The following is a 1012214-nucleotide window of genomic DNA, read 5'->3' on the forward strand; positions in this document are numbered from 1 at the left end:
GTGAACTGGGTCGTATTTCCCAATGAATCTCAGAGCAGAAGGAAAGTTGGGAGCATCGAGGAACAGGCATCCTCCGGCATAAAATTCTCCATTAAACCAGGAGCCATTATGTGGCCTGGGAAATTCAGCAAGGTCATTGCATTCATTCATTTATCTGTTTATTTATTGTACAGTGGTACCTTAGGTTACATATGCTTCAGGTTACAGACTCCGCTAACCCAGAAATATTACCTCGGGTTAAGAACTTTGCTTCAGGATGAGAACATAAATCGTGCTCCGGCGGCACGGCGGCAGCAGGAGACCCCATTAACTAAAGTGGTGCTTCAGGTTAAGTACGGACCTGCTGAACGAATTAAGTACTTAACCTGAGGTACCATTATACTTATATCCCACCTTCTCTCTATGGAGCTTCATGGCTACCTGGAAATTTGAACCTTAGTCTCCTGGGTTCTCTTACACCCCTCTTACCACTATGGCACAACTGGCTCTGGTTCCCTTGCTGTGACATCTGTTAAGTTCTGATAATATGCTGATAGGAGCCATTTTCAGTTTAACCCTAAGTGGGCCTTGTGCAGAGTGAGACACGCTCCTGGTTGTGCACACCGCTGCTGTTTTCCCTCTCTGTTTCCCCTCTCTTTTTTGCATAGCAAATCAGATGGAGAGGGGCAAAGAGAGGAGAGGCTGCTCTTAAGATTGCATTTTCATCTATCCCTCTGAGTGGATGAAACAAGGACATCAATGGGCCAAAAGTTGGCAGTGTGGCCCTAGCTGCCATGTGGGCTTCATCAGCTGCCCAGTAATGCCAACTGCTTATAAAAGCACAACAATACGCTTCATAGTGTAGGCTGCCATTCCTCCGGGTTGTCTTGGACACATCCGGGAATGGGCTGCAGAAATGGTACACAGACACAGCTTTTTTGTGAAACAGCAAAATGTCCTGGAAAACCCAAACGTATGCCCAGACATATTTTGGCTGAAAAACCTGCACATATGGCAAGCAGAGTGATTTTAAAAAATAATAATTAAAAATTCAAAGAAAAACCCAAATACATTTACAAAAGGGAAAAAATAAAGCAACCTTTTCACAGTGACAAAAAAGAACAATAAATCTCAAATGCAGTTTAAAAGGCCATAGTTTGTTTAATCCTTTGTGTTCAACAATACTTGTGTTCAACAATTAAAAATGAAACTTTATGTCAGAAAGAAAATGAGTTCCCCACAGTTCTACCAAATCTGAAAGGGTCTCACTCCCATTTTGAAGCTTTCTAACCTGGTCTCAGTATTCTAAAAATGATTTTTTTTTTAGCGTATTTTTAGTCAGGGCCTTCAGATGATGTCTGTAATTTATGCTGATCTCCTTGGGTGCTCCTTTTCCTTCTTTTTAGGTCGTGCCTCGTTCAAAATGCACTGAAAGCTGTCCCCCTGGATATGCCAGAGTGACTAAAGAAGGGGAGGCCGTTTGCTGCTATGATTGTGCTCCTTGTGCGGAAGGGACCATCTCCATTCAGGAAGGTGGGTGATTCCAGAGGAAAGGGAGAGGCAAGATTTCAGGGGGTTCAAGGGGTCACCCAGGCTTCGTGCGCCTTTGGAGAACTGAAGACTCGGGGGAGACTGCTGTAGCTTTAAGAAATATGATTTATTTGCATATTTACACCTTCAGTCTGCATAGAGGAAGTCCAGCTCTTCGCACATGATCAAGAGGGACTTGTTCGCCATAGCAGTGCAGCACTTCAGTGGAAGAAATCTCAACACACCTTGTTAAAGACTGTATTTTCCTGACACCTCAAACGCACACTCCATCACCATGGCAAACTCTGTCAGAAAACAGACAGGTATGGATGTAAGACTTTTGTTAGTAATTCTGAAGTCATCCTTCTTCTCTTCAGATGCAAAGCATTGCACCAAATGCCCAGAAGATCAGCATGCAAATCAAGCTCGAAACAAATGTGTGCCCAAGATTATAACATTTCTCACTTATGAAGAACCCTTGGGGATTGTGCTGGTGTCCTTTGCCCTCTGCTTGTCCTTAACCGCTGGTGTTGTCCTAGGAATCTTCGCTAAATACAAGGAAACTCCCATAGTCAAAGCTAACAATCGGGACTTATCCTATATCCTCCTTATCTCCCTCCTGCTTTCCTTTTTGTCCTCCTTCCTGTTCATCGGCCGGCCAAGCAAAGTGACCTGCCTTCTCCGACAAACAGCCTTCAGCATCATCTTCTCGGTTGCTGTCTCTTCTGTTTTGGCAAAAACCATCACTGTGGTGCTGGCCTTCTTGGCCACAAAGCCAGGGAACAAGGTGAGGAGATGGCTTGGGAAGAGTCTGGCCAACTCCATTGTCCTTTCCTGTTCCAGTATGCAGCTTGTCATCTGCAGCATCTGGCTGGGAATCTCCCCACCCTTCCCAGACTCTGACATGCACTCCCAAGCTAGAGAGATCATCCTTCTATGCAATGAGGGATCTGTTGCCATGTTCTACACTGTCCTTGGCTACATGGGCTTCCTGGCTGCAATCTGCTTCACAATGGCTTTCCTAGCCAGGAACCTCCCCGGGTCCTTCAATGAAGCCAAGCTAATCACCTTCAGCATGCTGGTCTTCTGCAGTGTTTGGGTGTCCTTTGTTCCCACCTACCTGAGCACAAAAGGGAAGTTCATGGTAGCTGTGCAGGTCTTCTCTATATTGGCCTCCAGTGCTGGGCTTCTGGGCTGCATCTTCCTTCCCAAGTGCTACGCTATCATCCTCAGGCCTGATCTGAACACAAAGGCACATTTAACTACAAAATGTGAAGATGGTAGTTTCTAATTCTTAGCTTCTTTGAAGATTCTTGGCTTCCCATAAAATACAATGTTGTTAACGTGGACCAAACACTGCGGTCAGGATGCTGTTAATTTACAGCTGGTTGCCCAGGAAAGTATAAAGACTTTGGTCATCTTGGTCTTCCTTTAACAGCACAGCACCAACCACTCTGTCAAAGGCGTCTGTTTATTTGACCAACACCCTGTGGGGGTCTGCATGAGCTGGGTACACCTCTGAGGAGAACAAGGTTTTGAGATGCTCAAATGCCTGTTGCACCTCAGCTGTCAACTGGAACGGGTTCTTGCCCCTCAAGCAATCCGTGAGGGGTGTAGTGAATCTTGAATAGGCTGACATGAACTTGTGGTAATATTTGGCCAATGCTAAAAACCTGTGCAGGTCTTTCTTTGTCTTGGGCTCCTGCCGCGAAACTACGCTCTGCACCTTAGCAGGATCCATATGCACCCCCTCAAGTGTGAAGTGGTACCCCAAGAAATCCTTGCAAATTCTGCATTTTTTTATTTATTGTGCTGGTTAATTGTTCTATATGTGATCTTAACAATAAATTTTGTTGTAAAAGCCATTGAAATGGTTCTTCTCGGTTATCAGTATTGGCTGGCTGCCCCGTGGCACCTGCTATGCCATCTGTCATGATTTATGACCTAACCGCCAATTAAACCTGACTCGGGACAATTTGTCAGGAGGCTGTCAGCAGCTTCTGCGTGGTTGCCCAGGAAGGCATAAAGAAAAGGAAAGGTTTCTTACCGTCCTTTTTTATTTCAATTTTTACAGAGAGAGGCTAAAGAACTCAGCCTCTTAGATAATGGTGTTGTCCCAAGTGACTTTCCAACCCTGTCTCTCCCACATCCTCATTTGTCACTTCTACAGTATTGCTACATGCCCTCTGCCTTTGAGCTCTTTGCTCTCCTACTTTTAAGGCTTGCCAGGTTCTAGGAGATGGAGGGTCTTAGTTGCTTTCTAATGACATTGTATCAACCAGCTGCCGCTCCACTTCTGCCGCTTCCTCCTTGTCTCCCATTATTTCCCAACTTTTCCCCTCATTTGTCTCTGAGCTGTGACCTCCCACAAACCACTGTTATAAATCTATACTGTCTTCCTCTTCTCTGGAAGAGTCAAGATGGGGAGGCGGTCTCCAGCATTCCTCCTCTGCCCAGTCCCTGACACCTGGTTTATGGCAGGAAAATTGCAGAAGCTCTAAATTCATAAAATCAATGTTCACAAATGTCTTGCCAGAAACCTCTCTACCATCTACACTTCCAAAACAACCAGTATTAGTGACCTGTTAGCAGTAGTCGTCATAAGTCAATAGGCTCATGTTGGAAATATTCAGGAGAGATCAAGCCACCACATATTTCAAGACAGCCAGGACTACCTTCTTCCATGAGGATGCATTGAAAACTCCTGAATCCACCCACTGATACCCTCTTGGCAAGCTTTAATAAATCAAGCAGGGCAACGGTTGGGAGATCACATGTATGGGACCACAATAAGATTGTGAAAGGAAGTAGTAATGAATGATGAAAGTGAATGTATAACAAGGATAGGGAGGCCCTACAGTCCTATCCATCTTATAATCTGAATGACTTGTTAATGAAGATGTCCATTTCACTGAATTGAACTGGTGTAAATCAATATTGTCTTTAAATGCTGACTGTGGATGGCACTGTTGGCATTACAGGAAACTTTTACACATACATAGATTGAAAGGCCCATCAGTGAGTTTTCACAATCATGTTTTTTTCCCAGTGGTTCAAAGAGCAATAGAACCTCAACAGCTGAAGGCCTCATTCACAAGCAGTAAGAGTCACTTCAGAAGGTTCCACATCTTCAAGAATCTGCCCCAAACTCCATTAACACCTGCAGTAAAACACACTGTTCTTGAATGTATAATGGATCGTTACATGCTGGACCCCATAGATAACACTGATGTTAATAGGCTTCCTCAACCCAACTATGTATGATTGAAATTCTTCCAGGGAAGGAGCAATCTTCAAAGTCTCTAACAGATTTCTCTCTCCTGACCCTTCCAACATTCAGCTTCATTGGAAGCTGAATTGAATTGAATCTCTAGTTGGCTGCTACTATATTACTAAGCTAAAGCCAGATATTATTGCTACTGTCTAAATCCAATGGACCAGTCAACTGATTGGGCTATCTCATGAACCCGAACTTCTATTAGCTCATGTGAGTATCTCATGGCTTATCTCGGTGTTAGAGACCTCCATTGGATGCCAATGAATCTATAGTTCTGAGGCAGTGTGGTGTAGTGATCAAAGAGTTGGACAGGGGCCTAGGACACAAGGGTTTAAATTCCCGCTTAACGTCCAAACTTCTAGTATTACTACTGGGAAGGAGGAAAACTTTTCCTATCGATATTATCCACACCATGCAGGAATTTATCAACGTCTAACAAGTCCTGCCTTGCTGGTGTTGGTCCATCATAGCTATTCTATAGTTTCTTGGACTTTACTGAAGTTAACATTTCCTCAAGTTTAGCAGGGCCTGGATTGAGAGTCACATCTTTGAGTTCTCACAAACACGTTTTGCTTTGGCTATTCTATGGTTTCTTTCTTTCTTTCTTTTAAATAATTTTTATTAGATTTTCCACTTAAATCATATTCACATTTTTTTACATACTTCTATAACTTAATATATTATTCTGTAAAAGCATCAACATCATTCCCTCCCTCTTTCTGACTTCCACATATCTTTCCATATTTTTCACATTTCTATAATCACTTATTTACCCTTTGTCAAATTATAATATTTCACCTTCTTGTCAGTAAACCTGTTCCTTATATTTACATTACAAAACATTTCAAGTCAGGCCTACAAACGTTTTCAAATGTTTACAATTTTCTTTCATATAAAATATAAATTTGTTCCCGTCCGTTTGAAACAGTTCATCACACTGATTCCGGATCTTCCCCGTCAACGTGGCCATCTCTACATATTCCACCACCTTGACCTGCCAATCTTCCAGTGTTGGGAGTTCCTGCTGCTTCCATTTCTGAGCCAGAAGTGTTCTTGCAGCTGTTGTGGCATACATAAACATGTTTACCTCTCTTTTATGTATTTCTTCACCAATTAAACCTAATAAAAATGCCTCTCGTTTTTTATTGAACTTATATTTCAAAACCTTTTTTAACTCATTATATATTATATCCCAGAAGGCTTCCACTTTGGAGCAAGTCCACCACATGTGTAGGAAATTCGTCTCCTTACACTTCCAACATTTTTTGTCTTGATTTCTATACATTTTAGCAAGTTTGGCAGGTGTGATATACCATCGGTACATCATCTTAAATACATTTTCTTTGAGTGACACACATGCTGCAAATTTGATTTAGTCCAGTTTTTCCCACCTTTCAGAATCAATCAGATCCTGGGCCCACCTAATCATAACGCTAGATATGCTATAGTTTCTTGGACTTTACTGAAGTTAATGTTTCCTCAAGTTGAGCAGGGCCCAGATTGAGAACCCCATCTTTGAGTTCTCACAAACATGTTTTGCTCTGGCTCTGCAGCTGCCCATTGAGTCACACACCGTTTCCAGGGAGCTGCAGAGGAGGTGGACCTTCTTAAACCTATAATTATCAAAATCATGGTGATTTGTTTATCTAGACCAGGGATTTCCCCAACGATGGCCTTGGAGTCCACAAATAACAAAACATCAGAATCACAGGCAGCATCAGATAACTTATTGTCACAAGCCTGAAAGAAGAACAGGGTCATAAATATCAGAAGCCTGGCCTGAGAGATTTGGGTCTGGCAGGGCTTGTTTCTGTGGGAGGTTTCCTTTTTCTACCTTTGCTTCTGAAGCTACTGTAGGAGTCCAGCTGTGTTTCTAATGTGATTGCTGTCACAAGAGTGTATGACTGTTGCAGGCATAGCCAGGATGATATTTCTGCTGCTGCTGTTTCTGCTGCTTATGCCCCATGGAGCCAGTAGGATGCTGAAAGCAAAATGCCCATTGAACCGAAATATAGGAACTGAGCCGTTGAATTATTACAGGCCAGGAGACCACCTTATTAGTCAAGTCATATTTCCAAAAGCTTTTATAACTTACCCAATCAACTTTTCACGGCATCCCAAAAACACTGCTAAGACGTAAGTGACTTTATGTTTTCCAGAGACAGCATCTAGTTTCTGGCCATGCCCCTTTGGTATCCTGCAAAAAAAGAGGTTGTTTCTGAATCCTTTCCCTATTTTGGGCTTCAGTTTCATTAATGCAGCTAAAGCAGAGTTGATCATCTCATGTATCATTTTGTATTTTTATGGGGAAAGGGTGTTTCTTCCTAGTCAAGTATTAAATGCCTTTGACAGCTTCCCCTATTCCTTTATTCCCAACAGAACTGTCTAAATTAAAAGTCCCAAGTGGTCTTGGGTGTATTTGGATTACAACATATCTTAAATAAGTTCTAAATCCACGCTGCAATCTTGCATTTGCAGATCAAAGAATGTGTAAAAATCGGAATGTAAGTATACCACCTCCTTCCGTTCAAACTCTCTGAAACGTTCAAATCCGTATAGGAACCTTACCAAGTAGTATCTTCTCATCCTCTAAGTAGTTCCTGACAAAGATTCTGCTCCTTCCTAGCTGCAGAGTTTGCCCCAATAGATATAAAAACAGCAAGCTCTTCTTCTGTTCTTACAGAGCAAGGAATGTTGCAAAGTTCTTTTCATTTAATGGGGAATGGGAAGCTAAAATGATTTTTCGTGTATTCATTTATTTGCAGTTGGTCATCAGAGGATATCTCACCCGTCCTGTCTATCTTGTTTGCAACCCAGGAGATCACCCGGTATTTTAAGCATTTAGCCAATGTCACCCTGGGCTATAGCATCTATGAGGCCGCTTTTGATGTCAGGACAACTGCCGATGCCATGCTAGACAGTATCCCAAACTACAGCTGTGGAAGACAGAATAACGTGTTGGCTGTTTTTGAAGCAACTTCTTCTGAAAACTCCCACCAAATTTCAAGCATGTTGGGCATCTACAAAATGCCCCAGGTAGGAATTGGAAGGGAAGAGATCAATTGTGCTTCATTCCTCCACTGCTGTCTCTCCAGCAGTGGTGAGGAACTCCTTCAGCCTCCCAGACGTTTCTAAACCGCAAAGCCAATCACATTGCAAGAAAGTGTAAAGCGAGTTAGAAAACCCTCAGCCACTTCCTAACTCCCTCCCCGGTTTGTCAATAAGAAGCTGAGGTTGAAAGTAGCCCCTGGCTCCTAATGAGTTTCTTGTTTCTCAGATGTCTGACAGCTAAATGAACACAGAAGTTTAAGTACTTGCACTCCTCCAAACTGTGCAGCTGCTTAGCCTCTGCCTCTCATTCTGTGTAGTGCCCCATTGTGACTCTAGGAAGAGTTTGGGGTGCCGTGACCCCACAAGGCCCAGATGCCCTGCTCTGCCCCAGTGTCCATTGGAGCCACTTCCTTCTCTGTAAACTCCAGGTCCTCTTCTGAACATGATTCCTCCATCAAAGGCATGGCATACATCCAGAAGCATCTGGTTAGCTACTGTGAGAAGATGGGCCTTTGGCCTGGTCATGCAATGGGGCCTTTCTTGTGTATTCCTGAAACCCTGACACCATTCTTTTTCTTACTAGATCAGTTTTGGCTCTGCTGCTCAGGATCTGAATGACAAAACCCAGTTCCCTTTTATCTACCAGATGGTCCCCAAAGAAAGAACCCAGTACATGGGGATTGTCAAGTTGTTGTTGCATTTCGGGTGGACGTGGATCGCTCTCTTTGTTCCAGACAACGACAATGGAGAAAGGTTCTTGAGTGCCTTCCCCCTTCTGCTGATCCGCAGTGGGATTTGTGTTGCTTTCCTGGAAAAAATTCATATTTCGACCCTGCGACAAATGTCATCCTTACATTGTAAAGCTTCGGACTTGAGAAAAGTCAAGGTGTTTGTTTATTATGGGGACTCTGAACACAGAATTCGTCCAATCATACTTTTACAAAGAATTCATGAAGTGAGGAAATCTCAGGGGATACTCTGGATCACGACAGATCTTTTGGACACTGATGATATGTTGTTTGGTAGCATGCCTTTCTTCCAGCCTGCCCAAGGTTCTTTGTCCTTTGTAATGAATACCGAAAAAAGGACAGAACATGGCTATTATACTCGACTTTTGTTTGAAGCTACAGCTGCACCTGCACAGTTTTTCAAAAGAGTATTCAGTTGTACATGTTCAAACAATGTGCTGTCTGTGGAGGGTTGGACAAGATGCACAGAAATAGAACAACAGGAAAGTTTATCCAAGGAGGAGATGGAGGCAATCTGGTCTCAAGACCGCTACAGCACTTACTACGGCGTCCAGTTTGTGGCTCAGGCCTTAAATGCTGCATATTCATCCAAATCCAAATGGAAGGTAATGGCGGGTGGAGAAGACAGATTGGAACTTCAAAGGCTGCAGCCATGGCAGGTCTGTCCTCTCCCCCTTTTTGCAAATACTTTGCCCATCTCTGGAATCATTTTCAGATTCTATATTCCTTGTAGTTTATCTCATTGTAATTGTTTCATATGTTTAGGTTTCCTATGCCCTGTCTTTAGTAGTACATACTAAGAAGTTTTTTAATTGTTCATCTATCTTTGCTGTTCTACAATACTTTTAAAATTAATTAAAATATGTTTTAAAAATAAATAATTTAGGAAGGTTAGAAAAAAAATCCTTCAAAGCACACGTAAAGCTATGAAAAGTGGTTAAAGGGCATTCTCTCAAATAAACCTTAAATAATTACTATGTTTAATAATTTATATATTGCTTGCCCGCTGAAAAAAACCTCAAAGCAGTTTATAGAAAAAGACAAAAGAATAAAATTATCACTAAAGAACTTAAAATCCTAATTTGAAACATACAGTATAGAAAGTTGAGATCACAATAGGCTAGATTAAAGCCAATTATTTTTTTAAATAAATATTCATTTGCCAATAAAAATCTTCCAATTATTAACAAATCAAATCACATCAAATCAAATCATATACATTATCGCCAATTATATTTTCCAAATTTCAAAGAGGAAATTGGTAATGTACATTTCCTGACAGTAAGAGCTGTTCGACAGTGGAATTTGCTGTCAAGGAGTGTGGTGGAGTCTCCTTCTTTGGAGGTCTTTAAGCAGAGGCTTGACAACCATATGTCAGGAGTGCTCTGATGGTGTTTCCTGCTTGGCAGGGGGTTGGACTCCATGACCCTTGTGGTCTCTTCCAACTCTATTATTCTATGATTCTATGATTCTATGATTTAGCCAATTCACAAGTCTTGCAGTCGTTTGGCAGGGGTACTGTTAAACTTGACTCTTTAAACATTACGATAGCGAACTGCATTTACTCCCCATCAGTGGACCATTTATTATCAGTAAGGTGTTTTGCTCGTCAAGGCATAACTGTGCGTTTCTTAAAATCAATGTGTGAGTTTTTTGAGAGGAACAAACGTCTATTGTATGCCCGGGAATCTGATGGTTCTGATATTCTGAATGGCACTTTCTACCTCTTGTTCTGTTATTTTATAATTCAACTTTAGTTTATTCTCTTGAGAGATTTTTTGTAGTCCATTTGATTTCAAAAATTCATCTATATCCGCCTCTTTCTGTGGCCGTTGTGAATATAGCTGTTTAAAATACCTCTGAAAACAGTTTCTGATCTCAACTGGGTTCTGTATAATCCTTCCTTCAACCTCCAGATTGGTAATTGTATTTAATTTTTGTCTTTTCCCCAATCGCCTATAAATTGCAGAGCAGCACAGTCAAGCCAGGGGTTGAGGAATGTAAGGCCACATTCCGGGTGCGTCCATGCGGCGCACAGAATTCTGAGACACCTGAATTTTGCTGATGTAATTAAGACAAAGAATATTGTTAATGGCCTCAACTTAAAACCATGTAAATTCTTTATGCAATGTCTATCCTGTTGCAAAAATAAGATCAAGGTTGCACGCAAGGGTAGGTGCTCAGATAGGAAAGTAACTGAGCCATTTGAGCGTGTACATTGTGATTTAGTTGGGCCACTCCCACCATCATTAGGAGGTTCTAAGTGCTGGCTTACCCTGATAGACCAGTATAGTCGATATTGTTGGACTTATGCAATAGCTGAAAAGTCCCAAGCATTTGAGAAGTACAAAGTTTTTTGCAACTGGGTAAAAACGCACTTTAACAAACCAATTAAGAACCTGTTTTCTGACCGGGGCGGGGAATTTGTTTCTGAGGATTTTGAGAAATTCCTGGAAGCGCAGGGGACTACTCATGAGTTATCTTGCCCTCGAAGTCCCTGGCAAAATGGGCTTGTTGAAGTTGTGCAGCGTGACCTGCAGGCAGGGGTTAAAACTTATCTGCATGATGCTAATCTGCCCAAAGATTTTTGGGCTGAAGCGCTCAATGCGTTTTGCTTTGTTAGAAATCGCAGTTATCATTCTGGTTTAGATGTCACCCCCTATGAGAAGTTGTTTAAAAAACGCCCTAATCTGAAATACCTACGCATTTGGGGTTCAGATGTAATCATGCATTATCCCGCTAAGCAGAAATTGGGTGAGCGTAGTGTTCAGGGAAAATTAATGGGCTACCAGCAGGGGGCGTACAGAATTTACATACCAGCAACTGGCAAATTTCATATTACCAGAAGCATGATACAAACTGTAAATTGGAATGGAGTTGCTGTTTTCCAAGATACTGTTGGTATAAATGATACTGAGGAAGAAGAGGAAGCGGGAGCAGCAGCAGCAGCAGCAGGAAATGGTGCTTCTGAATTAATGGGAGAAGACAAAAAGCCTGTTGAATCTGATAATTTGTTTGATGATTTAAAGTTACAGGCACCCGAGGGGAGGTTAGATTCTCTTGAGTTTTCTGACCGTGAGCTTAGCCTACAGGCATCTCTACAGTCTGACAATGATGGTTTACAACCTGAAACTAGTAGTTCACTTAGTCCTATTAAATCTGAGGAGTCTGACTCTCCTTCCAGACTGAGACATTCAGATAGAAAGAGGCAGAAGCCACAACGATTTGCAGATGAACGTTTTAATACTGTCTATGCCAATAAGGCGGTCTTTGAGCCAAAAGCTACAATGATGTTCAGAATTTACTTAAGCACCAAGCTGTAAATTGGTATAAAGCTATGGACTCTGAGATAGCTTCTTTAAAAGAGCATAACACTTGGTCTCTTGTACCACAAACCCCAGATATGAGACTTATAGATTCAAAATGGGTTTATAGAGCTAAAATGAATGACAAAAATGAAGTTGTAAGGTACAAGGCAAGATTAGTCGCTAGAGGTTTTCAACAAATTCCAGGTGAAGATTATGATTTGTGTTATTCACCAAGTGTAAAATATGAGACAGTTAAGCTCTTGTTAAAAGATGCATCACAACGTGGACATTCTGTTTACTACCTAGATATAAAAACTGCATATTTGTTTGCAGATTTAAAAGAACAAATTTTTATGCGTGTTCCTGAAGGCATAGATGCCGCTGAAGGTTTGGTATGCAAATTAAATAAATCCCTTTATGGTCTGCACCAAAGTGGGAGAAATTGGCACCAAACTTTAGCAAAAGAATTGCTGGATATTGGTTTTTCACAAGGAAAGGCAGACAATTGTGTGTTTATAAAGGAAAGGGCAAACTCTATAACAAAAATATGTGTGTATGTACATGACGTGTTAATTTCTACAAAAACTAAACAGGAATATGAAGAGGTAGTTTCACAGTTACAGAAGAAATTTGATGTGGTGGAATTAGGCATAGCTAAAAATTACTTATCCATGCAAATTGAGAAAGGCAAAAATGGATCTTTTCTGGTTCATCAAACTGCAAAAATTGATGATCTTGTTGAAATGCTACGTTTAGAAAATGCAAATGGGAAGGAAACACACATGGTGTGTGGTTTCACCTTTACAGGTGAAGATAAGCCATTTCCTAATAAAACTTTGTATCGTTCTGCTATAGGCAAGCTAAATTTCATTCAAAGAATCTCAACACCAGATATAACTTGTGCCTTTCACTTTCTGGCAAAATTTGTGGAAAAGCCCACTACACAATGTTTCTCTGCTCTTAAGAGAGTGGTAATGTACCTTAAACATACCAAACATTATAGGTTGCAGTTTACATCATCTATTGACAAAGGTTTTGAAATTTTGTGCGATGCATCTCATGCAGTGGAACAAAATAATTGCAGGGGGGGGTGGTATGGTGTTTTGTTATAACGGTTGTCCTTTTGAATGGAAGTCCCAGACACAAACCATTATTTGTCTCTCCACAACAGAGAGTGAATTATGTGCATGCGTTCAGGCCACTCGTGATATAGAATGGTATATGCAAGTATTTGCAGACCTACAGATGCAAGTAACACTACCAGTAAAAGTTTACCTTGATTCCCAGAGTGGACTTGCTATCCTATGTTCAGAAACCAATACACAGCGCACTAGAGTCTTAAGATCGTTTACAGTTTGTAAAGAAACTAATTGCTGACGAAATGATTGTATTTAAATATGTTCCAGGTGACAATCAAATTGCAGACATTTTTACTAAAGCACTTCCAAAAGTTACACATGAAAAACATGTACAAAGTATGCTTTATGTTTTTGTTCCACAATGATGAACCGCAGGGGAAATGTTGAATTGTTTCTTTAAATGTAAAGGTTCATCATTGTTTCACCCGATGTGTATATCTTTAAGCGGCCAGAGCAAGGGCCAGAGCAAAATAACGAGATCCAGCTTTACAGCTGTGAAACATAGCAGGTGCTGCTGAGTTGCATTGATTAAGCTGTGTCAGGAATTGGGTGTAGTATATAAGGAGCAGCACCTAGCTCTGCCATTACCCTGGGGGATGGGTTGGCGGTTGGGTCGTGTTTGTTTGTTAACGTATTTAGTGTAAAAGGAGTTTTTGTTTTTCTTATTAAAACCTTGTTTAAGTTATTTTTGAGTCCCTTTTTAATGCATGGTCTCCCCAGCAAGCTCTCTGCAGCGTTACTATACTGCAAAAAGCCAACAGAAACAGGAAGTCACATTAAAGCCAATTAAAATGCATGCAAGCTTTCTACATTTCCCAAGTGCTTGCTAGAACATGTCCTCTATATTGCTTATTTCAGTCGTATCTCTCAAGGATTTAAAACCTGATAAAGGACCTGTCAGCATCTTTAGTGACATAAGGTCTCTGCCTTGATGTCCTTGATTTAGGACAATCCTCATGAAATTGGTAAGATGTTTGGAACCTTCTCAATTATCAAAGAAAACAGGACTACATCCCACAAAATATTCAACTTCAATCGTATGCCCAGGAAACATCCTAAAATTATTTTGTTTAAATATAGTTTACTCTCATCTCTTATGAAGTTTGGACACAAGCCTGCAGTTGTCACACACAACCCTGATATCACGTTTCCTAAATGCTGGTGTTTTCTCTGCCATTCTAGCTTCACACTTTCTTGAAAGAAATTTGGTTTTCCAATTCATCCATAGGAGGGATGTATTCTGATCAGAATGGGGAGCTGACTGCCAACTTTGATATCGTGAACTGGGTCGTATTTCCCAACAGATCTCACAGCAGAATGAAAGTTGGGAGCATCGAGGAAGAGGCATCCTCCGGCATAAAATTCTCCATTAAACCAGAAGCCATTGTGTGGCCTGGGAACTTCAGCAAGGTCATTGCATTCATTCATTCATCTGTTTATTTGTTGCACTTATATCCCACCTTTTCTCTAGGGAGCTCAAAGTACGATATATGGTTTTCTGCCTCTTCATTTAATCCCCACAAAAACCCTGTGAAGTTGAATAGACTGAGAGGAAGTGATTGGCCCAAGGTCACCTAGGAAGCTTCATGGCTTCATGGGGATTTAAACCTTAGTCTCCCAGATCCCCATCCAACCCTCTTACCACTATGGCACAACTGGCTCTGGTTCCCTTGCGGTAACATCTGTTATGTTCTGGTAATATGCTGATAGGAGCCATTTTCAGGTTAACCCTAAGTGGGCCCTGTGCAGAGAGAGACCCACTCCTGGTTGTGTACAGCACTGCTGTTTTATCTCTTTTTTGAATAGCAAATCAGATGGAGAGGAGAGGCTGCTCCTAAGCTTGCATTTTCGTCTATCCCTCTGAGTGGATGAAACAAGGACATCAATGGGCCAAAAGTTGGCAGTGTGGCCCCAGCTGCCATGTGGGCATTTTCAGCTGCCCAATAACGGAAAATGCTTATAAAAGCACAACAATACACACCATAGTAAAGGGCCGTCATACCTCTGTGTTATCATGGACACATGTTGGAATCGGGGTGCAGAAATGGAGAAATGGAGAAATTTGTGTTCAACAATTAAAAATGAAACTATATGTCAGAAAGAAGAGGAGTTCTCAACAGTTCTAACATACTTAGAAGGGTCTCGTTTTACAGATTTCTAAACTTGAATCAGTATTATAAAAATTATTTTTTTTTCAGCACTTTTTTTATTCAGGGCCTACAGATGATGTCTATAATTCATGCTGATCTCCTTAGAGCTTCCTTCTTGTTGTTTTTAGGTCGTACCTCATTCAAGATGCACCGAAAGCTGTCGCCCTGGATATGCCAGAGTTACTAAAGACGGGGAGCCCGTTTGCTGCTATGATTGTGCTCCTTGTGTGGAAGGGACCATCTCCATTCAGGAAGGTGGGTGACTCCTGCTTAATCAGGCCAAAGGTCCATCGGGTCCAACACTCTGTTCTTACAATGTTGAACAGATGCCCATGAAAAGCCAACTAGCAGGACCTGAACGCAACAACCATGAGGGGAAGGGGCAAATATTTAAATCTACACCACCCCACTCTCTGCCGAGCTGTAGCAGGTTTCCAGAGGGTCCCAGGGGTCACCCAGGGTTCGTGCTCATTTGGAGAATTATAGACTCAGGAGAGACTGGCGTAGCTATAAGAAATATGATTTATTTGCATATTTACACCTTCAGTCTGCATGAAGGATCTTAGTACATGATCTTAGTACATGATAAAGAGCGACTTGTTTACCATAGCACTGCAGCATTTCAGTGGAACAAATCTCTCCCAATGAATCTTCAGCCAGCCAAGCCAACAAGGCAGCCTTGTTTTCTAGCTTATTCTTCCCAGGACACCTTGCTAAAGACTGTATTTTCCTGACACGTCAAACGCACACACCATCACCAAGGCAACCTCTGTCAGAAAATAGACAGGTATGGAGGTAAGAATTTTGTTAGTCATTCTGAAGTCCTTCTTCTTCTCTTCAGATGCAAACCATTGCACCAGATGCCCAGAAGATCAGCATGCAAATCAAGCGCGAGACAAATGTGTCCCCAAGAGTATAACATCTCTCACTTATGAAGAACCCTTGGGGATTGTGCTGGTTTCCTTTGCCATCTTCTTGTCCTTAACCACTGGTGTTGTCCTAGGAATCTTCATTAAATACAAGGAAACTCCCATAGTCAAAGCTAACAATCGGGACTTATCCTATATCCTCCTCATCTCCCTCCTGCTTTCCTTTTTGTCCTCCTTCCTATTCATTGGCCGGCCAAGGAAAGTGACCTGCCTTCTCCGACAAACAGCCTTCAGCATCATCTTCTCAGTTGCCGTCTCTTCTGTTTTGGCAAAAACCATCACGGTGGTGCTGGCCTTCCTGGCCACAAAGCCAGGGAACAAGGTGAGGAGATGGCTGGGGAAGAGCCTGGCTAACTCCATTGTCCTTTCCTGTTCCAGTATGCAGGTTGTCATCTGCAGCATCTGGCTGGGAATCTCCCCACCCTTCCCAGACTCCGACATGCACTCCCAAGCTAGAGAGATCATCCTTCTATGCAATGAGGGATCTGTTGCCATGTTCTACACTGTCCTTGGCTACATGGGCTTCCTGGCTGCAATCTGCTTCACAATGGCTTTCCTAGCCAGGAACCTTCCCGGGTCCTTCAATGAAGCCAGGCTGATCACCTTCAGCATGCTGGTCTTCTGCAGTGTTTGGGTGTCTTTTGTGCCCACCTACCTGAGCACCAAAGGGAAGTTCATGGTAGCTGTGCAGGTCTTCTCTATGTTGGCCTCCAGTGCTGGGCTTCTGGGCTGCATCTTCCTTCCCAAGTGCTACATTATCATCCTCAGGCCTGATCTGAACACAAAGGCACATCTAACTACAAAAAGTGAAGGCGGTAGTTTCTAATTCTTAGCTTCTTTGAAGATTATTGGCTTCACATAAAATACAATGTTCTTAACGTGGACCAAACACTGCTGTCAGGATGCTGTCAGCAACTTCCAGCTGGTTGCCCAGGAAAGTATAAAGACTTTGGTCATCTTGGTCTTCCTTTAACAGCACAGCACCAACCGCTCTGTCAAAGGCGTCTGTTTCTTTGACCAACACCCTGTGGGGGTCTGCATGAGCTGGGTACACCTCTGAGGAGAACAAGGTTTTGAGATGCTCAAATGCCTGTTGCGCCTCAGCTGTCAACTGAAACAGCTTCTTGCCCTACAAGCAATCAGTGAGGGGTGTAGTGAATCTTGAATAGGCTGACATGAACTTGCGGTAAAATTTGGCCAATGCTAAAAACCTGTGCAGGTCTTTCTTTGTCTTCGGCTCCTGCCGCGAAACTACGCTCTGCACCTTAGCAGGATCCATATGCACCCCCTCAAGTGTGAAGTGGTACCCCAAGAAATCCTTGCAAATTCTGCATTATTTTTTTATTATTTATTGTGCTGGTTAATTGTTCCATACGTGATCTTAACAATAAATTTTGTTGTAAAAGCCATTGAAATGGTTCTTCTCGTTTATCAGTATTGGCTGGCTGCCCCGTTGCTCCTGCTATGCCATCTGTCATGATTTATGACCTAACCACCAATTAAAGTTGACTCAGGACAATTTGTCAGGATGCTGTCAGCAGCTTCTGCGTGGTTGCCCAGGAAAGCATAAAGAAAAGGAAAGGTTTCTTACCGTCCTTTTTTATTTCAATTTTTACAGATAGAGGCAATTGAACTCAGCCTCTTAGATAATGGCGTTGTCCCGAGTGACTTTCCACCCTTGTCTCTCCCACATCCACATTTGTCACTTCTACGGTATTGCTACATGCTCTCTGTCTTTGAGCTCTTTGCTCTCCTACTTTTAAGGCTTGGCAGTTTCTAGGAGATGGAGGGTCTTAGTTGCTTTCTAATGACATCGTATCAACCAGCTGCGGCTCCACTTTTGTCTCCTTCTGCTCCTCTCGCATTATTTTCCAACTATTCCCCTCATTTGCATCTGAGCTGTGACCTCCCACAAACCACTGTTATAAATGTATACTGTCTTCCTCTTCTCTGGAAGAGTCAAGATGGGGAGGCGGTCTCCACCATTCCTCCTCTGCCCAGTCCCTGACACCTGGTTTATGGCAGGAAAATTGCAGAAGCTCTAAATTCATAAAATCAATGTTCACAAATGTCTTGCCAGAAACCTCTCTACCATCTACACTTCCAAAACAACCAGTATTAGCGACCTGTTAGCAGTAGTCGTCATAAGTCAATAGGCTCATGTTGGATATATTCAGGAGTGATCAAGCCACCAATTTTTCAAGACAACTAGGACTACCATCTTCCATGAGGATGCATTGACAACTCCTGGATCCACCAACTCATACCCCCATTGCAAGCTTTAATAAGTCATGCAGGGCAACGGTTGGGAGACCACATGGATGGGACCACCTGAAGTCAAACACTTAACTTGACCCATTTCAATCTGGGTTCAGACCTTGTTATGCATGGAATCAAAGAAGCATAAATAAAAACAAAAATTGTGAAAGGAAGTAGTAATGGATGATGAAAGTGAATGTATAATAAGGATGGAGGGGCCCTACAGTCCTATCTGTTTTATAATCTGATGGACCTGTTACTGAAGATGTCCATTTCACTGACCTGCACTTGTGTAAATCCATATTGTCTTTAAATGTTGAATTGTGGTTCAAAGAGCAATGGAACCTCAACAGCTGAAAACCTCATTTGCAAGCAGTGAGAGTCACTTCAGAAGGTTCCACTTCTTCAAGAATCTGCCCCAAACTCAAGTTGCCCTAATCCAGAATAGGGCTGAATTAAGCATTAAGCAAAATAAGCACGTGCTCAGGGCCTCAATGGAAGGGGGGCACCTCATAAATTTTTCATTGCTGGATTTACCCTGATCTATAAATGTTATTTTCCACCTTACTGTAGGTTCTGCTTCATTTTGAAAAATCAATCTTTATTTTACAGTTTATTAGTGTTTATTTCCTGAATTAGATACACATGGGGGCACCAAGATCTTTTAAGTGCTTGATCCGGCTGTAACCTTTGGTAAAAGATACCATAGCCCCCATGTTTTACCTTTTCATCATCTGCCACAAATACCAACAGCATTAAGCCTGGGTCTGATTGTTAACTGTCTCTCACTTTGCTGGGGTTTGAAGCTCATTCTGTCTGTGACATCATACACTGATGTCACAATGATACATCTGCGTTCATCCATGGTAACGTCACTGGCCAATAAACTCCTGCAACTAGGTCACCAGCAGCCTGGCTCTCCAGCAAGCTTAATGTTTTCGTTCATAGCCTGAGCATGAAGAAGAATATGGAGATCATCAAGGGGGTCAGGCTGAGTGTTCAGGAGTGTGCGGATGATACACAGCTCTACCTCTCTTTTAAATCAGAACCAGTGAAGGGGGTGAATGTCCTGTGTGAGTATATGGAGATGGTTGGAGGATGTATGGTGGCCAACGGATTGAGCTGCATCTGGTAGGCCATCTGAGACCCTACATACCCACAGACTGTCTTGCCAGAGTAGTGCATGCTCTAGTTATCTCCCACTTGGACTACTGCATTCAGGTAGGTAGCCATGTTGGTCTGAAGCAGTTGAAAGAAATAAAAATAATTTAAAAAAAATGTCTTACAAAAAGCAATTTCCCCAGTGGTTCAAAGAGCAATAGAAACTCAACAGCTGAAGGCATCATTCGCAAGCAGTGAGAGTCACTTCAGAAGGTTCCACATTTTCATATTTTTTTAAAAATAATATTTATTAGATTTTCCATTTACATAACATCAAGACAAAAACATATCCACAAAAAACAAAAAGAGAGAAAGAAGAATATAGAATTATAAAAAGAAGAAAAATAAAAGAAAGAAAAACCCAAAAAAGAGACCCTCTTCCCCACCCCCAACACAAAAACCCCAAAAAGCAAAACACAAAAATACCTAAACAATACAAAGTTTCAAATTCCTTCTTTTTTAACTTGTTTCCTTGACTTCCTCCCACCTCCCTCTTTGTATACCCATTTTTAATCTAATCGGCAAATTCCATCCAACTTTTACTACTTTTTCACTTATTTACCCTTACCTCTTTTTAAAAAGAAAAATAATAATAGAAAAAGAAAATTTACCTTAAATCTTCTAATCTTAAACCCTGTGATGATATACCTTTATATCCTAATGTTTCATCTTCCTTATCTTAATCCCTGGAACCAAATAAATTCCTTCCGTCATCCCCCCAAAATACTTATTAAAACCATATTATATCAAATTTTACTTTAAAATTTCCAACTTATCCCACCATCTCTTCCCCCCGGTTTCAGGTACTGCTAGTCCTTTTTACAAATTTTTAAAGTCTTTCCAAACCATAAGTTCAATCAATCAACCAGGTTGTCTTATGTCCAAGGCCTTTAAATCATCTTTCTGGCCTGTCTGCAGAGTCTTTTTCGAGCCTAAAATTATGTCCCAAGACACATTCCCCTCCATATCTCCTTTAACCTTTTTGAACAAGCTTGCCCAGACTCTATAGTTCTTCTTGTAAACCGAAAAATTGTCCAAAGCTTGCTCCACACTCTCTTTAAAGTTGCTAAATTTCGCTTCTTCAAACTTTCTCAAAGTGCCAATTTCCAAAATATAGCTTGTCAAACCTGTATCACTCAGTCCATATGTGGCACTACTTTTCCAAATCTGTCCTTTGGACTCTTTACTCTCATAGTCCATTTTTTGTCCATCAATTTGAGGCTCTATTACTGTATTTTCCACAGAAGATTTCTCTTGCAAAGACAGAGCCTGTTCTGTTTGATCCCTATTCTTCTCAGGTGTCCATCCTTGTTGGTTTGGTTCCAATCCTTTAGCCGAGTTTGCTAATTTTTTTCCTTGTTGAGCCAGGCTGTGTACATTTTCCTTTAAATCAGAAATGCCAAATTCCAGAATAGAGTTTTTTTTGAAATTGTTCAAACAGAGCTGTTATTTTTTTCTGCCATATTCCCAAGCCTGTTCTTTCAATGTTATCTTGCTGTCAAGGTCAAATGCTTGTGCTCGGTCTGTAAAGTTGCAGCCTGTGTGGGAATTTTCCATCCAAAAGTGTAACGATGTAACAATCCAATATATGTTTCTGTAGCTTTCCACAACAGCCTGTTACAGTTCCCTTTGGTTATTTTTCATCCACCTTTCAGTAATAGTTATAGTTTAGCTCCTTTTTTCCTTTCCAACAAACAAAAGACAAAAAGATTCAGTTCTCCCTTAATCCGTTCCTTCTTAATAGTTATTTCTTGTTATAAAGATTCTTTTTCTCCTTTTGGCAGCCCGATCCCGGGCTCGAGACGGTAGAAAATAAATTCAAAAAACACTGCTCTGCAGGGCTATAAACTGTTGAAACAGTCTTCCCCTCTTCCCCTGCTTCCAAGGGGGGGTTTAAAAGACTTAGGTGACAGATTTGTTTCTTTGCAAAACACTTTTTGGAGGCTCCAGTTCTCTCACTTTTGCCTTGATCTTTCTACAAAGTGGAAGGTGGACTTCCTGTTTTAACCTTCCATTTAATGCCGAATTTCAGTAATTTGTAATCCAATTTCCATTTACTTACAAAAGTTTCTTTGATCCGAATGTCCACAGGAAAAGTTGGCGCTTCCCTGACAGCAGCTGTGCGGCTTCAGTCCCCGAAAACAGCGATCGATCCAAAGTGCCGCGCCACTCACCCCACGTCATTCTGGAGCCCGAAACCGGGTCTCCCCGTGAGTAGGGGAGGCGCTGATGGCACAAGCCGGATCCCAGGTCCACGGTCTTCCTCCGACCGTGGTTTTTTACGGGTCTCCGCCTCCCCGTAGGCAGTCAGACCCTTCTTTTCGGAGAGTGGTCCCCTCCGAGACGGAGGAAATCCAATATTGCCAGGCGCGCTCAACCCGGAAGCCCCACATCTTCAAGAATCTGCCCCTAACTCCACTAACATCTGCAGTAAAACACACTGTTCTTGAATGTACAGTGGTGCCCCGCAAGACGAATGCCTCGCAAGACGGAAAACCCGCAAGACGAAAGGGTTTTCCGTTTGCAGAGGCGCTTCGCAAGACGAATTTCCCTATGGGCTTGCTTCGCAAGACGAAAAATGACAAAAATTTTTGGGGTTTTGGTTTTTTTTTGCTCCAAAACCCCTTATTTTGAATTGCTAAGCTGCTAAAAGCATTTTAGCAGCAAAACCGCTAATCCCCCACCCCTTAAAAAGCCGTTTTTAGCCCTTAAAATGTCAATAGCGCTAATAGCGCTACTCCGTCAATGGGCTTGCTTCGCAAGACGAAAAAACCGCAAGACGAAAAGACCCGCGGAACGGATTCTTTTCGTCTTGCGAGGCACCACTGTATAATGGATGCTTACATACTGGTCAGCATAGATAACACTGATGTTAATAACCTTCCTCAGCCCAACTATGTATGATTGAAATTCTTCCAGGGAAGGAGCAATCTTCAAGGTCTATAAGAGATTTCTCTCTCCTGACTCTTCCAACATTCAGCTTCATTGGAAGCCAAATTGAATTGAATCTCTAGTCGGCTGCTAATATACAGTGGTACCTCAGGTTAAGTATTTAATTCATTCTGGAGGTCCTTTCTTGACCTGAAACTGTTCTTAACCTGAGGTACCACTTTAGCTAATAGGGCCTCCTGCTGCCGCTGTGCGATTTTTGTTCTCATCCTGAAGCAAAGTTCTTAACCTGAGGTACTATTTCTGGGTTAGCAGAGTCTGTAACCTAAAGCGTCTGTAACCCAAGGTACCACTGTATTACTAAGCCAAGGGCAGATATTATTGCTACTGTATAAAGCCAATGGATCACTCAGCACTAACTTCTATTAGCTCAAGTGAGTATCTCATGACTTATCTCTGTGTTAGAGACCTCCATTGGATGCCAATGAATCTATAGTTCTGAGGCAGTGTGGTGTAGTGATCAGGGAGTTGGACAGGGGCCTAGGACACAAGGGTTTAAATCCCCCTTAAAGTCCAAACTTCTAGTATCATTACTGGGAAGGAGGAAAACTTTTCCTATCCATATTATCCACAGCATGCTTATAAACCTCTATCATGTCCTGCCTTGGTCCATCATAGCTATTCTATACTTTCCTGGACTTTAATGGTCAATGTTTCCTCAAGTTTAGCAGGGCCCAGATTGACAGCCCCGTCTTTGAGTTTTCACAAACATGTTTTCCCTGGCTCTGCAGCTGCCCATTGAGTCACACACCGATTCCAGGGAGTTGCAGAGGAGGTGGACCTTCTTAACCCTATAATTATCAAAATCATGGTGTTTTGTTCATCTAGTCCAGGGATTTCCCCAACGGTGGCCTTGGAGTCCACAAATCACATAAGCATCAGAATCAGAGGCAGAATGAGATAACTTATTGTCACAAGCCTGTAAGAAGGACTGGGTCATAAATATCAGAAGCCGGACCTGAGAGATTTGGGGCTCGCAGGGCTTGTTTCTGTGGGAGGTTTCCTTTTTCTACCTCTGCTTCTGAAGCTACTGTAGGAGTCCAGCTGTGCTTCTAATGTAACTGCTGTCACAAGAGTGTATGACTCTTGCAGGCATAGCCAGGATGATATTAGTGCTGCTGTTATTTGTGCTGCTTATGCCCCATGGAGCCTGTGGGATGCTGAAAGCAAAATGCCCATTGAACCTTAATGAGGAAAGTGATCCACTGAATTATTACAGGCCAGGAGACCACCTCATTAGTCAGGTCATATTTCCAGGATCTTATAGAATTTACCCATTCAACTTTTTCCAGCATCCCAAAAACACTGTTAAGACGTAAGTGACTTTATGTTACCCAGCCTCTATTCACATTTATTGCTGTTTGCCAGAGACAGCATTTAATTTCTGCCCATCCCTAATTAAACTTTCTCTCTCCATTGCCCCCTTATTTCCTGTTAAATAAGATTTAGGGACTGAAAGTCAGCATTAAAGTACCCAGTGACCCCTTGATATCCTGCAAACAGAGAGTTTAATTCTGAATCCTTTCCCTATTTTGGGCTACAGTTTCCTTAATACAAAGGCAGCATCTAAAGCACAGTTGATCATCTCATATCCTTCTTCCTGGGAAGTTCTTTCTGAACTGCTCCATATAAAGATAACACATTAAAGGAAAATTTGGCTTTTAAATGTATTTTTATGCAAAAAGGGTGTTTCTTCCTGGTCAATAATTAAATGCCTTTGCAGAGCTTCCCCTATTCCCGTATTCCCAACAGAACTGTCTAACTTAAATTTCTCATGTGGTGTTGGGTGTATTTGGATTACATCATGCTAATCTTGCGATTGGGGATCGAAGAAAGTGTAAAAATCAGAATGTAAGGTGACCACCTCCTTCACTTCAGACTCGCTGGAACGCTCAAATCAGTATAGGAACCTTACTAGGTAGTTCCACCAGAATCAGAAGTTAAGGTGAGTAACCCAAGATAGGGCATTTCTCTCTTCCATATCTTCTCATCCTGTAAATAGTTCTTGCCAACTTAAGGAATTCTAAATTTCAATCTAATTCACCCCAGCTCAAGCTCTCCTAAATGCTACTCCTTTCTTTGTTGGTGGATCTGGGCAAGATTCTGCTCCTTCCTAGCTGCAGAGTTTCCCGTTAGATATAACTTGTATAGAGCAAGGAGTTGTTTTCATTTAATGGAGAATGGAAGACTAAAACGATTTTTCGTTTATTCATTTATTTGCAGTTGGCCAGCAAAGGAGACCTCACCAGTCCTCTCCATCTTGTTTGCAACCCAGGTGATCACCCAACATCTTAAGCATTTAGCCAATGTCACTCTGGGCTATAGCATCTATGAGGCCGCTTTTGATGTCAGAACAACTGCCGATGCCATGCTAGACAGTATTCCAAACTACAGCTGTGGAAGACAGAATAACGTGTTGGCTGTTTTTGAAGCAACTTCTTCTGAAGTCCCCAGCCAGATTTCAAGCATGTTAGGCATCTACAAAATGCCCCAGGTAGGAATTGGAAGGGAAGAAATCAATTATGTTTCATTCCTCTTTGCTGTCTCTCAAACAGTGGTGAGGAAGCCCTTCATGCCCCCAGAAGTTTCTAAACTGCAAAGCCAACCATTCTGTCAATTAGCCATGCTTTTGCAGACTGATGGGACTTCTACTTCAGCAATATTCTAAGGGCCAATTTTTCCAAGGAACACAAAAGAGAAGCACCGAAAAAGAGAGACCGGGGGGCGGGGAGGAATCACATTTTAAGAATGTGGAAAGCGATTTAGAAAACCCTCTGCCTCTTCCCCACCAAACTGGGAGGGGTGGCTAACACCCCAGAGGACAGGATCACACTTCAAAACGACCTTGACAGATTAAAGAACTGGGCAAAAACAAACAAGATGAATTTTAACAGGGAGAAATGTAAAGTATTGCACTTGGGCAAAAAAAAATGAGAGGCACAAATACAAGATGGGTGACACCTGGCTTGAGAGCAGTACATGTGAAAAGGATCTAGGAGTCTTGGTTGACCACAAACTTGACATGAGCCAACAGTGTGATGCGGCAGCTAAAAAAGCCAATGCAATTCTGGGCTGCATCAATAGGAGTATAGCATCTAGATCAAGGGAAGTAATAGTGCCACTGTATTCTGCTCTGGTCAGACCTCACCTGGAGTACTGTGTCCAGTTCTGGGCACCACAGTTCAAGAAGGACACTGACAAACTGGAACGTGTCCAGAGGAGGGCAACCAAAATGGTCAAAGGCCTGGAAACGATGCCTTATGAGGAACGGCTAAGGGAGCTGGGCATGTTTAGCCTGGAGAAGAGGAGGTTAAGGGGTGATATGATAGCCATGTTCAAATATATAAAAGGATGTCACCTAGAGGAGGGAGAAAGGTTGTTTTCTGCTGCTCCAGAGAAGCGGACACGGAGCAATGGATGCAAACTACAAGAAAGAAGATTCCACCTAAACATTAGGAAGAACTTCCTGACAGTAACAGCTGTTCGACAGCGGAATTTGCTGCCAAGGAGTGTGGTGGAGTCTCCTTCTTTGGAGGTCTTTAAGCAGAGGCTTGACAACCATATGTCAAGAGTGCTCTAATGGTGTTTCCTGCTTGGCAGGGGGTTGGAGTCGATGGCCCTTGTGGTCTCTTCCAACTCTATGATTCTATGATTCTATGATTCCTGTCTCCCTCCCCAGACTGTCAATAGGAAGATGTAGTTGACAGTAGCCCCTGGCTCCTAATGTGTTCTTCTTTCTCAGGAAGACCAGTGGCTGTCTGGCACTAACTGAACACAGTTTAAGTGCTTGCACTCCTCCAGACTGTATAGCTGCTTAGCAGTGCTATTTCTGTAGAGATGCAGGGAGACGCATAGCCCTAAACATTTTGTGAAACTACCAGGAGAAGAAAGTACAATTTTTTAGTTTCTTCTCTAGCATTGTAAATCGTCATTTCCACTGAATAGCATCGTGAATCATTTCCACTGAATAGCATCGTTTCGTTGCTACCCCCAATGGCGGGTTCCTTTCCTTTCCCAGTGTTTCCTGAGTATAAGACGGAAGCGAGAGTGCCCCTAAACATATTTTTTAGAAAAAAGCACTGCTGTTTAGCATCTGCCTCTCATTCTTTGCATTGTGGCTCTAGGAAGAGTTTGGGGTGCCATGACCCCTGAAGGCCCCAGATGCCCTGGTCTGTCTCAGTGTCCATTGGAGCCACTTCCTTCTCTGTAAGCTCCAGGTCCTCCACTGAACAGGATTCCTTCATCAGAGGCATGGCATGCATCCCATAAGCCTCTGGTTAGCTACTGTGAGAAGATGGGCCTTTGGCCTGGTCATGCAATGAGGCCTTTCTTGTGTATTCCTGAAACCCTGACACCAATCCTTTTCATACTAGATCAGTTTTGGCTCAGCTGCTCATGATCTGAATGACAAAACCCAGTTCCCTTTTATCTACCGGATAGTCCCCAAAGAAGAAACCCAGTACATGGGGATTGTCAAGTTGTTGCTATATTTTGGGTGGACGTGGATCGGTCTCTTTGTTCCAGACAATGACAATGGAGAAAGGTTCCTGAGTGCTTTCACACCTCCGCTGATCCGGAGTGAGATTTGTGTTGCTTTCTTGGAAAAAATTAATCTTCTGAAACTCTCATACTTGCAATTTAATGTATCTGTTTTGAGACAAGTCAAGGTGTTTGTTTATTATGGGGACTCTAAGCACAGAATTTATCCAATCATGATGTTACAAAGAATTCATGAAGTGAGGAAAACTCAAGGGATAGTCTGGATCACAACAGATCTTCTGGACATTGATGAGATGTTGTTTGGTGGCAAAGATAACTTCCAGCCTGCCCAAGGTTCTTTGTCCTTTGTAATGAATACCAAAAAACGGACAGAACATGGCTACTATACTCGACTTTCGTTTGAAGCTACAGCTGCAGCTGCACAGTTTTTCAAAAGAGTATTCAGTTGTACGTGTTCAAACAGTGTGCTATCCGTGGAGGGTTGGACAAGATGCACAGAAAAGGAACCACTGGAAGCATTGTCCCAGAAAGAGATGGGGGAAATCTGGTCTCAAGACCGCTACAGCACTTACTACGGCGTCCAGTTTGTGGCCCAGGCCTTAAATGTCGCATATTCATCCAGATCCAAATGGATGTTAATGGCGAGTGGAGGAGACAGATTGGAACTTCAAAGGTTGCAGCCATGGAAGGTCTGTCCTCTCCCCTTTTTTGCAAATGCTCTCTGGAATCCGTTTCAGATTTTATATTCTTTGTAGTTTACCTCATTGTTATTGTTAAATATGTTTAGGTTTCCTATGCCCTGTCTTTAGTAGGACACGTTAATAAGGATTTTTTAATTGTTCATCTATTTTTGTGGTTCTTATATACTTTGAAAATTGATTAAAATCATTTTTTAATACATAATTTGGGAAGGTTCGGAGGAATCTTTCAGAGCACAAAATAAGCTATGAAAAATTGTTAAGGAGCATTCTCTTACATAAAGCTTAATTAATTAATTACTATATTTAGTTCATAACATTTATATATTGCTTGACTCCTGAAGAAACCCTCAAAGCACTTTACAAAAACATTAAAATAAAAAAATTCACTAAAGAAAACCCTTATTTAAAACATAGAAAGTTGAAATCACAATAGGATAGGTTATAGCCAATTAAAAGGCATGTTAGCTTTCTACAGTTCCCAAGTGCTTGCTAGGATGTGTCCTCTATATATAGTGTTTATTTAAGTCATATGTCCTGTGAATTTATAACCTGATAAAGGACCAGTTGTAATGACCAAAAGGTTGTTATCTTTAGCTAACATGAGGCCTTGATGTCCTTGATTTAGGATCTGTCAGGGAACTGCCATCAGTGCCGGAGGGAGAGAGCAAAATCCAGAGGGATTCCGGAGAGCGTCCCGGGATTGGGAGAGGCAGCCCATCTTCTGGGGAAGAGAATCAGCGTAGTACCAGTGGAGAAGGGGGGCAGATGGGGGAAGCGGCGAGGCGGTCCCATGACTCCTTGCCGGGGACCAGCGGGGAGAGTAGGGGTCCTCCGCTGCCTACGCCCTCCTTGCGCAGAAGGCTTTCGCGCAGAGAGAGTAGGAGAAGACTAGGCGTCAAAGAGCTTCTTTGCTGGAAGAAGTTTAAGAAACGCCCACTGACGGATTCTGCCAGCAGTTGAGACAGCCACGGGTGAGTGGCTGTCCGGACAGAAAAGGTTCACTCAGGCAATCCAGCCGGGTGTTTGCACCGGCTTACGCACGAGCAACCCCTAGAACCCTTACAGGACCATTGTCTCAAAACTGGTAAGATGTCTGGAACATTACTCAATTATCCAAGAAAAACAAGACTACGCCCCACAAAATATCCAAAGTCATGAAAAGTTTGCTCAATCATATACCCACATACTCATTTTCTCACAAAATCCGGATATCATATTTTATAAAGCTGGTGTTTTCTCTGCCATTCTAGCTTCACACTTTCTTGAAAGAAATTTGGCTTTCCAATTCATCCATAGGAGGGATGTATTCTGATCAGAATGGGGAGCTGACTGCCAACTTTGATATCGTGAACTGGGTCGTATTTCCCAATAAATCTCAGAGCAGAAGGAAAGTTGGGAGCATCGAGGGACAGGCATCTTCCTACATAAAATTCTCCATTAAACCGGAAGCCATTATGTGGCCTGGGAAATTCAGCAAGGTCATTGCATTCATTCATTTATCTGTTTATTTATTGTACAGTGGTACCTCAGGTTACATATGCTTCAGGTTACATATGCTTCAGCTTACAGACTCCGCTAACCCACAAATATTACCTCGGGTTAAGAACTTTGCTTCAGGATGAGAACATAAATTGTGCTCCGGCGGCGCGGTGGCAGCAGGAGGCCCCATTAGCTAAAGTGGTGCTTCAGGTTAAGAACAGTTTCAGGTTAAGAACGGACCTGCGGAACGAATTAAGTACTTAACCTGAGGTACCATTATACTTATATCCCACCTTCTCTCTATGGAGCTGCATGGCTACCTGGAAATTTGAACCTTAGTCTCCTGGGTTCTCTTACACCCCTCTAACCACTATGGCACAACTGGCTCTGGTTCCCTTACTGTGACATCTGTTAAGTTCTGATAATATGCTGATAGGAGCCATTTTCAGTTTAACCCTGAGTGGGCCTTGTGCAGAGAGAGACCCACTCCTGGTTGTGTACACAGCTGCTGTTTTTCTTCTCTGTTTTCCCCTCTCTTTTTTGCATAGCAAATCAAATGGAGAGGGGCAAAGAGAGGAGAGGCTGCTCTTAAGCTTGCATTTTCATCTATCCGTCTGAGTGGATGAAACAAGGACATCAATGGGCCAAATTTGGCAGTGTGGCCCTAGCTGCCATGTGGCCTTTATCAGCTGCCCAATCATGCCAACTGCTTATAAAAGCACAACAATATGCTTCATAGTGTACGGCTGCCATTCCTCCGGGTTGTCTTGGACACATCCGGGAATGGGCTGCAGAAATGGCACCCAGACACAGCTTTTTGGTGAAACAGCAAAATGTCCTGGAAAACCCAAACGTACGCCCAGACATATTTTGGCTGAAAAACCTGCACATATGGCAAGCAGAGTGATTTTAAAAAATAATAATTAAAAATTCAAAGAAAACCCCAAATACATTTACAAAAGGGAAAAAATAAAGCTCAACAACTTTGTCCGGAATATGGCAACTTTTTCACAGTGACAAAAAAGAACAATAAATCTCAAATACAGTTTAAAAGGCCATAGGTTGTTTAATCCTTTGTGTTCAACAATATTTGTGTTCAACAATTAAAAATGAAACTTTATGTCAGAAAGAAAATGAGTTCCCCACAGTTCTACCAAATTTGAAAGGGTCTCACTCCCATTTTGAAGCTTTCTAACCTAGTCTCAGTATTCTAAAAATGATTTTTATGAGCGTATTTTTAGTCAGGGCCTTCAGATGATGTCTGATCTCCCTGGGTGCTCCTTTTCCTTCTTTTTAGGTCGTGCCTCATTCAAAATGCACTGAAAGCTGTCCCCCTGGATATGCCAGAGTTGCTAAAGAAGGGGAGGCCGTTTGCTGCTATGATTGTGCTCCTTGTGCAGAAGGGACAATCTCCATTCAGGAAGGTGGGTGACTCCCGGGGAAAGGGAGAGGCAAGATTTCAGGGGGTTCCAGGGGTCACCCAGGGTTCGTGCTCCTTTGGAAAATTGAAGACTAAGGGGAGACTGCTGTATCTTTAAGAAATATGATTTATTTGCATATTTACACCTTCAGTCTGCATGGAGGAAGTCCAGATCTTCGCACATGATCAAGAAGGACTTGTTCGCCATAGCAGTACAGCACTTCAGTGGAAGAAATCTCAACACACCTTGTTAAAGACTGTATTTTCCTGACACCTCAAACGCACACTCCATCACCATGGAAAACTCTATCAGAAAACAGACAGGTATGGATGTAAGACTTTTGTTAGCAATTCTGAAGTCATTCTTCTTCTCCTCAGATGCAAAGCATTGCACCAGCTGCCCAGAAGGTCAGCATGCAAATCAAGCTCGAAACAAATGTCTGCCCAAGATTATAACATTTCTCACTTATGAAGAACCCTTGGGGATTGTGCTGGTGTCCTTTGCTCTCTTCTTGTCCTTGACCACCGGCATTGTGAAAGGAATCTTCATTAAATACAAGGAAACTCCCATAGTCAAAGCTAACAATCGAGACTTATCCTATATACTCCTCATCTCCCTCCTGCTTTCCTTTTTGTCCTCCTTCCTCTTCATTGGCCGGCCAAGAAGAGCAACTTGTCTTCTCCGACAAACAGCCTTCAGCATCATCTTCTCGGTTGCCGTCTCTTCTGTTTTGGCAAAAACCATCACGGTGGTGCTGGCCTTCCTGGCCACAAAGCCAGGGAACAAGGTGAGGAGATGGCTGGGGAAGAGTCTGGCCAACTCCATTGTCCTTTCCTGTGCCGGTATCCAAATTGTCATCTGCAGCATCTGGCTGGGAATCTCCCCACCCTTCCCAGACTCCGACATGCACTCCCAAGCTAGAGAGATCATCCTTCTATGCAATGAGGGATCTGTTGCCATGTTCTACACTGTCCTTGGCTACATGGGCTTCCTGGCTGCCATCTGCTTCACGGTGGCTTTCCTAGCCAGAAAGCTTCCCGGGTCCTTCAATGAAGCCAAGCTGATCACCTTCAGCATGCTGGTCTTCTGCAGTGTTTGGGTGTCTTTTGTGCCCACCTACCTGAGCACCAAAGGGAAGTTCATGGTAGCTGTGCAGGTCTTCTCTATGTTGGCCTCCAGTGCTGGGCTTCTGGGCTGCATCTTCCTTCCCAAGTGCTACATTATCATCCTCAGGCCTGATCTGAACACAAAGGCACATCTAACTACAAAAAGTGAAGGCGGTAGTTTCTAATTCTTAGCTTCTTTGAAGATTATTGGCTTCACATAAAATACAATGTTCTTAACGTGGACCAAACACTGCTGTCAGGATGCTGTCAGCAGCTTCCAGCTGGTTGCCCAGGAAAGTATAAAGACTTTGGTCATCTTGGTCTTCCTTTAACAGCGCAGCACCAACCTCTCTGTCAAAGGCGTCGGTTTCTTTGACCAACACCCTGTGGGGGTCTGCATGAGCTGGGTACACCTCTGAGGAGAACAAGGTTTTGAGATGCTCAAATGCCTGTTGCGCCTCAGCTGTCAACTGAAACAGCTTCTTGCCCTACAAGCAATCAGTGAGGGGTGTAGTGAATCTTGAATAGGCTGACATGAACTTGCGGTAAAATTTGGCCAATGCTAAAAACCTGTGCAGGTCTTTCTTTGTCTTCGGCTCCTGCCGCGAAACTACGCTCTGCACCTTAGCAGGATCCATATGCACCCCCTCAAGTGTGAAGTGGTACCCCAAGAAATCCTTGCAAATTCTGCATTATTTTTTTATTATTTATTGTGCTGGTTAATTGTTCCATACGTGATCTTAACAATAAATTTTGTTGTAAAAGCCATTGAAATGGTTCTTCTCGTTTATCAGTATTGGCTGGCTGCCCCGTGGCTCCTGCTATGCCATCTGTCATGATTTATGACCTAACCACCAATTAAAGTTGACTCAGGACAATTTGTCAGGATGCTGTCAGCAGCTTCTGCGTGGTTGCCCAGGAAAGCATAAAGAAAAGGAAAGGTTTCTTACCGTCCTTTTTTATTTCAATTTTTACAGATAGAGGCAATTGAACTCAGCCTCTTAGATAATGGCGTTGTCCCGAGTGACTTTCCACCCTTGTCTCTCCCACATCCACATTTGTCACTTCTACGGTATTGCTACATGCCCTCTGTATTTGAGCTCTTTGCTCTCCTACTTTTAAGGCTTGCCAGGTTCTAGGAGATGGAGGGTCTTAGTTGCTTTCTAATGACATCGTATCAACCAGCTGCGGCTCCACTTTTGTCTCCTTCTGCTCCTCTCGCATTATTTTCCAACTATTCCCCTCATTTGCATCTGAGCTGTGACCTCCCACAAACCACTGTTATAAATGTATACTGTCTTCCTCTTCTCTGGAAGAGTCAAGATGGGGAGGCGGTCTCCACCATTCCTCCTCTGCCCAGTCCCTGACACCTGGTTTATGGCAGGAAAATTGCAGAAGCTCTAAATTCATAAAATCAATGTTCACAAATGTCTTGCCAGAAACCTCTCTACCATCTACACTTCCAAAACAACCAGTTTAGCGACCTGTTAGCAGTAGTCGTCATAAGTCAATAGGCTCATGTTGGATATATTCAGGAGTGATCAAGCCACCAAGACAACTAGGACTACCATCTTCCATGAGGATGCATTGACAACTCCTGGATCCACCAACTCATACCCCCATTGCAAGCTTTAATAAGTCATGCAGGGCAACGGTTGGGAGACCACATGGATGGGACCACCTGAAGTCAAACACTTAACTTGACCCATTTCAATCTGGGTTCAGACCTTGTTATGCATGGAATCAAAGAAGCATAAATAAAAACAAAAATTGTGAAAGGAAGTAGTAATGAATGATGAAAGTGAATGTATAATAAGGATGGAGGGGCCCTACAGTCCTATCTGTTTTATAATCTGATGGACTTGTTACTGAAGATGTCCATTTCACTGACCTGCACTTGTGTAAATCCATATTGTCTTTAAATGTTGAATTGTGGTTCAAAGAGCAATGGAACCTCAACAGCTGAAAACCTCATTTGCAAGCAGTGAGAGTCACTTCAGAAGGTTCCACTTCTTCAAGAATCTGCCCCAAACTCAAGTTGCCCTGATCCAGAATAGGGCTGAATTAAGCATTAAGCAAAATAAGCACGTGCTCAGGGCCTCAATGGAAGGGGGGCACCTCAGAAATTTTTCATTGCTGGATTTACCCTGATCTATAAATGTTATTTTCCACCTTACTGTAGGTTCTGCTTCATTTTGAAAAATCAATCTTTATTTTACAGTTTATTAGTGTTTATTTCCTGAATTAGATACACATGGGGGCACCAAGATCTTTTAAGTGCTTGATCCGGCTGTAACCTTTGGTAAAAGATACCATAGCCCCCATGTTTTACCTTTTCATCATCTGCCACAAATACCAACAGCATTAAGCCTGGGTCTGATTGTTAACTGTCTCTCACTTTGCTGGGGTTTGAAGCTCATTCTGTCTGTGACATCATACACTGATGTCACAATGATACATCTGCGTTCATCCATGGTAACGTCACTGGCCAATAAACTCCTGCAACTAGGTCACCAGCAGCCTGGCTCTCCAGCAAGCTTAATGTTTTCGTTCATAGCCTGAGCATGAAGAAGAATATGGAGATCATCAAGGGGGTTGGGCTGAGTGTTCACCAGTGTGCGGATGATACACAGCTCTACCTCTCTTTTAAATCAGAACCAGTGAAGGGGGTGAATGTCCTGTGTGAGTATATGGAGATGGTTGGAGGATGTATGGTGGCCAACGGATTGAGCTGCATCTGGTAGGCCATCTGAGACCCTACATACCCACAGACTGTCTTGCCAGAGTAGTGCATGCTCTAGTTATCTCCCACTTGGACTACTGCATTCAGGTAGGTAGCCATGTTGGTCTGAAGCAGTTGAAAGAAATAAAAATAATTTTAAAAAAATGTCTTACAAAAAGCAATTTCCCCAGTGGTTCAAAGAGCAATAGAAACTCAACAGCTGAAGGCATCATTCGCAAGCAGTGAGAGTCACTTCAGAAGGTTCCACATTTTCATATTTTTTTAAAAATAATATTTATTAGATTTTCCATTTACATAACATCAAGACAAAAACATATCCACAAAAAACAAAAAGAGAGAAAGAAGAATATAGAATTATAAAAAGAAGAAAAATAAAAGAAAGGAAAACCCAAAAAAAGAGACCCTCTTCCCCACCCCCAACACAAAAACCCCAAAAAGCAAAACACAAAAATACCTAAACAATACAAAGTTTCAAATTCCTTCTTTTTTAACTTGTTTCCTTGACTTCCTCCCACCTCCCTCTTTGTATACCCATTTTTAATCTAATCGGCAAATTCCATCCAACTTTTACTACTTTTTCACTTATTTACCCTTACCTCTTTTTAAAAAGAAAAATAATAATAGAAAAAGAAAATTTACCTTAAATCTTCTAATCTTAAACCCTGTGATGATATACCTTTATATCCTAATGTTTCATCTTCCTTATCTTAATCCCTGGAACCAAATAAATTCCTTCCGTCATCCCCCCAAAATACTTATTAAAACCATATTATATCAAATTTTACTTAAAAATTTCCAACTTATCCCACCATCTCTTCCCCCCGGTTTCAGGTACTGCTACTTCTTTTTACAAATTTTTAAAGTCTTTCCAAACCATAAGTTCAATCAATCAACCAGGTTGTCTTATGTCCAAGGCCTTTAAATCATCTTTCTGGCCTGTCTGCAGAGTCTTTTTCGAGCCTAAAATTATGTCCCAAGACACATTCCCCTCCATATCTCCTTTAACCTTTTTGAACAAGCTTGCCCAGACTCTATAGTTCTTCTTGTAAACCGAAAAATTGTCCAAAGCTTGCTCCACACTCTCTTTAAAGTTGCTAAATTTCGCTTCTTCAAACTTTCTCAAAGTGCCAATTTCCAAAATATAGCTTGTCAAACCTGTATCACTCAGTCCATATGTGGCACTACTTTTCCAAATCTGTCCTTTGGACTCTTTACCCTCATAGTCCATTTTTTGTCCATCAATTTGAGCCTCTATTACTGTATTTTCCACAGAAGATTTCTCTTGCAAAGACAGAGCCTGTTCTGTTTGATCCCTATTCTTCTCAGGTGTCCATCCTTGTTGGTTTGGTTCCAATCCTTTAGCCGAGTTTGCTAATTATTTTCCTTGTTGAGCCAGGCTGTGTACATTTTCCTTTAAATCAGAAATGCCAAATTCCAGAATAGACAGGTTTTTTTTGAAATTGTTCAAACAGAGCTGTTATTTTTTTCTGCCATATTCCCAAGCCTGTTCTTTCAATATTATCTTGCTGTCAAGGTCAAATGCTTGTGCTCGGTCTGTAAAGTTGCAGCCTGTGTGGGAATTTTCCATCCAAAAGTGTAACGATGTAACAATCCAATATATGTTTCTGTAGCTTTCCACAACAGCCTGTTACAGTTCCCTTTGGTTATTTTTCATCCACCTTTCAGTAATAGTTATAGTTTAGCTCCTTTTTTCCTTTCCAACAAACAAAAGACAAAAAGATTCAGTTCTCCCTTAATCCGTTCCTTCTTAATAGTTATTTCTTGTTATAAAGATTCTTTTTCTCCTTTTGGCAGCCCGATCCCGGGCTCGAGACGGTAGAAAATAAATTCAAAAAACACTGCTCTGCAGGGCTATAAACTGTTGAAACAGTCTCCCCCTCTTCCCCTGCTTCCGAGGGGGGGTTTAAAAGACTTAGGTGGCAGATTTGTTTCTTTGCAAAACACTTTTTGGAGGCTCCAGTTCTCTCACTTTTGCCTTGATCTTTCTACAAAGTGGAAGGTGGGCTTCCTGTTTTAACCTTCCATTTAATGCCGAATTTCAGTAATTTGTAATCCAATTTCCATTTACTTACAAAAGTTTCTTTGATCCAAATGTCCACAGGAAAAGTTGGCGCTTCCCTGACAGCAGCTGTGCGGCTTCAGTCCCCGAAAACAGCGATCGATCCAAAGTGCGCGCCACTCACCCCACGTCACTCCGGAGCCCGAAACCGGGTCTCCCCGTGAGTAGGGGAGGTGCTGATGGCACAAGCCGGATCCCAGGTTCATGGTCTTCCTCCGACCGTAGTTTTTTACGGGTCTCCGCCTCGCCGTAGGCAGTCAGACCCTTCTTTTCGGAGAGTGGTCCCCTCCGAGACGGAGGAAATCCGCCATTGCCAGGCGCGCTCAACCCGGAAGCCCCACATCTTCAAGAATCTGCCCCTAACTCCACTAACATCTGCAGTAAAACACACTGTTCTTGAATGTACAGTGGTGCCCCGCAAGACGAATGCCTCGCAAGACGGAAAACCCGCAAGACGAAAGGGTTTTCCGTTTGCAGAGGCGCTTCGCAAGACGAATTTCCCTATGGGCTTGCTTCGCAAGACGAAAAATGACAAAAATTTTCGGGGGGGGGGTTTTTGCTCCAAAACCCCTTATTTTGAATTGCTAAGCTGCTAAAAGCATTTTAGCAGCAAAACCGCTAATCCCCCACCCCTTAAAAAGCCGTTTTTAGCCCTTAAAATGTCAATAGCGCTAATAGCGCTACTCCGTCAATGGGCTTGCTTCGCAAGACGAAAAAACCGCAAGACGAAAAGACCCGCGGAACGGATTCTTTTCGTCTTGCGAGGAACCACTGTATAATGGATGGTTACATACTGGTCAGCATAGATAACACTGATGTTAATAGCCTTCCTCAGCCCAACTGTGTATGATTGAAATTCTTCCAGGGAAGGAGCAATCTTCAAGGTCTATAAGAGATTTCTCTCTCCTGACTCTTCCAACATTCAGCTTCATTGGAAGCCAAATTGAATTGAATCTCTAGTCAGCTGCTAATATACAGTGGTACCTCAGGTTAAGTATTTAATTCGTTCTGGAGGTCCTTTCTTAACCTGAAACTGTTCTTAACCTGAGGTACCACTTTAGCTAATAGGGCCTCCTGCTGCCGCTGTGCGATTTTTGTTCTCATCCTGAAGCAAAGTTCTTAACCTGAGGTACTATTTCTGGGTTAGCAGAGTCTGTAACCTGAAGCGTCTGTAACCCAAGGTACCACTGTATTACTAAGCCAAGGGCAGATATTATTGCTACTGTATAAAGCCAATGGATCACTCAGCACTAACTTCTATTAGCTCATGTGAGTATCTCATGGCTTATCTCTGTGTTAGAGGCCTCCATTGGATGCCAATGAATCTATAGTTCTGAGGCAGTGGGGTGTAGTGATCAGGGAGTTGGACAGGGGCCTAGGACACAAGGGTTTAAATTCCCGCTTAAAGTCCAAACTTCTAGTATTATTACTGGGAAGGAGGAAAACTTTTTCCTATCCATATTATCCACAGCATGCTTATAAACCTCTATCATGTCCCGCCTTGGTCCATCATAGCTATTCTATAGTTTCTTGGACTTTAATGGTCAATGTTTCCTTAAGTTTAGAAGGGCCCAGATTGACAGCCCCGTCTTTGAGTTCTCACAAACATGTTTTGCCCTGGCTCTGCAGCTGCCCATTGAGTCACACACCAATTCCAGGGAGTTGCAGAGGAGGTGGACCTTCTTAACCCTATAATTATCAAAATCATGGTGGTTTGCTCATCTAGTCCAGGGATTTCCCCAACGATGGCCTTGGAGTCCACAAATCACATAAGCATCAGAATCAGAGGCAGAATGAGATACCTTATTGTCACAAGCCTGTAAGAAGGACTGGGTCATAAATATCAGAAGCTGGACCTGAGAGATTTGGGTCTGGCAGGGCTTGTTTCTGTGGGAGGTTTCCTTTTTCTACCTCTGCTTCTGAAGCTACTGTAGGAGTCCAGCTGTGTTTCTAATGTTACTTCTTTCATAAGAGTGTACGACTCTTGGAGGCATAGCCAGGATGATATTTCTGCTGCTGTTATTTGTGCTGCTTATGCCCCATGGAGCCTGTGGGATGCTGAAAGCAAAATGCCCATTGAACCTAAATGAGGAAAGTGATCCGCTGAATTATTACAGGCCAGGAGACCATCTCATTAGTCAGGTCATATTTCCAGCATCTTATAGAACTTACCTATTCAACTTTTTCCGGCATCCCGAAAACACTGTTAAGACGTAAGTGACTTTGTGTTACCCAGCCTCTATTCACATTTATTGCTGTTTGCCAGAGACAGCATTTAATTTCTGCCCATCCCTAATTAAACTTTCTCTCTCCATTGCCCCCCTATTTCCTGTTAAATAAGATTTAGGGGCTGAAAGTCAGCATTAAAGTACCCAGTCACCCCTTGATATCCTGCAAACAGAGAGTTTAATTCTGAATCCTTTCCCTATTTTGGGCTACAGTTTCCTTAATACAAAGGCAGCATCTAAAGCACAGTTGATCATCTCATATCCTTCTTCCTGGGAAGTTCTTTCTGAACTGCTCCATATAAAGATAACACATTAAAGGAAAATTTGGCTTTTAAATGTATTTTTATGCAAAAAGGGTGTTTCTTCCTGGTCAATAATTAAATGCCTTTGCAGAGCTTCCCCTATTCCCGTATTCCCAACAGAACTGTCTAACTTAAACGTCTCATGTTGTGTTGGGTGTATTTGGATTACATCATGCTAATCTTGCATTTGGGGATCGAAGAAAGTGTAAAAATCAGAATGTAAGGTGACCACCTCCTTCACTTCAGACTCGCTGGAACGCTCAAATCAGTGTAGGAACCTTACTAGGTAGTTCCACCAGACTCTGAAGTTAAGGTGAGTAACCCAAGAGAGGGCATTTCTCTCTTTCATATCTTCTCTTTTTTTTAAAAAAAAAAAAAGATATTTATTGACATTTCAACATATTACAAAAATTAGAGAAAATAGGGGAAAAAATTAAAAGAAAGAAAATAAAAACAGTTAAAAACAAATCAGCCTTTCCATAACTTATCTTTCATTTACTTGTTTCTCTGATCTCCTCACACCTCCCCTTCTTGTATTCCAATTCAGTTGGTTAATTCAGCAAATCCTTTCCCTCTTTAATTTTATCTTACTCTTTTATTTTAATATACTATAGCTTTAAATTATCACCCATTAACAATCCATTTTTACATACTCCTTAACATTGCTGCTAAAAAACCCACTTAACTTCAATCCAGCATCATTCTAACATTCATTAATTTTGCAATGTTTCTGTAAATAGTCTTTAAATTTCTTCCAATCTTCTTCCACTGACTTTTCTCCCTGGTCTCGGATTCTGCCAGTCATTTCCGCCAATTCCATATAGTCCATCACCTTCATCTGCCATTCTTCCAGAGTGGGTAATTCTTGTGTCTTCCAATACTTCACAATAAGTATTCTTGCTGCTGTTGTAGCATACATAAAGAAAGTTCTATCCTTCTTTAACACCAATTGGCCAACCATGCCCAGGAGAAAGGCCTCTGGTTTCTTGTGGAAGGTATATTTAAATACCTTTTTCATTTCATTATAGATCATCTCCCAGAAAGCCTTAATCCTTGGGCACGTCCACCAAAGGTGAAAAAAAGTACCTTCAGTTTCTTTACATTTCCAACATTTATTATCGGGCAGATGATAGATTTTTGTTAGCTTGACTGGTGTCATGTACCACCTGTATATCATTTTCATAATATTCTCTCTTAAGGCATTACATGCCGTAAACTTCATACCTGTGGTCCATAACTGTTCCCAGTCAGCCATCATAATATTATGACCCACATCTTGTGCCCATTTAATCATAGCAGATTTTACCCTTTCATCCTGAGTGTTCCATTTCAACAGCAGATTATACATCTTTGACAAGGTCTTAGTTTTGGATTCTAGTAATTCTGTTTCCAATTTTGATTTTTCCACCTGGTAGCTGATTTTCTTGTCCAATTTGTATGCCTCCATTATCTGATAATAATGAAGCCAATCTTGCACTTTATTTTTTAACTTCTCAAAGCTCTGCAATTTCAATTTGTCTCCTTCCTGGTCCAAGATTTCCCAATATTTCGGCCATTTGGCCTCCATATTGAGCTTTTTCACAGCCTTCGCTTCCATCGGTGACAGCCACCTTGGGGTTTTATTTTCAAGTAGGTCTTTATATCTTATCCAGACATTAAACTATGCTTTCCTGACAATATGATTTTTAAATGCTTTATGCACTTTGACCTTGTCATACCACAAATATGCATGCCATCCAAATGCGTTATTAAAGCCTTCTAAATCCAAAATGCCTGTGTTTTCAAGAAACAGCCATTCTTTCAGCCAGCAGAAAGCTGCTGATTCATAATACAGTTTAAGGTCTGGCAGGGCAAATCCACCTCTTTCCTTTGAATCCGTTAATATTTTAAATTTTATTCTGGGCTTCTTGCCCTGCCAGACATATCTTCTCATCCTGTAAATAGTTCTTGCCAACTTAAGGAATTCTAAATTTCAATCTAATTCACCCCAGCTCAAGCTCTCCTAAATGCTGCTCCTTTCTTTGTTGGTGGATCTGGGCAAGATTCTGCTCCTTCCTAGCTGCAGAGTTTCCCGTTAGATATAACTTGTATAGAGCAAGGAGTTGTTTTCATTTAATGGAGAATGGAAGGCTAAAACGATTTTTCGTTTATTCATTTATTTGCAGTTGGCCAGCAAGGGACACCTCACCAGTCCTGTCCATCTTGTTTGCAACCCAGGAGATCACCCAACATCTTAAGCATTTAGCCAATGTCACTCTGGGCTATAGCATCTATGAGGCCGCTTTTGATGTCAGAACAACTGCCGATGCCATGCTAGACAGTATTCCAAACTACAGCTGTGGAAGACAGAATAAAGTGTTGGCTGTTTTTGAAGCAACTTCTTCTGAAATCCCCAGCCAGATTTCAAGCATGTTGGGCATCTACAAAATGCCCCAGGTAGGAATTGGAAGGGAAGAAATCAATTATGTTTCATTCCTCTTTGCTGTCTCTCCAACAGTGGTGAGGAACCCCTTCATGCCCCCAGAAGTTTCTAAACTGCAAAGCCAACCGTTCTGTCAATTAGCCATGCTTGTGCAGACTGATGGGATTTCTACTTCAGCAATATGCTAAGGGCCAATTTTTCCAAGGAACACAAAAGAGAAGCACCGAAAAAGAGAGACCGGGGGGCGGGGAGGAATCACATTTTAAGAATGTGGAAAGCAATTTAGAAAACCCTCAGCCACTTCCTGTCTCCCTCCCCAGACTGTCAATAGGAAGATGTAGTTGACAGTAGCCCCTGGCTCCTAATGTGTTCTTCTTTCTCAGGAAGACCAGTGGCTGTCTGGCACTAACTGAACACAGAGGTTTAAGTGCTTGCACTCCTCCAGACTGTATAGCTGCTTAGCAGTGCTATTTCTGTGGAAATGCAGGGGGACGCATAGCCCTAAATATTTTGTGAAACTACCAGGAGAAGAAACTACAAATTTTTTAGTTTCTTCTCTAGCATTGTAAATCGTCAGTTCCATTGAATAGCATCGTGAATCATCAGTTTCATTGCTACCCCCAATGGCGGCTTCCTTTCCTTTCCCAGTGTTTCCTGAGTATAAGACGGAAGCGAGAGTGCCCCTAAACATATTTTTTAGAAAAAAGCACTGCTGTTTAGCATCTGCCTCTCATTCTTTGCATTGTGGCTCTAGGAAGAGTTTCGGGTGCCATGACCCCTGAAGGCCCCAGATGCCCTGGTCTGTCTCAGTGTCCATTGGAGCCACTTCCTTCTCTGTAAGCTCCAGGTCCTCCTCTGAACCGGATTACTCCATCAGAGGCATGGCATGCATCCCATAAGCACCTGGTTAGCTACTGTGAGAAGATGGGCCTTTGGCCTGGTCATGCAATGGGGCCTTTCTTGTGTATTCCTGAAACCCTGACACCATTCTTTTTCTTACTAGATCAGTTTTGGCTCAGCTGCTCATGATCTGAATGACAAAACCCAGTTCCCTTTTGTCTACCGGATGGTCCCCAAAGAAGAAACCCAGTACATGGGGATTGTCAAGCTGTTGCTATATTTTGGGTGGACGTGGATCGGTCTCTTTGTTCCAGACAATGACAATGGAGAAAGGTTCCTAAGAGCCTTCACCCTTCTGCTGATCCGGAGTGAGATTTGTGTTGCTTTCTTGGAAAAAATTAATCTTCTGAAACTCTCATACTTGCAATTTAATGTATCTGCTTTGAGACAAGTCAAGGTGTTTGTTTATTATGGGGACTCTGAGCACAGAATTTATCCAATCATGATGTTACAAAGAATTGATGAAGTGAGGAAATCACAGGGGATAGTCTGGATCACAACAGATCTTCTGGACATTGATGAGATGTTGTTTGGTGGCACAGATTACTTCCAGCCTGCCCAAGGTTCTTTGTCCTTTGTAATGAATACCAAAAAAAGGAGAGAACATGGCTACTATACTCCACTTTCATTTGAAGCTACAGCTGCAGCTGCACAGTTTTGGTCAAGTGTATTCAGTTGTACATGTTCAAACAGTGTGCTATCCGTGGAGGGTTGGACAAGATGCACAGAAAAGGAACCACTGGAAGCATTGTCCCAGAAGGAGATTGGGGAAATCTGGTCTCAAGACCGCTACAGCACTTACTACGGCGTCCAGTTTGTGGCCCAGGCCTTAAATGTCGCATATTCATCCAGATCCAAATGGATGTTAATGGCGGGTGGAGGAGACAGATTGGAACTTCAAAGGTTGCAGCCATGGAAGGTCTGTCCTCTCCCCTTTTTTGCAAATGCTCTCTGGAATCCGTTTCAGATTTTATATTCTTTGTAGCTTATCTCATTGTTATTGTTAAATAAGTTTAGGTTTCCTATGCCCTGTCTTTAGTAGGACAGGTTAATAAGGATTTTTTAAATGTTCAGCTATTTTTGTAGTTCTTATATACTTTGAAAATTGATTAAAATCATTTTTTAATACATAATTTGGGAAGGTTGGGAGGAATCTTTCAAAGCACAAAATAAGCTATGAAAAATTGTTAAGGAGCATTCTCTTACATAAAGCTTAATTAATTAATTACTATATTTAGTTCATAACATTTATATATTGCTTGACTCCTGAAGAAACCCTCAAAGCACTTTACAAAAACATTAAAATAAAAAATTCACTAAAGAAAACCCTTATTTAAAACACAGAAAGTTGAAATCACAATAGGATAGGTTAAAGCCAATTAAAAGGCATGTTAGCTTTCTACAGTTGCCAAGTGCTTGCTAGGATGTGTCCTCTATATGTGTTTATTTGAGTCATATGTCCTGTGAATTTATAACCTGATAAAGGACCAGTTGTAATGACCAAAAGGTTGTTATCCTTGATTTAGGACCTGTCAGGGAACTACCATCAGTGCCGGAGGGAGAGAGCAAAATCCAGAGGGATTCCGGAGAGTGTCCCGAGATTGGGAGACGCAGCCCATCTTCTGGGGAAGAGAATCAGCATAGCACCAGTGGAGAAGAGGGGCAGATGGGGGAAGCAGCGAGGCGGTCCCATGACTCCTTGCCGGGCACCAGCGGGGAGAGTAGAGGTCCTCCGCTGCCTACGCCCTCCTTGCGCAGGGGGCTTTTGCGCAGAGAGAGTAGAAGAAGACTAGGAGTCAAAGAGCTTCTTTGCTGGAAGAAGTTTAAGAAACCCTCACTGACAGATTCTGCCAGCGATTGAGACAGCCACGGGTGAGTGGCTGTCCGGACAGAAAAGGTTCACTCAGGCAATCCAGCCAGGTGTTTGCACCGGCTTACGCACGAGCAACCCCTAGAACTATTACAGGACCATTCTCTCAAAACTGGTAAGATGTCTGGAACATTACTCAATTATCCAAGAAAAACAAGACTACACCCCACAAAATATCCAAAGTCATGAAAAGCTTTGCTCAATCATATACCCACATACTCATTTTATCACAAAATCCGGAAATCATGTTTTATAAAGCTGGTGTTTTCTCTGCCATTCTAGCTTCACACTTTCTTGAAAGAAATTTGGTTTTCCAATTCATCCATAGGAGGGATGTATTCTGATCAGAATGGGGAGCTGACTGCCAACTTTGATATCGTGAACTGGGTCGTATTTCCCAATAAATCTCAGAGCAGAAGGAAAGTTGGGAGCATCGAGTGACAGGCATCCTCCGGCATAAAATTCTCCATTAAACCAGGAGCCATTATGTGGCCTGGGAAATTCAGCAAGGTCATTGCATTCATCCATTTATCTGTTTATTTATTGTACAGTGGTACCTCAGGTTACATATGCTTCAGGTTACACATGCTTCAGGTTACAGACTCCACTAACCCAGAAATATTACCTCGGGTTAAGAACTTTGCTTCAGGATGAGAACATAAATCGTGCTCCGGCGGCACGGCGGCAGCAGGAGACCCCATTAGCTAAAGTGGTGCTTCAGGTTAAGAACAGTTTCAGGTTAAGTACGGACCTGCGGAACGAATTAAGTACTTAATCTGAGGCACCATTATACTTATATCCCACCTTCTCTCTATGGAGCTTCATGGCTACCTGGAAATTTGAACCTTAGTCTCCTGGGTTCTCATCCAACTCTCTTACCACTATGGCCCAACTGGCTCTGGTTCCCTTGCTGTGACATCTGTTAAGTTCTGATGATATGCTGATAGGAGCCATTTTCAGTTTAACCCTAAGTGGGCCCTGTGAAGAGAGAGACCCGCTCCTGGTTGTGTACACAGCTGCTCTTTTCCCTCTCTGTTTTCCCCTCTCTTTTTTGCAAAGCAAATCAGATGGAGAGGGGCAAAGAGAGGAGAGGCTGCTCTTAAGCTTGCATTTTCATCTGTCCCTCTGAGTGGATGAAACAAGAACATCAATGGGCCAAATTTGGCAGTGTGGCCCTAGCTGCCATGTGGGCTTCATCAGCTGCCCAATAATGCCAGCTGCTTATAAAATCACAACAATATGCTTCATAGTGTATGGTTGCCATTCCTCCAGGTTCTCATGGACACATCCGGGAATGGGCTGTAGAAATGGCACCCAGACACAGCTTTTTGGTGAAACAGCAAAATGTGCTAGAAAAACCAAACGTACGACAAGACATGGCGCCCAGACATATTTTGGCTGAAAAACCTGCACATATGGCAAGCAGAGTGATTTTAAAAAATAATAGTTAAAAATTCAAAGAAAAACCCAAATACATTTACAAAAGGGAAAAATAAAGCTCAACAACTTTGTCCGGAATATGGCAACCTTTTCACAGTGACAAAAAAGAACAATAAATCTCAAATGCAGTTTAAAAGGCCATAGTTTGTTTAATCCTTTGTGTTTAACAATTAAAAATGAAACTTTATGTCAGAAAGAAAACGGGTTCTCCACAGTTCTTCCAAATTTTTAAGGGTCTCACTCCCATTTTAAAGCTTTCTAACCTGGTCTCAATATTCTAAAAATGATTTTTATTTGAGGGTATTTTTAGTCAGAGCCTTCAGATGGTGTCTGTGCTTTATGTTGATCTCCTGGGATGCTCCTTTTCTTAGTTTTTAGGTTGTGCCTCGTTCAAGATGCACCGAAAGCTGTCACCCAGGATATGTCAGAGTGACTAAAGAAGGGGAGGCCGTTTGCTGCTATGATTGTGCTCCTTGTGCGGAAGGGACCATCTCCATTCTGGAAGGTGGGTGACTCCAGTGGAAAGGGAGAGGCAAGATTTCAGGGGGTTCCGGGGATCACCCAGGGTTCGTGCTCCTTTGGAAAATTGAAGACTAAGGGGAGACTGCTGTATCTTTAAGAAATATGATTTATTTGCTTATTTACACCTTCAGTCTGCATGGTGGAAGTTCAGATCTTAGCACATGATGAAGAGCGACTTGTTTACCATAGCAGTGCAGCACTTCAGCGGAAGAAATTTATCCCAATCAATCTTCAGCTAGCCTATCCAACAAGGCAGCCTTGTTTTCTGCCTTATTCTTCCCAGCACACCTTGCTAAAGATTGTGTGACACCTCAAATGCGCACACCATCACCATGGCAACCTCTGTCAGAAAACAGACAGGTATGGATGTAAGACTTTTGTTAGCAATTCTGAAGTCATTCTTCTTCTCTTCAGATGGAAAGATTTGCAAGAGATGCCCAGAATATCAGCATGCAAATCAAGCCCGAAACAAATGTGTCCCCAAGAGTATAACATTTCTCACTTATGAAGAACCCTTGGGGATTGTGCTGGTGTCCTTTGCCCTCTTCTTGTCCTTGACCACCGGCATTGTGAAAGGAATCTTCATTAAATACAAGGAAACTCCCATAGTCAAAGCTAACAATCGGGACTTATCCTACATACTCCTCATCTCCCTCCTGCTTTCCTTTTTGTCCTCCTTCCTGTTCATCGGCCGGCCAAGCAAAGTGACCTGCCTTCTCCGACAAACAGCCTTCAGCATCATCTTCTCAGTTGCTGTCTCTTCTGTTTTGGCAAAAACTATCACGGTGGTGCTGGCCTTCCTGGCCACAAAGCCAGGGAACAAGGTGAGGAGATGGCTGGGGAAGAGTCTGGCCAACTCCATTGTCCTTTCCTGTTCCGGTATCCAAATTGTCATCTGCAGCATCTGGCTGGGAATCTCCCCACCCTTCCCAGACTCCGACATGCACTCCCAAGCTAGAGAGATCATCCTTCTATGCAATGAGGGATCTGCTGCCATGTTCTACACTGTCCTTGGCTACATGGGCTTCCTGGCTGCCATCTGCTTCACGGTGGCTTTTCTAGCCAGAAAGCTTCCAGGGTCCTTCAATGAAGCCAAGCTGATCACCTTCAGCATGCTGGTCTTCTGCAGTGTTTGGGTGTCTTTTCTTCCCACCTACCTGAGCACCAAAGGGAAGTTCATGGTAGCTGTGCAGGTCTTCTCTATGTTGGCCTCCAGTGCTGGGCTTCTGGGCTGCATCTTCCTACCGAAGTGCTACATTATCATCCTCAGGCCTGATCTGAACACAAAGGCACATCTAACTACAAAAAGTGAAGATGGTAGTTTCTAATTCGTAGCTTCTTTGAAGATTCTTGGCTTGCCATAAAATACAATGCTTTTGTGCCCACCTACCTAAGCACCAAAGGGAAGTTCATGGAATGAAAATGGAGAAAGGTTCCTGAGTGACTTCACCCTTCTGCTCATCCGCAGTGGGATTTGTGTTGCTTTCTTGGAAAAATTTCATATTTCAACCCTGGATCAAATGTCATCCTTACATTGTAAACCATCTGATCTGAGACAAGTCAAGGTGTTTATTTATTATGGGGACTCTGAGCACAGAATTCGTCCAATCATGATGTTACAAAGAATTCATGAAGTCAGGAAATCTCAGGGGATAGTCTGGATCACAACAGATCTTCTGGACATTGATGTGATGTTGTTTGGTGGCACAGATAACTTCCAGCCTGCCCAAGGTTCATTGTCCTTTGTAATGAATACCGAAAAAAGGACAGAACAGGGTTACTATACTCAACTTTCATTTGAAGCTAGAGCTGCAGCTGCACAGTTTTTCAAAAGAGTATTCAGTTGTACATGTTCAAATAATGTGCTGTCCGTGGAGGGCTGGACAAGATGCACAGAAATAGAACAACAGGACAGTTTGTCCAAGGAGGAGATGGAAGCAATCTGGTCTGAAGACCGCTATAGCACTTACTACGGAGTCCAGTTTGTGGCCCAAGCCTTAAATGTAGCATATTCATCCAGATTCAAATGGATGTTAATGGCGGGTGGAGGAAACAGATTGGAACTTCAAAGGTTGCAGCCATGGCAGGTTTGTCCTCTCCCCTGTTTTGTAAATACCTTCTGGAATCCGTTTCAGATTTTGTATTCTTTGTAGTTTACCTCATTGTTATTGTTAAATATGTTTAGATTTCCTATGCCCTGTTTTTAGTAGGACATGTTAATAAGTTTTTTTTTTAATTATTCATCTATCTTTGTGGTCCTAAGATTTTTGTGGTTCTTATATACTTTGAAAATTGATTAAAATTATTTTTAAAAAAGATAATTTCGGAAAGTTAGGGGGAATCTTTCAAAGCACAAAATAAGCTATGAAAAATTGTTAGGGAGCATTCTCTTACATAACGCTTAGTTCATAACATTTATATACAGTATTGCTTGACACCTGAAAAAAACCTCAAACCACTTTACAAAAAAGTTAAAATGAAAAGAAATTCACTAAAGAAAACACTTATTTAAAACACAGAAAGTTGAAATCACAATAGGATAGGTTAAAGCCAATTAAAAGGCATCTTCGCTTTCTACACTTGCCAAGTGCTTGCTAGGATGTGTCCTCTATATGTGTTTATTTGAGTCATATTTCCTGTGAATTTATAACCTGATAAAGGACCAGTTGTAATGACCAAAAGGTTGTTATCTTTAGCTAACACGAGGCCTTGATGTCCTTGATTTAGGACCATTCTCTCAAAACTGGTAAGATGTCTGGAATCTTGCTCAATTATCTAAAAAAAGCAAGACTATGCCCCACAAAATATCCAAAGTCATGAAAAGCTTTGCTCAATCATATACCCAGGAAACATATTGCAATTATTTTGCTTAAACATACTTTACTCTCATCTCTTATGGAGTTTGCACACAAAGCCTGCTGTTTTCTCACACAATCCACATATCATGTTTTCTAAAGCTGGTGTTTTCTCTGCCATTCTAGCTTCACACTTTCTTGAAAGAAATTTGGCTTTCCAATTCATCCATAGGAGGGATGTATTCTGATCAGAATGGGGAGCTGACTGCCAACTTTGATATCGTGAACTGGGTTGTATTTCCCAATAAATCTCACAGCAGAATGAAAGTTGGGAGCATCGGGGAACAGGCATCCTCCGGCATAAAATTCTCCATTAAACCGGAAGCCATTACGTGGCCTGGGAACTTCAGCAAGGTCATTGCATTTATCTGTTTATTTATCGTACTTATATCCCACCTTTTCTCTATGGAGTTTCATGGCTACCTGGAAATTTGAACCTTAGTCTCCTGGGTTCTCTTACACCCCTCTAACCACTATGGCACAACTGGCTCTGGTTCCCTTGCTGTGACATCTGTTAAGTTCTGATAATTTGCTGATAGGTGCCATTTTCAGTTTAACCCTAAGTGGGCCCTGTGCAGAGTGAGACCCAGTCCTGGTTGTGTACACCGCTGCTGTTTTCCCTCTCTGTTTTCCCCTCTCTTTTTTGCATAGCAAACCAGATGGAGAGGGGCAAAGAGAGGAGAGGCTGCTCTTAAGCTTGCATTTTCATCTATCCCTCTGAGTGGATGAACAAGGACATCAATGGGCCAAAAGTTGGCAGTGTGGCCCTAGCTGCCATGTGGGCTTCATCAGCTGCCCAGTAACAGCGACTGCTTATAAAAGCACAACAATACGCTTCATAGTGTACGGCTGCCGTTCCTCCGGGTTGTCTTCGACACATCCGAGAATGGGCTGCAGAAATGGCACCCAGACTGCTTTTTGCTGAAACAGCAACATGTCCTGGAAAACCTGTACATATGGCAAGCAGAGTGATTTAAAATAATAATAATTAAAAATTCAAAGAAAAGCCCAAAAACATTTACGAAAGGGAAAAAATAAAGCTCAACAACTTTGTCCAAAATATGGCAACCTTTTCACAGTGACAAAAAAGAACAATAAATCTCAAATGCAGTTTAAAAGGCCATAGTTTCTTTAATCCTTTGTGTTCAACAATATTTGTGTTCAATAATTAAAAATGAAATTGTATGTCAGAAAGAAACTGAGTTCTCCACAGTTGTACCAAATTTTTAAGGGTCTCACTCCCATTTTAAAGCTTTCGAACCTGGTCTCAGTATTATAAAAATGATTTTTATTTGAGCATGTTTTTAGCCAGGGCCTTCAGATGATGTCTGTGCTTTATGTTGATCTCCTTGGATGCTCCTTTTCTTAGTTTTTAGGTTGTGCCTCGTTCAAGATGCACCGAAAGCTGTCGCCCTGGATATGTCAGAGTGACTAAAGAAGGGGAGGCCGTTTGCTGCTATGATTGTCCTCCTTGTGCGGAAGGGACCATCTCCATTCTGGAAGGTGGGTGACTCCAAGGGAAAGGGAGAGGCAAGATTTCAGGGGGTTCTAGGGATCACCCAGGGTTCGTGCTCTTTGGGAAAATTGAAGACTCAGGGGAGACTGCTGTAGCTATAAGAAATATGATTTATTTGCATATTTACACCTTCAGTCTGCATGGAGGAAGTCCAGATCTTAGCACATGATCAAGAGCGACTTTTTACCATAGCAGTACAGTTTACTTGAGTGGAAGAAATCTCTCCCAACCAATCTTCAGCCAGCCTAGCCAAAATGGGCACCTCCTTGTTTTCTACCTTTTTCTTCCCAGCACACCTTGCTAAAGACTGTACTTTCCTGACACCTCAAACGCACACACCATCACCATGGCAACCTCTGTCAGAAAACAGACAGGTATGAGTGTAAGAATATTGTTAGTAATTCTGAAGTCATTCTTCTTCTCTTCAGATGCAAAGATTTGCACCAGATGCCCAGAAGATCATCATGCAAATCAAGCCCGAAACAAATGTGTCCCCAAGACTATAACATTTCTCACTTATGAAGAACCCTTGGGGATTGTGCTGGTTTCCTTTGCTCTCTTCTTGTCCTTGACCACCGGCATTGTGAAAGGAATCTTCATTAAATACAAGGAAACTCCCATAGTCAAAGCTAACAATCGAGACTTATCCTATATACTCCTCATCTCCCTCCTGCTTTCCTTTTTGTCCTCCTTCCTCTTCATCGGCCGGCCAAGAAGAGCAACCTGTCTTCTCCGACAAACAGCCTTCAGCATCATCTTCTCAGTTGCTGTCTCTTCTGTTTTGGCAAAAACCATCACGGTGGTGCTGGCCTTCCTGGCCACAAAGCCAGGGAACAGGGTGAGGAGATGGCTGGGGAAGAGTCTGGCCAACTCCATTGTCCTTTCCTGTTCCAGTATCCAAATTGTCATCTGCAGCATCTGGCTGGGAATCTCCCCACCCTTCCCAGACTCCGACATGCACTCCCAAGCTAGAGAGATCATCCTTCTATGCAATGAGGGATCTGTTGCCATGTTTTACACTGTCCTTGGCTACATGGGCTTTCTGGCTGCCATCTGCTTCACGGTTGCTTTTCTAGCCAGGAACCTTCCAGGGTCCTTCAATGAAGCCAGGCTGATCACCTTCAGCATGCTGGTCTTCTGCAGTGTTTGGGTGTCCTTTGTGCCCACCTACCTAAGCACTAAAGGGAAGTTCATGGTAGCTGTGCAGGTCTTCTCTATGTTGGCCTCCAGTGCTGGGCTTCTGGGCTGCATCTTCCTTCCCAAGTGCTACATTATCATCCTCAGGCCTGATCTGAACACAAAGGCACATCTAACTACAAAAGTGAAGGTGGTAGTTTCTAATTCTTAGCTTCTTTGAAGATTATTGGCTTCCCATAAAATACAATGTTGTTAACGTGGACCAAACACTGCAGTCAGGATGCTGTTAATTTACAGCTGGTTGCCCAGGAAAGTATAAAGACTTTGGTCATCTTGGTCTTCCTTTAACAGCGCAGCACCAACCGCTCTGTCAAAGGCGTCTGTTTATTTGACCAACACCCTGTGGGGGTCTGCATGAGCTGGGTGCACCTCTGAGGAGAACAAGGTTTTGAGATGCTCAAATGCCTGTTGCGCCTCAGCTGTCAAGTGGAATGGCTTCTTGCCCCTCAAGCAATCCGTGAGGGGTGTAGTGAATCTTGAATAGGCTGACATGAACTTGCGGTAATATTTGGCCAATGCTAAAAACTTCTGCAGGTCTTTCTTTGCCTTGGGCTCCTGCCGCAAAACTACACTCTGCACCTTAGCAGGATCCATATGCACCCCCTCAAGTGTGAAGTGGTGCCCCAAGAAATCCTTGCAAATTCTGCATTTTTTTTATTTATTGTGCTGGTTAATTGTTCTATATGTGATCTTAACAATAAATTTTGTTGTAAAAGCCATTGAAATGGTTCTTCTCGGTTATCAGTGTTGGCTGGCTGCCCCGTGGCTCCTGCTATGCCATCTGTCATGATTTATGACCTAACCACCAATTAAAGTCGACTCGGGACAATTTGTCAGGATGCTGTCAGCAGCTTCTGTGTGGTTGCCCAGGAAAGCATAAAGAAAAGGAAAGGTTTCTTACCGTCCTTTTTTATTTCAATTTTTACAGAGAGAGGCTAAAGAACTCAGCCTCTTAGATAATGGCGTTGTCCCGAGTGACTTTCCACCCTTGTCTCTCCCACATCCTCATTTGTCAGTTCTACGGGTGCTGCTACGTGCCCTCTGTCTTTGAGCTCTTTGCTCTCCTACTTTTAAGGCTTGCCAGGTTCTAGGAGATGGAGGGTCTTAGTTGCTTTCTAATGACATCGTATCAACCAGCTGCCGCTCCACTTCTGCCGCTTCCTCCTTGTCTCCCATTATTTCCCAACTTTTCCCCTCATTTGCCTCTGAGCTGTGACCTCCCACAAACCACTGTTATAAATCTATACTTCAGAAGGTTCCGCATCTTCAAGAATCTGCCCCAAACCCCATTAACACCTGCAGTAAAACACACTGTTCTTTTTTTTTTATAAATATTTTATTCGATTTTACATAAAAGACGACAAAACAAAACAAAAGCAACAAACAATACACCAAAAACATACAGAATTACACAAACATAACATACTACCAACAACAGAAATAAAAACAATCTTCAAGAATCTGCCCCAAACCCCATTAACACCTGCAGTAAAACACACTGTTCTTGAATGGATAATGGATCGTTACATACAGGTCAGCATAGATAACACTGATGTTAATAGGCTTCCTCAACCCAACTATGTATGATTGAAATTCTTCCAGGGAAGGAGCAATCTTTAAAGTCTATAAGAGATTTCTCTCTCCTGACTCTTCCAACATTCAGCTTCATTGGAAGCTGAATTGAATTGAATCTCTAGTTGGCTGCTACTATATTACTAAGCTAAAGCCAGATATTATTGCTACTATCTAAATCCAATGGACCAGTCAGCTGATTGGGCTATCTCATGATCCCGAACTTCTATTAGCTCATGTGAGTATCTCATGGCTTATCTTGGTGTTAGAGACCTCCATTGGATGCCAATGAATCTATAGTTCTGAGGCAGTGTGGTGTAGTGATCAGTGAGTTGGACAGAGGCCTAGGAAACAAGGGTTTAAATTCCCGCTTAAAGTCCAAACTTCTAGTATTACTACTGGGAAGGAGGAAAACTTTTCCTATCCATATTATCCACACCATGCAGGACTTTATACACCTTTATCAAGTCCTGCCTTGCTGGTCTTGGTCCATCATAGCTATTCTATAGTTCCCTGGACTTTACTGAAGTTAATGTTTCCTCAAGTTTAGCAGGGCCCGGATTCAGAGTCACATCTTTGAGTTCTCACAAACATGTTTTGCTTTGGATATTCTATAGTTTCTTTCTTTCTTTCTTTTAAATAATTTTTATTAGATTTTCCACTTAAATCATATTCACATTTTGTTACATACTTCTATAACTTAATATATTACTCTGTAAGAGCATCAACATTCTTTCTGACTTCCACATATCTTTCCATATTTTTCACATTTCTATAATCACTTATTTACCCTTTGTCAAATTATAATATTTCGCCTTCTTGTCGGTAAATCAGTCCCTTATATTTACATTACAAAACATTTCAATTCAGGCCTACAAACGTTTTCAAATGTTTACAATTTTCTTTCATATAAAATATAAATTTGTTCCAGTCCGTTTGAAACAGTTCATCACACTGATTCCGAATCTTCCCCGTCAACGTGGCCATCTCTACATATTCCACCACCTTGACCTGCCAATCTTCCAGTGTTGGGAGTTCCTGCTGCTTCCATTTCTGAGCCAGAAGTGTTCTCGCAGCCGTTGTGGCATACATAAACATGTTTACCTCTCTTTTATGTATTTCTTCACCAATTAAACCTAATAAAAATGCCTCTGTTTTTTTATTGAAATTATATTTCAAAACCTTTTTTAACTCATTATATATTATATCCCAGAAGGCTTCCACTTTGGAGCAAGTCCACCACATGTGGAGGAAATTCTTCTCCTTACAATTAAATACATTTTCTTTACACACATGCTGCAAATCTGATTAAGTCCACAGTTTTTCCCACCTTTCAAAATCAATAGTGTGCCCCAGATCCTGGACTCAACTAATCATAACACTAGCTATTCTATAGTTTCTTGGACTTTACTGAAGTTAATGTTTCCTCAAGTTGAGCAGGGCCCAGTTTGAGAGTCCCATCTTTGAGTTCTCACAAACATGTTTTGCTCTGGCTCTGCAGCTGCCCATTGAGTCACTCACCGATTCCAGGGAGTTGCAGAGGAGGTGGACCTTCTTAACCCTATAATTATCAAAATCATGGTGATTTGTTTATCTAGACCAGGGATTTCCCCAATTATGGCCTTGGAGTCCACAAATAACAAAACATCAGAATCACAGGCAGCATCAGATAACTTATTGTCACAAGCCTGAAAGAAGAGCAGGGTCATAAATATCAGAAGCCGGACCTGAGAGATTTGGGGCTGGCAGGGCTTTTTTCTATGGGAGGTTTCCTTTTTCTACCTTTGCTTCTGAAGCTACTGTAGGAGTTCAGCTGCGTTTCTAATGTCACTGCTGTCACAAGAGTGTATGAGTCTTGAAGGCATAGCCAGGATGATATTTCTGCTGCTGCTGCTGTTTCTGCTGCTAATGCCCCATGGAGCCAGTAGGATGCTGAAAGCAAAATGCCCATTGAACCGAAATATAGGAACTGATTCGTTGAATTATTACAGGCCAGGAGACCACCTTATTAGTCAGGTCATATGTCTAAATGGTTTTATGACTTACCCAATCAACCTTTCATGGTATCCCGAAAACACTGCTAAGACGTAAGTGACTTTATTTACCCAGTCTGCATTCACACTTACTGCTGTTTTCCAGAGACAGCATCTAGTTTCTGGCCATGCCTGATTAAACCTTCTCCCTCCATTGCCCCTCTATTGCCTTCGGAAGAAGATTTGGGGATTGAGAGTCAGCATTCAAGTACCTAGTGACCCCTTGGCATCCTGCAAACAAAGACATTATTTTTGAACCCTTTCCCTATTTTGGGCTTCAGTTTTCCAGAGATAGGATCTAGTTTCTGGCCATGCCCCTTGGTATCCTGCAAACAAAGAGGTTGTTTCTGAACCCTTTCCGTATTTTGGGCTTCAGTTTCATTAATGCAGCTAAAGCATAGTTGATCATCTCATGTATCATTTTGTATTTTTATGGGGAAAGGGTGTTTCTTCCTAGTCAAGTATTAACAGCTTTGACAGCTTCCCCTATTCCTTTATTCCCAACAAACTGTCTAAATTAAATGTCCCTGGTGGTGTTGGGTGTATTTGGATTACAACATATCTTAAATAAATTCTAAATCCACGGTGCAATCTTGCATTTGCGGATCAAAGAATGTGTAAAAATCGGAATGTAAGGTGACCACTTCCTTCCCTTCAAACTCTCTGAAACGTTCAAATCAGTATAGGAACCTTACCAAGTAGTTCCACCACCCTCAGAAGTTAAGGTGGGTAGCCCAAGAGAGGACATTTCTCTCTTTCATATCTTCTCATCCTCTAAGTAGTTCCTGACAAAGATTCTGCTCCTTCCTAGCTGCAGAGTTTGCCCCAAAAGATATAAAACCAGCAAGCTCTTCTGTTCTTACAGAGCAAGGAATGTTGCAAAGTTCTTTTCACTTAATGGGGAATGGGAAGCTAAAACGATTTTTCGTGTATTCATTTATTTGTAGTTGGTCAGGAACGGACACCTCACCAGTCCTGTCCATCTTGTTTGCAACCCAGGAGATCACCCAGCATCTTAAGCATTTAGCCAATGTCACCCTGGGCTATAGCATCTATGAGGCCGCTTATGATGTCAAGACAACTGCCGATGCCATGCTAGACAGTATTCCAAACTACAGCTGTGGAAGAAAGAATAACGTGTTGGCTGTTTTTGAAGCAACTTTTTCTGAAAACTCCCACCAAATTTCAAGCATGTTGGGCATCTACAAAATGCCCCAGGTAGGAATTGGAAGGGAAGAGATCAATTGTGCTTCATTCCTCTTTGCTGTCTCTCCAGCAGTGGTGAGGAACCCCTCCCGCCTCCCAGAAGTTTCTACACCGCAAAGCCAATCATCTGGCCATTAGCCATGCTTGTGCGGACTGATGGAAGTTGTACTTCAGCAATATCTTAAGGGCCAAAAGAGTAGCCCCCAAAAAGAGAGACCAAAGGGGGGAAATCACATTGCAAGAAAGTGGAAAGCAAGTTAGAAAACCCTCAGCCACTTCCTAACTCCCTCCCCGGTTTGTCAATAGGAAGATGTGGTTGAAAGTAGCCCCTGGCTCCTAATGAGTTTCTTGTTCCTCAGATGTCTGACGGCTAAATGAACACAGAAGTTTAAGTACTTGCACTCCTCCAAACTGTGCAGCTGCTTAGCTTCTGCCTCTCATTCTGTGTAGTGCCCCATTGTGACTCTAGGAAGAGGTTGGGGTGCCATGACCACAAAAGGCCCAGATGCCCTGCTCTGCCCCAGTGTCCATTGAAGCCACTTCCTTCTCTATAAGCTCCAGGTCCATAGCTGTCAGCTTACAGATTTGAAAATAAGGGACCAGCAGCCTTGAAAATAAGGGACCAGCAGCCAAAATAAGAGACCTGCAGCTTCACCTGTTCCAGGCACTCCAGTCTTCCTGTCCTCCTGCAGTCTGGTCAAACTCATGCTAGTCGCTTCGAGAACACTGTCCAACCAACTTTGTAACCAGAGGTTCAACTGAATAGAATCTGAATCACATGCACCACAAGGCCTATGCAGCCTCAACTTAAGATGGCTCCCCGGCCTGGCTTTGCACTGCAAAGTTTGCAGCAGCACGTGCAACAAAATGGCGTCCAGCATTCAAACCCCCCCTCAGCTTGCATTAACTAGCCACACACAAAGCATGCAACCTCCACCCCCCCGTCATTCTTAGACTTCTTATTGGGTGAGCAACACAGCCAAGCAGCACAGTTGGAGCCTCCCTCCTCCCTGGCAGGCAGGCAGGGAGGGAGGGAGAGGAGTTGCTTTCTTTGTAATTTAAGGGACATCATTTAAGGGACATTTAAGGGACATCCATAAAAAAGGGACAACAGCGGGACATGGCGCTGGAATAAGGGACTGTCCCTTCAAATAAGGGACACTTGACAGCTATGCCCGGGTCCTCCTCTGAACAGGATTCCTCCATCAATGGCATGGCATACATCCAGAAGCATCTGGTTAGCTACTGTGAGTAGATGGGCCTTTGGCCTGATCATGCAATGAGGCCTTTCTTGTGTATTCCTGAAACCCTGACACCATTCTTTTTCTTAATAGATCAGTTTTGGCTCTACTGCTCAGGATCTGGATGACAAAACCCAGTTCCCTTTTATCTATCGGATGGTCCCAAAACAAGAAATCCAGGACATGGGGATTCTCAAGTTGTTGCTATATTTTGGGTGGACGTGGATCGGTCTCTTTGTTCCAGACAATGACAATGGAGAAAAGTTCCTGAGTGTTTTCACACCTCTGCTGATTCGCAGTGGGATTTGTGTTGCTTTCTTGGAAAAACTTCATCCTTCGACCCTGGGACAAATGTCATCCTTACATTGTAAACCATCTGATTTGGGACAAGTCAAGGTGTTTGTTTATTATGGGGGCTCTGAGGACGGAACTTCTCCAATTGTGATCGTACCAAGAATTCAGGAAGTGAGGAAATCTCAGGGGATAGTCTGGATCACAACAGATCTTCTGGACATTGATGAGATGTTGTTTGGTGGCACAGATAACTACCAGCCTGCCCAAGGTTCTTTGTCCTTTGTATTGAATACCAAAAAACGGACAGAACATGGCTACTATACTCGACTTTCATTTGAAGCTAGAGCTGCAGCTGCAGAGTTTTGGTCAAGAGCATTCAGTTGTACATGTTCAAACAGTGTGCTATCCGTGGAGGGCTGGACAAGATGCACAGAAAAGGAACTACTGGAAGCATTGTCCCAGAAAGAGATGGGGGAAATCTGGTCTCAAGACCGCTACAGCACTTACTACGGCGTCCAGTTTGTGGCCCAGGCCTTAAATGTCGCATATTCATCCAGATCCAAATGGATGTTAATGGCGAATGGAGGAAACAGATTGGAACTTCAAAGGTTGCAGCCATGGCAGGTCTGTCCTCTCCCCTTTTTTGCAAGTACTCTTTGGAATCCGTTTCAGATTGTATATTCTTTGTAGTTTACGTCATTGTTATTGTTAAATATGTTTAGGTTTCCTATGCCCTGTCTTTAGTAAAGGTTAAGGTAAAGATACCCCTGCCAGTACAGGCCAGTCTTGACAGACTCTAGGGTTGTGCGCCCATCTCACTCAAGAGGCCGGGGGCCAGCGCTGTCCAGAGACACTTCCGGGTCACGTGGCCAGCGTGACAAAGCTACATCTGGCAAGCAAGCGCAGCACACGGAAACGCCGTTTACCTTCCCGCCAGTAAGCGGTACCTTTTTATCTACTTGCACCCGAGGGTGCTTTCGAACTCCTAGGTTGGCAGGCGCTGGGACCGAGCAACGGGAGCGCACCCCGCCGCGGGGATTCGAACCGCCGACATTTCGATGAGCAATCCCTAGGCGCTGAGGCTTTTACCCACAGCGCCACCCGCATCCCTTCCTGTCTTTAGTAGGACACGTTAATAAGGATTTTTTAATTGTTCAGCTATTTTCGTGGTTCTTATATACTTTGAAAATTGATTAAAATCATTTTTTAATACATAATTTGGGAAGGTTGGGAGGAATCTTTCAAAGCACAAAATAAACTATGAAAAATTGTTAAGGAGCATTCTCTTTGTTGTTGCTGTTTAGTCGTTTAGTCGTGTCCGACTCTTCATGACCCCATGGACCAGAGCACACCAGGCACTTCTGTCCTCCACTGCCTCCCGCAGTTTGATCAAACTCATGCTGGTAGCTTCAAGAACACCATCCAACCATCTCATCCTCTGTCATCCCCTTCTCCTTGTGCCCTCCATCTTTCCCAACATCAGGGTCTTTCCCAGGGAGTCTTCTCTTCTCCTAAGGTGGCCAAAGTACTGGAGCCTCAGCTTCACGATCTGTCCTTCCAGTGAGCACTCAGGGCTGATTTCCTTAAGAATGGATACGTTTGATCTTCTTGCAATCCATAGGACTCTCAAGAGTCTCCTCCAGCACCATAATTCAAAAGCATCAATGCTTCAGCGATCAGCCTTCTTTAAGCTCCAGCTCTCACTTCCATACATCACTACTGGGAAAACCATAGCTTTTACTATACTTTGTTGGCAAGGTGATGTCTCTACTTTTTAAGATGCTGTCTAGGTTTGTCATTGCTTTTCTCCCAAGAAGCAGGCGTCTCTTTATTTCGTGGCTGCTGTCACCATCTGCAGTGATCATGGAGCCCAAGAAAATAAAATCTCTCACTGCCTCCATTTCTTCCCCTTGTATTTGCCAGGAGGTGATGGGACCAGTGGCCATGATCTTCCTTTTTTTGATGTTGAGCTTTAGACCATATTTTGCGCTCTCCTCTTTCACCCTCGATAAAAGGTTCTTTAATTCCTCCTCACTTTCTGCCATCAAGGTTGTGTCAAGCTAGTTTTTCTTAGCTTCACTTTCTGCCATCAAGCTAGTTTTTCTTAGCTTCTTTGAAGATTATTGGCTTCCCATAAAATACAATGTTGTTAACGTGGACCAAACACTGCTGTCAGGATGCTGTTAATTTACAGCTGGTTGCCCAGGAAAGTATAAAGACTTTGGTCATCTTGGTCTTCCTTTAACAGCGCAGCACCAACCGCTCTGTCAAAGGCGTCTGTTTATTTGACCAACACCCTGTGGGGGTCTGCATGAGCTGGGTACACCTCTGAGGAGAACAAGGTTTTGAGATGCTCAAATGCCTGTTGCGCCTCAGCTGTCAACTGGAACGGCTTCTTGCCCCTCAAGCAATCCGTGAGGGGTGTAGTGAATCTCGAATAGGCTGACATGAACTTGCGGTAAAATTTGGCCAATGCTAAAAACCTGTGCAGGTCTTTCTTTGCCTTGGGCTCCTGCCGCGAAACTACGCTCTGCACCTTAGCAGGATCCATATGCACCCCCTCAAGTGTGAGGTGGTACCCCAAGAAATCCTTGCGAATTCTGCATTTTTTTTTTATTTATTGTGCTGGTTAATTGTTCTATATGTGATCTTAACAATAAATTTTGTTGTAAAAGCCATTGAAATGGTTCTTCTCGGTTATCAGTATTGGCTGGCTGCCCCGTGGCTCCTGCTATGCCATCTGTCATGATTTATGACCTAACCGCCAATTAAACTTGACTCGGGACAATTTGTCAGGATGCTGTCAGCAGCTTCTGCGTGGTTGCCCAGGAAAGCATAAAGAAAAGGAAAAGTTTCTTACCGTCCTTTTTTATTTCAATTTTTACAGAGAGAGGCTAAAGAACTCAGCCTCTTAGATAATGGCGTTGTCCCGAGTGACTTTCCACCCTTGTCTCTCCCACATTCTCATTTGTCACTTCTACGGGTGCTGCTACATGCCCTCTGTCTTTGAGCTCTTTGCTCTCCTACTTTTAAGGCTTGCCAGGTTCTAGGAGATGGAGGGTCTTAGTTGCTTTCTAATGACATTGTATCAACCAGCTGCTGCTCCACTTCTGGCGCTTGCTCCTTGTCTCCCATTATTTCCCAACTTTTCCCCTCATTTGCCTCTGAGCTGTGACCTCCCACAAACCACTGTTATAAATCTATACTGTCTTCCTCTTCTCTGGAAGAGTCAAGATGGGGAGACGTTCTACACCCTTCCTCCTCTGCCCAGTCCCTGACACCTGGTTTATGGCAGGAAAATTGCAGAAGCTCTAAATTCATAAAATCAATGTTCACAAATGTCTTGCCAGAAACCTCTCTACCATCTACGCTTCCAAAACAACCAGTATTAGCGACCTGTTAGCAGTAGTCGTCATAAGTCAATAGGCTCATGTTGGAAATATTCAGGAGAGATCAAGCCACCACATATTTCAAGACAGCCAGGACTACCTTCTTCCATGAGGATGCATTGAAAACTCCTCAATCCACCCACTGATACCCTCTTGGCAAGCTTTAATAAATCAAGCAGGGCAACGGTTTGGAGATCACATGTATGGGACCACAATAAGATTGTGAAAGGAAGTAGTAATGAATGATGAAAGTGAATGTATAACAAGGATAGGGAGGCCCTACAGTCCTATCCATCTTATAATCTGAATGACTTGTTAATGAAGATGTCCATTTCACTGAATTGAACTGGTGTAAATCAATATTGTCTTTAAATGCTGACTGTGGATTGCACTGTTGGCATTACAGGAAACTTTTACACATACATAGATTGAAAGGCCCATCAGTGAGTTTTAACAATCATGTTTTCCCCCCAGTGGTTCAAAGAGCAATAGAACCTCAACAGCTGAAAACCTCATTTCCAAGCAGTGAGAGTCACTTCAGAAGGTTCCACATCTTCAAGAATCTGCCCCAAACTCCACTAACACCTGCAGTAAAACACACTGTTCTTGAATGTATAATGGATCTTTACATGCTGGACCCCATAGATAACACTGATGTTAATAGGCTTCCTCAACCCAACTATGTATGATTGAAATTCTTCCAGGGAAAGAGCAGTCTTCAAGGTCTATAACAGATTTCTCTCTCCTGACTCTTCCAACATTCAGCTTCATTGGAAGCTGAATTGAATTGAATCTCTAGTTGGCTGCTACTATATTACTAAGCTAAAGCCAGATATTATTGCTACTGTCTAAATCCAATGGACCAGTCAGCTGATTGGGCTATCTCATGAACCCGAACTTCTATTAGCTCATGTGAGTATCTCATGGCTTATCTCTGTGTTAGAGACCTCCACTGGATGCCAATGAATCTAGAGTTCTGAGGCAGTGTGGTATAGTGATCAGGGAGTTGGACAGGGGCCTAGGACACAAGGGTTTAAATTCCCACTTAAAGGCCAAACTTCTAGTATTACTACTGGGAAGGAGGAAAACTTTTCCTATCCATATTATCCACACCATGCAGGACTTTATACACCTTTATCATGTCCTGCCTTGCTGGTCTTGGTCCATCATAGCTATTCTATAGTTTCCTGGACTTTACTGAAGTTAATGTTTCCTCAAGTTTAGCAGGGCCTGGATTGAGAGTCACATCTTTGAGTTCTCACAAACATATTTTCCTTTGGATATTCTTTTTTTATATATATAAATAATTTTTATTAATTTACAACAAAACAAAACAAACAAAACATATACTATTTTCACATTTCACATTTCAGTTTCTAAGTCTTTGATTTTGGACTTCCTTCAGCTTTTCCGTAAATCTTTCGTAGTCATTATTAATTTCCGCATTTCCTTTTTTACCATTGTCATTAGTTATATTTTCCCCTCTCCTTCCTTTTGACAATGTCTCTCATATGTTCACAGTGCTCTTTTAAAACCTTCTAGCGTTATTTGACCATCACTTATACTCTCCAGATACTTAACAAATTTCCCCCAGTTTTCTGTAAACTTTTGGTCTCTTAAGTATCTAATCTTTCCAGTCATCTTGTCCAGTTCAGCATAGTCTAACAACTTAGACCTCCAATCTTCTATTGTCGGTATTTCCTGTTGTTTCCATTTTTGTGCCAGTAACACTCTTGCTGCAGTCACTGCATATTGGAGAAATTTACTATCCTTTCTCTTAATTTCCTTTCCCAAGATACCTAACAGAAAGATCTCTGGTTTCTTTATAAAAGTATATCTCAAGATCTTCTTCAACTCATTATATATCATTTCCCAGAAGTCTTTCACTCTCTTGCATTCCCACCACATATGATAAAAAGAACCCTCATTTTCTTTACATTTCCAACACTTATTACAGGTCTTACACATTTTTGCCAGTTTTACCGGTGTAATATACCACCTATAAAACATTTTCATCACATTCTCTTTCAATGCCATACATACTGTAAATTTTAAGTTCTCCTTCCTTATTTTTTCCCACTCTTCCAACTGTATATTATAACCAAAATCTCTGGCCCAACGAATCATGACCGACTTTACTTCTTCATCTTTTAGATTCCATTCTAACAACAGATTATACATTTTTGACAGAATTTTAGCCTCCTTGTTTACTATTTCTGACTGGAATGTTGAGTCTTTATCTACATAGCCCCATTCTCTTACATTTTTCCTAAACATTTCATTTACCTGATAATAGTGCAACCAATCATATACATGCTTTTTGACTTGTTCATATGGTTTCACTTTCCATTTTCCTCCTTCTTTCACTAACAATTGGCTGTATGTTGCCCAATCACCTCTCATATTGGTTCTCTTAACACTCATAACCTCTAATGGTGATAACCAGTGTGGTACTTTAGGTTCCAATAGGTTTTTATACCTATCCCAAACTTCAATTAATGGACCCCGGAAAATGTGGTCCCCAAAACCTTTATGTACCTTTTTCTTATCTTTCCACAAGTACGCGTGCCAACCAAATCTGTTATCATATCCTTCTAAGTCTAACAGTTCCTTGTTCTCTAATTTTATCCATTCTTTCAACCAGCAAAGACATGACGCCTCATAGTATAATTTCAAATCAGGCAGGGCAAAGCCTCCTCTTTGTCTTGTATCTGTTAAAAGTTTAAATTGTATTCTCGGCTTTTTGCCCTGCCATATATATCTTGAAATCATTCTTTGCCATTCTTTAAACAGACTAGTCCCCTTAATTATAGGGATAGTCTGGAACAGAAACAACATTCTTGGCAACACGTTCATCTTAATTGTAGATATTCTTCCCCAAAATGAGAATTTCATTCTTCCCCACACTTCCAGGTCCTTCTTAATTGCATTCCACACTGGTACATAATTATTTTGAAATAAATCAATATTTTTCGGAGTTAGCCATATTCCCAAATATTTCACCTTTTTGACCGCCTCTATTTCAATTTGTTGTTGCATTGATTCGATTGCACTTTGGTCCATATTCTTTACAATCATTTTAGTTTTTTTCTTGTTTAACTTGAAGCCTGCCACTTCTCCGAACTTATCCATTTCCTCTATAACTTCTTTAGCCGTAATTGTTGGTTCTTCTATTGTTACCACCAGGTCATCTGCAAATGCTTTGATTTTATATTCATTTTGTCCTATCATTACCCCTTTTATATTTTCATTTTGTCTTATTGAATTCAGAAGGACCTCTAACACCGTTATAAATAATAATGGCGAAAGTGGACATCCTTGTCTTGTTCCTTTAGAGATTTTCAATTCTTCTGTAATAGCATTGTTTATTATGAGCTTAGCTCTCTGTTCTGTATAAATTGCCTTGATTCCATTAAAGAACTCTTCACCAATTTCCATATGTTCTAGATTTCTCAACATAAAGTCCCAAGCTATATTATCAAAAGCCTTTTCTGCATCTACGAACATCATCATAGCTTGTTTCTCAGTCCTGACAGACAGGTATTCTATTATGTTAATTACATTTCTTATGTTATCTTTCATCTGCCTGCCTGGAAGGAAACCAGCTTGATCTTTGTGAATATAGTCTTGTAGTATTCTTTTCAATCTCTTCGCAAGTATTCCTGCAAATATTTTATAATCTGTGTTCAACAATGATATCGGTCTGTAATTTTTAACTTGGGTTAAGTCTGAGTCCTGTTTTGGTAGAAATGTAATAAATGCTTCTTTCCAAGTTTCTGGGATGTCTCTTTCTTTTAAAATGTTGTTCATGACTTCCTTCAACGGCGTTAGTACAATAGATTTCATTTCTTTATAGTATCCTGCGGTGAATCCATCTGGTTCCTTTGGATATTCTATAGTTTCTTTCTTTTAAATAATTTTTATTAGATTTTCCACTTAAATCATATTCACATTTTTTTACATATTTCTATAACTTAATATATTACTCTGTAAGAGCATCAACATTCTTCCCTCCCTCTTTCTGACTTCCACATATCTTTCCATATTTTTCACATTTCTATAATCACTTATTTACCCTTTGTCAAATTATAATATTTCACCTTCTTGTCGGTAAACCTGTTCCTTATATTTACATTACAAAACAGTTCAATTCAGGCCTACAAACATTTTCAAAAGTTTACAATTTTCTTTCATATAAAATATAAATTTGTTCCAGTCCTTTTGAAACAGTGCGTCACACTGATTCCAGATCTTCCCGTCAACATGGCCATCTCTACATATTCCATCACCTTGACCTGCCAATCTTCCAGTGTTGGGAGTTCCTGCTGCTTCCATTTCTGAGCCAGAAGTGTTCTCGCAGCTGTTGTGGCATACATAAACATGTTTACCTCTCTTTTATGTATTTCTTCACCAATTAAACCTAATAAAAATGCCTCTGTTTTTTATTGAACTTATATTTCAAAACCTTTTTTAACTCATTATATATTATATCCCAGAAGGCTTTCACTTGGAGCAAGTCCACCACATATGGAGGAAATTCTTCTCCTTACACTTCCAACATTTTTTGTCTTGATTTCTATACATTTTAGCAGGTTTGGCAGGTGTGATATACCATCGGTACATCATCTTAAATACATTTTCTTTGAGTGACATACATGCTGCAAATTTGATTTAGTTCACAGTTTTTCCCACCTTTCAAAATCAATAATGTGCCCCAGATCCTGGACCCAACTAATCATAACGCTAGATATGCTATAGTTTCTTGGACTTTACTGAAGTTAAAGTTTCCTCAAGTTGAGCAGGGCCCAGATTGAGAGCCCCATCTTTGAGTTCTCACAAACATGTTTTGCTCTGGCTCTGCAGCTGCCCATTGAGTCACACATCGATTCCAGGGAGTTGCAGAGGAGGTGGACCTTCTTAACCCTATAATTATCAAAATCATGGTGATTTGTTTATCTAGTCCAGGGACTTCCCCAACGATGGCCTTGGAGTCCACAGATAACAAAACATCAGAATCACAGGCAGCATCAGATAACTTATTGTCACAAGCCTGAAAGAAGAACAGGGTCATAAATATCAGAAGCCTGGCCTGAGAGATTTGGGGCTGGCAGGGCTTGTTTCTGTGGGAGGTTACTTTTTCTACCTTTGCTTCTGAAGCTACTGTAGGACTCCAGCTGTGCTTCTAATGTGACTGCTGTCACAAGAGTGTATGAGTCTTGCAGGCATAGCCAGGATGATATTTCTGCTGCTGCTGTTTCTGCTGCTAATGCCCCATAGAGCCAGTAGGATGCTGAAAGCAAAATGCCCATTGAACCGATATATAGGAACTGATCCGTTGAATTATTACAGGCCAGGAGACTACCTTATTAGTCAGGCCATATGTCCAAATGGTTTTATAACTTACCCAATCAACTTTTCATGGCATCCCAAAAACACTGCTAAGACGTAAGTGACTTTATGTTACCCAGTCTGCATTCACACTTATTGCTGTTTTCCAGAGACAGCATCTAGTTTCTGGCCATGCCTGATTAAACCTTCTCCCTCCATTGCCCCTCTTAATTCAATTCAGAGATAGGACCTAGTTTGTTGTTTCTGAACCCTTTCCGTATTTTGGACTTCAGTTTCATTAATGCAGTTAAAGCACAGTTGATCATCTCATGTATCATTATGTATTTTTGTGGGGAAAGGGTGTTTCTTACTAGTCAAGTATTAACAGCTTTGACAGCTTCCTCTATTCCTTTATTCCCAACAGAACTGTCTAAATTAAATGTCCCTGGTGGTGTTGGGTGTATTTGGATTACAACATATCTTAAATAAGTTCTAAATCCACGGTGCAATCTTGCATTTGCGGATCAAAGAATGTGTAAAAATCGGAATGTAAGGATACCACCTCCTTCCCTTCAAACTCTTTGAAACGTTCAAATCAGTATAGGAACCTTACCAAGTCGTTCCACCACCCTCAGAAGTTAAGGTGGGTAGCCCAAGAGAGGACATTTCTCTCTTTCATATCTTCTCATCCTCTAAGTGTTGTTGTTGTTGCTGTTTAGTCGTTCAGTCGTGTCCGACTCTTTGTGACCCCATGGACCAGAGCACGCCAGGCACTCCTGTCTTCCACTGCCTCCCGCAGTTTGGTCAGACTCATGTTTGTAACTTCGAGAACACTGTCTAACCATCTCGTCCTCTGTCGTCCCCTTCTCCTTGTGCCCTCCATCTTTCCCAGCATCAGGGTCTTTTCCAGGGAGTCTTCTCTTCTCATGAGGTGGCCAAAGTATTGGAGCCACAACTTCAGGATCTGTCCTTCCAGTGAGCACTCAGGGCTGATTTCCTTAAGAATGGATGTGTTTGATCTTCTTGCAGTCCATGGGACTCTCAAGAGTCTCCTCCAGCACCATAATTCAAAAGCGTCAATTCTTCGGCGATCAGCCTTCTTTATGGTCCAGCTCTCACTTCCATACATCACTACTGGGAAAACCATAGCTTTTACTGTACGGACCTTTGTTGGCAAGGTGATGTCTCTACTTTTTAAAATGCTGTCTAGGTTTGTCATTGCTTTCCTCCCAAGAAGCAGGCGTCTCTTAATTTCGTGGCTTCTGTCACCATCTGCAGTGATCATGGAGCCCAAGAAAGTAAAATCTCTCACTGCCTCCATTTCTTCCCCTTCTATTTGCCAGGAGGTGATGGGACCAGTGGCCATGATCTTCGTTTTTTTGATGTTGAGCTTCAGACCATATTTTGCGCTCTCCTCTTTCACCCTCGATAAAAGGTTCTTTAATTCCTCCTCACTTTCTGCCATCAAGGTTGTGTCATCTGCATATCTGAGGTTGTTGATATTTCTTCCAGCAATCTTAATTCCGGCAAGGGATTCATCCAGCCCAGCCTTTCACATGATGAATTCTGCATATAAGTTAAATAAGCAGGGAGACAAAATACAGCCTTGTCGTACTCCTTTCCCAATTTTGAACCAATCAGTTGTTCCATATCCAGTTCTAACTGTAGCTTCTTGTCCCACATAGAGATTTCTCAGGAGACAGATGAGGTGATCAGGCACTCCCATTTCTTTAAGAACTTGCCATAGTTTGCTGTGGTCGACACATGGACACATGGATCCTTCATGGAACCTCTAAGTAGTTCCTGACAAAGATTCTGCTCCTTCCTAGCTGCAGAGTTTGCCCCAATAGATATAAAACCAGCAAGCTCTTCTTCTGTTCTTATAGAGCAAGGAATGTTGCAAGTTGTTTTCATTTAATGGGGAATGGGAAGCTAAAACGATTTTTCGTGTATTCATTTATTTGCAGTTGGTCAGCATGGGACACCACAGCATTCCTTTCCATCTTGTTTGCAACCCAAGAGATCACCCGGTATCTTAAGCATTTAGCCAATGTCACCCTGGGCTATAGCATCTATATGAGGCCGCTTTTGATGTCAGGACAACTGCCGATGCCATGCTAGACAGTATTCCAAACTACAACTGTGGAAGACAGAATAACGTGTTGGCTGTTTTTGAAGCAGCTTCTGAAATCTCCCACCAAATTTCAAGCATGTTAGGCATCTACAAAATGCCGCAGGTAGGAATTGGAAGGAAAGATATCAATTGTGTTTAATTCCTCTTTGCTGTCTCTCCAGCAGTGGTGACGAACCCCTTCATGCACCCAGAAGTTTCTTAACTGCAAAGCCAACTATCTGGCCATTAGCATGCTTGTATGGACAGATGGAGGTTTTACTTCAGCAATATCTTAAGGGCCAAATTTTCCAGGGAGCGCAAAAGAGTAGCACCCAAAAAAAGAGACCAAAGGGGGAAATCACATTGCAAGAAAGTGGAAAGCGAGTTAGAAAACCCTCAGCCACTTCCTAACTCCCTCCCCGGTTTGTCAATAAGAAGATGTGGTTGAAAGTAGCCCCTGGCTCCTAATGAGTTTCTTGTTTCTCAGATGTCTGACAGCTAAATGAACACAGAAGTTTAAGTACTTGCACTCCTCCAAACTGTGCAGCTGCTTAGCTTCTGCCTCTCATTCTGTGTAGTGCCCCATTGTGACTCTAGGAAGAGGTCGGGGTGCCATGACCCCACAAGGCCCAGATGCCCTGCTCTGCCCCAGGGTCCATTGGAGCCACTTCCTTCTCTGTAAACTCCAGGTCCTCTTCTGAACATGATTCCTCCATCAAAGGCATGGCATACATGCAGAAGCACCTGGTTAGCATCTGGTTAGATGAGCCTTTGGCCTGATCATGTGATGGGACCCTTCGTGTGTATTTCTGAAAACATGACACCAATCCTATTCTTACTAGATCAGTTTTGGCTCTGCTGCTCAGGATCTGAATGACAAAACCCAGTTCCCTTTTGTCTACCGGATGGTCCCCAAAGAAGAAACCCAGTACATGGGAATTATCAAGTTGTTGCTACATTTCGGGTGGACGTGGATCGGTCTCTTTGTTCCAGACAATGAAAATGGAGGAAGGTTCCTGAGTGTTTTCACACCTCTGCTGATGCGCAGTGGGATTTGTGTTGCTTTCCTGGAGAAATTTCATATTTCAACCCTGGATCAAATGTCCTCCTTACATTGTAAACCATCTGATTTGAGACAAGTCAAGGTGTTTGTTTATTATGGGGACTCTGAGCACAGAATTCGTCCAATCATGATGTTACAAAGAATTCATGAAGTCAGGAAATCTCAGGGGATAGTCTGGATCACGACAGATCTTCTGGACATTGATGTGATGTTGTTTGGTGGCACAGATAACTTCCAGCCTGCCCAAGGTTCATTGTCCTTTGTAATGAATACCGAAAAACGGACAGAACATGGCTACTATACTCGACTTTCATTTGAAGCTAGAGCTGCAGCTGCACAGTTTTTCAAAAGAGTATTCAGTTGTACATGTTCAAGCAATGTGCTGTCCGTGGAGGGCTGGACAAGATCAACAGAAATAGAACAACAGGAAAGTTTGTCCAAGGAGGAGATGGAGGCAATCTGGTCTGAAGACCGCTACAGCACTTACTACGGCGTCCAGTTTGTGGCCCAAGCCTTAAATGCCTCATATTCATCCAGATTCAAATGGATGTTAATGGCGGGTGGAGGAAACAGATTAGAACTTCAAAAGTTGCAGCCATGGCAGGTCTGTCCTCTCCCCTGTTTTGTAAATACCTTCTGAAATCCGTTTCAGATTTTATATTCTTTGTAGTTTACTTCATTGTTATTATTAAATATGTTTAGATTTCTTATGCCCTGTCTTTAGTAGGACATGTTAATAAGTTTTTTTAAATTATTCATCTATTTTTGTGGTCCTAAGATACTTTGGAAGTGATTAAAATTATTTTTAAAAAAGATAATTTGGGAAATTTAGGGGGAATCTTTCAAAGCACAAAATAAGCTATGAAAAATTGTTAAGGAGCATTATCTTACATAACGCTTAATTAATTAATTAATTAATTAATTACTATATTTAGTTCATAACATTTATATACATATTGCTTGACTCCTGAAAAAAACCTCAAACCACTTTACAAAAAAGTTAAAATGAAAAGAAATTCACTAAAGAAAACCCTTATTTAAAACACAGAAAGTTGAAATCACAATAGGATAGGTTGAAGCCAATTAAAAGGCATGTTAGCTTTCTACAGTTCCCAAGTGCTTGTTAGGATGTGTCCTCTATATGTGTTTATTTGAGTCATATGTCCTGTGAATTTATAACCTGATAAAGGACCAGTTGTAATGACCAAAAGGTTGTTATCTTTAGCTGACCCAAGGCCTCTGCCTCAATGTCCTTGATTTAGGACCATTCTCTCAAAACTGGTAAGATGTCTGGAATCTTACTCAATTATCTAAGAAAAACAAGAATATGCCCCACAAAATATCCAAACTCATGAAAAGCTTTGCTCAATCATATACCCAGGAAACATCTTGCAATTATTTTGCTTAAACATACTTTACTCTCATCTCTTATGGAGTTTGCACACAAGTCTACTGTTTTCTCACACAATCCACATATCATGTTTTCTAAAGCTGGTGTTTTCTCTGCCATTCTAGCTTCACACTTTCTTGAAAGAAATTTGGCTTTCCAATTCATCCATAGGAGGGATGTATTCTGATCAGAATGGGGAGCTGACTGCCAACTTTGATATCGTGAACTGGGTCGTATTTCCCAATAGATCTCACAGCAGAAGGAAAGTTGGGAGCATCAAGGGACAGGCATCCTCCGGCATAAAATTCTCCATTAAACCGGAAGCCATTATGTGGCCTGGGAACTTCAGCAAGGTCATTGCATTTATCTGTTTATTTGTTGCACTTATATCCTAAGAGAGTCTGTGTACTGGTCCAGTAAGCGCTTCCGCTGCGCCACCAGCAACAGCTTTCTTTGCAGAGTATTAATTAAGTCCAGTGCAGAGATTCTTATTGCAGTACAAGCTTCAAAAGTCTCAGCAGCAAAAGAAATAAGGACACAGGGAAGCCTGTCTTTCCAAAGACAGGTTTATTGCAGAAAGATAACAGAAACACCTCCGGAGCTTTCACACATTTTGCTTCACGTCCAGCACGCCCCCAAAGGCAGAGAAAACAAACACTCTTTATATACTGAGCAACTTAACAACTTAACGAGCTTGACTACTTAAAGTCACATGACATTGCTAATTTGCCAGCGTCTTAGGTTTCACACCCTAACACCCCCTCTCGCTGGCAATACAAAAACAAAATTACTTCAGACCCATTTCTTCACAAAAGTTTTCATGCCGCTGAAACCCAAGCGGTTTTGTAAAACCATCAGCTTGATTTTCATGACTGGGACAGTAATTTAATTTAACAATTCCTGCTTTTACCGTTTGACAAACATTTTGAAAACGGATATCCAAATGTTTTGTACGACCTTTAAACTGCCCATTTTGTGCTAACTTAAGACACGGTTGATTATCACCCCATACAGTGATTGGAGTGATGGCCTTTTCATACATCTCTTGTGCCAAGCATTTGTAAAATTCTAGATCTCTACATAACTCAGATAAGGCACAGAATTCAGCTTCTGTTGATGACAAAGCAATCAGGTTCTGTTTCTTGGATCTCCACCCAATCAGAGAGTTACCAAATTTTATTACACAGCCAGACACTGATTTTCTATCTTTTAAATTTGCCCAATCACTATCTGCCCAACAGGTAATCTGTGCTTGTCCTTCCGAAGATAATTCAAGGCAAAAATCTTTGGTGTATTGTAAATATCTTAACACTCTTTGAATTCCTTTCCATGCATTTACACTAGGTTTTGGAGCTTCTCTGCTGAGTAAGTTAACAGCGTAAGCAATATCTGGTCTACTCCATTGCGAAAGATGAAGTAAGCTTCCCAGTGCTGACTGAAAGATTTCAGCACGCTTGAATTCAGCACTATCCTTGAACTCATTGTCTTTTACAAAACCCATTTCCATTGGTGTTCTAACACCTGCACACTCCGTCATGCCAAACTTTTTCAACATTTGCAATATCTTGCCTTTTTGATTCAGTAGAAAACTGCCATTTTTGGTCCTATCTATCTGAACACCAAGATAGACCTTCACATCACCAAGATTCTTAACTTTGAAGTGTTTATTTAACTCTTTGGCTAGTTTTTTTACTTGTTCTTGTGTCTTTGAAGTATAAATCAGGTCATCTACATAAACAAGCAAAGATTCTTGAGCATCTCCTGAACCTCTGAAATATAAGCAATTGTCAGCCTTGCTCCTGCTAAAACCAATGCCTACCAAAACGTCATTCAAACACTCATTCCAATTATGAGCAGATTGCTTGAGTCCATAAATAGATTTATGTAGTTTCCATACCTGATTTGATTTACCAACTTTCAATCCTGGCGGTAGCTCCATATAGAGCTCTTCAGCCAAGTCTGAATGAAGATAAGCTGTAGAGACATCAAATTGATTCACTTTAAACCCTTTCTGAGCAGCAGCTGCTAATAGTGCCCGTAGGGTTTCACTCCTCGAAGTGGGTGCATAGACTTCGGAATAATGTAACCCCTTCCTTTGTGTAAAACCTCGAGCTACAAGTCTTGCTTTGTACTCTGGTTTCCCCATCGCTGTTGTCTTTATCCTGTACACCCACCTACAACTTACTGCCTTGGTACCTTCTGGCAGTTTGGTGATGGAAAACACACCCAGTTCTTTCATAGAATTCAACTCCTTTTGCATGGCCTCACGCCACCTACTGGCCTCCTCTTGGGGTAATTGCTCAACTTCCTCAAAACTTTCAGGTTCGCAATTTGCCAAACCAGCCCAAACACTAATAGCTTGGTACCTTTCAGGAGGTTTACCTTTGTTGGTACGCTTGGAACGCCTTGGCAGTTCCTGCGATGTTCCTTCAGTTTCCCCCTCTGACTCAGAATCACTAGTCGTCACCTGTTTGTCACTAGTAGTTGAAGAACTTTCTGATTCTGACTTTACACGTCTCTCTTGCTGTACAGGTGAACTTTTAGAGCTAGAAGATTCTGACTTTACAGACTTGGGTGAACTAGGCGATTTCTCACCCTTGTCCTCAGACTCAAATTCCTCAGCCTGTTCTGGAACTAATACCTGCCCTGAGGCCTGAGTTTCATTGTTACTGTCCACCACATCAAATAGTATGTCAGGATTTCCATGAATTCTATTCCAACCATCCTGTTCACAAAATTCCGCACTTCTGCTGATTGTGATTTTCGTTTGATTGCCTTCTACATTCACAAATCTCCAACCTTTTGTGTTTGCTTGATAACCACAGAAAAACATTTCTTTAGACCTAGGATCGCCTTTCCTACGTTGTGCCCTAGGCACCAGCACATAAGCACGACATCCAAAAACTCTTAGATGATCAATTTTTGGTTTTTTTCCAAATAGCATGAAGTAAGGAGTGTTGCCTACTGTGCTATTGTACACTCTGTTAAAAGTATAATTCGCATACAGTGCAGCCTCAGCCCAAAAACGCTGTGGAAGTCCAGAATCAAACAGCAAAGCAGCAATGGCTTCCTGTAATGTTCGAAATTTTCTTTCGGCAACTGCATTCTCCTGTGGTGAATAGGGATTGGTAAGTCTATGAACTATACCTTTCCTTTTTAACCACGTCTCCAGCGTGTGGTTCACATATTCCCCACCACGATCTGATTGTATTTTACGTACCCTGGTGTCAAATTTACATTCGACTTCTTCAATCCAATCCATCAGGATGGAAGCTGCTTGTGATTTTTCTTTCAGAAAGAAAACCCAACTAGCTCTTGAAAAATCATCCACCAAAATTTGCATAAATCTCGCACCTCCAAGCGATTTGGCTGGCATAGGGCCACACACATCTGTGTGCACAAGTTCAAAGGGTTTCTTGCTTACTCTATCAGATCTAGGATAGTTACATGTCTTAACCTTAGCATGTTTACAAGCACAACAATCCAGAAAATTTGGACAGGGTTTAATGTTACACTCCTCAGCTAAATCTGGCATCTTGCTTACATACTTAAAGCATATATGAGCTAACCTTCTGTGTAGTAGATGTACACAACCTGTATGAGGAGCCTTATTTACACACTTAGCTTGCGCTTCACCTGTTGAACATCTACCTGCTGCTAACTGCTCTTCATCCAAACCAAAAGCCCATCCTCACAGGGAATTTTAACTAGCTCCTTCCTCTGTTTCGAAATGATGCACACATCATTTTCAAACTCAACCTTAAAACCACTTTTTACCAGGCATGACACACTCAAAAGTCCATTCTTCATTCCTGGAAGAACAAAAACAGGAAGGTTAGTTTGCAAACAGTTAACATAAACTGTGCCTTTAAGGTTCATTTCTCGTTTACTATTGTCTGCTATAGTCACGGTTTTTGCAACTGGCAATGTCTTGCAGTTCATCAAGCTGCCACTAGATGTCGCTGGAACTAAACTGTGACTTGCTCCACTGTCAATTATCCACTTCAAGGTTTGTTGGCTCCTTTTAGGACTCCGTTGTGCTGCCATTGCAGATAGTCCCTTATCAGCACCTGCTCCCCCTCTGGATCGTTGATTCTTGTAGTTCTCACGTCGTCTTCCCCTGTAGCTCCGGAAACTGGCCTTGGACTGTTGAAATTCCTGTTGCTTTTCTGGACACTTTGCTATCAAATGAAACCTGCTGCCACATCGAAAACATGACTTGCTGGCCATAGCAGACACTTGTGAGGCTTCCTTACAGCTCTGCCTGCTAGTTCCCTCACGCTGGGAATTATCTGAACATCCAACCCTTGGGGTATTTGAATTATCAATACGTTTTCGATGATGTTGATATTCTTGCTCACACAATCTACCAGTCACATAATTCATATTCAGCTGGTCCTCTGGCAAAACTTGTAAAGTTAGTACTAAGTTTTCAAACCCTGCATGCAGGCTGCTAAGCAGAGTATAAACTTTAATATTTTCAGGAAAATTCACACCTAGAGATGACAGTTGGTTGAAATACTCAGTCATCTGTGACGTGTGTTCAACCACACTATCCCCTGGCTTCAGTTTCAACTCATACAAAGCACGTATAAAGTTCACCTTCTCTCCGGGCGTGGCTCTATGGTGGATTCGCCTAAGAGCTTCCCAAATTTCAAATGCAGACCTTAAATTTTCCACATGAGGTAATTGGGAATCGTCTATCGATACCATCAACATGCATCTAGCTTTAGTGTCCATTTTATCATGTTCCCTGTTCTGAGCATGTGCAGCAGCCTGTTGCTCTGCTGTGGCATCTGCTGCAACAGCCACAAACGGCTTTCGCCTCTGGACATAGTCAGCCCACACTTCTTTGGCTTCCAACCAGACTTGAGCCCTCTTAGACCACTGCACGTAATTAGCAGAGTTCAACTTTGTAAAGGGAACCTGGAAATTTTCCACTGCCATTCTTGGGGTCTGCTGCTACTCCCTCTGTGTGCCCTTGCTTCTCTTTCCCCTTGGGATTTGTTTTACTCACTTTTCAGACGCCTCCAGCCTCTCAGTTCCTTTAAGAGCTGGATTTATGACCAAGCCGGTCTTCTCTCATCCGAAAGCTGCTTTCACTTTCTCTGCACACAATACAGCTGTAGAAACGTAGAAGGATCCATAACCTAAGAGAGTCTGTGTACTGGTCCAGTAAGCGCTTCCGCTGCGCCACCAGCAACAGCTTTCTTTGCAGAGTATTAATTAAGTCCAGTGCAGAGATTCTTATTGCAGTACAAGCTTCAAAAGTCTCAGCAGCAAAAGAAATAAGGACACAGGGAAGCCTGTCTTTCCAAAGACAGGTTTATTGCAGAAAGATAACAGAAACACCTCCGGAGCTTTCACACATTTTGCTTCACGTCCAGCACGCCCCCAAAGGCAGAGAAAACAAACACTCTTTATATACTGAGCAACTTAACAACTTAACGAGCTTGACTACTTAAAGTCACATGACATTGCTAATTTGCCAGCGTCTTAGGTTTCACACCCTAACATATCCCACCTTTGTTCTATGGAGCTTCATGGCTACCTGGGAATTGAACCTTAGTCTCCTGGGTTCTCTTACACCCCTCTAACCACTATGGCACAACTGGCTCTGGTTCCTTTGCTGCGGCATCTGTTAAGTTCTAATAATTTTCTGATAGGGGCCATTTTCAGTTTAACCCTAAGTGGGCCCTGTGCAGAGTGAGACCCACTCCTGATTGTGTAGAGCACAGCTGTTTTCCTTCTCTGTTTTCCCCTCTCTTTTTTTCATAGCAATTCAGAAATGAGAGGGGCAAAGAGAGGAGAGGCTGCTCTTAAGCTGGCATTTTCATCTATCCCTCCGAGCGGATGAACAAGGCCAAAAGTTGGCAGTGTGGGCCTAACTGCCATGTGGCCTTTATCAGCTGCCCAATAACGGCAACTGCTTATAAAAGCACAACAATACGCTTCATAGTGTACGGCTGCCGTTCCTCCGGGTTGTCTTCGACACATCCGGGAATGGGCTGCAGAAATGGCACCCAGACACAGCTTTTTGGTGAAACAGCAAAATGTCCTGGAAAACCCAAATGTATGACAAGCAGAGTGATTTTTTAAAAAAAAAATGATTAAAAATTCAAAGAAAAGCCAAAAAACATTTAGAAAGGGAAAAAATAAAGCTCAACAACTTTGTCCGAAATATGGCAACCTTTTCACAGTGACAAAAAAGAACAATAAATCTCAAATACAGTTTAAAAGGCCATAGGTTGTTTAACCCTTTGTGTTCAACAATATTTGTGTTCAATAATTAAAAATGAAATTTTATGTCAAAAAGAAAATGAGTTCTCCACAGTTCTACCAAATTTGAAAGGGTCTCACTCCCATTTTAAAGCTTTCTAACCTGGTCTCAGTATTATAAAAATGATTTTTATTTGAGCATATTTTTAGCCAGGGCCGTCAGATGTTGTCTGTAATTTATGCTGATCTCCTTGGGTGCTCCTTCTCCTGGTTTTTAGGTTGTGCCTCATTCAAGATGCACTGAAAGCTGTCCCCCTGGATATGCCAGAGTGACTAAAGAAGGGGAGCCCGTTTGCTGCTATGATTGTGCTCCTTGTGCGGAAGGGACAATCTCCATTGAGGAAGGTGGGTGACTCCAGAGGAAAGGGAGAGGCAAGATTTCAGGGGGTTCCAGGGGTCACCCACGGTTCGTGCTCCTTTGGAAAAATGAAGACTCAGGGGAGACTGCTGTAGCTTTAAGAAATATGATTTATTTGTATATTTACACCTTCAGTCTGCATGGAGGAAGTCCAGATCTTAGCACATGATCAAGGGGGACTTGTTTGCCATAGCAGTACAGCTTACTTGAGTCAAAGAAATCTCTCCCAACCAATCTTCAGCTAGCCTAGCCAAAATGGGCACCTCCTTGTTCTCTACCTTTTTCTTCCCAGCACACCTTGCTAAAGACTGTATTTTCCTGACACCTCAAACGCACACTCCATCACCATGGCAGAAAACAGACAGGTATGGATGTAAAAATTTGGTTAGTCATTCTGAAGTCATTCTTCTTCTCTTCAGATGCAAAGCATTGCACCAGATGCCCAGAAGATCAGCATGCAAATCAAGCGCAAGACAAATGTGTCCCCAAGATTATAACATTTCTCACTTATGAAGAACCCTTGGGGATTGTGCTGGTTTCCTTTGCTCTCTTCTTGTCCTTGACCACCGGCATTGTGAAAGGAATCTTCATTAAATACAAGGAAACTCCCATAGTCAAAGCTAACAATCGGGACTTATCCTACATACTCCTCAGCTCCCTCCTGCTTTCCTTTTTGTCCTCCTTCCTCTTCATCGGCCAGCCAAGAAGAGCAACCTGCCTTCTCCGACAAACAGCCTTCAGCATCATCTTCTCAGTTGCTGTCTCTTCTGTTTTGGCAAAAACCATCACGGTGGTGCTGGCCTTCCTGGCCACAAAGCCAGGGAACAAGGTGAGGAGATGGCTGGGGAAGAGTCTGGCCAACTCCATTGTCCTTTCCTGTTCCGGTATCCAAATTGTCATCTGCAGCATCTGGCTGAGAATCTCCCCACCCTTCCCAGACTCCGACATGCACTCCCAAGCTAGAGAGATCATCCTTCTATGCAATGAAGGATCTGTTGCCATGTTCTACACTGTCCTTGGCTACATGGGCTTCTTGGCTGCCATCTGCTTCACGGTGGCTTTTCTAGCCAGAAAGCTTCCCGGGTCATTCAATGAAGCCAAGCTGATCACCTTCAGCATGCTGGTCTTCTGCAGTGTTTGGGTGTCCTTTGTTCCCACCTACCTGAGCACAAAAGGGAAGTTCATGGTAGCTGTGCAGGTCTTCTCTATGTTGGCCTCTAGTGCTGGGCTTCTGGGCTGCATCTTCCTTCCCAAGTGCTACATTATCATCCTCAGGCCTGATCTGAACACAAAGGCACATCTAACTACAAAATGTGAAGATGGTAGTTTCTAATTCTTAGCTTCTTTGAAGATTCTTGGCTTCCCATAAAATACAATGTTGTTAACGTGGACCAAACACTGCTGTCAGGATGCTGTTAATTTACAGCTGGTTGCCCAGGAAAGTATAAAGACTTTGGTCATCTTGGTCTTCCTTTAACAGCGCAGCACCAACCGCTCTGTCAAAGGCGTCTGTTTATTTGACACACACCCTGTGGGGGTCTGCATGAGCTGGGTTCACCTCTGAGGAGAACAAGGTTTTGAGATGCTCAAATGCCTGTTGCGCCTCAGCTGTCAACTGGAACAGCTTCTTGCCCCTCAAGCAATCCGTGAGGGGTGTAGTGAATCTTGAATAGGCTGACATGAACTTGCGGTAATATTTGACCTGTTAGCAGTAGTCGTCATAAGTCAATAGGCTCATTTTGGAAATATTCAGGAGTGATCAAGCCACCAATTTTTCAAGACAACTAGGACTACCATCTTCCATGAGGATGCATTGACAACTCCTGGATCCTCAAACTCATACCCCCATTGCAAGCTTTAATAAGTCATGCAGGGCAACGGTTGGGAGACCACATGGATGGGACCACCTGAAGTCAAACACTTGACCCATTTCAATCTGGGTTCAGACCTTGTTATGCATGGAATCAAAGAAGCATGAATAAAAACAAAAATTGTGAAAGGAAGTAATGAATGATGAAAGTGAATGTATAACAAGGATGGAGGGGCCCTACAGTCCTATCTGTTTTATAATCTGATGGACTTGCTACTGAAGATGTCCATTTCACTTACCTGCACTTGTGTAAATCCATATTGTCTTTAAATGTTGAATTGTGGTTCAAAGAGCAATGGAACCTCAACAGCTGAAAACCTCTTTTGCAAGCAGTGAGAGTCACTTCAGAAGGTTCCACTTCTTCAAGAATCTGCCCCAAAACCCAAGTAGCCCTAATCCAGAATAGGGCTGAATTAAGCATTAAGCAAAATAAGCACATGCTCAGGGCCTCAATGGAAGAGGGGCACCTCAGAAATTTTTCATTGCTGGATTTACCCTGATCTATAAATGTTATTTTCCACCTTGCTGTAGGTTCTGCTTCATTTTGAAAAATCAATCTTTATTTCACAGTTTATTAGCGTTTATTTCCTGAATTAGATACACATGGAGGCACCAAGATCTTTTAAGTGCTTGATCCGGCTGTAACCTTTGGTAAAAGATACCATAGCCCCCATGTTTTACCTTTTCATCATCTGCCACGAATACCCAAAGAATTAAGCCTGGGTCTGACTGTTAACTGCCTCTCACTTTGCTGGTGTTTGAAGCTCATTCTGTCTGTGACATCATACACTGATGTCACAATGATACATCTGCATTCATCCAGGGTAACGTCACTGGCCAATAAACTCCTGCAACTAGGTCACCAGGTCCTGTGTGAGTAACTAGGTCCTGTGAGTATCTGGAGATGGTTGAAGGATGTATGGTGGCCAACGGATTGAGCTGCATCTGGTAGGCCATCTGAGACCCTACATACCCACAGACTGTCTTGCCAGAGTAGTGCATGCTCTAGTTATCTCCCACTTGGACTACTGCATTCAGGTAGGTAGCCATGTTGGTCTGAAGCAGTTGAAATAAATAAATTTTTAAAAAATGTCCAGTAGCATCTTAGAGACCAACTAAATTTGTTCTGGGTATATGTGTTAAGTTGTGGGTGAACATATCAGACGACACAGCAATTCTTCAAACAGCTCTTGTTGTGGGTGGGGTATAAATATTAAAATAGTTGTTGCTGTTTTGATTATAAAATATGCTTTTATCTGTCTCATGAATCCGAACTTCTATTAGCTCATGTGATTTTCTCATGGCTTATCTCGGTGTTAGAGATCTCCATTGGATGCCGATGAATCTATAGTTCTGAGGCAGTGTGGTGTAGTGATCAGGGAGTTGGACTGGGGCCTAGGACACATCGGGTTTAAATTCCCGCTTAAAGGCCAAACTTCTAGTATTACTACTGGGAAGGAGGAAAACTTTTCCTATCCATATTATCCACACCATGCAGGACTTTATACACCTCTATCATGTCCTGCCTTGCTGGTCTTGGTCCATCATAGCTATTCTATAGTTCCCTGGACTTTACTGAAGTTAATGTTTCCTCAAGTTTAGCAGGGCCCGGATTGAGAGTCACATATTTGAGTTCTCACAAACACGTTTTGCTTTGGCTATTCTATAATTTATTTATTTATTTCTTTTAAATAATTTTTATTAGATTTTCCACTTAAATCATATTCACATTTTTTTACATACTTCTATAACATTACTCTGAAAGAGCATCAACATCCTTCCCTCCCTCTTTCTGACTTCCACATATCTTTCCATATTTTTCACATTTCTATAATCACTTATTTACCCTTTGTCAAATTATAATATTTCACCTTCTTGTCGGTAAATCAGTCCCTTATATTTACATTACAAAACATTTCAATACAGGCCTACAAACGTTTTCAAAAGTTTACAATTTTCTTTCATATAAAATATAAATTTGTTCCAGTCCTTTTGAAACAGTGCGTCACACTGATTCCGGATCTTCCCCATCAACGTGGCCATCTCTACATATTCCACCACCTTGACCTGCCAATCTTCCAGTGTTGGGAGTTCCTGCTGCTTCCATTTCTGAGCCAGAAGTGTTCTTGCAGCCGTTGTGGCATACATAAACATGTTTACCTCTCTTTTATGTATTTCTTCACCAATTAAACCTAATAAAAATGCCTCTGTTTTTTTATTGAACTTATATTTGAAAACCCTTTTTAACTCATTATATATTATATCCCAGAAGGCTTTCACTTGGAGCAAGTCCACCACATGTGGAGGAAATTCTTCTCCTTACACTTCCAACATTTTTTGTCTTGATTTCTATACATTTTAGCAAGTTTGGCAGGTGTGATATACCATCGGTACATCATCTTAAATACATTTTCTTTACACACATGCTGAAAATTTGATTTAGTCCACAGTTTTTCCCACCTTTCAAAATCAATAGTTTGCCCCAGATCCTGGACCCAACTAATCATAACGCTAGCTATTCTATATTCTTGGACTTTACTGAAGTTAATGTTTCCTCATGTTAGCAGGGCCCACATTGAGAGTCCCATCTTTGAGTTCTCACAAACATGTTTTGCTCTGGCTCTGCAGCTGCCCATTGAGTCACACACCGATTCCAGGGAGTTGCAGAGGAGGTGGACCTTCTTAACCCTATAATTATCAAAATCATGGTCATTTCTTTGTCTAGACCAGGGATTTCCCCAACGATGGCCTTGGAGTCCACAAATAACAAAACATCAGAATCACAGGCAGCATCAGATAACTTATTGTCACAAGCCTGAAAGAAGAACAAGGTCATAAATATCAGAAGCCGGACCTGAGAGATTTGGGGCTGGCAGGCCTTGTTTCTGTGGGAGGTTACTTTTTCTACCTTTGCTTCTGAAGCTACTGTAGGAATCCAGGTGTGCTTCTAATGTCACTGCTGTCACAAGAGTGTATGAGTCTTGCAGGCATAGCCAGGATGATATTTCTGCTGCTGCTGCTGTTTCTGCTGCTAATGCCCCATGGAGCCAGTAGGATGCTGAAAGCAAAATGCCCATTGAACCGAAATATTGATCCGTTGAATTATTACAGGCCAGGAGACTACCTTATTAGTCAGGTCATATGTCTAAATGGTTTTATACCTTATCCAATCAACTTTTCATGGCATCCCAAAAACAATGCTAAGACGTAAGTGACTTTATGTTACCCAGTCTGCATTCCCACTTATTGCTGTTTTCCAGAGACAGCATCTAGTTTCTGGCCATGCCTGATTAAACCTTCTCCCTCCATTGCCCCTCTATTGCCTTCAGAAGAAGATTTGGGGATTGAGAGTCAGCATTCAAGTACCTAGTGACCCCTTGGCATCCTGCAAACAAAGATGTTATTTTTGAACCCTTTCCCTATTTTGGGCTTCAGTTTTCCAGAGATAGGATCTAGTTTCTGCCGATGCCCCTTGGTATCCTGCAAACAAAGAGGTTGTTTCTGAACCCTTTCCGTATTTTGGGCTTCTGTTTTCCAGAGATAGGATCTAGTTTCTGGCCACGCCCCTTGGTATCCTGCAAACAAAGAGGTTGTTTCTGAACCCTTTCTGTATTTTGGGCTTCAGTTTCATTAATGCAGCTAAAGCACAGTTGATCATCTCATGTATCATTTTGTATTTTTATGGGGAAAGGATGTTTCTTCCTAGGCAAGTATTAAATGCCTTTGACAGCTTCCCCTATTCCTTTATTCTCAACAAACTGTCTAAATTAAATGTCCCTGGTGGTCTTGGGTGTATTTGGATTACAACGTATCTTAAATAAATTCTAAATCCACGGTGCAATCTTGCATTTGCGGATCAAAGAATGTGTAAAAATCGGAATGTAAGGAGACCACCTCCTTCCCTTCAAACTCTCTGAAACGTTCAAATCAGTATAGGAACCTTACCAAGTACTTCCACCACCCTCAGAAGTTAAGGTGGGTAGCCCAAGAGAGGACATTTCTCTCTTTCATATCTTCTCATCCTCTAAGTAGATTCTGCTCCTTCCTAGCTGCAGAGTTTGCCCCAAAAGATATAAAACCAGCAAGCTCTTCTTCTGTTCTTACAGAGCAAGGAATGTTGCAAAGTTCTTTTCATTTAATGGGGAATGGGAAGCTAAAACGATTTTTCGTGTATTCATTTATTTGTAGTTGGCCAGTAAAGGAGACCTCAGCAGTCCTGTCCACCTTGTTTGCAACCCAGGAGATCACCCAGCATCTTAAGCATTTAGCCAATGTCACCCTGGGCTATAGCATCTATGAGGCCGCTTTTGATGTCAGGACAACTGCCGATGCCATGCTAGACAGTATTCCAAACTACAGCTGTGGAAGACAGAATAACGTGTTGGCTGTTTTTGAAGCAACTTTTTCTGAAAACTCCCACCAAATTTCAAGCATGTTGGGCATCTACAAAATGCCCCAGGTAGGAATTGGAAGGGAAGAGATCAATTGTGCTTCATTCCTCTTTGCTGGTGAGGAACCCCTTCAGCCTCCCAGAAGTTTCTAATCCACAAAGCCAATCATCTGGCCATTAGCCATGCTTGTGCAGACTGATGGAAGTTGTACTTCAGCAATATCTTAAGGGCCAAAAGAGTAGCCCCCAAAAAGAGAGACCAAAGGGGGGAAATCACATTGCAAAAAAGTGGAAAGCGAGTTAGAAAACCCTCAGCCACTTCCTAACTCCCTCCCCGGTTTGTCAATGAGAAGATGTGGTTGAAAGTAGCCCCTGGCTCCTAATGAGTTTCTTGTTTCTCAGATGTCTGACAGCTAAATGAACACAGAAGTTTAAGTACTTGCACTCCTCCAAACCGTGCAGCCGCTTAGCTTCTGCCTCTCATTCTGTGTAGTGCCCCATTGTGACTCTAGGAAGAGGTTGGGGTGCCATGACCCCACAAGGCCCAGATGCCATGCTCTGCCCCAGTGTCCATTGGAGCCACTTCCTTCTCTGTAAACTCCAGGTCCATAGCTGTCAACTTACAGATTTGAAAATAAGGGACCAGCAGCCTTGAAAATAAGGGACCAGCAGCCAAAATAAGGGACCTGCAGCCTCACCTCTTCCAGGCACTCCAGTCTTCCTGTCCTCCTGCAGTCTGGTCAAACTCATGCTGGTCACTTCGAGAACACTGTCCAACCAACTTTGTAACCAGAGGTTCAACTGAATAGAATCTGAATCACATGCACCACAAGGCCTATGCAGCCTCAACTTAAGATGGCTTCCCAGCCTGGCTTTGCACTGCAAAGTTTGCAGCAGCACGTGCAACAAAATGGCGTCCAGCATTCAAAACCCCCCTCAGCTTGCATTAACTAGCCACACACAAAGCATGCAAGCTCCACCCCCAGTCATTCTTAGACTTCTTATTGGGTGAGCAACACAGCCAAGCAGCACAGTTGGAGCCTCCCTCCTCCCTGGCAGGCAGGGAGGGAGGGAGGGAGAGGAGCTGCTTTCTTTGTAATTTAAGGGACATCATTTAAGGGACATTTAAGGGACATCCATAAATAAGGGACAGCAGCGGGACATGGCACTGGAATAAGGGACTGTCCCTTCAAATAAGGGACACTTGACAGCTATGTCCGGGTCCTCCTCTGAACAGGATTCCTCCATCAATGGCATGGCATACATCCAGAAGCATCTGGTTAGCTACTGTGAGTAGATGGGCCTTTGGCCTGATCATGCAATGAGGCCTTTCTTGTGTATTCCTGAAACCCTGACACCATTCTTTTTCTTATTAGATCAGTTTGGGCTCCACTGCTCTGGATCTGAATGACAAAACCCAGTTCCCTTTTATCTATCGGATGGTCCCAAAACAAGAAATCCAGCACATGGGGATTCTCAAGTTGTTGCTACATTTCGGGTGGACGTGGATCGGTCTCTTTGTTACAGACACTGACAATGGAGAAAAGATCCTGAGTGTTTTCACACCTCTGCTGATGCGCAGTGGGATTTGTGTTGCTTTCTTGGAAAAATTTCAGATTTCAACCCTGCGACAAATGTCATCCTTACATTGTAAACCATCTGATTTGGGACAAGTCAAGGTGTTTGTTTATTATGGGGGCTCTGAGGACGGAAGTTATCCAATTTTGATCATACAAAGAATTCAGGAAGTGAGGAAATCTCAGGGGATAGTCTGGATCACAACAGATCTTGTGGACATTGATCTGTTGTTGTTTGGTGGCATAGATTACTTCCAGCCTGCCCAAGGTTCTTTGTCCTTTGTAATGAATACCGAAAAACGGACAGAACATGGCTACTATACTCGACTTTCATTTGAAGCTACAGCTGCAGCTGCAGAGTTTTGGTCAAGAGCATTCAGTTGTACATGTTCAAACAGTGTGCTATCCGTGGAGGGCTGGACAAGATGCACAGAAAAGGAACCACTGGAAGCATTGTCCCAGAAAGAGATGGGGGAAATCTGGTCTCAAGACCGCTACAGCACTTACTACGGCGTCCAGTTTGTGGCCCAGGCCTTAAATGTCGCATATTCATCCAGATCCAAATGGATGTTAATGGCGAAAGGAGGAAACAGATTGGAACTTCAAAGGTTGCAGCCATGGCAGGTCTGTCCTCTCCCCTTTTTCGCAAGTACTCTTTGGAATCCGTTTCAGATTGTATATTCTTTGTAGTTTACGTCATTGTTATTGTTAAATATGTTTAGGTTTCCTATGCCCTGTCTTTAGTAAAGGTTAAGGTAAAGATACCCCTGCCCGTACAGGCCAGTCTTGACAGACTCTAGGGTTGTGCGCCCATCTCACTCAAGAGGCCGGGGGCCAGCGCTGTCCAGAGACACTTCCGGGTCACGTGGCCAGCGTGACAAAGCTGCATCTGGCAAGCAAGCGCAGCACACGGAAACACCGTTTACCTTCCCGCCAGTAAGCTGTACCTTTTTATCTACTTGCACCCGAGGGTGCTTTCGAACTCCTAGGTTGGCAGGCGCTGGGACCGAGCAACGGGAGCGCACCCCGCCGCGGGGATTCGAACCGCCGACCTTTTGATCAGCAATCCCTAGGCGCTGAGGCTTTTACCCACACCGCCACCCGCATCCCTTCCTGTCTTTAGTAGGACACGTTAATAAGGATTTTTTAATTGTTCAGCTATTTTCGTGGTTCTTATATACTTTGAAAATTGATTAAAATCATTTTTTAATACATAATTTGGGAAGGTTGGGAGGAATCTTTCAAAGCACAAAATAAACTATGAAAAATTGTTAAGGAGCATTCTCTTTGTTGTTGTTGTTTAGTCGTTTAGTCGTGTCCGACTCTTCATGACCCCATGGACCGAGCACACCAGGCACTTCTGTCCTCCACTGCCTCCCGCAGTTTGATCAAACTCATGCTGGTAGCTTCAAGAACACCATCCAACCATCTCATCCTCTGTCATCCCCTTCTCCTTGTGCCCTCCATCTTTCCCAACATCAGGGTCTTTCCCAGGGAGTCTTCTCTTCTCCTAAGGTGGCCAAAGTACTGGAGCCTCAGCTTCACGATCTGTCCTTCCAGTGAGCACTCAGGGCTGATTTCCTTAAGAATGGATACGTTTGATCTTCTTGCAGTCCATAGGACTCTCAAGAGTCTCCTCCAGCACCATAATTCAAAAGTATCAATGCTTCGGCGATCAGCCTTCTTTAAGGTCCAGCTCTCACTTCCATACATCACTACTGGGAAAACCATAGCTTTTACTATACGGACCTTTGTTGGCAAGGTGATGTCTCTACTTTTTAAGATGCTGTCTAGGTTTGACATTGCTTTTCTCCCAAGAAGCAGGCGTCTCTTTATTTCGTGGCTGCTGTCACCATCTGCAGTGATCATGGAGCCCAAGAAAATAAAATCTCTCACTGCCTCCATTTCTTCCCCTTCTATTTGCCAGAAGGTGATGGGACCAGTGGCCATGATCTTCCTTTTTTTGATGTTGAGCTTTAGACCATATTTTGCGCTCTCCTCTTTCACCCTCAATAAAAGGTTCTTTAATTCCTCCTCACTTTCTGCCATCAAGGCTGTGTCATCTGCATATCTGAGGTTGTTTATATTTCTTCCGGCGATCTTAATTCCGGCTTCGGATTCATCCAGCCCAGCATGATGAATTCTGCATAGAAGTTAAATAAGCAGGGAGACAAAATACAGCCTTGTCGTACTCCTTTCCCAATTTTGAACCAATCAGTTGTTCCATATCCAGTTCTAACTGTAGCTTCTTGTCCCACATAGAGATTTCTCAGGAGACAGATGAGGTGATCAGGCACTCCCATTTCTTTACGAACTTGCCATAGTTTGCTGTGGTCGACACAGTCAAAGGCTTTTGCATAGTCAATGAAGCAGAAGTAGATGTCTTTCTGGAACTCTCTAGCTTTCTCCATAATCCAGCGCATGTTTGCAATTTGGTCTCTGGTTCCTCTGCCTCTTCTAAATCCAGCTTGCACTTCTGGGAGTTCTCGGTCCACATACTGCTTGAGCCTTCCTTGAAGAATTTTAAGCATAACCTTGCTAGCGTGTGAAATGAGTGCAATTGTGCGGTAGTTGGAGCATTCTTTGGCACTGCCCTTCTTTGGGATTGGGATGTAGACTGATCTTCTCCAATCCTCTGGCCACTGCTGAGTTTTCCAAACTTGCTGGCGTATTGAGTGTAGCACCTTAACAGCATCATCTTTTAAAATTTTAAATAGGTCAGCTGGAATACCATCACTTCCACTGGCCTTGTTATTTGCAGTGCTTTCTAAGGCCCATTTGACTTCACTCTCCAGGATGTCTGGCTCAAGGTCAGCAACCACACTACCTGGGGTGTACGAGACATCCATATCTTCCTGGTATAATTCCTCTGTGTATTCTTGCCACCTCTTCTTGATGTCTTCTGCTTCTGTTAGGTCCTTACCACGTTTGTCCTTTATTATGGTAATCTTTGTACGAAATGTTCCTTTCATATTTCCGATTTTCTTGAACAGATCTCTGGTTCTTCCCATTCTGTTGTTTTCCTCTATTTCTTTGCATTGCTCGTTTAAGAAGGCCTTCTTGTCTCTCCTTGCTATTCTTTGGAAATCTGCATTCAATTTCCTGTATCTTTCACTATCTCCCTCGCATTTTGCTTGTCTTCTCTCCCCCGCTATTTGTAAGGCCTCGTTGGACAGCCACTTTGCTTTCTTGCATTTCTTTTTCATTGGCATGGTTTTAGTTGCTGCCTCCTGTATAATGTTGCGAGCCTCCACCCATAGTTCTTCAGGCACTCTGTCCAGCAAATCTAAATCCTTAAACCTGTTCCTCACTTCCACTGTGTATTCATAAGGGATTTGGTTTAGATTGTATCTTACCTGCCCAGTAGTTTTTCCTACTTTCTTCAGTTTAAGCTTGAATTTTGCTATAAGAAGCTGATGATCTGAGCCACAGTCAGCTCCAGGTCTTGTTTTTGCTGACTGTATAGAGCTTCTCCATCTTTGGCTGCAGAGAATATAATCAATCTGATTTCGACGTTGCCCATCTGGTGATGTCCATGTGTAGAGTCGTCTCTTATGTTGTTGGAAAAGCGTGTTTGTGATGACCAGCTTGTTCTCTTGACAGAACTCTATTAGCCTTTGCCCTGCTTCGTTTTGATCTCCAAGGCCAAATTTGCCAGTTGTTCCTTTTATCTCTTGACTCCCTACTTTAGCATTCCAATCCCCTATAATGAGAAGAACATCCTTCTTTGGTGTCATTTCTATAAGGTCTTGTAAGTCTTCATAGAATTGGTCAATTTCAGTTTCTTCAGCACCAGTAGTTGGTGCATAAACTTGGATTACTGTGATGTTAAAAGGTCTGCCTTGGATTCGTATCGAGATCATTCTATCATTTTTGAGATTGCATCCCAGTACAGCTTTCGCCACTCTTTTGTTGACTATGAGGGCCACTCCATTTCTTTTATGGGTTTCTTGCCCACAGTAGTAGATATGATAGTCTTCCGAACTGAATTCGCCCATTCCCGTCCATTTTAGTTCACTGATGCCCAGGATGTCAATATTTATTCTTGCCATCTCATTTTTGACCACATCCAACTTACCCAGGTTCATGGTTCTTACATTCCAGGTTCCTATGCAATATTTTTCTTTACAGCATTGGACTTTCCTTTCGCTTCCAGGCATATCCGCAACTGAGCGTCCTTTCGGCTTTGGCCCAGCCGCTTCATCAGCTCTGGATCTACTTGTACTTGTCCTCCGCTCTTCCCCAGTAGCATGTTGGACACCTTCCGACCTGAGGGGCGCATCTTCCAGCGTCATAACTTTTGTATGCCTGTTGTCTTTGTCCATGGAGTTTTCTTGGCAGGGATACTGGAGTGGCTTGCCGGTTCCTCCTCCAGGTGGATCACGTTTGGTCAAAACTCTCCACTATGACCTGTTCATCTTGGGTGCCCTGCTCGGCATAGTTCATAGCTTCTCTGAGTTATTCAAGCCCCTTCGCCACGGCAAGGCAGTGATCCATGAAGGGGAGCAGTCTCTTACATAAAGCTTAATTAATTAGTTACTCTATTTAGTTCATAACATTTATATATTGCTTGGCTCCTGAAGAAACCCTCAAAGCACTTTACAAAAACATTAAAATAAAAAAATTCACTAAAGAAAACCCTTATTTAAAACATAGAAAGTTGAAATCACAATAGGATAGGTTAAAGCCAATTAAAAGGCATGCTAGCTTTCTACAGTTCCCAAGTGCTTGCTAGGATGTGTCCTCTATATGTGTTTATTTGAGTCATATGTCCTGTGAATTTATAACCTGATAAAGGACCAGTTGTAATGACCAAAAGGTTGTTATCTTTAGCTAACATGAGGCCTTGATGTCCTTGATTTAGAACCATTCTCTCAAAGCTCGTAAGATGTCTGGAACATTACTCAATTATCCAAGAAAAACAAGACTACGCCCCACAAAATATCCAAAGTCATGAAAAGCTTTGCTCAATCATATACCCACATACTCATTTTCTCACAAAATTCAGATATCATGTTTTATAAAGCTGGTGTTTTCTCTACCATTCTAGCTTCACACTTTCTTGAAAGAAATTTGGCTTTCCAATTCATCCATAGGAGGGATGTATTCTGATCAGAATGGGGAGCTGACTGCCAACTTTGATATCATGAACTGGGTCGTATTTCCCAATAGATCTCACAGCAGAAGGAAAGTTGGGAGCATCAACGGACAGGCATCCTCCGACATAAAATTCTCCATTAAACCAGAAGCCATTATGTGGCCTGGGAACTTCAGCAAGGTCGTCACATTTATTCATTTATCTGTTTTTTTATTGTACAGTGGTACCTCAGGTTACATATGCTTCAGGTTACATATGCTTCAGGTTACAGACTCCGTTAACCCAGAAATATTACCTCGGGTTAAGAACTTTGCTTCAGGATGAGAACATAAATCGTGCTCCGGCGGCATGGTGGCAGCAGGAGACCCCATTAGCTAAAGTGGTGCTTCAGGTTAAGAACAGTTTCAGGTTAAGTACGGACCTGCGGAACAAATTAAGTACTTAACCTGAGGTACCATTGTACTTATATCCCACCTTCTCTCTATGGAGCTTCATGGCTACCTGGAAATTTGAACCTTAGTCTCCTGGGTTCTCTTACACCCCTCTAACCACTATGGCACAACTGGCTCTGGTTCCCTTGCTGTGACATCTGTTAAGTTCTGATAATTTTCTGATAGGGGCCATTTTCAGTTTAACCCTAAGTGGGCCCTGTGCAGAGTGAGACCCGCTCCTGATTGTGTAAAGCACTGCTGTTTTACCTCTCTATTTTTCCCTCTCTTTTTTGCATAGCAAATCAGATGGAGAGGGGCAAAGAGAGGAGAGGCTGCTCTTAAGCTTGCATTTCATCTATCCTTCCGAGTGGATGAACAAGAACATCAATGGGCCAAAAGTTGGCAGTGTGGCCCTAGCTGCCATGTGGGCTTCATCAGCTGCCCAGTAATGCCAACTGCTTATAAAAGCACAACAATACGCTTCATACTGTAGGCTGCCATTCCTCCGGGTTGTCTTGGACACATCCGGGAATGGGCTGCAGAAATGGCACCCAGACACAGCTTTTTGGTGAAACAGCAAAATGTCCTGGAAAACCCAAACGTATGACAAGCAGAGTGATTTAAAAAAAAAAAATGATTAAAACTTCAAAGAAAAGCCCAAAAACATTTAGAAAGGGAAAAAATAAAGCTCAACAACTTTGTCCGAAATATGGCAACCTTTTCACAGTGACAAAAAAAGAACAATAAATCTCAAAAGGCCATAGTTTGTTTAATCCTTTGTGTTTAACAATTAAAAATGAAACTTTATGTCAGAAAGAAAATGAATTCTCCACAGTTCTTCCAAATTTTTAAGGGTCTCACTCCCATTTTAAAGCTTTCTAACCTGGTCTCAGTATTCTTAAAATGATTTTTATTTGAGGGTATTTTTAGTCAGAGCCTTCAGATGGTGTCTGTGCTTTATGTTGATCTCCTGGGATGCTCCTTTTCTTAGTTTTTAGGTTGTGCCTCGTTCAAGATGCACCGAAAGCTGTCGCCCTGGATATGCCAGAGTTGCTAAAGAAGGGGAGGCCGTTTGCTGCTATGATTGTGCTCCTTGTGCGGAAGGGACCATCTCCACTGAGGAAGGTGGGTAACTCCAGGGGAAAGGGAGAGGCAAGATTTCAGGGGGTTCCAGAGATCACCCAGGGTTCGTGCTCTTTTGGAGAACTGAAGACTCGGGGGAGACTGCTGTAGCTTTAAGAAATATGATTTATTCGCATATTTACACCTTCAGTCTGCATGGAGGAAGTCCAGATCTTCGCACATGATCAAGAGGGACTTGTTCACCATAGCAGTGCAGCACTTCAGTGGAAGAAATTTCTCCCAATCAATCTTCAGCTAGCCTATCCAACAAGGCAGCCTTGTTTTCTGCCTTATTCTTCCCAGCACACCTTGCTAAAGACTGTGTGACACCTCAAACGCACACACCATCACCATGGCAACCTCTGTCAGAAAACAGACAGGTATGGATGTAAGAATTTGGTTAGTCATTCTGAAGTCCTTCTTCTTCTCTTCAGATGCAAAGCATTGCACCAGATGTCCAGAAAATCAGCATGCAAATCAAGCAAGAGACAAATGTGTCCCCAAGACTATAACATTTCTCTCTTATGAAGAACCCTTGGGGATTGTGCTGGTTTCCTTTGCCATCTTCTTGTCCTTAACCACTGGTGTTGTCCTAGGAATCTTCATTAAATACAAGGAAACTCCCATAGTCAAAGCTAACAATCGGGACTTATCCTATATCCTCCTCATCTCCCTCCTGTTTTCCTTTTTATCCTCCTTCCTATTCATCGGCCGGCCAAGCAAAGTGACCTGCCTTCTCCGACAAACAGCCTTCAGCATCATCTTCTCAGTTGCTGTCTCTTCTGTTTTGGCAAAAACTATCATGGTGGTGCTGGCCTTCCTGGCCACAAAGCCAGGGAACAAGGTGAGGAGATGGCTGGGGAAGAGTCTGGCCAACTCCATTGTCCTTTCCTGTTCCAGTATGCAGGTTGTCATCTGCAGCATCTGGCTGGGAATCTCCCCACCCTTCCCAGACTCCGACATGCACTCCCAAGCTAGAGAGATCATCCTTCTATGCAATGAGGGATCTGTTGCCATGTTTTACACTGTCCTTGGCTACATGGGCTTTCTGGCTGCAATCTGCTTCACGGTTGCTTTTCTAGCCAGGAACCTTCCCGGGTCCTTCAATGAAGCCAGGCTGATCACCTTCAGCATGCTGGTCTTCTGCAGTGTTTGGGTGTCTTTTGTGCCCACCTACCTGAGCACAAAAGGGAAGTTCATGGTTGCTGTGCAGGTCTTCTCTATGTTGGCCTCCAGTGCTGGGCTTCTGGGCTGCATCTTCCTTCCCAAGTGCTACGCTATCATACTCAGGCCTGATCTGAACACAAAGGCACATCTAACTACAAAATGTGAAGATGGTAGTTTCTAATTCTTAGCTTCTTTGAAGATTCTTGGCTTCCCATAAAATACAATGTTGTTAACGTGGACCAAACACTGCTGTCAGGATGCTGTTAATTTACACCTGGTTGCCCAGGAAAGTATAAAGACTTTGGTCATCTTGGTCTTCCTTTAACAGCACAGCACCAACCTCTCTGTCAAAGGCGTCTGTTTATTTGACCAACACCCTGTGGGGGTCTGCATGAGCTGGGTACACCTCTGAGGAGAACAAGGTTTTGAGATGCTCAAATGCCTGTTGCGCCTCAGCTGTCAACTGGAACGGCTTCTTGCCCCTCAAGCAATCCGTGAGGGGTGTAGTGAATCTCAAATAGGCTGACATGAACTTGCAGTAAAATTTGGCCAATGCTAAAAACCTGTGCAGGTCTTTCTTTGTCTTGGGCTCATGCCGCGAAACTACGCTCTGCACCTTAGCAGGATCCATATGCACCCCATCAAGTGTGAAGTGGTACCCCAAGAAATCCTTGCAAATTCTGCATTTTTTTATTTATTGTGCTGGTTAATTGTTCTATATGTGATCTTAACAATAAATTTTGTTGTAAAAGCCATTGAAATGGTTCTTCTCGGTTATCAGTATTGGTTGGCTGCCCCGTGGCTCCTGCTATGCCATCTGTCTTGATTTATGACCTAACCACCAATTAAACTTGACTCGGGATGATTTGTCAGGATGCTGTCAGCAGCTTCTGCGTGGTTGCCCAGGAAAGCATAAAGAAAAGGAAAGGTTTCTTACCGTCCTTTTTTATTTCAATTTTTACAGAGAGAGGCTATAGAACTCAGCCTCTTAGATAATGGCGTTGTCCCGAGTGACTTTCCACCCTTGTCTCTCCCACATCCACATTTGTCACTTCTACGGTATTGCTACATGCCCTCTGTCTTTGAGCTCTTTGCTCTCCTACTTTTAAGGCTTGCCAGGTTCTAGGAGATGGAGGGTCTTAGTTGCTTTCTAATGACATCCTATCAACCAGCTGCGGCTCCACTTTTGTCTCCTTCTGCTCCTCTCGCATTATTTTCCAACTATTCCCCTCATTTGCATCTGAGCTGTGACCTCCCACAAACCACTGTTATAAATGTATACTGTCTTCCTCTTCTCTGGAAGAGTCAAGATGGGGAGGCGGTCTCCACCATTCCTCCTCTGCCCAGTCCCTGACACCTGGTTTATGGCAGGAAAATTGCAGAAGCTCTAAATTCATAAAATCAATGTTCACAAATGTCTTGCCAGAAACCTCTCTACCATCTACGCTTCCAAAACAACCAGTTTAGCGACCTGTTAGCAGTAGTCGTCATAAGTCAATAGGCTCATGTTGGAAATATTCAGGAGTGATCAAGCCACCAATTTTTCAAGACAGCCAGGACTACCATCTTCCATGAGGATGCATTGACAACTCCTGGATCCACCAACTCATACCCCCATTGCAAGCTTTAATAAATCATGCAGGGCAACGGTTGGGAGACCACATGGATGGGACCACCTGAAGTCAAACACTTAACTTGACCCATTTCAGTCTGGGTTCAGACCTTGTTATGCATGGAATCAAAGAGCATGAATAAAAACAAAAATTGTGAAAGGAAGTAGTAATGAATGATGAAAGTGAATGTATAATAAGGATGGAGGGGCCCTACAGTTTTATAATCTGTTTTATAATCTGATGGACTTGTTACTGAAGATGTCCATTTCACTGACCTGCACTTGTGTAAATCCATATTGTCTTTAAATGTTGAATTGTGGTTCAAAGAGCAATAGAACCTCAACAGCTGAAAACCTCATTTGCAAGCAGTGAGAGTCACTTCAGAAGGTTCCACTTCTTCAAGAATCCGCCCCAAACTCAAGTAGCCCTAATCCAGAATAGGGCTGAATTAAGCATTAAGCAAAATAAGCACGTGCTCAGGGCCTCAATGGAAGGGGGGCACCTCAGAAATTTTTCATTGCTGGATTTACCCTGATGTATAAATGGTATTTTCCACCTTACTGTAGGTTCTATTCATTTTGAAAAATCAATCTTTATTTTACAGTTTATTAGTGTTTATTTCCTGAATTAGATACACATGGGGGCACCAAGATCTTTTAAGTGCTTGATCCGGCTGTAACCTTTGGTAAAAGATACCATAGCCCCCATGTTTTACCTTTTCATCATCTGCCACGAATACCCACAGCATTAAGCCTGGGTCTGACTCTTAACTGCCTCTCACTTTGCTGGGGTTTGAAGCTCATTCTGTCTGTGACATCATACCCTGATGTCACAATGATACATCTGCATTCATTGATGGTAACGTCACTGGCCAATAAACTCCTGCAACTAGGTCACCAGCAGCCTGGCTCTCCAGTAAGCTTAATGTTTTCGTTCATAGCCTGAGCATGAAGAAGAATATGGAGATCATCAAGGGGGTTGGGCTGAGTGTTCAGGAGTGTGCGGATGATACACAGCTCTACCTCTCTTTTAAATTGGAACCAGTGAAGGGGGTGAATGGCCTGTGAGTATCTGGAGATGGTTGGAGGATGTATGGTGGCCAACGGATTGAGCTGCATCTGGTAGGCCATCTGAGACCCTACATACCCTCAGACTGTCTTGCCAGAGTAGTGCATGCTCTAGTTATCTCCCACTTGGACTACTGCATTCAGGTAGGTAGCCATGTTGGTCTGAAGCAGTTGAAATAAATAAAAATAATTTTTAAAAAATGTACAGTAGCACCTTAGAGACCAACTAAGTTTGTTCTGGGTATAAGCTTTCGTGTGTTAAGTTGTGGGTGAACATATCAGACGACACAGCGATTCTTCAAACAGCTCTTGTTGTGGGTGGGGTATAAATATTAAAATAGTTGTTGCTGTTTTGATTATAAAATATGCTTTTAGTTTTTAAAAAATCAATGAAAACACAATGGTGCTGTTTCATTTATTTTACACCTCTAGTGGGTCTATAATCTGATTTGTTCTTAATGTGCTCCAGAAGCAGAAATACCATTGGGAAAGCTTCTCCTAGCATGCAAAGACAGTGGGAGGGTGGCCCACTAAACTGAACGGGAATTCTGAGTAGAGATGCTAGGATTGCACTGCTGACTTCACAGGAAACTTTTACCCATACACAGATTGACAGGCCCATCAGTGAGTTCTTACAAAAAGCAATTTCCCCAGTGGTTCAAAGAGCAATAGAACCTCAACAGCTGAAGGCCTCATTCGCAAGCAGTGAGAGTCACTTCAGAAGGTTCCACATCTTCAAGAATCTGCCCCAAACCCCATTAACACCTGCAGTAAAACACACTGTTCTTGAATGGATGGTTACATACTGGTCAGCATAGATATCACTGGTGTTAATAGCCTTCCTCAGCCCAACTATGTATGATTGAAATTCTTCCAGGGAAGGAGCAATCTTCAAGGTCTATAAGAGATTTCTCTGTCCTGACTCTTCCAACATTCAGCTTCATTGGAAGCCAAATTGAATTGATTCTCTCTAGTCGGCTGCTAATATACAGTGGAACCTCAGGTTAAGAACTTAATTCATTCCTTTCTTAACCTGAAACTGTTCTTAACCTGAGGTACCACTTTAGCTAATGGGGCCTCCTGCTGCCACTGTGCGATTTTTGTTCTCATCCTGAAGCAAAGTTCTTAACCTGAGGTTCTATTTCTGGGTTAGCAGAGTCTGTAACCTGAAGCGTCTGTAACCCGAGGTACCACTGTATTACTAAGCCACGGCCAGATATTGTTGCTACTGCATAAAGCCAATGGACCAGTCAGCTGGTTGGGTTGTCTCATGAACCCGAACTTCTATTAGCTCAAGTGAGTATCTCATGACTTATCTCTGTGTTAGAGACCTCCATTGGATGCCAATGAATCTATAGGACTGAGGCAGTGTGGTGTAGTGATCAGGGAGTTGGACAGGGGCCTAGGACACAAGGGTTTAAATTCTCACATAAAGTCCAAAGTTCTAGTATTATTACTGGGAAGGAAGAAAACTTTTTCCTATCCATATTATCCACAGCATGCTTATAAACCTCTATCATGTCCCGCCTTGGTCCATCATAGCTATTCTATAGTTTCTTGGACTTTAATCGTCAATGTTTCCTCAAGTTTAGCAGGGCCCAGATTCACAGCCCCGTCTTTGAGTTCTCACAAACATGTTTTCCCTGGCTCTGCAGCTGCCCATTGAGTCACACATCGATTCCAGGGAGTTGCAGAGGAGGTGGACCTTCTTAACCCTATAATTATCAAAATCATGGTGGTTTGTTCATCTAGTCCAGGGATTTCCCCAACGATGGCCTTGGAGTCCACAAATCACATAAGCATCAGAATCACAGGCAGAATGAGATAACTTATTGTCACAAGCCTGTAAGAAGTACTGGGTCATAAATATCAGAAGCTGGACCTGAGAGATTTGGGGCTGGCAGGGCTTGTTTCTGTGGGAGGTTTCCTTTTTCTACCTCTGCTTCTGAAGCTACTGTAGAGTCCAGCTGTGCTTCTAATGTAACTGCTGTCACAAGAGTGTATGACTCTTGCAGGCATAGCCAGGATGATATTAGTGCTGCTGTTATTTGTGCTGCTTATGCCCCATGGAGCCTGTGGGATGCTGAAAGCAAAATGCCCATTGAACCTAAATGCGGAAAGTGATCCGCTAAATTATTACAGGCCAGGAAACCACCTCATTAGTCAGGTCATATTTCCAGCATCTTATAGAACTTACCCATTCAACTTTTTCCGGCATCCCGAAAACACTGTGAAGACGTAAGTGACTTTATGTTACCCAGCCTCTACTCACATTTATTGCTGTTTGCCAGAGACAGCATCTAATTTCTGCCCATCCCTAATTAAACCTTCTCTCTCCATTGCCCCCCTAATTCCTCTTAAATAAGATTTAGGGACTGAAAGTCAGCATTAAAGTACCCAGTGATCCCTTAATATCCTGCAAACAGTGAGTTTAATTCTGAATCCTTTCCGTATTTTGGGCTACGGTTTCCTTAATACAAAGGCAGCATCTAAAGCACAGTTGATCATCTCATATCCTTCTTCCTGGGAAGTTCTTTCTGAACTGCTCCATATAAAGATAACACATTAGAGGAAAATTTGACTTTTTAATGCATTTTTATGCAAAAAGGGTGTTTCTTCCTGGTCCAAAATTAAATGCCTTTGCAGAGCTTCCCCTATTACCGTATTCCCAACAGAACTGTCTAACTTAAATGTCTCATGTGGTGTTGGGTGTATTTGGATTACATCATGCTAATCTTGCATTAGGGGATCAAAGAAAGTGTAAAAATCAGAATGTAAGGTGACCCCCTCCTTCACTTCAGACTCGCTGGAACGCTCAAATCAGTATAGGAACCTTACTAGGTAGTTCCACCAGACTCAGAAGTTAAGGTGAGTAACCCAAGAGAGGGCATTTCTCTCTTTCATATCTTCTCATCCTGTAAATACTTCTTGCCAACTTAAGGAATTCTAAATTTCAATCTAATTCACCCCAGCTCAAGCTCTCCTAAATGCTACTCCTTTCTTTGTTGGTGGATCTGGGCAAGATTCTGCTCCTTCCTAGCTGCAGAGTTTCCAGTTAGATATAACTTGTATAGAGCAAGGAGTTGTTTTCATTTAATGGAGAATGGAAGGCTAAAACGATTTTTCGTTTATTCATTTATTTGCAGTTGGCCAGCAACGGAGACCTCACCAGTCCTCTCCATCTTGTTTGCAACCCAGGAGATCACCCAACATCTTAAGCATTTAGCCAATGTCACTCTGGGCTATAGCATCTATGAGGCTGCTTTTGATGTCAGGACAACTGCCGATGCCATGCTAGACAGTATTCCAAACTACAGCTGTGGAAGACAGAATAACATGTTGGCTGTTTTTGAAGCAACTTCTGAAATCTCCCACCAAATTTCAAGCATGTTAGGCATCTACAAAATGCCGCAGGTAGGAATTGGAAGGAAAGAGATCAATTGTGTTTAATTCCTCTCTGCTGTCTCTCCAGCAGTGGTGAGGAACCCCTTCATGCACCCAGAAGTTTCTTAACTGCAAAGCCAACCATTCTGGCCTTTAGCCATGGTTGTGTGTACTGATGTACTTGTGCAGAGTTGTACTTCAGCAATATCTTAAGGGCCAAATTTTCCAGGGAGCGCAAAAGAGTAGCACCCAAAAAGAGAGAACAAAGGGGGAAATCACATTGCAAGAAAGTGGAAAGCGAGTTAGAAAACCCTCAGCCACTTCCTAACTCCCTCCCCGGTTTGTCAATAAGAAGATGTGGTTGAAAGTAGCCCCTGGCTCCTAATGAGTTTCTTCTTTCTCAGATGTCTGACAGCTAAATGAACACAGAAGTTTAAGTACTTGCACTCCTCCAAACTGTGCAGCTGCTTAGCTTCTGCCTCTCATTCTGTGTAGTGCCCCATTGTGACTCTAGGAAGAGGTTGGGGTGCCATGACCCCACAAGGCCCAGATGCCCTGCTCTGCCCCAGTGTCCATTGGAGCCACTTCCTTCTCTGTAAACTCCAGGTCCTATTCTGAACATGATTCCTCCATCAAAGGCATTGCATACATCCAGAAGCATCTGGTTAGCTACTGTGAGAAGATGGGCCTTTGGCCTGGTCATGTGGCAGGGCCCTGCTTGTGTATTCCTGAAAACATGACACCAATCCTTTTCTTACTAGATCAGTTTTGGCTCTGCTGCTCAGGATCTGAATGACAAAACCCAGTTCCCTTTTGTCTACCAGATGGTCCCCAAAGAAGAAACCCAGCACATGGGGATTATCAAGTTGTTGCTACATTTCGGGTGGACGTGGATCGGTCTCTTTGTTCCAGACAATGAAAATGGAGAAAGGTTCCTGAGTGTCTTCTCCCTTCTGCTCATCCGCAGTGGGATTTGTGTTGCTTTCTTGGAAAAATTTCATATTTCAACCCTGGATCAAATGTCCTCCTTACATTGTAAACCATCTGATTTGAGACAAGTCAAGGTGTTTGTTTATTATGGGGACTCTGGGCACAGAATTCGTCCAATCATGATGTTACAAAGAATTCATGAAGTCAGGAAATCTCAGGGGATAGTCTGGATCACAACAGATCTTCTGGACATTGATGTGATGTTGTTTGGTGGCACAGATCACTTCCAGCCTGCCCAAGGTTCATTGTCCTTTGTAATGAATACCGAAAAACGGACAGAACATGGCTACTATACTCGACTTTCATTTGAAGCTAGAGCTGCAGCTGCACAGTTTTTCAAAAGAGTATTCAGTTGTACATGTTCAAACAATGTGCTGTCCGTGGAGGGCTGGACAAGATGCACAGAAATAGAACAACAGGAAAGTTTGTCCAAGGAGGAGATAGAGGCAATCTGGTCTGAAGACCGCTACAGCACTTACTACGGCGTCCAGTTTGTGGCCCAAGCCTTAAATGTCGCATATTCATCCAGATTCAAATGGATGTTAATGGCGGGTGGAGGAAACAGATTAGAACTTCAAAAGTTGCAGCCATGGCAGGTCTGTCCTCTCCCCTGTTTTGTAAATGCCTTCTGGAATCCGTTTCAGATTTTATATTCTTTGTAGTTTACTTCATTGTTATTGTTAAATATGTTTAGATTTCCTATGCCCTGTCTTTAGTAGGACATGTTAGTAAGTTTTTTTTAATTATTCATCTATTTTTGTGGTCCTAAGATTCTTTGAAAATTGATTAAATTTATTTTTAAAAAAGATAATTTGGGAAAGTTAGGGGGAATCTTTCAAAGCACAAAATAAGCTATGAAAAATTGTTAGGGAGCATTCTCTTACATAACGCTTAATTAATTAATTAATTAATTAATTAATTAATATATTTAGTTCATAACAATTATATACAGTATTGCCTGACTCCTGAAAAAAACCTCAAACCACTTTACAAAAAAGTTAAAATGAAAAGAAATTCACTAAAGAAAACCCTTATTTAAAACACAGAAAGTTTAAATCACAATAGGATAGGTTAAAGCCAATTAAAAGGCATGTTAGCTTTCTACACTTCCCAAGTGCTTGCTAGGATGTGTCCTCTATATGTGTTTATTTGAGTCATATGTCCTGTGAATTTATAACCTGATAAAGGACCAGTTGTAATGACCAAAAGGTCTTTAGCTGACACAAGGCCTCAATGTCCTTGATTTAGGACCATTCTCTCAAAACTGGTAAGATGTCTGGAATCTTACTCAATTATCTAAGAAAAGCAAGACTATGCCCCACAAAATATCCAAAGACATGAAAAGCTTTGCTCAATCATATACCCAGGAAACATCTTGCAATTAATTTGCTTAAACATACTTTCCTCTCATCTCTTATGGAGTTTGCACACAAAGCCTGCTGTTTTCTCACACAATCCACATATCATGTTTTCTAAAGCTGGTGTTTTCTCTGCCATTCTAGCTTCACACTTTCTTGAAAGAAATTTGGCTTTCCAATTCATCCATAGGAGGGATGTATTCTGATCAGAATGGGGAGCTGACTGCCAACTTTGATATCGTGAACTGGGTCGTATTTCCCAATAAATCTCACAGCAGAATGAAAGTTGGGAGCATCGAGGGACAGGCATCCTCCGGCATAAAATTCTCCATTAAACCGGAAGCCATTACGTGGCCTGGGAACTTCAGCAAGGTCATTGCATTTATCTGTTTATTTATCGTATTTATATCCCACCTTTTCTCTATGGAGCTTCATGGCTACCTGGGAATTTGAACCTTAGTCTCCTGGGTTCTCTTACACCCCTCTAACCGCTATGGCACAACTGGCTCTGGTTCCCTTGCTGTGACATCTGTTAAGTTCTGATAATTTGCTGATAGGGGCCATTTTCAGTTTAACCCTAAGTGGGCCCTGTGCAGAGTGAGACCCGCTCCTGGTTGTGTAAAGCACTGCTGTTTTCCCTCTCTGTTTTCCCCTCTCTTTCTTGCATAGCAAATCAGATGGAGAGGGGCAAAGAGAGGAGAGGCTGCTCTTAAGCTTGCATTTTCATCTATCCCTCCGAGTGGATGAACAAGGACATCAATGGGCCAAAAGTTGGCAGTGTGGCCCTAGCTGCCATGTTGGCTTCATCAGCTGCCCAGTAACAGCGACTGCTTATAAAAGCACAACAATACGCTTCATAGTGTACGGCTGCCGTTCCTCCGGGTTGTCTTCGACACATCCGGGAATGGGCTGCAGAAATGGCACCCAGACAAAGCTTTTTGCTGAAACAGCAAAATGTCCTGGAAAACCTGTACATATGGCAAGCAGAGTGATTTTAAAAAATAACGATTAAAAATTCAAAGAAACGCCCAAAAACATTTACAAAAGGGAAAAAATAAAGCTCAACAACTTTGTCCAAAATATGGCAACCTTTTCACAGTGACAAAAAAGAACAATAAATCTCAAATGCAGTTTAAAAGGCCATAGTTTGTTTAATCCTTTGTGTTCAACAATATTTGTGTTCAATAATTAAAAATGAAATTGTATGTCAGAAAGAAAATGAGTTCTCCACAGTTGTACCAAATTTTTAAGGGTCTCACTCCCATTTTAAAGCTTTCTAACCTGGTCTCAGTATTCTAAAAATGATTTTTATTTGAGCATGTTTTTAGCCAGGGCCTTCAGATGATGTCTGTGCTTTATGTTGATCTCCTGGGATGCTCCTTTTCTTAGTTTTTAGGTTGTGCCTCGTTCAAGATGCACCGAAAGCTGTCGCCCTGGATATGTCAGAGTGACTAAAGAAGGGGAGGCCGTTTGCTGCTATGATTGTGCTCCTTGTGCGGAAGGGACCATCTCCATTCTGGAAGGTGGGTGATTCCAGGGGAAAGGGAGAGGCAAGATTTCAGGGGGTTCCAGGGATCACCCAGGGTTCGTGCTCCTTTGGAAAATTGAAGACTAAGGGGAGACTGCTGTATCTTTAAGAAATATGATTTATTTGCTTATTTACACCTTCAGTCTGCATGGTGGAAGTTCAGATCTTAGCACATGATGAAGAGCGACTTGTTTACCATAGCTGTACAGTTTACTTGAGTGGAAGAAATCTCTCCCAATCAATCTTCAGCCAGCCTAGCCAAAATGGGCACCTCCTTGTTCTCTACCTTTTTCTTCCCAGCACACCTTGCTAAAGACTGTACTTTCCTGACACCTCAAACGCACACACCATCACCATGGCAACCTCTGTCAGAAAACAGACAGGTATGAGTGTAAGAATTTTGTTAGTAATTCTGAAGTCCTTCTTCTTCTCTTCAGATGCAAAGCATTGCACCACCTGCCCAGAAGATCATCATGCAAATCAAGCGCGAGACAAATGTGTCCCCAAGACAATAACATTTCTCTCTTATGAAGAACCCTTGGGGATTGTGCTGGTTTCCTTTGCCATCTTCTTGTCCTTAACCACTGGTGTTGTCCTAGGAATCTTCATTAAATACAAGGAAACTCCCATAGTCAAAGCTAACAATCGGGACTTATCCTATATCCTCCTCATCTCCCTCCTGCTTTCCTTTTTGTCCTCCTTCCTCTTCATCGGCCGGCCAAGAAGAGCAACCTGTCTTCTCCGACAAACAGCCTTCAGCATCATCTTCTCAGTTGCTGTCTCTTCTGTTTTGGCAAAAACCATCACGGTGGTGCTGGCCTTCCTGGCCACAAAGCCAGGGAACAAGGTGAGGAGATGGCTGGGGAAGAGTCTGGCCAACTCCATTGTCCTTTCCTGTTCCTGTGTCCAAGTTGTCATCTGCATGATCTGGCTGGGAATCTCCCCACCCTTCCCAGACTCCGACATGCACTCCCAAGCTAGAGAGATCATCCTTCTATGCAATGAGGGATCTGTTGCCATGTTCTACACTGTCCTTGGCTACATGGGCTTCCTGGCTGCCATCTGCTTCACGGTGGCTTTTCTAGCCAGAAAGCTTCCCGGGTCCTTCAACGAAGCCAAGCTGATCACCTTCAGCATGCTGGTCTTCTGCAGTGTTTGGGTGTCTTTTGTGCCCACTTACCTGAGCACAAAAGGGAAGTTCATGGTAGCTGTGCAGGTCTTCTCTATGTTGGCCTCCAGTGCTGGGCTTCTGGGCTGCATCTTCCTTCCCAAGTGCTACATTATCATCCTCAGGCCTGATCTCAACACAAAGGCACATCTAACTACAAAAAGTGAAGGTGGTAGTGTCTGATTCTTAGCTTCTTTGAAGATTCTTGGCTTCACATAAAATATGATGTTGTAAAGATGGACTCCACCCTGGTTGGTGACAGGACAATTGCAAATGCTCCTAGGTCATAGAATCTATGCTCACAAATTTTCTGCCATAATCATCTCCTTCATTTACACGTCCGAAGAAACCAGTACTAGCTATCACTTAGTAGTAGCAATCATAAACCAATAAGCTCATGTTGGAAAATTTCAGGAGTGATCAAGCCACCACATATTTCAAGACAGCCAGGACTACCCTCTTCCATGAGGATGCATTGAAAACTCCTGAATGCACCCACTCATACCCTTTTGACAAGCTTTAATAAGTCAAGCAGGGCAACGGTTGGGAGATCACATGGATGGGACCAGCTGAGGTCAAACTATTATCTTGACCCAATTGAGTCTTGGTTCAGACCTTGTGATGCATGGAATCAAAGAAGCATAGATAAAAAATAAAATTGTGAAAGGAACTAGTAATGAATGATGAAAGTGAAGTGGAGTGATGTTTCTCTCTGATAGACTTCTTACTGAAGATGTCCATTTCACTGACCTGCACTGGGTAAGCTTATGGTATTTAATTTGTCCTTAATCTTCTAACATTCAGTAGCACTGGGTGGTCCAAACTTCAAGTATTTTTAAGCGAGAGGAGGGGGAAAGATTGCCTATTTCCTCCACACTATGACATGTCTCACCTTATTTGCCTTCATCCCTCATGACTTCTCTGCTGTTCCTTAAGGTTTTCTGAAATTGTTTCTTCCTCAGGCCTAGAAAGTCACAGACTGGCAAGCCTATCAGCGAGTTCTTACAAACATGTTTTCCCCCAGTCCTGCCTCTGCCCCAAAGGCTTCAGGGTGATTTGCAGATGTCACAAATTGAAGCCAAGACCTTCAGCGGGTATATAGTTCATATTCTGCTGTGCCCCTATATTATTGTTTCATCCATCTAATGCATTTTCGCTCTCTAGACAACTGTAACCTTTGGTAAAAGATACCATAGCCCCCATGTTTTACCTTTTCTTCATCTGCCACGAATATCCAAAGCATTAAGCCTGGGTCTGACTGTTAACTGTCTCTCACTTTGCTGGTGTTTGAAGCTCATTCTGTCTGTGACATCATACACTGATGTCACAATGATACATCTGCATTCATCCATGGTAACGTCACTGGCCAATTCACTCCTGCAACATCTGATGGACTTGTTACTGAAAATGTCCATTTCACTGACCAGAACTGGTGTAAATATATATTGTCTTAAAATGCTGGCTGTGGTTCAAAGAGCAATAGACCCTCAACAGCTGAAAACTTCATTTGCTAGCAGTGAGAATCACTTCAGAAGGTTCCACATCTTCAAGAATCTGCCCCTAACTCCACTAACACCTGCAGGGGAGAAAAATATTTTCCTATCCATATTATCTACACCGTACGGGAGTTTATCAACCTCTATCATGTCCTGCCTTGCTCGTCTTGATCCACCATAGCTATTTTATAATTTCCTGGACTTTACTGAAGTTAATGTTTCCTCAAGTTTAACAGGACCCAGATTGACAGCACCATCTTTTGAGTTCTCACAAACATGCTTTACTCTGGCTCTGCAGCTGCCCATTGAGTCACACACAGAGGAGGTGGACCTTCTTAACCCTATAATTATCAAAATCATAATTTTGATAATTTATTTAGTCCAAGGATTTCCCCAACAATGGCCTTTGAGTTCACAAATAACATAAACATCAGAATCACAGGCAGAATGAGGCAACGTCTTGTCACAAGCCTGCAAGAACTGGGTCATAAATAGCGGAAGCCTTGTAGCCTTTCTAGGCCCTTTAACCATGGGTAGGAAAGTGTTGCGCCCGGGGAGAGACAAAAGTCAAACGACACCAAGGGGGTTAAATCCAGAGAAAGAGCTTTATTCTGCCATTTGGGGGGGAGAGGGCAGAGGCACCTGTGTAATTGACTTCACAAAAGACAGGCAGCCGAAAACATTTTACAGGCAGGTTTTTATCCCCCTTTTTTCCTCTCCCCCTTCATAGGTTTACATAGAAATGTTTCTCTTGTTCCCTGGCTCTGTTCCCGGAAGAGAGTTTGCAATAAGCTAAATGAGCTATTGCCAAGGTCAGCTAGCCAGAGAGCGAAGGCGTTGTTTTAATTCAGCTACCTTTGTTGCATAGAAAGATGCTTAGATAAAAGCTTTTTCAGCCTTAGAGAAAATGAAAAGGGCAGTTTGAAAAGTGCTTGAGGTTTTGAGGCCTGGTTGGGGGGGGGGAGAATTCACAAACAGTTTTTAGGGTAACCTAACTGACTGTCCCCCTGCAGGCTGACCTGAGAGATTTGGGGGTGGCAGGGTTCATTTCTGTGGGAGGTTTCCTTTTTCTACCTTTGCTTCTGAAGCTACTGCAAAGGTCCAGCTGGGCTTCTAATGTTACTGCTGTCACAAGAGTGTATGACTCTTGCAGGCATAGCCAGGATATTGCTGCTGCTATTTGTGCTTCTAATGGCCCATGGAGCCGGTAGGATGCTGAAAGCTAAATGCCCATTGAACCTAAATATGGAATCTGATCCGTTGAATTATTACAGGCCAGGAGACCACCTCATGAGTGGTGCCCCCCACCCCTAGTTCAGAAAGTCACTCCAGAAGGCTACCATGGTTGATGGTATCAAAAGACGCTGAGAGGTCAAGAAGAATGAACGGGGACATATTTCCCTTGTCTTTCTCTTGACAGAGGTCATCATACAGGGCGACCAAAGCAGTTTCTGTGTCAAAACCGGGCCTAAACCCCAATGGAAATGGATCCAGAAAATCAGTTTCTTCCAAAAGAGCCTTCTCCACGACCACTCGCACCAGAACCTTGCCCAGGAAAGGGAGATTAGCACTTATCCACCACCCCCTTGCTATTTATACATGTGTGGGGAAAGGACCACTGTCTCCCGTCTGCACTTACGGGTGAGATGATTTCTCTCACAAAATGTCTTTCCCCAGCAGTAATGGGCAATGCAACCTAAAAACAGTGCTCAACATGTTAGACACAGCCGGGCAACAGAAAGATTTTCAAAACTTTATTGTGTCCCCTCATATATTTTTTTGAAAAAGTTAAAAAGAGAGGTTTATCAATATATATACATATATGCATGCTTAATCATTATTGGCATTTTAATCCTGCTCCACAAGTAAGCTCCCAAGATTGACTCACAAATATCAAGGAGAAGACAGATCCTGCTCACAATCAAAGAGACACAACACAAAAGTGGTCTGGGAGGGAAAAGGGGAACAGCAAGTTCAGGCAACCATCATTAGACTCTCAGGAGAGCCATGTAGTCTCATCTTTCCTTTACCCTGATGGAAACAACTGCTGAATAAATCCACTTATTAGGAATATCAAGTGCCAATAAACATAGGTTATTTGTGTTTCAAAGACCTGCTGGACTTCAGCACCTAACAAGCTCATCAGCTGCACATTCCTGCGTTGCAGAAGTTTGGCCTACATGATCCTCAGGGGCCCTTCCAACTCGACGATTTGACAATTCTATTGCAAGCAGTGGCAGGCTCATCAGAAGATCCTAGAGGAATGGAATGCCAGGTTCATGCAGCAGACACCGGAACACCTGATGATCCTTCAGTCTCTTTTCACTTTCACGTTTGATAATTGCAGTGAGTAGCTTTGCCGAAAGCAACTCCCTCCCAACCCTTTTGGGCTGCAATCCAATAGCCACTTACTTGGGAGGAGGCCCCACTAAACTGAATGGGAATTCTGAGCAGAGATGCTAGGATTGCACTGTTGGCATTACAGGAAACTTTTGCCCATCCACAGAACCTCCTCTCCCTATGCTTAATTCTCAGCCCTGCAAAGCATGAAGTTTCATTCCCCTGTTATGTGCTGCATGAGGACTCTACATAGAACAATTAATGCAGAAAAACTGAAATAGGAGGGTGGACTGCTTTTTCTCTGCCTACACAGGATGGACTGCTTTTTTCTCTGCCTACGAGAGCCAGTGTGGTGTAGTGGTTAAGAGCGGTAGTCTCGTAATCTGGGGAACCGGGTTCGAGTCTCCACTCCTCCACATGCAGCTGCTGGGTGACCTTGGGCCAGTCACACTTCTTTGAAGTCTCTCAGCCCCACTCACCTCACAGAGTGTTTGTTGTGGGGGAGGAAGGGAAAGGAGAATGTTAGCCGCTTTGAGACTCCTTAAAGGGAGTGAAAGGCGGGATATCAAATCCAATCCAAACAATATGGACTCCTCTGTTGGCGGCCCCCCTACCCCGAGCATACACCTATTAAATAACTGTGTCCCACACCCTCCTTGTGGAACTGGGAAATGGGTCACATGGTAGTGCTGAGCTCCACCTCTCACTGTGAGGATGTGGCGGCTGTGAGGGTGGTAAGGTGAAGGTAAAGGTACCCCCTGACCATTAGGTCCAGTCGCAGATGACTCTGGGGTTGCAGCATTCATCTCGCTCTATAGGCCGAGGGAGCCGACGTTTGTCTGCACACAGTTTTTCCAGGTCATGTGGCCAGCATGACTAAGCCGCTTCTGGCGAACCAGAGCAGCGCACAGAAATGCCGTTTACCTTCCCACCAGAGCGGTACCTATTTACCTACTTGCACTTTGACGTGCTTTCGAACTGCTAGGTGGGCAGCAGCGGGGACTGAACGGGAGCTCACCCTGTCGCGGGGATTCGAACCGCCGACCTGCTGATCAGCAAGCCCTAGGTTCTGTGGTTTAGACCACAGCACCACCCGTGTCCCAATGTAAGGGTGGTAGGAAAGGGCAATAGAGTCGGGGAGGTAATACCGAGGTAGAATTCTGCAAAGCCAATTATCTGTCAGGCCAGCATAGCCACATAATGGCGTGGCCTGACCACAAAGCTGTTAAGAGCCAGTCCAATTGACTGATGGAGTGGAAAGCTGATTCAGATAAGGTACAAAGATGGGTCCACATGTACAGCAACAAAAAAGTTTGGGTTGAGTAACTGTGTTTTCAAGGACTATGGTTGGATGAGAGATCGTGGGGTGGCAGAAGGTTGTTGCGGAGAATATGGAACAGTGTTTTTCACGTGTTTTTTCCTATATTGGGGGCTGCAATGCTGATGGATTTGCTCTCACAGATTCTTTGGGCTCTGCCCAGTAATGCATTGCTGAATAAAAGTCTGACTAAATGGGAATCTGGTTTGAGCCTCCATGATGAACCTCCAAAGGGAATTTTCTTCCACAGCCCACAATTGGAAGGTACTTTCTTTCCCTGGTCCTCCTTACCTGCATCCTCCTGCTATTGGGCCATGGGTGCGAGGGATAAGCACCCTGCTTGATATGAGAGGTTACAACTGCAAAGTCACAAAATACAGACCCTGCTCTCAGACTTTACTGTGTACATTCTGTAGTTGACCTCCTTTGTAATGCTCCATTTTGAATTTTTTTAAAATTCCTGTTAATTATGTTGCTCTGAATGTACAGTGGTACCTCAGGTTACAGACGCTTCAGGTTACAGACTCCGCTAACCCAGAAATAGTACCTTGGGTTAAGAACTTTGCTTCAGGATGAGAACAGAAATTGCGCAGCAGAAGCTAAAGTGGTACCTCAGGTTAAGAACAGTGTCAGGTTAAGAACGGACCTCCAGAACGAATTAAGTACTCAACCCGAGGTACCACTGTATAAATATCTTCAGTAATGTTTTATTCTGGGTTTTTTTATAATTTGATATTTTAATGTGTGGTAAACCACTTTGATTTTTTTTCTTAAAACTATAAAGCGGCTTAGAAATGAATAATAATAATAATAAGAGCTGCATTAAAGTTTAACAATACAGTGGTGCCCCGCAAGACGAATGCCTCGCAAGACGGAAAACCCGCTAGACGAAAGGGTTTTCCATTTTGGAGGTGCTTCGCAGGACGAATTTCCTATGGGCTTGCTTCGCAAGACGAAAATGTCTTGCGATTCCTGGGGTTTTTTTCCGCTCCCCACCCCCTTTTTCTAAGGCACTAAGCTGCTAATAGCCTTTTAGCAGCTAATCCGCTAATCCCTTAAGCCTTTAATAGCCGCTAATAGCTGCTAAACCGCTAATAGCGCTAATCCGCTAATGGGGTTGCTTCGCAAGACGAAAAAACCACTAGACGAAGAGACTCATGGAACGGATTCTTTTCGTCTTGCGAGGCACCACTGTAATTGTGCGTCGATATAGCTAACAGTGACAGAATACCCCAAGTATTTATCAGGGAAGGGAGGGGAAAGCCTCTGCCCAATATGAATTCTCTAGTGCTCCTAAGGTTCGATTGGTTACTCAGTCTCAAATCACATACTGCTTTTCTGGTGTGAATCCACCAAGGGGAAGTAAAATCGGTTCTCCATCGGAAGCCATTTCGACACTCCAAGACATGATGGGCTCACTGCCCCCTCTGTGAGTTCTTTGGTGTCTCTTAAGCATACACTTATCATAAAAGCTCTTTCCGCATTCCAGGCATTGGTATGTTTTTTCTCCCGAGTGGATTTTCTGGTGTCTGATCAGGTTTCTTCTTTGAGTGTAGTTCTTTCCGCACTCCGTGCACTGATAGGGTTTCTCTTCTGTGTGGACTCTCAGGTGGGAAGTAAGGCTGGAGCTCTGGCTGAAGCTCTTTCCACACACTGAGCACTGATAAGGTTTCTCTCCCGTGTGGATTCTTTGGTGTGTAAGAAGGTGGGAGTGGTCATAAAAGCTCTTGCTACACTCCACACAGTTATAGGGCTTTTCTCCTCCGTGTGTCCTTTGATGAGAAGCAAGGTTTGCATGCCACTTGAAGTTCTTTCCACACTCCGGGCATTTATAGGGTTTTTCACCTGTGTGAGTCCTTTGGTGAATAAGGAGGCGCGATCTGTCGTAAAAGCTCTTGCTACATTCTGAGCAGTTATACGGTTTCTCTCCTGCATGGATTCTCTGATGGGAAGTAAGGTTGGAGCTCCGGTGGAAGCTCTTTCCACATACCAAGCATTTATACGGCTTCTCCCCCGTATGGATTCCTTCGTGGGAAGTAAGCTGTGAACGCCGAATAAAGCTTCGCCCACACACCAAACATTTATGTGGCTTATCCTTTGAATGAATCAACTGGTGTATATTGAAGCCTGATTTATCACAAAAGCTTCTACTGCATACGGCACACTTATAGGGTTTCTCTCCCGTGTGTTTTCTCAGGTGGGCAGTAAGGTTTGTGTTCCTGTTGAAGCTCTTTCCGCACACCGAACACTGATATGGTTTTTCTCCGGTGTGGATTCTCTGGTGTGAAGTAAGGTACGCAAGCTGTCTGAAGCTCTTTCCGCACTCCGGGCATTTATACGGTTTCTCCCCTGTGTGTTTTCTCAGGTGGGAAGCGAGGTTTGTGCTCCTACTGAACTTCTTTCCGCACTCCGAACACTGGTAGGGTTTTTCCCCTGTGTGGATTCTCTGATGTACGGTGAAGTGTGCACGCTCCCTGAAGCTCTTCCCGCACTGCAAGCATTTATAAGGCCTCTCTCCCGTGTGGATTCTTTGGTGGGAGGTGAGGTGCGCTCTCTGCCGGAAGCTCTTTCCGCAGTCCAAACACTTATGCTGCTTCTGGCCTGTGTGGATCCTCATGTGGACGTTGAAGTGTGATTTGCGGCTGAAGACTTTCCCACACAGCGAGCAGACATTCTTTTTCTTTCCTTTTCGTCTCTGCTGCTGAACTGGAATTTCATGAAAGTTCTGCCCAGGCAAAGATTTATTCCCCCACTTCCTGGTTTGGTTTTCTTCCTGCTTATTTGGTCCTTCTTGATCTCTGAAGTTCTCATCCATGTCTTGAAGCTTGTTTCTCTCCGATGGTGCTGCACAGAGTTCATCGTCATCCTTATTATCCCACCCTTCAACTGGAAGAGAGAAATCCATTAACAGCACCAGAAAGAAAATAAGCTTTTGATTACGGATGGCATCCAGTGCATTGTTGTGGAGAAGTAATACATGAGGGGCTCTGCTTCACACAGACATACACACACACACACACACACACACCCTGCTGAATTAAAGCTAATCTAATACGCTTTTGAATTATGGTGCTGGAGGAGACTCTTGAGAGTCCCATGGACTGCAAGAAGATCAAACTTCTCCATTCTGAAGGAAATCAGCCCTGAGTGCTCACTGGAAGGACAGATCCTGAAGCTGAGGCTCCAAGACTTTGGCCACCTCATGAGAAGAGAAGACTCCCTGGAAAAGACCCTGATGTTGGGAAAGATGGAGGGCACAAGGAGAAGGGGACGACAGAGGACGAGATGGTGGGACAGTGTTCTCGAAGCTACAAACTTGAGTCTGACCAAACTGCAGGAGGCAGTGAAAGACAGGAGTGCCTGGCGTGCTCTGGTCCAGGGGGTCACGAAGAGTTGGACACGACTAAACGACTAAACAACAACAATACTCTAAACCAGAGATGGGGAACCTTTAGTCCTCCAGATGTTGCTGAACTACAATTCCCATTACTCCTGGCCTTTGGTCATGGTTGCTAGGCCTGATGGGAATTGTAGTTCAGCTACATCCAGAGGGTCAAAGGTTCCCTACACACGATTTAGAAGCACGAGGACTGGAATCTTACAGTGAGAGGGGAAAGTATTTGATCCCCTGCTAAATTTGCCCGTTTGCCCTCTGACGAAGAAATGACCAGTCCATAATTGTAATGGCCCTGTTATTATTCTGTCTTTCACAGCTACAATAAACCTACCATTAAAATTATGGCCTGGTCATTTCTTCGTCAGAGGGCAAACGGGCAAATTTAGCAGGGGATCAAATACTTTTCCCCCCTCACTGTACTTTCTTTTTAAGGGAAGGCTTGGAGCTCTGATAATCGTTCATGGAATTGTAGAGTTGGAAGGGACCCCCCAGAATTATCTAGTGCAGGAATCTCAGCTAAAACATCCATGGCAGATGGCCATCCAATCTCTGCTTAAACACCTCCAAGGAAGGAGAATACAAAACCTCCCAAGGGAGTCCAGTGTTGGAAGATTCAGGACAGATAACTCAAATGACTTCTCCACAGAGCACATTGTCAAACCATGGATCTCACTTCCCCAGCAGCCACCGGTGTCCACAGAAGTCGATGGCTTCAAAAGGGGATTGTAAAAATTCATGGGCTATCAACAACAACTAGCCATGATGGTTACTAACAACAATGGCTATGTTCTACCTCCAGAGGCAATAAATATTTTTGAATACCAGTTGTTGGGAATCACAAGTAGGGAGAGAGTTGTTGTGGGCTTCCTATTGGGGCATTTGTCTGGCACCTGTGACAACAGGATGCTGGAGTAGACAACTAATAATAATAATAATAATTTCTATGCTGCCCATCAGACGGGGTTTTCCCAGACACTCTGGGCAGCTTACAGCACATATAATAACATAGCAAAACATCAAACATTTAAAACTTCCTGATTGTGATGGCCTGGGACTCGGACCTGGACTCAGAACAAGAGGAGTCTCAGTCTGCACCAGATCCGTTGCCTCAGGCATCATCTGAACCAAGTCTGGGGCCTGACCCTGAAGAGTTCCAGTCTGCACAGGTTCCCCTGCAACAAACACCAGCTGGGCCAAGTCAGGGGACTGAGCTTGCCCTGGCTCCAGATGCAGGGATTACCTCGTTGCCTTCAGCTGGGCTTACAGCTTCTCCGCTACCGGTTGGGTCAGGGGAGACTGAGGCAGCCCCTGGGTCTAGTAACCCACCGATGTCTCCTGAGCTGCAGAGACTAAGGTCTGAGAGAAGGAGAGACCTGAGTACTCGCAGGAGGAATGCTTGCCTTTGGGCGAAGCAGGGAGGTGAGGCACCGGGGGATCAGGACCGGCCGTTACCCTGACAAAGATAAAAGGCTGTTGGACCCCGTCTCAGGTTGCAGGAGCAACATTGCTGTATGCCCGAGCCTGCACCTGTCCTTGCCTGGTTTTCTGCCTCCTGTCCTGCCTTGGCCCTGTCGGACTGACTCCTAGCAGAACCTTTGGATTTTGTACCGGTCCTGGACCACATTTCACGGGTTACCCCTGGGCCCAGCACACTGATACAGGGCTGCCTTCAGATGTCTTCTAAAAGTTATGCAGTTCTTCATCTCTTTGACAAATGATGGGAGGGTGTTCCACAGGGCGGGCGCCACTACCAAGAAGGCCCTCTGCCTGGTACCCTGTAGCTTCACATCTCACAGTGAGGGAACCACCAGAAGGCCCTCGGAGTTGGCTGGGTCCACCAGCCAGGCTCTACTCAGGTTTGTAAAACAAAAGAAGGGTCCTTACCGAGTGAGGCCACGCTCCGGGAATTCTCCAGCATGACTTCCCTATGCAGGGCCTTCTGGCTCGAATCCAGCAAAGCCCACTCCTCGTTGGTGAAATACACAGCCACTTCCTCAAAGGACACTAGAACCTAGAGGAGGAAGAAGAAGAGGAGGAGGAAGAAAACATTTTAAATTAACAGAGAACTAAGGGATGTGTAAATCCTCCTCCATAGCTCAATGGTAGAGTTTCTGCGTGGCGTGCGGAAGCTTCCGGGTTCAACCCCCAGAATCTCCAGGCAGGGTTTGGGAGACTGCAAATCCTGGAAGGCCACGGCCAGTCAGGCCTCATCCGCACCACAGCTTCCCCCAAAGCATTCCTGGAATTGTAGTCTGCTAAGACTGCTTATTCCCAGTAGTGATGTATGGAAGTGAGAGCTGGACCATAAGGAAGGCTGATCGCCCGAGAATTGATGCTTGTGAATTCTGGTGCTGGAGGAGACTCTTGAGAGTCCCATGGACTGCAAGGAGATCAAACCTATCCATTCTGAAGGAAATCAGCCCTGAGTGCTCACTGGAAGGACAGATCCTGAAGCTGAGGCTCCAATACTTTGGCCACCTCATGAGAAGAGAAGACTCCCTGGAAAAGACCCTGATGTTGGGAAAGATGGAGGGCACAAGGAGAAGGGGACGACAGAGGACGAGATGGTGGGACAGTGTCTTCGAAGCTACCAGCATGAGTTTGACCAAACTGCGGGAGGCAGTGGAAGACAGGAGTGCCTGGCGTGCTCTGGTCCATGGGGTCACGAAGAGTTGGACACGACTAAACAACAACAACAAGAAGACTGCTTAGCATTGTTAAGAGACTCCCACTTTTCTTCACAGGCCTACAATTTCCAGAGTTCCCTCAGAAGAGGAACAGATTGCTTGCTCTAAGCCCCACCACGTAGTTGCCAATGATATTCTTTTCCTACCTCAGTCGGTTGCTCAGGGTCTATTTCTGCTCCGCTGTGAAAAGGTGATGCCGTAGGGAGCTTCAGCGATGTTATTCCATTTCCTGTTGGGGGGAAACAAGGGTGGCAAGGGGGGTGAGAGGTTGGAATGAAAACCCATTATTTAAAGTCAGTGCGGAAAACCTCTCTTTCAGTTGAGGGCAACATTATTAATTATTATTATTATTATTATTATTATTATTATTATTATTATTAGATTTATATACTGCCCTATACCCAGGGGTCTCAGGGTAGTTCACAGAACAAAATCAAGATATAAAACCACAAAATAAAATGAAAATAAAACAACAACAACAAAAAAAAAACCATTTTAAAAGGGCATAGGATGTAAATCAGATCAACCAAAGGCCCAGTTGAAAAGGAATGTTTTTGCCTAGCCTAAAGGTGTATAATGAAACATTTCCTGATGGTGGTTCAGAAAAGAGCAACCAAAATGATAAAGGGGGTGTGATAAAGAGAATTTATAAGGCCCTTCCCCTGCAGAATTGTGAATTGTAACCTAAAAGTAAAGTAACTGTAAAGTTAGAAGGCCAACCATTTTTTGTCCAATGTGGGGCTCGAACAGACGTCTCTTGAGATCTTACTCATGCTCTACCACCCAAAGATCTAGGGCGATACTCAAATTTAACTACCGTATTTTTCGCTCTATAGGACACACTTTTTCCCCTCCAAAAATGAAGGGAAAATGTGTGCGCGCCCTATGGAGCGAATGCAGGCTTTCGCTGAAGCCTGGAGAGTGAGAGGGGTCGGTGCGCACCAACCCCTCTCGCTCTCCAGGCTTCAGGCAGCCATCCACAAGCCTTCTGAGCGCAGCGGGAGTTCCTGCTGCACTCAGAAGGCTTGCGGATAGCTGCCTGTTCTGGGGGCTGGGGTCGGGGGAAGCTCAGGCTTCCCCGCCCCCAGCACCCAGCCCTGCAAGCTCCGGGAGCGGCGGCAAGGTTGTGCAATATCTTGCCGCCGCTCCTGGACCGGGGGGGGGGAATAATTTCCCCCCTTTATTTCCCCCCCTAAAAACTAGGTGTACCCTATGGTCCGGTGCGCCCTATGGAGCGAAAAATACGGTAATAAAATAATAATAATAATAATAATAATAATAATAATAATAATACCAACTGAGCTATACCTCTCTGTGAGGGATGTACAACACGTAATGAGATAAGGCAAAGTACGACAACAGATTTTCAAAATCCTTCCTTACCCAGTGACGTGTCCCGAGTTTGATTATCCGGCAAAATTTCCCCAGATAGCGCCGTCTGGAAGATTACCGGCAGATTCTCCCTTGATTCAGGGGATTCATTGCCCACCTCCGCGACGGTCCCTTGAACCTGAGACAGGAGCCCAGATCCCAGACAAAGAAGAGGGAGATGAGTTAAGAGCAGTTGCAGGACACTGCTGAATGAATCTCATCTTCCCTGGCCATTAGCCACCCTCGCTGGGGCTGATGGGAGATGTAATTCAGCAACATCTAGAGGGCCAAAGGTTTCTCACCCCTGCAATAGAACCATAAACCCAGCCAACAAGGAGCTTTTTCACAGAGAGGAGGTGCCTTTCACAGGATTTCAAGCTGTAAGAGCAACAATATATGGTTTGCTACCAGACACACTGGGACATGGGTGGCACTGTGGGTTAAACCACAGAGCCTAGGACTTGGCAATCAGAAGGTCGGCGGTTCGAATCCCCGCGACGGGGTGAGCTCCCGTTGCTCAGTCCCTGCTCCTGCCAACCTAGCAGTTCAAAAGCACGTCTAAGTGCAAGTAGATAAATAGGTACCGCTCTGGTGGGAAGGTAAACGGCGTTTCCGTGTGCTGCTCTGGTTTGCCAGAAGCGGCTTAGTCATGCTGACCACATGACCCGGAAGCTGTACGCCGGCTCCCTCGGCCAATAAAGCGAGATGAGTGCCGCAACCCCAGAGTCGTCCATGACTGGACCTAATGATCAGGGGTCCCTTTACCTTTTTTAAGGTAGTCTCTGTGGGAGTATATTGTATTTAATTATGGGGTATCAGAGTTTTTAGGGGGTTAACCAGGCTGGGATAGCTACGATAGTAGGCTTGTTGGTTTTTGAATGTCTGGTGTAGATTTTTTCAATTTCGTTGTTCTGTATGGGACAATGACAACATCATATCATATTGTAAGGTCAAAAATTATGAAACCGATATCATGACCTTCAAACCAGTTTTGGACGATATATTGATATATAAGAAGAGTCTTGAGCACACTTTTACCCTAATCACAATGTGAAGGTTTGGCTTTCCCTTCCACAAAATGCAATGTCTTTTGAACACTTTCTGTGCCTCTTGAAAAACGACCGGGATGAAAACTGTCTCTCTCACCTGCAGCCCTCCCTGCTTCCTGTCCTCTGCCCGGCTCAGGAGGAAACCTTCGGCCAGGGCCACCGCCTGCGAACTGGTCTCCGCTCCACATTCCCTCACCCAGCTCTCCATCTCCGGGGGGAGGACAGCCAGGAACTGCTCCAGGATCACCAGGTCCAGGATTTGAGTCTTGGTGTGTGTCTCTGGCTTCAGCCACTGACGGCAAAGGTGGTGGAGTCGGCTGCAAACCTCTCGGGGTCCTTTGGCCTCCTGGTAACGGAAGCGCCTGAACCGCTGGTGCTGAGAGTCTGAGCTGAGGACAACCTCCTCTCCCAGGATCTCCTGCACTGTTCTCTCCCAGAATTCCCTGGGACTCCCAGCCTGGACGGCATCACAACCTTTGCCTGATCTCTGCCCCACTGGGCCACGCATGTCCATTGCAGGACTGGGCACAGAAGCCCTCTCCTCAAACTTCACAAAGAGTCGTTCTTGGGTCACATCACATGTTCCTTGCGGTCCTACAAGGCTTTTCCCCTGCAGATAAAAGAAAACAACACATTGGGAATCGGAAGCAGGCTTCGATCAAAACATCTTGCCAAGAAACATTCATCACTTCGCCAATGGATTTAACAAAATAAATAAATGTAGGTGAAAAATCCTGTATGACCCAGCAGCTAAACACTGATTGAGTCCTGGAAACAGTTCTTTTTACTAACTGTACTGTATTTCTATTGATGCCACAGGCTGATATGAAGCTTTCTTCACTTGCTTTTTGAAAAAAAGGGATTTATTAACAAACAAATGTGCCAACATAACAAGGCAAAAGAAAAAACAAAGATTTAAAAATTCTGGAAGCCCTTTAATATTAACAATTTGGATGGCTGGTATTCAAGCTTTTGCCAAATTGCCCTTCTTCAAATCAAGATATATCATAAACTAGAAGTATCTAAAAGTCAGAGCTCAAATGGCATGAGGTTTTTCCCCATATATGGTATGATTTTATATCTTATACAAATAGAAAGACTGTCACTCTGTGCCAACAGTATATGCAAAATGCCTGGCTCGTTTAAGACAGTATCCAATCTTTCAAACTCACAGGTGGAGAATGCTTTTGTTTTTTATGAATCTTTATTATTTGTAAGTAAAACCTTTGTATGCATAAAACTTTGTTATCCTTTTGGAGCTGTGCTGTACTTCTGTACTATCGTCCTTCCTGGCTGTGACACTTTACAGTTTAAATTTTTGATTTTCGGGGGGGGGGGCGTATTTCTCGTTCGGTTTTTTGTTGTTTTTTCAACTTGCTGCATTCTCCCCCACAAGTTCACAAACAATATCAGTGAAATCCTGGAGCGCTTTTTCCAGTCCTTGCACTCAGTGCTGAGCGCTACCTAAGACTTTGCTTTGTGGATCCGGAGCGTCCTTGCAGTTCATTCAGGTTTAAATGAGACAAGGACTGAATCCTGATCCCTTTGCATGGAGGCCTTTTTTTTTGCTCTGCCGCTGAGATTTTGCCCAAAAGCTGGAACTGGGGAGGGTGACTTTTGCATGCAGGCAAAGCAGCAAACCCAGTAGTGATGTATGGAAGTGAGAGCTGGACCATCAAGAAGGCTGATCGCCGAAGAATGGATGCTTCTGAATTATGGTGCTGGAGGAGACTCTTGAGAGTCCCATGGACTGCAAGGAGATCAAACCTCTCCATTCTTAAGGAAATCAGCCCTGAGTGCTCACTGGAAGGACAGATCCTGAAGCTGAGGCTCCAAGACTTTGGCCACCTCATGAGAAGAGAAGACTCCCTGGGAAAGACCCTGATGTTGGGAAAGATGGAGGGCACAAGGAGAAGGGGACGACAGAGGACGAGATGGTTGGACAGTGTTCTCGAAGCTACCAGCATGAGTTTGACCAAACTGCGGGAGACAGTGGAAGACAGGAGTGCCTGGCGTGCTCTGGTCAGTGGCGTAGCGTGGGGGGTGCAGGGGGGGCCGGCCGCACCGGACACAACATCTGGGGGTTAGGGGGCGCAAATCCACGGGTTAGGGGGCGCAAATCCACGGGTTAGGGGGCGCAAATTACTTGCCTTGCCCCGGGTGCTGACAACCCACGCTACGCCACTGGCTCTGGTCCAGGGGGCCGCGAAGAGGCGGACATGACTAAACGACTAAACAACAACAACAAAGCAGCAAACTACAAGCGGAGCCGCTTTCCCAGCCCCAGTCTCCTGCCCCCGTGGGGAAGGGCACTTTTTGCAAGCCACATCCAATCTGGGGGGCCTTGTGCGCGTGCAAAGCAGGCAACCCGCCCCCTGATCCATTGCACCCACAAAACACTTCCAGGAGGGCCAGCTTGGCCCCGCGATCGTGGGTGCCCGCCCCCTTCATGGGGAATTTTATTGCGGGTGCTCGGGCACCCAGGGTCCCAGGGAGTTGGCAGCAACCCACCCACCTTGCCAGTCTGGAGGATTTCTCGCCCACCCACCCATCCCATTCTTACCAGTGGAGAAGGACCACCACTCTCCTCCTCCTCCTCCTCCAGGCGCCAGACTCCTCCCAGGTTGTCTCCAAATGTAGGAGGAAGTGATACCTCCTCCTCCCCCCCACACCCAATAAGTGCCCTTTCTAGGAATAAAAGCAAAGTGCTTTAACCCTTTATAACCTGGAGGGGTAGCTGCGTTGCTGCAGGATGTTGCTGGACACGCAAACACACGCGCCTTCCAGCAGCCTGCGCGGATTTAGTGTTGCCAGGAGTCCTGCAAAGTCCATAGAGCGCCGTCGGCTTTACAAGGGTTTGATCCCCTTCCGTGATGGTTTGGACTACAACTCCCATCAGCTCCCAGCCAGCACGTGGTGCCTAGGGGCTGATGGGAGTTGCAGTCCAAAATAAATATTCGAAGGGAGCACACTCTTGCATTGTCTCCCAAGGCAGAAGGGACTTAGTGCGCCCGCGACCCTAAACCCTTTAATTAAACGGGGCTTACTTTCGAGTAAGCGTGGCTGCAAACTTGATTCATTGAAATGGGTCTACTCTGAGTAGATCTAGCCTTGACAAACAGCAAGGGGAGCGCAGAAGCCTCTGTTTTGCAGACAGATTCATTGCAATAGGTCTACTCTGAGTAGATCTAGCCTTGACAAACAGCGCAGGGAAGCGCAGAAGCCCCTGTTTTGCAGACAGATTCATTGCAATGGGTCTACTCTGAGTAGATCTAGCCTTGACAAACAGCAAGGGGAGCGCAAAAGCCTCTGTTTTGCAGACAGATTCATTGCAATAGGTCTACTCTGAGTAGATCTAGCCTTGACAAACAGCAAGGGAAGCGCAGAAGCCCCTGTTTTGCAGACAGCTCCTGCTGAAGAATTACCCCTGAAATTCTTTTGCTTGGCAAGAGGAGAAGAGGGGAACCGCCTTCTCTTGAGCTTTGGGTGATGGAGGAGAAGAGCATGGGTAGGCAAACTGAGGCCCGGGGGCCGGATCCGACCCAATCCCCTTCTAAATCCGGCCTGTAGACTGTCCGGGAATCAGTATGTTTTTACATGAGTAGAATGTGTCCTTTTATTTAAAATGCATCTTTTGTGGGGCATAGGTATTCGTTCATTATTTCCCCCCAAAATATAGTCCGGCCCCCCACAAGGTCTGAGAGACAGTGGACCCTGCTGAAAAAGTTAGCTGACCCCTGGAGAAGAGGGTGGGGTGGGGATGAAGGGTTAAGGCAAGAGAGTGCCCCGCTTACTAGAGAGGCTCCTAAAGAGGGTGGGCAGCATTTGGTGAGTGCAGAATGGGAGAGGGGCAGGGGGTCGTGGGTGGAAGGGAGAAAAGGACAGTGCAAGTCTGGGCAGTGGGCTTTTGCAGGGGGAAACCTCCCCAGCTAGTAAAGGTAGAGGGTAAAAGGCAGGCAGGTCCCTCTCCTCCCACCATCCCACCCACCCTGGTCAAATGGTCCTTCGCAGCTGGCCAGGGTTCCTCCACAACACCCATCGTGGGGAGAAACATCCCCCTTCGGGCTGCTAATCTGGGAATTCCTGAGGTCAAAGAATAGAGTTGGGACCCCAAGAGCCATCTATTTATTTATTTTTAATAATATTTATTAAATATTTTAGAGTTATAGGGGAAAAGACAATAAAGAAAAACAATACATAAACAATATATCGACAATAAAAAGATACAATACAGCAATACAACAAAAACAAAACAAAAACATTTAAGCACACATCCAAATTTCATATCTATATCTTTCATTTACTTATTTCCTCGACTTCCTCACACCTCCCTTTTCTAGTTCAAATTTACTAATTCAACAAATCCTTTCCCTCTTCTTCAATTTTTGTTCCATAATTTATCCTAACACAATTTAGCTTTAAATTTTCCACTTTAACACATTAACAATTAATAGTCATTTAGTTCTTGATAATCCTTCTGCTAAAACCATGTAACTCCATTCCAATATTCTTCTAACATTCATTAATTTTGCAATATTTCTGTAAATATACTTTAAATTTTTTCCAATCTTCCTCCTTCGACTCTTCTCCCTGGTCTCGGATTCTGCCAGTCCCCCCATCTAGTCCTACCCTCTGAAATGCAGGAATCTCAGCTAAAGCGTCCATGATGGACGGGCGTCCAACCTCTGCTTAAAAACCTCCAAGGAAGGAGAGTCCGCCCCCTCTCGTGGGAATCCGTTTTGGCTGCTAAGAAAGCTTTTTTCCTGATGTTGAGTCGTAATCTCTTTTCTTGTAGCTTGAAGTCATGGGTTCGAGTCCTACCCTTCGGAGCAGGAGAAAACAAGCACGCTCCTTCTTCCACTTACAGCCCTTGAGATATTTGGAGGTGGCTATCCGGTCTCCTCTTTTCCTGGCTAAAAATACCCAGCTCCCCCAGAAGCTCAGCTCTGCCCTCGCCGATCCTGGAAGGATCCTTTAAGAAGGGCCCATATGCTCAGAGACTTTGCGCCTGTTCATTGGGGGAGAGAGGAAGCCCAGGGCACGTGTTCTTTTATGAAGAGGAATGTAGTGAGACCACTGATCCCCTGCTGGCGAGGCTCAGTGACCTCCCGGAAAAGCAAAAATTTGACTTTTTCCTGTTAGGCAAAGATCATAAGACAACCCGGATGGTCGCCAGATTCTGTGTACAGATCTGTGGGCGCAGACCATCCCCCAACCCAAACTAGTTCGTTAAGAAAATCCCCAAACTCGGTTCCATGGGTGACTAATCTGCGGTAGCTTATCTTAAAGTTTTAAGTGTCTATACGCTTATGGCATTTATAAATTTTAAATTTATTGTACATTGTTTTAAATGTTTGTTTTCCTTCTGGGATTGTACCCCCAAGTGTGTTTTATAAGCTGGTCTCCGAGCGTAATAAATTATCTATCTATCTCTACTGATACGGAAGGGGGGGGGCATGTCTTCTTCACCTCCTTCTTCGCTACAATATATCCATTTATTTCCAATTGTCAATGACAAAACGGACTAAAATCTATAAAATTCATAGAAAATCAACGTGCCAATTTGCTCAATTTCTCTAGGACTCCATGACACCTCCCCTGTCCTCCATAATCCCTCAAGCAAGGTGTCAAGACCCTAATCCTGTCAAATCACTCTGCCAAGCCTTTCCTCTGGGCAATGCCAGGTGGCAGACCATGCATACATGGACCATTGTCTTCTCATCACCAGGTACTCAGGATGTGCTTATCTGCGCATATCTCCAGCTCTGCATATTCCCCCCTCCCTCCTCCATATGTTAATCCTGTGTAACCCAACCTCTTCTTAATATATTCATGATGTTAATCCTGTGTAACCCAACCTCTTCTTAATATATTCATGATGTAATCTGTGTAACCCAACCTCTTCTTAATGTATTCATGATGTAACTGGGATGTATTTTGCACTGTATTCTGGGACATGAAGGGAAGTTTCAAAAGTTCATGTCACCCCTTTCTCGCTGTTCAATCTCGCCTTGAACCTTGTTGCGCAATAAACTTGGATCTTCTGCAGTTTGCTCCTGTCTCTGGCTGAACTCATTTTCCTCCGCAGGGACCCGCGGACTTAGTCCGACGAGCTGGGTGGCAGAGTAGCCTCGCACCCAGATTTTACCATAACACTACCCAGCTCCTAGGGGGGCATAAATCAAAATCCCAGGCCAGGAGTGCCTCTTGCACTGTACCATCGTCAACTTTGCAGGGACATCCAACTGCTTTTTTGGGGGGTGGGGTTGGTGCTGTGTGATGGTCAGGTTTAGAATCCCTACTGGATCTTGAGGAAGTTTGCTGGGTGACCTTGGGGCCAGTCGCTGCTTCTCAGCCTGGCCTACCTGGTAGGGGTGGTTGTTGGGGTTGAATGAGGAGGAGGAGGACCAAATGTGACACCTTGGGCTCATGGAGGGAGCGGGCATATAAATATGATAGGTAAAATACAAGGACCCACAGATACATGTGCAAAGGTGCAGATGCGAGAATTATTCCATACATGGTCTACATGTGATGTTTACCGCCTGCAGACCTTTAAAGCCCTAAACGGCCTCAGTCCTGTATACCTGAAGGAGCGTCTCCACCCCCATCGTTCAGCCCAGACACTGAGATCCAGCTTTCCGGCGGTTCCCTCCATGTGAGAACCAGGGAACCAGGCAGAGGGCCTTCTCGGTAGTGGCACCTGCCCTGTGGAACGGCCTCCCACCAGATGTCAAGGATATAAACTATCCGACTTTTAGAAGAGATCTGAAGGCAGCCCTGTTTAGAGAAGTTTTTAATGTTTGATGTTTTATCGTGTTTTTAATATTCTGTTGGGAGCCACCCAGAGTGGCTGGGGAATCCCAGCCAGATGGGCAGGGTATAAATTATTATTATTATTATTATTATTATTATTATTATTACTGGCAACATAAAACCCACCATGTGGGTATCCCTTGCAGCCAACCACAGTTCCTGGAGACAGTCAATCACGGGAGGAAGGACAGCTGGGAAAAGCACAGAGAATAAATGTCTTGGTGCGTCTGCAGTAGCACAACCAAATGCCCCCACCTGCAACAAAACATGTCCCTCCCATATCGTTCTCTACAGCCACAGCAGGCACTGCAGCCTTCCAACAGTTTGACTTCACCCTCAGAGGTGCACCCCTCCATGGTCTCCCGAGACAGACGGATGCCAACAACCGCCCACTTATTTGCTTGCTTATGCATTTCGTCAGCTTAAACTGTAATGAGAGCACACTAAAGGCCCTGTGTGCTAAGAGCAAATCCTGTAAATACAGTGGTGCCTCGCAAGACGAAAGGAATCTGTTCCGTGAGTCTCTTCGTCTAGCGGTTTTTTCGTCTTGCGAAGCAACCCCATTAGCGGATTAGCGCTATTAGCGGTTTAGCGGCTATTAGCGGCTATTAAAGGCTTAAGGGCTATTAGCAGCTTAGTGCCTTAGAAAAAGGGGGTGGGGAGCGGAAAAAAATTGCAGGAACTCGCAAGACATTTTCGTCTTGCGAAGCAAGCCCATAGGGAAATTCGTCCTGCGAAGCATCTCCAAAACGGAAAACCGTTTCGTCTAGCGGGTTTTCCGTCTTGCGAGGCATTTGTCTTGCGGGGCACCACTGTATTTTTTTAGGAAAAATGGTCAGAGCTCAAGAGCTAAAGACAATATGGCTGTAGAAACCTAGTTTCCAGCTCTACCATGGCAGGAATATCTTGAGCCACAGTGTAACCACACACTTAGATTAAATCCCAATTTTAGAGAGCGGGGGGGGGGGGGAGGAAAGGAAAAGGAACCCATTGATACATGTTTACACGTAGCACAGACCAAGCTAACGGGAGAGGCAACTTAGAATCAGCAAAGTAAGTGCATCTCAATTCAGGTTTAGGAATGGGGTGGAGGAAGAGTGGCATATAAACGATAGATTCGGCTGAAAGTTTTGATTTTCCGTTCAAAACCAGTTTAAACGAGTTCGGTTTTTCAAAAACAGTGTGCAAGTTAAATCGCCACTTAGCCACCATGCATATTCCACTCGGATGTCTGCTCAAAAAATTTGTCCTTGGCACATGCTATCGTCCTGACCCAAAAAAATAAATAAATGCCCAGAGTGTTCTTGAGCTTAAGAATGAAATCCAAAGAGGAAGTGTTGCAGTAATGAGGGACTTCTGATTACCTGCATATACATTGGCTACATGTTTGTTCTACTCGTGAGAAAGGAGAAGTGTTCCTAGAAACCTGTGTCTGTGCCCCAGAACTATCAGGAATCATAGAATCATAGAATCATAGAGTTGGAAGAGACCACAAGGGCCATCGAGTCCAACCCCCTGCCAAGCAGGAAACACCATCAGAGCACTCCTGACATATGGTTGTCAAGCCTCTGCTTAAAGACCTCCAAAGAAGGAGACTCCACCACACTCCTTGGCAGCAAATTCCACTGTCAAACAGCTCTTACTGTCAGGAAGTTCTTCCTAATGTTTAGGTGGAATCTTCTTTCTTGTAGTTTGGATCCATTGCTCCGTGTCCGCTTCTCTGGAGCAGCAGAAAACAACCTTTCTCCCTCCTCTATGTGACATCCTTTTATATATTTGAACATGGCTATCATATCACCCCTTAACCTCCTCTTCTCCAGGCTAAACATGCCCAGCTCCCTTAGCCGTTCCTCATAAGGCATCGTTTCCAGGCCTTTGACCATTTTGGTTGCCCTCCTCTGGACACGTTCCAGTCCTTCTTGAACTGTGGTGCCCAGAACTGGACACAGTACTCCAGGTGAGGTCTGACCAGAGCAGAATACAGTGGCACTATTACTTCCCTTGATCTAGATGCTATACTCCTATTGATGCAGCCCAGAATTGCATTGGCTTTTTTAGCTGCCGCGTCACACTGTTGGCTCATGTCAAGTTTGTGGTCAGAGGGGACATAAGAAATTCCAAACAGTAAAAAGTAGTAACAGAATGAACTAGGCAGGTCCTCTTACATTCTTTAAACAAGCAAAGACGGATACTTTTAGGCAGAGGGGTCAAGCTTCAATCATGGCTGGTGACCGGCCTGCTAGGAGCCTCTTCCTGGTTAATTTTATAGAGGCTGCTAGAATCAAAGACAGCTTGCCAGTGCTCCAGTGGCCTCAGAGGACCCTGTACCCGAAGGCCAGGAGGGTCTGAGGAGAACATCTTCATAGAATCATAAAACTGTAGAATTGGGAGGGACCTCAAGGATCATCTAGCCCGACCCCCTGCAGTGCAGGAATAAAATGTAAACTGAACAGGCAGCCAATATCACATTGTTTAATTAAACATGATTGTCCAAGGTTACAGCAAGGGGAGAATTTAAAAAATGCTGTCAACACAGAATTTCTGGACAGAGGCTAAGCATAACATTAGGCCTACAAAAATACAATACCAAAACATCCTGTCTCCGTCACTTCCCACACTCTGGAATGAAAACATATAGCCCCATGTGATAGACAACAATCTCATGACTGCAAACACAGAGCGGGAATCCTAACAAGCCTAGACATGCATCTATCCTGGACTCATGTAGTCACTGGGAACTGCCCATTCTGAGGCCTGCTACAGCTGCTTATTAAGATTTGATTGGTCAAGTGATTCTCTACTCTAATCATTCCTATGCTTTCCCTCGGGTTGGCATCTTGGAAGTCGGAAGCTTACGTTCCATCTCAAGAACTTCCCACATTCATCACTAGGATTTGCAGGATTCCACCCTGTGTGACACAGTGGAAAGCGTCTTCTCTGGCGGAAGGTCATTCCACACCCTGAGTGTTTCTCACGTGGATTCTTCTGTGTGTGTTGAGGTGCGTGCTCTGGTTGAAGCTTTTCCCGCACTCCAAGCACTTGTAGGGCTTCTCCTCTGTGTGGGTTCTCTGATGTCTCTTAAGGTGTGTGCTCTGGTTGAAGCTCTTCCCGCACTCGGAGCAGTTATAGGGCTTCTCCCCCGTGTGGATCCTTTGATGCACTTTGAGGATTCTGCTGTCACTGAAACTTTTCCCGCACTCAAGGCATTTATAGGGTTTCTCCTGCGTGTGGGTTCTTTGGTGTACTTTGAGGCTTCTGCCGACGCTGAAAGTCTTGCCGCACTCGGAGCATTTATAGGGCTTCTCCTGGGTGTGGACTCTTTGATGGACTTTGAGGCTTCTGCTATCGCCAAAACTCTTTCCACACCCAGCGCATATAAAGGGCTTCTCCCCTGTGTGAGTTCTTTGATGAGATTTAAGGATTATGCTTTGACTGAAACACTTCCCGCACTCAGAGCATTTATAGGGCTTCTCCCCCGTGTGGATTTTCTGGTGTATTTTAAGGTTCCCACTATTGCTGAAACACTTCCCACACTCGGAGCATTTATCTGGCTTCTCCCCCGTGTGAATTCTCTGGTGCGATTTAAGAATTATGTTCTGACTGAAGCTCTTTCCACACTCGGAACATTTATAGGGCTTCTCCCCCGTGTGGATTCTTTCATGTCTTTTAAGATGTGTGCTATGACTGAAGCTCTTCCCACACGCTGAACATGTGTAGGGCTTCTCCCCTGTGTGGATTCTTTGATGTTTACTAAGGTTTGAACTCAGGTTGAACCTCTTCCCGCACTCGGAGCACTTATAGGGCTTCTCCCCAGTGTGGATTCTCTGATGCGATTTAAGCTCAGGGCTGCGACTAAAGCCCTTTCCACACACGGAGCACTTATAAGGTTTCTCTCCTGTGTGGATTCTTTGATGTCTTTTAAGGTTTCTACCATCATTAAAACCCTTTCCACACTCTGAGCATTTATAGGGCTTTTCTCTCGTGTGAATACTTTCGTGCCATTTCAGACTTACGCTATGACTGAACCACTTTCCACACTCCAAGCATTTATAAGGCTTTTTGCCTGCATGGAATCTTTGATGGAGATGAAGGTCTGAGCTGCGAAGGAATTGCTTCCCACACTCAAAGCATTTGTACGTTTTATCTGTAGCATGCGCTCTCTGATGTTTAATAAGGTATATCTGCTGGCTGAAAAGCTTCCCACACTCTGCGCATTTCAACAGTTTCTCCTTGTGGATTTTTCTTTGGTTTCCTTCACAATGTTCTTCTACTATTGGGATTTCATGGAAGTCAGTCCCTTCAAAAACAATGGATTTGTTCCCCCACTTCTGTTTTAATTCCTTTTTCATTCTATGCCGTTCACACTCTTTGTTGCCCTCTCCGTCGTCATCTAAAGGAATCAAAGGTGAAATCTGATCAGGGAGGAAGAGATCTACGAATCATGGAAAGAACATTGATCTGATGAACCTTGGAATAGACAAATGGGGTGGTGTATGAAGCATTGGCTATTCTACTCATGCAAGATCACAGGCTCACTATCCAAATGAATGTACTCAATAACAGTGTCAGGAAAACAGAGACCTTAAAGGACCACTTCCAATCAAAGTACAGTGGTGCCCCGCAAGACGAATGCCTCGCAAGACGGAAAACCCGCAAGACGAAAGGGTTTTCCGTTTGCAGAGGCGCTTCGCAAGACGAATTTCCCTATGGGCTTGCTTCGCAAGACGAAAATTGATGAAAATTTTTGAGGGTTTTTTTCGCTCCAAAACCCCTTTTTCTGAAGCGCTAAGCTGCTAAAAGCATTTTAGCAGCAAAACCGCTAATCCCTTAAGCCTTTAATAGGCGTTAATAGCCCTTAAACTGTCAATAGCGCTAATAGTGCTAATCCGCTAATGGGCTTGCTTCGCAAGACGAAAAAACCACAAGATGAAAAGACTCGCGGAATGGATTCTTTTTGTCTTGCGAGGCACCACTGTACTAATTCTTGGCAATGTGGTGACATAGTCTTTAAAGCAGGAGTGGAAAACTAAATCTGGGTGTTAGGCAGGCTGCTTAATTCCATCCACTTGTCAATCACCCAATGGTATAATGATGTGTGGTGACTGACAGCTTAAAAAGTTCAAAAGGGGTCCCTGTAAGCACCAATCAGCTGAGTGAAGGTTGGAGCAGCTTCCTTTGAAGGTGTGCTCTGAGCCCCAATCAGCTGATTGATTCCAGGAGCCGCAACTTCAAAGGGGTTTGCCAAAATTGTTCAACTAATTGGCTGTTACAGGGAGCCGCTTTGAAGTCCATTTGCAGGAGCACTTTGGATTCAAACACATTATCTGTCAGAGGTCACCAACCCAACCCAATTAAAAGGCAAAATGGGCAGGTGCCTTCTAATTGATGTCTGTGAAATGAACAGTGTGGCTAGCTTGTATATGTTTCCTGGTAACAGTACAGTGGTACCTCGCAAGACGAATGCCTCGCAAGACGAATGCCTCGCAAGACGAAAGAGTTTTTTGTTTTTTGAGTTGCTTCACAAGACGAATTTCCCTATGGGCTTGCTTCACAAGACGAAAACGTCTTGCGCCTTTTTCTTAAAACCGTCAATGCATTTCCTATGGGAAACCGTGCTTCGCAAGATGAAAAATTCACGAATTTAAAAAAATTCGCGAATTTTTCGTCTTGCAAAGCACGGTTTCCCATAGGAATGCATTGAAAATCAATTAATGCGTTCCTATGGTCAAAAAAAGTCCAAACAAAGCCAAATTTGGTACAAGAAGAGTTTATTAAGTGCTCTTTAAAGTCACACATACTGTAAAGAGCATTTCAAAAATTGAAGGAACAATAATTTAAGTTTCTAAACATGACAGAAAAGCATTTAAAAATTACCAAAGTGTACTGTACATTTTCTAAGACTCTGGGGGGGCAACTCAAAGAAGGTTCCTATTGCACTCTTTGCTTCTTGCTGAAGAACCTGTCCATGGTCTGCTGCTTCATCCACCTTTTCAGCACCTCACTGAAAGACGACATGACCCTCGTGTCAAAAGTGTTCGCAAGGTCACATGTCAAGTCCTTGTCAGGGTGGTGCCGCTGTGCAAAAGCCTGCACATCTTTCCGCTTCTGGCAAATGTCCCTCAGCTCTTTGGAGGACAGCCGTTCCTCAGTTGCTTCCTCCTCTTCCAGCGAGGCCTGCTCCTGCGCAGCCTCTGCCTGCAGTTCGACCAGCTCCTGGGTGGTCAGCTCGTGGTCGTGCTCCTCCACCAGCTCGCTGACGTCCTCCTCCGTGACCTCCAGGCCCATGCTCCTCCCCAGGGAAACAATGTCCTGCACCACTGTTGACTCTGCTGCATCAGAGTCACTTGGTGCCACACAGTCCGGCCACAGGCTGCGCCAAGCGCAATTCAAATTTCTCTGGCTGATCCCGTTCCAGGCCATGGTGATCATCTTCAAGCAGGTGACGATGTCGAAGTGGTCCTTCCAGAATTCCCGCAGGGTGATGTTGGTGCAATCAGTCACCTCGAAGCATCGCCTGAAAAGCTCCTTGGTGTAGAGTTTTTTGAAATTGGCGATGAGCTGCTGATCCATTGGCTGGAGCAGTGGCGTGGTGTTAGGCGGCAGGAACATGATGTTGATGAAGCTGAACTCCTCCAACAAGTCCTCCTCAAGGCCTTTAGGATGAGCAGGAGCATTGTCCATCAGAAGCAAAGCCTTCAGCGGCAGGTCGTTGTCCAGCAGGTACTGTTTGACAGCAGGGCCAAAAGCAAGATTGACCCAGTCCACAAACACCACACGTGTGACCCAAGCCTTACTGTTGGATCGCCACATGACACTCAGCCGCTCCTTGTCGACCTTGTGTTTCTTGAAGGCCCGTGGGTTCTCAGAGTGGTACACCAGCAGGGGCTTGATCTTCAGGTCGCCGCTTGCGTTGGCACAGAAGAGCAGGGTCAGACGGTCCTTCATGGGCTTGTGGCCAGGCAACTTGGCCTCCTCCTGAGTGATGAAAGTCCTTTTGGGCATCCTCTTTCAAAACAGCCCGGTCTCGTCGCAGTTGAAGACCTGCTGTGGAACGTAGCCCTCCGTCTTCACAACCTCCAGGAACTCCGCTGCAAAGTCTTCAGCCGCAGGAACATCAGAACTGGCAGCCTTTCTATGCCTGACCACACTGTGGATTCCAGATCTCGTCTTGAACCGGTCAAACCAGCCTCTGCTTGCCTTGAAGACTTCTGGCTCACCTGAGGTTCCTGGCTGTTGCTGGACGAGGTCTGCGTGCAAGGCCTTGGCCTTCTCACAAATGGCGGCCTCAGTCACTGTGTCCCCTGCACGCTGCTTCTCTTCTAACCAGATGAGCAGCAACTTCTCCACCTCCTCCAGAACAGCTGGGCGGTTCTTCACGATCCTCGTGACTCCCTTGGCTACGTCAGTCGCAAGGATCTTCTTCCTCATCTTCAGGATGGTCCCGATGGTCGATGGATTCCTCCCGTACTCCCTGGCGAGGTCTGTCAGACGCATTCCACCGTCGTGCTTCCGAATGATCTCCTTCTTCATTTCCAGTGTAATCTTCTCCTTCTTCCTCTCGCCGGCCCCTGCAGCAGCAGTCTTCTTGGGCCCCATGGCAGCACAGCTCCTACCTTCGCAAACCCAGAAAAAAAAATCAGTGCTTCACATCCAAAAAATTCAAAAGCACCAAACCTCCCAGAAAACACACAAGCTTCAAGATTCTTGCAAACCCCTTCTCAACAATTCCCTGACCCCCCCCAGCCACCCACCACACAGAAATCCAAAACCCCCCAAAAAAGTTTTAAAAGTTTAACTTACCAAATGGCTGCAAAAGAAGTTTTGGAAAACCTTCAAAAATCACCGAGGGAAATTCGTCTTGCGAAGCAACTCAAAAAACGAAAAACTATTTCGTCTTGCGAGTTTTCCGTCTTGCGAGGCATTCATCTTGCGGGGTACCACTGTATTATCCTTATTAATAGCCTATTCTGTATAAACGTGTTTCAAACGTCAATATATTTGTCCAGACGAAGTCTGGCAATCCGTTCACATGTTGCAAGTGCTGCCGTATTGTCAATCCATCGATTAAAGGGGCATCATAACTGGGTGATATTCAGCAAGGGGGGGAAATGGTTGGTAGGTGAAGACATAGCCGGGTATGCCTGACATGGGGGCCCACCCCTAAGTGCCTACCTGCTGATCTCTCCTCTTCAGAGCTTTCCGCAAACGGGTCGCCCCTTTCTCCCTGCCAGGAGATATGGTCCAGCCTGGGAAGCGGAAGCCCTATTTAAAACGAGAGAAACAAATAACTTGTAGGAACAGAAGAGCCTTGCAGTTGTCAGATCACACCAACGGCCCAGCTACTCCAGCTGTTACACTGGACAGCCAGATGTGTCTTCTGGGAAAGACACAAGCAGGACCTGAGCATGCCAGCAGTTTCTCCACTTGTGATTCCAAGCAACTGCTAATCAGAGGTCATTGTGACCTCATGCTGACGTGATTGGATTGGAGGAGACCGGCCATTGTGACCTCATGTAGATGCTGCCTGCTTGAAGCAAAAGGGCTGGCCACTGTGAACTGGCTCTAATTTTTGCTTGGCCCGAAGAGGAGAGAAATCCCTCTGGTGCTGCCTGCTTGTAATTCTTATGCCGTATGATGTATTTATTTATTAAAAAAACACTTAAAATACCACAACTTCATTTGAAAAAGCAAAGTGGATTTCATATTCATATATATATATATATATATATATATATATATATATATATATATAATTTACAATAAATATATATGCATAGCTATAGACACACAATAAAAAAATGAGATAAAAATTAAGATCACAGTCCACCCGTTGTCACACAAGAAATTGCTATCATTATTAAGTCTTGAACATATGTACCACCAGCCAAAGAATGTGAAGCCTCACTGATCACCCCCCCCCCCTTCCTTTAAAACTAGCGAAAGATTTTGTCCTTTTCGCAGTTATTGTTGGTGAAATACTTTTAGGAATTTGCGCTGCAGTTTTCCTAATGGTCACATTGCCTTGTATTTTACCGTCCTCCTCTGCTTTCCTTTCACTGCCAGAGAAAAATTCTTTGTCCTGAGAAGCCTTTCAGCCACTAACTGACAGGATCTCCCCATCGTCCTCATTGATGTGGCCCAAAGGAAAGCAGAACAAGACGTTTGGCACATGCTTGGCTGCAGGAGTTGCTGGAAGGAGACAAACAAGCTGCCATCCAACCATCTTAGGGACTCCATTGCGAATTTTTGTATGGTTTACTCCCAAGCCTTTTTTCCTCCCAAAGATATCTCACAAGGGAGCAGAGGCTTAGAATCAGAGTTTTCCTTCTTTATTATCTGTACACTGGTACCTTGGTTGTCTTGACTCCCAAACAAATCAGCTCCCAAATGCCGCAAACCTGGAAGCAAGGGTTCCGGTTTGCGAACTTTTTCGGAAGCTATATGTCTGACCTGGCTACCAATTGAGTGCAGGAAGCTCCTGCAGCCAATCGGAAGCAGAGCCTTGGTTTTCGAATGGTTCCGGGAGTCGAACGGCTTAAGTTTGACAACCAAGGAACCACTATATTGTAATAGATTGGGGGGGGGGGAGTTATATTGTTTATATTATAATTTAATTTTTAAGGATTAACTTTTCACACCTTTTATCTGCCTTGTTGTAATTTATGTAAGCTGCCTTGAGTCCTGGGTCCAGCAAAAAGGTGGGATGTAAATAAAAGCTATGGTTTTCCCAGTAGTGATGTATGGAAGTGAGAGCTGGACCATAAAGAAGGCTGGTCGCCAAAGAACTGATGCTTTTGAATTATGGTGCTGGAGGAGACTCTTGAGAGTCCCATGGACTGCAAGAAGATCAAACGTATCCATTCTTAAGGAAATCAGCCCTGAGTGCTCACTGGAAGGACAGATCCTGAAGCTGAGGCTCCAATACTTTGGCCACCTCAGGAGAAGAGAAGACTCCCTGGAAAAGACCCTGATGTTGGGAAAGATGGAGGGCACAAGGAGAAGGGGACGACAGAGGACGAGATGGTTGGAGAGTGTTCTCGAAGCTACGAACATGAGTTTGACCATGTGGTCAGACAGGAGTGGAAGACAGGAGTGTCTGGCGTGCTCTGGTCCAGGGGGTCACGAAGAGTCGGATGCGACTAAATGACTAAACAACAACAACAACAAAATAAATAAACGCTAACCTCATAGTAGCTGTAGTAGCAATTCTGCCTGACAAGCTTACTTACCAAGAGAGGCCAGATTCCCACAATTCCGCAGTTCTCCATGGCTTCCCTGTGCAGACCCCTCCAGCCTTGGTCCAGCTGAGCCCACTCGGCCTCCGTGGAAGGCCGTGAAATGTACAGCCATCTCCTCAAAGGTCACCAGGTCCTGGAAAAGAGGGAAGGAAGAAGAAGAAGAAGAAGAGTTTGGATTTGATATCCCGCCTTATCACTGCCCTAAGGAGTCTCAAAGCGGCTAACATTCTCCTTTCCCTTCCTCCCCCACAACAAACACTCTGTGAGGTGAGTGGGGCTGAGAGACTTCAGAGAAGTGTGACTGGCCCAAGGTCACCCAGCAGCTGCATGTGGAGGAGCGGGGAAGCGAACCCGGTTACCCCGATTACGTGACTACCGCTCTTAACCACTACACCACACTGGGAGGGAGGGAGGGAGGGAGGGAAGAAGGAAGAAAGGAAGGAGGAAATGTTCACTTCTCATAGGTAAAGCATCAAAAAAGAAGACAGGAAAAGCTGAGGTGCCTTAGTGGATCTCCTGCCGGACCCAAAGCAGCATCAGCCGCGCTCAAAACCTTCTTAACCAGCGGCTCTGACAGAAGAAAATGGCTGCTATCCTCAGGTCCAGAGTGATGGGCAGTGGAGAAAAGGCACCCACAGTTCTATTCCATACCTGTTCTGGCTGCAGGGACGCTGTTTCCAGTCTGTCACAAAGAGAAGTAGGCACGGGGGAACGGCCCAGGGCCATTTTGCTGTCTCTGAGGGCTGTCCTACTTCCTACAAGAAAGACAAAGAAGGTGGACGATATAACAGGGTTAGCTAGCCCTCCTTTGGCCCAAGGGCCACCACTGATGGGTCAGTGGACCCCCCTGAGGCCCACATGCCAGTGGTGGGCGTGGCCAATGTATGAGCATGTGCATAAACACACATGTGCAGACCAAGCATGCACATAGGAACATAGGACGCTGCCTCATACAGAGTCAGACCACTGGTAGATCGAGCTCAGGCCTGCAACGACTTCCAGAGCCCCTTGCCAATCTCATTAAGAAAAAGAAAAGAGAGAAGTCCTTGCACTCAGGCTTACAATCTCAAAAGACATGGCACAAAAGGAAGGAGGATTGGGAGGGAGGAAGAAATAGGCAAACACAGGTTCAAGTTCTCTGAATGATGGCTTAAAGTGCTACAGGGCTGTTTTAAATGTTTAGTGTGGATGAGACCCATGCTGTAATAGGGCCTTTTCTTACCCAGAGAGGAGGTGGCCCCTTCGGCCTCCTGCACGATCCCCCGGAAGAGTGGCCGCTTTGTGATGTTCAACGGAGCATCTTCTGCCTCTGGGGAATCTGTGACTGCTTTGGAAAACGTCATCTGTGCCTGAAACAGAAGGAATGGATATGAGAGGAAAGAGGTCATAGGAAAAGGGAAGAAATGTGGACAAGGGTGCCATTAAATCAAATCAAAATATTACATCGAAACCATTTCCAAATTGCCTAGGAATTCAGATTTCCGTGCAAACTTATTCTACCATCCAAACCTTCCAACACACTCCCAGATGTGTCTTTGGCAAATGAACTTAAATGCACTTAAAAAGGTAAAGGTAAAGGACCCCTGACAGTTAAGGCGAGACGTGAATGACTCTGGGGTTGCGGCGCTCATCTCGCTTTACTGGCCGAGGGAGCCGGCGTACAGCTTCCGGGTCATGTGGCCAGCATGACTAAGCCGCTTCTGGCGAACCAGAGCAGCACACGGAAACGCCGTTTACCTTCTCACCCGAGTGGTACCTATTTATCTACTTGAACTTTGATGTGCTTTCGAACTGCTAGGTGGGCAGGAGCAGGGACCGAACAGCTTACCCCGTCAGGGGGATTCGAACTGCCAACCTTCTGATCGGCAAGCACTAGGCTCTGTGGTTTAGACCACAGCACCACCCGTGTCCCTACACATCTGCATAGGTATGTCTATATAAGACTGTTTTTAGCAGATGCCGAAAAGTTTACAGTGCCTGATATCAATAGTTTGAATTTCTTTCGTTTTTAAGTTGATCTGTTGCCACCTGGAGGTTTTTCTATTGGTCTAGAAATGCTTTTAAAGAGACAAGCAATAAATCCCTTATTTGGGCAACATCTGAGAAAAGATGGGTGGCCGGTGAGACTTTTTAGGGGGCTGTCCCCACAGATTCTCAACCCGTTGGAAGTACAGTGGTACCCCGCAAGACGAATGCCTCGCAAGACGGATTTTTCTAAGGGCTTGCTTCGCTAGATGAAACAGCCCTGCCTCTCCTGTCATGGCGACGGTCGCACGCTCACTTCCCCGCTCCTCCGGCTCCCTCCCACCTTCCCTGATGACGGCTCCTCCGGCTCCCTCCCCCCTTCCGGCCGACCTTCCGTCTGCCTCGCGCCGCTGCCCACCGCCCTGGCGCGCTCCCCTCAGGAGCTGTTGCCGCCAGCAGCCAGCATTGCAGCCAGAGTCGCGCTCCTGAGCCCCGCTGCCCTCCAGCAGCCGTGTCGCACGGTGTCCACAAGGCGCGGGTGAGTCCAAGGACCGGCTGCAGCAGCTGCCCTGCTTCTCCCCACCCCTCCCCGCCGTGGTGCTTCGCAAGACGAAAAAACTCGCTCTACGAAAAAACTCGCGGAATGAATTAATTTCGTCTTGCGAGGCACCACTGTACTAGGATGAAACACTTTCTCACCTGCTCCTCTTCCTGTTTCTTCTCCTCTGCCCGGCTCAGGAGGAAACCTTCAGCCAGGGCCACCGCCTGGGAACTGGACTTTGGGCCACAATCCCTGACCCAGCTCTCTATCTCCGTGGGAAGGACAGCCAGGAACTGCTCCAGGATCACCAGGTCCAGGATCTGCTTCTTGGTGTGCCGCTCTGGCTTCAGCCACTGGTAGCAGAGGTTGTGGAGTCGGCCGCAAACCTCTCGTGGCCCCTCGGCCTCCTGGTAGCAGAACGCCCTGAAACGCTGGCGTTGTACATCCGAGCTGGCGTTGCCCTCGTCCTGGCTCTTCTGCTCTCTTCTTTCCCAGCATTCCTGGCTGCTGCCTCCCGCCTGGATGATTTGGGGGCTTCTTCTCTCTTTGGAGCTGTCCGAGTCTTGCTCTTCCACCTTTGACCTCTGCTCCAGCTCAGCCTCTAACAGGACCCTGATGATCTCCTTGCTCTCATGCCAGTTTCTGTCCGGCCTGAATTTGGGGTGAGGAGACGGCGACGACATCTCCTTGCAAGCGTGTGGAGTCCTTCGGTGCGCAAGTGTCACACGCCCGTCTCAGGAAGAGGAGTCTGCACGAAGCACAGGAGGATTCTGGGTATAGACTGGGACTGGTTCATGCAAGGAAGGCAGATGAGAACCCAAAGAGGACTAGAAACTTGGGTAAAGAGGAGGTGACAACAACATCTTGCAAAGGACTCAAGACCGGAAGGAGCATCTCCACCCCCATCGTTCAGCCCGGATACTGAGGTCCAGATCCAAGGGCCTTCTGGCGGTTCCCTCACTGTGAGGGAACCAGGCAGAGGGCCTCCTAGGTAGCAGTGCCCACCCTGTGGAATGCCCTCCCATCAGAAGTCAAGAAAATAAACAACTACCTGACTTTTAGAAGACATCTGAAGGCAACCCTGTTTAGGGAAGTTTTTAATGTTTGATGTTTTATCTTGTTTTTAAGCAGCCGAGACCACATAACACTGGTCTTGAAAGACCTACAATGGCTCCCAGTACGTTTCCAAGCACAATTCAAAGTGTTGGTGCTGACCTTTAAAGCCCTAAACGGCCTTGGTCCAGTATACCTGAAGGAGCGTCTCCACCCCCATCGTTCAGCCCGGACACTGAGGTCCAGCGCCGAGGGTCTTCTGGCGGTTCCCTCACTGCAAGAAGCCAAGTTACAGGGAACCAGGCAGAGGGCCTTCTCGGTAGTGGCACCCGCTCTGTGGAACGCCATCCCACCAGATGTCAAAGAGAACAACATCTACGAGACTTTTACAAGACATCTGAAGGCAGCCCTGTTTAGGGAAGCTTTTAATGTTTAATAGACTACTGTATTTTAATATTCTGTTGGAAGCTACCCAGAGTGACTGGGGAAACCCAGCCAGATGGGCAGGGTATAAATAAATTATTGTTGTTGTTGTTGTTGTTGTTGTTGTTGTTGTTATTTTGGGATCCAACCAAAGTGGCTGGGGAAACCCAGCCAGATGGGCATGGTATTAATAATAATAATAATAATAATAATAATAATAATAATAATAATAATAATTTGATGTTTTGTTGTTGTTGTCGTTGTAACACGCAGTGCTATTTTTCTAGAAAAAGAAGCGCCAGAACTCACCACTAATGCCTCCCTTGTTCTCTTAGAATAGCAATGTCACCCACCCAAGTTCCGGTGAGTTCTGGTGGGAGAAAAAGCCCTTTTCACATGCCTGGAACTGGAGAAAGCTATGCAAGAAGCACTGGAGGATTCTGAATAGAGACCAGGACCGGTGCCTGCAAAGAAGGAAGAGAAAGGACTAGATACTTGAGTTAGGAGGAAGTGATGACGACATCTTGCAAAGGTCTTAAGTCCTTCAGAGTGAGACCACTGCATGGACCAAATGGTAGGAGGCTTTGCAAGAAGCACTGGAGGATTCTGGGTAGACAGGGACTCGTCCCTGCAAGGAAGGCAAATGAGAACTGCAAGACCTGAGTCTGGAGGACTCAGAGGACTGGAGACAAGAGGCAGTGGGTTTCAAAGACCCAAACCCTGATCCGGTGCACATTCAGGGAAGATGACAGAGCATCTCTGGCACTGTAGCAACCCAAATAATCCCTCCCATACAGGATGCCCCCTCCTCACTGAGCCTGGCTCTGTGTGTGTGTGTGTGTCTGCTCCCCCACCTCACAAAAGTGCTCGCTTAGCAGAGGGGAAGGGAGAAGAAAATACAGTGGTGCCTCGCAAGAGGAAAAGACTCTTTGTCTAGCGGTTTTTTCGTCTTGCGAAGCAAGCCCATTAGCGGATTAGCAGATTAGCGCTATTAGCGGTTTAGCAGCTATTAGCGGCTATTAAAGGCTTAAGGGATTAGCAGATTAGCTGCTAAAAGACTATTAGCAGCTTAGTGCCTTAGAAAAAGGGGGTGGGGAGCAAACCCCAGGAATCGCAAGACATTTTTATCTTGCAAAGCAAGCCCATAGCAAATTCGTCCTGCAAAGCACCTCCAAAACGGAAAACCCTTTCGTCTAGCAGGTTTTCCGTCTTGCGAGGCATTCGTCTTGCGGGGCACCACTGTAAGCACCAAGATGTGGGAATTCCAAAGGAGCCCCGGGTATCGTTTTACGATTTATAGACAAGTTCATGTGACTTCCCTTGAGATTTAAGATTCTGTTGTTGTTTTCTTTTCTGTATGCTTGATTAGAATTATAGAGCTGTGGAATTGGAAGGGGTCCAGGGGGTCATTTAGTCTGACCCCCTGCGATGCAGGAATCCTGCCCACAGCCGTCCCCGGGAGAGTTTAAACCACCCGCCTTCTGGTTAACAGACAGGTACAATGACCCATTGTGCCATTACTTGAAGAGGTCAGGTTTTTATTTTTACGCATATTTTGTGTCCAAATGTTTCTGTCCAGCTCCACCCACTATTCATATATCTGCCTTATTAGTACATTTATAAGTAACCAAACAAACCCGTGTTGCAAAGAGAACGCCAGCAATATCTAGGCAACACGATTACCATGCAATAGACAATCTTTATAGAATTCCTTTAAACCATAACAAGGACAAAATGAAATCTTTAGTCTCAAAGTCTCTGAAAATCTTTAAATGAAGCGAGGTACCAGAGTTTGTACGACAAGCTGTGAAGCTTTGTGTATTCAGCAAATAGGATGTCCATCACAGAACAGTGATTCCGGATATTGACTACTGTTTCGCCGACGAAAAATTCTTCAATTCTTAAAGGAATTCTATAAAGATTGTCTATTGCGTATGTACACGGTCATCGTGTTCCCTAGATATTGCTGACATTATTAATACGTTTGCCTTTGGTTTATATGCATATCATTTCCCCACCAACCTGAAGACACACAGACACAAATACAACGCCCCACAAGTAGTGAGAAGCATATTTATACTGATGCATAACGGAGTAAGAATGGAATGAACGCAGATGGGTCCGTTGCAAAGCCCATCTCCCTTTGGAGGTGTGGGGTGGGGTGGAGGAGATCTCCCCAGTCTTTTCCTCCTCCTGCTTCCCACCCCAAAGCTCCCCGCCCCCCATTTTAGTCCCAGATAATCCTTTACACCTCGAGGTGCTTTTCACTCAGCTGCAGTGGCGTAGCGTGGGGGGTGCAGGGGGGGCCGGCCGCAACATCTGGGGGTTAGGGTTAGGGGGCGCAAATCCACGGGTTAGGGGGCACAAATCCACAGGTTAGGGGGCGCAAATTACTTGCCTTGCCCCGGGTGCTGACAACCCACGCTACGCCACTGCTCAGCTGGTTTCCTTGGAGATGGAGAAGAGACAACAGATGAGGTGGTTGCTTGGGGTGACGCCTCAAAAATTTGGGCTTAAATTTGGGTTAATGCCAGACCCAGAAAAGGCCCACCATCCCATGCTATGGGGCGGGGAATCTCAGGCGCTCTTTCTTCCCAGGAATTGCTCACCCCTTTGCATCGTCCCTCCTCCAGCCCTCGGGGTTCCCTTGCACCCCAACGCCCTTTGCATTTGTTTTTAACGCACAGGCCCCCCCCCCACCATCCCGCCCTCATTTCCCCCTCCTTCCATCGCCCCCCACTTCCATTGCGCCTCCCCACCCAGATGCACTTTGCACTCACCCCGATCCCTTGGAGAGGTGGGCGGGGAAGGGGCGCGAAGGCTGCAGATGGGGGGGGGGGGAGAGGGAGATGGGGGGGCAGGAAGTGGGTGCCTAGCTGCGTTTCTAGGCATCCGGACTCTCTCCCATTAACCCTGAGTTGGATTTATTTATTTATTTTGTCTTGCCACTCAAAGTTGACTCCGGCCATCGCCGTTTCCAAATCATTTGATCTGGCTACGGCTTTGGGGTTCCTTGGCTCGTACCCCCGTAATATAACCTGAGCAAAGCAGGCAGCTGCAAAAGCAGGAGCAACAGCACGAAGCTCCTTTGCAAGGTCTGCCTCCCCTGAAGATCCCGCTGCAAATATTTATTTCATGTGCTGAGCAAGGGAAAGAGGTTAAATCAGAGAGAAGAAGGTGGAGGAAAAGGGTGATTTGTGCAATCCGTTTTCTGGCCAAATTCTGGGGGTGACCGCGGCCAGGCTTGTTGCTTCATCAGTGCCTGGGAGGAGGAGAAGGAATCATCTGGCGGTGAGTTCCAGAGGCTATATATATATATTTATATATATACACACACACACACACACACACACACACACATATATATAAACAATTTCAACATAACAATATATCAAAACATATATTCAATATGCAGAGATGGACAAACTGACTGGGAAAATAAGGAACCAACGCGATCAGAGATTTTCCGAGGACTGGAGCAAATTTACAGAATATATCAAAAATGTATGTGAGGAGCAACTAACGCTTGTTGGCTTTCAAGAAGCTTTGTAAAAAAGATTGATTGAAATGTTGTTTGAAAGAAAGGTTAAGATTAAGAGAGGTAAAGTGCAATATAAATTTAAGAAATGTGAGATGTAGTGAGATTATGGAGAATTGTCAGATAGGCTGATGGAAGTCCAAAAGATGTTTATGTATAAAGCAAATGTTAAATTTGGATAAAATATTTATTGGAAATTGAATAAAAATTATTTTTAAAAAAATATATATATATCAAAACATATATTCATCATTTCCCCCCCTTTTCCCCACTCCCCATCAAACCCTCCCTCCCCCCCCCACTTCCCTCAACTCCTCTCTCTGATTTCTCAGCACATGTTATTCTCTGCATATTAGAAAGTTATACCAATCCTTATATTATCTATCTACCATGTTATCAATCAATACATTTGTGTATGTTTATCCAAAACCTGCCAAGGAGTCCAATTCATTTTGTTGTATTTTTAAATACTTTGTGGAAAGTTCCCATTCTTCTTTAAAGTCACAGTTGTCCTTGTCTCGCAGTTTGTATGTCAATTTAGCCAGATTTTCAGAGGCTTTAGAAGTCTAATCCTAGGGACCTCCTGCGATGCAGGACTCTCAACTAAAGCGTTCACGGTGGTCTTTTAATCGTATTTCTATGGTTTCTTTTATATCTTGCATATTTCATCTTAACCACATTTCTGCAGAAGTTGAACTGCAATGCAATAGAATGTGAGGAGCAAGAGAAGGAACTAAAACGCAATTAAAACTATTTAATGGGACGGGGGTACCACCTCCCATCTTCAGTCGCAGAAAAAGCAGGAGCCTTGCTCACCATTCGGCTGAGATCTGGCTGAATGGGAGATATGAGAGCCATCTTCTAATAGCTAACGGGCTGTCACGTGACTAGTTTTCTGTTGGTCCAGAGGCCTGGGCTCAAAATAATAGACCCAAATGACCCCAAAAAAGCAGATTCCAACTAAACATCAGGACTGTGTAAGAGCTGTTTGACAGTTGAATGGACTTAATCGGGAAGTGGCGGACTCTCCTTCCTTGGAGGTTTTTAAGCAGAGGTTAGTTGGTCCTCTGTTATGGATGCTTTGAGTTGAGAGTCCTGTGAAATAAAAAATTTAAGGTCTTATATATAAAAAAAGTGTTCATAAATGTACCAACCAAGCACGTAGGTACATAGAGATGTGGACCACATGTCTGGAGCAGCACAGGAAGACCGCCCTGAAACCATTTTGACTCTCAAATTGACCAGATGTTTTCTCTGCAAGGAGGGAGGGGGTGAGGGAACCTTCCCATTGTCTCAGGAATTGGGAAATCACCATCTCAAAGAAATGGCCAGACTACCAGGAAAGGCAATCAGATAAGGCATTGTCAGATAACCTGGCAGACAGGGTAAAAACAAGGCACTCGGATTTCTGTTGTAGACCCTTTTCTGTGATGTAGGTATGATGTTTGTGGGGGGTGGTCTTGTGTTATACACCCCTTCTGTGATGCATGTATGATGTATGGAGGGGTGGTCTGCAGCTCCAGGGCAGGGAATTTAAAATGTCTATATAAGGGCGGACACACCTTTGTTGTGGGTCCTCCTTTCCTGCGTGTGAGGGGAGCACCCTGTTGCAACAGTTCAATAAAGATCAGGCTTATGAGCTGCTTTGCTTCTAAATATTCTCTGGTTGGCCTCCTCCTTCTCCTACCGATGGAGAACCTACAAAAGACTCTATAAGGGCTCTTGTGTCCCCCATAAGGGAATAAGGGCAGATTTTTGTTTTTTACACCTGCTTTGCATGGGGCTGGTCTGGATGACCTTTGGGGTTCCCTTTCACCTTTACAAGTCTATGATTCTATGATGGGGCTTCCAACATAGGGCTTCCTCCCTATGTTTCTGAGCTGTCCCCTTCCTTGGCCAGAAACAGCTTGCAGCCTACTTCACTGCAAGCTGTTTCTGGCCAAGGAAGGGGACAGCTCAGAAACATAGGGAGGAATCCTATTCGGAATAAGGTAATTTCCCTTAAAAAGGGGGAAACGTTGACAGCTATGCTCAGAAACCCAGTCAAGGGGGTCCCCCCAAAATAAAGGCATCTGCAGAGATTGTTAGCCGCTTTGAGACTCCTTGTTGTTGTTTAGTCGTTCAGTCGTGTCCGACTCTTCGTGACCCCATGGACCGGAGCACGCCAGGCACTCCTGTCTTCCACTGCCACCCGCAGTTTGGTCAGATTCATGTTTGTGGCTTCGAGAACACTGTCTAACCATCTCGTCCTCTGTCGTCCCCTTCTCCTTGTGCCCTCCATCTTTCCCAACATCAGGGTCTTTCCCAGGGAGTCTTCTCTTCTCATGAGGTGGCCAAAGTATTGGAGCCTCAACTTCATGATCTGTCCTTCCAGTGAGCACTCAGGGCTGATTTCCTTAAGAATGGATGTGTTTGATCTTCTTGCAGTCCATGGGACTCTCAAGAGTCTCCTCCAGCACCATAATTCAAAAGCGTCAATTCTTCGGCGATCAGCCTTCTTTATGGTCCAGCTCTCACTTCCATACATGACTACTGGGAAAACCATAGCTTTTACTATACGGACCTTTGATGGCAAGGTGATGTCTCTACTTTTTAATTTCCCTTAAAAAGGGGGAAACGTTGACAGCTATGCTCAGAAACCCAGTCAAGGGGGTCCCCCCAAAATAAAGGCATCTGCAGAGATTGTTAGCCGCTTTGAGACTCCTTAGGGTAGTGATAAAGCGGGATATCAAGTCCAAACTCTTCTCCTTGGCTCTTGGCGCAGAGAGGGAGAGAGGCGACAGCTTGGTGCGTTTGGCTTGCCAAGGGTTAAAAACAAGTGAGCTGGATTCCTAGAGAGGACGGGGAAATAAAGGGGGGGCGAAGTCCTCCAGAGCAAAAGCACCTCCCTCTGAATTCCCTTCCTGCAAAGGGAGCTGGCGGTGGCTTTTGTGTCTGAAGTGCCGTAGGGATCTGGTGAGTCTTCTCCGCTTTCTTCCATAGCATGCATTGGGGAGAAAGGGGGTGTCCCAGGGCTGCAGGCGGAGCATGCATGGGGGGGGGTGTTCAGCTAATGCTTGGGTGGCTGCCCCCCCCAAATCAGGGAGAAGAAGCTCCCCCCTCCCTCTCTGCATGCCAGGGAGGGGGCGAGATTGCAATAGGTCTTGCACCTCTAGTCTCCCTTTGCCACTTTGGGGAGGGGGTGGAATGCAAAGAAACCACATTTGGGAATAAGTGGCATCGGTAACAAGAGGTCGTAGCCGGGAGGAAACGTTTGGGCATAGAATACACGTGTTTTTTTAAAAAAATGAATACAAGACCTATAGAAATTAAAAGAAATAATGGCCCTTGGGAAATTGAGGAAAGAAAGCGCTTTCCCCCTGCTGCGGTGCGTAGTCAGAACTGTGGAACTCGCGGCTGCAGGAGACGGGCAGCAACCGTGCTTCTGACCGGCAGTTGCTGGGTGGAGAAAATAATATTACCCTCCAACATTTCTCCCGTGAAAATAGGGATACCCTATTCCTGTTTTCTTTTATTTTAACCCCACCAATTCCCAGGGTTCCCTGGCAAGAAGGATTGATTGTTAAACCACTCTAGGGATGGCAGCCGTGTAACTGGGATGTATGTGTGGGTCAGGGTGGGTGTCTCCTAGCAACCCACTGCATCCTTAAACTATGGGTCCCAGGATCCTTTGGAGGACGCCATGACTCTTTAAAATATATAGTGCAGGCGAGGCCTGTATATTTGTTTTCTTGAGGTCCCCCCCCCCATGCTGTAAAGTGTGTGTGGTTAGTTATGCAAAAGCCTCAAAGGGGGGGGGAGCTCCCCCACCCCACTTTCTTGAGGCTCTATGTGTGTATTATGGAGGCATTTTCCCCCACGTTTGAGGCTTTATGTTATTGTTGTTGAGGTTGTTATTATTGCCATGGGCTTAAGGCAGGGGGGGGGCAACTGCCCCTCCTGATCAATTAAATAAATAAAAACACTTAACTAAAAGTAGAACGCTTTTGACCGATTTTTCTGAACACTTGGGGTCAACAGAAAGTAATTTAAAACAACTGTTGTCAAGACATTTCATTCTGATTCTGCTAGGCAGAGCCAGACAGAGGATGATGTCAGCATATATGGCTGGGGGGTGTAACATTATTGTTATTATTGTTATTATTATTATTATTACTGGTATTATTGTTGTTGTTGTAATTATTATTATTATTATTATTATTATTATTATTACTATTAAACCATCCTTCACCCTAAGTTCCATGGGCAAGTTACAACATGAAAACACAACTTATTATTTATTGAATTTATATACCACCCTATACCCAGGGGTCTCAGGGTGGTTCACAGAATAAAATCAAGATATAAAACCGCAAAATAAAAACAAAAACAACCCAATTCCCTCCCCCTCAGAAAACACATTTTAAAATGGCATAGGATGTAAATCAGATCAACCAATGGCACCTAAAGGTGTAAAATGAAGACACCAGGCGAACTTCCCTGGGGAGAGCATTCCACAGACGGGGAGCCACTGCAGAGAAGGCCCTGTTCTCATGTCACCACCCTCTGAACCTCTTGAGGAGAAGACACACAAAGAAGGGCCTCAGAAGTTTATCTTGGGGTGCGGGTAGGTTCATATGGAAAGAGTCCTTGAGGTATTATTATTATTATTATTATTATTATTATTATTATGCCATCCATCTGACTGGGTTGCCCCAGCCACACTCGGGAGCTTCCAGTTTAAAACAACTTACAGTCACAGAGTCTGAGCTGGTACAGTCTAGCCCTGGTTCCTGCTTGCTCAGGGAACATTTTCCTTCTCCTGACAGTGTATCAATTTTACATCAGAATTATGTATTTGCTTTGTAGGGTTTGGTAGCACCTCAAATTAGGACAGACAGAACTTGGCATAAGACAAAGGGACTCCTTCAGATCCTTTGGCGGCTTCCTGAGAGCCCATATGGATGAACAAGACTCAGCTGGCCCTGAAGCAGGAAGGGGCAATGCCATCCAAACTGGGAACAGTGGGGGATTCTGGGAAAGCTCTGTGCAGAAGATCCTAGGTGAGGAGGACACCCCCAGCTCAAATGCCCAGAGCCAGCAGTTCAGGCAATTCTGCTACCAGGAGGCCGAGGGACCCCGAGACGTTTGCAGCCGACTCTACCACCTTTACCGCCAGTGGCTGAAGCCAGAAAGGCATACGAAAGCTCAGATGCTGGACCTGGTGATCTTGGAGCAGTTCTTGGCTATCCTTCCACCAGAGATGGAGAGCTGGCTGAGGGAATGTGGAGCGGAGACCAGTTCCCAGGCAGTGGCCCTGGCCGAAGGTTTCCTCCTGAGTCAGGCTGAGCAGCAGGTGAGAGGGACTTTCCTCCGGATAATCCCAAGGGGCTCAGAACATGAGGGAGAATCTCCCAAAATTCTCTACTAATTGCCCATCCCTTTTTTGAAAAGCATCCTGATACCCTTAAAGTTTTTGCCTCTGCCGGTGTTTTTCTAATCCTTCTCCCCATTCTTTGTTTTGAAACCTTGTTGCTCCTACAGAAAAAGGATCTGTTTGCAGAAATGGGCACTGGCTACTCTGAGGTGAAGAGGACTCAGTTGGAAACCAGAGAAAGGCCACCGGGTAAGGATGAATTATTTTTTTCTCTCTCCATTTGGTCACATCCTGTTGATTTTGAAGCTAATTTGTGAGTCCTTTTCATAGCTGTCAACTTTTCCCTTTTCTTGCGAGGAATCCTATTCGAAATAAGGGGATTTCCCTTTAAAAAAGGGAAACGTTGACAGCTATGGTCTTTTACACTTGGGTCCAAAAGCCCAAGGGAAGAGAGATGTATTTTTACACAACTGGGTGTAAACATGCACATGCACTCAGCAGGTGAGACTGTTTCGAAGGCCCACCTGTAGTTAGAGATGCACTGCTTAACCTCTGAGAGAACGGCTTCCCAAATTACCTTTGTCTCTTGCAGGTGACAGAATGATGCCAGCAAGACCTCCTCATCCATCATTTCATGGTAGCCGAGGGGAAGCAGCGGCTGTGGGACCAGATCAGGTAAGAGGAAGGAGCATTGTGGGGAAAGAGGCTGAAGAGAGGGGCAGTTGTGTGCCTCTGGGCTGGAACGAATTTCTCTCCTCCTCTTTGCTTCTGTCAAAGCTGCCCTTAACAAAAGCTGGAAAAGCTATTCAATAAGGTTTATGTGCTTAGAATCATAGAGTTGGAATAGACCACAAGGGCCATCAAGTCCAACCCCCTGCCAAGCAGGAAACACCATCAGAGCACTCCTGACATATGGTTGTCAAGCCTCTGCTTAAAGACCTCCAAAGAAGGAGACTCCACCACACTCCTTGGCAGCAAATTCCACTGTCGAACAGCTCTTACTGTCAGGAAGTTCTTCCTAATGTTTAGGTGGAATCTTCTTTCTTGTAGTTTGGATCCATTGCTCCATGTCCGCTTCTCTGGAGCCGCAGAAAACAACCTTTCTCCCTCCTCTATATGACATCCTTTTATATATTTGAACATGGCTATCATATCACCCCTTAACCTCCTCTTCTCCAGGCTAAACATGCCCATCTCCCTTAGCCGTTCCTCATAAGGCATCGTTTCCAGGCCTTTGACCATTTTGGTTGCCCTCCTCTGGACACGTTCCAGTTTGTCAGTGTCCTTCTTGAACTGTGGTGCCCAGAACTGGACACAGTACTCCAGGTGAGGTCTGACCAGAGCAGAATACAGTGGCACTATTACTTCCCTTGATCTAGATACTATACTCCTATTGATGCAGCCCAGAATTGCATTGGCTTTTTTAGCTGCCGCGTCACACTGTTGGCTCATGTCAAGTTTGTGGTCAACCAAGACTCCTAGATCCTAACAGCCGCCTTACCTTAAACTAGCCTTCTGAATATCATTAGCATCATTTATCGGTACTTGGAGTTTTATTTATATATTAATTGTTTGATGCTAAAATAGGCTTCTAAGTAGTTTGCAAACCACAGCAAACAGCATCCAGGATTCACCTAACCACCCCATCAGTTGCACCATAGGACTTTCACCATTTCCTTCTGCCCCCCCCTTATGCCCCTTGAAGTTGGCTTTCGGGCATCCCCCCCCACCAAAAAAAAACGGCATTTGGAGAGAGTGGAGAGGGGATCCTTCCATCTTGCAAACTTGAATGCCCACGCAGACAGAATGATTTGGAGAGCAGAATGTTGAGTTCCACCCATTTATACAACGATTAATGCCCACCATTAAAATGCACAACAACAAAATCTCATTAAAACATTAAAATAAGCATGCATAATTAAAATGTGCAGCAAAACAATTCCAATAATAATAATAATAATAATAAATTTTATTTATATCCCGCCCTCCCCAGCCAAAGCCGGGCTCAGGGCGGCTAACAACAATAAAACAGTACAAAAGTACAGCACAAACAACACTCTAAAATCATTCATTATAAAATTAATTAATTCAAGCCACTGGCAACCATTGGGCCAGAGCTCCGCGAAGATTGCCGAGGGAGGGAGTCAGGCTGTGCCCTGGCCAAAGGCCTGGTGGAAACTATATATAATTTGTAGTTTTAATAATATTTTCTGTTTTGCAATTTAAAATACTCATTTTTACATCCTTAAGCACGTAAATGTAAATGGTATTTCCATGCACTGCTCTGGTTTCACCAGAAGCGGCTTAGTCATGCTGGCCACATGACCCAGAAAAATTGTCTGCGGACAAACATCGGCTCCCTCGGCCAGTAAAGCAAGATGAGCACCGCAACTCCAGAGTCGTTTGTCACTGGACTTAACTATCAGTGGTCCTTTACCTTTAAGATATCAATGACTTCCCTTGTAGTCTTTCCATGGTTCATATCACATATCATAAATCCCTGCATATTTTACAAAAACTATACCATTCGGTATTCCAGTATTGCATCCATCAAAGCTTATTTACACTGTTGAATTTATCTTAATGCTGCCGGCGTTTTCAGCTGTAAACAATTATTTCCCATATATTCAATAAACGTTTTCCAATCTTCTCCAAACGTATGTTCTTCTTGTCTTATTCTGTATGTTAAGTCTGCAAGCTGCGCATATTCTGTCAACAACAAACAATTAACAGGTGGAAAACAACAGAGCAATGTGTAAATAATATTTATGCTGTCTAAGAGGAGGACATTTTTCTTTTTCTTTAGGGTCCAGTTTGCTTTGAAGAGGTAGCAGTTTATTTCACGGACGAGGAGTGGGCTCTGCTGGATGCTGACCAGAGAGCTCTGCATAACGAAGTCATGGAGGATAACTGTGGGATCATGGCTTTTCTGAGTAAGGCTCCCTGTTGGGTGATAATCTCTTTTTTGAAATTCAGTACCAATCTGTGATGATCCTCCAATATTTCGATGTAGCTCAACTGCACATCTCGGGTTCTTACACCCCAACAGATAACCTTGAATGGACAGTATCTGTTGTTTTGACTGTGAATAATCTTTCTCCACTTTTGCCATTTTGAACAATGATCAGGCTGGTCTGAAGTGCCCAGGCCTTTTTAAATGTAAGCTTCAGAGTTGTTAGGGAAGCTGGAAGTAGATTCTGTCAGGTTGGTTGTTTTTTATTTTTGCTTCTGTCAGTTTTTGGTTGGCCAAAGAGCCTACTGACATCAGAGATGGACTGGATTCCGTGACTGGGCCAAACAAAATCCATCCCATAAAAGAGCCAGGTTTCTCGAATCTCATGTTCCCATAAATATGTTGCGAATCAACAAAGGCAGTGAACCCTGTAGTAAGACCACACATCGAACTCCCTACTATTCTTCTATCACAAATGTTAATTAGCATTGTTCAATAATTTGGGGGCCTATTTCTTCCTGAGGCTCTGATCCATTTCTCCCTTTATTTACAGGTGGTGATAAACCGGAAATTAAGAACAAAGTAGACGACAACAAAATCCCTTATGAACGTTTGGAGTGTAGAGATGGCTTCAGCCAGAGGTTCCATTCCACTTCCCATCAAAGAAATCCCACTGGGAAGAAATTATATCAATGCTCAGAATGTGGAAAGAGCTTTAGTCAGAGCTCAAATCTCACTTCCCATCAAAGAATCCATACTGGAGAGAAACCCTATCAGTGCTTGGAATGTGGGAAAAGCTTCAGTCGGAACTCGCACCTCACGTCCCATCAAAGAATCCACACCAAGGAGAAGCCATTTTACTGCTTGGAATGTGGAAAGAGCTTCACTCGAAACTCGAATCTCACTTTACATGAAAGGATTCACAGAGGGGAGGAACCGTTTAAATGCCTGGAATGTGGGAATAGCTTCAATTCCAAGAGAAGTCTCACGTCCCATCAAAGAGTTCATAGCGGGAAGAAACCGTATCAGTGCTTAGAATGTGAAAAGAGCTTCACCTGGAAGGAAAGTCTCACGTCCCATCAAAGAATTCACACAGGGGAGAAACCCTATCAGTGCTTGGAATGCGGGAAGAGCTTTAATACAAGCACAAACTTCCGTCGACATCAGAGAATTCATAGTGGGGAGAAGCCATATCAATGCTTGGAATGTGGGAAATGCTTTAATACAAGCACAAACTTCCATAGTCATCAAAGTATTCACCGTGGGGAGAAACCATTTCAGTGTCAAGAGTGCGGGAAAAGGTTCAGTCGGAAGGAAAGTCTCACTTCCCACCAAAGAATCCATACTGGCGAGAAGCCGTATCAGTGCATGGAATGCGGAAAAAGCTTCAGCCAGAGCTCCAATCTCACTTCCCATCAAAGAACTCACAGTGGGGAGAAACCATATCAATGGCTGTATACAAATTTATTTTTAGGAGATTTTATTTAGTACACGGGTGAGGATTGCAATAGGATCTCATCATTCGCCAATGGAGCGAAAAAGTTGCTCCTGTTTCTCAAAACCATGAACTGCATTTTCAGTGCGCAGTATTACTTCATTTCTAATAATAATAATTATAATATTTTATTTATAGCCCGCCCTCCCCAGCCGAAGCCAGACTCAGAACAGCTAACAACAGCTCTGTGAGGTACATGTCATTTTTTTTTGAAATGATATTTATTAAAAGTTTTATAATTACAGAAAAAAGAAGGGGAAAAAACAGTATATATATAAAAAAGAATAAATAAATAAAAATACATCAAGAATAAAAGCGAAAAAGAAGACAATACCTCCACACAACAAGAAATAAAACAAAAACATTTAAAAACACATCCATTTTTCATATCTTTATCTTTCAATGACTTATTTCCTCGACCTCCTCCCACCTCCCTTTTTTGTATTCCAGTTAATAATTAAGTCAGCAAATCCTTTCCATCTTTCACTGCTTACTATCGTTTAATTATCTTAATCTATTTTAACCTTATCTTCCCATCAAAATCTTAAAATTTATCTATACTTAAATCTAAAAGACCTTAAATCTTAAATCCTTAAATCCTAAAATCTTAAATCTGTGAGGTACATGTCATTGGCCAAGGGGTTGAATACCTCCTTCATGTCTGGAGAGAGGATAAAGAGAGATTCGGCAACACTGATGAGGTAGCCATCAACGCAGGGGTTTTCTTTGGCCCAGCAATGCATCTACTTCAAGAGCCTCCAAGTTGCGAATTTGTGGTGCTCCTGATCGCCACCATCATCTCAGCATGTCTAGGATGGTGGTGGCATCAGATTGTGGCTCCTCCTCATGTCTGCTGAACACACAGGACATCTGCCAGAAAAGCCACAAGTTTGAGGTTTTCCTCTGGACTCCCATTAGGAAGAAAGAGTCCTCTGTTCATCATACCTCAGGGGTGGTTGGGTGCAACAGCAAGCAACATTTATTTCCTTCAGCAGCCACAGTTATCATCTGCACCTGTATGATACATGGAAGAAGGCTTAGATTGAACCAAGATTCTGAATAGCATGGCTCAGCCCAGTGCCAGCGTCTTACACCTTATTCCATGCCACATGGACAGAGCACCAGATCTTCGCCAGTGAGGGATTTTTGTCACTGTCTCACATATTTTCCTTGAGCAGCTGACACTGTTCTACTTCCTCCCTGGTGTTAACTGAGATTCAGTCAGTTATAACAGTCGGCATATTTTTGAAAACATGCTGAATGGCCATGTCTTCAGTCAAGGCCTTGCGACCCTCTTCACCTGAGGCCTTGCACCCCACAGATTGTCGAGTCTCACATGAGCAAGAAGGCTTCTTCTTCTTCCTCAAGATGTGTAACCTGCCTCCCAATCTGTCACCTTTCGGACCTTTCCCCTCAGCTATTATTGAATGCAAATGTAACATAAAATGTACATTGATCCACGCGTGTGATCCACGCGACGGTCACCTCCAGACTGGATTATTGTAACTCGCTCTACGTGGGACTGCCCTTGAGACTGACCCAGAAACTCCAGCGGGTGCAGAATGCCGCAGCAAGACTCCTTACGGGGTCTTCGCTGCGAGATCACATTCACCCGGTGCTATACCAGCTGCACTGGCTCCCGGTGGAGTACAGGATCAGGTTTAAGGTGCTGGTTTTAACCTTTAAAGCCCTTTACGGCCTAGGACCCTCGTACCTACGGGACCGCCTCTCCTGGTATGCCCCACAGAGAAACCTATGGTCTGCAAATAAAAACATCCTGAAGGTCCCAGGCCTCAGAGAGGTTAGGCTGGCCTCAACTAGAGCCAGGGCTTTCTCGGCTGTGGCTCCAATCTGGTGGAACACTCTGTCACAAGAGACCAGGGCCCTGCAGGACTTGACATCTTTCCACAGGGCCTGCAAGACAGAGCTGTTCCACCAGGCCTTTGGCCAGGGCACAGCCTGACTCCCTCCCTCGGCAATCTTCGCAGAGCTCTGGCCCAATGGTTGCCAGTGGCTTGAATTAATTAATTTTATAATGAATGATTTTAGAGTGTTTTTTGTACTGTTTTATTGTTGTTAGCCGCCCTGAGCCCGGCTTCGACTGGGGAGGGCGGGATATAAATAAAAATTATTATTATTATTATTATTATTTTATTGTTATTATTATTATTATTATTCAGTCAAGGCCTTGCAACCCTCTTCACCTGAGGCCTTGCACCCCACAGATTGTCGCGTCTCACATGAGCAAGAAGGCTTCTTCTTCTTCCTCAAAATGTGTTACCTGCCTACCAATCTGTCACCTTTCGGACCTTTCCCCTCAGCTATTATTGAATGCATATGTAACATAAAATGTACATTGATGTTGTAAATATGTTGTTTACAAATAGTGTTACGGTATACTGGGGTGTGATGCCCTCATGCGCCCCCCCCCCCCCCCCAGGATCCTGAGTAGAGAATGAGGTCTCCAGAGATTCTTGATGATCCCTGTTCGCAGAGCGAGTTGGAGTTCTTGTGATAGGATCACTTCGTAGCTGAAATTCCACTCTGCCTATTGATGTCAGGCAGGCAGTTTCACTGTACTCTTTTCAGCGCCAGCTTAACGTATGCTTGTTCAGGCAAAGCTTTCCAGATGCATGGATGTTGATGTGTTTCAATCTTATATTGTTAATGTTCACATTTTCACGGTTTTAACTTTGCTGTTTAATTTAAATGTTTTTGAATGTTTTCAACGTTTTTTCATTGATAGCTTTGACACTTCTGGTAAACCGCCTAAGAGGTTTTGTTACCATCCGGTGGCATATAAAGTTTTGTTAAATATAAATAAATAAAAACCACCCACTCCAATGGGTGTATAGGGGAAGGGCTTAGAAACCTGTTTTGTTTTGTTTTTCTGAACACTTGCAACAGAGACTTCTTTTGCAGCCAAAGTGTGAAAAAAATAAATACCGCTTTCTTTGGCTCTGTGTGCCTGTTGCCTGCTGTAAGCATAGCAGCTCAATGCAGCCTGTTATTTGGATCACAGCTGGATTTGGGAGTTGGCAGAAGCATTGAAGCATGCTGGAATTGCCCTCTCGCTTTGGCCCTTACTATGGTTTTTGAGATTACCCGTAATTTAAAGAACAGACTTCCTGTCTCCCAAGATGAAATGAAGCAAGACTTGATAGCAATTAGCAGTACAGTGGTACCTTGGTTCTCAAACTTAATCCGTTCTGGAAGTCCGTTCCAAAACCAAGGGGCACTTTCCCATAGAAAGTAATGCAAAATGGATTAATCCATTCCAGACGGTTAAAAACAACCCCTAAAACAGCAATTTAACATGAATTTTACTATCTAACAAGACCACTGATCCATAAAATGAAAGCAAGAAACAATGTACTGCAGTCACACAATCAATCAGCAGCTGAACTGGGTTCCACACAGTCACACACAAAAAAGAGCCGCAAAAACAAAAATGCAACATAGAAAGCAAGAACAGACAGACCTCAGCGTGTAACACTCAAATCGGAAGTGTTGCACTCAAATCGGAAGCGTTGCACTCAAATTGTCAGGGTGACATTCCAAACAGAAGTGTGGCACTCAAAATGGAGCACATTCAAGTTCCCAAAAAAGTTTGCAAACCGGAACACTCACTTCTGGGTTTGCAGTGTTTGGGTTCCAAGTTATTTGAGTACCAAGGTACCACTGTACAGAGATTGACCAAGTGACGGCCCCTTATCCAAAAACTTAACTTGCCCTCATTTTCTGTAATTATTTCTGTTTTGCTTAATACCTAGCGTTCGTTGGGAGTGTTGGGCTGATGGGAACCTAGCTGCAGAGGTTTACTGCCCACTGTTACCATGGATTTGAATGATATTGTTTATACATGCTTTAGCCCCACTATCCATGAGACTAAAAGCAGTCCTGTGACAACTTAAAACAGTAAGAAATTGATTCAAGCAGAAACTCTTGTGGGCTACAACCCCCTTCATAGAATCATAGAGTTGGAAGAGACCACAAGAGCCATCGAGTCCAACCCCCTGCCAAGCAGGAAACACCATCAGAGCACTCCTGACATATGGTTGTCAAGCCTCTGCTTAAAGACCTCCAAAGAAGGAGACTCCACCACACTCCTTGGCAGCAAATTCCACTGTCAAACAGCTCTTACTGTCAGGAAGTTCTTCCTAATGTTTAGGTGGAATCTTTTTCTTGTAGTTTGGATCCATTGCTCCGTGTCCGCTTCTCTGGAGCAGCAGAAAACAACCTTTCTCCCTCCTCCATATGACATCCTTTTATATATTTGAACATGGCTATCATATCACCCCTTCACCTCCTCTTCTCCAGGCTAAAGATGCCCAGCTCCCTTAGCCGTTCAGATGCATGAAATGCTCTCCTCAGTTATGTGTATCCCCATGCTCTGAGGGGTTGTAAAAGGTGAGATAAGGGGATGAAATACCAGAAGGTATTTCATACCTTTACATAATGGTGATAATTATGTTCCTGACAGAGTCTATTCGTGCATACACAACGCAGTTGTCGATAATGGATATCCCCGCTTCAGAATGTCAGGTTTAACTTGTCCCATTGCTGATGGTGAGCATATTCCTCAAAACCATCACATGAAATAAAAATAACATATCCTAGATCTTCATGAAGCAATAATTCAAAAGGTGTGGTAACGTGGCTGGTGTTGTCTTCTTCCAATTAGGAGCCTTCTAATTAGGGACGCAGGTGGCGCTGTGGGTTAAACCACAGAGCCTAGGGCTTGCTGATCAGAAGGTCGGTGGTTCGAATCCCCGTGACGGGGTGAGCTCCCGTTGCTCGGTCCCTGCTCCTGCCAACCTAGCAGCTCAAAAGCACGTCAAAGTGCAAGTAGATAAATAGGTACCACTCCGGCGGGAAGGTAAACAGCGTTTCCGTGTCCTGCTCAGGTTCGCCAGAAGCAGCTTAGTCATGCTGGACACATGACCTGTACGCTGGCTCCCTCGGCCAATAAAGTGAGATGAGTGCCGCAACCCGAGAGTCAGCCACAACTGGACCTAATGGTCAGGGGTCCCTTTACCATTATTCATTGTATTGAATTATAGATTTCAACAGAAGTAGCTCATAAAGTTCAACAAAACAAGTAGAAGACCCAGTGGATCAGTTTATTCTCTAATCAGTTTATTCCTTTCACAGAGGAATATTAGCCTTGTTTCGCCGTTCTAGGCTTCATCAGTAGTACAAACTACTATGCTATAAGATCCACTGTCCTGTGATATCATATATGAGTTTGTACTACTGGTGAAGCCTAGGATGGCAAAACAAGGCTAATATTCCAGAAATCCTTGTCTGAGACTCTGTGAAAGGATTCTGTGCAACAGCAACAACCTTTCATGTGGATTCTTGGACTCTATGAACCAACAGGTGGAGACACTTTCACATATATGGACCTTTGTTTAGTCGTTCAGTCGTGTCCGACTCTTCATGACCCCATGGACCAGAGCACGCCAGGCACTCCTGTCTTCCACTGCCTCCCGCAGTTTGGTCAGACTCATGTTTGTGTCTTTGTCCATGGAGTTTTCTTGGCAGGGATACTGGAGTGGCTTGCCGGTTCCTGCTCCAGGTGGATCACATTTGGTCAAAACTCTCCACTATGACCTGTTCATCTTGGGTGCCCTGCTCGGCATAGTTCATAGCTTCTCTGAGTTCTTCAAGCCCCTTCGCCACGGCAAGGCAGTGATCCATGAAGGGGTATATGGACCTTATGCATAAACTAATTAGAGAATGAACTGATCCACTGGGTCTTCTACTTGTTTCATTGAACTTTATGAGCTACTTCTGTTGAAATCTACAATTCAATACAGTGGTACCTTGGGTTAAGTACTTAATTCATTCCAGAGGTCCGTTCTTAACCTGAAACTGTTCTTAACCTGAAGCACCACTTTAGCTAATGGGGCCTTCTGCTGCCGCCGCACGATTTCTGTTCTCATCCTGAAGCAAAGTTCTTAACCCGAGGTAATATTTCTGGGTTAGCAGAGACTGTAACCTGAAGCGTATGTAACCCGAGGTACCACTGTACAATGAATAGTACTGTACTGTATATATTATTTTTTCAAACGTACAGCCTTGTGAACTACAGTTCCCAGCACCCTTCGCAAACTATAATTCCCAGGGGCTGAAATGCGCTGGGCATTGCAAGAAGGGGGAGGTGGTTGGATCTGCTGCTTGGATCTGATTAAGCGGAGGCGCCCAGGAATGGAACCCGGGGACCACCTGCACGCCCAACAGGCGCCCTGTGACCAGCGATGTGGCTTCCTAGAGGGGACAGGAAGTGGCTGGGCGGAGGCAGGGCGGAAGCGCTCTGGCAAAACATCCGGCCTCCGAAGCCTCTTCCTTCCTGGCTTCCCTCTCGGGCTGGAGAAAGTGGCCTTTGTCTCTCCTGGACGCCCCACCCTCACTCGCCCTTTCGGCACCCGGTGAGCCCCCTCTCTGTGACGCGCTGTTTTGGGAAGTGGGGTCCTCGGGGGGGTGTTTTTGGGTGCTGAGGGGGTCAGGGGGGGACACACCCCGAGTCCCCGGATCAGGTGGTGGAAATTCTCTCCCTCCCTCCCTGTCTCTGCAAAGCCAGGCCTGTTTATAGATAAATGTAGGTAGATGGATGGATAGATAGATAGATAGATAGATAGAGTTTCTAGGTTGCCAGATGCACAAATTGGCGCAGTGCTTCTGCCCATCAAAGGAGGTCATAGGGGGTGGAAGTTCTGTCCCTCCCTCCCTGTCTCTGCAAAGCCCGGCCTGTTTATAGATAAATGTAGGTAGATGGATGGATAGATAGATAGAGTTTCTAGGTTGCCAGATGCACAAATTGAAGCAGTGCTTCTGCCCATCAAAGGAGGTCATAGGGGGTGGAAGTTCTGTCCCTCCCTCCCTGTCTCTGCAAAGCCAGGCCTGTTTATAGATAAAGGTAGGTAGATGGATAGATATATAGATAGATAGAGTTTCTAGGTTGCCAGATGCACAAATTGACGCAGTGCTTCTGCCCATCAAAGGAGGTCATAGGGGGTGGAAATTCTCTCCCTCCCTCCCTGTCTCTGCAAAGCCAGGCCTGTTTATAGATAAAGGTAGGTAGATGGATAGATAGATCGATAGATGTGGGCATTAAGTTACTAGGTTGCCAGATGCGCAAATTGACGCAGTGCTTCTGGCCATCAAAGGAGGTCATAGAATCACGGACTTGTAGAGTTGGAAGGGACCCAAAAGACAATCTTTCAGGGTTAAGCCTTATCTCAGGCTACACATACTGTGCCCTCCTCACATTGCCCTGAGCTGTTTAAATCCTGCTCCCCCAAACCATTGCTCCAGAATGAAAGGCAGAAGGGGGGGGGGGAACCACCCACACAAAGCAAGTTTCTCCCCGCCCTCCTCTGTCTTTGGATGGCTTTGTTCCGCTCTTCTTGTTCTCCTTTTGCAGCAGAAGGAAAGACACAACCTGTTTTGCCAGCCTTGAGAAGTGGCATCAAAAAATCCCCACAGGTCTGGGCAGTTTCACATTTTGAACTCGCCTTATTCTGTTTGCTCACGGACTGCCTTGCTCCAGTCACGGGACAAGATAAACCTACCTCATATGGTGGGTGTGAAACTGGAGAAAATACAGTAAAATGGCTGCAGAAGGGCTTTTGCTTCCTTTAAGCAGAGTGATGCATCTTTGAACGGCATAGAGCCTTGTTTTTCTGACTGCCACTCACAAATTTGTACAGCTCTGACCAATCTTAATGTGATCTGGTTACCGCAATCCTGTGCCCACTTTCACTCTCATGTAAGACGCATTCTGAGTAGACATGCATGCCATTCTGTTGCAATGTACGAAAGCCCCACATGAAGCACTCAAGAGTCAATCTGTATTTTCAGTGAGGCTTTATTTCAGTTGCAGTTTTGTATCATTATAAAGCAGTCTTCTTACAGCATACACAGGTGGGACTACATATAGGTAAGATGCCAGAGAGGGGATGTCAGCCATACTTTTTTATACTAGGTGGCTGTAGACCAATTAGGCAATGCCCCCGTGTCACATGATGCTGAGTCAGCATTTCCACTTAGCACTGAGTGTTAACTCCTTGATGCCCACAACACATTCTGCTGTAAGTTAACTATACACTGAATTCTTAATGAACATTTGGACAGCCTCTTTGTAGCTTGTTTTTGTTTTGTTTTTTGCATTTGCCATTTTTGGGGAGGGGAAGAGATTCTTTAGCACCCACCCACAAACACTCCATAGAGGTATTTGAAGAAAATAACCTAATTCCTAATCTAAGATGTACAGGAAAGCTGCATTCTGGTTGCTAGGATGAAATGTGCATTAAATCAGAGGACAAAATGGCAGCTTTTTAGGGCCCCAGGGATGCCCAACACTTGCCTGGCATCCAAACAACTCACCTGTCAATCACAGCTCCAACTTCAATTTTTTAAAAACAAAACAAAACATGGTAAGGTAGTGAGCTCCTCTGGTGTCTCAGACTGAAACTGCCTCTGCAATGCGCTCTACATGGGGCTACCTTTGAAGGTGACCCCGAAACTACAACTAATCCAGAATGTGGCGGCTAGACTGGTGACTGGGAGCAGACGCCGAGACCATATAACACCGGTCTTGAAAGACCTACATTGGCTCCAATACGTTTCCGAGCACAATTCAAAGTGTTGGTGCTGACCTTTAAAGCCCTAAACGGCCTCAGCCCAGTATACCTGAAGGAGCGTCTCCACCTCCATCGTTCTGCCAGGACACTGAGGTCCAGCTCTGAGGCCCTTCTGGCAATTCCCTCACTGCAAGAAGCTAAGCTACAGGGAACCAGGCAGAGGGCCTTCTCGGTAGTGGTGCCCACCCTGTGGAACGCCTTGCCATCAGATGTCAAAGAGATAAACAACTACCTGACATTTAGAAGACATCTGAAGGCAGCCCTGTTCAGGGAAGTTTTTAATGTGTGACATTTTAATGTATTTTTAATCTTTGTTGGAAGCCGCCCAGAGTGGCTGGGAAAGCCAGCCAGATGGGCGGGGTACAAATAACAAATTACTATTACTATTACCCACACTTTGAGAACTGCCTACTTAGAAGGTGGGCTGCGTATTTTACTTGAAAATTTTTCTTCCAGAAGGGCTATTGCATCACTATAATACATCCCAGGTTTCTAAAGATACTTCAACAGGGAGTATTTTTCCTCTCCTTACAGCATAGCAATCCCATAACAAAAAAATGTCTTGGTTAATTAGGACAGGCAGAAAATGGCAGAAGAGCAAAGGAGTTCCTTTCGACTTCCTGGAGGCTTCCTTGGAGCGCAGAAGAAAAAGGAAGACTCTGCTGGCCCTGAAGCAGGAAGAGGCTACGATGCCATCAAGACGGAGAGCCGTGGGAGATTCTGGGAAAAGTCAGTGCAGAAAGTCCCGAGTGAGAAAATCACTCTCGGCTCAAATGTGCAGAGCCAGCAGTTCAGGCAGTTCTGCTACCAGGAGGCCAAAGGACCCCGAGAGGTTTGTAGCCAACTCCACCATCTTTGCTGTCAGTGGCTGAAGCCAGATCGACACACAAAGAAGGAGATCCTAGACCTGGTGATTCTGGAGCAGTTCCTGGCTGTCCTTCCACCGGAGATGGAGAGCTGGGTGAGAGGCTGTGGAGCAGACACTTGTTCCCAGGCTGTGGCCCTGGCTGAAGGTTTCCTCCTGAGCCAGGCAGACAACAAGCAGGAAGCGGCACAGGTGAGTGTTCCATCTAGATAGTCCCCAGGGGTTCAGAACATGAGGGAGGGTGAAGTATCCAAGGAAAGATCTCCAGATCCCATTAGGACATGGGTAGGCAAATGAAGGCCCAGGGGCCGGATCCGGCCCAATCGCCTTCTAAATCCGGCCTGCGGACGGTCCAGGAATCAGTGTGTTTTTACATGAGTAGAATGTGTCCTTTTATTTAAAATGCATCCCTGGGTTATTTGTGAGGCATAGGAATCTGTTCATTCCCTCCCCCCCAAACAAATAAAGTCCAGCCCCCCCAGTGGCGTAGCGTGGGGGGTGCAGGGGGGGCCAGCCGCACCGGGCGCAACATCGGGGGGGGCGCTCGCACTCGCAGCTCTCTGCCCCTACCTGGCTCACTCACTCTCTCTCACTGCAGTGCTGGCTGTGCGAATCCGATCTGAGCCGCCGGGTCGCCGCCCACTGTGGGGGGGAGGATGCCAGGCGTGCGGTGCGGAGAGAGAGCGGGGGACTATCTGGGGGAGGGACAGTGCAGCGGGGGGGGGCGCAAATTACTTGCCTTGCCCCGGGTGCTGACAACCCACGCTACGCCACTGGGCCCCCCACAAGGTCTGATGGACAGTGGACCAGCCCCCTGCTGAAAAAGTTTGCTGACCCCTGCATTAGGATTTTGCTCCTGTCATTCCTTCACCCCATTCCTTGTTTTGATTCTTCATTACTGTTTCAGAGACGGAATCGGTTTGCAGAAAGGAGCACGGTTTTCCCTAAGACGGTTCCATTTGGTACCAAACAGAGTCCACTTGGTAAGGATGAATGGGATGTATATCAGTTTGGTCTCCCTCTGTTGAATGCAAAATAAACCTAGGAGCTGCTTTAATATTTGGAACAAAAGACACCTCTGTAGCCTTTTCCACTTCTTAAACATGCATTTATTTCCAATACATGGGGACCAGCACTTTTTGAGTTGAGAGCAAAAGCCCAAAGGAGTAGAAATGTGTTTTCACACAACTGAAATACTAACACATATAAACACATTTCTTTATAAACACTAAAAAATAAAACTTTTTCCACGGCCTGTGTGTAATTAGGCATGCATTCGTTAATCTATGAGACCATCAAGTGCTACTGGCTTCCCACTAACTTTGTCTCTCACAGTTGACAGGATGATGCCGGCAAGACCTCCTCAGCCATCTCTTCTTCACAGTGGAAGGGAAGCAGCTTCTGTGGCACGGGATCAGGTATGGGGAGCAAATCAGTATGGGGGAGAGTTGGGGAAAACCAAGATGCCTCTGTCCCTCCTCCTTACCTCCCTAGACCTGAATTAATTGTTTTTTCTTAGTAGTATTGCTTATGAATTTAAACAACGCTTAATGCTAACATAGGCTTCTAAACATTTGACAACGTAGGAAAAGTGGTTACAGAAAGAATAAGCCAACAGTGTGACGCGGCAGCTAAAAAAGCCAATGCAATTCTGGGCTGCATCAATAGGAGTATAGCATCTAGATCAAGGGAAGTAATAGTGCCACTGTATTCTGCTCTGGTCAGACCTCACCTGGAGTACTGTGTCCAGGTCTGGGCACCACAGTTCAAGAAGGACACTGACAAACTGGAACGTGTCCAGAGGAGGGCAACCAAAATGGTCAAAGGCCTGGAAACGATGCCTTATGAGGAACGGCTAAGGGAGCTGGGCATGTTTAGCCTGGAGAAGAGGAGGTTAAGGGGTGATATGATAGCCATGTTCAAATATATCAAAGGATGTCACATAGAGGAGGGAGAAAGGTTGTTTTCTGCTGCTCCAGAGAAGCGGACACGGAGCAATGGATCCAAACTACAAGAAAGAAGATTCCACCTAAACATTAGGAAGAACTTCCTGACAGTAAGAGCTGTTTGACAGTGGAATTTGCTGCCAAGGAGTGTGGTGGAGTCTCCTTCTTTGGAGGTCTTTAAGCAGAGGCTTGACAACCATATGTCAGGAGTGCTCTGATGGTGTTTCCTGCTTTGCAGGGGGTTGGACTCGATGGCCCTTGTGGTCTCTTCCAACTCTATGATTCTATGATTCTATAAGCTCGAAACAGCCATTGAAAAAAACACGCGATGAAGCGTTTCCCTTAAAACACCCATACACTTTCTCTGAGGTGGAAACATTTCTTTTAGAGTCCAGCAACCTTTGAGGATGTGGCTATACATTTCACGGATGAGGAGTGGCTGTTGCTGGATCCTGACCAGAGAGCTCTGCATACGGAAGTCATGGAAGAGACCTGTGGCATCATGGTCTCTCTCGGTAAGTCTCTCTGTTGGGTTACAAGAACTGTTTTGAAAATCAGGTGTGTGATGAACCAATGGTATTGTGACGGAATTCAACTGCGCCCCCTACAGTGGCGCTGCGGTCTAAACCACGGAGCCTCTTGGGCCTGCCGATCGGAAGGTTGGTGGTTCGAATCCCCGCAACGGGGTGAGCTCCCATTACTTTGTCCCAGCTCCTGCCAACCTAGCAGTTTGAAAGCATGCCTGTGCAAGTAGATAAATAGGTACCGCTGCGGTGGGAAGGTAAACAGTGTTTCCGTGCGCTCTGGTTTCCGTCACTGTGTTCTGTTGCACCAGAAGTGGTTTAGTCATGCTGTCCGCATGACCTGGAAAGCTGTCTGTGGACAAACGCCGGCTCCCTCGGCCTGAAAGTGGAGATGAGCGCCACAACCCCATAGTCACCTTTGCCTGGACTTAACCATCCAGGGGTCCTTTACTTTTATTCTAATGCCCCTGCAGTTAACCTGGAATGGAAAATGATCAACCGTTTTGTTTCTGAATATGATTCTAATAGTAGTAGTAGTAATAATAATAATAATAATAATAGTAATAATAATATATTACTTGTACCCCACCCATCTGACTGGGTTTTCCCAGCCACTCTGGGCAGCTTCCAACATAATATAAAGCAGGCATGTACCACAGGTCAATTGCGATTGACCAGTCAATCACAGGGGCATTCCAGGTAGTCCTTATCAATCTCCTAAAAAAAGCTCAACATGACAGCAGGTTTTTTCATACTGGGAGTAGTTAGCAGTCTCTCTGTAGTTGGACATGCCTGATACAAAGACAACATGATACATCAGATATTGAAAATCTCCTGATTCAGGGCTGCTTTCAGTTGTCTACGAAAGGTTATATAATTGATTGCATGTTTATTTATTTTTGTTAAAATAATACAGAAAAAACAAAACAACAAAAAAAGAAAAAAAGATTGAAATCAATCCAAAAACATTGTAAACAAATATTACATACTTATCATATAATACTTCCCTCCACACATATAATTGTTTATCTCCCCTGGGCACGTGCCTCTACCAAGAAGGCCCTCTGCCTGGTTCCCTGTAACCCATGGCTCAATTTCAGCTGTCTATAGCAGCGGTTCTCAAAGGGTTTGGCACACCAGCCTTGTGTTGCAGAAGAGGATGGCAAGTGTAGTGGGAAGATTAAAAGACAATCGAAGAAATAAATTAAACATTTCAGTGTAGCATATAGTAAAGTATGGTATCTGGATAGATATCTTATCAAAATATCTTTTCTGACAGATATGAAAGATCAAAAAAGAGAAAGCCTTCTTTGTGTTGATGAGGATACAAGTCTTTGCTTGCCTCAAAGTAGACCTAATATAAAAGCAAGCTCACGCCTCTCATTGAGTTTGCATACACACTTAAGGTACCTACGCAAGAGGCTAGCTTATAATTAAATTTTGTAAATGATGCCTGTTCTTATGTAACTGCATTGTTTTATACTTTCGGGATGTCCCGCGATCATATTATAAAGTAGTTGTGTTCTATTTTATAAACCAATCACTGATAGGGGGCGTTTCTTTTGTTTTTCCAATGCATTTCTTGTCAATAAAAAAATTGGTTTGGCATGAGCAAATTTTTATTCTGAAAGTGTGGCCCAGAGAAGAAGTTTGAGAACCAGTGGTCTGTAGCATGGCACCTATTCCTTAATGCCAGTTAAGGGGCATTTAATTCTGTAGAAAGCTCTGCATCGCATCAAAGTCCTTTCAGTTCTTTATCACAACTGTTTTTTGACATGGCTCAATAATCTGGGGCCCAACTTCATCCAGTGATTCTAATCAGTTTCTGTTCTCCTTGCAGAAGGTGAAAAATTGGAAACCAAGAATAAGAGAGCCCACAACAATAGTCACGGAGTGGGGGAGTTGAATATATATTTGGAGAAAGAAGAGACCTTCAGTCAGAGCTCTAAACAAGAAACTGACAGCGAGGAGAAACCATATCAGTGCTTAGAATGTGGGAGGAAGTTTAGCAGGAAGTCAAGTCTCACTAAGCACAAAAGAATTCACACAGGCGAGAAACCATATATATGCTTGGAATGTGGAAAGAGCTTTCGCCAAATCGCCCATCTCACTTCCCACCAAAGAGTTCATACAGAAAATAAACCATATCAGTGCTTGGACTGTGGAAAGAGCTTCAACCAGAAGTCAAGTCTCACTGCCCATCGAAGAATTCATACAGGGGAGAAACCGTATCAGTGCCTGGAATGTGGGAAGGACTTTAGTCAGATCGCTCATCTCACTTCCCACCAAAGAATTCATACGGGGAAGAAACCATATCAGTGCATGGAATGTGGGAAGTGTTTCAGTCAAAGCTCCCATCTCACTTCACATCAGAGAGTTCACACCTTGGAGAACCCATATCAGTGCTTGGACTGTGGGAAGAGCTTCAGCCAAAAGGCAAGTCTCACTGCTCATCAAAGAATTCATACAGGGGAGAAACCGTATCAGTGCTTGGAATGTGGGAAGCGCTTCATTCAGAGGGTCCACCTGACTTCACATCAAAGAATTCATACAGGTGAGAAACCATATCAGTGTTTAAATTGTGGAAAGAGCTTTAATTTAAGGGCAAACTTATATAATCATCAAAGAGTTCATACAGGGGAAAAACCATATCAGTGCTTGGAATGTGGAAAGTGCTTCAGTCGGAAGGATAATCTCACTTCCCATCAGATAATTCATACGGGGGAGAAACCATATCAGTGCTTGGAGTGTGGGAAGAGCTTCAGCTTAAAGCAGAATCTCACTTCCCATCAAAGACTTCATAACGGAGAGAAACCATATCAGTGCTTGGAGTGTGGGAAGAGCTTCAGTCGGAGACACCGTCTCACTTCCCATCAAAGAATTCATTCCGGAGAGAAGCCGTATCAGTGCTTGGAATGTGGGCAGAGCTTCCGTTGGAAAGAAACTTTCATTTCCCATCAAAGAATTCATGATGGAATAGCATTATAAAAACAGCGACAGCTGGCAGTCCCTGGACCTGACAAGGCTGTGCCACAAGGCTGTGCATCTGAACCCACAAGTTTGTCCAGCTTTCATGTAAGATATTCAGAATATTTAAGACCTGGGATAGCTCAGTTGGTAGAGCACAAGACTCTTAATCTCAGAGTTGTGTGTTAGTGCTCCATGTTGGGCGAAAGATTCCTACGTTGCATGGCATTGGACTAGATGACGCTTGTGGTCCCTTCCAACTTTATAGATCTGTGAGCGTCTTTACTGGAGTTAAACATGCATCCATTATGAATACCTGTTTCTGTCCTTAACCTTATGCCCCATAAAAACATTGCACACAACAGAGAAATAAAAAAATGATGGTTTTATTAAATGAAATAAAAATGACACAGAATACTGGAGGGGTGCTGTTTTCGTTTGCTATTACGGTATTATGTCTCATGCTGTTGTTGTTTTAGTATTGTAAACTGCCCTGTGATCTCCGGATGAAAGGCCGTATAAAAATGAAATAATATGGGGGTGGTTTTCAAAGAGTGGTTGCAATATAAGTGGGTAGCAAATCGCGCAGCATACACACCACGATCTTGAGAGTAAAAATGATACCTTGCTATTCCAAAAGCCTAGAAAGCGAGTGTGTTAATTTGCCACAGTGCCCACACTTGAAATAATGCGAGAAAGGAAGGGGATGCACATATCTAGCCCAAAGTATGCAGAACCTAAGTCAGGGAACAGAGTTCTGTGGCTTTGGCTTGGGAGTTCTGCTCTCCCTGTCAGTAACCTCCACCAGCAAGGCTACAGCATCTCTTAAAGTCCTCCTTTTGGTCTGTTTCCAGCAAGGCATATAGAAGGAGCTTTGAGCTACCGAACCGTTGGCAATCTGGGATTTAAGTACTATTCTGAGCCAATGATTTAAGTACAATTTTGAGCCAAGGAATCCTTAAAGCAAAGAGGAGGGGGAGGGTGCCCGGGATGAGTGATGGTTATAACACCTTTATTTCTGTGTACTATTCTTTATTTCCTACAAGTTCCTGTCTGTTTACTATTCTGTTCACTTTGCTAAGTTTTAAGTTGAAAGTACATGACCCTGGTGAGAAATGACTGGTTATTATATAATATAGAATATATATTCTATACGTTATAATGAACCACCAACAATGAGAAGGTATCTCTACCTTAAGTCTTCCCAGTCCCTTACGCCCTCCTAGATAGGATGAATAAAACAAATGAAAACTATAGTGTGGTACTGATTCACACACAGTGATCAAGTCTTGTCCTGGTTCTTCTCTGACGCTCCCAGTTGAGTTTTTGAAAGCTTTCTCGACTAAATCACTAGCACTCCAACATGGGTTCACAGGTTACAAACAGCTGGTTCATGACAACACATAGCTGGATGTCAATAAGATGTTGATCCAACACTTGACATGCTTCTTGTTCTTTCTTTTTGAAGAGTGGTGCTGGCTGTCCTAACCACATAATTTACATCTTCCTGGGAGTAATGGCAGGTCAGGGAAGGCAAGGGAAGCTGCTGAGGAAGCAAACATGTTTCTGGGCTCTGGGGAGGTGTAGCCTTCAAGGAAACAGATGAGCCACAACTCTGTATGCTGTTCACATGAGGGGCTCCTCATTTAATGGGCTGTACTAGCAACTGGGGGAAAGCTAGCAAACAAAATAGGGCGGTCAAATTTCAAAAAGTGAAAATCTGGACACAAAAATTGTTGAGCTCTTTTTTTTCTTTTTGGCCAAAGTTTTTGAGCTATTTTTAAGGAAAACAACCCTCAACAACACTGCTGACATGGGTTGCCCGTACATTCGGATTTCCCCGGACTTTTCTTTCTTTCTCTCCGCAATTTTTGCCCAAAGTATTTTTGACATGCTGTAGCTCCATTTAAATCCATGGGACTTAAAAACAATCCTGTGGTGCCTTAAAAGACCAACCAATTTATTCTGGCAGAAGCTTTTGTGACCTATATTCAACAGAGGTGTGAAATGCTACCCTCAGTTATATGTATACTCACGTTTTGGGGCAGAAGGCTTGTCAGTTGAATAAAAGGATGAAATACAGAAAGTATATATGGTGGTAATTATGTTATTCACAGTGTTTATTCACACAGAGAGCCGAAGTCCAGATTAACTTATCCCATTGATGCCAAAGAGACCAAAATTTGACTACCTTTCAAACGGTATTTTTCACTAGAACAGTTGGAAGAATGTATTTTTGGAGCGCAAGGACACATTTGTCATCTGAAAGCAAGACTGGTGTAGATCTGTGCTCCAGCACAATTCTAAAAACAATCACATGATTTTTTTTTAAAATGAAATGTTTTGGAAGTTCATATAAGGATGTAGCATTGCTTCAAAGGGCGCAGTAACTTTGCTGGCGTTTGCTGCATCTAAAGAGGAGTCTGGCAGGTGGCCACCGTCCCTGTGCTGAGAAAAAAGGTCACCCAGCCCCTAAACCGCCAAACTACTTTGGGAAGGGGAAAAAACCTTCCCTGAAACTGTCAAGATAACAAACAATCGGGGGGGGGGGATCAACAGCGCTCCCTATCGGGTCTAGTAAACAACGTCAGCTGTGTGGTTTTCTAAGGGTTAAGGAGAACTGAACTGGCTTCCTAGAGAGGAAGGAACTTGGAGAGAAGGGAAGGGAGCGGAGTCCTCCAGGGCAATACATGTCCCCACTCCATAGTCCTTCCTGCCTGGCTTTGGACTTGGGGGTGGGAGATCATCTGGGATTTGGTAAGTTGACCCCCACTCTATTTTGTGCATTTGGGGGGAGGGTGCAGCTGATCCATCCAGGCGACCCCCCAAGCCCTCCAATCAGGGAGCGCAGATTCCCGCCCTGCAAAGCCAAATTTTGAAACATTGGGAGAGGCTGCAAAGCAGGTCCGAAACATTTAGCTGACCTAAGCAGAATGCATTTTCAATTGCTCCCTGTTGGTGAGGACCAGATCCAAGGCAGACGGTTCCCTTGTTTCTGCTTCCAGGATCTGGGGAATAGGATTGTCTGCATGGCAACAAACTAATAATAATAATAATAATTTATTTGTGCCCCGCCCATCTGACTGGGTTTCCCCAGCCACTCTGGGTGGCTTCCAACAAAGATTAAAAATACATTAAAATGTCACACATTAAAAACTTTCCTGAACAAGGCTGCCTTCAGATGTCTTCTAAATGTCAGGTAGTTGTTTATCTCTTTGACATCTGATGGGAGGGCGTTCCACATTATTATTATTAATACGCCACCCATCTGGCTGAGGTTCCCTAGCCACTCTGGGTGGCTTCCAACAAAATCTTAAAATACAGTAATGCATCAAACATTAAAAGCTTCCCTAAACAGGGCTGCCTTCAGATGTCATCTAAAAGTCTGGTAGTTGTTCTCTTTGACATCTGGTGGAGGGCGTTCCACAGGGCGGGTGCCACTACTGAGAAGGCCCTCTGCCTGGCTCCCTGTAACTTGGCTTCTCGCAGTGAGGGAACCGCCAGAAGGCCCTCGGCGCTGGCCCTCGGTGTCTGGGCTGAACGATGGAGGTGGAGACGCTCCTTCAGGTATACTGGGCCGAGGCCGCTTAGGGCTTTAAAGGTGTACTGGACTGAGGCCTTAACCCTCCAAGTCTCCTTTACCTTTTTTTTTTTTTTTTTAACTATTGAGACCCATCCACCTTTGCTCAGGGAACATTTTCCCTATAATGAAAATGAAGCAATTTTACAGAAGAACAATGTCTTGGCCTTCTAGGACTTGCTAGCAGCTCTCATTAGGGCAGACAGAAATTGGCAGAAGAGCAAAGGAGTTCCTGGGAACCTCTTGGAGACTTCCTGGGAGCACCGATGGAGGAAGAAGATTCCAGAGGACTTGAAGCAGGAAGTGGCCGGGATGCCATCGAGACTGGGAGCAGTAGAGGATTCTGGGAGAACACAGGGACTAAGGACACCCTCATCTCATATGTTCAGCCCCAGTGTTTCAGGCATTTCCTTTACCAGGAGACCAAAGGCCCTCGGGAGGTTTGCAGCCAACTCCACCATCTTTGCCATCAGTGGCTAAAGCCAAACCAACACACAAAGAAGGAGATCCTGGACCTGGTGATCCTGGAACAGTTCCTGGCTGTTCTTCCACCAGAGATGGAGAGCTGGGTGAGGGAATGTGGAGCGGAGACCAGCTCCCAGGCGGTGGCCCTGGTGGAAGGTTTCATCCTGAGCCAGGCAGAGGAGAAAAAGCAGGAAAACTGGCAGGTGAGTGCTCCAATCTAGAAAGCACCAAGAACTTCAAATGTGATGAAGGGTACCTCAAAATTTGCTGGTAATTGCAACATTTTTTGAACGCTTCCAAGGAAGGATATACAGTGGTGCCTCGCAAGACGAAATTAATTTGTTCTGCGAGTTTTTTCGTAGAGCGAGTTTTTTCGTCTTGCGAAGCACCACGGCGGGGAGGGGTGGGGAGAAGCAGGGCAGCTGCCGCAGCCGGTCCTTGGACTCACCCGCCCCTTGTGGACACCGCGCGACGCGGCTGCTAGAGGGTGGCGGGGCTCAGGAGCGCGACTCCGGCTGCAACGCTGGCTGCTGGCGGCAACGGCTCCTGAGGGGAGCGCGCGAGGGCGGTGGGCAGCGGCGCGAGGCAGCCAGAAGGTCGGAAGGTGGGAGGGAGCCGGAGGAGCCGTCAGCAGGAAGGTAGGAGGGAGCCGGAGGAGCGGGGAAGCGAGCATGCGACCGTCGCCATGACAGGAGAGGCAGGGCTGTTTCGTCTAGCGAAGCAAGCCCTTAGAAAAATCCGTCTTGTGAAGCACCTCAGAAAACGAAAAACCCTTTCGTCTAGCGGGTTTTTCGTCTTCCGAGGCATTCGTCTTGCGGGGTACCACTGTACAATAACCCTTAAGGTTTCTGCTTCTTGTAATGCCTTTTCTAATTTTTCTCCCCATTCCATGTTTTGAATTTTTATTGCCGTTTCAGGGGAAGGTTCTGTTTGCAGAGATGAGCACTGATTTTTCTGATAATGAGAGGACTCCACCAGACACCAGAAAGCACCCACTGGGTAAGCATTGCAGAAATCTATCCCAGTTTTCCTTCCGTGTTTAATTGCAAAATACTTCCATGGCCTCCTTTAGTGTTTGGAGCAGAAGGTACTTCTCTCCTGCCTTTTCCATAGCTCAAAACATTTCCCTGTTTTTAAATGTGGGGACATGCAAGTTGAGTTACGGACAAAAGCCCAAAGCGGGAGAGATGCATTTCCACACTCCTGAAATAAAAAATTGGAATAAAAAAACAGATGGGACTATTTCTAAAGCCTGTTTGTAGTTAGACATGCAATGCTTAACCTCTGAGACAAGCTTTCCATCAACTTTGTACTTCACAGGTGGTGGGATGATGCTGGAAAGATCTCTTCAGCCATATTCTCTTCGCAGAGGAGGAGAATCGGCTTCTGTGGTACCAGATCAGGTAGTGGGGCAAATCAGTGGGGGGAGAGAGGCTGGGGGCAGCCAGAATGCCTCTGTCCTCTCCTCTCTGAGCCAGAATCAATTTTCTTTAACTTTCCTTCTTTGAAATGTGACCTGAACAAAAGCTTTGAAGGCCACTCAAGGAAACTTTAAATCCTGAGAGTAAGGAACAGCTACCCCGCAGGTGGTGCTGTGGCCTAAACCACAGAGCCCAGGGCTTGCCAATCAGAAGGTTGGCGATTTGAATCCCCGTGACAGGGTGAGCTCCTGTTGCTCGGTCCCTGCTCCTGCCAACCCAGCAGTTCAAAAGCACGCCAGTGCAAGTAGATAAATAGGTACCACTCTGGCAGGAAGGTAAACGGCATTTCGGTGCGCTGCTCTGGTTCGCCAGAAGCAGCTTAGTATGCTGGCCACATGACCCGGAAGCTGTACGCCGGCTCCCTTGGCCAGTAAAGCGAGATGAGCGCCACAACCCCAGAGTCGTCCGCGACTGGACCTAACGGTGAGGGATCCCTTTACCTTTACCTCCCCTTAACTATCCTTTTGGATGCAGCTAGAATTGTTTCTTAGTAGTAGCAGTGCTACGTATGAATTTAAATAACACTTAATGCTAAGGTAAGCTTCTAAACAGCTGACAAAGTAGAAAAAGCAGTTACAGAAATGAAACAATTCCATTGAAACATTAAAATAAACACCCATAATTAAATTATGCAAAAAAAAAATTATGTCATTAAAGCAACACAACCATTTATAGACAATGGACAACCTAGTAATGAGCTGTCTCTGAGGAGCTACCGTATTTTTCGCCCCATAGGACGCACTTTTTCCCCTCCAAAAATGAAGGGGAAATGTGTGTGCGTCCTATGGGGCGAATGCAGGCTTTCGCTGAAGCCAGGAGAGCGAGAGGCATCGGTGCGCACCGACCCCTCTCGCTCTCCAGGCTTCAGGAAGCTATCCGCAAGCCTTGCAAGCCCTGTGGGAGTTCCCACAGGCTCACAAGGCTTGCGGGCAGCAGCCTGCCGCCCGAAGCACGGGGAGCCCTCCGGAGGACTCCCCGTGCTTCGGGCGCGTGTCCGCAAGCCTTGCGCGCCCGACGGGAGGTCCCGCCGAGCGTGCGAGGCTTGGGGCGGCAGCCTCCCGCCCGAAGCACGGGGAGCCCTCCGGAGGACTCCCCGTGCTTCGGGGGCGTGTCCGCAAGCCTTGCGCGCCCGACGGGAGGTCCCGCCGAGCGCGCGAGGCTTGGGGCGGCAGCCTCCCGCCCGAAGCACGGGGAGCCCTCCGGAGGACTCCCCGTGCTTCGGGGGCGTGTCCGCAAGCCTTGCGCGCCCGACGGGAGGTCCCGCCGAGCGCGCGAGGCTTGGGGCGGCAGCCTCCCGCCCGAAGCACGGGGAGCCCTCCGGAGGACTCCCCGTGCTTCGGGGGCGTGTCCGCAAGCCTTGCGCGCCCGACGGGAGGTCCCGCCGAGCGCGCGAGGCTTGGGGCGGCAGCCTCCCGCCCGAAGCACGGGGAGCCCTCCGGAGGACTCCCCGTGCTTCGGGGGCGTGTCCGCAAGCCTTGCGCGCCCGACGGGAGGTCCCGCTGAGCGCGCGGGACTTGGGGCGGCAGCCTCCCGCCCGAAGCACGGGGAGCCCTCCGGAGGACTCCCTGTGCTTCGGAGGCGTGTCCGCAAGCCTTGCGCGCCCGACGGGAGGTCCCGCCGAGCGCGCGAGGCTTGGGGCGGCAGCCTCCTGCCCGAAGCACGGGGAGCCCTCCGGAGGACTCCCTGTGCTTCGGAGGCGTGTCCGCAAGCCTTGCGCGCCCAACGGGAGGTCCCGCCGAGCGCGCGAGGCTTGGGGCGGCAGCCTCCCGCCCGAAGCACGGGGAGCCCTACAGAGGGCTCCCCTTGCTTCTGGCGGGTGTCCGCAAGGCTTGGGGCGGCAGCCGCAGCTGAGGGGGGAAAATAAATTTTTTTTATTCATTTCCCCCCCCAAAAAACGAGGTGCGTCCTATGGGCCGGTGCGCCCTATAGGACGAAAAATACGGTATCTCCAAGGTGGAAATATTTCCTTTTTCTTTTAGGGTACAGCATCCTTTGAGGATGTGGCTGTGCATTTCACAGATGAGGAGCGGGTGCTGCTGGATCCTGACCAGAGAGCTCTGCATAAGGAAGTCATGGAGGAGACCTGTAGGATCATGGCCTCTCTCAGTAAGGCTGTCTGTTTTATCTCTATGAAAGTCAGATGTTTATATCTGTGACGAACCCACAATATTGTGCTAGAATTCAGCAGCAGCACCTACGGCATCTAGTATTCTAACGCCTCTGCAGTTAACCTCAAGTGGAAGATGGTATATTGTTTCGTCTCTGAATATGATTCCTCCAATTTCCCCCTTCTAAACAATTAGCAAAGTGGTTTTGACTGCACTAAGCATTGGTCAGTCCTGCCCAGTGTTGTCTCCTCTGGCTGACAGCATCCCTCCAAAGTTCCATGCCAGCACATTGAACAGTTCCATCTAAGATCCATTAGATGAGCAAGGGGATAGTTCCCTGCCCCATGCATAAGCCAACTTTGACAGGTGGTCATTCATATCTGTCTATCAATCTTCTGACGACATTATGACATCAGGTGGCAATTAGAAAGGGTGGGGATTCAAATCCTCCTTGAAGGCCAGCTTTCAGCGCCAATCTGCTGATCAGTGTGGAAAATCTTTTCACATTTACCTGGGGGTTTCTAAAACACCCTAATGCAACTGATCTTAGTTTTGGCAGCAGAGCTGTTGGGTATCTGTCTGCGGACCAGGAAAGCATAAAGACAAGGGAAAGTTCCTTACCGTCCTTTTGTATTTCAATCTTTACACAGAGAGGCTATAGAACCCAGACTTTTAGGTAATGGTGTTGTCCTGAGTGAATCTCCACTCCCGTCTCTCCCACTTCCTCATTCGTCACTTATATGGGTGCTGCTACATGCCCTCTGTCTTTGAGCTCTTTGCTCTCCTACTTTTAAGGCTCGCCGGGTTCTGGGAGATGGTGGGTCTGGAATGCTTTCTAATGACAACGTGTCAGCTGGGTGTTGTTCCAGCTATCCCATGATTTCCCAGCTTTTCCCCTCATCTGCCTCTGAGCTGCTACCTCCCTCAAACCCCTGTTGCAAATCTATACTATCTCCCTCTTCCTCCCCCCCCCCCCAGAAGGATCAGGATGGGGAGGTGGTTTCCACCATACCCCCTCTGCCCTGTCCCTGACAGGAGCCTTACTTGTGAAGGAGCAGTCAGAAGTGCATTTTTTTTTTTTAAAGATATTTATTAAAAGTTTTTTAGTTACAGAAAACAAAAGTGTAAGAGAAAACAGAAACAATGAAAAATTTTACAAACAATACATCAAAAATAAGAAAAAGAAGAAAAAGAAAAAAGAACAATACATCGAAACAGCATAAGAAAAAAGAAAACACATCCAAATTCCATATCATTATCTTTCATTTACTTGTTTCCTCGACTTCCTCACACCTCCCTTTTTTGTATTCTAGTTCAAATTAGCTAATTCAGCAAATCCCTTCCCTCTTCCTCAATTTTTTATTCTATAATTTGTCTTAACCTAATCTAACTTTAAATTTTCCACTTTAGCCCATTAACAATCAGTTTGCTTAATTCTTTATCACATTTCTGCTAAAACCATATAACTTCATTCCGGTATTCTTCTAACATTCATTAATTTTACAGTATTTCTGTAAATATACTTTAAATTTTTTCCAATCTTTTTCCATCGACTCTTCTCCCTGGTCTCGGATTCTGACAGTCAGTTCCGCCATTTCCATGTAGTCCATCACAGAAGTGCATTTTAAGCAGCCAGCTGGTTGTGGGCAGTCAAATATTTTCTTCTCCACGCTAGTAGTCATAGCTCTGGGGCTAATAGCCTCTCTGTCCTCCTTAGGACCCCTGCCAGAAAGATCCGCCTCACATCAAAGTCCCTTCAGTTTTTCCATTTTTACAAGTGTTCCTTGGCATTGCTCAATAATTTGGAACTCATTTTCATCCTAAGGCTCTAATCAGTTTCTGCCTTCATTGCAGAAGGTGATGAATTGGAAACCAAGAATAAAGGAGACCACGATAATGTCTACGCAGTGAGGGAGCAGAATGTAAATTTGGAGAGTGGAGAGAGATTCAGCCAGAGGTCCCAACAAAAAAAGGACAGTGGGAAGAAACAGCATCAGTGCTTGGAATGTGGAAAAAACTTTAGCAGGAAGTCAAATCTCACTAGGCATGAAATAATTCATTCAGAAGAGAAACCGTATAAATGCTTTGACTGTGGTAAGAGCTTTAAAAGAAGCACAGACTTCCTTAAACACCAAACATTTCACACAGGGGTAAAACCTTATCAGTGCTTGGAATGCGGAAAGTGCTTAAGTCGAAACAACCGTCTCGCTTCCCATCAAAGAATTCATACAGGGGAGAGACCATATCCATGTTTGGAATGTGGGAAGAGCTTCAGTATGAGTGACAGCCTGACTACACATCAAAGAATTCATACAGGCGAGAAACCATATCAGTGCTTGGAATGTGGAAAGAGCTTCAATTTAAAGCATAATCTCACTTCCCATCAGACACTTCACACAGGGGAAAAGCCATTTCAGTGCTTGGATTGCGGAAAGAGATTCTCTCGGAACGACCGTCTCACTTTCCATCGAAGAATTCATACAGGGGAGAAACCCTATCAGTGCTTGGAATGTGGGAAGAGCTTCAGTTTAAAGGTAAACCTCACTTCCCATCAAACACTTCACACAGGGGAAAAACCATATCCATGCTTGGAATGTGGAAAGAGCTTCAGGTTGAAGCAAACTCTCGCTTCCCACCAGACGCTTCACACAGGGGAAAAGCCGTATCAGTGCTTGGAATGTGGGAAGAGCTTCAGGTTAAAGCAAATTCTCACTTCCCATCAAACGCTTCACACAGGGGAGAGACCATTTCAGTGCTTGGAATGCGGAAAGCGCTTCAGCCGGAGCTACCATCTCACGGCTCATCAAAGAATTCATAACGGAGAGAAGCCGTATCGGTGCTTGGAATGTGGACGGAGCTTCAGTCAGAGGGCCTATCTCACTTCCCATCAAGCAAAGCATGATGGAATCAAACTATGAAAGGAATAAATGCTGGCAAGTCATAGGTCCGGACAGGGCTGTGCTGCATGGTGTGCATCTGAATGCACAGGATTGTCCAGCTCTCACATATATCTCTGTGCCTTTGGTATGGCACAAATAACCTCTACCAGCAAGGCTACAGCATTTCTCTCAGTCCTTCTTTTCGTCCATTTCCAGCAAGGCATGAAGAAGGGTATTCCATTGGAGCTTTGAGCTACCCAACCAATGAAAATCTGGGATTTAAGTACAGCGGTACCTCGGGTTACAGACGCTTCAGGTTACAGACACTTCAGGTTACAGATGCCGCTAACCCAGAAATAGTACCTCGGGTTAAGAACTTTGCTTCAGGATGAGAACAGAAATTGCATAGCGGCGGCACGGCAGCAGCGGGAGGCCCCATTAGCTAAAGTGGTGCGTCAGGTTAAGAGCAGTTTCAGGTTAAGAACGGACCTCCAGAACTAATTAAGTTCTTAATCTGAGGTACCACTGTACTATTTTGGGCCAACGTATCCTTACGGGGAAGGGAGGGGGGTCTCCCTGCATGAGAGAGGGTCATAATGCCTTTATTTCATTGTACCATTTTTTCCTACAAGTCCCTCTAGGTTTACTATTCTGTCTATATTTCTAAGTTTGAAGTTGAAAGGAGATGCCCCTGGTTAGAAATGACACAATGGTTATCTTTCCTGTTGCCTGTATTTTTCCTGTTTCTTGAGTTTTCCTTTGGAAAACGATAATATTGACCCTGGAGATCGCCATTCTTTCTTTTGATAGGAAAGATACAGTGCTGTATAGGGAAGCTTTTAAATGTGTAATGTTTTATTATGCTTTAATATATGTTGGAAGCCACCCAGAGTGGTTGGGGCAACCCAATCAGATGGACGGGCTATAAATAATAATAAAAATTATTATTATTATTATTATTATTATTATTATTATTATTATTATTATTATTTGCTTGTAATTAAACATTGCTGGCAACACACATTTAGTGTGCATTTACCCTAAACTTCCAGGACCCATCACAGGTCACGATTTCTAGAGATGATTTGTGTCATGATAGCTGTACATTTCTCAGAACTAATCCTCACTGAATTCAATGTAATCTACAGATAATTATGTCCAGAATTGCAGGCTGAATAGGCTAGTTGCAGGACTTTTAACAAAGTACCCATCCAGTTCTAGGACTATGGAAAAAGAATTCCCCCAGGACCCATCTTATTTACTCCTATGTCTTATTTCCAGAAAGTGAAATAAAATAGAGAGATATTTAATGGACTGGGACCTGGGAGATCAGGGTTAAATTCTAGTGGAGGCACAAGCTGTTTTGGAGTTGTAGTCCACTTGGTCAGATGAATCATTCTTGATAATCCATGAAAGACTATGCAGTACTGTGTTATCCTTCTATTTACTGATACCCTGCCTTTTCCCCTTATGGGACTCAAGGCAGTTTGTGGATAAGAGCAAGAATGGCTAAAAACAGAAAAGAACCATCTTTTTTTTAAAAAACTGTTAAACCATAAAAAAATAATGACAGCCAGAACAGCACAGCACCAGCCCTTTCATTCAAAGCAGTCAGTTCCCCAAAGTGTCAGAACAAGAAAGTTTTCACCTGCTGGACGAAGGGAGTTGACTTTTTGAGTGTTTGGAGGGTTCTACTCGCTTCTCTCTCCCCAATCCCAACCCCACAAATGTCCCTACAGCTGTTAGAATCCAGCTCAGTTCAATTAAACCATAGGATCCAGAGGAATAAATAAAATTACAGTGGAACCTCGATTGTCGAACGCAATCCATTCCGGAAGACCGTTCGACTTCTGAACCGTTTGACAACTGAGGCGCAATTGCCGGCCGGCAAATTCCTTTTTAAAAATGGAGAAACGTGCCTTGGAAGCTGTTCAACTTCTGAGGCGCATTCAAAAATGGAAACATTCGCTTCCAGGTTGTTGGTGTTCAGGTTCCGAATTTTTTGACTTCCAAAGCGTTCAGCAACTGAGGTTCCACTGTATTTAGACATGCTGCAGCGCCACTGAAATCCATCAGACTTGGAAGACATTCCTGTGATTCTGTCAGAAGCTTTTGTGGCCTTCAGACCACTTCAACTGATATGCTTCCCTCAGCTCAGGGCCTTTCCATGGCATTTTGGCACCTGATGGCACCTGAACGCTTGCCAGGGAAGAAATGGTCAGTGAGAACAAGAGGGGAATAAATGTCTACATCAGGAAGAAGTGTGGGAGAAGCAAATCAATCTCAACGGACAGTGCAAATGGCATGTGGAATAAACTTCAGCAGGAAGGCAAGTTTCATTATACATGAAAGAAATCACACAAAGGAGAAAACAAAGCCGTGCTCGAAACGTGGGGACAACTGCAACACAAAATCGGCTCTCGGCAACCATCAAAAATTTCACCCCCGGAAAATGCCACTGAAGTGCTTGAATGCGGAGACTATTTTGACAAGAAGTCAAGTCTCATTTTGCATCAGAGAGTTCACGCTAGGGAGAAACCATATAACAATTTGTCAAGAGCTTCAGCCAGAGCTCCCACCAAACAAGCGACAGCAGGGAGAAACCATATCAATGGTTGGAATGTGGTGACAACTTTGACAGGAAGTCGAGCCTTGTTTTGCACCAAAGAATTCACACAAGAGGGAAACCGTATAAACATCTACAGGGTATAGAGAGCTTTGCCTGGGACCTGGAATGATCCTGTTAGGCAAATAATAAATAAATAAAACACCATTCTACTTTTCTGATTTTGACACACCTTTGCATAAATGCAAAACCTGGCGTCTCCAGACTAGGTGAAAGGAGCAGAAAGCCTAGAGGGCCCTCTGTTGTTGTTGTTCAGTCGTGTCCGACTCTTTGTGACCCCATGGACCACAGCGCGCCAGGCACTCCTGTCTTCTAGAGGGCCCTTAGCAACTCTCTTAACAACGGGAGGGGGAGCAACGAGTCCAACGTTGCCCAGAGAGCCCTTAGCAACTCTCTTAACAACGGAAGGGGGAGCAACGAGTCCAACGTTGCCCAGAGAGCCCTTAGCAACCTCTCTTAACAACGGAAGGGGGAGCAACGAGTCCACGCTGCCCAGAGAGCCCTTAGCAACCTCTCTTAACAACGGAAGTGGGAGCAACGAGTCCACGCTGCCCAGAGAGCCCTTAGCAACCTCTCTTAACAACGGAAGGGGGAGCAACGAGTCCAACGTTGCCCAGAGAGCCCTTAGCAACCTCTCTTAACAACGGAAGGGGGAGCAACGAGTCCAACGTTGCCCAGAGAGCCCTTAGAAACCTCTCTTAACAACGGAAGTGGGAGCAACGAGTCCACGCTGCCCAGAGAGCCCCTAGCAACCTCTCTTAACAACGGAACGGGGAGCAACGAGTCCAACGTTGCCCAGAGGGCCCTTAGCAACTTCTCTTAACAACGGAAGGGGGAGCAACGAGTCCACGCTGCCCAGAGAGCCCTTAGCAACCCCTCTTAACAACGGAAAGGGGAGCAACGAGTCCACGCTGCCCAGAGAGCCCTTAGCAACCCCTCTTAACAACCGAGGAGGAAGCAGGGAGCAACGAGTTCTGGCCAGAGAGCCCTTAGCAACCGTCTTAATAAGAGAGTCTGAGCCTCAAGGAGCAGGGAGGGCGGAAAAGTCGAACTAAGCACACACACACCCAAAAAAACGGGGCGCGGGGGCGTTGTGGAGACGGTTGCAGGGCAAAAATAAGGCAGTGCCACAGAGATGACAAAGGGAGCAAGTGTGGGTTGGCGCTTAGATAAGAGCCAGCAGGGCTGGTGTTTGCAAGGTCTGAAGAGGAGCCTGGCAGACCAGGGTCCCTGCGCTGAAATGGGGCGTCCGGCCTCTGAGATGGAAGTAGGCAACCAAGCCCAGAAATCCTATGGCGTGCTTTAACGAGTCCAGTCCTATAGGTCTAGGAATCGGGAGTTTGAGACCCTGGAGCGCGTCCGCGCGCATCAACTATCACCCAATTAATTATTATTATTACGGTCACAGGCCGGTTCTGGCTCACTTATAATGTCAAGAAAATCATAAAACACAAGAGGAATACATTGAATTGCAATTGGGTATCACAGAGACAATACAGATATAGTTGCAGTTAAAAATATATATTAAATCTTGATCACTAAAATATAACCTAAAATTGCCATTTAAAACCTTTTTGTAGTACAGATTGTACTGTACTCATTTAAAACCTTCTGGTAGTACAGCTTGTTCCCTACGTTTTATGGCAGTCGCACAGAATTTCGCGCGCATCAATGCATTTAAAGGGCATCCCCAAATTTTTCAAAATCATGCGAACTGTAGCTTCCCTCTCACAAGAGGCACAACTCCCAGCAGCGCCTCCTAACAAACTACCGCTCCCAGGATCCTTTTGCAAGGATAACGTGCAGTGTGAATGTGTTTGGCGCACGCCCAGAACCCTGTTCAAAACACCCCTCTTGTGTTCAGGGGATGGCTCCTCCTTGCCTCCTTCATGGACAGGCGCAGATGGAGGTGATCTTGCCCTCTGGTCTTCCCCAGGACTTGCCCCCTGGCTTTTCATAATTGGGGGAAATGCCACGGATTGAACCCGGAAGCTTCTGCCTGCAAAGAGCAGCCGCCCCGCCTCCTGCTCCTCTCGCCTTTTTGGCTTTGTAAGGGTTAAAGCGAACCGAGCTGGATTCCTAGAGCGGAAGGGAATAGGGCGGGAGTTGGGGGGGTTGCAGAGTCCTCCAAGAGAGAAAGCCCCTCCCTCCCAAGCCCCTTCCTGCTTGGCTTTTCCCCGGGGGGAGGAACGTGGTCTTTGTCTCTCCCAGCGCTGCATCGAGGGGACCCGGTGAGTTATTCCCCCTTTATTTTGTGCATTTGGGCGAAGGGGAGTCCCAGGGCTGCGGGAAGGAGAGGGTGCAAAGGAGACCTGATCCATCTAGGATGCCCCCCAACAAAGGAGGGCAGCCTTTTTCTCTCCCTCTGCAAAGGCAGGAGATTCGTTTTGAAATATTGCAGGGAGGGGAGGATTTAAAGTTGATCTCGGTGTAAGTGTATCTCCAATTGAGCTTTGATTAGACTTAGTAGCCCCTCCCCATTAATCAGGCAGTGGCTTCCCCAAGGGTTCTGGAGGACACGCATGTGCCCATTCAGACGTGCAATGCCTGTGAGACGGAGAGGATCATTTGAGACTGAATACAAAGCACTACTGAGGTCTGTAATGGGGGAGGAGAAGTAATGGAGGGAGCCCACCCCCCAACCTGCAAAGAACCATAATTCACAGATTCCCCTGTTTTGGGGGGAAGCTGGATGGTTAACGAGGGAAGGGAGGTTGGTGGTGACCATTTCTTTTACTGCACCTTTTATGTCTCCTTTCTGAAGCCTTAGCCTGAGAGATGCTACCAGTTACATGTGGACATTACTGAGCAAGATGGACCAGTGGTTTGATTGGCCATTTCTGCCCTTTAGGATTAACCTCAGCTTGGGCTACAGTGGCCATATTCTGTGCCCTCGTGCTGTCCTTGGCTATTTCATGGCCCTTTTCTTTATTTAACACAGTGCACAAATCCCTCCCTCTAGTCAAAAATCTGGAAGCCATGGATGGAAGAATTAAAAATTGAACCAAATATTTGAAAATTAAAAGCAAACTCCTGGAGCTGTGGAAGACAAACAAAGCACCAGAAAGTAAGCACCACCCTCAAGCTTAGATTGCTACATCCTACTCCCCCTTGAGAAATAGCACCAAAACTACTCATTGAGTCCCCGCTGTTTCACTTTTTAAGCTTACGTTATTGTTTTTTTCTCACTGGTTGCCTTGGTCTAATCGCTGAGGTTCAGCTTCACTTACATCACATGGCTGCTAAAGGCTTTAGGTTTTGCTTCCTTTAACCAGACCAATGCATTTTGTACTATAAAGAGCCACGTTTTTCTGCCCCACTTGCAGATCCGTACAGTTTCAACCAATCTTAATGTGACCTGATTACTGCAAACCTGTCTGCATATTAATTTATGTGGGATTAAGGCCCAAAAACAAAAGGATGTGTACAGTTGTACCTTGGTTTTAGAACAGCTCAGTTCTCGAACGTTTTGGCTCTTGAACGCCACAAGCCCAAAAGTCAATGTTCCAGTTTGCGAACTATTTTTGGAAGCCGAACGTCTGACGGGGCTTCTGCAGCTTCCGATTGGCTGCAGGAGCTTCCTGCAGCCAATAGGAAGCCGCGCTTTTGTTTCTGAACGTTTTGTAAGTCGAACAGACTTCCGGAACGGATTCCGTTCGACTTCCCAAGGCATAACTGTACTTCTGAGTGGACATGTACTAAATTGTTCTATAATTTCATTGTACAGTGATTTATCATTGAATGAATAAACAGGAGACATTTCTAAGCCTCCTTCCAGCAATTTTTATTTGGCTTTTTTTTTTTTTTTGGCTGGCAGTGATGAATCTACATATAATGACTGTGTACAGGTATTTTGAGAAGTACAGGAAAGCCACCTTGTGCTTGCTGGGATTAAATGTACACTGAATCATCACTGAAATGGCAACTCATTAGGATCCAAGGGATTTCTTACCATTGGCTTGTGACCAAGCAACTCACTTCTCAGTCACAACCGTTGACTATGCTCACATTGTTTTAAAACAAGGCAGGGAGGAACATGTCAGTTTGCATTTCTTAGTGCAGAAAGAGGGTTCTGGAAGCTTCTCTGTGTGAAAAAAAACAAGCAGAAGGTTCCTGGTGTTTGGGTTATTCCTTCAGAGAAACTCAGTGCAGTGGACGCTCGGGTTGTGAACGTGATCCGTACAGGATGCGCATGCGCAAAATGCAATTTAGCTCTTCTGCGCATGCGCGACCCCCGAAACCTGGAAGTAACCCATTCCGGTACTTCCGGGTTTCAGTAGGTCTGTAACTCAAGGTATGACTGTACAGCTGGCTTAAACTGGTTCTGTTATCTCTTCAAGGTCCTGCTGACTATTAAAAAGAGGCCAGAAGGAGCCTGGGTTTCACTTTCTATCTCTCGTCCTTCTGGTGTGGTCTGTAGATAGTATGCTTAGTGTTAAAGTTGAGTCTTATTATAAGTTATTGTAAGTTTAAGTCTTCTGCAACTGGATTTCTTCTGGACAGTGCCAATCCTGAATGTATTGGATTTGTGACCATTATGCTCATTTGCCTTCAGTAGCAGTAAAGCTCTGCTGGATGAAATATCAGTTGCCTCTGGTCTATTTTTTCGGAATCCTGCAACGTGTTTTAAGTTTTTACTCTGCAGCTATACATTGGCGTCTGCTCTGGATCAATATTGAGTAGGAATTCCATGACAGAGCTAGGCTGACCCCTCTGGTGTTACAGTGCTGAGGTCTGCTTGTCTCACAAGGTGAAGTGGGAGAATGAAGTGGCTCTGAGGTCCACCTGGAAGAAGCCTGATGCTGCTCTGAGCCGGCTTCGGTTGGGGAGTGTGGGATATAAATAAATTATTATTATTATTATTATTATTATTATTATTATTATTAAAGTGGTTCTTGGCCAACGTTTTGAGAAAAGCTGACATAGAAGTTGGCCTGCATATTTTGCATCATAACTTTTCTTCCAGGAGCACTATTGAATTATATTATTATTATTATTATTATTATTATTATTATTAATGTACAGTGGTGCCCCGCAAGACGAAATTAATTCGTTCCGCGAGTTTTTTCGTTCTACGAGTTTTTTCGTCTTGCGAAGCACCACTGCATTTAAACACTGACAACGGCAGGGAGGGGCGGGGAGAAGCAGGACATTAATTCACGGGCTGACTGACTTTGCAGCGAGCGTGGCACGGAAGAGGAGAATCCAGAGGAGGAATGCTGCTGGCGGGGGTAGGAGAAAGGTGAGAGGGGCCGACGCGGCTCCCCTATTCAATCGGTGCCCTGGGAGCAGGCCTGGCGTCCGCACCAAAAGCGCAGCCGGGCGCCTCAGGGCGCTTTCCTGAGGCGGGGAGGAGGTCTCTGCTGCCGCAGCCGGTACCTCAGACTCACCCGCGTTGTGGCCACCGTGCAACGCGGCTGCTGGAGCGCGGCAGGGCTCAGGAGCGCGACTCGGCGGAACCGCCACCATCCTCTTCACCTGAGGGAGAGAGAGGCGCTGGCAGCAACGGCTCTCTGAGGGGAGCGTGTGAGGGGGGTGGGCAGCGGCGCGAGGCACCAACCGCCAGCGGGAAGGTGGGAGGGAGCCAGGGGAGGCGGGGGGGAACCAACCGCTCCTCCGCGAGCCGCCATGACACGAGAGGCAGGGCCGTTTCGTCTTGCGAAGCAAGCCCATAGGGAAATCCATCCTGCGAAGCACCTTAAAAAACGAAAAACTCTTTCGTCTTGCGAGTTTTTCGTCTGCGAGGTACCACTGTACCACTATAATCCAGCCCTGGTTGCTAGTGAGACTCATCCACACTTGCTCAGCGAGCATTTTTCCTCTTCTGACAGTGTAGCAATCTTATAACAGAGCTATGTCTTGGCTTTGTAGGATTTGGTAGCACCTATCGATAGGACACACAATGGCAGAAGAACGAAGGAGTTCCCTTAGACCTCTTGGAGGTTTCCTTGGAGCGCAGATGGACAAGGAAGCAGGGAGAGGCCGCAATGCCGCCAAGATTGGGAGCGGTTGGGCATCCTGGAGAACCTCGCTGCAGAAGGTCCTGAGTGAGCAGCGTGCCCACAGCTCAGATCTACATCGCCAGCAGTTCAGGAATTTCCACTACCAAGACGCCCAGGGCCCCCGAGAGATTTGCAACCGACTCTACCATATTTGCCATCGGTGGCTGAAGCCAGAGCAACACACAAAGAAGGAGATGCTGGACCTCCTGATCCTGAAGCAGTTCATGAGCGTCCTTCCACCAGAGATGGAGACCTGGGTGAAAGAATGCGGAGCGGAGACCAGTTCCCAGGCGATGGCCCTGGTGGAAGGTTACCTCCTGAGCCAGGCAGAGGAGAAGCAGCAGGCAGGACAGCAGGTGAGAGTGTTTCATTTAGAGAGTCCGAAAAGTTTTGGAATCTGAGGGAGGCTGTCCCAAAAGTCTCTACTAATTGCCCATTCTCTTTTGGAAAGCATTTAAGGAAGTTTCCCCACCCCCCTGTCATTCCTTTTCTAATCCTTCTTCCCATTTTGTGTGGGTTTTTAAAAAAATAATATTTATTAGAAGTTTAAAAATTACACAAAAGAGAGAAAAGAAGAGAAAAGAGAAGAGAAAAAAAGGAATAAAAAGTTACATAGAAAAAAAGAAAAGAAAAACACAATACATCAGAACACGCAAAAACGCAAAAACAATTAAAAACCCATCCAATATTTATCCTTATCTTTCATTAACTTATTTCCTCGACCTCTCACCTCCCATTTTTGTATTCCAGTTATTAATTATATCAGCAAATCCTTTCCGTCTTTCACTGCTTTCTATCTTTTAGTTATCTTAATTTATTTTTACCTTATCTTATCATCAAAACCTTAAAATTTATTTATACTTAACTCCTTATAATATTTCTACTAAAGTCATGTGATTTCATTCCAACATTTCCTAACATTCATTAATTTTACAATATTTCTCTAAATAGATTTTTAATTTTTTTCCCCAATCTTCTTCCACCGTCTCTTCTCCCTGGTCTCGGATTCTGTCAGTCCTTTCTATCAGATCTACATAGCCCATCAGCCTGGTGATCTTCTATCCGAGGCTCTTAACTCTTCTCCATGTCCCATCTGCAGGTCTTCTTCAAATTTGTGCTTACACTTTACTTCCATCTTGACAGTTCCTTTATTCCTTGTCGGCAGGTCAGCCCATACTCCATAGTCAAAACTAATGTCCAAAAGATGTTTCAGGACATGCTCCAAAGTCCCTTCGAGGCTAAAGGCCTCCCCCCATTTTGTGTTTTGAATCATTGTGGCGTTTGCCTCCTAGGTGGGTCATAAGGAAAGGGTTAAATGAGTGTGTGATGTGATTGGCCAGTGAGAATGCAAGGGGAGGAGTAAAAGTTAGAGTGGGAGGTTTCGAAAGTCAGTTGAGGTTTGGGAGTTGAGAGTTGAGTTCAGTTGGGTTGAGGTTTGGGAGTTGAAGAAGGAAGAGGGAGGATTAGGTGTGGGTTGGTAGAGTTGTATTGTGAGAGAGTGAGAGGAATTGTCAGGTGGAGTCAGATAGATAGTTGGGAATAATCAGTTTGGAGTCGTTAGGCACTAAGATTAAGAAACCGACAAGAAAAATTAACTGTAACCATAAGCTTGCTCCTGCATTTAAAAATAAACTTGATTATTTGTTAATGTTAACAACTGACTGGACTCTGCGTGTCTCCATGAGATATGGGGTGGTGGCAGCGGAAAAAGCAATCGCAGTGGTGGCACAGGGTCAATAGACCGTCAAAAGTCCGGGGGCCCTGTATGATCGCTGCAATCATCATTACTGTTTCAGGGAGAGGATTTGGTTGCAGAAATGGAGACTGATTGCTCAGAGGCAGAAACGGCTGCATCGGACACCAGAGAGAGGCCACTTGGTAATATTTAATGGGATTTATCCCAATTTCATGGATCTTGGAAATAGGCTTTGGGCTCATTTAATCTTTTGTGGAATGATACTTCTTTCTAGTATTTTCCACCCCCTGGGTAAATATTAATGGAATGTATCTCAAACTAGCCTCTTTCTGTTGAGTGTAAAATAAATCTGGTTGGTCCTTTAATTGGGTTTTTTTTGGGGGGGGGGGAGACACTTGTCGCCAGTTTTTTCCACAAATGAAAAATGTCCTTGCTTAAAACAATTCACTACTTTATGCATGGGGACCTGCACATTTTGCCCAAAGGAGGAGAGTCGCATTTTCACACAACTGATATATAAAATGGTATAAACACATCTATATATAAACACTTTAATAAAATACCGTATTTTTCGCACCATAGGATGCACTTTTTCCCTCCTAAAAAGCAAGGGGAAATGTCTGTGCTTCCTATGGAGCGAATGCAGGGGGGAGGCAGATGGGAAAAGCCCCCAAGAGCCGCACACAAGCTCCATGCGCTCTTGCGGGCTTTTCCACAGGAGGGAGAAGGGACTGACTGGCCGCATCAGTCCCTTCCCCCCACTTCCCAGAAAAGCCAGGAGAAGCCGCGATCTCTTTAAAGGGGCTGTGCGGCTTCTGCGGGCTTTTGGGAGAGGTGAGGGAATCCAACCTCCTCCCAGGAAAGCCAGGAGAAGCCCTGCGCAGCGTCTCCCGGCAAGGAGAGGCTGCACGGGGCTAAAGGGGAAGCCAAAACAGCGAGCGGGATCCATCCCGCTCTCTGCCTTGGCTTCCTCCATAGCTGCGCGCAACCCCTCCGGCAGGGAGAGGCTGCACGGGGCTTTGGCAGGGAGAGGTTGTGCGCAGCCTGTACACTGCTCTTTGGGGCTGGGGAGAAAAATATTTTTTTTCTTGATTTCCCCCCCTAAAAACTGGGTGCGCCCTATGGTCCGGTGCACCCTATGGTGCGAAAAATACAGTACGTTGTTTTTTACTTAAGCTTGCATCACTTAACCTCCGAGAGGAGCAAGTTCAACTGTCTTCCCGCTAACTTTGATTCTCACAGGTGACAGGATGATGCTGACAAGACCTCCTCAGCCATCTGCTCTTCACAGTGGAGGGAATGCAGCTTCTGTGGCACAAGATCAGGTAGGGGGGCAGATCAGTGGGGAGAGAGGGGCTGAGGGTAGCCAGGGTGCCTCTGTCCCCTCACCTGCCTGGGCCTGGATGAATCTCTCTTCCGCTTTGCCTCAGCAAAAGCTTTGAAGGCCACTCAAAGGAGGTTTAAATTCTGACAATAATGACCAGCCACCTCTTATTAACAAGCCCTTCAGATATAGCTAGAATTATTTCTTGGTGGGTGCAGCAGTATTATTTATGGATTTTTAAAAACACTTGATGCTAAAATAGGATTCCAAAGAGCTGACAAACAAAAAGTAGTTACAGAAAGACTAAAAATCAAAACACCCGTCATGAAAACACACCGTGAAAATGTACCATTATAACATTAAAATAAACACCCATAATCAGAATGCACAGTAAGGCAATCCCATTAAAACAACCCAACGATGAGTAATGGATATTCCATATGCGATCTCTGAAGGGGAATTATTTCCGTTTTCTTTTAGAATCCAGCATCCTTTGAAGATGTGGCTGTGAATTTCACGGAGGAAGAGTGGGCTCTGCTGGATGCTGACCAGAGAGCTCTGCATAAGGAAGTCATGGAGGAGACCTGTGGCATCATGGATTCTCTTGGTGAGGCTCCATGCTGTACATTTGTTTTGAAAACCATAATTTTATATGTGATGAACCGACAATATTCTCATGTAGCTGATTAGCACCACCTAGATAACCTGGGATCATGTGTGTGTGTGTGTGTGTGTGTGTGTGTATTGTTGGGTGTAGTGAAGGGTTAACCTTCTGTGCCTCAAGATTGAGGGGACGGGCTTACCAGGGAAGTAAGCCAGGGAAGTGCTCTTTCAATCACACGCTCTGCTGTGCTACTTTGCTAATTGCTTTACGACCTAAAGCAATAAATCTACCGAAGAGGTTATCGGAAGAGGTCAATCGAATATATATATAATTATTATTTATTATTTTCAATTTTGTACATTTCAGTAATTTTACAATGATTTTAACATTTTGAAACTCTGCTTCCTTCCCCTTCCTTCTTCTCTTCCTTTCTCCAGTTCCTTTCTGCGGTTTCTTATCTTTTCTGCATAGTGGACGCTCGGGTTGGGAACGTAATCTGTGCGGGAGGCACGTTCGCAACCTGCAGCATTCACGACTGCCGAAACCCGGAAGTAACCCGTTCCAGTACTTCCAGGTTTCGGCGGGTCCGTAACCCGAAAAAACGCAACCTGAAGCGTCTGTAACCCAAGGTATGACTGTATTCCGAATTAACTTAACTTAATCATTTATTCATCTACTTTAAATGAACAGTGGTACCTCGGGTTACATACGCTTCAGGATGAGAACAGAAATCACGCGGCAGCAGCGGAAGGCCCCATTAGCTAAACTGGTGCTTCAGGTTAAGAACAGTTTCAGGTTAAGAACGGACCTCCGGAATGAACTAAGTACATAACCAGAGGTACCACTGTATACGCCTATAAAACTGCAGGTTATTTCAGTAATCCTGCCATAATAATAAAAAATTATTTATACCCTGCCCATCTGGCTGGGGTTCCCCAGCCACTCTGGGCGGCTTCCAACAAAATATTAAAATACAGTAATGCATCAAACATTAATAATAATAATAATAATAATAATTTATTATTTGTACCCCGCCCATCTGGCTGGGTTTCCCCAGCCACTCTGGGCGGCTTCCATAGAAACAAAAAATACAATAAAATATCACAGATTAAAAACTTCCCTGAACAGGGCTGCCTTAAGATGTCTTCTGAATGTCAGGTAGTTATTTATTGCTTTGACATCTGCTGGGAGGGCATTCCACAGGGCGGGCGCCACTACCGAGAAGGCCCTCTGCCTGGTTCCCTGTAGCTTTACTTCTCGCAATGAGGGAACCGCCAGGAGGCCCTCAGAGCTGGACCTCAGTGTCCGGGCAGAACGATGGGGGTGGAGACGCTCCTTCAGGTATACTGGGCCGAGGCCGTTTAGGGCTTTAAAGGTCAAGACCAACACTTTGAATTGTGCTCGGAAACGTACTGGGAGCCAATGTAGGTCTTTCAAGACCGGTGTTATGTGGTCTCGGCGGCCGCCCCCAGTCACCAGTCTAGCTGCCGCATTCTGGATTAGTTGTAGTTTCCGAGTCACCTTCAAAGGTAGCCCCACATAGAGCGCATTGCAGTAGTCCAAGCGGGAGATAACCAGAGCATGCACCACTCTGGCGAGACAGTCCGCGGGCAGGTAGGGTCTCAGCCTGCGTACCAGGTGGAGTTGGTAGACAGCTGCCCTGGATACAGAATTGACCTGTGCCTCCATGGACAGCTGTGAGTTCAAAATGACTCCCAGGCTGCGCACCTGGTCCTTCAGGGGCACAGTTACCCTATTCAGGACCAGGGAGTCCTCCACACCAGCCCGCCTCCTGTCCCCCAAAAACAGTACTTCTGTCTTGTCAGGATTCAACTTCAATCCATTAGCCGCCATCCATCCTCCAACCGCCTCCAGGCACTCACACAGGACCTTCACTGCCTTCACTGGTTCTGATTTGAAAGAGAGGTAGAGCTGGGTATCATCTGCATATTGATGGACACCCAGTCCAAACCCCCTGATGATCTCTCCCAGTGGCTTCATATAGATGTTAAAAAGCATGGGGGAGAGGACGGAACCCTGAGGCACCCCACAAGTGAGAGCCCAGGGGTCTGAACACTCATCCCCCACCACCACTTTCTGAACACGGCCCAGGAGGAAGGAGCGAAACCACTGTATAACAGTGCCCCCAGCTCCCAGCCCCTCTAGACGGTCCAGAAGGATGTTATGGTCGATTGTATCAAAGGCCGCTGAGAGATCCAGCAGAACCAGGAAACAACTCTCACCTTTGTCCCTAGCTCGCCGGAGATCATCAACCAGCGCGACCAAGGCAGTTTCAGTCCCATGGTGAGGCCTGAATCCCGATTGGAAGGGATCCAAATGGTCCGCATCCTCCAGGCGTGCCTGGAGTTGTTCAGCAACCACGCGCTCAATCACCTTGCCCAAGAATGGAAGATTTGAGACTGGGCGATAGTTGGCCATACTGGCCGGGTCTAAAGATGGTTTTTTAAGAAGCGGTTTAATGACCGCCTCTTTCAGCGGATCTGGGAATGTTCCCTCACAGAGGGAAGCATTCACCACCCCGCAGAGCCCATCGCCCAGCCCTTCCCGGCTTGCTTTTATTAGCCAGGATGGGCAAGGATCAAGGAGACAGGTGGTTGGTTTCACGCGTCCAAGCAGCCTGTCCACATCCTCGGGGGTAACGGATTGAAATTGATTCCATGCAACTTGACCAGACAGAGCTCTAGCACTCTCCCGCCCCGGCCCTGCTCCCACGGTGGTGTCTAGCTGCTTCCGAATATGAGTGATTTTATCTGCAAAAAACTTTGCAAAATCGTTGCAGGAGATCTTGGGGTCTTTACAAGGCCCCGGTGGTAAAGGTGGTTCCGTTAAATTGCGAACCACCTGAAAGAGTCTCCTGCTACTATTTTCTGCAGATGCAATAGAGGCGGTGAAGAAAGTCTTCTTCGCCGTCGCTATCGCCACTTGGTAGGCTCGACGTTGAGCTCTAACCTGTGTCCGGTCAGATTCGGAGTGAGTTTTCTGCCACCGACGCTCTAACCGTCTCAACGATTGTTTCATCGCCCTCAGCTCCGAAGAAAACCACGGGGCTGTTCGGGCTCCATGCAATCGGAGAGGGCGCTTCGGAGCCAGACAGTCGATAGCCCTGGTTAACTCCGCATTCCAGCGGGCCACCAGGGAATCAGCTGAAAGGCCATCAACATGGGCTAAAGCATCCCCTACCACTCTCTGGAAACCATTTGGATCCATTAAGTGGCGGGGGCGGACCATCCGAATTGGTCCCACCTCCCTGCAGAGGGGAAGGGACATTAAACATTAAAAGCTTCCCTAAACAGGGCTGCCTTCAGATGTCTTCTAAAAGTCTGGTAGTTGTTGTTCTCTTTGACATCTGGTGAGAGGGCGTTCCACAGGGCAGGCGCCACTACAGAGAAGGCCCTGTGGTTCCCTGTAATGCCAATGTTCTTATCTATTTACAGTTTGTTTGGAAATATTCAGTAAACCATTTCCTTTCTTTTGTAAAAAGTTTGTTATCTTGATTTCTTATTTTTCTGGTAAGTCTCACCGTTTCTGCGTATTCCATAAGTTTTTGAATCCATTCTGCTTTTGTCAGAACTTTTTCTTTTCCATTTTTGGGCAAGCTGTGTATCAGCTTTTATGTCTATTTTCCAGAAGGTGGAATAAAGCGGAAGAATATTAACTGGATGTGGGAGACCAGGGATTAAATCGGCTCGGCTACGAAGCTCCCTGGGTGACCTCAGCCCAGTCGCTGTATCTCAGCTTATGCTACCTCTCAGGATTGTTGTGTGAATAACATTGGGCCAAGGAGACCCAGAATGCTGCCTCGAGCTCCTTGAAGGAAAAGTTGGACAGATGTAAATGAAATGCTAATGAACGATGATGATAATTAAAAGTCTTGTTTTCACTTGGTCTGTCACTTATTTTGAATTGGGGGGAGTGGGGTCTGTGTGGCCAGGTTTGAAATCATGAAAAACGCATCCTAAAAGTCAAAGAAAAATCACTCTGGGGGTCAATCAGGATATTGTGAGACCTACAAACACTGAACTTTACTTGTAGGTCATCAGCATATCAAAAGCGTGGCTGTCTGCTAGGGAGAGGCTTGCAATTCACACATCCATACTACATATAAGCTCTGTAGACTAGTTCTCATCTGAACCATCCTGCGCTACCCTACTTTTTGTAATTGTGATTTAAATTTGCCAAAGGGCTTGTCTTCTATCTTCAACACCCTCAGGGTTCACAGATTTGTTGTGGCGTAAGCTCTCTTTTTGGAGCCACAGTACATGTAGTAAACTTCATCAGATGCATTGTTCTTGATAACCTATGAAAGTTTATCCAGTAATACATTTGCTAGCTTTTAAAATGTCACTGAATTCTACAGAGCACCAGAGAATTTTATAGAGCCAGTGCCATAGAATGAGCCTCTGCCATAGAAAAAGGACTTTTTACTTAGGTCTCTACAGCTTCATAATTTAAGTCCTCCAATCGCTCATGGACCACCCCCCCCCCCAAAAAAAAATGGTATGAGTAAAATTGTTTTGTGAACAAGAGAATCACTGCTCCCTGCTTTGCTGATGATTCTAATTTTTTGGAGTGGTTTAAACAAAAAGAGATTTCGTAAGACCTCGTTGGAGCAAAAAGTAAAACAAAATCTTAATTTCATATATACGCTCATAGAGTCGGACCAGAAGGAGACCCTGGAGATGAAGATGTTGATCCAGTGTGCGATGACTGATTCCAGAGCTGTCAAGCACAGTCCTCAAAACAACCACATTGAATTAAAAATAAAGTGTTTTGTAAGTTCATACAAGGACAGGGCATTGCTTCAAAGGGAGCATCGACATGGCTGCAATTTGCTACTTCTAAAGAGGTTTCTCGCAGGTCACGGTTCTTGTGCAGAAATGGAGAGCCTGGCCTCTAAACAGATTCAATAAGAAGAAGAGAAGAGTTTGGATTTGATATCCCGCCTTTCACTCCCTTTAAGGAGTCTCAAAGCGGCTAACATTCTCCTTTCCCTTCCCTTCCTCCCCCACAACAAACACTCTGTGAGGTGAGTGGGGCTGAGAGACTTCAAGGAAGTGTGACTGGCCCAAGGTCACCCAGCAGCTGCATGTGGAGGAGCAGAGACGCGAACCCGGTTCCCCAGATTACGAGTCCACCGCTCTTAACCACTACACCACACTGGCTCTCAACCCAGCGTAGAAATTGTAAGGCCAAAACCCATTAACCTGATCAGTTATAGGCGGTCCAGTCCTCTCAGTCAATAAATCAGAAGCTGGGAACCAAAGGTGTCCCTCAGTCTAAATACACACTCTACATATAATAGAATCACAGAGCTAGAAGGGACCTTGAGGATCATCTAGTCCAACCCCCTACAATGCAGGAATCTGCAGATCTCCCATACGGGACTGAACCTGCAACCTTGGTGTTACCAGCACCATGCTCTAACTGAGCTGTCATTTCTGCCAGTACAAAAATCCTGGGAACTGTAGTTTGCCAAGCTACAATTCCCAGCACCTTTAACAAATGACAGTTTCTTTCGTGGAGGTAAAATGTGTTTTCAATGTATCTGAAGTGCACACAGCCCCAGATCATGATTCCTCCTTGGCTTCTCCTTTGAGAGGCACACAAGAGAGATGATCCAGCTGCGTGCCCTTGCCCTTGGAATCTTCCCCGTCCTTAGCCACCTGATCTTTTATTAAAGTTTAAAGGCCACGGATTGAACTCTTGTATGCCAAGGCAGTGCTCTACCACTAAGCAGCTCAGCCAGCTTGGGACTTCTAAGGGTTGTTGTTGTTGTTGTTGTTTAGTCGTTCAGTCGTGTCCGACTCTTCGTGACCCCATGGACCAGAGCATGCCAGGCACTCCTGTCTTCCACTGCCTCCTGCAGTTTGGTCAAACTCATGCTGGTCTCTTCGAGAATACTGTCCAACCATCTCGTCCTCTGTCGTCCCCTTCTCCTTGTGCCCTTCATCTTTCCCAACATCAGGGTCTTTTCCAGTGAGTCTTCTCTTCTCATGAGGTGGCCAAAGTATTGGAGCCTCAGCTTCACAATCTGTCCTTCCAATGAGCACTCAGGGCTGATTTCCTTAAGAATGGATGTGTTTGATCTTCTTGCAGTCCATGGGACTCTCAAGAGTCTCCTCCAGCACCATAATTCAAAAGCGTCAATTCTTCGGCGATCAGCCTTCTTTATGGTCCAGCTCTCACTTCCATACATCACTACTGGGAAAACCATAGCTTTTACTATACGGACCGTTGTTGGCAAGGTGATGTCTCTACTTTTTAAAATGCTGTCTAGGTTTGTCATTGCTATCCTAGGTTTGTCATTGCTTTCCTAGGTTTGTCATTGCTTTCCTAAGGGTTTCTAAGGGTTAAAGTGAGCTTATCTGGATTCCTAGAGAGGAAAGGAATTAGCAGGGCGGGGAGGAGGAGGAGGGTCTGGAGACTTGCAGAGGAAGAGCGTCTCCCCCCAAAGCCCCTGCCTGCCTGGATTTATCACTTTGAGCAGGGAGGGAGGGAGCCCTCTATTTCTCCCAAGGGCTCTTCTGAAACCTGGCGGTGAGTCGATCCCTCTCTAGTCTGTGCATTCGGGTTCAGGGGAGTCCCTGGGCTGCAGGGGGGAGGTTGCAGAGAGGGGTCTGTGCAGCCGATCCATCCACGGGACGCCCCCAAATTTGGGAGTGGAGGTTCGTCCTCTCTCTCCAAAGCCAGACGGCCCCTTTTGAAACAGAGTGGGGGGGTGTGTTAAAACTGATCTGCATGGAAGTATTTCTTCAATTGCACTTTGATTAGAATTACACACACAACAGCAATTAATCAAGCCTCCTAAGATGACACGCATTTACCCATTCAGGCATCCAACCCTTCAGAAGAGGTGGAGGGGGGAATCTTTTTTGAGATCGGCAAAGAAAGCATTGCTGATCAAAAGCAGCAGAGATCCAGCTGTTCGGAAGAGAAATTAAAATAGACACGCAGAGCAGTCCCAAAACCCATCAGTGTGAAGGGCTGTGGGGTGAGTCGGTGGGCAAGTATCAGCTTCCTTCCTTCAGAAGGGGTTGGAGTGCAAAGTCAGGCTTTTGAAACAGGTGAGAATGGGGTTTTTACAGTGGCGTAGCGTGGGGGGTGCAGGGGGTGCCGGCCGCACCGGGCGCAACATGGGGGGGGGCGCTCGCACTCGCAGCTCTCTGCCCCTACCTGGCTCCACGGGTTAGGGGGCGCAAATTACTTGCCTTGCCCCGGGTGCTGACAACCCACGCTACGCCACTGGGTTTTTAAACCACATAGGATAGGCACCTGCTGCCCCCGAACTGTGCAAGCTGATCAGTATAAGAATTGGCGCCTGAGTTTGATTTCCCCTCCCTGTCACTTTTCCATTGTGTGTCATGGGTTGTTGTTTTTTCCAGATTGTAAATTTTCAGGCAGGGACTGTATTGTTTTAATACAGTCACTGCTTGTAAGCCACTCTGGGAACCTTTTTAGCTGAAGAAAGGGGTTGTTGTTTAGTCATTCAGTCGTGTCCGACTCTTCGTGACCCCATGGACCAGAGCACGCCAGGCACTCCTGTCTTCCACTGTCTCCCGCAGTTTGATCAGACTCATGTTTGTAGCTTCGAGAACACTGTCCAACCATCTCGTCCTCTGTCGTCCTCTTCTCCTTGTGCCCTCCATCTTTCCCAACATCAGGGTCTTTTCCAGGGAGTCTTCTCTTCTCATGAAGTGGCCAAAGTCTTGGAGCCTCAGCTTCAGGATCTGTCCTTCCAGTGAGCACTCAGGGCTGATTTCCTTAAGAATGGATGCGTTTGATCTTCTTGCAGTCCATGGGACTCTCAAGAGTCTCCTCCAGCACCTTAATTCAAAAGCATCAATTCTTCGGCGTACAAAGAAAGGGGTACAAATGCCTAAATAAATAAATAGATACAGTGATACCTCAGGTTAAGAACTTAATTCGTTCTGGAGGTCTGTTCTTAACCTGAAACTGTTCTTAACCTGAAGCATCACTTTAGCTAATGGGGCCTCCTGCTGCCACCGCGCTGCCGCTGCACGATTTCTGTTCTCATCCTGAAGCAAAGTTCTTAACCCAAGGTAATATTTCTGGGTTAGTGGAGTCTGTAACCTGGAGCGTATGTAACCTGAAGCATATGTAACCCAAGCTACCACTGTACTTGGAGGTGCCAGGACTTGAACCCAGGACCCTGTGCATGCAAGGCCATGGTCCTTAGGGATGAGGAGAGCTGTGGCTGGGAACTTTCAGAAACAAGGCATGACAGTGTTAAAGAGAGGGAGGGTGTCCCAAGGGGAAGGAGTGGCAGGGAACAGACCAGTAGAACAGATACCTCACCTTCTTACATTCAACCAGACTGCTGCTGCTTTTATTATTATTTAGCTCTATTGCCTGCCCTCACTAAAATGCCCCACGGTGGATTACAACAATACAGAATATATCTGGTTGCTAGCCAGACTCATCCACATTTTCCCTGTCCTGGCAGTGTAATAATTCCATAAAGGTAAAGGTACCCCTGCCCGTACGGGCCAGTCTTGACAGACTCTAGGGTTGTGCGCCCATCTCACTCAAGAGGCCGGGGGCCAGCGCTGTCCAAAGACACTTCCGGGTCACGTGGCCAGCATGACATCGCTGCTCTGGCGAGCCAGAGCCACACACGGAAACGCCGTTTACCTTCCCGCTACTAAGCGGTCCCTATTTATCTACTTGCACCCGAGAGTGCTTTCGAACTGCTAGGTTGGCAGGCGCTGGGACCGAACAGCGGGAGCGCACCCCGCCGCGGGGATTCGAACTGCCGACCTTTCGATCGGCAAGCCCTAGGCACTGAGGCTTTTACCCACAGCGCCACCCACGTCCCGTAATAATTCCATAGCTTAACAATAATTCAATGGCTTGCCTTTTCAGGACTTGGTAGCACTTCTACTTAGGATTGTCTTATTCTTGGAGACAGAAACTGGCACGAGACAAAGGGGTTCTTTTGGTTCCTTTCACTTCTTCCATAAAAGAAGTATCAAAGATGGATGAGGATTTAGGAAGTTGTCCCAGTATCATCCAGGCAGGGAGCAGCGGAGGATCCTGGGACAGAACCCGACTGAAGATCCCGGGTGAGGAGGACACCCTTAGCTCACACGTTGAGCACCAGCAGTTCAGGCATTTCCACTACCAAGAGGCCGAAGGACCCCGAGAGGTTTGCAGCAGACTCCACCGTCTTTGCCAAAAGTGGCTGATGCCAGAGCGACACACTAAGACTCAGATGCTTGACCTGGTCATCCTGGAGCAGTTCCTGGCTGTCCTACCCCCGGAGATGGAGAGCTGGGTGAGGGAGTGTGGAGCAGAGACCAGCTGTCAGGCTGTGGCCCTGGCCGAAGGTTACCTCCTGAGTCGGGCAGAGGAGAAGAAGCAGACAGAGCTGCAGGTGAGAGTGTTTATCCTGGTACTTCCATATGATTGTCAACCCTTTTCAGGAAAGCATTCAAGGATATCCGGTAACCCTGAAGGTTTCTTCCTCTCTCATTCCTTCTTTTTATTCTTCTTCCCATTCTGTCTTTTGAATCTTTGTTGCTCTTTCAGGGAAAAGATCTGTTTGCAAAAATGGACGTTGATTTCTCCGAGTGGGAGAGGACTCCATCAGACACCAGACAGAGGCCGCCGGGTAAGGGCTGATGGGATCTATCTCAATATGGTCCCCCTATTTCGAGTGTGAAATAAATATGTGGGCTCCCTTAATCTTTGGGGTGAATGACCCTCTTCTCCAGCCTTTTTCCAGAGATGAAAAATGTCTTTATTTACAATGTTTTGCTATGTTATCCATGGAGACCTGCACTTTGACTTGTGGTCCAAAGCTGATACATTAAAAGAAGTGCTTTCACATAATATTAAATGGGTTTAAACACATAAACAGTCATACCTCGGGTTGAAGTAGCTTCGGGATAAGCATTTTCGGGTTGCGCTCCGCGGCGACCCGGAAGTAACGGAGCGCGTTACTTCCGGGTTTCGCCACATGCACAGAAGTTAAAAATGACGTCATGCGCGGAAGCGGTGAATCGCGACCCGCGCACACGTGGGTTGCGTTCACTTCAGGATGCGAACGGGGCTCCGGAATGGATCCCATTCGCATCCAGAGGTACCACTGTATTCATAAACTCTTGACACATAAGCCTTTTTGTAGTTCTTCATAGTGACTTCCCACCAACTTTGTCTCTTGCAGGTGATGGTGTGGTGCTGGCAAGAGCTTCTAAGCCATCTCCTCTTCGCAGCAGAGGGGAAGCAGCTTCTGTGGCCCAAGATCAGGTAGTGGGGCAGATCAGTGTGGGGAGAGAGGCTGGGGGCAGCCAGGGCACCTCTGTCCCCTCCACCTTCCGGGGCCTGAATGAATCTCTCTTACCACTTTGCTGCTTTGAAATCTGTCCTTGGCAAAGTCCCCCGAGGGTGCTGAATAGAAGTAATTAATGTTTATGCTGTCTATGAGTGGGTAAATGTTTTCTTTTTATTTTAGGATTCATTGTCCTTTGAAGATGTTGCTGTGTATTTCACAGACGAGGAGTGGGCTCTGTTGGATCCTGATCAGAGAGCTTTGCATAACGAAGTCATGGAGGAGAATTGTGGGATCATGGCCTCTCTCAGTAAGCCTCCCAACTGAATCATAATATCAACTTTGAAAATAGTTACATGTGTGATGTATCAACAAAATTATCATATAACTCAAAAGTGCCACCTATAGCATCTGGATTCTATATGCCCCCGCATTTAACATTGAATGAACAGCAATCTATTGTTTCATCTCAGAATATACTTTGTCCAATTATGTCCTTTTAAACAGAGATCAAACTGGCCTGAACTTCCCAGGCCTTTTGAAATGTAAATTTCGGAATTGTTACAGAAGTGGAAGTAGCCTCTCAGGCATTTTCTGGTTGGCGAAAGAGACCGCTGACATCAGAAATGGAGCAGATTTCATGATTGTGCCAAACAAGTATCCATCTCAGAAAAGAGGTGGGCTTTTACTAGTATCAAATTCCCGTAACATTTTAAGCTTTTCCCCTCCTGGAAACATCAGGACAAGAGTCCAAAAATGCTCTCTTAAACAACCAGCCATGTTCAAGGAACTGCGCACTTGCTCTAAAATCCAAAGCAAGTAACATGTAACTAGCAAAGTTAGACTGATTTTAGTAAGAAAATTGTGTTTTGTTTGATTGTGCTTTTTGTGTTGGATGGACTTGGAGACCCAGAAACCAATCTGGGCTGGGTGATGTGTCAACCAATCAGGAGGGAATGGAGAGTTAAAAGATAGAAGCTGACAATTTAACTGTCAGATAGGGCTTGGATTGGGTTTAGAAAGGTCTTGGCTAGAGATTAGCCGAGTGTTTTGGGTTTTGCTAGGCATGGCAACCCAGATCATTTCCCTGAGTAGAAGGGAAAGATCCTAGAAGGCGGTTGGAAGTGTTTTACTAGCTTAGTAGAAGAAATAGCCATTCTAGGGCCAAGTAGAAGAAATAGCTATTTTAGGAGGAATCAGTTTAATTAGGAACAGATTTAAAGTGGAAGTCTTGAGTAAAATTATTATTTCTGTAAAGTGGATTTGACTGAAACAAAAGTGTTGTGCCTAATTAGAGTAACCATTAAGCTTTAACCCTCATGGACTGTAGATGAAATTTTAGTTTTGTTTCCAATGTCCCTCAACCTTACTTTGATCCTCTGGTTGAGGGATAAGTGGCCACAGGATTTTCTTCCACATTACTAGGAGTCCTTGCTGCTGGGTATGTGTAAATGCTACCAAATACTGAAGAACTAGACGTCTCAAATGTTACTGACAGGGAGTGTCAATATTTTAAAACACCTAAAACCTGGTCATGTTACCTCGCTCCAATATTTTCTGAGGGAGTTTGCCAAAATTATTTATATTTTGAAATTTGGCTTAGCTTTGTTTTATAGGCTAATGTTAACGGGCATCTTTTTTTTCTCACAACAACCAAAGCCAACAGTGTAGCACACCAGCTCTCAGAAAATGCTAGTAGCTCTGTGCAGTAAGATCTGCCTCCCATCTAAGTCCTTTCAGTTCTTTCTTTCTCACAGGCATTCTGGGGGTTGGACAAGATGACCCTTGGGTCCCTTCCAACTCTTAGGATTCTATGGTATTTTCCAGTAATTTAGGTCTCCATTTTCTGCTAAAGCTCTAAAAAAATTCTCTCTCTGTTGCAGAAGGTAACAAATTGGAAACAACGAACCATGAGAAAATCCACACAGCAGAGGAGCCATCTAGATATTTAGAGTGTGAAGAGATCCTGAGTCAGCATTCCCACGAAAGAACTGCCAGCAGGGAGAAACCATATCACTGTTTGGAGTGTGGGAAGGGCTTCAAGTGGAAGAAAAGTCTCACTTCGCATCAAATAATTCATACAGGGGAGAAGCCATTTGAATGCTTGGAATGTGGGAAGAGCTTCAGCTGGAAGGAAAGTCTCACTTCCCACCAAAGAATCCATACAGGAGAGAAGCCACATCAGTGCTTGGAATGTGGGAAGAGCTTTAATGCAAGCAGAAACTTGCGCCGCCATCAAAGAATTCACAGTGGGGAGAAACCGTATCAGTGCTTGGAATGTGGGAAGAGCTTTACTAGAAGCACGAGCTTCCGTTGTCATCAAAGTATCCACAGTGGAGAAAAACCGTATCAGTGCTTGGAATGCGGCAAAAGCTTTACGAGAAGCATATACTTCCATCACCATCAAACAATGCACAGTGGGGAGAAACCGTATCAATGCTTAGAATGTGGAAAGAGCTTCCGCTGCAAGAGAAGTCTCATTTCCCATCAACAAATTCACACAGGGGTGAAATCATAAAAGCTGTGCCTTCTGGTGTAACCAAGTCCTGGTTTTCTCTCCATCTTCCTCTCTCGCAAACTTACTGTGGGCACTTAAACATTACACTTGTACAAATACTGATAAGACAATCACTTTAAGATTTCCAGTTCTAGTGGTAAGGGGCAAGTGATGAGGAAGAGAGAGGAGGCCACCAGTTGCTTCCTGATGGCCCTGGAAGTTGTTTGGTTGGGGCAGAAGTGCAGAGGAGATGAGTGGAACCATTCATTGTTGACAGTTGCCCTCCAGCCAGAAAACTTCAAGACCCGCATTGCTGAAGCAAACTGTGAGGTTGCCCTCCTTCAAGATTGTGTGTGGAGTACTTTCTTTTGTGGGTTGAATTGTCTGAGGGACGCGGGTGGCGCTGTGGTCTAAACCACTGAGCGTTTGGGCTTGCCAATCAATCGTAAGGTCAGCCATTTGAATTGGCACAATGGGATGAGCTCCTGTTGTCCTGTCCCAGCTCCTGCCAACCTAGCAGTTCAAAAGCATACCAGCATGAGTAAATGAATTGGTACCGCTGCGCCAGGAAGGTAAATAGCGTTTCTTTGCGCCCTGGCTTCCATCGTGGTGTTTCGTTGCTTCAGAAGTGGTTTAGTTATGCTGGCCACATGACCCAGAAAGCTGTCTGTGGACAAACGCTGGCTCCCTCATCCTGAAAACTGAGATGAGCACCGCACCCTATAGTCAAATTTAACTGGAATTAACTGTCCTTTACCTTTACCTTACCTTTTACCATTCCACGTTCTTTGGTGAGAGATAGCAACCTGCTATTTAAACACAGTGCATTCTTAGGAAATTGTTTGTTAGGTGAGCATTCTCAGAACAAGTCAACAATTTCATTTATTCCTATGGGGAAATTTCTAATGTGTTCTCAGCCACATAATTTTGACCCCCCAAATGACGGAAAAACCCAGGAAAACTCTGAAACCTTGCTGAAGGCAAACAAGGAAGGGGAAAAGACCCTTTTATTTATCTGCTCTCTCTCCCTTCCTCCCCTACTCCCACCATGGTTTCTGGTGAAACAGCTGCTGGGGACCATCAACACATAAAAAGTAAGGCTTGTTTAAGACTTATTGGTTTACACAGTACTACACACAGGTCTGGCTGATGCGATATCTGAATCTGTGGTGTGTATAGTGAGGTTTAGGTACTAATCCATCATGTTTGGATAAGTGAATTTTCATATAACAAGCGTTTGGATAGCAGGACCTACGTGTATTGTCAATGGATGTTTTCATTGCCTCCTTGATGTGTTTCAACTATCCTTTTGTTCAGAGGAAGGTGTGGCTGATGACATTAGTTACAGATCGAGAGTGAGATATTGGAGTGTTTGGATGGTACGTCTGCGGCTATGTCTGGATGTGTGAGTGGTGTGTGAACAGAGTGACATTGAATGAGCAGTACGTGTTCTATGATCTTTGTAGATGTAAGGTTGAATTTAGGTGTGATCTGTAGTACTTTGTGAATCAGGGGGCTGATTTGGAAGGCTGAAGACTCTAAAATATTCCCTGACTCTAAATATGTTTCCAAGTGTTTGTTCTTAAAGTTTGAAATGATTTTGTTTTTAAAGATCATATTGTTTTATCCAGTGCTCTTTTTTTTAGGAGAAAAAGTGCCGGTACTCACCATGAGCTTGGTACAGTAAGTGCCACACTTTTTAGCACTTGGAAAAAAGAAAGGTGTCAGTACCGTGTACCCTTGAAAAAAGCACTGGTTTTACCACATTGCAGTTTTGTTTAACATTGCATTGGGTAGTATTATATTGTACCTTCTCAGTTTCATTGCTACATGGTTTGTAATAGAAATTTAATTAATAATAATAATAATAATAATAATAATAATAATAATAGTTAGCCAGCTAGGGACTGTCTTAAGTTTAAAGCAGTATATAAATATATAAAATGAAATAATAAATACAATAAATAAAGGTGTCCTGATTTGGTTCAGAAGAGACCCCTGCTGTCACTGTTGCTTCTCTGCTAGGAGAAAAGTGTGGTTTCCACTTGTTCTCATTCTCTTCCTCCTCCTCATTTGCAACAAAACTGTGGACATTTAAACATGACAGTTGTATAAAACCTTAGGGTGGCATTCAATTATATTTGTGCTCCTCCTCCTGCATGCACCCATGCCACTCCCAGATCTGCTCTGAAGGGATGAGGGAGCCCCATAACAGAGTGGTGGAATCCTTGGGGAGTTTGACTATGACCTAGGGGACTAGGATTCACTCAGTCACAAAGCTCACTGGATAATCTTGGGCCAGTCATGGTCTCTCAGCCAAACCTACCTCCCAGGGTTGTTGTGAGGATAGCATGTGGAGGCACTGGCACCATCTCTAGGGGCCCAGGCACTCACAAAAAAATTGCTGTGGGTGCCCAGCCTCCACCCATCACCTCTGTGGCTGCTGTTGCCCACTGCCCACTGCCAAGAAGAACCTCGTACACCACCATTGTTGTTGTTGTTTAGTCGTGTCCGACTCTTCGTGACCCCCTGGACCAGAGCACGCCAGGCACTCCTGTCTTCCACTGCCTCCCGCCGTTTGGTCAAACTCATGCTGGTAGCTTCAGGAACACTATCCAACCATCTCGTCCTCTGTCGTCCCTTTCTCCTTGTGCCCTCCATCTTTCCCAACATCAGGGTCTTTTCCAAGGAGTCTTCTCTTCTCATGAGGTGGCCAAAGTATTGGAGCAAATATAAGGGGTGTGTGGGAGCAATCCCTTCCATTGCGCAAGGAGAAACCCTAGCACAAAAGAAACGTTCTCTATAGTGCTACCTTGAAAGCAACCTTATCGGCTCAGGGAAATGTCTTAGCTTGATTCAGAGTAGCTATCTAGCCTGGGCCTATCGCAGAACAGCCACTTGTCATACCCTCCCCTACCCAAGCCCGGCACTTGGAGCAAGAGTGTCCTTTAACTCAAACCACTAAACACTTTTGCTTTATAAAAGTTCTCTCAGCCTCCCTCCTGCCATGTTCCCTGTTTGCCTTATGTCTGTCACCTTATAGGCTTCCTGGCTCTGGGCTTCCAAAACCTCAAGCAATCTCCTAACAACTGGTAAAAGGTAAGGTAAAGGACTCCTCTGCCACCATATAGAAGATTATATCTGTAATGACTTTGTCGCAGTCTTGGTAGCTTGGCCATACATGAGGACGTAGGAACAAGTTATTACAGTGGTGCCCCGCAAGACGAATGCCTCGCAAGACGGAAAACCCGCTAGACGAAAGGGTTTTCCGTTTTCAGAGGTGCTTCGCAGGACGAATTTCCCTATGGGCTTGCTTCGCAAGACGAAAATGTCTTGCGATTCTTGAGGTTTTTTTCTGCTCCCCACCCCCTTTTTCTAAGGCGCTAAGCTGCTAATAGCCTTTTAGCAGCTAATCCACTAATCCCTTAAGCCTTTAATAGCCGCTAATAGCCGCTAAACCGCTAATAGCGCTAATCCGCTAATAGGGTTGCTTCGCAAGATGAAAAAACCGCTAGACGAAGAGACTCGCAGAACAAATTAATTTCATCTTGCGAGGCACCACTGCATAGTAAAAGCCAGTTATAACACGTTCTTCTGTGGTTTGTTCTCAATAACACTTTGCGTTTCATAACAAGCTTATAAGTCTTATTCTGAATCCGGTTCCTATCCAGTCTTGCCTACTCACCACTCAAACCAGCCACCTTTTCCCTTTTCCCTCCAAAACCCAACTGTCTTTTTCTCGCCCACCCACCCACCTCTTCTAACTGTCACACTTCAACCTCAGCCAATCAGCACAGAACAAACCCCATCATTCCATCCCTCTCTCCCGCCCATCCCCCTCCCTTATGTGTTTTAATAGAGAAACCCGTACAAGTCAATTACAATGGCTAACGGCACATCTGCTGAAGTCCATGAGGGTACCACCTATTAAATACATGCAAGGTTGTTGCTTGAGTTGGTTAAGTCTTCTTAAGGGTGCCACACCGGAGGCGAACAATTGAAATTGAAATACTTTATTGGCACTTGTACACCTTGTATACAGTGAGATTACACAAGCACCCCCCACTCAGTTCTCTTAGTCTTAATTCCCCTCGTTTACTGACGCACACCCACCAAACCCAAAAGTCAGTTGCCCTGTTGTTCTCTTTTCATTCAGCAGCCTAACAGCCCAGGGATAGAAGCTGCTCTTTACCCTGTTGGTGCGACTGATCAAGAAAGTGCCGGCCAGGGTGTGAATCATCCCTGAGAATTTTCCTCACTCTCCTGAGGCAACGTTCTTCCGCTATTTCATCCAGCGGATTCATGGGCAGCCCATAATATCTTGTGCTGTATTCACCACCCTCTGTAGGCACTTCCTATCAGTTGATGTCAAACCAGCGTACCACACCCTGATGCAGTATGAAAGGACACTTTCTGTTGTTGACCGATAGAAGGAGATCATCAAATGTTGATTGACATTTGGGAGCAAATAAATTTCCAGACCTATGGGAAAAAATTATTCCCCTCCCTAAACCCTGGAAAGGCTTGCGGTAGCCAAGAGCTTTCCAAACTGTGTGTCATGACGCACTGGTGTGTCAGCGGCAGTTTGTAGGTATGTCCTCCTCCTGGCTTTGGAAAGGAGTTAGTTTAACCTCTGGTTTGCTAGTAAAACAAGTATTATTATTATTATTATTATTATTATTATTATTATTTATATACCACCCTATATCTGAAGATCTCTGGGCGGTTCACAGAAAATATCACAACATATATAATCAGAATAAAAACAACAACCCACTAAAAACCCCAACATTACCGTTTAGCGAAATGATGGGTGTCTAAAACGTGTGTCACTAACTTGAAAAGTTTTGAAGCCTTGGCTCTAGCCAAAGATCTCTCTGGCAGGATATGTCACAATGGAGGGTGTGTCACCGTTACTTAGCAACCTTGGACATGGAACCTCTATAGACACGTGCATTTATTATATTATAATGTAGAGAGAGAGAGAGAGAGAGCTTTCAGTGGCTGTGTTATCTATTTCCATTTTCCTTTAAAAAAAAATTCTAGGGAATGCAATTACCAAACTTGCCCCATTGTGCAATAGAACTTTGTCTGGGCACCCTCCTAAAATCTGCTATGGAGGTTTGGGGGGAGCCTCTATCATTGGGATAATTTACCGCAGCTCTTCTCTCCCAAGCCCACACCCCGCCCAAAAAAACTTCGCTTCCCCCCATCAAATATATTAAAAACCTTCCAGCCTTGTGGGGAAAGCTAATTTTGCGGCTCTGCTGGGGCGGTTATGTCAAGAATGGCTGGTCTCATCTGAATCTCTCCTGGCTGACTAGCCAGGTGTTTTCTCCATGTTAGTTAGAAGCCACAACTCAGCAACGAAGTATTGTATAATAAATCAAATCCACCCGCCCCCGCCCCCCAAGCTGCAAGGCCTGCAGGCAGGGGCAGAATTTATTTCAATTTTGTGATCACAGTGGGGAAACGTCCTCCCATTCACCGAACCACTTCTTATGGCCGTTTCGTTTTTGAACCTGAAGTGTCCCTGAGATGTTAAAAATACCCCAGAGGACAGAATCACACTTCAAAACGACTTTGACAGATTAGAGAACTGGGCCAAAACAAACAAGATGAATTTTAACAGGGAGAAATGTAAAGTATTGCACTTGGGCAAAAAAAATGAGAGGCACAAATACAAGATGGGTGACACCTGGCTTGAGAGCAGTACATGTGAAAAGGATCTAGGAGTCTTGGTTGACCACAAACTTGACATGAGCCAACAGTGTGACGCGGCAGCTAAAAAAGCCAATGCAATTCTAGGCTGCATCAATAGGAGTATAGCATCTAGATCAAGGGAAGTTATAGTGCCACTGTATTCTGCTCTGGTCAGACCTCATCTGGAGTACTGTGTCCAGTTCTGGGCACCACAGTTCAAGGACACTGACAAACTGGAACGTGTCCAGAGGAGGGCAACCAAAATGGTCAAAGGTCTGGAAACGATGCCTTATGAGGAACGGCTAAGGGAGCTGGGCATGTTTAGCCTGGAGAAGAGGAGGTTAAGGGGGGATATGATAGCCATGTTCAAATATATAAAAGGATGTCACATAGAGGAGGGAGAAAGGTTGTTTTCTGCTGCTCCAGAGAAGCGGACACGGAGCAATGGATCCAAACTACAAGAAAGAAGATTCCACCTAAACATTAGGAAGAACTTCCTGACAGTAAGAGCTGTCTGACAGTGGAATTTGCTGCCAAGGAGTGTGGTGGAGTCTCCTTCTTTGGAGGTCTTTAAGCAGAGGCTTGACAACCATAAGTCAGGAGTGCTCTGATGGTGTTTCCTGCTTGGCAGGGGGTTGGACTCGATGACCCTTGTGGTCTCTTCCAACTCTATGATTCTATGATTCTATACCCATCTGTGCAGTGTGTGCACGGTGCTCTTTTCCTCTTTGGCTCCTGCTTTGAGAGAGATGCAGGCAGAGAGAGGTGGTCCAGCTGTTGATCCTCCTTAGGGTTAAAATTAACTGCACTAGATTCCCAGAGAGGAAGGGAATTTGGGGGGAGAGAAGAAGTGGGCGAGGTCCTCCAGAGCAAAAAGCACCTCCTTCCAAAGTCACTTCCTGCCTCGATTCTCATTTGAAGGGGCGTGGGTCTGTGGAAGTGGTCTTTGTTTCCCCAATTGATGCAACCCTGGCTCTTCCTGAAATCTGGTGAGTTTTGTCACCCCTGCTCCGTTTTGTGAATCTGGTTGAAGGGGGGGGGGGCGGCACCAGGGCCGCCGTGGATCAGCTGTTCCAGTGGGGATCAGGAGCCCCCTTTTGATACGTTGTGGGTGGGAGAGCATTTTAGGTGGGTCTGCGACGCTGAGTTGATCTCCATGGTAGGGTGTCTTCAACTGCAATCGAAATACAATTAATGCCCACCACCACCACCCGCCCTATGCTCCCCTTTTGATATTTTTAGGTCCCGGTTTTCCATTTTAAGTTGGTTAGAATTAACACCTCCTCCCACATGCTGACAAGCATGTGCCCATTCAGAAATGCAAACCCCACGAATGTGGAGGGGGACCTTTTCAGACTGAATACAAAGCACACACACCCCCCCTGAAAACTACTGGCAGTATTTTAACTGAAGAAATCTAAGCCAATTTCTTGCATGGTAGAAAGGGTGTGTGAGGGAGGCTGGATTTCACACAGGTGCCCCCGCACCGTGAATCATAACCCATAGATTCCCAGTTTCCATTGTAATTTTATTTTAAAGGAGAGTTAATTCCTAGCACATGTAGAAATATGAGGCAAAATGTATAATTTTAACTTCTTCCCCCCCCCCCTTCAGAAACTAGCCTTCTCCCACCTTTTGGCTTTCTGCTTTGCCCCTCCCTGGAAAAATTCCTCTAGACCCCCATCACCTGGAAACCCATCACAATGGAAACTAAAACAAAACAGGAAGAACTTCCTGACAGTAAGAGCTGTTCAACAGTGGAATTTGCTGCCAAGGAGTGTGGTGGAGTCTCCTTCTTTGGAGGTCTTTAAGCAGAGGCTTGACAACCATATGTCAGGAGTGCTCTGATGGTGTTTCCTGCTTGGCAGGGGGTTGGACTCGATGGCCCTTGGGGTCTCTTCCAACTCTATGATTCTATAATTCTATGAGATAAATGGCACATTCCAAATCTGTTTGCACATTGATGGGGTGGCATCACTTTATCTGCCGCCCCATGAATCACACCTGCTGGGGGAGAAGCAGAGGCAGGCAAAAAGCATATTGAGGGTGGAAAATGACTTTAAAAGCCATAGATGAAAACCAGGCCTAGTTAAAGATCCATGGATATAATGGTGGAAGACAGCTTGATAAAGATGCGGTGTGTTTTTTCCGGCTTATGAGTTTGTGAAGGAGGACATGCATAGCTCCAGACATGTACAGTAGGTAAAAGGTAAAAGTAAAGGACCCCTGGATGGTTAAGCCCAGTCAAAGGCGACTATGGGGTTGCAGTGCTCATCTCGCTTTCAGGCCGAGGGAGCCAGCATTTGTCCAGAGACAGCTTGGGCGGGGTATAAATATTATAAATTATTATAAATGATTATTTCTGGGTCATGTGGCCAGCATGACTAAACCGCTTCTGGTGCAACAGAACACCGTGACGGAAGCCAGAGCACACAGACATGCCGTTTACCTTCCCGCCGCAGCAGTACCTATTTATCTACTTGCACTTGTGTGCTTTCAAACTGCTAGGTTGGCAGGAGCTGGGACAGAGCTACGGGAGCTCACCCCGTTGCTGGGATTCGAACTGCCGACCTTCGGCAAGCCCAAGAGGCTCAGCGGTTTAGACCACAGCGCCACCCGTATCCCTATGTACAGTACAGGACATTGCAATCCACAGCCTCTGGTGAGCTACTTTGAGAACAGGGTCCTGGATTGCATGAGTCATTGGCTGATCCAGCAGACTCTTCTCATGTCCTTACTTTGTTATGATCTCAGGGAAATGTGACAGTGTAGTAATTCTATAATAGAACCATGTCTTGGCTTTGTAGGACTTGGCAGCGCTCCCATTTAGGACAGAGAGAAATTGGCAGAAGGCAAAAGGAGTCTTTCAGACCTGTTAGAAGCTTCTGTGAAAGAAATATGGGTAAGGAAGACTCAGTTGCCGCTGAAGCAGGAAGAGGACATGAGCCCATCAAGACTCGGAGCGGTGGGGGATTCTGGGAAGAAACAGGGCAGAAGACGCTGGGTAAAGAGGACAAGCTCAACTCAGATGTACAATGCCAGCGTTTCAGGCATTTCGGCTACCAGGAGGCTGTGGGGCCTCGAGAGGTTTGCAGCCAACTCCACCGTTTTTGCCATCAGTGGCTCAAGCCAGAGCAGCGCACGAAAAATCAGATGCTTGACCTGGTGATCCTGGAGCAGTTCCTGGCTGTTCTTCCACCAGAGATGGAGAGCTGGGTGAAAGAGTGTGGAGCGGAGACCAGTTCCCAGGCGGTAGCCCTGGCTGAAGGTTTCCTCCTGAGCCAGGCAGAGGACAAGAAGCAGGCAGAGCAGCAGGTGAGAGCATTTAAAGTAGATAGAACCAACATGAGGGCAGATATCCTGAACATTTATCTCTCAAAATTGTCCCAACTTTTCCAGGATAGCATCCAAGGAAGGATAGCCAATGCCAGTATTTTATTTTATTTTTGCCTCTGCCACTCTTTTTGTAATCCTTCTGCCCATTTGTTGTCTTCAGTAATTGTTGCTGTTTCAGGTAAAGGATCTGTTTAGAGAAGTAAGCGCTCGTCTTCCTGAGGCAGAGAGGTCTCCACTGAATACCAGACAGAGGCCACCGGGTAAGGATTGTTACCGGAAAAATCCGAGGGCTCCCTTGGACAAAAAGTAAAGACACCAACCAGAGTAAATTGGAGCAAATCAGCAGCCTGTAGGCTTGGCCTTTATTGAACTGTTGCAACAGGGTGCTCCCCTCACTTGCAGGTGAGAGGAAGGACCCACAAAAATGGTGTGCAAGACCTTATAAAGACTTTTGAAATTGCCAACCTGTAGATCAAGACCACCCCCAGAAACATACATCACAGAAAGGAGGGGTTGAGGGAGGAGTTGTGGTGGTAACCTGAGTGTCCTGTCACCTGGCTGGTTCCCTTCTACCCCTCCCCATGGGTCATTTTCTGAAGTCAAAAGGTAGTCGCAGTTTCCTGCCCCCTGAGGGAAGATCTGATCATGCTGAATCCACTCCCATATGCAAGTTCTTTGTGATCTTGATTGTCTTCTGTCTGGGATCATCAGGGTTGGCATAGCAACTGGGCAGGGCTCCTGTGGATGTGCTGGGATGGTGAAGGGATTATGGCGCCCTGTATCAAACCTTCCCCATTTTGTAGTCTTTCCTTCATGGAGTAAAATAAAAGTGGAACAGTGCAAATCTGATGTATGGTTGATTTTCTATAAATTTATAACAGAAGTGTAGCGTATGTAGTGTGTGAGTGTGAGAGTGTGTGAAGTTTGTACAAACTGAATGATGGGGGGGGAGGTTTCCTGCTACAGGATCACTCTTGTATCTCCATTTGGTGTCCCTCTCTCCCTCGTGAAATAATTATCTGGGCTCCTTGATCCTTTGAGAGAAGACACTTGTCTCCAACCTTTCCCACAGCTCAAAAATGTGATTACTTACAACATTCCTCTAGTTTATACGTGGGGACCTGCACTTTGTTTTGCAGCCAAGAGCCCAAAGGGCGAGAGATGCTTTCTCACACAACTGAAATATAAAATGGGTAGAAACACTTAGCAGGTAGGGTTTTTCCTAAGGCCCAAGTATAGTTAGACATACATCGCTGAATCTCTGTGTTGTGCTACCAGCTTCCCACTTACCTATTGTTTCTCCCAGGTGACCAAACAATGCCAGTAAAACCTCAACAACCACTTCATCTTCACGGTGGAAGGGAAGCAGCTTCTTTGACGCTGGATCAGGTAAGGGGACAGGTCAGTGAGGAAATGGGCTCCTCTGCTCAGCTCCCCGAATCTCTCCATCTCTTCATTTTTATATAAATCTGCCCTCAAGAAAGCTTGAAAGGCCACTCAAGGAAGGTTTAAATGCGGAGAATAATGATTATGCAGAATAATGATATCACAAAGCAATGGATGAGGAATAATAAATTAGTAATCATAGAATTGTAGAGTTGGAATGGACCCCAAGGGACATCTAATCCAACCTCCTGCTATGCAGGAATCCTGCCCACAGCCATCCCTGGGTAGGCTTGAACCACCAACCTTCTACAGTGGTACCTTGGTTCATGAATCTGTTCCGGAAGTCCATTTGACTCCCAAAACCATTCAAAAACCAAGACACAGCTTCCTGCACTCAAGCGGAAGCCACGTCGGACGTTCAGCTTCCAAAAAATGTTTGCAAACTGGAACACTTCCTTCCGGCTTGCAGCGTTCAGGAACCGATTTGTTCAGCAACTAAACCATTTGAGAACCAAGGTACCTGTCAGGTTTAGCACTTCTCCCATACAAGACACGACACGCTGGCAGTTCGACTAGTTGAATAACCTTTGTGCTATCTTTGAGGAGGAGAAAATGTTTCTTTTTCCTTGCAGGGTCCCGTGACCTTTGAAGATGTAGCTGTGTATTTCACGGACGAAGAGTGGGCGCTGCTAGATTCCAACCAGAGAGCTCTGCATAACAAGGTCATGGAGGAGAACTGTGGGATTATGACCTCTCTCAGTAAGGCTCCTATTGGGGCGTAATATCTATTCTGAAAACCAGAAGCTTGAACTGGGGAACATTATTGAGACCTGAGTGAGGGAGTTGGGTGGGCCACTTTTGATTCAGCTTTGCCCACCCAAATACTTGGTGTGGTATCAGCCCAGACTGGAGGGGCAGGGAGGAAATGTTTCTGTAGCTCACAGGAGTTCATTTACTACCAAATCCCTCTCTCTTGGAGTGTGGTACTGGACTGGAGGCCCTTCATCTGGTGCTGGGTCAAAGAGATAGGCTAGAGATGTTGTTGCTCATCAGCCTCCCTGGCCAAGCTGGCTGCAGTTGTTTCAGGTGTGATGCTGGAGGATTCCAGAACTGTGAATTTGGGTCACTTCAATATCCATGCTGAGAATGCTTCAGGATCAGCTTGGGAGTTCATGGCCTCCATGGGCAACCATAGACCAGAGGTTCTCCGTGCAAATGACATCCTCTGCCAGTGAATTATGGGGGCTATCCTTTTTATTTTTTATTCTATGACGTTTGTATCATTACGCATGTGCTTTTGTTCCATACAGTGGTGCCTCGCAAGATGAAATTAATTCGTTCTGCGAGTTTTTTCGTTCTACAAGTTTTTTCGTCTTGCGAAGCACCGCTGTGTATTGACGGTTTCCCATAGGAATGCATTGGCGGCTTAAAAAAAAAGGCGCAAGACGTTCCGTCTTGCAAAGCAAGCCCATAGGGAAATCCGTCTTGCAAAGCAACTCAGAAAACGGAAAACTCTTTCGTCTTGCGAGTTTTTCGTCTTCCAAGGCATTCGTCTTGCGAGGTACCACTGTATGGAACTAAGCTAAGCTGAGACAGAGAAAGAGACAGAATCTAATTCAGCCCTCAAATGAGCTCCATCCCTGAGATGGAAACAAAGAGGTAAAGGTAAAGGGACCCCTGTCAATTAAGTCCAGTCGCTGACAACTCTGGGGTTGTGGCGCTCATCTCGCTTTAAAGGCCGAGGGAGCTGGCATTTGTCCGCAGACAGTTTTTCCGGGTCATGTGGCCAGCATGACTAAGCCGCTTCTGGCAAAACCAGAGCAGTGCACGGAAATGCCGTTTACCTTCCCGCCGGAGTGGTACCTATTTATCTACTTGCACTGCGTGCTTTCAAACTGTTAGGTTGGCAGGAGCTGGGACTGAACAACAGGAGCTCACCCCGTTGTGGTGATTTGAACCGCCAACCATTTGATCGGCAAGCCTAAGCGTCACAGTGCCACCCGCGTCCCTGATGGACACAAAACCCGGGTCCAAATCCAACATTCTGTATCACAGCAGATGTCAGCAACAGAGGCAGTAAGATCAGCCTCTCATCTAAGTCCCTTCAGTTCTTTATCACAAATGTTTATTAGCATTGTTCAGTAATTTGGGTCTCCATTTCCTCCTAAGGCTCTAATGAGTGTCTGTCTTCTTTGCAGAAGGTGATGAACTGGAAATGAAGAATAAGGAAGACCACAACAAACTCCTCACAGTGGAGAAGCCATATCTAGAGAGTGGAGAGAGCTTTGGCCAGAGTCTCCATCTTCACAGAGGGGAGAAACCATATAAGTGTTTGGAATGTGGAAGGAGTTTCACTTGGAAGAAAAGCCTCACCTCTCATCAAAGAATTCATGCGGGGGAGAAACCACATCAATGCTTGGAATGTGGAAAGAAGTTTTATACAAGCACAAGCTTCCATCGTCACCGAAGAATTCACAGTGGGGAGAAACCATTTCAGTGTTTGGAGTGTGGAAAGAGCTTTAACAGAAGCACAAACTTCTATCGTCACCGTGTTATCCACAGTGGGGAGAAACCATTTCAGTGTTTGGAGTGTGGAAAGCGCTTTGTTCGGAAGAGCGATATCACTTCCCATCAAAGAATTCACACCGGGGAGAAACCATATAAATGTTCGGAATGTGGAAAGAGCTTTATTCAGAACTCCCAGCTCACTTCCCATTTAAGAATCCATACAGGGGAGAAACCATATCAATGTCTAGAATGTGGAAAGAGCTTCAACAAAAGCACAAACTTCCATTCTCATCAAAAAATCCACAGCGGGGAGAAGCCCTATCAGTGCTTGGAATGTGGAAACACATTCCGCCAGAAGAAAAATCTCACTTCCCATCAAAGAATTCACAGTGGGGACAAACCATATCACTGCCTGGAATGTGGAAAGAGTTTCCGTCACAGCATTGGCCTTACTATACACCAGAGAAGCCACACAGGAGAGAAACCGTATAAATGCTTGGAATGTGGAAAGAGCTTCTGCAATAGCTTAAGCTTTATTATACATCAGAGAAGCCACACAGGAGAGAAACCATATCAATGCTTGGAATGTGGAAAGAGCTTCAGTCAAAGCTCCAAACTCACTTCCCATCAAAGAATTCACACAGGGGAGAAACCATATAAGTGCTTGGAATGTGGGAGGAGCTTCCATCAGAAGTCAAATCTTACTTCCCATCAAAGGATTCATACTGGGGAGAAACCATATAAATGCTTAGAATGTGGGAAAGGCTTAAGCTGCAAGAAAAGCCTCACTTCCCATCAAAGAATCCATGTACAAGAGGAACCATAAAAGTACTTGCCATCAAGTTTTTAATATGCAGTTGGATGCAGACTGTGTTGTTGGAAAAAGTTTTGTACCATTGGAAAGCTGACAATATGGTGTTTAAAAAATAGGGGAGGGGGGTTAGACACAATAGACATTTGTGTTTATTAAGCACTTAATACAGTGGTGCCTTGCAAGACGAAAAGAATCCGTTCCGCGAGTCTCTTCGTCTAGCGGTTTTTTTCGTCTTGCGAAGCAAGCCCATTAGCGGATTAGCGCTATTAGCGGTTTAGCGGCTATTAGCGGTTTAGCGGCTATTAGCGGCTATTAAAGGCTTAAGGGATTAGCGGATTAGCTGCTAAAAGGCTATTAGCAGCTTAGTGCCTTAGAAAAAGGGGGTGGGGAGCGGAAAAAAACCCCCAGGAATCGCAAGGCATTTTCATCTTGCGAAGCAAGCCCATAGCAAATTCGTCCAGCGAAGCACCTCCAAAACGGAAAACCCTTTGTCTAGCGGGTTTTCCGTCTTGCGAGGCATTCGTCTTGCGGGGCACCACTGTAATGGACTGCAAGAAGATCAAATGTATCCATTCTGAAGGAGATCAGCCCTGAGTGCTCACTGGAAGGACAGATCGTGAAGCTGAGGCTCCAGTACTTTGGCCACCTCATGAGAAGAGAAGACTCCCTGGAAAAGACCCTGATATTGGGAAAGATTGAGGGCACAAGGAGAAGGGGACGACAGAGGACGAGATGGTTGGATAGTGTTCTCGAAGCTAGCAGCATGAGTCTGACCAAACTGTGGGAGGCAGTGGAAGACAGAAGTGCCTGGCCTGCTCTGGTCCATGGGGTCACGAAGAGTCGGATACGACTAAACGACTAAACAACAACAACAACAAGCACTTAAATGAAAGGCAACATCAGAGACAGCATGTTCACAAATTATGTAAGTGTTGAAATAAATCACCCAAAGTGTTCCCAAGTCGTGTTGCTATTTTCTCCAGATTGGCCAAGTTTTTAATTTTATCTCATGTCTGCCCTCCCTCTCAGTTATTACTGAATGTGGATGTATCTATTGTAACACAAGTATATGTTGTAAAACATATTCTGTTTATATTTACTGTTATGTACACTATGAGTTAATGGAGGCTTGAATCTTTATAACATGGCTACTCAAAAACTGCAGTCGTTGAACCTAATAAGAACTATAAAGCAGCGTTTTTACGTCACAAGGATCAAATTGCAGTGGAACTGCAAGAAACATCCTAGAAGATTTCCCAACATGTTTAATATTATCAATTATTGTTTTTCTGCAGTTCAACTTTTTGAAGCTGGGGTGTGTGTTATACTGAGAAGTGATTTATATTCTGGCGAATGTGATTAGTGCATTGATTATATTCTGTGTTACTGTATTGTATTGGTATTTTAATTTTGTACCAGTATTGTAGTAGTACAGAAACATGGCCTCAACAAAGTTCTTCATCAGTGGAAACAGTTTTTCCCTTTAATTTTGCTTTCTTGAAGGAGTGTTACATTCACCATTTCCCCAGATCTTTTTTCCACACACACATGAGAAACAGAAAAGGAATTTCAGCTGGGTATGAGAGGCAATCCAGTTAGCGAGCCAGACCAGTGAACTGCTGCTAATCTATTAATCCCTTTTGGCCTTGCCTTACTAAACTCCGCCATCTCCTAGTCAGGCCTTTCCCAGCTGAGGCTGAAGCCACATTCACCCAACAGCTTATTCAATTTTCCCGTTTCCCTAACTGTTAATTTCTGCCTTATATCCAAGCTTTCACATGATGTAAAATCAACTTCTAAAAATATAGTGCAATATAATGTTCATTTCTGAGTGATTGGCAAACAGATTTTTTTCCCCCTGGAGCCAATAACATGGAAACTTACCCTTGTTGTCATTTAGTCCTGTCCGACTCTTCGTGACCCCATGGACCAAAGCACGCCAGGCACTCCTGTCCTCCACTGCCTCCCGCAATCTATATTCTGCTATATTTCTGAAAGTGGATTTTGTGTTGTGTGAAAGCTCAAATACAATGCGGAAATTAACGGGGAAACATCGGTAAAACGGAATAAACTGTTGTGTGCATGCAGCCCGAGATTATCCAGACTTCCTCTGCAAAAGATTCATTTTTTGTAATCGGCAAAGAATACAAAATACCATCTTGCAGATTGTCAGGACTGGCCGGGCTCTGAGGCGTGTGACAGGGGGCCCAGGGGGTGACCCAGGAGAGGCGACCAGCAATTTATGGGGTTTGGTGGTGCCCACAAGGCGGGCGTCAAAGCAGGGGAAGGAGGAAGAGTCGAAACGGTGGTGGAAGAAGAGGCTGCTCGATGACAAGACAGGTCCCGAGACTCCCCAGCTTCCATGCAGGAGAGGTCTCAGGTTGCAGGCACATAATCCCTTGGGAGGGTATATATTTCTTCGGGTTCTAAGCTTTTAAAGCCCCAAAGTAAAAGCCCAAACTAAACTTTCTTCAGTTTCCCCCGAACTACAGAAATTATCCTCTCCAAATATTCTATTACTATTTTCACAAATGTATACAAGAAGCAACTATCAATACTGGGTGGGTGGGATGGTTGAATGTTAAAATGCAACTGAATTTTCATACATGTAGGCAGTGGGGCGCGGGTGGCGCTGTGGGTAAAAGCCTCAGCGCCTAGGGCTTGCCGATCGAAAGGTCGGCGGTTCGAATCCCCGCAGTGGGGTGCGCTCCCGTTGTTCGGTCCCAGTGCCTGCCAACCTAGCAGTTCGAAAGCACTCCTGGGTGCAAGTAGATAAATAGGGACCGCTTACTAGCGGGAAGGTAAACGGCGTTTCCGTGTTCGGCTCTGGCTCACCAGAGCAGCAATGTCACGCTGGCCACGTGACCCGGAAGTGTCTCCGGACAGCGCTGGCCCCCGGCCTCTTTGAGTGAGATGGGCGCACAACCCTAGAGTCTGTCAAGACTGGCCCATACGGGCAGGGGTACCTTTACCTTTACCTTTAGGCAGTTTATTAACCCACTCAACTACCTTAAGCAAATAAACCCCCAAAACCCTACATTTGCATAACCTTCCCCCCCCCCCTTAATTCAGGCACAATTTAATTGTTCAATGGAAAAGCACAATAACTTATCTGTGTGGCATGTGCTATCCGATATACTTCCTCTACACATGGAGGTTCCTATTGTACCCAAGAGCAGTAAATCAGATCCATAGGGATTATTTTGCTTTGATTCCTGCACAGAAGGGAGTTGGCACTTAAGTGACTTGGGGTCACTTCCAGCATTGTCATTCTATATGGGGTGGCAACATCCTCTTCCCAAGTGACCAGCTTTTTCTTTGTGACTATTAATGGAGAAATCTGAGGGCTCCCTTGGACAAAAAAAACAAGGACCCCAGCCAGGAATACCAGAGCAAAACAGCAGCCAGCAGGCTTGGTCTTTATTGAAGACTGTCGTGACAGGACTCCCACCTGCCACCAGGTAAAACAAAATGGAAGCCCAGAACAAAAGAAGACCCCAACTTTTATTAGTTACTAATCCCCCAAACTACACCCCTAGAACTACATCATGACTACATCATTGACACATCACAGAAAGGAGGGGTTGAGGGAGGAGTTGTGAAGATAACCTGAGTATCTTGTCACCTGGCTGGTTCCTCTTTTCCCCCTCCCCATGAGTCATTTCCAGAGGACAAGGGGAGTTGGCAGTTTCCTGCCCCCAGAGGGAAGATCTGATCATTGTCCTTTGTTCCAGCCCGCGTTGAATCCACTCCCATATGCAAGTCCTTTGTGACCTTGATGGTCTTCTGTCTAGGTCCATCAGGGTTGGCATAGCAACTGGGCAGGGCTCCTGTGTATGTGCTGGTATGCTCAAGGGATTATGGCTGGCCTGTATCAAACCTTCCCCATTTTGTAGTCCTTCCTTCATGGAGTAAAATAAAAGTGGAACGGTGCAGATCCGATGTATGGTTGATTTTCTATGAATTTATAACAGAAGCGTAGCGTATGTCGCGTGTGTGTGGAGTTTGTACAAACTGAATGACTGGGGGGTGGGGGTTTTCCTGCGACACGACCAACTGGAACTTGGATCCACTAGCTCTGCTCTGCAAATGTATTTTGGGGGAGGGACCCCCTAAACCTTAGAAATTAATAAACGGTATCATTTTGACAACTTGGAACACTGAAGGAGAGATTACAGGCCAGTGGAACAATACAGGCTAAGCTTCCTTTCCAAGCCAGTGCCTCACCTTGGATAGAGGCAAAAAGGTGTTGATGAACCAACTGAAAAGGAATTATTGGGCCTGGGCAGGAGGTTGCCAAGGTGATGGGCTTCAATAATAATAATAATAATAATAATAATAATAATAATAATAATAATAATTTATTATTTATACCCCGCCCATGTGACTGGTTTTCCCCAGCCACTATGGGCGGCTTCCAACAAAATATTAAAATACAATAGTGTGTTAAACATTAAAAGCTTCCCTAAACAGGGCTGCCTTCAGATGTCTTCTAGAAGTCTGGTAGTTGTTTTTCTCTTGACATCTGGTGGGAGGACGTTCCACAGGGTGGGTGCCACCACCGACAAGGCCCTCTGCCTGGTTCCCTGTAACCTGGCTATGTTATACCAGAGCTGCCTCACACCCAAAGCCTGCCTTCATCATTATCATCATCATTTATCAGAACCAGAGGGGAAAGGAAAATACGGTTTTGAGCAAGGTGTGCTGGGAAGAAGAAGGGGAGAGGAAAAGGCAGAGATCCATCTTTTGGCAGGCTGGCTGAAGGCAGGCTGGGAGAGATGCCCTGGACTCCATTGCTGCACTGCTGTGAGGCACAAGCCCCTCTTAAGATGACCATCCTGTAAGATCTGGACTCCATCCAAACTCAAGTGTAAATATGTGAATAAATCATATTTCTTAATTTTGCAACAGTATTTTATTATCCCCAGCTCCCCACCCTTAAAAAAAACAAACCATTGACACCTGTTGGGCCCACTTTCCTTCTTAAATAAGCTTCCTCTCTGCTCAGGGTTTGGCCACGTCAAAACTGCACAGGCTGGCATTGTGGGGGTGATGGGTGGGTGTCCTTTCAATGGGAAACTTCCCCGACTTTCCAATTAGAAGCACCACCCCTTTTCTGCCTTTCCCAGGTTCTGCTTTTGTAGCCTTCTGACTCCCCTTCACCCCATAGCGCAACGGGGAGCTCACCCCATCTCAGAAGGGGGTGTCCCAAAAGCTGCCTCCGCAGCAAAAGAAGTCCAGCCACTTTCTCTCCCCAGCAAGACAGGACCATAGCTGTCAACCTTCCCTTTTTTTGCAGGAAATTCCCTTATTCCAGCGCCGTTTCCCGCTGCTATCCCGGATTGTTAGATATCCCGTAGACTGTCCCTGGGACAGGTGAGGCTGCTGATCCCTTATTTTCAAATCTGAAAGTTGACAGCTATGGGCAGGACCTGTGGCCAAGCATCTACCTCTTGCATCTCAAGGAATCCTGCATCGCCTCCTCTGTGTGGACCTGAGGAAGCTGGCTGGGAAAGCTCAACAGTTGTATTGCTTTCTCCACCCTGATCATCATAATCATCAACTTCATTTTAGCAACAGCAACAACAATTTTATTGTTCGTATCTCGCCCATCTGACTGGGTTGCCCCGGACACTCTGGGCGGCTTCCAGCATATACAAAATATATATACATAATAAAACATTAAACATGAAAAGATGTACAGTGGTGCCTCGCAAGACAAAAAGAATCCGTTCCGCGAGTCTCTTCGTCTAGCGGTTTTTTCGTCTTGCGAAGCACAGCTATTAGCGGATTAGCGCTATTAGCGGTTTAGCGGCTATTAGCGGCTATTAAAGGCTTAAGGGATTAGCAGATTAGCTGCTGAAAGGCTATTAGCAGCTTAGTGCCTTAGAAAAAGGGGGTGGGGAGCGAAAAAAAATCGCAAGAATCACAAGACATTTTCGTCTTGCAAAGCAAGCCCATAGAGAAATTCGTCCTGCGAAGCGCATTGAAAAACGGAAAACCCTTTCGTCTAGCGGGTTTTCCGTCTTGCGAGGCATTCGTCTTGCGGGGCACCACTGTACATGATTGCAAATGTAATAAAAGAAGTCGTTATGGTTAAATAAAGGACATCAAAAGGCACACAACAAAACTGGACAATTTCCACGTAAGATCTGAAAAGATACAAACAATTATTATAAATAACAGCAACAAAACAAAACAAATACCCCAGCTCACACCTCACTTTTTCCACCAGGCCAAAACCTTTATTCTTTATGTACTTATTGTGTTGTGGAGGGTTGGACAAGGACATGGGAGACAAGGGTTCAAATCCCTATTCAGCCACAAAGCTCACTGGGTGACCTTAGGCCAGTCACTGCCCAAACTTCACATTTTATATGAATACATTTGAATATAATCTGAAGGTGTTTCCAGTCTAGTACCTGAGGGTGCCCACACTCTGAGCATATTTTTTGGTCTAGTCTTGGGAATGGACTGGCCAGGTGAGAGCTAAAAAAGCGAACCTTAATCCAAATAAGACTGAGGCACTGTTTATGGATAGTTCATGAGAAGAATATACACCACCTTGAGCTCCTGGGAGGAAAGGTGGAGAATATATGAAATATTTTTAAAGGCATTGAGCAAGGATACATTACATAATTACACAATTCTTTATTTACTTAGCTACCTAAATAATTTTACAGTGGTACCTCATGTTACATATGCTTCAGGTTACAGACTCCGCTAACCCAGAAATAGTACCTCGGGTTAAGAACTTTGCTTCAGGATGAGAACAGAAATCGTGCGGTGCTAGCGGGAGGCCCCATTAGCTAAAGTGGCGCTTCAGGTTAAGAACAGTTTCAGGTTAAGAACTGACCTCTGGAACAAATTAAGTACTTAACCCGAGGTACTACTGTACTATGTTTTTCGGCAATTGCGGTTTATATACTAGTTCACGTTTCTGTTTTGAAGGGGGAAATATTCTGTGACTAAAGGTTTGAGGCCTTGTGTTGTTATGAGGTTGCAAAGCCTGCATAGCAGTAGTTTTCCATGGCAGGTTCTGAGAGAGGATTGCTTTTGAGAATTCAGTCTGATTGGTTGGTTTGGGCATCAGCACAATCTGATTGGTTGGAGGTTCCTGTCAGTTGGAAGCGGACTATCAGTGTTTAGTCAGTTGGGGGGAGTTCAGTTGCGAGATAGGGAGTTTATAAGGAAAGTGTGAGGAATAGACCAGAGAGAAAAGCTGAGGAGAATGGCTAAGGCCTAAATATTAATACACAATATGTTAATATGTGGAAAATCAGGAGAAGGGAGCTGGGGACTAAGCTAGTCTGAGAGGCTGCCCTGTGTAAGAGGGCCAGATTTGATGAGGGCCAACCAAAGTTGCTGAGCTTTTTTTAACCCAGGACATATACTGCCATGGGGGCCGGATTAAATCGACCGGCAGGCAGGATTAGGCCCCTGAAACAGATATAATAATAATAATAATAATAATAATAATATGCCGCCCTCCCCAGCTGCAGCCGGGCTCAGGGCGGCTAACAACAATAAAATAATGCAACATTCTAAAAACATTTCATTATAAAAATTAACTAAAATCCTCTGGTGCATGCCTGTACCAGAGGAAGGTGACCAGCGTGTTTGTGACAGTTGGCTAAACTGTCCAAGCATCGAGGATTACAACTAGAGATTTGGGAAACCAAGGCAGATTGTCCCTAGGAGGTAGACTGGGTTGTGGGTGACTTTGTCACGTTTGCAGACGTCTCTGTAACACAGAGTTGGTCTGCCCACAGGCCCACAGAGCATGTCCTTGGGGATCCTGACATCTTCCATTATGCAGACATGACCAAGCCAGGGTAGTCGTCGCTGACACAGGAGTGCACGCATGCTGGGAATGTGGGCTTGGGAGAGCACATCTTTGTTTGAGCCTCTGTCCCGCCATGTGATGCCACATATCTTCCTGGTGCAAGCCAGGGAACCAAAGCAGCAGACAGGTAATGTTAGACCCCTGAATTAATGTTCTTACACTGCCCTTTTTAGACAGACAAGAGTATTACATCAATTGTGTTGCATTTTCTTCCCCCTCTATCCCCCCACCCCACATGTCCATACTCAACAGCAGCTAGAGGGCCACAGGTCCCTTATCCCTGGTTTAGTCAATATTTACTGTTAGGGATTCCTAATCATATGTCTGGTGGTGGCAGGATCTCGGGAGGTGACCATGGCACCCCAGGCCTAAAACTACCATGCTGCCACCACCACTTATCAGCCGCCCTCCTTTCCTTCAAGGACACACAGATGTTCAAAACAGCAGGAAGGCCGATGAAGGATGCATTTGAACTGTGGAATTCACCCCTACCCACAAGAAGTATTGAAAGCCATCAACTCATTTGAGCCAACAGTGTGACGCGGCAGCTAAAAAAGCCAATGCAATTCTGGGCTGCATCAGATAGGAGTATAGCATCTAGATCAAGGGAAGTAATAGTGCCACTGTATTCTGCTCTGGTCAGACCTCACCTGGAGTACTGTGTCCAGTTCTGGGCACCACAGTTCAAGAAGGACACTGACAAACTGGAACGTGTCCAGAGGAGGGCAACCAAAATGTCAAAGGTCTGGAAACGATGCCTTATGAGGAATGGCTAAGGGAGCTGGGCATGATTAGCCTGGAGAAGAGGAGGTTAAGGGGTGATATGATAGCCATGTTCAAATATATAAAAGGATGTCACATAGAGGAGGGAGGGAGAAAGGTTGTTTTCTGCTGCTCCAGAGAAGCGGACACGGAGCAATGGATCCAAACTACAAGAAAGAAGATTCCACCTAAACATTAGGAAGAACTTCCTGACAGTAAGAGCTGTTCGACAGTGGAATTTGCTGCCAAGGAGTGTGGTGGAGTCTCCTTCTTTGGAGGTCTTTAAGCAGAGGCTTGACAACCATATGTCAGGAGTGCTCTGATGGTGTTTCCTGCTTGGCAGGGGGTTGGACTCGATGGCCCTTGTGGTCTCTTCCAACTCTATGATTCTATGATTCTATGTTTGTAAAAGGGGATTGGATAAATTCATGGAGGAGACTGTCAATGGCTACTTGCAGCACACCTCCGTTACTTCTTAGCAGCCCTGCCAGGTCCACTGACCCCCAGCTTCTACAGCTTCTATGGTTTCTCCCCTACATGAAGTCTTTGATGTGAAGTGAGACTTTCCTTCCAGCGGAAGCTCTTCCCACATTCCAAGCACTGATATGGTTTCTCTCCTGTATGAATCATCTGATGGGACATGAGGTGGCTGCTCCGACTGAAGCTCTTTCCACATTCCAAGCAGTGAAATGGTTTCTCCTTGCTGTGAATTCTTTGATGGGTCATGAGATGTGAACTCTGGCTGAAGTTCTTTCCACATTCCAAGCAGTGATAGGGCTTCTCCCCACTGTGAATCATTTGGTGAGAGGTGAGATGATCTCGCCGACTGAAACACTTTCCACATTCTAAGCACTGATACGGTTTCTCCCCTGTATGAATTTTTAGGTGAGAAGTGAGAGTTTCCTTCTGGATGAAGCTCTTTCCACATTCTAAGCATTCATATGGCTTCTCTCCTGTATGAATTCCTTGATGGGAAGTGAGACTTTTCTTCCAGCGGAAGCTCTCCCCACACTCCAAGCACTGATATGGTTTCCTCCCTGTATGAATTCTTTGGTGGGAAGTGAGATTATGTTTCAAACTAAAGCTTTTTCCACATTCCAAACATTGATATGGTCTGTTGCCTGTATGAATTATTTGATGGGAAGTGAGATGGTCACTCCGACTGAAGGTTTTTCCACATTCCAAGCACTGATATTGTTTCTCCCCTTTATGAATTCCTTGAAGGGAGCTCTGGCAGAAACTTTGTCCACACTCCCAATATTTACATGGCGCCCCTACTGTATAGATTTTGTAGTAGTCTCCCTTAGTCTTGCTTTCCAATTCACCACCTTCTGCAATGAAGACAGAAACTGATTAGAGCCTTTGGAGGAAATGGAGTCTCAAATTATGTAAAAATGCAATTTTTCAAGCCTTGTGAGGAACAGTTGAGAGGAGGTATGAGAGCCTTCAAATATCTCAAGGGCTGTCACATAGAAGACTGAGCAAGCTTGTTTTCTCCTGCTCCAGAAGGTATTACCCAGACCAGTGGATTCAAGTTACAAGAAAGAAGATTCTAACTAAACATGAGGAGTAATTTTCGATTTACTATCCCCCTTCTCTCTCCCCTGCTCTCTCCCTACCTTTCTTCTTCCAAAGCCTTCTAGAATCAGGAATAATTTTCCAAAGGTAAGAGCTGCTGGAAAGTTGAACAGAGTCCCTATTATTTGTTGGAAGAGTTTAAGCAGATGATGAATGGCCATCTGTCATGGTTGCTTTAGTGGAGATTCCTGCATTGCAGGGGTTGGACTAGATGACCCTTTCAACTCATTCCTCTTTTGCAAAGAAAAGATCTTTGTGTTGTGTGTTTCAAAAACAATGGAAAGATACAAACATGTTTAAATAAAAACTTAGGCCCCAACATTCACTGTCAGTGACTTCCCTAGCCATCTGCTGATCAGCCCCACTGCGATCAGCTGCATTCTCCATCCTGATAATTCATTCTCCATCCAGATCTGCAGACCTATGTTGACAGTTGGCCATCAAGGGGGGGTTGTTTGCTCCTTTCAAATTGTCACATCATGTCATAACAATGGTAAGTGACTGACAGATGGTCATCCCTGCCCACCTATCCAAGTTGGCCCATGTGTAGGGGTGCTGGTTGACTCACAGGGTCTCCAGGCCAGATCCAGCTTACTACCAGGGCAGTAAAAACCAGTCAGGCAATTGCTTAAATGGGCATAACTGGAGGATGCATCTTGAAAGGCAATACAGTACACAGATGCCCATTCAATGTTAACTATAGGGAGTCTGAATCCCAGCTGTTGTAGGCGACTGCTGAACTACATCAGAATATAGGGGTTCATCAAATTTATTTGCAATTGATCGTGGATAATAATTCATAATTCACAACAGATATTATCAAGCCACTGAGAGCCTCACCAAGTAAGGCCAGGATCCCACAGGTCTCCTCCATGACTTCCGTATGTAGAGCTCTCTGGTCAGGATCCAGCAGTGCCCATTCCTCGTCCATGAAATGCACAGCCACATCCTCAAAGGATGCGGGACCCTAAAGGAAAAAAAGAAGCCTTTCCTGATTGGATCATCGTGTTGCACTTTTTAATAACGAGGTGTTTATTTTAAGGTTTTTATAGAACTGTGTATTCGGGCCCAGGGAGGTTAGGAGGAGACAGAAATATGTTGGGTGCCCCCAGCCTCTTTCCCCCCAGTGATCTACCTTATCCAGTGACACAGAAGCTGCTTCCCCTCCACTGTGAAGAGGAGATGGCTGAGGAGGTTCTGCCAGCATTATCCAGTCACCTGCGAGGGAAAAAAACGTGGTGGGGAGCCAGGAGCACTTCCTTGTTTCAGGAGTTAAGTACATTTAGCTACCAATGGGCCTTTTAAAAAGTATTTTGAGCATTTACAAATATATACATTCTATATACAGTATCAGCTGTGTCAAAACATCTAAGGGAAATTGGGAGCAGTGAAAAAGACTGCAGGGAAGTCTCACCTGCCGCCAAAGATTAAAAAAGCCCTAGATTTATTTCACACTCAGCAGAGGGAAACCAAACTGAGATACATCCCAACCATCCTTACCTAGTGGCCTCTGTCTGCTGTCCAATCGAATCATCTCCATCTCCGGTAAATCAGCGTCCATTTTTGCAAGCAGATCCTGTCCCTGAAACAGTAATAAGGCGTCGAAACAGGGATTGAGGAGGAGGAAGGACAGAGGTGGTTGGACAACCTTCATTGGATGCTTCCCACCCAAAAAATATTGGGATAGTAGCAGAGAATTTTGAGATACCCTCCCGCACATTCTGAATGCCTTGGGAACCATCACGGTGAAACAGTCTCACCTGTTGCTGTTCCCGCTTCCTGTCCTCTGCCTGGCTCAGGAGAAAACCTTCAGCCAGGGCCACCGCCTGGGAGCTGGTCTCTGCCCCACACTCCCTTACCCAGCTCTGCATCTCCGGGGGGAGGACAGCCAGGAACTGCTCCAGGATGACCAGGTCAAGCATCTGATTCTTTGTGTGTTGCTCTGGCTTCAGCCACCGGCGGCAAAGATGGTGGAGTTGGTTGCAAACCTCTCGGGGTCCTTTGGCTCCGTGGTAGCAGAAATGTCTGAACTGCTGTCGCTGCACATCAGAACTGAGGGTATCCTCACCTAGGTCCTCCTGCACTGAGGTTTTCCAGAATACTTCAGAGTTCCCTGGTTTGATGGCACTGCGGCCTCTTCCTGCTTCAGGGCCAGCTGAGTTTTGCTCATCCATCTGTGCCTCCAAGATGTCCAAAGGAGTTCCTTGGTCTTCTGTCAATTTCAGTCTGTCCTAATTAGAAGTGATGCCAACCCCTACAAAACAAAGATACTGTTGTGTTACGGGATTGCTACGCTGTCAGGAAAGGGAAAATATTCTCCGAGCAGGCCTGGATGAGTTTCGCTAGAACCCAGGGCCAGATTATAGTGGTGCAGTAGGAGTCTCCAGCTCTCCTAGAAGGAAACTTAAAAAGCAAATATATGCAGACTACCTTCTATGCCAGCATTTCTCAAAACGTAGGCCAAGAATTACTACTGGATCTCAGTGTCCTTACAGATGGATCTCACAGCCTCTTCACTTCCCCTTCTCGCCCTGAGATATGAAACAGGCTCCGTATTATTATTACGATGTCAGAGACGTCAGCCTGACTCCTCCTCTTTTCCCACACATTTGAAAACAATGAGGGACTGTCAGAGCTGTGATTGACATCTGTCAATAGCAATGTGAGGTAGGTTGAGCAGAGCATTAGTGACTGGACCGAGGCAGTTAATGAGCAAAATGAAGCCGGAGTAAAGTAGGTTTGAAATGTGAAACTGCACAGAAACAATACGTGCCGCTCTTTTTCAAGTTTGGCAAACTGGTGGGTGTTCTCACTTTTGGTGCAAAATATCTGAGTGGTACGTAGCACTAAGGATGGGGAGATGCTTTGTGTTACAGCCATTCAATTTTGAATTTAAATTTATTTTTTTTAAAAAAGACATTTAAATACTCTCTCCTTCAACTGATTCCTCTGATTATTTAACCTCCAATGGTTCTCAGCAGTGCTTTGTGTTCACTCCCAAATGATCCTCTCCATCACTCAGGAGTTTCACACGTCCGAATGGGCACACACACGTCTGCCAACCAGAAGCCTTGGTAACACCTCTGCCTGATTAACGTGGAGGGGATGTTAATTCAAATTAAAATTCAACTGGAAATACACTTGTACCGGGAGCAACTTTTAATCCTCCCCTCCCCGCAATATTTCAAATAGCATCTCCTGCTTTTGCACAGAGGGAGAGAAAAAGACTGCCCTCCCTGTTTGGGGGAGCATCTTGGATGATCAGGTCCCCTTTGCACCCTCCTTCCTGCAGCCTTGGGACTCCCCTTCGCCCAAATGCACAAAATAAAGGGGGAACAACTCACCGGCTCCCAGAAGGGTCCCCCCGATGCAGCGCTGGGAGAGACAAAGACAAGTTCGTCCCCCCCCCCCCCCGGAGAAGCTAGGCAGGAAGGGGCTTGGGAGGGAAGGGCTTTCTCTCCAGGAGGACTCTGCACTCCTCCCCTCCTGGTCCCCTTCCTCTCTAGGAATGCAAATCGGTTCGCTTTAACCCTTACAAAGCCAAAAGGCGAGAAGGGCTGTCTGTAATGCAGAGGCTGGGCAGCTGCTCTTCTCCTGTCATTGTGGAGCCAGCTATCAGACTTGCTAAGGGGGAAGATGGCGAGATGTCTGTTGGGGAATCTTAACAATTCTCCAATTGTTTCTCTTTGGGCACTTCTCCTCAGTCCTCTAGAGCAGTGTTCCCCCACCTTGGGCCTCCAGCTGTTTTTGGACTACAACTCCCATCATCCTTGACCACTGGTCTTGCTAGCGAGGGCCTTCTGGCAGTTCCCACATTGCGAGAAGCCAAGTTACAGGAAACCAGGGAGAGGGCCTTCTCAGTGGTGGCTCCCTCCCTGTGGAACGCCCTCCCATCAGATGTCAAGGAAATAAAGAACTATCTGACTTTTAGAAGACATCTGAAGGCAGCCCTGTTCAGGGAAGCTTTTAAAGTTTGATGAATCATTGTATTTTAATGTTTTTATGGAAGCCACCCAGAGTGGCTGGGGAAACCCAGCCAAATGGGTGGGGTATAAATAATAAATATTATTATTATTCCAAAGCAACAGCCCCTGCAGGACCACAGTCAAATAAGTGTATAAACACTAATTCCCTCTGGAGTTTTTTTTTCCCATGAGGATTCAAAATGTTCCCCACTTCCCCTGCTAGCGATAAGGCCTAGATTTACAGGCCCCTGTATGTGGAAGAATTTACAGGGGCAGCTGTTCCTTCCAAATATCTAGTTTTGAAATAACTAAATAATTTAAATTGCTTCATGAGTAGTTTTGATAGGTTCTAGAGGAATGAATTGGAATTACCCTGCCAGATGAAACTGCAAGATGTGCTGGTCCTTTTTCTGGTTTCTTGGGGTTTCTCTTTCAGCTATGGAAAAGGAGTTGCTGCCTCTCTTTTTTTACAGTTTTCAATCTATTGGCCTAAGGAGCTCCTGAAATACGCTCAGTTGAATAATTTTTTTTTGTAAAATATTAGTAGCTTAGTTATAGTTTGCCAGTCAATATAGATACCACCTCAGATGCTAGTCTGGTTTTTCTGCCAACATCTTGACAGTTCAGTTTTAAATAAAGTGTATGCTCCAAATATAAATTTATTCACTCTTCTCTGTGATAGTCCCTTGGAAATGGTTTGAAGATTTATTTTATTCATTCATTCATTCATTCATTCATTTAGTATACTGCCCTTTATCCAAAGACCACGGCACAGTATTATTATTGTTGTTGTTGTTATCACTATTGTTTATTAAATGTGTATACAACCCTTCATCAGAAGGTCACAGGCTGGTTCACAACATAAAAATACAAAATGAGAACACAAAACACTTAATGAAAACAAAACTATCCCCCTCACACAAACACATTTAAAAGACCATAGACCGTTAGCCTGATTGAAGAGAAACATTTTCGCCAGGAGCTTAAAGATATGTAATGAAGGCTCTAGGCTTGCCATATTTTGAAGATCAAGAAAGAGGACACATTTGCCGACTTCTACTTTTAACTGTAGATCTCTATGACGACTCTCATTTTACATACCCATGAAAAAGAGGACGTATCCAGGAAAAAGAGGACATATGGCAACCCTAAAAGGCACCAAGCAATCCTCCTTTGGAAATGCATTGCACAAACAGGGAGCCACCACATAAAATGCCCATTCTTATGTTTTCACCATCTGGACCTCTCATGGAGTAGGCGCGCGAAGAAGGGCTTCTGATGTTTTTAATAGAATCAATAAGATGCTTTCTTTCTCTGGTGCCTACTTAAGAGGAATAGCAGTCCCCAAGCGTCCAAGTACAGTGGTACCTCGGGTTAAGTACTTAATTTGTTCTGGAGGTCCGTTCTTAATCTGAAACTGTTCTTAACTTGAAGCACCACTTTAGCTAATGGGGCCTCCCGCTGCTGCCACGCCGCCGGAGCACGATTTCTGTTCTCATCCTGAAGCAAAGTTCTTAACCTGAGGTACTATTTCTGGGTTAGCAGAGTCTGTAACCTGAAGCGTATGTAGCCCGAGGTATCTCTGTACAGTAGTCTAGTATGTCCCTTTAAACAATAGTTCAAGTAATGGGATGGCTGCCAATGTGCAGAGATATGCCAATCTGAAGTGGATTTTTCTCCAATTAACCACTCCAATGTTTTAAGACAGCTTTTATTCTGTCAGAATAACAGTAGCAGCTGGGGAACCCACAGACTGGAGGCTGTTGGGAATCTGATGTGGAAGTGTGGATCTTGCTTGAGGCACCACTCACCACACAGAAGCAGAGTAAGGTCCAAATCTTTTAATGTTGTAAAAGTAATAGGTTCAGCAAACAGCTCTGGCCAAATTAAGCACAGAAAAGTAAGTTCAAGTTTGAAGGCTTTTCAGATGCAAGTATATACAGAGACAAGTTATCACTGTTGCTCTAACAAACACCAGCTAACCAAGATACAACAGCACTGTACAACTGAACGAGTTGACATACGTTAATCACAGATATAGTGAGGCCTCCAAGCTGTTACCACCGTAACTGGTTCATTTGACCTTGCACTTGTGATCACCTTGTGTTTGATATTCGCGGAGGAACCCCTTCCTATGCCCACCTACCCCAACAGAGTCCACTGGACTAAAAGCATGCCTGCATTATCAGAACTGGAGGCATCATGTCTGCTTTATATTACTGGTCTCCTAACAATATCCTTTCACAAACACTTTTGAAATCTCTTCACATGTATTAAAGGTAAAGGAACCCCTGGCCATCAGGTCCAGTCATGGCCAATTCTGGGGTTGCAGCGCTCAACTCGCTTTATTGGCCGAGGGAGCCGGCGTACAGCTTCTGGGTCATGTGGCCAGCAGGACTAAGTCGCTTCTGGCAAACCAGAGAAGGCACGGAAACGCCGTTTACCTTCCTGCCGGAGCGGTCCCTATTTATCTATTTGCACTTTGACGTGCTTTCAAACTGCTAGGTTGGCAGGAGCAGGGACCGAGCAACAGGAGCTCACCCCGTCGCAGGGATTCGAATCACCGACCTTCTGATCGGCAAGTCCTGGGCTCTGTGGTTTAACCCACAGCGCCACCCGCATCCCCTTCACATGTAGACTACCTATCAATGTACATACATCAATACTATCGTGGCATGAACGAACTCCAGGAATTCTGACAGCGATTCTGAACCAAGGTAAAATACTTTAGTTAGCTGCTGAGCATTTATACAACTGAAATCTTTACATGTCCACTCTTTCTTTGCAGAGGAAGGCAACAGGCAGAGAAACAGTATAGGTGGAGGCAGTGAATCAGCAGTGATGGCAGAGACTAGTCTTTCTGAACCAGTTTCCAGTTTGTTAGATGCACAGTATTTGTTCAACTGCAATGCTTAAGTAACTTTGCAAGCAAGAACGAGGAGAAACAGGTTAGCAGTGCCACTGTGACCTCTTAAGTAACCAAGCCGCACCAGTGACCCTCAGTTGTCACTGATTTTATGGTTTCTCCCCTGTATGACTTTTTTGATGGGAACGGAGACTCTCACTGTCTTTGAAGCACTTTCCACATTCCAAGCATTTATATTGTTTCTGCCCTGTGTGAGTTCTTTGATGGGAAGTGAGATTTTTCTTAAAGTTGAAGGTTTTACCACATTCCAAGCACTGAAATTGTTTCTCCTCTGTGTGAATCCTTTGATGGGAATACAGATGGGAGGTCTGACTGAAATTCTTCCCACACTCCAAACACTGATATGGCTTCTCCCCTGTGTGAATTCTTTGATGGTAACAGAGACTGCTGCTCCGACTGAAGCACTTTCCACATTCCAAGCACTGATATGGCTTCTCCCCGGTGTGAATTCGTTGATGGGAAGTGAGGCTTTCCTTCCATCGGAAGCTCTTCCCACATTCCAAGCACTGATATGGTTTTTCTCCTGTATGAATCATTTGATGGAGGATGAGATGGCTGCTCCGACTGAAGTTCTTTCCGCATTCCAAGCAGTGAAATGGTTTCTCCTTGCTGTGGATTATTTGATGGGTCGTGAGATGTGAACTCTGGCTGAAGCATTTCCCACATTCCAAGCACTGATAGGGCTTCTCCCCACTGTGAATCATTTGGTGGGAAGTGAGATGGTGTCTCCGACTGAAGCTCTTTCCACATTCTAAACATTCGTATGGTTTCTCCCCTGTATGAATTCCTTGATGGGAAGTGAGACTTCTTTTCCAGCGGAAGCTCTCTCCACATTCTAAGCACTGATATGGTTTCCTCCCGGTATGAATTCTTTGGTGGGAAGTGAGATTATGTTTCAACCTGAAGCTTTTTCCACATTCCAAGCATTGATATGGTCTCTCACCTGTGTGAATTCTTTGATGGGAAGTGAGATGATCGCTCCGAATGAAGTTCTTTCCACATTCCAAGCACTGAAATTGTTTCTCCCCTGTATGAATTATTTGAAGGGAGCTCTGACTGAAGCTCTCTCCACACTCCCAATATTTATATGGCTCCCCCACTGTATAGATTTCATAGCAGTTCCTCTTATTTCTGCTTTCCAATTCTCCACGATCTAAAATGAAGATAGAAACTGATTAGAGCCTTAGTAATAAATGGAGCCTCGCATTATGAAAAAATGCAATTAACGTTTGACAGCTAAGGAAAAACTGAAGGGACTTAGATGGGGGGCACATCTTACACTCCCAAATGATATGCATTTTGGAAGGTTTTAGTAAGTTCTCAACTCTAATTAGGAGAAGCACTAGACCAACTTGTGTATACAGCAACCTAGTTAATTAATCTTTGTTGGAGACATTTACGCTTATGATATCTTAACATGCAATGCTTTTAAAAACATGAGTCACACTTCTTAATCCTAAATCTTGTCTGCATGACATCAAAAACAGGAAAGATCCTAGAAAGGGTTAGAATCCCTGATGTTCTCACTTCCGGTGCTCATTTGCCTTAATGGCTGCCGCTCCCACATTAGTGGAGATTGTTTGCGAAAGATAAACAAAGATGATTTGAGGATAATTGTCCTTGTAAGCTCCCCCCAAGGCACAGGGGAAGTGAGCTTCACTTGGAGATTGTATTGATATCTGACTTTCGCTCCTATATGGAATGTGGGAGCAGGGAGACGCTGGGTGCAAAAAGCACTTCGCCTATCGGTAATCCTCTGATGCAGCCATCAAGATGCAGAGGCTCTTCTGTTTATTAGAAGAGATTATTATTTATTAGAAGAGTTTATTATTCAGACTAATTTACAGACGTGTGCTTGGATGGATAGGACAAGATTACCATCTGCTAAAATGAAATGACTACAAGGACGTAAATATTTGAACTGGAAAGAAAAATTTCCTTCGTTGTAAAAGATGGTATGTGCGGGGGGGGGGGGAGCCTTCACCCGTTCTATATATATCTTGTTTGTTATATAAATGATTTGGCAAACTCACCCTGACTGCTAAAAAAATAATGGAAGGTAGGAAAAGATAAAAGAAAATGGGAGTTTATTTATGGTTGACAGTGCAAAATTGAACTGTGTGTGAAAATGGATATGGATTCAAATCATTCAAAAGGATTTATTTCTCACAGCATCGCTACCTCAGAGGGGTCTTTGAAGACTTGCCAAGGCTTGGCCGAATGCCAGATCATTACTGCATATGATTAAAGGAAAGAGAGAAAATGTGGGCTTGCCGGTGCTTTGGCAAGGCACCAGACTATCTCTGTTCCTGGAATGAAATAAAGATGGTGTATGGCACTTACAGCCTCATGTTTTTGAGACAAAGGGAGAAAGAAAGACCGGAAGTGGCTGAGCTGTGCAGGACGAAGACTAAATAGAATGAAGAAACAATATGGGCAAAACAAAATAAATTAATATAAATATAAAACAAACCTCACGCACAGGAAATAGAAAGATTACAGTACGTTTCTTGCAGAAACATAAATTATTAATGTTTCAATACGAATGGAAGTTAAAAACATTGTAGCTGTGGATAAGGGACTATGATTAAGAATAAATGCAATTGGATTAAATAACCCTTTGTAAAAATACTGCACCCTGAAATCTAACATGCGGGAAGTCATACAAAATATGTATATGTAATTGGCTGTTTAATTATAATTGAATTGCAGTTGTAATTTGGCATTGATGCAATGTGGCATATATTTGGTTTTTTTGAAGCTGAAAACTAATAAACATTATTTATATATATATAAAAGAATCCCTGGTGTTGCAGGTGACACCGTTGAACCACATCAGAATATAGGGATTCATCACTTTTATCAGCAATTGATTGTGGATAACAACTGATAATTCATAACAGATACTATCAAGCCACTGGGAGCCTTACCAAGAGAGGCAAATATCCCACAGGTCTCCTCCATGACTTCTGTATGCAGAGCTCTCTGGTCAGGATCCAACAGTGCCCATTCCTCATCTGTGAAATGCACAGCCACATCCTCGAAGGATGCTGGACTCTACAAGAAAAAAGAAGCCTTTCCTGATTGGACCATTTTTGGCACTTTTTAATTATGGGTGTTTACTGTAAGGTTTTAACGGGAATTATGTATTTCAACAATGGGTGTTTTATCTTTGTGTAACTGCCTCTTCTTCTTTGTTAGCTTCTTAAAAATCTACTTTAGTATTAAGCATTTTTTGAATTTATAAATACAGTGGTATTTTGGTTCTCGAACTTAATCCATTCAGGAAGTCCGTTTGACTCCCAAAACCGTTCAAAAACCAAGGCACAGCTTCTGATTGGCTGCACTCAAGTGGAAGCCGCGTTGGACGTTGGGCTACTGAAAAACGTTTGCAAACCGGAACACTTACTTCCGGGTTCGCAGCGTTCAGGAGCCAATTTGTTCAGCAACTAAGCCATTCAGGAACCAAGGCATGAATGTACTACTACAACCAGATGATTCTAGCTCAGGCATGTCCAAAGTCCGTTTTGGGGACTTAATCCTAAAAAAACCTCAACAACTTTGGTCGGCCCTCACGGTCCTTCACTTCATCAAATCTGGCCCTCTTTGAAAAAAGTTTGGACACCGCTGTTCTAGCTCCATCCAAAGGCCTAGTTAAGTTGAGGGGGCTGATCATTCTTCTTTGGATTGAAACCTTCCCTGAGCAGCCTTCAAAGACTTTATTGAGGACAGGCTTCCAAGAAGCAAAGTGAAAGAGAGATTCATTCAGGCCCAGGGAGGTGAGGAGGGGACAGAGATATGCTGGATGCCCCCAGCCTCTTTTTCCCCACTGACCTGCCGCCCCTACCTTATCCAGTGCCACAGAAGCTGCTTCCCCTCCACTGTGAAGAGGAGATGGCTGAGGAGGTTCTGCCAGCATTATCCAGTCACCTGCGAGGAAAAAAATGTGGTGGGGAGCCAGGAGCACTTCCTTGTTTCAGAGGTTATGTGATAGACATTTACAGTGGTGCCCCGCAAGATGAATGCCTCGCAAGACGGAAAACCCGCTAGACGAAAGGGTTTTCCATTTTTCGATGCGCTTCGCAGGACGAATTTCCCTAAGGGCTTGCTTTGCAAGACGAAAATGTCTTGCGAGTCTTGAGATTTTTTTTCGCTCCCCACCCCCTTTTTCTAAGCCGCTAATAGCCTTTTATCAGCTAAGCCGCTAAGCCTTTAATAGCGGCTAAACAGCTAATAGCGCTAATCCGCGAATAGGGTTGCTTCGCAAGACGAAAAAACCGCTAGACGAAGAGACTCGCGGAACGAATTAATTTCGTCTTGCGAGGCACCACTGTATCTACCAATGGGTCTTTATAAATACATATGTTTATACCCATTCTGTGTATCAGTTGTGTAAAAGCACCTAAGGGAAATTGGGAGCAGTGAAAAAGGCTGCAGGGGAGTCTCGCCTGCCACCAAAGATTAAAAGAGTCGCTAGATTTATTTCACACTCAACAGAGAGAGACCAAACTGAGATACATCCCAACCGTCCTTACCTAGTGGCCTCTGTCTGCTGTCCAATGGAATCATCTCCACCTCAGGGAAATCAGTGCCCATTTTTGCAAGCAGATTCTGTCCCTGAAATAGTAATAAGGAGTCAAAACAGGGATCGAGGAGAAGGAAGGACAGAGGTTGTTGGACAACCTTCATTGGATGCTTTCCAAAAAATGTTGGGGATTTTGAGATACCCTCCCTCACATTCTGAATGCCTTGGGAATCATCATGGTGGAACATTCTCACCTGTTGCTGTTTCCACCTCCTGTCCTCTGCCTGGCTCAGGAGGTAACCTTCTGCCAGGGCCACCGCCTGGGAGCTGGTCTCTGCCCCACATTCCCTCACCCATTTCTCCATCTCCAGGGGGAGGACAGCCAGGAACTGCTCCAGGATCACCTGGTCTAGGATCTGATTCTTTGTGTGTTGCTCTGGCTTCAGCCACTGGCGGCAAAGATGATGGAGTTGGTTGCAAACCTCTCGGGGTCCTTTGGCTCCGTGGTAGCAGAAATCTCTGAACTGCTGTCGCTGCACATCAGAAATGAGGGTATCCTCACTTAGGTCCTCCTGCACTGAGGTTTTCCAGAATACTCCAGAGCTCCCAGGCTTGATGGTACTGTGGCCTCTTCCTGTTTCAGGGCCAGCTGAGTTTTGCTCTTCCATCTCTGCTCCAAGGTAGCTTCTAAGAGGTCCAAAAAAATTCCTGTCTTAGGTCAATTTCAGTCTGTCCTAATTAGAGCTGATACCAACCCCTACAAAACAAAGACATTGTTGTGTTATGGGATTGCTACACTGCCAGGAAAGGGAAAATATTCTCCGAGCAGGCCTGGATGAGTTTCGCTAGAACCAAGGGCCAGATTATAGCAGTGCAGCAGGAGTTTCCAGCTCTCCTAAAAGGAAAGCTACAAAACAAAATACGAAGGCCACCGTCTAAACCAGCATTTCTCAAACATACAGAAAGAAAGGTGGTTTTGCTGCTATTTTTCAAGGTTGGCAAATTGGCCGGTGTTCTGTATTTTGCTGCAAAAGTGGGATGTAGCAATTGAAGAACGGGGATGATGATGATGATGAAGAAGAAGAAGAAGAAGAAGAAGAGGAGGAGTTTGGATTTGATATCCCGCCTTTCACTCCCTTTAAGCAGTCTCAAAGTGGCTAACAATCTCCTTTCCCTTCCTCCCCCACAACAAACACTCTGTGAGGTGAGTGGGGCTGAGAGACTTCAAAGAAATTTGACTGGCCCAAGGTCACCCAGCAGTTGCATGTGGAGGAGTGGAGACGCGAACCCAGTTCCCCAGATTATGAGACTACCACTCTTAACCACTACACCACGCTGGCTCTCCACGCTGGAGATGATTTCTTCCCTGGCTTTTTGTTACAGCACTCCTTAAAACAACAAAAATATAGCTGGGGATCTGTGGGAATCCATTACTTCTCCTTTCCAATTAATAATAACAACAATGATTTTATTATTTGTACCCTACCAATCTGACTGGGTTTCAAATATAAATTGCAAAGGTATATTTACTTTCATTCAGGCTCTCTCCTGCATTTGAGTCCTCTGATTATTAGCCCTCCAATAGTTCTCAGCAGTGCTTTGTATTCGGTCTCAAATCACCCTCTCTGTCTCACAGCAGTTGCACGTCTGAATGGTGCCTCCAGGAGCCTTGGTGAAGCCACTGCCTGATTAATGGGGAGGGGCCACTAAGTCTAATCAAAGCTCAATTGGAGATACACTTGCACCGAGATCAACTTTAAATCCTCCCCTCCCTGCAATATTTCAAAAAGAAACTCCTGCCTTTGCAGAGGGAGAGAAAAAGGCTGCCCTCCTTTGTTGGGGGGGCACCCTAGATGGATCAGGGCTCCTTTGCACCCTCTCCTTCCCGCAGCCCTGGGACTCCCCTTCGCCCAAATGCACAAAATAAAGGGGGAATAACTCACCGGGTCTCAGAAGGGTCCCCTCAATGCAGCGCTGGGAGAGACAAAGACCACGTTCCTCCCCCCGGGGAAAAGCCAAGCAGGAAGGGGCTTTGGAGGGAGGGGCTTTCTCTCTTGGAGGACTCTGCAACCCCCCCTTATCTCCCGCCCTATTCCCTTCCGCTCTAGGAATCCAGTTCGGTTCGCTTTAACCCTTACAAAGCCAAAAGGCGAGAGGGGCTGCCTGTAACTCAAGAGGCAGGGCAGCTGCTCTTTGCAGGCAGAAGCCCCCGGGTTCAAGGCTGGACATTGGTTGTTTTTTTTTAAAGGTGACAAATTATGGGGAAAACTTCTAGGGGGGAGAGAGATCGCCAAGCAGCAGGATCAGCTCCCTCTGCATCTCTCCGTGCACTCCAAATACATCCAAAGCACATTTAACCCCTGCAGAAGAATCACGAGGAACTGTGGTTTGTTTTTGTGTGCCTATTGTCTTAGCACATTAAACCTTGGTTTGCCCTCTGTATATGTGTGTGTTTCTTCTTCTTCTTCTATTATTATTATTATTATTATTATTATTATTATTATTATTATTACCTTCCTGCTGTCGCCCCCTTCTGGCCAGAGAGGGAATGGATATTTTTTGTACACGTTCCTGAAGTGATGAAGCATCGCTTCCAGGAGAGTGGCAACAATTACTGGTGTTAAGGTAAAAGGACCCGTGACCTTTAGGTCCAGTCATGCCCAACTCTGGGGTTGCGGCGCTCATCTCGCTTTATTGGCCAAGGGAGCCGGCGTCCAGCTTCTGGGTCATGTGGCCAGCATGACTAAGCCGCTTCTGGCGAACCAGAGCAGCACACGGAAACGCCGTTTACCTTCCCGCTGGAGTGGTATCTATTTATCTACTTGCACTTTGACGTGCTTTCGACCTGCTAGGTTGTCAGGAAGTGTTACTGGTGTTAGCTGCTTCTAAAAGAGGAGACTGGCAGACCAGGGTTCCTGCGCTGGAATGGGAAGCCCCTAAATTGGAAGCAAACAGCCAAGTGTAAAGATCATTCCTGCACTGCAGGGGGTTGGACTAGATGACCCCTGGGGTCCCTTCCAGCTCCACAATTCTACGATCATAGGGCACCGCTGAAGCTGATCAGTTACAGGCAGCCCAGTCCTTTGGATCAAGAAATCAGAAGCTCTGGAGCAACGCACACGCCATACGTTTAAAGCGTGTGTGCAAATCCTGTGAACTGTAGTGTACCCCTCTGAGCTACAGTTCCCAGCACCATTCACAAACCGCAGTTCCCAAGGATCCTTTTGCGGTGTCTTGGTAATGTATGCAGCCCCAGACCGAAACACCCTCGAGTTCAGGGCCTGATTCCTCCTTTGAAAGTCGCACAACAACAACAACAACAACAACAACAACTTTTAATTTATATCCCGCCCAACTGGCTGGGTTTCCCCAGCCACTCTGGGCGGCCTACAACATTTGTTGTTGTTGTTTAGTCGTTCAGTCTTGTCCGACTCTTCGTGACCCCATGGACCAGAGCACGCCAGGCACTCCTGTCTTCCACTGCCACCCGCAGTTTGGTCAGGTTCATGTTTGTAGCTTCGAGAACACTGTCCCACCATCTCGTCCTCTGTCGTCCCCTTCTCCTTGTGCCCTCCGTCTTTCCCAACATCAGGGTCTTTTCCAGGGAGTCTTCTCTTCTCATGAGGTGGCCAAAGTACTGGAGCCTCAGCTTCACGATCTGTCCTTCCAGTGAGCACTCAGGGCTGATTTCCTTCAGAATGGATGCGTTTGATCTTCTTACAGTCCATGGGACTCTCAAGAGTCTCCTCCAGCACCAGAATTCAAAAGCATCAATTCTTCGGCGATCAGCCTTCTTTATGGTCCAGCTCTCACTTCCATACATCACTACTGGGAAAACCATAGCTTTGACTATACGGACCTTTGTTGGCAAGGTGATGGCTCTACTTTTTAAAATGCTGTCTAGGTTTGTCAGTTATACCCAAATTAAAATAACTGACGTTGCAGGCTGACCATCTCTCTCTCTTCCTGGATCTCTTCTCCATCACTTGCCACGTGGAAATGCTGCGGATTGAATTTGGGAGCTTCCACACGCCTTTTGCAGGAGCTGCCCCACCGAGCTTCGCGCAGCCCCTCTCTCTGCTTGGCTTTCTAAGGGTTAAAATGGGCCGGAACTGGTTTCCTAGAGAGGAAGGGAAATGGGATTTGGGGGCGAGGGAGGGGGAACACCAGAACAAACATTTCTCGCCACGGTGCCCCTTCCTGGCTTCCCACCTTCGGGGTCCGAAAGTAGCCTTTGTGCCTCGCAAGTGCTACATCGGTGGATACCTCTGAGGTTTGGTGAGTCTCTATTTCCGCGCCCCCCCCCCACGCCCCAGTTTGATGCATTTGGGTAAAGGGGATTCCCACGGCTGCAGCGGGGAGGGTGCCTGCTCAGCTGATCCATCCCAGATCCCCCCCCAAAGCACCCAAGTCAGGGATCAGGTGTATTCCCTCTCTGCAGGGTCAAGTGGCCGCTTTGGAATTATTATTATTATTATTATTATTATTATTATTATTATTATTATTATATTGAATTCAGATACTGCCCTATATAGGTCTCAGGGCAGTTCTCAGAATAAAATCAAAATATAAAACCACAAAATGCATAATCAAAATAAAAACAACAGCAATCCAATAACCCGCCCTCTCCAAAAAGCCCACATTTTAAAAGGGCATAGGATGGCAATCATATCGGAGGGAAGCGTTTAAAGTACGACACTGAGCTGACCTCGATGGAAGTGCGTATTCGACTGCAGTTTTGATTAGAATGATAATGCACCCCTACCCCCCCCCAAAAAAGCAAGTGGAGATATCAAGCCTCCTGACTGACATGCATGTGCCCATTCAGACATGCAGACTCCCAAACATGAGACTGAACGGAAAACATTCCTTAAAACTACAAGCCGTCTTTTAATCAAAGGAATCGGATGCAGCAGAGACCACGGACTGAAAGCAAACCAACGTGGTCGAATGGATTTGTTTAGTGGGTGTGTAAGGGGGAAAATTCCTCCCTTCTCCACGAACCATAATCCAGATTCCCATTTTAAAAGAGAGACAAAGTTTCAAGTATTTGTAGAACCTGAGGCAGGATGTGTGTGTGTGTGCGCGTGCGTGTGTGCGTGCGTGCGTGTGTGTGTGTACATTTTGGGGGATAAACTAGCCTCCCCCCACCTTTCAGTGTTTTACCCCTTTGGAAGGAAGGGTGGGATATAGATTGAATACTTAATATTCATAGCAATGCTTTGCTTCTCCCTGGGGGAAATTCTCCTGGCTGCCCCACACCCTGTTGTATGAAAGGGAAATAATCCCCTTTAATACACTCTCTGGCCAATTGGTGGTGGGGCACTGCAGAGCCCCATTGCTCACACCTAGAATCATAGAATAGAATCATAGAATCATAGAGTTGGAAGAGACCACAAGGGCCATCGAGTCCAACCCCCTGCCAAGCAGGAAACACCATCAGAGCACTCCTGACATATGGTTGTCAAGCCTCTGCTTAAAGACCTCCAAAGACCTCCACCTGCCAGGGGACTTTCAGTCACATGACCGTGCAGAAGGATTTGCAGAAAACAACCTTTTATGTGATCTCAGATGTTACAAAAAAGCTGCCTTTAGCTTGCTAGGATGAAAAGGATGCACTAAATCAGGGTGCGTTGGGGAACAGTCTATCTTCGGGGCCCTGGGTGATTCCTAACTTTTGCCTGATGCTCAAAAACAACTCACTTGTTATGACAGTTCTGAATTCACTAATTCACTCTTTGCTTTAAAGCAATGAAAGGAAGGGTGTTGAGGAACCTGGCTGACTCCCCTGCCTTTGCAACACCACTGAGAAACAGAGAGAAGCAGCCAGCCTTGCTTATATCTAAGAGTGAGGATGGGGAGTGTTGAGGCTGCAAGGCCCACCTGAAAGGGTGCTGAGGCCCAGGAGTGTCCTGTGGCCTGTAGGTTGAGGAAAGCTGGTGTAAAAGGTGGCCGGCACATTTTGCTTCATAACTTTCAATCGAGGAGGGCTATTGTATCACTATAATCTGTCCTGGTTGCTAGCAAGAGCCAGTGTGGTGTAGTGGTTAAGAGCGGTAGACTCCTAATCTGGGGAACCAGGTTCGAGTCTCCGCTCCTCCACATGCAGCTGCTGGGTGACCTTGGGCCAGTCACACTTCTCTGAAGTCTCTCAGCCCCACTCACCTCACAGAGTGTTTGTTGTGGGGGAGGAAGGGAAAGGAGAATGTGAGCCGCTTTGAGACTCCTTCGGGCAGTGATAAAGCGGGATATCAAATCCAAACTCCTCCTCTTCTTCTTCTTCTTCTTCTTCTTCTTCTTCTTCTTCTTCTTCTTCTTCTCCAGGCTGGCTCAGGGAACAATTTTTCCTCTCCTGACAGTGTAGCGCCTAATAACAGAACAACGTCTTGCCTTTATAGGTCTTTGTAGCGCTTCTAACTAGGGCAGACTGAAATTGGCAGAAGACCGAGGACTTCCTTCAGACCTCTTGGAGGCTTCCTTGGAGCATAGATGGAAGAGGAAAACTCGGCAGGCCCCGAAAAAGGAAGAGGCCATGATGCCATTAAGACCGGGAGCAGTAGGGGATTTTGGGAGAGAACAGTGCAGAAGATCCTGGGTGAGGAGGACAACCTTAGCTCAGATGTTCAACGTCAGCAGTTCAGGGCTTTCTGCTACCAGGAGGCCAAGGGGCCCCGAGAGGTTTGGAGTCAACTCCACCGTCTTTGTCGCCAGTGGCTGAAGCCGGAGCAGCACACCAAGACTCAGATCCTAGACCTGGTGATACTGGAGCAATTCTTGACTGTCCTTCCACTGGAGATGGAGAGCTGGGTGAGGGAATGTGGAGCGGAGACCAGTTCCCAGGCGGTGGCCCTGGTCGAAGGTTTCCTCCTGAGTCAAGCAGAGGTCAAGAAGCAGAAAGAGCAGCAGGTGAGAGTTTCATCTAGATAATCTCAAGGGGCGCGGAATGTGAGGGAGGGCGTCCCAAAAATTCTCTTAATTTTGGGGGGGAAACATCCAAAGAAGAATATTCAGCATATATCCTACCTCTGTCATGGCTTTTCTAACCCTTCTCCCCATTTGATGTCTTCCATCCTCGTTATTGTTTCAGATACAGGATCCGTTTGCAAAAAAGGGCACTAATGTCCTAGAGGTGGAGAGGAATCCATTGGACACCAGACAGGGGCCACTGGGTGAGGATTGATCTTAATTTGTATCTCAATCTGGTCTATTGATTTTGAAATAAATCCAAGGCCCCTTTAATCATTTGGAGTAGTAGATTGTCGTCTTCCAGCCTTTTCCACCACTGAGAAATGTGTTGATTTACAACATTTCATCATTTATACATGGGGACCAGCATTTCGACCTTTTTTTCCAAGCATCCAAAGCGGGAGAGATGTGTTCCACACTATAACATAAAATGAGTAGAAACACTCAATAGGTATCTTCGAAGATCTATGTGGCGGGTGGCGCTGTGGTCTAAACCACTGAGCCTGGGGCTTGCCGACCCGTTGCTTGGTCCCAGCTCCTGCCCACCTAGCAGTTCGGAAGCACGTCAAAGTGCAAGTAGATAAATAGGTACCGCTCCGGCGGGAAGGTAAACGGCATTTCCGTGCGCTGCTCTGGATTGCCAGCAGCGGCTTAGTTATGCTGGCCACATGACCCGGAAGCTGTCTGCGGACAAACACCGGCTCCCTCGGCCTATAGAGCAAGATGAGTGTGCAGCCCCAGAGTTGTCTGCGACTGGACCTAACGGCCAGGGGTACCTTTACCTTTAAGATCCATGTGTAGTTAGGCATGCATTGCTGAATCTTGGAGACAAGCCTGTGCTCCTGTCTTCTATCCCCCTTTATATCTTGCAGGTGAAGGAATGATTTCAGCAAGATCACCTCAGGCACCTCCTCATTGCAGTGGAAGGGTAGCAGTTTCAGTGGAACAAGATCAGGTAAGGGAAGGGTCATCCAGGAGACTGGGGGCAGTCTGGGTTCTCCTGCCCCCTCCTTCAGACTTTAGCAATCTCTCTCTCTTCCACCTTGCTTTCAAAGCTACTCAATGAATGTTTAAATCCTGAGAATAAGGAGCCACGTCGCCTAGCAGTTAGCTATCAATTTTAGGTTCTTCCTTATTTTGCATTCTTTTGCGCCGGGGTCAATTGTCTAATGTCTGCCAGTTGCATCCTCTGAAGCTAGGAAGCCTGGTCTCCGCTCCCCAGATGGTCCCACGCTTATTTTAAAGGCCACAGAGGGAATCTTTTCCACAATTCAGGTAGGTAGCCGTGTTGGTCTGACGCAGTTGAAATATATTTTAAAAATTGTCCAGTAGCACCTTAGAGGCCAACTAAGTTTGTTCTTGGTATAAGGAAATTGACTGAATATGCAGAATTGGATAAATTGACTGGGAAGATTCGATATCAGAAAGACCAAAAGTTTATCGAGGACTGGGGGAGATTTACAGACAACGCTTGTTGGTTTTGAAGAGACTCTGTGAGTTAGTAAGAAATTGCAAAAAAGAGAGTAAGAGGAAAAGGAGTTCTAAAAGGCAATATTATGTTTAGAAATGCGTTAACAAATAGAAATTTTACGAAAGATTGACAGAGAAACGGAGGGAAGTCGAAGAATGAGTGTTAAATAATGTGTTGACTGTATAAAATTGTTTGGAAAATGAATAACAATTATTTTTTTTAAAAAAAGTTTGTTCTTGGTATAAGCTTTCATGTGCGTGCAAGAACAAACTTAGTTGGTCTTTACGGTGCTACTGGACAATTTTTAATTTTTAAAAATATATTTTCCACAATGAAACAGAATAAAAGTCAGGTCAAGCACTGACTCATCAGAATATAAGTGTATAAAATTCCACACAGGGTGGGCAAATGCTTCTCCTTCTCTCATTACACTAGGAAGACTTGTGGGCATCAAATGAAACTGAATAAATTTAATACATTTTTTAATTATTTTTTAAAAAGAAGGTTTCTCGCTCCTGTTACAAACATATGTCCATTGCTTCCTGATGTTGCTACTTCATTCTTCTTCTTTAATCACCTTCTCATCCTTCTATTAATTTTAATCCATTTTCATGTCTAGCCTTTGTTGCTTTGTTGTTTCCTTGCAGTCAGCACCTTTGTTGTTTTCCCGAACATGTGAATATCCAGCACTCTGTTTCCAGACCTGGAGTGTAGAGATAATTTAATGCCACCGCCCTTTGTCCATTCACATTCCACTCCTTGGATGACTTTAAAAGAGGATTAGACAAGGTCATGGAGGATAAAGCTATCAGTGGCTACAAGCCACAATGACTGTGTTCTACCTCCACTGTCATAGACATTATGCCTCCAAATACCAGTTGCAGGAAATCGCAGGTGGGCAGAGTGCTGTTGTGTCCTAGGCCTTGCTTGCGGGCTTCCCATTGGCCACTGTGAGAACAGGGGATTGGAGTCTCTAAGATGGTTGGGCGGCAGTTCCACGCCTCTTTCCAGCAACTTCTGCAGTCAAGCTGGTGCCAAACGTCTTGCTCTGCTTTCCTTTGGACCCCCATCAGCGAGGCCGAGAGCGGAGTCTTGTCATGTGGGCAGCCCAGGACCTCCAGACACACTGCTCAGGATTGTGCCCCAGGGAGGTCACTTTGGTGCTGCTAATGCAGTGGTTTGACTTCACCCCTGGAGGAACACTCCATTGTCTCTTGAGACAGACAGGTGCCAGCAAGACCTATCAGCAGTGTAAAAACCAGTTGCACAGATTTTGTTGTTTAGTCGTGTCCAACTCTTCGTGACCCCCTGGAACAGGGCATGCCAGGCACTCCTGTCTTCCACTGCCTCCCGCAGCTTGGTCAAACTCATGCTGGTAGCTTCGAGAACACTGTCCCACCATCTCGTCCTCTGTCGTCCCCTTCTCCTTGTACCCTCAATCTTTCCCAGCATCAGGTTCTTTTCCAGGGAGTCTTCTCTTCTCATGAGGTGGCCAAAGTCTTGGAGCCTCAGCTTCACGATCTGTCCTTCCAGTGAGCACTCAGAGCTGATTTTCTTCAGAATGGAGAGGTTTGATCTTCTTGTAGTCCATGGGACTCTCAAGAGTCTCCTCCAGCACCATAATTCAAAAGCATCCATTCTTCGGCGATCAGCCTTCTTTATGGTCCAGCTCTCACTTCCATACATCACTACTGGGAAAACCATAGCTTTAACTATATGGACCTTTGTTGGCAAGGTGATGTCTCTGCTTTTTAAGATGCTGTCTAGATCTGTCAACGCTTTTTTCCCAAGAAGCAGGTGTCTTTTGATTTCGTGACTATTGTCACCAGATACACAGATACTAAAATATAAATGCCCACTTTTAAAATGGGAAATAAAAGAACCCAATTAAGACAGCACAGCACTTAATAGATAGAATATATTGGACAGCAAATAGTAGTAGAAAGCTTTTATTCTGTCTATCAGGAGGATATAATTTATTTTAATTTTAGGGTAGAGTGTTCTTTGAGGATGTGGCTGTATACTTCACGGATGAGGAGTGGGCCCTGCTGAATCCTGACCAGAGAACGCTGCATAACAGTGTCATGGAGGAGAACTGTGTGATCGTGGCGTCTCTTGGTATGGCTCCCCATTGGGTGATAATATCTGCTGTGAAATTCAATATGATGTTTTATGATGAATGATCTGATGCAACTCAGTGGCACCACGTACAGCATTTGGACAAGTATCTACTGTGTTGTCTCAGGACTTGTACACCAGTTATGCCCTTCTAAAGAATTATCAGACTGGTCTGAACTTCCCAGGTCTTGAAATGTGAGTTTCAGGGTTGTTGAGGGTAGAAGTAGCCCCTCCTTAATTTTCTAGTTGGCCAAAGGAAACCACTGACTTCAGAGATGGATTTCATGATTGGCCCAAACCGCAATCCATCTCAGAAAAGAGGTGGGCTTTTACTCATCTCAGATTCCCATAGCTATATGACACTTTTGCCTTTGTGGAAATATCTCTTCAAGAGTCCTCCCTACCTAGAGTCCTACTCACCCCTTTTTATAATTTGCTGTTTGGCTTAACTGCCTTTCATGGGCAATTGCAGATGAACTTCAAAGTGATGAATCTCAGGGCTCATCAGCTGATCAGCTCCAAGAGCCTCATCAGGTGACCTAGGCAGTTCCTGATGAAGAATTCCCTGATGCTGCTGTTCCCAGTGGGGCATCCTGACAGAGACGATAAGCTGATGGTTACTGAGAGGGATCCCCACCAGCAAGGAGCAATCATTTACAGCAACGTTTTACCTTCCCACACCAGAAGTTGCAGGTCTAGCAGAAAACAACCTCACAGGCCCTCATCAGCCCCATGTGCCAGAGGTTCACCACCATTGCTTTATCTAGAGAAGTCAGGGATTTTCCATGGAACTTCCAAGCCTAACCTTTACATTCAGCTAACTTTATTAACTGTAAAACTACATTCTATCGTATCTTTTTCTTTTCTAACACTCCTCACAGTTCTGAAGAGAATGGACATGGTTGTATCATTTACCTGCACATCAACCTTGTGAAGTAGGCTAGACTGAAAGGGAGAGTGATTGGTCATAGATGACCCAATGACTTTCGACACTAAGCCAAACCCAGTTTTACACAGGCCAGATTCAACAGCAAGCCAGCTCTCAGTTAATGCTGGCGACCAAAGGGAGTTAATTCTGTAGTAAGATCTGCCTCTCACCTAAGTCCCTTCATTTCTTCCTTTGTCACAACCATTATTGGGCATTGTTCAGTATTTTGGGGTTCCGTTTCCTCCTAAGGCTCTCTCATTAGTTTTTGTTGTCATTGCAGAAGGTGACAAATTGGAAACCAGGAATCAGGGAGACCATGACAAACTCCGCACAGTAGACAAGCCATATGAATATCTGGAGTGTGGAGAGAGCATCTATCAGAGTTCCCATCAAGGAACTGACAACAAGGAGAAACTTTATCAGTGCTTGGAATGTGGGAAGAACTTCAGCTGGAAGAAAAATCTCACTTCCCATCAAAGAATTCATACCGAAGAGAAGCGATATCAGTGCTTGGATTGTGGAAAGAGCTTTAACAGAAGCACAGATTTCTGTCGTCATCAAAGAATTCATACAGGGGAGAGACCGTACGAATGCTTAGAATGTGGAAAGAGCTTCAGTCAGAGCTCCAACCTCCATGCCCATCAAAGAATTCACAGTGGGAACAAACCCTACCAGTGCCTGGAATGTGGGATTGGCTTCACCACCAAGAGAAGTCTCATTTCCCATCAAAGGATTCATACTGGGGAGAGACCATATCAGTGCTTGGAGTGTGGAAAGAGCTATAGCTGGAAGGACAGTCTCGCTTCCCATCAAAGGATTCATACAGGGGAGAAACCCTATCAGTGCTTGGAGTGTGGAAAGAGCTTCCACAGAAGCACACATTTCCGCCGCCATCAAAGAATTCACAGCGGGGAGAAGCCCTACCAGTGCTTGGAATGTGGGAAGAGCTTCAGCTGGAAGGAAAGTCTCACTTCCCATCAGAGAATCCATACAGGGGAGAAGCGATATCAATGCTTGTAAATGTGGAAAGAGTTTTATTAAATGTACCATTTCCCATCTTCATCAAGGTACAGTGGTGCCCTGCAAGACGAAATTAATTCGTTCCCCGAGTCTCTTCGTCTAGCGGTTTTTTCGTCTTGCGAAGCAACCCTATTAGCGGATTAGCGCTATTAGCGGTTTAGCGGCTATTAGCGGCTATTAAAGGCTTAAGGGATTAGCGGATTAGCTGCTAAAAGGCTATTAGCGGTTTAGCGGCTTAGAAAAAGGGGGTGGGGAGCGGAAAAAAATCTCAAAACTCGCAAGACATTTTCGTCTTGTGAAGCAAGCCCATAGGGAAATTCGTCCTGCGAAGCGCATTGAAAAACGGAAAACCCTTTCGTCTAGCGGGTTTTCCGTCTTGCGAGGCATTCGTCTTGCGGGGCACCACTGTATTCACAGCGGGAAGAATCCATATCAGTGCCGGGAGTGTGCCCCATCCTACTCTTTTTTTGTAATAGGGCAACAAAAAGAGCATAATAGCACCTTCAAGACTTTGCACATGTATTCTGGCAGAAGATTGTGAGGTTTTGAGAAGGGGTGGGAAGGGATGTTAAATGATGATGATGATGATTTATTTGTACCATTCCCATCTGGTTGGGTTTCCCCAGCCACTCTGGGCGGCTTCCAACAAAGATTAAAAATACATTAAACTGTCACACATCAAAAACTTCCCTAAACAGGACTTTTGCTTGAAATTTCACTTGCTGGGACATTGCCCCCATAGACTCTTATGCAGCCTACAGTGCTTGGAGTTTGGAAAGAGCTTCAAAGAAACACAAATATCCATTGCCATCAATGAATTTAAAAGGGGGAAACTGTATTAACACTTGGGAGAGTGATGCTCACTTATCAGAGAAATCACATGGGGTGAATCCATAAAAATGCTTCCATCCAAATTTTTCCCTTCTTCCCATTAGGGAATTCATATAGAGAGACATCATTCAAACTGGTCATATCCAGTGTTAATCTTGCTTAGAGTAGACCAAGGTGGTCCAGCTTTTTTTCGTGGCCCCCACAACATTCAAGCGGGAGGGAATCTTAAAGCCTTTTTAAAAAAATTCTGTGTGTTAACAAAAGCACCTACATCTGTTTGTGTATTAAATTTGTTTTAATAATTAAATATATTAAATATATGTGTATTTACTTAGGTACTGTATATTTCATTAATTTCCTTAATTGTGTATATTAAATAATATTAACTATATTGTGAACACTTCAATTTACGATATGGGAATTTAATTCATTCTGTGGCTCATGTGTTCTGCGATAAAGTATTCTTGCAGCCCCTTGGTATGAAAAGTTGGACCACCCTGAAATTAACGGACCCAAGTTGTCATGTTCATTAAGTTCAGTGGGTGTACTTTGGGCAGGATTAACATTAGATACAACCCACTGCTATGAATGGGGAAAGGAAATGCTTCAAGTAGGAAGGGAGCAACTAGAAACTGTCCATATTGTATCTTTATGTAATTATTTATCTAAAAAATTGCAATAGGGACACTCTTGTTTTCCCTGATTAGTTTTTATCCATTGATGAGACCGTGCAGCAGGTGAATAAAGCCCTATAAGATAGATAGATAGATAGATAGATATTTATATATATGCTCTGTGTCAATCGGTACTGCCCTGAATCTCTCACCAGTCAGTTTCATGGGATAGCCTGAGCTTCTAGGACAATGGATCCAAACTACAAGAAAGAAGATTCCACCTAAACATTAGGAAGAACTTCCTGACAGTAAGAGCTGTAAGAGTGTGGTGGAGTCTCCTTCTTTGGAGGTCTTTAAGCAGAGGCTTGACAACCATATGTCAGGAGTGCTCTGATGGTGTTTCCTGCTTGGCAGGGGGTTGGACTCAATGGCCCTTGTGGTCTCTTCCAACTCTATGATTCTATGATTCTATGACTATGAATGGGAGGAGAAAACTGCTTTCCACAAGTTCTCACCACGCCATTCAGGACTTTTTGCACATGTATGGTCACCCTCTTTCTTTGACTTCTATGCTAAAAGGCTGTCTAGGCTGTCTTGGCTGACAAGGCTAATTCATATCAAAGCTGCCACTCAGCTCTAGAAATGCTCATTGATTAAATTTTCAGACAAGAAGATCTTTTTCTTTTTTTACAATATGGTTTTATTTGTTTTTTCATCATTACAGTTTTCAACATTATTACAATCAAAAATTGAGACATTTATTTCCCTTCCACCTTTCCATGGCTTGATCTTTTACGGTCTTTTACCACTGCATATTCTAATCAATCCATATCTTCTCTTTTCACATTTTATTTCCACATACTTTATACTGCTGAATTTATTCTAAACCTGCTGACGTTTTTACCTGTTTACAATAATTCTTAGGTCATTTATTAGCCTATTGAGCTCACCTACATTTCTGACTAAATCATAACTGTTTTTTCCCCTTTATGTAGGACACAGCAGTGACCCTCTGGAACTGGGCTTCACCAGTTGTGTTCTGGTGGGGGATGCATGGGGGACATAGGAGCCAACTCCCATAGGCCAGGTTCCTTCAGCCCCTCCCCAATAAAATATTGGAGGGGGCTGCCCCATGTTGACATACATTACATTGCTATTCAAATGGTATGTCCGTGCCACATCATGTGATCGATTATGCAGGGTGCGGCTTAGAATCATAGAGTTGGAAGAGACCACAAGGGCCATCGAGTCCAACCCCCTGCCAAACAGGAAACACCATCAGAGCACTCCTGACATATGGTTGTCAAGCCTCTGCTTAAAGACCTCCAAAGAAGGAGACTCCACCACACTCCTTGGCAGCAAATTCCACTGTCAAACAGCTCTTACTGTCAGGAAGTTCTTCCTAATGTTTAGGTGGAATCTTCTTTCTTGTAGTTTGGATCCATTGATCCGTGTCCGCTTCTCTAGAGCAGCAGAAAACAACCTTTCTCCCTCCTCCATATGACATCCTTTTATATATTTGAACATGGCTATCATATCACCCCTTAACCTCCTCTTCTCCAGGCTAAACATGCCCAGCTCCCTTAGCCGTTCCTCATAAGGCATCGTTTCCAGACCTTTGACCATTTTGGTTGCCCTCCTCTGGACACGTTCCAGTTTGTCAGTGCCCTTCTTGAACTGTGGTGCCCAGAACTGGACACAGTACTCCAGGTGAGGTCTGACCAGAGCAGAATACAGTGGCACTATTACTTCCCTTGATCTAGATGCTATACTCCTATTGATGCAGCCCAGAATTGCATTGGCTTTTTTAGCTGCCGCGTCACACTGTTGGCTCATGTCAAGTTTGTGGTCAACCAAGACTCCTAGATCCTTTTCACATGTACTGCTCTCAAGCCAGGTGTCACCCATCTTGTATTTGTGCCTCTCATTTGTTTTGCCCAAGTGCAATACTTTACATTTCTCCCTGTTAAAATTCATCTTGTTTGTTTTGGCCCAGTTCTCTAATCTGTCAAGGTCGTTTTGAAGTGTGATCCTGTCCTCTGGGGTGTTAGCCACCCCTCCCAGTTTGGTGTCATCTGCAAATTTGATCAGGATGCCCTTGAGTCCATCATCCAAGTCATTGATAAAGATGTTGAATAAGACTGGGCCCAAGACAGAACCCTTATGTGCCCCCATTTTTATCCCAATTTAACTGGCTGATTTTATCCCAATTTAACTGGCATTTTTATCCCAATTTAACTGGCTGATCTCTCCGCATCTCCACCTCCACCTTTCCCAGGCTCCTTCCCCCTCCAGGCCCTCTGACTCCCCCCTTCACCCACAGCGCAAAGGGGAGCCCAACCCAGACTGGGAGGTAAACTCCAGACGCAGCCCTTACAGCAAAAGAAGGAATCCAGCCACTTTCCACGCCCCATGAAGCCTTTGCAGCAAAGGTGGAGGCGGAGGCAGGAAGCAGCTGGCAAGTTGCTTTGGAGCATGGGTAGGCAAACTAAGGCCCAGGGGCCGGATCCGGATCACCTTCTAAATCTGTCCCGCGGATGGTCTGGGAATCAGCGTGTTTTTACATGAGCAGAATGTGTCCTTTTATCTAAAATGCATCTCTGGGTTATTTGTGGGGCATAGGAATTATTTTTTCCCCCTTCAAAATATAGTCCCCCACAAGGTCTGAGGGGCAGTGGACTGGCCCCCTGCTGAAAAATTTTGATGACCCCTGTCTGGGGGACCCAGTCCCCATCACCCGCTATTATTTTCCCCTCTAGAAAACTACCCCTCAACTTCAGGTTCACATTCGACTATTGTCATGAATGGGGCAGAAACATGTGCAATGTGTTCTGCCTATGATTTCTTTCCAAAGTCTTTGCATTGCTTTCCGCTTCCCCCCACCCACCCACCCACTGCAACCCCCCCTATGTTCGCTTGGGAACCCGAAGTGCCACTGAGTCTTCATCCGGCCAGTTGAACCCCATCTAGCGTTTCCTCTTTGGCTCCTGCTTTGAGAGAGAGAGAGATCGTACTGCAGGGCCTCCTCAGGGTTAAAAGCAACTGAGCTAGGTTCCTAGAGAGGAAAGGGGGGGGGAATTAGGGGGAGCAGCCGGGATCCTCCAGAGCCGATGCTGCTCCGCCTTGTGTGGCTTCCTGCTTGCAGAGTGGGGGCGAAACTGGGCTTTGACTCTCCCATGAGCTGCATCGTTGGCCCCTTCTGTAGCCTGGTGAGTGTCTCCCCAATTTGTGCAACACTGAGCTGAGCTCTAGGGAAATTCATCCTCAGTTGCACGTTGAGTATGATGATTTTATTGGACACCCAGCTGTCATTTTGCCTACTCTTTGTTGTTGTTGTTTAGTCGTTCAGTCGTGTCCGACTCTTCGTGACCCCATGGACCAGAGCACGCCAGGCATTCCTCTCTTCCACTGCCTCCTGCAGCTTGGTCAAACTCATGCTGGTCGCTTCGAGAACACTATCCAACCATCTCGTCCTCTGTCGTCCCCTTCTCCTTGTGCCCTCCATCTTTCCCAACATCAGGGTCTTTTCCAGTGAGTCTTCTCTTCTCATGAGGTGGCCAAAGTATTGGAGCCTCAGCTTCACGATCTGTCCTTCCAGTGAGCACTCAGGGCTGATTTCCTTAAGAATGGATGTGTTTGATCTTCTTGCAGTCCATGGGACTCTCAAGTGTCTCCTCTACTCTAGGGCATGTAAATAAATGCTTGATGACACCCCCAAGACACCCCAACTCCTTCCCTGCACCCCCTAGGATAGAAACCCTTCCGCGAGCTGTCAAGTTCCTGAGCTGCAATAGAACGTTGAGAAAATGCCTTTATCTCAGTTTCAAGACTGAATAAACGGCATCCATTTTTTTCCTATAACAAATGCATTTAGCGTGCAACCTGGAAATTGTAATGACTTTTCTCCGTATGTAAACTGTGCCTCCTAGGTGGCGACGCAATTTACTTCGTATCTTGATTTATATCGACATGCTTATCTCCTGATCTGTAAATTAATGGCATTGTCAATGCCAGTGCCGCTGGTAAATCCTTTTTCTATGTACCCGGGAAGAGAGCAAATACTGGGAAATTAACGCAATCACAAATGCTGAATACATATTAACTTGTCAATGAAATACAGTGGTACCTCGGGTTACAAATTTAATTCGTTCCGGAGGTCCATTCTTAACCCAAAACCGTTCTTAACCTGAGGTGTGCTTTCGCTAATAGGGCCTCCCACTGCCAGCACGCTATTTCCGTTTGCATCCTGGGGCAAAGTTTGCAACCTGGAGCAACTACTTCCAGGTTAGCAGAGTTTGTAACCCAAAGTGTTTGTAACCCGAGGTACCACTGTACCAATTTTCTGTAACCCACCCTAAACCAACTTCCCCAACAGAGTTCCAAGCAACCCCCAACTCACCTTTCTGATGTGTACTGTCCTGTTTTTCTATGTAGTACTGAGAGAGGGAGGAGCTGTGAGCAACAGAGCTGTTGGACGGATGCTGCACCTTATTTATGTATTTATTTGTTACAATTACATACCACCTTTTCCTCCAAGGAACTCAAGGTAGCAGATATGCTTCTTCCTCTCCTCATCTTATCCTCACAACCACCCTGTGAGGTAGGTTGGGCTGAGAGGCAGTGACTGGCCAAAGGTCACCCAGTGGGCTTCTTGGTTGGGTAGCTACTAGAACTCTAATCTCTTCCAGGTCTTAGCCCTACACCAAACCAACTCCCTTCTGACCTTCAACCAGGTTGAAGGCTTTAATCCATGGCCCACACATGAAGGAACCTCTCCAGAAGCTCATCTTAGAGTCCTCTTGTCATTCACCTGCCCTTCCTTCTGATGGGTGGCTGGACTCATCCACATTACCTCAGGGGAAATCTTCATGTCCTGACAGCGTAATAGTTCACTCACCCTACAATGTCTTGAATTTTTAGGACTTGGCAGTGACTTCAGTAACAGCAGTCTTCGGCAGAAGCAAGAGAAGCTTCTTGGACCCTGTTGGAGGGAACACAGATCAAAGATGGAAGAGAAAGACTCAGCTGGGCCTGAAGCAGTAAGAGGTCTGTTTATCATCCAGGCCAGGAGCCCTGGGGAACCGTGGGAAAGAACAGGATGGAAGATTCCAGGTGAGAACACCCTCAGCACAAATTTGCAATGCCAGAAGTTCAGGCATTTCCACTACCAGGAGGCTGAGGGGCCCCGAGAGGTTTGCAGCCGACTTCATCATCTTTGCCGTCAGTGGCTGAAGCCGGAGAGATGCACCAAGACTCAGATGCTGGACCTGGTGATCCTGGAGCAGTTCCTGGCTGTCCTACCCCCAGAGATGGAGAACTGGGTCAGGGAATGTGGAGCGGAGACCAGTTCCCAGGCGGTGGCCCTGGCCGAAGGTTTCCTCCTGAGTCAGGCAGAGGAGAGGAAGCAGGCAGAGCAGCAGGTGAGGTTGTCATCTGGACCAGGGGTCTCCCAAACTGTGGTCTGTGAACTGCTAGTGGTCCATGAGTTTTATTCAGCTGATCAACGTTAAATATTTATATTTACTTTTAATTGCGTCTTGGTTGCTTATTTTATTTCTTGTATTTTAATGCATAACAAATTGAACACAAAAAATGAAAGCATCCAAGGAAAGACTTCTAATAACCCTTCAGGTTTCTGCCTCTGCTGTTCCTTTTCCAATCCTTCTCCACAGTTGATGTCTCCATTTCTTATTGTTGTTTCAGGTTACAGGTCTATTTGCCAAAGCCGGCCTGGATTTCCCAGAGGCAGAGAGGGCTCCATCAGACACTGGACAGGGGCTACTGGGTAAGAACTCCCTTGTTAGAACAGCTACATTGGCTAGCAGTCTGATTCCAGGTGCAATTCAAAGTGCTGGTTATGAGCTATAAAACCCTATACCGCTTAGGTCCAAGCTATCTGAAAGACCTTATTTCCTTGGGAATTGACTGTTTTTTAAGGCAAAGGCTTTTACTAGTGGAAAAGGGCTTTTACTAGTGCTGTGCTGTTTTTAATATCTGCATCTTAATAGGGTTGTTTTTATATTGCTTTAATTCTCCTAGAGTTTAACCAACATTTTAATTATTCTCTTTTTATGTTTTAGCTTTTTGTATTTCATCTGTGTGGTTTAATTAATGTAAGCTGCCTAAAGTCCTGGTCTGGGGATAAGACAGGATATAAATAAATATAATAATAATAATGACTGATGGGATGTATCTCAATTGGGTTTATCTTGGTCAAGTGTGAAATAAATCCACAGGCTCCTTTAATCTTTTGGGGGAAGAAACTGGCAGCCCAGAGCCCCAAAGGGAAGAGATGTCCTTTCACACACATATAAAACAGAATATAAAGCTCTGAAATACAGTGGTACCTCGGGTTACAGATGCTTCAGGTTACATACGCTTCAGGTTACAGACTCCGCTAACCCAGAAATAGTACCTCGGGTTAAGAACTTTGCTTCAGGATGAGAACAAAAATCGCATGGCGGCAGTGCAGCGGCAGCGGGAGGCCCCATTAGCTAAAGTGGTGCTTCAGGTTAAGAACAGTTTCAGGTTAAGAACTGACCTTTAGAACGAATTAAGTTCTAAACCCGAGGTACCACTGTATGCTTAACAGATAAAAGAATTTCTAACACCCATGTGTATTTAGGGATGCATTGATTAACCTATGAGAGGAGCAAGTGCTCCTGGCTTATCGCCAGCTTTTTTTCTCTCAGGTGATGAAATGATACTGGCAAGACCTCATCAGCCATCTCTGCTTCGTGGTGAAGGGGAAGCAGTTGCCATTGAACTGAATCAGGTAGGGAGGACAGATCACAGGAGGCAGGCTGGAGGCAGGCTACTCGGTCCCCACCTCCCTAGGCCTGAACTGAAATCCCTGCTTCTTGGTTCTTCTGTCAGAACTGCCTGCAAGGAAGTCAAATATTTAAATCATTCCATGGAATTCAAATTGTCACATGATAAAATGCAATATAGGAAATAAAAGTACAATTAAAAATCATACAACATCCACAGGGCAAAGTGTTTGGGAACCAATGTAATAGATAACACAAACTATTATCTATAGAGGAGATTTCATTTCTGCAGAATAGCCCCTCTTCCTTGAAGAGTCTCATGGATTTGGGGAATCAATATATCTTAATGTAATCTTTCAACTATTTCCCTTTTTCTCAGAGTCCCGTGTCCTTTGAGGAGGTGGCTGTGTACTTCACCAAGGAGGAGTGGGCACTTCTGGATCCTGATCAGAGAGATCTGCATAAAGAAGTCATGGAGGAGAATTGTGGGATGGCAACCTTTCTTGGTAAGGGTTGAAGTTTCACTTGTCCAGGAGTGGAGAATCTTCAGCATTGCAGACATAACAGGACTGCAACACCCATAATTTCTGTACTAGTTTAAAACTTTTTAGAAAGTGTAGCAATCTATCAACTTTTAGCATTATTCTTCTTTGCACGTTTCTTATACTGGATAATTTTTATTGATTAAAACATTAGCAACTAAAACAGTAGCATTTTTACCTCAAGTTCTTACCTGTTTCTTATCTTTGTTGCAGCATGTGAAAAAAGCTTTTGTCAAAGTTTTAGCCTCACTACCCCTCAAAGGATCCTTATGGTGGAGAAGCCATATAAATGTTTTGGAGGTGCAAAGCACTTAAATGAGAAGATAGGCTTCATGACACATCCAATAATTCACACAGGGGAGGAACCACACCAGTGCTTGGAGTGTGGAAAGAGTTTCAGTGATATGAAAGCTTTCACTGCTCATCAAAGAACCCACACTGTGGAAAAGCCATATAAGTGCTTGGAGTGTGGAAAGAGCTTCCGACAGAACATAACTCTCAGTTATCATCAAAAAACTCACACAGGGGAAAAACCCTATGAATGTTTGGACTGTGGAAAGAGCTTCATTCGAAAGATAAATCTCACTTATCATCAAAGACTTCACACAGGGGAAAAACCGTATCAGTGTTTGGAATGTGGAAGGAGCTTCATTCGAAAGATAAACCTCACTTCCCATCAGACAATCCACACAGGAGAGAAACCATTTCAGTGCTTGGAGTGCGGGAAGAGCTTTAGACAGAATATAACTCTCAGTAATCATCAAAGACTACACACAGGAGAGAAACCCTATCAGTGCTTGGAGTGTGGAAAGAGCTTCATTCGGAAGACTGATCTTAGTTATCATCAAAGAATCCACACAGGGGATAAACCTTATCAGTGCCTGGTGTGTGGAGTGAGCTTTACACGGAAAAGGCACCTCACGTCTCACCAAACGATTCACACAGGGGAGAAGCCATATAAATGCTTGGAGTGTGGAAAGTGCTTTCGCCTGAACAGAGACCTCATTCCTCATCGAAGAATTCACACTGGGGAGAAACCGTATCACTGTTTGAAGTGTGGAAAGAGTTTCAATACAAACGCAAACCTCCGTTGTCATGAGAGAGTTCACACAGGAGTAAAACCATATAAATGTACGGAGTGCGGGAAGAGCTTTAGTGCGAAGAAAACACTAATTTCCCATCAAAAAATGCATACAGGGGAAAGTGATATGAATGTTTGCAGTGTGGAAAGAGTTTCCACGTAAATAAAGTTCTCATTTCTTTGAATTAACATGGGATAAACTATTCCAGTGCTTGGAGTGGAAATACATGAAATGATGCACAAACCATTTAAATATTTCTTGGGGACGTAGAGTACCCTCCTTTTCTTCCTTAAGCTACACCCCTCCCTCTTGGCCCCATTCATTTAAACTGAAGCAGCCCTGGGAGACCAGAGTTCAAATCCCCATGAAGCCATGAAGTTCACTGGGTAACCTTGGGCCAATGGCTCTCAGCCTAGTTCTACCTCACAGGGTTATATTGAAATACTTTATTGTCACTTGTACACCTTGTATACAGTGAGATTACACGAGCACCCCCCACTCAGCTTAGTCTTAATTCCCCTCGTTTACTGACACACACACACCAAACCCAAAAGTCGGTTGCCCTGTTCTCTTTTCATTCAGCAGCCTAACAGCCCACGGATAGAAGCTGTTCTTTACCCTGTTAAGAAAGTGCCGGCCAGGGTGTGAATCATCCCTGAGAATTTTCCCTCACTCTCCTGAGGCAACCTTCTTCCGCTATTTCATCCAGCGGATTCACGGGACAGCCCATAATATCTTGTGCTGTATTCACCACCCTCTGTAGCCACTTCCTATCAGTTGATGTCAAACCAGCTTACCACACCGTGATGCAGTATGAAAGGATACTTTCTATTGTTGACTGGTAGGAGATCATCAGATGTTGACTGACATCGTTCTTCTGCAATACTCTGCAGAGATGGAGTCTGTTGGGCTTTCTTAACCACCTGGGTTGTATTTATTTTCCAAGTAAGATCTTCACTGAGATAAACTCCTAGGAATTTAAAGGAAGAGACTCTCTCCACACAGCCCTCCCCAATGTACGGCGGGGCTAGTTCTCTCTTCCTCTGAAAGTCCAACACCATCTCCTTTGTCTTGCTGATATTAAGGTGCAAGTTGTTCCCTAGGAACCATGTATATATATATATTTTTACCTCCCCTCTATACGCTGATTTGTCTCCACCTGTTATTAAACCCATTATGGTGGTGTCATCTGCAAACTTAATAATTGCAGTAGACAGATCAGATGATACACAATTGTATGTATACAATGAATACAGGTAGGGACTTAGCACACATCCCTGTGGTGTGCCAGTGCTGATTTTTAAGGAATTAGATGTTACATGTCCAATCCTCACTGTTTGTGTCTGATCTATCAGAAAGTCTTTAATCCAGTCACAGATGGTAGGAGAAAGGTTCATGTCAGTCAGCTTTTTTCAGGATTGTTGTGAATATATAAAATTGGGAATAGGAGAACTATGAAGCCACTTCAAGTTCATTCGAGGAAAGGTGGGCTATAAATGTAATAATAAATGAATAACAAAAAGTCCATTTCCAGCTTACCTGTCCTTCATTTTGAATTGGTGGTGGTGGTAAGTTTTTTTTGTGTGTGTTTATATAGGAGGCTGTGTTTGGAATCAGGAAATTAAATGTGCAAAGAGGAAATGGAAAGGGCAAAGGAACGTTCTCTGGTTTCCAAGTGCAGAAAATGTGCAAAGGCAAGGAGAGGGTGCGGGAGAGGAGAATATGATCTTTTGCACACACGCACACACACACAAAAGATTTAATTTACCCAAGCTGCTATTGTAACCTGGGCATCTCCCTGCCCCAGGAGTCTCCTAACCACTTCAAGTTACAAGGCAGGAGATTCCGACTAAACATCAGGAATAACTTTCCTTCCTTGGAGGTTTTTAAGCAGAGGTTGGCTGGCCATCTGTCCTGGATGCTTTAGCTGAGATTCCAGCATTGCAGGGGGTTAGACTAGATGACCCTGGGAAGAGGAAAATTGGAGTTCAGGCGCACAGACTCCAATCCAGGTGTGGCTTTCAAGGCAGGGCGGGGGAATGTTCACAGGATCAAATATGGGATAAATCAATTAAAAAAATAAAAAAATAAAATAAAATCAACGATTAAATAATTTGTTCTTGGCTGTTAAGACCCTAGTAAATTATTTACGTAAGATACTGCTATAAGTTATTTCTTCTTCCCTTTTTGCTAAGCAACTTTTTTCTATTCAAATGAAATTATTTTGCAAAACAATCTTACGTGGTCGATTACGCAGGGTGGGCCTTACCTGCCCTCCCCCCCATTATTCACGTTGGCACCCCTGGACCTGGGAGCGGGGTTCGTATCCCCATGAAGCTACCTTGGGCAGCCAACGTCTCTCAGCCCAGCCTACCTCACAGGGTTGTTGTGAGGGCGAACTGGGGACGTGGAGAACCACGCGCGCCACCTTGAACCCTTCGGAAGAAAAGGTGGTATATAAACGTAATGGCGGGGCGGGGGAAAGGGAGACGCCCGCCAGGGGCCTCGAAGCAGCCGGAGAGCGGTCGCAGGAAATGCAAGGCAGTGCCGTGAGGACGAACGAGGGAAAGGCAGCGGCTGAGGCAGAAGCGCCGGCATGGAGAAAGCCAGCGAAGGAAAAGGCGGCCGGGCGGCGTTGCTACGGGCTCGTGAGGCGTTGCCTAGGAGGCGCCCAACGGCCGCGCAGCGTTGCTAAGGGCACGTGAGACGTTGCTAGGGACGGCCTAGCGGCGTTACTAAGGGTACGCGAGGCGTTGCTAGAGGTGCCCAACGGCCGCGCGGCGTTGCTAAGGGCAAGTGAGGCGTTGCTAGGGGCATCCAAAGGCCAACCGCCGCTTGGACACTCGATGGCCTCCGCTATTTCTCGACGCGCGCCTGCTGCTGATCACTTCCGGGTCTCTTCGCAGGGTTTTCTCCGGGCAGGGAGGGGGGAGCCGCCTGCAGAATTCAACGGGCGGCCGCTTCTCGTGGGGAACCGGCGGCGGAGGCGGGTTCTCGCCTCATTAAATGCCCCCAAGGTCTTGCGTTGCCAGGGAGCTGGGGCCAGATGATTCATTGCCTGTGTTTCTGAGTTGTAGGGTTTGGAAGGGACCCCCAGGGATCATCTAGTCCACACGCACCCCCCCTCGAAATGCAGGCATCGCAGCTAAAGGATCTCTTGACAGATGGCCACCCAGTGGCGTAGCGTGGGTTGTCAGCACCCGGGGCAAGGCAAGTAATTTGCGCCCCCTAACCCGTGGATTTGCGCCCCCTAACCCTAACCCCCAGATGTTGCGCCCGGTGCGGCCAGCCCCCCCTGCACCCCCCACGCTACGCCACTGTGGCCACCCAACCTCCTTCCTTGCGAGGGAGTCCGTCTCGCATGCTGCCCGCCCAAGGTACTGCCATGTCTGGCACATCTTCCCTCCTGGCACCGGTCGGCACATCGCTGGGTGCAGATCTGTCCGGGCAGGTGGTGATGGGGTGCCCCTGCTTCGTGGAAGAGGGATGCCAATAAGCAGGCAGGATACCAGATCATTCCTCCCATTGTTTTGATTAAAATGGGAGGCAGCTGTTGAGGAAGGGCCTGGTTTTCTTCCTACTTTTGATTTTCTTGCCACCTCCCCCCCTAGAAAAACCGCTTCATCGGAGTGTGCGGGGCTAGGCATTCTAAGAGTTAAATTCGGAAGCGGGGGGAGGGGAGCCAGAGCCCCCACCCCACCCCTTTCATGTCCCGTGGAGTAAAACTGGTCACTGATCTCTCTGCCGCCCCCCACCCCACCCACAAAAGTGCTACCTCTGTGGGATCTGGTGAGCGCCCCTCCCCAAATTTGTGCATTTAGGGGAAGGGGGGGGAGGATGCACAAGGCACGAAAGTGAGGAGGGGGTGTCAGAAATGTATTGGGGACTGATTTCCAAAATCCAGGGCCCAGCAGGAAAAGGAGAAGGTCGCCAGCTGTTGGGAAGGGGGACTTATTGGGACCCTAGCCCAATTTTACCCACAAAGGGAGGGGGGCCTGTGCAGCAGATCAACTTAGGACCCCCATATATAAACTAGGGGGTTTGATATGTGGCGGTTGGGGAAGGGGAGGGTATGCAAAGCAGGTCTGCAATGCTTAATTGAATGGATCATCCCATTGGATTTAGGGGAACCCCACCACCAGATCCCACAATGGGCCTCCCCCACACCCCAACTGCCACCACTGGGGCCTCTGAATGACCGTCTTCTCCATGGGACTCAATGGAAGAAGCAGTAACAGCTTTTTCTAGAGATCCATTCTATTGTAACTTCTTTAAAAGAAAAGGGATGCTTGTTGTAATAATCCTAAGTAAACTGATTTCTGACGTCCACCTGAATTCGCACAGGGGAGACGGTTTTGTGTATGCTGCTGGGACCCACCGTAATTTTTATGATAGGAAACTGTTTTCAACTGTTTTTGATGTTGTGTGTAACCCACCCAGGGACCTTAGGCTGATGGGCAGGTAATACATTATATATACAGCAAGCCCCACTTAAAGCTGAATATGCACAAGTTAGATGCACATAAGCTGCAGGCTTATTGTATGTGTGTTTGTATTTATATATATTTTATATGTACTACGACAGCTGTGTTGTTTTTATTGTAATTATTTCTATATTTCTATAGTTTTAATAGATCGTACATTTTAACACTTTAAAAATGTTATTGTCCTCAGCCCAAAAATGTTCATAAAAGTGAATAATGAAGAAGAGAATATAATGCTGTTCATAGCACTTCCACCATATTGATAGTTAGAAATATCTATATCCTTAAAAATATCACTATCCAGACTCAGCTACATTTCCTGAGTGAAGCTCTTCCTCTCTCACTAACCAAATAACGTCTTGACTTTTCAGGACTTGGTAGCACCTCCAATTTGGCAGAAGACTGAGGGGTCTCTTGGATCCACTTGGAGGCTTCCTTGGAACAGAGCTCAAAGATGGAAGAGAAAGACACAACTGAAGCAGGAAGAGATGTAAGCCCTGGGGAATTCTGGGAAAGAACAGTTCAGAAGGTACTGGGTAAGGAGGGACCCCTCAGCTCAGAGGCACAGCGCCAGCGTTTCAGGCATTTCCGCTACCAAGAGGCCAAGGGACCCAGAGAGGTTTGCAGCCGACTCCACTATCTCTGTTATCAGTGGCTGAAGCCAGAGCAACTCATGAAGAATGAGATCCTGGACCTGGTGATCCTGGAGCAATTCTTGGCTGTCCTTTCCCCAGAGATGGAGAGCTGGGTGAGAGAATGTGGAGCAGAGACCAGTTCCCAGGCAGTGGCCCTGGCTGAAGGTTTCCTCCTGAGTCAGGCAGAGGACAAGAAGCAGACAGAAGAGCAGGTGAGGTAGAGTTTCATCCTGGTACCTTCAAGGTGCTCAAAATGTGAAGGATGGTATCCTAATGCTCTCTGTAACTGTCACTCCTTTTCTGCAAATCCTCATGCTTTTTCTAATCCTTCTTGTTTTTGATATCCCCATTGTTGTGTCAGGTGAAAGGTCTGTTTGTTAAAGGGGCCACTGATTTCCATGGGGCATGGAAGGCTGAATCGGATGACAGAAACCATCCCTTTCAATGGAGGAACATTCAGGAGAGCGACAGAGTGGCCGCTTCACTTGGTAAGAATTAACTGGATCTCCCTCTATCGGTTATACCCTAAATCCTTAGGGTTCTTTTATTTTCTCCTGAATCTGCTTGTCCCCAAAATTTTTCAAAGTTGAAAAAATGAATGTATTTTCAGTGCCTGAGGACTTAAAGGAGTTCAGTGGTACCTCGGGTTAAGGACTTAATTCGTTCTGGAGGTCTGTTCTTAACCTGAAACTGTTCTTAACCTGAAGAACCGCTTTAGCTAATGGGGCCTCCCACTGCTGCTGTGCCGCCGGAGCACAATTTCTGTTCTCATCCTGAAGCAAAGTTCTTAACCCGAGGTACTATTTCTGGGTTAGCAGAGTCTTTAACCTGAAGCGTATGTAACATGAAGTGTATGTAACCCAAGGTACCACTGTACTTCGATTTCTAGCCAATAGTCCAAGTGTGAAGAATTGCATTTTCACACAACTCACTAATATAACGTGTGGAAGCGTTGTGTAAGATATGTAGGAAAGTGGATGAGGCATTGTGTAACAACAGCATGTACCTAGGCTTGTCTCATGTGATCTCTGAGAGAATCAGGTGCTACAGACTTCCCATCACCTTTGTCTCTCCCAGGTGATGTAATTTTTGACAGAATTACAAACCTGGTAGATGAAGGGAACGCAGTGGATGTAGTCTACCTTGATTTCAGCAAGGCATTTGACAAGGTGCCCCATGATATTCTTGTAAAGAAGCTGGTAAAATGCGGTCTTGACTATGCTACCACTCAGTGGATTTGTAACTGGCTGACTGACCGGACCCAAAGGGTGCTCATCAATGGTTCCTCTTCATCCTGGAGAAGAGTGACTAGTGGGGTGCCACAGGGTTCTGTCTTGGGCCCGGTCTTATTCAACATCTTTATCAATGACTTGGATGATGGACTCAAGGGCATCCTGATCAAATTTGCAGATGACACCAAACTGGGAGGGGTGGCTAACACCCCAGAAGACAGGATCACACTTCAAAACGACCTTGACAGATTAGAGAACTGGGCCAAAACAAACAAGATGAATTTTAACAGGGAGAAATGTAAAGTATTGCACTTGGGCAAAAAAAATGAGAGGCACAAATACAAGATGGGTGACACCTGGCTTGAGAGCAGTACATGTGAAAAGGATCTAGGAGTCTTGGTTGACCACAAACTTAACATGAGCCAACAGTGTGACGCGGCAGCTAAAAAAGCCAATGCAATTCTGGGCTGCATCAATAGGAGTATAGCATCTAGATCAAGGGAAGTTATAGTGCCACTGTATTCTGCTCTGGTCAGACCTCACCTGGAGTACTGTGTCCAGTTCTGGGCACCACAGTTCAAGAAGGACATTGACAAACTAGAACGTGTCCAGAGGAGGGCAACCAAAATGGTCAAAGGCCTGGAAACAATGCCTTATGAGGATCGGCTAAGGGAGCTGGGCATGTTTAGCCTGGAGAAGAGGAGGTTAAGGGGTGATATGATAGCCATGTTCAAATATATAAAAGGATGTCACATAGAGGAGGGAGAAAGGTTGTTTTCTGCTGCTCCAGAGAAGCGGACACGGAGCAATGGATCCAAACTACAAGAAAGAAGATTCCACCTAAACATTAGGAAGAACTTCCTGACAGTAAGAGCTGTTTGACAGTGGAATTTGCTGCCAAGGAGTGTGGTGGAGTCTCCTTCTTTGGAGGTCTTTAAGCAGAGGCTTGACAACCATATGTCAGGAGTGCTCTGATGGTGTTTCCTGTTTGGCAGGGGGTTGGACTCGATGGCCCTTGTGGTCTCTTCCAACTCTATGATTCTATGATTCTATGATTCTATGAATGATGCTGGCAAGATCTGCTTCACAGTCTCCTCTCCGTGGTGGTGTTGCTGCTGTTCTGATGAAACCAGAGGAGGTAGGGGGTAGGATCAGTGGGGGGAGCGGAGCTGTGGGCACCCAGGGTGCCTCTGTCCTCTACTCAACCCCCTCCCCAAGGTGCCCATGAGGGAGGCTGGAGATGCTGCTTGAGAAGGTTTAATTTCTGCAGGACTTTTCTGTATTTTAGCATTCAATCATACCAATCAGGAGGCCAATGTTTTCCTTTTCCCTCAGGGTCCCATGTGCTTTGAGGACGTGGCAGTGTATTTCACGGAAGAGGAGTAGGCTCTGCTGGATCTGGAGCAGAGGGCCCTGCACAGGGAAGTCATGGAGGAGAATTGTCAGATCACTGCCTCTCTCTGTAAGGTTCCCTCTTTGCATAGTTGACCATAATATCGTATAGAAAATGCAATATAAAGCATTTTTGCACATTTTGTATATTTTTCAGGCTCAATCCAACAGGCTTTCAATATTTTTACAACATTAATGGCTAACCTTGCCATTTAAACAGTAGGTTAAACAGGTACAATGGGAAAGCCAACAATTTAACCGTCCACAGCAGGAAACTTCAAGATCTGCAAGTTTCTGTGGAATCCGAAAAGCCTGATAAAACAGCCCTGCCATAGCCATCGGCCAATCTAACCCAGGATTGGGCACTCTGAATGACAGAACCTTGCCCAGCACATCCAAAGGTTCATTAATCCAGGAGCCATTGACCTGAAGTAAAGAAGAAGAGTTTGGAGACTTGATATCCCGCCTTTCACTCCCCTTAAGGAGTCTCAAAGCGGCTCACAATCTCCCTTCCTCCCCCACAACAAACACTCTGTGAGGTGAGTGGGGCTGAGAGACTTCAGAGAAGTGTGACTATCCTAAGGTCACCCAGCAGCTGCATGTGGAGGAGCGGAGATGCGAACCTGGTTCACCAGATTACGAGTCCACGGCTCTTAACCACTGCACCATGCTGGCTAGACAATTCAGTGCTTAGACTGCATGCAAACTACATAGGGTTGTGCTATGGTTTAGAGTCACAACAACCCTGTTAGGTAGGCAACCTATCACTATCACTCAGCAATATCCGTGTGTGAGCTAGGTGCTGAACATGGGTTCCCATGGATTTAGTCCAATAGTCTCTAGAACTTCAGCTATCGATTAAGGTGTTAACAATGGCAGGGATATGAATAATAAGGTCTGCTAATAATTTTCTGTCACTCCTTTATTTCAAGCATGATGTGGTTTTGCTCAGTGATTTGAGCTTCCAATTACACCTCAGGCTCCTGATAGTGTTCTCTCTTTTTCAACAGGTCATGAGTGGGAATCCGAGAATCAGGAAGATCTACATTGGTTCTTGCCAGAAGCACACATGACTTTAAAGAGAGAGCAGCAGGAAAGGAAACCAGAAAGAGAAGAGAAAAGGTGGAATCAATTCCTTATTTCTCAGCGCAGTGATGGCCATCAGATCCCAGCTGAAGAAATACAGACAAGTAAAGAAGCAAGTATATTCTGTCAGAAACATTTTCACCCTACATCAGCATTTGAAACCCCTTACAAAATCCACACGGGAGAGATACCACACCCATGCCTGGACTCTGGAAAAAGCTTTTATCGTAAGACACATATGACTACTCATCAGAGAACTCACACAGGGGAGAAACTGCATGAATGCTTGGAATGTGGAAAAAGCTTCTCTCGGAAGATATATCTCGATGATCACCAAAGAATTCACAATGGAGAAAAACCATTTAGATGTTTCGAGTGTGGAAAGAGCTTCACACAGAAGACAACTCTCTCTCTGCATCAAAGAATTCACACAGGAGAGAAACCATTTAAATGTTCAGAGTGTGGAAAGAGCTTTTGTCGGAAGGCATACCTTACTGGTCATCAAAGAATTCACACAGGAGAGAAACCATTCAGATGCTTGGAATGTGGAAAGAGTTTCACACAGAAGACAACTCTTTCTCTGCATCAAAGAATTCACACAGGAGAAAAACCATTTAAATGTTCAGAGTGTGGAAAGAGCTTTTGCCGTAAAGCATACCTTACTAGTCATCAGGGAATTCACACAAGGGAGAAACTGCATAAATGCTTTGAGTGTGGAAAGAGTTTTCATAATGCAATACATCTCACTGCTCATCAGAGAAAACATACAGGGCAGGAGCTATTTAAATGCTTGGAATGTGGAAAGTGTTTCAGACAGAATTTAACTCTCACTTACCATCAAATAATTCACACAGGGGAGAAACCTTACACATGCCTGGAATGTGGAAAAAGCTTCTATCGCAAGACACACCTTACTACTCATCAAAGAATTCATACAGGGGAGAAACCATTTATTTGCTTGGTGTGTGGAAAGAGCTTCACACAGAAGACAACTCTCACTCTGCATCAAAGAATTCACACAGGTGAAAAGCCATTTAAATGCCCAGAGTGCGGAAAGAGCTTTTGTCAGAAGGCATATCTTAAAAATCATCAGGGAATTCACACAGGGAAGAAACCATTTAGATGCTTTGAGTGTGGAAAAAGCTTCACACAGAAGAGAACTCTCACTTTGCATCAAATAATTCACACAGGGGAGAAACAATTTAAGTGCTTGGAATGTGGAAAGTGTTTCAGACAGAATTTAACTCTTGCTTACCATCAAAAAATTCACAGAGGGGAGAAACCATACACATGCTTAGAGTGCGGAAAGAGCTTCTATCGCAAGACACACCTTACTACTCATCAAGGAATTCATACAGGGGAGAAACGGTACCGATGCTTGGAGTGTGGAAAGAACTTCACAGATAAAAGAAGTCTCTCTATTCATCAAAGAATTCACACAGGAGAGAAGCCATTTAGATGCTTGGAATGTGGAAGGTGCTTCACACAGAAAGCAAGTCTCACTTCACACCAAAGAATTCACACAGGGGAGAAGCCATACACATGCCTTGAGTGCGGAAAGAGCTTTGGTCAGAAGACAGGTCTTACTACTCATCAAAGGATTCATACAGGTGAGAAACCATACCAGTGCTTTGATTGTGGAAAGTGGTTCTGTTGGAAGACAGATCTCACTATTCATCGAAGAATTCACACAGGGGAGGAACCATTTAAATGCCTGGAATGTGGAAAGAACTTCTCTCGGAAGATACATCTTACTAACCACCAAAGAATTCACACAGGGGAGAAACCATTTAAATGCTTGGAATGTGGAAAGAGCTTCACGCAGAAGACAACACTCACTCTGCATCAAGTAATTCACACAGGGGAGAAACCATTTAAGTGCTTGGAATGTGGAAAGGGCTTTTGTCGGAAGGCATACCTTACTAGTCATCAGAGAATTCACACAGGGGAGAAACCATTTAAATGTTTGGAATGTGCAAAGAGTTTTTGTCGGAAGGCATACCTTACTAGTCACCAGAGAATTCACACAGGGGAGAAACCATTTAAATGTTCTGAATGTGGAAAGAGCTTTTGTCGGAAGGCACACCATTCTAGTCATCAAGGAATTCACATGGGAGAAACCATCTAAATGCTTAGAGTGTGGAAAGACATGTCTCACTTTTCATCAAACAAATTGTACAGGGCAGGAATTATTTAAAAGCTTTGAATATGGAAACAGCGTCAAACAGAATTTAACTCTCACTTATCATCAAATAATTCACACGGAAAAAACCATACATATGCTTGGAGTGTGGAAAGGGGTTTGGAGAGTACTCTCACTTCATAATCAAAAAAATTCACATGGGGAGGTACCATATAAATTCCTGGAGGATGTAGAAGTCCCAGGAATAAGAATATTCAAAGGATTCAGAAAGGGAATAAAACCATTTCATGATGGCACTTGTGAACCCTTTCTCTAAATTCCATATTCATTTACAGACAACAGAATTTGGAAACCTCCTGCCAGAAATATTCCCAGACTGGAGAATAAATAAGATTTTTTTTTAATTCACTGCCCGTTTCATTTGATAGATTTTTATTCTCCAGTTACATGTCTTAGTCTTATCCTTAGCAAAAGCTTATTTCCTTTTACTCTCTTCCATCAGACTGACAACCTCCACTGGCAGAGCTAGAACGGGACGTTTTGCTGCCTGATGTGGAGCAAGAAATGGAGGTCCCGTCCCTGGTATAGATTATCCAAGACTGGACAAATTATTTTCGCACTTCACCAAAGCAGAAAATCCCACTTGTGCCTCCCCCTGCTGTTGCAATTCTAAGCAACAGAAGTATTTGGCTCCTCTTCTTAACTGGTTATGATTAGAACTCTGCAGCTAACATCTGAAGCATGGATTTGATTTTTTCCTCTTCCCTCCTCATCCCTTTTCTTTTTCTGATGTATCTTTTAAATTATAGGATTATCATTACTGATATTTGTAGGCCACTTTGGGAGCCTTGCCACAACTGAAGAGAAGGGTGTGGATTTGTAAATAAATAAATGGATGAAACATTCACAGATGTTTCCTTGCCTAGTGCCTAAAAACCATACTATGTGAGAGAATGTGATTCTTGACAATAAGATCTTCAATGTATTCTGTATTTTCTCCAGTCTTGCCATGCCAAAATGTGTGAAAGCACTTGTTTGTGGAGAAATGGAATATTAACCTTCCTTCTGACTCCTCTCCTTCTGTGGGAGATTCACCGCTATTCCAGTTTGCACAACTGTTCTGTGATATTTCTGCTGATTACGACAACACCTAGCCAGTGGCGAAGCTGCATGCTCTGGTACTGAGGGTGGGAGTGGGAGAGCAGGCGGTGGAGTGTTTGACGTGTGTTGAGGGGGCGGCCGCAATGGTACCCCCCTCCCCAATGGTTCCGGGGCCGATACGCTCCCTCTGCCCCCCTTCCTCCGCCAGTGCCCCTAGCATTGTTTCTGATCATGGCAAAATAGGAGCAAAAGAGAGAGAAAGAAAGATCTGCATGATCAAGATAGTTCTAGGAAGAAGAGGGGTGTCTTTGTTTCACTTCCAGCCTTCCAGTGTTTCATTGATGGATCAGTGGGGAAGAGATTTGGGGCTGTTGGGATATCCGGGAAGAAGTGAAAGGTGGATGTGGCGTTTGCAGGAGTTGGGTTTGATTTTCTCCAAGTGTTCCTTTACGTTCTTCAAGAAGAAGAAAATATGTATTACAGGACTGTGTACTAATTTTTAGGGGTTTTGTTATTGATCACAAACAACCAGCAGCTCCCTAAACCTGTAGGTGGGTGGGTGGGATTACCAAGACATCAGCCGGAGCTGATGAAATTCTCCCCCTGCCCATCTCCTCCTCACAAGCACAATGAATTTGAGTGGAGAAGAAGAAGAGGAGTTTGGATTTGATATCCCGCTTTATCACTACCCGAAGGAGTCTCAAAGCAGCTAACATTCTCCTTTCCCTTCCTCCCTGACAACAAACACTCTGTGAGGTAAGTGGGGATGAGAGACTTCAGAGAAGTGTGACTGGACCAAGGTCACCTAGCAGCTGCATGTGGAGGAGCGGAGACCCGAACCCGGTTCACCAGATTACAAGTCTACCACTCTTAACCACTACACCACACTGGCAACGTGGCAATGAGTGGGGCAAGGTCATCCAGTGAGCATCTTGACTGGGTGGAGATTTGAACTCTGATCTCCTATGTCCTAATCTGACACTCCAACAACACTGGCTGACTCTCGTATCGTTATAATAATAATAATTTATTATTTATACTGTGCCCATCTGGCTGGGTTTCACCAGCCACTCTGGGCGGTTCCCAGCAGAATATTAAAAACACAATCAAACATCAAACATTTCCTAAACAGGGCTGCCTTCCGATGTCTTCTAAAAGTCAGATCGTTTTTTATTTCTTTGACATCTGATGGGAGCACATCCCCTACATCTGCATGTTATGAGCTAAGAGTGACAGATGCACTGGGTTACCATATCAATAAATCATCATCATCATATAGCCTTCAAAGCAAGTGGGAGGTGTCACCTCCTATCCCAAGTCTACGTAGGAGTCCTGTGTGCTTCCACTTTTGATTGGGAACCTAACCTGTCTGTGAGTCTAAGACACACACACACGAAAAAAGAGAGAGATCAGAAGCCCTGCTTCTTGAGGGGAGGGGGAAAGGAAAGAAAAAGCTTGAATACCAGCCCGTTCCCGACCGACCAACCTCCTAATTCCTCCCTATTAGCCTCCTCTTTTTGAGTGACTTGTGGTGGCGTTGACCCTGCAGCCTGCGCTTCGAAGGGTTAAAGCGAACGCGACCCGCTTCCTAGAGAGGAAAGGAATGTGTGCGGGGGGGCGAGTCCTCCAGAGCTAAGTCCCCTCCCCCCCCCAAGCTCTTTCTTCCCTTGATGCGATTCCTTCGGAGCAGAAGCGAGCGGCTGGTTCTTTCGCACGATCGCTGCCTCGGCGGCCCCTTCTGAGGTCCGGTGAGCCCCCCACCGGCTTTGTGCATTTGGGGGGAAGGGGGTCCCCAGGGGAGGAAGGTGCACAAGAGGGGCTGCAAGGTAGGACCGGGAAGAGGGGGCTTAGACGACCCCCTGGGAAGCGGCGGGGAGGGGGCCAAGAGCTCAGCCCTGCCCACCCAGCCCAGCACCCTGCCCATCTGTCGTGGGTGTTCGAGCTGAGATTCCTACGTTGCATTTCAGGGGGTTGGGCTAGATGACCCCGGGGTCCCTTCCGATTCTGCGATGGAGAGAACGGGCGGGTTAATGGGGCTTTACCCCCATTTCGTTCAACCCATAGGGAGACACAGAGCTGCAGACATGGGGTTCACATGTACTGGGCAGGGTGGTGGTGATGGGCTTTTAGCTTTATTTAAATATATATTTTTATTTATATATTAAAAAAACCACCCAATATGCCAATCTGACATTTGCAAAGGCAGAGGCAGCTGTCTAAGGCTTCTGCAGGAAGCAAGGTTGCTAAGCGTGCCTCATTCTCTGTTGCTAAGCAGACGGGTATGTGGACAGAGGGGGTTTCTTCTCAGAGAAAGAGCAGAAAAAGCTCCTTGTTGAGGGCTAGCCTGGTGCTGGACAGGGGAGGGTGGAGCCCACACAATTTTGTTCTTATATGCCTTTATAGTATAAAATGCAACTGTCTGAAATAAATGGGGAATTGGTGATGTTTCAATGCCCTGGTTCTCTTTTTCCCCATTGCTGGTGTGCTTTTAATTAGTAATTTACTTATTAATATACAGCAACCATGAAACAAATTTATGAAACCCATACTGCAGCTACAGCCAGTTGAATTTCCTATAGGCTCTGATTCTGTAATTAATATAGTAAGCCTTATTTATCCTAAATGTTTTCCCACTCAATAAATAATAAAAAAAAGTAATCTAGTAAACAGGGAGAAGGTTTGGAGGTTTGGGAATCAAAATCAATCATAGCTATGGTTCTCAAACGTTTTCCCGCATGGAACACTTGAAAATTACTGCGGGTCTTGGTGGACACCACTTAATGCTTTTTTCTGTCTGCTGCAACAACTGCAGTGAGCAGTTCTGGGTGCTGAATGATTTTAATTGCTTCTTTCGTTCCTTTTTTTAGTGTATTGTATTACTGTACTGAAAGGCAATAAATTTCTGTAGAATTCAAACTGCAGTGAAAGAAAATGCAAGGTCCCCAAGCATCTTAAAGCTGTCTTGTCCCTCAGGTGGAAATCTTTCTGTCCTGACGGTGCGATAATAAAATCATCTGGGAATGGCTTGATTTTTCAGGACTTTGTAGCACCTTCAGCTAGGGCGGAAGAGTCCCTTGGGGTCAATTGGAGAGTCTTCTTTGGAACAGAGATGAAACAAGATGGAAGAGGAGAACTCAGCCGTTCTTGAAGACGGTAGAGGCCCATATACAATCCAGGTTGGGAGCAGTGGGGACTTCTGGGAAAGAACAATGCAGAAGATTCCGGATGAGGAGGACACCCTCAGCTCATATTTGCAGCTCCACTTTGGGCATTTCAACCACACAGAAGCCAAGGGGCCCCGAGAGATTTGCAGCCGACTCCACCGTCTTTGCTGCGAATGGCTGCAGCCAGAGCAACACACAAAGAATGAGCTGTTGGATCTGGTGGTCCTGGAGCAGTTCCTGGCTGTCCTCCCCCCGGAGATGGAGAACTGGGTGAGGGAATACGGAGTGGAGACCAGTTCCCAGGCGGTGGCCCTGGCCGAAGGTTTCCTCCTGAGTCAAGCAGAGGAAAAGAAGCAGGAAGAGCCGCAGGTGAGAGAGAGTTTCATCCTAGTACTTCCAGGGGGGTCAAAATCGGAAGGGGGGAAATCTTAAAACAGCCTGTAATTGAACCTTTTTTTAATAGAAATAACCCACAGCACCATGCCCCCAGATTCCCCAAGACCTTTTGCCTCTGTTGTGCCTTTTCTAATCCTTCTCCCCACTGACAGACTTCAATCTCCTTGTCTTTTCAGGTCAAAGGTCTTTTTGCCAAACCAACCACTGAGCTCCCTGCAGCAGAGAGAGCTTCGTCGGACGCCAAGCAGTGTTTCCTGCGAAGGAGGAACGTTCAGGGGAGCTGGGGAGTTGCAGCCTCACCCAGTAAGAATTAACTGCATCTCCCACGGGACACTTTTATGTTCTTGTGAATCTTTCAGAGGGAGGCGCCCTTTCCATAGCCTTATCCATGGTTAAAAAATGAATCTATTTTCAATACTTGAGCACTTACACGAGTGCTTGGGTTTTTGGCTGAGAACCCAAATAAGGAGAATTTCAGTTTCCCACAAATGAAACGCACAATGTGTAGAAGCATCCCAAATACAGTGGTGCCTCGCAAGACGTTCCGCGAGTCTCTTCGTCTAGCGGTTTTTTCGTCTTGCAAAGCAAGCCCATTAGCGGCTTAGCGGGCTCAGCGGATCAGCTGTTAAGTGGCTTAGCGGCTTGGGAAAAGGGGGGGGGGGAACCCCGCAGGAACTCGCAAGACATTTTCGTCTTGCGAAGCAAGCCCATAGGAAATTTGTTTTGCGAAGCACCTCCAAAACGGAAAACCCTTTCGTCTAGCGGGTTTTCCGTCTTGCGAGGCATTCGTCTTGCGGGGCACCACTGTACAGTGGTACCTCTGGTTGTGAACGGGATCCGTTACGAAGCCCTGTTTGCAACATGAAAGGAACGCAACCCGCGTCTGCGCATCAGCACGTGCGTGGGTCGCAATTTGCCGCTTCTGCGCATGCGCGTGACGTCATTTTGCGTGTCTGCGCATGCACGAGCGGCAAAACCCGGAAGTAACCCTTTCCGGTACTTCTGGGTCACCATGGGACGCAACCTGAAAATGCGCAGCCTGAAGCAAAAGTAACAAGAGGTATGACTGTACAGTGGTACCTTGGTTCTCGAACTTAATCTGTTCTGGGAGTCCGTTTGATTCCTGAAACCGTTCGAAAACCTAGGTGCGACTTCTGATTGGCTGCAGGACCTGCAGGAGCTTTCTGCACTCAAGCACAAGCCGCATTGGACTTTTGGCTTCCGAAAAACGTTTGCCAACACGTACTTCCGGGTTTGCGGCATTCGGGAGCTGATTTGTTCGGCAGCTAAGCCGTTCAAGACCCAAGGTATGACTTAGTGCGATGGAGGAGATGACATTTTTGTAATGTCAGCATGTACATAAAACATGCGCCACTTAACCTCTATCTGGTTAGGAGCATTCAAATATCTACAATAGATGCACCATTTTCTAATGTCAACTTGTACTTGGAGATGTGTCCTTCTGTTGGACAAGCAGTTGCTATTGGCTTCCCACCATTTTGTCTCTCGCAGGTGATGAAATGAAACCGGCAAGAGCTTATTGGCTGTCTCCTCTTTGTGGTGAAGGGGAAGCAGGAGCTGTGGAACCAGATCAGGTAAGGGGGAAGAAGGTTCATTGAGGAAAAGAGAGGCTGGGTGTCATCCTATTATTATTGTTATTGTTGTTGTTGTTATTATTTATTTTATACCTCCCTATACCCAAGGGTATGGGACGCGGGTGGCGCTGTGGGTTAAAGCCTCAGTGCCTAGGGCTTGCCGATCGAAAGGTCGGCGGTTCGAATCCCCGCGGTGGGGTGCGCTCCCATTGTTCGGTCCCAGTGCCTGCCAACCTAGCAGTTTGAAAGCACTCTCGGGTGCAAGTAGATAAATAGGGACCGCTTACTAGCGGGAAGGTAAACGGCGTTTCCGTGTGCGGCTCTGGCTCACCAGAGCAGCGATGTCACGCTGGTCACGTGACCCGGAAGTGTCTTCGGACAGCGCTGGCCCTCGGCCTCTTTGAGTGAGATGGGCGCACAACCCTAGAGTCTGTCAAGACTGGCCCGTATGGGCAGGGGTACCTTTACCTTTACCTTATACCCAAGGGTCTCAGGGTGGTTCACAAAATAAAATCAAGATATAAAATCAAAAAATACCTACTAAAAATAAAAGCAACCCAATAGCCCCCCAAAAAACACATTTTAAAAGGGCATAGGATGTAAATCGGATCAACCAAATGCCTAGTTAAAAAGGAACTTTTTTGCCTGGCACCTAAAGGTGTATAATGAAGGCACCAGGTAAGGCTCCCTGGGGAGAGCATTCCACAGACAGGGAGCCACTACGGAGAAGGCCTTGTTCTCGTGTTGCTACTTTCTGGATCTCTCAAGGAGGGGGCACACAAAGGCTCTGTCGACTGCTCACCTTCTTGGATCTGAACAAATGAATCTCATTTTCTTTGCATCTGTCAAAGCTGCCTACTGGAGGGGCTGCGGAGGCCACTTAAGAGTGGAACTCAAAATGTTCCTTGTGTAGTCTTTTGAATTCTAGTAAAACAAAATCATTATGAGCTGCATAAAAAAGCAACTACCTCCCTGCCTTTCAGGGTCGAACGTCTTTTGAGGATGTTGCTGTGTATTTCGCCAAAAAGGGCCCCCATGAAGTTTGCAGCCGACTCCACCATCTCTGCCGTCAGTGGCTGAAGCCAGAGGGTCACACCAAGACCCAGATCCTGGACCTGGTGATCCTGAGGCAGCTCTTGGCTGTCCTCCCTCCGGAGGTGGAGAGCTGGGTAAGGGAATGTGGCACAGAGACCACTTCCCAAGCGGTTGCCCTGGCTGAAGGTTTCCTCCTGAGCCAGGCAGAGGACAGGAAGCAGCAGGTGAGAGAGAGTTTCATCCTGGCATTTCCAAAGGGCTCAGAATCAGGGGGGCAGGATTTTAAAGCCCTCTGTATTTGGCACACTTTTCCTGGATATCACCCACAAAGGAATGTCCCAAACTCACCAAAGCCCTTCCCCTCTATCATGCCGTTCCTAATTCAGCTGCACATTTACTGTCTTTGAAATCCTCACTGGGCCAGATTGGTAATATCCCTGGTAATATCTCTACTTCTTTTTTTTATCCTTGGCCCTAATTCTTTAGATGCCCATACGGCATCTAAAGTCTCCATAGATCTAGTAGATTCATGTTTATGACCATAACAGAAAAGGAATTGGGTAATTTCCCTTCCTTAGTTTCAGTTTTACGTATTGTCCTGTCAAACACTTAACAATGTTACTCCATTTAGATCTCCCATTAATATTATTTTGCCATTGTATTGTTCAAACATAAATTCCTCTAGGGTTGTTTTTTTAAAAAATCCAATTTTCTTTCATTGGGTGCATATATTCCTACAATTAATAAATGTTCCCCTTCCCAATTTCCACTGCTATTATTCTCGCCTCCTCATCCTTTTATCTTTGCTTAGGTTCCAATTTCTGGTTAATATACAAAACTACACCCCTTTTCCCCCTAATATCTGATGAAATGAATTCTTGGCCCAACCCTTTGTTTACTATTAAATGTTTGTCTTGTCTCTAAAGGGGAGATCATTCCATCAGGCAAGCAGAAACACCTTAGTGTTGCTTTGAATTTCACCCTCTTTTATTTCAGATAAGGAGTTTGTCTGCAGAAGCAACCACTGACACAAGAGAAAGTCCCCTGCAAAGTGGTAACAATCAGGAGAGTGATGGACATCCCATCTCATTGGGTAAATATTATTAAATTGATCTCCCTATATTGATTATGTAAGAAATTCATGGGATCCTTTTTTACTCCCTTAAATCTTTGAGGGGGCAACACTTTCCCCCAGCGTTGTTTAATCATGGGAAGACTGTTGTCTCCAGCATTTTTCAAATTTCAAAAGATAGATGTATTTTAATTACAATACTTGGGAACTTAAGTCAGTCCTTCACTATCTGGCCAAGCGCCCAAGTTAGGAACACAAGTGTTTGCACACGACTGAAATATACAATGTGTGCAGAGATGGCATGGAGAAAACGGATAGAGACAGGTTTTTCTCTCATAACACTAGAGCCTACAGACATCCAATAAAACAGAATGTTGGAACATTCAGGAAAGGCTATTTAAAAGTACTTCGACACGCAGCATATAGTTAAAAGATGGAACTCATGTCCATAGGAGGCAGTGAGGGCCACTAATAATAATAATAATAATTTGTTATTTACACCCCGCCCATCTGGGCGGCTCCCAACAGAATATTTAAAAAACAATCAAACATTAAAAACTTCCCTAAACAGGGCTGCTTTCTTCTTAAAGTCAGAAAGTTGTTTATTTCCTTGACATCTGGTGGGAGGGCGTTCCACAGGGCAGGCACCACTACAGAGAAGGCCCTCTGCCTGGTTCCCTGTAACTTCACTTCTCACAGGGAGGGAACCACCAGAAGGCCCTCAGCACTGGACTTCAGTGTCCGGGCAGAACGATGGGGGTGGAGACGCTCCTTCAGGTATAGAGGACCGAGGCTGTTTAGGGTTTTAAAGGTCAGCACCAACACTTTGAATTGTGCTCTGAAACATACTGGGAGCCAGTGTAGATCTTTCAGGACCAGTGTTATGTGGTCTCCCAGCCACTCCCAGTCACCAGTCTAGCTGCCACATTCTGGATTAATTGTAGTTTCCGGGTCACCTTCGAAGAAGATAAGACAAATTCATGGATAATAAGGCTCTCATGGCTGCTAGCCATGATGGCTATGCTCTGTCTTCATGTTGGAGGCAGTATCCTTCTCAACACTTGTTGCTGGAAGCCAAAGGAGGGAAGAGCTGCTCTTGTGCTCAGATACTGCTTGGGGGTTTCCCAAGGCATCTGGTTGGCCACTGTAAGAACAGGATGCTGGACTAGATGGGCCATTGGCCTGATCCAGCATGCTCTTCTTATGTTCTTAACAAGAGCCCTTTACACCCATTATGTTCTTAACAAGAGCCCTTTACACCCATTATGTTCTTAACAAGAGCCCTTTACGCTCTTAACATCCAAAATATACACGGTGGATGAAACGTTTTGTCATTCCAACATGTACTTGGATATGCATTGCTTAATGTGGGAGGCAAACTACCGGCTTCCTACCAACTTTATCTCTTGTAGGTGATGAAATGGTGCTGGCAAGACCTGCTTGGCCATCTCCTCTTGGCAACGGATGGGAAACAGTTGTTGTGAACCCAGATCAGGTAGGGGAACTCATCTCTAGGGGAACAGAAGCTAGGTGCCACTTGGGCACATCTGCTCATTTCCCTGGACCTCAACAAACCAATCTCCTTGTTGCTCTGCAGGAGAAGCCTCAGTCACCCTCCCTTAAGGAGTCTTCTGAAGTTTGGTGGCCAATAATCTTTTACATTCTCTATAAAGAGGCAACCGTTTCCTTTTCTTTCAGAAAAGAGACCCGGCGTGGTGGAGTGGTTAAGAGCGGTGGACTCGTAATCTGGTGAACCGGGTTTGCTTCCCCGCTCCTCCACATGCAGCTGCTGGGTGACCTTGTTTAGTCACACTTCTCTGAAGTCTCTCAGCCCCACTCACCTCACAGATTGTTTGTTGTGGGGGAGGAAGGGAAAGGAGATTGTGAGCGGCTTTGAGACTCCTGAAGGGGAGTGAAAGGCGGGATATCAAGTCTGAACTACTACTGCTCTTCTTCTTCTTCTTCTTCTTCTTCTTCTTCTTCAGGGTCCCGTGTCCTTTGAGGAGGTGGCGGTGTATTTCACAGAGGAGGAATGGGCTCTTCTGGATCCTGACCAGAGGGCACTGCATAACGAAGTCATGGAGGAGAATTGTGGGATGGTAGTCTCTCTCAGTAAGGCTCCCAGTTTGTTTAGTTGATGATTATATGATTTAGACTATATTAATAATTATAATTATAATTGTAATTATAATTATAATTAATTATTTATACCCCGCCCATCTGGCTGGGCCTCCCCAGCCACTCTGGGCGGCTTCCATAGAAACCAAAAATACAGTAAAATATCACACGTTAAAAACTTCCCTGAACAGGGCTGCCTTAAGATGTCTTCTGAATGTCAGGTAGTTGTTTATCGCTTTGACATCTGCTGGAAGGGCGTTCCACAGGGTGGGCGCCACTACCGAGAAGGCCCTCTGCCTGGTTCCCTGTAGCTTTGCTTCTCGCAGTGAGGGAACCGCCAGAAGGCCCTCGGCGCTGGACCTCAGTGTCTGGGCAGAACGATGGGGGTGGAGACGCTCCTTCAGGTATATTGGACCGAGGCCGTTTAGGCCGTTTAAGTTATATAAGTAACTTAAATAACTTTACTAGATCCATTTCAGTCAGGGTTTAGGCCCAGCTATGGCCCAGCTTTGGTGATGATTTACATCTGGAGAGAGACAGGGGGAATGTTTCCTCATTAATTCTCTTCCATCTCTCAGCAGCCTCTGATACCATCAACCATGGTATCCTTCTAGAGTGGTTGTCAGAGTGGCTTGCTCAGCTTTGTAGTGATTCCAGGTCTACTTGGATAGTCATTTCTAGAGGGCGATGCTAGGGGACTGCTCTTTGGTCCCCTGGAGTCTTCCTTGTGGGGTTTTATTTTATCCCCCATGCTGCTTAACATCCACATGAAATCTCTGAGTGTGCTTATCAGGGGTTTCGGAGTACATTGTCCGCAATGTGCTCATGACACACAGTCCTACTTCCCCTTTACACCTGCAGATGAGGCAGTGGGTGTCTTGTGCTGGGCCATTGTCTTGCCTCACTAATGAACTGGATGAGAACCGTTAAGATGGAGCTCAATCCAGATAAGACTGAGGCACTGTTACTGGGAGAGGTTCCCTAGACCGGATGGGTGGGAGACTGTTGGGATACTGCCAGGGAGACAAAGTCCATCTTGACCTCCACGTCGTCTCCGGACGTCCATTGATCTCCCGTAGACACGCAGTATCAGCAATTAGCGACACGAGCTCTAGAAATAGCTTCCCACATTCCAGAACTGATGCACGCTCTTATCAGCAGATAATGCACAGCAAAAGATGCACCCAGGAGAGCATTATATAGAAGTTTATTCAGCATTGATCAGAACAAAGAAAAACACGAATGCCTGCTTGACAGTTTCCGGCAGAGAGAGAGAGAAAACGAAAGCAAAGACACAACATAAACATCCTGTGAAAACAGGAAATCTGCAGACTCTGTGACCCAAAGCCTGCTCCCTTTTAAGGTGGAACGGAAATATCCTAACAGGAGACAGCCTGCTCTTGATGGGGTTACACACCCTCTGAAGGCAGGGTGGGAATGCAGGTTGTGGGTACTTCTGAATGCATTGCTCTGAATCACAGGGCCTCTCCTCATTTTTATCACACTTCTATCCCAACATTGCTCCAAGGGGTTCAGAAGAGAATGCATGGGGTTGTTTGGTGGTTTGAGTTGAGCTACTTAGATAGGATGATTGCTGAGTACAATTTAGCGAACTTCATGTCTGAGCTGGGATCTGAATTTGGGTCTTTCATGGATCTAATCCAATAATACATAGGACACTGGGTGTCAGTCAAGGTATTAACAGAGGCAGATAAACAGATGAGAAGATTTACCTCCCAACTAAGACTTTTCCATTTTTGCATTCTTCCATTATTAAAAGAATTGTGTGTGGTTGTCAAGATTTGAGGTTCCATTGTCTTAAGAGTTCCATTTCTTCTTTGCAGTAGGTTATGCATGGAAAACTGAGAATCAGGGAGAACTACGTGGGGTGTTTGCAGAAAGAGACACGTGTATGAAGAGGGAGCAGCAGAGAAGGAAAACAGAAGGACAGAAGAGGAGGAATCATCCCCCTGCTTCTCAGGGCACTGACTCCAATGAAATCCCAGTCCAAGAAAAAACGCAAAACAGAAGAGAAACAATTACATGTTTTGTATGTTGGAGAAGTTTCCATTCTAAATCTAAACTTAAAACTCACTACAAAATCCACACAAGGGAGAAACCACACAAAAGCTTAGAATGCGCAAAGGGCTTGAATACAAGCACAAGCCTTGGTATTCATCAAAGGGTCCACACAGGGGAGAAACCGCATAAATGCTTGGAGTGTGGAAAGAGCTTTTCTCAGAAAAGAAATCTGACAGCACACCACAGAATTCACACCGGAGAAAAACCATTTAATTGTTTGGAGTGTGGAAAGGCCTTCCGTCGGAGGACACATCTCACTGCTCATCAGAGAATTCACACAGGAGAGAAGCTGTATAGGTGCTTGGAATGTGGAAAGACCTTTAACAGAAGCGGAAGCCTCACTACTCATCTAATAATTCACGCAGGGGGGGAAACCTACAAATGCCTGGAGTGTGGAAAGAGCTTCTCTCAGAAAAGGAATCTCACTAACCATCACAGAATTCACCTGGGGGAGAAACCATACCAATGTTCAGAATGTGAAAAGCGCTTCTTCCGGAAGACACATCTCACTACTCATCAAAGAATTCACACAGGGGAGAAGCCGTTTAAATGCTTGCAATGTGGGAAGAGCTTTTGTTGGAAGATCCATCTCACTTATCATCAAAGGATCCACACAAGGAAAACACCGCATAAATGCTTGGAGTGTGGAAAGAACTTTTCTCAGAATTCTCTCCTTGTTACCCATCAAAGGATCCATACAGGGGAGAAACCATTTAAATGCTCGGAGTGTGGAAAGAGCTTCTCTCAGAAGACAAATCTGGCTTCCCACCGCAGAACTCACACAGGGGAGAAACCATACAAATGCTCAGAATGTGGAAAGAGCTTTTGTCGAAGGACACATCTCACCACTCATCAAAGAACTCACACAGGGGAGAAACCCTACAAATGTTTGGAATGTGGAAAGACCTTTAGTAGAAACAGAAGCCTAACACATCATCAAATAACTCACACAGGGGAGAAACCATACAAATGTTTAGAATGCGGAAAGAGCTTCTATTGGAAAATGCATCTTACTTATCATGAAAGAATTCACAGAAAGGATGCACCACATAAATGCTTGGAGTGTGGAAAGATCTTTTGTCAAAATTCTGACCTCGTAACCCATCAAAGGATCCATACAGGGGAAAAACCATTTAAATGCTTGGAATGCGGAAAGAGCTTCTGTCAGAAGATAAATCTCAGTAATCATCAAAGAATTCACACGGGGGAGAAACCCTTTAAGTGCTTAGAATGTGGAAAGACCTTTAGTACAGGCACAAACCTCACCACTCATCAAATAATTCATACATGGGAGAAACCATTTAAATGTTTGGAGTGTGGAATGGCCTTTAAGAGAAACAGAGGCCTCAGTATTCATCAAAGGATCCACACAGGGGAGAAGCCACATAAATGCGTGGAGTGTGGAAAAAGCTTTCGCCACAGTTCTGCCCTTGTTAATCATCAGAGAATCCATACAGGAAAGAAACCATATAAATGCTTGGAGTGTGGAAAGAGTTTCTGTCAGAAGACACAGCTCACTGCTCATCAAAGAATTCACACAGGAGAGAAACCACATAAATGCATGGACTGTGGGAAGAACTTTTGTCGGAAGGAATCACTTGCTGCTCATCAGAGAATTCACACTGGGGAGAAACCATTTAAGTGTTTGGTATGTGGAAAGAGCTTCACACGGAAGATAAGTCTCGTTTCTCATAAAAAAATCCACGCAGGAGAGAAACCATAAATTCTCAGGAGTGTACAAAATGCTTCAGTAATAAGAGACTGCTCTTCAAAGAATTCACTCAGAAGGGGAACTAGAGAAACGATCGGAATATGGAATGTGATTCTCTCCTATTTCAGATTGGAGTTGAGTTGGTGGGGGATGGGGCATGGCCTTGGCAGAGTCCTGAGGGCCATTTGGATATAAATACAGATTGGAATACTGGATCCATTGTAGAATGTGAGAAGCTTGATAGAATGGCCTGAGATATAAATCCATTTATTAGCAATAGCAGTAGTATTTTGTTACAAACTTGTAAAAACAAAGTCATTTCTACAAAGCCTCTCTAGGGAGAGCATCCCACAGACAGGGAGCCACTGCAGAGAAGGCCCTGTTCTCATGTTGCCACCCTCCAGACCTCTTGTGGAGGAGGCACACAAAGAAGGGCCTCAGACAATGATCGCAGGGTTCAGGCTGGTTCATACAGGGAATAGTGGTCGTTGGGGTATTACGGTCCTGGCCCATTGAAGACATTATAAGTCATAACCAGCACTTTGAATTAGGCCAAGAAACTAACTGGCAGCCAATGCAGTCGGGCCAAGATTGACATTATATGCTCAAACCATCTTGCCCTGGTGAGCAACCTGGCCGCTCAATTCTGCAGCAGTTCAAGTTTCCGAACCATGTTCAGAGGCAGCCCCATCTATAACACACTGCGGTAATCTAACCTAGAGGTTACCAGAGCCTAGACTAAAGGTGTTAGGGTGTCCCAGTCCAGATTGGGGCACAGCTGGGCCACCCACTGAAACGGATGGAAGATACTCCACGTCAAATGACAGCGTTTCTACAAAGCAATCTCTGTATAAGCCAAACCAGACCCTGCAATCATCATCTGAGGCTCAATTCAAAGTCATCATCATCATCATCATAGAATCATAGAGTTGGAAGAGACCACAAGGGCCATCGAGTCCAACCCCCTGCCAGGCAGGAAACGCCATCAGAGCACTCCTGACATATGGTTGTCAAGCCTCTGCTTAAAGACCTCCAAAGAAGGAGACTCCACCACACTCCTTGGCAGCAAATTCCACTGTCGAACAGCTCTTACTGTCAGGAAGTTCTTCCTAATGTTTAGGTGGAATCTTCTTTCTTGTAGTTTGGATCCATTGCTCCGTGTCCGCTTCTCTGGAGCAGCAGAAAACAACCTTTCTCCCTCCTCTATGTGACATCCTTTTATATATTTGAACATGGCTATCATATCACCCCTTAACCTCCTCTTCTCCAGGCTAAACATGCCCAGCTCCCTTAGCCATTCCTCATAAGGCATCGTTTCCAGACCTTTGACCATTTTGGTTGCCCTCCTATGGACACGTTCCAGTTTGTCAGTGTCCTTCTTGAACTGTGGTGCCCAGAACTGGACACAGTACTCCAGGTGAGGTCTGACCAGAGCAGAATACAGTGGCACTATTACTTCCCTTGATCTAGATGCTATACTCCTATTGATGCAGCCCAGAATTGCATTGGCTTTTTTAGCTGCCGCATCACACTGTTGGCTCATCATCATCATCATCATCAAACCTTTATTGGCATCGCATACAAGCATTCAAAATAAATAGGCCAATGCGCCAATTCAAAGTGCTGGTTATGACTTACGGAGCCTTAAATGGCTCAGGGTCGTAATAACTCCAAGGGCCACTTTTCCGTCTATGAACCAGCCTGAACCCTATGGTCATTGTCTGAGGCCCTTCTTGATATGCCCTCTCCACTAGAGGTCTGGATGGTGGCATCACGAGAGTAGGCAGTTTCTCTGGTGGTTCCTTGTTTGTGGAATGCTCTCCCCGAGGAGGCCCGCTTGGCACCTTTGTTAAATATCCTTAGGCGCCAAGCAAAAACATTCCTGTTGACCCAGTCCTGTGGCTGATTAAACAATCTATGGCCTTTTAAATGTATCAGGGGTTGTTGGGTTGAAATAAACGACAGACGAGTTGTGGGTGTTCATGTGGGAGGCATCTCCTCGACCCAGTCTCGGAGAGTCCCTTTTATTGTATATTACCCCAATTGCTGCATATGTGCTTGGTGCTGATTGGTTACACGTGGGGTGCGTACAGGCATTACAATATTACATACGAGGGGTTACATGAAGACATTACACATCACTAGATAGAGAGATACAGGAACATAGTAATCTATGATTGATAGGGTGGTACTCAGAGATTATATAGAGTGCACTTAACATTCCTCTAGTCTGTGGTGATAAACAGGGGATGTATATAGTTAGATAGGAAGGTCATGACATCACTTAGAGACTCGGAGCTATCCGTGCCAGGGTTGTTTGGAAGGCAATGTACAGAAGCACCACCTACGCAGGATCTCTAAGAATTCAACAGGAAGGCAACACAGGAAAGGAATACAGGAAGGCCATATTCTAGTAATACAGGAAAGCGATATTCTACAAGGGGTGGTGGTTATTGTGTTGTTGTTGTTGTTGTTGTGTATTTAATAAATAAATAAAATAATCAGTTGAAGTATTTTACAAATCAGTTCACAGTTTTGAGGCATTTTGAAACGGTACAGATAAAATACAAAATATACAAATTGTAGACTGGAGGTTATCCAGCCCTTCAGTAAGGGAATAAACAAGGGCATTGGATTTCCAAAGCCACAATGTTGGCATGCGTCTGTCTCAGGAAACAATGGAGGAGTGCACCTTTTGGGATGAGGTCAAGCTGCTGGAAGGCTGCGGCGCCTGCTGTGGCTATAGAACTTGATGCAGAAGAGACATGTTTTGTTGCAGCTCTGGGGCAGATGAAGGAATCCAGTCCAGTCTGGTGCTTGTGGTACTCTCAGCAGTGCCCACATCAGCAAAGTGAAGTTGCCAGGTGTGGGACCAGAGGATCCCTTGGGTAGTTGCCCCAAACCACCCAAGATCTAAGCCAGTATTGCCTGCTTCACTGGTAGCCTCTCCAAGGCCTCGTGCCCAGCACATCCAACCGCTTTCCCCAACATCGTAACTGGAGAAGTCAGGGAGTCACCTTAGGACCTGGTGATTGAAAATGGCAAGGTCTCTTTATTTTATGATGTCAGCATCCTGCCATTGCTCCGGAAGTGAGTGGCAAGTGGCGGTTCTGTGGTTCTTCTGCAGAGCAACCTTATGAGGTAGGCTAGGCTGGGAGTGAGTGAGTGAGTGATTGCCCAAGTCCACCCAGTAAGCTTCATGTGTGAGCTGAGATCCGAACTCGGATCTCCAGGGACCCATTGCAACAGTCCACAGCAGAGGTGCCCAAACTTTCTACTCCCAGGGTCCACTTGAGATGGCTGAAAATTACTGAGGCCCACCAGTCACAAAATGGCGGCAGATGGAGGCGGATTTTTGGCATAATTTTTGAATCTGTTCCACTTTGGCTTCAGGCCTAGCTATGATACGGAAACTGCTTTGGTTGCCCCTGTTGACATTTATCAGAAGTTGATTCCAGTATTCTTCTGGAATGTCTCAGGGAGGTGGGGTTTTAGGGCACTGTGATTCTGTTCCTATCTCTGGGGCTATTTCCAGAAAGTGGTCATGGCACCTGTCTGGTCAGTGCCATAGGAGTGTCTCACAGGGCTCATCCTGTCCCCCAACTATAAGAAGCCTCTTGGAGCTATTATCTATATGCAGGTTACACCAAGCTTTAGCTCTCTGTTGCATCTGAATCAGGAAAGGCAGCTGAAGTGTTAGACCAGTGCTTGGGGGCAGTAATGGGATGGATGTCCTGCTTGGACTGGTAGCTATAATCCCCCACCGTCCCACAAGAGAACCTTAAAATTGTAGAGTTGGCAGAGACCCAAAAGGTCTACTCTAAACCCTTCAATGAATCACAGCCGTAGAATCGCTGACACTGCCTTTAGGGTCTACAATAGCTCCCAGTATGTTTCCGAGCACAATTCAAGTGTTGGTGCTGACCTTGAAAGCTCTAAATGGCCTCAGCCCTGAAACCTGAAATAGCATCTCCACCCCCATCGTTCTGCCTGGATACCGAGGTCCTCCTTTGAGGGTATTCTGGCAGTTCCCTCACTGAGAGAAGTGAGATTACAGGGAACCAGGCAGAGGGTCTTCTCAGTGGTGGCACCCGCCCTGTGGAACGCCCTCCCACCAGATGTCAAGGAGATAAAGAGCTGCACAACTTTTACAAGATATCTGAAGGCAGCCCTGTGTAGGGAAGCTTCTTAGTGTTTAATGTTTTATATGCTTTATAAATGTTGGAAGCAGGGTCCAGAGTGTCTGGGGAAACCCAGTCTAGATGGGCAGGGTACTATTATTATAATTATTATTTTGATTGATTGATTGATTGATTGATAACCACTAGGTTAAATTGCTAAAGGGCTGGAGATATATATAGATATAGATATATTGCGTGTGTAGACCAAATTACATTCTCTCTCACACACACCCATATAGTTGTGACTAATTTGGTTTTTAATTCTGTGTTTTACATTTTTCTGACGTAGTCTGGGACCACGTGGTGAAGAGCGGGTAACAAAAACAACAATAATTAAGGCACCCAACTCGAGGTGAGGTTGGAGTGGGCCTTCTGCCTCGTTTATTTACACATTATATGTTTCTGGGCAGCTGTTTCATAAAATATTTCAAGAGTAAGAGGCCAGGCTAGACTGGTCCACCAGGCGGGCTCTTCGCCTACGTCCCACAGGGATCCTGCAGAGTGGCCTCCTAAGGGTTAAAATGACCTCAGCTGGATTCCTAGAGAGGAAGGTAAAAGGCGAGGCGGGCGGGGGAAGGGGGGCCAGTCCTCCAGAGCGAAGGCCCCTCCCACCCAACTCTCCTTCCCGCTGGGACTTTCCCCCTGGAGGGACGTGCCTTGGCCGCCCGCCCTCCCAAGCGCAGCGTCGGCGACTCCTCGCGGGATCCGGTGAGCCCCCTTCCTCGCCCTAGAGGCTCCAGTTTGTGGGTCCGAGTCTGCAGGGCTGAAAGGCGGATGCGGGGCGGGGACGACAAGAGGCAAGGCAGGAAAATACGACGGGAAGGGAAGGGAGATGCCCAGGTGACACCTGTTTAAAAAGGGAGGGGCACCTATAGGAAGAGCAAACCTATTTCAGCCCATGGCTGAAGATGCTTGTGCATCTTCCTGGGTGTTGGGTGTGTGCACTGCAGAAGCTCAATCAAGCTCATCGCAGGAAGCAGCTGTTTCCAGCCCCGGGAGGAACAACAGACCTACACACAGTAGCTGGCACTGTAACGTGTCACAGTACCCAGTTTGGAGAGCTCTGTACAGTGGTACTTCAGGTTAAGTACTTAATTCGTTCCGGAGGTCCGTACTTAACCTGAAGCACCACTTCAGCTAATGGGGCCTCATGCTGCCGCCACGCCACCAGAGCACGATTTCTGTTTTCATCCTGAAGCAAAGTTCTTAACCTGAAGCATTATTTCTGGGTTAGCAGAGTCTGTAACCTGAAGTGTATGTAACCCAAGGTACCACTGTAATAATATTTACAGTGGTACCCCGCAAGACGAATGCCTCGCAAGACGGAAAACCTGCTAGACGAAAGGGTTTTCCGTTTTTCAATGCGTTTCGCAGGACGAATTTCCCTATGGGCTTGCCTTGCGAGTTTTGAGATTTTTTTTCGCTCCCCACCCGCTTTTTCTAAGCCGCTAAACTGCTAATAGCCTTTTAGCAGCTAATCCGCTAAGCCTTTAATAGCCTTTAATAGCCGCTAAACCGCTAATAGCGCTAATCCGCTAAGCCGCTAATAGGGTTGCTTCGCAAGACGAAAAAACCGCTAGACGAAGAGACTCGCGGAACGAATTAATTTCGTCTTGCGAGGCACCACTGTATATGCCACCCATCTGACTGGGTTACCCCAGCCACTCTGGGCAGCTTCTCACAAATTAAAACACAGCACAAATTGTATATACTAGCCCAACACCAACGCTTTATAGGTAAAGGTACCCCTGACTGTTGCGTCCAGTCACGGACGACTCTGGGATTGTGGCGCTCATCTCACTCTATAGGCTGAGGGAGCCGGCATTTGTCTGCAGACAGCTTCCGGGTCATGTGGCCAGCATGACTAAGCCGCTTCTGGCAAACCAGAGCAGCACATGGAAACGCTGTTTACCTTCCCGCCGGAGCGGTAGCAATTTATCTGCTTGCACTTTGACGTGCTTTCGAACCTCTAGGTGGGCATTCTTTACTAGCCCAACACCAAGGCTTTATACACACACTTATTTATTTGCAAGATGTTACGAGCAGCTTTCCCTCTCTGAGCCCGGACGGTTTCTTTGTTTACGAAGCCCTTGCTGTGCCAAAGTCCACAAGGCAAGAGTTCTCTTGCAATGGAGTCCTGCGACTCTTCCTCAAAGGCGTTGGTTCCAATGCTCCAGAGTGCTCTATGCTCTCTTCCCTTTCCCACTCTGAATGCTGTAACCTGAGCCCCTTACCTACCCAGCCTGACTGTGCCAGTTCTGCCCAGCAACATTGCCAAGGCAGTCACAAAGTGCCTTGCAGCCGCATCGTGGAGAATTAGCTCTTGAGTGGCTTTCCTTAACGTGCACGGGTTTCCCGCGTGTATGTTTTCTTCAGCTCCTCTTTTTATCTTCACAAGAGCCCCATGGGGTAGGCTACACTGTTACCGGAAAAATCCGAGGGCTCCCTTGGACAAAAAGTAAAGACACCAAACAGAGTAAATTGGAGCAAATCAGCAGCCTGTAGGCTTGGCCTTTATTGTACTGTTGCAGCAGGGTGTTCCCCTCACTCGCAGGAGAGAGGAAAGACACAGAAAAATGGTGTGCAAGACCTTATAAAAACTTTTGAAATTCCCCTCCTCTAGGTCAAGCCCACCCCCAGAAACATCATGCATACATTACAGAAAGGAGGGGTTGAGGGAGGAGTTGTGGTGGTAACCTGAGTGTCCTGTCACCTGGCTGGTTCCTCCTTTCCCCCCCTCCATGAGAGTCATTTTCTGAAGACAAAAGGTAGTTGCAGTTTCCTGCCCCCTGAGGGGGAATGCAATCACTGTTCTTTTGTTATAGTCCATGTTGAATCCACTCGTGTATGCAGGGTTGATGGTCTTCTGTCTGAGAACATCAGGGTTGGCATAGCAACTGGGCAGGGCTCCTGTGGATGTGCTGCTATGCTCAAGGAATTATGGTGGCCTGTATCAAACCTTCCCCATTTTGTAGTCCTTCCTTCATGGAGTAAAATAAAAGTGGAACAGTACAAATCTGATGTATGGTTGATTTTCTATGAATTTATAACAGAAGTGTAGCGTATGTAGTGTGTGAGTGTGAGTGTGTGTGAAGTCTGTACAAACTGAATGATTTGGGGGGGGGGGGTCCTGCTACACACTAATGCAGCTTATGTACATAACCAACAGTTTCTTGTTTGTGTCAGGGACTGGAGTGTCTTTCCTCTGCTCTGCAAAGCCAGGAGGCCCCTGATTTGTGGGGCTTGGAGGATTTGGAGCAGGTGAGTTGATGCTTACAAGTGAACTATCAACTGGACTTTGATTTCAAATAGAACACCCCACCACCAAAATAGAGAGAGAGAGAGAGAGAGAGAGAGAGAATTCATTAGTTACACAACTGCACAAGGTCACTTACAGACATGGAAACCCCTGAAGGGATCTTTTCACAATGGGCATTACTGAAAAATTGTGCCCTTTTAATCAGAGGCAGGAGAGAGAGGCCTATTCAAAGGAAGCAAACTGCTTTTATAAAAGAGAATTGAAAACAGTACATGAAAAGTCAACAAACAGTTGCAGACATTTGGTTACAGGCTGAAAATGGAGCCTGTAAACTCTCGCAGAGAACAGTCCTAGCCAGTGATACTTGAAATAAATTTAGGAGCACAACTGGATAGAAATGTGGTGTGTTTTTCTCCACTGATGATACGGACAAAGAAAGGGAAAGAGAGAGGTGGACAAAACCCTGGTGCAGTTAGGAAAATATTGGGCCAGGGATATTGCAGTGAATAAGAGGAATAGAATATTCACATTGGAGAAGCAGTGTACTAGATCTCAGATACAGGGAAGCAATATGATTTTGTTTCCAGTAAACAATTGGAATACAATTGGAATTGAATGTTAATATTTAGAAGTAAATATTAAAGTAATCAACTAAGATTCATTCAGCAGAATGGCAGCTTTAATTCAAAACTTTTGCTAGGTAAGAAATAAAACCAGCAGGAAATAATAAAACAACATTCATCCTAATAATATTAAAGTCCAACAACAAGAGATGACTAAAACCATTAAACCTACAAGCACAACTCAAAGGAAGGCCAGAGTGTTTTCTTTCTATAAGGGTGGTGAAATATATTCTGTAGGTGTTATGCTGAGAGTTGTGAAATGCCACGGGTTTTCTTTTGTAGTATACTGAAGCTTGCGCGGTAATAAATTTTGATAACCTTTAGGATACCAAAATCATTATTTTGTGCTACCTTACTTCATGTGTTCCTTCCTGGAGGAAGGAAGGTCCCTCAGCTCCTTAATCCAACCTTGTATCTCTGCTTTTCAGGAGTCTGTAGCCCAGTTGGAGGCATCCTTGGAACAGTAAGGAAGATGGAAGACCAAGACTCAGCCGGCCTGGATGGGGAGAAGACCCTCAGCTCAGATGTGCGGCGCCAGCAATTCAGAAAGTTCTGCTATCATGAGGCCGAGGGACCAAGAGAGGTTTGCAGCCAACTCCACCACCTTTGCCATGAGTGGCTGAAGCCAGAGAGATGCACCAAGACTCAGATCCTGGACCTGGTGATCCTGGAGCAGTTCCTGGCTGTCCTCCCCCTGGAGATGGAGAACTGGGTCAGGGAATGTGGAGCAGAGACCAGTTCCCAGGCGGTGGCCCTGGCTGAAGGTTTCCTCCTGAGTTGGGCAGAGAACAAGAAGCAGGCAGAGCAGCAGGTGAGAGAGGGTTTCATCCTGCTACTTCCAAGGGGCCCAGAATGTGAATCAATCACTTCCTGGAAATCATCCACGGAGGAATGTCCCAAACTCCTCTTGACGCTTTGCCCTTTTCTCTGATTTTCTGCCCATTCACTGTCTTTGATATCTTCATTGTTGTTTCAGGTAAAGGGTCTCTTTGCGGAGGTGGCAGCTAATTTCCCTGAGAGAGAGAGTTCTTCACTCGATTTGAAAGAGTGCTTCCTTCTAAGGAGAAACGTTCTGGAAAGCAGTGGAGGTGCTGCATTACTCAGTAAGAATGAACCTGAACTTCCTGAAATGTATGGGATCTTCTTGCATTCTCCCGAAGCTTTCACAGGAAGATGCTTCCCCCCCCCCCATCATTTTCCATAGATGAAAAATGAGTGGGTTCAGTATTTGAGGCCTCAAGCCGTGAGAACAAATAAATAATAATAATAATAATAATTATTATTATTATTATTATTATTATTTAATTGTATCCTTCCCATCTGGCTGGGTTTCCCCAGCCACTCTGGGTGGCTTGCAACATATAAAGCACAGCCAAACATCAAACATCAAAAACAAGATATCCTATGCTAGCAGTAAACAGACCAATAAATCAATAAAACCAATAATAATCACAATAACAACAATAAACAGTTTACAATTAGACCCAAATTAAAGTAACTGCCAACCTCAACTAAACATTTAACGAACCCAACAAAAATGAAAGAGGAACCAAAATTAGAACTGTTTAAAACATACAAAAACATTTTAGCCAATTGCCCCAACCCAAGAGTTGTTCCAGCAGCGTCCCTCCAGCCTCCCAGGAGCCTTTTAGCTGTTCAGGGTGAGTGTGGGCCCCGTCCCCTAGGCCAGGTGGAATTGGGCCTTGCATTTTCATATATGATGTTAAGATAGCCAGTGCTACATCCTTCCCACCATCTTTGTCTCTCAGGTGAAGAAATACTGGTGGCAAGACCTGCTCAGCCGTCTCCTGTTTGCAACAGACAGGAAGCAGTTGTGGCACCAGATCAGGTAGGGGGAAGGGTCATTGTGGGGAGAGACGTTAGGGGGCAGCCTGGGTTCCTCTGTCTTCTGCTCACCTCTGTAGGCCAATGTAACCTTCTCTCTTTGAGTTTGTCAAACTGCCCACCAGGGAGGCTGTGGGTGCCCCTCAAGAAGGTTTAAGTTCTGCAGGATAATACTCAAGTCATCTTACTTTGAGGCGTAGTCTGGATTTTGCTGGTAAATAACATAAAGATAAGGGACACGGGTGGCGCTGTGGGTTAAACCACAGAGCCTAGGACTTGCCGATCAGAAGGTCGGTGGTTCGAATCCCCGCGATGGGGTGAGCTCCCGTTGCTCGGTCCCTGCTCCTGCCAACCTAGCAGTTCGAAAACACATCAAAGTGCAAGTAGATAAATAGGTACCGCTCTGGCGGGAAGGTAAACGGCGTTTCCGTATGCTGCTCTGGTTCTCCAGAAGCGGCTTAGTCATGCTGGCCACATGACCCGGAAAAACTGTCTGCGGACAAACATCGGCTCCCTCGGCAAATTAAGCGAGATGAGCGCCGCAACCCCAGAAACGACTGGACCTAATGGTCAGGGGTCCCTTTACCTTTACCTTTACCTTTACCTTTAAAATAAAGATTACCTACAACAAGGCAACTATTTCCTTTTCTCTCAGGGTCCCGTGTTGTTTGAGGAGGTTGCTGTGGATTTCACAGAGGAGGAGTGGGCTCTGCTGGATGCTGACCAAAGGGCACTGCATAAAATAGTCATGGAGGAGAATTGTAGGAATGCTTTCGCTCTTGGTAAGGTTCCTTGTTTTCAGAGTTGATGAGAATAGCATTTAGAGCCTAAAATAATGGGCCGGTTTGCACATTTCCTCTATTTTAGCAGCTCAGTTCCCTTTCTTCCAGTCTATGTCGCGAATTCTTTGCGGCGCTTTAGCAGAAATGCTCAGAGTTCCAGGTTCGTAAGTGCAGTATATTTATTGTGAGCTATATATACAAAAAAGGGACGCGGGTGGCGCTGTGGGTTAAACCACAGAGCCTAGGACTTGCCGATCAGAAGGTCGGCGGTTCGAATCCCCGTGACGGGGTGAGCTCCCGTTGCTTGGTCCCTGCTCCTGCCAGCCTAGCAGTTTGAAAGCACATCAAAAGTGCAAGTAGATAAATAGGTACCGCTCTGGCGGGAAGGTAAATGGCGTTTCCGTGCGCTGCTCTGGTTCGCCAGAAGCGGCTTAGTCATGCTGGCCACATGACCCGGAAGCTGTATGCCGGCTCCCTCGGCCAATAAAGCAAGATGAGCGCCGCAACCCCAGAGTCTGCCACGACTGGACCTAATGGTCAGGGGTCCCTTTACCTTTATATATACAAATATCTATACCTTTATATGCAGGGACACGGGTGGCGCTGTGGGTAAAACCTCAGCGCCTAGGACTTGCCGATCGAAAGGTCGGCGGTTCGAATCCCCGCGGCGGGGTGTGCTCCCGTCGTTTGGTCCCAGCGCCTGCCAACCTAGCAGTTCGAAAGCACTCCCGGGTGCAAGTAGATAAATAGGAACTGCTTACCAGTGGGAAGGTAAACGGCGTTCCGTGTGCTGCTCTGGCTCGCCAGATGCAGCTTGTCACGCTGGCCACGTGACCCAGAAGTGTCTGCGGACAGCGCTGGCTCCCGGCCTATAGAGTGAGATGAGCACACAACCCTAGAGTCTGGCAAGACTGGCCCGTACGGGCAGGGGTACCTTTACCTTTACCTTTATACCTTTATACATACAAATATCTACAGGCTATAATACACGAGCAGTTCATACAGTCAAACAGAGTACCTGGCTGCACCTTAAGGCAAATAGACACTCTCTCTCTCTCTCTCTCTCTCTCTCTCTCTCTCTCCCCCTCTGACCACGCTCCTCTTACACCACCACCCTTACTGCTGGACAGGTTTCCCTTTTAAACCGATGACAGCCAATCAACTGTCAGCACATTACTGCTGAGTCATTCTGACCCAGCACTTCCATAGAAAGTATTGCAGGCTGATTGCATCAGCCCGTTGCATCAGCTAGCAACCTCAACCCTGCAGTCTTACTATCTCACACAGCATTCTGTGGATCCCATCAGTCTAGAAGGTTTTCTCTATTTTGACTGATTAATTTCCATTTAACAAAAAACCACAAGGAGGCAAAATGGTAAAATGGCAACAAAATGTATATAACAGTAAGCTGTAAGAAACATCAAGAGTTGCAATGAGTTCCAATAGAGATAGAAGCCGTTGTAGAAGACAGACACCTGCCATAGCCTACCTAACCTACCTAACACCACCTAACCTAGTTTTGTCTGCTGTGGCGCAGAATCTCTCCAATGTGTGAAGCTCAGATCACTGACGGGCTTCTTCCAAGATCCTTTAACTGTAGAAGTCAATGATTGAACTACAGTCGTACCTCGGAAGTCGTACGCAATCCATTCCAGAAGTCCATTTGACTTCTGAAACATTAGGAAAGCAAAGCACAATTGGAAGCCCCCTCAGATGTTCAGATTCCAAAAGAATGTTCGAAAACCAGAACACTTCCGGTTTTTGATCATTCGGGAGCTAGAACGTTCGACTCCCAGGGTGTTCGGGAGCCGAGATACGACTGTAATGAGCTGCTGCCAAAAGAGAATACATGTGATTGTTCCATGGTTTGCCCATCCCTGGAAACGATGCCTTATGAGGAACGGCTAAGGGAGCTGAGCATATTTAGCTTGGAGAAGAGGAGGTTAAGGGGTGATATGATAGCCATGTTCAAATATATAAAAGGATGTCACATAGAGGAGGGAGAAAGGTTGTTTTCTGCTGCTCCAGAGAAGCGGACACGGAGCAATGGATCCAAACTACAAGAAAGAAGATTCCACCTAAACATTAGGAAGAACCTCCTGACAGTAAGAGCTGTTTGACAGTGGAATTTGCTGCCAAGGACTGTGGTGGAGTCCCCTTCTTTGGAGGTCTTTAAGCAGAGGCTTGACAACCATATGTCAGGAGTGCTCTGATGGTGTTTCCTGCTTGGCAGGGGGTTGGACTCGATGGCCCTTGTGGTCTCTTCCAACTCTATGATTCTATGATCCCATAACCCTGTGAGTTAGCCTAGTCTGAGAGAGAGTGGCTGCCTGAGATCCTGCAGGGAGTTTCAAGTCTGAGCTGACAATTTTGTTCCGGTCTCCATGGATCCAATAGAATAGAGTATAGAACCCTGGCTGGCAGTTATGGTGTTAAAAGTGGCAGATAAATGGATGATAAGACCTGCTTTGCAGCTAAGATCTTTCCATTCCTCCATTATCACAAGCTTTATGTGTCACTGCCAGTTAGTTTTGGAACGCCATTTGTACCTCAGGTTCTGAACAGTTTCTTCTCTTCTTTGTGGCAGGACATGAATGGGAAACCAAAAAGGAGGGAGAACCAGATCTGGTGTTTGCAGAATGGGACACATGTATACAGAGAGAAGCTCAGAGAAGGAAACCTGAAGGGGAAGAAAAGGGGAGGAATAAGTCCCCTTCTTCTCATGGCAGCGTGAGCCATCAAATCCCAGTCCAAGAAAATACGCAAAAGAGAAAAGAATCAAGTACGCGCTTTGTATGTTGGAAAAGTTTCCCTTCCAAATCAAAACTAAAAACTCATTACAAAATCCACACAGATGGAAAACAATTTAAATGCCTGGAATGTGGAAAGAGATTTTCACGAAAGGCACATCTCACTATTCACCAAAGAGTTCACACCGGGGAGAAACTGTTCGAATGCTTGCAGTTTGGAAAGAGATTCCGTCAGAAGACTGCTCATCAAAGAACTCACACAGGGGAGAAAGCATATAAATGTTTAGTGTGCGGAAAGAGCTTTCACCAAAATTATGTCCTTTTTACTCATCAGAGGATCCATACAGGGGAGAAACCTTTTAAGTGCTTAGCATGTGGAAAGAGCTTCTCGCAGAAGATACACCTCACTACTCATCAAAGAACCCACACTGGAGAGAAACCGTATAACTGCTTGGAGTGTGGAAAGAGCTTCACTCGGAAGACGAATCTCACGTCACATCAAAGAATTCACACAGGGGAGAAGCCATATAAATGCTTGGAGTGTGGAACGAGCTTTCGTAACACTTCTACCCTTGTTAATCATCACAGGATCCATACAGGGGAGAAAGCGTTTAAATGCTTGGAGTGTGGGAAGAGCTTCCGTCAGAAGAAAAACCTTTCTGCTCATCAAAGACTTTACACCGGGCAGAAAGCATATAAATGCTCAGAGTGTGGAAAGAGCTTTCATCGAAATTCTGCCCTTGTTAACCATCAGAAGGTCCATGTAGGGGAGAAATTGTTCAGATGCTTGGAGTGTGGAAGCAGCTTCTTAAGGAAGACACACCTTACTACTCATCAGAGAATTCACACTGGGGAGAAACCGCACACATGCCTGGAGTGCGGAAAGAGCTTTTCACAGAAGATCCATCTCACCACTCACCAAATAATTCACACTGGGGAGAAGCCGTATAAATGCTTGCAGTGTGGGAGGAGCTTCACTCGCAAGTCAAATCTCACTTCCCATCAAATAATTCACACATGGGAGAAGCCTTTTAAATGATTGGAGTTTGGAAAGTGTAGAAGCAGTCTGAATATGGACTGTGAGTCTGAGACAGTTGAACTCCGCTTTCAGATTAGAGCTAAAGTGGCCAGGAATGGGTGATGGGGCATGGCTTGAGTAGAGTCCTGAGGGCAGAAGTGGTCCTACTTCAGGTGGCAGAAGGCCTCCCCCCCCCCCCCCAAGTTGGAACACCCAAGGTTGCCCCACTTGCCCTGCTGCTTCTGCCAGCGGTGTAAAGCACCGTCACTTGTGGCGTTGATTTTGAGCTCTCACCCCAAAATGGCACAATCATATCTGTAATCAGCACCAGTGGCATTGATGCTTCTCTGCCAACATCAGAAGAAAGAAGAAGAAGAAGAAGAAGAAGAAGAAGAAGAAGAAGAAGAAGAAGAATTATTAATAATATATTATTTATACCCCACCCATCTGGCTGGCTTTCCCCAGCCACTCTGGGCGACTCCCAACAGAATATTAAAAACATGATAAAACATCAAACATTAAAACTTGCGGGTGCCACCACCAAGAAGGCCCTCTGCCTGGTAGTATATCCTGTTTCTTAGGAAATTCTGTTTTCATGTGTTTCCCCCCAAATCTGCTTCCGCTGAGCATACTCCTAGAAGGATTTTAACTAGTCCGGACAGGAAGAAGCTGAACAGAATTAGAATCCAGTCCCCACCCGCTCCCTGGTACCACTGCCAGAAAGCCTGCTTTAAGAAACATACATTGGCTTCCTCTTTTAAAGGTGTGACAACACTGGTAATAAGGATTGTGTGATTTCCTCTGGGTTGCCAGGTCAAATGGAATTAGGACCCACCTCCCCTGTCTGGCTCTGCCATATCACACGGGTATATCTGAATTATGTGACATAGTCAAGTGAACCAGAGATGCTCTACGTCCACATCAAAACTCGCCCATCCTGGTGGGTCTTAGGTTAGGGCTGCATCCTGAGCTACTAATTCTCGGCCTAGCCTACCTCACAGGGTTGTTGTAAATATTAAAAAGGCACAGGGAATACAATGTACACAACCTTGACCTCCTGGGAGAAAAGCAAAATAGAACGATACAAAAACTCTAAAGGTGCACTTTCAGGCACAGAGAAAGCATTTAGTCCAGCCTGATAAATAAAAGAACTATCCTTGTGTTAAAGTTCAGTCATGGGGCAGAATTGTGTGTGCCCCTTTGTAATATGCATATTTCCTTGATAGCTGTTTGGTTAATTGATTTTATTTCTCACCAATATTGTTTTCCATCTATAAATTGTTCTCTGGTATGTCACTCATACATTCCTTATATCTCAGCTGTTGCTGAGCTTGCATATTTTCACCAGTTTTGAGCTTTGATATAAATAAATCTGTCCAAATTCTTTTATTGTTGTCCAGACTCTGCTTCTCTTTCCTTGCTGTTTTTTTTTCCTTTGAAAAAAAGATTTTATGCAGAAACAAGGCAAATGTAAAAAGCACTAATGGTCAAACTACAAAAATAGAGACTGCACCCTGTAGATCAAGACCACCCCCAGAAACATACATCACAGAAAGGAGGGGTTGAGGGAGGAGTTGTGGTGGTAACCTGAGTGTCCTGTCACCTGGCTGGTTCCCCCTTTCCCCCTCCCCATGAGTACTTTCCAGGTGACAGAGGGGAGTTTGCAGTTTCCTGCCCCCAGAGGGAAGAGCTGATCATTGTCCTTTGTTCCACTCCATGCTGAATCCACTCCCATATGCAAGTTCTTTGTGATCTTGATTGTCTTCTGTCTAGGACCATCAGGGTTGGCATAGCAACTGGGCAGGGCTCCTGTGGATGTGCTGGGATGCTCAAGGGATTATGGCTGCCCTGTATCAAACCTTCCCCATTTTGTAGTCCTTCCTTCATGGAGTAAAATAAAAGTGGAACAGTGCCAATCCGAGGTATGGTTGATTTTCTATGAATTTATAACAGAAGCGTAGCGTATGTAGTGTGTGAGTGTGTGTGTGAAGTTTGTACAAACTGAATGATTTTTTGGGGGGGAGGGGGGTTTCCTGCGACACAGGCAAACCTGTTTAGGGAAGTTTTTAATGTCTGATGTTCTGTTGTGCTGTTGGGAGCTGCCCAGAGTGGCTGGGGAAACCTGGCCAGATGGGCTGGCTATAAGCAATAAAGTAGTAGTAGTAGTAGTAGTATCTGAGACGGACTAATATCTGAGACCTCCAGGTATAGGGCAGTATATAAATTCAATAAATAATATTATTTAAATATTAGATAGATAGATAGATAGATAGATAGATAGATAGATAGATAGACTGACTCTTGCTGCGGACAGCAGCATAAGCCAACATACCTGCTGCTCTTAAGTGAAAAAATCTGAAAAAATCTGGAGGGGGCAAAACTGCCTTCGGCACATGACATCCCAGGATCCTATTCTGCAGCATTAAGCCTTTGCCTAGTGTTTTGGACGCACCATTCTCACAGAGAGGAGGAATAATACAAATTCCTTGGAGGAGGACGCCTGGCAGGGAGATTCCTAGAGAGGACGCGAGGAGGAGGAAGAAGGCGGGGTTTGGGTGTCTCCCGAGCAACTTGCGAAGCCTCGCCGCCGCTTCCTGCCCCGCCTTCTCGAGTGGGGGGGGGGTGGGCTCTGGCAAGGGCTGCCCCGGGTGTTTTCCTCCTGGTCGGGTCGGGAGAGCTTTGGGGTGATTCCTGGGAAAGTGAGGAAGGGAGAGATCCGGGCAGCAACTGGAAGAAAGGAGGGGTTGGGTGTGCTTCACATTGGGAAGGTGGAAAGTCTCATCTACTGGGCTCTCCCCTGTCCTATGGTGCATTTCTTCACATTTCTGCATTTTAACCTGTATTTTAAATTGGTCCCCCCCCCATTATGTTTTTACTGTAATTTTACTGTTGTTAGCCAACCTGAGCCCGGCTCTGGCCGGGGTATAAATATTATTTTTATTTATTTATTACTATTATTATTATTATTATTATTATTATTATTATTATTTATTATTATTACTGAGCCCTGTCCAGAGGAAAGAGATTCACAGGATCGTAGAATTGGAAGGATCGTCTGGTCCAAGGTAGGAATATGCAGCTGTCCCAAAGGGAGATCGAACATGCAACCTTGGCATTACGTCTTAGCACCATGCTCTATCCAGGCTGACTTCTTAGACAGTCGGTGCAAAACTTTGAATGGGATGAGAAGAAAGCAGGAGGGGGAAAATATATCTCTGCCCAGAGGAGTGGAGCCTCCATGTGTTGAGAATATATATACCAGATAGCAGGCACTGCAGAGAAATGTTCTGTCTTTGCATGAAACAAATATATAACAACAACAGCTAATTTTATTGTTTATACCCCAACCATCTGGCTGGGTTTCTCCAGCCACTCTGGGCGGCTTACAGTATATATAAAAACATAATAGAAACATCAAGCGTTAAAGACTTCCCCACACAGGACTGCCCCCAGATGTCTTCTAAAAGTTGTATAATTCTAGAAATGTACATTTATTGCACAAGTGATTTTGAAAGTTAATCAGTTGCCATTTCATTAGTTTAGTGGCTGCTTTTCTTTTTTAAATATTTTGTTAAAAGATTTCTTAATTTACAAAAAATACATGTATTGTCTCTTTTTTCAAGTTGCGTTTTCTACAGATCAGTGTCATTTGCTGTGAGGCATTAGTGTTGTGTAAAATGTTAGGGTAGGAAGAAAGGGGGGAAAGAGGGGGAGGGGCATGGTGAGTGGGGTCGGTGGTCGGGTGTCAATTCTTCAGTTCTTGTGTGGGGTTTTGTGTCAGCGTCGTGGCTGCTTTTCTTTAAACTAAGCTTCATGACAGTTGACAGTTGAGAGTTGACAGTTGACCAAAGTTGCCAGTTTGATCCCTGTACAGGACAGCTGCATATTCCTGCAATGCAGGGAGTTGGACAAGATAATCCTCAGGGTCCCGTCCAACTCTGTAATTCTATGATTGTATAAAGCTATATCACCTCCAGCGCCAGGGACTGGATGCCTCTAGATACCGGTTGCTTTTGTGCTCATGTGCTTCTTGCAGGCTTCCCATTGGAGAGAGGCAGTGTGGTGTAGTGGTTAAGAGCGGTGGACTCGTAATCTGGGGAACCGGGTTCGCGTCTCCGCTCCTCCACATGCAGCTGCTGGGTGACCTTGGGCTAGTCACACTTCTTTGAAGTCTCTCAGCCCCACTCACCTCACAGAGTGTTTGTTGTGGGGGAGGAAGGGAAAGGAGAATGTTAGCCGCTTTGAGACTCCTTCGGGTAGTGACAAAGCGGGATATCAACTCCAAACTCTTCATCTTCTCTGTGAGAACAAGAGGCTGCACAAAATGGATCTTTGTCTTGACCCAGCAGCCAGGCTCTTCTTAGTTGTAGCGGACAGACCACTGGGAGGGATCTTCTGAGTCTCAACCAGAACAAATACTTCAAGGAAACTCGTCAACAAGTCTCATTTTTCCCTGGGTCTTAGCATTTAACTGCCTTTACTTCTGGGGGATGTCCTGGTTGATATTCAGACTCATCTACATTTCCAGGGGAAATCTTCCTCTCCAGAAAGGTATAATTCACTCACCAAGCCATTTGTTCATTTTGCAGGACTTGGCAGAACCTCCATTTTGGACAGCCTCTAGCAGAACAGGGAGAGGTCTTTTGGGCCCAGTCAGAGACTTCCTTAGAGTAGAGATCAAGGATGGAAAAGGAAGATTCGGCTGCCCACGTAGCAGGAAGAAGTCCTTGTACAAACCAGGCTGGCAGCCCCAGGGAATTCTGGGAAAGAACAGTGCAGAAGGTCCTGGGGAAGGAGGACACGCTCGGCTCAGATGTGCAGCGCCAGCGTTTCAGACAGTTCTGCCACCAAGAGGCCAAAGGGCCCCGAGAGGTTTGCAGCCAACTCCACCATCTCTGCTGTCAGTGGCTGAAACCAGAGCGACACACAAAGAATCAGATCCTGGACCTGGTGATTCTGGAGCAGTTCCTGACTATCCTCCCAGAAGAAATTGAGAGCTGGGTAAGGGAATGTGGAGCAGAGACCTGTGGCCAGGCAGTGGCCCTGGCCGAAGGTTTCCTCCTGAGCCAGGCCAACGACAAGAAGCAGGCAGAGCATCAGGTAAAATATAGTTTTGTCCTAGTACTTCCAAGGGGCTCAGAATCTGAGGGACAGTGGGCTAACACTCTCTGTAATTGTCAAACCTTTTCTGGGATACATCCACGTAGGAATGTCCCAACTACCAAGACCTTTTATTTCTAGTGTGCCTTTACTAATCCTTCTCCCCGTTTTCTGTCTTTGATCCCTTTATTGTTATTTCAGGTGAAGGGTCCATTTGCAGAAGTGTCTGAAGATTTCTGTGCACCAGAGAAGGTTCTGCCAGAGACCAAATGCAATCTCTTGCAAAGGGATAATGTTCAGGAGATAGACAGACATGCCACCTCACTGGGTAAAGACTAACTTCATCTCCTTCTATTGATTATGCTATAAATTCTTGGGATGTGTTTTTGTTCTTTGGAAACTTGGTTCAAAAGTGAATTGGCATCCAATACTTGAGAACTTAAACCAGTGTCACTGGCTTCGCACTTACGATTGTCTTTCACAGGTGATGAAATGAGGCTGGCAAGACCTCCTCGAGCTTCTCCTTTTTGCGATGGTCAAGAAGCAGCTGCTGTGGAACCAGATCAGGTAGGTGGATCGATCAGTGTTGAAAGAGGCTTGGAACCACCTAGGGACCTTATTCTTCTGCTCACCCCTAAACAGATTTCTCTCCTCCTCTTTTCTTCTTTCAAAGCAGCCTGCCTAGGAGACTGTGAATACCATTAAAGAATGTTTAAGTTCCTCAGGATAAGAATAATCTTTCTTTGGAGAATGTTATGGGTTTTGGTAGTCCATTAAGGGAACAAAAGAGACGGCAAGTTGCACAACAGTACTGGCCCTGGTATGGGGGCAAGAAGTGAAGGACGCTGAGTGGGGTATTTGTAAACAATGACAGAGGTTCGAGTAAAGCAGGGATGGAGGACTACTGTGAGGAAAATTGTGGTTTTTAACAATAGTAGAGGTTTGAGTACAGAACTGTGGGATATTTGAAGGATTTGAAGCTGGAAAGGGTGCTTAACAGTTGCAACATGTGGGAGGAGGAAGATACAGGAGATTACCAGGAGAGTGTTTTTTGTCTTCTTCTTTTGGGAATAAGAACAGTGAGTCTGTAAGTGATTGTGGAGGCCAATTCTGGATCCACAAGTCCTTCCACAGTGGGGACATAGGTTTCTGGGCGGGAGTTGATCACAGTGAGGGTTTGCCAAGCGTGCCTTCCTCTTAGCATTTCCCCCTCTTTTGTTCTGAGTGTCTTCAAAGTCCATGACACCTTTGGTAAAGGCTGTTCTCCAACTGGAACTCTCACAGGCCAATGTTTCCCAGTTGTTGTCATTTATACTACATTTCTTAAGATTTGCCTTGAGAGAGTCTTTAAACCTCTTTTGTTGACCACCAGCATTGCGCTTTCCATTTTTAAGTTCGGAATAGAGTAGTTGCTTTGGAAGACGATCATCAGGTGCTTTCTGTGCAACAGTAGTTGCAGACTATAGCTAGCTTAATAGTTGCTTGGGATTAGAAGGAGAAGCTCTGGGGAGTTAATGGGGCGAATGGGAAGGGAATTCATGAGTGGAATGAGCATAGACACTGCTCCTAGCTATAATAATAATAATTTTTATTTATACCCTGCCCTCTCCAGCCAAGGCCGGGCTCAGGGTAGCTAACAAGCAATAATAAAAACAAATTGAATGAATACAACTTAAAAACAAGATTAAAATACAACATTAAACATTGAAAATATTGAAAAATTAAAATATTAAAATCACAGGAGGAGAAGGAAAAAGAAAGAGGGAGAGGGAATCAAATTGGCTCCAAGTCAAAGGCCAGGTGGAACAACTCTGTCTTACAGGCCCTGCGGAAAGAACTCAGATCCTGCAGGGCTCTGGTCTCATGAGACAGAGTGTTCCACCAGGCCGGAGCCAGTGTTGAAAGGCCCTGGCTCTGGTTGAAGCTAATCTAACTTCTTTAGGGCCCGGGACCACTAGGGTGTTGCTATTTATGGACCTTAAGGTCCTCCGTGGGGCATACCAGGAGAGGCGGTCCCGTAGGTACGAGGGTCCTAGGCCGCGAAGGGCTTTAAAGGTCAAAAGCAGCACCTTAAATCTGACCCTGTACTCCACCGGGAGCCAGTGCAGCTGGAAAAGCACTGGATGAATATGCTCCCATGGCAGAGACCCCGTGAGGAGCCTCGCTGCAGCATTCTGCACCCGTTGGAGTTTCTGGGACAGCTTCAAGGGCAGCCCCGCGTAGAGCGAATTACAGTAGTCAAGCCTGGAGGTGACCATCGCATGGATCACTGTGGCCAGGTCAGGGCGGGAAAGGTAAGGGACCAACTGCTTGATGCGGTGAAGGTGGAAAAATGTCGCCTTGGCTGTTGCTGTAACATGCGCCTCCATGTTTGGGCGTCAAGGATTACACCCAAACGCTTAACGGAAGGTAATAGCACTAATTGGGCCGCCGCAAGAGAAGGGAGTTGGTCCCTCATCCCCATAGTTATCTATAAAGTAGCAACTATTTTCCTTTCTTTCAGGGTCTAGGGTTGTTTGAGGAGTTTTCTGTGTATTTTACCGAGGAGGAGTGGGATCTGTTGAATCCTGACCAGAAAGCTCTTTATAAAGAAGTCATGGAGGAGAACTGTTACAGAACCCATTACAAAATCCACACAGGAAAGAAACCATACAAATGTTTAGAGTGTGGAAAGAGCTTTTGTCAAAGTTCGGACTTCATTACCCATAAAAGGATCCATGTAGGGGTGAAACCATTTAAATGCTTGGGATGTGGAAAGGGCTTCTGTCAGAAGACACTTCTCGCTACCCATCAAAGAGTTCACACGCAGGAGAAACCGCATAAATGCTTGGATTGTGGAAAGGACTTTCGTTACAGTTCGGCCCTAACTACCCATCAAAGGATCCACACAGGCAAAAAACCGTATAAATGCTTGGAATGCGGAAGGAGCTTCTGTCAGAAGGTAAGTCTCATTTCTCATCAAAGAATTCACACAAGGGAAAAACCACATAAATGCTTGAAATGTGGAAAGAGCTTTCGTCACAGTTCGGCCCTAACTACCCATCAAAGGATCCACACAGGGGAGAAACCATATAAATGCTTGGAATGTGGAAAGAGCTTTCGACACAGTTCGGCCCTAACTACCCATCAAAGGACACACACAGGGAAGAAACCATATAAATGCTTGGAATGTGGAAAGGACTTTTGTCAGAAGATAAATCTCACTAGTCATCAAAGAATTCACACAGGAGAAAAGCCATTTAAATGTTTGGAGTGTGGAAAGAGCTTTGGTCAGAGGGCTTACCTTACTTTCCATCAGAGAATCCACAAGGGGGAGAAACCACATAAATGCTTGGAGTGTGGAAAAAGCTTCATGCAGAAGAGAAGGCTCACTTCCCATCAGAGAATACATACGGGGGAGAAACCGCATAAATGCCCAGAATGTGGAAAGAGCTTCTGTCAGAAAGCAGATCTCACTATTCACCAAAGAATTCACACGGGGGAGAAACTACACAAATGCCTGGAGTGTGGAAAGAGCTTCTTACGAAAGACACATCTCACTACCCATCAGAGAATTCACACTGGGGAGAAACCGCACACATGCTTGGAGTGTGGAAAGGGCTTCAGTCAGAAGGCGCACCTCACTACTCACCGAAGAAGTCACACGGGGGAGAAGCCACACAAATGCTTGGAGTGTGGAAAGGGCTTCACAGAGAAAAGAGCTCTTACTTCTCATCAAAAAATCCACACAGGGGAAAAGCCGCATAAAACTTTCAAGCATGGAAAGGTCTTTCCTCACAGTTGCGACCTTATTACTAGGCCTACCCAAGGCAGAACGGCTGGCAGTAGCAACAGCTGCAGCAACACAGTCCAGACTGATTTGCCCCCAGCCGTATTAGTCCATCTTCCTCCTAGTACTGCTTGTGTTGGACAACATCAGCCACCTATCCCAATTCCTGAATCTTCTGGTCACGGGGACAAGCCTTCTCCTACTGCCAGGGTGTTGTTTGAGGAGGCAGGAGGCCCTGGCAGCAGCAGCAGTCTTGCAGACTCATCCACTTTAGTGAGCGAAGGGAGACAGCTTAGCCCACTGGTGGACATCAGCTTATCTGAGGAAGTGTCTGTATTAGATGCCCTCAGCTTGATTGAAGGTGAAGATCTGTTCCACTCCTCTTCCCTAGGCAGAGGTGCTTCTGTCTGGAACCCTGTGGAGCAGGAGCAGCAAGAACACACCCCACCAGTGCCGCGAGGGGGTACCTCCCACGGTTCCTCCACTACTCCTGGGGTGGCGCTGAGCCTCCAGACCGAAGGCAGCCAGCCCGATTCACCACAGAAGCGGCAGAGCATCGTGTGGGACCACTTTGAGGTGGGAGTGGATCCCAGCACCGCCGTCTGCAGCCACTGCAGGCGGGTCATGAGCAGGGGCAGAGACGCAGCACATTACAGTACCAGCAGCCTGCGCTTGCACCTACAGAGGCAGCACCCGTCCATCGTGCTAGGAGCACAGGAAGCCAAGTCCCAGCCGTCGGGGAGCAAGGGCGAATGGGTGGCAACCTAGTGCCAGGAGTAAGGGCAAAGTCCTCTGCCAAATCTCTGTCTCCCCTCAAGCCAAGAAGCTTAGGCCGGCAACGGTGGGGAGGAGGTGGAACAAGGGAGGTGGGCCACGAGGTGGAGGTTTTGAATACCAGACCTGATCGCAAAATGCATAGAAGACGCTTGTGACGAAATGGATTGGCATCAGAACTAAAGCCATATGCATGTAACCAAGTGTTTGGTAAGAGCGATTTAAAGTAGTTCATAGGTAACAATAAATAATAAACATGGAATTAATAAACCTAATAAAACAATTTAGCCAATATTGGTTCTATATTTGCAGGCGTTGCACTGCATGTGTGTTGTTTTTTAAAATTATTTGCTACATTAAATTATTCTTATCAGATAATTGGTTATGTGTATATGATTTTAGGTGTTAACAGTTTGGGATAACAGAACAACCTGGTGGCTCTTGTGGTCTTATTTTATGCACTATTGTGTCACACTACCTTAAGCAGGAGAGTGGTGCCCTCCCAGTGCTAGGCATGCAGGGAGAAAGTGTGTTCCCTTGTAGGAAGGGTTGCCTTTCATGGGACTGCTTCGGTCTTCAGAGTGGGCGCTGTTACCAGTGCCACATAATCCTCAGTTGTGAAAAATCAATATTTCAGTGCAGCAGCAGAACTCCCTGCCTATTGACACCAGACAGATGCCTTTGCTGTCCTCTGTTTTGCTCCTGCTTAAAACAATTTTATTTAGGCAAGCCTATCTAGACACGTAGATGTTGGTGTCTTTGAATCCTTTTCACTCTTAATTTCAGTGATCTGTAAATGTTTTCCGTTGTTTTGAACTGTTTTCATTGATACTTTTCATTGATATTTCTTGAAACCCACCAAGAGGTTTTACTACAGTTATACGATTTTTGTTAAATAAAATAAAAACCAGCCGGGGACCATATGCCACATGGCCAGAGACAAAAGTGATGTGAGTTTTGTATTCCAGCCACAAAACAAGCCAGAGAATTCTACTCCCATTTGCGTCCATCTTGGCATACAAGGGGCACCAACACAATTTAGTGACCTATTCCAGCCAGGCAAAAGCACTTGAGGGGTATGTGTGTGGGAATGTTGTGGATAGTAGGAGAGGATATATTGATTATATATTATTCTTCCATACTCACGCTAGTGGGTTACATATAGCAGAGCTCATTCCTCATTTACACAGCAAGAAGCTAGTTTGCAGATTCGTATGAATCTCTAAGCTATCCAATCTGGCATGCCCTGATTGGAGTATATTCCTGGTAAGACCCCTTTGATTCCCGCCTAAAAGAATAAAGACACAAGAGTCTTCCTTATAAGTAACGAATAGTTTACTTACATTCAGTTCACAGTATGCTCTCTGAAGACATGCTTTAGCTTGTAGTTACAAAAGAAGACATGGATTTATCCCATATGGGGATTTATCCCATGTGCTGCTAACCGAGATCCCATTTTAATTTTGGGGCTGTGTGTCCAAGACAGTCAACCCTGGGCTTGAAGCTTTGGGGGGCTTTGGATCATAAACACAATGTTAATAGATAATAATAATAAACAACTTGAATCAGATCCTGCTTTTGTAGCATGCATGCACAAACACATATATAATTATATATGAATGTGTATATAATTTTATTCTTTAATATTCTTGCTTATTCCCAGGTGGGGTGCCTACTTCCCCATTTTCATTTTCCAGATTTTCCTACACATCTTTGTTCTTCCGCATCCGTCCCATAGGATATGAAATTAATCTCTCCGGTCTTTCCAGAAGCTGCAAAACACAGAAACGTTCCTTATGGTTGCTATGCTGCAGATTGTTTTCCTGAGGAGAGTTAGATTTACAAATGCATAGTTTATTTCCTTTGGCACATAAAACATTCCTTGCAATTAGCATTCCGTATTCTGCACTTACGCATCAGTGTAATAATTTTAAGGGGTTTTCCCTAAGGAAACTGGAGATTTTAAGGGCCTAAGCTGATTTTATTTTGAATTTTATCGTTCCTACGCTGTTCATTGAAGATATTAGTCAAACCAAACCCTGTGGAACGCCCTCCCACCAAATGTCAAGGAGATAAAGAACTACACAACTTTTAGAAGACATCTCAATAAATAATAATAATAAATAATAAACCATTAAAAAGCTCCTGTGTCAGGAGGTTTTTAATGTTTGATGTTTTATTATGATTTTATATATTTTATATGTGTTGCAATTTAAAATAATGCATCCGATAGAAAAAGTAGCGCAGCCTGGTAGCGCAGTTGGCTGCCATGGTGCCCGCCATTTTTCCTCGCCGTATGTTCCAGCAAGGAAAAATGGCGGGCGCCATGGCAGCGGACAGTGAGCAGCTCCTGAAGCCAGCCAGAGCCAACTGCGCTACCAGGCTGGCTCCCAGCTGCTGAGCCTGCCGCTGCCACGTTTCCCGGGGACGGATTTGCACATCTGGGGACATTCCGGGGACGGAATTTGTTCAGGGACAGATTTGCAAATCCGGGCTAAGCAAACCCACCCCATTGCTTAAGCTTACATTGCAATATCCCCGAAACGCTGAAAGCAAGAAAAGGAGAAGAAGCCTTGTATGGAAATTGCAAGAGTGCCTAACAAGAAGAAGAAGAAGAAGAGTTTGGATTTGATATCCCGCCTTTCACTCCCTTTAAGGAGTCTCAAAGCGGCCAACATTCTCCTTTCCCTTCCTCCCCCACAACAAACACTCTGTGAGGTGAGTGGGGCTGAGAGACTTCAGAGAAGTGTGACTAGCCCAAGGTCACCCAGCAGCTGCATGTGGAGGAGCGGGGAATCGAACCCGGTTCCCCAGATTACAAGACTACCGCTCTTAACCACTACACCACACTGGCTCTGCTGAGCTCTTTGCAATAACAGGAAGTAAGCTTAAACAAAATTTTAAAAAATTCCTTCCAGTAGCACCTTAGAGACCAACTAAGTTTATTATTAGTTGGTCTATAAGGTACTACTGGAAGGAATTTGTTTTTATTTTGTTTCGACTACGGCAGACCAACACGGCTACCTAACTGTAACAGGAAGTAAGCTTATAAGGAATAAAGGAAGGGTGCTGTCCCAAATGATTGGTTAAATTTTGCTGTAGTATATGACTATTCAATGCTAGATGCTGAAAGGCAAAAGGGTATAAAAGCCCCTGGAACCTGTTGCTCGAGGCTGAGACTTTGGAACTCACTATTCTGAGCCACTTTGCTGCCGGTTACAAATAAAGCAACTCTTTATTTTCTCTATTGCTGCATGTGAGTTTTCAATCAGCCTAGCAGTTTTGCAACAATGGTAAGGAGAATGTCCATGGGTTCTGGCCAAGCTGGCTCTGCTTCAAATATGTGTCCTTTGGGGGGGGGGGTGTTCTAGATGTCACTTGCTGGAAATCAACCTTCTTAAAGTCCAGAGTCTATCTCTGACTCCGCTCAGCATGAACCCCAGGAGGACAGGGTCACTTTCTACCGGGAAATGGTCACTTCCTCACAAAGATCCCAGTACAGTGGTACCTCGGGTTAAGTACTTAATTCGTTCCAGAGGTCCGTTCTGTTACGGTAAAATCTGGGTGCGAGGCTGCTCTGCCACCCAGCTCGTCGGACTAAGTCCGCGGGTCCCTGCGGAGGAAAATGAGTTCTGCCGGAGACAGGAGCAAACTGCAGAAGATCCATGTTTATTGCACAACAGGTTCAAGGCGAGATTGAACAGCGAGAAAGGGGTGACATGAACTTTTGAAACTTCCCTCCATGTCCCAGAATACAGTGCAAAATACGTCCCAGTTACATCATGAATACATTAAGAAGAGGTTGGGTTACACAGATTACATCATGAATATATTAAGAAGAGGTTGGGTTACACAGAATTAACATATGGAGGAGGGAGGGGGGAATATGCAGAGCTGGAGATATGCATAGATAAGCACATCCTGAGTACCGGTGATGAGAAGACAATGGTCCATGTATGCATAGTCTGCCACCTGGCATTGCCCAGAGGAAAGGCCAGGCAGAGTGATTTGACAGGATTAGGGTCTTGACACCTTGCTTGAGGGATTATGGAGGACAGGGGAGGTGTCATGGAGTCCTAGAGAAATTGAGCAAATTGGCACGTTGATTTTCTATGCATTTTATAGATTTTAGTCCCTTTTGTCATTGACAATTGGAAATAAATGGATATATTGTAGCGAAGAAGGAGGTGAAGAAGACATTCCGTATCAGTTCTTAACCTAAAACTGTTCTTGACCTGAAGCACCACTTTAGCTAATGGGGCCTCCCGCTCGGCTCAGAAAGGGTTAAGCCGAATCACACAGGCAAGATTCCTAGAGCGGAAAATTCCTAGCGAGTCCTGCGCAGGAGGAGGAGGAGCTTCCGCTTCCTGTTCAGGGTCTGTCCTTCCTCTGGGGGTTAGCAGTAGCATTGCCTGGAGGAGCCTCTGTCTTCCTCTTTTTCTTCCTCCGGGAGAATCTTCTCCCGTTCTTTCTCCGCCGGGGAGGCTGCCTCTCCTGCCGCCTCCAGGTCAGATGCGGGGAAGGAGAGACGCAGGAAGTTGGACGAGGAGGAGGAGGAATGTATGTATGATGTTTTGGGGGCTGGTCTTGGGCAAGAGGGGGGCGATTTCAAAAGTCTTTATAGGGGCTTCGGGGTTCTCTTCCCTCCTGCGTGTGGTGAGTGGAGACCATGTTGCAACACTTTATTTCCCTTAGTAAAGATCAGGCTTTCCAGCCGCTTTACTATCAATATTCTGCTTGGGCTCTGCTTCCTCCGACCGATAGAGATGCCCTGAGAGAGATCTCTTAACACGGGCTCTAGATACCTCAGAAGGGTATTAGACATAGTTCTCAACGTTTCCCTTTTTTTAAGGGAAATTCCCTTATTCCGAATAGGATTCCTCGCAAAAAAAGGAAAAGTTGACAGCTATGGTATTAGAAGTATTATATGACAACAAGTTGCATTGGAGTGCTTACAAAGAAGGGAATGGTTTTCTTCTTCCAGGGATTGGTGAGCTTCAATGAGGTGTCTGTGCATTTCACCAACGAGGAATGGGCCTTGCTGGATCCGGGCCAGAGAGCTCTGTACGAGGAAGTCATGGAGGAGATTCGTGAGATGATGACATCTGTGGGTACGGATCCTTTTCTCCTTAATCCATAGCTAGCGAAGGTGTGAATTATTGTTGGTGTACCATCAATGAGATCACTAGAAAGCACTTTGTAATTTCTCCTGGACAAAGGAACATTCGAAGACCCCTGTTGGTTCAAAGCAAAGACCCACGTAGTCCAGGATTCTGTTCTCATGCTTGCCAACCAGATGCCCATAGGAAGCCATCAAAGAATGGACCCATTGGCTATGAGTTACCTGCATTGATTTCCCTTTTTTCTGGCCAGGGAGGTCTCCTGTTGGGTTGGGTGAGGGGTGAACAACTGCATGTCACGGAAACAGAAGGCTGAAGAGGTCTGCTGTGTGCTGGTTGTGATTTATTGCACTGGGGGAGAGTCCTAGTCTGCCTAAATGCATTGCTTGCAAAGCAGTGTACAGGACAGAATGGATGGAGTGGCATGGATCTGAACCTCCTCTCTGTCCCCAACGACTCATAGGGAGAATCGGCGGAGCCAGGCGATTTGGGAACTGAGCCTACACAAGAGAGCTGTGCACGAGAGGGGGGAGGTCCTCAAGCCTGTTGGGGAAATGGCACCCAACAACCAGCTTACTGTTCTGGCTCCCAGACATGTTCTAAGACCCTTGTCCAGTAAATGTGCACTTGTTATCCTGCAGCACAATTATTTCTGGATTCTGCTTGTGGAAGGGAGAGGAAAGAGTCGTGATGGGTATCTTATTCTGCCACCTGAGTAGAAATGCTCACAAGGACCTCTTTTTCCCTATAAGACAGGTGTAGGGACGCCTGGCTCCCTCCCAGAAGTTGCTGGATCCCAACATCCTCTCTGTTGACTGTCCATGTTTGCTGGAGCTGATGGGACTTTTTTCAGCAGCATTTGGAGAGCCAAAGGTTCCCAAATCCTCCCTTAAGGACTTTCAACTTTAAAAAAAACAACACACCCAACACTCTTTATCCTGTTTCTCTACATCAGTGTTTCCCAACAGGGGCCCCAGGATTTTCCAATGGGGTCCCAGGTGAAAATTATATAAATTGGGGGCTGTACAGCATGAGGCTAGGGAGCTACAGAGGGAAGTGAGAAGAAAATGGAAAAAGCCATTAATCATTCTGTTTTGGTTTCAAAATCCTGATTGGCTGGCTATCCCCTCGGCCAATCACAAGCAAGTAAGGGGGTGGCCCACCAGGGCAGCGTAGCGCTGCTTCTTCTGTTTTCCTTTGTGCGTTTTCTTAGAGCAGTCCTGTTTTGTTTCAAGCTGGAGATGGCCACCTCTGAGGCTCTTGTTTTGACCACTGCTTGTAGCTGCCACCAGTGCTTGGCCTGGTGCAATCGACACCAGCGCCTAGGAGATCGGGGCACAGGGCCTGTTGGCAGTGTCGGCCTAGCCGAGTGGATTTGTCTGGTGCTGCTGACTTGCATCGAGAAAATTGCTAAGTGTCTACTTTGAACAAAGCAGTACTGAGTTCAGTGGGCCTTATCCCCAGGTAAGGGTGTGTGGGGCTATAGTGGTTTTTCTAGGCAGCCAGGGCTCCTCTGGATGATTAGATCTTTTGCACCAGGTCAGTGAGGACCACTTGCTTTTAAAATTCTCCCAGATATACAGAACTCCCTGTGCTCTTTTTGAAGACTCTCGCAAGTGTCCCTATTTTCCAATGACAGTCCTGGATTTACAGAAGCTGTTCCAGTTTCTCATTTGATTCCAGAATGTCCTGCTTTTCCTTAGGATGTCCCTATTTTCGCCAGAGAAATGTTGGAGGGTATGGAGTTAGCCAACCCCCGAGCCATCTGAAGGCAGCCCTGTGTAGAAAAGGTTTTTTAAAATGTTTTATTAAGTTTTTATATATGTTGGAAGCTGCCCAGAATGGCTGGGGCAACCTGTCAGATGGGCAGGGTATTAATAGTAAAATGATTATTATGGAATAGGACGTACCGTATTTTTCGTCCTATAGGGCGCACCGGCCCATAGGACGCACCTCGTTTTTTGGGGGGGAAATGAATAAAAAAAATTTATTTCCCCCCCTCAGCTGCGGCTGCCACCCCAAGCCTTGCGGACACCCGCCAGAAGCAAGGGGAGCCCTCCGGAGGGCTCCCCGTGCTTCGGGCGGGAGGCTGCCGCCCCAAGCCTCGCGCGCTCGGCGGGACCTCCCGTCGGGCGCGCAAGGCTTGCGGACACGCGCCCGAAGCACGGGGAGTCCTCCGGAGGGCTCCCCGTGCTTCGGGCGGGAGGCTGCCGCCCCAAGCCTCGCGCGCTCGGCGGGACCTCCCGTCGGGCGCGCCAGGCTTGGGGACACTCGCCCGAAGCACGGGGAGTCCTCCGGAGGGTTCCCCGTGCTTCGGGCGGCAGGCTGCTGCCCGCAAGCCTTGTGAGCCTGTGGGAACTCCCACAGGGCTTGCAAGGCTTGCGGATAGCTTCCTGAAGCCTGGAGAGCGAGAGGGGTCGGTGCGCACCGATGCCTCTCGCTCTCCCGGCTTCAGCGAAAGCCTGCATTCGCCCCATAGGACGCACACACATTTCCCCTTCATTTTTGGAGGGGAAAAAGTGCGTCCTATGGGGCGAAAAATACGGTACCTATTTTCATCAGAGATAAGTTGGAAGGTATGCTTTTGGACTGTTGTTTGTAGGTTTCTCCCTCTGTGTCAAATAAAGGTGAAGAAAAGGTAAAGTACACCTTGATGGCTAAGTCCAGTCAAAGGCTACTTTGGGGTTGCAGCGCTCATCTCGCTTTCAGGCCATGACCCCATGGACCAGAGCACGTCAGGCGCTCATGTCTTCCACTGCCTCCCTCAGTTTGGACACACTCAGGTTCATAGCTTCGAGAACACTGTCCAACAATCTCGCCCTCTGTCGTCCCCTTCTCCTTGTGCCCTCCATCGTTCCCAATATCAGGGTCTTTTCCAGGGAGTCTTCTCTTCTCGTAAGGTGGCCCAAAGTATTGGAGCCTCAGCTTCAGGACCTGTGCTTCCAGTGAGCACTCAGGGCTGATTTCTTGCAGAATGGATAGGTTTGATCTTCTTGCAGTCCATGGGACTCTCAAGAGTCTCCTCCAGCACCAGAATTCAAAAGCATCCATTCTTCGGCAAGCAGCCTTCTTTATGGTCCTGCTCTCACTTCCATACATCACTGCTGGGAAAACCGTAGCTTTAACGATACGGACCTTTGTCGGCAAAGTAATGTCTCTGCTTTTTAAGATGCTGTCTAGGTTTGTCATTGCTTTTCTCCCAAGAAGCAGGCATCATTTAATTTCATGACTGCTGTCACCATCTGCAGTGATCATGGAGCCCAAGAAGGTAAAATCTCTTACTGTCTCCATTTCTTCCCCATCTATTTGCCAGGAGGAGATGGGCCCAGTGACCATGATTTTAGTTTTTTTGATGTTGAGCTTCAGACCATATTTTGCGCTCTCCTCTTTCACTCTCATGAATAGTTTCTTTAATTCCTCCTCACTTTCTGCCATCAAGGTTGTGTCATCTGCATATCGGAGGTTGTTGATATTTCTTCCGGCAATCTTAATTCTCGCTTGGGATTCATCCAGTCCAGCCTTTCCCATGATGCATATAAGTTAAATAAGCAGGGAGACAATATACAGCCTTGCCGTACTCCTTTCCCAATTTTGAACTAACTGTAGCTTCTTGTCCCACATGGATGGGGTATTATTAGTAAAATTATTATTATTATTCTGGAATAGAACGTATCTATTTTCATTGGAGAAATGTTGGACGGTATGCTTTTGGACTGTTATCTGTAGGTTTCCTGCTCTGTGTCAAATAACTGGGATCAAATAAGTGTTGTTTACTTTTTATAATACAAGGCAGATGGGTCTCCCTCTGGAGGTTCTGGACTCTGCTTCCCTGGAGGTTTCTAAGCAGAGGTTGGATGGGCATCTGTCCTGGATGCTTGAGCTGAGTTTCCTACGTTTCTATGGGTTGCACTAGGAAGATGACTCTTGGGGTCCCTTCCAGCTCTATGATTCTTATGTTTATCTGCTTCAACAACATTTCATTATGCTCCTATTATTTTATGTAGCTGTATTTTGTATAAATCATAAAAATAGTATAATAAATAAATTATAAAAAAGGTTCTATTTACAAACAAAACATTTCAATAGCTACCTTTCTACCGGTAGGAAGGGGTTGGGGGCCACAGGAAGGAAATGAGGTCGGAAAGGGGCCACGGTTGGAAAAAGATGGGGGAACTCTGCATCATGTTTCTACATTTAACAAAGGGAAGGGCAAGCTGCCATTTAGATGAGGAGGATTTTCTGTGGATGATGCAAAATGCAAAATAGAGATGCAAGCAGCCTCAAATCAGCATTAAAAGTCCTGTGTGGATGAGGCCTTAAAACCAGGGGTCGGCAAACTTACTGAGCCTGGGCCGGTTCAGTCCTGTGGAGATCTCAGCATGGGCCAGATTGGGCGAGCGCACACCCACAAACACTATTTCTGGTGTGGAGAAGGCATCTGCAGCTTCCTATTGGTTGCAGGAGTTTCCTGCATCCAATAGGAAGCCCCGCCAGCACTGCGGAAGTGAGTCACTGCGATGCGCTGGTTTAGCGCAGCGTGCGGAGACTTGCAGCGTGGGCAGCAGGGTTCAGGGTGGCTCGGGGGCCGGTTAAACGACCCCCTTGGCCAGATGTGGCCCAGGAGCTGTAGATTGCCAACCCCTACCTTATACAGACACATCATTTTACCACTTTTCCTTTTTAATCCATTAGGAGATGTTTCGGAGTTCCTGACTGAAGGAGAACAATCAGAACTGTCATGTGAAGGAGTTGAGGAGCAGAAGGAGCAACGGAAACACTGGATTCAAGTTGGAACCTACAGAAAGGAGGGGACCCAAATTCAGAAGGTGGGGAGAGAATCCACTGCTTCTCAGGTTAATGAAAATCAGATTTGCAGAGAGAAGCATGAATGTACTGTGTGTGGAAAGAGATTTCCTTATTGCTCGACGCTTACTTCACATCAAAGAGTTCACTCGGATGAAAAACCATATAAATGCTTGGAGTGTGGAAAGAGTTTTAGACAGAGTGGTAACCTTACTTCACATCAAAGAACTCATACAGGGGGAAAACCTCACAAATGCTGGGAGTGTGGAAAGAGTTTTAGGAATAGTGGCTCCCTTACTTCGCATCAAAGGACTCATACAGGGGAGAAACCTCATAAATGCTTTGAGTGTGGAAAGAGCTTCAATCAGAGTAGCTCCCTTAGTAGGCATCACGCAATCCACACAGGGGACAAACCGTATGAATGCTTGAAGTGTGGAAAGTGTTTCCGTCAGAGGAGCAGCCTCACTAGACATGAAAGAACTTATACAGGGGACAAACTGTGTGAATGCTTGACGTATGGAAAGAGCTTCCATCACGGGAGCATCCTCACTAGACATAAAAGAACTCACGCAGGTGAAAAACCTCACCAATGTTTGGACTGTGGGGAGGGCTTCAGGCACAAAGGCACCCTCACAAAGCATCAAAGAATTCATACAGGGGACAAACCTTATGAGTGCTTGGAGTGTGGAAAGAGCTTCACTCGCAAAGACTCCCTTACTTTGCATCAGAGAAGTCACACAGGAGAAAAGCCTTATAAATGCTGGGAGTGTGACAAGAGCTTCCGTGAGAGTGGCGCCCTTACTCGGCATCGAAGAACTCATACAGGGGAAAAGCCTTATACCTGTTTTGAATGTGGAAAGAGCTTCAGTCAGAGTTGTCACCTTACTGATCATCAAAGAACTCATACGGAGGACAAACCTCATTAATGCTTTGAAAGAGCTTCAGAGACATTAGCTCCCTTAATAGGCATCATACAACCCACACAGGGGACAAGCCAAATTACAAATGTTTGGACTGTGGGGAGAGCTTCAGGCACAGTGACTCCCTCACGAAGCATCACAGAATTCATACAGGGGACTGTATGCAGTGTTGAAAGAGTTTCAGTTGCAAAGACTCCCTTAGGTAAAAATAAAGGGACCCCTTACTGTTAAGTCCAGTTGCGAACGTCTCTGGAGTTGCGGCACTCATCTTGCTTTACAGGCCGAGGGAGCTGGCGTTTGTCCACAGACAGCTTTCTGGGTCATGTGGCCAGCATGACTAAACTGCTCCTGGCGCACGGAGGACCGTGACGAGTGCCAGAGCGCATGGAAACGCCGTTTTCCTTCCTGCTGGAGTGGTACCTATTTATCTACTTGCACTGACGTGCTTTCGAACTGTTAGGTTGGCAGGAGCTGGGACCGAGCAACGGGAGCCCGCCCCGTCGTGGGGATTCGAACCGCCGACCTTCAGATCAGCAAGTCCAAGAGGCTCAGTGGTTTCAGGTTAAGAACGGACCTCCGGAACGAATTAAGTTTGTAACCTGAGGTGCCACTGTAATTACTCCCTTCCCACACCTCCCTGTTCTTCACGCCACTCTCTTGCCTGCTGTGAAAAGTGCTGTGGAGATTTTGTGGCTGGAATCCACCACCCCGAGATTTAAGTGTTCCATTCTTTGCTGACTGAGCTGTCCATGAGATCCGTTCAGTCAGCAACAGTTAAGTTGGATATGATTTTGACTTGGTCTATTCTTTTTTCTGAGTAGACAAACATAAGTTTAAAAGTTAAGCTTTATATTAATATTTTGTGTTTCCACATGAATCATTTGCATATTCTGTTGTTTATTTTTCCACATTTAGTGTGTAATGTGCGCTGATTTCTGCTTGATACCCTTTCGCTCATATCTTTCATAGGTTAAAAGGCATTTCCTGGTCTTCTGTTGATTTATTTAAAATAGGCCTCTCAGGTCCTGTTTGTTCACCACACTCTTGCCCATTTGGGCAAATTAGGAACTTCATTTTCAATGTTTTCATGAATTCTTGACCACCATGCATCCAGGTAAGGTAGGGGAAAGGTAATCAAAGAAGGATGTTGGGGACCTCTGGAATTGGTACTTCCTAGTAACAGAGGGACCTAAATCTGCAGCCTCTGAGGAAGGGGGTTTTGCTCATGAAACCTGGAACATGACCTCAGAAGAGCTTAGCTGGTGGATCAGGCCCTTAACCCACCTAGTCCAGCACCCTATTCCCCCAGTGACCAAGCAGATGCCTCTGGGAACTTTGCAACCAGCAGTGAGTACAACATGCCTCTTTAGGTGATTCCCAGAAACTGGCAGTGAGGAATATACTGCCCAAAGCATTTCACTGACGAGGAATGCTCCCTGCTGGATCCAGGTCAGAGAGTGCTGTACAAGGAAGTCATGATGGATATTTATGAAATGGTGGCTTCTGTGGATAAGGTCCTTTCCCCCTTGATCAATAGCTAGCGAAGGTGTGAACTCCTGTTGGTGTAATATCAATTAGAGAGGGTGTTCTTAATTTCCCCATGACAAAGAATGTATGAAGAGCCCTGTTGGGTCGAAACAAAATCCTATGTAGTCCAGCATTCAGATGCACACAGACACACTTGTGAAATGTGATTTTACAGACGTCAAAGATTAGACACATTGGTTAAGAGTGACTTACCTTGATTCTCATTTTTCTGGCCAATGAGGTCTCTGGTTCCGATTGGGTGGGGGGTGAACTTGCTTTTTCGATAGGATTGTTCTTACAACTGCAAGGCGTGGAAACAAAGGCTGAAGGGGTCTCATGTGTGCTGGTTGCAATTTACTGCTTTTAGGTTAGTCATAGACTGTTTAATCACATAGTTTGCTTAGCAGCGTACACGACAGAATGATGGCGTCGCAGATATTATGCATTACTATTCATTGCATTTAGTTGCTTTTTCAAGGAAGGTCATCTCAAAGCAAGTTAATGTAGGTTGCAAAGATTAAGGCCACAATAATTCTTTAAGTTAAAGGTGTTACCGGAAAAATCCGAGGGCTCCCTTGGACAAAAAGTAAGGACACCAACCAGAGTAAATTGGAGCAAATCAGCAGCCTGTAGGCTTGGCCTTTCCTGTACTGTTGCAACAGGGTGTTTCCCTCACTTGCAGGAGAGCGGAAAAGACACAGAAAATGGTGTGCAAGACCTTATAAACACTTTTGAAATTCCCCTCCTCTAGGTCAAGCCCACCCCCAGAAACATCATGCATACATTACAGAAAGGAGGGGTTGAGGGAGGAGTTGTGGTAACCTGAGTGTCCTGTCACCTGGCTGGTTCCCTTCTACCCCTTCCCATGAGTCATTTTCTGAAGACAAAAGGTAGTCGCAGTTTCCTGCCCCCTGAGGGAAGATCTGATCATTGTCCTTTGTTCCAGTCCATGCTGAACAAAGATCACAAGTTCTTTGTGATCTTGATTGTCTTCTGTCTGGGATCATCAGGGTTGGCATAGCAACTGGGCAGGGCTCCTGTGGATGTGCTGGTATGGTGAAGGGATTATGGCGCCCTGTATCAAACCTTCCCCATTTTGTAGTCTTTCCTTCATGGAGTAAAATAAAAGTGGAACAGTGCAAATCCGATGTATGGTTGATTTTCTATGAATTTATAACAGAAGTGTAGCATATGTAGTGAGTGTGAGTGTGTGTGAAGTTTGTACAAACTGAATGATTGGGGGGGGGGGGTGTTTCCTGCTACAAGGTCAAAAGCCTGGCTGAAAAGAAATGGGAAAAGTGTATTTCTGAGGTTTGATGGCTCATAATACCACTTTCTCTAGGAGTAATATCATAAAATTATATATCAATGGAGGTTTCAAGTTTTATCCTTCTGAAATGTCCAGACTAGGGGAGGGTTCCTGGTGGGATATATTTGTGCTGCCTGTGGTTTACCCACCTCCTTTGCCCCAACCTCCAGCCCAAGGAATCTTCAGAAGGGAGTTGCTGCCGAGGAGTCTGTGCTTTTTAATGAACTGAATAGAACGAAAGAACCTGCAGCACAAATATAAGATAAGGGACAACTGACTTTCTAGCAGTGCATGTGAAAAGGATCCAGGAGTCTTAGTAGAACACAAGCTTAACATGAGTCAACCGTGTGATGCAGCAGGAGCAGGGAAAAAAATTCTATTCTGGGCTGCATCCACAGTATTAGTGTCAAGGGAAGTAATTTTACCACTCTATTCTGCCTTGGTCAGACCACACTTGGAATACTGTGTCCAATTCTGGGCACCACAATTTAAGGATTTTGACAAGCTCGAAAGCCTTAGGAAGAGCACTTGAAGGAGCTGGGCATGTTTAGCCTTAGGAGGAGACTGAGAGGAGATATGATGGCCATCTTCAAATATTTTAAAAGGCTATCACATGGAAGAGAGAGCAATCCTGTTTTCTCCTGCTCTGAAGGGTAGGACTTGAACCAAAGGGGATACCAACTAAACACGAAGGACTTTATGACAGTAAGAGCTGTTGGACAGTAGAACGGTCTCCTGGTCTCCCTTGAGAAGTTGTGGACTCTCCTTCCTTGGCATATTTTAAGCAGTGTTCGGCTGGCCACCTGTCATGGATGCTTTACTGAGATTCCTGCATTGCAGGGGGTTGGACTAGATGACCCCTGGGTCCAATTCAACTCTGAAGTTGTATTATCCTGATTCTAATGCTCCTTCCTTTCAACTTGCTTGTTTTATTATATATTTTAAGTACGGATGTTTTAAGGATGTTGAGATCAAATTGTTATTGTGCATTTTAACGTATATGTGTGCATTTTATATAGGTGCAAGCCTCCTAAACACTATTGATTTAGTTTGAGACACTGTAACTTGCTCATCAGCAAAATAGGCTCCCAGAATGAGGAGAAAGGGGGAAAGCCAAGTTACCTGTTCAAAACTGGTTCTTCTTACAGTGACAAGCTGTCACAGATCAGTGGAGGGAGGTGAAGACCTGTTTACTTCTTTTATGATTACAGTATTTGGTTTATTTTAAAATAGTTATTCATATACATATATTCTCACCATATGAGAGTTTAATGCTTCTTTAATCTGTTCAGTGGTAAAGATTATCTTTTCTACGATCACCTACTCTCAATTTGGAGAAAAGATGGAGCATTAATAATGAAGATGATGATACGAAGGATGCCCATTATTAATATAATAATAATAATAATAATAATAATAATAATAATAATAATAATAAATAATACTCCGGCTCTCAGTGGTCACTGGATCCTGCATGGGGCACCTGCTGGAGGAGAGAATACTGCCCTCGGGACCTGATTCTGCAGAGCTTTCTAGAAAAAATCGGGACTCCTCTGCTCGCTCTCCGCCAGCAGCAGCCAAGAGGTTCGTGTCGCTCGGCTCTGCAAGGGTTAAGACGAAACCACAGAGCCAAGATTCCTAGAGCGGAAGGGGAGTCGTGCGCAAAGGAGGAGGAGCTTCCGCTTCCTGTTCCGGGCCTGTCCTTCCTTCCTGTGGGACGCAGCTGCTTTGCCTGGAGGCCCCTCTTTCCTCTTCTTCCTTGCGGAGGAGCTTCTCCCATTCTTTCTCCGCAGGGGAGGCTGCCTCTCCTGCTGCCTCCAGGTCAGATGCGGGGAAGGAGAGACGGAGGAGGAGGAATGTATGTATGATGTTTTGGGGGCTGGTCTGGGGCAAGAGGGGGGGATTTCAAAAGTCTTTATAGGGGCTTCGGGGTTCTTCTCCCTCCTGCGTGTGGTGAGCGGAGACCATGTTGCAACACTTTATTTCCCTTAATAAAGATCAGGCTTTCCAGCCGCTTTACTATCAATATACAGTGGTACCTCGGGTTAAGAACTTAATTCGTTCTGGAGGTCCGTTCTTAACCTGAAACTGTTCTTAACCTGAAGCACCACTTTAGCTAATGGGGCCTCCCGCTGCCGCCGCCACACGATTTCTGTTCTCATCCTGAAGCAAAGTTCTTAACCCGAGGTACTATTTCTGGGTTAGCAGAGTCTGTAACCTGAAGCGTATGTAACCCGAGGTATACCACTGTACTCTGCTTGGGCTCTGCTTCCTCTGACCGATAGAGATCACCTGAGAGAGATCTCTTATATGGCCTCTAGATATCCCAGAAGGGTATTAGAAGTATTATACTTAAGACAACACCTTACCTTGGAGTGCTTACAAAGAAGGGAACGGTTTTCTTCTTCCAGGGATTGGTGAGCTTCGATGAGGTGTCACCAACAAGGAATGGGCCTTGCTGGATCCGGGCCAGAAAGCTCTGTACAAGGATCTTTTTCGCCTTAATCAGTAGCTAGCAGAGGTGTGAATTATCGTTTGTGTACCATCAATGAGATCACTAGAAGGCGCATTGGTAATTTCTCCTGGACTAAAGAACATTTGAAGAACCATGTTGGATCAAAGGCCCATGTAGTCCTGGATTCAGTTCTTACGGTTGCCAGTGTGAGGAAGAGGACTAACGTGTTTCTGAGTGTCAGAAGAGGAAGAATATGCCCAGCAGTCCTTTGCAGATTTACTCCCAAGTAAGCTCCACTGAGTTCAATGGGTTGTACCTTCCGGTTAATAATGTGTGAACCATGCCAGCCTTAAGAATGGATAGAGGAAGCAGACAGATTAATTTGGAAACAGAAAAACATGTTTAAAAGCTGTTGGGGACTGTTGCAGAGGGGATGCCCCATTTGAGCTTCTCCAGGGGCAGGAAACTATCTAGGGCAGGTGAATCCCTGGAGGCTCCCTTTCCTTTATTTTTCCATCCCAGGAAAATCCTGCTTGTTTTGCCTTCAGAGCTCCTCAGGAAGGATGGAAGTGTCTGATCCTGCAAACCTAGCGAGGATGGAAGGAGGAAGATGGACGGTTGACCTGGTCAGGCTGTCTCCCACCACCTTTGAATGTTCCCTCCCAGGACCTCCAGAGGGATCTGGTGAGTTGCAGAGAATGGAGAGGGGGATCTGGGGAGATGTTTGGAGTGAGGAAGCTCCCCTGGCGAGAAAACGAGGAAGGCTGCAGGGCCAGAGTTCTGGGCTGTGAGAGATAAAAGGTAGAAAAGGAAAGGAATGTTTTTCAGTGGTGGCATGGGCGCGGGATTTTTGGTGGGTGGGCAGGACTTTTGTTAGGGAGGCAGAACCGGCGTGATTGGTCAGTTAGTTATGTGTTTCTAATGTTTTACTTGATCTGGGGGGCTGCCCCCCAACCCCTCCTTGGCTACGCCCATGAATGGTGGTGTGAAGAAAATTCTTTTTCAGAGTATAATATTGTGTTGGGTCAAGAACCTTCCCACACTCGGTGGTAGCTGCAGCAATTGCAAGATGAGGGACTGAATGGGCTTCAACTGAGTATTCAGACAGATTTTTTTTGGTTTGCAGCAGCCAAGCTGCCAGGTGAGCAGTGAGAGACTTGTGGGTCATGGCGGCAGTCCCTCTCTAGCCCAGGAAGCCATTTTCCTCAAACTGTGTCCTGCTGCCCTACATATGTGGCTTCAGGGGTGGGACGTGCAGGGACCAGGATGTGACTGCAAAGGATATGTACCAGGAGCCTGAAAATGCACCACTGATTGTTCCTTGGCACCTGAGACAAGATAAGGACCACTCCCATATATATACTCCCATATATACAGAACCCCTGGTGTGCCTTTTGCAGACCCTCCCAAGTGTCCTTATTTTCCAGGGATAGTCCCAGATTTACAAAAGTCATCCCAGTTTTCAGATTTGATCCTGGAATGTCCCACTTTTTCTTAAAAGGTAAAGGTACCCCTGACCGTTAGGTCCAGTCGCAGACAACTCTGGGGTTGCGGCGCTCATCTCGCCGCAGAGTGGCTCCCTCCTGGTATGCCCCACAGAGAAACTTACGGTCTTCAAATAAAAACATCTTGAAGGTCCCAGGCCACAGAGAAGTTAGGCTGGCCTCAACTAGAGCCAGGGCTTTTTCGGCCATGGCTCCGATCTGGTGGAACACTCTGTCACAGGAGACCAGGGCCCTGCGGGACTTGACATGCTTCCACAGGGCCTGCAAGACAGAACTGTTCCAGCAGGCCTTTGGCCAGGGCACAGCCTGACTCCCTCCCTCGGCAATCTTCGCAGAGCTCTGGCCCAATGGTTGCCAGTGGCTTGAATTAATTAATTTTATAATGAATGATTTTAGAGTGGTGTTTGTGCTGTACTTTTGTACTGTTTTATTGTTGTTAGCCGCCCTGAGCCTTGCTTCGGCTGAGGAGGGCGGGATATAAATAAAATTTATTATTATTATTATTATTATTATTATTATTTTTATTTATTGGCTGAGGGAGCTGGCGTACAGCTTCAGGGCCATGTGGCCAGCATGACTAAGCCGCTTCTGGTGAACCAGAGCAGCGCACAGAAACGCCGTTCTATTTACAATCAAAACATTTGAAAAGCTACCTTTCTACCTGTAGGATTGGATGGGAGGCCACAGGAACGAAACAAGGTCAGAAGGGGGCCAAGGCCAGGAAAAGGTTGAAACTCTGTTCTACATTATGTTTCTGAATTTAAGAGAGGTTAGGGCAACCTGCCAGTTAGATTAGGAGGATTTTCTGGGGATGATGCAAAATGAAAAATAGAGATGCATCAGCTTAAATTCAGCATTAAAACTCCTCCTGATATAGACACAGCATTTACCAGTTTTCATTTTTAATCCATTAGGAGATGTTTGGGGGATCCTGACTGAAAGAGAAACATCCGAAGTGCCTCGTGAAAGAGCAGAGGAGCATAATGCGCAACGGAAACTGCGGCTTCAAGTTGGAACCTACAGAAAGGAGGGGACCCAAATGCAGAAGGTGGGGAGGGAATCCACCGCTTCTCAGGTGAATGAAAATCAGATTTGCAGAGAGAAGCAGGAATGTACTGTGTGTGGAAAGAGATTTCCTTATCGTTCAACGCTTACTTCACATCAAAGAGTGCACTCGGGTGAAAAACCATATAAATGCTGGGAATGTGGAAAAAGCTTCATTCGGCGTGACTACCTTAATCTGCATCAAAGAACACATACAGGAGAAAAACCTTATAAATGTTCAGTGTGTGCAAAGAGCTTCCGTCAGAGTAGTCACCTTACTTCGCACGAAGGAACTCATACAGGGAACAAACCTCATAAATGCTGGGAGTGTGGAAAGAGTTTTAGTCAGAGTGGCTCCCTTACTTCGCATCAAAGGACTCATACAGGGGAGAAACCTCATAAATGCTGGGAGTGTGGAAAGAGTTTTAGTAATAGTGGCTCCCTTACTTTGCATCAAAGGACTCATACAGGGGAGAAACCTCATAAATGCTGGGAGTGTGGAAAGAGTTTTAGTAATAGTGGCTCCCTTACTTTGCATCAAAGGACTCATACAGGGGAGAAACCTCATCAGTGCTTTGAGTGCGGAAAGAGCTTCAGTAACAGCGGCTCCCTTAATATGCATCATACAACCCACACAGGGGACAAACCGTATGAATGCTTGAAGCATGGAAAGAGCTTCCCTCAGGGGAGCATTCTCACTAAACATAAAAGAACACATGCAGGTGAAAAACCAAATTACAAATGTTTGGACTGCGGGGAGAGTTTCAGGTCCCGTAACTCCATTACGAAGCATCAAAGAATTCATGCAGGTGAAAAGCCATACCAATGTTTGGACTGTGGGCAGGACTTCAGGCACAGTGACTCCCTCACGAAGCATCAAAGAATTCATACAGGGGACAAACCTTATGAGTGTTTGGAATGTGGAAAGAGCTTCAGTCGCAAAGACTCCCTTACTTTGCATGAAAGAAGTCACACGGGAGAAAAACCTTATAAATGTTTGGAATGTGACAAGAGCTTCATTCGTAGTAGCCACCTCTCAAGACATAAAAGTACTCATACAGGGGATAAACTTTATAAATGCTGGGAGTGTGGAAAGAGTTTTAGTCAGAGTGGTCACTTTAATTTGCATCAAAGAACTCATACAGGTGAGAAACCTCATCAGTGCTTTCAGTGCGGAAAGAGCTTCAGTAACAGTAGCTCCCTTAATATGCATCATACAACCCACACAGGGCACAAACCATATTACAAATGTTTGTACTGTGGGAAGAGCTTCAGGTACAGTGACTCCCTCACGAAGCATCACAGAATTCATACAGGAGAAAAACCTTATAAATGTTTGGAATGTGACAAGAGCTTCAGTTGCAAAGGCTCCCTCACGAAGCATCACAGAACTCACACAGGAGAAAAACCTTATAAATGTTTGGAATGTGACAAGAGCTTCGTTAGCAGTAGCCACCTCACAAGACATAAAAGAACTCATACAGGGGATAAACCTTATAGATGCTGCGAGTGTGGAAAGAGCTTTAGTGACAGTATCCGCCTCACAAGACATAGAAAACCTTCCAAGTGTTTAGAATGTGGAAAGAGCTTCTATTGTAGAAGCCACCTTACTAAACATCAAAGAATTCATACAGGGGACGAATCTTACGAATGTTTGCAGTGTGGGAAGAGCTTTTGTCACAGTAGCTCCCTTACTCGGCATCAAAGAACTCATGGGAAAACATCTTAGAACGGGTTGGAGTGGGGAAAGATCTTCAATCACATCAAGATCTCCTACGGGAAGCAAACCAAAGATTGTGCTCAGTGTTAGAAATTGCTTCTTTATCTTTGTTTGGTTTTAATCTTGCCTACCTCCCTCTGTTTAATCATAGGCTTTAGCTTGTTCTGAGGCCTTTTGAGCCTAGTCTGCCGCCTAATGTCCACAGTTGAGTAGCAGGGTTTTGTATTAGATTTTCTTGGTTTATTGGCTTCTCCTTCCATCATGGCAGTCTGAACGTAGGAGGGCGAAGAGTGGGCTTGCATTAGACAAGGAAAGAGATATTGTGTAGATGAGGCAAAATAAAATATAGAGGCACAAGCAGTTTCAAGTCCACCTTAAAGTCCAGTGTGGATGAGGTCTTTACACAGTCTTTTACCAGCTTTCTTTTTTTATTCACCACCACAGCAATGATTTGTACCATGCCCATCTAACAGGGTTGCCCCAGCCACTCTGGGCAGCTCCCAACATATATAAAAACATCTCCCATTAAAAGGTTTCCTTCTATAGGGCTGCCTTCAGATGTCTTCAAGGTTACTCATCTCTTTGACATCTGATGGGAGGCCCTCTGCCTGGTTCCCTGTAGCTTCTCACATTGAGGGAACCATCAGAAGGCCCTTGGTGCAGCTACACATTGCTTGTCCTGTTTGGGCTGTGTGTCCGAGACAGTCAACCCCTTGGGCTTGAAGCTTTGGGCGGGCTTTGGATCATAAACACAATGTTAATAAATAATAATACCGTATTTTTCGCCCTCTAGGACGCACCGTCCCATAAGGCACACCTAGTTTTTTTGGGGGGGGGGGAATTATTTCCCCCCCAGGCGCGGGGTTGGGGCGGGGGAAGCCCGAGCTTCCCCCGACCCCAGCCCCCAAACAGGCTGCTCTCTGCAAGTCGTGGGAGCCCAGCGCTGGCTCCCGCTGCTTGGGGAGAGGTCCGCGAAGCCTGGATGCGCTGAGTTCAGCGCACGCAGGCTTCAGCATGCAGGCAACTCTCCGCAAGCAGCAGGAGCCCAGCACTGGGCTCCTGCTGCTTGCGGAGAGGTGTGCGAAGCCTGCATTCGCCCCGTAGGACGCACACACATTTCCCCTTCATTTTTGGAGGGGGGAAGGTGCGTCCTATAGGGCGAAAAATACGGTAATAATCAACTTGAATCAGATCCTGTTTTTGTAGCATGTGTGCACAAACACATTATATATATATATATATATATATATATATATATATATATATGTATAAGTGTATATAATTTTATTGTTTAATATTCTTGCTTATTCCCAGGTGGGGTGCCTACTTCCCCATTTTCATTTTCCAGTTTTTCCTACACATCTTTGTTCTTCTGCATCCTTCCCATAGGATCTGACATTCATCTCTCCGGTCTTTCCAGAAGCTGCAAAACACAGAAACGTTCCTTATGGTTGCTATGCTGCAGATTGATTTCCGGAGGAGAGTTAAATTTACAAATACAGAGTTCATTTCCTTTGGCACATAAAACATTCCTTGCATTTAACGTTCCGTATTTTGCACTTACGCATCTTTATAATAATTTTAAGGGATTTATCCTAAGGAAACTGGAGATTTTAAGGGGCTAAGCTGATTTTAGTTGTATTTTATCGTTCCTACACTGGTCATGTAGGTGTTGGTCAAACCAAACGCTGTGGAACTCCCTCCCATCAGTTGTCATTGAGATAAATTGCTACACAACTTTTAGAAGACATTTTAAGGCAGCCCTGGGTCGGGAAGTTTATAATGTTTGATGTTTCATGATGCTTTTATATGTGTTATAATTTTAAATAATGCATGGGTTAGAAAAAGTGGTTAGAAAAGCACCAGTTGTTAACTCCAGAACCTGAGGAGATAAGATACGTCCTACAGCACATGAACTACAGAATCTCTTCCCCCAGGAAGCATAGTGGCTTGGAACGAGGATTAGGCTAGTCCCAGGCTTTGCAACTCCTGCCCTAGAGAAGTCAGATGGGCTGCCGGCAGGTGAAGACCTTATGCCAAATAAGCTTCTGGAAACTGGCTGTTTTTGAGAAAAAGGCTGGTACTGCTGTCCTTTTATTATTTTTAATATCAATACTTAATAGTCCTTTATATCCATATATATTTTTACTCTCTTGAAGTTCAATCACTTTTCCAATTTAACGGTAACCTGCCTTGACTTCCTGTCCTGGAAAAAGACAGGCCAAAAACATAACATTAATACAAATGGTAATGATGATGTCCGTGGGTTCTGGCCAAGCTGGCTCTGCTTTAAACATGTGTCCTTCGGGGGGGGGGGCGTGTTTCTAGATGTCGCTTTCTGGATATTTGTTGTTGTTGTTTAGTCGTTTAGTCGTGTCCGACTCTTCGTGACCCCATGGACCAGAGCACGCCAGGCACTCCTGTCTTCCACTGCCTCCCGCAGTTTGGTCAGATTCATGTTTGTAGCTTCAAGAACACTGTCCAACCATCTCGTCCTCTGTCGTCACCTTCTCCTTGTGCCCTCCATCTTTCCCAACATCAGGGTCTTTTCCAGTGAGTCTTCTCTTCTTATGAGGTGGCCAAAGTCTTGGAGCTTCTTGAAGTCCAGAGTGCGTCACCGACTCCACTCAGCTTTCCCTTGCCTTTGCCTCATGAAACCCAGGAAGACAGGATCCCATTCTACTTGGAAATGGTCACTTCCTCACAAAGATCCCAGTACTTGTTTGCGGGGGTGTTTTTGGGATGTTTTTGTTTATGTATTTTGTTTTTAAATTCTGATTTTATATTGTGAGCTGCCCTGAGATCTGCACATATAGGGTGGTATGAAAATTTAACAAAATATATTATTAATAATAATAATAATAATAATAATAATAATAATAAAATATATATATTATTAATAATATACTTCGTGGGTCAGTTCCTCCCTATAGGTGAGGACCAGGTCCAAGAGAGATGACCCCCTTGTTGCTTCTTTTTATGTTTATTAGCTATATCTTCAATAGCTGTATCTAATTCTAGAGTAGAATTCCTTTTTAAGGATTATATATGTCTTCCTGCTTTATCTGAAAGCTACCTTGACTCCCAGACTTGGGGAAAAGGAGGCATATACTGCACAATAACAAAAAATAATAATGATACTATGGCTCTCAGGGGTCACTGGGTCCTGCATGGGGAACCAGCTGGGGGAGAGGATCCTGCTGCCCTCGGGGCCTGATCCTGCAGGGCTTTCCAGACAGAATCCGGGCGCCTCTCCTCGCTCTCCGCCCCAGCAGCCAAAAGGTTCCTGCCACTCGGCTCCGCAAGGGTTAACAGGAGCCACAGGGCCGAGGTTCCTAGAGGGGAAGGGGAGTCCGTAGCCAGAGGAGGAAGAGCTTCCGCTTCCTGTCCTGGGCCAATCAGAAGCAGGGCGGGGGTGTGTGGCTCTGCAAGGCACAGGGGGGGGGATCCACCCCAGCGCCTAGCCCAGTGGATTCGTCTGGTGCTGCTGCCTTGCATCTGGTAAGTAGCTAAGGGTCTACTCAGAAGAAAGCACCACTGAGTTCAGTGGGCCTTACTCCCAGGTAAGGGGGGGGGCTATAGTGTTTTATCTATTGTCCTGCTGTGAGTCCTGAAGGCCATTCCCTGTGTGATAGGAATTTTATGGTTTTAAATATATGGCAATGTTCATAAGTGTGCCAACCAAACACATACATAGATCAGCACAGGAAGGCCAACCTGGAACCATTTCGATTCCTAAACTGACCAAATCTTTTCTCTGCAAGGTCAAAATGGAAAAGCCTCCCCATTGTCTTTTCCTCCACAAATCCTGTCTTAAGGGTATGTCTCGTGTTTGAATAGGGTGTGAGCCTGTGACCTGGCCCAGGAACTAAGTATTTATCATTACAAAAGACTGGCCAGGATACCCAGGAAATCCAATCAAGTAACCTGCCAGACAGGAGATAAAGGAAAACAGGAGAAAAAACAACATTCAAATGTTCTGTTTTAGACCGCCTTTTCTGTGATGTAGGTGTGATGTATCTGAGGGGTGGTCTTAAGTTACACCCCTTCTGTGATGTATGTATGATGTTTCTGGGGGTGGTCTTGATCTGCAGGATGGCAATTTCAAAAGTCTTTATAAGGCCTTGCACACCATTTTTCTGGGTCCCTCCTCTCTCCTGCAGGTGAGGGGAGCACTCTGTTGCATAAGATCAATAAAGGCCAAGCCTACAGGCTGCTGTTTTGCTCCAGGTAATCCTGGTTGGTGTCTTTGTTTTTTGTCCAAGGGAGCCCTCGGGCCTTTTCCCACCTGGCCTTGGGAGCAGGGACCATAAGAGACTCCTGGGAGGCGGGAGGCCATTGCCCTGCTATGAGTCCTGATGAGCCCAGACTCATTGGAACAAACTCTGGGGGTTTTTAATAGTTTTTAATCTGTGGCATTTACATTTTTGGTTTTTTATTTTGTTTTTGCTCTCTTAGGTGTGGGATAAACAGTTAGCGCTGGGGACTAGTTTAATTTCAGAATAATTGTAAATAGTTGTTTTTAGTTGTTTTCTCCTGTTTTATTGATTTATTGTATAGTTTGTGTTCTGTTTTGAAGGGGAGAGAGTCAGGGCTTCCTGGCAGTCGGCCCCAGCCAACAGAATGGCTAGGGCACGTTGGGGGGGGGGAATGCACTGGCACACCTGTTATCAGTGAGGAGGAGATACACTAAGACCAGCCCATCTCATTACTGAGGAGGCAGGTTTAGTTGTTGTTTTAAGACTATCCCTGCCTCCGGGTCTGGCCTTGACCGGGAGGATACTGGAATCAGCAAGGGAGACCAACATGACCTAAAGGTGCTGCTGTGCAATGCCAGGTCAATGATTCACAACACCACTGTCACCCACGACTTGATCATGGATGGAGGACTTGACCTGGCATGTGTAACAGAGACGGTTGGATGAAGCAGATGGGCCTGTTCTTGCCACTGCTTGTCCACCAGGTTTCTCTTACGCACAGCAGCCCAGGTTATATGGGTGGAGAGGGGGGTTGCAGTGATTTTTAGGACGTCATTAGCTTACACCAGGCGTCTTACTGGGAAGACACAGTTTTCTGAGTGCATGTTCTGGAAGTTGGGCAATAGGGACAGTACAGGATTTCTTTTGGTGCACCAACCTCCCTGCTGCACCAAGTATTCCCTGCCCGAGCTGCTTCAGGTAATGGTGGATGTTCTCTGGGAGATACCTAGTTTGGTTGTCCTAGGGGATTTTAACATCCATGCCGACACAACCTTACAAGGGGCCATGTGGTGTAGTGGTTAAGAGCGGTAGTCTCGTAATCTGGGGAACTGGGTTTGTGTCTCCGCTCTTCCACATGCAGCTGCTGGGTGACCTTGGGCCAGTCACACTTCTTTGAAGTCTCTCAGCCCCACTCACCTCACAGAGTGTTTGTTGTGGGGGAGGAAGGAAAAGGAGAATGTTAGCCGCTTTGAGACTCCTGAAGGGGAGTGAAAGGCGGGATATCAAATCCAAACTCTTCTTCTTCTTCTCTGGACTTCGTGGAAAGCATGGCCTCCATGGGGCTGTCCCTGAATAGGTTTGGCCCAACTCATAGTCGTGGACATGCCTTAGACCTGGTGTTCACCTCTATGGATGTGGGTGATCTGACACTAAGTAAAAGCGAAACAAAAGAAGTGCCATGGTTGGATCACTTCCTGGTGCAACTGGACTTCTCCGCGACCCTTCCCCTCTGCAGGGAGGTGGGACCGATTCTGATGGTCCTTCCCCGCCACTTAATGGATCCAAATGGTTTCCAGAGAGAGTGATAGGGGATGTTTTATCCCATGTTGATGGCCTTTCAGCTGATTCCCTGTGGCCTGCTGGAATGCAGAGTTAACTAGGACTATTGACTGTCTGGCTCCAAAGGGCCCCCTCCGATTGCATGGAGCCCGGACAGCCCCATGGTTTCCCCAGAGCTGCGGGTCATGAAACATTCTCTGAGATGGCTAGAGAACCAGTGGTGGAAAACGCAGTCTGAATTGGACTGGACACAGGTTAGAGCTCAACGTTGAGCCTACCAAGTGGTGATAGCGATGGCGAAGAGGACTTTCTTCACCGCCTCTGTTCCATCTGCAGTAAACAGTAGCAGGAGACCCTTTCAGGTGGTTCACAATCTAACAGAACAACCTTTGCCATTGGTGCCTGGTAAGGCCCCCAAGATCTCCTGCAAAGTATTTACAAATAAAGTGGCTCAGATTCAGAAAGACGTAGACTCCACCATGGGAACAGGGCCGGGGTGGGAAAGTGCTAGAGTCCTGTCTAGTCAAGCTGCATGTGATCAATTCCAATGTTACCTCTGAGGATGTGGACAAGTGAAGCAACCAGCTGTTGATCCTTGCCCACCCTGGCTCATAAAAGCGAGCTGGGAAGGGCTGGGTGATGGGCTCTGCAGGGTGGTGAATGGTTTCTTCTGTGAGGGAGCCTTCCCAGACCCATTGAAAGAAGTGGTTATTAAACCGCTTCTTAAAAAAATATATTTGGGCCCTGCCAATATGGCCAACTATCGCCCAGTCTCAAATCTTCCATTCTTGGGCAAGGTGATTGAGCAGGTGGTTTAATAATAATAATAATAATATAATTTTATTTATACCCTGTCCATCTGGATGGACAACTCCAGGTATGCCTGGAGGATGCGGACCATTTGGATCCCTTCCAATCAGGATTCAGGCCTCATCATGGGACTGAAACTGCCATGGTCGCTCTGGTCAATCATCTCCAGCGGGCTAGGGACAAAGGTGAAAGCTGTTTCCTGGTTCTGCTGGAGCTCTCAGTGGCCTTTGATACCATTGACCACAACAACCTTCTGGACAGTCTAGAGGAGCTGGGAGCTACTGGTATACAGTGGTTCCACTCCTTCCTCCTGGGCCGTGTTCAGAAAGTGGTGGTGGGTGATTAGTGTTCAGACCCCTGGGCTCTCGGTTGTGGGGTGCCTCAGGGTTCTGTCAGTGTGGTATAATGTGGTGTAGTGGTTAAGAGTGGTGGACTCGTAATCTGGTGAACCGGGTTCGATTCCCCGCTCCTCCACATGCAGCTGCTGGGTGACCTTGGGCTAGTCACACTTCTCTGAAGTCTCTCATCTCAGCCCCACTCACCTCACAGAGTGTTTGTTGTCAGGGAGGAAGGGAAAAGGAGATTGTTAGCCGCTTTGAGACTCCTTAGGGTAGTGATAAAGCGGGATATCAAATCTTCTTCTTCTTCTTCTTCTTCTTCTTCTTCTTCTTCTTCTTCTTCTTCTTCTTCCCTCTCCTTCATGCTTTTTAACATCTACATGAAGCCGCTGGGAGAGATCATCAGGGGGTTTGGGCTGCGTGTTCATCAGTATGCAGTTGAGCTCTACCTCTCTTTTAAATCAGAAGCAGAGGGATGGAGAGTGGAAACAAGGAAACTCTGTTGCAAGAAAAATCCCTTCAGGCTCCATTTACTTCTGTCTCCCTCCCAGGAACCTGCAGCTTGTTTAAACTTCTGAGCTCTGCAAAATAATTTCAAAGATCTGTGATCCTAGAAATGACCTGAGCCTGGGGCTCCCACCTCCAGTACCCTTTAAGGCTGGGATAGGTCAGCTGAGTTCCAGGGGGTTTGGGGGGGGGGAAATGAGGAGAAATGGATGGACCCTCCCCCAAGTGAGCAGAAAAGGGGGGGGGGAGGCAAGTAGGTCTTGACTGAAGGAAGGGAGGGGAAGAGGACCAATGTGTTTCTGGGTGTCAGAAGAGGAAGAATATGCACAGCAGTCCTTTGAAGATTTACTCATAATTAAGCTCCACTGGGAGACGCGGGTGGCGCTGTGGGTAAAAGCCTCAGCGCCTAGGGCTTGCCGATCGAAAGGTCGGCGGTTCGAATCCCCGTGGCGGGGTGCGCTCCCGTCGCTCGGTCCCAGCGCCTGCCAACCTAGCAGTTCGAAAGCACCCCCGGGTGCAAGTAGATAAATAGGGACCGCTTACTAGCGGGAAGGTAAACGGCGTTTCCGTGTGCGGCTCTGGCTCGCCAGAGCAGCGATGTCACGCTGGCCACGTGACCCGGAAGTGTCTTCGGACAGCGCTGGCCCTTGGCCTCTTTGAGTGAGATGAGCGCACAACCCTAGAGTCTGTCAAGACTGGCCCATACGGGCAGGGGTACCTTTACCTTTACCTTTAAGCTCCACTGAGTTTAATGGGATCTATTTTTAGGTCACTACTGTGTGAACTGTGCCAGCCTTAAGAAAGGATAGAGGAAGCAGACAGATTAATTTGGAAACAGAAAAACATATTTTAAAACTGTTGGGGACCGTTGCAGAGGGGTATGCCCTATTTGAGCTCTAGGGGCAGGAGAAAATCTAGGGCAGAGGAATCCCTGCAGCTTCTCTGAGGCTCCCTTTGCTTCTTTTTCCACCACAGGAAAATGCTGCTTGTTTTGCCTTCAGAGCTCCTCAGGAAGGATGAAAGTGTCTGATCCTGCAAACATAGCGAAGATGGAAGGAGGAAGATGGATGGTTGACCTGGTCAGGCTGTCTCCCACCACCTTTGAATGCTCCCTCCCAGGACCCTCAGGGAGATCTGGTGAGTTGCAGGGAATGGAGATGGGGACCTGGGGAGATGTTGGGGGTGAGGAAGCTCCCATGGCAAGAAAACGAGGGAGGCTGCAGGGCCAGAGCTCCAGGTTGGCAGAGATAAAAGGTAGACAGAAAAGGAAAAGTTTTTAATGGTGATGTGAAGAAGATTCATTTTCAGGCAGGATTCCTCCTTTCTTCTCTGGTGGGATTCAGGAGGAACACAACTCACTTTTACCATGGAAACTGTGACAGGGAGCTCCACGCATAATGAGGCTTTCCCAGCCTCCTTAGGATCTACTTTCAGGTCACTAATATGCCTACCATTCCCTGAGGGCTGGAAGGAAGACCTACGCTCTGCTGCAAGGCCCATTTCCCCCTGGCCAAGGGGGCGGAGCACAGACTCACCTTGAACAGCCTAAAGAGGCCACTGGGACATTGCTGGAACGATTCTTGGGCTGGGGGCAAATGGCAAAAATGTTTTATAATGTTTTAAACCATTCTAGTTTCGGTTCCCCTGTTTTGTTTTTGTCGAGCTGGTGTTAGTTAAATGTTTAGGGATGCAGGTGGCGCTGTGGTCTAAACCACTGAGCCTCTTTGGCTCGCCGATCAGAAGGTTGGCGGTTTGAATCCCTGTGACGGGATGAGGTCCCGTTGCTCTGTCCCAGCTCCTGCCAACCTAGCAGTTCAAAAGCACACCAGTGCAAGTAGATAAATAGGTACCGCTGCGGCGGGAAGGTAAATGACATTTATGTGTGCAATGTTTTCCATTACGGTGTCCCATTGCGCCAGAAGCCATTTAGTCATGCTGGCCACATGACCCAGAAAGCTCTCTGTGGACAAACGCCAGCTCCCTCGGCCTGAAAGTGAGATGAGTGCCACAACCCCATAGTCACCTGTGACTGGACTCAACCGTCCAGGGGTCCTTTACATTTACCTTAAATGTTTAGTTGGGGTTGGCGGTTATTTTAATTTGGGTATAACTGTAAACCGTTTATTACTGCTGCTGTTGTTGTTTTGTTGGTTTGTTTGTTGCCTGTATAGGATATTCTGTTTTTTATGTTTGGTGTTTTGTTGTGTTTTCATATATGCTGTTAGCCACACAGGGTGGCTATGAGAAGCCAACCAGATAGGGGAATATAATTTTTTTATATATGCCCCATTTGGGCTTTTGCAGGGGCAGGAGAATATCTAGGGCAGAGGAATCCCTGCAGCTTCTCTGAGGCTCCTTTTACTCCTCCCTCCCTCCCTCCCTCCCAAGGAACCCACAGCTTGTTTTGCCTTCTGAGCTCCTCAGGAAGGATGAAGGAGGCTGATCCTGCAAACCTAGCGAGGATGGAAGGGGGAAGATGGACGGTTGACCTGGTCAGGCTGTCTCCCAAAACCTTTGACTGTTCCCTCCCAGGACCCCCAGAGGGATCTAGTGAGTTACAGAGAATGAAGAGGGGGAGATGTTGGGAGTGAGGAAGCTCCCCTGGCAAGAAAACCAGGAAGGCTGCAGGCCAAGAGTTCTGGGCTGTGAGAGATAAAAGGTAGAAAAGAAAATGAATGTTTTTCAATGGATTTTTGGTGGGTGGGCAGGACTTTTTAATGGGGGGCCGAACTGGTGTGATTGGTCAGTTAGTTATATATTTCTAATGTTTTACTTGATCTGGGGAGCTGCCCCCGCACCCCTCCTTGGCTACGCCCATAAATGGTGGTGTGAAGAAAATTCTTTTTCAGTCAGTTCCATAGCATAATGTTATGTTGGGTCCTGAATCTTCTGACACTCGCTGGTAGCTGCAGCAATTGCCAGATGAGGGACTGAATGGGCCTATTATGTTTTATTGTAATTTTACTGGTGTTAGCCACCCTGAGCCCAGCTCTGACCGGGGATGCAATAATATTAATCATCATAATCATAGTCATTACAGACACGGCATTTTACCAGTGTTCCTTTTTAATCCATTAGGAGATATTTGGGGGATCCTGACTGAAGACGAACCATCAGAAGTGGCACCTGAAAGACCTGAGGAACAGAAGATACCACAGAAACTGTGGCTTCAAGTTGGAACCTACAGAAATGAGGGGACCCAAATGCAGAAGGTGGGGAGGGAATCCACCGCTTCTCAGGTTAATGAAAATCAGATTTGCAGAGAGAAGCATGAATGTACTGTGTGTGGAAAGAGTTTTCCTTATCGTTCAACGCTTACTTCACATCAAAGAGTGCACTCGGGTGAAAAACCATATAAATGCTGGGAATGTGGAAAAAGCTTCACTCGGCGTGACTACCTTAATCTGCATCAAAGAACACATACAGGAGAAAAACCTTATAAATGTTCAGTGTGTGCAAAGAGCTTCCGTCAGAGTAGTCACCTTACTTCTCATGAAGGAATTCATACAGGGAACAAACCTCATAAATGCTGGGAGTGTGGAAAGAGTTTTAGTCATAGTGGCTCCCTTGATTCGCATCAAAGAACTCATACAGGTGAGAAACCTCATCAGTGCTTTGAGTGCGGAAAGAGCTTCAGGAGCAGCGGCTCCCTTAATAGGCATCATACAACCCACACAGGGGACAAACCTTATGAATGCTTGAAGCATGGAAAGAGCTTCCCTCAGGGGAGCATTCTCACTAAACATCAAAGAACACATGCAGGTGAAAAACCATACCAATGTTTGGACTGTGGGCAGGGCTTCAGGTACAGTGACTCCCTCACGAAGCATCAAAGAATTCATACAGGGGACAAACCTTATGAGTGCTTGGAGTGTGGAAAGAGCTTCAGTCGCAAAGACTCCCTTACTTTGCATGAAAGAAGTCACACAGGAGAAAAACCTTATAAATGTTTGGAATGTGACAAGAGCTTCATTCGTAGTAGCCACCTCTCAAGACATAAAAGTACTCATACAGGGGATAAACCTTATAAATGCTGCGAGTGCGGAAAGAAATTCAGTCACAGTGACACCCTTACTAAACATCACAGAACTCACACAGGGGAAAAACCTTATAAGTGTTTGGAATGCGGAAAGAGCTTCTATCAGTGTCGGCAGCTCACTAGCCATCAAAGAACCCATACAGGGGATAAACCTTATAGATGCTGGGAGTGCGGAAAGAGCTTTAGTGAGAGTGGCCACCTCACAAGACATAAAAGAACTCATACAGGGGATAAACCTTATAGATGCTTTGAGTGTGGAATGAGCTTTAGTCACAGTGAAACCCTTACTAAACATCACAGAACTCACACTGGAAAAACCTTATAACTGTTTAGAATGTGGAAAGAGCTTCTATTGCAGCAGCCACCTTACTAAACATCAAAGAATTCATACAGGGGACGAATCTTACAACTGTCTGCAGTGTGGGAAGAGCTTTTGTCACAGTAGCTCCCCTACCCGGCATCAAAGAACTCATAGGAAAACATCTTAGAAGGGGTTGGAGTGGGGAAAGATCCTCAATCACATCAAGATCTCCTACGGGAAGCAAACCAAAGATTGTGCTCAGTGTTAGAATTTGCTTCTTTAGCTTTGTTTGATTTTAATCTTACCTACCTCCCTCTGTTTAATCATAGGGACGCGGGTGGCGCTGTGGGTAAAAGCCTCAGCGCCTAGGGCTTGCCGATCGAAAGGTCGGCAGTTCGAATCCCCGCGGCGGGGTGCGCTCCCATTGTTCGGTCCCAGCGCCTGCCAACCTAGCAGTTCGAAAGCACTCCCGGGTGCAAGTAGATAAATAGGGACCGCTTACTAGCGGGAAGGTAAACGGCGTTTCCGTGTGCGGCTCTGGCTCGCCAGAGCAGCTTCGTCACGCTGGCCACGTGACTCGGAAGTGTCTTCGGACAGCGCTGGCCCCCGGCCTCTTGAGTGAGATGGGCGCACAACCCTAGAGTCGGACATGACTGGCCCGTACGGGCAGGGGTACCTTTACCTTTACCTCCCTCTGTTTAATCATAGGCTTTTTCTTGCTCTGAGGCCTTTTGAATCCAGACTGCCTCCTAATGTCCACAGTTGAGCGGCAGCGATTTGTGTTAGATTTTCAGTCTGAACGTAGGAGGGCGAAGAGTGGGCTTGCATTAGACAAGGAAAGGGATATTGTGTAGATGAGGCAAAATATAGAGACCCAAGCAGTTTCAAGTCCACCTTACAGTGTGCACATCAATGTCTGACTTTTGTCCTCTGGGTTTCTAGGGGTTTTCCTGTTGTTATTCTGCCTCTCACAGCTACAATAAACCTAACATTAAAATTATGGACTGGTCATTTCGTCAGAGTGCAAACGGGCAAATTTAGCAGGGGATCAAATACTCCCCCCCCTCACTGTATATAAAAGCATCTCCCATTAAAAGGTTTCCTTCTATAGGGCTGCCTTCAGATGTCTTCTAAAGGTTATCAAGGTTACTCATCTTTTTGACATCTGATGGTTGGGCATTCTACAGCATGGATGCTACAACTGGGAGGGCCCTCTGCCTGGTTCCCTGTAGCTTCTCACATTGCGGGAACCACCCTTGGTGCTGGACCTCAGTGTCTGGGTTGAATAATGGGAATGGAGATGTTCCTTCAGGTCTACAGGCCATGGCCATTTAGGGCTTTAAAAGGTCAGTATCAACAAGTTTGAATTTTGCTTGGGAACTTACTAGGTCTTTCAGGAGATATTTGGAGGAAAGAACCGTGGAGCAGGAGGAATAACATAAATAAGGGGTTCTCAGTGTAGCCAACAGACAGGAGGGGAGAGAAACATAAAGCGGGGAATGAATGGTGCTTTTCTGGTTGAAGAAAATTAAATTCACAGAGAGGATACAAAGTATGACTGTTGAAGGTGTGGAAAGAGATTTCCATATCATTCAATGCTTATTTCACATCAGTGTGCACTTGGGTTAAAAACCATATAAATGCAGGGTGTGTTATATAAATATGATATCCCGGCTCTCAATGGTCACCGAATCCTGCATGGGGCACCTCAGAGGAGAGGATCCTATACTCGGGGCCTGATCCTGCAAAGCTTTCCAGACAAAATCGGCTTGCCACTGCTCCCTTTCTGCCCGTAGCAGCCAAGAGTGTTCATGCCTCTCGGCTCCGCAAGGGTTAACCAGAGCCATAGAGCCCAAATTCCTAGAGCGGAAGGGAAGTCCAGAGGAGGAGCTTCCGTTTCCTGTCCCGGCCAGCCGTTCTTTTTTTCCTTCCTCGTCGGGGGCGCTGAGTTTGCCTCCTCGTCCTCCCGGGGGATCGTCTCCGGTTGTTTCTCCGCCGGGAAGGCTGCCTCTCCTCATGCCGCCTCCGGGTCAGATGTGGGAAGGGAAGGAGGAGGGAAGGGAAGGAGGAGGGAAGAGCTGGGACTCCCATAGGGCAGAAGAGGAGCCTCCTCGGAGGACGAAGGCGCAGCTGAACCCGGAGAGAGAGAGAGGGGTTTTTTTAGTAGAGAACGAAGGTCCTGCTCCCCTGCACGGAAAATATTTCATTTTAAAATAAATTGCTGGTCCTTAATAATGTGTCCTGGACAGTAGCAGCTGTAGTTATTAAATGTTTTCAAAATACCTAAGCTCTTCCTCAGAAAAGTGTCCCTCTGCACTGAAAATATTTCATAGGAAAATGTCGGTCCCTCAGAATGTATCTTGTAATTATTTTAACTCATATTCAAAATATCTAAACCCTTTTCCACAAAAGTATGCAGGTGGCACACAGATGAAAATAAAGTTAGAACACAGCTAAAATTCACAGAACCATGCAAAAACTAATATACATAAAGGCATCGGTTTAAAATAATAAATACTCTCTCTCTCTCCCTTCACTCCTCTCTCTTGCCTGCTGTGAAAGGTGCTGGGCAGGTTTGCACATTACTTTGTGGCTCGAATCCACAACCTGAGATTAAGAGTTTAATGCTCTACTGACTGAGTTATCTCAGCTGTCCATGAGATCCATTCCGTCCTTGCCTATTGTTTTTCTGTGTAGACAAACATACGATTAAAAGTTAATTTTTATATTACTATTTTATATTATTGTTTCCATATGCATCATTTGCATATTCACATTACCTCAGCGTGTAATGTGCTGCTGATTTCTGTTTTATAATCTTTCGCTTGGGCAAATCAGGAACTTCATTTTCAATGTTTTCATGAATTCTTTGGCGACCTTCCCTTTCGTAGACACTGCAATGGCATCAGACCAACATTGTGGATTCTCCCTACGTTACTCAGGAGAAGAAGGGGCCACCATGCATCCAGCTAAGGTAGGGGAAAGATAATCAGGGAGAGATGTTGGGGATAGCTGGAGTGGGTCCATACTTGTTACAGAGAGCGTTCTTGCAGGGGCCCGAATCTTGCAACTGTGCTTCTGAGGCTTCTGCCTCTGAGGAAGTGGGCTACTCGGCTTGAGTTTTGCTCATGAAACCTTGAACATGACCTAAGAAGAGCCTAGCTGGTGGATCAAGCCATTAACCCACCTGGTCCAGCATCCTATTCCCACAGTGACCAAGCAAATGCCTCTGGGAAATTTGTAACCAGGAGCTGAGTACAACATGCCTCTTCAGGTGATTCCCAGGAACTGGCAGTGAGGAATATACTGCTCATAGCAAGTGGAGGCAGCACACAGTCATCGTGGCTGGTAGTCAGTTGTAACCTTATCTGCTATGAATTTTCCTAATTCTCTTTTAACTTGGTGACCATTACTGCATTTTGCGTTAGTGAATTGCTGAGTTTAACATTGTGAAAAATGCTTCCTTTAGTTTGTCCTTAGTCTGTGCACAATTAGCTTCATTGGACGACCTTGGACTGTAGTATCATCCTAGAGGAAGAAACACCTGCCTCTCTCCTATTTCTAAACACCATGAATACCTTTTTACATCTGTATCATATTTCCCCATAAGCGCCTTTGTTTCAGATTAGTAATTTCTCATATTTTTCCAACCCGTTAATTATTTTGTTTGTTCTTTTCCCAACGTTTTCTGAATATACAATATTAATATTGAGGTCATGCAACCGGATCCATAGAGTTTTATAAGGGCAGCTGCACCATAGATTTGTATATCAGCACTGTGATATTGGCAGCTTGGTTTTGAATCTTTCCCTAAAATGGCATCGACCCATTTCACTACTTTCGCATCCTTCTTTACTGAGCTATCGGCTATGATCCCAAATGTCACTCTCCTTCTCAGTCATCACCAATTCAGATCCCATATGCAGATGTGTTGTTAGGATTTTTTTGCTTTAAGGTGCACTATATAAATTTGCTTACATACATTTGGTTATGTCATTGTCTTTAATAATGTTTTCCACCAGTTTCCCCAAAACAAACATGAAACTAACTAACCTGCAATTTCCTGGAAACTAAATCCCTGTTGGAGGAAAGGAAACTGGGCAATCTCACAGACAAGTTACATGTTTTTGTTAGAATACTTGACTTAGAATTCTTAAACTAATGGGTAAATTCCATTGGCTTTGGGTGATTTCTGAACACTTAATATATCCAGTTGCCCATCCCAGAGGAGAGGTTTCCATACCTTACTCTGGATGAACTACGAATAAGGGAATTGCTTTCGTTTTCCAGGGATCAATGAGCTTTGAGGGGGTCTCCTTGCATTTCACCGACGAGGAATGGTCTCTGCTGGATCCAGGCCAAAGAGCGCTGTACAAGGAAGTCATGATGGAGATTTATGAGATGGTGGCTTCTGTGGGTAAGGATCCTTTCCCCCTGGATCAATAGCTAGTGAAGGTGTGAACTCCTGTTGGCCACTAGAGGGAGCGTTCTTCATTTCCCCTGTACAAAAGAACATATGAAGAACCCTGCTGGGTCAAAGCAAAGTTCTACATAGTCCAGCATTCAGATACACACAGTCACACTCCTGGTATATGATTTTATAAACATCAAAGAAAAGGCATATCGGTTAAGAGTTACTTGCCTTGATTCTCTTTTTTTCTGGCCAGTGAGGTCTCTAGTTCTGATTTGGTGGGGTGTGAACTTGGTTTTTTGGATAGGATTGTGCTTACAACTGCATGACATGGAAACAAAGGCTGAAGGGGTCTTATGTGCGCTGGTTGCAACTTACTGCTTTTGGGTCAGTCGTAGACTGCTTAATCACATAGCTTGCTTAGCAGTATACACTACAGAATGATGGTGTGGTAGATATTATGCATTACTATTCATTGCATTTAGTTGCTTTTTCATGAAAGGTCAACTCAAAAGCAAGTTATTGTAGGTTGCAAAGATTAAGACCACAATAATTCTTTAAGGTAAAGCTTCAAAGCCTGGCTGAAAAGAAATATTAATGCATCCCTCCTAAAAATTTTTTTTTAAAAAAATAATATTTATTACTTTTTGAACAATTTAAACACTACAAAACAAAGCAAAAACAAAAAAGAACAATACAATACAATACAGAGACACTACATAACACTAACACATTAAACTAACAAAACCAAACAAAAACAGTTTAAAAAACTCAGTTTCAATATCTTGTCTTTCATTCACTTATTTCACCGACCTCCTTGCACCTCCCTTTTTGTATTCCACTTCTATCAATTATTTCAGCAAATCCTTTCCATCTTCCTCTGTTTTCTGTCCTATAATTATCTTAACACATTCTAACCTTATTTTACCTATAATATTCTATTAATCTATTTATACTTAAATCCTTATAGCATTTCTACTAAAGCCATATAACTTCATTCCACCATTCTTTTAACATTCATTAATTTTGCAGTATTTCTGTAAATAATCTTTAAACTTTTTCCAGTCTTCTTCCACCGACTCTTCTCCCTGGTCTCGGATTCTGCCAGTCATTTCCGCATCCCTCCTAAAATTAGCCAGTGATTGGCTCCTGGGGAGCCTCCCTGGGCAGAGCCACCACTCCAAGCCCCATGCTTGTGTTGGCACACTTGGCACCTTGCTAGAAGAAGGGCACGGTGAGAAGGACCTCAGATGATGAATGTAGGGTGTGGGCTGATTCCTGAAGGAAAAGGGAACCAAAGATGAAAACGAACTGGTAGTCAGTGCAATCCCTGTGGCAGGAGCAAGAAGCTTTATCCTTCCTTATACCACTGAGCCACAACCTAGCTGTTGCCCATGTTGGCTGGGGCTGATAGGAGCTGTAGTTCTGCAGCATCTGGTGGGACAAAGATTCCCCATTCCTCTCATAAGAACTGGGTACTTTTTAAAACTTTTTTAGATATATATATATAGAAAACCCTCTTTATCCACCCAAACTTGAGAAAGGGAAAGGTGAGATATCTGTTGGATGAGGATGTTATGTGGATGATGTAAAATAAAAAAAAGTACAGACACAAGCAGATTCAAGGCCACATTAAAGTCCAGTACAGTGGTGCCTCGCAAGACGAAAAGAATCCGTTCCGGGAGTCTTTTCGTCTTGCGGTTTTTTCGTCTTGCGAAGCAAGCCCATTGACGGAGTAGCGCTATTAGCGCTATTGGCACTTTAAGGGCTAAAAACGGCTTTTTAAGGCTTAAGGGATTAGTGGTTTTGCTGCTAAAATGCTTTTAGCAGCTTAGCGATTCAGAATAAGGGGTTTTGGAGCGGGAAAACCCCCCGAAAATTTTCGTCAATTTTCGTCTTGCGAAGCAAGCCCATAGGGAAATTCGTCTTGCGAAGCGCCTCTGCAAACGGAAAACCTTTTCGTCTTGCGGGTTTTCTGTCTTGCGAGGCATTCGTCTTGCGGGGCACCACTGTATAGGCGGGTGTGCATTTTGCAGCATCTTACCAGCTTTTCTTTTTAAACAACCAGGAGATGTTTGGAGGATCCTGGCTGAGGGGGACCCATCTGAAGGGCCACCTAAAAGAGCTGAGGAGCAACAGAAGTTAAGGATTCAAGATGGAACCAACAGACAAGAGGGCAGACGAACGCAGAAGGCCGGGAGGGAACCCACTGCTTCTCAGGTTAACGAAAACCAGATACCACACACAGGGGACAAACCTAAAGAATGTTTGGAGGGTGGAAAGAACTTCAGTGACAGAGCCTACCTTATTTTTCATAAAAGAGGCCATACAGCAGAAAAACCATATAAATGCTGGGAGTGTGGAAAAAGCTTCAGTCGGAAAGAACACCTTACTCTGCATCAAAGAATTCATACGGGCGAGAAACCTCATAAATGCAGGGAGTGTGGAAAGAGCTTCAGGCACAATGACTCCCTCACTAGGCATCAAAGAATTCATACTGGGGAGAAACCTTATAAATGTTTGGAATGTGGAAAGAGCTTTATTCAGTGTAGCGTGCTCACAAGACATAAAAGAACTCATACAGGGGAGAAGCCTTATAGATGCTGGGAGTGTGGAAAGAGCTTTAGTGACAATGGGACCCTCACTCGCCATCAAAGAACTCACACAGGGGACAAACCTTACAGATGTTTGGAGTGCGGAAAGAACTTCAGTCGCATAAAGTCCCTTACTTTTCATAAAAGAAGGCATGCAGGGAGAAAACCTTATGAATGCTCGGAATGTGGAAAGAGCTTTAGTGTGCGTAGCCAGCTCAAAAGACACGTGAGAATTCATACAGGGGAGAAACCTTATAAATGTTTGGAGTGTGGAAAGAGTTTCAGCCGGAGTGGCCACCTTTTACAACATCGAGGAACTCACACAGGGGAAAAACCTTATAAATGCTTGGTGTGTGACAAGTGTTTTAGTCAGAGTGTTCACCTTACCCAGCATCTAAAAACTCATACAGGGGAAAAACCTTATAAGTGTTCAGAGTGTGAGAAGAGTTTCAGCCAGAATAGTCACCTCACCATACATAAAAGAACACATACAGGGGAGAAACCTTATAGATGTTTGGAGTGCGGAAAGAGCTTCACAGTCAGTTCGTCCCTTTCTAAACATCAAAGAATTCATACAGGGTACAAACCTTATGAGTGCTTGGTGTGTGGAAAGAACTTCAGTCGCTTAGATTCCCTTACTTTTCACAAAAAAAGGCATTCAGGGGAGAAACCTTATAAATGCTGGGAGTGTGGAAAGAACTTCAGTGGCCCCCTTACTCAACATCTAAGAACTCATACAGGGGAAAAACCTTATAAATGTTCGGAGTGCGACAAGAGTTTTAGTCAGAGTGGTCACCTTACCCAACACCTAAGGACTCATACTGGGGAGAAACCTTATAAATGTTCGGTGTGTGAAAAGAGCTTCAGTGGCTCCCTTGCTCAGCATCTAAGAACTCATACAGGGGAAAAACCTTATAAATGTTTGACGTGTGACAAGAGTTTTAGTCAGAGTGGTCACCTTACTCAACACCTGAGAACTCATACCGGGGAGAAACCTTATAATTGCTTGGAGTGTGGAAAGAACTTCACCTACAGATATTCCCTTAACTCACATCAAATAATCCATAGAAGTGAAATATCTTAAGCTTGGAAGGTAGAAAAATATACAGTGATCTCAAGAGCTCCTAAGAGGGCAAACCAAAGATTCTGCTCAGTGTTAGAATCTCCTTTCTTATCTCCAGCTTTTACAATAGACTACAGTAGACCTTTGGCGCCCAGTATGCCTTCCATTTTAGAGGAGAAAAGGCTTTTGCTTTCAACCCGTTTTTTCAGTATGGAAGCAGATTGTGGGCATTCTTCTGTAAGCCAGCGTGAGGGACGGGCAGGAGTTTGAGTGGTGGGTAGGATGGGTAGTGGAAGATTTATAGTGAGGTTCAGTACCACCCATGAGGCAAGAGGTGGTCGTAGAGGAAAAAGAAGAGTTTGGATATCCCGCTTTATCACTACCCTAAGGAGTCTCAATCTCCTTTCCCTTCCTCCCCCACAACAAACACTCTGTGAGGTGAGTGGGGCTGAGAGACTTCAGAGAAGTGTGACTAGCCCAAGGTCACCCAGCAGCTGCACGTGGAGGACTGGGGAAGCGAACCCTGTCCACCAGATTACAAGTCTACCGCTCTTAATCACACTGGCTGAAGGCAGGGGAGGGGTTGCAGTCTCTGAAGTGGAAGAGGTCCCAGAAAGAGTCCTGCCATTGGACTCTCCTCCACCCCCTCACCCACGGTCTCCACTGACAAGAGGGGCATAAAGCAGCAGCAACAAGGGCCGTCTCTTTCCATATGAACCTACCTGGACCCTGAGGTCATCTTCTGAGGCCCTTCTTAACGTGCCGCCTCCATGAGAGGCCTGGAGTGTGGCAATGGGCCTTCTCTGCGGTGGCTCCCCATCTGTGGAATATTTTCCTCAGGGAGGTTCACCTGGCGCTTAGGCACTTGGCAAAAGCCTTTCTCCTTAACCAGGTTTCTGGCTGATCTAATGCCCTTTTAGAATGTGGGTTTTTTTGGGGGTGTTGTTTTTATTATGATTATATATTTTGTGTTAAGTTGTGATTATATCCTGTGAACCGCCCTGAGTTCCTCCCAGGGCTGGAAAGGGGTTCATTTAACCTTCCGTTTGCTAGTAAAACTGAATTACTTTGTCGCGAAATGACACATGTCTAGAAATGGTTTCACCAACATGAAGAGTTTGGAAAGCTCTGTGTTAGTAGAAGACCCTGAAGTCTCTTGTGAGCCTGTACATTGGTATACGGTGGCCCCTGTTAGTCCACCCTATTTTTTCTTTTAACATTAGCAGAAGTGTTAATTATATCTCTTGCTGATGTAACCGAGTGCTTTGCCAATAAAGAACTGAACTTCCTATTGTTTGTCCATGTTGGGCTGGGGCTCTGGATTATGAACAGAAATTTAGTTAATTAATTAACACCTTGGAAGAGACCTTGCTTTTGAATCTTGTATGTATAAAATTTTATTGTTCCATATTTTTGCTTAGTTCCAAGTGGGTTGCCTACTTCCCCATTTCAGTTTCCCAGCCTTTTTTATCCGCATCTTACCTATAGGATCCGATATTTATCTCTCATCTCTTCTGAAATTACAAAATAATAATAAAATGGATCGATTCCTTGTAGCAGCTATGCTGCAGATTGTTCTTCTGAGTAAAATTTACATATCCATGTTCTAATTTATTTTTTGCACGTAATCATTTGTTACATATGCTGTTCCGTATTTCACCCTTCCCCAAGATTTATTCATGTGCTGTGAATTTCCCTTCGATGTCACCAGGCTGATATCCTTCATAGATGGAAATGCTTTACCTGGTATTCTGCTGACATACATTATATCTTTCCAAAGAGCGTAGCCTCTCAGATCACCCTCTTCATGGATGAAAGGTCTCCCTCAGCCCCTGTCAGGAAGGCCAGAAATATTCTGGATATTTGATAGCTCCTCTAATTGTTTCATTGACCAAGACATTGCTATTTGTTTCTGTTTCCAGTTGTCATGAAGTCTGGGTTGATTCTGTTTTTACTGCGTTTAGCCCCTTACGAATAAATGCTCATTAAAAATGGTCGTACCTTGGTTCTTGAATGGAATCCATTCCAGAAGTCCGTTCGACTTCCAAAAATGTTCAAAAACCAAGTTGCGGCTTCCAGTTGGCTGCAGGAGCTTCCTGCACTCAATCGGAAGCTGTGTCAGACGTTCAGGTTCCAAAAATAGTTCGCAAACTGGAACACTCACTTCTGGGTTTCGGAGCCAAAGCTTTCGATAACTAAGCTGTTCAAAAACCAAGCTACGACTGTATAATAAACCTCAGGACTTTGCCAAGAAACCACAACAGGGTAGAAGGTTCATTAATTTCCCAGACTTTTTTACATGTTGGTTAATGGGACACAGTTTCAGACTGCATGCTTCTTCACCTTCATGAGGGTTTCAAGTTTTATGCTTCTGAAATGTCCAGACTAGGGGAGGGTTCCTGGTGGGATATATTTGTGCTGTGTGTGGTTCACCCACCTCCTTTGCCCTAACCTCCAGCCCAAGGAACCTTCAGAAGGGAGTTGCTGCCGAGGAGACTGTGTGCATTTTAATGAACTGAATAGAATGAAAGAACCTGCAGCACAAATATAAGATAGGGGACATCTGACTTTCTAGTAGTGCATGTGAAAAGGATTCAGGAGCCTTAGTAGAACACAAGCTTAACACAAGTCAACCGTGTGATGCAGCAGGAGCAGGAAAAAAAATTCTATTCTGGGCTGCATCAACCAGATTGGTGTCAAGGGAAGTAATAGTACCACTCTATTCTGCCTTGGTCAGACCACATCTGGAATACTGTGTCCAATTCTGGGCACCACAATTTAAGGATTTTCATAAGTTCGAAAGCCTTGGGAAGAACACTTGAAGAAGCTGGGCATGTTTAGCCTGAGGAGGAGACTGAGAGGAGATATGATCTTCAAATATTTTAAAAGGCTATCACATGGAAGAGAGAGCAATCCTGTTTTCTCCTGCTCTGAAGGGTAGGACTTGAACCAAAGGGGATACCAACTAAACACGAAGGGCTTTATGACAGTAAGAGCTGTTGGACAGTGGAACGGTCTCCTGGTCTCCCTTGAGAAGTTGTGGGCTCTCCTTCCTTGGTGTATTTTAAGCAGTGTTTGGCTGGCCACCTGTCATGGATGCTTTACTGAGATTCCTGCATTGCAGGGGGTTGGACTAGATGACCCCTGGGTCCAATCCAACTCTGAAGTTGTATTATCCTGATTCTAATGCTCATTCCTTTCAATTTGCTTGTTTTATTATATATTTTAAGTAAGGATGTTTTAAGGATGTTGAGATCAAATTATTGTGCATTTTAACATACAGTAGTACTTCGGGTTAAGTACTTAATTTGTTCTGGAGGTCCGTTCTTAACCTGAAGCACCACTTTAGCTAATGGGACCTCCTGCTGCCGCCGCGCAGCCGGAGCACGATTTCTGTTCTTATCCTGAAGCAAAGTTCTTAACCCGAGATACTATTTCTGGGTTAGCGGAGTCTGTAACCTGAAGCATATGTAACCTGAAGCATATGTAACCCGAGGTACCACTGTATATATATTTATTTTATATAGGTGTAAGCCTCCCAAACGTGACACTATTTGAGACATTGTAACTTGCTCATCAGCAAAATAGGCTCCCACAGTGAGGGGAAGGGGGGAAAACCAAGGTACCTGTTAAGAACTGGTTCTCCTTACTGGTAAAGTTCAGGTGAAGACCTGGTTACATTTTTTAGGATTATTTGCTGTATTTTAAAATAGTTATTCATATCCATATATTTTCACCATATGGAAGTTTAATGCCTCTTTAATGGTAAAGATTATCTTTTCTACGATCTCAGACTGTTAACAGTAACAATAATAATAATTGTATGGTGCTAAGGCTGCCCATGGTCACTGGATCCTACATGGGGCACTTGCTGAAGGAGAGGATCGTGCACTCGGGGCCTGATCCTGCAGGGCTTTCCAGACAAAATCGCGGCGCCTCTCCTCGCTCCTCCTGCTGATCGGCTCCGTGAGGGTTAAAGGGAGGCACAGCGCTGAGATTCCTAGAGCGGAAGGAGAGAGTCCTGCGCGAGAGGTGAAGGAGCTTCCGCTTCCTGTTCCGGGTCTGTCCTTCCTGCGGGAGGTGGCGGAGGGAGGTGGCAGCTTTCCCTGGAGGATTTTCTCCCGTCCTTTCTCCGCAGGGAAGACCACCTCTCCTCCCGCCTTCGGGTCAGATGCGAGGAAGAAGAGAACGAGGAGGAGGAGGAGGGAAGAGTTGGGACTCCCAAAGGGCAGGAGAAGAGCCTCGGAGGAGGCGGAAGGCAAGGCGGACCCCGCGCAGCTCAACCCGAGAGAGAGAAAGGTTTTTAAATAGAGAATCAAACGTGTTCCTCTGCACTGAGAATATTTCATAGAAATATGTCGGTCCCTCAGAATGGTATCTACTAATTATTTCATTATTTTATTTTCAAAATATCTAAACCCTTTATCAGAAGAGTATGCAAGCGGCACACAGATTAAAATAAAGATAGAGCACAGCCAAAATTCACAAACCCATCCAGAAACTATTATGCGCAAAGGCCTCATTCTTAATAACAAAGAAAGCTAAATAATAAGTCCTGTTACCCTTACAGTTCTTCGCTTCTTTCCTACCTCTCTGCGTCCCTTTTGCCTGCTGTGGAAGGTGCTGGGCAAGTTTGCTCTTGGCACGCGAAATTTGAGGTTGCAGAGATCGTGGGGAAGGATTTTCAAAGATCCATTAGGTGTGGACAATTTCTTTCAATTATATTTTTCTCTGTGCGTCTCCTTTTCTCCAGTGTTAAATTTAGTCACCAGACATTGACATCTTAAGAAAAGAATCATAGAATCATAGAGTTGGAAGAGACCACAAGGGCCATCGAGTCCAACCCCCTGCCAAGCAGGAAACACCATCAGAGCACTCCTGACATATGGATGTCAAGCCTCTGCAAATTTGCCGGCATTTTAGTGCAGATTTCTACTAATGAACACATAGTTTCCCTAATATTTATATTTGCCCTAATATAATGCATTTCTGTATATAATTTTTCCTAAAATAATGCTTTTCTATGTGCTCTTTCCCTTTATAACCTGGCAGGGCAAATCCAGATCTTTCTCCCTCTTTCCCTGCCCCACTGTCTACTACAAGACCTTGTGTTTCCTTGTACCCTAACAGATTGGGGTGGTGGTGTCAAGGCACACCCTAAAACAATGGAAAATGCAGCTGTTCCTCATGTAACGGGATAATTTTACGTGGCTTGATTATATGTTTGGAATTTTCTGGATCCTATATCCTAGATACAAGATTTATCTCTAATACCACTTATCTAAGGCCTGCAATTTCACTCTGGATTGGTAGCTGAGTTTTTTCCGTCAGTTCAGTGGCTGTGTATTTTGGTGGAGTTCAGGCAGGCCTATGGAGAATTCAGCAACGGTTAAATTGTAGATAATTTTAACCTTGCCTATTCATTTTCTGAATAGACATACGTTTTAAAGTTAAGTTGTATATTTATAAATTTACAACTCCAGAACCATCATTTTCACATGCTGTTGCTTATTTCAACCTCATTTATGCTGCTGATTTCTGTTTGATATTCTTCTGCTCATACCTTTCATTGGTTCAAAGGTTTTTACTGGTCTTCTGTTGAGATATTTAAAATAAATCTCTCCAAAACTCTAGCTGCTCAGGTCCTGTTTGATTGCCACTCTCTTGTGCATTGGGGCAAATTTGGAATGTCATCTTCAATGACCACCAGTTCCCTTTCACAGGCTGTGCAATGGCATTGGAGCAACACTGTGGATCCTCCCTGCTTTACCCTGGAGAGGAAGCGACCACCATGCATCCAGTTGAGGTAGGAGAAAGGTCATCATGCTGGGGATAGCTGGAGTGCGCCCTTCCTTGTGACAGAAGGCCTGACTCTTATCCCTGTGTTTCTGAGGGTGCTGCCTGAGGCAGTGGGTTGGCTTGACTGAGATAGATAGATAATTTATTATGATCAGAGACCAGCTTATAAAACACACCAGAAGGAAAACAAACATTTAAAACAATGTACAGTGGTGCCTCGCAAGACGAAAAGAATCCGTTCCGCGGGTCTTTTCGTCTTGCGGTTTTTTCGTCTTGCGAAGCAAGCCCATTAGCGGATTAGCGCTATTAGCGCTATTGGCGATTTAAGGGCTAAAAACGGCTTTTTAAGGGGTGGGGGATTAGCGGTTTTGCTGCTAAAATGCTTTTAGCACCTTAGCGATTCAAAATAAGGGGTTTTGGAGCAAAAAAAAATATTCAAATTTTTTCATCATTTTTCGTCTTGCGAAGCAAGCCCATAGGGAAATTCGTCCTGTGAAGCTCCTCTGCAAACGGAAAACCCTTTCGTCTTGCGGGTTTTCCGTCTTGCGAGGCATTCGTCTTGCGGGGCACCACTGTACAACAATAAATTTAAAAGTTATAATGTAATAAGCAATAAATTTATAAATGCAATAAGCGTATAGACACTTAAAACTTTAAGATAAGCTGCCACAGAGAGATGACCCAGAGTCACCCATGGAAGCGAGTTTGGGGATTTTCTTCATGAACTAGTTTGAGTTGTGGGTGGTCTGCGCCTACAGATCTGTACACAGAATCTGGCAACCATCTGGGTTGTCTTGCCTAACAGGAAAAGTTCAAATTTTTGCTTTTCCGGGAGGTCAGCAAGCCTCACCAGCAGGGGATCAATGGTCTCACTACGTGTCTCTTCATAAAAGGGACATCTAAAGAACAAGTGCTCTGGGCTTCCTATATCCCCCAATGAACAGGTGCAAAGTCTCTGAGCATATGGGACATTTTTAAAGGCTCCTCCCAGGACCGGTGAGGGCAGAGCCGAGCTTCTGGCGAGTGTGAAAGCCCTTCTTGCATTTTTGGATACGAGAAAGAAGAGATATGCTGCCAGTGTGGCTATCTATCTCTCAATTTCTCCAATTTTATAGTCGGAGCACCTTGAGCAGTCCTGTTGTCTCTCCGTGTCTAAGATTCTTGGCCTGACCGTAGCTTTTGCCTGGCCCAACCCCAGACTTAGAAGGGCTTGAGGGGCAAAACCCAGTTTCTGAAGGGTGTTCAGGACTGCTGTCTGCCAGCCTGGCTGGAACTGGTTGCAGAGGATCAATGGGGCTATTCCTTGGGGGAGCAGATTCAGGGCTTGACTGAGTTTTGCTCATGAAACCTTGAGCATGACCTAAGAAGAGCCTAGCTGGTGGGTCAGGTCATTAACCCACCTAGTCCAGCAACCTGTTCCCCCAGTGACCGAACAGATGACTCTGGGAAATTTGCAACCAGGAGCTCAGTACAACAGCACTCTTTAGGTGATTTCCAGGAACTGGCAGTGAGGAATATACTGCTCATAGCAAGTGGAGGCAGCACACAGTCATCATAGCTGGTAGTCAATCATAACCTTATCTGCTATGAATCTGCCTAATTCTCTTTTAATTTGGTGGCTATTACTGCATGTTGCCTTAGTGAACGCAGAGTTTAACATTGTGAAGAAGCGCTTCCTTTAGTTTGCCCTTAATCTGTGCACAATTAGCTTCATTGGGTGGCCTAGGACTACAGTATCAGCCTAGAAGGAGAAACACCTTCCTGTCTCCCATTTTCCCATCCTTTGCATACCTCTGTACGTCTCTTATCCTGTTCCTTTTTAAGCACTTTAGTTCTAAATTAGAAACTCCTCATACTCATATATCTCCAAACCCTTGCTTATCCCCCCTCCCCCCCCGCAACATTTTCTGGCTCTACAAATTATTTTTGAGGTCAGGAAACTGAAACTGAAACCATATTCAAATTTCTAAGGACACCTGCACCATCTGCATGATGTATATCTGCATGATGATATTGGCAGCTTCATTTCAAATCACTTTACCAATGGTCTCTAAATCAGAATTGATCCATTTCACAACTTCCACACAGTGGGCCAATTTCTTTACTGAGCTATCTGTCTCTCCTGCTCATTCATCACCAACTCGGATCCTGTGAGTATACAGTGGTGCCCCGCAAGACGAATGCCTCGCAAGACGGAAAACCCACAAGACGAAAGGGTTTTCCGTTTGCAGAGGCGCTTCGCAAGACAAATTTCCCTATGGGCTTGCTTCGCAAGACGAAAATTGACGAAAATTTTTGAGTTTTTTTTCCGCTTCAAAACCCCTTTTTCTGAAGCGCTAAGCTGCTAAAAGCATTTTAGCAGCAAAACCGCTAATCCCTTAAGCCTTAAAAAGCCGTTTTTAGCCCTTAAACTGTCAATAGCGCTAATAGCGCTAATCCGCTAATGGGCTTGCTTCGCAAGACGAAAAAACCGCAAGACGAAAAGACTCGCGGAACGGATTCTTTTCGTCTTGCAAGGCACCACTGTAGTTAAAGTAGAATTATTTTTCTTGAATGTGCATTACTTAAACTTGCTTACAAGTTTGAATTACAGTTGTACCTTGGTTGCTGAACGCCTGGGAACTCATATGTTTCAACTACCAAATGATTGAGAATTGGGAGTGTTCCGGTTTTTGACCACTTTTCGGAAACTGAATGTCTGGTGCTGCTTCCACAGCTTCTAATTGAGTGCAGGAAGTTCCTGCAGCCCTTTGGAAGCCGCGCCTTGGTTTTTGAATGGTTATGGGAGTTGAACGGACTCCTGGAATGGATTCTGTTCGAGAACCAAGGTACAACTCTACTTGCTTAAACACCTTGAATTATGTTTCCTGTTCAGTGTTTAATTTGAAGACATCCTGTTGGAGCTCTCTGCAATACTCTGTTGTGAACAGCTAGGTTGGCTACCTAGCTGCTCAGCACTGACTCCAGGTCATATATAAGCTATTTAAAAAGCACTCATCCCAATACTGATCCTTAGGGGCCTTCACTTCTAGCATTCCTTCCTTTGAGAGTTGGCCATTTCTTCCCATTCTCTTCTTTCTGTTCTTTAAGCCGTTGCTGATCCATAAGGTAGACTCTCTTCTTATTCCATGACTCACCAAGACGTTGGTGAGAGACTGTACTAAAAGAATTTGGGTGCGCTGTCAGTTGCATACCGTTTAGACACACTCAAAAAAATCAAATGGCTCGTGAGTCACTCTTGCAGAAGCCATGCTGATTCGGCTTTAGCAAGGCTTGTTCTGCTATACATTTGGTTATCCTGTTGACTTTAATAATGTTCCCCATCAGTTTTCCTGAAAGAGACCTTAAACTAACTAAGCTGGTTTCTGTAAACCTTTTTTTTTTTAAATGTCACTACCTTTGCTTCCCTCTTGAAAGACAGGAAGATGGGCAATCTCACATACAAGTTACACGTTCTTGTTAGAAGATTTGATGTCTTTAAGAACTAATGCGGTGTTTCTCAAATTTGGGTCTTCACCTGTTGTTGGACTACAATTCACATCATCCCCAGCTAGTATGGCCAGTGCTCAGGGATGATAGGAGCTGTAGTCCAACAAAAGCTGCAGACCCAAAATTGAAAAACACTGAGCTCATGGGTAGATGAAATCTGCATTTGCTGATCTCTGACCACTAAAGGTAGAATGCATCTCCCATTGCAGTGGGAGTGGAGGAGAGACGCTGCCCACACCTTGCCTTGAAGTATCTCCAAGGAAGGGGATTATTTTTTTCTTCTTCCAGGAATCAGTGAGCTTCGAGGAGCTGTTCTTTACTTTCACCAACGAGGAATGGGCCTTGCTGGATCCAGACCAGAGAGCTCTGTATGAGGAGGTCATGCTGGAGATTCATGAGATGGTGGCCTCTCTAGGTAAATATCCCTTTCCCCCATAAATCAATAACTATGGAAGGTATAAATTCCTGTTGGTGCTACTATCAGTTAGCTCACTAGAAAGAGTGTTGAGATTTTCCTCTGGGCAAAAGAACATTTGAAGAACCATGCTGGATCAAAGCAAAGGCCTATGTAGTCCACAATTCTGTTCTCACAGTAGCCCAACCAGATGCCCAGAGGAAGCCTAAAAGCAGAACATGCATCTGATATAGGCATCAGAGAATGGACACATTGGCTATGAGTTACCTACTTTTCTCGCCCTGATCTGGCCACAGTGATCCATGCGACGGTCACCTCCAGGCTTGATTATTGTAACTCTCTCTACGCGGGGCTGCCCTTGAAGCTGATTCAGAAACTCCAGCGGGCGCAGAATGCCACGGCGAGGCTCCTTACAGGGTCCTTGCTGCGGGATCACATTCACCCAGTGCTTTACCAACTGCAGTGGCTCCCGGTGGAGTACAGGGACAGGTTTAAGGTGCTGGTTTTGACCTTTAAAGCCCTATGCGGTCTAGGACCCTTGTACCTACAGGACCGTCTCTCCTGGTATGCCCCACGGAGGACCTTAAGGTCCACAAATGACACCACCTTGGAGGTCCCAAGTAGCAAGGTGGTTAGATTGGTCTCAACTAGGGCCAGGGCCTTTTCAGTGCTGGCCCCGACTTGGTGGAACACTCTGTCCCAAGAGACTAGGGCCCGGCGGGACTTGACATCTTTCCGCAGGGCCTGTAAGACAGAGCTGTTCTGCCTGGCCTTTGGTTTGGACTCAGTCTGACCCTTATGTTTCCCTCCCCTTATGGTTTTGATCTGTGGGCTACTATTAAAATGAGGCTGCATTTTAAATTATATTTTAACCTGTATTTTAAATTGGTTTGTGTTTTTTTAATTGTAATTTTACTGGTGTTAGCCGCCCTGAGCCCGGCTCTGGCTGGGTATAAATAAAAGATGATGAAGATGATGATGATGCAAACCCCTGCAAATCTTATTTTGCCCCTGAGCAGGGTTGCTGCCAAGGGCCTCCTTGTGCCCATAAGACAGGTGTGCAGACCCCCTTGTCCCCCGCCAATACAATGCTGAATCACTGTTCTGAATCACCCTGTCTGTCCCTGGACTTGCTGGCTGAGGCTGAAGGGTGCTGTAGTTTAACAGCATCCTGAGACATGCAAAAGTTCTTCACTCCTGCCATAGGGACCGGACAATTTGTGTGCAGGTTTTTTTAAGTCTCTAGCCCCTGTGGCAAGAGCAGGAAAGCCTGGCAACTTAAAAAACCACTCTATTTTGTTTCTCCACACTATGTTTCTGAATTTAAGAGAAGGAAGGATGGGCTACTGCTTGGATGAGGAGGATGTTCTGGGGATAATGTAAAATAAAATAAAAATACAGACACAAGCCGATCATCATCATCATCATCATAATTTATTATTTATAGCCCACCCATCTGGCTAGGCTTCCCCAGCCACTCTGGGCAGCTTCCAACAGAACACTAAAATACAATAACCTATTAAACATTAAAAGCTTTCCTAAACAGGGCTGCCTTTTTAGAAAAGTTTGGTAGTTATTTTTCTCTTTGACATCTGGTGGGAGGGCGTTCCACAGGGCGGGTGCCACGACCGAGAAGGCCCACATTAAAGTCCAGTATGGGCAGATGTGCATTTTACCAGGTTTTCTTTTTAATCCATCAGGAGATGTTTGGGGGATCTGGACTGAGGGAGAACCGTCAGAAGTGGCATGTGAAATTGCTGAGGAGCAGGAGGAGCAATGGAAGCTGTGGGTTCAAGATGTTACCAACAGACAAGAGGGGACAGAAATGCAGAATGCTGGGAGGGAATCCACTGATTTTGAGATTAACGAAAATCAGATAATTCACACAGGGGAGGAGCCTTATGAATGTTTGGAGCTCGGAAGGAACATCAGTTGCATAGACTACCTTACGTTTCAGGAAATATGTCATACCGCCGAGAAACCATATAATTGCTTGTTGTGTGGAAAGAGCTTCCGTCAGAGTGGTCACCTTAGTTTGCATCAAAGAACTCATACGGGCGAGAGACCTTATCACTGCAGGGAGTGTGGAGAGAGCTTTAGGCACAGTGACTCCCTCATAAAGCATCAAAGAATTCATACAGGGGACAAACCTTACAAATGTCTGGAGTGTGGAAAGAGCTTCAGGCAGAATATCCACCTCACTAGACACCGAAGAATTCATACAGGGGAGAAACCTTATAAATGTTTGGAATGTGGAAAGAGCTTTATTCAGTGTAGCGTGCTCACAAGACACAAAAGGACTCATACAGGGGAGAAGCCTTATAGATGCTGGGAGTGTGGAAAGACCTTCAGTGCTAATTGGTCCCTTTCTAAGCATAGAAGGACTCACACAGGGGAAAAACCTTATAAATGTTTGGAGTGTGACAAGAGCTTCAGTTGGAATGGTCACCTTATACAGCATCTAAGAACTCATACAGGGGGAAAACCTTATAAATGTTTGGAGTGTGGCTCGAGTTTTAGTCAGAGTGGTCACCTTACCCAGCACCTGAAAACTCATACAGGGGAGAGACCTTATAATTGCTTGGAGGGTGGAGACAGCTTCAGTCATAGAGATTCCCTTAACTCACATCTAACGAGTCATAAAAGGGAAACATGCTACACTTGGAAGGTGGAAGGAGATTCAGTGATCTCAAGAGTTCCTGCAGAGAGCAAATGAAAGATTCTTCTCAGTGTTAGAATTCCCTTATCTCCAGCTCTTACTTGTTCTGAGGACTTTGGAGCCCAGTACAGTGGTCCCCCGCAAGACGAATGCCTCGCAAGACGGAAAACCCGCTAGACGAAAGGGTTTTCCGTTTTGGAGGTGCTTCGCAGGATGAATTTCTCTATGGGCTTGCTTCGCAAGACGAAAATGTCTTGCAATTCCTGGGGGGTTTTTTCTGCTCCCCACCCCCTTTTTCTAAGGCACTAAGCTGCTAATAGCCTTTTAGCAGCTAATCCGCTAATCCCTTAAGCCTTTAATAGCCGCTAATAGCGCTAATCCGCTAATTCGCAAGACGAAAAAAACCGCTAGACGAAGAGACTCACGGAACGGATTCTTTTCGTCTTGCGAGGCACCACTGTATACCTTCCATTTTAGAGGAGAAAGGGTTTTTGCTTTCAGCCTGCTTTTTCAGTAGGAAACAGTTTGTGTCCTTTTTTTCTGGAAGGAGTTCAAGTGGTGGGTTGGATAGATAGCGGAAGGTCCCAGAAAGAGTCCTGCCATTGGACTCTCCTCCATCCCCTCACCCACTGTCTCCACTGACAACGAGGGGCATAAAGCAACAGCAACAAGGGCTGCCTCTTTCCATAAGCACTTACCTGGACCCTGAGGTCATCTTCTGAGGCCCTTCTTCATGTGCCTCTTCCATGAGAGGCCTAGAGTGTGGCAACATGAGAACGGGCCTTTTCTGCGGTGGCTCCTCGTTTGTGGAATACTTCCCTCAGGGAGGTTCACACACTAGGCAAAAGCTCTTTAACTAGGCCTCAGGCTGATTGACATCCAATCCCCTTTAAAAAAAAATAATTGGGGGGGGCGGGGTTTTTGTTTAGATTACCGTATTTTTTGCTCTGTAAGACTCACTTTTTCCCTCCTAAAAAGTAAGGGGAAAGTGCATCTTATGGAGCAAATGCAGGCTGCGCAGCTATCCCAGAAGCCAGAACAACAAGAGGGATTGCTGCTTTCACTGCTCAGCGATCCCTCTTGCTGTTCTGGCTTCTGAGATTCAGAATATTTTTTTCTTGTTTTCCTCCTCCAAAAACTAGGTGCGTCTTGTGGTCTGGTGCGTCTTATAGAGCGAAAAATACGGTATATATTTTGTGTTTATATATTGTGATTTTATCCTGTGAACTGCCCTGAGACCTGCATGTATAGGGCAGTATACAAGTTTAATAAAATGATGAGTGTAATAATAAATAATAATAGCTGGAGCTGTCGTACAAGAGAAATTGCCGGTTGCTTGTGCACAGGCGTGTTTGTGTGATTTTATAAATGAGTGCTGCTGTTTCCCCCACATCCGGATGTTGAGAGATAGAGTGCCAGGTACACTGCGTAACCTTGCAACAGTCAAAGGCCGGGTGTCTGCCTGCTGACTCAACCATCCTTTATCTCAGGAATGTGTGTATGTGCAGAGACATGTATAAAAGTCATTGCTGCATTGCATTCAGGTGTTGAGAAGCTATGAGAGTCTCTGAGCGGCTGTATCAAAGTAAAATCCAAAAAATCATGTATACTTAGTGTAGTGGTTCTAGGGGTTGCTCGTGCGTAAGCCGGTGCAAACACCTGGCTGGATTGCCTGAGTGAACCTTTTCTGTCTGGACAGCCACTCACCCGTGGCTGTCTCAATCGCTGGCAGAATCCGTCAGTGGGCGTTTCTTAAACTTCTTCCAGCAAAGAAGCTCTTTGACGCCTAGTCTTCTCCTATTCTCTCTGTGCGAAAGCCTTCTGCGCAAGGAGGGCGTAGGCAGCGGAGGACCTCTACTCTCCCCGCTGGTCCCCGGCAAGGAGTCATGGGACCGCCTCGCCGCTTCCCCCATCTGCCCCCCTTCTCCACTGGTGCTACACTGATTCTCTTCCCCAGAAGATGGGCTGCCTCTCCCAATCCCGGGACGCGCTCTGGAATCCCTCTGGCTTTTGCTCTCTCCCTCCGGCACTGATGGCAGTTCCCTGACACATAGGAAGCACACCTGAGCCCCTTAAAGAGGACAAGACTATCTAAAATTCTGCAAGTTAAATGCCAAAAGCATTGTTGAAAATAAATATTGTTGCCTCCTCAAAGTAGCCTCCTGGGGTGATGGGAGCCACCACTAAAAGTCCCATGCTTGCCACCTCTCTGCATCTCGCTTGGAGGAATGCAGAGTGAAAAAGGCCTCAGATGATGAATGCAGGTTGTGGGCTGATCCTGAAGGATGGTTTTATATGCTCAGAGCATCATGCAGCAGTTGGGAATCTGGCCGCCACTTTCTGAGCCTCCTTCACAAAGAGCTTCACATATAATGTATTGCAGAAATCTAGTCAAGAGGTAGGTAGAAGAACCTGAGGTATATTGGCACACCTTTATTTGTTAACACTAGCAGAAGTGTTCCATATATCCCTTGCTGATGTAACCGAATGCTTTGCCAATAAAGAGCTGAACTTCCTACTGTTTGTGCACATTGGCCTGGGCTCTGGATTATGAACACAACATTATTTAATTAATAAAAAAACTTTGAAGAGATTTATTAAGCTGGAATGTTTGCAGAGGAAGGCAAGTGGGATGATGAAGGGTCTGGGAAACAAGCCTTATGAGGAGCGCTTGAAGGCGTTGGGTATGTTTAGCTGGGAAAAGAGAATGAGATATGATAGCCATCTTTAAATATCACAATGCCTGTCACATGGAACAGGGAAGAGGCTTGTTTTCTCCTGCTCTGAAGGGTAGGATTCGAACCAATAGCTTCAAGTTTCAAGAAGGGATATCAACTAAATGGTATCAACTAAAATAGAATGGGGAAAATTTATTGATTATTTGAGGACACGTAAACAAAACGTTAGTGGGATTGATAAAAACACGTGCAGTAAGAGATAATTAAGGGGAGGATAAGGGGAAAATTATAAATTTATTTGAACTGGATATGCAGTAACAAAAAGATATGAAATAAATAACTGCAGAAGGGAGGGGAGGGAAGTCAAAAGTTAAAAATAAAATTTATTTTTAAAAAAGAGTCCAGAAATTGGGCAGGGGCACAGGGTGAAAATGCAGGGGAACAGGCCATCAATTGGTGGTCTCTGCCACCCTTGAGGCAGGAGGTGTGTGTGTGGGGGGGAGAAGTCTGGGGAATCGGAGGTGGAGAGGAATTTCAAGGAGGCAGAAGACAAAAATAGAGTCCAGCCATCACAGTCCCCTCCATCCCTTCCCACATTGTCTCCACGGTCAAGGAGCGGCTTAAAGCAAGAGGAACAGCTGGAGTTGTCATGCAGGAGAAGCCGCTGGTCCATGGGGTCACAAAGAGTCGGACACGACTAAACGACTAAACAACCACAAGACCTAAAAATTCTTATAACAGTTATGTACTGAGTTGAATAGAATCATAGAATCATAGAATCATAGAGTTGGAAGAGACCACAAGGGTCATCGAGTCCAACCCCCTGCCAAGCAGGAAACACCATCAGAGCACTCCTGACATATGGTTGTCAAGCCTCTGCTTAAAGACCTCCAAAGAAGGAGACTCCACCACACTCCTTGGCAGCAAATTCCACTGTCGAACAGCTCTTACTGTCAGGAAGTTCTTCCTAATGTTTAGGTGGAATCTTCTTTCTTGTAGTTTGTATCCATTGCTCCGTGTCCGCTTCTCTGGAGCAGCAGAAAACAACCTTTCTCCCTCCTCTATGTGACATCCTTTTATATATTTGAACATGGCTATCATATCACCCCTTAACCTCCTCTTCTCCAGGCTAAACATGCCCAGCTCCCTTAGCCGATCCTCATAAGGCATTGTTTCCAGGCCTTTGACCATTTTGGTTGCCCTCCTCTGGACACGTTCTAGTTTGTCAGTGTCCTTCTTGAACTGTGGTGCCCAGAACTGGACACAGTACTCCAGGTGAGGTCTGACCAGAGCAGAATACAGTGGCACTATAACTTCCCTTGATCTAGATGCTATACTCCTATTGATGCAGCCCAGAATTGCATTGGCTTTTTTAGCTGCCGCGTCGCACTGTTGGCTCATGTCAAGTTTGTGGTCAACCAAGACTCCTAGATCCTTTTCACATGTACTGCTCTCAAGCCAGGTGTCACCCATCTTGTATTTGTGCCTCTCATTTTTTTTGCCCAAGTGCAATACTTTACATTTCTCCCTGTTAAAATTCATCTTGTTTGTTTTGGCCCAGTTCTCTAATCTGTCAAGGTCGTTTTGAAGTGTGATCCTGTCTTCTGGGGTGTTAGCCACCCCTCCCAGTTTGGTGTCATCTGCAAATTTGATCAGGATGCCCTTGAGTCCATCATCCAAGTCGTTGATAAAGATGTTGAATAAGACCGGGCCCAAGACAGAACCCTGTGGCACCCCACTAGTCACTCTTCTCCAGGATGAAGAGGAACCATTGATGAGCACCCTTTGGGTCCGGTCAGTCAGCCAGTTACAAATCCACTGAGTGGTAGCATAGTCAAGACCGCATTTTACCAGCTTCTTTACAAGAATATCATGGGGCACCTTGTCAAATGCCTTGCTGAAATCAAGGTAGACTACATCCACTGCGTTCCCTTCATCTACCAGGCTTGTAATTCTGTCAAAAAATGAGATCAGGTTAGTCTGACATGACTTATTTTTCAGAAATCCATGCTGACTATTGGTGATCACAGCATTCCTTTCTAAGTGCTCACAGATTGTTTGCTTAATGATCTGCTCCAGAATCTTCCCTGGTATTGATGTTAGACTGACTGGGCGGTAATTATTTGGGTCCTCTCTTTTCCCCTTTTTGAAAATAGGGACAACATTTGCCCTCCTCCAGTCTGCCGGGACTTCGCCTGTTCTCCAGGAATTCTCAAAGATGACTGCCAGTGGTTCTGAGATCACATCTGCCAGTTCTTTTAATACTCTTGGATGCAGTTCATCTGCCCCTGGAGACTTGAATACATCTAAACTAGCCAAGTATTCTTGTACTATCTCCTTAGTTATTCTGGGCTGTGTTTCCTCTGCTGAATCATTTCCTCCAAATTCTTCAGGTCGGGCATTGTTTTCTTTATCGGAGAAGACTGAGGCAAAGAAGGCATTGAGGAGTTCAGCCCTTTCTGTGTCCCCTGTTTGCATTTCACCATCTTCTCCTCTGAGTGACCCCACTGTTTCTTTGTTCTTCCTTTTGCTACGAACATACCCATAGAAGCCTTTTTTGTTGCTTTTAACCTCTCTAGCAAGCCTGAGTTCATTCTGTGCTTTAGCTTTTCTGACTTTGTGTCTACACGTGCTGGCTATTTGTTTGAATTCCTCTTTGGTGGTTTCCCCCCTTTTCCATTTTTTGTACACATCCTTTTTTAATCTTAACTCAGTTAAAAGTTCTTTAGATAGCCACCCTGGCTTCTTTAGGCACCTTCCATGTTTCCGTCTCATTGGTATTGCCTGAAGTTGTGCTTTTACTATCTCCCTCTTAACAACCTCCCAGCCATCATGAACTCCCTTTCCTTTTAGTATGACTGTCCATGGGATCTCACCCAGCACTTCCCTAAGTTTTATGAAGTCGGCTTTCTTAAAGTCAAGAAATTGAGTCCTAGTATGCTTGGCTGCTCCTTTCCGTTGTATAGTAAACTTCAGAAGAGCATGATCACTTGCGCCTAATGATCCTTCCACTTCTACCCCATTAACCAGGTCATCGACATTGGTTAGGACCAGATCTAAAATGGCTGTTCCTCTTGTTGCTTCTCCCACTTTCTGGACAATGAAGTTGTCTGCAAGGCCAGTGAGGAATCTGTTTGACCTTATGCTCTTGGCTGAGTTTGACATCCAACAAATATCTGGGTAATTGAAGTCCCCCATTACTACTATCTCCCTTCCTTTTGCATGCTTGGCCATCTGTTCCAGGAAGGCATCATCTATGTCCTCTGTTTGGCTTGGGGATCTATAGTAAACTCCCACAATGAGGTCACTATTATTCTTCTCTCCCTTAATTTTGACCCAAATGCTCTCACTTTGGCTTTGAGGTTCTAAATCTTGGATCTCTTCACAGGTATACACATCCCTGACATATAACGCCACTCCTCCTCCTTTCTTGTCTGGTCTGTTTTTCTGAAATAGATTGTATCCCTCCATTTTTACATTCCAATCGTGGGACTTATCCCACCAGGTTTCAGTGATGCCTATTATGTCATATTTAGTTTGCTGTACCAAGAGCTCAAGCTCATCTTGTTTATTTCCCATGCTTTGTGCATTAGTGTACAGACATTGAAGTCCATTAGTCATTCCCCCGTGTCTCTTATTTAAGGATTTTTTCCTCCCACCACTAGGTCTGCTTGCTGTTTGCTCCATTTGGTCTATGACATTTGGATGATCATCTTCATCAATTAATAGACTCCTTCCTTCAGGAGCACTGTCTCCCTCCCCCACATTAGTCAGTTTAAAGCCCTCCTGATGAGGTTTCTTAGTTTTTTGGCAAAAACATTCCTCCCAACCGTTGTGAGGTGCAGCCCATCGCTTGCCAGAAGTCCATCCTCAAGAAACTGCAGTCCGTGATCTAAGAATCCAAACCGTTCCTGTTTACACCATTTGCGAAGCCAGCTGTTTACTTCCACTATTTTCCTCTCTCTCCCTGGGCCACGTCGTTCAACTGGGAGGACAGATGAGATGACGATTTGTGCATTTAATTGCTTCAATTTCCTGCCCAGAGCCTCGTAGTCTCTTTTGATCTTCTGGAGGCTATTGCTTGCAGTGTCATTGGTTCCCACATGAACCAAGAGGAAGGGGTATTTGTCAGTGGGTTTTATGATTCCTTGCAGTCGTTCAGTTACATCTTGGATCTTAGCCCTGGGGAGACAGCACACTTCCCGAGACATCTTGTCAGGCCCACAGATCACTGCTTCTGTTCCCCTCAGTAGGGAATCCCCTATCACCACTACACGCCTTCTCTTAGGTTTGGTCAGGGTTCTTCCGTGAGCGGTCCGTTCCAAGGTCGCCTGCACATTCCCTGAGGACTGACTTTGCTGCTCATCTTCATATACGTGATCAACTGTAATGAGGGAGAGATCCTCAAATGGAGTCTGCTCTTCGTCTTCCATGCTAGGGGAGAGGACCTCAAAGCGATTGTGTATTTCTAGACAATCAGAGCGAACCCTGGGCCTCCTACTTCTTTGAGTCACGTTTCTCCACATATCGGGCTCCTGTGTTGGTGAACTAGCCTCCTTCTCAGGGGAGTCCCCTGTCTCCTCCTTGGTGGAGACGGTGTGCTCTGTTGCTTCCAAGAAGAGCTCCAGCTCTCTAATTCTTTGGAGCGTAGCTACACGTTCCTCCAGTTGCTGGATTTTGTCTTTTAGGAGGGCAATCAACATGCAATTGCTGCACGTAAAGCTGCCTGCAACCTTTGGCAAGATGGCAAACATTGCGCAGGAACCGCAGGCGACTGCAGCTGTTCCCTCCCCCTCCATCTTGAGAATGTGTCGTTGGGCTTGAGACTAGCTCCCCTAAATCTAAAAGATGGTTCAAACTGCTCCTTCTTCAGCCGCTGCCCTGCAAACACTGATAAGCTCCTCCCACAGCTAATCACCTGCCTCAACAGAAACCCTGCCCCCTCTGACCTTTGACCAGGGAAAGCAGCTAATCAGCCACAAGAATCACACACACAAGAAACCCCTTTTGGCTCCTTCTTCAGCCGCTGCCCTGCAAACACTGCAAATAGGATGCAAACTGCAGCAGTCTGATTGGTCCTAGAACAATAGGATCCAAAAGGCAGCAGTCTGATTGGTCCTAGAACAATAGGATTCAGAATGCAGCAGTCTGATTGGTCCTAGAACAATGCAGCAGTATGATTGGTTGGCAGGAACCACCCAATCATGCTCCAGATAGAAGTGAATCCACAACCTGATTGGCTTACAGTAGAATTCCGGAATTAGCCAATCATGTGCAGCCCATTGTGTAAATAATGTATATAAAGCAGATACTTTGAAGGGACTTTCATTCATTCCTCCTCACCTCTATGAGCTGAATAAAGAGCATGAAATCACTTTGCGACTCTGAATATATTTCAACAGTATTTTATTGTTCTCCACCGGTTGTGCAGCTATTTCAACAAATGGTAGTTTAATTATAGTTCCACAGACAACAGTATCACTTAACCTCCAGATTCTAGCATCCTCTTATGTTGGGATTCCATCTTTCTGTTATGAAAATGTTGCAGGACCCGCATCGTTCGCTAGTACCACCCACTGTGGAAAGGATGTATAGATTTGTCAAAAAAGAAAACAATTTTAAAAGAAAAATAATAAAATCACTCCCCCGAAAGTCTGACATTTCGTTTTAGAAGGGGAATTTTTTATTTGTCCTGATTCAATGGTCATAGGAACATAGAGTTGAAAGGGACCCTGAGGATCATCTAGCCCAACCCCCTGCAATGCAGGAATATACAGCTGTCCCATATGGGGATCAAACCTGCAACCTTGGTGTTATCAGCACCATGCTCTAACCAACTGAGCTATCCAGGCTCTATATGCCTTTCAACTTGCTTGCCTTTTTGTATATTTGAACTAAGGAAGTCTTAATGTTGAGATGAGATGGTTATTGTGTCTTTTAACATGGCAGGTATGTATTTTATATAGTTGTAAACCACCCAAACGACATATTCTTTATTAACTTGGAGCCTTTGCAACCTGCTCCTCAGCCAAAAAGGCTCCCAGAGTGAAAAAAGAAAAGGGGGGGGGAGGAGGGGAGGTTCCCGTCTGTCGGCTCTGCAAGGGTTAAGCTGCGCCATAGAGCTGAGATTCCTAGAGCGGAAGGAGAGCCGCCGCCAGAGGCGGAGCTTCCGCTTCCTGTCTCTGCTATTACTTCCTGTGTCAGGCGCTGGGTTGGCGGAGGAAGGCGGCTGCTTTTCTTGGAGGATCTTATAGACTCCTCCCAGAAGATCTTCTCTCCTCCTTTCTCCGCAGGGAAGGCCGCCTCTCAGGTCCGACGCGGGGAGAGAAGGACCGAGGAGGAAAGAGAGAGGGAGGAGGAGGAAAGAGCTGGGATTCCCATAGGACAGAAGAGGAGCTCAATCAGAAAAAAAGGTTTTGCAATAGAGAACAAAAGTGCTCCTCTGCACTGAAAATATTTCATTTTAAAATAAATTGCTGGTCCTTAAGAACGTGGACAGCTGCAGCTGTAGTTATTTTATATTATTTTCAACATTTCTAAACCGATTTTTTTAAAATAAAAAAAATCTCACAAGTGGAATGCAGATGAAATTGAAAGAGAGGAACTGGCCTGTGACCGTAATAATAAATTCATTCATTAAAAGAGAGAACGCAGATAAAATTCACAGGCCCATGTGGAAACCAAGATGCCTAAAGCCATCATTTCTAAAAACAAAAATAGCTAAGTAATAAATACATTTACTCCCACTGTTCTTTGCTTCTTTCCTCCCTCTCAGCTTCTCTTTTTGGCTGCTTTGAAATATGCTGGAACAAAGTATGTGAAACGGTTTTTTAAAAATCCAATAGGTATGGACAAACCTTTCAATTTTAGTTTATGTTTAGTTTTCCCCAGTTAAATTTAAGTTGCTTTTAGTTGCCCATGTTTTGACATATGAAACAAAAGGACCTCTTGAAAATTTAGTTAGCATTTTAGTTCCAATTTTCCTCTTATATTTGCCCTAATGTAATGCATTTCTGTATATAATTTCCCCTCAAATCATGCATTGCTGTGCGCTCTTTGCCTTTGAACAGGTGTAGAAAATCTTTTATCACCCAGCAGGGCAGATCCAGATCTTCTTTTCTTCCCGCACTCAACAGTAGAGCAACTTTGGTGGGTGGGTGACTTTCATGGGGTCAAAGAATGCAGCCTAAGAATGGAAACCTTAACTTACAATATTTTTCTTCTGGCCTGTTTTTCTGTTTGAAATTTTCTGGATCCTATATCCAGGATACCAGATTAGAGTCTAGTACCACTTATCTAAGGCCAGCAGTGTCGCTCTGGACTGGTAGCTGTGTTTTTCATGTCAGTTAAATGGCCGTGACTTTGGATCAGCTGGTGGAGTTAGGACAGGCCAGCATTGATTAAGTTGTAGATAATCTTGACCTTGCATATTCTTTTACTGAGTAGACATAAGTTCAGTTGTATATTCATATTTTGAATTTCCAGAACCATTGTTTGCATATGCTGTTGGTTATTTTCCCCTCATTTCTCCACATTTTCTAGTGTATAATGTGCCATTGGTTTCTCTTTTGTAATATTGCAGTTGGAAATTTGTAATGCATTTACTGGTCTTGACATATTCAAAATAAATCTCTTCAAACACATATGTTACACCAGGCATAGGCAAACTCCAGCCCTCCAGATGTTTGGGACCACAATTCCCATCATCCCTAGCTAACAGGACCAGTGGTCAAGGATGATGGGAATTGTAGTCCCAAACATCTGGAGGGCCGGAGTTTGCCTATGCCTGTGTCATGCCTTCAGGGCCTGTTTGCTAATTTGGGCAAATTAGGAATTTTATCTTCAATGTTTTCATGAGTTCTTGGGCCACCACTTCCCTTTCACAGGCTGTACAATCGCATCTGAGCTACACTGTGGATCCTCCCTCCCTTACCCTGGAGAGGAAGCAACCACCATGTGCCCTGCTCAGGTAGGGGAAAGATCATTGGGGGGAGGTGTTGGGGATAGCTGGAGTGCCTCCTTCCTTATTACAGAGGGACTCTTTGCAGGGGGCCCTTACACCTGGGCTTCTGAGGAAGTGGGTTGGCAGCTTCGTTTTTCTGTATTTCTTATTGCCAGCAGGGAAACCTATAGTTTGTTCAATGTTTTTCTAATGGTCTTCTTAGTGGTGGCGCCCTCCCTGTGGAACGCCCCCCCCATCAGATGTCAAGGAAATAAACAGCTATCTGACTTTTAGAAGACATCTGAAGGCAGCCCTGTTTAGGGAAGTTTTTAATGTTTGCTGTTTTATCGTGTTTTTAATCTGTTGGGAGCCGCCCAGAGTGGCTGGGGAGACCCAGCCAGATGGGTGGGAAAGAAAGAACAAAGGAAAGACAGGTGTTTTATTGTATTTTAATGTTTTTGGGGGAGTTGCCCACAGTGGCTGGGGCAACCCAGTCAGATGGGTGGTAAATAATAATAATAAATAACAACATCATTTCGTTTGTCCTTAATTTGTCCACATTTAGTCGCATTGGATGGCCCTGGATTACAAAATTATCACAGAGGATTGATAATATCTCTCCCTTTTCTTTGCACTATGCATAACTCTGTACATCTAAATTAGAAGGTCTTTTTATTTCTTCAACTCCTTTATTATGTTGGTTGCTCTTTTCCCAGCGTTTTCTGAGTCAACAATTCTGTTTTTGAGGTCAGGCAACCAGAACCATACAGTATTACAAAGGCAGATGCACCATAATCTGTATACCTGCACAACGATATTGGCAGCTTTGCTTTGAATCCTGTCCCTAACACGGAATGGACACATTTCACAGCTTCCACAAATTGTGTCTTTGCTGAGCTATCTGCAGTGGTGATTTCTGAGTGCTGCAGCTAAAACCCTCACTTGCCCCATGCCCTATTGGAGTGTGAGTGGAGGGGAGATGCTTTCCACACCTTGCCTTGGAGTGTCTACAAGGAAGGGAATTGTTTTCTTCTTCCAGGGGTCGGTGAGCTTCAAGGAGGTTGCCGTGAATTTCACTGACGAGGAATGGGCCCTGCTTGATCCAGGTCAGAGAGCTCTGTATGATGAGGTCATGCTGGAGATCCATGAGATGGTCGCCTCTCTGGGTAAGGATCCTTTTTTCCTTAATCTGTAGCTATGGAAGGTATGGATTCCTGTTGGTGGCACTATCAACTAGCTCACTAGGAGTGTTGTTAATTTCTCCTGGAGAAAAGAACATTTGGTTCTTACTTAATGCCAAATGCCCATAGGAAGTCCACAATCAGGACTTGCCTCTGATATAGTTGTCCTGGGTTTATGAGTTACTTTACTTAATTCCTTTACAGTGGTACCTCAGGTTAAGTACTTAATTCATTCCGGAGGTCTGTTCTTAACCTGAAGCACCACTTTAGCTAATGGGGCCTCCTGCTGCCACTGCACCGCCAGAGCACAATTTCTGTTCTCATCCTGAAGCAAAGTTCTTAACCCGAGGTAATAAATCATTTCCCAAAACTTTCATTTTCTCACATGTCCACCACATGCAGACACAAGCAGTTTCAAGTCCACGTTAAAGTCCTGTATGGGCGGATGTGCATTTATACAGAAACAGCATTTTACCAGTTTTCCCTTTTAATCCACCAGGAGACGTTTGGGGGATCCTGGCTGAGGGGGAGCCATCAGAAGTGCCGCCTGAAACAGCTGAGGAGCAAAAGAAGCTGGGGGTTCAAGATGGAACCAGCACACAAGAGGGAAGACAAATGCAGAAGGCGGGGTGTGAATCTGCCGCCTCTCAGGTTAACAGAAATCAAATCACCAGAGGGGAGAGGAAGTATGAATGTAAAGTGTGTGGAAATATGTTTGCTTCTCGCTCAAGGCTTACTTCACCTCAGAGACTGCGCTCAGGTGAAAAACGACACGAATGCTGGGAGTGTGGGAAAAGCTTCAGTTGGAGTGGCCCCCGTGAGCTCCATCAAAGAACTCGTACAGGCGAGAAACCTTATAACTGTTTGGAGTGCGGAAAGAGCTTTGGTGACCGTAGCAGCCTCACTAGACATAAAAGAACACACACCGGGGGGAAAGCTTACAAATGTTTGGAGTGTGGAAAGAGCTTCAGGGAAGGTTATTCCCTTACTCAGCATCAAAGAACTCATACAGGGGAGAAACCCTATAAATGCTTGGAGTGTGGAAAGAACTTTGGTCGCTTAGGCTCCCTTACGTTGCATCAAAGAAGCCATACGGGAGTGGAAACTTACGTATGTTTGGAATGTGGAAAGAGCTTCTATCAGAGTAGGCACCTCGCAAGACATAAGAGAACCCACACAGGGGAGAAACCTTTTGGATGCTGGGAGTGTGGGAAGAGCTTCAGTGATAGTGGCTCCCTCACTAGACATAAAAGAACTCACACAGGGGAAAAGCCTCACGAATGTTTGGAGTGTGGGAAGAATTTCAGCCGCAGCTGCAACCTTACTTTGCATCAAAGAAGTCACACAGGGGAAAAGCCTTATGAATGTTTGGAATGTGGAAAGAGCTTCGTTCGGAGTAGTCACCTCACGAGACATAAAAGAACTCATACAGGAGACAGATGTTCTTATGAGTGTTTGGAGTGTGGAAAGAGCTTTAGTCGCAGTAGCTATCTTACTCACATCTTAGGCTTGGAATGTGAAAAGACCATGATTAGTCCTACCAAGAGCTCCTACGAAGACCAGGGCAAATACTGTGCTCAGTGTTAGAATTCACTACTGTATCTTTCGTTAATTTTATATTTGCTTAACTCCAGTTTTTTTACAATAGACATTTGCTTGGTCTGAGCCCCATTTGCCTTCTATTGTGGGGGAGAGAAGTGTTTTTGCTCTGAACTTTCCTGTTCAGCCAGTGTCCGTAAGGGGCAGGAGTCTGAGCAGTGGGCAGGGAGGCAGGTATTGATAGAGGCGAGCGAAGAGGGAGAATAATTATATAAAAAAGAACAATGATAACAACAGATGAAAAAGGTGAAAAACAAAAGCATAAGATAGGCATGTAGAATGAGTAGTGGCACATGCGTTAAAATAGCAAAGACCAAGTAAAGACTATCACTTTTATCAGATCATCATGTATAGTTCCAGCTTTGCCAGGCTTGTGTTGAGGGTTTCCTTGAAAATGAAATGCTAAATCATATTTTTAAACGTCTGGACGTTCTAGTCCTTTTCAAAATTTTGAGGAACTTTCTCCATTTTAGCTGTATTCCAGAGTGAGTGCAAGCTTTTGGTTGTTTTCCCTTGTGTTTTAATTACTTTGTGCTGCCCAGATCCTATATGAGGCCAATTATTTTGACATTGGTATCATCAAAAATATTCTGTAGCGTTTTGGACAACGAACAATAGCTTCTCCATTAATAGTTATCATTTCTGTCAAAATTGAATTCCAAAAATCTTGCACTGACTGACATTCCCACTATAAGTGATAATACGTACCAAGTTTATTTCAAACCCTCCAAACAATTTCATTATGCAGAATAAAACATTTTTGACATTTGCAAGTAAGTCCTGTACCATCTGTGTAAAAATAAGGCATTTTCCCTAAGAAAACTGGAAACCAATTTTAAGGGTATAATCTGATTTTGCAACTATTTTATCATTCCCACACTGATCGTGTAGATACGTTAACTAATGATATTTTTAATCAAAGTTGAACACACGTCCAAGTATCGCCTAACCTCCAAATTGCAGCCTAGTCTTATTCTGGTATTCCATTTTTCAGTTATGAAAATGGAAGTGCCATAGTGGCAGAAAGGATGTGAGGGGAGACAGTCTTTGTGCTGACCACGTCCATCGCAAGGAACATCATGTGCAGGTGTATTTTGATGCTTTAAATAGAATGAAAGTTTATGAGTCATAGAGGAGGGGAGAGCACCTGTACAAATTCAACACTTTGTTCTGTTGCTGTTTGGTTAATGTTGTTAATACTGTTTTACAGATATGGATGCTGTCGTACTCTGTGAATCCTATAATATGATTCTTGGTGTAACTGTGATGTTTAGCTTATTTTTTAGTTGTTTGTTAATAGTGTTACATAGATGGTAATTGTTTTATTTAAGATTTGTGATTGTTTTACTGATGATTTGTAAAGTATTCTATACGATTTATGCTGTGATGTTCCATTATGTTATTTTTATCTTTCGTTTGTAAACTGCTTTGGGATTTATTTGAATAAAAAGCGGCATAGAAATAGAATCGATCAATTTGTAGGACATTATCCTGATCTTCTGACTTTTTGTTATATGTGGGATTTTTGTTGTTGTTATGTTCAGCTTGTTTTATTGGCCATGCCTTTCAACTTCCTTGTTTTATTTAGGGTTGCCATATGACCCATCTTCCTGTCTCCCACGGAGGCCGTCCTCTAGAATGGGTGCTCCCAGATGACAGCTGAGGCAGAGCTTACATTTTAGCATGTAAGGGGGATATGAATGGTGCTGATGATCTAATTTAACATTATGAGAGCGCTCCAATTGGAGAACAAGCTTTGCCAAAGGTGTCATGGACTTTGAAGACGCTGGAACTTGGGACGAAAGGGAGAAACATGCTAAGAGGGAGGCACGTTTGGTAAACCCTCACCGTGATCAACTCCCGCCCGGAAACCTAGGTCCCCACTGTGGAAGGATGTGTGGATCCAGAATTGGCCTCCACAGTCACTTATGGACCCACTGATCATGTTCATGGAAGACAATCTTACTTAGCTGCGTATGATTGCCAGAGAAGAAGAAACATCATCATCAAAATTAGTATATTGCCCTTCATTTGTAGATCTCAGGGCGGTTCACAACATAAAACCACAATGATGGTTGCTGGAAAGCGTTCTTAAAGTCCAGATTGCATGTCTGACTCCACTCGGGTTTCCATTGGCTCTGCATCATGAATCCCAGGACAGGATCACTTTCTCCCAAGGGTCCCAGTGCTTCCACTTTGTGTCTCAGTTCCTCCGTCGGTGAGGACCAGGTCCAAGAGGAAGGACCCCCTTGTTAGTGGTTTTAATGATTATTCATGGGCGTAGCCCATGAGTTCCTGCCCCCCCCCACAAGAATCCTGGCTACGTCCATGTGAGCATTAGCTATATTTTTAAAGAGTTCTTTATATATTTTCTCTGTGGGGATTTAAGGGCTTTGTAATCATCATGTTTTATGCGATCTCAGCTTTTTCAGTAAACCGCCTTGACTCCCAATATGGGGGAAAAGGCGGGGCATAAATAAATATAACGTTAATAATATAGATGTTGATTCTGTGATACGAAGGCTGCCCACGGTCACTGGGACAACCAGTCCTTTGGGGCTAGGGTTTTGGAACAGAAATACAGTCGTACCTTGGTTTTCGAATGGAATCCATTCCGGAAGTCCGTTCGACTTCTGAAAACGTTTTCAAACCAAGGTGCAGCTTCCGATTGGCTGCAGGAGCTTCCTGCGCTCAATCAGAAGCTGTGGAAGCCCCTTCGGACATTTGGGTTCCAAAGAGTGTTCGCAAACTGGAACACTCACTTCCGGGGTTGCAGCGTTTGGGAGCCAAAACGTTTGAGTCACAAGGCGTTCAACAACCAAGATACAACTGTATAATAAATAAAAAACCAACTAGGAGCAGATCTTGCCTTTGTATCACACACACACACACACACACACACACACACACACACACACACACATATATATATATATATATATATATATATATACACACAGTGGTACCTTGGGTTAAGTACTTAATTTGTTCCGGAGGTCCGTTCTTAACCAGACACTGTTCTTAACCTGAAGCACCACTTTAGCTAATGGGGCCTCCCGCTGCTGCCGCGCCACCACTGCACGATTTCTGTTCTCATCCTGAAGCAAAGTTCTTAACCTGAAGCACTATTTCTGGGTTAGTGGAGTGTGTAACCTGAAGCATATGTAACCCAAGGTACCACTGTATCTCAAATGTTCTTGTTTAATATTTTTGCTTATTCCCAGGCAGGGTTTCTGCTTCCCCATTTTAATTGTTCAGTCTTTCTCCATCACCTCTGTTCTTTTACATCCTATCCATAGGATCTGACATTCATGGAAACATCTTGAGCTGCTTGGATTCTCTTAGAAATAAATGCTGCTTAAAAAAAAAGTGTAATAAACCTCAGGACTTAGTCAAGAAGGTAACCGCAACAGGGCAGAAGGTGCATCGATTTTCGAGACTGTTTCCATTTTTGTGTGTTGATGGGTCCCTGGTTCACTGTAGGTTTTGTCATCTTTATCCTCGCACAACGGCTTTCAATTTTTGTGATTCTGAAATGTCCAGACCAGGAATTGGTGCTTGTGGGATATATTGGTGCTACGTGAGGTTCCCCCAAATCATCCCCTCTATTAGTATTTCCCCCACCGAGCATACGTTCTGGAAACCTGAAGTCCACTGTGCACCTATGTGTGGGATGTAAACACAGGAGCAGTCAATGACAACATTCCTAGAGTATACATGTTAGAACATGGGGAGGGATGTCAGTCCAGCAAGCAGGTAAACTTCCTGGGGACGGACTTCCTCCGCATGTGACCAGAGGTGGGTGTGGCCTCACCTGTGCAGGTAAATGATAAAAGCACAGGGCAGGCAGCCATCTCTCTCTCTCTCTGCCATCTTCCTTTGATGAGGAAACATCTAAGCATGCCCTCTTGGCTCTCAGCCAAGAGAGGAGATAAGGACTATCTTGCTACAAGATAAATTCTAAGTGTATGTAACCTTTTTTAAGCTGTCTGCCTTCTGGGATCATATTGTGAACAGAACGTGAGTAAACTCTTTTATACTTTTATAAAGACTGTGTCGTGTCTTGTATTTTAAGAGGGAACAAAGGGGAAATTACCAGAGTAATTATTATAGAGGTTCTAGCGAACCTGTGCGTTGCGAACTTACAGGGGAATGTCATAAACTGCTGATATTTTGGGAACTTGTTAGCACAAGTTGGATTAGGATATATCCTCTCCTGCACCCCAGAACATTCCCACACTATGCACAGGTATTTGTTTATCCCATAATCTAATAAAGTCCAACCTCACCCAGCACACAAATGGGGGGGGGGGAGTGTTGAAATTCAGCCTTTAGATAAATCAGATTTGCACAGAAGAGCAGGCAAAAAATAGGAAAATATGTGTGTTGTTCTATGCTGGGCAGATTTGGAGTTACTCGTATAAAAGGCTGCTGCTTCCTTCCCTTTCGTTTCCCAGTTTCTATAGCTGCAGATAAAACCTTATAAATGTTTGGAATGTGGAAAGAGGTTCGTTCTGCTTTACATAACATTATCTATCTATCCATCTATCGATACATGAGAAGCACTCAGAGCACACAGGACATAAACAGACACCAACAAATGTTGTAATAGACAAATACTGCCATTCAGCACTACCTGGTAAATGGGATCTGAACCACAAATATAGGAACTATACAAATTATCCGTCTGTGAGCTACCAATGATCTAATGTATCAATCCCACAGGCTACGCATTTTGTCCACAAAAGTGTTGCCTCTTTTTAAAATCTAGGTTACCTCTTAAAGGTAACTTAGCATGAGTATATGGATCAATTTGTAACTGACAAGACAATATAGATAACTGAAATTGGCACAGGATCGTTCTTTTTCCATGCCTAGACTCATCCAAAAAGGGGTGTTAAGTACGACACCTCTGTGTTTAGTGTGCTGGGATACTCAGGGAGAAAGAACTAATTGTTTCTGTGTTCTGGCAAATATGCCTCACTGGTACTGATGTCTGGAAAAATTGAATCCTTCTTCCGGTATAGGCGGCAAGTGTTAAAGCATGCAGAGAAGTACCCCAAATAAAAGTCTGAAATAATGCATTGATCCTTTTAAAATATGCCTGGGGAATGTTTGGAAATGAACACACCACCATGGGCTCCTATTTAATAAATATTGTGTGCCAGATTCAGCTAAGTAGTTACACTAGGATGATCCAGCACAAATCCTGCTAGGACAAAGGGCCTTTCCCCTTTCATTCCCTTCCCCCAATGGCTCTGGGGAGGTCAGGGGAAACCGAGAAGGGTGTGCATGGGGGGGGGTCATTTCAGATGGGAAGCAGAAATGTTGTTTCAGAACACAACACTGAATTCCATCCATTATTTGGAGAGGGATGGTGCCTCTGGTGGGGGACATGTCTCTCTCCTTATGGGGGTAGTTTGTCCACCTTTGGTCCCCAAACTGCACTCAGCTCTCACCTGTGGCTCCTACAAGCTGTCAGCATGCGACAGCAGCCACACCTGGGGAAATGGCTTCACCTGGCCAGCTAAACCAGGTGAAAGGAGCCGATGGGTCTCAAATTCTCGGTGAGTTAGGGGCTTCTCCTACATGTGAAGACAGGCTCTGGCAGATGGAGTGTTGAGACCAAGAGTCTCAGGTTTCTGCACATGTTGCAGGGGGAAGCGAGAGAAGAAGAAGAAGAGGAGGAGTTTGGATTTGATATCCCGCTTTATCACTACCTGAAGGAGTCTCAAAGTGGCTAACATTCTCCTTTCCCTTCCTCCCCCACAACAAACACTCTGTGAGGTGAGTGGGGCTGAGAGACTTCAGAGATGTGTGACTGGCCCAAGGTCACTCAGCAGCTGCATGTGGAGGAGCGGGGAATCGAACCCGGTTCACCAGATTACGAGTCCACTGCTCTTAACCACTACACCACACAGGTGGGGCTTGTCCATCTGGGAAGGGAGACCATTGAGGAGAAGGAAAACACTCTTCCTAAACCTCCGCTGCCTTGTGGGATACCTTCAGGAGAAGAAAAGGTATCGGGAGCAAACCCTACATGAGTCCAGAGTGGAGTCCCGAAGGCAGGTGGATGGCGCCTTGTACTCCTTCGGGCAAGGTCTTACTCTGCTTTCCTTTGGACCCCATCAGCGAGGCCAAGAGGGGGGTCTTGTCATCTGGGCAGCCCAGGACCTCCAGACACACTGCCCAGGCTAATGCAGCAGTTTGACTTCACCACAGAGATGCACCCCACTGTTTCTTGAGACAGCTCATGTTTTTCTATTCTGCTACCAGAATTAACTAACTGAGCAACTCTAGGATGCTTGTGTTATAACTTGGGCACAGTCACTCTTTTTCCTCGAAGCTTCACTTAATTGTCACAGAATTTTCTGCATTTCCTTTCCATCGAACCTCAATATTTTCATTTTTCTTTGTACGCCCACATGTGTATACAGGCAACTCCCCATTTGATACGATACGATAATCTTTACTGTCATTGTCCCATACAGAACAACAAAATTGGAAAAATAAATCTTCATAAGACATTCAAACCCAACAAGCCTGCTATCCCAGCTATCCCAACCTGGTTAGCCCCCTAAAAACTCTTGATACCCCATTTTTAAAATACAGTATACTCCCATAGAGACTCCTTACATTGCATTTAAAACCAATATCGCATTTGGATAGAAACTGTTTCTCAGGTGGCTAGTCCTAGTCTTTATAATCCTGTACCTTCTTCCAGAAGGCAGAAGCTGAAAGAGATCATTTCCGGGGTGAGCACTATCCTGCGCTATCTCTGCAGCTTTCTTATAGCACCTGGAAGTGTAGATTTGATCCTAGGTGGGAAGAGTGCATCCAATTATTCTCTCCGCAGTCTTTACAACCTTAGACAGCATTGTTTTTCCCCTAACCGTGCAGCTCCCAAACCACACACAAAGACATGTTCAAAGCAGGTGTATACCATTTTTGGCCCTGGAAGTGTGTGCAACGGGGTGTGGCAGGCTTACCTGTGCACCGTTGACATGCACAATGACCTGGAATGAAACCCCCACAAAAATTGAGGGGGGTGCACAAATTGGGGGAGTGCCTCCTGACTGAGATAAAACCATGTAGCTGATGATGTGAACTTTAGGCCATAAAAGCTTATGCCTCAATAAATTGGTTTCAGTCTTTCAGGTGCCAGAAAAATCTTGTCCCTCATGGCTACCCTAATTCTTGAAACTAACAAATGCACATTAATACAGACATTTATACCAGATACAGCTAACCATCTTCACTGATCCACTGATACGAGGTATGGCTGCCACCTGCACCGAAGCTTTTCTCACATTCCACACGTTTACGTCGCTTTGCCCCTGTGTGGCTTCTCTGATGTGTATTGAGATTCCCTCGACGACTGAAGCTTTTCCCGCATTCCATGCATTCGAAAGGTTTCTCCCCTGTGTGGGTCGTCTGATGTCTGTGAAGGCTTCCGCCCGTGCTGAAACTTTTCCCGCACTCCGCACATTTGTAGGGCTTCTCGCCCGTGTGCGTTCTTTCATGTTTCGTAAGGTGTGTCCTCTGGCTGAAATTCTTCCTACACTCAGCACATTGAAAGGGCTTCTCCCCTGTGTGAGTCGTTTGGTGTCTGTTAAGGCTTCCGCTCGTGCTGAAGGTCTTCCCGCACTCCGCGCATTTATAGGGCTTCTCTCCCGTGTGAGTTCTTTGATGTAAAGTAAGCTGCTGGCTCTCAATGAAGCTCTTTCCACACTCCATGCACTTATAGGGCTTCTCTCCTGTGTGGGTTCTCTGATGGGAAAGAAGGCTCCCACTACGACTGAAGCTTTTCCCACACGCCATGCATTTGTAAGGTTTTGCCCCGGTGTGAGTTTTCTGATGTGACGTAAGATTATAGCTTTGGCGGAAGCTTTTCCCGCACTCCAGGCACTTATATGGCTTCCCTCCCGTGTGAGTTATTTCATGCGCAGTCAGACTTTTGCCGTCACTGAAGCTTTTCCCACACACAACACACTCGTACGGTTTCTCCCCTGGGTGAATAATTTGCAGAGAATTAAGGCTTCCGCTACTGATGAACCTCTTTCTACACGCCACACATTTATAAGGTTTCTCCTCTGTGTGGGTTTTGGGATGTGTGTTAAAGGGGCTGCCAGAAGCAAAACACTTCCCACAGTCCACACATGTGTACATTTTATCCCTTGTGTGGATTCTCTGATGTGCATGAAGGCTTCCACTGTGGATGAAGTTCTTTCCACATTCCAGGCACTTATACGGTTTTTCGCCCGTGTGAGTCCTTCTGTGTGTATGAAGACTTCCGCTGTTGCTAAAGCTCTTTCCGCAGTCTGTACATTTGTATGGTTTCTCCCCTGTATGAATTCTTTCATGGGTAGTGAGGCTTCCGCTATCGCTGAAGGCTTTTCCGCACTGTGTGCATTTATAGGGTTTCTCCCCAGTGTGAGTTCTCTGATGAACGGTAAGATGGTGACTGTGACCAAAGCTCTTTCCACATTCCAGGCACTCATATGGCTTCTCCCCTGTGTGGGTTCTACAATGCCTGTTCAAGTTTGATTTATCTTTGAATGTTTTCCCACACTCCGGGCATTTTTCTTTTCTATTTCCTTTCTGATCTTCCTGTGGGATTAGGAGTTTGTGGACACTGGCACCCTGAGAAGCAGAGAATCTCTTCCTCCCTGCCGTTGGTTGGTTTCCCATGTGCTTTTTCCATCCCCTTTGAACACCAAGCTCCTTCCCCACTGAATGCTTGGCTGTTTCTGACGACCCCTCAGGTGGCTCTGCAGAATTCTCATTGTCCTTCTGTCTGAGGCCTGCGTGCAGAAAAGAAAAACTTCATGGTAGGAGTTCAAGGCAGAAATCTCATCAGGGGACTGGGTCAAATTAGCCATTTCTCTAATGACAACAGCTCCAAAATTTTCCCCATTCTTCTCAGCGCACGCTACTGAAATCTAGCTTACAACAGGCACTCAGCTGTATTCCTCTCAGCTCTAAAGATTGCTGACTGTAATATTTTGCATAATTATTTCCAAAAGCTTTATTCCAAAGTTCACTACAATGTCCAAGCCCTGGTGCTTAGCAGGTGCACTATTCGAAAGCAAAATAATAATAAAAGAATAAAACCAGTTTATTTATTGGTAAAAATATTTTATAGAATCATGGAAGGGATCCCAAGGGTCATCTAGCCCAACCCCTGCAATGCATTAATACTGTTCATAGCCATCCCTCCCAGGGCTCGAACCACCAACCTTCTGGTTAACAGCCAGATGCACTGACCATGTTCCATGCTGGTGGTGGCAAATACTCAGAACAGGAGTTCCCCCTCTCCAACCTCAATCAGCCAAAGAGATCTTTACCCACAGAGTGCAGATTCCCACAACTCTCCATCGTGGCTTCCTTGTACAAAGCTCTGAGGCCTGGATCCGGGAGATTTTACTCCCCCTTGGCGAAATACGCAGTCACCATCTTCTCTGCTGATAGAAAGGAGGATTCTTCATTCGTAGGTAGTTTCCTCCACGTGTACCACTGCTCCCTCTTTGAACACTGTATTTTAATACTTTGTTGGATGCCGCCCAGGGTGGCTGGGGAGACCCAGCCAGATGGGCATAGTATAAATAATAAATTATAATATTATTATTATTATTATTATTTGAACAGTGGCCAATGAATAAACAGACACGTAAGCCAAGCAGGGGGAAACTCACAAAGCTGCTGAGAGAGTCTTGTATATTGTATTGTATTGTATTGTATTTTTACCAATAGTGTGGAGGCTTATGAAAAATGCAGCAATGGGGTTCTTACAACCAGATTCAACTAAATAGTCCTGTTACTGCAAAGGTAAAGGTACCCCTGACTGTTAGGTCCAGTCGTGACTCTTCTTCTTCTTCTTCTTCTTCTTCTTCTTCTTCTTCTTATTATTATTATTATTACCAGGATTCTAGGTGCAAAGCGCACCAGATCCGAACTCTCTTTACTAGCGGGTCTGAGCCAGCCTATCCCTGGGAGAGGGAAAGCAAGTATTTCAACAAGTCTCCCGGCAGGGATTCTTGCATCGCAGCGGGGCTGGACTAGATGCCCCTCTGGGGTCCCTTCCACCTCTACAATGGCATGATTCTGCAGTCCTCCTATCTTCTCTCCCGGGGTTAGTGGAGGGAGATCTGAATGCGAAGGGAGGGCAGGAAGACAATGCAAAGCGGGAGCGGGGCTTGGAGGGCAGACACTCTTTGCAGCTGGAGGAGCTCGGAGTCTTTTTTTTGGGGGGGGGGGAGTCTTTTTCACCTCCCTCTCTCCCCCCACCTCGCAAGCAGGGCTGATTCCCAGGCGCCCTCTGCTTTCCCCCAACCCACACATTCCCCATGAGAATGAATGATGGGCGGGGAGGCGGGGCTGTTGTTTCAAAGGGGATCGTGCAATGGAAACGTGGCAGATCTTTGGATCCCCTTTTGGACTGCATAGATCACGACCCCCTCCCGCCACCTGCGAGTCTAAGAGAGGAATTAGACTTTCCCTTTTTCTCCAAAAAGGGAAAATTCTCCCCGTTCCCACCCGCCGCCTCTCCCAATCCATCCCTCCAGTGTCGCCCAGTCCTTCCAATTTATTCATTTTTTTTGGGGGGGGGGTCTTGTCTTTTTCTGCACAAACACACCCCTCCCTCCCTCCTTCCTCCCTCCCTCCCTCCTTCCTTCCTTCCTTCCCTCTCTCCCTCCTGCTGAATCTCACCTGGCCTGTCTTCCTTTCCCTGGGATGCGAAGGGAGGCGAAGGCACCATTGTCTTGCAATTCCACCCTCACTCCCACACATGGGGAAAACTTCCTGCCTCTCTAGGAACCACAGCTCAGTTCCTAGGTTCTTTGGAGGACTGAGTTGGCAGGAGCTGCCTTCAAGGTTCCCCCCCCCAAGAAATCACAGCTGCTTGAATTATTCTTTCTCTGTGTGTCTCTCCCACACACACGCAGATCAGACCCTCCAAGTGCCCCTATTTTCCAGGGACAGCCCCAGATTTTCAGGTTTCTGATTTCTTTCCTTAAAGTAAAGGTAAAAAGACCATTAGATCCAGTTGTGACCGACTCTGGGGTTGCGGCGCTCATCTCGCTTTATTGGCCGAGGGAGCCGGCGTACAGCTTCCGGGTCACATGGCCAGCATGACTAAGCCGCTTCTGGCGAACCAGAGCAGCGCACGGAAATGCCGTTTACCTTCCCGCTGGAGTGGTACCTATTTATTTACTTGCACTTTGATGTGCTTTTGAACTGCTAGGTTGGCAGGAGCTGGGACAGAGCAACGGGAGCTCACCCTGTCACGGGGATTCGAACCGCCGACCTTCTGATCGGCAAGTTCTAGGCTCTGTGGTTTAACCCACAGCACCACCCGGGTCCCACTTTCTTTCCTTAGGATGTCCCTATTTTCGTCAGATAAATGTTGGAGGGTATGGCGTTATACCACCCGCAAGCCAAGGAGATAAATAATTGGAAGACATCTGAAGGCAGCCCTGTATGGGGAAGTGCTTTTTAAAATGTTTAATGTTGTCTTGAGGGCATGGAGTGGTTTGATACCGAATCCAATGATTTTCAGGGACATTGGACTTCCCCCTCCTTGGAGGTCCTAAAGCACAGACCAGAGAGCTGTAGAATCATAGAAGTGTTGTTATAAGAATTTTATAAATGTTCATAACTGTATATATAAACCACATGTCTGAAACCCCACAGAAAAAGTCCTGAAACTATTTTGTCCCTCCCAAATTGACCTCAAATATTTCTCTGCAAAGTCGAAGGAAAATTGAAAAGCCTCCCCATTGTCTTTTCATTCACAAATCCTGTCTTAAGGGTATGTCTGTGTATGAATAGGGTGAGCCTATAACCTGGCTCAGGAACTAAGTATTTATCATTACAAAAGACTAGCCAGGCTCCCCAGGTAATCCAGTCAAGTGACCATTAACAGGTAACCTGCCAGACAGGAGATAATCAAGGCACTCAGATTTCTGTTGTAGACCGGCTTTTCTCTGATGTAGGTATGATGTATCGGGGGGGGGGGGGTCTTGGACTCCAGGGCGGGCAATTTAAAATGTCTATATAAGGGCAGGCACACTTAGGTTCTGGGTCCTCCTGCTTGTGAGGGGAGCACCCTGTTGCAACAACTTTAATAAAGATCAGGCTTACTAGCTGCTTTGCTTCTCAATATTCTCTGGCCTCCGTTATTTTCTCCTACTGATAGGGAACCCACATAAGGACTCTATACAGGCCCTTGGATACCCCATAAGGGAAAAAGGGCAGATTTTGTTTACAACACCGTAGAGTTGGAAAGGGACCCCCAGGGTCATCTAGTCCAACCCCCTGCATTGCAGGAATCTCAACTGAAGCATCCGTGACAGATGGCCATCCAACCTCTGCTTAAAAATCTCCTAGGAAGGAGAGTCCGCCACCTCCCGAGGGAGACCGTTCGAAGAGCTTTTACTGTCAAGAAAGCTTTTTCTGATGTTTAGTCGTAATCTTATTTTTTGTAGCTTGAAGCCATTGGTTCAAGTCCTACCCTCCGGAGTGGGAGAGAACAAGCATGCTTTGTATGTCCTGCATCGAGCAGGAGGCTGGAAGAGATGCCCTCTGGGAGACCTCCAACACTGTGGCTCCGAACTGTAGCTGAAAATCTTCCCAGAGCTTCAGAAGAGAACTTCTAGAAGACCTCTGAAGGCAGCCCTGTATCGGGAAGCTTTTAATGTTTGACATTTTATGATGTTTTTATATGTGCTGGAAGCTGCCCAGAGTGGCTGGGGAAATCCACCCAGATGGGCGCGGAATAATAATAATAATAATAGGTGCTGGACTTTGTCTCCTGGCTTTAGCAAATGCCTCTTTCTCCCCCTTCCTTATTATTTTACCAGCTGGCTTGAGATGAAGCTTCTTATCTGAGTTTGCATTTGTGTCACATCTGCCTTTGAGCTCTCCCCACCCAGCACCAATCTGATCTTATGCCGCAGATTTAAAAACAGCCACCACAACCCTGTGTTTGGGTTGGAGCTCAGACAGCCCTGTGCTGCAGCTATTTATTTTTTTAGAAAGCGGTTTAACTACTCCAAATATTGTAAGAATTTATTTTCTGTAAAACTGGCTAGCTCTCTGGGGAGTCCCTTGTGGCCGGAAGCAGGCTCTGAAATGCTGCCAGCAATTAAACAAAGTTATTGGCTGCTGGTTCAGGAGGCAGTTGGCCGGCCTTTCCGGGGATTTCCTTGCCGACTATATATAACGCTCCCTGCCTTTTCTGGGAAATCAGGTGAGAGCGAAGAAGTTGCCCTTTCCCTTTTGGACAGCAGAGGGCACTGCTGCACCATCAAAAGCCTCTTTTGCAAAGAGCCGGCAAGGCTGCTGAATGTTGACAGTGAATAAAATCCATGCAAAGGAATCGGGACTGGCCCAAGGCATTTTGGCACCTGAGCTGAACCACAAAATTGTGCCTCCTTAAAGATGCTACCGTGTTTGAGAGTCTCTCTTCCTTTGACAGCTGGAAGTAGGAACCCCGTTGCAGCAAAAGACCAAATAAATGAACAGATTCAGCAGCTTTGCTTTTACTTAACCCTAGCTGAAGTCTCCCACTTTTTGCGCTGAGCATACATAACTCTTCTGTGGGAGACAAATGTCTTCAGCCTTAACTGGACTCCTTCCTTGCCTCTCTAATGTCACCTGCAGAGAAGAAACCAAACTTTAAGTGTGGTTTATATGCAGTTTATTTATTGCGCTATAATCAAAGCAGTCATATAAATGGGCTCTTCGGTTGTGGGACTGAGGTCAGCCAGGAAGGCCGCCCCCCCCCGAATGCAAGAAGGCTGGTGTGACACATTTTGAAACGAATCAAGGGACACATATTGTCATTGGGGAAAAAGAGATGGGGGCTGTTCGGATCATTAAATCCCGAGCCTGGTATTGCCCAAGTGTGTCCCTGGATTGCGACTGATTGGTTCCATAAGCAAAATAAGCGAGCCACACAGAATACATCCAACCAAATGATTGATTTGTGCTTAGTTTCCTTGTGCAAAGACACACCCGGGGCAACTGGGCAGTAGGAAGCAGCGCAACGTGACAAGGAGCAACTCGCTCGGGTTCAGCTTCATTCTTTCATGCTCGTGCATTATCTGCAAAGAAACAGCAGAGAAACAAGGAGAGATCAAGTCCTGGTTTTAGAAGAGGAAGCTGGTTTTAGGAGAGGAAGTCCCCTCGGAACTTCTTCAGGACCCACGAATCCACGGGAACAAACTTTTTCTCAGAATAAAGGAGGGAACTGGGGAAATGAAAATGGGCACAGATGGAGTCCTTGCTATTGTTTTCATGGGTAGTAAAGGTAGAAGGTAAAGGACCCCTGGATGGTTAAGTCCAGTCAAAGGAGACTATGGGGTTGTGGCGCTCATCATCATTTTCAGGCCAAGGGAGCCGGCTTTTGCCCACAGACAGCTTTCCGGGTCACGTGGCCAGCAGGACTAAACCACTTCTGGCACAGCAGAACACTGTGATGGAAGCCAGAGTGCACAAAAATGTTCCCTCCGGAGTGGTACCTATTTATCTACTTGCACTGGCATGCTTTCGAACTGCTAGGTTGGCAGGAGCAGGGACAGAGCAACGAGAGCTCACCCCGTCGCGGGGATTCGAACCACTGACCTTCTGATCCCACGTCCCTCTAAAAGGTAAAAGACCCCTGGACAGTTAAAGAAAAAAAGGGATGTTGTGGTGACATAAACTCATAAGAGCTTGCTGGGTCAGGACAATGGCCCATCAAGTCCAGGTTCCTGTTCTCCAAGCGGCCAACCAGGGGCCTCTTCTGGGAAACCAGCGAGCAGGAACTGAGCACAAGAGCATTCTCCCCTCCTGTGGTTTTTCAGGAACTGGTGTTCACCTGTCACCAGGGTCTCTTGCCCTCTAGCTTACATAAACTATACCAAATTTTAGCTGGTTTTAATTTGCACTGATAGCTGGGGCTTTCAGCCGAGTCTTTTCTCACCTGCAGCAACAGCCTAACTTTGATAACCTAGGAAGCAAAGCTGGGTGGTGTTTTAGAATAATAATAATAATAATTACCGTAATAATAGTAATATTATTACCCGTCCCTCCCCAGCCAAGGCCGGGCTTAGGGCGGCTAACAAGCAATAATAAAAACAAGTTGAATGAATACAACTTAAAAACAAGATTAAAATACAACATTAAAATATTGAAACATTAAAATATTAAAATGCAGCCTCATCACAGGAGGAGAAAGGAAAAAGAAAGAGGGGGAGGGAATCAAATTGGCTCCAAGCCAAAGGCCAGGTGGAACAACTCTGTCTTACAGGCCCTGCGGAAAGAAATCAGATCCTGCAGGGCCCTGGTCTCATGAGGCAGAGCGTTCCACCAGGCCGGAGCCAGTGTTGAAAAGGCCCTGGCTCTGGTTGAAGCTAATCTAACTTCCTTAGGGCCTGGGACCACTAGGGTGTTGTTATTTATGGACCTTGAGGCTCTCCGTGGGGCATACCGGGAGAAGAAGGTGAAGCCCTGTCCTTCTCACCCAGTGTCAGCTCTGGCATGTGTAAACGAGACCAAGTCTTTTCCCGGCACGACACACGTGCACCAACCACTGTGTTGTCAACTTTCCCCTTGCGTCTAGGGTTGCAGAGTCCGGAGCTCAGGCCTAAAAGTGCCACTGTTAACTTCGGTGTCGAGAGGCAGGATGAAAACGTACGCAGAAGTCAATTTTGCCAGGCCTGTCCCATCCCTAAAAAACACCACTGACAGGATCTTTGTGATAGCCTCGGCTGATGAAAACATGGGTGCTTGGCTTACTTGATTTATTGATGACCCTTTCAGCGATACCGGCAATAGTGATCACCACAACGGCAGCGCACACATACGGAACAACGGCTGCCGGTACTGCGATGCTGAGGCCCTTTATTGCGGAACCTGCAAAGAGAAAGTGCAGGTCACCCAGCACTGCAACTAAATATATCCCTGACCCATCAGGCCCATTAACAAGCTGAAGGTATGGGGACTGAGGGGCATGCAAAATAACTCCCCCGAAGCTGATGGCATCCAGTAGGTTTCTGTGGTCTCAAAAAGCAGACGGTACTTTCAGAGACAGGGATACTGCTAGGTGTTTCAGGGCTCCAGGGATACTGCTAGGTGTTTGTCCTCACATACAAAGCCCTAAACGGTTTAGAAACTAAGTACTAAAAACAGAAGGGACGTGGGTGGTGCTGTGGTCTAAACCACAGAGCCTAGGGCTTGCCAATCAGAAGGTCGGCGGTTCGAATCCCCGTGACGGGGTGAGCTCCCGTTGCTCGGTCCCTGCTCCTGTCAACCTAGCAGTTCGAAAGCACGTCAAAGTGCAAGTAGATAAATAGGTACTATTCCAGCGGGAAGGTAAACGGCGTTTCCGTGCGCTGCTCTGGTTCACCAGAAGTGGCTCAGTCATGCTGGCTCCCTTGGCCAGTAAAGCGAAATGAGCGCTGCAACCCCAGTTGTCCGCAACTGGACTTAATACTTAAAGGTTAGGGGTCCCTTTACCTTTTACTAAAAGCAGGCTTCCCCACACCTTGGGGTTTTCTCTGGGGTGGTAGGACTGGAACTCATAGCTTCGAGTTACAAGAAAGGAGATTCCAGCTAGCCATACGGAAAAGCTTTCTGACAGTAATAGCTGTTTGACAGCAGAATGGTCTCCCTTGGGAGGTTGTGGTATTTAAGCAGAGATCGGGAGGCCATCTGTCATGGATGATTTAGTTGAGATTCCTTTCCTTCCCATTGGATCCTTTGCTTTTGCTAATGGTTTTTACCCCCACGGAAATTCCCTGCAAGTGGATTAGTCTTTTCACCTCTATTCACTCCTGGCCATTATGAGGCTTTGGGCTTCCTAAACTCTTATGCTCCTCAAGACTGTCACCTCGCAAGGAAATGAGTCTATTTGTGGATTCCCTAGGATTACAACCCTAAGTCACAACCCAGGAAGTATATATAACTTAATTAGTTCTTACACCTGCTTAGGCATTGGGTGCCCTTTTAAATGTGTTGGGGGGGGGGAGTTATTGGATTGTCTTTGTTCTTTTTATTGCGTGTTTTGTGGTGTGTTTTTTTAATATATTGTGAACCGCCCTGAGATCTACTGGTATAGGGCGGAATACAAATTAAAATAAAGAATAGAATACCCATTTTGCTTCCCCTGACACACAGGTTTTAATTAAACACATCAAACCCATTACAATAGAAATGTTTTGAAGATAACAAAATAAAACAGAAGCTGCCTGAATTGTCCATGCAGCATCTTCTGAGGGACTCACCTAAAACCTGAGCGGAAGCTAACACGATTTTCACTTTGTCACTCATTTTGTCAGCACCTGAGAAATTTAGTAACCTCCTCGCTGCTCCCTGGAGAGAACATTGCAGGTTAGCTCATGACAAACGAAGCATGCCCAGTGGTACTGAACTCGGAAGTAAGTGTTCGGTTTTTGAACGTTTTTCAGAAGCTGAACGTCCGATGCAGCTGTCGGCTATTGTTTGTGGGGCACCTACATCAATCAGAAGCTGTGCCTTGGTTTTTGAACATTTCGGAAGTCAAACCAACTTCTGGAACAGATTAAGTTGGCATTTTTGTTTTTGCTATTTATTTTGCATTTTTGTTTTTGAGGCTTTTTTCGGTTAATTTGTTTTTGTGACTGTGTGGAACCCAGTTCAGCTACTGATTGATTGATTGATTGATTGTGTGACTGCGGAAATGGATAAAAGCCCACCATCTAAACAATGACCGTCACCAGTGCAGGTAAGAAAAAAAAGCATACATCTACAAATAAAACCATATCATCATTCTAATCTAATCAATGTTTGTAATTTTTCTTATGATTTTAATTTTTATCAACTACAATACAGTCTTATTTATTTTATAGTACAGTAGTACATTGATTATTGCTTTCATTTTATGGATCAATGGTCTCGTTAGATAATAAAATTCATGTTAAATTGCTGTTTTTGTTAGGATATTTCCGTTCCACCTTAAAAGGGAGCAGGATGTTTGTGTCACAGCCTGTGTATTTCCTGTTCACAGGATGTTTCTGTTGTGTCTTTGCTTTTGTTTCTCTCTCTCTGTGTCTGAGACACTGAAGCAGGCAGTCATGTTTTCTTTGTTCTGATCAACGCTGAATAAACTTGTAAATAATGCTCTCCTGAGTGCATCTTTCGCTCTGTGCATTATCTGCCGATAGAGCGTGCACAGCTCTGGACTGTGGCAAGCTACTTCTGGAGCTCGTGTCGCTAATTGCTGATACTGCGTGTCTACGGGAGATCGATGGACGTCCGGAGACGACGTGGAGTCATGATGGACTTTGTCTCCCTGGCAGTATCCCAACAGTTTTAGGGGTTGTTTTTAAAAGTCTGAAATGGATTAATCCTTTTTGCATTACTTTCTATGGGAAAGTGTGCCTTGGTTTTGGAACGCTTTAGTTTTGGAACAGGCTTCTGGAACAGATTAAGTTTGAGAACCAAGGTACCAATGTATACATTTGTAGGAGATTTATTTCCATATGAATCTACCCGGACCCTGAGATCATCTTCTGAGGCCCTTCTTTGTGTGCCTCCTGCACGAGAGGTCTGGAGGGTGGCAACATGAGAACGGGCTTATGATGATGATGATGATGATGATGATGATGATGCCTTAGTTGCTTTGTATTCCACTCTTGATTGATTACTAGTTCATATCTGTATTGGATTTTAAATTATTTTATATAGGATTTTTTTAAAAATTATTTTATTTTCAATGCAAAATCATAACAAAAATTACAATCATTGATTAGATTAGAATGATGGTATGGTTTTATTTGTAGATGTATGCTTTTTTGACTTGTTTTTTATTTTGTTTTCCTTTTTTTTCTTTCTTGTTTGTACAGTATTATTTTGGATTATATAGGATTTTTTTATTGTACAGTGGTACCTCGAGTTACAAACACCTCGGGTTACAAACACTTCGGGTTACAGACTCTGCTAACCCGGAAGTAGTATCTCGGGTTAAGTACTTTGCCCCAGGATGAGAACAGAAATCGTGTGGCGGTGGCGTGGCGGCAGCGTGAGGCCCCATTAGCTAAAGTGGTACCTTAGGTTAAGAACAGTTTCAGGTTGAGAATGGACCTCCGGAATGAATTAAGTTCATAACCAGAGGTATCACTGTATGCTTGGAGTTGCTTTTATTGTTGAATCACTCCCAGACATTAAACAGGAAACAATTCAGAAATGGAATGAAATAAATGATCTGTAATAATCCATTCTGGAGATAACTGAAAGTCAAGGTATGCATCTATAAACTAAACAATTATACAGTCATACCTCAGGTTGAATGTGCTTCAGGTTGAGTGCTTTCGGGTTGCGCTCTGCTGCAACCCGGAAGTAACAAAGCGCGTTACTTCCGGGTTTCGACGTTCGCGCATGCACAGACGCTCAGAATTACGTCATGCACATGCGCGGGAGTGGCAAAACGCAACCCACGCACACACACTGTCGCATCTTACGTTCTATTCAGGATGCGAACGGGGCTCCGGAACGGATCCCGTTCGCATCCCAAGGTACCACTGTACTGTCAATGATTTGGAGGGAATGCTAGATAGGGGTTTTATGGGGGGGGTGTAGTTCTACAAGAATACTAAGCAGACAAAAGTAAGTAATCCTCCAGCAACAAGGGTAGATCTAGATCTTTTTGAGAGCCGGCCTTTGGTGGCTCCAACAGCAGGAAACTCCCTGAAAACAGATCTGCGTCAACATTTCGCACCTCAGTGTCTGCCGTTGCTGTTCAGAGTCCCACAATCTCTCTCCTATTTCTTTTAAAGGAAGCATTTCCATCTCTCTAGACAGAAATTGCGTGGAGATATTACATGGGAAGTGATTCACAAATGGAATCAAACCGACTAAAACATTCACTGCATGCAACATATAAATGATGGAGCATTAAATATGAGGTTGTAGAAAGAACAATGTATAGATATGAACAGTATGCTGATATACATCAGTGTGTAAATATTCTAGTGTGGAAACAAGAAAACCAGAAGAGCGTTAGAGGGAAGTGGTAATCCTGAGAGTTTTAGATTACTAATACAGCAGTACCTCAGGTTACATACACTTCAGGTTACATACGCTTCAGGTTACAGACTCCGCTAACCCAGAAATAGTACCTCAGGTTAAGAACTTGGCTTCAGGAAGAGAACAGAAATTGTGCGGCGGCAGCGGGAGGCCCCATTAGCTAAAGTGGTGCTTCAGGTTAAGAACAGTTTCAGGTTAAGAGCGGACCTCCGGAACGAATTAAGTTCTAAACCTGAGGTACCACTGTACTGTAAGAATGTATAATAATAATAATAAGAAGAAGAAGAATGTATAAATATATAATATGAAAATCAATAAGAACAATTGCAAAAAAATAAAAATAAAGAGGAATGTGGGGGACGGGACATTGTGTGAAACTCATCTCTTTCTCAGGCAAGGGATCAGGCAGCCACGAAACTGAGAAATGGGAAGAATCATCTGAGCCAAGCTGGGAGAATCCTCTTTCACCATCTCTTAATCCTCCTCTGCCTCAGAAATGGATGATGGTAGTCCTGGCCTTTGGCTTGGAGTCAATTTGATTCCCTCCGCCTCTTTCTTTTTTCCTTTCTCCTCCTGTGATGAGGCTGCATTTTAATGTTTTAAAGTTGTATTTTAATCTTGTTTTTAAGTTGTATTCATTCAACTTGTTTTTATTATTGGTTGTTAGCTGCCCTGAACCCAGCCTTGGCTGGGGAGGGCAGGGTATAAATAAAAATTATTATTATTATTATTATTATTATTATCATCATCATCATCATCATCATCTCCAGGTGGAAAAGCCGGAAAGCCTGGGAAACTGAGCTAACGGACCACTGTGTCTCCTCAACATCTTCTGTAGCAGCAGAGGGGCTGCCTGACTCTCTCCAACCCTTCCACCCTCCAGTTTTCAAAGCTGCTCCATTCTTACCTTATCTAAGCACTGCAGAATAAGGGTGAGCTTGCTGAGAAAGCAGCTACCTGCAGCTGCTTCGCTCTCCTCTCTCGGTTGATTTTTCTATTGCTGGGTTTTGGAGCACGAGAGGGAGGGAACGGGAACAGAGATAATATTCTTCCCACCCCTTTTTAAAAAAAAGCTAATTCCAGGAAATCATGCAAGAACAAATAAACGATTCATGAGCCTTTGAACACCAGGGGGCGTTCCACCCCCCCCCCAAAGCTATACCGTATGTTTAACATATATATTATTACAGATTTATTGGTTTACAAAAGTATGTGCAATGTCTCTTTTTTCAAGTTACATTTTCTACAGACCGGTTTCGACAAATGCATTACGACTCAGAAGCATTCGTGGACTGGTGACCCCTTAACTGATCACGGGTCGTGGAGCAAGATCTTTTACCTGAGAATCTGGTTAGCAGCTGCTGCAGCAGCAGCACGCTCCAGCCTTTGCCAACCTCGTGCCCTCCGTGAGAAGCCTTGGACCAGTGGCGTAGCGTGGGTTGTCAGCACCAGGGGCAAGGCAAGTAATTTGCCCCCCCCCGCTGCACTGTCCCTCCCCCAGATAGTCCCTCGCTCTCTCTCCGCACCGCACCGCACGCCTGGCACCCTCCCCTCCACAGTGGGCGGCGACCCGGCGGCTCGGATCGGATTCGCACAGCCAGCACTGCAGTGAGAGAGTGTGAGTGAGCCAGGTAGGGGCAGAGAGCTGCGAGTGCGAGCGCGCCCCCCCCCCGATGTTGCGCCCGGTGCGGCCGGCCCCCCCTGCACCCCCCACGCTACGCCACTGCCTTGGACCCCAACTCCTCGTCCGTCCCAGCTAATGTGGGCTAGGCCAGGGGGTGGAAAACCTGTGGATGTCCTCCAGGTGTTGATGGCTGAAACATCTGGAGAGGCTAGGTGGCCCAAACACCATGTGAAGCTGTGTCCTATAGAAATCGGGAGCCAGTTGCCTCCACCTCTCAGCGAAGTCTGCCTCACAGGGTCGTTGTGTGGCTAAACATGGGGGTTCCTTTGGCACTTCCACAATGGGTGCCTCTGTCAACCCCCCCGTTACAAGCTGACAGCCGCAGGGTATTTTATTCTGGGAGGAGCAGAGCTGCTCAGTTCCCCCAACAGGGCGAGGACCACACAGAGGACTTCATAGACATTGAAACAGCCTCCCGGATTGCTTGTGTGTGTGATCCCATCTTTCCCCCTTCAGATCGTCCATCAAAATTCACCTTTCCCTCCAGAAAGGTCTTGGAGGAAGCCCCTCGCCTCTTCTGGGCAAAAACAAACAAGATGAATTTTAACAGGGAGAAATGTAAAGTATTGCACTTGGGCAAAAAAAATGAGAGGCACAAATACAAGATGGGTGACACCTGGCTTGAGAGCAGTACATGTGAAAAGGATCTAGGAGTCTTGGTTGACCACAAACTTGACATGAGCCAACAGTGTGACGCGGCAGCTAAAAAAGCCAATGCAATTCTGGGCTGCATCAATAGGAGTATAACATCTAGATCAAGGGAAGTAATAGTGCCACTGTCTTCTGCTCTGGTCAGACCTCACCTGGAGTACTGTGTCCAGTTCTGGGCACCACAGTTCAAGAAGGACACTGACAAACTGGAACGTGTCCAGATGAGGGCAACCAAAATGGTCAAAGGCCTGGAAACGATGCCTTATGAGGAACGGCTAAGGGAGCTGGGCATGTTTAGCCTGGAGAAGAGGAGGTTAAGGGGTGATATGATAGCCATGTTCAAATATATAAAAGGATGTCACATAGAGGAGGGAGAAAGGTTGTTTTCTGCTGCTCCAGAGAAGCGGACACGGAGCGATGGATCCAAACTACAAGAAAGAAGATTCCACCTAAACATTAGGAAGAACTTCCTGGCAGTAAGAGCTGTTCAACAGTGGAATTTGCTGCCAAGGAGTGTGGTGGAGTCTCCTTCTTTGGAGGTCTTTAAGCAGAGGCTTGACAACCATATGTCAGGAGTGCTCTGATGGTGTTTCCTGCTTGGCAGGGGGTTGGACTCGATGGCCCTTGTGGTCTCTTCCAACTCTATTATTCTATGATTCTATGATTCAAGTTCTGCTGCTTTAATCAAATCAAATCAAATTTATTGTGTGGCGGAAAGAACTGGCACCTCCCAGATCTCCCCTGACCAGGCTGAAGTTGCTTCCTGGTTTCTTTGTTTTGAAATGCAATACCAAGCTTGCTCCAGAACAAGGAGCTGATGTTCACACGCCCACAAGTGTCTCCAATTCAACCCTTACTTAGAATAAGGAAACTGATATTTATACACACATCTCCAGCTCAGCAGCTTCGTCGAATATGAAACCGGGCGCTCAATAAATTCCCCAGACGTTTATTGATTGACGACTGTTATACAAGAGAGGGATTTCTCCTTCAACCTTAAAACCAGGGGCTGGTGGCAGCCTGCCGTTCTGAGGGGTTTTTGTGTGTGTGTGTGAAGGTCTAGGCATAGAAGCTGTAGAGGAGCTTCTGACAGCTTCACTGATCCCACCACACCCCATAAAATAATCTGGGGAGTGTGGGGCACTGTTGATAATGTGAAGCCAGACTGCTCAACCTGTCTGTGGATTTTCCTCAGGGCTACAGGAAAGGAGGAAAGTGTTAATTTTTTCTCTCCACGCTGGCTGTAAATCCAGAATGGTTTAACAAATAACAATGAATCCCTCTTCCCAGGGAACTTTGGGAATTGTAACACTGTATAACGCAGCTTTAGGGACACGGGTGGCGCTGTGGGTTAAACCACAGTGCCTAAGACTTGCTGATCAGAAGGTCGGCGGTTTGAATTCCCACGATGGAGTGAGCTCCCATTGCTTGGTCCTTGCTCCTGCCAACCTAGCAGTTCGAAAGCACGTCAAAGTGCAAGTAGATAAATAGGTACCGCTCTGGCGGGAAGGTAAACGGTGTTTCTGTGCGCTGCTCTGGTTCGCCAGAAGTGGCTTAGTCATGCTGGCCACATGACCCAGAAGCTGTACTCCGGCTCCCTCGGCCAGTAAAGCGAGATGAGCGCCGCAACCTCAGAGTCGGTCACGACTGGACCTAATGGTCAGGGGTCCTTTATAACACAGCTTCCTATCGATGATTCCAACCTCACCGGCTTTTAAGCAGATCCTGAAAAATTTTGTTTGCACCTCAAGCAACTTTTTAACATCTGGTTCTCTGTATTGCTGAAGTTGTGACGTTTACATACGTTTTGTGTTTTTAGCGTGCAGTTTTATGGAAAATTGATGTGTTATTTATTTATATATTTAGAAATATGTGTAAATCACTTATTCAAAGAGTGTGCATTATAAAGATATAGATTACGCAAAACAATTACCACGCAGATAAAAGCAGTAAAACTTCTTAAAATGAATGTGTGCCACTCAGTTCTAAAGTCTGCTTGCAATGTGTGCTGCAGTGAGAAAGTTTTTGCATGCTGAAAATCAACGTACAGATCTGCTGACTTAGGCTGCCACCTTGTAATTTTCCTGGCAAGGTGGCTGTGAGATATTCAACAGGTGTAGTTCCCCGCTACAGGGCCTGATCCAGATTTAGGAAAAGCTGAACCAGGGGCCTAGACTGGCAGCTCTGTTGTTGTTATGAAAACCTCTGAGCAACAGCTGAAGGGCTGTTAATCATCTCTGACTGACTGGCATTTTCAGGGCAGGGAGTCAGCTGGCCGGTCTCAGCCTTTTCTGGGAAATCAGCTGAGAATGAAGAAGTGTTGACATCTCTGCCCACCAGAGGGCACTGCTGCATCATGAAAGAAAAATCCTCTCCGCCCAGAAGGAAAAAAGAAACGACTAGCAGAATTCAGTAGGTGAAAAATCAGGATAGAAAAGGGAAGGTCAAATGGAAGTTTAAAGTAGTTTTGGTCACTCTTGATTTGGGTGAATCAGAGAATTGTAGAGTTGGAACAAGACCACACGGTTCATCTAGTCCAACCCCCGGCAATGCAGGAATCTTTTGCCCAATGTGGGGTGGCTCGAACCCACAACCCTAAGTTTATCCCTCATGAGTGTGCGTTGCTATTGGTTTTGTATTTGTACTGATCCTCACTCCCGTTACTACTGATTTCCTTTCTGGACAGCTCATGACTCGTCTTTAGAGAATGAGAGGGGAGTTATTAGGAGAGAGTCTGTGCTTCCCAGGTAAGAATTATTTTATCAGTGGCAGAGCTATAGAATAGTTATAGCATTAGAGGAGTCATTTTATTAGCTGGCTCACCCACACTTTTGCTTGTGCCCTGATCTATAGGCAAAGATCTGTGCTTTTCAGGCATGTATCTGAGCAGTTTTTGTTCTTCTTTTGTCCTGCCACTTTTCCTGGGAAAAGTGAGTTTTTCAGTGAGTTTTTCTGAGGAAAGTGGTGGGGCAAAAAAAACCCAAACCTGTTCAGACTTGTTTCTGGAAATCATATATCTGTGCTGGAGGGGGCGGCGTTGGCAGTGAACAGAGAACTCAGCACCAGGCTGGATGGATGAATCTGACCTAGGAGGAGGCAGGGATTATCCATGGTGGCCCACATAGGGTTGCCGTGTCTTGAAGAGCAAAAAAGAGGGCAGCCCTAGCTGGATATAGGGCAACCCTGGCTAACTCCTTCCTTAGCCTATGACACCACCCAAAAGGCCTCCAGAGACCCCGTAAGAAGAGATGTCCCCCTAGTTGTGGGCTTTTGGTTTCTCTCACCTGGTGCCACGGAAAAGGCACCGGCTTCTGCCTGTCTCACGCTTGACTTGGGATTCAGACAGGGGTGTTCCTGCTTGTGGGATCTGGGCCAAAACCTCTGCTGGACTTTGTTCCGGACAAAGTGAGAGTCGGAGCTTGCTGACACTGCAGACTGCCTCTCCACCACCTCAAACAAAGGTTTTGCAGGTTTAGGGGACCCCCAATATTGCTGTCGGGGGCCCAGATGGGGCTATTCCACTAGTCCGTTTTTCCCCTTCAGATGTAATAAATTACTCCACACAACAACAAGAAATTATTAGGGAATTGGTGGCAGTGGGAAAAGTCACACTGTAGATCTCTGAGTTATTGTGGCAGGGAGTTCCTTAGACCTCAACATATAAAAATTAAAAGAAGCGCAAAACTAAGTTTTTTTTCTTGTATTTTATCCTGTGAACTGCCTTGAGATCTTGTGATGAAGCATGATATATAAATTGAATGAATGAATAAAATGAAACAGCCAGAAGTACAGGCAAATGTATAAACTTTGTACTTATCTCATATCCCGGGGTCTGTGGAACTCCCTGCCACGGGGATGCCCCCATTACCTCCCTCTGATATCAAGTGAAGGAAACCAAATGAGCTTTGCATTCTGCAGGTCTTTTTTAGAGAGCTGCTATCATCATCATCATCATCATCATTTATTCCACCATCCATATACATGGCACTTTACTAAGAATGCCCATTGCAGGTCCTGCCCCAAGGAGCTTGCAATCTCAAACAAGGATAACATGAATGCCACCTAGATATAAATATTCATTTTTTGAAGGCAGTCAGCTAGAAAGGAAGATGTGTTTGCCTGCCAGTGTTGTAAACAAAATCTGCCCTTATTCCCTTATGGGGGACACAAGAGCACTTATAGAGTCCTTTGTAGGTTCTCCATCAGTAGGAGAAAATAGCAGAGGCCAACTAGAGAATATTGAGAAGCAAAGCAGCTAGTAAGCCTGATCTTTATTAAAGCTGTTGCAACAGGGTGCTCCCCTCACACGCAGGAGGATGGAGGAGGACCCATAACAAAGGTGTGCCTGCCCTTATATAGACATTTAAATTGCCCGCCCTGGAGTCCAAGACCACCCCCAGAAACATCATACATAAATCACAGAAGAGGCGGTCTACAACAGAAATCTGAGTGCGTTGATTATCTCCTGTCTGCCAGGTTATCTGATCAGGGCCGTCTTAAGCTGATCTGGCGCTGTGGTGCAAGGATCCCTCCAATGCCCCCACCCCCCTACATTTCCCTCCGGGCGGGCAGCAGCTGGAGGGCGGCTCCTCCAGCAGGACGGAGGCTCCTGGCATGGCGTGGTGCGGCATGGTGGAGGGTGGCGAGGCCGGCGCTGCTGGAGGGCGGCTCCTCTGGCAGAAAGGAGGCTTTGGGTGCGCACAGCATGGTGGAGGCAGACGAGGGTGGCGAGCTGATGCCAGGAGGCGCCACATCCAGCCTCTGACTCTTCCCTCTGCCCTCCAGAACATGGGGTGGTGGCGCCCTGCGCCACTAGCCTCTATGGCTAAGACGCCCCTGTATCTGATAATGCCTTATCTGATTGCCTTTCCTAGTAGTCTGATGGGACAATGGGAAGGTTCCCTCACCCGCTCCCTCCTTGCAGAGAAACATTTGGTCAGTTTGGGAGTCAAAATGGTTTCAGGCCTGTCTTCCTGTGCTGCTTCAGACATGTGGTTTATATATTTATGTACGTGTTTGCTTGGTACATTTATGAACATTTATCATATATATAAGACCCGAAATTTTTTTATTACAACAGGAAGAAGACCCAGGAGTCCTGGCTCCTGCTGAGTCTCCTCCCAAAGGGGACCCAGGAGTCCTGGCCACTTGGCCTTGAGGAAGAGGGCTGTGGAGGCTCAGGGTTTTGTCCTGCATGCTGAGGGAGACGGGTCTTTCCAAGGCTGGAGGGGGCCCAGGCCAGGCCAAGAGGGACAAATGCCAAAGGTTTCTCCCCATCTGGGCGCTGAGGGACATTGTGGGGAGAAAGAAAATGTCTTTGCCTGAGTGACATTTCTGCCTGCCGATCTCCCAGTCAGGCAACATTATCTGTGGGCTGCTGTGGCTTTTGGTTTCTGCCTTGTTTGGCTGCTCTCCCTTGCACCAAAGGTCTCCTCTGCAGGGAGGGAAGCAGGGAGGCCGAGGCAGCCCCACCTGGCCTGCTTGACGGGGACGGAAGCCATTTTGAGGAGGGCTGGCAGTGAAGCAGAAAGGGAGGGGAAATGGCTGCCTCGTTCCTGGAAGGAGCTGCTTTCGTTATTTGTTCATTTTCATGCCACTATCTCCCTAAATTCGTTCAAGGGTGGTTTAAAACCGCATAACAAAGTTATCCAGCAATGTCTAAAGTCCTGAAAAATTCTTTAAAGTTTGTGAAGAGCAAAATATTTTCCTCCTGACCGTTAGTTTTTGTCGCCCACTGCACCTCCAGGAAGAAGGGAAAGCAGAGGGAGAAAAGTCTCCACAGAGGAGAGCAGGGGAGGAGAAGGCGCCTCAAGCCACCGAGGACTTTCTAAAACAAGACTAGCACTTTGAATTGAGCTCAGAACCAGACAAACAGGCAGAGGGTCTTCTGGCCCTGGTGAGATTTGGTCAAAATGAGCTGTGGCAGTGAAAATCCTGTCAGGTTTATCTTGTAGCACCTGAAGCTTCCCTACTGTATTGAAAAAAACACCACATTTTACAATAATCCTGTCAGGAGGTGAGCAGAATATGGATCCTTGTGGGCAGACTATCCCTGTCCAGAAAAACTGGATGGAGCAGGTGAAAAGTAGCCATTTTAGATCTGGTCCTAACCAATGTTGATGACCTGGTTAGTGGGGCAGAAGTGGAAGGATCATTAGGCGTGAGTGATCATGCTCTTCTGAAGTTTACTATACAGCGGAAAGGAGCAGCCAAGCATACTAGGACTCAATTTCTTGACTTTAAGAAAGCCGACTTCATAAAACTTAGGGAAGTGCTGGGTGAGATCCCATGGATAGTAATACTAAAAGGAAAGGGAGTTCATGATGGCTGGGAGTTTGTTAAGAGGGAGATAGTAAAAGCACAACTTCAGGCAATACCAATGAGACGGAAACATGGAAGGTGCCTAAAGAAGCCAGGGTGGCTATCTAAAGAACTTTTAACTGAGTTAAGATTAAAAAAGGATGAGTACAAAAAATGGAAAAGGGGGGAAACCACCAAAGAGGAATTCAAACAAATAGCCAGCATGTGTAGACACAAAGTCAGAAAAGCTAAAGCACAGAATGAACTCAGGCTTGCTAGAGAGGTTAAAAGCAACAAAAAAGGCTTTTATGGGTATGTCCGTAGCAAAAGGAAGAACAAAGAAACAGTGGGGACACTCAGAGGAGAAGATGGTGAAATGCAAACAGGGGACACAGAAAGGGCTGAACTCCTCAATGCCTTCTTTGCCTCAGTTGTCTCCTATAAAGAAAACAATGCCCGACCTGAAGAATTTGGAGCAAATGATTCAGCAGAGAAAACACAGCCCAGAATAACTAAGGAGATAGTACAAGAATACTTGGCTAGTTTAGATGTATTCAAGTCTCCAGGGCCAGATGAACTGCATCCAAGAGTATTAAAAGAACTGGCAGATGTGATCTCAGAACCACTGGCAGTCATCTTTGAGAATTCCTGGACAACAGGCGAAGTCCCGGCAGACTGGAGGAGGGCAAATGTTGTCCCTATTTTCAAAAAGGGGGGGAAAGAGGACCCAAATAATTATGGCTCAGTCAGTCTGACATCAATACCAGGGAAGATTCTGGAGCAGATCATTAAGCAGACAGTCTGTGAGCACCTAGAAAGGAATGTTGTGATCACCAATAGTCAGCATGGATTTCTGAACAATAAGTCATGTCAGACTAACCTGATCTCGTTTTTTGACAGAATTACAAGCCTGGTAGATGAAGGGAATGCAGTGGATGTGGCCTACCTTGATTTCGGGCAAGGCATTCGACAAGGTGCCCCATGATATTCTTGTAAAGAAGCTGGTAAAATGTGGTCTTGACTATGCTGCCACTCAGTGGATTTGTAACTGGCTAACTGACCGAACCCAAAGGGTGCTCATCAATGGTTCCTCTTCAACCTGGAGAAGAGTGACTAGTGGGGTGCCACAGGGTTCTGTCTTGGGCCCGGTCTTATTCAACATCTTTATCAACGACTTGGATGATGGACTCAAGGGCATCCTGATCAAATTTGCAGATGACACCAAACTGGGAGGGGTGGCTAACACCCCACAGGACAGGATCACACTTCAAAACGACCTTGACAGATTAGAGAACTGGGCCAAAACAAACAAGATGAACTTTAACAGGGAGAAATGTAAAGTATTGCACTTGGGCAAAAAAAATGAGAGGCACAAATACAAGATGGGTGACACCTGGCTTGAGAGCAGTACATGTGAAAAGGATCTAGGAGTCTTGGTTGACCACAAACTTGACATGAGCCAACAGTGTGACGCGGCAGCTAAAAAAGCCAATGCAATTCTGGGCTGCATCAATAGGTGTATAGCATCTAGATCAAGGGAAGTAATAGTGCCACCGTATTCTGCTCTGGTCAGACCTCACCTGGAGTACTGTGTCCAGTTCTGGGCACCACAGTTCAAGAAGAACACTGACAAACTGGAACGTGTCCAGAGGAGGGCAACCAAAATGGTCAAAGGCCTGGAAAGGATGCCTTATGAGGAACGGCTAAGGGAGCTGGGCATGTTTAGCCTGGAGAAGAGGAGGTTAAGGGGTGATATGATAGCCATGTTCAAATATATAAAAGGATGTCACATAGAGGAGGGAGAAAGGTTGTTTTCTGCTGCTCCAGAGAAGCAGACACGGAGCAATGGATCCAAACTACAAGAAAGAAGATTCCACCTAAACATTAGGAAGAACTTCCTGACAGTAAGAGCTGTTTGACAGTGGAATTTGCTGCCAAGGAGTGTGGTGGAGTCTCCTTCTTTGGAGGTCTTTAAGCAGAGGCTTGACAACCATATGTCAGGAGTGGTCTGAAGGTGTTTCCTGCTTGGCAGGGGGTTGGACTCGATGGCCCTTGTGGTCTCTTCCAACTCTATGATTCTATGATTCTATGAAAAGTAAAGCTTAAGACGTCCCTGAGGTGACTGAGCCTATTTAGTCCCCAAAGTGGGTCTTGGAGAGCCCCCCTCAAAACAGCCAGCCTCCTTCTTCACAGGGGCTTCTTTTCTTATACTAGTGAGGATGCTTAGGTGACATCTACGGCCATCATCTCACCGAGATAGTTCAACAATGGATCCTTCCATTAGATTTCAACCTTGGCTGGATCCAGGACCCCAGGAATTAGAAGGGACTCAGGCATCCTGCAGACTAACCCCACCCCCCAAACTCACAATAATACTTTGGCATCAGACAAGGGGAAATAGGGATGATAGAGATCATGCAGCTTGGGAAAAAGAGAACTCCCAAATAATCCTTTACCTTCCGACTTCACAGCTTCCCCCCCTTAAATCAAAATCTTCCTTGTACCTGGGCAAGGAGCGGCTTGTCTCTTTCCTGATTTCTTGGAAAGGGCAGCAGCTTCTGTGGGTGTCCCATGCTTAGCTCAGGTTTCAAACGTTCAGGCTCCTGGCAGTGGGATGTGGGCCAAGCACTCTCTGGGCCAAGCACCCAGCCTTGGCTCAGGGCCTTCCAGGAGAGGCTTGGCAGCCGCTGGGTCTTGCTGGCTGTGCAAAGGGGGCTCTCTCTCTCTGTGTGTCTCTCTGTGTGTTTTGACTTCAACCCTGAGGTTCAGCCCTAGTTGCAGCACTGAGCATTTCTTTACAAGGCACACAATTAACCGCCGGAACCCCCTGCCACTAGATAGAGGGTCACAGGAGAAGAGCCGGGCTGCTGGATCACTCCAAAGGGGCCCATTGAGTAAAGCATGGTGGTCTCCCAGATGCCCCAGTAAGGAAGCATGCGAGGAGGACGGAAGAGGGACACCCAGCGAGTGGGGTGCGAATGCATTTACTGCCTCTGACAGCGGAGGAAGAAGGGAGCCATCTTTGAAGCCATCCGAGGGCTTCTTAAAAACAGGACCCAGGAGGCTGCCCTGCACTGACTTAGGCCACGAGTCCACCTCGCTCAGGATCTCACAGCCCCTCTCCCCAGTTCCAGAGGGGGGGCATTCCCAGACCCCCCTGGAGATGCGGGGACTGAACCTGGGGTCCTCCCCTGGCAACCCCCCTCCGCCCTCCCTGCAGGGCAGGACAGGAAGAGCTGCCGGGGGGAGGAGGGAGGGAGGGAGGCGGCGATTCCCAGCGAGGAGCTTCATCACTTTCTCTTTCCCTTTCCAGCTTCGCTACGAAACTTGCGCCTCGAGTTCTGCCTGGCGACCGGTGCCGCTATCTGCGCGCAGATTTCCGATTGGTGGAATATTTCCCCCTCGCCCAATCCCGGCTCGCTCTGCTGCTGGTTCCGCGGGCGGGGCAGAGAGCGGGTCTCAGAGTCGGAGGGAGAAGGACGTCGCTGGAGTAAGAGGAGGAAAAGGGCGGTTCTTTGGGGGCAGATGGGGGTCCTCCTCCGCTGGCCCCCCCTGATCCTGGGGGCGGCTGCCCACCTGCTGCTGCTCCTGGACTGCGCAGGTAAGGACTGTGCTCTGGGGCGGGGGGAGAAAATAATCCCTTCCCAAACATCTCTTTCCCAGACTTGGGGCTTGTTTTGTATGCCCTCCGGGGCAGGGGCCGCTTCACTCCTGGGCTCGGGGCTCAAGCAAAGAACAAAACAAAGCTTGAAGGTGTTGGCAGAATTCATGGTGGGGAAAGGGACTCGCCTGTCCCGCCCCCCGCAGCTCCGGGTTGACTCTGGTTTGTTTGTTTGTGTGTGAGAGAGACAAGACAGACAGATAGTAGACACAGTACAAGTCTTTCCTTTTCTATTTTTTACTTTCCCTCTTCTAACCCTCAGCCGCTCTGAAAACTCAGCTAAAAACCCTGGAGACCAGCCTGGAGGTGGGAGCTGGACGCGTGTAGAGCTGACTTCATTCCGGGGGGGGGGGGGGACACACACACACATCTGAATAAGGGGTCCCCACCCGCAATTCCCAATGTTGTTTTGTTCAGGAGTTCCCTTTCACAGCCACATTCATAATCAGGTTCTCCTGCTTTACAGTTCTGACTCCCCCCCCCCCCCCAAAAAAAACCCCTTCCTGTTGCCTGTCAAAAATGTAGCTTTTGTAAATTATGCAGGGGGCTCCTCTGTGCCATTTCTGTACAGCCCCTTTCACTACGTTTTGTACGCTGTGTATCTGAAGAAGTGTGCATGCACATGAAATCTTATACCCAGAACAAACTTAGTTGGTCTCTAAGGTGCTACTGGACATTTTTTTAATTTTTTAATTTTGACTGTGTCAGACCAAAACGGCTACCTACTTGAATCTTTATTGTAAATAGATTTTGTGGTTCTCCAATGGAAAATGGTATGAATATGATACTATATTTAGTTTAAAAGTTGCTTGTTGCATAAAAATTCTCAAAGTAACTTTCAAAGCTTTAAGAACTAAAGAGCAAGACCTGTTATTTCTTCTCTTGAAACCTCTCCATATGGGGGGCTGCCCCCTCACTGTGTCTGCTACAGGGCTGTGCAAAGGGTAGTGGAGACCACTGGTTCCTTCAGATTCCTCCTCACTTTGGGGTCTCACGTGTGACTCATTTTGTGGCTCTTTGTCTCCTGACCACTGAGCAGAACTGCCTGTGTTGTTTAGCCAGATGCCACAACCAGAGGCAGCCTTGCTCTGAGCTCTTGTGGTCTGAACTGGGGGGAGCCCCTGCCCTGGGAGGGGGGGTCTGGGAAGTGGGTCCCATTTGATCTTGCCTGAAAGGAAACCGAGCCGGAGGGAGATGGCAGAGCCGACACACCATCAAGGCGTATGTAATTCAAGCAAACTCACCTTGCAGGATTACGATTCCTTGAACTTTGTTTTCCACAGTGGATCTCCCTCAGCAGGTGGAAGATTCTCCTTCCTTGGAGATTTGTTAGCAGAGGTTGTTTGGCCATCTGCCATGGATGCTGCAGTCGAGATGCCAGAATCTCAGGGGGGTTGGACCCTCAGAGTCCTGTCTATGATTTTTATTTTAGTTTCCTATTGTTTTGAGATGAGTCACTGGCCAAACTCAAGTGGGCTTCTTCCTCCTTGAGGGTGAAGTTGCCCAAAGTGCATTCAACACAATTTTCACAGGGTATGATGGGTCCTCAAGGACCACCTCTTTCTACATGAACCTACCCAGACCCTGAGATCATCTTCTTAGGCCCTCCTGGAACGTGTCCAGAGGAGGGCAACCAAAATGGTCAAAGGCCTGGAAATGATGCCTTATGAGGAACGGCTAAGGGAGCTGGGCATGTTTAGCCTGGAGAAGAGGAGGTTAAGGGGTGATATGATAGCCATGTTCAAATATATAAAAGGATGTCACATAGAGGAGGGAGAAAGGTTGTTTTCTGCTGCTCCAGAGAAGCGGACACGGAGCAATGGATCCAAACTACAAGAAAGAAGATTCCACCTAAACATTAGGAAGAACTTCCTGACAGTAAGAGCTGTTCGACAGTGGAATTTGCTGCCAAGGAGTGTGGTGGAGTCTCCTTCTTTGGAGGTCTTTAAGCAGAGGCTTGACAACCATATGTCAGGAGTGCTCTGATGGTGTTTCCTGCTTGGCAGGGGGTTGGACTCGATGGCCCTTGTGGTCTCTTCCAACTCTATGATTCTATGATTCTATGATCCTTCCTGTGCCTCCTCCTCTAGAGGTCTGGAGGGTGGACGGTGGCAGCAATGCAAGAACAGGGCTTTCTCTGCAGTGGCTCCCCGTCTTGAAGGCTCTCCCCAGGGAAGTTCGCCTGGCACCTTCATTATTCACCTTTTGACTAAGTCAGGCAAAAACATTGATTGATTTGATTGACATCCTTCTAAAAGTGGGGTTTTTTGGGGGGGGTATTGGCTTTTTTATTATTGAATATTTTGTGGTTTTATATTTTGATTTTCTTTTGTCAGCCGCTTTGAGACCTCCGGGTATAGGGCGGTATTTTCTTTAATGTCTTCATCAGCATCCATTTTGGTGAGCTTTAGAAGAAGATAGGGAATATAAAAATTCAATGAATAATAATAATTATACGTCCCATTTCTACTACCTGAGGCAAAACAGGAATAGCCTCCTCTTCCCCTTTTAGCACTGTGCCCCTATACCTTTCCCCACGGAAATGCCCCATCTCTTGCTGAACTTGACTCAGCTTTTCTGTCAGAGGGGGGTGTTCTAGTGGCAGTAGAAGCCCCAGGTATGATGCTGAAATCCTATGATCAGCTCCCTCCCTCCCCAAGTCTTTGTGAGCTGTTTCTGTGGGTCTCGGATAATCTCTAGGCAGAAAATGGGACAGGTGTTGGAAGGGAGGCCTCATCTTTATGCCCAAATCTGTGAGTCCTTTCTTGGTACTGACAGAGTCATCTTTTAAAATGGAGTTTATATCCCCACCTTCCTCCCAGAGGAGCCCAGGGGGGAATTAAGGGGCTGCAGCTGTCTTGGGGGGCCCTCTCTGTGGGGCTCATCCTGTACCCTGTGCAGCGGTGGCCCCAGAGAAGTACCATGGAGCCTCTGCTCTTTCCTCATGCGCAAAGGAGGCACACAGCCCCCTTAGTACACATTCACTGTGACTTGGGAAGAGGGTGAAGGAGTGTGGGGAGTGAGCAGAAACAGCAAAATATGCTGATGGACATCCACAAAAGTTAATTGCTTCTGATGGGGATCTGCTGTGGAGACTCATTAGGCCCCCTGGTGGCCAGAGCTCTGTCCCCCTTCCTGTGTTCGATCTCGTGAAGGGGCAAGTGGGGGGAAAGGGGATGTGGGGCCACATGTTGAGACCTGACCCCAAAGTTGCTTTTGTCCTCCTGCTCCTGATATCCATGTGGGGCCTTCTTTCTCAAGTGGGGAACCCGCTCTGGAATCACACAAATTATATATGCAGAAGGCAGAGAGCTCTTTTTGTGCAAGGTTTTCCCTGTACCAAAAGAGCTTTGAAGCTCTGCCTTGCATAAGAGACTCTGGCAGGTTCTCTCAGGATCTTGTGGGGCTCTCCTGAGTTCCCAGGAGATCTTTCCGAAGCCTTCCAGAGCCCAGAAAGCAAGACCCAGGTCAGAGCTGTTCAGTGCATGGCTCCAGAAGGTCATATGATGGGGAGTGGAATAACTAGGCCCGTTTCTGCATATATGAGCCATCCCAGTCAGGGCAGACAACACAGCTACCTGGACCAGTGTTCTGACTCAGGAGGAGGCAGCTTGCTGTTCTCCCAATATATGAATTTTGCTTCGTCTGGTCTCCCCTCCATCCACTTCCCAGACCTGAGCCTGCTTAGCTTCCATTCACCTGCATCCTGAGCCTTCAGACCATGTTGTGGGAGCTCTCATCAGCTTGGCGCTTGCAAGTGGGGGGCAATTCCTGCCTCCTTGGCAAAAGGGAGGGGCTGGCCTCTCTCTCCCCATGTGGAGCCTCAGAAGAGACATGCAGAGATTTAGTACTGCCTGGCAGAGCTTTTTCTCATAATATCTCCATGGGATATTGTTACTTTTATTTATGTCCTATCTTTTCCTTTTCCAACTCTGATTCTTAGGCTGCCTCTGCTCTGCCTCCTCTGTGTTTAAGGGCAGGTCTACAAACTCCCCCAAACCCTGCTGAGCTTTGGATCTCCTAATTTAGGGCTGCTGCCTGCGATACAGCAGGATTAGGCCGCTGCCTTCATCTGCAGGACCCCTAACTCTCTGCCCCCTTTTCTCTTCCTTTCCAGACTCCACTTCTCACTCCCTGCGCTACTTTGAAACAGCCATGTCTGAGCCTGGCCAGGGGCTGCCCCAGTTCATCATTGTTGGGTATGTGGATGACCAGCAATTTGTTCAGTATGACAGTGACACCAAGGAGGTGCAGCCTCGCATCCCGTGGATAAGGAAGGTGGAAAAGGAGGATCCTCAGTACTGGCACAGGAACACTCAGAATTCTCAGGGGCATGAGCTGGCATTCAGGTTGAGTCTTCAGAATCTGTTGAATCGCTACAACCAGAGCGGAGGTGAGTGGAAGGCAGGAGAGGAACAGAATCACACCTCCCCCCCCATCCAAGGGCCAGAATTTCAGGGAGGGGGCTGCTGGGAGGAAAGGAAATGGAGGGTGGGGGGCTCCACCAGGGCAGAGGCATCTCCCCTTCACTTAAGGAAGGTCTTAATGGGGGTTATGAAGGTGTGGGGTGGGGAGGACAGAGAACGAGACTTGGAGGGGAGAGACCCTCCAGAATGACACACTGTGGATCTGCACATTCTACCAAAGAAATGTCTCCATTTCCTGCCCTTCCTTCCATGCTAGGCTTGGCTTAGGCCTTTTGAGGTTGAAATCTGTCTAGTTCATTTTCCTCTGGGAGGGGAAGAGAAGGGTGGGGATCCTGAGGCTGAGACAAGCAAGCCTTGAGTTCTGGCCCTGCTTAAGGAGAAGCCAGCTGCCCAGACAGAGGTGCCGATTGGCTGACCCTTCTGACCATCACCAAGCCCCTCCCACTCCCTGGCACAGTGTTGAAAGAGAAGCCTTCTTAAGGAACACAAATGGACTGGATTTTGGGGGTTAGAGTGGCAACTACATGGATAAACCATAAGCCGGGTGGGCAACTGAAGTTGAGGGGTAGATAAGAGCCCCCAAGGTCATCCTGCATCCTGAGGCAAGGAGTCCCCAGAAGATCGACACTGGCAGTTATTAGCCATTGACTAAGAAACGCAGAGTTATGCCTTGACAAGCAAAACACCTTACTGACAATAAATTATCTACTGACGGGCAGTTCGCTATCGTAATGTTTAAAGAGTCAAGTTTAACAGTACCCCTGCCAAGCGACTGCAAGACTTGTGAATTGGCTAAATGTACATTGCCAATTTCCTCTTCAAAAGAAATAAACAAGCTTCGATCATTGCAAATACGCTGTGATGCTCCAGAGTGCACAATAAAAGAATTTCACTTGGCACCTTTAATTCTTTTACGATCTGTTGTCCGAGCCTGAAAAGCTCGCGGCTCTTTTCTGTCTTTACAATACGATGTCGGCTGCTGGGCTCACGATTGTGATTGACAAACAGAAATAGACTTGGGAGTACTTTGCTTTCTTTTGGATCTGCAGTCCTTTGCAAAATGTCCTTGTTTATTGCAGAACCAACAACGCTTGGCAGCTTTAAATGCAGTCGTATCACCAAAAGTTTGCATATGGTGTTCCTCATTATTTCTGGAAATAGGAGTGCTTATCGTGCAAGCCTCCCTTCTGTCCAACTCACCCATTAATCTTACTGTTACCCCTTCCACAATTAATTGTTCCGGTGGAACAGCAGATATCTGGCTAGCTACACCAGCAAAGTCCTCATTAAGGGAACAAAGAATGATAAATACATACTGAATATCAGGTATCTCCATGTCCCTTCGAATCAGTTCACCACATATTGCCTCCAGACGTCTCAAGTGTGCTGTCAAATCACCACCAGGCTGCAACTTCGTCTGGTATACCTGCTTGAAAAACATCAGTGCAGACGCTGACTCTTTTCTAATATGTACTGCTGCAAGACTGTCCCACATTTCTTTGGCAGTTTTCTTATTCCTTATATACGGTGGTACCTTGGGTTACATACGCTTCATTTTACAGACTCCACTAACCCTGAAATAGTACCTCGGGTTAAGAACTTTGTTTCAGGATGAGAACAGAAATTATGCTCTGGCGGCGGCGGCGTGGCAGCGGGAGGCCTCATTAGCTAAAGTGGTGCTTCAGGTTAAGAACAGTTTCAGGTTAAGAACAGACCTCCAGAACAAATTAAGTACGTAACCAGAGGTACCACTGTATACTACTTACTGGTCACTGACAGCCAAATTAATTATCGCCCTAGATTTCGCATCTCCTTTCGACCAAGCATTAGTCACAGGGTGAGGAGGGTCATCAGTTACATAGGTCCACACTTCCCGAGAGGTCAAAAGTGCCTCCACCCGAAACAACCATAAACTATAGTTCTCATCTGTCAGCTGTGGGAAGGTCAGAGCTTTCTCGTCTTCTGGAACCCGGTCGACCATTCTGGAACTCTTCCAGACCCACAGAACCACACCAACAGGAGGAATTTTCAGACCTTTCTCAAAGTTCAAAAATGTGCAGTCATCCACTCAGCAGCTGGGCCCATAACCATGTTGGCTATTTGCAGATTAGTTGCCCTGCAGAAAGCTTGCTGGGGAGACCACATATTCAAGAAATGCAAAATAACTTTTGCTAGGTTTTAATAACAAAAACAAAACCCCCTTTTACACTAAATATATCAATAAGCGTGACCCATCCACCAGGGTACTGAGAGAGCTACATGCTGCTCTTTATATATGATACCCAACAGCTTTATTACCACAACTTAATAGCACCTGCTATACTCCTTCGCAGCTGTAAAACTAGGTCACGTTATTTACTCTGGCCTTTAAAGAAATACACATCTTGTGAAACAATAATGAACCTTCAAATTTAAAGAGACCATTCAACAGCCCCAATGAACTTCATGGGACTTGCTTCTGAGTAAACCTGCATAAGATCCCACATATCCAGCACTTATTATCTAGCAGTCTAGCAGTCTACACTTAGAGACCCTTTAGAAAGGTCTTTCACCCCCTTTGTCCAGTTATGGAGATTTCTGCCACACTCCTCCCCAACCCCCTAACCCATCCAGCCTTGGAACTATTACAACAGGAATCACTAAACTCAGTAAAAGCTGGTAGACCTCTGGCCAAAGCCACTTGGCACACATTTTTATTTTTTAAAATTCCTTCTGAAATGAGTCAAAAGATGTTGGTCCTTTTGAGACGTTAGTTGTGTGAAAGGAGCAAGCATGCTGAAAGGGTGGGAGGAGGCATTTGTGGATACGACACGATTGTCTTTATTGTCATTGTCCCATACAGAACAACAAAATTGAAAAAATCTGTTTAGCGGTGGCCCTAGAGAAGTACCATGGAGACTCGGCTCTTTCCTCATGCGCAAAGGAGGCACACAGCCCCCTTAGTACACATTCACTGTGACTTGGGAAGAGGGTGAAGGAGTGTGGGGAGTGAGCAGAAACAGCAAAAGATGCTGATAAATGTCAACAAAAGTTAATTGCTTCTGATGGGGATCTGCTGTGGAGACTCATTAGGCCCCCTGGTGGCCAGAGCTCTGTCCCCCTTCCTGTGTTCGATCTCGTGAAGGGGCAAGTGGGGGGAAAGGGGATGTGGGGCCACATGTTGAGACCTGACCCCAAAGTTGCATTTGCCCTCCTACCCCTGCTATCACTGTGGGGCCTTCTTTCTCAAGTGGGAAACCCGCTCTGTGGGTGGCAGCTCAGACCATTGAGAGATTGCAACATTGAACCATTGAAACACCGATTCTCAAAAGGGGATCCAGGAAGTATCTTGGAAATTACAGGCCAATTGACTTGACATCTGTCCCTGGAAAACTGGTGGAAAGTGCAGGAAACTGGAATGCATTTAACTTGAAGGATTTCAACTTTATGCTGGAATCACACAAATTATGATACAATTATCTTTATTGTCATTGTCCCATACAGAACAACGAAATTGAAAAATCTACGTCAGACATTCAAAAACCAACAAGTCTGCTATCCCAGTTATCCCAGCCTGGTTAACCCCCTAAAAACTCTGATACCCCATAATTAAACACAATATACTCCATAGACACTAGCTTACACTGCATTTAAAACCAAAATCGCATTTGGATAGAAACTGTTTCTCAGGTGTCTAGTCCTAGTCTTTATAACCCTGTACCTTCCAGAACGCAGAAGCTGAAAGAGATCATTTCCGGGGTGTGCACTATCCTGCACTATCTCTGCAGCTTTCTTGTGACACCTGGAAGCGTAGATTTGATCGAAGGTGGGAAGAGGCCACCCAATTATTCTCTCCGCAGTCGTTACAACCCTGGACAGCATTGTTTATTCCCTGACTGTGCAGCTCCCAAACCACACACACAGACCATAAGTTAATACACTCTCCACAGTACAATGGTAAAATGCTATCAACAGGTCCTTTGAGAGATTAATTTTCCAGAGGATTCTCAGAAAATATAACCTCTGCTGTGCTCTCTTCATCAGGTCTTTGCTGTTTTCTCCCCAGGTTAGATCATCTCTCAACTCCATTTTGCCCCAAGGTTGAGTGGCTCCCCCTCTAATTGCAATTTTGGAGCAGAACGTCAGAAGTGGGAGCCTCTGCTGGGTCTGGAGGGAGCCTGAGTTTGTCCAGAGCCCTCTGGGGCCTTCGTTTGCCTTGTCAGGCTTGCAAGGAAGAAACCCAGGGGTCAGCTGAGACTAAGCCAGCGCTGCAATGGGCAGGTCTGCTTTTCTTGCAGTGGGATCAGGCCTGGCTTTGTGTGCGCCTGTGAATTCTGCTTCTCCCCCTTTTAAAAATGGGGATTGGGTCCCTCCTGAGCCCCTGCACCTATCCATGGAAAATGCCCCATAAATGTCACCAAGGGGCGTCTCTTGTTTCCTGATCATTTCTTGCAATTGCTTAGCTCAGAAAATTCCAAACAAATGAGATGGCCACTTCAAAGGTGCCACGGACAGCCCTGGAAATGTTATCTGATTGTATTTGAAAACAATGCTGAAGGTACAGGTGTATCATGACTGATCCCATTTAACATCTTTGGGAAAGGGGGGGGTGAGCCTCATTTATAAAATGAGGGAGAAAGCAATTTATGCTGAAGAAGCCATGAGACAAAGCAACTTCCCTCCAAGCAAAAGCTCCATATCCAGACCAGCTGGTGGGGTTTGTGGTTTGGTTTGTTGTTTGCAGAGGCCAACCACAAACCATTGTTTGAGTGCATAAAAAGAAATATAGCATCTTGGGACATGGTCTTGGAAAAGAGATGACTTCTCCTCCTCCTCTTCCTCCAATATGTTGAGTAGTTCTAGAGGGAGGACTCCAAAGTAGTAGTTCTGTTACAATCCTTCTACTTCCCAGAGGGAGCAATTTCCCTTCTCCTCCCCCTGCACACCTTTCTGGGGCTTCTCCCACCCCCCAGCTGATTTGTGGGGGAAGGAGATGGGGAGAAAGCCCCAGTTGTGCAAGTAAGACTTGGTTTTTAGACTAGCTGTGTTAGCTGAATCCAGCCCAGAAAAGCAGTACCTGTACAGCGGTACCTCGGGTTACAGACACTTCAGGTTACAGGCGTTTCAGGTTACAGACTCCACTAACCCAGAATAGTACCTCGGGTTAAGAACTTTGCTTCAGGATGAGAACAGAAATTGTGCATGTGAAATCGTGAAATGCTCTTTTGCTAATGGGGGAGGGGCTGCTCTGACCCCCCCTGACCTCCTGGGCCTCTTTTGGTCCTTCCAGGGATCCACACCTATCAGAAAACGTACGGCTGTGAGCTGAGCTCAGACGGGCGCAAAGGAGGGTATAGGCAGTTTGGCTACGATGGGAGGGACTTCATCACCTTTGACAAGGAGACCCTCACCTGGACGGCAGCCGATACAGAGGCCCAAGTGACCAAGAGGAAGTGGGATTCTGACTTGACCGGGAACCAATACAAGAAGCGCTACCTGGAGGAGGAATGCATTGAGTGGCTGCAGAGATACCTGGACTACGGGAATGAGACTCTGCTGAGGACAGGTAAGAGGGGGGACAGTGGGGAGGGGGGGCTCAGTGGGGCAGTTTCCCTACAAATTCCCCTCCCCCCCTTAACAGTCTTCCTTTCTGGACCAAACAGCAAACAATTTTCTTGGTGGGGGTGGCAGAAATAAGTTTGGGACTCGGGGGGGGGGGTGTCATTTTAGATTATTATAGGGGGAGGAGATGCTTAAAAACAGCCCCACATGGCCCTTTGGCTAGAATTAAATTGAAATGGACAGATTTGAGGCAGGATACAGAAAAACCTTTTGCCTTTTCACTTGGGTATGTACCTGTGGGTAAAATCTAAAACTAAATTAATTAACCTTTTTAAAAAATAGAAAATGTGCTACACTTGATCTTAGCCAAAAGGCTGAGAATGTGAGGCCAAATGGCTGAAATACTGGGAAATCCTGGAACAGGATGGAGACAGAATAAAATTGCAGAGCTTTGAAAAATTGAAAAACAAAGTGCGAGATTGGCTCCATTATTATCAAATAATGGAGGCAGACAATTTGGACAAAAAAGTTGGTTTCCAGGTGGAAAAATCAAAATTGGAAACAGAATTGTTAGATCCAAAGATTAAGAATTTGTCAAGAATGTATAACTTGCTGTTGAATTGGAACACTCAGGATGAAATGGTGAAATCAGCTATGATTAAATGGGCACAAGATGTTGGACATAATATAATGATGGCTGACTGGGAACAGTTATGGACCACTGGTATGAAATTTACGGCATGTAATGCCTTAAGAGAAAATTTAATGAAAATGATTTATAGGTGGTACATGACACCAGTCAAGCTGGAAAAAATTTATCACCTGCCCGACAATAAATGTTGGAAATGTAAAGAGACTGAAGGTACATTCTTTCACCTTTGGTGGACATGCCCAAGGATTAAGTCATTCTGGGAGATGATTTACAATGAAATGAAAAAAGGTATTTAAATATACCTTTCTGAAGAAACCAGAGGCCTTTCTCCTGGGCATGGTCGGCCAATTGGTGCTAAAGAAGGATAGAACTTTTTTTATGTATGCAACAACAGCAGCAATAATACTTATTGCGAAGTATTGGAAGACACAAGATCTACCCACCCGGGAAGAATGGCAAATGAAGTTGATGGACTACATGGAACTGGCGGAAATGACTGGCAGAATCCGAGACCAGGGAGAAGAGTCGGTGGAAGAAGATTGGAAAAAGTTTAAAGATTATTTACAGAAATACTGCAAAATTAATGAATGTTAAAAGAATGGTGGAATGAAGTTAATATGGCTTTAGCAGAAATGTTATAAGGATTTAAGTATAAATAGATTAATAGAATATTATAGGTAAAGTAAGGTTAGAATGTGTCAAGATAATTATAGGACAGAAAATAGAGAAAGATGGAAAGGAGTTGCTGAAATAATTGATAAAAGTGGAATACAAAAAGGGAGGTGTGAGGAAGTCGGGGAAATAAGTGGAGGAAAGACAAGATATGGAAATTGTTTGAGTGTTTATTGTTTCTGTTTGGTTTTGTTAGTTTAAGGTGTTGGTGTGGTGTAGTGTCTTTGTATTGTATTGTATTTTTTTTTCTTTTTGTGTTTGTTTTTGTTTTGTTTTGTAGTGTTTAAATTGTTCAAAAAGTAATAAATATTATTATATAAAAAAATAGAAAATGTGTGGGGAGCCCATGAAATATGGGTGCAGCCCCCTCACTAAGTCTGTAGGTTAGCCACTCGTGGCCTAGAAGCAGAAAACCTGCACATAGTGAGAGAGTATGGGAATTCCCTCTTCTACCTTCTTATATCTTTTATTTGTGAGGAATTTTACTTTTTTCCATGGGGAACATTCAGAAGTGTCATCTCCCCAACCCCGTGCCTTCAAATGGTACAGTCCACTCTTCTGCCTTCAGGAATCTGGCTCAGGGGCCAGTCACAGTGTTTTGACTGGCTTTCTTCCTGTCTCTCTTTATTAGCTTTGCTAATGTGAAAAGTAATTAAAAATGAAAAAATTCTAGCACCCTCCCTTTTTGAGGAATGACACATACATATTAGCCGTGCTTAGAGAGATCTGAGCAAATTCATCTATGGGGGCCTGATGATAATTCACCCCAGAGACACTTAGCATATTTCTTGAGGTTGAGGATTTCACCTCAAAAGCCACAATGAAGCGTTTTCAAGGGTGACAACGTGCAAAGGAGGCTGGGAATCATCCTCTTTGGGACGGAGGTTTGGCTGAGGACAGGTGAGGGGGTGGGTGGGGTGGGGAGGTCTTGTTTTGGGTTTCCTTCCTTCCTGCTCCCCCAGCAGAGTCACATCCCCTCCTAGACCCGAGTTAACCAGTCCAGGCACTGCAAAGTGGGTGGGATCCTGGAACAGCCCCTTCAGACAACAGCTATCCAGGGAGCCAGTTTTTGAACAAGGGTTACATTCTGCAAATCGTGCCTCAAGCCAAAATTGTGTATAGTCAAAACACATTGGATTCAAGGGCGGTTGGGTTGCCAAAGTCCTTCTTCCCCAGACGCCCGCCTCCTCTTTTTGGTTTTTAGAATATTTTTGGCAAGTGCGTAAAGCTGAATGTTCACAAGTTAAATGTGCGTAAGTTGCTGGCTTACTGGGCCTCTTGGTCTGCCCTTTCCACTCCAGGGGAGGCTGCCGTGGAGAAGGGAGATGGGCCCTTTCCAACCTCAAGGGACCCTTTCAGGGCAGGCGGGAGAACTAGAAACGAGCTCTGTCTTTCCCAGGGCTGTTGGCTTTGCTCACTAACTATTGGGCTGAAAAGTCACAGAGAGCAGTGAGTCCAGCATTTCTTCCTCCTCAAGAGAGGAACCAGGATCAGGCTGAGCTGCTCTCAGTGTATGACTTGCAACTTCGAAGGATCTGAATGAATCCCGCCATTGGGGACCGGGTGAAATTTGCCCCCTCAGCCTAGAGGCACCTCCCTGGGACAATTCTGGAACCACAAGTTGTGTTAGAGCTTTTCAAGATGATAAATTTGTACCCAGTCCTCCCTCCCAAAGGAGTCTGCTTTGACAAAGAAAGGATAAAACATCTGAAAACAGTTCCAGCATAGACACAGACTGGGGAAGATGCCAAGGCAGGTTGAGGAAATCCCATTTATTCACAGTTATTTTTAATTTCTGCAGATGTGAAGAGATTCTGACTAGGTTGCCCCTTGGGTCCCTGCTCTTAAAAAATACAGGATTCCTCCAGGCTCCCGTTATGGATGTCTCTCTGTTAACCGCAATGCGGCCCTTTTTGCAGAGGCTCCGGTGGTGAAGGTGACCAGGAAGGCAGACTATGACGGCCTGGAGACCCTCGTTTGCCAAGTCCACGGCTTCTACCCCAAGGAGATTGAGGCCAACTGGGTGAAGGACGGGGAGGTCTGGCAGGAGGGCACCCTCCGAGGACTGGTCGCCCCCAACTCGGACGGGACCTACTATCTCTTGCTCAGTGTCCAGATCGACCCCGAGGAGAGGGAGCGCTTCCGGTGTCGCGTGGAGCATGACAGCCTGGAGAAGCCTCTGGACGTGGCCTGGGAGAAGGAGCCAGGTGAGAGACAGACAGACAGACAGACGGGAGGGGAAGGGGTGGGCTCTGGGAGGGGGATTTCCACCCAACTCCTTCCTTCAGCAGCAGCACAGCTCAGATGGGGAACCCCAGTTGGATCCTGTGTGTGTCTCTGGATCAGCAGATCTCAACCTGTGGGTCCTCATATGTGTTGGACTACAACTCCCATCATCCTTGAGCTCTGGCCTTGCTACCAAGGGGTGATGGGAGTTGTAATTCAACAACATCTGGGGACCCACAGGTTGAGAAAGGCTGCTCCAGAGACATAGACAGCATCCAACTGGGGCTCCCCATCTGAGCTGTGCAAGAGGCCAAGAATAAAAATGAAGATTCTGGTCGATAAAAAAGAAAAAGGGGGCTTCGCTCTCCCAGACATGAAGATATATTATGAAGCATCATGTTTAACATGGATAAGGGACTGGATAAAATTGGAAAACACAGATCTTCTGGATTTAGAAGGACATGACAACAGGTACGGGTGGCACTCGTACCTGTGGTATGATAGGGGTTTCTTAAATCATATAATTAGGGAACCTTTATATGAAGTATGGGAGAGAAATAAGAGTTTGTTAGAAAGGAAAACCCCTTGGTGGATATCTCCAACAGAAGTATTAATTATAAAAAAACCCAATATGGAAGGAATAAGAGCCACATATGAAGAGTTTCTTAGAAAAACGGACCAGGGTGTAAAACTAAAGAAGTATGAAGAAGTGGAGAATCTGCTGACTGGGTGGCTGCAATATCATCAAGTTAATGAGATACTGAAGGAAGACAAAAAGAGGCTGGGATTTGAGGACAAGAAATCAAAATTCCATATAGATATCATAGATGGGAAAAACAAATTGCTGTCAAAAACATATGACCTATTACTGAATTGGTACACTAAAGATGAGGAGGTAAAGGAAGCCATGATCAAGTGGGCCATAGATTTTGGTTACAATAACGAATTAGAAGCGTTGCAGGAATTATGGAGCGAGAATTTACGGCTTGTACGGCATTGCAAGAGAGCTTATGGGAAATGATTTTTAGGTGGCATCTCACACGGGTAAAACTGGCAAAGATGTACAGAATGAGAAATAAGAAATGTTGGAAATGTGGAGAGGTAGAAGGCGATCTCTACCACATGTGGTGAAAATGTGGAAAGGTGAAGGGCTTTGGGGATTTAATCTACAACGAGCTTAAAAAAATATTTAAGTATATCTTTCCAAAAAAACCCGGATTAGTGGGAAAGGAGGTTAAAAAGAAAGATAAGAACTTATTCTTGTATGTCACGACGGCAGCAAGGATTATGCTGGCCCAGAATTGGAAGACAAGTGTAATACCAACTATTTCGGATTGGCAGGTTAAATTGATAAATTATGCGGAACTGGCTAGACTATCAGGGAGAATACGAGATCAGGAAGATCAGAAGTTTTCTGAAAATTGGAGTAAATATTTGGTGTATATAAGAGACAATTGTAAATCCTTAAAGACACTGGCAGGGTTCGATTAACTTCAACAGCATATGGTTAATTAGATAAATGAATAAAATACGAGATGTAATGAAATTATAGGATACTTACTGAAGGGGGGAGGGAGGTCTGAAGCACGGCAGAGCTAAAGGTTTTATAAGAGATTTATTTGTATAACAAATGTATATAAATGTATTCTTGTTGAAAATCAATAAAAATTTAATTAAAAAAAAAAAGACAGAGAGAAAGGCTGCTCTGGAGGGAAGCAACTGAATCGGAATCTGTAGATTTCAGCAGACATGCAGCCTTTTCTGGCAAAAGTTTCATAGGCCTTGAATTCAAATTGGATGTCGTAGGTAAAAACTGGCCATCACTTTTTGACTTTAAGTCCAAGCAGTTGTGATGTCATAGAATGTGGGCAGATGTTTATTTCTTTAAAATCAAACTACCTCCTCCACATAGCTGACTTACGCTCCCTGTGTCTGAAAAAGGGGCAGTGAACTTAAAAGAGGGAGCCCGGGACTGACTGTACTTCACAGTGAAAAAGATTCTCACTTGCTCCTCCTCATGCTCAGGCCCAGCTAGAAAAACTGATACTCATCTCCACTCAGCCCAAACACCCTCACACCGCTGGGAAGAGGAAGCAGGAATTTTAATAATAATAATAATAATAATAATTTTTATTTATATCCCGCCCTCCCCAGCCGAAGCCGGGCTCAGGGCGGCTAACAACGCTCCACTCACACACAGCGCCAGGGAAGCTGTGCCTGCAGGAACCAAAGCAGAATGTCTAAGAGCAAGACTCCCTTTTCCCCAGCAGGAGCACATGAAGGCACATCCCCACCCCCACCCCAGACTCCCCTTCTCACAGGCAGGCAAGCGAGAATTATGGAAGCGGCCCTTGAGCCAAAGACTCACACAGGCAGGGTAGAGGGGACCAGGGCTCACTCACTAGCGCTACGGACTTCAGAGATTCTACACAAATAAAAAAACCTAGACATTTAAAAAATTGCTCTGGACAGACATTTTAAGTCTGAAAAAGAGGGCGTGTCCAGGAAAAACCGGACATATGGCAACACTACCCAAGATGCTTCTTCCTAAGGGTTTGTGCCTTCCCTGAAGGCCTGTAATGCTGGGCTCTGGGGGGTCTCAGAGGGGAGGGAATCCCTTCCTCTCAGGGTCAGGACAGAGAAGGCTGAAGCGCCTGAGCAGGAGATCTGCTTTTAAGTCTGGAGTCTGTGATGAAGCAGGTGTGCCTGTCAACTGTCTTCCTTAAATGAATCGGTTATTTTGAAGACCTCTAATGCTGGACTAGGGACGCGGGTGGCGCTGTGGGTTAAACCACAGAGCCTAGGACTTGCCGATCAGAAGGTCGGAGGTTCGAATCCCCGTGACAGGGTGAGCTCCCGTTGCTCGGTCCCTGCTCCTGCCAACCTAGCAGTTCGAAAGCACATCAAAGTGCAAGTAGATAAATAGGTACCGCTCTGGTGGGAAGGTAAACGGCATTTCCGTGCGCTGCTCTGGTTCACCAGAAGCGGCTTAGTCATGCTGGCCACATGACCTGGAAGCTGTATGATGTCTCCCTCGGCCAATAAAGCGAGATGAGCGCCACAACCCCAGAGTCGGTCACGACTGGACCTAATGGTCAGGGGTCCCTTTACCTTTACCTTTAATGCTGGACTCTGTTGGGATACTGCCAGGGAGACAAAGTCCATCATGACTCCATGTCGTCTCCGGATGTCCATCGATCTCCCGTAGACACGCAGTATCAGCAATTAGCGACAGGAGCTCCAGAAATAGCTTGCCACATTCCAGAGCCGTGCACGCTCTATCAGCAGATAATGCACAGAGTGAAAGATGCACTCAGGAGAACATTATTTACAAGTTTATTTCTGCGTTGATCAGAACAAAGAAAAACATGACTGTTTTAATAAGAAAAAGACTTCAGTGTTCCGGCAGAGAGAGAGAGAAACGAAAGCAAAGACACAACAGAAACATCCTGTGAAACAGGAAATGCGCAGGCTGTGACACAAACATCCTGCTCCCTTTTAAGGTGGAACAGAAATATCCTAACAGACTCTGGTGGAAAAAATAAACTCCCCTGTGTCGGGGCCACAACAGAGAAGACCTTGGCCTGTCAGGAGAGAGAAAGAGGGCCTGCTTTGCACATGTAAAATCCTCCCGGGCTCATAGCTCAGCACCTCCACTCAGATCTACTGCTTGAGGCCTTGGGGAGCTGCTGCTGCCTGTCTGAATAAAAATGTCTCTTCTCCCCTTTTAGTCAACCTGGGGCTCATTGTGGGAGCCATTCTGGTTGTCGTGGTCCTGCTGGTCTCTGGGATCATCATCTTCTTCATCCGCAGTAAGTAAACCCTGGATGTCTTTGCTGCCTCTCCTGTGTCCTTCTGTCTCGGCCTCCGACTGGGTATGTCCTGGTGGAGCCTTTCTGGCAACTGCCCCTTGTATCCCTACAGACACTGTTCTCCATAAAACACCCTTTGAACATGAACCCAAAGTCCTGTTGGCCATTCCTTTGTGCTCAGGAAATTCACTTTCCACCTGATGTTTTAATCAATCCTAAGCCTTCAGTCCTGTACACACTTAGCAGGGAGCCTTTCTTACATATCTTTAGGCGCCAGGCAAAAACTTTCTCTCGTACCAGGCCTTGAGCTTTTTAAATGTGAGTTACTGGTTTGTTTTTGTTTTATTATGTATTTTGTGCTCTCATTTTGTATTTTTATGTTGCGAACTGCCCTGCCATCTTCAATAAATGAATAAATAAATAAATATTGATCTGGGAGGATGCTGTATTGAACTGAATAGGACATTCCTCTGAGCAGACTTGCCTAGAATTGCACTGTTAAAGTTCCTTATCTCTTCCCCCCACCCTCTCTGGGCAAATTTAAGGGGTCTGCTGGGAGTGAAATAATAATTTGAAAAGGAATGAGTGAAGGGACTGGATTATGTTTCCTTCCACCCTCTTGGAATTTGTCCACTGCCTCGTTTCCCCATGTTGATTTTTTTTTTTAATTTCCTCAATTTTTTCTACTTCTTTGTAACATGAGTTCCTTGAAATGCTCCCCTTCTGGGCTCACTTTCCTTGGCGGTGTTTGGAAGAGACAAGAGGAGCATCTGCTGGGAAGGTTTCAGCATCTGAGAGTCAAATGGTCAAAATGGATTTGAGTGGCCTCTGGAGGTCCCTTCCAGCTCTGACCTGCTTTTGTCTTCACAGGGAAACGGAGCGAGAAAGCAGCCTACGAAAAAACCGCAAGTGAGTGACTCCTCCCCTCTCTCTGTCTGACATATTTCCTCCTAATATTGGAGCAGGAACAGGTTACAAACAGACCAAACTAAACCTGGTGGTGGCCTAGTCCTTAAGCCCAAGACCCTGATGAAAAGCTTCAGCCTGTCTGCTCAGCCTGTCTGGACAGCAAGGGGTCCCTCAGGGCCAGGAAATGGCTGCAGAGAGACTGTCGGCTGAGGGAGGGGCTCCAAGAAGGAGCAGGAGGAAGAGCGGAGGGTGCGGGAGAGAGGGATCTCTGGTGGTTTAATCTACTAGAACCTGAAGCTAAAGATTTGGTTCGTTGGCTCAAGTCTGTGGGTGTCAGGAACCCTCCCCTCTGGATTTGGTACCACTCCTCCCTTTCTCTCCCCCCCCCCCCCGGCTTCTGTCTTTCTGCCCCCTTCCTACCCAGATGGCACCCACCCCCACTGACTCCATGCCAGGCTGTGCCCATCTCTCTTTGCCCTCCAGCCCCTACTTCTCCCTCCAGTGCTGCCCTTGAGCCCCCTTGCCTCTGGGCTGCCTGTCCCTGAACATCCCCAGATTGAGACTGATTTGGGGTGGGGTTGGAAGGAGGAAGGAGAAGGGCTGAGGGTGGGGGGTTGGATGTCCCTCCCTGGGATCCTGACTCCTGTGTTTCCTCCCTTTTGCAGCAAGCGACCAGGGGTCTGACAGCTCCACCAAGGGTAAGTGGGGGTGCAGGTGAGGGCAAAGGGGGGCTCTTGCAGAAGACTCCATGGGGAACATCCCCAAATGGGGAAAAGCTTCCCCTGTTACCCGCCTTGGGGTTTCCAAGTGTGACATAATCTGGAGTGTCCATTGAGCTGAAAAAAGCTCTTGTGACTCATTCTGTCTGTCCATCTGAGCTCCACAGAGGATCCCCTCCACCTGACAAATGGGTTCTACGCAGGATCTGAATAGTCACATTTTGGGTTCTGGAAAAGGATTTCTCCTTCCGGTATTCCCCCAAAGTGTGCAGCTTGGCTCACTTGCTTGAGCTGCCCTCTGCAGGCATTTGCTCTGCAGGCCCATTTTGGTGGTGCTCCCAGCATCTCTTAGGTCTGATTTGACATGATGAGGGATGGTGGCTTTCTTTGTGAGGCTGGATTAAATGTCCTTTGGGTTCCCACTAGCTCTGTAATGCTGATGCCCCCACACCATGATGTTGGCTTAATTTTGAAACACCCCTGTTGTTTATATCTCCACAGTTTTGCTGTGAATTACAGAGGCTCAGAGCTCCTGCTGTCCTTTAATGCTATTTATGATGCTCATTCATCCTGGCTCTCACTCATCCATTCTGACTCCAGCTGTAACTTGAATTTGAGGAGAATCGTGTTTTTCTGATAGATTTTGGCTACTTTTGCTTTTTAACTGATTTTCAGAAATGTGTTTGTATTAATCAGAAATGTGCTGGATATACACAACTAAAAGTTTTTTAAAGGGATGGGGAGATTGAGCAGTGATTTTGATGGTTTCTCTTGTTTTTTTGTTGCTGTGGATCCCACCACAAGCCTTTCCCCAATCTTGTGTCACTCACTTTCCATCCAAATTGAAGGAAATGCAACATTTGAGAATTGCTTTAGGTGTATCATGCATGAAATAGGCTGTTATTACTGGCTACCTGCATCTTCAGCCGCCCAGCCCATGGCTAAGTGGATGTCATGTCATGGAATGTATAAAAGCAGCCTAACTGCTCTGGCTGAATGTTTTCAATCCACCTTCTGTGTGAGGAAGTGAAGAAGCTGGCAGGGAGGGATGGTTGGCAGGGAGGAGGGATGCTTAGATGCTCAGGAGTTGAAGCTGAAAGAGAGAAGGAACGGAGAGGCTGAAGAGAGAGGCGATTTTCCTGCAGGAGATGAGAGGGATTCTTGCTTCAGATTCTGCTGACAGCCAAGGAGGAAGCCAGCAAGGAGAAGAGGCAGGCCAGGAGCTTCATGGCCAGAGTTTGATCTGAAATAAGCAGCCCCTTCTTTTGGGCTGGCAGCCTCCAGTTCATGAGACTTGTTGCCTGGTCCCCACAGCCTTCTAGGAGGGGTGACCCACTGGACGTGGGGCCACATGAACTCTTCCAAGTAAACTACTTTTGTTGCCTTCAATTTGCCTAATTTTTATCTCACACATTCTTGCTTTTCCACCTGTGGCCCTTGAGGAACATATTTTGCCTCTTTGCGGTTTCCACCATATGATTTCCGCCATCCTCTTTCCCTTCTCGTAGGCTAAGGAGAGTCTTTCCTAGATATAAGAATGCAGTAACTCTTTTAGACCTCCAGGGGCTGCAAGACTCTTCTTGCCTAACCCAATGGATTTGCTGCACCTTGCTTTGAAGACACTGGATATAATAATTATTATTACTCCTTTTGTAATATCTGTTTGACTGAAATAAACAGGTGTTCTCCCTTTGTCTTTAGTGGTCCTTTTCTTCTTATCACAGGAGTTCCAGAGATTTTGAAGTTCCTGAGAGTCACAGACTCTGGCAGGGAGGTGCCAATAATTGGTCTTCCTTTGTAAAGTGACTGAAGAACTAGTGTCCAAAGCGAGATGGGGACAGAATCTGTGGCTTGGCAGAGGTGGAATTAAATTACCTGAAGCCAAGAGGGTGTGAAGTCTGGTCAGGGCCTGGGGGTGAAGGAAACATGGTTCCAGGATGGAAGAAAGGAGGATTCGGAATATAATAAAAGGAATGTGTAGATATCTGATCTGGGGCAGGGGATGGTGGGAGATGACCAAGATGGGGTTGCCCCGAAAGTCCACAATCCCAGGAGGAAGTTTTCCTACTAAGAGAAAAAGGAGATGCCCAAAATATTTAATTTATTTTAAATTTTTATCCCACTCTTCCTCCCAAAGGAGCTCATGCAGCAAATATTAAAATGTTAAAACAAAACCATTTAAAATGAGCTAATCTTTCTCCCTCTGCCCTGGATGTAAATCTTCCCTCACCGCTTCTTCCCTGGTGGGGAGTGGGAGGCCATTTTGGGGCCCGCCTCAGGTGCCAAAATGTATTGAGTGTGTGAGCTACGCTACGTACAATGGGGCTTCACGGAAAACACAACTTAAGGCAATAGTGGAGCACTGCACAATCATTTGTGTGTGAACATCTAGGAAACACATGGAGAACTGCACTGATGGTTGCAAAACACTCCGAATTATTATTCCTGTGCCAGTATAATTTTATTGTAACGTACAATAAAACCCTCTTAGAAGGTTGTAGACTGGGACGTATGTTAACATTTGAGCAGCTCCTCCATCGGTGTGGGGTGGGTGTCCACCTTGAAAACACCTCCGTGGAGAGGGGATCAATTTTTTTAAAAAAAATATTTGCATTTTCAAAAACAAGTACAGAGCATATTTAAACCCTCTCTCCTTCCCTTGTCCCACTTACAACTTCATACCAAATACAGCATGTATACATATACCATATGACTTTCCTTCGACGCTTTTCCTGATTGCTTTGCTTTTCTACTACTCTGCATAATCCACATCTTTTTAATCATCCGATTTGTTATCTATTAAATACTCTCATCTATTTTAACTGCTGGATTTATATGACACCTGCTAAGCTATGTCTTTCTCTAGACTGGTTCTTGAAATATTCAATAAGCATCCATTCCTCCTTATATTCCTTATACAGTGGTGCCTCGCAAGACAAAATTAATTCGTTCCGCGAGTTTTTTCGTAGAGCGAGTTTTTTCGTCTTGCGAAGCACCACGGCGGGGAGGGGTGGGGAGAAGCAGGGCAGCTGCCGCAGCCGGTCCTTGGACTCACCTGCGCCTTGTGGCCACCGCGCGATGCGGCTGCTGGAGGGCGGCGGGGCTCAGGAGCGCAACTCCGGCTGCAACGCTGGCTGCTGGCGGCAACGGCTCTCTCAGAGGAGCGCGCGAGGGCGGTGGGCAGCGACGCGAGGCAGCCGGAAGGTCGGAGGGTGCTGGAGGAGCCGTCAGCAGGAAGGTGGGAGGCAGCCGGAGGAGCGGGGAAGCGAGCGTGTGTGCGTGCAGTGACCGTCGCCATGACAGGAGAGGCAGGGCTGTTTCGTGTAGCGAAGCAAGCCCTTAGGAAAATCCGTCTTGCGAAGCACCTCAGAAAACGAAAAACCCTTTCGTCTAGCGAGTTTTTCGTCTTCCGAGGCATTCGTCTTGCGGGGTACCACTGTATCTGTTTTCTCTTATCCTGTTTGTCAGACCAGCCAGTTCAGTACATTCAAACATTTTACACTGCCATTCTTCCTGAGTGGGTACTATCCTTGTTCTCCACCTTTGTGCCAATAAAGTTCTATCTGTGGCAGTGGCGCATAATAATAAACTCTTTTGTTTTGGGGGGGCCTCCATTGTTACCATCCCCAAAAGGAAACTCTCAGGTGTTTGGGGGAAAGTCTTTTTATGTATCTTTTTAAATTCCCAATATTCCTTAATTATTTTGGACGACCAACACATGTGAATAAAAGATCCCTCAATTTCATTACACTTCCAAAAATACCTTTTTCTTCTTTAGACATTTTCGCCAATCTGGTGGGTGTTAAATACCATATGTGGGCCATTTTCATCATATAATTTTTTATTGCATAGCTTGGCGTAAAATTTATATTTGTTTTCTACAACTTTCCCCATAATTCATGGTTGATATTGTGACCCACATCCTGTGCCCACTTAATCCTGCTAAATTTCACAAATTCCGCTTTCTTTTCCCACTCCAACAGCAGTTTATACATATTTGATAATACTTTTATATTTGTATCTAATAGGTCTTTGGTAAACTGAGACTTTTGTTCTCCAATGCCATTTTTCCTATCTATCTTAAACAATTTATTAATGTGATGTACCTGTAGTAATTGGTAACCAGATTTCTTAATTCCTTGAGATTTCTCAGTTTTGGTTTCCACTTCAGCTGGGGAAGAAAGCAGCTGGCAGGGGGCAGCAGAGGATCGCAAAAAGGGGAAAACGAGAAAAGACAACTAGGGACTGTGGAGAAATGGGTGAGGGTGTCTTGTGGCAGAGAAAGAACGTCAGGGCAGGAATCTACCCAGGAAACAAACACACACAAACACCAGTGTTAATGGAGGATGAGGACTTCCTCAGCAAAATCTGCCTCCGTTCTTCAATTCCTGTGAGAAATGTCAGTCAAGCAGCCTGAGATGCAGTCACTTGAAATTCCTTTGCTAGCTTGGCATGCAAATGAAATTTAGATTATTGGAACTCGCCAAAGACTGTTTACTCCTCCCTCAGTTATTCATCTTATAAGTAAAAATGAAAACAAACATTAAAAATAAAAAGGCCTTGTTCTGGGAACTGCCCTGGGACTTTCCAACCTGACTCAGAGGTTGCTGAGGGAGACAGAAGGGGGCAAAGTCCCCTGGGAAACAATCCAGCTTGGAACAGAGAAACACACCAAGGACGCTTTTATGCCATCATATATTTGTTGGACTCGATATTCTGTTTCCACACAATACCAAGAAGGGGACCAAAATAATGTCAGGAGAGATGTCCCTGCAGGCCTAGTCTTGAGAGGTGGAGAAGCCTACAAGGAGCCAGTGTGGGGCTGTGGTTTGACTGGGATATAGGAGCCTGGGAGTCCTGGGTTCAAATCCCCCCGCAGCCATGAAGCTCCCTCAGGGAACTTGGGCCTCTCAGGGCCGTTATGAGGAGAACATGAATGCCACCTGGATAGAAATATTCATTTTTTTGAAGGCATAGCCAGCTAGAGAGGAAGATGCCTTTTGCCTGCCAGAAACAGGACCCAGGAGTCCTGGCTCCTGCTGAGTCTCCTCCCAAAGGGGACTTGGCCTTGAGGAAAAGAGCTGTGGAGGCTCAGGGATTTGTCCTGCATGCTGAGGGAGACGGGTCTTTCCAAGGCTGGAGGGGGCCCAGGCCAGGCCAAGACGGACATCATGGGGGGAAAGAAAGTGCGACATTTCTGCCTGCCAATCTCCCAGTCAGGCAACCTGATCTGTGGGTTGCTGTGGCTTTCGGTTTCTGCCTTGTTTGGCTGCTCTCCCTTGCACCAAAGGTCTCCTCTGCAGGGAGGTGTTGTAAACAAAATCTTATTCCCCCTTTTGGGGGAATAAGCCCTTATAGAGTCCTTTGTAGGTTCTCCATCGGTCGGAGAAAATAACAGAGGCCAACCAGATAATATTGAAAAGCAAAGCAGCTAGTAAGCCTGATCTTCATTGAACTGATGCAACAGGGTGCTCCCCTCACAAGGAGGACCCTGAACCAAGGTGTGCCTGCCCTTATACAGTTATACCTCGGGTTAAATATGCTTCAAGTTGAGCATTTTCAGGTTATGCTCCGCGGTGACCCGGAAGTAACACAACGCGTTGCTTCCAGGTTTTGCCACTCGCGCATGTGCAGACGCTCAAAATGATGTAACACGCATGCGCGGAAGCAGCGAAAAGCAAACTTGCGCACGCGCAGTCATGTGTTACGTTCTACTCAGGATGCGAATGGGGCTCTGGAACGGATCCTGTTTGCATCCAGAAGTACCACTGTATAGACATTTTAAATTCCCTGCCCTGGAGCTCAAGCCCACCCTTCCATACGTCATACCTACACCACAGAAAAGGCGGTCTACAACAGAAATTTGAATGTTGTTTTTCCTGTCTGCCAGGTTATCTGATAATGCCTTATCTAATTGCCTTTTCTGGTAGTCTGGCCATTCCATTGAGATGGCGATTACCCAAATCCTGAGACAATGGGAAGGTTCCCTCACCCCCTCCCTCCTTGCAGAGAAAACATTTGGTCAGTTTGGGAGTCAAAATGGTTTCAGGACTGTCTTCCTGTGCTGCTTCAGACATGTGGTTTATATATTTATGTACGTGTTTACTTGGTACATTTATGAACATTAATTATATATATAAGACCTTAATTTTTTTATTACAGAGGGGAGCGGGGAGGCTGAGGCAGTCCCACCCGGCCTGCTTGTCGGGGACGGAAGCCATTTTGTGGAGGGCTGGCAGTGAAGCAGAAAGGGAGGGGAAATGGCTGCCTCCTTCCTGGAAGGGCTGCCTCAAGCAGCTGCTTTCGTTATTTGTTCATTTTCATGCCACCATGTCCCTAAATTGGCTCAAGGGTGGTTTAAAACCACATAACAAAGCTGTACCGAAATGTCTAAAGTCCTGAAAAATTCTTTAAAGTCTGTGAAGAAAAAAATATTTTCTTCCTGGCCGTTAGCTGTTGTCGCCCCCTGCACCTCCAGGAAGAAGGGAAAGGAGAGGGAGAAAAGTCTCCACAGAGGAGAGCAGGGGAGCAGAAGGCGCCTCAAGCCACTGAGGACTTTCTAAAACAAGACTAGCCCTTTAAATTGAACTCAGAACCAGACAAACAAGCAGAGGGTCTTTTGGCCCCGGTGAGATTTGGCCCTAAATGAGCAGCAGCAGTGAAAATCCTGTCAGGTTTATCTTGTAGCAGCTGAAGCATCCCTACTGTATTGGGGAAAACAACATATATTGCAATAATCCTGTCAGGAGGTGAGCAGAACATGGATCCTTGTGGGCAGACTATCCCTGTCCAGGAAAACTAGACAGAGCAAGTGAAAAGTGAAGCTTAAGACATCCCTGAGGTGACTGAGCCCATTGAGTCCCAAAAGTGGGTCCAGGAGAGCCCCCCTCAAAACAGCCAGCCTCCTTCTTCACAGGGGCTCATCTTGAAACTCTGAATTGTTGCTGTGAATAATGGCCAAGAAGAGACGGACTCTGAAAGAGTCACTTTAACAGGGGAAACAAGAAGAAGAGCCTGGCTGGATCCGGCCAAAGGCCCCTAGAGTGCAGCCTCCTGTCCTCACAATGGCCAACTGGATGATGCTTCCTCTTCTGGGAAGCCCCAAAACAGGCCCTGAGCGCCAGAGCCACACTCTGCCCTCCTCCTGGGGCTTTCAGAAACGGGGATCCGGAAGCATGGTTGCCCCCAAAGGGGGAGGCAGAGCAGAGCCATCATGGCTGGGGGGCATCCATAGCCCTCTCCTCCTCTTCCTCCATGAATTAGTCTCAACCTCTTTTAAAGCCATCCAAAAGATATCCTGCAGCAACAAAACGAAATGTGAACGCTTTGACACATTTGTCAAAGTTTAGGACGGGACGAATGGCCTCTCCCTGAGCAGAATTTGCGCCTAGTTTGGGGAGGGAGGGTCAGTTTGTTGACCCTCATCCAGCCCATCACTGACTCTAGACGCTGGTCCATCTGTCCCCCAGTCTCTCCCTTTCTGCAAATGATTTTTTCTTCATATATGCTTTGAATATACTGTCACACAGCACCCCAGTCTCCGAGAGGGTTTCCTTAGAATGAGGGACGTAAGAGACAGCAGTGTCTTTAGGGTGTGGGGTTTAATTGCACCTATAGACCACCTGAGCCTTCGATGGAGGGGCTCATAGCATTAAATCTAAAGCTTCCTTGTACCTGGGCAAGGAGCGGCCACTACTTGTCTCTTTCCTGATTTCTTGGAAAGGGCAGCAGCTTCTGTGTGTGTCCCATGCTTAGCTCAGGTTTCAAACGTTCAGGCTTCTGGCAGTGGGATGTGGGCCAAGCACTCTCTGGGCCAAGCACCCAGCCTTGGCTCAGGGCCTTCCAGAAGAGGTTTGGCAGCCGCTGGGTCTTGCTGGCTGTGCTAAGGGGGCCTCCCTGACCCCAACTCCCCTGGGCCTGCAGACTTAAGAGGGTCCCAGGCAGGGGGAGAGAAACTCATGTTGGGGCCAGTATGATGAGAGAAGGAAGCAGAGATATGTGGAGAAATAAAATGCCCCCTTAAAAAGCACATGGAGAAAGGAAATTGTGGCAAGCTGGTGGGCTCTGGCCTGATCCTGTTCTGATACCAAACATGTTTGTCAGCCTCCCAGCACCTCTGTGTGGTCATACACACACTCTCTCTCTCTCTCTGTTTTGACTTCAACCTTGAGGTTCAGCCCTAGTTGCAACACTGAGTATTTATTACAAGGCACACAGTTAACTGCTGGAACCCCCTGCCACTAGATAGAAGGACACAGGAGAAGAGCCGGGCTGCTGGATCACTCCAAAGGGGTCGATGAAGTACAGCATGACGGTCTCCCAGTGGCCACCCAGATGTCCCAGTAAGGAAGCATGCAAGGAGGATGGGAGGGACACCCAGTGAGTGGGATGCAGACGCATTTACTGCCTCTGGCAGTGGAGGAAGAAGGGAGCCATCTTTTAAGACACGTAAGGGCTTTTTAAAAAACGGACACAGGAGGCTTTCTTGCACTGACTCTGTGGGAACGTATATATAATTTAGCAGAGTTTAAATGATTCCCTGTTTGAGTTTATGCAGTGACAAACGGATTGCTAACTCGTTTGAGTCCTATCAACCTTCCTGGTTGATAATCTGAATCATATTAACATCAACCACTTTACTTTCAGATTCATTCAGTTTACAGAGTTGTTCCTGAAGGCAGGCTTTAGTTACTTAACAGATAAACTATATACTAGATAGTAGTGAGTCATGAGAAGAATGCATCCAAGCAAGGGCGTAGGAAGGGGGCGGTGGGGGGTGGGTCGCCCCAGGTTCCATCATGGAGGGGGGTGACAAATAATCAAGGAATAATAACTGCCCTAGTAGGGCAGTTCATAAAAAAACTTTTTTTTAAAAATGCCAGCTCCACAGGTCTTAACTACACTAGGGATTATATAGCTATATATGAAATTTCAGGCATATCAGTTAATGTATTGATCCTCCTCCACAAAAACAGTTGTTTACTCATCCGTTTTCCTGTGTTGTGAAGGCTGAAATTTCAATTCAGTGGAGCAGGGTCACCATCCCAAAGAGGATAAAATGGGCACACTCTGGTACTCTTTTGTCCTGTCCTCCCCCAATGTCTTTCTGTCTGAGCTGGCTCCCTGCCTGTTGCGTTACATGCGGGGGAACCTGTGTGGCATTCCTCTCTGTGTAAAGTCTTCAAGCTGTCCCTGCGCATGCCTGACAAATCTGCCCCACTGTCAAAATTTATCTTTCCCCCCACCTCCAGTCTCTGTTGCTGTGTGTCCTGGCTGAGGGGAAAATAGAAGACGGGTGGCCATTGGTCAGGGATGGTCTAGTTGAGATTCCTGCATTGCCCCAGGGGTTTGGCTAGATGACCCTCAGGGGTCCCTTCCAACTCTACAATTCTCTGGTGCAGGCTTGTGCAGAGGTTTAGGTACAAGTTGGATGCAAGGGGTGCATAGGATTGCAGCCCATCTTGTGCACCATCGGCTCAGGAATAAGTCCCACTGATCATGATGAGACTAGATTGCTGCTATGCAGTCCTGTTTTCCTTTTCAGATAATACAGAGCATGGTGAAATCACAATAAATAAAACCTTCCCTTTAGTAGTTTCAAGCAGTACTACAGGTTCCACATAATATCTGTAGTGCATTGTTTACTGTGACGGCACCTGCATTTTGGAACCCCCCGCCTATTGCAACAAAGCACGTGCCTTTGCTAGACTCTTTTCGGGCACCTGCTAAGGCATTCTTCTTTAGGCAAGCACACCTAGATGCTTAGGAAGTTGAAGTAATTTTAATCTTAATATTTTAGCTTCTGTATGTTTTAATGTAGTGGAACACCCTCCCTTCAGATGTGAAGGAAATAAGCAGCTATCCTATCTTTAAAAGACATCTGAAGGCAGCCCTGTTTAGGGAAGTTTTTAATATTGAGTGCTGTATTGTTTTTAACACTCGATTGGCAGCCGCCCAGAGTGGCTGGGGAAACTTAGCCAGATGGGTGGGGTATAAATAATACATTATTATTATTATTATTATTATTATTATTATTATTATCATAGAGTAGGGTTGTTAATTTTTCTTGATTTTACTGCTTTGGAGTTTTGTTTTGTTTTTGTTTTGGCAAACCACTTTGCAGGTTTTAAAAAAATAATTTTATTAAATAAATAAACAATAAATATAAATAAAATAACACAAGCCAAAATGAAATAAATATTTAATTGCCTCCCCAAGGGGCCCCTGCCTCAGAAGGAGGACCAGGGCCTTGGAAGGAGCGCAAATGAAAGCTCTGTACCGGTCGGGAAAAGACAGAGACCACACCAGGATTTGGAAAAAGCAAAGCCTGATCTTTATTAAAAGAACAAAAAAGTAACACAAAAAAACTGTTGCAACAGGGTCCCCGCTCACGCAATGACACGGAGTCAGAGACCCTGAACAAAGGGACTGCCTTGATTCTTATACCTTTTGATTTTCATTCAGATCAATAGCAAGGAGGTGGGGGGGAGCGACATGAGTGGTGTGAAGAGTGGATTAACATAAGGTGAGCAGGATGTTGAAAGACTTTCTGGAGGTGTCAATTTGCTGAAGGGCTCAGGTGATATGTGTCGATCTTCCTGTTATTTAATTTTGGATCTGCTTAAAATGGCTTTTCCTTTATCTACAGGAAAAACGTCCGCAACTGCTAATAATCAGCATGCAGATGTGAGACTGGATGTCTGAGAAGATGTTCAGGAAATGACTTAAATGTTAATGTGAAATCCTATTCTGCATTGCTATCAATTTGGGTGTGATAGCCTGATGTTTGCATACTGTTTTGGAAAATAGGACTGCTTTATTTTGAGCTCATATCTATGTGTATTCATGGTATGCTTTGCAGACCCAGTAGGAGGCAGTGTGGTGGATTGAGTTTTGGCAGCCTTTTGGATACAATATTGAGTAAAAACTACATTTTGAAATATTTAGATTGTTACATTCTTTACAAAACTATATTTTGGATATATTCAGAAAAGTACAGCATATTACGGCGTTCCATTAAAGATACATCCACGAAAACATTTTTAAAAAGATAGCTTCATGGAGAAAGGTACACAGGAATGGCAACAGGCACGTTACGTTAAGATGATGCATTAAAAAGACACACATTATATTACATTCAATGATACGTGAAAAGACACAGTTTATTATTGTTGTGGGATTTGGGGTAGGATGATATCATTTAGGATCATTTTCCTTTATTCCCCTCTCTGACCCTGATTCTCTTACGACAATTCCCCTCTCTGAGGCTTAATTTTTTGGAAAAAAATTATTGCCTCACATTCATTGCTGCATACTCTCCTTCTCCAAGGTGATACATGGGCAGGACCTCGGGAAGGGTGCGATCAGGTTGCAAGGGTGCAAGAATGGGAGTGTGGGGTAAGGGTGAACGGAAGGTGGACATAAGGACAGGAATACATTGTCCACAGCAGCACAGGAGGCCAAGGAAGACAATCAGGGAAATGAATATAATCAGTATGCCTCTCGCTAATTCACGGAGCCAAGAGGTCTGAGGTAGCCATGACCAAGGATCCCAGTCGGAAAGACCTTCATGGGGGATCTTCTTCAGAGTATCAGTTAGGGAATCTATGGAGTCAAGGTGTCCAGTGATATTGAGGGTCTGGTCTGACACAAAGGAACAGCATTCTGTCCCGATTAATTTACAAGCACCTCCTTGGGATGACAATAAATAGTCCAGACATAAACGGTTTTGAATGGACATTTTGCGCACTTCAGTGAGCTCGGTAAGGACAGAACGTGTAGTGGCTTCTGACTCTTTCATGAATTGTAACAGGACATCGGCAAGCCTAAGAATGTCTAGGTGATTTGAGAAGGTTCCATAAGCGGGGAGGAGGGCTCGTAGCCACGTTTCCCCATTTGGTTTTGGCTGTGGGCGTGTTGTGAGAATGGGGGATCGCCTGTTTCTCAAGCGGCCGTCAGGTAGAGCTAGGGTAACTCTGAACCCTGGGTGAATGTGGCCGAGGTAACAGGACCCCTGCATATGAATAGAGACCCACGTATAAGCTCTTTGTGCACAGATCCAAAATAGTCCTCCCAGCGGCTTTTCTATGCGCCCGGTGCGGAAGGCAGTAATGAGGTCTGGCATAGGTTTTTCTCGAGTGAAGGGTGTCAGTACTGCAGTCAAAGCATCACTGAGAGATTTGAATGAGCGGGTGTGGGAGTGGTTGCGAACCAGTGTGGTGAGTCCCTCGGGGTCGGTTTGGATGGTAACATTACAGGCGCTGGAGCCTACATGGTCTCCAGTTCCCGAGAACTCCTTGCACACTGGTCCAAAGGCTCGGCCACTCAGATAAATATATTGGGAGCTGGGTTTCAGGAAAGTTAGGTTGCGTTGAAGCAGGTAACTTGATCTGTATTGATCTAGTGTGAGGGGTGTGCTTATGAAGGGTATCCCTTCATCAATGTGTGATGGGGCGTGTGCACAGATCCAGCACTGCGAAAGATTTGTGGTTTGTACTACCTTCTGTAGAAGTTGTACATAAGAGTTTGCTTGCCATGACGATAGTCTGCGGGCTGGGGGGGGAGGTGTTATTTCTGAGAGCTTAACATGTCTCGGGGCAGTTCCTATGGGGTGGACAGGGTCCTGGGACTTGAGGAGCATTGGGTCAGTTGCTATTCCCCCACATCGCTGCGGTCCCTCAGGATCCCATTCCAAGGTTTTCCCACCACCCACAGGATGCAACCACCCTTCAAGATACGCTTTTCCTACCCAGTCAGAGGTTGTGTGTAGGTCCCATATACAGCAGAATCTTCGGACGCAAATACCTTGGTAGGTGGAAGTAGCCATTTGATTGGTGCAATAAAATCCATAAGTCCAATGTTCGTAGTACATGGAATCTGTGTAGCTTTCCCAAAGTCCTTTGCCAATTTCAGAGGGTTGATAGTGCCTGCTGACTTTTCCCCATTCAGCTTGGATGTAAGTTCCATTGTGACAGACCAAGCGGATCCATGGATCTTCAAGGGTGTATATGGCTCGTCCCAGGATGGCATAGGAGGCGCTTCTGACGATAAGTTCCCAGGCTTGGGTGTTTCTGAGTCGTGGTCGAAAGGCGTGTGGAATCAGGTTCCTAGTGCCTGACAGGCAGAAGTCGAAATCTCCCAAGGCGTTGAAATCATTGGTGTCAGTAAGGTCGCGATCAAGGTAGAAGTGTTCCACGGGGGTGTCTCCACACTGGGACCCTGGCGATACACTGGTGGTGACTGGAAGGAGGGTACACATGAAGTACAGGGACGTCAGGCAGGCGATTCTCCAGGGAGTCATGGTGGTGAACCTGTAAAAAGAAAAGAAGACAGACAACACACACAGACACACACACAAGGAGGGGAGGGGTGACAAAAAAAAGGGGGGGGAGACAAGGGGAGAAGAGAGATTATCCAGTGTTGGAGCTGGGTTTTTCTTCCTTCCGGAACTGCATTCTGATGGGGGGGTGGACAGGGTCTTCTGGGCTAGGATCGACAAGTATCCTCGAGAGCCACTTTTCTTCAGAACTCTTCCCTGGTTCCTCTCCAGCTGCTAGGGGACTACGATTACCCCCGCTGTCATCATTTGGGCAGTCTTTATTGTCAGGCAGAGTCACATCCGGCGGGGGGTCTGGGTCTGCGTCGGGGAAGTTTGGAGGATTGGACGCCTTGCAGAAGGTGTAATGGATCCAAGCACTCCTTTCTGATATTTTAATTGCGGTGGGTGTCGTGAGAAGGATCTGGAAGGGGCCTTCCCATGACGGCTCTAGAGTGTCCTTCCTAAATGATTTCACGAGGACCCAGTTCCCAGGTTGAAAGGGATGGGCATCCATGTCCAGGGGAACATTTTGGTTTGCTGCAGCGTATTGGTGCAGCTTCTTAAGGTGTCGCTGTAGTTGTATGACATAATTAGTCAGTTCGTTTTCTCCCACCTCAAGTTCAGATACAGGAAGCTGAGTGGTGTGGGTAGGGGATGGGCGCCCAAACAAGAGTTCGTAAGGGGAAAGTTTTAAGGTCCCTCTCGGTTGACTCCTGATATTGTGTAATACGATAGGAAGGGCGTTGATCCACTTGAGACCGGTGGCTGCACATATTTTTCCTAACTGAGTTTTGATTAGTCCATTCATGCGTTCAGTTTGCCCTGACGATGAGGGATGATATGGGGTGTGCAGCTGCCATTTAATGCCGAACGCTTTTGCTACTGACTGCACTATTTCTGCAGTAAAATGAGAGCCACGGTCACTGTCTAAACGTCTAGGTACCCCAAACCTGGGAATGATTTCTTGTACCAGAATACGGGCTACAGTTTGTGCAGTTGCGCGCTTGACTGGATATGCTTCGGGCCAAAAGGACAACTGATCTGTTATAACAAGTATGAATTTATAACCTAAGCATTTGGGAAGTTCTGCAAAGTCCAGTTGCAGGCTTTCAAAAGGGAGGAAAGCCCATGGTCGAGATCCAGGGGGCTTTTTGGGTTCCCTCTTTGGGTTGTAGCTGGCACAGATAGTGCAGTTCTTTGAAACAGCCTTTGCATGTTGGTGAGCGCCTGGGGCGTACCAGTGTCTAAGGAGACTATCGGCCAGTCTGTTTGCCCCCCAATGCGTGCATTGATGTAGGATACGCAAGTGTTTGGGGACCCACGCTTTGGGCATTATGAGGCGCCCATCAGGAAGTGTCCAGGTTTGACCAACTTTATGCCCACCTATGTCCTGCCAATGCTTAACTTCCTCAGCCTGGGCTGAGTTATACATACGTGCAAAATCAACATCTGAAGGCACTACAAGAGCCTGGAATTCATTTTGAGGCTGTGAGGAAATCGCGGCTTCCTGGGCTTTGGAGTCGGCGATGCGATTTCCGACAGAGACAAAATCAGTTCCATTAGTGTGCGCTTTGCAATGAATTACAGAAATAGCCTCAGGAAGATGTATTGCATCCATGAGCCGCTTTACAAGTGGCGCATGTGAGATTTGAGTCCCTGCTGCTGTTAGAAATCCTCTTTGTTTCCATAGTATTCCTGTAGCATGGACTAGACCAAAACAGTATTTGGAGTCTGTATATATATTAACGCGTTTTCCTTCACTTAATTCGCATGCTCTTATTAGGGCAATTAGTTCAGCAGCTTGTGCACTATACCTAGGACTGATAGGCGCTGCTTCCAATATACTCTCATGGGTGACTACAGAATATCCTGTCTTCCGTACTCCAGAAATTGTTTTTGAACTCCCATCTGTAAAGATGGTGAGATCTGGGTCCTTTAATGGTAGATAATCTAAATCATCTCGTGGTTTTTCAGCTAGCCTGACAGCTTGGGTACAATCATGGTGGGGGGTGCCGTCATCAGGGAGTGGAAGGAGGGTTGCAGGATTGAGCGTATTAACCCTCTTAATGCGGACATTTGAAGGGGTCAGTAGGGCAGCTTCATATTGGCTGAGTCTGGCGTTACTGAAGTGTTGGCAGCCACGCAAATTTAGCAAGGTGGCTACTGCATGGGGCACATTTAGGACAAGTTCTTGGTTTTGCACGATTTCTAACGCCCTTTCCACCAATTCAGCTGATGCAGCTATTGCTCTCAGGCAGCCTACTGTCCCTTTTGCAACGCTGTCCAGCTGGATGCTATAATATGCAACTGGCCTTTCCTGTCCCCGGAATGTTTGAGTCAGAACTCCTGAAGCCACCCCTCTCTGTTCATGAACAAACAAGGAAAAGGGAAGCCGATAGTCAGGGAGCCCTAGGGCAGGTGCTGATCTTAGTTCACGTTTTATAGTTTCAAAGTTATTGAGGCACTCCTTAGTCCAATTAAGGGGTTCTGGTCCATCCTTATTAGTCATCTGCACCAGGGGTTTGGTCAGTTAACCATACCCCGGGATCCAGGCACGGCAGAATCCACTCATTCCTAGGAAACCTCTCAATTGTTTCTTAGTCTTTGGTAAGGGAACTCTTTCAATAGCTTCTACTCTTTCTGAGGTAAGGGCTCTAGTTCCCTGTCCTATAATATGGCCCAAATATTTGACTTTGGTAAGGCAGTACTGAAGTTTCTTTGGTGAGACTTTGTGTCCCTTGTATGCCAATGCTGTAAGGAGGTAAATGGTGTCCTTTTGACAATTTTCCTCTGAGGTACTACTCAAGAGCAGGTCATCAACATACATCAAAAGGGTGGATCCTGCTGGGAATGTTAAGTCCTGTAGGTCCTTATGGAGGGCTGATGCGAAGATGGTAGGGCTTTCTACATAGCCTTGGGGTAATCTAGTCCATGTTAATTGACTGCTTCCCCATGTAAACGCGAAAAGGAACTGGCTTTTCTCATGAACTCTTATAGAGAAAAATGCAGAACACAGGTCCACGACACTGAAGTGTGTGCTGTCAGGAGGGATTCCTGTTAATATGGTATTTGGATTGGCTGTGATGGCATGTCTTGGGATTACAAAATTATTTATGATCCGCAAGTCCTGCACAAGACGGTATCTGATGGGAGTCCCTGGGGGGCCAGGTTTCTTGACAGGCAGGAGGGGTGAATTACATGGACTGGCGCAGGGCACAAGGATTCCTTGATCCATGAAGTCCTTTATCATTGGTTTCAATCCTTCTATTGCTTCTGTGGGGAGGGGGTATTGCTTTACACAAGGAAAAGGAATGTCTGTGCGGTATTTGATTATAACGGGATCTGCAGATTTAAGAAGTCCTACTGCTGTGGAAGTAGTTCCCCATAGCCAAGGGGGCACAGTGTTCTCAATAGAAGGGGGTATTCCTACATCGGAGAGGTTTTCCTCTTTAACAATGCCTTGGAATGAGGCTACTGAGTCTTCAGGCATATGTAGGTAAATGCCATCAGGACTGCACGTAATGGTAGCCTTGAGCTTACATAAAAGATCTCTTCCTAACAAATTTACAGGGCTTGAGGTGAGGAGAAAGGAATGCTCAGCTGCTAGAGGTCCCAAGGTAACAGTAGTGGGTTTGGAAAGATTACATGTCCTGGGAATTCCGTCAATGCCCATGATGCGTTGTTTTTGTTGGCTTGGGCTCAAATGACTATTACTTAGGGTAGAAAATGTAGCGCCTGTGTCCACTAAGCATCGATATTCATGTCCATCAATATTTATGGAACAAATAGGTTCATCTGAGGATAGATGAAAGGTTGGGCAAACTAGGGCAACAAAGTCGGAATTCCCTGCTGATTGTCAATAATTAGAGTAATGCTGTTGGTTCTGAAGAAAAGGATTTTGAAGTTGTTTCCCATGGCTCTGGTTCAGGGCCGGATTTAAATTAGTGGAATTCGTAGAATTATGTGCTGGAACAGGGTCATTTAGGCGGTTAGGACAGTCTCTTCTAAAATGTCCCTCTTGCTGGCAGTGGAAACATTTCAGGACAGAGGGTCTATTAGAGGAATTCTGTGGTGGGTTCATTTGAGCGAGTGGATTATTATTTTGTCGAGGTCCTCGGAGAGCAGTCTGAGGATAGGGATGGTTCAGCTGGGGTCTTTGAGAGTTTTGATAGGGGTGATTCAATTGAGGTTTATGAGAGTTCTGAGGGCTTCTGTAAGGTGGGCTTAGGGGCTGGGAGTTATAGGGTGCCCCAAGGGCCAGAGCTAAAACTCTAGCGTTCTCCTCCCTTTCTCTTTTTTCTTCCTTTTTCCTTCTTTCATCTCTTCCGTCGAAAACTGTCTTTGCAATAGCTAAGATTTCGGACATTGGCTTTCCTTCATAGCCTAATTGAAGGTTGAGAACCTTCTTTATATCCGGGTTTGATTGGTCCTTGAAAAAACTTTTTACGATGATTTGATTCTCAGGATTGTCAGGGTCTATTCCTCCCCAAGTCCTGAAAGCTGATATTAGTCTGGTGTAAAAGGCAGAAGGGGTTTCGTCTGACCCTTGACTGATGGCTTGGATTTTTGTCCAATTTATGCCCTTTTCCCCTGCTAATTTTATGCCTTCCAGTATGGCTTTCCGGAAGATTTTTAAGCTCCAGATTCCTGTTTCTGTGTTATAGTCCCAACTGGGGTCATTATGTAGTTGGGGCGCAGTTACCAGTTCAGCAGCGGCAGGTTTTTTGTCTTGGAATTGGGGTTTTCCTAATGCTTCTGCTGCTTTATTAAATATTTCCTCTCTTTCTGGGTCATTGAAGAGAGCGTTTAGGAGCATGTGTACATCAGCCCATGAAGGGTTGTGGGTTGAAAAAATAGTAGATATTTGACGATAGCATCGATCTGGATCTTCCTTTAGGGTGGTCATTTGATTTGACCAGTTCATTAGATCAGATGTAAGAAAGGGAACGTGGGAATACACAAACGTGGTAGTTCCTTCTGCAGTTGCTGGGGCCAGTGGAACGGATCTAAGGGGATACTGTCCCTTCCCTGTAATTTCAGAGTCCTTTGTTGAATCATTGGGGTTTTGTTCCCCTTTTGAATTAGCAACAACTTCTAATGCAGTAAGTAGTTGGGACACTAATTCTTCATCGTGGAGTTTGCTACGAGTCCGATTTGCTACTGGGCTTGGGTTTAAATCTGGCATGGTAGGGGTGGAACTGTTAGTTGAGGTTCTATTAACGTCGATTTGCTCTAATTCGGGCATGGATGGCGTGGTATTTGTAGTCGAGGCTCTACTGATGTCAGTCTGCTGGAGCTCTAGCGCTTGTGGACCGTTGTTTCCTGCACTGGGAAGGCTGGCGGGGGTTGAAGTCCCAGACAAAGTGGGAAGCCTAAGCTCATTCTCAGGTGGTGGGGGAAAGCCAGTGATAGGTTGCTGCCTTGGAAGTAAAACTAGAGGGCTGGGATCGTCTTCTATAACGTCTTGATAGGGAGGGGGCTTCTTCTGGGGTGTTATAATGGGCATCTGTCGGGACATGGCACTTCCAGCTTTTAATATCTCTCGGGAGCGTTCAAATAGCTCAAGATATTGGATCTGAAGGGGATACTGGTCTTCCAGGGCAGTGCGTAGAGCAGCAAGGCGTTGGATGTTAAATGATCCTTCCTTCACCCATCTTATTTCGTAAGGGTATCTTGTGGTAACCCGCACCCAATTTCTGGTGCAATGCTTCACTAATTTGGATCTGCAAAGGGTACCAGTACTTGGCAATTCTTCCCAAGTTTTTAGTACATAACTAAGTGGACTGTCAGAGTCCAGGCGGGAAGTAAGCGCCAATTGGGCTTCCTTCTCGCCGGGGGTCTGAGGACTATTTCCTTTTGACAAGGGTGCACCCATTTTCTCAATTGGAAGGGGTTGGACCTGGGCAATCTTCCGAAGGGTCCGAGATATGGGAAACCTGGACAAAGCTCCGAGGGAAAAACTTGGGGACACCTGGGGAAAACCCTGGGGATACCTGGGCAAACTCCGAGGGGAAAAAATATCTGGGGATACCTGGGCAAACTCCGAGGGGAAAAAATATCTGGGGATACCTGGGCAAACTCCGAGGGAAAAAATATCTGGGGATACCTGGGCAAACTCCGAGGGGAAAAATATCTGGGGATACCTGGGCAAACTCCGAGGGGAAAAAATATCTGGGGATACCTGGGCAAACTCCGAGGGGAAAAAATATCTGGGGATACCTGGGCAAACTCCGAGGGGAAAAAATATCTGGGGATACCTGGGCAAACTCCGAGGGGAAAAAATATCTGGGGATACCTGGGCAAACTTGGGGACACCTGGGGAAAAACCTGGGGATACCTCACTTAATCTCTATTCTACAACCCACAGCAACCTCCCTGCCTCTTACAATCTAACTCAGAGTCCCTACTGAACGCTTGCACACTTGCAATGCCAGATTGAGACTCTGGAATATGAAAAGATGGAAAGAAATTCAGCGCCCTTGCGTTCTCTGTTCACAGGTCATCTCTAACAAAGATCGCCATGGCAGAGGTGCGGCTGCGCTGGGAGTTATAGTTTTGGAAATTATAGTTTTCAGTGCAGAAGAAATTGCACGACCCTTCTGGGCAAAACTCCGAAGGAATAGGTCGGCATAAAGAATTAAGTGGAAGAAGTCATACACAACCCTTGCCTGGGCATACTCCGAAGGCTAAGGCTAGTGTTGAGATTGAGGGGACAGAAAGGAGGAGAAAGCAGTTTTTTCAAGAGTTAAAGTGAGGAAAGAAGTAAGGATTTGAGAAGTATAGGTTGCTGTGGTTTGCAGAATCCCACCCCACTACCCGTTTTCCTGCTTATACTCACTTCGCAAGCGCGCTGTCTCTCGTCCTTCAGGAAGCTTCCGATTTTGAGATGACAGGAATATCGGGGAGAGAAAAAGTCAGAAGGAAACAAACCTCCCCCCAAACAGCCGGCTAGATCACCGTTGCTTTTTCCTGGTTGGTCCTGCTGAGGATCCCAGTTAGAGCCAGGACTCAAGGTCTACCAGGGAAAGAAAAGCCCCCCTTGCAAAAGGCTGGGTGCGCTTGGGCTTTCAGTCCCTGACACCCCAAAAATCCCGGGTAACCGGTCCTCCTGGCTGGCTCGCCAAAAATGAAATAAATATTTAATTGCCTCCCCAAGGGGCCCCTGCCTCAGAAGGAGGACCAGGGCCTTGGAAGGAGCGCAAATGAAAGCTCTGTACCGGTCGGGAAAAGACAGAGACCACACCAGGATTTGGAAAAAGCAAAGCCTGATCTTTATTAAAAGAACAAAAAAGTAACACAAAAAAACTGTTGCAACAGGGTCCCCGCTCACGCAATGACACGGAGTCAGAGACCCTGAACAAAGGGACTGCCTTGATTCTTATACCTTTTGATTTTCATTCAGATCAATAGCAAGGAGGTGGGGGGGAGCGACATGAGTGGTGTGAAGAGTGGATTAACATAAGGTGAGCAGGATGTTGAAAGACTTTCTGGAGGTGTCAATTTGCTGAAGGGCTCAGGTGATATGTGTCGATCTTCCTGTTATTTAATTTTGGATCTGCTTAAAATGGCTTTTCCTTTATCTACAGGAAAAACGTCCGCAACTGCTAATAATCAGCATGCAGATGTGAGACTGGATGTCTGAGAAGATGTTCAGGAAATGACTTAAATGTTAATGTGAAATCCTATTCTGCATTGCTATCAATTTGGGTGTGATAGCCTGATGTTTGCATACTGTTTTGGAAAATAGGACTGCTTTATTTTGAGCTCATATCTATGTGTATTCATGGTATGCTTTGCAGACCCAGTAGGAGGCAGTGTGGTGGATTGAGTTTTGGCAGCCTTTTGGATACAATATTGAGTAAAAACTACATTTTGAAATATTTAGATTGTTACATTCTTTACAAAACTATATTTTGGATATATTCAGAAAAGTACAGCATATTACGGCGTTCCATTAAAGATACATCCACGAAAACATTTTTAAAAAGATAGCTTCATGGAGAAAGGTACACAGGAATGGCAACAGGCACGTTACGTTAAGATGATGCATTAAAAAGACACACATTATATTACATTCAATGATACGTGAAAAGACACAGTTTATTATTGTTGTGGGATTTGGGGTAGGATGATATCATTTAGGATCATTTTCCTTTATTCCCCTCTCTGACCCTGATTCTCTTACGACAAAAACACAAGCCATCCTGTAGATTTAAGTATCTGTCCATAGTCGCCTGCTTGTTATCAGAGGCCCAGAATCCACATTCCTTTGTAAGAAAATATGAAATAACGTAAAACCATTTTTGCAGGCAATTTTTTTTTTTTTAAATTCAATGTTGAGGGAGGGGTACCACCTGACCTTCCTCCCTCTCTGCATCCGAGCAGTTACTAGTCAACACTCCCAGCAGCAACCGACCAACAGACAAACTGCCACATAGAGGCAGTTAGTCCTCTGGGAATGCTGGACTTGACTGACAGCTTTACAGACTCCGCCCACAAGCGCATCTCCCTGTGGATCTCGCAGCCCCTCTCCCCAGTTCCAGAGAGGGGGGACATTCCCAGACCCCCCTGGAGATGCGCGGACTGAACCTGGGACCCTCCCCTGGAAACCCCCTCCGCCCTCCCTGCAGGGCAGGACAGGAAGAGCTGCCGGGGGGAGGGAGGGAGGGAGGCGGCGATTCCCAGCCAGGAGCTGCAAGAACTTCCTCGTTCCCTCTTCAGCCTCGCTCGCCACTTGTGCTTCGAATTCTGCCCAGCGACCGGTGCCGCCATCTGCGCGCAGATTTCCGATTGGTGGAATATTTCCCCTCGGCCAATCCTGGCTCGCTCTGCTGCTGGTTCCGCCGGCGGGGCAGAGAGCGGGTCGGAGGGAGGAGGAAAAGGGAGCTTCGTTTGGGGGGGGGGAGATGGGGGTCCTCCTCCTCCGCTGGCACCCCCTGAGCCTGGGGGCGGCTGTCCACCTGCTGCTGCTCCTGGACTGCGCAGGTAAGGACTGTGGGGTCTGGGGCGGGCGGAGAAAATTATCCCTTCGCGAACATCTGTTTCCCAGACTTGGCTTGTTTTGTATGCCGCCCGGGGCAGGGGCCGCTTCACTCCTTGGCTCGGGGCTCAAGCAAGATAACATTTGTTTTGCACTTGGGTCCTCTTTATTGAAGAATATGATTATGTAGTTTTGGTTGGTTGGTTGGTTGGTTATTTTCTTATATTTGTGATTCCTCCCCCCCAAAAAAAATATTGTTTGCTTTTATAGTAAATAGTTTCTGTGGTTCTCTAATGGAAAATGTTATGAATATAATACTAGCATTAGTTTAATAGTTGCTTGTGCATACAAATTCTCACAGTAACTTACAAAGCTTTAAGAACTAAAGAGTAAGACCTGTTATTTCTCTCTTAAACCCTCTCCATATGGGGGGCTGCCCCCTCACTGTGCTACAGGGCTGGGCAAAGGGTGGTGGAGACCACTGGTTCCTTCAGATTCCTCCTCACTTTGGGGACTCAAGTGTGACTCATTTTATGGCTCTTTATCTCCCGACCACTGAGCAGAACTGCCTGTGTTGTTTAGCTAGATGCCACAACCAGAGGCAGCCTTGCTCTGAGCTCTTGTGGTTTGAAGTGGGGGAAGCCCTCGTCCTAGGAGGGGGGGGTCTGGGAAGTGGATCCCATTTGATCTTGCCTGAAAGGAAACCGAGCCGGAGGGAGGTAGCAGAGTCGACACACCATCAAGGCAAGGGCAGAGCTACCTGCCCTGGCACCTGGAGCAGTGCGGGGCTGGGGCTAGCTGGGGCAGGGCGGGCACTGAAGCCCTTCTTCGTGTGCTGTGCCTCCAACCTCAAGAGGTCTGGAGGGTAGCAATGCGAGAACAGGGCCTTCTCTGCACTGGCTCCCTGTCTGTGGAATGCTCTCCCCAGGGAGGCTCGCCTGGCACCTTCATTATACACCTTTAGGCGCCAGGCAGAAACGTTCCTTTTTAACCAGGCCTTTGGTTGATTTGATCAACACCCTATGCCCTTTAAAAATGTGGGTTTTTTTCGGGGGGGTTATTGGGTTGTTTTTATTTTGATTGAATATTTTGTGGTTTTAGATTTTGATTTCGTTCTGTGAACTGCCCTGAGATCTCTGGGTATAGGGTGATATACAGTGGTGCCTCGCAAGATGAAAAGAATCCGTTCTGTGAGTCTCTTCGTCTAGCGGTTTTTTCGTCTTGCGAAGCACTATTAGCGGTTTAGCAGCTATTAGCGGCTATTAAAGGCTTAAGGGATTAGCGGATTAGCTGCTAAAAGGCTATTAGCAGCTTAGTGCCTTAGAAAAAGGGGGTGACGGGCAGAAAAAAACCCCCAGGAATCACAAGACATTTTCGTCTTGCGAAGCAAGCCCATAGCAAATTCGTTTTGCGAAGCACCTCCAAAACGGAAAACCCTTTCGTCTAGCGGGTTTTCCGTCTTGCGAGGCATTCGTCTTGCGGGGCACCACTGTATAAATTCAAATAATAATAAGTCCCACTTTGTTACCTGAAACAAAACAGGAATTGCTCTTCCCCCCTTAGCACTGTGCCCCCCCTTCCACCATGGAAATGCCTCGTCTCTCACTGATTCTCTCCGTCCAGGGGTGCATGTCTGTGTCTGTGTTCTATCGGGGTTGCCTCCTGGGCAGGCCAGCTCTGGATATGATGCTGAAACCTCTGCTCAGCTCCCTGTCTCCCCTCCCCTCCTCAAGTCTTTGTTAGTTGTTACTGTGGAGACTCATTAGGCCCCCTGGTGGCCAGAGCTGGTACAGCCTGTGGGAAAGTGAGCCCTTTGGGGGATAAGGTTCTTCCTTTGCCACGCTCTGCCCCCCTTCCTGTGTTTGATATCGTGAAGGGGCAAGTGTGGGGAAAGGGGATGTGGGGCCACCTGTTGAGACCTGACCCCAGAGTTGCATTTGCCCTCCTGCCCCTGCTATCCCTGTGGGGCCTTCTTTCTCAAGTGGGGAACCCGCTCTGTGGGTGGCAGCTCAGACCATTGAAAGATTGCAACATTGAACCATTGAAACACTGATTCTCAAAAGGGGATCCAGGAAGGATCCCGGGACTCACAGGCCAATTAACTTTACATCTCCCTGGAAAACTGTTGGAAAGTGCAGGAAACCAGCAACTGGAATGCGTTTAACTTGAAGGATTTCAACTGTATGCTGGAATCACACCAATTATATATGCAAAAGGCAGAGAGCTCTTTTTGTGCAAGGTTTTCCCATTACCGAAAGAGCTTTGAAGCTCTCTGCCTTGCGTAAGAGACTCTGGCAGGTTCTCTCGGGATCTTGTGGGGCTCTCCTGAGTTCCCAGGAGATCTTTCCAAAGCCGCCCAGAGCCCAGGAAGCAAGACCCAGGTCAGACCTTGTGTTTATATCTTTTCCTCTTCCAACTCTCAGATTCTTAGGCTCCCTCTGCTCTGCTTCCTCTATGTTTAAGGGCAGGTCTACAAATTCCCACAAACCCGGCTGAACTTTGGATCTCCTAATTTGGGGCTGCTGCCTGTAATACAGCAGGATTAGGCCGCTGCCTTCATCTGCCGGACCCCTAACTCTCTGCCCCCTTTTCTCTTCCTTTCCAGGCTCCACTTCTCACTCCCTGCGCTACTTCTACACAGCCGTGTCTGAGCCTGACCAGGGGCTGCCCCAGTTCATTTCTGTGGGGTACGTGGATGACCAGCCATTTGTTCAGTATGACAGTGACACCCAGGAGTATCTGTCCCTAGTTCCCTGGATGAAGAAGGCGGAGATGGAGGATCGTCAGTACCAGGAAAGGAACAACCAGAACTTTCAGGGCTCTGAGCTGTTGTTCAGGGTGAGTCTGCAGAATCTGCAGAATCGCTACAACCAGAGTGGAGGTGAGTGGAAGGCAGGAGAGGTACAGAATCACATCCCCCCCCCCCCCAAATATCCTTCCCTCCAGGGGCCGGAATTGCATGGAAGGGGCTACTTGAAGGAAAGGAAATGGAGGGTGGGGGTCTGTACCCAGGGCAGAAGCTTTCCCCCCTTCCCTTCTGATCAGTTCATAACTGAAGGAGTGGAGGAGGGCAGAGGCTTTGCTCCAGGGGGAAGATCCCATTCAAGGTCCTAATGGGGGCAGGGATGGTGTGGGGTAGGGGACACAGAGAACAAGACTTGGAGGGGAGAGACCCCCCCAGTATGACACTGTCTGCACCTGCACATCCTACCAAGGAAATGTCTCCATTGCCTGCCCTTCCTTCCATGCTAGGCTTGGCTTAGGCCTTCTGAGGTGGAAATCTGTCTAGTTCATTTTCCTCTGGGAGGGGAAGAGAAGGGTGGGGATCTTGAGGCTGAGACAAGCAAGCCTTGAGTTCTGGTCCTGCTTAAGGAGAAGCCAGCTGCCCAGACAGAGGTCTGATTGGCTGACCCTTCTGACCATCACCAAGCCCCTCCCACTCCCTGGCACAGTGTTGAAAGAGAAGCCTTTTTAAGGAACATGAATGGACTGGGTTGGGGGGGGTCAGAGTGGCAACTACATGGTTAAAACCATAAGCACAGTGGGCAACTGAAGTGGGAGGGTAGACAAGAGCCCCCAAGGTCATCCTGCAGCCAGGCAGTCCCCAGAAGATCGACACTGGCAATTATTAGCTTGGGCGGCCATGTTTTACTGTCCTGTGTCAGAAAGGAGCATTAGGCCAGAACTGGATCAGGGCCCATTAATATCAGAAATAATCTGTTTACTAAGCACTTTGGGTGGTGTTATTTTGGGAGTTTCAGTCTATCTGATTTTAGTTGGAAAAACTATGGCCAGTTACCTGGGAGGGAAGGAGCCCCAGTGAACTTCATGGGAAATGCTTCTGAGTAAACTTGCATAAGATCTCCAGCATTTATTAAACATCTGTACTTACTTGATTGTCTAGCAGTCTACACTCAGGACTGTCACTGTCACAGTGAGATTACAGTCAAAGTGTTACTTACAAAGCAACTCCCCCCCCCCCCCCGCAAAAGCTCCATATCCAAACTAGCTGGTGGGGTTTGTGGTTTGTTGTTTGCATAGGTCAACCACAAACCATTGATTGAGTGCATAAAAAGAACTATATCAACTTGGGACATGGTCTTGTAGAAGATTCTTCTTCTTCTTCAATACGTTGAGTAGTTCTAGAGGCAGGACTCCAAAGTAGTAGCACTGTTACAATAATTCTACTTCCCAGAGGGAGCAATTTCCCTTCTCCTCCCCCTGCACACCTTTCTGGGGCTTCTCTCACCCCCCCCCCAGCTGATTTGTGGGGAAGGAGATGGGGAGAAAGCCCCAGTTGTGCAAGTAAGACTTGGTTTTTAGACTAGCTGTGTTAGCTGAATCCAGCCCAGAAAAGCAGGATTTCTGTTGAGAGAGGCTTCTGTAATGCAAGACATTCTATACCCAAACTCAATTCAGCTGTAAGCCAAAGGCTCCTGAGCAGAAAGCGGAAGCCTAAATCAGAAGTGAGAGCAACCTGGTGTCCTCTGGGACAGCCTCTCCTCCATTGCTGAGCTCCCTCAGGCTCCCTGGAAACACAAAGAGCAACAGAACTCTGTACATGGCCAGGAGCAACCATTGCCATTTCCCATCCTGCCTTGGGGTGCCCGACGTAGCTTCTCTCCATGGTTTTGTTGTGGGAAATCAGTTTGGCTGTCTGCTGACCCTGCTGGCTGGAATGGAGGAGACAGGGCTGGGGTCCTCAGCACCCGTGGGCCCTGCCAGGGGTCTGGGGTCTCAGCGGGTGCCGGGTGATGCCACCTGCCAAGTGAAAACACCAGATCAATGCTTCAGATACTGCAATTGAAGAGCAGATTTAAAAGTCACAAGCATTAACATATATAGGAACATCATTATATACCGTATTTTTCGCCCTATAGGACGCACCGTCCCATAAGGCGCACCTAGTTTTTTGGGGGGGAAATAAAGGAAAAAAATTATTTCCCCCCCAGGCGCGGGGTTGGGGAAGCCCGAGCTTCCCCCGACCCCAGCCCCCAAACAGGCAGCTCTCTGCAAGCCGTGGGAGCCCAGTGCTGGCTCCCGCTGCTAGCGGAGAGGTCCGCGAAGCCTGGACGCGCTGAGCTCAGCGCGCGCAGGCTTCGGCATGCAGGCACCTCTCCGCCAGCAGCGGGAGCGCTCCCGCTGCTAGCGGAGAGGTCCGCGAAGCCTGGGCGCGCTGAGCTCAGCGCGCGCAGGCTTCCGCATGCAGGCACCTCTCCGCCAGCAGCGGGAGCGCTCCCGCTGCTAGCGGAGAGGTCCGCGAAGCCTGGGCGCGCTGAGCTCAGCGCGCGCAGGCTTCCGCATGCAGGCACCTCTCCGCCAGCAGCGGGAGCGCTCCCGCTGCTAGCGGAGAGGTCCGCGAAGCCTGGGTGCGCTGAGCTCAGCGCGCGCAGGCTTCCGCATGCAGGCACGTCTCCGCCAGCAGCGGGAGCGTTCCCGCTGCTAGCGGAGAGGTCCGCGAAGCCTGGGCGCGCTGAGCTCAGCGCGCGCAGGCTTCCGCATGCAGGCACCTCTCCGCCAGCAGCGGGAGCGCTCCCGCTGCTAGCGGAGAGGTCCGCGAAGCCTGGGCGCGCTGAGCTCAGCGCGCGCAGGCTTCCGCATGCAGGCACGTCTCCGCCAGCAGCGGGAGCGTTCCCGCTGCTAGCGGAGAGGTCCGCGAAGCCTGGGCGCGCTGAGCTCAGCGCGCGCAGGCTTCCGCATGCAGGCACCTCTCCGCCAGCAGCGGGAGCGTTCCCGCTGCTAGCGGAGAGGTCCGCGAAGCCTGGGCGCGCTGAGCTCAGCGCGCGCAGGCTTCCGCATGCAGGCACCTCTCCGCCAGCAGCGGGAGCGCTCCCGCTGCTAGCGGAGAGGTCCGCGAAGCCTGGGCGCGCTGAGCTCAGCGCGCGCAGGCTTCCGCATGCAGGCACGTCTCCGCCAGCAGCGGGAGCGCTCCCGCTGCTAGCGGAGAGGTCCGCGAAGCCTGGGCGCGCTGAGCTCAGCGCGCGCAGGCTTCCGCATGCAGGCACGTCTCCGCCAGCAGCGGGAGCGCTCCCGCTGCTAGCGGAGAGGTCCGCGAAGCCTGGGCGCGCTGAGCTCAGCGCGCGCAGGCTTCGGCATGCAGGCACCTCTCCGCCAGCAGCGGGAGCGTTCCCGCTGCTAGCGGAGAGGTCCGCGAAGCCTGGGCGCGCTGAGCTCAGCGCGCGCAGGCTTCGGCATGCAGGCACGTCTCCGCCAGCAGCGGGAGCGCTCCCGCTGCTAGCGGAGAGGTCCGCGAAGCCTGGGCGCGCTGAGCTCAGCGCGCGCAGGCTTCCGCATGCAGGCACCTCTCCGCCAGCAGCGGGAGCGCTCCTGCTGTTTGCGGAGAGGTCCGCGAAGCCTGCATTCGCCCCATAGGACGCACCCAGATTTCCCCTTCATTTTTGGAGGGGAAAAAGTGCGTCCTATAGGGCGAAAAATACGGTATATTATATATTAGCATATATAAGAATGGACCAGCAGAAGGGATTTGCAGCCTGAGCTTTGCTCCCTCTCGGCTGAGGACGGAAGCAGGAACCTGAAGGAAGTCTGGCCCTCCTGACCCTCACAGACACGCTCAGCTGCAGGCTCTGGCTTTCTGTGTTGCCGTTTGCCCCTTGTGTAAATACACACACAGAGCGTTGCCTGTAGAAGTTTGCTTCCTGCTCCCAGCCCCTTGGCAACCCTGGCTGTGGGGTGGAGGTGGTGGCACCAGAACTGGCACAAGGCTGCCTCAGGTGGACTGGCACAAGCTAGGCCAAGTGGCCCATATCCTGTGAGCTCTCGCCTCCCTCAAATGTCTACATGTGGGTTGTCATTGGGGGAGACCGGGTGCAGCCTGACATGCTTCAGGAGGGAGGGGAAATGAAAAGTAACAAGTTTGCTTAACATTTGCATTTAATTATTTTCACCAGGAGTAAAGAGTTTAGTACAGGCATAGGCAAACCCCGGCCCTCCAGATGTTTATTTGTCAAATAAATCCTTTTTCCTGGGCTCCTTTGCTGATGGGGGGAAGGGGCTGCTCTGACCCCCCTTGACCTCCTGGGCCTCTTCTGGTCCTTCCAGGGATCCACACCTTTCAGTGGATGTATGGCTGTGAGCTGAGGTCAGATGGGCGCAAAGGAGGATATTACCAGTACGGCTACGATGGGAGGGATTTCATTGCCTTCGACAAGGAGACCCTCACTTCGACAGCAGCCGAGACAGAGGCCCAAGCGAGCAAGAGGAAGTGGGATGCTAACATGGCCGGGAACCAGTACCGGAAAGCCTACCTGGAGGAGGAGTGCATTGAGTGGCTGCAGAAATACCTGGACTATGGGAAGGAGACTCTGCTGAGGACAGGTAAGAGGGGGGGCAGTGGGGAGGGGAAGGGGCTCAGTGGGGCAGTTTCCCTTCAAGCTCCCCTCTGCCGCTTAACAGTCTTCCTGTCTGGACCAAACAACAAACACTCTTCTTGGTGGGGGAGGCAGAAATAAGTTTGAGACTCTGTGAGGAGAAAGGGGGTCACTTCAGAGTATGATGGGGGGGGGGAGATGCTTGGGGAGAAGGGGCACAAAGAAACAGCAGGGAAGTGACCAAGAAAGCAAAATGTGTTTAAAATAAAAACAAAAACAAAATTAAAATAGACAGATTGGAGGGGAAAACGGAAAACCTTTTGGCTTTACACTGGGATATGTACCTATTTGAAAAGTCTTTAAAACTAAAGAAATTAATGTTTTTTTAAAAATAGAAAATGTTTGGGGAACCCATAAATATGTCTTAGAGGGCAGGATGCAGCCCCCTCATTAATACTGTAGGTTAGCCACTTGTGGCCTAGAAGGAGAAAACCTGCACATAGTGAGAGACTATGGGAATTCCCTCATTTATATATAGCCGTGTTGGTCTGCTGCAGTCAAAACAAAATTGAAAAATTCCTTCCAGTAGCACCTTAGAGACCAGCCCCAGGGGGCGCACCTATCAGCCAATCACCCATTCCCAGCACCCTTCTGAGTAATACCCCTCCCCACCCTCTCACTATATAGAAGGGTCTGGTGACTTCTGTTTCAGTGTATCGGAAGAAGTGCGCATGCACACGAAAGCTCACACCAAGAACAAACTTAGTTGGTCTCTAAGGTGCTACTGGAAGGATTTTTTTAATTTTGAAAATTAATTGAAAATGAAATAATTCTAGCATCCTCCCTTTTTGAGGAATGACACATACGTATTAGCCGTGCTTAGAGAGATCTGAACAAATTCATCTTGTTTTGGGTTTCTAATGGGAAAGGGCTTGACATTCCTTCCTTCCTGCTCCCCCCAGCAGAGTCACATCCCCTCCTAGTCCGAGTTTCCAGTCCAGGCACTGCAAAGTGGGTGGGATCCTGGAACAGCCCCTTCAGACAACAGCTACCCAGGGAGCCAGTTTTTGAACAAGGGCTACATTCTGAGGATCATGCCTCAAGCCAAAATGGTGTATAGTCAAAACACATTGGATTCAAGGGCGATTGGGTTGCCAAAGTCTCCCTGTACGCCCACCCCCTTCCCACCCTCTTTTTGTTTTTTAGAATATTTTTGGCAAGTGCGTAAAGCTGTATGTGCACAAGTTAAATGTGTGCAAGTTGCTGGCTTACTGGGCCTCCTGGTCTGCCCTTTCCACTCCAGGGGAGGCTGCCGGGGAGAAGGGAGATGGGCCCTTTCCAACCTCAAGGGACCCTTTCAGGGCAGGCGGGAGAACTAGAAAGGAGCTCTGTCTATTCCTGGGCTGTTGGCTTTGCTCACTAACTATTGGGCTGAAAAGTCCCGGAGAACAGAGAGCAGCGAGTCCAGCATTTCTTCCCCCTCAAGAGAGGAACCAGGATCAGCCTGAGCTGCCCTCAGTTCATGACTTGCAACTTGGAAGGATCCCATTGGGGACCTGGTGGAATTTGCCCCTCAGCCTAGATGCAGCTCCCTGGGACAATCTTGGAACCACGTTGTCATGTTTGAGTAGTGTTAGAGCTTTATCAAGATGATAAACTAATTTAATTTTTACCCAGCCCTCCATCCCAAAGGAGTCTGCTTTGGCAAGCAAAGGATAAAACATCTACAAACAGTTCCAGCATAGATACTGACTGGGGAAGATGCCAAGGCAGGTTGAGGAATCCCATTTATACTCAGTTCTTTTTAATTTCTGGAGATGTGAGATTCTGACTAGGTTGCCCCTTGGGTCCCTGCTCCTCTGCTCTTAAAAAATGCAGGATTCCTCCAGGCTCCCGTTGTGGATGTCTCTTTGTTAACCCCAATGCGGCCCTTTTTGCAGAGGCTCCGGTGGTGAAGGTGACCAGGAAGGCAGACTATGACGGCCTGGAGACCCTCGTTTGCCAAGTCCACGGCTTCTACCCCAAGGAGATTGAGGCCAACTGGGTGAAGGACGGGGAGGTCTGGCAGGAGGGCACCCTCCGAGGATTGGTCGCCCCCAACTCGGACGGGACCTACTATCTCTTGCTCAGTGTCCAGATCGACCCCGAGGAGAGGGAGCGCTTCCGGTGCCGCGTGGAGCATGACAGCCTGGAGAAGCCTCTGGACGTGGCCTGGGAGAAGGAGCCTGGTGAGAGACAGACAGACAGACAGACAGACAGGAGGGGAAGGGGTGGGCTCTGGGAGGGGGATTTCCACCCAGCTCCTCCCTTCAGCAGCAGCACAGCTCAGATGGGGAACCCCAGTTGCATCCTGTCTGTGTCTCTGGAGGGAAGCAGCTGAATCAGAATCGGTAGATTTTGACAGAGATGCAGCCTTTTCTGGCAAGTGTCTCATAGGCCTTGAATACAAATTGGATGGGAGGACTTCAGGGTTGGCGCCATCGGTAATGGCGGACTCCCTTTGATCTCCGGAGGGACGAGCTCCGAAGGAATTGGGTCTACACCGCTGCGGCGAAGCGGGGACCCCTTAAATCGCAGGCGGATGAAGCTTGCAGACGTGGGACTCAGCGGGCACCTTTTGCGCCCCCCCCAATCAGCAAAGGAACCCAGTTACGGGCTCCGGAGTGAGGCGGGGAGTGTGGCGCGGTGCTGTGAGTCGACTGCTTCTTCTTCGGAGCGAAGCCACACAGCTGTTATTGGAGAGCGCTGACTTCTTCCTGTGACAATTCGGACTGAAAAGCATCTACCCGTGAGTAGGGGGGAAAATTGGAAATAAAGAAGGGAAAAAAGGGATTACCGTATTTTTCGCTCTATAAGACGCACCAGACCACAAGACGCATCTAGTTTTTGGAGAAGGAAAACAAGAAAAAAAATATTCTGAATCTCAGAAGCCAGAACAGCAAGAGGGATCGCTGCGCAGTGAAAGCAGCAATCCCTCTTGCTGTTCTGGCTTCTGGGATAGCTGTGCAGCCTGCATTCGCTCCATAAGACGCACACACATTTCCCCTTACTTTTTAGGAGGGAAAAAGTGAGTCTTATAGAGCAAAAAATACGGTAATTTGGAACCGAAGCGGTAAGGTACAAACAGGAAGTCTGCCTTCCGCTTTTTGTAAATAGATCAAAGCAAAGAGACTTTGAGCTAAAATCCTGAAAGAAGTTTGAAAAGGACTAAAATCCTAACATCAAATAAGAGATCTCCCCTCCTGGCTGCAGGAGAGGAGGGGGGGAAAGGTTGGAACGATATATTTCCTGCAGAAAAGAAGATAAAGTCTAAATTCCACCGCTTAAAAACCTGGGAACGGGCTGCCAATGGACAATAGCATGCCGTATTGCGAAAAGCGCTAAAGTACCTTTTTGGCAGCTAACTCTGCAAAGAGAGATACAGTATTTCTGTTGGGTCTCTTCTGGTATTAAAGTAACTGGGACTAAGGGAAAATTGATACTATCGTCCATTTGGAGAAAGGGGGACCAAAAAAAAAAGGACATTTTTGTTAAAGTAACAAGTTGATTGATACTGTGTCCCCCTAGTGGATGTTGGAAACTGTTACAAAAATAACTGGGCTAGGGGAAATTTCCACTGCAAAACATACTTCAGCCGTAGGATCGACCTTGAGTTTTATCTAGAGTGTTATGGCAGATGGGAAAGAAAAGATAGAATTGCTTCAAGAGAAAACAACGAGGTCTGGCAGATCTTTTCGTACGGACATTGGACAGCAGAGAAGAGCCTCAACATCTGGCCCATCAGGGGGTGCTCCTGCACAACTTAAACCAAAAGGCATGTCAACTGAAGAAATTTTAGCTGCGGGATTAGCTAAAATTCAGGAATCTTTGAATAATTTAACTGCAGAAGTAGCTGAAACAAATAAGCGAGTTGCGGAAGCATCAACTAAAATTGATCAAAATACTACAAGTATTGATAACTTGGGTCAGAAGGTCATTACTAATACGGAGACTATACAGAAGTTACTACAGGAATCTACCACGACCCGAAAGACGGCTGAAGAAGCTAAACAGATAGCAGTAGCCACAGAGAAGAAAATACGCGGCAGCTAAAAAAGCCAATGCAGTTCTGGGCTGCATCAATAGGAGTATAGCATCTAGATCAAGGGAAGTAATAGTGCCACTGTATTCTGCTCTGGTCAGACCTCACCTGGAGTACTGTGTCCAGTTCTGGGCACCACAGTTCAAGAAGGACACTGACAAACTGGAACGTGTCCAGAGGAGGGCAACCAAAATGGTCAAAGGCCTGGAAACGATGCCTTATGAGGAACGGCTAAGGGAGCTGGGCATGTTTAGCCTGGAGAAGAGGAGGTTAAGGGGTGATATGATAGCCATGTTCAAATATATAAAAGGATATCACATAGAGGAGGGAGAAAGGTTGTTTTCTGCTGCTCCAGAGAAGCGGACACGGAGCAATGGATCCAAACTACAAGAAAGAAGATTCCACCTAAATATTAGGAAGAACTTCCTGACAGTAAGAGCTGTTTGACAGTGGAATTTGCTGCCAAGGAGTGTGGTGGAGTTTCCTTCCTTGGATCTCTTTAAGCAGAGGCTTGATAACCATATGTCAGGAGTGCTCTGATGGTGTTTCCTGCTTGGCAGGGGGTTGGACTCGATGGCCCTTGTGGTCTCTTCCAACTCTATGATTCTATGATTCTATTCTATGATTCTATGATTCTACCACTGATACATAGACAATTGGAAGACCACAGATCAATGTTGTCTATGATTGAACTGAAGGAGAAACAAACAAACCTGAGGATCAGGGCTGTACCTGAACTTGAGAAAGACAAGCTAAGCGACTTTCTTATGCAGGAATTTGCAGACTTTTGGGATTTAGATCTGGAGAAGGAAGAATTTAAGATAGTGAGTGCATTCAGGCTCGGAAGAGGGGGAAAGAAGACCAAGGTGAGAGACTGTTTGATTATGCTCAGATCAAAAGAGGAGAGAGATAAAATCTTAGGTCTGCACTTCCAGAAGGCCCTGAAAATACACCAGTCAAGAGTGGAGATATTTAAGGACATTCCGAAACATCTTTTGGAACTTAGATCAAACTACGGAGACTTGGTCACCCTGCTGAGAAGAAATAGCATCATCTTCAGGTGGGAATTTCCCCAGGGCCTATCTTTTAGTATCAAAGGAAGAAAGATTAAAATAAGATCTGTGGACGACAAAGACAGATTTCTGAAAGACTACGGGGAAGACTTACAGAAAGAACTTGGAAAGGAGCAAAGAGTACCAGAAAGAGGAACAATAGACAAGGCAAAAATACTTCTTGATTTGGACAGCTTGGAGAAGGTGACACCACCGACAGAGCAAGAAGAAGCATTGGGCGCAGTTGGAGGAAAAGCATGGTAATTACATCGTGTCTCTGCAACTATTAAGCTGGAATTGTAATGGTTTGAATTCCCCTCAGAAAAGGAAAAGGATCATTCGTTTGTTAAAAAAGGAACAATTGGACTTGATTTGCTTACAGGAAACTCATGTGATAAGGCTACACAGAAAAGTATTGATTAATAAGAGATTGGGCCAGGAGTTTATTTCATCGGATAGAGTTAAAAAAAGAGGAGTAGTGATCTATGTAAAGGAGAGCCTTTCACCGAAATTTATTTTTAAAGATGATCAAGGAAGATTTGTGGCAGTTGAAATTCAAATACACGGAGAGAAGTTTTTCATAGTAGGTGTATATGCACCAAATGAGGGGAAATCTGAATTTTTTAAGAAGTTGCATGAGACACTGACAGACTATTTGGACTATAATGTGATTTTGATGGGGGACATGAACGGAGTGGTATCTACAAATATGGATAAGGCACAAAGACAGGTAGTTACTAAAGATGGCAGACTACCGAAAACCTTTTTTGAGATGACAGATAATCTGGATTTAGTGGATATTTGGAGAACGAAGAACCCCTTGGGGAGAGAGGGAACCTTCTTCTCTGAAGCCAAAATGACATGGACAAGAATTGACCAAATATGGATAACTAGAGGTATGGCACCAAAGACAAGAAAAGTGGAAATCTGCCCCAAAACTTGCTCCGACCATAACGCTGTGAAGATGGAGATGAACTTAACACCAATTGGCTCCTTCAGATGGAGGATGAATGACACTTTGTTTAGAGATGAAGAAGTGACTAAGAAGGCCCAAAAAACCTTGAGAGAATATTTTGAGATAAATATGAACACTACAGTTGAAAAAAGACTAATCTGGGACGCAAGCAAAGCTGTTATGAGAGGGTTCCTGATACAACAAAATACATTAAAGAAGAGAACTCAAAATGAAAAGAGAAATAAAATTTTGGAGAAAATAAAGGAAAGTGAGAAGAGACTGAGAGCAAAACCAAAGTCACAAGAAATTTTGAGAGAAATAAAGTTATACCAAGTACAATATATGCAAATGATAAATCAAGAGATAGAATGGAAAATTAGACAAATGAGACAAAAGATATTTGAGTCGGTAAACAAGTGTGGGAAATTGTTAGCCTGGCAAATGAGAAAAAGACAAAAATTAAACACTATCACTAATTTAGAAGTTGAAGGAAAGACCATACAGAACCCAGCGGAGATTAGAAATTGTTTCCAGAGGTATTTTAAACAACTATATACACAACAGCCACAGAAAGAGATTGATACAGATCGATTTTTGGAAATAAATGGATTACAAAGAATCTCTCAAGAAAACAAACTAAGGTTGAACTATAAAATAACTGAACAAGAAGTAGAAAGTGCCATTCAGAACATGCATCTAGGTAAATCTCCAGGGCCGGATGGACTGACTTCTAGATACTACAAATCGTTGAAAGAATGGTTGATACAACCTTTGAAGGAAGTCTGTAATGAAATATTGGAAGGGAGAAGGGCACCAGAGTCGTGGAAGGAAGCGTACATCACACTTATACCGAAAACAGAGACTGAAAAGACACAACTTAAGAACTACCGCCCCATATCATTGTTAAATGTGGATTACAAAATTTTTGGAGATATTTTGGCTAAAAGATTTTAAAAAGTTTTAGTAGAAGAGATTCATAAAGACCAAGCAGGCTTTCTCCCGGGTAGACACTTATCTGACAATATGAGAAACATAATTGATATTTTGGAATTGTTACAAGAGAATATTAACACTAAAGCAGTTTTGATTTTTGTGGATGTGGAGAAAGCCTTTGACAATATTTCTTGGAGTTTTATGAAGAAGAATCTCCAGGGGATGGGGGTAGGACAAGGGTTTGAAAATGGTATAAGTGCAATTTATTCTGAACAAAAGGCCAAATTAATTGTTAATAATGTTGTGACGGAGGAATTCAGGATAGAAAAAGGAACACGACAAGGTTGCCCAATCTCCCCATTGCTTTTTATATCGGTCCTGGAGGTCCTTCTGAACATGATTAGAAGGGACCAATTGGTTAAAGGGATACAGGTCGGAGCCAAACAATATAAATTAAGAGCATTTGCAGATGACTTAGTTTTGACTTTACAGGAGCCAGAATCTAGTACAAAAAGAGTTTTAGAACTGATTCAAGAATTTGGTCAAATTGCAGGATTTAAACTGAATAAGTTAAAAACAATGGGGAAAAAATTAACAGGGACTGAGAGAGAGAGGTTTCAGAATGAGACAGGTTTGACAGTGGTTATGAAAGTGAAATACTTGGGGATCAATATGACAGCTAAGAATGGGAATTTATTTAAAGACAACTATGAAAAATGTTGGATGGAGGTGAAGAAAGACTTAGAAATTTGCTCAAATTTGAAGCTTTCACTGCTAGGCCGTATTGCTGCGATAAAAATGAATGTATTGCCTAGAATGTTATTCTTGTTTCAAACATTGCAAGTTATTGACAAAATGGATTGTTTCAAGAAGTGGCAGAATGATATCTCCAGATTTGTCTGGCAGGGCAAGAAGCCAAGAATAAAATTTAAAATACTAACAGATGTGAAGGAAAGAGGTGGAGTTGCCCTGCCAGACCTTAAACTTTATTATGAATCAGCAGCTTTCTGCTGGTTGAAAGAATGGCTGCTTCTTGAAAACACAGACATTTTGGACTTAGAAGGCTTTAATAATGCATTTGGATGGCATGCATATTTGTGGTATGAAAAGGTCAAAGTGCACAAAGCATTTAAAAATCATGTCAGGAAAGCATTGTTTAATGTCTGGATAAGGTATAAAGACCTACTTGAAAATAAAACCCCAAGGTGGCTGTCACCGATGGAAGCGAAGGCTGTGAAAAAGCTCAATATGAAGGCCAAATGGCCGAAATATTGGGAAATTTTGGAACAAGAGGGAGATAAATTGAAATTGCAGAGCTTTGAAAAGTTAAAAAATAAAGTGTGAGATTGGCTTCATTATTATCAGATAATGGAGGCATACAAATTGGACAAGAAAATTGGCTTCCAGGTGGAAAAATCAAAATTGGAGACAGACCTGTTAGATTCCAAAACTAATAATTTGTCAAGAATGTATAATCTGCTGTTGAAATGGAATACTCAGGATGAAATGGTAAAATCTGCTATGATTAAATGGGCACAAGATGTTGGACATAACATTATGATGGCTGACTGGGAACAGTTACGGACCACAGGTATGAAGTTTACGGCATGTAATGTCTTAAGAGAGAATATTATGAAAATGATATACAGGTGGCACATGACACCAGTCAAGCTAGCAAAAATCTATCATTTGCCCAATAACAAATGTTGGAAATGTAAAGAAACTGAAGGTACATTCTTTCACCTTTGGTGGACGTGCCCAAAGATTAAGGCATTCTGGGAGATGATCTATAATGAAATGAAAAGGGTATTTAAATATACCTTCCCGAATAAACCAGAGGCCTTTCTCCTGGGCATGGCTGGCCAATTGGTGCTAAAGAAGGATAGAACTTTCTTTATGTATACTACAACAGCAGCAAGAACACTCATCGTGAAGTATTGGAAGACACAAGAACTACCCACTTTGGAAGAATGGCAGATGAAGGTGATGGACTATATGGAATTGGCGGAAATGACCGGCAGAATCCGAAACCAGGGAGAAGAGTTGGTGGAGGAAGATTGGAAGAAATTTAAAGACTATTTACAGAAATATTATAAGATTAATGAATGTTAGAATGATGTTGGATTGAGGTTAAGGGGTTTTTAGTAACAATGGTATGAAGGAATATGCAAAAACGGAATGTTAACAGGTGAAAATTTAAAGGTATAATATATAGATAAGGATAAAGTAAAGAGGGAAAGGATTTGCTGAATAAATAAATTGAATTGGAATACAAGGAGGGGAGGTGTGGGGAGGTCTGAGAAACAAGCAAATGCAAGATATGTTATGAAAAATTGAATTGTTTTTAACTTTTTTTTTGGTTTTTTTGTATTTTTCTTTTTTCTTTTTGGAACGTTATGGAAAATCTTAATAAAATATTATTTAAAAAAATAATAATAAACCCAAATTGGATGTCATAGGTAAAAACTGGCTGTCACCTTTTTGCCTTTAAGCCCAAGTAGTTGTGATATCACAGAATGTGGGCAGATGTGTTATTTCTTCAAAATCAAATGCCCTCCTCCACATGGCTGACTTACTCACACACACTCTCTGCGACTGAAAAAGGGGCAATGAACTTAAAAGAGGGAGCCCAGGACTGACTGTACTTCACAGTGAAAAAGATTCTCACTTGCTCCTCCTCACACTCAGGCCCAGCTAGAAAAACTGATACTCATCTCCACTCAGCCCAAACACCCTCACACCGCTGGGAAGATCAAGCAGGGTTTCTAGTAATGCTAGTTTCTCACACACCGCCAGGGAAGCTGCACCTGCAGAAACCAAAGCAGAATGTCTAAGAGCAAGACTCCCTTTTCCCCAGCAGGAGCACATGAACGCACATCCCCACCCCCACCCCAGACTCTCCTTCTCACAGGCAGGCAAGCGAGAATTATGGAAGCGGCCCTTGAGCCAAAGACTCACCCAGGCAGGGCAGAGGGGACCAGGGCTCACTCACTAGCGCTACGGACTTCAGAGATTCCACCCAAACAAAAAAACAAAAAAAAACCTGGACATTTTGCCTCATTTAAAAAATCTGTCTGGACAGACATTTTAAGTCTGAAAAAGAGGTCGTGCCCAGGAAAAACCGGACGTACGGCAGCCCTACACAAGATGCTTTTCCCTAAGGGTTTGTGTCTCCCCTGAAGGCCTGTAATGCTGGGCTCTGGGGGGTCTCAGAGGGGAGGGAATCCCTTCCTCTCAGGGTCCGGACAGAGAAGACTGAAGCGCCTGAGCAGGAGGAGAGCTGCTGGATTCTGGTGGAAAATAAACTCCCTTTTATCGGGGCCACTATAGAGAGGACCTTGGCCTGTCAGAAGAGAGAAAGAGTCCCTGCTTTGCACACGTAAAATCCTCCCGGGCTCATAGCTCAGCACCTCCACTCAGATCTCCTGCTTGAGGCCTTGGGGAGCTGCTGCCGCCAGTCTGAATAAAAATGTCTCTTGTCCCTTTTAGTCAACCTGGGGCTCATTGTGGGAGCTATTTTGGGTGTCATGGCGGCCATCCTGCTGGTCTCTGGGATCATCTTCACCATCAAGAAGCTCAGTAAGTAAACAATGGATGTCTTTGCTGCCTTTCCTGTGTCCTTCTGTCTCGGCCTCCGACTGGGAATGTGCTGGTGGAGCTTCCTGGCAACTGCCCCTTGTATCCCTACAGAGACCCCTCCCCATAAAACACCCTCTGAACATGAATCAAAAGTCCTGTTAGTCATTGCTTTGCGCTCACTCTGTGCTTAGGAAGTTCACTTCCCACCTGATGTTTTAATCCATCCCAAGCCTTCAGTCCTGTACACACTTAGCAGGGAGCCTTATTTACCAATTTTTAGGTGCCAGGCAAAAACATTTCTCTCCAACCAGGCCTTTGGCCTTTTAAATGTGTTTGTGGGAGGGGAGTTACTGGTTTGTTTTTGCTTTATTATGTATTTTGTGCTCTCATTTTATATTTTTATGTTGTGAACCGCCCTGCTTTCTTCAATAAATGAATAAATAAATATTGATCTGGGAGGACGCTGTATTGAACTGAATAGGACTTTCCTCTGAGCAGACTTGCCTAGAATTGCACTGTTAAAGTTCATTATCTCTTCCTCCCCCCCCCCCCCGCCCCCTCTCTGGGCAAATTTGAGGATTATGGGTCTGCTGGGAGTGAAATAATAATCTGAAAAGGAATAAGTGAAGGGACTGGATAATGTTTCCTTCCACTCTCTTGGAATTTGTCCACTGCCTGGTTCCCATGCTGTTGGTTTTTTATTTAATTTCCTCAATTTTTTCTACTCCTTTGTAAAATGAGCTCCTTGAAATGCTCCCCTTCTGGGCTCCCCTTCCTTGGAGGTGTTTGGAAAAGACAAGAGAAGCATCTGCTGGGAAGGTTTCAGCATCTGAGAGCCAAATGGTCAAAATGGATTTGAGTGGCCTCTGGAGGTCCCTTCCAGCTCTGACCTTCTGCTTTTGTCTTCACAGGGCAATGGAGCGAAAATGCAGCCTACGAAGAAACCCCAAGTGAGTGACTTCTCCCCTCTCTCTGTCTATTTCCCCCCAATATGGAGCAGGAACAGGTTACAAACAGACCAAACCAAACCTGGTGGTGGCCTAGTCCTTAAGCCCAAGACCCTGACGGAAAGCTTCAGCCTGTCTGCTCAGCCTGTCTGGACAGCAAGGGGTCCCTCAGGGCCAGGAAAAGGCTGCAGAGAGACTGTCGGCTGAGGGAGGGGCTCCAAGAAGGAGCAGGAGGAAGAGCCGAGGGTGCGGGGAGAGAGGGATCTCTGGGGGTTTAATTTACTGGAACCTGAAGCTGGCACCACTGCTCTCCCCCCAGCTTCTGCTTTTCTGCCCCCTTCCTGCCCAGATTGCCCCCACCCCCGCTCTAGTCCCCCACTGCCTCCATGCCAGGCTGTGCCCATTTCTCTTTGCCCTCCAGCACCTGCTTCTCCCTCCAGTGCTGCCCTTGAGCCCCCTTGCCTCTGGGCTGCCTGTCCCTGAACTCTTCTTAGACCCCTCCCCGTATTGAGACTGATTTGGGGTGGGGTTGGAAGGAGGGAGGAGAAGGGCTGGGGGATGGGATCTCCCTCTGCAGGATCCTGACTCCTGTGTTTCCTCCCTTTTGCAGCAAGTGACCAGGGGCCTGACAGCTCCACCAGGGGTAAGTGGGGGTGCAGGTGGGGGCAAAGGGGGCCTCTTGCAGAAGACTCTGTGGGGAACATCCTCAAATGGGGAAAAGCTGTTACCCCCCCCTTGGGGTTTCCAAGAGTGAAATAATCTACAGTGTCCATTGAGCTGAAAAAAGCTCTTGTGACTCATTCCATGTGTCCAGCTGACCTCCACAGAGGATCCCCTCCACCTGACAAATGGGTTCTACGCAGGATCTGAATGAGAGATCTTGGAAGCGGTTCTGGAAGGGATTTCTCCTTCCAGTAGGACTGTTTTGTGTCCTTGTGGTATTCCCCCATAGTGTGCAGCTTGGCTCACTTGCTGGAGCTGCCCTCTGCAGGCATTTGCTCTGCAGGCCCATTTTGGTGATGCTCCTGGCATATCTCATGTCTGATTTGACATGATGAGGGATGGTGGCTTTCCTTGTGCGGCTGGACTAGACAGCCTTTGGGTTCCCACTAGCTCTGTAATGCTGATGCCCCAACACCATGATGTTGGCTTAAATTTGAAACACTCCTGTTCTTTATTTCTGCAGTTTCATACCAGCCCGGTGTGTGAGATGAGACCAGAAGCAGCCTGCCCAAGTTTGGCTGTGAATTGCAGAGGCTCAGAGCCCCTCCTGTCCTTTAATGCTGTTTAGGATGTTCCTTAATCCTGGCTCTCACCCATCCATTCTGACTCCAGGTGTAACTTTAATTTGAGCGTAATCATGCTTTTCTGATGGATTATGGCCAATTTTGCTTTGCAGAAATGTGCTTGTATTAATGAGACATCTTCCAGATATATGCAACTAAAAGCTTTTAAAATTAATGAGGAGACTAATGTCTCACAACAAATGAAACTGATCTGTACAAAACACAACTTGAAATAAGAGACATTGCACACATTTTTGTAAACTAGGAAATCTTTAATAGAAATACATTTTAAAAATTATAATATAAAAAAGGGATGAGGAGATTGACAACCACTTGCAGTGATTTTGATGGTATCTCTTAGTTATTTGTTGCTGTGGTTCCCTCCACAAGCCCTTCCCAATCTTATGTCACTCACTTTCCATCCAAATTGAAGGAAAGGCAACATCTGAGAACTGCTTTAGGTGTATTATGTGTGAAATAGGCTAAATTGTTACCGCCTACTTGCCTCTTGGGCCTCCCAGCCTTTGGCTAAACGGATGGAATGTCATGGAATGTATAAAAGCAGTCTAACTGCTCTGGCTGAGTGTTTTCCACCCACCTTCTGTGTGAGGAAGTGAAGAAACTGGCAGGGAGGGATGGTTGGCAGGGATGCTTAGATGCTCAGGAGTTGAAGCTGAAAGAGAAGGAACTGAGTGGCTGAAGACTAGAGAGGCTGTCAGAATTGGATCCGATTCTGATCTGGAAGTTTGCAAGTTTGCCTCAGAAGATGAAGGACAGACGTTGGCCATTGATCCCGTAGAAGCCAAGGAGGGCATCATCTCCAGTTACAACATCTGGATATGGAGGGGTTTTGTCTGTGTTGACCAAGAGCCCAGATGGGAGGGACGTCCACCACCAGCCCTCCTGGGTCACCTTCTACATCCCCAGAACCTCACTGTCCTGTCTGACTAGATCCAGAGTGGCTCAGAGGTGACCTCTGCTGGAGTTGAGGCCTCTCTTCAAACATCCTCAGGCAGAGCAGAGAATGAGGAGCTCCAGGGGGCATTCAGCCCCTCCCCGTGGCAATGGCAGCTGCTGAGGCAGTTTCCTCCAGACCCTCTTTCTGTCCCCATACCTTCAAGGCTCCAGTTCTGCAGCCTGGTTCCTGGAGCTCCACGTCCAGGACAACCAGCTGCTGTTCTCTGGAGCTCCACCCTGGGCCTCCCATGATGCCCTGGGGCAGTGAGTTGAGAAACAGGCTGGAAGGGGAGGAAGAAGTAGCTGAAGGGGGAAATGGAGAAGCAGGGAACTGAGAGGAGGTAGAGAGGCTGAGGGGATGGGGTGTAGTGACTCTCCTACGGGAGATGAGAGGGACTGATCCTGCTGACAGCCAAGGAGGAAGCCAGGAAGGAGACCTCCAGAGGCCCCAGGACTCTTCTCGCCTAACCCAATGGATTTGCTGCACCTTGCTTTGAAGACACTGGATGTAATTATTTTTTTTTACTTTTGTAATATATGTTTGACTTAAATAAATAAGGGTGCCCTCCCTTTGTCTTTAGTGGTTCTTGCCTTCTTCTTAGAGAGCCAGTGTGGTGTAGTGGTTAAGAGCGGTAGTCACGTAATCTGGGGAACCGGGTTCGCGTCTCCGCTCCTCCACATGCAGCTGCTGGGTGACCTTGGGCCAGTCACACTTCTTTGAAGTCTCTCAGCCCCACTCACCTCACAGAGTGTTTGTTGTGGGGGAGGAAGGGAAAGGAGATTGTTAGCCGCTTTGAGACTCCTGAAGGGGAGTGAAAGGCGGGATATCAAATCCAAACTCTTCTTCTTCTTCTTCTTCTTATCACAGGAGTTCCAGAGATTTTGAAGTTCCTGAGAATATTCACAGACACAGACAGGTATTTCCCCCCCTCCGCCCTGAATAGAAATCTTCCCTCACCCCTTCTTCCCTGGTGGGGAGTGGGAGGCCATTTTGGGGTCCGCCTCAGGTGTCAAAATGTATTGGGCTGGCCTTGGTGTGTGAGTTTTGCTACGTACAATGGGACTTCATAGAAAACACAACTTAAGGCGACATTGGAGCAGTGCACAATCATGTGCACATGTACACGCGCAGATAACACATGGAGAACTGCACTGATGGTTGCAAAGCACCCCTAATTATTATTCCTTTATCATTATAATTTTATTGTATAATCTTAGAAGGGTGTAGACTGTGTTTTATGTTAAATTTTGGGCAGCTCCACCAGCTCCTTCATTGCTAAATGGGTAGGGGTGCGTGCCCACCTTGAAAACAATCCTCCGTGGGGTGGGGACCCATTTTTAAAAAGAATTATTTACCTGAAGGAGCGTCTCTACCCCCATCGTTCTGCCCGGACACTGAGGTCCAGCTCCGAAGGCCTTCTGGCGGTTCCCTCATTGCGAGAAGTGAGGTAACAGGGAACCAGACAGAGGGCCTTCTCGGTGGTGGCGCCCGCCCTGTGGAACGCCCTCCCATCGGATGTCAAGGAAATAAACAACTATCTGACTTTTAGAAGACATCTGAAAGCAGCCCTTTTTAGGGAAGTTTTTAACGTTTGATGCTGTATTGTGTTATTAATATTTGGTTGGGAGCCGCCCAGAGTGGTTGGGGAAACCCAGCTAGATGGGCGGGGTAATAATAATAATAATAATAATAATAATAATAATAATAATTAATAATAATAATGCTTGTTCTCCAACTTTGTGCCAGTAAACTGTGGCGGTGGCATCTAGTAAGAAACTCTTTTGCTTTTGGGGGGGCTCCATTGTTACCATCCCCAAGAGGAAAAACTCAGGTGTTTTGGGAAATGTTTTTTTAAGTATCTTTTTTATTTCATTAAATTCCCAATATTCCTTAATTATTTTACAGGACCACATGTGAATAAAAGATCCCTCAATTTTATTACACTTCCAACATAGACCTTTTTCTTTTTTTAGACTTTTTTGCCAATCTGGTGGGTGTTAAATACCATCTGTGGGCCATTTTCATCATATTTTCTTTTATCTCGCATAACATGCTTTAAAATTCTTATTTACTTTTCCACAACTTTCCCCATAATTCATGATCAATATTGTGATCCACATCTTGTGCCCACTTAATCATGCTCGTTTTCACCAATTCCTCTTAATTTCCCACTCCAAGAGCAGTTTGTACATTTTTAATAATACTTTTATATTTGTATCTCCTATAATTTTCCTAACAACCTGTAGCCAATGCGTAACCAGGTTTCTTGACTCCTCGACATTTTTCAGTTTTGGTTCCTGTCCTGTAAGATCTAAAATTTCACTGTAAGTTAACCACTGCTTATCCATATTTATTCTTTTCCTGGTTGTAGCTTCCACCGGGGATCTCCACAGTGGTGTTTTTCTTTCTAATAAGTTTTCATACTTTTCCCATATTCTAAATAGGTTTTTTCTGATTACCTGATTTGTAAGTTTTATATATTTCCGGTTTTCCACACCATAGGTAGGCATACACCCACTTGCACCGATTCCAAAGCTGTGACATATGTGGGAATCTTGACCATTTTTTTGCAACCCGTGACTTGCTTCAACTGGTCCCTTGAAGGATTTCCTAGAAATCACCTGATTTCCATTTCAGCCAGGCAAGAAAGCAGCCGGCAGGGGGCAGTGGAGGATTACAAAAAGGGGAAAGTGAGAAAAGACAAATGGGACTGTGGAGAAATGGGTGAGGGTGTCTTGTGGCAGAGAGAAAGAGCGTCAGGGCAGGAAACAAACACACACAAACACCACTGTTAATGGAGGATGAGGACTTCCTCAGCGAAATCTGCCTCCGTTCTTCAATTCCTGTGAGAAATGTCAGTCAAGCAGCCTGAGATACAGTCACTTGAGATTCCTTGGCTAGCTTGGCATGCAAACGAAATTTAGATTATTGTAACTCGCCAAGAACTGTTTACTGCACCCTCAGCTATTCATCTTATAAGTAAAAATGAAAACAAACATTTAAAATAAAAAGGCCTTGTTCTGGGAACTGCCCTGGGACTTTCCAACCTGACTCAGAGGTTGCTGAGGGGGCAGAAGGGGGCAAAGTCCCCTGGGAAACAATCCAGTTTGGAACGGAGAAACACACCAAGGACGCTTTTATGTCATCGTCTATTTGTTAGACTCCATATTCTGTTTCCACACAATACCAAGAAGGGGACAAAAATAATGTCAGGAGAGATGTCCCTGCAGGTCTTGAGAGGTGGAGAAGCCTACAAGGATCCAGTGTGGGGCTGTGGTTTGACTGGGATATGGGAGCCTGGGAGTCCTGGGTTCAAATCCCCACGCAGCCATGAAGCTCCCTCAGGGACCTTGGGCCTCTCAGGGCCGTTATGAGGAGAACATGAATGCCACCTGGATAGAAATACTCATTTTTTGAAGGCATAGCTAGAGAAGAAGGTGCCTTTTCCTGCCAGAAACGGGACCCAGGAGTCCTGGCTCCTGCCGAGTCTCCTCCCAAAGGGGACCCAGGAGTCCTGGCTCCTGCCGAGTCTCCTCCCAAAGGGGACCCAGGAGTCCTGGCTCCTGCCGAGTCTCCTCCCAAAGGGGACCCAGGAGTCCTGGCTCCTGCCGAGTCTCCTCCCAAAGGGGACCCAGAAGTCCTGGCCACTTGGCCTTGAGGAAGAGAGCTGTGGAGGCTCAGGGTTTTGTCCTGCATGCTGAGGGAGACGGGTCTTTCCAAGGCTGGAGGGGGCCCAGGCCAGGCCAAGAGGGACATCATGGGGGGAAAGAAAGTGCGACATTTCTGCCTGCCGATCTCCCAGTCAGGCAACCTGATCTGTGGGCTGCTGTGGCTTTCGGTTTCTGCCTTGCATGGCTGATCTCCCTTGCACCAAAGGTCTCCTCTGCAGGGAGGGAAGCGGGGAGGCTGAGGCAGCCCCACCCGGCCTGCTTGTCGGGGACGGAAGCCATTTTGTGGAGGGCTGGCAGTGAAGCAGAAAGGGAGGGGAAATGGCTGCCTCCTCCTTCCTGAAGGGGCTGCCTCAAGCAGCGGCTTTGTTATTTGTTCATCTTCATGCCACCATCTCCCTAAATTGATTCAAGGGTGGTTTAAAGCCACATAACAAAGCTATCCAGCAGGAAAATAGAGCTACAGGCAATGTCTAAAGTCCTGACTTTAGAAAGTCTGTGAAGAAGAAAACATTTTCCTCCTGGCCGTTAGTTGTTGTCGCCCACTGCACCTCCACGAAGAGATGAAAGGAGAGGGAGAAAAGTCTCCACAGAGGAGAGCAGGGGAGGAGAAGGAGCCTCAAGCCACCGAGGACTTTCTAAAACAATACAAGCACTTTGAATTGAACTCAGAACCAGACAAACAGGCAGAGGGTCTTTTGGCCCTGGTGAGATTTGGCCCTAAATGAGCTGCGGCAGTGAAAATCCTGTCAGGTTTATCTTGTAGCAGCTGAAGCATCCCTACTGTATTGGGGAAAACAACATATATTACAATAATCCTGTCAGGAGGTGAGCAGAACATGGATCCTTGTGGGGAGACTATCCCTGTCCAGAAAAACTGGATGGAGCAGGTGAAAAGTGAAGCTGAAGACGTCCCTGGGGTGACTGAGCCCATTGAGTCCCAAAAGTAGGTCCTGGAGAGCCCCCCTGAAAACAGCCAGCCTCCTTCTTCACAGGGGCTCTTTCCTGATTTCTTAGAAAAAGCAGCAGCTTCTGTGTGTGTCCCATGCTTAGCTCAGGTTTCAAACGTTCAGGCTTCTGGCAGTGGGATGTGGGCCAAGCACTCTCTGGGCCAAGCACCCAGCCTTGGCTCAGGGCCTTCCAGAAGAGGCTTGGCAGCCGCTGGGTCTTACTGGCTGTGCAAAGGGGGCCTCCCTGACCCCCAACTCCCCTGGGTCTGCAGAGGGTCCCAGGCAGGGGGAGAGAAACTCATGTTGGGGCCAGTATGATGAGAGAAGGAAGCAGAGATACGTAGAGATATAAAATGCCCCTTTAAAAAGCACATGGAGAAAGGGAATTGTGGCAGCTGGTGGGCTCTGGCCTGACCCTGTGCTGATAGGAAACCTGTTTGTCAGCCTCCCAGCACCTGCTTCCCTTCTCTGTGTGGTCATTTCTCTCTCTCTCTCTCTCTCTCTGTTTTGACTTCAACCCTTAAGGTTCAGCCCTAGTTGCACCACTGAGCATTTCTTTACAGGGCACACAATTAACCGCTGGAACCCTCTGCCACTAGAGGGACGCAGGAGAAGAGCCGGGCTGCTGGATCACACCCAAGGGGCCCATCGAGTCCAGCATGGTGGTCTCCCAGTGGCCACCCCAAAGGGGCCCATCGAGTCCAGCATGGTGGTCTCCCAGTGGCCACCCAGATGCCCCAGTAAGGAAGCATGCAAGGAGGACAGGAGGGACACCCAGCGAGTGGGGTGCGAATGCATTTACTGCCTCTGACAGCGGAGGAAGAAGGGAGCCATCTTTGAAGCCATCCAAGGGCTTCTTAAGAATAGGACCCAGGAGGCTGCCCTGCACTGACTTGGGCCACGAGTCCCCCTCGCTCAGGATCTCACAGCCCCTCTCCCCAGTTCCAGAGAGGGGGGCATTCCCAGACCCCCCTGGAGATGCGGGGTTTAAACCTGGGGTTCCCCCCCTGGCCACCCCTCTCCGCCCTCCCTGCAGGGCAGGACAGGAAGAGCTGCGGGGGGGGGAGGGAGGGAGGGAGGCGGCGATTCCCGGCGAGGAGCTGCAATCACTTTCTCTTTCCCTCTCCAGCCTCGCTCCCAAACTTGCGCCTCGAGGTCTGCCCAGCGACCAGTGCCGCCATCTGCGCGCAGATTTCCGATTGGTGGAATATTTCCCCTCGGCCAATCCCGGCTCGCTCTGCTGCTGGTTCCGCCGGCGGGGCAGAGAGCGGGTCGGAGGGAGGAGGAAAAGGGCGCTTCGTTTTGGGGGGAGATGGGGGTCCTCCTCCGCTGGCCCCCCCTGATCCTGGGGGCGGCTGCCCACCTGCTGCTGCTCCTGGACTGCGCAGGTAAGGACTCTGCTCTGGGGCGGGAGGGGGGAGAAAATAATCGCTTCCCAGACATCTGTTTCCCAGACTTGGGGCTTGTTTTGTATGCCGCCCGGGGCAGGGGCCGCTTCACTCCTGGGCTCGGGGCTCAAGCAGAAAAGGATACAAAGCTTGAAGGTGTTGGCAGGATTAATGGTGGGGATAGTGACTCGCCTGTCCCGCCCCCCGGTCTTCCCTCTTCAAGTTTTTACTTTCCCTCTTCTCTTCTAACCCTCAGCCGCTCTAAAAACTCAGCTCAAAACTCTGGCGACCAGCCTGGAGGTGGGAGCTGGACGGGTGTAGAGCTGACTTCATTGCGGGGGAAACGTCTGAATAAGGGCTCCCCATCCGCAATTCCCAATGTTGTTTTGTTCAGGAGTTCCCTTTCACAGCCACATTCATAATCAGGTTCTCCTGCTTTACAATTGTAACTTCCCCCCCCCAAAAAAAAAACCCTTCCTGTTGCCTGTCAGAAATGTAGATTTTGTAAATTATGCAGGGGGCTCCCCTGTGCCATTTCTGTACAGCCCCTTTCACTACGTTTTGTACGCTGTGTATCTGAAGAAGTGTGCATGCACACAGAAGCTTATACCCAGAACAAACTTAGTTGGTCTCTAAGGTGCTACTGGACATTTTTTTTATTTCGACTGCGTCAGACCTACATGGCTACCTACTTGAATCTTTATTATAAATAGCTTTTGTGGTTCTCTAATGGAAAATGGTATGAATGTAATACATTAGTTTAAAAGTTGCTTGTGCATACAAATTCTCAAAGTAACTTAAAAGCTTTAAGAACTAAAGAGTAAGACCTGTTATTTCTCTCTTAAACCCTCTCCATATGGGGGGCTGCCCCCTCACTGTGTCTGCTACAGGGCTGGCCAAAGGGTGGTGGAGACCACTGGTTCCTTTAGATTCCTCCTCATTTTGTGGCTCTTTGTCTCCCGACCACTGAGCAGAACTGCCTGTGTTGTTTAGATAGATGCCAGAACCAGAGGCATCCTTGCTCTGAGCTCTTGTGGTTTGAAGTGGGGGAAGCCCCTGCCCTGCGAGGGGAGGGTCTTAGAAGTGGATCCCATTTGATCTTGCCTGAAAGGAAACCTAGCAGGAGGGAGGTAGTAGAGCTGACACACCAGTAGAGTTGACACACCATCACGGCGTATGTAATTCAAGCAAACTCATCTTGCAGGTTTACGCTTCCTTGAACTTTGTTTTCCACAGTGGATCTCCTTCAGCAGGTGGTAGATTCTACTTCCTTGGAGATTTTTTAGCAGAGGTTGTTTGGCCATCTGCCATGGATGCTGCAGTCGAGATGCCAGCATCGCAGGGGGGTTGGACCCTCAGAGTTCTGTCTATGATTTTTATTTTAGTTTCCTAGTTGTTTTGAGATGAGTCACTGGTCAACTCAAGTGGACTTCTTCCTCCTTGAGGGTGAAGTTGTCCAAAGTGCATTCAACACAATTTTCACAGGGTCCTCAAGGACCAACTCTTTCTATATGAACCTACCCGGACAATGAGATGATCTTCTGAGGCCCTCCTTCCTGTGCCGCCTCCTCTAGAGGTCCGGAGGGCGAAGGGTGGCAGCAATGTGAGAACAGGGCCTTCTCTGCAGTGGCTCCCTGTCTGTGGAAGGCTCTCCCCAGGGAAGTTTGCCTGGCACCTTCATTATACACCTGTTGACTAAGTCAGGCAAAAACATTCCCTTTTAACCAGGCCTTTGGTTGATTTGATTGACATCCTTTTAAAAGTGGGGGGTGGGTATTGGCTTTTTTATTATTGAATATTTTGTGGTTTTATATTTTGATTTTGTTCTGTCAGCCGCCCTGAGACCTCCGGGTATAGGGTGGTAATTTCTTTAATGTCTTCATCAGCATCCATTTTGGTGAGCTTTAGAAGAAGAAGATAGGGCGGAATATAAATTAAATATATAATAATAATTATGCGTCCCATTTCTGCTACCTGAGGCAAAACAGGAATAGCCTCCTCTTCCCCTTTTAGCACTGTGCCCCTATACCTTTCCCCACAGAAATGCCCCATCTCTCGCTGAACTCGACTCAGCTTTTCTGTCAGAGGGGGGTGTTCTGGTGCCGCAGAAGCCCCAGGTATGATGCTGAAAGCCTGTGATCAGCTCCCTCCCTCCCCAAGTCTTTGTGAGCTGTTTCTGTGGGTCACGGATAATCTCTAGGCAGAGAATGGGACAGGTGTTGGAAGGGAGGCCTCGTCTTTACGCCCAAATCTGTGAGGCCTTTCTTGGTACTGACAGAGTCCAGAGGAGCCCAGGGTGGGAATTAAGGGGCTGCAGCTGTCTTGGGGGGCCCTCTCTGTGGGGCTCATCCTGTACCCTAGAGAAGATTATGAGGACCATGGAGCCTTGGCTCTTTCCTCCTGCGCAAAGGAGGCACACAGCCCCCTTGGTACACATTCACTGTGACTTGGGAAGAAGGTTAAGGAGTGTGGGGAGTGAGCAGAAACAGCAAAATCTGCTGATAAACGTCAACAAAAGTTACCGGTAATTGCGCCTGATGGGGATCTGCTGTGGAGACTCATTAGGCCCCCTGGTGGCCAGAGCTCTGCCCCCCTTCCTGTGAAGGGGCAGGTGGGGGGAAAGGGGATGTGGGGCCACATGTTGAGACCTGACCCCAAAGTTGCATTTGCCCTCCTGCCCCTGCTATCCCTGTGGGGCCTTCTTTCTCAAGTGGGGAACCCGCTCTGTGGGTGGCAGCTCAGACCATTGAAAGATTGCAACATTGAACCATTGAAACACCGATACTCAAAAGGGGATCCAGGAAGGATCTCAGAAATTACAGGACAATTAACTTGACATCTGTCCCTGGAAAACTGGTGGAAAGTGCAGGAAACCAGCAACTGGAATGCATTTAACTTGAAGGACTTCAACTGTATGCTGGAATCACACCAATTACCGGTATATATGCAGAAGGCAGAGAGCTCTTTTTGTGCAAGGTTGTCTCAGTACCGAAAGAGCTTTGAAGCTCTCTGCCTTGCATAAGAGACTCTGGCAGGTTCTCACAGGATCTTGTGGGGCTCTCCTGAGTTCCCAGGAGATCTTTCCAAAGCCTCCCAGAGCCCAGGAAGCAAGACCCAGGTCAGAGCTGTTCAGTACATGGCTCCAGAAGGTCAGATGGTGGGGCAGCTCCAAGGGAGTGGCTTCACTAGCCCCGTTTCTGCAGATATGAGCCATCCCAGTCAGGGCAGACAACTCTGAGCTACCTGGACCAGTGTTCTGACCCAGGAGGAGGCAGCTTGCTCTTCTCCCAATATATGGATTTTGCTTCGTCTGGTCTCCCCTCCATCTGCGTACCAGACCTGAGCCTGCTTAGCTTCCATTCAGTGCCTGCATCCTGAGCCTTCAGACCATGTTGTGGGAGCTCACATCAGCTTGGCGCTTGCAAGTGGGGGGCAATTCCTGCCCCCTTGGCAAAAGGGGAGGGGCTGGCCTCTCTCTCTCTCACAGAGACATGCAGAGATTTGGTGCTGCCTCACAGAGCTTTTTCTCGCCCTCTGCTCCACGGGCGATTGTTGTTGTTACTTGTATTTATATCCTCTCCCCTTTTCAACTCTATGAGTTTTAGGCTCCCTCTGCTCTGCCTCCTCTATGTTTAAGGGCAGGTCTACAAACTCCCCCAAAGCCTGATAAACTTTGGATCTCCTAATTTAGGGCTGCTGCCTGTAATACAGCAGGATTAGGCCGCTGCCTTCATCTGCAGGACCCCTAACTCTCTGCCCCCTTTTCTCTTCCTTTCCAGGCTCCACTTCTCACTCCATGCGCTACTTCTACACAGCTGTGTCTGAGCCTGGCCAGGGGCTGCCCCAGTTCATTGCTGTGGGGTACGTGGATGACCAGCCATTTGTTCAGTATGACAGTGACACCAAGGAGTATCTGTCCCTAGTTCCCTGGATGAAGAAGGCGGAGATGGAGGATCCTCAGTACCAGGAAAGTAACAACCGGAACTTTCAGGACGCTGAGCTGTCATTCAGGGTGGATCTGCAGACTCTGCAGAATCGCTACAACCAGAGCGGAGGTGAGTGGAAGGCAGGAGAGGCACAGAGTAACACCTCTCCCCCCCCCCCATAACGTTTCCTCCAAGGGCCAGAATTGCAGGGAGGGGGATGCTAGAAGGAAAGGAAATGGAGGGTGGAGGTCTCCACCCAGGGCAGAGGCATCTCCCCTTCCCTTCATGAAGGTCTTAATGGGGGCTGGGATGGTGTGGGGTGGGGGACACAGAGAACAAGACTTGAAGGGTAGAGTTCCCCCCAGTATGACACTCTCTGGACCTGCACATCCTACCAAGGAAATGTCTCCATTGCCTGCCCTTCCTTCCATGCTAGGCTTGGCTTAGGCCTTCTGAGATGGAAATCTGTCTAGTTCATTTTCCTCTGGGAGGAGAAGAGAAGGGTGGGGATCCTGAGGCTGAGACAAGCAAGCCTTGAGTTCTGGTCCTGCTTAAGGAGAAGCCAGCTGCCCAGACAGAGGTGCTGATTGGCTGACCCTTCTGACCATCACCAAGCCCCTCCCACTCCCTGGCACAGTGTTGAAAGAGAAGCCTTTTGAAGGAACACAAATGGACTGGGTTTGGGGGGTCAGAGTAGCAAATACATGGTTAAAATAATAGGCATGGTGGGCAGCTGAAGTGGAGGGGTAGACAAGAGCCCCCAAGGCCCCCACTCCTCCAGTACTTACTTTATTCTTTAACGGTCTACACTTAGGGAAGAATAGCAGGACCTTTAGAAAGGTCTTTCACTCCTTTTGTCCAGTTATGACAATTTCTGCCACACACTCCCCCCCCCCCTTCCTCATCCAACCTTGGAACTGTTACAACAGGAATCATTTAAACTTAGTAAAATCTGGTAGACATCTGGCAAAAGCCTCTTGGCACACATTTTTGTTTTTATAACTTTCTTCTGAAATGTCAAAATTCTTTTAAGACGTTAGTTGTGTGAAAGGAGCCAGCATTCTGGAAGGGTGGGGGGAGGCATTTGTGTCTAGCCCCAAAGTTGAGTGACTCCCCCCTCCAATTGCAATTTTGGAGCAGAACTTCAGAAGTGGGAGCCTCTGCTGGGTCTGGAGGGAGATCTCTCTATGATTTTGCACCTTTACCTTCCAGGCTTCTACACTCCCTCACTTCCTAAGCAGGATCCCTGCTTCAGGACTTTAGCCCTGCCCCTGACAGCACCACAGGTGTCCCAGCACTTAAAACAATAACTGAAGTGGAGGGGTAGAAAGGTGGGTGAGATTGACAGGTGGGCTATGCTATGATGTCAGCTTCAGGCTCCTGCCCCTTTTGGCCCCTGGGGACAATCCTGATCAGGATCTGGCCCTGAAGCCAAAGAGATTCCCCACCTGTGACGCAGAATAATGGAGGTGGAAGGAGCCTTGCCAAAGGTGTCAGCCTGAGTTTGTCCAGAGCCCTGCAAGGAAGAAACCCAGGGGGTCAGCTGAGACCAAGCCAGCGCTGCAGTGGGCAGGTCTGCTTTTCTTGCAGTGGGATCAGGCCTGGCCTTGCCTTGCAGGCTTCCTCTTGGGCTCCTGTGAATTCTGCTTCTCCCCCTTTTAAAAATGGGGATTGGGTCCCTCCTGAGCCCCTGCACCTATCCATGGAAAATGCCCCATAAATGTCACCAAGGGGTGCCTCTCGTTTCCTGATCATTTCTTGCAATTGCTTAGCTCAGAAAATCCCAAACTAATGAGGTGGCCACTTTAAAGGTGCCACGGACAGCCCTGGAAATGTCGTCTGATTCTATTTAAAAACAGTGTTTAAGGTATAGGTGTAAAATAGGGAGAAATAAGGGAGAAAGCAATTTATGCTGAAGAAGCAATGAGACAAAGCAACTTCCCTCCAAGCAAAAGCTCCATATCCAGACCAGCTGGTGGGGTTTGTGGTTTGGTTTGTTGTTTGCATAGGCCAACCACAAACCATTGTTTGAGTGCATAAAAAGAACTATATCACCTTGGGACATGGCACTGTAGAAGATACTATTTATTTATTTATTATTATTATTATTATTATTATTATTATTATTATTATTATTACTAATGTTGAGTAGTTCTAGAGGGAGGACTATAAAGTCGTAGTTCTGTTACAATCTTTCTACTTGCCAGAGGGAGCAATCTCCCTTCTTCTCCCCCTTTCTGGGGCTTCTCCCGACCCCCCCTAAGCTGATTTTTGGGGAGCACATGGGAAGGAGATGGGAAGAAAGCCCCAGTTGTGTGAGTGAGACTTGTTCCTTCTGGCTCCCGCTAGACTAACAGTGTTATGCTGAATCCAGCCCAGAAAAGCAGGATTTCCTTCGAGAGAGGCTGCTCTCATCCAAGGCTTTATATGCCCCAACTCAATTCAGCTGTGAGCCAAAGTGGAAGCCAGAATTAAGGAGAGAGCAGCCTGGTGTCCCCTGGGACAGCCTCTCCTCCATTGCTGAGCTCCCTCAGGCTGGCCAGAAGCACAAAGAGCTGTTAGGAAAACATTCTTTAAGAAACAGATTAAGGTTCCTGGAAGCTTTCAAGAGGGTTCCAGAATTTTCTTTAGCGTGTAAGAGTGGCACTCTAGGCTTGATTGGTGTCAGCTGGAGGTGCAAATAAAGGGAGGAAGTTGCAGGCTGCAATTTCCACACAAGGAAAGCACACACACACACTGCCAGCACGCACATTGACAACAAGGTTGGAAGTAAGACAATGTGTGCTGCGGATACTGTGCGTTTTGCTGTGTCAGGATTGTTAATTACTGGACGGAGATTATACCGTGCTGGAGAGAGAAAGAAGGAATGTCAATAGCTTGTATCTAATAGTAACAGACATGCTTGTGAGACAGTCAAGCAATAAAGAAGCTCTTGACTGTGAGTTTGAGTATGACTCCTGTTCTTGTCCTCTGCCTCTGGGGAAAACTCTGCTACAAACAGTCAGAAGTGGTTTTACTGAGGTGCCACCACACAAGCAGAAAAGTGCAGCGGAAGTGTGTGGGCGGTAACCTCTAATAAGAGCAGCAGAACTCTGTGCATGGCCAGGAGCAACCATTGCCATTTCCCATCCTGCCTTGGGGTGCCGGACGTAGCTTCTCTCCATGGTTTTGTTGTCGGAAATCAAAATGGCTGTCTGCTGACCCTGCTGGCTGGCCTAGAGGAGACAGGGCTGGGGTCCTCAGCACCCGTGGGCCCTGCCAGGGGTCTCATTGAGTCCTGTGTGATGCCACCTGCCAAGTGAAAACACCAGATCAATCCTTCAGATACTGAAATTGAAGAGCACATTTAAAAGCCACGAGCATTAACATGTTGTGGATCTGTAAAATGGGACACTGGAGGTGCAGCATGACAAGTAGCAGATATAAGGATCATGCCCTCTTTGATGAAGGATTTATTAGGTGGACATCAACTAGCTAATGTAAACCAGCTCTTCTTTTATTATCAATCGATTGAAGGTTTTATTAGAGTATTTACAATATGTATTTCCCACAAAACTGTATCAAGATAGTATACAACCTGATCATGTGCCTTAATACCTGTCCCAGGCAGCAAGTTTATTGTAGCTGCATTATTGAGGTGCCAATATGCCCCCCCCAAGTCTGCTGCAATCATGACCCCAGAATAAGCACAGCTATGAGTCGTCCCCCCCATGAAACTTCTTCCCTCTGCCTCCTCATCCTCCCCACTGCCCTGGTGAAATGGGGGTGGGGGGCGGCCGGGGTCTGCAGTGCTGGAGGCGACAGAAAGGAAGAATGGTGTCCCTATTCCCTATTCCACAGGGAGATGGGGGTTCCCACAGGGATGCTGGCTGTCAGCCCCCCTTTCTCCTGGGAGCCTTTCAGAATCCATCAGGTTGTCTGGACTGCTCTCTCCACCTGCTGGGGGGCTGATAGAGAACGGGGCCCCCACACCCGGCAGTTGCTCTTCTTAAAAACCTGCCTTACCCCATGGAACTGACTGCCAGGAAAGAGTCCCTCAACAAGAGAGTTCAGAAATGGGCAGCCAGGATCACAAACAGATTTTATTTTATTTTATTTCACGATTGTAACTACCCGATCCTCTGCATGTTTACTTGGTAGTAAGTCCAACCCCACTCAGTGTGACTTACCTTCAAGTAAATATGCAAAGACAAATCTATGTAACATCTAATGGGAGAATCAAAATGATCTGTTCCATTTAAGGATTATGGGACTACAAAATGATTCATTCAGAAGACAACAGAACTAAAATGAAATTTGGGGGGATACCTTTTTTTAATGTTGTTGTTGTTTTGAAGATTTGGTGGTAGCCCCCTGGGGTGGGCAGGAGGGTGCAGAGACCCGCCATCTTTGACAAGGGCAGCCTGGCTTCTGCTGAGAAGGGGGCCATTTTGAAGTGGGGCAAACCCCCCTTGCGGCTTCCCTTTCCCGCCCAGGCTATGAGGAAACTTCTTTTTCCAAAGGCCCTTCCATGACTTTCCTCCTTTTAGGGAAAAGGTCCTTGATATGGAGAAGCTGAGGGGAGAGAGATGGAGGGGAAGAGGAGACCTCTTCTCTTGAAAGGGCCCCCAGTGTGTGGGCGTCCCTCTTCCATGTTGCCCCTTTCCTCTTTCTAGGCGGGGGGGGGGGGACAGGGGGCAGCTGAGGCGTCCCTCCCAGAGGGGCAAGATCCAGAGGAGCAGAGCTGGGGGGAAAGACGGACAGGCTGTGACCTCCAACCTGCAAGGGATGCTCCCCACCCCTCCCCCGCCTCCAGGGAGTTGGGAGAATCCACTAGGAATTGGAGGGGGGGAGAGGCGATGAGAGAGGGGGGCAATTAAAGGGGGGCTTCATAGGCTCAGGATTGTAGTGTTTGCCTCAGTGAGCCTTCAAAAAGATACAATGCTGGATGCTTTTTCTCCCCTCTGACTGCTGCCTCTTCCTGAGTCTGAGGGAAATAAATCCTTTTTCCTGGGCTCCTTTGCTGATGGGGGAGGGGCTGCTCTGACCCCCCCCCCCCTTGACCTCCTGGGCCTCTTCTGGTCCTTCCAGGGATCCACACCTTTCAGAACATGTACGGCTGTGAGCTGAGTTCAGACGGGCGCAAAGGAGGGTATGATCAATACAGCTATGATGGGAGAGACTTCATTGCCTTCGACAAGGAGACCCTCACCTGGACGGCAGCCCAGACGGAGGCCCAAGCGAGCAAGAGGAAGTGGGATGCTAACATGGCCCTGAACCAGGGCAATAAGCGCTACCTGGAGGAGTTTTGCATTGAGTGGCTGCAGAGATACCTGGAGTACGGGAAGGAGATTCTGCTGAGAACAGGTAAGAGGGGGGCAGTGGGGAGGGGGGCTCAGTGGGGCAGTTTCCCTACAAGCTCCCCTTCCCCCCCCCCAACAGTCTCCCTTTCTGGACCAAACAGCAAACACTTTTCTTGGTGGGGGAGGCAGAAATAAGTTTGGGCCTCTGGGAGGAGGAAAGGGGTCACTTCAGACTACAATGGGGGAGAGGAGATGCTTAAAAACAGCCCCCCATGCCCCTTTGGCAAAAAACAAATGGGGGAGGGGGCACAAAGAAACAGCAGGGAAGGGGCCAGGAAAGCAAAATGCATTTTAAATTCAGTAAAAAAATAAAATTGAAATGGACAGATTTGAGGCGGGATACAGAAAAACCTTTTGCCTTTACACTTGGGCAGGGGAAAGTAGGGCAGATTGATGCAGAAAAATCCACTCTCATATTTTATGTACCAAAATGAGTCAAATAATAAAAAAATTGCTTTATGCATGGCATAACTAATCAATATTATAATAGCAATCAAAAGAACCATTAAGGTTAGAAGATAATGATAATATAATGACTTGAGTAAAAAAAATGGGTTTTGTATCATTCTGCCCCAACTACGGGGCACTTTGATACAGTGGATGGGGCACTTTGATACAAAGAGTAAATTGTGTGAGAATGGTAATTATTTACAAAAATGTAATGAACAAAACAATTTTTATTATGAGAACTCATAATCAGCCTTACAATTTGTTACTTAAAAACCTAAATTACGTATCAAAACTAACACAGTTTCACACATGTCATAGACTTTATGGCAGGTTTTCTTAACAAAACATCAAAACTTGTATTAATCTTTCCTCAAACACCTATCCATTTAAAGAAAAACTTTGGAAAAAGTTTTAAAAGTATAGGAACTCACATTAGGTAGTCAAAAAATATGCTTAGAAAAAATAATATATTTCCTTAACATTTAGTTTCTTTTGCACATTATATCCACGGAAGTCAAAAGAAAAAGTATAAAGAGATGATGGTCGAGATGTGCCCTTTGAGAAATTTGGTTTTGGCAACTGCAAAACAGCATCCTTGAAATCAGTGCTTGCCTTATCTTCTACAATGGGGAAGACAAACATACAAGACGCTGGATATTTCCTGAGATTAGACACTTGATAATCTGTCATTTTATATTTAGAAATGACTTTGGCTATGTAGTAAACAACAGTTTGTTTGTTTTTCACATTTCACGAGTAGGAAATCAGTTTAGAGATTTCATGCAAACTTGTATATTTGGGCACTATTGTACAATGGTGGGGCCCCATGTCTTAGTGTATCAAAGCTCCCCACCGGACATTTTCAGAAAACTAACAATTATTAATAAAGCCACTGAACTTATTTTAAAATCACGTGTAATCCTGATTACTGAGTGGGATAATTTACCTTTGGTATTTTAAAATCTTAACTAAATGACGAAAAACAACATTGGAACACTTTTACACATAATAATAATAATAATAATAATAATAATTTGTATTTATATCCTGCCCTCCCCAGCCGACGCCGGGCTCAGGGCGGCTAACAACAATAAAATAGTACTTCACATAATTTTTTAGTTGGCCGCTCTAAAAACACACCTCTCGTCAAATGCCAGTGGAGAACTGGCGGGCCGCGTGGTCGCAACTAGCATACTCACACATGTATAGACATGTTTTAGTGATGTCACAACACGAATAACGTTTGTCGATATTGAAATGTGGTTGGTGCATCAATGTGCCCCGTCTCCCCCTGCATACCTATGGGGAAAGTCTTTAAAACTAAATTAAATAACCTTTTTTAAAAATAGAAAATGTGTGGGGAGCCCATAAAATATGGATGCAGCCCCCTCACTAAGTCTGTAGGTTAGCCCCTCGTGGCCTAGAAGCAGAAAACCTGCACATAGTGAGAGAGTATGGGAATTCCCTCTTCTACTTTCTTATATTTTTTTATTTCTGAGGAATAGTACTTTTTCCTATGGGGAACATTCAATCCCATGCCTTGAAATGGTACAGTCCACTCTTTTGCCTTCAGGAATCTGGCACAGGTGCCAATCAAATGATCAAGTGTTTTGACTGGCTTTCTTCCTGTCTCTTATTAGCTTTGCTAATATGAATATTAGTGGGCCCAACCCATAGCCGCGGACATGCCTTGGACCTGGTGTTTACCTCAATGGATGTTGGTGATCTGACACTAAGTAAAAGCGAAACAAAAGAAGTGCCATGGTCAGACCACTTCCTGGTGCAACTTGACTTCTCCACGACCCTTCCCCTCTGCAGGGAGGTGGGACCGATTTGGATGGTCCGCCCCCGCCACTTAATGGATCCAAATGGTTTCCAGAGAGTGGTAGGGGATGCTTTATCCCATGTTGATGGCCTTTCAGCTGATTCCCTGGTGGCCCGCTGGAATGTGGAGTTAACCAGGGCTATTGACTGTTTGGCTCCGAAGCGCCCTCTCCGATTGCATGGAGTCCGGACAGCCCCGTGGTTTTCCACGGATCTGAGGGCAATGAAACAATCGTTGAGACGGCTAGAGCGCCGGTGGCGGAGGACCCATTCTGAAGCTGACCGGACACAGGTTAGAGCTCAATGTCGAGCCTACCAAGTGGCAGTAGCGACGGCGAAGAAGACTTTTTTCACCGCCTCTATTGCATCTGCAGAAAACAGCAGCAGGAGACTTTTTCAGGTGGTCCGCAATCTAGCGGAACCACCTGCTACATCGGGGCCCAGTACGGGCCACATGATCTCCTGCAATGATTTTGCAAAGTTTTTTGCAGATAAAGTCGCTCAGATTCGGGAAGAGGTAGATGCCACCGTGGGAGCAGGGCCGGGGCGGGAGAGTGCTAGAGTCCTGTCTAGTCAAATTGCGTGGGATCAATTCCAATCTGTTACCTCCGAGGATGTGAACAGGCTGCTTGGACGAGTGAAACCAACCACCTGTCTCCTTGATCCTTGCCCATCCTGGCTTATAAAAGCTAGCTGGGAAGGGCTGGGCGATGGGCTTCGTGGGGTGGTGAATGCTTCCCTCCGTGAGGGAGTCTTCCCAGACCTGCTGAAAGAGGCGGTTATTAAACCGCTTCTTAAAAAACCATCTTTAGATGCGGCCACGATGGCCAACTATCGCCCAGTCTCAAATCTTCCATTCTTGGGCAAGGTGATTGAGCGAGTGGTGGCTGAACAACTCCAGGTACGCCTGGAAGAAGCGGACCATTTGGATCCCTTCCAGTCAGGATTCAGACCTCATCACGGGACTGAAACTGCCTTGGTCGCACTGGTTGATGATCTCCGGCGGGCTAGGGACAAAGGTGAGAGCTGTTTCCTAGTTCTGCTGGATCTCTCAGCGGCGTTTGATACCATCGACCATAACATCCTTCTGGACCGTCTTGAGGGGCTGGGAGCCGGGGGTACTGTCATACAGTGGTTCCGCTCCTTCCTCCTGGGCCGTGTTCAGAAGGTTGTGGTGGGGGATGAGTGTTCAGACCCCTGGGCTCTCACTTGTGGGGTGCCTCAGGGTTCTGTCCTCTCCCCCATGCTTTTTAACATCTATATGCAGCCGCTGGGAGAGATCATCAGGAGGTTTGGGCTGGGTGTTCATCAGTATGCGGATGATACCCAGCTCTACCTCTCTTTCAAATCAGAACCAGTGAAGGCGGTGACGGTCCTGTGTGAGTGTCTGGAGGCGGTTGGAGGATGGATGGCGGCAAACAGATTGAGATTGAATCCTGACAAGACAGAAATACTGTTTCTGGGGGACAGGAGGCGGGCAGGTGTGGAGGATTCCCTGGTCCTGAATGGGGTAACTGTGCCCCTGAAGGACCAGGTGTGCAGTCTGGGAGTCATTTTGGACTCACAGCTGTCCATGGAGGCACAGGTTAAATCCGTGTCCAGGGCAGCTGTGTACCAGCTCCATCTGGTACGTAGGCTGAGACCCTATCGCTGAAGCCAAGGAGCCTGCATTCGCTCCACAAGACGCACACACATTTCCCCTCAATTTTTGGAGGGGGAAAAGTACGTCCTATAGAGCCAAAAATACGGGAATTCAAAATGTAATAATTCTAGCACCCTTCCTTTTTGAGGAATGACACATACATATTAGCCGTGCTTAGAGAGATCTGAGCAAATTCATCTATGGGGCCTGGTGATAATTCACCCCAGAGACACTGAGCATGTTTGTTGAGGTTGAGGATTTCACCTCAAAAGCCACATTGAAGCGTTTTCAAGGGTTACAATGTGCAAAGGAGGCTGGGAATCATCCTCTTTGGGACGGAGGTTCTGCTGAGGTCAGGTGGGTGGGGTGGGGAGGTCTTGTTTTGGGTTTCTATGGGGAAAGGGCTTGACCTTCCTTCTTTCCTGCTCCCCCTAGCAGAGTCACATCCCCTCCCAGACCCGTGTTAACCAGTCCAGGCACTGCAAAGTGGGTGGGATCCTGGAACAGCCCCTTCAGACAAGAGCTGCCCAGGGAGCCAGTTTTTGAACAAGGGCTACATTCTGTGAATCGTGCCTCAAGCCAAAATGGTGTATAGTCAAAACACATTGGATTCAAGGGCGGTTGGGTTGCCAAAGTCCTTCTTCCCCAGACGCCCGCCTCCTCTTTTTGGTTTTTGGAATATTTTTGGCAAGTGCGTAAAGCTGTATGTGCGCAAGTTAAATGTGCGTAAGTTGCTGGCTTACTGGGCCTCCTGGTCTGCCCTTTCCACTCCAGGGGAGGCTGCCGTGGAGAAGGGAGATGGGCCCTTTCCAACCTCAAGGGACCCTTTCAGGGCAGGCGGGAGAACTAGAAAGGAGCTCTGTCTTTCCCAGGGCTGTTGGCTTTGCTCACTAACTATTGGGCTGAAAAGTCCTGGAGAGCAGCGAGTCCAGCATTTCTTCCCCCTCTAGAGAGGAACCAGGATCAGCCTCAGCTGCCCTCAGTTCGTGACTTGCAACTTGGAAGGATCTGAATGAAGCCCACCATCAGGGACCTGGTGAAATTTGCCCCCTCAGCCTAGAGGCAGCTCCCTGGGACTGTCTTGGAACCACAAGTTGTGTTAGAGCTTTTTAAGATGATAAATTAATTTGTGCCTAATCCTCCCTCCCAAAGGAGTCTGCTTTGGCAAGCAAAGGATAAAACATCTAAAAACAGTTCCACCATAGACACTGACTGGGGAAGATGCCAAGGCAGGTTGAGGAATCCCATTTATACTTAGTTCTTTTTAATTTCTGGAGATGTGAGGAGATTCTGACTAGGTTGCCCCTTTGGTCCCTGCTCCTCTGCTCTTAAAAAATACAGGATTCATTAATGCTCCTGTTGTGGATGTCTCTCTGTTAACCCCTTTTTGCAGAGGCTCCGGTGGTGAAGGTGACCAGGAAGGCAGACTATGACGGCCTGGAGACCCTCGTCTGCCAAGTCCACGGCTTCTACCCCAAGGAGATTGAGGCCAACTGGGTGAAGGACGGGGAGGTCTGGCAGGAGGGCACCCTCCGAGGATTGGTTGCCCCCAACTCGGACGGGACCTACTATCTCTGGCTCAGTGTCCAGATCGACCCCGAGGAGAGGGAGCGCTTCCGGTGCCGCGTGGAGCATGACAGCCTGGAGAAGCCTCTGGACGTGGCCTGGGAGAAGGAGCCTGGTGAGAGACAGACAGACAAACAGGAGGGGAAGGGGTGGGGAACCCCAGCTGGATCCTGTCTATGTCTCTAGAGCAGCGGTTCTCAACCTGTGGGTCCCCAGATGATGTTGGACTACAACTCCCATCATCCCTGAGCTCTGGCCTTGCTAGCTAGGGGTGATGGGAGTTGTAGTTCAACAACATCTGCGGATCCACAGGTTGAGAAAGGCTGCTCTGGAGGGAAGCAACTGAATCAGAATCTGTAGATTTCAGCAGAGATGCAGCCTTTTCTGGCAAGTGTCTCATAGGCCTTGAACTCAAATTGGATGACATAGGTAAAAACTGGCTGTCACCTTTTTGTCTTTAAGCCCATTTAGTTGTGATGTCACAGAATGTGGCTAGATGTGTTATTTCTTCAAAATCAAACGACCTCTTCCACATGGCTGACTTACTCACGCTCCCTGTGACTGAAAAAGGGGCAGTGAACTTAAAAGAGGGAGTCCCAGACTGACTGTACTTCACAGTGAAAAAGATTCTCACTCGCTCCTCCTCACGCTCAGGTCCAGCTAGAAAAACTGATACTCATCTCCACTTAGCCCAAACACCCTCACACCGCTGGGAAGAGCAAGAAGGGTTTTTTAATAACAACCCTCGTCTCTCACACAGCGCCAGGGAAGCTGTGCCTGCAGGAACCAAAGCAGAATGTTTAAGAGCAAGACTCCCTTTTCCCCAGCAGGAGCACATGAACGCACATCCCCACCCCCACCCCAGACTCTCCTCACAGGCAGGCAAGCGAGGATTATGGAAGCGGCCCTTGAGCCAAAGACTCACACAGGGAGGGTAGAGGGGACCAGGGCTCACTCACCAGCGCTACGGACTTCAGAGATTCCACCCAGACAAAAAAACCTGGACATTTTGCCTCATTTTAAGAATTTGTGTAGACAGACATTTGAAGTCTGAAAAAGAGGGCGTGTCCAGGAAAAACTGGACATATGGCAACCCTACACAAGATGCTTCTTCCTAAGGGTTTGTGTCTTCCCTGAAGGCCTGTAATGCTGGGCTCTGGGGGGTCTCAGAGGGGAGGGAATCCCTTCCTCTCAGGGTCCGGACAGAGAAGGCTGAAGCGCCTGAGCAGGACGAGACCTGCTTTTAAGTCTGGAGTCTGTGATGAAACAGGTGTGCCTGTCAACTGTCTTCCTTAAATGAATTGATTATTTTGAAAACCTCTAATGCTGGATTCTGGTGGAAAAAATCTCCCTTGTATTGGGGCCACTACAGAGAGGACCCTGGCCTGTCAGGAGAGAGAGAGGGCCTGCTTTGCACACGTAAAATCCTCCTGGGCTGATAGCTCAGCACCTCCACTCCAATCTCCTGCTTGAGGCCTTGGGGAGCTGCTGCCACCAAAAATGTCTCTTGTCTCCTTTCAGTCAACCTGGGGCTCATTGTGGGAGCCATTCTGGGTGTCATGGTGGCCATCCTGCTGGTCTCTGGGATCATCTTCTTCATCCGCAGTAAGTCTCTTGTCTTCTTTTAGTCAACCTGGGGCTCATTGTGGGTGTTGTGGCTGCTATCCTGCTGGTCTCTGGGATCTTTGGGATCATCTTCTTCTTCATCCACAGTAAGTAAACCCTGGATGTCTTTGCTGCCTCTCCTGTGTCCTTCTGTCTTGGCCTCCAACTGGGAATGTGCTGGTGGAGCTTCCTGGCAACTGCCCCTTGTATCCCTACAGAGACCCTCCCCATAAAACAGTCTCTGAACATGAACCAAAACTCCTGTTGGTCATTGCTTTGCGCTCACTCTGTGCTCTGGAGGTTCACTTCCCACCTGACGTTTTAATCCATCCTAAGCCTTCAGTCCTGTCAGTCCTGTGCACACTTAGCAGGGAGCCTTATTTACAAATCTTTAGGTGCCAGGCAAAAACGTTTCTCTCCAACCAGGCCTTTGGCCTTTTAAATGTGTTTGTGGGAGGGAAGTTACTGGTTTGTTTTTGCTTTATTATGTATTTTGTGCTCTCATTTTGTATTTTTATGTTGTAAACCGCCTTGTCATCTTCAGTAAATGAATAAATAAATGTTGATCTGGGAGGATGCTGTATTGAACTGAATAGGACATTCCTCTGAGTAGACTTGCCTAGAATTGTACTGTTAAAGTTCCTTATCTCTTCCCCCCACCCTCTCTGGGCAAATTTGAGGATTAGGGGTTTGCTAGGAATGACGCGGGTGGCGCTGTGGGTTAAACCACAGAGCCTAGGACTTGCTGATCAGAAGGTCAGCGGTTCGAATCCCCGTGACGGGGTGAGCTCCCATTGCTTGGTCCCTGCTCCTGCCAACCTAGCAGTTCAAAAGCACATCAAAGTGCAAGTAGATAAATAGGTACCACTCTGGCGGGAAGGTAAACGGCGTTTCCGTGCGCTGCTCTGGTTCACCAGAAGTGGCTTAGTCATGCTGGCCACATGACCCGGAAGCTGTATGCCAGCTCCCTCGGCCCATAGAGCGAGATGAGCGCCGCAACCCCAGAGTCGGTCACGACTGGACCTAATGGTCAGGGATACCTTCATCTTTACCTTTAGGAGTGAAATAATAATTTGAAAAGGAATAAGTGAAGGGATTGGATAATATTTCCTTCCACTCTCTTGGAATTTGTCCACTGCCTGGTTCCGATGTTGTTGGTTTTTTATTTAATTTCCTCAATTTTTTCTACGTCTTTGTAACATGAGTTCCTTGAAATGCTCCCCTTCTGGGCTCACCTTCCTTGGAGATGTTTGGAAGAGACAAGAGGAGCATCTGCTGGGAAGGTTTCAGCATCTGAGAGCCAGATTGTCGAAATGGAATTGTGTGGCCTCTGGAGGTCCCTTCCAGTTCTGACCTTCTGCTTTTGTCTTCACAGGGAAATCAGCCTACGAAGAAACCCCAAGTGAGTGACTCCTCCCCTCTCTCTGTCTATTTCCCCCCAATATGGATCAGGAACACGTTACAAACAGACCAAACGAAACCTGGTGGTGGCCTAGTCCTTAAGCCCAAGACCCTGATGGAAAGCTTCAGCCTGTCTGCTCAGCCTGTCTGTGGACAGCAAGGGGTCCCTCAGGGCCAGGAAAAGGCTGCAGAGAGACTGTCGGCTGAGGGAGGGGCTCTAAGAAGGAGCAGGAGGAAGAGCCGAGGGTGCGGGGAGAGAGGGATCTCGGGGGGTTTAATCTACTAGAACCTGAAGCTAAAGAATTGGTTGGTTAGCTCTAGTCTGTGGATGTCAGGAACCCACCACTGTTCTCCCCCACCCCTTCTGCCTTCCTGCCCAGATTGCCCCCACCCCCGCTCTAGTCCCCCGCTGCCTCCATGCCAGGCTGTGCCCATCTCTCTTTGCCCTCCAGCCCCTACTTCTCCCTCCAGCGCTGCCCTTGAGCCCCCTTGCCTCTGGGCTACCTGTCCGTGAACTCTTCTTAGGCCCCTCCCCAGATTGAGACTGATTTGGGATGGGGTTGGAAGGAGGGAGGAGAAGGGCTGAGGGGGGGGGTCTTGCTCCCTGGGATCCTGATTCCTGTGTTTCCTCCCTTTTGCAGGGGTCCGACAGCTCCACCAAGGGTAAGTGGAGGTGCAGGTGGGGGCAAAGGGGGGGGGGTCTTGCAGAAGACTCCGTGGGGAACATTCCCAAATGGGGAAAAGCTTCTGTTCTGTTCTGTCTGTCCATCTGAGCTCCACAGAGGATCCCCTCCATCTGACAAATGGGTTCTCCCCAGGATCTCAATAAGAGGGAGTCACATTTTGGGTTCTGGAAGAGATTTTTCCTTCTGGTAGGACTGCTTTGTGTCCTCCTGGTATTCCCCCAAAGTGTGCAGCTTGGCTCACTTGCTTGAGCTGCCCTCTGCAGGCCCATTTTGGTGACACTCCTAGCATCTCTTAGGTCTGATTTGACATGATGAGGGATGGTGCCTTTTTTTGGGAGGCTGGACTAGATGTCCTTTGGGTTCCCACTAGCTCTGTAATGCTGATGCCCCCACACCATGATGTTGGCTTAACTTTTAAACACTCCTGTTGTTTATTTCTGCAGTTTCATACCAGCCTGGTGTGTGAGATGAGACCAGAAGGAGTCTGCCCAAGTTTGGCTGCGAATTGCAGAGGCTCAGAGCCCCTCCTGTCCTTTAATGCTGTTTATGATGTTTCTTAATCCTGGCTCTCACCCATCCATTCTGACTCCATCTGTAACTTGAATTTGAGGATAAACATGTTTTTCTGATGGATTTTGGCCAATTTTGCCAAAAGGGATGGGGAGAGCAGTGATTTTGATGGTTTCTCTTGGTTCTTTGTTGCTGTGGTTTCCACCACAAGCCTTTCCCCAATCTTGTATCACTCACTTTCCATCCAAATTGAAGGAAAAGCAACATTTGAGAACTGCTTTAGGGGTATTATGGGTGAAATAAGCTAAATTGTTACTGCCGACCTGCCTCTTGGGCTGCCCAGCATTTGGCTAAACGGATGTAATGTCATGGAATGTGCAAAAGCAGCCTAACTGCTCTGGCTGAGTGTTTTCAATCCACCTTCTGTGTGAGGAAGTGAAGGAGCTGGCAGGGAGGGATGGTTGGCAGGGAGGAGGGATGCTTAGGTGCTCAGGAGTTGAAGCTGAAAGAGAGAAGGAACAGAGTGGCTGAAGAGAGAGGCGACTTTCCTACAGGAGATGAGAGGGATTCTTGCTTCAGATTCTGCTGACAGCCAAGGAGGAAGCCAGCAAGGAGAAGAGGCAGGCCAGGAGCTTCATGGCCACAGTTTGATCTGAAATAAGCAGCCCCTACTTTTGGGCTGGCGGCCTCCAGTTCATGAGACTTGTTGCCTGGTCCCCACAGCCTTCTAGGAGGGGTGACCCACTGGGAGTGGGACCACATGAACTCCTCCAAGTAAACTACTTTTGTTGCCTTCAATTTGCCTAATTTTTATCTCACACATTCTTGCTTTTTAACCTGTGGCCCTTGAGGAACTTATTTTTTCTCTCTGTAGTTCCCACCATATGATTTCCACCATCTTCTTTCTCTTTTCATAGACTGGCATTATTTAATGGGACTCTTTCCTAGAAATAAGAATGCAATAACTCTCTTAAACTTCCAGGGGCCGCAGGACTTTGCTGCACCTTGCTTTGAAGACACTGGATGTGATTGTTATTATTACTGTAATATCCGTTTGACTGAAATAAAAATGGGTGCCCCCCCCCCCTTTTAGTGGTTCTTTTCTTCTTGTCACAGGAGTTCCTGAGAATATTCACAGACTCTGGCAGGGAGGTGCCAATAATTGGTCTCCTGGTGCAAAGTGACTGAAGAACTAGAGTCCAAAGCGAGATGGGCACATAATCTGTGGTTTTGCAGGGGTGGGATTAAGTTACATGAGGCCAAGAGGGTCTGAAGTCTGGTCAGGGCCTGGCGGTGGGGGAAACCACCTGGATGCTGCCTTTGGTTCCAGGACGGAAGAAAGGAGGGTTGGGGGGAATATAATAAAAGAAATATTTAGATATCTGATCTGGGGCAGGGTGTGGTTGGGAGGTGACCAAGGCAGAGTTGTCCTGAAAGTCCACGATCCAAGGAGGAAGTTCTTCCACTGAGATGAAAAGTAGATCCCCAAAATATTTATTTTAAATTTTTATCCCACTCTTCCAAAGTTGCTCAGGGCAGCAAACATCAAAATGTTAAAACATTACCATTTAAAATGAGCTAATCTTTCTCGCTCCGCCCTGGATATAAACCTTCCCTCACCCCTTTTTCCCTGGTAGGGAGAGGGATGCCATTTTGGGGCCCGCCTCGGGTGTCAAAATGTATTGGGCTGGCCTTGGTGGGTGAGTTATGCTACATCCAATGGGTCTTGGCAGAAAGCAAGGTGATACTGGAGCCCTGCAAATCATTTGCACATGTACATGTGCAGATAATAGTACGTCTAGGCATCACACGGAGAACTGCACTGATGGCTGCAAAGCACCCCAAATTATTATTTCTCTATTAGTATTATTTTATTGTATAATCGTAGAAGCTTGTAGACTGGGACCTATGTTAACATTTAAGCAGCTCTACCAGGTCTTCCATCGGTAAGTGGGTGCAGGTGGGGGTGGGTGCCCACCTTGAAAGCAGGCCTCCGTGGGGAGGGGATCAATTTTTTTAAAAAAAGAATGTATTTTCAAAAACAGGAACAGAGAGAATATTTAACCTTCCCTCCTCTTCCCTTGTCCCACTTACAACTTCATACCAAATACAGCATGTATACATATACCATATGACTTTCCTTCTACACTTTTCCTGGTTCCTTTGCTTTTCTACTACTCTGCGTAACCCACATCTTTTTAATCATCCAATTTGTTATCTATTAAATACTCTTATCTATTTCAACTATGCTGGATTTACACGAGACCTGCTAAGCTATGTCTTTCTCTAGACTGGTTCTTGAAATATTCAATAAGCATTATCCATTCCTCCTTATATTATATCTGTTTTCTCTTATCCTGTTCATCAGACCAGCCAGTTCAGTACATTCAAATATTTTACATGCCATTCTTCCTGAGTGGGTACTATCCTTGTTCTCCACCTTTGTGCCAATAAGGTTCTAACTGCGGCAGTGGCGCATGGTAATAAACTCTTTTGTTTTGGGGGGACCTCCGTTGTTACCTCCCCAATCTTTTTTTAATTCATTATATATAGTTTCCCAATATTCCTTAACAATTTTACATGACCACCACATTTGAATAAAAGATCTCTCAATTTTATTACACTTCCAACACAAACCTTTTTCTTTTTTAGACGTTTTTGCCAATCTGGTGGGTATTAAATACCGCCTGTGGGCAATTTCTATCATATTTTCTTTTATCTCGCATAACATGCCATAAAATTATTTTCCACAACATTTCCCATAATTCATAATCAATATTGTGACCCACATCTTGTGCCCATATAATGCTTGATTTCACAAAATCCTGTTAATTTCCCACTTCAATAGCAGTTTGTACATTTTTTATAATACTTTTATATTTTTATCTAATAGGTCATTGGTAAACTGAGACTTTAGTTCTGCAAAGCCATTTTTCCTATTTCTCTTAAAACAATTCATGAATCTGACCCGATTTCTTAATTCCTCAAGATTTCTCAGTAAGACATAAAGTTTCACTTTAAGTTAACCATTGATTATCCATATTATCGATATTGATTCTTTTCCTGGTGGTAGCTTTCACTGGGGATATCCAAAGTGGTGTTTTTCTTTCTAATAATTTTTTATACTTTCCCCATACTCTAAATAGGTTTTTTGTGATTATGTGATTTGTAAAAGTTTTATATATTTCCGCTTTTCCATACCATAGGTAGGCATACACCCACTTGCACTGATTCCAAAGCTGTGACATATGTGGGAACCTTGACCATTTTTTTGCAACCCGTGACTTGCTTCAACTTGTTCCTTGAAGAAAGAACTCATAACCCACCTACTCTCAGCAGCCAGAAACACCATAACCAGACACTGGAGAGACCTGTCAGGAGTAAGCATGGACCAATGGTACCAAATAGTATGGGAAACAGCCCAGCTAGAAAAATTAACCAATAAACTGAAACTGACACGGGGACAAACAGAAGAAGACGCCTTCACCCCGGTATGGCTCCCCTTTATCACATACACAGCCCAACAGAATAAGGAACCAACGCAATCAGAGGTTTTCCGAGGACTGGAGCAAATTTACAGAATATATCAAAAATGAATGTGAGGGGCAACTAACGCTTGTTGGCTTTCAAGAAGCTTTGTGAAAAAGATCGACTGAAATGTTGCTTGAAAGAAGGGTTAAGACTAAGAGAGATAAAGTGCAATATAAATTTAAGAAATGTGAGATGTAGTGAGACTATGGAGAATTGTCAAATAGGCTGATGGAAGGCCAAAAGATGTTTATGTATAAAGCAAATGTTAAATTTGGATAAAATATTTATTGGAAATTGAATAAAAATTATTTATTTAAAAAAAAAACACAATATGGCTAACCTGATCCAAAACACCCACCCACCTCACTCACACACGAAAGCAAAGATCACCACAGCCAATCACAAGCGAACAATCCCACCCTAGGCCAACCCCAACCTCTCTCCCCACCAGAGGAACACAAGTGAACAACACAAGCAACGCTGACACCAAACGCTACATACATTAAACGTAATAGAAACACCGCCACCCGACCCCACCCCCTTCCATCTTCCCTCTCTCCACCCCCCCTTTCTTTTTTCTTTCTTTTCTTCTCCCCCTAATGCCTCAACAAATGAAACGGATTTGTAAAAATGTTACATGGGGGGGGGGGGAATATGAGGCATTACACTTCTGTAAAACAAGAAAATCCTCAATAAATAAATAATTTTAAAAAACTGGTTCCTTGAAGGATTTCGTAGAAATCACCTGATTTCCATTTCAGCCGGGGAAGAAAGCAGCCGGCAGGGGGCAGCGGAGGATCGCAAAAAGGGGAAAGCGAGAAAAGAAAACTAGGGACTGTGGAGAAATGGGGGAGGGTGTCTTGTGGCAGAGAGAGAGCGTCAGGGCAGGAATCCACCCTGGAAACAAACACACACAAACACCAGTGTTAATGAAGGGTCGAATATTTTCTCAGCAAAATCTGCCTCCGTTCTTCAATTCCTGTGAGAAATGTCAGTCAAGCAGCCTGAGATGCAGTCACTTGAGATTCCTTTGCTAGCTTGGCATGCAAACGAAATTTAGATTATTGGAACTTGCCAAGGACTGTTTACTGCACCCTCAGATATTCTTCTTATAAGTAAAAATGAAAACAAACATTAAAAATAAAAAGGCCTTGTTCTGGGAACTGCCCTGGGACTTTCCAACCTGACTCAGACGTTGCTGAGGGGGCAGAAGGGGGCAAAGTCTCCTGGGAAACAATCCAGCTTGGAACGGAGAAACACACCAAGGACGTTTTTATGCCATAATCTATTTGTTAGCCTTTAAGGGGCAAGAAGACTCGTTGCTGTTTCCACACAATACCAAGAACGGGATAAAAATAATGTCAGGAGAGATGTCCCTGCAGGCCTAGTCTTGAGAGGTGGAGAAGCCTACAAGGATCCAGTGTGGGGCTGTGGTTTGACTGGGATATGGGAGCCTGGGAGTCCTGGGTTCAAATCCCCACGCAGCCATGAAGCTCCCCCAGGGACCTTGGGCCTGTCAGGGCCGTTATGAGGAGAACATGAATGCCACCTGGATAGAAATATTCATTTTTTGAAGGCATAGTCAGCATGCCTTTTGCCTGCCAGAAACAGGACCCAGGAGTCCTGGCTCCTGCTGAGTCTCCTCCCAAAGGGGACCCAGGAGTCCTGGCCACTTGGCCTTGAGGAAGAGAGCTGTGGAGGCTCAGGGTTTTGTCCTGCATGCTGAGGGAGACGGGTCTTTCCAAGGCTGGAGGGGGCCCAGGCCAGGCCAAGAGGGACAAATGCCAAAGGTCTCCCCATCTGGGCGCTGAGGGACATTGTGGGGAGAAAGGAAACGTCTTCCCCTGAGCGACATTTCTGCCTGCCGATGTCCCAGTCAGGCAACCTGATCTGTGGGCTGCTGTGGCTTTCGGTTTCTGCCTTGCATGGCTGCTCTCCCTTGCACCAAAGGCCTCCTCTGCAGGGAGGGAAGCGGGGAGGCTGAGGCAGCCCCACCCGGCCTGCTTGTCGGGGACGGAAGCCATTTTGAGGAGGGCTGGCAGTGAAGCAGAAAGGGAGGGGAAATGGCTGCCTCCTCCTTCCTGAAAGGGCTGCCTCAAGCAGCTGCTTTCGTTATTTGTTCATCTACATGCCACCATCTCCCTAACGTGATTCAAGGGTGGTTTAAAACCACATAACAAAGCTATCCAGCAGGAAAATAGAGCTACAGGCAATTTCTAAAGTCCTGGAAACCTTTTAGAAAGTCTGTGAAGAGGAAAACATTTTCCTCCTGGCCGTTAGTTGTTGTCGCCCACTGCACCTCCAGGAAGAAGGGAAAGGAGAGGGAGAAAAGTCTCCACAGAGGAGAGCAGGGGAGGAGAAGGAGCCTCAAGCCACCGAGGACTTTCTAAAACAAGACTAGCACTTTGAATTGAACTCAGAACCAGACAAACAGGCAGAGCGCTCTTTTGGCCCTGGTGAGATTTGGCCCTAAATGAGCTGCGGCAGTGAAAATCCTCTCAGGTTTATCTTGTAGCAGCTGAAGCTTCCCTACTGTATTGGGAAAAACAACATATATTGCAATAATCCTGTCAGGAGGTTAGCAGAACATGGATCCTTGTGGGCAGACTATCCCTGTCCAGAAAAAGTAGATGGAGCAGGTGAAAAGTGAAGCCTAAGACGTCCCTGAGGTGACTGAGCCCATTTAGTCCCAGAAGTGGGTCCAGGAGAGCCCCCCTCAAAACAGCCAGCCTCCTTCTTCAGAGGGGCTCATCTTGCAACCATGAATTGTGGCTGTGAATAATGGCCAAGAAGAGACGGACTCTGAGAGAGTCACTTTAACAGGGGAAACAAGAAGAAGAGCCTGGCTGGATCCGGCCAAAGGCCCCTCGAGTCCAGCCTCCTGTCCTCACAATGGCCGACTGGATGATGCCTCCTCTTCTGGGAAGCCCCAAAACAGGGCCTGAGCGCCAGAGCCCCACTCTGCCCTCCTCCTGGGACTTCCAGAAAGGGGGATCCAGAAGCATGGCTGCCTCCAAATGGGGAGCAAGAGTGGAGCCATCATGGCTGGGGGGCATCCATAGCCCCCTCCTCCTCCTCCTCCATGAATTAGTCTCAACCTCTTTTAAAGCCAGCCAAGAGATATTCTGCAGCAGCAGAACAAAATGTGAACTATCTGTCACGTTTGTCGATGTTTAGGACGGGGCGAAGGGCATCTCCCTGAGCAGCATTTGCGCCTTGTTTGGGGAGGGAGGGTCAGTTTGTTGACCCTCATCCAGCCCATTACTGACTCTAGACTCTAGACTGACTCCAACTGCCCCACAGTCTCTCCCTTTCTGCAAATGATTATGGGGGCTGTTTTCATCATATATGCTTTGAATATACTGTCACACAGCACCCCAGTCTCCGAGAAAGGCAAGATTCCAGGGGATCCAGGCATTTACACAGAGAGTTGGGTTTCCTTAGAAGGAGGGATGGAAGAGACGGCGGTGTCTTTAGGGTGTACCTGGGCAAGGAGCGGCCACTGCTTGTCTCTCTCCTGATTTCTTGGAAAGGGCAGCAGCTTCTGTGTGTGTCCCCTGCTTAGCTCAGGTTTCAAACGTTCAGGCTCCTGGAAGTGGGATGTGGGCCAAGCACTCTCTGGGCCAAGCACCCAGCCTTGGCTCAGGGCCTTCCAGAAGAGGCTTGGCAGCCGCTGGGTCTTGCTGGCTGTGCAAAGGGGGCTCTCTCTCTCTGTCTCTGTGTGTTTTGACTTCAACCCTAAGGTTCAGCCCTAGTTGCACCACTGAGCATTTCTTTACAAGGCACACAATTAACCGCCGGAACCCCCTGCCACTAGAGGGACGCAGGAGAAGAGCCGGGCTGCTGGATCACACCCAAGGGGCCCATTGAGTCCAGCATGGCGGTCTCCCAGTGGCCACCCAGATGTCCTAGTAAGGAAGCATGCAAGGAGGACGGGAGGGACACCCAGCGAGTGGGATGCGAATGCATTTACTGCCTCTGACAGCGGAGGAAGAAGGGAGGCATCTTTGAAGCCATCCGAGAGCTTCTTAAAAACAGGACCCAGGAGGCTGTTCTGCACTGACTTGGGCCACGAGTCCCCCTCGCTCCGGATCTCACAGCCCCTCTTCCCAGTTCCAGAGAGGGGGGCATTCCCAGACCCCCCTGGAGATGCGGAGACTGAACCTGGGGTCCTCGCCTGGCCACCCCCCTCCGCCCTCCCTGCAGGGCAGGACAGGAAGAGCTGCCGGGGGAAAGAGGGAGGGGGGAGGGAGGGAGGGAGGCGGCGATTCCCAGCGAGGAGCTTCAGTCACTTTCTCTTTCCCTCTCCAGCCTCGCTCCCAAACTTGCGCCTCGAGTTCTGCCTGGCGACTGATGCCGCAATCTGCGCGCAGATTTCCGGTTGGCGGAATATTACCCCGTTGGCCAATCCCTGCTCGTTCTGCTGCTGGTTCCGCGGGCGGGGCAGAGAGCGGGTCTCAGAGTCGGAGGGAGAAGGACGTCGCTGGAGTAAGAGGAGGAAAAGGGAGCTTCGTTTGGGGGGCAGATGGGGGTCCTCCTCCGCTGGCCCCCCCTGATCCTGGGGGCGGCTGCCCACCTGCTGCTGCTGCTGGACTGCGCAGGTAAGGACTCTGCTCTGGGGCGGGAGGGGGGAGAAAATAATTTGCACTAAATCATTTTTTTGGGGGGGGGGGGCACGACTCTGTGTGAATTGCATTTCGTGGGCACTGAAAGGGCGATCGGGGAGTTTCTTCTCCGAAGTGGAGCCGGATCCCTTCCCAGACATCTCTTTCCCAGACTTGGCTTGTTTTGTATGCCGCCCGGGGCAGGGGCCGCTTCACTCCTTGGCTCGGGGCTCAAGCAAAAAAGGATACAAAGCTTGAAGGTGTTGGCAGGATTAATGGGGGGGGGGAGTGACTCGCCTGTCCCGCCTCCCGCAGCTTCGTGTTGACTCTGGCTTGTGTGTGTGTGTGTGTGTGAGAGAGAGAGAGAGAGAGTGAGAGAGATACGGATACAGTACAGTCTTTCCTCTTCTATTTTTACCTTCCCTCTTCTAACCCTCAGCCGCTCTGAAAACTCAGCTCAAAACTCTGGAGACCAGCCTGGAGGTGGGAGCTGGACGCGTGTAGAGCTGACTTCATTGCGGGGGGAAACGTCTGAATAAGGGGTCCCCACCCGCAATTCCCAATGTTGTTTTGTTCAGGAGTTCCCTTTCACAGCCACATTCATAATCAGGTTCTCCTGCTTACAATTGTAACTCCCCCCCCCAAAAAAAAAAACCCCTTCCTGTTGCCTGTCAAAAATGTAGATTTTGTAAATTATGCAGGGGGCTCCTCTGTGCCATTTCTGTACAGCCCCTTTCACTACGTTTTGCACACTGTATCTGAAGAAGTGTGCATGCACACGGAAGCTTATACCCAGAACAAACTTAGTTGGTCTCTAAGGTGCTACTGGACATTTTTTTTATTTCGACTGCGTCAGACCAACATGGCTACCTACTTGAATCTTTATTGTAAATCGTTTCTGTGGTTCTCTAATGGAAAATGGTATGAATATAATACTATCTTTAGTTTAAAAGTTGCTTGTGCATACAAATTCTCAAAGTAACTTAAAAGCCTTAAAAACTAAAGAGTAAGACCTGTTATTTCTCTCTTAAACCCTCTTGATATGGGGGGCTGCCCCCTCACTGTGCTACAGGGCTGGGCAAAGGGTGGTGGAGACCACTGGTTCCTTTAGATTCCTCCTCACATTGGGGTCTCACGTGTGACTCATTTTGCGGCTTTCCCAACCACTGAGCAGAACTGCCTGTGTTGTTTAGCCAGATGCCAGAAGCAGAGGCAGCCTTGCTCTGAGCTTTTGCGGTTTGAACTGGGGGAAGCCCCTGCCCTGGGAGGGGAGGGTCTTAGAATTGGGTCCCATTTGATGTTGCCTGAAAGGAAACCAAACCAACCATCAAGGCATATGTAATTCAAGCAAACTCATCTTGCAGGTTTTCGCTTCCTTGAACTTTGTTTTCCACAGTGGATCTCCCTCAGCAGGTGGTAGATTCTCCTTCCTTGGAGATTTGTTAGCAGAGGTTGTTTGGCCATCTGCCATGGATGCTGCAGTCGAGATGCCAGCGTTGCAGGGGGGTTGGACCCTCAGAGTCCTGTCTGTGATTTTTATTTTAGTTTCCTAGTTGTTTTGAGATGAGTCACTGGTCAACTCAAGTGGGCTTCTTCCTCCTTGAGGGTGAAGTTGTCCAAAGTGCATTCAACACAATTTTCACAGGGTCCTCAAGGACCACCTCTTTCTATATGACCCTGAGATCATCTTCTGAGGCCCTCCTTCCTGTGCCGCCTCCTCTAGAGGTCTGGAGGGTGGCAGCAATGTGAGAACAGGGCCTTCTCTGCAGTGGCTCTCTGTCTGTGGAAGGCTCTCCCCAGGGAAGTTCACCTGGCACATTCATTATACAGCTTTTGACTAAGTCAGGCAAAAACAATCCCTTTTAACCAGGCCTTTGGTTGATTTGATTGACATCCTTTTAAAAGTGTGAGGGGTTTTTTTTTTTTGGGGGGGGGGTACTTGGCTTTTTTGCGGGAGGCAGTGGAAGACAGAAGTGCCTGGTGTGCTCTGGTCCATGGGGTCACGAAGAGTCGGACACGACTAAACAACAACAGTTGGCTTTTTATTATTGAATATTTTGTGGTTTTATATTTTGATTTTGTTCTGTGAGCTGCCCTGAGACCTCCGGGTCTAGGGCAGTATTTTCTTTAATGTCTTATTCAGCATCCAGTTTTGGTGTGCTTTAGTAGAAGAAGATAGGGCGGTATATAAATTCAATAAATAATAATAATAATAATAATTATACGCCTCATTTCTGCTACCTGAGGCAAAACAGGAATAGCCTCCTCTGCCCCTTTTAGCACTGTGCCCCCATACCTTTCCCCACAGAAATGACCCATCTCTCGCTGAACTCGGCTCAGCTTTTCTGTCAGAGGGGGGTGTTCTGGTGCCGCAGAAGCCCCAGGTATGATGCTGAAAGCCTGTGATCAGCTCCCTCCCTCCCCAAGTCTTTGTGAGCTGTTTCTGTGGGTCTCGGATAATCTCTAGGCAGAGAATGGGACAGGTGTTGGAAGGGAGGCCTCGTCTTTATGCCCAAATCTGTGAGGCCTTTCTTGGTACTGACAGAGTCATCTTTTAAAATTGAGTTTATATCCCCACCTTCCTCCCAAAGGAGCCCAGGGTGGGAATTAAGGGGCTGCAGCTGTCTTGGGGGGCCCTCTCTGTGGGGCTCATCCTGTACCCTAGAGAAGATTACGGGGCCATGGAGCCTTGGCTCTTTCCTCATGCGCAAAGGAGGCACACAGCCCCCTTAGTACACATTCACTGTGACTTGGGAAGAGGGTTAAGGAGTGTGGGGAGTGAACAGAAACAGCAAAATCTGCTGATGGACGTCAACAAAGGTTAATTGCTTCTGATGGGGATCTGCTGTGGAGACTCATTAGGCCCCCTGGTGGCCAGAGCTCTGCCCCCCTTCCTGTGTTCGATCTCGTGAAGGGGCAAGTGGGGGGAAAGGGGATGTGGGGCCACATGTTGAGACCTGACCCCAAAGTTGCATTTGCCCTCCTGCCCCTGCTATCCCTGTGGGGCCTTCTTTCTCAAGTGGGGAACCCGCTCTGTGGGTGGCAGCTCAGACCATTGAAAGATTGCAACATTGAACCATTGAAACACCGATTCTCAAAAGGGGATCCAGGAAGGATCTCGGAAATTACAGGCCAATTGACTTGACATCTGTCCCTGGAAAACTGTTGGAAAGTGCAGGAAACCAGCAACTGGAATGCATTTACCTTGAAGGATTTCAACTGTATGCTGGAATCACACCAACTATATTTGCAGAAGGCAGAGAGAGCTCTTTTTCTGCAAGGTTTTCCCAGTACCGAAAGAGCTTTGAAGCTCTCTGCCTTGCGTAAGAGACTCTGGCAGGTTCTCACAGGATCTTGTGGGGCTCTCCTGAGTTCCCAGGAGATCTTTCCCAAGCCTCCCAGAGCCCAGGAAGCAAGACCCAGGTCAGACCTGTTCAGTGCATGGCTCCAGAAGGTCAGGTGGTGGGGCGGTTCCAAGGGAGTGGCTTCACTAGCCCCATTTCTGCAGATATGAGCCATCCCAGTCAGGGCAGACAACTCTGAGCTACCTGGACCAGTGGTCTGACCCAGGAGGAGGCAGCTTGCTCTTCTCCCAATATATGGATTTTGCTTTGTCTGGTCTCCCCTCCATCTGCGTACCAGACCTGAGCCTGCTTAGCTTCAGTTCGGTGCCTGCATCCTGAGCCTTCAGACCATGTTGTGGGAGCTCTCATCAGCTTGGCGCCTGCAAGTGGGGGGCAATTCCTGCCCCCTTGGCCAAAGGAAGGGGCTGGCCTCTGTTTTCCCACACGGAGCCTTAGCAGAGACTGCATGTTAGTGCTGCCTGGCAGAGCTTTTTCTCGCCCTCTGCTCCATGGGCTAATGTTTGTTTGTTTTTTGAAGTTGATCCATTTATTTTATAGATGAGACTACATACAAGGGTCTCTTATGAGCTCCTGATTCATAGATGTCAGAATCGAGTCTCTTTACTCTTTACTCCCTGAGATTCTTCATCACACACAGAGTTGGTTCATATATGGGATGTCGAGCTGAATTCCCTTCAGTTCCATCCTTCAGCAAGATTGTCAGCCTCATTCTGTCGGTGGAATCTTGATTATTGGCAATGAGGAAAGGTAAAAAGAAGTCAAGTTGACGTAACATAATTTATGAGAGATGCAAGCACAGGCCAAAAGACAAGAATGCTCCGCAACCCCACCACCTCTAGACAGGCTATGTATTGAAACACTAGCTGCATTTGGACATAACAAACTAAGCTTTGGGTTCATGCATTCCCCCTCCTCTCTTTGCATGTGGCTACAAGGAGGCGATTGGAAGCATGTGTTTTCACTTTCAACTAACATTGTGTTATGTCTGAACTGAGATAAACTGTAGTTAGTTTTACCTATAGTGTGTCTGATCATGCTAATTTCAAACCACAGTTTATAATCCTGGCTTGGTAGGACAAACCGCCGCAAAGCCTGATAAACTTTGGATCTCCTAATTTATTTATTTATTTTCCAAAAAAATTATTCATTTTATAACACAACTTAACAACACAAACAGAAAAACAGAAAAAACAGAACAAATTCTTGTCTTATCCTTATTTTTTCTAAACATTTTTAGGTGAGCTTCCCCAAGTCCCCTGTATTTTCATTTTACCTCATCTTTAACAGTTTACATATATCATAATTTGTAACCATTTTTTTAATCACACTTACTTTTACCATAAAAATCTTCACATTTTATCCCTTACAAGTAATAATATTTTAAAAGACACTATGTTCTACTTCTAACCCTACAGCCTATATCCACTTCCATTAGCATATTTTTTCAAATATTCTTTAAACTTCTTCCAATCGTCTTCCACCGTCTCATCTCTCTGGTCTCGGAGTCTCCCAGTCAGTTCGGCAAGTTCCATATAGTCCACAGATCTCCTAATTCAGGGCTGCTGCCTGTGATACAGCAGGATTAGGCCGCTGCCTTCATCTGCGGGACCCCTAACTCTCTGCCCCCTTTTCTCTTCCTTTCCAGGCTCCACTTCTCACTCCCTGCGCTACTTTGAAACAGCCGTGTCTGAGCCTGGCCAGGGGCTGCCCCAGTTCATTGCTGTGGGGTACGTGGATGACCAGCAATTTGTTCAGTATGACAGTGACACCAAGGAGTATCTGCCTAGTGTCCCCTGGATAAGGAAGGTGGAAAAGGAGGATCCTCAGTACTGGAAGAGGGAGACTCAGGTCGCTCAGGGCAATGAGCTGGCGTTCAGGGTGAATCTGCAGACTCTGTTGAATCGCTACAACCAGAGCGGAGGTGAGTGGAAGGCAGGAGAGAAACAGAGTCACACCTCCCCCCCCCCTTAATGTTTCCTCCAAGGGCCAGAATTTCAGGGAGGGGGCTGCGGGGAGGAAAGGAAATGGAGGGTGGGGGTCTGCACCAGGGCAGAGGCATCTCCCCTTCCCTTCATGAAGGTCTTAATGGGGGCTGGGGTGGGGTGGGGTGGGGTGGACGGAGAACAAGACTTGGAGACCTCCCCCCCCCCCCCAGTATGACCCTCTCTGGACCTGCACATCCTACCAAGGAAATGTCTCCGTTGCCTGCCCCTCCTTCCATGCTAGGCTTGGCTTAGGCCTTCTGAGGTTGAAATCTGTCTAGTTCATTTTCCTCTGGGAGGGGAAGAGAAGGGTGGGGATCCTGAGGCTGAGACAAGCAAGCCTTGAGTTCGGGTCCTGCTTAAGGAGAAGCCAGCTGCCCAGAAAGAGGTGCCGATTGGCTGAGCCTTCTGACCATCACCAAGCCCCTCCCACTCCCTGGCACAGTGTTGAAAGAGAAGCCTTTTTAAGGAACCCAAATGGACTGGGTTTTGGGGGTCAGAGTAGCAAATACATGGTTAAAATAATAGGCATGGTGGGCAGCTGAAGTGGAGGGGTAGACAAGAGCCCCCAAGGCCCCCACTCCTCCAGTACTTACTTTATTTTCTAACGGTCTACACTTAGGGAAGAATAGCAGGACCTTTAGAAAGGTCTTCCACCTCCTTTGTCCAGTTATGACAATTTCTGCCACACCCCCCCCCCCCCTTCCTCATCCAACCTTGGAACTGTTACAACAGGAATCATTTAAACTTAGTAAAATCTGGTAGACATCCGGCAAAAGCCTCTTGGCACACATTTTTGTTTTTATAACTTTCTTCTGAAATGTCAAAATTCTTTTAAGACGTTAGTTGTGTGCAAGGAGCCAGCATTCTGGAAGGGTGGGGGGAGGCATTTGTGTCTAGCCCCAAAGTTGAGTGACTCCCCCCTCCAATTGCAATTTAGGATCAGAACTTCAGAAGTGGGAGCCTCTGCTGGGTCTGGAGGGAGATCTCTCTATGATTTTGCACCTTTACCTTCCAGGCTTCTCCACTTCCTCACTTCCTAAGCAGGATCCCTGCTTCAGTACTTTAGCCCTGCCCCTAACAGCACCACAGGTGTCCCAGCACTTAAAACAATAACTGAAGTGGAGGGGTAGAAAGGTGGGTGAGATTGACGGGTGGGCTATGCTGTGATGTCAGCTTCACCCTCCTGCCCCTTTTGGCCCCTGGGGACAATCCTGATCAGGATCTGGCCCTGAAGCCAAAGAGATTCCCCACCTCTGACACAGAATAATGGAGGTGGAAGGAGCCTTGCCAAAGGTGTCAGCCTGAGTGTGTCCAGAGCCCTCTGGGGCCTTCGTTTGCCTTGTCAGGCTTGCAAGGAAGAAACCCAGGGGGTCAGCTGAGACCAAGCCAGCGCTGCAATGGGCAGGTCTGCTTTTCTTGCAGTGGGATCAGGCCTGGCCTTGCCTTGCAGGCTTCCTCTTGGGCTCCTGTGAATTCTGCTTCTCCCCCTTTTAAAAACGGGGATTGGGTCCCTCCTGAGCCCCTGCACCTATCCATGGAAAATGCCCCATAAATGTCACCAAGGGGTGCCTCTCGTTTCCTGATCATTTCTTGCAATTGCTTAGAAAATCCCAAACTAATGAAGGTGAGCACTTCAAAGGTATGTGGAAATGTCGTCTGATTCTATTTAAAAACAATGTTGAAGGTATAGGTGTATCGGGATTGATCCCACTTAACATCTTGAGGAAACGGGAGGGGAGTGAGCTTCATTTATAAAATGAGGGAGAAAGCAATTTATGCTGAAGAAGCAATGAGACAAAGCAACTTCCCTCCAAGCAAAAGCTCCATATCCAGACCAGCTGGTGGGGTTTGTGGTTTGGATTGTTGTTTGTATAGGCCAACCACAAACCATTGTTTGAGTGCATAAAAAGAACTATATCACCTTGGGACATAGCACTGTAGAAGATACTATTTATTATTATTATTATTATTTATTATTATTATTATTATTATTATTATTAATGTTGAGTAGTTCTAGAGGGAGGACTATAAAGTCGTAGTTCTGTTACAATCTTTCTACTTGCCAGAGGGAGCAATCTCCCTTCTCCTCCCCCTGCACACCTTTCTCACCTTTCTGGGGCTTCTCCCGACCCCCCCTAAGCTGATTTTTGGGGAGCACATGGGAAGGAGATGGGAAGAAAGCCCCAGTTGTGCGAGTGAGACTTGTTCCTTCTGGCTCCTGCTAGACTAACAGTGTTATGCTGCATCCAGCCCAGAAAAGCAGGATTTCCTTCGAGAGAGGCTGCTCTCATCCAAGGCTTTATATGCCCCAAATCAATTCAGCTGTGAGCCAAAGGCTCCTGAGATGAAAGAGGAAGCCAGAATTAAAGAGAGAGCAGCCTGGTGTCCTCTGAGACAGCCTCTCCTCCATTGCTGGGCTCCCTCAGGCTGGCCAGAAACACAAAGAGCTGTTAGGAAAACATTCTTTAAGAAACAGATAAAGGTTCCTGGGAGCTTTCAAGAGGGTTCCAGAATTTTCTTTAGCATGTAAGAGTGGCACTCTAGGCTTGATTGGTGTCAGCTGGAGGTGCAAATAAAGGGAGGAAGGCTGCAATTTCTGCACGAGGAAAGCGTGCACACACACACACACACACACACACACACACAGAGTCAGCATGCACGTTGACAACAAGGTTGGAAGTAAGACAATGTGTGCTGCGGATTCTGTGAGTTTTGCTGTGTCAGGATTGTTAATTACTGGACTGAGATTATACCGTGCTGGAGAGAGAAAGAAGGAATGTCAATAGCTTGTATCTAATAGTAACAGACATGCTTGTGAGACAGTCAAGCAATAAAGAAGCTCTTGACTGTGAGTTTGAGTATGACTCCTGTTCTTGTCCTCTGCCTCTGGGGAAAACTCTGCTACAAACAGTCAGAAGTGGTTTGACCGAGGTGCCACCACACAAGCAGAAAAGCGCAGCGGAAGTGTGTGGGCGGTAACCTCTAATAAGAGTAGCAGAACTCTGTGCATGGCCAGGAGCAACCATTGCCATTTCCCATCCTGTCTTGGGGTGCCGGACGTAGCTTCTCTCCATGGTTTTGTTGTGGGAAATCAAAATGGCTGTCTGCTGACCCTGCTGGCTGGCCTAGAGGAGACAGGGCTGGGGTCCTCAGCACCCGTGGGCCCTGCCAGGGGTCTCATCGAGTCCTGTGTGATGCCACCTGCCAAGTGAAAACACCAGATCAATCCTTCAGATACTGAAATTGAAGAGCACATTTAAAAGCCACGAGCATGAACATGTTGTGGATCTGTAAAATGGGACACTGGAGGTGCAGCATGACAAGTAGAGATATAAGGATCATGCCCTCTTTGATGAAGGATTTATTCGGTGGACATCAACTAGCTAATGTAAACCAGCTCTTCTTTTATTATCAATCGACTGAAGGTTTTATTAAAGTATTTACAATATGTATTTCCCACAAAACTGTATCAAGATAGTATACAACCTGGAAAGTTACAATAAAAATCAGGAAAAAAATCCATAGAATGTACATAAAACATCAATAAATACTATTTTATTTATTTATTTACATACACTTATTGATTGAAACCCCCCCACCCAGTAAAATTAAGAAAAACTCACAACCATACTTTAAAACACAGGAAGTTAAACTACTAAAACAGATTAGAATTACCTCAACTTTCTAGGCATCTGGGTAGGCTTGTCTAAACAGGATTTTTTTTAGCAGGTACCAAAAATTCAGTATTTATTGAAAGTGAGAGCTAGGGCTGGTGTTTGACATTTTTAGTACACACAGGGTTGCATCCAATACTGTTATATTTAGAGTAGACCCGTTGAAATCAGTGCATTAAAAACAGAAATGCCAAATCACTTCAGTGGGTCTACTCTGAGTAGGAGTAGCATTAGATACCACCCCAGATCTTTGATGATGCATCCAGTTCAAGTGCCACCTCTGAAAAGTGAGCCGTGAGGAAACTGCTCTGTCTGAATGTCCGGCTCCCCAGGCTGCCTTTGGCTGAGATGCTGGCAGACGGTTCCTGGCATGAGCCCAAGCGCATGCTGTGCCCCCTTCTTTCCCCTGTGCCCCCAGGAGACCCCTTGAGGCCTCACTTCCCAGTTCTCTGGCCTGGGAGCCACAGGACACAGACTCCTGGTCTCTCTGGATGAGGCCCTTGCGGGAGCAGAGGGAGGTGGGGCAGGGAAGGGGCTCTCAGCTCTGGGGGGCAAAGAGCAGCCAAGCAAGGTCTGTCCTCCAGCTCTGTCCTCTCCCCAAAACGCTCCCAGCTCTTCACAGCATAGACTGCCCTGATGGTGCTGAGCATCAAAGGGAAGAGGCATGGCCTTTGGAAAAGCAACAAGTTGGCTTAACATCAGCATTTAATTATTTTCACCAGGAACAAAGAATTTAGTATATAGCCAAAGTGTGTTTAGGCACACATTTAGAAACATCTGTTTGTTCCATCATTTATATCTTTATATTCCACTCCATGAGCACAGTTCCCTTTCAGTTGTCCTTGAACCTGGGCTCAAATCCCTCAAATGCATCACTTGCTTAATATTATACTGTGGTACCTTGGTTCTCAAACTTAATTCGTTCTGGAAGTCCTTTCCAAAACCAAAGCGTTCCAAAACCAAGGTGCGCTTTCCATAGAAAGTAATGCAAAACGGATTAATCCGTTCCAGACTTTTAAAAGCAACCCCTAAAACAGCAATTTAACACAAATTTTACTATCTAACGAGACCATTGGTCCATAAAATGAAAGCAAATAATCAATGTACTGTACTATAAAATAAATAAGACAGTATTGTAGATGATAAAAATTAAAATTATTATTTTTTCCTTACCTGCACTGATGATAGTCATTGTTTGGATGGGGGGCTTTTATCCATTTCCGCAGTCACACAGTCAATAAATCGTATCAGTAGCTGAACTGGGTTCCACACAGTAACAAAAACAAATTAACCGAAAAAGCCACAAAAACGCAAAATAAATACAGTCATGCCTCTTCTTGCGAACGCTTCATGTTGCGTTTTTTTCAGGTTAAGAACACGGCAAACCCGGAAGTATTTACACATGCGCAGAAGCGCCACTCTGGTTACGGACATTTCAGGGTGCGAACGGCACCCCGGAACGGATCATGTCCGCATCCAGAGGTACCACTGTAGCAAAAACAAAAGCGCCAGATACAGTTGTACCTTGGTTCTCGAACGTAATCCATTCCAGAAGTCCATTTGACTTCCGAAATGTTTGAAAACCAAGACGCAGCTTCAGATTGGTGCAGGTGCCCCGCAAACAATAGCCGACAGCTGCATCGGATGTTCGGCTTCCGAAAAACATTTAAAAACCGGAACACTTACTTCTGGGTTTTTGGCGTTTGGGAACCAAGCCGCTTGAGAACCAAAGTACCACTGTATATCACAGCCTTTCATTTAGAAACTGCAAAAAAGATTTAACATGGGGGGAAAGATGGTGATTGCGATACAGCAGTGGTGAGAAAACCTCCTTAAAATCTTAAATTGCTACCCACATGAGCTAAATAAGCGAATTACTTGATCTGAAGACTGCAGGTTAATCCAGAGCGAGGAGTTTACATTCAGCCCATACTCAGACTTACGGTTGTCCGAAGTGAGGCCTCCCTGGGTTTTCGGTGTTTGGGAACCAAGGCACCAGTGTACAAAAGAACTTGTATTGCAGGGCAGGGGGGACACAATAATGGAAAGTTCTGCGGAAGAAGACTCTGCAGTGGCAGGCACAGGTGTCTCCCCCCCCCCCCCATGCCTGGTATTTGTGGCACAAAACAAGGGTGCCAGTTGACGCTTTGCTCTCTCCCTGGCACCGTTGGCACTGGCTTTGTGGCAAAGTAATAATAGGGAGGGATCCTGGAAGAGAGCAAAGAGCTGGGAATCCAGTTGGAAATCCTGCCGTGGCACTGCCAATTTTGAAATTGGGGGGGGGGGGGGAGTTTCCCTGAAACTTTGATGACTGTGCTCATGTGCCTTAATACCTGTCCCAGGCAGCAAGTTTATTGTAGCTGCATTATTGAGGTACCAATATGCCCCCCCAGTCTGCTGCAATCATGACCCCAGAATAAGCACAGCTATGAGTCCCCCCCCCCCCCATGAAACTTCTTCCCTCTGCCTCCTCATCCTCCCCACTGCCCTGGTGAAATGGGGGGGGGGGCAGGGTCTGCAGTGCTGGAGACGACAGGAAGGAAGAATGGTGTCCCTATTCCACAGGGAGATGGGGGTTCCCACAGGGATGCTGGCTGTCAGCCCCCCTTTCTCCTGGGAGCCTTTCAGAATCCATCAGGTTGTCTGGACTGCTCACTCCACCTGCTGGGGGGCTGATAGAGAACGGGGCCCCCACATCTGGTAGTTGCTCTTCTTAAAAACCTGCCTTACCCCATGGAACCGACTGCCAGGAAAGAGTCCCTCAAGAAGAGAGTTCAGAAATGGGCAGCCAGGATCACCAACAGATTTTATTTTATTTCACGATTGCAACTACCCGATCCTCTGCATGTTTACTTGGTAGTAAGTCCAACCCCACTCAGTGTGACTTACCTTCAAGTAAATATGCAAAGACAAATATATGTAACATCTAATGGGAGAATCAAAATGATCTGTTCCATTTAAGGATTATGGGACTACAAAATGATTCATTCAGAAGACAAAACAACTAAAATGAAATTTGGGGGGGATAATGGGGGTTAACTTTTTAAATGTTGCTGTTGTTTTGAAGATTTGGCGGTAGCCCCCTGGGGTGGGCAGGAGGGTGCAGAGACCCGCCATCTTTGACAAGGGCAGCCTGGCTTCTGCTGAGAAGGGGGCCATTTTGAAGTGGGGCAAACCCCCCTTGCGGCTTCTCTTTCCCTCCCAAACTATGAGGAAACTGCTTTTTCCAAAGGCCCTTCCATGACTTCCCTCCTTTTATGGAAAAGGTCCTTGATATGGAGAAGCTGGGGGGAGAGAGATGGAGGGGAAGAGGAGACCTCTTCTCTTGAAAGGGCCCCCCATGTGTGGGTCTCCCCCTTCCATGTTGCCCCTTTCCTCTTTCTATGGGGGAGGGGGGCAGCTGAGGCGTCTCTCCAAAAGGGGCAAGATCCTGAGGAGCAGAGCTGCGGGGGAAGACGGAGAATCCACTAGGAATTGGGGGGGGGGAGAAAGTGTGGGGCGATGAGAGAGGGGGGGGTGCAATTAAAGGGGGGCTTTATAGGCTCAGGATTGTAGTGTTTCCCTCAGTGAACGTGTTACGCGGATGAGCCTTCAGAAAGATACAATGCTGGTTGATTTTTCTCCCCTCTGCCTGCTGCCTCTTCCCTGAGTCTGAGGGAAATAAATCCTTTTTCCCGGGCTCCTTTGCTGATGGGGGAGGGGCTGCTCTGACCCCCCCTTGACCTCCTGGGCCTCTTCTGGTCCTTCCAGGGATCCACACCTTTCAGTGGATGTATGGCTGTGAGCTGAGGTCAGACGGGCGCAAAGGAGGGTATTGGCAGTGCAGCTATGATGGGAGAGACTTCATCGCCTTCGACAAGGAGACCCTCACCTGGACGGCAGCCCAGATGGAGGCCCAAGTGAGCAAGAGGAATTGGGATCCTGACATGGCCTGGAACCAGGGCAATAAGCGCTACCTGGAGGAGATTTGCATTGAGTGGCTGCAGAGATACCTGGAGTACGGGAATGAGACTCTGCTGAGGACAGGTAAGAGGGGGGGCAGTGGGGAGGGGAGGGGGGGCTCAGTGGGGCAGTTTCCCTTCAAGCTCCCCTCCCCCCCTTAACAGTCTTCCTTTCTGGACCAAACAGAAAACACTTTTCTTGGTGGTGGAGGCAGAAATAAGTTTGGGCCTCTGGGAGGAGGAAAGGGGTCACTTCAGAGTATGATTGGGGGGGGGAGATGTTTAAAAACAGCCCCCCATGCCCCTTTTGCTAGGATAAGGGATGGCAAAAGACAAATGGGGGGAGGGGCACAAAGAAACAGCAGGGAAGGGGCCAGGAAAGCAAAATGCGTTTTAAATTAAGTAAAAAAAGAAAATTGAAATGGACAGATTTGAGGCGGGATACAGAAAAAACCTTTTGCCTTTACACTTGGGTGGGGGAAAGTGGGGCAGATTGATGTAGAAAAATTCAATCTCATATTTTATGTACCAAAATGATTATAATAATAAAATAAATTGCTTTATGCATGACATAACTAATCAATATTATAATAGCAATCAAAAGAACCATTAAGGTTAGAAGATAATGAGAATATAATGGCTTGAGTAAAAAAATGGGTTTTGTATCATTCTGCCCCAACTACGGGGCACTTTCATACAGTGGATGGGGCACTTTGATACAAAGAGTAAATTGTGTGAGAATGGTAATTATTTATAAAAATGTAATGAACAAAACAATTTTTATTATGAGAGCTCATAATCAGCCCTACAATTTGTTACTTATAAACCTAAATTACGTATCAAAACTAACACAGTTTCACACATATCATAGACTTTATGGCAGGTTTTCTTAACAAAACATCAAAACTTGTATTAATCTTTCCTCAAACACCTATCCATTTAAAGAAAAACTTTGGAAAAAGTTTTAAAAGTATAGGAACTCACATTAGGTAGTCAAAAAATATGCTTAGAAAAAATAATATATTTCCTCAACATTTAGCTTCTTTTGCACATTATATCCACTGAAGTCAAAAGAAAAAGTATAAAGAGATGATGTTTGAGTTGTGCCCTTTGAGAAATTTGGTTTTGGCAACTGCAAAACAGCATCCTTGAACTCAATGCTTGCCTTATCTTCTACAACGGGGAAGACAAACATACAAGATCCTGGATATTTCCTGAGATAAGACACTTGATAATCTGTCATTTTATATTTAGAAATGACTTTGGCTATGTAGTAAACAACAGTTTGTTTCTTTTTCACATTTCATGAGTAGGAAATCAGTTTAGAGATTTCATGCAAACTTGTATATTGGGACACTATTGTACAATGGTGGGGCCCCATGTCTTAGTGTATCAAAGCTCCCCACCGGACATTTTCAGAAAACTAACAGTTATTAATAAAACCACTGAACTTATTTTAAAATCACATGTAATCCTGATTACTGAGTGGGATAATTTACCTTTGGTATTTTAAAATCTTAACTAAACGACGAAAAACAACATTGGAACACTTTTACACTTAATAATAATAATAATAATAATTATTATTATTATTTATATCCTGCCCTCCCCAGCCGAAGCCGGGCTCAGGGCGGCTAACAACAATAAAATAGTACTTTACATAATTTTTTAGTTGGCCGCGCTAAAAACACACCTCTCGTCAAATGCCAGTGGAGAACTGGCGGGCCGCGCGGTCGCAACTGTCATACTCACACATGTATAGACACGTTTTAGTGATGTCACGACACGAATAATGTTTGTCGATATTGAAATATTGTTGGTGTATCAATGTGCCCCGTCTCCCCCTGCATACCTATGGGGAAAGTCTTTAAAATTAAATTAAATAACATTTTTTAAAAATAGAAAATGTGTGGGGAGCCCATAAAATATGGATGCAGCCCCCTCACTAAGTCTGTGGGTTAGCCACTTGTGGCCTAGAAGCAGAAAACCTGAACATAGTGAGAGAATATGGGAATTCCCTCTTCTACTTTCTTATACAGTGGTGCCTCGCAAGACGAAAAGAATCCGTTCCGTGAGTCTCTTCGTCTAGCGGTTTTTTTGTCCTGCGAAGCAAGACCATTAGCGTATTAGCGCTATTAGCAGTTTAGCGGCTATTAGCGGCTATTAAAGGCTTAAGGGATTAGCGGATTAGCTGCTAAAAGGCTATTGGCAGCTTAGTGCCTTAGATAAAGGCGGTAGGGAGCAAAAAAAAAACCCCAGGAATCGCAAGACATTTTCGTCTTGCGAAGCAAGCCCATAGCAAATTCGTCCTGTGAAGCACCTCCAAAACGGAAAACCCTTTCGTCTAGCGGGTTTTCCGTCTTGCGAGGCATTCTGGGACTTTTCAGAGAGCAGCGAGTCCAGCATTTCTTCCCCCTCAAGAGGGGAACCAGGATCAGCCTCAGCTACCTCCTGCTATGGATGTCTCTCTGTTAACCCCAATTAATGATTGCCCTTTTTGCAGAGGCTCCGGTGGTGAAGGTGACCAGGAAGGCAGACTATGACGGCCTGGAGACCCTCGTTTGCCAAGTCCACGGCTTCTACCCCAAGGAGATTGAGGCCAACTGGGTGAAGGACGGGGAGGTCTGGCAGGAGGGCACCCTCCGAGGATTGGTCGCCCCCAACTCGGACGGGACCTACTATCTCTTCCTCAGTGTCCAGATCGACCCCGAGGAGAGGGAGCGCTTCCGGTGCCGCGTGGAGCATGACAGCCTGGAGAAGCCTCTGGACGTGGCCTGGGAGAAGGAGCCTGGTGAGAGACAGACAGACAGACAGACAGACAGACAGACAGACAGGAGGGGAAGGGGTGGGCTCTGGGAGGGGGGTTTCCACCCAACTCCTCCCTTCAGCAGCAGCACAGCTCAGATGGGGAACCCCAGTTGGATCCTGTCTGTGTCTCTGGAGGGAAGCAGCTGAATCGGAATCTGTAGATTTCAGCAGAGATGCAGCCTTTTCTGGCAAGTGTCTCATAGGCCTTGAACTCAAATTGGATGTCGTAGGTAAAAACTGGCTGCCACCTTTTTGCCTTTAAGCCCAAGCAGTTGTGATGTCACAGAATGTGGGCACATATTTTACTTCTTCAAAATCAAACTTAAAGTCATTACAACTGAAAAAGGGGCAATGAACTTAAAAGAGGGAGTCCCAGACTGACTGTACTTCACAGTGAAAAAGATTCTCACTCGCTCGTCCTCACAGTCAGGCCCAGCTACAAAAACTGATACTCATTTCCACTCAGCCCAAACATCCACACACCGCTGGGAAGAGCAAGCAGGGTTTCTAGTAATGCTAGTTTCTCACACACCGCCAGGAAAGCTGCGCCTGCAGGAACCAAAGCAGAACATCTAAGAGCCAGACTCCCTTTTCCCCAGCAGGAGCACATGAACGCACATCCCCACCCCCACCCCAGACTCTCCTTCTCACAGGCAGGCAAGCGAGGATTATGGAAGCGACCCTTGAGCCAAAGACTCACCCAGGCAGGGCAGAGGGGACCAGGGCTCACTCACTAGTGCTACGGACTTCAGAGATTCCACAGAAACAAAAAAACCTGGACATTTGGCCCCATTTTAAGAATCTGTCTGGACAGACATTTTAAGTCTGAAAAAGAGGACGTGTCCAGGAAAAACCGGACGTATGGCAACCCTACATAAGATGCTTCTTCCTAAGGGTTTGTGTCTTCCCTGAAGGCCTGCAATGCTGGGCTCTGGGGGGTCTCAGAGGGGAGGGAATCCCTTCCTCTCAGGGTCAGGACAGAGAAGGCTGAAGCGCCTGAGCAGGACGAGACCTGCTTTTAAGTCTGGAGTCTGTGATGCAGCAGGCATGCCTGTCAACTGTCTTCCTTAAATGAATTGGTTATTTTAAAGACCTCTAATGCTGGACTCTGGTGGGGGAAAACCCCCCTTGCGTTGGGGCCACTACAGAGAGGACCTTGGCCTGTCAGGAGAGAGAGAGGGCCTGCTTTGCACACGTAAAATCCTCCCGGGCTCATAGCTCAGCACCTCCACTCCAATCTCCTGCTTGAGGCCTTGAGGAGCTGCTGCCGCCAGTCTGAATAAAAATGTCTCTTGCCTCCTTTTAGTCAACCTGGGACTCATTGTGGGAGCCATTCTGGGTGTCATGGCTGCCATCCTGCTGGTCTCTGGGATCATCTTCTTCATCCGCAGTAAGTAAACCCTGGATGTCTTTGCTGCCTCTCCTGTGTCCTTCTGTCTTGGCCTCCGACTGGAAATCTGTTGGTGGAGCTTCCTGGCAACTGCCCCTTGTATCCCTACAGAGACCCCTCCCCATAAAACACCCTTTGAACATGAACCCAAAGTCCTGTTGGTCATTGCTTTGTGCTCACTCTGTGCTCAGGAAATTCACTTTCCACCTGACGTTTTAATCCATCCTAAACCTTCAGTCCTGTGCACACTTAATAGGGAGCCTTCCTTTGATATCTTTAGGCGCCAGGCAAAAACGTTTCTCTCGAACCAGGCCTTGGGCCTTTTAAAGGTGAGTTACTGGTTTGTTTTTGTTTTATTATGTTGTGCTCTCATTTTGTCTTTTTATTTGGAGAATCACCAAAATAATAATCCAAAAATGAATGAGTGAAGGGACTGGATAATGTTTCCTTTCAGCTTCTTGGAATTTGTCCACTGCCTGGTTTACTCATGTTGACTTTTTTATTTAATTTCCTCAATTTTTTTCTACTTCTTTGTAACATGAGTTCCTTGAAATGCTCACCTTTTGGGCTCACCTTCCTTGGAGGTGTTTGGAAGAGACAAGAGGAGCATCTGCCGGGAAGGTTTCAGCATTGGAGAGCCAAATTGTCAAAATGGGATTGTGTGGCCTCTGGAGGTCCCTTCCAGCTCTGACCTTCTGCTTTTGTCTTCACAGGGAAACAGAGCGAGAAATCAGCCTACAAAGCAGCCTCAAGTGAGTGACTCCTCCCCTCTCTCTGTCTGACATATTTCCCCCCAATATGGAGCAGGAACAGGTTACAAACAGATTAAAATAAACCTGGTGGTGGCCTAGTCCTTAAGCCCAAGACCCTGATGGAAAGCTTCAGCCTGTCTGCTCAGCCTGTCTGTGGACAGCAAGGGGTCCCTCAGGGCCAGGAAAAGGCTGCAGAGAGACTGTCGGCTGAGGGAGGGGCTCCAAGAAGGAGCAGGAGGAAGAGCCGAGGGTGCGGGGAGAGAGGGATCTCTGGGGGTTTAATTTACTGGAACCTGAAGCTAAATAATTGGTTCGTCGGCTCAAGTCTGTGGGTGTCAGGAACCCTCCCCTCTGAATTTGGCACCACTGCTCCCCCCCCCCCGCTTCTGCCTTTCTGCCCTCTTCCTTCCCAAATCACACCCACCCCTACTCCAGTCTCCCGCTGCCTCCATGCCAGGCTATGCCCATCTCTCTTTGCCCTCCAGTGCTGCCCTTGAGCCCCCTTGCCTCTGGGCTACCTGTCCCTGAACTCTTCTTAGGCCCCTCCCCAGATTGAGACTGATTTGGGGTGGGGTCGGAAGGAGGGAGGAGAAGGGCTGGGGGGGGGAATCTCCCTCCCTGGCATCCTGACTCCTGTGTTTCCTCCCTTTTGCAGCAAATGACCAGGGGTCTGACAGCTCCGCCAGGGGTAAGTGGGGCTGCAGGTGGGGGCAAAGGGGGGCTCTTGCAGAAGACTCCGTGGGGAACATCCTCAAATGGGGAAAAGCTGCTGCTTTCCTGTTACCCACCTTGGGAGTCATAGTTTGGGTTCTGAATGAGAGTCACATTTTGCTGGAAGGGATTTCTCCTCCTAGTTAATAGTAGGACTGCTTTGTGTCCTTCTGGTATTCCCCCAAAGTGTGCAGCTTGGCTCACTTGCTTGAGCTGCCCTCTGCAGGCATTTGCTCTGCAGGCCCATTTTGGTGGTGCTCCCAGCATCTCTCAGGTCTGATCTGACATGATGAGGGATGGTGGCTTTCCTTGGGAGGCTGGACTAGATGTCCTTTGGGTTCCCACTAGCTCTGTAATGCAGATGTCCCAACACCATGATGTTGGCTTTTGAAACACTCCTGTTGTTTATTTCTGCAGTTTCATACCAGCCTGGTGTGTGAGATGAGACCAGAAGGAGCCTGCCCAAGTTTGGCTGCGAATTGCAGAGGCTCAGAGCTCCTGCTGTCCTTTAATGCTGTTTCTGATGTTCCTTAATCCTGGCTCTCAGTCATCCACTCTGACTTCAGCTGTAACTTGTATCTGAGGATAATCATGTTTTTCGCATGGATTTTGGCCAATTTTGCTTTGCAATTGATTTTCATAAATGTTCTTGTATTAATCAGAAATGTGCCATATATACACAACTAAAAGCTTTTAAAAGGGTGAGCATTGAGCATGACTTGCAGTGATTTTGATGGTTTCTCTTGGTTCTTTGTTGCTGTGTTTCCCTCCACAAGCTCTTCCCCAACCTTATGTCCCTCACTTGCCATCCAAATTGAAGGAAAGACAACATCTGAGAGCTGCTTTAGGGGTATTATGCAGGAAATAGGCTAAGCTGTTCCTGCCTCTTGGGCAGGTTTAGCCTTTGGCTAAAGGGATGTAATGTCTGATCCTGCTGACAGCCAAGGAGAAGAGGCAGGCCAGGAGCTTCATGGCCAGAGTTTGATCTGAAACAAGCAGCCCCTTCTTTTGGGCTGCAGGCCTCCAGTTCATGAGACTTGTTGCCTGGTCCCCACAGCCTTCTAGGAGGGGAGACCCACTGGACGTGGGACCACACGAACTCTTCCAAGTAAACTAGTTTTGTTGCCTTCAATTTGCCTAGTTTTTATCTCACACGTTCTTGCTTTTTCACCTGTGGTCGGTTGAGGATCATACTTTGCCTCTCTGCGGTTCCCTCCATATGATTCCCGCCATCTTCCTTCCCTTCTCATAGACTGGCATTCCTTCAGGAAACTCTTTCATAGAAATAAGAACGCAATAACTCTTTTAGACCTCCAGGGGCCGCAGGACTCTTCTTTGCTGCATCTTGCTTTGAAGACACTGGATGTAATTAATATTATTACTCCTTTTGTAATTTCTGTTTGACTGAAATAAATAAGAGTGCCCCCCCTTCTTCTTTAGTGGTTCTTTCCCTCTTATCACAGGAGTTCCAGAGATTTTGAGGTTCCTGAGAATATTCAGAGTTTGTAGCCTCTGGCAAAGAGGTGCCAGTAATTGGTCTAACATTGCAAAATGGCTGAAGAACAAGTGTCCAAAGCAAGATGGGGATATAATCTGTGGTTTTGCAGGGGGGGCACTTAAGTTGCATGAGGCCGCTGTGTTGCTGAAGCCAAGAGGGTGTGAAGTCTGCTCAGGGCCTGGGTGGGGAACCACCTGGATGCTGCCTTTGGTTCCAGGACGGAAGAAAGGAGGGTTGGGAATATAATAAAAGGAATGTGCAGGTATCTGATCTGGGGCAGAGTGTGGTGGGAGAAGACCAAGGCGGAGTTGCCCCGAAAGTCCGCAAACCCAGGAGGAAGTTCTCCCACTGAGATGAACAGAAGATGCCCAAAATATTTGTTTTACATTTTTATCCCACTCTTCCTCCCAAAGGAGCTCTGGGCAGCAAACATCAAAATGTTAAAAGCAATACCATTTAAAAGATGTGAATTATTAAAATTTAAAATAGGATAATTTAAAACAAATTAAATCAACCCAAAATAAAAGAGTTGGAATACTCTTACAGTTGCGAACATAAGAGGAGCTTCCTGAATGGAAATGGCTAATGGCCCATGTGGCCCAGGCTCCTCACAGATGCCTCAATGGGTAGACCAGGTCAAGAGCAGAACATTGGGACTCTGCCCAGGAGAGATTACCAGCACCTTGTCTTCAGAAGCATGCTGCCTCCGGTACTCATTTTGGGGTTGCCATGGACAGAATTACGGCGGGGGAATATCTGGTTTTCAACATCGTGATATACCGCCAGCTAAACATTGCAATGTATTGATATATCACAATGTTTGAAATAAGGATGGAGTTATGTAGAGGCGTCAGCCGGCTTCACGGCTTTTTCTGCATTTTCGGATAGCACACTCTGGGCAGCTCCCAACAGAATATTAACAACACGATAAAATATCAAACATTAAAAACTTCCCTAAACAGGGCTGCCTTCAGATGTCTCCTAAAAGTCAGATAGTTTATTTCCTTGACATTTGATGGGAGGGCGTTCCACAGGGCGGGCGCCACCACCGAGAAGGCCCTCTGCCTGGTTCCCTGTAACCTCACTTCTCGCAGGGAGGGAACCGCCAGAAGGCCCTCGGAGCTGGACCTCAGTGTCCAGGCTGAACGATGGGGGTGGAGATGCTCCTTCAAGTATACTGGGCCGAGGCCGTTTATGTCAGAAATACATTGCTAGGTCAAAATTTTTGAAACTGATAAGATATGGACTTCAGAATGGTTTTTGGATGGTATATTGCCCAGCCTTGGACAGCACCTGTCAGCTACCCAACACCTGGGTAAACAGGAATGTCTTTCAGCGTCTCCAGGAAGTGAATAAATGGATTCATCTCTTGGTAATTTTGTTGTAGCTAAAGGTTCTGAGTTCCATCTTTGGCCTCTCCAGTTAGGGCTGAGATGAAGGTTCCTGCCTGAAACCCCGGAGGCCTCTGCCAGTCAGTGGACAACACTGAGCTACATGGCCTCACTCTGTATAAGGCAGCTTCTCCTGTTCCCCCCTTGAAAGCAGGATCTCCTCTTGCTGAGGAAACTGGCAGCCATTTGACAGACCAATGGGTCCTTTAAGCACCTAGATCCTGTGTGGGTCCAGCCCCGGACCAGAGCTCCCTTTGGCCTAATCCTGCAGCCTCTTGTGTTCCCATACCCGAGAAGAGGCATCATTCTGCAACCCCCCAGAGACACAAAATTTCAAACTTCAAAGAGTTATGTGCACACATTTTATTTTGCAAAACACCACTTTCAGGCCATCGTAGTCCTGGCTAGTCAACAGCAAGAGACCAAAAGTGCCTTAAGATATTTTTACAACATACTCAGAAACACCTAAGACATACGGGACCAAGAGACAGGATTGGGAAAGAAGCCAGACTCCTTATTTAAGCAACTCAAGATGAAATCCTTACCTAGGAGTAAGCCCTATTGAACTCAGTAGGGCTTCTGAGCTACTTAGAAAGAAGCTTTGGGAGGGGGGGCTTCAAAAATGGGAGTTTGGGGACAAGACTTTCAAAGTCACAGCTTAAGTTCTCCTAGGGCAAACACTGATACTCCAAATTGCCTGCTATTTAACAGCTGCATAGTGATCACAAGGGGTGCTACACAGTCCTTTTCGCACCCCACTTCATTGCTCTGCAAAGTGGGGCTCACACCCACTTTTCTTGCTAAGCCAGAGTTTCTGCACTCAGAAAGGATCAGCCAATTAGGTGAGTCTCTTGGGAGCCCCATCATGGCAGGACTTTGGGGCTGTGGTCCAAGGTCCCACTCAGCAGAAGGCAAACACAGTTATGCCACACACATGACCACCTCGAGAGGGGGATCCCAGAAGACCAGTCAGCTTGTGCGGAGGTCACTCAGCCTGGCTCCTTTGCACCAGGCGGTAATAGGGGCCCCTCCGGCTCATCAGCTCAGAGTGCGGCCCCTCCTCCACAACCTCCCCACCCTCCAGGACGACGATCCTGTTCGCATTTTCCACCGTCTGCATCCGGTGAGCAATCACCAGCACCGCCCTGGCCTGGCCGCTCCTCAGTGACTGCTGGATCTGGGGGAAGAAGCCAGAAACCCCCTCTTAGATTTATTTTATTGATTGATTAGGTTTCTATCCCAGCCCTCCTCCAAGAAGCTCAAGGTGACGTATATGGGGCTCTTCCTCCCAACCCTGCGAGGTAGCCGAGGCTGAGAGGCAGGGATGGGCTCAAGTTCACCCAGTGAGCTTCAAGGCTGAGTGGGGATTTGAACCCGCGTCCCAGTGTAACACACTAACCACTGGCTGTTTGTGTGTAAGAGAGAGATTGAGAGAGATGTTTGTAAGCATTATGAATCCTGCTGTTTTCCCACACAAGGATATAGAACTTTGAGTGCTCCACATTATTATTATTATTTATTATTTACTATTATTATTATTACCCTGCCCATGTTAGGTAGCCCAGCATTTGGGTGGCAGAATAACATGCGGCCCAGGATAGATATAATTTTGTCATCCTAAGGTTGGCCAAACTGGAAAAATAATGATGGAAAAAACTGAAAGGATAAGGTCTAAAAGCTGACTGGCACTGGAAAATGCAAGTCCATTTATCAATATTATAAATATCAATAACATAGGCAAAGGTAAAGAACCCCTGGATGGTTAAGTCCAGTCAACGGTGACTATGGGGTTGTGGCGCTCATCTCGCTTCAGGCCGAGGGAGCCGGCGTTTGTCCACAGACAGCTTTCCGGGTCATGTGGCCAGCAGGACTAAACCGCTTCTGGGGCAGCAGAACACCGTGATGGAAACCAGAGTACACGGAAACGCCGTTTACCTTCCCGCCGGAGCAGTACCTATTTATCTACTTGCACTGGTGTGATTTTGAACTGCTGGGTTGGCAGGAGCAGGGACCGAGCAATGGGAGCTCACCCCGTTGCGGGGATTCGAACTGCCAACCTTCTGATTGGCAAACCCAAGAGGCTCAGTGGTTTAGACCACAGTCCCTACAATAATATAAAAGCACCACACCCACTCATGGCTAATGCTTCTCATGTCAACCACAATTCCTCCCCCGCCTCCCTGATACTCACGGCAGCTTCGCTCTCCACATCCAGAGCACTTGTGGCCTCATCCAGCACCAAGACCTTGGGGTTCCGGATCAGGGTCCGGGCGATGGCCAGGCGCTGCTTCTGCCCTGCGGACAGCTGGCCTCCCTTCTCCCCGACATCTGCAGGGAGGCAGGAATGAGAAAGGGAGGGGTGGGAAGAGGGGGAAAACCGCCAGACTAAAGAAAGCCTGTTTGCCAGAGGAGTGGGAGTGGTGGCAGGGGTGCAAAAGGCGAGTTGCAGGTAAAGGAGGATCCCGAACTCCTGGGTTCATTCGATGGGATGCAGTGAGCAATTGGGTGGAAGGTCGGGCACAGTGACAAGAGGAGCTGAGGCTCAGAGTCCGGAATTCTCACTCGTCACAAGAGACTGGAGCCCCACCAATTTTCCTGGAGGAAGTCAGTGAGCCACAGAAATTCATGTTATCTCAGCGGGGAGAAGAGAGAGTAAGAATCAGGCCAGCTGCCTTTTCTGGAAGGAGTGTGGAGTTTTGCAGAGACAAGAGGAGACGGGAGGAAAGAGATTTCACCCACCTGCGGCGAACCCTCCTTCCAGCTCACTGATGAAGCCTAAGGCGTTGGCTTCTCTTGCCGCAGCCGCCACCTCTTCCTGGCTGCAACCCTGCACCCCATAGGCGATATTGTCCCATATGGACCCAGAGAAGAGGACGGGCTCTTGTCCCACCAGCGCCACCTGCAGGCAGAATGAAGTGTGACAACTAGGGGAAAGGAGGAAAAACCAGGGCTGCGATTCCCCTCCTCCAGAGCCAGGAGGGAAACACAAGTTACAGAGCCTCTTTGCAGACGAGCCTAGGACTTGCTGATCAGAAGGTCGGTGGTTCAAATTCCAGCAACGGGGTGAGCTCCCGTTGTTCTGTCCCTGCTCCTGCCCACCTAGCAGTTCGAAAGCATGCCAGTGCAAGTAGATAAATAGGTACCACTCCGGCGGGAAGGTAAACGGCATTTCTGTGCGCTGCTCTGGTTCGCCAGAAGCGGCTTAGTCATGCTGGCCACATGACCCGGAAGCTGTACGCCAGCTCCCTCGGTCAGTAAAGCGAGATGAGCGCTGCAACCCCAGAGTCGTTCCCGACTGGACTTAACTGTCAGGGGCCTTTACCTTTATTGATTTCTTTTGGGGTGGGCTGCCCCTCCCTCGCTCCCCCTCTTGGCTATGGAGAGAGAGGCGACAAATACAGGGTGTGCTGACATATAGGGCGAAGCTTTGCTTTTTCAATTAATCTATTTGTTTTGTTTATTTATAGACTGCCCTTCCATCCTATGATCTCAGAGCAGTTCACAGAGTACAATACGGGGGGGAGAAGAAGAAAAAAACGAGCGCTGCAGAGAAGTCCCCTCTGCCCGCCTCTCCGTCCAAAATAAGGGCACATCTCTGCCCACCCCACCCCCTCGCCGTGGACTCCCCTCCTTGCCTGACTTTCCCCTCCCCTCCCCGCAAACGCGTCATCCGGCGGAGAACTTTCAGTTTCGCTTTCCCACCGCAGCTCCCGGGCTCCTTTCCCATTGGGCGAATATCCATCTCGGCCCCGCCCATCTCACCTCTTGCTCCGGATTGCGGGGGGGGGGGGCTTCCTCCTCTGGGCAGGAGCGGCTTTGCGTGGGGCGAGGGGGATGGCCGATGGGGCGGCTGCTTCTCCTCCCCCTCTTGTTGGGGGGCTGCTTCGGTGAGTACCCCCCAAGTACCCCTGAGTGCCACAAGTCGGGGTGGGCAGAATGTAGAAAGAGAGCGGAGGGGTTGCCCACCGCCTGATCCGGATCCAGTCCGCTTTCTAGTCTCTCCTTCCTCCTCCTGATATTCTCATCTGCAGGAGATACTACCCTCCCTGCTGTTCTGGAGACCTACTCTCCCCCCAAAAGCCAGGCTGGGATTCAGTGGGGAGATCCAGCCAGAGGGGACTCATCGTAGTCCAGAACTGTGGTCTCCCAGCGCCCCCCCCCCCCGGAGATGCCCCAGGGGGAACCCCCAAAGCAGGACCTGACAGCCACAGCTGTCCTCTCCCCACTTAAGAATCCCGGCAAGTGGAGGGGGCAACCTGGTCGTTTTTTTAAAAAAGAAAAATCATTGTAAATAAATAAATAAATATTTTTATAAGGAAGCTTTGGGTTGGTGTTACTAAAGACATTGAACTCAGCAGAGGACAAACCCTCCCCCTGGGCTCATTAGCTTTTTTGCTTAGCCTATGAAAGATGCCTCAGGGACAAGCGATGGGGAGATGATGGTCCTTTACTGACCGAGTGCAGCCCATATAATCATTGCTTACAATGGAATAAAATCTGATCCTGGCCTCTCGCTGATTAGCTGACTCAATATTGGGACGTTAGCCTGCATTGTTGTAAACTGGCTAATATGATCCCAGCTGGAGAGGGTAGACAAAATGGTGATCATTTTGTTGAAACCTTGGCTTTTAAAAATCGTGTGCTGGTGGATCAAGTTGCAAGAAAATATAAAGGCCTCAGGCTTCGTTGGGAATACTTTGAGATCTCTATCGATGAACTCACTGAAGCTTTTAGAATATTGGTTATTAGGTATTAGTTACAGTGGTGCCCCGCAAGACGAATGCCTCGCAAGATGGAAAGCCCGCTAGACGAAAGGGTTTTCCATTTTTCAATGCGCTTCGCAGGACGAATTTCTCTATGGGCTTGCTTCGCAAGACGAAAATGTCTTGCGATTCCTGGGGGTTTTTTTCCGCTCCCCACCCCCTTTTTCTAAGGCACTAAGCTGCTAATAGCCTTTTAGCAGCTAATCCGCTAATAGCCTTTAATAGCCGCTAATAGCCGCTAAACCGCTAATAGTGCTAATCCGCTAATAGGGTTGCTTCGCAAGACGAAAAAACCGCTAGACGAAGAGACTCGCGGAACGGATTCTTTTCGTCTTGCGAGGCACCACTGTATTACTAATAGTGCCTGGCGTGCTCTGGTCCATGGGGTCACGAAGAGTCGGACACGACTAAACGACTAAACAACAACAAGTTATTACAAACCAGGGTGGATAAATGTTAATTATTATTTTTTAATCAGATTTAAAAAAAATTAAGTCGGATTTCTTTTATTTAAATCGGATTTGAAAAATAAAATGCTTTTCCAGGAAAAATATTTCTAAATAGAGTTTTCTACTTAAGTTACATTATAGTCCAAAGGCTATTCATAAGGAAATAAGGATTTGGCAAATAAATATATGAAGCTCTGCCCCCGCCCCCTCTCTGTGTCCTTCCTAGGCTGCTCCAGTCACTCCTTGCGCTACTTATGCACGGGGGTGTCAGGGCCCAGTCAGGGGCTGCCCCTGTTCATTGCTGGGGGGTACGTGGACCACCAGCCCATTGTTAAGTATGACAGCGAAACCGAGAAGGCTGTGCCCCAAGTTTCCTGGATGCTGAAAGCAGAGAAGGACAATGCTCAGTACTGGGAAAAGAGCACCCAGGAATTCCTCAAGCTGGATATGAAATTTAGCCAGTACCTGCTGGACCTACAGGATCAATACAACCAGAGCAAAGGTGAGTGGAGGGCAGGAAGGGAGCTCAGTCTCCCTCTCTCTCTGCCAGGTTTGTCCCTTCCAGGGGCAGGAGATGGTGACTTGAGAGGGAGACTAGTGATTCCTAATCAGGGATAAGCTGCTTTCTCCCTGCCAGTCAGGCTCCTTCTGGGGTCGTTTGCCCACCTTTGGTCCCCACCTGCACTCGGCTCTCACCTGTGGCTCCTAGAAGCTTTCAACCTGTGACAGCAGCCATAATCCTGGGAATCAGGGGAGGGGAGCCGATGGGTCTCAAAACCTCGGTGAGTTAGGGACGTCCCCTGCATGCGAAGACAGGCTCTAGTGGGTTGAGCAGATGAGACCGAGAGTGGGTCCAATGGTCAAAAAGGGGGGGTTGCACATGCCGTAGAGCAACCTTTTTCAGCCGTGGGCTGGTCCACTGCCCCTCAGACCATGTGGGGGGCCAGACTGTATTTTGAAGAGAGAAAAAAAGAATTCCTATGCCCCACAAATAACCCAGAGATGCATTTGAAATAAACGGATGCATTCTACTCATGTAAAAACACCAGGCAGGCCCCACAAATAACCCAGAGATGCATTTGAAATAAAAGGATGCATTCTACTCATGTAAAAACACACTGATTCCCGGACCATCCGCAGGCTGGATTTAGCAGGCGATTGGGCCGCATCCAGCCCCCGGGCCTTAGGTTGCCTACCCCTGCCATAGAGGGAAGTGAGGGGCAGATGGGGCTCATCCACCTGGGAAGGGAGCCCATCTAGGAGAAGGAGAATCCTGATCCTAAACCTCCACTGCCTTGTGGGATAGCTGCAGGAGGAGAAAAGGCTACAGAGTAAACCATACACACATCCAGAGCATAGTCCCTAAGGCGTTGGGATGGCGCCTTGTATGACTCCTGTGGGCAACACCTGCAGCCAAGCTGGTGCCAAACATCCTGCTCTGCTTTCCTTTGGACCACATCAGTAAGGCTGAGGGGGATGTGTGCCTTGTTTAGTATTATGATTGTTGTTGTTAAGGGATGCAGATGGCGATGTGGCGAGCTCCCGTTGCTCTGTCCCAGCTCCTGCCAACCTAGCACTTCGAAAGCATGGCAGTGCGAGTAGATAAATAAGGACTGCTGCATTGGGAAGGTAAACGGTGTTTCCGTTAACTCTGGTTTCCGTCATTCTGACCACAAGACCTGGAAAGCTGTCTGTGAACAAACGCCAGGTCTCTCAGCCTGAAGGTGGAGATGAGCACCACAACCTCATAGTCACCTTTGACTGGACTTAACCTTCCAGGGGTCCTTTGTTATTGTTTAGTCGTTTAGTCGTGTCCGACTCTTCGTGACCCCATGGACCAGAGCACGCCAGGCACTCCTGTCTTCCACTGCCTCCCGCAGTTTGATCAAACTCATGCTGGTAGCTTCAAGAACACCGTCCCACCATCTCGTCCTCTGTCGTCCCCTTCTCCTTGTGCCCTCCATCTTTCCCAACATCAGGGTCTTTTCCAGTGAGTCTTCTCTTCTCATGAGGTGGCCAAAGTCTTGGAGCCTCAGCTTCAGGATCTGTCCTTCCAGTGAGCACTCAGGGCTGATTTCCTTAAGAATGGATGCGTTTGATCTTCTTGCAGTCCATGGGACTCTCAAGAGTCTCCTCCAGCACCATAATTCAAAAGCATCAATTCTTCCTTATGGCCAGGGGTCCTTTACCTTTACCTTACTTTTGTTGTTATTGTGGGGCTTAACATGGGATAGAAATCTTGCTCTGGTGCTGTTGCCCCCCCCCCCCATTGATCTCTTGGGGGTCTCTTTCAGGCTTCCACACCCTGCAGCTCATGTACGGCTGTGAACTGAGCCCAGACGGGCGCAAAGAAGGGTATTACCGGTACGGCTACGATGGGAGGGACTTCCTCACTTTTGAGAAGGAGACCCTCACCTGGACGGCAGCTGACAGAGGGGCCCAAGAGATGAAGAGGAAGTGGGTTGCAGAGTTGGCCAAGAAGCAGTACCGGAAGGCCTACCTGGAGGAGGAATGCATTGAGTGGCTGCAGAGATACCTGGACTACGGGAATGAAACTCTGCTGAGGACAGGTGAGATGGGTGGGTGGGGAATGGGAGTGGGGAGGAGGGCTAATGCATCGAATGGTAGAATTATGGAGTTGTAGAGTTGGAAAGGACCCCCAGGGTCATCTAGTCTAACCCCCTGCAATGCAGGGATCTCAGCTAAAGCATCCAGGACAGAGGGCCATCCAACCTCTGCTTAGAATCCTCCAAGGAAGGAGAGTCCACCACCTCCTGAGGGAGACAGTTCCACTGTTGAACAGCTCTTGCTGCTGGAAAGTTATTCCTTTTTTACAAATATTCGGTCATACCTTGGTTGCTGAACGCCTTGGAACTCATACGTTTTGGCGCCTGAATGATCAAAAACCAGAGTTGAGTGTTCCAGTTTTTGAACGATTTTGGGAAGCCAAATGTCTGGTGCAGCTTCTGCAGCTTCCGATTGGCTGTAGGAAGCTCCGGCAGCCAATCGGAAGCCGCAGCTTGATTTATGAACAGCTCCAGGAGTTGAACAGAACAGAAAGCATTCTGTTCGAGAACCAAGGTACTACTGTATATATATAATTTTTATTAATTTTTCCTGTTTTACATTTTAGAATATTCATTTAAACAGCCTTAAAACATCAATGACTTCCCTCCTTCTCTTTCCATGGTTCATTTTGCATACCGTAAATCCCTGCATATTTTACATGAACTAAGCCATTCAGTATTCCAATATTACATCCATCAAAACTTATTTACACTGTTGAATTTATCTTTATGAAAGTTATTCCTGATGTTGAGTCTGAATCGCCTTTCTTGTTGGAGGGTGGAGTCGTGATTTCGCTACTTATTTCTCCACCCACATCACATTTCAGACCAAAACTCTGTTTTGTGCAGGAAGGAAGTCTGGGAGTGGGTCACTTCAGGCTACAGTGTGTGGGTGTTGATATTAAAAAAAAAAGAAGAAGAAGAAGCCCAAATCTGCCTAGAAGGGGGTGGCTGATAATTGTGGGTCAGAGGGACAGATTGACCCATGAGCAACTCCGGGAGCTGAAGCAGTCTTTGGACTGCGTGTCAAAAGTATAAAAAGAGTTTATGGTTGGTAAAAATAAATGAGACATTTGAGGGGTTTGGGGTGTGTGGGTGTCATGGGCTGGCTGGATGCAGAGGACTGGTGGGAGGAACCAGCTGAGGAACCCTCAAGAGAAGAAGGCTCAGAGCTCAGGGAGTGGTGGTAGGACAATGATGAACGATCAAAGGGAGAATAGGGAGAAGACTGGGAAGTGTCAGAATGTGAAGAGGTAACAGGGCTTAGTGAGCTGGGAGAGGCTGTGGCAGAGAGCAGTCCAGAACCAGAGGCAGAAGCGGAGGCTGGGGAGAGGAGGGAAGCCGGGAGACAGAAGCGAGGCAGGCTGCTGAAGAATCCAGGGAGTCTCACCCTCCTGCTGTGACCAGCTCCCCTCCTCCCTGATCTCAAAGAACCAGGAGAGGCATGAAGAGGGCAGAGGAGAAGTTAGCTTCATGCAGGCGCAGTCTCAGATTGCTTTGGGGAAAACCCTGAAGTGGGGGGGACTTAGACAATTGTGGGGAAGTGGGGACCTTCAGTCTCCGCAACTGCCACACAGGGGCTTCAGATTGCTTTGGGTATCACAGGCCCATAGCAGGGACACCCATGGGGTTTGTCTGAATAATTTCTTTTAAAAATGGACAAAGGTTTCACAGTGGAAGATCTATGGGGACATAATCAGTCAATTCATCTATTGATGATATTCACTACAAAGACCTTAAGCATATTTGTGGAGGACAGGGAGTTGTAAGTCTGACGAAACACAAGGGAAGTTGATAATTTCTCTCTTCTGACCTTGTCATCTCTTGGGGATGTTGAAGGCATCAGTAATCGAATTTCAGGTCAGGATGGCGCTGGATGACCACGTGAATGCACCATCCATCCTGCCAGCTACTGGAGAGGTTCCTTTGTTTTTGGCAGAGCTCCCAGTGGGGAAGGTGACGCGTCAGGCCCTTCCAGACAGCCAGGAGTCCCTCATCTGCCAGGCCTATGGCTTCTACCCCAGAGAGATTGACACCACCTGGAGGATGAACGGGAAGGTCATGGAGCATGCCACTTTCCGCAGGGACGTCGCTCCCAATTCCAACGGGACCTACCACGCCTGGCTCAGCATTGACGTGGACCCCCAGGACAGGAACCGCTATCATTGCCACATAGAGCATGTCAGCCTAACACAGCCTCTGGTCTTGGCCTGGGAGGAGCCTGGTGAGGAACGACAGGAGAGGGGCAGGAGGAGGAGTCAGAGAATCACAATAGAGTTGGAAGGGACCCCAAGGGTCATCAAATCCACCCGCCTGCAATGCAGGAATCTCAGCTAAAGCATCCATGACAGATGATCATCCAACCTCTTGGATGGCCTTCTTTGCTGGATTCTAGGAGTAGAACGTGCACCCAGAGTCGAACGAGAGACTCCAGTGCTATCATAGGCTAATACTCCATGTGACATCGTCCATACTTTGGGGGTGCAAAGGAGGAGATGTGATTTAGGTTCAGGGAAGTGGGGAGGGCGTGGTGTTCAAAGAGTGGAGTTTGAAGAGTAATCATTGGAAGGAGAGGGACCCTCTCTGGGAGGTGAGAAATCTTACCGGTTTATAATTATGTGGTGTCCCATGAGGTTCTCTGAAGCCATCTAGTGGTTGCCTTGGAGGAGAGGGCTTTCTAGAGAGCACTGCCATAGCACATTGTTTTGCGTATGGGAGGTCTCAGATTTGGTACGCAGAATCTCTCCTCAAAAAAAAAGATTGCGGGATGTATGGATGAGGGTTTGGGAGCTGCCACCAGTGTCTGAACAGAAATATCTTTTGTTTGCTTTTAGCTAAGGGAGGCCATTCTTTTGCCACTCTGGGAAACGTTGTCGGGGGCGTGGTGGCTGCTGTGGTGGGAGTGGCTGTGGTGGCTGCTGTGATCTTCCTTGTCCGCAGTAAGTAAACACTGGATGGATTTGCTGGGTTTTGTCACAAGCTTCCCCCACCCCATAAATGACCTGTGGAACACCAACCAGAAAGTACCCTAACTGTTCTTCCCCACTGCCTCCTGCCCCCTATTCTGATATGTTTGGGAAGCAGGATTCATGTGGGTTACATAATGTAATAATGGTTCCAAAATGCCAAGGGGCTGGCAAGTACCTGTCACCTAGACCCACGATGGAGAATTTGTGGCCCTCCTGACTCCGATATGGACCACAATTCTCATCATCCCTGATAGTTAGCCATGCTGGCTGCTGGGAACCAAAGTCCAGCAACATTGGCAGGGACACAAATATCCCTGACCTCTAGCCCAAATTTGCACAGGGATACTAAGCTGGAATCTACACACATATAAAAAAACCGCTGTGAAAATGCTTTTTAAAAACCGTATTGAAAAAGGTATTGAATTTGGCATAGCTCACTTTCGCCATCTGGTGTCATTAATATATTGCACTTTACAACACATTTAAAATGTTTCATTTGGAGCTGTATAACTGAGTCCACAGTACAATTGTTGGCAATTGAGTCGCTGTGTGTCCTGTAGATCTGTGATGGTAGCGATCTACAGCTGGGGTTTCCAACCCTTCTCGAACAGTGGGGACATATCAAATGTCAGGAAAGCGCTGTGGGCACCAGAAATAAAATGGCAGCCATGGGCAATGGACCATAACACATTTTCAGCAATTCATATAACATTAAAAAGAGATACCTCGCCAGCCAATGGAGACCGGGAACAGGAATTAAACTTGCATGGCACCTGTGAAGGTCTTCCTTGGAGTCTCGGAGGCAGTCGGAGCCCTTGGTCAAGAACGAGCTCCTTCTTGCTGCGCAGTGCAAAACAGCTGCTGGAGCAACAAGGGTTTGCCCGCTTCCACCCCAAATGATATTTTGTTGAAGCGGGGAGAGAGAAAACAAGCAGCAGGGTTGGGCTTCCTGCTTGCCCAAGTGTCCCTTCCTGTTTGTTTGTTTGTTTGTTTGTTTTTGTTTGTTTGTTTGTTTTTTGCTTGTAGGCCTTGAGTACCATGAAAGCCTTGCTTGCAATCTCATGTTGGGGCAAGTGATGGGGGGAAGAGGAAGCAGCAAAGTAGACTCCACTGGTTGCTTAGCCAGTTTCTGCCCACCGGCCACATGTAACTGGCAGCAGTGGAATGTCAGATTTCAGCAGCGCCCTGTGCAATGCCAAAATTTGGAATCCTCCCCCCGTTCTGATTTTCTTATTCTGTTTTCTTATTCTGTAGAGAAAGTACGAATGAAAGCAGCCTATGAAAGAACGTCAAGTGAGTGACTCCTTTTTCCTTTGAAAAGCATTTGTTTTTGTTTTTGAAAAAGTGGGGAAGCATTTTAGTTGTTGCATGATTATATTGGCGACCGCAGGTGCCAGAGTGGGCAAGGGTTCAGTCATCAGGTTCGCCCTGGAGATTTATAGCAGTCACTAAGTGCTAACCGCCTGTGATATAGTGGTCGCAGCAGGGCTGGCATGTTGTTGAGCTTTTATTTGCATGATAGCCGAAAAGGTTGTTGATCTCGCCCTCCAAAAAACAGAGGACGAGTTGACAGAGACAGAGCCCATGTCGCCCACATGCACACAGGTGTGTTTTTTTTAACACCCCCCCCCCCAAGACATTAGCTTAAAAGTGTAAAAATCCCTCCGGATGGATTTCCAATACGTATGGCAACTCTAGGTCAGAGGTCACAGGCGGGTCCTGTGGGTCACAGAGGACCCATCACCATTTCTGGAGCAGGGTCTCTGTCTCCAGCATCCTGTAACCACCCAGTGAGCATGAAAGGAGAGTGTGTGTTTTTAGCCACAGTCCATGGCTAAAAGCTAAACATTTAGGAACAGTGAAAAACACAAGGCACTTCCGTTTCAGGAGGATGGTGTATGACAGGGCCAGCCCACCCAGGAGGCAAGGGGAGGCGACTGCCTCAGGTGGCAGGATTCAGCAGGGCAGCAGATCCCCATGTCAATCTTTCTCCCTATGCCCTGGGTATAAATCTTCCCTCACCCCTTCTTCCCTGGTGGGGAGTGGGAGGCCATTTTGGGGCCGGCCTCAGGTGTCAAAACATATTGGGCTGGCCTTGGCGTGTGAGTTTTGCTCCGTACAATGGGACTTCACAGAAAACACAACTTAAGGCAACACTGGAGCACTCCAAAATCATTTGCACATGGAGAACTGCACTGATGGTTACAAAGCATCCTGAATTATTATTCCTGTATGATTACAATTTCACTGTATAATCTTAGGAGGTTGTAGACGGAGACGTACGTTAACATTTGGACTTGACGGGGCCTGGAGGGGTATGTGTGTGTGTGGAAGCAGAGGGGAAAGGTGCAAGTGGAAATGAGAACTCCCTCCCTAAAACACCGGCAGTGATACGCACTCTCTGTATTTTCTCCTTTTTGCAGCAAGCAGCCAGGAGCCCGCCAGCTCCACCAGCTCCTCCGCCGGTAAGTGGGGAATGGATGGGGATGGATGCCCACCTTGAAAACAGGCCTCCGTGCGGAGGGGATCATTCTTTTGGTGCTTCTACTTTCTAGGAATGATAAAACCATCTGGAGTCAGCCGCAAGTGAGAATAACTTCTGCACACACAAGCCCCTCTCTGGTGCCGCCTGATTTTGTGGAGGATCTTGTTCCTCTGTTACTTTAAATTTATTATTATTCAGTGTATATCTCGCCCTTCCTCCCAAGAAGCCCAGGGGTTCTACCCAGGGCCTGAAGAACAAGAAGGGCTTTATATTCCGGACCGGGCTGCTTAGCGTCCCTGTGTATTTCCCACCTTCTCTAAACTGAGAGGCTTGGCTGAGCTGCTGGAGCCTCCTCTGGAAACCTTAAGTCTTGGCTCTGAGTATGTTTATTTTTAGCGTGGCTTGATAGGTCAAGGGATTGGAGCAGGCGGCCTCTGTGCCATCGAATGCCCCAATACTGGCAGCTTCATCCTGCTTGTTCCTCTTGTTCCTCCTGCAGGGGACATTCAAGGCAGCACAGAAATAGAAATGAGGAATTTTCAACAAGGAGGGAGGCCACCTTCAGATCACTTCCCTTTATGAAATGTCTGCCTCCAAACCTGCCCATCCCAGCGGGGAGAGGCTGACCGGTTCCTCAGGGCTGCTTTGAGACGGGAACGTGGTTGGCATCCAGAACTATCTCCCCCTCTGCAGAGAAAACAACAGACTACACAAAAGAACAAAGCGACAGGAATTTGAGCTCCGAGGAGTCAAAAACCATTTCAGCCTCTCAAGACAGCTAAGTGACCTTAAACTGGCCGTCCTGCTACCAAAGGAGCAGCAAAAGGAGACTGCGAGGCAAAAGGGCCAAATTACTGTTGCCCAAGAGGTTTGGTGCTATCAGCTGCGGACTGGATTGGGCGAAAGGGGTTTTTGTTGCCCCGTGACAGGCATTGTTATTGTTCATTTATTAAATTTGTATATTGCCCTATACCTGCAGGCCTCAGGGCGGTTCACAGGATAAAATCACAACCCAATAACACCCCCAAACTATTTTAAAAGGTGTGCTGCTGAGAGGGGCTCCAGACGCAGGGAAGAAGCCATCCGGCCTCCTTGCCAACTCTGTTCCGAGGTGCCCTGGCCAGGCGGGACGTTGGTGCTGAACCCAGAGGAGGAGAGCGGGAACAACTTGGGCAGGGGTCTGCAACCTTTAAGACAAAGAGCCACTTGGACCCGTTTCCGAAGGGGAAAAAAACGGGAGCTGCAAAACCATTGCGACATTTAAAACAAATATATCTCCGGAGCCGCGATCTGACAGCGGGCGGGAAGGTGACGTCGGGACGTTGCGTGACTAACGCACGCACCGCCCCCATGCGATGTCACATCCAGTACAGTGCCCGCCACAGTGGGGAGTGTTGGGGCGCACAATGGGCCTCCTCCCCTCGCTAGTATCCGCCCCGGAGCCGCGGCAAAGGTGTAAAAGAGCCACATGCGGCTCCGGAGCCGCGGGTTGCAGACCCCTGTCCTAGGGCAAATGGACGTGCCTCTAGTCCTCAGGCCCAAGAAGAGGCCGCTGCAGTGCAGACCTTTTTGGTCCTCTGCTTTAATTTCATACTGCTGAAGGCATTATCCCGTCGATGTGGGTGATGTATTATTGGGTGGGGATTGGAAGTGTGTTTCTTCTGCCCAGAGAGAGAGTCACAGGAGGAAGAGAGGAAGTTGCCTTACACTGAGTCAGAGAGCCATTGGTCCATCTAGCTCTAGGCTGCCTGCACTGACTGGCAGTGGCTGTCCAGGATTTCCTAAAAGGTTCCCTCCTGGTCCTACCTGGAGATGCTGTGGATTGAACCTGGAGCCGTCTGCATGCAAGGTTCCAGCCCTGAGCTATGACCCTGAATGGTTCTCCTCCACTCGTTTTATTCTCCACAACAACCCTGTGAGGTAGGTTAGGCTGAGAGGCCGTGACTGGCCCAACGTCACCCAGTGAGCTTCATGGGTGAGGGGGAATTTGAACCCTGGTCTCCCAGCTCCTAGTCCAGCACACTGACTGTTACATTACACACACCAGCTCCCAAATCCTTCCGTTTTCATGTCTGTTAAGGTGCCCCCTTCCTCCTCCTTCCCACTCCCCTGGAAAAAGTTCTGCCACACCAAAATCAGATTGTGCCGACTGCAATTCAGTGTGGATCTTGGTGCTGCCCCAGACCCTTGAGGTGCCAGTGGCCCAGGAAAGGGTGTTATCTGTGGCAGCTCCTAAATGGTGGCATCTCTGCGCACAGAGGGGGGTCTGACACCTTCACTTTACAGCTGCTATTGTTTGCTAAAAACACACCTCTTTGCCCTGCCCTTTGGCACCTCAGATGTGTCCTTTTGAGATCCACACTACCACTGTGACTGGGATTTTTAAAAACGGATTTTACTGCTGAATTTTAGGGCCTGCTGGTGAAATGCAGGTAACGTTTGACTTTTCCTTGCATGTTGCATTTATGTTGCTCATTTACAATTTCTGAAAAGTTTTTTTTTTTTAAAAAAAAGAATAAATGAATGGTTTTCAATGTCAATAAATTCAGCGTTGGAATATCTCTTCCTCCTCCCCTTTGACTGAAATGTGTGAGTTGAGAAGGCATCAGGCGGCACATACATTTTGTGAAATCAGTCAATCATAGCAGCATTTCATTTCTTGTGGAAAGTGCTCAGGCTCGGACTGTGGCCAGCCCCCAGTGGATTCCCTACAAGAAATGGTGAAATGGTGATTTATATTTCCCGGGTGAGTAGGGGGACCATGGCATTGTAGCAGAAGGACCATCGCCAGATGGGGTCCAGCATTTGGATGGGAGGGGGAATTGCAACATCCATTTCATAATGCCGCTACCAGGTGCCACTGGGGACAGTCTGGTCTCACTGGGAGGTGGTTGAAGCTCCTGGGGCTGTTGGAGTGTGAAGGCCTTCTAGGGCCCCTGGGGAGAGTGCTATTTTTCTAGAAAAAGGGGTGCTGGAACTCGCCATGAAGGCTGCCCTTATTCTCTTAGGATGGCAAAGGTGCCCACCTGAGAGGTGAAGGAACTGAGTTCTGGCTGGAAAAAGCCCTGGCCTGAGCCATGTTCTGTTTGCCCTGCTGCTTCCCCCAGAAAAGCAACTCTTTACTGCTAAATCGGAGCAAACATCAATCTGCAGAAGACCTGGTTGATGTTTGCTCTGATTCAGCCGTGAACAGCCGGTTTCTATAGCAGAAAGAGGTGGGAGAAGTGGAAGAGTGGATTAGATCTATTAAGTAGTGGGTTGACAAAGCAGACGACACAGAGATTCCTCCAAGTGGTTATTTATAAGTGAGCTGGAACTGAACTGAACTCAACAGCTCAGCCGGCCTGCTTTTATAGGCAGCCAGCTGTCACATTGTAACAACAACAACCCAGAGTTTCCCGCCTAAATTAACTGACGTGGACCTGAGTGAAAACTATATACACAAAACCCTGGTGACCAGGGTGAGCACTTCAATACATAACAAGCCCCAGTCACTGCTTGTGAGGGGGGACAAAACCATCACCTGACAAACAGCCAAATCTATATATTAATTCCTCTTGTTAACGGAAATACGTACCGAGGGTTCACTTGGACAAACAAGACACCAACCAGAGTAAGTTCGGAGCAAAACAGCAGCCAGTAGGCTTGGTCTTTATTGAAGAAAAAGACTGTCGCGACAGGACTCCCACCGCCCACGAGGTGAAGCAAAATGGAAGCCCAGAACAAAGGGAGACCCTAACTTTTATTAGCTCCTAATCCCCTGAGTTACACCTCCAGAAAATACATCATAGTGACATCATGAATATATCAAAATCAGGAGGAGTCAGGGAGGGGTCGAGCAGGTAATCCGAGCACCTTGACACCTGGCCAGAGTCTCCCTCTCCCCCTCCCATGTGCCAGTCCTGAATAACAAAGGGAAGGGTGCAGTTTCCATCCCCCTGAGGGGAATCCGGTCGTGGTCCCTTTGTTGCTGTCTGCTCTGAATATACAACCGTATGCATTCAATTGTGTCCATGATGGGATGAGCCTGAGCCCATCAGGATGCTTATCTTGTTTACCATGCCCCACCAGGTGTCGTAGCCGTATACGTGACTGCTCGCTTAGGGGATTATGGCTGACCGTCTCCAGGTCACCCCCCTTAGCTAGTCCTTGAAATATGGAGTAGAATAAAAGTGGTCCGATGAAAATCCGACGTACGGTTGATTTATAGTGATTTTATAAAGAAAGTTGCCCTTGAAGTTCAAAGCAAGTTCGCCAGTCGGAAGCAACTTGCTACATTTTGATTAGATCAGTCACGGTTCAGTGAAGTCGGAAGCTTTGTATTTGTGAGCTGTCAAAGCGAAGAGACGGGCGCTCGCTGCCTGCAGTACCAGCGTAGCCGCCACTAGGAGCGCTGTTCGCTAACGCTGATTGGCTGAAGCGGCCGCCGGCTGACCCCGAGTTCGGTCGCCCGGTCTACCAATGGTGAAGATAGGGCGAAGCGGAGTACGGGGAGCCCATTTGAGGAAATGGAGAAGGCGCCTCCTTATGTACGGAGGGCTCCTGGGGTGTCCCTCTAGAAGGGGCACCCCTTGGGTCGGGAACAGGAAATGTGTGGGGTGTTCGTGTAGTGCTTGTGCATTACGGTGTGTGGTGTGTTAAAAGGAAGGGGGGGGGTTTTTTCCTGCGACAGTTCCCCCCTTCGGAGATAAGATTGCAACGGAGAATGCCGTGCAATCCTTTTCTCCGCAAATTAGTAGAAGTCCGGCATGGCATACCTGGAGTCCGGGTCGCGTGGGGTTCGGAGGGGTTCCATCTCGATGAAGGTTGAAGTGGTCCCCGGTGGCGGCGCCCGGTGAGGGTGAAGCGTTGTGTGAGGTGCAGGGTCCCGGAAGCGGGGAGGCGGGAAGCAGGAGCCGCACGTTTGACAGCAGAGTGGAAAACAATGGACAGCGCAGCAGAAAAATGCGATGCATACAGTTACCGTAATTATAACCAGGAGCCCATTTCCTAGAAGCTGCTTGAGCCATGCTGATCCTGGTAACCAGTTCCAGAGTTGCACGTCAGATAGACCCTCGTGTTGAATGTCTCTTAGCTTGTCAGTTAATTTGTGGATGTTGTTAAGATGGCCGGTGACGTTCAGGGTCTGGTCGGAGACGTGTGTGCAGCACTCTGTTCCCACAAGGGCACAAACGCCTCCTGTCGACGCCAGAATAAAATCTAAAGCAAGGCGGTTTTGAACAGCCGTCTGCCTGACTTCTGTCAATTCAGTTAGGATAGACTGAGTTGCCGCATTTGATTCTTCCATAAAAGTCAGCAGGATGTCTGTCAGCTTGAGAATATCAACGTGGTTGGAGCCGGCTCCATAGGCAGGGAAGAGGGCTCGGCCATAAGTTTCCCCATTGGCGGTCACGTCAGACAGGTCAGATAAGTCCTTGGCCCTTTTGTTACGTCTCCTTCCTGAGGGAAGGTCTGTGGTTACTCTGATTCCAGGTAGGATGAGTCCGAGGTAGCATGTGCCTCGGGAGTGGGGGCTGGCCCAGGTATAGCCACGGTGGCCGCACACCCAAAATAGTCCCTGCAGGCAGGAGTCTATACGACCAGTAAGGAAGGTACGGAAGAAACACAGAGAAATTGGGGAAGGGTCCCAGGAACGGGGCAGGTCCAGTACCTGTTTCCAGGCAGACAGGAAATCCGGGTGTATAAAGGGGGTGCCCCGTCGCCACAGGGTGATTCTACCATTCAAGGAGATGTCAATGACGTACTTACAGGTGCTGTCTCCGATCATCCGATCGTTGCCGCTGAACTTCCGACAGATGTCGCCTTTCGTGGGTCCAGTTAAATAGATGTATTGGTGAGTCAAGTTGATGGCAGTCAAATTCCAGGATTGCACGTTAGCGGAAAGGTGCTGTTGTAGAGTGAGGGGCACTCCAAGGAAGGGAATGCCACTGTGGAGGTGGGCAGGGGTATTGGCGCAGATCCAGCAGTCGCTGGTTGTGGTCTGTTTTGCGATTTCGGAAATCAACTTGACGTATGTGTTAGAATGCCAGGTGGACAGCAGGTCGTTCGTGGGGGTTTGAGATGTCGACAGTTCCCCCCTTAGTCGAGGAGCGGTTCCCGCGGGGTACAAGGGGTCCTGTCGTGAGAGGTGTGTGGCATTTGTGGCTAGTCCGCCACATCGTTGGGGTCCGGAGGTATCCCATTCAGGGGGCGAAGTGGTGGAGTGATGCCAACCTTCAAGGTACGTTCTGCCGTCCCAGGTGGAGGCAAGGCCGATATCCCACACACAGCAGTACCTTCGGAGGCAGATCCCCTGAAGGGTGGTGGGGCGGGGTGCGGAGTCGGCTCTTTGGCAATAGAATCCGTGTATGAGGCGGTCGGTGGGGTGGTTGCGGTCGGTATAAACGGATTCACCACCTCCGTTGTCAATGAGTGTCCAATTCAGGGTTTGCTGGGGTTCGCCATCAGAGAAGACCGTGTAAGAACCATTTATACAGCGGGCCCGATTCCAGGGGCCATCCCTGCTGAGTACGAACTTGCCGAGCGGGGTATAAGTTGGGGAGCGGATGAAAAGTTCCCATGTTTGGTGTGCGGTAAGGGTAGGTAGGACAGAATGGCGGAGGAGGACCCGGGTCTCGGGTACACAAAAGTCGAAGTCTCCAAGGCGGTCCAATGTTCCCTTCTTCACCATGTCAACAATACCAAAGTCCAAGTATTTGTGCTCAACTGGTAGTCCTGGGCACGAAACATGCGTATCCCCCGGGGTGGTGGTGGCGAAAAGGTGAAGAAGGAGGAGGGAGGGGAGAAGTGGGATTGTTGCGAGTTCAGTGTTGGGCATGGTCAGGCAAGGAGTGGTAAGCGGTGAAGCTGTCAAAGGTAGAGCTGTCAAGCGGCGGAGCTGTCAAACAGCGGAGCTGTCAAAAGCAGAGCTGTCAAACGGCGGAGCTGTCAAAAGGTAGAGCTGTCAAATGGTGGAGCTGTCAAACGTAGAGCTGTCAAACGGCGAAGCTGTCAAACAGCGGAGCTGTCAAAGCAGAGCTGTCAAAAGCAGAGCTGTCAAACGGCGGAGCTGTCAAACAGCGGAGCTGTCAAAGCAGAGCTGTCAAAAGCAGAGCTGTCAAACGGCGGAGCTGTCAAACGGCTGGCGGGGGCGCTTTGCGCAGGCGGAGGCGGATTGGGGGAGGGTCTCCGGTGTTGGTAGTTGAGACAATCTCGGATGTCCAGCAGGTTGGTGTGGAGGGTTGATCAGGTCCGGTCTGTTGGGCCCGATTCGTGCCCCGATCTGGTCCGGTCTGTTGGGCCCGATTCGTGCCCCGATCTGGTCCGGTCTGTTGGGCCCGATTCGTGCCCCGATCTGGTCCGGTCTGTTGGGCCCGATTCGTGCCCCGATCTGGTCCGGTCTGTTGGTCGACGTCCTCGTCGAGGTCGTTGTCCTCTGTCGTCAGCGGGGGAGTAGTGTAGGGGTCGTCGCCGGTGGCAGAGTCGGGTGGAGGAGCAGATTTGCAGCGGGTGTGGTGCAGCCAGGCGGATTTCTCTGCTACCTTGACGGAAGTTGGAGTGGTTAGAAGTACCTGGTAGGGTCCCTCCCAGGTCGGTTGTAGGGGTACTTTCTGATAAGTCTTCACAAGTACCCAATCTCCCGGCTGGAACTGATGAATGTTCTGGTCAAGAGGTATGTTCTGACTGGCGGCTGCGTATCTGTGAAGAACAATGAGTTGCTTCTGGAGCTGCATTATATATTTTGTTAGTTCAGATTCTCCGACTTCCAGTTCAGATGGGGGAAATTGGGTGTTATATACAGGGGAGGGTCTTCCAAAAAGTAGTTCATAGGGGGACAGGTTCAATTTCCCACGGGGGCAGGCTCGGAGGTTGTGCAGGACTAGGGGGAGGGCATTGACCCACTTGATCCCTGAGTCTTTACAGATTTTTCCGAGCTGGGATTTAAGTTGCTGGTTCATCCTCTCAACCTGTCCCGAGGATGGAGGGTGGTATGGTGTGTGGAGCTTCCACTTTACGCCTAGTGCTTTGGCTATTTGCTGGACAATGTCGGATGTGAAATGCGATCCTCGGTCACTATCTATGTGTCGAGGGACTCCAAACCGGGGTATGATCTCGTGTAATAGGACCTTTGCGACTATGTGGGCTGTAGCTCGGCGGGCAGGGAAGCATTCCACCCACCCGGTCAGTTGATCAATGATGACTAGGGCATGTTTATAGCCTTGGCAAGGGGGCAGGTCTATGAAGTCGATTTGGAGGCTTTCAAAGGGGACAAATGCCCATGGTCTGGCACCCGGTGGGCATCTGGCGCTATGCTTGGGGTTAAAGGTTTGGCAGGTATGGCAATTCTTCACGGCCGCTTTAGCGGCGGCAGCTAACCCTGAGGCATACCAGCAGCGCTGCATAGAGTCTATTAGCTTGTCCCGTCCCCAATGAGTGTACTGATGCAGAATTCTCAGGTGCTTCGGCACCCAGAGCTTTGGCATTAAAAGTCTCTTGTCTGGGAGATACCAGACACCGTTTTTTAAGAGTGCCCCTTGTTCCTCCCATCCTTTTATCTCCTCTGCGGATGCCGTCTTGTACATTTGTTCAAAGTCCATGTCAGAGGGAATCTGAGGCCCTTGAAATTCATTATCAGCTGTCAATGGTTGTAGGGCTGCTTCCTGTGCCACCCGATCTGCACAACGGTTTCCCATGGACACGGAGTCTCTCCCCTTCGTGTGGGCCTTACAATGGACCACCGCTATGGCATCAGGTAGGTGTATTGCATTCATAAGGCGTTGCACTAAGGGGGCATGCGCTATTCGGGTGCCTGCAGCTGTGAGGAAACCTCTCTGTAACCAGATCTGCCCGGTGGCATGTACTAACCCAAAGCAGTATTTGGAATCTGTATAGATGGTAACTCGCTGCCCCATCCCCAACTCGCAGGCCCGGATGAGGGCGATAAGCTCGGCTGCTTGTGCACTGTACTTTGCATGGATGGGGCGCGCTTCCAAAATGTCTGTGTCGCTAACAACGGCATACCCGCTTTTCCGTTCCCCTCCAACTACTTTCGAGCTGCCATCGGTGTATAGGATGAGGTCGGGGTCCGTTAAGGGGAGGTAGTCTAAGTCTTCTCGTGGCTTTTCAGCATGGCGAACCACTTGTGAGCAATCGTGGTGTGGGGTACCATCGTCTGGAAGGGGCAGGAGGGTTGCAGGGTTGAGGGAGTTTACTCGCCTTATGGTGACGTTTGAGGGGCTGAGGAGGATTGCCTCGTATCTGTTCAACCTTTGAATGGTGAAACGTTGACATCCCTGTAGACTAAGGAGGGTGGCCACTGCGTGTGGGACGTTAACAGTTAACTCGTGTCCCAAGACGGTTTCCTGAGCCTTTTCCAGTAGTAATGCCGCGGCAGCCACTGCTCTCAGGCATCCCACGTTCCCCATTACGGTAGTGTCTAATTGAAGACTGTAGTATGCGACAGGTCTGTTTCTTCCTTGGAATGGCTGAGTGAGGACCCCGGAGGCTACTCCTCTATTTTCATGGACGAATAGCGAAAAGGGTAGTCTGTAGTCAGGGAGTCCAAGGGCTGGTGAGGATCTCAATTCACGTTTGATTGATTCAAACGCCTCGAGCGCCTCAGCGGTCCATTGCAGTTGGTCTGGGGCAGTGTCATGGGTCATCGCCGTGAGGGGGCGTGAGAATTCTCCGTACCGGGGTATCCAAGCTCGGCAGAACCCACTCATTCCGATGAAACCCCTGAGTTGCCGTTTGGTTTTGGGGAGAGGTAATTTAGTTATGGCCTCAATTCTGTCTGTGGAGAGGGCACGGGTGCCCTCTCCCAAGATATGTCCAAGATATTTTACTTCCTTCTGGCAATATTGAATCTTTTTAGGGGATACTTTGTGTCCTTTATGCGCCAGTATGGTTAAGAGAGCTATGGTATCTGTTTTACAAGATTCCGGGTCTTGGCTACAAAGTAAAATATCGTCTACGTAAAGCCGAAGAGCAGAACCCCTGGGGAGAGTGACATCTTGCAGATCTTGGTGCAATATAGCGGAGAAAATCGCTGGGGATTCCACGTAGCCTTGGGGTAACCGTGTCCAAGTTAATTGACTAGCTTGCCAGGTGAAGGCGAATAGGAATTGGCTTTCTGGGTCTACGGGGATGCTAAAGAAAGCGGAGCATAGGTCTATGACAGAGTACACCACAGTTCCCTCCGGGATGGTGCTCAAGAGATGGTGGGGGTTCGCGACCACAGCGTGTCTGGGAACGACGAAGGAGTTGATAAGCCTAAGGTCTTGTACTAGGCGCCATTTGACGGGATTCGTATTGGGTTTTTTGACGGGAAGAAGTGGGGTGTTGCAAGGGGAGGCGCAAGGTACTAGGACTCCCATTTTCAAGAATTCATCGATCATGGGGGTGAGTCCGTCTATCGCTTCAGGAGGTAGGGGGTATTGCTTGGTACAGGGGAAAGGTTGATCCGTTCTGTAATTTATTTTCACCGGGGTCGCAGATTTCAAGAGACCCACTGAGGTTGATTCAGTTCCCCATAGCCACGGTGGGACATTATCAAGGAGCTCAGGCGGGAGGTCAATGGCTTTTGTGTTTGCCTCCTGTAGGACTCCCTGGAAGTTAAAGATGGAGTCGTTTGGCATGTGCAGATATATTCCTTCTTGGCCGCATTGGATTGTTGCGTTTAATTTACAGAGCAGATCCCTCCCCAAAAGGTTGACGGGGCTAGATGTCAGTAGGAAAGTATGCTTAACGGATAAAGGTCCGACAGACACCTTTGCTGGTTTGGAAAGGGGGCAGTTGCGGGGGATTCCGTCGAGTCCCATCACGGTTCTGGTTTCTTCCCCTGCAGCTAGATGGCTATTGGTAAGGGTGGAGTAAGTTGCCCCGGTGTCGAGGAGGCAATCGTAGGGTTGCCCATCGATTTGCATGGTGCAAATCGGATCGGTAGAGGACAGTTGCAGGACCGGACAAAGAAAGGGGAAAGAGGCGGGATCTGCTTCTAATTGTCAATGTTCGTTATATTCTTCCATAACCATTTCGTGAGTGGGGTTGGTGGGGCGATTTGCTTGGTTGAAGGGGTTCGTTGTACTTTGGGGTTGGTTCCGGGGTCGTGGTTGTGGCCTCGCGGTGGTCTGGGCTTGGGATGGGGTCTGAGTGGATCGGTACAATGAATTGGGCTCCCTGTACTTGGGATAAGTAGACTCCCTGTTGTCTGCTCGGTATGATCTGAAATCCCCATATTCGGTTCTCGTCTGTTCTGACAATAAGGGGCAGAATCTTCTGATGTGTCCCACCTCGTCGCAATTGTAGCAGACGCGGTCGTCTGGTCTCCCGGGTCCCCTCATTCTGAATGTCTCTTTAGGAGGGGGGACCCCGGCTGCATAAGCCAGCACTCGTGGGGGATCCATTTTTGGATCTTTCTTTCTCCGCTCATCTCTGTTGTTAAAAACTGATTTGGCAATGGACAGTATCTCACTCACTGTCTTCCCATCATACCCCAGATGTGCATTTAATGCCTTCCTTATGTCCGGGGTTGCTTGGTCCTTAAAGAACCCTTTAACGATGACTTCATGCTGGGGGCTTTCTGGGTCTATTCCCCCCCAGGTTTTGATCGCGGAGACTAATCGGGTATAGTAGTCAGAGGGATGTTCATCCGGTCCTTGAAGGACGGCTTGGACTTTGGTCCAATTTACTGTACGCTGTCCTGCAGCTTTAATGCCATCTAGGATGGCTTTCTTGAACATTTTTAGACCCCAGGCGCCATTTGCAGTGTTGTAATCCCAGTCAGGGTCATTGAGTAGGGTTTGGGCAGTCAGAGGGGCCATCGAAGCGGGTCGGTTAGGTTGGTAGCCTTCCCGCGCTAGAGCTTCCCCGGCTTTGGTTAGGATTTCTCTTTTCTCTGCCTCATTGAAGAGAGCTCCGAGTAGCATATGGACGTCCGCCCACGTGGGGTTGTGGGTGGAGAAAATGGTGGCGACCTGACGGTGGCATTTGTCGGGGTCGTCGCGAAGGGAGGGCATCTTGTCTGACCAGTTCATTAGGTCTGAAGTCAGGAAGGGTTGGTGTGTAAAGACCATACGTGGTGGGTCTCCTTCCCTGGCTGGTGGAATAGGCAGTGCTCTTAAAGGGAAAGCGCCCTCCACTTCTCCATTCAAAGTGATCTCTCTATTTCGAGTTCTGCTGGCGACTGGCCCTTCTCTTTCCTCGTTAAGGGGGTGCCTGTTGGGTAGGGTTCTCGTAGTTAAATCAGTGTTGGTCTCCTCCTGTCCGGGCGCGGTCAGATTAGGAGTAGGTTGGGGCACTGCGGGCGAGGTCTGGGACGGGGTAGCCGAAGGGGGGCTAGCTGCTCCCGCCCCGGGTCCCGTTCCCCCCCCACCGGCTGGCTGGGGTGCCCTTGGTTCAGGATAATAAAACGGGACTAGAGTTCGGTCCAGCTGTTCTTCTTGCGCCCTAATCTCATCATAAGGGGGCGGTTTGGTAGTTTTCAGAACGGCCATTTGGCGGACGATTTGGGCTTGCTGTCTATGGAACAACTCGCGGGCTTCAGCAAAAGCATTGAGATAATACAGTTGCCGGGGCTTTTCGTCCGCTAGATACGATTTAAGTGCCTGCATCTTCATGAGGTTAAAGGAACCATGCGGTGGCCACTGAGAGGCGGGTTCCAGGTGGTGGGTAAAAGCAACCCACGAAGAGTTACAGAGATCCCTCAGCTTGGATTTTGAGAGTCCCTTTCTCCCCCTCAGTTCCTTCCAATTGGAAAGGACGAACTGCAGAGGGGTATCGGAGTCCTCCCTAGGACCGAAAGGCTTCATAGAAGCCTTTTCGCCTGGAGGAGTCCAGTCGGGGTATTTGGAAGCGTGGGCACCCATCTCTCCTAATAGGTGTGATAGGATCCCTTTGCTTTCAAGGTACGCTAAAGATAGAAGGGTAGACACACAAGGGAAAGGGGGGAAAGAAGAGAAAGAAAGGGGGGCAGAGAGATGGAAAGAAATAATAAAAGGACTTCAGTATTTAGGATATCCTTAACCAATACAATCCCTACCTATTAAATGAACTACAATATCTTATCTAGGAACACTACAGGTTCCTCTGCCTGGAAACCACGGGTCTCTTCTACCCGGAAAAACCACGTCTCTTAAACCTATTTAAACCACGGGTCTGCCTCTCACCCGGAAAACCACATCTCTTAAACCTATTTAAACCACGGGTCTGCCTCTCACCCGGAAAACCACATCTCTTAAACCTATTTAAACCACGGGTCTGCCTCTCACCCGGAAAACCACAGGCTCCTTTGCCTGGAAACCACGTTTCTCGAATTCTACTCCAGTACTGTTCACAAGACTAAACCTAGTGTGGGGCCCCAGTTTATATGCTACCCTCTATTAACCACGACAGCCTCCTACCTGACCTCGAAACTAATTTCGGGATTCCCTACTGAACGCCTGCACAGCGCAGTGCCAGATCGGGGTCCCGGAAAATCAAAGGTTTGGAAAGGAAGCAAATGACCTTGCGTTCTCACGTACTCGGGTCATCCCTAACAAAGGTCGCCGAGCAGGAGGGGCGGCTTCATTTGCGGAGGTTTTTTGAAGAGTTTTAAGAGGGAGGAAGAGATAGATTAGTAAAGGAAGGTACAGTATAGAACCGCAATTCCCTGGCCGACTCCGAGAGGGAAAAACGGGAGAGGGGGATGGGGTTTAGGACGCCCCTGGACGACCCCGAAAAGGCGGCGTCTGAAAGCAGATAAGTAACCGTACTTCCCCGGACGACTCCGAAGGGGAAAACGGGAGAAAAATAGGACGCTCCTGGACGACCCCGAAAAGGTAGCGTCTGATAGCAGATAAGGACCGTGCTTCCCGGGACGACTCCGAGGGGGGAAGACGGGGGGTTTTCTAGGACGTCCCCGGGCGACTCCGAGGGGTGACGTCTGATAGTAGTTAAGAACCGTGCTTCCCGGGACGACTCCGAAAAGGGAAGACGGGAGAGTAAGGACGCCCCTGGACGACCCCGAAAAGGCGGCGTCTGAAAGCAGATAAGAAGGAAAGATAGGAAAGTCCGGCTGTCGTGGGATACCCTTTCCACCCCCCTCCCAATGTGTCTACTTCAAAACCATACTCACGTTCGTAGACGACGTCCCCCGTAGATCCCGGGATCTTTCTCTTTGGCCGGCTTGACCCTGCCTTTGCTCCCTCTGGTTGAGCCTTTTGGTGACTATTGATTACCGCCCGCAAGGAGGAGGCAGGGAGAGGAAAAAGGATCCCCGGGCTAAGGCTGCCCAGTGGCGCCTGATCCCCTCTATCTCCCTCCCCACCCTTACAGGAGAACCAAGAGTCCCTTCGTGGTCGCCAAAACTGTTAACGGAAATACGTACCGAGGGTTCACTTGGACAAACAAGACACCAACCAGAGTAAGTTCGGAGCAAAACAGCAGCCAGTAGGCTTGGTCTTTGTTGAAGAAAAAGACTGTCGCGACAGGACTCCCACCGCCCACGAGGTGAAGCAAAATGGAAGCCCAGAACAAAGGGAGACCCTAACTTTTATTAGCTCCTAATCCCCTGAGTTACACCTCCAGAAAATACATCATAGTGACATCATGAATATATCAAAATCAGGAGGAGTCAGGGAGGGGTCGAGCAGGTAATCCGAGCACCTTGACACCTGGCCAGAGTCTCCCTCTCCCCCTCCCATGTGCCAGTCCTGAATAACAAAGGGAAGGGTGCAGTTTCCATCCCCCTGAGGGGAATCCGGTCGTGGTCCCTTTGTTGCTGTCTGCTCTGAATATACAACCGTATGCATTCAATTGTGTCCATGATGGGATGAGCCTGAGCCCATCAGGATGCTTATCTTGTTTACCATGCCCCACCAGGTGTCGTAGCCGTATACGTGACTGCTCGCTTAGGGGATTATGGCTGACCGTCTCCAGGTCACCCCCCTTAGCTAGTCCTTGAAATATGGAGTAGAATAAAAGTGGTCCGATGAAAATCCGACGTACGGTTGATTTATAGTGATTTTATAAAGAAAGTTGCCCTTGAAGTTCAAAGCAAGTTCGCCAGTCGGAAGCAACTTGCTACATTTTGATTAGATCAGTCACGGTTCAGTGAAGTCGGAAGCTTTGTATTTGTGAGCTGTCAAAGCGAAGAGACGGGCGCTCGCTGCCTGCAGTACCAGCGTAGCCGCCACTAGGAGCGCTGTTCGCTAACGCTGATTGGCTGAAGCGGCCGCCGGCTGACCCCGAGTTCGGTCGCCCGGTCTACCAATGGTGAAGATAGGGCGAAGCGGAGTACGGGGAGCCCATTTGAGGAAATGGAGAAGGCGCCTCCTTATGTACGGAGGGCTCCTGGGGTGTCCCTCTAGAAGGGGCACCCCTTGGGTCGGGAACAGGAAATGTGTGGGGTGTTCGTGTAGTGCTTGTGCATTACGGTGTGTGGTGTGTTAAAAGGAAGGGGGGGGGGGGTTTCCTGCGACACTCTCAAACAGGCTGTGTTATGGTGGGAGCTGCTGTGGCTTTCCCTCCCTCCCTCTCTTGGCCAGCCTCACCCTGAACAAACCTCTCCCCTAAAGGGAGGAAAGTGGTCAGGGCAAGGCAGGTCCCCACCCTCCTGCCTGCCTGCCAAGAACGGAAGCCATTTTGTGAAGGCCAGGCTGCAGAAGAGGAAACAAAATGGTGGTGTTTCGCTGGTGCGTCTCTATCCTGGCTCAATGACAACAACTTCATGTCATGCAGCCTGAAGAGTATTAAAAGTCTCAGGCTGGATTTTTGCAAACTGACTAGTGGCCACCTCTAGCAGTCCAAAAAGTAGCTTGGGGCCTGCCTTAAACAGTTGAAGCCCCACAACACTGAGAAATGCCCCCTTTCCCCTCAAGTGACAGACAAAAAGCCACAACAGCCCTCCAGGATTGCAGCCTGGCGGGGAGATCGGTCCCAGAAATGTCTTTCAGAAGGACAGTGTTTGGTCTTTCCTGACTTTGGCACATGGTGATCAAGCACGGAAACCACCTCAGGCATTTTGCCCTCCCTCCGAGGAAGAAGTGGTTGGCTTGGCCTGAGCACACATCCTCTTTGGGCTCTGGGGAGGGTCTGCTCACAAGGCCTTGTGGTTGTGGGCAAGTATATTGCGTGCATGTGGGGAGTAGCCTGTGTCATTTTGCCACGGCTCTTACTGTCTTGCACACATTTTCAACGATTGCAAATCTGTGATATATGTGGGAACCTTGACCTTTTTTTTTGCAACCCGTGACTTGCTTCAACTGGTCTCTTGAAGGATTTCTTAGAAATCACCTGATTTCCATTTCAGCCGGGGAAGAAAGCAGCCGGCAGGGGGCAGTGGAGGATCGAGAAAATGAGAATGTGAGAAAATACAAATGGGACTGTGGAGAAATGGGTGAGGGTGTCTTGTGGCAGAGAGAGAGCGTCAGGGCAGGAATCCACCCTGGAAACAAACACACACAAACAAACAAACAAACAAACAAACAAACACGACTTTCTCAGCAAAATCTGCCTCCGTTTTTTTCAATTCCTGTGAGAAATGTCAGTCAAGCAGCCTGAGATGCAGTCACTTGAGATTCCTTTGCTAGCTTGGCATGCAAACAAAATTTAGATTACTGTAACTTGCCAAAGAATGTTCACTGCACCCTCAGCTATTCTTCTTAGAAGTAAAAAGGAAAACAAAACATAAAAAAGGGAGTCCGAACCATTCTGCCCGAACTGCCCTGGGACTTTCCCACCTGACTCAGAGGTTGCTGAGGGGGCAGAAGGGGGCAAAGTCCCCTGGGAAACAGTCCAGGTTGGAAGAGAGAAACACACCAAGGAAGTTTTTATGCCATTTTCTATTTGTTAGCCTTTAAGGGGCAAGAAGACTCATTGCTGTTTCCAGCAATCAAGATATCAAGAAGGGGGGGGGGGGGGAATAATGTCTAAAATCCTGTAAAAAAAATTGAAAGTCTGTGAAGAACAAACATTTTCCTCCTGGCTGTTAGTTGTTATTGTTGTCGCCGCCCACTCCACCTCCAGGAAGAAGGGAAAGGAGAGGGAGAAAAGTCTCCACAGAGGAGAGCAGGGGAGCAGAAGGCGCCTCAAGCCACCGAGGACTTTCTAAAACAAGACTAGCCCTTTGAATTGAACTCAGAACCAGACAAACAGGCAGAGGGTCTTTTGGCCCCGGTGAGATTTGGCCCTAAATGAGCTGCGGCAGTGAAAATCCTGTCAGGTTTATCTTGTAGCAGCTGAAGCATCCCTACTGTATTGGAAAAAAAACACCACATTTTACAATAATCCTGTCAGGAGGTGAGCAGAACAGGGATCCTTGTGGGCAGACTATCCCTGTCCAGAAAAACTAGACAGAGCAAGTGAAAAGTGAAGCATAAGACATCCCTGAGGTGACTGAGCCCATTGAGTCCCAAAAGTGGGTCCAGGAGAGCCCCCCTCAAAACAGCCAGCCTCCTTCTTCAGAGGGGCTCATCTTGAAACCCTGAATTGTGGCTGTGAATAATGGCCAAGAAGAGACGGGCTCTGAGAGAGTCGCTTTGACAGGGAAACAAGAAGAGCCTGGCTGGATCCGGCCAAAGGCCCCTCAAGTGCAGCCTCCTGTTCTCACACTGGCCGACTGGATGATGCCTCTTCTGGAAGCATGGCTGCCTCCAAATGGGGAGCAAGAGCGGAGCCATCATGGCTGGGGGGCATCCATAGCCCCCTCCTCCTCCTCCTCCATGAATTAGTCCCAACCTCTTTTAAAGCCAGCCAAGAGATATTCTGCAGCAACAGAACGAAATGTGAACTATCTGTCACGTTTGTGGATGTTTAGGACGGGGCAAATGGCATCTCCCTGAGCAGCATTTGCGCCTTGTTTGGGGAGGGAGGGTCAGTTTCTTGACCCTCATCCAGCCCATTGCTGACTCTAGACGCTGGTCTAACTGCCCCCCCCCCAGTCTCCCCCTTTCTGCAAATGATTATGGGGGCTCTTTTCTTCATATATGCTTTGAATATACTGTCACACAGCACCCAGTCTCCGAGAAAGGCAAGATTCCTTTTTTTAAAAAATTCGTCTTTATTGATTTAAAATATCAGCTTACATATATGTTACAAATAGTTACAACAAAATTAAACACAAAATTATAAGAGAACAAAGATAAAAGATAAAGAAAATAAAAACAAAAACAAAAAAACAAAAGAGAGTTAACAATAAGAAATGAATATTGGTTATAACATTCTGTCTTATCTAATAAAGTCTTCTGAAAGAAACTCCCAATCATTCTCATTGTAATTTTTCTATTGTCTTAATTTTGTCGCACAGATTGTTTATAACTTTTCCTGTATATTCTTCTAGTATATTTATTCCATTTGTTTATTATATACAAGTAGCATTCAGTTCTGCTAGGATAATGTCTCTCGCTCTCTCTCTCTTTTCTGCATCAGACAAGGGGAAATAGGGATGATAGAGATCATGCAGCTTGGGAAAAAGAGAACTCCCAAATAATTCTTTACCTTCCGACTTCACAGCCCCCCCCCCCTAAATCCAAATCTTCCTTGTACCTGGGCAAGGAGCGGCCACTGCTTGTCTCTTTCCTGATCTCTTGGAAAGGGCAGCAGCTTCTGTGTGTGTCCCATGCTTAGCTCAGGTTTCAAACGTTCAGGCTCCTGGAAGTGGGATGTGGGCCAAGCACTCTCTGGGCCAAGCACCCAGCCTTGGCTCAGGGCCTTCCAGAAGAGCTTTGGCAGCCGCTGGGTCTTGCTGGCTGTGCAAAGGGGGCTCTCTCTCTCTCTCTCTCTCTCTCTGTCTCTCTGTGTGTGTTTTGACTTCAACCTTAAGGTTCAGCCCTAGTTGCAGCACTGAGCATTTCTTTACAAGGCACACAATTAACCGCCGGAACCCCCTGCCACTAGATAGAGGGTCACAGGAGAAGAGCCAGGCTGCTGGATCACCCCAAAGGGGCCCATCGAGTCCAGCATGGTGGTCTCCCAGTGGCCACCCAGATGCCCCAGTAAGGAAGCATAAAAGGAGGACGGAAGAGGGACACCCAGCGAGTGGGGTGCGAATGCATTTACTGCCTCTGACACTGGAGGAAGAAGGGAGCCATCTTTGAAGCCATCCGAGGGCTTCTTAAGAATAGGACCCAGGAGGCTGCCCTGCACTGACTTGGGCCACGAGTCCCCCTCGCTCGGGATCTCACAGCCCCTCTTCCAAATTTAGAGAGGGAGACATTCCCGGACCCCCCTGGAGATGCGGGGACTGAACCTGGGGTCCTCCCCTGGCAACCCCCTCCGCCCCCCCCTGCGGGGCAGGACAGGAAGAGCTGAGAGGGAGGGAGGGAGGGGGGAGGCGGCGATGCCCAGCGAGGAGCTGCAATCACTTTCTCTTTCCCTCTCCAGCCTCGCTCCCAAACTTGCGCCTCGAGTTCTGCCTGGCGACTGATGCCGCCATCTGCGCGCAGATTTCCGATTGGAGGAATATTTCCCCCTCGGCCAATCCGGGCTCGCTCTGCTGCTGGTTCCGCAAGCGGGGCAGAGAGCGGCTCTCAGAGTCGGAGGGAGAAGGAAAAAGGAGCTTCGTTTTGGGGGGAGATGGGGGTCCTCCTCCTCCGCTGGCCCCCCCTGATCCTGGGGGCGGCTGCCCACCTGCTGCTGCTCCTGGACTGCGCAGGTAAGGACTCTGCTCTGGGGCGGGGGAGAAAATAATTTGCACTAAATCCTTTTTTGGGGGGAGGGGGGACACGGCTCTGTGTGAATTGCATTTCGTGGGCACTGAAAGGGCGATCGGGGAGTTTCTTCTCCGAAGTGGAGCCGGATCCCTTCCCAGACATCTGTTTCCCAGACTTGGGGCTTGTTTTGTATGCCGCCCGGGGCAGGGGCCGCTTCACTCCTTGGCTCGGGGCTCAAGCAAAGACCAAAACAAAGCTTGAAGGTGTTGGCAGGATTCATGGGGGGGGGGGGGGAAAGTGACTCGCCTGTCCCGCCCCCCGCAGCTCCGGGTTGACTCTGGTTTGTGTGTGTGTGAGTGAGAGAGAGAGATACGGATACAGTACAGTCTTTCCTCTTCTATTTTTACCTTCCCTCTTCTCTTCTAACTCTCAGCCGCTCTAAAAACTCAGCTAAAAACTCTGGCGACCAGCCTGGAGGTGGGAGCTGGACGCGTGTAGAGCTGACTTCATTGCGGGGGGAAACGTCTGAATAAGGAGTCTCCACCCGCAGTTCCCAATGTTGTTTTGTTCAGGACTTCTCTTTCACAGGCACATTCAAAATCAGGTTCTCCTGCTTTACAATTGTAACTCCCCCCCCCCAAAAAAAATCCCTTCCTGTTGCCTGTCAAAAATGTAGATTTTGTAAATTATGCAGGGGGCTCCTCTGTGCCATTTTTGTACAGCCCCTTTCACTACGTTTTGTACGCTGTGTATCTGAAGAAGTGTGCATGCTCACGAAAGCTTCAACCCAGAGCAAACTTAGTTGGTCTCTAAGGTGCTACTGGACAATTTTTTAATTTTTTTATTTCGACTGCGTCAGACCAACATGGCTACCTACTTGAATCTTTATTGTAAATCGTTTCTGTGGTTCTCTAATGGAAAATGGTATGAATATAATACTATCTTTGGTTTAAAAGTTGCTTGTGCATACAAATTCTCAAAGTAACTTAAAAGCTTTAAGAACTAAAGAGTAAGACCTGTTATTTCTCTCTTGAACCCTCTCCATATGGGGGGCTGCCCCCTCACTGTGCTACAGGGCTGGGCAAAGGGTGGTGGAGACCACTGGTTCCTTCAGATTCCTCCTCATTTTGGGGTCTCACGTGTGACTCATTTTGTGGCTCTCCCAACCACTGAGCAGAACTGCCTGTGTTGTTTAGCCAGATGCCAGAACCAGAGGCAGCCTTGCTCTGAGCTCTTGCGGTTTGAAGTGGGGGGAGCCCCTGCCCTGGGAGGGGAGGGTCTTAGAAGTGGGTCCCATTTGATCTTGCCTGAAAGGAAACCAAGCCGAAGGGAGGTAGCAGGAGGGAGGTAGCAGAGCTGACACACCAGTAGAGTAGACACACAAGCAAACTCATCTTGCAGGTTTACGCTTCCTTGAACTTTGTTTTCCACAGTGGCTCTCCCTCAGCAGGTGGTAGATTCTCCTTCCTTGGAGATTTGTTAGCAGAGGTTGTATGGCCATCTGCCACGGATGCTGCAGTCGAGATGCCAGCATCGCAGGGGGGTTGGACCCTCAGAGTCCTGTCTATCATTTTTATTTTAGTTTCCTAGTTGTTTTGAGATGAGTCACGGGCCAAACTCAAGCGGGCTTCTTCCTCCTTGAGGGTGAAGTTGACCAAAGTGCATTCAACACAATTTTCACAGGGTCCTCAAGGACCACCTCTTTCTACATGAACCTACCCGGACCCTGAGATCATCTTCTGAGGCCCTCCTTCCTGTGCCGCCTCCTCTAGAGGTCTGGAGGGTGGCAGCAATGTGAGAACAGGGCCTTCTCATTATTCACCTTTTGACTAAGTCAGGCAAAAACATTCCCTTTTAACTAGGCCTTTGGTTGATTTGATTGACATTCTTTTAAAAGTGTGGGGGTTTGGGGGGGGTTGGCTTTTTTATTATTGAATATTTTGTGGTTTTGTAATCTGATTTTGTTCTGTGAACCACCCTGAGACCTCCGGGTCTAGGGCGGTATTTTCTTTAATGTCTTAATCAGCATCCAGTTTTGGTGTGCTTTAGTAGAAGAAGATAGGGCGGTATATAAATTCAATATACGTATAATCATAATTATACGTCCCATTTCTGCTACCTGAGGCAAAACAAGAATAGCCTCCTCTGCCCCTTTTAGCACTGTGCCCCTCTACCTTCCGCCAGGGAAATGCCCCATCTCTCACTGAACTCGACTCAGCTTTTCCGTCAGAGGGGGCTGTTCTGGTGGCACAGAAGCCCCAGGTATGATGCTGAAAGCCTGTGATCAGCTCCCTCCCTCCCCAAGTCTTTGTGAGCTGTTTCTGTGGGTCTTGGATAATCTCTAGGCAGAGAATGGGACAGGTGTTGGAAGGGAGGCCTCGTCTTTAAGCCCAAATCTGTGAGGCCTTTCTTGGTACTGACAGAGTCATCTTTTAAAATGGAGTTTATATCCCCACCTTCCTCCCAAAGGACCCCAGGGTGGGAATTATGGGGCTGCAGCTGTCTTGGGGGGCCCTCTCTGTGGGGCTCATCCTGTACCCTGTACAGCGGTGGCCCCAGAGAAGTACCATGGAGCCTTGGCTCTTTCCTCATGCGCAAGGGTACCCCTTAGTACACATTCACTGTGACTTGTGAAGAGGGTGAAGGAGTGTGGGGAGTGAGCAGAAACAGCAAAAGATGCTGATAAATGTCAACAAAAGTGAATTGCTTCTGATGGGGATCTGCTGTGGAGACTCATTAGGCCCCCTGGTGGCCAGAGCTCTGCCCCCCCCTTCCTGTGTTCGATCTCGTGAAGGGGCAAGTGTGGGGAAAGGGGATGTGGGGCCACATGTTGAGACCTGACCCCAAAGTTGCATTTGCCCTCCTGCCCCTGCTATCCCTGTGGGGCCTTCTTTCTCAAGTGGGGAACCCGCTCTGTGGGTGGCAGCTCAGACCATTGAAAGATTGCAACACTGAACCATTGAAACACCGATTCTCAAAAGGGGATCCAGGAAGGATCTTGGAAATTACAGGCCAATTAACCTTACATCTCCCTGGAAAACTGGTGGAAACTCCCAACTTGAATGCATTTAACTTGAATGATTTCAGCTTATGCTGTTGACAGCTGGCCTTTTGGAATCACACAAATTATATATGCAAAATGCAGAGAGCTTTTTGTGCAGGGTTTTCATGAGATCTTGTGGGGCTGTCCTGAGCTCCCATAAGATGTTACCAAAGCCTCCCAGAGCCCAGGAAGCAAGACCCAGGTCAGACCTGTTCAGTGCATGGCTCCAGAAGGTAAGATGGTGGGGCGGCTCCAAGGGAGTGGCTTCCCTAGGCCCGTTTCTGCAGATATGAGCCATCCCAGTCAGGGCAGACAACTCAGTGCTACCTGGACCAGTGGTCCGACCCAGGAGGAGGCAGCTTGGTCTTCTCCCAATATATGGATTTTGCTTCGTCTGGTCTCCCCTCCATCCACTTCCCAGACCTGAGCCTGCTTAGCTTCCATTCAGTGCCTGCATCCTGAGCCTTCAGACCATGTTGTGGGAGCTCTCATCAGCCTGGCGCTTGCAAGTGGGGGGCAATTCCTGCCTCCTTGGCAAAAGGGGAGGGGCTGGCCTCTCTCTCACAGAGACATGCAGAGATTTAGTGCTGCCTCACAGAGCTTTTTCCCGTCCACTGCTCCATGGGCTAATGATGTTGTTACTTGTATTTATAGCCTCTCCCCTTTTCAACTATGTTTCGTAGGCTCCCTCTGCTCTGCCTCCTCTATGTTTAAGGGCAGGTCTACAAACTCCCCCAAACCCTGCTGAACTTTGGATCTCCTAATTCAGGGCTGCTGCCTGTGATACAGCAGGATTAGGCCGCTGCCTTCATCTGCAGGACCCCTAACTCTCTGCCCCCTTTTCTCTTCCTTTCCAGGCTCCACTTCTCACTCCATGCGCTACTTCTACACAGCCGTGTCTGAGGCTGGCCAGGGGCTGCCCCAGTTCATTGCTGTGGGGTACATGGATGACCAGCCATTTGTTCAGTATGACAGTGACACCAAGGAGTATCTGTCCCTAGTTCCCTGGATAAAGAAGGCGGAGATGGAGGATCCTCAGTACCAGGAAAGGAACAACCGGAACTTTCAGGGCTCTGAGCTGGTGTTCAGGGTGGATCTGCAGACTCTGCGGAATCGCTACAACCAGAGCGGAGGTGAGTGGAAGGCAGGAGAGGCACAGAGTAACACCTCTCTCTCCCCCCCATAACGTTTCCTCCAAGGGCCAGAATTGCAGGGAGGGGGATGCTAGGAGGAAAGGAAATGGAGGGTGGGGGTCTCCACCAGGGCAGAGGCATCTCCCCTTCCCTTATTGAAGGTCTTAATGGGGGGTGGGGTGGGGTGGGGAAAGAGAATGAGACTTGGAGGGCAGAGACACCCCCCCCCCCAGTATGACACTCTCTGGACCTGCACATCCTACCAAGGAAATGTCTCCATTGTCTGCCCTTCCTTCCATGCTAGGCTTGGCTTAGGCCTTTTGAGGTGGAAATCTCTCTGGGAGGGGAAGAGAAGGGTGGGGATCCTGAGGCTGAGACAAGCAAGCCTTGAGTTCTGGTCCTGCTTAAGGAGAAGCCAGCTGCCCAGACAGAGGTGCTGATTGGCTGACCCTTCTGACCATCACCAAGCCCCTCCCACTCCCTGGCACAGTGTTGAAAGAGAAGCCTTTTTAAGGAACACAAATGGGTTTTGGGGGGCCAGAGTGGCAAATACATGGTTAAAACCATAAGCACAGTGGGCACCTGAAGTGGTGGGGTGGACAAGAGTCCCCAAGGTTCTCCTGCAGCCAGGGAGTCCCCAGAAGATCGACACTGGCAATTATTAGCCTGGGGCTGCCATGTTTAACTGTCCTGTGTCCAAAAGGAGCATTAGGCCAGAACTGGATCAGGCCCATTAATATCAGAAATAATCTGTTTCCTGAGCACTTTGGGTTGTGTTATTTTGGGAGTTTTCCCCTGTCGGATTTTAGTTGGAAAATGTATGGCCAGTTACCTGGGAGGGAAGGAGCCCCAGTGAACTCCATGGGACTTGCTTCTGAGTAAACCTGCATAAGATCCCACATTTCCAGCATTTATTATACATCTGTACTTACTTGATTGTCTAGCAGTCTACACTTAGGGACCCTTTAGAAAGGTCTTTCACCCCCTTTGTCCAGTTATGGTGATTTCTGCCCCCTGCCCCATCCAGCCTTGGAACTGTTACGACAGGCATCACTAAACTCAGTAAAAGCTGGTAGACCTCTGGCCAAAGCCTCTTGGCACACATTTTTGTTTTTTAAACTTCCTTCTGAAATGAGTCGGAAGATGTTAGTCCTTTTGAGATGTTGGTTGTGTGAAAGGAGCCAGCATGCTGGAAGGGTGGGGGGAGGCAGTTGTGTTTAGCCCCAAAGCTGAGTGACTCCCCCCTCCAATTGCAATTTTGGAGCAGAACCTCAGAAGTGGGAGCCTCTGCTGGGTCTGGAGGGAGATCTCTATGTGATTTTGCACCTTCACCTTCCAGGCTTCTATACTTCCTCACTTCCTAGGCAGGCTCCCTGCTTCAGGACTTTAGCCCAGCCCCTGACAGCACCACAGGTGTCCCAGCACTTAAAACAATAACTGCAGTGGAGGGGTAGAAGGTGGGTGAGATTGACGGGTGGGCTATGCTGTGATGTCAGCTTCACCCTCCTGCCCCTTTTGGCCCCTGGGGACAATCCTGATCTGGCCCTGAAGCCAAAGAGGTTCCCCACCTGTGACACAGAATAATGGAGGTGGAAGGAGCCTTGCCAAAGGTGTCAGCCTGAGTTTGTCCAGAGCCCTCTGGGGCCTTCGTTTCCCTTGTCAGGCTTGCAAGGAAGAAACCCAGGGGGGGTCAGCTGAGACCAAGCCAGCGCTGCCATGGGCAGCTCTGCTTTTCTTGCAGTGGGATCAGGCCTGGCCTTGCCTTGCAGGCTTCCTCTTGGGCTCCTGGGAATTCTGCTTCTCCCCCTTTTATAAATGGGGATTGGGTCTGAAATATACTCAGAGTCGCAAAGTGATTTCATGCTCTTTATTCAGCTCATAGTGGTGAGGAGGAATGAATGAAAGTCCCCTCAAAGTATCTGCTTTATATACATTATTTACACAATGGGCTGCACATGATTGGCTAATTCTGGAATTCTACTGTAAGCCAATCAGGTTGTGGATTCACTTATATCTGGAGCATGATTGGGTGGTTCCTGCCAACCAATCAGACTGCTGCATTGTTCTAGGACCAATCAGACTGATGCATTCTGAATCCTATTGTTCTAGGACCAATCAGACTGCTGCGATTTGGATCCTATTGTTCTAGGACCAATCAGACTGCTGCAGTTTCGATCCTATTCAACTCAGTACATAACAGGGTCCCTCCTGAGCCCCTGCACCTATCCATGGAAAATGCCCCATAAATGTCACCAAGGGGCGTCTCTCGTTTCCTGATCATTTCTTGCAACTGCTTAGCTCAGAAAATCCCAAACTAATGAGGAGGCCACTTCAAAGGTGCCACGGACAGCCCTGGAAATGTCATCTGATTCTATTTAAAAGCAATGTTGAAGGTATAGGTGTATCGTGATTGATCCCACTTAGCATCTTGAGGAAACGGGAGGGGAGGGAGCTTCATTTATAAAATGAGGGAGAAAGCAACTTCTGCTGAAGAAGCAATGAGACAAAGCAACTTCCCTCCAAGCAAAAGCTCCATATCCAGACCAGCTGGGGGGCTTGTGGTTTGGTTTGTTGTTTGCATAGGTCAACCACAAACCATTGTTTGAGTGCATAAAAAGAACTATGTCACCTTGGGACATGGCATTGTAGAAGATACTATTTATTTATTATTATTATTAAATATGTTGAGTAGTTCTTGAGGGAGGAATCCAAAGTAGCACTGTTACAATAATTCTACTTGCCAGAGGGAGCAATCTCCCTTCTTCTCCCCCTGCACACCTTTCTGGGGCTTCTCTTGACACCCCCCCCAACCTGATTTTTGGGGAGCACACAGGAAGGAGATGGGAAGAAAGCCCCAGTTGTGTGAGTGAGACTTGTTCCTTCTGGCTCCTGCTAGACTAACTGTGTTATGCTGAATCCAGCCCAGAAAAGCAGGATTTCCTTCGAGAGAGGCTGCTCTCATCCAAGGCTTTATATGCCCCAACTCAATTCAGCTGTAAGCCAAAGGCTCCTGAGGTGAAAGAGGAAGCCAGAATTGCAAGTGAGAGCAGCCTGGTGTCCTCTGGGACAGCCTCTCCTCCATTGCTGAGCTCCCTCAGGCTACCCAGAAGCACAAAGAGCTGTTAGGAAAACATTCTTTAAGAAACAGATAAAGGTTCCTGGAAGCTTTCAAGAGGGTTCCAGAATTTTCTTTAGCATGTAGGAGTGGCACTCTAGGCTTGATTGGTGTCAGCTGGAGGTGCAAATAAAGGGAGGAAGTTGCAGGCTGCAATTTCCGCATGAGGAAAACACACACACACACACACACACACACACAGTCAGCACGCACGTTGACAACAAGGTTGGAAGTAAGACAATGTGTGCTGCTGATACTGTGAGTTTTGCTGTGTCAGGATTGTTAATTACTGGACTGAGATTATCCCGTGCTGGAGAGAGAAAGAAGGAATGTCAATAGCTTGTATCTAATAGTAACAGACATGCTTGTGCGACCAGTCAAGCAATAAAGAAGCTCTTGACTGTGAGTTTGAGTATGACTCCTGTTCTTGTCCTCTGCCTCCGGGGAAAACTCTGCTACAGTCAGAAGTGGTTTGACCGAGGTGCCACCACACAAGCAGAAAAGCGCAGCGGAAGTGTGTGGGCGGTAACCTCTAAGAAGAGTAGCAGAACTCTGTACATGGCCAGGAGCAACCATTGCCATTTCCCATCATGTCTTGGGGTGCCAGACGTAGCTTCTCTCCATGGTTTTGTTGTGGGAAATCAGTTTGGCTGTCTGCTGACCCTGCTGGCTGGCCTAGAGGAGACAGGGCTGGGGTCCTCAGCACCCGTGGGCCCTGCCAGGGGTCTCATTGAGTCCTGTGTGATGCCACCTGCCAAGTGAAAACACCAGATCAATCCTTCAAATACTGAAATTGAAGAGCACATTTAAAAGCCACGAGCATTAACATGTTGTGGATCTGTAAAATGGGAGACTGGAGGTATAAGGATCATGCCCTCTTTGATGAAGGATTTATTAGGTGGACTTCAACTAGCTAATGTAAACCAGCTCTTCTTCTATTATCAATCAACTGAAGGTTTTATTAAAGTATTTACAATATGTATTTCCCACAAAACTGTATCAAGATAGTATACAACCTGGAAAGTTATAATAAAAATCAGGAAAAAAAATCCATAGAATGTACATAAAACATCAATAAATACTATTTATTTATTTATTTATTTGTTTGTTTGTTTGTTTATACACACTTATTGATTGTAAACCACCCCCCCAGTAAAATTAAGAAAAACTCACAACCATACTTTAAAACACCGGAAGTTAAACTACTAAAACAGATTAGAATTACCTCAACTTTCTAGGCATCTGGGTAGGCTTGTCTAAACAGGATTATTTTTTTTTAGCAGGTGCCAAAAATTCAGTATTTATTGAACGTGAGAGCTAGGGCAGGTGTTTGACATTTTTAGTACACCCAGGGCTGCATCCAATACTGTTATATTTAGAGTAGACCCATTGAAATCAGTGCATTAAAAACAGAAATGCCAAATCACTTCAGTGGGTCTACTCTGAGTAGGGTTTGCATTAGATACCACCCCAGATCTTTGATTATGCATCCAGTCCAAGTGCCACCTCTGAAAAGTGAGCCGTGAGGAAACTGCTCTGTCTGAATGTCCGGCTCCCCAGGCTGCCTTTGGCTGAGATGCTGGCAGACGGTTCCTGGCATGAGCCCAAGCGCATGCTGTGCCCCCTTCTTTCCCCTGTGCCCCCAGGAGACCCCTTGAGGCCTCACTTCCATGTTCTCTGGTCTGGGAGCCACAGGACACAGACTCCTGGTCTCTCCTCCTCTCTCCTGCGCTTCTGGATGTGGCCCTTGCGGGAGCAGAGGGAGGTGGGGCAGGGAAGGGGCACTCAGCTCTGGGGGGCAAAGAGCAGCCAAGCAAGGTCTGTCCTCTCCCCAGGAACGCTCCCAGCTCTTCACAGCATAGACTGCCCTGATGGTGCTGAGCATCAAAGGGAAGAGGCATGGCCTTTGGAAAAGCAACAACATCAGCATATAATTATTTTCACTAGGAGCAAAGAATTTAGTATATAGCCAAAGTGTCTTTAGGCACACATTTACGAACATCTGTTTGTTCCATCATTTATATCTTTATATTCCACTCCATGAGCACAGTTACCTTTCAGTTGTCCTTGAACCTGGGTTCAAATCCCTCAAATGCATCACTTGCTTAATATTACACAGTGGTACCTTGGTTCTCAAACTTAATTCGTCCTGGAAGTCCTTTCCAAAACCAAAGCGTTCCAAAACCAAGGTGCACTTTCCATAGAAAGTAATGCAAAACGGATTAATCCGTTCCAGACTTTTAAAAGCAACCCCTAAAACAGCAATTTAACACAAATTTTACTATCTAACGAGACCATTGGTCCATAAAATGAAAGCAATAATCAATGTACTGTACTATAAAATAAATAAGTCAGTATTGTAGATGATAAAAATTAAAATTATTATTTTTTCCTTACCTGCACTGATGATAGTCCCTTACCTGCACTGATGATAGTCATTGTTTGGATGGGGGGCTTTTATCCATTTCCGCAGTCACACAGTCACACAGTCACACAGTCAATAAATTGTATCAGTAGCTGAACTACTGTAACGAAAACAAATTAACCGAAAAAGCCACAAAAACGCAAAATAAATACAGTCATGCCTCTTCTTGTGAACGCTTCATGTTGCGTTTTTTTCAGCTTAAGAACACGGCAGACACGGAAGTATTTACACATGCGCAGAAGCGCCACTCTGGTTACGGACATTTCGGGGTTCGAACGGCACCCCGGAACGGATCGTGTCCGCAACCAGAGGTACCACTGTAGCAAAAACAAAAGCGCCAAATACAGTTGTACCTTGGTTCTCGAACTTAATCCATTCCAGAAGTCAGTGAGAGAGTGAGAAGTCCAGAGAGCCAGTGTGGTGTAGTGGTTAAGAGCGGTAGTTTCCTAATCTGGGGAACCGGGTTCGCGTCTCCGCTCCTCCACACGCAGCTGCTGGGTGACCTTGGGCCAGTCACACTTCTTTGAAGTCTCTCAGCCGCACTCACCCCACAGAGTGTTTGTTGTGGGGGAGGAAGGGAAAGGAGAATGTTAGCCGCTTTGAGACTCCTTAAAGGGAGTGAAAGGTGGGATATCAAATCCAAACTCTTCTTCTTCTTCTTCTTCTTCTTCTTCTTCTTCTTCTTCTTCTTCTTCGTTTGACTTCCGAAATGTTCGAAAACCAAGATGCAGCTTCTGATTGGTGCAGGTGCCCCGCAAACAATAGCCGACAGCTGCATCGGATGTTCGGCTTCCGAAAAACACTTCAAAACCGGAACACTTACTTCTGGGTTTTTGGCGTTTGGGAACCAATCCGTTTGAGAACCAAAGTACCACTGTATATCACAGCCTTTCATTTAGAAACTGCAAAAAAGATTTAACATGGGGAAAAAGATGGTGATTGCAATACAGCAGTGGTGAGAAAACCTCCTTAAAATCTTAGATTGCTACCCACATGAGCTAAATAAGCGAATTACTTGATCTGAAGACTGCAGGTTAATCCAGAGCGAGGAGTTTACATTCAGCCCATACTCAGACTTACGGTTGTCCGAAGTGAGGCTTCCCTGCGTTTTCGGTGTTTGGGAACCAAGGCACCAGTGTACAAAAGTACTTGTATTGCAGGGCAGGGGGGACACAATAATGGGAAATGCTACAAAAAAAAGACTCTGCAGTGGCAGGCACAGGTGTCTTCCCTCCACCCTCCATGCCTGTTATTTGTGGCACAAAACAAGGATGCCAGCTGACGCGTGGCTCTCTCCCTGGCACCGTTGGCATTGACTTTGTGGGGGTGGGGGGCGGCCGGAGTCTGCAGTGCTGGAGACGACGGGAAGGAAGAATGGTGTCCCTATTCCACAGGGAGATGGGGGTTCCCACAGGGATGCTGGCTGTCAGCCCCCCTTTCTCCTGGGAGTCTTTCAGAATCCATCAGGTTGTCTGGACTGCTCACTCCACCTGCTGGGGGGCTGATAGAGAACGGGCCCCCCCACATCTGGTAGCTGCTCTTCTTAAAAACCTGCCTTACCCCATGGAACTGACTGCCAGGAAAAAGTCCCTCAAGAAGAGAGTTCAGAAATGGGCAGCCAGGATCACCAACAGATTTTATTTTATTTTATTTCACGATTGTAACTACCCGATCCTCTGCATGTTTACTTGGTAGTAAGTCCAACCCCACTCAGTGTGACTTACCTTCAAGTAAATATGCAAAGACAAATATACGTAACATCTAATGGGAGAATCAAAATGATCTGTTCCATTTAAGGATTATGGGACTACAAAATGATTCATTCAGAAGACAACACAACTAAAATGAAATTGGGGGGGGGGGATAATGGGGGTTAACTTTTTAAATGTTGCTGTTGTTTTGAAGATTTGGCGGTAGCCCCCTGGGGTGGGCAGGAGGGTGCAGAGACCCGCCATCTTTGACAAGGGCAGCCTGGCTTCTGCTGAGAAGGGGGGCCATTTTGAAGTGGGGCAAACCCCCCTTGCGACTTCCCTTTCCCTCCCAGGCTATGAGGAAACTTCTTTTTCCAAAGGACCTTCCATGACTTTCCTTCTTTTAGGGAAAAGGGAGAGAGATGGAGGGGAAGAGGAGACCTCTTCTCTTGAAAGGGCCCCCAATGTGTGGGTCTCCCCCTTCCATGTTGCCCCTTTCCTCTTTCTATGGGGGGGCAGCTGAGGCGTCTCTCCAAAAGGGGCAAGATCCTGAGGAGCAGAGCTGGGGGGGAAGACGGAGAATCCACTAGGAATTGGGGGGGGGGGAGAAAGTGTGGGGCGATGAGAGAGGGTGGAGCAATTAAAGGGGGGGCTTCATAGGCTCAGGATTGTAGTGTTTGCCTCAGTGAGCCTTCAGAAAGACACAATGCTGGTTGATTTTTCTCCCCTCTGACTGCTGCCCCTTCCCTGAGTCTGAGGGAAATAAATTCTTTTTCCTGGACACTTTTGCTGATGGGGGAGGGGCTTTTCTGACCCCCCTTGACCTCCTGGGCCTCTTTTGGTCCTTCCAGGGATCCACACCTTTCAGTGGATGTACGGCTGTGAGCTGAGTTCAGACGGGCGCAAAGGAGGGCATTTCCAGTACGGCTATGATGGGAGAGACTTCATCGCCTTCGACAAGGAGACCCTCACTTCGACGGCAGCTGATATGGGGGCCCAAGTGACCAAGAGGAAGTGGGATGCTGACAGGGCCCTGAACCAGTTCAGGAAGCGCTACCTGGAGGAGGAATGCATTGGGTGGCTGCAGAGATACCTGGAGTACGGGAAGGAGACTCTGCTGAGGACAGGTAAGGGGGGGGCAGTGGGGAGGGGAGGGGGGCTCAGTGGGGCAGTTTTCCTACAAATTTCCCTTCCCCCCCCTTAACAGTCTTCCTTTCTGACCAAACAGCAAACACTTTTCTTGGTGGGGGAGGCAGAAACAAGTTTGGGCCTCTGGGAGGAGAAAGGGGGTCACTTCAGAGTATGATGTGGGGGGGGGATGCTTAAAAACAGCCCCCCCATGCCCCTTTTGCTAGGATGACGGATGGCAAAAGACAAATGGGGGGAGGGGGCAGAAAGAAACAGCAGGGAAGGGGCCAGGAAAGCAAAATGCGTTTTAAATTCAGTAAAAAAAGAAAATTGAAATGGACAGATTTGAGGCGGGATACAGAAAAACCCTTTGCCTTTACACTTGGGTAGGGGAAAGTGGGGCAGATTGATGCAGAAAAATCCACTCTCATATTTTATGTACCAAAATGAGTCAAATAAAAAAAAATTTGCTTTATGCGTGGCATAACTAATCAATATTATAATAGCAATCAAAAGAACCATTAAAGTTAGAAGATAATGAGAATATAATGACTTGAGTAAAAAATGGGTTTTGTATCATTCTGCCCCAACTACAGGGCACTTTGATACAGTGGATGGGGCACTTTGATACAAAGAGTAAATTGTATGAGAATGGTAATTATTTACAAAAATGTAATGAACAAAACAATTTTTATTATGAGAGCTCATAATCAGCCCTACAATTTGTTACTTAAAAACCTAAATTACGTATCAAAACTAACACAGTTTCACACATGTCATAGACTTTACGGCAGGTTTTCTTAACAAAACATCAAAACTTGTATTAATCTTTCCTCAAACACCTATCCATTTAAAGAAAAACTTTGGAAAAAGTTTTAAAAGTATAGGAAGTCACATTAGGTAGTCAAAAAATATGCTTAGAAAAAATAATATATTTCCTTAACATTTAGCTTCTTCTGCACATTATATCCACTGAAGTCAAAAGAAAAAGTATAAAGAGATGATGTTTGAGATGTGCCCTTTGAGAAATTTGGTTTTGGCAACTGCAAAACAGCATCCTTGAAATCAATGCTTGCCTTATCTTCTACAATGGGGAAGACAAACATACAAGATGCTGGATATTTCCTGAGATAAGACACTTGATAATCTGTCATTTTATATTTAGAAATGACTTTGGCTACGTAGTAAACAACAGTTTGTTTGTTTTTCACATTTCACGAGTAGGAAATCAGTTTAGAGATTTCATGCAAACTTGTATATTGGGGCACTATTGTACACTAGCGGGGCCCCATGTCTTAGTGTATCAAAGCGCCCCACCGGACATTTTCAGAAAACTAACAATTATTAATAAAACCACTGAACATATTTTAAAATCACGTGTAATCCTGATTACTGAGTGGGATAATTTACCTTTGGTATTTTAAAATCTTAACTAAACGACGAAAAACAACATTGGAACACTTTTACACATAATAATAATAATAATAATTTTTATTTATATCCTGCCCTCCCCAGCCGAAGCCGGGCTCAGGGCGGCTAACAACAATAAAATAGTACTTCACGTAATTTTTTAGTTGGCCGCGCTAAAAACACACCTCTCGTCAAATGCCAGTGGAGAACTGGCGGGCCGCGCGGTCACAACTGTCATACTCACACATGTATAGACACGTTTTAGTGATGTCACGACACGAATAACGTTTGTCGATATTGAAATATTGTTGGTGTATCAATGTGCCCCGTCTCCCCCTGCATACCTATGGGGAAAGTCTTTAAAATTAAATTAAATAACCTTTTTTTAAAATAGAAAATGTGTGGGGAGCCCATGAAATATGGATGCAGCCCCCTCACTAAGTCTGTAGGTTAGCCACTCGTGGCCTAGAAGCAGAAAACCTGCACATAGTGAGAGAGTATGGGAATTCCCTCTTCTACTTTCCTATATTTTTTATTTGTGAGCAATTTTACTTTTTCCCATGGGGAACATTCAATCCCGTGCCTTGAAATGGTACAGTCCACTCTTCTGCCTTCAGGAATCTTGCGCAGGTGCCAATCAGATGATCAAGTGTTTTGACTGGCTTTCTTCCTGTCTCTATTAGCTTTGCTAATATGAATATTACCATATTTTTTGCTCCATAGGGCGCACCTAGTTTTTAGGGGGGGAAATCAAGGGAAAAAATCTTATTTCCCCCCCAGCCCCAAAGAGGCTGCCGAAGGGGTTGCGCGCGGCTGTGTCATAAGCCAAGGCAGCCAGCGGGATGGATCCTGCTGGCTGTTTTGGATTACTCTTTAGCCCCACACAATATCTCCCTGACGGGAGAGGCTGCGCAGAGCTAAAGAAGCCTGTACGCCCACCCCCTTCCCACCATCTTTTTGTTTTTTACAATATTTTTGGCAAGTGCGTAAAGCTGTATTTCCACAAGTTAAATGTGCGTAAGTTGCTGGCTTACTGGGCCTCCTGGTCTGCCCTTTCCACTCCAGGGGAGGCTGCCGTGGAGAAGGGAGATGGGCCCTTTCCAACCTCAAGGGACCCTTTCAGGGCAGGCGGGAGAACTAGAAAGGAGCTCTGTCTTTCCCAGGGCTGTTGGCTTTGCTCACTAACTATTGGGCTGAAAAGTCACAGAGAACAGAGAGCAGCGAGTCCAGCATTTCTTCCCCCTCAAGAGAGGAACCAGGATCAGCCTCAGCTGCCCTCAGTTCATGACTTGCAACTTGGAAGGATCTGAATGAATCCCGCCATTGGGGACCGGGTGAAATTTGCCCCCTCAGCCTAGAGGCAGCTCCCTGGGACACTCTTGGAACCACAAGTTGTGTTAAAGCTTTTTAAGATGATAAATTAATTTGTGCCTAATCCTCCCTCCCAAAGGAGTCTGCTTTGGCAAGCAAAGGATAAAACATCTAAAAACTGTTCCACCATAGACACTGACTGGGGAAGATGCCAAGGGAGGTTGAGGAATCCCATTTATTCACAGTTCTTTTTAATTTCTGCAGATGTGAGATTCTGACTAGGTTGCCCCTTGGGTCCCTGCTCCTCTGCTCTTGAAAAATACAGGATTCCTTCAGGCCCCCCCTTGTGGATGTCTCTCTGTTAACCCCAATGCGGCCCTTTTTGCAGAGGCTCCGGTGGTGAAGGTGACCAGGAAGGCAGACTATGACGGCCTGGAGACCCTCGTTTGCCAAGTCCACGGCTTCTACCCCAAGGAGATTGAGGCCAACTGGGTGAAGGACGGGGAGGTCTGGCAGGAGGGCACCCTCCGAGGATTGGTCGCCCCCAACTCGGACGGGACCTACTATCTCTTGCTCAGTGTCCAGATCGACCCCGAGGAGAGGGAGCGCTTCCGGTGCCGCGTGGAGCATGACAGCCTGGAGAAGCCTCTGGACGTGGCCTGGGAGAAGGAGCCTGGTGAGAGACAGACAGACAGACAGACAGGAGGGGAAGGGGTGGGCTCTGGGAGGGGGGTTTCCACCCAACTCCTCCCTCCAGCAGCAGCACAGCTCAGATGGGGAACTCACACAGGCAGGGCAGAGGAGACCAGGGCTCACTCAGTAGCGCTACGGACTTCAGATTCCACCCAAACAAAAAAACCTGGACATTTGGCCCCATTTTAAGAATCTGTCTGGACAGACATTTTAAGTCTGAAAAAGAGGGCGTGCCCAGGAAAAACCGGACATACGGCAATCCTACACGCTTCTTCCTAAGGGTTTGTGTCTCCCCTGAAGGCCTGTAATGCTGGGCTCTGGGGGGTCTCAGAGGGGAGGGAATCCCTTCCTCTCAGGGTCCGGACAGAGAATGCTGAAGCGCCTGAGCAGGAGGAGACCTGCTTTTAAGTCTGGAGTCTGTGATGAAACAGGTGTGCCTGTCAACTGTCTTCCTTAAATGAATTGATTAGTTTGAAAAACTCTAATGCTGGACTCTGGTGGAAAAAATCTCCCTTGTATCGGGGCCACTACAGAGAGGACCTTGGCCTGTCAGGAGGCAGAAAGAGTCCCTGCTTTGCACACGTAAAATCCTCCTGGGCTCATAGCTCAGCACCTCCACTCCAATCTCCTGCTTGAGGCCTTGGGCAGCTGCTGCCGCCAGTCTGAATAAAAATGTCTCTTGTCTCCTTTCAGTCAACCTGGGGCTCATTGTGGGAGCCATTCTGGGTGTCATGGTGGCCATCCTGCTGGTCTCTGGGATCATCTTCTTCATCCGCAGTAAGTAACCCCTGGATGTGTTTGCTGCCTCTCCTGTTCTCTGTCTCTTCTGTCTTGGCCTCCGACTGGGAATCTGCTGGTGGAGCTTCCTGGCAACTGCCCCTTGTATCCCTACAGAGACCCCTCCCCATAAAACACCCTTTGAACATGAACCAAAAGTCCTGTTGGCCATTCCTTTGTGCTCACTCTGTGCTCAGGAAATTCACTATCCACCTGACGTTTTAATCCAACCTAAACCTTCAGTCCTGTACACACTTAGCAGGGAGCCTTCCTTACACATCTTTAGGCCCCAGGCAAAAATGTTTCTCTCGAACCAGGCCTTGAGCTTTTTAAATGTGAGTTACTGGTTTGTTTTTGTTTTATTATGTATTCTGTGCTCTCATTTTGTATTTTTATTTGGAGAATCACCGAAATAATCCGAATATGAATGAGTGAAGGGACTGGATAATGTTTCCTTCCACCCTCTTGGAATTTGTCCACTGCCTCGTTTCCCCATGTTGATTTTTTTATTTAATTTCCTCAATTTTTTCTACTTCTTTGTAAAATGAGCTCCTTGAAAAGCTGACCTTCTGGGCTCCCCTTCCTTGGAGGTGTTTGGAAGAGACAAGAGGAGCATCTGCTGGGAAGGTTTCAGCATCTGAGAGCCAGATTGTCAAAATGGGATTGCGTGGCCTCTGGAGGTCCCTTCCAGCTCTGACCTTCTGCTTTTGTCTTCACAGGGAAACAGAGTGAGAAATCAGCCTACAAAGCAGCCTCAAGTGAGTGACTCCTCCCCCTCTCTCTGTCTATTTCCCCCCAATATGGAGCAGGAACAGGTTACAAACAGACTAAACTAAACCTGGTGGTGGCCTAGTCCTTAAGCCCAAGACCCTGATGGAAAGCTTCAGCCTGTCTGCTCAGCCTGTCTGGACAGCAAGGGGTCCCTCAGGGCCAGGAAAAGGCTGCAGAGAGACTGTCGGCTGAGGGAGGGGCTCCAAGAAGGAGCAGGAGGAAGAGCCAAGGGTGCGGGGAGAGAGGGGTCTCTGGGGGTTTAATTTACTGGAACCTGAAGCTAAAGATTTGGCTGGTTAGCTCTAGTCTGTGGGTGTTAGGAACCCACCATTGCTCTCCCCCACTCCTTCTGCCTTTCTGCCCAGATCGCATCCACCCCCAGTCTAGTCCCCTGCTGCCTCCATGCCAGGCTGTGCCCTCCAGCACCTGCTTCTCCCCCCCACTGCTGCCCTCGAGCCCCCTTGCCTCTGGGCTGCCTGTCCCTGAACATCCCCAGATTGAGACTGATTTGGGATGGGGTTGGAAGGAGGGAGGAGAAGGGCTGGGGGGATGGGATCTCCCTCCCTGGGATCCTGACTCCTGTGTTTCCTCCCTTTTGCAGCAAGCGACCAGGGGCCCGCCAGCTCCGTCAGGGGTAAGTGGGGGTGCAGGTGGGGGCAAAGGGGGGCTCTGGCAGAAGACTCCATGGGGAACATCCTCAAATGGGGAAAAGCTGCTGCTTTCCTGTTACGCACCTTGGGAGTCATAGTTTGGGTTCTGAATGAGAGTCACATTTTGGGTGCTGGAAGGGATTTCTCTTCCTAGTTAATAGTAGGACTGCTTTGTGTCCTTCCGGTATTCCCCCAAAGTGTGCAGCTTGGCTCACTTGCTCGAGCTGCCCTCTGCAGGCATTTGCTCTACAGGCCCATTTTGGTGGTGCTCCCAGCATCTCTCAGGTCTGATCTGACATGATGAGGGATGGTGGCTTTCCTTGGGAGGCTGGACTAGATGTCCTTTGGGTTCCCACTAGCTCTGTAATGCTGATGCCCCCACACCATGATGTTGGCTTAACTTTGAAACACTCCTGTTCTTTATTTCTGCAGTTTCATACCAGCCTGGTGTGTGAGATGAGACCAGAAGGAGCCTGCCCAAGTTTGGCTGTGAATTGCAGAGGCTCACAGCTCCTGCTGTCCTTTAATGCTGTTTCTGATGTTCCTTAATCCTGGCTCTCACCCATCCACTCTGACTTCAGCTGTAATTTGTATTTGAGGATAATCATGTTCTTTTGGATGGATTTTGGCCAATTTTGCTTTGCAACTGATTTTCAGAAATGTTCTTGTATTAAGCAGAAATGTGCCAGGTATACGCAACTAAAAGCTTTTAAAAGGGTGGGGGAGATTGAGCATGACTTGCAGTGATTTTGATGGTTTCTCTTGGTTCTTTGTTTGTGTGTTTCCCTCTACAAGCTCTTCCCCAACCTTATGTCCCTCACTTGTCATCCAAATTGAAGGAAAGACAACATCTGAGAGCTGCTTTAGGGGTATTATGCAGGAAATAGGCTAAGCTGTTACTACCAACCTGCCTCTTGGGCCGCCCAGCCTTTGGCTAAATGGATGTCATGTCTGATCCTGCTGACAGCCCAGGAGGAAGCCAGCAAGGAGGAGAGGCAGGCCAGGAGCTTCATGGCCAGAGTTTGATCTGAAATAAGCAGCCCCTTCTTTTGGGCTGCAGGCCTCCAGTTCCTGAGACTTGTTGCCTGGTCCCCACAGCCTTCTAGGAGGGGAGACCCACTGGGACCACATGAACTCCTCCAAGTAAACTACTTTTGTTGCCTTCAATTTGCCTAATTGTTATCTCACACATTCTTGCTTTTTCACCTGTGGTCGGTTGAGGATCATACTTTGCCTCTCTGCGGTTCCCTCCATATGATTCCCGCCATCTTCCTTCCCTTCTCATAGACTGGCATTCCTTCAGGAAACTCGATTTCATAGAAATAAGAATGCAATAACTCTTTTAGACCTCCAGGGGCCGCAGGACTCTTCTTTGCTGCATCTTGCTTTGAAGACACTGGATGTAATTATTATTATTATTACTCCTTTTGTAATTTCTGTTTGACTGAAATAAATAAGAGTGCCCCCCCTTCTTATTTAGTGGTTCTTTCCCTCTTATCACAGGAGTTCCAGAGATTTTGAGGTTCCTGAGAATATTCAGAGTTTGTAGCCTCTGGCAAAGAGGTGCCAGTAATTGGTCTAACATTGCAAAATGGCTGAAGAACAAGTATCCAAAGCGAGATAGGGATATAATCTGTGGTTTTGCAGGGGGGCACTTAAGTTACATGAGGCCGCTGTGTTGCTGAAGCCAAGAGGGTGTGAAGTCTGCTCAGGGCCTGGGTGGGGAACCACCTGGATGCTGCCTTTGGTTCCAGGGCGGAAGAAAGGAGGGTTGGGAATTTAATAAAAGGAACGTGCAGGTATCTGATCTGGGGCAGAGTGTGGTTGGGAGGTGACCAAGGCGGAGTTGCCCCGAAAGTCCGCAAACCCAGGAGGAAGTTCTCCCACTGAGATGAACAAAAGATGCCCAAAATATTTGTTTTACATTTTTATCCCACTCTTCCTCCCAAAGGAGCTCTGGGCAGCAAACATCAAAATGTTAAAAGCAATACCATTTAAAAGATTTGAATTATTAAAATTTAAAATAGGATAATTTAAAACAAATTAAATCAACCCAAAATAACTTAAAAACAGTTGGAATACTCTTACAGTTGCGTACATAAGAGGAGCTTCCTGGATGGAAATGGCTAATGGCCCATGTGGCCCAGGCTCCTCACAGATGCCTCAATGGGTAGACCAGGTCAAGAGCAGAACATTGGGACTCTGCCCAGGAGAGATTACCAGCACCTTGTGTCCAGAAGCATGCTGCCTCCGGTACTCATTTTGGGGTTGCCATGGACAGAATTAGGGCTGGGCAATATCTGGTTTTCAACATCGTGATATACCACCAGCTAAACATTGCAATATATTGATGTATCACAATGTCTGAAATAAGGATGGCCTCACGGTTTTTTCTGCATTTTCGGATAGCACACTCTGGGCAGCTCCCAACAGAATATTAACAACATGATAAAATATCAAACATTAAAAACTTCCCTAAACAGGGCTGCCTTCAGATGTCTCCTAAAAGTCAGATAGTTTCCTTGACATCTGATGGGAGGCGTTCCACAGGGCGGACGCCACCACCGAGAAGGCCCTCTGCCTGGTTCCCTGTAACCTCACTTCTCGCCAGAGGGCCCTCAGAGCTGGACCTCAGTGTCCAGGCAGAACAATGGGGGTGGAGACGCTCCTTCAAGTATACTGGGCAGAGGCCATTTTGGTCAAAAATACATGTGCTAGGTCAAAAATTATGAAACTGATACCATGATATGGACTTCAAACTGGTTTTCGGACAATATACCAATATATCGCCCAGTCCTAGGCAGCAACTGTCAGCTACCCAGCACCTGGGTTAACAGGAATGTCTTTCAGCGTCTCCAGAAAGTGAATAAATGGATTCATCTCTTGGTAATTTTGTTGTAGTTAAAGGTTCTGAGTTCCATCTTTGGCGTCTCCAGTTAGGGCTGAGATGAAGGTTCCTGCCTGAAACCCCGGAGGCCTCTGCCAGTCAGTGGACAACACTGAGCTGGATGGCCTCACTCTGTACAAGGCAGAGTGTTCTCCCCTTGAAAGCAGGATCTCCTCTAGCTGAGGAACCTGGCAGCCATTTGGCAGGCCAATGTGTCCCTCAAGCACTCAGATCTTGTGTCGACTCAGCCCTGGACTAGTGGGGTTCCCTTTGGCCTAATCCAGCAGCCTCTTGTGTTCCCATACCCTAGAAGAGGCATCATTCTGCAGCCCCCCAGAGACACAAAATTTCAAACCTCAAAAGAGTTGTGACACATATACATTTTATTTTACAAAACGCCACTTTCAGGCCATCGTAGTCCTGGACAGTCAACAGCAAGAGACCAAAAGTGCCTTAAGATATTTTTACAACACACTCAGAAACACCTAAGACATACGGGGCCAAGAGACAGGATTGGGAAAGAAGCCAGATTTTATTTTAAGCAACTTGAGATGAAATTCTCCATCTGCTTACCAGGGAGTAAGCCCCATTGAACTCAGTAGGGCTCACATCTGAGTAGAAGGCTGCTTGGAAAGAAGCTTTGGGGGGGGGCTTCAAAAATGGAAGTCTGGGGGCAAGACTTTCAAAGTCACAGTTTAAGTTCTCTGGGGGAAAATGTCCATATTATGCAAATTCCTTAGAAGCCAGGTTTTTAAAAAAATCTCACAGGATTCTTCATTATTTTCATCAAAAGGAGAACCTTAAGAAACATGCATTTCTTGAGCTGTATTCTCAGATAAAAAAAATACCTCCCCCCTCTCCAATGCTCACAATCTGGCTTCTGATACTCCAAATTCCCTGCTACAGTGGTACCTCGGTTCTCGAATGTATTCCGGGTTTCTGGTGTTTGGGCTCTGAAACGTTCGTCAATGGAGATGTTCGAGAACCGAGGTACCACTGTATTTGACAGCTGCTTAGTGATGACCAGGGGTGCTCCCCCCCTTCATCTCTCTCCAAAGGGGGGCTCACACCCACTTTTCTTCCTAAACCGGGGCTTCTGCACTCAGAAAGATTCAGCCAATTAGGTGAGTCTCCTAGTTGCCCCATCATGGCAGGACTTTGGGGATGTGGGCCAAGATCCCACTCGGCAGAAGGCAAACAGTTATGCCACACACATGACCACCTCGAGAGGGGGATCCCAGAAGACCAGTCAGCTTGTGCGGAGGTCACTCAGCCTGGCTCCTTTGCACCAGGCGGTAATAGGGGCCCCTCCGGCTCATCAGCTCAGAGTGCGTCCCCTCCTCCACAACCTCCCCACCCTCCAGGACGACGATCCTGTTCGCGTTTTCCACCGTCTGCATCCGGTGAGCAATCACCAGCACCGCCCTGGCCTGGCCGCTCATCAGTGACTGCTGGATCTAGGAGAAGAAGCCAGAAACCCCCTCTTAGATTTATTTTCTTTATTGATTAGGTTTCTATCCCAGCCCTCCTCCAAGAAGCTCAAGGTGACGTATATGGGGCTCTTCCTCCCAACCCTGCGAGGTAGCCTAGGCTGAGAGGCAGGGATGGGCTCAAGGTCACCCAGTGAGCTTCAAGGCTGAGTGGGGATTTGAACCCGCATCCCAGTCTAACACACTAACCACTGGCTGTGTGTGTGTAAGAGAGAGATTGAGAGAGATGTTTGTAAGCATTAGGAATCCTGCTGTTTTCCCACACAAGGATATAGAACTTTGAGTGCTCCACATTATATTATTATTATTATTATTATTATTACCCTGCCCATGTTAGGTAGCCCAGAATTTGGGCGGCAGAATAGCATGCAGTCCAGGATAGATATAATTTTGTCATCCTAAGGTTGGCCAAACTGGAAAAATAATGATAGAGAAACTGAAAGGATAAGGCCTAAAAGCTGACTGGCACTGGAAAATGCAAGTCCATTTATTAATATTATAAATATCAATAACATAGGCAAAGGTAAAGACCCCCTGGATGGTTAAGTCTAGTCAACGGTGACTATAGGGTTGTGGCGCTCATCTCGCTTCAGGCCGAGGGAGCCGGCGTTTGTCCACAGACAGCTTTCCGGGTCATGTGGCCAGCAGGACTAAACCGCTTCTGGGGCAGCAGAACACCGTGATGGAAACCAGAGTACACGGAAATGCCGTTTACCTTCCCGCCGGAGCGGTACCTATTTATCTACTTGCACTGGCGTGATTTTGAACTGCTGGGTTGGCAGGAGCAGGGACCGAGCAATGGGAGCTCACCCCGTCGCGGGGATTCGAACTGCCAACCTTCTGATTGGCAAGCCCAAGAGGCTCAGTGGTTTAGACTACAGCGCCACCCGCGTCCCTACAATAATATAAAACCACCACACCCACTCATGGCTAACGCTTCTCATGTCAACCACAATTCCCCCCCCCCCCCCGACACTCACGGCAGCTTCGCTCTCCACATCCAGAGCACTTGTGGCCTCATCCAGCACCAAGACCTTGGGGTTCCGGATCAGGGCCCGGGCGATGGCCAGGCGCTGCTTCTGCCCTGCGGACAGCTGGCCTCCCTTCTCCCCGACATCTGCAGGGAGGCAGGAATGAGAGAGGGAGGGGTGGGAAGAGGGGGCAAACGGCCAGACTAAAGAAAGCCTGTTTGCCAGAGGAGTGGGAGTGGTGGCAGGGGTGCAAAAGGCGAGTCACAGGTAAAGGAGGATCCCGAACTCCTGGGTTCATTCAATGGGAGTGAGGAGTTGGGTGGAGGGTCGGGCACAGTGACAAGAGGAGCTGAGGCTCAGAGTCTGGAATTCTCACTCGTCACAAGAGACTGGAGCCCCACCAATTTTCCTGGAGGAATTCAGTGGGCCACAGAAATTCATGTTATCTAAGAGAGGGTAAGAATCAGGCCAGCTGCCTTTTCTGGAAGGAGTGTGGAGTTTTGCAGAGGCAAAAGGAGACGGGAGGAAAGAGGTTTCACCCACCTGCGGCGAACCCTCCTTCCAGCTCACTGATGAAGCCTAAGGCGTTGGCTTCTCTTGCCGCAGCCGCCACCTCTTCCTGGCTGCAATCCTGCACCCCATAGGCGATATTGTCCCATATGGACCCAGAGAAGAGGACCGGCTCCTGTCCCACCAGCGCCACCTGCAGGCAGAATGAAGTGTGACAACTAGGGGGAAATTGGATTCATTTTGCATTTAAAGCAGACTCCACCATATTTGCACCTTCTCAAACAATATGAGAACCAAAACACAGGTGAACCTTCAACATTCACAAATCTCTGAATTGTACCTAACACCAAGGAAACTAGCGGTAATACACCCAGGAACCTCACCAAAATGCTGGAGAGGGAGCACCTCCACAGGCACATACCTCCACATGTGGTGGGAGTGTCCCAAAATCCAACTATTCTGGACAACAGCCATACAAGAAATATGTAAAATAACTAAGCAAGTAATAGACATCACCCCAGAATTGGCCGTACTAAACATCTTCCAAGACAACAATGCCCATTTACACCACAAAGAACTCATAACCCACCTACTCTCAGCAGCCAGAAGCATCATAGCCAGACACTGGAGAGGCCTGTCAGGAGTAAGCATGGACCAATGGTACCAAATAGTATGGGAAACAGCCCTACTAGAAAAATTAACTAATAAACTGAAACTGACACGGGGACAAACAGAAGAAGACGCCTTCACCCCGGTATGGCTCCCCTTTATCACATACACAGCCCAACAGGACAATGACAATAATCCACCAACAGCATACAAATCAATATGGCTAACCTGATCCAAAACACCCACCCACCTCACTCACACACGAAAACAAAGATCACCACAGCCAATCACAAGCAAACAATCACACCCTAGGCCAACCCCAACCTCTCTCACCACCAGAGGAACACAAGTGAACAACACAAACAACGCTGACCCCAAACTCTACATACATTAAACACAATAGAAACACCGCCACCCGACCCCACCCCCATCCATCTTCCCTCTCTCCACCCCCCTTTCTTTTTTCTTTCTTTTTTTCTTCTCCCCCTAATGCCTCAACAAATGAAATGGATTTGTAAAAATGTTACATGGGGGGGGGGGGGACGAGGCATTACACTTACTTCTGTAAAACAAGAAAATCCTTAATAAAAAAAAGTGAAAAAAACAACAACAAATCTCTGAATTTTGCAACCCTGTTTTCCAACTTGAAGCGTTACAAAAATGTGTGTAAGAAATGAAGATGTTAGTGAAAACAGCCTACAAAAATGCTTTTTTATTAGGAGAAATTGCTTGCAAAAATGCGTGCATTAGTCAAATCTGCAGACAATAACATGTTCATTAGGAGAGATTTGCACTGAAATATTTTCATGCAAACTTTTAAAAACAAATCCCACAAATTGCTGCATTAATGTACAGAACTCAATTAAAGTTGGATGGATGAGGAATGGAGAGAAGAGGAAGGGGCAGGTCCTTCCATCCCTTCAAATATCTGAAGGAGGCTCTCGTATCCCCTCTGAACCATCCCTTCTCAAGGCTCAACAGCCACAACTGCTCCTTGCAAGCATCTCCTTGAGGGAACTCCTCTCCAGTCACACCGCCTGGAAAAAGCCAGTTTACAGCTTAAGTACCAGGCTGGGAAGTGTTTGTGTATCACGAAAACCTGGTGGGCATGGCCTTTTGCAACCCACATTTCCTCTCCAGTGCTCAGCTACACCCTGTCGTTTCCTCTTCTGCAAAAGATGCTTCCTGTTTAGTGAAAAACAGAACCACCATCCCCTTGGCACTGACAACTCTCTAACATCCCTAAAATCCTTTGGAACTCCCTGCCAATTGACATCAGGCAGACGCTTTTGCCGTATTCTTTTCAGCGCCTGCTAAAACATACATGTTCAGGCAGCCTTATCCAAATGTGGGGAACACCAATAAACGTTTCAGCCTGGATTTGTTTTTTTAGCTTATTGTTGATTTTAATTATTTTTCAATGCTGTAAATAGTTGTTTTCAACTTTTAAAATTGTATCTTCTTGCTAACTGCTTTGAGGTTTTATTACAAATAAGTGGTATATAAATCTTGTGAGACAAATGAATAATTTGGGAGTCTATGTCCTTTTAAAATGTAGGTTTTTTTGGGGGGGGGTTATTGGGCTGTTGTTTTTATTTGGATTATGGATTTTTTAAAAAAACATTTATACTTTTCAGATATATACATTTCACTGATTTTACAATCATTTTGACATTTTAAAACTGGACTGTCTTCCTCCTCTTTATGCAGTTCCTTAAATTTATTGTTAGTATTTTCTGCCTATCCAGATTAACTTATTTATCTTCTTTAAATATATACTCTTATGTAGCTGCAGGTTATTACAATAATTCTGCCAGTGTTTTTATCTGTTTACAATTTATCTGTAAATATTCAATAAACCATTTCCATTCTTCTATTTAAAAAAAACCTTTTTATCTTGATTTCTTCTTCTTCCAGTAGAGTTTCACCATTTCTGCATCTTCCATGAGGAAGAATGGATTATGGATTGTGTGGTTTAATATTATGATTTTATTCTGAGACCTGAGGGTATACAGCGGTATATAAATTCAATAAATAATAAATAATGAAGGGGAAACAGGAGTTTGATCTCAGCCACACTTTGTGGGCTCCCTGCTCACCTTGCTGTGCAGGTACTTGTGCTCATAATCCCGGATCGGGACCCCGTCCAGCAGGACCTCCCCAGCCTGGGGCTCATAGAAGCGCTCCAGTAGTGCCACGCAGGTGCTCTTCCCACTGCCGTTGAGACCCACAAGCGCCACCACCTCCCTGGGACGGAGCTCAAAGGAGACGTTCTGCGCAGAAGGAGCGAGGAAAGGAGAAAAAACCAGGGCTGTGATTCACCTATGGAACTCACAGCCACCAGACTGCTATAAACCTAGATGGGGTTTGAAAGACCGTTCTAAAATTCCCAGCATGGTTTTAACAAGCCATCCCTCTCCACAGGGAACTCTGGGAAATGTAGCTCCGTGAGGGGAATAAGGGGTCTCCCAACCACCCTCAGAACTCTTAGCAAACTACAGTTCCCAGGATGCTTTGGGGTAAGCCAGGACTGTTTAAAATGGTATGATGATGCTTTGAACCTTTGGCCCAAATGGGATTTAAGGAGGGCTGGCCCACTGTATTGGTAGGTCATAGAATCATAGAGTTGGAAGAGACCACAAGGGCCATCGAGTCCAACCCCCTGCCAAGCAGGAAACACCATCAGAGCACTCCTGACATATGGTTGTCAAGCCTCTGCTTAAAGACCTCCAAAGAAGGAGACTCCACCACACTCCTTGGCAGCAAATTCCACTGTCGAACAGCTCTTACTGTCAGGAAGTTCTTCCTAATGTTTAGGTGGAATCTTCTTTCTTGTAGTTTGGATCCATTGCTCCGTGTCCGCTTCTCCGGAGCAGCAGAAAACAACCTTTCTCCCTCCTCTATGTGACATTCTTTTATATATTTGAACATGGCTATCATATCACCCCTTAACCTCCTCTTCTCCAGGCTAAACATGCCCAGCTCCCTTAGCCGTTCCTCATAAGGCATCGTTTCCAGGCCTTTGACCATTTTGGTTGCCCTCCTCTGGACACGTTCCAGTTTGTCAGTGTCCTTCTTGAACTGTGGTGCCCAGAACTGGAAGTGAGGTCTGACCAGAGCAGAATACAGTGGCACTATTACTTCCCTTGATCCAGATGCTATACTCCTATTGATGCAGCCCAGAATTGCATTGGCTTTTTTAGCTGCCGCGTCACACTGTTGGCTCATGTCAAGTTTGTGGTCAACCAAGACTCCCAGATCCTTTTCACATGTACTGCTCTCAAGCCAGGTGTCACCCATCTTGTATTTGTGCCTCTCATTTTTTTTGCCCAAGTGCAATACTTTACATTTCTCCCTGTTAAAATTCATCTTGTTTGTTTTTGCCCAGTTCTCTAATCTGTCAAGGTCGTTTTGAAGTGTGATCCTGTCCTCAAAGGTCGGTCAAGGGGGTCCCCGTTCTCATTTAAAGAGACAGGCCTCCCCATAAGGCCATGAAGTCCAGAATCTCAAACTGCCTCCCAGCACCACTGAGCCAAGATTCTCTGCTCCAACATCCTCAGGGGACCAGACTCTTGGCCATGTACCTTTAAGACCTGAAGATCAGGGCGGGAAGGGTAGCAGAAGGAGACGTTTCTGAAGGAGACGTGACCTCGGAGGAAGTCCGGGGCCAGCGTCCCCTCAGTGCGAACGGACGGCTCCCGGTGCAGGTAGTCAAACACTTTTTCTGCCGCTCCCACATTGCTGAGCGCATCTCCGTATATGTACATCAGGGTCTGTGACAGGAGAAAGAAGAGCAAGACGAGGAAGTTTGTCAATATGCTAAACTTATTTCACAATCCCACAATTAGGGGAGCATTCGCTTTATCCTTCTCTTAAATCCAGGGAGCGTCTCCTCTGCGGAGAGAAAAAGGGATTTATTTATTTTTTGGTGGTGATATGGACTCTTTAAGAGGCAGAAAACAATTGTCCAAGTTACACTGCTTGAGAATTAAAGACCGCGAATCTCTATCCGTATCGGGACACCTGGGTCTTTTTGCTCATTTCTGGAATTCTGCATGTATCAGGAAGGTATACTTCTCAGATCAATTGGTGGAGTCCCAAATCCACAGTCTCATCCAGTCCAGATTTATCTACAGCTGCTTTGTGGACAGGGAGGTAATAGAGAGGAGGGTAAAAAGATAAAAACCAAACGGGACGTTCTTTCAACGTAGTCTCTTCGGAAACAGCAATTTCCCCTCTCTTTCAGTTTGTTTAAAATATAGGGGGTCAAAGGAATTTAAAAGGATTTTCAGAGATTCAGAGGTTTTGAAGGTTAAAAGTGTTGGGATACTGTCAGGGAGACAAAGTCCATCTTGACCTCCACGTCGTCTCCGGACGTCCATTGATCTCCCGTAGACACGCAGTATCAGCAATTAGCGACATGAGCTCTAGAAATAGCTTCCCACATTCTAGAACTGATGCACGCTCTATCAGCAGATATGCACAGCAAAAGATGCAGTCAGGAGAGCATTATTTAGAAGTTTATTCAGCGTTGATCAGAACAAAGAAAAACCATGACTGCCTGCTTGAGAGTTTCCGGCAGAGAGAGAGAATCGAAAGCAAAGACACAACAGAAACATCCTGTGAGACAGGAAATACGCAGGCTGTGACACAAACATCCTGCTCCTTTTTAAGGTGGAACGGAAATATAATAATAATAATAATAATAATAATAATAATAATAATAATAATAATAAAAAATATCCTAACAAAAAGTCCTTAAAATAAGTTTTGAAATCAGTTTTCAAAATGTGGAGATATAGCCAACAGGAAATCAGGGTGAGGACTGCAAGGCTTTGTTAAAATTTACAACGCTGGCTTCACTAAGTTCTATGGTGCAAATTCCTGGGGTTGCCAGAACACATAAAACAACCTTGCCTTCGATAAGAGGAATTTTAAAAAGAAAAAAGGAGGGGGAGAGAAGCCAGCAAAGCACAGCCCTGTCATGTAATTGAAAGGGAACATGCAGAGCTCTGATAAGCTTTAAAGACGCTCTCAAGGTAAATTTTAAAAAAAAATGAAGTATAAACACCGACAAATGGGAAACACCGGTCTGCGAGTGCGCCAATTGGAGAACAGCCTTTACCAAAGATGTCATGGATTTTGAAGATGCTCAAACTCAGGACGAAAGGGAGAAACTAGCTAAGAGGGAGGCACGTTTGGCAAACCCTCACCGTGATCAACTCCCGCCCAGAAACCTACGAACTCACTGTTAAGACCAGGTTTATGGAAGACAATCTTACTCGGCTATGAGGGATCGCCAGCGAAGAAGACTCGGCACCATCTTGGCCCTGGCCCTTCAAGCCCATAATGGGGGTTGCCGGCAGCTCAAGATATTTTGCCACCTGAGGCAGCAAACCTACAAAACTGCCACTGGTTAGTGTAATCAATGCTGAACCCTATGGATCTGACTCAATATAAGGCAGTTCCCTGAAGGATGTAGAAGCAGCAGATGGACACAGTATGTGGAGTATGAAGGGAAGGGCAGGAGAATCACACCCATTTAAAAAGCTGAAGGCGTGACTCCAATTGTGGAATAGCTGGAATGCCATTCAAGGCTGGAATGCCAGCGCTGTTGCAGCCTCCCGCCGCGGATTTTCACCCACCTGTATGTAGAGCCCGAAGTCCATCTGGTAGAGGATGAAGGAGAACAGGTTCCCTTGGGTCATGAGGCCGGAACGGATCTGCTGGTACCCAGAGTGGAGCATGATCAGTTTCAGACCCAGCTGCAGGAGCTAGAGAGAGAAATTCGGGGGAAGAGGTTGAGGACCGGCAGCCACCCTGGTAGCCACGTTTGACGGCTCGGCTGTTCTGCTCACCCCTTTCCCCTCCAAGGATGAAATTCAATTCAGTTGGCTTCTAAAGGAGAATCTATCAAATCTGCACTTTCCCGAAACGAGACACAAACCTAAAGACAGGCAGACTTGGAAATTTACACTTCTCCAAATTTGGCAATGCACTGCTCCAGCCAAGTGATGCGTATTAGGAGGAAAGGCTTGCAGAAATGTGCCCATTACAGTGGTACCTCTGGATGTGAACGGGATCCGTTCCAGAGCCCCGTTCACATCCTGAAGCGAATGTAAGATGCGACTGCGTGTCTGCGCAGGTCGTGTTTTGCCACTTCCGTGCATGTGCGTGACGTCATTTTGAGCGTCTGCGCATGCCCGAGCGGCGAAACCCAGAAGTAACACACTCCGTTACTTCCGGGTCGCCGCAGAGTGCAACCTGAAAATGTTCATCCCGAAGCTACTTCAACCCGAGGTATGACTGTACTTGAAACTGCATATGTTTAGTAGGAGAAAGCCACTCTAAAATGCTGAGGAATTCTCACATGCATTTCTAAAAAAGAAAACTCACAAATCGCTGCAGAAATGTGAACAACAGAATTTCAAGATTGCAAGAAGAGAGAAACCAGGAGAACGGACGTTGACAGATTCCCCCCTCCCACCCAGGATCTCCATTAGTCAAAGATGCACCCAGTTTAAATCAGAATTACAGTGGTGCCCCGCAAGACGAATGCCTCGCAAGACGGAAAACCCGCTAGACGAAAGGGTTTTCCGTTTTGGAGGTGCTTCGCAAAACGAATTCCCTATGGGCTTGCTTCGCAAGACGAAAAAAACCGCAAGACGAAGAGACTCGCGGAACGGATTCTTTTTGTCTTGCGAGGCACCACTGTAAATAGGCCTGTATCCTTTTGGAAAGTTATTCATGATTTTCCCCGTCCTCTTGTTTCTATTTTGGAGCTTCCAGTTGGGTTTTGAAAGAGGACCGCTCTGCCCAACCCACTGAAGGCCTTTTGACAAGCAGTGCTCAGTTTTTAGAGGAAAAACAGCACAGAGCAGGGAGGTCTTCAGAGTGCACTTAAAGGTCTGGAAGAAAGGGGGCCATGTGCCCCCCACCTAGAAGAGCGTCCCACGTCTGTGGGGTCACCAGCACAAAGGCCCTTTCACCTACCAGCCTGATTTATCCCACTGGTAGGTATATGAGAAGGGATTGTAAGATGTTGAATTCCCCATGCCTGCCGGTGGGCCTGATTCTGCCCCTTGCCATACCTGCTCACCCTGTACATCCATAATCAAACTGGCCAGTATGAAAACACTACAAGCAACCTGAAGTGTAGGTGGATTCCTATGAGGCAAGACACAGTGATAACAGCAAGAACTTTTATTAAACAGAACTGGACCACAGGGGCAAAGCAACTGCTAATATACATTTCTGAAGGCCTGGCCCACTCCCAACGTGATTGGCTGTCTATACTTCTAAACTGCAAATCATAACTCAGAGTTTAAGGCCCAATGGCAGAGGCCCAAATCCTGAAATGTTCTGTGATTGGATATCATGTATCGAATCCGAACACAGGAGCTCAGAATACATAACACCACCAACGCTCGATATTCCAACGTGAACAGTGACCTTGAAAAAGCTGCCCAGGATGTCAAGCTGATTGGAAAATGGAAGAACCAAAGAAAGGGGAGCCGTTTCAAGAAAGCTCTCCTGCCACAGCTCTCCTTGGGAGGATATTTGTCCCCTTCCTGACCTCCCCAAGCCTCTCTCTACGCACGACCCCAAGGACTCACCCGTCTGAGGAGCAGGTAGACGGCCCTCTCCCAATCTCTCCGGTCCTTCAGCCGGTGGGTCTCGGCCAAGGCCGCGTCGTAGCGCTCAGACTCCTCCTCCTCAGTGGCGAAACTGCGCACCGTCTCAACGGAGGAGACCGTCTCCCGCACCACCTCCCCAGAACGCGCCAGGGAGTCCTGGATCGCCTGCAGAAGAAGCTGGAGAAAGCAAAGGGGAGAGTTTAGGAGCCTGCACTAAACGCCAGAGGGGGGCAGACTACCGGGTTTGGCTGCAAGATCCCATTGCTTCAGACTACGCACACATTAAAGAATGTTCGAAGCCCATTTCCCCCTCTCAAAAGAACATTGGGAACTGTAGTTTATCCCTCACCCCTAACAAAAGGATTCCTTTAGGGATGTGTGCTTTAGCTTACCTTAACATGTTTGAATGTTGTATTTTAATCTTGTTTTTAAGTTGTATTCATTCAACTTGTTTTTATTATTGCTTGTTAGCCGCCCTGAGCCCGGCCTTGGCTGAGGAGGGCGGGGTATAAATAAAATGTATTATTATTATTATTATTATTATTAATAATAATAACTTGACTGATTGATAGTAGGGTTCAACAGATTACAACTCCCAGCATCCCTGACCACTGGCCCTGCTGGTTGGGGCTGATGGGAGTTGTAGTCCAACAGTCTCTAGAAGGCACCAGGCTCCTTATCTCTGGTCCACAGCATTACCAAATCCAAAGAGAACAGCAAATCGGCCATAACTCCGTTCCATTACGTTTATTTTAAAATATTTATATACTCCTGTCATGTAAAAAAAAAAAATCCAGGCAGCATAGAAAAATAAAAACCAAGCAGCAGTGTAAATATGCAATATGCTAAAAACAGACAAAAGTTAAAAAATCACAACGGCTGGCCTCACAAGCAGAGTCAAACACAAAGGCTCCTTGGGGGAAAATCACTTTTTTTTTTTAACAATAATTTTTATTAGTTTTCAGTTACAATAATCCAGTGGTAGCCTCCTGATAACATTGCCAAATCATAATACAAGCACTAATCCCAATCATTCAGGTGCCAAATTATTTGATTTAGGTGGCCTCCCAATTGATGGGTTTGATGATTTGCTTTGTTTCTGCGTTCCAAAATCTCATCCATCTCAATTACACTCTAGTCAAAATAACAATCCCTTATTCAACAACTGCAATATTAATGACATCCACTCGTCTTGACACATTAAATGATTTATAAACCCATAGGTGAAGCATTCAAACTATATCTATATCTATATCTATATCTTCCTCCTGTGTGTGTCAGTTATTCCGTCCATGGTATCCCTTCCTGTCCTTGTAAAATGTTATGTCTATCTATTCCGTAGACTGGTGACTGGGAGCGGCTGCTGAGACCATACAACATCGGTCCTGAAAGACCTACACTGGCTCCCAGTACGTTTCCGAGCACAATTCAAAGTGTTGGTGCTGACCTTTAAAGCCCTAAACAGCCTCAGTCCAGTATACCTGAAGGAGCGTCTCTACCCCCATCGTTCTGCCCGGACACTGAGGTCCAGCTCAGAGGGCCTTCTGGTGGTTCCCTCACTGCGAGGTTACAGGGAACCAGGCCTTTTCAGTGGTGGCATCCTCCCTGTGGAACACCCTCCCACCAGATGTCAAAGAGAAAAACAACCACCAGACTTTTAGAAGACATCTGAAGGCAGCCCTGTTTAGGGAAGCTTTTAATGTTTAATAGGTTACTGTATTTTGGTGTTCTGTTGGAAGCTGCCCAGAGTGGCTGGGGAAACCCAGCCAGATGGGTGGGGTACAGTGGTACCTCAGGTTAAGTACTTAATTCGTTCCGGAGGTCCGTACTTAACCTGAAACTGTTCTTCACCTGAAGCACCACTTTAGCTAATGGGACCTCCTGCTGCTGCTGTGCTGCCAGAGCACGATTTCTGTTCTCATCCTGAAGCAAAGTTCTTAACCTGAAGCACTATTTATGGGTTATTGGAGTCTGTAACCTGAAGCGTATTTAACCTGAGGTACCACTGTATAAATAAATAACAACAACAACTATTATTATTATTATTATTATTATTATTATTATTATTATTATTTCCACTTCTCACATCCACACCATATATTTATAAAGCATCCTTACAGCAGTTCATGGCTTCCCCCAAAGATTTCTGGGAATTGTAGCTTGTTAAGGGTGCTGGGAGCTGTAGCTCTGTGAGTGGCCTCCTAATGACTCTCATTGCACTTAGCAAACTATAGTTCCCAGGATTCTTTGGGGGGAGCCTTGACTGTTAAAATGGGAGGCATTGGTGTTACCCCTCTGATGGGACCCTGCCTCTCGTCCGGAGGGAGGGGCTGTCTCTCTAAGGTTTGGAAAACAGGGAACAGCAATCCCTGGGAAGAAGCTCCCCTTTCGTTTACTCGCAGCTCCCAGTCTCCCCCCGCCTGCCCTCAGGGGCCCCCTCACCTTGTAGCGGGCATCATAGACCTTCTGGGCAGCCAGCATGACCGGCACCTCCACGAGGGTGAGCAGCGTCAGGCGCCACGACAGGCCAAGCATGAAGGCACAGAGCCCACAGACCTTGAAGAGGCTGCGGAGGAAGATGTTGGCGTTGAGCGGAACCCAGCGGCTCATCATGGTGGTGTCTCTGGAGAGGCGGGATGTCAGGTCTCCTGTGGGGCGAAAGGAGAGGCCGCTCAGAGGCGGGAGACCGGAGGGATCGAAAACGCGTTCTAAAAATCCTACAAATATCTCAATATGGAAATAATAATAAAATTTCACTGATTGACTTCCATCGCTTACACTGCACTTTCTACATACATTTTAAGCAAGACTGTAGAATAAACCTGGAAGAAATTCTTCCAACTTTTCTTCTTCTTTTCTCTATATTTTTTCTTCCTCTTTTTTCTTTTCTTTTTCTCTTTTGTTCCTTTCTTCATATATACGTGCTTATTTGAAATATGTATGTATGTATGTATGTATGCATTTGCAATATTTTCCTTATAAAGGTAAAGGGACCCCTGACCATTAGGTCCAGTCGTGACCGACTCTGGGGTTGCGGCGCTCATCTCGCTTTACTGGCCAGCATGACTAAGCCTCTTCTGGCAAACCAGAGCAGCGCACGGAAAAGCCGTTTACCTTCCCACCAGAGTGGTACCTATTTATCTACTTGCACTTTGACGTGCTTTCAAACTGCTAGGTTGGCAGGAGCCGGGACTGAGCAACGGGAGTTCACCCTGTCGCGGGGATTCGAACTGCTGACCTTCTGATCAGCAAGTTCTAGGCTCTGTGGTATAACCCAGTGCCACGCGCATTCCCTTTTGCTTATATTTTGCTTATACAGTGGTACCTCGGGTTAAGTACTTAATTCGTTCCGGAGGTCCGTACTTAGCCTGAAACTGTTCTTAACCTGAAGCACCACTTTAGCTAATGGGGCCTCCAGCTGCCGCTGCGCCACCGGAGCACGATTTCTGTTCTCATCCTGAAGCAAAGTTCTTAACCTGAAGCACTATTTCTGGGTTAGTGGAGTCTGTAACCTGAAGCGTATGTAACCCAAGGTACCACTGTATTTTGTAACAATTGTTTGTTTGTTTTTTAAATTAATTTTAAATGTGCATTCTAATATATTTTTTTTCCGCCTGAGGCAAGAAGGATAACAAGCAACAACTGGGGGGGAAAAGACAGAACACCTTGCAAGGACAGGAAGAAACACCTATTTCTCTCTGTTGTTGATTGTTGTGACTATTGCTTTCTGTGCATGAGAAGGTGAAAAGAAAAACACTTTTCTAAGAAAAGGATGGAAAGGAGAAATAGTTGGTGGATAAGCAGATGGAGGGATGGAGAGACAGACCGACGGATGCATAAAGTCCTTTGATGAACAAATGAAGGAATGAAGACACTGTTGATGTACTATAACTCCCATCATTCCTGCCCACTGGGCATGCTGGCTAGGAATGATGGGAGTTTGGGTCCCATAATATTCAGGGGGCACCAGGATATTCCTTATCTCTTGAACAGCAAAAACCGAGTTGCCCGCTTGAGTGCCGGAGCAGGATCTTGGGAGACCCAAGTTCAAATCCTGGGAAGCCTCACATCTTGACTTTCCTCATGGAGCCTCAGTTATGCCACCCATAAAATGGGAACATTTAAGGCCCAGTCATAACAGGGGTGTTGCAAGGATGAACCACCACAAGCGCTCTGTATGTGCACTAGAGGCATAGCTGTCAACTTTTCCCTTTTCTTGCGAGGAATCCTATTCGGAATAAGGGAATTTCCCTTTAAAAAAGGGGAAAGTTGGCAGCTATGACTAGAGGACACTCAGGGAGCTGGACTGAAAGGCAGGCCTGGGTTTGGAGCTAGGGGGCTCTCACCTGTTTTCACCTCCTGGAAGAAGGCCAGGTCTTGGCGGACGAGAGAAGAGAAGAGGAGGCTTCGGATCCGGATGATGGCCCGGGAGATAGACATCGTGAAGAGTCCCCCGCGTGCGCCGGCAGACAGCGAGCTGGAACAGAAATGGAGACTGCTCTACAAGTGGAAACTGTGAATGTGTGAGTCCCACTCTGGAGGGTAGGAATCGAAATGGGAAAATCAGAGCTCCTGGCCCCCCAAAGATGTGATCACCTATCTGAGTCACATTCTGGAAATGTGGGGGCTTTTCATTTGCAGCAGAAAGGATTCTCCAAGCACCCCCTTCCCCCCAAACTCCTTTCTGAATTCAATTTAATTCCAAAGAAATAATTAAACTCCCCAGATAATGATAAAACTGAACAACCCCAGCCAAGCCTAACCAGGGCTCCTTTGTTTTTTGGGCAGGGGGTGTTGTCAGGAAGAAACCCACCTTCCGAGCGACACCAGGCACATGAAGAAGATGGCGGACGAGAAGGCATCCGAGTCGTACTTCTTGCCCAAGATGTCAATCAAGCGTCCCGTGTAGTAAGGGATGAAGGTTTCACCTGCAGAGAGTTTGCGCTTTGAAGATAGGGAGGGGGGACTCTTTGGAAACAGGAAGAGCCTGTTGAAACCTCCCTGCACAGACAGGCAGAGCTTCTCCAAGATTTCAGGTGGGGGGCATGGCTCCATCTGAAATTGAGCTTGGAACCTTCTAACGTTAAACTATGGTCTTTTATTTCCTTTTTTCCGAATTAATTTTTATTCATTTTCAAATTTATAACACATCAAAACCAAAGTAAACTTAATTTAATACTCCCCCCCAAATGGGTTTCCTACTCTCTCAGATATATTCCATTTCTTCCCCTTCTACATGTTACTTATTTTACAGATTTCTCTCTAATTTAGGGTTCCCATATTGCAAAAGTTGTTGAGCAAAATCACACACAAAAAAACTATTTTTAAGGAAATTTGCCAAAATCTATCCTTCCTAAATCGGCCCAATCCTGGCTGTGTCCTGGAAATTCCAGACGCATGGCAGCCCTGCTCTAATTAACATCAATTTTTCGGCAAACTCCTCATTCCTCAGCTGTCCCTTTACCAACTCATGCATATAGATAAAACAAAATGATATCAAATAACGACGAGTGAGGTTATAGTAATTTAAATCTTTCATTCTTCTTTCCACCCTGCATTATCCCTCATAGTTTCCAGCCTCTGCCTGTTTGTGCGAACCTTTTGAGCGGAGAGTCTTCCTTTCCGTACACAAACCAGATTATTTCCTTTCCATGTTCAGTCTTTGTTATTGAGTTACAACCTCTCAAGGCCTTTATTTACATTTCACTAGCAATAAAGCTTTTACAGCCTGTGTGGAAAGGAGGTGTACCATACATACGGTCTTCTAGTTCCAAATAATATGTACAGTGGTACCTCAGGTTAAGTACTTAATTCGTTCCAGAGGTCCGTTCTAAACCCGAAACTGTTCTTAATCTGAAGCACCACTTTAGCTAATGGGGCCTGCACTGCGCTGCTGGAGCACAATTTCTGTTCTCATCCTGAAGCAAAGTTCTTAACCCGAGGTAATATTTCTGGGTTAGTGGAGTCTGTAACCTGAAGTGTATGTAACCCGAGGTACCACTGTATGTATCTCTCTCACTTCCCACTTCTCTCTCTCACACACAGGCAAACCAACCCTACTCACAAAGCACAGCCGTGGTAAGGAAGAAAAACGCCCCTGCGAGGTAGGGCACATCTGGGCGGAAGAGCTTCACCAGCTTCCAGAGGGTGGCCTTGTCTTCGCCTCCCTTGTTCTTCTCCTCCTCCTCCTCCCTTTGCCCCAGGACGTCCCAGATGATGTGGGCCAGAACCACTGCTCCATAGCCCAGCAGGAGCCAGGACCGAGGGGCTGATGACAGCAGGAACGGAGGGTCTCCAAAGCAGTGCCCCACGGCGAGATAGAGGGGCTGCAGCAGGCTCACAGCAGCCAGGCCTGCGAGGGGCAGCTGGGAGGGCCAGGCCAGGGAGAGGAGCCCCCGGGCCCCACAGAGAACCAGCAGGCGCAGAGCCGCCTCCAGCCAGGCCCCAGGGACCCCCAGGGAGGCCAAGGCGGAGCGCTGGAGATCTAGCAAGGGGAGAAGGACCATGTCGCACAGGATGAGAGGGACGGCCAGCTTCAAGGGGGCAGGTAGCATCATGGCGGCTGAGTCTGGGGAGAGAAGGAATGGCCAGGTGTAATTAAGAGTCTGAAGTGTGAGAGAGGGTTTGTGTAGGGAGAATCTCAGCAGCCTGACCCACACTTTGCTGCCGCCAGGAGTGCTGGAACGGAGGAGACCTGCTCCCTGCTGCAAGGCCCATTTCCACCTGGCCTAGGGGGCGGAGCCCAGACTCACCTGGAACAGCCAAAAGAGGCTCCTGGGAGGCCACTGGGACGTTGCTGGGTTGGGGCAACTGGCTAAAATGTTTAAAACATTTTCCTCTGTTTTGTTTTTGTTGGGTTGGTGTTGGTCAAATGTTTACTTGGGTCTGGCGGTTATTTTGAGTAGAACTGTAAACTGTTTATTCTTGTTATTGTTGTTGTTGTTTTTGATTTATTGGTTTGTTTGTTGCTTGTATAGGGTTTTTTTATGTTTGAGGTTTTGTTGTGTTTTTATATATGTTGTAAGCTGCCCAGAGTGGCTGGGGAAACCCAGCCAGATGGGCGGGATATAAATTTATAATAATAATAATAATAATAATAATAATAATACAACAACAACAGCAGCAGCAGCACCAATAATAATAATACAGTTGTACCTAGGATCACAAATGCCTTGGCAGTTGAACGTTTTGGCTTCCGAGTATTTCGGTTGCAAATGTTCTTTGGAACCTGAACGTCCAGCAAGGCTTCTGATTGGCTGCAGGAAGCTCCTGCAGCCAATCGGAAGCTGCGCCTTGGTTGTGGAACAGCTGAACAGACTTCCAGATCAGATTCCATTTGAGTTCTGAGGTACGACTGTAATAAGATGTCCTCCCCTCAGATGTCAAGGAAATAAACAACTATCTGACTTTTAGAAGACATCTGAAGGCAGCCCTGTTTAGGGAAGTTTTTAATGTTTGATGTTTTATCTTGTTTTTAATATTGTGTTGGGAGCCACCCAGAGTGGCTGGGGAGAGCCGGCCAGATGGGCGGGGTATAAATAATAAATTATCATCACCATCACCATCAAAGCTGAATTCCACCTCCCCATGCGACACCCCCCCCCCAGGTGGCAGGACTGCAACACCCATCAGTGCCAGCCAACATGGACAATGGCTGAGGATGATGGGAGTTGTAGTCCAGGGTACCAGGTTGAGGTTCCTCATCCCTGGCCTAAAGGGATGCCAGGACAAATCCCACCCTCCAGACGCTTTCTGTCAGTTTCAGTTCCCCATCTGTAAAATGGGCATGGCAGTGTCCTCACCAGCAAGTAGCACAATCCTATCTATGTTCACCCAGAAACAACTCCCAGTGTGTTCAATGGAGCCTACACTGGAGCCTTGGTGGGTTCTCACGAGAGCAGCTACTGGATAGCTCAGTCGGTAGAGAATGAGACTCTTAATCTCAGAGTTGTGGGTTCGAGACCCACATTGGGCAAAAGATTCCTGCATTGAGGGGGTTGGACTAGATGACCCTCATGGTTCCTTCCAGCCCTATGATTCTATGACTGTTGAGCACTTTGCAAAATAAAAATTGCACTGTGCTTAAGAAGGAGCCAGACGTAAGCTATCCTATGGCACTTAAAGAGCAATCCTAACATCTATGGGCTACTTTTAAAATAAGGTTACATTTTAAATTGCATTTTAACCTGTATTTTAAATTGGTTTTTTTCTTTTTCTATTATGTTTTTACTGTAATTTTACTGGCTTTAGCCGCCCTGAGCCCGGCTCTGGCCAGGGAGGGCAGGGTATAAATAAAATTTATTATTTATTATAATTATAATTATTTAAAACAACATGATCGTCACAGAACTTCAGTTCCCTGGGGAAAGGGGTTGATTGTTAAACTCCTTTGGGAACCGAAGTCTCCTAACAACTCTCTGCAGCCTGAAACTACAATTCCCATGAGCCTTTGGGAGAGGACATAACTGTTTAAGGCAATATTATACAGTACTGCTTAAATGAATAGTGCACATGAGGCCCGTTACTCAGAAGGTAGGGGCCTACTCTCCAGTAGAGACCTACCTCTGAGTTAGACTGCCCAAGACTGCGCAGAAAGTGATAAAAACCTTTCAAGACCCAGAAGAAGCCACTTTCCTAACTTTGGGGATTTTTTTCTAGTTTGGGGCATTTTGCTCCGAAGAGACTGACAGGGCCGCCCTTTCTGGAACCGGGTTCTTTCTTGTCACAGTTATTATTATTTTTTTCCATCTCCGATCAGAAAATAAAACTGAAACGGGATGGTGTTAAAAGGTGGGGAAATATTTATTGTGTGGCGAATTTTTATTGTGTGTTTGTGTGTGTCCCAGCCCTGCTAAAATGCAGATTCGATCTCAAGGACTACAGATTATTTTACATTAAGTAACCCCCGCCCCCCCAAAAGAAGAAATCAAACATTGCGCGAGAGCCTCTTTTGCAGCCTCTCCCCGATTTGCATTGAAAAACCCCCGCACTTGATGCACACCCCTAGCCCCCCCCCCATGATGCCCTTATCCTGGGTCTCCCACCCCACAGCCCCCTGGCCTTCCTCTCCCTGCCCGCCTTACCTGCCCTCCGGTCTCCCAGGGAGGAACTGAGCTCTTCTGCGCTCGCGGGGCTCGACCCGGCGCCCACTTTCGCTTTCGAAAGGGGAAATCCAGCCGCTTCCCTTCCCCCGCCCACGCGGCCGCGCTCCCCGCTTCCGCCACCAGAGGGAGCCCGCCGCCTGCGCTTTAGAAAACCTCCATCGCAAGCGGTTCCCAAACTCTTGGCTGACATTTTCAGGAAAAGATGTTTGCTCGCGCCGCTCCCAGTTTTTTTATTGAAGGTGACCCGGAAACTGCAACTAATCCAGAATGTGGCAGCTAGACTGGGGACTGGGAGCAGCTGCCAAGACTGGTCCTGAAAGACATACACTGGCTCCCAGTATGTTTCCAAGCACAATTCAAAGTGTTGGTGCTGACCTTTCAAGCCCTAAACAGCCTCGGCCCAGTATTCCTGAAGGAGCGTCTCCACCCTCATCGTTCTGCCCAGACACTGAAGTCCACGCCAAGGGGCTTCTGGCGGTTCCCTCACTGCGAGAAGTGAAGTTACAGGGAACCAGCCAGAGGGCCTTCTTGGTAGTGGCACCTGCCCTGTGGAACACCCTCCCTTCAGATGTCAAGGAGATAAAGAACTACCTGACTTTTAGAAGACATCTGAAGGCAGCCCTGTTTAGGGAAGTTTTTAATGTTTAATGGTGTATTGTGTTTTTAATATATATATATATATATATATATATATATATATATATATATATAAATAATATTTTATTAAGATTTTCCATAACATCACAAAAAGAAAAAAGAAAAATACAAAAATAATAAAGAAAAACAATTAAAAACAATTCAATTTTTCATAACATATCTTGCATTTGCTTGTTTCCCAGACCTCCCCACACCTCCCCTCTTTGTATTCCAATTCAATTTATTTATTCAGCAAATCCTTTCCCTCTTTACTTTTTCCTTATCTTGATCTTAATATATTATACCTTTAAATTTTCACCTGTTAACATTCCGTTTTTACATATTCCTTCGTACCGTTGTTACTAAAAACCCCTTAACCTCAATCCAACATCATTCTAACATTCATTAATTTTATAATATTTCTGTAAATAGTCTTTAAATTTCTTCCAATCTTCCTCCACCAACTCTTCTCCCTGGTTTCGGATTCTGCCGGTCATTTCCGCCAATTCCATATACCCATGTTTTTAATATTCTGTTGGGAGTCGCCCAGAGTGGCTGGGGAAATCCAGCTAGATGGGTGGGGTATAAATAAATTTCTTCTTCTCCTTCTCCTCCTATTCCTAGTCCCTGGTGTGGACAATGCTGAGCTGTGTGGACTGGAGAAGGCAGAACGAGGAATGAGCAACAGCCATGGGGCACCCCCTCCCCCCATATCAGGATTGATCTACATGAACCCTCTGCATGCACTTTATGTGGAAGGCAATGAGATGAGGAAGAGGTTCTGGACCCTGAAGTCCCCACAGCGAACCTAAACCAGAGGGGCTCGTCAGCATCTCAGAAAGGGCTGTGCTTCGCTGTTCTGCTGTGCAAAACCGAGAGAGCCAGAAAACGCCTCCCAGATCTTCTCAAGAGCTTGATGACCGCAGGTGCTTCCTTAACGGAGAGCAGTTGAGGTTCCTGGAACTGCAATGCCACAAGACACCTACGTGGGTGAGGACGCAAAGAGCTAAGAACAACTGTTGTGGTTTGACTCTGGAGCAGAGGTTCTCAACCCATGGGTGCCCAGATGTTGTTGGACTACAACTCCCATCATCCCTGAACACTGGTCATGCTGGCTAGGAATGATGGGAGTTGTAGTCCAACAACATCTGGGGACCCACAGGTTGAAAAACACTGCTCTGGAGAAAGCCTTGGGGGGGGCTGTAGTTCAGCATTAGAACATCTGCTTTTCATGCAGAAGGCCCTAAGCACCCCCCCCCAGCATTTCCACTGGGAGAGTCCCCCTCTCAGAACCCCTGGGGAGCCTTGCCAGTCAGTGCAGGCAGTATTGGGGCAGGTGGACTAGCGGCTCAACTCGGCTTAAGTGTGGCAGCAAGGTTCAAGGACAGTCAAGGCCACTCCATTTTGAACTGGACTACAGACTTTTGTAACTTTTAAGGATTATTGCCTGCCTGCCTGATTTTCATCACTGTACCTGTTGAATCCTGGCAAGGCTTTTAATGTGAGTAAGCTTATATTTTTTTACTTAAGCAGTCTGTGAGTGATTTCTTCGTTAAGAGGGAAACACAGAAGGGAGAAAATGAATCCAAGTCTGTCTAAGCATCTTTGGATATCATAATTGGTCTAGAAGGTTAAGCAACCTTTTCCCCAAAAGCGTCTAAAGATAAACGGCAAACGGATGGTGATTTTAATCTGCTGAAAGAGGTACAGTGGTACCTCGGATTAAGTACTTAATTCGTTCCGGGGGTCCGTTCTTAACCTGAAACTGTTCTTAACCTGAAGCACCATTTTAGCTAATGGGGCCTCCCGCTGCCGCCGTGCCGCTGAAGCACGATTTCTGTTCTAAACCTGAAGCAAAGTTCTTAACCCAAGGTACTATTTCTGGGTTAGCGGAGTCTGTAACCTGAAGCGTATGTAACTCGAGGTACCACTGTATCTGCATTATCACACAAGTGAGAAAAAGAGGAAGAATAATAAATAAAATATCCTGTCCTGCTCATAGAATCATAGAGTTGGAAGAGACCACAAGGACCATCGAGTCCAACCCCCTGCCAAGCAGGAAACACCATCAGAGCACTCCTGACATATGGTTGTCAAGCCTCTGCTTAAAGACCTCCAAAGAAGGAGACTCCACCACACTCCTTGGCAGCAAATTCCACTGTCAAACAGCTCTTACTGTCAGGAAGTTCTTCCTAATGTTTAGGTGGAATCTTCTTTCTTGTAGTTTGGATCCATTGCTCTGTGTCCGCTTCTCTGGAGCAGCAGAAAACAACCTTTCTCCCTCCTCTATGTGACATCCTTTTATATATTTTAACATGGCTATCATATCACCCCTTAACCTCCTCTTCTCCAGGCTAAACATGCCCAGCTCCCTTAGCCGTTCCTCATAAGGCATTGTTTCCAGGCCTTTGACCATTTTGGTTGCCCTCCTCTGGACACGTTCCAGTTTGTCAGTGTCCTTCTTGAACTGTGATGCCCAGAACTGGACACAGTACTCCAGGTGAGGTCTGACCAGAGCAGAATACAGTGGTACTCATCTAAATTCATCCAATGAAGCTGTTGTGGATAAGCTTATCCTGAACACAATAACTCCCAAATGTTCAGTCCAAAACCTCCCCCTACGTGTATCCTGTATGCTACTTCAGACCGGTTAAAATCTTATTTAAAACATGAGCACCGAATCAAAGACTTTATCAATGAAAATACTTTATTGCTGCCCCGTCATAAATGTAGCTCTGTCCCTTTCTGCCCTTCGCCCCTGAGTGTTGAAGCATATCCAACGTTCATCGTGGTTCCCGGCTGCTCACTTCTTGGCTTCGGCGTACTGGTGGAGCAGATCGCTGACATCGGTGCGCCCGACCCGGATCCAGCCGTCTTCCTTCATGTGATACACTGCGCGGGGCGACAGAGAGGTACCACCACATCAGTGGGGTTGTGCAAAATGAAAGCAGGCTCTCACCAAACAAGGGGGACATGGGGCTGGGACTGCAGAATGAGGGTGGGGGGCACTTACTGTTCACCACACCGCCTGAGTAGGCATCACGGTGGGTGGCGTACGAGATGGCCTTTCTGCCGAGTTCGTAGGCCTCCTCCACGCTGAGATCGGGGCGATGGCCGCTGTCCAGGATCCCATAGGCATAGCAGTTCCCGCTTCCCGTGGAAAAGAGGGGGCCGCCCAGGCGTACCCCGTTATCGTCTATGTAGTAAAGTCCAGGTCCCTAGAAAAAGAGGAAGAACTGGCCTCTTTTGCCTCTGATCGCGGCCGCTTCCACCCAAGTCCCCTGCCCGGCTGATCTCGCACCCACTCCCCACCCGCTCATTCCCACCCCACTCCTCGAAAGTCACAAAGTTGTTGCTCTCTCTCAGGCCCTCATTCTGGCAGCACTTCCCATGTGCCCCCCAAGACCCACACTAAACTCCCTCCACTAAACCTCTCTTGAAAATGTGCCCTGGGTGAATTCCTGGCGGTATGATAAATATTTATCACCCTCGTATACACCATACAGGCAAAACCTCCTCCCCCAAAGAATCCTGGGAACATTAGTTTACTGACCCCCACAGAACAGATAATCAGAGACCTTTGTGGGCCTCCTTGACGAGAGGTCCGGAGGGTGGCAACACAAGAACAGGGCCTTCTCTGCAGTGGCTCCCTGCCTGTGGAATGCTCTCCCCAGGGAGGCTCGCCTGGCACCTTCATTTCATGTCTTCAGGCACCAGGTGAAAATGTTCCTCTATAACCAGGCCTTTGGCTGATTCTATGGCCTTTTAAATATGTTTGTGGGATGGCGGGTTTGTTCTTGCTTTTATTATGTGCTTTGTGTTCTCATTTGGTATTTTTATGTTGTGAACTGCCCTGTGATGTTTAGATGAAGGGTGAAATACATTTTACACATCACTTGGGAAGACGGGCGAACTAATGCCAGTGTACTGGAAGAAGCAAAGATCCCCAGTGTTGAAGCAATGATTCTTCAACATCATCCAACTTCGTTGGACTGGTCATGTTGTGCGGATGCCTGATTATTGTCTTCCAAAGTAACTACAGTGGTGCCTCTGGTTAAGAACTTAATTCGTTCTGGAGGTCTGTTCTTAACCTGAAACTGTCTGAAACTGTTCTTAACCTGAAGCACCACTTTAGCTAATGGGGCCTCCTGCTGCCACCGCACGATTTCTGTTCTCATCCTGAAGCAAAGTTCTTAACCCGAGGTACTATTTATGGGTTAGCGGAGTCTGTAACCTGAAGCGTATGTAACCCGAGGTGCCACTGTACTATATTCCAAACATAAAAATGGAAAGTGTAATGCTGGTGGTCAACAAAAGAGGTGTAAAGACTCTCTCAAGGCAAATCTTTAAAAATGTAGTATAAACACCGACAACTGGGAAACACTGGCCTGCGAGCGCTCCAGTTGGAGAACAGCCTTTACCAAAGGTGCCATGGACTTTGAAGACACTCGAACTCAGGACGCAAGGGAGAAACGTGCTAAGAGGAAGGCACTTTTGGCAAACCCTCACCGTGATCAACTCCTGCCCAGAAACCTATATCCCCACTGTGGAAGGACGTGTGGATCCAGAATTGGCCTCCACAGTCACTTACAGAGTGATTGTTAAAACCGTGTTTATGGAAGACAATCTTACTCGGCTACAAGGGATCGCCAAAGAAGAAGAAGTTCAGATGAAGGGCGGAATGCAAATTAAACCAACAAATAAATAAACTATGGTTCCCAGAACCTTTGCAAACTACAATTCCTAGGATTCTGGGGGGTGGGGTGGGCTGGCTTTAAATGTGCAGTGTGTATTCAGGCAGGACCTGTCTGGCAATGAATGAGGAGGAATCCTAGAATCGCTCTTCCAACCAGACTTCCTCTCTCATCAGGATACCCAGCAGCCCCTCCTTTGACTCCCCCCAACTCCGCCTCCCCCCCAATTGCCCCCCTCCTCGCGGTCACGTTGCTGGTACCTTCTTGTCCCAGCCGCACAGCATGCTCCCCACAGACAGCCCCATCCCCTTGTACTCAACAAGCATGTTGGCCAGCAGTTTGGAAGCAGCCGAGATGCTGATTCGCTCCTTGTTGCGTAAGTAGTACAACCTGCCGGAAGAAAAAATAATAATGATATATTAATACTCCGCCCATCTAGCTGGGTTTCCCCAGCCACTCTGGGTGGCTCCCAACAGAATATTAAACATCGAACATTAAAAACTTCCCTAAACAGGTCTGCCTTCAGATGTCTTCTAAAAGTCAAAAAGTTGTTCATCTCCTTGACATGTGATGGGAGGGTGTTCCATAGGGCAAGCGCCACCACCGAGAAGGCCCTGTGCCTGGTTCCCTGTAACCTCACTTCTCGCAGTGAGGGAACTGCCAGAAGGCCCTCAAAGCTGGACCTCTGTGTCCAGGCAGAACAATGGGGTGGAGATGCTCCTTCAGGTATACTGGACCGAGGCTGTTTTAAAGGTCAGCACCAACATTTTGAGGAAGGAAGGAAGGGGAGAGGTAAAGAGAGGTAGGAGGAAAAGGAAAGGCAGAGTCGCTCTCTCCTCTTCTTTTTCATAACTCCATCACCCCTGCCGTTTTCAGACGGGCCAATGACCCATCTTGAGGCCTCCCAAGTAAAACTGTGGTGGCTGAGCTCCCATGTTGGGGCTTCACTATCCTTCTGGAATCTTCCGTCTATTCAGCCAGATCCAGACTGGGCTCAAATTATAATATACGGGGTGGGAGCCACCGAGAGGAGGTCTGGCGCAGTAATCTTTTGCTGTGACCTGCTGAGCTACCATTTCTAGAAGAGGGGTGGTGGTGTCAGAAGAAGAACAGCATGACACATTATTCCAGATCCTAGCTTGTGCTTCCCAAAGGGGAAGACCGGAAGGATCCTGCCTCGCTGCTCAAGTTCGCTACACTACACGTGACTTTTAGGAAGCAAAAGCAACAGTCGATACATATCAGAGCAATACTTTTATCAGGCCCACCAAAATATTCACAATAAAAGCATACCAGCTTTCGGGGTCTCCAGAACACTTCATCTGGCTAGATGAAGAATTCTGCAGAACTCTCAGACCTGCAAAACTGTTTTGTGCCATTTTGGTTGGCCTAATAAAAGGCATTACCTTTGAATGGATATTGGAGCTTTCTTATGGTCAGCCCGGCTGCCTTTACACGACCACACACTCAATAATTCTTTCGTTTTTTCATTGCCCTGACCTGCATATTTGTGAGATGGGGAAAATACCTGCAGAAGATGGAGGTTTACTGAGTTTAGCTGAGATTCCTGCGTTGCAGGGGGTTGGACTAGATTGCCCCTCAGGGCAGTGGCGTAGCGTGGGTTGTCAGCACCCGGGGCAAGGCAAGTAATTTGCACCCCCTAACCCGGGGCAAGGCAAGTAATTTGCGCCCCCCCCCCCGCTGCACTGTCCCTCCCCCAGATAGTCCCTCGCTCTCTCTCCGCACCGCACCGCACGCCTGGCACCCCCCCCCCTCCACAGTGGGCGGTGACCCGGCGGCTCGGATCGGATTCGCACAGCCAGCACTGCAGAGAGAGAGAGTGAGTGAGCCAGGTAGGGGCAGAGAGCTGCGAGTGCGAGCGCGCGCCCCCCCCAGATGTTGCGCCCGGTGAGGCCGGCCCCCCCTGCACCCCCCACGCTACGCCACTGCCTCAGGGTCCCTTCCAACTCTACAAATCTCTGATTCTAGGTACCTACCTGCAGTGTTTGGCCAGGAGTCGCTCCCAGTACTGGCAATCTGCAGCACTCCCAGACATGGTGCCCAACAAGTAGGGGTTGATCTCAATGACTTTGTTGAACACCTTTTCACCTGTGGGGAAGAGAATTGTTTGTGGGGGGTTCAAGCCAGCGGTGGGGAGCCTCTGTCCCCCATAGTCTAGGCCCAGGTCAGCCAGGCCTCCTCCATTTAATCTGTGATGCCATTTCAACTGTCTATGTCTCTGTGGTTACTCACTGATGTAGCTGCCGGCCGATGCCCGGGAATCGGTGGCAACGATGACGCCATGCTGGAAAGTGAAGGCCATGGTGGTGGTACCGTGCTCTAGCTCAATCCGCTGCCCGTTGCTGCCGCTGCCCTCGCAGTGGGTCAGCAGGAACTCAGAAGGCTGGGGGGGGGGGGGGAGGAAGTAAGGCACGGAAATGCTTAATGCTTTGAAATCTCTTTTCTTTGCCACCCGAAGCCACTTTTGAGACTTCTGTAATACACAGCAACAATAAATAATCCCAATGTTTGGGTGCTTCCTTTCCTCCTAGGAAGACGGCCACAAAACACTCCCCTACCCAAACTGATATCAAGCTGAGCTTCTATAAAGAAGGGGACAAATGTACAGTATATTTGAAAGACCATTGTCAACACTTGAACTCTTTGGCAGGTTTTAACTACCGTATTTTTTGCTCCATAAGACTCACTTTTCCCCTCCTAAAAAGTAAGGGGAAATGTGTGTGAGTCTTATGGAGTGAATGCAGGCTGCACAGCTATCCCAGAATCCAGAACAGCAAGAGGGATCGCTGCTTTCGCTGCACAGCAATCCCTCTTGCGATTCTGGCTTCTGGGATTCAGAATATTTTTTTTCCTGTTCTCCTTCTCCAAAAACTAGGTGTGTCTTATGGTCTGGTGCGTCTTATAGAGCGAAAAATACGGTAACTCTTGCAATGATGCATAGATATAATGGAGGGTTGTAAATTAGATGGACTTATTATATGCAGTTTAAAAAGTTACTTAAAGAACCCACAGAGGGGAGGAGGGAAGTCCTGAGATTCGGAAGAATCTTGTGCTTTTTTTACCGTATGTGATTATAATTGTGACTGGAGTTGTAAAATCAAACAAAAAACATCAAAAACCCCAAAACAAAACAATCTGGTATCGAGCTGGCAGTGGTGGATTTGGGGCTCTCAAATTTCAGCGGTGTCCTGTGCGATGCCAAATTTCGGTGCCGCCACCCACCTCCCGCCCTCTGTCCTAAGTCACTGCGGCACTTGCTGTGGGGGCCTCTCGGCTCGGCACCCCATCCCATTTCGAGTGACACATGTCAATCTTCCTCACAGATCTTTCAAGTGCTGGTGGAGGCCGGTGAGCAGCATTCTGCACATGCTCACGGGCAGCGTCATTCTCAACAGGCAGGCGTTTTAAAAGTAGTTACCTTTGCAAAAGACAAGATCGCAAATCATAAAATAAATCCCCAGAATTACAGCAAAGTATCATAAGTAAGATATAAAAGAAAGCCAGGCATTGCAGGAGGCTGACCTGGAGCCTGAGGCAGAAGCAGTCACAAAAGCTCCCTATCTGTCTCCTTTTGGGTCTTCTGAATTTTCATATAACAATTGGAAATGGGGCATTATTATTATTATTATTATTATTATTATTATTATTATTATTATTTTTCCCCCCCGCCCTCTCCGGCTAAACTGGGCTCAGAGCGGCTAACATCAAATGTATAACACATTAACATAAAATCAGACAATTAATTAAAATACATCCTAAAATCCAATCAGGATCAGAATAAAATCCAACCAGAAGGCAACCCGCAGATTATGCCACTAGCCAGAGGGACAGCCCATTTTCCCAAAGAAAAGGGGGATTCCCCACCCTTCCTTGCTAGACCCAGGTGGTTACATCCGAAGGAATGCACTACTGATATGCAGCTTAAACCCGATTTCATCAGTTTGGAGTTGTTTTAGGGTCGCTGCTTTTAAAGAGCTGTCATCCCACCAGCGCTTTCTTGAAAGTTAACACAAATCAAGCAAGGAGAAAGTTCAGGGAGGCGCGCATGGGTCCAGAGACAGATGCTACAACAGTACTGAACAAATGCAAAAACACAGCAGCCTCTGGTGGGTTGGGAAAACAAATGACAGAGGGCAGGGGAGGGAGCCCCCTTTAGGGAAGTTTTTAATGTTTGATGCTGCATTTTTAATATTTTGTTGGAAGCTGCCCAGAGCGGCTGGGAAACGCCGCCGGATGGGTGAGGTATAAACAAGAGCAACAATTTCCAGACCCTAACATGTAGGTCAAAGCGGGGGCCCAATCTGCGCCTTCCGGAATACAGATACATATTTTCCTGCTTCTGTCACCGCCCAGCAGAGGGCGGCGGGCAGGGATCGCTGGCTGGCGTTGGAAAGGCACTGCTGCGCCTAGCCGCAGTGGCCCTCCCGCCTCTTCTTCGCCCCTTTCCCCATCTCACCTGCCTCCCGGGGGGCACGGCGATCTGGGGCTTCTCTACCCCGAAGGCGTAATGCCCGGGTGCCCCCGGCCGCGGGGTGGCGGCTCCTCCCAGCGGGTTCCAGTCCCAGGCGCCGCGCTCCAGCCTGCAAACGTCGAGGAGCGCCATCGCCGCTTCGCCTCTTTTCTTCTCGGTGAAAGCGAAAGCGGCAGCGCCCGACCCGCGTTTCCTCTCCGTGTCTCGCCCGCCACCGCTCTGCTCCTCCCTCCCCGCCTCCCTCCGTGCGCCACGTCGGGGATGGGCAAGGGCGCGCTTGGAGAGGTCGGCGAAGGAGCAGGTTGCGCACGGTTGGGGAGAGGCGCGCACCGAGGGTGCCCTATCCAAACGGAGCCCACTCCACCCTCTTTGTTGGAGGGGGTGGGAGAATCTGGGGAAGGAAGTGGGGGGAAGCTGGGGGGGGGGAATCCAAAGGGAAGAACCCCCCCCCCACGGCAAGTTCCCTGCAGGGTTCTGTAAATTTTTGCCATGACCCTTTGGATATCTCCGGGCTCATTGCGCCGCAGCTCTGGTTTCAATTGCTTGCTTTTCTGTCTTACGTTATTTCACAGTGGTACCTCGGGTTATAGATGCTTCAGGTTACATACGCTTCGGGTTACAGACTACGCTAACCCAGAAATATTACCTCGGGTTAAGAACTTTGCTTCAGGATGAGAACAGAAATCGTGCTCCGGTGGTGCGGTGGCAGCGGGAGGCCCCATTAGCTAAAGTGGTGCTTCAGGTTAAGAACAGTTTCAGGTTAAGAACCCACCTCTAGAACGAATTAAGTACTTAACCCGAGGTACCACCGTAGTTGCTTTAGAAGATGATCATCAGGCATCCGCACAACATGACCAGTCCAACGAAATTGATGTTGAAGAATCATTGCTTCAACACTGGGGATCTTTGCTTCTTCCAGTACATTGATATTAGTTCACCTGTCTTCCCAAGTGATGTGTAAACATTTTCGGAGACACCATTGATGGAATATTTTGAGGAGTTGGAGATGGCGTTTATAAGTGGTCCATGTTTCACAAGCATATAGTAAGGTTGATAGTACAATAGCTTGAACCACAGTTCAAGAAGGACACTGACAAACTGGAACGTGTCCAGAGGAGGGCAACCAAAATGGTCAAAGGCCTGGAAACGATGCCTTATGAGGAACGGCTAAGGGAGCTGGGCATGTTTAGCCTGGAGAAGAGGAGGTTAAGGGGTGATATGATAGCCATGTTCCAATATATAAAAGGATGTCACATAGAGGAGGGAGAAAGGTTGTTTTCTGCTGCTCCAGAGAAGCGGACACGGAGCAATGGATCCAAACTACAAGAAAGAAGATTCCACCTAAACATTAGGAAGAACTTCCTGACAGTAAGAGCTGTTCGACAGTGGAATTTGCTGCCAAGGAGTGTGGTGGAGTCTCCTTCTTTGGAGGTCTTTAAGCAGAGGCTTGACAACCATATGTCAGGAGTGCTCTGATGGTGTTTCCTGCTTGGCAGGGGGTTGGACTCGATGGCCCTTGTGGTCTCTTCCAACTCTATGATTCTATAAGCATTTTGGTTTCCCTGTGAATGTCCCGGTCCTCAAACACTGCACTCCAGTCTTGGAGAAAGCCGCACTTGCAGAGCTCATGGCTATGTCCCCCCACCATGTGAAGCAGTAAATGCCTCTGCCAGTTGCTGGAGAGCTTGCAACTGGGGAGAGTGCTCTTCTTGCTTGCAGCCTTCCCACTGGTGTTAGAACTTGCAAGGGACCCCGAGGGTCATCTAGCCCAACCCCCTTGCAAGGCAGAAATCTCAGCTGAGGCATCCATGACAGACAGCCATTCGAACATCTGCTTTAAAACCTTTAAAAGGAAGGAGAACGTAAGAAGAGACTGCAAAAAAGCTGCAACTAAACGAATAATTATGGTGCTGGAGGAGACTCTTGAGAGTCCCATGGACTGCAAGAAAATCCAACCTCTCCATTCTGAAGGAAATCAGCCCTGAGTGCTCACTGGAAGGACAGATCCTGAAGCTGAGGCTCCAAGACTTTGGCCACCTCATGAGAACAGAAGACTCCCTGGAAAAGACCCTGATGTTGGGAAAGATGGAGGGCACAAGGAGAAGGGGACGACAGAGGACGAGATGGTGGGACACTGTTCTCGAAGAACATGAGTTTGACCAAACTGCAGGAGGCAGTGGAAGACAGGAGTGCCTGGCGTGCTCTGGTCCAGGGGGTCACGAAGAGTCGGACATGACTAAACAACAACAACAAACGAATAATTGTGGCAACCTGAGTTGGGTGCTACCTTCGTTCCCAATGCACTCCTGCAAGACTTGCAGTGCCGGATTTATGTATAAGCTAAACAAGCTATAGCTTAGGGCCCCACTCTCGTTGGGAGACCCCAAAAAAATTAAAGAAAAAAAAACTGGATGTACATTTTCAAATTATAAGATAAAAAACCAAATAAAATAAAACCTACATACAGCAACAGTGTTTTGTGTTGTGCTGGCTCCTATTTGTTATGTGCAAATGGCTTTAGATACCTATTAGGTCCATAAATTACCATATAGCATACCGGTATATTCAACACAAAAAACAGCGGCAATTTGTTGATGACAAAGGACAGCTGGACATATCAAGGGCCCATTACCTTCAGTCGTTTAGGGCCTCATCAAAACGAAATCCGGCCCTGTGCAGGAGTGTGCATTTGGTGAATCGGGGTCTCGCAGGCCCTGCAAGAGGGTGCGCTCTGGAATAGGGCACGGTACCCATCGCTGGGTTGGGAACAGACGTGACTTCAACAGCCGCAACTCCATTCTGATTTATTTATTTTTTAAATCTCCAGCATGCAGTTTCAATCACAGTAAAATGAAGAGCGGCTTCTTTTCATTCTGATCCTAATAAAAACTCTCTAGCCTTTATTATGCTCAGGGTTGCAGCCTGCAAATATAGGAGGTCTCGCTTGCTGGCAAAAAAAAAGTAAAGCGAGCACAGAATTCGTGAAACATTGTCAATAGCAGCTACAAATTGGTTGAAAAGCGAGCCACTGGTGCGCTGAACTGCTCCTTTCAACCGCTAGGCGGCGCTGGCTACACGCGCCGCGGCGGCCGGCAGGGGGAATCCCCGATGGTTCCAACCTTGCGTGACCGAATCTACCCAGCAACTGATGACGCACCCCATGCCTTCTTTAGCCATTGGTTCGGCGGGACACGACTAAGTTTATCAGCTGGGCGGTGTGCCAGGCGCTGTACTAGGAGGGGCGGGAGGAGAGGAAACCACACGGGCCGCTTCCTGCCTGTTAGATCGACGCGATAGAGGAAGAAGAGAAGCAGCAGATGGCCAGTGTTCTTGCCCTTCCCCCTTGCCTTCCTGATCAACCCACAAAGTCCACCTTCCAGGCCCCATAAAACCGCAGCTCTGCTGCAATTGCAATTATGTTAGATTCTGGACTTTTGCATTATTTCCCTGATTTCAAAAGCGGCCCCTGCTATTTCTGCAGAACGAGGCCCTGGATAGCTGGCCTCCCCGGCCCGGCCCTTAAAGCACCCGCTGTTTGCAAAGATCCGCTTTCCTAGGAAAGGGTTGCCAACTTGCTTCTTCAAGCGGGGCTCCTGTGCCTTTGGCTGCAGTGGAAAAACAAACAAAAAACCTCCTGCCAACTCTCCAGTCCTGGGAACAGCTGCACGAGGTGGATTCCTGCCCGTTGTGTAGCTCTTGAGGCAGGACGGGAAATTAGAGAGGAGGACAAGCCAAACTCTCGCTGAGCTGGAAGTTAATTATAGCCCTGGGGTTTTCCCCTGATGTCATGCTGCAAGTCTGGAGCCTGGTTAAGGAACGGGCAGGAAACACTTATGCACAGAGACACCACATCACACGGTGACCCTTCTAGACGCTGCTGGGCTCCAGCTCTGACCACTGGCCCTGCTGGCTTCTGTTGGGGGTTAGGAGTTCAGCATCATCTGGAGGGCCACAGCTGCCCTAACCCGGCTCTAATGATTTTTCCATGTTCTGTAGTCTTCTCGCTGATGTTCACCTTCCTGAACTCCGTCCTGGAAGTAAACTGGCTCTTTCCACTGGAAAAGAGGCAACCAAGAGGAGATAGCCATCTTCAAACAGTGGCGTAGCGTGGGTTGTCAGCACCCGGGGCAAGGCAAGTAATTTGCGCCCCCTAACCCGTGGATTTGCGCCCCCTAACCCTATCCCCCAGATGCTGCGCCCGGTGCGGCCGGCCCCCCTGCACCCCCCACGCTACGCCACTGTCTTCAAATAACTGAAGGCTGTCACATGGAAGAGGGAGCAAGCTTGTTTTCTCCTGCTCTGGAGGTAGGACTCAACCCAAGGGCTTCACGTTACCAGAATGGAGATTCCGACTCAACATTAGGAAGGGCTTTCTGACAGGAAGAGCTGTCTGACAGTGGAACGGTCTCCCTTGGGAGGTTGTGGACTCTAATTTCCTGGAGGTTTTAAAGCAGAGGTTGGCTGGCCATCTGTCCTGGATGCTTTAGCTGTGATTCCTGCATTGCAGGGGGGTGGACTAGATGACCTCAGGGCTTACATGTGCACAAAGTCTTGCCTTTCTGTAGCAACAGGTGATGATTAACCCCACTGTCCTGAGGTCGGTTAGGCAGAGAGGTGGCAGCAACTGGTGAGGAGATTCAAAATCTGTTCATAACCTTCCCATTACAGTGGTACCTTGGGTTAAGAACTTAATTCGTTCTGAAGGTTCATTCTTAACCTCAAACTGTTCTTAACCTGAGGGACCACTTTAGCTAATGGGGCCTCCCGCTGCCACCACACGATTTCTGTTCTCATCCTGAAGCAAAGTTCTTAACCCGAGGTACTATTTCTGGGTTAGCGGAGTCTGTAACCTGAAGTGTCTGTAACCCGAGATACCACTCTACGTGTTGTGGTGGAACAACCTTCAACCACCTAGTGCATGGGTAGGCAAACTAAGGGCCAGGGGCTGGATTCGGCCCAATCGTCTTCTAAATCCGGTCCACGGACGGTCCAAGAATCAGTCTGTTTTTACATGAGTAGAGTGTGTCCTTTTATTTAAAATGCATCTCTGGGTTATTTGTGGGGCCTGCCTGGGTTTTTACGTGAATAGAATGTGTGCTTTTGTTTAAAATGCATCACTGAGTTATTTGTGGGGCACAGGAATTCGTTCATTCCCCCCCCCCAAATATAGTCCGGCCCTCCACAAGGTTTGAGGGACAGTGGACCGGCCCCCTGCTGAAAAAGTTTGCTGACCCCTGAGCTAGTGCCCTGAACATGCTGGACTGCAACGGAAGGCCTGATAGTTGTTTCAACCCAACAACTTTTGGAGGACACCAGGGTGGCTGGGCCAGGGGTGGGAGGGAAGAGAAAAACAGGGTGACCATAGTTCAAGGATATACAGTGGCCGTATAGAAAGGTGTCCTGGGGGAACGAGATCCATGCTTTACAGTGAAAAACCGCAGAAGAGAAAACCCCACATAAAAAGTGTGTTTTAATTTATACACATCTACAACAAAGCACATTTATCTGTTTGCACACGTAAGAAACACACAAAAGCAGATTTCTCCCCCTGGAAAATGAAACAAAAACCTCAGCATTTTAAGCGGTTGCCTAGTCCTATTTGAGGAAAAAGATAACATCTCAGAGCACAGCCCCCAAGAGCTCCTCGTCTCCATGTTATTGCGTAATACAGAACGGAAATTGTCCACTCGAGACCCGTGGCCGTTAAGCAGGGTGAGGCAGCTGCCTCAGGGCTGGTGGGCAGGGCAGTGGGTGCCCAAGGCACCCACCCAAAAAGCTGATCTCTTGTCCCTCTATGAGGAGTCTCCTCGCTCTCAACTACAGTTCCTACTTCCTACTAATTTAATTTATCACGTTTACATTCCACCTTTTGCTCCAATGAGCTCAGAGCGGCATTCATGGTTCTCCCCCTCCACATTTTATCCCCCAAACCCTGAGAGGTAGGCTAGGCTGAGAGCCATGGACAGGCCCAAGTTCACCCGCTGAGCTTCAGAGCCAAACGGGGATTTGAACTCAGGTCTTACTCCGACACTCTGGGAGAAGCGGGGCCTGTTTATATGGCACGTGAGTGTTTTGAAAGTACGGCATGGATGTGACCAACCCCTGAACAGAGGGGAAGTGTGCGCATTTTGCAGAAAACCGTTGTGCTGTATGACCAAAATGTAACCATACAAAGGAAAGCGCCGCTTCCGTTGCTACACCCAATCTATCAGGTGGCCCCTGGAAGGCTCCCCATGAGGGACTGTGGCCCTCAGGCCTGAAAAAGGGTCCTTCACACTCCGGGCCCACTGCTTTTTTCAGATTCACAACCTCCCAAAGCGACTCACAAGAACTGAAGCCATTAACCGGGTTTTTACAGTACGGCGTACAAAACAAAATGGAGGACGCTGCCCGGTTGCCAGGGCTACAGTTAGGCCTCGACTGCCCACCCAAGTGACTTTTGTGCATGGAGTGGGCGAGGGATGACCTGCCTTTTACCTCAGGCAGCAAAATCTGTTGGGATGGCCCCAATAGTGAGGGAAAGTGTGGGGTGAGAGGACGGTCAAGCAGACAACAGAGGTGGGCCACCTCTGGGTTGATGTAAGGGAGGCAGAGAGGATCATGGGATCGAGTCCTCTACCCTTTGGCATGTCCTTCATATAAACAGTGATTCTCACGCACGGGTTTTGAAATCTCAGTTGTGCCGATCTTCTGTGACAAGATAGGGATTAACAAATGAGTAACGGCCTCCGGTAGAGGGGCCAACTCGAATATTTTGGGGTGGCAGAGCCAGGTAAGCCTCGCCCCCACATAATCGATCACAAGATGTGGCCCAAAACACACGGACAACTCCAGATGTAAAGATATGCGTTTCGAAGAGCTGGAATTTTGTGGGGTTGCCCCTCTCAGATATAGGAGATGCCTTGAAATAAAGATTTCATGGAGATTAGGAGGAGAGGAAGCAGCTGCCTCGTAGCATTGGGCCCATCAATCTCAGTACTGTCTACACTGGTTGGCAGCAGCCGGTCTCCATGGTTTCAGACAAGGGAGTGTTTCTACCTATTCACAGAGGACTGAACCTGGGACCTTCTGCAGGCAATGGTCCTAAGCAAGGTTATGTCTCTCAGATCTTTTGCCTTAGCTGAGGTGACAAGCTGCAGGCTGGTGGATTGGGCGCATGCCAGGCATTTTCCCATCCCTCCTGCCAAAAGAGGAGGCAGTGATGATGGTCAACAACCACATAGGTCTAGGACAGGGATCCTCCATCAGTTCTGAACCCACTATAGATGCTCGTGGTCCACGTCAACAAAGCCATTGTTGTTGCCCTCAGCTCCATTCTGCTGCCTCTGCACCAGCTGCCAGTAGACGCCCTTCTTCTCCATCAGCTCCAGGTGGGTCCCTTCTTCCTGGATTTCCCCATCTTCCATGACCAGGATGCGGTCGGCACGCTCCACGCTGCGCAGGCGGTGGGAGATGAGCAAGACAGAGCGCCTGCGGCGAGCCTCCCCTTCGTAGATCTCCTTCTCCACCTGCGGAGTAAAGAAAAAAGGAGTTTGCTGGCAGAGAGGTAGCCAACTTCTTCCCCTTAACCCAGTTGCCTCCCGAGTTGCTTTTGCAGGGCTCCTGTGCCTTAAATGAATCATACTTCAGGAAAAGCAGCATTTTCTTTTCTGTCTTTCTTTATAAGATTTATTTATTTGGTTTTTCAAATTATAATTTTACAGTCACAACTCGCAACATAAAAACAAGACTCCAAGGAATCTCTTGGACTCCACTCCACTCCTTTGTGGGTCCTGTTCTTAATCATTTCCTCCTGCATGAGAATCCAAATCTTTTACCTCTCCATCGTGTCCAAAATTCACCATTAAACTACAAGTGCTATTCCAACCCTACTAACAATTTTAACTGTTTACAATGGTTTTTACGATAAGTTATAAATTTTCCCCATTCCTTATTAATAATGAAGAAGAAGAAGAAGAAGAAGAAGAAGAAGAAGAAGAAGAAAAAATTTATTTATACCCCGCCCTCCCCGGCCAGAGCCAGGCTCAGGGCGGCTAACAACAGTAAAATTACAGTAAAAACATAATGGGTGGGGGGACCAATGTAAATTACAGGTTAAAATGCAATTAAAAATTTGGTCTTCCTGATCATCATCATCTCAACATGAAAGAGGCTGCGGGAAAGATTTTTTATTCCTCCCCCATCAAGCATGGTGTTAAGCGTATAGGCACCCCACCTTGTAAAATCTTCCCACAAAAAGGGTGGAGAGGGAACATCTCTCTATCCTCCTGGCCGCCTGGCATGAAAACTCCAGGGGGAATTGCTGCAGTGACCATCTATTTCTGTAGGTATCGGACCCTTTTCCTGGAATATCACAGTAGAGGCATCCACGCCTCTGGGCTTCTACCCCTCCACGGGCCCATCTTACCTGCTGCTGGCTCTCCGTGTCGAGGGCGCTGGTGGCATCGTCCAAGATCAGCACTCGGGGGTCTCGGATCAGAGCCCGGGCAATGGCCACCCCCTGCCTTTGGCCGCCCGAGATCTGGCCTCCTGTTTCCCCAGCATCTGCAGGGAGGAACAGAAATGGCAGCAGTGGGGAGACACTTCAGGAATTCCTTTGCTTCCATCAGAACTAGGACTGCCTCCTGCCTTAAACCCTGGAGAGCTGCTGCCAGCCTGTGTAGACATTACTAAGCTAGACAGACTTAGTCTGAATCACTATCAGACAGCTTCCTATCTTCTCTGAGAATTTCTAGGTCCAACTTAAAAGTGGCCAAGAAATCAGACACTCAAGACCTTCCCTTCCCTTTTGGCAACCAATATCCAATGCGGGGCCGGCCCACCCATGAGGCAAAGTGAGGCAACTGCCTCAGGCGGCAGGATTCATCGGGGCAGTGGATCCTGATGTTGATCTTTCTCCTTGCCTTGTTCCCTTGCCCCTTCTTCCCTGGCGGGGAGGGGGGAATCCTTTAGGGGTCTGTCTCTGGTGCCAAAATGTTTTGGGCTGCCCAGATCCACTGCTACCCCATCCCACGGCTGGCAGGGCTGTGGGGCAGATGGTTCAACTTTCTGAGGGCCACATGCTGGTGACAGGCAGGGCCAGAGGCAAAAAGTGGGCAGAACAATGAATGTACGGCTGACAGGGCATTTGCTGGCAGAAGCTGAACTGAAACAGAATCCCTGACAAAGGAGCCTACGTTTCATGGTATCATCGCACTGAGATTCCAGGGCAGGGGCAAAACCAGACTTTATTTCACCCGGGTCAAAGTCCCAGTTTGGCACCCCCTGATGCACAGTTGCGCGCACACACACAGACACACACACACAGACACACACAAGCTGGGAGTCTCAATGACGCCCCTCTGGAGGCTTCACCCAGGGCAAAAAAAAAAAAGGCTAGTCCTCCCATAGCTACAGCTCAGCTCCAGGGTTTTGTTTTTGTGGCTTTTTATGAAACAAGAAAGTTAATATTTATTAAAGGAAATCTATATTTGCCAAACAAAAAGAACTAGGGGGGTCTTTCCTAGCAGGGTTGCCATATTTTGAAGAGCAAAAAAAGAGGACACATTTGCCAACTTCTTGCCGCAACCCCAGAGTCATTCGTGACTGGACTTAATAGTCAGGGGTCCCTTTACCTTTACTTTTAACTATGGATGACTCTCATTTTTAAAAAAGAGGACATGTCCTGGAAAAACAGGACATATGGCAACCCTAGGTGGAGATGCAACATGCCATCCTTGATCTAGCATCTCAAGAGGAGAGAGAGAGTGAAAGCATGCTTCAAGAGGGAAGCAGGAAGTGAGGTCAGCAACCCTAAGAATACCAGTCGATAATGCTGAAGGACACTGACACAGGTCAGTGCAAGGAGGACGGTCTAGGGCGTTTGGAGGTTCCTCTATCTACCTTGTTCTCGTGCAGATGCATCAGCCTACGGTGCAAGCCACGTTAAACCCCCCCCCTTGCAACACCCGCTCAAACAGGGAGAGGTCTTTTCCAGAACTGGTTACTACTACTGAATCCTTTTGGTTAAGGTGGAGAAGCCACGGACTGAACCCAGAACCCTTCTGCATGCAGAGCGCCTGCTCTGCCCCTGAGCCACAATCCCCTCCCATGGATTCCTTAAGAGGGGTTAGAGGGGGATTTGGAGAACTGGGCGGGTCTGGGGAGGGGCTCCCTACCTGTGTCATAGCCACAGCTCATCCTGGCAATGAATCGGTGTGCTCCCACTCGCCTGGCCACCCCTGCCACTTCCTCCCGGCTCTTCTCCCCCAAGCCGTAAGCAATGTTCCTGTGCAAGGACCGGGCAAAGAGCACCGGGCTTTGGCTCACCAGCGCCACCTGCAGGGAGGGCAGAAGAGTTCATTAGAGAATCTGGAAGACTTTTATTCCAGGGTATTGCCAAGGAGAATCCAACTGTGTGGCTTTAGTAGAAATGATGTGAGGAGTTAAGTATAAATAAGTATTAAGTTTCAAGCTTTAAGGTATTTTACGGTAAGATAAGGTTAAATAAATCAAGGCAAATTGAATAACAGATTATGGGGAAAGATGGGAAGGATTTGCTGAGTTAATTAATAGGTTAAATTGTTAAGATAAATTAGTCAAGAAAAATTGAGAAAGATGGAAAGAATTTGCTAAATAACTAATTAAACTAGAATACAAAAAGGGAGGTGTGAGGAGGTCAATGAAACAAGCAAATGGAAGTTCAATATATGCAATATGGGATTTGTGTTTTTTTTCGTTTTTTTCCCCTTTTTTGTTGTTGTATTGCTGTATTGGTTTTTATGTATTTTTTTTCTTCTTTCCTCTTTCTTTTTTATTTATTTATTATGTATTGTAGTGCTGTTTCCTATTTTTTCTTCTTTTCTGTAATCCTGAAAATTTTAATAAATATTACTTAAAAAAAAGAGAGAATCGAACTGTGCATTTGTAGACTAGGGAGGAAGAGGAATTCATTTGGCTTGCCCTTGCGGTGCACAAAACTGATCCAACACACCTAAACTTGCTTGCTGATTGGAATGCGAGTCCTGGTTGGATCACACACTTTTAAAAGTGGGGAAAAAACACTGAAGAATTTTCAAACTACAGTGGTACCTTGGGTTAAGAACTTAATTCGTTCTGGAGGTCTGTTCTTAACCTGAAACTCTTCTTAACCTGAAGCACCACTTCAGCTAATGGGGCCGCCCGCCACCGTGCAATTTCTGTTCTCATTCTGAAGCAAAGTTCTTAACCCGAGGTACTATTTCTGTGTTGGCGGAGTCTGTAACCTGAAGCGCCTGTAACCCAAGGTACCACTGTATACAACTATCCAATAAGAGTATAGATCACAAGGTTACAAAATTCTTAGGAAAGAAAGCTTCAGAACTAGGGATAAATTGGGGACAATGCACTTCTCAAGCATTTGGGACAGTTTATCTGCACAAAAATATTCTTTCCGTAAGAGACGTGTACTAAATGCGGGTTTCAAAGATGGATGCCTTGAGAAGCATGCATCTTAGGGGTGCATTAAAATGCATGCAATATGAAGACTTTTTGTGCACTCTTTTTTTAATAATATGCACAACTCGGAACGGACCTATGAGTGAGCATCAGCATGACTAAACTATGACAGATTAGTCCATCCTTTGCATGGAACTGGAAAGTGGTTCTAAAATGACTCCAGCTGGAGAAAAGGAGGCTGACAGGCTGATGAAGCAAAACCAAGGCTGAAAATTGCCCTCTGCTCTCAACAGGTGCTTTCCTGTGTTGTATAAGATGATGCCGATTGCAAAAGTTGCTCAAAAGATATGGAGAATGGGCTTTGGAGAAAGCAACCAAAAATTAGGGGACCTGCTGAAATACAAGAAAGGCACCTTCGCTCTCTGTTCTGGGGCGAGATTCTCCCTTACCTTTTCATGCAGGAAACGGTGGTCGTATTTGCTCAGCTCTCTGCCATCCAGGGTCACCTGCCCGCTCTGGGGCTCGTAGAACCGCTCCAGCAAAGCCACAAGGGTGCTCTTGCCCGACCCCGAAGGGCCCACCAGGGCTGTCACCGTGCCAGGGCGCAGCTCTAGGGACACTCCCTGTGGGCAGGAGAGAATGAAATAGGCTCAGGTAGCCCAGAGTGCTGACTGTAAGGACAGATCCTGAAGCTGAGGCTCCAATACTTTGGCCACCTCATGAGAAGAGAAGACTCCCTGGAAAAGACCCTGATGCTGGGAAAGACGGAGGGCACAAGGCGAAGGGGACGACAGAGGACGAGATGGCTGGACAGTGTTCTCGAAGCTACCAGTATGAGTTTAACCAAACTGCGGGAGGCAGTGGAAGACAGGAGTGCCTGGCGTGCTCTGGTCCAGGGGGTCACGAAGAGTCATACACGGCTAAACAACTAAACAACAACATGCCAAGCGGTGGCAGTGTTGGGGGCAAGGTCAAATATACTGCACATTATCCATGTCAGTTTTGGGGGTCCCAAACGTCCAGCCCCCTGCAATGCAGAAATCTTTTGCCTGATGCAGGACTTGAACCCATGGCCCTGAGATTGAGAGTCTCGTGCTCTTCTGACTGAGCTACCCAGCTTTATTCCATTCAGGTTCCCCCTCTAAGAGTCTCGGCTAGTCTGCCCAAAGTTCTCTTTGTGCCCCCTTCTGGGGCTCTGTCTCCCCTCCACCCTAATTCCCAGCTCCTTCCTTCCCTTTCTCCCAAAGTACCTTCAGCACAGGAGGGCCTTCCCGGTCGGGGTAGCAGAACGAGACATCTCGCATCAAAACGTGCCCCTGCAGATCTTGGGGTGTTAGCGTCCCCGAAGAGCTAATCTGGGGTGTCCGGTCGATGTACTCAAAAAGCTTCTCAGAGGAGCCCACAGCTTTTTCTACACGTGGAGAAACGGAGAGCAGGACCTGCAAAGAGGGGAAGGAGAAAATCTGTGATGGAGGAAGCATTGGAGGAGCCAGGGGCCAGGTCACTGGTCCCTCAAATTCAGTATTGTCAGATTCTCAGACCTAGCTGGAAATATCGCCAGGGACCTCGGCACCTTTTCCTTTCCCCTATGTTGGGCTTTAGGGACGTGGGTGGCGCTGTGGGATAAACCACAGAGCTTAGGGCTTGCCGATCAGAAGGTCGGTGGTTCGAATCCCCGTGACGGGGTGAGCTCCCGTTGCTCTGTCCCTGCTCCTGCCAACCTAGCAGTTCGAAAGCACGTCAAAGTGCAAGTAGATAAATAGGTACCGCTCTGGAGGGAAGGTAAACGGTGTTTCCGAGCGCTGCTCTGGTTCGCCACAAGCGGCTTAGTCCTGCTGGCCACATGACCCGGAAGCTGTACGCCGGCTCCCTCGGCCTATAGAGCGAGATGAGCGCCGCAACCCCAGAGTCATTGGTCCCTTTACCTTTATGTTGGTCTTTGCTCTCCTGAACCCCCTACCCAAGCCCTGCTGTGCGTCCCTGGCCCCCAAAATAAAAACTTACCTTCACTGCTGCGGAAAACTCCATTTCGTAGAGGACAAAGGTAACGAGTTCTCCGCTGCTGACGCTTCCCAAAGTGACCAGGCGCCCTCCGTAGTAGAGAATCCCCACCTTGAGAAGGAGGCCGGAGAGCTGGAAGAGGAAAACGGGGCTTGAGGGAGAAACTCCTCTCCAAGGATGCTTGAAGCTGAGACAAATCCAGAGTCAAACCGGTCGCCTGTCCAGCTCAGTATAGCCTGCACTGACTGGCAGCGACTTCCCAGTGTTTCAGGCAGGGGTCTCGCCCAGCCCTACCTAGAGGTGACGTGAGATTCACCTATTGCATGCAAATGAGATTTCCTGCCACTTGGCCGCATTGCCTTCCCTTAAAGGCAAAATAATACACCGGACCTCATGGTTCTAAAAAGGTGTTTAAACAGGAACAAGGGAAGCCGTCTTACACAGAGTCAGATCCTTTGTCCATTTAGCTAAGTGTGTGTGTGTGTTTTAAATTTATTTGGTTTTTCAAATTAAAATTTACATACATATATCAATCATCAAAAACAAGATTCCAAGGAATCTCCTGGACTTCCATCCTCCCCTTTGTGGGTCCCGTTATTGATCATTTCCTTCTGCATCTTTTGTGATAGCCCAAATCTTTTACACCTCCATTGTATCCAGAATTCACCCTTAAACTACAAGTGATATTCCAATCTTACCAACAATTTTAACTGTTTGCAATGGTCTTTCCATCTAGCTAAGTGATATTGACACGAGGGTGGTCAAAGTGGGCCGCAAGAGTACAAAACCCACGCAGGCCACAAGGTGAATTACATTTCTATATCGTAAATTAAAGTGTTTGGAATATACAGTGGCACCTCGGGTTAAGTACTTAATTTGTTCCGGAGGTCCATTCTTAACCTGAAAGTGTACTTAACCTGAAGCACCACTTTAGCTAATGGGGCCTCCTGCTGCCGCTGGAGCACAATTTCTGTTCTCATCCTGAAGCAAAGTTCTTAACCTGAAGCACTATTTCTGGGTTAGCGGAGTCTTTAACCTGAAGCGTATGTAACCCGAGGTACCACTGTATTTACCGCATTTTTCGCTCTATAAGACGCACATAGTTTTTGGAGGAGGGAAACAAGAAAAAAAATATTCTGAATCTCAGAAGCCAGAACAGTAAGAGGGATCTCTGCGCAGTGAAAGCAGCAATCCCTCTTGCCGTTCTGGCTTCTGTGATAGCTGTGCAGCCTGCATTCACTCCATAAGATGCACACACATTTCCCCTTACTTTTTAGGAGGGAAAAAGTGAGTCTTATAGAGCAAAAAATACGGTAATATACATAATTAATATATATAATTAAACAAGCAATTAATAGATTTAATTATTAAACAAATTTAATACACAAACAGGTGTATGCATGTTTGTTAATGATGCATGACACAAAACTTTTTTTTTTTAAGGCTTCAAGATATGTTTTTGTTGTGGTTGCTGCCAAAAAAGGCTATGTGACCAATGGCTGCAGGTTGGACCACCCTGATCTACATTGACCAGCAGTGGCTCATTGGAGTTTTTTTTTGGGTGGGGAGGCATTTCCTGCTTTCCCTGGAAGTGCCAGGGATCGAACCCACCACGTTCTGCAGACAGTGCCACTGAGCCACAATCCACCCTGGGAGGCCCCACATCCTTCCCTCCGTCTCAGCCTTCCCAAAGGTTGCACTTTCCAGTTGTTTCAGAAACCCCAAAGAGCCCCGCGGCCCAATTCCGGCCTCCGTCTCCATCCCCCGCCCCACCCAAAATGGAGCACTTTGGGTCCCTTACGTCGCTAGTCCACATGGAGGCCGCGTAGGCCACGGCCTCCCACTTGTTCAGCTTGTAGGTCTCCTGCAGCTTCTCGTCGTAGCGCCGAGCGGCGCCGTCCTCGTTGGCAAAGCTGCGGACGGTGGAGATGGCCTGGAAGGTCTCTGTGGCCACTTCGTTGGCCTTGGCGAGCGACTCCTGGACCTGCAGCGCCAGGTTCTGGGAGAGGAGAAAAGGTGGGTCAGTGGACCAGGCGCTGGGGAAGCAAAAAACAGGAAGGAAGGAAGGAAGGAAGGGAGGAAAGAAAAGAAACAGGACAAGGAACTTGTTTCTATCTATCTATCTATCATCTATCTATCTATCTATCTGTCTGTCTATCTATCTATCTATCTATCTATTACAAAGTAATAATCCTAAATAGGGATGCGGGTGGTGCTGTGGTCTAAACCACTGAGCCTAGGACTTGCCGATCAGAAGGTCAGCGGTTCGAATCCCCGCGACGGGGTGAGCTCCCGTTGCTCGGTCCCTGCTCCTGCCAACCTAGCAGTTCGAAAGCACGTCAAAGTGCAAGTAGATAAATAGGTACTGCTCCGGTGGGAAGGTAAACGGCGTTTCCGTGCGCTGCTCTGGTTCGCCAGAAGCGGCTTAGTCATGCTGGCCACATGACCTGGAAGCTGTATGCTGGCTCCCTCGGGCAATAAAGCAAGATGAGTGCCGCAACTCCAGAGTCGGTCACAACTGGACCTAATGGTCAGGGGTCCCTTTACCTTTACCTTAATAATCCTAAATAAATAAGAATAAAAATGAGCACCCCACCCCAAGACCATTCCATTGTAACTATCTAACATCCAAAAATTTCAACACCTCTTGCAATGGTTTGACCCCTTTCCGTTTAAATTCTACAAGCACCTTCCATATCTCCTCAGAATCATTTCTCCTGCATATTCCACATCTTACCTTAATGGCACCTGTTAATTTATCATTAATAGCTAGATAGATACATACTTTATTACGGTCGGAGACCAGCTTATAAAACACACTTGGGGGTAGCTATATTCCACCACATGTGGGACATAATTCCCATTTTCCTGGCATCCCCTCCAACGAAACACCAAATATTCCTTGCATCCCTTTTCAGAGACGGCCATTTCTCCTAAAAACTGACGAGTTTCGGTAGGGGGCAGAAGCAGGGAAATTAGAGCACAGAAACTGCCCCTTAAGTGGCGGTCACATTTACTTCAGTTGATCATAGTTGGCAGAGTCTCTCTCTCTCTCCTTTTTAGGGGCAGTCTAAAGAAAGACCCACATCGGAAGCACAAAGAATCCTGAGAAGTTCATTAATTATTATTATTATTATTATTAGACTTTATATGCCGCCCTATACCCAGGGGTCTCAGAATAAAATCAAGATATAAAACCAAAAAAAGCACAGCTTTCACCTCAGAGAGCTACAATTCCCAGCACCCTCAACAAACTAGTTCCCAGGATTATTTGAGGGGGAGTTTTCTATACAATGTGAATCTACCCACTACCACTGAATACCAGTTATGGGGGGGGGGGACACAACAGCCTTGTCGAGAGAAAGAGATGGGGTACCAAGTTCGAATGACGCCCAGCAGGACCCTGCATGGCACTCCTGGTTATTTGGGTACCTTGTGAAATTTCCCAGAGAGCTTTGGCACCAGCAGGATGAAGGGCAGGGCCACCGTGACGAAGAGGGTCAAGGGCACCGACAGCCACAGCATCATGGCGTAGAGGAAGACCCCTCGCATCAGGTACCACATCAGCAGGCTGAGGTCGCTGCTGAGGGCCTCGCTCATGGTGTCCGTGTCAGTCGTCACCCGGGAAGTGATGTCCCCTGTAAGGAAGGAGGTCAAGGATGGTGGGACAATAGAGGAAATATCTGGGCAAGGTTCAAGGTAAGCGAAGATGACCCAACAGCTGTATAATATATGCAAGGAAAACCGGGTGGGGGGATTATTCCAAATAAAATGTCTTCTATCCCCGATAATAATAATAACAATAATAAATTTTATTTCTACCCCACCCTCCCCAGCCAAGACTGGGCTCAGAGCAGCTAACACCAGGCGCAAAACAATTGATTAAAACATAACTTAAAAACAAGATTAAAATACAACGTTAAACTTAAAACGCAGCCTCATTTCAGTAGAAACTCAAATCAAAAACTTTTTGGGGATGAAAACGTCAAATCTTTACCAAGGCCAACTATCCAGACTGGGCCAGAAAAAAAGCCAGGGAAGTCCCCAGATAGGAGTTCCATCACAGAAAGAGAAAGGAAAAAGGATAGTGGGGGAGGGGATCAAGTAGATTCCAAGCCAAAGGCCAGGCAGAACAACTCTGCATTTCCAGGAATGTGAAAACTTTCCAAACAAACCAGAGCAGCTGAAATCCACTCCTGCTTTTCAGATTTTGAGGAAAACGTGTGTTGTTTGGATGAGCCCGGAAATAAATGAGGACCTGTGTTGAATTATGTTGGGTTAGATCAGTGGTTCCCAACCTTTTTTTGGCTGTGCCCCACCTAAGCATCTCTAAAATCCTGATGCCACCCCCTCCCCCCACTGACATATAATTCTTATTTTTTTAAAAAGTAAACTCATTTTCACATGGGGGAAAGCCTAAAAGGCCTTTAACTTGGTCTAAATGTTCTCAAATTGCCCCCCTTAAAAATCAAATTCCCCCCCTGTGGGGGGTTAGATCCTCGAGCCCAGCACCGCCATCATCAGGATTTGGGGGCAGAGAGTGCACTTTTCAGAGGAAGTGTTTTTTGTTTTTGTTTTAATATTTATTTGTTACAATTTACAAATCACCTTTCACAGAAGCCTGAAGGCGATTTGCAATCGCCCATTTAACTCTACTTCCACAGTGCTCTAGGGGTTGGGCGATATCCGGATTTCAACATAGCGATATATCAGCAGCTAAACATTGCAATGTATCAATATATCACGATGTCTGAAATATGGATGGAACTATGTAGAGGCGAGCGCTGCTGGTTCAGGAAGCAGACTACGCGTGATTTGGGCCACCAAATAAGTACCTTGTTGTTTCTTTGGAAATGCTACATTTTGATGGGTTCCCCCCACCGCTAAAACCCCCCCAGCTTCAATCCAAATTGAGAAAAAGGACGAGCTAACTGCATTGTAAGCCGACTATGTGGACACAGCCATAAAATAAAAGGAACCAGGGTTCAAGTCCCCGCTGGGCCCTGAAGTCTTGGGTCTGTCGCTGCCTCTCAGCCCGGTCTACCTCACATGGCAGTTGTAGGGGGATTAAATGGGGAAGAACCACGTGTGCCACCTTCGAGCTCCTTGGAGGAAAAGGCGGCATATAAAAGCAATAAACAAACACTGTATTTTTCGCTCCATAAGACGCACCTAGTTTTCAGAGGAGGAAAACAAGAAAAACAATATTCTGAACGAAACAGTGGATGTATGATTTTTGTGGTTCATGCTGTGGCCACAGACATGATATGTGATTTGACGGTGAATTTGGGGTGACCCAATGCAAAAATCCTGAGGATCCATGCTTTGTAACCACGTTTTTGGACCATTGGGGCCCCACGAAACAATGGATGCGTGTTTTTTGGGTGCAGGCTGTAGCCACAGACATGCTATGTGATTTGACAGTGAATTTGGGGTGACCCAATGCAAAAATTCTTGAAGCTACCAGCATGAGTTTGACCAAACTGCAGGAGGCAGTGGAGGACAGGAGTGCCTGGCGTGCTCTGGTCCATGGGGTCACAAAGAGTCAGACGTGACTAAACGACTAAACAACAAATGCAAAAATCCTGAGAATCCATGTGGATCCGTGCTTTGTAACCACGTTTTTGCTTTGTTTCAACACCTACTTCCCTCTTTAAAAAAAACCACAAAACATGATCTGCTTTTCGCCCCTGGGCAATTCGGCTCCAGGGACCACGCATTCACTCCATAAGACGCACAGACATTTCCCCTTACTTTTTAGGAAGAAAAAAGTGCGTCTTATGGAGCGAAAAATACGGTGATTTAAACCTCCAGAAGAGCTTTAAAATTGTTTTTGGGGGAACGATACAAATTAGCACGAGGCAGCGATCTGAAAAAAAAGATGCAATAATCATCCAGAAAATAAAAGAGTACAGTGGTGCCTCGCAAGACGAAAAGAATCCGTTTCGCCAGTCTCTTCGTCTTGCGGTTTTTTTCGTCTTGCGAAGCAAGCCCATTAGCGGATTAGCGCTATTAGCGGCTATTAAAGGCTTAAGGGATTAGCGGATTAGCTGCTAAAAGGCTATTAGCGGCTATTTAAAGACTTAAGGGATTAGCGGATTAGCTGCTAAAAGGCTATTAGCGGCTTAGATCAGCTGATAAGCGGCTTAGATCAGCTGTTAGGCGGCTTAGCCATCAGCTGTCAAGCGGCTTAGCGAACAGCTGTTAAGCGGCTTAGGGGCTTGGGAAAAAGGCGGGGAGGGGGAAAAAACCCCAGGAATCGCAAGACATTTTCGTCTTGCGAAGCAAGCCCATAGCAAATTCGTTTTGTGAAGTACCTCCAAAACGGAAAACCCTTTCGTCTAGCGGGTTTTCCGTCTTGCGAGGCATTCGTCTTGCGGGGCACCACTGTACCTAAATGTAAAGACAAGTCCCATTCAGTGCAGAGTCTGGTTTTACCTGTCTTGTTCGCGTGGAAAAAGCCGACTTCCTGTCGCAGGACGGCTCTGAAGACGTTGCTCTGGAAGCGAGTGTGGAAGTGGTTCATGGTGGTGTTGTAGAGATAGTCGCACAGGAACTCAGCCAGAGCGCTGAGAGAGAGAGGGAGAGGTCAGAAAGGGAGGGTGGACCTCTGCCTTCCATCACCCCACTTTCTCCCCCCAAAAAACCTTCCTAAAACCTCTCCACCTGCTCCGTACCTGCCAACGGTGAGGGCGGACATCATCCAGAGAGCTCTCTCAAAGGCAGAGGGGTCGGCCTCACCGGTGATCCAGTCGGTCACGTGCCCCGTGTAGTACGGGATTGCCATCTCCCCTACGACACACAAAAGGGGGGGAGACCCTCAGGACTCGGGCAACCCAGGGACAAAATGGTAGGCGTGGGGTGGAGGTGGGGGTAACAGGAGCTGGAGGCTTCGGTTTCGGTGTGAGAAGTGGGGTGTAGCAGGCCTAGACTGTGCTGTATCCCCCTTTCTCAGGCGACAGCTCAGTCTTCGCCAACCCGGAGCCCTCTGTATATTCCGGCCGGCTCATAGGAGCCAATTTCTAGGGATCCTGGGGGCTTCGGTCCCCCACAATAAAATATTTGAGGAAAAGCTGATGGCCATTCAAACGTGTGTGTGTGTGTGTGTGTGTACTGCGTCATGTGATTGATTATGTGGGGAGGGGCTTACCTGGGCCCCCACAATATTTTATTCAAGTTGCCACCCCTGGGCCTACTACGTGCCCAGCCCAGCAATGTCTCTGTTATCATGCACCAAACTTAATCTAGTCCTGAAGCTGCGAGGAAATTGCGCCCAGGCCTCAAATCAAAGGCGGCGAGGAATGCTGAAACTTTGGCTGAAATTTGCATTCGTTGCATCTGAGTAGATGGTGTTGGGTGAAAACAACCAATAAATTGAAACCAGCCACCGGCAGGTCAGATGAACACCTGCCAGCATTCCTCCACACATGATCTAGACTACAATTAAACTGTGGGACTCATTGCTACAAGATGCTGGGAGGATCAGGAGCATCCATAAACGTCCCAAAGAAAAAGGCTGGATGAATACAAAGAGGATGTCAGGTTTCTTGGTGGCTTCCCACAAGCAAACCACTCGTCTCGCTGCACAGACACCCTCAGGATGCAAAGAGAGGTGGACCCAGAGGGGTAATTCTTACTTTTAGAAAACATCTGACGGCAGCCCTGTTTAGTGAAGTCTCTAATGTTTGATGTTTTATCGCTTTATTATTAATAATATTCTGTTGGGAGACACCCAGAGTGGCTGGGGAGACCTGTCCAGATGGGCAAAAATAATAGAATAATAATAAATATTATATGGGACGCGGGTGGCGCTTTGGGTAAAAGCCTCAGCGCCTAGGGCTTGCCGATCGAAAGGTTGGCGGTTCGAATCCCCGCGGCGGGGTGCGCTCCCGTTGTTCGGTCCCAGCGCCTGCCAACCTAGCAGTTCGAAAGCACTCCCGGGTGCAAGTAGATAAATAGGGACCGCTTACTAGCGGGAAGGTAAACGGCGTTTCCGTGTGCGGCTCTGGCTCGCCAGAGCAGCGATGTCACGCTGCCCACGTGACCCGGAAGTGTCTTCGGACAGCGCTGGCCCTTGGCCTCTTTGAGTGAGATGGGCGCACAACCCTAGAGTCTGGCAAGACTGGCCCGTACGGGCAGGGGTCCCTTTACCTTTTAATAAATATTATTATTATTACAAGTAAAACTCTGCGCCAGAGATAGAGCTGGGAAGGGGGCTAGAATGAAGCTAGGGGGTAGGTTTGGGACCCCCACCCACCCACAACCACTCACTTACCCAAGGACGAGACCACCAGCAGCACAGCGATGGCTATGAACCTCAGCACATCTGGCCTCATGGTGGCGACAAGGCGCCAAAAGGACGCAGAAGATTTCGTCTCCACCTCCCCCTTCCTGCGGGGGGCGAGGTGGTGCCACAACAGGACAGATGCCCCCACAACAACATAGCTGAGGGCAAACACATCTGCCCGGGCCCAGCCGTGCGCCAGCTCTAGAGCGACCCCTTCAGACAGAAACAGGTATTGCAGGGTTGTGTAGCAGGGGACCAGGAAGCTGAGGAGGAGTGCTGCAGGCAGGAGGCTGTCTTGGAGGGTCCCCGGGACCCCGGGTCCCCCACAGCAGGTGGTGGCACAAGCCGAGAGGGTCAGCAGCAGGCACCGCGCCAGGGCAGCGGCCCAGGACGCCCCCAGGGGGCTCCACCAGGGCAGTCTCAGCAGATGCCAGGCCAGGCGGAGGGTGAAGAAGTCCAGGAGCGCCACTGGGGGGATCCAGACCCAGGGCAGCCAAGAGGGCTTCATCTTCTCTGCAGCTGGCAGGATCCTAGAGAGAGACAGAGAGGAGCAGCTGCCTCCGGAGGAGAGGCCGGCAAAGTGCAGTTCTGGAAAGCCCCACTGAAAAAGAAATCAATCAAGAATCCGGATCAGGCCAAAGATCTCATTTGGGAACAAAGCAGCAAACCATCAGGCCAAAGATCTCATCTGGGGGAAAAGCAGGCGCCCAAGGAAGAAGCAGCACCCGCCGCCGCCGCAAATCTGCAGCCGCGCACCCAGTTCTCCGTTTCCAACGGAGGACGGAGCTGATCGGCTCGATCCAGCCGGAAAGTTTCTTTCTGCTGCAAATCGGCGTCGCTAAAAGAGGTTAAAAGGAAGGGCGACGGCGCGCCCTCTGGCGGCCCTACGCCTCCTCGCGCCTCTTTGCGCCAGGGAATAAAAACACGGATTTTTTAAAGGAACAGCTTCGGGTGTGTTTTGTATATCCCGGGAGCTTAAAGTGGAACTGGAGTCAAAAGGGGAGAGAGGTTTGCAGCCTTCCGTCAGCCGCGCCTCTCTTCTCTGGAAAGCCCCTCCGACGAGCTCGGCTCTTCAGGGAAGCGCGGCCGTTTCTGGGAAGTGGAAAACGAAAGTAGTTTGGTAGTTCAGAAGTATCTCAGAAGTGGGAAGGGCTAGAGGACGAGAAGGAAAAGGCCCGTTAGTAAGGACTGGAGGGGGAAGGGAGTTGCAAATGGCTTTGTGTCTCTGGCAGGATAAATTATGTCTGCAGGGCAGGCGGCGATTCAACCAGTGAAGCTTTCCCTACTAGATGCGCGGAGATGCAATGGGCAAGCTTCACCAGTTGGATTTTGTCAGGCAGCAGGAAAAAGCAGGAAGGAGTTTCCTAGGGGTGAAAACACACGCTCTGCATCTGGCTAGGGCATTTACATTCCACTTTCCGATTTATTGCCATTTTGAAAAAAGAAACACGCGTGTCCGCCCGTCCACACGTGCTTCTTGCACAGAATATCAGGGAGGTGCGTTTTCACAGCCGCCTGGGCACACGGGCGCCGCCGCCGCCACGGATGCAGCAGAGACGTCGACTAAGCACCGGGGAATTATGGAGCTGGTAGGGCACCCCAGAGGTCCTGTAGTCCAACCCCAATGCTCAACGGTCTCTCTCGCCTTCTCTCACCATCAGCGTGCAGGGCGTCCTTTGCACGTGCGAATCCCCCTATTTGCCCCGCCCCGTAGCCTCGATCTGTGCGAGGAAGGCCTTGTACTCTGCACATGCTCTGGACCACTCTCGCCATCGCGATTATTCCGCATGCCGGAGGGTTAACGCGCGTTCATTCATTCATTCATTTAGAAATGTGAGCCTCGGCTTTGGCAACAGGTTCTGGAGCGGATCCCCGGAGGATCAAGTGTCCCGCAAGCTCCGGAGAGCTGGCTGCCAGTAATCTGAGCGCTGGGGAAGCGGCTTGGGATGCCTGAAGACCCAGAGCCCCATCCAGGGGCACCAAAGGCAGACTTGGCCATCGCCCCACCGCGCCCCATTCAGAGCCGGACGGCGACTCCCTCGCAGGTTAAACTTTAACGCGAGGAGGGGCGCCCTCTGGCGGCCGCGAGCGGCTCTGCAGGCGGCAGCGTCCCCTGTCACTTTCGTTCTCGGTCGGTTCCCGCGGAAGAAGCTGCAGCGCTCCGGGTCGGGGGCCGCCATGGACCACCGCGGGCCGCAGAAGATCAGCATCGGCGTGAGTATCTCTGCGTGTGTCCTGGTCGCGTGGCGGGTGGGGTTTGTCTAGGTTTCGGAGAGAGCAGGAATCTAAACGCCTCTGAACACTTTTTTTGGGGGGGGGGGTCGCTCCCTCCAAATAGGGGCTAGTTTGGGGCTGGATAGATGGGTGGGGGGAGAGGGAAATCGGGGAGGGGGCTTAAGGTACATTCACCCGTTTCATGTTAGTGAGGAAAACGGAGGCAGGAGGGCAGTTTTGCACCACCAACAGTCACGGATCTCGCCCACACTATTTTTAATTTTTTTTTAAAAAAAATTTTTTGCCCATACTATTTTACTATAGTTTACTATGGGTTCTTGCAAGGTAGAAATTGTTTTCAGAGTGAGGCTCCTCCCCGTCTAATCCTATTGGCATATTTGCCTGTCGAAGTACATCATTCTTCCTCTTCCTCTTCCCTAGTAATAGAATCGCAGAAACGTAGACTTTGTAGACCCCAGGGAACTCAGCTAAAGCACCCATGACAGATGGCCTTGCAACCTCTGCCTGAAAACCTCTGAGGAAGGAATAGGCACAGCGGTTTGCATTTTACGGAGGGGAAACTGAGGCAGGGAGAAAGGTTTCCCCAACATTAAATGACTTATCATAGCTGTCAACCTTCTCTTTTTTTGCGGGAAACTCCCTTATTCCAGCGCCGTTTCCCGCTGCTATCCCGGATTGTTAGATATCCCGTAGACTGTCCCCGGGACAGGTGAGGCTGCTGATCCCTTATTTTTGAGGCTGCTGATCCCTTATTTTCAAATCTGAAAGTTGACAGCTATGGTTAGAATTGGTGTGACCTCGCCGGGGCCAAAGCTCTACCCACTAGGCCAGGCATGGGCAAACTCAGCCCTCCAGATGTTTTGGGACTACAACTCCCATGATGCCTAGCTAACAGGACCAGTGGTTGGGGATGATGGGAATTGTAGTCCCAAAAATATCTGGAGGGCCGAGTTTGACTATGCCTGCGCTGGACAGTAACACACATTCCCCAAATGGATGAAAAGCAGCTGAGATCAAAGTGAACCAGCCCAGAGCTGTGTGCAGCGAACAGTTAATACTCCCCCCGGATTCTATGATCTGTATCAGTTAATTCAAATTCATATTATTCATATTTATTATTTTGCATAAGCTTTTCTGGTTTGGTTGGTGAAGCAGCCCCACAATTTAAACACAGCCAATAGCTACCTCACCTCCAGACATTGTTGCACAGAGATATATGCATTTGGGTTGTACCCCTTTACATGGAGGTCTACCTGAGAGTAAGTCCCATTGAACTCAATGGGATACGCCTGACCAGACCAGACGCACAGGAGGTTAATATCACCTGCCTTTTACATAAGAAATATTGCAGCAACAGATATAACTGGCGAAACAGTTTCGTACAAAACAGATGCAATCGGGAATAGAATTGGTCGTCTTCTGTGCGGATGTGTCAGCCAATGGATTCCGCTCCTTTGCAGAGGCAATGGCGGATAGTACTGCCTATAAGACAGATAAGCAAGAAGCATGAAGTTTAATAGAGATGCAGGTGGCGCTGTGGGTTAGAAAATTTAATAAAAAATATATATGTTTTCCAGTTTTAAATACTCATTTTACATCCTTAAAATATCTCTGACTTCCCTTCTCTTTCCATCGTTCATTTTACGTATCATAAATCCCTGCATCTTTTACAAAAACAGTACTGTATTTCATTATTGCATCCACAGAAGCTTCCTTACACTGTTGAATTTATCTTAACCCTGCCAGCGTTTTCAGCTGTACACAGTTATTTCCCATATATCCAATAAACATTTTCCAATCTTCTTTAAACGTATGTTTGAAGCAAATGTTGGAAACAAGAACCAGTGGTATTTTATCCTCTCTTCTCTACAGTAGCCTAATAATAATAATAATAATAATAATAATTAATAATAATAACAACAACCCTGCTCCATTTAGAATCCAACTGTCTCACTGATTGCACTGATTGTCTAAAACTATCAGTGCCAGAGGGCCAGGGCCTCCAAGCACCGACAAAAACCCTACGCCCCATTTATTCTCCATTGCAAAATATCTCCATGGAGTCTGCTTCCCTGGGGCAAATGGGGCACTGCCCCACCAGCCTCCACCTGCCTGCCTGCTAGTCTCAGTGTTGCCCCTGTCAAACTCAATGGGGAGGAGGAACAAGCAATAGAATTACCGTATTTTTCGCTCCATAGGGCGCACCGGCCCATAGGACGCACCAAGTTTTTTGGGGGGGAAATAAAGGGGGAAAAAATTATTTCCCCCCCCCAGGCACTTGTGGGGCCAGCAGCGGGGAGAAGCGCTCTTCTCCCCACCGCCTGCCTTCAGACCAGGTCCGGGGACAGCGGGAAGACGCACTGCGCCTCCCTGCTGTCCCCGGAGCTTGCGGGGCAGGCAGCGGGGAGAAGCGCTCTTCTCCCCACCGCCTGCCTTCAGACCAGGTCCGGGGACAGCGGGAAGACGCGCTGCGCCTCCCCGCTGTCCCTGGAGCTTAAGGGGCTGGCAGCGGGGAGAAGCACGCGTCTCCCCGCCGTCAGCCTCCAAACCACATCGGGAGACAGCGGGATGGCGGCGTTCCACCTCCCTCTGTCCCCCAACCTTGTGGGGCTGGCGCTGGGGCTCTCCTGAAGCCTGGAGAGCGAGAGGGGTCGGTGCGCACCAACCCCTCTCACTCTCCAGGCTTCAGCGAAAGCCTGCATTCGCTCCATAGGACGCACACACATTTCCCCTTCATTTTTGGAGGGGAAAAAGTGCGTCCTATGGAGCGAAAAATACGGTAGTTGGTTCTGGCGCCACCTTCTGTTCGGCTCCTGGCTTGCTGCCCTACTGGTTCCAAGGGGCACCAGGCACCCCTGAAAAAGTCAACTCCCCCTTGTTATTTAGGGGAATTGAATTGAATTCTAAATTATATTCCAGAAACGTGGGAGATTACAAGGGGTCAAAAAAAATGGATGTTCCATGCCATATTAGAAGCAAAAAAAAACTTGTTTTGATGAACTGGAAGAGCCGCAAAAAGATTCCATTGAGCATATGGATTGATAATATGGACAGACTAGCTACATACGAACGGATTGCATGTCGATGTAAATTAAGAATGGATAAATGTGAAGAAATCTGGAGGGGATATTTAAGTGATAAGGCGGACAGTGGTGGGAAGTAGCGGGAGGAGAGAGAGGTGGGGAAATATTGTTAAAAAGGTGTAGTCATAGGTATATTAGTATTCAAATCTGAATTGTCAAATTGTGTTATTAGTGATACTATGGTTTTTGTTGTCTGTGTCTTTTGCGGTTGTTGTTTGTATTGAAAAAATGATTAAATACATTTTTAAAAAACAAAAAACCTCCCCCTTCTTTCCCCTTCCGCAGACAACCATCATGGCCGTGGAATTTGATGGAGGGGTTGTGATTGGATCTGACTCCCGGGTATCTGCAGGGTGAGTGTTGTGCGTTTGCGAAAGGGGGTGCTTGTGTGTTTGTGTACACCTGTCTAAAGTTTGGCCTCTCTACCCGATGGTGGGGAATCGCAGGGCAGTGTAACATTTCCGAGGCTAGTTTTCTGGGAGAGTGTTTCCTTCCTCCGAGATCCATATCTCTTTGTCCAAACAAGGCCTCCTTGAATGCGGGATGGAAATCCACCTTCCACCTCTTGATTTCCTCTGTTGAAATATTTGTGGGATTCCTTTTCTGTGGGAATGTTGTTTGTCGCCCCTGTAATGCCTTCCTCTCCTTTCACCCTGTGCTTTTGACATCTCCTCCCAGGCAGTCCGTGGTGAACTGCGTTTTCAACAAACTGGAGCGGCTGCACAGCCGAATTTATTGCGCCCTCTCTGGCTCGGCAGCGGATGCCCAGGCCATTGCCGACATGGTGAACTACCAGCTAGAGCTGCACAGGTGAGCACTAGTGGCAGCTTCTCAGGTGAGGGAGGGGGAAGGGTGCCGGCCACAGGTGCCATCTCCAGAGGCCCCTACACAGTGGCCAAGCATCACCTTAGCTCGGGCAATTTTCAGGGAAACCATTTTAACAGCAGTTTTGGCAGAGCACGGGACTCTCAATCTCAGTGATGTGGGTTTGAGATACACACTGGGCAAAAGACTCCTGGGTTGGGTTGGACTCGATGATCTTCATGTAACTCTATGATAGGTGGGTGGGACAATCCACTTGTCAATCATATGATTGACAGGAGGGTTGTCCACCCAGCCCACTTCTCACAGTTGGCTGTCAGAGACTGGGGTCTCATAAAGATCTGGTCTCCCCGGCCAGAAAGTTTCCCCAACCTAGAGGAAACGACAAAGAAAATTGGCCAATCCTTTCTATTTTTAAAATAGAAATAAATACTCTGAGCATGTACAGTTTCTCATTTTAAACTCGTAGCACCATAACAACTACAGGAATAAAATGGAGTTTGCTTCTGTTTCCCTTGTGCTCAGCACCTTTGCTTGGACACAAATATTATTTTATTGTAAAAAAGAGAGAGAGTAATATATATTTTTAAGGGAAAAAATATAAAGAAAATGAGCATCTGGACTCATGTGGCTATAAACATGTTTTTAAAAATAGGAATAAAGGGAGGATGCTGTGGTGATCAGCCTCAATGATTTGGCAGGCCTTGTGGCATTCTTGTGTCCCGTCCCCCCATTTTTCTTTTTTGCCATTTTCACCATTTTCTGCTGCTTTCTAGATGGGAATAGGTGGGCTGGGGTGGGGGCTGGGTCTTGGCCTTGGCCTTGAGGTCTAGCCCCACTGCCAGCTGCAAGCCTCAAGATGGCAGATCCCATCTTTAAGCCACCTGGCAATTGATTCAGAAGTTATGTGAACTCAGCCTGGTTTCTGGAAGACACAAGACAGGTTGTTGGTGCTGCACCGCCCTCTAGTGGCCAAAGCAGGAAGAAGTCTCTGTTCTCTCTTCTTTGTTATCACCTGATTTCCCAGAAAAGGAGACTCCAGACTCAGCCGTTAAGGCTGTTGTTATGAGATACCCTGCAGCCAGTCGGAAGCCGCGCCTTTGTTTTCAAATGTTTTGGAAGTCAAACGGACTTCCGGAACGGATTCTTCACGTTCAGTGTGTATTTTAAAGTGAGGGGAGCATATTCTATATAGAAATAGCAAGATCAATGCTCTTATTCTCACACGAGAGAATCAGCCGGTTTGCGGAGGTGGGGGGGGGACCCCCCAAAAATTTGCAGAAATACAAAAAAACCAGCCTTTTAGCAGTGGTTCTCAACCTGCAGGTCCCCAGACGCTGTTGGACTACAATTCCCGTCATCCCTGAGCTCTGGCCTTGCTAGCTAGGGGTGATGGGAGTTGTAGTCCAATAACATCTGGGGACCCACAGGTTGAGAAAGGCTGCTTTAAGGGGAGAAAATATGAAGGGTGGGAGAAAGACAACCCCACCCCCCCCAAAAAAAAACAGGCCAGTGAAGATTGAGCATGCTCAGTAGTCACAGAATGCTGAATGCTAGGTGTGTCTGTGGAAAACCATGTGGGAGAGGGAATGTGATGGAGTACAGTGGTGCCCCGCAAGACGAATGCCTCGCAAGACGGAAAACCCGCTAGACGAAAGGGTTTTCCGTTTTTCGATGCGCTTCGCACACTTGCCAGAAGCTCGGCTCTGCCCTCGCCAGTCCTGGAAGGATCCTTTAAAAAAGTCCCATATGCTCAGAGACTTTGCGCCTGTTCATTGGGGGATAGAGGAAGCCCAGAGCACTTGTTCTTTAGATGTCCCTTTTACGAAGAGGCACGTAGTGAGACCATTGATCCCCTGCTGGTGAGGCTCGCTGACCTCCCAGAAAAGCAAAAAAAAAAAAAAGACATTTTCCTGTTAGGCAAAGATCATAAGACGACCCGGATGGTCGCCAGATTCTGTGTACAGATCTGTAGGTGCAGACCATCCCCCGACCCAAACTAGTTCATGAAGAAAACCCCCAAACTCGCTTCCATGGGTAGCTTATCTTAAAGTTTTAAGTGTCTATACGTTTATTGCATTTATGAATTTTAAATTTATTGTTGTACAGTGGTGCCTCGCAAGACGAAAAGAATTCTTTCCGTGAGTCTCTTCGTCTAGCGCTTTTTTCGTCTTGCGAAGCAACCCCATTAGCGGATTAGCGCTATTAGCGGTTTAGCGGCTATTAGCGGCTATTAAAGGCTTAAGGGATTAGCGGATTAGCTGCTAAAAGGCTATTAGCGGCTTAGCGGCTTACAAAAAGGGGGTGGGGAGCAAAAAAAACAACCCAGGAATCGCAAGACATTTTCGTCTTGCGAAGCAAGCCCATAGAGAAATTCGTCCTGCGAAGCACCTCCAAAACGGAAAACCCTTTCGTCTAGCGGGTTTTCCGTCTTGCGAGGCATTCGTCTTGCGGGGCACCACTGTACATTGTTTTAACTGTTTGGTTTCTTTCTGGGAATGTACCCCCAAGTGTGTTTTATAAGCTGGTCTCTGACCATAATAAATTATCTACCTACCTACCTACCTACCTACCTAATCTTTTTTTTGTCTTCCTGGCAGCTTGAACGTGGAGGGTCCTCCGCTGGTCCTGGCCGCAGCCACTTTGGTGAAAAACATCAGCTACAAGTACAAGGAGGAGTTTTCGGCTCACCTCATGGTGGCAGGATGGGACCCCAAGAAAGGCGGGCAGGTAAGCAGAGAGAACGATGGGCCAGGGATGGTTTCTGGCATCCCACCTGCTCCGCTCATTCTCTGCTGTCTTCCAGGTGTACGGGACTCTGGGTGGGATGCTGACCCGGCAGCCTTTTGCGATTGGCGGATCCGGGAGCACCTACATTTACGGCTACGTGGACTCTGCCTACAAGCCAGGAATGAGCCGGGAGGAATGCCGCCAGTTCACCATGAACGGTAGCCGTCTAAGCTGTGTCCATTTCAGGGTGGCGGCGTGACAGGGACTTTTTTTGGGGGGGGTGGAGGGGTGGAAACAAAGCTGGACTCCTAGAAAGTCTAGTCCCATCTTTACAGAAGGTGCAGGTTTTGACTAAAAATTGGAGAAAAGTAGCTCAGTTTGGAGATCCATTGTTAACCACTGTTAATCGTTGTTAACCATTGGAGAAAATAGCAGTACAGTGGTACCTTGGGTTACAGACACTTCAGGTTACAGACGCTTCAGGTTACAGACGCTTCAGGTTACAGGCTCCATTAACCCAGAAATAGTACCTCTGGTTAAGAACTTTGCTTCAGGATGAGAACAGAAATGGCATGTTGGCAGCGGGGGGCCCAATTAGCTAAAGTCGTACCTCAGGTTAAGAACAGTTTCAGGTTAAGAACGGGCCTCCAGAACGAATTAAGTTCTTAACCTGAGGTACCACTGTATTTCCTAGAAATGGGTTGTGGTTTCTATAGCTATGCAAGTGGCTCCATAAAAGCAACAGGGCATTTAAAGTGCTGTGATGCCACTTTAGAATATCATGGCTTCCCCCAAAGAATTATGGGAACTGTAGTTTGGTAAGGATACTGAGAGCTAACAACTCTCAGCATGCTTTCCAAACTGCAGTTCCCAGACCCCTTATTCCCTCCACAAATCTACAATTCCCAGAGTGGTTTAACAATCAATCCCTGTTCTTCCCAAGGGAACTTTGGGAATTGTAGCTCTGCAAGGGGACTAGGTGTCTCCTAACAGCACTCAGCACCCTTAACAATCTACAGTTCCCATAATTCTTTGGGAGAAGGCTCAACGGTTTAAAGTGCTTTGATACTGTTTTAAATGTAATGAACTTATTGGACTTCAGAGGCAATATGACAAAGATTTGAGATATTAGGATTTAAGGGTACAATATATAAGGTTCAAGATTTAAGGATTTAAGGGTATAAGTTAAGGTTTTTCTCTTTTCTCTGTTTAGTAGATTGGAATTTGGATAACTTTCTAGATGTTGATAGGAGAATAAGGTTTAAATGCATTAATGATAATTAAGCGAGTAAGCAGTGAAAGATGGGAAGAAATTGCTGATCTAATTAATAAATTGGAATACAAAAAGGGAGGTGGGAGGAAGTCTAGGAAATAAGTTATCGAAGGAAGGAATCTAGAAAAATGGGAGTGTTTTCTTTTTTTTAATGTTTTTGTTTTTTGTCTTTTTTCTCTTGTTGGTGGGGTGCAGGGGTGATTTTTTTTACGTATTGTTAATTTTTATTTTTCTCTTCTTATTTTATTGTATATTGTCTTTCTTAATTTTTCTTGTATTTTTGAAAATTGGAATAAATATTATTTAAAAATAAAATAAAATACTGTTTTAAATGTATAGTGCTGATAGGCCCTAACAACAACAACAACAAATAATTTATTATATAATGCTCGTCCTCAAAGCTCTTTCTACATCAGCTGAATTTAAACGCCCCTTTTCCTTTCTCTTCCCTCTCCTTTCAGCCATTGCCCTCGCCATGTGCCGGGACGGATCCAGCGGGGGCGTCATTTACCTCGCCACCATCACCAAAGAGGGTGTCAAGGAGGAAGTTGTCGTGGGAGACGAGATTCCCAAGTTCTACGACGAATGAATTTGCTCCCCTCCCCTTTTTTTATTCCCGTTAGTGGAGGGCAGCCCATTTGGACAAGGGGTCACTGCCCCACCTACCTTCCTTCTTACTGACAGCAGCCTGCCTTTGGCTCTGGCTCCCCCTAGTGTTGGCCTCCCTGTCTCCTGCCTTATCTGTCTCAATGTGCACTACCCTCTGCTGACAATAATAAACTTTGCTAGAGAAAAACTGTGCCCCGTGTCGTCCGTGGGACAGAGCCTCTCCACCGCTGTGCGCATCCACACATGCATGTTCACAGTCGTGCCTGCGCACACTTCTGTGTGGGAATCTGCTTTGTCAGCATCTTAATTGGGCTCATAAAGGGGGGAAAGAAGCAAAGTTGGTGTGTCTCCACTCTTTTTGAGGTGCCAAGAATCCTTTTCTACAGCACTGACATATCAGTGGCATCTCAGGCCCTTCATTTGACTGATGCCTGTGCAGAAATTGATAAATGGAGACCCCTTCAGTGCAAATGGATCTCTCTGCATATGTGTGTGTGTGTTTCCGGGGTGGATTCCTGCCCTCACGCTCTCTTTCTGTCAAAATACACCCTCACCCATTTCTCCACAGTCCCTAGTTATATTTTCTCGCTTTCCTGTTTTTGCGATCCTCCGCTGCCCCCTGCCGGCTGCTTTCTTCCCAACTGAAAAGGAAATCAGGTGATTTCCGAGAAATCATTCAAGGGACCAGTTTAAGCAAGTCAAGTTTATTTTTATTTGTTTATTCAACTTACATGTTGCAGAAGAGCCAAAACACGAACGCGCAACACACTTGTGATATCAACGACTTTTTACTCATTTTCTTGCCCTGTACATATTTGGAGTCCATGCAGATGACGGCAAGGCGAGAAGAACAAAGGCAAGATTTTTATTTATAAAAGTACAGTTGTACCTCAGAAGTCGAACAGAATCCATTCTGGAAGTCCGTTTGACTTCCAAAACGTTCAGGAACCAAGGCGCGGCTTCCCATTGGCTGCAGGAAGCTCCTGCAATCATTCAGAAGCCGCGGCGGACGTTTGGGTAACAAAGAACTTGTGCAAGCCGGAACACTCACTTCTGGGTTTGCGGCGTTCAGCAGCCAAAACATTTGTCTCGCAAGGTGTTCGACTTCTGAGGCACATAGAACAGGCACGTCCAACTGTCAAGAGACTGCAATCTACTGGCAGTGATCTACCCACTGTCATCGGGTGGGACATGTGCTTTTTTGGGGGGGGGGGGTGTTGGCCAGAGTTGTTCAGCTTTTTGAGGGGTGGGGATGAAAAATAATGCTCTACAAAAGGTGCTGCGTTGCCGATCGCACGCAGCGCTAAAGCAAACATTACTTTCGCTTACCGCGTAACACAGCGTTCACTGCTGCTGTGACCTAGTGCCGGGGGCTGCAGGCGTGGACATAACTTTCCTGCGATCGACCAGGATCCAGGATGTGCCGGGATCACAGGGGCGATCTACCTGTCAATTGCGGTCAACTGGTTGGACATCGCTGACATAGAATATTCAGGCTGCACACAACGAGACATGCAAATACATTAACGCAATGCAAAATAATCACAACTGACTAATCTCAAAAGAAATTAAACTGAATGGGCATCAAAAACAGTCTTCAAGGGATGCCCGAAAGGCCAAGGCGAAGAGGCCTCTGCTGAACATCTGCTGGAAGGGCAGGGGACCAGCGACGCCAAATGCCCGGCTCCTAGTGGACCTCATTCTGGACAACTAATCCTAATCCTTTGGTAGATCTTCATGATGGGGCTGGGAGAGAAGGGCTCAGGCAGCAGAACTGCCTTGACACCGGGGTGGGGGGTGTCTGTAGGGAAGGAGGCAGCCTTAAAGTTTGAGCCCCTTAAAGTGAGCCTGGGAACAAGGTGGCAGCCAGACTTAAGACTGGGAGTTGTAGCACAATACTGCCAGCTTGCAGTGCAAAAGGAATTTTCTGCCAATGATAAACACGCATGCACGCACACACAAACCACGTCCCGTCTCAGTTCAGCTCCTCCCCATTGGGCAGGATGCCTGTGGGTCTTTGGCTATTACAGTGGGCTGCTGTGATTTCTAGGCATGGTTGTGAACACTTTTTTTTTGTCCCACCACTTTCTCTTGGAAAACCTGCTGTGGAAAGCCTGACTGATGCTTGTTGGTGCTGACCTTTAAAGCCCTAAATGGCTTCAGCCCAGTATACCTGAAGGAGCGTCTCCACCCCCATCGTTCTGCCCGGACACTGAGGTCCAGCACCGAGAGCCTTCTGGCCGTTCTCTCCCTACGAAAAGAGAGGTTACAGAGAAACAGGCAGAGGGCCTTCTCGGTAGTGGCGCCCACCCTGTGGAACGCCCTCCTATCAGATGTCAAGGAAATAAACAAGTACAGTGGTACCTCAGGTTAAGTACTTAATTTGTTCCGGAGGTCCGTTCTTAACCTGAAACTGTTCTTAACCTGAAGCACCGCTTTAGCTAATGGGGCCTCCCGCTGCTGCCACGCCACCGGAGCACGATTTCTGTTCTCATCCTGAAGCAATGTTCTTAACCCGAGGTACTATTTCTGGGTTAGCGGAGTGTGTAACCTGAAGCGTCTGTAACTTGAAACGTCTGTAACCCGAGGTACCACTGTACCTGAGTTTTAGAAGTCATCTGAAGGCAACCCTGTTTAGGGAAGTTTTTTATGTTTGACGTTTTACTGCGTTTTCAATATTCTGTTGTGAGCCACCCAGAGTGGCTGAGGAAACCCAGCCAGATGGGTGGGGTATAAATAAGTTGTTGTTGTTGCTGCTGCAGCTGCAATTCAGGAGTAAACAGAGGGTAAGGAAAAAGACTCACACCTGTACCTAGAAATCACAGCACCAACAGACGTGTGTCTCAGAAATCAGCTCCCCAAAGCAGTCGTTCCCCACCCACACCCAAAGACAGGCTGGCATATTCATAGCAAACTCCCTTTCAGGATTTTCCACCTCCAGAGCTCTCTCTTCCCCAGATTTCCGGTGTTTGTCCACCGCTTCTCTCTGTCCTCCTCCATTCAGCATCTTCTCATGGGGGCCTGAAGGTTCTCCTGGAGTCTTCCCAGCTCAGGGGGCCAAACTCTTGCCTTTTCTCTCCTCCTCATCGTCCCACAGATCTGATTCTCTTTGCTTCTCCAGAGTCCCAGAGACACAGCCTTCCGCCTGGCAACTTTAATCAGCATCACTCCCGAGATATCCTTCAATCTCTCTGAGGGTCTCTCTGTCGCATGTGTGGAGGAAAAACTTAAACACGTTGAAGAGTTCCCAGAAAATAGACCAGAGGCAACTGATATTTCATCCAGCAGAGCTTGACTGCTACTGAAGGCAAATGAGTATGATGGTCACAAATCCAATACATTCAGGATTGGCACTGTCCATAAGAAATACAGTTGCAGCAGACTTAATGGAAACTTAACAATATCTTATAATAAGACTAAAACCTTAACTCTATATACGAAACATCACACCAGAAAGAGAGATAGAGAGAGAATGAAACCCAGGTTTTTTCTGACCTCACTATTAGTCATGTGGCCAGCATGACTAAGCTGCTTCTGACGAAACCAGAGCAGCGCACGGAAACACCATTTACTTTCCCGCCAGAGTGGTACCTATTTATCTACTTGCACTTTGACATGCTTTCAAACTGCTAGGTTGGCAGGAGCTGGGACCAAGCAACGGGAGGTCACCCCGTCGCAGGGATTCGAACCGCCAACCTTCTGATTGGCAAGTCCTAGCCTCTGTGGTTTAACCCACAGCGCCACCCACATCCCTGAAACCAGCTATACTCAGAAGGAATAACCCAAACAAGATCCTTCTTTCACACAGAGAAGAAACCTTCCAGAACCCTCTTGGATTAAGCAGAACAGGAAAGATCTCTACACATCAGATCAATACTTTCTGTACAAAGAAATCCAAACCGACACTCTCGCCATACGAGGCAAATCCTCAAAACCACATCAGCAAGCAATCATCACTGGATCAGAGGCAACTCTCCCTGGTCCGCCCCGGCTGGGGAATCACGACAAGGCAAGATCAGGCATGCTCAGCATCCTCGAGGACCACACATGGGATGACCCCACCCTCTCCAGGGTCACCTGCAGAGGAAGAACAAGACAGGTATGCACGATTGGGGGGGGGGGGTTGTTTGCAGAGCACTTTCTCCATCTTCAAAAGAAATAGGGCAGACACTGCGCTCTAAACGAAACAAACAGAAGTCAGGTGCAGAGGGAGGGTATTAAGAGACGCCCCAAATCCAGCAATCTTCCCACCACTAAGCACCAGGGGCGGAGAGCGCAATTTCCTCTGATCTCAGGTCCACCATTGCCCAGCGGGGGGGGGGGGGGGGACACACATGCAACTTGCTGATATGCTACACAGACAGACAGCATTGCAAGTGTCTCTCTGCACCCTGGGAATGTCCCCTTTAAGGTCAGATATCGCATACTCCCTTCGTCATACTCCCCTGCTCAGCGCCCGAGGACCCCAGTCCTGCCACTCACCACCTGGCCCAGGGCGGGGCCTGATGGGCTCTGTAAAGGACTACCGCTCCTGCTGCCGGGCAGAGAGGGCTCCGTTTTGTTTTGTTTTTTGTTTAAATTGCTGTTATTTTTTACCTATGTCATTTTAAACTGTGATATTATTGCTGTATTCTTAGTTTTAGATTTTGATTTATGTGGAAATTGTTTCCCATTTGGCTGTGTGCGTTTTTTAATGTGATTTATGACTTTTGTAATTATGTAAACCTTGTTATGCTGTAAGCAGCCTTGAGCATTGTTTTTTTAACTGTGTAAAGGCGGCATACAAATAAAAAATGATGATACCACCTTCCCTGCAGGATGCAGTTCAGGAGGAACTGGCTGCGCTAGGTTTGAGCAGCCGGCTGTGCACAGCACTGATTGGCTGCCCATGGTGGCAATCACAAGTCTTCACCCTGAACAGCATTGTCGTTGAATTAAGGCACTAAAATACAGTGGTACCTGGGGTTACAGATGCTTCAGGTTACAGACTCCGCTAACCCAGAAATAGTGCTTCAGGTTAAGAACTTTGCTTCAGGATGAGAACAGAAATTGCCTAGCAGCGACGCGGGGGCAGCGGGAGGCCCCATTAGCTAAAGTGGTGCTTCAGGTTAAGAACAGTATGAGGCTTTGCCCTCGGGTGGGAAAAATATTGCGCCTGGGAAAGGGAAGTGGGAGTCAACAGACACTCAAGGAATAGTTTCGGAGAAAAGGCTTTTATTTCTACCATCCATGAACTAGTAGAAGGAGCAAGTATGATAAGTCACAAAAAGCATGCACGAAATTCACAGTCATGTGCACAAGCATATATACCCCTTTCCAGTTCCCCCCTCCTTTCTCCTCCCTCAGGAGTTCCTCTGAGCATGAACAGAAAGCTGTCTTGGGACTATTGGGACTCTTGGCACCCTTCCCAGGAAAGGGGGGGGGGGTGAGAAGTCAAGGGGTTTTCAGCATGTTCAGATACGTTTCAATCTCTTGTTCTGCATGGTTCCCGGACAGAAAGTAAGTTGCAATGTGGTTCTTTAGCAAGGCCAGAAGGCATGAGAAAGGCCTGAGAAACAATGGACTGTTCTCTACCTTTCTTACAGCAGAGCAGAATGTTTCTGATGCTTAACTGCTGAGAAAATGATTTGGAAAAGCTTTGAGAAGCTTTGAGCCTGCTTTGGTGGGGGGTGACTTCGGGCCTAGGTGAGGTCACCTGTCCTCACCTTCCTTCAAGCAGCTGGCTGTGCACAGCACTGATTGGCTGCCCATGGTGGCAATCACAAGTCTTCACCCTGAACAGCGTTGTCGTTGAATTAAGGCACTAAAATACAGTGGTACCTCGGGTTACAGACGCTTCAGGTTACAGACTCCGCTAACCCAGAAATAGTGCTTCAGGTTAAGAACTTTGCTTCAGGATGAGAACAGAAATTGCGTAGCAGCGACGCGGCGGCAGCGGGAGGCCCCATTAGCTAAAGTGGTGCTTCAGGTTAAGAACAGTTTCAGGTTAAGAACGGACCTCCGAAACGAATTAAGTTCTTAACCCGAGGTACCACTGTACAGTGTAATGAACGCATTTCCAAGGCCTGGGAAAACAACTGGAAAGATGGAGGGTCCGCCTGCAACGTATACAGTGGGGGTGTTAAACAGGAAAGTCTTCAGTTTGGAAGCAAGTAGCTCTCTCCTTTGGGGAGCCATGGGGGATAGAGAGGGAGAACTTCAATGTAGGAGGAGCTCACCTGGCAGGAGGAAAAACTCCACTGACTCCTTCTGGGACATGCATCTCTCTATCTCTCTCTCCACCTTGCAGGCCTGCGTTCAGATCTAACCTTGGGAGAGTTGGTTCCCCACACATAGCACGGCCTCACGGTCACAACAGGGGCTGAAGGAAGGTGAGGACAGGTGACCTCACCTAGGCCTGAAGTCACCCCCCACCAAAGCAGGCTCAAAGCTTCTCAAAGCTTTTCAAAATCATTTTTCTCAGCAGCTAAAAGGCATTAGCTAAGCATCAGAAACATTCTGCTCTGCTGTAACAAAGGTAGAGAACAGTCCATTGTTTCTCAGGCCTTTCTCATGCCTTCTGGCCTTGCTAAAGAACCACATTGCAACTTGCTTTCTGTCTGGGAACCATGCCAAAGCACAAGAATGAAACATATCTGAACACTCTGAAACCCCTTTCCTGGGAAGGGTGCCAAGAGTCCCAAGACAGCTTTCTGTTCATGCTCAGAGGACTCCTGAGGGAGGAGAAAGGAGGAGGGAACTGGAAAGGGGTATATATGCTTGTGCACATGACTGTGAACTTCGTGCATGCTTTTTGTGACTTATCACACTTGCTCCTTCTACCAGTTCATGGATGGTAGAAATAAAAACCTTTTTCTCTGAAACTATTCCTTGAGTGTCTGTCGACTCCCACTTCCCTTTCCCAGGCGCAATATTTTTCCCACCCGAGGGCAAAGCCTCATAAGGCTACAGGGCAACCTGACCCCTGTAGTCCAGGCACTGACACCTCCAGCCACCTCAAATCTAAATTATTGCAATGTGGGTCTGCTCTGCCCTAGGGGAGATACTGCAGCTAGGGTGGTGACGAGAACAGGCCACCTGCAGCCTAGGACACCACCGTTAAAGGACTCGGTCCAGCTCTGCATCTGTGAGACCTTTCGAGATTCAGATGTGGGGGAAAGGGGGGTATAAAATTTAAAAAGAAACCAAGCCTGCCTCCTCGGTGCCTTGAATCCTCCCATTTTCTAACCGATGTGTTTTCAGGGCACAACGAAGCAAGGCCTCCTTCCACCTGCCTTGCTCCACCCTCCAGCCTCTGCTTCTCAATTTGTATTGTACTATTTTATGTACTGTGGATTGCCGTCATTTTATTGATTATCGTTTGGAAATTATTTATTGTAACCGTTGAGTGGATTTCTCTTTAACTTTTATATGTTGTTGTTGTTATTTAATGCTATTCTAATGATTGTTGACTGTTACTTTTTATGTAGGTTGCCTATTTTAAAGTTGTTTTATTATCACATTTTTGTATTGCATTAGATTGTTATAAGATGTACATTTTTTGTTTCTTCAGCTTGTAAACCGCCTTGAGTATTGTAAGATAGAAAGACGGTATACAAATTACCATATTTTTTGCTCTATAAGACTCACTTTTTCCCTCCTAAAAAGTAAGGGGAAATGTGTGTGCGTCTTATGGAGCGCATGCAGGCTGTGCAGCTATCCCAGAAGCCAGAACAGCAAGAGGGATTACAGCTTTCACTGCACAGCAATCCCTCTTGCTGTTCTGGCTTCTGAGATTCAGAATATTTTTTTTTCTTGTTTTCCTCCTTCAAAAACTAGGTGCGTCTTATGGTCTGGTGCGTCTTATAGAGCGAAAAATATGATGAAGATGATGAAGGGAGAGAGTCTCAGGAAGCCAGGTCCCAAGCCTTTTTCTGTGCTTTTTATTTATTATTTAATTTATTAAAGTATCTCTATACCACTGTAACACACAACATCAGCGCAGTGCAGTGCACAGGTAAAGGATAGGAGAGAGGGGGTTTTTTATTGGTGTGTTATCATATTGTTTTATTTTGCATTTTTATGTTGCGAACTGCACTGAGGTCTATGGATGAAGAGTAGTACACAAATGTAATCATCATCATCATCTCATATAAACATAATACAGAGGAAATATACTTACACATGGCTCAACTAATCGTTCAGTTCTCACCCTGAATTTACCTGCATTAGATTGAGCATGCAAAGAGGAAGGCATCACTCACTTGATGCTGCTCTGTATCCATCTTTCCTTTTCTCTGCAGAGACAGAATCAGAGCGTTAGGATGGAAAGAGACCTTGTAGAGATCCTCCAGCTTTATTCTCTGCAAGGAGGAAGGGCCTTGTGGCAGGTGCCTCCTCTGGTCCCTGCCTAATAATCTCCAGGGGTGAATGAGGAACACGCCAAGCACCAGGGGATGGGGGGAGTGGAGAAGACCAGCCCATGGAGTCACCTGGATTCCTTCAAAAGGGGATAGTCTCTCCCACAACAGAGTTAGGTCCCTAATCCCCAGCAAGTCCATTCACAAGTTACTTACTGATGCACACCAAGATCCCAGCAATTCCAGCCACTGCCAGCAGGACAGCTACCAAGATGCACCCAATAACAAGTCCCATGTTGGATGCTAAAAGCAGATTAGGGAAAATTAGGGAAATTCAGAGCAATATTTTCCATTCATGGGAGAGGCAGAAAGATGGAGATCTGACATTCAGTTTTATTTATTTGCAATTATAATCCCACCTTTTCCTCCAAGGATGTTAAGGTAGTGAACGTGCTTCTCTCTCTCTACTCCCCCCCCCACCTGTGCAAGGTGTGCAAGAGTTCCCCACAGAATTGGCGAAGCCATAGTAAGGTTTTATTCATATCTAAAAATCAGAGTGTTTATGAATGCTTTGTGAACTCAGAACCACACACGTTTACAGACAAAGAGATGGTGGCCATCTTTTACCTTTGACATAATATTTTGAGCTCAAGGCCTGCGAGGCAGCAGGTGCTGTTCGACTTCCGAAAATGTTCAAAAACCAAGGCGCGGCTTCCGATTGGCTGCAGGAGCTTCCTGCACTCAATTGGAAGCCGCATCAGACATTCGGCTTCGGAAAAACGTTTGCAAACCAGAACACCCACTTAGAGATTTGCGTCGTTCAGGAGCCAAAACGGACAAGTACCAAGGTGTTTGAGAACCAAGGTACAACTGTAACTTGTTTTGCTCCCAGATGTACAGAAAGGATCCAACTAGGAATTGCCAATCTATGTTGTGATGCAGCGGCTGGGCGTCTTTGGTTGCTTCCCCTGCCCTTCATCTCTGGGTTTGAAATTCAATAAATAAAATGGATAAAATCCCCCTCCAAGAGCCCACCTGGCTCCTCCCAGGCCACGTCCAGAGGCTTCTCCAGGCTGTCATGCTCCACGCGGCACCGGAAGCGCTCCCTCTCCTCGGGGTCGATCTGGACACTGAGCCAGAGATAGTAGGTCCCGTCCGAGTTGGGGGCGACCAATCCTCGGAGGGTGCCCTCCTGCCAGACCTCCCCGTCCTTCACCCAGTTGGCCTCAATCTCCTTGGGGTAGAAGCCGTGGACTTGGCAAACGAGGGTCTCCAGGCCATCATAGTCTGCCTTCCTGGTCACCTTCACCACCGGAGCCTCTGCAAAAAGGGCCGCATTGGGGTTAACACAGGAATGTCTCTGGTGGCTGGCAGGATGGATGCTGTAAAATCAGGGCGAGTCCCCCTCAATCCTGACCCAGAGAGCCAATATCCCACACTCGTAGCATCCTGAATAAATTAAGAAGAACCTTGAAGGAACCAGATTCCTCAGCCTCCCTTGGCATCTTCTCCAGTCCGTTTCGGTCTTGGAACTGTTTCTGGATTATTATTACAGGGTGTGACCGGAAAGTTCAGTGCATGGTCACAGAAATCAGACAGCAAAAAATATTTGAACATACATGCCTTACAGGTCTTCAAAGTAGGCCCCCTCTGATACAACGCACCATTGACAACCATTGACAACAGTGTTTATGAATGCTTTGTGAACTCAGAACCACAGAACATAGAACTGTTAGAAACTTCTGGAAAAGTCCTCTTTTCATACTGGTTTCAGTTCCTTCATCACAGCAGCTTGGACATGTGAAATGTTGGAAAATCTGTGCCCATTCAGTGTAGATTTCAGCTTTGGAAAAAGAAAGAAATCCGGTGTGGCCAGATTGGGAGAATATGGAGGGTGGGACAACTCAGTAACCTCAGTAACAATTTCACACGGAATAAGCGATTCTTCCACCATCATTCGGACAAACGCCAATCCCACATCAATAACTCATGAACTCTGTCGACATTTGCCGCCGTTCTGCTTGTTGACAGACTGAGGGTCATCTTTGATGGTTTGCTGCCCTTCACGGAAATGCTTAAACCACTCATACACTGTCTTTCGAGTGACAGCTTCATCTCCATTCACAATTGTGAGCATTTTGTGGGTTTGCGATGCCAATTGTATGTTCGCATATTTCTCACTGTCTGATTTCTGTGACCATGCCGTGCTTTTGAACTGCTAAGTTGGCAGACGCTGGGACAGAGCAACGGGAGCTCACCCCTTCGCAGGGACTTGAACCACTGACTTTCCAACTGGCAAGCTCAAGAGGTTCAGTGGTTTAGACCACAGCACCACCCGCATTCCAAACTTGTGGTTTTGAGATTTTCCCAGTGAGCTACCTCTGGGCTGAGGGGCAAATGTCACCAGGTCCCTAATGGATGAATTGATTCAGTTCACTCTAACTTGAAGGAAGGTATTTCAAGTCCTACCCTCACCCCCCAAAACCCACAACAAGCCATTCCCCCCCCCCCATTTATTCCCTATCCCCATCATCACCTAGATCTGGTAGACATTTGGCAGGAATGCCACCCTATAAGTTGTAAGGAAATGGCCAACTTCCCCCCAATGAGCCCTCTAAAACCCCACCCCTCACCAGTCCTGAGCAGAACCTCCTTCCCGTAGTTCAGGTATCTCTGCAGGTACTCGATGCAAATCTCCTCCAGGAAGTGCTTCCTGCGCTGGTTGGCAGCCAAGTCGGCTTCCCACCTCCTCTTGGTCACCTGGGCTGCTGTGTCAGCTGCCGTCCAGGTGAGGGTCTCCTTGTCGAAGGTGACAAAGTCCCTCCCGGCGTAGCCAAATTGGGAATACCCACTTACGTGCCCGTCCTGCCTCAGCTCGCAGCCGTACATGGCTTGCCAGGTGTGAAACCCTGTAAATATAAAGAGGCTCAGGAGGCCAGTGAGCTTAACGCCAGGCATCCAAAGACATGCTGAGAGATAGCACTGGGGCTCCCAGCCACCCACAGGGAACTGATGTTCTTAGGGCTCATTCTTTGCAGTGGTGTATCGTGGTTTACCAAAGCCCGGGGCTGTGCAGAGGGAGCAGTGGGAGGGAGGGGAATGGATGGAGTCACCCAGGGTGGCTGGGGAAACCCAGTCGGATGGGCGGGGTAATAATAATAATAATAATAATAATAATAATAATAATAATAATGCACATTCAGCTGCCTAATGGGTGTTTGTATCATGCAGGAGACCGCATGCCGCTGTAGTGAGGCAGCACTGGGTGTTGAAATGTTGTGCCTCCTAACAATTTTGTGCCCCGGGGTAACCGCCCCATGGCCTCCCATGCTACACCACTAGTTCTTTATATGAAGCTCCCCCCACTTCCTTCATTTCCCACTCATGTTAGATGGGAACGATCGCCATGCATCTCTACCTTCAACACTGTTTTGACAGAAGTGGATAAAATTTGCAGGCACCCTAGCTCCCAGGGCTTGTTCTAAGCACCTTTAACGTTGCCACCTTGTTTCTTTTGACAGAGTAGGGAGAGGACATTTGAGCTATGCATCTACACAAAATGTTATGCACCAGGAAACCGGGAAAAGACCCTTGGTAGCATTTCTGCCACATTTTCCAATGAGATACGCTCAGGAGTGACCAGATATCCATTTTTAAAAAAGGGATACGGAGGAAGTAGAGTTAAAAGAAGCCAAAGAGGAAGCCTGCAGGTAGAACTAGGCATGATTCAAATACCAGGTAGGACTCGAACCCATGGCTTCAAGTTACAAGGGAGAAGATTCCAACTAAACATCAGGAAGAACTTTCTGACAGTAAGAGTCGTTTGACCATGGAAGGTCTCCCTTGGGAGGTTGTGAACTCTCCTTCCTTGGAGGTTTTTGTGGGATGTAAAGCTGCAGTCAAGTGCAACATTCCGACAGAGGACTAACGGCCGCCATGTTCTAACCAGTTGCTGTGACAACCAGTTTGTCAGTTGCTGGTAGTTTTGAAAGGTAACTGCTCAGTTGCAGTCTTTATCACCAAACTCCGAATATAATTGCACATTGTATTAATTAACATTATTTTTTTAATATATTAGTGGCCATGTGACGATTTTAGCCTATAAATTTTATTGTTTAAAGTCTTAACCTGTATATTAAGGTACTCTTATAGCTCTGTTTAGAATAGGTAATGTCTTGATAATATAAATGTTTTAAGTTTTTTGTATTAATCCAGCATATTTTCTTTTAATTGTTGAAGGATTCTGCATACATTGCGGCAGCCTTTGGCTATGTGCAATAAAACTGACTGACTGACTGAAACTGCTCAGTTGCCGTCACCTCAGGATCATCTTCCCTCTGGTAGAGTTTATTTGCTTGTTATGTAACCTCAGCCTGCCTTCAGGTACAGTTCTGTAAACCGGAATGAATCTGAGAGTAAGATATTAACATGAATCAGATTCGTGTGTATATTCTTTAAGAGGGATTCAAAGGGATTTTTAACCAGGAAGGCATCTTTATTAGCAGAACTCAGACGAGTCAGTACAAGCTGATCACTGCATAAACTTAAAAGGGGATTGTTTAACTCTGCTAAAGTAAACCTTCCCACAGTGTTTAAGCGGAGGTTGGGTGGCCATCTGACATGGATGCTTTAGTTGAGATTCCTGGATTGCAGGGGGTTGGACTAGATGCCCCTTGGGGTCCAACTCTACAATTTTAGGATTCTTGGATTCTGCTGAAAAGCTGAGCTGCCAAATTTGGGGCTGGCTTGTTCTGAGTTAACCATATAGCTGAGACCCTACCTGCCCACAGACTGTCTCACCAGAGTGGTGCATGCTCTAGTTATCTCCCGCTTGGACTACTGCAATGTGCTCTACATGGGGCTACCTTTGAAGGTGACCCAGAAACAACAACTAATCCAGGATGTGGCAGCTAGACTGGTGACTGGGAGTGGCCGCCGAGACCATATAACACCGGTCCTGAAATACCTACATTGGCTCCATCATTTTAAAGGAAATAAACAACTATCTGACTTTTAGAAGACATCTGAAGGCAGCCCTGTTCAGGGAAGTTTTTAATGTTTGATCTTTTATCGTGTTCTTAATATTCTATTGGGAGCCGCCCAGAGTGTCTGGAAGCCCTGCCAGATGGGCAGGGTATAATTAATAATCATCATCATCCTTCCATGTATCTACCACAGGCAGAGCTGACATTTGTTCCAGAGTGGAGGCCTTCATCTGAGGGAGAAGCTTCAGCAGGAGAGAGAGCCATTCCTCGCCCCCTCCACTCACCCTTGCTCTGGTTGTAAAGGTTCCTTACAATCTCCACGTTCGCTCTGAACGTCTGCTCCCAGCCATGCAAGATCTGCGTCTGCCTGTCCCAGAACTTGGGGTAATCCTCCTCTACTTTCTCCATCCAGGGCACGGCAGGCTCTTCCCTCCGGGTATCGCTGTCGTAGTAGTAGATGGGCTGGTCATCTAAGTAGCCCACGGCAACGAACCAGGGCAGCCCCTGGCCGGACTCTGACACCCCAGTGTAAAAATTGCGCATGGAGTGGGAGGAAGAGGCTGCAAAAGAAGGGCAGAGTTAGGGATCCTGAAGAGGAGAATCCACACTCCACCAAATAAAACCTTCACAGACCCTTATCCTTGCGAGGAACCTGAGAAGACTGCTCTCAAAGTGGTGCTGTTGGTTCCTTAAATTTTAAAGCAGAAAACCATGACATCCTGTGCACATATGTTACCACAGGGGTCAGCAACATAAGGCCCATGGGCCAGAAGTGGCCCGTGGAGGTCGTCTGATCAGCCCACGAGCCACCCCCGAACCGAGCTGCCTGCTAGCGCACTGTGCTCAACTGGGGACTCGCTTCCGCAGTGCCGGAAATCGCATCTGCATAGATGCAGAAACCCAACATTGCACCTGCGCATACGCAGATGCTGAAAATCACACACACAATCCGGCCCATGGGGCTGATCCGGCCCAGGCAAGACAAACCTTGCCAACCCCTGTGTTATCAGAAGTGAGTCCCATTGAGTTCAATGGCGCTTACACCCAGGAAAGCAAAGACTTCAGCCTAAATGTTTTGTTCTAGATGAACAATCACAAACGTGCCCAGCGCTTGAGGGAGTGGCAAAGTGCTGTACGCAGAGACACTGAACGTGTGGATGTTTTGTCAGTTTTATTCTAAAAATACAGTGGTACCTCTAGTTACGGACTCAATCCGTTCCGGGGTGCCATTCGCACCCCGAAAAGTCCGCAAGTAGAGCGCCTCTTCTGCGCACGGCACGATAGAGCACTTCTGCGCATGCACGCAGGGTGAAACCCGGAAGTATACGTTCGTATCCTAAAAAAACGTAACCGGAGACTGACGTAACAAGAGGTACGACTGTATTTTTATTAAAGATTTTGTCATTTACAAAAATACGTGCATTGTCTCTTTTTTTCAAGTCGTGTTTTCTACAGATCAGTTTCATTTGTTGTGAGACATTAGTGTATACAGTGTTAGAGTAGGGGGGAAAGGGGGAAGAGAGGGAGGGGGCATGGTGAGTGGGGTCGGGCCGGGTGGCAATGCTTCTACTTAGTGTATGTGTGGGTTTTGTGTCAGCGTCACTTGTGTGGGTTCACTTACTATTCACTTGTTGTATTTCCTTGGTGGTGGGAGAGGTTGGGGGTGGCCTAATGAGTGGTTGGTTGTCTTTGGTTGCCTGTGGTGATCTTTGTTTTTGTGTGTGAGTGAGGGTATGTGTGTGTGTGTTTTTGGATCAGGTTAGCCATACTGATTTGTATGCTGTCGGCGGATCCTTCCTGTTGTCTTGTTGGGCTGTGTATGTGATAAAGGGGAACCATACCGGGGCGAAGGTGTCTTCTTCTATTTGTCCTGTGTCCGTTTTGCCAGTTTTAAAGATGAAAGGCAGCTGTGTCTGGAGAACCACTGACAGACAGACAGGACAGCAAAGGGGCAGCAGAATAAGGCGTTCAGAGCATTTGACATTCTCCTAAGCCTGATGACGACCCTGCAAAGTAGCAGGTCAGTATTGCCACCCCCGATTTTAAATATGAAAGGCAGCTGCGGGTGCTGACGCTCACATCACCTGGGGGGGGGGGGGGAATTATCATCAGGCCCTATAGATGAATTTGCTCAGATCTCTCTAAGCACAGCTAATACGTATGTGTCATTCCTCAAAAAGGGAGGGTGCTAGAATTATTTCATTTTCAATTAATGTTCATAATTAAAAAATTCCTTCCAGTAGCACCTTAGCGACCAACTAAGTTTGTTCTTGGTGTGAGCTTTCGTGTGCATGCGCACTTCTTCAGATACACTGAAACAGAAGTCACCAGACCCTTCTATATAGTGAGAGGGTGGGGAGGGGTATTAGTCAGAAGGGTGCTGGGAATGGGTGACTGGCTGGTAGGTGTGGTAAACCTGCCCAGTTCGTGAATGGCAGAGGTAAGATTTGAACCAGCCCTCCCCAGCAGAGCTCCCTTTCCCACCAGCTATTCCAACCCTGGCCACTAGGTGGACCAAGGAGCCGACACAGCACATCCTTACCTGAAGCAAAGGAGGACTCGCTTTGGCCAATTACTCCGTAGACTTCCCAGTTCAAAGCCACCCAGATCACCCACCCACCCTTGCTAGTAGCTCTCTTCACACATTACCGTGTGCGTTAGGGAAGAGACCAGCGCTGCATTGGTAGGTAGATGATGAGCCCCACAAACACGACCCCCAAATCCCTTAATTCTCGCCTTGCGCTCCTCTGAAACGCTTCCTGCCCCCAAGGTGGCACGCAAAACGAACAAAAAGACTGAGAAAAACAGGTATTTCTCAAGGGATCCGGCTCCACGTCGGGTAGGGAACTCCCCCCTGGTCTTACCCCTTTGGGTGACAAGCAAAGTCACACCCACAACCCCGGGATCTTTGGGATCTTTCTTTCCGCCCCGCCGCGCAGTTCAGCCCCCGGAGGTACTGACCAGCGTGGTCCAGCAGGAGCAGGTGGGCAGCAGCGCACAGAATCCAGGGGGCCCCACGGACGAGGACCCCCATCGGGACGAAGCGATCCCCGCCCCGCCAGCAGAAGGGTCCGGAAGAGGAGCCGCGGCGGAAATATTCCACCAATAGGGAAACGGCGTGCAGATTGCGGCGGCGGTTGCTGGGTAGATCTGAAAACCGCAGCGTGGGAGAGATGGACTGGAAAGCGAAAGCGAAACCTCTCCCTTGACTCCGCCCCCTCCGCGTTCCTCCTGCCTCCTCTGCTGGGAGAGATGCGGGGAAGGGGGTAAAAACTTGAATGTTGCCGGAAGAGTCTGGAGGGTCCACGTTCATCACGGAGGAGGTGAAAATATCCCTTCCCTGGAGAACCACAAGGGTTTTGCCAAAATTCTCCTGGCTCCAAATCAAATATTTTTGAAAGTCCTCAGTGGCTTGGGACCCTGGAAGTGGGTTTTCTCCCATCCTCTCCTCCGCAGATGACTTTTCTCCCTTCCCTTTCCCTCCTTTCCAGAGGGGGAATAGTCGACAACCACTAACTGCCAAGAGGGGATTTTTGTTGTTGTTCTGGCAGGCTTTTAAAGTATGAGACACTTTGAACGTTGCCCGTAGCTCAGTTTTCCTGTATGATTGCTTTGTTGCATGGTTTTAAATTTCGATTTCAGAATTTCCGTCGAAAAAGTAGGGAGGGAATCTGAGTCGTGTGGGAAGGAAATGATGTAGGGAGGAGGGGGGAAAGCAGGGATCATAGGGACACAGACAGGACCTCACTTGATACACCCAGTTCTGTAAGTAATAAATTGATTGTATTGCATTTATATCCTGCCTTTTTGCTGATTTACAATTTGACACTTCTCCTAAACATAAACCACCCCATCCCTCCTTTTCCTTCTCTCAGGGCATAATGCACCTTTGCAATCCTTTCACTGGGGCCAAAAGTGTCATTAATAGTGAGTGGTGTCCATTGCCAGATAGTGTCTTAAGCTTCCTTTTTTCCTCCTCCCACCCAACCCCTTTTCCTTTTGTGTTGTGTCTTTTTTTAGTATAAGCCTGAATGCAGGGACCGTCTTATAGGTGACATTTGTAAGCTGCTTTAGGACCGTTTTTTAGCCTAAGAGCAGGATAAAAACGCTGTAAGTAAAATAACCTCAGCTTCCTGATTTGCATACAATATATATTTTAAATCCTGGGAGGTGGAAATGAAGCAGCTGTGACAAATTCCAGAGAGGTAGCTGTCGCAGCAAAACACACAGAACCTTGTGGCATGAGAGTCTTATGAAATGTTATTGCAATACTAGGATAAAATGATGAAAACACAGGTAATCATCACCTCCTTTATTTGAACAAGTTTGATTGGTGTAGCGCAGGGACGTCCAACACCTAAGAGGCTGCGATCCACTCGCAGAATAAAAAACTGGCAGTGATCCACCCCCTTTTGGGGGGGGTACAGATCAAAGTTGTTTAGCTTTTTTTAGGGAGCAGATACAGGTGTGTGTCTATGCTTTCCACGTAAGTTGATGTTAAAGTGGGGAATAAACCAAGTCAGCTAGTCATCAGCTCTGATTACGTCCTGAGGGCTTCACACTCATCAGGAAACTACAGATAGGGATGCAGGGAACTGTCTATAGAATCTATTGTATTTCTTTTAAAGCCTTAACAGCAGCATTTGCTGGAGGCCACTGTTCCAGTTGTTTGTTGTTGTTGTTGTTACAATTTCCTCATCACCACCATAATTTAGCTAAGCAATGAAAAATATAAGATTTAGGAACATCTAAAGCTGCCTTCTGCAGGGTCAAACTACGGTTCTTCTAGCTTAGCATTTTTGGCACCAACATGTGGCATAGAGTCACAAACAGTCTTTTTCTTTTTTAAAAAAGAACACTGCACACTTCCACCCTAAAATATGGTATGATGGAGAGCAGTAAAAAATGATACAAAGTTCCCATGTGCTTCTTCTTGCAGAGCAAAAGCCCCAAACCCTTAAATCAGAAGAAGAGGGAGAAATGTCTAAAGAAATCCCATTTGTGATAGGAAGCACAAAAATCAGCCCATTGTAGGGTCAAGTATTTTTCAACTTGCTGGCTTGACGCAATCCTTTAAACAGGTTCCTCCATCTGGTGTCCTGAGGCCCATCCTGGAATTCTCCAATTGAGCTTCTTAGGATTTCCAGCTTGTGTCTCTTCCTTGAACAGCCCCGTACTGTCCATACAAGGCTCTCTCTTATTCGCTGCCCTGCCATTGGGCAGGCAAAATAGCTCCTCATGAGTAGGGCGATCTACCCACCTCTCTGCTCAGATGTCAGAGAGGTTCCTCTGTTCCTGCTGCTCTTCCAGTCCACATACCTGTTGCAGAAAAACACACAGGAGGGTGTCAGGTTAACTGAGCACAGTGAAGCTGGCAAAGGACGGGGGCATCTGAATAACAGAGTCAGAGCATCTAGTCCAACCCAGCTCCCCTTGCAGAGGACTCCATCCCTGGGCATGATCAAGACGCACATGAAATGTACAGGTAGGTAGCTGTGTTGGTACCTGAAGAAGTGTGCATGCACACAAAAGCTCATACCAATAACAAACTTAGTTGGTCTCTAAAGGAATTTTTTAATGAAATGTGCAGGAAGCAAAGATCAAAAGGGCACCTTCTGGGCAAACGTATCCAGCTGAGGCTTGTTATGGACGGGGTGGGGGGCGCTACCCAACCAACACATCAGAAGCGTTGGCCTCCTGCGCTTTGCTCCAGAGCAATGGAGCTCCCTTTGCTGCATAGCATGACATGCAATTACATACATACCACTGGTTTCTATACATTTCCCTCCATCAGACAACCTATAGGTAAAGGTAAAGGACCCCTGGACAGTTAAGTCGAGTCAAAGGCGACTATGGAGTGTGGTGCTCATCTCACTTTGAGGGTGAGGGAGCAGCCGTTTGTCCACAGACAGCTTTCCAGGTCATGTGGCCAGCATGACTAAACCACTTCTGGCACAACAGGACACCGTGATGGAAACCAGAGCGCACGGAAATGCTGTTTATCTTCCCGCCGCAGTGGTACCTATTTATCTACTCGCACTGACATGCTTTTGAACTGCTAGGTTGGCAGGAGCTGGGACAGAGCAACAGGAGCTCACTCTGTCGCAGGATACCGGCAAGCACACACAGCTAAAGTGATGCTGGACCCAATCCTTCGAAATCATCAGAGGTCGATGGATGGATCCAACAGCAACTCCAGCCTGTCCCTTGTAGACTGGATAAACATTGCTTAAAGCTGCTAAAGACTCACACTCCCTTCATCTCTCCCTGTTGGCCTCACTGGCTGTGCCAAAAGCATTTGGAGGGCACCAGGTTGGGGAAGCCAGCAGTAGGGCATTGGCACGAGTAGGGCTGAGCCAAATACTTTGCAGAGGCGATTTCAGACATACAGGCCAGCAGAAGGTCTGTTTTCACTGCTTCTGGTGAAGGACAGAATACTGTGAATTGCCCCGTGAATTGCTCCTCTCAATTTCCCCTTAATGTAAGTTTCTGTTTTCTGGGAGGTTTAGCTGCCATTACCTTTCTGTTAGATGTACCGTATTTTTTGCTCTATAAGACTCACTTTTCCCCTCCTAAAAAGTAAGGGGAAATGTGTATGCGTCTTATGGAGAGAATGCAGGCTGCGCAGCTATCCCAGAAGCCAGAACAGCAAGAGGGATTGCTGCTTTCACTGCACAGTGATCCCTCTTGCTGTTCTGGCTTCTGAGATTCAGAATAATTTTTTCTTGTTTTCCTCCTCCAAAAATTAGGTGCGTCTTGTGGTCTGGTGCGTCTTATAGAGCGAAAAATTCGGTATTTTATTTTCTGTCTCCAGTTTTACTGTGACCTTCTGCTGTTTCAAGTTCACACAGGCACCCCACACGCCCTGAACAAATCCTCCCTTATGCCCGTGTCCCACCCTGGGCCCGTTCTATGCCGGAGGAAAAACTCGCAAAGAGGGACATCTCACTTACTTGGTGCAGCTTAGCGTCTTTGCCACATCTCTGCAGAGAGAGAATCAAATTATGAGTTTCACTTGTCACAAGGGAGGGCGCACAGCCAAGGCTTGCAAAGCCCCAAAGTCACAGAGACCCCCTACATTTTAAGTGGCCAAATGAAAAGGAACAACGAGAAAAGTTTTCTTTCACAAGGAAAGAGCTTAACTGTGAACAGTTGTGAGACCTAGTCAAACAAGTGGGTTATAGATTCAATTTTATTTTTTGAATGATTTACTGCCCATGGGCGGTGTGCCCTATAATAAATAATAATAATAATAATAATAATAATAATAATAATAATAATAATAATAAATTTTAATTATATCCCGCCCTCCCCAGCCGAAGCCGGGCTCAGGGCGGCTAACAACAATTAAATAGTACAACATTCTAAAATAATTTCATTATAAAATTAATTCAAATCAAATTGATGGCAACCATTAGGCTAAAGTTCTGTGAAGATTGCTGAGGGAGGGAGTCAGGCTGTGCCCTGGCCAAAGGCCTGGTGGAACAGCTCTGTCTTGCAGGCCCTGTGGAAAGATGTCAAGTCCTGCAGGGCCCTAGTCTCTTGTGACAGAACGTTCCACCAAGTCGGGGCCAGTACTGAAAAGGCCCTGGCCCTAGTTGAGACCAGCCTAACCTCTCTGTGGCCTGGGAACTTCAGGATGTTTTTGTCTGAAGAGTGTAAGTTCCTCTGTGGGACCCTTCGCTCTTATCTGCCCTTAAGGGCTGGAGCATCATGCGCAGGGCTGTGCCTTGGCGGTGGCAGATTCTCTCCTCCTTGCCCGCTCTCCAGCAGCCACGATGAGCTGCCCATGGGAGGAGGCTGGCAGTGGCAGCCATGGAGAGGCCACAGAGAGGCTATGGGATGCTCCCTCGGCTAATCCTCCTAGCCAGGCTTGGTGGCAGCAGCACCGGCAGGGAAAATCGGGACATTCTGTGATCCAATCAGAGGCTGGGGTGGCTTTCGGAATTCTGGGACTGTCCTCAGAAAATCGGGACACTTAGAGGGTACGTGGTACTTACTGATGCCTATGGAGATGCCGACCACTAGGACTACAGGCCCCACGATGCACAGAATGAGCCAGCTGTTGAACACTGAAGTTGAACAGAAGAAAAGAGAAAAATGATTGACGGGAAACCCAGAACAAAAAAAGATCCTCTTATGGGGGAGGCCACAGGACTTGGGAGCTCGTGAAATCCAGAGGGGTTCGGGGAGGTAACCAGTACGTTTCTGAGCACAGTTCAAAGTGTTGGTGTTGACCTTTAAAGCCCTAAATGGCCTCGGCCCAGTATACCTGAAGGAGCGTCTCCACCCCCATTGCTCTGCCCGGACACTGAGGTCCAGCTCCGAGGGCCTTCTGGTGGTTCCCTCGCTGAGAGAAGTAAGGTTACAGGAAACCAGGCAGAGGGCCTTCTCGGTAGTGGCGCCCACCCTGTGGAACGCCCTCCCATTGGATGTCAAGGAAATAAGCAACGATCTTGACTTTTAGAAGACATCTGAAGGCAGCCCTCTTTGGGGAAGTTTTTAATGTTTGATGCTTTATCACATTTGAAATATTCTGTTGGGAAACCCAGCCGAATGGATGGGATATAAATAATAAATTATCATCATCATCTAAGAAAGAGCCCCCCTCCATCTCATCACCTCTCAAGGCTTGCACGAGACCTCAATCATCTCAGCAAATAGGAAACGTTTGTCTCCAACTGGAGGCTGTCAATATCAGCTGTGACGCTGCTCACTCCCTCGCTCCCCTCTTCCTTCCCCGGGTGAAAATTCACCTCCCATAAGCCTTTGCTCCCTGCTGCCTCTCACCAGGCTCCTGCCAGGCCACATCCAGGTGTTTCGGCAGGGCTTCGTGCTCCACGTGGCACCGGAAATGTTTCCTCTCCCTGGGGCTGGTTTTAATACCGAGCACGGCATGGTAGGTCCCGTCCGAATTGGGGGCGGCGACTCTGCGGAAGGTATCCTGCACCCAGACCTCTCCGTCTTTCCTCCAGTAGGCATTGATCTCCTTCGGGTAGAAGCCGTAAACTCGGCAGACGAGGGTGGCCGGCCCTTTGGAGTCCTCCTTACTTGTCACCTTCACGACAGGAGGCTCTGCGGAAATGACAGAAGCAAGCAGGCCGTGTCCTCCTCAAATGTCCCCACACTCCTGTCAGGCTGGCAAAAACCAATCCCTCCCTTTTCCCTTTATGTTGGAAGGGTTGTGGAAAACTTGGTTCATTTATTCACATTTGGCGGAAATGCCCCCATGTTAAAAACTTTTGGAATAGGGTATTCCCCATTATATCCGCAATTACAGGTCAATCCCTTTCTCCAAATCCTGCCCCAGCCCTATTATCTTTGGACATGGACTTAGGCTCTACCCTGCACCACAGCAAAGTTGTAGGCTCCTTACTGACCACAGCATGAATGGAAGAAACAGTCTGAAATACCCCTGAAGATATCAGAAAATATATGGGATATGGCAATGTCTGAATGTCTCGCCAGAAATGTTTGATGGTTCTTGTATTTGACTAAGAACTTGTGGAATATGGATATGTCCATTAAATTTTAATTAGTTTAATGTTAAATAAACGTCCAGTGCGCTTCCAACGCCATAAATCTTATCTCAGCAGAGAATTTCATGCAGCGGTAGAAGGAAGGCAGGAGAGTCAGTACTTTTCAATGAAGAATCCTGGAGCAAGCACTTTGGAACTCAGGAAAAATAACTTTATTTACAAAAGAAAAACCCTGGCGATAAAGCACACATGCTTTTATCTCCGGCATAAAGAAAACCTTACTCTAAACTTAACTCATATCAGCAAACACGCCCATGGCCACAAACTGAGTCTGCGAGTCAGGTCAAAAAGAAGAGGGCGGGGAAAGGGAAGAACACACGGGTGAACTGACTATTTATACAAACTAACTCACATTCCTGGATGCTTAATGACTTCCAGCTGCTCAGTGATTAGAGCGACTTCTTACCTCTTAACCCTTTAGTACCAACAGGATATAAAATTTACAACATGTTATGGTCTAAGAGAAAATGATATGAAAGTGATATATCGGTGGTATCTAACACCGAGTATAAATGTATAAATCTAAAGCAAATAAGTGTTGGAAATGTAAAGGATGAGCAAGTAAAATCCTCAATGATACATTGGGCAATAGATATTGGTCATAATATAGACATAGAAGCATGGGGATGATTGTGGAATATGGATATAAAATCTACAGCATGTTATGATTTAAGAGAAAATGATATGAAAATGATATGTCATTGGTATCTAACACCAAGTGAACTGGCAAAAATGTATAAATCTAAATCAAACAAATGTTGGAAATGTAAAGAGAAAGAAGGTTCTTTTTATCATATGTGGTGGTCTTGTAGTAAGCTTACTGGGAAATGATATCTAATGAATTGAAAAGAATGTTTAAAATAACCTTTGTAAAAAAAAAACCCAGAAGCTTTTCTTTTGGAAGTTATAGGGACAGAACTACCTAAAATGTCTAGAAACTTATTCCTGTATGTGATTACAGCAGCAAGAAGGTTACTTGCCCCAAAATGGGAAGAAGCAGAAGTCCCAGCAAAGGAAGAACGGATGCAAAAACTTAAGGAATGTGCAGAAATGGTGAAACTTATCAGAAGAATAAGGAAACTAGATAATAAATCTTTTATAAAATAATGGAAATGGTTTGTTGAATATTTATGGATAAATTGCAAACAGTTGGGAGGATTATTGTAATAACCTGCAGTTTTATAAGAGTATATTTGTAAAAAAAGATGAATAAGTGAGCAAATTAAGTTAATTTGGATAGGCAGAGGATATTAAGAAGAAGAAGAAGAAGAAGAAGAGTTTGGATTTGATATCCCGCCTTTCACTCCCTTTAAGGAGTCTCAAAGCGGCTAACATTCTCCTTTCCCTTCCTCCCCCACAACAAACACTCTGTGAGGTGAGTGGGGCTGAGAGACTGTGACTGGCCCAAGGTCACCCAGCAGCTGCATGTGGAGGAGCGGAGACGCGAACCCAGTTACCCAGATTACGTGACTACCGCTCTTAACCACTACCCCACACTGGCTCTCTTAAAAACCGCAGAAAGAGGGGGAAAGGAAGTCAAGTTTTGAAATGTCAAAATGATTATAAAATTAGTTAAATGTATAAATTTGAAAACTAGAAATAAATAAATAAACCAATAAAGTGTCCCAAAACGAGAAGAACCTCCAAGCACCAGGATCTCTTCCTTTGCATCTTGAGAGGCTGGCGGTCGTGAGTCTCTCCCAGTGTCCTTCCTGTTGGTCAAGGGGCAAACGTCATCCGTTCCAATTCAGTGGCTGAATTGGTTCAGATTCCTCCAAGCGCAGCTCCTAGTTCTGGCCTTCCATAGAGCAAATGCTGGACTTGCAGCTTTTTGTGCTCCAAGACTTTTCCACCTTCATTTCCCCTCACACTTTATGAATTTAAGGGCCGGGGATGTGGGAACCAAGCAGCTCTAGAAAAGACAGAACTCCTTCATAGTCCTCCTGCCTGCCCTGAGAGGTCCCCATGAGGTGTAGGAATGGATTTAAACAATAGGACAGGATATATACCGTATATACTTGAGTATAAGCCGACTTTTCCAGCACATTTTTTATGCTGAAAAAGCCCCCCTTGGCTTATACTTGAGTGAGGCGGGCGGTGGCGGCGGAGGGACGAGTGGCCTGAAAGGAGCCCTTTCTCATCACTGGTACAGCCGCCTCCGCCTCTCACAAGGGCAGGCACAGGAGCCGTGGTTGGGAAAGGTGCTGCGCTGCAGGTTTGTGGTGTGGTCAACCAGCTTATACTCGAGTCAATGTTTTCCCAGTTTTTTGTGCTAAAATTAGGTGCCTCGACTTATACAGTGGTACCTCGCAAGACGAATGCCTCGCAAGATGAAAAACTTGCAAGACGAAAGAGTTTTTTGTTTTTTTAGTTGCTTCGCAAGACGAATTTCCCTATGGGCTTGCTTCGCAAGACGATAACGTCTTGCGCCTTTTTCTGAAAACCGTCAATGCATTCCTATGGGAAACCGTGCTTCGCAAGACGAAAAATTCACAAGACGAAAAAACTCGCAGAATGAATTAATTTCATCTTGCGAGGCACCACTGTATTCGGGTTGGTTTATACTCGAGTATCTATGGTAGTTTAGTTATTATCCTCCCTCGCTCATGTGAGTGAGATCAGCAGAGTACCATCCTTTGCCAATTTAAACTTAGAAGCTAAGACAGGGATGCTTTAACCTTCTAGAAACAATAATTCAGGATGCTTTCAGGCAGACTGGATTTTCTTGGTACAGTGGTACCTTGGTTCTCGAATGGAACCCGAATGCTGCATACCTGGAAGTTTCCGGTTTGCAAACTTTTTTCAGAAGCCGAATGTGCTCCGTTTTGAGTGTTACGCTTCTGATTTGAGTGCCACACTTACATTTTGAATGTTACGCTGAGGTATGTCTGTTTTTGTGATTTATTTTGCGGTTTTCTGTGGCTTTTTTGTTTGGTTTTTGTGACTGTGTGGAACCCAGTTCAGCTACTGATTGATTGATTGATTGATTGATTGTGTGACTGCAGTACATTGTTTACTGCTTTCATTTTATGGATCAATGGTCTTTACATAATAAAATTCATGTTAAATTGCTACTTTAGGGGCTGTTTTTAAAAGTCTGGAACGAATTAATCCATTTTGCATTACTTTCTATGGGAAAGCGCGCCTTGCTTTTGGAACGGACTTCTGGAACGGATTAAGTTTGAGAACCAAGGTACCACTGTATTATGCCTCTTCTCCCCCACTTAAAAGCAATCATACACACATTGTTTTGTGAAGAAATAAAAGCAGTGTTTACTTACATAACCAAGGTCTCAAAGCAGCAATTACAGTAGCAAAATGAAGCAAAATTAAGACAGGTTTATAACTACTATCCAAGCTACAAAAGTACAAAATCAAAGTAATGGTGTCTGAGCATATGCATGTGGTTGCAGCTTATTGCCAAGGCACAGAAAGTAAGTGATCTCAGTTTTTTCTCTAGCCAATTTTACAGGAAATTTTACATATCTGGCAAAACATGAATCATTGGGTGACTACAATAATGTTCCACATGAGGTACAAAAGGCCTCAACTCCTTGGAATGGAGGCCACATAAGAGTTAACCAGCAGGTCCAGCAAGAATTTCAGGAAGACGTGAAGCCATAAAACACATTGTTGGTGTTTTTATGACTTTCCATAGGGCCGAGGCTTGTATTTAATGGCGGGGTGGTGCAGAGAGGATAATTCAAAGGTGTGGCAGTCTGCACATGTTCTGATATATCCAGCCTGAAGGTTCTCAACATTAAGAAGAGAGATTTATACCCTTTCAAGCGGAAAATTTGGTCAGGCCTGTCTCCACTATGCTTGCGTTCTTTATTTATTCCATTTTTAAATATCATTTTTATTTGATTTTACAAATATAAAATTATAACATTCCAGATGTGTATCCATATATAGAGATTACTCTGAATCTCAAGATCTCCCCCCCATCCCCTCCATGGGTCCTATTGTCAACATTTACAAGTGCATATTTTTCTATAATCTATATTTTATAGTATTTGTTACATTATAAGTGAGATTAAATTCCTGCTAATGTTTTCATCTGCTTGCAACAGTCTGCTAAATAAATTATATTCTCTCCCCCTTCCCCATTCTTTTTAAAAGTTTTTGTCCTCTTGGTTCCTGAGATTCTTTATTTATTTCAAAAGATCGGGATAAATATTTTAGAAGTGTGTCCTCTCCGCCACCCCCAGGCTGTTGTTGTTGTTGTTGTTGTTATTATTATTATTATTATTATTATTAGGCAGCTCTTGGCTCCCATCAGCTTTGCAGTGCGGTCTAGGATGGGTTTATGCTGGGTAGAATATGGAGGAATTTCAGCACACCCACCCAACCCATCACAAGTCTTGTTCCCATCTCCCTGCACCTGCCCTCACGCAAACACCCACCTGTCCTCAGCAGAGCCTCCTTCCCGTAGTCCAGGTATCTCCGCAGCCACGCAATGCAGTCCTCCTTCCCCACGTAAGCCATCACAGAGACCGTCTGGTTTCCAGTCCGGTTCACCTGGGCTCCTCTCTCGACTGCCATCCAGGAGAGAGACTCCAGGTCAAGGTCGGGGTAGAGCGTCCCATCGTAGGCTTCCAGCTCGTACGCTCCTTGGCGCCCCTCTTGGCTCAGCTCGCAGCCGTACCTGACCTGCCAGGTGTGCAGGCCTGGGAGAAGGGGCAAGAGGTCAGTGGGACAGGGGAGTGAGGTCGGGGGACCCGGGCAGGTGAAACCCCCACAGATCCACAGAAGAGGTTCGGCAAAGATATTATTATTCTTATTATTCTTATTATGTTTATTTGTTTATTTGTTTTTTAAAAATATTCATTTTTCTTTTTCATTCATTACATACATCTCAAATTCTTAACATTTACTATACAGTGGTACCCCGCAAGACGAATGCCTCGGCAGACGAAAAACTCGCTAGACGAAAGGGCTTTTCGTTTTCTGAGGTGCTTCGCAAGACGGATTTTCCTAAGGGCTTGCTTCGCTAGACGAAAGGGCCCTGCCTCTCGTGTCATGGCGACGGTCACTGCGCGCACGCACGCATGCTTCCCCGCTCCTCCGGCTCCCTCCCACCTTCCGGCTGACGGCCGACCTTCCGGCTGCCTCGCGCCGCTGCCCATCCCCTCGCGCGCTCCCCTCAGAGAGCCGCTGCCGCCAGCAGCCAGCGTTGCAGCCAGAGTCGCGCTCCTGAGCCCCGCCGCCCTCCAGCAGCCGCGTCGCGCGGTGGCCACAACGCGCGGGTGAGTCTGAGGTACCGGCTGCAGCAGCTGTCCTGTTTCTCCCCGCCCCTCCCCGCCGTTGTCAGTGTTTAAATGCAGTGGTGCTTCGCAAGACGAAAAAACTCGCACAACGAAAAAACTCGCGGAACGAATTAATTTCGTCTTGCGAGGCACCACTGTATATTCCTCCCTCCCTCCCCTTGTGCTTCTGGTTTGTTTCTATTTTCACCCACTTTGCTATCTCTTAACAGAGAAAGTTATTAATAACATAACATCAAACCTAAAAACATAAAAATAAAAGTAAATACACCATCGTATTTTACTATCTTCTAAACATTTTCTGATGCTGATAATGTGAATGTTTATTTAAATCCAAGATTTGATTATTTTTAACCTCGAGGAAGAAGAGGCAGACTGGATAGCTCAGTCGGTAGAGCGTGAGACTCTTAATCTCAGGGTTGTGGGTTCAAGTCCTACGGCGGGCAAAAGATCCCTGCATTGCAGGGGGTTGGACTAGAAGACCCTCAGGGTCCCCTCCAACTATGATTCCAGCGCCAAGGGCCTTCTGGCGGTTTCCTCACTGAAAGAAGTGAGGTTACAGGGAACCAGGCAGAGGGCCTTCTCAGTGGTGGCTCCCACCCATCAACAGCTGACTCAGCTCCTGGGGCTACACAACTCCCTCCCACCCCACTGTTGGTTCCTCTAGCTAAGCATCATCAGCACCAAGTTTTTACTTGTAGTTGCTTTCAGGCAGGAATCTCTTTCATCCCTACTTGGTGATGTTGAGGATTGAAAACAGGTCATTTTTTTCCCATGGAAAGCAATGAACATTTTCTGTTTACCTCCAAGTTTAATGTCACTCAAGTTCCGACAGTGCAATCCTATGTACAGTGGTACCTCTGGATGCGAACAGGATCTGCTCCGGGGCCCCGTTCGCATCCTGAAGCGAACACAACCTGCGACTGCGTGTGTGGGGGTCGCAATCCGCCGCTTCCGTGCATGCGTGTGATGTCATTTTGAGCGTCTGCGCATGCGCAAGCGGCGAAACCCGGAAGTAACACGTTCTGTTACTTCCAGGTCGCTCAACCTGGAGCATATTTAACCCGAGGTATGGCTGTGCTTGTTTACGCAGACGCAAGTCCCTTTGGTTTCGGTGGGATTTAGGGGCAAGTGTAAATAGGGGCTTCCCCTGCATGCAAAGACAGGCCCAGTGGATCGAGCAGATGAGGCCAGATGTGGGGCCAGCCGTAAATAAGGCAGTTTCTGCACATGTCGCAGAGAGAAGTGAGGGGCAGATGGGAATCGTCCACCAGGGAAGGGAGACCATCGAGGAGAAGGAAAACTCTGATCCTAAACCTCTGCTGACTTGTGGGATACCTTCAGGAGAAGAAAAGGCTCTCAGGAGCAAACTCTACATAAATCCAGAGTGGAGGCCCGAGGATGGTTGGGTGCATAGCTGTCAAGCGTCCCTTATTTGGAGGGACAATCCCTTATCCCAGCGCCGTGTCCCGCTGCTGTCCCTTATTGATGGATGTCCCTTAAATTTCCCGGGTTTCAAAGGAAGCAGCTCCTCTCCCTCCCTCCCTGCCGGCTAGGGGGGAGGGAGGCTCCAACTGTGTTGCTTGGCTGCCCGGCCCGCCCCCCTCTGGCCTCCTCTCACCAGCCTCAGCCCCCAGGAACCCCTCCCCACCGGGACTGGTGGGAGCCTCAGGCCCTTCTGCCGCCATCCTCCTCACGGCCACCGAACTGGGCGTCTCTGCCTGGGGCCTCCCCTCTGCCCGTTACCACCGCTCCTGCTAGGCCGTACTGCGGCTGTGCCGCCGAAGGACCCGAATGAGATGGGCAGCCTGGCATGGTCTATGAATTGATGAGGAGCCTTGAGAGGAGAGCGAGGGCAACCATAGAGAAAGCAGTTCAGAGAGAGGAGGAAGAGGCGGAGGCGCGGGCAGGTGTTCCAAGGGCTACAAGGGAAGGACCGCAAGCACTTCTCCCATAGATTTGTAGTGGTAGACTAGCATAGATGGTCTGATCTGCGGGTTTACTTCGGGCGCTATTCCCCCCCCCTCCTCCCGCCCCACCTGATGGAATTGAGAGCTGAAGATGGAGCACGAGAGAAAAGATACAGAACTGCAGCAGCATCTTCGTAGCTTGGACTTCATTTTGTGCGAAAAGTGGTTGTTGCTTGTAGTTATTTAATTGCAGTGTTTCATCGGCTGGTGTCTTGAGCAGCAACCTCTGGAAACGAAGGGCTAAAAACCGGCGCCGCTCTCCCAAATTATCTGGTCCCTTTTAACTGGTTGACTAAAATCCCTTATTTTGGCTGCTGGTCCCTTATTTTCAAGGCTGCTGGTCTCTTATTTTCAAATCTGTAAGTTGACAGCTATGGTTGGATGGCGCCTTGTACGCCTCCTTCGGGCAACTCCTGCGGCTCAGTTGGTACCAAACGTTTTGCTCTGCTTTTCTTTGGAGCACGTCAGCAAGGCTGAGAGGGGGGTCTTGACGTCTGAGCAGAACAGGACCTCCAGACACATTTGCCCAGACTTTCACCCCAGGGAGGTCACTTGAGTGCTGCTAAGGTTACCGTCAAACTGCTTGGTGCATGGAGGGAGAAGGAGCTTCTGTGCAGAACAGAGCTCCTCCTTCCTTTTCTCCCAGTTGTCCTCCCCCTTCTCCCCATTTCCTGGCCAGGGGAGGGATAAATATTGGGGAGGGGGACTCGCTGCCCCTTGCAGCACCCACTCACCTGTGCTCTGCTCGTGGTCACGCTGCACACTCTCCAGAACGACCCGGAAGACTTCCTCAGCGTCCCGAAAGATCTGGGTCATATGGTCCCAGTAATGGGGGTAGTCCTGCCCCACCTTCTGGACCCAGGGCACCTGAGGAAGGGCTCTTTTCCTGTCACTGTCGTACTGAATGAAGATGTGGTCATCAACGGACCCCTGAGCGGTGAACTGGGGCAGCCCCTGGCCAGGCTCAGACACCCTCGTGTAGAAATAGCGCAAGGAGTGCGAGGAGGAGCCTGGAAAGGAAGACAGAGGGGGCAGAATTAGGGCTCCAGTAGAATCACAAAATGAAGGTATCTCTAAGGGCAATTTAGTCCAACCCCCGGCAATGCAGGAAGCTCAGCTAAAGATTTCTAAGTATTTAGGAAGGATGTTGACGAGCTAGAACATGCGCAGAGTGTGGGAATGATCAGGGATGCAGGAGAGGTTATATTGTTTGATTATAGCCTTTCCAACTTGTGTAAACAAGTTCACAATTTAGCAGAGTAACATTCCCCCTTTTAAACTCACGGCGGATGCGTTTGCTCAGGCTTGCTAAAGCCTCTATAATAACCGTTCTGGTTTTTTCCCCTTATTCCCTCATAAAAGATAAGACATGACACAGTCTTCTATAAAATAAGTTTATGTTCACAATCGGATCCCAGAAGGCAGATTTAGCTTAGAAAAGTAACATACACCTGGAAACTATCCCATAAGGAGACAGTCCCTTTGTCTTCTCTTGGCTGGAGGCCAAGAGAGCATCTTTGGCTAATCAGATGTTGCTTCTTCGACGAAAGTAGTCATGGAGAGAAAGATGGCTGTCCTGCACTGTGCTTTTGTCGTTACCTGCACAGGTGAGGCCACGCCCACCTCTAGTCACATGCAGAGGAAGTCTGTCCCAGCCCAGAAGGAAACAGGAAGTTTACCTGCTGGCTGGACAAGCATTCCTCCCCATGTGTAAACATGTTCACTCTAGGAATGTTGTACTTGACTGCTCTTGTGTTTCACATCCCACACAGAGGAGGGCAACTAAGATGATCAAGGGTCTAGAAGCCAAGCCTTATGAGGAATGGTTGAAGGAGCTGAGTAGCCTGGAAAAGAGGAGACTGAGAGGAGATAGGAGAGCCATCTTCAAATATCTCAAGGGCTATCACGTGGAAGATGGAGCGAGCTTGTTTTCTCCAGCTCAGGAGGGTAGGACTCAAACCAATGGCTTCAAGTTTAAATAAAAGAGATTCTGACTAAATATCAGGAAGAACTTTCTGACAGTAAGAGCTGTCTGACAGTGGGACAGTCTCTCTCGGGAGCTGGTGGACTCTCTTTCCTTGGAGGTTTTTAAGTGGAGGTTGGAGGGCCTTCTGTCATGGATGCTTTAGTTGAGATTCCTGCATTGCAGTGAGTTGGACTAAATGACCTTTGGGGCCCCTTCCAACTCTACGATTCTATGATTCTATGATCCATGAATCCAACATGGAGCTCAAACCCTGAACGATCAATGCTGTCACTCTTTGCTGACTTGAAGAAATGCAGTACAGTGGTACCCCGCAAGACGAATGCCTCGCAAGACAGAAAACCCGCTAGACGAAAGGGTTTTCCGTTTTTCGATGCGCTTCGCAGGACGAATTTCCCTATGGGCTCACTTCGCAAGACGAAAATGTCTTGCGAGTCTTGAGATTTTTTTCGCTCCCCACCCCCTTTTTCTAAGGCACTAAGCTGCTAATAGCCTTTTAGCAGCTAATCCGCTAATCCCTTAAACCTTTAATAGCCGCTAATAGCTGCTAATAACCGCTAATAGCGCTAAGCCGCTAATAGGGTTGCTTCACAAGACGAAAAAACCACTAGACGAAGAGACTCGCGGAACGGATTAATTTCGTCTTGCGAGGCAACATTGTATTTTAGCCATAATTCACGTGTGGGCGTGTGCATGTTCCTTGCAGTTCCATACACTCTCTAATAAAAAATATCACCGTGGACAGCACACATGCAAGAAAATTGGCAGAATCACATCAAAAGTAAAAAAAAACCAAATGTCAGTTGAGTCCAATGACCAAGAGCAGTTCTTTTGTGCTTTATTTTGAAGGCCATAGCGCTTTGCAAGTTGCTTTGGGTCCCTTCTCTGGGGGGAAAAAGAATCTAAAATGAATAATATTAGAGATGTTAGCACTGCAATGCTGGGCAATGCCTTTTATTCAGCCGTCTGTTTTCTGCACATTTTGCTTGACCACCAACTAAAATGTCACAAAATAGTGACAAACTTTCTAGTCCTCTTTGTTTGCCCCAAACGGATATTGCGCAAGGAAAAACACAAAGCAGAAGTTTTCAGCTCGGTATTGTCGCTGGAAAGCTCAGCTTGAAGACGTGGTTCCGAGGCGGAGATTGTGGTGCGGGGGAAGGTTCGACATTTCCTGTTTTTTATTCTGCCGATCTGCTGTTTTCCCTTCAAATTAAGAGCCAAACTACACCTAATGTCGCTGTACCAGGTGGGTGCAGTTGTGTTTGTTATCAAGACTGCAACATGCCAGGGGCAGAGGACTCAGGGAGGGGAGGTTTAAAACACAACTTTAAAATTACAACTTTAAAACTTTAAAAAACTTTAAAACTTTAAAAGTCACAACTTTAAAACTACAACTTGCATTGTTCCCACCCACCCCAAATTTGGAGCCTATCCAACTAACCCTGGAAAGTGAAACGTGCCAAAGAGGAAAGAGAGTCTTGTGACACCTGAAAAGTTAAGAAGCCTTTTTTATGCCACAAGCTTCAAGAAATAGCATTTAATGTAGGAGGTGCAGAAACTGTTTTCCTGAGCGGTTTGTGTTTGTGTGTTCACACATGGAGGTGTTTTTTAGGGGGGTAAATAGTGAGGCCAGAGGTAAAAGAGATGCAGAAATGTACCTGTTACCACAACCGTTTCGCCCACCGGGAAGCCAATTAATACACAGGCCCCAATAAATGCAACCCAGCCGTGCAATTGAATCCTTGCATATCGTGAAAAGTCAACTTACACCTGTGGTCCTGCCTGAATTCCTTTGGGCATCCTCCGCAGAGCCCAGCCAGATCTGGGACAGCAAAATCCGCCTGGCACCGTCATCTTTCAATGCCAGGCAAAAACTTATCTCTTCCGCCAGACAGCTTTACAAATTAGGGGGATGTCGCTGGATGTTATTTGTATTTTGCGGCCAAAACAATATTGTATTTTCTCGCTGCTGTTTGGCTGGAATTTATCCTACGGCCTTTGTTAACTTTTTCATTCATCCAACTTAATGTTATGGTTGGTGTTTTTAAAATGGTGTAAGTTGCTTACGAAGATCATGGCCACTGGCAAATAGAAGGGGAAGAAACGGAGGCAGTGAGAGATTTTACTTTCTTGGGCTCCATGATCACTGCAGATGGTGACAGCAGCCACGAAATTAAGAGACACCTGCTTCTTGGGAGGAAAGCAATGACCAACCTAGACAGCCTCTTAAAAAGCAGACAAAGGTCCGTATAGTAAAAGCTATGGTTTTCCCAGTAGTGATGTATGGAAGTGAGAGCTGGACCATAAAGAAGGCTGATTGCCGAAGAATGGATGCTTTTGAATTCTGGTGCTGGAGGAGACTCTTGAGAGTCCCATGGACTGCAAGAAGATCAAACCTCTCCATTCTGAAGGAAATCAGCCCTGAGTGCTCACTGGAAGGACAGATCCTGAAGCTGAGGCTCCAAGACTTTGGCCACCTCATGAGAAGAGAAGACTCCCTGGAAAAGACCCTGATGTTGGGAAAGATGGAGGGCACAAGGAGAAGGGGACAGCAGAGGACGAGATGGTTGGACAGTGTTCTTGAAGCTACCAGCATGCGTTTGACCAAACTGCGGGTGGCAGTGGAAGACAGGAGTGCCTGGCGTGCTCTGGTCCAGGGGGTCATGAAGAGTCGGACACGACTAAACAACAACAAGTTGCTTACAGACTCCTTTTGCAGCAAGCGGCTAACAATTGAAAACATCACCATCATCTAGTAGCTCAGCTAGTAGCTCAGTTGGTAGAGCATGAGAGTTTGAAGCTCAGGGTCGTGAGTTTGAGCCACACGTTGGGCAAAATATTCCCGCATTTCAGGGGGTTGGACTAAATGACCATCGTGGTCCCTTCCAACTCTGCAGTTCTATGATTCTTTGATCTCATCATCCCTGCAAGGACAAGCCAGGCCCAAATAAACTGACGGGAAAGGGCTGCGAGGTGGTGGTGTAAGGGTCAGAGCGTTGGTCTTTGTTACCTGGGAGATGAGGGTTCGAATCCCCGCTCAGCCATGAAGCTCGCTGGGTGACCTTGGGCCAGACACTGTCTCTCAGCCCAGCCCACCTCCCAGGGTTGTTGCGAGGATAAAATGGGAAGCTCCACCTTAAGCTTCTTGGGTGAAAAAGTGGTGTGTTAAATGTAATAAATTCAGTAAATAAATCAAGAGAAGGAATGGAGGGGGGGACTTTGGGGAACTGGGGAGGGGAGATAAGGTTGTTTCTCTTGCTTGTCTCTTAGGAGGCCTTTAGTTTCCCTTCCTTATTGCTACGGCTCTCCAAGGTGCGTTTTGTAGTTTGCCAGGTGCTGGGCAGAAAAGAAACAACAAACACAGAAAGCACACCCCCATATGCACACCAGACCTTTAAAGCACATTCAAAGCACATTTTCCCCGCTCCCAAAGAACCACGAGAACTCTAAACTGCTGGCAATTTAGGTCTTTCGGGGTAAGCTACAGTTCCCATACTTATTTTTCCAAAGCCAGCGGGGGGTGGGGGCAGATCAAACCAGCCAGCACCCAGCACTGAAGTATTTTCGGGGGGGGGGGTGTAAACAGGCCGTACATTTAAATTATAGCTCTGCGAGGGGAAAAGCAGGGCTGCAACTCTAGCTCTGTGTATTCATTCATAGCTTTATACCCCCACGCCCCTTTGGCGCTTGCAGAATTTTTGTAAGGGTTGCCACCATTGTTACACAGTAGACCCAATGGGCACGACTAACGTAGGTGCATGAATTTCCAAAGGAGACCTTTTTAATGTGTTGTTGTTGTTGTTGTTTAGTTGTTCAGTAGTGTCCGACTCTTCGTGACCCCCTGGACCAGAGCACGCCAGGCACTCCTGTCTTCCACTGCCTCCCGCAGTTTGGTCAAGCTCATGCTGGTAGCTTTGAGAACACTGTCCCACCATCTCGTCCTCTGTCGTCCCCTTCTCCTTGTGCCCTCCATCTTTCCCAACATCAGGGTCTCTTCCAGGGAGTCTTCTCTTCTCATGAGGTGGCCAAACTATCGGAGCCTCAGCTTCAGGATCTGTCCTTCCAGTGAGCACTCAGGGCTGATCTCCTTAAGAATGGATGCGTTTGATCTTCTTGCAGTCCATGGGACTCTCAAGAGTCTCCTCCAGCACCATAATTCAAAAGCGTCAATTCTTCGGCGATCAGCCTTCTTTATGGTCCAGCTCTCACTTCCATACATCACTACTGGGAAAACCACAGCTTTAACTATACGGACCTTTGTTGGCAGGGTGATGTCTCTACTTTTTAAAATGCTGTCTAGACAACTAACTTAGGTGCATGAATTTCCAAAGGAGACCTTTTTGTATGTGTAGCAAGTGACTAATAAGTGTGATATTGCTGTGAGAAGGACAAGAAAGTTCGCCCCCATCTAAGCATATTTAGGAAAATACGTTTTTACCTTTTTAGCACCGTAATCTCTGGGTTGGAGGAGGGGGCAGGGGGTGCCCTGAACAAATACAGATCATTTTCTGCTGGCGAAAGAGGCGCTAAGGTATGGATTGCATTGTCTGCAAATCCACTCTCCCCCAACCCGCTCACTGTAAATGTCTTGCGGACAAACACACGCACGTCCTGGGTGCCAATTCTGTTCCCGGGTAGACATTTAACCCCCGAAGAAGCCACTCACCTGCGCAGCCCCCCAGCAGGAAGGAAGCAGATCCCACCAGCAGCGGCAGCAGCAGCAGCCCGACGGGCCACCGGCGCAGACCCATCAGCAGCTTCGCGTTGCACAATTCCCTCTAAGAAGCCCGGGGAACTCGCGGCCACTAGAATCCAGGCAAGAACCGGGACGCCTCGGGCTGCATGGGTGTCTCCCTGGGGGATACTTGCGTGCTCGCGCGCTCTGCTATTTCTTAACAGTTCCTATTTACAACTTCACCTCCGTCTGTGACGCTTTTCTGCCTCCTGCTGGCTACTTCCCAGGTCGGAAATGCAAGCCGGTGATTTCTAAGAAACCACCCGGGTACGTCTGAGCAAGTCACGGGGCGCGAGTAAGAGCAGGGACGTAAATAAACACACACACACAGAGTGAAGGACGTCCTGAAATTCTTGCAATCTTGCCGTTTCTTGCAGACGGATACGAAGCAGTTAAGAAAATGCTATTTTAATTAGAAAAATAAAGCTTGGCAAATTCTGGAGCGCCACTGTGGCGCTCACACACAGTCGCCGGTCGTTCCACGGACTCTTGCCCCTGTCTATTCTCTTCCACTGCCACCAACCAGGTTATCCCAGTAATATATTCAGACTCAGTCAGGTTGTAACGTATTAACAAAGATTCCAGTTTATTGTGAACGTAAACAAGTTTTAAATACTTTGAAACACAATACAGAGGTACCTCAGGTTAAGTACTTAATTCGTTCCGGAGGTCTGTACTTAACCTGAAACTGTTCTTAACCTGAAGCACCACTTTAGCTAATGGGGCCTCCCGCTGCCGCCGGAGCACGATTTCTGTTCTCATCCTGAAGCAAAGTTCTTAACCCGAGGTAATATTTCTGGCTTAGCGGAGTCTGTAACCTGAAGCGTATGTAACCCGAGGTACCACTGTAATCCAATTCCCTCTCTCTGTCTCTAGCCCACTCTGGCTCCTATGCCCCCCACCCACAATAAACCAACCGAACTAACGGTCTCTCTGTTTCCAACTGTCTTCCCCAACTGTCTAAACCTTTGGCTAAGCCTTTTAAAAAGAGGCAGGCTCCGCCTCTGGGCTTTGCTATTGGTCTCCCTATTAATCCTTCTCTGCCCCTGTACAGACATTTTCAAAAGGACGGGCAAACGCCACACCCATTCATCCCACTCGAGGGGCATTGGAGCCACCTGTGCAAAGAGACAGGCACAAAACAGTCTGCTTCCACCACTGAAATGATCTGGGAAGCCTTTGAAGCATGGAAAAAGCCACGGATCAGGGATCTCAGTCACTCAGGTGAGTAAACTGGTCACTTTTGTGAAACTAAGTGGGTGCATTGCCATTCCATCAGATGCATGAATATTATTATTTTTTAAAAAATTCTCTTTGCAAACCGCTTGGAGTTTTGTTTTGTTTTTTAATCAAATGATGTATACATGTTGTGAAATAACTAAATATATGAATAAATAGAACAGCACACTCGGGCTTTCTCTTGGCAAAAAGGAAAGGGGCTGGTTTCGACCAGGAGGGAAGCAGAACTTCCTGGGACTCTCAAGCTTTCCTCTTCTTTCTTTTCTTTTTAAAAAAGCATCAAGTTACCAGTCCCTAAGGGACTTGGGTGGCGCTGTGGTCTAAATCACAGAGCCTAGGGCTTGCTGATCAGAAGGTTGGCAGTTCAAATCCCCGGGACGGGGTGAGCTCCCGTTGCTCTGTCCCAGTCCCTACCAACCTAGGAGTTTGAAAGCACGTCAAAGTGCAAGTAGATAAATAGGTACCACTCCAGTGGGAAGGTAAACGGCGTTTCTGTGCGCTGCCCTGGTTCGCCAGAAGTGGCTTAGTCGTGCTGACCACATGACCCGGAAGCCCACCTCCGTATCTGCCTTGGCAGGTCCAGATCCCCTTTTCATTTCGGCTAATTGGGGCTAAGTTAAAGCCCTCTTTGGAAAAGATGTGGGGAATAAGCTGCTGAGAAATTTGGCTGTTGGAGTCAAGGTTAGTGATGAAATTAATTCCTGCCGTAGAGGAGAATCAGAAAAGGAGACGGGTAGCTGTCTATGTTTCTATGGTTCTGGTCTCTGTTCTGTCCTCCTCATTATCCTGCACATTTTTTATTTTATTTTTTAAACCAATTTTATTAGAGTTTATAAAGAGAAATACAAAACTTAATACCAAATCTCTTTTTTTAGCCAACGTTAATCTAAGTTTTTATTTATTATTTATTTGGTGAATTGATATACCGCCCTAAACCCAGAGGTCTCAGGGCGGTTCAATGAAATAAATGAAATGAAATAAAAACATAGAGGAAAAGTAAAAGTCAAGAAAGAGAAAAAAAGAGAAAGGTAAGAAGAAACAGAAAAGAGCTTCAAAGAGACAATGGGAATGATAAAATATAGAAATTAAAATGCTTCCAATATGTCCACTCGATATAAACAATAATCACTTCTGCATGTTCTTGAACAGGAAAGGGAGCTTTTCTCAGCCAGAGAGGGAGATCCCTGGGATTTTTCTGCAGTCTCTTGATCCCCCACCTTTGCTTCAGCCTCAGAGTTTGAACTGCTCTCTGTCACTGGCTCTCCCTGCTCACTAAACCCTGTTGCTCCTTCAGCATCCGACACACATTCCCCACACTTCTCCCTCTGACCTCTCCTTGGTGTTCCATCACCAATCCCCAAGCACTTCTGGGGTTTCCCTTGGGGGTTCCCTGGCTGGGGGTTCCCACCACTCCTGGGAGCCAGCGTTGTGTAGTAGCTAAGTGTGGTAGACTTGTAATCTGGTGAACCGGGTTCGCGTCTCCACTCCTCCACATGCAGCTGCTGGGTGACCTTGGGCCAGTCACACTTCTCTGACGTCTCTCAGCCCCACTCACCTCACAGAGTGTTTGTTGTGGGGGAGGAAGGGATGGGAGATTGTTAGCCGCTTTCAGACTCCTTAAGGGGAGTGAAAGGTGGGATATCAAGTCCAAACCTCCTCCTCCTCCTCCTCCTCCTTCTTCCTCTTCTTCTTCTTCTTCTTCCTCTTCTTTTTCCTCTTCTTCTTTGTCCAGCCATTCCCTGACATCTTGCACCTCCCGCTCGCTGCTAGGGATCTACATCCATGCACCACAGCTTTGGACCAGTACACCATTCAATTCCTCAACTGGAAACATCAGGAGGCTGCAAATCCTAGACTCATCAAGTTGGAAGGGACCCGAGCGTCATCTAGTCCAACCCCCTCCAATGCAGAAATCTTTCGCCCAACTTGGGACTCGAACCCACAACCCTGAGATTCAGAGTTTTGTGCTCTACCTTTGCCGGGAAATTAAAGCCTCCATTTCTGGAGTGGGGGAATCAGGAAGCTTGTGGAAGTGCTGTGACGTGCCCCTTGGGTGGCATGGCAGCTGTGACCCTTGCAGCGCAGGGGCTCAGCTGCAAATCATGAACCTGCACAATAAGCTTCGTTCTCCAAATGGACTGCAGGGCCATCTCGCAGTAGCTGCATGGAAGATGCGAGCAGCCACCAGAGGAGCAGCGTTCAAATCTCTCTGGGCGCAATTCGCGGCAGGCAACCAGCCTTTTGCCAGCAAGCAGAGATGTCTGGTCGCCATGGGCAAAAGCCCTCTCCTTCCACAGCCGCCACGGGGTGCAAACACCCAGCGTCCCAGAAGAGGTGCATTTGCACTCCCTGCCAGAGGGTGCAACTCTCCCCTTGCTGCTTTGAAGGAAGGAGCCCTTTCCACCAAGCAAAGGGGTTTTCATGTTAGGTATACTTGGTTTAACTCACACTGAAATGGGAATGCTTGTGTGTTGGTGAAAAGGTTTAACAGAGATTTTCCATGGGGTTATATTAAAATCAAGAAAAGTCACCTCTGAGTTTTAACTAGTTGATAAATGAACTGGTTGTTATTCTCAAGGAGGTAAGAGGTGAGTGTATAACCTTAGATAACATGTGAGGTTATCGTATTGCAAATCTGCCAACTTGGAAGGGTGGTGGCTCTTTCTTTGTTCTCAAAACTCCATGGAGGAAGAACTTCCCTTCATTGGGGTTTTTTAAAGCAGAGGTTGAATGGCCATCCGTCATGGATGCTTTAAGTTGAGATTCCTGCATTGGACTAGATGACTCTTGGTGTCCCTTCCAACTCTACAGTTCTATGATTCAATGTAAATGGCTTGTCAGGAGCACAGCCTTGGGGGCTGAAATGCCAGAATGCTGGCAATGAAGCCTGTGTGAGAGAAAGAGCTATGTTTGCCCGCTCTGATTATAAGTTTATTTTATTTGTAAGATGCGGAGCCCATGCTGGACAGCACAAGATATTACCGTATGCGGATATTTTGAGTATCTCTTTGATGCTTTTGTTACGTTTTTAAAGAAAGTTCTGTAAGTCAAAGCTTGGGTCGGGACAATGCTTCATTCCCAAAGGACTCAGTTTTTATGCATCCAGTCTGTTCAAACTGCGCAATATCAGTATCTGCAATATTCCATACCACCCAAAGTCTTGCTGGCCAAAAGAGCCACATTTTTCAGGGGCAACAACTGGTTGCAGTCCATCTTTTCGGAGAAAATCAGGATCCACATTTCTTCGGGGCAGCCAGCAAAAGAGCTTCACATGTGGACCAGATCAGGATCTGCATTTCTTCAAGGCTTGCTTGGCCAAAGAGCGACAGTCCCCGGGCATAGTAATAGTAATAATAATAATAATTTATTATTTATATACCACCCATCTGACTGGGCTGCCCCAGCCACTCTGGGCAGCGGCTATAATAAATTTTAAAAGCACAACATCACACACTAAAGATTTCCCTGAACAGGGTCACCCAAGTGCGACTCGCGGGTGGTGACTTCCTGGATCCCCTTGACAGGAGGAAAAAAGACCCAGAGGGGGAAAGGGGGCTTCTGTCGGTCACCAGTCCAGGCTCTCCTTTTGGCTGGTCATCTTCGGGCTCTTTTCGCCGTAGAACTGGGAGAACCAACGACGGTGCCTCTGGATCGCCCCATCTTCCTTCACCAGAAGCGGTTTGGAGAGGTATTGCTTGTGGTTCCATATCATGACGTCCCGCTCAAACTGAAAAAGGAGACCAACAAAGAAAGAAAAGTCACTCCACTGCAGGGATCGCGGCAGTAGAGTGACAGGCGCCTGCAGATCAGTCATAGGATTGTAGAGTTGGAAGGGACCTTGAGGGTGCAAAGCCCTGCAACAGGAAGAGGGTAACAAGAATACCTCCACCATTCAGCCCAGACACTGAGGTCCAGCGCTGAGGGCCTTCTGGCGGTTCCCTCACTGTGAGGTTACAGGGAACCAGGCAGAGGGCCTTCTCGGTAGTGGCACCTTCCCTGTGGAACACCCTCCCTTCGGATGTCAAGGAAATAAACAACTATCTGACTATTAGAAGACATCTGAAGGAGGCCGTGTTTAGGGACGTTTTTGATGTTTGATCTTTTATCGTGCTTTTAATATCCTGTTGGAAGCCGCCCAGTGGGTGAGGAGGCCTGGCCAGATGGGTGGGGTATAAGTAGTAAATTATTATTACCATTATTTTATTATGGATAGCTCAGTTGGCGAGAGCATGGCATCTATAATGCCAAGGTTGCAGATTCAATCGCCGTAAGGGACAGCGGCATCTTCCTGCATTGCAAGGGGTTAATGACCCTCGGAGTCACTTGTCACTCTGCAGTTGGAGGTTTCCCTGATATAAGAACCTGCATGCGGTCCCCTGAACTGAGACAGAGCGTGGAGAGAAGCACAAAACCTGCACTGAGATGCAGCTGGCAGGGAACGGGGGTGGAGTGGAGGAGTTCTTTTGACTTTGCCCTGCCTTTTGATAGACTTTGCCCTGCACCCAGGGTTCAAAATCCACCAGCTGCGTTTTACAACAGGCGCAGGTCCACTTGCAACCACGCAGAAATCTCAGGGTGCCAGGTTGACAACTTACATCTCCATCTGGCTGCCCCCCAGATCAATAATAATAATAATGAGTTTGACCAAACTGCGGGAGGCAGTGGAAGACAGGAGTGCCAGGCGTGCTCTGGTCCATGCGGTTATGGAAGAGTCGGACACAACTAAACGACAGTAATAACAACAATAATAATAGCAAAAAAATGTGCCTAAACATTCCACAGGGTAAGCCGTCACCCAGGTTTAAGGTGCCATTTGGCGACTCGCTTATGTATATGAGTTTCTAACAGTGGAAATTATTATTAATAATACAGTCAAACCTTGACTCCCAAACGCCTCCCTTTTGGAAAGTTTCAGCTCCCGAATGCCAAAAACCCGGAAGTAACTGCTCTGGTTTTCGAACGATTTTCGAATTCCGGGGATTTTTTTCCTTTTTTTCTCCATTGACTTTGCTGACCGCCTTTTGATCCTCGGTTGTCGTTTCGGAAGTCGAACAGTCTTCCGGAATGGACTACATTTGACAACCAAGGCTTGACTGTACAGTGGTACCTCGGGATAAGAACTTAATTCGTTCTGGAGGACCGTTCTTAACCTGAAACTGTTCTTAACCTGAAGCACCACTTTAGCTAATGGAGCCTCCTGCTGCCGCCACACAATTTCTGTTCTCATCCTGAAGCAAAGTTCTTAACCCGAGGTACTATTTCTGGGTTAGCGGAGTCTGTAACCTGAAGCGTCTGTAACCCGAGGTACCACTGTACATTCAACAACCGAAGTTTGACTGTAATACTAATAACAATCAATTATTTTAAAAGGCACCTAGACATTCCATGTTGGCCACTGTTACCTATGCTTAAGGTGGCATTTGGCAATTCGCTTATGTATCTGAGATTATTGTTAGTATAAATTTCACTGCAAAAGCAAATTGTGCCTCAACATTCTTCAGGGCCGAGCATCACCCTGGTTGAAGGTGCCATTTGGCAATTCCCTTCCCTGCGTTTCTGATGCCGCCTGCCCCCTTTGTCAGGGGCGCAGGTCTTGCTGGCTTTCCAGCCCACGGGAAGGTCTCGTTCTCCTCCCACCCACTGCTTGGGTGCCCCCTGCTGGCACTCCCTACCTGGCTGCACTCTGCCCGGAGGAGAATCTTGGGGATGAAGGCAGGAACGTTCTTCTGGAAGTATATTCGGTGGATCACCTGCTGCATGAGGGGCTCCACGGGGGTGACGCTTTGGACGATGATTCCTTGGCCCAGGAGGGGAAACCGAAGGACAAGGAAGACCAAACCGGGCCCCACCTGCAGGGGGCGAGAGAGAGACTGTCAACCAGCTTGGAGGCAACCTCATGGACTGTCAAGCTTATCATACGTGGTGGACTTGTGATAAAGTGAAGAGATTCTGGGAGCCAATCTACAATGAACTAAAGAAAATATTAAAATATACCTTCTCCAAAAGACCAGAGGCTTTTTTGCTTGGTCTGATGGGAAAGGAGATTAAGATAAAGGACCAAAGGCTATTCATGTTTGCCACAGCCGCTGCAAGGACTTTGCTGGCTCAAAACGGGAAATCACAAGAAGTTCCTACCATTGGGTAGAGGCAGTCGAAAATGACAGACTACGCGGAATTGGCCAAATTGACAGGAAGGATCCGGAACCAGGACGACCAGAGATTCCAGGACAATTGGAGTAAATTGACTGAGTATTTAAAAGACAGTTGTAAAAACTTAAAATCACTAGCAGGACTGAAGTAACTCCTACAATGTAAAATAGATAAGATGTGAGAATATAATACTCGAAAAAAATGTGATTGCTGTTTAGTCGTTTAGTTGTGTCCGACTCTTCGTGACCCCCTGGACCAGAGCACACCAGGCACTCCTGTCTTCCACTGCCTCCCGCAGTTTAGTCAAACTCATGCTGGTAGCTTCGAGAACACTGTCCAACCATCTCATCCTCTGTCGTCCCCTTCGCCTTGTGCCCCCCATCTTTCCCAACATCAGGGTCTTCTGCAAGGAGTCTTCTCTTCTCATGAGGTGGCCAAAGTATTGGAGCCTCAGCTTTACGATCTGTCCTTCCAGTGAGCACTCAGGGCTGATTTTTAATTTCGTGACTGCTGGCACCATCTGCAGTGATCATGGAGCCCAAGAAAGTAAAATCTCTCACTGCCTCCATTTCTTCCCCTTCTATTTGCCAGGAGGTGATGGGACCAGTGGCCATGATCTTCGTTTTTTTGATGTTGAGCTTCAGACCATATTTTGCGCTCTCCTCTTTCACCCTCATTAAAAGGTTCTTTAATTCCTCCTCACTTTCTGCCATGAAGGTTGTGTCATCTGCATATCTGAGGTTGTTGATATTTCTTCCAGCGATCTTAATTCCGGCTTGGGGTTCATCCAGCCCAGCCTTTCCCATGATGAAATCTGCATATAAGTTAAATAAGCAGGGAGATAATATACAGCCTTGTCGTACTCCTTTCCCAATTTTGAACCAATCAGTTGTTCCATATCCAGTTCTAACTGTAGCTTCTTGACCCACATAGAGATTTCTCAGGAGTCAGGTGAGATGATCAGGCACTCCCTTTTCTTTAAGAACGTGCCATAGTTTCGACACAGTCAAAGGCTTTTGCATAGTCAATGAAGCAGAAGTAGATGTCATTCTGGAACTCTCTGGCTTTCTCCATAGTCCAGCGCATGTTTGCAATTTGGTCTCTGGTTCCTCTGCCCCTTCGAAAAAATGTGATAAGGGATACCAACTGGAGGGAAGTCATAGTCCGGCAGAGCAAAAGGGTTTCTGTTTTGATGAATGTATGGATTGTATGGAAAGATTATGTAAAGAAAACAAAAAAAAATTATTTGAAGAAAAGAAAAAGAGAACACCAAGGTTGCAGGTTCGAACCCCATCTGGGACAGCTGCCTTGACGGAGGTTGGACTGGATGACCTTCAGGGTCCCTTCCAACTCAATAGCTCTAGGAGTCTGCTGCTCAGCTGCTGCTGTTCAGAGGCATCCTGGTCCTCTGACCTACATAGCAAGCCAAGCCAGAAAGAGAATCTGCCTTGGGGAGAGCAAGGCATAGTGCCTTCAACCAGCCTGGCCAGGTCACTGAACGAGAGAGAGAGAGAGAGAGAGAGAGAGAGAGAGTATAATGTATAAATCAAATCAAATCAAATCAGTGTTGGAAATGTAAAGAGAAAGAAGGTTTTTTTAGCATATGTGGTGGTCTTGTAGTAAGGTTAAAGCTTACTGGGAAATGATATATAATGAAATGAAAAGGATGATTAAAGTAATGTTCGTAAAAATAAAAATCTCTTGGGAATATGGGACAGAACTCTCTGAACTGTATAGAAACTTATTCGTGTATGCTACTACAGCGGCAAGAAGGTTACTCGACCAGAAATGGAAAGAAGAAGTCCGAGCAGAAGAATGGATACAAAAATTTATGCAGAAAAGGCAAAACCTGAATTTTTACAGATACATTGTAAACAGATATAAACATTGGCAGGCCGTTGTAATAACCTGCAGTTTCATGAGAGCATATATTTAAAGAAGGTAAATAAATGAACAAATTAAGTGAATTTGGACACGCAGAAGATATTGAAAATAAATTTAAGGAACTGCAGAAAGTGAGGGAAGGAAGTCAACTTTTGAAATGTCAAAATAATTGTAAAATCAGTGAAATGCAGAAATCTGAAAGGTATAAATAAAAATTTAAAGAGAGAAAGAGAAAGAAAGGGGAAGAGGGGAGGAGGAAGACTCCTGGGTCCCTCTTGCCAAATTTACAAACCAAAAGACATATTGACAGCTCCATTAGTGAGAGATCCGCTCCACTTCCCAGTGGGGAGGAGTTGTGATGGACCACATGGCCACCCACTCCCCTCAGTGCGCAGGGGGGGGGGGGCGAAGTCCTACATCCCCTGGAGGTTCCCAGCCATGTCATTCTCCTGCCAGCCAATCCGCTGGCTGGGGGTGTGTGTGTGGCCAGGCCCCATTTAAACTGAGGTATGAGCCTCAGAGCTTCCTCTTGGCTCACTTCCTTGATCTCCTGCCCTTCCTCCCTATTTTCAGGTTTCGAATTTGGCCTTGCTATGGACTTGCCGATAGCATGGTCGGCGGTTCGAATCCCCGCGGCGGGGTGCGCTCCCGTCGTTCGGTCCCAGCACCTGCCAACCTAGCAGTTCGAAAGCACCCCCGGGTGCAAGTAGATAAATAGGGACCGCTTACCAGCGGGAAGGTAAACGGCGTTTCCGTGTGCGGCTCTGGCTCACCAGATGCAGCTTGTCATGCTGGCCACGTGACCCGGAAGTGTCTGCGGACAGCGCTGGCTCCCGGCCTATAGAGTGAGATGAGCGCACAACCCTAGAGTCTGGCAAGACTGGCCCGTACGGGCAGGGGTACCTTTACCTTTACTTATGGACCTTGGTTGGTTGCCGTTGAGGGAATTTTTCCACTTGGCAAATGGGCCATTTGGTTTTCTCCTACCTAGTAGTAATCGTCATAACTTTGTAAGGTTTGGTGGTTACGCACTGGTTGATCTTATGACGGGGGAGGGGAGGTGTGGCCATCACCTGCCCCTCAAGCTTAAGGGTATTCCGTTAAAGGAATCTGGGGGTGTGGATCTTGTCCAAAGTCCGGGACTGGGCTAGGGCCATGGCACAACCCCATCGGGAACCCAGGGGGAGCTTGAGTTGGTTTGCATCGATGGGTTTCCCCCTACCAGTGGTTGACCCTTGCTGGACTCATAGAATCATAGAATCATAGAGTTGGAAGAGACCACAAGGGCCATCGATTCCCAACCCCCTGCCAAGCAGGAAACACCATCAGAGCACTCCTGACATATGGTTGTCAAGCCTCTGCTTAAAGACCTCCAAAGAAGGAGACTCCACCACACTCCTTGGCAACAAATTCCACTGTCGAACAGCTCTTACTGTCAGGAAGTTCTTCCTAATGTTTAGGTGGAATCTTCTTTCTTGTAGTTTGGATCCATTGCTCCGTGTCCGCTTCTCTGGAGCAGCAGAAAACAACCTTTCTCCCTCCTCTATGTGACATCCTTTTATATATTTGAACATGGCTATCATATCACCCCTTAACCTCCTCTTCTCCAGGCTAAACATGCCCAGCTCCCTTAGCCGTTCCTCATAAGGCATCGTTTCCAAGCCTTTGACCATTTTGCCTGTCACTCCCTGCGTGACAGGCAGGAGTCAGATATGTTGTTGTTGTTTAGTCATTTAGTCGTTTCCAACTCTTCGTGGCCCCATGGACCAGAGCACGCCAGGCACTCCTGTCTTCCACGGCCTCCCACAGTTTGGTCAAACTCATGCTGGTCTCTTCGAGAACACTGTCCAACCATCTCGTCCTCTGTCGTCCCCTTCTTCTTATGCCCTCCATCTTTCCCAACATCAGGGTCTTTTCCAGGGAGTCTTCTCTTCTCCTGAGGTGGCCAAAGTACTGGAGCCTCAGCTTCACGATCTGTCCTTCCAGTGAGCACTCAGGGCTGATTTCCTTCAGAATGGAGAGGTTTGATCTTCTTGCAGTCCATGGGACTCTCAAGAGTCTCCTCCAGCACCATAATTCAAAAGCATCAGTTCTTCGGCGATCAGCCTTCTTTATGGTCCAGCTCTCACTTCCGTACATCACTACTGGGAAAACCATAGCTTTAACTATACGGACCTTTGTTGACAAGGTGATGTCTCTGCTTTTTAAGATGCTGTCATATGGTCAGGTCAGTTCCAATGCCTAAGCCAATACCGCTCACCTTCTGAAACCAATAAAGTTGTGATCTAAATTTGCCCAATAACATTGACCTAATATCTGTGTCCTTGTGTCTTATTCATCAACGGGTGGGTGGTTGCGGGGTCTTGACACGCAAGATGATGCTGAGAGTGCCAAGGTTGCAGTTTCGATCCCTTGCTGGGGGTTGGACTAGATGACAACTCCACAAATCCATGACAAGAGACAAGCCATACTCTCACATTTCCCCGCCTCTTTCTGTGATGCTTCTTTGATGCTTTCAGGTGGTCTTTGGCTAAGGGGTCGGGCAATGTGTTTAAAAGCTATGACCCAATTTTGTTCTCGGTCTTCATCTCTGTTCTGGGATGTAATAGTGGAGATTCAGGGGGTTGAGATCTCCTCCAGCTTTACAGTCCTATGATTCTAGGATACTTAATTTCTGGGTCATGGGTTCAAATCCCACCTTGGGCCAAAGATTCCTGCCATGTGTGTGTGTGTGTGGCTGAACCAGACGACCCTAGAAAAAGTCGAGAAAAAACACAGCCTACAAACCATCCTCTTACAGCCTCTCTTCGCCACAGACTGTACCTGCCAGGCGGAAACGCTCAGGTCCATGAAGCTGAAGTGCTTTCCGAAGAGAGTGATGTTGTGCTTCAGCCGCAAGCGCGAACAGTGCGCATTGGGCTCCGGATCAGGGTGCCAATCTGCCTGCGGAAGAAAAATGGTAGAGTCATAGAATTGCCGAGTTGGGAGAGTGATCTGGCCCAACCCCCTGCGAGACAGGAATCTTGACCCTGAGATACGGAGTCTCATGCTCCTCCGACTGAGCTACTGGGTGGGACCTGGACGGGTCATCCAGCCCAACCCCGCTCAAAGCAGGAAACATTTGCCCAGCATGGAGTTTGAACCCACCACCCAGGGTTTTGGAGTCTCATTTTCTTCCTCTAGCAACCGAGCTAGAAATTAGTGACTTTGGCGTTCAACTTGGCCAAGGGAACCCCAACCCTCCTTTCATAGAATCAGAGAGTTGTCGAGTGGGAACGGTCCCCCAAAGGCCATCTGGTCCAACCCCCGGCAATGTAGGAATGATATTTGTGCTTCAAACGCTGGGTCCCGCCGGGGGAGCCTCCTTTACCTGCCAGTGGTGCCGGAAGAAAGTCCAGAAAGGGGAGTCCATGTAGCGCAGGTCGGCTCCACTCAGGAAAGCGTGGCGGTGGAGGAAGGAGAGGTGGGCCGTATCCGCTCCGTTCTCTGGGATCTCCTGGCATGGAGACAGGACAGAGCTGCCTGGAACTTTGCAGAGCCTCTGCCAGTTGGAAGGGGGCCCCCAAGGTCATGCAGCCCAACCCCCACTCAAACATCAAATAATAATAATAATAATATTTATTTATACCCCTCCCTTCCCGGTTCAAAAACCGGATGGCATCCAAGATGGGCATCCAACCTCTGCTTCAAAACAAAGAAGGAGACTCCACAACCTCCAGAGACCCTTCCAAGGGGTTGGCATGGTCTTAAACAGCTCCCCCCTTTTCTTTACCAGTGAAATTTATTAATATTATTATTATCATTAGTATTATTTTCCACCAGTGATATTATATTAGTATAGATAATAACAATAATAACAATTTCATTTCTAGAGCACTTTATATTTTAAAGGGAAAAATCTCCAGGCTGTTGACATTCCCTTAAGGAATCAAATCAAATGGTCCAGAATAAAATAATTTCAAGCTTCAAGAAAATCTCCCATTGCCAGTTCAGTGCAACAATAAAGGTAAAAAAACAAAAACAAAATTCAGTCCTGCTGGACTTTATAACATAACTGTAGAAGACAATTTTGAGCGTGCCTTTCCAAAAGTAGACAGTAGCCTTCATATGTTTTTAACATTAACAGCCACAGCCCAGTATCCATGAAAGAGAGTTTCCACCCCCATCACTCAGCCTGGACACTGAGGTCCAGGGCTGAGGGCCTTTTGGCAGTTCCCTCACAGCGAGAAGTGAGGATACAGAGAACCAGGCAGAGGGCCTTCTCGGTGGTGGCACCCGCCCTGTGGAATGCCCTCCCTTCAGATGTCAAGGAAATAACCAACTACCTGACTTTTAGAAGACATCTGAAGGCAGCCCTGTTTAGGAAAGTTTTTAATGTTTGAGGTTTTATCGTGTTTTTAATATTCTGTTGGGAGCTGGCCAGAGTGGCTGGGGAGGGTTTAAATATATTATTATTATTATTATTATTATTATTATTATTATTATTATTATTCTGCTCTGCATGGGCTTCCCCTCCACACACTCTCCAACCCCGCACAAATCCTGCCACCGAGCCTTACCAAGTGCCACCATCAGATCATGCCGTGACGCCTGCCCACCCCCTCCCTCGGGACCCCCGACTCGTCACAGCGCCCTGCCTGGCTGTGCCCCCGCAAGCACCTCAATGTGCACGTTGACAAAGTGCTCAGTCAGGCCACGGAAGGGGCACGGGCGCGGCAGGAACTCCTCGCGGTCAGGGACTCGCCACGTCGGGTCGATGCCGTCGCAGTGGTACCAGACCAGGACCATGTCGCTGACCTCGCACGACGGCCATACCTTGATCTTGGCGAATTCGGGCACTGCGGGGAGAGGGAGCGGGCATCAGAGGCAGCCCAGTGTCTCCTGATTCAGATGGAGGCCAGAGAGCTCAGATGAACCAAGCTATACATCCATGTTCAGCGCTTCCGGTGTGCTTGCGAACTGATAAGGAAAAATCCTCCATTGTCCAGCCCATAGCTGTCAACGTTTCCCTTTTTTAAAGGGAAATTCCCTTATTCCAAATAGGATTCCTTGCAAGAAAAGGGAAAAGTTGACAGCTATGGTCCAGCCCCTCGGGGTGCCACTCCCTGCAGGGCCCTTTGGTCAGCAAAAGGAGGAGTCTCCAGTCAAGTTAAAGAAGCAAAATGGCGGCCAGTAAACCTGATCTTTAATTGTTGCAGGAAGGTTCAAACACACCAAGAGTAGGAACTCTGAGCATAGGGTTGCGTGAGCTTTTAAGACCTCTCTCCATTTCCCATAACACATTTATCGACAGCATCATCGAGACATCACAGATATGTCCATAGGAGTGTTTGGTGTGTCTGGAAGGAACAAGAAGCCCCGACAACAATGGACTGGCGTAAGAATTTGCTACAAGAATTTGCTGAAATGATGCAGTTGACAAATACCCTGAGAGGCAATTCAAAACAAAAATTAATGGGAAAGTGGGATAGATATAAAACATACGTTCAAAAATACAGTAAAGGTTCGCTATCTGTGCTAGCATTTGATTGACGTTGGAGTGAGACTGAGTTGAGAAATAAGACTGAGAGCACATATTGATATAGGAATGTATTAGAAATATACATAATATGTATTAGAAATGTATTAGAAATATATATATTAGAAATATGTATTAGAAATATGTAAATAAATATACAATAATAAGAGTACATTCATTTGTAAAAAAGGAATATACGATGGGAAAGACAGGGAGTCTATTGTGTTGGTATGTATATGATTTTGGGGGGAAATTTCGTTTTTGTTTTTTCTCTTTGTTCTTGTTTGTTTGTTTGTTTCATTGTCCTTCTAGGTATATAAAATTTGTATATAATTTATGTATACATGTTGGAAATTATATTATAGCAATTCTTGTAACGTAATATGACAACGTTTACCAATGTAATATAAGAAGGTTAATAAATAAATAAAATGCAAATTCAAAAAAAAGAAAAGAAAAGAAGTGTTTGGTGTGTAGAAATCATCCTCGTTCCTCATCTTCGTTCCTGACACCTTTTAATTACCTGCTTCCATAGGGACAGGGCACACCGTGGGGCCTCTGGAGTCTGCCTGCTTCTAGAGGCATAGCAAGCCCAGGTGGTACCCGGTGCAGAATTCTTTTTGTCACCCATCCCCACATCACAGCTTGGGGTAGGCTTGGGAGTTGAGGCCAAATGTCCACCCCCCTTCCTACGCCTCTGCGCCCCCACACCCGCAACTCCCAAGTACCCAAAGCCCTCAGGGGAAGGGGGGAGCTATGCCGCCTTGCCGGGGCGCTGGCAAAGCTGCGTCCTCTCAGGAGCCACGGCTCCCTTCTGTCCCCCTCCCTCGCTATAAAGCGGCAAAGCGGGAGCCGCTTACGGCAAGGTGGGCAGGGAAGGACGCTAGGAGAGGGAACCCCGGCTCGCCGTAAATGGCTCTTGCTGGCTGCAGAGGGATCCCACCGCCATCCGTACAGCGCTCCAGCAGTGCCGGTGGCAAACCTCTATGTACAGCCCATGTGCGGTGTTGCTATGCACAGCGCATGCGTGCGACACCGCGCATGCGTTGTACATAGCAGTTTGCTACCGGCGCCGCCTAAGAGCCGTGCGGACGTTGGTGAGATCCTCTGCTTGCGGCTGTAGACATGAACGGAGGATCCTCCACATGCGGCGGTGGTGGCATGATGGCGGCTTGCGCCCAGGCCCAGACAGAGGGGGGGGGGCCATATGGGCCACTTGGCCCGGCCCTCCGATTCCAAAGGGAGCCTCGGTTAGCATATTCATCTATCTTTTCCATTTTGTCTTTATATGCAGATACGGTTCAAGCCTTGAAATAAAATTATTTGTCACCATAACTTCTGTGAAAATATACTTACTTATTTATAAGGCTTCAGTTATCCCCAGGGTAAATAAAAAGGGGGGCCACATTATCTACCTGGCCCGGGCCTCTGCCTGTCTCTGCGAGGCCCTGCTCACTCCGCTGCACCCGGGCCAGGGCGGCAGGGCAAGCACCCCACAGAGTGCCATCTTGTTACTCTCCCAGACATAGAACCCAGGGCGCACTGCCCCCCTGCCCCCACCTTGCGACGCCACTGCCTGCCTTCTCCCATTCAGCCACCCTACAGCTGGGGGGCAGCCAGCGGGCGGACCGTGTGGGCAGCTCAGAGCCTGCGTGCGGTGGCTCAGGCACGCAGCAGGCCCCACGGTGAGTGCCGACCAGCATTTTGTCACCCCCCTCAGTGGTGACACCCGGGGCCGACCGCACCCACTGCACCCCCCTTCCTCCACCCCTGCCTGCTTCCCAAGAACAATAAAAGTATTTACACAGCCCCCTAGCTGCAAGGCTCTCCCCACAATTCTCCTCTGAAGGTATCAGGGTTCGATCCACCATCCCGATGGATTTCTGTCTAGGGTTTGGGCTGCCCTTGATCACCTCCTGCCTCGTATTGTGAGGCTGCATTCCCACCTTATGGAGGGGCAAGGAGTGTGTGACCTTATGCTTAAGGGATTATGGAAGCAGGGGGGATCTAGATCTAGTCATTAGCCGTAGGAACCAAGGAAATCCATCAAACCGTTGAATTTTGGCGATTATTTGATTCTATGTTGGATAGTCAGGGGGAACAGTACGACGGATGGTATCTGCTTATTGCCACAATTTTATAGACTGCTTTTCTGAGCCTCTTTGCTGTTGTGTATTACGGAGCCTGTGTCAAAGGTCATTGCCCTGGCCTTAGTTTGAGGCTGTGGTGGGGACTTGGGATTTTGGGGGAGTCCTTTAATTGCCCCCCATTCCTGGTTTTAACAGAACCTTTGCTTATCTTCAGGGATTTCTGCTTTGATTTCTGCCACATGGCCTTGTGCCACCCCTGTGAGGGCTGCCCCCCTTGGCCCCCAAAGTGCTGAGCCGCCCCCTGTCTTCCAGGCCCCAGGTGCGAAACACGTTCAGGGTTCAATGAGATGGCCAAAGGCGGCTCACCTTTCTCGGCGTACGGGATCCTGACACACTTGCCGCTCTCTCCATCGAACTGCCAGCCGTGGAACGGGCACTCAATGCAGCTGCCCACCACCTGGCCTCCGACACCCAGGTTGGCGCCCAGGTGAGGGCAGTAGGCATCCACCACACAAACTTTCCCATCCGAGTTCCGGAAGACGGCAAACTGCTCCCCTGCCGGAGGAAAGAGAGAAGGCAGGATGAGGCCCAGGGAGCTAAGGCTAGCTCTTCTCTCAGCTAGGACAAAGGATTTGATTCTCAACTGGGTGGGGGAAGCCCAAAGAGAATCCCTAGATGTAAGGTTGCCATATTTCATAAAGTGAAAATCCAGACACAAAAGTTGGGCAAAGTTGGGGAGGGGGTAAAAATGACATTTTTACCAATTTAATAGGAAAATTGGGCTGTCGTGTTCCCAGGTTTTCCCAGACATTTCAAAAATTCCACCTGAATGCCAGCCAACCTCTGCTTAAAAGCCCCCAAGAAGTGAGAATGATTTCTTCACTCTTTGTCAAAAGCAATGGTTAGGCAAAGAATTATAGACACCGAGAGACAACAGGACTGCTTAAGGTGCCCCAACTACAAAATTGTAGAAATCGAGAGAGATATAGCTGCACCAGCAGCATATCTCTTTTTTCTTGTATCCAAAAATGCAAGAAGGGCTTTCACACTTGCCAGAAGTTCGGCTCTGCCCTTGCCGGTCTTGGAAGGATCCTTTTAAAAAGTCCCATATGACCAGAGAATTTGCGCCTGTCCATTGGGGGATATAGGAAGCCCTGAACACATATTTTTTTAGAAGTCCCTTTTACGTAAAGAAACCATTGACCTCCTGCTGGTGAGGCTTGCTGATCTCCCAGTAAAGCAAAAATTCGATCTTCTCCTGTTAGGCAAATGCCACAAGGCAACCCAGATTGTTGCCAGATTCTGCGCACAGATCTGTAGGCGCAGACCACGCCCTGATTCAATCTAGTTTGTTAAGAAAATTCCCAAACCCGGATCTACGGGCGACTTTGGGTCATTTCTCTAAGGTAGTCTATTTTTATGTGTTTATATGCCTATCACACTTTTAAACTTGAAATCCATTGTTGTATATTGTTGTATATTGTTTTAAATGTTTGTTTTGCTGCTGGGATTGTAGTTCCATTTGTGTTTCTCAAGCTGGTCTCTGACCATAATAAATTTCATGTTCATGTTCACTCTTTGTTGCTGAAGTTGCACTCAGCTCTGTCCTCTGTTTTGGTGCCTCATGTGAAAGGGGTCTAGGAGCCTCAGTGGACCACAGGCTTATCATGAGTCAACAGTGTGATGCGGCAGCAAAACAACAACAACAAACTAACGCTATTCTAGGCTGCATCGACAGAAGTCTAGTGTCCAGGTCCAGGGAAGTCGTAGTCCCTCTCTAGTCTGCCTTGGTCAGACCAAACCTGGAATACTGTGTCCAGTTCTGGGCACCACAATTTAAGAAGGACGTTGACCAGCTGGAAGATGTGCAGAGGAGGGCGACCAAGATGATCGAGAGTCCAGAAACCAAGCCTTAGGAGGGAGCTGGGTAAGTTTATCCTCAAAAAGATGAGATAATATCGGCATCTTCAAATATCTCAAGGGCTGTCACATGGAACAAGCTTGTTTTCTCCTGCTCTGAAGGGTAGGACCCAAACAAATTGATTCCAGTTGCAAGGAAACATCAGGAAGAGTTTTCTGCCAGGAAGAGCAGAGTGACCTCTCTCCTTCCTTGGAGGTTTCTAAGCAGAGGTCGGATGGCCATCTATCATGGATGCTTAATTGAGCTTCCTGAATTGCAGGGGGTTGGACTAGATGACCCTTGAGGTCCCTTCCACCTCTATGATTCTGTGGTGGGAAAGGAAAGCTGTTTGAAAGGGGTGACTTAAGGAGAAGAGTCCCGGAATGAAGAAAACAGGATTTCAGCCTAAAGCCGTAATTTGGGCAAATGCCCGATTTAAACAAAAGAGAGGCTGTTGCAAAAACGAGGCGTGGAAAAATCTCACATCCACTTTGCTTGTGTGACACCCGGCGTATGATAAGACGCAGCTTCACGGTTGGAGAATATTCACTAGAGCAAAACACAGCTTGTTTTCTCCTGCTCTAGAGGGTAGGACTCGAACCGACATCTGCAAGTTTTATCCAGCTCTGAGAAGAGGAGTGAGTCTGGGTGGGGCCAAACGGAGCCCATCCTGTTCACACAGCGGAGAAGCAGGGAATGAAAAGCAAAGTCTGCTATGCTCTATGGCTAGATATAGACTCATGGAATGGTTGGAAGGGACCCCAACCCTGCAGTGTGGGAATATGCAGCTGTCCCATACGGGGATCAAACCTGCAACCTTGGCGTTATCAGAAACACACTCTCACCAGCTGAGCATAAGGCTCTTAATCTCAGGGTTGTGAATTCAAGGCCCATGTTGGGCAAAAGATTCCTGCACTGCGGGGGTGGGCTAGATGACCCTTAAAGGTAAAGGGTAAAGGGACCCCTGACCTCTAGGTCCAGTTATGACCGACTCTGGGGTTGCGGTGCTCATCTCGCTTTATTGGCTGAGGGAGCGTACAGCTTCCGGGTCATGTGGCCAGCATGGTTCTGGCGAACCAGAGCAGTGCACAGAAACACTGTTTACCTTCCCGCCGGAGCAGTACCTATTTATCTTCTGATCGGCAAGTCCTAGGCTCTGTGGTTTAACCCACAGCGCCACCCGTGGGCTAGATTACCCTTAAAGGTAAAGGGTAAAGGGACCCCTGACCGTTAGGTCCAGTCGCGGACGACTCTGGGGTTGCGGCACTCATCTCGCTTTATTGGCCGAGGGAGCCGGCGTACAGCTTCCGGGTCATGTGGCCAGCATGATTAAGCCGCTTCTGGCGAACCAGAGCAGCGCACGAAAATGCCGTTTACCTTCCCGCCGGTGTGGTACCTATTTATCTCCTTGCACTTTGATGTGCTTTCGAACTGCTAGGTTGGCAGGAGCAGGGACCGAGCAACGGGAGCTCACCCCGTCACAGGGATTCAAACCGCCGACCTTCTGATCGGCAAGCCCTAGGCTCTGTGGTTTAACCCACAGCGCCACCTGCGTCCCTGCAGATCCCTTAGGTCCCTTCTAACTCCACAATTCTAACGGTCTGCTCCTGCTATGCTTCATACGGCATAAAATCTAATCAAACAGCTCAAAAACAGCATGAGTAGCCGCCCGATGCCTCTGGGGAACCCACAGTCATGCAGAGATGCATAGCTTCTCCAGAGCGCAGAAGTGACTTTGGGTACGAGCTGCAGAATTCAGCTTTAAATAATAATAATCCAGTATTGTATACGATATACGATACACGATGCGATATGCGATATCTTTATTGTCATTGTCCCTTGCGGAACAATGAAATTGAAAAACTACATAAAACTACATAAATCTACCACAAAACTACATAAAACTACATAAAAACTACATAAAACATTCAGAAACCCCTAAAAAACTCTAAAACCCCATTTTAAAATACACTATACTACAGAGGCCCCTTATGCTGCGTTTAGAACCAGAATTGCATTAGCGTAGAAACTGTTTTTCAGGCGGCTAGTCCTGGCCTTTATAACCCTATACCTTCTTCCAGAAGGCAGAAGCTGAAAGAGATCATTTCCGGGGTGTGTACTATCATGTGCTATCTCTGCCGCTTTCTTATGGCACCTGGCAGCATAGATTTGATCTAAGGTGGGAAGAGTGCACCCAATAATTCTCTCTGCAGTCTTTACAACCCTGGATAGCATTGTTTTTTCCCTGGCCGTGCAGCTCCCAAACCACACGCACAGACCATAAGTTAGTTGTAATTGTAAATTTAATTGTAAAATTAGTAAAACTTCCCCAGAGCACCATCTGTTGTGCATTGCGGGGGGTGGGACTAGATGACCCCCTGGGGTCCCTTGACAATTCTGGGCTTCTAAAATGCTGGAGAGCTCAGTTGGTTAGAGTGTGATTGTTGACAACACCAAGGTTGCAGGATTGATCCCCATATTGGGCAGCTGCCTCTTCCTCCCTAGCAGGGGCTTAGACTAGATGACCCTCAACATAGGAGCCAACTATGCTTTGGCCCCCAAAATCAAATATTTTAGGGGGCCGCCCCCCCAAGTTGATGAGCACTGCCATTCAAACAGTGTTTGTGTACGTTTCCGAGCACAATTCAAAGTGTTGGTGCTGACCTTGAAAGCCCTAAATGGCCTCAGTCCAGTATACCTGAAGGAGCGTCTCCACCCCCATCGTTCTGCCTGGACACTGAGTTCCAGCGCTGAGGGCCTTCTCAGTGGTGGCACCCGCCCTGTGGAACATCCTCCCACCAGATGTCAAAGAGATAAACAACTACCAAACTTTTAGAAGACATCTGAAGGCAGCCCTGTTTAGGGAAGCTTTTAATGTTTAATATGTTATTGCATTTTAGTGTTCTGTTGGAAGCTGCCCAGAGTGGCTGGGGAAACCCAGCCAGATGGGCGGGGTATAAATAATAAATGATTATTATTATATTATTATGTGTGTGCACTGCGTCATGTGATCAATGATGTGGTCCTGCGCCCCCCAATATTTTATTCAAGTTGGCATCCTTCAGGGTCCCTTCCAACTCAATGATTACATGCCAGAGATTTTCAGCCTTTCTGAGTCCTTCTTCTTCTTCTTTGGCCTCAACGGTGTCTCCGAAATTATTTTTGAGTCCACAGCTCCCTTGACCAACTACATTCCTTCTGCTGCACCCCTGTGGGGCTCAGGAGCCCAGTTATATCCCCCCTTATCTGCAGAGCCGGCAGCCCCTCACCCCTTTTCGAACCCCCTCACCTGTGGAGCGCTCCCTCAGCCTCCTCTCCCCTTTCCTTGGGAGTCCTCTGGGCAGCCACTGCTGCCACCCTTGGTCTCTGAACTGTCCCCCTGCCCCAAAGAGAGGTGCCTCCTCACACTGCCCCACAGGAGCCTGGAAAGAGGATGCCCCCAGCCTTAGTTGCCCAACGGAGACAGGCCAAAGAAGAACATGAGGCCACCACCTTGGGTGGCGGCAGCAGGCCTTACCAGGCCTGCATGGCACAACGGCTCCCCTTCAGCACTGGGCACTCAGCTCCCAGGCAGGCATTGTACACAGCAGGTACATGGAAGGCCGGCACAGAGCCTGCCTGCCCGGCCTCCCACTTGTCTGTCCATTCCCAACAGCAGTGGCTGGCGGACTGGCTGGCTGGGCTCCCTCGCCCACTCGCTTGCTTACTCCGAGGCTGCCTCAGCTCCTGGCACACAGCATCCCCTGGCCAGCCCCAGAGGCACCTTTCGCCTGCGGAGCTTGTAGCCAGGGCTGCTGCAAGAAGCAGTTGTGCAAGCCTTTGGGAGGCCGAGACGCGAGAGGGCATCAGAGGAGGGAAGGAAGGAAAGGGGGACAGAGGCCAGGGTTGCCCGCAGCACCCCTTGCCATCCTTCAAGGCGCCCCAGGGTGCCACGGCAAACTGGTTGAAAACCACTGTTATATATATCATACCCTCCAACGTTTCTCCAATGACGTCTCATTCCATAATGATAATTTTACTACGCATTAAGACACCACATATCTTACTGGCTTGCCTCAGCCACTCTGGGCAGCTTCCAACATATATAAAGACATAATAACACATTAAGCATTTTAAAAACTTCCCCATACAGTCGGACCTTGGAAGTCGAACTGAATCTGTTCCGAAAGTCCGTTTGACTTCCAAAACGTTCAGAAACCAAAGCGCAGCTTCTGATTGACTGCAGGAGCTTCCTGCAGGTCAATCGGAAGCCGTGGCAGTCCTGTTGGACGTTTGGCTTCCAAAAACAGTTCACAAACCGGAACAGTCACTTCCGGGTTTGCGGCGTTCGGGAACCAAAACGTTCGAGAACTAAGCTATTCGAAAACCAAGGTATGACAGTACCTTCAAACGATTCGGGAGTCGGATAACTCCGTACCCCCCCCCCAACATTTTCCCAGTGAAAATAGGGACGTCCGAAGGAAAAGCGGGACATTCCGGGATCAAATTAGAAACCGGGACGGCTTCTCTAAATCAGGGATGTCCCTGGGAAATAGGGACACTTGGGAGCTTGTGCTGGATTTACAAGCAGTGTGAAGATCTGGCTGGGAGCAGAAGGGCCTGCTAAACTGGACTGCAGGCATCTCATTTCTCAAGGTCAACCGGGGGAAGTTTTTCCATCTGAAGCCACTGCCCTCGGCCCAGCCTCATCCATGGGGGGCGAGCAAAGGAGCCAGAAGGGCTTATCGGCACCCAGGGACAGCCTCTTTTCCCGCTGCACAGACCTCATGCCACATCCTGCCCACAGAATCCCAGAATTTTCGAGTTGGAGGGGATCCTGAAGGTCATCCAGTCCAACCCCCTGCAAGCCAGGAATCTTTTGCCCAATGTGGGACTCAAGCCCACATTGCTTAAAAAAACAACCTGGGTCTAACTGACCCCACTGGAGTAGTCTGGCTCAAATTGATTCGTTTTTGGTGGTGTCTTTTCGGACAATCCCAAAGTTTTGAGAGTCAGCAGCGCTGAAACTGCCAAGGCGGAGCAACATGGTAAGTTGGCCGCTCTGCCAAGGAGCGCTTAAATTCTCTCAGAAATGATCCGGTTAGGAAGCTCTCCAGACGTGAATATGTTCCCTGAAAGACAGAAGAATGAATAATTGGGCCCCATATGGGGCAGAAGATTCTTGCCTTGCAGGGGGCTAGACTAGATGACTTTGGAATTCGCTCCCAACTCAATAATTATAGAATTCTATAGTTCAGTCAGAAGAGCAGGAGTCGCCGAATCTCAGGGTTGTGGGTTTGAGTCCCGCATTAGGCAGAAGATACCTGTTTTGCCAGGGGTTGGTCTAGATGACCCTGGGGGTCCCTTCCAACTTGACGGTTCCAAGGCTGAGCAGGGCGGAGGGGGAGGCGGTCTGCCTTTGGCACGCTGCTCACTTTGCCAACCTGCTTTTCTGGCTCTGCCGCACGGAGTGAGGAACTGGAGGAAGGGTCAAGCAAAAGCCGTTGAGAATGCCTCCGCTGGGGTGGGGCAGCCGGAAACTCAGTCTGGGCAGTGGCGGACTGATGTTTCGGGGTGGCCCAAAGTCCTGCCTGCGGTGGGGTCCCCTTCGCAAGCAGCAACAAGGCCGGGGTCACCCCGGCGACCTTTTTCCCAGGGATCTTCCAGGACAGATCGCCCCGTTTTCCTCAGTCAACCCAAAGCAGAACTGCTTGATGCAAAAGGCGGCTGCTTTTCGAGAGTCCTAGAGCTGTCGAGTTGGAAGGGACCCTGCGGGTCATCTAGCCCAACCCCGGCCCTCCAGATGTTTTGAGGCTACAGTTCCTATCATCCCTGACCATTGGCCTTGTTAGCTAGGGATGATGGGAACTGTAGTTCCAAAACATCTGGAGGGCCAGAGTTGGCCTATGCCTGGTCTAGCCCAATGCAGGAATCTTCAGTCCAACAAGGGACTCGAACCCACGTGGGTCAGAAATGCAAGGATGAAGCCTCTTTGCTGTGGGCCTTGTGGGCTGGATGTTGCCTTCTGAAGCCTGCACCAAACAATGGAAACCTCCGGCCCGAAAGCTTGGATTCGCTTGGACGTTTGGGTGGAGACTTTTAATCTCCGGGTTGTGGGTTCGAGACCCACCAGGGAGGTGAGTCCTGCATCACAGGGGTTAGACTAGATGAGGTCCCTTCCAACTTGACCATTCTAGGGTTCTATGAAAACAGCAGGCTTGGAAGGGATCTGAGGGACATCCAGGCCACCCCCTGCAATGCAGGAAGATGCAGCTATCCTTTACGGGGATCGCACCTGCGGCCTTAAAGGTAAACGGTAAAGGGACCCCTGACCATTAGGTCCAGTCGTGGCCGACTCTGGGGTTGCGGCGCTCATCTCGCTTTATTGGCCGAGGGAGCCGGCGTACAGCTTCCGGGTCATGTGGCCAGCATGACTAAGCCGCTTCTGGCGAACCAGAGCAGCGCACGGAAACACCGTTTACCTTCCCTCCGGAGTGGTACCTATTTATCTACTTGCACTGTGACGTGCTTTTGAACTGTTAGGTTGGCAGGAGCAGGGACCGAGCAATGGGAGCTCACCCTGTCGCGGGGATTCGAACCGCCAATCTGATTGGCAAGCTCTGTGGTTTAACCCACGTCCCACCTGCGGCCTTAGCTAAACTCTCACCCTTTCTTTCACATTAGCTCCCAGTTCAAGTGTTGATTGCTGAGTCTGGGAGTGGCGCAAAACGAGGACAAAACCTTGGCATCCGTTTGGAGTCCGTCATCAGACAAGCTTGGCTGCTGGGGTGTCAGCATGTCAGCCTGGTTGCCCCATTGGTTGGGCGGCACACCATGTCCTCAAGCCAGCGCACAACTAGAACATCGATTTGGAGGAAAGTCAACATTTCTGGGTGACACCTTAATGAAGGTGGCTTGAATCTGCTTTCGGCCGCAGCCCCTAAACGCCCACGCTTTCTTCCTTATTGCGATGGGCTCTTCTCGGTCATGGGTTCGAGCCCCTCATTGGGCAAAAAAGTCCTGCCTCAAGCGGGCTGGACTAGATGACCCTGGGTTCCCCTTCCAGATCAACAATTCTTTGATTGCAAAGCCGAACAAGGCGGCGAGGTCTTGCCTTTGACATGCCGCACATTTCCACAACTCGTTTTTCCGGCTCTGCCGCACTGGCTGGAGAACTGGAGAAAGCTTCGTTCTGAATCCTTTAGGAATGCCTCCGCTGGGGTGAGGAAGCCAGGAGCTGGCCGCTCCGTGAAGAAGGCAGCAAAAAAAGAGTCTGCCAAGGTTGCAGGTTCGATCCCTGTAAAGGACAGCGGCACATTCCTGCCTCGAAGGGGGTTAGACTAGAGGACCTCGAAGTCCCTTCCAATTCTGCAATTACAAGGAATACAATACGCAGAGCGCCAGAGACCCGCCAAACTCATCTTTGCTTGAAAAGGCCTGTAAGAAAGTGGGACACTGAGATAGCTCTGTCAGTAGAACACGAGGCTCTGAATGTCAGGGTCGTGGGTTCGAGTCCAGGCTTAGGCAAAGGATTCGTGCTTTGCAGGGGTTGGACTTATTCCAGGGTCCTTATCCTTTCAGTTGTATGAGAAGCTTTTGCGCACATCCAACCGAGAGCTGGTGTAGAGGGAAACTTGACCTTCCTTGCTGAGGCGAGATTCCCTAAGGAACACATCCCCGTGTGGAGATTTCTGGGTGCCAGGTTAGCGACTGACATCTTACCTGGCTGCTCCCTCCAGCTTTCTTAAGCAGATAAGCAAGAGAGTTTGTTTATGACATTTATATCCCACCTTTATTTTCCAAGGGTACAGGGTTCACTTCCTTGCTTAGTTGAGCCCTACAACAGCCCCGTGGGGCAGGCTAAAAGGCAGCGACCCACTCCAACGTCACCCTGTCAGTTTCATGACTGAGTGGGGACTTCAACCCGGATCTCCCAGGTTCTGGTCCGACCCTCTAGCTCAGGGGTCAGCAAACTTTTTCAGCAGGGGGCCTGTCCACTGTCCCTCAGACCTTGTGGGGGGCCGGACTATATTTTTTCTGGGGGGAAATGAACGAATTCCTATGCCCCACAAATATCCCAGAGATGCATTTTAAATAAAAGGACACATTCTACTCATGTAGAAAGACGCTGATTCCTGAACCATCCGTGATGGATGCCATAATCTGAAGAGCAAAAAAGAGGACACATTGGCCAACTTTTCATTCTGGATCTCTATGATAACTCTCATCATGAAATAGAGGGCATGTCCTAGAAAAAGAGGACATATGGCAACTCTACCGGCTGCCTGATCAGATCTATAGAATGGGGTAGCCCAGGGGTCAGCAAACTTTTTCAGCAGGGGGCCTGTCCACCGTCCCTCAGACCTTGTCTGGGGCCGGACTATATTTGGGGAGCGGGCATGAACGAATTCCTATGCCCCACAAATAACCCAGAGATGCATTTTAAATAAAAGGACACATTCTAATCATGTAAAAACACGCTGATTCCCGGACCGTCTGCAGGCCGGATTGAGAAGGCGATTGGGCCAGATCTGGCCCCTGGTTCTTAGCTTGCCTACCCGTGCTCCAGCCACTACACCTCACTGCCTTCCTAAATTAAGTCGGCCCATAAAGATGAGGAAAGCAAAATATCCCTTCAAGAAGGATCTGAAATATTTTCCAATGAGCTTGATGGTCCGATTGGATGTTTGAACGTGTTAGAAATTTTTCCTTTAAAACATAAAGCAGGATAGAAATGAACTGAATGATGAGAATAAGAAATGTCATTGCAAAAAAGAAAAAAAGAGATGCACCACATTCCGTGGGGGCAACCGCAAGCCAGGTTTAAGGTGCAATTACCATAGAGTTGGAAGGGACCCAAAGGTCATCTAGCCCAGCCCCCTGCAATGCAGGAATTTGGCAATTAGCTTGTGTATCTCAGTTTCTAACAATGTCTACTTCTGGCTGCAATATCAGGCCTACCTTACTGGGTCTGTTTTTCAAGACTTACCGAGGTAGGATATGTGATCAGTAAATAGGTAAAAAAATTACCACTTCTAAGAGCTGATGGTTCGCCAAAAAAGAATTTGAACTATTATTATCTTATTTATATGCTTCCCGTCTGACTGGGTTGCCCGAGCCACTCTGGGCGGCACCCAACAAAATATTTAAAACACTATAAAACATCGACCATGAAAAACGTCTCTGTACAGGGCAGCCTTCAGATGTCTTCGGAAAGTCAAATAGTTGTTTTCTGAAGGCTTGCTCAGCTTTGCAGGAGGCACAAAAAAACGCACACCCTTTTGTGACTGGCCAAATGGATATTGAGGCCATAAAGCCTTCGGGCAACACTGCAACCCGGTTATTGCAAACAACTCGCCAAGTAACTTGCTACAAAAGGCAAACGGCTCGCTTTGTTCCTGGTTTGATTAAAGGGTGTATTGCCGGCAATCGTGGGTGAGTCGACGAAAGAAGCTCTGACAACAAGGCTTGGCAAGGTTTGAGTTTCCTCTACATCTCCAAGGCCACCAGTGGGATGAAGAAGACGCGGAACTCTGTGTAGGCAAACAGCATTGCGAGTTTCTAAAACAAGGAGCAACGAAGAGAAGAAGTGGGGAAAGAAAATTGCCCGGCCTCTGGGTGGGCTGCTCCAAGTCGGGCAGAGAAAGGAGTTGGCAGTGGGTGCCAGGAGATGACGGCAAGGGGCACCCAGCTTTTGCCACCCTGTACGCCAGCGTTAGAAACCGAGGTGTGAAAGCTAGGAGCTGAATGGCACCTTAAACCTAAGTTATGGGCGCATCAATGAAATATAATTTTAATACAAAGCTGAAAATGAATGAACTGCAGCTAAAATATTGTGTTCATTTGTCACATGGTCTAATCCTTCCCCTGCCCACATCCCTTAATCTTCTTAAGAGGGTCTCTTAATCTTCAGAGAGTAGTGGAAGTGGGGAGGCAGAAAAAGGTCCCCCTTTCCCTCCACTCTGCAGTTTTAATCTGAAATCTTAGGTGCAGCACTGCGCCCAGAGCTCAGAGACTGCTCACGCTAATGAAAGTCCCTGTCGCAAAATGCGCCTAGGACAATGGGAGTTTTGAACACTGCCGTACGCAAATTGTAAAAAAATGTGGTGGTTTGGCGATGGGCAGTGCTAGAAATTCAGACTTAGAAGCTGATCGCCAAATGGCACCTTAAACGTAGATTGCAGTCGCCACAACAGAGTACCTAGGCGGCATTTTTTCCTACCAATGAAATTTATTATTATTATTATTATTATTATTATTATTATGCATTTCCACTGTTGGAAACTCAGATATATAAGCTTAAATAGCACCTTAAACCTAGGTTGTGATGGCCAGAACAGAATATCCAGGTGCCTTTTTTTGCAGTGACATTTATTATTAGTAGTATTGTTATTCATTGCATTTCTATACTGTTTTATAGTTTAAAGAAAAAAATCTCCAGGCTGCTGACAACACATTTAAATGTGAAATAAAACAATCCGGAATAAAACAAATTCATGCTTCAAGGAAAATATTTCAGGTCACTTTGCTTTGCCTATATTTATTTACCTACTGAATTTATAGAGCTGCCCTGTAGCAGAAGGACTCTAGGAAGGCAGTGGGGTATAGTGGTTAGAGTGTTGGATGAGGAACTGTGAGATTGGGGTTCAAATTCCTCCACTCCGTCCTGAAACTCACTGGGTGACCTTGGAGTCAGTTGAAGCCTCTTCACCTACCTCACAGGGTCATTGTAGGGATTAACTGAGGGGAGTGTGACTGGGAGTGGCCACCGAGACCATATAACACCGGTCCTGAAAGACCTACATTGGCTCCCAGCACGTTTCTGAGCACAATTCAAAGTGTTGGTGCTGACCTTTAAAGCCCTAAACAGCCTCAGCCCAGTATACCTGAAGGAGCCTCTCCACCCCCATCGTCCAGCCCGGACCCTGAGGTCCAGTGCCAAGGGCCTTCTGACGGTTCCCTCGCTGTGAGAAGCCAAGTTACAGGGAACCAGGCAGAGGGCCTTCTCGGTAGTGGCACCCTCCCTGTGGAACGTCCTCCCACCAGATGTCAAAGAGAACAACAACTACCAGACTTTTAGAAGACATCTGAAGGCAGCCCTGTTCAGGGAAGTTTTTAATGTGTGACATCTTAATGTATTTTTAATCTTTGTTGGAAGCCGCCCAGAGTGGCTGGGGAAACCCAGCCAGGTGGGCGGGGTACAAATAATAAATTACTATTACTATGTACTCTTTGGAGAAAAAGGTGGGATATGAATGCAGTGAATAAAGCTCTTCTGCCTCGCTGCTTAAGAAAGCTGGAGGGCCCAGCAAGATGGAGATGTCAGCCGCCAGCCTAGCATCCAAAGGTCTCCACATGGTCGCAATCGGACCTGCACCGGTCACAAAACGTGCCAGCCACCTGGGGAATTTCTAGTACTGGCGATGGGGTTTGGGCAGAGCTTCGCAGGGAGGGGCAGGGGCAGCCATCACCCTCCTGCCCTCTAAGTTCCCCCCTTTAATCTAACTCTTTAAAACAAACAGGGCAGCTCTTGGGGGCTGGGAGCCAATGAGAAGTTCCTAAAACAGTCTGAGACTGGATTCAAGTTTCCTGTGTAGACAGGATTGTTCGGAATGGTTTCAGTTGCAGGAGGGTACCAAAACCTGCAGCTCAGAGGACAAAAACTGAATGGGGATGTGCATTTTTTAAGAAAAATTGTTGGCCTCTGAGCGCTGCCTGTCAGCACCCACTGATTTTGTCTTTTCTGCCAAACACATCTGCAAAGTGCTGACAGCGAAGAGGAGGAAGAGGAGAAAGGGAAAGTCGTGGAGCTATAAAATTGGAAGGGACCCCCAGGGTCATCTAGTCCAACCCTCTGCAATGCAGGAATAAACTCAGCTAAAGCATCCCTGACGGATGGCCACCCAACCTCTGCTTAAAAACCTCCAAGGAAGGAGAGTCCACAACTTCTCACGGGAATCCGTTCTACTGCCGAACACCTCTTACTATCAGAAAGCTCTTCCTGATGTTTCGTTGGAATCTTCTTCCTTGTAACTTGAAGCCATGGGTTCGAGTCCTACCCTCCAGAGCAGGAGGAAACAATCTTGCCTCATCTTCCATGGGACAGCCCTTGAGATATTTGAAGATGGCTATCATGTCTCCTCCCAGTCTCCTCTTTTGCAGGTTAAACAGACCCAGCTACTCCCAAGGCTTGGTTTCCAGACCCCGGGCCATCTTGGTTGCCCCCCTTTGCAGACGGAGCGCAGAATTTAAGATTCCGAGCATTCAAGTTGCCAAATACACACACACACCAAAGTGACGCCTACCAACCCCAGAGGGTCATCCAGCCCAACCCCCTGCAATGCAGAAATAAAAAGCGTTTTGCAAAATGTGCTGCCCTTAGTATATATTCTGGCAGGTGCCTCAGAAGATTCTATTGACTGCGGTCTTTTCTGGGTGTAATTGGAGTGTTTTGTTTTTTTCTTCAACAGAGGTTGCCAGCGATTCTTGAGCTGAGATTCCTGCCTTGCAGGGGGCTGGACTAGAAGACCCCGGGCTCCCCTCCCTGTCAATCATTCCGGGATTTTATAGCTGCCATTCCTGACTCGCCGCAGAGACTGTCGCGTCAGGGAAAGCCTCTCTGCGGAAAGGAAGGCAGAAAGAGTTCCCCGCAGCTAGCAAGCCACCTTTCAGAGACAAAGGTACCACCGACCCTCGTGGGGACACCCTGGATTCCTTTCCATAGGGTGGGATCTCGAGGCCGGCGCCTGGCAGGACTTGCCAACAGCGCACTGTGCCGCGCGCTTGGCAGCAGGATTCCGGTGCGCGCTTTTACGCGCAGCTGATTCTGGTGCGCGCTCGGCATGGCTCCACTTCCAAGCTGCCCGCGCCGCAATCTGCCCATGCTCCGGAACCCCACTTACCCAGCGCAGCCACGTTGCGCACCTCTCCGCGGGCCAGCTGCGCCGAATCCAACAGGCGGAACCAGCCGTTGGGGTAGACGGGCGGCAGCTGCCCGAGCCGCCGGCTCCTGCGCGCTCGCCGCGCCGCCTCTGCGCGGCTGCACCCGGCTTCGCCCGCGTAGCCCACCTCGTCCGGGCCGCGCAAGAGCCGCAGAGGGCGCAGCGCCAGCCACGAGAGCAGCAGCACCCCGAGCAGCACGATCCAAGCCCCGGGATCCGCGGAAGGCAGCGCCCCGAGAAGCCACTCGCGCAGCGCCATCGCGCCCCACCTGCCGCGCCCGGCTGCGCGCCCGGACCTCTTATGGGCGCCGGCAGGAGGCGGCCCCACCCCGCCCAGCCCAGTCCAACGAAGAGGGTTTGGCTGGAAATTTGACCCCCGGGTGCAGCCTCCCGGGGCGCCACTGAGGCTCTGCCCGCTTAGGAAGAGAGAGAGTTCCTAAAAGCCAGCGATCCTCTCCTTCCCGTTTCCCCGGGAGACGGCATCTGGCTCTGCAAGTTTGCGAGAGAGAATCCTGGGGTCGTCAATTTAAAAGGATATTAGCATAAAAACTTAATGATTAAGAAAGATTAATGTTTTAAGATATATAGAAATGTAATTATGTTAAGATAGCAAGATTAAGTTGAACTAAAGATAAGCCAGAGGGAAAGAATTTACTGTCAGAATATAAGATCTAGAATACAGAGCGGGAAGGTCTGGGGAAGTCGCAGGCTCAGGTTAATGTTAAATAATGCAAAGACACAAAGATTGGGTTTTTTTAATTGTTTATTTTTACTTTTTTTCTTTTTTTATATTGTATTTTATATTGTCTGTACGTGTTGTTTTTATCTTTTTTTCTTTTTCTATTTGCTTGTTCGTATTGTTTGTTTATTGATTGTAAAAATAATAAAATATCATTTAAAAAAAAAAGAGAATCCTGGGGTCGTCGGCCTGGAAGGGACCCGAGGGTCATCTAGCCCAACCCCCGGCGATGCAGGAATTTCCTGTCTGGAGGGGAGGAAGGACCATATACAAATTTAAACAAACAAATGTTCTAAGTGGAAATAGTGCCCTCCCTGGCTCTTATAGGATCAATGGCAGGGATGATGTGCCTTTCACCCTCGGGTGCTCACTAGTCAGCTTCCAGATCAGTCTCAGATCAGAGGCGGTTTTAGGCTTGAGTAACAGAAGGTCGGCGGTTCAAATCCCCTCCCGCTGCTCGGTCCCTGCTCCTGCCAACCTAGCAGTTCGAAAGCATGTCGAAGTGCAAGAAGATCAATAGGTACCGCTCCAGCAGGAAGGTAAACGGCGTTTCTGTGCGCTGCTCTGGTTCACCAGAAGCGGCTTAGTCATGCTCACCAGCTCCCTCGGCCAGTAAAGCGAGATGAGCGCCGCAACCCCAGAGTCGGTCATGACTGGACCTAATGGTAAGGGGTCCCTTTACCTTTACCTTTTAACCAGGCTGCTGCCCTGCAAGGGTCACCGAAACAACGCTGCGGAGGGAAGGAGAGGGGTTACACCAAATTTTAGCCTTGCACAGGGCATCGCTGAAATCTGAAAGCCCAAAGTCCGCCACGCTCTGATTCAACTCTGACAGCCTCTCTAGTTTCCAGCCACTCAGTTTCTCAGGGCAGGCTAAGTGGAGTCTCTAGACCAGGGGTCAGCTAACTTTTTCAGCAGGGGGCCGGCCCACTGTCCTTCAGACCTTGTGGGGGGCCGGACTATATTTTGGGGGGAAATAATGAACGAATTCCTATGCCTTTTAAATAAAAGGACACATTCTACTCATGTAAAAACATACTGATTCCTGGACAGTCCTCAGGCCAGATTTAGAAGGCAATTGGGCCGGATCCGGCCTCCAGGCCTTAGTTTGCCTACCCATGCTCTAGTAGAGGGAGGGACAAATTAACAATAGATGCCATCAAAAATCACTACAAATCATGCTCAATATCCCCTCCCCTTTTTAAAGGGACACAGCTTCTAGTTGTGTGCACCTGGCACATTTCTGATGAATACAAACATGTTCCTGAAAATCAGCTGAAAAGGAAAATTAGCCAAAAGCCAGCAGAATAGTGACTTCCCCTCAAATGCAAGTTACTGCTGAGATTGCTGCATTGCAAGGGGGTTGGACTAGATGACCCTCAGGGTCCCTTACAACTCTTCAGTTATATGATTATACAGTGGTACCTCAGGTTGCAGACGCTTCAGGTTACAGACTTTGCTAACCCAGAAATAGTACCTTGGGTTAAGAACTTTGCTTCAGGATGAGAACAGAAATTGCGCAGCGGCGGCAGCGGGAGGCCCTATTAGCTAAAGTGGTGCTTCAGGTTAAGAACAGTTTCAGGTTAAGAACGGACCTCCAGAATGAATTAAGTTCTTAACCCAAGGTAAAGGGACCCCTGACCATTAGATCCAGTCGTGAGGGACTCTGGGGTTGCGGCACTCATCTCGCTTTATTGGCCGAGGGAGCCAGCATACAGCTTCCGGGTCATGTGGCCAGCATGACTAAGCTGCTTCTGGCAAACCAGAGCAGTGCATGGAAACTCCATTTACCTTCCTGCCAGAGTGGTACCTATTTATCTACTTGCACTTTTGTGCTTTCGAACTGCTAGGTTGGCAGGAGCAGGGACTGAGCAACGGGAGCTCACCCCGTCATGGGGATTCGAACCGCAACCTTCTGATCGGCAAGTCCTAGGCCCTGTGGTTTAACCCACAGCGCCACCCGCGTCCCTTAACCAGAGGTACCACTGTATAAATCAGAATGGCTGAGGGAAAGCTAGGATCAAGGAGCATGATAAATAGGGCTAAAAGAGAGCAGGAACTGAGTCTCCAAAGTTCACAGCGAAACGTGACCAGGCTCCTTCTGGTCTCATCTCACACACCAATCTGAGATCAACAATCTGACTGGATCCAGGAAGATCTTTTTATGTTGTTGTTTTCAATACTGTTTTTCCTTATTTTCATGGTACAAAAGATAAATTTTGAGAAAACAATTGTTACCACAGTAAACTTGTCCTGATAAAACTGCAGACTTTTTATCATGCCATGTGTTTGAAGTTTCATTTCATTACTCTAAGAGATCACACCACGTTTCCAGAAGAGTTCTGGGGAACTCTGCCACAGTCTGAACAATTTATGCATTCAGTAAACATTTGCCATATGTCATAAAAGGGATATGGATTGTGTTTGCCCTTTGCTGCTATTTCCTGGCATGTTAGTTTCTCAGCCAATGCTATTGACCATACAATGGTACCTCGGGTTAAGTACTTAATTGATTCTGGAGGTCCGATCTTAACCTGAAGCTGTTCTTAACCTGAGGTACCACTTTAGCTAATGGAGGCTCCGGCTGCCGCCGCACCGCAGGAGCACGATTTCTGTTCTCATCCTGAAGCAAAGTTCTTAACCCGAAGTACTTAACCCGAGCCAGTGTGGTGTAGTGGTTTAGAGTGATAGACTCGTAATCTAGGGAACTGGGTTCGCGTCCCCGCTCCTCCACATGCAGCTGCTGGGTGACCTTGGGCCAGTCACAGTCTCTCAGCCCCACTCACCCCACAGAGTGTTTGTTGTGGGGGAGGAAGGGAAAGGAGAATGTTAGCCGCTTTGAGAGTCCCTAGGGTAGTGATAAAGCGGGATATCAAATCCAAACTCTTCTTCTTCTTCTTCTTCTTCTTCTTCTTCTTCTTCTTCTTCTTCTTCTGGGTTAGCGGAGTCTGTAACCTGAAATGTATGTAATCTGAAGCGTATGTAACCCGAGGTACCACTGTACTCTGTTATACAGTGGTACCTCGGGTTACAGATGCTTCAGGTTAATAATAATAATAATAATAATAATAATAATAATAATAATTTATTTATACCACGCCCATCTGGCTGAGTTTTCCCAGCCACTCTGGGCGGCTCCCAATCGAGTGTTAAAAAGCATTAAATATTAAAAACTTTCCTAAACAGGGCTGCCTGCAGATGTCTTTTAAAGATAAGATAGCTGCTTATTTCCTTCACATCTGAAGGAAATGTGGGTTTCCCTTGCTGAATCCAGTATCCTTCTGGTCAGGACCAGACCTGGAGGCAGGGATAGTCCTCAAACAACGTTCCACAGGGCGGTTACAGGCACTTCAGGTTACAGACTCCGCTAACCCAGAAATAGTACCTCGGGTTAAGAACTATGCTTCAGGATGAGAACAGAAATCATGCGGCGGCAGCGGGAGGCCCCATTAGCTAAAATGGTGCTTCAGGTTAAGAACAGTTCCAGGTTAAGAATGGACCTCCAGAACAAATTAAGTTCTTAACCCGAGGTACCACTGTACCAAGAATCTAAGTTCAGCCTATCACCAGCATAGGAGCCCAGCAGGAGACTGCTGCTGCTGCTGCTCTGAGTGAGTGCCGGGTGGGCCGCTCCCTCTCCTGCCAACTCCATCCGGCCTAGGGGGCGGGGCCTGCACTCACCACCACAGTTTAGAGGCCTGAGCAGCTCCCTGCAGCAAGTAGCGAGATGAGCGCCGCAACCCCAGAGTCGGTCATGACTGGACCTAATGGTCAGGGTTCCCTTTACCTTTACTTTTTATGGCAGCTATGAATTGTTCTTTCTGTAGGGGTTTGCACAGAAATCTTTTAATCTAAAAAGGTCCACCTGTTCCCAACCATTCCAATCTAAGTATTGCTCTGCTTCTTTAAAAGATGGGTGAATGCCAAGAGGGATAAGGGGGGATATTGGGGAAAACAGTTTTCTAAACTTTGCTTTCCATACATTTAGTTTCATGTGGAGAAAAGGGTTTGCAATAGTGAGGAGAGTAAAAAGGGATATGCTCTATATACAAGATCTGAAATTTCTGTATCTACCCATGGTTTTCCTTTTTGCCAGTGGATCAGTGACATCAAATGCTTCTGTTGGGAGGCGTAATGAGTTTGGCAATGTAGGATTCCAAGCCCGCCTTTTTGGACACTTCCATTTATAATTCGGGAGCCTAGTCGTGCTTTTTCCCCTTCGTGAATAGACTTGTTTATTCAGCACTAACAAATTTTAAATTGTCTGGGTGTAATGATGATTGGCAGCACTTGAAAGAGGAAACAAACATTTCAGCAGGATAGCCATCTTTACCGCAGCCACGTGTCCTGATCATGATAAATGTAGGTCTTTCCAAGATTCAAGATTTGGTCATACATGTAGGAATACTGGTGTGAAGTTTTCTTTCTTTAGAGCTAATAGATTTTTAGCTGTGTGTGTGGGTATTGCAGTGGCATGCTGTGAAATTTTTCATAGGGGAAGGGCTAGGGCTGTATATAGTGTTAGGGGCCCCAAGGGTAATCTAATACAACTGCCTGCAAGGCAGAAATCTCCACTCAAGCATCCCTAAAGGTAAAGGGACCCCTGACCGTTAGGTCCAGTCGTGGCCGACTCTGGGGTTGCGGCGCTCATCTCGCTTTATTGGCCGAGGGAGCCGGCGTACAGCTTCCAGGTCATGTGGCCAGCATGACTAAGCCGCTTCTGGCGAACCTAGGGCTTGCCGATCGAAAGGTCGGCGGTTCGAATCCCCTCGGCGGGGTGCGCTCCCGTTGTTCGGTCCCAGCGCCTGCCAACCTAGCAGTTCGAAAGCACTCTTGGGTGCAAGTAGATAAATAGGGACCGCTTACTAGCGGGAAGGTAAACGGCGTTTCCGTGTGCAGTTCTGGCTTGCCAGAGCAGCTTCGTCACGCTGGCCACGTGACCCGGAGGTGTCTTCGGACAGCGCTGGCCCCTGGCCTCTTTGAGTGAGATGGGCGCACAACCCTAGAGTCTGTCAAGACTGGCCCGTACGGGCAGGGGTACCTTTACCTTTACCTAAACCCAAAATATCTGTATTTTCAAGAAGCAGCCATTCTTTTAACCAGCAAAAAGCTGCTGATTCATAGTAAAGTTTAAGGTCTGGCAGGGCAAATCCCCCTCTTTCCTTTGTATCAGTTAATCTTTTAAATTTTATTCTTGGCTTCTTGCCCTGCCAGACAAATCTAGAAATGTCTTTCTGCCACTTCTTGAAGCAATCCATTTTATCAATAATTTGCAATGTTTGGAACAGATAGGCAATACATTCATTTTTATCGCAGCAATACGGCCTAGCAGTGAAAGCTTCAAATTTGACCAAGTTTCCAAATCTTTTTTCACCTCCATCCAACATTTTTCATAGTTGTCTTTAAATAAATTCCCATTCTTAGCTGTCATATTAATCCCCAAATATTTCACTTTCTTAACCACTGTTAGACCTGTCTCATTCTGAAACCTCTCTCTCTCAGTTCCTGTTAATTTTTTTTCTAAAACCTTTGTTTTTAACTTGTTCAATTTAAATCCTGCCACTTGACCAAATTCTTCAATCAGTTCTAAAACTCTTTTAGTACTAGATTCTGGTTCCTGCAAAGTCAAGACTAAGTCATCTGCAAATGCTCTTAATTTATATTGTTTAGCTCTGACCTGTATCCCTTTAACCAATTGGTCCCTTCTGATCATGTTCAGAAGGACCTCCAGGACCGATATAAAAAGCAATGGGGAGATTGGGCAACCTTGTCGTGTTCCTTTTTCTACCCCAACTGTTTTAAAGTGATTTTAGGTGGTTTTAAATTAGCTTATTTTCATTTTAAATCTTTTGAATGGTATTGCTTTAACATTTTGATGTTTGCTGCCCTGAGCTCCTTTGGGAGGAAGAGTGGGATAAAAATTTAAAATAGTATTTTGGGGATCTTCTTTTCATCTCAGTGGGAGAAGTTCCTCCTTGGATTGTGGACTTTGGGGGCAATCCTGCCTTGCTCTTCTCCCACCACACTCTGCCCCAGATCAGAGATCTACACGTTTCTTTTATTATATTCCCAACCCTCCTTTCTTCCGTCCTGGAACCAAAGGCAGCATCCAGGTGGTTCCCCACTCAGGCCCTGAGCAGACTTCACACCCTCTTTGCTTCAGAAACACGGCGGCCTCATGTAACTTAAGCCCACCTCTGCAAAATCAGAGATTATGTCCCCATCTTGCTTTGGAGTTGTTCTTCAGCCACTTTGCAATGGAAGAACAATTATTGGCACCTCTTTGCCAGAGGCTACGAACTTTGAATATTCTCAGGAACTTCAAGATCTCTGGAACTCCTGTGATAAGAAGGAAAGAACCACTAAAGAAGAAGGGGGGGTACTCTTATTTATTTCAGTCGAACGAATACTGCAAAAAGAATAATAATAATAATAATTACATCCAGTGTTTTCAAAGCAAGGTGCAGCAAATCCATTGAGGCCTAAGAGAGTTATTGCATTCTTATTTCTAGAAAAGTGTCTCCTTAAGGAATGCCAGCCTATGAGAAAGGAAGGAAAATGGTGGGAATTGCAGATGGGCAGAGCATGTTCCTCAAGGGCCACAGGTGGAAAAGCAAGAATGGGCGAGATAAAAATTAGGCAAACTGAAGGCAACAAAACCAGTTTACTTTGAAAAATCCATGTGGTCTGACTCTCAATGGGTCACCCTTCCTAGAAGGCTGTGAGGACCAGGCTAGAAGTCTCATGAACTGCAGCCAAAAAATGGGGCTCCTTATTTCAGATCAAATTGTGGCCATGCAGCTCCTGACCTGCCTCTTCTACTTGCTGCCTTCCTCCATGGCTGTCAGCAGGATCAGTCCCTCTCATCTCCCGTAGGAGAGTCACTATACCCCATCCCCTCAGCCTCTCTACCTCTTTCTCAGTTCCCTGCTTCTCCATTTCCCCCTTCAGCTGCTTCTTCCTCCCCCTCCAGCCTGTTTCTCAACTCACTGCCCCAGGGCATCATGGGAGGCCCAGGGTGGAGCCCCAGAGAACAGCAGCTGGTTGTCCTGGACGTGGAGCTCCATGAACCAGGCTGCAGAACTGGAGCCTTGAAGGTATCGGGACAGAAAGAGGGTCTGGAGGAAACTGCCTCAGCAGCTGCCATTGCCACGGGGAGGGGCTGAATGCCCCCTGGAGCTCCTCATTCCCTGCTCTGCCTGAGGATGTTTGAAGAGAGGCCTCAACTCCAGCAGAGGTCACCTCTGGACCACTCTGGATCTAGTCAGACAGGACAGTGAGGTTCTGGGGATGTAGAAGGTGACCCAAGAGGGCTGGTGGTGGACGTCCCTCCCATCTGGGCTCTTGGTCAACACAGACAAAACCCCTCCATATCCAGATGTTGTAACTGGAGATGATGCCCTCCTTGGCTTCTACGGGATCAATGGCCAACGTCTGTCCTTCATCTTCTGAGGCAAACTTGCAAGCTTCCAGATTAGAATAGGATCCAATTCTGACAGCCTCTCTAGTCTTCAGCCACTCAGTTCCTTCTCTTTTAGCTTCAACTCCTGAGCATCTAAGTATCCCTGCCAACCATCCCTCCCTGCCAGTTTCTTCACTTCCTCACACAGAAGGTGGGTAGAAAACGCCCAGCCAGAGCAGTTAGGCTGCTTTTATACATTCCATATCCGTTTAGCCAGAGGCTGGGCGGCCCAAGAAGCAGGTCGGCAGTAACAATTTAGCCTATTTCACGCATAACACACCTAAAGCAGTTCTCAAATGTTAATTTTCCTTCAATTTGGATGGCAAGCGAGGGACACAAGATTGGAGAAGGGATTGTAGATGGAAACACAGCAACAAAGAACCAAGAGAAACCATCAAAATCACTGCAAGTCATGCTCAATCTCCCCCACCCTTTTAAAAGCTTTTAGTTGTGGATATATGGCACATTTCTGATTAATACAAGCACATTTCTGAAAATCAGTTGCAAAGCAAAATTGGCCAAAATCCATCAGAAAAACATGTTTATCCTCAAATTCAAGTTACAGATGGAGTCAGAATGGATGGGTGAGAGCCAGGATTAAGAAACATCATAAACAGCACTGAAGGACAGGAGGGGCTCTGAGCCTCTGCAATTCACAGCAAAACTTGGGCAGGCTCCTTCTGGTCTCATCTCACACACCAGGCTGGTATGAAACTGCAGAAATAAAGAACAGGAGTGTTTCAAATTTAAGCCAACATCATGGTGTGGGGGCATCAGCATTACAGAGCTAGTGGGAACCCAAAGGTCATCTAGTCCAGCCTCCCAAGGAAAGCCACCATCCCTCATCATGTCAAATCAGACATGAGATATGCCAGGAGCATCACCAAAATGGGCCTGCAGAGGGCAGCTCAAGCAAGTAAGCCAAGCTGCACACTCTGGGGGAATACCAGAAGGACACAAAGCAGTCCTACCAGAAGGAAAAAATCTCTTCCAGAACCCAAAATGTGACTCCCTCTTATTGAGATCCTGGGGAGAACCCATTTGTCAGATGGAGGGGATCCTCTGTGGAGCTGAGATGGACACACAGAATGAGTCACAAGAGCGATTTTCAGCTCAATGGACACTCCAGATTATGTCACTCTTGGAAACTCCAAGGTGGGTAACAGAAGCTTTTCCCCATTTAAGGATGTTCCCCACAGAGTCTTCTGCAAGACCCCCCCTTTGCCCCCACCTGCACACCCACTTACCCTTGGTGGAGCTGTCAGGCCCCTGGTCGCTTGCTGCAAAAGGGAGGAAACACAGGAATCAGGATCCTGCAGAGGGAGATCCCATCCCCCCAGCCCTTCTCCTCCCTCCTTCCGACCCCATCCCAGATCAGTCTCAATCTGGGGAGGGGCCTAAGAAGAGTTCAGGGACAGGTAGCCCAGAGGCAAGGGGGCTCAAGGACAGCACTGGAGGGAGAAGCAGGTGCTGGAGGGCAAAGAGAGATGGGCACAGCCTGGCATGGAGGCAGCGGGGGACTAGAGCGGGGGTGGGGGCAATTTGGGCAGGAAGGCAGAAGGGGTGGAGGAGAGCAGTGGTGGGTTCCTGACATCCACAGATTTGAGCCAACCAACCAAATCTTTAGCTTCAGGGTTCCAGTAAATTAAACCCCCAGAGATCCCTCTCTCCCCGCACCCTCGGCTCTTCCTCCTGCTCCTTCTTGGAGCCCCTCCCTCAGCCGACAGTCTCTCTGCAGCCTTTTCCTGGCCCTGAGGGACCCCTTGCTGTCCACAGACAGGCTGAGCAGACAGGCTGAAGCTTTCCATCAGGGTCTTGGGCTTAAGGACTAGGCCACCACAAGGTTTGGTTTGGTCTGTTTGTAACGTGTTCCTGCTCCATATTGGGGGGGAAATATGTCAGACAGAGAGAGGGGAGGAGTCACTCACTTGAGGCTGCTTTGTAGGCTGATTTCTTGCTCTGTTTCCCTGTAGAGACAAAAGCAGAAGGTCAGAGCTGGAAGGGACCTCCAGAGGCCACACAATCCCATTTTGACAATTTGGCTCTCAGATGCTGAAACCTTCCCAGCAGATGCTCCTCTTGTCTCTTCCAAACACCTCCAAGGAAGGGGAGCCCAGAAGGTCAGCTTTTCAAGGAACTCATGTTACAATGAAGTAGAAAAAATTGAGGAAATTAAATAAAAAAAATCAACATGGGAACCATGGGCATCCAATCCCTTCACTCATTCCTTTTCAGATTATTATTTCACTCCCAGCAGACCCCTAAATTTGCCCAGAGGGGGGGGGGGGAGCAAGAGATAATGAACAGTGCAATTCTAGGCAAGTCTGCTCAGAGGAAAGTCCTATTCAGTTCAATACAGCGTCCTCCCAGATCAATATTTATTTATTCATTTATTGAAGATAGCAGGGTGGTTCACAACATAAAAATATAAAATGAGAGCACAAAATACATAATAAAGCAAAAACAAACCAGTAACTCCCCTCCCACAAACACATTTAAAAGGCCAAAGGCCTGGTTGGAGAGAAATGTTTTTGCCTGGCACCTAAAGATATGCAAGGAAGGCTCCCTGCTAAGTGTGTACATAATTGAAGGTTTAGGATTGATTAAAACATCAGGTGAGAAGTGAATTTTCTGAGCACAGAGTGAGTGCAAAGCAATGACCAACAGGACTTTGGATTCATGTTCAAAGGGTGTTTTATGGGGAGGGGTCTCTGTAGGGATGCCAGCGACAATTGCCAGGAAGGCTCCACCAGCAGATTCCCAGTCGGAGGCCGAGACAGAAGGACACGGGAGAGGCAGCAAAGACATCCAGGATTTACTTACTGCGGATGAAGAAGATGGTGATCCCAGAGACCAGCAGGATGGCAGCCATGACACCCAAAATGGCTCCCACAATGAGCCCCAGGTTGACTGAAAGGAGACAAGAGACATTTTTATTCAGACTGGCGGCAGCAGCTCCCCAAGGCCTCAAGCAGGAGATTGGAGTGGAGTGGAGGTGCTGAGCTATGAGCCCAGGAGGATTTTACGTGTGCAAAGCAGGCCCTCTTTCTCTCTCTCTCTCCTGACAGGCGAGGGTCCTCTCTCTAGTGACCCTGATACAAAGGAGATTTTTTCCACCAGAATCCAGCATTAGAGGTCTTCAAAATAATCAATTCATTTAAGGAAGACAGTTGACAGGCACACCTGTTTCATCACAGACTCCAGACTTAAAAGCAGATCTCCTCCTGCTCAGGCGCTTCAGCCTTCTCTGTCCTGACCCTGAGAGGAAGGGATTCCCTCCCCTCTGAGACCCCCCAGAGCCCAGCATTACAGGCCTTCAGGGAAGACACAAACCCTTAGGAAGAAGCATCTTGTGTAGGGTTGCCATACGTCCAGTTTTTCCTGGATGCACCCTCTTTTTCAGACATAAAATGTCTGTCCAGACAATTTTTTTAAATGAGGCAAAATGTCCAGGTTTTCTTGTTTGTGTATAATCTCTGAAGTCCGCAGCGCTGGTGAGTGAGCCCTGGTCCCCTCTACCCTCCCTGTGTGAGTCTTCGGCTCAAGGGCCGCTTCCATAATTCTCGCTTGCCTGCCTGTGAGGAGGAGAGTCTGGGGTGGGGGTGGGGATGTGCGTTCATGTGCTCCTGCTGGGGAAAAGGGAGTCTTGCTCTTAGACATTCTGCTTGGCTTCCTGCAAGCGCAGCTTTCCTGGTGGTGTGTGAGAGACAAGGGTTGTTATTAAAATTCCTGCTTCCTCTTCCCAGCGGTGTGCGGGTGTTTGGGCTGAGTGGAGATGAGTATCAGTTTTTCTAGCTGGGCCTGAGTGTGAGGAGGAGCAAGTGAGAATCTTTTTCACTGTGAAGTACAGTCAGTCCCGGGCTCCCCCTTTTAAGTTCTCTGCCCCTTTTTCAGTCACAGAGAGTGTGAGTAAGTCAGCCATGTGGAAGAGGTCGTTTGATTTTGAAGAAATAACACATCTGCCCACATTCTGTGAAATCACAACTGCTTGGACTTAAGGCCAAAAGGTGACACCCAGTTTTTACCTACGACATCCAATTTGAGTTCAAGGCCTATGAGACACTTGCCAGAAATGGCTGCATCTCTGCTGAAATCTACAGATTCCGATTCAGCTGCTTCCCTCCAGAGACACAGACAGGATCCAACTGGGGTTCCCCATCTGAGCTGTGCTGCTGCTGAAGGGAGGAGTTGGGTGGAAACCCCCCTCCCAGAGCCCACCCCTTCCCCTCCTGTCTGTCTGTCTGTCTGTCTCTCACCAGGCTCCTTCTCCCAGGCCACGTCCAGAGGCTTCTCCAGGCTGTCATGCTCCACGCGGCACCGGAAGCGCTCCCTCTCCTCGGGGTCGATCTGGACACTGAGGAAGAGATAGTAGGTCCCGTCCGAGTTGGGGGCGACCAATCCTCGGAGGGTGCCCTCCTGCCAGACCTCCCCGTCCTTCACCCAGTTGGCCTCAATCTCCTTGGGGTAGAAGCCGTGGACTTGGCAAACGAGGGTCTCCAGGCCGTCATAGTCTGCCTTCCTGGTCACCTTCACCACCGGAGCCTCTGCAAAAAGGGCCGCATTGGGGTTAACAGAGAGACATCCACAACGGGAGCCTGGAGGAATCCTGTATTTTTTAAGAGCAGAGGAGCAGGGACCCAAGGGGCAACCTAGTCAGAATCTCCTCACATCTGCAGAAATTAAAAAGAACTGAGTATAAATGGGATTCCTCAACCTGCCTTGGCATCTTCCCCAGTCAGTGTCTATGGTAGAACAGTTTGTAGATGTTTTATCCTTTGCTTGCCAAAGCAGACTCCTTTGGGATGGAGGGCTGGGTACAAATTAATTTATCATCTTAAAAAGCTCTAACACAACTTGTGGTCCCAAGACAGTCCCAGGGAGCTGCCTCTAGGCTGAGGGGGCAAATTTCACCCGGTCCCCAATGGCGGGATTCATTCAGATCCTTCCAAGTTGCAAGTCATGAACTGAGGGCAGCTGAGGCTGATCCTGGTTCCTCTCTTGAGGGGGAAGAAATGCTGGACTCGCTGCTCTCTGTTCTCCGGGACTTTTCAGCCCAATAGTTAGTGAGCAAAGCCAACAGCCCTGGGAAAGACAGAGCTCCTTTCTAGTTCTCCCGCCTGCCCTGAAAGGGTCCCTTGAGGTTGGAAAGGGCCCATCTCCCTTCTCCACGGCAGCCTCCCCTGGAGTGGAAAGGGCAGACCAGGAGGCCCAGTAAGCCAGCAACTTACGCACATTTAACTTGCGCACATTCAGCTTTACGCACTTGCCAAAAATATTCTAAAAACCAAAAAGAGGCGGCAGGCGTCTGGGGAAGAAGGACTTTGGCAACCCAATCGCCCTTGAATCCAATGTGTTTTGACTATACACAATTTTGGCTTGAGGCACAATTTGCAGAATGTAACCCTTGTTCAAAAACTGGCTCCCTGGGTAGCTGTTGTCTGAAGGGGCTGTTCCAGGATCCCACCCGCTTTGCACTGCCTGGACTGGTTAACTTGGGTCTAGGAGGGGATGTGACTCTGCTGGGGGGAGCAGGAAGGAAGGAAGGTCAAGCCCTTTCCCCACAAAAACCCAAAACAAGACCTCCCCTCCCCACCCCACCTGACCTCAGCAGAACCTCCGTCCCAAAGAGGATGACTCCCAGCCTCCTTTGCACGTTGTCACCCTTGAAAAATCTTCATTGTGGCTTTTGAGGTGAAATCCTCAACTTCAAGAAATATGCTCAGTGTCTCTAGGGTGAATTATCACCAGGCCCCATAGATGAATTTGCTCAGATCTCTCTAAGCACGGCTAATACATATATGTCAGTCCTCAGAAAGCGAGGGTGCTAGAATTATTTCATTTTTAATTAATGTTGATATCAGCAAAGCTAATAAAGAGAGACAGGAAGAAAGCCAGTCAAAACACTTGATCATGTGACTATGCCAGATTCCTGAAGGCAGAAGAGTGGACTGTACCATTTCAAGGCACGGAGTTGGGAAAGAGGACACTTCTGAATGTTCCCCATGGGAAAAAGTAGAATTCCTCACAAATGAAAAATGTAAGAAAGTAGAAGAGGGAATTCCCATACTCTCTCACTATGTGCAGGTTTTCTGCTTCTAGGCCACGAGTGGCTAACCCACAGACTTAGTGAGGGGGCTGCATCCATATTTCATGGGCTCCCCACACATTTTCTATTTTTGAAAAGGTTAATTAATTTAGTTTCAAAGACTTTCCCCATAAGTATGTAGGGGGAGGCGGGGCACATTGATGCAAGGGGCTCATTGATACACCACTAAAACGTGTCTATACATGTGTGAGTATGACAGTTGTGACCGCGCAGCCCGCCAGTTCGCCATTGGCGTTTGACGAGAGGAGGTGTGTTTTTAGCGCAGCCAACTAAAAAATTACGTGAAATGTAAAAGTGTTCCAATGCTGTTTTTCGTCGTTTAGTTAAGATTTAATAATACCTAAGGTAAATAATCAGTAATCAGGATTACATGTGATTTTTAAGTAAGTTCAGTGGTTTTATGAATTGTTAGTTTTATGTAAATGTCCGTTGGGGCACTTTGATACACTAAGACACGGGGCACATTGATACGTACAGTGGTGCCCCGCAAGACGAATGCCTCGCAAGACGGAAAACCTGCTAGACGAAAGGGTATTCCGTTTTGGAGGTGCTTCGCAGGACGAATTTCTCTATGGGCTTGCTTCGCAAGACGAAAATGTCTTGCGATTCCTGGGGGGTTTTTTTCCGCTCCCCACCCCCTTTTTCTAATGCACTAAGCTGCTAATAGCCTTTTAGCAGCTAATCCGCTAATCCCTTAAGCCTTTAATAGCCGCTAATAGCCGCTAAACCGCTAATAGCGCTAATCCGCTAATGGGCTTGCTTCGCAAGACGAAAAAACCGCTAGACGAAGAGACTCACAGAACGGATTCTTTTCATCTTGCGAGGCACCACTGTATAAAAGTGCCCCGCTAGTGTACAATAGTGCCCCAATATACAAGCTTGCATGAAATCTCTAAACTGATTTCCAACTCATTAAATTTGAAAAGAAAAAAACTGTTGTTGACTGTGTGGCCAAAGTCATTTCTAAATATAATATGACCGATTATCAAATGTCATTTCTCAGGAAATATCCAGCATCTTGTATGTTTGTCTTCCCCATTGTAGAAGATAAGGCAAGCACTGAGTTCAAGGATGCTGTTTTGCAGTTGCCAAAACCAAATTTCTCAAAAGGCACATCTTGACCATCATCTCTATACTTTTTCTTTTGACTTCCGTGGATATTATGTGTAATAGAAGCTAAACGTTAAGGAAATATCTTATTTTTTATAAGCATTTTGTTTAAATTACTATTTTTGGACTACATAATGTGAGTTCTTATACTTTTCCAAAGTTTTTCCTTTAATGGATATCTGTTTGAGGAAAGATTAGTATAAGTTTTGAAGTTTTGTTACGAAAACCTGCCATGAAGTCTATGATATGTGTGAAACACTTTGATACGTCATTTAGATTTGTAAGTAAAAAATTATAGGGCTGATTATGAGCTCTCACAATAAAAATTGTTCTTTTTCATTAAATTTTTGTAAATAATTACCATTCTCATACAATTTGCGCTTTGTATCAAAGTGCCCCGTAGGTGGAGCAGAATGAAACAAAACCCATTTTTTACTCAAGTCATTATATTCTCATTATCTTCTAACTTTAATGGTTCTTTTGATTGCTATTATACTATTGATTAGTTATGCCATGCATAAAGCATTTTTTTAAATTATTTGACTCATTTTGGTACATAAAATATGAGAGTGGATTTTTCTGCACCAATCTGCCCCACTTTCCCCTACCCAAGTGTAAAGGCAAAAGATTTTTCTGTATCCCGCCTCAAATCTGTCCATTTCAATTTTATTTTTTTACTAAATTTAAAACGCATTTTGCTTTCCTGGCCCCTTCCCTGCTGTTTCTTTCTGCCCCCTCCCCCCATTTGTCTTTTGCCATCCCTTATTCTAGCCAAAGGGGCATGGGGGGGCTGTTTTTAAGCATCTCCCCCCCCCAATCATACTCTGAAGTGACCCCTTTTCTCCTCCCAGAGGCCCAAACTTATTTCTGCCTCCCCCACCCAGAAAAGTGTTTGCTGTTTGGTCCCGAAAGGAAGACTGTTAAGGGGGGAGGGGAGCTTGAAGGGAAACTGCCCCACTGAGCCCCCCTCCCCTCCCCTCTGCGCCCCCCCTCACCTGTCCTCAGCAGAGTCTCCTTCCCATAGTCCAGGTATCTCTGCAGCCACTCAATGCACTCCTCCTCCAGGTAGGCTTTCCAGTACTGGTTCAGGGCCATGTCAGGATCCAACTTCCTCTTGGTCACTTGGGCCTCCATCTCGGCTGCCGTCCAGGTGAGGGTCTCCTTGTCAAAGGCGATGAAGTCTCTCCCATCATAGCTGTACTGCCAATACCCTCCTTTGCGCCCATCTGAACTCAGCTCACAGCCGTACATCCACTGAAAGGTGTGGATCCCTGGAAGGACCAGAAGAGGCCCAGGAGGTCAAGGGAGGGTCAGAGCAGCCCCTCCCCCATCAGCAAAAGAGCCCAGGAAAAAGGACTTATTTCCCTCAGACTCAGGGAAGAGGCAGCAGTCAGAGGGGAGAAAAATCAACCAGCATTGTATCTTTCTGAAGGCTCATCCGCGTAACACGTTCACTGAGGGAAACACTACAATCCTGAGCCTGTAAAGCCCCCCTTTAATTCCCCCCCATTGCCTCACTCTCCCCCCCCCCCATTCCTAGTGGATTCTCCCAACTCCCTGGAGGCGGGGGAGGGGTGGGGAGCATCCCTTACAGGTCGGAGGTCACAGTCTGTCCGTCTTCCCCCCCAGCTCTGCTCCTCTGGATCTTGCCCCTTTTGGAGAGACGCCTCAGCTGCCCCCCCATAGAAAGAGGAAAGGGGCAACATGGAAGAGGGACACCCACACATTGGGGGCCCTTTCAAGAGAAGAGGTCTCCTCTTCCCCTCCATCTCTCTCCCCCCAGCTTCTCCATACCAAGGACCTTTTCCATAAAAGGAGGAAAGTCATGGAAGGGCCTTTGGAAAAAGAAGTTTCCTCATGGCCTGGGAGGGAAAGGGAAGCCGCAAGGGGGGTTTGCCCCACTTCAAAATGGCCCCCTTCTCAGCAGAAGCCAGGCTGCCCTTGTCAAAGATGGCGGGTCTCTGCACCCTCCTGCCCACCCCAGGGGGCTACCACCAAATCTTCAAAACAACAGCAACATTTAAAAAGTTAACCCCCATTATCCCCCCCAAATTTCATTTTAGTTGTGTTGTCTTCTGAATGAATCATTTTGTAGTCCCATAATCCTTAAATGGAACAGATCATTTTGATTCTCCCATTAGATGTTACACATATTTGTCTTTGCATATTTACTTGAAGGTAAGTCACACTGAGTGGGGTTGGACTTACTACCAAGTAAACATGCAGAGGATCGGGTAGTTACAATCGTGAAATAAAATAAAATGAAATCTGTTGGTGATCCTGCCTGCCCATTTCTGAACTCTCTTCTTGAGGGACTCTTTCCTGGCAGTCCGTTCCATGGGGTAAGGCAGGTTTTTAAGAGCAACTACCAGATGTGGGGGGGCCCGTTCTCTATCAGCCCCCCAGCAGGTGGAGTGAGCAGTCCAGACAACCTGATGGATTCTGAAAGGCTCCCAGGAGAAAGGGGGGCTGACAGCCAGCATCCCTGTGGGAACCCCCATCTCCCTATGGAATATGGAATAGGGACACCATTCTTCCTTCCTGTCGCCTCCAGCACTGCAGACCCCGGCCGCCCCCCACCCCCATTTCACCAGGGCAGTGGGGAGGATGAGGAGGCAGAGGGAAGAAGTTTCATGGGGGGGGGGGGACTCATAGCTGTGCTTATTCTGGGGTCATGATTGCAGCAGATTGGGGGGGGGGCGTATTGGCACCTCAATAATGCAGCTACAATAAACTTGCTGCCTGGGACAGGTATTAAGGCACATGAGCACAGAGTCATCAAAGTTTCAGGGAAAAATGCCCCCCCCCCCCAATTTCAAAATTGGCAGTGCCACGGCTGGATTTCCAACTGGATTCCCAGCTCTTTGCTCTCTTCCAGGATCCCTCCCTATTATTACTTTGCCACAAAGCCAATGCCAGCGGTGCCAGGGAGAGAGCCAAGCGTCAACTGGCATCCTTGTTTTGTGCCACAAATAACAGGCATGGGGGGGGGGGGGAGACACCTGTGCCTGCCACTGCAGAGTCTTCTTCCGTAGAACTTTCCATTATTGTGTCCCCCCTGCCCTGCAATACTTTTGTACACTGGTGCCTTGGTTCCCAAACACCTAAAATGCAGGGAGGCCTCACTTCGGACAACCGTAAGTCTGAGCATGGGCTGAATGTAAACTCCTCGCTCTGGATTAACCTGCAGTCTTCGGATCAAGTAATTCGCTTATTTAGCTTATGTGGGTAGCAATTTAAGATTTTAAGGTGGTTTTCTCACCACTGCTGTATCGCAATCACCATCTTTTCCCCCGTGTTAAATCTTTTTTGCAGTTTCTAAATGAAAGGCTGTGATATACAGTGGTACTTTGGTTCTCAAACGGCTTGGTTCCCAAACGCCAAAAACCCAGAAGTAAGTGTTCCAGTTTTTAAATGTTTTTCGGAAGCCGAACATCCGATGCAGCTGTCGGCTATTGTTTGCGGGCACCTGCACCAATCAGAAGCTGCGTCTTGGTTTTCGAACATTTCAGAAGTCAAACGGACTTCTGGAATGGATTAAGTTCGAGAACCAAGGTACAACTGTATTTGGCGCTTTTGTTTTTGCTACAGTGGTACCTCTGGTTGCGGACACGATCCGTTCCGGGGTGCCGTTCGCACCCCGAAATGTCAGTAACCAGAGTGGCGCTTCTGCGCATGTGTAAATACTTCTGGGTTTGCCGTGTTCTTAACCTGAAAAAAACGCAACATAAAGCGTTCGCAAGAAGAGGCATGACTGTATTTATTTTGCGTTTTTGCGGCTTTTTTGGTTAATTTGTTTTCGTTACTGTGTGGAACCCAGTTCAGCTACTGATACGATTTATTGACTGTGTGACTGCGGAAATGGATAAAAGCCCCCCATCCAAACAATGACTATCATCAGTGCAGGTAAGGAAAAAATAATAATTTTAATTTTTATCATCTACAATACTGTCTTATTTATTTTATAGTACATTGATTATAGCTTTCATTTTATGGACTAATGGTCTCGTTAGATAGTAAAATTTGTGTTAAATCGCTGTTTTAAGGGTTGCTTTTAAAAGTCTGGAACGGATTAATCCGTTTTGCATTACTTTCTATGGAAAGCGCACCTTGGTTTTGGAACGCTTTGGTTTTGGAAAGGACTTCCAGAACGAATTAAGTTTGAGAACCAAGGTACCACTGTATAATATTAAGCAAGTGATGCATTTGAGGGATTTGAACCCAGGTTCAAGGACAACTGAAAGGGAACTGTGCTCATGGAGTGGAATATAAAGATATAAATGATGGAACAAACAGATGTTTGTAAATGTGTGCCTAAACACACTTTGGCTATATACTAAATTCTTAGCTCCTGGTGAAAATAATTAAGTGCTGATGTTAAGCCAACTTGTTGCTTTTCCAAAGGCCATGCCTCTTCCCTTTGATGCTCAGCACCATCAGGGCAGTCTATGCTGTGAAGAGCTGGGAGCGTTCCTGGGGAGAGGACAGAGCTGGAGGACAGACCTTGCTTGGCTGCTCTTTGCCCCCCAGAGCTGAGTGCCCCTTCCCTGCCCCATCTCCCTCTGCTCCTGCAAGGGCCCCATCCAGAAGCGCTGGAGAGCTCTTCCGGTTTTGGTCTGAACTGTGGAGGAGCTTCAGGTTTAAGCCATGGCCAAGTCCAAGAACCACACCACACACAACCAGTCTCGCAAGTGGCACAGAAATGGCATTAAGAAACCCAGATCAAATAGATACGAATCTCTGAAGGGGGTTGATCCCAAGTTCCTGCGGAACATGCGTTTTGCAAAGAAACACAACAAGAAAGGGCTGAAGAAAATGCGGGCCAACAACGCTAAGAATGCCAAGTAACCAGCTTGCCGCCAGATGGCAAAAGGGACTGACTTGCTTGGCAACTGACTAGCAGTTGTTTTCATCTTTTCACTCAAGGCGTTTTGTATAAATAAAATTGAGTGTAATGTGAAAAAAAAAACTGAAAAAAAACCTAAAACACAGCAGCGCAGGAGAGAAGAGGAGAGACCAGGTGTCTGTGTCCTGTGCCTCCCAGGCCAGAGAACCTGGAAGTGAGGCCTCAAGGGGTCTCCTGGGGGCACAGGGGAAAGAAGGGGGCACAGCATGTCTGCCAGTATCTCAGCCAAAGGCAGCCTGGGGAGCCGGACATTCAGACAGAGCAGTTTCTTCACGGCTCACTTTTCAGAGATGGCACTTGGACTGGATGCATAATCAAAGATCTGGGGTGGTATCTAATGCAACCCCTACTCAGAGTAGACCCACTGAAGTGATTTGGCATTTCTAATTTTAGTGCACTGATTTCAATGGGTCTACTCTAAATATAACAGTATTGGATGCAACCCTGTGTGTACTAAAAATGTCAAACACCTGCCCTAGCTCTCACTTTCAATAAATACTGAATTTTTGGTACCTGCTAAAAAAAATCCTGTTTAGACAAGCCTACCCAGATGCCTAGAAAGTTGAGGTAATTCTAATCTGTTTTAGTAGTTTAACTTCCTGTGTTTTAAAGTATGGTTGTGAGTTTTTCTTAATTTTACTGGGGGGGGGGGTTACAATCAATACGTGTATGTATTTTAATAAATAAATAGTATTTATTGATGTTTTATGTACATTCTATGGATTTTTTCCCTGATTTTTATTATAACTTTCCAGGTTGTATACTATCTTGATACAGTTTTGTGGGAAATATATATTGTAAATATTTTAATAAAACCTTCAGTCGACTGATAATAAAAGAACAGCTGGTTTACATTAGCTAGTTGATGTCCACCTAATAAATCCTTCATCAAAGAGGGCATGATCCTTATACCTCCACTGTCCCATTTTACAGATCCACAACATGTTAATGCTTGTGGCTTTTAAATGTGCTCTTCAATTTCAGTATCTGAAGGATTGATCTGGTGTTTTCACTTGGCAGGTGGCATCACACAGGACTCGATGAGACCCCTGTCAGGGCCCACGGGTGCTGAGGACCCCAGCCCTGTCTCCTCTAGGCCAGCCAGCAGGGTCAGCAGACAGCCATTTTGATTTCCCACAACAAAACCATGGAGAGAAGCTACGTCAGGCACCCCAAGGCAGGATGGGAAATGGCAATGGTTGCTCCTGGCCATGCACAGAGTTCTGCTACTCTTATTAGAGGTTACCGCCCACACACTTCTGCCGCGCTTTTCTGCTTGTGTGGTGGCACCTCAGTAAAACCACTTCTGACTGTTTGTAGCAGAGTTTTCCCCGGAGGCAGAGGACAAGAACAGGAGTCATACTCAAACTCACAGTCAAGAGCTTCTTTATTGCTTGACTGGTCGCACAAGCATGTCTGTTACTATTAGATACAAGCAGCTATTGACATTCCTTCTTTCTCTCTCCAGCAGGGGATAATCTCAGTCCAGTAATTAACAATCCTGTCACAGCAAAACTCACAGTATCAGCAGCACACATTGTCTTACTTCCAACCTTGTTGTCAGTGTGCGTGCTGACTGTGTGTGTGTGTGTGTGCCCGCTTTCCTCGTGTGGAAATTGCAGCCTGCAACTTCCTCCCTTTATTTGCACCTCCAGCTGACGCCAATCAAGCCTAGAGTGCCACTCTTACACGCTAAAGAAAATTCTGGAACCCTCTTGAAAGCTTCCAGGAACCTTTATCTGTTTCTTAAAGAATGTTTTCCTAACAGCTCTTTGTGCTTCTGGGTAGCCTGAGGGAGCTCAGCAATGGAGGAGAGGCTGTCCCAGAGGACACCAGGCTGCTCTCTCTTTAATTCAGGCTTCCACTTTCATCTCAGGAGCCTTTGGCTCACAGCTGAATCGAGTTGGGGCATATAAAGCCTTGGATGACGGCTTTCTGTGTCACAGTGGGGAATCTCTTTGGCTTCAGGCCCAGATCCTGGATTGTCCCCATGGGCCAAAAGGGGCAGGAGGCTGAGGCTGACATCATAGCATAGCCCACCCGTCAATCTCACCCACCTTCCAAAAGCCCTTGAGGGGGTTTCCAAGCACCCAGCAGGGGCACAGCCTCTTGGGAACTGCAGCACAAGGGGCACTGCCTGCCTTGCACTCAGCACTTGGGGAAGCTGGCAAACTGCTTCTTTCTCATCTCCAGGGGAAGCCCTTCATTTTAGCCACATTCTGACGCAAATCCCCTCCTGAATCCTGAACATTAAGTCCTGCCAAACTGAGCAGGATTTTACTTCTGCTCATGGGGCAAATCCTACCCCCTGGCAGGCCAAGACTGGCCCATCCCCCTTCTGTGCGGACATTATCGCTTGCCCCTTGGGTCCCTGCATCATTGAATAGTGGCTTCAGCTGCATGGAGACTAGACATGTCTGTTCCAGGAAACAGAAATCTTTGGGTCCACTCCCTCTGTCCCTGCCCTCCATTCATATTAATGGTAAGAGCTGCTCAACGGCGGAAAGGGCTCCCTTGGGAAGTGATGGAATCTCCTTCCTTGGAGGTTTTCAAGCAGAGCCTGAGTGGTCAACTGTCATGGATGCTTTAGCTGAGATTCCTGCACTGCAGGGGGTTGGACTAGATGAGCCCTGGGTTCCCTTCCGACTCTACGATCCTATGATTCTTTGAACTATTGTAGAATTCTATTTTATTTATGCTGAAAATTATGCAGAGAAAAAACTGGGAGTATCTTAAAGCATCAATCGTAAACGTCATTCTTAGGAAGTAAGCTCTTCCAGACACCTTAGGACTGAACTGCTTGAACTGGCCTTAGGGTTAGTTAAGCCATTACAGGACGTAAGAACAGCTTGGCTGCAGGATCAGAGGCCCATGGAATCTGATTTTTGGTGCCTGCTAAAAAGAATTATGTTTAGGCAAGCCTAACCAAACACACAGATGTCAATGTTTAAATCTTTTTTCCTCTTAATCTTCATTTCCAAAAATGTTTTAATTGTTTTTGTCTATTGTTTTAAACTGTATTTACCAATAATTTTAGTATTTCTTGCAAATATTGATGCAAATATTTTAATGCAATGAAGCGGTATATTATTAGACAAAATAAAATCTTATTAGACAAAAATAAATACAATGAAGAAGGTTCTGTCAAATGTTGATAAACTCCTAGTTCCAATATGAGACTCTCTAAAAATTATAAGGAGCAGGAGGATAACATGTTTGTCTGTTTAATTGATTTGGAGAAGAAAACAGGGTAGGATTTCTCCAGATAATCATTGTCATGTATTGTTACACCACTAGATAAAAACACTTCTCTGAAAAGAACTTTTCTATTCATAGCAAGAGAAAGCTTTAGATGAGAATTGGGTCTTTAAAATGTTGAGTGTCTGATGTAGAGCTAAATTAAGGATTATCCTCAAAGCTCATGCAATGCCAACTCCTCCAAAACTGCATTTCAGCGAACAAACAGGACTCTTGAAGCACCCTCTCTGGGCGTTACACGTGTGTAGGGGGCAAGTGCTGTGAAAAGTGTTGTGGTGCTGTTAGGGGTAAAGTCCTGAGGCAGGGAGCCTGCTTAGGAAGTGGAGAAGCCTGGAAGGTAAAGGTGCAAAATCGTAGAGAGATCTCCCTCCAGACCCAGCAGAGGCTCCCACTTCTGAAGTTCTGCTCCAAAATTGCAATTAAGAGGGGGGAGTCACTCAACTTTGGGGCTAAACACAAATGCCTCCCCCCACCCTTCCAGCATGCTGGCTCCTTTCACACAACTAACATCTTAAAATAATTTTGACATTTCAGAAGAAAGTTTAAAAAACAAAAATGTGTGCCAAGAGGCTTTTGCCGGATGTCTACCAGCTTTTACGGAGTTTAGTGATTCCTGTCATAACAGTTCCAAGGCTGGATGAGGGGGGGGGGAGGAGTGTGGCAGAATGCTGGAGGTGTGGGAGCCTGGGGGGCTCTGGTCCACCCCCCCTTCATGTATTTGCCACTCTGACCCCCCAAAACTCAGTCCATTCATGTTCCTTAAAAAGGCTTCTCTTTCAACACTGTGCCAGGGAGTGGGAGGGGCTTGGTGATGGTCAGAAGGGTCAGCCAATCAGCACCTCTGTCTGGGCAGCTGGCTTCTCCTTAAGCAGGACCCGAACTCAAGGCTTGCTTGTCTCAGCCTCAGGATCCCCACCCTTCTCTTCCCCTCCCAGAGAGATTTCCACCTCAGAAGGCCTAAGCCAAGCCTAGCATGGAAGGAAGGGCAGGCAATGGAGACATTTCCTTGGTAGGATGTGCAGGTCCAGAGAGGGTCATACTGGGGGGGGGGGGGGTCTGTGCTCTCCAAGTCTCATTCTCTGTCCCCCCCACCCCACACCTTCCCAGCCCCCATTAAGACCTTCCTTAAGGGAAGGGGAGATGCCTCTGCCCTGGTGGAGCCCCCCACCCTCCATTTCCTTCCCCCCCCCAGCCCCCTCCCTGCAATTCTGGCCCTTGGAGGAAACGTTTTTTTTTTGGGGGGGGGAGGTGTGACTCTGTTCGTCTCTTGCCTTCCACTCACCTCCGCTCTGGTTGTAGCGATTTCTAGCAATTTCCAGGTTCCCCCTGAACACCAGCTCATTGCCCTGAGCGACCTGAGTCTGCTCGTGCCAGTACTGAGGATCGTCCTTTTCCACCTTCCTTATCCAGGGGATGTGAGGCAGATACTCCTTGGTGTCACTGTCGTACTGAACAAATTGCTGGTCATCCACGTACCCAACAATGATGAACTGGGGCAGCCCCTGGCCAGGCTCAGACACGGCTGTTTCAAAGTAGCGCAGGGAGTGAGAAGTGGAGCCTGGAAAGGAAGAGAAAAGGGGGCAGAGAGTTAGGGGTCCTGCAGATGAAGGCAGTGGCCTAATCCTGCTGTATCACAGGCAGCAGCCCCAAATTAGGAGATCCAATGTTCAGCAGGGTTTGGGAGAGTTTGTAGACCTGCCTTTAAACACAGGGGAGGCAGAGCAGAGGGAGCCTAAGAATCATAGTTGAAAAGGGGAGAGGATATAAATACCGTATTTTTCGCTCTATAGGACGCACTTTTTCCCTTCCAAAAATTAACGGGAAATGTGTGTGCGTCCTATAGAGCGAATGCAGGCTGCGCCGCTAAGCCGAAAGACAGAACAGGGAGACGGAGCGCTGCGGAGGGCTCCATCTTGCTGTTCTAGCTTGAGGACGGCTGCGCGCAAAGCCAGCGTTCCAAAGGCTTCAGGGATCTTTGAGGCTGGGGGTGGGGGGTGGCTTCCCCCCACTGCCCGCTCCACACGCTCGGGTGAATGCACCTTCAACGCGCCTTGTTTTAGAGGGGGAGAACAAGGGGAAAAAATATTTTTCCCCTGTTCTCCCCCTCCTATGGTCCGGTGCGTCCTATGGTCCGGTGCGTCCAATAGAGCGAAAAATACGGTACAAGTAACAACAACAATAGCCCATGGAACATAGGGCAAGAAAAAGCTCTGTGAGGCAGCACTAAATCCCTGCATGTCTCTGCTGAGGCTCCGTGTGAGGGAGAGAGAGGCCAGCCCCTCCCCTTTTGCCAAGGAGGCAGGAATTGCCCCCCACTTGCAAGCGCCAGGCTGATCAGAGCTCCCACAACATGGTCTGAAGGCTCAGGATGAAGGCACTGAATGGAAGCTAAGCAGGCTCAGGTCTGGGAAGTGGATGGAGGGGAGACCAGACGAAGCAAAATCCATATATTGGGAGAAGAGCAAGCTGCCTCCTCCTGGGTCAGAACACTGGTCCAGGTAGCTCAGAGTTGTCTGCCCTGACTGGGATGGCTCATATCTGCAGAAACGGGGCTAGTGAAGCCACTCCCTTGGAGCTGCCCCACCATCTGACCTTCTGGAGCCATGTACTGAACAGGTCTGACCTGGGTCTTGCTTCCTGGGCTCTGGGAGGCTTTGGAAAGATCTCCTGGGAACTCAGGAGAGCCCCACAAGATCCTGAGAGAACCTGCCAGAGTCTCTTATGCAAGGCAGAGAGCTTCAAAGCTCTTTTGGTACTGGGAAATCTTGCACAAAAAGAGCTCTCTGCCTTCTGCATATATACCGGTAATTGGTGTGATTCCAGCATACAGTTGAAATCCTTCAAGGTAAATGCATTCCAGTTGCTGGTTTCCTGCACTTTCCACCAGTTTTCCAGGGAGATGTAAAGTTAATTGGCCTGTAATTTCTGCGATCCTTCCTGGATCCCCTTTTGATAATCGGTGTTTCAATGGTTCGATGTTGCAATCTTTCAATGGTCTGAGCTGCCACCCACAGAGCGGGTTCCCCACTTGAGAAAGAAGGCCCCACAGGGATAGCAGGGGCAGGAGGGCAAATGCAATTTTGGGGTCAGGTCTCAACATGTGACCCCACATCCCCTTTCCCCCCACTTGCCCCTTCACGAGATCGAACACAGGAAGGGGGACAGAGCTCTGGCCACCAGGGGGCCTAATGAGTCTCCACAGCAGATCCCCATCAGAAGCGTTTAACTTTTGTTGACGTCCATCAGCAGATTTTGCTGTTTCTGCTCACTCCCCACACTCCTTCACCCTCTTCCCAAGTCACAGTGAATGTGTACTAAGGGGGCTGTGTGCCTCCTTTGCGCATGAGGAAAGAGCCAAGGCTCCATGGCCCCGTAATCTTCTCTAGGGTACAGGATGAGCCCCACAGAGAGGGCCCCCCAAGACAGCTGCAGCCCCTTAATTCCCACCCTGGGCTCCTCTGGACTCTGTCAGTACCAAGAAAGGCCTCACAGATTTGGGTGTAAAGATGAGGCCTTCCTTCCAACACCTGTCCCATTCTCTGCCTAGAGATTATCCGAGACCCACAGAAACAGCTCACAAAGACTTGGGGAGGGAGGGAGCTGATCACAGGCTTTCAGCATCATACCTGGGGCTTCTGCCCCCATCTGAACACCCCCCTCTGACAGAAAAGCTGAGTCGAGTTCAGCAACAGATGGGGCATTTCTGTGGGGAAAGGTATAGGGGCACAGTGCTAAAAGGGGCAGAGGAGGCTATTCCTGTTTTGCCTCAGGTAGCAGAAATGGGACGTATAATTATTATTATTATTTATTGAATTTATATACCGCCCTATCTTCTTCTACTAAAGCACACCAAAACTGGATGCTGATTAAGACATTAAAGAAAATACCGCCCTAGACCCGGAGGTCTCAGGGCAGCTCACAGAACAAAATCAAAATATAAAACCACAAAATATTCAATAATAAAAAGCCAACTGTTGTTGTTTAGTCGTGTCCGACTCTTCGTGACCCCATGGACCAGAGCACACCAGGCACTCCTGTCTTCCACTGCCTCCCGCAAAAAAGCCAAATACCCCCCCCCCAAAAAAAACCCTCACACTTTTAAAAGGATGTCAATCAAATCAACCAAAGGCCTGGTTAAAAGGGATTGTTTTTGCCTGACTTAGTCAACAGGTGTATAATGAATGTGCCAGGCGAACTTCCCTGGGGAGAGCCTTCCACAGACAGAGAGCCACTGCAGAGAAGGCCCTGTTCTCACATTGCTGTCAACCTCCGGACCTCTAGAGGAGGAGGCACACGAAGGAGGGCCTCATAAGATGATCTCAGGGTCATATAGAAAGCGGTGGTCCTTGAGGACCCTGTGAAAATTGTGTTGAATGCACTTTGGACAACTTCACCCTCAAGGAGGAAGAAGCCCACTTTAATTTGGCCAGTGGCTCATCTCAAAACAACTAGGAAACTAAAATAAAAATCACAGACAGAACTCTGAGGGCCCAACCCCCCTGCGATGCTGGCATCTCAACTGCAGCATCCATGGCAGATGGCCAAACAACCTCTGCTAACAAATCTCCAAGGAAGGAGAATCTACCACCTGCTGAAGGAGATCCACTGTGGAAAAGAAAGTTCAAGGAAGCGTAAACCTGCAAGATGAGTTTGCTTGAATTACATACGCCGTGATGGTGTGTCAACTCTACTGGTGTGTCAGCTCTGCTACCTCCCTCCTGCTACCTCCCTCCAGCTCGGTTTCCTTTCAGGCAAGATCAAATGGGACCCACTCCTAAGACCCTCCCCTCCCAGGGCAGGGGCTCCCCCCAGTTCAAACCGCAAGAGCTCAGAGCAAGGCTGCCTCTGGTTGTGGCATCTGGCTAAACAACACAGGCAGTTCTGCTCAGTGGTTGGGAGAGCCACAAAATGAGTCACACGTGAGACCCCAATGTGAGGAGGAATCTAAAGGAACCAGTGGTCTCCACCACCCTTTGCCCAGCCCTGGAGCACAGTGAGGGGGCAGCCCCCCATATCGAGAGGAATAACAGGTCTTACTCTTTAGTTCTTAAAGCTTTTAAGTGACTTTGAGAATTTGTATGCACAAGCAACTTTAAAACTAAAGATAGTATTATATTCATACCATTTTCCATTAGAGAACCACAGAAACGATTTACAATAAAGATTCAAGTAGGTAGCCATGTTGGTCTGACGCAGTCGGAATAAAAAAATTGTCCACTAGCACTTTAGAGACCAACCAAGTTTGTTCTGGGTATAAGCTTTCATGTGCATGCACACTTCTTCAGATACACAGCGTACAAAACGTAGTGAAAGGGGCTGTACAGAAATGGCACAGAGGAGCCCCCTGCATAATTTACAAAATCTACATTTCTGACAGGCAACAGGAAGGGGTTTTTTTTTTGGGGGGGGGAGTTACAATCGTAAAGCAGAAGAACCTGATTATGAATGTGCCTGTGAAAGGGAACTCCTGAACAAAACAACATTGCGAATTGCGGGTGGGGACCCCTTATTCAGACGTTTTCCCCCGCAATGAAGTCAGCTCTACACGCGTCCAGCTCCCACCTCCAGGCAGGTCTCCTGAGTTTTGAGCTGAGTTTTCAGAGCGGCTGAGGGTTAGAAGAGGGAAAGTAAAAAATAGAAGAGGGAAGACTCTCTATCTGTTATCTCTCTCACACACTCACAAACCAGAGTCAACACGAAGCTGCGGGGGAGGGGGGCAGGCGAGTCACTTTCCCCCCCATTAATCTTCCCAACACCTTCAAGCTTTGTATCCTTTTTTGCTTGAGCCCCGAGCCCAGGAGTGAAGCGGCCCCTGCCCCGGGCGGCATACAAAACAAGCCCCAAGTCTGGGAAACAGATGTCTGGGAAGGGATCCGGCTCCGCTTCGGAGAAGAAACTCCCCGATCGCCCTTTCAGTGCCCACGAAATGCAATTCACAAAGAGCCGTGTCCCCCCTCCACCCCCCAAAAAAGGGCTTAGTGGAAAATATTTTCTCCCCCCGCCCCAGAGCAGAGTCCTTACCTGCGCAGTCCAAGAGCAGCAGCAGCGGGGCAGCCGCCCACAGGATCAGGGGGGGCCAGCGGAGAAGGAGGACCCCCATCTCCCCCCAAAACGAAGCTCCCTTTCCCTCCTCTTACTCCAGCGACGTCCTTCTCCCTCCGCCTCCGAGACCCGCTCTCTGCCCCGCCCGCGGAACCAGCGGCAGCGGTAGCCGCGATTGGCCGAGGGGGAAATATTCCACCAATCGGAAATCTGCGCGCAGATTGCGGCACCGGTCGCGAGGCAGAACTCGAGGCGCAAGTTTGGGAGCGAGGCTGGAGAGGGAAAGAGAAAGTGACTGAAGCTCCTCGCTGGGCATCGCCGCCTCCCTCCCTCCCCCCTCCCTCCCCCCGGCAGCTCTTCCTGTCCTGCCCTGCAGGGAGGGCGGAGGGGGGGTGTCCAGGGGAGGACCCCATGTTCAGTCCCCGCATCTCCAAGGGGGGTCTGGGAATGTCTCCCTATCTGGAACTGGGGAGAGGGGCTGTGAGATCCTGAGCGAGGTGGACTCGTGGGCTGAGTCAGTGCAGAACAGCCTCCTGGGTCTTATTTTTAAGAAGCCCTTGCATGGCTTCAACGATGGCTCCCTTCTTCCTCCGCTGTCAGAGGCAGTAAATGCATTAGCATCCCACTCGCTGGGTGTCCCTCCCCCCTCCTCCTTCTATGCTTCCTTACTGGGACATCTGGGTGGCCACTGGGAGACCACCATGCTGGACTCAATGGGCCCCTTTGGGGTGATCCAGCAGCCCGGCTCTTCTCCTGTGACCCTCTATCTAGTGGCAGGGGGTTCCGGCGGTTAATTGTGTGCCTTGTAAAGAAATGCTCAGTGCTGCAACTAGGGCTGAACCTCAGGGTTGAAGTCAAAACACACACACAGAGAGAGAGAGCCCCCTTTGCACAGTCAGCAAGACCCAGCGGCTGCCAAGCCTCTTCTGGAAGGCCCTGAGCCAAGGCTGGGTGCTTGGCCCAGAGAGTGCTTGGCCCACATCCCACTTCCAGGAGCCTGAACGTTTGAAACCTGAGCTAAGCATGGGACACACACAGAAGCTGCTGCCTTTTCCAAGAAATCAGGAAAGTGACAAGCAGTGGCCGCTCCTTGCCCAGGTACACCCTAAAGACACCGCCGTCTCTTCCGTCCCTCCTTCTAAGGAAACCCAACTCTCTGTGTAAATGCCTGGATCCCCTGGAATCTTGCCCCTCTCGGAGACTGGGTGCTGTGTGACAGTATATTCAAAGCATATATGATGAAAACAGCCCCCATAATCATTTGCAGAAAGGTGGAGACTGGGGGGCAGTTGGAGTCAGTCTAGAGTCAGTGATGGGCTGGATGAAGGTCAAGAAACTGAACCTCCCTCCCCAAACGAGGCGCAAATGCTGCTCAGGGAGATGCCCTTCGCCCCATCCTAAACATCGAGAAACGTGACAGATAGTTCACATTTTGTTCTGTTGCTGCACAATATCTCTTGGATGGCTTTAAAAGAGACTGAGACAAGTTCATGGAGGAGGAGGAGAGGGCTATGGATGCCCCCCAGCCATGATGGCTCCGCTCTTGCTCCCCATTTGGAGGCAGCCATGCTTCTGGATCCCCGTTTCTGGAAGTCCCAGGAGGAGGGCAGAGTGTGGCTCTGGCGCTCAGCGCCTGTTTTGGGGCTCCCCAGAAGAGGAGGCATCATCCAGTCGGCCATTGTGAGGACGGGAGGCTGGACTCGAGGGGCCTTTGGCCGGATCCAGCCAGGCTCTTCTTCTTGTTTCCCTGTCAAAGCGACTCTCTCAGAGTCCGTCTCTTCCTGGTCATTATTCACAGCCACAATTCAGGGTTTCAAGATAAGCTCCTGTGAAGAAGGAGGCTGGCTGTTTTGAGGGAGCTTCTCCTGGACCCACTTTTGGGACTCAATGGGCTCAGTCACCTCAGGGACGTCTTCAGCTTCACTTTTCACCTGCTCCATCTAGTTTTTCCTGGACAGGGATAGTCTGCCCACAAGGATCCATATTCTGCTCACCTCCTGACAGGATTATTGTAACGTGGTGTTTCCCCCCAATACAGTAGGGATGCTTCAGCTGCAACAAGATAAACCTGACAGGATTTTCACTGCCGCAGCTCATTTAGGGCCAAATCTCACCAGGGCCAAAAGACCCTCTGCCTGTTTGTCTGGTTCTGAGTTCAATTCAAAGTGCTAGTCTTGTTTTAGAAAGTCCTCGGTGGCTTGAGGCTCCTTCTCCTCCCCTGCTCTCCTCTGTGGAGACTTTTCTCCCTCTCCTTTCCCTTCTTCCTGGAGGTGGAGTGGGCGACAACAACTAACAACCAGGAGAAAAATATTTTCTTCTTCACAGACTTTCTAAAGTCAGGACTTTAGACATTGCCTGTAGCTCTGTTTTCCTGCTGGATAGCTTTGTTATGTGGCTTTAAACCACCCTTGAATCAAGTTAGGGAGATGGTGCCATGAAGATGAACAAATAACGAAAGCAGCTGCTTGAGGCAGCCCTTCCAGGAAGGAGGAGGCAGCCATTTCCCCTCCCTTTCTGCTTCACTGCCAGCCCTCCACAAAATGGCTTCCGTCCCCGACAAGCAGGCCGGGTGGGGCTGCCTCAGCCTCCCCGCTTCCCTCCCTGCAGAGGAGGCCTTTGGTGCAAGGGAGAGCAGCCAAACAAGGCAGAAACCGAAAGCCACAGCAGCCCACAGATCAGGTTGCCTGACTGGGAGATCGGCAGGCAGAAATGTCACTCAGGGGAAGACACTTTCTTTCCCCCCATGATGTCCCTCTTGGCCTGGCCTGCGCCCCCTCCAGCCTTGGAAAGACCCGTCTCCCTCAGCATGCAGGACAAAACCCTGAGCCCCCCCAGCCCTCTTCCTCAAGGCCAAGTGGCCAGGACTCCTGGGTCCCCTTTGGGAGGAGACTCGGCAGGAGCCAGGACTCCTGGGTCCCATTTCTGGCAGGCAAAAGGCATCTTCCTCACTAACTGATTATGCCTTCAAAAAATGAATATTTCCATCCAGGTGGCATTCATGTTCTCCACATAACGGCCCTGACAGGCCCAAGGTCCCTGAAGGAGCTTCATGGCTGCGGGGGGATTTGAACCCAGGACTCCCAGGCTCCCATATCCCAGTCAAACCACAGCCCCACACTGGATCCTTGTGGGCTTCTCCACCTCTCAAGACCTGCAGGGACATCTCTCCTGACATTATTTTTGTCTCCTTCTTGGTATTGTGTGGAAACAGAATATCAAGTCTAACAAATAGATTATGGCATAAAAACGTCCTTGGTGTGTTTCTCCGCTTCAAGCTGGATTGTTTCCCAGAAGACTTTGCCCCCTTCTGCCCCCTCACAACCTCTGAGTCAGGTTGGAAAGTCCCAGGGCAGTTCCCAGAACAAGGCCTTTTTATTTTTAATGTTTGTTTTCATTTTTACTTATAAGATGAATAACTGAGGGTGCAGCAAGCAGTCTTGGGCGAGTTCCAATGATCTAAATTTTGTTTGCATGCCAAGCTAGCAAAGGAATCTCAAGTGACTGCATCTCAGGCTGCTTGACTGACATTTCTCACAGGAATTGAAGAACAGAGGCAGATTTCGCTGAGAAAGTACTCATCCTTCATTAACACTGGGGTGTGTTTGTGTTTATTTCCAGGGTGGATTCCTGCCCTGACGCTCTCTCTCTGCCACAAGACACCCTCACCCATTTCTCCACAGTCCCATTTGTCTTTTCTCACTTTCTCAATCCTCCGCTGCCCCCTGCTGGCTGCTTTCTTCCCTGGCTGAAGTGGAAATCAGGTGATTTCTAGGAAATCCTTCAAGGAACCAGTTTTTTAAAATTATTTATTTATTAAGGATTTTCTTGTTTTACAGAAGTAAGTGTAATGCCTCGTATTCCCCCCCCCCATGTAACATTTTTACAAATCTGTTTCATTTGTTGAGGCATTAGAGGGAGAAGAAAAGAAAGAAAAAAGAAAGGGGGGGTGGAGAGAGGGAAAATGGAAGGGGGTGAGGTCGGGTGGCGGTGTTTCTATTATGTTTAATGTATGTAGAGTTTGGGGTCAGCGTTGCTTGTGTTGTTCACTTGTGTTCCTCTGGTGGTGAGAGAGGTTGGGGTTGGCCTAGGGTGTGATTGTTTGCTTGTGATTGGCTGTGGTGATCTTTGTTTTCGTGTGTGAGTGAGGTGGGTGGGTGTTTTGGATCAGGTTAGCCATATTGATTTGTATGCTGTTGGTGGATTATTGTCATTGTCCTGTTGGGCTGTGTATGTGATAAAGGGGAGCCATACCGGGGTAAAGGCGGCGTCTTCTGTTTGTCCCCGTGTCAGCTCCAGTTTATTAGTTAATTTTTCTAGTAGGGCTGTTTCCCATACTATTTGGTACCATTGGCCCATGCTTGCTCCTGACAGGTCTCTCCAGTGTCTGGTTATGGTGTTTCTGGCTGCTGAAAGTAGGTGGGTTATGAGTTCTTTCTTCAAGGAACCAGTTGAAGCAAGTCACGGGTTGCAAAAAAAATGGTCAAGCTTCCCACATATGTCACAGCTTTGGAATCAGTGCAAGTGGGTGTATGCCTACCTATGGTATGGAAAAGTGGAAATATATAAAACTTTTACAAATCACGTAATCAGAAAAACCTATTTAGAGTATGGGGAAAGTATAAAAATTATTAGAAAGAAAAACACCACTTTGGATATCCCCAGTGAAAGCTACCACCAGGAAAAGAATCAATATGGATAATATGGATAAGAAATGGTTAACTTAAAGTGAAACTTTATGTCTTACTGAGAAATCTTGAGGAATTAAGAAATCGGGTCAGATCCATGAATTGTTTTAAGAGAAATAGGAAAAAATGGCTTTGCACAACTAAAGTCTCAGTTTACCAATGACCTATTAGATAAAAATATAAAAGTATTATAAAAAATGTACAAACTGCTGTTGAAGTGGGAAATTAAGAGGATTTTGTGAAAGCAAGCATTATGTGGGCACAAGATGTGGGTCACAATATTGATTATGAATTATGGGAAATGTTGTGGAAAATAAGTATTAATTTTACGGCATGTTATGCGAGATAAAAGAAAATAGGATAGAAATGGCCCACAGGCGGTATTTAACACCCACCAGATTGGCAAAAACGTCTAAAAAAGAAAAAGGTTTATGTTGGAAGTGTAATAAAATTGAGGGATCTTTTATTCAAATGTGGTGGTCATGTAAAATCGTTAAGGAATATTGGGAAACTATATATAATGAATTAAAAAAAGATTGGGGAGGTAACAACGGAGGTCCCCCCAAAACAAAAGAGTTTATTACCATGCGCCACTGCCGCAGTTAGAACCTTATTGGCACAAAGGTGGAGAACAAGGATAGTACCTACTCAGGAAGAATGGCAGTGTAAAATGTTTGAATGTACTGAACTGGCTGGTCTGACGAACAGGATAAGAGAAAACAGATATAATATAAGGAGGAATGGATAATGCTTACTGAATATTTCAAGAACCAGTCTAGAGAAAGACATAGCTTAGCAGGTCTCGTGTAAACCCAGCATAGTTGAAATAGATAAGAGTATTTAATAGATAACAAATTGGATGATTAAAAAGATGTGGATTACGCAGATTAGTAGAAAAGCAAAGGAACCAGGAAAAGTGTAGAAGGAAAGTCATATGGTATATGTATACATGTTGTGTTTGGTATGAAGTTGTAAGTGGGGCAGAGGAACGAGAGAGGGAAGGTTAAATATTCTCTCTGTTCCTGTTTTTGAAAATACATTCTTTTTTTAAAAAATTGATCCCCTCCCCACGGAGGCCTGCTTTCAAGGTGGGCACCCACCCCCACCTGCACCCACTTACCGATGGAAGACCTGGTAGAGCTGCTTAAATGTTAACATAGGTCCCAGTCTACAAGCTTCTACGATTATACAATAAAATAATACTAATACAGAAATAATAATTTGGGGTGCTTTGCAGCCATCAGTGCAGTTCTCCGTGTGATGCCTAGACGTACTATTATCTGCACATGTATATGTGCAAATGATTTGCAGGGCTCCAGTATCACCTTGTTTTCTGCCAAGACCCATTGGATGTAGCATAACTCACCCACCAAGGCCAGCCCAATACATTTTGACACCCGAGGCGGGCCCCAAAATGGCATCCCTCTCCCTACCAGGGAAAAAGGGGTGAGGGAAGGTTTATATCCAGGGCGGAGCGAGGAAGATTAGCTCATTTTAAATGGTAATGTTTTAACATTTTGATGTTTGCTGCCCTGAGCAACTTTGGAAGAGTGGGATAAAAATTTAAAATAAATATTTTGGGGATCTACTTTTCATCTCAGTGGGAGAACGTCCTCCTTGGATCGTGGCCTTTCAGGGCAACTCTGCCTTGGTCACCTCCCAACCACACCCGGCCCCAGATCAGATATCTAAATATTTCTTTTACTATATTCCGCCCAACCCTCCTTTCTTCCGTCCTGGAGCCAAAGGCAGCATCCAGGTGGTCCCCCACCCCCAGGCATGGCCAGACTTCAGACCCTCTTGGCCTCATGTAATTTAATCCCACCCCTGCAAAACCACAGATTATGTCCCCATCTCGCTTTGGACTCTAGTTCTTCAGTCACTTTGCACCAGGAGACCAATTATTGGCACCTCCCTGCCAGAGTCTGAGAATATTCTCAGGAACTCCTGTGATAAGAAGAAAAGAACCACTAAAGGGGGGGGGGCACCCGTTTTTATTTCAGTCAAACGGATATTACAGTAATAATAACAATCACATCCAGTGTCTTCAAAGCAAGGTGCAGCAAAGTCCTGCGGCCCCTGGAAGTTTAAGAGAGTTATTGCATTCTTATTTCTAGGAAGGAGTCCCATTAAATAATGCCAGTCTATGAAAAGAGAAAGAAGATGGTGGAAATCATATGGTGGGAACTACAGAGAGAAAAAATAAGTTCCTCAAGGGCCACAGGTTAAAAAGCAAGAATGTGTGAGATAAAAATTAGGCAAATTGAAGGCAACAAAAGTAGTTTACTTGAAAGAGTTCATGTGGTCCCAGTCCCAGTGGGTCTCCCCTCCTAGAAGGCTGTGGGGACCAGGCAACAAGTCTCATGAACTGGAGGCCTGCAGCCCAAAAGAAGGGGCTGCTTATTTCAGATCAAACTCTGGCCATGAAGCTCCTGATCTGCCTCTTCTCCTTGCTGGCTTCCTCCTTGGCTGTCAGCAGAATCTGAAGCAAGAATCCCTCTCATCTCCTGTAGGAAAATCGCCTCTCTCTTCAGCCACTCTGTTCCTTCTCTCTTTCAGCTTCAACTCCTGAGCACCTAAGCATCCCTCCTCCCTGCCAACCATTCCTCCCTGCCAGCTCCTTCACTTCCTCACGCAGAAGGTGGGTTGAAAATACTCATCCAGAGCAATTAGGCTGCTTTTATACATTCCATGACATTTAATCCGTTTAGCCAAAGACTGGGCGGCCGAAGAGGCCCAATTTAGCTTATTTCACGCATGATACACCTAAAGCAGTTCTCAAATGTTGCCTTTCCTTCAATTTGGATGGAAAGTGAGTGACACAAGATTGGGGAAAGGCTTGTGGACGAAACCACAGCAACAAAGAACCAAGAGAAACCATCAAAATCACTGCTCTCCCCATCCCTTTTTAAAGCTTTTAGTTGTGTATATCTGGCATATTTCTGATTAATACAAACACATTTCTGAAAATCGGCTGCAAAGCAAAATTGGCCAAAATCCATCAGAAAAACATGTTTATCCTCAAATTCAAGTTACAGATGGAGTCAGAATGGATGAGTGAGAGCCAGGATTAAGAAACATCATAAACAGCATTGAAGGACAGCAGGAGCTCTGAGCCTCTGCAATTCGCAGCCAAACTTGGGCAGGCTCCTTCTGGTCTCATCTCACACACCAGGCTGGTATGAAACTGCAGAAATAAACAACAGGAGTGTTTAAAAGTTAAGCCAACATCATGGTGTGGGGGCATCAGCATTACAGAGCTAGTGGGAACCCAAAGGTCATCTAGTCCAGCCTCCCAAGACCTAAGAGATGCTAGGAGTGTCACCAAAATGGACCTGCAGAGGGCAGCTCAAGCAAGTGAGCCAAGCTGCACACTTTGGGGGAATACCAGAAGGACACAAAGCAGTCCTACCAGAAGGAAAAAATCTCTTCCAGAACCCAAAATGTGACTCCCTCTTATTGAGATCCTGGGGAGAACCCATTTGTCAGGTGGAGGGGATCCTCTGTGGAGCTCAGATGGACACACAGAATGAGTCATCAATGGACACTCCAGATTATGTCACTCTTGAAAACCCCAAGGTGGGTAACAGGAGAAGCTTTTCCCCATTTGGGGATGTTCCCCACAGAGCCTTGTGCAAGAGCCCCACTTTGCCCCCACCTGCACCCCCACTTACCCCTGGCGGAGCTGTCAGACCCCTGGTCATTTGCTGCAAAAGGAAGGAAACACAGGAATCAGGATCCCAGGGAGGGAGATCCCATCCCCCAGCCCTTCTCCTCCCTCCTTCCAACCCCATCCCAAATTGGTCTCAATATGGGGAGGGGCCTAAGAAGAGTTCAGGGACAGGCAGCCCAGAGGCAAGGGGGCTCAAGAACAGCACTGGAGGGAGAAGCAGGTGCTGGGGGGCAAAGAGAGATGGGCACAGCCTGGCATGGAGGCAGCAGGGGATTAGAGCGGGGGTGGGTGCAATCTGGGCAGGAAGGCAGAAGGGGGAGGGAGAGCAGTGGTGCTAGCTTCAGGTTCTAGTAATTGAACAGCCAGAGATCCCTCTCTCCCCGCACCCTCGGCTCTTCCTCCTGCTCCTTCTTGGAGCCCCTCCCTCAGCCGACAGTCTCTCTGCAGCCTTTTCCTGGCCCTGAGGGACCCCTTGCTGTCCACAGACAGGCTGAGCAGACAGGCTGAAGCTTTCCATCAGGGTCTTGGGCTTAAGGACTAGGCCACCACCAGGTTTAGTTTAGTCTGTTTGTAACCTGTTCCTGCTCCATAGTGGGGGGAAATATGTCAGACAGAGAGAAGGGAGGAGTCACTCGCAGTTTTTTTGTAGGCTGCTATCTCACTCCGTTTCCCTGTGAAGACAAAAGCAGAAGGTCAGAGCTGGAAGGGACCTCCAGAGGCCACCCAAACCTATTCCAACCATTTGGTTCTCAGATGCTGAAACCTTCCCAGCAGATGCTCCTCTTGCCTCTTCCAAACACCTCCAAGGAAGGTGAGCCCAAAAGGTGAGCATTTCAAGGAACTCATTTTACAAACAAGTCAAAAAAATTGAGGAAATTAAATAAAAAAATCAACATGGGGAAACCAGGCAGTGGACAAATCCTAAGAAGCTGGAAGGAAACATTATCCAGTACCTTCACTCATTCATTTTTGGATTATTATTTCACTCCCAGCAGACCCCTAAATTTGCCCGGGGGGGGGGGGGCGGAAGAGATCACGAACTTTAACAGTGTAATTCTAGGCAAGTCTACTCAGAGGAAAGTCCCATTCAGTTCAATACAGCATCCTCCCAGATAAATATTTATTTATTCATTTATTGAAGAAAGCAGGGTGGTTCACAACATAAAAATATAAAATGAGACCACAAAATACATAATAAAGCAAAAACAAACGAGTAACTCCCCTCCCACAAACACATTTAAAAGGCCAAAGGCCTGATTGGAGAGAAATGTTTTTGCCTGGCACCTAAAGATTTGTAAATAAGGCTCCCTGCTAAGTGTGCACAGGACTGAAGGCTTAGGATTGATTAAAACATCAGGTGGGAAGTGAATTTCCTGAGCACAGAGTGAGCGCAAAGCAATGACCACTATGACTTTTGGTTCATGTTCAAAGGGTGTTTTATGGGGAGGGGTCTCTGTAGGGATACAAGGGGCTGTTTCCAGCAAGCTCCACCAGCACATTCCCAGTCAGAGGGCGAGACAGAAGGACACAGGAGAGGCAGCAAAAGCATCCAGGATAAACTTACTGAGGATGAAGTAGATGATCCCAGAGACCAGCAGGATGGCCACCATGACACCCAGAATGGCTCCCACAATGAGCCCCAGGTTGACTAAAAGGGACAAGAGACATTTTTATTCAGACTGGCGGCAGCAGCTCCCCAAGGCCTCAAGCAGGAGATTTGAGTGGAGGTGCTGAGCTATGAGCCCAGGAGGATTTTACGTGTGCAAAGCAGGCCCTCTCTCTCTCCTGACAGGCCAAGGTCCTCTCTCTAGTGGCCCCGATACAAGGGAGATTTTTTCCACCAGAGTCCAGCATTAGAGGTCTTCAAACTAATCAATTCATTTAAGGAAGACAGTTGACAGGCACATCTGTTTCATTACAGACTCCAGACTTAAAAGCAGGTCTCCTCCTGCTCAGGCGCTTCAGCCTTCTCTGTCCTGACCCTGAGAGGAAGGGATTCCCTCCCCTCTGAGACCCTCCAGAGCCCAGCATTACAGGCCTTCAGGGAAGACACAAACCCTTAGGAAGAAGCATCTTGTGTAGGGTTGCCATACGTCTGGTTTTTCCTGGACACGTCCTCTTTTTCAGACTTAAAATGTCTGTCCAGACAAATTTTTGCAATGAGGCAAAATGTCCAGGTTTTTTTGTTTGTGTAGAATCTCTGAAGTCGTTAGCGCTAGTGAGTGAGCCCTGGTCTCCTCTGCCCTTCCTGTGTCTTTGGCTCAAGGGCCGCTTCCGTAATTCTCGCTTGCCTGCCTGTGAGAAGGGGAGTCTGGGGTGGGGGTGGGGATGTGCCTTCATGTGCTCCTGCTGGGGAAAAGGAAGTCTTGCTCTTAGACATTCTGCTTTGGTTCCTGCAGGCGCAGCTTCCCTGGTGGTGTGTGAGAGATGAGCGTTGTTATTAAAATTCCTGCTTGCTCTTCCCAGTGGTGTGCGGGTGTCTGGGCTGAGTGGAGATGAGTATCAGTTTTTCTAGCTGGGCCTGAGTGTGAGGAGGAGCGAGTGAGAATCTTTTTCACTGTGAAGTACAGTCAGTCCTGGGCTCCCTCTTTTAAGTTCACTGCCCCTTTTTCAGTCACAGGGAGTGTGTGTGAGTAAATCAGCCATGTGGAGGAGATAATTTGATTTTGAAGAAATAACACATCTGCCAACATTCTGTGACATCACAACTGCTTGGGCTTAAAGGCAAAAAGGTGACGGCTAGTTTTTACCTACAACATGCAATTTGAGTTCAAGGCCTATGAGACACTTGCCAGAAAAGGCTGCATCTCTGCTGAAATCTACAGATTCTGATTCAGTTGCTTCCCTCCAGAGCAGCCTTTCTCAACCTGTGGATCCACAGATGTTGTTGAACTATAACTCCCATCACCCCTAGCTAGCAAGGCCAGAGCTCAGGGATGATGGGAGTTGTAGTCCAACATCATCTGGGGACCCACAGGTTGAGAACCGCTGCTCCAGAGACATAGACAGGATCCAGCTGGGGTTCCCCATCTGAGCTGTGCTGCTGCTGAAGGGAGGAGTTGGGTGGAAACCCCCCTCCCAGAGCCCACCCCTTCCCCTCCTGTCTGTCTGTCTGTCTCTCACCAGGCTCCTTCTCCCAGGCCACGTCCAGAGGCTTCTCCAGGCTGTCATGCTCCACGCGGCACCGGAAGCGCTCCCTCTCCTCGGGGTCGATCTGGACGCTGAGGAAGAGATAGTAGGTCCCGTCCGAGTTGGGGGCGACCAATCCTCGGAGGGTGCCCTCCTGCCAGACCTCCCCGTCCTTCACCCAGTTGGCCAAAATCTCCTTGGGGTAGAAGCCGTGGACTTGGCAAACGAGGGTCTCCAGGCCGTCATAGTCTGCCTTCCTGGTCACCTTCACCACCGGAGCCTCTGCAAAAAGGGCCGCATTTGGGTCAACAGAGAGACATCCACAACGGGAGCCTGGAGGAATCCTGTATTTTTTAAGAGCAGAGGAGCAGGGACCCAAGGGGCAACCTAGTCAGAATCTCCTCACATCTGCAGAAATTAAAAAGAACTGCGAATAAATGGGATTCCTCAACCTGCCTTGGCATCTTCCCCAGTCAGTGTCTATGGTGGAACAGTTTTTAGATGTTTTATCCTTTGTTTGCCAAGCAGACTCCTTTGGGAGGGAGGACTAGGCACAAATTAATTTATCATCTTAAAAAGCTTTAACACAACTAGCCCCAGGAAGCCGCCTCTAGGCTGAGGAGGCAAATTCCACCAGGTCCCCAATGGCGGGATTCATTCAGATCCTTCCAAGTTGCAAGTCACGAACTGAGGGCAGCTCAGGCTGATCCTGGTTCCTCTCTTGAGGGGGAAGAAATGCTGGACTCGCTGCTCTCTGTTCTCCAGGACTTTTCAGCCCAATAGTTAGTGAGCAAAGCCAACAGCCCTGGGAAAGACAGAGCTCCTTTCTAGTTCTCCCGCCTGCCCTGAAAGGGTCCCTTGAGGTTGGAAAGGGCCCATCTCCCTTCTCCCCGGCAGCCTCCCCTGGAGTGGAAAGGGCAGACCAGGAGGCCCAGTAAGCCAGCAACTTGCACACATTTAACTTGTGCACATTCAGCTTTACGCACTTGCCAAAAATATTCTAAAAAACAAAAAGATGGTGGGAAGGGGGTGGGCGTACAGGGAGACTTTGGCAACCCAATCGCCCTTGAATCCAATGTGTTTTGACTATACACCATTTTGTCTTTAGGCATGATTTGCAGAATGTAACCCTTGTTCAAAAACTGGCTCCCTGGATAGCTGTTGTCTGAAGGGGCTGTTCCAGGATCCCACCCACTCTGCAGTGCCTGGACTGGTTAACCTGGGTCTAGGAGGGGATGTGACTCTGCTGGGGGGAGCAGGAAGGAAGGAAGGTCAAGCCCTTTCCCCATAGAAACCCAAAACAAGACCTCCCCACCCCACCCACCTGACCTCAGCAGAACCTCCGTCCCAAAGAGGATGATTCCCAGCCTCCTTTGCACATTGTCACCCTTGAAAACGCTTCAATGTGGCTTTTGAGGTGAAATCCTCAACCTCAACAAATATGCTCAGTGTCTCTGGGGTGAATTATCACCAGGCCCCATAGATGAATTTGCTCAGATCTCTCTAAGCACGGCTAATATGTATGTGTCATTCCTCAAAAAGGAAGGGTGCTGGAATTGTTACATTTTGAATTTACCGTATTTTTCGCTCTATAGGACGTACTTTTTCCCCTCCAAAAATTGAGGGGAAATGTGTGTGCGTCTTATGGAGCGAATTCAGGCTCCTTGGCTTCAGCGATAGCAACGCTCAGCCTCCGAAGCGCAGAGGGAGCGCTCCCTCCGTGCTCCAAAGGCTTCGCGTTGCTTTCGCTGAAGCCTGGAGAGCGAGAGGCGTCGGTGCGCACCAACCCCTCTAGCTCTCCAGGCTTCAGGGATAGCCGCGCGCAGCCCCTCCGGCAGGGAGAGGCTGCACGGGGCTATGGCTCCTTTAGCTCTGCGCAGCCTCTCCCGCAGGGAGATATTGCGTGGGGCTAAAGAGGAATCCAAAACAGCCAGCGGGATGCCTTGGCTTGTGACATAGCCGCGCGCAACCCCTTCGGCAGCCTCTTTGTGGCTGGGGGGGAAATAAGATTTTTTTTCTTGATTCCCCCCCCCCCTAAAAACTAGGTGCGCCCTATGGTCCGGTGCGCCCTATGGAGCGAAAAATATGGTAATATTCATATTAGCAAAGCTAATAGAGACAGGAAGAAAGCCAGTCTAAACACTTGATCATTTGATTGGCACCTGTGCCAGATTCCTGAAGGCAGAAGAGTGGACTGTACCATCTCAAGGCACGGGATTGAATGTTCCCCATGGGAAAAAGTAAAATTGCTCACAAATAAAAAATATAAGAAAGGAGAAGAGGGAATTCCCATACTCTCTCACTATGTGCAGGTTTTCTGCTTCTAGGCCACGAGTGGCTAACCTACAGACTTAGTGAGGGGGCTGCATCCGTATTTCATGGGCTCCCCACACATTTTCTATTTTAAAAAAAGGTTATTTAATTTAGTTTTAAAGACTTTCCCCATAGGTATGCAGGGGGGAGACGGGGCACATTGATACACCAACAATATTTCAATATCGACAAACGTTATTCGTGTCGTGACATCACTAAAACGTGTCTATACATGTGTGAGTATGACAGTTGCGACCACGCGGCCCGCCAGTTCTCCACTGGCATTTGACGAGAGGTGTGTTTTTAGCACGGCCAACTAAAAAATTATGTGAAGTACTATTTTATTGTTGTTAGCTGCCCTGAGCCCGGCTTCGGCTGGGGAGGGCAGGATATAAAAAAAAATTATTATTATTATTAGTAGTAGTAGTAGTAGTAGTAAAAGTGTTCCAATGTTGTTTTTCGTCGTTTAGTTAAGATTATAAAATACCAAAGGTAAATTATCCCACTCAGTAATCAGGATTACACATGATTTTAAAATAAGTTCAGCGGTTTTATTAATAACTGTTAGTTTTCTGAAAATGTCCGGTGGGGCGCTTTGATACACTAATACACGGGGCCCGGCTAGTGTAGAATAGTGCCCCAATATACAAGTTTGCATGAAATCTCTAAACTGATTTCCTACTCGTGAAATGTGAAAAACAAACAAACTGTTGTTGACTATGTGGCCAAAGTAATTTCTAAATATACTATGACCGATTATCAAGTGTCTTATCTCAGGAAATATCCAGCATCTTGTATGTTTGTCTTCCCCATTGTAGAAGATAAGGCAAGCATTGATTTCAAGGATGCTGTTTTGCAGTTGCCAAAACCAAATTTCTCAAAGGGCACATCTCAAACATCATCTCTTTATACTTTTTCTTTTGACTTCCGTGGATCTAATGTGCAATAGAAGCTAAATGTTAAGGAAATATCTTATTTTTTATAAGCATTTTGTTTAAATTACTATTTTTGGACTACATAATGTGAGTTCTTATACTTTTTATTTTTTAAAAAAAATATTTATTGAGTTTTCCAATAACACAACACAACATATCCACAAAAAACACATAAAAAAGAAGAGAATAGAGGAAAAAAAGAAATAAAAACAAAAGAAAGCCCAAACGAAGAAAAAAAAAACCCTCTTCCCCATCCCCCCACACAAAAAATCTCAAAAAACAAAACTCAAAAAAGGGGGGGGGAACCCAAACAACTCAAGGTTTCAAATTCCTTCTTTTTTAACCTGTTTCTTTGGCTTCCTCCCACCTCCCTCTTTGTATTCCAATTTTTAATCTAATCGGCAAATTCCATCCAACTTTTAGTGCTTTTTCACTTATCTACCTTTACCCCTTGTAAAAAAGAAAAACAATAATAGAAAAAGAAAGTTTACTTTAGGTCTTCTAATCTTAAACCCTATAATAGCATGCCCTTATATCCTAATGTTTCATCTTCCTTATCTTACTCCCTGGAACCAAAATAAATTCCTTCCATCATCTCCCAAAAATGCTTATTAAAACCATATTATATCAAATTTTACTTAAAAGTTTCCAAATTTGTCCCACCATCTCTTCCCCCCGGTTTCAGGTACTGCCAGTCTTTTTTACAGCTTTTTAAGGTCTTTCCAATCCATAAGTTCAATCAGTCAGCCAGGTTGTCTTATGTCCGAGGCCATTAAACCATATTCCTGGCCTGTCAGCAGAGTCTTTTTCGAGCCTGAAGTTATGTCCAAATGCACATTCCCCTCCACATTTCCTTTGTCCTTCTTGAGCAAGCTTGCCCTAACTCTATAATTCCTCTTGTGAACCAAAAAATTGTCCAAGACTTGCTCCACACACTCCTTTAAGTTGCTAATTTTCCCTTCTTCAATTTTTCTCAAAGTGCCAGTTTCCAAAATGTATCTTGTCAGACCTGTATCACTCAATCCATATATGGCACTACTTTTCCAAATCTGTCCTTTGGGCTCTTTACTCTCATAGTCCATTTTTTGTCCATCAATCTGAGGCTCTATTACTATATTTTCCACTGACGGTTCCTCTTGCGAGGACAGCACCTATTCTGTTTGATTCATATTCTTCTCATGTATCCATCCTTGTTGAGTTGATTTCAATCCTTGAGCCGAGTTTGCTAGTTTTTCTCCTTGTTGAGCCAGGCTGTGTACATTTTCCTTCAAATCCGAAATGCCAAATTCCAAAATAGACAGGTTTTTTTTAAATTGTTCAAACAGAGCTGTTATTTTTTCTTCCATGTTCCCAAGCCTGGTCTTTCAATGTTATCTTACTGTCAAGGTCAAATGCTTGTATTCCTCTGCAAAATTTCAGCCTGTGTGGGAATTTTCCATCCAAAAATATAACAATGTGACAGTCCGATATGTGTTTCTGTAACTTTCCATAACAGCCTGATACAATTCCTTCGGTTATTTTTTATCCACCTTTCAGTAACAATTATAGCTCAACTCCATTTTTCCTTTCCAACAAATAAAAGACAAAAAGATTCAGTTCTCCCTTGATCTCTTCTTTTTGGTGATTATTTCTAGTTATAAAAGTTCTTTCCCTCCTTTTGGCAGCCCGGTCCCGGGCTCGAGACGGTAGAAAATAGATTCAAAATCCACTGCTCTGCAGGGCCATAAACAGTTAAAAGAGTCTCCCCCTCTTCCCCTGCTTCCGAGGGGGGGTTTAGAAAGCTTAGATGGCAGATTTGTTTCTTTGCAAAGTACTTTTTAAAGGCTCCAGTCCTTTCGCTTTTGCCTTGATCTTTCTACAGAGTGGGAGGTGGGCTTCCTGTTTTAACCTTCCATCCAATACCGAATTTCAATAATTTATAATCCAATTTCCGTTTACTTACAAAAGTTTCTTTAATCCGAATGTCCACAGGAAAAGTTGGCGCTTCCCTGACAGCAGCTGTGCGGCTTCACTCCCCGAAAACAGCGATCGATCCAAAGTGCCGCACCGCTCACCCCACGTCGCTCCGGAGCCCCGAAACCGGGTCTCCCCGCGAGTAGGGGAGGCGCTGATGGTACAAGCCGGATCCCAGGTCCACGGTCTTCCTCCTACCGTGGTTTTTTGCGGGTCTCCGCCTCGCCGTAGGCAGTCAGACCCTTCTCTTCGGAGAGCAGTCCCCTCTGAGACGGAGGAAATCTGCCATTGCCAGGCGCGCTCAACCCGGCTTCTCGGCCTTTTGGCTAAGATCAAGTGTGAGTTCTTATACTTTTAAAAGTTTTTCCAAAGCTTTTTTTTTTTTAATGGATATGTGTTTGAGGAAAGATTAGTATAAGTTTTGAAGTTTTGTTACGAAAACCTGCCATAAAGTCTATGATATGTGTGAAACACTTTGATACGTCATTTAGATTTTTAAGTAACAAATTATAGGGCTGATTATGAGCTCTCACAATAAAAATTGTTCTTTTTCATTAAATTTGTGTAAATAATTACCATTCTCATACAATTTGCGCTTTGTATCAAAGTGCCCCATCCACTGTATCAAAGTGCCCCGTAGGTGGGGCAGAATGAAACAAAACCCATTTTTTGCTCAAGTCAAAACTTTAATGGTTCTTTTGATTGCTATTATACTATTGATTAGTTATGCCATGCATAAAGCATTTTTTTAATTATTTGACTCATTTTGGTACATAAAATATGAGATTGAATTTTTCTGCATCAATCAGCCCCACTTTCCCCTACCCAAGTGTAAAGGCAGAATGTTTTTCTGTATCCCGCCTCAAATCTGTCCATTTCAATTTTCTTTTTTTACTGAATTTAAAACGCATTTTGCTTTCCTGGCCCCTTCCCTGCTGTTACTTTCTGCCCCCTCCCCCCATTTGTCGTTTGCCACCCCTCACCTTAGCAAAAGGGGCATGGGGGGGCTGTTTTTAAGCACACACACACACACACACCATACTCTGAAGTGACCCCCTTTTCCTCCCAGAGGCCCAAACTTATTTCTGCCACCACCACCAAGAAAAGTGTTTGGTGTTTGGTCCAGAAAGGAAGACTGTTAAGGGGGGGAGGGGAGCTTGAAGGGAAACTGCCCCACTGACCCCCTCCCCACTGCCCCCCCCTCACCTGTCCTCAGCAGAGTCTCCTTCCCATAGTCCAGGTATCTCTGCAGCCACTCAATGCAAGTCTCCTCCAGGTAGCGCTTCCTGCCCTGGTTCCAGGCCAAGTCAGGATCCAACTTCCTCTTGCTCACTTGGGCCTCCGTCTGAGTTGCCGTCCAGGTGAGGGTCTCCTTGTCGAAGGCGATGAAGTCCCTCCCGTCATAGCTGTATTGCTCATACCCTCCTTTGCGCCCGTCTGAACTCAGCTCACAGCCAGACATGAACTGAAGGGTGTGGATCCCTGGAAGGACCAGAAGAGGCCCAGGAGGTCAGGGGGGGTCAGAGCAGCCCCTCCCCCATCAGCAAAAGAGCCCAGGAAAAAGGATTTATTTCCCTCAGACTCAGGGAAGAGGCAGCAGGCAGAGGGGAGAAAAATCAACCAGCATTGCATCTTTTTGAAGGCTCACTGAGGGAAACACTACAATCCTGAGCCTATGAAGCCCCCCTTTAATTGCCCCCCCTCTCATCGCCCCACACTTTCTCTCTCTCCCCCCCCCATTCCTAGTGGATTCTCCGTCTCCCCCCCCCCCCAGCTCTGCTCCTCAGGATCTTGCCCCTTTTGGAGAGATGCCTCAGCTGCCCCCCCATAGAAAGAGGAAAGGGGCAACATGGAAGGGGGAGACCCACACATTGGGGGCCCTTTCAAGAGAGAAGGTCTCCTCTTCCCCTCCATCTCTCTCCCCCCAGCTTCTCCATATCAAGGACCTTTTCCATAAAAGGAGGAAAGTCATGGAAGGGCCTTTGGAAAAAGAAGTTTCCTCATAGCCTGGGAGGGAAAGAGAAGCCGCAAGGGGGGTTTGCCCCACTTCAAAATGGCCCCCTTCTCAGCAGAAGTCAGGCTGCCCTTGTCAAAGATGGCGGGTCTCTGCACCCTCCTGCCCACCCCAGGGGGCTACCACCAAATCTTCAAAACAACAACAATAACATTTAAATAAATAAATAGATAGATAGATGATAGATAGATAGATAGATAGATAAAATGTACATAAAACATCAGCAAACACTATCTAAGGATTTTTTCTAATTTTATTTTAACTTTCTAGGTTGCATACTATCTTGTTACACTTTTATGGAAAGTACGTATTATAAATACTTTAATAAAACCTTCAGTCGATTGCTAATAAAAGAAGAGCTGGTTTTCATTAGCCAGTCCATGTCCACCTAATAAACCCTGCATCAGTGAACACATGATCCTTATACAGTGGTTCCTTGGATGTCAAACGGCTTGGCTCCCAAACACCTCAAACCCAGAAGTAAGTGTTCCGGTTTGCAAACGTTCTTTGGAAGCCAAACTTCCAACGTGGCTTCTGATGGAGTGCAGGAAGCTGCGTCTTGGTTTTTGAATGGTTCCGGGAGTCGAATCAACTGACTTTATTGGAAGGCAGATTCAATACATCCCATTTATTGCTGTGGAAAGAGGTGCCATGGATAAATTTTGACCTCTGTTACTTCAGTCACAACAGGTTTAAATGGAAATATAGATTATTCTGCTCTCATTCAGACCACATAACTGTGCGATGTTCTTATATACGTTAATGCTTGTGACTTTTAAATCTGCTCTTCAATTCCAGTATCTGAAGCATTAATCTGGTGTTTTCACTTGGCAGGTGGCATCACCCGGCACCCACTGAGACCCCAGACCCCTGGCAGGGCCCACGGGTGCTGAGGACCCCAGCCCTGTCTCCTCCATTCCAGCCAGCAGGGTCAGCAGACAGCCATTTTGATTTCCCACAACAAAACCATGGAGGGAAGCTACGTCAGGCACCCCAAGACAGGATGGGAATTGGCAATGGTTGCTCCTGGCCATGCGCAGAGTTCTGTTGGTCTTTGTGTAGCCTGAGGGAGCTCAGCAATGGAGGAGAGGCTGTCCCAGAGGACACCAGGTTGCTCTCACTTCTGATTTAGGCTTCCGCTTTCATCTCAGGAGCCTTTGGCTTACAGCTGAATTGAGTTTGGGTATAGAATGTCTTGCATTACAGAAGCCTCTCTCAACAGAAATCCTGCTTTTCTGGGCTGGATTCAGCTAACACAGCTGGTCTAAAAACCAAGTCTTACTTGCACAACTGGGGCTTTCTCCCCATCTCCTTCCCCACAAATCAGCTGGGGGGTGGGAGAAGCCCCAGAAAGGTGTGCAGGGGGAGGAGAAGGGAAATTGCTCCCTCTGGGAAGTAGAATTATTGTAACAGTGCTACTCTGGAGTCCTGCCTCTAGAACTATTCAACATGAAGAAGAAGAAGAAGAAGAAGAAGAAGAAGAAGAAGAAGAAGAAGAAGAATCTTCTACAGTGCCATGTCCCAAGGTGATATAGTTCTTTTTATGCACTCAAACAATGGTTTGTGGTTGGCCTATGCAAATAACAAACCAAACCACAAACCCCACCAGCTGGTCTGGATATGGAGCTTTTGCTTGGAGGGAAGTTGCTTTGTCTCATTGCTTCTTCAGCATAAATTGCTTTCTCCCTCATTTTATAAATGAAGCTCACTCCCCTCCCATTTCCTCAAGATGTTAAGTGGGGTCAATCACGATACACCTATACCTTCAACATTGTTTTTAAATAGAATCATAGAATCATAGAGTTGGAAGAGACCACAAGGGCCATCGAGTCCAACCCCCTGCCAAGCAGGAAACACCATCAGAGCACTCCTGACATATGGTTGTCAAGCCTCTGCTTAAAGACCTCCAAAGAAGGAGACTCCACCACACTCCTTGGCAGCAAATTCCACTGTCAAACAGCTCTTACTGTCAGGAAGTTCTTCCTAATGTTTAGGTGGAATCTTCTTTCTTGTAGTTTGGATCCATTGCTCCGTAGTTTGGATCCATTGCTCCGTGTCCGCTTCTCTGGAGCAGCAGAAAACAACCTTTCTCCCTCCTCTAGGTGACACCCTTTTATATATTTGAACATGGCTATCATATCCCCCCTTAACCTCCTCTTAACCTCCTCTTCTCCAGGCTAAACATGCCCAGCTCCCTTAGCCGTTCCTCATAAGGCATCGTTTCCAGGCCTTTGACCATTTTGGAGAACATTTCAGAGAACATTTCCGAGAACATTTCCAGGGCTGTCCGTGGCACCTTTGAAGTGGCCATCTCATTAGTTTGGGATTTTCTGAGCTAAGCAATTGCAAGAAATGATCAGGAAACGAGAGGCGCCCCTTGGTGACATTTATGGGGCATTTTCCATGGATAGGTGCAGGGGCTCAGGAGGGACCCAATCCCCATTTTTAAAAGGGGGAGAAGCAGAATTCCCAGGAGCCCAAGAGGAAGCCTGCAAGGCAAGGCCAGGCCTGATCCCACTGCAAGAAAAGCAGACCTGCCCACTGCAGCGCTGGCTTGGTCTCAGCTGACCCCCTGGGTTTCTTCCTTGCAAGCCTGACAAGGCAAACGAAGGCCCCAGAGGGCTCTGGACACACTCGGGCTGACACCTTTGGCAAGGCTCCTTCCACCTCCATTATTCTGTGTCACAGGTGGGGAATCTCTTTGGCTTCAGGGCCAGATCCTGATCAGGATTGTCCCCGTGGGCCAAAGGGGGCAGGAGGGTGAAGCTTACATCATGGCATAGCCCACCCGTCAATCTCACCCACCTTCCAAAAGCCCTTGAGGGGGTTTCCAAGCACCCAGCAGGGGCGCAGCCTCTTGGGAACTGCAGCACAAGGGACGCTGCCTGCCTTGCACTCGGCACCTTGAGAAGCTGGCAAACTGCTTCTTTCTCATCTCCAGGGGAAGCCCTTCGTTTTAGCCACATTCTGACGCAAATCCCCTCCTGAATCCGGAACATGAAGTCCTGCCAAACTGAGCAGGATTTTACTTCTGCTCATGGGGCAAATCCTACCCCCTGGCAGGCCAAGACTGGCCCATCCCCGTTCTGTGCGGACATTATCGCGTGCCCCTTGGGCCCCTGCAACATGGAATGGTGGCTTCAGCTGCATGGAGACTAGACGTGTCTGTTCCAGGAAACAGAAATCTTTGGGTCCACTCCCTCTGTCCCTGCCCTCCATTCATATTAATGGTAAGAGCTGCTCAACGGCGGAAAGGGCTCCCTTGGGAAGTGGTGGAATCTCCTTCCTTGGAGGTTTTTAAGCAGAGCCTGGGTGGTCAACTGTCATGGATGCTTTAGCTGAGATTCCGGCACTGCAGGGGGTTGGACTAGATGAGCCCTGGGTTCCCTTCCGACTCTACGATCCTATGATTCTTTGAACTATTATAGAATTCTATTTTATTTATGCTGAAAATTATGCAGAGAAAAAACTGGGAGTATCTTAAAGCATCAATCGTAAACGTCATTCTTAGGAAGTAAGCTCTTCCAGACACCTTAGGACTGAACTGCTTGAACTGGCCTTAGGGTTAGTTAAGCCTTTACAGGACATAAGAACAGCTTGGCTGCAGGATCAGAGGCCCATGGAATCTGATTTTTGGTGCCCGCTAAAAAGATTTATGTTTAGGCAAGCCTAACCAAACACAGAGATGTCAATGTTTAAATCTTTTTTTTCTCTTAATCTTCATTTCCATAAAATGTTTTAATTGTTTTTGTCTATTGTTTTAAACTGTATTTACCAATAGTTTTAGTATTTCTTGCAAATATTGATGCAAATATTTTAATGCAATGAAGCGGTATATTATTAGACAAAATAAAATCTTATTAGACAAAAATAAATACAATGAAGAAGGTTCTGCCAAATGTTGATAAACTCCGAGTTCCAATATGAGTGTCAGCATCGCCCTTGAGCCAGTGTTACCAACTGGACTCATCCACTCAGCCCCGACTGGGCTAGGCGAGCTGGATGGCACTTCCAGAGACCACCTTCCTCTGCGGAACAGGTCCAAGTGCCGTGGACTCACAACTCAGAGCTGTGAGCACCGCAAATCACTCCAACAAGAAAACAGTCGTTGTGCAGCAGAGCATAAATACTCGGATGACAGTGCTGAAGAATATCTTCTTTATTCTCTAACAGCTACTGTTCTATACACTATATACAAATGGAGATTCTCAGTCTTTTCTACACACTGAATTGCTGACTCACTCACTCACTGGCTGACTCTCTCTCTCAGAGTCTCTCTCTCACACTGAGTGTCTCTCACACGGAGTGGAACATGAAGATATAAGAACACGCCTCCTCCTCTCCTCAGAGTCAGGAGACTGATGAGGTGATTCTTGAGTATGGGAGGGGTGAAATCTCCTCATCCTCCCCCATTTCATCCGACCATTCCAAGAATCTTTAACATAACTGCAATTTACACACACACTCCAAAAAGTTGTACTCTGCTTACAACCTTGGTTAACATATCTGCAGGTACCTCTCTCCCCCTTTATCTAAGACACTTTAACAATACCATTAAACAATCACTATAACCACTCTGTGTCCATTAGGAAGGAGTTAAAACATAAACCTCAATCTGCAGTTTACACAAAATACACATTGTGAATACTCAAATGAATAAGCAGCTTCTAGAAAAATCTTCATACACGTTTTGCTTTCTCACATGCAAATTAACATTTCTTATTTAGGCAGATTTAAACAAACCACTTTCGTACTCAAACACACTTGCTCCTTCAATCCTGATCCTTTAAACATATTACACATAAACCATTTTAGGTCAGGTAAGGAAATAAACAAAGTGTTTTGTCTATTACTCTCAGCACACTTTCTGCCTGGTAGCAGAGGATGGTTTTTGTGTCTGTGATCAGGACACGATAAGACCCTTTCTCATATCCTAGGAAAATACCATGTTCTCCACGCTTGCTCAGTTTGTCACCCTGCGAGGTGTGCACCCAAACCTCTGATCCAAAAATTTTAAAATGCTTTACACATGGCTTCCTTCCGTGAAGCATCTCATATGGGGTGCAATTTACTGCGGACTGGTACCTCCTGTTATACACGTGACAGAAAAACGAAAGAGCTTCGGCCCAATAGGGATTGGGCAGCCCCGAATCGTGTAACAGTGTCCTGATTCCTTGCTGCAAGGTCTGGTTTACTCTCTCACATAAACCATTCTGCCAGGGTGATCTGGGCGTGGCCGTCCTATGCTCAATGCCCTGTTCAGAAAGAAAACTCTCAAACTCCTCTGAACAAAACTCACCTCCCCTGTCACTGAAAAGACAGCGTACGTTCTCATTATGTGCATTTCTGAGCCATTTACAAAACTGGCGAAACTTGGTAAAGGCTTCAGACTTTTTCTGCAGCATATAGACCCATACATATCTTGAATAGGAGTCTATCAAAACCATGAAAAACCTTGAATTGCCTCTAGAGAGCGCTAGAGGCCCCACTAAGTCTGCATGAATGACTTCATATGGTTTCTTGGCCTCTCTCCCAGACTCTGTACCTTTGGGAGCTTGCCTTGCCTTACTCTCCACACAAGAAACACATTTCATGTGGTAGGGACATTCTTTCAACTTCATACCCTGAACCATATCAGGCATTTTTGCCACAGCCTGGAAATTCAAATGAGCATAAACACGGTGGTAAAAATGAATACATTGGTCATGCAACTTCTCATTCTTATTAACAGATAAATTGCAGCACTCTTTCTTAGTTGCTTCTGCAGTACCTATACCTGAAACAAAAGGCAATTGGTACAAACCATTAACACATTTTGCATATAGAATGAGCTTGCCATCTCGACGAATTTCACAGCGAGATTTAGCAAACACCACCTTAAACCCTTGACGCTCAAGCTGGGAAACACTCAACAAATTGTCCTGAATATCAGGCGCATACAGGACATTCTTAATTGTTGCATTCAGGCTCTTTAAGAACACAGTTCCCTTAGCCACACTCGTGAGAACAGTCCCATCTGCTTGATTAATTTCTTGCTCTTGCTTCTCAAGATGAACAAAGAGATCCTTATCTTTGGCTACGTGGTTCGTGCAGCCAGAGTCGACCACGAAGAAACTCCGCCCACGTTGATTGCAGCAGCGAGAGATCAAAGCCTTTGAAGTAGCAGGTGCTTGGGGGTTTCGTCCTCCTCCCCCTCTGCCTCTGAAGTTTCCCTTCTTCTTTGAAGTTTTCTTGCTGCACTGAAAACTCAAATGGCCTTGTGCTCCACACGAAAAGCACCGCTTCTCCTTTAGTGCTTTAACAGCAGCAGTTTCACTTTCACTTTCCCCTGCTGGAGACTTAGGCACATTTTCAAGCACATTTTTAACAGCACCATTTCCCCGGCTTTCTCTAACAGCCTGTCTGCGATCCCACTCATTCAGGAGCACGCTAGACACATAGTCTTCCGTTAGCCGGTCAGAAGGCATTGTAGAGATCTGGGCAGCTACTCCATCGTAAGAATCATCTAGGCTATTTATCATGAGCATTGCAAACACAGCCTCTGAAATAGCCAGGTCTCGCTGAACAAGGTCCTGTCTGAGACGCTTTAACTCAGATAGATGGCTAGGCAAATCACCACCTTTTTCCAACTGCAGCCTGCATAGCTTCTTGAAAAAAATCACGCTGGAACCAGCATTCTGCCTCAAATGCATATCTCTCAGCTTATGCCAAACAGCTCGTGCAGTTTCTTCACCCTCCAAGTTTACCAGCAAGTGGTCTGAAACACAAAACAATTGTCCCTCGGGCTCTCATGTCCGCAGCATGCCACTCAGGCCATTCATCATCATCCTTATCGGGAGGGTCATCTTCTATCGTGTGAAATAGCTTTTCCCTCTGTAAAAGCGCTTTCATCTTTACTTGCCATACTGCATAGTTTTCAGGCGTCAGGAGAGGAAAAGACAGAGCCATCTGGCCAGAATGTGCATAGGCCATGTCTGCTATTACTTAGAGCAAGACACTTCCCTCGTGCAACACAGATAAAGCCTTGACTCCTTCAGCCACTCTCTCTCCCACTCAGAGCGCAATTAACAGGCAAACAGGGATGCTATCTTCTTTCTTTTGCAGTCAGCAACATACCTCCATAAATCAAGCAGCAGCAACAGCAACAGCGGCAGCTTGAACACTCTGCTCCAAAACAGCTCTGCTTCTGGGCACCACAAATCAGTCCAGCATGCAGCCTCCGTTCCGCCGTCCGGCAATCAGCAACAGAAACCTCTGGCAACTGGGACGACTGGGATGACTGGTACAACTGGAACAACGCCTGGTCAGACGACTGGAACAACGACTGGGCCCATAACCGATGTCAGCATCGCCCTTGAGCCAGTGTTACCAACTGGACTCATCCACTCAGCCCCAACTGGGCTAGGCGAGCTGGATGGCACTTCCAGAGACCACCTTCCTCTGTAGAACAGGTCCAAGTGCCGTGGACTCACAACTCAGAGCTGTGAGCACCGCAAATCACTTCACCAAGAAAACAGTCGTTGTGCAGCAGAGCATAAATACTCGGATGACAGTGCTGAAGAATATCTTCTTTATTCTCTAACAGCTACTGTTCTATACACTATATACAAATGGAGATTCTCAGTCTTTTCTACACACTGAATTGCTGACTCACTCACTCACTGGCTGACTCTCTCTCTCAGAGTCTCTCTCTCACACTGAGTGTCTCTCACACGGAGTGGAACATGAAGATATAAGAACACGCCTCCTCCTCTCCTCAGAGTCAGGAGACTGATGAGGTGATTCTTGAGTATGGGAGGGGTGAAATCTCCTCAATGAGACTCTCAAAAAATGATAAGGAGCAGGAGGATAACATGTCTGTCTGTTTAATTGATTTGGAGAAGAAAACAGGGTAGGATTTCTCCAGCTAATCATTGTCATGTATTGTTGTTGTTGTTGTTGTTTAGTCGTTCAGTCGTGTCCGACTCTTTGTGGACCAGAGCACGCCAGGCACTTCTGTCTTCCACTGCCACCCGCAGTTTGGTCAGACTCATGTTTGTAGCTTCAAGAACACTGTCCCACCATCTCGTCCTCTGTCGTCCCCTTCTCCTTGTGCCCTCCATCTTTCCCAACATCAGGGTCTTTTCCAGGGAGTCTTCTCTTCTCATGAGGTGGCCAAAGTATTGGAGCCTCAGCTTCAGGATCTGTCCTTCCAGTGAGCACTCAGGGCTGATTTCCTTAAGAATGGATGCGTTTGATCTTCTTGCAGTCCATGGGACTCTCAAGAGTCTCCTCCAGCACCATAATTCAAAAGCGTCAATTCTTCGGCGATCAGTCTTCTTTATGGTCCAGCTCTCACTTCCATACATCACTACTGGGAAAACCATAGCTTTTACTATACGGACCTTTGTTGGCAAGGTGATGTCTCTACTTTTTAAAATGCTGTCTAGGTTTGCCATTGCTTTCCTCCCAAGAAGCAGGCATCTCTTAAGTTCGTGGCTGCTGTCACCATCTGCAGTGATCATGGAGCCCAAGAAAGTAAAATCTCTCACTGCCTCCATTTCCTCCCCTTCTATTTGCCAGGGGGTGATGGGACCAGTGGCCATGATCTTCGTTTTTTTGATGTTGAGCTTCATACCATATTTTGCGCTCTCCTCTTTCACCCTCAGTAAAAGGTTTTTTAATTCCTCCTCACTTTCTGCCATCAAGGTTGTGTCATCTGCATATCTGAGGTTGTTGATATTTCTTCCAGCAATCTTAATTCCGGCTAGGGATTCATCCAGCCCAGCCTTTCGCATGATGAATTCTGCATATAAGTTAAATAAGCAGGAAGACAAAATACAGCCTTGTCGTACTCCTTTCCCAATTTTGAACCAATCAGTTGTTCCATATCCAGTTCTAACTGTAGCTTTTGTCCCACATAGAGATTTCTCAGGAGACAGATGAGGTGATCAGGCACTCCCATTTCTTTAAGAACTTGCCATAGTTTGCTGTGGTCGACACAGTCAAAGGCTTTTGCATAGTCAATGAAGCAGAAGTAGATGTCTTTTTTGAACTCTCTAGCTTTCTCCATAATCCAGTACATGTTTGCAATTTGGTCTCTGGTTCCCCTGCCTCTTCTAAATCCAGCTTGCACTTCTGGGAGTTCTCGGTCCACATACTGCTTGAGCCTTCCTTGAAGAATTTTAAGCATAACCTTGCTAGTGTGTGAAATGAGTGCAATTGTGCGGTAGTTGGAGCATTCTTTAGCACTGCCCTTCTTTGGGATTGGGGTGTAGACTGACCTTCTCCAATCTTCTGGCCACTGCTGAGTTTTCCAAGCTTGCTGGCATATTGAGTGTAGCACCTTAACAGCATCATCTTTTAAAATTTTAAATAGTTCAGCTGGAATACCATCACTTCCACTGGCCTTGTTATTTGCAATGCTTTCTAAGGCCCATTTGACTTCACTCTCCAGGATGTCTGGCTCAAGGTCAGCAACCACACTACCTGGGGTGTACGAGACATCCATAACTTTCTGGTATAATTCCTCTGTGTATTCTTGCCACCTCTTCTTGATGTCTTCTGCTTCTGTTGGGTCCTTACCACTTTTGTCCTTTATTATGGTAATCTTTGAACGAAATGTTCCTTTCATATCTCCAATATTCTTGAACAGATCTCTGGTTCTTCCCATTCTGTTGTTTTCCTCTGTTTCTTTGCACTGCTCATTTAAGAGGTCCTTCTTGTCTCTCCTTGCTATTTTTTGGAATTCTGCATTCAATTTCCTGTATCTTTCTCTATCCCCCTCACATTTTGCTTGCCTTCTCTCCCCCGCTATTTGTAAGGCCTCATTGGACAGCCACTTTGCTTTCTTGCATTTCCTTTTCATTGGGATGGTTTTCGTTGCTGCCTCCTGTGTAATGTTTCAAGCCTCCATCCATAGTTCTTCAGGCACTCTGTCCAGCAATTCTAAATCCTTAAACCTGTTCCCCACTTCCACTGTGTATTCATAAGGGATTTGGTTTAGATTGTATCTTACTGGCCCAGTGGTTTTTCCTACTTTCTTCAGTTTAAGCTTGAATTTTGCTATAAGAAGCTGATGATCTGAGCCACAGTCAGCTCCAGGTCTTGTTTTTGCTGACTGTATAGAGCTTCTCCATCTTTGGCTGCAGAGAATATAATCAATCTGATTTCGATGCTGCCCATCTGGTGATGTCCATGTGTAGAGTCGTCTCTTGTGTTGTTGGAAAAGAGTGTTTGTGATGACCAGCTTGTTCTCTTGACAGAACTCTATTAGCCTTTGCCCTGCTTCGTTTTGAATTCCAAGACCAAATTTGCCAGTTGTTCCTTTTATCTCTTGATTCCCTACTTTAGCATTCCAATCCCCTATAATGAGAAGAACATCCTTCTTTGGTGTCACTTCTATAAGGTGTTGTAAGTCTTCATAGAATTGGTCAATTTCAGTTTCTTCAGCACCAGTAGTTGGTGCATAAACTTGGATTACTGTGATGTTAAAAGGTCTGCCTTGGATTCGTATCGAGATCATTCTATCATTTTTGAGATTGCATCCCAGTACAGCTTTCGCCACTCTTTTGTTAACTATGAGGGCCACTCCATTTCTTTTACGGGTTTCTTGCCCACAGTAGTAGATATGATAGTCATCCGAACTGAATTCGCCCATTCCCGTCCATTTTAGTTCACTGATGCCCAGGATGTCAATGTTTATTCTTGCCATCTCATTTTTTACCACATCCAACTTACCCAGGTTCATGGTTCTTACATTCCAGGTTCCTATGCAATATTTTTCTTTACAGCATTGGACTTTCCTTTCGCTTCCATGCATATCCGCAACTGAGCGTCCTTTTGGCTTTGGCCCAGCCGCTTCATCAGCTCTGGATCTACTTGTACTTGTCCTCCGCTCTTCCCCAGTAGCATGTTGGACGCCTTCCGACCTGAGGGGCTCATCTTCCAGCGTCATAACTTTTATATGCCTGTTGTCTTTGTCCATGGAGTTTTCTTGGCAGGGATACTGGAGTGGCTTGCCGATTCCTGCTCCAGGTGGATCACGTTTGGTCAAAACTCTCCACTATGACCTGTTCATCTTGGGTGCCCTGCTCGGCATAGTTCATAGCTTCTCTGAGTTCTTCAAGCCCCTTCGCCACGGCAAGGCAGTGATCCATGAAGGGGAATGTATTGTTACACCACTAGATAAAAACACTTCTCTGAAAAGAACTTTTCTATTGATAGGAAGAGAAAACTTTAGATGAGAATTGGGTCTTTAAAATGTTGAGTGTCTGATGTAGAGCTAAATTAAGGATTATCCTCAAAGCTCATGCAATGCCTACTCCCACAAGGCTGCATTTCAGCAAACAAACAGGACTCTTGAAGCACCCTCTCTGGGCGTTACACGTGTGTAGGGGGCAAGGGCTGGGAAAAGTATTGTGGTGCTGTTAGGGGTAAAGTCCTGAAGCAGGGAACCTGCTTAGGAAGTGAGGAAGTATAGAAGCCTGGAAGGTAAAGGTGCAAAATCATAGAGAGATCTCCCTCCAGACCCAGCAGAGGCTCCCACTTCTGAAGTTCTGCTCCAAAATTGCAATTGGAGGGGGGAGTCACTCAACTTTGGGGCTAGACACAAATGCCTCCCCCCACCTTCCAGCATGCTGGCTCCTTTCTCACAACTAACATCTTAAAATAATTTTGACATTTCAGAAGAAAGTTTTAAAAACAAAACTGTTTGCCAAGAGGCTTTTGCCGGATGTCTACCAGCTTTTACTAAGTTTAAATGATTCCTGTTGTAACAGTTCCAAGGCTGGATGGGGCAGGGGGAGGAGTGTGGCAGAAATCGTCATAACTGGACAAAGGGGGTGGAAGACCTTTCTAAAGGTCCTGCTATTCTTCCCTAAGCGTAGACCATTAAGAGATTAAAGTAAGTACAGATGAATGCTGCAGGTGTGGGAGCCTGGGGGGCTCTGGTCCACCACCCCCACTTCATGTATTTGCCACTCTGACCCCCCCAAACCCAGTCCATTTGTGTTCTTTAAAAAGGCTTCTCTTTCAACACTGTGCCAGGGAGTGGGAGGGAGAACAGGCGAAGTCCCGGCAGACTGGAGGAGGGCAAATGTTGTCCCTATTTTCAATAAGGGGGAAAGAGAGGACCCAAATAATTACCGCCCAGTCAGTCTGACATCAATACCAGGGAAGATTCTGGAGCAGATCATTAAGAACAGTCTGTGAGCACCTAGAAAGGAATGCTGTGATCACCAATAGTCAGCATGGATTTCTGAACAATAAGTCATGTCAGACTAACCTGATCTCGTTTTTTGACAGAATTACAAGCCTGGTAGATGAAGGGAACGCAGTGGATGTAGCCTACCTTGATTTCAGCAAGGCATTTGACAAGGTGCCCCATGATATTCTTGTAAAGAAGCTGGTAAAATGCGGTCTTGACTATGCTACCACTCAGTGGATTTGTAACTGGCTGACTGACCGGACCCAAAGGGTGCTCATCAATGGTTCCTCTTCATCCTGGAGAAGAGTGACTAGTGGGGTACCACAGGGTTCTGTCTTGGGCCCGGTCTTATTCAACATCTTTATCAACGACTTGGATGATGGACTCAAGGGCATCCTGATCAAATTTGCAGATGACACCAAACTGGGAGGGGTGGCTAACACCCCAGAGGACAGGATCACACTTCAAAACGACTTCAACAGATTAAAGAACTGGGCCAAAACAAACAAGATGAATTTTAACAGGGAGAAATGTAAAGTATTGCACTTGGGCAAAAAAAATGAGAGGCACAAATACAAGATGGGTGACACCTGGCTTGAGAGCAGTACATGTGAAAAGGATCTAGGAGTCTTGGTTGACCACAAACTTGACCTGAGCCAACAGTGTGACGCGGCAGCTAAAAAAGCCAATGCAATTCTGGGCTGCATCAATAGGAGTATAGCATCTAGATCAAGGGAAGTTATAGTGCCACTGTATTCTGCTCTGGTCAGACCTCACCTGGAGTACTATGTCCAGTTCTGGGCACCACAGTTCAAGAAGGACACTGACAAACTGGAACGTGTCCAGAGGAGGGCAACCAAAATGGTCAAAGGCCTGGAAACGATGCCTTATGAGGAACGGCTAAGGGAGCTGGGCATGTTTAGCCTGGAGAAGAGGAGGTTAAGGGGTGATATGATAGCCATGTTCAAATATATAAAAGGATGTCACATAGAGGAGGGAGAAAGGTTGTTTTCTGCTGCTCCAGAGAAGCGGACACGGAGCAATGGATCCAAACTACAGGAAAGAAGATTCCACCTAAACATAAGGAAGAACTTCCTGACAGTAAGAGCTCTTTGACAGTGGAATTTGCTGCCAAGGAGTGTGGTGGAGACTCCTTCTTTGGAGGTCTTTAAGCAGAGGCTTGACAACCATATGTCAGGAGTGCTCTGATGGTGTTTCCTGCTTGGCAGGGGGTTGGACTCGATGGCCCTTGTGGTCTCTTCCAACTCTATGATTCTATGATTCTAGGGGCTTGGTGATGGTCAGAAGGGTCAGCCAATCAGACCTCTGTCTGGGCAGCTGGCTTCTCCTTAAGCAGGACCAGAACTCAAGGCTTGCTTGTCTCAGCCTCAGGATCCCCACCCTTCTCTTCCCCTCCCAGAGGAAAATGAACTAGACAGATTCCCACCTCAGAAGGCCTAAGCCAAACCTAGCATGGAAGGAAGGGCAGGCAATGGAGACATTTCCTTGGTAGGATGTGCAGGTCCAGAGAGTGTCATACTGGGGGGGGGGGGTGTCCTCTGCCCTCCAATTCTCATTCTCTGTCCCCCCCACCCCACACCTTCCCAGCCCCCATTAAGACATTCATTAAGGGAAGGGGAGATGCCTCTGCGCTGGTGGAGAACCCCACCCTCCATTTCCTTTCCTCCCAGCAGCCCCCTCCCTGCAATTCTGGCCCTTGGAGGAAACGTTATTGGGGGGGGGGAGGTATGACTCTGTTTCTCTCCTGCCTTCCACTCACCTCCGCTCTGGTTGTAGCGATTCAGCAGAGTCTGCAGATTCCCCCTGAACACCAGCTCATTGCCCTGAGCGATCTGAGTCTCCGTGTTCCAGTACTGAGGAATCTCCTTTTCCACCTTCCTCATCCAGGGGACACTAGGCAGCCGCTCCCCGGTGTCACTGTCGTATTGATCAATTTGCTGGTCATCCACGTACCCCACAGTGATGAACTGGGGCAGCCCCTGGCCAGGCTCAGACACGGCTGTGAAGAAGTAGCGCAAGGAGTGAGAAGTGGAGTCTGGAAAGGAAGAGAAAAGGGGGCAGAGAGTTAGGGGTCCCGCAGATGAAGGCAGTGGCCTAATCCTGCTGTATCACAGGCATCAGCCCCAAATTAGGAGATCTATGGACTATATGGAACTTGCCGAACTGACTTGGAGACTCCGAGACCAGAGAGATGAGACGGTGGAAGACGATTGGAAGAAGTTTAAAGAATATTTGAAAAAATATACTAATGGAAGTGGATATAGGCTGTAGGGTTAGAAGTAGAACATAGTGTCTTTTAAAATATTATTACTTGTAAGGGATAAAATGTGAAGATTTTTATGGTAAAAGTAAGTGTGATTTAAAAAATGGTTAAAAATTATGATATATGTAAACTGTTAAAGATGAGGTAAAATGAAAATCAGATACAGGGGACTTGGGGAAGCCCACCTAACAATGTTTAGAAAAAATAAGGCTAAGACAAGAATTTGTTTGTGTTTTTCTGTTTGTGTTGTTAAGTTGTGTTATAAAATGAATAAAAAATTTTGGGGGGAAAATAAATAAATTAGGAGACCCAAAGTTTATCAGGCTTTGGGGGAGTTTGTAGACCTGCCCTTAAACACAGAGGAGGCAGAGCAGAGGGAGCCTAAGAATCAGAGAGTTGAAAAGGGAAGAGGATATAAATATAAGTAACAACAACAATAGAACTGGGGAACAAATTTTTTGTTGCATTGACACCTGCAGTTGTTCTAACCTAATTTCGAGGTGCTGATTTTATATCTGAAGTTGGTTTTGTTCTATAAGCTCTAGGTTTTTTTTCAATTCATGTTTTTCACTTTTCACCATAATCTTTGTTTTTCACAATGCAAGAATTCAATATTTTATTAAACATATAGCCAAAGTAGTACAATATGAGTATAAATGCAAGTGACATATTAATAATAAATAATAATAATAATAATAATAATAATAATAAATAAATTTTATTTATATCCCGCCCTCCCCAGCCAAAGCCGGGCTCAGGGCGGCTAACAACACTAAAATACTGCAACATTATAAAACATTATAAAATTAATTAAAATCAAAATTGATGGCAACCATAAACTAAAGTTTTGTAAAGATTGCCAAAGGAGGGAGTCAGGCTGCACCCTGACCAAAGGCCTGGTGGAACAGCTCTGTCTTGCAGGCCCTGCGGAAAGATGTCAAGTCCCGCAGGGCCCTAGTCTCTTGTGACAGAGCGTTCCACCAGGTTGGAGCCGCAGCCGAAAAAGCCCTGGCTCTAGTTGAGTCCAGCCTAACCTCTCTGTGGCCTGGGACCTTCAAGATGTTTTTATTTGAAGACCGTAGGTTCCTCTATGGGGCATACCAGGAGAGGCGGTCCCGTAGGTACGAGGGTCCTAGGCCGTATAGGGCTTTGAAGGTTAAAACCAGCATTGAACATGACATCTATAGCATTGAAAGTGACACATATATCTTTGTACCGTTGGCGGTATGCAACAAAATGTATTCTCTTGGGATACACAGTATACTGGGGTACAAAAGATTTGAAATCAGCATTGAAAGAACATATAAGAACAGTTGCAAAAAGTTCATACAAAAGAAAATGAAAAAAAAAAGTTCCTCAGTGTAGCCCATGGAGCAGAGGGCGAGAAAAAGCTCTGCCAGGCAGTACTAAATCTCTGCATGTCTCTGCTGAGGCTCCGTGTGGGAAAACAGAGGCCAGCCCCTCCCCTTTTGCCAACGGGGCAGGAATTGCCCCCCACTTGCAAGCGCCAAGCTGATGAGAGCTCCCACAACATGGTCTGAAGGCTCAGGATGCAGGCACCAAACGGAAGCTAAGCAGGCTCAGGTCTGGGAAGTGGATGGAGGGGAGACCAGACGAAGCAAAATCCATATATTGGGAGAAGAGCAAGCTGCCTCCTCCTGGGTCAGAACACTGGTCCAGGTAGCTCAGAGTTGTCTGCCCTGACTGGGATGGCTCATATCTGCAGAAACGGGCCTAGGGAAGCCACTCCCTTGGAGCCGCCCCACAATCTGACCTTCTGGAGCCATGCACTGAGCAGGTCTGACCTGGGTCTTGCTTCCTGGGCTCTGGGAGGCTTTGGAAAGATCTCCTGGGAACTCAGGAGAGCCCCACAAGATCCTGTGAGAACCTGCCAGAGTCTCTTATGCAAGGCAGAGAGCTTCAAAGCTCTTTCAGTACTGAGACAACCTTGCACAAAAAGAGCTCTCTGCCTTCTGCATATATAATTGGTCTGATTCCAGCATACAGTTGAAATCCTTCAAGGTAAATGCATTCCAGTTGCTGGTTTCCTGCACTTTCCACCAGTTTTCCAGGGAGATGTAAATTTAATTGGCCTGTGATTTCTGAGATCCTTCCTGGATCCCCTTTTGAGAATCGGTGTTTAAATGGTTCGATGTTGCAATCTTTCAATGGTCTGAGCTGCCACCCACAGAGCGGGTTCCCCACTTGAGAAAGAAGGCCCCACAGGGATAGCAGGGACAGGGGGGCAAATGCAACTTTGGGGTCAGGTCTCAACATGTGGCCCCACATCCCCTTTCCCCCCACTTGCCCCTTCACGAGATGGAACACAGGAAGGGGGACAGAGCTCTGGCCACCAGGGGGCCTAATGAGTCTCCAGAGCAGATCCCCATCAGAAGCAACCACAGTATTTTTTGCTCTATAAGACGCACCAGACCATAAGACGCACATAGTTTTTGGAGAAGGAAAACAAAAAAAAAAATATTCTGAATCCCAAAGCCAGAAGAACAAGAGGGATTGAACAGCCACGCAAAGCCTCTTCAGGGCAGGGGGAGTGTTCTTCCCGCTGCCCTGAAGAGGCTTTGCGTTGCTTTCCCAGAAGCCAGAACAGCCAGAAGGATCGCTGCACAGCGAAAGCAGTGATCCCTCTTGCTGTTCTGGCTTATGGGATAGCTGCACAACCTGAATTCGTTCCATAAAATGCACACACAACACATTTCCCCTTACTTTTTAGGAGGTAAAAATTGCGTCTTATAGAGCAAAAAATACGGTAACTTTTGTGGACGTCAATCAGCAGATTTTGCTGTTTCTGCTCACTCCCCACACTCCTTAACCCTCTTCCCAAGTCACAGTGAATGTGTACTAAGGGGGCTTTGTGCCTCCTTTGCGCATGAGGAAAGAGCCAAGGCTCCTTGGTCCTCGTAATCTCTAAGGTACAGGATGAGCCCCACAGAGAGGGCCCCCCAAGACAGCTGCAGCCCCTTAATTCCCTCCCTGGCCTCCTCTGGGAGGAAGGTAGAAATATAAACTCAATTTTATAAACTGTCAGTACCAAGAAAGGCTTCACAGATTTGGGCATAAAGATGAGGCCTTCATTCCAACACCTGTCCCATTCTCTGCCTAGAGATTATCCAAGACCCACAGAAACAGCTCACATCAGCATCATACCTGGGGTTTCTGCCGCCACCAGAACACCCCCCTTTGACAGAAAAGCTGAGTCGAGTTCAGCGAGAGATGGGGCATTTCCCTGGCGAAAGGTAAGAGTGGCACAGTGCTAAAAGGGGAAGAGGAGGCCAATACCCCCCCAAACCCCACACTTTTAATAGGTTGTCAATCAAATCAACCAAAGGTCATGTTTTTGCCTGACTTAGTCAAAAGCTGTATAATGAAGGTGCCAGGCGAACTTCTCTGGGGAGAGCCTTCCACAGACAGAGAGCCACTGCAGAGAAGGCCCTGTTCTTGCATTGCTGCCACCCTCCACCCTCCAGACCTCTAGAGGAGGCGGCACAGGAAGGAGGGCCTCAGAAGATGATCTCAGGGTCCAGGTAGATTCATATAGAAAGAGGTGGTCCTTGAGGACCCTGTGAAAATTGTGTTGAATGCACTTTGGACAACTTCACCCTCAAGGAGGAAGAAGCCCGCTTGAGTTGACCAGTGACTCATCTCAAAACAACTAGGAAACTAAAATAAAAACCATAGACAGGACTCTGAGGGTCCAACCCCCCTGCGACGCTGGCATCTCGACTGCAGCATCCATGGCAGATGGTCAAACAACCTCTGCTAAGAAACCTCCAAGGAAGTAGAATCTACCACCTGCTGAGGGAGATCTACTGTGGAAAACAAAGTTCAAGGAAGTGTAAACCTGCAAGATGTGTTTGCTTGAATTACATATGCCTTGATGGTTGGGTTGGTTTGGTTTCCTTTCAGGCAACATCAAATGGGACCCACTTCCAAGGCCAGCCCTCCCAGGGCAGGGGCTCCCCCCAGTTCAGACCACAAGAGCTCAGAGCAAGGCTGCCTCTGGTTGTGGCATCTAGCTAAACAACACAGGCAGTTCTGCTCAGTGGTCGGGAGACAAAGAGCTACAAAATGAGTCACACGTGAGACCCCAAAGTGAGGAGGAATCTGAAGGAACCAGTGGTCTCCACCACCCTTTGCCCAGCCCTGTAGCAGACACAGTGAGGGGGCAGCCCCCTATATCGAGAGGCTTCAAGAGAGAAATAACAGGTCTTACTCTTTAGTTCTTAAAGCTTTGTAAGCTACTTTGAGAATTTTTATGCAACAAGCAACTTTTAAACTAAAGATAGTATATTCATTCAAAAGCATCAATTCTTCGGCGATCAGCCTTCTTTATGGTCCAGCTCTCACTTCCATACATCACTACTGGGAAAACCATAGCTTTTACTATACGGACCTTTGTTGGCAAGGTGATGTCTCTACTTTTTAAGTTGCTGTCTAGGTTTGTCATTGCTTTTCTCCCCAGAAGCAGGCATCTCTGAATTTCGTGGCTGCTGTCACCATCTGTAGTGATCATGGAGCCCAAGAAAGTAAAATCTCTCACTGCCTCCATTTCTTCGCCTTCTATTTGCCAGGAGGTGTTGGGACCAATGGCCATGATCTTCGTTTTTTTGATGTTGAGCTTCAGACCATATTTTGCGCTCTCCTCTTTCACCCTCAATAAAAGGTTATTTAATTCCTCCTCACTTTCTGCCATCAAGGTTGTGTCGTCTGCATATCTGAGGTTGTTGATATTTCTTCCGGAGGTTGTTGATATTTCTTCCGGCGATCTTAATTCCGGCTTGGGATTCATCCAGCCCAGCCATTCGCATGATGAATTCTGCATATAAGTTAAATAAGCAGGAAGACAATATACAGCCTTGTCGTACTCCTTTCCCAATTTTGAACCAATCAGTTGTTCCATATCCAGTTCTAACTGTAGCTTCTTGTCCCACATAGAGATTTCTCAGGAGACAGATGAGGTGATCAGGCACTCCCATTTCTTTAAGAACTTGCCATAGTTTGCTGTGGTCAACACAGTCAAAGGCTTTTGCATAGTCAATGAAGCAGAAGTAGATGTCTTTCTGGAACTCTCCAGCTTTCTCCATAATCCAGCGCATGTTTGCAATTTGGTCTCTGGTTCCTCTGCCTCTTCTAAATCCAGCTTGCACTTCTGGGAGTTCTCGGTCCACATACTGCTTGAGCCTTCTTTGTAGAATTTTAAGCATAACCTTATTAGCGTGTGAAATGAGTGCAATTGTGCGGTAGTTGGAGCATTCTTTAGCACTGCCCTTCTTTGGGATTGGGAGGTAAACTGATCTTCTCCAATCCTCTGGCCACTGCTGAGTTTTCCAAACTTGCTGGCATATTGAGTGTAGCACCTTAACAGCATCATCTTTTAAAATTTTTAATAGTTCAGCTGGAATACCATCACTTCCACTGGCCTTGTTATTTGCAGTGCTTTCTAAGGCCCATTTGACTTCACTCTCCAGGATGTCTGGCTCAAGGTCAGCAACCACACTACCTGGGGTGTACGAGCCATCCATATCTTTCTGGTATAATTCCTCTGTGTATTCTTGCCACCTCTTCTTGATGTCTTCTGCTTCTGTTAGGTCCTTACCACTTTTGTCCTTTATTATGGTAATCTTTGTACGAAATGTTCCTTTCATTTCTCCGATTTTCTTGAACAGATCTCTGGTTCTTCCCATTCTGTTGTTTTCCTCTATTTCTTTGCATTGCTCGTTTAAGAAGGCCTTCTTGTCTCTCCTTGCTATTCTTTGGGCTGTTTAGAGCTTCTCCATCTTTGGCTGCAGAGAATATAATCAATCTGATTTCGATGCTGCCCATCTGGTGATGTCCATGTGTGGAGACGTCTCTTGTGTTGTTGGAAAAGAGTGTTTGTGATGACCAGCTTGTTCTCTTGACAGAACTCTATTAGCCTTTGCCCTGCTTCGTTTTGAATTCCAAGGCCGAACTTGCCAGTTGTTCCTTTTATCTCTTGACTCCCTACTTTAGCATTCCAATCCCCTATAATGAGAAGAACATCCTTCTTTGGTGTCACTTCTATAAGGTGTTGTAAGTCTTCATAGAATTGGTCAATTTCAGTTTCTTCAGCACCAGTGGTTGGTGCATAAACTTGGATTACTGTTATGTTAAAAGGTCTGCCTTGGATTCGTATCGAGATCATTCTATCATTTTTGAGATTGCATCCCAGTACAGCTTTTGCCACTCTTCTGTTGACTATGAGGGCCACTCCATTTCTTTTACGGGTTTCTTGCCCACAGTAGTAGATATGATGGTCATCCGAACTGAATTCGCCCATTCCCATCCATTTTAGTTCACTGATGCCCAGGATGTCAATATTTATTCTTGCCATCTCATTTTTGACCACATCCAACTTACCCAGGTTCATGGTTCTTACATTCCAGGTTCCTATGCAATATTTTTCTTTACAGCATTGGGCTTTCCTTTCGCTTCAAGAGGAGACTCTTTCCTTTCGCTTCAAGACGAGACTCTTTCCTTTCGCTTCAAGAGGAGACTCTTGAGAGTCCCATGGACTACAAGAAGATCAAACCGATCCATTCTTAAGGAAGTCAGCCCTGAGTGCTCACTGGAAGGACAGATCCTGAAGCTGAGGCTCCAATACTTTGGCCACCTCATGAGAAGAGAAGACTCCCTGGAAAAGACCCTGATGTTGGGAAAGATGGAAGGCACAAGGAGAAGGGCACGACAGAGGACGAGATGGTTGGATGGTGTTCTCGAAGCTACGAGCATGAATTTGACTAAACTGCGGGAGGCAGTAGAAGACAGAAATGCCGGGCGTGCTCTGGTCCATGGGGTCACGAAGAGTCAGACACGACTAAACGACTAAACAACAACAACAACAGTATATTCATACCATTTTCCATTAGAGAACCACACAAACTATTTACAATAAAGATTCAAGTAGGTAGCCGTGTTGGCCTGACGCAGTTGAAATTTAAAAAAAATAAAAAATTGTCCAGTAGCACCTTAGAGACCAACCAAGTTTGTTCTGGGTATAAGCTTTCGTGTGCATGCACACTTCTTCAGATACACAGCGTACAAAACGTAGTGAAAGGGGTTGTACAAAAATGGCACAGAGGAGCCCCCTGCATAATTTACAAAGTCTACATTTCTGACAGGCAACAGGAAGGGGTTTTTTTTTTGGGGGGGGGGAGTTACAATTGTAAAGCAGGAGAGCCTGATTATGAATGTGCCTGTGAAAGGGAACTCCTGAACAAAACAACATTGGGAATTGCGAGTGGGGACCCCTTATTCAGACGTCCCACGCAATGAAGTCAGCTCTACACCCGTCCAGCTCCCACCCCCAGGCTGGTCTCCTGAGTGTTTAGCTGAGTTTTCAAAGCGGCTGAGGGTTTGAGGGTTAGAAGAGGGAAGGTAAAAAATAGAAGAGGAAAGACCTGTACTCTATCTGTCTGTCTGTCTCTCTCTCACACACACACAAACCAGAGTCAACCCGGAGCTGCGGGGGGCGGGACAGGCGAGTCACTTTCCCCACCATGAATCCTGCCAACACCTTCAAGCTTTGTATCCCTTTTTTTGCTTGAGCCACGAGCCAAGGAGTGAAGCGGCCCCTGCCCCGGGCGGCATACAAAACAAGCCAAGTCTAGGAAACAGATGTCTGGGAAGGGATCCGGCTCCACTTCGGAGAAGAAACTCCCCGATCGCCCTTTCTGTGCCCACGAAATGCAATTCACACAGAGTCGTGTCCCCGCACCCCCGCCAAAAAAAGGGCTTAGTGGAAATTATTTTCTCCCCCCTCCCGCCCCAGAGCAGAGTCCTTACTTGCGCAGTCCAGGAGCAGCAGCAGGGCCCCCAGGATCAGGGGGGGGCAGCGGAGGAGGAGGACCCCCATCTCCCCCTCCAAACGAAGCTCCCTTTTCCTTCTCCCTCCGACTCTGAGACCCGCTCTCTGCCCCGCCTGCGGAACCAGAAGCAGAGCGAGCCGGGATTGGGCGAGGGGAAAATATTCCGCCAATCGGAAATCCGCGCGCAGATTGCGGCATCAGTCGCCGGGCAGACCTCGAGGCGCAAGTTTGGGAGCGAGGCTGGAGAGGGAAAGAGAAAGTGACTGAAGCTCCTCGCTGGGAATCGCCGCCTCCCTCCCCCCTCCTTCCCCCCGGCAGCTCTTCCTGTCCTGCCCTGCAGGGAGGGCGGAGGGGGGTTGCCAGGGGAGGATCCCAGGTTCAGTCCCCGCATCTCCAGGGGGGTCTGGGAATGTCCCCCCTCTCTGGAACTGGGGAGAGGGGCTGTGAGATCCCGAGCGAGGGGGACTCGTGGCCCAAGTCAGTGCAGGGCAGCCTCCTGGGTCCTATTCTTAAGAAGCCCCTGCATGGCTTCAAAGATGGCTCCCTTCTTCCTCCGCTGTCAGAGGCAGTAAATGCATTAGCATCCCACTCGCCGGGTGTCCCTCTTCCGTCCTCCTTCCATGCTTCCTTACTGGGGCATCTGGGTGGCCAATGGGAGACCACCATGCTGGACTCGATGGGCCCCTTGGGTGTGATCCAGCAGCCCGGCTCTTCTCCTGTGACTCTCTATCTAGTGGCAGGGGGTTCCGGCGGTTAATTGTGTGCCTTGTAAAGAAATGCTCAGTGCTGCAACTAGGGCTGAACCTCAGGGTTGAAGTCAAAACACACAGAGAGACAGAGAGAGAGAGAGAGAGAGCCCCCTTTGCACAGCCAGCAAGACCCAGCGGCTGCCAAGCCTCTTCTGGAAGGCCCTGAGCCAAGGCTGGGTGCTTGGCCCAGAGAGTGCTTGGCCTGCGTCCCACTCCCAGCCTGAACGTTTGAAACCTGAGCTAAGCATGGGACACACACAGAAGCTGCTGCCTTTTCCAAGAGATCAGGAAAGAGACAAGCCGTGGCCGCTCCTTGCCCAGGTACGCCCTAAAGACACCGCTGTCTCTTCCATCCCTCATTCTAAGGAAACCCAACTCTCTGTGTAAATGCCTGGATCCCCTGGAATCTTGCCCCTCTCGGAGACTGGGGTGCTGTGTGACAGTATATTCAAAGCATATATGATGAAAACAGCCCCCATAATCATTTGCAGAAAGGGAGAGACTGTGGGGCAGCTGGACCAGCATCTAGAGTCAGTGATGGGCTGGAGGAGGGTCAACAAACTGACCCTCCCTCACCAAACGAGGCGCAAATGCTGCTCAGGGAGATGCCATTCCCTAGGTCCTAAACTTTGACAAAGGTGACAGATAGTTCACATTTCCTTCTGTTGCTGCAGGATATCTCTTGGCTGGCTTTAAAAGAGGTTGAGTCTAATTCATGGAGGAGGAGGAGGGGGCTATGGATGCCCCCCAGCCATGATGGCTCCGCTCTTGCTCCCCATTTGGAGGCAGCCATGCTTCCGGATCCCCCTTTCTGGAAGTCCCAGGAGGAGGGCAGAGTGTGGCTCTGGTGCTCAGGGCCTGTTCTGGGGCTTCCCAGAAGAGGAGGCATCATCCAGTTGGCCATTGTGAGGACGGGATGCTGCACTTGAGGGGCCTTTGGCCGGATCCAGCCAGACTCTTCTTGTTTCCCTGTCAAAGCGACTCTCTCAAAGTCTATTCTCTTCTTGGCCATTATTCACAGCCACAATTCAGGGTTGCAAGATGAGTCCCTATGAAGAAGGAGGCTGGCTGTTTTGAGGGGGGCTCTCCAGAACCCACTTTTGGGACTCAATGGGCTCAGTCACCTCAGGGACGTCTTAAGCTTCACTTTTCACCTGCTCCATCCAGTTTTTCTGGACATGGATAGTCTCCCCACAATGATCCATATTCTGCTCACCTCCTGACAGGATTATTGTAACATGTGTTTTTCCCAATACAGTAGGGATGCTTCAGCTGCTACAAGATAAACCTGACAGGATTTTCACTGCCGCAGCTCATTTAGGGCCAAATCTCACCGGGGCCAAAAGACCCTCTGCCTGTTTGTCTGGTTCTGAGTTTAATTCAAAGTGCTAGTCTTGTTTTAGAAAGGTGGCTTGAGGCTCCTTCTCCTCCCCTGCTCTCCTCTGTGGAGACTTTTCTCCCTCTCCTTTCCCTTCTTCCTGGAGGTGGAGTGGGCGACAACAACTAACGGCCAGGAGGAAAACGTTTTCTTCACAGACTTTCTAAAAAGTTTCCAGGACTTTAGACATTGCCTGTAGCTCTGTTTTCCTGCTGGATAGCTTTGTTATGTGGTTTTAAACCACCCTTGAATCAAGTTAGGGAGATGGTGGCATGTAGATGAACAAATAACGAAAGCAGCTGCTTGAGGCAGCCCTTTCAGGAAGGAGGAGGCAGCCATTTCCCCTCCCTTTCTGCTTCACTGCCAGCCCTCCACAAAATGGCTTCCGTCCCCGACAAGCAGGCCGGGTGGGGCTGCCTCAGCCTCCCCGCTTCCCTCCCTGCAGAGGAGGCCTTTGGTGCAAGGGAGAGCAGCCAAACAAGGCAGAAACCGAAAGCCACAGCAGCCCACAGATCAGGTTGCCTGACTGGGAGATCGGCAGGCAGAAATGTCGCTCAGGGGAAGACACTTTCTTTCCCCCCATGATGTCCCTCTTGGCCTGGCCTGGGCCCCTTCCAGCCTTGGAAAGACCCGTCTCCCTCAGCATGCAGGACAAAACCCTGAGCCTCCACAGCTCTCTTCCTCAAGGCCAAGTGGCCAAGACTCCCGGGTCCCCTTTGGGAGGAGACTCGGCAGGAGCCAGGACTCCTGGGTCCCATTTCTGGCAGGAAAAGGCACCTTCCTCTCTAGCTGTGCCTTCAAAAAATGAGTATTTCTATCCAGGTGGCATTCATGTTCTCCTCATAACGGCCCTGACAGGCCCAAGGTCCCTGAGGGAGCTTCTTGGCTGCGGGGGGATTTGAACCCAGGACTCCCAGGCTCCCATATCCCAGTCAAACCACAGCCCCACACGGGATCCTTGTAGGCTTCTCCACCTCTCAAGACCAGGCCCTCAGGGACATCTCTCCTGACATTATTTTTGTCCCCTTCTTGGTATTGTGTGGAAACAGAATATGGAGTCTAACAAATATATGACGGCATAAAAACCTCCTTGGTGTGTTTCTCTGTTCCAACTTGGACTGTTTCCCAGGGGACTTTGCCCCCTTCTGCCTCCCTCAGCAACCTCTGAGTCAGGTTGGAAAGTCCCAGGGCAGTTCCCAGAACAAGGCCTTTTTATTTTTAATGTTTGTTTTCATTTTTACTTATAAGATGAATAGCTGAGGGTGCAGTAAACAGTCTTTGGCAAGTTCCAATAATTAAATTTCGTTTGCATGCCAAGCTAGCAAAGGAATCTCAAGTGAGTGCATCTCAGGCTGCTTGACTGACATTTCTCACAGGAATTGGAGAACGGAGGCAGATTTCGCTGAGGAAGTCCTCATCCTCCATTAACACTGGTGTTTGTGTGTGTTTGTTTCCTGGGTAGATTCCTGCCCTGACGCTCTCTCTCTGCCACAAGACACCCTCACCCATTTCTCCACAGTCCCATTTGTATTTTCTCACTTTCTCATTTTCTCGATCCTCCGCTGCCCCCTGCCGGCTGCTTTCTTCCCCGGCTGAAATGGAAATCAGGTGATTTCTAGGAAATCCTTCAAGGGACCAGTTTTTTTATATTATTTATTTATTAAGGATTTTCTTGTTTTACAGAAGTGTAATGCCTCGTATTCCCCCCCCCCCCATGTAACATTTTTACAAATCCGTTTCATTTGTTGAGGCATTAGGGGGAGAAGAAAAGAAAAAAGAAAAGGGGGGTGGAGAGGGAAAATGGATGGTGGTGGGGTCGGGTGGCGGTGTTTCTATTGTGTTTAATGTATGTAGAGTTTGGGGTCAGCGTTGCTTGTGCTGTTCACTTGTGTTCCTCTGGTGGTGAGAGAGGTTGGGGTTGGCCTAGGGTGTGATTGTTTGCTTGTGATTGGCAGTGGTGATCTTTGCTTTCGTGTGTGAGTGAGGTGGGTGGGTGTTTTGGATCAGGTTAGCCATATTGATTTGTATGCTGTTGGTGGATTATTGTCATTGTCCTGTTGGGCTGTGTATGTGATAAAGGGGAGCCATACCGGGGTGAAGGCGTCTTCTTCTGTTTGTCCCCGTGTCAGTTCCAGTTTATTAATTAATTTTTCTAGTAGGGCTGTTTCCCATACTATTTGGTACCACTGGCCCATGCTTACTCCTGACAGGTCTCTCCAGTCTCTGGTTATGGTGTTTCTGGCTGCTGAAAGTAGGTGGGTTATGAGTTCTTTCAAGGAACCAGTTGAAGCAAGTCACGGGTTGCAAAAAAATAGTCAAGGTTCCCACATATGTCACAGCTTTGGAATCGGTGCAAGTGGGTGTATGCCTACCTATGGTATGGAAAAGCGGAAATATATAAAACTTTTACAAATCACATAATCAGAAAAAAACTATTTAGAGTATGGGGAAAGTATAAAAAATTATTAGAAAGAAAAACACCACTTTGGATATCCCCAGTGAAAGCTACCACCAGGAAAAGAATCAATATGGATAATATGGATAAGCAATGGTTAACTTAAAGTGAAACTTTATGTCTTACTGAGAAATCTTGAGGAATTAAGAAATCGGGTCAGATTCATGAATTGTTTTAAGAGAAATAGGAAAAATGGCTTTGCAGAACTAAAGTCTCAGTTTACCAATGACCTATTAGATAAAAATATAAAAGTATTATAAAAAATGTACAAACTGCTGTTGAAGTGGGAAATTAAGAGGATTTTGTGAAATCAAGCATTATATGGGCACAAGATGTGGGTCACAATATTGATTATGAATTATGGGAAATGTTGTGGAAAATAATTTTATGGCATGTTATGCGAGATAAAAGAAAATATGATAGAAATTGCCCACAGGCGGTATTTAATACCCACCAGATTGGCAAAAACGTCTAAAAAAGAAAAAGGTTTGTGTTGGAAGTGTAATAAAATTGAGAGATCTTTTATTCAAATGTGGTGGTCATGTAAAATCGTTAAGGAATATTGGGAAACTATATATAATGAATTAAAAAAAGATTGGGGATGTAACAACGGAGGTCCCCCCAAAACAAAAGAGTTTATTACCATGCGCCACTGCCGCAGTTAGAACCTTATTGGCACAAAGGTGGAGAACAAGGATAGTACCCACTCAGGAAGAATGGCAGTGTAAAATGTTTGAATGTACTGAACTGGCTGGTCTGACAAACAGGATAAGAGAAAACAGATATAATATAAGGAGGAATGGATAATGCTTATTGAATATTTCAAGAACCAGTCTAGAGAAATCATAGCTTAGCAGTTCTTGTGTAAATCCAGCATAGTTGAAATAGATAAAGAGTATTTAATAGATAAATTGGATGATTAAAAAGATGTGGATTACGCAGATTAGTAGAAAAGCAAAGGAACCAGGAAAAGTGTGGAAGGAAAGTCATATGGTATGTGTATACATGCTGTATTTGGTATGAAGTTGTAAGTGGGACAAGGGAACGAGAGAGGGGGTAAATATTCTCTCTGTTCCTGTTTTTGAAAATACATTCTTTTTTTAAAAAAATGGATCCCCTCCCCACGGAGGCCTGTTTTCAAGGTGGGCACCCACCCCCACTTACCGATGGAAGACCTGGTAGAGCTGCTTAAATGTTAACATAGGTCCCAGTCTACAAGCTTCTATGATTATACAATAAAATAATACTAATACAGAAATAATAATTTGGGGTGCTTTGCAGCCATCAGTGCAGTTCTCCGTGTGATGCCTAGACGTACTATTATCTGCACATGTACATGTGCAAATGATTTGCAGGGCTCCAGTATCACCTTGTTTTCTGCCAAGACCCATTGGACGTAGCATAACTCACCCACCAAGGCCAGCCCAATACATTTTGACACCCGAGGCGGGCCCCAAAATGGCATCCCTCTCCCTACCAGGGAAAAAGGGGTGAGGGAAGGTTTATATCCAGGGCGGAGCGAGAAAGATTAGCTCATTTTAAATGGTAATGTTTTAACATTTTGATGTTTGCTGCCCTGAGCAACTTTGGAAGAGTGGGATAAAAATTTAAAATAAATATTTTGGGGATCTACTTTTCATCTCAGTGGAAGAACTTCCTCCTTGGATCGTGGACTTTCAGGGCAACTCTGCCTTGGTCACCTCCCAACCACACCCTGCCCCAGATCAGATATCTAAATATTTCTTTTATTATATTCCCCCCAACCCTCCTTTCTTCCGTCCTGGAACCAAAGGCAGCATCCAGGTGGTTTCCCCCACCCCCAGGCCCTGACCAGACTTCAGACCCTCTTGGCCTCATGTAACTTAATCCCACCCCTGCAAAACCACAGATTCTGTCCCCATCTCGCTTTGGACTCTAGTTCTTCAGTCACTTTGCACCAGGAGACCAATTATTGGCACCTCCCTGCCAGAGTCTGAGAATATTCTCAGGAACTCCTGTGACAAGAACAAAAGAACCACTAAAAGGGGGAGGGGGCACCTGTTTTTATTTCAGTCAAACGGATATTACAGTAATAATAACAATCACATCCAGTGTCTTCAAAGCAAGGTGCAGCAAAGTCCTGCGGCCCCTGGAAGTTTAAGAGAGTTATTGCATTCTTATTTCTAGGAAAGAGTCCCATTAAATAATGCCAGTCTATGAAAAGAGAAAGAAGATGGTGGAAATCATATGGTGGGAACTACAGAGAGAAAAAATAAGTTCCTCAAGGGCCAGAGGTTAAAAAGCAAGAATGTGTGAGATAAAAATTAGGCAAATTGAAGGCAACAAAAGTAGTTTACTTGGAAGAGTTCATGTGGCCCCACGTCCAGTGGGTCACCCCTCCTAGAAGGCTGTGGGGACCAGGCAACAAGTCTCATGAACTGGAGGCCGCCAGCCCAAAAGAAGGGGCTGCTTATTTCAGATCAAACTCTGGCCATGAAGCTCCTGATCTGCCTCTTCTCCTTGATGGCTTCCTCCTTGGCTGTCAGCAGAATCTGAAGCTCCTTCACTTCCTCACACAGAAGGTGGGTTGTAAACACTCATCCAGAGCAATTAGGCTGCTTTTATACATTCCATGACAGTAAATCCGTTTAGCCAAAGGCTGGGCGGCCCAAGAGGCAGGTCGGCAGTAACAATTTAGCTTATTTCACGCATGATACACCTAAAGCAGTTCTCAAATGTTGCCTTTCCTTCAATTTGGATGGAAAGTGAGTGACACAAGATTGGGGAAAGGCTGGTGGAGGAAACCACAGCAACAAAGAACCAAGAGAAACCATCAAAATCACTGCTCTCCCCATCCCTTTTTAAAGCTTTTAGTTGTGTATATCTGATTAATACAAACACATTTCTGAAAATCAGCTGCAAAGCAAAATTGGCCAAAATCCATCAGAAAAACATGATTATCCTCAAATTCAAGTTACAGATGGAGTCAGAATGGATGGGTGAGAGCCAGGATTAATGAGCATCATAAATAGCATTAAAGGACAGCAGGAGCTCTGAGCCTCTGTAATTCGCAGCCAAACTTGGGCAGGCTCCTTCTGGTCTCATCTCACACACCAGGCTGGTATGAAACTGCAGAAATAAACAACAGGAGTGTTTAAAAGTTAAGGCAACATCATGGTTTGGGGGGCATCAGCATTACAGAGCTAGTGGGAACCCAAAGGTCATCTAGTCCAGCCTCCCAAGGAAAGCCACCATCCCTCATCATGTCAGATCAGACATGAGATATGCCAGGAGCATCAACAAAATGGGCCTGCAGAGGGCAGCTCGAGCAAGTGAGCCAAGCTGCACACTTTGGGGGAATACCGGAAGGACCCAAAGCAGTCCTACCAGAAGGAAAAAATCTCTTCCAGAACCCAAAATGTGACTCCCTCTTATTGAGATCCTGGGGAAAACCCATTTGTCAGATGGAGGGGATCCTCTGTGGAGCTCAGATGGACAGACAGACAGAGTCACAAGAGCGATTTTCAGCTCAATGGACACTCCAGATTATGTCACTCTTGGAAACCCCAAGGTGGGTAACAGAAGCTTTTCCCCATTTGAGGATGTTCCGCACAGACCTCCTTTGCCCACACCTGTACCCCCACTTACCCTTGGCGGAGCTGTCGGACCCCTGGTCGCTTGCTGCAAAAGGGAGGAAACAGGAATCAGGATCCTGAGGAGGGAGATCCCATCCCCCAGCCCTTCTCCTCCCTCCTTCCAACCCCATCCCAAATCAGTCTCAATATGGGGAGGGACCTAAGAAGAGTTCAGGGACAGGCAGCCCAGAGGCAAGGGGGCTCAAGGACAGCAGTGGGGGGAGAAGCAGGTGCTGGAGGGCAAAGAGAGATGGGCACAGCCTGGCATGGAGGCAGCGGGGGCTAGAGCGGGGGTGGGTGCGATCTGGGCAGAAAGGCAGAAGGGGTGGGGCAGAACAGTGGTGGGTTCCTGACATCCATAGACTAGAGCTAACCAACCAATTCTTTAGCTTCAGGTTCTAGTAGATTAAACCCCCAGAGATCCCTCTCTCCCACACCCTCGGCTCTTCCTCCTGCTCCTTCTTGGAGCCTCTCCCTCAGCCGACAGTCTCTCTGCAGCCTTTTCCTGGCCCTGAGGGACCCCTTGCTGTCCACAGACAGGCTGAGCAGACAGGCTGAAGCTTTCCATCAGGGTCTTGGGCTTAAGGACTAGGCCACCAGCAGGTTTCGTTTGGTCTGTTTGTAACCTGTTCCTGCTCCATATTGGGGGGAAATATGTCAGACAGAGAGAGGGGAGGAGTCACTCACTTGAGGCTGCTTTGTAGGCTGGTTTCTCTGTGAAGACAAAAGCAGAAGGTCAGAGCTGGAAGGGACCTCCAGAGGCCACCCAAACCTATTCCAACCATTTGGTTCTCAGATGCTGAAACCTTCCCACCAGATGCTCCTCTTGTCTCTTCCAAACACCTCCAAGGAAGGTGAGCCCAGAAGGGGAGCATTTCAAGGAACTCATGTTACAAAGAAGTAGAAAAAAATGAGGAAATTAAATAAAAAAATCAACATGGGGAAACGAGGCAGTGGACAAATTCCAAGAGGGTGGAAGGAAACATTATCCAGTCCCTTAACTCATTCCTTTTCAAATTATTATTTCACTCCCAGTAGACCCCTTAAATTTGCCCAGAGAGGGTGGGGGGAAGAGATCAGGAACTTTAACAGTGCAATTCTAGGCAAGTCTACTCAGAGGAAAGTCCCATTCAGTTCAATACAGCATCCTCCCAGATCAATATTTATTTATTCATTTATTGAAGATGGCAGGGCAGTTCACAACATAAAAATACAAAATGAGAGCACAAAATACATAATAAAGCAAAAACAAACCAGTAACTTCCCTCCCACAAACACATTTAGAAGGCCAAAGGCCTGGTTAGAGAGAAATGTTTTTGCCTGGCACCTAAAGATTTGTAAATAAGGCTCCCTGCTAAGTGTGCACAGGACTGACAGGACTGAAGGCTTAGGACTGATTAAAACATTAGGTGGGAAGTGAACTTCCTGAGCACAGAGTGAGCGCAAAGCAATGACCAACAGGAGTTTTGGTTCATGTTCAGAGAGTGTTTTATGGGGAGGGGTCTCTGTAGGGATACAAGGGGCAGTTTCCAGGAAGGCTCCACCAGCACATTCCCAGTCGGAAGGACACAGCACATTCCCAGTCGGAAGACAGAAGGACACAGGAGAGGCAGCAAAGACATCCAGGGTTTACTTACTGCGGATGAAGAAGAAGATGATCCCAAAGATCCCAAAGACCAGCAGGATAGCAGCCACAACACCCACAATGAGCCCCAGGTTGACTGAAAGGAGACAAGAGACATTTTTATTCAGACTGGCGGCAGCAGCTCCCCAAGGCCTCAAGCAGGAGATTTGAGTGGAGATGCTGAGCTATGAGCCCAGGAGGATTTTACGTGTGCAAAGCAGGGACTCTTTCTCTCTCTCTCTCTCTCCTGACAGGCCAGGGTCCTCTCTCTAGTGACCCTGATACAAAGGAGATTTTTTCCACCAGAGTCCAGCACTAGAGGTCTTCAAAATAACCAATTCATTTAAGGAAGACAGTTGACAGGCACACCTGCTTCATCACAGACTCAAGACTTAAAAGCAGGTCTCCTCCTGCTCAGGCGCTTCAGCCTTCTCTGTCCTGACCCTGAGAGGAAGGGATTCCCTCCCCTCTGAGACACCCCAGAGCCCAGAATTACAGGCCTTCAGGGGAGGCACAAGTCCTTAGGAAGTAGCATATTGTGTAGGATTGCCATACGTCCAGTTTTTCCTGGACACGCCCTCTTTTTCAGACTTAAAATGTCTGTCTAGACAGATTCTTAAAATGAGGCCAAATGTCCAGGTTTTTTTGTTTGTGGAGAATCTCTGAAGTCCGTAGCGCTGGTGAGTGAGCCCTGGTCCCCTCTGCCCTCCCTGTGTGAGTCTTTGGCTCAAGGGCCGCTTCCATAATTCTCGCTTGCCTGCCTGTGAGAAGGAGAGTCTGGGGTGGGGGTGGGGATGTGCGTTCATGTGCTCCTGCTGGGGAAAAGGAAGTCTTGCTTTTAGACATTCTGCTTTGGTTTCTGCAGGTGCAGCTTTCCTGGCAGAGTATGAGAGACGAGCGTTGTTATTAAAATTCCTGCTTGATCTTCCCAGCGGTGTGAGGGTGTCTGGGCTGAGTGGAAATGAGTATCAGTTTTTTTAGCTGGGCCTGACTGTGAGGAGGAACGAGTGAGAATCTTTTTCACTCTGAAGGACAGTCAGTCCCGGGCTCCCTCTTTTAAGTTCACTGCCCCTTTTTCAGACACAGAGAGTGTGAGTAAGTCAGCCATGTGGAGGAGATAATTTGATTTTGAAGAAATAACACATCTGTCCACATTCTGTGACATCAAAACTGCGTGGGCTTAAAGGCAAAAAGGTGGCAGCCAGTTTTTACCTATGACATCCAATTTGAGTTCAAGGCCTATGAGAAACTTGCCAGAAAAGGCTGCATCTCTGCTGAAATCTACAGATTCTGATTCAGTTGCTTCCCTCCAGAGCAGCCTTTCTCAACCTGTGGATCCGCAGATGTTGTTGAACTACAACTCCCATCACCCCTAGCTAGCAAGGCCAGAGCTCAGGGATGATGGGAGTTGTAGTCCAACCTCATCTGGGGACTCACAGGTTGAGAACCGCTGCTCCAGAGACATAGACAGGATCCAGTTGGGGTTCCCCACCCCTTCCCCTCCTGGTCTGTCTGTCTCTCTGTCTGTCTCTCACCAGGCTCCTTCTCCCAGGCCACGTCCAGAGGCTTCTCCAGGCTGTCATGCTCCACGCGGCACCGGAAGCGCTCCCTCTCCTCGGGGTCGATCTGGACACTGAGCAAGAGATAGTAGGTCCCGTCCGAGTTGGGGGCGACCAATCCTCGGAGGGTGCCCTCCTGCCAGACCTCCCCGTCCTTCACCCAGTTGGCCTCAATCTCCTTGGGGTAGAAGCCGTGGACTTGGCAAACGAGGGTCTCCAGGCCGTCATAGTCTGCCTTCCTGGTCACCTTCACCACCGGAGCCTCTGCAAAAAGGGCCACATTGAGGTTAATGATAGACATCCACAACGGGAGCCTCAATGAATCCTGCATTTTTTAAGAGCAGAGGAGCAGGGACCCAAGGGGCAACCTAGTCAGAATCTCACATCTCCAGAAATTAAAAAGAACTGAGTATAAATGGGATTCCTCAACCTCCCTTGGCGTCTTCCCCAGTCAGTGTCTATGCTGGAACTGTTTGTAGATGTTTTATCCTTTGCTTGCCAAAGCAGACTCCTTTGGGATGGAGGGCTGGGTACAAATTAAATTAGTTTATCATCTTGATAAAGCTCTAACACTACTCAAACATGACAACTTGTGGTTCCAAGATAGTCCCAGGGAGCTGCCTCTAGGCTGAGGGGCAAATTTCACCAGGTCCCCAATGGCAGGATTCATTCAGATCCTTCCAAGTTGCAAGTCATGAACTGAGGGCAGCTGAGGCTGATCCTGGTTCCTCTCTTGAGGGGGAAGAAATGCTGGACTCGCTGCTCTCCGGGACTTTTCAGCCCAATAGTTAGTGAGCAAAGCCAACAGCCCTGGGAAAGACAGAGCTCCTTTCTAGTTCTCCCGCCTGCCCTTGTTGTCACTCTTGAAAACGCTTCATTGTGGATTTTTGGAGCGAAATCCTCAACCTCAAGAAATATGCTCAGTGTCTCTGGGGTGAATTATCACCAGGCCCCCATAGATGAATTTGCTCCGATCTCTCTAAGCACGGCTAATACGTATGTGTCATTCCTCAAAAAGGGAGGGTGCTAGTATTGTTTCATTTTAAATTAATGTTGATATAAGCAAAGCTAATAGAGACAGGAAGAAAGCCAGTCAAAATACTTGATCATTTGATTGGCCCCTGAGCCAGATTCCTGAAGGCAGAAGAGTGGACTGTACCATTTCAAGGCACGGGGTTGGGGAAGAAGACACTTCTGAATGTTCCCCATGGGTAAAAGTAAAATTCCTCACAAATAAAAAATATAAGAAAGTAGCAGAGGGAATTCCCATACTCTCTCACTATGTGCAGGTTTTCTGCTTCTAGGCCACGAGTGGCTAACCTACAGACTTAGTGAGGGGGCGGCATCCATATTTTATGGGCTCCCCACACATTTTCTATTTTAAAAAAGGTTAATTAATTTAGTTTCAAAGACTTTCCCCATAAGTATGTAGGGGGAGGTGGGGCACATTGATGCAAGGGGCTCTTTGATACACCAACAATATTTCAATATCGAGAAACATTATTCGTGTCGTGGCATCACTAAAACGTGTCTATACATGTGTGAGTATGACAGTTGCAACCGTGCGGCCTGCCAGTTCACCATTGGCATTTGACGGGAGTAGGTGTGTTTTTAGCGCGGCCAACTAAAAAATTACGTGAAATGTAAAAGTGTTCCAATGCTGTTTTTCGTCGTTTAGTTAAGATTTAATAATACCTAAGGTAAATAATCGGTAATCAGGATTACATGTGATTTTTAAGTAAGTTCAGTGGTTTTATGAATTGTTAGTTTTATGTAAATGTCCGTTGGGGTACTTTGATACACTAAGACACGGGGCACATTGATACGTATAAAAGTGCCCCGCTAGTGTACAATAGTGCCCCAATATACAAGTTTGCATGAAATCTTTAAACTGATTTCCTACTCATGAAATTTGAAAAGAAAAAAACTGTTGTTGACTATGTGGCCAAAGTCATTTAATAATAATAATAATAATTTTTATTTATACCCCGCCCTCCCCAGCCAAGGCCGGGCTCAGAGCGGCTTACAAGCAATAATAAAAACAAAATGAATGACTACAACTTAAAAACAAAAATAAAATACAACATTAAAATAATGGAACATTAAAATATTAAAATGTAGCCTCATCGCAGGAGAAGGAAAAGAAAAAAGATCTTCCCCATTGTAGAAGATAAGGCAAGCATTGATTTCAAGGATGCTGTTTTGCAGTTGCCAAAACCAAATTTCTCAAAGGGCACAACTCAAACATCATCTCTTTATGCTTTTTCTTTAGACTTCAGTGGATATAGTGTGTTCACATTAGATAGTCAAAAAATAGTAATTTAAACAAAATGCTTATAAAAAGTAATATATTTCCTTAACGTTTAGCTTCCATTAATGTGCAACAGAAGCTAAACGTTAAGGAAATATTTTATTTTTTATAAGCATTTTGTTTAAATTACTATTTTTTGACTACCTAATGTGAGTTCTTATACTTTTTAAAGTTTTTCCCAAGTTTTTTTTTTTTTAATGGATATGTGTTTGAGGAAAGATTAGTATAAGTTTTGAAGTTTTGTTAAGAAAACCTGCCATAAAGTCTATGATATGTGTGAAACACTTTGATACGTCATTTAGATTTTTAAGTAACAAATTATAGGGCTGATTATGAGCTCTCACAATAAAAATTGTTCTTTTTCATTAAATTTTTGTAAATAATTACCATTCTCATACAATTTGCGCTTTGTATCAAAGGGCCCCATCCACTGTATCAAAGTGCCCCGTAGGTGGGGCAGAATGAAACAAAACCCATTTTTTGCTCAAGTCATTATATTCTCATTATCTTCTAACTTTAATGGTTCTTTTGATTGCTATTATACTATTGATTAGTTATGCCATGCATAAAGCATTTTTTTTAATTATTTGACTCATTTTGGTACATAAAATACGAGATTGAATTTTTCTGCATCAATCAGCCCCACTTTCCCCTACCCAAGTGTAAAGGCAAAAGGTTTTTCTGTATCCCGCCTCAAATCTGTCCATTTCATTTTTTACTAAATTTAAAACGCATTTTGCTTTCCTGGCCCCTTTCTACCCCCTCCCCCATTTGTCTTTTGCCATCCCTTATTCTAGTCAAAGGGACATGGGGGGCTGTTTTTAAGCATCCCCCCCAAACATACTCTGAAGTGACCCCCTTTCACCTCCCAGAGGCCCAAACGTATTTCTGCCTCCCCCACCAAGAAAAGTGTTTGCTCTTTGGTCCAGAAAGGAAGACTGTTAAGGGGGGGAGGGAAGCTTGAAGGGAAATTGCCCCACTGAGCCCCCCTCCCCACTGCCCCCCCTCACCTGTCCTCAGCAGAGTCTCCTTCCCATAGTCCAGGTATTTCTGCAGCCACTCAATGCATTCCTCCTCCAGGTAGCGCTTACTGTACTGGTTCCAGGCCTCCTCAGGATCCCACTTCCTCTTGGTCACTTGGGCCCCTGTATCAGCTGCCGTCCAGGTGAGGGTCTCCTTGTCGAAGGCGATGAAGTCTCTCCCATCATAGCTGTACTGCAAATACCCTCCTTTGCGCCCGTCTGACCTCAGCTCACAGCCAACCATCTGCTGAAAGGTGTGGATCCCTGGAAGGATCAAAAGAGGCCCAGGAGGTCAAGGGGGGTCAGAGCAGCCCCTCCCCCCGTCAGCAAAAGAGCCCAGGAAAAAGGATTTATTTGCCTCACACTCAGGGAAGAGGCAGCAGTCAGAGGGGAGAAAAATCAACCAGCATTGTATCTTTTTGAAGGCTCACTGAGGCAAACACTACAATCCTGAGCCTATGAAGCCCCCCCTTTAATTGCCCTCCTCTCTCTCTCATTGCCCCACACTTTCTCCCCCCCCCCCATTCCTAGTGGATTCTCCCAACTCCCTGGAGGCGGGGGAGGGGCGGGGAGCATCTGTCAGGACTGGTCGTTGTCCTCTTCAGATCACCACACAAACGCTTCTTGTTCTTTTATAACTTTTTATTGCGTATTAACAAAATAATCTTATAAACGGTTCTTAACTATTCTTCCTCAGAGTCACTTATTTCAGATACCTTCTGAGCTCTGCTTCTCCGTGACCAGCCACCCTCAAAATGGCGAAGGCGCCTTTCCCTTCGTTTTCCCGCTCTTTTTTCTAACCTCCTGGCTAGAGCTGGCCTGTATCTCCCCTCCTCCAAATCTGAGCTGGAACGTAACCCTTGCCTTTCCTGGGAACAGCCGGTCCCTCCCTGTTGTTCCTCTTGCTCCCTTCTATTAGATTCACTGCTCTCCCTCCCCCCTTGGGGAATGCTTTCTCCCTCTGACAAACTGGAAACTTCTAACTCTTCCCTGACAGCATCCCTTGCAGGTCGGAGGTCACAGTCTGTCTGTCTTTCCCCCCAGCTCTGCTCCTCTGGATCTTGCCCCTTTTGGAGGGACGCCTCAGCTGCCCCCTGTCCCCCCCCCCCGAAAGAGGAAAGGGGCAACATGGAAGGGGGACACCCACACATTGGGGGCCCTTTCAAGAGAGAAGGTCTCCTCTTCCCCTCCATCTCTCTCCCCTCAGCTTCTCCATATCAAGGACCTTTTCCCTAAAAGGAGGAAAGTCATGGAAGGGCCTTTGGAAAAAGAAGTTTCCTCATAGCCTGGGAGGGAAAGGGAAGCCGCAAGGGGGGTTTGCCCCACTTTAAAATGGCCCCCCTTCTCAGCAGAAGCCAGGCTGCCCTTGTCAAAGATGGCGGGTCCCTGCACCCTCCTGCCCACCCCAGGGGGCTACCACAAAATCTTCGAAAAAACAACAATAACATTTAAATAGATAGATAGATAGACCCAGATAAACCGCAAACCCAGAAGTAAGTGTTCCGGTTTGCAAACGTTCTTTGGAAGCCAAACTTCCAACGCGGCTTCTGATGGAGTGCAGGAAGCTGCGCCTTGGTTTTCTAACGGTTCCGTGAGTCGAATGGGAGTCGAATCAACTGACTTTATTGGAAGGCAGCTCAAAGATTCAGTACATCCCATTTATTGCTGTGGAAAGAGGTGCCATGGATAAATTTTGACCTCTGTTACTTCAGTCACAACTGGTTGAAATGGAAATATAGATTATTCTGCTCTCATTCAGACCACATAACTGTGGAATGTTCTTATATATGCTAATGCTCGTGACTTTTAAATCTGCTCTTCAATTCCAGTATCTGAAGCATTAATCTGGTGTTTTCACTTGGCAGGTGGCATCACCCGGCACCCGCTGAGACCCCAGACCCCTGGCAGGGCCCACTGGTGCTGAGGACCCCAGCCCTGTCTCCTCCATGCCAGCCAGCAGGGTCAGCAGACAGCCATTTTGATTTCCCACAACAAAACCATAGAGAGAAGCTACGTCCGGCACCCCAAGACAGGATGGGAATTGGTAATGGTTGCTCCTGGCCATGTACAGAGTTCTGTTGGTCTTTGTGTAGCCTGAGGGAGCTCAGCAATGGAGGAGAGGCTGTCCCAGAGGACACCAGGTTGCTCTCACTTCTGATTTAGGCTTCCGCTTTCATCTCAGGAGCCTTTGGCTTACAGCTGAATTGAGTTTGGGTATAGAATGTCTTGCATTACAGAAGCCTTTCTCAACGGGGCTGTAATCCTGGGCTGGATTCAGCTAACACAGCTAGTCTAAAAACCAAGTCTTACTTGCACAACTGGGACTTTCTCCCCATCTCCTTCCCCACAAATCAGCTGGGGGGTGGGAGAAGCCCCAGAAAGGTGTGCAGGGGGAGGAGAAGGGAGATTGCCCCTCTGGGAAGTAGAATTATTGTAACAGTGCTACTACTTTGGAGTCCTCCCTCTAGAACTACTCAACATATTGAAGAAGAAGAAGAAGAAGAAGAAGAAGAAGAAGAAGAATCTTTTCCAAGACCATGTCCCAAGGTGATAATAGTTCTTTTTATGCACTCAAACAATGGTTTGTGGTTGGCCTACGAAAATAAACCAAACCAAACCACAAACCCCACCAGCTGGTCTGGATATGGAGCTTTTGCTTGGAGGGAAGTTGCTTTGTCTCATTGCTTCTTCAGCATAAATTGCTTTCTCCCTCATTTTATAAATGAAGCTCACTCCCCTCCCGTTTCCTCAAGATGTTAAGTGGGATCAATCCTGATACACCTATACCTTCAACACTGTTTTTAAATAGAATCAGATAACATTTCCAGGGCTGTCCGTGGCACCTTTGAAGTGGCCGCCTCATTAGTTTGGGATTTTCTGAGCTAAGCAATTGCAAGAAATGATCAGGAAACGAGAGGCGCCCCTTGGTGACATTTATGGGGCATTTTCCATGGATAGGTGCAGGGGCTCAGGGGGGACCCAATCCCCATTTTTAAAAGGGGGAGAAGCAGAATTCACAGGAGCCCAAGAGGAAGCCTGCAAGGCAAGGCCAGGCCTGATCCCACTGCAAGAAAAGCAGACCTGCCCATTGCAGCGCTGGCTTGGTCTCAGCTGACCCCCTGGGTTTCTTCCTTGCAAGCCTGACAAGGCAAACGAAGGCCCCAGAGGGCTCTGGACAAACTCGGGCTGACACCTTTGGCAAGGCTCCTTCCACCTCCATTATTCTGTGTCACAGGTGGGGAAGCTTACATCATAGCATAGCCCACCCGTCAATCTCACCCACCTTCCAAAAGCCCTTGAGGGGGTTTCCAAGCACCCAGCAGGGGCACAGCCTCTTGGGAACTGCAGCACAAGGGGCACTGCCTGTCTTGCACTCAGCCCTTTGGGTAGCTGGCAAACTGCTTCTTTCTCATCTCCAGGGGAAGCCCTTCATTTTAGCCACATTCTGACGCAAATCCCCTCCTGAATCCGGAACATGAAGTCCTGCCAAACTGAGCAGGATTTTACTTCTGCTCATGGGGCAAATCCTACCCCCTGGCAGGCCAAGACTGGCCCACAGCCACAGGTTCCCCACCCCCGTTCTGTGCGGACATCGCTTGCCCCTTGGGTCCCTGCAACATGGAATAGTGGCTTCAGCTGCATGGAGACTAGACGTCTGTTCCAGGAAACAGAAATCTTTGGGTCCGTTCCCTCTGTCCCTGCCCTCCATTCATATTAATGGTAAGAGCTGCTCAACGGCGGAAAGGGCTCCCTTGGGAAGTGGTGGAATCTCCTTCCTTGGAGGTTTTCAAGCAGAGCCTGAGTGGTCAACTGTCATGGATGCTTTAGCTGAGATTCCTGCACTGCAGAGGGTTGGACTAGATGAGCCCTGGGTTCCCTTCCAACTCTACAATCCAATGATTCTTTGAACTATTGTAGAATTCTATTTTATTTATGCTGAAAATTATGCAGAGAAAAAATTAGGAGTATCTTAAAGCATCTTAAAGCATCAACCATAAACGTATTTATTAGGAAGTAAGCTCTTCCAGACACCTTAGGACTTGTCTATTGTTTTAAACTGTATTTCCGATAATTTTAATATTTCTAGCAAACCTGTTTAGAAATTTTAATGCACTGAGGTGGTATATTATTAAACAAAATAAAATTTTATTAGACAAAATGAAAATAAATACAGCGAAAAAATGTTCTGCCAAATGTTGATAAACTCCTAGTTCCAATATGAGACTCTCTAAAAATGATAAGGAGCAGGAGGATAACATGTCTGTTTAATTGATTTGGAGAAGAAAACAGGGTAGGATTTCTCCAGCTAATCATTGTCATGTATTGTTACACCACTAGATAAAAACACTTCTCCGAAAAGAACTTTTCTATTGATAGGAAGAGAAAACTTTAGATGAGAATTGGGTCTTTAAAATGTTGAGTGTCTGATGTAGAGCTAAATTAAGGATTATCCTCAAAGCACACGCAATGCCAACTCCTCCAAGACTGCATTTCAGTGAGCAGAGAAAACAGGACTCTTGAAGCAGCCTCTCTGGGCGTTACACGTGTGTAGGGGGCAAGTGCTGGGAAAGGTGTTGTGGTGCTGTTAGGGGTAAAGTCCTGAAGCAGGGAGCCTGCTTAGGAAGTGAGTGTAGAAGCCTGGAAGGTAAAGGTGCAAAATCGTAGAGAGATCTCCCTCCAGACCCAGCAGAGGTTCCCACTTCTGAAGTTCTGCTCCAAAATTGCAGTTAGAGGGGGGAGTCACTCAGCTTTGGGGCTAAACACAAATGCCTCCCCCCACCCTTCCAGCATGCTGGCTCCTTTCACACAACTAACATCTCAAAAGGATGAACATCTTTTGACTCATTTCAGAAGGAAGTTTAAAAAGCAAAAATGTGTGCCAAGAGGCTTTGGCCAGAGGTCTACCAGCTTATAATAAATTTAAACGATTCCTGTTGTAAGAGTTCCAAGGCTGGATGAGGAAGGGGGAGGAGTGTGGCAGAGATCATCATAACTGGACAAAGGGGGTGGAAGACCTTTCTAAAGGGTCCTGCTATTCTTCCCTAAGTGTAGACCGTTAGAGAATAAAGTAAGTACACTGTATAATGAATGCTGGAGGTATGGGGGTCTTGGGGGCTCTTGTCTACCCTTCTACTTCAGCTGCCCACCCTGCTTATGGTTTTAACCATGTAGTTGCCACTCTGACCCCCCAAAACCCAGTCCATTTGTGTTCCTTAAAAAGGCTTCTCTTTCAACACTGTGCCAGGGAGTGGGAGGGGCTTGGTGATGGTCAGAAGGGTCAGCCAATCAGCACCTCTGTCTGGGCAGCTGGCTTCTCCTTAAGCAGGACCCGAACTCAAGGCTTGCTTGTCTCAGCCTCAGGATCCCCACCCTTCTCTTCCCCTCCCAGAGGAAAATGAACTAGACAGATTTCCACCTCAGAAGGCCTAAGCCAAGCCTAGCATGGAAGGAGGGGCGGACAATGGAGACATTTCCTTGGTAGGATGTGCAGGTCCAGAGTGTGTCATACTGGGGGGGGGGGTGTCCTCTGCCCTCCAATTCTCATTCTTTGTCCCCCACCCCACCCCATCCCTGCCCCCATTAAGACCTTCATGAAGGGAAGGGGAGATGCCTCTGCCCTGGGTGGAGACCCCCGCCCTCCATTTCCTTTCCTCCCAGCTGCCCCCTCCCTGCAATCCTGGCCCCTGGAGGAAACGTTATGGAGGGGGGGAGTGTGTGACTGTTTCTCTCCTGCCTTCCACTCACCTCCACTCTGGTTGTAGCGATTCTGCAGAGTCTGCAGATTCCCCCTGTACCACAGCTGATTGCCCTGAGCGACCTGAGTCTGCTTGTGCCAGTACTGAGGATCCTCCTTTTCCACCTTCCTTATCCAGGGGACGTGAGGCAGCATCTCCTTGGTGTCACTGTCATACTGAACGTATTGCTGGTCATCCACGTACCCGACAATGATGAACTGGGGCAGCCCCTGGCCAGGCTCAGACACGGCTGTGTAGAAGTAGCGCAGGGAGTGAGAAGTGGAGCCTGGAAAGGAAGAGAAAAGGGGGCAGAGAGTTAGGGGTTCTGCAGATGAAGGCAGTGGCCTAATCCTGCTGTATCGCAGGCAGCAGCCCTGAGTCAGGAGATCTATGGACTATATGGAACTTGCCGAACTGACTGGGAGACTCCGAGACCAGAGAGATGAGACGGTGGAAGACGATTGGAAGAAGTTTAAAGAATATTTGAAAAAATATGCAAATGGAAGTGGATATAGGCTGTAGGGTTAGAAGTAGAACATAGTGCCTTTTAAAATATTATTACTTGTGAGGGATAAAATGTGAAGATTTTTATGGTAAAAGTAAGTGTGATTTAAAAAATGGTTAAAAATTATGATATATGTAAACTGTTAAAGATGAGGTAAAATGAAAATCAGATACAGGGGACTTCGGGAAGCTCACCTAACAATGTTTAGAAAAAATAAGGATAAGACAAGAATTTGTTTGTGTTTTTCTGTTTGTGTTGTTAAGTTGTGTTATAAAATGAATAAAAAATTGGGGGGGGGGAATAAATAAATTAGGAGATCCAAAGTTTATCAGGCTTTGGGGGAGTTTGTAGACCTGCCCTTAAACACAGAGGAGGCAGAGCAGAGGCAGCCTAAGAATCAGAGAGTTGAGAAGGGGAGAGGATATAAATATAAGTAACAACAACAATAGAACTGGGGAACAATTTTTTTGTTGCATTGACACCTGCAGTTGTTCTAACCTAATTTCGAGGTGCTGATTTTATATCTGAAGTTGGTTTTGTTCTATAAGCTCTAGGTTTTTTTTCAATTCATGTTTTTCACTTTTCACCATAATCTTTGTTTTTCACAATGCAAGAATTCAATATTTTATTAAACATATAGCCAAAGTAGTACAACATGAGTATAAATGCAAGTGACTTATATTATTATTAATAATAATAATAATAATAATAATAATAAATAATAATACTAATAATAATAATAATAATAATAATAATAATAATAATAAATTTTATTTATATCCCGCCCTCCCCAGCCAAAGCCGGGCTCAGGGCGGCTAACAACACTAAAATAGTGCAACATTATAAAATTAATTAAAATCAAAATTGATGGCAACCATAAACTAAAGTTTTGTAAAGATTGCCAAAGGAGGGAGTCAGGCTGCACCCTGACCAAAGGCCTGGTGGAACAGCTCTGTCTTGCAGGCCCTGCAGAAAGATGTCAAGTCCTGCAGGGCCCTTCTCTCTTGTGACAGAGCGTTCCACCAGGTTGGAGCCGCAGCCGAAAAAGCCCTGGCTCTAGTTGAGGCCAGCCTAACCTCTCTGTGGCCTGGGACCTTCAAGATGTTTTTATTTGAAGACCGTAGGTTCCTCTATGGGGCATACCAGGAGAGGCGGTCCCGTAGGTACGAGGGTCCTAGGCCGTATAGGGCTTTGAAGGTTAAAACCAGCATTGAACATGACATCTATAGCATTGAAAGTGACACATATATCTTTGTACCGTTGGCGGTATGCAACAAAATGTATTCTCTTGGGATACACAGTATACTGGGGTACAAAAGATTTGAAATCAGCATTGAAAGAACATATAAGAACAGTTGCAAAAAGTTCATACAAAAGAAAATGAAAAAAAAAAGTTCCTCAGTGTAGCCCATGGAGCAGAGGGCGAGAAAAAGCTCTGCCAGGCAGTACTAAATCTCTGCATGTCTCTGCTGAGGCTCCGTGTGGGAAAACAGAGGCCAGCCCCTCCCCTTTTGCCAACGGGGCAGGAATTGCCCCCCACTTGCAAGCGCCAAGCTGATGAGAGCTCCCACAACATGGTCTGAAGGCTCAGGATGCAGGCACCAAACGGAAGCTAAGCAGGCTCAGGTCTGGGAAGTGGATGGAGGGGAGACCAGACGAAGCAAAATCCATATATTGGGAGAAGAGCAAGCTGCCTCCTCCTGGGTCAGAACACTGGTCCAGGTAGCTCAGAGTTGTCTGCCCTGACTGGGATGGCTCATATCTGCAGAAACGGGCCTAGGGAAGCCACTCCCTTGGAGCCGCCCCACCACATGACCTTCTGGAGCCATGCACTGAGCAGGTCTGACCTGGGTCTTGCTTCCTGGGCTCTGGGAGGCTTTGGAAAGATCTCCTGGGAACTCAGGAGAGCCCCACAAGATCCTGAGAGAACCCGCCAGAGTCTCTTATGCAAGGCAGAGGGCTGCAAAGCTCTTTCAGTACTGGGAAAACCTTGCAGAAAAAGAGCTCTCTGCCTTCTGCATATATAATTGGTGTGATTCCAGCATACAGTTGAAATCCTTCAAGGTAAATGCATTCCAGTTGCTGGTTTCCTGCACTTTCCACCAGTTTTCCAAGGAGATATAAATTTAATTGGCCTGTGATTTCCGAGGTTCTTCCTGGATCCCCTTTTGAGAATCGGTGTTTCAATGGTTCAATGTTGCAATCTTTCAATGGTCTGAGCTGCCACCCACAGAGCGGGTTCCCCACTTGAGAAAGAAGGCCCCACAGGGATAGCAGGGGCAGGAGGGCAAATGCAACTTTGGGGTCAGGTCTCAACATGTGGCCCCACATCCCCTTTCCCCCCACTTGCCCCTTCACGAGATGGAACACAGGAAGGGGGACAGAGCTCTGGCCACCAGGGGGCCTAATGAGTCTCCAGAGCAGATCCCCATCAGAAGCAACCACAGTATTTTTTGCTCTATAAGACGCACCAGACCATAAGACGCACATAGTTTTTGGAGAAGGAAAACAAAAAAAAAAATATTCTGAATCCCAAAGCCAGAAGAACAAGAGGGATTGAACAGCCACGCAAAGCCTCTTCAGGGCAGGGGGAGCGTTCTTCCCGCTGCCCTGAAGAGGCTTTGCGTTGCTTTCCCAGAAGCCAGAACAGCCAGAAGGATCGCTGCACAGCGAAAGCAGTGATCCCTCTTGCTGTTCTGGCTTATGGGACAGCTGCGCAACCTGAATTCGTTCCATAAAATGCACACACAACACATTTCCCCTTACTTTTTAGGAGGTAAAAATTGCGTCTTATAGAGCAAAAAATACGGTAACTTTTGTGGACGTCAATCAGCAGATTTTGCTGTTTCTGCTCACTCCCCACACTCCTTAACCCTCTTCCCAAGTCACAGTCAATGTGTACCAAGGGGGCTGTGTGCCTCCTTTGCGCATGAGGAAAGAGGCAAGGCTCCTTGGTCCTCGTAATCTCTAAAGTACAGGATGAGCCCCACAGAGAGGGCCCTCCAAACAGCTGCAGCCCCTTAATTCCCTCCCTGGCCTCCTCTGGGAGGAAGGTAGAAATATAAACTCAATTTTATAAACTGTCAGTACCAAGAAAGACTTCACAGATTTGGGCATAAAGATGAGGCCTTCATTCCAACACCTGTCCCATTCTCTGCCTAGAGATTATCCGAGACCCACAGAAACAGCTCACAAAGACTTTCAGCATCATACCTGCCGCCACCAGAACACCCCCCTCTGACAGAAAAGCTGAGTCGAGTTCAGCGAGAGATGGGGCATTTCCCTGGCGGAAGGTAGAGGGGCACAGTGCTAAAAGGGGCAGAGCAGGCTATTCCTGTTTTGCCTCGGGTAGCAGAAATGGGACATATAATTATTATTCTTTATTGAATTTTTATACCGCCCTATCTTCTTCTTCTACAGCTCACCAAAAACGGATGTCAATGAAGACATTAAAGAAAATACCGCCCTATACCCGGAGATCTCAGGGCGGCTGACAGAACAAAATCAAAATATAAAACCACAAAATATTCAATAATAATAAAGCCAATTACCCCCCCCACACACAAAACCCCCACACTTTTAAAAGGATGTCAATCAAATCAACCAAAGGCCTGGTTAAAAGGGAATGTTTTTGCCTGACTTAGTCAACAGGTGTATAATGAAGGTGCCAGCGAACTTCCCTGGGGAGAGCCTTTCACAGACAGGGAGCCACTGCAGAGAAGGCCCTGTTCTCACATTGCTGCAACCCTCCGCACTCCAGACCTCTAGAGGAGGCGGCACAGAAAGGAGGGCCTCAGAATATGATCTCAGGGTCCGAGTAGATTCATATAGAAAGAGGTGGTCCTTGAGGACCCTGTGAAAATTGTGTTGAATGCACTTTGGACAACTTCACCCTCAAGGAGGAAGAAGCCCGCTTGAGTTTGGCCTGTGACTCATCTCAAAACAACCATAGACAGGACTCTGAGGGTCCAACCCCCCTGCGACGCTGGCATCTCGACTGCAGCATCCATGGCAGATGGCCAAACAACCTCTGCTAAGAAACCTCCAAGGAAGGAGAATCTACCACCTTCTGAGGGAGATCTACTGTGGAAAACAAAGTTCAAGGAAGCGAAAACCTGCAAGTTGCGTTTGCTTGAATTACATATGCCTTGATGGTTGGTTTGGTTTCCTTTCAGGCAAGATCAAATGGGACCCACTTCCAAGGCCAGCCCTCCCAGGGCAGGGGCTCCCCCCCCCCCCCAGTTCAGACCACAAGAGCTCAGAGCAAGGCTGCCTCTGGTTGTGGTATCTGGCTAAACAACACAGGCAGTTCTGCTCAGTGGCTGGGAGACAAAGAGCTACAAAATGAGTCACACGTGAGACCCCAAAGTGAGGAGGAATCTGAAGGAACCAGTGGTCTCCACCACCCTTTGCCCAGCCCTGTAGCAGACACAGTGAGGGGGCAGCCCCCCATATCGAGAGGCTTCAAGAGAGAAATAACAGGTCTTACTCTTTAGTTCTTAAAGCTTTGTAAGCTACTTTGAGAATTTTTATGCAACAAACAACTTTTAAACTAAAGATAGTATATTCATTCAAAAGCATCAATTCTTCGGCGATCAGCCTTCTTTATGGTCCAGCTCTCACTTCCATACATCACTACTGGGAAAACCATAGCTTTTACTATACGGACCTTTGTTGGCAAGGTGATGTCTCTACTTTTTAAGATGCTGTCTAGGTTTGTCATTGCTTTTCTCCCCAGAAGCAGGCATCTCGGAATTTCGTGGCTGCTGTCACCATCTGTAGTGATCGTGGAGCCCAAGAAGGTAAAATCTCCCACTGCCTCCATTTCTTCCCCTTCTATTTGCCAGGAGGTGTTGGGACCAGTGGCCATGACCTTCGTTTTTTTGATGTTGAGCTTCAGACCATATTTTGCGCTCTCCTCTTTCACCCTCAATAAATGTTATTTAATTCCTCCTCACTTTCTGCCATCAAGGTTGTGTCGTCTGCATATCTGAGGTTGTTGATATTTCTTCCGGCGATCTTAATTCCGGCTTGGGATTCATCCAGCCCAGCCTTTCGCATGATGAATTCTGCATATAAGTTAAATAAGCAGGGAGACAATATACAGCCTTGTCGTACTCCTTTCCCAATTTTGAACCAATCAGTTGTTCCATATCCAGTTCTAACTGTAGCTTCTTGTCCCACATAGAGATTTCTCAGGAGACAGATGAGGTGATCAGGCACTCCCATTTCTTTAAGAACTTGCCATAGTTTGCTGTGATCGACACAGTCAAAGGCTTTTGCATAGTCAATGAAGCAGAAGTAGATGTCTTTCTGGAACTCTCTAGCTTTCTCCATAATCCAGCGCATGTTTGCAATTTGGTCTCTGGTTCCTCTGCCTCTTCTAAATCCAGCTTGCACTTCTGGGAGGTCTCGGTCCACATACTGCTTGAGCCTTCCTTGAAGAATTTTAAGCATAACCTTGCTAGCGTGTGAAATGAGTGCAATTGTGCGGTAGTTGGAGCATTCTTTGGCACTGCCCTTCTTTGGGATTGGGAGGTAAACTGACCTTCTCCAATCCTCTGGCCACTGCTGAGTTTTCCAAACTTGCTGGCATATTGAGTGTAGCACCTTAACGGCATCATCTTTTAAAATTTTAAATAGTTCAGCTGGAATACCATCACTTCCACTGGCCTTGTTATTTGCAATGCTTTCTAAGGCCCATTTGACTTCACTCTCCAGGATGTCTGGCTCAAGGTCAGCAACCACACTACCTGGGGTGTACGAGCCATCCATATCTTTCTGGTATAATTCCTCTGTGTATTCTTGCCACCTCTTCTTGATGTCTTCTGCTTCTGTTAGGTCCTTACCACTTTTGTCCTTTATTATGGTAATCTTTGTACGAAATGTTCTTCCCATTCTGTTGTTTTCCTCTATTTCTTTGCATTGCTCGTTTAAGAAGGCCTTCTTGTCTCTCCTTGCTATTCTTTGGGCTGTATAGAGCTTCTCCATCTTTGGCTGCAGAGAATATAATCAATCTGATTTCAATGCTGCCCATCTGGTGATGTCCATGTGTGGAGACGTCTCTTGTGTTGTTGTTTTTTTAATAAGATTTTTATTGGGTATTTTATACTTATAACAAGAAAGACAATAAAAAATAAACAAAAGGGGGTGGGGAATACATAAATTCAACAAACAATACATCCACAATAGAAACTGGAATAAAAACAATACAACAATACAACATAAAAAAAGAAAAGAAACAAGTAAAAACACACATCCAAATTTTATATCCACATCTTTCATTAGCTTATTTCCTCGACTTCCCCGCACCTCCCTTTTTTGTATTCTAGTTCAAGTTATCTAATTCAACAAATCCTTTCCCTCTTCTTCAATTTAATCTTTAATTTATCATAATACAATTTAATTTTCAATTTCCCAATTAAACGCATTAACACTTAATGTTCATATCATTCTTAATAACCCTTCTGCTAAAACTGTGTAACTTCATGACATCTCTTGTGTTGTTGGAAAAGAGTGTTTGTGATGACCAGCTTGTTCTCTTGACAGAACTCTATTAGCCTTTGCCCTGCTTCGTTTTGAATTCCAAGGCCAAACTTGCCAGTTGTCCCTTTTATCTCTTGACTCCCTACTTTAGCATTCCAATCCACTATAATGAGAAGAACATCCTTCTTTGGTGTCACTTCTATAAGGTGTTGTAAGTCTTCATAGAATTGCTCAATTTCAGTTTCTTCAGCACCAGTGGTTGGTGAATAAACTTGGATTACTGTTATGTTAAAAGGTCTGCCTTGGATTCGTATCGAGATCATTCTATCATTTTTGAGATTGCATCCCAGTACAGCTTTCACCACTCTTCTGTTGACTATGAGGGCCACTCCATTTCTTTTACGGGTTTCTTGCCCACAGTAGTAGATATGATGGTCATCCGAACTGAATTGGCCCATTCCCGTCCATTTTAGTTCACTGATGCCCAGGATGTCAATATTTATTCTTGCCATCTCATTTTTGACCACATCCAACTTACCCAGGTTCATGGTTCTTACATTCCAGGTTCCTATGCAATATTTTTCTTTACAGCATTGGGCTTTCCTTTCGCTTCAAAAGGAGACTCTTGAGAGTCCCATGGACTGCAAGAAGATCAAACCGATCCATTCTTAAGGAAGTCAGCCCTGAGTGCTCACTGGAAGGACAGATCGTGAAGCTGAGGCTCCAATACTTTGGCCACCTCATGAGAAGAGAAGACTCCCTGGAAAAGACCCTGATGTTGGGAAAGATGGAGGGCACAAGGAGAAGGGAACGACAGAGGACGAGATGGTTGGACAGTGTTCTTGAAGCGGCCAACATGAGTTTGACCAAACTGCGGGAGGCAGTAGAAGACAGAAGTGCCTGGCGTGCTCTGGTCCAGGGGGTCACGAAGAGTCAGACACGACTAAACACGACTAAACAACAACAACAGTATATTCATACCATTTTCCATTAGAGAACCACACAAACTATTTACAATAAAGATTCAAGTAGGTAGCCGTGTTGGCCTGACGCAGTTGAAATAAAAAAAAATTAAAAATTGTCCAGTAGCACCTTAGAGACCAATCAAGTTTGTTCTGGGTATAAGCTTCTGTGTGCATGCACACTTCTTCAGATACACAGCGTACAAAACGTAGTGAAAGGGGCTGTACAGAAATGGCACAGAGGAGCCCCCTGCATAATTTACAAAATCTACATTTCTGACAGGCAAAAGGAAGGTTTTTTTTGGGGGGGGGGGAGTTACAATTGTAAAGCAGGAGAACCTGATTATGAATGTGGCTGTGAAAGGAAACTCCTGAACAAAACAACATTGGGAATTGCGGGTGGGGACCCCTTATTCACACGTTTCCCCCCCGCAATGAAGTCAGCTCTACACGCGTCCAGCTCCCACCTCCAGGCTGGTCGCCAGAGTTTTGAGCTGAGTTTTTAAGAGCGGCTGAGGGTTAGAAGAGAAGAGGGAAGGTAAAAATAGAAGAGGAAAGACTGTACTGTATCCGTATCTCTCTCACACACTCACAAACTCACAAACCAGAGTCAACACGAAGCTGCGGGGGGCGCGGCAGGCGACTCACTCCCCCCCCCCCATGAATCCTGCCAACACCTTCAAGCTTTGTTTTGTTCTTTGCTTGAGCCCCGAGCCAAGGAGTGAAGCGGCCCCTGCCCCGGGCGGCATACAAAACAAGCCAAGTCTGGGAATGAGATGTTTGGGAAGGGATCCGGCTCCGCTTCGGACAAGAAACTCCCCGATCGCCCTTTCAGTGCCCACGAAATGCAATTCACAAAGAGTCGTGTCCCCCCCCCCCAGAAAAAAGGGCTTAGTGGAAATTATTTTCTCCCCCCTCCCGCCCCAGAGCAGAGTCCTTACCTGCGCAGTCCAGGAGCAGCAGCAGGTGGGCAGCCGCCCCCAGGATCAGGGGGGGCCAGCGGAGGAGGAGGACCCCCATCTCCCCCCAAAACGAAGCTCCCTTTTCCTCCTCTTCCTCCAGCGACGTCCTTCTCCCTCCGACTCTGAGACCCGCTCTCTGCCCCGCCGGCGGAACCAGCAGCAGAGCGAGCCGGGATTGGCCGAGGGGAAATATTCCACCAATCGGAAATCTTCGCGCAGGTGGCGGCATCAGTCGCCAGGCAGAACTCGAGGCGCAAGTTTGGGAGCGAGGCTGGAGAGGGAAAGAGAAAGTGACTGAAGCTCCTCGCTGGGAATCGCCGCCTCCCTCCCTCCCTCCCTCCCTCCCTCCTTCCCCCGACAGCTCTTCCTGGGAGGGCGGAGGGGGGTTGCCGGGGGGGGGCCAGGTTCAGTCCCCGCATCTCCAGAGGGGTCTGGGAATGTCTCCCTCTCTAAATTTGGAAGAGGGGCTGTGAGATCCGGAGCGAGGTGGACTCGTGGCCCAAGTCAGTGCAGGGGAACCTCCTGGGTCCTATTCTTAAGAAGCCCTTGCATGGCTTCAAAGATGGCCCCCTTCTTCCTCCGCTGTCAGAGGCAGTAAATGCATTAGCATCCCACTCGCTGGGTGTCTCTCTTCCGTCCTCCTCGCATGCTTCCTTACTGGGGCATCTGGGTGGCCACTGGGAGACCACCATGCTGGACTCAATGGGCCCCTTTGGGGTGATCCAGCAGCCCGGCTCTTCTCCTGTGACCCTCTATCTAGTGGCAGGGGGTTCCGGCGGTTAATTGTGTGCCTTGTAAAGAAATGCTCAGTGCTGCAACTAGGGCTGAACCTCAGGGTTGAAGTCAAAACACACAGAGAGACAGAGAGAGAGAGCCCCCTTTGCACAGCCAGCAAGACCCAGCGGCTGCCAAATCTCTTTTGGAAGGCCCTGAGCCAAGGCTGGGTGCTTGGCCCAGAGAGTGCTTGGCCCACATCCCACTTCCAGGAGCCTGAACGTTTGAAACCTGAGCTAAGCAGGGGACACACACAGAAGCTGTTGCCTTTTCCAAGAAATCAGGAGAGAGACAAGCAGTGGCCGCTCCTTGCCCAGGCACACCCTAAAGACACCGCTGTCTCTTCCATCCCTCCTTCTAAGGAAACCCAACTCTCTGTGTAAATGCCTGGATCCCCTGGAATCTTGCCCCTCTCGGAGACTGGGGTGCTGTGTGACAGTATATTCAAAGCATATTTGGAGAAAACAGCCCCCATAATCATTTGCAGAAAGGGAGAGACTGAGGGGAAGTTGGACCAGCGTCTAGAGTCAGTGATGGGCTGGATGAGGGTCAAGAAACTGAACCTCCCTCCCCAAACGAGGCGCAAATGCTGCTCAGGGAGAGGCCATTTGCCCCCATTGACAAACGTGACACATTTTGTTCTGCTGCTGCAGAATCTCTCTTGGCTGGCTTTAAAAGAGGTTGAGTCTAATTCATGGAGGAGGAGGAGGAGAGGGCTATGGATGCCCCCAAGCCATGATGGCTCCGCTCTTGCTCCCCATTTGGAGGCAGCCATGCTTCTGGATCCCCCTTTCTGGAAGGCCCAGGAGGAGGGCAGAGTGTGGCTCTGGCGCTCAGGGCCTGTTTTGGGGCTCCCCAGAAGAGGAGGCATCATCCAGTCGGCCATTGTGAGGACGGGAGGCTGGACTCGAGGGGCCTTTGGCCGGATCCAGCACCCAGGCTCTTCTTCTTGTTTCCCCGGTTAAAGTGACTCTCTCAGAGTCCGTCTCTTCTTGGCCATTATTCACAGCAACAATTCAGGGTTGCAAGATGAGTCCCTGTGAAGAAGGAGGCTGGCTGTTTTGAGGGGGGCTCTCCTGGACCCACTTTTGGGACTCAATGGGCTCAGTCACCTCAGGGACGTCTTATGCTTCACTTTTCACCTGCTCCATCTAGTTTTTCTGGACAGGGATAGTCTGCCCACAAGGATCCATATTCTGCTCACCTCCTGACAGGATTATTGTAACATGTGGTGTTTTCCCCAATACAGTAGGGATGCTTCAGCTGCTACAAGATAAACCTGACAGGATTTTCACTGCCGCAGCTCATTTAGGGCCAAATCTCACCAGGGCCAAAAGACCCTCTGCCTGTTTGTCTGGTTCTGAGTTTAATTCAAAGTGCTAGTCTTGTTTTAGAAAGTCCTCGCTGGCTTGAGGCTCCTTCTCCTCCCCTGCTCTCCTCTGTGGAGACTTTTCTCCCTCTCCTTTCCCTTCTTCCTGGAGGTGGAGTGGGCGACAACAACTAACGGCCAGGAGGAAAATGTTTTCTTCTTCACAGACTTTCTAAAAAGTTTTCAGGACTTTAGACATTGCCTGTAGCTCTATTTTCCTGCTGGATAGCTTTGTTATGTGGTTTTAAACCACCCTTGAATCAAGTTAGGGAGATGGTGGCATGTAGATGAACAAATAACAAAGCCGCTGCTTGAGGCAGCCCTTTCAGGAAGGAGGAGGCAGCCATTTCCCCTCCCTTTCTGCTTCACTGCCAGCCCTCCTCAAAATGGCTTCCGTCCCCGACAAGCAGGCCGGGTGGGGCTGCCTCAGCCTCCCCGCTTCCCTCCCTGCAGAGGAGACCTTTGGTGCAAGGGAGAGCAGCCATGCAAGGCAGAAACCGAAAAACACAGCAGCCCACAGATCAGGTTGCCTGACTGGGAGATCGGCAGGCAGAAATGTCGCTCAGGGGAAGACGTTTTCTTTCTCCCCACGATGTCCCTCAGCGCCCAGATGGGGAGACCTTTGGCATTTGTCCCTCTTGGCCTGGCCTGGGCCCCCTCCAGCCTTGGAAAGACCCGTCTCCCTCAGCATGCAGAACAAATCCCTGAGCCTCCACAGCTCTCTTCCTCAAGGCCAAGTGGCCAGGACTCCTGGGTCCCCTTTGGGAGGAGACTCGGCAGGAGCCAGGACTCCTGGGTCCCATTTCTGGCAGGCAAAAGGCATCTTACTAGCCTTCAAAAAATGAATATTTCTATCCAGGTGGCATTCATGTTCTCCTCATAACGGCCCTGACAGGCCCAAGGTCCCTGGGGGAGCTTCATGGCTGCGGGGGGATTTGAACCCAGGACTCCCAGGCTCCCATATCCCAGTCAAACCACAGCCCCACACGGGATCCTTGTAGGCTTCTCCACCTCTCAAGACCTGCAGGGACATCTCTCCTGACATTATGTTTGTCTCCTTCTTGGTATTGTGTGGAAACATAATATCAAGTCTAACAAATAGATGGCATAAAAACGTCCTTGGTGTGTTTCTCTGTTCCAACTTGGACTGTTTCCCAGGGGACTTTGCCCCCGTCTGCCCCCTCAGCAACCTCTGAGTCAGGTTGGAAAGTCCCAGGGCAGTTGCCAGAACAAGGCCTTTTTATTTTTAATGTTTGTTTTAATTTTTACTTATAAGAAGAATATCTGAGGGTGCAGTAAACAGTCTTTGGCAAGTTCCAATAATCGAAATTTTGTTTGCATGCCAAGCTAGCAAAGGAATCTCAAGTGACTGCATCTCAGGCTGCTTGACTGACATTTCTCACAGGAATTGAAGAACGGAGGCAGATTTCGCTGAGAAAGTCCTCATCCTTCATTAACACTGGTGTTTGTGTGTTTGTTTCCTGGGTAGATTCCTGCCCTGATGCTCTCTCTCTGCCACAAGACACCCTCACCCATTTCTCCACAGTCCCATTTGTACTTTCTCACTTTCTCATTTTCTCTATCCTCCGCTGCCCCCTGCCGGCTGCTTTCTTCCCCGGCTGAAATGGAAATCAGGTGGTTTCTAGGAAATCCTTCAAGGAACCCGTTTTTTTAAATTATTTATTCATTAAGGATTTTCTTGTTTTACAGAAGTAAGTGTAATGCCTCGTATTTCCCCCCCCCCCCCATGTAACATTTTTACAAATCCGTTTCATTTGTTGAGGCATTAGGGGGAGAAGAAAGGAAAAAAGAAAAGGGGGGTGGAGAGAGGGAAAATGGAAGGGGGTGGGGTCGGGTGGCGGTGTTTCTATTGTGTTTAATGTATGTAGAGTTTGGTGTCAGCGTTGCTTGTGTTGTTCACTTGTGTTCCTTTGCTGGTGAGAGAGGTTGGGGTTGGCCTAGGGTGTGATTGTTTGCTTGTGATGGGCTGTGGTGATCTTTGTTTCCGTGTGTGAGTGAGGTGGGTGGGTGTTTTGGATCAGGTTAGCCATATTGATTTGTATGCTGTTGGTGGATTATTGTCCTTGTCATGTTGGGCTGTGTATGTGATAAAGGGGAGCCATACCGGGGTGAAGGCGTCTTCTTCTGTTTGTCCCCGTGTCAGTTTCATTTTATTGGTTAATTTTTCTAGTAGGGCTGTTTCCCATAGTATTTGGTACCATTGGCCCATGCTTACTCCTGACAAGTCTCTCCAGTGTCTGGTTATGGTGTTTCTGGCTGCTGAAAGTAGGTGGGTTATGAGTTCTTTCTTCAAGGAACCAGTTGAAGCAAGTCACGGGTTGCAAAAAAATGGTCAAGGTTCCCACATATGTCACAGCTTTGGAATCGGTGCAAGTGGGTGTATGCCTACCTATGGTATGGAAAAGCGGAAATATATAAAACTTTTACAAATCACATAATCAGAAAAAACCTATTTAGAGTATGGGGAAAGTATAAAAAATTATTAGAAAGAAAAAACACCACTTTGGATATCCCCAGTGAAAGCTACCACCAGGAAAAGAATCAATATGGATAATATGGATAAGCAATGGTTAACTTAAAGTGAAACTTTATGTCTTACTGAGAAATGTTGAGGAATTAAGAAATCGGGTCAGATTCATGAATTGTTTTAAGAGAAATAGGAAAAATGGCTTTGCAGAACTAAAGTCTCAGTTTACCAATGACCTATTAGATAAAAATATAAAAGTATTATAAAAAATGTACAAACTGCTGTTGAAGTGGGAAATTAAGAGGATTTTGTGAAATCAAGCATTATGTGGGCACAAGATGTGGGTCACAATATTGATTATGAATTATGGGAAATGTTGTGGAAAAGAAGTATTAATTTTACGGCATGTTATGCGAGATAAAAGAAAATAGGATAGAAATGGCCCACAGGCGGTATTTAACACCCACCAGATTGGCAAAAACGTCTAAAAAAGAAAAAGGTTTATGTTGGAAGTGTAATAAAATTGAGGGATCTTTTATTCAAATGTGGTGGTCATGTAAAATCGTTAAGGAATATTGGGAAACTATATATAATTGTCAGGGAACTGCCATCGGCAGGACAGGAGGTGCCAAGGCTCTCTGAGGTAGAGAGAGACGTAACACCTGAAGAGGGAACCAGTAGGGGGCGAACAGGAACGTCAAGGGAAGGAGAGTCGGAGGAATGGCTCAGAGATGCTTCCAGCGAAAACAGTGGGGAGGTCTCAGGACCTCCTATAGGGACACCCGTTCCTCGCCGGAAACTGTCACGCAGAGAGTCCAGAAGACGTGTTTCCGTTAAGGAGCTTTTATGTTGGAAACGTTTCCGAAAGCAACCACTTTCGGATTCTGCTAGCGATTGACGCAGCCATGCTGGAGGGGCTCCGTCACAGGCAGAGGTTTGAGAACCTGTTCAAACTCTGAGGGACTTGCAGTTTACACACAAGCAGCTCTTCATCCCATCACAATAATGAATTAAAAAAAGATTGGGGATGTAACAACGGAGGTCCCCCCAAAACAAAAGAGTTTATTACCATACGCCACTGCCGCAGTTAGAACCTTATTGGCACAAAGGTGGAGAACAAGGATAGTACCAACTCAGGAAGAATGGCAGTGTAAAATGTTTGAATGTACTGAACTGGCTGGTCTGACGAACAGGATAAGAGAAAACAGAAATAAGGAATATGAGGAGGAATGGATAATGCTTATTGAATATTTCAAGAACCAGTCTAGAGAAATCATAGCTTAGCAGGTCTTGTGTAAATCCAGCATAGTTGAAATAGATAAAGAGTATTTAATAGATAACAAATTGGATCGTTAAAAAGATGTGGATTACGCAGAGTAGTAGAAAAGCAAAGGAACCAGGAAAAGTGTGGAAGGAAAGTCATATGGTATGTGTATACATGTTGTGTTTGGTATGAAGTTGTAAGTGGGGCAGGGGAACGAGAGAGGGAAGGTTAAAAATTCTCTCTGTTCTTGTTTTTGGAAATACATTCTTTTTTTAAAAAAATTGATCCCCTCCCCACGGAGGCCTGTTTTCAAGGTGGGCACCCACCCCCACCTGCACCCACTTACCGATGGAAGACCTGGTAGAGCTGCTTAAATGTTAACATAGGTCCCAGTCTACAAGCTTCTACGATTATACAATAAAATAATACTAATACAGAAATAATAATTTGGGGTGCTTTGCAACCATCAGTGCAGTTCTCTCTCTCTCTCTTTTAATAATATTTATTAGATTTTCCAGAAATACAAAAGCAGAATTACAAAGCCTACAAAAAACAAAATACCACATACTGGAGGGCTCCAATATCACCTTGTTTTCTGCCAAGACCCATTGGACGTAGCATAACTCACCCACCAAGGCCAGCCCAATACATTTTGACACCCGAGGCGGGCCCCAAAATGGCATCCCTCTCCCTACCAGGGAAAAAGGGGTGAGGGAAGATTTATATCCAGGGCGGAGCGAGAAAGATTAGCTCATTTTAAATGGTAATGTTTTAACATTTTGATGTTTGCTGCCCTGAGCAACTTTGGAAGAGTGGGATAAAAATTTAAAATAAATATTTTGGGGATCTACTTTTCATCTCAGTGGAAGAACTTCCTCCTTGGATCGTGGACTTTCAGGGCAACTCTGCCTTGGTCACCTCCCAACCACACCCTGCCCCAGATCAGATATCTAAATATTTCTTTTATTATATTCCCCCCAACCCTCCATTCTTCCGTCCTGGAACCAAAGGCAGCATCCAGGTGGTCCCCCATCCAAGCACTGACCAGACTTCAGACCCTCGTGGCCTCATGTAACTTAATCCCACCCCTGCAAAACCACAGATTATGTCCCCATCTCGCTTTGGACTCTAGTTCTTCAGTCACTTTGCACCAAGAGACCACTAAAAGGGGGGGGGGGCACCCGTTTTTATTTCAGTCAAATGGATATTACAGTAATAAACGGATATTACAGTAATAATAACAATCACATCCAGTGTCTTCAAAGCAAGGTGCAGCAAAGTCCTGCGGCCCCTGGAAGTTTAAGAGAGTTATTGCATTCTTATTTCTAGGAAAGAGTCCCATTAAATAATGCCAGTCTATGAAAAGAGAAAGAAGATGGTGGAAATCATATGGTGCGAACTACAGAGAGAAAAAATATGTTCCTCAAGGGCCACAGGTGGAAAAGCAAGAATGTGTGAGATAAAAATTAGGCAAATTGAAGGCAACAAAACTAGTTTACTTGGAAGAGTTCATGTGGTCCCACTCCCAGTGGGTCTCTCCTCCTAGAAGGCTGTGGGGACCAGGCAACAAGTCTCAGGAACTGGAGGCCTGCAGCCCAAAAGAAGGGGCTGCTTATTTCAGACCAAACTCTGGCCATGCAGCTCCTGGCCTGCCTCTTCTCCTTGATAGCTTCCTCCTTGGCTGTCAGCAGAATCTGAAGCAAGAATCCCTCTCATCTCCTGTAGGAAAGTCGCCTCTCTCTTCAGCCACTTTATTCCTTCTCTCTTTCAGCTTCAACTCCTGAGCATCTAAGCATCCCTCCTCCCTGCCAACCATCCCTCCCTGCCAGCTCCTTCACTTCCGCACGCAGAAGGTGGATTGAAAACATTCAGCCAGAGCAGTTAGGCTGCTTTTATACATTCCATGACATTAAATCCGTTTAGCCAAAGGCTGGGCGGCCCAAGAGGCAGGCCGGCAGTAACAATTTAGCTTATTTCACGCATGATACACCTAAAGCAGTTCTCAAATGTTGCCTTTCCTTCAATTTGGATGGAAAGTGAGTGACACAAGATTGAGGAAAGGCTTGTGGAGGAAACCACAGCAACAAAGAACCAAGAGAAACCATCAAAATCACTGCTCTCCCCATCCCTTTTTAAAGCTTTTAGTTGTGTATATCTGATTACTACAAACACATTTCTGAAAATCAGCTGCAAAGCACAATCAGCCAAAATCCATCAGAAAAACATGATCATCCTCAAATTCTAGTTACAGCTGGAGTCAGAATGGATGAGTGAGAGCCAGGATTAAGAAACATCATAAACAGCACTGAAGGACAGCAGGAGCTCTGAGCCTCTGCAATTCGCAGCCAAACTTGGGCAGGCTCCTTCTGGTCTCATCTCACACACCAGGCTGGTATGAAACTGCAGAAATAAACAACAGGAGTGTTTAAAAGTTAAGCCAACATCATGGTGTGGGGGCATCAGCATTACAGAGCTAGTGGGAACCCAAAGGTCATCTAGTCCAGCCTCCCAAGGAAAGCCACCATCCCTCATCATGTCAGATCAGACCTAAGAGATGCTGGGAGCACCACCAAAATGGGCCTGCAGAGCAAATGCCTGCAGAGGGCTGCTCAAGCAAGTGAGCCAAGCTGCACACTTTGGGGGAATGCCAGAAGGACACAAAGCAGTCCTACTGGAAGGGAAAATCCCTTCCAGAACCCAAAATGTGACTCCCTCTTATTCAGATCGTGGGGAGAACCCATCTGTCAGGTGGAGGGGATCCTCTGTGGAGCTCAGATGGACAGACAGAACAGAACAGAAGCATTTCCCCATGAGGATGTTCCGCACAGAGTCTTCTGCAAGACCCCCCCCCTTTGCCCCCACTTGCACCCCCACTTACCCCTGATGGAGCTGACGGGCCCCTGGTCACTTGCTGCAAAAGGGAGGAAACAGGAATCAGGATCCTGGGGAGGGAGATCCCATCCCCCCAGCCCTTCTCCTCCCTCCTTCCAACCCCATCCCAAATCAGTCTCAATCTGGGGAGGGGCCTAAGAAGAGTTCAGGGACAGGCAGCCCAGAGGCAAGGGGGCTCAAGGGCAGCACTGGAGGGAGAAGCAGACACTGGAGGGCAAAGAGAGATGGGCACAGCCTGGCATGGAGGCAGTGGGGGACTAGAGCGGGGGTGGGGGCAATCTGGGCAGGAAGGGGCCAGAAAGGCAGAAGCCGGGGGGGGGGGGAGAGAGAGAAAGGGAGCAGTGGTGCCAAATCCGGAGCGGAGGGTTCCTGATATCCACAGACTTGAGCCAACCAACCAAACTTTAGCTTCAGGTTCAAGTAATTAAACCAGCAGAGATCCCTCTCTCCCCACACCCTTGGCTCTTCCTCCTGCTCCTTCTTGGAGCCCCTCCCTCAGCCGACAGTCTCTCTGCAGCCTTTTCCTGGCCCTGAGGGACCCCTTGCTGTCCACAGACAGGCTGAGCAGACAGGCTGAAGCTTTCCATCAGGGTCTTGGGCTTAAGGACTAGGCCACCACCAGGTTTGGTTTGGTCTGTTTGTAACCTGTTCCTGCTCCATATTGGGGAAAATATGACAAACAGAGAGAGGGGAGGAGCCACTCACTTGAGGCTGCTTTGTAGGCTGATTTCTTGCTCTGTTTCCCTGTAGAGACAAAAGCAGAAAAAATACAAAATAAGTGCACAAAATACACAAAATAAAAACATCAGGTGGAAAGTGAATTTCCTGAGCAGAGTGATGGCAAACAACGGCCGACATTACTTTTGGTTCAAAGGGTGTTTTGTGGAGAGGGGTCTCTGTAGGGATGCCAGCGACAATTTCCAGGAAGCTCCACCAGCAGATTCCCAGTCGGAGGCCAAGACAGAAGGAAACAGGAGAGGCAGCAAAGACATCCAGGATTTACTTACTGCAGATGAAGAAGATGGTGATCCCAGAGACCAGCAGGATGGCCGCCATGACACCCAAAATGGCTCCCACAATGAGCCCCAGGTTGACTGAAAGGAGACAAGAGACGTTTTTATTCAGACTGGCGGCAGCAGCTCCCCAAGGCCTCAAGCAGGAGATCTGAGTGGAGGTGCTGAGCTATGAGCCCAGGAGGATTTTACGTGTGCAAAGCAGGCCCTCTCTCTCTCTTGACAGGCCAGGGTCCTCTCTCTAGTGACAAAGGAGTTTTTTTCCACCAGAATCCAGCATTAGAGGTCTTCAAAATAACCAATTCATTTAAGGAAGACAGTTGACAGGCACACCTGTTTCATCACAGACTCCAGACTTAAAAGCAGCTCTCCTCCTGCTCAGGCGCTTCAGCCTTCTCTGTCCTGACCCTGAGAGGAAGGGATTCCCTCCCCTCTGAGACCCCCCAGAGCCCAGCATTACAGGCCTTCAGGGAAGACACAAACCCTTAGGAAGAAGCATCTTGTGTAGGGTTGCCATATGTCCGGTTTTTCCTAAACATGCCCTCCCTTTTCAGACTTAAAATGTCTGTCGAGACAGATTTTTAAAATAAAGCAAAATGTCCAGGTTTTAAATAGAGGATAATTAATTAAAGCAAATAAATAAATAAATAACAATATTGTTATTTTGTTTTTAAAAGTTAAGAACATTGCTACTAGCAATATATCACAGCCTCTATAGCCTACATATAGTGGGGGTATTTAAAATGAGTGTCATCATAGCAGTAGTTAAAAGTAGAAGTCGGCAAATGTGTCCTCTTTTTTGCTCTTCAAATTATGGCAACCCTAACACCAGAGCTTGTGAAATGCAAGGAGATCCCAAGGAGGGAGGACAACCAAAAGTGCCCCCCAAACAACCCTCATCTCCTCCCAAGGTCCCCACAAGTACCTACAGAAATGAAACAAAGTTTTATTCCACATACTGTGCTGACACATTTGATTCTGAAGAAGTAAAATATCTGCCCACATTCTGTGACATCACAACTACTTTTGCTTAAAGGCAAAAAGGTGACAGCCAGTTTTTACCTACGACATCCAATTTGAGTTCAAGGCCTATGAGACCCTTGCCAGAAATGGCTGCATCTCTGTCGAAATCTACTGATTCTGATTCAGTTAGTTCCCTCCAGAGACACAGACAGGATCCAACTGGGGTTCCCCATCTGAGCTGTGCTGCTGCTGAAGGGAGGAGTTGGGTGGAAACCCCCCTCCCAGAGCCCACCCCTTCCCCTCCTGTCTGTCTGTCTGTCTGTCTGTCTCTCTCTCACCAGGCTCCTTCTCCCAGGCCACGTCCAGAGGCTTCTCCAGGCTGTCATGCTCCACGCGGCACCGGAAGCGCTCCCTCTCCTCGGGGTCGATCTGGACACTGAGCAAGAGACAGTAGGTCCCGTCCGAGTTGGGGGCGACCAATCCTCGGAGGGTGCCCTCCTGCCAGACCTCCCCGTCCTTCACCCAGTTGGCCTCAATCTCCTTGGGGTAGAAGCCGTAGACTTGGCAAACGAGGGTCTCCAGGCCGTCATAGTCTGCCTTCCTGGTCACCTTCACCACCGGAGCCTCTGCAAAAAGGCGTTAACAGAGAGACAAATTGGGGTTAACAGAGAGACATCCACAACGGGAGCCTCAATGAATCCTGTATTTTTTAAGAGCAGAGGAGCAGGGACCCAAGGGGCAACCTAGTCAGAATCTCCTCACATCTGCAGAAATTAAAAAGAACTGAGTATAAATGGCATTCCTCAACCTGCCTTGGCATCTTCCCCAGTCAGTCTCTACTGTGGAACTGTTTTTAGATGTTTTATCCTTTGCTTGCCAAAGCAGACTCCTTTGGGAGGGAGGACTGGGTACAAATTAAATTAGTTTATCATCTTGATAAAGCTCTAACACTACTCAACAATGACAACTTGTGGTTCCAAGATTGTCCCAGGGAGCTGCATCTAGGCTGAGGGGGCAAATTTCACCAGGTCCCCAATGGTGGGAATCTTCCAGATCCTTCCAAGTTGCAAATCATACACTGAGAGCAGCTCAGCCTGATCCTGGTTCCTCTCTTGAGGGGGAAGAAATGCTGGACTCGCTGCTCTCTGTTCTCCGGGACTTTTCAGCCCAATAGTTAGTGAGCAAAGCCAACAGCCCTGGGAAAGACAGAGCTCCTTTCTAGTTCTCCCGCCTGCCCTGAAAGGGTCCCTTGAGGTTGGAAAGGGCCCATCTCCCTTCTCCACGGCAGCCTCCCCTGGAGTGGAAAGGGCAGACCAGGAGGCCCAGTAAGCCAGCAACTTGCGCACATACAGCTTTACGCACTTGGAAAAAAATATTGTAAAAACCAAAAAGAGGGTGGGAAGGGGGTGGGCGTACGGGGAGAATTTGGCAAACCCAATCGCCCTTGAATCCAATGTGTTTTAAAGACTTTCCCCATAGGTATGTAGGGGGAGGCGGGGCACATTGATACACCAACAATATTTCAATATCGAGAAACATTATTCGTGTCGTGACATCACTAAAACATGTCTATACATGTGTGAGTATGACAGTTGCGACCGTGCGGCCTGCCAGTTCGCCATTGGCGTTTGACGGGAGTAGGTGTGTTTTTAGGGCGGCCAACTAAAAAATTACGTGAAATGTAAAAGTGTTCCAATGCTGTTTTTCGTCGTTTAGTTAAGATTTAAAAATACAAAAGGTAAATTATCCCACTCAGTAATCAGGATTATATATGATTTTTAAATAAGTTCAGTGGTTTTATGAATTGTTAGTTTTCTGTAAATGTTCGTTGGGGCACTTTGATACACTAAGACACGGGGCACATTGATACGTATAAAAGTGCCCCGCTAGTGTACAATAGTGCTCCACTATACAAGTTTGCATGAAATCTCTAAACTGATTTCCTACTCGTGAAATTTGAAAAGAAAAAAACCTGTTGTTTACTACGTAGCCAAAGTCATTTCTAAATATAATATGACCGATTATCAAGTGTCATATCTGATGAAATATCCAGCATCTTGTATGTTTGTCTTCCCCATTGTAGAAGATAAGGCAAACATTGATTTCAAAGATGCTGTTTTGCAGCTGTCAAAACCAAATTTCTCAAAGGGCACAACTCAAACATCATCTCTTTATACTTTTTCTTTAGACTTCAGTGGATATAGAGTGTTCACATTAGGTAGTCAAAAAATAGTAATTTAAACAAAATGCTTATAAAAAATAATATATTTCCTTAATGCTTAGCTTCCATTAATGTGCAATAGAAGCTAAACGTTAAGGAAATATTTTATTTTTTATAAGCATTTTGTTTAAATTACTATTTTTTGACTACCTAATGTGAGTTCTTATACATTTTAAAGTTTTTCCCAAGTTTTTTTTTAATGGATAGGTGTTTGAGGAAAGATGAATATATGTTTTGAAGAAAACCTGCCATAAAGTCTATGATATGTGTGAAACACTTAGTTTTGATACGTCATTTAGATTTTTAAGTAACAAACTGTAGGGCTGATTATGGTCTGATTAAACGTTGTTTTTTTCATTAAATTTTTGTAAATAATTACCATTCTCATACAATTTGCGCTTTGTATCAAAGTGCCCCGTAGGTGGAGCAGAATGATACAAAACCCATTTTTTACTCAAGTCATTATATTCTCTTCTAACTTTAATGGTTCTTTTGATTGCTATTATAATACTGATTAGTTATGCCATGCATAAAGCAATTTTTTTATCATTTAACTCATTTTGGTACATAAAATATGAGATTGAATTTTTCTGCATCAATCAGCCCCACTTTCCCCTACCCAAGTGTAAAGGCAAAAGGTTTTTCTGTATCCCGTCTCAAATCTGTCCATTTCAATTTTCTTTTTTTACTTGTTACGGAAAATCTGGGCACGAGAATGCTCTGCTACCCAGCTCGTCGGACTAAGTCCGCGGGTCCCTGAGGAGGAAAATGAGGTCAGCCGGAGGCAGGAGCAAGCTGCAGGAGATCCCAGTTTATTGCGCAACAAGGTTCAAGACGAGATTGAACCCCGAGAAAGGGGTGACAAGAAGTTTTAAAAGTTCCCTCCATGTCCCATGATACAGTGCAAAATACATCATACTGACATCATGAATACATTAAAGAGAGGTTGGGTTACATAGTTCACGTCATGAATACATTTGGAGAAGGTTGGGTTACACAGGATTAACATATAGGGGAAGGAGGGGGAGATATGCAGAGTCCGGGATATGCATAGATAAGCGCATCCTGAGTACCGGTGATGAGAGAACAATAGTCCATATGCACATAGTCTGCCACCTGGCATTGCCCGGAGGAAGGGCTGGACGGAGTGATTAGGTCAGATTAAGGTCTTCCTGAGTACGTGACTCTCCGCTTGGGGAATTATGGAGGTGGGGAAGGTGTCATGGAGTCCTGGAGAGACTGAGTTGATCGAGACCAAAACCAAGAGAATCGGAGCTACGGTTGATTTTATATGATTTTCTGAAGATTTTTAGCTCCCTCTTGTTCATTTTATATTGCTTATTGAAATCGGAAACAGAATTGATACATTGTAACTGGTTTTGACACTTTTACGAGTTCACGGGTTTCGGTTCCATTGTTCTCCCAGCAGGGAGCTGTCAGCAGCTTGTCAAGAGGTTAAATGAGGCGTGCAAGGCTAGCTGAGCTAGTTCTGCACGGGCAAATGCATGGTCCTGATTGGCTAAAGCGCGGCCATAGACCGCAACGGAGAGCGTAGTTTTACGGTCTACTCACTATCTAGATAGGGCGAGGGGAGATTTAGAAATATTGGGCTTATTTCGCCCGTAATAGAAGGATAGAAGAGGACGCTTTATTTATGGGGTTAGGGGTAAAGTGTGGTGCTTATGCGACGGTGTGGGGCGAAGAGGGTCCTCAGGGGGGTTTTCGGCTCCCTTGAGGTCATTGCCTCGGACCCTCCGCTGTCCGTCGGGAGGATGGGGAAGACGTGCCCCCCCCCCTCCGTATCAGTCCCCCATTCGGAGATAGATTTGCATCAAAGTTCTGTAAGAACTTGCAAATCTTTTCTCCGCACCCTAAATCTCGGTAATTTCGTATTCCCCTTCCCCCAGGTGTCTCATCCGTATATAATCTGGGAAGATAGGGGCATTTTGCGAGCGGGAATAGGCAGTGAGGGGAAAAGAGATAGACTTAACGGGGCGGCTAAGGAGGGAGCAACAAGGGGTAACGCAATGTACAGTACAACAGAGTATCAGAACACAGAGGACAACAATAAAGACAGTAAGAAGAATACCTTTCACCAGTTGTCGGAGCCATCCTAGCCTGGGCAACCAACCCCATAAGTCCACATCAGATAGTCCCTCGTGTTGTATATCTTTTAGTCTCCCTGCCAGCTCATGGATGTTGTTCAGGTGTCCAGTTATATTCAAGGATTGGTCGGTCACATATGTACAGCATTCAGTTCCTATTAAGGCACACGTTCCCCCCTGGCTGGATAGTAGAAAGTCTGTCGCGATCCTAGTCTGCAAACTTAGCTGTCTTACCTCAGACAGTTCTGTCATCATGGTGTCAGTGATCTGGGTGGCTTCTTGCATGAATTTCAGGAGAATGTCAGTGAGTCGGAGGATGTCAACATGGTTAGATCCTGCCCCATAAGCGGGGAAGAGAGCTCGGCCCACAGTTTCTCCATTTGCCGCGACGTCGGAAAGGTCTGACAGCTGTTTTTGCTCCCTTTTATTTCTCTGTCTCCCGGGCGGTAGATGCGGGACTACTCTAATTCCCGGGACGATGTATCCTATGAAGCAGGAGCCAGACATGTGCGGGCTTACCCAGGTATATGCACGATGCCCACATACCCAGAATAAGCCACTGAGGTATGATTCCATCCTACCAGATGTAAAGGCTTGCAGCAGCATGAAGTCCGTGGGTTGAGGCTTCCAGGTGGGCGGGTGGCCGACAGCAGCGGCCCAAGCAAGGGTGAGATTTGCGAAAGTCTGGGAACTGGCCCCGCTGGTGATGGTGACCTGCCCCGATGGTAAGATTTCGAGGTTGGAATTGCAGGTGCTAGATCCGATGAAGGTCCCCTCGCCTGTGAAACTGCGGCAGAGGGGTCCTTTCGTGGGGCCCGTGAGGTATAGGTATTGATGCGTCAAGTTCAATGCCGTGAGATTCCAGGAGGTAACGTCTCCGGACCGAAATTGCTCTAAGGTCACTGGCACGGGAACGAGGGGGAGGCTCTGTTGAAGGTGGCTGGGTGCATGGGCACAGATCCAGCAGTCCGGGTAGGGTGCCTCTTTAGCCACCTGGCTAAGGAGCTTGATATATGAGTTCTGTTCCCAAGAGGAAAGAAGGTCCTCCCCTGGGAAAGAGGGGTCTGTGCCGAGTTGTCGGGGTGCGGTGCCGAATGGGTGGAGCGGGTCGGTAGAGTTCAGCAGCCGCCTTTCTTTGGCAATGCCACCACACCTCAGGGGTCCCACGTTGTCCCAGGTTGGGGAACGTGAGGGATGCACCGGGTGGTGCCAGCCTTCTAGGTATTCAGCTCCCTTCCAGTCGTGGGTGACCCCAAGGCTCCACAGGCAGCAGAACCGCCTTAAGCAGAGTCCCTGAAGTTGCGGTTTCCGGGGTACGGGGTTCATGAGGAGACACTGGAATCCGAAGATCAGGTTTTCAGAGGGGTGGCTCGAGTCCGTGTACACATGAGTGGCCCCCCCTACCTCGATCTCGGTCCAGTTTGGGCCCCTAGTAACTTCCCCATTGCTGTAAAGAAGATAAGTCCCATTGTGGCACTTTAGTCGGTAATACGGGTGATCAAGGGTGAGGACAGCTGACCCTATGCGTTGGAGGTTTTTATCTCGAATAAAAAGTTCCCAGTATTCATTGTCCGTAAGTCGGGGTACTAGCGAATGGCGCAGTAGGGTCCGTGATTCTGGGAGACAGAAATCAAAGTCCCCCATTCGATCAGGGTTTGACTTTCCACCGGTCTCGACTTTGTGATAGTCCAGGAAGTGATAGTCCGTTTGTAATCCGGTGCAGTGATCTGGTAGGACCGCTGAGGTCCCAGACAAGGTGGCGAAAACAAGAAGGGTGAGGATTTGGCTCATGGTCGGTGGCAGGGCTGTCAGATGGGCTGTCAGGCGAGCTGTCAGGCGAGCTGTCAAACGAGCTGTCAGGCGAGCTGTCAAACGAGCTGTCAGGCGAGCTGTCAAACGAGCTGTCAGGCGAGCTGTCAAACGAGCTGTCAGGCGAGCTGTCAAACGAGCTGTCAGGCGAGCCGTCAAACGAGCTGTCAGGCGAGCTGTCAAACGAGCTGTCAAACTCGTTTTAGACGTAATTTGATGGTGTCGGTGTGAGGGATGATCTCGGAGGTCCAAGTCGGTGAAGTGGTGTCCGTTGCGGTCGGTTGGACCCGATCCTGGTCCCGATCCGATCCGGTCTGTTGAGCCCGAACTTGGCCCCGATCTGGTCCGGTCTGTTGAGCCCGACCTTGGCCCCGATCTGGTCCGGTCTGTTGAGCCCGACCTTGGCCCCGATCTGGTCCGGTCTGTTGAGCCCGACCTTGGCCCCGATCTGGTCCGGTCTGTTGAGCCCGACCTTGGCCCCGATCCGGTCCGGTCTGTTCCTCGTCGTCGTCGATGTAGGAAGTTGGCGAGGGAGGTGGAGCTTCGTAGGTGTAGTCCTCCCCGAGGCTCTCTTGTCCTTCTTGGGGTGGTGGTGCCGCCTTGCACCTTGTGTGGTGCAGCCACGCGTTTTTCTCTCCTACCTTTACAGCGGTTGGCGAGGTCAAAAGTACTTGATAGGGGCCCTCCCAGGCGGGCTGGAGGGGTAGCTTCTGGTAAACCTTGACCAGGATCCAGTCACCTGGATGGAAAGAGTGGGCTTGGACATCAATCGGCAGGCTCTGTCCTTCAACAGCCGCATACTGGTGGAGGCGCTGCAACTGTTTTTGGAACTGAGTGATATAATTAGTAAGTTCTGCCTCCCCCACCTCAAGCTCTGAGAGGGGAAACAAGGTGTTATAGACGGGAGGGGGTCTCCCGAACAGGAGTTCAAAAGGGGATAGGTTCAAAGGTCCGGTTGGGGCGCTCCGAATGTTATGAAGGACCAGTGGGAGCGCATTTACCCATTTCAATCCAGTGAGCCTGCAAAGTTTTCCCAGTTGTGTCTTTATCTCTTGGTTCATGCGCTCTACTTGGCCAGAGGATTGTGGATGATAGGGTGTATGAAGATCCCACTTTATCTGAAGGGCTTTAGCCACTTGTTGCACTATGTCGGCAGTGAAGTGCGTTCCCCTGTCACTGTCCAAGCGGCGAGGCATTCCGTATCGGGGAATAATATCCTGTAGGAGGGCTCTCGCAACCACCGTTGCCGTGGCTTTTCGACAGGGGAATGCCTCCACCCAGGAGGAGAATTGATCAACTATGATTAGGGCATGTTTGAAGCCCTGGCACTGGGGCAAATCAATAAAGTCCAATTGCAGACTTTCAAAGGGTATGAAAGCCCATGGTCTAGCCCCTGGTGGTTTTTTGGGCTCGCGTTTCGGATTGAAGCGGTGACAGGTGATGCAGTTTTTTGAGGCTGCTGTGGCTGCGGCTGCTATTCCCGGAGCAAACCAGGACCTTTTAACGTGCTCCATCAACCTCCCCTTTCCCCAGTGGGTCTGTTGGTGGAGGATCCTCACCAATTTTGGAGTCCAGGCCTTTGGCAGGACGAACCTGCCGTCAGGGAGGATCCAGACACCGTTTTGTTCTTTTGCCCCGAGGGATTCCCACATGGTTCTCTCTTGTTCGGGGACGGACTTATACATTTGGGTAGCGTCTATGTCCGTAGGAAGCTGTAAAGCTTGGAACTCAGATTCATTATTTGGAGGGCGTATAGCGGCCATCTGGGCTGCTTTATCGGCGCGTCTGTTTCCTCTGGAGACTGGATCTCTCCCTTTCGTGTGTGCCTTGCAATGGACGACTGCTATGGCACTAGGTAAGTGGATGGCTGTGAGGAGTCTCTCGACTAGAGCGGCATGTGAAATTTGAGAGCCGGCTGCAGTTAAGAAACCCCTTTGGAGCCAAATCTGACCGGTGGTGTGCACGAGTCCAAAACAGTATTTGCTGTCTGTATAAATGGTGGTCCGTTTACCCTCACTAATTTCACAGGCGCGGATTAGTGCTATTAACTCTGCGGCCTGGGCGCTATACTGTGGGTTAACTGGGTTTGATTCCACTACTTCAAAGTCGGAAACCACGGCATATCCAGTCCGTCTTTCCCCTTCGATCACTTTGGAGCTGCCGTCCGTATAAAGTATTAAGTCCGGGTTGTCTAGGGGGAGGTGGTCAAGGTCTTCCCGGGGCTTTTCCGCTTGGCGAACTATGGTAGCGCAGTCGTGGTGTGGGGTGCCATCATCGGGAAGGGGCAGCAGAGTAGCCGGGTTGAGGGAATTGACCCGTTTTATGGTGACGTTAGATGGAGTTAGTAGGAGGGCTTCGTATCGGTTAAGGCGGGAGTTCGAGAAGTGGTGGCAGCCTCTTAGGGTTAGGAGGGTGGAGACAGAGTGGGGAACATGAATGGTGATTTCATGCCCTAAGACTGTCTCTTGAGCCTTTTCAAGGAGGATCGCGGCGGCGGCAATAGCCCTCAGGCAACCCACTGCCCCTTTTGCGGTGTTGTCCAGCTGCAGGCTGTAATAGGCCACTGGCCTTTCTTGGTCTCGGAAGGGCTGGGTTAAGACACCTGAGGCCACCCCCATTTGCTCATGGATGAACAGATTGAAGGGGATTCGGTAGTCTGGCAATCCTAAGGCGGGGGCAGACCTTAATTCCCGTTTTAAACGTTCGAAGGATTTATAAGCATCTTCCTCCCACACTAGTGTGTCTGGGTGATCTTGGCGGGTCATAGCGGTCAGAGGCTTTGTTATTTCGCTATACCCAGCAATCCAGGCTCGGCAGAAGCCAGCCATCCCTAGGAAACCGCGCAATTGTCGTTTTGTCTTGGGGAGGGGAATTTTGGTGACAGCCTCGATCCTGTCGGTTGCTAGGCTCCGGGTACCTACTCCTAGGATGTGTCCGAGGTATTTCACTTCTTGCTTACAATATTGTAGCTTTTTAGGTGACACCTTGTGTCCTTTGCGTGCCAACTCTGAAAGGAGGTGTTTGGTGTCTATTTTGCAAGCCTCCTCACTAGTAGAACACAAGAGTAAATCATCTACGTAAAGCAAGAGGGCGGAGCTAGCGGGCAGGTGGATATCTTGCAAATCTTGGTGCAGTATTGCAGAGAATATTGCAGGTGATTCCACGTAGCCTTGGGGCAGCCTGGTCCAGGTTAATTGACTGGGTCCCCAGGTAAAGGCAAAGAGGAATTGGCTGGCGGGGTCCAAAGGTATGCTAAAGAAGGCGGAGCATAAGTCCGCAGCGGTGTACCACGTTGTTCCGGCCGGGATGGCGTTTAGGAGGGAGTTTGGGTTGCCCACCACCGGGTGGCGGGGTATCACAAATTGGTTCACTAGCCTCAGATCTTGAACGAAACGATATCGGACTGGGGCTCCCTCTGCAGAAGGTTTCTTTACGGGGAGAACTGGGGTATTACAGGGTGATGCACAAGGAACAAGGATTCCCTTCCTAAGAAAGTCTTCTATCATAGGAGTTAGTCCTTCGATAGCTTCCTTGGGTAGAGGATATTGTTTGGTGCAAGGGAAGGGTAAATCAGTTCTATATGTGATCTTTACTGGAGTGGCTGATATTAGGAGTCCTACTGAGGTTGATTCTGTACCCCATAATGAAGGGGGTAATTCATTCTCCAGTTCGGGGGGAAGTTCCGGAAATTGCCGGTCCGATTTCGCTTCTTGTATCATGCCCTGGAAGGCGAGGATAGATTCCTCGGGCATGTATAAGTAGATGCCATCCCCTGAACATTTTATTGTAGCGTTCAGTTTGCACAGGAGGTCTCTGCCGAGGAGGTTTACAGGGCTGCTAGTTAGAAGGAAAGTGTGCTCCGCTAATAAAGGTCCGAGGGTGACTTTAGCTGGTTGTGAGAGTGGGCAAGTGCGGGGTATCCCATCCAATCCCATAACTTTCCTGGTCTCAGTCCCTGGTTGCAGATGACTGTCAGTTAAGGTGGAGTAAGTGGCCCCTGTATCCAACAGACATTGATAGGGGTGGCCGTCAATTTCTAGAGTACAAACTGGGTCTTCCGGTGACAAAGCAAGGACGGGGCAAATGGCTTGGGTTGGGTTGGGATCCCCTTCTAATTGTCAATAAGTTTCTTGGTCGTCCGGGGGTGGTTGATTTGGTGGGTGCAGAGGAGGAGCGGTGGCGTTGGTCCAGGGGTGAGCGGGTGGGTTTATGGCAGGCATTTGGTTCTTTGGACCTGGTTGGGATCGTTGGTTTTGGGGTAGGGAATTCGCGATTGCTTGTGGATTGTAGGGCATCGATGGTACTTGTGGAGCATAGGGTGCAGACGGGTGGTTTCCATATCCTTGTGTCATGTTAGGACGTGGTACAGGGGGGAAGTGGTTGGGTTTAAATCCTTGTCCCCCATTGGAAGCGGTATTTAGGTAGGGACAGAACCTTTTTATGTGTCCCTCTTCTTGACAATAGAAGCACCCAGTGGTGGTGGGTCCCCACTGTCTGTATGGATTGGGGGGTCCTCCTCCCCGGACCCCTTTTCCTCGAGGAAAGTTCCTGCCGTGTGTGGAGCTAGGGTCCATGCTCAGGGCTAGGATGTGTTCCGTTTCGGGTCTGGTCTCTTTTCGCTTTCTTTCATCTCGGGAATTGAAGACTGATTTAGCTATAGATAGAATTTCACTAATGCTTTTTCCGTCATACCCGATTTGAAGGTTCAATGCTTTTCTAATATCTGGGCAGGCTTGGTCTTTAAAGAAGCCTTTTATGATGACCTCATGTTGGGAATTTTCGGGATCTATTCCCCCCCATGTTTTGATAGCTGATACCAGCCGGGTGTAGTAGTCAGAGGGGTGTTCGTTTGGTCCCTGGAGTACTGTTTGGACCTTAGTCCAATTGACGGTACGCTGTCCAGCAGCTTTAATGCCGTCCAAAATTGCTTTCTTGAATAGGTTTAAACACCACGTGCCGTTTGGGGTATTATAGTCCCAAGCTGGGTCGATGCGTAGGCATTGGGCAGAGAGAGCTTGTAAACCTTCTGGACGTCCTCGCTGATAATCTGGAAGCTCTATTGCGTCTCCAGCCTTGGCCAGAATGTCTGCCTTCTCAGCCTCGTTAAAGAGGGCATTCAAAAGAACGTGGACATCTGGCCAGGTGGGGTTATGAGTGGAGAAAATAGCGCTAACTTGACGGTGGCACTTATCCGGGTCGTCCCTCAGGGAGGGCATTTGGTTTGCCCAGGTTACCAGGTCAGCCGTATAGAAGGGCTGATGCGTATATACCATTCGGGGGGGTCCGTCAGGTTGTAGGGGTGGAATCGGCAAAGCCCTTAGGGGCATCTGGACTGCCGTAGGACTTTCATTAGAAGCTCCTGGTGTTTCTGCGGATTTTTCCACAGGAGTGGAGTCCTCCGAGTTGGTGTGCTTCTGAGCTTTGGCTTGTAATCGCGTAAGCCTTCTATTCTGCCCCCCCTCGCTCCGTCCTCCCCTGTCTCTTCATCGCTGTCTAGATTGCCACTGGGGCCGGGTGGACTCGACTCTCTATAGTAGAAGGGGATTAGGACTCGCTCCATGGATTCGTCCGTGTGATGTCCCTCGTAGGGGGGGGGCAAAGGCTGCCTTCCAGGATTTAAGATGGGCAGCTGGTAGGATGGAGTTCCTTTCGGGGCCTGGAGCTGCCCCTTGACCGCCTCAAAGGCGGCTAAATACTCTAGTTGACGGGGTTTCTCTTCCATCAGATATTTTTTAAGGTGTTTTAACCGGTCTTCGTTAAAAGATCCTCCCGGCGGCCAACGTAATTCTGGTTTCGCAGAGGCAGTATTGGCGGGCCAGATTTCCCTGCAGAGGTCCTCTAATTTTTGTTTGGATAGCAATTTATGGCCAGGAACTGACTTCCAGCAAGTGATGACAAATTCAAGAGGGGAGTCGGGATCTCTCTGGGACTGAGATGGCTTCCTGGAAGCCTTCTTCCCAGAGTGAGCCCGCTCGTGCCTGGAAGCCTGGGTACCCATGTTAAGTTTCACGCGTGTCTGGGTAAAGAGAGGGGAGAAAGAGAGGGGTCGGTAAAGACTTTAGGTAGCTTATGGGGTCTATTTTGGGGTTTCCTCCTGTTGCTTGGCAACTTCCTAACGGGGTTTTAACGAGCTCTGACTATCCTGTTCCTTTTTCTTTATCCTTATTTACTACACAATAACCTGGGGTTTCCTTCCCACTCTGCCTGATCCCGCCCAATCCTCCTGGGCTATCCCTCCTGGCAACCTCCTACCTATCGTCACAATCTCAGGAAAAGGGGCCCTACTGAACGCCCGCGCCGTGCGGTGTCAGATCGGGTGATCCCTGGACAGAATTTCGAATCGAAAATCCCCCTTGCTTTCGGAAGCGGGCTCACGCACGATACACGTGTTACGTGGCTCCGACCGGTGCGGCTGGGATTGGGATAGAAAGCCAGACCCCTTCCTGCCCCCTTGCCGGGCGCTGAGGGAAGTTCGGAAAGAGAGCTCCAACCCCTTGCTTTCAACTGGGATGCCCGTTGCGGGGAGTCGGCTGTCTTTCAAGTCGGGTCTCTCCGTCTTACGTTCGGGCTCCCAATTGGTGCGGCTGGCTGGAGTTTGTAAGAAAAAGGAATAGAGCTCAGAACCCCCCTTTTCGGGTTGAGCGGCGGTCCACGGTCTCTCTCACTAACCGGACCAAGAGAAAGGTGAGAAGAACGATAGAGAGGAAGGCAGAGAATTCAGTTGCCAGGAGACTTCCACCCCCCTTCCCACCAGTGCACTGGATTTCCTTTTCCTTATACTCACGCGTCTTCGACTGTGATCCCGGGATCGATGAGTGAGCCGGCTGGATTCCTCGTTGCTCCCCGGCTGAACTCTTGGGGCGTTAGATTACCGCCCGGAAGATGGCCAGAGGTCCAAAAGGGTCTTCCCAGGCAAAGTGGCCCGGAGCCGGCTAAAGACTTCGGGGCCCCCGGTCAGCAACACGGGAGAACCTCTTCGCCCCACGTTGGGCGCCAGAAAATGTTACGGAAAATCTGGGCACGAGAATGCTCTGCTACCCAGCTCGTCGGACTAAGTCCGCGGGTCCCTGAGGAGGAAAATGAGGTCAGCCGGAGGCAGGAGCAAGCTGCAGGAGATCCCAGTTTATTGCGCAACAAGGTTCAAGACGAGATTGAACCCCGAGAAAGGGGTGACAAGAAGTTTTAAAAGTTCCCTCCATGTCCCATGATACAGTGCAAAATACATCATACTGACATCATGAATACATTAAAGAGAGGTTGGGTTACATAGTTCACGTCATGAATACATTTGGAGAAGGTTGGGTTACACAGGATTAACATATAGGGGAAGGAGGGGGAGATATGCAGAGTCCGGGATATGCATAGATAAGCGCATCCTGAGTACCGGTGATGAGAGAACAATAGTCCATATGCACATAGTCTGCCACCTGGCATTGCCCGGAGGAAGGGCTGGACGGAGTGATTAGGTCAGATTAAGGTCTTCCTGAGTACGTGACTCTCCGCTTGGGGAATTATGGAGGTGGGGAAGGTGTCATGGAGTCCTGGAGAGACTGAGTTGATCGAGACCAAAACCAAGAGAATCGGAGCTACGGTTGATTTTATATGATTTTCTGAAGATTTTTAGCTCCCTCTTGTTCATTTTATATTGCTTATTGAAATCGGAAACAGAATTGATACATTGTAACTGGTTTTGACACTTTTACGAGTTCACGGGTTTCGGTTCCATTGTTCTCCCAGCAGGGAGCTGTCAGCAGCTTGTCAAGAGGTTAAATGAGGCGTGCAAGGCTAGCTGAGCTAGTTCTGCACGGGCAAATGCATGGTCCTGATTGGCTAAAGCGCGGCCATAGACCGCAACGGAGAGCGTAGTTTTACGGTCTACTCACTATCTAGATAGGGCGAGGGGAGATTTAGAAATATTGGGCTTATTTCGCCCGTAATAGAAGGATAGAAGAGGACGCTTTATTTATGGGGTTAGGGGTAAAGTGTGGTGCTTATGCGACGGTGTGGGGCGAAGAGGGTCCTCAGGGGGGTTTTCGGCTCCCTTGAGGTCATTGCCTCGGACCCTCCGCTGTCCGTCGGGAGGATGGGGAAGACGTGCCCCCCCCCTCCGTATCATACTGAATTTAAAATGCATTTTGCTTTCCTGGCCCCTTCCCTGCTGTTTCTTTCTGCCCCCTCCCCCATTTGTCTTTTGCCATCCCTTATCCTAGCAAAAGGGACATGGGGGGCTGTTTTTAAGCATCTCTCCCCCCCCCATCATACTCTGCAGTGACCCCTTTTCTCCTCCTAGAGGCCCAAACTTCTTTCTGCCTCCCCCACCAAGAAAAGTGTTTGCTGTTTGGTCCAGAAAGGAAGATTGTTAAGGGAGGGAGGGGAATATGTAGGGAAACTGCCCCACTGCCCCCCCTCGCCACCCAACTGCCCCCCCTCACCTGTCCTCAGCAGAGTCTCCTTCCCATAGTCCAGGTATCTCTGCAGCCACTCAATGCATTCCTCCTCCAGGTAGGCTTTCAGGAACTCGTTCCGGGCCTTGTCAGGATCCCAATTCCTCTTGCTCGCTTGGGCCTCCGTCTGGGCTGCCGTCCAGGTGAGGGTCTCCTTGTCGAAGGCAATGAAGTCTCTCCCATCATAGCTGTATTGCTTATACCCTCCTTTGCGCCCGTCTGACCTCAGCTCACAGCCGTACATGTTCTGAAAGGTGTGGATCCCTGGAAGGGTCAAAAGAGGCCCAGGAGGTCGGGGGGGGGTCAGAGCAGCCCCTCCCCCATCAGCAAAGGAGCCCAGGAAAAAGGATTTATTTCCCTCAGACTCAGGGAAGAGGCAGCAGGCAGAGGGGAGAAAAATCATCCAGCATTGTATCTTTTTGAAGGCTCACTGAGGGCAACACTACAATCCTGAGCCTATGAAGCCCCCCTTTAATTGCCCTCCTCTCTCTCATCGCCTCTCCCCCCCCCCAATTCCTAGTGGATTCTCCGCCTTCCCCCCCCCAGCTCTGCTCCTCAGGATCTTGCCCCTTTTGGAAAGATGCCTCAGCTGCCCCCCCATAGAAAGAGGAAAGGGGCAACATGGAAGGGGGAGACCCACACATTGGGGCCCCTTTCAAGAGAGAAGGTCTCCTCTTCCCCTCCATCTCTCTCCCCCCAACTTCTCAATATCAAGGACCTTTTCCATAAAAGGAGGAAAGTCATGGAAGGGCCTTTGGAAAAACAAGTTTCCTCATGGCCTGGGAGGGAAAGGGAAGCCGCAAGGGGGGTTTGCCCCACTTCAAAATGGCCCCCTTCTCAGCAGAAGCCAGGCTGCCCTTGTCAAAGATGGGGGGGTCTCTGCACCCTCCTGCCCACCCCAGGGGGCTACCACCAAACAACAACAATAACATTCAAATAAATAAATAAAGATAGATAGATAGATAGATAGATAGATAGATAGATAGATAGATAGATATTGTTTGCTGATGCTTTATGTACATTTTATGGATTTTTCCTGATTTTATTTTAACTTTCTAGGTTGCATACTATCTTGTTACACTTTTATGGAAAGTACATATTATAAATAATTTAATAAAACCTTCAGTCGATTGCTAATAAAAGAAGAGCTGGTTTTCATTAGCCAGTCCATGTCCACCTAATAAACCCTTCATCAGTGAACACATGATCCTTATACAGTGGTTCCTTGGATGTCAAACGGCTTGGTTCCCCAACACCGCAAACCCAGAAGTAAGTGTTCCGGTTTGCAAACGTTCTTTGGAAGCCAAACTTCCAACGCGGCTTCTGATGGAGTGCAGGAAGCCGCGTCTTGGTTTTTGAACGGTTCCGGGAGTTGAATGGGAGTCGAATCAACTGACTTTATTGGAAGGCAGCTCAAAGTTTCAGTACATCCCATTTACTGCTGTGGAAAGAGGTGCCATGGATAAATTTTGACCTCTGTTACTTCAGTCACAACTGGTTTGAATGGAAATATAGATTATTCTGCTCTCATTCAGACAACATAACTGTGGGATGTTCTTATATATGTTAATGATCGTGACTTTTAAATCTGCTCTTCAATTCCAATATCTGAAGCATTGGTCTGGTGTTTTCACTTGGCAGGTGGCATCACCCGGCACCCGCTGAGACCCCAGACCCCTGGCAGGGCCCACGGGTGCTGAGGACCCCAGCCCTGTCTCCTCCATTCCAGCCAGCAGGGTCAGTAGACAGCCATTTTGATTTCACACAACAAAACCATGGAGAGAAGCTACGTCAGGCACCCCAAGACAGGATGGGAATTGGCAATGGTTGCTCCTGGCCATGTACAGAGTTCTGTTGCTCTTTGTGTAGCCTGAGGGCGCTCAGCAATGGAGGAGAGGCTGTCCCAGAGGATACCAGGTTGCTCTCACTTCTGATTTAGGCTTCCGCTTTCATCTCAGGAGTCTTTGGCTTACAGCTGAATTGAGTTTGGGTATAGAATGTCTTGCATTACAGAAGCCTCTCTCAACAGAAATCCTGCTTTTGTGGGCTGGATTCAGCAAACACAGCTAGTCTAAAAACCAAGTCTTACTTGCACAACTGGGGCTTTCTCCCCATCTCCTTCCCCACAAATCAGCTGGGGGGTGGGAGAAGCCCCAGAAAGGTGTGCAGGGAGAGGAGAAGGGAAATTGCTCCCTCTGGGAAGTAGACTGATTGTAACAGCGCTACTACTTTGGAGTCCTGCCTCTAGAACTACTCAACATGAAGAAGAAGAAGAAGAAGAAGAAGAAGAAGAAGAAGAAGAAGAAGAAGAAGAAGAAGAAGAATCTTCTACAAGACCATGTCCCAAGGTGATATAGTTCTTTTTATGCACTCAAACAATGGTTTGTGGTTGGCCTACGAAAATAAACCAAACCAAACCACAAACCCCACCAGCTGGTCTGGATATGGAGCTTTTGCTTGGAGGGAAGTTGCTTTGTCTCATTGCTTCTTCAGCATAAATTGCTTTCTCCCTCATTTTATAAATGAAGCTCACTCCCCTCCCGTTTCCTCAAGATGTTAAGTGGGATCAATCCCGATACACCTATACCTTCAACATTGTTTTTAAATAGAATCAGACAACATTTCCAGGGCTGTCCGTGGTACCTTTAAAGTGGCCACCTCATTACTTTGGGAGTTTCTGAGCTAAGCAATTGCAAGAAATGATCAGGAAACGAGAGGCGCCCCTTGGTGACATTTATGGGGCATTTTCCATGGATAGGTGCAGGGGGTCGGGAGGGACCCAATCCCCATTTTTAAAAGGGGGAGAAGCAGAATTCGCAGGAGCCCAAGAGGAAGCCTGCAAGGCAAGGCCAGGCCTGATCCCACTGCAAGAAAAGCAGACCTGCCCATTGCAGCGCTGGCTTGGTCTCAGCTGACCCCCTGGGTTTCTTCCTTGCAAGCCTGACAAGGCAAACGAAGGCCCCAGAGGGCTCTGGACAAACTCAGGCTGACCTGTCAATCTCACCCACCTTCCAAAAGCCCTTGAGGGGGTTTCCAAGCACCCAGCAGGGGCACAGCCTCTTGGGAACTGCAGCACAAGGGGCACTGCCTGTCTTGCACTCAGCCCTTTGGGAAGCTGGCAAACTGCTTCTTTGTCATCTCCAGGGGAAGCCCTTCGTTTTAGCCACATTCTGACGCAAATCCCCTCCTGAATCCGGAACATGAAGTCCTGCCAAACTGAGCAGGATTTTACTTCTGCTTATGGGGCAAATCCTACCCCCTGGCAGGCCAAGACTGGCCCACAGCCACAGGTTCCCCACCCGCCTTCTGTGAGGACGTTATCGCTTGCCCCTTGGGTCCCTGCAACATGGAATAGTGCCTTCAGCTGCATGGAGACTAGACGTGTTTGTTCCAGGAAACAGAAATCTTTGGGTCCGTTCCCTCTGTCCCTGCCCTCCATTCATATTAATGGCAAGAGCTGCTCAACGGCGGAAAGGGCTCCCTTGGGAAGTGGTGGAATCTCCTTCCTTGGAGGTTTTTAAGCAGAGCCTGGGTGGTCAACTGTCATGGATGCTTTAGCTGAGATTCCTGCACTGCAGAGGGTTGGACTAAATGAGCCCTGGGTTCCCTTCCGACTCTACGATCCTATGATTCTTTGAACTATTATAGAATTCTATTTTATTTATGCTGAAAATTATGCAGAGAAAAAACTGGGAGTATCTTAAAGCATCAATCGTAAACGTCATTCTTAGGAAGTAAGCTCTTCCAGACACCTTAGGACTGAACTGCTTGAACTGGCCTTAGGGTTAGTTAAGCCATTACAGGACATAAGAACACTTGGCTGCAGCATCAGAGGCCCATGGAATCTGATTTTTGGTGCCTGCTAAAAAGATTTATGTTTAGGCAAGCCTAACCAAACACATAGATGTCAATGTTTAACTCTTTTTTTCTCTTAATCTTCATTTCCATAAAATGTTTTAATTGTTTTTGTCTATTGTTTTAAACTGTATTTACCAATAATTTTAGTATTTCTTGCAAATATTGATGCAAATATTTTAATGCAATGAAGTGGTATATTATTAGACAAAATAAAATCTTATTAGACAAAAATAAATACAGTGAAAAAATGTTCTGCCAAATGTTGTTAAACTTCTAGTTCCAATATGAGACTCTCAAAAAATGATAAGGAGCAGGAGGATAACATGTTTGTCTGTTTAATTGATTTGGAGAAGAAAACAGGGTAGGATTTCTCCAGCTAATCATTGTCATGCATTGTTACACCACTAGATAAAAACACTTCTCTGAAAAGAACTTTCCTATTGATAGGAAGAGAAAATTTTAGATGAGAATTGGGTATTCAAATGTTGAGTGTCTGATGTAGAGCTAAATTAAGGATTATCCTCAAGCTCATGCAATGCCAACTCCTCCAAGACTGCATTTCAGCGAACAAACAGGACTCTTGAAGCAGCCTCTCTGGGCGTTACACGTGTGTAGGGGGCAAGTGCTGTGAAAGGTGTTGTGGTGCTGTTAGGGGCAAAGTCCTGAAGCAGGGATCCTGCTTAGGAAGTGATGAAGTGGAGAAGCCTGGAAGGTAAAGGTGCAAAATCATAGAGAGATCTCCCTCCTGACCCAGCAGAGGCTCCCACCTCTGAAGTTCTGATCCTAAACTGCAATTGGAGGGGGGAGTCACTCAGCTTTGGGGCTAGACACAAATGCCTCCCCCCACCCTTCCAGCATGCTGGCTCCTTTCTCACAACTAACATCTTAAAATAATTTTGACATTTCAGAAGAAAGTTATAAAAACAAAAATGTGTGCCAAGAGGCTTTTGCCGGATGTCTACCAGCTTTTACTGAGTTTAGTGATTCCTGTCATAACAGTTCCAAGGCTGGATGGGGCAGGGGGAGGAGTGTGGCAGAATGCTGGAGGTGTGGGAGCCTTGGGGGCTCTGGTCCACCCTCCCCCCCCCTTCATGAATTTGCCACTCTGACCCCAAAAACCCAGTTCATTTGTGTTCCTTAAAAAGGCTTCTCTTTCCACACTGTGCCAGGGAGAGGGAGGGGCTTGGTGATGGTCAGAAGGGTCAGCCAATCAGCACCTCTGTCTGGGCAGCTGGCTTCTCCTTAAGCAGGACCCGAACTCAAGGCTTGCTTGTCTCAGCCTCAGGATCCCCACCCTTCTCTTCCCCTCCCAGAGGAAAATGAACTAGGCAGATTTCCACCTCAGAAGGCCTGAGCCAAGCCTAGCATGGAAGGAAGGGCAGGCAATGGAGACATTTCCTTGGTAGGATGTGCAGGTCCAGAGAGTGTCATACTGGGGGGGGGGGGTCTGTGCTCTCCAAGTCACGTTCTCTGTCCCCCCCCCCCACCCCACACCATCCCAGCCCCCATTCAGACCTTCATTAAGGGAAGGGGAGATGCCTCTGCCCTGGTGGAGACCCCCACCCTCCATTTCCTTTCCTCCTAGCATCCCCCTCCCTGCAATCCTGGCCCCTGGAGGAAACGTTATTGGGGGGGGGGGGAGAGGTGTGACTGTTCCTCTCCTGCCTTCCACTCACCTCCGCTCTGGTTGTAGCGATTCCTAGCAATTTCCAGGTTCCTCCTGTACCACAGCTCATTGCCCTGAGCGACCTGAGTCTGCTCATGCCAGTACTGAGGATCCTCCTTTTCCACCTTCCTTATCCAGGGGACGCGAGGCAGATACTCCTTGGTATCACTGTCGTACTGAACAAATTGCTGGTCATCCACGTACCCCACAGCAATGAACTGGGGCAGCCCCTGGCCAGGCTCAGACGTGGCTGTGTGGAAGTAGCGCAGGGAGTGAGAAGTGGAGCCTGGAAAGGAAGAGAAAAGGGGGCAGAGAGTTAGGGGTCCTGCAGATGAAGGCAGTGGCCTAATCCTGCTGTATCACAGGCAGCAGACCTAAATTTGGAGATCCAAAGATCAGCAAGGTTTGGGGGAGTTTGTAGACCTGCCCTTAAACACAGAGGAGGCAGAGCAGAGGGAGCCTAAGAATCATAGTTGAAAAGGGGAGAGGATATAAATACAAGTAACAACAACAATAGCCCATGGAACAGAGGGCAAGAAAAAGCTCTGTGAGGCAGCACTAAATCCCTGCATGTCTCTGCTGAGGCTCCGTGTGAAGGAGAGAGAGGCCAGCCCCTCCCCTTTTGCCAAGGGGGCAGGAATTGCTCCCCACTTGCAAGCGCCAAGCTGATGAGAGCTCCCACAACATGGTCTGAAGGCTCAGGATGCAGGCACCAAACGGAAGCTAAGCAGGCTCAGGTCTGGGAAGTGGATGGAGGGGAGACCAGACGAAGCAAAACCCATATATTGGGAGAAGAGCAAGCTGCCTCCTCCTGGGTCACAACACTGGTCCAGGTAGCTCAGAGTTGTCTGCCCTGACTGGGATGGCTCATATCTGCAGAAACGGGCCTAGGGAAGCCACTCCCTTAGAGCCGCCCCACCACCTGACCTTCTGGAGCCATGCACTGAACAGGTCTGACCTGGGTCTTGCTTCCTGGGATCTGGGAGGCTTTGGAAAGATCTCCTGGGAACTCAGGAGAGCCCCACAAGATCCTGTGAGAACCTGCCAGAGTCTCTTGTGCAAGGCTTCAAGGCTCTTTCGGTACTGAGACAACCTTGTACAAAAAGAGCTCTCTGCCTTCTACATATATAATTGGTGTGATTCCAGCATACAGCTGAAATCCTTCAAGCGAAATGCATTCCAGTTGCTGGTTTCCTGCACTTTCCAACAGTTTTCCAGGGAGATGTCAAGTTAATTGGCCTGTAATTTCCAAGATCCTTCCTGGATCCCCTTTTGATAATCGGTGTTTAAATGGTTCAATGTTGCAATCTTTCAATGGCCTGAGCTGCCACCCACAGAGCGGGTTCCCCACTTGAGAAAGAAGGCCCCACAGAGATAGCAGGGGCAGGAGGGCAAATGCACCTTTGGGGTCAGGTCTCAACATGTGGCCCCACATCCCCTTTCCCCCCACTTGCCCCTTCACGAGATCCAACACAGGAAGGGGGACAGAGCTCTGGCCACCAGGGGGCCTAATGAGTCTCCACAGCAGATCCCCATCAGAAGCAATTCACTTTTGTGGACGTCCATCAGCAGATTTTGCTGTTTCTGCTCACTCCCCACACTCCTTCACCCTCTTCCCAAGTCACAGTGAATGTGTACCAAGGGGGCTGTGTGCCTCCTTTGTGCATTGGGAAAGAGCAGAGGCTCCATGGTACTTCTCTAGGGCCACTGCTGTACAGGGTACAGGATGAGCCCCACAGAGAGGGCCCCCCAAGACAGCTGCAGCCCCTTAATTCCCTCCCTGGGCTCCTTTGGGAGGAAGGTGGGGATATAAACTCCATTTTAAAAGATGACTCTGTCAGTACCAAGAAAGGCCTCATAGAATTGGGCATAAAGAAGAGGCCTCCCTTCCAACACCTGTCCCATTTTCTGCCTAGAGACTATCCGAGACCCACAGGAACAGCTCACAAAGACTTGGGGAGGGAGGGAGCTGATCATAGAATTCAGCATCATACCTGGGGCTTCTGCCCCCATCTGAACACCCCCCTCTGACAGAAAAGCTGAGTCGAGTTCAGCGAGAGATGGGGCATTTCCCTGGCCGAACGTAGAGGGACACAGTGCTAAAAGGGGCAGAGGAGGCTATTCCTGTTTTGCCTCAGGTAGCAGAAATGGGACGTATAATTATTATTATTATTTATTGAATTTATATACCGCCCTATCTTCTTCTACTAAGCACACCAAAACTGGATGCTGATTAAGACATTAAAGAAAATACCGCCCTAGACCCGGAGGTCTCAGGGCAGCTCACAGAACAAAATCAAAATATAAAACCACAAAATATTCAATAATAAAAAGCTAACTGTTGTTGTTTAGTCGTTTAGTCGTGTCCGACTCTTCGTGACCACATGGACCAAAGAACACCAGGCATTTCTGTCTTCCACTGCCTCCCGCAAAAAAGCCAATTACCCCCCCCCCCAAAAAAACCCCTCACACTTTTAAAAGGATGTCAATCAAATCACCCAAAGGCCTGGTTAAAAGGGATTGTTTTTGCCTGACTTAGTCAGAATGTGCCAGGCGAACTTCCCTGGGGAGAGCCTTCCACAGACAGAGAGCCACTGCAGAGAAGGCCCTGTTCTCACATTGCTGCCACCCTCCGCCCTCCAGACCTCTAGAGGAGGCGGCACAGGAAGGAGGAAGGAGGGCCTCAGAAGATGATCTCAGGGTCCGGGTAGGTTCATATAGAAAGAGGTGGTCCTTGAGGACCCTGTGAAAATTGTGTTGAATGCACTTTGGACAACTTCACCCTCAAGGAGGAAGAAGCCCGCTTGAGTTTGGCCAGTGACTCATCTCAAAACAACTAGGAAACTAAAGTAAAAATCATAGACAGGACTCTGAGGGTCCAACCCCCCTGCGATGCTGGCATCTCGACTGCAGCATCCATGGCAGATGGCCAAACAACCTCTGCTAACAAATCTCCAAGAAAGGAGAATCTACTGCCTGCTGAGGGAGATCCACTGTGGAAAACAAAGTTCAAGGAAGCGTAAACCTGCAAGATGAGTTTGCTTGAATTACATACGCCGTGATGGTGTGTCAACTCTACTGGTGTGTCAGCTCTGCTACCTCCCTCCTGCTACCTCCCTCCTGCTACCTCCCTTTGGCTTGGTTTCCTTTCAGGCAAGATCAAATGGGACCCACTTCTAAGACCCTCCCCTCACAGGACAGGGGCTCCCCCCAGTTCAAACCGCAAGAGCTCAGAGCAAGGCTGCCTCTGGTTGTGGCATCTGGCTAAACAACACAGGCAGTTCTGCTCAGCGGTTGGGAAAGCCACAAAATGACTCACACGTGAGACCCCAATGTGAGGAGGAATCTGAAGGAACCAGTGGTCTCCACCACCCTTTGGCCAGCCCTGTAGCAGACACAGTGAGGGGGCAGCCCCCCATATCAAGAGGGTTTAAGAGAGAAATAACAGGTATTACTCTTTAGTTCTTAAAGCTTTTAAGTTACTTTGAGAAGCCCTCGGATGGCTTCAAAGATGGCTCCCTTCTTCCTCCGCTGTCAGAGGCAGTAAATGCATTCGCATCCCACTCGCTGGGTGTCCCTCTTCCGTCCTCCTTGCATGCTTCCTTACTGGGACATCTGGGTGGCCACTGGGACACCGCCATGCTGGACTCGATGGGCCCCTTGGGTGTGATCCAGCAGCCCGGCTCTTCTCCTGTGTCCCTCTACCTAGTGGCAGGGGGTTCCGGCGGTTCATTGTGTGCCTTGTAAAGAAATGCTCAGTGTTGCAACTAGGGCTGAACCTCAGGGTTGAAGTCAAAACAGAGAGAGAGAGAGAGCCCCCTTTGCACAGCCAGCAAGACCCAGCGGCTGCCAAGCCTCTTCTGGAAGGCCCTGAGCCAAGGCTGGGTGCTTGGCCCAGAGAGTGCTTGGCCCACATCCCACTTCCAGGAGCCTGAACGTTTGAAACCTGAGCTAAGCATGGGACACCCACAGAAGCTGCTGCCTTTTCCAAGAAATCAGGAAAGAGACAAGCAGTGGCCGCTCCTTGCCCAGGTACGCCCTAAAGACACCGCCGTCTCTTCCATCCCTCCTTCTAAGGAAACCCAACTCTCTGTGTAAATGCCTGGATCCCCTGGAATCTTGCCTTTCTCAGAGACTGGGGTGCTGTGTGACAGTATATTCAAAGCATATATGATGAAAACAGCCCCCATAATCATTTGCAGAATGGGGGAGACTGGGGGGCAGTTGGAGTCAGTCTACAGTCTAGAGTCAGTGATGGGCTGGATGAGGGTCAAGAAACTGAACCTCCCTCCCCAAACGAGGTGCAAATGCTGTTCAGGGAGATGCCATTTGCCCCGTCCTAAACATCCAGAAACGTGACAGATAGTTCACATTTTGTTCTGTTGCTGCAGGATATCTCTTGGCTGGCTTTAAAAGAGGTTGAGACTAAATCATGGAGGAGGAGGAGGGGGCTATGCATGCCCCCCAGCCATGATGGCTCTGCTCTTGCTCCCCATTTGGAGGCAGCCATGCTTCTGGATCCCCCTTTCTGGAAGTCCCAAGAGGAGGGCAGAGTGTGGCTCTGGCGCTCAGGGCCTGTTTTTGGGCTCCCCAGAAGAGGAGGCATCATCCAGTCGGCCATTGTGAGGACGGGAGGCTGGACTCGAGGGGCCTTTGGCCGGATCCAGCACCCAGGCTCTTCTTCTTGTTTCCCCTGTTAAAGTGACTCTCTCAGAGTCCGTCTCTTCTTGGCCATTATTCACAGCAACAATTCAGGGTTCAAGATGAGTCCCTGTGAAGAAGGAGGCTGGCTGTTTTGAGGGGGGCTCTCCTGGACCCACTCTGGGGACTCAATGGGCTCAGTCACCTCAGGGACGTCTTAGGCTTCACATTTCACCTTCTCCATCTAGTTTTTCCTGAACAGGGTTAGTCTGTCCACAATGATCCATGTTCTGCTCACCTCCTGACAGGATTATTGCAATATATGTTGTTTTTCCCAATACAGTAGGGATGCTTCAGCTGCTACAAGATAAACCTGACAGGATTTTCACTGCCGCAGCTCATTTAGGGCCAAATCTCACCAGGGCCAAAAGACCCTCTGCCTGTTTGTCTGGTTCTGAGTTCAATTCAAAGTGCTAGTCTTGTTTTAGAAAGTCCTCGGTGGCTTGAGGCTCCTTCTCCTCCCCTGCTCTCCTCTGTGGTGACTTTTCTCCCTCTCCTTTCCCCTCTTTGTGGAGGTGCAGTGGGCGACAACAACTAACGGCCAGGAGGAAAATGTTTGTTCTTCACAAACTTCCTAAAAAGTTTTCAGGACTTTAGACATTGCCTGTAGCTCTATTTTCCTGCTGGATAGCTTTGTTATGTGGTTTTAAACCACCCTTGAATCAAGTTAGGGAGATGGTGGCATGAAGAGGCAGCCCTTTCAGGAAGGAGGAGGCAGCCATTTCCCCTCCCATTCTGCTTCACTGCCAGCCCTCCACAAAATGGCTTCCGTCCCCGACAAGCAGGCCGGGTGGGGCTGCCTCAGCCTCCCCGCTTCCCTCCCTGCAGAGGAGACCTTTGGTGCAAGGCAGAGCAGCCATGCAAGGCAGAAACCGAAAGCCACAGCAGCCCACAGATCAGGTTGCCTGACTGGGAGATCGGCAGGCAGAAATGTCGCTCAGGGGAAGACGTTTTCTTTCCCCCCATGATGTCCCTCTTGGCCTGGCCTGGGCCCCCTCCAGCCTTGGAAAGACCCGTCTCCCTCAGCATGCAGGACAAAACCCTGAGCCTCCACAGCTCTCTTCCTCAAGGCCAAGTGGCCAGGACTCCTGGGTCCCCTTTGGGAGGAGACTCAGCAGGAGCCAGGACTCCTGGGTCCCGTTTCTGGCAGGCAAAAGGCATCTTCCTCTCTTGCTGACTATGCCTTCAAAAAATGACTATTTCTATCCAGGTGGCATTCCTGTTCTCCTCATAACGGCCCTGACAGGCCCAAGGTCCCTGGGGGAGCTTCATGGCTGCGTGGGGATTTGAACCCAGGACTCCCAGGCTCCCATATCCCAGTCAAACCACAGCCCCACACTGGATCCTTGTAGGCTTCTCCACCTCTCAAGACGAGGCCTGCAGGGACATCTCTCCTGACCTTATTTTTGTCCCCTTCTTGGTATTGTGTGGAAACAGCAACGAGTCTTCTTGCCCCTTAAAGGCTAACAAATAGATGATGGCATAAAAACATCCTTGGTGTGTTTCTCTAAGCTGGATTGTTTCCCAGGGGATTTTGCCCCCTTCTGCCTCCCTCAGCAACCTCTGAGTCAGGTTGGAAAGTCCCAGGGCAGTTCCCAGAACAAGGCCTTTTTATTTTTAATGTTTGTTTTCATTTTTACTTATAAGAATAGCTGAAGGTGCAGCAAACAGTCTTGGGCGAGTTACAATAATCTAAATTTTGTTTGCATGCCAAGCTAGCAAAGGGGTCTCAAGTGACTGCATCTCAGGCTGCTTGACTGACATTTCTCACAGGAACTGAAGAACGGAGGCAGATTTTGCTGAGAAAATATTCGACCCTTCATTAACACTGGTGTTTGTGTGTGTTTGTTTCCTGGGTAGATTCCTGCCCTGACGCTCTCTCTCTGCCACAAGACACCCTCCCCCATTTCTCCACAGTCCCATTTGTCTTTTCTCATTTTCCCCTTTTTGCAATCCTCTGCTGCCCCCTGCCGGCTGCTTTATTCCTCAGCTGAAATGGAAATCAGGTGATTTCTAGGAAATCCTTAAAGTTGAAGCAAGTCACGGGTTGCAAAAAAATGGTCAAGGTTCCCACATATGTCACAGCTTTGGAATCGGTACAAGTGGGTGTATGCCTACCTATGGTGTGGAAAAGCGGAAATATATAAAACTTTTACAAATCACGTAATCAGAAAAAAAACTATTTAGAGTATGGGAAAAGTATAAAAACTTATTAGAAAGAAAAACACCACTGTGGAGATCCCCAGTGGAAGCTACAACCAGGAAAAGAATAAATATGGATAAGCAGTGGTTAACTTACAGTGAAATTTTATATCTTACAAGACAGGAACCAAAACTGAGAAATCTCAAGGAATCAAGAAATATGGTTACCAATTAGCTACAGGTACATCACATTAATGAATTGTTTAAAATAGATAGTAAAAATGGCTTTGCGGAACCAAAGTCTCAGTTTACCAAAGACCTATTAGACACAAATATAAAAGTATTATCAAAAATGTACAAACTGCTGTTGGAGTGGGAAACGAAAGAGGAATTTGTGAAATTTAGCAGGATTAAGTGGGCACAGGAGGTGGGTCACAAAATCGATCGTGAATTATGGGGAAAGTTGTGGAAAAAAAATATGAATTTTACAGCAAGTTATGCGATAAAAAATTATATGATGAAAATGGCCCACAGATGGTATTTAACGCTCACCAGAATGGCGAAAATGTCTGAAGAAAAAAAAAGGTATATGTTGGAAGTGTAATGAAATTGAGGGTTCTTTTATTCACACGTGTTGGTCGTCCAAAATAATTAAGGAATATTGGGAAACTATATAAAATGAATTTTAAAAGATACCTAAAAAAAACTTTCCCCAAAACACCTGAGAGTTTCCTTTTGGGGATGGTAACAACAGAGGTCCCCCCAAAACAAAAGAGTTTATTACTATGCGCCACTGCCACAGATAGAACTTTATTGGCACAAAGGTGGAGAACAAGGATAGTACCCACTCAGGAAGAATGGCAGTGTAAAACGTTTGAATGTACTGAACTGGCTGGTCTGATGAACAGGATAAGAGAAAATAGATATAAGGAATAAGCAAAAGAACCAGGAAAAGTGTGGAAGGAAAGTCATGTGGTATATGTATACATGTTGTGTTTGGTATGAAGTTGTAAGTGGGACGAGGGAAGGAGAGAGGGGTTAAATATGCTCTCTGTTCCTGTTTTTGAAAATGCAAATAATTTTTTTAAAAAATTGATCCCCTCTCCACGGAGGCGTTTTTCAAGGTGGGCACCCACCCCCACAACGATGGAGGAGCTGCTCAAATGTTAACATCCGTCTCAGTCTACAACCTTCTAAGATTATACAATAAAATTATAATGGTACAGGAATAATAATTAGGAGTGTTTTGCAGTTCTCCATGTGTTTCCTAGATGTTCACGCACAAACGATTTTGCAGTGCTCCACTATCATCTTAAGTTGTGTTTTCCGTGAAGCCCCATTGTACGTAGCATAACTCACCCGCCAAGGCCAGCCCAATACGTTTTGACACCTGAGGCCGGCCCCCAAATGCCACCCCTCTCCCCACCAGGGAAGAAGCGGCGAGGGAAGATTTACATCCAGGGTGGAGGGAGAAAGATTAGCTCATTTTAAATGGTATTGTTTTAATATTTTGGTGTTTGATGAGCTCCCTGGGAGGAAGAGTGGGATAAAAATGTAAAACAAATTAAATATTTTGGGCATCTTCTCATTTCAGTGGGAGAACTTCCTTCTGCGATTGTGGACTTTTGGGGCAACCCTGCCTTGGTCATCTCCCACCACACTCTGCCCCAGATCAGATCTCTACATATTTCTTTTATTATATTCGCCCCATCCCTCCTTTCTTCCACCCTGGAACCAAAAGCAGCATCCAGGTGGTCCCCCATCGGGCACTGATTTCAGACCCTCTTGGCCTCATGCAACTTAAGCCCACACCTGCGAAAACACAGATTCTGTCCCCATCTCGCTTTGGACTCTAGTTCTTCAGTCACTTTGCACCGGGAGACCAATTATTGTGAATATTCTCAGGAACTTCAAAATCTCTGGAACTCCTGTGATAAGAAGGAAAGAACCACTAAAGACAAAAGGGGGTGCACCCTTATTTATTTCATTAAAATGAATATTAAAAATAATAATTATAATTATAATTTTATTATTTATATCCTGCCCATCTGGCTGGGTTTCCATTAATAACAGAGTAAAACTTCAAACATTAAAAATTTCCTTAAACAGGAAAAAATAATAACAATTACCGTATTTTTCGCCCTATAGGACACACTTTTTCCCCTCCAAAAATGAAGGGGAAATGTGTGTGCGTCCTATGACGCGAATGCAGGCTTTCGCTGAAGCCTGGAGAGCGAGAGGGGTCGGTGCTATCTGCAAGCCTAGGGAGCCTGGCGGGAAGTCGCGCCGGTCTCCCACAGCTTGCGGAGAGCTGCCTGCATCCCGAAGCCTGGGGCGCGTGGAGTAGCACGCCCCGGGCTTCGGGCAGATATCCGCAAGCCTGGGGAGCCCGGCGCGACTTCCCGCCAGGCTCCCTAGGCTTGCGGATAGCAGCCTGTTCTGGGGGTTGGGGTCGGGGGAAGCTTGGGCTTCCCCCACCCCAGCCCCACGCCTGGGGGGGGGGATTTCTTTTCTTTATTCCCCCCCAAAAAAACTAGGTGCGCCCTATGGGGCGAAAAATACGGTACATCCAGTGTCTTCAAAGTACCGTATTTTTCGCCCTATAGGACGCACTTTTCCCCCTCCAAAAATGAAGAGGAAATGTGTGTGCGTCCTATGGGGCGAATGCAGGCTTTCGCTGAAGCCTGGAGAATGAGAGGGGTCGATGCGCACCGACCCCTCTCGCTCTCCAGGCTTTAGGAAGCTATCCGCAAGTCTTGCAAGCCCAGCGGGAGGTCCCGCGGGCTCGCAAGACTTGCGGGCAGCAGCCTGCAGCCCAAAAGCTCGGGGGATAGCGGGGAGGCGGAGCCCCACAAGCTCAGGGGATAGCGGGGAGGCGGAGCGCCGCCACCCCGCTATTCCCCGACCTGATCTGGAGGCTGGCGGGGGGAGAGAAGCAAGCTTGCTTCTCCCCCCCCCCCCCGCCAGCCCCACAAACTCGGGGGACAGCAGGGCAAGCCACTGCCCCACGGAGGCTAGAGAGGCTGTCCCTGAAGGCAGAAGAGGGAGACGGAGCGCTCCGTCTCCCTCTTCTAGCTTGGGGATGGCTGCGCAAACCTGGGGGGGGGGGGAATAAAAATTTTTCCCTTGATTTCCCGCCCAAAAAACTAGGTGCATCCTATGGGCCGGTGCATTCTGTAGGGCGAAAAATACGGTAAGCTGCAGCAAATCCATTGGGTTAGGCAAGAAGAGTCCTGCAGCCCCTGGAGGTTTAAGAGAGTTATTGCATTCTTCTTTCTATGAAAGAGTCTCCTTAAGTAATGCCGGCCTATGAGAAGGGAAGGAAGATGGAGGGAATCATATGGTGGGAACAACAGATGGGCAGAGTATGTTCCTCAAGGGCCACAGGTGGAAAAGCAAGAATGTGTGAGATAAAAATTAGGCAAATTGAAGGCAACAAAAGTAGTTTACTTGGAAGAGTTCATGTGGCCCCACTCCCAGTGGGTCTCCCCTCCTAGAAGGCTGTGGGGACCAGGCAACAAGTCTCATGAACTGGAGGCCTGCAGCCCAAAAGAAGGGGCTGCTTATTTCAGACCAAACTGTGACCATGAAGCTCCTGGCCTGCCTCTTTTCCTTGCTGGCTTCCTCCTTGGCTGTCAGCAGAATCTGAAGCAAGAATCCCTCTCATCTCCTGTAGGAAAGTTGCCTCTCTCTTCGGCCACTTTGTTCCTTCTCTCTTTCAGCTTCAACTCCTGAGCATCTAAGCATCCCTCCTCCCTGCCAACCATCCCTCCCTGCCAGCCTCTTCACTTCCTCACACAGAAGGTGGATTGAAAACACTCAGCCAAGAATGTTATTTTTATTCCAGACACTGCAGATTATTGACAAAACAGACTGTTTCAAGAAGTGGCAGAAAGATATATCCAGATTTGTCTGACAGGGCAAAAAGCCAATAATAAAATTTAAAATATTAACAGATGCAAAGGAAAGAGGGGGCTTTGCCCTGCCGGACTTAAAACTTTATTATGAAGCAGCAGCTTTCTGCTGGTTGAAAGAATGGCTACTTCTTGAAAATACAGATGTACTGGATTTAGAAGGTTTTAACAATGCGTTTGGCTGGCATGCATACTTATGGTACGACAAGGTTAAAGTGCATAGAATGTTCAAAATTCACATTGTCAGGAAAGCATTGTTTAATGTGTGGATTAGATACAAGGATCTTTTGGAAAACAAAACTCCAAGGTGGTTGTCTCCAATGGAAGCGAAAGCTTTAAAGAAACTCAATATGGAGGCCAACTGGCGAAAGTATTGGGAAATTTTAGAACAAGACGGAGACAAATTGAAACTACAGAGTTTTGATAAATTAAAAAGCAAAGTCCGAGATTGGCTCCACTATTATCAAATAATGGAGGCATTTAAAATGGATAGAAAAATTGGCTTCCAGGTGGAAAAATCAAAATTGGAAACAGAACTGTTAGAACCCAAAACAAAAATATTGTCAAGAATGTATAACTTGCTGCTGAAATGGAATACACAGGATGAGGAAGTGAAATCAGCAATGATTAAGTGGGCACAAGATGTTGGTCATAATATAATGTTTGCTGACTGGGAACGGTTATGGACCACTGGAATAAAGTTTACGGCATGTAATGCCTTAAGAGAGAATATAATGAAAATGATTTACAGATGGTACATGACACCAGTCAAGCTAGCAAAAATTTATTATATGCCTGATAATAAATGTTGGAAATGTAAAGAATCTGAAGGCACTTTCTTTCACCTTTGGTGGACGTGCCCAAGGATTAAGTCCTTCTGGGAGATGATTTATAATGAATTGAAAAAAGTGTTTAAATACACATTTCGAAAGAACCCAGAAGCCTTTCTCCTGGGCATGGTTAATCAACAGGTTCAGGCGAAGGATAGGACTTTTTTTATGTACGCCACAACAGCAGCAAGAATACCGTATTTTTCGCCCCATAGGACGCACTTTTTCCCCTCCAAAAATGAAGGGGAAATGTGCGTGCGTCCTATGGGGCGAATGCAGGCTTTCGCTGAAGCCGGGAGAGCGAGAGGCATCGGTGCGCACCGACCCCTCTCGCTCTCCAGGCTTCAGGAAGCTATACGCCAGCCTTGCAAGCCCTGTGGGAGTTCCCATGGGCTCACAAGGCTTGCGGGCAGCAGCCTCCCGCCCGAAGCACGGGGAGCCCTCCGGAGGACTCCCCGTGCTTCGGGCGCGTGTCCGCAAGCCTTGCGCGCCCGACGGGAGGTCCCGCCGAGTGCGGGAGGCTTGGGGCGGCAGCCTCCCGCCCGAAGCACGGGGAGCCCTCCGAAGGACTCCCCGTGCTTCGGGCGCCTGTCTGCAAGCCTTGCGCGCCCGACGGGAGGTCCCGCCGAGTGCGGGAGGCTTGGGGCGGCAGCCTCCCGCCCGAAGCACGGGGAGCCCTCCGGAGGACTCCCCGTGCTTCGGGCGCGTGTCCGCAAGCCTTGCGCGCCCGACGGGAGGTCCCGCCGAGTGCGGGAGGCTTGGGGCGGCAGCCTCCCGCCCGAAGCACGGGGAGCCCTCCGAAGGACTCCCCGTGCTTCGGGCGCCTGTCTGCAAGCCTTGCGCGCCCGACGGGAGGTCCCGCCGAGCGCGCGAGGCTTGGGGCGGCAGCCTCCCGCCCGAAGCACGGGGAGCCCTCCGAAGGACTCCCCGTGCTTCGGGCGCCTGTCTGCAAGCCTTGCGCGCCCGACGGGAGGTCCCGCCGAGCGCGCGAGGCTTGGGGCGGCAGCCTCCCGCCCGAAGCACGGGGAGCCCTCCGAAGGACTCCCCGTGCTTCGGGCGCCTGTCTGCAAGCCTTGCGCGCCCGACGGGAGGTCCCGCCGAGCGCGCGAGGCTTGGGGCGGCAGCCTCCCGCCCGAAGCACGGGGAGCCCTCCGAAGGACTCCCCGTGCTTCGGGCGCCTGTCTGCAAGCCTTGCGCGCCCGACGGGAGGTCCCGCTGAGCGCGCGAGGCTTGGGGCGGCAGCCTCCCGCCCGAAGCACGGGGAGCCCTCCGAAGGACTCCCCGTGCTTCGGGCGCCTGTCTGCAAGCCTTGCGCGCCCGACGGGAGGTCCCGCCGAGCGCGCGAGGCTTGGGGCGGCAGCCTCCCGCCCGAAGCACGGGGAGCCCTCCAGAGGGCTCCCCTTGCTTCTGGCGGGTGTCCGCAAGGCTTGGGGCGGCAGCCACAGCTGAGGGGGGGAAATAAATTTTTTTTATTCATTTCCCCCCCCAAAAAACGAGGTGCGTCCTATGGGCCGGTGCGCCCTATAGGACGAAAAATACGGTACTCATCGCGCAGCACTGGAAGACGCAAGAACTACCCACACTGGAAGAATGGCAGATGAAGGTTATTGACTATATGGAATTAGCAGAAATGACTGGCAGAATCAGAGACCAGGGAGAAGAGACGGTGAAGGAAGACTGGAGGAAGTTTAAAGATTATCTACAGAAGTATTATAAGATAAAGAACGTTTGAGGACATCAGACTAAATTTAAATGAATATTAGCAAAAAATTTTATGATTAAGAAAGACAAATGTTTTTAAGATAAATGGAAATGTAACTATGTTAAGAGATTAAGATTAAGTTGAATTTTAGATATGCCAGAGGGAAAAAATTTACTGTCAGAATATAAGATCTGGAATACAGAGTGGGAAGGTCTGGGGAAGTCGCAGACACAGGTTAATGTTAAATAATGCAAAGACACAATGATTGTTTTTAACTTTTTTCTTTACTTTTTCTTTTCTTATACATTGTATTTTATATTGTTTGATTGTGTTGTCTTTATTCTTTGTTTTGTATTTGTTTGTTTGTATTGTTTGTTTATTAATTGTTAAAATAAAAAAAAAATCTTTAAAAAAAAGAAAGAAAAAAAACACTCAGCCAGAGCAGTTAGGCTGCTTTTGCACATTCCATGACATTACATCCGTTTAGCCAAAGGCTGGGCAGCCCAAGAGGCAGGTCGGCAGTAACAATTTAGCCTATTTCACGCATAATACACCTAAAGCAGTTCTTAAATGTTGCCTTTCCTTCAATTTGGATGGAAAGTGAGTGACACAAGATTGGGGAAAACCAAGAGAAACCATCAAAATCACTGCTCAATCTCCCCACCCCTTTTTAAAGCTTTTAGTTGTGTATATCCGGCACATTTCTCATGAACACAAACACATTTCTGAAAACCAGCTACAAAGCAAAATTAGCCAAAATCCATCAGAAAAACATGTTTATCCTCAAATTCAAGTTACAGCTGGAGTCAGAATGGATGGGTGAGAGCCAGGATTAATGAGCATCATAAATAGCATTAAAGGACAGCAGGAGCTCTGAGCCTCTGTACTTCACAGCAAAACTGTGGAGAAATAAACAAGAGTGTTTCAAAATTAAGCCAACATCATGGTGTGGGGGCATCAGCATTACAGAGCTAGTGGGAACCCAAAGGCCGTCTAGTCCAGCCTCCCAAGGAAAGCCACCATCCCTCATCATGTCAAGTCAGACCTAAGAGATGCTAGGAGCATCACCAAAATGGGATTGCAGAGCTAATGCCTGAAGAGGGCAGCTCAAGCAAGTGAGCCAAGCTGCACTCTTTGGGGGAATAACGGAAGGAGAAATCCTTTTCCAGACCCCAAAATCTGTCATTCAGATCCTGCGTAGAACCCATTTGTCAGGTGGAGGGGATCCTCTGTGGAGCTCAGATGGACAGACAGAATGAGTCACAAGAGCTTTTTTCAGCTCAATGGACACTCCAGATTATGTCACACTTGGAAACCCCAAGGCGGGTAACAGGGGAAGCTTTTCCCCATTTGGGGATGTTCCCCACAGAGCCTTGTGCAAGAGCCCCCCTTTGCCCCCACCTGCACCCCCACTTACCCTTGGTGGAGCTGTCAGGCCCCTGGTCACTTGCTGCAAAAGGGAGGAAACACAGGAGTCAGGATCCCAGGGAGGGAGATCCCATCCCCCAGCCCTTCTCCTCCCTCCTTCCGACCCCATCCCAAATCACTCTCAATATGGGGAGGGGCCTAAGAAGAGTTCAGGTACAGGCAGCCCAGAGGCAAGGGGGCCCAAGAACAGCAGTGGACGGAGAAGCAGGTGCTGGGGGGCAAAGAGAGGTGGGCACAGCCTGGCATGGAGGCAGCGGGGGACTGGAGTGGGGGTGGGTGCGATCTGGCCAGGAAGGTAGAAGCTGGGGGGAGAGCAGGGGTGGGTGTGATTTGGACAGAAAGAGGGCAGAAAGGCAGAAGGGGGAGGGAGAGCAGTGGTGCCAGCTTCAGGTTCCAGTAAATTAAACCCCCCGAGATCCCTCTCTCCCCGCACCCTCGGCTCTTCCTCCTGCTCCTTCTTGGAGCCCCTCCCTCAGCCGACAGTCTCTCTGCAGCCTTTTCCTGGCCCTGAGGGACCCCTTGCTGTCCACAGACAGGCTGAGCAGACAGGCTGAAGCTTTCCATCAGGGTCTTGGGCTTAAGGACTAGGCCACCACCCGGTTTGGTTTGGTCTGTTTGTAACCTGTTCCTGCTCCAATATTAGGAGGAAATATGTCAGACAGAGAGAGGGGAGGAGTCACTCACTTGTGGTTTTTTCGTAGGCTGCTTTCTTGCTCTGTTTCTCTGTGAAGACAAAAGCAGAAAAAATACAAAATAAGTGCACAAAATACACAAAATAAAAACATCAGGTGGAAAGTGAATTTCCTGAGCAGAGTGAGCGCAAACAATGGCCAGCATTACTATTGGTTCAAAGGGTGTTTTGTGGGGAGGGGTCTCTGTAGGGATGCCAGCGACAATTTCCAGGAAGCTCCACCAGCACATTCCCAGTTGGAGGCCAAGACAGAAGGACACAGGAGAGCCAGCAAAGACATCCAGGGTTTACTTACTGCAGATGAAGACGATGATCCCAGAGACCAGCAGGATGGCAGCCATGACACCCAAAATGGCTCCCACAATGAGCCCCAGGTTGACTGAAAGGAGACAAGAGACATTTTTATTCAGACTGGCGGCAGCAGCTCCCCAAGGCCTCAAGCAGGAGATCTGAGTGGAGGTGCTGAGCTATGAGCCCAGGAGGATTTTACGTGTGCAAAGCAGGGACTCTTTCTGCCTCCTGACAGGCCAGGGTCCTCTCTCTAGTGACAAAGGACACTGGCTTCATCACAGACTCCAGACTTCAAAGCAGGTCTCCTCCTGCTCAGGCGCTTCAGCCTTCTCTGTCCGGACCCTGAGAGGAAGGGATTCCCTCCCCTCTGAGACCCCCCAGAGCCCAGCATTACAGGCCTTCAGGGGAGACACAAACCCTTAGGAAAAAGCATCTTGTGTAGGGTTGCCATACGTCCAGTTTTTCCTAAACATGCCCTCCCTTTTCAGACTTAAAATGTCTGTCGAGACAGATTTTTAAAATAAAGCAAAATGTCCAGGTTTTAAATAGAGGATAATTAATTAAAGCAAGCAAACAAGCAAGCAAGCAAATAAATAAATAACAATATTGCTATTTTGTTTTTAAAAGTTAAGAACATTGCTACTAGCAATATATCGCAGCCTCTATAGCCTACAAATAATAGAGGTATTTAAAATGAGAGTCGTCATACAAACTCGAAGTTAAAAGTAGAAGTCGGCAAATGTGTCCTCTTTTTTGCTCTTCAAAATATGGCAACCCTAACACCAGAGCTTGTGAAATGCAAGGAGGTCCCAAGGAGGGAGGACAACCAAAAGTGCCCCCCAAACAACCCTCATCTCCTCCCAAGGTCCCCACAAGTACCTACAGAAATGAAATTGGAATGGGGGGGGGGTCTCTTTCCACAGAGGGATGCCATAACAAAGTTTTATTCCACATACTGTGCTGACACATTTGATTCTGAAGTAGTAAAATATGTGCCCACATTCTTTGACATCACAACTACTTAGGCTTAAAGGCCAAAAGGTGTAGGCCAGTTTTTACCTACGACATCCAATTTGCGTTCAAGGCGAATGAGACACTTGCCAGAAAAGGCTGCATCTCTGTCGAAATCTACAGATTCCGATTCAGCTGCTTCCCTCCAGAGACATAGACAGGATCCAACTGGGGTTCCCCATCTGAGCTGTGCTGCTGCTGAAGGGAGGAGTTGGGTGGAAATCCCCCCCTCCCAGAGCCCACCCCTTCCCCTCCTGTCTGTCTGTCTCTCACCAGACTCCTTCTCCCAGGCCACGTCCAGAGGCTTCTCCAGGCTGTCATGCTCCACGCGGCACCGGAAGCGCTCCCTCTCCTCGGGGTCGATCTGGACACTGAGGAAGAGATAGTAGGTCCCGTCCGAGTTGGGGGCGACCAATCCTCGGAGGGTGCCCTCCTGCCAGACCTCCCCGTCCTTCACCCAGTTGGCCTCAATCTCCTTGGGGTAGAAGCCGTGGACTTGGCAAACGAGGGTCTCCAGGCCGTCATAGTCTGCCTTCCTGGTCACCTTCACCACCGGAGCCTCTGCAAAAAGGGCCGCATTGGGGTTAACAGAGAGACATCCACAACGGGAGCCTGGAGGAATCCTGTATTTTTTAAGAGCAGAGGAGTAGGGACCCAAGGGGCAACCTAGTCAGAATCTCCTCACATCTCCAGAAATTAAAAAGAACTGAGTATAAATGGGATTTCTTCAACCTGCCTTGGCATCTTCCCCAGTCAGTGTCTATGCTGGAACTGTTTGTAGATGTTTTATCCTTCGTTTGCCAAAGCAGACTCCTTTGGGAGGGAGGACTGGGTACAAATTACTTTATCATCTTAAAAAGCTTTAACACAACTTGTGGCTCCAAGATTGTCCCAGGAAGCCGCCTCTAGGCTGAGGGGCAAATTTCACCAGGTCCCCAATGGCGGGATTCATTCAGATCCTTCCAAGTTGCAAGTCATGAACTGAGGGCAGCTGAGGCTGATCCTGGTTCCTCTCTTGAGGGGGAAGAAATGCTGGACTCGCTGCTCTCTGTTCTCCGGGACTTTTCAGCCCAATAGTTAGTGAGCAAAGCCAACAGCCCAGGAATAGACAGAGCTCCTTTCTAGTTCTCCCGCCTGCCCTGAAAGGGTCCCTTGAGGTTGGAAAGGGCCCATCTCCCTTCTCCCCGGCAGCCTCCCCTGGAGTGGAAAGGGCAGACCAGGAGGCCCAGTAAGCCAGCAACTTACGCACATTTAACTTCAGCACATACAGATTTACGCACTTGGAAAAAAATATTGTAAAAACCAAAAAGAGGGTGGGAAGGGGGTGGGCGTACGGGGAGAATTTGGCAAACCCAATCGCCCTTGAATCCAATGTGTTTTAAAGACTTTCCCTATAGGTATGTAGGGGGAGGCGGGGCACATTGATACACCAACAATATTTCAATATCGAGAAACATTATTCGTGTCGTGACATCACTAAAACGTGTTTATACATGTGTGAGTATGACAGTTGCGACCGTGCGGCCTGCCAGTTCACCATTGGCATTTGACGGGAGTAGGTGTGTTTTTAGGGCGGCCAACTAAAATATTACGTGAAATGTAAAAGTGTTCCAATGCTGTTTTTCGTCGTTTAGTTAAGATTTAAAAATACAAAAGGTAAATTATCCCACTCAGTAATCAGGATTATATATGATTTTTAAATAAGTTCAGTGGTTTTATGAATTGTTAGTTTTCTGTAAAGGTTCGTTGGGGCACTTTGATACACCAAGGCACAGGACACATTGATACGTATAAAAGTGCCCCGCTAGTGTACAATAGTGCCCCAGTATACAAGTTTGCATGAAATCTCTAAACTGATTTCCTACTCATGAAATTTGAAAAGAAAAAAACCTGTTGTTTACTACATGGCCAAAGTCATTTCTAAATATAATATGACCGATTATCAAATGTCATTTCTCAGGAAATATCCAGCATCTTGTATGTTTGTCTTCCCCATTGTAGAAGATAAGGCAAGCATTGATTTCAAAGATGCTGTTTTGCAGCTGCCAAAACCAAATTTCTCAAAGGGCACAACTCAAACATCATCTCTTTATACTTTTTCTTTAGACTTCAGTGGATATAGAGTGTTCACATTAGGTAGTCAAAAAATAGTAATTTAAACAAAATGCTTATAAAAAATAACATATTTCCTTAACGTTTAGCTTCCATTAATGTGCAATAGAAGCTAAACGTTAAGGAAATATTTTATTTTTTATAAGCATTTTGTTTAAATTACTATTTTTTGACTACCTAATGTGAGTTCTTATACTTTTTAAAGTTTTTCCCAAGTTTTTTTTTTAATGGATAGGTGTTTGAGGAAAGATGAACATATGTTTTGAAGAAAACCTGCCATAAAGTCTATGATATGTGTGAAACACTTAGTTTTGATACGTAATTTAGATTTTTAAGTAACAAATTGTAGGGCTGATTATGGTCTGATTAAACGTTGTTTTTTTCATTAAATTTTTGTAAGTAATTACCATTCTCATACAATTTGCGCTTTGTATCAAAGTGCCCCGTAGGTGGAGCAGAATGATACAAAACCCATTTTTTACTCAAGTCATTATATTCTCTTCTAACTTTAATGGTTCTTTTGATTGCTATTATAATATTGATTAGTTATGCCATGCATAAAGCAATTTTTTAATTAGTTGACTCATTTTGGTACATAAAATATGAGATTGAATTTTTCTGCATCAATCTGCCCCACTTGCCCCTACCCAAGTGTAAAAGCAGAATGTTTTTCTGTATCCCGCCTCAAATCTGTCCATTTCAATTTTCTTTTTTTACTGAATTTAAAATGCATTTTGCTTTCCTGGCCCCTTCCCTGCTGTTACTTTCTGCCCCACCCCCTATTTGTCTTTTGCCATCCCTTATTCTAGCCAAAGGGGCATGGGGGGGGGGCTGATTTTAAGCATCTCCCAATCATACTCTGAAGTGACCCCTTTTCTCCTCCAAACTTCTTTCTGCCGCCCCCCCCCCCAAGAAAAGTGTTTGCTGTTTGGTCCAGAAAGGAAGATTGTTAAGGGGGGGGGGGAGGGGAATATGTAGGGAAACTGCCCCACTGCCACCCTTCGCCACCCCACTGTCCCCCCTCTCACCTGTCCTCAGCAGAGTCTCCTTCCCATAGTCCAGGTATCTCTGCAGCCACTCAATGCAAGCCTCCTCCAGGTAGGCTTTCAGGAACTCGTTCCGGGCCTTGTCAGGATCCCAATTCCTCTTGGTCACTTGGGCCCCCGTATCAGCTGCCGTCCAGGTGAGGGTCTTCTTGTCGAAGGCGATGAAGTCTCTCCCATCATAGCTGTACTGCAAATACCCTCCTTTGCGCCCGTCTGACCTCAGCTCACAGCCGTACATGTGCTGGAGGGTGTGGATCCCTGGAAGGACCAAAAGAGGTCCAGGAGGTCAGGGGGGGTCAGAGCAGCCCCTCCCCCATCAGCAAGAGAGCCCAGGAAAAAGGATTTATTTCCCTCAGACTCAGGGAAGAGGCAGCAGTCAGAGGGGAGAAAAATCAACCAGCATTGTATCTTTCTGAAGGCTCATCCGCATAACACGTTCACTGAGGGAAACACTACAAGCCCCCCTTTAATTGCCCCCCCACCCTCTCTCATCGCCTCACACTGTCTCTCCCCCCCCCCCCCAATTCCTAGTGGATTCTCCCAACTCCCTGGAGGCAGGGGAGGGGTGGGGTTTCCCCTCCTGTCCAACAGGAGCATCCCTTGCAGGGTCAGAGGTCACAGTCTGTCCCTCTTCCCCCCCAGCTCTGCTCCTCTGGATCTTGCCAACTCCTCCAAGACTGCATTTCAGCGAACAAACAGGACTCTTGAAGCACCCTCTCTGGGTGTTACACGTGTGTAGGGGGCAAGTGCTGTGAAAGGTGTTGTGCTGCTGTTAGGGGTAAAGTCCTGAAGCAGGGAGCCTGCTTAGGAAGTGAGGAAGTGGAGAAGCCTGGAAGGTGAAGGTGCAAAATCATAGAGAGATCTCCCTCCAGACCCAGCAGAGGCTCCCACTTCTGAAGTTCTGCTCCAAAACTGCATACTGGGGGGGGGGGTGTCTCTGCCCTCCAAGTCTCATTTTCCGTCCCCCCCACCCCACCCATTAAGACCTTCATTAAGGGAAGGGGAGATGCCTCTGCCCTGGTGGAGACCCCCACCCTCCATTTCCTTTCCTCCCAGCAGACCCCTCCCTGCATTTCTGGCCCCTGGAGGGAATGATATTGGGGGGGGGGGGAGAGGTGTGACTCTGTTCCTCTCCTGTCTTCCACTCACCTCCGCTCTGGTTGTAGCGATTCTGCAGAGTCTGCAGACTCACCCTGAATGACAGCTCATTGCCCTGAGCTACCTGAGTCTCCCTGTTCCAGTACTGAGGATCCTCCTTTTCCACCTTCCTTATCCAGGGGACGCGAGGCAGATACTCCTTGGTGTCACTGTCATACTGATCAATTTGCTGGTCATCCACGTACCCCACAGCAATGAACTGGGGCAGCCCCTGGCCAGGCTCAGACACGCCTGTGTAGAAGTAGCGCAGGGAGTGAGAAGTGGAGCCTGGAAAGGAAGAGAAAAGGGGGCAGAGAGTTAGGGGTCCGGCAGATGAAGGCAGCGGCCTAATCCTGCTGTATCACAGGCAGCAGCCCTAAATCAGGAGATCCAAAGTTCAGCAGGGTTTGGGGGAGTTTGTAGACCTGCCCTTAAACACAGAGGAGGCAGAGCAGAGGGAGCCTAAGAATCATAAACATACAAATAACAACAACAATCGCCCATGGAGCAGAGGGCAAGAAAAAGCTCTGCCAGGCAGCACTAAATCCCTGCATGTCTCTGCTGAGGCTCCGTGTGGGGAGACAGAGGCCAGCCCCTTCCTTTTGCCAAGGGGGCAGGAATTGCCCCCCACTTGCAAGCGCCAGGCTGATGAGAGCTCCCACAACATGGTCTGAAGGCTCAGGATGCAGGCACCAAACGGAAGCTAAGCAGGCTCAGGTCTGGGAAGTGGATGGAGGGGAGACCAGATGAAGCAACATCCATATATTGGGAGAAGAGCAAGCTGCCTCCTCCTGGGTCAGACCACTGGTCCAGGTAGCTCAGAGTTGTCTGCCCTGACTGGGATGGCTCATATCTGCAGAAACGGGCCTAGTGAAGCCACTCCCTTGGAGCTGCCCCACACCCTGACCTTCTGGAGCCATGCACTGAACAGGTCTGACCTGGGTCTTGCTTCCTGGGCTCTGGGCGGCTTTGGAAAGATCTCCTGGGAACTCAGGAGAGCCCCACAAGATCCTGAGAGAACCTGCCAGAGTCTGTTATGCAAGGCAGAGAGCTTCAAAGCTCTTTCAGTACTGGGAAAACCTTGCACAAAAAGAGCTCTCTGCCTTCTGCACATATAATTGGTGTGATTCCAGCATACAGTTGAAATCATTCCAGTTAAATGCATTCCAGTTGCTAGTTTCCTGCACTTTCCACCAGTTTTCCAGGGAGATGTAAAGTTAATTGGCCTGTGATTTCTGAGATCCTTCCTGGATCCCCTTTTCGGAATCAGTGTTTCAATGGTTCAATGTTGCAATCTTTCAATGGTCTGAGCTGCCACCCACAGAGCGGGTTCCCCACTTGAGAAAGAAGGCCCCACAGGGATAGCAGGGGCAGGAGGGCAAAAGCAACTCTGGGGTCAGGTCTCAACATGTGGCCCCACATCCCCTTTCCCCCCACTTGCCCCTTCACAAGATCGAACACAGGAAGGGGGACAGAGCTCTGGCCACCAGGGGGCCTAATGAGTCTCCACAGCAGATCCCCATCAGAAGCAAACCACTTTTGTGGACGTCCATCAGCAGATTTTGCTGTTTCTGCTCACTCCCCACACTCCTTCACCCTCTTCCCAAGTCACAGTGAATGTGTACCAAGGGGGCTGTGTGCCTCCTTTGCGCATGAGGAAAGAGCCGAGGCTCCATGGTGCTCGTAATCTTTTCTAGGGTACAGGATGAGACCCACAGAGAGGGCCCCCCAAGACAGCTGCAGCCCCATAATTCCCTCCCTGCCAGAGTCTGTTATGCAAGGCAGAGAGCTTCAAAGCTCTTTTGGTACAGGGAAAACCTTGCAGAAAAAGAGCTCTTTGCCTTCTGCATATATAATTGGTGTGATTCCAGCAGGCCAGCTGTCAACAGCCTGAAACTGAACTCATTCAAGTTAAAGGCATTCAGGTTGGCAGTTTCCACCAGTTTTCCAGGGATAGGTGTCAAGTTAATTGGCCTGTGATTCCCAGGATCCTTCCTGGATAATGTTTTGATAATTGGTGCTTAAATGGTTCAGTGTTGCAATCTTTCAATGGTCTGAGCTTTCACCCACAGAGTGGGTTCCCCACTTGAGAAAGAAGGCCCCACAGGGATAGCAGGGGCAGGAGGGCAAATGCAACTTTGGGGTCAGGTCTCAACATATGGCCCCACATCCCCTTTCCCCCCACTTGCCCCTTCACGAGATCGAACACAGGAAGGGGGGCAGAGCGTGGCAAAGGAAGAACCTTATCCCCCAAAGGGATCACTTTCCCACAGGCTGTACCAGCTCTGGCCACCAGGGGGCCTAATGAGTCTCCACAGTAACAACTAACAAAGACTTGAGGAGGGGAGGTGAGGCAGGGAGCTGAGCAGAGCCTTCAGCATCATATCCAGAGTTGGCCTGCCCAGGAGGCAACCACACTGGTTCTGCAGCCATGAGAAAACACAGACACACACACACACACCCCTGGATGGGGAGAAGCCGAGTTGAGTTCAGTGAGAGATGGGGCATTTCCATGGCGGAAGGTGGGGGGGCACAGTGCTAAGGGGGGAAGAGCGGAGTCTTTGGGGAACCACGACTCAGTCTCCCCACGGTAGGCAGCCGCGCTGAGCCGAGAGCTCGTGCTGTGTGGTGTAGTGGTTAAGAGCGGTAGTCACGTAATCTGGGTAACCGGGTTCGCGTCTCCGCTCCTCCACATGCAGCTGCTGGGTGACCTTGGGCCAGTCACAGAGTGTTTGTTGTGGGGGAGGAAGGGAAAGGAGAATGTTAGCCGCTTTGAGACTCCTTAAAGGGAGTGAAAGGCGGGATATCAAATCCAAACTCTTCTTCTTTTTCTTCTTCTTCTGTCTGATTGCAAACGGCTGGAACTCTGGTGCGAAAGACCCTTCCGGCCACCCCCTCCACACCCAGTTGAGTACAAGTTTGATGGTGCGGTCCTGGGCAGATGCGGAGACTACATTGGCGGCCGATACTGGCGCTGCTGGGAGGTCCTCAATTAGGAGAAGCGATGAAGCAGGAGCCAGGTCTTCCACAAGAGCTGGAAGAGGGCAACGACTGAGAGCGTTGGCGTGGCCCATCAATTTTCAGGGCCCCTCGGTGGGTGACGATCATCTGAGCTTCAGCGGTGGCGTCATTGATGGGCAGTTGTTGATAGGCTTGGGCAAGGTCCAGCTTAGCGAAGACCTTGCCATCACCCAGGGAATGCAGCAGGTGGTGGACGACAGGAACCGGGTAAGTGTACTGCTAAAGCGCCTTGTTGATGCACTTGTAGTCTGCGCATATTCTCACCGACCCGTCTGGCTTGACAGGCGTGACAATGAGGGTTTGCCACTTGGCATGGCCAATTGGCTCCAAAACGCCTTGCGCAACCAGCTTGTCAAGTTGTTTGTCCACCTTAGCTTTGAGAGCGAACGGAACCCACCGTGGCTTTAGCTTGATGGTGGCAACTTGCGACAAGGCTAAAGGAGATGGGCGTACCAGTATATTGGCCCAAAGTGCCATCAAAAACCTCAGCAAAGTCTTTGACCAGACCCTCAGTCTCTGCATTAGAGATGCAGTTGATGCCGGTGACTTCCAGGCCAAGGGCATCAAACCAGTCTAGCCCTAGGAGGCTTGGCCGCTGACCTTCGACCACCACCAGTCGAAGCAGGCCTGAAAAATTCTTGAAAGCGACCCGGAACCGGCCGACGCCTACCACGGGCATGTCGTTCCCCTGCTACTCTCTCAAATGTATGCGGTGTGGGTCAAGTTGCCTCTTGGACAGCTTGGGCATGAGTCTTTTGATGGTGCTCCAGGATACGACGGACAAGGCAGACCCGGTGTCAATCTCCCTGTCACACGGAGCGCCTTCCCATGATTCAGAGGCTGGGGCAAACGGCGGTAGAGGCATGAGTGAAGCCATGGTTCCGATGCCGACATGGAGGCGATGGATGGAGCACAGTGCTCTAGCCAGAACGGTCAGCTCTGAATTGGTTCTGCTCTGTGATTTTGTTCAGTGTGTCAGCTCAGTGAGTGTCCGAATCTGGCTGTGCTCTGATGTCCATCCGATCCCACCTTCGTCGCCAGTATTAAGTAGTGGGTTGACAAAGCAGATGACACAGAGATTTATCCAAGTGGTTCTTTATAAGTAAGCTGGAACTGAACTGAACAGCAAGCAGCTCAGCCGGCCTGCTTTTATAGGCAGCCGGCTGTCAACATTGTAACAACAACAACAACCCAGGGTTTCCCGCCTAAATTACCAACTGATGTGGACCTGAGTGAAAACTATATACACGATACTCCTAGTGGACGGGGTGAGAATTTCAGCACATAACACTTCTGGTACTGTATAGTTTTGCTGGAGTCCAGTGGACTCTGAACATTATTTTCTGTTGAGTAAGTCTTAGTCTTAGATCCATAGAGGCTATTTCTGTTGATTTTATACTTGACTCCCATATATCATTAGTTATCTGTACCCCTAACTCTTCACTCCATTTTTGTCTATCATATTCTAAATCATATTTCTTCCTGTTGAGTAGGGTTTTATATAGTGCAAGTGTACAAGTTTTTTGTTTTTGTTGTAGAGATTAAATCTTGTACTAGCAAGGGTGTTTCCGATGCTGCTATAGCGTCAGGGCCAAACTGCCTTTCCGACATATGTTTCAATTGGATGTATTGCCACTGTGTTTCACTGGTTAATCCATACTTTACTTGCAAAGTTTTATATTCCACAAATTTTAATTTTCATCAATTAATTGATTCAATGTCAAAATACCTTTTTTCATCCAATTTTGCCAAATTATTACTTGATTTTCAATTTTTAATTTTGGGTTGGCCCATATTGTTAATTTCTCATGCTGATAGGGGTCATCCTTATTATTTTTATTTATATTCATCCAATTTTTTTCATAAAACTGGAGCCAAGTTTAGTCCACCCTACAAGAGGTTCAAAGAAACTTTATTTGAGAGTAGCCCAATTGGGATTCCTGCTAGCTCTCCAATCATTAGTCTTACTCAGCAGGTAAGCCCAGTGATACAGTTCCAGATTTGGGAGCCCAAAGCCGCCTTCCTTAGTTGGAAGTTGCATTTTATATAGTGATATTTTTTGTGGCTTTTTACCCCACAGGCACGATCTATATATTGATTTATTTTTTGGAAGTAAAATTTGGGAATATGTATTGGTAATCTTCTAAGAATGTATGAAAGCTTTGGAACAACATTCATTTTGAGGACATTAACCTTTCCCCAAAGGGAGAGGTCTAGAGGTCCCCACCTCTCAATATCAAAAGAAATCTCATAATTTGATTCAAATTTAATTTTACAATTTGGTCTATATCTGATGAAATCATTATATCCAAGTATTTAATGAAGTCTTTGCACATCCAAAATTGATGGTTTCTATACAATGTAGCCCTTGGCCCAATTGGTAAAATCTCTGATTTTGTCCAATTTATAGAATATCCCAATATTCTGCCAAAGGTTTTTATTTTCTCCATAATTTTTGGAATTGTGTCTTCTGGTTTTGTAATAAAAAAAAGGATATCATCCGCAAATAATACAATTTTGTAATTATCTTTGTTGTGCTTTACACCCTTGATATGCTCATCCTGAATTATTGCTCTTTTTAATGGTTCCAGGTAAGAGTATGCTATACATTTTTTTTTAGCTAAACAGAGAACATGAGTGGCAACCCCAAAAGGAGAAAAACACCAAAGGCAGCAATCAAGAATGTGGAATTAAGAATTTAATAGTGTTAAATCCTTGAATAGTACGCAGAGCCCGTGGATTGTTGGGCTGAGGGAGCAGGAATATTCTGAGCAAGGGAGATTCATGTCTAGGAGCCCCAGAAGCCAGGAAGAGGCTCCAGCTGTTTTGAATTATTTTTGAATTTTTTGGGGGGTGAGGGAGAATCTAAAAGGAGGGGATATTCAAGGGGAACCGGGCTGTAGGGTGGAGGCCCCCACTTCTCTCTCAGGAGTTTTTTGTGCCCTTCGTCCTAAACAACTTGACCTGTACAAAACTTAGTGCAAGGGGCTGTACAAACGGCACAGAGAAGCCCCCTGCATAATTTACAAAAACGACATTTTTGACCGGCAACAGGAAAGGGTTTTCTTTGGGGGGGGGGGTTTACAATTGTAAAGCAGGAACGTGGGTGGCGCTGTGGGTTAAACCACAGAGCCTAGGACTTGCCAATCAGAAGGTCGGCGGTTCAACAGTCACTTCATGCTGGCGTTTATTATTGTGTTGTCCAGTCAGTTTTAGTTCTCGTGTTCCTACGTGTGAGCTGTTGTCACTGACAAATGTTGAATAAACTTAGTTGAGGAAGTTATAGTGCCTTGGGCATCTGACTTTTTCCGAATATTTAACAAACTGTAAAGCAGGAGAACCTGATTATGAATGTGGCTGTGAAAGGGAACTCCTGAACAAAACAACACTGGGAATTGCGGGTGGGGACCCCTTATTCAGACGTTTCCCCCGCAATGAAGTCAGCTCTACACGCGTCCAGCTCCCACCTCCAGGCTGGTCGCCAGAGTTTTGAGCTGAGTTTTTAAGAGCGGCTGAGGGTTAGATTAGAAGAGGGAAGGTAAAAATAGAAGAGGGAAGACTCTGTATCTGTTATCTCTCTCACACACTCACAAACACACACACCAGAGTCAACACGAAGCTGCGGGGGGGGGGGGCAGGCGAGTCACTTTCCCCCCCATTAATCCTGCCAACACCTTCAAGCTTTGTTTTGTTCTTTGCTTGAGCCCCGAGCCAAGGAGTGAAGCGGCCCCTGCCCCGGGCGGCATACAAAACAAGCCCCAAGTCTGGGAAACAGATGTCTGGGAAGGGATCCGGCTCCGCTTCGGAGAAGAAACTCCCCGATCGCCCTTTCAGTGCCCAGGAAATGCAATTCACACAGAGTCGTGTTTCCCCCCCCCCCCCCCGCCAAAAAAAAGGGCTTAGTGGAAATTATTTTGTCCCCCCGCCCCAGACCCCACAGTCCTTTATATATATATATATATATATATATAATATTTTTATTAGGATTTTTACATAGGAAAAAAAAGAAAAGAAAAATACAAAAATACAAAAACAACAAGAAAAAACTAAAAACAATTCCATTTTCATAATATTCTTTGCATTTATTTATTTCCCCACAGTCCTTACCTGCGCAGTCCAGGAGCAGCAGCAGGTGGGCAGCCGCCCCCAGGATCAGGGGGGGCCAGAGGAGGAGGACCCCCATCTCCCCCCAAAACGAAGCGCCCTTTTCCTCCTCTTACTCCAGCGACGTCCTTCTCCCTCCGACTCTGAGACCCGCTCTCTGCCCCGCCCGCGGAACCAGCAGCAGAGCGAGCCGGGATTGGCCAAGGGGAAATATTCCGCCAATCGGAAATCTGCGCGCAGATGGCGGCATCGGTCGCCAGGCAGACCTCGAGGCGCAAGTGTGGGAGCGAGGCTGGAGAGGGAAAGAGAAATTGATTGCCGCCTCCCTCCCTCCCTCCCCCCCTCAGCTCATCCTGCCCTGCCCTGCAGGGAGGGTGTAGGAAGGGAGGAGAACGCAAAGATGGCAAAGCAGAACGCAGAATCCTAGGATTTCAGAGTTGGAAGGGACCCCTGGGTCATCTAGTCCAACCCCCCCCCCCACAATGCAGGAATCTCAGTTCAAGCGCCCAAGACCACCTCCCCAGGGAGACCCTCGCCCTGTCAAACAGCTCTTGCTTTGATGGGGAGAGAGCAACTTGGCTGTTCGTCCCCTCATTTAATTCCCACAATAACCCTGTGAGGTAGGATCAGGCTGAGACACTTCACGGCCTAGTGAGGATTCGAACCCAGGTCTCCTGGATACAAATCCACAACTCTAACCACTACACCACACTGGTAGCCACCTGGGATGCCTCTGCGGATGAGCACATCCTGAAGGATTTGGGCCGTCCAAAGTTTGGGGGATTTTTGTGGCAGTTGTGCTGAATCCAGAATGGACGGACATCACTCTAAAACCTGAGGATAATCTGAGATTAAGACAGACAGAAGATGTCCTCTGCCCCTGGGCTGGTGCTCAGCAGCTCATTCTGATATTTTGAATTGCGATGACTTTATTCAATTATATCGATCATTTTGATGATTTCTGATATCGTCTGATGGTATCTTGAATCACAGTGACTTTATTGAATTGTATTGATCATATTTGATGAATGATTTCTGCTGTCTGCTATTTTGAATCACGATCTTTATTTAATTGTATTAATCATTTTGATGATTTCTCATATTTTGAATTACGATTACTTTATTGAATTGTGTCGATCATTTTGATGAACGATTTTGAAAATCTGCTGATATATTGAATTACGATGACTTTATTGAATTGCATCAATCATTTTGACGAATTTGCTGCGTTATTTATATGTTCTTGTGTTTGATGGCATAAGGATTGCAATGCTTGCTGTTTTTAAATATCGTGAACCAATCTGACCCCAGCATTTGTTGCTGGAAAAGTGGAATAGAAATATTAAGTCAAGAACATATTATTTTGCTGCTCATACTCATGAATTTACGTATTCAGCTTCTTTCTTATTCTGTAAGCTGATTTGGGTATTTATTGTAGAAGAGGGGCTGTAATATAGTGAATAGCAATATAGCCTTATGCTTTAGGCACCTAAGCAGCATTATTATTACTATTAATTATGATTATTATTAATACCCCATCCCTCTGGCTGGGTTTCCCCAGCCACTCTGGGCAGCTTACAAGATATGTAAATATATAATTAAAACATCAAGCATTAAAAACCTCCCAATAATACGAGCAAGGGAGAGAGAAACTTCTCCATATATAATTCTACTAAACCTGAACTATTTTGGTTACGCAGCTATTTTTTACGTTTTTTGGTCTCGCAGCGCCCTCTAGCACCCAAGCCCCGAAGTCGAAACTCTCATTTCTTTATAGTCAGCTGATTTCCCAGAAATGGCTCTTTCATAACTGACTCATAGACTTTAAAAAAAAACTGCAGAGCGGTACATCTCTTGCCCGGAGAAAGGACTTCCAGGCTACTTCTAGACTACTTCTCTCATCACCCTTTTTTGGACAGCTGCTCATCGGACACCTTATTAGGAATTGATCAGTTTTTAGAAACCTGTGACCCAAGAAATAAATTTCGTGCCCATTCAATTCAAGTCTTACTTTGTGTGGGAAGTATGATTAATTTTTTTAATGTTTTAAGTTCGGCTGTTAATAAAATCTCCTTTTATTATTATACTATTATCATTAGGTTTCTTTTATTATTGTATTGTTGGTTTTCATTTAATAATAATAATAATAATAATAATAATATTTTTAAAAACCGTATATCTCTGAAACACTGGAGCTCCAATTCCCAATTATTTAGCCTTTTCCAGTCGTGCACTCAATTAGTGATCCCAGACACTGGAGCAGTGCAACTTCCTTTTTTCTTGTTCTTCTTCTTCTTCTTCTTCAATTTATCTCCTGCCTTTCCTGCAAGGAGCTAGAATAGCATACACAGTCTGCACCCCACCCCCAATTTTATCCTCCTAACAACCTTGCAGTGAGACCATATAACACTGGTCCTGAAAGATCTACATTGGCTCCCAGTATGTTCCCGAACACAATTCAAAGTATTGGTGCTGACCTTGAAAGCCCTAAACAGCCTCGGACCTGTAAACCTGAAGGAGCGTCTCCACCCCCATCCTTCAGCCTGGACACTGAGGTCCAGCTCTGAGGGCCGGGGGGTTGGGAGTCCTGAGAAGCTCCGCCATCCTCACAGACACTGGGCTTTTAGCTACACTGGCCGGTGGTGGGTCTTCAGGGTTTTAGTCAGGGCACTTACTGCAGTCCTACCTAGAGATGCCAGGATTGAATCCAGAACCCTCTGCATGCAATGCAGGTGCTTTGTTGCTGAGCCAAGCCCCTTCCTCTTATAACTTAAGGTGACATTCGGACTTTTGGAGATTTTTATTTATGCATTGAGAAGTTAACACATTTATCTACATTTAAGAAATTAACAAATCACAGTGCAATGTGAGAAAAGAAGTGGAAACACCGTAAAATAAAATAAAAAGCAGTTCATCATGAATGAAACCCAGTAACTATTATCTAAAAGAAGAATCACAGTTTGTGGGAGGAGGGCAAAAATTTAGCCTGGCTCCTAGATTTAGTCCAGTAGTGATACCTCTGTTTACGAACGCTTCTGGTTACGCACGCTGTGGGTTACGAGCGTGTTTTTACATGAGTAGAATGTGTCCTTTTATCTAAAATGCATCTCTGGGTTATTTGTGGGGCCTGCCTGGTGTTTTTACGAGAGCAGAATGTGTGCTTTTATTTAAAATACACCTCTGGGTTATCTGTGGGGCATAGGAATTCGTTCATTATTTATTTTTTCAAAATATAGTCCGGCCCCAAGAAGGTTTGAGGGACAGTGGACCAGCCCCCTGCTGAAAAAGTTTGCTGACCCCTGCTCTAGACATTGTTTATTTACAGAAATAGAAGGAGACCATACTGGAAACAAGGCGGATTCTGAAAGCAGGAAGCAGAGCCACAAATCCTGCGTCAAGATTCCCAAATCCTACGCTGTTTTGACCAACTCCAGCTAAGAGCTTTCAGCCCCTGGTGATTTTGCAAAAATGTCCACCTCGTGTCTTGTCCTTCCTCCAAAAAAAATCCAAAGGGGGTCACATTCCAAAGGCTGGTCCCATCAAGGGACAGCCGGTCCGTTTTGCTAAGACTCTGACGGCCCCGCAGGTTGCTTCACAATCCTAACCACACCTATTCAATCCAGTCAAGACTGAGACTCTTGTTGGTGTGTGGTTCCCTAGACGAAATGGCCTGGAGTGCCTTTCCATCATCTTTGGCTGGTGGCCCAGCTAAGCCCCTATCTGGACAGGGATAGCCTAACTACTGTTGTCTATGCTCTGGCAACCTCAGGGTTAGATTACTGCAATGCGTTATACGTAGGGCTGCATCTGAAAACTTCAGCTAGTGCAGAATACAGTGGCCAGGTTGCTCACTGGAGCAAGACACTTTGAGCATATTACATCAATCCTGGTCCAACTGCACTGGCTACCAATTAGTTTTCAGGCCCAATTCAAAGTGCTGGTTTTGACCTATAAAGCCTTAAACGGCTCAGGACCACAATACCTCAAGGACTGCCTCTTTCCCTATGAACCTAACCGGCCCCTGAGATCATCTTCTGAGGCCCTCCTTCGTGTGCCACCACCCCGAGAGGTTTGGAGGTGGCAACACGTGAACAGGGCCTTCTCTGCAGTGGCACCCTGTCTGTGGAATACTCTCCCCAGGGAAGTTCACCTGGTGCCTTCATTATACACCTTTAGGTGCCAGGCAAAAATGTTCCTTTTTAACCAAGCCTTTGGCTGACCTGATCGACATCCTGTACCCTTTTAAAATGCGGGTCTTTTTTGCGGTGTGTGTGTGTGTGTGCATGTTACTGGTTTTACTTTGATTTTATATATTGTGATCTTTTATGTGAACCATCCTAAGACCTCTGAGTATAGGGTGGTATATAAATTCAATAAATAATAATACTCAAAGAATTAAGCCCCACACAGCTCCTCCTCAGGGAATCCATTTATACTGTTTTATGGGGGCACACTTCTCTGATGTGAAGTGAGGGCAGCATTTTGACTGAAACGCTTTCCATGCGCTTTCAGGGATTCTCCCCAATGTGAGTTCTTTGATGGGAAGCGAGTTGCTCGCACCGACCAAACTGCTTCCCGCATGCCAGGCACTTATAAGGCTTCTCTCCCGTGTGGATCCGCCTGTGCCGAAGGAGGTGCGACGTGTTGCGAAAGCTTTTCCCGCAATCTGAGCATTTGTATGGCCTCTCCCCCGTGTGGGTTCTCTGATGGGAAGTGAGGTTTATCCTCCGGCCAAATTTCTTCCCGCACTCGGAGCATCTGTAGGGCTTCTCCCCCGTGTGGACTCTCTGGTGCAGAGTGAGGTCCGACTTGGCCGTGAAGTTCATCCCGCAGTCGAAGCAACCGTACGGCTTCTCCCCCGTGTGGATTCTCTGATGTCTCATAAGGCTGGACTTGACGCAGAAGCTCATGCTGCAGTCTGAGCATTTGTACGGCTTCTCCCCCGTGTGGGTTTTCTGGTGGTACGCGAGGCTCGTGCTCGAACTGAAGCTCTTCCCGCACTCCAGGCATATGTACGGCTTCTCCCCGGTGTGGATTCTCTGATGTCTTATAAGGTGTGTGCTCCAGTTGAAGCTCTTCCGACACTCTGTGCATTTGTAAGGTTTCTCCCCTCTGTGTATTATCTGATGTCTAATCAGATTCGTGCTCCAGTTGAAGCTTTTTCCACACTCCAGACACGTATATGGCTTCTCCCCGGTGTGAGTTCGCTGGTGTCCCTCTAGGTTTAATTCGCTACTGAAGGTGCTCTCACATTTAGGGCACTTATACTCCGTCTTCCCACTGTTTTTCTCAGTTTGAACTGGGATCATAGAGGAATCCCCATCATGATCACCCCACCAATTCTCCACTGCGTTTCCCTCCTCTGTCGCCGGGCAATTTTGAGCTCCAGCTTTCTCGGGCATCTCCAGACGCTCGTCTCTTTTTGCCGATACTTTCCGAGATTCCACCTCATACTTGCTCTCCTGCCTCTCATCACCTGCGATAAATAAGGGGAGGAAAAGTGAATTTAAGTGAGTGATGGAACCTTCAGGTCAAGGAACGAAAATGCACTCCTGCAGTGAATGTCTGAAAATTGGTTCAAATCTAACTACAATGGTACCTCGGGTTACAGACACTTCAGGTTACAAACACTTCAGGTTACAGACTCCGCTAACCCGGACGTAGTACCTCGGGTTAAGAACTTTACCTCAGGATGAGAACAGAAATCGTGTGGCGGCAGCAGGAGGCCCCATTAGCTAAAGTGGTGCTTCAGGTTAAGAACAGTTTCAGGTTAAAATGTTAGAAGAATATTGGAATGAAGTTACATGGTTTTAGCAGAAGTGTTATTAAGAATTATACAAAAATTAATTGTTAACGCGTTAAAGTGGAAAATTTAAAGTTAAACTGTGTTAGGATAAATTATAGAACAAAAATTGAGAAAGAGGGAAAGGATTTGTTGAAACAGCTAATTTGAACTAGAATACAAAAAAGGGAGGCGTGAGGAAGTCGAGGAAACAAGCATATGAAAGATAAAGAAATGAAATTTGGATATGTTTTTAAATGTTTTAGTCTTTTTTTTGTTGTTCTGTGGCATTGTTTTTTCCTTTTATTTTTGATGTATTGTTTGTTAAATTTTTTATTGTTTCTTATTTCTTTTTTATTCTTTTTCTTTTTGTAACTATTAAACATTTAATAAATATTATTTTTTTAAAAAAAGAACAATTTCAGGTTAAGAACGGACCTCCGGAACGAATCAAGTTCTTAACCCGAGGTACCACTGTAATGGCTCTTTCTCCAACCAGAAGGACATAAGAATGGTCTGGGATCACGCCAAAGGCCCATCTAGTCCGGCATCCTGTTCTCAGGGTGATTAACATTGGCTCCCAGTATGTTTCCAAGCACAATTCAAAGTGTTGGTGCTGACCTTTAAATGGTCTTGGCCCAGTATACCTGAATGGGCGTCTCCATCCCTGTCATTCAAAGTGGACACTAAGCTCCAGCTCCGAGGGTCTTCTGGTGGTTCCCTCATTGCGAGAAGGGAAGCTACAGGGAACCAGGCAGGGGGACTTCACAGTAATAGTAATATTAGTAGTAGTAGTAAAAAATTATTTCTATGCTGCCCATCTGACTGGGTTTCCCCAGCCACTCCATGAAATTATAATATGGCAGCCGTGAAGGACACTCCGGATGGACGCTCCTCCCCCAGGGCAGAACACAAGGAGGTTAACTCTATAACCACCAAACTCTACATATAAAACCCCAGCAGATTTTATAATTTCTCAAATCAAAGATTAAAAACTTCCCTATACAGGGCTGCTTTCAGATAGTTGTTCATTTCCTTGATATCTGACTGGAGGGCATTCCACGGGGCATTCTCCCTGTGAAATACCCTCCTATCAGATATCAAACAACTATTTGACTTTTAGAAGACATCAGAAGGTCGCCCTGTACAGGGAAGTTTTTAAAGGTTGAGGATTTCTGTGTTTTTATATTCTGCTTGAAGCCAACCAGTCTGGGGCAACCCAGTCAGATGGGCGGCATATAATAATAAAATTATGTTATTCTTTGCAGAATAACTACTTGAAAATGGTTTACAGATGGTATTTAAGTAGGCTTCCTAAGGTGTATAAGACTGAATCAGATAAGTGCTGGAGATGCAAAAAGGTTGAGGGAATGATGTTCTATATGTGGTGGACTTGTAAAAGATAAAAGAGTATTGGGAAAAAATCCACAATGAATTGAAAAAAAATGTTTAAAGTACTCCTTTTTGTTGGGGATAATTCAGACTGAAATTCCCAGGTGTCAAAAAAAGTTATTTATGTATGCTACTACTGCAGTCCATGTTTTGTTTGCCCAAAAATGGAAAATGAGCGAGGTCCCAACTAAAGATGAATGACAACTTAAGCTGATGAAATATGTGCAGCATGCAGACTTAATATACAGAACAAGAGAACAAGAAGAACATACATTCTTATATATTGAATATATGGGGGGGGGGAATTGTGTACACCTGAAAACATTGGCAGCATTAAGATAAATTCGACAGTGTAAATAAGTTTTGATGGATGCAATAATGGTGATGGATGCAATAATGGAATAGTGAATGGTTTAGTTTTTGTAAAATATGCAGGGATTTATGATATGCAAAATGAACCATGGAAAGAGAAGAAGGGAAGTCATTGATATTATAAGGATGTTTAAATAAGTATTTTAAATTGTAAAACAGATAAAAAAATATACACACGCACACACACACTCTTAAAGTCATGCTGCAAACCGCCCCCCCCCCAAAAAAAAGTTCTCAAAGCCATTAAGCTGGAATCAATTAGCAAATTTGACAGAACTGAGATTCAGTAGAGACTGGGAGAGGCTAGCTGAAAACAGGAAGTTGCTACCACTTTTATTTATTTTATTTACACCAATTTATTACTTGCGGATGCTGTTCAGAAGGGGATCTCTTGCAGACGGATTAGATCTTGTAATTGACCTTGTAAATCATCTCTAGGTAGACTTGAGGCAGACCCATGCCTGAAACCTTGGAGAGATACTGCCACTTTTCTCAGTACTGAGAAAAATGGACCATCTGGCAAGCTTCCTAGGCTCTTATATGAGCATTTTGTCACATAGAACAATGAGGGCTAGAACCTTTAAAGGAAGCTCAGGGGTAGAGAGTCTGCTTTGCATGCAAAAGATACAAGGCAGCTTCCTATGTGTAGCAGCCAGTTGATGATAAAAGATAAAAGCTCAGCAAAATAATACAAACCCAAAGAGTTCGGGAAAAACCTTACCCATCAGACTGGTTTCCTCTTTCTTCTCTGGATAAAACTCCCCATCGAGCTGCCGCTGGGAATTTCGGAATGAAGGTACCTCTTTCCTGGGGAAAGTCACGGCTGCCTCCAGGAGCTGCCCCGACACCTGAAATGCCAGCAGGCAAGAATGTAAGAAAAGTCTGACTTCCAGATCAGGCCCAAGCCTCTCACAGTGGCCAACCCAATGCTTAAGGAACTTTTTGATGTTTGACCTTTTACTGTGTTTTTAATATCCTGTTGGAAGCCGCCCAGAGTGTCTGGGGAAACCCAGCCAGATGGGCAGGGTATAAATAACAAAATAATAATAATAATAATAATAATAATAATAATTATTATTCCTGATAAGTCCAAAGCAGGGTCCAAGCACAACAGTCTCTCCAGCTGTGATTTCCAGAGCATTTAAGGATACTGAGAAAGTATCTTGGGAAAGTGATGGGCATCTTTTTAAGGATTAGAAACATCTTTCACCAAAAGATGGAAGTGATCACCCCCAACATTTGACATTCATTTTCCATTAGTGGTTCTCAAACTTTTTTTTCTCCAGGCCACACGTTCAGAATAAAAATTTGCTTGCACCACACCGATTGTCTTATTGATAGGAAATACACAGGAAAGCAAAGAGAAACTTTGCTTCTTTTACAACACGGAGCACAAATACTTTATGATGGTGGGACATTCGGAAAGTATAGAAAAATGCAGCTACATAAGAACAGGAATCATTCTCAAAATATAATTCTAAACGAGCCTCTTACACATGTAACTCCCCTTGCTTTTGTTTTATTATGTATTTCATGCTTTCATTTTGCATTTTTATGTTGTGAGCCACCTTGTGCTCTTCAGATAAAGGATGGTGTACAAATTTAATTAAATAATATTAATAATAATGATAATGTTAATTATAATAATCCAGCTTTCCAGAGCTTGTTTGCCCTCCAGAGGTTCTGGATGCCAACTCCCACTCTGCCTCCTTATTTGTCATGATAGCAGGGGCTGATGGGAGCTGGAATGCAACACCGGCCCTAGACTGCAAGAAAACCTCCCCTCAGATGCCACTGCCAACACATTCTCCCCCAAGGAGGCTGGGAAAGTCTTGTGCGGGTGACTTCCCTTAAAAGAGGACGGACTTGCGTCTGGAAGGAATGCAGCAAGAGGACAGGAGTGGGGGATCTGAATCCAACACTGCGTTTGACAGATGGGCGGAACCACCCACTTGTCAATCACCTAACCCATCTCTGTCTGTGCCATCCACCAGCTGATTGTGAGGGTGTGTGCTGGTCCCTTTGGTCCACCTGCCTCCTTACCTACATCAGGTGTTGAGCAGGTGGGTGCCGTTTGGCCAAAACAAGAACAACAACAACTTATTATTTATACCCTGCCCATCTGGCTGGATTTCCCCAGCCACTCTGGGCAGCTCCCAACAGAATTAAAAGCACAACAGAACATCAAACATTAAAAACTTCCCTAAACAGGGCTGCCTTCAGATGTCTTCTAAAAACCAGGTAGTTGTTTATTTCCTTGAAATCTGATGGGAATAAGAAGAATAGTTTGGATTTGATATCCCGCTTTATCACTACGCGAAGGAGTCTCAAAGCGGCTAACATTCTCCTTTCCCTTCCTCCCCCACAACAAACACTCTGTGAGGTGAGTGGGGCTGAGAGACTTCACAGAAGTGTGACTAGCCCAAGGTCACCCAGCAGCTGCATGTGGAGGAGCGGGGAAGCCAACCCGGTTCACCAGATTACGAGTCTACCACTCTTAACCACTACACCACACTGGCTCCCACACAGGGAGGGCATTCCACAGGGTGGGTGCCACCACCACGAAGGCCCTCTGCCTGGTTCCCTGTAGCTTCACTTCTCACAGGGAGGGAACCGCCAGAAGGCCCTGGGAGCTGGAACTCAGTGTCCGGGCTGAACGATGGAGGTGGAAACGCTCCTTCAGGTATACTGGACCGAGGCCGCAGCAGGCTAACTGGGGAGGCCTGTTGGTCCTAGCTAAGTCCCCACCACTTGCTTTAGGAACAACTCAACCCTCAGGAACCTCCAGGATGATACCCTCTTACCTGTTCCTCTCCCTGCCTGTCGTCCTCTGCCTGGCCCTGGAGAAAACCTTCTGCCAGGGCCACTGCCTCAGCACTGGTCTCCGGCCCACAATCTCTGACCCAGTTCTCCATCTCCGGGGGGAGGACAGCCAGGAACTGCTCCAGGATCACCAGGTCCAAGATCTGGGTCTTGTTGTGCCTCTCCGGCTTCAGCCACTGATGGCAAAGGTGGCGGAGTCGGCGGCAAACCTCTCTTGGTCCCTCAGCCTCCTGGTAGCAGAAATGCCTGAACCTCCAGCAACACACATCCAAAGAAAGGGATTTCTGGTCCGGCATCTTCTTCAGGCTCCTTTCCCGGAATTCCCCTCTGGTCCCAGACTGGGTGGCAAGGCAGCTTAAATCCGGATCAGGGCTGGCAGAATCCTGTTCTTCCATTTGTGATATAGCACAGCACCCAGCGAGAACAGGAGGATCTTCTCTGCTCTGTTGTCACTTTCTCTCTGTATGAATTTTCAAATTAGGGTTCAAGTCCAGCAAAGGTGAGCAAAGTCCTTCTGAGGGTAACCAGGATGTCCACCCGGTGGGAAGGTAGTTTCAGCAAAAGGGAATTGCAGCTAGCAACTTGGGTTTCTTCTTCTGCAAAAACAGACAGGTAAAACACCGAAATTCAGAGGGACATAATATATGGGTTAGTGCGGATAGGGCAGGGGTCTGCAACCCGCAGCTCCGGAGCCGCATGTGGCTCTTTTACACCTTTGCCGCGGCTCCAGGGCGGATACTAGCGAGGGGAGGAGGTGCATTGTGCGCCCCGACACTCCCCACTGTGGCGGGCACTGTACTGGCTGTGACGTCACATGGGGGCAGTGCGTGCGTTAGTCATCCACCGTCCCGACGTCACCTTCCCGCCCGCTGTCAGATCGCGGCTCCAGAGGTATATTTGTTCTAAATGTCACAATAGTTTTGTGGCTCCCAGTTTTTTTTTCCTTCGGAAATGGGTCCAAGTGGCTCTTTTTGTCTTAAAGGTTGCAGACCCCTGGGATAGGGGAAGCAAAGCTCTTCCTACGCTTAAAAGACACAGATCAAAACTTTTTATCTCATTCACAGCTATGTACAATGTCAAACACAGCAGCTCTAGCAGTGCCCCATCCCTAACAATTTGTGTGTTTAGTTGCGGTTTTCAGATTTTAACAGGGTTTTTAATAGAAAAAAATACTTTACTGACCATAAAAAACATAACAGATATACAAAAATAAACAGCTTTAATGTACCTTTTGATTATATATATATATATATTCAAAAATGGCTCACACCCACAGAGCTATACTTTTCAACACTCTCCACACGTAGCTGCTTCCACACATTAAAAAAGTGAATGATCCTCTCTAACTCCAACTATTCCCGATTTTCTTTTTACAGAGCAGATTAAGACACTCCATTTGTAAAGTTCTTTGCGGTTTTGTTTTTCTTTAACATAGCTGCTAATTAAATCAGGCTTGGCTGCTTCTAGATTTTCCTAATCATACAACCATAGAATCATAGAGTTGGAAGGGACCCCCACGGTCATCTAGTCCAACCCCCTGCAATGCAGGGATCTCAGCTGAAGCATCCATGGCAGACCTCCCAAGGGAGACTGTTCCACTGTTGAACAGCTCTTATATCTAACATAATTACTATATCTAGTATATCTAGCATAACTGGTTTACAGGTACTCTCCCAGGCTCTAGCCTTGCACCCGCATTCAAACGCTATCCCCAGGAATATGCTGCCTCCTTTTCCTGGATTAGCAAAGAGAAGTGCATTCACACGTTACACTTGTCGATTTCTGAAGCTCTCCAGCATTTCTGCTACTAGGAGGCTGAGGGACCACGAGAGGTTTGCAGAGACGGGCGACACATCTACGGAGAGGCAACATCCCATTGCGTTCAACGAGCACACCATCCGTGCTTGCAGCCGCAATGAGGGCCAATCCGACACGGGTACGGTCGTTCACACAAACGCTTGCTCGCGTGCGCCGAGGCAGCCTGGACCCGTGTTCAGCGTAACGTGCGGACAAGCCTTTTGCATACCTGGGTGCACAAAACTGCAAAATCGTTGAGAGCATCTTGTGAACATTCCTGCAAAATAGGAGGTGCATTGGGGCGCTAGTCAGCAACCGCACCCCAAAATTCAGGGGCCTCCCCCGCCTTTTGTTCTCTCCGCTGACTGGGCACCTCCGAGCCGCTGCTCCAGCCTCGCTTCCTTTCCTTGCGCCTCCCGCCCAGGGCGGCCCCTGCTCGGCCGCGCACCCGCAAGGCGCTCCGCACTCCCGCCGGACCCTCCGGAGCCGCCGCGTGGGAAAATCAAAGTCCGCTTTCCCACGGGAGGGGGAGAGGAGGGGCACCGGAAGTGGACGCTCCCCTCGTCGGCGCGTCCCTTCCGGGTAGCACCTCTAGAAACCGGGACTCACTCGCCTTAACCCTTTGGTTGCAAGAGCGATGAAGTTGCGCTCTTTTCTTTCTTTCTTTTTCACTGAAAGAGGAGCGAATGACTCGCCTTCCTTGTAGGTTTTTAAGCAGAGGTCGGGTGGGCCACCTGTCAGGGATGGTTTAGCTGAGATTTCTGCATTGCAGGGGGTTGGACTGGATGACCCTCAGGGATCCCTTCCAACTCTAGCTCTGCAACTGCAGCCTTCTACTGATTAAAGTGCAGAGGGTTTGAGGACCGGGACATTTGCAGGGAAACCGAAATGCTTGTTTACTATTGTACTACCAACCTTACTGTACACTTGTGAAACATGGACCACTTACAATCTCCAGCTCCTTGAAAGATCTCATCAACTGTGTTTCCAAATTTTTTTACATACCACTTGGGAAGACAGGCGAAATAATGTCAGTGCACCCGTGTGGAAGCAATGATTCTTCAACGTCAACTTCGTTGGACTGGTCATGTTGTGCAGATGCCCGATTATCATCTTCCAAAGCAACTACTCTATTCCAAACTTAAAAATGGAAAGTGTAATGCTGGTGGTCAACAAAAGAGGTTCAAAGACTCTCTCAAGGCAAATCTTTAAAAATGTAGTATAAACACTGACAACTGGGCAACACTGGCCTGCGAGCGCTCCAACTGGAGAACAGCCTTTACCAAAGGTGTCATGGGCTTTGAAGAAGCTTGAACTCAGGACGAAAGGAAGGCACACTTGGCAAACCCTCACTGGGATCAACTTCCGCCTGGAAACCTATGTCCCCACTGTGGAAGGACGTGTGGATCCAGAATTGGCCTCCACAGTCACTTACAGATACACTGTTAAGATTGTGTTCATGGAAGACAATCTTACTCGGCTACGAGTGATCGCAAAAGAAGACTATTCTATGGTTGTATGGATATGGGCCAGATCCTCTGCTTTTAGCACAAAGCTTCTCAGTCCTTCAAATATATGGCTGGACTCCCAGCCCCAGCATTCCTCCATAGTCATCCGTGGAATTTTTGTATTGTTTCAATTCTATTGAAATTTAATTCCTTTTAAACTATTGTATATGCTTTGAACATTCTGTATTTTATCTGTGCTGATTAATGTGTGTAGGCCGCCTTGAGTTCCAGTCCAAGAAAAAAACAGGATATAAGTATAAAAATAATGTCATTCATTTGGGTCACCAGCGATGACGACATGAAATCTATTTAAAATGGCTTTATTGATACAACCAACAAAACTATAACAGAACACTGCAAACAACAGGACAGAGACAGAGGCACAACACAACACTTAATATTACCCACTTAAATGAAGGACAGAGAAGAATCAGAGTGGACAGACAACCCAGGTTTTCTTTTTTAAAAAAATGGTACACGTCTGCCAAGCTAAAGGGGAAGGAAAAAAGGAATGAAAGTACATCATAAACATCCAGCACAGATCAGCGTGACAGTGAAGAGGTATAGAGTCCCCCTGCGGAGAGCCTCTCAGGCTAACAAGCAAAGCTTGTCCCCTTGGGGTGTATAGATAGGACCCCAAAAGATTAGCTAATAGAATACTAAGTACTGGCATCATAATAAACTTCTAAGCAATAATTACACTTCTGAGCATGTCACATGGCTCCCCAGCCAAATTCTAACGTTTTCACCAGTCTCAAAAAACACTCCTGGCAAAGAGGCAAACCGATGCACTAAGAAGTTTAAAATTTGGGTGAGTGGGGGGTGGACTGAGCCAGGGGTTGCCAACATAACACTTGTGGGCGCCATGGCAACCAAAAATCTGAGCGTCCTTTCGCAGCCCCCTTAGTCATAAAGTGACGAAGGTGGTTATCTTTTTTAAAATAGGAATTTGGAAGAGTGACACTCTTTCCCACGTCCTGTCCAGACTCTCTTATGATTCTCAAGGCTCAGATTCATTCTACCGGATCAGTTTCCATTTGTTTTGGCACCGATCCCAGGCAAAAGTGGCGTTTGTGTCCACACATGCTGTCTTCCTGTTTCGTTGAGGCAGAAGGCTGATCCTGGGAAGGGAGGAGCAGAGATGACGCCAACAACACTCATGACAGCCCAGAGACCTAAAATGTTGGTGGCCCCTGAAAACAGTAGAGTTTATTCCTGCATTGCCGGGGGTTGGACTAGATGATCCTTGGGATCCCTTCCAACTCTATAATTCGGTAGCCGCACCATTCAGGAGATTACCGTATTTTTCGCTCCATAGGACGCACTTTTCCCCCTCCAAAAATGAAGGGGAAATGTGTGTGCGTACTATGGAGCGAATGCAGGCTTTCGCTGAAGCCTGGAGAGTGAGAGGGGTTGGTGCGCACCGACCCCTCTCACTCTCCAGACTTCAGGAGAGCCCCAGCGCCAGCCCCACAAGGTTGGGGACAGCGGGGAGGCGGAACGCCGCCATCTCGCTGTCTCCCGATGTGGTTTGGAGGCTGACGGTGGGGAGACCCCGCCGCCAGCCCCACAAGCTCTGGGGACAGCGGGGAGGCGCAGCGCGTCTTCCCGCTGTCCCCGGACCTGGTCTTAAGGCAGGCGGTGGGGAGAAGAGCGCTTCTCCCCGCTGCCTGCCCCGCAAGCTCCGGGGACAGCAGGGAGGCGCAGCGCGTCTTCCCGCTGTCCCTGGACCTGGTCTGCATGCGGGCGGCGGGGAGAAGAACGCTTCTCCCCGCTGCTGGCCCCACAAGCGCCTGGGGGGGGATTTTTTTTTCTTTATTTCCCCCCCAAAAAACGGTGCGTCCTATGGGCCGGTGCGTCCTATGGAGCGAAAAATACGGTAAATTTGGAGCATATGCTTGCTTACCTCCAGTGCTGGTTAAATCATGGAAGCATCATGCAAGCATCTTGAGTTATTCCAATCCAGAAGCTAGCTATAGAAGTTCATAAACGGCCTTATACTGACTATCTAGCTCAGTATTGACTACATGGACTCTCCAGGGTTCCAGGATCTCACCAACAGCCTCCCTGGAGAAGCTGGGACCTTCTGAACACAAAGCAGATGAGCTACGACCCTTCCGCAGCACAGACTTATGCAGGCACTGGGAAACACAGCCTCTCTAGGGAACCTGAGAAGTAACCAAAAACCATACCACTCACCCATAAGGAAGTATCGGCGGTCTCAGGAGGACCCCAACATTTCCAGAAGTATAAAAAGGTTAGAAAACAAGAGGAATCTGCCCTCCATCTCACTGAAGACGGAGCATGCTTAGCAGGCACAGAATACTGACCAGCAGGTGGAGAAAAAACCTGGAAAACCAGGACTGGAATTGACTGCCCTAAACAGGACTCCGCACTGTAACATTTATTGAAGGTCTCCTTTGTATGTCCTCTATACAATCTCAGGACTACACGGTCCTTGTAAGATATTTCTTTCTTGTAAGTAGGGCCGGGCAATATATCTATGTATCACCCAAAACTGGTCTGAAGCCCATATCGTGCTATCGGTTTCATTACGTTTTGACCTGGCAATACAGGTCATGCAGCCTTCAGCATTGAACCAGGTTTTGGTACTTTTAGCAGTGTGGACATGGCTCCCCAAATCAACACAGACTGTGGAAACTTCACATTGGACTTCAAGCATCTGGCATTGTGTGCCTCCCCATTCTTCCTCCAGACTCTGGGGCCTTGGTTTCCAAATGAGATGCAAAAGCTGCTCTCAACAGAAAAAAGATTTGGGGAGCCATGTCATCAGCTGGTGTTGGTCCACTGTGCTTCATTAAGTCCAGGGTCAACGTAGCCGTCTACCAGGAGATTTTGGAGCACTTCATGCTTCCTTCCACAGATGAGCTTTATGGGGATGCTGATTTCATTTTCCAGCAGGACTTTGTCACCTGCCCACACTGCCAAAAGTACCAAAACCTGGTTCAATGGACATGGGATTACTGTGTTTGATTGGCCAGCAAACCCACCTGACCTGAATCCCATAGAGAATCTACGGGGCATTGCCAAGAGAAAGATGAGAGACATGAGACCGAGCAATGCAGAAGAGCTGAAGGCTGCTATTGAAGCATCCTGGTCTTCCATAACACCTCAGCAGTGCCATAGGCTGACGGCATCCATGCCATGCCACATTGAGGCAGTAATTGATGCAAAAGGGGCCCAAACCAACTACTGAGTACATGTGCATGCTTCTACTTCTCAGAGGTCCAATATTGTTCTATTTGCAGTCCTTGTTTTGCTAATTTCATTTAATATTCTAATTTTCTTTTAATTTGGGGTTTTCATCAACTGTACGCCATAAACATCACAATTATAACAAATAAAGGCTTGACATATCTTGCTTTGCATGTCATGAGTCTATCTCGTATATTAGTTTCACCTTTTAAGTTGAATTACTGAAATAAATGAACTTTTCCACAATATTCTAATTTTTTGAGTTTCACCTGTATATCGCGAATCATGATGTGTTTGTACGCTATACAAAAATCACAACGTGCATAAAACCGTGAAGCCAGCCAATGCATCTACCGAGCCCCATCCTTATTTCAGACATTGTGATATAGCAGTATATCGTGATGATTAGCCGTGATATATTGCAGTGTTGAAAACTGGATATCGCCCAGCCCTATTTGTAAGGTATCATCTTACAATATACAGTGGTATCTCAGCTGTCGAACGCAATCCATTCCGGAAGACCATTCAACTTCCGAAACGTTTGACAACCGAGGAGGTCAGCAAATTCCATTGAGAAAACGGACAAATGCGCCCAGGAAGCCGTTCGACTTCCGAGGTGCGTTCAAAAACGGAAGCATTCACTTCCAGGTTTTCGGCATTCAAAAACCGAAACATTTGGCTTCCGAAGCATTCGACAACCTAGGTACCACTGTATCTTATATTTCTTGCTCACATTCTCTCTATAGCTTGCACGCTGATGGAGTTTCTGCCACAGTTTGAGCATTTATTTTCTCACTCCCCACCCTTTCTCCCGTTGTGATTTCTCTGTCAGACAGTATAGTTTAGTTGGGCAGAAAAGCACTAGTCTATGTATATCTCCTTTCTCCTGAGAGTGAATCCCCTGACAAGACCATCTGTGCTCTCTTGGGAGTTTTTTCCACAATCCAGGCATTTCTAGGATTCGCCAGTGTCTCCTCCACGTGGATTTTTTTGTGCTCTTTGAAGTGTGTGCTCCACCGGAAGCTCTTCCCACACACGGGGCACGTATACGGCTTTTCCCCAGTGTGGATTCTCTGATGTGTCTTGAGGTACGAAATCCCGATGAAGCTTTTCCCACAGTCTGAGCATGTAAAAGGTTTCTCTCCCGCATGCACTTTTAGGTGAATAGCATGGCTTCTTCGGTGACTGAAACTCTTCCCGCACAGGGAACACGTATACGGTTTCTCCCCTGTGTGGATTCTCTGATGAATAGTAAGGCTGGTGTTCCGACTGAAGCTCTTGCCACACTCCGAGCACTCGAACGGTCTTTCCTCTGTGTGTGTGACTTTATGGGAGCTCAGGCTTCGGCTGTGGGTGAAGCTCTTCCCACACAGTGAACACGAATACGGCTTCTCCCCTGTGTGGATTCTCTGATGTGACCTCAGGTCTGTGCTCCGACTGAAGCTCTTGCCACACTCTGAACATCTAAATGGTTTCTCCGGAGCGTGGTGCTGCAAAGTAAGGCTGGGACTGAGGCAATTTCCACACTCCGAGGAGTTGCAAGTTAGCCCCCTACTGTGTATAATTTGATGGGATGTCATGTTTTTCCTGTGTTTGAAATTTTTCCCACACTGCAAGCACGTGTAAGGCTTCTCCTCTGTGTGGGTTCTCCGATGAGAAGTAAGGTGTTCCCGCCGACTGAAGCTCTTCCCGCACTCCGAGCAATGAAATGGTTTCTCCCCTGTGTGGGTTCGTCTGTGTTCGTTAAGGTGTGATTTACTAATGCTTTTCCCACACACCTCACACTCAATCTTTTTCTTGCCTTCACTTCTTTCTTCTTGGGTTTCTGCCTCGTCAAAGTCGGCCTCTGGAAATGATGTTTTCGCACGGCTCATTTCCCCTTGAATTGTTATTTCAGGGGGAAATGTCCCTTCAAAAGCAGATTTGTTCCTCCTTATCTCTTTTGCTTTGCTCTCCGTTGTCCTTCTATGTACCTCCTCCTCTGTACATCGGGCCCTTTTAAAGGATGCTCCATGAGGCTTTTCCTCGTTCCGGCTCACCCAGGCATCATCTGCTGGATTAGAAGGAGAACACTGGTAAGGTAATAATAATATTTTATTATTTATACCCCGCCTATCTGGCTGGGTTTCCCCAGCCACTCTGGGCGGCTCCCAACAGAATATTAAAAATACAATTAAAACATCAAACATTAAAAACTTCTCTAAACAGGGCTGCCTTCAGATGTCCTCTAAAAGTCAGATAGTTGTTTTTCTCTTTGACATCTGGTGGGAGGGTGTTCCACAGGGTGGGCACCACTACCGAGAAGGCCCTCTGCCTGGTTCCCTGTAACTTGGCCTCTCGCAGTGAGGGAACCGCCAGAAGACCCTCGGTGCTGGACCTCAGTGTCCGGGCAGAACGATGTGGGTGGAGATGCTCCTTCAGGTATACTGGCCATTTAGGGCTTTAAAGGTCAGCACCAACACTTTGAATTGTACTCAGAAACATACTAAAAAGTACATTTCTCCTGATGGAGAAATGGATCATCAAACTAGGAGCCAAACCCAGTTATCTGCCAATCTTTTGAGGCCCATTTGGATTTCTGAATGAGTGCTCTGGGCTCCAATCCCTCCGGCCACTTTTCTCCCACCTCCCCCAGGAGAGGGAGAAACCAAGAAAGTGTGGGCACACATGCTTCACCTTCCCAAATGATGTGGTAAAACCCGGATCCAATGAAATTGACCTGAGCCTCGAAAAGCCCATAGAGCTCCGAAAGGAAGTGGGGCAGAGCGTCGTTCTTCTGACTTCCTCTTCCAGTTGAATGTACTTTTCAAAGAAGAAAAGGGGACCTGCTTTTAGCACCTAAGGACTAAGTGAGGGGCAGCAAGGGAAGGGGAGGGCTCAGGTGTTTTGTGGGTGTCATGAGAAGGCCTCGTGGCCTAGAGAAAGAGGGGGCCAGACAGAGAGGCTTGGAGGACCAGATTTGGCCCCCGAGCTTCAGATTCTCCATCCGTTCCATACACAAAAGTGCTCCGCGATGGGATTTCTCCTGGCAGGTTCACAAAGGACCTCGGCTTGAGTCCAAGGAAGCTATCTATCTATCAAGGCTTTCGAAATTGACTTTATCAACCAAAGGGAAAGAAGGAGCCTTACCCAGAGAGGCCAGATTCCCATAATTCTCCACCATGACTTCCCATTGCAGGGCTCTTTGGCCCGGATCCAACAAGGCCCACTCCTCCTCCGTGAAATACACAGCCACCTCCTCAAACGTCACCGGGACCTGGAAGGGAAAGGAGACGATAAAAAACAGCTCCTCCTCAGGGGGTTGGGCTAGATGGTCTCTTCCGACTCTATGATTCTGTCATCCCGCCTCCACGGAGGAGCCTACAGAGGATTTCCCCCATGGGGCGCTTTGACACAAGCAAAGGAAAAGAGGCAGATTCTCTTCAGCCTGCAGGGGAGGGGGAGGGGATGGAGCCAGTCGATTTGATCTGTCCAGAGATCCATCCTTTACCGGATCCAGCTGCAAAGAGGCCGCTTCTGATCCACCACAGAGAGGAGACGATTCCGTAGCCGTTCCTGGCAACTTTCCGCCACCTGCAATTCACACAAATGTGGTTGAAATCCTTGCTAAGAGTTTATGCATCTCGGTGACTTGCAAAACAATAATAATAATAATAATAATAATAAAATTTTATTTATACCCCGCCCTTCCCGGTTCAAATACCGGGCTCAGGGCGGCTAACAACAAATTTAAAACACTTAATTATAAAAGCAGCATAAAATACAGTATAAAAACATGGATAACAATAAATTCAAAAATCAATTTAGGGGAAATAAGCATTAGATAATCCCCAGGGCTCGCTGGCTGACACTTTTTGTTTCTTGGGCACACTTTGGTTTTGACACATTACACTGCTGTGGACAGTGACGAAGGAAGGGGAGTGCGTTGGGTGCGGGCTGCCCCAGGTGTCATCACTGAGGCGGGTGACAAAATGGCAAAAATATGTGTTTTTAAAATAAATAAAAAAAAATTGGGCTCACGACACTTTTTTTTTGAAAAAAGAACTCCTGCACCCACCACACACCCCTTCCTACGCCACTGGTAGCTAAGTGAGGCAGGGAGCCACACTGCAGGGCCTGCAGTGAGAGCCAGTGTGCTGTAGTGGTTAAGAGCGGTGGACTCGTAATCTGGTGAACCGGGTTCGCTTCCCCGCTCCTCCACATGCAGCTGCTGGGTGACCTTGGGCCAGTCACACTTCTCTGTAGTCTCTCAGCCCCACTCACCTCACAGAGTGTTTGTTGTGGGGGAGGAAGGGAAAGGAGAATGTTAGCCGCTTTGAGACTCCTTAAAGGGAGTGAAAGGTGGGATATCAAATCCAAACTCTTCTTCTTCTTCTTCAGTGTGCCTGAGCCACATGTCTCACCTGATGGGGTGGCAGTGGGCAGACTGCCTGGAAGCTCTGTGCTGCTTTTTTGAGCAGCGCAGAGCTTGCGTCTACCCACCGCCTCAGCCGCCCTACAGCTGAGGAGGAGGCTGCAGAGAGGCTCCACGCAGCACTCCCTGCCTTGGCTTGCCCCGCCCCTTGAACAGCTTGCCCTGCCCCTTGAACAGCTTGTCCCGCCCCCATGGGCAGCTCTCCTCACCCCCGGCTGCAGGACGCTGTACCGGGCACCCGAGTGGCCAGCTACACCACTGGCTGTCGAAGCAGATTTACAGTGCAACTGCTTTTTAAGTTTCCACTAGGATGAAGCATGCAAATTCCACTCAGGCGTGCCAACTTTAATAAAATATTGGGGAGGGGGCCAGGTAAGCTCTGCCCCCCATAATCAATCACCAGAAGCAGAGATCACGCACCATTTGAACAGCAATGCCCGGCAACTTGAGCAGGGCCCAGCCCCCTCAAATATTTTTGGGGGGGTGGGGGTGGGCAAAGGGATCTCGGCCCCTAAGGGTTGGCTTTTATGATTCTACTCCTTACAACAATACAGATGATGGGAGTTGTCCAACGACATCCAGAGAGCCCCAGGTTGGCAAAGCCTGTCGTGGAGATGGGCTTCAGGGCGGGATTCGAATCCACCACCACCTCTTTTTGGTGCTTTCCTAGCCATTAACACTTTTCGTCCCTCATGTAGTGTTGAAGGGGAATGTAAAAACAGCCCCTGGGGGATTTTGAGGCCAGCCAGCAGAGGGAGGCCAAGTGGCAAAATGTGTGCTCCCGCCCTCACCTGGCGTGGCGGCCCCTCCATCGCCCTCCTGCACGATCCACCTGAACAACAGCCTCCGTGTGGCATCCTCTGGCGATGTCTCCTCTACCTCAGGGAACTCAGTAGCGACTTCTCCCAACAGTTCCTTTGCGTAAAACAGCAGTGAGAAACCCATAAGATAAGGGTGAGGGGGAATCTCAGGGCAGGGAGCTGGCATGAATCCCAGCGAGACTCTTCCACAGGCCACGCCCCTCCCCAACATTCTATCCAGGCCACGCCCCCTTCCCAACCTTCTCCCCAGGCCACGCCCACTTCCCAACCTTCTCCCCAGGCCACGCCCCTTTCCAACCTTCTCCCCAGGCCACGCCCCCTCCCAACCTTCTCCCCAGACCACGCCCCCTCCCCGACATTCTCTCCAGGCCACGCCCCTCCCCAACCTTCTCCCCAGACCACGCCCCTCCTTAGGTGCTTTCTCATACCCTCCAAGTGCCCTGATTTTACAGGGACAGTCCCAGGATTATGAAATCCATCCCGTGTCCGTATTCGATCTTGGAATGTCCCTATTCCCTCGCCAGTGCCGCTGCCTCCAAGCTCAGGGGGGAGAATGAGCGGGCGCTTGTCCCAAGCGGCAAGCATCCCATCGCCTCTCCGTGGCCTCTGCTGCCAGCCTCCTTGGAGCAGTTGCTAGAGAGTGGGCGAGGAGGAGGAGGAGAGGCTACCGCCACTGAGGACCAGCTCCACGTGCTGCCAGCTCCGAGGGGCAATCTGATCAACAAAAGGCAGCATGTGGGCTAATAATGTATTGGCAATATTTATGAAACACTATCAATTGTTTCTTCCAGTAGCGCCATAAGGTAAAGGTAAAGGGAACCCTGACCATTAGGTCCAGTCGTGGCTGACTCTGGGGTTGCGGCCCTCATCTCGCTCTATAGGCCAAGGGAGCCAGCGTACAACTTCCGGGTCATGTGGCCAGCATGACTAAGCCGCTTTTGGCAAACCAGAGCAGCGCACGGAAACGGCATTTACCTTCCCACCAGAGCAGTACCTATTTATCTACTTGCACTTTGATGTGCTTTCGAACTGCTAGATTGGCAGGAGCAGGGACCGAGCAACGGGAGCTCACCCCGTCGCAGGGATTCGAACTGCCGACCTTCTGATCGGCAACTCCTAGGCTCTGTGGTTTAACCCACAGCGCCACCTGTGTCCAAGTAGCACCTTAGAGACCAACTAAGTTTGTTATTGGTATGAGCTTTCGTGTGCATGCACACTTCTTCAGAATTTTGTTTTTTTATTTTGTTTCTACCACGGCAGACCAACATGGCTACCTACCTGTAACTATCAATTGTTTCTTGATTCATAAACAAAAGCCATATAATACGCGCAAGAAGTCACAAACTAATAGAAACGGATAGAAGTCAAATAAATATTCCATCAACAGGAATGCTTAGAATGGTGGGCAACCACAAAGAAACACTGAAGTTAAGGCAGAAAGCCTTTCCACAGTTTGTATCTATATTGTTTGGTTGAGAATGAACTGGAGCCGGGTGGTGCTGTGAGCACAGCAGCAACAAACAGCAAACAGAACAGTTCTTCTGGGATAATGAACTATTTCAACAATATTTCTTCATCAGCATGTTACCGTATTTTTTGCTCTATAAGACTCACTTTTTCCCTCCTAGAAAGTAAGGGGAAATGTGTGTGCGTCTTATGGAGCGAATGCAGGCTGCACAGCTATCCCAGAAGCCAGAACAGCAAGAGGGATTGCTGCTTTCACTGCGCAGCAAATCCTCTTGCTGTTCTGGCTTCTGAGATTCAGAATATTTTTTTTCATAGAATCATAGAATCATAGAATCATAGAGTTGGAAGAGACCACAAGGGCCATCGAGTCCAACCCCCTGCCAAGCAGGAAACACCATCAGAGCACTCCTGACATATGGTTGTCAAGCCTCTGCTTAAAGACCTCCAAAGAAGGAGACTCCACCACACTCCTTGGCAGCAAATTCCAAGGAGAAAACAATTTTCTTGTTTTCCTCCTCCAAAAACTAGGTGCGTCTTGTGGTCTGGTGCGTCTTATAGAGCGAAAAATACGGTAATAGTCCCCAAAGGTACGTAAAGTGATCATGGATCAGCTGTCACTCAAAATCAGCCTACTACACTTTTTGCTGTTTGTTGCTGTTTATGAATTCAGAAACAATTGAGAGTGTTTCATAAATATTGCCAATACATTATCAATTTTGAGGTCTTAGATATATGTTAAATGTTCATAAGTGTACCAACCAAGCACGTACATAGATCAGCACAGGAAGACCGACCTGGAACCATTTTTGATTCCCAAACTGTCCCAAACTGACCAAATGTTTTCTCTGCAAGGTCAAAGGAAAATGGAAAAGCCTCCCCATTGTCTTTTCCTTCACAAATCCTGTCTTAAGGGTATGTCTGTGTTTCAATAGGGTGTGAGCCTGAGACATGGCCCAGGAACTAAGTATTTATCATTACAAAAGACTGGCCAGGCTCCCCAGGGTATCCAATCAAGTAAGCATTAATAGGTAACCTGCCAGACAGGAGATAAACTAAGACAGGAGAAAAACAACATTCAAATTTCTGTTTTAGACCGCCCTTTCTGTGATGTCAGTATGATGTTTCAGGGGGTGGTCTTGATCTAGGTAAAGGTAAAGGGACCCCTGACCATTAGGTCCAGTTGTGACCGACTCTGGGGTTGCGGCGCTCATCTCGCTTTACTGGCCGAGGGAGCCGGCGTACAGCTTCCGGGGCATGTGGCCAGCAGGACTAAGCCACTTCTGGCAAACCAGAGCAGCGCACGGAAACGCCGTTTACCTTCCCGCCGGAGCGGTACCTAGTTATCTACTTGCACTTTGAGGTGCTTTCGAACTGCTAGGTTGGCAGGAGCAGGGACCGAGCAATGGGAGCTCATCCCGTCGCGGGGATTCAAACCGCCAACCTTCTGATCGGCAAGCCCTAGGCTCTGTGGTTTAACCCACAGCACCACCCGCATCCCACCCGTCTTGATCTACAGGGTGGCAATTTCAAAAGTCCATTTAAGGCCTTGCGCGCCATTGTTCTGGGTTCCTCCTCCTTTCCTGCGTGTGAGGGGAGCACCCTGTTACAACAGATCAATAAAGATCAGGCTTACTAGCTGCTTTGCTTCTCAATATTCTCTGGTTGGCATCTGTTATTTTCTTCTACCAACAGGGAACCTATGTAAGGACTCTATATGGGCTCTTGGATACCCCATAGGGGGGAAAGGGCAGATTTTTGTTTACAACAGCACAAGGAGTCTTGATTTTTTAAAAAATTGCTTTGTGTCTGATTTTGCCCCTTACTAAAACTGGATGCTCTGAGCACCTTGGAAGCACCAGGACAAAACCCTCTCTCACCTGCTGCACTGCCTGCTTCTTCTCCTCTGCCCGACTCAGGAGGAAACCTTCGGCCAGGGCCACCGCCTGGGAACTGGTCTCTGCTCCGCATTCCCTGACCCAGTTTTCCATCTCCGGGGGGAGGACAGCCAGGAACTGCTCCAAGATCACTAAATCCAGGATCTCAGCCTTGGTGTGTCTCTCCGGCTTCAGCCACTCACGGCAGAGATGGTGGAGTCGGCTGCAAACCTCTCGGGGTCCCTGGTCATCCCAGTAGCCGACCCCCCTGAAGCGTTGGCACTCAGCATGTGGCCTATGGATGCCCCGGTCCTTCTGCACCACCCTTTCCCAGAACCCCCTGCTGCTCACAGTCTTGACATTTTGGGGGGCTCTTCCTGTTTTTGGGGCATCCATGTCTCTCCCTTCCATTGTCAGGCTGTGTTTCTCCTCAGACCCCCAGCAGGGCTCGAAAAGCCTCATCGACCGGCCACCATCTTCCTCCTAACCATTGGGATTTGGGGGTAAGGGGGGCAAATTGGGCAAAGATAGGCCAGACTTTTTGCAGCACAACAGTTGCACACGCCGCTGCCGCCCCTCCCAGAAGTCAGAAAGCATCAGCAGGTCAGCGTTGAGAACGAGGATTCTTCCTGCAAATGATTGAAATAAATAAATTAAGGTCTTATACAGTGGTACCTCGGGTTACATACGCTTCAGGTTACGTACGCTTCAGGTTGCAGACGCCACTAACCCAGATATAGTACTTCAGGTTAAGAACTTTGCTTCAAGATGAGAACAGAAATCGCGCGGCAGCAGCGGGAGGCCCCATTAGCTAAAGTGGTGCTTCAGGTTAAGAACAGTTTCAGGTTAAGAACGGACTTCCAGAAGAATTAAGTACTTAACCCGAGGTACCACTGTATATATAATAAATGTTCATAAATGTACCAAGCAAACACATACATAAATATATAAACCCCATGTCTGAAGCAGCACAGGAAAGCAGTCCTGGAACCATTTTGGCTCCCAGACTGACCAAATGTTTTCTCTGCGAGGTCAAAGGAAAATGGAAAAGCCTCCCCATTGTCTTTTCCTTCACAAATCCTGTCTTAAGGGTATGTCTGTGTATGAATAGGGTGAGCCTGTGGCCTGGCTCAGGAACTAAGTATTTGTCATTACAAAAGACTGGCCAGGCTCCCCAGGGTATCCAATCAAGTAAGCATTAACAGGTAACCTGCCAGACAGCAGAAAAACAATGACAGGAGATAAACAATGCACTCAGTTTTCTCTTGAGCTACACCGCTTCTGTGATGTAGTTATGATGTGTCTGGGGTGCTCTTGGACTCCAAGGCGGGCAATTTAAAATGTCTATATAAGGGCGGACACACCTTCTTGAATTATATACCCAGCACATGGAACCTTACAAAAGGACAATATGAGTGGACTTTCCGAGCCCTGACCACAGCAAAAAGACTGATACTGATGAATTGGAAAAATAAAAATGCGGCTCCCTTCTACAATTGGATTGAAGACTTATACAAACTCACAGCATACGAACAACCTGCATATAAACGCAGACTTGCCATGGACAAATTCAATGACATTTGGAATCCATTCTTACAAATACTGTCATAGGTTTAGATCTGGTGAAGCACAATAACAACTTTGCAAAGTATACAGTTTTGGGGGTTTTCCCTCTCCCCCTTTGTTTTCCCTTCTGTTTCTCTTCTTCTTTTCTCTCTCTTTTATTTACGTCTCACCGTGTTTAGCGCACATATAATGATGTACTTTTTGAATTCTCAATAAAGATTTATTTTTTTAAAAGTTTACCACCACAGTTTAGCACTGTGCTACAGCCCTCCACTTAAATAGGAACACAGGAAAATGCTTTATTCGGAGCAGCCTGGCCACCTGCCCTGCATCGGAGGCAGACCACTGATCTACCCAGCTTGGCACTGCCCACACGGGCTGGCAGCTGCCCTCCAGAGTTTCAGACAGAGATGTTGGGGGCTGAACCCCGGGACTTTCTGCTTAGACCAACCCAGCTAAGGCACTTCCATTTCCAACCTGCCTGCCTTTTGTCTCCCTTGCCCTCTCTGGCTCTTCTTCCAATGCCCGTTTCCCAATTTTTTTCTGCCTTGGGCTTCTCCTCCATCAACGCCCCAGTGCATCCCCCCAAATGCACTTTGGACTCACCGGATCCCTGGATGGAGAGGGCAGGAGGTCGAGACCATCTGGGCAGCATCTGGGGGGACCTGCAAATAATAAGAATCAAAGCATCTTTAGAAGGAGGCGGGGCAGGATGTGACCCTTTCAAAGCCGCCTTCCAGGGCTCTCTAGGAACCCAGACACTCTTCCCCTTAACCCTTAGGCTGGGTCCCTCTCTTTGAGCAATCTGTTTATTCTCATTTATGAATTGCTTCCCCTCCAAAAAAAAATTATTATTATTTTTAAACTACTTTTCAAGTTTATACATTTCATTAGTTTTACAATCCATTCGACATTTCAAAATTTGACTTCCTCCCCCCTCCTTCTGCGGTCCCCTAAATTTATTTCTTAATATCTTCCGCATATCCAAGTTCATTTAATTTCCTCATTTAATGATCTACTGTACTCTTAGGAAACTGCAGGTTATTACACTCATCCAGCTAATGTTTTTATCTGTTTACAATTTATCTGTAAATATTCAACAAACCCTTTCCATTCTTTTATCTCAGTGATTTTGCAGCAAAAAAGCAAAAAACACACACCCAACAAGTGAATTTCTGTATGTCAAAACTTGTTTCAAGGAGACAAGTAACTGTACATATGCCTTCTAGACATCTGAAGGCGAAGCTTTTAAAAAAATGTTTAATGTTTTATTGTGCTTTTAGACATGTTAGAAGCCACCCAGAGTGGCTGGGGAACCCAGACAGGTGGGCAGGGTATAAATGGTGTTGTTGTTGTTTTGTTGTTATTGTTATTGTTGTTATTTTTAGTTGGAGGGTATGCAAGGGCAGCCATGGGGAGCCTTGGCTTCCCCCAGAGGACCATGGGAGCTGCAAGGGCACAAAGGGTTTTGAAGAGGTTGTTGTCCTGTGTTGGGGGGAAAGGGAGTCATAATCCATATTATCTGGAGAGCACACCAGACTGCACGAAAATCCAGTCCAAAGTGCAGCAGAAGCAGAAACAAAAGCTAGAACGGACAACATGGATGCCTATGTGGATGGTGCTGTGGTTTAAACCACTGAGCCTCTTGGGCTTGCCAATCGGAAGGTCAGCTGTTCGAATCCCCACAACGGGGTGAGCTCCTGTTGCTCGGTCCCTGTTCCTGTCAACCTAGCAGTTCGAAAGCACGCCAGTGCAAGTAGATAAATAGGTACCACTGTGGCGGGAAGATAAACTGCGTTTTTGTGTGCTCTGGTTTCCGTCATGGTGTCCCATTGCACCAGAAGTGGTTCAGTCATGCCAGCCACATGACCCAGAAAGGTGTCTGTGGACAAACGCCGGCTCCCTCGGCCTGAAAGCGAGATGAGCGCCGCAACCCCATAGAGCCCTTTGACTGGACCTAACCGTCCAGGGGTCCTTTACCTTTTACGTGTCTGTGTTTAGAATGAGGAAGACTGGAGTAGAAGAAGAGAAGAAGAGTTTGGATTTGATATCCCGCTTTATCACTACCCAAAGGAGTCTCAAAGCAGCTAACATTCTCCTTTCCCTTCCTCCCCCACAACAAACACTCTGTGAGGTGAGTGGGGCTGAGAGACTTCAGAGAAATGTAACTAGCTCAAGGTCACCCAGCAGCTGCATGTGGAGGAGCGGAGACGCGAACCCGGTTCCCCAGATTACGAGTCCACCGCTCTTAACCACTACACCACACTGGCTCTCCAGTGAGGTGGAAAGTGAGGGGAAACTACAGTTCTAGGGAAGGGAATGTACTTTGAATGCAGGGGGCCTCTCACGTTCATTCTCCAGCACCAACTCCAGAGATATTTTCTGCCTGAAACCCTGGGCAGTCGCTGCCAGTCAGCGGAGACAATACTAAACTTAATGGAGCAATAGCCCGACATAGTAAAAGACAACTTTCTCCGTTGCTGTTCTGCTTGGTTCTAATAATAATTAAAACATTGCAAGGCTTTCTTGTTGTTGTTCTCTTCTCTTATCTGGGGTTGAACTAGATGGCCCTCAGGGTCCCTTCTACAATTCTAGGATTAATCAACAAGCAGGGAGAAAGAGGAGTATCACCTCTCTGCTCTTCTCTCCCTATTTTATTTGTAGTTATCTGTCATCAGGCGGACAGGAGTGTACATGCACACCCAAGCTAAGGTCGGCCGAGGGAAACAGCACCCGAGGGTGAGGAAGAGGCAAGTGGGTGACCCAGGTGACCTGCCGAGGTTTGGCAACGTCTAATGGGATGGGTTTTTCGCAAGGAGAGTGGCTTTGGCGAGGACTAAGGAGCTGTGGAAGACAGGAGTGCCTGGCGTGCTCTGGTCCATGGGGTCACGAAGAGTCTGACACGACTAAACGACTAAACAACAACAAGGAGCTGTGCGGCTGGGGTGGGGTTGGGGTTTGGAAGAGCTGCAGGCTAAAGCAAGCAGAGGCATAGCCCCAAACAGAAACGAAATTGGCTGGTTTCTCACCTGCTTTCCAGGTTTCTGCTTCTCTTCATGTTTCTGCTTAGCTGCATAGAATCATAAGAGTTGGGACACCGGGGGGGGGGGTGTCATCCAGTCCAACCCTCTGAAATGCAGGAATCTCAGCCAAAGCATATATGGCAGATGGCCAGCCAACCTCTGCTTAAAAACCTCCAGGGAAGGAGAGCCCATCACTTCCTGATGGAGACTGTTCCACTGTTGAACAGCTCTTAATGTTGATGTTTTATCATGTTTTTAATATTCTTTTGGGAATTATTATTATTATTATCATCATCATCATCATCATTATTATCATCATTATTATCTTACTGTCAGGAAGGATACTGACGGGATACTGTTGTTTTATGATCTTATTAATACAGTGGTACCTCGGGTTACAGACACTTCAGGTTACAGACGCTGCAGGTTACAGACTCCACTAACCCAGAAATATTACCTCGGGTTAAGAACTTTGCTTCAGGATGAGAACAGAAATCATGCGGTGCCCCATTAGCTAAAGTGGTACCTCAGGTTAAGAACAGTTTCAGGCTAAGAATGGCCCTCCAGAACAAATTAAGTTGTTAACCTGAGGTACCACTATACAGTGGTACCTCGGTTTTCGAAAATCTCAGAAGCTGAACATTTTGGTTTTCAAACGCTAAAAACCCATAAGTACCGTATTTTTCTGTGTATAAGACTAGGATTTTTTCCTAAAAAATAATGTCCAAAATTTGGGGGTGTCTTATACATGGGGACCATCTCCCCTCATTTTCTTAAATCGGAGTCCTCCAAAATAGTCTTATACATGGGGGCATCTTATAGACAGAAAAATACGGTAAATACTTCCATTTTCAAACGCGCCTCCGAAGTCAAACAGCTTCTGCCGTTTTTCCATTTTCTCAGTTAAATTTGCAGGCCACCCTTTGCGCCTTGGTTTTCAAACATTTCGGAAGTCGAACAGTCTTCCGGAACGGATTACGTTCAAAAACCAACGTACCACTGTATGCTATATGAATCCGTAGTTGTAGAGTTGGAAGGGGCACCAAGGTCATCTAGTCCAACCCCGTGTAATGCCGGAATCTCAGCTATAGCATCCGGACAGGGAAGGGGAGTCTACCACCTCCCGAGGGAGAGTTCCACTGTCAACAGCTCTAACCGTTGGGCGCAGTTCTTCCTAAAGCTTAGTTGGAAATTTAGAGATTTAATATTGCCTTCCCTTCTGCTACTTTTACGCTTGTATTCTCTTACATCTATTCAGTTTACATTTCTGTATAATGAAAATGCAATAAAAATGTGGTGTTTCTTTTTTTTAAAAAAAAGAAAGCCGCAATAAAATATATCGCAGCGCTAATATTTTCAAATGCCTGCGAAACAGACACACAGGCTGCAATCCAAGTTAGAGGGGAAATCTTTATTAACACAACACACAGACAATGGAACGCCGCAAGCGAGACGATGCTATCAGGCACGGGACAGATAACTCTCGGGGTGGAGAGTTAAAATGAAGCACACCAGGAATCGAGAGTTGGAAAGTCCAGCAAAATAAATAAATAAAAATATACACCGGCATCTGCCTTCAGACAGACCATGGTTACTTCTCTCTCAGTTGACAGATTGTACAGTCTCCCCAAATTCTGGTTTCTTTACAAAGAATGTGCCATCAACGTTCTGTAAATCCTGGGTTGTCACAACAAAACATCAGATATTGAAATCTTCCCGATGCAGGACTGCCTTCAGATGTCTTCTAAAAGTCAGATAGTTATTAATTTCCTTGAAATCTGTCAGGAGGGCGTTCCACAGGGCGGGCACCACTGCAGAGAAGGCCCTCTGCCTGGTTCCCTGTAATCTCACTTCTTACGGGGAGGGAACCGCCAGAAGGCCCTCAGCACTGGACCTCAGTGTCCGGGCTGAACGATGGGGGTGGAGACGCTCCTTCAGGTATACTGGGCTGAGGCCGTTTAGGGCTTTAAAGGTCAGCACCAACACTTTGAATTGTGCTCAGAAATGTACTGGGAGCCAATGTAGATATTTTAGGACCGGTGTTATATGGTCCCAGCGGCCGCTCCCAATGTTGCCTTCCACCAATTTCCTTCTCACACTCACTGGTTCTCCCTCTTGTGATATGGTTTGTCTCCGTTACATTTTAAGCTTAGGATTCTCTGGGTTATTTGTGGGGCCTGCCTGGTGTTTTTACACGAGAAGAATGTGTGCTTTTATTGAAAATGCATCTCTGGGTGATTTGTGGGGCATAGGAATTCATTCATCCCCCCCCCAAAAAAAAATATAGCCTGTCCTCCCCCCACACACATGGTCTGAGGGACAGTGGACCGGCACCCTGCTGAAAAAGTTTGCTGACCCCTGGTCTACAGCCTTCCTTGCTCCTCAAAGCAGAGCTTTCCGAACTGTGTGTTGTGTTACGCTAAGTGTGTCGGCTGCATTGTCGCAAAATGACGCATGTCTCAAAAGTGCGTCCCCAACTTGAAAAGTTTGGAAAGCTCTGCCTTAGAGTGAATCCTCCATTATGAAGATCTGTGCCCTACCAGGGGGACTTTCTCCAATCCAGGGATTCCTAGGATTCACCACGTTTTCCCCTGTGTGGATTTTTTTATGTTCATTAAAGTTTGTGCTCCACCTGAAGCTTTTCCCACATACGGGGCACGTATAGGGCTTCTCCCCTGTGTGGATTCTCTGATGTGACTTAAGATACGAGCTCCCGATGAAGCTTTTCCCACACTCTGAGCACGTGTAGGGTTTCTCCCCTGCATGCACTTTGAGGTGGATGGCGTGGCTCTTGCTGTGGCTGAAGCTCTTGCCGCACAAGGAGCAAGTGTACGGCTTCTCCCCGGTGTGGATTCTGTGGTGCAGAGTCAGGCCCGTGTTGCGCGTGAAGCTTTTCCCGCAGACGGAGCACTTGAACGGCTGCTCTCCCGTGTGGATTCTCTGATGAGAGTTGAGGCTGATGCTGTGGCTGAAGCTCTTCCCGCACAGAGAGCAGGCGTACGGTTTCTCCCCGGTGTGGATCCGCTTGTGAGACCGGAGGTCCGAGCTCCCCCGGAAACTCTTGCCGCACTCGGAGCATTTGAACGGCTGCTCTTCCGTATGGGTTCTCTGATGAGAAGAGAGGTCCGTGCTCCGGCGGAAGCTCTTGCCGCACTCGGCGCATTTGTAGGGTTTCTCCCCGGTGTGGATTCTCTGATGTTCGTTAAGGTGCGATTTGCGGCTGAAGCTTTTCCCGCACACGGCGCACACGATCCGCTTCTTTTCGGTGTCCGTCTTTTCGTGCATTGCGATTTTGCGGAAGCCGGAGGCAAGGAAGGGATTTTCCCTCTTCTCAGTTTCCCTTTTCTGCTCTTCCCACTCTGAACGTCTGGCTTTTTCCAAGGAGACCACGCACGGTGTTACTTCATTCCCATTCTTCCACCCATCTCCTGCTGAAGGAAGGAGAGAAAACTAATAATAATAATTAATAATAATAATAATAATAATAATAATTTTTATTTATACCCCGCCCTCCCCAGCCAAGGCGTGGCTCAGGGCGGCTAACAAGCAATAATAAAAACAAATTGAATGAATACAACTTAAAAACAAGATTAAAATACAACATTAAAATATTGAAACATTAAAATATTAAAATACAGCATCATCACAGGAGGAGAAAGGAAAAAGAAAGAGGGGGAGGGAATCAAATTGGCTCCAAGCCAAAGGCCAAGGGGAACAACTCTGTCTTACAGGCCCTGCGGAAAGAAATCAGATCCCGCAGGGCCCTGGTCTCATGAGGCAGAGCGTTCCACCAGGCCGGAGCCAGTGCTGAGAAGGCCCTGGCTCTGGTGGAAGCTAATCTAACTTCCTTAGAGCCTGGGACCTCTAGGATGTTGCTATTTGTGGACCTTAAGGTCCTCCGCGGGGCATACCAGGAGAGGCAGTCCTGTAGATACGAGGGTCCTAGTAAGATCGCAAGGAGAAAGCGGAGCCTCTAAATGAGGGAACGTCTGCTGCTGCTCACGTCAGAATGGAAGGCAGATCTGGCCAATATTAAACTAATTTTGCTGATTGCCATTAACTAAAAATGCAGAGTGACAGGCCTCTGATGCTGTTTAAGGTGACTCCTATGCAGAACCTCTAGATAAGGATTACACACAGTGGTACCTCTGGTTAAGAACTTAATTCGTTCTGGAGGTCTGTTCTTAACCTGAAACTGTTCTTAACCTGAGGTACCACTTTAGCTAATGGGGCCTCCCACTGCCACCGACGCGCGGTTTCTGTTCTCATCCTGAAGCAAAGTTCTTAACCTGAAGCACTATTTCTGGGCTAGCAAAGTCTGTAACTTGAAGCGTCTGTAACCTGAGGTACCACTGTACTGAGAAGAAACATGGTACTCAAAACAATGTAAGAAATCTATCTGTTAATGTGGCAGCACTTTGGAAATCCTTGCCAAGTGACAGCTTAGTGCATTTTTGTTTAGGCATGTGTTTTATCTCTTAATCATCTTAATGACCTCTTAATCATCTTTTGAATGTTTTAAATACCTGCTTTTAGTTGCTTTTCTTGAGAATTTCACTGTTTTATCATTTTTGTGTGCCTAGAAGTTTGCTTCTTTCTTTCTTTTTTAATGCAATCAAGCAGTATACAGGTTTTGTTAAATCAATAAGCCTTACCCAGGGAAGCCAGAATCCCATAATTCTCCGCCATGACTTCCCACTGCAGAGCTCTTTGGTCCGGATCCAGCAGAGCCCACTCCTCCTCTGTGAAATACACAGCCACCTCCTCAAACGTCACCGGAACCTGGAAGGGAAAGGCGACAATAAAAAACAGCTCCTCCTTGCAGACTATACAACGGATCCTCATCATTAAATAAATTATTATTATCAATTATTGTAAGCCACATCCTGACATCTCTCACCAACCACAGGCCAGTTTGGCTGGTGGGCGGGGCTTGGCACCAGTCAGTCAGTCAGTCAGTCTTATTGCACATGGCTAAAGGCTGCCGCAATGTACACAGAATCATTCAACAATTAAAAGAAAATATACTGAATTGATACAAAAAACTTAAAACACTTATATTATCAAGACATTACCTACTCTAAACAGAACTATAAAAGTACCTTAATATACAGTGGTGCCTCGCAAGACGAAAAGAATCCGTTCCGCGAGTCTTTTCGTCTTGCGGTTTTTTCGTCTTGCGAAGCAAGCCCATTGACGGATTAGCGCTATTAGCGCTATTGGCACTTTAAGGGCTAAAAACGGCTTTTTAAGGCTTGGGGGATTAGCGGTTTTGCTGCTAAAATGCTTTTAGCAGCTTAGCGATTCAGAAAAAGGGGTTTTGGAGCAAAAAAAACCCTCAAAATTTTTCGTCAATTTTCGTCTTGCGAAGCAAGCCCATAGGGAAATTCGTTTTGCGAAGCGCCTCTGCAGATGGAAAACCCTTTTGTCTTGCGGGTTTTTCGTCTTGCGAGGCATTCGTCTTGCGGGGCACCACTGTACAAATTAAGACATTGAACAATTAAATTTATAAGCTAAAATTATCTCATGGCCACTAGTATATTAAAAAATAATGTTAATTAATACAATGTGCAATTATATTCGGAGTTTGGTGATAAAGAAAGAGTATAGCTTGTTGTCGATAGGGTCAAATAAATTCATCTCCTTTACAGTTGGTGGCTACCTTGGCTATATAATTTGCTCTAATTTTCCTAGCAGCAGTTGCAAAGAGGGCTACACGCCAGGGCACATACTTATCTGGGTCTGCGAGGAGATATATAAATCACGTCAGTCACCCTGTGACAACTTCAGAAGGGGCTCGCTGTCCGTGCTACGTTGGAATGGCTTTATTGTTTTTAGTTTGGTGTTTTGTTTCGTTTTTTGGCATTTAATCGTGTTGCACACCACTCTAAAATGGTCTACAAGACTGCAAACAAAATCATTAGGTTTGTTTTCCCACCGTATTGGTAACCAGGCATATGATGTCCCAGATTTTCTCTCAAGAATGTTGTTCTCATCGCCCCCCGCCACCAATTTTGACCAATAATGATTAAGGCAGCAGTTAAGAGGTGTTGCGTTCAGTCTGCTCCTCCTTCTAAGGAACCCAGGCAAGGTGGGCGACGCTGAGCAGGTCAGCTTTGCCCCTCAAAGGGTGCCACGCAGCCTCTCGCCGTTTGTCCTTTGACAAGTAGCCCAGGGACAGAGGCGCCCAGCCTGTCCCCAAACTTCTACCTACCTGGTCAGGTGCCACAGGTGCCCCTCCACGAGCAAGAGGAGAAGGCTCGGTCTGCGTGGCTGCTGGCATGCCTGCACCTGAAATGACACAATGTATGGAAGTGAGAGCTGGGCCATAAAGAAGGCTGATTGCCGAAGAATCGATGCTTTTGAATTCTGGTGCTGGAGGAGACTCTTGAGAGTCCCATGGACTGCAAGAAGATCAAACCTCTCCATTCTGAAGGAAATCAGCCCTGAGTGCTCACTGGAAGGACAGATCGTGAAGCTGAGGCTCCAATACTTTGGCCACCTCATGAGAAGAGAAGACTCCCTGGAGAAGACCCTGATGTTGGGAAAGATGGAGGGCACAAGGAGAAGGGGGTGACAGAGGACGAGATGGTGGGACAGTGTTCTGGAAGCTACCAGCATGAGTTTGACCAAACTGCGGGTGGCAGTGGAAGACAGGAGTGCCTGGCGTGCTCTGGTCCATGGGGTCACGAAGAGTCGGACATGACTAAACGACTAAACAACAATAATGGTGGGAAGCATTGCATTGCTTTAGGAACATTTTTTTTGTGTGTTTCAGGAGAGAGAGAGAGAGAGAGAGAGCACGCACAGCAGTGTGTTGCAGTGGTTAGAGTCTCAGGCTAGGACTCTGGGAGACACCAGGATTCAAATATGCCAGTCGGCATTTGACACACTAAGCTAAGATAGACCCAATGGTCTGAATCAGGATAAGGCAGCTTATACAGTGGTACCTCGGGTTAAGAACTTAATTCGTTCCGGAGGTCCGTTCTTAACCTGAAACTGTTCTTAACCTGAGATTAAGAACTTTAGCTATTGGGGTCTGCCGCTGCTGCCGCACAATTTCTGTTCTCATCCTAAAGCAAAGTTCTTAATCCGAGGTAATATTTCTGGGTTAGCGGAGTCTGTAACCTGAAGCGCCTGTAACCTGAAGCATCTGTAACCCGAGGTACCACTGTACTGTTATTATATTCCTACACACACCCAGCAGGAGCTGAAATGTTCTCTGCCCATTCTTACCTGGGGAGCTGGCGTTCCCTTCGCCCTCCTGCGCGATCCCCCAGGAGGGCCGACTCCGCCTGGAGTCCGACGGAGGCATCTCGGCTTCGGAGGAAGCGGGGACCGATTCTGCTGGCAGCGTCTGGGGCTGGAAGCGATGTAAGGGACCCAGGTGAGGGAGAGGAGAGAAATCATAATAAAAAAGGATGCAAGCAAAAGGCAGATGAAAGGAGGCTTTTCCAATGTGAGGGCCGAATTCCCATCTGGGCAACGTTCTGAGGGCCGCATTGTGGGTGGAGTGGGAAATGCAAATTACCGTATTTTTCGCTCTATAAGATGCACCAGACCACAAGACGCACCTAGTTTTTGGAGGAGGAAAACAAGAAAAAAAATATTCTGAATCTCAGAAACCAGAATAACAAGAGGGATCTCTGCGCAGTGAAAGCAGCAATCCCTCTTGCTGTTCGGGCTTCTGGGATAGCTGCGCAGCCTGCATTCGCTCCATAAGACGCACACACATTTCCCCTTACTTTTTAGGAGGGAAAAAGTGAGTCTTATAGAGCAAAAAATACGGTATGTTTTTGTGAAGGAAGCGGATTTCTACACACACATTTAAATTAATATTTGCATTTGTGTCTCCATCCAGAGCTCAAGGACACATTCCACCTAAACATTGTATTTTCTACTGTGGTTTTGTTTTAACTTTTTAAAAGCTGCATTTGGCTCTCCATCCCCCACAAAAAGCATTTGTTGTGCTGGGCTCTTGTGAGAGGAAGGATGAGATAAAAATAATACTTGGATGAATCTCTCACCTGCTCCTTCTCCTGTTTCTGGTCCTCTGCCCAACTCAGGAGGAAACCTTCGGCCAGGGCCACCGCCTGGGAGCTGGTCTCCGCTCCGCATTCCCTGACCCAGTTCTCCATCTCCGGGGGGAGGACAGCCAGGAACTGCTCCAGGATCACCAGGTCCAGAATCTCAGCCTTGGTGTGTTGCTCTGGCTCCAGCCACTGACGGCAAAGATGGTGGAGTCGGCTGCAAACCTTTCTGGGTCCCTCAGCCTCCTGGTAGCGGAATCGCCTGAAACGCTGGCGCTGAGCGTCTGAGCTGAGGACGACCTCCTCGCCCAGGATCTCCTGTGCGGTTCTTTCCCAGAATCCCCCGCTGCTCCTAGTCTGGGTGACGCAAGGGTCCTGTCTTGCTAGGGACCCAGCCAGCTCCCGCTCTCCCATCTTCGATCCGTGGCTCCCCACAGGTCGGGAGCAGCTCCTTCCCTCACTGCCGAATCTTTTCGACGGCCTGGGATTTAGGGTGGAGGTGAATTCAGCATAGGAAACAGGTCAATTGCACATGTCGCCAAGCGGAGAAGGTACTTTGCAGGAAAAACTGGAAATCCACCTGGTTAAGGATGAAGGTTTCCTCCTGTAAACAAGGCAAGCAAGAGGGAAATGAGAGGCTGGGAATGAGGATGTGGGAGCGAGGGAATTCATCCGGCACAGAATAAAAGCTACAAAATCCAGGAAGGGCCATAGCTCAGGGGTAAAGCAGTTGTCCTGCATGCAGAAGATCCCGGGTTCAATTCCACACAATGTGGGTCTCGAACCCACAACCCTGGGATTCAGAGTCTCTTGCTCTATGGAATAAGCCATGGTATCAGTTCATGGAAAAAATGCACAATTGCAGCGCAACAAAAGCAATCATAAACAATAAACGAAACACCCAAAAATACACAATCTGACTGAACAATTCCTACGTAACCAGATCTAAAATAAAGGTATGAAAACCCCCAAACTATACCCCAGCCCAAGACTATTCTCAAAGAAGGCGACTCTCTGCCTCTCGCCTCTTCTTTGCAGCCCCAAGATCTTTGGGTGAAGGGCAGTATAGAAATTTAATTTTAAAAAGATAATAATGTTGCACATTGCCTATGATAGCAGCCTCCCACACGGAATGTAAATGGCCTGTAGAAATAACTCTATGAATTGAACACAGAGATGCTAATATGTACTTTTATTATAGATGAAAGTCTGTCAGTGAACAACAATAACAACAATAATGTTGGATATGGACCAGTCAATGCAAATCATCAATTTTGCTGCCTCCGACGGAGGAAAGGGAAGCTAGCTGACTAGACGGCTGGTGGTTCGAGCCCCCCCGGGGATTCCTTGCATGGCAGGGGGTTGGACTAGATGACCCCGGGGTCCCCTTCCACGCATCCTCTTTTGAAGCCTGCCTGAATCCGAGGCTGCCTCCTTGCTTTCGCCTTGAAGCGCCGGCTGGGGTCTCTCCGCGAGGCCCCTTCCAACAATCCCAGCCTTCCTTCTCCCCCTTGCCTCAGTTTCCCCACTCACCCTCCTTCCACAGCAGCCCCGGGGATCCCAATTCACCCCGAGGGGTTTGCACTCACCAGATCCCTTGTTTGGAAAGGGGGGAGAGAAGGAAGAGAGGGAGAGGAAGGCTGCCGTGCGTGGGGGGCGGGGGAGGGAGATCAAAGGCTGCCTCCGACTCCCCCAGTCGCGGGGGAGGGGCTGGATGCGACTCTTCCCATTCATAAATCTCTTCCTTCGTTCCAGCCGCCTCTCTAGGAAGCGTGACTCTTTTGCTTTAACCCTTAGCCTGCAAACGCGCCGTGCTATTAAAGCACGACTAACCCCCAAAAAAGAGGAATCCTGGGAGCAGTAGTTTAAGGGTGGCGGGAACTGTAGCACCATAAGGGGGGAAACTATAGTTCCTGTTGCGGGAAGCCACGTGCTTTCGATGTATATAGAGTGCATGCAGCCGTAGACTGCGGTAAAAGTGTATTGCTTAACAGATAACGTGCAATGAGAATGTTTGGAAGTCTTTTTAAAAACCTCAACTACTTTTTCTTCTTTCTTTTCTTTTCTTTTTTCTTTCTTTCATAAATTGTAGTGTCATGTTTTTTGACAGAATTACAAGCCTGGTAGATGAAGGGAACGCAGTGGATGTAGCCTACCTTGATTTCAGCAAGGCATTTGACAAGGTGCCCCATGATATTCTTGTAAAGAAGCTGGTAAAATGCGGTCTTGACTATGCTACCACTCAGTGGATTTGTAACTGGCTGACTGACCGGACCCAAAGGGTGCTCATCAATGGTTCCTCTTCATCCTGGAGAAGAGTGACTAGTGGGGTGCCACAGGGTTCTGTCTTGGGCCCGGTCTTATTCAACATCTTTATCAACGACTTGGAGGATGGACTCAAGGGCATCCTGATCAAATTTGCAGATGACACCAAACTGGGAGGGGTGGCTAACACCCCAGAAGACAGGATCACACTTCAAAACGACCTTGACAGATTAGAGAACTGGGCCAAAACAAACAAGATGAACTTTAACAGGGAGAAATGTAAAGTATTGCACTTGGGCAGAAAAAATGAGAGGCACAAATACAAGATGGGTGACACCTGGCTTGAGAGCAGTACATGTGAAAAGGATCTAGGAGTCTTGGTTGACCACAAACTTGACATGAGCCAACAGTGTGACGCGGCAGCTAAAAAAGCCAATGCAATTCTGGGCTGCATCAATAGGAGTATAGCATCTAGATCAAGGGAAGTAATAGTGCCACTGTATTCTGCTCTGGTCAGACCTCACCTGGAGTACTGTGTCCAGTTCTGGGCACCACAGTTCAAGAAGGACACTGACAAACTGGAACGTGTCCAGAGGAGGGCAACCAAAATGGTCAAAGGCCTGGAAACGATGCCTTATGAGGAATGGCTAAGGGAGCTGGGCACGTTTAGCCTGGAGAAGAGGAGGTTAAGGGGTGATATGATAGCCATGTTCAAATATATAAAAGGATGTCACATAGAGGAGGGAGAAAGGTTGTTTTCTGCTGCTCCAGAGAAGCGGACACGGAGCAATGGATCCAAACTACAAGAAAGAAGATTCCACCTAAACATTAGGAAGAACTTCCTGACAGTAAGAGGTGTTCCACAGTGGAATTTGCTGCCAAGGAGTGTGGTGGAGTCTCCTTCTTTGGAGGTCTTTAAGCAGAGGCTTGACAACCATATGTCAGGAGTGCTCTGATGGTGTTTCCTGCTTGGCAGGGGGTTGGACTCGATGGCCCTTGTGGTCTCTTCCAACTCTATGATTCTATGATTCTATGTGTATTGTGAGGTATACAAAGTACCTTTGCTTCAGTTGCCATCATTTTCTTTTTTTGTTACAAACAAAAACAGAGTGTTGTATAAATGTCTATTTTTTAAAAATAATAAAGATTGAATTTTACAAAAGAAAATAAAATGTATTTGCCCACTCGACCACATAATCCCCGCTCTCCATTGGTATGAAATCAATCTTTTAGTGCGGCAGGTCTTTCACTATGGAACTCACTGCCTCGTGACATCAAGCAGGTGCCTTCACTGTGCTCTTTCAGCACCTGCTAAAAACATTTATTTTTATTAAACCCAGATATGTAGAGTGCCGCTGCATCCGTTTTTAGCTTATTGTTGATTTTATCTTTTGAATGTTTTAAGAGGGTTTTTTTTCCTTCTGATTATTTCACTCTTTCGTTCTCTTTGTAAACCGCTTTGAGGTGTGTTTTTTAAAACATAATCAAGCAGTGTATAAACTTTATGCTGCAAAATAAAGGCTTTATAATGGAAAATAAAGGCTTTTATAATGGAAATAGCAATAGTACCTGTCTGCCAGTTACCTGAGGAGGGCCCCTCTCCGCATACCATCTGGCCCAGTATTTCCCAAACTTGGGTCTCCAGCTGTTTTTGGACTACAACTCCAATCATCCCTAGCTAGCAGGACCAGTGGTCAGGGATGATAGGAACTGTAGTCCTTGGTCATGAGGTCTGCTGTGAAGGCTCTGGCGATCACATACCCAAACCTCCATCCTTCATCCAGACAAGCGAAAGGCGTCCACAGAGCTCAAGGAAATACCCGAGGGAGGCAAAACACACAAAGACACAAACACACTCTTCCCTTTCTCTCTTCTGCATTTTTCCTTTGTATTTTTAGGCCTGAGCCAGTTAATTGTGTATTATTTATTTATACAACATACTATGGCATGTTTTGCACTGCAAGCTTTTTTTTTTTTTTGCATTTTTCTAAATTTGAAAACCAGTAGTGATGTATGGAAGTGAGAGGTGGACCATAAAGAAGGCTGACCGCCGAAGAATGGATGCTTTTGAATTATGGTGCTGGAGGAGACTCTTGAGAGTCCCATGGACTGCAAGAAGATCAAACCTCTCCATTCTGAAGGAAAACAGCCCTGAGTGCTCACTGGAAGGACAGGTCCTGAAGCTGAGGCTCCAATACTTTGGCCACCTCATGAGAAGAGAAGACTCTCTGGAAAAGACCCTGATGTTGGGAAAGATGGAGGACACAAGGAGAAGGCGATGACAGAGGACGAGATTGTTGGACAGTGTTCTCGAAGCTACAAACATGAGTTTGACCAAACTGCGGGAAGCAGTGGAAGACAGGAGTGCCTGGTGTGCTCTGGTCCAGGGGGTCACGAAGAGTCGGACATGACTAAACGACTAAACGACAACAACAACAAATTTGGGGGAAAAAGAAGTCCGGAAAATATCCAGTCTAAATTATTTATACACCACCTTCTGGAGAAGGATCATTTGGAAGATCTGCATGCCAGCACAAGTTCTTTCTGTGCTCATTGGGATTCACTCCATTTTCCCTTCCACGGTTTCTTTCGCGTTAGTTAAAGGGCATGTGACTGCCGAAACTCTTTCCACGCTCCGAGCACCGATACGGTTCCTCCCTTTGTGGGTTTCCTGGTGAGACGTAAGACCCGTTTTCCGACTGAAGCTCTTTCCGCACTCCGGGCATTTATAGGGTTTCTCCCCCGTGTGGATTCTCTGATGGTAAGTGAGGCTGGTGTTCCGACTGAAGCTCTTTCCGCACTCGGAGCAGGTGTACGGTTTCTCCCCCGTGTGGATTCTCTGGTGGGACCTAAGATTGGTGCTCCGACTGAAGTCCTTCCCGCACTCTGAGCACTTATACGGCTTCTCCCCTGTGTGGATTCTCTGATGTCTCTTAAGACTGATGTTGTGGCTGAAGCTCCTTCCGCACAGGGAACAGGCAAATGGCTTCTCGCCTGTGTGTATTTTCTGATGTGAAGTAAGGTGATGCTTATGACCGAATCTCTTCCCACATACTGGGCACATATAAGGCTCCTCTCCTGTGTGGCTTCTCTGATGAATACCAAGGGTGATGCTGTGACGGTAGCTCTTTCCACACTGCAGACATTTATACGCTTTCCCCTCAGTGTGGATTTTCTTATGAGAGCGAAGGTTTGAGCTCCTGCTGAACCTCTTTCCACACAGGATGCACATGAAGGGCTTCTCCCCTGTGTGGCTTCTCTGATGCAGAGTAAGGCTAGTTCTTCTACTGAAGCTTTTCCCACACTCCGAACACGTATATGGCTTCTCCCCCATATGGATCCTTAGATGCGAGTTCAGACTTTTGCTCCTGCTAAAGATCTTCCCGCACTCTGAGCACTTGAAGGGTTTCACCCCCGTGTGGATTTTCTGATGCAACGTCAGACTTTTGCTCCGGTTGAAGCTCTTTCCGCACGCCGAACATTGGAAGAGTTTGTCCGCCGTGTGGATTCGCCGGTGGGAAATGAGGTTCGAGCTGCATCGGAAAGTCCTTCCGCACTCTGAGCACGTAAAGGGTTTCTCGCTTGTGTGTATTCTCTGATGAATGGTCAGCTGTATCCTTTGCCTGAAGCTCTTTCCACAGTCCGAGCATTTATAAGGCTTCTCCCCTGTGTGGATTCTTTGGTGGATAACGTAGCTTTTCCGGCTACTGAAGTTCTCCCCACAGTCGGCGCATTTAAACGGTTTCTCCCCAGCGTGCATTCTTCGGTCTGCTCTAAGGTGCGACCTACTAGCTAAGTTTTTTGCACATAGAGGGAATTCAGTCCTGTCGTTTCCAACGCAATATTCTTCTTTGATCTGAATTTCATGCACATCGTCGCCTTCGGGAGCGACAGGTTTTGTCCTCCACTCCTGCTTTGCCTCAGTTTCCCCTTTCAGCGTTTTGCCATCTTGATCGCTTTCTCCGCCACCACCTGCAAGAGGAGAGGGAGATACGAGCCTCAATTAATGGAACAGGAGCAACTTCCCATGAGAAAAGGTTGCAGCATGAGGTAGAAATCCTATTAGACCCATTATGAGGCTAGAGTGAAAGACAACTGCAGATAAGGTACGAGAAAGGATCTGCACATACTGCAAAAAAAGTGGTTTGAGTAAGTGTTTCTAAGGAGTGCAGGTGGATTATAGAGGTTGGGACAATGAGGTGCTTGGCCAGAGGATGAAACTGTCATGGCTAAAATCTTTGAGGGAAGAAACTGGAAAATGCTGGAAGATTCTAGTTCATTCTAGAAGGTTCATTTCTGTTGCAAATATTGTTTTGACTATTTCAAGGTCACGCTGAGCCAGGAGAGATAAATTTGTGTGCTCAGCAAGCTGCTCTCTCTCTCGCTCTCTCTCTTACTTTTGTTTGTACCTCGCACGTTTGCAGTTTTTACTCTGCAGTTGTTCTTTTTTGTTGTAATGAAGCCTTTTTGCCTTTAGTAAAAATTTTTCTTTTACTGATGGACCTTTGACTCTGTGTGTATTATTACTACACGACGCCTCCATTCCAAATACAGTGGTACCTCAGTTTAAGAACAGTCTGGTTTAAGAACGATTTGGTGTACAAACTCCGCAAAACCGGAAATAGTGTTTTGGTTTGAGAACTTTACCTCGGTTTAATCAGTCTAATCCGAATGGTGGAAGAGCTCCGGCGGCAGGAGGCCTCATTAGGGAAAGCGCGCCTCAGTTTAAGAACAGTTTCAGTTTAAGAACAGACTTCCGGAATGCATGGAGTTCGTAAACCAAGGTACCATTGTATATGCTTCTGGGACTCTGCTATTCATCAGGAGACGAAGTGCCCAGGAATTTTAGGATCCAATCCGTCAGAAACAGCCAAGGTGATGTGCATTTTCCTATATAGTTTGAGTTCTAACAGAGAGCAATCACAGACTCTCTGGACTCTGCCTCTAATGGATTACCACATTAAGTCTAATTGTGAATTTGGTGTGAGCTTCTGCGTTGAACCCCAAAACAAATTTTCTCCTGCATGGGTTTGGGGAAAAATCAAGTAAGAGGTGACATGAGAGAAGTCTATCAAATTATGCACAGAATAATAATAATAATAATAATAATAATAATAATAATTCTCCATCCATCTGCCTGGGTTTCTCTAGCCACTCTGGGCATGGAAAAAACGGATAGAGAAAAGTTTTTCTCAAGTGACCATGCCTCCTGCAATACTTTCAGACATTGTGATATATTTATTATCAGGTTGTATTGCAGTGTTGAAAACCAGATATCGCCCAGCCCTATCTGACACACAAGATATTTTGATCACATTTTCCTGTAAACTCACAACAAAAACCCTCACTTCTCCCTCCAGTGACGATTCAAGAGCCAAGAAATAATTTTTACCTGAAGTCACCCTGTTTCCCTGCTTTTCTCCTTCAGTGACACAAGCAGCTCCCTCTGCAATGGTCCTCAGTCCCTGAAAGAGAAGGAGAAAACATTTTTCCTATTCAGCCCCTGCAGAGCAAGAGAGAACATGTTCACTTCTCGGCATGTATAGCTTGCATTATCCCTGGCATTAATCTCCGGGGAGCCACAACCATTCATTGGGTGATCCAGGAGTCGTGTTCTTAAGCAAAATGACCACTTCTTTAACCCCTTTGTCGACTCTGGACCCCCAAATGCTTCTCTCACCTGCCCTCCCACTTTCTCCGCCTCCTGGTGCCTCAGGAGGAATTCCTCTGCCAGGGCCACGGCCTGGACGCAGCCCTCTGAGCCTCGCTCCTTCACCCAGCTCCCCATTTCCGAGGGCAGCACAGCCAGGAACTGCTCCAGGATCACCAGCTCCAGGATCTGCTCCTTGGTGTGCTTCTCTGGCCTCAGCCACTGATGGCAAAGCTCCCTCAGGAGCCCGTAGACCACGCGAGGGCCCTGGGCGTCCCGGTAGCGGAGCTGCCTGAAGAGCTGGCGATGAGCCTCAGAGCTGCCGACGTCCTCCATCTTGATTTCTTTCGCTTGCCCGATGTTTCCCTGGCTGGCAGCGGCTGGTCTGGAAGGGAGACTGGTCCTGTTCTCTGCTGCTTCAGTCCACTGGCTGGGAACGGCTGCTCCCTCAAAGGAGGACCCAGAAGGCTTTGCCTCGCCCCATGCCCCATCCCCTGGGAGCTGTGGGCTTCCTTCTCCCCCAGAGTGTGGGGCCTGCACAGTCCGGAGGAATTCCTGCCACTGGGCTTCCCATTGCCGGGACGACAGCTCCTCTTCCGGCTCCTCTTTGATACATTGTGGCTCCGTCCAGCTCAGATGCAGTCCCTCTGTGCCCCCAAGACAGTCAGTCCCTTCCGGTGCCATCTCTGGTGCCAGCCTTGCCAATTCTGCCTGGTCCATTTTAATTCCTGTCTCCACACCGGCCTCTGCTGCCCACTGGAACTGGAGACCCAGAGAGGCTGCTGGGATTTCTGCAGCCATTTTCACTCACAGGGTTGAGGATGCCTGTCTCTCAGCTCAGGCCATTTGTCTTGTTCTGCAAATGTAGGAAAGAATGAAATTGTGTATTATTATTATTATTGAAACTCTGGAAAGCTGTTGCCACTACAGCACTGAGCCAAATGGGCAAATGATCTGAGACAGCAGCTTCCAATGTTCATAATGACCTAGAGAGCCATAGCTCATGGGCAGAACATCTGCGTTGCATGCAGAAGGCCACTGGCTCTTCCTTGACCTCTCCTGGCACGGATGGGAACGTCCCCTGCCTGAAATCTTGGAGCCCCTCTGCCTGAATATAATCACCTCCTATGTTTCTATCAAAGACTGAAGGGACAGCATCGCTATTCATAGCCGTGGTACAATATTTGGCAGCACTTCGTTGTCTTTTGGGCCACTGATGGGGAACCTGTGACGGTTCGAAAATGGCTGGATTATGGAAAATGAGCGAGGTCCCAACTAAAGAAGGATGACAACTTAAAGTGATGGAATATGCACAGCTTGCGGACCTAACATATAGAATAAGAAAACAAAACAAACATACGCTTAGAGAAGACTGGAAAATGTTTGTTGAATATATGGGGGAGAGAAATGTGTATTTTTGAAAACGTGGGCAGCATTAAGATAAATTCAACAGTGTAAATAAGTTTTGATGGATGCAATAATGGCATACTGAATGGTTTAGTTTATATAAAATATGCAGGGATTTATGCTATCCAAAATGAACCATGGAAAGAGAAGAAAGAAAGTCATTGATATTATAAGGATGTTTAAATGAGTATTCTAAATTGTAAAACAGAATATATATATATATATATGGCTGGACTACATCATTCCTGCAAGCTGCACTGCTGGGGGTTGGACTAGATGACCCTGGTGATCCCTTTCTACGATTCGGTGGAGGGACCCGATTCTGCCCAACTCTTTCCATTTTATGAATAGCAGAAAAATTACCGTTTTGCATTTTTGCATCTAGTGGGGCTGTCCCTCCCTCTGCCGAGGGTTTCTTGTGGTTATTGTTATTAATTAAATTTGTATACCGCCCTATGCCCGCAGGTCTCAGGGCGGTTCATGAGATAAAATCACAATATAAAAACACAAAACACATAATCAAAACAAAAACAACTCAATAACCCGCCCCCAACACATTTTAAAAGGGCACTGGATGTTGTTGCTTGTGAGTCACCCCCTAATTTCGGAGAATCCTAGGAACAAAGGAAGCTGCCTTCTATTGAGCCAGACCATTGGGCCATCTAGTTCAGTACTGCTGGCACTGACTGGCAGCGGCAACTCTCCGGGGTTTTGTACAGGAGCCTGCTTGAGACTGAACCTGAGACCTTCTACATGCAAGCAGGCACCCCACCCTTGAGCTGTGGCCCTTTCCTTTAAAGGAAGGTGCTGAACCCCATGGTTCAAAAGGAAGAGCTTTTAAAATAGGCTCACTATTGTCTACACTAGGGACGCGGGTGGCGCTGTGGGTTAAACCACAGAGCCTAGGGCTTGCCGATCAGAAGGTCGGCGGTTCGAATCCCCGCGACGGGGTGAGCTCCCGTTGCTTGGTCCCTGCTCCTGCCAACCTAGCAGTTCGAAAGCATGTCAAAGTGCAAGTAGATAAATAGGTACCACTCCAGTGGGAAGGTAAACGGCATTACTGTGCGCTGCTCTGGTTCGCCAGAAGCAGCTTAGTCCTGCTGGCCACATGACCCGGAGGCTGTACGCCGGCTTCCTCGGCCAATAAAGCGAGATGAGCGCCGCAACCCCAGAGTCGGTCATGACTGGACCTAATGGTCAGGGGTCCCTTTAACTTTACCTATTGTCTACACTGACTGGCAGCATCACTCCAGGGACCTTCTGCACCCCAAGCAGGTGTTCTGCCACTGCACAGTGATCCCTTCCACTACCATTCATTCTCTCCTCCTCCTGCAGCCGCCCCCCTCCCAAGTCCAACCAGCCCCCTATATTCCCCCCATTATTTTTTTTAATGAATGCACCTTTAACACTCGGCATCCACAGGCACAAGCTTCCTCCAATTTTCTCCAAAAAGGGAACACAAAAACCCAGTTCCTAGAAGGAGAAGGTGCTACTCTCATTGTGGCCCCCCTTGCTTTCCATTTCCTTCCTCTCTAGGGTGAGGGGAAATGGAGTACTCTGTTCTCCCCTTAACCCTTAAAGAACCAAAAAGGACAGCCTTTTCTACTTGAACTGAACACAAGCAGGTTGAATATTATGACTGTGTTTTCATACATTATAGTTTTTTCCCAACAAAAAGAATGGGGAAAATTTATGTTATATAGAGAGAAGATGATGTGAAATAGGGAAACCAATAGAATTGAAATAAACCTCATAACGGGAATATACAAAGAAATTTATTGGACAATAATACCAAAATGAATTAAAAATGTATATTATGACCATTGTTGAACAATATTTGTAAATGAATATAGACAGACAACAAGAATTGTACATATAGAAAGATTTATTTGTTTACAGACATTTCATGGACAAAATCTGAAGCTCTCAGGCCGGTTCACCAACACAATATGAGAAACGCGAAATGCATCACAAAAGTAAGAAGAAAACAAACCAATAACCTCCCTCTCACAAACCTCAGAGCCTGGATAGCTCTGTGGGTTGGAGCGGTGCTGGCAATGACAAGGTTGCAGGTTCGATCACAGCTGCATTGCAAGGGGTTGGACTAGATGATCCTTAGGGTCCCTTCCAGCTCCAAAATTCTGTGATTCTATGGGAAACATTCAAAAGAGCATCGGAGGCCAAATCAGTCAAAGGATGATCAATCAGCCCAATTTGCCTGTACGCAACAATGACAGACAGGTACACCTAGGAAGCAACCAGGGAGAGATTGCCGTATTTCAATGTTGTTGATTATTTTGGGGGGCAAAGTTGTTGCAAAATCTCCCCCCAAAAATGAAGCTTTTGAGCTATTTTGGGGGGAAATCGCCAATAACAACACTTCCGAAAGTGCTGCCACGCGTCCGGATTTTCCCGGACATTTAATCTGCTCGATTGATTGTGTGTGTGTGTACAGTACAAGACTGTGTGTGTGTGTGTGTGTGTGTGTGTGTGTGTGTGTGTATATATATATTTGCCGCTTCACGAAAATCCCGTCCTGCTCTGTCCGGGAAATACCGGACGTATGGCAGCCGGAAAGGCCAGGCGAAGGCAGCCTCTGACGTTCAGTCCTCCAATGGTTAAAAACATTGAGCTGCGGCTCCTAGAGGGGCAGGAAGTTTGTCAATTTGGGGGGAGGGGAGGCCAGAGCGAGTCACTTGCTTTGGTCCTCCAGGAAGAGGAAGGAGGCCTGGCGACGTCCCTTGGCCGGGAGGCAGATGCTGCACAGGGCAGGACCAAAGAGGTAAAGGGTTCAGAGGCTCAGAGTTTCCTTTTGACCCAGGAGCTCAGGTTGCAAAATGGGGGTCCATCAGCTGGGTGCCCCCCTTGCACAGGCTCCTTTGAAGTCTTCCTCCCCCTCCCCAGGGGGCTGATTTGGTGCAGAAGAAGCAGCCTTGCTGGTGGAAGAGGAGAAACAGACCCTCTTAAAAACACACACACAAAATGAGGCTATAAGGAAGGCGACTCCACTGTCCCAAGAATCTTGGGTTTTGCAGCTGCAAAATGCCATAGAACCGTATAGATTTGTAGAGTCGGAAGGGACCCAGAGGATCATCTAGTCCAACCCCATGCAATGCGAGGATAATAATAATAATAATAATAATAATAATAATAATTTTTATGTATACCCCGCCCTCCCCGGCCAGAGCAGGGCTCAGAGTGGCTAAACACCAATAAAACACAGTAAAAACATAATAGGGGGGAAAGAGGGGGGGGGAACCCAATTTAAAATACAGGTTAAAATGCAATTTAAAATGCAGCTTCATTTTAAAGTAGCCGATAAATCAAGACCATAAGGGGAGGGAAGCATAAGGGTCAGACTGAGTCCAAACCAAAGGCCAGGCGGAACAGCTCTGTCTCTTCCCTATGAAAAGATATCAAGTCCCGCAAGGCCCTAGTCTCTTGTGAAAGAGCGTTCCACCAAGTCGGGGCCAGTACTGAAAAGGCCCTGGCCCTAGTTGAGACGAATCTCTTTTAAGCAACGTGGGACTTGAACCCACAACCCTGGAATTAAGAGTCTCCTGGTCTACCGACTTCAAAACGGCATTTTCCTCAATTGCAGGATCTTCTTTCCTAAGAGCTCCATCCAGTCCCTGTGGGGTTGTATCATGAAATTGCAGAGTTGGAAGGGACCCTGAGGCTCATCTAGTCTAACCCCCTCGCAATCCAGGAATTTCAGTTAAAGCATTCAGGACAGACAGATGGCCAACCAACCTCTGCTTAAAAATCTCCAAGGAAGAAGAGGTCACCAGCCACACAGAAAGAGATGGAGAGGCTTTCATGCTCCAAAGCCAGAGGGGGAGCTGCTTTTGGAGTTCCTGGACCTGAAGAGAGCCTGTTTGGATCCACTTTGCCTTCTAAAGCTCCAGCCTCAAGGCAGTTATTGTTTAGTCGTGTCCGACTCTTCGTGACCCCCTGGACCAGAGCACGCCAGGCACTTCCACTGCCTCCTGCAGTTTGGTCAAAGTCATGTCCGTAGCTTAGAGAAACACTGTCCAACCATCTCGTCCTCTATCGTCCCCTTCTCCTTGTGCCCTCCATCTTTCCCAACATCAGGGTCTTTTCCAGTGAGTCTTCTCTTCTCATGAGGTGGCCAAAGTATTGGAGCCTCAGCTTCATGATCTGTGCTTCCAGTGAGCACTCAGGGCTGACTTCCTTCAGAATGGAGAGGTTTGATCTTCTTGCAGTCCACGGGACTCTCAAGAGTCTCTTCCAGTACCAGAATTCAAAAGCATCAATTCTTCGGTGATCAGCCTTCTTTATGGTCCAGCTCTCACTTCCATACATCACTACTAGCTTTAACTAGACAGACCTTTGTCGGCAAGGTGAGGTCTCTGCTTTTTAAGATGCTGTCTAGATCTGTCATTGCTTTTCTCCCAAGAAGCAGGCATCTTTTAATTTCGTGGCTGCTGTCACCATCTGCAGTGATCATGGAGCCCAAGAAAGTAAAATCTCTCACTGCCTCCATTTCTTCCCGTTCTATTTGCCAAGAGGTGATGGGACCAGTGGCCATGATCTTCGTTTTTTTGATGTTGAGCTTCAGACCATATTTTGCGCACTCCTCTTTCACCCTCATTAAAAGGTTCTTTAATTCCTCCTCACTTTCTGCCATCAAGGCAGTGGCAATAAATAAATTATCCCCCTCCTTCCCTCTGAGGTTGCTGGGGTGAAGGGTCTTCTCCAGACCCCCTCTTGAGAGTTTGGCTGGACTCCTTTGCTCTGGAGGGGTAAATAAAAGCTGATCTGGTGGATCCAACTCCTTTTGCAGACTTGTCACCTGGGAGTTATAAGGGACCCCAGACGTCATCTACTCCGACCCCTGCAATGCAGGAACACGCAGGTGGCATACTTTACTTACAAAGTTCCTAAAGTCAAGTTCGTGCATTTATCCATGCAGCAACAAATAAACACAGGCAGAAATCTTGGGATATAAAATATAGTGAAACAGCGGTCTGAGTTTGTAGTGAGCAAGGTGGGTTCACAAGGTGAAAGAAAATGAACAAACTAGGAAAATTATTGCAGGAACATGCCCTTAGTCTAGGAATACACTTCTGTGGTCTTAACCCCTTCGTGCATTAACTAGCCCTACACTTGCTAGTTATATTTGACTGCAATTTCCCACAACCATTTCAAACTAAAAGTCATTTTTTCTTTCTTTCAGTAACTGGTGACGTTGGTGGCGGTGGGTGTGCACATCCCCAAAGAGGAGTGAGATCTCCTGGATCCAGGCCAAAGAACTCTCTACAAGGAAGTCCTGATGGAGGATTTTGGTAATGAGGTCTCTGCAGGTAAAGACACTTTTTCCGTGGCTGAGGGTTACTGAAGGGATGGATTCTTAGAGCAGAGCTGCATGATATTCCCCCAAAGAATTCTGGGAACTGTAGTTCGCTTCTCACAGAGCTACAGTTCCCAGCAGCTTTGGGACAACAGTGGTGTACTAGCAAGGACACCGCATCTCATTTACACCAGTGTAAAATGGGAAGGGGGGAATCATGTTTGCCACCTTAAACTCCTTGGAGGAAAAGGTTGTATGCAAATGTAATAAATGATTTCTAATTGTTCTGAATTAATTCGAGTTTCTTTGGTGCGCTGTTCTTTTCCCCCATGTTTAACTGTGGGGTTTTATTTTTCTTTCCTTCCCTCTGCCCCCAGCAGGTGATTGGCAGGAGAGCGAAAGTGAGAAGGAACCTTCTATTGAATCAATGAAGCAAGTAGCAGGACAGGAGACGTTCAAGGATCCAAAGGCATCGAAAAGGCAGAAAGCGAAGCATTCGAAGAACGAGAAAATCAAATCCTCCCTTTCCAAGGCGGCCGAAGGCCGTGAACTCCTGATCCCAAAACAAGATCCCAAAGGCAAGCGAGGGATCCAGTGTCCCGTGTGTGCGAAGATCTTCAAATGCAGGTCGGACTACAATCGGCACCGCGTCACCCACACGGGGGAGAAACCGTATCAGTGCGTGGAGTGCGGAAAGAGCTACAGCGACAGCGGGACCCTTACCGCACATCAGAGAATCCACACGGGGGAGAAACCCTACGAGTGTGTGGAATGCGGGAAGCGCTTCAACAGGAGCGGGACCCTTAAGAGACATCAGAGAAGCCACGCCGGGGAGAAACCCTACAAATGCCTCGAGTGCGGGAAAAGCTTCGGACGCAATTCCATCCTCACGGCGCACGAAAGAACCCACACCGGCGAGAAGCCCTACAAATGCCTCGAGTGCGGGAAAAGCTTCAGTCGCAGCATCAGTCTCAACAGGCATAGAAAGAAACACGCTCAGGCAGAAGCGCCAGAATGCGTGGAGTGCGAACAGGGGCTGAGCCCGAAATGCGTGGAGTGTGGGAAGGGCCTGAGTCCCAGCCAGCTCCTTACGGCTCATCAGATAATCTACACAGGGGAGCACGGGAGCAACCATGTTAAGTTATGGAGGGTGGAACGGGCCTGAGACGAGAATCAGCGCCGGAGAAACCACATAAATGTTGGGGGGGGGGGAGCTGAATATTGCAGCGGAAGACTTAGCAGGACGAGGGAGATGCCCTAAAAGTGAACAGACTGTGGAAAGGGGTTCAGGAGGAATCTTACTTCACATCAGAGAACTCACAGGGGAGAAACCCTCTTTGCCAGAATGTTGTGTTGGAACGGTGTTACAGTGTTGTTCAGAAGATTTCAAGATTTCTTTTTCCTTTTCTGAAATCTTTATAACGGGGGGGGGGGGGGGAGATCACCCTGCTTTGGGGTGGGGGTGGGAGGCACTAAATACACCACTCTTCCTTTCCCCCAGTGGGAAGGGCTTCTTAATTCTCTTGGTACCTCACAGCTCTGAGTGCCTGAATCAGATTATCCCCCACCCCCAAAATTGTTCTCTATCCTGCCCAGGGTCTCACTTCCCTGGGTTGTGAGTCTTGGGAATTGTCATTCCCATGGGAATGTGCCCCGGGCTGCTTATTGATCATAGAATTATAGGGTTAAAAGGGATCCATGGGTCATCTAGTCCAACCCCCGGCGATGCAAGGATCGTGCTTGCCTGTTCCCTTTCTCACCCATCTTTGCCACATTGCTAGACAAGCGAGACAGAAATCCTGTTCTTCCAGGCCCTTTTTTTCCCGCAGAGAGAACTGAAAACAACTTACGAAGAAAGTATAAAAGCAAGAATACAAGCTAAAAGACGTACGAGCAGATCCAACTCAACCCCGCCCTGTTAAAAACGAAGCTTGTGTTTTAATTGTTTCAACCTGCCCTGGGGTCTTTGGGTGAAGGGTATGTGAATAAATAATAATAATCCTAAAGTCATTTTCTTAACATTTCTAAATCAGGGAGGTAGCAAAGGATGAGGTGGCACTTTTTAAAAAATAAGATGATGGCAGCTAGATCTGAATGTGCAACGCAAACCTGGTACCCAGACTTGGGAAACTGGGGTATGACAGACATCATGAATTTGGCACCCTCCAGTTGTGCTAAAACTCCCACCAGCACCAGACTACATGGGAATTCTAGTCCAAAACCTCTGGAGGGCACCAGGTTGGAAAAGACTGGGAGAAAATTGGAGAAAATTAACCTGGGCTCATCAGGGAAGGTGTATTTATTCCCCACTCCCCCCAGGTTTGAACAAGGCTGGAAGAAAGTTTAAACAACTTTGGAACAACCAGATGATTTGAAATGTTTGTTAATATCTCCCAAGCCCCTGTAACCTCCCCAGTTTTGTATTAACAGTTTTGTACGGCTATTGTAAGGGACGCGGGTGGCGCTGTGGGTAAAAGCCTCAGCGCCTAGGGATTGCTGATCGAAAGGTCGGCGGTTCGAATCCCCGCGGCGGGGTGTGCTCCCGCTGTTCGGTCCCAGCGCCTGCCAACCTAGCAGTTCGAAAGCACCCCTGGGTGCAAGTAGATAAATAGGGACCGCTTACCAGCGGGAAGGTAAACGGCGTTCCGTGTGCTGCGCTGGCTCGCCAGATGCAGCTTGTCACACTGGCCACGTGACCCCGAAGTGTCTCCGGACAGCGCTGGCCCCCGGCCTCTTAAGTGAGATGGGCGCACAACCCTAGAGTCTGTCAAGACTGGTCCGTATGGGCAGGGGTACCTTTACCTTTACGGCTATTGTATGAATGTCTGTATATATTTTTGGTAGCAGCTAAGGGAAATAGTTTCCCGCTGAAGGATCCTGAGAAGGACATCAATTTAATATCAGGAGGACTAAAGTCAATACGATTAAAAAGGATCAATGTGGGAATTTTATACGGGGAATATGTAAGGGGTTAAATTCCGTTTTCTTTCCGTATCTCCTTTTCCTCTGTTTCCTTTGCAAAAACTTGGAAATTTGGTGGTGATGTAACAGTTACCTGTCTTGCTTTTTTACATATTTTGGGTGATATTCAGCTCAATATTTCCATGAGTTGTCCCCAGATCTGCTCTGGAGGGTTGGGGGGGGGACCCAGAAAATATTTGAGGTGGGCGTATGGAAGAGGAAAGGATTTTTGCCCCTACAAAAATAAAATGACTTTTAAAAAGAGTTAATCTTGGTTCAGTTGCTTCTGAAAATTCCATTAATAACTGTCACCTGTTTCCCCCATTCTTCTTTCAATGTTGCCATTTAATCCATCTTTCTTTCTTTGGCTATTTGAGGGATGAACTGGGACAACGGCAAAAGTGTGTAGCAACTTGCCTACCTTATTTTTTAAATAACAGTGGACAAAGAGTGGGGGAAATAAGCCCTGAAAGAGCAACAAGTGCATTGTGGGATCAGGTTTCATTGTGTAGAATCCAGTGATGTTTTTATTATGGGATGTTAGGGGATTCAGAGAGTTGGATAACAGCCCGGATTGGAATGGAGCCAGATGAAGCTGCGCTAGCAAAAAGACATTCGGAAAAGTATATTACACAAATAAAGTTGTATTCAGCAGACGAAAGGATACTATGATTTCTGACACGACTGAGAATCGTAGAGCCAGAGACAAGAAGTCAGAGTGTTAAAATCGAGATGTGGAAATATGGAAACAACGACGAGAGGCAGGATAGAGATTTGGAGTTATGCTTCAAGGTCCAGACTATGGGAAGCCAGAAAAATTAAAAATTAAAATTTGGAAGATAATTCGTCCTTTTTATTTTAGTTTTTTATTTTTATTCGATTATGATTTGATATGTTAATTGGATATTTTTAATTGGAAAATTAATAAAAATGATTTAACAAAGGAATGTTAGGGGAGAGGTGGTACCTCGGGGGGGGGGGATGGGACACACCATGCTCCTTCTGGGGTGGTTTGTCCACCTTTGGTCCCCAACCTGCACCGAGATCTCACCTGTGGCTCCTAGTAGCTGTCTGCATGCAACAGTGGCCACAATCCCAGGAAATGGCTTTGACTGGCTGGCTAAACCAGGCGAGGGCAGCTGATGGGGCTCAAACCCACGTAGACAGGCGGGTTGAGCGGATGAGACCAAGAGTGGTTCCTTTTTTGAAAAAATATTTTTTTATTAGGAATTTCAACATAACAATTTATCAAAAATACATCATCCTCATTCCCCCCATAATTTTTTCCCTCCCTCCTCCCCCAAAAAGAAAAACCCACCCCTGTTTTTTCAGCACATGCTATTCTCTGCATATTATAAAATTGTAAAGATCCTTAATTTATCTATCTATATATTACTATTTAAAAGTTTGTGAATGAAGAAGAAGAAGAAGAAGAGTTTGGATTTGATATCCCGAATTTCACTGCCTTCAAGGAGTCTCAAAGCGGCTCACATTCTCCTTTCCCTTCCTCCCCCACAACAAACACTCTGTGAGGTGAGTGAGGCTGAGAGACTTCAGAGAAGTGTGACTGGCCCAAGGTCACCCAGCAGCTGCATGTGGAGGAGTGGAGACGCGAACCCGGTTCACCAGATTAGGAGACTACCGCTCTTAACCACTACACCACACTGGCTTATTCTAAACCTGCCAAGAGACCAAGAGAGGTTCCAACGGTCAAGAAGGTGGTTTCTGCAGGTGCTGTCAGGGCCGTCTTACCCATAGACGCTAGGGGCACCCGGGTGCCAGGCTCTCAGGGGTGCCAAGCCAAGAGTCCGGGGCCGAGATTTGGAGTCCAGGGATTGGGAAGAGCCGACAGCCACTGCTGAGCGGAGCGGAGCCTGTCAGAGCGCCATAGCTCTTCTGCTGCAGGCGAACAAGGTGCTGAGGCAGCGAGCTGGCTCTGCCCTCCTGCTCGCCTGGGACTGGCGGGGCGGCGAGAGAACCGGCCCAGCGCATGCTGCTCACACAAGGCTTCGCTCAGTCGCTGCTGCCTCAGGCTCGACTGTTCTTGCGCTGAGCTGTACTTGCCCCCCCCCCAGGCGCCCAGCCCCGGCCTTGCTCTGCTGCCACCGCTGCCGCCTCAAGCTCCTCTGTTGTTGCTGAGGCAGCCGGTCAGGCCAGCTGTGCCGTGCGCGCTTTGCCAGCCCACCCTATAAAAAGGTCAACAACTTTGGTCAACCTGGAGGGGCAGATCTCTGCACCCCGGCGCCACATATGCTTAAGACAGCCCTGCATGCTGTACAGTGGTACCTCGGTGTGAACGGGATCTGTTCTGGAGTCCCGTTATTATTATTGTTGTTGTTGTTGTTGTTGTTGCTATTATTATTATTATTATTATTATTATTATTATTATTATTATTATTATTCCATATTATGTTATTATGTTAATGTAAATATTTATTTGGAAAATCAAATAAATAGATTAAAAAAAAAAAATCTCTCTGGTTGCAAGGGAAGAGGAAGAAAAGAAGGGCTTCCAAGAGGCCCCTCTCACCGTTTTCACAGGGGAGAAAAACCGAGGAGGACCCAGCAGACGAATGATGCTTCAGGTGCAATAATTGCAAAGCGGCTGGCAGGCAGGGGAGGGAGAGAGGGAGGGAGGGATAGAGAGAGAGGCAGCCTGGTCCTCCAGAGGCTTCCTAGAGAGGCAGGAAGTTCTGAAAGTGAGGTGGAGGTGGGGGAAGACAATAGGGAGCCCCCGTTCCCTGGTCTTTCCAGGCAGGGAAGGAAGAGGCCTGGTGACATTCCTTGGCCAGGAGGAAGACATGGTGCGGGCAGGTATCCTGCATGGGGAGGGCAAGAATTGGCCTTTTTTTCTTGGGGGGGGGGGGGACGACATAAAATTCCCTTCCTATTGAAATCACACAGATACACCAAAAATAAAAATGGGAGAGTGGGGGTCTGACCTCTGCAACCCAGCTGCAAAAATGGGATGCCTTTGCAATGCTTCAGCTGTTGTTGTCAGGGTAGCTCAGCCGGTTAGAGCATGGAGCTGGCAGACTGCAGGTTCGATCCCTTTTGGGGGCAGCTGCAATTTCCTGCATTGCAAGGGGGTTGGGCTAGATGACCCTGCGGACCCCTTCCAACTCTACGATTCTGTGACCCGCTTTTCTCCCACAACCACCAATCCAGCAACTTCATCTCCCATGGGAGATGGGGAGACCCTCTGTTTGCAGGGGAAGCAGCATGGGCGGAGGGGGCGGGGAGAGAAAGGACGTCCCCGCCTCGCAAAAATAATAAAACAATAGGATTATCCAGTTGCAAAGAGCCCCCTTTCCGCCCCAAAATGCATTGATTGCATTGCAAGATGTTTTTCTCTCTCCGTCTGAGCTCTGTCCAATCTCTGTAGGTGCTGCAGAGGAAAGCTGTTTTTTCACACCAGGGACTTCCAAGGGAAACAGACACACAGGATTAAAAAAACTATCCCCTTCATCCTTCTTTGTCTCCCTTCCAGGCAGCAGAAAAAGCCCCAGAGAGACCTTCTGGGTCTCCTCCTCTTCACAGTGAAATGGGAAGAGACTCTACGCAGCCAGCTCAAGTAAGAGATTTGGTGGGGGTGGGGCTTTCTGGACTTACTTTTATGGGATGCATCTCTGAAGACCCTTGCCATGCATTTAAAGCACAAAGGTTGCTGAATGTCCTGGCCTTCTCCTCATTATTACTATTAGTAGTAGTAGTAGTAGTAGTAGTAGGGACGCGGGTGGCGCTGTGGGTAAAAGCCTCAGTGCCTAGGGCTTGCCGATCGAAAGGTCGGCTGTTCGAATCCCCGTGGCGGGGTGCGCTCCCGTTGCTCGGTCCCAGCGCCTGCCAACCTAGCAGTTCGAAAGCACTCCCGGGTGCAAGTAGATAAATAGGGACCGCTTACTAGCGGGAAGGTAAACGGCGTTTCCGTGTGCAGCTCTGGCTCGCCAGAGCAGCTTCGTCACGCTGGCCACGTGACCCGGAAGTGTCTTCGGACAGCGCTGGCCCCCGGCCTCTTTGAGTGAGATGGGCGCACAACCCTAGAGTCTGTCAAGACTGGCCCGTATGGGCAGGGGTACCTTTACCTTTACCTAGTAGTAGTAGTAGTAGTACAGTGGTACCTCAGGTTACATACGCTTCAGGTTACAGACGCTTCAGGTTACAGACTCCACTACCCCAGAAATAGTACCTCGGGTTAAGAACTTTGCTTCACGATGAGAACAGAAATCGTGCTCCAGCGGCGCGGCAGCAGCAGGAGGCCCCATTAGCTAAAGTGGTGCTTCAGGTTAAGAACAGTTTCAGGTTAAGAACGGACCTCCGGAACGAATTAAGTACTTAACCCAAGGTACCACTGTAGTACTCTGCCCATCTGACTGGGTTGCCCCAGTTTGGAGGCACTAATGAATTCCACTAGTTTGCTCACCTGGTCCTTTTGAACCACAGCAAAACAAAAGTAAAGAAAAGAAACCCGAATCATTATTGTTATTCTTATTTTCATCAAAACCTCCCTCTCCTCCCCTTGCCTTCTGTGGCAGGAAGATGGCAAGGCTGCCCAAAGTAAATCCTGGGCAGTTTTGCTAAAAAACGGCCCATACATTGCCAGGCCACTCACAAGGTTCTTGTCATCAATTTACAAGGCCCTTGGGTCCATGAATCCTCAAAGACTGCTTTATCCCTTATATCTCTGCTTGACCACTGAAGTCTTCAGGGGAGTCACTGAGGCGCTGCCCCTGACTCGGATGTGTGGCTCAGATCCACCAGAATTAGGGGCCCAATCTTGTGGAAATTCCTTGCAGTTGAGGACAGTAGAACCCCTTCCCTGTTAAGGTTTTGGCACTTAACTGAATACTTTTTTTTATTCCAGCAGGTTTTTTAAATATTGAACTCCCGATTGTATAATTTTAATTCATGTTTTAGTCTTGTTGCGTCGGACGACTGATAAAGTGGTATGCAAACAGATTTCACAGTAAAAACATCCAACAACAGAAACGATTTCTGGAGAGTTTCCTATTAAATAATTAAAAATGATTGCATTTCACACACAGTGACGGATAGGCCTCCCTGGTTTCTGCTTTTATGTGGATAAGTGAGGCAAGACCTCCCCAGGCGTAGAGCAAAAGAAGCTGGGATGAAATCGTATTTAGGACTAGTTAGCAGGATCAGTTCAAACAAGGGCAGAAAAACAGAATGCTTGTTTGAACCAGTTGCAGCTTAATCACACAGTGTATACAGTGGTACCTTGGTTCTCAAACCAGAAGTCTGTTCCAAAACCAAAGCATTCCAAAACAAAGGCACGCCTTCCCATAGAAAGCAATGCAAAATGGATTAATCCGTTCCAGACTTTTAAAAACAACCCCTAAAACAGCAATTTAACATGAATTTTACTATCTAACAAGACCAGTGATCCATAAAATGAAAGCAATAAACAATGTACTGCAGTCACACAATCAATCAATCAGTAGCTGAACTGGGTTCCACACAGTCATGAAAACAAACAAAAAAGCCGCAAAAACAAAAATGCAAAAACAGGCAGACCTCAGTGTAACACTCAAAATGGAAGCATAAAACTCAGAACGGAAGTGTGGCACTCAAATCAAGAAGCGTAACACTTTAAACGGAGCATCTTCGGCCTCCGAGAAACGTTTGCAAACCGAAACATTTACTTCCAAGTTTTCAGTGTTCAGGTTCCAAGTTGTTTGAGTACCAAGGCGTTTGAGAACCAAGGTACCACTGTAGTATCTTTTGAGTTGCCTGCCTTGCTTCCCCTCTCTTCCGACTCTCCTTCCTTGGAGGTTTTTAAGCAGAGGTTGGATGGCTACCTGTCTTGGATACTTTAGCTGAGATTCTTGCATTGCAGGGGGTTGGACTAGATGACCCTCGGGGTCCCTTCCAGTCCAAAGACTCTATGATTCTATGAATAACATAAGGGACCTGCTGGATCAGGCCCCTCTAGTCCAATATATCGCTCCTACAGTGGCCAACCAGATGTCTCGAGGGAAAGCCCAGAATCAGGACCGGAGTGCCGCAGCGCTTTCCCTCTGCTCCTGAATCCCAGTTCCCAGGAATCCCAAGTGAATCTGCACTCAGGTCCTGCTTCCTATACACATCTGGTTGGCCACTGAGAGAACAGGATGCTGGACTAGACGGACCTTTGGCCAGGTCACGTCTGCTCACCTGTCCGACTGCCTGTGTTTGTGTGTGTGAAGAGACCTATCTTCTTTTCCACTTTAGGCTCCTGCGACCTTTGAGGAGGTGGCTGTGCATTTCTCCAAGGACGAGTGGACTCTGCTGGATCCATCCCAGAGGGCTCTGTACAGGGAAGTCATGCTGGAGAATTATGGGGAGGTGGCCTCTTTGGGTAAGCAACCCCCTCCCCATTGCCTTTCTTGCGGCCTAGGACCCACATACCTACGGCGCCGCCTCTCCTGGTATGCCCCACAGAAGAACTTAAGGTCCACAAATGACAACATTTTGGAGGTCCTAAGTCGCAAGGTGGTTAGATTGGTTTCAACTAGGGCTAGGGCCTTTTCAGCACTGGCCCCGACTTGGTGGAACGCTCTATCACAAGAGACCAGGGCCCTGCTGGACTTGACATCTCTCCACAGGGCCTGCAAGACAGAGCTGTTCTGCCTGGCCTTTGGTTCAGACTCAGTCTGACCCTTATGTTTCCCTCCCCTTACGGTTTTGATCTATGGGCTACAGTATTAATAAAATGAGGCTGCATTTTAAATTGTATTTTTAACCTGTATTTTAAATTGTCCCGTCCCCCCCATTATGTTTTTATTGTAATTTTACTGGTGTTAGCCGCCCTGAGCCCGGCTCTGGGCGGGGAGGGTGGGGTATAAATAATTTATTATTATTATTATTAGACACGGAGAACTCCTGTTGCTTTCTCGGTTTATCTGCTTCACCTGTCCGCATTTGTGCTAAGCTCATTCATCTTATTCATCTTGTTTTTATTATTGCTTGTAAGCCGCTCTGAGCCCGGCCTTGGCTGGGGAGGGCGGGGTATAAATAAAAAATTATTATTATTATTATTCCAGATGGGGCTCTTTGCCAGCTCCGTATGAGAGGGCAGCCGTGATTGGCTGGCAGCCCTTGCAACTGATAGGGCAGAAGGCAGGGAGGCCTGACAGTAGGTGGCGCGAGAGCTGGCTCGTTCTGCTTTTGCCCCAAAGCTTTTCCCTGCATAGTTTTACCAAAGCAGGAAGAGGAGGCTGGCAGGCAATGCCTACCCCTGGGCTGGTTGCCATTAAGAAGGCAGGTTAAAGGACGCTGGCTGAAGGCAGGTAGAGGTTAGTGGGACAGTGTCAGGAGGGAGCCAGCAATAAATCACACTTGTCATAGTCCTGTGCTGCAAGCCACAGCAGAGCTCAGTGGAGGGAGAAGCCAGCCTACTAGCTGAGTCTCAGGGGGGTACTTGCCTGGAGACAGAGTCCTTAGGTCCAGTCCAGTCCTAAGGTCAGGAGTATCTCAGTTCACATAGTCAGATGATCTGGGGGTCAAGAAAGCCGAGGGTCCAAGGTCGCAAGAAGCAGCAAGGTCTGGCCAGGAACAATGAATGTGGTTTCCAGCAACCGACTGAGGCTGGAATCCCTGCTTAAGAGATCTGGAGCTAGCCGGTTCACACCAGAAGCAAGAAGGCTGATGAGCAGCAGGTGGAGTCACTTTGCCTTCTCCTGGCCCGACTCCTGGCCCATGACAACACGGAAGTTAGATCTTTATTAGAAGAAAGGTCTGTGCAGGCCTAATGAGCAGAGCAACTCTTTTCGGTTGCCCCATGAGGCAGTTGAGGAGACTGAATGTTCCCTCCTTCCCACAGCTGCCTGAATCTCCTTTTGCCCCAGGTTCTTCCCAAGCAATATGAGACTACGCTGACGCGCCCGTCTCTGCTCCTCCCTCTTCATACCTCTTCTTGTCACGGGAGTCCAGTGGGGAGGGGAGCTTATAAAGGCAGAAGTGGGAGACACCCTTCCTTCTTCACCAGCCCGACCCATCTCTTTCTCTCGGTCTCCCTCTTTTCCTTTTTTTTTATTTAGTTTTTTTACATATATTTTCAAATTTATACATTTCATTAGTTTTACAATCAATTTAACATTTCAAATTTGGACTTCCTTCCCCCTCTTTCTGTGGTTCCTTAAATTCATTTTTTCTATCCTCTGCATATCCAAATTCATTTAACTTGCTCATTTATTTATCCACTGTAAATATATACTCTTATAAAACTGCAGGTTATTACAATAATCCCCCCAGTGTTTTTATCTGTTTACAATTTATCTATAAATATTCAACAAACCTTTTCCATTCTTTTATAACAAGTTTGTTATCTTGATTTCTTATTCTTCCGGTAAATTTTACCATTTCTGCATACTCCCTGAGTTTTTGTATCCATTCTTCTTTTACTGGGACTTTCGCTTCTTTCCACTTTTGGGCAAGTAACATTCTTGCTGCTGTAGCAGCATATATAAATAAATTTCTATACAATTTAGGTAGTGTTGTCCCTATAATTCCCTCCGTTCCTGCTCCATCTTCTGCTTCTGGGCTGCTCTCTGCCACAGCCTCCTCCTGCTCACTAAGCCCTGTCACTTCTCCAGCTTCCGGCACCTCCTCCGACCCATCGTCGTCCCACCACCAATCCCTGGGCTCTGAGCCTTCTTCCCTTAGGGGGTTCCCCGACTGGTGCTTCCCATCATTTCCCTGTATCCAGTGATGGCACTACCTCTGTCTTAGGAGGCCGGTAACAGAACCAGTCTAGTCTGAAATTCTGGACTCCTAGAAGGAAAAAAATATTTTCTTCTTCTTCTTCTTCCATTCAAGATGGGCCTCTGATTCTTCAACCTCTTCTCATCAGCTGGTTGGAAGGAGAGGGAGAGCAATTTGACCCGGAGCGACTGGCAGGTAGGTGCGACAATGATCTAGGGAAGGGTTGTTACCTTGCCAGGTTGTGGTCTTGTTTTGAGTTTCTCAGAAACAGTGTTTTTTTTCCTTTAAAAAATGTTTAGGGGGTACTTTCATTTTGACTCAAGGAAATCACCATTTTATAGTTCATTTTATAGTTCATGAGTCCAGTATATCTTAAGGAGCCTCTCCACCCCCATTGTTCTACCCGGACGCTGAGGTCCAGCGCCAAGGGCCTTCTGGTGGTTTCCTCATTGCGAGAAGTGAGGTTACAGGGAACTGGGCAGAGGGCCTTCTCGGTGGTGGCACCCGCCCTGTGGAACGCCCTCCCACCAGATGTCAAAGAGAACAACAGCTACCAGACTTTTAGAAGACATCTGAAAGCAGCCCTGTTTAGGGAAGCTTTTAATGTTTGATGGATTACTGTATTTTAATATTTTGTTGGAAGCCGCCCAGAGTGGCTGGGGAAGCCCAGCCAGATGGGCGGGGTATAAATAATAAGTAAATAATAATAATTATTATCATCATCATCATCATCATCAACATACAGTTGACTTCACACATTAAACGCTCGCTTCCATCTGAGACTCAGGAAACACCATGACAGGAAATGAGGCCGCCGTCGGGCGTAGCAATAAAACTGACGATTCACCGTGCTAGAGAAGAAACTAAAATTTTTAGTTTCTTATCCTGTTAGATTCACAAAATGTTTAGTTTCTTATCCTGTTAGATTCACAAAATGTTTAGGGGTATGCGTACCCCTGCACCCCCCCCCCCAAAAAAACACTTCTCAGAATAGCCTGAGGCTAGATGCCTTGACACGGGACGCGGGTGGTGCTGTGGTCTAAACCACAAAGCCTAGGGCCTGCCAATCAGAAGGGCGGTGGTTCAAATCCCCGTGACGGGGTGAGCTCCCTTTGCTCGGTCCCTGCTCCTGCCCACCTAGCAGTTTAAAAGCATGTCAAGTGCAAGTAGATAAATAGGTACCACTCCGGCGGGAAGGTAAACGGCATTTCCGTGCGCTGCTCTGGTTCGCCAGATGTGGCTTAGTCACGCTGGCCACATGACCTGGAAGCTGTCTGCGGACAAATGCCAGCTCCCTCGGCCAATAAAGCGAGATAAGCGCCACAACCCCAGAGTCAGCCACGACTGGACCTAATGGTCAGGGGTACCTTTAGATGCCTTGACACCCATTTGAATGGTTTTCACCCACTTTGATTCCTCACAAAATCAAGGGGGGCGGCATTGCAGGGGGTTGGACCCATTTGAGTCCCTTCCATCTCCACAAGGCTACGATTCCATGAACTGCGAATCAAACCCAGAATCATGGTTTGCATCTCTCAAGTCAAACAGGATGACGTGGTTGCCATGCAAGGAAACGGCATGGAAAATATTACCCTGCCATCTGTTTCTCTCGTCGCCTGTGCAGGTGGAGGGGAAACTTCCATGACGTGCTCAAGGCTCTCGCCTCTTTGTTGCCATGTGGAAAGAGCCATTCTGCCCTTATCTCAGGTAAGCAAAGCTCCTTCTATCAGTGGCAGAGGCGATCCAGGAAAAGGCTGCTCCCAGGGTAAAAATAAATGACTTTTTTAAAAAATCAGATTTTAAAAATTTAAATCAGATTTTTTTTTTTAATTGGATGTTTAAAATAAAATGCTATTGGAGGAAAAGTCTTTCTAAATATAGTTTTCTATTTAAGTTGCATTATAGTCCAAAGGCTATTCATCAGGAAATAAGGATTTCTTTTAAATTTCTCTTGTGTGCTAAAACTCAGTCTGCTTTTTTTAAAAAAAATGTTTAACCATATCAGTTAACACACATGCTATAATGTTATTGTTTTAGTTAAATAAATTGTTATTAAGGAAATAATTATTAGGAAATGATTATTTTTCTCCTTCCAATAAAATACAGCAGAAAAGTTGTCCAAATATGAACAGTTAACTTATTAAACCTCACAATAATTTCATAATCATCTATGTATGTCTAATAGTATAACCAAATCAGTAATTTTTTATATAACTACTCTGTAAATTTATTATTCCAAAAGTGAAACCTTCATCTGGTTGTAAATATTAAGATTATACCAGCAAGAATGTGTCTTTCTGTGAAAAAGATGATTTAAATCAAGTCTTACTGGCTAGTGACTTAAATCATGATTTTAAACAATTTGATTTAAATCAAATCCACCCTGGTTGCTCCTCCCACTTGCTCCTGAGGCGGGGCTATGCAAGTGGCCCAACCAATCAGAGCAGGCCACAAAGAGAAGGGCAGTAGCCCCTTGGCACAAATCCTGGCAAGGAGATGACAGCATCCTGTGTGGCAGATTTGTAGGGTAGATGGGTCCTCAGATCAATTTCTTCCTCCTGTCTCTGCATGGATTCTTGTTTTGGTTGGGTTATTTCTTTTTGCTAAGGGCACATCAGTTTGGTGCTGTTGAGAAAACACATCCTTCTTTTCCCAGGGTTTGGTCTCCTTTGAGGAAGTGAGTGTCTCCTTCGCCGCAGAGGAGTGGGCTCTGCTGGATCCAGAGCAAAGGGTGCTGTACAAAGAAGTCATGTTGGAGAACTACAGGAATGTGGCCTCTCTGGGTGAGGATTGTAAGGGGAAACATGGAGTTGGAAGGTGTTGACATGCAGAGGCCCGGGGAGGCCAGCTGATAAGCCCCAGCTGTGCCGTCTCCTTCCATCGGCCCGTGCTCCGACGTAAATCAGCAACCCAGACTTGGGAAGCCAGGGCACGCTATTAGCAGAGTAGTATAATAATAATAATAATAATAATAATAATATATTTATACCCCACCCATCTGGCTGGGTTTCCCCAGCCACTCTGGGCGGCTTCCAACAAAACACTAAAATACAATAACCTATTAAACATTAAAAGCTTCCCTAAACAGGGCTGCCTTCAGATGTCTTCTAAAAGTTTGGTAGTTATTTTTCTCTTTGACATCTGGTGGGAGGGTGTTCCACAGGGCGGGTGCCACCACCGAGAAGGCCCTTCAGATGTCTTCTAAAAGCCAGATAGTTGTTTATTTCCTTGACATCTGATGGGAGGGTGTTCCACAGGGAGGGAGCCACTACTGAGAAGGCCCTCTGCCTGGTTCCCTGTAACTTCTTGCAGGGAGGGAACCACCAGAAGGCCCTCGGAGCTGGACCTCAGTGTCCGGGCTGAACGATGGAAGTGGAGACGCTCCTTCAGGTATACTGGGCTAAGGCCATTTAGGGCTTCAAAGGTCAGCACCAACACTTTGAATTGTGCTCAGAAATGCACTGGGAGCCAATGTAGGTCTATCAAGACTGATGTTATGTGGTCTCGGCGGCCGCTCCCAGTCACCAGTCTAGCTGCCGCATTCTGGATTAGTTGTAGTTTCTGGTCACCTTCAAAGGTAGCCCCACGTAGAGCACATTGCAGTAGTCCAAGCGGGAGTTAACCAGAGCACGCACCACTCTGGCGAGACAGTCTGCGGGCAGGGAGGGTCTCATCCTGCGTATCAGATGGTCTGGTAGACAGCTGCCCTGGACACAGAATTGACCTGCACCTCTATGGACAGCTGTGAGTCCAAAATGACTCCCAGGCTGCATACAGGCACAGTCTCTAATTGCTTGGGGAAAGCCCCGGAGAGGAGGAGACATAGATGGCTGTGGAGAGGCAGGGATTTTAGTCTCAGCAACTGATTTCCATGGAGGAAGACCACCAGGAAGGAGCTGCTCTGCTCATTTGGCCTGACACTCAGCCAAATCTGTGGAGATTGTGTTTTTGCTAATAAAGTGTTAACTCCTACTTGGAACAGTGTGATTTACTGCTGGCTCGCTCTTTGACAGCAAGGCAGATGCCCTACCACCAAGCTGTGCTCCTTCCCCTCCTGATACCCGGTCCACTTGTTTCTTCCTTTTTTAAAATCCATTTTCTTCATTCCATTTGCCCTTTGGGGTGGGATGGAGGTACAAAGCAGGCCATGTGGCCTGGGATTTCTGGACACGCAGGTCACAAGTGCCATAAATATTTGTTTTCTCTCTCTTTTCTTAATCCCATGAAGAAGGTCCTCTGATGCCCAAATCTGACCTCGTCTCCTGGCTGGAAGGAAAGGAAGAACTGCTGTCCTGGGAGGAGCCTGCAAAGAAGGACAAGGGATTTTTCCAGGAAAAATTGACTGGTAGGTCCTCAGATGAAAAATACCAATTTGAGAAAGAGAGATCTGTGCCCAGTGAAATTGAGTGAAGGAATCATCCAGAAATGAATTTGTGCGATTCTCTCAGATATTGGCAAATGCAAAAGATAACCTATAGCAGGGTGTGTAGAGAGAAAAGGGAAGGATTTTGGAGATTGTGAAATAACAAAAGCAGCTAGTCCTCAGTTTCTGCCTTGAAGCCCAATCATGTTTTCTTTTTGTTTCCTTTTCCCAAACAGAGGGTGGTCTTGGCTTTGAGAATTATAAGGAGCAATCTGTGGCGTCGTTGGAAACAGCTAAGCAGGAAGCAGCAACAGATGCCTTTGGGACGCAAAGGGGACCTACATATCTTGAGGGAAATGAAACTTCTCCTTCTCTGCATGATGATTTTCATGAAATCCTGAGCGTACATCTACCTCACATGGGAGAGAAGTGCCCAGTGTGTGGGAAGACTTTCAAAGATGAATCGAGCTTGAATAAACATTGCAGAACCCACACAGGAGAAAAACCATATCAATGCCTGGAGTGCGGAAAGAGCTTCAGTGGTAGTGGAAAACTTACTAGACATAAAAGAAGCCACACAGGGGAAAAACCGTATCAGTGCCCTGAATGTGGAAAGAGCTTCAGTGAGAGAGGGACACTTATTAGACATCAGAGAATCCACACAGGGGAAAAACCTTACCAATGCCTTGAGTGTGGAAAGAGCTTCAGCGACAGCAAAACACTGAATAATCATCAAAGAACTCACACAGGAGAGAAACCATATAAATGCCTGGAGTGTGGAAAGAGCTTCAGCTACAGTAGCATCTTGAATACTCACCGAAGAACACACACAGGGGAAAAGCCATTTCAGTGCCTGGAGTGTGGAAAGAGCTTCAGTCGGAGCACCCACCTTTCTGCCCATCAGAGAACTCACACTGGGGAGAAACCGTATAAATGCCTGGAGTGTGGAAAGAGCTTCAGTGTTAGCTCAAACCTTAGTTGTCATCAGAGAACCCACACGGGAGTGAAACCATATAAATGTACGGTGTGTGGAAAGAGCTTCAGTGCTAGCTCAAGCCTTACTTTACATGAGAGAACTCACACAGGGGAGAAACCGTATAAATGCCCTGAGTGTGGAAAGAGCTTCAATCACAGCTCAAACCTTACCTCACACCAGAGAACGCACACAGGGGAAAAGCCATTTAGGTGCATGGAGTGCGGAAAGAGCTTCAGCCAGAGCATAAGTCTCACTGCCCATCAAAGAGTCCACACTGGCGTGAAACCATATACTTGCCTGGAGTGCGGAAAGAGCTTCAGCGACAGCAAGACGCTCACTACTCATCAGAGAATCCACACGGGGGAGAAGCCATACAGATGCGGTGAGTGTGGGAAGAACTTCAGCGTCAGCTCAAGCCTTGCTTCACATCAGAGAACTCACACCGGGGAAAAGCCCTTCAAATGTGCGGAGTGTGGGAAGGGCTTCAGTCAGAAAGCCCACCTTTGTGCCCATCAGAGAATTCACATAGGGGAGAAACCTTACCAGTGTCTGCAGTGTGGGAAAAGCTTCAGCCAGAGCACGAGCCTTAGCACACATCAGAGAATTCACACAGGGAAGAAACCGTACGAATGTCTTCTGTATGGAAAAAGCTTCAAGAAGAGCTCAGATGTTCCTTCGTATCAAGGAAGCCACACAGGACAACTTTGGATATATGGCCCTTTGCTTCAAAACCAAGATGATGGTGTATTGCCTATATTCTGTCCATCTGGCAAGGAGACGGATTTTGATGACAAACTCCTATGTTTCATTTAAAAGATGAACAATGAAACATTAGGAAGAACTTCCTGACAGTAAGAGCTGTTCGACAGTGGAATTTGCTGCCAAGGAGTGTGGTGGAGTCTCCTTCTTTGGAGGTCTTTAAGCAGAGGCTTGACAACCATATGTCAGGAGTGCTCTGATGGTGTTTCCTGCTTGGCAGGGGGTTGGACTCGATGGCCCTTGTGGTCTCTTCCAACTCTATGATTCTATGATTCTATGATTTGACTCTTGGTTGGGTGCTGTTTAGTCCCACAGGTTTGCGGCTTCCTGTGTTTGCTAGTAACAAAATCCACTTCTTGCCTTCATCCTCTGCTCTTATTGTTGTCAAACGTTGGAGGCAAGGGTGCGGCAAAGTGGTGGCTGTTCTCTATTTCCTTTGTATCTTGTTTTAAGAGGATTCTGATGAGGCTCTGAGCAGGCTGTCCTCTGAAGGGAGACTAAAGCAATTTTTAAACTGGAACAATTTTGGAGAACGCTGAAAAAACCTATGACTTTCTTGCTTTGTTTTGGAACTCTTAACGTGTAGTGGGGAGCTGTTCGTGTAAGATAATCTACAGCGGGGAGTGATGGTTTCGGTGTATATTCGAGTGCCCAGTCTTTTCAGTATTGTTAATAAAGTTTCACAACTATGATGCCAGTCGTTCAGATTGTGACCGTATGGCAGGGTGGAGGAACTTTTTTTCATTGTGGAGGGTGGAAAGTGCTTTAGTGATAAAAGGAGCACTTCCTACATATATAAAAAACACAAAAAACTCACAACAGGTTGAAATATTTTCAGTGTGTGGAAAAAGCTTTAGTCAACTCCTTACTATACCCGAAAAAGCCCATGGGGGGCACTATGGAAATGTATGGAGCAGGGGTCAGCAAACTTTTTCAGCAGGGGGCCAGTCCACTGTCCTTCAGACCTTGTGGGGGGGCCAAACTATATATTGCTTGGTGCGGTGAACAAATTCCTATGCCCCACAAATAACCCAGAGATGCATTTTAAATAAAAGGACACACTCTACTCATGTAAAAACACGCTGATTCTCGGACCATCCGCGGGCCGGATTTAGAAGGCAATTGGGCTGGATCTGACCCCTGGGCCTTAGTTTGCCTATCCATGGTATGGAGTATGGAAAAAGCATCAGCCAGAGTCAATGCATTGCTTGAAGGTCCATCAAAGAACCATTTCAAAGTATTAAAGATTAAGATGAACGTGACATTGAGAAGAAAGGGGAGGGCAAACTTGACGGCCAATAGGTTTTTGCTGCAACCCTTTTAGTGCTTGAGATTCATGCAACTGTAGCTGATGAAATAAAAACTGAACTTGCTTTCATGGTGTGTCTGATCACTGATAAAGAACAAATTGCCCACCCTTTATTAGAAATCCTAGCTTTCAAAGTCTACGTTCTGGAGACACCTCTATTTATTTAGCAATGCAGCCCTGCTTTTTGAGCTCCCTCCACAAAGCAGCTTCTTCAGTAATTGCCCCTTGTTTGAAAGGGGAAGTGAATTATTTCATTTGTAAGATTTTTCACCTGCTTTTAAGGACATAGGAAGAACTGTGCTGGATCTGTCTCAAGACTCACCTGGCCCAGGAATTTGTTCTCACAATGGCCAGTCTGGTGCTTCAGTGGGGGCCCCACAATCAAGACCTGAACACAACAGCCACTCTCCCCACTTGTGATTCTCACCAAATTTATAGCCTTCCTGCATGAACTTGCAGCAGTTATGCAGGTTGTTTCTTCTGTTTTTTATGATGTGTGTTTATATTTGTTTCTAATCTACTGCAGTGGTATGCGGGTGGCGCTGTGGCCTAAACCACAGAGCCTAGGGCTTGCTGATCAGAAGGTTGGTGGTTCGAATCCCCGCGACGGGGTGAGCTCCCGTTGTTCAGTCCCTGCTCCTGCCCACCTAGCAGTTCGAAAGCACGTCAAAGTGCAAGTAGATAAATAGGTACCGCTCTGGCGGGAAGGTAAACAGCGTTTCCGTGCGCTGCTTTGGTTCACCAGAAGCGGCTTAGTCATGCTGGCCACATGGCCTGGGAGCTGTCTGTGGACAAACGCCGGCTCCCTTGGCCTATAGAGCGAGATGAGCGCACATCCCCAGAGTTGTCTGCGATTAGACTTAACGGTCAGGGGTCCCTTTACCTTACAGTGGCACTGCTGCAGGAATTTATGTATAGGTTGGGGGTGGTTGCCCCTCCAGCAGATATCATACACATGCAGCCCACTACCAAAATCAGCACAATCAATTTTGTGACTTTTGTGATTTGTCCCCACAAAACACTTCATCACAGTTTCTTCCTATCTGTTCAAAGGGCCTCTGCTGCACGATACCAAATGTAAGAATTCACTGATAAATGTATCTATGTACTGGCTCACTGGGGAAACTTCAGAAATTCATATAGACATGTGAGCTCAGCTACTCAGCAGCGCCTCTGCCTGAGTGATAATTCCTGGCCTCCTGATACCTGAGTGCCAGACAGGTAGCTATTCCAGAAATAACATGCCCAGATGAAGACAAAAGGGTGTCATTACCTTGGCTGGGAAACAGGGAAATGTAAAAATCATTTTTGTTATACTTGATGGGTGTTGGTGGAGGGCAAGGAGCACCATGGGGCAGGGTCCAGGATGCTCAGATTACTGCCACCAGACCTCCCCTTTCATGATGTAACCATGATATATGAGTGATGTAGTTTGGGGGGGGTGTAACATGGGGATTAGGGACGCGGGTGGCGCTGTGGGTTAAACCACAGAGCCTAGGACTTGCCGATCAGAAGGTCTGTGGTTCAAATCCCCGTGATGGGGTGAGCTCCCGTTGCTCGGTCCCAGCTCCTGCCAACCTAGCAGTTCAAAAGCACATCAAAGTGCAAGTAGATAAATAGGTACCACTCCAGCGGGAAGGTAAACGGCATTTCCGTGTGCTGCTCTGGTTCGCCAGAAGCGGCTTAGTCATGCTGGCCACATGACCTGGAAGCTGTATGCCGGCTCCCTCGTCCAATAAAACAAGATGAGCGCCACAACCCGAGTTGGCCACGACTGGACCTAATAGTCAGGGGTCCCTTTACCTTTACCTAACATGGGGATTAGCAGCTAATAAAAGTTTGGGTGCTCTTTTGTTTGGGGCTTCCATCTTGTTCCACCTTGTGGCAGGTGGGAGTCCTGTCGCCACAGCCTTCAATAAAGACCAAGCCTACTGGCTGCGCTTTTGCTCTGGTATTCCTACCTCGGTCCTTGTTTTTTTGTCCAAGGGAGCCCACAGATTTCTCTGTTAACAGTACTGTGGTACCTCAGGTTAAGTACTTAATTCGTTCCGGAGGTCCCTTTTTAATCTGAAACTGTTCTTAAGCTGAAGCACCACTTTAGCGAATGGGGCCTCCCGCTGCCGCTGGAGCACAATTTCTGTTCTCATCCTGAAGCAAAGTTCTTAACCCGAGGTACTATTTCTGGATTAGCGGAGTCTGTAACCTGAAGCGTCTGTAACCTGAAGCGTCTGTAACCCGAGGTACCACTCCTTCAGAACCCAACTCTCCTCGAATTTTTGCTTCTGAGCCTCTCTAGGTATAGCAGGGAGCTGCTGCCTGTACAGTGGTACCTCAGGTTAAGTACTTAATTCGTTCCGGAGGTCCGTACTTAACCTGAAACTGTTCTTAACCTGAAGCACCACTTTAGCTAATGAGGCCTCCTGCTGCCGCTGCACGATTTCTGTTCTCATCCTGAAGCAAAGTTCTTAACCCGAGGTACTATTTCTGGGTTAGCGGAGTCTGTATCCTGAAGCGTATGTAACCTGAAGCGTCTGTAACCCGAGGTACCACTCCTTCAGAACCCAACTCTCCTCGAATTTTTGCTTCTGAGCCTCTCTAGGTATAGCAGGGAGCTGCTGCCTGTACAGTGGTACCTCAGGTTAAGTACTTAATTCATTCCGGAGGTCCGTACTTAACCTGAAACTGTTCTTAACCTGAAGCACCGCTTTAGCTAATGAGGCCTCCTGCTGCCGCTGCACGATTTCTGTTCTCATCCTGAAGCAAAGTTCTAAACCTGAAGCACTATTTCTGGGTTAACGGAGTCTTTAACCTGAAGCGTATGTAACCTGAGGTACAGAGGTACAGGTTAAGAACACCCCAGGTTATGCACATTTTTAACCTGGAACTGGGTGTTCCGGCTTGCGAAATTATTTCGGGATGCAAAGGAGCTCTCTGGAGGCCTGGCCGCTGCCTGGAGCTAGGCCCCGGCAGCAGCCTCGTGCGGCAGGTTGCACCCCAGCCCCAAACGTTAGGTAAGGAACACTTACCTAATGAAGACTAAGAGCCAAGTCCAGTAGTGAACCTGGCAAGTAAACAAAGTGAGCCTCAGCCGAAAAGCACCAGCCCTTTCCCGCCCTTGCCCCGCCCCCAGCTGGTAGCAAGGTGGGCGGCGCCTAGCCAAGTAAGCCCGCCCCCCACCCTGTGGCGGGGGGGGGGGGAGTGAAAATAGTGGGATTCTGCAAAGGATTTTGGGATTTGTTTATGTGAGTCTGCCGCATGTGCCTTTGTCTCTGCTGTGCTCCTTCTTTTGGGGGAAGCTGCTTTCTGCCATTATTTTGGGGATTATGCGGAACCCGGTTCAGCTTCCTGGGACTGCCGACATGAAGAAAAGCGGCAAAGGCAAGAGAACCGTGATAACTGTTGAGGTAAAAAAGGAAATTATTTCCATACACGAAAGTGGGGTCCGTGTAGGTGATCTGGCGACGCAGTTTGGGATGCCCAAATCTACAATTAGTACCATCATAAAAAAGAAGGATGCCATTAAGGGGGCCGATGTTGCAAAGGGCGTTAAAACACTCAAGCAACGGACACAGACAATGGAAGAAATGGAAAAAATGCTTTTAATATGGATAACTGGAAAGCAGGAGGCCGGTGACAGCATTTCTGAAAGCATAATTTGTGAGAAAGCTTTACAGTTGCATGCTGACCTCATCGCAAACGCCCCTGGACCAAGTGCTGAGACTGAGAGTTTCAAGGCAAGCCACGGGTGGTTCGAAAGATTTAAGAGGAGAACTGGGATCCACAGTGTTGTGAGACATGGTGAAGCTGCCAGTGCCAACCAATTAGAGGCTGACCAATTTGCTTTGGAATTTAAAGATTATGTCGAGTCGCAGGGCTTCGTTCCCCAGCAAGTTTTCAATTGTGATGAGACAGGCCTCTTTTGGAAGAAAATGCCAAAGAGGACTTACATAACAAAGGAGGAGAAAGCATTGCCAGGACACAAGCCCATGAAAGACAGGCTGACCCTTTTATTTTGTGCAAATGCAAGTGGAGATTTTAAGTTGAAGCCTTTGTTAGTCTACCATTCTGAGAACCCCAGGATATTTAAGAAAAACAAGGTCATAAAAAGCAAATTGCATGTGATGTGGAGGGTGAACAGCAGAGCTCGGGTAACCAGGCAATTTTTTATTGAGTGGGTTCACGAAGTGTTTGGGCCAAGTGTAAAAAAATACCTCCAAGACAAAAATCTTCCACTGAAGTGCCTGCTTGTTATGGATAATGCTCCAGGTCACCCTCCAGGCTTGGAGGATGAGTTGATGGAAGAGTTTGGTTTTATCAATGTAAAGTTTTTGCCCCCCAACACGATTCCTCTCATCCAGCCCATGAACCAGCAGGTCATATCAAATTTTAAGAAGCTTTACACCAAAGCACTGTTCCAAATGTGCTCTGAGGTGACCTCGGACACAGATCTAACCCTAAGAGAGTTCTGGAAGAATCATTTTAATATCCTCCATTGCTTACATATGATAGACAAAGCATGGAGGGATGTGACTCAGATAACACTGAAGGCAGCATGGAAGAAATTGTGGCCAGATGCTGTCCAGGAACGTGGAACGGAGGCTGTTGAAGAGGATGCTCCTATTGTTGAGGATATTGTGTCTCTGGCAAATTCCATGGGCTTGGAAGTGAGTGGTGCTGATGTGGAGGAGTTAGTGCAGGAGCGCAGGGCTGAGCTCACCACAGAAGAACTTCAAAACATTCTGACGGAGCAGCAAAAGCCTGCAGCTGAGGAAATTAAGCCAGCAACTGAGGAAATAACTTCATTGGAGGAGGAAGAGAGCAGAGAAAGTGCGCCTACAGCAACAATCAAAGAAATGCTTGCAAAATGGGCTGAAGTGCAAGCTGTTGCTGAAAAATATCACCCTGATAAAGATGCTCTAAGTCATGCCACTAACATCTACAATGATATCGCTATGTCTCACTTTATAGAAACCTTAAAACAACGGCAAAAGCAAGTCTCAATTGAAAAAAAATTGGTAAGGGAAAGATCCAGTGAATCTGAACCAGGTGGTAGTGGTGTAGGTGGCAGTGGAGGACCCCAACCCCCCATCCAAACAATGACTATCATCAGTGCAGGTAAGAGGGAAAAAATCACATTTTAGTTTTTAAAAAATCATCAATACGCTCAAGGATGCTTAGATGAGATGGCCAAGAGATGGCCTACCAGAAAAGAATGGCAGGTCAAGTTGATGGATTATGCTGAAATGGCTAAAATGACCAGAAGAATCAGAAATCAGGAAGACCAAATTTTTAATAAGCAATGGGGAAAATTTATAATTTTTTTAAAAAACCATTGTAAACAGTTAAAATTGTTAGTAGGATTGGAATAACACTTGTAGTTTAATGGTGAGTTTTGGACACAATGGAGAGGTAAAAGATTTGGATTATCATAAAAGATGCAGGAGGAAATGATTAACAGTAAGACCCACAAAGGGAAGGAGGGAAGTCCAGGAGATTTTTTGGAATCTAGTTTCTGTGTTGTATGTTGGATGCGACTGTAAAATTTTAATCTGAAATGGATCCTATAGCTCTGATCCAGCAGGTTTTTCGCCTTATGTCCAACCAGGTGGACTTTAAAAAAAAGTCTTCTGGGATTATGCTAGCTGGAGATTTGAGATCATGGCCTCAAGAGCTGGTGGCCCCAGGCATAAGAGCCCAGTTGCCAGAACTTGATTTTGGGAGCCCTATGGGACAGAAATAAGTGAGCTGCCTGTTATGTTCAATATCTGGGCATTCTCACTCTGGACCAGCCAACCCAACTCCCTCCAAATCAGACAAACACACCATTTTTTTAAAAGCCTGTTGCAGGACAAGGACAAAAGAGTGTGATTTAAAAACTTTGCTGGGTGGCTCCGAAAAAAGTCCACCCTCCTCCTCCCTGTGTGGTGGACTCCCCTTCCTTGGGGGTTTTGAAGCAGAGGTTGGATGGCCATCTGTCAGGGATGCTTTAACTGAGTTTGTTCCTGCATTTTAAGGGGCTTGGGCTAGATGACCCCCGGGTATCCCTTTCTATGATTCTCTGAAATGTTTCTGGGCGCGAGACAAAGTGCAAGCAACTTGTCTTTCGTTGCTTTTGAGCAAAGAGGAATCATAGAATCATAGAGTTGGAAGAGACCACAAGGGCCATCGAGTCCAACCCCCTGCCAAGCAGGAAACACCATCAGAGCACTCCTGACATATGGTTGTCACTGCGCCCCTCAAGGGTTAAACGCACTGAGCCCCGCTTCCTAGAGGGGCAGGAAGTTGGAACGTTGTGTCGGTTGGGGAAGGCGACTGCGAGCTCACGGGCATTGGCTTCCGGAAGGGTGACGTTCCGGGCGGAAGTCTGAAACGTCGGAGAAAAGGGCCGGGCCGAGGAGGTGAAGGTGCAGCCTCGGAGGGGGGGGGGGCGAGGGCAGTGCTGGGGGGGGGGAGAGGACAGACCCCCCCCCAACCTCCCTCTCGAAATCCACAGGTTGTGGGGCTGGGGCGCGCAACATGGCTGCAAAAGGGACCTGCCCGCTTTATAGCTGGCTCTGCAAGGCTATCGTATATGGGGGTTATCATTACAGTATCAGTGCATTTTTTCTTTAAAAAATGTTTAGGGGTACTCTCATTTGACTCAAGAGAATCGCCATTTTATAGTTCAAATTGGGAAAAATAAATAGAGTAAATGGAGAAAAGTACAAAGATTAACAAAATGCTTAGAGGTATGCGTAGCCTTGCGTCCCCCCCAGAAAAAAGCACTAGTTGTTGTTATTATTATTAATCGTATATGGGGGTTGTTGCTGTTGCTGTTGTTATTTAATTCATCATATATGGGGTTATTATTAGTATTATTCATCGCATATGGGGGTTATTAGTATTATTGTTGTATATGGGGGTTATTATTAGTCGTATTAGTATCACCATCGTAAAGGTAAAGGGACCCCTGACCATTAGGTCCAGTCGCGGACGACTCTGGGGTTGTGGCGCTCATCTCGCTTTATTGGCCGAAGGAGCCGGCGTACAGCTTCCGGGTCATGTGGCCAGCATGACTAAGCCGCTTCTGGCGAACCAGAGCAGCGCACGGAAACACTGTTTACCTTCCTGCCGGAGTGGTGCCTATTTATCTACTTGCACTTTGACATACTTTTGAACTGCAAGGTTGGCAGGAGCAGGGACCGATTCGAACTGCCGACCTTCTGATCGGCAAGCCCTAGGCTCTGTGGTTTAACCCACAGTGCCACCCGCATCCCATCATCATCATAGGATCATACTATTGTAGAGTTGGAAGGGACAGGGAGGCAAGGCATGGGGAGCTCAGCAGAGCTCAGCAGGCAGCACCAATCATACAATTGGAAGGAACCCTAGGGATCATCTAATCCAGCCCCCCTACAATGAGGAATCTCTGCTGAAGCATCCATGGCAGGTGGCCCTCCAGCCTCTGCTTGGAGATCTCCAAGGAAGGAGAGTCCACCACCTCCTGAGGGAGACAGCTCCACTGTTGAACATCTCTTACTGTCAGAATTTTTCCCTGTATGTCTGGTTGGAATTTTCTTTCTTGTAACTTGAAGCCATTGGTTCGAGTCCTACCTTTTAGAGCAGGAGAAAATTTGCTCCCTCTTCCATGTGGCACTTCTTCGAATATTTGCAGACAGCTATTCTGTCTCCTCTCAGTCTCCGCTTCTCCAGGCTAAACATACCCAGCTCCCTCAACCATTCCTCATAAGGCTTCATTTCTTGACCCTTATCATCTTGGTGGCTCTCCTCTGCACACCTTCCAGTTTGACCCTCTCCTCCTAATGTTGTGGTGCCCAGAATTACTATTGTATTTATTTATATCCTACCTTTTCCCTCAGACTACATACAAAATACAATGGAAAAATAGTTAATAATATTTCTAACAAATGAGAAAAAAATAGGATAAGCTGAAGGAAAAAGGGATTGACAATGGAAACCAGGGAAGGATGGATTTTACTTTTACCTTTTACCTCCATCAGGGCTCCTGTTATTTTCAGAAATTCTCTTGTTTACATCTTCTCCATCTCCTCCCCAGGCAGCACAATGGCGTCAAACGCACTACCAGGATCTTCCCTCCTTTGGGGTGGAGCAGAAAGAACAGGTGTGCAACCACCTCAGGTAAGTTAGAGACCACCTGGCGGAGATGCAGGGGGCAGCCTGGACACCTCCGTTCTGTCTCACTATGCTGCGGGAGGCAGGGACTGAAAAACATTCCCCTTTCTTCTTGATGCCCAAATATATGAAGATAAAGTGAGAAGGCTGTGGAAATGCCTTTTCTTGAGAGTCTTGAATCTAGCAAAAAGAAAAAATTAGTAAGGCGATAGCAAAACTGATTTGTTTAATTTGTACGGCGCCTTTGTATGTTGAGAAATCTTTAAGCCGTTTACGTAGCAGATGGGTGGTTTTCAATTAACTCATTCCGTCAGCTCAGGGATTACTTCTAGTGTGGCAGGATTCCACCCTGCTCATGTGCTGCCCACTCCCCATATGTGTTCCAGAGAGTTGGGAGACCCCCTAGCACAGATTTTTTGGGGGGGAAAGATGAGGGGAATTCCATTGCACCAATAGAAATCCCTATGCTGATGGAATGAGTACCTTATCACTATGTTAAATGCAACCATTGTTGGCTATTTGCAGACTAGTTGCACTGCAGAAAGCTTGTGGCAGATCACATATTCAAGAAACGCAAAATAACTTTAAGTTTTAATAATAAAAACAAAAACTCATTTTACATTAATTATAATATATCGATAAGCATGACCCATCCACCAGGGTACTGAGAGAGCTAGGTGCTGCTCTTTATATACTGTACCCAACAGCTTAATTAACATAACTTAACAGCACCTGCTATACTGCTTCGCAGCTGTAAAACTAGGTGGTTGTTGTTTTTTTTAAAAAACAACATAAATATTATAAATGAATAAAAAAATCCCACAATTTAGTAGCTTAACTGCCCCTCATTTCAAACTGGGAGCAATGGTGTATGTAGGGAAGCTTATTTCTGAGTAGAGAATATGTGTTTCAGTGCCTGGTGTCCTTTGAGGAGGTGGTTGTGTCTTTCACGAAAGGGGAGTGGGATCTCCTGGATCTGGGCCAAAGAGCTCTCTACAAGGAAGTCATGCTGGAGAATTATGAGGCTTTCATCTCTTTGGGTAAGGACAATCGTCCCTCGGTGGACTGACGCTAAAGGGGTAGATTCCTATTCTTGGAATTTGTCACTGTACTGTAGAGATGCCAGTGTGGAAACAGATGGCAAGGCTATGGGCCCACAGTGCGTCTCCTGGGCCATAATTTCCCGGACCTGACTAATGCCATATTGAAAACTGGCAAAACACAGTTTGTGGAGATGTGAAGCTTATGGGGTTTCACTTTTCCCAAACATGAACACAACATCCCTTTTTCTCCTCCTCTTTGTTGGAAATATGAAGGCATGGGAAAACGGGGGACAGTTTTCTCCCCAATTTTTCCTTTCTCCCCTAATTTTTTGACAACAAATTCAGAAAAAAACCTTGGAAATTCCCCAGTTTTCCTGCCTTTCCCCCAGGCCTTCAAAGCTCTACTCCTTGTTCCCTCAAACAACAGATGGGTGTGTTCGATTATTTGACCAGAGACTAGACTAGATCTGATAGGCCTTTTCTGTGATTCCACAGGGTGGTTCTTAGGTTCTCATGGGGAGGAGAAATGACCATCAGGTTGTGGTGTCCCATACGCAGAAATATCCCCAAACTAAAACCAAGTATCAGATGAATTCCACTGAGTTCAGATTCCCATCTCCTATTTGTTGCCAGCATATATAAGAACCTGCCTTTCCCTGATTCGGGAGGACATAGGATTGGATGGGCTTGGAATGTCAAAGTATTTTCTACCCCAAAACAACGTGTCTTTCAGTTCCCTTGAAAGGATTTCCCAAACCAGACCTCATCTCCCGGCTGGAAGGAGGGGAGGATCCATTTCACTGGGACTCCAAGGAACAGGAGATGTCGACAGCAGGTACTTTTTTGGGAGTCTTGCGGGGCCATTTCATTCCCTGGGAATTGAGGAGGGGGTTCCTTCGTGAATTTTTCTTTTTTTTGAAATAATTTTTATTAACAGGCCAATCATATCACATTGTTCAAATCACATTAATTCCAGATTATACAGCCAAATTTTAAATTTTTTTTGGGGGGGGGTACCCATATATCAAGCTCCGCACGAGTCCAAATTCCAGATGACTCCAGACATCACTTATTTGCTGCTTTTGTTCGACAGTTCCATCCAGTTCGATTCGGATAGACGTTTATTACCTTCTTTCTCTTCTTGTTGTTATCATTTATTCCTTTCTTTGCGATCTCTGATAATTTTCACAAACAGATTGAAAGATTTGGTGTCACTGTGTGGGTTTTGTAGTCTTCCAAACTCATATTATTCAGGAACAGCCTCTGTTAGATACTTCCATAAACATAATTAATCTTCGGTCTGTCCATTATTATTCCTCAGGCTGGCCGGTAAATCAAATAAATTAATTAGGGGGCTCTGTCAGGTCAAACTTGCATTCCAGCATTCACACCGTCCTGATACTCCTCCCCCTCATCTTCTTCTCCGGCCGGCCTGTCTTAGCGAGACGCCATTTCTTTTTAACTGCGTCATAGAAATTCCTCCTTCTCACCGTTTGATCTTCTCTTGTTATATTGTATTTCCTCCCACACAAATCTTAAAGTTCTGTTTATGTATTGTTAGAACGTGACGATCTTATTTCTTCCTGGGGTGGAGGGTATTATTATCACATCATGCAAGGGAAATCAGAAAGGTTTTTCCCTCCACCCCCCCTTCATTCCAGCCATACTCTTGGTAGTAATTCAGCAAAAGATTTACTTATCCATCCGTCACTCCCGGTCACAGAGATCCATTAGTCAGCAGTCCTTATCTTCGAGTTTCACTTGATATATGTGCCTCAGCTTTTCCAGATCTATTATTCTCCAATTAGTTCCAATTATAATTCCAAGCTGAAGCAACCAGCACGCGCTGATTGGAATCGGCGTCGGGAAGATCTGACTCCATCGAGGGCTTGTGCCAAGTGTTCCGCACCCCCATCTCTCAAATCAGGGGGTGCATTGTAAACACCGCTGGCAGAGGCAGACCCCCCCATACCCTTGGGGGGGGGGGAAGGCTGCCTACTTCCCATAGCAGCCCCTTAATACCTCGTATGGGTCAGAGAGATGTTATTGTCAGCCATCTTCCAACGCGCCACCTAGTGGCCCCTCTCCTTCGTGAATTTTTCAGCTTCTGCTTAATCTCGCCGAAGACTGACGGACTCATCCGGCTGCGGGTTCTTCCTCGTAGACACACCTTGAGGCCTCACCCTCTTAACTCATGTCGCTGGCTCTCACCCCAAAGCTCCTTTGAGGTTTGCCTCTGAGGTTTCTTCAAGTCGGTTTATTTATTTATTATAGATCTATATTTTTATGGGCAGTATTGAGTTGAGTCCTCCTCCCCAGGCTCCTTCATTGCCTATTTAGGCACCAGGCAAAAACATCCCTCTTCTCCTTTCTTTATAAGGAAGGAGATTCCAGTTAAACATCAGGAAGAACTTTCTGACAGTAAGAGCTATTCGACAGTGGAACAGTCTCCCTCAGGACTATCCTTCCTTGGGAGGTTTTAAAGCAGAGATTGGAGGGCGTTATTCCCGATGTTTCATCAGATTCTCCTTTCTTGTAACTTGAAGCCAAACGTTTCAAGGTTTCCAATAGCAATGTATTTTAGCCATCAAAGGCCTGGATGAACAGAAAGGTTTTTAATCTCCCCCTCTTTCAAGCCAATAAAGAGGACAACAGATGCACCTCATCAGGGAGGGCATTCCACAAATGGGTGACCACCACCAAGAAGGCCCTGCCATGGGACAGCACCAACCGGGCAGCAGCCAGTGCCAGCAACATCACCAAGGCCTCTCCTGCCAATCACAGGGTCCCAGATAGCTGATATTGGGGGATTGTCAGATACCCACTTTGCTCTGGAACTTGGCTTCTGACTATGTGGCACCACCCACCTGCCCCCGAGCCCAGTGTCAGCCAACTCCCCTGGAGTCCTGACTCCTGAGAGCCTGCCTAAAGTCAGGACAATGTACATAAGCAATAGGCAATCTTTATAGAATTCCTTCAAACCATAACAAGTACAAAATGAAATCTTTAGTCTCAAAGTCTCTGGAAATCTTTAAATGAAGTGAGGTACCAGACTTTGTATGATGAAAGACAAGCTGTGAAGCTTTGTGTATTCAGCAAATATGATGTCCACTGAACAGTGATTCCAGATATTGACTACTGTGACTACATTATTATTGAGCAGTGACTACATTATTACATGAGCACTGTTCCACAGCATTTGATATTTTCATTTACATACATTCATTCGAAATGAGATGGGTTTATGAAGCAATTTTATATTCTCCCACCACGCTGATGAAGAATTCTACGAAACAGTAGTCAATATCCGGCATCACCGTTCAGTGTTGAACATCATGTTTCCTGAATACACAAAGCTTCACAGCTTGTCTTTCATCGTACAAAGTCTGGTACCTCGCTTCATTTAAAGATTTTCAGAGACTTTGAGACTAAAGATTTCATTTTGTACTTGTTATGGTTTGAAGGAATTCTATAAAGATTGCCTATTGCGTATGTACATGGTCATCGTGTAGTCTAGACATTGCTGACATGCTCTTTGCAACACTGGGATTTGTTTGGTTACTTAAAGTCAGGACAAATCAGTTCGCTGGCAGAAAGATTGCAACACGAAAGCTCCTAGACTACAATTTCAGAACAAATCCTCATCTAGCTGGATGTAACCTGGTGTACAGAACTTCAGAACAAACTTTTGTAGCGACTGTTTTGGTAGCTGATCAATTGATTTACCCTCAAAGCAACAGCAACCACAGAAGAGTGAGTTTTTCCCCAAGATGGTTTTTCTTGTCTACCCCATTATGTTAAAATTATGGAAAGTGATCTGCAGAAATCAAGTGTGGAATGGACCTGAAATGAATGTGTGTTGTTCTCTGAAATGCTAGCATACACCAAAGGTAACCTAGGTCTCAGCGCAGTGTGTAAAGAGGAAAAGGGAAGAATGTTGGAGATGTTGACCAAAGATAAGCTGCTAGGTCTTCGTTTTTGCCTTGAACCCCTAATGAGATTTTCTTTTCTTTTCCCCAGCAGGTGAAGGGGAGGAATATGAAATTTATAAGGAGCCATTTCTTGTGTCTTTCGAAAGAGTCCAGCAGGAAGCAGGGAAAGGGGTGTTTGCAAAGCGAAGGAGACCTAAAATGCTGGATGGAAACAACTCCAGGGATGAGAGGACTGAATCCTCTGCTTCTCTGGGTGAGGAAACCCTGAGCTTGCGTGTATTTCACAAGGGAAAGAGGAGCAAAAGGTATCCATTGGGTGGGAAGACTTTGACAGAGGAATCGAGCTTGAGCCACCAACACACTCCCCACCCAGAGGAGAAACCGTACCAATGCCTGGAGTGCGGAAAGAGCTTTAGCCACAACGTGAGGCTTATCGCTCATCAGAGAACCCACACAGGGGAGAAACCGTTTCAGTGCCCTGAATGTGGAAAGAGCTACGCTGAAAGAGGGACACTCCTGATACACCAAAGGATCCACACAGGGGAGAAACCTTATAAATGCGAGGAGTGTGGCAGGAGCTTCAATCACCGGTCCAATTTTACTTCGCATCGGAGAACTCACACCGGGGAGAAACCTTTTAAATGCATGGAGTGTGGGAAGAGCTTCAGCCAGAGCACAAGTCTTACCACCCACCAGAGAATCCACACAGGGGAGAAACCATTTAAGTGCACTGAGTGCAGGAAGAGCTTTAGCCGGAGGTCAAGGCTCACCTCTCACAAGAGAACTCACACTGGGGAAAAGCCGTTCCGATGCCCAGAGTGTAGGCAGAGATTCAGTCAGAAAGCCCAGCTTTATTCCCATCAGAGAATCCACACGGGCGAGAAGCCGTACCAGTGCCCCCAGTGCGGGAAAAACTTTGGTCACAGCACAAGCCTTAGCGCTCATCAGAGAATGCACACAGGGGAGAAGCCGTACGAATGTCCACAGTGTGAGAAAAGCTTCACTTACAGGGGGAGCCTTATTGCTCATCAGAGAAGCCACTCCCTGGAAAAGCCAAAGGAGTGCCTGCAGCCTGGGAAGGGCCTCAAGGAGAGATCAAGCGCTTCTTCACATCAGAGAGGCCACACAGGAAAACTCTGGATATACGGTCCCTTGCTTACAAACCCAGCTGACGGTTCAGCGCCGGTTCCCTGTTCATCTGGCAAGGAGACCGATATTAACGGGAAATTCTTTGTTTTATTTAAAAGATGAGCAGTTTGACTCTTGGGCAAATGCTATTCAGTCCCATCGCTTTGTTTCCTTTTGCGTTTGCGAGCTACGAAATTCCCCTCTTGCCGTCATCCTGTGTCGTTATCGTTGTCAAATGTTTGGGGCAAGGCTGTGGCTAGGCAGTTTTTCATTTGTATCCTGCTTTAAGTATATTCTAGTGGTCATGTTGCACATTGAACCTCTCGGGTGGTGCTAAGGCCACCTTCAACTGTACATTTTGAAGCACTTCGAACAGCCATGGTTTCCCTGCAAAGAATTCTGGGAGCTGCAGTTTGTCATGGATGAGAAGAAGAAGAAGAATCCACCCACAGCCTCTCTGGGCAGCACCCAACAAAATTTTAAAAGGACCATTAAAAACTCAAAGATTAAAAACTTTCCGATAGAGGGCTGCCTTCAGATGTCTTCTAAACATCAGATAGTTATTTATCTCCTTGACATCTGATGGGAGGGCATTCCGCAGGGAGGGTGCCACTACCAAGAAGGCCCTGTGCCTGGTTCCCTGTAACCTCAATTCTTGCAGGGAGGGAACTGCCAGAAGACCCTCGCAGCTGGACCTCTGTGTCTGAGCTGGACGATGGGGATGGAGACGCTCCTTCAGGTATACTGGCAAGAGGCCATTTCAGGCTTTAAAGGTCAGCACCAGTACTTTGAATTGTGCTGGAAACGTACTGGGAGCCAATGTAGGTCTTTCAGGACCGATATTATATGATCTTGGCGGCCGCTCCCAGTCACCAGTCTACCTGCCGCATTCTGGATTAGTTGTAGTTTCTGGGTCACCTTCAAAGATAGCCCCACTTAGAGCATTGTTAGGTGATGCCCCTCTTCCCCTAGCAGAGCTACATTTCCAGAGTGGCTAAAAAGGCTATCCCTCTTGCCAGGGAACTCTAGGATTTGTAGCTCTGTGATACTCCCACAATTCTTTGGAGGAAGCCATGACTGTTTTAAAGTGGTATCACGGTGATTTAAATGCATTGTGGCTTCAGTGTTGCTGGGGAAAGGCTGTTATGTTGAAGGGAGCTGAAAGCAGTGTGTCCCCCCCCCCCATGGAACAACTGGGAATTTTTGGAAAGCTCTGCAGATGGGGCGGGGTTTTGTGTGTGTGTGTTTTGTAACTCTAATGTGTAATAGCAGTTTTTAATGTAAGACAATCCATTGCGCTGGAGAGTGATTATTTCTGTGCATACTATAGAGCTCAGTGCTTTCAATCTCTTTCTGGATTCTGCAGCATTTTAGAGCTTGAATTTTACACAATTGCATTGTTTAAATAAAAGCAGAACTTGCTTTCAGGACACCCCCCCCCCCTTCATTAGAAATCACTGCTTTCGAAATCCTGGGTTTGCGCTTTTCCCATGTTCTGGAGCCACTTTTGTTCCGTTTATTTCAGCACCTGCACTCTGCTGCTTTTTGCAGAACTTCCGTCATGTAGCATCTGGGATTTTTTTATTAACTACTTGCTCCTCATTTGAAAGGGGAAATGAATATTATTTTTAAAACTTCCTAAGGTTTCCTCCCTGCCCATCACCGTACGGTCACAGGGAGGGCAGATTACAACCATTTAATAGGCAATCAGTCCTTTTTTTCTAAAAAAAATATTTAGGGGTACTCTCCTTTGGACTCAAGAAAATCACTATTTTATAGTTCAAATTGGGAAAACTAAATACAAATTGGGAAAACTCCTTTAGAGTCCCATGGACTGCAAGAAGATCAAACGCATCCATTCTTAAGGAAATCAGCCCTGAGTGCTCACTGGAAGGACAGATCGTGAAGCTGAGGCTCCAAGACTTTGGCCACCTCATGAGAAGAGAAGACTCCCTGGAAAAGACCCTGATGTTGGGAAAGATGGAGGGCGCAAGGAGAAGGCAATGACAGAGGACGAGATGGTGGGACAGTGTTCTCGAAGCTACAAACATGAGTCTGCCCAAACTGCGGGAGGCAGTGGAAGACAGGAGTGCCTGGCGTGCTCTGGTCCAGGGGGTCACGAAGAGTCGGACACGACTAAACGACTAAACAATAACAACAAATACAGTAAATGGACAAAAGTACAAAGATTCACAAAATGTTTAGGGGTATGCAGAGCCATCTTTCCCATAGGGCTTAGTGGTTCGTTGCGCCAGGGCGCAGGCCTCTCAGGAGCGCCCCAGGGAGTGGGGGAGCTTTGCAGCTCTGCCGGCGGCCTCCCCTTTCCCTGCACGCCCGCCAGCTGCGCCTCGCCAACCATATGGCTGGCGGACGTGCAGCTTGCCTCCCAAACCTCCGCGGGAGGAGAGCGATCCCTGCAGAAGCTTAGGATGGAAGCTGCGCCCCGCCAACTACCGTATTTTTTGCTCTATAAGACTCACTTTTTCCCTCCTAAAAAGTAAGGGGAAATGTGTGTGCATCTTATGGAGCGAATGCAGGCTGTGCAGCTATCCCAGAATCCAGAACAGCAAGAGGGATTGCTGCTTTCACTGCACAGCGATCCCTCTCGCTGTTCTGGCTTCTGAGATTCAGAATGTTTTTTTTCTTGTTATCCTCCTCCAAAAACTGGGTGCGTCTTGTGGTCTGGTGCGTCTTATAATGCGAAAAATACGGTATATGGCTGGCTGGCGTGCAACTTCCTTCCCAAGCCTCCCTCACCGCACACCCCCAGGCTCCCCTGCGGGAAGGCAGCGTCTCCCTCCCTGACCCCACGCCCCCAGTCTTCCCTCAGTAAAGTAGCATTTATTACTACTGGGGAGGAGGCGGCAGCAGCAGCAGCAGCAAGATGAACATTTGGGGGCACTGGGTGGATCTTTGCACCCGGGTGCTGCATATGCTAAAGACGGCCCTGGGGGTATGCGTACCCCTGCGTCCTATCCAGAAAAAAGCACTGTATGCAATTATAAAGCAAGTCAAAACTGTTCCAGGCATAACAGAACAGGATGAATTCAATAAACGATGTGAGTCCCACAAAGAGAATGCCTTCACTTTCAAGGACCAGGAGGAAGAGATGCATCTTCTGCAGCAGGGAAGGGGTGCAGACAGGGTGGCATTGCTCCCCCCCCCCCCACACACTTATGTGTTACTGTGGGTTCCTCAGAAGATGGGTGGCAAGGCATGGGGGCCTCAGCAGGCGGCATCAGTAATAGAATCGTATCTCCTCTCAGTCTCCTCTTTTCCAGGCCAAACATAGCCAGCTCCTTCAACCATTCCTCTCAGGCTTGGTTTTCAGACTCTTCATCATCTGCACACCTCCCAGCTTCTCAACGCCCTTCTTAAATTGTGGCACCCAGAACTGGGTCTGTTTAGCCTGGAAAAGAGGAGACTGAGAGGAGATAGGATAGACATCTTCAGATATCTCATGGGCTGTCATATGGAAGGTGGAGGACGCTTGTTTTCTCCTGCTGTGGAGGGTAGGACTCGAACCCATGGCTTCTGAGATTCCAACTAAACACCAGGAAGAGGTTTGTGACATTAAAAAATGTTTGACAGTGGAACGGACTCCATTGGTAAGTGGTGGAGACTCATTGGAGGTTTTTAAGCAGAGGTTGGCTGGCCATCTGCCATGGATGCCTTGAGATTCCTGCATTGCAGAGGGTCAGGCTAGATGACCCTCAGGTTCCTTTCCCACTCATGATTCTGTGATTTGTGCAGTACATAGTTAAACTATGGAACTCCGGCAAGAGGCAGGTATGGATTAGACACAGAAGTAGACAATTTCGTGGAGGAAAGAGCTATCCAGGTACAAATTCAGATATGTTCTACCTCCCTGTCGGAGGCAGTAAACACTGTTTCTGAACACCAGTTGCTGGAAGCCACAGATTGGGCGTGTTGTCGCACTCAGAACCTGCTTTTGGGCTTCCCATTGAGGCTGGGACCAGAATGCTGGACTAGATGGGCCACTGGCCTGGCCTGATCTCAGCAGAGATCTTCTCATGTTTTTAAACATGAGCAGAATTAAAAACCACACACAAAATCAGAGTGAGAGAGAGAGAGAGAAGGTGCCTGCAACTCAGCCGTCCAATGGTTAAATGGACTGAGCTCTTGTTCCTAGAGAGGCAGGAAGTTTTGAAAGTGAGGTGGGAGAGACTATGGGGGGGGGGCACACTCCTTGGTCTTTCAGGGAGGGAAACAGGCCCAGTGACATTTTTTGGCAAGGCTGATGGGTGGAGTGGAGGCCTGGATCCAAGAGGTTGCAGGAGCAGGATGCATTTGGGGGGAGTGGCGCAGCAACAAAACTGCTGGCACATTTGCAAAGCTAAGCAGGGTCCAGTATGGTTTCAAATTGGATGGGGTACCTCCGTTGATTCCTGCATTGCAGGGGGCTGGACTGGATGACCCTGAGGGGTCCCTTCCAACTCTACCATTCAGTGAGAGAGAATCCCCCTTCCCACCATGGGGTGGTGGTGCTGATCCATGCAAGTGGGCTGCAAAACGGGGACACCATTCAGCTGCATTGATTTGCCAGACTGCCTGGGAAGCCTCAACTGCAAGATATGGGGTGGGAGGAAATGGATTTGCGGGGCAGCGGTGGACGGGTGAAGGAGCTCTTCAAAAATAAAAAGGAGGAAGAACACCCCCCCCCAAAAAAAATCCACGCCCATCCAACTACAAAATGCCCCCCAAAAACCCTGGATTGGGTTTTAAAGGATCTTCCTCCCCTCCTGCCTCTACTCTGAACTCTTATCAAATCTGTGTAGGGGCAGGAGAGGAAAGAGCCTTGCGGAGGGAAGAGGGGAAGAGCTGTGCAGCTTTACAGTGCCAGAGCTGGAGGGGAACTACTTTTTTGGTTTCCTGAACGTGAAAAGAGGCTGGTCAGTTTCTCTCCTGTATCATCATCATCATCATAACAACAATAATTTATACCTCACACATGGGCATAGTCAGGATTTTTCGCTCTACGTGGGGCTACCCTTGAGACTGACCCAGAAACTCCAGCGGGTGCAGAATGCCGCGGCGAGACTCCTTATGGGGTCTTCGCTGCGAGATCATATTCACCCGGTACTATACCAGCTGCACTGGCTCCCGGTGGAGTACAGGATCAGGTTTAAGGTGCTGGTTTTAACCTTTAAAGCCCTATACGGCCTAGGACCCTCATACCTACAGGACCCCCTCTCCTGGTATGCCCCACAGAGCAACCTACGGTCTGCAAATAAAAACATCCTGAAGGTCCCAGGCCACAGAGAGGTTAGGCTGGCCTCAACTAGAGCCAGGGCTTTTTTGTCTGTGGCCCCGATCTGGTGGAATGCTCTGTCACAAGAGACTAGGGCCCTGCGGGACCTGACATCTTTCCGCAGGGCCTGCAAGACGGAGCTGTTCCACCAGGCCTTTGGTCAGGGCGCAGCCTGACTCCCTCCTCTGGCAACTTGCACAGAATTTTGCTTAACGGTTGCCATTAATTTGATTTTAATTAATTTTTATAATGAAATGTTTTTAGAATGTTGGATTATTTGATTGTTTGATTATTTGATTGTTGTTAGCCGCCCTGAGCCCGGCTTCGGCTGGGGAGGGCGGGATATAAATAAAATTTATTATTATTATTATTATTATTGGGGGGGCAGGCCTTTTGTTGGGGGCAGAACCTCAGTTAGCTGTATTTTTTATTCCTTTCTATTTGTTGGGGGGGGCAGCTGCCCCTCCCTGCCCCCCTCGGCTACGCCCATGATAAAACATCAATCATGAATTTATCGGAACTGTTTCTTCCTTCAATTTTCAGGCATAAATCCTTTGGTAAGGAAGGGATCATATTCCCCTTTCCTTCTAGGGCTCAAATATACAAATATGATTGACTGGGAAGAAAACCTGCCTGTTTAAACTGTGCAACGTGTTCCGACATTTGTTATTGCAATGTGTTTGACGGGGGAAGTCTTCTCTCTGGTCAGGTGCAAGTCCGTTTAACTGTCACTGTGGGAACTTTGAAGGACAGCTGAAGAGGGGCTGGAGCGATGCGTATTCTGATTGGCGGTTGCTGGTTTAGAATTCTCAGTGAGACGCTGTGATTGGCTGGGGCTGGACCAGAGGACTTTAAACGGAGGAGGAGTTGGAGATAGAACCTTCAGTACGCAAAAGAAGGATAGAAGGAGTGCGTAGTCTGATTGGAGGATGCAGGTTTAGAATTCTGAGTGAAACGCTGTGATTGGCTAGGGTTGGCCCAAAGAACTGTATATATAGCCAGGTGCTATTCAGCAGAGTTAGTTGGAGCTGTTGGTGCTCCTGGAGTCAGACAGAAGGCAGCAGAGGAAGAGGATGGGGAAAGAAGATCCAGAAGGAAGGGCAGAGGGGCTTGGTGGCCAAAGGCTTCTTGGGCTAGCCATATAACTTGGCTCAGCCTAAGGAGTCTACAGCACTGAAGGAGAAGAAAGGAGAGGCGGTTTGCAATGCTGGGCTCTGGTGCCTGGTAGGGGAGCCAGAGGAAGATTCCAGAACAGCAAAATCAGGCCTGGGGTTTCATTTGTATGAGTTAAAATCTAGTCCCCATTTAAAGAGTTATGCAGAAGAGAGCCCTTTAATTTGACCCTTTAATTGGTTCCCTTTTTCCTCCTATAAGAACTATGCAAGACCACCTTTGTTTAGAGTTTAAATAACAAATTTTACTCAGTGCAGACCCTCCAAGTGTCCCTGTTTTCCAGGGACAGTCCTAGATTTACGGAAGCCGTCCTGGTTTCCGATTTGATCCTGGCATGTCCTGCTTTTCGTTAGGACATCCCTAACGGTCAGGCTTCACTGTGATGGAGTAACTACAAGGGCAATATGGCAAAAGGGTTTTATAACATTATTATATTTGTTAAATATAGCCTATATCTGACCGGGTTTGTACCATGCCTCTATCCCACAGTTGCCAGGGTTATTGGTAAGTTAAGGGTCCAGAGAGTTTAAATGATGTTAAATGGTGGCAGCAGTACAGGTTTAGGGAATTCTTTGGGGTAGAAATTGGGTTTTGTTAATAAACTAAGTAAGGAAACTCCCTCCTTCCCTCGCCACAGTGACCAAGTAAGTATCTCACATGCAGGGAAGAATATTCTGAGTACAGAATATGTGCTTCTTTCAGTGTCTAGTTTCCTTTGAGGATGTGGCTGTGTCTTTCACCAAAGGGGAGTGGGACAGATGCTGAAGGGTTGGGAAGCCATATATGTTATTATGGGGTTGTTGTTGTTGTTGTTACTGCTACATTTATTGATCACTTCCCATCCCAAAATGTTTTACAATAAAAACGTATATAATAATTGCACATACAGCAGTCTTTTGGAGGACTGAATACCAGGGTTCAAACTATGTGCTGTATTTATTTTCTTCTTGTCCTGAATCTTCAATGTTTGGCTGCTCTGGAAACCCATGGGTTCTGGTGTTGTGGGGAGAAAAACTTGCCTCTACCCATTTTCCCCTCACTGTGAAATGTGTGATGCGAGCCACACAGAAAAAGGAATATGCATCAATAGAGATGGACGGACGAGAGGATGAAGGACTTGACACAGAAAGTTTCTCTGTGCGATCCTCTGCATGCCTGCTCAGAAGTAAATCCCACTGGACTCGACGAGGTTTCACTGCCAAGTCAATGTGTGTTTGGCTGATAAAAATATCTAGGGGTCTTAGCAGACCACAAGCTTAAGATGAGTCAACAGTGTGTTGCAGCGGCAAAAAATGCCAATGCTTTTCTAGGCTACATCAACAAACTTATAGTGTGCTGAGCAAGAAAAGTACCCAATAGCATCACTCTATTCTGCATTGTCCAAACCCCAACTGGAGTCCTGTGTTCAGGTCCAGGCACCGACGTTTAAGAAGGATATTGACAAGTTAGAATGTCTGCAGAGAAGGGTGATCAAGATGATCAAGGGTCTGGAAACCAAATACTGCAATAGGAAAAGGAATAGGGACCCCACTATCAATTCTCAGCACCCTTAGCAAACTCTGTCTCTCATAATTTTGGGAGGAAATGACTGTGTAAAGCAGCCCTTTACACGTATGGTGTGAATGTAGACTTAGTTGGATGATGATGATGATGATGATAATTTATACCCTGCCCATCTGACTAGGTTTCCCCAGCCACTCTGGGTGGCTTACAGTATATAAAAATATACAGTGGTACCTCGGGTTAAGTGCTTAATTCGTTCTGGAGGTCTGTTCTTAACCTGAAACTGTTCTTAACCTGAAGCACCACTTTAGCTAATGGGGCCTCCTGTTGCCACCACACGATTTCTGTTCTCATCCTGAGGTAAAGTTCTTAACCCGAGGTACTATTTCTGGGTTAGCAGAGTCTGTAACCTGAAGCGTCTGTAACCTGAAGTGTATGTAACCTGAGGTACCACTGTAATGGCCCAAGGTCTCTGAAATCCTCATCCAGCAGTCTAACCACTATAACACACCGGCAACTTTTTGTATATGCTTCTGACTTCCTCATGGGCTGCTGCAGAATTATTATTACCATGAGGCCCTTGGATGAAAGGTAGGGTATAAATGTGAACATGAATTTAAAAAATCTGCATGAAATGTTCCACTGAAACTTTAGATACCGTATTTTTTGCTCTATAAGACTCACTTTTTCCCTCCTAAAAAGTAAGGGGAAATGTGTGTGCGTCTTATGGAGCTTTCGCTGCACTGCGATCCCTCTTGTTGTTCTGGCTTCTGAGATTCAGAATATTTTTTTTCTTGTTTTCCTCCTCCAAAAACAAGGCGCGTCTTATGGTCTGGTGCGTCTTATAGAGCGAAAAATACGGTATTCGCTGTTTCTGTGTGTGTGTGTGTGTGTAGACCATATTCATGGAAGACAATCCTACCCGGCTTACGAGGGATTGCCAACGAAGAAGACCTTGAGGGTTACACTCCCTGGATCCCATGAAAATATTTCAGCAAGGCGAAGGGGACCGCCGTGGCCCCATCTTTGGCCAGAGGAGGATCCAGCTGGCTCTCTCGCTTCCCTGCTCTGGAATAACAAGACTGTTTGGCCCCCAATTGCCAGTTGCCCTGGGACAACCGAGCCAAAGGAAGGCCCACTTGGGCCCTGTCCTTCCTTCTCTCTCACACACCCCCTTCCTTCCTCCTCTCTCACATGTATTCCTCCTTTCTCACACACTTCCTCTCACACACTTCCTCCTTTCCTTCTCTCTTTCTTACACCCCCCCCCCCCATTTCTCTCACATACAGCTCCTTCCACTCGGATATCATAATCATTATTATCATATTTATTAAATTTGTATATCACCCTATATCCTCAGGGTGGTTACCACTTAAGCACAACATGAAAACACAAATTACGTAATAAAAATTAAAACAAGTCAAACAATTATACAAGTTCTCACACATTCCTCCTTTCCTTCTCGCACTTCTTTTTCACATACATTCCTCCTCCTTTCTCACACTCCTTCTCCCTCCTCTTTTTCACACATTCTTCCTTCCCTCATTTTTCCACACACATTCCTCACACCTTTCCTACCTTCTCTCTCTTTCTCGCACATTCCTTTCTTCCCTCTCTCTGAGACACAACCTCCTTCCTTTTCTCTCTCTTTCTCACACATTCCTTTCTTGCCTCTCTCAGACACAACCTCCTTCCTTTTCTCTTTCTCTTTCTCTCTCTCTCTCTCTCTCTCTCACACACACACACACACACACACACACATTCCTTTCTTCCCCCTCTCACAGACACAACAGCCTCCCTTTTCTCACACTTTCTGACACAAGCTAGTCGATAATACTAAGCCCCATCTCCACCCACTGCCATTTGGGGACTTTGAGATCGGTGGGTAGAAAATCTTGAGAAACTCCAGGCCAGATTTGACACCTTGGTTGCCCCTATGGGACTATGTGATTCTATGACTCTTTTGGGAGGAAGGGCTGGGTATAAATTAAGGCAATAAAAATACAATATTGAGGCTGTCCTTTCACAGGCTGCCCAGGAGAGAAGTGTACAAGGGCCAGTTATCTGTTTACTTATTTATTCTTCCCACTTATTAGTTGCCCGATAACAGATATTTTTCAAGCCGACATACAGTAATAATGTAAAACAAAATTTTAAATGCAAGCAGGTACAACAATTCCAACAATAAAATCCAACTCAGCGTAAAAACGCACAAGGGAGCCACTCGCAACCCCTCCAGGATTCAACACCCCCCTACAAAAGCTAAAAACCAATAACTAAATTGCCATTGATCGCCAGACACTAAAATAAAATATGTTACATTACGGTAAAATAATATCGAATTACATTAATAGGCTTGGGGAGAATAAAAAAGGGATCTGCCTGACACCAAAATATGTTAAAGTAGGGAACAAGGAGAGGGATTTGTCAAATCTCCTTCTCTGCTATGAAGGTGTAAAAAGATATTTTTTTTGTGTTGATAGGGTCACTACAAAGTTTGGTCACCAGATGACAAAAGACTTAAGTTTTATCTGAGTGGAGTGGATGTTTCCTAGGTCTGTTCTCTTATTGCTGGAGAAAGTCAATAAGGTTTTTGTCTTGCTTTCTGACCAGTTTCTCCTCTCAGCCTTCTATGACAAAGAGTCCCCAAGACAGTTTTTATTCTTTTTATCACGAGATAGAAATTCCCCTCAGGATTTTCCTCTCCATCGATAGAGGCTTCCAGGGCACAGTCATAAGATGGCTTCTATTCTTTCTTTTTTTGTCACGTGACAGAAATTCCTCTCAGGATTTATCCTCTCCATAAGACAGAGCCACCAAGAGTTTCTATACTTTTTGTTACGTGACTAGGGATGCCATATTTCAAAAGGCGAAAATCCGGAAACAAAAGTTGTTTAGGTTGGTTTTTTGTTTTGTTTTGTTTTTTGCCAAAGTTGTTGAGCTTTTTGAGTTTTGCCCAAAATTTTGCTGAGTTTTTGTGCTATTTTTAAGGAAGATCGCAAAAAACGGCACTGTTGCCATACATCCAGATTCTCCCAGACATTTCCCCCTATACATGACAGAAATTCCCCTCAGCATTTTCACTCTCCATTTATGGGGTCTTAACCCCACAAATTAACCAAGACAGTTTTTATTCTTTTCACATGAAAGAAATTCCCTGAAGGGTATTTTTCTCTCCGTTGATGGAAACACAGATACATCTAGCCAAACACATGCTGACTACGATTTGGTCTGCACACACAACACCACCTATGTCCACCTCACAACTCAGTCTTTCCTAACAAAAGTTCAGCCGACAGTAAAACTATTCGTCTTAAAAGTGATGTATCCACCTGCTGTTTCCCCCGCAAGAGGTGAATAAGTCTCTTCTTCTGTCACACATTCTTATACCTGAAGGGTGACCAGTTCCTTGAATAACGCACAGAAACACCTAGCAAAAACAGTATTTTTTAAAAGAGTCATGTGGAAGACAAAGGACCAGAGATAGGAGAGTGACTTCCACACAATGACAGGGAGCAGAGGAACATAGCAGTGTTCATACATCACAGAAGTTTGCCTGGTGGCGGCCTAACATGAAAGTTTTTAATCTGTGATATCTGTATTTTTTGTTTCTATGGAAGCCGCCCAGAGTGGCTGGGGAAACCCAGCCAGATGGGCGGGGTACAAATAATAAATTATTATTATTATTATTATTATTACTATTTCTTAGATTGCACAATAGGAAATATACATGCTTAAAAAACAACAACGTAAGATTAGGAGACCTTCCTCCCTCTGCTCTACGCCTTCAAGGAATCAGGACGTCTGTAGTGCCTGGAAGAATTGCCAGATTTTATGGTTGTGCAGGCGAAAACACATTAAAATCTATGCAACTGAAGAGCAGACTCTGCAATTCCGGAAGCTCTTTCTTTGCTACAATCATTTTCATGATTTCTGATTAGCTGCGAACTGATCCGTTGCAGAAGCTGCAGTAGATATATAAATTTCCCACAACGTGAATAATTCCCAGAGCCCGACAAGGCTTATTGCATGACAACCGCTCCACTGTTTTCATCGTTGCAGTGGATCATCTCCTCCTTGAATTCTTTGATCTCTAGGAAGTTCTGAGCGCTGGCCGAAGCTCTTTCAAAACTCCAAGCGCTGAAATGGTTCTCTGTGTGAACCCGCTGGTGTCTTATAAGGAGCGTGCTCGAAGTGAAGTTCTTTCCGCACTCCAAGCATTTGAACGGCTTCTCCCCGGTGTGGCTTCTCTGATGTTTGTTGAGCAGCGAGCTCTCGCGGAAGCTTTTCCCGCACTGCTGGCACTTGAACGGCTTCTCCGCCGTGTGGGTTCTCTCGTGTCTAATAAGGAGCGTGCTCCAAGTGAAGCTCTTCCCGCACTCCAGGCATTTAAAGGGTTTGTCTCCCGTGTGGGTTCTCACGTGAGAGATGAGGATGGAGTTGTGGCTGAAGCTTTTGCCGCATTCCATGCACTTGAAGGGCTTCTCGCCGGTGTGCGTCCTCTCGTGGCAGGTGAGGTGTATGTGCTGGCGGAAGCTCCGGCCGCACTCCAGGCATTTGAAGGGCTTCTCTCCCGTGTGGATCCGCTTGTGGGAGGTGAGGTGGATGAGCTGGCGGAACCTCTTCCCGCACTCGGGACACTTGAACGGCTTCTGCCCTGTGTGCATTCCCTGGTGTGCGGTAAGGATCCCGCTCTGGCTGAAGCACTTCCCGCACTCCAGGCACTGATACGGCTTCTCTCCAGTGTGGGTTCTCTGATGTGAAGTCAGGCTCCTGCTCTGGCTGAAGCTCTTCCCGCACACCGGACACTTGTAGGGTCTCTCTCCCGTGTGGCTGACTTGGTGCCTGATGAGGTTGGTGCTGTCACTGAATTCCTTCCCGCACTCCAAGCACTTGAACGGTTTCTCTCCCGTGTGGGTTCTCTCGTGTCGGATAAGTTCCGAGCTCCGGCTGAAGCTCTTCCCGCAAACCTGGCACCTGAAGGGCTTTTCCCCTGTGTGAGTCCTTTCATGTCGAATGAGTTCCGCGCTGTGGCCAAAGCTCTTCCCGCACAACAGGCAGTTAAATGGCTTCTCTCCGGTGTGGATTCTTTCGTGTCTGATAAGGTGGGAGCTCTGGCTGAAGCTCTTCCCGCACTCCCGGCATTTGAACGGTTTCTCTCCGGTGTGCGTTCTTTCGTGGGAAGTAAGGTGGATCTGCTGGCGGAAACTCTTCCCGCACTGCTGACATTTAAAGGGCTTCTCCCCGGTGTGTGTTCTTTCGTGGGAGGTGAGGTGGATCTGCTGGCGAAAGCTCTTCCCACACTCCAGACACTTGAATGGTTTCTGTCCTGTGTGCATTCCCTGGTGTGCGGTAAGGATCCCGCTCTGACTGAAGCACTTTCCACACTCCAGGCACTGATATGGTTTCTCCCCAGTGTGGCTTCTCTGATGTGAAGTAAGAATCCCAGCCTGGCTGAAACACTTTCCGCACTCCAGGCATTTATAAGGCTTCTCTCCCGTGTGACTCCTCTGATGTGAAGTAAGGTTTCTGCTCTGAGTGAAGCTTTTCCCGCACTCCAGGCATTTGAAAGGTTTCTCTCCGGTGTGGATCCTTTTATGTCGAATAAGCTCTGAGTTGCGCTTGAAGCTCTTTCCGCAGTCCAGGCATTTATACGGTTTGTCTCCTGTCTGGGTTTTCCAACGCATTTGAAGGCCTGGTGCATCATTAAAGCTTTCCGAATACGCCGGGCACTCGTTCCTTCTTCCTCCTTTATGTTTTCCTGGATGGGCTGGGATTTCAAAGAAGCCGCTGTTCAGACAACCAATAGTTTCACCCCAATCCTGATCTGCCTCGCTTCCTGCCTGCATCTTTATCCCATCTTGATTCCCAAGGTTCTCGACCATAGCTGGAAATGTAATGCCTTCCTCCAACGCCTGATGGGCTTCCTCATCATTTTCTCTCTTCCACACGTGCCCTGCTGAAATAAAAGAGAAATGTGATGTGAGGGAAAAGAAGAAAAATCAATTACAGAATACAACAGCTTCCCCAAACTTTCTACCACTTTGCCTCTCCCTGTAAACCAACAGTAAACCCTACCTAGTGAACAACTTCGGACCTTGGCATTCTTCAGACATTTGGCCTGCCGTTGCTATTATTAAAGGGACACCTGACCATTAACTCCAGTCGTGGCCGACTCTGGGGTTTCGGTGCTCATCTCACTTTACTGGCCGAGGGAGCCAGCATACAGCTTCCGGGTCATGTGGCCAGCATGACTAAGCCGCTTCTGGTGAACCAGAGCAGTGCACGGGAATGCCATTTATCTTCCCGCCAGAGCAGTACCTATTTATCTGCTTGCACTTTGACGTGCTTTCGAACTGCTAGGTTGGCAGGAGCAGGGACCGAGCAATGGGAGCTCACCCCGTTGCGGGGATTCAAACTGCTGACCTTCTGATCATCAAGTCCTAGGCTCTGTGGTTTAACCCACAGTGCCACCCGCGTCCCTGTTGCTATTATTACTTTAGTTATTATTAACATTGATTTATTAATAACCTTCTAAACCACCATCTCAAAGTGATTTACACAATTGAAAACTCAGAAACAGTAATGAGTTTTTAACTGTTTAAATCACTTTGTGATGCTTGTTTAGAAAGTGATTACAGTGGTGCCTCGCAAGACGAAATTAATTCGTTCCGCGAGTCTCTTCGTCTAGCGGTTTTTTCATCTTGCAAAGCAACCCTATTAGCGGTTTAGCGGATTAGCGCTATTAGCGGTTTAGCGCCTTAGAAAAAGGGGGTGGGGAGCGAAAAAAAATCTCAAGAATCGCAAGACATTTTCGTCTTGCGAAGCAAGCCCATAGAGAAATTCGTCCTGCGAAGCACATTGAAAAACGGAAAACCCTTTCGTCTAGCGGGTTTTCCGTCTTGCGAGGCATTCATCTTGCGGGGCACCACTGTACTGAGTTATTTGAAGTTCCACAGATCACTCTCCTTCCCAGGCTGAGAGGAAAAATGGCGAAAACAGGATATTTATTGGGACATTGTGATTTTTGCAGCTGCTGTTAAAGTTGCAAAACAATGAAGCAAGGGGCGGAGCAATGGAGAACTTCTGAAACAACAGTGGGATGTTAGCTCCGCCCAAGGCAGGATAGAGAACAGCAACAACCGGGAAAAGATAGACTAAACATTTTACAAGGAGAGGAAGAAACATCACGGGCAAAATAATTGCCACACACAGGAAGAACAAGGATATAGTCTGAATGCTTCACCTGTAGATTTATAAATCCCTTAATGTGTCAATACGAACGGAAGTCATTAATATTGCAGTTATTTTATAAGGGATTGTTATTTTGACAGGAGTGTAGCTGAAATTAATAAGATTTTGGAACGCAGAAATAAAGTAAATCATCAAACCATCAATTCTAGCACCCGGGGGGCCACCTAAATTTTATAATTCGGCATCTGAATTATTGGTATTAGTAACTGCATTATAATTTGGCATTGTTAAAGGTAAAGGGACCCCTGACCATTAGGTCCAGTCGTGACCGACTCTGGGGTTGCGGCGCTCATCTCGCTTTATTGGCTGAGGGAGCCGGCGTACAGCTTCCAGGTCATGTGGCCAGCATGACTAAGCCGCTTCTGGCGAACCAGAGCAGCGCACGGAAACGCTGTTTACCTTCCCGCCGGAGCAGTACCTATTTATCTACTTGCACTTTGATGTGCTTTTGAACTGCTAGGTTGGCAGGAGCAGGGACCGAGCAACGGGAGCTCACCCTGTCGCGGGGATTCGAACCGCCGACCTTCTGATCAGCAAGTCCTAGGCTCTGTTGTTTAACCCACAACACCACCCGAGGCTATTATTGGATTATTGTAATTAAAAACTAATAAAAATTATTTTCAAAACAACAACTCAGAAAGAACTAAAACACTTAAACCAAGATATTATTATTAACGTATTATGGTGTGCGAAACTCGTATTCTGTTTTTTAGGATACCGTTTTATTGTTTTTTCATATTTTTGAATGCCATTTAGGGATCTTTAAAACACACAGGGCAGTTTAGATGTGCTTTAAAACAAAGGAACAAATTTAGAGTGGAGCTCTATCCAATTTCGAACGGAACTCACATTCATCGACCGCATTCTGGAGGGCCAGGCTTGCGTGGGATCGTCCGGTGGAAGCCATGAACATTTCTTCGAACACGGGGCTTTCCTCTTGGATATGCTGTGCCGTGATCTCTGCCATGTTCCTGTCATCTTTGCGGAAGCAGGTTGAGAAAAAAGAAAGAACGAGAATCGTAAAACTTCAGTCCTAGATACAACAAGATAGGAAGCTCCACAGGAAGAGGAGTGGGGGAAAAACTCGTGATTTGTTTGGAGGCAAACAAGACATAAAACCATGGTTTGTATATAACGCTAAGGCAGCTTAGCTCCTGGCAGCAAACTACCAGCAAGGGAAAAGCGAAGCCCCTGCAAATTTCATCAACTTGTGTCCAGCAGTGCTCACATTAATGTTAAACCATTGTTTAACCATGGTCAAACATGATAAATATACAAGGCCATCAGGGGTTTTCGTCTTCATCTCCGAGCTTGCAGTTTGGGAAAAGAATTCAAAGCTCCAGATGTCACTTTGTTCCTTCTTCCTTTCTACATTATAAAAACCAATGTTCCCATAAACACCACGATTAACAACAGCGTACTTCTACAAAACACGTTCTTACTAAGTGAGCCACAAGTTAGTGTAAACCTTTGGGGCTGCTCCTTGGTTTTCTGGAGAACCAAAACTCCACCATTCTCCCACAAAGGTGTCTTTCTGCTTTTCTCCTTTCGCAAGTCACCTTGTTCTGGATGAAGGAAATTCTATAGGGAGCCCTATAGTTCCCAGACAACAGACTGCCTCCCCACACATCTAAGGAGCTACCTGACAAACTCTCTTCTTTGCCGAACTCTCCTCTTCGTCACCGTCCCAGACAGTTATAATAATAATAATAAAATTTTATTTATATCCCCGCCCTCGCCAACCAAAGCTGGCTCAGAGCAGCTAACAACAATAAAAGTAACACAACATTCTAAAATCAATAAATTTTAAAATCAATTCAGAATCAAATTAATAGCAACCATTGGGCTAGACGTTCTGTGAGGATTACAGAAGGAGGGGGTCAGACTGTGCCCTTGCCAAAGGCCTGGAGGAACAGCTCTGTCTTGCAGGCCCTGCGGAAAGATGTCAAGTCCCGCAGGGCCCTAGTCTCTTGTGACAGAGCGTTCCACCAGATTGGGGCCACGGCCGAAAGAGCCCTGGCTCTGGTTGAGGCCAGCCTAACCTCCCTGTGGCCCGGGATCTCCACAATGTTTTTGTCTGAAGACCGTAAGGAGAGGCTGGCCTCTTCCTCTTTATGCCAGCCAGGAGATGAAGTCAGAAATCCTGTAATAATAATAATAATAATAATAATAATAATAATAATAATAATAGATTCTGATATTTCTGCCTCTTTGTGCCCCACAAAGTCAAATCTTAAAAAAAGCAAGATTTTTTTTAAAAGCTTGCAACAGTTGGGTAAGGTCACTTTGGACTTCAAAACATCCACCTGGTGTCTGTTGTTTGCCCCTGGCTTTGATTTGACATACCAGAAAGAGATGGAAAAAAGACAAAGTCCTGACCAGAAGAGAATGGCAGATTTAAGTTGATGGATTATGCCAAAATGGCAAAAATGACCGAAAAAATCAGAAATCAGGAAGACCAAAATTTTAATAAGGAATGGGGGGGGGGATTATAAGTTATATTAAAAATCATTGTAAACAGTTAAAATCGTTAGTAGGATTGGAATAAAAATTGCAGTTTAATGGTGAATTTTGCATATAAAGTGGTACCTTCGTTTTCTAACGTAATCTGTTCTGGAAGACCGTTCGAATTCTGAAACGTTCGAAATCGAAGTGTTTACTTCCAGAAGCATTTACTTCCGGAAAACTCAATACGGAAGCCACGTGGCACATTTGACTTCCAAAAAGTGTTCGAAAACTGAACCAGTCACTTCCGGGTTTTCGGCGTTCGAAAACCGAAATGTTCGACTTCCAAGATGTTGGAAAACCGAGGTACCACTGTAATGGAGATTTGGATTATTATAAAAGATGCAAGAGGAAATGACTAACGGTAGGACCCACAAAGGAGAGGAGGGAAATCCAGGAGATTATTTGGAATCTTGTTTTTATGATGTATGTTGGATATGTGATTGTAAAACTTTAATTTGAAAAACCAAATCAATTTATTTACAGTCATACCTCGGGTTGAAGTAGCTTCGGGATGAGTATTTTCGGGTTGTGCTCTGCAGCAACCCAGAAGTAATGGAGCGTGTTACTTCCAAGTTTCGCCGCTCACGCGTGTGCAGACACTCAAAATGAAGTCACGTGCATGCGCGGAAGCAGCGAATCGCGACACGCACATACACGGACGCAGGTTGCGTTCGCTTCTGGATGCGAACGGGGCTCTGGAACAGATCCCGTTTGCATCCAGAGGTACCACTGTATTTATTTTTTAAAAGGAAAATGGTACACTTGAAAATGGTACAGTTGCTTTTGAATTATGGTGACAGAAACATTATATAATAAATAGAAACATTAAAACAATTACCATAGATAGCATAATTAAAAATGGCTTTAAAAGGATTTAACTCATCAGCTGCTAAAAGCCCTCCTGTGGCAGCGAGTTCCATAGATTAATGACGCACTGCAGGAAGGAGGGCCTTCTTTTAGAGGGGGGGGGGGGGGCTTTTCTCTACCCACCTTTCTGCACACCACGCAGAGCTCTCCCAACCCATCCACAGCTGCCTTTAGGGCAGCTCTCAGCCTGGCACCTGACAGCTGCTTTGACCAAGAACTCCCATCACCAGCCCCATTTGTTGCTGTTGTTATTATTACTATTACTATTCTGTGTAAATTATATGCTTAAGGTTGCACACCACCCTGGGATATTTGGATAAAGAGGGGTATATAAATTGAATAAAATAAGAGCTGTTCGTCTCCCTCGGGAGGTGGTGGCCTCTCCTTCCTTGGAGGTTTTTAAGCAGAGCTTGGATGGCCACCTGTCATGGACGCTTTAGCTGATGCATTGCAGAGGGGGTTCGACTAGAGGACCCCTGGGGGTCCCTTCCAAGTCTAAGATTCTATGAAACAGCAATAATAGGAGACAAGGAGGAGAAAGGACCTTGTGTGCAGTGAAAAAAGGAGCAACATCAGGTTCTGCTGCACAGACGGAAGGTGGCTGGGTGTCCTTTACTAATTTATGTTGTGAACCACCCTATGATCTTTGGGTGAAGGGCGGTATGGAAATTTAATAAATTAAAAATAATAAATAATACTCCCCAGGCTGCATGTTTTCCCCCCTCCTCCTTTTCTACAAAGCCTGGAGCTTTTTTTGGGCATTGCAGCCTCTCCTCTTTTTTTTGCACCCGGAGCCAGACTCACCAGATCCCTCCCCAGACACGGAAGATGCAGGACCTGCAGCCGCCTTCCGACGTTCAGACGGGGCTCCAGCTTCCAGGAAAGGTGGCGGGCTGGGGTAGAGAGTGGGGGGGGGGTGAGAGGGGCGTTTGCAACCGGAAATGAATTTCTCGGGTGCCACTCTAGGACTCCGGGCTCGCTTTATTTAACCCTTTAAGGAGGCAGGCTCCACGTTCAGACGAAGAGGCCGCATACCCTCTTAGGGAAGGAGAGATGTTGGAAGCTGCGTGTCAGAGCTTTGCTTCCATCTAGCGCAGGATTGCCGACACGGGCTGGCAGCGGCTCGCGATGGTTTCAGGGACGGGAGACTTTTTTGCAGTCCCGCTTGGAGGGAAAGAAGCTGTGGCCTTCGTGCATACAAAGGAGATCGTGGATTCGGAAGGGACCCCGAGGGTCATCTAGACCAACCCCCCCCCGGCAATGTAGGAATCTCAACTAAAGCATCCATGACAAATGAGCTGGGATAGTTCAGTCGGTAGAGCAATAGACAATCTCAGGGTTGTGGGTTCAAGCCCCACCTTGGGCGAAATATTCCTGCATTGCAAGGGTTGGACTAGATGAGCCTGGGGGTCTCTTCCGACTCTCTCATTCTATGCTTCTATGAGCCTCTGCTTAAAAACCTCTAATGAACAAGAGTCCATCACCGAGGAAGTATGTTCGAGCCCCCTGCATTGCAGAAATCTTTCGCCCAAACTGGGGCTCGAACCCACGGACCTGATATTCTCTTGCCCTACTGACTGAGCTAACACCCGGCTGTCCCACCTGCAAGATGGTGCGGTGGGACAGCACCTGCTTTGTATTGCAGAAGGTCTCAGTTCAATCAATTGCAGAGTTGGAAAAGGGGGCCCGGGGTCATCTAGTCTAACCCGCTGCGATGCCCAAGCTGGGACTCAAACCCACAACCGTGCTCTAACAACTGAGCTATCCCAGCTCATTTGTCATGGATGCTGTAGTTGAGATTCCTGCATTGCAGGGGGTTGGTCTAGATGGCCCTTGGGGTTCCTTCCATGTGGCGTTCCTTCTTTGGGCTTTGCCCCATGTGGGGCTCACGACCCTGCGAGGTAGGTGAGGCAGAGAGAGATACAGCGACTTCACTCCCCCCGAGGTCGCCCAGGGAGCTTAATTGTGACTGAGTTGGGATTTGAACCCGGTTCCCCCAGGTCCTAAGTACTGCACACTAACCACTGCACCACCCAAGGGTGCTCTGGGGGTGGGGATATCCTGCTTGTCTTGCAGACCCTCCAAGTGTCCCTATTTTCCAGGGACAGTCCCAGATTTACAGAAGCCAGCCTGGTGCCTGATTTGATCTCTCTTCCTTAGGACATCCCTATTTTCATCAGCTTAAAAAGCAGAGACGTCTCCTTGCCAACAAAGGTCCGTATAGTAAAAGCTATGGTTTTCCCAGTAGTGATGTATGGAAGTGAGAGCTGGACCATAAAGAAGGCTGATCGCTGAAGAATTGACGTTTTTGAATTATGGTGCTGGAGGAGACTCTTGAGAGTCCCATGGACTGCAAGAAGATCAAACCTCTCCATTCTTAAGGAAATCAGCCCTGAATGCTCACTGGAAGGACAGATCCTGAAGCTGAGGCTCCAAGACTTTGGCCACCTCATGAGAAGAGAAGACTCCCTGGAAAAGACCCTGATGTTGGGAAAGATGGAGGGCACAAGGAGAAGGGGACGACAGAGGACGAGATGGTTGGACAGTGTTCTCGAAGCTACCAGCATGAGTTTGACCAAACTGTGGGAGGCAGTGGAAGACAGGAGTGCCTGGCATGCTCTGGTCCATGGGGTCACGAAGAGTCGGACACGACTGAACAACAACAATTTTCATTGGAGAAATGTTGGAGGGTATGGCATTGAAGTGGGGGAAAGCCCGGAAAGGGCTACTTCTGCCCCAGTTTGGCCCTTTAACGGTTAAAGCCACAGAGCATGCATTCCTAGAGAGGAAGGAGGAGGTGAGCACCCCATGGGGGACATCCCCCGGGCAGCGCACCTTCCTGTCCATCCTCTTTTGTGTTCCCCAGTGGTGGGGAAAGAATAGGAGACCCATCCGTGTGAGTTAGAAAGGCGCAAGGTGGGGTGACAGGCATGGTCTTCCTTGGGAGGCCATGGCCAGGCTGAGCAGGAGGGTGGGGGAAGACGGCTGGGAAGTGGAAGGACCCAGTGCAAGAGGGAGAAACAGACAGACTTCTGCTGCAGGGAGCAATAAAACCTCAAAATACATTTGCAAAGCTAAGCAGGGTCCGTTGTGGTTTCACATTGGAAGGGGAGCCTGCGTGTCGAGATGGGGTGCGGAAGAGGGGAGGGGAGCCGCTGCCCGTGAACCCCGCAAATCCCCTTCATTTTCTAGCATTGGTCTGATTCCGGGAGAGGCAGTTCCTTGTCTCCAGTGCTATTCGTTCATGAGGACCAGGGTCTTTCTTTGAGGGTCCATATATAGCAACACCCTAGAGGTCCCAAACCCTAAGGAAGTCAGATTAGCCTCAACCAGAGCCAGGGCCTTTTCAACACTGGCTCTGGCCTGGTGGAACGCTCTGTCTCAGGAGACCAGGGCCCTGCGGGATCTGATTTCTTTCTTCAGGGCCTGTAAGACAGAGTTGTTCCACCTGGCCTTTGGCTTGGAATCAATTTGACTCCCCCCCCCCCCTTTCTTTTTTCCTTTCTCCTGTGATGAGGCTGCATCTTAATGTTTTAATGTTGTATTTTAATCTTGTTCTTAAGTTGTATTGCAATCAACTTGTTTTATTATTGGTTGTTAGCTGCCCTGAGCCTGGCCTTGGCTGGGGAGGGCGGGGTATAAATAAAATTTATTATTATTATGAGGGGAGGGATCACCGCTCAGGGGAGGAGTGCATGCGGAACTTCTTGCGTTCAATCCTGGGCATCTCCAGGTAAAAGCAGGCCCTGTCTGAAATCCTGGAAAGCTGCTTGCCTGTTGGTGTGACAGTCCCAAGCGCCCCCTTACCTGTGGGTACACCAGCATTCTCATCCCCCCAGTTGCTCATATGCAAAAGAAATCTTAATGGTTGATTAAGGGAAGGGATTTGGCTTGGTGACAGAGCAGCTGCTCTGCGTGGATCTTCAGGTAAGGCTGTGACTGTTCCTTGCCTGAAAGCCAAGGAACCCGATCCCGCAGCAGAGAGACCAATTTGAGATAATGACACTTCCTAATCATTTAAATAGAGCCAGTGTGGTGTAGTGGTTAAGAGCGGTAGTCTCGTAATCTGGGGAACCGGGTTCGCGTCTCCGCTCCTCCACATGCAGCTGCCGGGTGACCTTGGGCCAGTCACACTTCTCTGAAGTCTCTCAGCCTCACTCACCTCACAGAGTGTTTGTTGTGAGGGAGGAAGGGAAAGGAGAATGTTAGCCGCTTGGAGACTCCTTAAAGTTAGTGAAAGGCGGGATATCAAATCCAAACTCTTCTTCAACTCTTCTAAATAGCTCTTCACAGAACCATGAGGACGAGAATCTTACTTAATCTCCAAGGAAAGGGACTACAGATCAGTGGTAGAGCACCTGCACGCAGAATGTCGCACTTCAATCCTTGGTTTCGGGGAAAACACCTTTGCTTGGAACCTTGGAGAACTGATGTCAGTCAGTGCCTGGAATCTTCCTTTCCCCCTGCAGAACTCCCAGAGTTCCCTGGGATGAAGGATTGCTTCTTATGCCACACTGGAAATTGTAGCTGTGTGAATAGGGGCTTCCTAGCAACACCCAACACCCTTGACAAACTACCACTCCCGGTATAATTTGGGGAAAATGCTGTATTTTTAAAGCAGTTTCACCCCACTTAAAAGGTTTAGTGCAGATGGGGCCTACAAAGCGCCCTGTTCCGTCAGTTGCCTCACTGTTGTCTGTTTCGATTCCCATTTCTTTCAGCGTAAAGAAGCTTTTGCCAGAAGTTGGGGAAAGATTTCAGCTTCCATGTGACCTTTCTTTGGCCAGAGACTTGAACAGAGACTGAGAGGCAACACTCCGTCACGTGTCCCCAGGAACCTCATTCTTGTGCTGACCCACAAATTAACAGGGGAAACGTTTTGTCCCCTACACAGAAGACAACTGAGGGACATTTCCCTGTGAGTGAAAATGGCTGCAGAGCCGGGAGCAGAAATCCCAGCAGCCTCTCTGGGTCTCCAGCTCCAGTCGGCACCAGAGGCCGGTGCCAAGCCAGGAATTAAAACGGAGCAGGTGGAATTGGCAAGGCTGGCACCAGAGATGGCAGCGGAAGAGGCGGGAGGCTCATCTCCTGCCATCCATAATGGGACGGCGGGGCCTTGTCCGAGCTGGACGGAGCCACAATGTATCAAAGAGGAGTCGGAAGAGGAGCTGTCGTCCCGGCAATGGGAAGCCCAGTGGCAGAAATTCCTCCGGACTGTGCAGACCCCACACTCTGGGGGAGAAGGAAGCCCACAGCTCCCAGGGGATGGGGCATGGGGCAAGGCAAAGCCTTCTGGGTCCTCCTTTGAGGGAGCAGCCATTCCCAGCCAGTGGGCTGGGGCAGGAGAGAGCAGGACCTGTCTCCCTCCAGGAACAGCTCAGCCGGCTGCTTCCAGACCAGCTGCTGCCAGCCAGGGAAACATCGGGCAAGCGAAGGAAATCAAGATGGAGGACGTCAGCAGCTCTGAGGCTCATCGCCAGCTTTTCCGGCAGCTCTGCTACCGGGACGCCCAGGGCCCTCGCGTGGTCTACGGGCTCCTGAGGGAGCTTTGCCATCAGTGGCTGCGGCCAGAGAAGCACACCAAGGAGCAGATCCTGGACCTGGTGATCCTGGAGCAGTTCCTGGCTGTGCTGCCCTCGGACATGGGGAGCTGGGTGAAGGAGCGAGGCTCAGAGAGCTGTGTCCAGGCCCTGGCCCTGGCAGAGGAATTCCTCCTGAGGCACCAGGAGGCGGAGAAAGCGGGAGGGCAGGTGAGAGAAGCATTTGGGGGTCCAGAGTCGACAAAGGGGTTAAAAATGTGGCCATTAGCTTGCAAACCAGTATTCAAATTTGTATCTTTATTTAACTTTTTAAGAAACTACAGTGGTGCCTCGCAAGACGAAATTAATCCGTTCCGCGAGTCTCTTCGTCTAGCAGTTTTTTCGTCTTGCGAAGCAACCCTATTAGCGGATTAGCGCTATTAGCGGTTTAGCGGCTATTAGCGGCTATTAAAGGCTTAAGGGATTAGTGGATTAGCTGCTAAAAGGCTATTAGCAGCTTAGTGCCTTAGAAAAAGGGGGTGGGGAGCGAAAAAACCCCTCAAGAATCACAAGACATTTTCGTCTTGCGAAGCAAGCCCATAGAGAAATTCGTCCTGCGAAGCACCTCTGAAAACGGAAAACCCTTTCGTCTAGCGGGTTTTCCATCTTGCGAGGCATTCGTCTTGCGGGGCACCACTGTACTAGGAGCGGTAAAATGGTCTGCAATACATGAGATAAAGTACAAACTGCCTATAAAAACAACTGATAATCCATAAAAATACTGGGCCGCATTTCACAAGCCTGCTCGCATTTGTTCATGCATTGGTATCCTTGAGGCTTGATTACTATACAATAATCTTTATTTTCATTGTCCCATACAGAACGATGAAATTGAAAAAATCTACATCAGACATTCAAAAACCAACAAGCTTGCTATCCCAGCCTGGTTAACCCCCTAAAAACTCTGATACCCCATAATTAAATGCAATATACTCCCATAGAGACTACCTTACACTGCGTTTAAAACCAAAATCGTATTTGGATAGAAACTGTTTCTCAGGCGGCTAGTCCTAGTCTTTATAACCCTGGACCTTCTTCCAGAAGGCAGAAGCTGAAAGAGATCATTTCCGGGGTGCGCACTATCCTGCGCTATCTCTGCCGCTTTCTTATGGCACCGGGAAGCGTAGATTTGATCCAAGGTGGGAAGAGTGCGCCCAATTCTTCTCTCCGCAGTCTTTACAACCCTGGACAGCATTGTTTCTTCCCTGACCGTGCAGCTTCCAAACCACACACATAGACTATAAGTTAATACACTCAACAGTACAATGGTAAAATGCCATCAACAGGTCCTTTGAGAGATTGTTTTTGTGGAGGATGCTTTCTGTGTGGGGCTGCCCTTGGGACTTGTATCGAAACTCCAGCTGGTGCAGAATGCAGGTGTCCCGCCGAGGTTGAATGGAAAGTGTTACTCTCTTTCAGGGACTGGGCGCCATTGAAGAGGGGGCAGTGTGCACTCCCAAAGGAGAACGTTCCTTGCTGGATCCAGGCCGAAGACTTGAGCCCAGGGAAGTCCTGCAGAATTATGAAAACAAGGCCCCTTTGGGTAAAAACAAACATGCTCCCTATCCCAATCTGTTGTGAGTTTTTCCATGAAATTGTATTCTAGATTTGGCTCTTTAGCTCTGCTCTCTGTGCATCTGTCGGATTGATTTGTTGTGCTCCAAGATGATTCAGGTTGGACACAAGAAAATGCTTCGCCCCCCCCCCCATCCCGTACAAGGCAGGCCTTTCCCGATTTGCACAGGGCTGGCATTCTGGGTCACTGTCTGCGATGGCAGAGTGTGCATAAGCTCACTCTTCCCCATTATGCCCCTGCCTTGCCTCTTTCCCCAACCATTTCTAGGTCACCACCATGTACGCATGCGTAGTCGCGCATCAGTTAGACGCAAGTAAACCGGCTTTTGGGTGTGCATAGCTAAAACTCTGGCATTTTCACATGCAATATTTATTTATTTATTTATTTGACCTTCCTCTGAAGATCAAAACACAAAATACAGTGGTGCCCCACAAGACGAATGCCTCGCAAGACGAAAAACTTGCTAGAAGAAAGAGTTTTCCGTTTTTGGAGTCGTTCCGCAAGACGAATTTCCCTATGGGCTTGCTTCGCAAGACGAAACGTCTTGCGAGTTTGTTTCCTTTTTCTTAAAGCCGCTAAGCCGTTAATAGCCGCTAAGCCGTTAATAGCCGCTAAGCCACTAAGCCGCTAATAGCCACTAAGCGCCGTGCTTCGCAAGACGAAAAAACCGCAAGACGAAGAGACTCGCGGAACGGATTAATTTCGTCTTGCAAGGCACCACTGTACATAATACAGCGGTACCTCAGGTTAAGTACTTAATTCGTTCCGGAGGTCCGTTCTTAACCTGAAACTGTTCTTAACCTGAAGCACCACTTTAGCTAATGGGGCCTCCTGCTGCTGCCGCGCCGCCGGAGCACAATTTCTGTTCTCATCCTGAAGCAAAGTTCTTAACCTGAGGTACTATTTCTGGGTTAGCGGAGTCTGTAACCTGAAGCGTATGTAACCCGAGGTACCACCGTAAAGACAAAAGCAAAGCTAACCCAGACACTATGGAAAGGAATATGCAATGTTGGCCACAATTTTGCGGAGCAGGGAGAGTGCCTGCGGGAAGTGGGTCGTAGCTCAGTGAGTGTCCCTACTCAAATTTAAACGCTACAATAGAGGCTTTTAGGTGAGAGCAAAAAAGGCGCTTTCTTCAAAGCTTGCAACGGCCCAGGTACAGATCACCAAAGGTGCTGGCTGGAGAGTTCACAGACAGCATCAGGGGTCCACTGCCAGGCAATTTTTGCTACTTCTGAGTTCCCTTTTCAGCCCAGCACCCCCCCTTCCATGGACCTCCAAATGTCATAGAGGGTTAGGGGACCTATGGAACAAGGTGGGAAATGGCACAGGGCTGCATGAGAAAGGGAGGGAATCTTGAACAAATTTTGGGCAGACGTCGGTAAGGACTACTTCTGCTTTAATTTGTTCTACTGCGTAATTTGATTATAGATGTTTATATTTTTAACATCTGTACTACTGGATTTTTCACTCGTTCGAAGCCTGGTTTGACATTACGGAGCCATTAAGCATTAATCCTATTTTGACATCCATCATAATTTTGCGGTTTTGGCAACTTGCTCATTCTACGGTTCCTCCCCCACTTCTTAACAGATTGCTGGCAGGTAGATGAACGCCAAGAGGGAAACCCCCCACTCGAGAAAGCCATGGAAGTGGTGACTTTGCAGAGCTGCTTCCAAAGGAGAACAGCGGAAAAGACACCTTCCTGGGGCGAGGAGCGGGAAGAGACTTCCGAGCATCAGCCGAGACCAAGAAAGCAGCAGAGGAACCGCCCCAAGAACAGACTGAGCAAGTCCATCTCTTGCGCCGTCCACCTTCTGCAGCACCCGTGGACCCAAGAGGCCGCGAAACTGCACCAGTGCTCTTACTGCGGGAAGAACTTTGACGGCCCGTCGCACCTGATCATCCACGAGAGGAAGCACACTGGGGAGAAGCCCTATAGCTGTGCCACATGCGGGAAGAGCTTCAGCCGCAATTGGAGCCTGGTCATGCATGTGATGACCCACACGGGCGAGAAGCCCTACAAGTGCTCAGCCTGCGGGAAAGGCTTCCGGCAGAAGTCCGCCCTCACCATCCACGAGAGAACCCACACGGGGGAGAAGCCCTACAAGTGCTCAGCCTGCGGGAAAAGCTACATGTGCAACTCGCGCCTCGTCGCGCACGGCAAGAAGCACTCCAAGGAGAAGCCCTAACAGTGTCCCTCGTACGGGAAGAGCTTCCGCTGCAACTCCCAGCTCGTCCAGCACCAGAGGGTCCACATGGAGGGGAAGCTGTAGAAGCGCTCTCGTCTGCGGGAAGAGCTCCAGCTACAAGTCAGACCTTCTCTGACATTAGAGAACCCACCGTTAGAGGGGGGTTTTCTTCTGGTGGCAGACGACAGAACCATGAGACCAGTGTAAAACACTCAAAGGTTTTATTACAGCTATACAAAACAACAAACACAAAGCATGTTGGGGTTATCTCGGCTCCTGGTCTCAATTGCTCGGCTCCTGGTCTCAAACAGACACTCCCTGCTGACTCCTTCACACAGCCAGCTGCTTGAGAAATGCTGAATCACTTCCAATCTCTGGGTTCTTTTCCACGCTCTGTCTCTGCCCACTCAGGGCTGGCGCCCATAACCTGTTAGAGGGGGGTTTCTTCTGGTGGCCAACGACAGAACCACGAGACCGGTGTAAAACACTCAAAGGTTTTATTACAGCTATACAAAACAACAAACACAAAGCATGTTGGGGTTATCTCTCTGCAGGCAAATTCACACTGCAATTTCTCCTCTTTTGATACTCATCACCAGCTGTACCTAATCAGCCTAGAAAACCACTCAAAGAAACAGTTCTTAAAGCTACAATCATTTTTTCTGTATGACTCCTAACACCCCCTCTCATTCAAACAGAAACAGAAACAAAACAGTACTTTAAACATATACAAAACATATTTATACATCATGCACAACAATTCCTAATTTTGTCACTAGCTGTGCATGTTTCTCAAAAGTTATTTCGTAATAACTTTTGTTATTTCGTAAATATATCAGCCACATTTTACATGCTCTCACGGTATTTCAGCATTATCAGGTTTTGTTTAACATTTTCACTTACATTCTGATCTTTAATCTCCAAATGTTTTGATTTACTTTTGAACTGCTCAGACCCAGACAAAGTTGCTACAGCTTGATTGTCTTCCCATATTTGAACTGGATAATCACATTGTATATCTAAATCATTGAGGATTTGAACGTAATATTTTATTTCATTACACAACTCCGATAAAGCACAGTATTCAGCCTCTGTTGAAGATGTGGTCTCGATTCCTTGCTTTTTGGACCTCCAACCTATCAAGGAATCCCCAAATTGAAACACCATGCCAGAAATGGATTTTCTATCAGGAAGGTTGGCCCAATCGCTGTCAATGTAACACTGCAATTTTGTAGACCCTGAAGATGGTAATCTTAAACAATAATCAAGTGTAAGTTTTAAATACCAGAAAGTACGTTTTAAACCCTTCCAGGCATTTTCTGTGGGGTAGCTTACTAGCCTGCTCAGTATTCCAACTGCATAACTCAAATCTGGTCTGTCCCACAATGAAGTGTATAATAAACTTCCAACTATTGAATGGTACATTTCAGGATTTACTGGTTCTGTGCATTCTCCTTCATTATTGAAAGAAACTATTTCCATTGGGGGTTTTGCTCCCTTGCTATTTTGCATATTGTTCTTTCTAGTAATTCCATTATTTTATCTTTTTGACTCAACAAAAAACTTCCATTGCTTGTCCTTTGAATTTCTAGACTGAGATAATTTTTCACTGGTAATTTTTTAAATTCCTTTCTTAGTTGTTCTGCAAATTTGTCCATTTGTTTGTCATTTTTTGTAGAATAAAGCAAATCATCAACATAAGACAAACATAATTCTTGTTTTTCACCCTTTCCTTTAGTGTACAAGCAATTATCAGCTAAGCTACTTTTAAAGCCAATATTTTTTAAAGCATTATTGAGATACTTGTTCCAATTTCTAGCTGGTTGTTTGAGCCCATAGATTGCTTTGTGTAACCTATATACAGAATTCTCTTCTCCTGTCTCAAATCCTGGTGCTTGATTCATAAAAAATTATTCAGGTTAAGATAAGCTGTTTCAATATCAAAATGATTTATTTTAAACCCACGTTGTGCTGCAATACCTAGCAATAAACGTACATGTTCGCTCCTTGCAGTAGGAGAAAAGGTTTCATCAAAACTTTCACCTTTTCTTTGCGTAAAGCCTCGTGCTACCAGCCTAGCTTTGTACTTAACGCTACCACCTGCCAAGTGTTTTATTTTATACACCCATCTACAGTCCACTGCCTTTTTTCCTTCTGACAATGGCTCAATAGTAAACACATTATGTTCTGCCAAAGATTTCATTTCTGCTCTCATTGCATTTCCCCACATTACTATTTCCTGGTGTGGTAACTTTAAAACCTCCTCATAATCACAAGGTTCTTTCTTCACATCAACAGTTTTAACTTCTTGTATAGTAAACCTTTCTGGAGGTACCCCCTTATTGCTTCTTTGTGATCTTTTAACTTGAACACTCTCCCCCTCTGAACTATCTTCCCCTTCTGATTCATCTTGCTCAGGAGAAATTGGTTCAGCTTCAGGAGATTGTGTACTGGGACTCTCATCCCCTGATTCCTCATCACTATCACTTTCAGAACTTTCTTTAATTTGTGGCTTTTCTTCCTCAGATTTCACAAATTTATCTGTATCATCTGAAGATAAAACTTCCGAATTTCCATGCAAATGAGCCCAACCATCTTGCTCACAAAACTCTGTATGTCTTGATATCACAACTCTGCCATGCCCTGGTGCAAAGCGATACCCTTTTAACCAACTTTGATAACCAACAAATCTAAGTCTCTTTGCCTTGGGATCTCCTTTCCTTCTCTGTCCTTTTGGGATGTGAACCCAAGCCCAACAACCAAAAGTTTTAACATGGTCCAAAAAAGGCTTTTTTCCATAAAGCAAAAAATGAGGGGTATTGTTTATGGTAGAATGAAACAATCTGTTCTGTATGTAATTAGCACAGATAATTGCTTCCCCTCAAAACTTCCTGGATAAGCCAGACTCACATAACATAGAATCTAGCATTGTTTGTAAAGACCTTATCTTGCGTTCTGCAATCAAATTTTCTTCAGGTGAAAAAGGACACGATTTACGGTGACTAATACCACGTTTTTTCAACTATATCTAGGGGGCTTCAGACGTAAACTCACCTCCACGGTCACTCTGCAATTGGGTAACTTTGTAGGGAAACTTCCTTTCTATATAGTTGACCCAATTTTTAATCAGTTGACCAGTTTCACTTTTGTGTTTTAACAAGTATACCCAAGTCTACTGGCTATAATCATCCACAAGAACCAGAAAAAACTTTGCTCCTCCTTCAGATTCTGCAAATGGCCCACAAAGGTCTGAAGGTACTAAAGCAAATGGCCTCTTGCTAATTCTATTACTTTCAGGATAAGAGCTCCGCTTACTTTTAGACTCCTTGCAGGTATTGCAGGCCAGAAAAACTGGACATTTTCCAGAGTTACGATGAGGTGTTGTCGCCTTCCTCTCATGGCGTCTTTCCTCTGCATCAAGCAAACACCCTGTTAAGAAATGCATCGTTAATTGGTTTTCTGGAATTACCTCCAGCATCATCACTAAATAATCCCATGACTTGGGAGGTGAAGACAGCACAATATAAACCTTTCTCTGCTCAGAAAAATGTTCCCTAAGTTCATTTAACTGTGAAAATAAATCCCGCATTCTTTGAAGGTGTTTTGAAACACATTCACCCTCACTTAGTCTGGCTCGGTACAGAGCTCTCATTAGAGTAATTTTGCTGCCAGGAGTGTCTCTAATGTGTATCGCTCTCAGTGCTTTCCAAATCTCACTTGCTGTTTCAAGGTCTTGCACATGAGATAACTGAGACTTCTCTAAACTCAAAATTAGATTGGCATATGCTTTGTTCTCCGGTCTTTGGTCTGCTTCATCTAACTCTTCATCCTCATCTTTTACAGGAGGGTTAACTATTACAGTCAAACATTGTTCTTTCTTTAAAAATGCCTGCATCTGTAAACTCCATGGCATATAATTGGATTCTCCCAGTTTCTCTACTGGAAAACATGAAGCACCCCCTTAAGCTCCAGCTCCAAGTCCAGCCATGGCTCCACCCAGCTTTCAGCTTTCCACTCAGTCCTTACTCACACGTGGCTTGAAGAATTGCTCGGCTCCTGGTCTCAAACAGACACTCTCTGCCGACGCCTTCACACAGCCAGCTGCTTGAGAAATGCTGAATCACTTCCAATCCCTGGGTTCTTTTCCACGCTCTGTCTCTGCCCACTCAGGGCTGGCGCCCATAACCTGTTAGAGGTGGTTTTTCTTCTGGTGGCCGACGACAGAACCACGAGACCGGTGTAAAACACTCAAACAAAGGTTTTATTACAGCTATACAAAACAACAAACACAAAGCATGTGGGAATTTGCCTCTCTCTGCAGGCAAATTCAAACGGCAACTTCTCCTCCTTTTGTACTCATCACCAGCTGTACCTAATCAGCCTAGAAAGCCACTCACAGAAACAGTTCTTAAAGTTACAATCACCTTTTCTGTTTCTTTGCAGAATGACTCCTAACACCCACATGCGGGAAAGACCTTACCAGTGCGACAAGTGCGGGTGTGGTTTCGTTTGGAAATTGTAGCTCGTGAGCCACCAGTGGATGCACAGGGAAGACATGCCTTGGCACAGGAACCCGTTTGCTTTGGGGAAAGCGTTCGTCATCCCTCACTTCATAAGAGGAGGGAGAAGGGACAAAGGAAGCTGCCCTTCTACCGAACCAGGCCGTTGGGTCCACCCGGCATACAGTTGCCACATTGACTGGCCATGGCTGTCCAGGATTCCAGGCAGGGTTCTCTCTCAGATCTACCCAGAGATGCCAGGGATTGAGCATACACAAAGCCGATACTCTGCAAATGAGCTATGACTATTCCCCATTTCTACCAAAATACCTGCCTTATTAAAATGCTCCACGCATTAGGTGTGTGGCAACCGTGGGGAGCCTTGAATCCACAGCTCTGGCTGACTTCAGAAGGTCTCTTTGTCTCGCCCCGATCACCAGTTTCTTAATAGCTTCAGTCTGGTTCCAGGGCAAGACTTCCAAACTGAGCTCACACCACAAAAACCCCAGTTCTACGATACTCGCAGGTTCCCTGTTAATGCCAAGTTGATGCTCCCGAATTATTATTTTTCTCCATTATTTTTATTAACTTTTCAGTGTAGTAAAGTTGGTATATTTCTGAAAGCCATTCCTTGGTCAAGTAAGGGAGTGAAGCCTTGTGGGAAACCAACAAGCCACAAGGACCCTGGGAAAGAAGTCCTGTTGCTTTAACTCTAGACTAACAGGCGTCCAGGATGAGAAGTTTATGGTGGGAAAGGAAGCTTGATTTACTGAAGGATCTAGCACCTGGGTCTTATGTTATTCACATTTTATCACTGATGTTATCTATCTTAATTGCCTACATCTGCATAGACTCAAGGAAGGGAGGATACCCCTTGATCTGGCTCTGGGTTCCTAATTGCCCCAGCTGCCAAGAGTTAGATTGATTAATCAGAAAGTCGGTCATTGGTGAATTTGAAAATAATCTAAAGTTATGATTGGTCTTGGGGTTCCGTTCCCACATGTGTATTGGGGATAAAAGACCTGGGAAATGAATGGTCAATTGTACTCTGTGTGCTTTGCGGGCCTTGCAATCCGCATTGTACCCGGCTAGAATGCTACACCTAATAGCCGACAATTACAGCCTATTGTGATGGGGAATCGCTGTCCTTTTCATCCACGGACTTAAATAACTTTTCTAACCTAACCTGCAAGTAGCGTGAGTATGTCGAGAGTTAGCTATATTCTACAATGTTCTTATTTTGTTTCTGTAACCCTCAAGTGATGTGCCTGCAAGTTTGCATGTGTTCTTATGTTCTTCTTTTTTAAAATAAATTTTTAAGAAAATAAACTGTTTTAGCTGTGTGCCTTTCTGGGAATTAGCTAATCCTAGCCTTACGCTTGGTTACGCACTACCGTGTATATTTCTGCCTGCAGATACAAACTGCAGGGTTGGGGGAAACCGGTACTAATTGAGGCGCAGCCTTCCCCCTGGGCTGTGGCTTGGAGTTCCCCGGGTTAAGGGGGTGGTGGCAGCTACCAGTACGATTTTGTCCTGTCTTGTAAAACAGTAACCCCCGCTTGCCTGGGCTACTCAGGGGACCTGTCTGGCCGGAGAGCAGAGACAGGGTAGTGGGCCGAGTGGCAGAGGGCAAGTGGGCGGTTGCGTTACCACATTCAGTTTTACATTTTAGAATATTCATTTAAACAACCTTAAAATATCAATGACTTCCCTTCTCTTTCCATGGTTCATTTTGCATAGCATAAATCCCTGCGTATTTTATATTAACTAAACCACTCAGTATTCCATTATTGCATCCATCAAAACATATTTACACTTGAATTCATCTTAATGCAGCCCACGTTTTCAAAAATACACATTCCCCCCCCCTTATATTCAATAAACATTTTCCAAACTACTTCAAACATACGTTCTTCTTGTTCTCTTATTCTATATGTTAGGTCTGCAAGCTGCACGTATTCCATCAGTTTAAGTTGCCATTCTTCTTTAGTTGGGACCTCACTCCTTTTCCATTTAGGGCTAACCAAGCACGGGCCGCAGTAGTGGCATACATAAATAACCTTTTTTGACACCTGGGAATTTCCATCTGAATTATCCCCAACAAAAAGGAATCTGGTTTTTTTTGGGGAAAGTACTTCTAAACATTTTTTTCCAATTCATTATGAATTCTTTCCCAATACTCTTTTACCCTTTTACAGGTCCACCACATATGATAGAATGTACCCTCAGTCGCATTGCATCTCCTGAAAATGACACATCTGAAAATAGATCTTTTCCTTGTAGACTTTAGAAGGATAAATAAACTGACCATTCCCCGCCTCTCGAAGCATTCTCTCTTAATGCTGCTAGCAGTTCTGAATGTGTTGTCTCTTGTTTGGCTCGTCCCTGTTTTCCGTGACGCCCTTTGGGAGTCTGCCAGTTGAGGCTGCCAGCAGTCTCTCTGGCTAAGCCCAAGCGGCTATGACATGTAGTTCCTCTTCTGCAAGCACCAGTGAAATGAGTCCTTACCTTCTGAGGATTGGCTCCCAGGGCCATTCTGCAGAAGGCGCACAAGGATGAGAACTGAGGAGGAGCTGCTCCTCCTTACGCCCCGAAGCTAAGCAGCCAGGAACGGTTAAAGGATGTCAGCTTCAAGAAACTGGCGAGTGAGTTCTGTTGGCTATAATAATAATAACAATAATAATTTATTATTTATGCCCCAGCCACTCTTCCCTAAACAGGGCTGCCTTCAGATGTTTATTTCCTTTACATCTGGTGGGAGGGCGTTCCACAGGGCGGGTGCCACCACCGAGAAGGCCCTCTGCCTGGTTCCCTGTAATCTCACTTCTTACAGGGAGGGAACCGCCAGAAGGCCCTCGGAGCTGGACCTCAGTGTCTGGACTGAGCGATGGGGATAGAGATGCTCCTTCAGGTATACTGGGCCGAGGCTGTTTAGGGCTTTGAAGGTCAGCACCAACACGTTGAATTGTGCTCGGAAACGTACTGGCTGTGCCTCCACGATCAGGCCTCTTAATGCCACTCTCTGCAAAGGCTTTTATGTTGCTTGGTCAAACTCGCACGGCATCCCTAACCTTGCACATGGTCCCGCCACTTCCTTTTCTTTTTTTGAAAACAATTATTTACTTGGTTTTTCAAATTACAGTTTTACAATCACATATCCAACATACAACACAGAAACAGGATTCCAAAGAATCTCTTGGATTTCCTTCCTCCCCTTTGTGGGTCCTATTGTTAAGCCTTCCTTCCTGCATCTTTTATAATAATCCAGATCTTTCACATCTCCATTTTGTCCAAAATTCACCATTAAACTACAAATGTTATTCCAATCCGACTAACAATTTTAACTGTTTACAATGGTTTCTTTTAAGGTAAATTATAAATTTCCCCCATTCCTTATTAAAATTTTGGTCTTCCTGATTTCTGATTCTTTCGGTGATTTTAGCCATTTCAGCCTAATCCATCAATTTAATCTGCCATTTTTCTCTGCTTGGGACTTTTATCTTCTTTCCATCTCTGAGCCAATAACATCCTCCACCACTTCCTTTCAAATTGGACAAGAGTGGGATCTCTGAAGGCTAAGAAGAGCCACGATTGGCAGCAGGTCTTGTCCTCCTGGGACAGCAGAACCAGAAGGATGTAAGCAAAGAAAACATCTATGCAAATGATGGTGACGAATCTTAATTTTCAGGGAACATACCCTTCCATATAATTTATTTCTGTGGGTGGGGTTGTGTGTGTTTCTGAGGGAGAGAGATATCGGCAAAGACACTGAGATTCTCTGTTATACCCAATTGCAATTCCATGTATTCCTCTTGTGTTTTATGATTTTCCTGATATTGTAAGTGAGCCGGAACTGATCTGTGACCGTAATAATAAAATTCAATTCAATTCAACACTGAGATTCTTGCATTGGAGGGGGTTGGGCTAGATGACCCTTGGTGTCCCAACACTACTATTTTATGATGAAAAGACACAAAATACATATTGATTTGTATGCTGTTGGTGGATTATTGTCATTGTCCTGTTGGGCTGTGTATGTGATAAAGGGGAGCCATACCGGGGTGAAGGCGTCTTCTTCTGTTTGTCCCCGTGTCAGTTTCAGTTTATTGGTTAATTTTTCTAGTAGGGCTGTTTCCCATACTATTTGGTACCATTGGTCCATGCTTACTCCTGACAGGTCTCTCCAGCGTCTGGCTATGATGCTTCTGGCTGCTGAGAGTAGGTCACCACCACCCGACCCCACCCCCATCCATCTTCCCTCTCTCCACCCCCCTTTCTTTTTTCTTTCTTTTTTCTTCTCCCCCTAATGCCTCAACAAACGAAATGGATTTGTAAAAATGTTACACGGGGGGGGGGGGGAAACAAAACAATGAGGCATTACACTTACTTGTTTAAAACAAGAAAATCCTTAATAAATAAAAAAAAAAGGACACATTCCATTAGGCCAGACACTATTGTAGATGATAAAAATAAAAATTATTTTTTTCCCTAAAAAAAAAAAGACACAGAATACATAACAAAAATAAGATCAAAGGCAAACCCAAATAATTACCGCCCAGTCAGTCTGACATCAATACCAGGGAAGATTCTGGAGCAGATCATTAAGCAAACAATCTGTGAGCACCTAGAAAGGAATGCTGTGATCACCAATAGTCAGCATGGATTTCTGAAAACTAAGTCATGTCAGACGAACCTGATCTCATTTTTTGACAGAATTACAACCCTGGTAGATGAAGAGAACGCAGTGGATGTAGTCTACCTTGATTTCAGCAAGGCATTTGACAAGGTGCCCCATGATATTCTTGTAAAGAAGCTGGTAAAATGCGGTCTTGACTATGCTACCACTCAGTGGATTTGTAACTGGCTGACTGACCGGACCCAAAGGGTGCTCATCAATGGTTCCTCTTCATCCTGGAGAAGAGTGACTAGTGGGGTGCCACAGGGTTCTGTCTTGGGCCCGGTCTTATTCAACATCTTTATCAACGACTTGGATGATGGACTCAAGGGCATCCTGATCAAATTTGCAGATGACACCAAACTGGGAGGGGTGGCTAACACCCCAGAGGACAGGATCACACTTCAAAACGACCTTGACAGATTAGAGAACTGGGCCAAAACAAACAAGATGTATTTTAACAGGGAGAAATGTAAAGTATTGCACTTGGGCAAAAAAAATGAGAGGCACAAATACAAGATGGGTGACACCTGGCTTGAGAGCAGTACATGTGAAAAGGATCTAGGAGTCTTGGTTGACCACAAACTTGACATGAGCCAACAGTGTGACGCGGCAGCTAAAAAAGCCAATGCAATTCTGGGCTGCATCAATAGGAGTATAGCGTCTAGATCAAGGGAAGTTATAGTGCCACTGTATTCTGCTCTGGTCAGACCTCACCTGGAGTACTGTGTCCAGTTCTGGGCACCACAGTTCAAGAAGGACATTGACAAACTGGAACGTGTCCACAGGAGGGCAACCAAAATGGTCAAAGGCCTGGAAACGATGCCTTATGAGGAACGGCTAAGGGAGCTGGGCATGTTTAGCCTGGAGAAGAGGAGGTTAAGGGGTGATATGATAGCCATGTTCAAATATATAAAAGGATGTCACATAGAGGAGGGAGAAAGGTTGTTTTCTGCTGCTCCAGAGAAGCGGACACGGAGCAATGGATCCAAATTACAAGAAAGAAGATTCCACCTAAACATTAGGAAGAACTTCCTGACAGTAAGAGCTGTTCGACAGTGGAATTTGCTGCCAAGGAGTGTGGTGGAGTCTCCTTCTTTGGAGGTCTTTAAGCAGAGGCTTGACAACCATATGTCAGGAGTGCTCTGATGGTGTTTCCTGCTTGGCAGGGGGTTGGACTCGATGGCCCTGGTGGTCTCTTCCAACTCTATGATTCTATGATTCTATGAAACCGATAATTCCAACAGCACATTTAAACACTTTGCTCCTAAAGTTGTATACATTCCTGCACCTCGAAGGAAAGAGAAAGAAATGCATTTTTAAAACAAGAATGAAACAATTATCGTTGTTTTTTAAGGAGCAGTCGCGATTAGTGAATCCGTAGCGAGATCCTGGTTGTTTCTGCAGCTGCAGCCCTTTCTAATCCCCGGCCACTCACTTCGGGGTTAAAACGAGAGAGTCCCGCTACGCTTCCTAGAGGGGGCGCAAAGGAAGGAAGCCAGCCAGGGGCAGAGGAGAGTTACAGCTTCTTTCCTGTCCCGCCCCCTTCCCTGGGAGAAAAAAAAAGGGGGGGGGGTCTTTGTTTGCAACAGGCCTGCTGGAAGGAGCTGGTGAGTTGCATGGCCACCTGTCTTGGATGCTTCAGCTGAGATTCCTGCATTGCAAGGGGGTTGGGCTAGATGACCCCTGGGGTTCCCTTCCCAACTCTCAGATTGCATGATTCTAGAAGTGGGGAGCGCCTTTGAACGGAGGGGAGACGAAGGGGCAAGGCAGGTGGGCGGGCTGCTGGCTGGCTGGCTGGCTGGCTGGCTTCCTTGCAAGGAGGAGCCCTGCCCTCCTGGCCCAGGATCCTGTCCTCACAGTGGGCAAAACGGCATCTCCCCGCCCCCAGCAGTGGGAAGCCCCTCTTGCAATTCCCCAAAGCTGGCCTTCAGAGGCATTTGCAGCCTCCTGGAGGGAGGACAGCAGCCCACATTTCTGCCCTGAAAATAGGGACGTCCGATTTCATAATCATCATCATCATATTATGGGCTTCTTTTAAAATGAGGCTGCATTTTAAATTACATTTTAACCTGTATTTTAAGTTGGTCCCCCCCCCCCATTATGTTTTTACTGTAATTTTACTGATGTTAGCCACCCAGAGCCCGGCTCTGGCCGGGGAGGGTAGGGTATAAGTAAAATTTTATTATTATTATTATTATTATTATTAATTATTATTTATTTGCACACCACCCATCTTACTGGGTTGCTGCTGGCACTCTGGGCAGCTTACAACATTTAAAAAAAAAAATGTAATTGAACATTATACGCAATTAAACATTGCACATTTGAGAGTGGGAAGCCCTGCCTGCAATTCTCCCCTCTTGCAGTTAACCAAAAACATTCTCCCTCAGGAGGTGGTAAACTCTCCGTCCTTGGAGGTTTTTAAGCAGAGGTTGGGTGGCCATCCGTTACGGATGTTTTAGCTGAGTTTATTCCTGCATTTTAAGGGGGTTGGACTAGATGATCCTCGTGGTCCCTTCCAATACTTACAAGGAAAAAACCAGTATTCTGTATTATTGTAGTTTGAATATTGTGTTAAATAGATGATTATTCATCCTGTTTATGGAATATGCTGCGTAATCTGAATCCTGAAATACAGTAATACGCTTTGGTATGGGGTGGGGGGGAATATATAGATGCCCGAATGAGATTGCCAATTTTATGGGACCGCCTCTCCTGGTATGCTCCACAGAGGACCTTAAGGTCCATGAATAATCATAGTTTAGAGGTCCCGGGCCCTAAGGAAGTCAGATTATCCTCCATCAGGGCCAGGGTCTTCTCAAGGATGGCTCCGACCCGGTGGAATGCTCTGTCCCATGAGACCAGGGCCCTGCAGGATTTATCTGCCTTCCGCAGGGTTTGTAAGACAGAGCTATTCCACCTGGCTTTCAACTTGAACTTAGCCTCATCTTTTATTCCCCTTCTTTCCCTCCCCTTCCCCTTTTTATGAAGATTGCCCACTCTGGGATCCCACAGCTAATTCTCCCCTGGTCTCCTCACTGGTCCAAATAGGACTAATTTAGCCAGCTAACCCTGGTGATCATCTAATGTTTATAGGATGGATTTCCCCCCTAAATTGATTTTTGAATTCTGAATTTATTGTTCTCCACATTTTATACTGTATTTTATGCTGGTTTTTGTTGCATCAATTCAGTGTTTTAAATTTCTTGTTAGCAGCCCTGAGCCCGGTTTTCTGAACTGGGAAGGGCGGGGTATAAATAAAATTTTATTATTATTATTATCTGAATGCTCTGCTAGTGTAACATTTCACGTAAGATTTCCTGGCTCTCTGCAGGTTTAGAAGCCTAATCCATTTGGGCGATCGCAGTGGAAAGAGGAGGAAGCTGTTTTGGGGGCCCAGGAGAGGGTGACCTCGGAGTGCAGCTGGGAAATGGAGGAGCAAGCCCTGGCTAAGCTGAAAGCAGGAAGATGCCAGAATGTTATCCAGGCTGGGAGCAGCGGGGGATTCTGGGAAAGAACCACACCAGAGATCCTGGGTGAGGAGGATGCCCTCAGCTTGGATGCTCAGCGTCGACGTTTCAGGCGCTTCTGCTACCAGAAGGCCGAGGGACCCCGAGAGGTTTGCAGCCGACTCCACCATCTTTGCCATGAGTGGCTGAAGCCAGAGAGACACACCAAGGCTCAGATCTTGGATTTAGTGATCCTGGAGCAGTTCCTGGCTGTCCTCCCCACAGAGATGGAGAACTGGGTCAGGGAATGCGGAGCAGAGACCAGTTCCCAGGCGGTGGCCCTGGCCGAAGGTTTCCTCCTGAGTCGGGCACAGGAGAAGAAGCAGGCAGTGCAGCAGGTGAGAGCGGGTTTTGTTCTGGTAGTTCCAAAAGACAAAAATGAGAGCATGAATAAAGTAAAAAAAAAACCCACTAGTTTCCAAACGGAGGAGGGAATCCAAGCCCCCAACACTTTGCCTACCCCTTTCCAGTGTGGTGAGAGCCAGTGTGGTGTAGTGGTTAAGAGCGATAGACTCGTAATCTGGTGAACCGGGTTCAATTCCCCTCTCCTCCACCTGCAGCTGCTGGGTGACATTGGGCCAGTCACACTTCTCTGAAGTCTCTCAGCTCCACTCACCTCACAGAGTGTTTGTTGTGGGGGAGGAAGGGAAGGAGAATGTTAGCCGCTTTGAGTCTCCTTCGGGTAGTGATAAAGCGGGATAGCAAATCCAAACTCCTCCTCCTCCTCTTCTTCTTCTTCTTCTTCTTCTTCTAAGAATCATAGAATCATAGAGTTGGAAGCGACCACAAGGGCCATCGAGCCCAACCCCCTGCCAAGCAGGAAACACCATCAGAGCACTCCTGGCATATGGTTGTCAAGCCTCTGCTTAAAGACCTCCAAAGAAGGAGACTCCACCACACTCCTTGGCAGCAAATTCCACTGTCGAACAGCTCTTACTGTCAGGAAGTTCTTCCTCATGTTTAGGTGGAATCTTCTTTCTTGTAGTTTGGATCCATTGCTCCGTGTCCGCTTCTCTGGAGCAGCAGAAAACAACCTTTCTCCCTCCTCTATGTGACATCCTTTTATATATTTGAACATGGCTATCATATCACCCCTTAACCTCCTCTTCTCCAGGCTAAACATGCCCAGCTCCCTTAGCCGTTCCTCATAAGGCATCGTTTCCAGGCCTTTGACCATTTTGGTTGCCCTCCTCTGGACCCGTTCCAGTTTGTCAGTGTCCTTCTTGAACTGTGGTGCCCTGTCTTCTTCTTCTTCTTCTTCTTCTTCTTCTTCTTCTTCTTCTTCTTCTTCTTCTTCTTCCTTTTCTCTTCCCACTCCCCATTTCCTTTTCCTTTTTTAAATGCTTGGACATGGCATAAATTTTTCAGCATAATAGCAAATTCAGAGGGCACAGTTTGTCTTACATATTTGTCACTTTTCTAGTATGTTTGTGTTCCTTTTCTAAAATAAGGAAGGGAAAGAGTTTCAGGCTTATGAATGTTCTGTCAAGTATAGGAATGCAAGAGAGTGTAAGAAGAGCCTGCTAGCATGGATCGTGTGGAGATCTCTCGGTGCACCAGGTTGGCGACTGGCGCAAGCAAAATATCACTTGGAGAAGGATCTGAAATAAGCTCTAATTTGACTTGTTCTGGATTGTTTTGTTTTGTTTTAATCAGGACCAACTGGTCAGAAACCAAAAGGTCCAACTTACTCCGAACCAATTCCTGTTTTATGTTTGAATGTTGCAAATCACTTGGAAGATCTGTTCTGTAAAATATAAAGCAGTACAGAAATGAAATGAATAAGAATAACGGTGATGTTCAATTGCAAAAAACCCCAAAACCAAACAAGCCTTGTCAAACCTCGGTTGTTGAACGTAATCTGTTCCTGAAGCCTGTTCGGCTTCCAAAATGTTCGACAACCAAGGCGTGGCTTCCGATTGGTTGCAGGAGCTTCCTGCACTCAAGCAGAAGCCGCGTCAGACATTCGGCTTCCGAAAAACATTCCGAAAACCAGAGCATTTACTTTTTGTCATTCGGGAGCCGAAATGTGACAAAACAGAGGCGTTTGGAATCTGAGGTTTGACTGTATATCTGATTTTCTAACGCTGCTTTTGATTCCTGAGGTGTCTATTTTTTAGAACCTTTCTCCTGTGGCTGTAAGTTGTATTACGCGGTTTTAAGGCTGGGCTTTAATTGCTGTAACCCACCCTGAGTGCTTAGGGCAAAGGCCAAGAAATCAGTAATAATATTAACCCTCCTTTCTGCTTCAGGGGCAGGGACCTCTACCTGAAGTGTCTCTGGGTTTCCGTGGGGCAGAGCAGGCAGCCTCAGCTCCCCGTGAGAGACGGCTCTTCCGGTGGATCGTGCAAGAGTGTGACCAAGCTGCCAACTCGCTAGGTAAGGAAAACTGACGCCTGTCTCCATCTGTAAGAATTTATCTCTTAGTGTGGTTGCACCCGCAATCTCAAACTCCCTGGCTATCAATATCACTGTACTCTTTTTGACGCCTGCCAAAAATATTCTTTTCTTTTCTTTTATTTATACTTTTCAAATTAACACATTTCATTAATTTTACAATCCATTTAACATTTCGAAATTTGACTTCCTTCCCCCTCTTTCTGCGGTTCCTTAAATTTACTTTTTCATATCTTCTGCATTTCCAAATTCATTTAACTTACTCATTTATAATAATTAATAATAATTTATTATTTGTACCCCGCCCATCTGGCTGGGTTTCCCCAGCCACTCTGGGCGGCTTCCAACAAAGATGAAAAATACACTAAAATGTCACATATTAAAAACTTCCCTGAACAGGGCTGCCTTCAGATGTCTTCTGAATGTCAGGTAGTTGTTTAGTTCCACAGGGCGGGCACCACCACCAAGAAGGCCCTCTGTCTGGTTCCCTGTAACTTGGCCTTAATTATCTACTGTAAATATATACTCTTATGAAAGTGCAGGTTATTACAAGAATCCTGCCAACATTCTTATCTGTTTGCAATTTATCTGTAAATATTCAATAAACCATTTCCAGTCTTTTATAAAGAGCTATCTTGATTTCTTATTTTTCCAGTAAGTTTCTCCACTCCCACATATTCCATAAGTTTTTGAATCCATTCTTCCTTTACTGGGACTTTTGCTTCTTTCCATTTTGGGGCAAGTAACATTCTTGCTGCTGTAGTTGCATACATAAATAAATTTCTATACAATTTAGGTAGTTCTGTCCCTATAATTCCCAAAAGAAAAGCTTCTGCGTTTGTTTTTTTATAAAAGTTATTTTGAACATCTTTTTCAATTCATTATATATCATTTCCCAGTAAGCTTTAACCTTACTACAAGACTACCACATATGATAAAAAGAACTTTTTTCTCTTTACATTTCCAACATTTGTTTGATTTAAATTTATACATTTTTGCCAATTTACTTGGTGTTAGATACCAACGATACATCATTTTCATATAATTTTCTCTCAGACCACAGCATACTGTAAATATTTTTATTTAGGCAAGCCAGGCTAGATGTTTAGACCTCTGGCTAAAGTTTTACTCTGTTTTCAGTCTATGGTTATTTTAACTTTTCAAAAGTCCCAAATTGTTGGTGTTGATTTTTAAGATAAATGTGCGTGCGTAACAAAATACCCATAAGGAATGTAAAGCTGACACAACAAACAAGAAAACGTATGCAGCGTGATATCTGTAACACGCAAGACACAGATTACAGCTCAGAGTTAGGAGAAATATCCTAACCATAAGAGCAGGGGTCAGCAAACCTTTTCAGCAGGGGGCCAGTCCACTGTCCCTCAGACCTTGTGGGGGGCCGGACTACATTTGGTGGGGGAATGAACGAATTCCTGTGCCCCACAAATAACCCAGAGATGCATTTTAAATAAAAGCACGCATTCTACTCACGCTGATTCCTGGACCGTCCGCAGGTTGGATTGAGAAGGCAATTGGGCCAGATTCGGCCCCCGGGCCTTAGCTTGCCTACGCATGCATAAGAGCTTTGCAGCAGAGGAGCCACCTTTGCTGGTGCCCTTGAATGGGCCCACCTGTCAGGGATGTTCTAGCTTCACTGTGCACTGAGCAGGGGTTGGAATACATGACCTCCAGGCGTACCTGTAATTCTAAAATTCTATTTTAGCTTTCAGCCCTCAGTCCTCTGCAGCTAATGCGGGGGGAGAGGGGCACCCTGAAGTCAGGACATGTGGCAGGGTTTAATAAGAGAGATACTTGGGGGTTCATTCTTTTGTTGAAAAATACATATTATTGCAGCCAGCCTCTTACATTGAAATGTTCAACTGCAGAGCCCAGTCTTGCGCCCTGGTTCTGGCTAAAATCTCAGTCCAGGTAACACCCGCTGTTTTTGTGTTCCTCGCAGGCAACAGCGTGACCCCGGCGACCCGCACTCCTTGTGGCGGAGTGGAATTGGCAGCCGTGGGGCCTGATCAGGTAGGGGAGAGAATCCCGGAAGGATCAATGGAGGCAGTTTGTACGCCAGGTCCGGAAGGTTCCTGTCCCTTTGCTATAACAAAGAAAGTATCTAGAAGACAAGGGGAGTCCGTTAATGAAGAACAGCCCCCCTCCAGCCCCTAAGAACCTCAACATAACTAGGCTTTCCGGTTGTGAACATGAGAACTTCAGGAGAGCCTTGTTGTTGCTTACAGTCAAAGAGGGCTCAGCCGGTCCCAGCATCCTTTCTCATAGTGACCAAGCAGGAGATCTATTGGGAAGCCGGGAAGCTCTCTGGGTGATGATATCACCTGGTGTCAGGCTTCGGGGGATCAGATCCCTCCCCCAGTGGCAGTAAATAAGCAGATCAGACAAAAGGAGCGTTCTTACCCAGTTAGTTTCTTTAATAATCACAGTGAGAGACAAAGGAATGCATATCTCTCTAGAAATGGCGTTGCTCCCCGTCAAGGTTTACCCCCTCCATCCCCATTAAACTACCTCACTCCTACGTTGGGTGATCTGAGCCTGTTGCCACTGAGCTCTCTGTTCGGTCACTCTCAAAGCCCGCCTAGGTTCAGGAATGCTTTCCAAGGACACTGTCTCTTTCCTGGTGTTTCCTCTTTTAGTTGTTCCTCACCCAGTATTCCCAGCTTTTCCCCTCTGAACTGTGCCCCTGTGCAAACCACTGCTCTAAATCTATGCTGTCCTGCCTTTGGTAAGATTCAGAAGGGGGGAGGGCAGTTCCCACCATTCCTCCTCAGTCTAGCCCCTGACACCTAGGTAGCTCAGTTGGTTAGAGCATGGTGCCGATGATGCCAAGGTTGCAGGTTTGATCCCCGTAAGGAACACTTGCACATTCCTGCATTGCGGGGGTTGGTCTAGATGATGATCAGGGTCCCTTCCAACTCAACAATTCTATGGTTGTATGATTCTTTTTCCATCTGGCCAGCTTCGCAGGGAAGTTTTTCATGTTTGATTTTTTATTGTTTTTTAATATTCTGCCCAGAGTGACTGGGGAAACCCAGCCAGATGGACGGGTTATAAATTATTATTATTATTATTATTTATTATTACTACTACAATAATCTTTTACCCACCTTCAGCCTATGCAGAATAGCCCCATCTAAATTACTGGACTTGCCCAACCAGTGCATTTATTGCAGTGGACCTACGCTTGAGTAGAACTTCTTGTTGTTGTTTAGTCGTTTAGTCGTGTCCGCCTCTTCGTGACCCCCTGGACCAGAGCACGCCAGGCACCCCTGTCTTCCACTGCCTCCCGCAGTTTAGTCAAACTCATGTTCGTAGCTTCGAGAACACCGTCCAACCATCTAGTCCTCTGTCGTCCCCTTCTCCTTGTGCCCTCCATCTTTCCCAACATCGGGGTCTTTTCCAGGGAGTCTTCTCTTCTCATGAGGTGGCCAAAGTCTTGGAGCCTCAGCTTCAGGATCTGTCCTTCCAGTGAGCACTCAGGGCTTATTTCCTTCAGAATGGAGAGGTTTGATCTTCTTGCAGTCCATGGGACTCTCAAGAGTTTCCTCCAGCACCATAATTCAAAAGCATCAATTCATCATTGTGTTCCTCGCCCCCCACTTTTTAAAAGAGAATTCGTTTTCTTCTTCCTTCTCCTCCTCCAGGATCGGGTGTCCTTTGAGGATGTGGCTGTGTATTTCACAGACGACGAGTGGGTGTTGCTGGATCCGGCCCAGAGAGCCCTGCATGTGGAAGTTATGGAGGAGAATTGTGGGAACCTGGCCTCTCTCGGTAAGGCTTTCTTTTTTTCTTTGGCTTGGTGGATGCTGACAGTCGAAATGGCCGTCGGCATCAGAACCCAGCACCCTCTGCTTGGGCCCAGTTCTTGTGGCAGGCTCTTGGGGGTCTCTTAGGAGACAGGGATTTGCCATCCTGTATGGAGCCTCGGGTGGCGCTGTGGGACGCGGGTGGCGCTGTGGGTAAAAGCCTCAGGGCCTAGGGCTTGCCGATCGAAAGGTCGGCGGTTCGAATCCCCGCGGCGGGGTGCGCTCCTGTTCTTCGGTCCCAGCGCCTGCCAACCTAGCAGTTCGAAAGCACCCCCGGGTGCAAGTAGATAAATAGGGACCGCTTACTAGCGGGAAGGTAAACGGCGTTTCCGTGTGCGGCTCTGGCGAGCCAGAGCAGCGATGTCACGCTGGCCACGTGACCCGGAAGTGTCTCCGGACAGCGCTGGCCCCCGGCCTCTTTGAGTGAGATGGGCGCACAACCCTAGAGTCTGTCAAAACTGGCCCGTATGGGCAGGGGGTACCTTTACCTTTACCTTGTGGAGCCTCAAGCCTTCGGTGTCAGGGACTGGCTGGATGACGAACGAGGCTCCAGCCGAGGAATCCCCTAGGGAACCCACAGAGGAAGAAGACTCAGACCCAGGGGAGAGGTGGTAGGACACAAAGACAAGTCAGAGGATCAGGGAATCCAGGAGGTGGGTGAAAGAGGAGGCTTTCTGTGACACACTGGGCAATAGAGCTAGGACACAATATAGATTTCCATCCTGGGGTTAAATTTTGGAAGAGCTATCTGAAGTTTACTGCATGTTATTCCTTGTAGGAGAACTGCCTGAAAACTATTTACAGGTGGTATCTAATTCAGAGTAGACTTGCTAAGATTTAGTGGGCCGTGTGGATGAGTTAACATTGGAGAAAAACTTACACCAAGCCGAATAAAAGTGATCTATTTATTATTAACCATTAAGGAGTCCCTGTTTTATAACTTGAAAGGAACTGCTTCCACTTGAGATTTGTTCTGTATTACTGCTCAGAACAGCATTAAACTCAGTTTTGCTCCCTAGGTTTGGGGTCCTGGTTTTCTCTCCCCGGTTCTTACCGATTTTCTCTCACTGTTCCGGCAGGTGATGGCTGGGAGTTCGGCGCTTGGAAGGAGGGAGACGCGCCCAGATTATTGCTGGAAAGAGCTGCTTGCGAACGGGAACTGGAAGAGCAGAGCGAGGAAACGGAAGGGGCTGAGCAGATGAGGGATAGTTCCTCTGCTGCCACGGGGGGAGCTTTCTGTGAAGTCCCGGTCCTAGAAAAAAGAGACAGAAGGAAAGAAGGCAGCGAGTGCCCGGTGTGCAGGGAAAGTTTCACTTGCAAATCCAGCTTTAACGCTCACTTGAAAACGCACAAAGAGGAGAAACCGTACAAATGCCTGGATTGCGGAAAGAGCTTCTCTCAGAGGAAAGGCCTTATCCGACATCAGAGAATCCACACCGGGGAGAAACCTTATACCTGTCTGGAGTGCGGGAAGAGCTTCCGTCAGAGCGCGGCCCTGATCACTCACCAGCGTATCCACACAGGGGAGAAGCCGTACACCTGCTTGGAGTGCGGAAAGAGCTTCTGTCAGAAGACGACGCTGGTGAGGCACCAGCGGATCCACACAGGGGAGAAGCCGTACGCCTGCTCCGAGTGCGGGAAGAGTTTCAGTCACAGGTCGCAGCTCACCTCCCACCTGAGAGTCCACACTGGGGAGAAACCGTATAAATGCCTGGAGTGCGGGAAGAGTTTCAGTCAGAACACAAACCTTACTTTACATCAGAGAACTCACACGGGGGAGAAGCCGTTCCGCTGCTTGGAGTGCGGAAGGAGCTTCAGTCATAGCTCGACTCTTATGGCGCACCAGAGAACCCACACAGGGGAAAAGCCGTTTACGTGTCTGGAGTGCGGTCAGAGCTTTGCTCAGAACGCGAGCCTTATCTTCCATCAGAGAACTCACACGGGGGAGAAGCCGTACGCCTGTCCCGAGTGCGGGAAGAGCTTCAGCACGAGCACCAGCCTCACCTCGCACCGGCGCATTCACACAGGGGAGAAGCCGTACACCTGCTCCGAGTGCGGGAAGAGCTTTTGTACGAGCACAAACCTTGTTACACATCAGAGAATCCACACGGGGGAGAAGCCGTACAAGTGCTCGGAGTGCGGGGAAAACTTTCGTAAGAAAGCGCATCTCCTTAGGCATCACATGACACACACGGGGGAGAAGCCATACAAATGCGCAGAGTGTGGGAAGAGCTTTAGCGAGAAAAGAAATCTCATTTCTCATCAGAGGATCCACTCTGAGTGTTGGAACGAGGATCCTGTAAGCAGTCATTGGATTCCTCCCTCTGTAGGTCCAGGATATGTGCCCCTTCCCCAAGATTCCAGTACTTTCCAGAGCCCTCTCAGTCATAATTCCAGCCCAGGAGAAAGACTGGAGTGTTTTAGTTTTTTTCTCAATGAGTAGATGGCAACTGGTCCAGTCTTGGATTGGATGCAAATGAAAGGCACAGATAGCCTAAAATGGTAAAATAAAACAAATAAAGTATAATGATAAATAGAACAAAAAAGGAATAGGTCTAAAAAAAAAGCATTACTTTAAACAAAAAGGTTATTGATAAGCTTAACAATAACATGACTAATCAAGTTTCCAGCTCTCATTGAGGCTTATGACTTCTATCAACATGACTGCGCCAGTTCAGAGTTGCCAGCGCACAGCTGGTATTGATGGTAAACTGGTACGGCCAACTTTCGGCTGGTTCTGATCTGACCCGAAAATTCTCCACCTTGGGTTTAGGCTATTGCACCCTGGGAAGGTCACTTCAATGCTGCTAACGCGACGGTTTGACTCCACCCCCGGAGGCGCACTCCATTGTCCCTCGAGACAGACGGATGCCAACAACTGCAGCTACTGAAAAACTTTGTGCCATGGTGGTCGGTGGTGTTTGCTGTTTTGGAATAACAGTGTTTTGGAATAACAGAGAAGCGGACACGGAGCAATGGATACAAACTACAAGAAAGAAGATTCCACCTAAACATTAGGAAGAACTTCCTGACAGTAAGAGCTGTTCGACAGTGGAATTTGCTGCCAAGGAGTGTGGTGGAGTCTCCTTCTTTGGAGGTCTTTAAGCAGAGGCTTGACAACCATATGTCAGGAGTGCTCTGATGGTGTTTCCTGCTTGGCAGGGGGTTGGACTCGATGACCCTTGTGGTCTCTTCCAACTCTATGATTCTATGATTCTATGATTCTATGATTCTAGTGTTTGTGATGATATCGGACCTTCCGTGGTGTTTTTTCTCTTTTTGTAACTGTAATTCAAATCATGTGTGTTTGGGAAAGGGAGCGATCCGCGCTACTCTAGAGCAGCCTATTCTAGAACTCTAGAAAACCCACTCTTTATCTTTCAGTATTAAAAGAGCAGCCCAAGTGTAGCAATCTTCTCCGCTAATAACACAAATATTTAGTGTAGTTGATGGGTGTTTTTAACAGTTTACTGTATTCAAGCTAGAGCATGTATTTTAATCTGATTTGTAAAAGAAAATAAAAACCGCAAGGACACTAGGGGAAGCCTTGCCCTGGTGACAAGATATTGCTCTGTTGGTGAAGGGGAGGCTGGCCTGTAAGGATGACTACAGTGGTACCTCAGGTTAAGTACTTAATTCATTCTGGAGGTCCGTTCTTAACCTGAAACTGTTCTTAACCTGAAGCACCACTTTAGCTAATGGGGCCTCCTGCTGCCGCCGCGTGATTTCTGTTCTCACCCTGAAGCAAAGTTCTTAACCCGAGGTTAATATTTCTGGGTTAGCGGAGTCTGTAACCTGAAGCGTATGTAACCTGAAGTGTATGTAACCCGAGGTACCACTGTACTAGCCTATCATGAGTGACCCAGCAGTAAATCACACTGTGCAAGTCAGAGTTAATGCTTTATGAACAAAACCAGGATCTGCACGGGAGTGTCAGGCCAGAGTACAGCTACTCATCTCCAGTAGATCCCCCCCCCCCCGATGAAGAAATTGCTGAGACTGAATATCCAAAACAAACAAGATGAATTTTAACAGGGAGAAATGTAAAGTATTGCACTTGGGCAAAAAAAATGAGGGACACAAATACAAGATGGGTGACACCTGGCTTGAGAGCAGTACATGTGAAAAGGATCTAGGAGTCTTGGTTGACCACAAACTTGACATGAGCCAACAGTGTGACGCGGCAGCTAAAAAAGCCAATGCAATTCTGGGCTGCATCAATAGGGGTATAGCATCTAGATCAAGGGAAGTAATAGTGCCACTGTATTCTGCTCTGGTCAGACCTCACCTGGAGTACTGTGTCCAGTTCTGGGCACCACAGTTCAAGAAGGACACTGACAAACTGGAATGTGTCCAGAGGAGGGCAACCAAAATGGTCAAAGGCCTGGAAACGATGCCTTATGAGGAACGGCTAAGGGAGCTGGGCATGTTTAGCCTGGAGAAGAGGAGGTTAAGGGGAGATATGATAGCCATGTTCAAATATATAAAAGGATGTCACATAGAGGAGGGAGAAAGGTTGTTTTCTGCTGCTCCAGAGAAGCGGACACGGAGCAATGGATCCAAACTACAAGAAAGAAGATTCCACCTAAACATTAGGAAGAACTTCCTGACAGTAAGCGCTGTTCGACAGTGGAATTTGCTGCCAAGGAGTGTGGTGGAGTCTCCTTCTTTGGAGGTCTTTAAGCAGAGGCTTGACAACCATATGTCAGGAGTGCTCTGATGGTGTTTCCTGCTTGGCAGGGGGTTGGACTCGATGGCCCTTGTGGTCTCTTCCAACTCTATGATTCTATGATTCTATCCTTGCCTTCCCACAGCTGCCTAAGTCCCCCCCCTCCAGGGTTTTCCCCAAAGCAATCTGAGACGGTACCTGTGCGACACTAACTTCTCCACCCTCTTCATGCCTCTCCTGGGCCTGGGAGACCAGGAGGGAGGGGAGCGTGTTGCAGCCGGAGGGGAGGCACCCATAACTCTTGAACGAATGAATGAACTTTATTATGGTCACAGACCAGGATTAAAAAAAGCATATAGATAAAATAGCAGTTAGGATTTTTTGACCGATAATTGTTAGGGCAAATGAGGACAAGGAAACAGTCATAAAACATCTGAAGTAAATACAAGATTAAACACAGATAATGGATGGATAAAAAACTAATAATTAAAACAGATAAGAGCTAAAAACCAAGAAAGACTCGCAGATAAAACAACTATAAGAGGCTGCAGAGTAGAAGCCTCTAAAATAGAGGACACTTACAACGTTAAAAACCGCTGTGCAAATATGGTTAAAAGAATTAAAACAATATACAACACTAAATTTAGAAACAATGTACAACAATAAACTGTCCCAGGGAGTTGACTCAGAATCACCCATGGAACCGTGTCTGGGGCTTTTCATGCCGGACTATTTTGAGTTGGGCGATGGTCTGTGCCTACAGATCTGTAGACAGAATCTGGCGACCATCCAGGTCATCTTCTGATCTTTGCCCAACAGCAAAAGGTCAATTTTTTGCTTTTGCGGGAGGTCGGCGAGCCTCACCAGTAGGGGATCCATGATCTTACTACGTGCCTCTTTATAAAAGGGACATCTAAAGAACAAGTGCTCTGGGCTTCCTATCTCTCCTAATGGACAGGTGCAAAGTCTCTGAGCATAGGGCACTTTTTTAAAAGCTCCACCCAGGACCGGCGAGGGAAGAGCCGAGCTTCTGGCGAGTGTAAAGGCCCTTCTTGCATCCCTAGATACAAGAAAGAAGAGATATGCTGCCAGTGCAGCTATATATCTCTTGATTTCTCCAATTCTATAGTCGGGGCACCTTGCACAGTCCTGCTGTCTCTCGGCGTCTAATATTCTTTGCCTGACCGTAGCTTTTGCCTGGTCCAAACCCAGACTTAGAAGGGCTTGAGGGGCAAAACCCAGTTTCCGGAGGGTGTTCAGGACTGCAGTCTGCCAGCCCGACTGGAATTGGTCACAGGATCATTGAGGCTATCCCTCGGGGGAGCAGGTTCAATGTCAGCCATTTGTAAATTGATGTTAGGCAGATGCTAGCCTCCACTCTCATCATCCCCGTTTCCAATCTAACCCATGCGTTTGAGACACATCTGGGGACTTGGAGGAGAGCTCTAAGAAGTCTGGATTGAACTCTCTCAAGGGGGGAGAAAGCAGAGGAAGGCGGGCCCAAAAAGGAACCATAGAGGAGTTGTGCCAAAGTTTTGGCCTTGTATAATTTTAGAGCTGCGGGGACAAAGAAGCCCCCTTGTGCTCTGAAGAATTTAAGGATACAATTTGCGTTTTCCCCCGCTGAACTCCCGATGGAGTTTATGTGTAGTTTGTTGGTTCCTGAGGCCTGTACCACCTTTCCTAGATACTTGTAGTTTGTGACTTGTTCTAATTTATGGCCTTGGAGTTCCCAGCTTCTAAGCTTTGGTTTTTCCCCAAAAGCGAGTATCCTGGTCTTTTGATAGTTGATTTTGAGACGTTCAGATTCGCAGTATGCTACAAGCTTTCTTAGTGCTCTTTTGAGTCCAATGGGGGTTCTAGATAGAATTACTGCATCATCGGCATATAGCAGGACCAAAATATGCCGATTTGCAAGCTTCGGCGAGTGGAGTTCTGAGTCATTGAGTGCAGATACTAAGTTATTTAGATAGAAATTAAATAGTAGAGGGGCCAATAGGCACCCTTGCCTGACTCCTTTGAAGGTTTTAATGGGGTCCATTAGGTGTCCTAGGCGGCTGCACCTGACTCTAAGAGCCGTGTTTGCATGCAGTGCCTGAATTAGGAGCAGGAGCCTTCTATCTACAGTGGTACCCCGCAAGACGAATGCCTCGCAAGACGAAAAACTCGCTAGACGAAAGGGTTTTCCATTTTCTGAGTTGCTTCGCAAGATGAATTTCCCTATGGGCTTGCTTCGCAAGACGAAAACGTCTTGCGCCTTTTTTTTTTTTAAACTGCCAATGCATTCCTATGGGAAACCGTCAATACACATTGGTGCTTTGCAAGACGAAAAAACTCGTAGAACGAAAAAACTCACAGAACGAATTAATTTCGTCTTGCGGGGCACCACTGTATATTGGTATAGCTCTTCACCAGTCTCTCATCTCTGCCTCTTGGCCTTCCTCCCCACCAAACTCCTACTTCAGCATCCGCCTCTGATTCTGGACTTCTCTCTGTCAGTGGCTCTCCCTGCTCACTAAGCCCTGTAGCCTCTGACGCCTCCTCTTCCCAGTCTTCTTCCTCTTCTCCCTCTGACCACTCATTGTCATCGTATCACGACTCCGCTGGCTCTGAGCCTCCTTCCACTGATGGCAATTGGCTCTGGCGCCACTTACTGTTCGGCTCCCTTGCCTTCTGACCTACCAGTCGCTACGGTTTACCTGGTAGCATCTTTTTCAGAATGGTTCTCAATTGAAGCCACGTTCTGGGATGAAGTGTCACAATGCTGACACAACTGGAGATGTAATATGGACGATGTTTTAATGTAACAGTTTGAACGGTTGGACTTAAGTTCTATGCTTCCGCTTGACGAAGTTTTGTCAGCAACGTTTTGAGCATTTTCTATCAGAAAGCCAGGTGTTGAATATATTGAAATGGAATAAAACAGCAAAAGCTCGTGTCTTTTAGAATGGTTCAACGGGGTACAAAAGAGGGCATTGAATTAGTGTCTGGTATTAACACAAGAGTGGGACGTCTAATGCCTAATGCGGCCCCCGGGGCTTTCTATCTGATTCTTGGGACTCTCCTTTGGCCTACCCCCTTCCTAGACCTCACCCCTTCACCCGTCCTGTTTTTTGTCTGCCTGGAACATGTCATTGAACTGGAATAATGCCTTCGTCTGGAAGCCGGGTGGCTGGACAAACTTCTAGCTTCTGCATGGCTTGAAATGTCATATTTTGAACGAGGTAAGAGTCACTTCTGTTGCTCAGTCCTCTGTTTGATTTGGCCCCACCTACCTCTGGCACGCAGGGCCGCGGGTGGCTCTGTGGGTTAAACCACAGAGCCTAGGACTTGCCAATCAGAAGGTCGGCGGTTCGAATCCCCGCGACGGGGTGAACTCCCGTTGCTCGGTCCCTGCTCCTGCCAACCTAGCAGTTCGAAAGCACGTCAAAGTGCAAGTAGATAAATAGGTACCAGTCCGACGGGAAGGTAAACGGCGTTTCTGTGCGCTGCGCTGGTTTGCCAGAAGCGGCTTAGTCATGCTGGCCACATGACCCGGAAGCTGTACGCCGGCTCCCTTGGCCAGTAAAGCGAGATGAGTGCCGCAACCCCAGAGTCGGCCACGACTGGACCTAATGCTCAGGGGTCCCTTTACCTTTACTTATGTGACAGCAGCCACAATCCTGGGAACGGCATCAACTAGCTGGCTAAACCAGGTGAGGGCAGCCAATGGGTCTCAAACCCTCAGTGAGTTAGGGGCTCCCCCTGCATGCAAAGACAGGCTCCAGTGATTTGAGTGGATGAGACCAACAGTTGGTCCAATGGTCAAGAAGGCGGTTTCTGCAATAGCTGTAGACAGAGGGAAGTGAGGGGCAGATGGGGCTTGTCTACCTGGGCAGGTAGCCCATCTAGGAGAAGGAAAACTCTGATCCTAAACCTTCTCTGCCTTGCAGAATAACTTCAGGAGAAGAAAATAATAATAATTTTTTATTTATACCCCGTTCTTCCCGGTTCAGGAAACTGGGCTCAGGGCAGCTAACAACAAATTTAAAACGCTTAATTGATGCTACGGTATAAAGCATAAATAACAATAAAATCAAGAGTCAAAAATCAAATTAGGGGGGAAATCCATCCAATAAACATTAGATGATCACCAGGGCTAGCTGGCTAAATTAGTCCTATTTGGGCCAGTGAGGAGACCACGGGAGAACCAGCTGTGGGATCCCAGAGCGGGTAATCTTCACAAAAAGGGGAGGGGGGAAGGAAGGGGAATAAAAGATCCGGCTAAGTTCAAATTGAAAGCCAGGCGGAATAGCTCTGTTTTACAGGCCCTGCAGAAGGAAGTTAAATTCTGCAGGGCCCTGGTCTCATGGGACAGAGCATTCCACCAGGTTGGGGCCATCACTGAGAAGGCCCTGGCCCTGGTGGAGGATAATCTAGCTTCCTTAGGGTCCAGGACCTCTAAACTATGATTATTCATGGACCTTAAGGCTCAGGACAGGAGTAAACCCCACAGAAACCCAGAGTGGAGTCCCTAAGCAGCCAAGCTGGTGCCAACTGTCTTCCTCTGATTTCCTTTGGACCCCATCAGCGAGGCCAAGAGGTCTTGTCATCGGGGCAGCCCAGGACCTCCAGACACCCTGCCCAGGCTTGCACCCAGGGAGGTCGCTTTGGTGCTCCTAACACAGCAGTTTGACTTCACCTCTGGAGGCGCACTCCATTGTCTCTCAAGACAGACGGGTGCCAACAACCAGCACACCCCTAATTTTGACAGAGTCACACTTATTTGGGTGAACAAATAAGCTCCCCCCCCCCCCGAAAGACATGTCACACGCAGGGTCCCACAGGCCATAAATCCACCACTGGCCAGAATAGCTGTTTTCTACCTTTCCCCCCCTCCTACCAAATTTAGCTGTTTTCAGATTCCCAGATTACGAGTTCCCCAGATTATGAGTCTACCGCTCTTAACCACTACACCACACTGGCTCTCTTGCAGTTTTAGAGTACGA

The 1012214-nt window shown here is 46.8% G+C and overlaps 41 protein-coding genes, 14 long non-coding RNA genes and 2 pseudogenes across 146 annotated transcripts; 35 read left to right on the forward strand and 22 right to left on the reverse strand.

Moving 5' to 3' along the window:
• Window positions 1-14412: 14412 nt before the first annotated feature.
• LOC310672904 (vomeronasal type-2 receptor 26-like) lies at window positions 14413-79362 on the forward strand (the record flags this gene model as incomplete). Its single annotated transcript, XM_083430557.1, has 5 exons — window positions 14413-14443; window positions 15312-15438; window positions 28933-29160; window positions 77890-78016; window positions 78449-79362. The coding sequence occupies exons 2-5, from the start codon at window positions 15355-15357 to the stop codon at window positions 79360-79362; spliced, it is 1353 nt and encodes a 450-aa protein (XP_083286683.1). The 5' UTR covers window positions 14413-14443; window positions 15312-15354.
• Window positions 19138-27001, forward strand: LOC310671120. The gene is made up of 3 exons (XR_014507803.1): window positions 19138-19592; window positions 24705-24975; window positions 26855-27001. It is a non-coding gene; the product is annotated as an uncharacterized lncRNA (long non-coding RNA).
• Window positions 34053-42538, forward strand: LOC310671133. Its single transcript, XR_014507816.1, has 3 exons — window positions 34053-34518; window positions 41207-41477; window positions 42467-42538. It is a non-coding gene; the product is annotated as an uncharacterized lncRNA (long non-coding RNA).
• Window positions 79363-111166: 31804 nt separating the features above from the next.
• Window positions 111167-121303, reverse strand: LOC310670209 (uncharacterized protein). Of its 2 annotated transcripts, none has more exons than XM_083425100.1 (6): window positions 121176-121303; window positions 118548-119060; window positions 117414-117540; window positions 116177-116259; window positions 115228-115354; window positions 111167-112832 (listed from the first exon to the last, which is right to left on the reverse strand). In XM_083425100.1, exons 2-6 carry the CDS (start codon window positions 118962-118964, stop codon window positions 111265-111267), a joined length of 2322 nt encoding a protein of 773 aa, XP_083281226.1. In that variant the 5' UTR covers window positions 118965-119060; window positions 121176-121303; the 3' UTR covers window positions 111167-111264. The 2 variants fall into 2 exon arrangements, with proteins under 2 accessions (XP_083281226.1, XP_083281225.1); XM_083425099.1 differs by lacking the exon at window positions 121176-121303 and adding an exon at window positions 121014-121107.
• A 6419-nt stretch (window positions 121304-127722) lies between these two features.
• LOC310670189 (uncharacterized protein) lies at window positions 127723-142366 on the reverse strand. 3 transcript variants are annotated; one of them, XM_083425032.1, is made up of 8 exons: window positions 142267-142366; window positions 139796-139950; window positions 138169-138758; window positions 136727-136853; window positions 136156-136259; window positions 135496-135637; window positions 133439-133528; window positions 127723-129656 (listed from the first exon to the last, which is right to left on the reverse strand). In XM_083425032.1, the coding sequence occupies exons 3-8, from the start codon at window positions 138691-138693 to the stop codon at window positions 128215-128217; spliced, it is 2430 nt and encodes an 809-aa protein (XP_083281158.1). In that variant the 5' UTR covers window positions 138694-138758; window positions 139796-139950; window positions 142267-142366; the 3' UTR covers window positions 127723-128214. The 3 variants fall into 3 exon arrangements, with proteins under 3 accessions (XP_083281158.1, XP_083281160.1, XP_083281159.1); XM_083425034.1 differs by having other exon boundaries at window positions 136727-136847; window positions 142267-142331; XM_083425033.1 differs by lacking the exon at window positions 139796-139950 and having other exon boundaries at window positions 142267-142331.
• Window positions 142367-145892: 3526 nt separating this feature from the next.
• LOC310670460 (uncharacterized protein) lies at window positions 145893-154273 on the forward strand. 2 transcript variants are annotated; one of them, XM_083425854.1, is made up of 7 exons: window positions 145893-145960; window positions 147873-148359; window positions 148548-148629; window positions 148973-149055; window positions 151187-151313; window positions 151887-153020; window positions 153449-154273. In XM_083425854.1, exons 2-6 carry the CDS (start codon window positions 147964-147966, stop codon window positions 152819-152821), a joined length of 1623 nt encoding a protein of 540 aa, XP_083281980.1. In that variant the 5' UTR covers window positions 145893-145960; window positions 147873-147963; the 3' UTR covers window positions 152822-153020; window positions 153449-154273. The 2 variants fall into 2 exon arrangements, with proteins under 2 accessions (XP_083281980.1, XP_083281981.1); XM_083425855.1 differs by having other exon boundaries at window positions 145935-145978.
• A 4899-nt stretch (window positions 154274-159172) lies between these two features.
• Window positions 159173-168202, forward strand: LOC310670330 (uncharacterized protein). The gene is made up of 7 exons (XM_083425518.1): window positions 159173-159262; window positions 160544-160602; window positions 162051-162533; window positions 163249-163324; window positions 163677-163759; window positions 164676-164802; window positions 166652-168202. Exons 3-7 carry the CDS (start codon window positions 162063-162065, stop codon window positions 167797-167799), a joined length of 1905 nt encoding a protein of 634 aa, XP_083281644.1. The 5' UTR covers window positions 159173-159262; window positions 160544-160602; window positions 162051-162062; the 3' UTR covers window positions 167800-168202.
• Window positions 168203-170130: 1928 nt separating this feature from the next.
• On the forward strand, window positions 170131-179244 carry LOC310670378 (uncharacterized protein). The gene is made up of 6 exons (XM_083425624.1): window positions 170131-170535; window positions 171533-172026; window positions 172741-172822; window positions 173144-173226; window positions 175284-175410; window positions 177267-179244. The coding sequence occupies exons 2-6, from the start codon at window positions 171625-171627 to the stop codon at window positions 178328-178330; spliced, it is 1758 nt and encodes a 585-aa protein (XP_083281750.1). The 5' UTR covers window positions 170131-170535; window positions 171533-171624; the 3' UTR covers window positions 178331-179244.
• A 3547-nt stretch (window positions 179245-182791) lies between these two features.
• LOC310670869 (neurotrophin receptor-interacting factor homolog) lies at window positions 182792-194444 on the forward strand. The gene is made up of 6 exons (XM_083426686.1): window positions 182792-183148; window positions 186789-187275; window positions 188716-188797; window positions 189858-189940; window positions 190420-190546; window positions 194192-194444. The coding sequence occupies exons 2-6, from the start codon at window positions 186820-186822 to the stop codon at window positions 194242-194244; spliced, it is 801 nt and encodes a 266-aa protein (XP_083282812.1). The 5' UTR covers window positions 182792-183148; window positions 186789-186819; the 3' UTR covers window positions 194245-194444.
• A 2498-nt stretch (window positions 194445-196942) lies between these two features.
• LOC310670350 (uncharacterized protein) lies at window positions 196943-218572 on the forward strand. Of its 5 annotated transcripts, none has more exons than XM_083425568.1 (7): window positions 196943-197101; window positions 199448-199958; window positions 200114-200195; window positions 200751-200833; window positions 201039-201165; window positions 215976-217270; window positions 217993-218572. In XM_083425568.1, the coding sequence occupies exons 2-6, from the start codon at window positions 199560-199562 to the stop codon at window positions 217109-217111; spliced, it is 1827 nt and encodes a 608-aa protein (XP_083281694.1). In that variant the 5' UTR covers window positions 196943-197101; window positions 199448-199559; the 3' UTR covers window positions 217112-217270; window positions 217993-218572. The 5 variants fall into 5 exon arrangements, with proteins under 5 accessions (XP_083281694.1, XP_083281692.1, XP_083281690.1 ...); XM_083425566.1 differs by lacking the exons at window positions 196943-197101; window positions 199448-199958; window positions 200114-200195; window positions 200751-200833; window positions 201039-201165 and adding exons at window positions 207272-207294; window positions 211863-212370; window positions 212570-212651; window positions 213698-213780; window positions 214410-214536; XM_083425564.1 differs by lacking the exons at window positions 196943-197101; window positions 199448-199958; window positions 200114-200195; window positions 200751-200833; window positions 201039-201165 and adding exons at window positions 209774-210044; window positions 211863-212370; window positions 212570-212651; window positions 213698-213780; window positions 214410-214536.
• Window positions 218573-219053: 481 nt separating this feature from the next.
• Window positions 219054-220123, forward strand: LOC310671199. The gene is made up of 2 exons (XR_014507887.1): window positions 219054-219711; window positions 220084-220123. It is a non-coding gene; the product is annotated as an uncharacterized lncRNA (long non-coding RNA).
• Window positions 220124-226222: 6099 nt separating this feature from the next.
• On the reverse strand, window positions 226223-230771 carry LOC310670523 (putative zinc finger protein 75C). Its single transcript, XM_083425995.1, has 6 exons — window positions 230630-230771; window positions 229046-229539; window positions 228786-228867; window positions 228421-228503; window positions 228126-228252; window positions 226223-227038 (listed from the first exon to the last, which is right to left on the reverse strand). The coding sequence occupies exons 2-6, from the start codon at window positions 229457-229459 to the stop codon at window positions 226227-226229; spliced, it is 1518 nt and encodes a 505-aa protein (XP_083282121.1). The 5' UTR covers window positions 229460-229539; window positions 230630-230771; the 3' UTR covers window positions 226223-226226.
• Window positions 230772-233076: 2305 nt separating this feature from the next.
• On the reverse strand, window positions 233077-242659 carry LOC310670373 (uncharacterized protein). Of its 3 annotated transcripts, none has more exons than XM_083425613.1 (6): window positions 242640-242659; window positions 238956-239458; window positions 238712-238793; window positions 238024-238106; window positions 237107-237233; window positions 233077-235329 (listed from the first exon to the last, which is right to left on the reverse strand). In XM_083425613.1, exons 2-6 carry the CDS (start codon window positions 239367-239369, stop codon window positions 234266-234268), a joined length of 1770 nt encoding a protein of 589 aa, XP_083281739.1. In that variant the 5' UTR covers window positions 239370-239458; window positions 242640-242659; the 3' UTR covers window positions 233077-234265. The 3 variants fall into 3 exon arrangements, with proteins under 3 accessions (XP_083281739.1, XP_083281740.1, XP_083281738.1); XM_083425614.1 differs by lacking the exon at window positions 242640-242659 and adding an exon at window positions 240645-240843 and having other exon boundaries at window positions 238956-239388; XM_083425612.1 differs by lacking the exon at window positions 242640-242659 and adding an exon at window positions 240645-240843.
• A 143-nt stretch (window positions 242660-242802) lies between these two features.
• LOC310670582 (uncharacterized protein) lies at window positions 242803-252802 on the forward strand. 2 transcript variants are annotated; one of them, XR_014507588.1, is made up of 7 exons: window positions 242803-242979; window positions 245100-245607; window positions 245789-245870; window positions 246540-246622; window positions 249130-249256; window positions 250465-251259; window positions 251622-252802. XR_014507588.1 is itself a non-coding variant. In XM_083426146.1 (7 exons), the coding sequence occupies exons 2-6, from the start codon at window positions 245191-245193 to the stop codon at window positions 251202-251204; spliced, it is 1449 nt and encodes a 482-aa protein (XP_083282272.1). In that variant the 5' UTR covers window positions 242803-242979; window positions 245100-245190; the 3' UTR covers window positions 251205-251251; window positions 251612-252802. The 2 variants fall into 2 exon arrangements, 1 of the variants encoding a protein (XP_083282272.1); XM_083426146.1 differs by having other exon boundaries at window positions 250465-251251; window positions 251612-252802.
• A 2758-nt stretch (window positions 252803-255560) lies between these two features.
• LOC310672798 (uncharacterized protein) lies at window positions 255561-287197 on the forward strand. The gene is made up of 14 exons (XM_083430456.1): window positions 255561-255858; window positions 257570-258069; window positions 258353-258485; window positions 259342-259424; window positions 259799-259925; window positions 260175-261201; window positions 276229-276649; window positions 276853-276979; window positions 278189-278271; window positions 279255-279530; window positions 280303-280399; window positions 281791-281873; window positions 282364-282490; window positions 284341-287197. The coding sequence occupies exons 2-14, from the start codon at window positions 257656-257658 to the stop codon at window positions 286299-286301; spliced, it is 4959 nt and encodes a 1652-aa protein (XP_083286582.1). The 5' UTR covers window positions 255561-255858; window positions 257570-257655; the 3' UTR covers window positions 286302-287197.
• On the forward strand, window positions 263385-272920 carry LOC310670228 (uncharacterized protein). 4 transcript variants are annotated; one of them, XM_083425161.1, is made up of 6 exons: window positions 263385-264235; window positions 264391-264420; window positions 265899-266374; window positions 266524-266650; window positions 268730-268856; window positions 269797-272920. In XM_083425161.1, the coding sequence occupies exons 5-6, from the start codon at window positions 268823-268825 to the stop codon at window positions 271998-272000; spliced, it is 2238 nt and encodes a 745-aa protein (XP_083281287.1). In that variant the 5' UTR covers window positions 263385-264235; window positions 264391-264420; window positions 265899-266374; window positions 266524-266650; window positions 268730-268822; the 3' UTR covers window positions 272001-272920. The 4 variants fall into 4 exon arrangements, with proteins under 4 accessions (XP_083281287.1, XP_083281286.1, XP_083281288.1 ...); XM_083425160.1 differs by lacking the exon at window positions 263385-264235 and having other exon boundaries at window positions 264364-264420; XM_083425162.1 differs by lacking the exon at window positions 263385-264235 and having other exon boundaries at window positions 264364-264420; window positions 265899-266063.
• A 665-nt stretch (window positions 287198-287862) lies between the features above and the next one.
• Window positions 287863-288804, forward strand: LOC310671087. Its single transcript, XR_014507765.1, has 2 exons — window positions 287863-288229; window positions 288731-288804. It is a non-coding gene; the product is annotated as an uncharacterized lncRNA (long non-coding RNA).
• A 2172-nt stretch (window positions 288805-290976) lies between these two features.
• On the forward strand, window positions 290977-302134 carry LOC310670263 (uncharacterized protein). 4 transcript variants are annotated; one of them, XM_083425326.1, is made up of 7 exons: window positions 291103-291178; window positions 293657-293731; window positions 294781-295163; window positions 295329-295455; window positions 296122-296201; window positions 296853-296979; window positions 299567-302134. In XM_083425326.1, the coding sequence occupies exons 3-7, from the start codon at window positions 294825-294827 to the stop codon at window positions 300766-300768; spliced, it is 1875 nt and encodes a 624-aa protein (XP_083281452.1). In that variant the 5' UTR covers window positions 291103-291178; window positions 293657-293731; window positions 294781-294824; the 3' UTR covers window positions 300769-302134. The 4 variants fall into 4 exon arrangements, with proteins under 4 accessions (XP_083281450.1, XP_083281451.1, XP_083281452.1 ...); XM_083425327.1 differs by having other exon boundaries at window positions 291125-291310; XM_083425324.1 differs by lacking the exon at window positions 293657-293731 and having other exon boundaries at window positions 290977-291178.
• A 1193-nt stretch (window positions 302135-303327) lies between these two features.
• On the forward strand, window positions 303328-331165 carry LOC310670157 (uncharacterized protein). Of its 11 annotated transcripts, none has more exons than XM_083424933.1 (6): window positions 303835-305847; window positions 306049-306175; window positions 306332-306414; window positions 315375-315501; window positions 328944-329207; window positions 329376-331165. In XM_083424933.1, the coding sequence occupies exons 1-6, from the start codon at window positions 305431-305433 to the stop codon at window positions 330800-330802; spliced, it is 2445 nt and encodes an 814-aa protein (XP_083281059.1). In that variant the 5' UTR covers window positions 303835-305430; the 3' UTR covers window positions 330803-331165. The 11 variants fall into 11 exon arrangements, with proteins under 11 accessions (XP_083281062.1, XP_083281060.1, XP_083281061.1 ...); XM_083424932.1 differs by having other exon boundaries at window positions 303836-305847; window positions 328944-329795; window positions 329883-331165; XM_083424941.1 differs by having other exon boundaries at window positions 303837-305847; window positions 328944-329716; window positions 329801-331165.
• Window positions 314807-377844, forward strand: LOC310670675 (uncharacterized protein). Of its 3 annotated transcripts, XM_083426334.1 has the most exons (5): window positions 314807-314897; window positions 371980-372068; window positions 373542-373624; window positions 374637-374763; window positions 375278-377844. In XM_083426334.1, exons 3-5 carry the CDS (start codon window positions 373610-373612, stop codon window positions 376363-376365), a joined length of 1230 nt encoding a protein of 409 aa, XP_083282460.1. In that variant the 5' UTR covers window positions 314807-314897; window positions 371980-372068; window positions 373542-373609; the 3' UTR covers window positions 376366-377844. The 3 variants fall into 3 exon arrangements, with proteins under 3 accessions (XP_083282460.1, XP_083282459.1, XP_083282458.1); XM_083426333.1 differs by lacking the exon at window positions 314807-314897 and having other exon boundaries at window positions 371858-372068; XM_083426332.1 differs by lacking the exon at window positions 314807-314897 and adding an exon at window positions 371866-371953 and having other exon boundaries at window positions 371986-373624.
• LOC310670444 (uncharacterized protein) lies at window positions 334211-343547 on the forward strand. Of its 11 annotated transcripts, XM_083425816.1 has the most exons (6): window positions 334217-334356; window positions 337430-337547; window positions 339183-339344; window positions 340596-340757; window positions 341286-342884; window positions 343256-343547. In XM_083425816.1, the coding sequence occupies exons 2-5, from the start codon at window positions 337505-337507 to the stop codon at window positions 342569-342571; spliced, it is 1653 nt and encodes a 550-aa protein (XP_083281942.1). In that variant the 5' UTR covers window positions 334217-334356; window positions 337430-337504; the 3' UTR covers window positions 342572-342884; window positions 343256-343547. The 11 variants fall into 11 exon arrangements, with proteins under 11 accessions (XP_083281950.1, XP_083281952.1, XP_083281943.1 ...); XM_083425824.1 differs by lacking the exon at window positions 337430-337547 and having other exon boundaries at window positions 334211-334294; window positions 339183-340326; window positions 340512-340757; XM_083425826.1 differs by lacking the exon at window positions 337430-337547 and having other exon boundaries at window positions 334211-334294; window positions 339183-340319; window positions 340468-340757.
• LOC310670348 (uncharacterized protein) lies at window positions 344507-365493 on the forward strand. Of its 5 annotated transcripts, none has more exons than XM_083425562.1 (6): window positions 344507-344701; window positions 345439-345521; window positions 346838-346964; window positions 349027-351221; window positions 363559-364595; window positions 365036-365493. In XM_083425562.1, the coding sequence occupies exons 2-4, from the start codon at window positions 345447-345449 to the stop codon at window positions 350634-350636; spliced, it is 1812 nt and encodes a 603-aa protein (XP_083281688.1). In that variant the 5' UTR covers window positions 344507-344701; window positions 345439-345446; the 3' UTR covers window positions 350637-351221; window positions 363559-364595; window positions 365036-365493. The 5 variants fall into 5 exon arrangements, with proteins under 5 accessions (XP_083281688.1, XP_083281687.1, XP_083281684.1 ...); XM_083425561.1 differs by having other exon boundaries at window positions 344507-344576; XM_083425558.1 differs by lacking the exon at window positions 344507-344701 and having other exon boundaries at window positions 345301-345521.
• Window positions 377845-382825: 4981 nt separating the features above from the next.
• Window positions 382826-387255, reverse strand: LOC310670474 (uncharacterized protein). Of its 4 annotated transcripts, none has more exons than XM_083425888.1 (3): window positions 387088-387195; window positions 385725-385838; window positions 382826-385181 (listed from the first exon to the last, which is right to left on the reverse strand). In XM_083425888.1, the coding sequence occupies exons 2-3, from the start codon at window positions 385753-385755 to the stop codon at window positions 383623-383625; spliced, it is 1590 nt and encodes a 529-aa protein (XP_083282014.1). In that variant the 5' UTR covers window positions 385756-385838; window positions 387088-387195; the 3' UTR covers window positions 382826-383622. The 4 variants fall into 4 exon arrangements, with proteins under 4 accessions (XP_083282014.1, XP_083282016.1, XP_083282015.1 ...); XM_083425890.1 differs by having other exon boundaries at window positions 385729-385838; window positions 387088-387194; XM_083425889.1 differs by having other exon boundaries at window positions 385725-385841; window positions 387088-387153.
• Window positions 387256-390343: 3088 nt separating this feature from the next.
• LOC310671017 lies at window positions 390344-397489 on the reverse strand. Its single transcript, XR_014507672.1, has 4 exons — window positions 397334-397489; window positions 393648-393735; window positions 392161-392277; window positions 390344-390485 (listed from the first exon to the last, which is right to left on the reverse strand). It is a non-coding gene; the product is annotated as an uncharacterized lncRNA (long non-coding RNA).
• A 7284-nt stretch (window positions 397490-404773) lies between these two features.
• Window positions 404774-471676, forward strand: LOC310670625 (major histocompatibility complex class I-related gene protein-like). The gene is given in 10 exon segments (XM_083426229.1): window positions 404774-404839; window positions 408375-408570; window positions 408573-408662; window positions 412840-413115; window positions 418419-418694; window positions 421934-422221; window positions 425972-426052; window positions 426923-426961; window positions 427627-427659; window positions 470040-471676. Coding segments are annotated over 10 exon segments (1353 nt in total). The 5' UTR covers window positions 404774-404788; the 3' UTR covers window positions 470063-471676.
• Window positions 431368-435147, forward strand: LOC310671093. Its single transcript, XR_014507773.1, has 3 exons — window positions 431368-431838; window positions 432897-432987; window positions 433845-435147. It is a non-coding gene; the product is annotated as an uncharacterized lncRNA (long non-coding RNA).
• LOC310670616 (class I histocompatibility antigen, F10 alpha chain-like) lies at window positions 449857-539910 on the forward strand. Of its 5 annotated transcripts, XM_083426212.1 has the most exons (9): window positions 475590-475655; window positions 476845-477103; window positions 480883-481158; window positions 486100-486375; window positions 491681-491968; window positions 493375-493458; window positions 494834-494860; window positions 538877-538918; window positions 539438-539910. In XM_083426212.1, the coding sequence occupies exons 1-9, from the start codon at window positions 475605-475607 to the stop codon at window positions 539518-539520; spliced, it is 1386 nt and encodes a 461-aa protein (XP_083282338.1). In that variant the 5' UTR covers window positions 475590-475604; the 3' UTR covers window positions 539521-539910. The 5 variants fall into 5 exon arrangements, with proteins under 5 accessions (XP_083282342.1, XP_083282338.1, XP_083282339.1 ...); XM_083426215.1 differs by lacking the exons at window positions 475590-475655; window positions 476845-477103; window positions 480883-481158; ... (2 more) ...; window positions 493375-493458; window positions 494834-494860 and adding exons at window positions 529478-529592; window positions 531144-531419; window positions 533212-533487; ... (1 more) ...; window positions 536319-536423; window positions 537708-537746; XM_083426213.1 differs by lacking the exons at window positions 493375-493458; window positions 538877-538918; window positions 539438-539910 and adding an exon at window positions 493484-493565 and having other exon boundaries at window positions 491681-491970; window positions 494834-494883.
• LOC310671019 lies at window positions 495481-496178 on the forward strand. The gene is made up of 2 exons (XR_014507674.1): window positions 495481-495522; window positions 495989-496178. It is a non-coding gene; the product is annotated as an uncharacterized lncRNA (long non-coding RNA).
• On the forward strand, window positions 503925-524247 carry LOC310670565 (class I histocompatibility antigen, F10 alpha chain-like; annotated as a pseudogene). The gene is made up of 8 exons (XR_014515463.1): window positions 503925-504187; window positions 509201-509476; window positions 516965-517240; window positions 519659-519946; window positions 521270-521353; window positions 522067-522105; window positions 522761-522793; window positions 523234-524247. The product of XR_014515463.1 is annotated as a class I histocompatibility antigen, F10 alpha chain-like (transcript).
• Window positions 526059-529447, reverse strand: LOC310672799 (ABC-type oligopeptide transporter ABCB9-like; the record flags this gene model as incomplete). Its single annotated transcript, XM_083430457.1, has 4 exons — window positions 526059-526882; window positions 527897-528033; window positions 528445-528629; window positions 529341-529447. The coding sequence occupies 4 exons, from the start codon at window positions 529445-529447 to the stop codon at window positions 526691-526693; spliced, it is 621 nt and encodes a 206-aa protein (XP_083286583.1). The 3' UTR covers window positions 526059-526690.
• Window positions 526059-600013, reverse strand: TAP2 (transporter 2, ATP binding cassette subfamily B member). 2 transcript variants are annotated; one of them, XM_083425237.1, is made up of 13 exons: window positions 599880-600013; window positions 596861-597364; window positions 595610-595724; window positions 595143-595273; window positions 593239-593444; window positions 590776-590973; window positions 588805-588933; window positions 586744-586932; window positions 585259-585432; window positions 582584-582743; window positions 582050-582186; window positions 580802-581036; window positions 526059-526647 (listed from the first exon to the last, which is right to left on the reverse strand). In XM_083425237.1, the coding sequence occupies exons 2-12, from the start codon at window positions 597351-597353 to the stop codon at window positions 580845-580847; spliced, it is 2124 nt and encodes a 707-aa protein (XP_083281363.1). In that variant the 5' UTR covers window positions 597354-597364; window positions 599880-600013; the 3' UTR covers window positions 526059-526647; window positions 580802-580844. The 2 variants fall into 2 exon arrangements, with proteins under 2 accessions (XP_083281363.1, XP_083281364.1); XM_083425238.1 differs by lacking the exon at window positions 599880-600013 and adding an exon at window positions 597549-597605.
• Window positions 541649-578163, forward strand: LOC310670459 (major histocompatibility complex class I-related gene protein-like). 7 transcript variants are annotated; one of them, XM_083425852.1, is made up of 9 exons: window positions 541649-541684; window positions 558277-558547; window positions 562446-562721; window positions 570804-571079; window positions 574190-574477; window positions 575188-575271; window positions 575991-576029; window positions 576644-576676; window positions 577125-578163. In XM_083425852.1, the coding sequence occupies exons 1-9, from the start codon at window positions 541664-541666 to the stop codon at window positions 577145-577147; spliced, it is 1311 nt and encodes a 436-aa protein (XP_083281978.1). In that variant the 5' UTR covers window positions 541649-541663; the 3' UTR covers window positions 577148-578163. The 7 variants fall into 7 exon arrangements, 6 of the variants coding, with proteins under 6 accessions (XP_083281978.1, XP_083281979.1, XP_083281974.1 ...); XR_014507575.1 differs by lacking the exon at window positions 541649-541684 and having other exon boundaries at window positions 558282-558547; window positions 577125-577232; window positions 577292-578163; XM_083425853.1 differs by lacking the exon at window positions 541649-541684 and having other exon boundaries at window positions 558241-558547; window positions 577136-578163.
• A 3212-nt stretch (window positions 600014-603225) lies between the features above and the next one.
• PSMB8 (proteasome 20S subunit beta 8) lies at window positions 603226-609893 on the reverse strand. Its single transcript, XM_083426627.1, has 6 exons — window positions 609708-609893; window positions 607484-607634; window positions 607228-607339; window positions 605491-605620; window positions 603550-603754; window positions 603226-603428 (listed from the first exon to the last, which is right to left on the reverse strand). The coding sequence occupies exons 1-6, from the start codon at window positions 609852-609854 to the stop codon at window positions 603340-603342; spliced, it is 834 nt and encodes a 277-aa protein (XP_083282753.1). The 5' UTR covers window positions 609855-609893; the 3' UTR covers window positions 603226-603339.
• Window positions 609894-615175: 5282 nt separating this feature from the next.
• TAP1 (transporter 1, ATP binding cassette subfamily B member) lies at window positions 615176-633348 on the reverse strand. 3 transcript variants are annotated; one of them, XM_083425171.1, is made up of 11 exons: window positions 631414-633348; window positions 629816-629930; window positions 629577-629707; window positions 626571-626776; window positions 624940-625137; window positions 623142-623270; window positions 622388-622576; window positions 621587-621760; window positions 619880-620039; window positions 618130-618266; window positions 615176-617230 (listed from the first exon to the last, which is right to left on the reverse strand). In XM_083425171.1, exons 1-11 carry the CDS (start codon window positions 631931-631933, stop codon window positions 616982-616984), a joined length of 2208 nt encoding a protein of 735 aa, XP_083281297.1. In that variant the 5' UTR covers window positions 631934-633348; the 3' UTR covers window positions 615176-616981. The 3 variants fall into 3 exon arrangements, 1 of the variants encoding a protein (XP_083281297.1); XR_014507544.1 differs by lacking the exon at window positions 615176-617230 and adding an exon at window positions 617300-617651 and having other exon boundaries at window positions 617826-619279; window positions 619337-620039; XR_014507545.1 differs by lacking the exon at window positions 615176-617230 and adding an exon at window positions 617319-617651 and having other exon boundaries at window positions 617826-618266.
• Window positions 633349-633490: 142 nt separating this feature from the next.
• PSMB9 (proteasome 20S subunit beta 9) lies at window positions 633491-642364 on the forward strand. The gene is made up of 6 exons (XM_083426758.1): window positions 633491-633639; window positions 637029-637096; window positions 637422-637553; window positions 640166-640295; window positions 640372-640513; window positions 642030-642364. Exons 1-6 carry the CDS (start codon window positions 633604-633606, stop codon window positions 642155-642157), a joined length of 636 nt encoding a protein of 211 aa, XP_083282884.1. The 5' UTR covers window positions 633491-633603; the 3' UTR covers window positions 642158-642364.
• A 501-nt stretch (window positions 642365-642865) lies between these two features.
• Window positions 642866-679246, reverse strand: LOC310672905 (uncharacterized protein). The gene is made up of 14 exons (XM_083430558.1): window positions 678931-679246; window positions 673012-673287; window positions 669447-669710; window positions 664258-664576; window positions 663502-663573; window positions 660762-660820; window positions 658463-658651; window positions 655786-656061; window positions 653150-653425; window positions 651552-651836; window positions 650733-650819; window positions 650421-650453; window positions 643660-646254; window positions 642866-643312 (listed from the first exon to the last, which is right to left on the reverse strand). The coding sequence occupies exons 1-13, from the start codon at window positions 679013-679015 to the stop codon at window positions 646193-646195; spliced, it is 2283 nt and encodes a 760-aa protein (XP_083286684.1). The 5' UTR covers window positions 679016-679246; the 3' UTR covers window positions 642866-643312; window positions 643660-646192.
• A 317-nt stretch (window positions 679247-679563) lies between these two features.
• On the forward strand, window positions 679564-694182 carry LOC310671037. Of its 2 annotated transcripts, none has more exons than XR_014507696.1 (3): window positions 679564-680223; window positions 692147-692278; window positions 693471-694182. It is a non-coding gene; the product is annotated as an uncharacterized lncRNA (long non-coding RNA). The 2 variants fall into 2 exon arrangements; XR_014507697.1 differs by having other exon boundaries at window positions 692164-692278.
• LOC310670555 (cholesterol 7-desaturase nvd-like) lies at window positions 680325-711183 on the reverse strand (the record flags this gene model as incomplete). The annotated part of the gene is given in 9 exon segments (XM_083426079.1): window positions 680325-683965; window positions 685911-686087; window positions 691096-691215; window positions 691643-691768; window positions 692932-693110; window positions 696247-696435; window positions 710662-711113; window positions 711115-711161; window positions 711163-711183. Coding segments are annotated over 9 exon segments (1473 nt in total). The 3' UTR covers window positions 680325-683803.
• Window positions 711184-717293: 6110 nt separating this feature from the next.
• Window positions 717294-746951, reverse strand: LOC310671058. The gene is made up of 2 exons (XR_014507725.1): window positions 746834-746951; window positions 717294-717634 (listed from the first exon to the last, which is right to left on the reverse strand). It is a non-coding gene; the product is annotated as an uncharacterized lncRNA (long non-coding RNA).
• Window positions 717629-788853, forward strand: LOC310671009. Of its 2 annotated transcripts, none has more exons than XR_014507663.1 (2): window positions 717629-719052; window positions 788484-788853. It is a non-coding gene; the product is annotated as an uncharacterized lncRNA (long non-coding RNA). The 2 variants fall into 2 exon arrangements; XR_014507664.1 differs by lacking the exon at window positions 788484-788853 and adding an exon at window positions 747650-748018.
• LOC310670627 (class I histocompatibility antigen, F10 alpha chain-like) lies at window positions 717813-742278 on the reverse strand (annotated as a pseudogene). Its single transcript, XR_014515464.1, has 9 exons — window positions 742225-742278; window positions 740303-740595; window positions 735564-735839; window positions 727113-727388; window positions 723158-723445; window positions 721725-721811; window positions 720830-720868; window positions 720149-720181; window positions 717813-719615 (listed from the first exon to the last, which is right to left on the reverse strand). The product of XR_014515464.1 is annotated as a class I histocompatibility antigen, F10 alpha chain-like (transcript).
• On the forward strand, window positions 730716-731086 carry LOC310670988 (large ribosomal subunit protein eL29). The gene has a single exon (XM_083426886.1). The coding sequence runs from the start codon at window positions 730765-730767 to the stop codon at window positions 730963-730965; it is 201 nt and encodes a 66-aa protein (XP_083283012.1). The 5' UTR covers window positions 730716-730764; the 3' UTR covers window positions 730966-731086.
• On the reverse strand, window positions 747272-810946 carry LOC310670666 (major histocompatibility complex class I-related gene protein-like). Of its 4 annotated transcripts, XR_014507606.1 has the most exons (9): window positions 810682-810946; window positions 801798-802073; window positions 796041-796316; window positions 792696-792983; window positions 791174-791257; window positions 790224-790250; window positions 789550-789582; window positions 788529-789030; window positions 788235-788453 (listed from the first exon to the last, which is right to left on the reverse strand). XR_014507606.1 is itself a non-coding variant. In XM_083426313.1 (8 exons), exons 1-8 carry the CDS (start codon window positions 810929-810931, stop codon window positions 748173-748175), a joined length of 1245 nt encoding a protein of 414 aa, XP_083282439.1. In that variant the 5' UTR covers window positions 810932-810946; the 3' UTR covers window positions 747272-748172. The 4 variants fall into 4 exon arrangements, 3 of the variants coding, with proteins under 3 accessions (XP_083282439.1, XP_083282438.1, XP_083282440.1); XM_083426313.1 differs by lacking the exons at window positions 788235-788453; window positions 788529-789030; window positions 789550-789582 and adding exons at window positions 747272-748183; window positions 748683-748715; XM_083426312.1 differs by lacking the exons at window positions 788235-788453; window positions 788529-789030 and adding an exon at window positions 747272-748195.
• Window positions 751597-869892, reverse strand: LOC310670714 (major histocompatibility complex class I-related gene protein-like). Of its 10 annotated transcripts, none has more exons than XR_014507612.1 (8): window positions 869702-869892; window positions 862586-862861; window positions 861419-861694; window positions 858552-858839; window positions 857255-857355; window positions 856970-856994; window positions 856275-856307; window positions 818073-818997 (listed from the first exon to the last, which is right to left on the reverse strand). XR_014507612.1 is itself a non-coding variant. In XM_083426413.1 (8 exons), exons 1-8 carry the CDS (start codon window positions 869775-869777, stop codon window positions 818975-818977), a joined length of 1095 nt encoding a protein of 364 aa, XP_083282539.1. In that variant the 5' UTR covers window positions 869778-869892; the 3' UTR covers window positions 818073-818974. The 10 variants fall into 10 exon arrangements, 6 of the variants coding, with proteins under 6 accessions (XP_083282542.1, XP_083282539.1, XP_083282540.1 ...); XM_083426413.1 differs by lacking the exons at window positions 856275-856307; window positions 856970-856994 and adding exons at window positions 819476-819508; window positions 820195-820233 and having other exon boundaries at window positions 857272-857355; XM_083426414.1 differs by having other exon boundaries at window positions 856970-857008; window positions 857272-857355.
• On the reverse strand, window positions 849473-853492 carry LOC310671209. The gene is made up of 2 exons (XR_014507897.1): window positions 853352-853492; window positions 849473-850089 (listed from the first exon to the last, which is right to left on the reverse strand). It is a non-coding gene; the product is annotated as an uncharacterized lncRNA (long non-coding RNA).
• Window positions 850380-855736, forward strand: LOC310671010. Of its 2 annotated transcripts, XR_014507666.1 has the most exons (4): window positions 850381-850840; window positions 850895-850999; window positions 851610-852215; window positions 855275-855736. It is a non-coding gene; the product is annotated as an uncharacterized lncRNA (long non-coding RNA). The 2 variants fall into 2 exon arrangements; XR_014507665.1 differs by lacking the exon at window positions 855275-855736 and having other exon boundaries at window positions 850380-850840; window positions 851610-852227.
• Window positions 869893-872483: 2591 nt separating the features above from the next.
• LOC310670528 (uncharacterized protein) lies at window positions 872484-882403 on the reverse strand. 2 transcript variants are annotated; one of them, XM_083426014.1, is made up of 4 exons: window positions 882094-882403; window positions 880049-880663; window positions 877966-878092; window positions 872484-875174 (listed from the first exon to the last, which is right to left on the reverse strand). In XM_083426014.1, the coding sequence occupies exons 2-4, from the start codon at window positions 880460-880462 to the stop codon at window positions 874207-874209; spliced, it is 1509 nt and encodes a 502-aa protein (XP_083282140.1). In that variant the 5' UTR covers window positions 880463-880663; window positions 882094-882403; the 3' UTR covers window positions 872484-874206. The 2 variants fall into 2 exon arrangements, with proteins under 2 accessions (XP_083282140.1, XP_083282141.1); XM_083426015.1 differs by having other exon boundaries at window positions 882313-882386.
• A 4919-nt stretch (window positions 882404-887322) lies between these two features.
• On the reverse strand, window positions 887323-897465 carry LOC310670306 (uncharacterized protein). 3 transcript variants are annotated; one of them, XM_083425454.1, is made up of 6 exons: window positions 897337-897465; window positions 895168-895647; window positions 891794-891917; window positions 890079-890161; window positions 889718-889844; window positions 887323-888641 (listed from the first exon to the last, which is right to left on the reverse strand). In XM_083425454.1, exons 2-6 carry the CDS (start codon window positions 895624-895626, stop codon window positions 887455-887457), a joined length of 1980 nt encoding a protein of 659 aa, XP_083281580.1. In that variant the 5' UTR covers window positions 895627-895647; window positions 897337-897465; the 3' UTR covers window positions 887323-887454. The 3 variants fall into 3 exon arrangements, with proteins under 3 accessions (XP_083281580.1, XP_083281581.1, XP_083281579.1); XM_083425455.1 differs by having other exon boundaries at window positions 887323-888638; window positions 895168-895793; window positions 897337-897452; XM_083425453.1 differs by having other exon boundaries at window positions 895168-895793; window positions 897337-897452.
• A 4567-nt stretch (window positions 897466-902032) lies between these two features.
• Window positions 902033-918663, reverse strand: LOC310672906 (uncharacterized protein). Its single transcript, XM_083430559.1, has 9 exons — window positions 918506-918663; window positions 915729-916554; window positions 915441-915513; window positions 912611-914020; window positions 907781-908301; window positions 906990-907116; window positions 905968-906044; window positions 904409-904535; window positions 902033-903184 (listed from the first exon to the last, which is right to left on the reverse strand). Exons 2-9 carry the CDS (start codon window positions 916497-916499, stop codon window positions 902256-902258), a joined length of 4035 nt encoding a protein of 1344 aa, XP_083286685.1. The 5' UTR covers window positions 916500-916554; window positions 918506-918663; the 3' UTR covers window positions 902033-902255.
• Window positions 918664-919779: 1116 nt separating this feature from the next.
• LOC310670844 (uncharacterized protein) lies at window positions 919780-926033 on the forward strand. Of its 4 annotated transcripts, none has more exons than XM_083426634.1 (3): window positions 919780-919887; window positions 922306-922432; window positions 922797-926033. In XM_083426634.1, the coding sequence occupies exons 2-3, from the start codon at window positions 922402-922404 to the stop codon at window positions 923582-923584; spliced, it is 819 nt and encodes a 272-aa protein (XP_083282760.1). In that variant the 5' UTR covers window positions 919780-919887; window positions 922306-922401; the 3' UTR covers window positions 923585-926033. The 4 variants fall into 4 exon arrangements, with proteins under 4 accessions (XP_083282760.1, XP_083282761.1, XP_083282762.1 ...); XM_083426635.1 differs by having other exon boundaries at window positions 922800-926033; XM_083426636.1 differs by having other exon boundaries at window positions 919804-919887; window positions 922306-922422.
• Window positions 926034-928086: 2053 nt separating this feature from the next.
• Window positions 928087-940243, forward strand: LOC310670239 (uncharacterized protein). Of its 2 annotated transcripts, none has more exons than XM_083425196.1 (8): window positions 928087-928194; window positions 928875-928954; window positions 931609-931735; window positions 934195-934275; window positions 935705-935787; window positions 936737-936863; window positions 938309-938425; window positions 938680-940243. In XM_083425196.1, exons 1-8 carry the CDS (start codon window positions 928182-928184, stop codon window positions 940230-940232), a joined length of 2181 nt encoding a protein of 726 aa, XP_083281322.1. In that variant the 5' UTR covers window positions 928087-928181; the 3' UTR covers window positions 940233-940243. The 2 variants fall into 2 exon arrangements, with proteins under 2 accessions (XP_083281322.1, XP_083281323.1); XM_083425197.1 differs by having other exon boundaries at window positions 928089-928194; window positions 928871-928954.
• Window positions 940244-944701: 4458 nt separating this feature from the next.
• LOC310670112 (uncharacterized protein) lies at window positions 944702-957153 on the forward strand. 4 transcript variants are annotated; one of them, XM_083424768.1, is made up of 5 exons: window positions 944702-946602; window positions 949544-949626; window positions 950534-950660; window positions 951397-951498; window positions 954684-957153. In XM_083424768.1, the coding sequence occupies exons 1-5, from the start codon at window positions 944811-944813 to the stop codon at window positions 955844-955846; spliced, it is 3267 nt and encodes a 1088-aa protein (XP_083280894.1). In that variant the 5' UTR covers window positions 944702-944810; the 3' UTR covers window positions 955847-957153. The 4 variants fall into 4 exon arrangements, with proteins under 4 accessions (XP_083280894.1, XP_083280893.1, XP_083280895.1 ...); XM_083424767.1 differs by having other exon boundaries at window positions 944706-946602; window positions 954687-957153; XM_083424769.1 differs by lacking the exon at window positions 944702-946602 and adding an exon at window positions 947911-948076.
• An 8578-nt stretch (window positions 957154-965731) lies between these two features.
• LOC310670283 (uncharacterized protein) lies at window positions 965732-975231 on the reverse strand. 2 transcript variants are annotated; one of them, XM_083425375.1, is made up of 4 exons: window positions 975105-975231; window positions 971775-971903; window positions 967371-969627; window positions 965732-967258 (listed from the first exon to the last, which is right to left on the reverse strand). In XM_083425375.1, exons 2-3 carry the CDS (start codon window positions 971890-971892, stop codon window positions 967694-967696), a joined length of 2052 nt encoding a protein of 683 aa, XP_083281501.1. In that variant the 5' UTR covers window positions 971893-971903; window positions 975105-975231; the 3' UTR covers window positions 965732-967258; window positions 967371-967693. The 2 variants fall into 2 exon arrangements, with proteins under 2 accessions (XP_083281501.1, XP_083281502.1); XM_083425376.1 differs by having other exon boundaries at window positions 967371-969630; window positions 975105-975215.
• Window positions 975232-977028: 1797 nt separating this feature from the next.
• On the forward strand, window positions 977029-983912 carry LOC310670509 (uncharacterized protein). 4 transcript variants are annotated; one of them, XM_083425966.1, is made up of 4 exons: window positions 977029-977216; window positions 979029-980050; window positions 981299-981422; window positions 983049-983912. In XM_083425966.1, the coding sequence occupies exons 2-4, from the start codon at window positions 979229-979231 to the stop codon at window positions 983645-983647; spliced, it is 1545 nt and encodes a 514-aa protein (XP_083282092.1). In that variant the 5' UTR covers window positions 977029-977216; window positions 979029-979228; the 3' UTR covers window positions 983648-983912. The 4 variants fall into 4 exon arrangements, with proteins under 4 accessions (XP_083282092.1, XP_083282089.1, XP_083282090.1 ...); XM_083425963.1 differs by having other exon boundaries at window positions 977029-977196; window positions 979022-980050; XM_083425964.1 differs by having other exon boundaries at window positions 977204-977383; window positions 979022-980050.
• Window positions 981871-982185, forward strand: LOC310671061. Its single transcript, XR_014507732.1, has 2 exons — window positions 981871-982055; window positions 982090-982185. It is a non-coding gene; the product is annotated as an uncharacterized lncRNA (long non-coding RNA).
• A 215-nt stretch (window positions 983913-984127) lies between the features above and the next one.
• Window positions 984128-987971, reverse strand: LOC310671193. The gene is made up of 2 exons (XR_014507881.1): window positions 987678-987971; window positions 984128-987076 (listed from the first exon to the last, which is right to left on the reverse strand). It is a non-coding gene; the product is annotated as an uncharacterized lncRNA (long non-coding RNA).
• A 6363-nt stretch (window positions 987972-994334) lies between these two features.
• Window positions 994335-1006123, forward strand: LOC310670264 (uncharacterized protein). 2 transcript variants are annotated; one of them, XR_014507552.1, is made up of 7 exons: window positions 994353-994431; window positions 996165-996671; window positions 998586-998712; window positions 1000691-1000761; window positions 1002396-1002522; window positions 1003637-1005497; window positions 1005794-1006123. XR_014507552.1 is itself a non-coding variant. In XM_083425328.1 (6 exons), the coding sequence occupies exons 2-6, from the start codon at window positions 996255-996257 to the stop codon at window positions 1004998-1005000; spliced, it is 2106 nt and encodes a 701-aa protein (XP_083281454.1). In that variant the 5' UTR covers window positions 994335-994431; window positions 996159-996254; the 3' UTR covers window positions 1005001-1005503. The 2 variants fall into 2 exon arrangements, 1 of the variants encoding a protein (XP_083281454.1); XM_083425328.1 differs by lacking the exon at window positions 1005794-1006123 and having other exon boundaries at window positions 994335-994431; window positions 996159-996671; window positions 1003637-1005503.
• The last annotated feature ends 6091 nt before the right edge of the window (window positions 1006124-1012214 follow it).

The sequence above is a fragment of the Podarcis tiliguerta genome (assembly GCF_965153285.1).
Source record: "Podarcis tiliguerta genome assembly, chromosome: 2".
In the NCBI taxonomy this organism is placed as follows: domain Eukaryota; kingdom Metazoa; phylum Chordata; class Lepidosauria; order Squamata; family Lacertidae; genus Podarcis; species Podarcis tiliguerta.

Excerpts from the sequence above, each read along its gene's own strand:
- LOC310670283 (XM_083425376.1), bottom strand. The coding sequence starts at position 971,892 with ATGGCAGAGATCACGGCACAGCATATCCAAGAGGAAAGCCCCGTGTTC. Across the intron at positions 969,631-971,774 it reads CCAGAATGCGGTCGATGAAT|CAGGGCACGTGTGGAAGAGA; the intron begins GTGAGTTCCGTT and ends CTTTTATTTCAG.
- LOC310670714 (XM_083426412.1), bottom strand. The coding sequence starts at position 869,777 with ATGGGGGTCCTCCTCCTCTGGCCCCCCCTGATCCTGGGGGCGGCTGCC. Across the intron at positions 822,092-836,032 it reads GGAGACTCTGCTGAGGACAG|AGGCTCCGGTGGTGAAGGTG; the intron begins GTGAGGGGGGGC and ends GCCTTTTTGCAG. Across the intron at positions 820,584-821,803 it reads GGCCTGGGAGAAGGAGCCTG|TCAACCTGGGGCTCATTGTG; the intron begins GTGAGAGAGAGA and ends GTCTCCTTTCAG.
- LOC310672905 (XM_083430558.1), bottom strand. The coding sequence starts at position 679,015 with ATGGGTCTGCGCCGGTGGCCCGTCGGGCTGCTGCTGCTGCCGCTGCTG. Across the intron at positions 669,711-673,011 it reads TGACCACGAGCAGAGCACAG|GCCTGCACACCTGGCAGGTC; the intron begins GTGAGTGGGTGC and ends CCCTTCTCCCAG. Across the intron at positions 663,574-664,257 it reads GGAGCAAAGGCTTATGGGAG|TGTTCAACAGCTGGCTCATT; the intron begins GTGAATTTTCAC and ends GTTCAACTTCAG.
- LOC310670264 (XM_083425328.1), top strand. The coding sequence starts at position 996,255 with ATGGAGGAGCAAGCCCTGGCTAAGCTGAAAGCAGGAAGATGCCAGAAT. Across the intron at positions 998,713-1,000,690 it reads CCAAGCTGCCAACTCGCTAG|GCAACAGCGTGACCCCGGCG; the intron begins GTAAGGAAAACT and ends TGTTCCTCGCAG. Across the intron at positions 1,002,523-1,003,636 it reads TGGGAACCTGGCCTCTCTCG|GTGATGGCTGGGAGTTCGGC; the intron begins GTAAGGCTTTCT and ends CTGTTCCGGCAG.
- LOC310670666 (XM_083426312.1), bottom strand. The coding sequence starts at position 810,931 with ATGCCGCCACCTGCGCGAAGATTTCCGATTGGTGGAATATTTCCCCTC. Across the intron at positions 796,317-801,797 it reads TCGCTACAACCAGAGTGGAG|GGATCCACACCTTTCAGCAG; the intron begins GTGAGTGGAAGG and ends TGATCCTTCCAG. Across the intron at positions 789,583-790,223 it reads AGCCTACAAAGCAGCCTCAA|CAAGCGACCAGGGGTCCGAC; the intron begins GTGAGTGACTCC and ends TCCCTTTTGCAG.
- LOC310670228 (XM_083425161.1), top strand. The coding sequence starts at position 268,823 with ATGGAGGAGAATTGTCAGATCACTGCCTCTCTCT. Across the intron at positions 268,857-269,796 it reads TCAGATCACTGCCTCTCTCT|GTCATGAGTGGGAATCCGAG; the intron begins GTAAGGTTCCCT and ends CTTTTTCAACAG.
- LOC310670189 (XM_083425032.1), bottom strand. The coding sequence starts at position 138,693 with ATGTCGTCGCCGTCTCCTCACCCCAAATTCAGGCCGGACAGAAACTGG. Across the intron at positions 136,854-138,168 it reads AGAAACAGGAAGAGGAGCAG|GCACAGATGACGTTTTCCAA; the intron begins GTGAGAAAGTGT and ends CTTCTGTTTCAG. Across the intron at positions 135,638-136,155 it reads CGTCCCTGCAGCCAGAACAG|GACCTGGTGACCTTTGAGGA; the intron begins GTATGGAATAGA and ends CCTCTTTTCCAG.
- LOC310670528 (XM_083426014.1), bottom strand. The coding sequence starts at position 880,462 with ATGGAAGAACAGGATTCTGCCAGCCCTGATCCGGATTTAAGCTGCCTT. Across the intron at positions 878,093-880,048 it reads ACAGGCAGGGAGAGGAACAG|GTGTCGGGGCAGCTCCTGGA; the intron begins GTAAGAGGGTAT and ends CTGGCATTTCAG. Across the intron at positions 875,175-877,965 it reads AGAGGAAACCAGTCTGATGG|GTGATGAGAGGCAGGAGAGC; the intron begins GTAAGGTTTTTC and ends TATTTATCGCAG.
- LOC310670459 (XM_083425852.1), top strand. The coding sequence starts at position 541,664 with ATGGTGATTTATATTTCCCGG. Across the intron at positions 558,548-562,445 it reads GCTGCTCCTGGACTGCGCAG|GCTCCACTTCTCACTCCATG; the intron begins GTAAGGACTCTG and ends CTTCCTTTCCAG. Across the intron at positions 562,722-570,803 it reads TCGCTACAACCAGAGCGGAG|GGATCCACACCTTTCAGTGG; the intron begins GTGAGTGGAAGG and ends TGGTCCTTCCAG.
- LOC310670474 (XM_083425887.1), bottom strand. The coding sequence starts at position 387,136 with ATGGTGCCTTCGCCTCCCTTCGCATCCCAGGGAAAGGAAGACAGGCCA. Across the intron at positions 385,182-387,087 it reads GGGAAAGGAAGACAGGCCAG|GCCTCAGACAGAAGGACAAT; the intron begins GTGAGATTCAGC and ends TTCTGCACGCAG.
- LOC310670373 (XM_083425613.1), bottom strand. The coding sequence starts at position 239,369 with ATGGAAGAGCAAAACTCAGCTGGCCCTGAAACAGGAAGAGGCCACAGT. Across the intron at positions 237,234-238,023 it reads CTTCTGTGGCACTGGATAAG|AGTCCAGCATCCTTCGAGGA; the intron begins GTAGGGGCGGCA and ends TTTTTCTTGTAG. Across the intron at positions 235,330-237,106 it reads TGGGATATTTGCCTCTCTTG|ATCGTGGAGAATTGGAAAGC; the intron begins GTAAGGCTCCCA and ends TCTTCATTTTAG.
- LOC310670112 (XM_083424768.1), top strand. The coding sequence starts at position 944,811 with ATGCGGAACCCGGTTCAGCTTCCTGGGACTGCCGACATGAAGAAAAGC. Across the intron at positions 946,603-949,543 it reads AATGACTATCATCAGTGCAG|GCAGCACAATGGCGTCAAAC; the intron begins GTAAGAGGGAAA and ends TCTCCTCCCCAG. Across the intron at positions 950,661-951,396 it reads TGAGGCTTTCATCTCTTTGG|TTCCCTTGAAAGGATTTCCC; the intron begins GTAAGGACAATC and ends CGTGTCTTTCAG.
- LOC310670306 (XM_083425454.1), bottom strand. The coding sequence starts at position 895,626 with ATGAGGCTTTTCGAGCCCTGCTGGGGGTCTGAGGAGAAACACAGCCTG. Across the intron at positions 891,918-895,167 it reads AGAAGCAGGCAGTGCAGCAG|GAACTGTTGGGAGAAGTCGC; the intron begins GTGAGAGAGGGT and ends TTTTACGCAAAG. Across the intron at positions 890,162-891,793 it reads TGGAGGGGCCGCCACGCCAG|GTGGCGGAAAGTTGCCAGGA; the intron begins GTGAGGGCGGGA and ends TGTGAATTGCAG.
- LOC310670239 (XM_083425196.1), top strand. Across the intron at positions 928,955-931,608 it reads ACTCTACGCAGCCAGCTCAA|GCTCCTGCGACCTTTGAGGA; the intron begins GTAAGAGATTTG and ends TTTCCACTTTAG. Across the intron at positions 938,426-938,679 it reads TTTCCAGGAAAAATTGACTG|AGGGTGGTCTTGGCTTTGAG; the intron begins GTAGGTCCTCAG and ends TTTCCCAAACAG.
- LOC310670460 (XM_083425854.1), top strand. The coding sequence starts at position 147,964 with ATGGATGAACAAGACTCAGCTGGCCCTGAAGCAGGAAGGGGCAATGCC. Across the intron at positions 148,360-148,547 it reads TGAGTCAGGCTGAGCAGCAG|AAAAAGGATCTGTTTGCAGA; the intron begins GTGAGAGGGACT and ends TTGCTCCTACAG. Across the intron at positions 151,314-151,886 it reads TGGGATCATGGCTTTTCTGA|GTGGTGATAAACCGGAAATT; the intron begins GTAAGGCTCCCT and ends CTTTATTTACAG.
- LOC310670844 (XM_083426634.1), top strand. The coding sequence starts at position 922,402 with ATGGAGGATTTTGGTAATGAGGTCTCTGCAG. Across the intron at positions 922,433-922,796 it reads TGGTAATGAGGTCTCTGCAG|CAGGTGATTGGCAGGAGAGC; the intron begins GTAAAGACACTT and ends CTCTGCCCCCAG.
- LOC310672906 (XM_083430559.1), bottom strand. The coding sequence starts at position 916,499 with ATGGCTGCAGAAATCCCAGCAGCCTCTCTGGGTCTCCAGTTCCAGTGG. Across the intron at positions 915,514-915,728 it reads CGGAGAAAGTGGGAGGGCAG|GGACTGAGGACCATTGCAGA; the intron begins GTGAGAGAAGCA and ends CTTCTCTTTCAG. Across the intron at positions 904,536-905,967 it reads CACCTGTGGCACCTGACCAG|GTTCCGGTGACGTTTGAGGA; the intron begins GTAGGTAGAAGT and ends TTTCCCTTCCAG.
- LOC310670582 (XM_083426146.1), top strand. The coding sequence starts at position 245,191 with ATGGAAGAGGAAAACTCGGCAGGCCCCGAAAAAGGAAGAGGCCATGAT. Across the intron at positions 245,608-245,788 it reads AGAAGCAGAAAGAGCAGCAG|ATACAGGATCCGTTTGCAAA; the intron begins GTGAGAGTTTCA and ends TTATTGTTTCAG. Across the intron at positions 249,257-250,464 it reads TGTGATCGTGGCGTCTCTTG|AAGGTGACAAATTGGAAACC; the intron begins GTATGGCTCCCC and ends TTGTCATTGCAG.
- LOC310670378 (XM_083425624.1), top strand. The coding sequence starts at position 171,625 with ATGGAGGAAGAAGATTCCAGAGGACTTGAAGCAGGAAGTGGCCGGGAT. Across the intron at positions 172,027-172,740 it reads AAAAGCAGGAAAACTGGCAG|GGGAAGGTTCTGTTTGCAGA; the intron begins GTGAGTGCTCCA and ends TTGCCGTTTCAG. Across the intron at positions 172,823-173,143 it reads CACCAGAAAGCACCCACTGG|GTGGTGGGATGATGCTGGAA; the intron begins GTAAGCATTGCA and ends TGTACTTCACAG.
- LOC310670509 (XM_083425966.1), top strand. The coding sequence starts at position 979,229 with ATGGCTGCAGAGCCGGGAGCAGAAATCCCAGCAGCCTCTCTGGGTCTC. Across the intron at positions 980,051-981,298 it reads CGGAGAAAGCGGGAGGGCAG|GGACTGGGCGCCATTGAAGA; the intron begins GTGAGAGAAGCA and ends ACTCTCTTTCAG. Across the intron at positions 981,423-983,048 it reads TGAAAACAAGGCCCCTTTGG|ATTGCTGGCAGGTAGATGAA; the intron begins GTAAAAACAAAC and ends ACTTCTTAACAG.
- LOC310670444 (XM_083425816.1), top strand. The coding sequence starts at position 337,505 with ATGGTCGCTCTGGTCAATCATCTCCAGCGGGCTAGGGACAAAG. Across the intron at positions 337,548-339,182 it reads CCAGCGGGCTAGGGACAAAG|GAAAATGCTGCTTGTTTTGC; the intron begins GTGAAAGCTGTT and ends TTTCCACCACAG. Across the intron at positions 340,758-341,285 it reads AGGACCCCCAGAGGGATCTA|GAGATATTTGGGGGATCCTG; the intron begins GTGAGTTACAGA and ends TTAATCCATTAG.
- LOC310670263 (XM_083425324.1), top strand. The coding sequence starts at position 290,992 with ATGACCTCAGCTGGATTCCTAGAGAGGAAGGTAAAAGGCGAGGCGGGC. Across the intron at positions 291,179-294,780 it reads GCGACTCCTCGCGGGATCCG|GAGTCTGTAGCCCAGTTGGA; the intron begins GTGAGCCCCCTT and ends TCTGCTTTTCAG. Across the intron at positions 296,202-296,852 it reads CAGTTGTGGCACCAGATCAG|GGTCCCGTGTTGTTTGAGGA; the intron begins GTAGGGGGAAGG and ends CTTTTCTCTCAG.
- LOC310670330 (XM_083425518.1), top strand. The coding sequence starts at position 162,063 with ATGGCAGAAGAGCAAAGGAGTTCCTTTCGACTTCCTGGAGGCTTCCTT. Across the intron at positions 162,534-163,248 it reads ACAAGCAGGAAGCGGCACAG|AGACGGAATCGGTTTGCAGA; the intron begins GTGAGTGTTCCA and ends TTACTGTTTCAG. Across the intron at positions 163,325-163,676 it reads TACCAAACAGAGTCCACTTG|TTGACAGGATGATGCCGGCA; the intron begins GTAAGGATGAAT and ends TGTCTCTCACAG.
- TAP2 (XM_083425237.1), bottom strand. The coding sequence starts at position 597,353 with ATGATGCTACCTGCCCCCTTGAAGCTGGCCGTCCCTCTCATCCTGTGC. Across the intron at positions 595,274-595,609 it reads TGCCTGGTGTCGCTCGGAAG|CTCGCTGTCTGCCGGCGCAC; the intron begins GTGGGTTTCTTC and ends TTTCTGTTCCAG. Across the intron at positions 581,037-582,049 it reads ATGTGGAGAGCGAAGCTGCC|ATCCAGCAGTCACTGATGAG; the intron begins GTGAGTGTCGGG and ends TTCTTCTCCTAG.
- LOC310670350 (XM_083425566.1), top strand. The coding sequence starts at position 211,954 with ATGGGTAAGGAAGACTCAGTTGCCGCTGAAGCAGGAAGAGGACATGAG. Across the intron at positions 212,371-212,569 it reads AGAAGCAGGCAGAGCAGCAG|GTAAAGGATCTGTTTAGAGA; the intron begins GTGAGAGCATTT and ends TTGCTGTTTCAG. Across the intron at positions 212,652-213,697 it reads TACCAGACAGAGGCCACCGG|GTGACCAAACAATGCCAGTA; the intron begins GTAAGGATTGTT and ends TGTTTCTCCCAG.
- LOC310672798 (XM_083430456.1), top strand. The coding sequence starts at position 257,656 with ATGGAAGAGAAAGACTCAGCTGGGCCTGAAGCAGTAAGAGGTCTGTTT. Across the intron at positions 259,926-260,174 it reads TGGGATGGCAACCTTTCTTG|CATGTGAAAAAAGCTTTTGT; the intron begins GTAAGGGTTGAA and ends TCTTTGTTGCAG. Across the intron at positions 278,272-279,254 it reads GAGCTGTGGAACCAGATCAG|GGTCGAACGTCTTTTGAGGA; the intron begins GTAAGGGGGAAG and ends CCTGCCTTTCAG.
- TAP1 (XM_083425171.1), bottom strand. The coding sequence starts at position 631,933 with ATGAAGCCCTCTTGGCTGCCCTGGGTCTGGATCCCCCCAGTGGCGCTC. Across the intron at positions 629,931-631,413 it reads GCTGGTGGTCTCGTCCTTGG|GGGAGATGGCAATCCCGTAC; the intron begins GTAAGTGAGTGG and ends TGTGTGTCGTAG. Across the intron at positions 626,777-629,576 it reads TTTCCACGCGAACAAGACAG|GGGACATCACTTCCCGGGTG; the intron begins GTAAAACCAGAC and ends CCTTCCTTACAG.
- LOC310670348 (XM_083425560.1), top strand. The coding sequence starts at position 345,408 with ATGAATTCTTTGGCGACCTTCCCTTTCGTAGACACTGCAATGGCATCA. Across the intron at positions 345,522-346,837 it reads CCACCATGCATCCAGCTAAG|GGATCAATGAGCTTTGAGGG; the intron begins GTAGGGGAAAGA and ends TTCGTTTTCCAG. Across the intron at positions 346,965-349,026 it reads TGAGATGGTGGCTTCTGTGG|GAGATGTTTGGAGGATCCTG; the intron begins GTAAGGATCCTT and ends TTAAACAACCAG.
- PSMB9 (XM_083426758.1), top strand. The coding sequence starts at position 633,604 with ATGGACCACCGCGGGCCGCAGAAGATCAGCATCGGC. Across the intron at positions 633,640-637,028 it reads CGCAGAAGATCAGCATCGGC|ACAACCATCATGGCCGTGGA; the intron begins GTGAGTATCTCT and ends CCCCTTCCGCAG. Across the intron at positions 637,097-637,421 it reads GACTCCCGGGTATCTGCAGG|GCAGTCCGTGGTGAACTGCG; the intron begins GTGAGTGTTGTG and ends ATCTCCTCCCAG.
- LOC310670209 (XM_083425100.1), bottom strand. The coding sequence starts at position 118,964 with ATGGACATGCGTGGCCCAGTGGGGCAGAGATCAGGCAAAGGTTGTGAT. Across the intron at positions 117,541-118,547 it reads GGAAGCAGGGAGGGCTGCAG|GTTCAAGGGACCGTCGCGGA; the intron begins GTGAGAGAGACA and ends CTCCTGTCTCAG. Across the intron at positions 116,260-117,413 it reads AACTCGGGACACGTCACTGG|GAAATGGAATAACATCGCTG; the intron begins GTAAGGAAGGAT and ends TCCCCCCAACAG.
- LOC310670675 (XM_083426334.1), top strand. Across the intron at positions 374,764-375,277 it reads TGAGATGGTCGCCTCTCTGG|GAGACGTTTGGGGGATCCTG; the intron begins GTAAGGATCCTT and ends TTAATCCACCAG.
- LOC310670616 (XM_083426212.1), top strand. The coding sequence starts at position 475,605 with ATGGATCCTTGTGGGGAGACTATCCCTGTCCAGAAAAACTGGATGGAG. Across the intron at positions 475,656-476,844 it reads AGAAAAACTGGATGGAGCAG|CCTCGCTCCCAAACTTGCGC; the intron begins GTGAAAAGTGAA and ends TTCCCTCTCCAG. Across the intron at positions 494,861-538,876 it reads AGCCTACGAAGAAACCCCAA|CAAGCAGCCAGGAGCCCGCC; the intron begins GTGAGTGACTCC and ends TCCTTTTTGCAG.
- LOC310670157 (XM_083424936.1), top strand. The coding sequence starts at position 305,431 with ATGGAAAAGGAAGATTCGGCTGCCCACGTAGCAGGAAGAAGTCCTTGT. Across the intron at positions 305,848-306,048 it reads AGAAGCAGGCAGAGCATCAG|GTGAAGGGTCCATTTGCAGA; the intron begins GTAAAATATAGT and ends TTGTTATTTCAG. Across the intron at positions 306,415-308,350 it reads CTGCTGTGGAACCAGATCAG|GGTCTAGGGTTGTTTGAGGA; the intron begins GTAGGTGGATCG and ends CCTTTCTTTCAG.
- LOC310670988 (XM_083426886.1), top strand. The coding sequence starts at position 730,765 with ATGGCCAAGTCCAAGAACCACACCACACACAACCAGTCTCGCAAGTGG.
- LOC310670523 (XM_083425995.1), bottom strand. The coding sequence starts at position 229,459 with ATGGATGAGCAAAACTCAGCTGGCCCTGAAGCAGGAAGAGGCCGCAGT. Across the intron at positions 228,868-229,045 it reads GGAAGCGGGAACAGCAACAG|GGACAGGATCTGCTTGCAAA; the intron begins GTGAGACTGTTT and ends TTACTGTTTCAG. Across the intron at positions 228,504-228,785 it reads CAGCAGACAGAGGCCACTAG|GTGACTGGATAATGCTGGCA; the intron begins GTAAGGATGGTT and ends TTTCCCTCGCAG.
- LOC310670869 (XM_083426686.1), top strand. The coding sequence starts at position 186,820 with ATGGCAGAAGAACGAAGGAGTTCCCTTAGACCTCTTGGAGGTTTCCTT. Across the intron at positions 189,941-190,419 it reads CTTCTGTGGCACAAGATCAG|AATCCAGCATCCTTTGAAGA; the intron begins GTAGGGGGGCAG and ends GTTTTCTTTTAG. Across the intron at positions 190,547-194,191 it reads TGGCATCATGGATTCTCTTG|AAGGTGGAATAAAGCGGAAG; the intron begins GTGAGGCTCCAT and ends TCTATTTTCCAG.
- PSMB8 (XM_083426627.1), bottom strand. The coding sequence starts at position 609,854 with ATGGCGCTCCTCGACGTTTGCAGGCTGGAGCGCGGCGCCTGGGACTGG. Across the intron at positions 605,621-607,227 it reads CTCCTGGCCAAACACTGCAG|GTTGTACTACTTACGCAACA; the intron begins GTAGGTACCTAG and ends TTCTTCCGGCAG. Across the intron at positions 603,755-605,490 it reads TGTGCGGCTGGGACAAGAAG|GGACCTGGACTTTACTACAT; the intron begins GTACCAGCAACG and ends CTCTTTTTCTAG.